The 908012-nt window shown below is 48.2% G+C and overlaps 351 protein-coding genes and 4 non-coding genes across 355 annotated transcripts; 183 read left to right on the top strand and 172 right to left on the bottom strand.

The window, feature by feature from the left end:
- Positions 1 to 6086: 6086 nt before the first annotated feature.
- F9C07_1858180 (amino acid permease-domain-containing protein) lies at positions 6087 to 9461 on the bottom strand. The gene is made up of 3 exons (XM_041294671.2): positions 9057 to 9461; positions 8896 to 9007; positions 6087 to 8819 (listed from the first exon to the last, which is right to left on the bottom strand). The coding sequence occupies exons 1-3, from the start codon at positions 9322 to 9324 to the stop codon at positions 7499 to 7501; spliced, it is 1701 nt and encodes a 566-aa protein (XP_041150288.1). The 5' UTR covers positions 9325 to 9461; the 3' UTR covers positions 6087 to 7498.
- Positions 9462 to 10333: 872 nt separating this feature from the next.
- Positions 10334 to 10922, bottom strand: F9C07_5730 (ubiquinol-cytochrome-c reductase complex subunit-domain-containing protein; the record flags this gene model as incomplete). The annotated part of the gene is made up of 4 exons (XM_071511385.1): positions 10334 to 10356; positions 10499 to 10564; positions 10620 to 10777; positions 10858 to 10922. The coding sequence occupies 4 exons, from the start codon at positions 10920 to 10922 to the stop codon at positions 10334 to 10336; spliced, it is 312 nt and encodes a 103-aa protein (XP_071366990.1).
- A 634-nt stretch (positions 10923 to 11556) lies between these two features.
- F9C07_2280894 (thioredoxin/protein disulfide isomerase) lies at positions 11557 to 14854 on the bottom strand. The gene is made up of 4 exons (XM_041294692.2): positions 14336 to 14854; positions 14201 to 14282; positions 12615 to 14138; positions 11557 to 12554 (listed from the first exon to the last, which is right to left on the bottom strand). The coding sequence occupies exons 1-4, from the start codon at positions 14560 to 14562 to the stop codon at positions 12198 to 12200; spliced, it is 2190 nt and encodes a 729-aa protein (XP_041150286.1). The 5' UTR covers positions 14563 to 14854; the 3' UTR covers positions 11557 to 12197.
- On the top strand, positions 14855 to 16326 carry F9C07_2280893 (putative NADH-ubiquinone oxidoreductase 299 kDa subunit). The gene is made up of 3 exons (XM_041294682.2): positions 14855 to 15618; positions 15672 to 15776; positions 15836 to 16326. Exons 1-3 carry the CDS (start codon positions 15077 to 15079, stop codon positions 15903 to 15905), a joined length of 717 nt encoding a protein of 238 aa, XP_041150285.1. The 5' UTR covers positions 14855 to 15076; the 3' UTR covers positions 15906 to 16326.
- A 603-nt stretch (positions 16327 to 16929) lies between these two features.
- F9C07_5727 (putative COPI vesicle coat beta) lies at positions 16930 to 19500 on the top strand (the record flags this gene model as incomplete). The annotated part of the gene is made up of 3 exons (XM_041294681.2): positions 16930 to 16962; positions 17021 to 18289; positions 18346 to 19500. Coding segments are annotated over 3 exons (2457 nt in total), but the record flags the coding sequence as incomplete, so codon positions are not given.
- Positions 19501 to 20774: 1274 nt separating this feature from the next.
- Positions 20775 to 22497, top strand: F9C07_1862725 (actin cortical patch SUR7/pH-response regulator pali). Its single transcript, XM_041287200.2, has 3 exons — positions 20775 to 21698; positions 21755 to 22126; positions 22179 to 22497. The coding sequence occupies exons 1-3, from the start codon at positions 21579 to 21581 to the stop codon at positions 22470 to 22472; spliced, it is 786 nt and encodes a 261-aa protein (XP_041150283.1). The 5' UTR covers positions 20775 to 21578; the 3' UTR covers positions 22473 to 22497.
- Positions 22498 to 23683: 1186 nt separating this feature from the next.
- On the top strand, positions 23684 to 25459 carry F9C07_2280890 (mannitol-1-phosphate/altronate dehydrogenase). The gene has a single exon (XM_041287199.2). The coding sequence runs from the start codon at positions 23999 to 24001 to the stop codon at positions 25172 to 25174; it is 1176 nt and encodes a 391-aa protein (XP_041150282.1). The 5' UTR covers positions 23684 to 23998; the 3' UTR covers positions 25175 to 25459.
- F9C07_2145300 (SAGA complex subunit) lies at positions 25460 to 29006 on the bottom strand. Its single transcript, XM_041287195.2, has 3 exons — positions 28571 to 29006; positions 27117 to 28511; positions 25460 to 27048 (listed from the first exon to the last, which is right to left on the bottom strand). Exons 1-3 carry the CDS (start codon positions 28661 to 28663, stop codon positions 26980 to 26982), a joined length of 1557 nt encoding a protein of 518 aa, XP_041150280.1. The 5' UTR covers positions 28664 to 29006; the 3' UTR covers positions 25460 to 26979.
- On the bottom strand, positions 25546 to 26512 carry F9C07_5724 (enoyl-CoA hydratase; the record flags this gene model as incomplete). The annotated part of the gene is made up of 2 exons (XM_041294691.1): positions 25546 to 26141; positions 26284 to 26512. The coding sequence occupies 2 exons, from the start codon at positions 26510 to 26512 to the stop codon at positions 25546 to 25548; spliced, it is 825 nt and encodes a 274-aa protein (XP_041150281.1).
- Positions 29007 to 29584: 578 nt separating the features above from the next.
- F9C07_5722 (putative serine/threonine protein kinase) lies at positions 29585 to 32071 on the top strand. Its single transcript, XM_041294679.2, has 5 exons — positions 29585 to 29642; positions 29722 to 29871; positions 29925 to 31100; positions 31156 to 31520; positions 31580 to 32071. Exons 1-5 carry the CDS (start codon positions 29621 to 29623, stop codon positions 31775 to 31777), a joined length of 1911 nt encoding a protein of 636 aa, XP_041150279.1. The 5' UTR covers positions 29585 to 29620; the 3' UTR covers positions 31778 to 32071.
- Positions 32072 to 32310: 239 nt separating this feature from the next.
- F9C07_5721 (uncharacterized protein) lies at positions 32311 to 35479 on the bottom strand (the record flags this gene model as incomplete). The annotated part of the gene is made up of 5 exons (XM_071511384.1): positions 32311 to 32347; positions 33276 to 33338; positions 34426 to 34467; positions 35020 to 35057; positions 35372 to 35479. The coding sequence occupies 5 exons, from the start codon at positions 35477 to 35479 to the stop codon at positions 32311 to 32313; spliced, it is 288 nt and encodes a 95-aa protein (XP_071366989.1).
- A 3770-nt stretch (positions 35480 to 39249) lies between these two features.
- Positions 39250 to 41381, top strand: F9C07_5720 (putative MFS phosphate transporter; the record flags this gene model as incomplete). The annotated part of the gene is made up of 3 exons (XM_041294678.1): positions 39250 to 39566; positions 39631 to 39798; positions 39863 to 41381. The coding sequence occupies 3 exons, from the start codon at positions 39250 to 39252 to the stop codon at positions 41379 to 41381; spliced, it is 2004 nt and encodes a 667-aa protein (XP_041150278.1).
- Positions 41382 to 41644: 263 nt separating this feature from the next.
- On the top strand, positions 41645 to 43137 carry F9C07_1856994 (alpha-tubulin suppressor protein Aats1). The gene has a single exon (XM_041287198.2). The coding sequence runs from the start codon at positions 41908 to 41910 to the stop codon at positions 43015 to 43017; it is 1110 nt and encodes a 369-aa protein (XP_041150277.1). The 5' UTR covers positions 41645 to 41907; the 3' UTR covers positions 43018 to 43137.
- Positions 43138 to 43141: 4 nt separating this feature from the next.
- F9C07_5718 (putative DNA repair protein rad9) lies at positions 43142 to 44813 on the bottom strand (the record flags this gene model as incomplete). The annotated part of the gene is made up of 7 exons (XM_041294690.1): positions 43142 to 43168; positions 43216 to 43329; positions 43381 to 43952; positions 44005 to 44220; positions 44289 to 44418; positions 44475 to 44633; positions 44700 to 44813. 7 exons carry the CDS (start codon positions 44811 to 44813, stop codon positions 43142 to 43144), a joined length of 1332 nt encoding a protein of 443 aa, XP_041150276.1.
- Positions 44814 to 45209: 396 nt separating this feature from the next.
- Positions 45210 to 47009, top strand: F9C07_5717 (uncharacterized protein; the record flags this gene model as incomplete). Its single annotated transcript, XM_071511383.1, has 2 exons — positions 45210 to 45499; positions 46070 to 47009. 2 exons carry the CDS (start codon positions 45210 to 45212, stop codon positions 47007 to 47009), a joined length of 1230 nt encoding a protein of 409 aa, XP_071366988.1.
- An 822-nt stretch (positions 47010 to 47831) lies between these two features.
- On the bottom strand, positions 47832 to 49797 carry F9C07_1856860 (uncharacterized protein). Its single transcript, XM_041287194.2, has 2 exons — positions 49529 to 49797; positions 47832 to 49477 (listed from the first exon to the last, which is right to left on the bottom strand). Exons 1-2 carry the CDS (start codon positions 49616 to 49618, stop codon positions 47870 to 47872), a joined length of 1698 nt encoding a protein of 565 aa, XP_041150274.2. The 5' UTR covers positions 49619 to 49797; the 3' UTR covers positions 47832 to 47869.
- A 179-nt stretch (positions 49798 to 49976) lies between these two features.
- F9C07_2280881 (putative transcriptional regulator) lies at positions 49977 to 51118 on the bottom strand (the record flags this gene model as incomplete). Its single annotated transcript, XM_041294689.2, has 2 exons — positions 50653 to 51118; positions 49977 to 50613 (listed from the first exon to the last, which is right to left on the bottom strand). Exons 1-2 carry the CDS (start codon positions 50751 to 50753, stop codon positions 49977 to 49979), a joined length of 738 nt encoding a protein of 245 aa, XP_041150273.1. The 5' UTR covers positions 50754 to 51118.
- A 454-nt stretch (positions 51119 to 51572) lies between these two features.
- On the top strand, positions 51573 to 52423 carry F9C07_5714 (class I glutamine amidotransferase-like protein; the record flags this gene model as incomplete). The annotated part of the gene is made up of 3 exons (XM_041294677.1): positions 51573 to 51941; positions 52008 to 52082; positions 52139 to 52423. The coding sequence occupies 3 exons, from the start codon at positions 51573 to 51575 to the stop codon at positions 52421 to 52423; spliced, it is 729 nt and encodes a 242-aa protein (XP_041150272.1).
- A 1076-nt stretch (positions 52424 to 53499) lies between these two features.
- F9C07_5713 (uncharacterized protein) lies at positions 53500 to 53922 on the top strand (the record flags this gene model as incomplete). Its single annotated transcript, XM_041294676.1, has 2 exons — positions 53500 to 53749; positions 53801 to 53922. 2 exons carry the CDS (start codon positions 53500 to 53502, stop codon positions 53920 to 53922), a joined length of 372 nt encoding a protein of 123 aa, XP_041150271.1.
- A 414-nt stretch (positions 53923 to 54336) lies between these two features.
- On the bottom strand, positions 54337 to 56049 carry F9C07_5712 (putative esterase; the record flags this gene model as incomplete). Its single annotated transcript, XM_041294688.1, has 7 exons — positions 54337 to 54495; positions 54589 to 55110; positions 55167 to 55247; positions 55324 to 55432; positions 55516 to 55582; positions 55650 to 55874; positions 55959 to 56049. 7 exons carry the CDS (start codon positions 56047 to 56049, stop codon positions 54337 to 54339), a joined length of 1254 nt encoding a protein of 417 aa, XP_041150270.1.
- Positions 56050 to 56836: 787 nt separating this feature from the next.
- On the bottom strand, positions 56837 to 59880 carry F9C07_5711 (ATP-dependent RNA helicase dbp2). The gene is made up of 6 exons (XM_041294680.2): positions 59659 to 59880; positions 59241 to 59446; positions 58211 to 59179; positions 58049 to 58156; positions 57429 to 57557; positions 56837 to 57368 (listed from the first exon to the last, which is right to left on the bottom strand). Exons 1-6 carry the CDS (start codon positions 59703 to 59705, stop codon positions 57157 to 57159), a joined length of 1671 nt encoding a protein of 556 aa, XP_041150269.1. The 5' UTR covers positions 59706 to 59880; the 3' UTR covers positions 56837 to 57156.
- A 348-nt stretch (positions 59881 to 60228) lies between these two features.
- Positions 60229 to 62437, bottom strand: F9C07_1856656 (thiamine biosynthesis protein (Thi-4)). The gene is made up of 9 exons (XM_041294670.2): positions 62278 to 62437; positions 62013 to 62194; positions 61874 to 61956; positions 61276 to 61820; positions 61065 to 61215; positions 60941 to 61006; positions 60750 to 60858; positions 60469 to 60684; positions 60229 to 60400 (listed from the first exon to the last, which is right to left on the bottom strand). Exons 1-9 carry the CDS (start codon positions 62328 to 62330, stop codon positions 60279 to 60281), a joined length of 1527 nt encoding a protein of 508 aa, XP_041150268.1. The 5' UTR covers positions 62331 to 62437; the 3' UTR covers positions 60229 to 60278.
- A 299-nt stretch (positions 62438 to 62736) lies between these two features.
- Positions 62737 to 67338, bottom strand: F9C07_5709 (putative DNA polymerase alpha catalytic subunit; the record flags this gene model as incomplete). The annotated part of the gene is made up of 5 exons (XM_041294669.1): positions 62737 to 63720; positions 63778 to 64518; positions 64573 to 65130; positions 65182 to 66900; positions 66958 to 67338. The coding sequence occupies 5 exons, from the start codon at positions 67336 to 67338 to the stop codon at positions 62737 to 62739; spliced, it is 4383 nt and encodes a 1460-aa protein (XP_041150267.1).
- A 191-nt stretch (positions 67339 to 67529) lies between these two features.
- On the bottom strand, positions 67530 to 69902 carry F9C07_2280874 (heterokaryon incompatibility protein-domain-containing protein). The gene has a single exon (XM_041287193.2). The coding sequence runs from the start codon at positions 69790 to 69792 to the stop codon at positions 67705 to 67707; it is 2088 nt and encodes a 695-aa protein (XP_041150266.2). The 5' UTR covers positions 69793 to 69902; the 3' UTR covers positions 67530 to 67704.
- Positions 69903 to 69945: 43 nt separating this feature from the next.
- On the bottom strand, positions 69946 to 71258 carry F9C07_2280873 (putative arginase). The gene is made up of 2 exons (XM_071510469.1): positions 71155 to 71258; positions 69946 to 71058 (listed from the first exon to the last, which is right to left on the bottom strand). Exon 2 carries the CDS (start codon positions 71014 to 71016, stop codon positions 70129 to 70131), a length of 888 nt encoding a protein of 295 aa, XP_071366987.1. The 5' UTR covers positions 71017 to 71058; positions 71155 to 71258; the 3' UTR covers positions 69946 to 70128.
- Positions 71259 to 71901: 643 nt separating this feature from the next.
- On the top strand, positions 71902 to 72565 carry F9C07_2280872 (uncharacterized protein). The gene is made up of 2 exons (XM_071510468.1): positions 71902 to 72352; positions 72406 to 72565. Exons 1-2 carry the CDS (start codon positions 72072 to 72074, stop codon positions 72422 to 72424), a joined length of 300 nt encoding a protein of 99 aa, XP_071366986.1. The 5' UTR covers positions 71902 to 72071; the 3' UTR covers positions 72425 to 72565.
- Positions 72566 to 72964: 399 nt separating this feature from the next.
- Positions 72965 to 74165, bottom strand: F9C07_2229572 (lysophospholipase A; the record flags this gene model as incomplete). Its single annotated transcript, XM_041294660.2, has 4 exons — positions 72965 to 73595; positions 73658 to 73797; positions 73860 to 73992; positions 74059 to 74165. The coding sequence occupies 4 exons, from the start codon at positions 74163 to 74165 to the stop codon at positions 72965 to 72967; spliced, it is 1011 nt and encodes a 336-aa protein (XP_041150265.2).
- A 3778-nt stretch (positions 74166 to 77943) lies between these two features.
- F9C07_1856388 (uncharacterized protein) lies at positions 77944 to 78779 on the top strand. Its single transcript, XM_071508452.1, has 2 exons — positions 77944 to 78061; positions 78184 to 78779. The coding sequence occupies exons 1-2, from the start codon at positions 78039 to 78041 to the stop codon at positions 78563 to 78565; spliced, it is 405 nt and encodes a 134-aa protein (XP_071366985.1). The 5' UTR covers positions 77944 to 78038; the 3' UTR covers positions 78566 to 78779.
- Positions 78780 to 79313: 534 nt separating this feature from the next.
- Positions 79314 to 80580, bottom strand: F9C07_2103594 (uncharacterized protein; the record flags this gene model as incomplete). Its single annotated transcript, XM_071508957.1, has 5 exons — positions 79314 to 79396; positions 79619 to 79736; positions 79760 to 80118; positions 80164 to 80427; positions 80577 to 80580. 5 exons carry the CDS (start codon positions 80578 to 80580, stop codon positions 79314 to 79316), a joined length of 828 nt encoding a protein of 275 aa, XP_071366984.1.
- A 2275-nt stretch (positions 80581 to 82855) lies between these two features.
- F9C07_1856346 (putative C2H2 transcription factor) lies at positions 82856 to 84783 on the top strand. The gene is made up of 4 exons (XM_071508451.1): positions 82856 to 83315; positions 83403 to 83599; positions 83858 to 84038; positions 84360 to 84783. Exons 1-4 carry the CDS (start codon positions 82961 to 82963, stop codon positions 84713 to 84715), a joined length of 1089 nt encoding a protein of 362 aa, XP_071366983.1. The 5' UTR covers positions 82856 to 82960; the 3' UTR covers positions 84716 to 84783.
- A 2040-nt stretch (positions 84784 to 86823) lies between these two features.
- On the top strand, positions 86824 to 89249 carry F9C07_5702 (pentatricopeptide repeat protein; the record flags this gene model as incomplete). Its single annotated transcript, XM_041294667.1, has 2 exons — positions 86824 to 87519; positions 87597 to 89249. 2 exons carry the CDS (start codon positions 86824 to 86826, stop codon positions 89247 to 89249), a joined length of 2349 nt encoding a protein of 782 aa, XP_041150263.1.
- A 1620-nt stretch (positions 89250 to 90869) lies between these two features.
- F9C07_5701 (uncharacterized protein) lies at positions 90870 to 91998 on the top strand (the record flags this gene model as incomplete). The annotated part of the gene is made up of 4 exons (XM_041294666.1): positions 90870 to 90957; positions 91036 to 91450; positions 91535 to 91687; positions 91749 to 91998. The coding sequence occupies 4 exons, from the start codon at positions 90870 to 90872 to the stop codon at positions 91996 to 91998; spliced, it is 906 nt and encodes a 301-aa protein (XP_041150262.1).
- Positions 91999 to 92661: 663 nt separating this feature from the next.
- Positions 92662 to 94696, top strand: F9C07_5700 (putative nuclear protein export protein Yrb2; the record flags this gene model as incomplete). Its single annotated transcript, XM_041294665.2, has 5 exons — positions 92662 to 92698; positions 92757 to 92789; positions 92871 to 93890; positions 93949 to 94256; positions 94315 to 94696. 5 exons carry the CDS (start codon positions 92662 to 92664, stop codon positions 94378 to 94380), a joined length of 1464 nt encoding a protein of 487 aa, XP_041150261.1. The 3' UTR covers positions 94381 to 94696.
- A 1292-nt stretch (positions 94697 to 95988) lies between these two features.
- Positions 95989 to 100318, top strand: F9C07_1856175 (putative ATP-dependent RNA helicase). The gene has a single exon (XM_041287189.2). The coding sequence runs from the start codon at positions 96444 to 96446 to the stop codon at positions 99933 to 99935; it is 3492 nt and encodes a 1163-aa protein (XP_041150260.1). The 5' UTR covers positions 95989 to 96443; the 3' UTR covers positions 99936 to 100318.
- On the bottom strand, positions 100319 to 103525 carry F9C07_1856174 (Zn(II)2Cys6 transcription factor). The gene is made up of 3 exons (XM_041294659.2): positions 101959 to 103525; positions 101047 to 101843; positions 100319 to 100964 (listed from the first exon to the last, which is right to left on the bottom strand). The coding sequence occupies exons 1-3, from the start codon at positions 103093 to 103095 to the stop codon at positions 100703 to 100705; spliced, it is 2196 nt and encodes a 731-aa protein (XP_041150259.1). The 5' UTR covers positions 103096 to 103525; the 3' UTR covers positions 100319 to 100702.
- Positions 103526 to 105813: 2288 nt separating this feature from the next.
- On the bottom strand, positions 105814 to 106377 carry F9C07_5697 (uncharacterized protein; the record flags this gene model as incomplete). Its single annotated transcript, XM_071511382.1, has 2 exons — positions 105814 to 105933; positions 106312 to 106377. The coding sequence occupies 2 exons, from the start codon at positions 106375 to 106377 to the stop codon at positions 105814 to 105816; spliced, it is 186 nt and encodes a 61-aa protein (XP_071366982.1).
- A 2015-nt stretch (positions 106378 to 108392) lies between these two features.
- On the bottom strand, positions 108393 to 109171 carry F9C07_5696 (5'-phosphoribosylglycinamide formyltransferase; the record flags this gene model as incomplete). The annotated part of the gene is made up of 2 exons (XM_041294658.2): positions 108393 to 108656; positions 108761 to 109171. 2 exons carry the CDS (start codon positions 109169 to 109171, stop codon positions 108393 to 108395), a joined length of 675 nt encoding a protein of 224 aa, XP_041150258.2.
- An 810-nt stretch (positions 109172 to 109981) lies between these two features.
- F9C07_5695 (RING finger protein) lies at positions 109982 to 113315 on the bottom strand. Its single transcript, XM_041294657.2, has 3 exons — positions 110843 to 113315; positions 110510 to 110785; positions 109982 to 110455 (listed from the first exon to the last, which is right to left on the bottom strand). The coding sequence occupies exons 1-3, from the start codon at positions 112970 to 112972 to the stop codon at positions 110354 to 110356; spliced, it is 2508 nt and encodes an 835-aa protein (XP_041150257.1). The 5' UTR covers positions 112973 to 113315; the 3' UTR covers positions 109982 to 110353.
- A 1063-nt stretch (positions 113316 to 114378) lies between these two features.
- On the top strand, positions 114379 to 115689 carry F9C07_5694 (uncharacterized protein; the record flags this gene model as incomplete). The annotated part of the gene is made up of 1 exon (XM_041287188.1): positions 114379 to 115689. The coding sequence occupies one exon, from the start codon at positions 114379 to 114381 to the stop codon at positions 115687 to 115689; it is 1311 nt and encodes a 436-aa protein (XP_041150256.1).
- Positions 115690 to 116168: 479 nt separating this feature from the next.
- F9C07_5693 (extracellular mutant protein 11-domain-containing protein) lies at positions 116169 to 117680 on the top strand (the record flags this gene model as incomplete). Its single annotated transcript, XM_041287187.1, has 1 exon — positions 116169 to 117680. The coding sequence occupies one exon, from the start codon at positions 116169 to 116171 to the stop codon at positions 117678 to 117680; it is 1512 nt and encodes a 503-aa protein (XP_041150255.1).
- Positions 117681 to 118126: 446 nt separating this feature from the next.
- On the bottom strand, positions 118127 to 120375 carry F9C07_5692 (putative VPS9 domain protein; the record flags this gene model as incomplete). Its single annotated transcript, XM_041294656.1, has 2 exons — positions 118127 to 119972; positions 120032 to 120375. The coding sequence occupies 2 exons, from the start codon at positions 120373 to 120375 to the stop codon at positions 118127 to 118129; spliced, it is 2190 nt and encodes a 729-aa protein (XP_041150254.1).
- Positions 120376 to 121054: 679 nt separating this feature from the next.
- Positions 121055 to 122895, top strand: F9C07_5691 (putative autophagy related lipase Atg15; the record flags this gene model as incomplete). Its single annotated transcript, XM_041294664.1, has 2 exons — positions 121055 to 121210; positions 121276 to 122895. 2 exons carry the CDS (start codon positions 121055 to 121057, stop codon positions 122893 to 122895), a joined length of 1776 nt encoding a protein of 591 aa, XP_041150253.1.
- Positions 122896 to 123260: 365 nt separating this feature from the next.
- Positions 123261 to 125671, bottom strand: F9C07_1855746 (catalase). The gene is made up of 2 exons (XM_041294655.2): positions 125182 to 125671; positions 123261 to 125122 (listed from the first exon to the last, which is right to left on the bottom strand). Exons 1-2 carry the CDS (start codon positions 125201 to 125203, stop codon positions 123639 to 123641), a joined length of 1506 nt encoding a protein of 501 aa, XP_041150252.1. The 5' UTR covers positions 125204 to 125671; the 3' UTR covers positions 123261 to 123638.
- Positions 125672 to 127265: 1594 nt separating this feature from the next.
- F9C07_1855743 (uncharacterized protein) lies at positions 127266 to 128257 on the bottom strand. The gene is made up of 3 exons (XM_071508450.1): positions 128224 to 128257; positions 127660 to 128146; positions 127266 to 127576 (listed from the first exon to the last, which is right to left on the bottom strand). The coding sequence occupies exons 2-3, from the start codon at positions 127971 to 127973 to the stop codon at positions 127474 to 127476; spliced, it is 417 nt and encodes a 138-aa protein (XP_071366981.1). The 5' UTR covers positions 127974 to 128146; positions 128224 to 128257; the 3' UTR covers positions 127266 to 127473.
- A 2419-nt stretch (positions 128258 to 130676) lies between these two features.
- On the top strand, positions 130677 to 131058 carry F9C07_5690 (uncharacterized protein; the record flags this gene model as incomplete). Its single annotated transcript, XM_071511381.1, has 2 exons — positions 130677 to 130707; positions 130817 to 131058. The coding sequence occupies 2 exons, from the start codon at positions 130677 to 130679 to the stop codon at positions 131056 to 131058; spliced, it is 273 nt and encodes a 90-aa protein (XP_071366980.1).
- Positions 131059 to 132127: 1069 nt separating this feature from the next.
- Positions 132128 to 134658, top strand: F9C07_2280858 (sugar and other transporter-domain-containing protein). Its single transcript, XM_041294663.2, has 2 exons — positions 132128 to 133110; positions 133186 to 134658. Exons 1-2 carry the CDS (start codon positions 132787 to 132789, stop codon positions 134572 to 134574), a joined length of 1713 nt encoding a protein of 570 aa, XP_041150250.1. The 5' UTR covers positions 132128 to 132786; the 3' UTR covers positions 134575 to 134658.
- On the bottom strand, positions 134659 to 136035 carry F9C07_2280857 (enoyl-CoA hydratase/isomerase family protein). The gene is made up of 4 exons (XM_071510467.1): positions 135725 to 136035; positions 135525 to 135662; positions 134917 to 135462; positions 134659 to 134868 (listed from the first exon to the last, which is right to left on the bottom strand). The coding sequence occupies exons 1-4, from the start codon at positions 135867 to 135869 to the stop codon at positions 134819 to 134821; spliced, it is 879 nt and encodes a 292-aa protein (XP_071366979.1). The 5' UTR covers positions 135870 to 136035; the 3' UTR covers positions 134659 to 134818.
- Positions 136036 to 136132: 97 nt separating this feature from the next.
- F9C07_2280856 (golgi family protein) lies at positions 136133 to 137602 on the top strand. Its single transcript, XM_041294662.2, has 4 exons — positions 136133 to 136445; positions 136529 to 136646; positions 136735 to 137034; positions 137105 to 137602. The coding sequence occupies exons 1-4, from the start codon at positions 136377 to 136379 to the stop codon at positions 137182 to 137184; spliced, it is 567 nt and encodes a 188-aa protein (XP_041150248.1). The 5' UTR covers positions 136133 to 136376; the 3' UTR covers positions 137185 to 137602.
- A 988-nt stretch (positions 137603 to 138590) lies between these two features.
- Positions 138591 to 139698, bottom strand: F9C07_2280855 (putative mitochondrial genome maintenance protein Mgr2). Its single transcript, XM_041294654.2, has 5 exons — positions 139523 to 139698; positions 139441 to 139467; positions 139352 to 139381; positions 139207 to 139297; positions 138591 to 139080 (listed from the first exon to the last, which is right to left on the bottom strand). Exons 1-5 carry the CDS (start codon positions 139575 to 139577, stop codon positions 138957 to 138959), a joined length of 327 nt encoding a protein of 108 aa, XP_041150247.1. The 5' UTR covers positions 139578 to 139698; the 3' UTR covers positions 138591 to 138956.
- An 800-nt stretch (positions 139699 to 140498) lies between these two features.
- Positions 140499 to 142801, top strand: F9C07_5684 (putative cytoplasm to vacuole targeting Vps64; the record flags this gene model as incomplete). The annotated part of the gene is made up of 2 exons (XM_041294661.1): positions 140499 to 141620; positions 141674 to 142801. 2 exons carry the CDS (start codon positions 140499 to 140501, stop codon positions 142799 to 142801), a joined length of 2250 nt encoding a protein of 749 aa, XP_041150246.1.
- Positions 142802 to 144216: 1415 nt separating this feature from the next.
- On the bottom strand, positions 144217 to 144962 carry F9C07_5683 (Rpp20 subunit of nuclear RNase MRP and P-domain-containing protein; the record flags this gene model as incomplete). The annotated part of the gene is made up of 2 exons (XM_041294653.1): positions 144217 to 144782; positions 144887 to 144962. The coding sequence occupies 2 exons, from the start codon at positions 144960 to 144962 to the stop codon at positions 144217 to 144219; spliced, it is 642 nt and encodes a 213-aa protein (XP_041150245.1).
- Positions 144963 to 145733: 771 nt separating this feature from the next.
- F9C07_5682 (uncharacterized protein) lies at positions 145734 to 146264 on the bottom strand (the record flags this gene model as incomplete). Its single annotated transcript, XM_041287191.1, has 1 exon — positions 145734 to 146264. The coding sequence occupies one exon, from the start codon at positions 146262 to 146264 to the stop codon at positions 145734 to 145736; it is 531 nt and encodes a 176-aa protein (XP_041150244.1).
- A 1588-nt stretch (positions 146265 to 147852) lies between these two features.
- On the top strand, positions 147853 to 148128 carry F9C07_5681 (uncharacterized protein; the record flags this gene model as incomplete). Its single annotated transcript, XM_071511380.1, has 1 exon — positions 147853 to 148128. One exon carries the CDS (start codon positions 147853 to 147855, stop codon positions 148126 to 148128), a length of 276 nt encoding a protein of 91 aa, XP_071366978.1.
- Positions 148129 to 148575: 447 nt separating this feature from the next.
- Positions 148576 to 148929, top strand: F9C07_5680 (uncharacterized protein; the record flags this gene model as incomplete). Its single annotated transcript, XM_041287185.2, has 2 exons — positions 148576 to 148622; positions 148686 to 148929. 2 exons carry the CDS (start codon positions 148576 to 148578, stop codon positions 148927 to 148929), a joined length of 291 nt encoding a protein of 96 aa, XP_041150243.2.
- A 395-nt stretch (positions 148930 to 149324) lies between these two features.
- F9C07_2219953 (tRNA synthetases class I, catalytic domain-containing protein) lies at positions 149325 to 151078 on the bottom strand (the record flags this gene model as incomplete). Its single annotated transcript, XM_071509713.1, has 4 exons — positions 150951 to 151078; positions 150649 to 150910; positions 149462 to 150618; positions 149325 to 149429 (listed from the first exon to the last, which is right to left on the bottom strand). Exons 1-4 carry the CDS (start codon positions 151020 to 151022, stop codon positions 149325 to 149327), a joined length of 1596 nt encoding a protein of 531 aa, XP_071366977.1. The 5' UTR covers positions 151023 to 151078.
- On the bottom strand, positions 151079 to 155319 carry F9C07_2280848 (kinase-like domain-containing protein). The gene is made up of 2 exons (XM_041294652.2): positions 154013 to 155319; positions 151079 to 153951 (listed from the first exon to the last, which is right to left on the bottom strand). The coding sequence occupies exons 1-2, from the start codon at positions 154736 to 154738 to the stop codon at positions 152773 to 152775; spliced, it is 1905 nt and encodes a 634-aa protein (XP_041150241.1). The 5' UTR covers positions 154739 to 155319; the 3' UTR covers positions 151079 to 152772.
- Positions 155320 to 155324: 5 nt separating this feature from the next.
- Positions 155325 to 158891, bottom strand: F9C07_2280847 (uncharacterized protein). Its single transcript, XM_071510466.1, has 8 exons — positions 158611 to 158891; positions 157490 to 158553; positions 157193 to 157418; positions 156809 to 157125; positions 156385 to 156699; positions 156190 to 156339; positions 156051 to 156131; positions 155325 to 155984 (listed from the first exon to the last, which is right to left on the bottom strand). The coding sequence occupies exons 2-8, from the start codon at positions 157700 to 157702 to the stop codon at positions 155655 to 155657; spliced, it is 1632 nt and encodes a 543-aa protein (XP_071366976.1). The 5' UTR covers positions 157703 to 158553; positions 158611 to 158891; the 3' UTR covers positions 155325 to 155654.
- Positions 158892 to 161394: 2503 nt separating this feature from the next.
- Positions 161395 to 162125, bottom strand: F9C07_5676 (uncharacterized protein; the record flags this gene model as incomplete). The annotated part of the gene is made up of 4 exons (XM_071511379.1): positions 161395 to 161436; positions 161664 to 161715; positions 161815 to 161908; positions 162059 to 162125. The coding sequence occupies 4 exons, from the start codon at positions 162123 to 162125 to the stop codon at positions 161395 to 161397; spliced, it is 255 nt and encodes an 84-aa protein (XP_071366975.1).
- Positions 162126 to 163373: 1248 nt separating this feature from the next.
- On the bottom strand, positions 163374 to 164936 carry F9C07_5675 (uncharacterized protein; the record flags this gene model as incomplete). The annotated part of the gene is made up of 1 exon (XM_041287184.1): positions 163374 to 164936. One exon carries the CDS (start codon positions 164934 to 164936, stop codon positions 163374 to 163376), a length of 1563 nt encoding a protein of 520 aa, XP_041150238.1.
- Positions 164937 to 166675: 1739 nt separating this feature from the next.
- On the bottom strand, positions 166676 to 170954 carry F9C07_2229545 (ankyrin repeat-containing domain protein; the record flags this gene model as incomplete). Its single annotated transcript, XM_041294635.2, has 5 exons — positions 166676 to 167154; positions 167216 to 168906; positions 168954 to 169770; positions 169831 to 170466; positions 170516 to 170954. The coding sequence occupies 5 exons, from the start codon at positions 170952 to 170954 to the stop codon at positions 166676 to 166678; spliced, it is 4062 nt and encodes a 1353-aa protein (XP_041150237.2).
- Positions 170955 to 175641: 4687 nt separating this feature from the next.
- F9C07_5672 (uncharacterized protein) lies at positions 175642 to 175871 on the top strand (the record flags this gene model as incomplete). Its single annotated transcript, XM_071511378.1, has 2 exons — positions 175642 to 175691; positions 175741 to 175871. 2 exons carry the CDS (start codon positions 175642 to 175644, stop codon positions 175865 to 175867), a joined length of 177 nt encoding a protein of 58 aa, XP_071366974.1. The 3' UTR covers positions 175868 to 175871.
- Positions 175872 to 177906: 2035 nt separating this feature from the next.
- F9C07_5671 (uncharacterized protein) lies at positions 177907 to 179309 on the top strand (the record flags this gene model as incomplete). The annotated part of the gene is made up of 2 exons (XM_041294649.1): positions 177907 to 178506; positions 178560 to 179309. 2 exons carry the CDS (start codon positions 177907 to 177909, stop codon positions 179307 to 179309), a joined length of 1350 nt encoding a protein of 449 aa, XP_041150236.1.
- Positions 179310 to 179714: 405 nt separating this feature from the next.
- On the bottom strand, positions 179715 to 182013 carry F9C07_2280841 (uncharacterized protein). Its single transcript, XM_041287180.2, has 2 exons — positions 181771 to 182013; positions 179715 to 181713 (listed from the first exon to the last, which is right to left on the bottom strand). The coding sequence occupies exon 2, from the start codon at positions 181389 to 181391 to the stop codon at positions 179904 to 179906; it is 1488 nt and encodes a 495-aa protein (XP_041150235.2). The 5' UTR covers positions 181392 to 181713; positions 181771 to 182013; the 3' UTR covers positions 179715 to 179903.
- Positions 182014 to 182262: 249 nt separating this feature from the next.
- F9C07_2280840 (UDP-glucose,glyco protein glucosyltransferase) lies at positions 182263 to 191471 on the top strand. Its single transcript, XM_041294648.2, has 5 exons — positions 182263 to 182668; positions 182742 to 183095; positions 183158 to 183989; positions 184044 to 184304; positions 184360 to 191471. The coding sequence occupies exons 1-5, from the start codon at positions 182523 to 182525 to the stop codon at positions 187228 to 187230; spliced, it is 4464 nt and encodes a 1487-aa protein (XP_041150234.1). The 5' UTR covers positions 182263 to 182522; the 3' UTR covers positions 187231 to 191471.
- Positions 187505 to 190035, bottom strand: F9C07_1854843 (MYB DNA-binding domain protein). Its single transcript, XM_041287179.2, has 2 exons — positions 189816 to 190035; positions 187505 to 189740 (listed from the first exon to the last, which is right to left on the bottom strand). Exons 1-2 carry the CDS (start codon positions 189865 to 189867, stop codon positions 187780 to 187782), a joined length of 2013 nt encoding a protein of 670 aa, XP_041150233.2. The 5' UTR covers positions 189868 to 190035; the 3' UTR covers positions 187505 to 187779.
- On the bottom strand, positions 190273 to 191091 carry F9C07_5667 (putative exosome complex exonuclease Rrp40; the record flags this gene model as incomplete). Its single annotated transcript, XM_041287178.1, has 1 exon — positions 190273 to 191091. One exon carries the CDS (start codon positions 191089 to 191091, stop codon positions 190273 to 190275), a length of 819 nt encoding a protein of 272 aa, XP_041150232.1.
- Positions 191472 to 193981, top strand: F9C07_2280839 (Hsp70 protein-domain-containing protein). Its single transcript, XM_041294647.2, has 5 exons — positions 191472 to 191754; positions 191851 to 191887; positions 191948 to 192074; positions 192140 to 192911; positions 192986 to 193981. The coding sequence occupies exons 1-5, from the start codon at positions 191665 to 191667 to the stop codon at positions 193652 to 193654; spliced, it is 1695 nt and encodes a 564-aa protein (XP_041150231.1). The 5' UTR covers positions 191472 to 191664; the 3' UTR covers positions 193655 to 193981.
- Positions 193982 to 195651, bottom strand: F9C07_2280838 (SUR7/PalI family-domain-containing protein). The gene is made up of 4 exons (XM_041294634.2): positions 195330 to 195651; positions 194973 to 195270; positions 194727 to 194909; positions 193982 to 194661 (listed from the first exon to the last, which is right to left on the bottom strand). The coding sequence occupies exons 1-4, from the start codon at positions 195340 to 195342 to the stop codon at positions 194415 to 194417; spliced, it is 741 nt and encodes a 246-aa protein (XP_041150230.1). The 5' UTR covers positions 195343 to 195651; the 3' UTR covers positions 193982 to 194414.
- Positions 195652 to 197375: 1724 nt separating this feature from the next.
- Positions 197376 to 198523, top strand: F9C07_1853888 (cytochrome P450). Its single transcript, XM_071508449.1, has 4 exons — positions 197376 to 197732; positions 197816 to 197926; positions 197978 to 198144; positions 198230 to 198523. Exons 1-4 carry the CDS (start codon positions 197676 to 197678, stop codon positions 198369 to 198371), a joined length of 477 nt encoding a protein of 158 aa, XP_071366973.1. The 5' UTR covers positions 197376 to 197675; the 3' UTR covers positions 198372 to 198523.
- A 152-nt stretch (positions 198524 to 198675) lies between these two features.
- Positions 198676 to 199116, bottom strand: F9C07_5664 (uncharacterized protein; the record flags this gene model as incomplete). The annotated part of the gene is made up of 1 exon (XM_041287177.1): positions 198676 to 199116. The coding sequence occupies one exon, from the start codon at positions 199114 to 199116 to the stop codon at positions 198676 to 198678; it is 441 nt and encodes a 146-aa protein (XP_041150229.1).
- A 640-nt stretch (positions 199117 to 199756) lies between these two features.
- F9C07_2280836 (RAVE subunit 2/Rogdi) lies at positions 199757 to 201177 on the top strand. Its single transcript, XM_041294646.2, has 4 exons — positions 199757 to 200000; positions 200104 to 200289; positions 200365 to 200670; positions 200729 to 201177. Exons 1-4 carry the CDS (start codon positions 199935 to 199937, stop codon positions 201107 to 201109), a joined length of 939 nt encoding a protein of 312 aa, XP_041150228.1. The 5' UTR covers positions 199757 to 199934; the 3' UTR covers positions 201110 to 201177.
- A 142-nt stretch (positions 201178 to 201319) lies between these two features.
- F9C07_2280835 (ribosome small subunit component) lies at positions 201320 to 204112 on the top strand. The gene has a single exon (XM_041287182.2). It carries the CDS (start codon positions 201395 to 201397, stop codon positions 203975 to 203977), a length of 2583 nt encoding a protein of 860 aa, XP_041150227.2. The 5' UTR covers positions 201320 to 201394; the 3' UTR covers positions 203978 to 204112.
- A 509-nt stretch (positions 204113 to 204621) lies between these two features.
- F9C07_5661 (putative mitotic spindle biogenesis protein Spc19) lies at positions 204622 to 205184 on the bottom strand (the record flags this gene model as incomplete). Its single annotated transcript, XM_041294633.1, has 2 exons — positions 204622 to 204990; positions 205053 to 205184. The coding sequence occupies 2 exons, from the start codon at positions 205182 to 205184 to the stop codon at positions 204622 to 204624; spliced, it is 501 nt and encodes a 166-aa protein (XP_041150226.1).
- A 233-nt stretch (positions 205185 to 205417) lies between these two features.
- F9C07_5660 (putative mitochondrial F1F0 ATP synthase subunit Atp18) lies at positions 205418 to 206274 on the top strand. The gene is made up of 4 exons (XM_071511377.1): positions 205418 to 205511; positions 205587 to 205616; positions 205743 to 205793; positions 205916 to 206274. Exons 1-4 carry the CDS (start codon positions 205475 to 205477, stop codon positions 205969 to 205971), a joined length of 174 nt encoding a protein of 57 aa, XP_071366972.1. The 5' UTR covers positions 205418 to 205474; the 3' UTR covers positions 205972 to 206274.
- Positions 206275 to 207619: 1345 nt separating this feature from the next.
- F9C07_t86 lies at positions 207620 to 207716 on the top strand. Its single transcript has one exon. It is a non-coding gene; the product is annotated as a tRNA-Ser (tRNA).
- Positions 207717 to 208403: 687 nt separating this feature from the next.
- On the top strand, positions 208404 to 208901 carry F9C07_5659 (mitochondrial 37S ribosomal protein uS14m; the record flags this gene model as incomplete). Its single annotated transcript, XM_041294645.1, has 3 exons — positions 208404 to 208510; positions 208605 to 208776; positions 208839 to 208901. 3 exons carry the CDS (start codon positions 208404 to 208406, stop codon positions 208899 to 208901), a joined length of 342 nt encoding a protein of 113 aa, XP_041150225.1.
- A 997-nt stretch (positions 208902 to 209898) lies between these two features.
- On the top strand, positions 209899 to 211269 carry F9C07_5658 (Arb2 domain-containing protein; the record flags this gene model as incomplete). The annotated part of the gene is made up of 4 exons (XM_041294644.1): positions 209899 to 209966; positions 210028 to 210143; positions 210225 to 210821; positions 210896 to 211269. The coding sequence occupies 4 exons, from the start codon at positions 209899 to 209901 to the stop codon at positions 211267 to 211269; spliced, it is 1155 nt and encodes a 384-aa protein (XP_041150224.1).
- A 2579-nt stretch (positions 211270 to 213848) lies between these two features.
- Positions 213849 to 215412, top strand: F9C07_5657 (uncharacterized protein; the record flags this gene model as incomplete). The annotated part of the gene is made up of 2 exons (XM_041294643.1): positions 213849 to 214346; positions 214396 to 215412. 2 exons carry the CDS (start codon positions 213849 to 213851, stop codon positions 215410 to 215412), a joined length of 1515 nt encoding a protein of 504 aa, XP_041150223.1.
- Positions 215413 to 215677: 265 nt separating this feature from the next.
- On the bottom strand, positions 215678 to 217028 carry F9C07_2280830 (endoplasmic reticulum-based factor for assembly of V-ATPase-domain-containing protein). Its single transcript, XM_041294632.2, has 2 exons — positions 216609 to 217028; positions 215678 to 216511 (listed from the first exon to the last, which is right to left on the bottom strand). The coding sequence occupies exons 1-2, from the start codon at positions 216858 to 216860 to the stop codon at positions 215873 to 215875; spliced, it is 891 nt and encodes a 296-aa protein (XP_041150222.1). The 5' UTR covers positions 216861 to 217028; the 3' UTR covers positions 215678 to 215872.
- Positions 217029 to 220283, bottom strand: F9C07_2280829 (glycoside hydrolase family 2 protein). Its single transcript, XM_041294631.2, has 4 exons — positions 220030 to 220283; positions 218359 to 219968; positions 217876 to 218286; positions 217029 to 217756 (listed from the first exon to the last, which is right to left on the bottom strand). The coding sequence occupies exons 2-4, from the start codon at positions 219765 to 219767 to the stop codon at positions 217627 to 217629; spliced, it is 1950 nt and encodes a 649-aa protein (XP_041150221.1). The 5' UTR covers positions 219768 to 219968; positions 220030 to 220283; the 3' UTR covers positions 217029 to 217626.
- A 457-nt stretch (positions 220284 to 220740) lies between these two features.
- Positions 220741 to 221190, top strand: F9C07_2063930 (NADH dehydrogenase iron-sulfur protein 7; the record flags this gene model as incomplete). Its single annotated transcript, XM_041287181.2, has 1 exon — positions 220741 to 221190. A coding segment is annotated over one exon (450 nt), but the record flags the coding sequence as incomplete, so codon positions are not given.
- An 81-nt stretch (positions 221191 to 221271) lies between these two features.
- F9C07_2210367 (fungal-specific transcription factor domain protein) lies at positions 221272 to 223765 on the bottom strand (the record flags this gene model as incomplete). The annotated part of the gene is made up of 7 exons (XM_071509653.1): positions 223521 to 223765; positions 222585 to 223451; positions 222471 to 222537; positions 222230 to 222422; positions 222004 to 222178; positions 221808 to 221957; positions 221272 to 221773 (listed from the first exon to the last, which is right to left on the bottom strand). The coding sequence occupies exons 1-7, from the start codon at positions 223664 to 223666 to the stop codon at positions 221272 to 221274; spliced, it is 2100 nt and encodes a 699-aa protein (XP_071366971.1). The 5' UTR covers positions 223667 to 223765.
- Positions 223766 to 225582: 1817 nt separating this feature from the next.
- On the top strand, positions 225583 to 226549 carry F9C07_2280827 (uncharacterized protein; the record flags this gene model as incomplete). The annotated part of the gene is made up of 2 exons (XM_041294642.2): positions 225583 to 225893; positions 225944 to 226549. 2 exons carry the CDS (start codon positions 225583 to 225585, stop codon positions 226068 to 226070), a joined length of 438 nt encoding a protein of 145 aa, XP_041150218.2. The 3' UTR covers positions 226071 to 226549.
- A 109-nt stretch (positions 226550 to 226658) lies between these two features.
- F9C07_2103548 (molecular chaperone Prefoldin, subunit 3) lies at positions 226659 to 227518 on the top strand (the record flags this gene model as incomplete). Its single annotated transcript, XM_041294641.1, has 3 exons — positions 226659 to 226678; positions 226826 to 227297; positions 227399 to 227518. 3 exons carry the CDS (start codon positions 226659 to 226661, stop codon positions 227516 to 227518), a joined length of 612 nt encoding a protein of 203 aa, XP_041150217.1.
- A 613-nt stretch (positions 227519 to 228131) lies between these two features.
- Positions 228132 to 232387, bottom strand: F9C07_2063324 (UDP-glucuronosyl and UDP-glucosyl transferase; the record flags this gene model as incomplete). The annotated part of the gene is made up of 3 exons (XM_041294629.2): positions 228132 to 228404; positions 228456 to 231041; positions 231092 to 232387. The coding sequence occupies 3 exons, from the start codon at positions 232385 to 232387 to the stop codon at positions 228132 to 228134; spliced, it is 4155 nt and encodes a 1384-aa protein (XP_041150216.2).
- Positions 232388 to 233897: 1510 nt separating this feature from the next.
- On the bottom strand, positions 233898 to 234877 carry F9C07_5649 (DNA-directed RNA polymerase I subunit RPA34.5-domain-containing protein; the record flags this gene model as incomplete). The annotated part of the gene is made up of 2 exons (XM_041294628.2): positions 233898 to 234651; positions 234705 to 234877. 2 exons carry the CDS (start codon positions 234875 to 234877, stop codon positions 233898 to 233900), a joined length of 927 nt encoding a protein of 308 aa, XP_041150215.2.
- A 421-nt stretch (positions 234878 to 235298) lies between these two features.
- On the top strand, positions 235299 to 237960 carry F9C07_2229522 (polynucleotide 5'-hydroxyl-kinase grc3; the record flags this gene model as incomplete). The annotated part of the gene is made up of 4 exons (XM_041294640.1): positions 235299 to 235332; positions 235392 to 235797; positions 235852 to 236290; positions 236344 to 237960. 4 exons carry the CDS (start codon positions 235299 to 235301, stop codon positions 237958 to 237960), a joined length of 2496 nt encoding a protein of 831 aa, XP_041150214.1.
- A 1159-nt stretch (positions 237961 to 239119) lies between these two features.
- On the bottom strand, positions 239120 to 239672 carry F9C07_5647 (uncharacterized protein; the record flags this gene model as incomplete). The annotated part of the gene is made up of 2 exons (XM_071511376.1): positions 239120 to 239156; positions 239509 to 239672. The coding sequence occupies 2 exons, from the start codon at positions 239670 to 239672 to the stop codon at positions 239120 to 239122; spliced, it is 201 nt and encodes a 66-aa protein (XP_071366970.1).
- Positions 239673 to 242311: 2639 nt separating this feature from the next.
- F9C07_2280821 (vesicle coat protein) lies at positions 242312 to 245739 on the top strand. Its single transcript, XM_071510465.1, has 2 exons — positions 242312 to 243544; positions 243862 to 245739. The coding sequence occupies exons 1-2, from the start codon at positions 243533 to 243535 to the stop codon at positions 245203 to 245205; spliced, it is 1356 nt and encodes a 451-aa protein (XP_071366969.1). The 5' UTR covers positions 242312 to 243532; the 3' UTR covers positions 245206 to 245739.
- A 28-nt stretch (positions 245740 to 245767) lies between these two features.
- F9C07_2280820 (structural maintenance of chromosome protein) lies at positions 245768 to 251306 on the bottom strand. Its single transcript, XM_071510464.1, has 3 exons — positions 247001 to 251306; positions 246867 to 246944; positions 245768 to 246815 (listed from the first exon to the last, which is right to left on the bottom strand). The coding sequence occupies exons 1-3, from the start codon at positions 251126 to 251128 to the stop codon at positions 246720 to 246722; spliced, it is 4302 nt and encodes a 1433-aa protein (XP_071366968.1). The 5' UTR covers positions 251129 to 251306; the 3' UTR covers positions 245768 to 246719.
- Positions 251307 to 252708, top strand: F9C07_2280819 (nuclear pore complex assembly-domain-containing protein). The gene is made up of 3 exons (XM_041294638.2): positions 251307 to 251578; positions 251636 to 251865; positions 251928 to 252708. Exons 1-3 carry the CDS (start codon positions 251326 to 251328, stop codon positions 252471 to 252473), a joined length of 1029 nt encoding a protein of 342 aa, XP_041150211.2. The 5' UTR covers positions 251307 to 251325; the 3' UTR covers positions 252474 to 252708.
- Positions 252709 to 253065: 357 nt separating this feature from the next.
- F9C07_5643 (CCCH zinc finger domain protein) lies at positions 253066 to 255194 on the top strand (the record flags this gene model as incomplete). The annotated part of the gene is made up of 4 exons (XM_041294637.1): positions 253066 to 253111; positions 253194 to 253289; positions 253566 to 253599; positions 253652 to 255194. The coding sequence occupies 4 exons, from the start codon at positions 253066 to 253068 to the stop codon at positions 255192 to 255194; spliced, it is 1719 nt and encodes a 572-aa protein (XP_041150210.1).
- A 257-nt stretch (positions 255195 to 255451) lies between these two features.
- On the bottom strand, positions 255452 to 256380 carry F9C07_2280817 (40S ribosomal protein uS10). Its single transcript, XM_041294626.2, has 4 exons — positions 256232 to 256380; positions 256075 to 256158; positions 255739 to 255962; positions 255452 to 255678 (listed from the first exon to the last, which is right to left on the bottom strand). The coding sequence occupies exons 2-4, from the start codon at positions 256114 to 256116 to the stop codon at positions 255594 to 255596; spliced, it is 351 nt and encodes a 116-aa protein (XP_041150209.1). The 5' UTR covers positions 256117 to 256158; positions 256232 to 256380; the 3' UTR covers positions 255452 to 255593.
- A 248-nt stretch (positions 256381 to 256628) lies between these two features.
- F9C07_5641 (putative CUE domain protein) lies at positions 256629 to 258695 on the top strand (the record flags this gene model as incomplete). Its single annotated transcript, XM_041287183.1, has 1 exon — positions 256629 to 258695. The coding sequence occupies one exon, from the start codon at positions 256629 to 256631 to the stop codon at positions 258693 to 258695; it is 2067 nt and encodes a 688-aa protein (XP_041150208.1).
- A 449-nt stretch (positions 258696 to 259144) lies between these two features.
- F9C07_5640 (putative fatty acid desaturase) lies at positions 259145 to 260902 on the bottom strand (the record flags this gene model as incomplete). The annotated part of the gene is made up of 2 exons (XM_071511375.1): positions 259145 to 260600; positions 260682 to 260902. 2 exons carry the CDS (start codon positions 260900 to 260902, stop codon positions 259145 to 259147), a joined length of 1677 nt encoding a protein of 558 aa, XP_071366967.1.
- A 710-nt stretch (positions 260903 to 261612) lies between these two features.
- On the top strand, positions 261613 to 263564 carry F9C07_2063392 (uncharacterized protein; the record flags this gene model as incomplete). Its single annotated transcript, XM_071508680.1, has 5 exons — positions 261613 to 261974; positions 262093 to 262273; positions 262322 to 262611; positions 262669 to 263345; positions 263401 to 263564. The coding sequence occupies 5 exons, from the start codon at positions 261613 to 261615 to the stop codon at positions 263562 to 263564; spliced, it is 1674 nt and encodes a 557-aa protein (XP_071366966.1).
- A 355-nt stretch (positions 263565 to 263919) lies between these two features.
- F9C07_5638 (uncharacterized protein) lies at positions 263920 to 265688 on the bottom strand (the record flags this gene model as incomplete). The annotated part of the gene is made up of 4 exons (XM_041294625.1): positions 263920 to 264759; positions 264827 to 265309; positions 265375 to 265454; positions 265553 to 265688. The coding sequence occupies 4 exons, from the start codon at positions 265686 to 265688 to the stop codon at positions 263920 to 263922; spliced, it is 1539 nt and encodes a 512-aa protein (XP_041150205.1).
- Positions 265689 to 267071: 1383 nt separating this feature from the next.
- On the top strand, positions 267072 to 267668 carry F9C07_2229512 (GrpB domain protein; the record flags this gene model as incomplete). The annotated part of the gene is made up of 1 exon (XM_041287175.1): positions 267072 to 267668. The coding sequence occupies one exon, from the start codon at positions 267072 to 267074 to the stop codon at positions 267666 to 267668; it is 597 nt and encodes a 198-aa protein (XP_041150204.1).
- Positions 267669 to 267847: 179 nt separating this feature from the next.
- Positions 267848 to 268791, bottom strand: F9C07_1852703 (uncharacterized protein). Its single transcript, XM_071508447.1, has 2 exons — positions 268194 to 268791; positions 267848 to 268132 (listed from the first exon to the last, which is right to left on the bottom strand). Exons 1-2 carry the CDS (start codon positions 268686 to 268688, stop codon positions 268028 to 268030), a joined length of 600 nt encoding a protein of 199 aa, XP_071366965.1. The 5' UTR covers positions 268689 to 268791; the 3' UTR covers positions 267848 to 268027.
- Positions 268792 to 268894: 103 nt separating this feature from the next.
- Positions 268895 to 270854, top strand: F9C07_5636 (putative MFS monosaccharide transporter; the record flags this gene model as incomplete). Its single annotated transcript, XM_071511374.1, has 7 exons — positions 268895 to 269291; positions 269347 to 269500; positions 269548 to 269939; positions 269986 to 270068; positions 270116 to 270344; positions 270391 to 270491; positions 270543 to 270854. The coding sequence occupies 7 exons, from the start codon at positions 268895 to 268897 to the stop codon at positions 270852 to 270854; spliced, it is 1668 nt and encodes a 555-aa protein (XP_071366964.1).
- A 503-nt stretch (positions 270855 to 271357) lies between these two features.
- F9C07_5635 (methylated-DNA-protein-cysteine methyltransferase) lies at positions 271358 to 271924 on the top strand (the record flags this gene model as incomplete). The annotated part of the gene is made up of 1 exon (XM_041287174.1): positions 271358 to 271924. The coding sequence occupies one exon, from the start codon at positions 271358 to 271360 to the stop codon at positions 271922 to 271924; it is 567 nt and encodes a 188-aa protein (XP_041150202.1).
- A 1568-nt stretch (positions 271925 to 273492) lies between these two features.
- Positions 273493 to 274200, bottom strand: F9C07_5634 (putative C2H2 finger domain protein; the record flags this gene model as incomplete). The annotated part of the gene is made up of 2 exons (XM_041287166.2): positions 273493 to 273733; positions 273800 to 274200. The coding sequence occupies 2 exons, from the start codon at positions 274198 to 274200 to the stop codon at positions 273493 to 273495; spliced, it is 642 nt and encodes a 213-aa protein (XP_041150201.2).
- Positions 274201 to 277278: 3078 nt separating this feature from the next.
- Positions 277279 to 279346, bottom strand: F9C07_5633 (Not1 N-terminal domain, CCR4-Not complex component-domain-containing protein; the record flags this gene model as incomplete). The annotated part of the gene is made up of 3 exons (XM_041294608.2): positions 277279 to 277339; positions 277485 to 279016; positions 279092 to 279346. The coding sequence occupies 3 exons, from the start codon at positions 279344 to 279346 to the stop codon at positions 277279 to 277281; spliced, it is 1848 nt and encodes a 615-aa protein (XP_041150200.2).
- Positions 279347 to 279505: 159 nt separating this feature from the next.
- On the top strand, positions 279506 to 281289 carry F9C07_1851818 (COG1490 domain protein). The gene is made up of 6 exons (XM_041287173.2): positions 279506 to 279920; positions 280032 to 280114; positions 280167 to 280345; positions 280417 to 280459; positions 280512 to 280738; positions 280816 to 281289. The coding sequence occupies exons 2-6, from the start codon at positions 280108 to 280110 to the stop codon at positions 280930 to 280932; spliced, it is 573 nt and encodes a 190-aa protein (XP_041150199.1). The 5' UTR covers positions 279506 to 279920; positions 280032 to 280107; the 3' UTR covers positions 280933 to 281289.
- Positions 281290 to 281420: 131 nt separating this feature from the next.
- F9C07_2229505 (peptidyl-prolyl cis-trans isomerase D) lies at positions 281421 to 282819 on the top strand (the record flags this gene model as incomplete). Its single annotated transcript, XM_041294617.1, has 5 exons — positions 281421 to 281436; positions 281516 to 281583; positions 281663 to 281672; positions 281730 to 281816; positions 281879 to 282819. The coding sequence occupies 5 exons, from the start codon at positions 281421 to 281423 to the stop codon at positions 282817 to 282819; spliced, it is 1122 nt and encodes a 373-aa protein (XP_041150198.1).
- A 477-nt stretch (positions 282820 to 283296) lies between these two features.
- On the bottom strand, positions 283297 to 285272 carry F9C07_5630 (putative MFS transporter; the record flags this gene model as incomplete). The annotated part of the gene is made up of 7 exons (XM_071511373.1): positions 283297 to 283539; positions 283604 to 283877; positions 283934 to 284400; positions 284454 to 284609; positions 284660 to 285022; positions 285073 to 285155; positions 285215 to 285272. 7 exons carry the CDS (start codon positions 285270 to 285272, stop codon positions 283297 to 283299), a joined length of 1644 nt encoding a protein of 547 aa, XP_071366963.1.
- Positions 285273 to 286270: 998 nt separating this feature from the next.
- On the top strand, positions 286271 to 287660 carry F9C07_5629 (fructosyl amine:oxygen oxidoreductase; the record flags this gene model as incomplete). Its single annotated transcript, XM_041294616.1, has 2 exons — positions 286271 to 286463; positions 286516 to 287660. The coding sequence occupies 2 exons, from the start codon at positions 286271 to 286273 to the stop codon at positions 287658 to 287660; spliced, it is 1338 nt and encodes a 445-aa protein (XP_041150196.1).
- Positions 287661 to 288013: 353 nt separating this feature from the next.
- Positions 288014 to 289489, bottom strand: F9C07_5628 (Acetamidase/Formamidase; the record flags this gene model as incomplete). The annotated part of the gene is made up of 5 exons (XM_041294606.1): positions 288014 to 288592; positions 288640 to 288913; positions 288987 to 289275; positions 289338 to 289356; positions 289415 to 289489. 5 exons carry the CDS (start codon positions 289487 to 289489, stop codon positions 288014 to 288016), a joined length of 1236 nt encoding a protein of 411 aa, XP_041150195.1.
- Positions 289490 to 289933: 444 nt separating this feature from the next.
- Positions 289934 to 291447, bottom strand: F9C07_5627 (transmembrane protein UsgS; the record flags this gene model as incomplete). The annotated part of the gene is made up of 5 exons (XM_041294605.1): positions 289934 to 290302; positions 290366 to 290759; positions 290813 to 290985; positions 291041 to 291147; positions 291390 to 291447. The coding sequence occupies 5 exons, from the start codon at positions 291445 to 291447 to the stop codon at positions 289934 to 289936; spliced, it is 1101 nt and encodes a 366-aa protein (XP_041150194.1).
- A 478-nt stretch (positions 291448 to 291925) lies between these two features.
- Positions 291926 to 293575, top strand: F9C07_5626 (inheritance of peroxisomes protein 1-domain-containing protein; the record flags this gene model as incomplete). The annotated part of the gene is made up of 1 exon (XM_041287172.1): positions 291926 to 293575. The coding sequence occupies one exon, from the start codon at positions 291926 to 291928 to the stop codon at positions 293573 to 293575; it is 1650 nt and encodes a 549-aa protein (XP_041150193.1).
- A 640-nt stretch (positions 293576 to 294215) lies between these two features.
- F9C07_5625 (putative signal recognition particle 14kD protein) lies at positions 294216 to 294677 on the bottom strand (the record flags this gene model as incomplete). Its single annotated transcript, XM_041294604.1, has 2 exons — positions 294216 to 294572; positions 294651 to 294677. The coding sequence occupies 2 exons, from the start codon at positions 294675 to 294677 to the stop codon at positions 294216 to 294218; spliced, it is 384 nt and encodes a 127-aa protein (XP_041150192.1).
- Positions 294678 to 294758: 81 nt separating this feature from the next.
- F9C07_1851661 (uncharacterized protein) lies at positions 294759 to 297775 on the top strand. The gene is made up of 2 exons (XM_041294615.2): positions 294759 to 296396; positions 296446 to 297775. Exons 1-2 carry the CDS (start codon positions 295043 to 295045, stop codon positions 297642 to 297644), a joined length of 2553 nt encoding a protein of 850 aa, XP_041150191.1. The 5' UTR covers positions 294759 to 295042; the 3' UTR covers positions 297645 to 297775.
- A 131-nt stretch (positions 297776 to 297906) lies between these two features.
- Positions 297907 to 299378, bottom strand: F9C07_2229497 (uncharacterized protein; the record flags this gene model as incomplete). The annotated part of the gene is made up of 2 exons (XM_041287165.1): positions 297907 to 299301; positions 299364 to 299378. 2 exons carry the CDS (start codon positions 299376 to 299378, stop codon positions 297907 to 297909), a joined length of 1410 nt encoding a protein of 469 aa, XP_041150190.1.
- An 837-nt stretch (positions 299379 to 300215) lies between these two features.
- Positions 300216 to 301140, bottom strand: F9C07_5622 (uncharacterized protein; the record flags this gene model as incomplete). The annotated part of the gene is made up of 2 exons (XM_071511372.1): positions 300216 to 300283; positions 300834 to 301140. The coding sequence occupies 2 exons, from the start codon at positions 301138 to 301140 to the stop codon at positions 300216 to 300218; spliced, it is 375 nt and encodes a 124-aa protein (XP_071366962.1).
- A 311-nt stretch (positions 301141 to 301451) lies between these two features.
- F9C07_5621 (ubiA prenyltransferase family protein) lies at positions 301452 to 302519 on the top strand (the record flags this gene model as incomplete). Its single annotated transcript, XM_041287171.1, has 1 exon — positions 301452 to 302519. One exon carries the CDS (start codon positions 301452 to 301454, stop codon positions 302517 to 302519), a length of 1068 nt encoding a protein of 355 aa, XP_041150189.1.
- A 42-nt stretch (positions 302520 to 302561) lies between these two features.
- On the bottom strand, positions 302562 to 303037 carry F9C07_1852885 (uncharacterized protein). The gene is made up of 3 exons (XM_071508448.1): positions 302829 to 303037; positions 302697 to 302764; positions 302562 to 302642 (listed from the first exon to the last, which is right to left on the bottom strand). Exons 1-3 carry the CDS (start codon positions 302930 to 302932, stop codon positions 302605 to 302607), a joined length of 210 nt encoding a protein of 69 aa, XP_071366961.1. The 5' UTR covers positions 302933 to 303037; the 3' UTR covers positions 302562 to 302604.
- Positions 303038 to 303142: 105 nt separating this feature from the next.
- F9C07_2229494 (fungal-specific transcription factor domain protein) lies at positions 303143 to 305452 on the bottom strand (the record flags this gene model as incomplete). Its single annotated transcript, XM_041294624.1, has 4 exons — positions 303143 to 303396; positions 303462 to 303946; positions 303998 to 304678; positions 304728 to 305452. The coding sequence occupies 4 exons, from the start codon at positions 305450 to 305452 to the stop codon at positions 303143 to 303145; spliced, it is 2145 nt and encodes a 714-aa protein (XP_041150188.1).
- Positions 305453 to 305931: 479 nt separating this feature from the next.
- On the bottom strand, positions 305932 to 307689 carry F9C07_2280800 (2-polyprenyl-6-methoxyphenol hydroxylase). The gene is made up of 4 exons (XM_041294623.2): positions 307565 to 307689; positions 307301 to 307501; positions 306161 to 307238; positions 305932 to 306091 (listed from the first exon to the last, which is right to left on the bottom strand). The coding sequence occupies exons 1-4, from the start codon at positions 307608 to 307610 to the stop codon at positions 306064 to 306066; spliced, it is 1353 nt and encodes a 450-aa protein (XP_041150187.2). The 5' UTR covers positions 307611 to 307689; the 3' UTR covers positions 305932 to 306063.
- F9C07_2280799 (uncharacterized protein) lies at positions 307690 to 309476 on the bottom strand. Its single transcript, XM_041287164.2, has 2 exons — positions 308172 to 309476; positions 307690 to 308113 (listed from the first exon to the last, which is right to left on the bottom strand). Coding segments are annotated over exons 1-2 (1191 nt in total). The 5' UTR covers positions 309362 to 309476; the 3' UTR covers positions 307690 to 308112.
- A 923-nt stretch (positions 309477 to 310399) lies between these two features.
- F9C07_2200857 (uncharacterized protein) lies at positions 310400 to 311972 on the bottom strand (the record flags this gene model as incomplete). The annotated part of the gene is made up of 2 exons (XM_071509497.1): positions 310400 to 310445; positions 310471 to 311972. The coding sequence occupies 2 exons, from the start codon at positions 311970 to 311972 to the stop codon at positions 310400 to 310402; spliced, it is 1548 nt and encodes a 515-aa protein (XP_071366960.1).
- A 2361-nt stretch (positions 311973 to 314333) lies between these two features.
- F9C07_2280797 (MRC1-like domain-containing protein) lies at positions 314334 to 323020 on the bottom strand. Its single transcript, XM_041287163.2, has 3 exons — positions 321547 to 323020; positions 317129 to 321486; positions 314334 to 317070 (listed from the first exon to the last, which is right to left on the bottom strand). The coding sequence occupies exons 2-3, from the start codon at positions 319900 to 319902 to the stop codon at positions 315999 to 316001; spliced, it is 3846 nt and encodes a 1281-aa protein (XP_041150184.1). The 5' UTR covers positions 319903 to 321486; positions 321547 to 323020; the 3' UTR covers positions 314334 to 315998.
- Positions 314353 to 315997, top strand: F9C07_1851104 (uncharacterized protein). Its single transcript, XM_041287170.2, has one exon. It carries the CDS (start codon positions 314612 to 314614, stop codon positions 315713 to 315715), a length of 1104 nt encoding a protein of 367 aa, XP_041150185.2. The 5' UTR covers positions 314353 to 314611; the 3' UTR covers positions 315716 to 315997.
- On the bottom strand, positions 320563 to 322609 carry F9C07_2229488 (RNA polymerase II transcription elongation factor Rtf1p; the record flags this gene model as incomplete). Its single annotated transcript, XM_041294622.1, has 4 exons — positions 320563 to 321297; positions 321347 to 321486; positions 321547 to 322298; positions 322398 to 322609. 4 exons carry the CDS (start codon positions 322607 to 322609, stop codon positions 320563 to 320565), a joined length of 1839 nt encoding a protein of 612 aa, XP_041150183.1.
- A 36-nt stretch (positions 323021 to 323056) lies between the features above and the next one.
- On the top strand, positions 323057 to 324113 carry F9C07_2280796 (putative ubiquinone biosynthesis protein Coq7). The gene has a single exon (XM_041287169.2). It carries the CDS (start codon positions 323176 to 323178, stop codon positions 323950 to 323952), a length of 777 nt encoding a protein of 258 aa, XP_041150182.1. The 5' UTR covers positions 323057 to 323175; the 3' UTR covers positions 323953 to 324113.
- An 18-nt stretch (positions 324114 to 324131) lies between these two features.
- F9C07_1850985 (protein tyrosine phosphatase) lies at positions 324132 to 325197 on the bottom strand. The gene is made up of 2 exons (XM_071508446.1): positions 324909 to 325197; positions 324132 to 324838 (listed from the first exon to the last, which is right to left on the bottom strand). The coding sequence occupies exons 1-2, from the start codon at positions 324976 to 324978 to the stop codon at positions 324312 to 324314; spliced, it is 597 nt and encodes a 198-aa protein (XP_071366959.1). The 5' UTR covers positions 324979 to 325197; the 3' UTR covers positions 324132 to 324311.
- A 219-nt stretch (positions 325198 to 325416) lies between these two features.
- On the bottom strand, positions 325417 to 326739 carry F9C07_5610 (putative mannose-6-phosphate isomerase; the record flags this gene model as incomplete). The annotated part of the gene is made up of 3 exons (XM_071511371.1): positions 325417 to 325874; positions 325950 to 326423; positions 326508 to 326739. 3 exons carry the CDS (start codon positions 326737 to 326739, stop codon positions 325417 to 325419), a joined length of 1164 nt encoding a protein of 387 aa, XP_071366958.1.
- Positions 326740 to 327605: 866 nt separating this feature from the next.
- F9C07_5609 (putative cholinephosphate cytidylyltransferase) lies at positions 327606 to 329099 on the top strand (the record flags this gene model as incomplete). The annotated part of the gene is made up of 1 exon (XM_041287168.1): positions 327606 to 329099. One exon carries the CDS (start codon positions 327606 to 327608, stop codon positions 329097 to 329099), a length of 1494 nt encoding a protein of 497 aa, XP_041150180.1.
- Positions 329100 to 329527: 428 nt separating this feature from the next.
- F9C07_5608 (magnesium-dependent phosphatase) lies at positions 329528 to 330209 on the bottom strand (the record flags this gene model as incomplete). The annotated part of the gene is made up of 2 exons (XM_041294620.1): positions 329528 to 329984; positions 330055 to 330209. The coding sequence occupies 2 exons, from the start codon at positions 330207 to 330209 to the stop codon at positions 329528 to 329530; spliced, it is 612 nt and encodes a 203-aa protein (XP_041150179.1).
- A 941-nt stretch (positions 330210 to 331150) lies between these two features.
- Positions 331151 to 333199, bottom strand: F9C07_2229482 (putative gamma-gliadin precursor; the record flags this gene model as incomplete). Its single annotated transcript, XM_041294619.1, has 2 exons — positions 331151 to 331335; positions 331396 to 333199. 2 exons carry the CDS (start codon positions 333197 to 333199, stop codon positions 331151 to 331153), a joined length of 1989 nt encoding a protein of 662 aa, XP_041150178.1.
- Positions 333200 to 334069: 870 nt separating this feature from the next.
- Positions 334070 to 334579, top strand: F9C07_5606 (uncharacterized protein; the record flags this gene model as incomplete). Its single annotated transcript, XM_071511370.1, has 2 exons — positions 334070 to 334155; positions 334210 to 334579. The coding sequence occupies 2 exons, from the start codon at positions 334070 to 334072 to the stop codon at positions 334577 to 334579; spliced, it is 456 nt and encodes a 151-aa protein (XP_071366957.1).
- A 1525-nt stretch (positions 334580 to 336104) lies between these two features.
- On the top strand, positions 336105 to 342376 carry F9C07_2280790 (chitin synthase). Its single transcript, XM_071510463.1, has 5 exons — positions 336105 to 338831; positions 339100 to 339278; positions 339338 to 340981; positions 341035 to 341436; positions 341486 to 342376. The coding sequence occupies exons 1-5, from the start codon at positions 338813 to 338815 to the stop codon at positions 342152 to 342154; spliced, it is 2913 nt and encodes a 970-aa protein (XP_071366956.1). The 5' UTR covers positions 336105 to 338812; the 3' UTR covers positions 342155 to 342376.
- A 205-nt stretch (positions 342377 to 342581) lies between these two features.
- F9C07_2280789 (permease of the major facilitator superfamily) lies at positions 342582 to 344719 on the top strand. Its single transcript, XM_071510462.1, has 6 exons — positions 342582 to 342730; positions 342783 to 342981; positions 343085 to 343394; positions 343460 to 344183; positions 344256 to 344397; positions 344477 to 344719. Exons 1-5 carry the CDS (start codon positions 342624 to 342626, stop codon positions 344311 to 344313), a joined length of 1398 nt encoding a protein of 465 aa, XP_071366955.1. The 5' UTR covers positions 342582 to 342623; the 3' UTR covers positions 344314 to 344397; positions 344477 to 344719.
- A 132-nt stretch (positions 344720 to 344851) lies between these two features.
- Positions 344852 to 346938, bottom strand: F9C07_5603 (putative AMP-binding enzyme; the record flags this gene model as incomplete). Its single annotated transcript, XM_041294613.2, has 6 exons — positions 344852 to 344979; positions 345053 to 345338; positions 345409 to 346455; positions 346511 to 346546; positions 346625 to 346772; positions 346835 to 346938. 6 exons carry the CDS (start codon positions 346936 to 346938, stop codon positions 344852 to 344854), a joined length of 1749 nt encoding a protein of 582 aa, XP_041150175.2.
- A 1520-nt stretch (positions 346939 to 348458) lies between these two features.
- Positions 348459 to 350919, top strand: F9C07_1849043 (uncharacterized protein). Its single transcript, XM_041294612.2, has 6 exons — positions 348459 to 349196; positions 349248 to 349592; positions 349646 to 349892; positions 349952 to 350053; positions 350104 to 350168; positions 350223 to 350919. Exons 1-6 carry the CDS (start codon positions 348703 to 348705, stop codon positions 350857 to 350859), a joined length of 1890 nt encoding a protein of 629 aa, XP_041150174.1. The 5' UTR covers positions 348459 to 348702; the 3' UTR covers positions 350860 to 350919.
- Positions 350920 to 351015: 96 nt separating this feature from the next.
- F9C07_5601 (uncharacterized protein) lies at positions 351016 to 351260 on the bottom strand (the record flags this gene model as incomplete). The annotated part of the gene is made up of 2 exons (XM_071511369.1): positions 351016 to 351043; positions 351115 to 351260. 2 exons carry the CDS (start codon positions 351258 to 351260, stop codon positions 351016 to 351018), a joined length of 174 nt encoding a protein of 57 aa, XP_071366954.1.
- A 278-nt stretch (positions 351261 to 351538) lies between these two features.
- F9C07_2229477 (uncharacterized protein) lies at positions 351539 to 353332 on the top strand (the record flags this gene model as incomplete). The annotated part of the gene is made up of 2 exons (XM_071509845.1): positions 351539 to 352363; positions 352418 to 353332. 2 exons carry the CDS (start codon positions 351539 to 351541, stop codon positions 353330 to 353332), a joined length of 1740 nt encoding a protein of 579 aa, XP_071366953.1.
- Positions 353333 to 353740: 408 nt separating this feature from the next.
- On the top strand, positions 353741 to 355030 carry F9C07_5599 (histidine phosphatase superfamily; the record flags this gene model as incomplete). Its single annotated transcript, XM_071511368.1, has 3 exons — positions 353741 to 353842; positions 353926 to 354528; positions 354632 to 355030. 3 exons carry the CDS (start codon positions 353741 to 353743, stop codon positions 355028 to 355030), a joined length of 1104 nt encoding a protein of 367 aa, XP_071366952.1.
- A 427-nt stretch (positions 355031 to 355457) lies between these two features.
- On the bottom strand, positions 355458 to 356584 carry F9C07_2229475 (mitochondrial 54S ribosomal protein uL22m; the record flags this gene model as incomplete). Its single annotated transcript, XM_041294603.1, has 2 exons — positions 355458 to 356461; positions 356536 to 356584. 2 exons carry the CDS (start codon positions 356582 to 356584, stop codon positions 355458 to 355460), a joined length of 1053 nt encoding a protein of 350 aa, XP_041150172.1.
- A 1762-nt stretch (positions 356585 to 358346) lies between these two features.
- Positions 358347 to 362339, top strand: F9C07_5597 (putative pre-mRNA splicing factor; the record flags this gene model as incomplete). Its single annotated transcript, XM_041294610.1, has 3 exons — positions 358347 to 360905; positions 360964 to 361188; positions 361251 to 362339. The coding sequence occupies 3 exons, from the start codon at positions 358347 to 358349 to the stop codon at positions 362337 to 362339; spliced, it is 3873 nt and encodes a 1290-aa protein (XP_041150171.1).
- A 927-nt stretch (positions 362340 to 363266) lies between these two features.
- Positions 363267 to 364964, top strand: F9C07_2144732 (uncharacterized protein). Its single transcript, XM_071509199.1, has 4 exons — positions 363267 to 363975; positions 364041 to 364102; positions 364179 to 364463; positions 364522 to 364964. Exons 1-4 carry the CDS (start codon positions 363876 to 363878, stop codon positions 364693 to 364695), a joined length of 621 nt encoding a protein of 206 aa, XP_071366951.1. The 5' UTR covers positions 363267 to 363875; the 3' UTR covers positions 364696 to 364964.
- A 72-nt stretch (positions 364965 to 365036) lies between these two features.
- Positions 365037 to 365849, bottom strand: F9C07_5595 (uncharacterized protein; the record flags this gene model as incomplete). The annotated part of the gene is made up of 1 exon (XM_041287162.1): positions 365037 to 365849. One exon carries the CDS (start codon positions 365847 to 365849, stop codon positions 365037 to 365039), a length of 813 nt encoding a protein of 270 aa, XP_041150169.1.
- A 660-nt stretch (positions 365850 to 366509) lies between these two features.
- F9C07_5594 (C2 and Extensin domain protein) lies at positions 366510 to 369336 on the bottom strand (the record flags this gene model as incomplete). Its single annotated transcript, XM_041294602.1, has 2 exons — positions 366510 to 369018; positions 369107 to 369336. The coding sequence occupies 2 exons, from the start codon at positions 369334 to 369336 to the stop codon at positions 366510 to 366512; spliced, it is 2739 nt and encodes a 912-aa protein (XP_041150168.1).
- A 1576-nt stretch (positions 369337 to 370912) lies between these two features.
- Positions 370913 to 370984, top strand: F9C07_t87. The gene has a single exon. It is a non-coding gene; the product is annotated as a tRNA-Ala (tRNA).
- Positions 370985 to 371278: 294 nt separating this feature from the next.
- F9C07_1849288 (cytochrome P450 monooxygenase) lies at positions 371279 to 373808 on the bottom strand. The gene is made up of 7 exons (XM_041294591.2): positions 373153 to 373808; positions 372961 to 373090; positions 372708 to 372902; positions 372502 to 372653; positions 372196 to 372446; positions 371871 to 372142; positions 371279 to 371752 (listed from the first exon to the last, which is right to left on the bottom strand). Exons 1-7 carry the CDS (start codon positions 373346 to 373348, stop codon positions 371362 to 371364), a joined length of 1587 nt encoding a protein of 528 aa, XP_041150167.2. The 5' UTR covers positions 373349 to 373808; the 3' UTR covers positions 371279 to 371361.
- Positions 373809 to 374392: 584 nt separating this feature from the next.
- F9C07_2229469 (putative transporter) lies at positions 374393 to 376179 on the bottom strand (the record flags this gene model as incomplete). Its single annotated transcript, XM_041294590.1, has 4 exons — positions 374393 to 374617; positions 374677 to 375182; positions 375259 to 375922; positions 375985 to 376179. 4 exons carry the CDS (start codon positions 376177 to 376179, stop codon positions 374393 to 374395), a joined length of 1590 nt encoding a protein of 529 aa, XP_041150166.1.
- Positions 376180 to 376960: 781 nt separating this feature from the next.
- F9C07_2200843 (cytochrome P450 monooxygenase) lies at positions 376961 to 378903 on the top strand (the record flags this gene model as incomplete). The annotated part of the gene is made up of 6 exons (XM_041294601.2): positions 376961 to 377134; positions 377194 to 377412; positions 377440 to 377770; positions 377826 to 378283; positions 378353 to 378660; positions 378732 to 378903. The coding sequence occupies 6 exons, from the start codon at positions 376961 to 376963 to the stop codon at positions 378901 to 378903; spliced, it is 1662 nt and encodes a 553-aa protein (XP_041150165.2).
- A 1733-nt stretch (positions 378904 to 380636) lies between these two features.
- On the bottom strand, positions 380637 to 382297 carry F9C07_2229467 (uncharacterized protein; the record flags this gene model as incomplete). The annotated part of the gene is made up of 2 exons (XM_071509844.1): positions 380637 to 381665; positions 381737 to 382297. 2 exons carry the CDS (start codon positions 382295 to 382297, stop codon positions 380637 to 380639), a joined length of 1590 nt encoding a protein of 529 aa, XP_071366950.1.
- Positions 382298 to 382917: 620 nt separating this feature from the next.
- F9C07_1849091 (uncharacterized protein) lies at positions 382918 to 385590 on the bottom strand. Its single transcript, XM_071508445.1, has 6 exons — positions 384991 to 385590; positions 384870 to 384929; positions 384099 to 384811; positions 383696 to 384024; positions 383194 to 383642; positions 382918 to 383146 (listed from the first exon to the last, which is right to left on the bottom strand). Exons 1-6 carry the CDS (start codon positions 385322 to 385324, stop codon positions 383019 to 383021), a joined length of 2013 nt encoding a protein of 670 aa, XP_071366949.1. The 5' UTR covers positions 385325 to 385590; the 3' UTR covers positions 382918 to 383018.
- Positions 385591 to 386133: 543 nt separating this feature from the next.
- Positions 386134 to 387769, top strand: F9C07_2280776 (uncharacterized protein). Its single transcript, XM_041294600.2, has 4 exons — positions 386134 to 386305; positions 386418 to 386834; positions 386888 to 387004; positions 387066 to 387769. The coding sequence occupies exons 2-4, from the start codon at positions 386739 to 386741 to the stop codon at positions 387549 to 387551; spliced, it is 699 nt and encodes a 232-aa protein (XP_041150162.2). The 5' UTR covers positions 386134 to 386305; positions 386418 to 386738; the 3' UTR covers positions 387552 to 387769.
- Positions 387770 to 388531: 762 nt separating this feature from the next.
- F9C07_2229464 (uncharacterized protein) lies at positions 388532 to 389813 on the bottom strand (the record flags this gene model as incomplete). The annotated part of the gene is made up of 4 exons (XM_071509843.1): positions 388532 to 388752; positions 388817 to 388937; positions 389032 to 389444; positions 389498 to 389813. The coding sequence occupies 4 exons, from the start codon at positions 389811 to 389813 to the stop codon at positions 388532 to 388534; spliced, it is 1071 nt and encodes a 356-aa protein (XP_071366948.1).
- A 1087-nt stretch (positions 389814 to 390900) lies between these two features.
- Positions 390901 to 392596, bottom strand: F9C07_2280775 (oxidoreductase). Its single transcript, XM_041287151.2, has 4 exons — positions 392189 to 392596; positions 391868 to 392122; positions 391514 to 391799; positions 390901 to 391434 (listed from the first exon to the last, which is right to left on the bottom strand). Exons 1-4 carry the CDS (start codon positions 392228 to 392230, stop codon positions 391169 to 391171), a joined length of 849 nt encoding a protein of 282 aa, XP_041150160.1. The 5' UTR covers positions 392231 to 392596; the 3' UTR covers positions 390901 to 391168.
- Positions 392597 to 393274: 678 nt separating this feature from the next.
- On the top strand, positions 393275 to 394243 carry F9C07_5583 (phytanoyl-CoA dioxygenase family protein; the record flags this gene model as incomplete). The annotated part of the gene is made up of 1 exon (XM_041287161.1): positions 393275 to 394243. The coding sequence occupies one exon, from the start codon at positions 393275 to 393277 to the stop codon at positions 394241 to 394243; it is 969 nt and encodes a 322-aa protein (XP_041150159.1).
- A 190-nt stretch (positions 394244 to 394433) lies between these two features.
- Positions 394434 to 396059, bottom strand: F9C07_5582 (putative small nucleolar ribonucleoprotein complex subunit Utp15; the record flags this gene model as incomplete). Its single annotated transcript, XM_041287150.1, has 1 exon — positions 394434 to 396059. The coding sequence occupies one exon, from the start codon at positions 396057 to 396059 to the stop codon at positions 394434 to 394436; it is 1626 nt and encodes a 541-aa protein (XP_041150158.1).
- A 277-nt stretch (positions 396060 to 396336) lies between these two features.
- Positions 396337 to 396408, top strand: F9C07_t88. Its single transcript has one exon. It is a non-coding gene; the product is annotated as a tRNA-Ala (tRNA).
- Positions 396409 to 397113: 705 nt separating this feature from the next.
- Positions 397114 to 397398, top strand: F9C07_5581 (uncharacterized protein; the record flags this gene model as incomplete). Its single annotated transcript, XM_041287160.1, has 1 exon — positions 397114 to 397398. One exon carries the CDS (start codon positions 397114 to 397116, stop codon positions 397396 to 397398), a length of 285 nt encoding a protein of 94 aa, XP_041150157.1.
- Positions 397399 to 398185: 787 nt separating this feature from the next.
- Positions 398186 to 399502, bottom strand: F9C07_5580 (putative sulfate transporter; the record flags this gene model as incomplete). Its single annotated transcript, XM_041287149.1, has 1 exon — positions 398186 to 399502. The coding sequence occupies one exon, from the start codon at positions 399500 to 399502 to the stop codon at positions 398186 to 398188; it is 1317 nt and encodes a 438-aa protein (XP_041150156.1).
- Positions 399503 to 399997: 495 nt separating this feature from the next.
- Positions 399998 to 400453, top strand: F9C07_5579 (putative L-PSP endoribonuclease family protein; the record flags this gene model as incomplete). The annotated part of the gene is made up of 1 exon (XM_041287159.1): positions 399998 to 400453. One exon carries the CDS (start codon positions 399998 to 400000, stop codon positions 400451 to 400453), a length of 456 nt encoding a protein of 151 aa, XP_041150155.1.
- Positions 400454 to 400723: 270 nt separating this feature from the next.
- F9C07_1848969 (fungal-specific transcription factor domain-containing protein) lies at positions 400724 to 403487 on the bottom strand. Its single transcript, XM_071508444.1, has 4 exons — positions 403252 to 403487; positions 402716 to 403199; positions 401039 to 402661; positions 400724 to 400975 (listed from the first exon to the last, which is right to left on the bottom strand). Exons 1-4 carry the CDS (start codon positions 403335 to 403337, stop codon positions 400925 to 400927), a joined length of 2244 nt encoding a protein of 747 aa, XP_071366947.1. The 5' UTR covers positions 403338 to 403487; the 3' UTR covers positions 400724 to 400924.
- A 321-nt stretch (positions 403488 to 403808) lies between these two features.
- Positions 403809 to 405441, bottom strand: F9C07_2280768 (Alpha/Beta hydrolase protein). The gene is made up of 2 exons (XM_041294587.2): positions 405002 to 405441; positions 403809 to 404932 (listed from the first exon to the last, which is right to left on the bottom strand). Exons 1-2 carry the CDS (start codon positions 405164 to 405166, stop codon positions 404108 to 404110), a joined length of 990 nt encoding a protein of 329 aa, XP_041150153.1. The 5' UTR covers positions 405167 to 405441; the 3' UTR covers positions 403809 to 404107.
- Positions 405442 to 405849: 408 nt separating this feature from the next.
- Positions 405850 to 407592, top strand: F9C07_5576 (DUF521 domain protein; the record flags this gene model as incomplete). Its single annotated transcript, XM_041287158.1, has 1 exon — positions 405850 to 407592. The coding sequence occupies one exon, from the start codon at positions 405850 to 405852 to the stop codon at positions 407590 to 407592; it is 1743 nt and encodes a 580-aa protein (XP_041150152.1).
- Positions 407593 to 407889: 297 nt separating this feature from the next.
- On the bottom strand, positions 407890 to 409492 carry cipB. The gene is made up of 2 exons (XM_041294586.2): positions 409009 to 409492; positions 407890 to 408956 (listed from the first exon to the last, which is right to left on the bottom strand). The coding sequence occupies exons 1-2, from the start codon at positions 409269 to 409271 to the stop codon at positions 408188 to 408190; spliced, it is 1032 nt and encodes a 343-aa protein (XP_041150151.1). The 5' UTR covers positions 409272 to 409492; the 3' UTR covers positions 407890 to 408187.
- Positions 409493 to 409533: 41 nt separating this feature from the next.
- F9C07_2280765 (putative MFS transporter) lies at positions 409534 to 411383 on the bottom strand. Its single transcript, XM_041294585.2, has 2 exons — positions 410954 to 411383; positions 409534 to 410886 (listed from the first exon to the last, which is right to left on the bottom strand). Exons 1-2 carry the CDS (start codon positions 411272 to 411274, stop codon positions 409615 to 409617), a joined length of 1593 nt encoding a protein of 530 aa, XP_041150150.1. The 5' UTR covers positions 411275 to 411383; the 3' UTR covers positions 409534 to 409614.
- A 330-nt stretch (positions 411384 to 411713) lies between these two features.
- On the top strand, positions 411714 to 412661 carry F9C07_1848912 (dienelactone hydrolase). The gene is made up of 4 exons (XM_041287157.2): positions 411714 to 412087; positions 412153 to 412214; positions 412279 to 412494; positions 412551 to 412661. Exons 1-4 carry the CDS (start codon positions 411815 to 411817, stop codon positions 412591 to 412593), a joined length of 594 nt encoding a protein of 197 aa, XP_041150149.2. The 5' UTR covers positions 411714 to 411814; the 3' UTR covers positions 412594 to 412661.
- A 68-nt stretch (positions 412662 to 412729) lies between these two features.
- On the bottom strand, positions 412730 to 413316 carry F9C07_2280763 (uncharacterized protein; the record flags this gene model as incomplete). Its single annotated transcript, XM_071510461.1, has 3 exons — positions 412730 to 412749; positions 412812 to 412852; positions 412940 to 413316. The coding sequence occupies 3 exons, from the start codon at positions 413314 to 413316 to the stop codon at positions 412730 to 412732; spliced, it is 438 nt and encodes a 145-aa protein (XP_071366946.1).
- Positions 413317 to 413651: 335 nt separating this feature from the next.
- On the bottom strand, positions 413652 to 414076 carry F9C07_2144697 (uncharacterized protein). Its single transcript, XM_071509198.1, has one exon. It carries the CDS (start codon positions 414045 to 414047, stop codon positions 413727 to 413729), a length of 321 nt encoding a protein of 106 aa, XP_071366945.1. The 5' UTR covers positions 414048 to 414076; the 3' UTR covers positions 413652 to 413726.
- Positions 414077 to 415095: 1019 nt separating this feature from the next.
- F9C07_2280760 (MFS multidrug transporter) lies at positions 415096 to 419033 on the bottom strand. The gene is made up of 9 exons (XM_041294583.2): positions 417266 to 419033; positions 417114 to 417190; positions 416999 to 417050; positions 416769 to 416943; positions 416686 to 416709; positions 416558 to 416629; positions 415981 to 416484; positions 415767 to 415927; positions 415096 to 415709 (listed from the first exon to the last, which is right to left on the bottom strand). Exons 1-9 carry the CDS (start codon positions 417491 to 417493, stop codon positions 415326 to 415328), a joined length of 1677 nt encoding a protein of 558 aa, XP_041150147.2. The 5' UTR covers positions 417494 to 419033; the 3' UTR covers positions 415096 to 415325.
- F9C07_5569 (uncharacterized protein) lies at positions 417801 to 418067 on the bottom strand (the record flags this gene model as incomplete). Its single annotated transcript, XM_071511367.1, has 1 exon — positions 417801 to 418067. The coding sequence occupies one exon, from the start codon at positions 418065 to 418067 to the stop codon at positions 417801 to 417803; it is 267 nt and encodes an 88-aa protein (XP_071366944.1).
- F9C07_5568 (uncharacterized protein) lies at positions 418188 to 418919 on the top strand (the record flags this gene model as incomplete). Its single annotated transcript, XM_041287156.1, has 1 exon — positions 418188 to 418919. One exon carries the CDS (start codon positions 418188 to 418190, stop codon positions 418917 to 418919), a length of 732 nt encoding a protein of 243 aa, XP_041150146.1.
- Positions 419034 to 419098: 65 nt separating the features above from the next.
- On the top strand, positions 419099 to 423652 carry F9C07_2280759 (uncharacterized protein). The gene is made up of 2 exons (XM_041294599.2): positions 419099 to 420813; positions 420884 to 423652. The coding sequence occupies exons 1-2, from the start codon at positions 419410 to 419412 to the stop codon at positions 422969 to 422971; spliced, it is 3492 nt and encodes a 1163-aa protein (XP_041150145.1). The 5' UTR covers positions 419099 to 419409; the 3' UTR covers positions 422972 to 423652.
- F9C07_2280758 (putative glyceraldehyde 3-phosphate dehydrogenase) lies at positions 423653 to 425052 on the top strand. Its single transcript, XM_041287155.2, has 3 exons — positions 423653 to 423902; positions 423971 to 424652; positions 424701 to 425052. The coding sequence occupies exons 1-3, from the start codon at positions 423777 to 423779 to the stop codon at positions 424895 to 424897; spliced, it is 1005 nt and encodes a 334-aa protein (XP_041150144.1). The 5' UTR covers positions 423653 to 423776; the 3' UTR covers positions 424898 to 425052.
- A 4570-nt stretch (positions 425053 to 429622) lies between these two features.
- On the top strand, positions 429623 to 431727 carry F9C07_2280757 (endoplasmic reticulum-resident kdel protein). Its single transcript, XM_041294598.2, has 3 exons — positions 429623 to 429810; positions 429893 to 430919; positions 430967 to 431727. The coding sequence occupies exons 2-3, from the start codon at positions 429968 to 429970 to the stop codon at positions 431380 to 431382; spliced, it is 1368 nt and encodes a 455-aa protein (XP_041150143.1). The 5' UTR covers positions 429623 to 429810; positions 429893 to 429967; the 3' UTR covers positions 431383 to 431727.
- A 719-nt stretch (positions 431728 to 432446) lies between these two features.
- Positions 432447 to 434141, top strand: F9C07_2262615 (isoprenoid synthase domain-containing protein; the record flags this gene model as incomplete). Its single annotated transcript, XM_041294597.2, has 6 exons — positions 432447 to 432610; positions 432664 to 433010; positions 433078 to 433219; positions 433293 to 433416; positions 433485 to 433717; positions 433782 to 434141. 6 exons carry the CDS (start codon positions 432447 to 432449, stop codon positions 433864 to 433866), a joined length of 1095 nt encoding a protein of 364 aa, XP_041150142.2. The 3' UTR covers positions 433867 to 434141.
- F9C07_2144680 (major facilitator superfamily domain-containing protein) lies at positions 433132 to 436380 on the bottom strand. Its single transcript, XM_071509197.1, has 10 exons — positions 436075 to 436380; positions 435887 to 436023; positions 435738 to 435820; positions 435556 to 435653; positions 435386 to 435506; positions 434941 to 435322; positions 434748 to 434878; positions 434351 to 434684; positions 434195 to 434300; positions 433132 to 434141 (listed from the first exon to the last, which is right to left on the bottom strand). The coding sequence occupies exons 1-10, from the start codon at positions 436187 to 436189 to the stop codon at positions 434071 to 434073; spliced, it is 1578 nt and encodes a 525-aa protein (XP_071366943.1). The 5' UTR covers positions 436190 to 436380; the 3' UTR covers positions 433132 to 434070.
- A 30-nt stretch (positions 436381 to 436410) lies between these two features.
- F9C07_2280756 (RTA1 domain protein) lies at positions 436411 to 438117 on the bottom strand. Its single transcript, XM_041294582.2, has 3 exons — positions 437541 to 438117; positions 437363 to 437455; positions 436411 to 437302 (listed from the first exon to the last, which is right to left on the bottom strand). Exons 1-3 carry the CDS (start codon positions 437737 to 437739, stop codon positions 436722 to 436724), a joined length of 873 nt encoding a protein of 290 aa, XP_041150141.1. The 5' UTR covers positions 437740 to 438117; the 3' UTR covers positions 436411 to 436721.
- A 156-nt stretch (positions 438118 to 438273) lies between these two features.
- Positions 438274 to 440136, top strand: F9C07_2280755 (uncharacterized protein). Its single transcript, XM_041294596.2, has 4 exons — positions 438274 to 438428; positions 438495 to 439316; positions 439369 to 439498; positions 439556 to 440136. Exons 1-4 carry the CDS (start codon positions 438294 to 438296, stop codon positions 439681 to 439683), a joined length of 1215 nt encoding a protein of 404 aa, XP_041150140.1. The 5' UTR covers positions 438274 to 438293; the 3' UTR covers positions 439684 to 440136.
- Positions 440137 to 440733: 597 nt separating this feature from the next.
- Positions 440734 to 441950, top strand: F9C07_1848731 (uncharacterized protein). Its single transcript, XM_041294595.2, has 2 exons — positions 440734 to 441467; positions 441527 to 441950. The coding sequence occupies exons 1-2, from the start codon at positions 440891 to 440893 to the stop codon at positions 441835 to 441837; spliced, it is 888 nt and encodes a 295-aa protein (XP_041150139.2). The 5' UTR covers positions 440734 to 440890; the 3' UTR covers positions 441838 to 441950.
- A 226-nt stretch (positions 441951 to 442176) lies between these two features.
- On the bottom strand, positions 442177 to 443477 carry F9C07_5559 (GNS1/SUR4 family-domain-containing protein; the record flags this gene model as incomplete). The annotated part of the gene is made up of 2 exons (XM_041294581.2): positions 442177 to 442557; positions 442620 to 443477. The coding sequence occupies 2 exons, from the start codon at positions 443475 to 443477 to the stop codon at positions 442177 to 442179; spliced, it is 1239 nt and encodes a 412-aa protein (XP_041150138.2).
- Positions 443478 to 444372: 895 nt separating this feature from the next.
- Positions 444373 to 447029, top strand: F9C07_2280753 (putative camp-regulated D2 esterase). Its single transcript, XM_041287154.2, has one exon. The coding sequence runs from the start codon at positions 444773 to 444775 to the stop codon at positions 446969 to 446971; it is 2199 nt and encodes a 732-aa protein (XP_041150137.1). The 5' UTR covers positions 444373 to 444772; the 3' UTR covers positions 446972 to 447029.
- A 640-nt stretch (positions 447030 to 447669) lies between these two features.
- On the bottom strand, positions 447670 to 448032 carry F9C07_2103467 (FluG family protein; the record flags this gene model as incomplete). The annotated part of the gene is made up of 1 exon (XM_071508956.1): positions 447670 to 448032. One exon carries the CDS (start codon positions 448030 to 448032, stop codon positions 447670 to 447672), a length of 363 nt encoding a protein of 120 aa, XP_071366942.1.
- Positions 448033 to 449655: 1623 nt separating this feature from the next.
- Positions 449656 to 451898, top strand: F9C07_2280752 (uncharacterized protein). The gene is made up of 4 exons (XM_071510460.1): positions 449656 to 450431; positions 450487 to 450846; positions 450894 to 451037; positions 451084 to 451898. The coding sequence occupies exons 1-4, from the start codon at positions 449820 to 449822 to the stop codon at positions 451564 to 451566; spliced, it is 1599 nt and encodes a 532-aa protein (XP_071366941.1). The 5' UTR covers positions 449656 to 449819; the 3' UTR covers positions 451567 to 451898.
- Positions 451899 to 452879: 981 nt separating this feature from the next.
- Positions 452880 to 454729, top strand: F9C07_2280750 (uncharacterized protein). Its single transcript, XM_041294594.2, has 3 exons — positions 452880 to 453418; positions 453475 to 453562; positions 453626 to 454729. The coding sequence occupies exons 1-3, from the start codon at positions 452892 to 452894 to the stop codon at positions 454445 to 454447; spliced, it is 1437 nt and encodes a 478-aa protein (XP_041150135.1). The 5' UTR covers positions 452880 to 452891; the 3' UTR covers positions 454448 to 454729.
- A 982-nt stretch (positions 454730 to 455711) lies between these two features.
- Positions 455712 to 458546, top strand: F9C07_2262609 (putative dynamin GTPase; the record flags this gene model as incomplete). The annotated part of the gene is made up of 3 exons (XM_041294593.2): positions 455712 to 457571; positions 457628 to 457868; positions 457929 to 458546. The coding sequence occupies 3 exons, from the start codon at positions 455712 to 455714 to the stop codon at positions 458285 to 458287; spliced, it is 2460 nt and encodes an 819-aa protein (XP_041150134.1). The 3' UTR covers positions 458288 to 458546.
- Positions 458547 to 459400: 854 nt separating this feature from the next.
- On the bottom strand, positions 459401 to 463988 carry F9C07_2280748 (heterokaryon incompatibility protein-domain-containing protein). Its single transcript, XM_041294580.2, has 4 exons — positions 462865 to 463988; positions 462381 to 462790; positions 461331 to 462303; positions 459401 to 461232 (listed from the first exon to the last, which is right to left on the bottom strand). Exons 1-4 carry the CDS (start codon positions 462922 to 462924, stop codon positions 460033 to 460035), a joined length of 2643 nt encoding a protein of 880 aa, XP_041150133.2. The 5' UTR covers positions 462925 to 463988; the 3' UTR covers positions 459401 to 460032.
- A 112-nt stretch (positions 463989 to 464100) lies between these two features.
- On the top strand, positions 464101 to 467211 carry F9C07_2280746 (uncharacterized protein). The gene is made up of 6 exons (XM_041294592.2): positions 464101 to 464132; positions 464198 to 464292; positions 464353 to 464946; positions 464995 to 465211; positions 465268 to 466167; positions 466215 to 467211. The coding sequence occupies exons 3-6, from the start codon at positions 464763 to 464765 to the stop codon at positions 466438 to 466440; spliced, it is 1527 nt and encodes a 508-aa protein (XP_041150132.1). The 5' UTR covers positions 464101 to 464132; positions 464198 to 464292; positions 464353 to 464762; the 3' UTR covers positions 466441 to 467211.
- A 460-nt stretch (positions 467212 to 467671) lies between these two features.
- F9C07_1848591 (uncharacterized protein) lies at positions 467672 to 468511 on the top strand. Its single transcript, XM_071508443.1, has 3 exons — positions 467672 to 467863; positions 467921 to 468200; positions 468249 to 468511. Exons 2-3 carry the CDS (start codon positions 467995 to 467997, stop codon positions 468493 to 468495), a joined length of 453 nt encoding a protein of 150 aa, XP_071366940.1. The 5' UTR covers positions 467672 to 467863; positions 467921 to 467994; the 3' UTR covers positions 468496 to 468511.
- An 805-nt stretch (positions 468512 to 469316) lies between these two features.
- Positions 469317 to 474189, top strand: F9C07_2280744 (uncharacterized protein). The gene is made up of 7 exons (XM_071510459.1): positions 469317 to 469580; positions 469653 to 469681; positions 469736 to 469784; positions 469834 to 470086; positions 470148 to 470289; positions 470351 to 471355; positions 471404 to 474189. The coding sequence occupies exons 1-7, from the start codon at positions 469455 to 469457 to the stop codon at positions 473781 to 473783; spliced, it is 3984 nt and encodes a 1327-aa protein (XP_071366939.1). The 5' UTR covers positions 469317 to 469454; the 3' UTR covers positions 473784 to 474189.
- On the bottom strand, positions 474190 to 475255 carry F9C07_2280743 (uncharacterized protein). The gene is made up of 3 exons (XM_041294562.2): positions 475081 to 475255; positions 474942 to 475030; positions 474190 to 474879 (listed from the first exon to the last, which is right to left on the bottom strand). The coding sequence occupies exons 1-3, from the start codon at positions 475217 to 475219 to the stop codon at positions 474364 to 474366; spliced, it is 744 nt and encodes a 247-aa protein (XP_041150130.1). The 5' UTR covers positions 475220 to 475255; the 3' UTR covers positions 474190 to 474363.
- Positions 475256 to 476045: 790 nt separating this feature from the next.
- On the top strand, positions 476046 to 479133 carry F9C07_2280741 (uncharacterized protein). Its single transcript, XM_071510458.1, has 2 exons — positions 476046 to 477822; positions 477879 to 479133. The coding sequence occupies exons 1-2, from the start codon at positions 477312 to 477314 to the stop codon at positions 478928 to 478930; spliced, it is 1563 nt and encodes a 520-aa protein (XP_071366938.1). The 5' UTR covers positions 476046 to 477311; the 3' UTR covers positions 478931 to 479133.
- Positions 479134 to 479169: 36 nt separating this feature from the next.
- On the bottom strand, positions 479170 to 480911 carry F9C07_2280740 (uncharacterized protein). The gene is made up of 2 exons (XM_071510457.1): positions 480293 to 480911; positions 479170 to 480227 (listed from the first exon to the last, which is right to left on the bottom strand). Exons 1-2 carry the CDS (start codon positions 480780 to 480782, stop codon positions 479275 to 479277), a joined length of 1443 nt encoding a protein of 480 aa, XP_071366937.1. The 5' UTR covers positions 480783 to 480911; the 3' UTR covers positions 479170 to 479274.
- A 622-nt stretch (positions 480912 to 481533) lies between these two features.
- Positions 481534 to 484470, bottom strand: F9C07_2280739 (putative Golgi membrane protein). The gene is made up of 4 exons (XM_041294579.2): positions 484199 to 484470; positions 483964 to 484131; positions 483049 to 483902; positions 481534 to 482998 (listed from the first exon to the last, which is right to left on the bottom strand). The coding sequence occupies exons 1-4, from the start codon at positions 484332 to 484334 to the stop codon at positions 481892 to 481894; spliced, it is 2265 nt and encodes a 754-aa protein (XP_041150127.1). The 5' UTR covers positions 484335 to 484470; the 3' UTR covers positions 481534 to 481891.
- A 689-nt stretch (positions 484471 to 485159) lies between these two features.
- Positions 485160 to 490889, top strand: F9C07_2280738 (uncharacterized protein). Its single transcript, XM_041294573.2, has 4 exons — positions 485160 to 485381; positions 485447 to 488025; positions 488080 to 489332; positions 489404 to 490889. The coding sequence occupies exons 1-3, from the start codon at positions 485225 to 485227 to the stop codon at positions 488977 to 488979; spliced, it is 3636 nt and encodes a 1211-aa protein (XP_041150126.1). The 5' UTR covers positions 485160 to 485224; the 3' UTR covers positions 488980 to 489332; positions 489404 to 490889.
- F9C07_5542 (putative catechol dioxygenase) lies at positions 489062 to 490202 on the bottom strand (the record flags this gene model as incomplete). Its single annotated transcript, XM_041294578.1, has 3 exons — positions 489062 to 489332; positions 489404 to 489885; positions 489966 to 490202. The coding sequence occupies 3 exons, from the start codon at positions 490200 to 490202 to the stop codon at positions 489062 to 489064; spliced, it is 990 nt and encodes a 329-aa protein (XP_041150125.1).
- F9C07_t89 lies at positions 490866 to 490956 on the top strand. Its single transcript has one exon. It is a non-coding gene; the product is annotated as a tRNA-His (tRNA).
- A 1375-nt stretch (positions 490957 to 492331) lies between these two features.
- F9C07_5541 (putative elongation factor 1-alpha) lies at positions 492332 to 493936 on the top strand (the record flags this gene model as incomplete). Its single annotated transcript, XM_071511366.1, has 3 exons — positions 492332 to 492599; positions 492661 to 493322; positions 493388 to 493936. The coding sequence occupies 3 exons, from the start codon at positions 492332 to 492334 to the stop codon at positions 493934 to 493936; spliced, it is 1479 nt and encodes a 492-aa protein (XP_071366936.1).
- A 549-nt stretch (positions 493937 to 494485) lies between these two features.
- Positions 494486 to 495245, bottom strand: F9C07_5540 (uncharacterized protein; the record flags this gene model as incomplete). The annotated part of the gene is made up of 2 exons (XM_041294577.2): positions 494486 to 494937; positions 495008 to 495245. The coding sequence occupies 2 exons, from the start codon at positions 495243 to 495245 to the stop codon at positions 494486 to 494488; spliced, it is 690 nt and encodes a 229-aa protein (XP_041150123.2).
- A 757-nt stretch (positions 495246 to 496002) lies between these two features.
- F9C07_5539 (putative C6 finger domain protein) lies at positions 496003 to 497985 on the bottom strand (the record flags this gene model as incomplete). The annotated part of the gene is made up of 1 exon (XM_041287141.1): positions 496003 to 497985. The coding sequence occupies one exon, from the start codon at positions 497983 to 497985 to the stop codon at positions 496003 to 496005; it is 1983 nt and encodes a 660-aa protein (XP_041150122.1).
- Positions 497986 to 498979: 994 nt separating this feature from the next.
- On the bottom strand, positions 498980 to 499727 carry F9C07_5538 (uncharacterized protein; the record flags this gene model as incomplete). Its single annotated transcript, XM_071511365.1, has 2 exons — positions 498980 to 499114; positions 499581 to 499727. The coding sequence occupies 2 exons, from the start codon at positions 499725 to 499727 to the stop codon at positions 498980 to 498982; spliced, it is 282 nt and encodes a 93-aa protein (XP_071366935.1).
- A 527-nt stretch (positions 499728 to 500254) lies between these two features.
- F9C07_5537 (putative small nuclear ribonucleoprotein) lies at positions 500255 to 500792 on the top strand (the record flags this gene model as incomplete). Its single annotated transcript, XM_041294572.1, has 3 exons — positions 500255 to 500456; positions 500533 to 500604; positions 500665 to 500792. 3 exons carry the CDS (start codon positions 500255 to 500257, stop codon positions 500790 to 500792), a joined length of 402 nt encoding a protein of 133 aa, XP_041150121.1.
- A 622-nt stretch (positions 500793 to 501414) lies between these two features.
- Positions 501415 to 503251, top strand: F9C07_2280732 (Fasciclin domain family protein). The gene is made up of 2 exons (XM_041294571.2): positions 501415 to 502304; positions 502408 to 503251. The coding sequence occupies exons 1-2, from the start codon at positions 501573 to 501575 to the stop codon at positions 503092 to 503094; spliced, it is 1419 nt and encodes a 472-aa protein (XP_041150120.1). The 5' UTR covers positions 501415 to 501572; the 3' UTR covers positions 503095 to 503251.
- F9C07_2144572 (poly(A) ribonuclease subunit) lies at positions 503252 to 506768 on the bottom strand. Its single transcript, XM_071509196.1, has 9 exons — positions 506292 to 506768; positions 506150 to 506215; positions 506014 to 506068; positions 505751 to 505920; positions 505587 to 505696; positions 505040 to 505237; positions 504836 to 504980; positions 504627 to 504782; positions 503252 to 504571 (listed from the first exon to the last, which is right to left on the bottom strand). Exons 1-9 carry the CDS (start codon positions 506362 to 506364, stop codon positions 503544 to 503546), a joined length of 2001 nt encoding a protein of 666 aa, XP_071366934.1. The 5' UTR covers positions 506365 to 506768; the 3' UTR covers positions 503252 to 503543.
- Positions 506769 to 508735, top strand: F9C07_2280730 (UBX domain protein; the record flags this gene model as incomplete). The annotated part of the gene is made up of 3 exons (XM_071510456.1): positions 506769 to 506783; positions 506865 to 507266; positions 507314 to 508735. The coding sequence occupies exons 2-3, from the start codon at positions 507132 to 507134 to the stop codon at positions 508733 to 508735; spliced, it is 1557 nt and encodes a 518-aa protein (XP_071366933.1). The 5' UTR covers positions 506769 to 506783; positions 506865 to 507131.
- A 3263-nt stretch (positions 508736 to 511998) lies between these two features.
- On the top strand, positions 511999 to 516793 carry F9C07_5533 (putative ABC transporter; the record flags this gene model as incomplete). The annotated part of the gene is made up of 6 exons (XM_041294568.1): positions 511999 to 512606; positions 512661 to 513539; positions 513599 to 513842; positions 513902 to 514831; positions 514891 to 515203; positions 515283 to 516793. The coding sequence occupies 6 exons, from the start codon at positions 511999 to 512001 to the stop codon at positions 516791 to 516793; spliced, it is 4485 nt and encodes a 1494-aa protein (XP_041150117.1).
- A 718-nt stretch (positions 516794 to 517511) lies between these two features.
- Positions 517512 to 519395, bottom strand: F9C07_5532 (putative metalloreductase; the record flags this gene model as incomplete). The annotated part of the gene is made up of 1 exon (XM_041287139.1): positions 517512 to 519395. One exon carries the CDS (start codon positions 519393 to 519395, stop codon positions 517512 to 517514), a length of 1884 nt encoding a protein of 627 aa, XP_041150116.1.
- A 1777-nt stretch (positions 519396 to 521172) lies between these two features.
- On the bottom strand, positions 521173 to 522922 carry F9C07_1847730 (dehydrogenase with different specificitie). Its single transcript, XM_041294576.2, has 3 exons — positions 522439 to 522922; positions 522144 to 522359; positions 521173 to 522055 (listed from the first exon to the last, which is right to left on the bottom strand). The coding sequence occupies exons 1-3, from the start codon at positions 522559 to 522561 to the stop codon at positions 521606 to 521608; spliced, it is 789 nt and encodes a 262-aa protein (XP_041150115.1). The 5' UTR covers positions 522562 to 522922; the 3' UTR covers positions 521173 to 521605.
- A 632-nt stretch (positions 522923 to 523554) lies between these two features.
- Positions 523555 to 527778, top strand: F9C07_2280727 (C6 transcription factor). Its single transcript, XM_041287145.2, has 6 exons — positions 523555 to 524176; positions 524268 to 525568; positions 525626 to 525945; positions 526003 to 526844; positions 526904 to 527337; positions 527395 to 527778. Exons 1-4 carry the CDS (start codon positions 524046 to 524048, stop codon positions 526453 to 526455), a joined length of 2205 nt encoding a protein of 734 aa, XP_041150114.1. The 5' UTR covers positions 523555 to 524045; the 3' UTR covers positions 526456 to 526844; positions 526904 to 527337; positions 527395 to 527778.
- F9C07_5529 (putative 3-ketoacyl-acyl carrier protein reductase) lies at positions 526786 to 527666 on the top strand (the record flags this gene model as incomplete). Its single annotated transcript, XM_041294567.1, has 3 exons — positions 526786 to 526844; positions 526904 to 527337; positions 527395 to 527666. 3 exons carry the CDS (start codon positions 526786 to 526788, stop codon positions 527664 to 527666), a joined length of 765 nt encoding a protein of 254 aa, XP_041150113.1.
- On the bottom strand, positions 527779 to 529366 carry F9C07_2280726 (sorbitol dehydrogenase). The gene is made up of 2 exons (XM_041294575.2): positions 529206 to 529366; positions 527779 to 529154 (listed from the first exon to the last, which is right to left on the bottom strand). The coding sequence occupies exons 1-2, from the start codon at positions 529272 to 529274 to the stop codon at positions 528015 to 528017; spliced, it is 1209 nt and encodes a 402-aa protein (XP_041150112.1). The 5' UTR covers positions 529275 to 529366; the 3' UTR covers positions 527779 to 528014.
- F9C07_2280725 (putative hydroxyisocaproate dehydrogenase) lies at positions 529367 to 531525 on the top strand. The gene is made up of 7 exons (XM_071510455.1): positions 529367 to 530025; positions 530089 to 530187; positions 530240 to 530354; positions 530417 to 530533; positions 530595 to 530677; positions 530728 to 531009; positions 531063 to 531525. The coding sequence occupies exons 1-7, from the start codon at positions 529945 to 529947 to the stop codon at positions 531273 to 531275; spliced, it is 990 nt and encodes a 329-aa protein (XP_071366932.1). The 5' UTR covers positions 529367 to 529944; the 3' UTR covers positions 531276 to 531525.
- A 23-nt stretch (positions 531526 to 531548) lies between these two features.
- F9C07_5526 (60S ribosomal protein L17) lies at positions 531549 to 532726 on the top strand (the record flags this gene model as incomplete). The annotated part of the gene is made up of 4 exons (XM_071511364.1): positions 531549 to 531679; positions 531910 to 532142; positions 532340 to 532527; positions 532580 to 532726. The coding sequence occupies 4 exons, from the start codon at positions 531549 to 531551 to the stop codon at positions 532724 to 532726; spliced, it is 699 nt and encodes a 232-aa protein (XP_071366931.1).
- A 1087-nt stretch (positions 532727 to 533813) lies between these two features.
- F9C07_1846417 (uncharacterized protein) lies at positions 533814 to 535642 on the top strand. Its single transcript, XM_041294566.2, has 5 exons — positions 533814 to 534052; positions 534105 to 534172; positions 534246 to 534278; positions 534368 to 534748; positions 534813 to 535642. The coding sequence occupies exons 1-5, from the start codon at positions 534016 to 534018 to the stop codon at positions 535521 to 535523; spliced, it is 1230 nt and encodes a 409-aa protein (XP_041150110.1). The 5' UTR covers positions 533814 to 534015; the 3' UTR covers positions 535524 to 535642.
- Positions 535643 to 536977: 1335 nt separating this feature from the next.
- Positions 536978 to 537847, top strand: F9C07_5524 (putative chitin binding protein; the record flags this gene model as incomplete). Its single annotated transcript, XM_041287143.1, has 1 exon — positions 536978 to 537847. The coding sequence occupies one exon, from the start codon at positions 536978 to 536980 to the stop codon at positions 537845 to 537847; it is 870 nt and encodes a 289-aa protein (XP_041150109.1).
- Positions 537848 to 538922: 1075 nt separating this feature from the next.
- F9C07_5523 (uncharacterized protein) lies at positions 538923 to 540359 on the top strand (the record flags this gene model as incomplete). Its single annotated transcript, XM_041294565.1, has 2 exons — positions 538923 to 540042; positions 540118 to 540359. The coding sequence occupies 2 exons, from the start codon at positions 538923 to 538925 to the stop codon at positions 540357 to 540359; spliced, it is 1362 nt and encodes a 453-aa protein (XP_041150108.1).
- A 499-nt stretch (positions 540360 to 540858) lies between these two features.
- F9C07_5522 (pectate lyase superfamily protein-domain-containing protein) lies at positions 540859 to 543760 on the bottom strand (the record flags this gene model as incomplete). Its single annotated transcript, XM_041294569.1, has 2 exons — positions 540859 to 543470; positions 543520 to 543760. The coding sequence occupies 2 exons, from the start codon at positions 543758 to 543760 to the stop codon at positions 540859 to 540861; spliced, it is 2853 nt and encodes a 950-aa protein (XP_041150107.1).
- A 2535-nt stretch (positions 543761 to 546295) lies between these two features.
- F9C07_5521 (aromatic amino acid aminotransferase) lies at positions 546296 to 547773 on the bottom strand (the record flags this gene model as incomplete). Its single annotated transcript, XM_041294561.1, has 3 exons — positions 546296 to 546746; positions 546805 to 547190; positions 547297 to 547773. 3 exons carry the CDS (start codon positions 547771 to 547773, stop codon positions 546296 to 546298), a joined length of 1314 nt encoding a protein of 437 aa, XP_041150106.1.
- Positions 547774 to 549652: 1879 nt separating this feature from the next.
- F9C07_2280718 (uncharacterized protein) lies at positions 549653 to 553903 on the top strand. The gene is made up of 2 exons (XM_041294564.2): positions 549653 to 551137; positions 551223 to 553903. The coding sequence occupies exons 1-2, from the start codon at positions 550550 to 550552 to the stop codon at positions 553347 to 553349; spliced, it is 2715 nt and encodes a 904-aa protein (XP_041150105.1). The 5' UTR covers positions 549653 to 550549; the 3' UTR covers positions 553350 to 553903.
- Positions 553904 to 553928: 25 nt separating this feature from the next.
- F9C07_2280716 (ankyrin) lies at positions 553929 to 560927 on the top strand. The gene is made up of 2 exons (XM_071510454.1): positions 553929 to 559077; positions 559161 to 560927. Exon 1 carries the CDS (start codon positions 554815 to 554817, stop codon positions 558193 to 558195), a length of 3381 nt encoding a protein of 1126 aa, XP_071366930.1. The 5' UTR covers positions 553929 to 554814; the 3' UTR covers positions 558196 to 559077; positions 559161 to 560927.
- Positions 559003 to 560682, top strand: F9C07_5518 (putative pyridine nucleotide-disulfide oxidoreductase; the record flags this gene model as incomplete). Its single annotated transcript, XM_041287138.2, has 1 exon — positions 559003 to 560682. One exon carries the CDS (start codon positions 559003 to 559005, stop codon positions 560680 to 560682), a length of 1680 nt encoding a protein of 559 aa, XP_041150104.2.
- On the bottom strand, positions 560849 to 563530 carry F9C07_1846951 (alpha-glucosidase). The gene is made up of 3 exons (XM_041294560.2): positions 563092 to 563530; positions 562531 to 563009; positions 560849 to 562473 (listed from the first exon to the last, which is right to left on the bottom strand). The coding sequence occupies exons 2-3, from the start codon at positions 562842 to 562844 to the stop codon at positions 561015 to 561017; spliced, it is 1773 nt and encodes a 590-aa protein (XP_041150103.1). The 5' UTR covers positions 562845 to 563009; positions 563092 to 563530; the 3' UTR covers positions 560849 to 561014.
- Positions 563531 to 563847: 317 nt separating this feature from the next.
- Positions 563848 to 565159, top strand: F9C07_5516 (uncharacterized protein; the record flags this gene model as incomplete). Its single annotated transcript, XM_041294563.1, has 3 exons — positions 563848 to 564066; positions 564136 to 564644; positions 564700 to 565159. 3 exons carry the CDS (start codon positions 563848 to 563850, stop codon positions 565157 to 565159), a joined length of 1188 nt encoding a protein of 395 aa, XP_041150102.1.
- Positions 565160 to 567619: 2460 nt separating this feature from the next.
- Positions 567620 to 570547, top strand: F9C07_1846436 (carboxylesterase family protein). The gene is made up of 9 exons (XM_071508442.1): positions 567620 to 568269; positions 568325 to 568439; positions 568503 to 568621; positions 568672 to 568739; positions 568788 to 568878; positions 568926 to 569179; positions 569226 to 569512; positions 569561 to 569696; positions 569754 to 570547. The coding sequence occupies exons 1-9, from the start codon at positions 567725 to 567727 to the stop codon at positions 569891 to 569893; spliced, it is 1755 nt and encodes a 584-aa protein (XP_071366929.1). The 5' UTR covers positions 567620 to 567724; the 3' UTR covers positions 569894 to 570547.
- A 1587-nt stretch (positions 570548 to 572134) lies between these two features.
- F9C07_5512 (putative phthalate transporter) lies at positions 572135 to 573690 on the top strand (the record flags this gene model as incomplete). The annotated part of the gene is made up of 7 exons (XM_071511363.1): positions 572135 to 572257; positions 572325 to 572394; positions 572480 to 572527; positions 572563 to 572723; positions 572771 to 572988; positions 573043 to 573504; positions 573567 to 573690. 7 exons carry the CDS (start codon positions 572135 to 572137, stop codon positions 573688 to 573690), a joined length of 1206 nt encoding a protein of 401 aa, XP_071366928.1.
- A 735-nt stretch (positions 573691 to 574425) lies between these two features.
- Positions 574426 to 578276, top strand: F9C07_2280710 (glycine dehydrogenase). The gene is made up of 2 exons (XM_041295151.2): positions 574426 to 577823; positions 577888 to 578276. Exons 1-2 carry the CDS (start codon positions 574685 to 574687, stop codon positions 577941 to 577943), a joined length of 3195 nt encoding a protein of 1064 aa, XP_041150099.1. The 5' UTR covers positions 574426 to 574684; the 3' UTR covers positions 577944 to 578276.
- F9C07_2280709 (atrazine chlorohydrolase/guanine deaminase) lies at positions 578277 to 581564 on the top strand. Its single transcript, XM_041295150.2, has 2 exons — positions 578277 to 579229; positions 579311 to 581564. Exons 1-2 carry the CDS (start codon positions 578950 to 578952, stop codon positions 580597 to 580599), a joined length of 1569 nt encoding a protein of 522 aa, XP_041150098.1. The 5' UTR covers positions 578277 to 578949; the 3' UTR covers positions 580600 to 581564.
- A 42-nt stretch (positions 581565 to 581606) lies between these two features.
- F9C07_2280708 (rhamnogalacturonate lyase A) lies at positions 581607 to 585796 on the bottom strand. Its single transcript, XM_041295138.2, has 12 exons — positions 583719 to 585796; positions 583562 to 583663; positions 583380 to 583501; positions 583255 to 583324; positions 583131 to 583206; positions 583032 to 583083; positions 582769 to 582980; positions 582497 to 582718; positions 582178 to 582424; positions 581965 to 582105; positions 581846 to 581902; positions 581607 to 581771 (listed from the first exon to the last, which is right to left on the bottom strand). Exons 1-12 carry the CDS (start codon positions 584092 to 584094, stop codon positions 581742 to 581744), a joined length of 1707 nt encoding a protein of 568 aa, XP_041150097.2. The 5' UTR covers positions 584095 to 585796; the 3' UTR covers positions 581607 to 581741.
- On the bottom strand, positions 585069 to 585376 carry F9C07_5508 (uncharacterized protein; the record flags this gene model as incomplete). Its single annotated transcript, XM_071511361.1, has 2 exons — positions 585069 to 585178; positions 585328 to 585376. The coding sequence occupies 2 exons, from the start codon at positions 585374 to 585376 to the stop codon at positions 585069 to 585071; spliced, it is 159 nt and encodes a 52-aa protein (XP_071366927.1).
- Positions 585797 to 586962: 1166 nt separating the features above from the next.
- Positions 586963 to 588850, top strand: F9C07_5507 (putative serine peptidase, family S28; the record flags this gene model as incomplete). Its single annotated transcript, XM_041295149.1, has 3 exons — positions 586963 to 587181; positions 587241 to 587455; positions 587506 to 588850. 3 exons carry the CDS (start codon positions 586963 to 586965, stop codon positions 588848 to 588850), a joined length of 1779 nt encoding a protein of 592 aa, XP_041150096.1.
- Positions 588851 to 589193: 343 nt separating this feature from the next.
- On the top strand, positions 589194 to 590902 carry F9C07_5506 (putative cytochrome P450 alkane hydroxylase; the record flags this gene model as incomplete). Its single annotated transcript, XM_041295148.1, has 4 exons — positions 589194 to 589640; positions 589694 to 590351; positions 590404 to 590670; positions 590730 to 590902. The coding sequence occupies 4 exons, from the start codon at positions 589194 to 589196 to the stop codon at positions 590900 to 590902; spliced, it is 1545 nt and encodes a 514-aa protein (XP_041150095.1).
- A 677-nt stretch (positions 590903 to 591579) lies between these two features.
- Positions 591580 to 592788, top strand: F9C07_2103423 (mediator complex subunit 27-domain-containing protein; the record flags this gene model as incomplete). Its single annotated transcript, XM_041295147.1, has 3 exons — positions 591580 to 591864; positions 591920 to 592576; positions 592627 to 592788. 3 exons carry the CDS (start codon positions 591580 to 591582, stop codon positions 592786 to 592788), a joined length of 1104 nt encoding a protein of 367 aa, XP_041150094.1.
- Positions 592789 to 593627: 839 nt separating this feature from the next.
- Positions 593628 to 595300, bottom strand: F9C07_5504 (uncharacterized protein). The gene is made up of 3 exons (XM_041295137.2): positions 594796 to 595300; positions 594135 to 594737; positions 593628 to 594066 (listed from the first exon to the last, which is right to left on the bottom strand). Exons 1-3 carry the CDS (start codon positions 594893 to 594895, stop codon positions 593930 to 593932), a joined length of 840 nt encoding a protein of 279 aa, XP_041150093.1. The 5' UTR covers positions 594896 to 595300; the 3' UTR covers positions 593628 to 593929.
- A 740-nt stretch (positions 595301 to 596040) lies between these two features.
- F9C07_5503 (uncharacterized protein) lies at positions 596041 to 596691 on the bottom strand (the record flags this gene model as incomplete). The annotated part of the gene is made up of 3 exons (XM_041295136.1): positions 596041 to 596153; positions 596223 to 596327; positions 596397 to 596691. 3 exons carry the CDS (start codon positions 596689 to 596691, stop codon positions 596041 to 596043), a joined length of 513 nt encoding a protein of 170 aa, XP_041150092.1.
- A 195-nt stretch (positions 596692 to 596886) lies between these two features.
- F9C07_2144507 (transcription-coupled repair protein CSB/RAD26) lies at positions 596887 to 603203 on the bottom strand. Its single transcript, XM_041295135.2, has 3 exons — positions 601972 to 603203; positions 601850 to 601923; positions 596887 to 601797 (listed from the first exon to the last, which is right to left on the bottom strand). Exons 1-3 carry the CDS (start codon positions 602182 to 602184, stop codon positions 598494 to 598496), a joined length of 3591 nt encoding a protein of 1196 aa, XP_041150091.1. The 5' UTR covers positions 602185 to 603203; the 3' UTR covers positions 596887 to 598493.
- On the top strand, positions 603204 to 608326 carry F9C07_2280701 (protein kinase Yak1). Its single transcript, XM_041295146.2, has 8 exons — positions 603204 to 604787; positions 604849 to 605120; positions 605170 to 605369; positions 605424 to 605583; positions 605635 to 605894; positions 605950 to 606069; positions 606133 to 606491; positions 606545 to 608326. Exons 1-8 carry the CDS (start codon positions 604235 to 604237, stop codon positions 607312 to 607314), a joined length of 2694 nt encoding a protein of 897 aa, XP_041150090.1. The 5' UTR covers positions 603204 to 604234; the 3' UTR covers positions 607315 to 608326.
- Positions 608327 to 612840, top strand: F9C07_2280700 (eukaryotic translation initiation factor 3 subunit 8 N-terminus-domain-containing protein). The gene is made up of 3 exons (XM_041295144.2): positions 608327 to 608809; positions 608884 to 612125; positions 612186 to 612840. Exons 1-2 carry the CDS (start codon positions 608479 to 608481, stop codon positions 611136 to 611138), a joined length of 2586 nt encoding a protein of 861 aa, XP_041150089.1. The 5' UTR covers positions 608327 to 608478; the 3' UTR covers positions 611139 to 612125; positions 612186 to 612840.
- On the bottom strand, positions 611813 to 612661 carry F9C07_5499 (RNA polymerase II transcription factor complex subunit; the record flags this gene model as incomplete). The annotated part of the gene is made up of 2 exons (XM_041295160.1): positions 611813 to 612125; positions 612186 to 612661. The coding sequence occupies 2 exons, from the start codon at positions 612659 to 612661 to the stop codon at positions 611813 to 611815; spliced, it is 789 nt and encodes a 262-aa protein (XP_041150088.1).
- On the top strand, positions 612841 to 614772 carry F9C07_2280698 (60S ribosomal protein uL30). Its single transcript, XM_041295143.2, has 4 exons — positions 612841 to 612989; positions 613598 to 613709; positions 613902 to 614068; positions 614126 to 614772. The coding sequence occupies exons 1-4, from the start codon at positions 612973 to 612975 to the stop codon at positions 614583 to 614585; spliced, it is 756 nt and encodes a 251-aa protein (XP_041150087.1). The 5' UTR covers positions 612841 to 612972; the 3' UTR covers positions 614586 to 614772.
- Positions 614773 to 617923, bottom strand: F9C07_2280697 (ferric reductase). The gene is made up of 8 exons (XM_071510453.1): positions 617546 to 617923; positions 617235 to 617485; positions 617056 to 617182; positions 616946 to 617009; positions 616712 to 616899; positions 616567 to 616665; positions 615545 to 616519; positions 614773 to 615492 (listed from the first exon to the last, which is right to left on the bottom strand). Exons 1-8 carry the CDS (start codon positions 617680 to 617682, stop codon positions 615486 to 615488), a joined length of 1848 nt encoding a protein of 615 aa, XP_071366926.1. The 5' UTR covers positions 617683 to 617923; the 3' UTR covers positions 614773 to 615485.
- A 364-nt stretch (positions 617924 to 618287) lies between these two features.
- Positions 618288 to 620250, bottom strand: F9C07_2280696 (putative cysteine synthase B). The gene is made up of 3 exons (XM_041295158.2): positions 619956 to 620250; positions 619078 to 619907; positions 618288 to 619025 (listed from the first exon to the last, which is right to left on the bottom strand). Exons 1-3 carry the CDS (start codon positions 620146 to 620148, stop codon positions 618489 to 618491), a joined length of 1560 nt encoding a protein of 519 aa, XP_041150085.1. The 5' UTR covers positions 620149 to 620250; the 3' UTR covers positions 618288 to 618488.
- Positions 620251 to 624744, top strand: F9C07_2280695 (permease of the major facilitator superfamily). Its single transcript, XM_041295142.2, has 10 exons — positions 620251 to 620813; positions 620877 to 621300; positions 621355 to 621488; positions 621542 to 622335; positions 622391 to 622580; positions 622638 to 622703; positions 622774 to 622827; positions 622890 to 623284; positions 623346 to 623951; positions 624001 to 624744. Exons 2-8 carry the CDS (start codon positions 621154 to 621156, stop codon positions 623224 to 623226), a joined length of 1722 nt encoding a protein of 573 aa, XP_041150084.1. The 5' UTR covers positions 620251 to 620813; positions 620877 to 621153; the 3' UTR covers positions 623227 to 623284; positions 623346 to 623951; positions 624001 to 624744.
- Positions 623070 to 624508, bottom strand: F9C07_1845487 (uncharacterized protein). Its single transcript, XM_041295157.2, has 2 exons — positions 623997 to 624508; positions 623070 to 623947 (listed from the first exon to the last, which is right to left on the bottom strand). The coding sequence occupies exons 1-2, from the start codon at positions 624102 to 624104 to the stop codon at positions 623375 to 623377; spliced, it is 681 nt and encodes a 226-aa protein (XP_041150083.1). The 5' UTR covers positions 624105 to 624508; the 3' UTR covers positions 623070 to 623374.
- On the bottom strand, positions 624729 to 626158 carry F9C07_2280694 (Alpha/Beta hydrolase protein). The gene has a single exon (XM_041287426.2). It carries the CDS (start codon positions 625906 to 625908, stop codon positions 624904 to 624906), a length of 1005 nt encoding a protein of 334 aa, XP_041150082.1. The 5' UTR covers positions 625909 to 626158; the 3' UTR covers positions 624729 to 624903.
- Positions 626159 to 626878: 720 nt separating this feature from the next.
- Positions 626879 to 628950, bottom strand: F9C07_5493 (putative dimethylaniline monooxygenase; the record flags this gene model as incomplete). The annotated part of the gene is made up of 7 exons (XM_041295156.2): positions 626879 to 627096; positions 627155 to 627259; positions 627319 to 627466; positions 627518 to 627855; positions 627914 to 628242; positions 628301 to 628702; positions 628764 to 628950. 7 exons carry the CDS (start codon positions 628948 to 628950, stop codon positions 626884 to 626886), a joined length of 1722 nt encoding a protein of 573 aa, XP_041150081.1. The 3' UTR covers positions 626879 to 626883.
- A 775-nt stretch (positions 628951 to 629725) lies between these two features.
- Positions 629726 to 631633, bottom strand: F9C07_5492 (putative siderophore iron transporter; the record flags this gene model as incomplete). The annotated part of the gene is made up of 4 exons (XM_041295155.1): positions 629726 to 630657; positions 630730 to 631072; positions 631138 to 631408; positions 631476 to 631633. The coding sequence occupies 4 exons, from the start codon at positions 631631 to 631633 to the stop codon at positions 629726 to 629728; spliced, it is 1704 nt and encodes a 567-aa protein (XP_041150080.1).
- Positions 631634 to 633157: 1524 nt separating this feature from the next.
- On the bottom strand, positions 633158 to 634774 carry F9C07_5491 (putative dimethylaniline monooxygenase; the record flags this gene model as incomplete). The annotated part of the gene is made up of 1 exon (XM_041287425.1): positions 633158 to 634774. One exon carries the CDS (start codon positions 634772 to 634774, stop codon positions 633158 to 633160), a length of 1617 nt encoding a protein of 538 aa, XP_041150079.1.
- Positions 634775 to 635909: 1135 nt separating this feature from the next.
- Positions 635910 to 637015, top strand: F9C07_2144475 (uncharacterized protein). The gene has a single exon (XM_071509195.1). It carries the CDS (start codon positions 636061 to 636063, stop codon positions 636622 to 636624), a length of 564 nt encoding a protein of 187 aa, XP_071366925.1. The 5' UTR covers positions 635910 to 636060; the 3' UTR covers positions 636625 to 637015.
- Positions 637016 to 637873: 858 nt separating this feature from the next.
- Positions 637874 to 638698, top strand: F9C07_2144472 (uncharacterized protein). Its single transcript, XM_071509194.1, has 2 exons — positions 637874 to 638115; positions 638179 to 638698. Exons 1-2 carry the CDS (start codon positions 637975 to 637977, stop codon positions 638413 to 638415), a joined length of 378 nt encoding a protein of 125 aa, XP_071366924.1. The 5' UTR covers positions 637874 to 637974; the 3' UTR covers positions 638416 to 638698.
- A 34-nt stretch (positions 638699 to 638732) lies between these two features.
- On the top strand, positions 638733 to 639617 carry F9C07_1845268 (ankyrin repeat-containing domain protein). The gene has a single exon (XM_041287427.2). The coding sequence runs from the start codon at positions 638966 to 638968 to the stop codon at positions 639596 to 639598; it is 633 nt and encodes a 210-aa protein (XP_041150078.1). The 5' UTR covers positions 638733 to 638965; the 3' UTR covers positions 639599 to 639617.
- Positions 639618 to 641412: 1795 nt separating this feature from the next.
- F9C07_5489 (putative aquaporin) lies at positions 641413 to 642595 on the top strand (the record flags this gene model as incomplete). Its single annotated transcript, XM_041295141.1, has 3 exons — positions 641413 to 641826; positions 641910 to 642210; positions 642285 to 642595. 3 exons carry the CDS (start codon positions 641413 to 641415, stop codon positions 642593 to 642595), a joined length of 1026 nt encoding a protein of 341 aa, XP_041150077.1.
- Positions 642596 to 644135: 1540 nt separating this feature from the next.
- F9C07_2062244 (uncharacterized protein) lies at positions 644136 to 647516 on the top strand (the record flags this gene model as incomplete). Its single annotated transcript, XM_071508663.1, is given in 5 exon segments — positions 644136 to 645135; positions 645208 to 645283; positions 645354 to 646305; positions 646350 to 647207; positions 647220 to 647516. 5 exon segments carry the CDS (start codon positions 644136 to 644138, stop codon positions 647514 to 647516), a joined length of 3183 nt encoding a protein of 1060 aa, XP_071366923.1.
- Positions 647517 to 648010: 494 nt separating this feature from the next.
- On the bottom strand, positions 648011 to 650158 carry F9C07_5487 (putative RING finger protein; the record flags this gene model as incomplete). The annotated part of the gene is made up of 1 exon (XM_041287424.1): positions 648011 to 650158. One exon carries the CDS (start codon positions 650156 to 650158, stop codon positions 648011 to 648013), a length of 2148 nt encoding a protein of 715 aa, XP_041150075.1.
- A 587-nt stretch (positions 650159 to 650745) lies between these two features.
- Positions 650746 to 654072, bottom strand: F9C07_2280687 (putative peroxisomal multifunctional beta-oxidation protein AoFox2). The gene is made up of 5 exons (XM_041295154.2): positions 653611 to 654072; positions 653206 to 653542; positions 653058 to 653147; positions 652619 to 653006; positions 650746 to 652566 (listed from the first exon to the last, which is right to left on the bottom strand). Exons 1-5 carry the CDS (start codon positions 653764 to 653766, stop codon positions 650835 to 650837), a joined length of 2703 nt encoding a protein of 900 aa, XP_041150074.1. The 5' UTR covers positions 653767 to 654072; the 3' UTR covers positions 650746 to 650834.
- A 719-nt stretch (positions 654073 to 654791) lies between these two features.
- Positions 654792 to 656075, top strand: F9C07_5484 (P-loop containing nucleoside triphosphate hydrolase protein; the record flags this gene model as incomplete). The annotated part of the gene is made up of 5 exons (XM_041295139.1): positions 654792 to 654947; positions 655044 to 655546; positions 655621 to 655644; positions 655719 to 655834; positions 655912 to 656075. 5 exons carry the CDS (start codon positions 654792 to 654794, stop codon positions 656073 to 656075), a joined length of 963 nt encoding a protein of 320 aa, XP_041150073.1.
- A 440-nt stretch (positions 656076 to 656515) lies between these two features.
- Positions 656516 to 657512, bottom strand: F9C07_5483 (uncharacterized protein; the record flags this gene model as incomplete). Its single annotated transcript, XM_041295145.1, has 2 exons — positions 656516 to 657284; positions 657343 to 657512. 2 exons carry the CDS (start codon positions 657510 to 657512, stop codon positions 656516 to 656518), a joined length of 939 nt encoding a protein of 312 aa, XP_041150072.1.
- Positions 657513 to 658032: 520 nt separating this feature from the next.
- F9C07_1844641 (Cys/Met metabolism PLP-dependent enzyme-domain-containing protein) lies at positions 658033 to 659880 on the bottom strand. The gene is made up of 3 exons (XM_041295134.2): positions 659397 to 659880; positions 658267 to 659310; positions 658033 to 658207 (listed from the first exon to the last, which is right to left on the bottom strand). Exons 1-3 carry the CDS (start codon positions 659610 to 659612, stop codon positions 658142 to 658144), a joined length of 1326 nt encoding a protein of 441 aa, XP_041150071.1. The 5' UTR covers positions 659613 to 659880; the 3' UTR covers positions 658033 to 658141.
- Positions 659875 to 664302, bottom strand: F9C07_1844436 (fungal-specific transcription factor domain-containing protein). Its single transcript, XM_071508441.1, has 9 exons — positions 663558 to 664302; positions 663327 to 663351; positions 663107 to 663124; positions 662869 to 662990; positions 661994 to 662788; positions 661510 to 661938; positions 661274 to 661456; positions 660250 to 661221; positions 659875 to 660191 (listed from the first exon to the last, which is right to left on the bottom strand). The coding sequence occupies exons 1-9, from the start codon at positions 663686 to 663688 to the stop codon at positions 660137 to 660139; spliced, it is 2730 nt and encodes a 909-aa protein (XP_071366922.1). The 5' UTR covers positions 663689 to 664302; the 3' UTR covers positions 659875 to 660136.
- On the top strand, positions 663862 to 664173 carry F9C07_2103398 (uncharacterized protein; the record flags this gene model as incomplete). Its single annotated transcript, XM_071508955.1, has 1 exon — positions 663862 to 664173. One exon carries the CDS (start codon positions 663862 to 663864, stop codon positions 664171 to 664173), a length of 312 nt encoding a protein of 103 aa, XP_071366921.1.
- A 2305-nt stretch (positions 664303 to 666607) lies between the features above and the next one.
- F9C07_5480 (putative GPI-anchor) lies at positions 666608 to 670020 on the bottom strand (the record flags this gene model as incomplete). Its single annotated transcript, XM_071511360.1, has 5 exons — positions 666608 to 667497; positions 667603 to 667750; positions 667817 to 667955; positions 668028 to 668215; positions 668278 to 670020. The coding sequence occupies 5 exons, from the start codon at positions 670018 to 670020 to the stop codon at positions 666608 to 666610; spliced, it is 3108 nt and encodes a 1035-aa protein (XP_071366920.1).
- Positions 670021 to 670589: 569 nt separating this feature from the next.
- Positions 670590 to 672253, bottom strand: F9C07_5479 (putative chromosome segregation protein; the record flags this gene model as incomplete). The annotated part of the gene is made up of 3 exons (XM_041295119.1): positions 670590 to 670813; positions 670865 to 671299; positions 671353 to 672253. 3 exons carry the CDS (start codon positions 672251 to 672253, stop codon positions 670590 to 670592), a joined length of 1560 nt encoding a protein of 519 aa, XP_041150068.1.
- Positions 672254 to 672630: 377 nt separating this feature from the next.
- F9C07_5478 (putative membrane-spanning ATPase) lies at positions 672631 to 673936 on the top strand (the record flags this gene model as incomplete). Its single annotated transcript, XM_041295132.1, has 2 exons — positions 672631 to 672696; positions 672749 to 673936. 2 exons carry the CDS (start codon positions 672631 to 672633, stop codon positions 673934 to 673936), a joined length of 1254 nt encoding a protein of 417 aa, XP_041150067.1.
- Positions 673937 to 675106: 1170 nt separating this feature from the next.
- On the top strand, positions 675107 to 677005 carry F9C07_5477 (putative LysM domain protein; the record flags this gene model as incomplete). Its single annotated transcript, XM_041287422.1, has 1 exon — positions 675107 to 677005. The coding sequence occupies one exon, from the start codon at positions 675107 to 675109 to the stop codon at positions 677003 to 677005; it is 1899 nt and encodes a 632-aa protein (XP_041150066.1).
- An 802-nt stretch (positions 677006 to 677807) lies between these two features.
- On the top strand, positions 677808 to 678179 carry F9C07_2229370 (uncharacterized protein; the record flags this gene model as incomplete). Its single annotated transcript, XM_071509842.1, has 1 exon — positions 677808 to 678179. One exon carries the CDS (start codon positions 677808 to 677810, stop codon positions 678177 to 678179), a length of 372 nt encoding a protein of 123 aa, XP_071366919.1.
- Positions 678180 to 678437: 258 nt separating this feature from the next.
- On the top strand, positions 678438 to 679466 carry F9C07_2229369 (uncharacterized protein; the record flags this gene model as incomplete). Its single annotated transcript, XM_041287421.1, has 2 exons — positions 678438 to 678600; positions 678682 to 679466. 2 exons carry the CDS (start codon positions 678438 to 678440, stop codon positions 679464 to 679466), a joined length of 948 nt encoding a protein of 315 aa, XP_041150065.1.
- Positions 679467 to 681316: 1850 nt separating this feature from the next.
- Positions 681317 to 683126, top strand: F9C07_5476 (glycoside hydrolase superfamily; the record flags this gene model as incomplete). The annotated part of the gene is made up of 5 exons (XM_041295131.1): positions 681317 to 681489; positions 681546 to 681853; positions 681911 to 682252; positions 682337 to 682664; positions 682736 to 683126. The coding sequence occupies 5 exons, from the start codon at positions 681317 to 681319 to the stop codon at positions 683124 to 683126; spliced, it is 1542 nt and encodes a 513-aa protein (XP_041150064.1).
- A 560-nt stretch (positions 683127 to 683686) lies between these two features.
- Positions 683687 to 684717, top strand: F9C07_5475 (DltD N-terminal domain protein; the record flags this gene model as incomplete). The annotated part of the gene is made up of 3 exons (XM_041295130.1): positions 683687 to 684194; positions 684252 to 684408; positions 684465 to 684717. The coding sequence occupies 3 exons, from the start codon at positions 683687 to 683689 to the stop codon at positions 684715 to 684717; spliced, it is 918 nt and encodes a 305-aa protein (XP_041150063.1).
- A 438-nt stretch (positions 684718 to 685155) lies between these two features.
- On the bottom strand, positions 685156 to 685728 carry F9C07_5474 (uncharacterized protein; the record flags this gene model as incomplete). Its single annotated transcript, XM_071511359.1, has 5 exons — positions 685156 to 685208; positions 685246 to 685322; positions 685382 to 685412; positions 685529 to 685590; positions 685676 to 685728. The coding sequence occupies 5 exons, from the start codon at positions 685726 to 685728 to the stop codon at positions 685156 to 685158; spliced, it is 276 nt and encodes a 91-aa protein (XP_071366918.1).
- Positions 685729 to 687279: 1551 nt separating this feature from the next.
- F9C07_5473 (uncharacterized protein) lies at positions 687280 to 688005 on the top strand (the record flags this gene model as incomplete). The annotated part of the gene is made up of 1 exon (XM_041287420.1): positions 687280 to 688005. The coding sequence occupies one exon, from the start codon at positions 687280 to 687282 to the stop codon at positions 688003 to 688005; it is 726 nt and encodes a 241-aa protein (XP_041150062.1).
- A 998-nt stretch (positions 688006 to 689003) lies between these two features.
- Positions 689004 to 691955, bottom strand: F9C07_2280675 (glutamyl-tRNA amidotransferase, subunit A). Its single transcript, XM_041287411.2, has 2 exons — positions 691775 to 691955; positions 689004 to 691717 (listed from the first exon to the last, which is right to left on the bottom strand). Exon 2 carries the CDS (start codon positions 691020 to 691022, stop codon positions 689103 to 689105), a length of 1920 nt encoding a protein of 639 aa, XP_041150061.2. The 5' UTR covers positions 691023 to 691717; positions 691775 to 691955; the 3' UTR covers positions 689004 to 689102.
- Positions 691956 to 692667: 712 nt separating this feature from the next.
- F9C07_5471 (dienelactone hydrolase) lies at positions 692668 to 694299 on the top strand (the record flags this gene model as incomplete). Its single annotated transcript, XM_041295129.1, has 3 exons — positions 692668 to 692911; positions 692991 to 693428; positions 693485 to 694299. 3 exons carry the CDS (start codon positions 692668 to 692670, stop codon positions 694297 to 694299), a joined length of 1497 nt encoding a protein of 498 aa, XP_041150060.1.
- Positions 694300 to 694540: 241 nt separating this feature from the next.
- On the bottom strand, positions 694541 to 696176 carry F9C07_5470 (putative glutamine synthetase; the record flags this gene model as incomplete). The annotated part of the gene is made up of 5 exons (XM_041295118.1): positions 694541 to 694571; positions 694622 to 695302; positions 695348 to 695400; positions 695450 to 695709; positions 695762 to 696176. The coding sequence occupies 5 exons, from the start codon at positions 696174 to 696176 to the stop codon at positions 694541 to 694543; spliced, it is 1440 nt and encodes a 479-aa protein (XP_041150059.1).
- Positions 696177 to 696619: 443 nt separating this feature from the next.
- F9C07_5469 (putative glutamine synthetase) lies at positions 696620 to 697456 on the top strand (the record flags this gene model as incomplete). The annotated part of the gene is made up of 3 exons (XM_041295128.1): positions 696620 to 696845; positions 696890 to 697116; positions 697163 to 697456. The coding sequence occupies 3 exons, from the start codon at positions 696620 to 696622 to the stop codon at positions 697454 to 697456; spliced, it is 747 nt and encodes a 248-aa protein (XP_041150058.1).
- A 374-nt stretch (positions 697457 to 697830) lies between these two features.
- Positions 697831 to 699412, top strand: F9C07_5468 (putative aldehyde dehydrogenase family protein; the record flags this gene model as incomplete). The annotated part of the gene is made up of 4 exons (XM_041295127.1): positions 697831 to 698232; positions 698291 to 698763; positions 698823 to 699234; positions 699299 to 699412. 4 exons carry the CDS (start codon positions 697831 to 697833, stop codon positions 699410 to 699412), a joined length of 1401 nt encoding a protein of 466 aa, XP_041150057.1.
- A 2438-nt stretch (positions 699413 to 701850) lies between these two features.
- On the bottom strand, positions 701851 to 702947 carry F9C07_2280671 (uncharacterized protein; the record flags this gene model as incomplete). Its single annotated transcript, XM_041287412.2, has 1 exon — positions 701851 to 702947. The coding sequence occupies exon 1, from the start codon at positions 702682 to 702684 to the stop codon at positions 701851 to 701853; it is 834 nt and encodes a 277-aa protein (XP_041150056.1). The 5' UTR covers positions 702685 to 702947.
- A 631-nt stretch (positions 702948 to 703578) lies between these two features.
- On the top strand, positions 703579 to 705221 carry F9C07_1844083 (uncharacterized protein). The gene is made up of 3 exons (XM_041295126.2): positions 703579 to 704128; positions 704198 to 704466; positions 704541 to 705221. The coding sequence occupies exons 1-3, from the start codon at positions 703843 to 703845 to the stop codon at positions 704988 to 704990; spliced, it is 1005 nt and encodes a 334-aa protein (XP_041150055.1). The 5' UTR covers positions 703579 to 703842; the 3' UTR covers positions 704991 to 705221.
- A 343-nt stretch (positions 705222 to 705564) lies between these two features.
- F9C07_5465 (putative MFS multidrug transporter) lies at positions 705565 to 707123 on the top strand (the record flags this gene model as incomplete). The annotated part of the gene is made up of 2 exons (XM_041287419.1): positions 705565 to 705937; positions 705988 to 707123. The coding sequence occupies 2 exons, from the start codon at positions 705565 to 705567 to the stop codon at positions 707121 to 707123; spliced, it is 1509 nt and encodes a 502-aa protein (XP_041150054.1).
- A 190-nt stretch (positions 707124 to 707313) lies between these two features.
- F9C07_5464 (isoflavone reductase family protein) lies at positions 707314 to 708259 on the bottom strand (the record flags this gene model as incomplete). The annotated part of the gene is made up of 2 exons (XM_071511358.1): positions 707314 to 707758; positions 707811 to 708259. The coding sequence occupies 2 exons, from the start codon at positions 708257 to 708259 to the stop codon at positions 707314 to 707316; spliced, it is 894 nt and encodes a 297-aa protein (XP_071366917.1).
- A 430-nt stretch (positions 708260 to 708689) lies between these two features.
- Positions 708690 to 714124, top strand: F9C07_2280667 (P-loop containing nucleoside triphosphate hydrolase protein). Its single transcript, XM_071510452.1, has 12 exons — positions 708690 to 708988; positions 709050 to 709796; positions 709859 to 710138; positions 710212 to 710445; positions 710498 to 711231; positions 711294 to 711456; positions 711513 to 711866; positions 711923 to 712046; positions 712128 to 712315; positions 712373 to 712991; positions 713044 to 713502; positions 713573 to 714124. Exons 1-12 carry the CDS (start codon positions 708761 to 708763, stop codon positions 713793 to 713795), a joined length of 4353 nt encoding a protein of 1450 aa, XP_071366916.1. The 5' UTR covers positions 708690 to 708760; the 3' UTR covers positions 713796 to 714124.
- Positions 714125 to 714470: 346 nt separating this feature from the next.
- On the bottom strand, positions 714471 to 717502 carry F9C07_2144403 (fungal-specific transcription factor domain-containing protein). Its single transcript, XM_041295116.2, has 2 exons — positions 716460 to 717502; positions 714471 to 716410 (listed from the first exon to the last, which is right to left on the bottom strand). Exons 1-2 carry the CDS (start codon positions 717264 to 717266, stop codon positions 715583 to 715585), a joined length of 1635 nt encoding a protein of 544 aa, XP_041150050.1. The 5' UTR covers positions 717267 to 717502; the 3' UTR covers positions 714471 to 715582.
- On the top strand, positions 714561 to 715499 carry F9C07_5461 (oxidoreductase; the record flags this gene model as incomplete). Its single annotated transcript, XM_041295124.1, has 3 exons — positions 714561 to 714610; positions 714666 to 715208; positions 715259 to 715499. The coding sequence occupies 3 exons, from the start codon at positions 714561 to 714563 to the stop codon at positions 715497 to 715499; spliced, it is 834 nt and encodes a 277-aa protein (XP_041150051.1).
- On the bottom strand, positions 717503 to 719414 carry F9C07_2280664 (putative acid phosphatase). The gene is made up of 3 exons (XM_041295115.2): positions 718868 to 719414; positions 717776 to 718804; positions 717503 to 717701 (listed from the first exon to the last, which is right to left on the bottom strand). The coding sequence occupies exons 1-3, from the start codon at positions 719057 to 719059 to the stop codon at positions 717666 to 717668; spliced, it is 1257 nt and encodes a 418-aa protein (XP_041150049.1). The 5' UTR covers positions 719060 to 719414; the 3' UTR covers positions 717503 to 717665.
- Positions 719415 to 720367: 953 nt separating this feature from the next.
- Positions 720368 to 720772, top strand: F9C07_1843868 (uncharacterized protein). Its single transcript, XM_071508440.1, has one exon. It carries the CDS (start codon positions 720530 to 720532, stop codon positions 720734 to 720736), a length of 207 nt encoding a protein of 68 aa, XP_071366915.1. The 5' UTR covers positions 720368 to 720529; the 3' UTR covers positions 720737 to 720772.
- Positions 720773 to 721725: 953 nt separating this feature from the next.
- On the top strand, positions 721726 to 722541 carry F9C07_5458 (putative oxidoreductase; the record flags this gene model as incomplete). The annotated part of the gene is made up of 1 exon (XM_041287418.1): positions 721726 to 722541. One exon carries the CDS (start codon positions 721726 to 721728, stop codon positions 722539 to 722541), a length of 816 nt encoding a protein of 271 aa, XP_041150048.1.
- Positions 722542 to 722632: 91 nt separating this feature from the next.
- On the bottom strand, positions 722633 to 724776 carry F9C07_5457 (fungal-specific transcription factor domain-containing protein; the record flags this gene model as incomplete). The annotated part of the gene is made up of 2 exons (XM_041295114.1): positions 722633 to 724645; positions 724702 to 724776. 2 exons carry the CDS (start codon positions 724774 to 724776, stop codon positions 722633 to 722635), a joined length of 2088 nt encoding a protein of 695 aa, XP_041150047.1.
- Positions 724777 to 724883: 107 nt separating this feature from the next.
- F9C07_2280662 (dehydrogenase with different specificitie) lies at positions 724884 to 726312 on the top strand. Its single transcript, XM_041295123.2, has 4 exons — positions 724884 to 725222; positions 725283 to 725663; positions 725723 to 725861; positions 725939 to 726312. Exons 1-4 carry the CDS (start codon positions 725199 to 725201, stop codon positions 726124 to 726126), a joined length of 732 nt encoding a protein of 243 aa, XP_041150046.1. The 5' UTR covers positions 724884 to 725198; the 3' UTR covers positions 726127 to 726312.
- Positions 726313 to 726490: 178 nt separating this feature from the next.
- On the bottom strand, positions 726491 to 728528 carry F9C07_2280661 (putative flavo protein). Its single transcript, XM_041287423.2, has one exon. The coding sequence runs from the start codon at positions 728240 to 728242 to the stop codon at positions 726554 to 726556; it is 1689 nt and encodes a 562-aa protein (XP_041150045.1). The 5' UTR covers positions 728243 to 728528; the 3' UTR covers positions 726491 to 726553.
- F9C07_2280660 (proline permease PrnB) lies at positions 728529 to 730618 on the top strand. The gene has a single exon (XM_041287417.2). It carries the CDS (start codon positions 728852 to 728854, stop codon positions 730526 to 730528), a length of 1677 nt encoding a protein of 558 aa, XP_041150044.1. The 5' UTR covers positions 728529 to 728851; the 3' UTR covers positions 730529 to 730618.
- Positions 730619 to 730729: 111 nt separating this feature from the next.
- F9C07_2280659 (putative ribosome associated DnaJ chaperone Zuotin) lies at positions 730730 to 732601 on the bottom strand. Its single transcript, XM_041295113.2, has 3 exons — positions 732375 to 732601; positions 732140 to 732280; positions 730730 to 732072 (listed from the first exon to the last, which is right to left on the bottom strand). Exons 1-3 carry the CDS (start codon positions 732525 to 732527, stop codon positions 731029 to 731031), a joined length of 1338 nt encoding a protein of 445 aa, XP_041150043.1. The 5' UTR covers positions 732528 to 732601; the 3' UTR covers positions 730730 to 731028.
- A 416-nt stretch (positions 732602 to 733017) lies between these two features.
- Positions 733018 to 733496, top strand: F9C07_5452 (mitochondrial zinc maintenance protein 1, mitochondrial; the record flags this gene model as incomplete). The annotated part of the gene is made up of 3 exons (XM_041295122.1): positions 733018 to 733090; positions 733147 to 733323; positions 733402 to 733496. 3 exons carry the CDS (start codon positions 733018 to 733020, stop codon positions 733494 to 733496), a joined length of 345 nt encoding a protein of 114 aa, XP_041150042.1.
- Positions 733497 to 733733: 237 nt separating this feature from the next.
- Positions 733734 to 734957, bottom strand: F9C07_2229345 (pre-mRNA-splicing factor slt11; the record flags this gene model as incomplete). The annotated part of the gene is made up of 2 exons (XM_041295112.1): positions 733734 to 734747; positions 734817 to 734957. 2 exons carry the CDS (start codon positions 734955 to 734957, stop codon positions 733734 to 733736), a joined length of 1155 nt encoding a protein of 384 aa, XP_041150041.1.
- Positions 734958 to 735433: 476 nt separating this feature from the next.
- F9C07_2280656 (S-adenosyl-L-methionine-dependent methyltransferase) lies at positions 735434 to 737411 on the top strand. Its single transcript, XM_041295121.2, has 3 exons — positions 735434 to 735953; positions 736010 to 736044; positions 736100 to 737411. Exons 1-3 carry the CDS (start codon positions 735747 to 735749, stop codon positions 736992 to 736994), a joined length of 1137 nt encoding a protein of 378 aa, XP_041150040.1. The 5' UTR covers positions 735434 to 735746; the 3' UTR covers positions 736995 to 737411.
- Positions 737412 to 739030: 1619 nt separating this feature from the next.
- On the bottom strand, positions 739031 to 740615 carry F9C07_5449 (kinase-like domain-containing protein; the record flags this gene model as incomplete). The annotated part of the gene is made up of 2 exons (XM_041295111.1): positions 739031 to 739135; positions 739197 to 740615. 2 exons carry the CDS (start codon positions 740613 to 740615, stop codon positions 739031 to 739033), a joined length of 1524 nt encoding a protein of 507 aa, XP_041150039.1.
- Positions 740616 to 740952: 337 nt separating this feature from the next.
- On the bottom strand, positions 740953 to 741192 carry F9C07_5448 (uncharacterized protein; the record flags this gene model as incomplete). The annotated part of the gene is made up of 1 exon (XM_071511356.1): positions 740953 to 741192. The coding sequence occupies one exon, from the start codon at positions 741190 to 741192 to the stop codon at positions 740953 to 740955; it is 240 nt and encodes a 79-aa protein (XP_071366914.1).
- A 1826-nt stretch (positions 741193 to 743018) lies between these two features.
- On the top strand, positions 743019 to 744332 carry F9C07_5447 (putative aminotransferase; the record flags this gene model as incomplete). The annotated part of the gene is made up of 1 exon (XM_041287416.1): positions 743019 to 744332. The coding sequence occupies one exon, from the start codon at positions 743019 to 743021 to the stop codon at positions 744330 to 744332; it is 1314 nt and encodes a 437-aa protein (XP_041150038.1).
- Positions 744333 to 745383: 1051 nt separating this feature from the next.
- Positions 745384 to 746197, top strand: F9C07_1843740 (uncharacterized protein). The gene is made up of 2 exons (XM_071508439.1): positions 745384 to 745915; positions 745981 to 746197. The coding sequence occupies exons 1-2, from the start codon at positions 745494 to 745496 to the stop codon at positions 746081 to 746083; spliced, it is 525 nt and encodes a 174-aa protein (XP_071366913.1). The 5' UTR covers positions 745384 to 745493; the 3' UTR covers positions 746084 to 746197.
- A 21-nt stretch (positions 746198 to 746218) lies between these two features.
- F9C07_1843734 (uncharacterized protein) lies at positions 746219 to 747967 on the bottom strand. Its single transcript, XM_071508438.1, has 3 exons — positions 747842 to 747967; positions 747056 to 747735; positions 746219 to 746995 (listed from the first exon to the last, which is right to left on the bottom strand). Exons 2-3 carry the CDS (start codon positions 747363 to 747365, stop codon positions 746352 to 746354), a joined length of 954 nt encoding a protein of 317 aa, XP_071366912.1. The 5' UTR covers positions 747366 to 747735; positions 747842 to 747967; the 3' UTR covers positions 746219 to 746351.
- A 3-nt stretch (positions 747968 to 747970) lies between these two features.
- Positions 747971 to 748926, top strand: F9C07_2280651 (uncharacterized protein). Its single transcript, XM_041287415.2, has 2 exons — positions 747971 to 748125; positions 748183 to 748926. The coding sequence occupies exons 1-2, from the start codon at positions 748059 to 748061 to the stop codon at positions 748569 to 748571; spliced, it is 456 nt and encodes a 151-aa protein (XP_041150036.1). The 5' UTR covers positions 747971 to 748058; the 3' UTR covers positions 748572 to 748926.
- A 479-nt stretch (positions 748927 to 749405) lies between these two features.
- Positions 749406 to 750182, top strand: F9C07_5444 (uncharacterized protein; the record flags this gene model as incomplete). The annotated part of the gene is made up of 1 exon (XM_041287414.1): positions 749406 to 750182. One exon carries the CDS (start codon positions 749406 to 749408, stop codon positions 750180 to 750182), a length of 777 nt encoding a protein of 258 aa, XP_041150035.1.
- A 1575-nt stretch (positions 750183 to 751757) lies between these two features.
- F9C07_5443 (oxidoreductase) lies at positions 751758 to 752726 on the top strand (the record flags this gene model as incomplete). Its single annotated transcript, XM_041287413.1, has 1 exon — positions 751758 to 752726. One exon carries the CDS (start codon positions 751758 to 751760, stop codon positions 752724 to 752726), a length of 969 nt encoding a protein of 322 aa, XP_041150034.1.
- Positions 752727 to 766383: 13657 nt separating this feature from the next.
- Positions 766384 to 766696, bottom strand: F9C07_5439 (uncharacterized protein; the record flags this gene model as incomplete). Its single annotated transcript, XM_071511355.1, has 2 exons — positions 766384 to 766462; positions 766611 to 766696. The coding sequence occupies 2 exons, from the start codon at positions 766694 to 766696 to the stop codon at positions 766384 to 766386; spliced, it is 165 nt and encodes a 54-aa protein (XP_071366911.1).
- Positions 766697 to 767029: 333 nt separating this feature from the next.
- F9C07_5438 (uncharacterized protein) lies at positions 767030 to 767507 on the top strand (the record flags this gene model as incomplete). Its single annotated transcript, XM_071511354.1, has 2 exons — positions 767030 to 767112; positions 767279 to 767507. 2 exons carry the CDS (start codon positions 767030 to 767032, stop codon positions 767505 to 767507), a joined length of 312 nt encoding a protein of 103 aa, XP_071366910.1.
- An 828-nt stretch (positions 767508 to 768335) lies between these two features.
- Positions 768336 to 770069, top strand: F9C07_2280645 (uncharacterized protein). The gene is made up of 3 exons (XM_041295109.2): positions 768336 to 768592; positions 768653 to 769732; positions 769784 to 770069. The coding sequence occupies exons 1-3, from the start codon at positions 768466 to 768468 to the stop codon at positions 769930 to 769932; spliced, it is 1356 nt and encodes a 451-aa protein (XP_041150032.1). The 5' UTR covers positions 768336 to 768465; the 3' UTR covers positions 769933 to 770069.
- A 1403-nt stretch (positions 770070 to 771472) lies between these two features.
- On the top strand, positions 771473 to 772775 carry F9C07_2280643 (uncharacterized protein; the record flags this gene model as incomplete). Its single annotated transcript, XM_041287408.2, has 2 exons — positions 771473 to 771837; positions 772061 to 772775. Exons 1-2 carry the CDS (start codon positions 771479 to 771481, stop codon positions 772773 to 772775), a joined length of 1074 nt encoding a protein of 357 aa, XP_041150031.2. The 5' UTR covers positions 771473 to 771478.
- Positions 772776 to 774395: 1620 nt separating this feature from the next.
- F9C07_1843590 (uncharacterized protein) lies at positions 774396 to 775633 on the top strand. The gene has a single exon (XM_071508437.1). The coding sequence runs from the start codon at positions 774613 to 774615 to the stop codon at positions 775261 to 775263; it is 651 nt and encodes a 216-aa protein (XP_071366909.1). The 5' UTR covers positions 774396 to 774612; the 3' UTR covers positions 775264 to 775633.
- A 266-nt stretch (positions 775634 to 775899) lies between these two features.
- F9C07_2280642 (putative pyruvate decarboxylase) lies at positions 775900 to 777615 on the bottom strand (the record flags this gene model as incomplete). Its single annotated transcript, XM_041287398.1, has 1 exon — positions 775900 to 777615. One exon carries the CDS (start codon positions 777613 to 777615, stop codon positions 775900 to 775902), a length of 1716 nt encoding a protein of 571 aa, XP_041150030.1.
- A 711-nt stretch (positions 777616 to 778326) lies between these two features.
- Positions 778327 to 782413, bottom strand: F9C07_2280641 (cell wall associated protein). Its single transcript, XM_041287400.2, has 2 exons — positions 781907 to 782413; positions 778327 to 781822 (listed from the first exon to the last, which is right to left on the bottom strand). The coding sequence occupies exon 2, from the start codon at positions 781790 to 781792 to the stop codon at positions 779819 to 779821; it is 1974 nt and encodes a 657-aa protein (XP_041150029.1). The 5' UTR covers positions 781793 to 781822; positions 781907 to 782413; the 3' UTR covers positions 778327 to 779818.
- Positions 782414 to 783263: 850 nt separating this feature from the next.
- On the top strand, positions 783264 to 784376 carry F9C07_2262466 (uncharacterized protein). The gene has a single exon (XM_071510164.1). It carries the CDS (start codon positions 783642 to 783644, stop codon positions 784134 to 784136), a length of 495 nt encoding a protein of 164 aa, XP_071366908.1. The 5' UTR covers positions 783264 to 783641; the 3' UTR covers positions 784137 to 784376.
- An 89-nt stretch (positions 784377 to 784465) lies between these two features.
- Positions 784466 to 785511, bottom strand: F9C07_5432 (putative enterobactin esterase IroE-like protein; the record flags this gene model as incomplete). The annotated part of the gene is made up of 2 exons (XM_041295097.1): positions 784466 to 785315; positions 785381 to 785511. The coding sequence occupies 2 exons, from the start codon at positions 785509 to 785511 to the stop codon at positions 784466 to 784468; spliced, it is 981 nt and encodes a 326-aa protein (XP_041150028.1).
- A 670-nt stretch (positions 785512 to 786181) lies between these two features.
- Positions 786182 to 788686, top strand: F9C07_2280639 (putative enterobactin transporter MirA). Its single transcript, XM_041295108.2, has 6 exons — positions 786182 to 786499; positions 786553 to 786718; positions 786803 to 786898; positions 786975 to 787684; positions 787786 to 788115; positions 788205 to 788686. The coding sequence occupies exons 1-6, from the start codon at positions 786285 to 786287 to the stop codon at positions 788533 to 788535; spliced, it is 1848 nt and encodes a 615-aa protein (XP_041150027.2). The 5' UTR covers positions 786182 to 786284; the 3' UTR covers positions 788536 to 788686.
- F9C07_2280638 (putative aldo-keto reductase) lies at positions 788687 to 790241 on the bottom strand. The gene is made up of 4 exons (XM_041295096.2): positions 790067 to 790241; positions 789961 to 789999; positions 789358 to 789895; positions 788687 to 789279 (listed from the first exon to the last, which is right to left on the bottom strand). Exons 1-4 carry the CDS (start codon positions 790125 to 790127, stop codon positions 788904 to 788906), a joined length of 1014 nt encoding a protein of 337 aa, XP_041150026.2. The 5' UTR covers positions 790128 to 790241; the 3' UTR covers positions 788687 to 788903.
- A 743-nt stretch (positions 790242 to 790984) lies between these two features.
- F9C07_2229328 (uncharacterized protein) lies at positions 790985 to 791998 on the top strand (the record flags this gene model as incomplete). The annotated part of the gene is made up of 1 exon (XM_041287406.1): positions 790985 to 791998. One exon carries the CDS (start codon positions 790985 to 790987, stop codon positions 791996 to 791998), a length of 1014 nt encoding a protein of 337 aa, XP_041150025.1.
- A 568-nt stretch (positions 791999 to 792566) lies between these two features.
- Positions 792567 to 793470, top strand: F9C07_2063612 (uncharacterized protein; the record flags this gene model as incomplete). The annotated part of the gene is made up of 2 exons (XM_071508687.1): positions 792567 to 792634; positions 792846 to 793470. The coding sequence occupies 2 exons, from the start codon at positions 792567 to 792569 to the stop codon at positions 793468 to 793470; spliced, it is 693 nt and encodes a 230-aa protein (XP_071366907.1).
- A 1468-nt stretch (positions 793471 to 794938) lies between these two features.
- On the top strand, positions 794939 to 796237 carry F9C07_2262429 (uncharacterized protein; the record flags this gene model as incomplete). The annotated part of the gene is made up of 2 exons (XM_071510163.1): positions 794939 to 795004; positions 795350 to 796237. The coding sequence occupies 2 exons, from the start codon at positions 794939 to 794941 to the stop codon at positions 795911 to 795913; spliced, it is 630 nt and encodes a 209-aa protein (XP_071366906.1). The 3' UTR covers positions 795914 to 796237.
- A 339-nt stretch (positions 796238 to 796576) lies between these two features.
- F9C07_5426 (uncharacterized protein) lies at positions 796577 to 797532 on the top strand (the record flags this gene model as incomplete). The annotated part of the gene is made up of 2 exons (XM_071511353.1): positions 796577 to 796639; positions 796699 to 797532. 2 exons carry the CDS (start codon positions 796577 to 796579, stop codon positions 797530 to 797532), a joined length of 897 nt encoding a protein of 298 aa, XP_071366905.1.
- A 1631-nt stretch (positions 797533 to 799163) lies between these two features.
- Positions 799164 to 803148, top strand: F9C07_2200740 (uncharacterized protein; the record flags this gene model as incomplete). The annotated part of the gene is made up of 10 exons (XM_071509496.1): positions 799164 to 799294; positions 799370 to 799854; positions 799941 to 801041; positions 801096 to 801299; positions 801381 to 801614; positions 801675 to 801713; positions 801758 to 801795; positions 801855 to 801940; positions 801987 to 802003; positions 802091 to 803148. The coding sequence occupies 10 exons, from the start codon at positions 799164 to 799166 to the stop codon at positions 803146 to 803148; spliced, it is 3393 nt and encodes a 1130-aa protein (XP_071366904.1).
- Positions 803149 to 803721: 573 nt separating this feature from the next.
- On the bottom strand, positions 803722 to 804093 carry F9C07_5422 (uncharacterized protein; the record flags this gene model as incomplete). Its single annotated transcript, XM_071511352.1, has 2 exons — positions 803722 to 804018; positions 804067 to 804093. 2 exons carry the CDS (start codon positions 804091 to 804093, stop codon positions 803722 to 803724), a joined length of 324 nt encoding a protein of 107 aa, XP_071366903.1.
- Positions 804094 to 804173: 80 nt separating this feature from the next.
- Positions 804174 to 804939, bottom strand: F9C07_1843291 (amidase signature domain-containing protein). The gene is made up of 4 exons (XM_071508435.1): positions 804814 to 804939; positions 804740 to 804761; positions 804411 to 804683; positions 804174 to 804357 (listed from the first exon to the last, which is right to left on the bottom strand). The coding sequence occupies exons 1-4, from the start codon at positions 804834 to 804836 to the stop codon at positions 804247 to 804249; spliced, it is 429 nt and encodes a 142-aa protein (XP_071366902.1). The 5' UTR covers positions 804837 to 804939; the 3' UTR covers positions 804174 to 804246.
- A 389-nt stretch (positions 804940 to 805328) lies between these two features.
- On the top strand, positions 805329 to 805814 carry F9C07_2144287 (uncharacterized protein). Its single transcript, XM_071509193.1, has one exon. The coding sequence runs from the start codon at positions 805406 to 805408 to the stop codon at positions 805682 to 805684; it is 279 nt and encodes a 92-aa protein (XP_071366901.1). The 5' UTR covers positions 805329 to 805405; the 3' UTR covers positions 805685 to 805814.
- Positions 805815 to 806170: 356 nt separating this feature from the next.
- On the top strand, positions 806171 to 807562 carry F9C07_1843344 (uncharacterized protein). The gene is made up of 2 exons (XM_071508436.1): positions 806171 to 806655; positions 806732 to 807562. The coding sequence occupies exons 1-2, from the start codon at positions 806317 to 806319 to the stop codon at positions 807344 to 807346; spliced, it is 954 nt and encodes a 317-aa protein (XP_071366900.1). The 5' UTR covers positions 806171 to 806316; the 3' UTR covers positions 807347 to 807562.
- Positions 807563 to 807986: 424 nt separating this feature from the next.
- F9C07_2262407 (CoA-transferase family III domain-containing protein) lies at positions 807987 to 810287 on the bottom strand (the record flags this gene model as incomplete). The annotated part of the gene is made up of 2 exons (XM_041287396.2): positions 808881 to 810287; positions 807987 to 808814 (listed from the first exon to the last, which is right to left on the bottom strand). The coding sequence occupies exons 1-2, from the start codon at positions 809706 to 809708 to the stop codon at positions 807987 to 807989; spliced, it is 1656 nt and encodes a 551-aa protein (XP_041150018.2). The 5' UTR covers positions 809709 to 810287.
- Positions 809357 to 811157, top strand: F9C07_2262391 (3-hydroxyacyl-CoA dehydrogenase; the record flags this gene model as incomplete). Its single annotated transcript, XM_071510162.1, has 2 exons — positions 809357 to 810404; positions 810450 to 811157. The coding sequence occupies exons 1-2, from the start codon at positions 810126 to 810128 to the stop codon at positions 811155 to 811157; spliced, it is 987 nt and encodes a 328-aa protein (XP_071366899.1). The 5' UTR covers positions 809357 to 810125.
- A 433-nt stretch (positions 811158 to 811590) lies between these two features.
- Positions 811591 to 812585, bottom strand: F9C07_2062524 (putative dienelactone hydrolase; the record flags this gene model as incomplete). The annotated part of the gene is made up of 5 exons (XM_041295095.2): positions 811591 to 811689; positions 811747 to 811883; positions 811935 to 812044; positions 812100 to 812272; positions 812331 to 812585. 5 exons carry the CDS (start codon positions 812583 to 812585, stop codon positions 811591 to 811593), a joined length of 774 nt encoding a protein of 257 aa, XP_041150015.2.
- A 284-nt stretch (positions 812586 to 812869) lies between these two features.
- F9C07_2262379 (vegetative specific protein H5) lies at positions 812870 to 814098 on the top strand (the record flags this gene model as incomplete). Its single annotated transcript, XM_041295102.2, has 3 exons — positions 812870 to 813113; positions 813165 to 813392; positions 813442 to 814098. 3 exons carry the CDS (start codon positions 812870 to 812872, stop codon positions 813921 to 813923), a joined length of 954 nt encoding a protein of 317 aa, XP_041150014.1. The 3' UTR covers positions 813924 to 814098.
- A 1648-nt stretch (positions 814099 to 815746) lies between these two features.
- F9C07_2200731 (uncharacterized protein) lies at positions 815747 to 816903 on the top strand (the record flags this gene model as incomplete). Its single annotated transcript, XM_071509495.1, has 2 exons — positions 815747 to 815807; positions 815870 to 816903. 2 exons carry the CDS (start codon positions 815747 to 815749, stop codon positions 816901 to 816903), a joined length of 1095 nt encoding a protein of 364 aa, XP_071366898.1.
- Positions 816904 to 817145: 242 nt separating this feature from the next.
- F9C07_5412 (uncharacterized protein) lies at positions 817146 to 818770 on the bottom strand (the record flags this gene model as incomplete). Its single annotated transcript, XM_041295094.2, has 3 exons — positions 818258 to 818770; positions 817278 to 818207; positions 817146 to 817213 (listed from the first exon to the last, which is right to left on the bottom strand). The coding sequence occupies exons 1-3, from the start codon at positions 818754 to 818756 to the stop codon at positions 817146 to 817148; spliced, it is 1497 nt and encodes a 498-aa protein (XP_041150012.2). The 5' UTR covers positions 818757 to 818770.
- A 1655-nt stretch (positions 818771 to 820425) lies between these two features.
- Positions 820426 to 821275, top strand: F9C07_2062429 (uncharacterized protein; the record flags this gene model as incomplete). The annotated part of the gene is made up of 3 exons (XM_071508667.1): positions 820426 to 820550; positions 820614 to 820720; positions 820770 to 821275. 3 exons carry the CDS (start codon positions 820426 to 820428, stop codon positions 821273 to 821275), a joined length of 738 nt encoding a protein of 245 aa, XP_071366897.1.
- A 799-nt stretch (positions 821276 to 822074) lies between these two features.
- F9C07_2144256 (uncharacterized protein) lies at positions 822075 to 824157 on the top strand. The gene is made up of 5 exons (XM_071509192.1): positions 822075 to 822406; positions 822456 to 822787; positions 822857 to 823164; positions 823220 to 823382; positions 823443 to 824157. Exons 1-5 carry the CDS (start codon positions 822153 to 822155, stop codon positions 823619 to 823621), a joined length of 1236 nt encoding a protein of 411 aa, XP_071366896.1. The 5' UTR covers positions 822075 to 822152; the 3' UTR covers positions 823622 to 824157.
- Positions 824158 to 824658: 501 nt separating this feature from the next.
- F9C07_2280627 (uncharacterized protein) lies at positions 824659 to 825437 on the top strand. Its single transcript, XM_071510451.1, has 2 exons — positions 824659 to 825000; positions 825062 to 825437. The coding sequence occupies exons 1-2, from the start codon at positions 824898 to 824900 to the stop codon at positions 825241 to 825243; spliced, it is 285 nt and encodes a 94-aa protein (XP_071366895.1). The 5' UTR covers positions 824659 to 824897; the 3' UTR covers positions 825244 to 825437.
- Positions 825438 to 826345: 908 nt separating this feature from the next.
- F9C07_2280625 (putative kinesin light chain) lies at positions 826346 to 830486 on the bottom strand (the record flags this gene model as incomplete). The annotated part of the gene is made up of 4 exons (XM_071510450.1): positions 829731 to 830486; positions 828891 to 829523; positions 826751 to 828827; positions 826346 to 826511 (listed from the first exon to the last, which is right to left on the bottom strand). The coding sequence occupies exons 1-4, from the start codon at positions 830371 to 830373 to the stop codon at positions 826346 to 826348; spliced, it is 3519 nt and encodes a 1172-aa protein (XP_071366894.1). The 5' UTR covers positions 830374 to 830486.
- Positions 830487 to 831750: 1264 nt separating this feature from the next.
- On the top strand, positions 831751 to 834684 carry F9C07_2144229 (fungal-specific transcription factor). The gene is made up of 10 exons (XM_071509191.1): positions 831751 to 831854; positions 831909 to 831932; positions 831994 to 832091; positions 832156 to 832580; positions 832632 to 832915; positions 832970 to 833455; positions 833519 to 833733; positions 833797 to 834010; positions 834064 to 834075; positions 834193 to 834684. Exons 1-10 carry the CDS (start codon positions 831831 to 831833, stop codon positions 834226 to 834228), a joined length of 1818 nt encoding a protein of 605 aa, XP_071366893.1. The 5' UTR covers positions 831751 to 831830; the 3' UTR covers positions 834229 to 834684.
- A 220-nt stretch (positions 834685 to 834904) lies between these two features.
- Positions 834905 to 836835, bottom strand: F9C07_2241402 (uncharacterized protein). Its single transcript, XM_041295093.2, has 2 exons — positions 836663 to 836835; positions 834905 to 836612 (listed from the first exon to the last, which is right to left on the bottom strand). The coding sequence occupies exons 1-2, from the start codon at positions 836715 to 836717 to the stop codon at positions 835246 to 835248; spliced, it is 1422 nt and encodes a 473-aa protein (XP_041150007.1). The 5' UTR covers positions 836718 to 836835; the 3' UTR covers positions 834905 to 835245.
- A 1595-nt stretch (positions 836836 to 838430) lies between these two features.
- F9C07_5406 (uncharacterized protein) lies at positions 838431 to 839477 on the top strand (the record flags this gene model as incomplete). Its single annotated transcript, XM_041287403.1, has 1 exon — positions 838431 to 839477. One exon carries the CDS (start codon positions 838431 to 838433, stop codon positions 839475 to 839477), a length of 1047 nt encoding a protein of 348 aa, XP_041150006.1.
- Positions 839478 to 840104: 627 nt separating this feature from the next.
- F9C07_2200722 (F-box domain protein) lies at positions 840105 to 841355 on the bottom strand (the record flags this gene model as incomplete). Its single annotated transcript, XM_041287399.1, has 1 exon — positions 840105 to 841355. One exon carries the CDS (start codon positions 841353 to 841355, stop codon positions 840105 to 840107), a length of 1251 nt encoding a protein of 416 aa, XP_041150005.1.
- A 900-nt stretch (positions 841356 to 842255) lies between these two features.
- On the top strand, positions 842256 to 842922 carry F9C07_5404 (putative early growth response protein 3, egr-3; the record flags this gene model as incomplete). Its single annotated transcript, XM_071511351.1, has 2 exons — positions 842256 to 842434; positions 842484 to 842922. 2 exons carry the CDS (start codon positions 842256 to 842258, stop codon positions 842920 to 842922), a joined length of 618 nt encoding a protein of 205 aa, XP_071366892.1.
- Positions 842923 to 843623: 701 nt separating this feature from the next.
- F9C07_1842771 (uncharacterized protein) lies at positions 843624 to 844666 on the top strand. Its single transcript, XM_071508434.1, has one exon. The coding sequence runs from the start codon at positions 843821 to 843823 to the stop codon at positions 844598 to 844600; it is 780 nt and encodes a 259-aa protein (XP_071366891.1). The 5' UTR covers positions 843624 to 843820; the 3' UTR covers positions 844601 to 844666.
- Positions 844667 to 846061, bottom strand: F9C07_1842770 (P-loop containing nucleoside triphosphate hydrolase protein). Its single transcript, XM_071508433.1, has 2 exons — positions 845522 to 846061; positions 844667 to 845457 (listed from the first exon to the last, which is right to left on the bottom strand). Exons 1-2 carry the CDS (start codon positions 845607 to 845609, stop codon positions 844733 to 844735), a joined length of 813 nt encoding a protein of 270 aa, XP_071366890.1. The 5' UTR covers positions 845610 to 846061; the 3' UTR covers positions 844667 to 844732.
- Positions 846062 to 846523: 462 nt separating this feature from the next.
- F9C07_2280620 (Chloroperoxidase) lies at positions 846524 to 847408 on the bottom strand (the record flags this gene model as incomplete). The annotated part of the gene is made up of 3 exons (XM_041295092.2): positions 847290 to 847408; positions 846702 to 847244; positions 846524 to 846639 (listed from the first exon to the last, which is right to left on the bottom strand). The coding sequence occupies exons 1-3, from the start codon at positions 847387 to 847389 to the stop codon at positions 846524 to 846526; spliced, it is 759 nt and encodes a 252-aa protein (XP_041150003.2). The 5' UTR covers positions 847390 to 847408.
- Positions 847409 to 848052: 644 nt separating this feature from the next.
- F9C07_1842679 (putative flavin-containing amine oxidase) lies at positions 848053 to 849935 on the bottom strand. Its single transcript, XM_071508432.1, has 3 exons — positions 849840 to 849935; positions 848880 to 849709; positions 848053 to 848819 (listed from the first exon to the last, which is right to left on the bottom strand). The coding sequence occupies exons 2-3, from the start codon at positions 849527 to 849529 to the stop codon at positions 848249 to 848251; spliced, it is 1221 nt and encodes a 406-aa protein (XP_071366889.1). The 5' UTR covers positions 849530 to 849709; positions 849840 to 849935; the 3' UTR covers positions 848053 to 848248.
- Position 849936: 1 nt separating this feature from the next.
- Positions 849937 to 850802, bottom strand: F9C07_1842678 (uncharacterized protein). Its single transcript, XM_071508431.1, has 4 exons — positions 850731 to 850802; positions 850524 to 850632; positions 850338 to 850466; positions 849937 to 850287 (listed from the first exon to the last, which is right to left on the bottom strand). Exons 2-4 carry the CDS (start codon positions 850597 to 850599, stop codon positions 850136 to 850138), a joined length of 357 nt encoding a protein of 118 aa, XP_071366888.1. The 5' UTR covers positions 850600 to 850632; positions 850731 to 850802; the 3' UTR covers positions 849937 to 850135.
- A 951-nt stretch (positions 850803 to 851753) lies between these two features.
- F9C07_5400 (fungal-specific transcription factor domain-containing protein) lies at positions 851754 to 853409 on the top strand (the record flags this gene model as incomplete). Its single annotated transcript, XM_041287401.2, has 1 exon — positions 851754 to 853409. The coding sequence occupies one exon, from the start codon at positions 851754 to 851756 to the stop codon at positions 853407 to 853409; it is 1656 nt and encodes a 551-aa protein (XP_041150001.2).
- Positions 853410 to 853478: 69 nt separating this feature from the next.
- On the bottom strand, positions 853479 to 855133 carry F9C07_1842673 (Rieske 2Fe-2S family protein). The gene is made up of 5 exons (XM_041295091.2): positions 854665 to 855133; positions 854310 to 854608; positions 854066 to 854241; positions 853788 to 854013; positions 853479 to 853731 (listed from the first exon to the last, which is right to left on the bottom strand). The coding sequence occupies exons 1-5, from the start codon at positions 854999 to 855001 to the stop codon at positions 853549 to 853551; spliced, it is 1221 nt and encodes a 406-aa protein (XP_041150000.1). The 5' UTR covers positions 855002 to 855133; the 3' UTR covers positions 853479 to 853548.
- A 133-nt stretch (positions 855134 to 855266) lies between these two features.
- On the top strand, positions 855267 to 857221 carry F9C07_2063377 (amino acid/polyamine transporter I; the record flags this gene model as incomplete). The annotated part of the gene is made up of 6 exons (XM_071508679.1): positions 855267 to 855359; positions 855546 to 855709; positions 855798 to 855889; positions 855951 to 856322; positions 856379 to 856699; positions 856755 to 857221. The coding sequence occupies 6 exons, from the start codon at positions 855267 to 855269 to the stop codon at positions 857219 to 857221; spliced, it is 1509 nt and encodes a 502-aa protein (XP_071366887.1).
- A 108-nt stretch (positions 857222 to 857329) lies between these two features.
- F9C07_2063450 (uncharacterized protein) lies at positions 857330 to 858508 on the bottom strand (the record flags this gene model as incomplete). The annotated part of the gene is made up of 2 exons (XM_071508683.1): positions 857330 to 857979; positions 858196 to 858508. Coding segments are annotated over 2 exons (963 nt in total), but the record flags the coding sequence as incomplete, so codon positions are not given.
- Positions 858509 to 859357: 849 nt separating this feature from the next.
- Positions 859358 to 860292, bottom strand: F9C07_2063431 (putative multicopper oxidase; the record flags this gene model as incomplete). The annotated part of the gene is made up of 2 exons (XM_071508682.1): positions 859358 to 860091; positions 860142 to 860292. Coding segments are annotated over 2 exons (885 nt in total), but the record flags the coding sequence as incomplete, so codon positions are not given.
- Positions 860293 to 860763: 471 nt separating this feature from the next.
- On the bottom strand, positions 860764 to 862638 carry F9C07_2280616 (uncharacterized protein; the record flags this gene model as incomplete). Its single annotated transcript, XM_071510449.1, has 3 exons — positions 862438 to 862638; positions 861252 to 862222; positions 860764 to 861123 (listed from the first exon to the last, which is right to left on the bottom strand). Exons 1-3 carry the CDS (start codon positions 862481 to 862483, stop codon positions 860764 to 860766), a joined length of 1377 nt encoding a protein of 458 aa, XP_071366884.1. The 5' UTR covers positions 862484 to 862638.
- Positions 862639 to 869114: 6476 nt separating this feature from the next.
- F9C07_1842512 (C2H2 finger domain protein) lies at positions 869115 to 871897 on the top strand. Its single transcript, XM_041295081.2, has 5 exons — positions 869115 to 869491; positions 869546 to 869780; positions 869881 to 870203; positions 870249 to 870637; positions 870691 to 871897. Exons 1-5 carry the CDS (start codon positions 869202 to 869204, stop codon positions 871713 to 871715), a joined length of 2262 nt encoding a protein of 753 aa, XP_041149996.1. The 5' UTR covers positions 869115 to 869201; the 3' UTR covers positions 871716 to 871897.
- Positions 871898 to 872619: 722 nt separating this feature from the next.
- On the bottom strand, positions 872620 to 873624 carry F9C07_2062029 (putative cortactin-binding protein; the record flags this gene model as incomplete). Its single annotated transcript, XM_041287389.2, has 1 exon — positions 872620 to 873624. A coding segment is annotated over one exon (1005 nt), but the record flags the coding sequence as incomplete, so codon positions are not given.
- Positions 873625 to 874027: 403 nt separating this feature from the next.
- F9C07_2280612 (putative oxidoreductase) lies at positions 874028 to 875665 on the bottom strand. Its single transcript, XM_071510448.1, has one exon. It carries the CDS (start codon positions 875424 to 875426, stop codon positions 874428 to 874430), a length of 999 nt encoding a protein of 332 aa, XP_071366883.1. The 5' UTR covers positions 875427 to 875665; the 3' UTR covers positions 874028 to 874427.
- Positions 875666 to 876046: 381 nt separating this feature from the next.
- Positions 876047 to 877081, bottom strand: F9C07_5390 (putative short-chain dehydrogenase/reductase family protein; the record flags this gene model as incomplete). Its single annotated transcript, XM_041287388.1, has 1 exon — positions 876047 to 877081. One exon carries the CDS (start codon positions 877079 to 877081, stop codon positions 876047 to 876049), a length of 1035 nt encoding a protein of 344 aa, XP_041149994.1.
- Positions 877082 to 877791: 710 nt separating this feature from the next.
- Positions 877792 to 879733, top strand: F9C07_5389 (putative MFS aflatoxin efflux pump; the record flags this gene model as incomplete). Its single annotated transcript, XM_041295080.1, has 4 exons — positions 877792 to 877977; positions 878053 to 878334; positions 878447 to 878782; positions 878861 to 879733. The coding sequence occupies 4 exons, from the start codon at positions 877792 to 877794 to the stop codon at positions 879731 to 879733; spliced, it is 1677 nt and encodes a 558-aa protein (XP_041149993.1).
- A 260-nt stretch (positions 879734 to 879993) lies between these two features.
- On the top strand, positions 879994 to 881794 carry F9C07_1840655 (uncharacterized protein). Its single transcript, XM_041295079.2, has 2 exons — positions 879994 to 880324; positions 880397 to 881794. The coding sequence occupies exons 1-2, from the start codon at positions 880253 to 880255 to the stop codon at positions 881465 to 881467; spliced, it is 1143 nt and encodes a 380-aa protein (XP_041149992.1). The 5' UTR covers positions 879994 to 880252; the 3' UTR covers positions 881468 to 881794.
- A 481-nt stretch (positions 881795 to 882275) lies between these two features.
- Positions 882276 to 883969, top strand: F9C07_5387 (putative glucose-methanol-choline oxidoreductase; the record flags this gene model as incomplete). Its single annotated transcript, XM_041295078.2, has 4 exons — positions 882276 to 882459; positions 882514 to 882800; positions 882855 to 882981; positions 883176 to 883969. 4 exons carry the CDS (start codon positions 882276 to 882278, stop codon positions 883967 to 883969), a joined length of 1392 nt encoding a protein of 463 aa, XP_041149991.2.
- A 1064-nt stretch (positions 883970 to 885033) lies between these two features.
- Positions 885034 to 888137, bottom strand: F9C07_5386 (uncharacterized protein; the record flags this gene model as incomplete). Its single annotated transcript, XM_041295088.1, has 3 exons — positions 885034 to 887307; positions 887366 to 887664; positions 887720 to 888137. The coding sequence occupies 3 exons, from the start codon at positions 888135 to 888137 to the stop codon at positions 885034 to 885036; spliced, it is 2991 nt and encodes a 996-aa protein (XP_041149990.1).
- Positions 888138 to 888397: 260 nt separating this feature from the next.
- On the top strand, positions 888398 to 889584 carry F9C07_2063902 (uncharacterized protein; the record flags this gene model as incomplete). The annotated part of the gene is made up of 4 exons (XM_041287394.1): positions 888398 to 888988; positions 889040 to 889139; positions 889193 to 889407; positions 889459 to 889584. 4 exons carry the CDS (start codon positions 888398 to 888400, stop codon positions 889582 to 889584), a joined length of 1032 nt encoding a protein of 343 aa, XP_041149989.1.
- Positions 889585 to 889756: 172 nt separating this feature from the next.
- Positions 889757 to 891938, bottom strand: F9C07_5384 (uncharacterized protein; the record flags this gene model as incomplete). The annotated part of the gene is made up of 6 exons (XM_071511350.1): positions 889757 to 890084; positions 890134 to 891229; positions 891282 to 891432; positions 891480 to 891521; positions 891572 to 891757; positions 891912 to 891938. The coding sequence occupies 6 exons, from the start codon at positions 891936 to 891938 to the stop codon at positions 889757 to 889759; spliced, it is 1830 nt and encodes a 609-aa protein (XP_071366882.1).
- A 3756-nt stretch (positions 891939 to 895694) lies between these two features.
- F9C07_1839838 (uncharacterized protein) lies at positions 895695 to 898371 on the bottom strand. The gene is made up of 8 exons (XM_071508429.1): positions 898065 to 898371; positions 897964 to 898011; positions 897709 to 897915; positions 897617 to 897658; positions 897405 to 897564; positions 896245 to 897340; positions 895854 to 896196; positions 895695 to 895797 (listed from the first exon to the last, which is right to left on the bottom strand). The coding sequence occupies exons 1-7, from the start codon at positions 898089 to 898091 to the stop codon at positions 895869 to 895871; spliced, it is 1908 nt and encodes a 635-aa protein (XP_071366881.1). The 5' UTR covers positions 898092 to 898371; the 3' UTR covers positions 895695 to 895797; positions 895854 to 895868.
- Positions 898372 to 899012: 641 nt separating this feature from the next.
- On the bottom strand, positions 899013 to 900749 carry F9C07_2229282 (putative cell surface metalloreductase FreA-like protein; the record flags this gene model as incomplete). Its single annotated transcript, XM_041287387.1, has 3 exons — positions 899013 to 899119; positions 899170 to 900211; positions 900261 to 900749. 3 exons carry the CDS (start codon positions 900747 to 900749, stop codon positions 899013 to 899015), a joined length of 1638 nt encoding a protein of 545 aa, XP_041149986.1.
- A 259-nt stretch (positions 900750 to 901008) lies between these two features.
- On the top strand, positions 901009 to 901377 carry F9C07_2103306 (uncharacterized protein; the record flags this gene model as incomplete). The annotated part of the gene is made up of 2 exons (XM_071508954.1): positions 901009 to 901233; positions 901279 to 901377. The coding sequence occupies 2 exons, from the start codon at positions 901009 to 901011 to the stop codon at positions 901375 to 901377; spliced, it is 324 nt and encodes a 107-aa protein (XP_071366880.1).
- Positions 901378 to 908012: the final 6635 nt, after the last annotated feature.

The raw sequence follows: 908012 nt of genomic DNA, 5'->3' as shown, positions 1-908012 counted from the left end.
GGCTCATCTACTAGACGATAAACTATCTTAAAGTCAAAAGAAATGGTCGAATCATTCGCTCTGGATCAGAAAACGGCAAAGTCGGCTAAGCGGTCACAACCAATTCCGAACATCGACCGGGGGAGGAAGACAGTTTGGCAGGCAGTAGCGCGGCAAGCAGAGGAAAAAGAAAGGATGAAAACACCATTCCGCCCTAGGTAGTTGGCGTCGGTTGGTCAATTTAATTTTCTTTTTTCTTTTTGGATTTTTCTTAAGGTCTTGTCAGAAGATGACGAAGGTGGTTGGAGGGAAGTTCGGGCGTGTACCGAACACAGTTGTCGGGGAGTACCATAATAGTATCCTTGCCGCATACGGCTACGTAAAAGATACTTGGCAGTAACTTGTCGTTACCGGTTTACAGGGTACCTCCAATTACCAACGCAAGCGGACAATCGGTTGGTTGGTCGTTCGAGCTAAGAGATTTATTTAGAACCAATAAAGAACCTAAGAATGAAATGGAAAGAGAGAGAGAAGAATGAAAATAAAATAGAAAAAAGGGAAAGGAAAAGAAAAGAGAGGGAAATCAAAGGAAAGAAAGAAAGGAAAACAGAATGATTGTAATAATTATATTTGTACACGCAATGTGTACTTATATTAATTATTGTAACCTAAAGTTACCTCCCCCCCCCCAAGTCCCGCCCTAAAAGTGTAGTCGATCATCCTTAACAATCGTCATTATCATCCTCTAGGATGTGATGATAAGCATAGGTCGACCAGCGCTAGATGAGGGGCGACGATAAGTGAATAGAGGGGCGGGCACCTAGACTTGCAGGATGATGGAGTCGGGTTGTGAAGAGAGGTTCGTTGGTGACAACGACCTAGTCTGCTTTCAGACATGGCTACGTAAATGGAAGACGAGTGCCTCAGGTGTGAGAGGTACTATTGGCTGGACAAGAAGAAGGGAAGATCGGGTAGTATGTACTTTGTATTGTAGGTACCATACATACATCATGATACGATACCACACGCCCTTCACTGTTCTGACGGACAATCAATTCCGATCGCGCTCTCATTCCTCTTGTATCGTTGGCTGCATTCAAGTGAAACAGTTGGGCCGGTGTCGGGCGCAGCGGGAAGGATTCAGGAATGCATTCCTCATCTGGATGGCATTTTCACAGGTTCAATTAAGCCCTCTCTGAGTGCGATATAGTCCCAAAATAAGGCGGAAGGTGGAATGGACCTTCCTGCACCCCTTCTCCGCAGTTGACAGTCCCGCCCAGCCCATCCAATGCTGGCGCTCAGTCCTCATGGCACATCCACCATCCCACATGAGCAGAACCTTATCAAAGTTATCATTGCTGCTGTGGAGTGATAGAGCCTGTTCCTTGAAGATGAACAATGGTTGTTTCCACCCGGCTCCGCTCGATGTGGGAATGTCATCAACCCTGGAGAAGCAGCATTTTTCTGAGTCAGGGTAGTATATATAGTGCCATCTGACATGCCATTCCTGCAGCACATATCATACAGATTCCTCTTCCCGCATATAATGCCATGATCTATTTGCATCTACATACATACAGTACTATAGGGAGTACACTTCCCAAGGCAACCTGCCTCATATGCACTCCTTCGTCGCCACTATCATACCACCTCCGACATCGTAGACAGTCAGCCCGCAGATGATATGTCTGCGTGTCACAGCGGGAAGCAACGGAGGTACATTTTGGACCTATATTCTTACGATAAGCGTATATTCCTATCGGTTATTGCAGGTATAGATATATCGCTTGCTATTAATATCCACTGCCCATTGGCAATCAATTCATACAGAGGTTCATTCATGTTTCAGTGTGAATTTAGTTGGGTTCATCTAGATCGTTCCCATTGTATTGTACGTACATGGCTTCGAGTCTAAACTATTTATATAACATAGATCTCAGGGCAAGATACAAAAGAGAGTACGAGTAGCGAAACTTAAGACTGTCCATTCACACCACTGACGATCGCAGGTTCTAGGCACTAGCAATGGCGCGAAAGCATTTGATAATACTTACATGTTTACACCACAGATACATCTACAAATCGATATCTACAAGGGATGCAGTTTCTCATTGGGGGTGATGTAAGCAGTAGGCATCAGACCTTCTAGACCTCACGACGGTACTTTTGACTAATACCCGACGGATAGCATGAGAAGATTTTTGGCTTGACAATGAAATGATGCCACGCACCTTGTTTCATATGCAACCTAGTGAGTGAATCAGATCAGTAGGATTATTAGTTTCTCCCCTAGTATCTACGAAGTAAGCCTGAGAACAAGAAAGGAATCGTATTTCCAAGGGGGTATTCCGTGGTTCAGACTGCCGTGTCATTGCCACCTCCCAATCAATCACGTATGATGAATCACATCGACAGATAATTGACACTATTATTAACTCTCTTAATATATCATTCGTCATTAATTAAGTGCGTAGTGTCGTTCGATGAAAAGTGGTGTGTCTAAAATTCCCTCACGATTAACAAATTTTATTATGTACTCATTTATCATTATTTTTTCCTGTTATAAAGGCTTTTTAACATTTTTGCCTTTCCTGCAGACGCCGTCGACCAGATTTGCAATATCAAAACAGATAGACGATGGGTCCTTGAGTTTTAGGCTTCACAAGAGAGTTAAGCGGCTATTCTCCACCAGGAGATTTTCGCTGGGAGCTTCTCCCGCTTCGATTGTGGACCTTGACCACTAGACAAAGATGGGATCGATTGCATGGTGATTGTTCCGACTATCTGATCTGACCACAAAAACTGAGCACGTACTTTGGGGACAGCATATGAAACGGTCGATCAAAACATCCCGTATATTTTTTTTTTGTTCTCTCTAAGCGATGATGAATAATTTCAATTTGTACAAAGTGAAGAATTCCGCCTCCCGGTATTTCGGGAAGAAGCGTTCCGTGAATTTGTCACAAATGTGGCAGAAAATCTAAAATAGAAAAGACGAGAAGGAAGAGTGGTTGAAAGATTGGCGATTAAATTCGCTCGTGGTCACGGCGCACCTCGGGCGAATGTTCAGAGTTATGGTTGGCAGACGGAGCATGCGGTGATACAGGATTTCAATCCCAAGGAAACGAGAAACACTATCGAATGACCATGTATTTCATCCCACGATTGAATTCAGTCGTTGGAGTAATTGGGGTTCAATTCGAAGTGTATCTTGTTACAAGTGATCCGTACCCTCGTCCACTATCTCCGGGTTGGTCCTCCGTACGGGGAGAAACTCAAGAGTCACCTCGCCCAACTTGCCACTTGTGAGATTTCCAAGGAATATCGGACTAGTCCCGTTGAGGGAAGGTCGTGGATTACCCTCTGCACCTCGCCCAATGTGGCGGTCCGATCACGGCAGTCTGCTCCACCTGAGGAGCCGATGGCCCGCTCATGGAAACTTCCACGGAGAACGACTGACCAGGCGGTGTGGAGTGATCGTATGCATGGGTAGGTTTCAGTAGTAGTAGTAGTAGGAATACGGAGAGAACTCCGTACAATTTACTACTGTGTATAGTTGAACTTGACTTCCCCAAGGGCCCTTGAAGATTCCACTATGGTGAATCAGGAAATAATCCTCTGGTTTATCGAAAGCTTGGCTATTGATTCTTCTCTGTTGGGCTGCCTTACTCGTCCTGGTGTCATAGCTTCTTTTCCCCTTATGTCATGGTGCTACTGTAGTATTGCATATTGGGGATAGCTTATACAGAGCCCTAAGATCATAAGGTATTCATTTCACCTTCTGGCCTCAGCCGAGGTTTGAACCGATTCCGAATATCGACTTTTCTACGACCAAACTTTGTTCCTCCTCGACTGACCGAGTCTGGTTTACTGACGATACCGTCTTCATGTGGAATACAGCGGTGATTGTAACACCATCAGACCGTTATTCCCATTGGACTCGTTTTCTCTACCCAGATAGCGAGTACATACTACAACACTGTACATACATGGCTCTATTGACAACACCACCGTCCGTCAATAAACTTAACTAGCCAACCGCTACGTGGCAGGGAATGGCCAGTTTTCTCAGCCCAGTAAAAAAACATCAGTGGCTGGTCCAAACAAAACATAGTTAACGAGATGTACGAGGTACCTAGTACGGTAGTACCTCCCAACTAGGTCACTAATTAACGAAGCTAAACGAGACTAACCATCATACCTACTGAAAATCCGCCCCTCACCCCTAAGGAAAAACTACTGCAAGTTTCGCTTGCAGATCGTCCACTTTACTAGTCCCCCGTGACCATTCTTATTTTTCTTCATTCCGCCGAATCCGGGACACGGGCATTCTCGGGTTCCAGGGCTGGCTGGTTTTCAGGGTTTTTTCCTCCCTCGGCACTTTTACCACTTTTACCCATGAAGGGTGGTTTTTCCGGTGCAGACCGGAGTAAAGCCGAACAAGAAGTGGGAAAGTCTGGATCGGCTCCGTTTCATCTCGCGCGGTGAGCGAGCCAATGACATCCGGTCTGAAGTTATCCGCCGCTTTACGAGAAACGCCACAAGCGGTCTCTCTTTTCCTTCAGGGGTGTACTTACTGTACTCTGTACAAAGTGTGTTGGTACACAGTACGGAATACAAGCGATCTGGACTGCAAGATGACATAAGTGGATGTTTGATAATTGAGAGAATTGAGTTCCTGAGGTCGGTCAACATAACGCCAATCTATACCGAGTAAATTTTCTTTTTGAACACCACGAAGTACACTAGAACTCGCAACGTAGCATCCATTACATTTAGTTTACCTTTTCCTATTTCTTTACACCAGAATCCCGGGACAGCTGGTCAACATTTTAGTCCGCCGGTGGCTTGACCGCATGATTCCTCTAACAGTGCCCGACGATGAAAAAGAATGAATAATGAAATTCCCAAATCTGACAAGATATCCGAACCCTTCGGTTGCCTCGCACGGTAGTTGAAATTTGACACAAACGGATAACCATGGATCCCGTGGAGATACTTTAGAAAATAGAATCTTTTTCTAGAAGGCGTCGACATCTACGTACTGTAGTCATGCGTCCTCAGCCACAATATAGAATAAGCCGATCATTGATCTATTACACTTTTGTGCTGGAGCTCTTGTAATCTTAAGCATAAATTGGTATCCTGGTCTTGGGTTTATTATGAGTTACGTACTCCGTAGTATCTCCATGGGGGATGTATTTTTATATATACAGTGAGTGATTTATATGAGGAGAGTTACATTGATCAACACCGGACACGAATCAATTATAATTGCATTGAGGGAATTCCGTACATGCATACATACATACATACCTCTCTATGCGTATATCCCTTTCCCCTGACTATACATAGCATACTCGACGATACCTAGATAATAACACAGATTTTATACATACTTATGAATAGAACCTCAGTCTCACTCGACACGAAGGAGAAAGAAACCCTAGATACTACGCAGTAAACAAAATACCAAGACCAAAAAAAAACCCGCACCTACAGCATCCTCTCGCCCGAGAAACAGGAACGCAGAACCAGAACCAAACCCGGCAAGCGGGTACTCACTCACTCGTATCCATTTACCGAACCGAAGAGTCCACGGCACACCCGCCAGTTGATTATGATTCTGATTCAGCATCCAGATCCAGATTCACCTTCCCCTTAGAGCTTAACCATAAACTCTCACTCAGGGGTAGTCGGTTTCATCTTCAACCTTCTTTTCCATGGAGCATATTTAAAATAGAAAATCATGTGGTGATATCGGCTCGGTTAGAACTCAGCCAAGCCCGATTGTGCAATGTTGCATATTGTACCTGCAGAATTGCGAGTGGAATCGGCTAGATGAGGAGTTTTTTTTGCTCGGGGAGGGGATGGATGGGTAAGCGGCTTTTCGAATGAGCCGTTGTGGGGACTTTGTGGATCTGGGAGTTGAGGATTGTGTTGAGGTTTGGGTTTGAGAGGGGGAGGGGATATGTTGGGTTGGGTTGTTCCTCTCTCTTTTTCTCTGTGTGTGTAGTGTAGGTGGAGGGTGTATTGTTTCTGTGTTTTAGTATTTGGGAGATTAATGAGTTGTGGGTTTAATATAGGCTTAAATGTGTTTGATAGATGGTTTGGTTTGAGTTGATTTATATATCTAGATTCGTACTATACTCTATAGCTAGTATGAATGTATGTAGACAGCGGACCAGTGGATCCAACAAAGTAAGTTTGTCAGTCATCTTGAGTTCTTCTAGAATGTCCATCCATCTCAAAGTATACAAAGTAGCACATACCCAGAATAGCATAGCTCTGTACTCCGTATCTCCCGTCGATAAGAGAACCCAGTAAAACAATGCATCCACAAATATGATATGCAAGGAATACCCAGCGAAAAATGACGCACGTCGTTCTTATCTGCAGGCGACAGGAAATCCAGATCTGATGGCTATGCAGTGTACCAGGTACCTCGGTGCAAAGTACAGGACCAGGAAGGGCTTGTGCGCAAGGCTAACGACGCGATGCAAGGACGCTTGCAGCTGGACGCGTGCCGCTGATAGGTGGCGACGAAACCTTCTTGCATCGGACTTATCCGCGGTGATGTAGCTGTATGTGTAGTGTACTTATGGACTGGACTGTGTAGGGAAGGACGTATGTGATCTCTCATGTGGATGGTGCTTTTGATGTACCGGTGGGCTTTTCTTGGTTATCGCTGTGAGGGTCTGTTTTTGTGGTGATGTCAGTGCAGTGATAGATTTGGAGCTTGAGGGTTTCAATGTGAGGCTGTTTATACTTATTCTTGAGTGGACTTGGGTAGAAGCTGTGCGTCATCTAGGTTTGCCGGTTGATTGAGTTGATGTTTGTAAGTTTGTCGAGGTGGGACAACTCGACAATTTCCGAATCCAGGTCATTTTGGAATTGCAGTTATTAATAGATGAAGACATGTTTGGTTCAGCTTTGTATATGGGCTCGAGAAGTAGTGTGAATGGGATAGTTTCAAACAATTATCCCATACTGACGAATTGATCGCAGTTATGTATATACGCTTGTCACTTAGTCTAGGACACTCACTCACCAAGAGCATGACTCGCATTGGCAAACGGTCTATTCGGTTCTTTCATCACTCCCCCAAGTACATGACGGGCACTCAGTCCATATCCCGAGTTCAGATTCGTGATAGTGTAGGCAACGGGATACATTCGAGAGATGTAAGGCGGTCGCTGTTCACCTGCAAGGTAGGATTTGATATTCAGGGAATGCCTCGGCTGAAATCTCGATCATTTCCTTAATTAGTACCTTGTGACATGTCGAATCTGGCGCCTCACTTCGTTACACCGTTTGGCTAACGATCTACCATCGTTTCAGCTTCAGGTTTGCCTGCGGACTAATATCATACATTGTGAGATGTCGGTGTGTATGAGGACAGAAGATACCGTCATTTTGATATGCTACATCCATACTATGCAAAGTTGACTGTGATAGGAAAGATCAGAAAGCGAAATTAGATCTATAGTTGTGTAAATGTACCCCCCAGGGCATGGCCTCAGCCCTGACTTCGGTCCAATTCTTCTTCGCCGCCATCGAACCCCACATCAACAACGACGGGCTCCTCCTCCTCCACGGGGTGGATGGCATGCTCCACATTGACCTTTGGACCCTTGAACCACTTGTGGGCATCTACCACCCACCAGATGGTTACCGCTAGCATCGGAGCGCCCCAGACAAGACACGTCCAATTCATCAGGTCTGGTGTCAGGTCATCCCCTGTCACACTGGGAAGGCACAGAATTGGCACCATCAGCAGCACAAAGAGCACACCCGTTGCTCCAATGTAGGGACCAAATGGCCCCAAGTGCCAGGGTCCCCGTCGGAAACGGTTTCCAACGAAGAACACCCGGATGCAAATAGGGATCGCAAAAGCAACGAACTGCGCAATGGCGCCAATAGAGAATAGAGCGCCGATCGCTACATCCCCGGCGAGGATCAAGAGGCACATAAGGATCCCGAGAATGGCATTTATGATGACAGCGTTCACGGGTGTTTTGGTGCGACTGTCTACCTTTTTCCAGATCCTTGATAAAGGAAAGCAGTCGTCGCGGGCATAGGCGTACGTGACTCGCGAGGCGGCTACCATGCATCCCTGGCCCATCGAGAACCCACAGATAATAGTTAAAGCGAGTATTCCCAGGGCGGCTTTTTGAGGCATCACCTGCAGCAAGTATGATGCCCAAGGCTGCCCGAGATCAGAGTCTATTATCGCCTCGATATCAAGGACGGTGTAAGCGACTACAAGCTGCAAGAACCAGCCCATCAAGCCCCCGACGCCCGAGGTCATCACGATGGCCCGCGGAGAGGCGATGTTTGCGTTGGAACATTCCTCGCTCAAATGGAACGGAGAATCGTACCCAGACATGGTCCAGATCACACCGACAAACGTCATGAGCACTGCAACCCCATCCGGAAAGTCGGTTAGATTGGTGATTGTCCCCCATACTTCCTTCGACGGGGTGAACTTGGGTTCATTCTTCGTCCCGGCCGGAATGGCAATGATGACAGCAATGAGCGCAAACATGTTGAACGTTGAGCCCCACGAGTTAAACTGCGCAACCCATTTCGTTGGCATGCTGCTGATTGCCGCGTGAAGGATCATGATAAGTGTGGTAAGGAGAAATGTTTGCCAGGAAGTAGGCACGTAGTCCGGGTTTTGTATCGACGCTGCAGCCAGGATCATCGCAGCCAGCGAAAAATCCACCGACGGTGCTGCTGTAATTTGTCCAATCCAGTTGGACCACCCGGTGATCCACGCCGCGAATGGTCCGTATCCCGGAGGTGCGAGTACTGCAGCAGCATAGTAGAGGCCGCCACTGGTGAAGTTAGTCTCAATAAAAGACAACCAAAACAAGCGCTTGGTGGACGCGAAAGAAAACGAAATGGACATACCTTGTTGGCATCGCCGAACACAGTTCAGCCATTGACATGGCAACACATTGGATGAACACCATGGCGATGATCCAACCCCAGACCATGCCTGCTGTGCCCGCATAGCCCATTCCTGGACGGATGTCAGCCTGTTAAAGTCCGCCCGGCATCAGGATAGCTACCATAGTATATTGTGCTTGCAAATGACGGGAGTAGTCCAAGCACAGCAAAGCTGACGCAGAATGTTGTCCATAACGAGAACTCTCGTTTGAACTCCTGCTTGTATCCCAGGGCTACAATAACCCTCTCATCCGCATCCATTGCATGGTCCGTATACGGCACGTCGCCATTTGGCAACACCGTGGTGACCGGGTCATGGTCCACATCGGCGTATACTGACCCCTTCGAGGTGGTCTTATCTAAAGGCGTCGACTTGCTCACGGAAGACATGGTGACGATGTCCTTCGCAATCGAGGATCGTTTTGGATCTTGATAATATTTCTAGACGGGCAGACAGCTATCTCTGCAGAGAGCGGATAATATAAACAACCAGTCATTCCAGGCTGACCACGGAATTGTCGCCGGGCCACCAAAAGTCTGTGACGCCGCCGTGACACAAATATAGCGTTTCAGTGGCACCCTCAACGGTGAACTGCCGGAGAGGGGGAAGAAAAAGGAATATATACGCGAATATGTCCCGGGCAGGGGTTGCGTATCGAAGTAGTTATATCAAGAGTAACCATGCACTCTGCACGGGGGGAAGCGTATCCACACCCCCTAGGATCGAAACCATGATGGTGAGACGCATTCTCTTTGGCGGATGATATCTCAACCGATAAAAGTAATCTGCGAATGACATGGAAGGTGAAGCTGGGAGGAACTTCCCAGGTGGGGGGTTACTGTTGCTTGGCATCTGGTCACACTCTCCTTTGTATGCAGTAGACCATTCATGTTGTAGCAACATCGGTCTACTCCGCTTGAATCGCACAGCTCTTCAAAGCTTGGCGGCATAGTCCATACTCAGCAGGGCAGTTCCAGGCGGCGCCAGTTCAAAAGAAGGTTGGTCACATAGCTTCGACCTGTCTTGCTCTAGTAAGGGGCCCAAGACACAAAAGCCGGGGTTTCTTATCAGCTCGGGTGGGTGGCGTCTCAACCGACGAATGTTCAACCTCTGATAAGAATGAGATCCAGAAGATAAAGGCATTACGGATGATTTTGATTCGACATGATAACAACCTGTTCATCAGATCAGTCTTTCTTTGTTGAAATATAATCTTACTTTGATAGTACTATTGAAGTAGGCTGGACCTGCCCTTATGGGAAACCCTGACCGTGGATGGATTTTGTCACCAGACAATCAACCATCAACCATCAACCATCATTAAGCATATATATCGTTCCCTATCTTTAGCAGGACGGGTTGGCTGTGGGCTGCCCCGACATGCCGGAAACGCACTGATCACCGAGGCACACTTGCAGTACCTAACAGAGGCATGAGAAACAAAGGAAGTGATAATTAAGGAGGCGTGTCTATGTGCTGTCACAATTCATCGCTGCTATTCTACACAGTACAGAACCGACTCCTTCCTCCACTATATAGCTGATAGGGAGCATATGCGCAAACATAAGAAATCCCTGCGAGTAGGATATGGTTGATGGATCGTACTTCGTAAGGAAAAGTTTAGAAGGGCTACATGATTGTTAGCATGCCACGTCGCGAATCGGCATTCCTAGGTGAAGGAAACGGGTACATACGTTGTCCTCGGGGGCAATGGTGCGGTCGAAGTACTGGTCGAAGAAAGGAAGCTGACGCAGGATATCGTTGCGGACACGGGGAACTTCACCGAAGAAGAAGAGAGCGAAGACACCAGCGCTGGCGCCGAAAGTGGCGGCAATCTGGGCACTGTGATGGCAACGCAGTCAGTACGAGGAATAATGAAGGTGGGGAAATATGAATGAGAGTATAAAACAGGTGGTACTCACTACTTGGTGGCAGCGCCAACGGTCACACCGTGGAAGTTAAGAGGAGTAGTGTACCTGGAGACCATCAAGGATTCGAATTAGCAGGCGTCCCTCATCCCTCCGGTTGTGTATTCAACGATCTCATTGGGCTTCTCTGTTCGCCGGCTATGTAGGTCTCAACCCTGGCGACACGGCGTGGGCTGCCTTTGCTGGCCGCACACCCAGGGTTGAAGATTGATCAAAAGACCGTTTCCAAGATCAAGTCAAGCAAGCCCAGGGCACAGGTACAGCCCATGTGGACATTGTGATACGATACTGTCCATTGGAAGTTCGGGGATCTCACTTGGGAGCGAAAGGAGAGCGGTAGGCACCAGCAGTCTGGGCCGCAGCACGGCGAAGGGTCTGAGAGAACTATAGCGACAAAAATTGTTAGCAATTGGTGAGTTTCATAAAGTTTCTCTGCTGAAAGCCGGTCTATGGTGCGATTGAACATCACACTTATAACCCGAGTCCTCGGAGAGTGAACGGGCTTTTAACCCGATTAAAACGTAAAAATTTCAGAGTGGGATACACATACCATCTTGTCTATAAACTTAGAAGTAGGACCTAAGCAAGAACCGTTCTAAAAAAGCGATGATTGACAGCAGCAACTGAGATTCAAGGCAGTCGTAGAAAACCGGGAGACTCCGCGACGTTCACAATGCTTGCGGCAACCTGATAGCCAATCACCATCCGCCAATTGACCATCACGTGAAACAAATGGGCTGTCGAATCAGAGCCTCGCTTTTACATTCAAGGTCAACGCGGTTAGTAGTTCGAGCAACTTGTATAGTATGAGATTCTGGAATATCAGATTTGGTCACTATTAAGTAAATGTAAAGACTTCCAAGATAATTATAATCCTAAGCTGTTCCAGTCATCTTCTTTCCCTTTTTGTCGCCTATCAAGGCTACCAGGTGGCATCAGGACATTGCTTTTAAAACTGTACCCTAACTAAGGCTTCATCACCTTTCTCCCACTGGCAATATAAAGTGATTGCTTTTTGTAATCTGTATAGGTACTAATAAGGCACTCGCGTGTCTGATACAAATTATGGAGGAGCTTGCCGACAGCACAACACTCGCCCGAACGCCGCTTGAACCAGGAGATCAATGTAAAAATGGAACGAGATATATGAAGGGCATCATCAATACCAAGATATAGAACACAGTTAAAACCTTACAAATCCAATAAAAAACCAGGTGAAATCAACGCGAGCGAATTGAAGGATGGAGGGAGGGAGGGAAAGGTCATGAGGGAAAAGAGGTAAAAATGAATATAATAACTGTACAAATGATTCTTCCGGGATCATCGACCGTCGACTAATCAACCTTTCCAGTTGAGCCGCCGTTCAACAGACCTTCTTTCCCATCAAGGTGAAAGAAACCATTGTTGCCGTTAGTGACACCAAGAATGCCACCGCGGCCGGCACGCCGGCCTCTGGCTCGTGCCAACCACGTCGCGCCAACAACCGAGAAGATCAGGATGAGCACAAAGAGTATGGGGTGGTTGACGATGAAGGACCGAGCGGAAAAAAAGACAGACTCAAAGGTGCCAACAGTGGACTTCGGTGTCAACTTAGGGGAGTTGGCGATCACAAGAGGAATAGTTTCGAGAATAGAAGTACGCGAGGCCAGGATGGGAGACCCGCTCGAAGATGAGTCCCAGTACCGTCGGTTCTGGTCGGATTAGTATGAATATCAAAACAATCGTCTTCTTCCCCAAAGGAGGGCACTCACATCGTGATCGTTGATGATGACTCGTTCCCCATTTGCCACATCAATACCATACGTATTTCTCAACCACCGTTCCCAGAAATCGCCGTCAACCCACGCGAAGCCGACTTGTTTCTTGTCATCTTCACGTATAGTGATGCGCATGTTTTTGGCAGCTCGCAATGCGCGCTGGTCGTTACGGTCATCAGCCTCCTCAATGCGGAGCTGTTTGGCATCTCGAAGTTCTGCCCGTTCCAATTGGAACAACTGAACCTGCTTGTCCATCCATTCAAGAGCCGCGCTCTTCAGCTCCCTCTTTGACTGCAAGAATTCGTCCGAGCGTCCCCGGCTCAAGATTCCGAGAACCACATACCTGCCATCCATGATTTCCCGAGCATTGGAGGCTGTGAGCTCGGGGACTATGGGTAGCCACACAGTGCGCATCCATCCCAAGATCTGTCGGAAGTCTCGCATATCCTTGGGAGCAATCGGAGTATAGTAGTTGGCTCGACCGTCTCGGACAACAAGAAGGCGGGGCCATGTTGAAATCTTGAACCGTTCAGCCAAGGCTGCGCTGTTCGTTTTCACAATTCGTCCATGGCCGATTAAGCTAAGAGTTAGGCGCTCCAGAGCCTCAAAATCCTCCGATGTCGTAGCGTGGTCGTAGAAGTACAAGAAAATGACTTCTTCCTTCTCCTCCAGCTCCTTGAAGGAAGTGGCGTCGACGTCCTGAACACCCAAGCCAACGTCAACTGCCTTTTTGGCATAGTTGACTAGATCGCCTAGACCCCGAAGACCGTTGTATTCGACCCTCTCACCACCGCGGAAGAAATACATAGTGGGAAAGGCCGATACATGGGCATCTTTGCAAAGTCTGGGCTCAGCGTCGCAGTTTACTTCTCCGATGTTGAGAACGTTTTGCATTTCCCTGGCCATTTGCGCCCAGTTAGGGGCAAGTGCCTGGCAATGATGACACCATGGGGCATAAAACTTAATGAACCAGGGATCCTGTGTGGTCGTAACAAGTTTCTGGAAGCTCTCGGCGGTGAGGGGAACAGAGATTCCTTGAGGGTTTGCTGGACCCCCTTTCGGTTTCGTTTTGCTCTTCAACGTGGAGGCTTTCTCGGAAGATGCATCCTCGGCGGAAACCTGCTCATTGTGCTTTTCACCAGCCTTGGCGCCTGCCTCGGGGTCCTTGTCTTTAGCAGCAGGGACCTCTGGTTCAGCCTTCGTATCCACGCCCTTGGCGCCGGGCTTCGGTAAGTTGACCCCCTTCGCAGGACGAGACCCAGGCTTGATCGATTCAAGTTTGTCTTCAACGTACTCGCTCAGCCCCTCCATTGATTTCTTTCCCGTGAACTCCTCTACTTTTTCACCATTGTGATACAGCGAGAATTGCGGGAAGTACTTGACATCCAATTTCTTGCAAAAGTCGCCATAGGCCTGGCAGTTCAGCGATGCGAAATGGAAATTGTAGAAGCCATGGAAGGAGTTGAGAGACTTAGTATCGGATGGTTTCGAAGAGGAAGAGGCCAAAGGATCCGAAGTCTACCGTTTGTTAGCGGGCTTGAATGAGCACACTTCCTAATGGACGAAGCCATAGAACTTACATAGTAATATTCATAGAGCGTCTGCCAGGTAGGAGCGATCTTTTGGCAATGCGGGCAGGCAGGAGAGAATTGCTTAATAAACCTAGTAGATGTTAGAGTCGACATCTAGACACCGAAATGATAGAGAGTTCTGACCAGTAGCCGTCCTTGATGGTTTCCTCGAAGTTATCAGGTGTCAAGTCTTTCATAGGAGGCACTTCAACGCCGTTGAAGGTAGTAGACAGGGTACCCGGGTCGACGGGATCGTCGGCTCTCTTCACAAGTCGACCATCTCTGGATTCAAGGACCTTGTCGGAAGGGGAAGCGAGGGTGGGGATAGAGAATAAAGAGAGAAGCGAACACGCCAGCAAGGATGCCCTCATACTGACTGTAAGTCAAGGTCTAGGACCCTGATGCGTTGTCTTTGAGGAAAGTGAACGTAAGAACAAAGGGCGATTGCCAAAGAAATTACGGGTGGCACATGAAGACCTAGAACGAGTGTCGAAATGCGGCTCGGTGGCCACAGCAAGTTGGAACAACCACCGCAGAGAAACCGGCTCTAAAACCAAAGCAGGCGATTATATTTAAACCTGAAGAGAAATCTGCGGACAAATCCGCAGGTCCTCAAGACGAAGGCTGGTCTCGAATGCGGGTTGAGAATGGGTAAACCCCCTAAGCGCGGAGAGATCGATAAGTTTAGTTCCCTTCAGATGAAAGTGGCCGGAACGTCCTGGTGGAATCTCTGTTTCTCCGCCTCCCGACGGAACCTCAACTTCGCTCCCGAAGTCAATGACAACCTGAGATACTAAATTACATGGTCTGCCATTGGCCCTGATATCCTTCACCTTTTTGGGTCAATTCTTTCCCCTCTTCTTCTCATATACCCCCCCTATTACAATGAGGTCTACATTCCGGTTGCTGGCCAACGTCAAGCCGGCCCGGTACCTGGAGCCTTTCGCTCCCACCGGTATCACCGGCCTTGTCACTCATCCCAGTCCCCGCCCGACTTTGATCTATCTCTACACAACTACCCTGCAGAAGTTGAAGGCCTTCCCCGAGTCTTCCGTCTACCGCCAGTCTACCGAGGCTTTAACCCGCCACCGCCTGCAAATTGTCGAATCTACGAAACCTCCTGGCTATGAGGCTTGGTTGGAGCGCGTGAAGAAGGCTATTGGTACTGAACCTGAGCGGTTCGCCTCTCTCCTTCGCCCAGATGGCACGTACGCGGCAGTCATGCGCAGCGATGGAAGCGACAATCCTCGTGGTGAGGAGTGGGATGGAGAAGCCCTCGAGCCGACCAGTGAAGGCCCTGCCCGTACCCCAGAGGAAGAAGCTCGGTGGCACCAGGCTATCGAAGATTCGGTTAAGGCAGAGAACGAGTCTGATTTCCAAACTCATGCTATGAAGTGGGAGAACGAGCCCGCCTTGGAAGCAGAGCAGTACGTTCACACGTTGCACTTTCTTGGGAAGCAAAGCTAACAATTAACCCAAGGGTTGCCGAAATCGAGAACCAGATTGGAGCCGGCCTTATTGAGGAGGTCATCCAGGTCGCAGAGGGTGAGCTGAAGCTCGTTGACGAGATGTCCAAGTCCAAGGTGTAAGTTCTCAAATTCCGAGGAGTATGATCATGCAAGGAATTCGCTGACGTCCGACAAGTTGGGAGGAGCTAGAGGAACAGCCCGCCCCTGGCCAGTGGTCCTATTTTGAGCGCAAAGACTCTGCATAAAGGCTGACCCCGATGAATAAAAAGACTTGTTCATTTCTATGATCCTTAACCCCACTTGTATTTATTAGCCGATGCGTGTCAAATGGAAAGGAACGCTATCTTGTCGAAATTATATCCATTATTAGAAGGTTGATGTCTTTATGCTCTATACAGCTATCGAGTTCAAGGTTATCTAGGAAGTCTCCTGCGCAATAGACGAAGGTGGTTGATCGTTAAAACATTGGAAAATTGTAGACAATGTCAACGGCCACGCTGCTGTGTGTTTGTGGGCATAGCAATCATTTTAGCGGACGCTCAGAATGTTTAAATTTAAAGGATAGCAACTACTCCGTACATAGGGTAAATGGGAGAAGTAAAGTAGCATGAGTTTGAACTGGAAATCATCCATACATATCTTGCATGGAGCCTAGAATCGTAGGCGGTGAGGGCTCAGGTCGCTAGGCTAATGTAGATAGCTGGCGGGATTCCATCTCCTTGTGGACACATCGCTGCCGAGTCCCTGAACATCTACATTGGTGACCTACAGGCTATTCCGGTCGGGGACTTCCTCATTTTTCTGCGCTTTCAATACATACTTCCAACGGAAGTTATTTGCAACTCCGGGCTGGCCTGTCTGAGCCGCTCGTGGCCTGGTTTCTTCCCCTCCGTCCCCGACGCCGCAAATAGTCGCGACATTCTCCTTCCCCACACAACATGAGACTGGATGTTAAGGTACGCCGTGTGTTGTTTGGAACGATTCTCAATGTGGAATAGGCTAGCGCTTCTTCATTTGGGGATACATTTAAAGGGAAATGATATTGTTGCTGACCATAATTGCAACGCAATAGAGACAGCTCTTTGCTCGCTCGGAGCGAGTAAAGGGCATTGATTTCCATCCGACGGAGCCATGGGTGAGTGCCTCTACGATCTCAGGTGCCGACACATTATACTGACTGGCCTCAGATCCTGACAACCTTATACAGCGGTGCGTTGGGGGATCTGCATTTAAATGGTTATAGGCCGAATGCGCTAATCGGAATCCACAGGTCACGTATACATCTGGTCTTACGAGACTCAGGTAAGTGTTTGATGAGCAACGTCACGCCCAATTGTCTTCTGACCGTCAATCCCCGTAGTCAATCATCAAAACCTTTGAACTTACCGATGTCCCCGTTCGAGCTGGTCGGTTTATTGCCCGCAAAAACTGGATTGTTTGCGGATCAGATGACTTCCAACTCCGCGTATACAACTACAACACTTCCGAGAAGATTGCCTCGTTTGAGGCCCACCCAGACTATATCCGTTCGATTGCTGTTCATCCCACCCAACCTTTCGTTCTTACAGCCTCCGATGACATGACAATCAAGCTCTGGGATTGGGAGAAAGGTTGGAAGTGTGTCCAGGTGTACGAAGGCCACGCTCATTATGTGATGGGACTGTCCATTAACCCTAAGGACACAAACACATTCGCATCGGCTTGTTTGGATCGGACGGTCAAGATCTGGAGTCTTGGTTCCCCACATGCCAATTTCACATTGGAGGCCCACGAGACGAAGGGTGTTAACTATGTCGACTACTATCCGCAAGCCGATAAGCCGTATCTTCTTACCACCTCAGATGACAAGACGGTCAAGATCTGGGATTATACCACAAAAGCGCTCATTGCGACATTGGAAGGGCACACAAGTAATGTTTCCTTCGCCTGCTATCACCCAGAATTACCAGTGATCATTTCGGGATCTGAAGATGGAACAATCAAGATTTGGCACGCAAACACATACCGATTGGAGCAATCATTAAGCTATGGCCTTGAAAGAGCGTGGTGTGTTGCATACCAGCGTGGTAAACAAGGTATCGCAATGGGGTTTGATGATGGTGCAGTGGTCGTGAAAATGGGTCGCGAGGAACCCGCCGTCTCTATGGACGGATCAGGAAAGGTCGTCTGGGCAAGACACAATGAAGTGGTTTCAACAGTCATTAAGGGTGGTGATGCTACTATCAAGGATGGCGCACCAATCTCCTTACCGACAAAAGAGCTGGGCTCATGTGAGGTCTACCCCCAGACACTATCACACTCGCCCAATGGCCGTTTCGTTTCAGTTTGCGGTGATGGAGAATATATCATCTACACTGCTCTTGCTTGGAGAAATAAGGCATTCGGGCAAGCACTTGATTTCGCCTGGGGCTCGAAGGATAACAGCAACGACTATGCTATTCGCGAGTCACCAACTAGTGTCAAGATCTTTAGGAATTTCAAGGAGGTCAGCGGCGGCCTAGATGTCGGCTTCCAAGCCGAAGGACTCACTGATGGTGTGCTTCTTGGTGTCAAAGGACAAGGAGGCATTGGTATGTTCGATTGGGAGACCGGTAATCTAGTCCGTCGCATTGAAGTCGACCCGAAGGCCGTAAGCATCACCGAAAAATATCCATTGTAAGTCTCAGCCGCTAACACTGCTTCTAGGTTTATTGGTCTGAGTCTGGAGAGTTGGTTACTCTTGCCTGTGAGGACTCATTCTACGTGCTCCGATTCTCGAGGGAAAACTATATCAACGGCCTCAATGAGGGGGAAGCCGATGAGGATGGTGTTGAGTCGGCCTTCGAAGTCGTCACTGATGTCAATGAGACTGTCAGGACAGGTCAATGGGTTGGTGACTGCTTTATCTACACCAATTCGACCAACCGCCTGAACTACCTTGTTGGTGATCAGACCTACACAATCTCTCACTTTGACCAGGGAATGTATGTCCTTGGCTACTTGCCTCGCGATGGCAGGGTGTATCTAGCCGACAAGGATGTCAATGTTGTTTCTTTTGGTCTTTCACTTAGCATGGTCGAGTACCAGACCGTGGTTCTTCGTGGAGACATGGATATGGCAGCAGAGCTGCTGAAGGACATCCCGCAGGACCAGATCAACAAGGTTGCGCGGTTCCTCGAAGGCCAGGGCTACAAGGACATGGCCCTTGAAGTTGCCACTGACCCCGAACATCGTTTCGACCTTGCCCTTTCTCTCAACAATCTCGACATTGCCCTCGAAATTGCTCGTGAAGCTAACGTCGAACATAAATGGAAAACTGTTGGTGATGCTGCCCTGGCAGGATGGAATCTGGAATTGGCTCAGGAATGTTTCACCAATGCAAAGGATGTCGGCTCCCTTTTGCTGTTGCACACCGCCAGCGGCAACAAGCAGGGTCTCCGTAACCTCGCAGAACAAGCGTCCGAGGCCGGTCTGCACAATGTTGCTTTCTCTACCTTGTGGTCTCTCGGTGATATCGATGCCTGCACAGATCTTCTTGTGCGGACCAACCGTCTCGCGGAAGCTGTCCTTTTCACACAAACCTACAAGCCATCCCGGGCACCCGAGCTCGTAGTTCAGTGGAAGCAGTCGCTTGAGCAGTCTGGAAAGACAAAGATCGCTCGCCTGATCGGTGTTCCTCCCGGTGCTCCCGACGCTACCGCCGATGACGACCTCTTCCCAGAATGGGATGAGTACCTCCGCCTGGAGAAGGAAGGCGTTGTCCCTGAGCCTCCTTCATCAGAGTCCCTTATCGACGTCAACGATGACGAACAAGCCGAGTCAGCAGCCAACGGGGCTCCAGAGGTAGAAGCCGAAGCATGAATGAAGGGGTGAATGACCGTTGATTGCAGTGAGAAGTTGGGTGTATCTATTACCTTATTGTTCTAGAGTTATTTGTTTCTACCTATTTATTCCTCTTCTACCATTTTGCCCGCTATGACTTGAATATTATTACGTCTCATATCTATCATGGCACTCTGTAGCGATCGCGGCCATTTGTTCCTTTAAACATGAGATTACTGTCAACATTATCCCAACTTGCTCTCTGATCGAACCTTATGCTTCTAGCCATGAGGCATTATGCACAGAAGCAACACCATTACTCATCAATTAGCCCAATTCAAAGGGCATGCTTGATGCTTTCTCCCTTCTATAGCTATACAGAAGAAGCTGAGAACTTTATTTTCAAGGTGAAGCATGGTATCCGATCCATCAACCTATGCCCTTAGCCCCATGAACTTCCTAATCAAGCTGCTGTAGGGAATTCGCTTAAGAATGAGCTCGTGTTTCCTGGTATTGCCCTGATTAATTTCGTGCAATCGCATTATTCGACTGAAGATCCATAGATTTGGCAGGTGACTTGAGAAAACTTTCTCTTACTTCTGGATCATTAGCAATTCATAAGTGAATAATATAGTCGAGTCTGATAACGGGGACAAGAAGAAAGCCAAAGCGAGTGGATGTGTTAGGTGGCTAGACTATTTATGGAAGTAGATGACTGATACCTACATAAGATAGCACTATTAACCACCAAGGAATATTTTCTCGGGTATCACTAGTATAGATACACCAAGATATGAGCAACAGTCTCCCTATAAATATCCGACATTAACCACTACATAACCCCCCAAACACGGCAACTATAAAGCATAGACTATAGAACTTCAAAGTAACAGAAATATACATATGAAATAACCCCCAATTCACATAACTATTACATATTATGGAACCACAGCCGGTGTCTGTACATGTCGGTTCACTCGAAGATGGCCGATGCAATCGGCCCGTAGGGTATATGGTCTGGCGCCACCTCGGCCGCCGGCTTCCCCCTTTTTATAGATGTGGCGAATAAAACACCGGATGTTTTGTGTGTCAGGGGAATGGTGGCAGTGGTGTTATGAGTCATCGTGAAGTGAGTAGTGAGTAGATTTGGTGGGGATTTTCATAGATGGTGGTTTGAAGGTCTTGGGTTTCTGGGGTTTATCCGCGTATATTCTGCTAGTAGTTAGATCTACTGAGGGGGTATAACTCTTCGGTAGCCGGTGCGTATGCAGTTGTATTGTGACTGATAGATGAGAAGAAGGGCGTTTACTGGTTGCAATAGATTGATGTTATGCTTTGCAAAAAAGAGATGGAATTATTACTGATATGTGTCTAAAATTACAATGAATTGTTTTACTGAGACTGAGTATAATGCCAGTTTGGATGTAGCCGCGTAGGTGATACTTAATCCGGACCAAATTACGAGACCTCGATAGTACAATGCTATTGGACTTGTAAGACAATAGTCTAGTTCTTCATAGACAAACCTGAAAAAGGAAGGACTCGAAGTCATTTCGACAAGTCATAGTATGATTAGGCATCTAGGAGCTGAACGAAAACGTCGGATGCGAGAGGGCCAGAACCAAAATACGACAGTAGGAGGATTCCTACCCCTTGGTATATATGGAAACCGGTTTTAAAGACTGGGCGTCCTCGTACCTCACAGTCGAGCATGCCAGACGTTGGCGCACACATTCCCCAGATCGGCTGGAGCCTATCGCAATGCAACCGTACCCACCCAGCGTCTACTATATCCGAGCATTCCTGCTGCAAGTCGTGGAGGTTGTTCCAGCCAATGAGGTCCGTTGAGCTTCTTTTTCCGATATGGTGATAGCTGACAGTGTACTAGTGTCGACTGCACAGGTGCCTCGCGGAAATGTGAGATCGGAGCATGTCTTGCTTCAGCGACCGAAGTATGGACGAATGTCCGCCATCTTGAAGAATGGTGACTACCGGAGGATTGTCTCCAGCTCAGGACTATGTATATGCCACGATGCCACGGCTTTGTGTGATAGAGTTCAAGAGCCGAGATTTACAACGGTGATTACTATCGCAGATATCAGCACAGTACCGGCAAGATGGTCAACTGGAGCAACATACTACCCACATTAACCGCCTTCATCGCTTTTATCCTGGGCATGCTATGCCTCTTTGCAGGAACGAAAACAAACCTTTTATTAGATACAGATGTCTTCACGGTGTGTGAGCCTCCGTCACACTTGCTTGTACGAGCGGGGACTAACGACAGGCGAAGATATATACGACAAGTATAAGCAATGGCACGGGGATGCGGGACTTCTACTCGATATATGTCATGTCTTACTGTGAGGGATTCCTGCATGCAGAAAATCGAAACCTAACCGGATGCTCACACCCGTCACTACTGTTCTCCTTCAATGCGACAGAAGCGTTAACGAAAGATGCTGGCAACACCACCTCGTTATCCAGCCTGGGATGGCCGAGTTCCATCACCGATGATCTACGCACGTTCGGTGCTACCAGCCAGAGTATGGGTGTCTTCTACTGTATTGGGATAGGATTAGCGGGACTGGCAGTTTTGGAACGACTGTGGTTCGTGATCGCGAAAGGGCCGAGACAGACGGTTGTAGAAGTTTCTTCTCTTATGGTAGGCTCCATTGAACGTTCTAGATCCCGTCCGGTACTAAGAAGGCCCACAGCTCAGTTTCACTATGCTCAGCATACCGTCTATCATCGCAACGGTCGTTGCCTTACAATTTGTGAGCCTCATCAATCGTCACGGAGAGGAGTCTGGCGTGACAGCGAGATATGGACATCAATTTTTAGGAATGACGTGGGCAGCCGTCGGGTTGTTGCTGGTCGGAAGCACTGTCAGTTTACTGACGGTATTGGTGGACCGCAACCGATCGGCAGACCAGTATGAACCGGTGGCAGAACCGAAGACGGTGGCCGAGGATTCGGACTCGGTAGCGTCGAACCAGAAGGGGGACTAAGAAAGGAACAGAATGGAGAGGAATAATCATAAGAGAAAAAAAGGGGGAAATTAACCAAAGCAGGAAAAGTAGGGAAAAAAAAGAAGAAGACCGGAGAAAGCCAAGGAAAGGGAACGAATCGGGAGGAGTGTTTCTTGTTTGCAAATACGTTGGATTGGAGCCCAATATTGAATATACTCCGTACTGTAGTCGAAAGAAAGGACAAGAGCCCCACCAAACCTCGACCGTTCCATAGCAGAAATTCCATGACTATCTGTTAATATTTTTTGATCGATGATGTTGTAACAGTGGTTGAAGTGGACCTTATTTTTCGCAATACAATAGCAGCATGGCTTGTGGGAAGGGGTCTTGAGATCATAGTCATAGTGTAAGAAAAAATTGGGTCTCCCGCGGATGGCGACGTCACGAGTGGACCCGGGAAAAGGTCTCGCCAAATGAGGCAACCCGGTTCCCTCCGTTCCAACCGCTATGCCTGCGATTCTATCAATGATAGTGGGTCACTCGATGGATTCAAGGGATGTCAAATGATGACGTTAAGTTGACTACGACTGTTGCTGTCATGCACTGGAAATTTATCGGGAGGAATTGACCAGTCTTATTCGCGGAGGAGGGAGTGAAGAGACTAGGAGTCGTTCAGTTCAGTCTTGCAGGAAATCCACTCGGGGATGAGCAGGGGTTAACCTCATGGACGACTGAACTACTCCGTACAGGACGGAGTACAGAATGTCGAATTCACCCGTTCGGCTAAAGATGAGTCCGTTTTATGGTCACCTAGCGGAGTGCAACCCCGACCGGATAACTGTAAGGAAAAGAGAGAATTAGGATCGGGTGACAATTGGGTCTCTAAGTTCCTGCGTAACGTGATACCGAATCAAATCCATGACCCTATCGCCAGGACGATCACGGAATGGTCCGGATCAGAAATTCTGAGGTTCTGGTTGGATTGATGACCTGAACTAATACCCAATATCATGACGAAAACCAATCCCCTCGTTTCCTGTTTTTGCACGGGAATAGCCACAATTTCCCCCCCCAGAAAACCGAAATGAAGTCTGAGCCCTCCGGAAGACTGCGTTCCTAGCCCCCATGTGTTTAGTTGATACTATTCCCATAGGCACGTTTCCCCCCTTCCCCACTTGAGTTCCACCAGTCGTGAATGAGGAGGTTCCATTCTCGCCCAGAGTTTGGTTTCTTTGCCGTTCCATACAAGGCGTCACTGCATCATTCCTTCCCTTTTCATTCACCCCTCTCTTGTCCACCATCGTGAATTGTTTCTGTAGTACATTTAATAAATACCCCTCGTTACCCCTCTTTCTGTTTCCTAAGAAATCAACATCATCATCAACAACAACAACAATCACTTTCCCACTTCACAGGTTCTCTTTCTGATACCCATCCTTCTGTCTCTCATCTACTACCACTACTTTCATATACTCTCTTCTATCCTACTTCATCACCATCACAACCTTCTTCCCCATTCTTGTTTCAACCCAACATCAATATATTACCGTTGTCAACCATCCATCATGGGTAAAAAGGCTATCCAGTTTGGCGGTGGAAACATTGGCCGTGGCTTTGTGGCTGAGTTTCTCCACGCTGCCGGCTATGAAGTCGTCTTCATTGATGTCATGGATAGCGTCATCAACTCTTTGCAACAGACCCCGTCGTACGACGTCACGGAGGTCAGCGAAGAGGGTGAAAGCACCAAGACCATCACCAACTATCGCGCCATCAACTCCAAGACGCATGAGGCCGACGTCGTTCAGGAGATCGCATCGGCAGATGTGGTTACCTGTGCTGTCGGTCCCAACATCCTTAAGTTCATCGCGCCAGTCATTGCCAAAGGTATTGATGCGCGCACCGAAGAGAGACCCGTGGCTGTGATCGCCTGTGAGAACGCTATCGGCGCTACAGATACCTTGCACGGCTACATCAAGCAGCACACCAACCCTGACCGTCTGGAGACCCTCTCTGAGCGTGCCCGTTTTGCCAACTCGGCTATCGACCGCATCGTCCCCAACCAGCCCCCGAACAGTGGCCTCAATGTTCGCATCGAGAAGTTCTACGAGTGGGCCGTGGAGAAGACTCCATTTGGCGAATGGGGTCACCCCGACATCCCTGCCATCCACTGGGTGGACCACCTCGAACCTTACATCGAACGCAAGCTCTTCACCGTCAATACTGGCCATGCTACCACCGCCTACTATGCTCACAAGCGTGGCAAGAAGATGATCGCCGAGGCCCTCGAAGACCCAGAGATCCGCGAGACTGTGCACAAGGTGCTCGAGGAGACTGCTTCCCTCATTGTATCCAAGCATGAGATCTCGGAGCAGGAGCAGAAGGAATACGTTGACAAGATTGTCAGCCGTATCTCTAACCCCTATCTCGAGGACAACGTTGAGCGTGTGGGACGTGCTCCTCTCCGCAAACTGTCTCGCAAGGAACGGTTCATTGGACCTGCTTCGCAGCTCGCAGAGCGCGGCCAGAAGTTCGATGCTCTCCTGGGCGCCATCGAGATGGCTCTTCGCTTCCAGAACGTCCCAGGCGACGAGGAGAGTTCCGAGCTTGCTCGCATTTTGAAGGAGAACTCGGCCGAGGATGCCACCTCGCAGCTCACCGGATTGGAGAAAGACCACCCACTCTACTCTCATGTGGTTGAGCGTGTGTCCACGGTCCAGCAAGGCTCCAAATCAGTGCTGTGATTCTCGATCGTTTTCCACACCACCACACTCCTTTTTTATCACCAGAAAACGAAGGGTTCCGAGTCCATCACCAATATGGATCGCCCGAGGGATATTGGATCTGATATCAAACTGTTCTGTCCGCTGGCCGGGCATGAACTGCATGGGATACGGCGAACATATGGACGGCGCGAATGGAAGCATTCAATGGGATCTCGGATTAGCATACATGATGATTTGTATTGACTTAGTGCAGCGCATACGAGTCTAATGAGATTAATGATTATGAGAGTATTCTTTTGTCTTGGTGTAGTTGGTATCTGTAAGATCTACAATCCGTGCTCCTGTAAAAGTGTATAGGTGTTCTTCGTCAATGAACATCTGTAGTTAATCTACAACTTACTATCCACCCACTTTGGTTGCCTCTTCTCCACAAACGCCCTCAATCCCTCTTTGATATTCTCGCCCTCGTTTAACCTCTTCTGCCACCCGTCGATCAACCAGCGACTGCCCTCCTCAGCTCCAACACCCTCCCAACCCAACTTGACCCCCTCGCGACTGACGATCACCGCATCGGGACTATTCGCCGCGATCTGACCCGCGATCTCCAATGCCCGCGTCACCACTTCTTCGGGCGTGGGCAACACCTCATTGACAAATCCCCACTTCTCCGCCTCGACTGCCGTCACCCGCCGCCCCGTCAAGACCATCTCCATCGCCCGCTGTCGCCCAATCGTCCGGACCACCCGCGGCAACGCCCCCGCAATCGCGACAACTCCGCGCTGAACTTCGGGAAACCCGAAAAATGCCTTCTCACACGCAATCACCATGTCCGCATTGACAATCATCTCACATCCACCACCCAGACAGATCCCATTCACCGCGCAAATAATAGGCTTCTTTCCGCTCCGTCGGGAAAGACCCCCGAATCCCGACGACGGCTGTTGTCGTTTGGATCCCTCGGCGCTGTTCACTTGGTTGTTCCATTCTGTTCCATTCCATTAGTACATATATCTCTTCAGAACCCATCAAGTATAATAATAGAACGTTATGGATGAATGGATGGATGGATGGATGTATATCAGGAGCTAGTCTGCGATACGTAACGGACGGATCGAGATATGACATACCCTTTAGATCCGCCCCGGCACAAAACGCCCTCCCTTCCCCCGTCAACACCCCAACCCTGATACTCGGCTCCTCGTCCATCCATTCCCAGAGCGCGTGTAGCTCATTGTGACCCGCTGTGTTTATGCAGTTTAGGTCCTTGGGTCGTGAGAGCGTCACTTGTAGGACGTGTGGGGTTGGGAAGGTCACTTTGGCGTGTTGGGGGGTTGGGGGTGGGGTTTTGAAAGTCATTTTCTTTTTTTATCTTTCTTGACTTTTTTCTTTCTTTTGGGATTTGGGGTTCTTTAGTTTGTTGTTTTGGGGAGTTATATTTCTTCTTAATGGGGTTATGGGTTGTCGTGGTTTTTATCCTGTTTAGTTTGATGGGGGAGCGTTGCCGAGGGCCGAAATGCGGAGAAGGTTATTTTTGTGATTATTTATGTGGAGTTTTGGTGTTGCTTGGTTTGATACTAGTTGTTGGGCTAGTATTGACTACTAAACTAGTAGATGGGCAATGGAGTTTAGGGACTGGTTTAGAGTGTATCTACAAGGTGTATGTGTGTTTGTGTATTCAGAATTAGTTCTCGATGACAAAGGTAAAAATAAAGCCCGCTTCAAGCCTTTGTAGGTATGCTCTACACTTATACCCCCCCGGCAACGCCCAACTCCGTTCCATTGACACCCTGGATATAAAACTGTCGACTCATTCATCAATCGGACTATGCCTTGTTGATCCAGCCGCTGTGCACCATAAAATCGTAAATTCGGCCCGTTTTGGTCGCGTCGATCTATGAATTGATGAGTTTTCTACTCCTCTGTTTTCTTTTTTTGTTGTAAAATTGGAGGTAAATCTTACCTTGCAGATTGTTCGCGCGTCCTTCTTTTTCAAGCTTCCTCCCTGTTTCATTGCTTCCTTGAGGAGGGTCTCCTTGATCACTAGATAGGGCTTGGGCTGGACGTGCAGCACGTTGCATACTTCCACCTCTTCTTTGGTTAAGAGATGGAGGTCGGGTGCGCCGTCGTTCTCTAGTTTCCATGGAATGACCCCGTTGAGCGGTTGGACTACGAACTTCGTCTTGGCTGGTTGCGGCGTCGTGAGTCCGTCTCCGTTGCTTGCAAATGCTCGGTCGAAGTCGTTCATCGGTTGGTTAACCGGCTCCGGTGCCTTGTTCGCGCCGGATGCCTTTTGTAACCGCAAAGGGAGCTCGGGAGTGGTCAACTGGCTGGCTGCAGAGGGACCCTCAGGCTGCTGTGTCTGCTTCGGTCGTGTGCTGGCGAACCGATCAAAGGACCCTTGTGGCACGAGTCTCTGGGCGCGTTGCTGTTTCTCTTGCTCGTATTTCTCTCCACCTTTAAGGTCTCCAATCCCCATCTGTCGCCATTCCTGCAGTTGTGTGATGGCTAACCGTAGATTGTGCTCGTACTCTAAGCCTTTGTTAAACTCCTCGAAGTCGTCATGGTTCATCATTCGAGCAAACGGCTTCGCTTTGTTTAGTAGATCTCTTTCCTCCTTGGTGCGTTTCTTCTCCAATGCCGTGTTCTTGCGGTATTCAAGTAGGTTGTGTTCAAACAGTACTTTTTTGCGCTCCGTTCGGGCGGTCAAACGCGAGTTGTAGATGTCGACTACCGTCATCTTCAGCTCCATCTCTGCGTCAGTTTCACCGTTCACCGTTTCACCTGCGCCCGGTTCGAAGGTCATATGTTGCACCGCCTCTTCCGCATCATTCATGAACTCCGTCTCGAACTCGAGACGACCAGGCATGTACCCTTGCACTTCGTGACAAGCCGGGACACTGGCAGTCGGCTTTTGTTTTGGTGTCGTCGGAGGGGCCGCCTTGGCCGCCTCCTTGCGCTCCTCGATGCGACGCTTCTTGCGGGACTGGAACTCTTCCTTGGAGATCGAGTCGGACAGTCGCGTATCGTCCGGATCGGCGCGTTCAGGTAATGGGAAATTCGGGCTGTCTATATATGTGCTGATATAGTGATCTCGTACTTCCTCCTTTGTCCGGTAACCACCGATATGATCTGCGATATCGGCCCATGACCCCAACCCATAAATATCCGCGCCTTCTAACAGCAAAAGTTCCTCATCGGCTCCCCAATCTTCCTGGAAGATCGGAACCGAATTCTGCTCAATCACTTGGAACGGATGTGAGGATGGATCGTGGTTCTTGGACTTCTCTCCGGCGGCAAAACAGGGAACGCAGAGATCGTACTCATGGCAGGTGGGGTGGGCACACGATACACGAACCTGTTACACTGCAGTCAGATATAGCCCGTGTAATTCCATTGACACCGGTGCCTTCATACCGTTGAAGTCACGTCCACCGAACAGATATCGCAATGGTACTTGGTCCCAGCTTCCGTGCCGCGCGAGGCGGTCTTCTTCCGTATTACGCCCATCGATTGTGAATCCCTTTCATCCTCCACTGTATCCTGAGCCGTTTCGACTAGATTCCGTGCCCTCTTGTGGTGATAGAGGGCCGATATGGGGCGATCCGATCAAGTTGTGAGATGGTCCAGATGGGGAAGTCGGAGAACGCGAAGGGGAATCTCCGCAGTCAAGTGGGGATCAGTCAGGTGAGCGGGCGGTCAACTGGCCAGTCAGGAACGGAAGAATCGGGACAGGGAGAGATGTCAATCGAGCGGCTGAGATAAGTTCCTAATCACGATGCGCTGGCTGATCTCTATTGGGAGCTGAAGTTGCAGTTAGCTTCGGTACATAGCGGCATCGCCAGATCCCGGCGGGCAAAGTGGCTTAGCCATCGGGGCTAGTGGGCTTGGAAGCCTGAATCTTCAGGGATCCGCACCGCCCCAGGGGCATTCATGCCTTAGGCGCCTTATGAATGGACCCAGGCAGCCATGTTCCTGACCCAATGATGGCGGGTGATTTTGCCCCCCTCCTTCTCCCGTGCCCCCTTCTGGTTTTCCCCTCGATCTGTGTTTGTTCCCTTACCATCGTTCAGACAATCCATCTTGCTTGTTTTTTTTTCTTTCTTTTTTTAAAAACCTGGGTCGTTGTTGGAATTTGTTCCGGCCCTGGTTATTATTATTGTTGTTGTTCCCCCTACTTAACCTCCCCCTGTACAGTCTCCGATCAACTTTCTTATCTCGCGATCCCAGTTCCCTGATCCCCCCTCAGGTTTCCTTCTCTGTGTGTTTCTGACCGCTGTGGCTGTGGCGGTACCGCATCTCTGTCACTGCACCAACCCTTTGGGGTACTAAGAACGACCTCCTTTTTGTTTCATTCCCTCCCTATTTTTTATTTTTTATTTAGTCCGTGACAAACTTGATCAAGATCCTACTGCATTCCGTTTCCTCTCTCACCTTTGTCCTGGATATCATAAACCTCCTGTCACAATGTCTTGGAAACTCACCAAAAGTATGTCCCTTACTTTCTATATATAGCATCAATTTGGCCTATCCTGCAAGTTGACCTCTATCTAACCCACTTCATATAGAATTAAAGGAAACCCACCTTGCGCCTTTGACGCAAACCTTTACCCGGTCCTCATCTACATCCACCATTAAGGCCGAGTCCGGGGAAGAAACCCCTGTGGTTTCGCAGGCTCCGACTCCGACTATCTCCACGTCAAACATCAATGGAATCAGTATGTAGCTTATGCCTCTCGGTTATCACAGGCACGTCCTAACATGTGAAAAGGTGCCTCGGAATCTCTCGTATCGCCTCCCGTGGCTCCCGTTAAGCCCGGTATTCTGATCGTCACCCTCCACGAAGGCCGAGATTTCGCTCTTTCCCCGCAATACCAACAGATCTTCAATTCGCATTTCCAAAACAACTATGCTATGCGCCCGAGCTCCTCGTCCTCTCACTCCACCCATGGCCAAGCTGCGTCATTCGTCCATAATGGCCGTCCTCAGTCGACTAGCGGAGGTATCAATGCGGCGCCCACAATCCACGGTCGGTATTCGACAAAGTATCTTCCCTACGCTCTGTTAGATTTCGAGAAGAATCAGGTTTTCGTCGACGCAGTTTCAGGGTCGCCCGAGAATCCCCTCTGGGCCGGAGACAACACCGCCTTCAAATTCGATGTCTCCCGTAAGACGGAATTGAACGTCCAGCTCTATCTCCGGAACCCGGCCGCTCGGCCCGGTGCCGGTCGAAGTGAGGATATCTTCCTCGGTGCCGTCAAGGTACACCCGCGCTTCGAAGAAGCCCAACAGTTTGTGGAGGACCCCAAACTCAGCAAGAAGGACAACCAGAAGGCGGCTGCGGCCCACGCAGCCCAGGAGCGCCATTTGGGCCAGTTGGGCGCAGAATGGCTAGACCTTCAATTCGGTACCGGATCGATCAAAATCGGTGTTAAGTTCGTCGAGAACAAGCAGCAAAGCTTGAAGCTGGAGGACTTCGAGTTGTTGAAGGTCGTGGGTAAAGGTAGTTTCGGCAAGGTCATGCAGGTCATGAAGAAAGATACAGGCCGTATCTATGCCCTCAAGACTATCCGTAAGGCTCACATCATTTCACGGTCGGAAGTCACGCACACTCTCGCCGAGAGATCGGTGCTTGCACAGATCAATAATCCTTTCATTGTCCCCTTGAAGTTTTCCTTCCAGTCCCCAGAGAAATTGTACTTCGTTCTTGCTTTCGTAAACGGTGGAGAGCTGTTCCACCACCTCCAACGAGAGCAGCGTTTCGATATCAACCGTGCCCGTTTCTACACGGCTGAGCTGCTTTGCGCATTGGAGTGTCTGCATGGCTTCAAGGTCATTTACCGTGATCTCAAGCCGGAAAACATTCTCCTCGACTATACGGGACACATTGCTCTTTGCGACTTTGGTCTCTGCAAGTTAGACATGAAGGATGAAGATCGGACGAACAGTAAGACCTCCTGTGCATCCGCAACTCCGTTTAACTTCGCTAACGTTCTCGAAAGCCTTCTGTGGAACCCCTGAATATCTTGCACCTGAGTTGCTATTGGGCAACGGATATACCAAGTCTGTTGACTGGTGGACGCTGGGTGTCCTCCTGTATGAGATGTTGACAGGTCTTCCTCCATTCTACGACGAGAACACCAACGACATGTACCGAAAAATTTTGCAGGAGCCCCTGACTTTCCCCAGCACAGATATTGTACCCGCTGCTGCTCGGGACCTTCTGACACGACTGCTTGACCGTGACCCGCAGCGTCGACTGGGCGCCAATGGTGCTGCAGAGATCAAGTCGCATCACTTCTTTGCCAACATTGATTGGCGTAAGCTGCTCCAGCGGAAATACGAACCAAGCTTCCGACCCAACGTGGTATGTGATAGAATCATCATCCAATTCCCTTACATCTTGATCGCAGCTGACTCGTGTAGGTTGACGCGCGTGACACCGCCAACTTCGACCGGGAGTTCACATCCGAGGCACCTCAAGACTCATATGTGGAGGGCCCCGTTTTGTCCCAGACTATGCAGCAGCAGTTTGAAGGCTGGTCTTACAATCGCCCGGTTGCTGGTCTTGGAGATGCTGGCGGCAGTGTTCGGGACCCATCTTTCGGCAGCATTCCCGAATAAGCAACTTCTACTTTGCAGCATCAATGAGTAGTTTCAAACTGAAACCACAGTCTGATATGTGCTGTAGTCTTTCCCTCCTTTTCTAGCACAAGGAGTCAATGGCATCTGTTTAGCAGCCCTGATTTAGATCGTTTCTTAGCGATTTTGTTGTTTTTCACTACCCTATCTTCTTCATATCCTTTTCCTTTCTCCTTTTCTCTCCGGGCTGGGTATGCACTAGGATTGTTCGGGCAATCACTTTTTCTAAGGCATCGATGTCATTTGACATAACTAGTTCATAGACAATGGATCATCTAGGGTTCTGAACAAAGTCTGTAGAGCTTGGTATAGGACTTTATATAGCTTTTATAGAAGTCGGACAGCGCAAACTAACCGAATTCTACTCTGGAGTTCAAGATTGTATACTAGTGCATGAAGTGTCGGGACTGTAGGAATGGAGAACATTGATCATATCTATATTCCTTTCCTCCAAGGCTCTAACTTCCATCCCCTTCTTCTACTTTGAATGAGGTTATTGTCACTGAAAAGAGACACTAATATTCATCATAGATGTGCATGATCATCCTCCACCTATACATCCTTACAAACACAACGGCTCTGAAGTTACATAAATAGTAAAGGTCATCCAGACTTGAGGAAAGTAATCAATGCAGTAAGTACACCTACATAACTAGAGAATTGGCAATACAAATACAATACTATAACGTAGTAGATAGTCATGGATTGAGTAGATGAAGAACAGATAACTTCAGCCGTAGCAGCAGATAGCTCAACAGCTATCGTTTTTGCTGTACCTCTAAAAACATTGTCTGCGTCTTTTAAATATAGAATCAGGCCTGGTACGTATGAGTGGAAGAGAAGTCAGTAGTCCTTCGACCTCTGCGAATGCTGGTTAGGTAGGTAATATAATAGCAGGAGGTATTCAGTCTAGGTCAGATAGTGAGAGTAAGTATATCTTTCAGCTTAGGGTTCTTTTCTGTTCAGCTACTGAGAACACAAAGTGTTTTCAGTACTGGCAGTGCTTGGATGCAACGACATATTTTTCATCATCATCGAAGAGGTAATTCATGAATCAAGGAAAATATAGAAGCTTTAGTCGGCTTACAGTGATGATAATGTTCTAATGTTTGTTCTAGAGAACAAAAAGGGTCACTATCTGTCACGCAACAGCAGCAGCTACTAGATCCTGTTTGATAGGAATGATGGCTGAGTGGTGCATTCTCATAGGAAAATTGAGTCTTCTCTTCTCAAACTGGCTGGTGTCTTTGATGGCTGTTCCCATCCGAGGGAACTAGATATATATAAGTCATCAGATCTTGAATTCAACTGAAGAGATATCGGAAAACTTATAGTCCGCACTATCACGCAATTCACTGACGCCATTAGCTGTTTTCTTCTTCTCATATCTTTATATCCAAGCCCGCAAATAACAACAATTCATAACAGAGCAGATAATACCGGGATGAAAGTCAACATACTATAGATACTAATGACCTACATGATGAAGTTCCCACGACCACCCCCCAGGAAAACATAAGACACATCCACTATCAACAACTTTCTGAAATATCACAAGCACACAAACACCGACCACGAAAGTTACAGTAAACCCCAAAGCCGAGTTTCATGCCAGCATCCGGCTCTTGGCCGATCTGCAAGATGAATCATGATACATGCACGATACAAACTCAAAGCTACATCCCACGACACGTCCGAACTTTAGGCAGCAATTTTCACCGGTCATTACCGATACGGGTCTGAAGCTCCGATGTGCAGTTTAGGCTATCACTGAGGAAAGTGAGCAGCCCACTTGTTTGTGTTGGCGAGCGTGGCGGAGTCATTTTGCCAAGGCATATTCATCAAGGTTGAAGAGATTGGCGGTCGGTGGACCTATTGGGTGTGTTGTTGACTGTGTCGGTGTTGTTTGCAGGCGTCGTCATCTGTAGATTTATTAGATTCAATAGGTGTTGACTGGGGAGATGGAATTATGCTTCCTATCCAAGAATAGAAGCATTGGTTAGGCACCAGTCAGAGAAGTAGAGTTTTTAGGTAGATGTGTTTGTCTACGTGTATGCAGTTATTATGAGGAATTGGTTTCTGGGCCAGTGTGGAGATCTTGCTTTTCTGCAGGTGTAGTCGTAGCTGGGGCGTTTAGTGTATGGGAATGTGTATGCGTCCATTCAATACTCATAGGAGAGCCTCGTGTGATGCCTTGTCTGTACACAGTATGCTCTCGCGCTTATGAAGTTTGATATAGTGGAGTTCACTGTGGAAGCCACTTGTACAACAAAAGCTATGTAGCTGCATCATGCTTCTATGAAAGCATGAGAAACCTACGATCTATATACCTCAACAGTTCATTCGCCAACTCTACAAACTACAGGAGAGGATAAGTGATACTGTAAAGAGAATGATCAGAGTAGAAACCATCAATTGTACATATTGCCGTCTCATCATACCTTAGGCAGCCGTCCTTACTATTATCAGACTCTATGCGCTTGCATAACCGATTTGCCGAGTCTAAATGACGTACGAGTAGAGGCAAGATCTAAAGATCGGTCACACTTCTTATACGTGTCAACTCTATGGGGCACAGTTTTTATGAGGAAGCAGTACGAATGCAGCCTTCTAAAATGAATTACACGTACACTACCCAATCAGGCCCTCTCCTAACTTCGTTTACTGAAGCCCTGTAGGCGTGAATATAGTTTGTGGTCGTCCTTTATTCTACCCTTGATGTACCAAAGAATCTTAAAAGTCATTGGCTACTTATACTGCCATCACAAAGTTTGCAGATATGTATGGAGGAAGTATCTAGATGTCAAAGGAAGAAAATTGAACAACAACAACAGCAGACATAGTATACTGCATAGCATCGGAGCCATAACTACCTGAATATATATTAGGTCCTACTTCCTGCCTCAGGCAATCTGCAATGTATATGCCAGCGTCCTGTTAAGGGCAATTCTTTTACGTCCAACCATACGATACTATTTCCAACAGCCGTGCATAATCAAAAACATAACAGAAACCCAATTATGAATCTCAGCCCAATCTTAACATACTCAGTTTATGGAGATTGATACCGTACACAAAAAACCTGTACATCAAGAGCTATACCTGGTCACTCAACAAACTGATCCCAATACGGCTTCCCGCAAGATACACGTAGAAGAAAACACTTCGGTGGTATGTTCACCACTCAATCATCGATCCCGATCAAAGTCCCTACTTAGGCATACCACACGACTCTCAGTATACCGCAGAACGCTCTCCCAAACTGCGATATATATCGAGGTGAATGCCCATCAGTGGGTCCAAGATCAAGTCAACTGTATTCTAGACACATCTGGGCGTATACAAGTAACATTATATGTTCGATATCTGATGACATCAAACTCATTTCCGCTAATCAGTATACAACAAGAGAAGCCGAATAGGCAAGTAGTATACATGGCGTTGTAGTGTCCGAGGTTCCCAGAATTACAATCCACTAAGAGCACAGGTGAGTTGCATTCTGCATTACCGATGCGATATATACAAGTAAAAAGCTAAAGGAAAATACTCTTGAAGACTAGCTCAGCGACTTCAAACCCGACTCTCGCCAGCCATCAGTTTTTCTTCCCCGGAAACGGCCCCGCAGTTCCAGTGGCGCTGGTGCAGGCAATGTAACTCTAGATGAACATTCCAACTACATCGCATATCCCGTGGAAGGATTGCTACTAGTAGCCCGGGGACGGCTCGATCTGCGAGACAAATTGAAGTACCCATGGTACTATTCCTAACACGAGACCTTATTCCTGTAGTATTCGTGGGTCAAAGCTCTGGGCCTCTGGCTCCAGAATTACGATAGGCAACTCGGACAGACTCCACATAGATGATTTAAAGGATACTGTTTTCTTAATCAGTGATTCAGGGTGCAGTACTCTGTACTTAAGTAGAGGCTTTGGTTGTACCGCTCTTTACGGGATACTAGATCAGGGCTATGCTGCTTCATTTCGATATAATCATAATCAGCCGTAATTCTTGTTCCATAAAAGTTATTAGAATAATAAAACCACCGCCGCAAAATACACAGTACAGGGTAGATTCCTATTAGCAAGGGGTATGACATGCAAAAGGCTGGTACATCCCACGATCGACTCGCGTACTTATACCAAGCTTGGATCATATGGCATGTGACCAGGTACCCGATCTGCAATGGGAATTCTGCGATGGGAAGCAAAGCAAGAGATCAACTTGTTTGTGACAGCTGCATATGTAGGTAAGCGTGGTTTTCTGTGGGTGTATGCATAATGTTGCTTGATATAGATATCCGGCAAGCAAGGGTGCATGCGGGTATTTATAAGAGTGATATGATTGATGTCTGACAATCTGTTGTATCACCTGATGATGTAACCCTACATGCAGAGATGACTTGATTCTAGGACTACTCGCTAGGAATCGGTGTTTGATGTCTAGGATAGCGATTTCTAATGGGAGCTATATTATTGGTGTCTTTCACTGACCGGGTCTTTTACCAGAATGGTTTAGAACAGGCAATAGTAGGTCGGTAAGGGGAGTCGCCACATCGATTCAGATTAGCCGCGTTAGGCACATGGAGTCAACGCCTGTTTTGCATGAACTAGGGGTGATCAGGGCCCTCTGGCTGCGTCTCGGAATCTCGGGTACGACTAGCGTCCTCATCGTTTACATTCCCTTGGCGTGGAAGGATTGCGCCACATGGGGGGTCTGGCCACGTATATTGGGGGTCGTATGGAATATGTAGAAGCTTTTAGCGAAGATGAGCGCCCGGGTTCTGGAATCTGCCTGATGCATTCGGTTACCAGATGACATGCAAGGAGCTTCTAGAATGGAAAGGGTGCCGCACGGTAGCTAGCCATTGGTGGAAGGATAGCACATGGTACGTAGACTGGACCTTGTTGGTGCCTCTTCATTGCTAGCTGCATGAGGGAAAAGTTAAAGGGAAAAGGGGCAAAGAAAGAGAAGGGAAATGAGGGCCGTGAGGTGAACTATCAGGCGATCGGAGTGGCCGAAGCATGAACTGGAGGCTATCGACCGAGTCATGTAGTCATACTCACCTGGCAAGGCTGTCTTCCAATGTGTTTCACTTGTGAGACCTTCTGATCCTCTTCTTAACTGCCGTTGGTTCTTCATCATCCTCAGCTAAGCAACAGACCAGAGGGTTAAGCCTCGCTAAGACTTGTCCAAGAAGCCATGGCGATGGGCTACCTGAGGTGGCGCAACCTAATTAGATTATGGCTGAAGGATTTGATAGCCAGCATTTCTTGTTAGTCACTCTGAAGCCCATGGAATGATTATGATGCAGTAGTTACTTGCGGTCTTTTTTCACCGGGCTCGAGCGAGCTACCATGTAAGCCGGGTATTAGGCCAGGGGGATTCAGATGAGTGGGACGTGAAGGAGCCAATGTTTCAAGGGCTTTGACGCATGTGTTTGATAGTAGGGGACGTTGGGACCATATGGCTATTTGGATCAGCAAGAATGCTTCGAAATAGAACGGAGGCATAGATCCACTATCAAACACGAGAGGTCGATGGACATGAGTGGTCTGGTGGTCATTAGGGGTGAAAGCTGTCTAGTAAGCGCTGAAACGTGCAGTCTTCTGCTTCCTCATGACGACACGAACATGTTGTTCCTTGCTGATTGGTTTGGCTGTAGGATAGAAACTTAATGAAGCCATGGAACTCTTCCTTGAAGCGGCAGGACCAACAGAAATGGGCAATCTCCGTCATATCCGTAGTGAACAAGCTGCAAGGGAAGAACTGACCATGTGGTCAGGGACTATCAGAATGCGGTTCCGTCAACTTTGCCTAAAGCAAAGGGGGAGAGGGTCCACTCCACGATCATTATCATATCTAACGAGGGCTCTCCGCACTTATCAGCGTGCCACGGGGAACGTGGTCGCAGCGGGCATTCTGACTGGTTGTTGGACCCCGGACCGGTGCCAAGATGCCATGCAGGTGGCTTATCCACTGCCCAGGCTAAAAATGAGATAGACTTTATCCACGAGTAGGTACCGGCCCGTCAGCGAGTATGTGTCCCGGGCTCACTCGTGAATTTGTGTTCATGAAAGCCGGAACTTGAGTCCATTCCTTCCCTTGGCATGCAAGATGGAGGAGACTTTTGTTTTTGGGTGGTGTGACCATCGCTAGAATAGGCAGAAGACGGCACGAGCAGATACTGAATTGGGAAACCCCCGTTACGTTGCTCAAGATCGGGATCGTTGTTGTACAAGTGTACGTACATGCAGTCGTAGTCCTCGACCATTATACATGATGCACGACGGCACAGGATCGTGCACGGATAATCTGTGTGTCTCAAACAGTAAAAAGAGGTGCCTAATTATATCAATTTAACCCAATCAATGAAATTAGATCACATTGTCACGTACTGTTCTGTGGAATAAGCTCCCATGACTATGACATATTCAATCTCACCGAGAATCAGAGCACGGATACCTTTGAACATCCAGGGAACTGACGATGGGTCTCATGTGCATCCATAATTATCATCACCAGACTAATTTCCCCTCTTGGGGTTTGAGGTCGTGCCCGGATGCCGGGGAGAGCATTAGACGACCAAGTCACGGCGGGCGTGTGCAATGGGAGGGAAATTGATTGGCGGAAGGGAAAACTGGGGGGTAATCTTCATAAAGAAGGCGGTGGCGGGGGATCTGCTGGATTCTGCCGCCACGTGCATCAATCATTGGACGATGGCGGAAGTTGATCCACGGAGTCTAAATGTACAAGAAGCTCCGCCTTCCGCGCTTGTAACGTAGTTCCGCCATTTTCCACCGTACAGGTTTAGTGGATTTTCACTTTTTTATTTTTTACTGTTTTTTTTTTTTTCTTCCTTCTTCGCCAATTCCGGTTCTAAAAAATCTTTTTCCCAGAACGAAAAGAAAAAAAAAAAAAACGTGCCCTAAAGGGAACCACTCAAGTACCCACTTCCACACACTCCACCCCACGAGCGAACGTCGGTGGTAGGCAATGTCATCCACTAGGAAAGCTCCGGTCTTGCCATTGGCCTCGATGGGCCCTTCCTTCTCGGACCAGGCGAACTCTAGAGCAGATGGTCCGCCGAATTTCCACTGATAAGACGACTGTTGCTCTTGGCCCGGCGTGGATCCTCGCCACTACTCTGGATCTAACCAGGCCTGCATTGACTTATCACAAACCGCCATTCGGCCATGTGCCTGGGCCCCGAAGGCGGGCTGGTGGAGGGTTGCCTCTGCCCAGAGAAATTTCGGGTGCTCTTGTCCGTTTGCATATAAGTTAACCTCGCGCCTGTCCGACTTGGCCTGCATCGTGTGTCAACGCCTCACCACGGTCATCTTCATTTCCTTAGGGGTACCAAGAGTGCTTAACCAGCTCTCGAACCTCTCATCTCGCAGGCCAAGATAAACCGTTGCCATAGTCGCTCCTGCTCAGTTTCACCTCTCGACGACTAGATGGCCGACTTAGGACCTCGTGCCCCCCATGGGCCCGATATGTCGGGGACTCACAATCCCCTCGAGGACATGGATCATCACGAGAAGGGTGCGTTCGATGCGCTGATTCGCCCCGATGACAGCTATACCCCGGAAGGTACCTACTGGGCCGATCTGCCCCTCCTCAAGAAGGTCAAGTTCGTGAGCTCCTATGATGCGAAGGAAGCCAAGCGCGAACTAGGCGGCATCTGGGAAATGATGAAGCAAGATCCCTTGTCGCCCGTTTCCTATTACTTCAAGAACATGGTGCTTCCCGGTGCTGGTCTCGGTCTAGAGGGGTAAGTACTGTCTCCATTGCGAGCGCCTCAGAACTGGTCGGACGCTAACCCATGAGCGCTCTAGTTACGTGCTCTTCTCCATCGGAAACGTTAAGCCTCTCTTCCAGGCCGCCTTCAAGTCGTGTTGGAAGGATCATAAAATCTGCAATGCACAATGGCTCAACGCCATCGATTACCTCGAAATTATCGGTATCATTGTGGGTCAGATCTTAGTTGGTATTGTCGGTGATTGGTATGCACTTCTTCTATTGGATGCTTATGATTGGTCGGCAATGGGTTTTCTAACGGGTTTCTAGGCTTGGTCGTCGTTGGGGTTTGATTCAGGATGCTGCTATCATGTTTATCGGTCTGATCATGCTTACCGCTGCTTGGGGTGTGACCCAGAATGGCTGGGTGATCTGCTACGCTTGGTCACTGTTCTTCTACGGTATTGGTGTTGGTGGCGAATATCCTATGACCGCAACCAGTGGTATGGAGAATGCCGTTGGCTCTGGAAAAGTCTCGACCAAGGAGGACCGTCTTCACCGCGGTAGGAAGGTCACTAGCGCTTTCCTGATGCAAGGTTGGGGTCAGTTCTTCAACCAGGTTATTCTCATCATCTTGCTGCTCTGCTTCCACCATGGCAGCGGTAACCCTCCCTACTCGTCTGTGTCCGCTCAATGGGTGTACCGTGTTTCCTTTGCCATTCCTGCGGTGGGTACTTTGTGGCTGGTCTACTATCGTGCCTACCACATGAAGGCTGCTAGCAAGCAGTTGGCGGCGGCCAAGAAGAAGGCATCCGTCACCGGCTACGATTTCAACTCTCTTGCACTGACCTTCAAGTACTTTGGACCCCGTATCCTGGCGACTGCTGGTGGTTGGTTCGCCAACGATGTCTTTTTCTACGGCAACAAGCTCTTCCAGTCGGAATTCATCTCGGTCATCAGCCCAGCCTCCAAGTCGATCATGCCAACCTGGCTGTGGAACTTGTGCAACGTGGGTGTCTCGCTGGTCGGCTACTATCTCGCCTCGTTCCTCATCGACAACAAGCTCTACGGCCGCAAGTGGATGCAGATGGTCGGTTTTCTGATGTGTTTCGTCCTCTTCGTTGTTCCCGCCTTCCACTACAAGTACTACACCTCGCCAGAGCACATCAAGGAGTTCCAGACCATGTACTTCCTGAGTTCCTTCTTCAACCAGTTTGGCCCTAACTCGGTCACCTTCCTGGTTGCAGCCGAGGTCTTTCCCACTCCTATTCGTGCCACCGCCCACGGTCTTTCTGCCGCCGCCGGTAAGGCTGGTGCCCTTTTGGCGTCAGTTTTGTACAACTACATCGACACGCAGACCAAGTTCTATGTGGTTCCCTGGTTTGGTCTTGCAGGCATGGTCCTGACCTACGTCTTCCTCCCCGACACCACTGGTCTGGATCTCAAGGAACAGGAGCGTCGCTGGCAGTACATCCGTGACGGCCGTGAGCACGAGTACCACGGCCCTGCTGTTCACCCGAAGCACTTGTCCCTCTGGGAACGCCTGATGGGCAAGGGCAAGCTCTACGATGCTGATGCCGATTACAAGCAGAAGGTTGAGGAGTACCGTGCCGAATGGGAGTCTGCCATGGCTGCTCGTATCGCCGAGAAGGAGAAGGGTGAAGAACTCGCCATGGATACTGACGAGAGCCTCTTGGAAGGACACGTTCACTCGTACTTTCATCGGACTAGCCCTATGTTCCGCCCGATGGAGCAGAATGCGAAGTCGGATAACTTCGCTCTGCCTCCCGCGGCCCAGGAAGATGACTCGACCGTGTCTTTCAACGAAAAGTCTGAAAAATCCACCTGATCGCTTTTATACCCATTTGCTGAGTTTCTTTTGACTGTTTTGGGATGTGGCATATTCTTATGCATGGAACTCTCTCGTCTCTTTACCTGTATAGCTTAATTTCCCTTCTTTTGTGACGTTGTTGAATCAGTTGACGAGAGCAATGTGCATTGAGTGCTATGAATACCCGCGTATATAGTATAGACCTGTCTAATGTTGCATACCCCAATCAATAGCGTGTTGGATCATCATCATTTTCTTCCTAATCAAATCTCCGACGTAATCTCTCCGATTCAATAAGTCAAGATATTCTCCGCCCTGGGCATCTTCAGATCATGTGATTGTGATAATGATTCCACACCACAAACAGTAGGCGGTATGCCAAAAGATACAGAAAAACCAACCCCACTATACCATCATAGAATGTACTGACATTGCGTGTCTCCTCTCTCGAAATCAAAATTAATGAAACTACACCGTCTAGACACATAGATTCTATCCAACATAAACTCAACCCGCCACAGCGGCTCCCACAACGCATAAAACCATGCCTCTCTACGCTTTCGGATCCAATGGATCCGGCCAATTAGGCATCGGGCACGACGAAGACGTTTCAATCCCAACTAGATGTTTATTTGAAGCATCAGAACCAGAAGCCCTGATATCAAGCGAAGGCAATTCAACCAATTCCATTCGCCGCATAGCTGCAGGTGGAAACCACACCCTTCTTCTGTTCTCCGATGGAGCCGTGTACGCGGCGGGATGTAACGACGACGGGAGATGTGGTGTTGAGCCCGGGGATTCCTTGGTGAAATTTTGGAGGGTAATTGTGCGGGATGAAGTAAGTGGGCAGTCTTGCGAGACGTTCAGGGACGTTTCGGCGTGTTGGGAGGGGACTTTCCTTGTTGCTGCTGCGGGAGATAGGGTGTTTGTGCTTGGGTCTGGGGCGAAGGGGGAGCTGGGGCTTGGGGAGGGGGTTGTGCGGGCTACTGGGCCTGTGCCAGTTAAGGATTTCCCGCCGTCCGGGACAGAGATTGTTGGTGTTGCGAGTGGGATGGGACATACGGTTGTTGTGTTATCGGATGGAGAAGTGTATGGATGGGGTGCGGCGAGGAAGGGGCAGCTTGGGGAGGCGGCGAAGGGGCGGAAAGTTGTTTGGGAGCCGGTTAGGGTTGAGGGGGTGCCGTTTCGGGCCACGGGGGCTGTTTGTGGGCGCGAGTTTACGGTTGTTACGGGGGATAAAAGTAAGGGGGAGTTTGTGATTTTGGGGTCCGCGGATAATAGGTGGAATGTCTTGTCTGATGCGCCTCCTGCTTTGGAGGTATATCGTGGTATTTGGGCTAGTTGGCATGGTGTTTATGTACAGCGGGATGGGGGTGTTTTGGCTTGGGGACGGAATGATCGTGGTCAGCTTCCGCCGGTGGATTTGCCGGTTGTGAGCGAGTTGGCTGTGGGAAGTGAGCATGCACTTGCTTTGCTTGATGGTGGGACCGTAGTGGCGTTTGGTTGGGGGGAGCATGGGAACTGTGGGCCTGTTGCTGACGAACAGGGGGATGTGAAGGGAAAGTATGCTTTGATTCCTCTCCCTATGGAAGGAGAGTCCCAAGTTGTTGGTGTTGGGGCGGGTTGTGCGACTAGCTGGGTTGTCATGTCGTGACCTGCGGATGGTCTCGCAGGGAGAGGAAGTAGACACGTTTATTTGATTCCGGGTACTGGGCGATAAGCCATGGCTGGTGACTCTCATTCAGTCAATATGTGATGGGAGGAAGAGTTTAATCCCCTCAGTCGAAAAGACCAAGTCCTTGAAGCTACGGAATGTCAGCCCGGTTCTTGTGGCGGAGTGGAATCGTCTTACCTGTGATATGCGTTGCGTCGGGGGGATACCCATATCTTCCTCATGGCTTGTGTCTTGGTGAGGCATGCTGGGCTGAATATCTCGCAAGCGGGGGGCGAGACTCTCGTCGAATGTCTGCTAGCTTTGATCAGTAATGCGTCGAGGCAGATCGGTTCTTTGCCATACCTGATCGCCAGTTGCATCCCAGCCAAGCCTGTCCTCGGCTTCTTCCTCTTCGTCGTTCGGTACATCCCATTGCCTGTCATCATCTGCTGGTACGAACAGGCTGTCGAACTGGATGGATGCGGGAGGCGGCCGCTGGCTTTGAGTGTTCGTATCTGTGCCACGAACAGAAGCTCCAGGAGTTCCGGTGAGCGGACGAATAGACCGGGCGCGGGGTGGAGGCATATGGCTCGTATTGGAAGTAACGTTCGCTCGGCTGACGCTGGCCGGAGCAGGCGTCTGCCTTGCTGATAATTCCGGCGCACGAGATGAATCTGGGATGTCGCTATCGGGGTCTCCTGTTGTCATCAGAGTGAATTCGGTCTTCACGCCCCCGAAATCGTACGCAAGCTGTAAGGGCCGCGTTGGGCGTGTGTACCGAGCTGTGATTGTTGAATGTGCAGACTCAGCATGCGCTATCACCGCCTTGAAGTCTTTCAAGGTGATAGCAATGTGGAGATTGTCCTCTGCTAGGAAATATTCAAAGTCCTTTTTGTCGATGGCCACTGATGTATGTACCGGCTTCTTAAGAATTTCTGTGGGACGTTAATTAGAGCATCACTACAACAGTCAATGAATGAACCAGACCTTTTCCATCAGTGATCTTCGTAGTAAAGCTAGTGAAAACAGCCTTGCCGTTTTCAGAGTAAATGTCCAACTGCTCTGCGGAAGGACTGAAATGATCTGTTATCTCTCTCAGGAATCTGGGCTCTATGCTCCATTGATTTGTCGTTTTTGTCCTGTCAAAGACGGCATGGTTAACCGTAGTTGGTTCATAAGTGAGCTTATAGGACTTGATGACCCCTAAAAGGAATGTCAGTAAGCCCGTAGAAAGATGGCATTTACACCGATGATTTCGCTCGGCCACTTACCAAGTCCACAAAACATCTTAATGGCAAGTCTACATTCAGTTTGATCCGGGTGTTCATGCAACTCAACTTCGCAACGTTCAACTGCGGTATCCTTGTCTCTAGTTCTCCCCTTGAAGACCGAAAGCAATGCCTTACGAATGTTAGTGCCAAGAACATCCCTAGATGCAACGTTGCGGAGGTTCTCACCTTAATGTACAGTTGACAGCAGAATCTATCGGGGCGGCCAGTCCTAGATGCTCTGCTGCCCCGTGGCATATCAAAGGAGTAGGACTCAAAGAAGGTGTCCGACTCGAAGACAAAGGCGGCGTATGCCGTTTTGGTAGAGTTCAGTACACTCAGACGAAGCTGTATCCCTCGGTCAGTTAGTATATACTCCAAAAGTACATAATCCTACAATTTCAGGGCACTGACCAGATCGAACTCAGCCTCGATGGCTACAGTCTCATAGAACTTGGCAAGGCACGTCAGTGCATCGTGCAGCTGGTACAGCGCCTCGGGGGCGAGGGAAAATGATAATGCGACCATATCTCTTCAATGGTAATATTCTGCCTGCATTTGCCAGTCTCTATACCTGTCACTGGTATCACATAAGAACCAGTAAAAGATCAGGAGTTCTAGACTCGGATCAGTTGCATGAAATCCAAACACGAACGCGAGCTTACATAAGCCGCACTGCATTCGCAGGTCATTGGAAAATTGGAGATATAAGTTCTTATAATGAGACGCGCCGAGCTGATCGTCGCTGCTAACTAATCTCTTCATGTCAAGATGACCTTCGCATTAACCGGCGATATTCTCTACATTATCCCAGGCATTCTCGGAGACCAGCGCGACTACAACAGCTCGTATCAATGTGCCGTAACATCCCGATGCTTCACGGAACCCGCCTTGCGGGTTCTGTATAAATAAGGTGCTGTCGCTATGTATGCTGTGCATCATCCACTGATATCCAATACCAGCCTGTATAATAGTTCGCCCCAAAGTCGTGGCGACTTCATAAACCGAAAGACGGCGGCTCCACGGCGTTTCACCTTAGGCAGTCTTCGGAGCGAAGGTGCCGCTGTTAGGCGCAAATGGTGTGGTATGTGGCGCTCCATAACGCTGTCTGCCTTGGGTCGTACTTCCTTGCCTTATTATAATTATATTCGCTATCTGGACCTGGAAGGCCTGCAGAAAGTTCTTGGCGGGGATTCTCGTCATGTTTATCCGAAGTAGGTAAGCTCTATCACTAAAGGGTGTTTTGCCCCTCTGACAATGCATAGCACATTTTTTACCCCAGAGCTTGATGATGAATTACCTCATGACTATGGGATGATAGGAAAGGAGCGTCTTCGTTCTTCTTCCGACTTATATAGTGTGGAATATGCTGTGTCGAAAATCGGCTATGGTTAGTTTAATCCTGTCTTGACAAACTGGCACCATTCAACTCTAGCTTTATAACAGTTCTATGTGCCGCGCCGAGCTAATAGTAGTAAAGCGATTCTCAAAAAGTTAACGTCGATAAGAGGATTATCCTGCAATTGTAGACTACGTCATTGCACACCAGCGCACTAGGAAGTACCTGACTGGATATCTAGTGCAACCCTCCGTGCTAGCTGAGTTTCTTCGACAATAAACCCTTCTGCAAACATTGAGAATCTGGTCCGGTGCTTCTCTTACTGAGCATGTGGGAGAGACGATTCACAACTACTGCCCCGACTTCAAACAACTCACAATACACCAATGGTATGACCCCATACATCACCTCTCGCCTAGTACTGCTTACGAGCATCCACTACCAGGTCTGGTATCAGGAATGCAGAAGTGGACTCGGAAAAGTTTCTAAACGAGTTACGACCTAACACTCTGGACTCTTTCGAAGTGCTCATCCTTTCCAACCTAGGACCCCGCACAGTCAGGGCCCTGAGTTCACATTGGAACTCACTAACCGAACTCAAGCTGCTCAGTCTCGGGATCGAAGCAATCGCCGAGCTGCACTTACTAACCGCACCACCAGCATTGAAAGTCTTGACTTTACAACACTCAACGGTTGGGGTCTATGAGGAAGCGTACTCTCGATCTCTAAACCGAGTCGCAGATTGGATACGCAGCTTTAAAGCCCTACAGCGGCTAGAGCTTATACGCTTCATGAAGGACGACGCACTTCTACTCGCAAAAGTCCTCCCCGAGGAGAGTCTCCGTCTATCGAGCCTCTCAGTAGAAGGCTGCAGGACACACGACGCCATTCTCTTCCACGAAATCCTCCATCACCAATCATCACTACAATACTTGTACCTGGAAGGCCATAAAATCGACCAACCCGAGCACAACGGATCCCTTGTCCGGAGCATCAGCCAACTAAACAGTCTCCGTGAACTGGAGCTCGAGCATATATCGGACGGTTTCACCACCGACCACCTAAAGACACTCACGCCTTGCCTCCCTCATCTCGAGCGACTCCGGATCAGCGGCGAATATTTCCGCGACGACGCATTGGACGCATTCCTCTGTCTGCACAGACTCCAAAGCCTTATCATCGACGGCCCCAACTCATTCACAACCCAGGGCCTCCTCAGCTTCATCACCCAGCTAGGACCTGGGAACAGAGGCTTCGCCCTGTCTATATTTAAGTCGGCGAACGGCACGGATATCACTGAGGAAGCACAGAAGCCGATTCGCGAGCTCCTGGAATCCAAACTCGATGGAGCTTTCCTCTTTGAAACGGACCCAGAAGGGAATTGAGTAGGCCGGATGCTGTTACATTAATACTAGTTTGTATGTAACGGACTAAGGAATGATCATGACAGAGATAGGATAACCATAGTGCTTAGAAATGAAATCTTGATAGCATTATTCATATTTTGTTTTTATCCTTTTTTTTTTCTATTACGTCAACAATTACTACAAGACCCTAGCATTTGTGGAGAATCGTACGATTCCAGAAAATGAGCGAAATGTAGCCACCTAGTCCGAAATGGTCACCGTTGGGACTGAAGAAACTCCACATTTTTATGGGGTTGGAAGCTGTACCCCATAGCACTATTGTATTTTAGCACTTCATGGCACTTGGCGAAGGAGAACGAGCTTGTTTAGTTCTTTCTTGGTCTGTTGGGGTTTGATCGTACAAGCAGGTTTTGGTTCTATGACCCACTGGGGGGGTAAAATAAGGTGGCTGGGAGGAAGAGGATTTTGTGTGTTGGAGATTGATGAAGATGTTCATAGTATGGTGGAGTTCATCATTTATGGAATTTATGACTATATGTTAGTGTTTTACATTATTACCAAGTTTTCTTGACCTATATTCAGTTATATAATGATATTTTCTTAATAATTGAAAGATCACTTATCCATATTTACAAGGGTTGAATTAGCTATTTACCTAGGAAGAGTAGCTATAACTAAATTGACAGTCTATAATGAAGTGCATCAGAACCCCGCAACTAGAACTAGAATTTTGGAAAAAGATGGCCCTCATAATCAGCCTATGCATGTGCTTGCACATACTGATTTGTGAATTACTAAGGTGATGTTCGAGGTTGAATATATTGTTGGTTAAAGTTTGCCTGAGGCTGTGGTATTGACTATCAGCCATGGATAGAAGTCTAATTATCTAGAGTAATACATTCCTCGAAGAGACAATTGCGTATTCGACATCTGCCATGAAACAAGAGACTAGATATAGACTGACTGTTGTAGGCCGTGACCTTTGGGTGTCCACCACCATCGTCCACCGGCTGCGTAACAGCAAACACATCTCGGCCGACCATTCTCTGTTGATTAATGACTTTGACGACACTTAAGGTCTGATAAACTGGGAAAGCTCCTTCTTCTGTTGGCTGCAGATCCTGCAGCGTTTGTAACCAATTTTGGATCTCCAACCCGACAGAAAGACTCTGGCATCGAAGAATCCCCGCCAGTAGTAAGCCTGAGAACCCAATTGTATAACTGTTTCTGGTGAGAGAAGTCCGCATATCTGCGCCTTGCGCAATCTGTACCAATGTCTGCACCCAAAACTCTGCTTTGTAGCATTCATCTTCGTGATCTGGAGTGGTTTGACTATATAGTTCTCGCAAAAGACCCGTACACTGCATTATACGCGCTACTACATAGTAGGCATAGTTCAGAGCTGCATCGTGAGATTGGAAATGAATTGCCGTGCTGCTTGTGTCATTGAGTTCGTAAATTGGCTGCTCGGATGGTGGAAGATGCAACAGCCACTCGTCTAATTTCGTAGCCTCTTGGCACAGGAGACAAACGCATTCAGCGTAGCCCTGGTTGTTTACAAGTGGGATCTCTTCTTCAGACCTCATGTTCTTAAATCGCTGAAGCACAGCCTTAAAGTTCAGTCGATGTGATTCACACATGATACTTAGTACCTTGACACGTCTTTCATGGAGTGTAAGGGGCACTTCTTTCATAGAGATGGGCAAGGGAATCGACGGTAACTGCTGATGTATATCCAAAGAGCTGAAATAGGCACGAGCCCACCACACAACGTACCGAGTTTGCATCCATGAAGTAAGGAGGGGCTTAATGGTGGCGTCTCCGGCTCCTCCACGCCACTCCACAAGAAAATTCATCATCCCTTGCACGTGGCAATAAAAGCCTTGAAAGTTGCCCATTGCCGATTCTAGATGAGCGAATAGGACAAGGACAATGAATACAACTGCGGCATTATGCCGACAGTCGGATGCTGTCATTGCGGTTAGCTTCCTGATTGCCGACGAGTAGTACAAATGACTTCTCGTTTGATGGGTGAGACTGGGACTCAACGGCCCCATCAATCCGGTGGAAGATGTTTTGCGTTCACTATAGAGACGGCTGATGTTGCAAGAAGACAAAGCCAGGATGGCGTCGTTGAGGATAGGATAATCGGCGGTCAACAGAGTAGCAGAGTAGAACATTGGGTGTAAAGCTGGTAAGCAACAATCCTCCCAATACGTGGTGTAGAAGACATCTCTCTCTGTCGTTTGCAATGATCTAACTATATTATAGCCTCCTATCCGGGGGTTGCCTTGTTCAGCTTGGATAACGAGCCTCTCGTCCTCAGCCAGCCGTTGCTTCCTCTCTTTAGACGGGGTGTCATATGTGGATAATCGTCCTTTTGGATTCTGCACTGTTATGACCTGGAACTTGAGCACGGGTTGAACATATTCACAGCTCTTGTCCAGTCTTGCGCAGGTTCCGCACATTGGCTTCTGCTCATCACACTTTACCCAATGTTAGCGCCATATAATCGCAGTTCTATGCAGCAATTCAACCTTTGTTCTTCGGTTGCGACAGCTTTTACAGCCATTGCGCGAACGTATAATGTTTGTCTTTCTTGGTCTAGGAGGCGCAGGTTTGTACATATGGTAGAATGATTGCGGTAGGCTGTTTTCTGATGCTGTCAGGATATGAGTTAGTTGATAAAGAACGAATGCAGTGACAGGTGGCAACCATAATTTATTTGTTCGGTAACCCCAAAACTAATCCTGATTAGGAAGATCTGTAGAATATTCACTTCGGCTTCCAAAAGCGAAAATTATAGAGTCTATAGAAAATTGCCAAATAACGAGATGCTTATTTATACGGACATGTTATGCTGATAGTAGATCTTAACAGAGTAGTCATAGACCACCTAACCATTCTACCTGTGCCCTTTTTCTAAGAAGACCCCTAAACTTATACATCAAAGTCCCTTATTAGGTAACAATATAGTAGAGAAAACTACCCTGCCTTCGCAGCTTTCAACTTCTCAATCTTCTTATCATGCAACTCTCCTCGCTCCTTGACCAACGCAGAGATAGCCTCTCCAGCCTCCCCTCCCAAATCTGCAAACCCCCTGACCACACCATCCCGATCCCCGCGTCTCATCTCCTGACTCATCTTGAACTTGCCTTCAATCCTGCCAATCTCAATATTGATCCCCACGACATTCCCCAGCATCGACTCAATATACCGCCCCGGCGCATCAGCAACCTTCCACGGCTGCGGTCTCTCCCCACCCGTAAACCCCATAATATTTCTCTCACATTGCTCCGACAAATCATGCATCTGTTTCGCCAGGAACGACCCTGCATCCGGAGTCTTGGAATCGTAATAGAGCGACAGTTTCCCATAGATCTGGACAGCGGAGTAGTTCCAGGTCGGTACGACTTTACCGGTGTCAGGCTTGGTCTCGGTGTAGTATTTGGGCGTCACGTAATGATCGTGCTGTCCGTTGAAGATCACTAGGACATCTTGGTCAAGGGAGAGGACCCCCGATGGCTTTCCATCGAGTGTCTCGAGCATGGCTTTCACTTGGGGGTTCTGTTTCGCAATATGGGCGCGAAGTTGGGGGGCGGTTGATTCGTTGTCACCTGTGCTGGGGAGGTCAAGCACAAATGGGACATGGGTGCATTACAGGAAGTTCTGTGAGGAGGAGTTGATGCCTGTGATGAGGATTCCTAGGGGGTTCTCTTTGATGAATTTGAAGAACTTCTGTTTCAGATTCTGCGTGTACATTTGGAAGAAACATGATTAGAACTCGAGGGTATATATTCGAGGAGAAATAAGGAGGAAACGATGCTCGAGATTGAGCTGATTATATATCGTTGACGAAATTTAGTCACTGTTTCTCAGTCTATATTTGCGTTGGCCATAGTCAGCGACTGTAGCATGATAAGAGGCGGCGAATCGAGTCACAGAAGCGGGTCTAACATCTCTCGTCAGAGAGTCAACAAATTCAGATGGGTGGCGCGGCATTGTCATGAGTCTGATGTTTCTTTTGTCGACAGTCGACCTGATATGAGAAGACTATGATTTGGTAGTTTTCATGCTGATGATGGAGATTCCGGCTCCTGATTGCTAAGGTATACTTGGACTATTCTCTCATTGGCCCATCGTTCTTGCTCACCAGATACAGTAATTTGTGGGACTTGATTATTCGTATCATTGGACAACTGGAAATCCACTTCAGTACCTGGTCCCTCAATCTGGATTAGTGCAAGATATCGCGATAGCCATCTATCTTCTCCTTTGGGCAAAAACTACGGTACAGAGTAGGCCTTGAGTGAAGGTTCCAGGGCTAACGGTGCCTGGATAAGATTCTCCGCCCCTGGTGGATCAATCTTACCAGAAAGAGTGTACATTTGCGATGCCCCATCAGCATGGACAATCTGGCTCTATTCCACACTGTGCAGAATCGAATAGAAGGCGACATAATAGAGTAGAGAATGGTCTATACAAGCATGTATACGAGCCGATCTGAGCACTCAAACAAGAAAATCAACTAGATTCATCTCTTCATCTCAATTATACTCAACCCAAGAAACATCCAGCACAATGAGCAACCCAGTACCACTGCGTATCGCTGTTCTCGTCAACACGCCCCCTAATAACGAGTTCTGGAATGATGTGAACGAGGCATATCGTGCTGCTTTTCAAGCCGTTGCACCAGACGCCCAGATTGACATGTACGACCCTGTCTTTCAAGGCAACTTTCCCGATCCCCAACACTACGACCTGATCGTCCTAAGTGGAGGCAAAGCGGACGCCTCCTCTTCTGAGCCCTGGGTTCTAGGCGTGCTAGACTTCCTGCGTAAAACAGCGCGGGAATCACCCAATACCAAGATTCTAGGTATCTGTTGGGGTCACCAGGCTATTTCAAGGGCATTCGGGGGAGCGGTGCGAGCTGTGTCTACAGGTCCGATTGTAAGTACATTAATTGGTTAGTGACACACTAGAGAAAGCCATACGCTCATACTCGATTTATCCTAGGCTGGCGTTGAAGATGTAAAGTTGACAGATGCCGGGAAGAAGTTCTTTGCTTGTGCCCCAGGCATTGAATCTTATGTGCGTGTTCCGTTGATTTCCCATCCGTCGATTTTCCTACTAATCAACCTCCTCAGAGATTGCCGGAGTTTCATGTACGAGAGGTAGCAAAACCTGGATTAGGATTTGTTCACTTGGCTGAAAACCATGAAATGTTTGTGAATCAAGAGAATACGGTCTTGTCGTTCCAAGCACATCCAGAGGTCCAGGCCGCACTCGCCAAGAAGATGTTGTTGGAAGAGGACGATGTTTACAATGGCAATCTTTCCCAGCAAGAGCTCGAGGATCATCTGAAAAAGCTCGATCAGCCAACAGATGGGTTTGAGGTGCTGAGACGGGTGATTGAGTGGGTGAAGGAGTGAAGCATTTTTGCAAGGTCGATTTGGAGATAGAATCACGGTTTTCCGGGAAACATGATATTATCTCCGGTACCGTTGCAAAGAGATATACAAGAACTAGTATCTATATACGAAATGGTCATTTGATAATGGATCGTACATGAAAATAAAGGCAATACAACTGGTGAGAAAGCATCAACAAGTAATGGGTGTTCTTGTTCATAACTAGATAGTGGGAATATCCCCGAGATAGCCCTAACGCCAAAGAATTAATTATTTAAGCCTGACATAATGAGTAGTGATTTGATATAAATAGGATATGAGACCTCATATCAGGTTTTGAGAAGGTCAGGCGCCCGTCTTTCATTAACGACCGAAGTCTAGAACTTGAGGCGGGCCACGTAAAATGTGGAGATGATCAACTGAGCTCCAATTATTCAATACCGCAGCTATAATTATAGAAACTTGTCTCTCCTGGTAAATCCCGTGGACTGCCATGGACGGAAGACAGCGGAGTAAACAATCAACACGAAGTATGCGCTAGGGAAAGACCCTGATGAACCACTAATGTCTCTCTGCATATCAAGCTTGCCAGCAAAGCTTAGCCTATAGTTCTCCAGCTCTGCAAGATCACACGATACATAAGCTACTTTTCATAGATCGAGTCCCTTTGTAAATTATGCACACGGACGAGGCGGAGTAAGTGAAACATGCGTCTGCACCCGCATTTCGTCCATGTATTTATCGTACTATTTATACTGCCGTCAGATTTTAGGGAAGATGCACTGCCTTCTAGGGTACAAGAATAGAACCAACACTCCACGGCATTCACCAGGTAGATCTCCAGACGACGGGTCGCCTGTCCACCCCAAAACCATATAAACCCAGCTTGATCCCCGGGAAAATCAGTTTTCAGTCCTCAGTCTTCAGTCGACGATCAGCACACCGCAACTTTACTCCACAAACTATTTACCAACCACCCCAACCCCAACCACCTCCACAACCACCTCACATCCACCAGTATAAAACACGACCACTTACCCCACAACCACCCCAAAACAACTGCCATAACAACCACCACCACAACACAACCATTCAAAATGCTCTTCACCACCATCCTCGCCTCTACTCTTGCCCTCAGCATGGGCGTCTCCGCAGCACCCAGACCGGCTCCCCCTGCCGACACGCGGTACGTGCAGCTCCGCCTCTGGGGCGAACCCGGCTGCTCGGCTCTCAACCAGGGCGAGCTGGGAGTCTACGGCGGCGCCCTCAACCAGTGCCAGACCTTCAACAACAACACCATCGTCAAGTCCGTGCGCTTCGAAGCCAAGTATTTTGACACCTGTACCGGTAAGTTATCCCAGAGTTGCTCTTTTTCTTTTCGTTCCTAACAGAACCCAGTGGCTCTTTACGATGACGTCACCTGCAGCTCCAGTCCCCACGAAATCCAGCTTGAGACTTGTCTCTCCAGTGATGCGCAGTATCGCAGCTATCTGGTCCAGTGTCCCGGTGTTCCTGTCTAACTAAGGGGTCTGGGCTTGCGTGTGCTTCTTTCTTGTCGCGTTGTGTGAACGTTATGAACTTGACGATGATTTGCTGAGGGCTGAGTCTGGAGAGTGGTTATGATTTATTGGATATGATCTTATGTACAGCGATGTATAGTCTATAGTCTATAATATATAATTATGATTACGATTATGATTTTGGTTCGTTTGTCTTTAACTCTTGTGGTTATAGTATGAGTTATCTATAGGGACTCATTTTGACCGGATGGTCGATTTAGTCTGCCGTATGGCGGACTCAAAATGAATTTAACCCTAGTCAGAATTTTGGAGCTATGCAAATCTCTTCATGTTTTGCACAGTATCCTATGTTTACAGAATGTAGAAAAAAAAATGGGTGTACCCCATCAAGCAAACTGTTATCCAAGAGATGTTCTATAGCTTCACATGAGTCTTCATATGGCCACCGCTCTCCTCCAACGCTGCATAAAGACTCTCTTCTAAATCGATAAGGAGGCTAGTGACAGCAGCATCTCTCAGCGGCATAACTTGCGTAAACAACGTCGCTGCGATGCCCGTTTGCCGATCGATCCACTATAGTCAATAATAAGATTAGCAAATCATTCCCATACTCAACATGAAGGTTGATCACAAAGTCTTAACAATTCATTCTTGACTCAAACTTACCCAATGCAAATTCGGCAATCCACTCCAATTAACCGTACCAGCTCTCCTCCGACCAGCAATATCCCTCAACGTAACAGTCCCAGCAAGAGAATGATCCGCCTGCTGTGTATCACCGGCGTCCTTAATCCCCAACACCCGTCTCATCTGAGCCCCGAGTGCCCTCGGCATTGCTTCACGGGATGCCTCACTAAGCTGCGGCTGCAGTAAAACATCGACACTTTCCCTGGTGAGCAGTGGATATCCACCATCCAAAAGCGCAGATAGTAACTTGACGAAATCCATCGGCGTGCTGAAGAGCCCAATACCCCCCAGATCATCTTGCGCGGGCTGTTTGAGGATAATAGGCCCTGACTTCAGAGACTTGGTGCCCTGGCCGACGCTGACGCGATATCCCATGCCCATTTGTGGAGGGAGTGTGTCGCGGTGTAATTCTGGGTGGAATGTTGTTGATACGGCGCCGAGCTTGGACCATATGTGTGTCTGCATGTAATCCTCGAGCGTGGAGTTTGTTACGCATTCAATCTATGTATGGTTAGTTTCTGAGTGGGTGCGAATGCGGCGAGATTGGGAGGCTTTACCACTCGGCCAGCCCAATCTAAACCAGCCCCATATCCCCAAGAGGTGTCGGGCTCGAAAAGTAGCGGGTGGTGGTAGCCAGCCTGTTGGGATGGATTGCAGGTATATCAGCTAGAGACGTCTATACCACTCCGGGTCACAAAGGTAAGATGGACTCACCATGCTGCCACAAAAGGTGTATGCTGTTCGACCGTGGGATTTGGACCACTTTTGCAAAAGCGGCGACGAGCTGTCGTACACAAAGCCAGCTGTATGACACATGAGATTCCTACATGCAATATGTTAAACTAAGAGTCCCCCATAAAACCCTGCAATAGTCATTTGTTATCTGTTACAGTGGGTAATGCTCACCGGAGAGTTATCTTTCCTTGAACGGGCTTCAGATGTAGTTGGTTCGACTCTGATGATGAGTCCTTATCTACAATTGAGATTATAAGATCAGCGATTGGGTGAATATAATAGATCTATGCTGAGTATACACACACCGTTCCTTATATCTTCTAAAATTTGTATATCTCGGACCTCGGGGACTATTGTCCGAACATCTTCGTCAAGTGATACGATGCCTCGCTCCACAAGCTGCATTACAGCTATTGCAGTCACAAGTTTTGTCATGGAAGCAATCCAGTACAGAGAATCGGTTTGCAAAGCAGGTGCATTTTCATCATCAAGGCTTGCTTTGCCGGCAGCACGATGATAGATAATCTTCCCTGTTGATAGCCGTCAGATTAGGTATGAAAGACGAAGGGTAGCTCTGACAAGACACAGTACATAAATCCCAAAAAAGGCATTACCTGAACTGTCAATGGCGATGAAAACAGCGCCATGCACTGACCCAGTCAAGGGGTCTGTGAACTGGTCCAGAATCTTGTCCACTTTGTTCATTTTTTCCTGGGCACTGTCAGCAAACTACTAGCTAGGTATTTAGATCGAAGCTTGAATATATGGGGCAGCTCAATTTCTTTACATAGTGGTGGTTTCGAGAAAGAGGAGACATATCGTAGTCCAAGATAGCCGAGGTTGCAACTATCGCTTTGAATTGAGAGTAGGACCGAGGATGTGGGGTTAATCGGGCAGACATTGAAGTCTCTCTCTTGTTGCATTCTTTTGATATCGTAACTATCATGAAACCATAATGATTCTCCATAATGACTAAGAAAGTGAATCGAGGCAATTAGGGGGGGATATCAGCAGTAAGAGAGCAACATGCGTGGTGGGCTCATGGAATCTTTCCAACTACCATGTCCCATCGAAAACGCAAGTATCTTATTATTTCAGTATACAGTAGAGTACTCTGACAGTATAACGACCCTTGGTTTCCGTAAAGACTTGTAGCTCATACATAGGGTTGCAGAGTGGAGGGTTTATACATTTCCTCTTCCCTGATATCAGGGGAGCTCAACCATGTCAACATTTCCTCCATTTTAGAACAATCCCGCTGATCTGGGACCTTGAAATGGGGCTATGAATTGAGTGGAATGGATTGGAACTTGAACAAAAGGTATGGTGAATATTATAGGGTTCCTTGACTCAAAGACTTAGTACTTGAATCTAGATGACTTGACTACGATATACGACCATGATGGGATAACACCACAAGTACTCAACAAGCAATAGATGCCTTTACTACAAGGAAAGAATGACAACGCAGGTCAAGCGTGTATTTGACAAGTCATAAGCAGATAAATACATTGCATGAGACTAGACTATCTAACCTCAGCTCTTCTCAAAATGCGCTAGGAGATACACAACTTTTTTTTAAGATACGTAAGGGCAAAGAAACCAGAATTAACCCGTATCCGTATGAGTTCAGAGGAACCTGTAAACGGAAAAGCGAAAGAAAAATAAAAACCGCATAATAGTCTATCGTGACTTCAACGAACGCCGCCCGTAAAGAGTTACAATGGATACCGAATGCGAAGGAAAGCAAGATCTACCGATGCGACAATGGGAATACAAGCTCAATGACTGAACTGGGCATTACGAGCAGTTTTACCAACGGCGGTTGCCTCCAAGGGGAGCGGCATTGGAAGCAGTGTAGTTGCCGCCGCGGCCACGACCACCACCACGGCCACCCCAGCGACCATAGCCGCCACGGCCACCGCCGCCACCACCGCTGTAGCGAACCATCTCGGCGAGACGGGGGTCAATCTGCTGCTTAGCCTCAGTAAGGATAGTGACCAAGTCACGAGCCTGCTTAGAGTCTGTTGCAAAAATACGTTAGCACGGCCACCTTGGGCGGATGTGGTCAGAAGAGGACTTACTGTCAGTGGTAAAGAAAGTGATGGCGGTACCCTTGGCACCGGCACGACCAGTTCGACCGATACGGTGAACATAGTCTTCCGAGTTGTTGGGGTAGTCATAGTTCAGCACATGAGTAATGTCGCGAACATCTTCAAACACAAACTTATGTTAGCAAACAGAGCATTAGTGAAAATAGCAAGGTGGCCTATGAGCCCTTTATCAGTCGTGTGAGACTTGATGCATCACTCTCTCTCGGACTTTTCAAATCAGGATCCGTTGCGGGTTAGGTCCCTGGGCTGGTAAAAATCGCGGTCCTGGAGCAACCTTGGAATGCAGCTTGATCATGCCGGAACAAGAAGAAACCCCGTCTCTCGACCAACGAGGTTCAGAGAAGAGATGGAGAATCAGAACAGAAGAAATAATACGTCTGCTACACTGCACTGTGAGTCCAAGGTTCTCCTGGCATGAGAACCAATTCAGGAGACCCGACAAAGCCTGGACGAGTCATATACGCCAACATATGTTGGAAGAGAGTTAAGCACCGTGCCATGGTCACACAACCTCAATACGGGTGAGGGTGCTTCTAAGGAAGGAGGGGGAAGGGGGAGGGGAAGGGGGGTAAATCGCAATTTCATCATACCGATACCACGGGAAGCCACATCAGTAGCCACCATGATTGGGCTCTTGCCCGTCTTGAACTCGTTCAAGACCCAATCTCTTTCTTGTTGTTGCTTGTCACCGTGAATAGCTATTCTAACAGTTAGCCAAGTGTTCAATTAGAGCAGATAGAAGGCACACATACAAAGTGCTGGCCATCCGTCCTGACGGAGGAAGCGAGTGATTTCGTCGGCGATACGCTTAGTACCAGTGAAAATGAGACACTTGTTGCCGCGGTTCTCCATAATCTTCTCAAGGTGCTTGATCATCTTATCGCGCTTTTCAAAGTCTGACACGACCTCGACGATTTGCGTGATACGGTGGTTAGCGGACAGGTCCATGGAACCGATGTTGACTTGGATGTAATCATTGAGGAAATCCGAAGCAAGCTGACGGACTTCCTTGGGCCACGTGGCGGACCACATGCAAGTCTGACGGTCAGGGCGAATCTGGGAGATAATCTTGCGGATCTGTGGCTCGAAACCCATGTCCAGCATGCGGTCGGCCTCGTCAAGAACAAGGTAAGTGACACGGCGGAGGTTAGTGCGGCCAGCCTCGAGCATATCAATGAGACGACCGGGAGTAGCAATGCAGACCTCGACGCCGCGGCTCAAGTCACGGATCTGGGGACCCTTGGGGACACCACCATACACACAAGTGTTGCGAATGCGAGACGACTTTCCGAACTTAGTGATTTCGGCCTGGATCTGGACTGCCAATTCACGGGTAGGGGCGAGGACGAGAACGATAGGGCCGTCACCAGGAGCAAGAAGGGGCTGAGCGTTGATGTGGACAATAGCAGGAAGACAGTAGGACAGGGTCTTTCCGGAACCGGTCTCGGCAATACCAACGACATCACGACCAGAGAGAGCCATGGGCCATCCCTGAGACTGAATAGCGGTAGGGCGTTCGAAACCCTGAGCCTTAACCTCGCTCAGCACGTATTGGGGGAAGCCAGCCTCGTCGAAGGTCTCGACGGGGCGAGGAATGTTTTTTCCTTGCACAGACATCTCAAACTTCTTACGGAACTCATCAACATCGCGCTGAGACCGGTTGGCGACATCGGGGTGCTCCTTGTAGAAAGACTTCTCAAATTTGGGTAGAGAATCCAGATCTGAGATAAACATTAGCAACAGATATCCTGACGAATACGCGTTTTAAGGATTAACACATACCCCATTCTTGCTTCTTCAAGCCAGCGCCGAGGTTGGACATCCGGTCACCACCACCGGCGCCACCACCTCTACCGCCATAGCCGCCGCCGTAGCCACCACCGCCGTAGCCACCTCCATAGCCACCACCACTACCACCACCAGAGTAGCCGTTGCTGTTGCCGTTGGAGTAGCCATTCGAGTATCCACCACCACCACCGTTTCTAGAGCTAGAAAACGAAAACCGACGTTAGCAAACGCGATTCACTGTATCAAAGGAATTATCCAAGGCAAGGGGCATAAGTTGTCTCTCCATACGTCAGGCCTTGCGACTGGGTTGCAAAGATGGTGTGATGACTACAACGCCCGCGCAAGACTGACAGATAGGAAATGCTCCAAAACCGCCTCACATTAGATAACTTTTCTGGATAGAGTCACTCACCGGTAGGAGTCGCGCTGGTCGCGCTGATAGCCACCGTTGTAAGACATTATGCGGTCCTTTTTTTGGCGGGTATGAGATGAAAAACAGAAAACAAAAGACTTAAAAGAATGGGTTTGAATGAAGGAAGGGGATGTTAGACAGCCTCTTCCACAATAAAGACCGAGGGTAAAGGACGAAAGAATGTCCAAGAGAAAGAAAACAAGGATGAGGAGGAAGGGGGAGAGATAAGGGAGATGGAGGAGGAGAAAAAAAAATAGTCGCGATGGGGCGGGAAGGAGAAGAAAAAGTCGAAGGCGAAAAAGAGGCGAAGGCGACGCTTTCCCGATTGGATTAGTGCAGGGGACTGGACCCAAGGAATGACAATGGCAAAAGATGGGCAAAATGGTAGAGTTATGGCTACACCGTCCATTCACCGCTTGTCGCTGCCTTCACCGCCTCCCGTGACTGGTGGGTATACCCTGTTTGCACTGTTTGGACTTACTAGTAATCATTTTCGCCATCCAGAACTAAACCTAATTTAGGCTCCATTGAAAGGTCAAACTCTTTGTGTTGAATGGGTATTATCGGTCTACCCTGCTCCGTTAACTATACATCATGGATTCTTCTACCTTTTTCTTCTTCTATCGAGCTCCCAACCCCATGTCCCAGAATCTGATCTCTAACTCCGTTGCCCGAATAAAGATCTGAATCAGCTCTTCCATTCGGCTCGGAGAAATCTCGCGCATGTGTCTCTCAAGAAGTTCTACGGCAAAGTCAGCAATTCATGGTCACGATGAGAATGGTGCTTTCAGTGCTATGAGGGCCACTTACCAGATCCCAGTCGAACTGCCTCCGAGTAGTCTTCCGCAACGTAGTTTTCTATCCACTTCCAGTAACGGTTGCCCTGCCGAAGAGTGTCCTTGTCCGTGTACAGTCTCTGGGCAATGGCTCCGTAACCAATTAAACAAGGCGCAAGAGCCATTTGCAATGCGAGCCAATCCTCAGATTGACCAACATCGAGGATGTATCTACTGTATGCAGTACAAGCTGTCATCCCAACGGCAACTTGTTAGCAACCTCACACAGGTAATGGCATGAATTTGTGAACGTACCGATAGTTTCGGGAGTCATTTCCATCTCTTCTTTTGATAGTCCGAAGGAGGTACAATAATCTAAGTGCAACGCTGTTTCGCGCTGGATGTGTAGGACGATCTGCGCCGACTATGGTGGTTCAAGCCAAGTCAACCCTTACGAACGGCTGAATGCCTTGTACAGGAGAAGTCACAGTAATCGGTTCACTTACTGCAGCAATGGATTCCATATTCTTAGCCTTGTAGGCTGCGAGCGCATTGCTTCGAGCGAATTGGACCTGAATATCACATTGTTAGACAAAGTCCATTGGACAAATGAAGGGTGCATTGGTCCACCAGGTAGAGGTAATCCTGCACTAGGTACTCCTTGAATTTCTCCACGGGAAGTGTGCCACTGCCCATGCCCAAAACAAATTCATGTTCGGTAAACTTCTGCCATACCGGGCGAATATCAGGGCGGTCCAGGGCATATTCTAAGAAACGACCACTTTGTGTGTCCATTAGCACCCTCACTTCTCATGCTCCCGGAAATAAGATAGCAACGTACGGCGCAAAAGGTAGTGTATACACCGAGTGGAAATGGTTGATTGGACCACTTCCCTTTCCAATATCAAAGCTGGTCTTAATTCCCGCCTCGACGAACCGAACAGCACTATGCACTGCTCGCTTCAAATCTTTGCCTAAGGCAATATTGGCTGCGATCGAAGACGCAAGAGAACATCCGGTGCCGTGGGTGTTCCTAGATAATAAGAAGTCTGTCTCGAAAAGTGTGATATCTTGTCCATCGTAAAGCACGTCTATAACTGTGGTAGCCTCGTCCTGGTTCCGCGCCGTTTTGTGATCCTTGGTGAGAGGTAAATGCCCGCCTTTAAGAAGAACAGCTTTGGGGCCTAGGGCTTTGACTTGCTTGACTAACTGAAGAACGTCCGGGAGACCCTCTGGCTCCGGTACATCTAGACCGGCGTCTTTCAGTAGCAGCTTCGCTTCGGGGATATTGGGGGTGAGAACGGTTGTCAATGGCAGAAGCTTCGTCCGCAATTTTTCTACAGCCGCTTCAGGTAGTAGTTTAGAGCCACTAGTCGAGACCATCACCTGCGGTAATGTTAGATGCTAAGTGTATTTCAGGCAAGTTGAGTAAGGGCTACCGGATCCAACACCACCGACGGAACTTGGTGGGTCACCAGCGTTTCGGCGATAATATCAATTGTCTCTGCGGACGAAAGCATCCCTTAAATTTGTCAGGCTAGAACCTACAACGAGAGAAAAGAATAAGACAGTGTTTACCAAGCTTCACGGCATCCGCTCCGATATCTTCAAGACCGGCATTGATTTGTTTCTTAACAAACTCAGCCGGGACAACGAAGATATCCTGTACACCCAGAGTGTTCTGGGCTGTCAGTCCAGTGGTCGCAGTTAGAGCATAACATCCATGCGCAGCTAAAACGCGCTGGTCCGCCTCCAGGCCACTGAGTATGCATTAGTCTGGCTGCGCCTCACGGAGTGAAAATCAATCGCTCCAGTGCATGAGACGGGAATGAGTTAAACATACGCGCCACCTGAGCTGTCAGAACCTGCGATAACCAGAACTCGTTTCACCGACATGACGGCGGATTCGAAGATTACCCAGTGAGATCACAAAACATCCACCGATGGAGATGGACAGAGGTGATATGTCTTAGTAATTGGTTCAACAGCCGGCGGAAGTGCGGCAAAGAAGTTATTTGGCGGGGTGTGGGGCATTTGATATCATTTATCCCAAATTACGATAAGATAGAGCGAGACTTCAAGATACGTACTTTTCATATTGGAATTAAACTATGTGCCTATACATTCATGTGAAAATGGCAGACATTTCAGAACTTATCATTGATGTTTATAACCCTCATCCCATCATCCCAAACATAAAACCAATTGCGCTATCCGCAGTGATAGAAACAACAGACCCGAACCATCCAAAACATGCAGACTATATACAGATGCCAGTCGATTAATATCCCTTGCGTGAAGTCTACGGTAGCATGAACCGGAACAGACTGTCCATTTCAACCCATTGCCGCCCGCACTTCTTTAGATACGCGTCCACCACGCCTTTAACCGTCTCAAACCGTGCGCGGTTAAACGAAGCAAGAGCAACGACACTGTCTTTCTTCTCCCCACTGGCTTCCTTCTCTGCGGCGACCCGCGCCTTGTCCACATCCCAGAGTCCAGCAAAGTACAGCAACTGGTTGTAAAGTTGCTTCTCTGAGTATTCGTAGGACATCCGACCAAGACAGCCTTCAGCGTGGCCCCGGGGACCCAGGCATCTATGCCCGTAAACACTCATCTGCCGCGTTCGGTTACCGCACGCGGAGTCATCACAGACAAGCCAGCCCTCGTAGTACTTGGAAGTTTGGGCCCGGATTTGGCTTTCCAGCTGTGCGATGATTGTCAAAACAGTAAACTGTTTTTGGCAAGCAGTATTCGGACAGAAAAGGCCATTGGCGTTGCACATGTGGGATGATGCTGCAAGCCCTTCGAAAACTGATTTCTCTTTACAGGACCGACATGTCAGCGTTAGTCTTGCGGCAGTTTCAAAGCGAACAGAATCCGGAATTTGTGACTCCAGCGGGAAGATGTCCGTGTTCTGCTGGTTTCCACCGCTAGAAGTATTGATTTGATACTTGCGGACGTCCAGACCCAGGCACTCGGCCAGTCGAACCGCATCAGTTCCGGGAATTGGAGCACACAGACGCTCAATAGGAGGGAAAATCTGCTTCAAGAGGTAGAATTCAATATCAGGGTTGAGCCCTGAATCGGGTTTCATCACATCCTGAAGTGTGTACGAGCGCTTTGCTGGCGCAAGGGAGGATGTTTCAGAATCACCACTTGTCACAATGTACGAGATAACATCGTTTGGCCGGACTGACTTGCCGCGGGCAAGCTCCCGGAGGGCAACCTGAACAGGCGGCATCGTCTCCTTGTTAGGATATTCTTCCGGTCGTTTAGAGAGTTTCTGCAGGGAGTATTAGCGCCTCATTCATTCACTTCAACATACAGGGACATGACGTACAGTGTAAATGACATATTTCTGGACGGGAACGGCGAATTCTCGCATCTTCCCGGCCAAGTCACGTAGATAGTCATGGACCCGATTGAGGACGATCTCTTGGTCTTCGCCGGAGAGAACCTCATTCAAGAGCCTCTGAGACACCTCCTTTGACAGGGCGCAGTATTCACGCCTCTTCATGTCCAAACCCTTGACTTCCAACTTGTCCACATATTTGCCATCCATCTCCGTCATGTTTATAGCGGCGTATTTCTTTTTGGCATGCAATAGCAGCCGACGGAAGATATTGTCAATATCGATTTCTAAAAGCCGGTATCTTTCATTCACAGATTTCTTGAATTCCTCTCCGACCTTCAGCGCGTCGCTTAGCGTATCCATATTGGTGTTGATCATGACGGAGTCGGTATCACCGTAAATGACCCTCAACTGCTTCGATTCTGCCAGTTCCTTTGTGCTTCTTAAAATCTCACGACCTTTGAACGTGGTAAGCATGGCCAGGGGACGAGCATAGAAGCGACTCTGAGTGTAACCCAAACATCCATACATAGAGTTAGCAGTCAGCTTGAAGGCCAATTGTTTCGTATCCCACAGTGCAAGCTGTTCAGGTGTTGCGCGTTTGTCTTTCATTAACTTTTTCACCTCTCGTCGACGGCCGACAAGTGTAGCAATAAGCCGTGGGAGGATTCCCTGTTCTTGATCCGAGGTAGGAACTTCTGGTACTTTCTCTTCATTCTCGTTTTCAGCCTATAGATCATGTCAGCATATACTACCACAAGACTTTTCAGCAAAGACCCTTACGGTTGCAGTCCGCTCCACTGTTGTGAAGCAGATGTTGTATTCTTGGATGATACTCGGGTACAAACTGTTAAAGTCCATCACAAGAACGAACCGATCGTAGAGGCCTTTCTCAGGTTCGAAAACGAGACCACCTTTGTACTTGTCTTTCTTTTTCTTGTCCGTGGCGTCATCGTCATCGCCATCCTGTAGTTTTACTTCTGCTTTCTGTAGCTTGGCAGAGTACTTATCAGGACAGATATACTTATTCCGGTGGAACTCATGGAGTAGAATGTACTCGTTACGCTCGGCTCGTGTACCACTAAGGGTACGTGCCCAAGAATTACCAGCAATATTGGTAAGCACTTTAGTCAGAGGCAGCATTTGAAGTCGCAGCACCAATGCGGCAACAAAATAGGTATCAGTGTCGCAATGGTTCACGAAGTTCATTAGGCCATCTTTGGTGGTAGCCCAAGTTTTCAATGCTGCTTCGCCATCCAGTTCCTGCCGTACATTACCTGGTCCAAGATAAAGATTGCACATCTCTGTCAGACTCCACGATTGGCATTTCATCATGAGGGACTGTTTCTTGTCAGTACAAGCACAATACTACCCAAATGTTGAGGAACTCACCTTGCCCATGTCGTTGGCCACATCACACATCAATCTTCCCGCAATGAGATGTCTCTCGGCGAAGAAACCTCCGCCCCTGTTAAAATTTTTGGGCCAATCTCCACGCTTCAGCCGGCCCAATCGATGCCACCCAGGAGTCTTTTTTTCCTTCAATCGGTTGAGCAGGATGCTAAGGTCAACCTCTTGAAGCTGATGTCCCATCAGAACATCAGGATCCATTTTCTCAAACAATGCCAAGAATTTACTGAGTAAGAATTGCTCGCTCCTCTCCAAGATATACGTGCCTCGTTGCCTCTTGGTTTCAGCTTCGAAATGCATGGGGTATGATGAACCCACAGGTCGCATCACCGTGAAAGTCTTGCAAGGAAGCTTCTCTGGGGGTGTTGTGTCCGTAAGAGAAACATTTTCGTACACTCGGGCGCTTGCGATTAATATCTCTTGTTTATTTTCTTTCACGTTCAATTGCGTCCTGAAGGCAAGACTCATCAAAGTGAGAGGAGGTGCCTCTAAGTTCTCAGAGTCTGGAACTGGAGAAATAAGCGCTGGTTTCGAGACTTGGCATTCGAACTTGCACCATGAGGCGTTGTTAACAGCAGAAAAGTCTGCTCCTTCAAACCTGAGCCAACAGGGTCCCATGATGTTCTTCCAAAGAACGAACTGCTCGAACAAGGAGGTGTTGGTACCGAAGACATGAGAGAAGGTCTCTCCCTTGGTCTCCATGGGCAGAGCGGGCTTATCATACGGGTATAGCAACTTCAAGTATTCGGTCTCCTTGGGAACGCCGGGCATCTCAAAAGCATACTTTCTTGTGCATGGCTTGATCTTGTGCATCCCAACCTTGAGTCTCGACATCATACCATCAACTTCGTTATAGACGTCTTCCATATCCACTTCTTCGTCCGTGTCCCGGCCATGCTTATGTCTATACTCTCGTGGAAGGAAATAGAGTTTTCGTAGGATATTGTCGACCTTGACGAATGCGCTCGCGTAGTTTCCAGTCTGCTTATTTCTAACCTTTCCGAATAAGCAGAGGCTGCCATTGACTTCGGTAAAGTCTATCCAAAACATACGCAGGCTTCCATCATCCTCCACAACATCTTGCGCACGTAGTTTTCCGAACGTCCGCGTTTCCGATGCTGGGCTACTGAGGACATTCAGCTTGTTCCTCACATCATTCCACGAAGCATTTGCAACATCTGGCATCGCTTTCACTGGAGAAGAGTTCGCAGGGGTGGTATAGGCCTCTTTTTTGATCTTGGGTGGTGGCCGACTTCCGGCCATGTTGACGCTTGTCGTCTTAGCCTCGTGTTGCCCGGTGACCTCTGCGATTTCCATCAAATCATTGTCTTCTTCGTCGGGGTCCTCCGTTTTTACAGTAATAGCCGTTTTCCTTTCAACGGCCTTGCTGACGGGAGATGACGGCATGGGGTCGCTCATGGGAACGTCGTCATCGTCTGCCACCGGGAGAGGCCCGTCATCGTTATCAAGGTCCAGGTCCGGCTTCTGGCCAATCGGCGACATCGGGTCGCTGTTCTCATCTTTCGTCTGTTTCTTCTGCGGACGTGGTCTATGGGACAAAGGAGGGGAAAGGACCCGAACTTTGCGTCGAGTTTCAGACTTGATCACATTTTGTGTTGGGACATGATTCGAGACAACGTTGGTATCAACTTCACCAAGGAGATCAGCCATGAATGCTTCATCTTCGGCAGTAGCGACCGGCTAAGCGAACATATTAGACATGATATAAACTTCAGAATATTGCGGTGTCGCACTCACTTTCGGCTTCGGGGCAGATGCGCCGCTCCCCTTGTTGAAATACTTGGATATGCCATTATTGATTTTCTCCTTTCTCTGCTTATCTTCCTCACGTTTCCTTTTAGCAGCCTTGCCATTGGCAGGTAAATCGCCGTCGTCGCTCTCGCTGTCATGGTAGTCTACCGTCCAGTCCTCTCGACCGTCGTCGGCATATCCTTCGCCATTATCGTCCACAACGAAATCGTCCTCGTCAAGCCGGTTGCGGATAATCTTCTTGTAGCCTTCGTCGTCGACCTCCTCGTAGATATCGTCCTGTTCTTCAACTTCATACGTCGATATACGTTTCTTTCCTGAAGCGCGCAGAGCACGCAACTCCGCCAACTTTGCTCGGGCAGATGCCATGGCGCCACAATAGAAGATCCCTAAGAATTGGCGTCCATTAAACACCTTTTTCTCGTGGATTCAATTGATTTCCGCAGAGGATACCGCGGTGTGAATTAGAGAAAGGGTCTAGTGGTTCAAAGGCGGGCGTCGCGGAGACAACGCGTGAGCGGAACGCGAGATGTACGCGCTCACCGCCCAATCGCCGTTAAGTGGTTTTTCCATTACCGTTAGTGGTTAGTTCCATCTGCTTTACCTCCGCGAGCTCAGGGACTACACTATAACAGTATTGATTGATGTAGATATGTCTGATCCTATACGCTCTTTTATATTCTGATCTGCCTCAAATCACCAAATTTCAAGAAGACTATCTGTTTCATGATACAACTATACCATCTCAACTGCAACAGGTTCGACATCTACAAACAAAGGACACGGCCTCTTCCCCCCAAAGTTATCATCCCAAACACCAGTGCCGATCCTTTCAAAAGCACCCTCCTTATATGTGGATCTCTTCAGAACAAGAAATCTTGTCTCTGGGCCCATCGCAAATTGATCGTAATTATAACCCACAAGTGTGAACAATTTGAAGCAGTAATATTGATCGTCTCCATTGGCGACCAGGGCCGGCGAGTCTAGAGAGATCGGTAAGGTCTGCGCGCCTGGAGACTGTACATATGCAACTTTTCTCTCGTTCTCATTCACAAGCTTTACGGGGGCAAAAGCACCCTGTAGAACAAGGGAACCCCCGATAACAGCACTGGTCGGATCTTCTGGCACCTCTCTTTTGCAATCAATCACCTTTATCTGACATCTATCGATGACTTCGGGCTCATATTTCCAGATTCGAAAAGCGTCAGTAAAAGAGTAGGTAATTGGTTTCCCCACAGAGGCCCATGACCAGCTTGGGATACGATAACTGGTCTCGTTATCGTCTTCAAGGCCAGTAGATGGAGGCACGTCATGGGCATCGACTGGCTTGACTTCCCATGACAAATCGAAATGGAGCTCGCCCTTCCATAACCCAGCCACATACTCGTCAGACAATCCGTCTTTCTCGGGTAGCCGTTTTTGAACCATTTTGGCCAATGCCGAAATGGCCCGCAGCGCGTCATATCTTTTGCTGAGCGAGCGATGGGAATAGTCGGTTGCAAGGTCCCTCCATCCGAAATATGGCATCATGGACGGCGAGCAATGCCTGAAGCGGAATCCGTTCATTCTATCGAATGGAGGCTCTGCCTCTGGGAGGTGGGTTTTGAGTGTCGTTCCAAGCTTGCCATAATCTTTACTGGTATTACGTGGAATCTGTGGCTCGACCACATGTCCACACTCGCAGACCTGGCGACATAGACATTCCCAGATCATTTCCTTGCCGTCGTAACAGAGCCGACGGTTGGGCAAAAGTGATTCTTGCAGACACCAGCCTCGCTTATCCAGGGAGGATCGCTCAGTATCGGATCGGGGCTTGAATTTACCCGGTCGCATCAACAGCTCTGTAGATGTATCTTCTGGCAAATCTGGTAGGGTAGGGCAAAATAATCTCTGCCAGCTATGGTCGCCGAACTGCTGTTTCCCTAGGAACCTCAATTTACACGAATTTGGCTCCATGACCGCAATTGTTAGATGGGAATTGTGGTACACGTCATGCATGGTCGACGCATCGTGCAACCAGGCAACCTTATCATCCTGAATGATACACAGGGAGTCAACCCAGAGGTTGGGGATCTTGAGAGCACGACAAACGGCGATGGCATCTTGGATGGCCGCCGGCAATTGTGCTAGCTCGAGTCTCTGATAGTGGGAATGAATGTTATCGGTTGTCGTTTTCATTACCCGATCGATATCGATTCCCCAGCAGTAGCTGAGACAGGCATAAATTACCGGTGTCGTGGGCTCAAACAAGAAAGGTTCCCGGGATCCATCCCACGAGCCTACGTTCACCAGGCGCCGAGGCATAAATTCTGTGTCCGGGGGCTGGCAAGCTTGATCATGCTGCACGCAATGTGAGAGCCATTGTCTGGCGCGATTAAAAGCAGCCGAGGAGCCTGAGTCTTTGCTAACCTCCAGAGACTGAGAAAGTGCTTGCCCCACAAAGCGCACGGCACGAAAATCAAAGGATCTGTAGACAGGGCTAGTCGACAGTCGTAGAAGATGGAAGGAGAAACTATGCTGCAATTCTCTGGAGAAGGGATCCCTCAGTTCCTTCGGTGGCCGAATACCCAGAGTCATCGTAGGCACGACCAGATCGAAGTCGTCGTCTGCTCCTTCTCGCTCCACATTCACTAATCCATGCTTGTAGTTTTCTCTCACCCAGCCTGGTTTAATCACTTCTACGGCCTGTAACAGTATACTGCAATCGGCACATATCGACGCATTCTCAACAAAGGCCGATATAGGACGGTAGTAAAGCCCACCGTAGTTTCTATTCTCTCGAAGTGGAGAGAGCGGACACTCTGAAGCTGACGAGGAAGACATCCTTCTTTTAAGGTAAGATGAATGATAAATTTAGTTAATCAAGCTCATTCTACCGTCGCTTAGAAAACCCCGCCCTTGGCAAGACATGTAGAAAGAAGGCTGTCTTTGACGACCAATAGAAAATCAATATACTTATTTTAGTATACTATTTTATATCATTCTATAAACCAAGTATACGAACCGTAGCTCACGACCCGGCAATATCTATTTAATCGGTAGTTAGTTTTATCTTCTATCTGGCTGGCATCGAACTTAATGATGCCAAAGAGTTAAACATATCTCCTCTATCGAACGTTGACAAAGGCACTTCAAATCATTCTAGACACATACTCCATCTCAACCCCTAATCAGAACCCCCGTCTCTAACAAAGCCCCCACGAAAGCTCTGATCGCCCGAATCCCAATCCTAGCAATCGTATCCCCATCCCCAACATCCGGATCAAACGAACACACCGTCAAAGACCTAGGCTCAGACAGCCTCGGCACCAGATCCATACAAGCCACCAAATCCTCCTCCGTCAAACCTCCCGGCGACGGATAATCATTAACCTTCCCATAAGACTCATCCAAGACATCCAGATCCAGATGCACAAGAGCAGACCCATACGACCTCTCCTCCATCTGCGTCCTCAACTCACCCACAAAATCAACCTTCCTCGCCGTCTCCCCCCAAACAGCCTTCATCCCGGCCTCAATAACCCTCTGCCGCTGCACATCAGACTGATCCCGCAACCCACAGTAAAGAAACCGGTCCTCGTAACTAAACGGCTTATAATTCGGCACGGTCCCCATTAACGTCTTCCACGATTCACCCCGTAGCATGGACAAACCCATGGCATCAAAGTACCCATTTTCATTGACATCCGGTGAGTCCAGGTCATCATGAGCATCGAAGTAAATAAACGATAGATCGTGGATCTTCAGGCCGCAAGCCACCGCCGCGCTGGACATGCAATTTCCCGCCAGAATTAACGGGAAGGTGTTGTTGTCCACGGCTTCTGTGACAGCGACTGAAATCCGGCGGAGGATCTCGAAGCTTCGGCCGATCTCGCCTTCGAAGTTGTCCACGCTGGGGATTTCGTGGATGCGAATTTGGAGGCCCTGTTGTTTGAGGGTGGGGATTAAGCCCTGGGATTGGATGCGGTGGGGGCCGTTGCCTACGCGGTGATCCCGCAGGCCGACGTGGTAAGGTGAGATGATTAGGGTTATGGTGTTGGTTGGCATTTTTCTTTTTCTCTTGGGGTGTGGTTTGTTGGTTTGGTTACTCTTTAGTGATGGTCAGATCTGTGGTTTTATGGTTTTATACTTGTGTCCGACGTCTCCAATGACGTTGATGTTCTCCAGGGGGATTCTTAAGCTTACCCCAACTCTATGTGTATCAGTAACAGGAGTTATGATTATTCCTTCCTTATCTTAATTCACCGGGTACTACTGTACACTAAAAGAAAAGAAACCCTATTTGAATACTTGACTGAGAAAACCAGAAATGGAGTGATTGTGCGTTGGGGAAGACTAAGGTGTGGTGGAGAAATTTTCCCCAAAGGCATTTCTCCAAGCTTATTTCCCCAAGACACTCCAGAGCATACAAATCCCTAGAGACAACCAAGACCGGAGCTGTATATCTAGAAAAAAAAAAAAAAAAAAGGGAGAGAGAGAGATGTTTTCAGATATGTACTGGATCCACTGGGATAATTCAAAAATCCACCAAATAGCCGGCATGTACTCGTCAGGTTCTCTTGGAAGCCATATTTACTCAAATATATATGTAACCGGTACTGTGCATTCGACGCTCAGAGAGACCCGTTTGAAAACGTATGAAGATGCCTCAGAAGACCCAGTTAATTGAATCTAGATTCATGGGTGGTTTTTGCTTATTTGAAAGGGAAGAGTCTTAGACTGAAAGACATGGAAGAGATGGTGATGAAAGCGGTTCATTTTATAAAGAAAACACCCAACGTGGAAAAAGCAACTAGGGCTTCGTACACAAGCTTTATACAAAGACGAGTCTCTGTGTAAGCATCTCTTTTATATATATCAACTAACATAGCTACGTGGCTGTAGGAGAGGTGCCACAAAAGAGACAAAGTTCTTTCATCTCATGCTCAATGCATCAACAAATATCTTTGACTAGAATCGCGCTATACTTGTCTAATCGACTTAGGCCAACATCTGGCAGTCGGTATTCTCTTAAATCACAGACTATAAATCAGGGGAGCTTATCCCAACTTTCAAGCCCAATATCCAATATATAGTTTGAATAATATATCTGTCAGCGAAAAATGCCTTCACTGGACTCATGCTCAAAGCCCTCATCTGAAGAGGAGGCATGGCAAAACAGACTCCTCTCCAACATTCATATAAGCGATGAACACCTCAATGCCTTACTTAGATTATCAGCAGGATCGCGAGATGAAAGAGGATATATCAAAATCATAGTCACAATCCGGTGCTTTGTACCCCAAGCATTTGAAGACCGCCATGTCAGTGATGAGCTTGCCCAGGATATTTTCAACCTGGCAATAGAAAACACAGTGAAAGAAAAGCTACGAAGCATTGAGTCGTAAGTCTTTTGCCGCAACGTCAGAATACACCAGAACTAAGTTTTTTTCACAGCATCCATGGTTACGGCTGAAATGTTGATTCTTCGCCAACAGGCGACCGGCATTTGGTTGCCTACTGGTATGGACAGGAGGAACCTGAGCTACCAGAGGCAATACGATATGTCCCTTTTGTTGAACTTCGAAAACTACACTATGACCCTCTTCACTGGTAAGCTCTGTTCTGTCAACATCCTAGAGATACCGGTCACAGCCAAGACAAAACGAAGCGTTAAACGCGGGGATATATAAGCTAATGACCGCTATAGAAGGGTAGCCTGGCTAAAAGCAATGCCTAAATTTCAGGCAAAGAAGGCGTTTTCTTATTCAACAGCAGTGTCAAGGACTGTCTATGTTATATCAACTTTGAATGTTACTGTATAATGAGCTCTCTTAATGTGTCCATTTGCTAATTTTCCTTCGTAAAGTCACATATTCGTCGTCAGGATACATATAGACTCTCTTTGTCTTACCTTTCCTTTACCCCTCTCCTCTTCCCCAACCATCTTCTCCATGGCTTCACTAGGTTTCTATCTTACCCCTATCTCAACCTCATCTCGTCCTTTTCATTTCCTTTATTTCAAGGTGCTTTCCAGAGCTTTGGCGAGTAACTTGTGCACATGGCTAGTCAAGTGCCCAGAGTTAAACCAAAAATATGTGTCCAGGGGCATTGGGCAGCCATAAGCTCGATAGTTCCATTCTATATCTGGTTGATCGTAGCCAGGGCAGAAGCTAGTCGTGTTCGTAATTCCATGCCGCGCTGGCTGGTCCATCATATCGTTTAGGACCGAATTGGCGTCGAAAAGTAGCACGTTGGTATCAGGGTACTGTTTGTCGAAGCTTCCCGCATGTTGTGCTAGTGCTTTGTTAAACCACGCAACCTGGGTCGCATTGGGACTTGGACTGGTCGTCTTCTGGTTGCTTGGTGTTCGGTCTAATGGTGGAAGGTTCATAAACAGGTACGAGCGATATCCTAACGAATGAAGGACTCGGACAGAGGCAAAAAGAATATCCATAAGCTCATTGTAGAACGTAGGAAAATGGACGGCGTATTTGGCGCTGTCATTGATATCGTTGATGCCGATCCAAATGGCAACCAGCGCCCTTGAAGGCTCCACTATGTCTTTGAGAACAGGGTGGCCGTATGCTCTGTATTGCGCGACCTGGTTGACAAGTGAGACGGTGAAGTTATGGTGCAGAGGGGTGCTAGCAGCGTGGAATGTTAGCCGTGTTGAGAACAATGGAAGCAATAGCAAACATTCGCGTACTGTTCCACGGAAATATCTGCCCCCGCGAAAGCAAAATCCCACAGCTGTCTTGTACAGCTTAACGGAGAAGTTAACCCTTCTTCTAAGCCACATCCTGTTAGGTACTCAACCCAATTCGGGCCACCTTCTGCAGTTGCGGTCTGCCAGTGATGGGTATCAGTATTCAGTGGAATTGGATGAGCAAGGAATACTGTTTGCGAACCTGATTTTGCACAATCTTGTTAGTTAGCAGAGTTTGAGCATCGTATTCGAGATTCAGTTGATCCCCGATGAAACTATAGTTCTGATGCCCTGCTGTTCCCTGGATGTATGTATACGAGTCCCCGAAGGCAAGCCTGGGAGCCTGGTAGTCAGTTGGAAGCCTTCCTTTCAAGTGCACAGGACAGGCTCAAAGCACGGACAAGTACTGAATAGAATCCCAGTCAAATCCTTGCGATGGTAATCCCGAAGGAAGGGCTACGGATAAGGAAGCACCGGTGGTAAGCAGGAGATGTGATGTGAAGCGCATTATGGGACGCTGCTTCTAATGATGTTGGTGCAAAGAATGACAGAATAAGCGTTATTCGGTTTATAAATGCATCGAGAATTAAACCATATTGGTTTCATGGACATTGCCGCAGGCTCTTGAAGCCGTATTCGTTTATATATATTTCTCCGCATATACTTGTATACCGGAGAATTCCAGCACGATTTCGCGTCTGACGGAAGTAATTTTTCCGTCTCTAAAAAGTTTTTTGATCAACAGACGTACGATCCAACTGATCCCTTGCAGCATATCCAGGAAGCTGGAAATGTTACTTGGTGATCGATCACGGATCAATTGAGCCGAACAGTTGTTCGAGGTACGAGTTGCCCATTCTATCGGATCTTAGGGGTAAAGAATGGATGGAGTGTGCACGACGCTACTTTTTCCGAGGATTAGCCAAACGATCGAGCTAAAGCTCCACGACGCTTCGGAACAGCCACCCGCGGTTCCGTATAATGCCATCCACAATTCCGTATAAAGGACCAAGAGCACTTGCCGATCTCTTAGCGATAGAGCAAAAGAGCTCTGATCAGCCTTCTGGGGATTGGAGGCTCAACTGTGGGGGGTTAGGACGTAGTGGATGGACTGTACGGAGTAGTTTACTGAACTCCGTAGTGTAGCCGAGATCATCAATATGCTTTCGTAGCGGTTGTTTTTGTGGAGAAGAAGATATCGCGCTTCCGCGCGACGTGCTCCGAGTAAAAAGGTAAACATCGGAGAAGGACACCGGAAAAGGGGTCAAGAAACAATTGATATGAGGTCCGTCAGGAAGTTATTCTGGATTTGGCAGGAGCCATTTGCCGACTCGATGTGAATCATTGGGACCTTCCCCATATCGCGGCCTCTTCTCATCCGACCGTGAAAAACCCTCATGTCTTTACCTGAGTCAGTCTCATACATGTCCATCCATGATCATGATTATGGCGCGATATCTGTTCCTTACCCACTCAGGAAGGTCAATCCTGACTGGATGGGTTAGTCGCAAAGCGTATCTCTCTCGCGGCCGTAAGCTGTCGGCGGAACGAGACAGGCCGTTGGTGCTACTTGGTGGGTCAATCAAGCTGTTGTGTTTACATTGAACTATGGTATAACGACAGATAGATTCATGCACGTTAGATGATTCTTTTCGGAATTATGGGATATCAAAACACTAGTAGCATGACGTGAGGGAGGGAGTAGCCAATGATAGCTGCAATGGCAAAACATTTCAATTGAAACTCCCCTATTAATATCGTTCTTATCATCGTCTGAACGCCTTTGCATGTCTATCTCCGGTCTTGAACTGGGTGGTAATTGTTGGATGGATGTGTGTAAGTCATCGGTAATTACAGTAGCGCAATTACCGTAGCGCAATATCAAGTTACAAGCGCCGAGGCATATGCAGATTTAGGAATACGGTTTCATTCCAAAGATGGCTAGTGCTATCCCGAAGTCAATTGGCAGTGGCCCGAATAGTTAGGGGGCCGGTTCACTCTAACTTCCTTCGGTTAGTCGCCAACTTTAGTAAAATTAGTTCAATGCGCGGAAGTCGGGTTTTCCGCTGGTTAGAATCGCGAGGCGACGGTAATTGGCCCTGCCCTTAAGACTAACGTAATAAGAAATGACACCAACCAACACCGCCGGTAGAAGCCTCACGTACCTAGACACCTTAGGTGTCCAGGAAACTTGATTTAACGCTTAGAGCTACCGTAGAACATGCATGGAACATGTAACATCGCGACAGTCGACGCCAGAATGCTGTGAGCCCTAAAATGATGATTTGCTTCTGCAGTATAGTTCCTGCGGTTCATGCAAACATTGGACGATATTGTCCAAGTCAAGTGCAAGGTCCGGGTCTCATGAAAGCTCCACCGCATTTAATATCTTCTTTGGTTCTCCGTGGGGGCGTCGGTGCTTGGTCCGAGAATTAACCATCATGATATTTCTTGGCGGGTCCTTTCCTTCGAGGTCTGGCACTCCCAAATGATTTTCCTTTTGAGGGTTTTAGTGCTGACAAATTCTTAGCATATCAGAATTACATACATCTTTTAAATATGCGTTTGCGAGCCATATATGACCCAGGACTGTTCTACCTAGGCGTGATTAATATTATGATTAGTGATGGAAATGAGATACAATGATGTGCTTTCTACACGCATAGGTACAGTACTTGGTAGTATTCTAGGTAAAGGTCTCTCAACGCGCTTATCTTGAGAGTTTTATGGAGCAATACTTGGACGGGTGAGACAAACTTTCCGGTATCCCACTTGTGGGCCAATTATTCGGCGATGTCCTAACTCCTATGGACGAATCTTGATCTCCAGTGACCATCTCGGTAAGAGGATGGAACACGGAGGACTCCGCTTTGACTAAATTGATTCCGAGAGAGTTGAACCTCAGAGGGATTAAATGTCATTGTTGTATTTTTATTTTTATTTTATTTAATTTCTATTGTCCCTTCTGTACTTGAGACTCTTGTAGCAATGTACGCATTTCGATTATCTCCTGTGGCTACTGATGGGTGTCGATTGGGTGCAACCATCGTAATAGCCATTTACCGAGGACAACTGCAGTGCGAGTTGGCAGAAGAGTACGGAGTATGGATGTTCTGTACTCTGTACCTACTACCTACACAAGTACTTTTACCGCGGACCAGTGGACAACATCCAACAATGCTACCTTCAGTTTAGTAGCCTACTTAGTTGTCAATCTCGTCCCAGATTTAATCAATTTTGTCGGCACGCTCACTGGTTCCCATACATCGTCGAATTTTTGACTTTTGAGTTAGGAGCGGGAGTCAAAAGCGGCCTTTCTTAAAATAATTACAATAATAACCATAACCATGGTCCCATTCTAAACCATATACTCCACAGAACTAAAGTCGGAGGTGTGAACCGCAAAAGCGGTGTTGGTGGTCTTTCCGTGTACCCTAAATAATATCTGATGGCTGGCACGCGGTCCCCCGTACAGAAACACATTCCTCGGTAAAATGTTGGAACAATTTCGCTGTTAATATACGGCTTAGGCATAATATACGGCAGTTCCATTCAACCTATGATAGAAGACCAACCTTTTTTTATTTTTTCTTTTCTCATACACTGTGCGAGAATGGGGATCATTTGATTCTGTCGTCCAATAAAATTTTTGTTTACCCCCCGCCTTTATTGGATAATGTCAGCTGCCCATTATTAAATTTGATTTTGGAGTGTTGCAGTCGGGAAAAGGGGGCAAAAAAAAGATTGAATGAATAATAAAAAAAGCGCAAAATACGGAGTAATGAGTACATGGTATTATCCAGTTTTTCTTTTATCTCCTTAACCAATTACGTGATAAAAATGTATGCCATGTTTTGAATGACTGCCTAAGTAAGTAGCAGTACAGAGTGGATGGTACCTAGAGAAATCCCCTATAGCAGCCATTTAGTATGTATATCCGATTAAAAATACTAGACATTGAAAATTGGTCTACACAGAGCGAGGTAGACGCTACAGACCAAATACAGCTGCCACCTACAGCTCCCTAGGCCCACGTGGGGAAAGCACCAAAGTAGCCTGGACACGGACGCGATAACACCATAGCCTATCGCTTGTACTAATATAGTGCTCCTAAGGCATTGACAATCTGTCGTAAGCATTGCAGCAAGTGCAGTTACTCCGTACAGTAGTCATATTGCGGACAATTAAAAAGTCTAGAAGGGTAAATAAGAAAATTCGATGGCAGGGGCATCCACTGCAACTGTCAGCCATCAACCAAAAACGTACATACTACATCATACCCGGAATTGCAACTTAGCCCCTTTCATGTGCATATAATGTCCCATGCTAGAGCCAAAAAAGAAAAAACAGAAAAAAAAAAAGGTAATACTATGAGGGGCGGATGAGCTCTGCTGTGTTGTCAAGGTGGGCCACCCTGGTTGTAAATAATACAGGTATATTACAAGCGCGACTATCCCAACACCATTTTCTCATTCTATATGGTACGCCAGATAGCCGATGTCCTGTTGCTGATTCCGTGATCTTAGGGCTTTTCTTTGTCAGCTGTCACTGATTTGCTTTCCACCACTCCAGAGTAAAGATCAGAAATGCCATTGTTCATTGGCTTCCCGAAGGCATGGCAGATGGATATGGATTAGCTACCTTGGGACTAAATTGAAGCCAGCGTACGGAGTAAAAAGGGGGTGTCTTAACCCGGATCGACAGGCGTCCATCAACCTACTCCGAGTATGGTTACCGGCCAGCATCCGAAACACCTTGCGGCTTATTGAGGGACAGTTGGATGGTACTGGTGGTAGTAGTATAATAAATATTACCCCGTACATCTGGGGAATCAAAGGAGCTCCAATCTGTAATTCGATCAAAATAGTAAAATTAAGAACCGAGTTCCTGGTGGGCAACAGTCTTTAGCCGGCCCCAAGGTGTAGTAAATTATAATGTCCGATAACGCTTCGGAAAACAGAGCATACCCTACTCCGTCTGCAAAAACGCCTTGCCATTTTATTTTGAGATATCCCGCGCGTGTATGGAGTCTATGGACATGCCAAAGGGGAGTACTGGCCTGTATTCCATATTGATATCAGTTATTAATCCACCACATCTATTGACTTCCAGGACCCACCGTGGTGCTCATATCGCATGATTGGAATTATTTGCTAAGTACAATGGCTCTACCGTGGGACGCATTGAGCAATAATCACGTCGAAAGTAATGATCATATTGTATTTTCTATTTCCTTTTTCCTTTTATAAAATCAAATCGAATAATAGTAATAACAAGAATAGGGATGATTTAATATCAAGATAATCACAACCTTGGTTTCGACAGGAGTTATCAAGCTTTGGCACCAACCAGGAGACAACCAGGAGACTCTTGACTTCTTGTCCTTCACCGGCAGTGGATGTTGTCTGGGTTCCGCCTGCGCGGGGTACGGCCCAGTTACGACGCCAATCAACTTGCATCCGTCTGGCTTGCCCAGAGGAGAACCTTTCCCAGACTGGAGCCTTGCATTTCTCGCGTTCCTATTTTCTCCTACCTTGCGCATGCCTTCCCTATCGAGGACAACTTCCCGAAACCTTTTTATTTTATTTTTGATGAATTTCGTTTTCTTCGGCGCCGGCTGTTGTCTGAAGATAGGGGAGTCGACTTGTCTGGAAAACTAATCTAGTTGAACGTGACTTCGGATCATCAGCGTTATGCGTTCTTTAGTAGGCAAGGTAGCATCTACTGTTGTTGTACGTCCTACGAACGTTGGAGTAGTACTATCTTCTGTTTCTCATGCATAATGGAGAAACGCGATATCTTGCTAGGGCAATTGACCCCCGACCTCGTTTCTTTACTTTGCTGGTAACCTATCGGAATCCTGTAACATCTCAGGGTTGATAGATATCAAGTATCCAATCTGAGTTTCGGTTCCTGTGTTTATTCCTTTTTCCTATTTCTTGATTTCTACTGTCTGCTTACCCAATTCATATATCTGTAACTTAACATGTAAAGAACATTTCTCTTCCATTTTGATTCTTTCTTCTTCTTGTCTTAATTCCTCTTGAATGGATGTTGTTGGCAAGAGATAGAAGATATACTTTGGAGGTAATTATTACGTACCATGATACTGTATACGTTGCAAAAGTACGTCCTCGTTACGGGCATGGCGTAATAGTTATGACTGTTACCGTTCAACGCCCTCTCACCTGACTTCAACATTGCATACACTGAGGTCATAGTCGACCTATCAATTCTCCATGTGTCGCCTTCATGAAAGAGATGTTGTAATGTACCCAACATTGAAGCCTCATATGCCTTTTGTGACCATAAACCTCCCTCGACGTGAAATACATATTCATTTAGTGTTGCTGGAAATTGAAACCTAATGTCCGATGGTGTGAATTCTCCATTGACCTCGATTGGGCTTGTTACCCTCGTGTTCTCCACCGACGCGTTCCTGACTTGCGCAGTGAAAGGTACTAGCCCGCAGTAGTTGCTTACCGGGTTACACAGCCAATACATACGATATATTACAGCATTGCATTGGCAAGAGGAAAAAGGACAATAAGAGATCAAGAGATCAGATGCAAAAGAAGATGGCGAGATGTTGCGACCTTGGAACACTGGGAAATGCACCTTCCAGGGCAAATAGAGATGACCAGTGATCGTGAAGGTCAAGACTCGACCCCACCAGCAATTGTGGTTTTCATTGGCACATGTACCATCATACTTTTGGTTGGGAGTTTTTTGTTCCCCCTCTTCTCTGGGCAGAGTGGCCTGTAAGTATACTGGTAAGAGTAGCACAACCTGGGGGGTGAGGTAGTAAGAGTGGTGACAGGCTTGCAAGTGACATTACAGTATCTTTCCACCTCCTGATTTCCCACCAGTCATTGTTGTCTTTTTTATTTTTTATTTTTATTATTTTTATTGTGCTTACCCATCCTTTACCCCCATCCACTCCATAACAACAACAACTCTTGTCTAACCGAAGTGCCTTCAGCAGGTAAAGAGAGCTATCGCCGGCATCAACCGCCCTGTCAGTATCCTATTTGAATCTGCCCCGAACGCTATTGGTTATTATACTCGAGATTTAATCTACACGCCATTACCATTCCTAATTTTCCCCCCTAAAGCTTTTTCTGGGATTTTCCTCCGTGGACCCTGCACGCGCTAGGTGGTGGTTTCCCCCGACCTGCGCTACACCCTCTTTCACACTAGTCCGGCGCTATCGCGGCCTCCTAATCCCAGACCGTTCAAGCCGTTCCTCAGGCACGCCATTCCTAGCCCCATCTTTCGTTTGTGTTCACTAAGGCCTTGATACCTCCCCCTACCCACGCTTCCCGAACGTTGGCCAGCGATCTTGGTTTAGTACCCACGGGCGCATACGCTAGGTTCACCAGGTCCTCCCTACGACCAAACTCGACAAGCACCGTCCGTCCCGAATTGCGGGTAGACTATCCAAGCTCTAAAAATCCCACCCCTTACTATATCGAGTGGTTATTTACTACTTCTGATATAAAGCTTTGTTACACCTTCACACCACCACACGGCTAGAAGAGCGGGGGAAGATTTCCCAAGGGAACGGGAATAAAATACACATAACAAAGGATTCGAAGAAAGAAAAAAAAAGGGGGGGAGGTGTGTCCAAGAGGAAAGAAGAAAAAAATTTAATTTCGCCACCCTATCGCGGAGTGTTCCGCCTTCAGGAGAGATAGAAAAGAGGAGGGAGAAGGGAGAAGGAAAAAAAAAAAAGAATTCCCACAGACAAGGAAAGCTTAACCGGGTCACGAAAAAGCACAATACAGGTGAACAACTGAGGGGAAGGGGGCCAAAAAGAAAAAAATAATTCCTAATATTAATTGAAAAAAAAGTTTCTGGGGCCTGATATTTCATTGTGAAAAAGTGGGTCGAGGTACTGGCAACGGACCCGTCACCACAAAGCGCGACAGCAATACTCTTTCCATCAGGGTGAGAGGGAAGGAAAAGAAAGGGTAAGAAAAAAGAGAAACAGAGAGAGAAAGAGATTGAGTGAGAAGAGAGTGAGGAAGAGCAAATAATAATTAATCTTCCGGGTTCCCTTCAGTGACAATACCGAAACCGCCCCCCCTTCTTACGATATTACCATTCGTTACCTCTCTCTGCCTTTTCTTACTTTATTTCTTTTATCTTTTATTTTTCTTTTCTTGTCCTTCAATTACCTTCCACTCATTTCTCCAGAGTGGAAAGGGGAAAAGAAATTAAAAAAAAATCGTTGGCAAGAAAAAAAAAAAAAGAGTACCAAAGAAAAATTACGGGCCCACGCGCCGCTCCACCGTACTCTCGGATCCCACGAGGTGCTCTAACCTGCGATTTTTCCTCCTGCCGAAAAGCCTCTTTTTTGCTTGTCCGTCCGAAAACCTTTTAGGTCGCCTCATCTGCTCAAGTCTCTCTTTTTTTTCCGGGTCGAGTCGAACCATTTTTCCTCCGTCTTGATTTTAGGGTGATTGTACTACTGTGTGGCCGCTCGTGGATCGAGACATCGCTCTTCGCGCTATCACCCGTTTAAGCAGTGGATTCTGGGACCTAAATTATTCTATTTTATTATATTACCCATTTCTACTAGTTGGTGCTAGGCTATCGACGCTACTCTTTGGCTCTTGGCCTGGCTCCTTTCTAAACCCTCTACCCCCAAGCTTGCCCGAGCGCAGAACAGGACCGTCTCTTTCTTTCCCGCTGGTTCCTCGTGCTGTCGTGTCGACCGCCACCCTGCAAGGCATTCTCCGTCACCCTAAGAGGCGACTAAGGCGATTAAGCATCGCGATCCAACATCTCCGTCTGGAAGAGTCACTACACCCTCATCCTTTATCCTTTTGACTTGCAATACCCAATCCAGGTGTTTTTCTGAATTGTGGTGTTCTCAGTGTGACTATTTTCACTTTTAGTCTCACGCGTCCAACCTCTTTTTTTTTTTTTTTTTTTATTTTTTTTTTTTACCCTTAATTGTTCCTTTCCCCTCTTTTCCACCCAACAAACCACCATTTGCGAAGAGCAGGTCAAGTGATCATTGCTCACACGGCGGAATCTCAATTCACAAAATAGTACGTGACAACAAGGAAGGATCTCTAGAAGCATTCACGCTACCGGGAATCTTGTTCAGAGATCTGAAACCAAACTTTCTTCCCCTGCTTTATACCTGGCCCATATCGGCGCATCTTACCCCAACTTTATCACGTTCACAAAGCTCATTGTGTTATTCGACGCGTCTACAGACAGACACGCGAGTTTTTAGCTGGGAGGATTCTGTCAGGGATATTTATCCGGTAACGGCGCAAAGTATATTATATGGACAACAGACCGGCTTCGGAGTACGCGCAGTCAGGTTCGCACTTTCCATATCCACCGTCTGTCGCGCCCCATTCTGAACTTCCAGCTGCAGACCAGGCATCTGCTGCTGCTACTGCTCAATACACGCCTCAGCCTGAGGTGCGCCCCAATCCTCAATACACACCGCAACCCGAGGTTCGCCCCGCCGCCAATATTTCCTCTTCCAACACGCCGCAGTCGGACTACGGTCTGAATCAGCCGCCACCAGCCGCGCGCTCTCCAGCTTATCCTGATTACCTCGCCCGCCCGCCCCAGTACCATCACGCGCCGAACACACAGGCCGGTGGTGCGGCAGGTATGGCTCAAGCAACAAGTCCGTCTATGCATACCCTCCATGATGGGCTGCAAAATGACCATCGCAATCACACGAACGTAAAGTCTGACGCAGACGTTCCTATAGATCCCTCAATCGCGGCCTCTAGCCCTACCTATCCTCCTCCCTACTCGCCTTATCAGCCACAGGGTCATGAAATGGCCCAGTATCAAGGTCACCCTCCTCCGCCGCCTCCACAGATGTATGCGCGTCCAGATTGGTCGCATGGGTATGGTCAACATCAGCACGGTCTGCCTGGACCCTATACCACTCCTGCCACAACGGTTGGTCCCGCCTCCCCTGCTGCGACCGCAGGGCCGCGCCCTGGCCAGGTATGTTTTTGATGAGTTTGGCGTCTGTTTCCAAAGGCTGCGCATTCGCGTTGATTACTGTCTTGGACGCCTCCAGAAGTGGGGGCCGCTGTCAGCCTGCCTTTTTTGGGGTTAAGGATGGCTAGCGGCGCGCTTTTTTCATCTTTAACTTTCTCCTTTATTTTCGGGGTTATACTGTCAGTGGTCATAGGCTCATTTGGAAAATTTTAGGTCTACTCATTCGTTCCGATTCCCGGTGCGCAACAGCACAAGCGACCCCGTCGTCGGTATGAGGAAATCGAGCGTATGTACAAGTGTGGATGGAATGGCTGTGAAAAGGCATATGGTACACTGAACCACTTGAACGCGCACGTTACCATGCAGTCTCATGGAGCCAAGCGCACTCCTGAAGGTATGTTCCTTTTTCTTTTGGGGGGGGGGGGTAATTTTTCTTGGGGACATTGCTGTGATTTCTTGTCCTCGATTTCCTTGTGTTTGAGAGGGGTCGCGGGTATCTCATTTAGGCTAGTGCGGGTGCCACGCGCTAGTCGAGTTACACCGCTTTAGCGCGGCGGGATCGCAGTAGCGTGAGGAGCCGGTGCGGAGGTTAACCTAAACCAAAGCCGTCCTCCCTGCCAGTGACGTCGCTTACAGCTGTCCCCATGTCCTTATCTTCTTACGGGGACTTTACCACAACAATTGGTGGTGGGATAAGGCTAACTAGGCTTTCTAGAATTCAAGGAAATTCGCAAAGAGTGGAAGGCTCGCAAGAAGGAGGAAGAGGCTCAGCGCAAGGCCGCCGAGGAGCGTGAACGTGCTGCTGCTGCTCAGGCTGCGCAAGCCAACCAAGTTGATGCTCCTGGCCCTGGCGATCCGGCGCAGGCCGGTCAGCCTCCCGCCTACCCGGGCAGTGTCCGTCCTCAGCTGCCCCCGATCGGGTATCAGCCCGCTGACGGCCAGGTGCCTGGTCAGTACGGAGCTCCTGGCGGTGGCATGGTTTATCAGGGCAACGGACAGATGGCCTATCCTCCAAACTACCCTCACTCGCCTTACGGCCAGAGCGGTCAAGTATATCAGCAACGTAAGTAGTCAGTCCTTTGTGTTTGCATTATTGGTTAGGACCGGGCCACGAGGAATCCAAAGAAGAAAAAAAAGATGTTTCGACATGACCAAACACATCATGAGAAAGAGATAAAGGAAAGTTTGGGAGGAGAGGTCCTCTGGTCTATCGTTGTACGGGTTGTAGCTGATCGAGGATGGCTTTGCAGAAAACCAATCGACCAGCTACCCGCAATAGATATCCAACTTCCCTCTCTTCTCTCAGCTTGAATATTCTAATACCAAATTCTCCTAATCGTGTATCGCCACTCCCCGGATCTAATTCTTTAAAGTCTTGCGCACATGATACCATTTCCTGGCCTTGATTGCTCCAGTCAAAAAGAGTGGCCATGCGACTTACGCTTCTGCCCCAGTTATGTTTTTTTGAATTAGATCGATTGACAAAAAGGAGAGAATCTCCTTTATCGGGGAATCCCATCTTTGTTTTTCCCTCTCGAATACCGGCTATAGGATTGTGATTTGAGATGTCTGGCGGGGCAATCTGCATTAGCTGATGTTCTTTCCCTTTTCTTCCCGTTGTTCTTCATGCGCTTTATTCCCTGTGGATTATGCATATCATGTTTCTATTAAATTCACCTTTCTTATGTATGTGAATTATTTGTTATGGCCCTTGCTTTTGTCTTCGACTGTCCTTCTTGCTTCGGCCAAATTTATGTTACCCTGGGTTTTGGTCCCCGAAACTGTGCATTATTTTCTATGGTCCATGACCTTTGTTCATCTATTCGCCAGGTCATGGACTGGTGGTTACAGTCTTCCACACAACTCGGAACTTTCTCCTCTTTCGCATTTCTTATGAACTTCTGAATACCTACGATACATGTCAATAATTGTGGACATATTTGCACGGAAAGTGCGCCTTCAGATTCACCATTTGCAGCTCTTTCAAAGACCGTAATTATTCTTAGCTAAGACCAATATTTTGTTAATTAATGTGGGAATGATACGTCGAGTAGTTTCATGGCTACCATCCTGAAGGGAAAGCGTATTGCAGTAGGTAGAAGGGTAGTGAGTGAATACAGATACACTAATATAGGTATAGAACTCTCTACACCTTAGGAAGAACTAGTGGAGCTGTGTAAGCAAGATCTGCAATATGACTATGTGTTATACGTAGTTTTGTAGTCCAACCTAACTCCTGGTATAAACTTGGCACATCCGGCTATGCGAGCTGGTGTAGGGCTGATCGTTGAATTTTACAGGTAATATGCATCAGAAACGGTGGGCTAAGATTTAGTGGTACGACCATTCCAGCCAGGATTACTAGTACGTAGTACAAAGCATGTATAATGTAAGGTTAAGCTGTTAAGGTATGAGACTAGGCTAGTAGATCTGTAAGTTCGGAACCTTCTCTGCCCACGAGGCACACATGGTTTGGTTTTAGGTTATCTATGGTTTGGCGGGGTTCCCTAGGCCCCGAGAGGCTTGCCATCGCAAACAAGATGCTGACTAGCGGCTATTTCCCTAGCTATCTATTGAAGCTAAGACGAAGTAGGGCATCCTGTCACTGCTCAATGACATGTCCAGCGGTTCACGTCGCCACTAGCGGCGAAGGAGTGTTTAGTGCGTTGTGCCTGAGGCAGACACATACTTAGAATTTAAGGCCTAAGGCCAGCAGCAGCGGAACCGGAAATACTTTCCCAACTAAGCATCCCAGGTGTCTAACCTCATTTTGACTAGCGTTGACCAGGCCGATACGATACGGCGATAATTTGAGCTATCGGAGAGCTGCGCATTCATGAGACAGGCTCGCCTTCTTTACTATTCCATCTTTTTTCTCTGCTGCTCGCCTCGGAGACTGTTTGGGGTTGCGCCTTTGGAATTACTTTTATCTCTCTCTCTCTCTCTTTTTATTATCATTCTTTTCGCTGTCTTGTATATCGCTCAAGCCACCCGCCTCCCCTTCACGATTCCGCCCGTTATCCTACCGAAAAGTTTTCCTTGCCAATAATAAACCTGCGCAGGTCGGCTTAGACCTACCAGACAATCATATTGCTGCGGTAGAAGTGATACAAGAAGAAAGGTTGGAGTTTAATCTTATAATCGGATAACGAGTCGATTCGTCGGTCTTCGCTCTTTAAATGCTTCGCTGCACCAATGCTAGTGCTCTGCGGACGGGCGTTAAGAGCTGTCCGTTGACGAGATTATCTCTCGGCTCGAGATGGTCTCGAGGTGTTTCGGGAGGCGCTAGGGCGATTTCTCTCTCGTATCCTGCTCCGAGAGGCATTGCGCCGGGACAAATTAGTGCTTGGAGGTTACCTGTTGGCGCAAGACGATACTCTACAAATTCTGAAGTTACACATTCTAGGGGTTCGGAACCTCTTTCTGGGACAGAAGGGATTGAAGATCCAGAATCCGTTGATGTGAGTGAAGAGCTTGATGATTCGGAACCTCTCGTTGCGAGTGAAGGGCTTGAAGATACGCTTCTGGAGCCCGAACCGTCGCTGAAAAGCAGACAAGGAATCACACGCGATGACCTTCTGCTCTCGATTGCGAAGGCGGGCACTTCGCCGAAAACTCGGGAGGAGTTGGACGGGACCATGCCGGTCAAAGTTTCCGGGAAAGTTGTCGAAATGGAGTTGAAATGGTTGAAGGATCCTCGGGCGCTGTCCGACCGAGTCGGAAGACTTCTGAAGGCCGATGATGTGCTGTTGGCTGTGGCCTTGGTCCGCACGGCGCAGAGAGAGCATATGGAGTGTACGGTGGCTTGGAATCATCTCATGGAGTATTGTATGGAGAAAAATAACCCGAAGGCCGCGCTTAAGTTCTACAATGAGGTGAGATATTACTACTGTCCATGTGAAATTCGTGTGTTTGCTGGCAGTAGGGCTGACAATGAGTTTCCAATCTGCAGATGAAGAAGCGAGGACGAATGCCTAATTCGGTCACGTATACAATTATGCTGGATGGCCTGTCCAGAGTAAGCAGGGACACCGGCGTCCACCCTGTCAAGACCGCGCTCTCTATTTACAAGTCTATCTTTGCACCCAATTCAACCGTAACGCCAAATCTCATCCACACCAATGCGATGCTCAATGTCTGTGCACGCCAACGTGATATGGACAGCTTATGGCGGGTCGCTGGCGAGCTTCCTGAAGACGGGCCAGGTTCTCCAAACTGCACGACATACAGTATCATCCTGAGAGCTATCTCGGATGCAGCCCAGGCGGACGTAGTACGGATGAGACACTCTCAGGTGGAGAAAATTCTTGCGAGAAAGGCCCAGGGTGTCAAAGAAGGCAAGCGGATATGGTCCGATATTATTTATCGATGGAAGAAGGGGCAGCTCGAAATAGACAACCTCCTTGTGAGCGCGATGGCTAATCTGCTCATGGAAGCATCTACTGACCGGGGTTGCTACGACGTATTCGCGTTGATTCACCAAGTCACTGGAATTCCAATTCTCGCTAAAGAGCCGTCGGATCCCTCTTCGAAAATACAAAAGAAGAGTAGAGGAATCGACTTAGAGGAAGATGTTCCGTTCGTCGATGATAGCGAAAAGTTGTATCGACCAGTAGAGGCTGAGCCAGAGGAAGTCGAACAAGATGGGGAAGAAGAAACATTTGAAAACGTTTTTGACCCTATCGTTAGCCCGGGAACATCCTCGCCTTCTTATATTTCTGTGGGAAATAGGGAACTTTCACTGATTCTGGAGGCTTGCTTAAGTATGACTCAAGAATTTGGAATTGGTGCTGGAAAAGCTTACTGGCAACACCTTACCCTGGAAGACACTGACTACAAGATCGAGCCAGATGGGGGTACATACCATCAATACCTCCGACTTTTACGGCTTGGCCATTCCAGCCGTCTTGCCCTTGACGTGATACGCAACCAGATGGTGCCCGCCCAAATGACGGAAGGGCGGTCTTTCCGGATCGCATTTGCGTGCTGTCTCCGTGATCGCAAAAATATCAACGTTTTCAAGAATGCCAATGGGCTCCTTCATCTCATGGAGACATCACTTGTGCTTCCTTTCCCTCAGGCATTAGGAGCTTACCTCGACCTGGTCCGCATCTTGGGTGATAGGCCCCAGCTTCTTATGTCATTGAGCGGTATTGATGGGAATGGAAAACGGCCGGCCGGTGGTCTGAGTGCTCTGGGTCAGCAGCTGCGCCTTAATTTACAGACAACCGCTCTTGAAGCTCTGCGTCCTTGCATTGCCAAACTCGATAAAGCTATGGAGCAAGGCCTAGTATCTCCAGTCCCGGTCGAAGGCCGCGGTATTCGCTCTAATAGCTCTAATGAGCATGCCGTCTCCGGAAAGGAAGCTCTTAAGGTATTAGCTACGGTGAGGGGTTTAATAGACGATATCTTGATGCCAGCGAACTCCAAGCTACTCTCCAAAGAAACCCGCGCCCAACTCAAGAAAGAATCACGAGATTTAAGGAGGTACTCAAACGCTAAGATTACCAACAAGTACAAGGATTCTTTAGTTTCTCCGACTTCTGAACAGGTTCTGGCATACAAAGATCAGCAAGTTGCTGAGGGTTCCTTGGATGTTGACTAAGCTCCACAAAGAGTAGCGGGAGCTTGCGCAATCTGCGCAACGAATAATTTTATGACTTGTTTGATGGTTGATACTGCCTCATACTTGCATGCATATACAGGCGTTGGTATATAGTCTTCAGTGTACACTATCATGGTTGGCAATGAGGTGGTTTCCATGTACAAATATCGGCAATGCTCATGTAATAATAGATATCTCTATACCTACAAGACATCTCAGTTCTGTTAATTGATTTATAACCACGTTAACCCGATGTATTCATACTTTGACTAGGTTGAAAGCTTTCTGCAAAAACGAAAAGCTACAGAAGCGACTATCTCTCTCTGCAAGGAAACAAACTAAACTGAAATGAAATGAAATGAATTAATATTTCAACGAACTGCACATTGTTAAACAACGCATATCAGAAATGCTCGGAGTAGGCATCATATACTAAGTAGACTTCGGAACTGTCAATGATGACATTATACACGGATTTCGAGTGCCTTGTGCTACCAGTCTCCCTCACACTGTTTCCGCAAAACGAGGTCTATAGTCGTGAGTGATCTACACCATGACTTTAATCCTGAAAATAACCAATGTAGATTTATCATGGGTTTTTGAAAGCCCACTCGCTAAAGAAATGTCAGGAGGGAGTCATTGAAGAAAGATATTTGTATATAGACCTTGCTTGAAGACTCGCAAATCTTTTCTATACAATCAATACCTTCACAAACGGTGGACCACAATGAGGTACGCTTCGAGCGGTTCAGGGATGGAGTCAGAATGGACAATGGTCGCTAGTGTTGAGGGACTTGGCAAATATCTATTCAGCAAGGCCGCCAGTAGATTCTGGGTAATTGGGGAGGCTGGTGATATGTTGGAAGTGCTCTGCACAGGAGTTTGAAAAGAACCAGTAGTATGGTTGTTATCAGGCGGGTCAACTTCCATCTCGGAAGGATACATGTTCGGTACTAGGTAGTTGAGGCTATCTTGTGGCATCTTGATCCTTTTATGGCTTTGGAGTCAGCCTTGTCAGTTGGCCGATGGTTGGCTACTCTGCCTTTTTATGTTCTACCCAAATGCATCCCTGCCAAAAAGGCCACATTTTTGTAAAATATGGTGTTGTGGCCCTCCATAAAGTAGAAGTCATTATGGAGCCGCCGTGTGCTACGTTAAGTAACAGCTATTTTTGTCACGAAGTTAGTCACCCACCACGTCAGAACACATCACCATTATGTCAAATTCGAGATACAGTTCTTACACCGAACTTATAACTAGAAGTAGATCAGGTTGGAGGTTGATGTTGGGATAACATTCTGGTATCATAACCCAGTTAGGGTAGTTAATGAACGTGATAAGATCCGCACGTTTCCGCCTTCCCCTTTCAGCCCGTGCCGCGTACGTAAGACGTGCATTATGCCACTGTAGCCTCTCCCAGGAACGAGACAGCTCATATCGTGACCTCTGCCTCCCCATCTCATTATCCCTCGGCGAATATTTTGTGCTTAGCGAACCAACGCTTGGCATACTCGATAATCCAGTAGCTCTGGTAGCATCTGGATCAACAAGCAATGCTCCTGTGGTGCTAAGTTCTTTCCGCGATCGAACTCCGTCTCATTACAACAAACGATATCTACCATGGCCAGCGTATCACATACTCACCCGCACGGGGATCTACGCGATGACGAATCAATTCTTGATGATGATGTTATTGAAGCCGATGACGGTGCGCTTGACCTCTCGCTGGCCCCTCAGATGGGATTCGTGCCCCTTGTTGACTGCCACTGACCCTTCCGCTCTTTAGCTCTCGACGCTGATGACCCGTTACACGATACCGATACCACTCCTTTGAGAGGCAATATTCAAGCCGAGGCATCGAGCTCTCGAGGCGGAAATCTTTCCGGCAATTATCTGACCTCTTCAATCCCCGGCGAGGACCGCCGCGCCGCTCAGAACACCATCGATGAAACGGTCTGGGAAACGGTGTCGCGCGACCTACTGGCAGTCTGGGAGAAGATGCGCCAGGTTCTGTGGCCCAAATACCTGATGGGTGGGATGCTGCAGCGGGGTGGAGGAGGCATTGGCGGTGCGGCCGAACGAGGAGAGGCCACTGGGTTTGGTAGCGGTGGTGGTCTGAGGAATCTCGTGGGCCGCTGGCCGGACGCCGATACTGTCTTGCAAGGCGGAATGAGTGAAGGTCTACGTGACTGGGATCTCTGGTAAGTCATTGATGGCAGCATGCTGCTTTCTTAACCTAATGCGGCTTGGCCCTACGGAAATACTAATAAGAACCGCCTTGATAGGGGACCGCTCATTTTCTGCTTGCTTTTGAGCTTTTTCCTGGCAATGCGCGCAAAGGGAGACCAGTCAGATCTGGTCTTCTCCGGTGTGTTCTGTATCGTGTGGATTGGAGAAGCGGTTGTGACTCTACAGATCAAGCTGCTGGGTGGGAATATGTATGTGCATCCATGTCTTCTAGGGTGGTCCCCAGAATGGTTACTAATGCCGTGTTCTTAGATCCTTCTTCCAGTCCGTCTGCATCATCGGCTATACGCTCTTCCCTCTCGTCATTGCTGCCCTTCTCAGTGCGCTTGGCCTGCCGACTATTGCGCGGATACCGGTATATCTTGTCTTGATTGCATGGTCTTTGGCGGCGGGTATCAGCATTCTTGGCGGATCCGGAGTGCTCAAGAATCGGGTCGGTATCGCAGTATACCCATTGTTTGTGTTCTACATTGCGATCGGTTGTCTCTGCTTCATCAGTTAAGAATAAGTGGTATGAGACGCTGGCGATGTAATAGCTCGGGACTCAAGCAGCCCTCGTGATAAAGGGCAAGCAAGTCAATGGTAACGGGCGTGCGAAATCTACTTATCACTTTATTTATTTTCCTTTTTATTCCACCGTTGTGCCTTGAAGCTGTGCTTTGTCTGTTTCCTTAAGTGTATTAGATTATTGCATGCTAAGATATCCAATTGAGAATGTTTCTTATCCTCGACCTATTGGTGTTCTTGTGGTTGTTCTATCAGATTAAAAGCGTGCCGAGAGATAAACTGACTAGTAAGGCTACTGCGGGGCGGTGACCGGACGACTGCCGACGACAACAAAGCAGTTTGTCGTCACCCGTTCGTTGGTGCGAATCGGCCGCTTCTCGACCTGCACACCTCCCACTAGTTGGATCTCTGCCTCATTCGATCGCTTTTCGACAGAGACCGTTAGAACCCGGCACCTTGGACTCCTTCTTCTACCAGATATTCTCTAGCGACCACCACAGTACCTACCACCTGATCAGATCGACGTCCCCACGTCGATCATATAGCTGAGGAGCGACCTTTTAGCTCGGGTAGTCATCCCACATTCGTTAAATCGTGCAAACCTCTCTTCGTCGACCTCCGCTGCAAGTTCTATAGAGAGAACCGAAGAGTATACGACATGGCCACTGACTCAGGAGATGATGTTGGGGTGAAGGGTACATTACACCGTTCTGCAGAAGTGTCGCCTGGAAAACTGACGTGGTGATCGCACAGATGATGCCCGCGTGGACCCAATGGACACTAGAGGTACGTAAAAAATTTGAAGTCCGTCCCTTCTGCGGCTGTCGAGTCTCGGGGAGCTGGTGTGTTTTGTCTAACAGCCCACAGCCACTGCGGATGATTCTCAAGCGTCCGATAACGACAACGCTGAGCGCCCTGTCCGTCACAAGCTAAAGGAGACATCCATCACCTCGGCCCCGAACGCTTCGACAACCGGCGCTTCCACTGAACAACAACAAGACGGTGAAAATAGCCGTTCGAGCAGCAGAGGTAGGAAGCGATCGTTCGACGAGGACCAACCCGAGAATCTAGACGAGGAAAACGGTCATAGGCGGAAGAGGTCACGCGACTCCAAGGCTGAGGAGGATGAGAACATTACTTCGTTAAACGCGCCCGAGGCAGAGGGTGAGCAGACACAGACCACGGACATCGCCAGAAAAATCCTGAGCCCAAAGAAGAAGAGAAGCCGAGACCAACTGGATAAGGATGAGCCAAAGGCCGAAAGCACCGTCGAGGACAACAAGACCTCTGCAGAAAATGGCGCCTCCACGACAACTGCAGGGGAGCCTGAGAAGAAGCGACACAGGGACGCTTCCCAGGAAAGAGGATCGGCCCCTCTTAAGAGCGCATTTGCAAACACATCTGCTGTTTCGCCTTTCGGCTCGCTTGGTGCCTCGAAGCCCAAGGAAGAAACCTCGAAGCCGGTTGCCACATCCTCATCTGCATTCGCTGCTTCGAGCCTGGCCGCTTTTGCTAGCTCAGAGCAGTCACCTTTTGGCGCCATAGGAGGCTCCAACACATCCGTCTTTAAGTCGGCAACTACTACTGAAGCTACTAAACCAGCCGCTACCGGATTCGCGGGCGCTGCTAGCACCTCCGGTTTTGCATCTTTGGGTTCCGGATTCTCTGGGTTCAGCGGTGGATTTGGGGCTGCCGGTTTGAAGGGCGGTCTCACTAGCTTCGCTGCACCAGGGGGCGCCGGTATTCTCGGCAGTTCTAGCAAGAGTAAACCGTTTGGGGCAGAAGAGGACGAAGAAGAAGAAGAAAAGGAGAAGGAGAAGGAAGCCGATACTGCTCCTGGAGAATTCGAGGAGGATAAGACAGATGAAAGGTTTTTTGAACGACCGAGTACGTCGTCCCATCCCAATTTCTCTAAAAGATCCCGCTAACCACATTCACGAAACAGTCCAGACAGGAGAAGAAGGAGAGAAAACGTACTTCTCAAGCAAGGCAAAACTCTTCCAATTCTCAAATGGAGAGTGGAAGGAGCGTGGAATTGGCACATTCAAGGTCAATGTTAAGGCTACCGATGGCAAAGAGGACAAGAAGGCTGCTCGCTTGATCATGCGCGCCGACGGTGTTCTACGTGTAATGCTAAACACACCCCTTTTCAAGGGCATGAAGGTTGGTGATGCGTCAGGCAACGAACCCAAGTCCAAGCAGATCCACCTCGCAAGTCTGGAAGAAGGCCGATCGGTTCCTACCTTACTGAGGGTAAGTTATATCTGCACGTGCTAGATCTCTACATGGACAAGATGTTAACAAAATGTAGATGCCAAGCGAGGATCTTGCTAAGGAGCTCTATCACATTGTCAGTGATCTACTAGAGCACCAGTAAGCCCATTATATAGGGATCAGTCCTCAGGGGACAACTACCCGGATACCAATGTTTTGGAACGTGGCTGTCGCACATAAGAGCCCTTCGGTTCAAAAGGTGAGCGTCTACATCCTTACAGTAGTAGGTTAAGATGGGTTGGCATTTTGCATTTGTTACGAGGAGTCTGTATTGACAGGAGTGTTGGATGGAGCCATGGGCGTGGCTCTACATTGGCTGGCACTGGGGTCTCATTCGACATACACTTTTTTCCTTTCTTAACTTTGAATATACACCCACTGCATTCGTTTTGTACAGTTATCTTATTTCTTTAATACATCCATCAATCATTTCAACCCAAGGTTCTGATCGCCACGGGGTAAATTAGCTCGAGGAGACATACGTGGAAACGACAGAGGGCGAGGGCAGGTTAAAGTATCAATACCTGTATGCTTCTTTTACCTTCTTTTCTTGTATTCCCTTTTATTATAGTGGTTAGTTATATTCAACCCAACGTATGCATAATCATGTTCCACATCAATGAATAAGTAATGCTATCTTCCTTCATATAGGCGATATGGTCTTCTGCATGGTCATGCTATGGGCCATACTTGAAAGCCCTCGGGGCCGCCGGTCACCTAGAATAAACATCCACCTCTGTCACCAAGCAACCATTCCACAGGCCCTTGCATATGAGACACGAGAAAGCTTGGCATACCCTAACCCAACTTTAAGATAACTATATTCTAAGGACCGACAAAGGAGGATCGGAAGAGATTAACCATAAAGGCCTCGGCCATTCGGACAATATTGAGTCATGGACTATTAAGGTGTATCTGCACCGAAAGACCAGAATCCCTTATATTTCAAGTCTGTGGAAGGGCATAGTAGTGTACAGGTCATGGCAACAAGGGGGGAGTGTCATTTCCTTTTGGCTTTTCTTTCATTTCTCATTTCGTTGGCTTCTATCAGCCTTTTAATATCCGGGTTAAGGCAATTTGTTCACCATCTTAAGGTTCCGATAGGCTGTTAGTTGCTCCTCGACAGAGGATTCACAATCTGAAACCCCGCTATCTAAGAAACTGAGCCGATTGCTAGAATGGTACTCTATAGTGAAATCTTCCCACTGGAGAGTACTGAGCATATCAAAAAACGCAAGATCGGAGCCGGGCCACATCACGATGGAACCGTTGAATCTCGCTTGAACCAGCTAATGCACAGTTTAGCTCGACATGTTCGTGGGAGATATGCATGCCAGTGCTCTGTAAATTGGGCAACGGCTGAATCTTTTCGGAGTGATGGGTTAGATCTCATATGTACCACTGTAGAAGTGAGTCCAGTTAGGATTCGGACGTCAAAGAAATCGATAGATATCACTAGGAATATCAATAGGCACAATTTCCATGTCCAGGTCTACAAGGGCCTTCCGGGCGTGGTGCAGGAAGTTCTCTGCATGCCCGGCCTCAATCATGATGACTCAGAACGGTTTTTTCCTGACCTCCGGGCCATGGCACTCCAGTAACATGGCGAGTTACGCGGTATCCACTGGCTGAGGGCTGATTCCATTCGGGGAAGTTCACCAGCCGGTCTTTTAATAGGTAGCTTAGAATCACCCTTCTTGAGGATGGAATTCTCACTTTGAGTGTAGATTTCGGGTATGAGGTGCTTCCGCATATTGGGAATCTTGAACTTAGTGAAGAACTGCAAGCCCTTTCTCTAAATGTTTATAACCACGAAGTATGTAGTAGTACATTCAACTTCAGAGGCAGACCGCTTTCGTATTTTGAGTGGGTCTGGGCCATGCATGCAGAAAGATGACCTACATGCATAAATAGAGTCTACAGATCCGATGATTCTTATCTATTTCTACCGTAGTATGGGCCTTGGCTAACAAGCGTATTTCTTAAAGAGAGTACTCGAATTTATAGATCCAAACACCCACTATCCCCAATCCAGTGACATTAGATCCTTATCTCCACGTGACACCGCGTCTCGTCACCTCCAGACCGTGGATCCCGTGCTTTCTCCGACCCAAATCTCCATACCTCCATCCAGGAACATTGAAAACTTCACAATGTAGCACCAAAATGACCGGTGCCAAACCTCAGACAAACCGTTCCAACTCGGTATCAAAGAGGAAGAAACCATCTGTCGAAGATAGCCCCCTAGACCAAGATGGCGCATCAACAACCATAACCCCAGAACAACCAACCAAAGCCAAGCGACGCAAAAAAGCCCAGGGTCTAACTCCTCCAGACTCATCAACAACATCCACAGCCGACAATGTCTCTGACACACCCAAAGGAAACCCGGCATCCAAGAAGACCGCAAAAAAGGGTCCCAAACCTAAAGTAACGGCGCCACCAAAACGCACTCCATCTGCACCATGGCCGGACCCATTCAAGAAACTGTCACATACGCACCGCGCCCTGAATATAGTATACACGTTCTGCTGTACACGGAAGCACTTCGCCACGACGTTTGAGAATATCAAGAAGGCGGTTCAGGCGCAGATGGGCGAGGAATTGACGGTTGAGGAGATTGCGCGGGTGAGGGTTCTTGTACCGCGGGCAGTACGGTTTGAGTATGTTGATGAGGCGAAGTTGGAAGTGATGACAGTCGGGGATAAGGAGATGGCGGAGACTTATGGTCGACATGGGAGGTATGAGCTTGATAACGGTGGCGATGGTAATTTGGAGCCACCTTCACAGACTAAGGCTCTGTTATTCGAGTTCATAGATGGTGATTTGAAAAGGGAAAATCAACGATCCAAGCCCGGGGAGGACACAAAACCCATGCGCAAGTTGAAGGATGAAGATCTGAAAATGCCAGTCTACAGTCAGAAGCAGATGCTCGCCTTAATCGAGAAGCGGAATAAAAAGTTCTCAGACGCGGTTGATGCTTTCTTAGTACAGTGTGAAGATGATGGTTCTGATCCAGTTGAGAAACTCGAACGGGACAAGGATGCTTGGGTTCCTGTGCTTCCCGATGATGGAGATGCAGTTCCTGTAAGGAAAGCTCCGCCACAGCAGATTCCCAAGGAACGCAAATCCATGTCAGAGATTATTGCGGATATCCGTGAGATGGATTGGTATACAGCACAGATCGTGCCAGAGGGCCATAGGGTGATCGATGCTCAGCCTGCTATTCACGGAGAGTTGGCGTTTAAACTTTCCCAGAATCTCGTCAATGCCTTGTATAACACACGGGGTATTACGCAGTTCTATTCTCACCAGGCGGAAGCAATCAATCATCTGTACGAGGGGCACAACGTCATTGTTTCTACCTCTACCAGTTCTGGTAAATCGTTGATATACCAGGTTCCGATGTTACATGAGCTGGAAAATGATCATGATAGCCGGGGGTTGTATATATTTCCCACGAAGGCATTGGCCCAGGACCAGAGACGCAGTATGAAAGATCTACTGCAGTACATGGAGGGTTTGCAACATACCATGGTCGAAACATTCGATGGCGACACACCAATGGAGAACCGTAATATAATTCGTGACGAGGCGCGAATCATTTTTACGAACCCAGATATGCTACATATCACAGTCTTACCGCAGGAGAGCGCCTGGCGTACATTCCTTAAAAACCTGAAATTTGTCGTGGTCGACGAACTACACGTCTATAACGGTCTATTCGGATCCCATGTTGCGTTCGTCATGCGGCGACTACGCAGGATATGTGCAGCTGTAGGGAACCGCCATGTCCGGTTTATCTCATGCTCAGCTACCGTGGCAAACCCGGAAGACCACATGAAGGCAATCTTCGGCGTCGAAGACGTCAAACTAATAGACTTTGACGGCTCCCCCTCTGGCCGAAAAGAGTTCATATGCTGGAACACACCCTTCAAAGACCCCGGCGACCCTACTTCAGGACGTGGAGACAGCGTCGCTGAAACCGCACGACTGTTCTGCCAGCTAATTCTGAGGGGCGCAAGAGTGATAGCATTCTGTAGGATACGAAAGCTGTGCGAAGTCCTATTACAGGCCGTGCGTGCCGAGTTCCAAAACCTCGAAAGACCAGAGATCGGTAACTTGGTCATGGGCTATCGAGGCGGATATAGTCCCCAAGATCGACGGAAAATCGAAAAGGAGATGTTCGAGGGCAAGCTAATGGGGATCGTGGCAACCAATGCCCTCGAGCTGGGCGTCGATATCGGCTCTCTGGATGCTGTCATCACGCTCGGCTTCCCGTATTCCATCTCCAACCTACGCCAACAGAGCGGCCGGGCCGGACGCAGGAACAAGGATTCTCTCTCCGTGCTCGTCGGAGACAGATACCCCACAGACCAATACTACATGAAAAACCCAGAAGAACTCTTCACCAAACCCAACTGCGAGCTGCAGGTAGATCTAGCCAACGAACTCATCCTCGAAGGCCACATCCAATGCGCCGCATTCGAGATGCCCATCCGCCCCAACGAAGACAGCATCTACTTCGGCCAACAACTCCCCGAATTCGCCGCCACACGCCTCACAAAAGACGCCCTAGGCTTCTACCACTGCCACGAACGATTCCGCCCACAACCATCCCGCTGCGTCTCCATCCGCGACACCGAAGACCAGCACTTCGCCGTCATCGACACAACCAACGCCCGAAACATCGTCCTCGAAGAAGTCGAAGCCTCGCGCGCATTCTTCACCATCTACGAAGGCGGCATCTTCCTCCACCAGGGCCAAACCTACCTCGTCAAGGAACTCAACCCAGACAGCCGGTTTGCGCGCGTCGTCCGCGTCCACGTCGACTGGAACACCATGCAACGCGATTACACAGACATCGACCCCATCGAAACCGACACCATCCGACAGATCAGCCCGACGACGACCTCGCGCGCCTTCTACGGCGCCGTGCGCATCCACGCCGTCGTCTACGGCTTCTTCAAGATCGATAAACGGGGCCGCGTCCTCGACGCCGTGGCGGTTGATAACCCGCCCATTGACATCCTTACAAAAGGCATGTGGCTCGATGTGCCTAAACGGGCTCTCGAAATTCTCGAATCAAGACACCTCAACATCGCTGCTGCCATACATGCTGCCGAACACGCCGTCCTCTCTCTACTCCCTACATTCGTCATCTCCTCTCCGGGCGACGTGCGAACAGAATGCAAAGTCGCGAAGAAGGAGCTAGGCAAGAATCTACGAGTCGCCGTCGAGGCCCGAAGTAGGGAGAAAGAGAATATTCAGAATATCCTGCGACCTCCGGCTCGCCAACGACCCGCACGGTTAACTTTCTACGACGCGAAGGGCGGGTCTTGCGGGTCTGGGATCGCAGGGAAAGCGTTCGAGTTCGTCGATGTACTTCTTCGACGTGCGGTGGCGAGGATCGAGGCTTGTCAGTGTATTACGCCGAAGGGGTGTATTGAGTGTGTTTGCGATGAACGGTGCAAGGAGATGAATGAGGTGATGAGTAAAGCTGGGGCGGGGGTGGTGTTAAGGTGTTTACTTGGTTGGGAGGTCGATGTTGATTCTTTGCCGTGGGGTGAAGATGTGAATGGGGAGGACGGGTTGGGGGAATTGGCGGGTGGATTGGAGACGGTTGTACCAGCTCAGGAGGTGAGGGTTCGGTCTTGACACTGCATTCATGCTTGTTGTCGATAAGGGAATTAATTGTCTGACGCTGGGTGACCTTGTTGTTACTTCGTCTGCCGAACCTATGTAAAACTTGTACTACAGCTGGACATTGTACGACGATATCAAAACTCAAAGGAACTCATGGTAAATTAATATCATTGTCTACTGAATGTAGACAGGTTCATGCAATCATGCTTCAATTGGGTATATATGTCTCATGTGTATCTGTATGCAGATGCGAGTAAATGGTATGAAATCCATCAATAAGCGATTGTCCCCGTATTGCTTGCTGTCGATAGCGCGGCGTCTCAAATTATAATATTACTTTAATGACCTTTCTTTGGTTTGTTCCCATCATCTTCAAGATCGTACATAAAAAGATAATACTAGAATGTATGTCATGAACGAATATAAAGCGTCGCTCAATGGGTATATGGATTAATAAAAGCAAAACAAGTGAAGAGATTAAGGAAAAGACATCTCATCCCATCATCAGATCAAGGGGGGGTTTTGCTAGGATGGGGTTCATCCTCCCAAGTATGGGAACCTCCACACCGTGGAAGCTAAGCGAGAATATCCAGAAACGGTGGATTATAATGGGATATGGCGAAGTACCAGTCGTGGTCGCGTTTTGAAGGGTGTGCTCTACAGAGCCATCTGAGGGTCTTCGAGATGAAGGAGCCACAATTCACAGTGGACTCAAGGGTGAGCTCATAGCATTCGAATGTGTTATTGTAGTTGTACAAGCTTCGGGTCCGTGGCCCTGCTTATCGGTCTTCTTGTCCCAAAGGAGACGAACCACTCGAGCTCGAGGAGTCATCCATGCTGATGTTCCAGAACAGTGACCTCATATTGCGAACACTCTCGCGGAAGTTATCACGCGGGTTATTTGAACGCTCCTCTGTCATAGACCGCACCTCTCGGATGATATCCGGATACCCTTCGTCGTTAGGGAGCCACCAGTGGTCGGTCTCTGGCGATTGCCATACGGTGGCCAATAGCTGCCGGAACTTCGGGGCCATCACATACCTACAGCACAATGCATGGTCAGATATCTGGTTTCAGTGGTACATGTTGTGTCCAAGGGGCAAGAAAGATCAGAAAAACTTACCCGTTACGCTCCAACAGCGCAAGCCTTTTTCGGCCCCACATGGCATGTTTACTGTCTTTAGGGGCAAACAAACACGCCATCCCAATACTGTTCTTATAAGTAAACATATATCCATTTTCCTTCTCCGGCCACCTCTCGATGGCCTCGATCAGTCGACACTGCTCCAGAGCCAAGTGTTGCAACTCTGATGGCGACGATTGTCTCACAGAGAGCAGGGATTGATACTTAAACATGGTTTTGGTGGAATAGTAATCAATCCACGCCACATTCACATCCCACAGTGGGCCCCGATACATGCCGCCAGGGATATAAGGGTCAACAATGTCATCCTCCGTCAAAGGTTGTCTGTCTGGGTACTGCCAGACAGCGTACTCCGAATTGTGGAACTTCTCCAGGATTTCCCGCATTCTTTCGAGGGTCTGACCCAGTTGGTCGTTTTGAATGATAAATTCGTCAATAGGAATCATCCCACGCGACAGTTTGGCATACAACGACGCCATTTCTAGCCCGAAGCGACGATTAATCGACGCGGCTAAGTTCAGCTGCTTGTCTGCGTTCCCTGGGTATTTGGTGGCCTGTTGAGCATCGTAGTCTTCTTTCGCGATGTACCACTCCCGGCCCAGGACCATTTCATTTCCGGCCAATATTCCCGCCACCACGTCAAATCGAGCGTACCAAGGAAATATCTGACCATGGAGCTCGTTTGTGATAATGGATTTGGGGCTCAAGAGCTCGCGCATCAGTGCATGGGCAGCTTGGTGGTGGTCGATCAGGTTCACCCAGTCACCGACGAATTCCTGGTGGATTCCAAATTAGCTTCTGTCCGTTTGAGAAGAGGGTACTTTAGCGGCAGGTGATGGGCGGAAAAGGGAGAAAGGATGATAATGGCGGTACTATTGCGGTGAAACCTACTTCGAAGGTTGTGAGAACCAAAACGGTGATCAGTGTCGCCTCCGAGTGCTCTTCGCTCGACGCTAACGATTTCCGCAACAATTTCAAAGCCATGTTGTAATACTTGAGAAATGTATAAAGCTTCCCCTTGCCGGTTTGAATGCAATGATGGTAGGCAGCAAATCCAACGACGGCATAGAGAAGGGGGTCATATTGCAGAGCTAATTCGATGATACTCTGATGGATGAACCGGTCGCTATCACCCCTCATGAAGTAATGGCGTGGCGTCATATACCCTTGATGGAAACTGAGATAGAAGCGCACATCTTCCGGTAGATGGGCGGTGTTGGGAACTGTGATGGATTCATAAGGGTTCAGGCCGACACTGACCGACCGCACACTTGACGAATCGAGCCTCAACGACGCCTCGGTCGATGGCGAGCTGCTCGCCTCCCTATAAGATCCTGAAGTTTCAGAGGCAGCTAGAACTGCGAGTGACTGTTGCTTCGCTTTGCGTCTGGCTAAAGATTGCGCGCTACGTTTGTTGCGAAGCTCGAGCTTCGTTCTGGCCCCACTCGGAACCGCGGAGGGCGATAAACGTGAACTAGAGGCCACACTGCTTTCTTCTTCCTCGTCCTCATCTGCTATGGGTTCCAGGATGTGTACGTCGTCCGCTTCCACATGGCTAGATGAATCACTGCCGCGCGACTGGGGCCGAGGTGCCTTGGACTTACTTCCGGACCGGGATCCGGCCGAGGCCATAGAGCCGCTTGTGCCCGGGGTGGGATAGACACAGTCGCGATTTCCCTTCCGGCATCTGTCACAGACGGGACGAGTCTCATCGCATTTGATCCGACGGGCTCGGCATGTGAAACAACCACTTCTGGTGCGCTTGTGCTTTTTATGATCTGGGATGGGCTGCAGCAGCGACTGTGATTTCGGAACAGACGCAAACGAGGCAGGCGGGGCAGTTACTGACAACCCCGACTGCGAGGGGGGTTGGGTAGGAGGGTTATGCCACAAGGCGACACTCTCCGGATATTGACCGGGACCTAGAATGGAGTAGGCGGAGAGCGCCGATGGCTCGTTCAGGTGCTGTGACGGATGCAAGAGGAAATTGTTTAAGGGTGTCTGAGATGGCGGGAGTGAGTTTGCCATAGTGACCGAGGCCAGGTGAGTTGCATCCACGCTATCAATCGAGTTGATGTTGACGAGATCGGCATGAAGAGAAATGACCTGATCAGCTCAGAGCATGTCGGCACCGCAGGATGGGGACTCTGGCCACTCTCATCATCCAGACGCGGAGGATTTTCGTTGAGAGGGCGGAAGGATAGTATTAATGATTAATAAAAAAATATATATAAAAAAAAAATTGTTGATTATATATCTAATGCCGAAGCGAAAAAAAGGGGAAGGAAGTTGAAACAAGCGTCTTCGAGAAGGATGGACAAACGGAAGGAAAGGAAGTGGAACGATGGATGAAGTGGAATCGTGACTCCGCTGGAGACATCAAGAACAACCAAAATGGTTCCGGTCAACAGGAGGAATGGAGATGAAATAGCATTAGTGAGACTGATGGGGGGAGAGTCAAGAAAGTCAAATCCAAGGATCACTAGTGTGTGTCTAGAAGGGGAGGATCGAAGAAGAATGGAAATCAAAATAAAATAAAAAACAATATTCAAAAAAGAATATTTACCATAATTTTCTTTTTTTTTTTAAAGAGAAAGGATGACAATGACTTCACCAACCGCCTCGATTGCCCTAATTGGAAACCCAAACCATCTTGAGTTCCAAAGATTCAGGATGACACTATACACACTAATCCTATACTATAATCTAACACTAAATTCCCAAGACTCCTCTCCGGCTCTCCCACTGATCTTCTACTAGTCCTTTCTATCGAATGATTGCCAATTTTAGAGGGTCTCTGACGATGGAGAATCAGCAGATCACTCATGGCCGACGATACGCCATGCATCATGGCTGAATCAAGAAGACTGTCCTGCATAGCTCAGCTCTCTATCTATCCACCCCATGTGAAGTCCAGTTCAATTCGAATTTGACGCGGCCGTTTTTCTTTTCTTTTTTGTTTTCTATAAATTCTATTTTAATATATTCCACCCTTTGCTTCGCCCTACTCCGGCAAGTAGAACCTCCTTGCTTCTTTGATACACCAATGTAGTCAACTTGTCTGTCATTGCAGGAACCATCTGATTCCCCCTCCGACAGTCTGGGGCACCGGAAAGACTTTAGATGTGAGCAGATAAAACGGGGACCCATACTATGGGGCAGAGACCCAACGCTATCTCACTAGTGGCTCAGGGTTGGTATGTGCGGCTTTGGCCTTGGGGAGCATAAGATGATTCATAAGTTAAAAAGTCAAAAAAAAAAATAATAATAATAAATAAAACATAAAGAAAAAGGGGGTCCCAGGACTAAATTTAAAATATAAAAAAAAAATGCCAATACCAGACTAAGGGTTACGGAACAGAAAAACGAAAAAGTAAAAAGAAGGGAAAAAGAGAATAAATGGTGGTCTTTGCTTTTCTTCCTCTTATGCAGAAAAGCCAAGAAGAACTGGCGCTCAATTCACCGTCAGCCACCTTATGTCCCGGGCTTTCGTTACATTATTTTGGCTCTTCTCTCTCTCTCACTTTTTTATTTTATTTTATTTTATTTCTTTTTTTTTCTGTTTTGGGTTTATTTTTTTTTTTTTTCTCTCTTTCTTCCCTCTTCTCCACTCATGATGTATCCGTAGATAAGTCATGATGATGTCTCGTCGGGACTTTCGGGCGAAATAAAGACCGACTTTAATTCCTTAGCTCTTCGAGTTAATTGGTGAGAAATATATTAATCTGATTCTATCGATTTCGCTCCTTTTCCTGCCTCCAGACTTTTGTAAACCAGTCATGTTGATGCCCATGAACCAGCCACAATTCGAGCTTGACTGGGAGAACAATGCACTGCAAGAGAATCCGTCGTGGCTCAAGAGGAAAAAAGCTTTCGAAGGAGCCGCGGAATTAAATCCCGGAAGTTGAGCCTTCATTGGCCAGATAAATCCAGAAAATGTCCCATGGAGCCCCATGGAGATGGTGGTCATGCAACCGAGCTCATGTTAGGTCGATCTATACTGCTTCCGAGCTTTTTGGATCAGTCAGCCTATCGGTCAGCGGAAGAATTTCAACCACGAACGCCGTGTGGAAAAAGGCTATGTAACATAATACATAGTAGTAAAAGGGACCACAAAGGACCCAGTGGTCCCCGATCTTGCGTGCCAAGGCTTGTCCAGCTTTCATCCGGAGTACGTACTTGTAACCCTAAGAATGCCGAACAAGTGCCGTTAAAGCCTTTCAGCTCCAGAACATGATTCAAGCTTGCTGCGGCGCTTGATGGCGGTGCAAATCTTAAGGTTGATGGGTTCATCCACAGCAAATAGCAGCGAATAATTCTTATCTTTCTTTTTTTTTTCTTTTTCTTTTTTTTTTCCCCCTCGGAAGTCGGGCACATTGAACGCCTCCCGTTCGTTCTGCACCACGCGGAGCACTCCGCCCAACTTTCTTTCTCGGGGAATGTTGTGGATAATAGTATCTAAAACAAATCCATCCCGTACTGCCGTTCGCCGCGTCGGCAAATATGAAACTGACCCTTTGTTGGAACCAGTACCATCTGGGCAGGATTTGCCGACGTGTTGTGCCAGTAGTGGAGACGGATAAGAGTATTAGTCCTACCGACTTAGGGTATAGAGTGGTTCAGTGGAGTAGCCTTTTTGCGCACCGCGTTCCATCAACCAGGCTCATAGGAGTCAATCGTAAGAACAGGGTATCTGACAGCCGTTGTGGTCCTGGTTAGACATGCCACACGATCTGTACTGCCAGTTCAAGTGAGACATCTGGTGAACTGTTTGTGCATCCTTCCTGTGTCTGTGGTTGGTTGCGAGTCAGCAGCTGCATTGGATCGCCATGGTGATCGCCGTCCGCTGCAGGTCACTTCATGAGACTATCAGGACTCATATTCATGAAGTAGTCGGCCTTCTAGGCAACCACATGAGGTCCAGTTCGTTTGACTAATCATGATTAATAGTTTTGTCCGTGGAAGTTTCAACAGACGGGATGGAAGGGGAATTTGACCCGCCGAGGAAGCAAATCGGCATAACCGGTTAGACATCCGTTCCTGATCGACATCGAGGGTTTTGACAGCTTTTCTCTCTTTCGCTCATGCTCGGCCCAACCCACTGGTCAAACTTTCGTGCCGGGGACCAGTCCCATTGGCAGCCAAATGGCAATTGTTCATTCATTCCCCTTTAGCCTCGTATTCGTTCATTCGTTCTATCCGCTATTATGTACAGAGAATGGAAATTTTCTGCACGATTCGTACTACCTTATCCACTTTCTTTGCGGTAACCAGCTTGTTTTCTTTCAGTTTGTCGTCCTTGTTTCTCATTTTGTGCCTCAGATAGCCTGGTAAAGGTTCTTGGCCAGAGACTCGTGACGAGCGATTGGACCCAAGTGGGACGATATCTTCACAAACCCGCAATTTAACAAAATAAAATGAAAAAGAAAAAAAAAGAAAAAGGTCCCAAATTATCGGAGTACCAACGAATTGAGTAGCGTGGCTATCGACCGAAATCCAGTGAAAATAGTAGCTAAGGATTGAAAACGGGGACCGTATGGCCCATGGCAAAAGGAGGTAATTGCTCCTGTGGGTAGGCTGCCCATCACTTGAAAGCAGAAAAGATTGGGCCCCTTAGAGAAATGAGCAACATGTCCGGGCAACTACCACTCACATTTCTTCGGAGCCAAACTAAGCGCTTGACTATCTGCTCTCTGGCCTATGGTGGCTCCCCAGATGGGGAAAGGGATCCATCACCCACATGGAAGGAATGAATTGTTCGGAGACCATTCCAGGTCCGTGAGCGATGGACCTAAAGACCTACTGAGAAGGCTGGCTGGGACAATCGTACCTCTATGCACTTTGCACATCCTATCTATGCGACGGTCAAAAGATACCGTACCTCTGTTCCGCTTTGATCTTGGGGGCCCACGGTCTCGGATGGCGGCCCTCTCCAAACTCTAAGGGACTACCTTACTGTCTAGCCTGCTTTCATGGCACGCCTGACGAGGTTGATCCTGGGTTGCCTCGATCCAAGTATGACGTACAGGTACCTACGTGGCCAATGATCCGAAACAGCATGCCCACCGAGTCCAACTCAGGGAAGAGGACCCAAGCCAGCATAGTCGAAGCACAGTTCTACCCCGTAATACTGGGAAGTTTGCTGAAGGGGGAACTTAATCAACTGAGCTCACTAGCTTTGGGGGGGGGGGGGGGGGGGGGGGGGAAAAGCAGGGGAGAGGGGATGAGAACTGGATCAGCTCCCAGACCGTCGTCCGCGTGACGATCCAATGGCCCCCATATCACAAATCCGGTGGCTTGCGCCTGGTTCATTCCGATGGTGTTCTGAAACCCAAGCTAATTTAGATGGGGATCGATTCCTGTCTCTCACTCAATCTCTGTCCTATCTGAGAGACTCGGAAATGGCGACTAACCCGCTAGGAGAATACCAGTCAACCCGTCGACCACTTAGTGTTGGCCTACTATCCAGGGTAGATCCTCATAGGATGTCCTCTGCCTTAGCTTTGATGCAGGCCAACCGTTGGAGCCATATCATAGGCCTTAACACCCGCCGAGTCCAACCCTTAATTGCCTCGGGTTGAGTGGCGGAGTCACTCTAATCCACTATGATGATTAACTCCGAGGCAGGCGGGATACTAAAGTATTAGGTTAATTCTGTGGACGAGTCAAATTGTCAGCGTAGTTCAATAGTCCGTCCGACTAGCCTCGCATGGAAAAGGTAGTTAGTCGATACGTTGAATCCATGGGACTCATGGACAACTATGGTATGACCAGGACCAGTTAAGGGCATACTCATACTCATAGGGCCTGATGAGCATAGCCATCCTTTTAGAGTATAACGTGATCTGCAGTCATTCCACGACGATGGAGTCCCAGAAGGCCATCATCCACAAGGCCAGTCACACAGCGTCGAACAGATCTTAGCTTAGGAACGATCTGGAACTAACGAACATAGAACAGTAAATTGAATTTGGAATTCGAGAGGCCGGCCGAGTCTGATTGATCATCGAAAAACAAAAGTCTACGAGTCATGTCCATTGGATGACTTCACTCGAACCTCCTTTTGGGTTAAGTGTTAAAAGTTTAATGATCACAGGGCGCTCATCTGGAAATATTTTCCATTAGCACATCCAGAAAACACGTACGTATGCACTGTACAAACTATGCAGTGACCATACCGCCACATCCTTGCTATCAGTCAATGCTTAATTGAAACCATAAATTATTGTCCCGAAGAGAATAGCCATGACGAATGATCTTAGACCAGACCGCCTCTTTTTTTTCTTTTTTCGGTTTTTTTTTTTACCCTCTGATGGCAGCCTCGTTCAAGCTTCCGTCGAGCCATGTTTCTTTTCCTTTCTTATCTCATCGATTGTAAGCTTTACGCCTTCGATCACAACCTCCCATTCAACAGCGTGGACCTTTTTCTCAAAATGTTCAAGGTTTTCATCCTCTCCCTTGACGAATGGAATCTCTCGTACAACTATAGGGGTACCCATATCAACCTCAGAGATCACGTTGTGGATCATTACCCCTGTCTTGTCAATCTTTCCTTCTAACCAGGCGCTATGGGCCCGCTCAATTGCATGCTGCAAGGGTTTGCAAGTTAACCATATCATTCCTCGAGGGAAGTACCCACAACTTAATAGACGTAGTCGGGAAGAATGCAACAAGGGGAGGATAGAGAACATACCGCTCCATTAAATGCCCCCGGCAACGCAGGGTGAAGGTTAATAATCTTAACCTTAGCCCTTTCCAATGGCTCCAAGAACCTCGGGGACAGCACATGCATAAATCCCAGACAAGCTACCATTTCCGGACTGTCAGCAAGGACCAACCTCGCCAGCTCCGCATCATATTCCTCCCGAGCCGCCTGGATACCCTCTGGTGTCGCAGGGTGCTGCTTCTTATATCTCACAAGGTTGTGGTAGTGTATAGGAATATCCGCACGTCGGGCACGCTCGAGTCCGAATGCGTCTTTGCGGTTCGATAAAACTCGGACAATGTTCACCGAAAGTTCCCCCGCGGCTGTCTGGTCGATTACGGTCTGGAGGTTTGAGCCATTGCCTGATATCAATACAGTGAGTCGAATCGGTGCATCCATCCTGGATATAAGGTACAGGGGTGGCTGGAGGGACGGAGAATAGGAAGTGTTGTCTGGACTACCGATAACGATTGGCAACAATTTTTGCTGGTCTATTTCTGCCCAAGTCAATTGGTTTCGTTAAATAAGATAATGTGAATAAACTAATCAAATGAATGGGGAAAGCTTGTAGGCGATGGGAAAAAGTCACCACGGAGCAAAGATAAGCTTAACCTTTCCTCTCAACGACAGTGAGGATCGATAGATTGATAAATAGATATAGTTGGTGGGGTTGAGGAAAGATGTGGGCTGAGTCAGCAGCTTGTTGAAGAGGGGCAACCAGCCCATTTTTCGGTTTCCAGTCGACGCATGCGGGGCATCTGGATTACTGTAGGTACTGTATAGTAAGTCCGTAGTATAGCCCGTACTGGCTTTGAAAGGGGGAGAAACAGAAAAAGAAAAGGAAACATGTCTAGTCTATAAGGACATAGACAGCATATACCTGCTCTACTAATTCCCAGAAAAAAAAAAAAAAGAAAAAGAAAAAGAAAAAAGAAAAAATGTGTATCAATGTATAGTTGCAGAGTTGTAAAGGAACTCCTATAGTACTCTTTCAAAGCCATTGTTTTAGTCTCATATCATTACCTATCTCGAGATATGTCGTTAGGTCTATACAACTCTAATATAATCTGGTCAGCTTCAATCCCACTGTCTGTACTGCACCCTACTTCAGTACTATTACAATAATATCATATTCACTATTATGGACCATCCAACTATCTATTGCTCACCTCACGACACAGTACGTTCAGGCTACTGAATTAGTGTCTTAATAGTAGGGATTGTTCAATTTTTCATATCTATGCCACATCGAAAGGTACAAGAGACATAGATGACAAACCCAGTCTTCTGGCAAACTTATGAGACAATTCCGCGCCAGTCTATCCGTTGTCTCATCATCCTGCCTCTATCAGTCCCAATATCAATAGCCCAAAATTAAAAAAACAGAGGAAAAAAGGTACGGTCCAGGAAAGAAGTATGCAGAAAAGAGAAAAAGAAAATGCGGCAATGGATATCCTCGGTGAAAACAAAAAAAAAAAAATGTTCGTTAAGCTATGGAGTATGCGCTTCATGCAAATCTTTGGTGGTAACCAATGCAAATGGGTGACAGAGGGACAGATGGTCTCTAACGGGGGCAGGCAATCAAGCAGATGACGTGTTCTCTGGAGTGCGATCTGCATTCGATGTCTCGGCTACGCCCTGACCTCTGCATAGAGGGCAAGAGTTGCGACCAGTTGTCAACCACTATAGAATATGTTAGATCCACAGAAAAGGCTCAGTGTAGATTTCTTAACGAACCTGATCTATACAATCTCGGTGGAATACATGCGCGCATTTGGTCAATTGCCGGAGCTCTTCCGCAGCCTCGTAATCGCCGAGACAGATCAAGCATCGATCCCCGTTGGGAATTTGAATGGCGCCAGCACCATCCAAAGCTTCCGCAACAAGAGAGCCACTATATTCCACAACACGGTATACTCCACCAGCCGAAGTGAGGTCCTCTTGGGTGGCAACTGGAGGCTTCACTGGACCGAGGAGAGACGAGAGTAGAATCATGTCTTCATATGTTGGGTTCTAGTATTTGAGTTAGCTTGGATTATGTGGGCAAAGGGGAAATCATGTCATCCTTACATCGGTGAAGAGACTTGGTGTCGCAAACGCAGGGTGATTTTCCGAAAGGTTTGTTCCCACGACATAGATCAACCAGCTTCTACCGGCAGGAGAGGGAGCATTATCCGGTTCGACAACACCATTACGCCTAATCGCACCAGCGCCTAGGTCACGATGGCGGACATACTCAGAATCACTACGACGTCGCTGGCGAGATATGTTGAATGGAATGTTACCATCAGCAGATTCAGCTGGAGGCTGCATAATCCGGTGCTCGTCCAGTTGCGGCAAGGTGCTTGGGGACATCACTGATGCAGAAGAAAGTCTTCGGCTTGGAGTTGAGGCCCCTGACGACACGGCTGAAAGCCCGGGTTCAGCAGGCGTCGATGGTGGAGGGTGAGGGCCAGGAGGGCTTTCAGAGATGATGGAAGGTAGAGATGAGAGAGGTCCACGGCTCCCAGTATCAGATAGCCTTCTTGACGGACTTTGATGTCCCACGGGCAGGGGAATATCCTCATTATTAGTCGTACTACTAGGACCTCCGGTTTGGTGCCGACTAGGTATGAATCTTGGTCGCCCTTCAGCACGTGATGTGAGATTAGGACCGTTGTCTGGATTCCGTGATAGACTACCCGGTGACAAGAACGGTAGACGGAGCAACGTATCCAAGCCAGGTCCGGGGCCTGCATTCTGCTGGTCATTGCCGAGATTATTACCTGACGGGACAGACCTTACTCCCACAACAACGAGGGTAACAGTACGCCCTTCAGGTCCTTCCACGGGGTTCTCAACATTCATCCCATCTGAGCCACTCTCTGGGGCATTCGTGGCTGTCGCGGATCGATTCGAAGTTGTGGAAGGCCTTGCGCCATCTGAATTTGCGAATCGGAACACCCGTAAGAAGTTGACCGGAGTTGCCGCCCCATTGTCTCCAGAAGTAGTTTGACTATCGGCTGCCGTTTGCGCAGAAGTAGCGTGTTGTAAACTCTGTATAAAATTTTCTAGCGAATTGTCGAGGCCTTCATTGCCAAGGGCTTGAATATTAGGCATTACAGGACCAGTTGTGCCAGAAAGTTGGGCAGCAATGGCAGCTGCCGCCAGTTGAAGGACACGGGAGAGCGGTGTCTGCTCCTCTCGCCGCAAAACTCTAGATGGGCGTGCTCGCAACAAATTTGGGAAGTGGCGCAAGCCACTTGGGCTTTGTCCAGACTGCAAAGACATGGGAGAGGTAGGGCGGGTGTTTCCTATGGCAGGTTCCACGGAATCAAGTTCATGAGGTTCATCAAAGTCCATCCGACTACTCATTGGCCCTGGTTGGGGGAGGAATGTACCTGGAGTGTCACCAGGGATTGGTCCCATCGAATGGCGTAAATCCCCAATGTTCTGATCAGACATGTTTGTAGACGGTTGGCCAAACATCTGCGTGATCGGACCCGAAAGTGAATTTCTAACACGATGCAAACGAGCACTTCTTCGCCAAGAACTTCTAGTTGTCTCTGGCGTATGATCTGAGGTAGGGTCGAAAAAAGTAGGAGAGTGGGGAGTATCCGAAAGTAGTCCTGGATCACTGCGTGGAATGAAATAGGGGCCGCGGGCTGAGCGTCGTCGAGAAATGCCTCTTGAGCTAAGCGAGCTAAACGGACTAAAACGACTGCTGCTATGAGCGACTTCTGATCTTGGTATTGACCTCGATACGATCCCGTGTCGATGAGCGTGGCCCTCAGCAGGTGTTTCTTCTTCGCTGTTAAGAAGGCCACGAATGACCGAGTTTGGTAAAATTCTGGACCCCAGCCTTGACATTGTGGATTGCCTTCTTGCTGCCATGCGGGCAAAGATCGCAGACCGATACTCCCGCTGAGTCGGTTCATATTGTGGCCCATTTTCTTCTTGAATGCTTCCCATGTGTCCTATACCGCTCGTTTGCCCCTCGGCCGGTCGCCATGTCTCCCACCCTGAGCTGGCTTGATCGGGTAGCGTATCGCCATTATCCGCCCCTCGTTGGGGCCTAAACACCCCGTTTTGCTCCAAATTGTGATCGTTGTTCATGTCCCTATTCCTATCCCTATCCCTATCGCGATGACCACGGTTTATAAATGACAGACGGTTCGAAGAACTGTTGTGGCGTTGATGTGTTGAGGAGGATTGTCCCATAGTAACAAAATGAATGGTCAGGACGTGGCGCTGGGATTTATAAACCGCCTAGTATTGCCATCGGCATTTGATGACTAAAGAGACACAGTTCAACATTAGTAAGACAAACAATACTGCATTCACTGCTGAGGGGCAAAATGCTCGAGAGATAGTGAGATAGTGGGATAGGAGCAGAGATAGATGGAAGGTCAAATGATTGTTAAGGCAAACATATTCGCGGAATCCTCGGGAGCACCTGAGCACCGTGAACTTCCGGTGCTGGGAGTTACAACTACACCATATTGGTTCAACAGGCCACATACCACATACCATCGGACGGCTTAAGCAGAAGACATGGGAGTATAGTCTGGAACCGTGAAAGGACCGTCGATGCAAAAGTCGGTTATGGAAATTAGGCCGTTAGGGAGAGAATTGAAGAATAGAAACGGTAGGTACGTTGTAGTGCCAGGTGGTCGGCAACCTGGAGGACTACTACTAGAACGTAATATTATATGCTGTATCGCGAATCCAAAACGAGGGAGACGGCAGGAACGAGGGAGGGGGAAGGATGATGGTGGTGGTAGAAGTGATGCTGCTGCTGCTGATGATGATGATGACAATTGATAACGGCCGCACCTAAATTGGGAGTGTTGGTCTTCAGGTTAAGGCGCTTTGGTTAAGGCGGGTCGAGGCTAGCCCGTGACTTTCTTGGCTGAGGGATTGGCATACTAATACTCGGAGTAGGGTACTAGGGTGACAGTTGCGTTACAGTACAAAACATACTTGCCGAGAACGTACATACCAGATTGTTTCTTGACCGAAAGCGCTTCATCCGCACAGGACAGAAACAGGCTATCTCTTGGACCTTTTCGCTATTGAACTCATAATATTAAGTACAGTCAAGGCAAGATGAAATTTAAATCAGTTATTACCAATCAATGTATGAATACTCCAGCAAAATACTCCAGCAAGTACATACGGTTCTCCAATAACACCTCCAAAGTACTCCGTACTCCGTACGTACTAGTAAGACTAATAAGGTATCAACTACTACGGAGTAGTTATCACGCTCCCGTCATTGAACTAATCAACCATCTAGAGGGCAGGCTATGTCTAGTGCAGGTGAAGTAGGCGGTGAATACTGATCGCCAATCACCTTGTACTACTACTAGTAGTACCACTAGTACCTCTACACGTACAAGTGGAACCTGAGGTTGAGTGTGTTTTTGATGCCTTTGTGCCTCAGGATAGCATATACCAAACTCTACTACGGAACCGCGTTCCTGCTTTGCGTTACAGCTAGAGGGCTAGAGCTACGATTACGGTCATTCAAGAATATGGATAATTAATTTCCGACATATGACCAATGTATCCATGGATAGCGGCTCGAACATTCAGACCATAGATTACTCATCTCTTAACCGCTGATGGCATCTGTTCCCTCAGCCTCTGCCTTCTCATTGCCAATTCCATCATGGCAACAACCTCAGAGTGCGCGCGTTGCCCGGTATGAGTCGAGGAAGCGTAAGAAAGTCCATGATGGCTGGGACACTGAGGACGATGTTTTTGAAGGCGAAACAACTGACGCCGGATCTGAAGTCGCACCTTCTGGGACCTCATTGATTCTGTCACCAGAAGAAGCACACCAATATCGCATAGCCGGTCTATCTTTCGATAGAGAACTACCAGGGGGTCATTTCCCACATGGTCCTGCCAAGGATGAACGCGCTAGCAACCGGGGAAAGGATAATGTTATGAAAGGATTATCATCATTGACACCACCGATCTACCCACCACAGTCTGCAGCCTACCAAGGCAACCTTCGTCTGCAACATATTGCTGTTCTCTCTTCTATTTTGCATCGCTGTCTTCTTAATAGAGACTATGTTCGTGCTGGAAGGGCTTGGGGCTTAATCCTTCGTGAGGAGTTTCGAGGAAACCCAATTGATGTGCGCGTTGAAGGGAGATGGGGTATTGGGGCTGAAATATTGCTCCGCCGAGATCGCCAGCTTTCTGATATCACCTCAGGGTCTGCGAGGTCTGTCAGAAATGGCCAAAAAACAGAAGCTTCTAAGCTTTGTTTCACAAGAGAAGGGTTCGAAGCTGCCAAGCAATACTATGAGAGACTCATAATCCAGTATCCATTTCGGAAAACTGCTCCAGACTTCACGAGTTCATTGCATTTTTACCCAGCCATGTTCGGACTTTGGGTTTATGTTACGCAAGAGGAGAGCAATGCTGCTCGTCAAGATATATGGAATCGCCAGGAAGTTGCACCAAAGGAAGACCCGGACGATGCAGCATCTGATCCAGAGAGTTCCGATGGCTCAAGCCAAGAAACGCAGAGCCTGGTCGCAGACATCAGGGCAATTGAGCTACACGAAGCCCAGAAGATTGCAGCAAGGATGGATGAAGTTCTTGTCTCTCCCCCATATTCGGATTCTCCCGAGCTATTAGAACTTAGAGGCATGGTTTCCCTTTGGATCGGCGACCTTTTCATGTCCTCCTTGGCCCATCGTGTGGAGGATAATGACGGGTTTGATGACAACGACTTGACCGCGGGAGAAGACTTTCAAAACTCGATTCAAGCCAGACGAGAGCAGAGACTTGCGGATGAGAAGAGACAATCTGAGGTTGAAAAAGCTCATGATCTCTTTGAAAAAGCGAAGCAGCGTGGAAAAGGGATGACCTCGACACTTGAGGACCTACACATTGACGACAATGCTTTGTTCGACTAATACGGGCGATTTTTGCACGTTTACATAGAATAACTCTCCAACGGGAAATGTTTAAGATGAAATTTATATCTCTAAGTGATCACAGTAGAGACGTGGGATACAGTATGAGTTACTACGCAATCCGATATTTGTCTCTTCTTCATGCATTGACAATATGTACAACTACAAGTTTAGATTCTTGTCTAGCTCCATTTAAAATACCTGCAAAGAGCTTGATTGCAATTGGAGATATACCATGCACTGCACGTGATTTCGTGGATGCCTCGCGCGTGCCTTACCGGCAAAATTAAGGTAACGCGTCCACCACTGAGCAAGGCAAATATTTACCCATGGCAAACATGATTGACCCCACTACAACCACTGGTAGATTATCTGTGTCCTGAGTGGAGAACCCCTAGTATAATGAAATTGCCTCTGATTCCTTGTCCCTAATTGCATGTTTAAATCGGCTATTCATTCCACTTCTCATCTCAGCGACAATGGGTGTCGGAGATTATGTACATTCAAAAGAAGCTGGTCAACCCAGACCACCCAAACTTGATATACCCAATCAATCACGGCAGCAGATAGCCGAACAGGTGAGGGTCGAAGTTCCGACACCAAAATTGAATGCGCCTACACAACTGCCAGTCAATAGACCAACACAGTTTGAGCACTACGGCGGCCTACCTGCTCCCGGGGGGTCACATGCACCAAATGACAATGGCGCGAAGAAGGACATGTTTGACACAGACGTGGAAGGTGTTGATGACTCGACCATTGCAGCGACGAGTGTTGTTGGTGTTGAGGATCTTCCATACCGGTTCTCTCCTGGCCCGAATGCTCGACAGCAAGGTGCTGCTGCGAACTCTCTACATCAGTTCCAGCAAACACGCCGCCCTTTTGACTCTCAGTGGTATGACAATTTCGGAGACAAAGCCATGAAAACAGCTGGATTCGACTCGGATGAAATCGACAATGAAAGTCAGCTAACATCAGTGGTGGGTGATGACGAGGCCTCCGATGGAACCAACGAATCGGTGGTTCCTATCAGGAAACGCCTCAATGATGAGCCTCTGAGCAAACGTCTGCAGAACTTCTGGAATGCTGGCCGAAAGACGTACCAACAGCCAGCAAATCAGGCTCATATGGAATCGTCGAAGATTCCGACTTTCACCCGGTCAATACAGGATGCCAAACGGACTAGTCACGTCCTACCTGCCACTGCACCTAGGAAGGTTACACTCCCTCCTAATACGAGTACAACCCCGAGGACAAGATTTAGCCCACCAAAGCCTACTCTTCTGGAACAATTAGATTTGACCCCTACACGTCGTACCCCTGGTCCTCGGCCGCAGCAATCTCAGAGGATCACGAGCATTGAAACTTCAGACTCCGTGGAAAATGTAGGTCTCGGGTTCTTTTCAAACAGCTACGGCAGACGTGGTAGCATGCAGTCAATAACCGCTTTTGACGTGACGAATATCGATGCTCTTAATGACGATGATGACCCCATCAACGATCCCTTCTCCAGACGTCTTTCAGTCCAGCGTATTAGTCCGGATCAGCACAATCCGAAAAAGCGTCATATCGAACCAGACTATCCGCCAGATATACTCTATCAGAAATCATTCGCTGAGCTCCAGGCGGAACCTTTTGACCACATTCCAGCAGCCGCCCCATCACCGAACGCAACCCAGGAAACACAACCTGATCCAGAAGACAGAATTCCGTACCTCATGAATCTTTCCGACGCCGACCGCCGCACCTATTTCTCCAATCTATCTATGGACGAATGGGAGGACTGTGGTGATCAATTAATAGATCAATTCACTCAGATGCTCACCAAAATGAAGGACCTACGTCATGCTCGACGAAAAACGGCCGCTGTGTTCGAAGCCGAGATCAAGAGAAGACACGAGAGTGTTGAGGAACAGTCTTCTGATCTTTCTAGAAAGCTAGAAGGAATGAGGTCGGGTGGTGCTGAGGTACTACGTGGTCGTACTCCGTGAAACGTAATTTTACTTTCGGTTTTATTTTCGCTGCAACGTATTCCGATCCTGGAGATTAGTTGAGTACGACTGCAGCCCTTCATATTCACTGTGTATACACATGTTCATATCACTTTCCCAACGTTACCAGGGTAGTATAAGCATAATGAGGGGTTTTAAGTTGGTTTTAATAGATACGAAGGGTGCCATAGTTTAGCAAGGGTACTCATAGTGATACTACTGTACGAAATAAGCATTCAGATCACACAGGATATATTCAAGCGGCATTCAATGCCAGCTGCCTACATCCTTGAGGAAATATTCATCATGATAGGTAAAAAGACAGAACGCCATCAGCAATCTATGATCCGGAATTCGCAACGCTATGATGATGGCAAAAAAGGGGGAAGATTAAACTATTACAAGAAAGAAGGGACGAAAACATGGTTAGATCAGAAATTCGGTCCTCATTTTGGATTGGTGCCTTGCTTTAACAAGACTGCGGCAATCCTTTTATAATCTTCAAGTAGGGTGGTTACGTCTCCAATCGTGAGATCGCTGGCGTGTGCTGTCTGAAGGAAACGCTGAATCGGGGGATCGATCTTAGACGGAGTAGTTGTCATGCTTGAGGACATTTCTCTCGAGATAGGAGGGCTCTTTGTAGAAGGAGAGGGAGTGGAAAGGACCCCCGTGCCGTCTGGAGTAGCACGACCAAAGCTCCTGATCATGCCAGGAATATGATTAAGAGGGTTGAGTGTATTCCCAAAGTTCCGCATCGATTCCAGAGGTGTAGGGGCCAGAGAAGACGAGCTCGCAGGGGAGCTCTGGGGTATACCGGATGCCGATTCATCTCTCAAGGTGATCGAAGCAGCGTTAGTCTTCTTGGAGCTTCCTTGCGTTCTGACGCTGTCTGCACTTCGGTCGCGCGGCGTCCTCTGCCCACCAACCAGTCCTAAGAAGGTATCTTCTGCCTTCGAGCCGATACGTCTGAGGTGAGGCCGGTCGTTGGGAGCCTCCCTCGTTGACTTGAGTTCTTGGTCGGGGGAGTTATTATCTGTAGAAGATGGGGACGCAACCAGGCGTCTGGCTTCTGCCAGTGTTTTTGGTACTATCGGATTACCTCCATCCTTGCCAGCATGTTGGCTAGACTGCAATTCTTTGAGACGGCCGAAAAGAAAAGTGAAACTGCTGTCCAATGTTGCACCTATATTTTTCAGGCTCTGGTCTGCGGTATTACGCACAGCATCGTTGGCTGCACCGAAGACCTTTGATGGGGGTTGGAATAGGTTATTTAAACGTTGCTGCGTTGTTGCGGACTGTTGAGGCCTGGGAAACGTATTAGACCCGGATTCCTTGCCGGCGGACTTCGAGAATTCCGCACAAGTCGTCACCGTTGTAAAAGATGAAGCTGGCTCATCTTTTGTAGGTGGCCGAGGATCGCCCTTTTCTATGGCTGATGTAGGCTCATTGCTAGAAACTTTCGTCTGGCCTTCCGGCACTTGGTCAGCGCGGAGCTCAGAAAGTTCAACGTTTTCCAAGAAGCTTATTGCAGCTTCAAGATTAGTCAAACAATAAGCAGTTTCGCCATCAATTTTATTTGACGAACGGAATCTCTGTATGAACTGTAAGTTACTTATGACGTTAATGCCCTCCGGAGGGGACGTGATAAGTGAGTAGATCAGGGTAGGTAAAATCTCATCAGCGGAGGATGAAGAGGGTAGTAGCTTGGTTAAGGCATCGACTATCGCTTTGTGGGCGGCGGCAAGATGCCGAAGCTTCCCTAATGGGTATTTTGCTTCGTTCATCTTGTTAAGATAGTCTCTGGCAACAGACAACCCCTCATCAGCTTCCTTCTGCTTTTCTTCATCGATCGAAGCCGTGTCGACATCAACCCCAAGGTCATTCAGATTTATTCCGACTAGGAGTAATGTGGCTGTTTTAGAACGTAACTTCTCGTCTCTAACTTCATCTAGCGTACTTTTATGCCGCCATATTTTGTCGTAGATACTCTCACAAGCTCTTCGCTCCACTGCTTCTTCCAAAGCGACGCGCTTAGAAGCAAGCATTTTCCGGGCAATCCGCTTTTCTGTGACTTCTGATGCTGTTAGCATCTGCCGGCTGGTTTCGACGCGTTTATTCTTTGATTTCGGCTGAGGATGTGGCGAAGGATCACGGTTTATTCGGGAAGCGAGGGCAGATATGTGTGTGGCTATATGTGATTCTGCTCGGACATAAAAATCTTGGTAAAGAAGGGAAATTTTCTCAATCGTTGGTGGTGAGCTGTGCACTTTGGCACTTAAAGAGTTGACAAATCTAACAAATAACATTGTCAGCAATTGAACAGCGTCTAAAAAACCGAGCGTTCACCCTACCGGTCAGTTAGGCTGATCAACTCTATTGGCAACTCCTCTGATTGTTCCTCCGTACCCCGCGATAGCATTGAAGCCTCCTCGCCTTGTCCATCATCATCGATGCCTAGCTCTGAGGTACCTGTTTTTTCAAAAAGGTCAGGGCCCGTTTCCTGGTCCTCTTCGGCTGGCGACAACGGTAAGGGATGTGCATCAGACTCGACATGCTCCGGTGTTGCCACTGACTGAAAGGTCTTAGACCTCGAGCGAATGAAAGGGCTCGTCTCCGAAGTATCCATCCTGGGAAACGAGCGAGCCGTATGCAATCGAGGCTTTCCAGAGCCATTTTCAATAGGGTCGAAAGACATGATTGTGTTAGATAAGTATACTGGGCCCGAGATCGGTCGAAATATGTTGTGATATACTGCGATATGGCCCTAAACTAGTCTAGTCGGTCGGTTCTTGCAGATTGCGCGCAATTATCTGGCGCTACTGTTAATCGATAGATAACACATAAACCAACACCAGTATGAAGGAGACAAACACCGAAAGAGAAACAAGGCAAACACTTGTGGAAATAATTTTACTCGTACAGACCAAGCATACTGTTAGTGAGACCCGGAGAAACCCCAAGGCGTTTTGGGGAGAAAGTGATAGTGAAGAGAGCAAATGCGGAGTACAGATAGAGGAGTATTCACTGCGACAAGCCATGATTGACAACCATCACGCGTTCCCGAGCCAATCACGTGGGATCTTTCCCTGCTAAGCAGTAGACAACCTAACCAGGCCCGGTTAGATACTCGAATCACTTGGACGTAAATTTTGCGCAGAGTCACTGTATTAGGACTAGCGTGGAAAACACAGCTACCTTTTAGGAAGTGGAGCCCTGTCTCTCCGCACTGCGTCACGCCGCCGCCTCACCGCCCAGGCAATTGGTCATTCGCTGATAAGGTCGACTGTTCCAAAGTCATCCCCAACATCTGTGATCATCTCTGTATTACTATGGAATTTCTCCGAGTGTGAAGTATAAGGTACCTCTCAACAAATATGATTATTTCAAATGCTCTTCTGGGTGTGGCCCTCCTTCCCAGTACGGCTTTCGGCTTAGGGTCCGTATACTTCGGATCCCGAGGGTCATCTCCCTTGATCCCTCCACAGGTCCCCTTAGCTGAACCACCTGCTCTTTCAGGCACCCATGAGTTTGTAGGTGCTTTGCTACTCAGCTTACATACTTATGTTGAGTTTGCAGTAGACTGACGCTAACACAGACACTTCGCCACATCTTCCGTCGCGGAGCATATGAACAACCAGATCTCCACCAGAGGCTCGACATCAAACCGTATACCCGTCTTCGGACCGTTTCAGAAGATGGCCTCGAGGAGGGGCCCGCCATCTTGGACTTTCCATTAGTGGCTTTATCGCGCCCTATTAGCATCGAACGGCTTGCAGATCGACGGCCTTCGAAGATCGAGGCACATTTGATGGCAGCTAGGTCGTCTGGGTCAGCGGCCGTACTCTCCCCGTCGGATTGGGTCATGGATACGCTAGCTGGGCCTGATGTTACGCATAAAGAAAGTGTTCTCACATTTGCCCAGATGACGGCGAATGATTATATCGAGGAGCCAGGCAGTGAGGATTGGCAGGATGTTCATGGTCACTTCAATTACTCATCAAGTTTCGGCTGGAGAGGCGATGGACTGAGAGGTCATATCTATGCTGACAAGGCAAACAGCACTATTATTATATCTCTCAAGGGAACTTCGCCTGCTCTTTTCGATGGTGCAGGTACGACTACCAATGACAAAGAGAATGATAACCTGTTCTTTAGCTGCTGTTGCGGGCAAGGTGGCTCGTACCTCTGGCGACAAGTATGTGATTGCCAGACATCTGCGTACAAGGCCAATTTGACCTGCATAACTGAGGCTATGAATGATGAAAACCGGTACTACCGTGCGGCATTGGATCTCTACTCAAACGTCACCGAGCTTTATCCAGAGGCGAATGTTTGGCTGACAGGCCATTCCCTGGGCGGTGCAATGTCCAGTTTGCTTGGTTTGACATATGGGCTTCCTGTTGTCACATTTGAAGCTGTCCCCGAGGCACTTCCTGCGGCACGCTTAGGTCTCCCCAGCCCTCCGGGATATGATCCCAGACATCCTCAGTCCAGACGGTACACCGGGGCCTACCACTTCGGGCATACCGCCGATCCCGTTTATATGGGAACCTGTAATGGTGTTAGTTCTGTATGCACATGGGGAGGCTACGCCATGGAGTCAGCATGTCATACGGGTCAAATGTGTGTCTACGATACCGTTGAGGACAAAGGCTGGCGCGTCGGAATTGGGACGCATCGTATAAAGGCTGTGATCTCCGATGTTATCAAGGTATATGACAAGGTCCCGGACTGTGCCGCGGAAGAAGAGTGCTATGATTGCGTGTTATGGAAATACTTCCGCAGTAATGGCTCTGAAATCACCACCACCAGCTCGACAACGTCCACCACGAGCTCTACCCCAATAAGTACCTCAACCTGTAAGACTCCCGGATGGTGGGGCTGTCTTGATGAGAGCACAACTACGACAGCTACAACGACATCCACGTCGACGTCCACATCAACCTGTAAGACACCCGGTTGGTTCGGTTGCAACGACCCGACCACTACAGCAGACGCAACCACCGTACCGTCGCCCACAACCACCGCACCTACCATGACCTCGTCAACGTGCAAGACACCCGGCTGGTTTGGCTGTAACGACCCTACCACTACTTCGAAAGTTCCCCAAACAGCACCCCCAACTCTGACTCACACATGCCTCACGCCTGGATATGTCTGGGGCTGTTGGGACTCCGTAACCACCAGTAGTCACCCCATCACCACGCCACCCTGATCGGAGCACAACGACGCGTACATATAGCGCTTACTTATCTGTGCTGAACATATACACCGAAAGTTAAGACTTTGCATCCAAAGCGCGAGCTGAACTGACATATAGAAACTCTTAACATTCCGCCTCATAAACGACACGACTATCTACGATCTTTGCTCTCTTGCCTCTTCAACATAGCGAGTTTCAGGTGTTTCTGGCTGACAGATCGGGGACTGTTATTATTGACCTTTTTTTTTTTTGTTTTTTGGACACGCTTGGTTTCCGGGTTGCATTGGTTCTGTTTTTGGACTACATTATATATACGGGATCACGTATTGCTATTGGTTGTACTGTAGGAAGTTTTATATATATACTGCTTTGCCTTTTGACATTCATCATTATCACTATTATCACTACAGTTCTTTATCTGTTCTTTATCTATTTGACAGCTAAGAGCCTAAGTACTGTGACATGCATCCAATCAGTACGAGTATAGAGCTAGGTATGCAGACAACTGACATGAGCGGTTCGATTAGAGGCAACATGATAGGTAGGATTGTGATCCCACAAGAGAATTAATCAGAGCCAAAAAGAGGCGAGATTTACTTCCATCCCAATAACCTAGGCGAGACAAACCATAAGTGAGAAGAAAAAGCAAAGATAGAAAAAATAGTTTATCATTTGGTTCGTTAATTCATGCTAATAATATTTTAAATCAAACTGAGTTGCTAGATGAATAGTACAAAAGCGGGATGATTCTTGGATTACAAACGAGCAGACTTGGCGTGAGTGGCGTTCTTCTCGGTAGCCTTCTCGAGGCGGGCACCGAGGTCCTTGTTGACACGGGTGAACATCTCGTAGGTGGCCTTGCGGACGCGCTCGTGAGCGTTACACAGGTGGACGGAGATGTTGTGGACGAGGGCGTCCTGCTGGCCGGGCTGGCGGCCCAGGACCTGCCAGAGACCGTTGGCCTGGACGTAGTCTTCCGATGTGACGGGGAGCTGCTCGGTAACGACGGAGCCAGACCACTTCTCGTGCTCCTGGCTAGCCTTGACGGGCTTGTACTCGTAGGGACGGAAGGTGGATGGGTAGTTGGGGTTGGCGCCGTAGTTGCCGTGCACGTTCATGTAGCCGTCACGCTGCCAGGGGGCGAAGGCCCGCATGGGACAGTTGACGGGGATCTGTTCGTAGTTGCCGCCAAGACGGTGGCGGTGGGTGTCGGGGTAGGAGAAGAGACGGGACTGCAGCACGGGATCGGCGGAGGCCTCGACACCAGGGACCATGTGCGAAGGAGAGAAAGCCGCCTGCTCGACCTCGGCGAAGTAGTTCTGGGGGTTCTTGTTGAGGGTGAACTTGCCGAAACGACGCAGGGGCACCTCGGCCTGGGGCCAGACCTTGGTCAGATCGAAGACGTTCCAGCGGAACTTCTCAGCCTGCTCAGGGCTCAGGGTCTGAACGTAGACGGTCCAGGAGGGGTTTTCGCCGCGCTCGATGGCGTTGAACAGGTCCTGGGTGTGCCAGTCGGGGTTCTCAGAGGCCAAACGACCGGCCTCCTCGTTGTTCATGGTCTTGTTGCCCTGATCGGTCTTCAGGTGGATCTGGACGTAGTTGAAGGTGCCGTCCGGCTTGATCCACTTGTAGGTGTGGCCAGAGTAGCCGTTCATGTGACGGTAAGAGTAGGGGGTACCGCGATCGCTGAAGAGATGCATGACCTGGTGAACGGACTCGTGGTGAGTGGAGAGGTAGTCCCAGAACATGGTGGCATCCTTCAAGTTGGTCTGGGGGTTACGCTTCTGGGTGTGGATGAAGATGGGGAACTTGGCAGGGTCACGAAGAAAGAAAACGGGAGTGTTGTTGAACACCCAGTCCCAGTTACCCTCATCAGTGTAGAACTTGATGGCGAAACCACGGGGATCACGAGCGCTGTCGGGAGAACCCTTCTCACCACCGACGGTCGAGAAACGGGTGAAACACTTGGTCTTCTTGCCAACGGTCTTGAGCATGTCGATGACAGTGATGTCGCTGATGTCATCAGTGACCTCGAACTCGCCATAGGCGCCAGCACCCTTGGCATGAACGACACGCTCTGGAATTCTCTCTCGGTCAAAGTGTGCCAGAAGGTCAATCAGGTGGAAGTCCTGAAGCAGCAGAGGGCCGTTACGGCCAACGCGCTGCGCGGCCTGAGGGTCGAAGACCGGACAGCCATTGGAGGTGGTGTAAACCGGCTTCTCGTTGTAGCGGTAGGTTCCTATGAAGAAGGACTAGATTAGTTTCAGCTACGAAGGAGGCGAAGGAGGCTAGACATACTAGGTTCGTCGTCTTTACCCATGATGGAATATGTGGAGAGAGTATGTAATGAGAGAAAGAGATAGTCTGGAAGAAGAAAACCAAACAAGTCGGGAGATGGAGAATGCGGGGATTTATATACCCGGAGTTCAAATCGTTAATGGAGCCGACAGGAAGGGAGGGGAAAGCAAGTAGTGTATAAAAGTGGTCGAGTTGGACAAAGACATGGTAATTTAAAAAAAAAAAAAAAAAGAATTAAAAAAAGACGAAACGGTAGGTACTACCGGTTCCTCAAATCCATTCCAGCTTCAACCAATGGTTAAGCAGATTTACTCAGATGATGACGTCCCATCCACTGGCCAAGACCCATAACTTGCCCCTAGTTCCAGACATTACTAACGCCTTCAATACAGGATGTACAGTATACTCCGTAGTATGTATGAGATGGATTATGATCTCCGCATTGCACCTATGCGAGGAAAGCATTTACTAAACGGGTCTAACCGGGCAGGGCAAAATGAGGAGAAGCTCCCAGCAAACCTTGTATACATTAGAAAATAAAAGGAGTTTCCCGAAGCGCTAACGGAGTAGCTTTTCTTTTACCCCGCACAACTCAATATCCATCGCACCAGGGTCCTGGCCAATGATACCTCTTGTCATTGTCAGATGGAGACCGAACGTTTGACCCTCCCATATTTCTGGGGTAGATAAAAGCAGCATTGAAGAATCCTTAAGAATGGTAATTCTTATCTCTGTAAAGCCATTTCAGATCTATAAACCGAAAGTCGTACGGAGTGGTACAGGTATCTTGCGAAAAAGACACAGTTGTATCTCCCGGAAACACCTACTCTGTACGGCGGTCAACGCTAAGGGAACCGGGAGTGGGACCCGATTTCCTCCAGGTCAACTCCTTAACTACTAACATTCCGAGGTCACACTAGTTAGTAGTAGCATGCAATTAACTCTGCCAGCACTGCACATCAGGCTTCCTTCTAGAGATCTTAGTCAGTGGACCAGGCTAGAATGGTCCTGTCGACATCGAATGCTGAAAAATGCACCCTGTCTGGACCTTCCCGACCGGCAGGATTACCGATACAGATTAATTTACCTGCGGGGCGCGAGTTTTGCCCTTTTTGGGCAATAGAATACGCCCCACGACCTCAAGTTCCTTATTGGCTCATATCCAACGTTATATCCCCCAGTGAACATAATACAAATCAGTTATCTAATACAGTTATTCAACAAGTAGATAGACATAAATATGCCCACAGCCCGCAGACCTACGAACCGAAATTTTTTGACTTGTACTCGGTAGGTGTATTGAACATAGGCATAGGCCGGGCGAATTCAAGCTCTACAAAACACACTAACGGACAACGGAGCGCTCCGCCTTGCGGAAACTATTCCGTCCCGATACTACGAAACTAATGAAGATCACGGATACAGGAGCTTCAACGTTCCATGATCGATCTTTCGATAGTTCTCCAGCTTCATTTATAAGCCCTACACACCTGGTATGCGACACATGCTGCTCTAGGGACCGTAATATGAAAGACTATGTACAGCACAAAAATCAGCAAATAGTTATGCTCCCATGGCCTCCACAACCAACCGAGCACAATTTACTCCGTACAGTGGAACCTGATGTTAGGTCTTTTCCGGCCCTGAGCAGTTCCCCGGCGGGAGCCTCCATCCGCCGGGAAGCTCCGCCCTCCGAAGCGGAGAACATTGAAGTCCGATTAATGCTGGATAATTGCTTGATCTCAAGATCACTAATCTCAAAAGACAACTATAATGTCCTGTCTTGTTGGTACTTGTTTTTTGTAATAAAATACGCTCTGGCCTATGGCGAGATCGAAGTTTGTTACCTGGCGAAGACTGAAATAGATTTAAGGTAATCCGGCGATAGTACTCCGTAGCCAAGACACTTTTAGATCGTCGAAAGACCCACTAGACAACAACTTCAACATTTAAATAAAGGTTGACCATATATTGATGATGGTGATGATGGTCTATTGTAACTCAAGTCTAGCCCCCTCTTTGCTAAAGCAAAGGCAAAACGAACTCGAGGAAAAAATGCCCAAAGCCAAATAGCAGCCATCGAAGCAAGGGGGTATGTGGCTTATAGGTGCTTAGAACCACTTAGGTTATCGCTCCGAACCTTTGTTCCAGAGCTTGGACAGACAAAATAGAGGCACCCAGATCGGAGAAAGGAGTTGCAATTATTGTGGAGTCGCGAATGTGTTCACGTCATGCAAAACACAATGCCGTGCGCTTCGAAACGATAAAGGATCTTTTATCCATAAAGTACCATCATACTCGAGTTCTTCCCCAAGGGTATAACTCATCAGTATAGAAACGTATCTTTCTCAGCATATTCTCTGCGACGAGTTGGTTGTTCGTTTTCAATAGCTGCCTATTTCACAGTCAGCAAATCCAGTTGGACTGTGAACTACCTCGATTCTTATACATCATCTGTGAAGGAGAGTTATCTCTTACATTCCTTTGCCGGACCGGCGAATATGAAACAGCTCGTGCGGTAACGTGCAGAAAGCGACAGGACCCTGGCTTTGTTCAAGATCGAGAACAATATGGAAGTATTTCTGAGGCACATCGTCACTCTGAAACGGCTCTATGTGGATGAAATGTCGTCCCAAGCGTATCTCACTCATAGATCGCCCAGATACCACAAGGTATTTTTCAATGGCATCTTCAAAATCACCTTGCAGGCAATCAGTGAACTGGTCCACGCGGAGTTGTAAGATAACCCGTTTCGGCTGTTTAGGTAGATTCTGTAAGACAGGGGTTGCCATTGAGTAGTAGGTGGTCTTATACTAGTAGCTCTAGCTCTGACGCTTGCCCCTCTGAAAGTGTAAGATAGCGCTGCTGGAGGTACCAAGCTAGACTGTGCGGTTACCGATGGGATGGGTAAAGTGTGGCTTGAGGTAATCTGTAGTTGGCGACAGTGCTACTTGGTACCAGGCGTCTTGAAACACACAGCCAAGGCGGTTAGCCCCTCTTCTCGAACAGTGGTTACACCCCTGCCAATCACGGGATACATACGGATGGGGACGAATGTGCAGAGATGCTGCATCCCGTGCCGTCCAATAGATGTCCGATGAACCAGGATTGCGCATCGGAGCGTTAGGTTCCCAACGGCCGCCAAGGTATATGGGACCTAGCTCTCTTTTTTGTTCGCTGCAGCTGTCTGGGTTGATGTCAGGGCGTATCAAACTATTATCATCTAGATATAGGAGGCCGTGCAAATATTGACATTGCGGCAGTTGGAGGGAGATGTACCTTTGCTACTCAACAAGCCCCATATGTGAGCCTTCAGAGCTGAACGGCGTTTGTGCAGCGCAAGCTGGACAAACTCCAGATACGTCCTGGTCCTGCACATCAATCATTCGTTCGAGGGAGCGCATAGTTCCATCCGGGCCAACACAGAAACGTTGATTCGAACGAGATTTAGCGTCGCTACACTTGCCATAGTCATATCGGTACATGTGAGGACAGTCTTGATAAGTACGGCAGATCTGCCAACACATGACTATTAGAACTGTATCAGTTATCACTATCCAGTTCAGTTCCGGGAGATTGACGATTGTTCATCCGGTCGGGAACTCTCAATTTATACAGAATCTTGATACTTCAGGATTAGAAAAAACATGTTTGTATCTCTGTGTTATTTTTCGCCTAGAATCTTATATGGAATACCGACCACCATGGGCTGGTACTTAGATGCGGGGTGGGACACTCAATCTATGCCACATCTCCAAGCTGCCTTAAGAGGGTAACCTAACGAAGCTACTAACATCAGGCATCGCCCGATAAGCTGTGTCACCTCGAAACTGGCAAAATCTCGGCAATCACAACTTGATGGACAACAAATACAGAACGTTAGCACGCACTAATTCATGACACCTTATGCATCTCACCTGATATGTACCAAGTAAGGACAATCTTGTCTTGGACAAGAAGCCCAGAATGCGCCAATGTAGCTCAGGGCAGTGGAGCATGGTTGCCCGATTGGTGGTCGTTCTTCCATATGGCGATAGAGCACTTCGTGAAGAAATGACGAGTGGGGCATCTCCTCCAATCTCAACGGTCAATCCCACCATTCTGCATGCACCGGCGGCTTTCTCAGCCATAATATGGCTCGGTATTTGCCTACGGCAGCCGTCATACTGAGATCCCCGCAATTCAAACACTTTTCGTTGGACAACCCTCAGAGCAACTTTTGGAGGAATTGAGTCCACTGAATTATGTGAGTTAGGACCTCTCTAACGCCACCGCACAGTCAAGCGAGGTTATCCTTCGCATATATATAAATCGTTGAGTATGGTGTCCAATGGAATCGAATGAGTTATATACAAATCAAAGGCTTCAGGCCCATCGTTATGAAACACCTGTCTTAGTGACGAATCCGGGACGATCGAAGTCATGATATCGAAGCGCGATTCCTCGTGGACGATAATTGGAAACATGCTCCCTCGGAATGATTCCTATCGGGCGAATATTTTAACACGCCTGCCTATTGCAGTTCGCATAGAATGTCTTAAGGAGTATTCAGCAACAGCCACCCGGAGAGCGAAACCTTCGATATCCCAGTATCATGCTCTTCCATCGCGGCTCAGTAATGAACTGTTTATGAGAGGCGTTAGTGGTGCAGAACAAAAGATAGTACTAGATGATAAGAAATAAGAAAAAAGGCAACAATAAAACAAAAGAAAACTAAAGCGAAAGGGGGAAACAACAACCGAACAAAGGGAGTATAACCAAATTCAATTATTTGCATTTCTTCCAATAGTCGAACAAGTATCTTAATGGAGCCAAGATCCAAGTGTACACAGTACACAGCCTTGTAACAGAACAGACCTCTTCGTCTCAAGTCACCTCAACTAACAAGGGCATTGTGTAATGACGTCTCCGTGCTTCGTAAAGTGGCCAAAGGAACGTTAATAGTTGATTAACACGTTCGGTTCAGATAACTACATTACCGTCATGCAGTTGCAAAACCCCACTGTGTGATCAGTATAGCGCAATATCGCCCATACTAAACATCCTTGTGACTTTTTACATACCATTAAATCAGCCTATTTCTACCTGCCATGCAGGTAGAAATTCCGCATGCACGATGACGGAAGAGGTACTACCTCGCGTATCGAAGCCATCATCGGCAGAAATAAGATGTACGATCTTGATTCTCATACTTGCATCATATCCATTAGTTTCCAACGACGATATCAGCCGATCGCTTATTCTCCGAGCGATCTATTAGACATAATTGGCCGGGTGCGACGCCGTTGAGGTCAGCCGATGATATCATAGTGGGCCAGTGCCCTCGGCGTTGCACCCTGCAGGCATACATATAAGAACTACATAGATGTTAGATTTAACTACAGTATTGCAAAATTGGTGAAATCAAGATTGTTAAGTCTGGTACAACATCTATAATTAACTTCGTGACAAAACTACCTCCGTTGAACTACACCACCAGCTTCTCGTCAAACACAATGTCTTCCTCCTCTTCCGATAAGCAGAATCGTAAGTAAATTAACCGTTCCCTCCCATAGAAGATAATCCCCGAACCTGTGATTACCCCTATCTATCTTGACCGCATCTCTTGGTCTATACGACCTACTTACATGACTAGTGATGCTGACAGACGTTGTAGCCGGCCTACTTGGTGGGGTCGGCGATACCCTGGGCAAGACCGTCGATGGAGTAACTGGTACCCTGGGCACCGCTGTAGGTGGTTTAGGAAAAACCGTTGGTGGAGCGACTGAGGGTCTGGGAAAGACTGTCAGCGGCACCAGTGAAGGACTCGGAAACACCACCCAGAACGTTGGACAGTCGGCGGGGGGTATATTCAGCAACACTGAGCAGAAGAAGTGAGAGTTACTCATGTATATTCTGGTCATTCGACGGCTTTCTGAAGGGGGCAGTTTACAGACTTTGAACGCTTTTGTTCTTCTTCATCATGTTATTACTATTTTGCTTTAATAGGACTCTACTGCCCATGTATTATTAGTTTGGAGATCGAGGTGAAAGTATTGCTTGATGTTTAGCTTTGTGATCTGGTTCTGTCGCTGGAGGTATCTCTGTCAGCCCTAAGTGGTCATGCTAAAGCTTTCGGGGGCTAGGTGCTAACCTCGATAATTGGTTGTTCCACGGGTTGCAATATATGTTTCTATTCTTGTCGAACTTCATCCTGGGGTCGAGCCATGTATATTTGATTATACTAGACATATAAGCCCTCGAAAACGAGGCTTACAGAGGGTACCTGTAGTGAGTGCCACTCAAGAGGCAAGGACAGGGCTGAATATTGTATTTCAGCGCAATGAAGTGGATTTACTATTTACATTATCCTGATATAGTAAGCCATCATGCGCCGGTAGGCAAACACAAAAATGGAAAGAAAGAAAGAAAGAAAGAAAGGAAAAGCCCTTCTATCGTATATACCGATTGCCATGATAGTCAATACAGGCCGGATGTACTCAGCGCAAAGTCTTGGTTTATCGGAGAAGTCAACTGGCCATGAGCTGACATGTAATGCTAAGTATAGCTTATTTTGATGAATGAGACTACACCCTGACAGTCAAATATTTTGAGCGTTGTAGGGTTATTTACGAATTATCCTTGCTTCAATTTGTAGCGCGTATGCCGCTCCTCTTGTCACCCTCAACATCTATCTGTAGACACATGCAAAGATGAAAATCTCTACCTTATGAGCGTCGCTTAATTATCTATATTTTCCTGAAATGTACAACAGCCCACGGAGTATTGAGCTCTGTTTCTTTCCTTGCTTTTCAATTCGTTCTTTCTTTCCGTGTCACGATCTCACATGACAGATGGTAGGAACCAGGATCATTTGGGAAGGAAGGTCTAGACCAGAAGTGGTGATCACGGGAACCTACTAGGCACACAGAAAACTTCTGGCACGAAGAGTCATTAAGGTGTGATAACCTTGTCCAGGTCGAACCATTGCAGAAAAATCTGCATAACTCGATTCCATCTTTGTGCTCTGGATTCATTTTCTAGCGTCATCTACTCCGTACACAAACATTTTTTCCAATCTGTTCTTTGTGATTCCTTCCTCGGGACAGTCTTCCACTGACAGGGAGCTACAAAACCTTGCGATTGACTCCATACGCCCAGTTCCAACCAGCAATCCAATGGGCGAGACAGACTAATGGCTTGGCCGCCTATGATCTGCTACAGAGCACGAGTCAAATCTCCGTTTCCCCGCAATTTAAATCCCCAGTCTCGTGTTAGTCCGGTTTAGGGCTTCCCGAGTTCTTAAAAATTTCCTATTCCCTTCAAGTACAATTTTATTTTCTCGTTGGCGTCAAAAGGCCAGAGAATTACCATCCAACCAAAACGCACTCCCCTGGCGTTCTGCGATGTTCCTGGGTAGAAGCGGAAGTGGGGACTCAAGAGGCCCCGCCGAGCCAGAGGCCATAAATTTCTAGCGACGTCGTCCCACTGGCTGTACCAGACGAGGAACCGCTGGTGCAATCTTTGTCCACGAGTGTCTATCCCTTTTCTCTTTAAGATCCCTTTGCTACCATTTTTACCCCCCTTTATTCTTTCCCCTTCAATTGGGGACAGCAATTGCCCAGCATGGCTTCCTTCAAGCCTCAGGATGCCATTGACCCGGCAGACGAACACTTGCCAGAGTCTCGCGACGGTCGCCAGGACTCCACGGCATCCGCGGCTAAGATCGTTCATAATGCGAAAGCCGCGACGGATAAGGAGCAGCAGATGACCCTGTTGCAAGGCATCAAACTTTACCCGAAAGCCGTCGCATGGAGTGTTTTCATCTCTACTTGTATAGTCATGGAAGGTTACGACATCAGTCTGGTCAACAATTTCTACGCTTTTGATCAATTCAACAAGAAATACGGCGAGCTAACGGCTGATGGGACATATGAAGTACCGGCTCGGGTATGTGTTTCTTATCTTTTCTCTTTCTTGTCAACCGGCAAAAACGTATGAACGTGTACTGACAGAATTTTCTAGTGGCAAGCAGGTCTGAGCAACGGTGCGTATGTTGGAGAAATTATTGGGCTTTTCATCAATGGATGGGCTTCGGAACGGTTCGGATACCGGCCTACTATGATCGCATGCCTCATCTTGATCACAGCGTGGACTGCCATCTTTTTCACCGCACCCAATGTTCAAGCATTACTCGCTGCCGAGATCCTCGCCGGTATCCCCTGGGGTGTCTTCCAAACACTCTCGGTCACATATGCATCAGAGGTTTGTCCGGTCGCTTTGCGGGGATACCTAACAACCTATGTCAACTTTTGCTGGGGTCTAGGTCAGCTGATTGGTATCGGTGTGATCATGGGAATGATTGACCGGACTGATGAGTGGGCATATCGGATCCCGTACGGCCTACAATGGATGTGGCCGGGACCCCTGCTCGTTGGGATCTTCCTGGCACCTGAGTCGCCGTGGTGGCTTGTAAGGAAAGGCAAAACGCAGGAAGCCAAACGAGCTCTTCAACGGTTAACTAGCGCGAAGCGAGACACCGACTTTGATCCAGACGAAACCATTTCCATGATGGTTCATACCACGGCACTCGAAGCCAAAATTACGCGAGGTGCTAGCTATTTCGACTGCTTCAGGGGCACCGATCTACGGCGAACGGAGATCGTTTGCATGGTATGGGCTATCCAGAACCTAAGCGGTAACTCCTTCTCCAACTATTCCACATACTTCTTGAAGCAGGCAGGCTTAGCCACCAATAAATCCTATGCTTTTGCCATGGGGCAATACGGTATCAATATGGTGGGCGTTTTCGGGGCATGGTTTCTAATGACCCTGGGAATCGGTCGCAGAACCCTCTACCTGTACGGACTTTGCGGTCTCTGTGTCATGCTACTTGTCATGGGCTTCCTCGGCCTGGTTCCAGATTCACACCGGGACCAATCAGCTCTCGCGACAGGCGCTATGATGCTTGTCTGGGCTTTGTTCTACCAATGCACTGTTGGAACAGTCGCATACTCCCTGGTCGCTGAACTTTCTACCCGCCGACTGCAAATCAAAACGGTGGTCCTTGGCCGCAATCTATATAACATTGTCGCTATTGTGTGCGGTGTCCTGACCCCATATATGCTCAACCCAGAGGCCTGGAACTGGAGTAATTTCGCGGGTTTCTTCTGGGGTGGAATCTGCTTCCTGTGTGTCATTTACACCTACTTCCGCGTCCCCGAGCCCATGGGCCGTTCCTTTGCTGAACTGGACCTTCTCTTTGAACGAGGTGTTAGCGCACGCAAGTTCGCTAGCACTCAAGTGGATGTCTTCGATGAAACCATTGAAGACCACGTGGTGAAAAACTATCAAACACAGAAGTCGGCCACAACTGACGTGGCCCAGTTGGAGAAGCAAGCCGGGTCGTCATGATAATATTATACTATTCTGGAACATAATATGATAACTAATGCTGTACATACTCTAATCATGAATACGATTTACGTTACGATGCTATGTCCGATTTTGGTTGCCAAACTGTGTTGTTGGCTACAATATTGAAGCGATGGGTTATCGCAGTTCTTGCATTAACGTCCTAGGATTCGTTTTTCGGTCAAATTATCCTGAATAGTGAAGCCAACTGGGGGCTCTGGAATATCGATCGCTACAATCAACTTTACTCATTCGACCACTCAGGCTTCTTCTTCTCGGCAAAAGCCGTCATGCCTAATGCTGTCAGCAACGTATTAAGTAAAAGAACAAGGGGCAACTCACCAATCTTCTGGTCCTTACTACCAAAAAGTGCATGGAACAACCGTCTCTCATACTCGACGCCCTCTCTCAACGAGAGTTCCTGACTCTTGTTCACCACCTCCTTGCCAGCAACGACGGCAACACGACTATATCCTGCAATCGTCTCGGCAGTCTTGAGGGCCTCCTCGAGCAACTCATCCTTGCCTCCTTCGACGACCTTCGCAGCAACGCCCCATTCTCCTGCTTCCTTGCCGCTGAAATTCTTTCCAGTCAGGATCAGCTCCATAGCCTTGCTCTTTCCTACCGCACGAGTCAGGCGCTGCGACCCGCCAGCGCCGGGAATAACACCTAGTTTGATTTCCGGTTGGCCGAAGGTGGCATTCGAGGTACAGTAGATGATGTCGCACATGAGGGCGAGCTCGCAACCACCACCAAGGGCATAGCCAGACACTGCGGCAATAACGGGTTTACGGATATTGTTGGCAAGGTGGGACCAAGGGGCGATGAAGTTGTTGCTGTAGGCAGCGGAGAAGGTCAAGGGCGCCATTTCCTTGATATCGGCACCAGCTTTGATTGCCAATCAGCCTTATCTTGCAAAAACCAAATCTAGGACCAGATAGTTACTATACCAGCGAAAGCCTTCTCACTCCCTGTGATTATGATGGCGCCAATATCCTTGTCCTCATCGTATTTGGAAAGGGCATCGTTGATCTCTTTGAAGAGGGGGCTTGAAAGGGCATTAAGGGCTTTAGGGCGGTTCAATGTGACTATCGTCCTAGTGAGTAACTATTATTTGCTATATTAAGTGTAACAAGAGGTCTATACATACTCAGCCCGACACCAGGCTTGGGGCTGGAGGTCAGGATGTGCTCATATCCTGATGCCGAGGAATACGGCCTAACACGGGAAAGATACGAAGACAAGGGGACGGCAGTCCGGGAAGACACCAATCGTGAGCACTGTCGGGCGAACATTGTGGCTGCTATAAAATCAATTGATGTCAAATGGCTTCAAATCAGCTAAGACGCAAAGGACGGGCGTAAAAAGACGATGGGATTATTGTTATGTCGACAAGTCCCTATGCTATTTGTAAACGGAGCTATGACGCTCCCCGCAGCCGAAGCGAACCGTTCCTCCGAGGCAATGCGCGCACGTGAACTGCTGGTACCGGCCTTAGGTAAGTTCTGAGTAAGCGAGGGCCAAATCCAGGCTAGCGTAATTGTACAGCCTCCGAGTGGCTGGAATCCCGAAAACGGTTTAGTTGACAGGCGCTGTGGACAAGTTTCCTACGCCTGAAACAGCGCATTTCTCCAGTGTGTAGATTAGTCGCGCCTCCTCTCAGCGTCCGGACCACAGTCGATTGGGTTTGTTCTGGGAAGTCATATCGTGCATGAGAAGTACGAATATCAGGAGCTTCTGAGATATTTTACGTTGTCCTTTTTCCCTTTTCCTCCCCCACTTTTTCCTTGTTTACGCACGCCATGGATGTCCCTGAGCCCGAGCAGACTCCGTTCACCGCGGTGACTGCACAGACGTCGAAGCTCGCCAGAGTACGTACAATTCCTGGACTTAGATGTCTTAAACCGGCGCAAGACATCGTGAAAGCCCAAGGAACGTCACTAACAGTTCCAAGAAATATCAAACCCTTCTCGATGCCTCGACGCCGTTCACTGCCTACCGCTGGATCGGCACCGTCGTCCTTCTCATTATCTTCTTCCTGAGGATCATCCTCGCTCAGGGCTGGTACATCGGTACGGACAATGTCCACTATAACCTCTTTTACTGAAAGAGAAACGACTAAGCCTAGAAAACATGCGCTAACAATATATCACCAAATAGTCGCCTACACTCTCGGCATCTACCTTCTGAACCTCTTCCTTCTTTTCCTCCAGCCCAAGTTCGACCCTTCTCTCACTCAAGACGAAGGTCTCGAGGACGGCGACGCAGCTGCATCCCTCCCTACTAAGCAGGACGACGAGTTCCGTCCGTTCATTCGCCGTCTCCCGGAGTTCAAGTTCTGGGAGAGCGCCACCCGCGCCATTGCCATTGGGTTTGTCTGCAGCTGGTTCAGTGTCTTTGATATCCCTGTGTTCTGGCCTGTGCTCGTTGTGTACTGGATTATCCTTTTTGTCTTGACCAGTGAGTCTCCCCTTTCCCTGAAATTTCGCATGGGTTTGTTTAGCAGTACTGATCGAGTAATTGTGTGCAGTGCGCCGACAGATCCAGCACATGATCAAGTACCGCTACGTACCTTTCTCCTTCGGCAAGGCCAAGTACGGTCGGTCGTAAATTGGGATTGCATAGTCCGTTTTCCCGATGATGATTCTCGTGTTCAACTGAGCGGGGTACTACAGACCTGGCTTCTGCAAGTCTTTCCAGCTCGTCTCACTTTTTAATTCGTCTATTCTTGACATGATTAACGTGATCTTGACCAAGCCTAAAAGCGGATTGGAAAAGAAAGGAAGAGGATCCTGATATTAATTATTGACGAATGACTGTTCTTGTGACCGCCTTCATGAACTGATGTTTTCATGTACAGAGTTATAGTCCGCTTTTTTCTTCTCCTTCCTTTCCATGTTTTTACAACACTTATTATACACTTGTGATTCTAGATTGTGTCTGTAGTATAGTTTTCCGCCAATAGACCGAGATGCTGCAGAGCTAAGCTTATTCCTATTACCAATATACAACAGCCCAGATACGCCACAACCACCATAAGCAGTCATGCCTTGCAACGAATCTACCTTGATCCAGTATACAGTAACATGATCTCGTACTTCCTTCGGATACCCATAGACTGCCAAAAACCAGGTCCCTCAGGACGAATCTCAAGGAGCACCGAAGAAAACTCCCGTTGATCCATGCAGGCTCATTTCCCTTAGTGGTCAAGAACACATCCTCAAGCGTGTTCCAGTGCAGGATGTTGTTGCCAATCGTATAATTCAACCCCGAGCAACTTGCAGCCAAACACGATGTAATATGATTATAATCTCGGATATTTAGTACCCTTAATTTGATTTTTGTCTCAGTTCGCTCGGGATAATGATATGTGAGATGTTACATGTCACGTAGGCAACCGCCGATGTAACTATGACACGCATTCATGCTCTATTTTGTTGCTGTGGCTAGTGTACATTGCATATTAATATCCGTATTACGTGCTGAGGATACTTGCATTGCGTTAGGGCTAGGAAATATACTTTCGTGTTGTTCGGCAACGAGGAATATAGTCTGTCTGATTACAAGGCCCAATAGAATGTTTACATTATAAGTGTCTCTGTTCACGAGTACTATGTGGATAGCCGCTGGAAACTTGGAAGTATGGAGTAAGTCTTGCGTTGGTAGGGGCGCGGTAGTATGTGATCTGAAACAGCATGGGTCTAAAGTCAACTGCTGTAGAGGGCGTACCATGAATGTGAGATGTTTAGGTGCTATGAATTGGCTTGAGGAGTTCACCCATGTTTTATCTCTCAACTTCAATATCGTGGAACATGGATCGGGAGGTTTCTGCGTCGTGACAAGGGCATCAGGGCGTGGAAGTAGAAGTACTGAGCACATCTACTATATTTGACAAACCCTATAAATTTAGTTCCGTATTGCCAACATCAAAGTTAAACTGTCATCATGCCATGCTACTGAAACGGCGTATATCGAGCTGCTTGGTCATCTTGAAGGTTACTTATCTACGCTTCTTCCCAATGATTGGGCTTGTAGTCACCCACTCTACTGCTCCTATAGTGAGATTCGAGTCAACCGGCTACCTCATTATTCAAGTCGTTAGCTCATGACCATCCTTCATTAACCGGTTAGCTTTGTTGTAACACCAAGAGACATCCTGTCACCGGGCCAAAAATGTCTTCAGTCCGTCCCAATGCCCAGACTGTATGTACATTATGCAGAGATCATCCCTGCTTCCTTTCATCCCCTCTCCTGCATTAACTGTCGACCGCCTGTGCCCCGTCGGCCATACAGATTGTTCGTCAGGATAAATACTATTGTACAGATAACCCGTGGGAAGTTTCACATTCCCACCATTCCGCTACAAGTCGGTGACTGCGCAGCTACTGACGCATGGGCCGCAGAGGGCTTTGACGAGGAAGCATCATCGGGGGTCCCCGAGCGCGGAGCCAGGCATCGTTGTGAGGTCCTTCGGTACGGATGACGCTGCCAATGGACATGAAGAGACTGATAGGTGGCGAAAAATATTGGTTAGCAAGGTATAATTTACCGTATAGCCAAAATCTGAAGAGATGCGCATGTTGTGTTTTACAAATAATAGACAACCATAGTTATTCGAAGATGTAAACGTACCCAAAAGTCGCGCCAGAGCCAAGCATGTATTTACCCAAGGTCCGCATAACACCGTTGGGTCCGGCACCGTACTGGAAGATGGTGACAGTTCCTGATGAATCATTAGCAAGCCTGCTGGGGCTCACTGTATAGGAAAGCAACCAACCGATGATGAAGCCCATGATACCGCCGACGGCTGGAGACACTGTTAACAAACTCCTCCAATATGACGAGAGTATATAGATTATGGCTTACTTGATCCCATCATAGCACCCATCTTCACTGTAAAGAAGGTCAGTTAAACAAAGTTAATCTGTTGCTCGAAGGAAGAACCTACTCTTGTCGAAGGTAGAGGGGCCGTGGGCCTGAGGAGGACCTGCAACGACGGGCATATTGAGAGTGAGGGAAACTGAGTTAGGGATATTCTAAGGATATAAAGATGAATCGACGAGGAACTTGCAGGCAAACTGCAGTTCTTTTCTTCTTTCAAAAAGGCTTATAGAGAGGTAAAGCTCCGACAGTTGGACCACCAAAACCGGGGTTATTCCGCCGGCGACACGTGACACCGCCTTCCTCTTGGGGAAATCATGACCGTGTCGAGCGCAAGACCCGCTTAGATAATCTGCACGTGTGGCTTTTCACGTGAGAGAAGCCTGAGGCGTTAGGGATCCGTGAGCTGACCCTCTCAACCGTTGCCCATGCGACTTGGTCCTCGATCTGTCAAAATCCTCTGCATCGAGTTAATACGCTTTCGGCGGCTTACAAGCCTGTGCAAGGCGGTATTCCCGTCTCGTGCTGCTTTCTTTCTTCCCTTTGGACGGCGTTTTTACCGGTCGCTGTGCGGACTAGGCCAAGACTCCACGCCTCCTTGGTCTGAAGCACCCATTGCTTTGCATCCGAACTCCACATTATTTTGATCGTCAGCATTTGTACTACGGAGGTAAGCCTCTCCTGTCTTCTGTACCCCTGTGGTCTGGACCCTTTTTATTTTTTTTTGTGTCGCTCCCCCCTCGCGAGAGACTGGATTACCGTTTAATTTGACGACTGCGGCTTAATACTAACGTAACCCTCGATAACAGTTGGTTGGAATACGGAAAACGGGTTTTTGGCGCACACACATCCCTTACCTGCGATCCGGTTTTAGAGACTGTCGCGAAAGAGAATTATCGGTGAATTTCAGACGATTGGTTTTCGAGTTGTATATTTAGACGGTTGATTGTTCACTGTTTTCTTTTTATCCACCCAGCGCCTATGAGATAAGGTAGCCTTGGAACAACAGTCTCACCTACGGACTATCGCCGGCATCCTTCTCCATGACTGCTGTGGCATCACCACCTAGTGTGCAATCGGGCCCTCGCTTGGGATGGTACGAATCTGGTAACGGAGGACAAGGAGCTCTGTCTTCAATGAACGGGGACGAAGTTTCACGCATGTTTATGCCACGGAAGACCATTCAAAGATCGAATTCCTCCTCTTCTCTAGGATCTACTACGTCCACGTCAACCGTGACATCAACTCCGCAGAATACTAATGCCGGTCAAAGCCACATCCCTGAATCAGCCACTTGGTCGTCTAAAAAGAAACCTTCGCGCAGTTTGTGGCCTAACTCTAAGTCAGAACCAGTGTCTGGCGTGAGCAACGCACGCTCTCAAGCAATGCCCGCATTTTCTTCCGGTCCCACTGCCTCATCGGCTATGTCCGCCATTCATCACCAGCCCTCTTCCATTGTTCCATCCCAACATATGCTCCAACCCCAACAAAATGGCGTCCGCGCAGGGAGCGCGCCTTCTGGAGAACCGCCCGCGGTTTTGACCCTGGTACCGCTCAACGGTACATTTGAAAAGAAGCAGATCAATGTGCCCTACTTCCCGGAAGTGGTTCGAATTGGCCGGCAAACGAATGCAAAAACAGTGCCTACGCCAGCGAATGGATTCTTTGATTCCAAGGTGCTCAGTCGACAACATGCCGAAGTTTGGGCCGAAAAAGGCGGGAGAATCTTTATTCGTGATGTGAAATCATCGAATGGCACGTTTGTTAACGGAACGCGGTTGTCTCCAGAAAACCGCGAGTCAGAGCCGCATGAGCTCCGTGAAAATGACCAGCTGGAACTGGGAATCGATATAATTAGCGAGGATCAGACAACGGTTGTGCATCACAAGGTCTGTTGCAAAGTGGAATATGCTGGTGTTTATGGCACTATGCCGAATATTCTCGATCTCACACTTGGAGATCTGGACCCTGCCTCAGGAGGAGGCCTTCTACCTTCCCCCCTTAGCCAGCCTTTATCACATATGCGAGGGCGATCCGGGAGCTCGTTGAGCAACAGGAGTGTACAGAGCACTGCCAGCAGCCAGTTCAATGCGTTACAGCAACAGCGGCAAATGAATTACTGGAACTCTCCTATATCTATCGAACAAGTTGTCAAAAGACTTACAGTATGTTCCATGATGCCCGGTTTTCATTTCTATTGCCCCCTAACCCTCTATAGAGCGAAATGAAACAAGCCAAACAGCAGTCACAAGATTTACGCCAAACGGACGAATTCTTGACCAATCTTACGAAGTCAGGCCACCCTGAGAAAGAACGAGTTAAGAGCTCTCCTGCGGATAGCACTTCGTCCCGTCAAGTCAATGGCAGGCCAAAGATGCCTCGACTTGATTCTTTCTCTCGCTTTTCTGACCCTCCCGCCCCACCTCCACAGCAACCTCTGCCTGAAAAGCCTGATGCCTTGCCACGCAATGGCACAGACGCTACTTCTCCTCTTAAGCGATCCGATACAGAGAAACCGAAGATTGGAGCCACAAGCTCACCTGTCTCTCGTGAATCAAGTCAAATACTATCGCTGATTGAAGCTCTGTCGTCAGCTAAAAGAGAGCTCGACAGCCAGGGTGCTCGCGTGAAAGAGCTAGAGAGCCTTTTACTTGAAGAACGGACCGCACGGCAATCGGCAGAAGAAAAGGCCAGAAGTCTCGAGTTGAGGGCTAAGGATAATGACTTCATCGCAAACCATACTACTTCTGATTCTCATACCATCAATAATCAAGAGACATCTGCAGAACAGTTAAGCCCTGAGGAGACGCTAGTAAATGGGGTGTCGCCTGAACCTAGCTTGAACGATTCTATCCCAGAGGAGAAGTCGGCAGCCACAAACAATAATGATTTGCAGCAGCGCCTAGAGGCAATGATGGAAGAGATGGAAGAAATGAGGAAGCAAATCACGGTGTTTAGGGACCGCGCTGAGAAGGCTGAGAGTGAGACGGTTGAGACCAGAAAGTCGTTAGCAGAGATGATAGAGACTCTAAGACGAGAGCGTGAAGAGCGTTCTGAGGCAAACGAGTCGACGGTTCAGACACAGGATGCTACCGATCACTCTAGCCCTTCTAGCGCTGATGAGGCGAAGAATCACCCAGTCGCAGACAGTGAGACGGAACCAGAGTGCACTGGAACATCGCCCTTATCTAAGGAGGCCGAAATTTCCGATACGACGTTTGCGACGCAGCCGCGCAAGCATGATATCTTGCAGCACTCTAGCCCATACGCGTCGATGCTTGGGGTCGTTCTTCTAGGTGTAGGGCTAATGGCCTATCTGAATGGATGGCAGAAAATGGACAAATGATTGATTGTCCTTGTATTTGTTTTAAAGCAAAGGCCCCAAGCTTGCTCCACAAAAGAACTTCCTGGGCTCGACTTTTGGATCCTTTCACACTCTTTGGACCGTTCGTTTCATTTTCATTTCCTTTCCCACTTCACTTCGATCTCGCATCTGATATCATTGGGTTTTTATGTATTTTGCAGATGCTCGAAAGAGTATTTGCTCAGCTTGGTGTAATCTCTATACTTTTTCTCCTCCCATTTCCGCTTTTATCGGCAATCATCAGATGGCATAACTTGCATGACCCTCCCTTGTCATCCGCTGTTCGTTCTCATATATCTTTCCTGTACTGCATGTTGTTCCAGTTACGATCTTCTGGCAACAGCAGGTTTCCTCACTTTTTCTTCTTTCTTCTCATTTGATTTTCACTCTACGTTAATGTTTCCTTCTTCACGGGCAGAAGCAAGTCATGTAAGGCTCACCCGCCTTTGTGTATTAGTCTATCATAGCAGCATCACTTCCCTTGGCAGTTTCAGTGTTAAACAAAGCGACGAATGATTATCGATATGTTTTCCCATCATCCCCTCCCTGCAGCCTTCGAGATATCATCTCCAATTTCCTATTCTCGTCCGCCTGAATTCAGCCGTACTTTCATTCGAACAGCGGTTCGAGGAAACAGTTTCTTTTGGATTGAAAAGATCAAGAGAAGGCAACTTTAGAAGCGTTGATATGCAAGACATCACCCCCTGTGACTCTCTGTCCAGGCTGTATATATCTGATGTAGCTGTGTGTACTAAACTACTCTGAGATGCTTTATCTCAGGGTATAGCGTCTAGCTTCCAGTTTTAGCGTGAACATGCGAAAAGTCATGGTACTTAGTTTTCAGATTGGTGTGGAGTTACTCTAAACCATTCTCGTTTTGCGACAAAATCTCCGCTCTTGAAAACGCTAGATTTCCTAGTTTCTTAAATTCGATCAGTCGGCAAGAGGCCTCTCAACACATGATTTTTCATGTGCATTGAATATGTCCCAAACCTAATAATATGGGCACGGGCCCGTAGACGCGAATGTCTTCACGCTTGGTGGATCTTCCTTCATTTCCCCTTGAGTTGAAGATGACTCCTTTCGTGAGCGGTTCAGGCGGACTGTTTCCCGTAGTGACGCCTGGCAATGTATGTAACTGCGGTCGTCCACCTCAAACAAAACTCAAGCATCAAGCGGGAAATCAGCAATAGTTGCACCACGACGGATGGTATGGTAGCCCGGCTCTTGTGTTTGGCGTTAAAACGAGGCATGTTCTCCACATACAGTTCGAACCATAATATCGCATAAGCAGTTGGGTAAACGACCAGCGCTGCCCCCAGCAGCTGCTCTCCCTCATCTTGATACTCAGGCGACCATCAAGTCCAAGATTTCTTCCCAATGCACACGCATACCCTTCATTTAAAGGCAATCGACACCTCCACCTTATTCACCCACCGCGTCCTCGTCTCAGGCAATTCCTCCTCCTCAGCAACCGCCAAAGCACTAGCCGCCCGCCTCTGCTTCTTCGCCGCAGACTCCGAACCCTGCGAAGCACCACCCTTAACCTTCTCCTTCAACTTCCTCTTCCTCTCCTCATCCTCCACAACATCATCAACAACAAGTACACTCCCCGTCTCAACCCGCACCACATACTCACTCTCTCTCTCCTCAAACCACTTCCCCACCCGCAGCGCCTTCTCAATCGCCCGCCCCGTCGCCTTAACAAACACCTCCTCTTTCTTCAACGACTCATTCCCCCGCGCAATCTCCGCTAGTCTCTCCCGGTCCCGCTTCTTGCTGCTCGATAGATTCACGGACGCGGTCGCACGTTTCTCGGCTTGCTGGAGGAACTTCTGCACGCGTTTCACGGCGCTCATGAAGGGCGTGTTGCTTGATATGTAGACGACTTTGGGGACGCTGGACCCGGCGTATGGGGATGCTATTGGGGCGTGGGGGATGGGGCGTTTTTGGATTCCGGCATCTTTAGTTTGAGGTGTTAGCTTTGGGTCTTGGTTCGATTTGAGATGATACTTTTTTATTCTTTATTTTATTGTTTTCTTTTTGGGTGAAATGGGGGTAACGGACGTTTGGGGAGCTTGAGCATGTCTTTATTCTTTTTTTCGAAGGTGAGGGCGTTTCTTAGCGGTTCTTTGGGCGGCATTTTGAGGGTGTTTTCTTGTTTTGTTTGTTGGGTATTTCGGAGTATAATATTCTGAAGGGGAGGTAGAGATGGATAGTCAAAGTTAAAGGTATATTATATGCTCAGAGGTCGTGTCGTAGAATTGTTGGTGATTGCGAATTGTTCGTTGGAGTTTAGATAGATAGATTGGTTTGCGATAAAACTAGTCCGGGTTAGGATGTGTTTGTTTAGTTTGCATGGCTTTTCCTACTTGGAGAAGTATGAGTGAGGTCATTGGTTAGGGCTATCTTTCTATTCGGAATTATCTGGTGGAAATTATAATTTTGAATGTTGCGTGGAGTAGGAAATGGAATTGAATGATAATGGGAGGATTTAAAGTAGGATTATGAAGAGTTCGACTCATTACTGCTATCTCATTTTCCCTCATGGCTTTGTAGCAATGCCTATCTTTTACTTCATTCTTCTACATATACTGATGGGCGATGCTCTGGCTTGAGAGGTGGAGAAAGCTTTCATTATTTTGGAAGATGATTTGTATTCATGAAATATAACCTATTGCACGTTCATTGTGACAAAACTATCATGACAATGCACATGTGAACCCGATTCATTAATCATAACCGTCGTAACAAGTTGCGCGTCTCAGTAACATCAAAAATCTGTATGGTAAAAGATCTAATTGTTCCATCCTGATGGAAGAAGTAAGATGAAGGATTGTCCCTGCAATCGAAGAAAGAATTAACGGAAGTAGTCGATGATGATGTATGATAAAATGATCTTGACATGAGACCATCAACCCGCGGCATCCTGCCATAGAGGCCGCTCCTCAGGTAAAGATTTCCGGCTGAAGAATAATTTGACTCTGCACTGCAGACTACCGGCCATATTGCTCTTCCGGGGCGAGGTACGTGATGGTACCCGGATCAGATCGTTTTCAGGCTTGATAGATGATGCACTAATATGTCGGCGTTGGGTCATGGCTTTGATGGCCTGGGAAATTTGTGATCGGATAGGAGGGGTAGTAGTAGTAGTAGTGGGTTCATGTTTTGTTGCGTTGTCCGGAGTAGTATGATATTTGTTATTGTTTACGCCATATGATGCATGGATAGGCTGGCTTGCGGCTTCTTGAGCGGCTTGCACGCACTTGCGGTAGACGCCGTGGTGGCCCAGACAGCGACGGAGATCGGGAGTAGGAGAAAAGGATTCTTTCTGTAGCTTTCCATGTGAAATTGCAGCCAAAGACGACCGCCCAGGTACGCTGGCGCGCGAAACCTGTCGGAAGAAAGTAACAGATTGTTTTAGTTCTGCTGCTGCTATTGCCATGAGGATTGTGATTCTAGCTGACTTTTCATGCGCATTGATTGTGGTTTTGTAAGCGCAGGGGGGCTTTCAGGTCCTTTTAAATGCATGGGCATGAATGTCTATGATTCCGAGTTAATTGACCTGTACGCTGTTACCCAGATAGGTAATACCTAGAAGCTTGATCGGACATGTCCGGTCATCTTAGTCTCCAGGGAAAGGAATGGATCAGTGAGCTTTAGACCCACGGTTGAGATTCTGGTTCGTCGCCTGTAATTCGCGGGATCATCAACCGCCATCTATTTGAAACCAAAGATGGTCAACCACGGGTTGCGGTGCTCATGGCAGCAATGATGTTCGCTGATATGCCATTCTTGTTGGCTGGGTTTATTCGGTGCAGCTCATGTACTGTTGCATTTGCCTATCAGCGTCAATTGTGGTGACAGGCTAATCTCTGATATCATTGAAGCGATCGAGGTCCTCAGATATCATACGTCATGTTGGGAAGAAGCGCCAAACCTCCAAAGGATCGTCAGTGTCGTACTTCTATGTATATTAACAATTTTTTGCACGTCATCTATGAGTCCGAGAGGCATTGAGCCACGCGCTCGGTCCCTGGATGGACCATAGTAACGACCAGGTTCCTTAAACCTACACTGAGCACCATATGCTCCATATGTTTACCCTCCTTCCCTACATGATCCCCGATAATTCATACGCAGTGGCGAACCGTACGAGCACTGTTCACGGATGGCGCATGAACGGTACGACTACTTGACTGTTCGATCACCGATCATTGGGCATGCTGGAGCCTTTCTATGACGCCACTGAAAGACTATCATCGGTTCCGGTGGAGATCAAGTATGTCAAAGTTCGCGGGGTCTTACCATCTTTGAAAGATATGTGGCCTGTGCTTATCGGCTGCTCTCAGACTCACTCGTTGATAGAGAGCAGGGCGTGGAGCTGATCATCATGCTATGCTCTCATGGTTGTCACAGATGGCGTAATCAATCAATATGATCGGACTTCGATCGCTATGTGTACGCGACAACGATAGTCAGATCGATCGTCCCTCTTTTAATGACGATGGAAAAGGGCGAGTCCTCAGCGATGGCAGAACATGGCTTAGTGAATGGCCCTGAAAAATGGACATAATCCCTCATTCTTTTTGAGATGGGATCCACTAAAACTGGAACTCTGTTCAGAGCCCGTGGTGAAGCTTTGGGAAGTTTTGAGGGGGGGGGGGGGGGGGTGGGGAAATTTGATTTGAATGGTGAATTTATGTTGAACTACAGCACTGCTTTTAGCCAATTGGCTTGCACCGCTGTATTAAGGAGGACCTATTTTCCTCGTAAGCCCCTTTGTACCTATACTACTGCATTTCTCTAGACGCAAGACCTGAAGAGGCTTTAGGGAACATTTAACTAAAATACTATAGTGCCCATAAGCGCTTTGGTGCCATGTCTCTGAGGTTCTACCTACAACAGCCGGTTCATCATCTTAATCAAAACTGACTACTGATATCTCCTCGACTCCGAGCCATAGATATTTGTCTGGAACATTTGCTTGACTTCGCACAACCTCACAACTTACCACTATACATCTACCCACCATGTCTGGCACCGATCCTATTGATCCTAACGCTCGAAGGGAAGTGAGCAAGGCGATCGCTAGCTCGGGGAGTGCCGCCGTCGGACGGATGATTGACGCCGCCAACTCTTCTGTTGAGAAGCGTAGGAGGAACAAAGAGGCGCGAGCGAAACGCGAGGTTGAAAAGAAGGCCGCCAAGGAGGGCCAACCCCCTTACCTAGTCCGCCTGGCGCATCTCTCGGCCAACTCACTCGTACACAAAAGCCGTATACCTCAAGTGCTCGTCCTTATTGATTAGGCCTTTTCTGACGTTATGGACACCGATGTGCTTGTCGATCTCGTCCACGAAGTGCAGGGCCAGCTTTGGGTTGAGAAGGTGAACGAGACCTATAGAATGGATTGTCTCTGCCAGTGGGTATTGACTTTCCATCTCGATAAGCTTCCCTGTCAATTTGACAGCACCTTTTACCATGGTGCCTTTAATGCCGGTATGAAGATGATCTTCAGTGATAGTACAGTCTAGATGGTTCGTTTCCCTCGGGTAGGGATGGTCTGTGACGACTACACCGATAAGAAGATTTGTGATAAAGATAAGCTGTTTAGCTCGGCACTGTAGTAACTTTTCTAAAATAAGCCTATTAATTGTACGTGGGACTGCAAAGGCGATGAGCTGTCTAAAATTACTATCTAGTACTTTAAGTACCTAGATATCTTTATCTATATCTTAGAGGAGGAAGAGGTAAAAATGCTAGGGTATAAGAGGAGAGAGTTCTCTAGTCTTACTAAGTGGTTGTAAGCTTCCGGGGCTATGTGGCTGTATATGCTTCTTTTATCTGGCTTTAATGACTATCGCAGCTTTTCTTTTATGCAGCTGCGTCGGCATTTTGGGGCTGAGTGGGCGATGCGTGAGAAGGAATTTGACCACACAGAAAAGCTTGAAGCATTCGCGGCGCGGAAAGTAGACGAGCTGGATAAGTATGATAAAGCCTCGGAGAAGATGGAGGAGAAAAAGGCGCTCGTGGACAGCGAGAATATAACAAAACAGGAATTCATTGCCAACGCTCTAATAGAGGCAGGTAGTATCTCCCATTTCTCATAGATGAACAATGGAGTAATGAATGACGAGGGTTTATTCCATAAGCTGGTTGCCTGGAGGGGAAATAGCAACCATCGAACATACATGACTTCTGCGGGAATCTGGGGACTTTCCCTTTCCGCTTGAGGCCCGACCTGCCGCAGCTTTTGGCTTACTGTGTGGCCCTGAACTATGCACCAAGGTGCGTGTTTGGAGAGATGGAATAGTGATAGAGATCGGGCTTCCGGCTCAAGGGGTAAGATGGGAACCAGTGCATTCATGGCCCTAGGCCCTAGGGCTCTTGCTGGGAGAGAGGCATTCCTTTTGACATGATCTGGAGTCATTCTTTTAGGTTTTGTTCTGGATATACATCAATTATGATGGACCTGGCCAATTTATCGGGCTAGTCACATCAACAGTCAAGTGTTGCTTTCAGGCCCCCTTTCCTGCGGGATGTTAAACATAACCGCCGGCTGACCGTCACAGTATGCTTGGTCAACCCTGAAATAGCCGGTACGGTCAAACTGGATGGTGTCATCCTTAAGAGCTGTGTAACATTGCAGTCCGCCCAGGCTTCTGTACAGAACTCGCTCGGGTTTGTCAAGAAGGATGCAAAGTCTTCATCCTTCTCTATTTTGTCCTTCGAAATCAAGTGGTCGAAAGTGTACAGCTTGATTGGCACCATATTGCTCGAATCTTTAGCTAACCACGTAATCTTCTTTTCGGTCAACTTGACATCGGATTCCAAATCAAGCTTCAGATTCAGGGTTAACACCTTTCCAGTGGCCGGGTCGGTAGTAATCCTCGAAACAATGGCATTACCCCAGTTCATCAAAGTGACTCGCTCGTTCTCTTTGAAATGCTGAGCGTCGTCCTGGCTGATAATAATTTCCTTGCTGAAGATGACCTTCTTCGTTCCCAGAGATGGATTTTTATACTTCGGCTTCTCCGCGGAAGTTGTTGCCTCAACCCCGTCGATTAAGGCGGTAACAGCATTGAGTGATGGGATTGCTGTGTAGCGTGCAGCTACAGGATCAATATACTTTTTGTTGATAGCCCAGAATCTAGTCCAATCCATGTTGACAATATTTTGACTAGGGCCTTGCTTCAGGATGAATTCTCGAAGGGCGGGTATAGTACAGCCTCTTCGACGAATTCCCCGTACGGTAGGCATGCGGGGATCGTCCCATCCCCAAACCACGCCCTTGTCCACAATGACTGTAAGCTTACGCTTCGATAGAACCGTCCGAACGAAGTTAAGTCTAGAAAAATCCCAGATTTCGACTTTTCGAAGGCCCAGCGCCTCTTGCATCCAGTGATACTGCGGGTTGCGATCACGGTACTCATTCGTTTGCAATGCATGAGTTACTTGCTCAATGGAGTCGAGGAAGGGAGCACAGAAGTCATAGGTAGGGTAGATTTTCCACGTGCTCCCGGTACGGTGATGAGGCTCGTGATTGCAGCGATATATAACAGGGTCTCGCAAGGCTTTGTTTGTATCATCCACCGATTTCTTTGCTCGAATACACCATTGTAGCTCTTCCTCAGAGCCAGACTTCATCTCCTCAATGTGGGCTAGGCTCTCCCTAGGGCTCATGTCGCGACATGCACAGGCTATTCCTTTCATCCTTTGATCCTGCATGATTTCTTTGATAGTATTATCGGCATACGCCTTTCCGGACTTGATCAACCCAATACATGCCTCATACATCTCTTGGAATTAATCGCTAGAATATGTGATACGGTCTGGTATAACACCAAGCAGCGAGAGATCGCGTAGGATAGATTCCCTGAACTCTTCACTCTCTTTCGATGGGTTCGTGTCATCGAATCGGCAGATCAGAGTACCCCTTTTATCTCCATATTCATAGGCAAAATATGAGTTTAATAAGGCCGCTTTAGCGTGCCCAATGTGGAGGTATCCTGAGGGCTCTGGGGAAAACCGACAAACAATTCCATTCTCGGTGTTTTTGAGCCCGATATTGTAATTGGCGCCCGTCCACCCCTTCAAAGGTGATGTCTACCTCCCCTCCTTGATGGGTAACATACGCCGCAGCTAGAATGGCAGGGAGGGTAAGGGCAGCATTTGCGTTTGAAGCGACTTTGAGAACCGCCATTATGGTGTCCGTTATCTACAGGAAGAATATGACCGGGCGGCTTGTCATACAGAAGGTGTGTGAGAGTCTTAGATTGAAATGGTTGTTGAGAGGTGAGCCAATGGCGCACGTGAGTGAACCCCGCTGATACGGCGCTATAGTGTCTAAACCTTAGGGACTACAAGTGCCTAGACTTAGGGGGCCTTAGTATCTAGTTTTAAGGGCCAGAACGTAGATTTTAGGGGCCACGGTATATAGATTTCCGAGTGATATTCTAGGTATATTCTTCCGTCAATAAGTTGACTCTTCAATAAACTGGATTCAGCACTCACCAAGTAATACCGTTGTTATTGTCAATCTAGAACTAAAATTCCTGATAGTTCAGACTACCATTCGACAACTTACCCCTTCCTTACAATACTAAATTCAATCGCATTCGACGCAGAAATGACAAACTCAAGCCCTCCTCCATTATCAACCGGATCAGTAACCCTGCGGCATCTTAACAGTCGTGCCGACATGTTCGTCCACACCCCTCCATAATCCCACCAATCGACCACACCACCCTTAAACTGATAATGCCATGTATCCCTAATCTGCCAGTTATATATATCTTCTAGAATTGTCCATGATGGACTCCATCTTTCTCCAGGCTTCAGAGTCACTAAATCTTCTCCCTCCGCTATATTTACCGTGATCTCAGAATCATCCAGAAAGACCCCCAGACATCTACATGGATAGACGATAGAAGCAAAACAGCTCCCAGATTACATGGACACGGAATATTATCGGCCGGTCTGTGGGGGCCCCATGGTAGCGAATACGCAGCGATGCAGAGTGTTTTCCCTCGGGGAGAATGGTATCAAAGCCGGAGAGCTCTGCGCTCAGAAGCCAAGGATACTGAAGAGGACACTAGCCAGAACTGTATAGTAGCATAGTAGCTGCGTTAGCCTTTCATGACACCGGTATAGTATATGCTAGATCTAACTCCAAGGCAGCATTAATGCGGCGCGGGTGGCCAATGCATATGATATGACAGCTCCAACACAAGCTACTCGTTAGTAAACCATGTACATATTTCAGATTAGGAAAGTTCGGGAACACTTAGTAATATTAGTCCTGGACTAGGGGTGCCATATCGAATGGTTAATTCCTCCATACATCAAGAAAGTAACCGTGCACGCCGCTATGTCGTAGGACGAGAAGTAGTACCTGACGCTGGGAACAGCATAGCCCTATCCCCCGAATACCTACAATCGGCCCATCAGCTTCCCGCTACTTTCACCGCCGCTAGCCCCAGAAGCCAGGGCTTGGTTAATGAATGTCACAGTGCCAGCTCAACCCGTCCGATTATGATCCTGTTGTAGCTCTTCGAGCTGCATCTGTCTATCTACCTTTATACATGTTGACCCGTAGCTTGCCTGTCCAATCTCGCACTCTGACATAAACTTTGTTGCAGAAATTTACTACTCAAAATAGAATCACCAGTGACATATCTGATATCATTCGTCGACTTCCTCATCATATGGGATCTATAATTCCCACTTCCTAATGATATATTCGCCAACACCAATGAAGTCCCAAAAAATCTAATCAGCCAAGATATACGCCCATGTCAAGATAATACACACATATAAATCTTCTACATCTTACCCAAGCATAATCAAGATGGACCCAAAGAGAAGGAGGGAATGAAGAAAGGATGCTAATGCCAAATAAAGGGGGAATGATGAGTACCAATCTTGAATAGAGCAGGTTGACTACGGCAGGATCAGCTGCTGGTGACTTGTGGCCATGTCCCCCTGCTCCTTGGTAGCCCGAACTCACTCATGGACCACGAATCATCACTATCTAGCACCAGTCTGGATTGCATCCCGGAATCTAACTTGTTCAAATGGAGGACTCGCGCATTGTGGACAGCGTCGCCTAGACTGTGTCCGTTGGGGGTGAAGTAGGTCGAGCTGGAGCCATGAGATATGTTTCGGGCAGAAGGTGACGCTTCGGGGGAGGGTTCATGGGGGTCATCCAACTCCTGTTGTAGCGACATCTCGTAATTTCCCAGAAGGTATTGTGGGTCAGATTGAGCCTTCTTGTACATCACATTCAATTTGCGGTAGATTGTTTGAGCACTGCTTCGCTCGTGCGCTTGAACGCGGATCATTTGAGACATGATCAAATCCAGCAAGTCAAGAAACACAGGGGAGCACCGCGGTTTTTTCTTCAGATTCAACACCCATTCATTTACAGATGGGCGGACTGTTGTGTGATCTATGCTGTAGAAGCAATCCGTAGTGAATTCGCCGCGGGGGTCATCGTATCCCCTAAGGCGGGAGAACTCTTCGATAGCCTGATCCCCACATATGGCATAGGTACCAAACTCCAAAAATAGACACCCGAGGCCCCAGATGTCGAAGGCACGGTTTATGCGCTCCCCGGGACGGCGAGGGGGTGAGTATGTTAGAGGGAAGACTGCATCTACGTCGTTTGACCTAGACTCAAATCCGTGAAGTTTCGCTAGCCCTAAATCCGCAATCAAGAGTATGCCGTTTGCATCTGTACACCCAGGACGCTTCTTGAACCATAGAATATTCGTGGCTCTCAGATCACCATGTCGTCCATAAAGCTTCTTACCAGATGTCTTACCCGCCCGGTTTAGCTTATGTATCACAGATAATCCACTCGCGATTCCGACCATCTGCTTGAGCAACCACAGGATATTCTGGCTGTCCCATTCGGGTAGCCGAGTCCGCTTCCAGTATTCTCGAAGGTTCTCGTCCGCGTAAGGGAACACCAAGTGATTGTCTTCCTGGAAGCTGAAGGTGCATAGAAGATTGATCAGGTGTGGATGGGGACCAGCTGAGCCTAGGGCCTTGAGGAATCTTCTTTCCCTCTCAAACAAATGTGGTTCTCGCCAGAGGATTTTCTTAACTGCAACTCTATACCCTTGGCTCTGCTTTGGGTTAGCAACCAGGATGCGTTATCGCCCAGATATTTGCTTCGCTATCGCTTACCTCGCTGTCAGGAGGTTCCCAGAACTCGTGGTGGTCGGCGTGGATGCGTTCACAGGAGACTCTTCCGTATCCACCTTCAGCAGACTTTTCAGACTCTTTCCCAACAAAAGGAAAGATCTGCTGCTTTGGAAAATCATAATGAGCACCTTGATGAAAAACCGGCACGAGCACACGCCACTGGTTTGCTTCCAGTGTTTTAAGGTCTTCATAGTCCCAACCTTCCGGCACCAGGACCTCCTGGCCTTGACTGGTTCGCAAGACGTTCCCGTCCAGTTTGAATGGGAGATCGCCATCGTGTATCCCACGATCCAGGAAGGTATTTATATAATCCACCTTTTTTGACATGACCAGAATTGTGAATAGCTTTTGAGCGGTTTGGACGATCTTCTTTGCCAACTTGGCTCTTCGGAATCTACTACCGATTTTTTTCTCCGCTAGTATGTCCCGCACAGCTTCCTCGTTGATCTCGGCATCGATAATACTTCGCGGAATAAACGCAAGTTTGATGGTACATTCTCGTATCCGATCCAACGTAGAAGCCAAACTTGGAAACGGGTCTTGACTGGAGTGAGAGCCTTCGCGGGACATGGGTGGACTCGTGGCCGGGGTGTATTGTTTGGGAGAGTCGGATTGGGGACGAGGGCCATTCTTGATACGTCGCGAATTCCATGAAAGAAGCAGGAACAAACACGCCAAAAGGAAAATTAGATAGTAAAGAGAATACATGGTGGATGCTGTACAAAGGTGGACTGCTTATCGGAGTGTAACGTCAGTGAGAACTGGTTGGACGGTGACGGGCGCGGAAAGCGAATAGGAATACAATGTGGGTGATTAAAGGGGAGAAATATAACATAGGAAGAGGAAGAAAAGTATAAATGTATAACAAGAAGGACTAAAAAGAACTGAAACCCGCTTCAACGCCTCCGTTCGGTTGGGAGAGGACAAAACGTCCGGTAGAATTGGAGTAGGGCGCAGGTGGTGGTGATTTGAGGAAGTTGAAGCAGAGGAGATGGTTAAAGGGACTCAACAAACACTGAAAAAGGTAGGGCGGAAGTGCTACCGCCTGCTTGCCTATTTATTTCTTATGAAAATATTACTTAAAAACTAGTATTGCTACTAGTGGTGGTGGTCAAGGTCAAGAGGAGGGAGGGGACACCCATCTTATTCTAACGCCCTCGATCGACGTGAGCAGTTGCCTCCGTCGAGTCTGGGGACAGACCCAAAATTGCTGTCCTCGAGACGTTTGACTTGTCATTGGCCGACTTGACAATAGTGTTCTACTAGTAGTAGGATTCAATTGTCAAAAAAAAAAAAAAAAAGAATGACATTATCGGGCAACGAGGCAGTGAAGCTCAAGCCTTACCCATTGGCCACAGTTGACCCTCGTTCCTGCGCCTGCGCGTCACTTCACCCTTGGTTGGTTGCTCTTTTCTTTACCTTCTTCTGCCCTTCCTCAATGTTTTTCTACCTACTCACATCTGACGTAGAACTTCTAGAACATTGGAAGAGGAATGTCCGGCACGCTGTAAATCCTATCTAAAGTACATCGATAAAGACTATGAATACTCGTTATCCTCCATTCAACACCCTCCAAGGCAAAACCCAATTACATAATAACGGGCAACGGGGTAAAAATGCTAGGTTAATCGGCCTTGGTGGTGGTGGTGGCATAGGTGGACAGGCGCATCAGGCTGAAGGGCATCGTGCCCTGATTCACCTCCGACTCTGTTCGGCCTCGCAACCTGCCCCGTTCCAAGTCTGCCTCTTCACCCTCCCTGTGTGACAGTGGTGGATGACGAATCCGAGTTACTTTCAGAAACCAAGACGAGTCGCTATATCGCACCGAAAGTATCCACAGAAAGATCGTAGCTACTGTTAAGGGAACTGAAATGACTGCCAAAATCCAAACCCAGGGTGAAATGTATATGCCTCCCTGTTCATTAATTTTAACGAACTCAGTGGAGAAGAAATTCTATCGTAAAGAGTCAGCAATCCCATCTCCTTTTTCCCCATTTCAAGGTCAGCCAATGGAACGCACCGCTACAATGGTGGTGGGGAGGTAAACCAGACCAACAAGACTTAGCATCTTCACAGCCGCAGCGTCTTCTGCACTCCGTTTCTAACGGACGTCATCATCAGCAGTATGTCCATCACAGCCACGTTGGAAAATAACGCACTGCAAGCTCGGCAAGGTGGTGGCTTTCTTCCTGAGAAGTCTGGGCCAGTTCTTTCAAAGCTTTTGTCTCCACATGTGATGCTCGTGCCAATTGTTTCAAGGCTCGAGTCTCCTCAAAGCTCAGTAGATCGGTTAACTGCCCGTCCACGACCTGTTAGCAGTAGTGCTGAGGGACAGGGTGGTGGAGGCTGCCTACCAGTTGCTCTGTCGACTGAACCCGCTCTTGTAACACCTTTGCCCGTTCCAGGTAAACGCGAGCTTCTGTCTCATATTCAACAAACTCTCCGATCATGGAATTACAGAAACAATCATCTCTGGCAGCGCAGCTCATTTTACAGTGTCTTTGGCAGCTCTTCCCAATGCGACCGATAGTGTTCACAGCAGTCTGAAGGACGACAATTAAATCCGTTATATAGTCTCCCAGTTGCTTAAGACGTTGTCTATCTTCCACCTTGAAGTATGTCATATGCTTATCTCGGTCTTCGACATCCCAGACAATCAGTCGGTCGGCCTAAAGAACACATAGTTTAGCCCATGTAAACCGAGACAGAAGGCACATGCATGTAAGTGCATACACACTGGTAAGAGTGGGAAGACTAAAAGAAAGCGAGTGAACAAACCTTTTGCTTGCATTCGGACTCTAACCAAGCCATGTAATCCATCCAGCTTCCCAGGCTATCAGAGATGAGTCTCTCGTGAACAGAGAAGTGCGGCGTCATGACCTCCCCCTCGAATTCGCTTCCTGAAAGGCATAGAGAGACCTCATTCTCAACTGTACGGGAGGGCGCAATCAAAATAAACACCGAAGAGCTTGGCGAGCCATCATGCGGATATGTCAATTTTTGGTAAACTCCTGTCTGGCGAATTGACCAGGGACACTCCCCTTTCGACGTCGAGCGTTGGTTGCGTTCGACTCGTCGGATCACATATGCAATCTCTATGCCACCAGTCAACCTATAGAGTATTCTCTGCATTGGAGACGGAAGGGGCTTTCGGGATCTAACCATCAACCTTGCCGTCTACGCTCTGCGAGCTTTTAGCACGAAAAGGAGGAAATGCATATTCGTTCTCCACGAATCTGATGCCAAATGTGAGGACCGACTTCCAGAAATAGGGGAAGACGCTTTGTGCTTCTAGGAGATAGTGGAAAAGTTCGCTCGATATGTTTAATGTCGTCCACGACCGCAACTGCGCGACCGTATAAACTTGTACACAAGCAGTGGTCTCTTCCTATAGCAAAGTAAATCGGTACGTTGATTATGAAATAATGAAGGGAATAGTATCCCAGGTGGTCGAATTACCTGTTGAAGTCGCTTCAGCTCGGAGACGTGATTAATCGGAATGGGTTGCTTGGTTTGCAATATCCGTCTGCCGCATGAGTCCTTTGACGAAGAAAGAAGATAGACTACTAGCTGAGCAACGTCGTTCCTGGATTTAAAAAGACTGTTCGTTCTAGCCTTGATTTTCTCCTCTAGGAGTTGATCAACACGGGAAGAAGCGCAAATAGGGTCCATTGTCCGGCGCACGGAGGGATTGAATTGTTAATCGACATCTGGATTGCCACGAGTCTGGAGACGCATGTGTTTATATACAATGCCAGAGCACAGCTTGAGGCTTCAATCTCAGTGCTCACGATATGTTTTGCATGCGGCTCTAATCCAAGAGGCTGATCATTTTCGCCGCAGCTCTATTGAGGCTTAACATTTAAGCCGGAACCATCGAGGCATTGGATGAAAATGTTTCTACCCGGTTAACATTGAAACTACCGGGCAAAACGGTCTTATGAGGGCAAAAGACAGCTGAGTGCGGAGCGAGTGTAGTGTGACGGGGCCAATTCCAAAACATGTCAGCGATCAGCAGGCTTTCCTCGTGTATGTCAGTCAGCGGGAGACTCTCCAGGGCTCGCGGAATGCCTCTTTAAAACATGGAGAGTCAACCCTAGTCGGGAGCGCCTATACTAGCCAATGAGGATACTTCGTTACTTTATCAGGGCCTATGAGTGAGGGTTATGCTGGGGACTGATGCAGGTGCCATCACAAGGTAATGTTCTGTATGCACTTAAGGAGTAATAGCTATGTCAATCAATATTACGCCGAACTAATCGTGTATGTACAACCCCCTCACCCTACCCCACCATCTTCCCCATTGCGTAGCGCTTTTCGTTGGTCCCCGTTTGATGTTTATTGTACAACGTATTGATATGAAAATCTTCTAATACCATACTCGACACTCATTGATTTGCTCCTGTGTAAAAGTTTAGTAATTCCTATCACGCAGTCACCCACAAAGCTCAAACCTGAGTCAGTCCCGGAGAGCGTGCTCGTTCTTGGTCCAACACGTATATCTTATATTGATCCAGGCGTAACTGTGCGGCATTTCTTAGCCATGGACAGATACCCTGACAGTGAGTAAAGAAACACACCTCGACCCGAAAATTAGCTTGCCCATATTCATTTCTTAACAATTTAACGAGCTTCTTCGGATTCATATATTTGCCCTCAATAACCTGATTGGGGGTTATACTGGGGGAGCGTCCTCGGCTCATCGCACGACAAGGCTGTGGAATTTGCTTTGGCGCACTCGACAAAAAAAGACAGAATTAGGAGACCGGATTTATACACGAACAATAATGGAAAGTTTTCATATTCACATTTGCACAATCGTCATGGTTTGGAGGAGCTCAAACAAAATATATATTATTCTCATCCTTATATACTGTGACCACTCCTTCCTATGAATAGAAGTATAAATGAGCTGTCTTCAGCTGCGTCCTTCTGCGTACTTCTGAGCACGAGGCCCTGGTCAGGCTTCACTACAACTTTCGATATCGTCCTATCAGGTCAGCATTAGTATTACCTCTCACAAAATGCTAGGGATTCGTTTCAAGCCCCGTGCATGGGTGGCGGGTATGGCGCAATGACAGACCTGCGATAGTGCTTGTGGTAAGGTCAGGTAACAAATGCCTCGTCGAATCTTTGGTCCAAGTTAGCACAGCCCCATCTTATCCAACCTTATGATGCATTAGTTGCCGTAAGCCGCGCTGATGCTGAGGTGTTTCTCGTGTTTCTCCGCGCCTTCTCCGCGCTCAGCAAGCAGGCTGCAAGGCTGAATGTGAAAGCCAAATTATAATAATTGATTGGGTAAGGCAAACACGTAGACCATACGTAAAGACCAAAGAGGGAAAACAAACAACGAAACCGAGGCCAAGAAAAATGAGGAGGGTTTCAATCCGATCAAGATGGGAATACCCGCTCAATGATTGCTTGGAGAAGGGCCGTCCAAAGGGATTAGAAAATCAAATGTGGCGATTAGAGACATTAGCAGAAAATCTGAACTTACGCTGACTTGATACCCTCCCTGCGGGTATCGCCTCCTTAGCAGTGCCTCCAGGCGATCTTGCACGACATAACGCATGACAATCGTCTGAGATTCCATGATTAAGAGACAATGATGCCTTGCTACTAAATCTATTTGGGTGAGTACTCATTCAACCAGAGCCAAACAAAACGCTCAGTAAGGACATTTATCCTTGGCAACTCACAGTATAGGATGAGCAGAGTCTGCATTAAAAGACAGTTCAGCAAGGCTTAATGCACTGCAGTCAGCTTGTTCTACTTGGCCATCACGGAATCCCTTTTGCCTCATATAGCCCATTAGTTGCAAGAGCCTCATCATAGCTTGATGCGAAACTGTAGATCTTGGGTAGTATTGTGTATTCATTTTGCGCGGATGCCCAATATACTATGTTCGTTTGCACAGGTGCTACATGTCATTTCCTCTGATAGGAAGGATGGAGAAAAGAAAACATGAGAATATATTACGCATGGGTATCAATCCGGTCCATCCCGTGTTGTCCTATCCTATTGTGACCGGCCGTCCTCATCGAAGTGGATTGGCATTGGCTGAGGGTCTGACTGGTGTGTTTGTACCACCGGTAGTCAGATGCTTCCATGTAGTTAGCCTGTTGACGTGGTCATAGCAGAGCCTGGGGCTCAAACATGGCGGTATAACTCGTTGGTGAAGCCGAAATGGATTTTAATGCAGTGTAGAATGGAAGGGGAGATCGGGACCTCGTATCTGCAGAATGACAGCGACATCTGTATCGCGAGTATATTTCGGGATAGTATACCTCAGTGTGGTAATGATGGGCTCTATCTGTAAAGACTCCCTGCACGTCGGCCTTTATGTGAAGTAAGGGCCATTTGCGAAGTATCATTCGCGCATATTTGTTCCCTACTACCACCGATTCCCCGTGATATATCACATGCACAGCTGGTATTGCGAGATGACCCTATTGGTCCTATTCATAATATCTAGAAGCAAGTTGTTACCGTCCCTAGTAGTAGAGGCCCAGCATGAGAAGACTTCATAGTATGGGCTCTAGGGGTTTTAGGTGTATATGGCACTGAGTCTGCGAGGTGCCTGCATCGCTAGACGTTTCAATAGTTATGCTCTAACAGTTTGATAGAATTTTGATTGTTTGTTTGACCGGGAGAACTTGATTCATACATTCAATCACCATATCAAGCAGTTCATGCAGTACATGGGCCCCTGGATGTATGAATGCGTTCAAACTGAGCTAACATTGAGATAATGCTGTCAAGAATACCTGTTATACCTATACTACGATGTTTAAGCCGACATTTTGAATAATGGGCTATTCATTATTCACCTGTTATCTATATCCACTATCTATACCTAGCTAAATGAGAACTCCTTAACTAATATCCTTACGTTCTTGTTCGTTCTATTTAGTTGCCACCATCCAGTCAATATGTTGCCTGGTAGCTACCACCTTTTACTTCGACATCGGACTCATGACGATAGCTTCCAATGTGCTCTTCCACTTTACCCATGACTCACTTAGTCTAATTCTGCTGTCTAGCTTTCTCTATTCTACGGTGGATATCGAAGTCAGAGCGAAAAATAGGATGAAGCAGTGGTCATCGTCTAGCTCGCATTGTCCAAGATGAGAAGCATCCATTTTCTGTAAAATGTCATCCAAAAAAGCCCCCAATATCGCTTCCATGGTCTTCGATTACTTATCGAATTGTTATACACTACTTCTCCAAGCATGGAACTAGCTCCTAATATAATGATGAGCATACAGATACACGAAGGGGTTGAAATCAAGTGTCCACACTCCAGGCTCATGTTAATGGTCTGCGTAGTCAGTTCATGACGGCGATCATATGAGAGGAAAGTCTCAGATCTCCGCCTTTACTGTATGGAAGAGGTGATTGTCATTCTGTATAAGAAAAGCCCCAGATTTCCTTTGACTAAGGATGCATGACTTCTACTGTCCCCTCATTCTTGCGATTGTGCTTTGAAGAAACCGTCTTCAACTTGCATCGACATTATTCCTTCTAAATAACCATTTTCCCCCGAAATCAACTCTACTGTCACCAGCAGCTATTACCGTAGATTTGGGATAGTTAGTGATCACCCTCTCATGATGCTCAATACTTCTCTTACTTTGATATTGGCTTTCTTATGCCATGCCTTATGCTTGCGACTAATCCCGAAACTAATTAACATATAATTCTTACTAAGGAACTCTACTCATAACTGTATTAGAATATGCACAATACTACTGCTGACTGGCTCTATGCTAGACGAGATGTACATTTCACTCTGCAGGATTCTCTCAATATGCTCGGACCTTGTTGACAGAGTAACAAATATAGTACTTGCTGTCGAACGAACAATGGGATCCCCATCTACAATATAAGATCAAAGATTAAACTCTTGATATATAAAGAGATTGAACCTCCAATCCAGACTTCGAAAGTACAGACAATCAGCATCTCCTCTTTCCTACATCTTCTCTCCACACACATATTATCTAACGACCGCCAATAAAAACCCACAAAACCCGGAAAGACACACCCAAAGCACCGCAGAGTCGTGACTATCTGCGACCAATACACACACCATCACATATATACATCCATCTCTACGCCCTAGTCACGACGCCGATCCGAATCCCTGAACAATATATATGTCCGAACAATAACATCATACACGCACTAAGCCATTTCAGGAAAGAGATACGCCGAGTCAGCTGTGGATCAATCTACGGCGAGTGATACAATTTACAACGCAATATCAACTGGGGCCCGAAGGTTTCCCGCATAGAGAACATCCACCGATGTAGTTGACTAAAAGGGTAGTATTATATGCCTAACTCTACCTGCTTTGCCGGTTCCCGGAGTTAGTTGCTGAGACGGAAGGCTTCGGGTTCGGCATTTAATTTCTATCTTCGGCTTACGCTCTCCGTCTCTTGATGACGGGAGAGTTGATGAAGGGATGTTTTTGTGATGTTTTCCCCTTTAGATAATTTATGAAAGATATGTTCACGTTGAGCCATATTTCACTAAACCGTGGTCGATTAAGTGTTGCCTGCGAGTAACTATTAAGTTAGGGTCTTGAAGTTATTGAATAGGTGAAGTTTTAAGTTCAAGGTTGACGCCCCACGGCCTAGAAGGGGGTTAGGGTCTTTACTGTACCCCCACCTGGCACAATGGTTCATGAGACAAGAGTATAGTTAGGTGAAAAAGGGTTTGAGCACAAGGCTTATCCAGAAAACTACTACTCACTACGCCCACTCGACGTATCTTCTGAACCGCTGGGAGTTCGAATTTTCATCGTGTTTTTCTTAAGTGGCCCGATTAGCCGTACAGCTCTTATATATATATCCAAATATAGTAATATTAGCTGTCAGCCTGGAGCTTTGTGGTCCGATTGGCTACATAGCTCTCATTTACCCAGATACAGTCATATTAGCTGTTGGACGGGCAATCGGACCGCTTAAGTCTTAGAACGCACCTGGCACTGAACTTCTTTTACTCAAGGGGAGCTAGATGAAATGAAAGGAGTGATAATTATGTGGTATTGAAACTGAAACCCAACGCTAACCAAAATCCAATGTTCAATCACAATGTGCCTATTCTCGAGTAAACGAGGCCAACGAACGCCGGTTATGATATATAATACAAGAAATCACGGTGGGATGCTTATTACGCATGTACAACCCGCGATCAACGGAAGTGTCACTATATACTTATATGTTTTTGTAACCCCAATCAACAAAATGACGGCTGTAAACCAAAACACCAATCCCATATGAAGTTCAGATAATTATTAATGAGATATACCACGCAAACATGTCGATGATGAGGTACGTCATCGGTCATCTCTGGGGTTTTCTTTATGCGAGGCGGACTTTGCTTCGGAGCGAACAAGCTTGCGAATGCTGATATTGGCCATATGGACCATGGCAAGCATATGTCGCAGTCCAGGGACACCTGATGGAAACACCAAGTATAACTCTGAGTCCAAGAACGGGTCGGGGCGGAACTTGTCATGATATGCCTTTTTCCCTCCTATCGGTAATCGTTGGAAGGTGTGACGGTATAACGACCGCGTAATCTTCTCAATGGCAGATGGTAAGCCCGTCACATCGCCCAGGATCGTAAGAGGTTCGTATCCGAGACTGAGGTAAGATATATTCATTTGATTGAGAAGCGCCATGGCTGCGTAAGCCAGCAAGTCACTAATCCCTTTGGGTGCTCCGGGGGCCGCGATGCAGGGGTCAAGATGATATCCTTCGTTGGCACCAACCCGACGAAGCGCCGCAAATCCGTTAGCGACACCATTGGGGCCACGGGTATATATATAGATCATCAGATTAGGAAAGTCGAACGGGTTGTAAACGGTAATAAAAGCCTGGGCTGCGGCGGCGGCCTGGTTGCGTTGATGCCGCCATGATTCGTAAATGCCCATTAGCTCGCTCTGTAGGGACGGGTCTGCCCCGTATGCTGGGGCGTAAGCACCTAAGGTGATCCCACCTTTGTCTGGATTGAGGAGTTGTTTGTTTTGGACGATGATTCGCTTGCCACTTCGCTCCATAAGCACATCGTTCGTCATTGGATTAAGCACACGCTCGGCACCAAATTGTAATGTGGCCCAATGTTGCCGTCGCGCATGCTTGACTAGACTGTCGCTGGCCCCCATAAAAGCAATTCCCCAGTGAAACTGCTTTCGATATGCCTTGAACTCGTCTAGTATATCGGAAAACAGATACGGCTCACATAAGGGGTCTCCTGCGACTATTGCTACCTGATTTTGCACCTTATAACACAAAGCCCCGGTTCGGGCTTTGTTAAGGAAGAAATTGTAACTTCGGTCGAGTATTACCATATGTGAGACTTTCCCATAGCGCCCGGCTAATCTCTCCAAAACTTCGGCATTGTCCATATGATCTCGACCGGGTAGCTTGATCTGCGGTAAGGATGTCGACTTGGACAGCGGTACGAACCCGGCGCGTCCTAGAGGTAAGGATGATTCGGAGCTTGAACGACCGTATGTGTTCGAGGAATAACGAGAGGATAGCGCATCTGAGTCTGATGTGGGTTCCACAAGAGTTTGGCTGCTGCTGCTACTCCCACAACAGCTGCTGCCACAACGGCGGGATCTTGCGTCATGCGTAGGATGTGCCGCTGGTGGAAGTAAGAAACCCTGATCCCGTTGATGATCCGCAGCGAGTGCACAACAAGTGCATGTATTATGTAGCTTCGAGTGGCTGAAGAGTTGACTCGCAAGGGACTCGCCCACAGTACGAAATAGGAGGTCTTTCTTCGCCGGGTTTGGCTTCTTCTTAGAAGCCTTCGGTTGCTTAGTCTTTGCGCCGCCAGACGTCTGTGGGACAGTCGGAGGAATGATCTCAACGCTCGATTGAGCAGACATGGTGGGCAATTGGTATAACGAAATGCGAAAAGTTTTGCTTCATTGTCTAGGAGACAGGCAGGTTCCTGCGGTCAATTCAGATTCAAGAGCCCTTTAATGGACCCCTAAAGGACCCCATCAGGGCACTGAGTGGATAGACGCTTCACCTCCACTCACACCAAACAATAAGAGTCGGATTTGGCAATAGAATGACATCGGGTATTCCGATGGATACTTAGGCAGTAGCATTCGTTGGACCAGGATTGGTCTATTCGCACAAGGGGTCCGGCGCGTAGTCTGCAACTATAGTGCTTCCTTTTTAAGTTCAGTAGCTGGGGGTTGTGACATTTGCTTATGCGGACCCCGCGGGTGCCGCCCTGGACGGACTGCGGATCCATAGGGATTCCATCATCAGATCGTATTTGTGAAACCCTTTACTTGTCTGCCTAATTGAGCCCTGCTTAGCCCTACCCTAGGTTTATTTTGGGCACACAACATGCCATCTAAACAGGATTTTACTCTTCAACCCCATTTCTTTGTTTCTCTAGGCGTCTAGCGTGTTGACCTTGTTGGTGACTGTAATCTCAGCGCAATGGGAACGTCACTGGAGAGAATGGCTGTGTTCGTCTGAACGAAAACCATCCATAGTTCACCGAGACTCATTCCGAGGTTCCGAGTAGTGAAGCGCTAAACGGTATCGAATACGGGTGTCGGGTTCGTACCTACCCTAAAATAATTGGCTTCGTGATCCTTTATTTGGGTAGAAGAACGCGCAGCGGTGACGACACGACAGGCAGCCGTAAAAAATAAGCTTGAACCAAGCCTTTCGTAGTTCCGTGCAGGACTTTGGCCAATGGTAAACCGCCTTGGCACGGGTAGGGCTGGATTCCGAAGTGGAGAAGAACATCTAGAAGAACGACACTGCCACACCCTGATGACCCCGGAAGATCAAACATGGTAAAACAATTCATAATACGAGACAGATAGGGTGGCTATGCCACGGTGCTAGGCCAAGCATACCGAAAGTAGCAATACGAGTCTAAGCCAATGTCTCGTATTTTAAGAACGATTGCAGTCATGCATCCAAGACCGCTAGAGATGGACCCTTGGTCTCTATATGAAACGATATGTCTAGAACGTCAACTTTCTTGTGGTGTGTACGTACATATGCTTTGAATTATTTGGATTCTAATGAAGGATCTCGTGGAGCACTAAAGCCAAAATACCATACATACGAGTCAGACAAGCGAGATAAGATAACAAGTTGCAAAGATACGAATCGAGCTTAAGGGAGATAGAGACAATTCTGGGGAGGCTCTCTAGGCCACAGCCAAAGGGTAGGGCATACAGCTGGGGCACTCTATAAAGAAGATGTTAACGGCGCTAGTTCTTCAGCAGCGGTTGTAGAACCCACCCAAATTGATTTCATTGGAATTTGGACATTGGAAGTGCAGCCGGATCTGCAGCAGTCGGTCTAGCCAGCGAGGTTCCACTCATCGATCATCCACACTTTTTGTGATTCTTACCTAAACATTCATTAATATAATCCAGTCTGGTATACCAATAATCGAATACTACAAATATAAACTGGGGAGAACTTTGCTAAGTATAACATCACTGCTCTACCACTTTGAGTAGCGGTGTTGATTGAAGTACTTGATTACTGGCGATGGGACAAAGTGCCCCATGGTACGTCATGTTCTGGTGTGGCACAGAAAGCTATGGTAGGCATCGTAAAAGATCACAACCATAGTCTTATATCAGACAGTCCGGACTTTCTTCGGAGATAGTAGCCTCTTGACCCCGTGTTGGTCAGACAAATCTCGAAGAGTAACACCATCCCAACTTCGTAAACTTGGATTGGGATCGGCGCCATATCCTACAAGAAGTTCGACAGCGTCCAGATCTTTGAACCACACTGCGAGCATTAGGGCCGTCCCGCCCGCCCAGTTTTGCGCGTTGATATCGACCATCTTGTTTTCTAGGAGGGTCTGAACGAACTGCAAGTCTTGCGCTTGAATTGCTGCCATCAGAGCTGTTTGACCGCTGACCCTGTCTTGGGTGTTAGGGTCTACACCTGCTATGCCAAGGAAGCTGCGAATCGTTGCTATTTGCTTCATGGAGATTGCTGCTTGGAGCCCGGGGATCGGGTCTGCCTTTCCGGTGCTCAAGAGTATTTGGACGATATCTTGGTAATTATTCTCTACCGCGTATGAAAGTGGGTGTTTGAATGGGCCGTCTGTATATGGAAATGATTAGTTAGTTTTCTTAGGAATACAGAAAGTAAATAGGCCACTCACCGTAGACGAGATCCGGGTTAGCCATTCCGATTTCTAGAAGAATCCGGGTTATATCCACATCTCTCTTAACAACTGCTAGAAACAGAGCAGTATCCCCGTTCTCTGCCATCGCATCGGTACATGCGGAGCCAACACACAGTAAGGCTTCCACGACTTCCTTGTGCTTGTTCTCAACTGCTAGCATTAGGGCGCTCTTCTTGGCGGAATCGGTCAGATTGGGATCTGCCTTCCCAGTGCGCAGCAGTAGTAAAACCACATCAACAAAGCCCTTCTCTACTGCCATCCAGAATATCCTTCTAGTCTCTGGACTTCCGTAATATGTAAATAGGCTGCTAGAGCGACGTCTAAGACCTACTGTTGGTACTAAACCCGCTGATGATGGCAACGTCAACGTCTCTATTGCGTTGGTATAGCCATATTCCAATAACAGGTAGATAATGTCTTTATCTCCGTTCTCGAGAGCGGTCATGAATGTGTCCCTGCTAGTTGAGTCGGATGGGTTGGTCTCAACCCTGCCACTTTCCAGTAGCAGCCTCACTACGTCCGTGAATCCCATCTCCACTGCCAATTTAAGCGCCGTTTGACCATCAGGACTTGTAAAGTTGGCGTGGATTTTCTTATCAGCTAGTAGAAGTTTGATGATCTCTGTGTGATTGCCTCTGGAGGCATACATGAGTGGTGACCATCCATCGAACGCAGGGAGATTGAGGTCAGTTTCGCCCGTTGAAAGCAGCTTTTCAACCACGCTCGAATATCCTAATTGCGATGCGATTGAGAGAGGCGACCGACCGTCATCATCGCTTAGATTGGGATCTACATTGCTATCGTCGAGAATGATGTTGATGATATCCCAGTGTCCATGCCTTACAGCCAGGACCAAAGGTGTCTGGCCGTAGGGATCCCGACTATTGATTTCTGAAACTGGTATTTCCTTCAGTAAATCTCGAAGTTGTGTCACGAGACCGAATCTGGCCACCAGGTGAAGGCCTGTGGCTCCAGACTCCTGGGAGCCGTCCATAAGCAGAGAGAGGGATATATAAGTGTGCTCATTCGCGGGGAACATTTGATCTGCGGAGCTAGTTAAAGAAGGGTTCTGAAGAAACCTTTTGGCAGTTTGGCGCACCTCCCAGTCCGCTTGGACTGGACCGGTGTGTTCCGCCCAGAAATGAACAGCATAATCTAGAAACGAGGTATGCTCTTCTTTGGACGAAAATTGCCCGAATGAAAGATACCTGAGGCAAGTCAAAGATATCTCCTTAAGAGACTTGGCAATCCAAGGGTGTTCATGATGGTTTTCTTCGAAATACTGATAAGCGGTCAAGTGAACAAATTCGATCTTTTCAGTGCTAGGGTTTGCAACTATAAGACCTGAGCAGTATGATATAACGATCTGAATGTCTGGCGGAGCGTAGTTCATGTCGAGGCAATTGTTGCCTCGTTGGGTCTGGGCTGCCAAAGCCTCTGAGAGTTCATCAACGCTCAAGGGCCTCCGAGCATAAAACACCCAAGATATGACACGATAGGCCCATTCGGAGTGGTCGGACTTCTCTATCATGAAGGAGGTCTTTTTGTACGCTTCATGAATAGGATCTCTGGTTCGACCATGCTCAATATTCTCTAGTTCTTCTTGTATCTCCCCTTTAGTACACTTGTTCTTGAGAATGTTGACAAAAAGTCGAACGAGGATAAACCTAGACCCTTTAGTTCTCAACGAAATATGTAGGTGTGAAAATCTTACATTCCCCTTGCAGACCCTATGACCACCTGCTTGAAGCGATCGATTTGTGGTAATTCATCAGGTATCTTATAAAACGCCGAGAAGTCAAAATTGCGGGTAATGTATGTTTCCATGTCCTTGTTGACCGCACGGATATCCAAGAAAGAGCACTTCTTCATATCCCTGAATTCTCGTTCGATGATATTTGTATAGCGTGAAGTCAACATAAAGCGAGCTCCCATATACTGCAGGTTTTTAACAGCCTCGAGAAATCCAGCCAGATACTCTGGCAAGCATTCGTCTAAGGCATCAACGACGATATACAAGTTATCATAATCCTGTATAACACCTGATAGTATCTTAAAGGTTTCATGTAGAGAAGGAAACTGGTTAGCACAATAGAACTCGGTAACTTCACTTGGGATAGACGGTAGAGTATCAATCAGCTGCCGCAGTAGGGTTCGAAGCATGTGGATGGGTGTCTGTTCCGCTTGCAGATTATAGCTGAAGTATAGAAAGGTAACAGCTGAATTTTGCTTCTCTTGAGCTTTCCGAAGCTTGCTTATAACAATTGAGGCTAGTGTCGTTTTCCCAGCTCCAGGCAATCCCGGGCAGAAAAGTGTTTCAACGTCTTTGCTTCCCTCTGACCATGCCTTGAATTTTTCATTCTCAATGAAAGATCTACCAGCATCATGGTCCAAATTCCGTTGGGCATCGGCCTGTTGCGATTCGTAATAGCCGGGGGCAAGCCAATTCAAAACCCTGCGACGTTCTTCCCGCTCCTGGGTTTGTAAGAGCGGTTTGATATTATCATTCAATTTCGTAAATTCTTTCTCCACTGTATCACGACAGAATGTTAGTTTGTTGTTACAAGGTCTGATTTCTAGGCATGACTAACTCTTCTTGGTCATGAACGACACCCTGTGGGCCCTTTCAAGCTGAACAACGGGGATGAACTGAAGAAGCTCTTTGGTAAATGCAGCGCTCACAGCCGCAGCATAGGGTTGCCAGCGTTTATTCTTATGAGAATCCGAATAATCACAAATGCCGCGGACCACAAGACATGGAAAATTATTGCTCAATCCAGCGGCCTCCATCTCGAAACATAACACACCGTGCTTCTTGCGAAGCTTTTCGCGGGTCACAGCATCTCGCATGACCTGATTCCCGGAAGCAATTAGCCCGCAATGAACCACAGGGTCTGTGGAGCGCCTGGGTTTGCGAGAGACCAGACGGTCTTCGGATTCAGCACAGTGGATATCCTTGCAAGAACGATCAATGTCAGGATGTCGAAAGCTTTCCACGAATAGTTGATCATTCTCGACTCCTTGGTATTTCCATTCCTGGTATTTTCTTGGGTATTTCTTTCCCATGTCAGCTACCTGCCGTGGTAGCGACGAGCCTTCGAGTTCATTTCGCGATATAAGCTTTGTAAGTGCCGTCAAGAGAACATTGGGAGGGCGATTCAAATAGCCAATGTCCACAAACTCGCCTTCGGAGAGGGTCTTCCCGTAATCATACTGGATAACTCCACCTACAGCGCTTAGCATCGGGTCTCAATGCTTGGGTCGGTGTTGACCTACCATGGCCGGGCCCCGGTTTGCTCACGACAATATCCCCAAGTTTAATATCATCTTCGGGGTTCTCGCTTGCGGGCCCAGGGGCACCCCCTCCGATTCCCACCATGAAACCGATTTTAATGTTAGGAAAGCTCCGAAGCATATCCTTGGCAACTGCTGTGGCAGGGCTTTCCCCAATGGTGCCCAAGGGGAGACATCCGATAACGATATTATGCCGACCAATCCGACCAAGTGTGTACGCATTCATGTCTCCAGGGTCTTGATCGAGTGGCGGATGCTCCTCATCTAGAAGTGCAGTTGCAGCAGCCGCCTCAAGTGGTAAGGCGCAGATCCATCCCACCAGGTAGTCATTCTGTGTGAGTGACTCACTGAGGTATTTTTCAGTGAATGGCTGTGATTTGACATGGAAGGTAGATCGATACCTGGTTGTGTCTGTAGGCATGGCTGTGACCATTCGTTATGAAAACCTTGGTAGTTGCTAGGGTTTGGAGACACTGAGTTCATGGAGCAGATGAAATGTGATAACACAAGGCTGAGAGAGTTCGTATCCAGCACAGCCTCATGTGACAAGACAAGGCTACCAGTAATAAATAGCCACAGTTGCCCGTTTTATTGCGCTCCTAATAAATTGATCCATAGCAGTCAAAAGCGGTACAAAGGAAAATTTCTATATTTTTACCATGACTTTAGCGTGGTGTGTTTTATCAAGGCTATCTTATATTCACTCTTTAGTCCCTTACTAAGTAAATTTGCGAGAACTCATACAACACAAGTGAATGCTGCTTTCTTTCGCACTGTCTAGGATCAATTGTATAACACCAATCAAAGTTATTCTCTTTGAACCCTTTTCCATGCGCCACAGCAGCTCCAGTCATTGTTTCTTCAACTGGTGGTAGTTCCCAAGAGCATGTTTCCAAGCGTTGAATATACTCCTTATCTGTAATTATGAGTCGTTTGTTTTAGGGCGTTCCTTTCGTCCCACTTGCGAGAGTATTAGCACTAACAAGATTTCTTCCTCTCAACATGTCAAGTATCCAGAGATTATATTTCGTGTAGAGAGTATAATTACTCGGTTCTTATACAGCTTGCTGGACCGCCTGATGCAGCCTGGTCTGTGGTCAATACTGGCCGATAAATGAAAGTGTGGAAATAAATACTGATATGGGGCAGAAAGCAATGATTTTAGTCCCATCAGCAGTTCCTATCATTCCTTCAAAGTCGTCGAGACCCCGAAAGCCAGTCACCAAAAAAGAAACCGTGGAACTCAAGCACGATCTGAGTCTCCCTAGTCAATTAGCCACTTTCTGCGTGGAAACCTCCTCTTCATTAAATTTGGTCATATGAAAAATGTGCTCCGGTCGACACTGGTATTTCGACCAAGTTGCGTTCCGGGGCGTCAAGCTCCGTGGGTGGGATGATGAATTCCACATTAAAAACACGGCCTCTCTGCCAGAATTTTCTGCAAATGTGATCCCCTAGTTCAGCGAAGGGCTCCATTCCCCACCTCGAAGGTCGAGATTCGAGGGAATGCGAAACTTAGTCGCCAGCTGTGCTAGTCAGAGTCACCTTAGATACAATCCTACCTGAATTCGTGGAGCTGTCCATAGCATAGGGTGAAGCTAGCAATGAGCTAGGGATAACAGTCCAAGACTCTTTTTGAACAGAGATATTATGAGATTGGTGCCCCATGACACATTTCTGGGGGTAATACACCCAAGTTCAAACTTCAGCCACCGCGGGAGATGATATAAATTGTTCGAAAGACCCCTATCGTAGATAGTTTTAGTGCTGTTCAATATCCGCTGATTTTTTACTTGCATCCAAGAGCTTTGAAAGCATATTTAGTTTGAGGTTCAAAGGATCGATCAATCTGTACTCTTTCGCGCACACAGCATTAAGTGGCGAATGAAATCTATACTTAGATTCTCTTTACATGATTGAGTAGTCGGCCATCTGTAATTTGGGCCATGGTCTTGCATTGTTTGTTTGTTCACTTGGGTAAAGGGGAAAATGAAGATGCCTCTTACTCGCAAAGTAACATGGTTTATCATTCCTAGAGTAGGCTAGTTCATCGCTGATAGGTGTGCCATGTTTGCTTCAGACTCGATAAAACTCTGTAAATAAAAGAGCTAGAAGACCATAAGTCTTTCACTGGCAGGAGCGAACAATCACTAGTCTTGTACGAATCAGTAGTGAAGAATAGCTCAAGCCACTAGGTTATTAACGGCTCATACCTCTACTATTCCAGCACTTATTAGCATAACAAATTTCGAAGATATCAGGTGGCGGCTGGCCTAGCCTTCACCCATGAGATATATTGCGTTCAAAACAACAAAAAAAGCTGCTAGTTTGTTCCGCCGTACAAGGACCTAAAGCGCCTAACCTTTGATTCGAGATCTCACCTTCCCTTCCATACTTTGTCTAACAAGAACAACGTATACCTGATTTGGTAAGTTGGATCGATTCCTTTGAAAAGTAGCTTGGGACAGGGTATGTCTCGAAAAGAATATCCACCAAACCGGTGGCCAAAGTTTGCGCGCTAGTAGAGACTTTGGCGCAGTGGACCAAGCAAATCATCGTTCTAGAACGGGTATTATCGCCGCGTACTATAGTTGATGGTACCTTTGGCCGCGATCTAGATGTGGAAGTACACAGTAAGAAATAGTAGGTTTAAGGTTGGCCTGTCATACAAGGATCAACCCTGGGGAACACAGGTGAAGCGGTCAACGAGGGATCTCACCAATTTTCCGTGTTGTTCTTTGGACGATTGGAATCTTTCGCAATTCCTCGTTTATTGGAAAGGTTTAGCTCCTTGGGCATAAAAAAAGGCGGGCCTGATGATCGTCGAGCCGTCCAATGTCGAGCCGGCGATCTAAATAAACAAGTTTCCAACGGCTGTCAAGCTATAATACTAACCCACTAATGTACCAGGCTTGAACACGCCAAGTACCGAGGTAAGTGTTCTGCCTTGACCTGCGCGAACCCTGGTACCCTTATAGTACCGGATGTATTGAGCCTCTGGCCTTATTTTGTTCTTCCCATAGGACTGGACGAGCCACAAAAAGAATTGTGATAACTACCAGAGCGTCAGCTGCATCTTGACCCGCACTTCAGCTCCTTGGGAAGACATTCACATGGGCGTGGACTACATGGAGCAAATCCTCCTTTGCTCCTGCGGAAACGAGTACGATGAGGCGAAGGAACTGAAATAATGCTTGGGCCGGTGAACTCGGCAAAGTTTATTCCCACCGCAGTGGTCATAACTAGTATTACTTTGACTATGCCCAGTCTACTCGGTCGCTACGGGTGCTAGCTCGGTGACCGAATTACCCGTAAACGAAGTCGTAAGCCGATACGTTGGCAGAGCCGTGAAAGGGGATATCGGGCGGGTTTGAATAACTGTTCGGAAGCGCTCACCAAGTCCGAGTTGATCCACACAGCCACATCCTATAGAACGGCAGAGCCTAGGGTTGTGTTGAGTTAAAGAGAAAGGGATAGTTAGAGGACATCGGAAAGGTTTGGGATATCCCTTGCCGGTGTGCCGCACATCTGCTTGAGAGGGTTCTCCTGGAAAAAGAGCGTGATGAAAATATCATTACCCCCACTGTTGTTTCGCTGTAAGCTTTGTGGTCGATCATAATGTATGTTTTATCCAATGCCACTGACATCATTTCCCGGGCCATCGATTGCCTTTTCTTGACTTTTTCTCGTTCACGTTTGCTTTTACTCTTTGCCTGAACTCGGCTGGGCAGCTTCCTGCGGCTCACGATGATCAAAAGAACTAGACCGGCAAGACGGGTCTGCGCCTGGCGATCATCCTCGGTTTCCCCCTATCGAGCCTGGTTAATTACGATAGAATACCCAGCGAGAAAGAAAGGGCGACTTTAGCGTATTGATCTTTGCCTTGATTGGTATAGCGCTTTGTGTCTCCCACGACTCTTTCGGTAAGGTTCACGAGGATTTTCAACTGCTTTAGAATCCACTTGGGCATCATGGACGATTGGCACGTTAGCTTAACGCTCCCCATCCTGAAGGGTAACAAATTCATCTAGCCCACATAGGTCATGGTACAAGTCAACTATGACCGTACGACGGTCTTCAACTGATCGCTCCTCGGTGTGCTCCCGATGCAGTAGCGCAGTCTAGATTTTGTCTGCCTGTGCTTGGCCTGACACAAGCACATTGACTAGGTGGGGGTTGGAGCAGGGACCGATATGATCTTGAGAACGACTCGCGAACCGAGTCTCTATTGTCTGCAGCAGCGCTGCTTAAAAGTGAGCGACCCCTTGTCCAGCGCGCATAACATACAAGTTGCTTGCTTTTTGCTGTACCCATTGATTGATTGTCAATGTGATGAGATGAGATGATAGCTGTCAGGAACGTCCGATTGATTGGGTGCGGTCGGGGTGTACAGGTTCAGGCTTCCAGGATGTCTTGGATCATAATTGCGGATTTATGAGACTATCAGGGTACTACTCCTTTAGTTATTCTATAGTTGCTTTTGAATGGATGCTACCGTTCTTCTGGACGGTGACACTGAGCCAAACACGTGAGCGTGGTGGGTACCATCTCACCTAATCGGGATGCATGTTTGACCTACGCGAGGGAAGTTGCTACGACCATTGGACGCGGCTAGGTCACGTGTGAGACTAGTTGGCTGTTTTACCCTGTCATGTCACGGATATTCTCTTCGGCAGGGTAAGCAATCCATGGGACGGAGTACTGTATGTATGTATGTACCAAGGATTTCGCTCCCGCCCGTTCACCGTGCATTGAAATCATGTTGAGTACTGCGTACGTCTCAGAGAACTCCTGAGCATGGACGATGTCGGCGACCCCCCCCCGGTCGGGCTGCGAATGAAATGATTGCAAGAGGATCCCCCATTTTCCAATCAAGCTAACAGCCCCCAATTAGAAGGTGGCCCGGACTAAAAAAAACGTGGGAAGAGCAAAGACCCTGGGTCCGGGTTTTAGATTGTTTCACATAGAATAGCGTCACTGAAGTCGAACATTGAAGGTAACCTTACTACGAAGCATTTGATACACGTCGAGTTTTGGTCATCTGTACTGCTCCCCATTAGTCACCATGGCCTGAGTAGTTAGCAGAGGATACTGTGTGTGCCCTCTCGATGTCGTATCTCATGGGGAGCGAGCATACCGAATCGACTTTGTCAAGAATGTTTCATATTTCGCATGGAGAAGATCGTTAGTGGCCCGCGGGATGTCAGTCAGATTGCGCGTCCCGACCGACCCACCGAGGTTGTCAGGCAAGACAGACAGAGAGAAAGAGAAAAGAAGACAGGTAAACGAGGAGGAGGAAAGAGTAAGGAAAAGGCAAGTATCTCAATTCATTGAATGATCTCATCCGCCCCTTACACGCCGATTGGCATCATCCACACCAAGCACGATGATTGAATCATCAAATAGTCCGGTCGAATGCCCGACAAAAGAAGCAAAAAAAAAAACCTCCTGTATGATCGATCATTTTAGTCGGTCCTCGGGAACAAATGACGGCAGAGATTTCATTGTTTGGGTTGACTGTACATACATATCCATCCACCCCCATCCTCAGCCACACCAACGCGCATGAACTCAAATTCCTGCACTATGGACTCCTAGTTTCTCTCCCGCCCCAATTATCGGGCGTTGGTCTCCCTCCCTTCAGTTCTTGCCATACTTAATTTTAGTTTTTTCACTAAAAACGGGTCCGCATTCCGAACGGTCAATACCCAGCCGACTGGGGCCGGAAGCTGTTACGCGGAGTCCTCGAAACTTTTCGAAACGGAGTCTGACGGACATCCCAGCTTCCGACAGATCAACTGCGTTAGTGGTGCTCAGTATGCGTGTCTGTGTCTGTGTCTATGTCTGTGGCGATTTTAGGAAAGGGTGGGATGGCTGAATTTTTCTTTTTTTTTTTTTCTTCTCTTCTTGTTTGCCTCCGATTACTCTAAGTACACGTGTGATTTATTTTTATCTTCTTTCAAGTTCAGGGCAATTGAGCATAGGGCAATAAGAGTATTGTTGTTATGTTTTAGTCGAAGTGGACTCGAGGTGACATAAAATAAGAAACAAAAAGGAAAACAAAACGTAGTTCTCGAGTCGGTGATTGGTACTATTTTACCAAAGACACGGGCAGTATCCGTGGAACTGGAACTGGCAGTCGATCGATCCTCCGGAGTGCAAGTGGATGGACACTGGACGCTATGCATTGATTAGGTAAAGGGTCAATGGAAACTTGTACTTTTGGATCGCTGTTAGACGCAACCGTTTAAGAGTCCAGAACCGAGAATTGACTGACTGTACCTGATCCAGTCTCCACTCTCTTGGTTCTCCTCTTTTCCTTCACATCAAATAATATTTTATCATCTTATTAAATTTGTGATTGCTTCCCCTCTCCCGGTGTCTTTGGTTTTTTATTACCCTTTCCTTGCCCACTTTCTCTCCTCTCTCTTTCTCTCAGTTTCTTTCCTTCCTCTGGACGAAACGCTCCTTCGTTTGGACCTTCAATCATTCGCTCTCACCTCTCTCTATCCTACACACATTCATTTCTGTTTTTAATTCTGTCTTAGCTCCCATCTTCTTGTGTCTCTTCCTGTCTTCGTGTCCACCAGCCAACCAACCATCAACCCAAACCAAACAAAAAAAAAAATACCGTGCAGTGCCTCGGTTCCGATTGATAGTTCATATTCCATTGCGTTGGTTTTGCTTGGCCGGCAACCCTATCCGGGGACTTTAAACTATTGGCTTACCGTGTAACCTAAGCCATACTTATCCTTCCGTTCTCTCCATTTAGGTTATTGATAACCTATCCAATCTTTGTTTTTACTTTTTTTTTTTTTTAACTCTTCAATCTCCTTCCTCCTTTTCAATCTGTGGCCCTTGCGAAAGCAAAATCGTCCAAACAGGACAAAGAGAATTTGAGAGGCAGCTCCGTCTACTTCAACTCAGCACAGGCGACAGAACGGGTTCCACTGGTGGACTCCCGCAGGAACGTTGCCCCTCACGCGCACCACCACAATCAAGACCCAAGGGATAAAGCGCTCGCTCCCCTAGTTAAGGAGTGTCGGTACCGTCTTAACTCTGTCAACTCTGCATATTCGTGCGATAAGAACATACGTTACACACGAGTAATGTCAGTCGTCCTTCTCGCGGACAGCTCCAGTCAACTTTGAGATAGTCTGTGTACGGTACTTGACTGCATCCCGTCACGTCGTACAAGCACCTTCCTATCCCTAAGCTTATCCCCTTCCATTCGATTCTCGCCAGTTTGGATGCTTGGCTTCCCTTTTTATACTTAGCTACCCTCATAGTTCCTCATCGCAACCTACATTTCTTTCACCTTCATACCATTGTGACTCGTCTCACTTGCTTTTTTCCTCCATCTATTACACATCATGGCGCATTCACAAGAACACCTGGATGCCCCTGATGGATCCGCCTTGACCTGGATCTTTGACCATTGTCTTCGTTACCCTGGCTCTTACGAGCTTCCATTGCGCACTATGTATGCATTAAACTGCAACCCAACGAGACAGCCGCCACCCGCCAACCGTGCTCCCGAGACAGCTTTTTGCGAGCGCCCGTCCCACTCTCCGAAGTCCTCTGTATCGTCCCAGGACGCTCCCTTGGATCGTGCCGCCGATTTTAGGGCATTGCTCACCCACCAAATCTCCCGATTGCCATCACAGCCATGCTCTCTGCCTCCCAGCTTTGTGACCTCCTTTCTGCGTCGCTGCTTCACTCCGGAGCTGGGTGACGTTGACTTTCCTCAGGCGTTGACCGGTCTTGATTATCTCAGAGATCTGGAGATTCGTCGAAGGAAGGAGGTGAAAGCGGCACTGGACCGTTTACAGGTCAAGCCGGACGATCTTAAGGAGAAGGCGGAGCTTGGAAAGAAATGGCCCAATGTCTTGACCTGGATCGAGTCCAACTGCGCCAAAAACCGCACGGCCGAGGCACTCTATACCCAGGTCTACATTGGCCTACGCCGCTGGGTATGTCCCCATGTTTATCTCTTCCTCAATAGGTAACTAATGATTTCCCTCAGACCCTGATCAATGAGATGCTGCTTGAACCACACAACAAGGCCAACTGTATTGCCATGCTTAACACTCTATTCCCACCCGTTACGGATGCAACCGTCAACCCTACGCCACAGTTGACTGCTAAGATTCTCAAGTCTCAACGAGATGGATTCTTCCGGTACATTGCAGCCTTCGATAAGCCCAATGGAAAAGATATCCTCCAGAAGGTCATCACGCAGGGCGCACCTGAGGGAGAGGAGACGGGATGGCCGCTGGTGCGAGACGCCTTGGATCGGTACCTTCGGCTTACCAACGAAATCATCGATGACTGTGCCATGGTCAATGATCAGAGTAGTCTCGAGGTGACTGTAGAGGCGGAGTCTCAGCCCCGTCGGAAGGTGGATTCAGGCATTAGCTTTGGCTCGGCAGATAAGTTCCACGCCCCGTCTGTTCACAGCAGAAGTGGCTCCGAAGACATGCTGGACAAACCCTTGCCACCCGCCCCGAAGGAAGCTCATCAGAAGACGGGTGGCTCCGCATTAGAGCGGCTAACACGAGAGCTGCGGAAACTCAGCGACGCTGGAAAGGTCAAGAGCCTCAAGAAAATGAAGTCCTCGAGTGCCCTCGCTATGCGACCGGAGAATATTCCCAGCCACACTCCTGATAACTCATCTTTCTTTGAGATTGATGACCAGAAACGAAAACGTCTGATTTGGGAGGCTACGAGCCGCAAAAGGTCTCATAGCAAACAGCCCAGCAACGACTCACATTGACTGTGATTCAATTTGATTCGATTGATTGTACACTTATGACATCATTTTTTAAACTTCACCAAAAAAGCAGGAAAGACAAAAGCTGATGTTCTACTATTGGGATTGTAATGGAGTTGGCCGTTTGATTTGTCTTTTTGTGATATATCTTGTTACTTTCGGGTTGGCGGCGCAATTGCTAGCTCCAGGCGTCTTTGTCAGTCTTTCAGCATACAAGAGGAATTGGCGTGTTATCTTTTCATTGGGAGTTTTGAGCGTGGTGGAAGAATTTCTCCCGGGTTGAACAGGAGAACCTCAACAACAGCAGCGAAAGATAAAATGGCTAGAGAAAAGCCTTGATGAATGTTACTAGATGATAATGATTTTACGAATTGATATCTGTTGTTAGTTCGTCTTAGAACTGGTGTAACTCATATTTGCATTTCCGTAGATAATAGATCTGCGAACCCATGTATAGGAGCGAGCACGGGTAGTCTCCATGTCTTCAACATGATCACAGCAAGGTCTAAAAGTGCATACGACTGAAGCTTCCCCGTCTGTAGGGGAAACACCATCGTTTTCATGAGGGCGTCCCGAATACAATAATCAAGAAGGGGTTTATAGAAGAGGGATAGATGTAGCAAACTTCAGGATTGAGAACCCGCTTTTCTTCGCATCATTCAAAACCTCAAGTGCCATATCCGGAATTTTCGGAGAATCCATACGTACAAAAAGGCTCATGTTATTTAAATGAGGCAATTTTGTGGTCCGAGCATCTGAAAGACCCTCAATTAAATGAGAGATGCATTTCAGATGATCCTCATCGAAGGTCTCGAGATACAAGTTGAACCTTTTAAGAGACGCTGGCAACATATCGATCAGTCTGGGCCAGGCTGGATTTCCAACCGACTCAGTTTCATCCCATTCTAAATCTCTCATCGACGGATCATACGCGGGGCCGCACAGCATATCGACGCCTAAATCAAGGACTTCCAACTTTTGAAAACGAGTCATATCCACCAGTGTTGCCCCTCTATTACACCACTCTGTGAGAGTTGTGACCGACAATTCCTTGAGTGTCTTTGCACAGATATTTTGCACCGTATCCAAAAATGCACCAACGTTCCAGTTATAACCGCAGCCATGCCACTTGGTTTCATGAGAAAACTCAAAGATCTCCAGGTTTGGGATTCGCGATAGTAGCTGTGATAGCTCCTCTGGGCCAGCGACAGAGGATTCTATACACAATTTCCGCAAGTTTGTGCTGTAGCATTTCACCACTGGATCGAAGGCGTATCCAGTGTACCCATCATCCTTGAAGATGCAGCTACCCAAGTAGACTTCGGACACAGAATTAATCGCTAGTAATGGTACAAATGGTGTCAATCGGGACCTCTCTTCATAGCCCATGTCACGGGTAGGCTGCAGGACGGAGAGCTTGGACAACGGAGCATTGGGAAATTCCTCCTGGTGATTGGCCCGGTGTGTGATCAGACTGAGTACCGACCACAGACGTTCGTTAGAAGGATCCGCTTCGTCCCAGCGTGGATGTAAAGCTACCTCTCGCACTTGTGGTAGCAAGGTTAGGAGAAAGACGTCTGCATCTATTGTGGACTCTTTGATTCCTCCAATCCAATCATTGGTATCCCCCCCGCCGGCCTCAATAAAGGGCGACGCAAGCACCAAGTCCCTTAGAGTTCTAGGTACCCCGACTTCCAGGGACTCTATCACCTCGTCATCGTCATCGACATCTCCATGCCCTCGAAGATCAATGGATTGTATGTATTGCGCCACAGGGGGATCCAGCGCAATTTGTTCCAATAGCCCCCGTGTAGTCACAATCTTGATGCCCGTTTCTTTGGTAATCTCATCCCAATAGTCGCCTAAGCTGGGTTCCTCCTCTCCTTCTGAATTTTCTTCGACTTTTGTTGAAAATTTAAAGTGTCGAAACCGTTTCCGTCGAGTGGTGTATTGCGCCCGGAACGGAGCGCTGGCGGCAAACATGGCTTTACAAGAGAGAGTAGCGGCTTCAAAACCCACTGGGATCGTTTCTTGTACGATCTGCATCAAGAGCTCCAAGGGGAGATCAAGCAACGATGGCATCATGGGCAGGGGTTGAATGAGGCTAAAAAAGGTTTCAATTGTATAAGGAACACAATATGTTTTGACGATAATTGGGTTGTATGGTTAATATACTGGTAAAACTCAATTATATTTGGTGTAAAGTCCACTTTTGCTCGCTTACCCGTTTCTCCAGGCTGCTCACATCTGGAGAGAGTTGCCTAGTATGTTGTAACCTCGGTCACTGCTTCCCACATAAATATCGCTGTCTGCCGCACGATTTCGCAACTTCACATCAACGTCAAGAATGAAGCTTTTCAACCTCATACAACTCAAAGTATATGAAGATCTTTTGAATATAGTATTTCTAATATTATGAGGATTTAGGACTGGTTTTCGCAAACTCTGTACGACATGAGATTACCGCAATTAATAAATTCATGGCTAAAGGCAATTCAGTGACCGAGGTTGTATCAGCTGAAACTCTATATAGCCAGGATATGTGTCACTCTCGGCTTGCATTCAGACACTTTATGACATGCTGTTCGAAGTATATCCCGCTTGGCGGGCATTAGGGGCTGTACCTAGGTAGATTACCCCGCCTAAGCCCTATGCTCCAGGATCAATCACGGAGCAAAAATCGGCCCTGAGCTAGTCCTGTTCCGGAAAGGGAAAGGTACATTGGAACTTGGAGCTTGGAACAAGTTTCCGTAGAAGAATAGTTGGCTAGTAGTTAGTATTAATCCACAGGTCGCTGGGCATGAGGAGCAAGAGCTGTCACACTGGTGACCCATGGATGTGAGCAGCCAATAAGGGGCCGGGAAAGAAGACACGGAAGTTCTGCGCAAGAGGCCGCTGCGCCTCCCGTAGAAGCTCTCCATCAAGGCGCCGAAGTGGCCAGAACGCATGAGGTGACCATTCATTGTTTCACTCCTTTCTAGACGGGTAGTCGGGGATCAGTCTGTATCATCCGGCATCTCCTCCATGTCATATCGAAATATCGTTGCATGAGATCTCATCCTCTGTTGCATCCCTCAAATATTGCCTGCCTCCTTCGCCCGTTATGCTTACTTTGCTTTGACTTGAGACTATAATTAGACCTGCTCAATTTGTGGCCAGATAAACCGCTATCAATCGATTTCTGTATACACGGATGTGCTGAAGGCAGCAGCAGACATGATATCCGGCATTGGTCCTGTCGCTTCATGGCGACTTTCTGTAATTGTCGCTGCTGTGCTGACCTGCCTCGTACACGCAAGCCCATCAGTCAATGTTGCTTTACAGGCTTCATTTGACTCGGCACCGTATCTCATAGAGCTTCTGTAAGCAATTTTCCCATGGGCCTTCCTTTTCTCAGATTACTTTAAGTCAATTGCAGTGACTTATCCATTATAGAGAAACTGCCGCAGAAGAAAACGCAACTGCCTATTTCCCACTGCTGGACCGTATCGCCGATGGAGCCTTCGATGATGCTGTGACCGACAAAGAAGTATATAATCGTTTTTTACAGGTCATACATGAGGATGGCCACCTGAGAACTCCTGAAAGCCTTTCATCGTTTAAACTCTCCTTGGCAATTCGCTCGGCAAGCCCCCGAATCGCAGCCCACTATCAATATTATAATGCTTCCGTACAACATTCTTTGATGGCAGCGCAGGACGCAGCTTGTCCGGTATGGGTACACTCAGATGGCAAACAGTACTGCTCCTCGACCATGGAGCGTGCTCAGCAGGATGTTTCTGGAGACTTGTGGGTGGCACTCTTCTGAGGATGGGAAACCGGGCGATACACTAACCTGTTATCTTTTCCAGGCACCCGCGAGAACTCCCGTTTGATAGAGTCCTGGGTGATATGTCGTTGCCTCCGGCCGTCTTGTACGCGGATGTGGCATCGCCAATGTTCAAGGACTTCCACCAGACGCTGAGTGCTTTGGTAAAAGAAGGACAGATTTCATACCGAGTACGATATCGGCCACCTCAGCACTGGAGCGCTCGACCACTTTTTGTTTCCGGCTATGGTGTTGAACTTGCATTAAAGCGAACCGACTATATTGTGATTGACGACCGAGATGCTGGACAGAAAGAACCCAGCAATGGGGAGGCCAACAAGGCAGGCGATATAGAAGGGGACGCCCCAGATGATCTTCGGCCACTCTCCTCGTCTGAAGTATCACGGCTTGGTGTGAACACTGTTAGCTACGTGATGGATAGTGCCAATCCTCTGGATACACTTGTGAAGCTCTCGCAGGATTTCCCAAAATACTCCGCCAAAATAGCAGCTCACAATGCCACTACCAAGCTCTTGCAAGACATCCGCTCTAGTCGATTAGGAATGCTCCCATCTGGAGTTAACGTTATGTGGATTAACGGGGTCCAAATGGATCCTCGGAAAATTGATGCATACTCTCTCCTGGACCATTTGCGCCGTGAAAGAAAATTAATAGAGAAATTCAGAGATCTAGGGATCTCTGCGCAGGAGGCTGTAGATCTTCTGTCCCACAAGCTTCTTGGGGAGTCTTTAGAACAGGATGCACCTCAACGTTACAATTACCGAGATGAAACCGAGGGTGGTAAGGTCCTCATATGGCTGAACGACCTTGAGAAGGATGCCAAATATGACTCTTGGCCAAGCGAGTTAGGGGCAGTAAGCGACTCTATCTGATGTGCTACTTTAGGTATCCATGCTGATCGTTGCTAGTTCTTGCGGCCCACATTCCCAGGTCAACTTCCGCCAGTCCGCCGCGATGCGCACAACATCGTTGTCCCAGTAGACTTGACTGATACTGAAGACATGAACTTTGTAGTCAAGACAATCCAGGTGTTTGTAAAGAGAAAGATACCTGTGAGATTCGGCTTGGTTCCTATTGCATCTTCTCCTGGATCTACAGCTCAACTTAAAGTCGCACATTACCTCCAAGAGACCTTCGGTCTGGCGAGCTTGATTCAATATCTCGAGGAGGTAAACTCCAATAACCCCAAAGGCTGCACATTTGCCAGACGCTAACTCTCCCCAGTCTTTGTCTTCGAACAAGATCGCATCTCCAGATAAAACTTCCTTCCAAGCTGCAACCAAGGAGCGGAAAGTCCGCGCTGATAGAAGTGCCTTGTCGCTTGAAGAGGTTCTGAAACATGAAGAGCTCGATGAGATAGTGTCTCGAACAGTTAACTATCAGAATCGTCTCAGGATCACAGGTGGATCATCGTTGATATTCATCAACGGCGTCCCAATAGTCCGGGATGATAATTGGGTGCAAGAGATGAGCAACAGGGTAGGCAAAGACCTGCAGTCACTCCAGCAAGGGATCATGGATAATGCTTTTGAGGAAGACGCATGGCTACCAAAGTTCTTCCTTTCCCAGGCCTTCGATCGTCGCAACCCCTGGGTGATCCCGGAGGATCCAAAGGATATCCGGGTTGTTGATCTGGCTAAGGTGTCGGCGTCGCAGAAAGGAGGTTTGGGTGTGCTCCCGCGCATTGCCTCTAACAAAGACAACGCTCTCGACAGCATTCAAATGATTGTTGTTGGTGATTTTGATTCCGAAAGCGGTACCAAACTGCTCACTGCAGCGTTGGAAAGCCGGCAAAAGCATGATGAAGTTGAGATCCTCTTCCTTCACAACCCGGCCCATGTACCTACCGCAAGTGGATCCATAGCTGTCTATCAATTGCTGAAGGAAAGCCAAAACGTGGATGTCACACAGGTCCTGGCGGATATTGGGTCTTCTGGTGTCTCTCTGCCAGCCCATAAAGAAGCAGAGATTGCCCGATTTTGGGCATTACAACAGCCATTGGCTGGCGAGCTTGGCTTTGCTCCCGGAGCGAGCGGTGTTGTTATCAATGGCAGAGCAGTTGGGCCTATACCGAATGATTATACAGTGGTGCCAGATGATTTTGACCAGCTCTTGAGATATGAGCTCACGAAGCGCATAGGTCCTGTTTCGGAGGCCGCCAAGGAGCTCGAGATTGACTCAAAGCTTTCTGGACCTTTGGCTTTTGCTAAACTAACCTCTCTAGCGACTCTCTCTACTATCTCTGATGTCCCGGAGGGTATTTTCGAATCGACTCCGGACGTCCGAATGAACCTCTTTGATAAGTGGAACGATTCGCACTCGGTCGTGACCGTCTCTAACTCTGAAGATGCGGCGATCACAATTGTCGCTTCTATTGACCCGACGTCTGAAGTGGCCCAAAGATGGCTACCGATCTTGAAGGTACTTTCAGAATTGGCAAGCGTCAGGCTTAGACTTTTCTTGAACGCCCGGGAGGAAATACAGGAGCTTCCAATTAAGCGTTTCTACCGCTATGTCTTGGACCCGGAACCCTCTTTTGCCGGTGACGGAGCTGTATTGAGACCTGGTGCCTCTTTCTCGGGTGTGCCAGTTGAGGCACTGCTTACCTTGGGCATGGATGTCCCATCGTCTTGGCTTGTAGCTCCCCAGGACTCCGTTCATGATCTTGATAACATCAAGTTGAGTACCTTGAAGGCAGGATCTGATGTTGATGCTATCTATGCATTGGAGCATATTTTGATAGAAGGCCATTCGCGGGACTTGACTACAAAGACTCCACCAAGGGGAGTTCAGTTAGCTCTTGGTACCCAGGAGAACCCATATTTTTCTGACACCATCATCATGGCCAACTTGGGTTACTTCCAATTCAAGGCACAGCCAGGACTGTGGCAGATTAATCTAAAACCGGGCCGCAGCGAACGTATATTTAAGCTCGACAGCGTTGGTGGCATGGGTTATGCTCCGCAACTCGGAGATGAGAATAATGAAGTAGCGCTCCTTTCCTTCCAAGGCAAAACCCTTTTCCCTCGCTTGTCGCGCAAGAAGGGTCATGAGTCCGAAGATGTTCTAGACACAAATCCTAAGCCCGGATCTGCCATGGACTACGTCTCTAAGGGGCTCAACTTTGCCTCCGGCATCCTGTCGAGCGTTGGAGCCGGCTCTAAGCTTAGCACCACCGAAAAGCAAGCCGACATTAACATCTTTTCAGTGGCAAGCGGCCATCTATACGAACGAATGTTAAATATCATGATGGTATCAGTGATGCGGAACACCAAACATTCCGTCAAATTCTGGTTCATTGAACAATTCCTCTCTCCCTCCTTCAAGTCTTTCCTCCCCCACCTAGCCAAAGAATACGGCTTCTCCTATGAAATGGTCACCTTCAAATGGCCACATTGGCTCCGTGCCCAGCGCGAAAAACAGCGCGAAATCTGGGGCTACAAAATCCTCTTCCTAGACGTTCTCTTCCCCCTTTCCCTGGACAAGGTCATCTTCGTCGACGCAGACCAAGTCGTTCGCACAGACATGTACGACCTCGTCAACCTAGATCTCGAAGGCGCTCCTTACGGCTTCACACCCATGTGCGATTCGCGCCATGAAATGGAAGGCTTCCGTTTCTGGAAACAGGGTTACTGGAAGAACTTCCTCCGCGGCCAGCCTTATCACATTTCGGCCCTTTACGTGGTCGACTTAAGCAGATTCCGTGCTCTGGCTGCCGGCGACCGTCTCCGTGGTCAATACCAGATGCTCTCTGCTGATCCCAACAGTTTGAGTAATCTTGACCAGGACCTGCCGAATCACATGCAACATCAAATCCCGATCAAGAGTCTGCCGCAGGAGTGGCTGTGGTGTGAGACATGGTGCTCCGATGAGTCTTTGGGTCAGGCGAGAACGATTGATCTATGTAATAACCCGCAGACTAAGGAGCCTAAGCTTGATAGGGCTAGACGGCAGGTTCCCGAGTGGACTGAGTATGATGAGGAGATTGCTGCGTTGGTGGAGAAGGTTGCTCTTGAGCAGCAACAAAGTGAGGAGGCACAACCTGACGATGAGGGAGATGAAGATGATGGGGTATGGACGAAGGATGAGCTGTAGGTTTACATTATATTATGTGTTTTATCTCGTATTTCAATAGATATATGATTTGCGCTGAATTATATGGTATATCGACTTGGGTGTTCGAGGTGTGAATGAGTGCTCGAACAGAGGTTGAGCGCCGAACCTGTGCGTGGATAGGTAAAATTTAGTAGATAGGAGACATAGCCTAGGTCGACGATAGATCAATTCTTTCAAAGCTAAGGTATCAAGGCTTGGATCGAAAGCCTCGGAAACTTGCTCGGCTCAAACGGACATCTACACATTTACGAATCGCAGATGCATTTTCGAGTCCGAAGTCATTCTTTGTTCTGAACTATACATGTGGATGATGGGGTATATGAATAAAAGAAAACACAACTTTTTAGAAAAATAAATAGCAAGAACTTCATCGCCCAACAACACAATTATGATCCATTTCACCAACGCTTAGACAAAACTTGTGCAAACATTTGTTTGTTCATCATTCGTCAGCAAATCCCTTATACATATACCTCACACTGTGATTTCCCGTTCTTCTGTCCTTTTGTCGATAGACTCCGACAATGGCTAGTCGCTAGTAACCTCCATTTTTATATCGCGGGAAACAGATGAACGAGCCGAAGTAGAGGTTGAGGAGAGTTCTGCTACACGGCGTCGTTTCATGGCGCCTGCTTCCTTCGTGCTCTTTTTCTTAGACTTGCTGGGCTTGGGCACTGCTGGGGTTGACTCGGATTCTGATTCGGCCGAGTCGGAATCGTCGCTTTCACTTTCATCCGCCGATGAAGACTCTTCTGACGAGGATTTCTTGGGTTGTTGCTTGATGTTGTTTGAAGTCTTCTTCGGCGACTTTCCTTTCTCGTTGCCACTGGAGCTGGTTACATCGCTTTCACTCTCATCGGATTCCCCGTCACTTTCACTACTTCCGTCATCGGATGAATCGCTTGAGTCGTCTTCAGATGAACTCTTTTCGACCTTGTCCTTATTCTTTGGGGCCACTGGTGATGTCTTCGACATGCCGTTCGTCGATGTTTGTGGATGGGCGGGAACATCGGAACCTGTGCTCGAGTCGCTACCTTCAGAATCTGATGCGGAGGATGATGACGTTGATTGTTTTCTCTTTTGAGGGGTAGTCTTTGTGCTCTTCTTGGGCTCTGTAGCTTGTAACTGGTCTTTGATCTTGGGGCGTTCGCTCCGCTTTGCGTTAGACTTCACATCTTCAGTCGTATCACCAGAGCGTGAGTCGTCCGTTGATTCTGATTCGGAGTCGGGAGATGAGGATTTATCGTTAGAGGTGGATTCCTTTATAGATGCTTTGCCCGATTCCCCCGTCTTTCCATCCTGGTGCGCGGCTTCATCGTCTGAATCATCTGAATGAACGTATTCAGCGCTTTTGTGGAGGGTCTGTGGAGTTTGTGAGGACGAAGGAGTGCCCGTCCGCGACTTGCGTCTGTTCTTCTTGGACTCTTTGACGGGGTCAAAAACAGCATCCGGGTTCCCTTTGTCGCGCAGTTGCTGAACCTTTTTCCTGGCCTTGCGCCATTTATCTGCACATTGCTGTCTGGAACGACAATTTTTTAGTTTATTGCTAATATGTCCCCAGGATATGAGCGTCTCGTCCATCTCATAGATATCTCGGCCTACGTCATGGCCCTTTTCCTTCAAGTTTTTCCATACAGCCTGCAAGGCATTCTGTAGCGAGCGAATTTCCTCCTCCGACCATGCGCCTCGGTTCATCGTAGTCCTATGCTCCAAGCGGTTCTTCCATCTTTGGACAACGTCGTCGTCACTCCGGCCTAACTCTTTAGCTATCTGGGCAAATTTGAAGCCATACCGTGCAACGAGCTGAATGAGTTCTTCGTCTTGTTCGTGAGTCCAATGATGAGGCTTCACGTCAGAGTTCTGGAAGTGTCGCCTCATGAAGCGGTACACTGATCTCCTATCCCGGTCAGGAAGAATCTTGTAAATAGTCTTCCAGAACTCAGGTTTCATGGTAATAGACGAATCACAAGGGAATTCAATGCCCTTCTCTCGTTCGGAGTGTTGAACCATCGCATCAAACGCATGCGACGAAAGACCATGGGAGTTACAGAACTCAATCTTGAAGTTTTCCAGCGCCTGAACTTCGTCTTGCGAGAAAAAGCCTGTAAGCCCTTTCCCCACTTGCTTTCTCTTTCCTTTCTTAACAGTCCCCTGCTGTATAGTTGCGTCATTCGAAGTCTCGATCGAAGGGCTACCATTGACTTGAGCTTTCACCGGGGAATTATCAGTTACGGTGGTAGATGCTTTCTCTGTATTGCGACCATCCTCAGTGTTATCCGTAGGCGAGTCAGTGAGCTTCTTGCGCTTCGAAGGTCTAGGTTCCTCTTCGACTGGGGGTGATAATGTCGCGACAGCCGGCTTGCCATGTTTGCTGGCTTTTCGTTTTCGTTTCGGCGTAACTGCATCGTCGGACTGCCCCTTCGATGTTTCCATTTTCTTGGCTTTCAAAGTTTTCGGGCGACTTGGCGTGAGATCTGACCCGTCTCCTTCTACGATCGAGGTCCAATGTCAGGTATCATTCAAGGGTCTGAGCTTTTCGCGCCGGCATCCTCTGGTAAACTTACGCGTGTGGTCGCGGATGCCATCTTCGGCCTTTTTAGAAGACCCGTTACCCATGGGGTGGGAGGAAGGGGGGGAAATGGATCGCCTGGATCTGGTGAAAGGAGGTTGTAGGCAGAGGTAAGAATGTAGTTAAAATTGACAGGAACAATGTTTAAAAAAAGTCAGAGTCAATTAGAAAAAAAATTAAAAAAGAGGGAAAAAAAAAAAGTTCCGGCCGAGGGACACACTAAAGTTGAGAGCAAGACGGGGCGAACTGTTGCGGTCTTTTCCGCGCCCAAGCTTTAGAAATTTAGCGGTCAAGCCTTCTCTCTTTATTTTCCTTGTTTAATATAAACATTCCTTTGGGTATGCTTTGGGATTGCGCTCAGCGTCGTAAACTACTAGTAGTACATGAGGAATAACACCATCAACAAGAGATGTTGTATAATAAAAAGATAATATGGAACATACAAAGACACGTCACGATTCTATCTTCATTTCTCGTAATATCCTGGTCACCAGTTTCCTCTGATCTGTCGAGCTCAGTTCATGCTCATCGATGGTACTCAGGCATCGCCCGATTGCGACCGTCGCCTTAACAGCATAATCGCCTCCATTGGCACAATCCACCCAAACCTTGCCATTCCTCCCCACAGCGATCTCAAATCCACCGGCCTTCTCCAACTTCTTGCCCAGTTCATCCAAGACCACCAACCCTGCCACACCATCCTGTTGCTCCGCCGACGAGGAGCTCGCCTTTATCAACCGAGCCGCCAACCCTGTCGACACATCAAAAACCATACCCCCAGTCAACGGACCCAATCCTCCATCAGCCCGTCCCGTCGCCGGATTGACACACGTAAGCTCAACCTCCGCGCCAGCGCCCAGACCAGTCGACAACACACGAGCATAAACCAGATCACCCTGTTTCAACATCGGCCGTGTCTTCTTCGTCGCACCTTCAAATGAAAGCTGTCCCAGCAGCGCCTGGGGCGCTTGCGGTGTAATCATGCAATGGAAGTAATCCGGACTGGAGTGGTGGATTTGCGCTATCACGAGATCGCCGGGTGTCGGGAGGTAGCGACGGTTTGGGGTAGAGAGGATAGAGACGGCATTTCTTTTGTTATCTGTTGAGAGGAGCCCGGGTTGCGTGGCAGTTATGACATGGCTGGGGGGATTCGACGATGGTTGCGACAGGAGACGAAGACCTGCTCCGAGTCTCAAGGGAGCGGAATTGTTGGATGGTAGATATTCAGAGGGAACTTCGTCGCCTGGGAGTAGAATTAATGGCGACGCCATTTTGAGGGAGTAAATCAACCAGCCGGGTTGTTGTGGTGGTTTGTCTTTGCTTTTGAAGAGATCTGATGGTGGAGACTTGAAGGATCGCCCTTGGCTGTGAAAAGCGCAAATCGTTGCTTATCGGCTATCTTCACGTGAGAGATTGTTTCTGCGCCATTATATCAGTGGACTAGGCAATGGTAGTACTGGTGGTTACGTATAGATAACTCAGTAATATAACTTTAAGATCTATATTAACCATGCTTGAGAGCTACTCTGTGTAATGTTTTCAATGCGAGGAAGGGCCGGCTCCTATGACCTGTACAAGTTATTGTACATGCAATTTTGGCTTAGTCTAGATCGCACCGCCACCGCGCTATCGATAAGCACTAGCCACAGCTGCCCGCCTTCTTGTCAAACAGACCAAAAATTTTTTTTCTTCGTCTGGCAGAAAACGAAGGAAGAGAATCAGCCATTCCGAGGCGGAGCCCGAATTGTGTTCCGATTTCTATCTCCATTTTCTCCATTCCTCTCTACCTTGAATCCTTCCCTTTTTCCTCTTTCTTCCCTAGAACCCCCTACACACAATTCACAATGAGCGACGGAACAAACGGTGCCCCGGAGCGTTTCGCTATCGGTATCTCTTTTGGCAACACCTCCAGTTCCATTGCCCGCATCAACCCTGTATGTGAGCCTGATTCAAGACCTCGGATTTACTTTCACGGCTTCGAATCACTGTTAAGGCAGAAGAAAGTAGTACTAATGGTTATCAATATATAGGAGGGCAAGCCGGAGGTTATCGCCAACGAAGAAGGAGGTTAGTCCACTACTGCTTGGTGGCGGGTAATCTTAAGAGCACAAACTAACGGATACACAGATCGTCAAATCCCTTCCGTCCTTTCATACATTGATGGTGAGGAGTACCACGGTACTCAAGCCAAGGCCCAGTTGGTCCGCAACTCCCAGAACACTGTCGCATACTTCAGAGATTACCTTGGCAAGGAGTATGTCTTCCTAGTATAAAAATGTTGCTTCATGTGAGACAAACGCTGACATGAATACCCCACAGCTTCAAGTCGATAGACGCCACACCATGCCATAACTCGGCGCATCCTCAGCCTCACGAGTCTACCGTTGCTTTCTCCATTGTGGACTCTACCAACGAGACCCCCAGCACTGTCACCGTCTCCGAGATTGCCACCCGCCATCTCCGTCGTTTGAAGCAGTCCGCCTCTGACTACCTGGGCAAGGAAGTCAATGCCGCCGTCATCACTGTCCCCACTGACTTCTCCGATGCTCAGCGCGAGGCTTTGACCGCCTCCGCTAAGGCTGCTGGCCTTGAGGTCCTCCAGCTCATCCATGAGCCTGTTGCCGCTGCCCTGGCTTACGATGCCAGGCCCGAGGCTACTGTTACTGACAAGCTTGTTGTCGTCGCCGACCTCGGTGGTACCCGATCCGACGCTGCTGTTCTCGCTTGCCGTGGTGGCATGTACAGTATCCTCGCAACTGCTCATGACTACGAGTTGGGTGGAGCTTCGTTGGACAAGATCATCATCGACCATTTCGCCAAGGAGTTCATTAAGAAGCACAAGACCGATCCTCGCGAGAACGCTCGTGGTCTCGCCAAGTTGAAGCTTGAGGGTGAGGCTGCTCGCAAGACCTTGAGCTTGGGTACCAACGCCAGCTTGAGCATTGAGAGTCTCGCAGATGGCATTGATTTCGGCTCCACTGTCAACCGTACTCGCTACGAACTTCTCTCCGGCAAGACCTTCGCCCAGTTCACCGGCTTGATCGAGCAGGTTATCCAGAAGGCTGGTTTGGATGTCTTGGACATTGACGAGGTTAGTCCCTTGTGATTTTTTTTTTTTTTCAGGATCCACGGTAGTATAAGAGATAAGTTCTGACTAAGGTTTAGGTTATCTTCGCTGGTGGTGCCTCTCACACTCCCAAGATCGCCCAGCTGGCCCGCAACATCTTCTCCGAGAAGACTAAGATCCTTGCCCCTTCGACCTTCACTGGCGCCATCAACCCCTCTGAGCTGGCCCCCAGGGGTGCCGCCATCCAGGCCTCTCTTATCCAGGAGTTCGAGCAGGAGGACATTGAGCAATCTATCCACCCCATGGTCACTGCCACTCCTCACCTGAAGAACGCCATTGGTGTCGAGTTCACCACCGGTGAGACCGTCGAGTTCCAGCCTCTCCTGAACACTGAGACCGCCCTCCCCGCTCGTCGTGTCGCTCAGTACAACGCCCCCAAGGCTGGTGGCGACGTTTTCATTCGCGTTTGCGAGGGTGTCCGCGAGATCAAGGTCACCAAGCCTGAGCCTAAGCCCAAGGAGGAGAAGCCCAAGACTGAAGAAGATGAGGACGACTCCGACTTCGACTCTGACGAGGATGAGGAGGAAGAGATCCGTGAGATCGTCTGGAAGACTGAGAAGCCCATTGCCGAGCTTGCCGTCAAGGGCGTCAAGGCCGGCAGCAAGGTCGAGCTGATGGTCCACGTCAACGCCGACCTGGGTCTGCAGATCACCGCTCGCGAAGTCGGCGGCCAGAACGCCGTTCGCGGTGCTGTGCAGGCTGCTTAAGCTTTTCACCGGTAGTACATAACCTATTTCCTTCCTATCTTCAGACGCACCTCACGGTTAATGCTTTGCTCCTTCCCACTGGACTTATTAGAACATCAAAATTTTATTAGACATCATGCACTTCCTGTCTATCTCCACCGCGTCATATCCCGTCTCAACGTGATCGGTTTATGAGAAGAGATTCTGGATATGAGAGACCTTCTGTCTTAGACGCGTCCTGTCTTGCAATGACTGTTCGATGATGAATGTATCAATGATGGTTTCTTAAAAGTATATAGAGAGGCCTAGACTCTAGAAATATGATTCCTTACTGATTAAAACAATACAGTTCAAATAGATATGTAAGCTTGGCCATTTTCGATAAAACATCAATTATATTACAATTAATACCTTGTACGTGTAGTAACAACAAAAGAGTATCAGATATCGTAAAGCACCACATACACCATCCAACCATCCATAAAAAAGCAAGGAAAAACAAATAAAGATCATGGGACTCCGTGAAATAGGCCACCATATTATAAAAACCGAGCGAAAGAAAAGCACATGTTTTATGGTAAACAGGGTGGGCTCTGGACAACTTGTCCATCACTCGTCCCCAAACTTATAATGAACGAAGCTGGAGGCTGCGTCGAAATGCACCCCTTATTAATAATAATCTTGATTTCTCACCCACCATCCACGATTCCAGATATATGGTTCACTGAATCTATCCCTCGTAGAGAGACCGAGAGAATCGGGGGTTATATGGCTAGCTGACTCATGGGTTGGCCTCCTTGTTGCTCCGGACGCTATTGGACCGTTGGGAAGAGAAGAAACCACGACGACGGTGCTCGCGACCGCTGTACCCAGTTTCTTTACCGCCGACGGAGCCTCCGAGGCAGTACATTATGCAAGCGAGGAGGAGACAGGCTACAGCAGTCCACATGAAGCCGAATGACTTGGCGCCCAGGCGGGCGGTTTGGCCGTTGGCGTTGAACTTGTTGCGACCCTGGACAAAGACGGCGCTAACATAGGTATTAGTACGGTTTTTTCTAATAGGGAGATTGATGTAGTCAATGACCGAACTTACGTCATCAGGGATGTCGTGATGATTTGGAAAACCAAGGAAATCCATGCCATCAGGGATGAGAGGTAGCTGCCGATACGGGTGCACATGGCCAGGAATCCAGTGAAGAGAGATACAACGCCGAAGAAAAGCGCGATAATAAGGAATGGGAATGTGAACCGGGAGGTCAGGAAGTAGTGGTTTGTGCTGGGGAGGGTTAGTTAGGGATTCAATTCGTCGCGATTCGGTCTGATCGAGTGTTTTGCTTACCCGATGAAGGCTGCAGGGATATTGGTTGTTGTGTCGAAGTTGCGGTGGCTCGGGGGATCAAAGGGGAAGTCAGGGTATGAGGTTCCACAATCGCTCTTCCCATTGTCGCCGACAGCGCAGATGTTCCAGAATGTCCATCGGGATACAGATGGTGCACCTGGGATGTTGCCTGTGTCGACTTGGAGGAAGTAGATTTCGTTCAAAGGGACCGAGTTCCGTGCTCCTCCGAGCAGGGTCAGGAACATTAGTAGCAGAGCTCCGGCCGTGAAGAATAGGCCTAGGAAGCCCAGCATTACTCCTATGCGGGTTCATGTCAGTGGTTTTGCGCCTAGAGCGACCGTAGGGGGAGAAACATACTGCTGAAAGCCATGATTGAAGCAGCTGACCTTCTACCCGGCTCAGGATTTTATAGAGTATGTATAACCACGCAAGTGTTGATCAATATGGTTCAATCCCAAATGTTCAACTGGCCAGTTTGGGTATACAATGGGAAGAGTTGAAGGCGAAAAGGAAGGAAGAGGAGTCGAAGACGATGAAAGTGGGAGAACACAGCTAGGGCTTTAGGTATTAAAGCGAAATTCCGGCAGTCCCGGCGACCCATGTTCACGGGGAAGAGTAGTGATATAATAATGAGAGTGCATCATAGTAGTTGGTTGACTGGCGAAAGTTGCACTCATGCGACTCGATCTCAACGTCATCGTTGCAGCGTGCCCCGCTAACTATCCTCGGCTAGCCCCAATTTTTACTCCACGCCCACCCCGTTCAGGCAACTTAAACTTAACGTCCATGACGTTGTCGAACTACATTTCGTGAACTGACGTTGCACCTGGACTGACAACCTTTCCTGTGTTTACCATTAGGCTGCAATTTTTTTCGAGTTGATCGCTGGTTGACGTGGGTCTCAAAAAGTCAATGCTGCAATCTCTTCTCCCTTCTGCCTATCGAACCGGTCAAGTGGCTACGCCTCCTTAGGGCGAGGTGAAATATTGGTCACTGTCTTTATACGGTGCCTCTTTGGCCCACTAGGTACATCACAGTACCCAAGTTTTGAGGATAACGAACCCGATTGCATTCTCATGAACCCAATCAGCTACTTGGGTATATTCGCCACTAGCTGCAGTGCAGTTAAGCATCTCGGGACACGTATACACCCCTCCATGAATACCCCGGTACCGTCTAACTTCCATACAAATGGGAGCGGCATGTACGCGCAAATCTAAACATGCGTAAAGTGTGACGGTTCCTGCAGAAGCTTCAAAGTACTTCCAGATATTCCTGGTTTATTTGCATGATATCATATATTGACGCCAACGGCCATGAGGTTTTCACGTTTGACTTGAAGCAGAGACCTAGAATATTCCTCAGAGATCGATCCCTGTCTTTTACTGTCCCTAGCGCTTATATTAACTTCAATCCAGACCTTTTGTGGCTGAACACTTGTACCCGGTCCGCTGTTGGGTAAACTTGGCAATGCCCAACATGTTCGTTCATGAAATTCCCGAGAAAGGCTTTCCTTCTCTTTCCAACTGATGAGAAAACAGAAGTCCTCAAGCAAGGGTAACTAGGAAATTCCGCCTACACATTCCTCCAATTTCACAGCAGCGTGGCTTCTGCTTGCTATAATCATTCAAGTGTCTGCCGATTTACTTATGGATGGTGTACTACTGTGTAGCTTTCAAGAGAAAATCCGCTAATATCGCCTGCAGCATTGGAAGCGAGCTATACCAACGCCTCGGCAAAACATTTGAAGATACGCTGGACATATGTCAGACAAGTATCTCTACATCCCAGCTGACATTTCAAACATAAGTAGAGCTTGGGTTACTTCTTATCTTGTTCATGTATACAATGAATGTACGCAGAATTGTGTTCATCGAGCCCATTCCTTCTCGCAGGGAGCTTTATCCTACAGCTTGCCGAGCTATTTATTTCCTAGCGCTTTCAGAATAGCCGACAACATTTTGAAGCCATTATCAATAAAGGGGACCATGGGCCCACGACATATTTTAATATCATGGAAGTGTTCACTTTGCCAAGCATGGTTCTTCAAATGCCACAAATGCCATTTCCTGTCTTCTATGTATCGTAAAATTTATCTGTGAGACGTTTGAGGATTTCTGCGAGAGACGGACAAATCAAAAGGATCGATTGTACGTATCACGCCAAACGAGCTTCACATACGAGATTCGTCCTTTTACAATGAGATATAGGCTGGTGATTCTCATAAGAGAGACAAATCTTCGTCTTTTGTTCGCTTCTTCGGTGTACCGGATTCAATAGTTTCAAAGGTTGATCACAACCATCATCAGCTTCGCCGTAAGATATTGAGCAAGTACTACTTTAAATGATCAGTTTCAAATATGCAGCCGCTTATTCAGGGGAGAATGACGACTCAATGCAGCATTTTGGAAAGGCCCAAGAGGAACAAAGTGTCATCAATCTCTCTATAGCCTTTTCAGCATTAAGTGGGGACATCATCTCAAATTATGCATACAGTAAAGGTCACTGTTCTTTGAAAGATATAGGACACTGAACGAGATTAAAATGCGACACAGCCGTTTGCATCGTTCTGTCACTTTTTCAGATTCATTCCTTTCAACATGCCAAGGAGTAGGTGCATTCCTTCAAACGTGATGCAGAAGATCTTTCTACCAGCACCCAGGGTGATCAAAGTACAGGAGATGCTAGGACTACAGGCATGTGATGCCACAGTCAAATCATGTTCCTAATCTACCCGAGCTCGAGACTCTGCCACTACTAGTATGACTATAGGATTCTGCCTCCCTTTCTTCTTTTTTTATTATATTGCTTCGACAAATAGTTTACTTGCTGATTCCACGAAGCGGGCAGTAATACAAGAAGGCCTTCGGCTCTCCTTTGGCGTACCCACTCATTTTCCACGAGTCGCCCCTTTCGAAGCATTGAACTACAAAGGACACATTATACCTCCTGGTGTAGGTGTAGTACAGTGCCCCATATAGTGACCATAACTAATACTTTGCCAGACACCAGTGAGTCAGTCAGTATACTTTGTCCATATGGATACTCAGCATTTTCCGGATCCGCACACATTCAACCCAGAAAGACGGCTGGGTATGGCCGAAGAAAGAAAATCCCTTGAGTCGGTGCTTGTACCATTTTCCAGAGGAAACCGCCAATGCCTAGGTATAAAGTACGTGTACTCACCCCATCTTTTCTTCCATAGTCCTGATTTGCGCAAATTTATGGAGATACTAACCATGCTACCTATATATTAGTCTTGCCTGCGCGAAACTCTTTCTTACACTCGCCACCTTGGTGCGCCGATTTGATCTGAGCCTGGTCGATACTACACTCGATTATGTCGAGCCATATAGGGATCACTTCATCATAGTCCCAAAAATGGTCATAGAGGCATAACAGCTATAATCCTGCAGGAGTACACATGGAACATGTCATGGAAGCTTAAACTGTTTGTGTTTGAGCACTGAATTGTCTTTTTCCCCCTTTAACTTTCACTAATTTACCAATTTTCTAGACTGAGTTATTTCAGGTCAAACTTGTACGGCATGCCTAAGATCAATGTAGTAGCGCATTAGTATGAATTAGAAGTGGGATGAGTTACTTTCCAGCTTTTACTCCTTTTTTTTTCTGGACAGAATACGAGCTGTGGGATGTAGTAGACCGGTGAATGAGGATATATTTCCCGTATAGCGCTCATCTATTATCTCCCATTCAGAGCTTCCCAGTTCACACCAACCTCGTGCTGGATAGCCTTTGTCTGCTTGCCCGTCCTTGATGTCCATGTCTGTGTCGTTCCATCCGGAACCAATTCTTCGACCTCCAATGAAACCAATGCATCCAGCACCCAATCCTGACAGTCCTTTCCCCCATTGCTTGGTGGCCTCTCATTAAACAATATTGAAATTGCCTTAGCACGCTGCAAATCATCCAGCATTGTTATCTTGGCCAGTCCCCATGCGTTTTGATCATCTATGACATGCCCGGAACGATTTTCAAATGCAAACAGGTTGGTATTTTCATCGATGACTCTAACATGTAGGAGGTCTCCGACTCGACTTGGTGGTTTATGGATAACCAACCCCCAATGAGCACGCTCGGAGGTCCCCGGGCCGGATATTGACACGGAAAGTTGATAGGCCATGTCGATAGGAGGTTAAATACAACTTGACTCACTACAATATTCTTGTACAGTGCGGCAATATCTCTACCTCTACATTAGTCATGTCAATATTAGTAGTCGCACCTGTCAGTGGAGAGCCCATCACCAACCTTTTGTACGGTTCGTGTTCATACAGGCTTTGTATGAGATGAAGATGGCTGCGGAAGAACGGTCTGGATAGCTTCGAAACAAAGGATAGTCCATCAACACTCAGCGCCTAAAGCCTTGCTCACTATTAGAATATCTAAATAGCGTATGAACAATTGGTATGTTATTTATAAGCCTTCGCTGGACGGCGTTCGCGGTGGAATGAAACTTGAAAAGCAAAACGCTGGAAAAGATATATATGTATATATATATTTGTGTGTGTGTGAGGCGCTACACCGAATAGATGGGTATGGGTAGGCTATAGCTGATGGCTTTGATTAAGGGCAAAGAAAGTGAAAATTTTGGCCTTGGTTCCCCTACCATACATTTCTCTGGCATACGAAAGATCTGTCACAATACCAGATAGAACTATGGGATAAGTAGACTTGAGTGCATCCTAGTACAAGAACATGGTAAGATCCCGACGCATTATTTACATTACGTAAATATGCAGGTGATAGATTAGATCCACGCTAGTACGTTTCCATCCGCAAACGTCACAAGAGCTGAAGCAATAGCGCAACAGCAACCATCTGCCTGAACAGTCTTCCCTGTTAGATTTCTACCTTTTTCTTAATCCTGGGATAGTAACAAAATTTCGATACCTTGACTAAACAGCACAACTCCCGAACTAGTGGACTCGCTTCGCCAGAATGGCTACTTGGGTTTACCCGCCACTACCTCCGCAGCAGCTGGAACGGGAAGCTGATAGTGCATTGGTATACTTCTCCCCAGATGCCTACGAGTTTCATTTGGCTTTTCAAGGGTTAAAGCATCGCGTGTATAGTATACCTCTGTTGTTGACTTTTAGCTCCGACACAGGCTAGGGAATTAGAATGGTTACTGCGTTCTCTGCAAGACTCACTCGCCTCCCTAAGGGAAGGCCTGCATGAATGCGCTGCGCTTCTTGCCCCTAAAGAGCCAGGCTCAACATTGGTTATCTCCTCTGTACGATCAGAGATCGTGAAAGGCTTCGTAACAAGGGTCGGAACGAAAATCGTGAAAGGCGTATGTTGTTCGCGCTTGCATTCTCCTATTTCTCGGACGAACCGATTAGACTGATCAGGTATCGTCGTGCGCTAGGATATTCAACTACGCCTTGGTTCCCTTGCTCCTGCGCGTGGCTCCCCAACGACTCGCTTATGCTTGTCGAACTCGCCCGGTGCTCCAGAGCTTGTGCTACATCAGTTGGTTTCGGTGAGGAACTTGGTCAACCAGAGTCTCGATGTGGTGGATGTCAGCACTTGGACTGGCGACCCGCTCAATGCAAGTTTCATATATGGACAGCTGCGCTTATTATATGAAACTCTGTCTGAGGCTCGCCAGATGTTGAAGGGCGAGAGTGATCAAGTCAGGGGCAAGTGGTGGGAGACAAGTGCGCTTGAGGATGTATGTTCGGCGCCTCGTTCTTTTGTCCCCTTTATTGGTGACTAACATAACTGCGAAGATGTTTGATCCACCGTTGCCGCTAAACCTTTCGTTCCATCTATCCATCGCCGACTCTGCTCTCGTCTTGTATCTAAGGACGCTCGAGTCTAGCACACCCACACATACTCCAACAGCTTTTGCCACCGACATTTCTTTGACTGGGTTCAATTTGCGCGACCGTTTGTTTGGAACTCGACACCGTGGGCATGATGAAGTTGGAGATGTTTTCACATGGAAGGGAGACGAGGTCAAAGTAAGGGAAAAGATTCGCGTGGAGAGTCAGGACCCGAGCCTGATGGCAGTCATGGCGAAGTTGACTGCTTTGCAACACGAAGTGATGAAATGGATTTCTGCATTGAAAGTGCTTATGGGCAACGAAGATACCGATAGCGAGGAATAGACTTGGAAAGGCTCTAAATTGTACATACTGTTTTATATCATTCAAATACATTTACATATCATTATATACTTCTGCATAATCTCATGTCCTTTAAGATAATGCACATACTATGAGAATTACATAATTGGACTACCTCCTTCCACCCGCCAATAGGAAAAGTGGAATTTCTGATGGCCGCATTTCTTGGCAAAGATTTTCCTAACAGAGCTCTCACGAGTGGCGTTTTTCCTCCATCCCCAGACTCAGGTCGCTGATTATCGCTTCCAAGGTGGTAAGAAGGGTTTGATGATGCTATCAAGATCCCCAGCATCAAGGGCGAGCCGGTCTTGCTCCCACGGCCTTCTGCGCACCATTGCATCGAAGTCGTCGCAAATCAGTTCGCAACAGCTCCGCGGCGGAGCTACCAGTTTCATAGCGCAGCGGTACAGATGTACAAACGCGCGATACGAGTTTCCCCTTAATTCACCGGTCGGATTTCCTCGAAAGACTGCTACTGGATACATAATCGGCGGTCTGAAAAATGGACGGCGATATGCGTCTACGGTGCCCCCGGCAGATGGCAATGTCAATGCGGATCGGAAGGACGCCATCTACGATGTGATTGATAAAATTGAACAAAATGAGATGGAAATGGCTGAGCTTATGGATGAGCTGAGCCTGTTGGACGATTACTGGGAAGCTCTCAACCTTGATGGTCCAGAGCTTGATCATGCATTCAGCGAGACGATCGGCCATCGGGACCAGGAGACTTTAGAAGCGCGCGTTCAGGAGGCGAGACAGGTGTTCGGGGACACTCTGCCCGATGGATTGCTGAATGACACTGAGTTGCGGTTATACACTCAGTTGTATGGCGAGCCGATCATTCGCCAGGAGGAGTTAGAGCTTGAAGCAACGGAAGATGAGAAGGATGCAGATGTTCTATACCGTGAAGATGGTCAGGGAGGATGGGAAGCTGTCGATTTCGAGCAGGCTGAGTCAGAGGATGAACCACCTGTGGTCTATGATATGGAGGCTGGCCCGGTCGAGGATGAATCTATCGCCATGCAACGGACAAGGGAAGTGGCGGAACAGCTCGGTGGAGAAATCATGCTGGAGCAGTTTGAAGAAGAAGCAAACCCCGACGACACACCTCGACTGCATCCTTTGACTGTGGAAGGGAAGTTCTCTACCGATCCCAGTACTGTTTTCTTGCCCAAGGATACAGTAACTGGACCTATTTCCATCATCTTGTCCGACTACTCCAATAAGCATATTGCGGATGTTGCCCATCGTACCTTTGGCGGTACGCGCCTTCCTTATTCTACTACCACTCCTCCACCGCGCGCACAGATGCCCCAGCTCCCTATTCCGCTAGACGCTTCCCAGCGACACATGACAGAAATGGAGGCGAATGCATACATTGCGGCTCTGTTCCCTGGAATGTATACATCTATACTGAGCACCTTGGTCGAGGTCCGAAAGCGCTTGGGCACGGAGTGGCTACGTGGGCTCATCTCGAAAGAAGATGGGCCGCATATCCTTGATGCCAGTGCTGGTGGTGCCGGTGTCCTTGCTTGGCGAGATGTCATTCGTGCAGAATGGGAGTCTATGGTCCCAGACCATCCCAGGGCAAGTCCTTATCCTTTAGGTAGATCGACTGTCGTCACTGGTTCGGATGCCCTTCGAATGCGTGCTAGTTTATTGTTGGAGAACACTTCGTTTCTACCACGCTTGCCTGACTATGTTCACATCCGCGAAAAACCTACTCTAGATGATGAGAGAGCTCCTCCAAAGCGAAAGCAGTACGATATTATCGTGGCTCCCCATAGTTTGCTCGGCATAGAGGAGGAGTTCTTACGCAAAGAGCACGTGGAGAACCTGTGGAATCTTCTCAACCCTGATGGCGGTGTTCTAATCCTTCTCGAGAAGGGACACCAGAAAGGATTCGAAGCAATTGCCGGGGCCCGTGAGATGATCCTTAAGCGTTTCGTATCAAGCCCTGGCTCTACAACATATACCAACTTCACCGAGTCACCAATTGAGGATTCACATATTGAGAAGGAACCCGGAATGATTGTTGCGCCCTGCACTAACCATGAGAAATGCCCCATGTTCAACACTCCAGGCCATTCCAAGGGACGCAAAGATTATTGTCATTTCCAGCAGAGATATATCAGACCGTCATTCCTCCAACGTATCTTGGGAGCCAAGGATCGGAACCACGAAGATGTGAAGTTCAGTTATATCGCTGTACAACGTGGCGTCGACTTGCGTGAGACGCAGGGTATTGTACAAGGCTCGGAAGCTACCGAAGCGGCCTTTGCTGGCTACGAAGATTTACACGACCCAGCTGTAGAAGAGATGGAAGCACCAGACGAAGCTACTAGTTCCCAGACCGAGGCAAGCGAACAAGCGAAGCCCGAGAACTTCCACACGTTGTCTCTTCCTCGTATTGTGTATCCTCCAATGAAACGCCGCGGACATGTCATCTTCGATTTTTGTACGCCTGCTGGAAAGATTGAGCGCTGGACGGTGCCCCGCTCCTATAGCCGCCGGGCATACAAAGATGCTCGCAAGTCAAATTGGGGAGATCTGTGGGCTCTTGGTGCGAAGACCCGCATCCCAAGAAGCTTGAGACTCGGTGATAAGCACGGCGAAGGCAAGAAAGAACGTTTGGCTAGGCGGGCAGCCCTTAGGGCCGATTTAGCCGAGGAAGGTGAACTTGAGCAGCAGTCCGAGGGTTCTGACTGGCCTGAGGTGCTTATACAGCAGAGAAAGAAGGGCCAAACGATCCCAAGCTGGAAGAAGCATGCGGACAAGAAGAAGGTGAGGCAGGCTTCGAAGAAGCATGCCGCTGCGAAAGTAGCGCAGGATGACTTCTTAGTTTGAAAGCTTCGTTTGCATAGTTCATCGGCTGGCGGGAAACACAAGGCATAGGGCTACGGCGTATAAATGGTTCATATCTCGGTACAGGCACCTGGGCTTCAAAGTTTTGAAGGATGTATAATAAATGTATTATAAATAACGGATATATGTAATTAGACCACAACTGTATGGCTTATTGAGCTCTTCACTCAATTTCAATGTGACCAATATTCCTCTCATATACAGCATTCGCAGCTCCTTATATAATCCATGGACTGTGTCGAAGACAATTGCAATTGGCTGTTTCACGGGAAGACGCAAATGGTCTGAAGGTGCCTGCTAAATCCTAGCATGAGGGATCAAGCAATTGGTGGCGGATGACGGTAGATCGAAAGACTTTACTTTCGCATCACCAATCTTCGGCTTTATGCATTAGTAGCGCATATGTCGAACACTATGCACCGTGGGCACTAAGGCGAATAGTAGACGTATGTTAAAGGTAAGTCTCAACGCTGCTCGGCGATGACAGCGACCTACTTCCATTGAAGCCGAGTCGTCGAGCTCGGGTAGTTTCACCGATTATAATGGCAGGTGTCTTGAATAACAGGGATGGCGTAGTTGCAACCATTTTGCGCTGTTGCTATAGTTTTCACCCCGTGAGTGCAGACTTATTGGGCGGCCATACTCTTTCTCAACTGACGTTCGCGCTGTTTACTCTGCAACTCCAATCTCTCGACAGCATACTTCAGCCGTTCCTTCTTCTGTACCAATCGCCTGAACTCCGCCGCTTTAGCAGCATTAGCCTTTTGTCGATCCCCATAGGCATTCTGGCTACGGCTTGAGGTTTGGCGGCTCTCGCTGGAGTACATTCTGCCTTCCTGCAGCTCAGCTTTTGCTCGGAGAGCTTGTTCGCGACGAGAGAGCTTTTCAACGTGGTTTGACGCTAATGATAGCAAGTGTCCGATGCTGGGAGTAATTTCATCAAGTAATGATTGCTGTGCTTCGCGGAGCGTAGGCTCGGGAAGAAGTTCAAAGTGCTGTTATTGGATTTTTATCAATACATTTACCGGGTTCCGGAAGGTACGTTGCCGGCACTTACTCGGGTTGTTTGCAGGACCTTGCACAGTCGAGGAAAGTCACTAACACCAGATTCAAGAGTGGAGATAGATGAGTCGAGAAGTTGTAGAGAGGATTGGAGAGACGTGACTGAAGCATTTAGTGATGCCGCCATGGTGATACGAGGGCGAAATAATGCGGAAGCGTTTTTAAATGAATATACTTAGAAAGTATGAAGTTGGAGTTTCATGACAACTGCTGCATTTGTTTACAGGCGGAGGGGCTAACGGAGCGATAAAAGCGGCGATGAGACCGTGCGGCTATGGTAAAAGCGGCCGGAAGTCGGACCTCCGGGCAAAACTCGTTGTTCCCGCTCCTCCTCGTTGCACCGTATTCCGCCTACATCAACTCACCTCTCACCTTTATCCTCCTAGGACATTCCCGTGCAATATATAACTTGTCACCATGTCTCTCCTCGGAAAGAAGTTCCCCACCCCCATTGGTAAGACACCGCGCCGGTCGGAGATTCTTGTTGGATTAAACCAGGTCGAAAGCTGACTGACCTACCTCGTTATAGCCAAGCCTCTGGGCCCCTTCTTCGCTGCCGGTATGCATCGCCATTATTGAAATCCCTCTACGAATACGTCTATTCTATTTGATCTCGACTATGGGATACGTGTTTGGACAAGTGCACAGGGTACTGGATCTCGGATACTGACGGGAGTCTTTCTAGGCGCTGTCATCCTCTACGGCATCAACTCCCTCGGCAACGCCCTCGCCAACAGTGAGTCGCCCCGTTCTTCGAATTCAGGGGACTTTATGCTTCTATAGGAGCTAGATTTTCCCTTCGATGCGAGCAACTCCCGCAATTTCTCAATTATAGCTAACATTGGTTCCCTTCTGCAGCCGGAGAGTTCAAGAACGACCCCCGCAACCCCAACCTCAAGAACAGCAAGCACTAAATTAATCTCTGTTAATCTGAGAATGTCAATTTGACGGGTGAAAGAAGAATACGGAGGGTGGCTGATTATCCGGATTGCTGCTTCGCCCAAATTTCGGTTTGCGGACAGTTATTCTGTACAGGCATATAGACCGTCATGAGATTTTGACGAATTGACAAGTTGTACCACTACTGCTACGGTCGTCTTTCCAGTACATGCTTCATCTGTTTCCTTTGCCTTGAACGATATTCATTCGCGTAATTCGGCTGCGAAGTCATCGCAGTAGCTGACAGTTATCACACGCCCATACTAGCTTTATATAAACTGTCTTTCGCTGCTAAATGCTTCTCAGTACTGCTGGCTTGGTAGCTTCATAAAGTCGCTTGGAGCATGGTGGCTACATTTCATGATCTAGAGCTCAAGTCTGGTGATGCATGATCCAGTCGCAGTGTGGATAATCTGTTCCATTCCTACAGAGCTTCTTTTCTTTAGGATCACTCGATCCACCGGCTTATATCAAATTAAGTTGCATCACAGTGACCTACTCAAGGAAGGCTGATCATGCAGTTGCATGAGAATCATGAGTGGTGATAGCACGGTGGTGTGCATTTTGCCGTAATATTTAGGAAGCCCCGGTAAATTTGATGTAAGCCATATAGACTACTATCACCACATCAACTCATGTAAATGATAATCACTTGCACTAGAGTCATGCAGAGCTAGAGCTAGAGCTCCTTATCAAACAGGCCGGACGGATGGGGATTGATAGCCGTTACATGGGTAGTTGAGATATATCGCCTCGGCCTTTCATCTCATCGTTACTATAGTAAGAAGGGTTTACTTAGTCTATTCACCAGCTAACTTTATGCCGGCTTGATAAAATCAATAAGTATAAAGCTATTCAACTCTGTGGAAATCATTCATATAGAGAAAGAAAAGGCATGCAGGCCCCCCGGTTAGCTTGAATAACTGCCTCAGCACGGTGAGGTATCTCCATTATCAGAAGCAGAAGCTGCCATTTAGGAATCCTATGCTACGCCTCTAAAACTACAGATCTTAAGCGAGCACCTGAGCTAATAAGATCTATAGAACCGTGCCTTTCCTAATTATGATCGCTCATCCAATTCCACACAGTTTCAATAAGTAAGAGGTCAGGTGAAAAGGTAGAACAGTATAATATATAGATTCCCTGCGCTTCTAGAGCTTTAATAGTAGATCCATATGACTCCCCATAGCAGTTCAAGAGACATCAATACAAACATTCCACAATCTAGTACAGGGTATGCGGTAGACTTAGAACTATTGGACATCTCACCGGAGGGACCAAGTCTGCCAATAAAAGTGGCCTTGCCCTAGGTGTCTCGGCGAGGAGCAACAAGATGTTGTCAGCGACAGGCTGGCTGTCCATGAATGGGATTAGTGACGGATATGAAAGTCCGAGTCGCCTTGACCACTCGGCCACACTGACACCCATTATTTGTAAAAGCGAGTTTCTAGACGTTTTGCGTAGATAACTGTCTTCACAGTACTCCGTAAAGTTGGCCGCACAGGTTGTCGGCCTCTAAACGATTCATGGCAAATTCCGGATTTTGATCCCATTAGTGAGTCAGTAACCTGAATAGTTTTGTAGTGTGATATACAATTGATGCACTATAATTTCCAATCGTAAGTCAGTGTGGCCGAGTGGTTAAGGCGATTGACTCGAATTCTCATATATTCGTCATCAATTCCATTCGTGGGCACAGGTTCGAATCCTGTCGCTGACGTCCTATCTTCATTTTTTGCCTCTTCCTACAGTAAGAAGTGTAAATCGCGGGCCCGGGAAGGATCCTGATTCCTGGTCGTTGCTTTACTTTTTGGCCATGTTCGAGGGTGTCTTTTCCAATGAGTAATCGATAGTTTGACTTGAATCCAGCAATCATATGTATTTTCTTCACAATTAATCCACAGCGAATATGAATTTGCCCCTACGATTGTATGTGTGTGTAGGTATACGCATGTAGCGGGCGCTTTAGATATCACCATCTCAGTAAGAAGGCTCCGTGCGGCTGATGGGTTAATTTCATATTCGAATCATAATCACTTTATACTGTAATATCTCGCGAGATAAAGGCCCAGAAGATGAGAGATTACTCTCGGGTAGCCGATTCGATTTCCTTATAAACCTCGAAAACGTGAGAATCTTATCAAGGGTACGGGAGTATGTACTACCTTCTCATGGAAGGCTTAACTTTCCCGAGAAGTTAACAACGGAGTACTCTCATTAAGCGAAGGCGGTGAGTAACTAACCAATCGGCGGCCTTTTACTACCCAGTATGGTAGATTGAAGACTAATCTGAATGAGGAAAGCGTATCTTCCCGTGACCCCAGAACTCCGATCACAACCGCCATCAAAAGATATCGAGTGCCGACATCCAGACAATCGCAGTTCACCAGCTACAGGAAAATACACCATGTCGCTTTTCAGATCCAAGCGCTTGGACCTCAGCGGGTTTATCAACGCCCGTGTCATTCGTGACCACACCAAACGGAAGGTCTTCGAGCAGCACGAGCCTGAACGGTATGCTAAGTCGGCTTTTTTTGGACCTTTGTCGCATTCCCTTTTGACAAGGATTTGTGGGACCTATATCTAATCAATTGGTTTTATCTTATAGCCAAGCTCTCCGTTACATCATCCGCAACACCTCCCTTCCACAGCGTACCCGTGCCCAGGCTCAGTTGCAGCTTTCCCAGATGCACGCCTACACCCGGCCCACTCAGATCAAGAACCGCTGTGTGGCGGGTGGTATTGCTCGAAGTGTGATTCGCGACTTCAGAATTGCTAGAGTAAGCAACTTCCTCCAAACTCGTTTAATGGAGTGGCAGGCATTGACTGACATCGTGTTTAGTACCAATTCCGTCAACAGGCACTGGCTGGTGAACTACCCGGTGTGAAGAAAGCCAGTTGGTAGTGTGTCCATATACTGCGGATTGTTTTTATTATGTTCATGGCTACTGGGTCAGCCGATTTGCACGAGGGCGTTTAATTCCATACTTTTTTTTTTCTTCGAGAAAGATGTACAATATATCAACTGCCGGGTTTCAATAGACGATATGTGTTGGATTTTCTCCGCTGATTATGACGGCTTTTTCGTTCATATCAAGCGTTCGCTACCGTCTGCTAGGTTTTCCGTACATTGGAACTGGTCGAATCTATCCGTTCTCCAGTAGATCAGCCATCTTGTTTTATCATTCATAAACAAGTGCGATATAAGGCTGGGCACGGACAAACCCAACACCGTCAGGTAACCTACTTTTATTCTAGTATTATAATCATTAGCGAATACACTCGTTCCCCCCCTTTTTTTCTCCCTTCATGTCATAGTCCCGTGGACAAAGATTCATCTTACAGGTGAATATTTGTCTCTTGAGTGTATACCTTCACATTAGCAGTACAAATGCTTTGACTCGACCGCCTTAGCTAAGATCTCGTTTCGATCTGTTCTTGAATGACATCCTTTACTCAATATATCATCACAAATCCACTGCCATGTATTTGAAGTCTAAGGCTTGACTAGCCGTCTTCGTTCTGTCCATCGGTCACCATAATTTTGACTGCGGTGTTCATATTGCAGCTCAAAGATGCTCTTGATAGAGATATCTTAAACCTAAAGAGTATAAGCGACGGTCTAACAAGCCTACAAAGAAGCTATATATCATGAGTGTGTAGTACAAGCCCTGTGATCAGGCGTTCATGCCTAACAATGGATATCCGTTTGCATGAATTTATTCAATCTGTAGTCTGATTCACTGTGTTTCATGCGTTTGCAATACAACAACGACTAATCAACTCTAGCACTTTTACTCTCAGTGAAACAGCCTCTCCTCTCATTCTTCCCCTTTCATCATAGCACTGATCCTGCGCCCTCTTATCTTTTCTTACAATAAAAAGAACAAGAAGCCAGCAAGATGTTTGTCTACCGTCGTGAAGACCTCCCACCCGAGCACGAGTTTCCTGCGGACCTTGAGAAATTAGGGTATGGACTCGAGGCTTCCTTCACAGTCATGACCAAATACTAAACGGAGGATAACAACTAGATACTTCATCAATGAGAAAGACCAGATCAGAAAGATCGCGGATCCTACGCAGGAGTTTCAGTACAAGATCAACAAAAATGCCCGCGTCAATGACATGCAGAGAGAGGCGATGAGTGGTGCGTCCGAATGAGATGACATGCCTATTTCTCCCAAAATATTTTGCAATCTGAGGTGTCTAACATTGGTAAACATTATAGAATGCATCCGCAAAACCGTGGCTTCTCGCCTACGGGAGCTCAACCTTACAATCCTGCGTCTTCCTCTCATTTCTAAAGTGAATGAGGCTCATGTTCCGATCCTGGTGTCATCTAACCTATCCACGGCATCTCATATCATTGTTGTCTTCGGAGAGCCAGTACAGGATCTGGGAATCTGGGCGTATCGAAGCATAGGTGTGGATGGCATCAACGCAGGCTCTGCTGTCTCGTTTGTCAAAGCCGTCCTTCAGTCCGAAACTAATAAAGAGGGAACCAACACTGAGTCCGCCCCCAAGCGCGGCGACACTGCTCTGGTGCTTGCGAACACAGGCCAATTAATTTGGCATTGCGGTGCTCGTCGCCCGATGACCCTGCCGACCTGGCTCGCTTATCCTCGCCCCTCGGCCGTCGATCCTCCCCTGATGATGACCCATAGAAACAAGATCCCTGACAACGGCTGCTGGGAAGATCACATCTCTTGTGTCTTTAATGAAATCCTAGCTGACCGCGGACGCTTGGTGCGCCATGATGCTAAAATCAGCATCGTCGGAATCGCTGAAGGGGGCCAGGGCGCAATTCGCCACTTATCTCTAAACTGTAAGTGCTATTGTATCGTGATCAGAGTGAAACTCCGTCTGAACTACGGCTAACATATGAATCAATTCAAAAAGGGGAGGGTTGGCGTGGATATATATCTGCTGTTGTTCTTACCAACCCTCTCCACTCCACCGACGTTGAACTGGCTGTCAATGATGAGATGTCGGGCTCGTTCCTTGCCTTCATTTCTTCCCGCTGTCGTGCCTATGTTATCTCTGACGCACCAAAGGGTTGTTTGGTCCCGGGCTCCCGTCGGTATGGCTGTAACTGTTACTCATCTGGGGAGATGCAGCATGTGGAGTGTATCATGCCGCGCGCTTGGAAGGATATGCTTGAGTGGCTGAATCGAGCACATGCGGATCCGACCATGTATGAGGCTCAGTTGAAGCTGAAGGAGATGAATGATAGTGATTTGGAGACTCTGAACACGGATGGAAGCAATGAATAAGACTCGTCTGGTCTCTGGCCGTTTTAGGAGCTGGCTTGCCTTTCTGGTTCTAGGCATTTATGCAAGGTTAATGGCTGGTGGGTGATGGGATGGCTAATATGATGAGACTCGAGCTTCAGAAGACGATTAGTAGTCAAGCACTAGGTAGTTATTAAGTAGTTGTTACCCCGGAAAGCAGAGAATGACGTTCAGTTCAAAGGATGCAAAGGATATGCGGTGTCAACATGGGGCTTCTACCTGGTAGCTAACTCTATGCATTGTTGCATTGACAAGGGTCTGATTTAACGTCGATGATTCGTTCCCCAAAGGCCATCTATTAATCCCCTCCCATCACACAAAATACTAATGATTATCATGTTCCCTCGAATCTAGACTCTAACCATTCAACTAACACCCCACCTCACATATACAATCACCGTTAACAACATCAACATCAACAACCATGAGTTGATTTTACCACGATCCTATTTTTTATTCCGGAGGGTAGAGAGGGGGATGCGATGGGGGTTCTGGCGAGGATGATGAATGGCAAATCTTGATTGTGGGCTGCAGTATGATATTGTGTCATGGTCTAGGGAGACAGGAAATTGAGATAGTGTACATGACAGGGTAAACAGGGCTATGTAGGGCTTCTTGCACGTCAGAGGTTACCTGGCGTAACCCAGAGAGGAAAGTCACGGGTGATCGTGACCGGGTGGTTGTATTTCTCTCCCTTGTTTAGCAGATGGAAGAGAGACGTTCAACATATCGCTTCTTGCTGATGATGCTCGTTTTTATGCTCCCCCTCCAATTATCATTGTGTTGTCTACCACATAGAGAGTTGACAAGATGACGCCAGAACAAAGCCTATATAGAAGTCTAAAAAAATGGCTACTACAAGCGAAGCGAAACCGAAACTGATTGGAGAATGTCATGAACGAAGGGTTTATCGGCGATAGGAATTCATTTCTGGACCAGTTAGGTATCGACATCTCTGGGGCTGAATCGGGCATTGATGTCAGATCGAAGGACTAGATTTTAGGTCCTTGGTTCTGTTTTTGCTTCTTTTTCTTGGTGGCACTATAGTCAATCCCTGTCTGGGAGTATACGATCAGAACTTCGATTCGTCCGAAAAGTGGATACTCGAAAGTCAATTGACAGGTCTATTTGCACAACTACACGCCGTCGCGGATCATCTTCGCATCATGCACATCATTCGGATGCTGGTGCTGGGAGGTTCTACACAGTGTATTACTATTTACCTGGAAGCGGCGTTGACACTTGGGTGGCTTGGGTCCGACCACAGGTACGGACTTTCCTCGGTTGGGTGCCCTGAAGCAAAAGAAGGCTTAGCCGGGTGGCGTTCTGTGGCTCGGAAGTATTACAATTCGAATTTACAGGTAAGTCCCCAGTAATTTATGAGTTTTCCCCTGATTTGTGGTCCAGGATCTACCTGGGATCTACCTTAACACAGTCGTGATGAGGAAGTTGGAACGAATACTGGAATACGAACAATAAGAGAGAGACGGTGTGTCCAACGGGGGCCTCCGACCCAACAAAGGGAATGTTTAGCCGAATGGTCGAGTGCTTGGAAACACTCACGCGCATGCGGAGTGCCTGCATTACGATTTTTCGCACTGCGTTGTACATCTCCGAGGACACTGTCCAACTACATGAAACCATCGAGTAAAGGAAATTCCTGAAGGGGAAATGGGGACCAATTTTGATCGAGTAAAGACAGGTACTAAAAGCAATTGCAGGGAGCGAGCCGATGGCGGATGCCGGAGGCGCCCGATGCAAAACCACGGTTGAGGGGGAGCAGTCAGACTGGCGAGGACCCAGGCCAGACAGGATTTTACGAGGTCACCAAGAACACTTCCGAATACCCGAATCAGTAATAGTGAGGGTATCGAGGGTCACATGGATTCTTCTAACTTCCCTTTGTTCACAAATCTCCCTACGATGAGGGAGAACAAGTCGGCTGATAGGTTTATCATGGCTGGGGTGAGAGACCTTTTTGAATACACCGACAGTCAGAAAGCCTTATCGGTATTTCAATCGAGTAAGACGAATCTCTGATACTGTTCCGGTGGCACCGGTGGATCCGCTTGTTTGTAAAGTGGATCCCCTTTTTATACTTTTTTTTCTTCTTCCCTTTCCGATTACTCGATTAGTATTGTTATCGGTCGAGGACAAGACGTGGCCAAAGTTCGGGGACTGAGAAAAAAAGGGCACTAAGAGTTCCCACAGACGAGGGGGATGATGGGAAATAGTTATATAAAACCCTTATCGATACCCCGGATTGCGCTATCGTGCCTGCCCTCCCATATCGCATTTCTTCATTCGTGAGAGTTTTAGTCCTTATCAGTCTGTCTTCAGGACTTCCCAATAAGGATCCCTTGCCTCCCAAACCTGTCTGAAACTGCCTTCTTATCAGTTCATTGAACTCGTCCTTATCTTTTCGTCCACTCACTGTCATCACCCTCTTTGGGCCCCTCCTTGACCTCTTCCTCTCTCCCATTTCCTCCTCTTTCTTTCTTCCTTCTTCTCTCTATCCCCTTATCTCTCTTCTGTCTTCCTATCGATAACCCTCCTTGACCATGGAAACGCAACAAATCCCCTCTATCGCGGTGGTGACGTCGTCTCGAGCCGTCATCTCGGGTCGTCTAACGTCAGCCACAATCGTTATCTCTCGCACCTCTGGAAAGATCACTGCGGTCTTTGACTCCGTCATTCCTGCCTCTGACTTCCCTGAAGGGACTCCCTATACCGACTATTCGCCTTATGTCTTGCTTCCCGGCTTGGTTGATGCCCATGTTCACCTGAACGAGCCCGGCCGCACCGAATGGGAGGGCTTCTATACAGGCACCCAGGCTGCTGCCTTTGGTGGTGTCACCACCGTCATTGACATGCCTCTGAACGCTATCCCGCCCACCACCACCGTGGCAGGTTTCAGGGAGAAGCTGAATGCTGCCCAAGGCAAGTGTTGGGTCGATGTCGGCTTCTATGGCGGCATCATCCCCGGCAACGCTGGCGAACTGAAGGCCCTCGTTAACCAAGGTGTCCGCGGCTTCAAGGGGTTTCTCATTGACAGTGGGGTGAGTATATCAGTGCCCCCTCAGTAAGTTTCCGTGCTTACCGTTTTAGGTTGACGAATTCCCCGCCGTCTCCTCGGAAGACATCCGTAAGGCCATGGCGGAACTTGCCGATGAGCCCACCACCCTCATGTTCCATGCGGAAATGGTGCCCCCCAACACATCCTCCCAGGCAGACCAACCCCAGATCCCCGAAGGCCCCGCGGAAGCATACTCCACTTTCCTGGCATCTCGTCCCTCCGCATATGAGACCTGTGCTGTAGAAGAGATCCTGTCATTGGCCCACCTGGCTCCCAAGCTTGCTTTGCATATTGTCCACCTATCGGCCATGGAGGCTATTCCACTCCTGAAGAAAGCCCGTGCAGACGGAATTTCTATCACTGCAGAGACTTGTTTCCATTATCTATCCCTGGCCGCCGAGGAGATCCGGGACGGTGATACCCGCCACAAGTGCTGCCCACCGATTCGCTCACAGCTTAACCAGGATGCCCTCTGGGCCGAATTGGAACGCCACGCCGAGGATGGTGTCATCAAGACCGTCGTGTCGGACCACTCCCCGTGCACCCCGGATCTGAAGCTCCTTCCTTCCCATATCCCGGGTAGCTGCACCTCCAAGGGCGATGCCGCCATCGAAAAGAACCAAGGCAGCTTCTCCTCCGCCTGGGGCGGTATCTCTTCTGTCGGTCTGGGTCTTCCAATCCTGTGGACGGAGCTCAGCCGCCGGAAGGGTCTCACCTCTGCTCCGGAGGATACCAACACCAAGCGGGCCCTCCAAGACATTGTACGCCTGTGCTGTGCCAACACCGCGGCACAGGTTGGACTTGAGCGCCAGAAAGGTGATCTCGTCCCCGGGTTTGACGCCGACATCTGTGTCTTCGACGACTCTGCCGAATGGGTCGTGGAGCCTAGCACCATGCTCTTCCGGAACAAGTGCTCGCCGTACCAGGGTCGCACCCTGCGCGGCATGGTCCGTGAGACGTGGCTGCGCGGCGAGAAGGTCTTCAGCCGAGACGGCGGCTTCAGCAGGAAGACTCCAACCGGCACATTGCTGTTAGAGAAACGTGTTTGATTCTTTTCATTTGTGCTCCCGTACTTCGATCGAGCTGTTGACCAATGCACAGCTACCCACACATTTCAGACGACAACCACAAACACAAAACATACCTGATGACCATAGATATCCACGCTACTGATGATCACTAATGACCTGACAGCAGCACAGCATATATCAGCGCCATAGATTGAGCGATGATGTAGCATTTCTGTTAAGCATTGTTTTCCTTGTTTTATTATAGAGGGCATATGAATACCAATATTAATGATTTGTCAAAAATCTTTCCGTCCAAGATGGTGAACGTAGGTGAAAGCAATTAAATGGAGTAGATCGTTTCACAAAGGTGTATTCTCATTTTGAAGTCGAAAAAAACGTATCATACAAATCAGTCCTTTCAGACCGAGGGGTATCAAGAACATGCAACATGCATCCTGTTCAAGTGTCAACAGAAGACCGGCGGACCGGCGACTTACAATCAATTTCCATCCCCTTCCTTTCCCTTTTCCTCCCACCGCTCCCTCACCCTCCTCCTTAACCCACCATTCGGCCCTCTCCCCCAAATCTCCTCCTTCTCCCCATCCACCCGCTGCACACTCTCACTCTCACCCTCATCCCCCCTACCCAAAACCTCCCTCCCAACAACTACCTTCCTCTCCTTAACCCCCCTCTCCTTCTTCCTCGCCCGCTCCACCTTCCCCAGGTAAATCGCATAAATCGCCACCTCAGCAACACCCACCGCAACCGCAGCCCCAAACGACACAAGCACCTTCACAGCCTCAGACACGCCCCCACCCCTCCTCGACCCCCGATCCAGGTCCCAAACCGACGAAACAGCCTCCGTCAACACCTCCGGCGTCGAAAAACTCGTCAACGCCCAATAAACACTGAACCCGGTAATCACAACCGAAAGAAAAATATTCAGCACAAGCCCGGGGGTAAGAGTGTCTGCGTCCGAATGTGCATCGTCGTCATGGAGTGCCGAAACGGTCGGTGTCGAGGAACTGAAGATCGGTGATGGGCCGTTTGGGGTGTTGGATGAGGTCGTCATTTGGTTGTAGGTGTCTGTTTCGTAGGCGGCTAGGAGACGGGCTTTTAGGGCGAGGTACTCTGGGCTCTGTGTTGTTGTTAGTTAGATATGTTATATCTATATTAGTGGTTGTGGTTGTGGCTTGTGGTATGGTATGTATGGTTTGGAGAAGGTGAAGACGTACGGGTTTGGGTTTTGGTGGCGGAGGCGGGACGTAGACTTTTGTTCCGTGGAGGAGGGAGTTGAGGGTTCGGGCGTCATTGGGGTTGGAGGTGGCATTTTCGGAGCGGAAGTAGCGGGATAGACGGATTAGTTGATCGTGAGTGATGGGACTGTCTAGGGATGGGTTGGAGGGTAGATTGAGGTCTTTGCGATCGGAGGTTGGGATCGCTTCTAGGGCGGAGAGGATCCGGGTTGTTGTTATTAGTTGGACCATTTTTGCTGTGCAATGGTGCGGTTTGTTTTAGGACATTTTAGGGGTGAGCGGTTTGGTTTGAGATTTGTTGGAGGGTTGAGCTGTAGGTGTTGATGGATGTACAGTATTTAAAGATGATGGTGTTGGTATCGAATCACGATATCGACCCCACATGGGATGAATGGGGTTACTGGATTTGGCTTAGTGTTGTCTGGTTGGGGTTTTAGTTTGTCGCGTCAGGAATCAGGATACCTTATGGATGTCCTCCTCCGTTTTCTTAAAGAAGAAACGAATCATGTCTTCTTTCTTCTTTCGAGAGACTTTGTACTTCATAGACTAGTTGTCTTTAGATTGCTTTTTATATGATTGATAATATGTCTATCGCAGCCTCTCACAAACAGGGCATATCATCATATAGGTCTGATAGCCCTAATTCCTAGAGTTGTGTTGAATTATTGGTTAGTAGCCCTGATGTGAAGTGGTGATGACATCGTATGGATGCGTTCGAATTATTCTGAGATAATATCCTCTGGGAGAGTTTAGCAAGATATTATCCTACCAACAGGCATGGTTTTGAATCTTGCATTGCACTTGCTCCTCTTCCTGATTTGTATAGGCCTTTCTTTACTTTTTTGCTGCTTACTAGGGTTTTCATGAGGCCTTGCGTCGAGCTATGTGATGGACTTGATATCGTTCAAATATTCGGCATTCACTCATAATGCTGCTAATGAGTCTAGAAGAAGGTCAGACCAAAGATCGTCTCTCCCCGTCGCTTATTATCTAGGATTTACTTCGGTGCTACGTGCTCGTAGTAGTATATGTGAGCGGCATCCATGATTGCCTTTACTCTGGCAGCCGGCACTTTCTCTTTGCGATCGTACGAGTACAAACCATTAACCTCTTGCTCGATATCGCATCTGCATCTAAATTAGCTATCATGCTTGTCATACCCATATCCTCTGCTGGGACAACGGAGAAACACAGGTACAATCAGGTGATCTGTGGAGAAAGGCACTAAAAAAAGGTAGAAACGTACAACTGCGTATATACCAAGCCACACGTATGTCCTCCCTTGACGACGGCCATCACCAGGTTTTCAAGACGGCTCAGCAGGTCTTCCGGATCGCTTGCGGTAGTATAACCCCAGTCCCTTTCACCAGCAGCGGTGCCCTTCGCAGGAATGATATTCACTCCTCCGAACTCAGAGCAAATCACCGGAGCGCCGGGCGTATGTTGAGTGCCGGGGTCCAGGGGTTGAGAGCTAGCGGAAGGAATGGGACCCACGAACATGTCGCGGTTTGATTTCTGGCCCAGAATGCCGTTGTTGAAGTCCGAACAGGTTGCGGCCAGCGCAGGATGATCCGAATAGTCGTGGTAGGTTGTCAAGTCTGTCGAGACGTGCTCCCAGCCGCAGTTGTCATTGATGGGTCGAGAAGGGTCCAGGGTCCTTTTATATTGGTCAGTTCATGACAAGAGGATACATTGTTAGGAAGAGAGCCGAAAAAAAAAAAAAACGCACTTGGTCAAGTAATATACCGCTCGGATATGGTTCCGCTGCTCGATGTTATCCTTCAGGGAAGGATATCCCCAGCTCTCGTTGAAAGGGGTCCAAGCCACGATAGATGGATGGTTGATGTCCCTCTTGACAGCTTCTATCCACTCGCTGTTGAACCGAGAGATGTAGTCATCGCTGAACTCGTAGGCATTTGCTATCTCGCCCCAGACCAGAAATCCCAATCTGTCAGCCCAGTAAAAGAAGACGGGGTCTTCCACCTTTTGGTGCTTTCGGCACCCATTGATGCCCATTTCCTTCGCCATCTCGATGTCAGCCTTCAGTGCCTCTTGCGAAGGAGGTGTCAGGCCGGTCTCCGGCCAATACCCTTGATCTAATACCAGGGTTTGGAAACGAGGCTTCCCATTGAGCCGGAAGGTCCCGTCGCCATTCTTCCAGGTAACACTGCGCATACCGGTGGTAGTCTGAACCACATCAACCAGAATTCCCGAGGCATCATACAGACGCAAAGCCAAGTCATATAGGTTAGGATGCTCGGGTGCCCAGAGGGCTATCCCGTTGTACCAGCACCCGTCGACATTAAAGGGCACATTCTCCCTCAATGACTCAGGGTCTAGACCACGCATGTCTACATCGAGACTCACGTAATCTTTGTCTTGCGGCAGATCCTGTCTGCTGCGACTCACAGCGATACCCCCTAGACTCGCCTCGATCTCTACCTGGCATTTCGTCGCTGCCGGGCGATCTAACACCACAACCTGCGCATGAAGCTGCCCTTGGTTGATATCATCCGACCGGAGAACTAGGCCGTCACTGCTACTGCCTAAGCGCATCCTGGGTACACTTTCCAACCAAACAGACAACCAGATTCCACTCGTCGGTGTGTAAAAGATACTTTCAGGGACAGGGCCCCAATACTGTTTCCCGCGTGGCTGGCAAAGATCAGACGGCGAGTCTCTAACCCGAACCGTCAAACGTCTATCCGCTGTATCACTTTCTTGGGTCCCAAATGCATCAGTCACATCGACCTCAAAGGGCACATGACCACCCCGATGCCCTCCAACCATCTGGCCATCAACCCAGACAGTACAGTCATAGTCTACTGCACCGAAGCGAAGCACTAATCGATTCCTCTTGGCCAGTTCATCCGCCGTACGAATATCTGTCAACGTGCGCTCGTACCACAGCACTTCGTGAGCCTCGTGAAGGCCAATTCCAGATGCGGGAGTTTGAAATGCATATGGAACTTGGATCTGACGTTTGGCGTGGGTGATGGTGTTGGCGGGGATTCCCTTCTGGTGCCACCGCTGTGATAGACCGTTGTCTGCATCGTCGAAGATGAAGTCCCAGGGACCGTCGAGCGACGTCCAATTGAGTGCTGGGCGCTGGAAGTCTGGACGAGGATATGCTGCCATTCTGTTGGTGCTCTTCTAATGCTATGCAGGTCGTGGATGGGGAGTTGTGAGAGTGAAGGTGCAATTGCTGTCCCCGCGATCGACGGCTGTCTCCCCGCACCTGACGTGGGATGAATTATTGGCCATGTCTTTCTATGGGGCTGCATGAAGTGAATGATTGATGTAGGGCGACATTGTAAAGCAAGGATGCAACACGATTGTCTTAAGCACACTGATAAGTATGTTAAATGTATAGTAAAATTGTTGGTTTTGCTGTCCCTACCTTAGCCCATGCCTAAGTACATACATCGTAAGTACTGTTGAGTAACATCAGCGATATGCATTCTTGAAAATTTTCCCAGAGCTTGAAGCTAATAGAGAAATCACGATCAATGAAGCAGTTTTTGTCGAAAGATAGGCTCTTCAAACTCATAGACCGATGCAATGCAATTGGCCCATCAAGTGGAAGCCCTAGTATACGGGAAGCATATCGCCGATATGAGCTAAAGCACGTACTGTATACTGTATATCGCCGACATGCTGTTCAATGTCAAGTATGTCGGCGATATAAACATCTTCTTATAAAATATTGTTATAACCTCTTCAATGAAAAAAAATTATGTTCATTTACGTTCTTTCTTTTTTTCTCTATTTTTTTCCTGGGACATCATTCTTACTTCGCTGACAACAGAGGTTGACCATGTGGACCACAACAACCACAACGATGAGGACTCAAATTCTGAGACTACAAACATGGAAACATGCTTTTGCATACATCCCTTTAACCCAAGGAACATTAACACCCCTATCATTCAAGCTCAAACAAACCCGACAATCCTCAACCTGGAATCCACACACCGTCCCTAAGCTCCCAAGCCAAGAACAAGGCATTACCACGAACAAAAAAGAAGATAACGGTAAACTCGAATATTTCCTGTACGATCCCCATCTATCTAGACCATCCCAGCATAGCTAGCTAAACCACATACACAGAACAACAACCGACCAACTCATCAACTGGGCCCGCCAAGGTTCCCTCTGGCCTCTCACCTTCGCCCTCGCCTGCTGTGGCATCGAAATGATGCATGTCTCCATGCCACGATACGACCAAGACCGTCTGGGAATCATCTTCCGGGCCTCGCCCCGCCAAGCCGACGTCATGATTGTTGCGGGAACGGTGACTAACAAGATGGCACCGGCGTTGAGGCAATTATACGATCAGATGCCGGATCCGAAGTGGGTGATTAGTATGGGGAGCTGTGCTAATGGGGGTGGATACTATTATTATAGTTATAGTGTGGTTAGGGGTGTTGATCGGGTGGTTCCGGTGGATATTTATGTGCCCGGGTGTCCGCCGACGCCGGAGGCTTTGATGTATGCAATTTTTCAGCTGCAGAAGAAGATTAGGAGGACGAAGGTGACGAGGATGTGGTATCGGAGGTGAGATGGGTTTGGTTTGTATGAAGTTTGTTATAGTCGTGTGTTGTAGTGTTCTTTCAACCGGTTGAGAGGCTATTTCCACGTTTTATAGAAGCGAAGGATCGAGGCTGTGGTTTCCAAGATCCGGAGATGTCCCATCAATTAAGTCGCTGTTGAGAAAGCTGGAGAACACAAATGATGCTGTCATCCCAGACAGGCTAAAGTCACAAAGTGCTGCATTGCCGGTCAATGAATCGTTGGAGATATCATTAGGACCAATCTCATGCGAACCATTCTCAAATCGGTGGTTGTAGAGAAAGTCAGCCGTAGGTGATTGCAGCCCATGTAGACGCTGATCCGAGTGGTGTGAAGCTTCTCGACTTTCTTCATCGGGGATCTCGCAACCCATACTACGCAATAGCCGTACAAAAAGGCGATAGTACCACAGGAGTGGAGGTGAGTGGTCTTGTAGCTTGTTTATGATCATCATACAGAGTCGAGCTCTATGCTTCGAAACATCGACTACATGGGATGGGCATCCGCGCATATTCGCAATTTGGACAGAGATAGCCGCGAAAACAGCCGGCGCACTTGGTTTGTGAATATCCCTCAACAATGTGAACGTGCAGGGGAAGAACATACCTGCGCATTAATGCAAAAGGAAGAAGTTGTGATGATACAAGGTCTTCCAATATTCGCACGATTTGCACGGCTGCTTCAAACACAAATGACCCGACTTTCATCCTGTCCGGATCATTAAAGCCGTTCCGGCGTATTAAAATCTGCACGGTGCTAAAGGTTTGTTAGAGGTATTTTCTTCGAGGCGGATGCTTCTTACAAGTAACTTAGATTGACCAGGGTGGCCCAAAGGCCATCTTCCACAGAAACTGTGGATTCTCGATGCTTCAATTCTCTTGGAAGGGACGCTTTCCACGACGTAAGATCGTCCAGGCTTTTGAGAGCTAACGACTCATTGAACTTTGCCCCAGCTATATTTAGCCAGCAGTTACTTGCTTTGCAGTGTCAGCAAGAATTTAGTCGAGAACATAACTGGGTAGCCATACTTCGCGAATACAGTTCTGCTAAGTAGATAAAGTAAAGCCGGCTTTGACGTGTCGGTTCTCGAAACAGATCAGGGTTGATCAAGTCATCATCTGATATTTCGAAGTCATCTTCGCCTAACATCTCCACACTGCAGTACGCGTCGTTGATGTGCGGAGTTCGTCCCAGCATGATTGTTACAGAGATATCATGTACCTAGATAACTAAGTCAGCGATGCCATAGCTTGACCCAGGGTTTCATACGTAAATAGTCCACCAAATCCTCCTCCATAGCTTTCTGTTTCTCTCACTTAACCCCACATAAGTTTTCCTTGGGAAGTGTCAGCCAGCTCACAGCATCAGCCATAAATGACCAACCTTTGATGCAATCCCAGGGACTGTGCTCGATTACATGCGATGCCAGTCCAATGCCACATATCCTTCTGTTCCATCGGGCTTCCCCACCAGAATGACAACAAATAAACCGCTTGAAGAGTCGCTATAGCGTCAGATTCGTAGTTGGTGTCGTACAAAGTTTTCGCTCGCTGATAACATGTAAATGTTGCCAAATATCTATTTGCAAAGCCAGCACGCTTATAGAGTTCTTCACTGCAATGATTGAGGGCCAGGAAGAACACAGCTTGCAAAACCAGTGGTGACACCCTCCCAGCCTCGTAGTTATGCTGAAAGTCCGCTCGGTCAAATATAGGGCACTGAGGGTAGCACATCTCAAAGAAAATCCTGATTAAGTCGTCACTGACATTTTTTTCGAAACTTTTAAGTGCACCAATGTCTCTCAGCTGCAGACGCTGGTTTCGAGAATGCTCTTCTATCTGTGTTTTTGTTGATTGCCCTAGCTGACTGAAGTATAAGTGCTCAAGCGCATCCTCCCAAGTGCGACCATTACGGGAAGCGCCTAAAGGGTCTCCCATTTCATGCAACATATAATCAAGGTTGAAGGAGTCACCGTAGTATACCACTTTACTGTCTGAGCTTGTCGATGAATTTCGATAGCCTTGTCTTGGTGTTGAGGCGTTTGACTGAAAATTGGATGGCCCACACGGCCGTGCTTCAGCAGTAGTATTCCTACTGCCAAAGCTGGGGTTACTGGTGTTAATGATGATGGAATCTGACCTTGATTCGCCTGATACGGCACTATTAGGGTTGCGTTCATTTTGCTGATTTCTTGACGACCGACGAGGTGCCGGCCGAGTATCAGTGTTTTTATCATGATTTCGTTTGTACCTGGGTCATTTCAGCCTACTGTCCATTCCTATTTTATTTGCACAGGTGAAGTGGGACAGGCAAACATACTTTCCACGTCTCGAAGCAATGGGCTGGCATTCTTGCCCTGCTAGTTGGCAATATGAGCATGGTCTTTCCTCAGTCCGATCACACTTGACTCGTCGCAAGTTACACGATTTACAGGCGACTTTGCATTTAGTCTTGACAGTGGGCATCGTGGATTGGTGGATTTTGGATAGTGCAGACGATGTGGATTGTTCCCATCAAGTCAGATGAATTCGGGCAGCCTCGGAGCAGACCTTGTGACCGCCCGAATATTTCCGAAACGGCATATACTATCGCTGTAGACAGGAAGGCAGTGAATAGACTTTCCTCATCATGGAAGGGTATAAACATGGGACTGGCATATATCATCATGAGTCATCACTGGAATATGAATCTGAATGGGTCGTAGTGCTAATGTCTGGCAATAATTCATGTAGTTGACCTATCATCATACTTATAATTATCTATCAGGTGCCCTACTACACAATTATCATATACCCTTTAAACTACCGTGTTAATGCTAGCCACTTGGTCAGTTGGAGCTTAGTCCAATAAGTTGAACCCCTTCTGACATTCTAACACATCAGCTCTCTAAGATGATCTCTCAATTTAAATCACTGTCCAAAACTAGGGTGTTGTTTCATATGTCGCAGATAGTTGTCATACCGCATTCTCGGCTTTCCCTTGCGCTCACGTTGTGGCTTGGAAGCGGAGCACCAGCGATACTTGCAGTAATAATCCTTGGAACTTCCTCCCCCGTGGACAGTGTTGTAATGCCGTCTGAGATCTTTCTTGAATTGAAACCCCTCTGTTCGGGGACAGCCTGCTACGTCACACTTGTGAGGGCGATCGTGAACGGAAGTCTTGTGTTTACTGTTCAAAATTAGAATACAGCTCAGAAATCCGCCTGCAGCTTATGAATGCCACTTACTTGAGTAGATGTCTTTTGTCAAAGACACGATCACACCGGTCACACGGGAACGACTGTGAGGTAGAATCACTCGATTGATTGGCAGAGGATGTATCTTGTCCTGAAATTGAGAGATCCGAGGGTAACTCAGGTACTATATGTTGTGTCTCGGGCGAACGTGGTTCAAAAATGAATTGCGGCGACTCGAAACTGTTATGTGTATCTGCAGACTCTCCTTCCCAATGCTGAGTTTGATCAAGATCCTGTGGTGGAGTGTCTTGGCTCAAGTGATGGAGAGAATCATCTGACTCGGGCAGTGCCTCCGGACCCGTCCGGTCAGCAGTATCGAGCCAGCGAGGGTCGACAGTTCCGTAAGGTGCTGTGTGATAAGAGTTTAATACCTGTGGTGGCCGACCTACGCTATCTGATCTGGGACTCGGTATAAGAGTAGAAACTCCGGGTACAGAAGGTTAAGGGTTATATGTTCTCTTCACAGATGATTCCTCCAACAAGGGGCAACCTGAGCCTGGATTGCAGGATAGATCAAGCTACGTGGAACAAGAGGAAATGATTCCACGTAGATGCGCAAGGTGGGAAGGGGAGAAAGAGCACAACAGAACTATTTTGCGAGAAGTTAGAATCAAAAACATGTTGAGTAAAGAGCGGACGAGTGGCAGTACCACTGCCCTGGAGAGGAAAAAGAAAGAAAGAAGCTCAGGAGATTAAGGGCAAAGCAGCAATATTTAACCAGGCTTGGTGGATGCCTCAGGTTGGTGTGGCTATGGTAGGCCTCAAAACGGGGATGTTTCATTAGTTGGGGCTTATGCATCTACTAGTATTGCACATACTATACCAACCTTAGTGGGGATCAACAGTAGGCCTCAGATTGTATAACATTCATTGGGTCAACTATCATGCGAAAAGATGCAAAAAGACATCAGGAATGCATCGAACAACTGTAGGACTCCGGGTGGCCTCAAAAACGATAGGGTCTGGTTGATTTAGTATAGCGGAAAGCATTTCCGTCCTCATCCTCTCTGACAGAAGTACTTCTCATACAATGTGCTATAAGTTATAGTATCCTACCAGATAAAGAATACACTGCTTCATATCCTCTCTATATATTCCCGTGGCGTTTCTCAGGCATACTATCTAAACTTGCCAGTGCCCTACAAAATGGCTTTAACCCCTACCTCCATCTCCTGCTGCTCGCACAATACTCCTTACCGGCCGCAAGGTTTGGATCAGGAGAGCAAATTCAACGAATTTCTGGTATGGGCTCGCTTGACCGTGACGAGCGAAGTCTCCTCCGATTGCGATACTCCATCACCCGTACCAGAATACGCAGTACAGTTGGTAAAGCAAGTGAACTACGGCCCATTGAAGAGCAGAAGATACTTCATTCCACGCCGAGACCTCTCTAGTGTAGAGCTCATCGAAGTGAGTGAGCAGTGGCTCATTGAGAAGAACTTCGAGAAGTTGAACTCGTAGGTTTATATTGTGCTAACTGTGAAAGGCAATTGCTGATAGGCTGTAGTTACAAGAACTTCAGGTGCACCCTGCACAACAAGTTCTTCGAGCTTAACCTGTACCGGAAGGATCCTATCAATACTCACCACTGGAGGGCTAATGTGGCAAGGCCGTCAAATGAGATTGATCTGTAGGTTACAGCTATGTCTAGTTGCCATACTACTGGGATACCTTGACTGTCTCTTGTGAAATGGAGGCTTTGCGAAAGGACAGTGAGCAATATTGCTGATAAAAATTTTGCATCTTAATATAGCTTCCAATCTAGATTTTAATTTAAATAGTATTTGAGTAGCTACTGCTTGCGATAAATTCTATTGCATGGGTACCAGGCCAACATCTGAGTATACTCCGTACCTACGTAGTATATCATTCCGAAGTGATCTCCCAGTAGATTCCGCTACAGACCACCCAAGGATACTAACAGTAGAAACTCGAATAGCAAAAATGTCAATTAAAACTGTATTCCTGTTAATAAAGCAAAATCCAGAGTTGTATGGTTTACTAAAGCTCAGCCCTAAAAGCAACCAGGAAGCTTACCGCGAATACAGTTCAGTACTGCCACCTTTCCCGAATAGGCAAGATGCTCCCCCACATGAACCTTTCAGCGTTTACGGCTTCATCAAAGATAACGCTACTATCATTCGACGTTTTATTCCTCGTTTCCCTCTTTCTTTCCTCCCCCTCTTCTCCCATACAGACTGGTCCCAGTCTGGCATGCCACAATGGCAGACAAGAAAACCCCGTACGTCACGACGCCCAAAAATCCACGAGAAACCAAAACTCCCCGGCGAAATCATAACCCCTCCACCATCCCACTCCAAAACCCCAAGCCCAAAACCACCACCGCAAATCAACTACATAAATAATTAATTAACCGCTAAAAACTTAGAACAATAAACCCCGAGACCAACCCGCGCGGTATCCCCGTCGCTCCCTTCGTCGACAATGTAACCGACTACGTCTCGACGCGCGCAGACGTCGAGCCCACACTCCGCTCCTTCCAAGAGATGATCTCCAAATACCAATTTATGGAAGTAAACACACAACGACGGGCGGCTGGCCTCCGTGAAAAGATTCCGGATATCAAGAAGACGCTGGAAATGGTCAAGTTTCTTAAGATGCGCCGCGATAATAACGCCGACCCGCTGGAGACGAACTTCGAATTGAACGATACGCTCTATGCGCGTGCGACGGTCGACCCTGCGGACACGGAGGAGGTGTATCTTTGGCTCGGGGCGAATGTTATGTTGGCTTATCCGATTGGGGAGGCGGAGACTATGTTGACGGAGAAGTTGTCTACGGCGGAGTTGAGTCTGGCGAATTGTGATGAGGATTTGGAGTTTTTGAGGGAGCAGATTACGGTATGCATCTCCTCTTTCCCGTTCATTTCCCACTCTCTATATATCCGCTGTTCCGGTGCCTTAGAGTTATATATGTGTGGCTCGGTGCTAACTGGTCGCAGACGATGGAGGTTGCTACCGCTCGTGTGTATAACTGGGACGTCGTGCAGCGTCGAAAAGACAAGGCGGACGGGAAGGGCGACGAAGATGATGATACGGCAAAGGGTCCTTCGGGTGCTTAAAGCTCATTTTCATGATTCTGTCTTTTTAATGACTTTGTCTGGCTTACCTAGAAAAGATTTTTCATTTACTCGGGTTGCGTATATCCTAGTGAGGGTTGGGATGAAACAAAAGTGCTGCCTTGATCGGTGTAGATATAAGCAATCCTTGCTCTCTATTAGTCCTATGGGTTCGATTATGAACTGGATAAAATAATGCACAAACTAAGCTTCCTGCGCCGAGCCATTATACCAGTCTATCTCAGAATGGACAAAAAGGAATTAATATAGGTCGATGCCGCCATCATAGCCAGGGAAGGGCTAATTGAGGGAGCTTCATGCGTATATCACCGCCCAAACAATCATCAGTCATCACGTAAAATGTTAACGCAAAGGGGGAAAGGAAATGAATGAGGTGAGACCCTCGTAAACCATCTAAATCCATGCGATCTGTTCGAAAAAGAAAACACTAAGAATATAATGGAAAGATATAATAAGAGTTCAAGCAGAAGTCAAGCGGGCACCCAAAGTAACATCCATAGCGAAGAGATAAGTAGAATCATGAATCATGAGCTGTTAAGAAAAGGTTCCTCACAGGTAGTGATGGTAACATCGCAAGGTAAGTCGATAAGTCCGCCTAAGATGCGCTTGTCACTGGTTCGGGTAGCATATCAGCATCAGATACTGCTCGGTCGCGCAGCCGTCTCGAAACATCGATTTCTGTGTCGTCACCGACGAACGTCCACTCCTCACTGTCATCCACGTCATCCTCTTCCTGCTCGGCCGTGGTCTTAGCCGATGGTGTTGGGGAGAATGGAGTGGACGAGACAATCGAGCGCTGTCGAGCCAGTGTTTTGGCGTACTCAAGGTCACGATATATTGCCTGAATAGCCGTATCCACCCCGTTTTCCTGGTTTAATGTTAGCTAACGCACCATGACGAAGGATATTCGGAGACTTACGCTCCGTATCTGTGCACCTAGCTCTCGGGCTTTCACGATCATTCTCTCGCTGTGAGTAGCCTCCCACAGAGCCCGCGAAAACACGCTTACGTTCAACTTCTTCATACAGATACCCACGCCCAAATCTTCGACGCGTGTGCCAAAGAAGAACTGGTCACCAAAGAACGGCTTAACGATGGTAGGAACACCTGCCCGAAGGCTCGCTCCGGTAGTTCCAGCACCACCATGGTGTGCCGCTGCGTCGATCTGGGAAAAAAGCCAATCATGTGGCGCTGCTTGAATTTGGAAGATCTCCGGCGGTAAGGGAATCTCGACCTTGGCACTGGCAGGATCTCCAAGTCGATCTGACCATCCCTTCGACAGGATACAACGGACGTCGGCCTTTAGGACGGATTCCACCACAGTTCGTGTCAGAGCCGAGGGGTCAGACACGACGATAGACCCGAACCCAATATAGACAATCTTTTTGCCATCACTGCGGGCACGGTGGATGAAGTCTAGCAGGTCTGTTGGAGGAGTCCAATTGCCCCCCTCACTTAAGAACCAATATCCTGTTATACGTATCCAGTCCGGATAGTCCAATGGAGGGGCCACCACAGAAGGAGAATAGTTATAAAGGAAGGGAACCTTGTTCGGCTGCATCTTATCGAGAGTGGTCGCCTTTAGTCCGAGCTGCTTCTTTCTCCAACGATTCACCTGTCCCGCAATGGCTTTCCAGAAGACAGTGTCGAACATAACATATGTGATGTAGTTGTAGGCACCGCCCATCTTATTCTCCGGGACAGCGAAGGCATGCGGGTATGCTCTTGTTCTAGACCACGGCATCGTAAAGGCACGGAAATAGGGTATTCTGAGTGCCTCAGCGATATGAATGCCAGCCATTGCACTGGGAGATTCAATAAGAAGATCACTGTCCTGACAACTAGCCCATGCCGAGGATAGAAGGTCGTCAATCCATCCTCGAAACTTAGTAGACGCCTCTTTCAAGAATGAATATGTAAACATTCCATTCTCAACGCATATTCTCATGAGCTCTGCAGGATCACCATCAACTGGGGCAAAGTCAATACCATGCTGCCTCACCCATGGTTCGAACTCTGCATGGGTTGCAATTTTAGGCTTATGGCCTTCTGCTAACAATCCTTTACACAGGGCAATATAGGGCTGCACGTCACCCCGCGAGCCGATGGTAAGGCATGTGATGCGCAATGACTCGGAGGGCTTGAAGTTGATAATCGAAGCACGAGGGTCATCAAAAATAGGATGAAGCTCCGATGACTCATTCACAGATGCATGAGAGTCGTGCTCGCCAGCTCCATCTAACCTGGCTTCCTGTAGCATGCGATGCTCTGCCTGAGCCGATTCGATCTCGTCTTTTTCCTGTTCTGCTAGCAGGCCAGACTCTACCAAGAACCTCATAGACTCGAGGCTTTGGTGTACTGTGACAGCACAATCATCTCGAGCGTCTGCCGTATTGAATTCGAAGAACAACTCTTCATGTCCACGAATGATGATGACTAGCCCCTGGTAGCCGAAGCGAAAGCCCTTCTCTTTCTCGACATTTTCAATGTCTTTGAGTGGTAATATCAGCTTGGTGCGTGTTCCCGGAATGAGACTACGAAAGCAAAGCTTTTTCTGACTAATATATATTTTCCCATAAAGCGGGAGAACACGATGCAGATATGCGTAATATGTGGCTTGCAGCCTTTCGGTTGACGGCAGGGCGAAATGGGCACGAAAACGATCTCCATGTTTAACACCATCTTCCTTGTCTTCAGGATCAACATCCTGATCATCTGGTAGCACGCCTTCGGTTTCTCCATAATGTCTGCGGCCACCGGCCCACATCCCGGAGACTTTCTCAATGTAACCCATTGATTCGCTTGCCAAAAGATTACTCATTTGCCTCGACCGGCTTCTCAGATACTCCGCGAATCCGGCGGCGCGCTGAAGGGGATAAGCACCAGCTTTGACCAGTTCATTCAAGGTTGGCGCAGATGAGTTCACCTTAGATGGGTGCTGTGTGCCCTGGTCGGAATCACTGCTAGCATACTGCATTTCCTGCCCATTTCTGTTCGCATCGGCAGCATTGGGATGCGTTGACCGTGCCGTTCCGTCTGAAAGCCGACGGCCTGTTCTGTCTCCACTGGGATGCCGTTGTCGCAAGGTGTGGATTGTAGGGGATTGAAAAACATCACTTCGATTTAAGATCTGGCTGGCAGATTCCGTCGTATCAATCATCGACTGCAGAACTGCTGAAGCGTCTGTTGCTTGCTCGAAAGAGTTAACAAAGGAGTCCGACAAATCCCGCTGTCGGGGAGACATTCCGATTCCATCGGGGCCAGAGTTAGTTTGGCCGGTGCTTGCACTCCGTTTCCGTTGCGTTTTGAAAATTCCATTCCCTCGAGATTGACTCAAATCACTATTCAACGACCATCTGTTCCGGGGCCCACGGGCGCGAGTTGCGGGGCTTGTTTGCTCGGATGGAGGTGGTAAAAGCTGGGACGTTTTCATCGGGCCCTCACTGATCAACCCTTTCACAAAATTATATGCGTCCCGGCCAGATTCGAAGAATGAAAAGTAATACTAGACCCCCAGTTTAGTGACAATGTGGTATTCGCTCAAGAAAGACGTACCTCATCAATGGCATATGATTCATCGCTCTCAACCACCCGGATTTTGAATGTCTCAGCAAGGTCGGTAATAGGGCTCTCCTCAATATCTATTATGCTCTCAATGGGGAAGGAAATCTTGACACTGTCACCCTCATTGTGAGCTCGGAAGATAACCTTTTGCAAGGCTTTGACCCATTCTTTCGCGCTAGCAGAGCTATCCGCTCTGAAATAATATGTTCGCTGATCTGTAGTGACTTGGAAATCTCGTACTTCCTTATCTTTGTCCTTTTGCTCGGTCAAAGAAGCAGAAATTCCATATCGGAGATCAACATGGCCACTAGGAAAATAAAGACTGGACGGATCCGTATAATACGATAGAACGTCCCCTTTCAGTGAAAACCAGTACCGGTTGTACTTTGGATTCTTCCGGCCTCGTTTATGAAGATATCCCGACCTTATAGTAACCGCAGACTTTCTGGGCAGGTATGCGTAGAAGCATATATGCCCCTCCGTGACGTACATGTACCCTTGAAGAAGAATGTTTTGTAATAGGGAGCAAGCATATTCCATAAGTACTTTTTCTGGCATTTCAAACCCAAACATCTCCTTCAGTCGGAGAGAAAGCGGAGATGCACAAGACTGTTCAGATGTGCCATCAGTCTCCCCCTTGGTAGATGATGAAGGTTGATCTGCTGATTGCTTTTTGTCCAAAAGAGCCTCCGCTTCAAGCATACGACTGAGGATGGGAGCCGCGCGAGGAGTGGCACTGCGTGCGCGCCTAGGAGAAGCAAGCGGAGACATTTCATCACTCGTCGGAGGCTCAGTTTGTACAGTTGTTTCTGTACCTTTACTACTCTTAGGACTTGGCTTCAAAGATCGCAGTAGTTTGTTGTCAGATATTGACCTTCGATGGCGACGCCCTCTTCCTTCCAAGGTACTTTGAGGCTTGAGAGTAGGCGATAGGGGGAATTTCTTCTTATTCGACAATGAAGCTTTTCCAGGTTGCTTCTGGGTTTGTCCCTCCGCCTCTCCCTCGCTATCACTCGATTCATCAAACCGTGCATGGAAATCAGATTTGGAGCCGACGGCAGCAATCATTGAAAATATGGACTGGTGCATATACGGCAGCTGACCGTCTCGGGAGCCGGCTCCACGAGGTGGTGCGGTATAGTCAACTTGGGCATCATGATCGTCTTTCAAGCGATCCGGAAAGGCACTGGAAAATATGCGGCTAGAGGAGATTGATTGTCTGCTTGCACTCAGCCTACGGTCGACTCGCCGTTTTGCGTCTTCGAGGAGAGGTTTCATGTTGGGCATCTAGATCGGAGACAAGAAAATAAAAGAGCGTAAACGACGGCAAAGAAGCAAGGATTAGGATGTTAAACAGGACTGCGAGCACGCGGGAAGTGATGGTCACAAGTATGATGCACTCCCTTCCGTCAAGGGAGTGAGTTGTCCGCGCGAGTGACAAAGGCGGAAGGAGCTATGCCGACAGATGACCTTAGGTTAGCCATGTCATCAGTTCGCTGTCTATATTTTTCAGGACAGGGCAAACAAACGGAAAGAAAGGGGCTACAGGAAATGAGGCAGAGAACATGGGAAAAGAAAAGAAAGAAAAAGCAAGGGAAGTACCCAAAACGTCTTTTGTCCGTGAGCCGATAAGCGCCGTTTAAAATGGTATCAACGGCCCGTGTAGAACGGAGAAGGGAGCCATCAAAGCAGGACACGAGGGAAGTTGTGAGTCATCACGAAGAGAGAGACATGGTAATCGAACTGGGGACCAGCGACTAAAGAATGAGAGGAGCAGAAGCGGTCGACTAGCGTACGAGATGCAGGTAAATTCTAGGCACGAAGGGAAGGAAGCATGGGAGTCCGGAGTTTGGAGTCTGGCGTCACTCGTTCATATCAGCTGTTCCTCAAGTACCGGAGAGCCAATCAAACTCGGTGCATGTGATTGGGGTCCCCGGATGGACCAATAACAGTCAGTCCATGGGTGGATTATGTCATCCTCTAACTTAGGATCCGATCTGTCGGTAAATTACTTTAGAGTAAATGGAGATGCGGTCAAGAAAGACTGCCAACAACAATACTATAAAGTACCCGTGAGGTACCTTAATAATTCATAGTTTACGATATACTCATCCGCCTTGACTTTTAGAGGTAATAATCAACCCTGTGAATTCAGGGGTTCATCCAACCCTGGGTAGTATTATTACATTCAATGGATCAGTGACAGTCGGGCGACTAAATTAGTTCACGAGGCCCCATAATTGAGGTTTAGTGGCTATGCTTAATTGGAGAAATAGGCTCGGGTTGATCGACACTCCTTGGTGGGCCTCTTGACTTAAATTATCAACCCTCAAGGTAGCCTGGATCAGCCTACTCCATCTGTAGTCACTTTATTGAACTCTACGGATTATGATGCTCCTTCTACAGATATGGTTATCCATGGAAATAATTGAGAGTCATAATACTACTTATAATCGCTAAACATGATACCTAAGTTCTCGTCTCCTTTCTACTCCGCAGGTTCTTACTCTTCCACCCCTTACATGTGGTGGTCTCTCGAGTCCCTAAAGATACATGTGTTCTAGGACAAATTTACCAAATAATACTCGAACAACAGAGATTCTACATTTTGACCTTATGTACAAATGCTGCAGGGCTAACAGGGTAAAGAATAGACGGAAAAGAAAACTAGAGGTAATAAAGGAAACCGTAAAGCCCGAGGCCATTGCAGGTATCATCACGCCTTCATGCAAAGCAAATACCATTCAACTTTTGGTGAAAAATGAAACAAGCACAATCCGGATTCATAGGATTACTCTCAGGCAGACTTTTCGGATTTCTTGCGCTTCTTCTCTTCCTTGCTCTTACTCGACTTCTTCGACTTCTCGGCCTTCTCCACTCCATCCTCTTTCCTGGATTTCTTCCGCGGCTCAGCACTGGGCTGGCTACCTTCCCCATCTGTCTGGTGGTGCTTTCGTTTCTTCTCTTCCTTCTCTTTGCGCGATTCCTTGGGCATCTTGAATGTCGGCTGCTCCCCCTCCGACTCCTCGGAGCTGCTTCCAATGGTCTCCGGTGGTCCTTGCTCGCTTCCAACGGGTCGGAAACGCATCTTGAGATGCTTAGGCTGCTTCCTTGGAGGCTTGATCTGTTCCTTGGCTGCTTCCAACACCGTGTCATTTTCCTCGGATCTTTCAGGGAGGTTGATCAACTCTTGGACATGATAGCTCCGGATATCGTTGGTCGACGTAGTGTAATATGTTTGAGATTTCGAGTCGTACAAAAGAAGTGCCTTCCCGCCCATATCGCCCTGGTTTATACTCTCCGCTGGAATTCCGTACTCCACACCTTCGTGCTTCATGACTGGCTCGCCCTTCATGATCTTGCTCAGCGAGATCTCCTTCACCTTGGACAGAGGCAGAAACTCAGGAGCGGTGATGTGATACACTTGTTTGCTGCGGAGATTGGAAAGAAGGGAGGTAGTGCTAGATGAGGGGGGCGACTGTTTCTTCGCGGCTTTGAAACCAGAGGGTGCCCGGTAGGGCTGAGGTGCTTGGGAAGAGAACTTAGAGGACCTATGTATAGTGAATTAGATTTGAAACCACTGTAGTGCAGAATTAATGCTCACTTCTTCTTGCCCTGCGTCTCGGAGGCAACGCTGTCATTATCGCTATCGCTCTCGTTGGAGCTGTTCTCCGACTCCGAACTCGAGGAAACCTCCGCTTTCTCCGCTACTTCAGGAGAATTAGAGCGACTGCTCTCACTGTCTGAGGCGACTGCTTCTTTCGACTTGGGGGCCATTGTGTCTTTCGCAGGATGTCTGAACAGTATGTTCGTTAATGCGAAAGATTGCGGAGCAAAAAGAAAAAAAAAAATTGGAGCTTGCGATGCGGAACGCCAAGCCTTACAGAGCAAAAGTCGATTTCCGCAAGACGACTGGGAATTTTGGGAACCAAAACTGGATATTTCACTGGTGGGATTAGCGATTGTATTGAAATAACGGCCGCAGAGTAGAATTTCCTCAAGAATTGAGAGAGTACCGACGTAGTTCTTGTCGGAGCGATAACCTTTTTTTTTCTGCTCCGCGAAGCACGGACCACCATCAAAGTCCGCGGTCCGATATGATCTTCTAAAAAAGTGCCGCCAACATCGTTTTCCCAGTCTTTACGGCGCTGACGAATGACTTAGAAATCTAGTCATTCTCATCGGGATTTTATAAAAGATGAAGAGAAAGGCGGAAAAGCAACAGGCGGCCGGTGCGCAACGCCATACTTTCCAGGTTTCATTGAAGGAGTCTACTGACATGACTTTCTAGCACCGGCCCCAATGAGCGCAGTTGCGGCGCGTAAGGCTCGTCAGCAGCAAATGCAGGCTGCGATAGCTGTAGCGAAGCCTTCGCAAGCCGAATCAGTGCAGGAGCCACCGTCGAAGAAAGCACGGCGTTCGCCAGAACAAGCGGCGCCAACCCCGCCTGCCAGCGGAGAACCCCAAGGACGGACAACGCGATCCTCGAAACGGAAAGCTGAGAGCTTGAAAGTTGATAAACTGATTGAGAAAAAGGAGAAAACACTTTCGGCTGAATATACCGAACAATTGCCTGTTCGTAGCTCTCCGCAGGAACAAGAGGACCAGTCTTCTTCAGACGAAGAATCCGAGGAGCAAAATCCAATTGTGGGAGAGAATGATGCCGGAATCGCTCCTCTTAGAGGTGATGTTGATGGGTAAGTGTAGAGGTACTAGCTGATGCATGGAACATAGACACTAATGATCTATAGTTACGAATCTCCCGCTGATACTTCCGCGCCTATCCAGGAGTTTCCTCTATCCAAAACTCGTTTGAACAAGAGCAATATAATTTACAGCGATGAACATACACTGTGTGTCCGGATAAAGGAGAAGATGAGTCTGGTGTTACTCGGTCATTACGACCTGTGGGTGAAGCGCGGTGTCGTTAGTGTCATGGGTGCGAAGTTACACCCCTCACCACGGCTCTACCGAGTTTACGCTCCGTCTACACACTCATTACCAGTGATCAAGTGTGTATCTGGGGTTGACGGGGCGGCAGAAATTGAAGTCAAGTCATGCCATAGCGGTATATATCGCCTCAGGGATTTGTCTCCTCTATATCGACGGATATGGAATGGCAAAAATACTTCAGCGGACAAACTAACGCTCAGAACTGCCCCGTCTTCCGCTAAGAGGACGTTCTCTGTCGTAAGTTAAGCTCGTTACCCTGATATCAGGTCACTGAATCTGACATCTTGTAGCTGTACACGTCTGCAGACGATTCCTTCAAACGGCATCTCCGGCCATTGCATCTTGAGAAGCAATGGAGCTCAGCTATCAAATCGCTATCTCAGCGAGGAGGTCGATTAAAGGCACTGATCTGTGGCCCCAAAGCTTCTGGAAAATCCACCTTCAGTCGATATCTTCTAAACCATTTGCTCAGCCCGGCACCCCAGACTGAAACGAATTACTGTAACACTGATGGCGTGGCCTTCCTTGATCTTGATCCCGGCCAGCCAGAATTTTCTCCCATGGGACAAGTGTATCTGGCGCATCTCCGGTCACCCGTCTTCGGCCCCCCATTCTCCCACCCATCGTTAGATAGTTCCCAGGAGGGAACCATCATCAGAGCCCACCACATCGGTGCGACGTCACCTAAAGAGGACCCCGACCACTACGTGCTCGCTGCCATGGACCTCATGGATCGCTACCGTGCCTTGCTGGCAAGCTACCCCCAATGCCCGCTGATCATCAACTATCCAGGATGGATCTTCGGACTCGGCTTAGAAGTTGCGACATGGCTCGTTAGATCCCTTGGCTTGTCCGACGTCGTATACATGAGCGAGAAAGGCCCCACAGAGGTCGTGATGCCTCTCGGTCAGGCAGCTCAAGAAGCCATGGCCCCTCTGACCATTCTCCCATCCCAGCCAACTGATTTCGTAAGTCGGTCCAGCGCACAGCTACGCTCCATGCAAATGCAGTCCTACTTCCACATGACTCGCCCCACCGAAATCAGCAACCCGCTGTGGCTAGAGAAGCCAATCTCCCGCACAAGACCATTCCACGTTCACTACGCCGGACCGAAACAGGGTATCAAGGGCGTAATGGTCATGGGCTCTCAGATCGACCCTGATCTGCTCCAGGAGGTTCTGGACGGGTCTATTGTCGCCGTCGTCGCCGTGGAGTCACCCCAAGCGATTCTAGGCCAAAATGATGGCCCCGGTCTAACAATCAATCACCCTGCCCAACCCATAGATGCAGATGTCACCATGGACGATTCCACCGATACACCGATGGAGGGAGTTCCTTTGCAGGACCCTATTAACCCATTCATTGATGCAAACATCGTTCGGACACCTACCGAGAACTTACCCTACCTCTTCGTGGGATCAGGCAGCAGTAACCCTCTCGATCCGAAAGCATCTCGCTGCTTAGGTTTAGCTCTTGTACGCTCCATAGACGTCTCCTCGCAACGACTGGAACTAGTCACCCCCATTGCGGGATCCGCGATCCGCGACGCCCTCGAACAAGGCCACGGCATCGTCCTCGTCCGAGGCCAGCTCGACAACCCCAACTGGGCCATCAGCGAAGATTACTACGCCGCGCGCGCCGAAGAGAGACGCTATCGGGAGTCCCTCGAGAAGCTCAAGAAGAACGAAGCCACCACCGACAAAGAGGACAGCATTATCGAACCAGAGCAGCAAGCCCGGGTGTCTGCCATCCTTCGGGACCGGATACGACGGGCCAGCAACGTACCCTGGATGACGGTAATTGAAGACAACAGCGGCCATCAACGAGAGGCCGCGCAGCGGGAGAAATCCCTGTGGAAGCTGCGCAAGAAGGCATACCCCGGCAGCGATAGCGAAGGAGACTGGTAGTTCATGCAGCCGCGTTGATAATCTCCTCCCTAGTCAGCGTCTACGATGCGAGGAGTATGTATATGTGTGGTTAATTTCATGTAGACTCAAACAACACTCATCACTGTATACCCAAAATCATGTATGTATGTATCTACTTGACAACGAGGAACGATCATCGCCGGCCAGCCAGCCACAGTGGAAAACTAAAACCCAACTAAACAAATCCACACCACGAAACAAAAAAATAAAAGAAAAAGAAAAAGAAAAAAAAAGGCCAACCATCCCCATGACCTCGCGACTAGGATTGTCCTCTTAAACAAAACCCATGACATCGGATGCTGCAGCCAAGACCGCGAAAATCACCCATATATACGAGCAAAAGGTTACACCATCACCATGCATACAGATAACCCAATACCCACCAAGCAACACCAACACCAACACCAGTACCAAAAATAAAAACAATAAAAATAAAACCACCCTCAGCTCAGACTACTTCTACAAGAAAAAAAAAAAAAAAAAAAAAACAATTATAAACAAACACAAACACGAAAACATATACGTATCCAACACTAATCCTGTAACCCGATCCACCGGGGGCGCAAAGAGATGAACTACTGCAGGGGAGACAGCGCAGAAAATCGCTCAAATGTGGATTCCCACAATTTATGGAGCAAAGAGGTTAAGTTACCTAATGGCGAAGCAGCACGAGACAAATAAACAACAAATAATCCATGTCAGTCCAGTCTAGAACGCTGCATTTTGCTTGTTGCTTATTTTTCGTGGTCTTGACTCTTAAATCTCCAGCGCATGCATGTCTCACTTGAGCTGCCTATTCTAGTTAAAATGTACTCATGGATGAGCCGGAATCGGTCCGAGTATGGGGATCGTTTCGGGTCGAGGGAATTTTGGAATGCTGGGGTTTGTTGTTGTTGTTACATATCTACGGAGTATGTACATAGTAGTACTGAGTTGAGGATCAATATAATTACGTACTATGAGTATGTATACTATACTGGGTACATACTTCCAGGTGACATTCGACCGAGGCTCGCGGTAGCAAATTAAGATCCTTCAATGTCCGTAATATATCCGTACTTGGGAATATACTCCGTTTTGACTAACCGGCTGAGTCGCTGGACCAGAAGCACAGGCCAGAAGGAATTCAGGCACCAGTTCAAAGTTCACGGTGGATGTCAACGGTTGATCCACCACTAAGAGGGCCAAGTCCTTCATCCATGAGAGAGGGAGCTGAAAGAGAGTACTAGCGCTAATATAGCCGAAGCTTCCGCCGCACCGTGGATGTTGCCTTATTGGAGTTTCAATTGACTGCACCGTCCACGTTCTAGTAGCCTCTATGTACGAAACAACATATACGGCATACACACGACTACCCACCGTCCTCTGGAGAATGCATAACAGAACATGTACGTCGACAGAATGACACGCAGCGAGTCGAGGTCATTGGTCCCTCGTGCATTCAGCTAAGACGGGAAGTTCTCAATGGAGCCAACGCAAGCAGCAAATCATGAGGATAGATTGCCACGTGGGGACCGTACTTCTTACCCAAAAGGTACAGTAACCTGAAGTTGTCTGGGCGCCGCAGTGGATACAGTTGGCAAGGAAGGCAAGATCATGGAACCCGAACCCAGGGTGGTTGTTTTGGTGAGAAGAAGTGGAGTGTGGTCGTGTGCTTGCTTACCATTGAAATCATTTGGTGGTTCTGTCATTGTGGTACAGTAATTGTATGTAAGTAAGTAAGTTAACTAAGTAACTATTCGTGTATGTATAGTAGTAGTACGTAAGCAAGTAGTCGGGTAAACCTACTTCATCCGTATGGAACTTCGATTTTACATCACCTCTGCAGGAACCTCTGCAATCGAATGGGATGGAATACTGTATCCCCATGTCTATAGTAGTATATACAGCCTGTTCGGATATATACCGAGAAACCCTGTCTACATTAGCAAGTACATACAGGTTTTTAAGACTGATTACGGACGTGGGTGTTTCAGATAAGGATTATGCGAGATTAGAGGGCGCGCGGGCGGATAATGATTAAGTATGGCTGGGGATCATTTTAATCGGACGGGTATTTAGTTAGAGAGGATGATATCGTACCTAAAATCAGCTTCACTTCGGGTTGACAATCGCATCGTATTGCAGATACGGAGCTTTATCGGTATCGAGTTGTGCATCGTCTCTATCTCACTCAAGATCTATCACATCTTTCAGCCTGATAAGAGAGCTCCGACATTTCAAGGTTCACATGTCTCAAGCCCTAATGCGGCGACCAAGTTGATCCATGGCATTAACAGTGAGTTCCTATAGGCATGTAGAACGTACGACCTGACCACCCGACCAGTAGCTCGTTATGTAGGATGTAAGGGAGCGATGAACTTAAGAGGACGCACTGTCCACCCTGCACCGTGACATTGGGCGACAAGGAATCTGGCCGGTCGCATTCAACACCAGCCGCATTGATCTGTCACCAAGAGCTCAGGATTAGTTCGGTGTTATTTCGCGCGGAATCCCCTAGTCAGAGTCGCTACCAGACGACAAGTCCCCGTTCCAGACACACATGCTCTCTCCCTGTCGCCAGCGATGATCCCGAGCTCGCATGGGTAATTATCGGTAGTTGGAATCTGGGGGCGAATTGGAATGGACGAGCCTCCCCCGTCCGTCAACCCCGTGACATCCCGCTAATTAGCATCGACGGGGAGCTGCACTCCGCATGCAGCAACAAAATGGAGGTTAGTAGTGATATCTAGTGTACTATGTAGTAATGTACAAGACCACGTAGCGGTAAGACGACGACACCCGCATGGCTCCCAAGGTTGGGCTGAACCTGTTTTACTTCTGATCCAAGGCGAGGTGGAACCACGAACCAGGAGTTCTGTTGATGCTAAAATATTCTTTTTTTACTCTGGGTTATAGTTTCCTGTACCAGAAGCAGTAATGAGAAGCATATGATTGTCGGGTTGAGTGCCGCTTTCCCGAGTCCACTGAAATGTAAAAGGTTAACTTTGCTTCCTTCTAGACCTCTGCTCCTTGTAGCAAATCGGAGGGCCAGGAATTGTACTGACAGGCTCTCGACCGTCTGACAGTGTGGTGTACACCCGAATCACGGAGTATATCCTCGTCTGTACTTTTCGTTACGCATTGAGAAAAGACTATTGAACTGATAGTGGTCTGAACGGTAATCAATCCAGCCCCCGAGGTGAACCGGTTGTTTGTAGTTGAAACCCCCTTATGTTAGTAGTTTGTGTGTATTTTCCCATGAGGGTAATACTCCGGACTCCGAGAGGATTTAACCGTAGCATTTACTTACTCCCTCCCGCCGAGGTTTCTAGATGGAACAGCTAGCGGACTTAAAGAAACAGGACAAACTCCATTTTAAGGGCTGAGGCAGCAAACACGAATCCCCTCTGCACATGTGACAGAGTCTAGCCTGCTTCGGATTCTATCTCGTGGAGCCTTACTCGATCAGGGCTGGCTTGAAGAAGACGAAAACGGTTCCAACCGTAAGTTACGGAAGGGTTACCACAACCCTAGACCTCCGGGAATGATTATTTACCATGTCTGTGATTGCTCCGAGATCCATAGAGAAGACTAGTTACCTTGAAGCTTATCACGATTCTCAACTCCAGACTCCAGACTCCAGATTCCAGAGAAATAGTCGACGAGGATCATGCCGATACAATCAAGGAACAACCCTGGGACGTAGCGGGACAACCGGCATTGGGGCGGCAAATAAGTATTCCTGACTTTGGGATGGATACTACCGATTTTCTTCAGTTCGTCTTTGATTTATCTTATTCGATATTATTTTTCAATTTTTTAATCAATTTTTTATTTTTATTTTATTTTATTCCTTGAATGGTCACCGGCCAAAGAAACTCATAGACAATTTCCCCTAATAAATCTTTTTTTCATTTCAAGACTGGCTTTTTTATATAGATAAAAATATATTTCCAAACAAAGAAGAAAAAGCCTGTTTTTTCGAAGTGCCTTGCTGGAAGCAGTCAATAATCGTCATGAACGTACTTTTTCATTTCTCGGAAAGTTGGTTGAAAGAAAACAAAAAAAAAAAAAAGGGAAAAAGGCAAAGAGCGCGGAAAAAGGATAAGGATGGATCTGCGATTGACTTCTTCCATTTCCCGTTCTACAAACCTTCGATTGCGTAAAGAAATCGGAGAGCATCGATTTTAGCGGCCAGACGCCGTCCCGCCAAATTGGGTACGGAGAGATTCCTTCCACTCTAGCAAGCGTGTACAAGCCTTGGGCGTTTTCCCGAGACGCTCTTTGTAACTTCCTTACCACCGGTATGAATGAATGATTATTCTACAGTCCCCACTTTTCCTCTCTTTCCCCTTTAAACCGATGATCTCTCCTGAAACGTCTCAGCCTGATTAAGCGAACAACTATAATGACAATCTACTATATTATCACTATGGAAGAATATCGAGTTAAGTTCAGTGTAACTAAGTATGGACAGGAGGAAGACCGTTTTCTGTCGAGGCTCCATCCGACTAGTTGGCCAAGAACTGAACGATCTCAGCTAGTTTCATTCACCACAAGCGAACCAGAAACAGAGGAATTGGGTTTAGTTTTATTTATTTACTCCGTTTGACGAGGAATTGTGCTAGCGCTGAGAATCTGAATCAAACAATGAGAGATTACGTCGTACGAGGGAGAGGCCCTTTCGTAATGTTATATTCAATTGTGAGCAAGAATTTCTAAATACCACGGTGCTGTATATGATTCCAATACTAATAATGGAAGTATTTCCAGGCGTGTAGGTACCGATGTAAGTCAGTCTGTATGTACATACAGTTAATGTAGGTGTGTATGTATGTACATATGTAGCGCAATGAATTCAATGCATGAATGAATGAATGCCCCTCCAACCTTACTCCGTACTTCCATACATCCCCAAGAGGTAAAGTAAGTAATATGTTACCATTCGGTATGTATGGACGGGAAGAAATGATTCAAGAGTAAAAGGAATTGAAAATGGCCTGGTGGGGAGAAGGACTCGAGGCTTTTGTTTGGGTCAAAGGTCATTGGGCCTCTTACTGTTCTCGGCCTAAACCGTTACAATACCGAATGATACCGTACGCAGCCGATGGGATCCACATTGGAAGTCTTTCCACCCCCCCTTCCTTTTGATCCATTAATCTTGCATAGTAACAATCCTGCCAGTGGGAAAAGTAGACTCGTCGGTTCTTCCATCTTTAATATTCGCCTCTTCTCCCTTCGTTTCTTTCCTTCCTTCACGACCGGTTTTCTGGTCTGCAAGCTGGTCTTTGCAGCCCCTTCCCAACCGACGACGAGGGAGTCGAGTCGTCTGCAGTTCACAATCTCTCGCTCTCTATTTTGACTTGCTTTGGTCTGGAAACCCGGTCCAGCCAGACTAGAGCCTACATACATTCCGCACTCACTATCTCAGTCTGACTTCAGTGTTCGACCCTGCGTCATTGCCACAACCACGATCTTCGCCACTTGGCTCTTCATTCTCGGAAAGCATGTATCGAAATTATAGTCTAATATGGTTGTTGGATACCGCTAGACGTTGATACTCGTGGATATGGACTTCATTGTAAGTGTGAAACTATATTTTCCGGCTTGGACGCACGACGCTATCACCACTACTATTCCTATCCGTCCCCTTGGCTCTATCGCATCGACGTAACGACGTGTACTATCACTGTTACTCTCGTTCCCATGGATGCTTTCTATCTTCCTCATGAACTGGCCCTCTTCCCAATTCACGTGTTGAGCGCATCATGGTCGCATGGGGCCTCGCCAGAATGATGATCTCATCATTGTTCGCCTCCCTCGCGCCGTGGAGGTTTCAAACACATGCTCGTATTTCTCGGGGTGTTACTTGTCCGAAACTAACTGTTCGTCCACTAGCTCTCCTTGACGCATTTCTGCGAGGTGCATGGTCCCACCTCGATCATCTGCTCGCAGGTCTTGCCGTTCTCCTGCTCGCAATGCTACCCAGACAGATCCGATTTCTCTCCCGACGACACCCCTGCAACTTCTCATGACACAGTATCTTCTCATCTACAGAGCCCCACTTACGGCAAGGACACCAATTCATCCAAACTTCATGGAAAACTTCCAGGCAAAGCCGACTTCGAAAAAATCGAGGATCACCCCTACTTTATCAAGCCACAGGCCAATTCCGCTGAGGCCCAGCAGAGATTGAACCCACTTGGAGGCGCAGACGGCGATACCTGCGCAAGCTGTAGTTTGACATTGCCAGATAATGTAAGCAAGCAGCTCCCTCCAGGCGCCCCTGGTACGCCTAAGAGCGATGGTAAAGGGAAAAACGGGAGCCCCGTTTTGCGCTCGAGAGAGGTCGTCTACTCTTGCGGCTCAAATCACTCCGAAACCGAAGACGGTGCACACGACCCGCATGTACACGCCTCCTATCCTGAGTCTTTACATTCCTCGTCGGTTGCATCTGACGCCTCTTGCCACACACATATTCTCACCTATCTCTCGCTACGAGGCCCTCCAAACCCAGCGGATTATGCTCTTCTCCGACGTTCTTCCATTCGAACCCTGAGTTGTGAACTCCTCCCGCAAGGTGCCTCCTCCGGTCCCTTGTGCTTTGGCGACTCCTCTGCAGGGTATACGATCGCGTTTGTCTTTCGCCTTCCGGACCCCATGGCACGCGGTAAACGGCGCAGCTACGCATTGGTTGCACTGGCTGGCAAAGACACTGGAAGGGCGTTCCGCGCTTGTCCGGTGATCTGGCGTGCTTTCGGTCGAATCTCAGCGGGAATTGTCAAATCGGCTGAGAAATATCAGGAGGAAGAAAAGCGTCGCGAAGAACAGAATAAAGGACCTGATCGGACGAACAGTAGACAGTACACCCCAGTCTCTTCCTTCCTCACCGGCCGTGCCCTTGATCCAGATGGTCAGCTTCGTCGCCCTGGTCAGGTGAAGGCAAGGAATCTCAGCGAGATCGTGGGCAACCAGTACATCTTTGCAGAAATTCACGCAAACTTTGTTGCTCTCTTGCAACAGTTAGGCTCGATGTTCGGAGCCGACCCCATTTCCGAAGAAAGATTCGTTTGTAGTACGATACGTGACGGCGAGGATTCGCGACGGCCTTCGATCGTGGGTGGCGGTAAACCGAAAGCGTCGCAGAAATACGAAGATAGCGACCTCGGAATGTCTACGCTTGATATATCTTCGGGTCCCAAGCCTATCCCTATCGCACCACGCCGGTCTGTTGTCGCATAAACCGTATTGGTGGTCGCTATCAAACTACGTTACATAACAGATCACGGTATCACGTGCATCTTCCCAATATCCTATCATAAACGCGTGGATATTGCTTCATGAATGACGGTCAATGACCATGCCCTTTTTTTTTGTTATTTTTCTTTTGTTCTTTTCCTAGCCTTTGTGACATTGACGGACGGATTCGACATAGACTACGGCGCCTTTTAAGATGGAAGCGGAGTTTCGGTTTATTTTGGGCAACATACCTCTATGCCAGTTTCTTTACTTCTTTCCAAGCGTGGGTGGACAAGCGGTCTAGTTTTGCTCGATTCCCTTTCAACTTCGAACACGCACTTTACACTCTTAAATTATATTTTTCTAATAATTTTAAGGGGAGAGGACGAGGCTGGCAAGCACTTGGTTCATGATGTGAATGTCGTTACGAAAGCGATGAACGAAACGCTCGCGCGACATTTGACATGCTTGTATGTATTCTATCTCAACAGTGCCCTTTCTCTGGGTCTGAATCAATCATTGTGATCTTAATCGAAAAATGTGTATACCTGTAGACCTTGCTCTCCTAAAGATGAGATATTGAATTGATAAATGCGAGGGTTTGCAAGAGTACTATCACAACATAAGGTTGATCTAGAACAGCATCATTGCCTTGGTACTGGATAGAGCATCCCTCAGTAATTTACTCTTGAGGTAGCTATTCTAGCTTTCAGTATACTACTACGAAAGCCAGGGAGTATGCGTAAATCTACAAGAGCATTCCACAAATAACCCCATGCACAGCGATATGAGAGGCCCCAAGCCCCACGTGAGTTCGATGATATATTTAATATGTACTCGTTCGCTCACGATGCAGTAAATCGCATCGCACTAAGACATAATATATATCCGTTCTAAATCCACTACACGATGGCACAAATATATCAGCGGTAGAAATCAACTGGGTCTTCAGAGAAGCATAACTGCCTTTAGTGTCTAGTCGACCACCGTTGGCTAGCGCGTAGATGTCGTCCCTAGACATCATTGTGTTCTATATCTCGCTAATGGACTTGATTTTCTCCATTTCTATATGTGACTTCTTTGCATGCTCTCCTCCCTGTCTTGTATGGCTATGAGCGTGCCATTATCAACAATGAAGTGGGTGCATTAAGAGACGCATGATTGAGATGCCGCATTTAACAAGGCTTGACCGGTAGATAACTGTGAAGTGATTATGTTAATCGATCTGAAGATTATAGACTATGGCAAACGAGATGTAAGTTGCAGAGATTTCCGTCTGTTAGAAGAAAATTATATACTGAAGAACACAAGGAAAAACATGTTCAACCGAATAGAAGTGACCTATCCCAAAATCCCCGTCGGTATCCGTGGACACAATAAAAGAGAATCGATAACACTTGCAGGAACCCATCACACCGAACAAACATGAACCACATCATATTCCCATCCATTTCCGGCTCATAAACATCGTTGAGGAAGCAACGCAAAACAACAAGCACACTTAATTTCAGCATTCATTACTGTCTCTTGATATAATCCTTGTTCTCGATGGTCACACTCTTAGTCTTATGGTTGACCTTGTAGACACCGACCAGGCGCGATGCGAGTTCGAACTACTATCGTTAGCGATATCCAAGAATAGTCCACTAGGTTGAGAAGCTTACCATGTTGTTTCTCAAGGAGATAACGATGAATTGCGCGTTCTTCGTCCTCTCTTTGATGTACGAAGCTACGATGGAAACCTGGAACGCTTGAGTTAGCTGGCTTGTTGTGTCGAGAGACAATGGGGTACACCTACGTTTCTGAAGTCCAAGGCGGCATCAATTTCGTCCATGACGTACAGCGGCGTAGGCTTGTAATGGTGCAAGGCGAAAACCAGGGCTAAACTAGACAGTGTCTTCTCACCACCGGACAAGTTGCCAATGTTCTTCCAGCTCTTCTTCGGAGGCATGACGGAGAACAAGATACCTTCAGAGAAAGGATCTAAAGAATCCACTAATTCGAGCTCCGCATTGCCACCCATTGTAATCATCTGGTACATCTCCTTCAAGCGGAGCGAGATGATGCTAAAGCCTTCCATGAATCCGTTCAAGCGAGCGGATCGAAGGCCGTCAAGACGAGCTTTAGCACTGTCGCGAGATGCCAGGGCAGTATTGAGATCCGCTGAACGCGCCTCGTGTTCGGCAGACCGGCGACGATATTCTTCGATGACAGAGAGGTCAACAGGGGAGTTCTGCGTCTTCTCTTCCAAAGCTGCAATAGTAGCTTTCAAAGACTCCTTGTTCATCTCCAATAACTCATCCTTGGTATATGTCTGCAGCTCTGCGGGCGCTTCCTCATTTCCAAGATCGCTCACATTCTGCAGTGTTAACTTGGACAGCTTCTCGTGCCAGTAGCGCCCGCGCTTTTCGTTCTCCGCTAGAGCCTTTTGGTTCTCTTCAAGCTTATTGCGCATTTCGATTTCCGTGGCCCGAGATTCGTTTAATTCGGCCACCTTCTCATCTAACTCGGCCTTCACGGTCTTGAGATCTCCCTTCTTCGACTCGAGGGCCTCTTGTGCTTCCTCTACCTTTTGCTTCCAACCGGATGCGTCGTTAGCTTGGTTGGAGACATCCTCATTCAGCTTGTCAAGGTCTTCGGTAATATGGTTGAGCTCCTCTTCAGCGTCCCCAAGTGTTTTTTGATGTTTGGCTATAAGCTTCTCGTTCTTGGACTTGCCGACTTCCGCATTTGAGATCTCTTCGGCAAGCATGCCGATCTGTTCTTTCAGACCGTCGACTCTAGCCTTCTGACCTCGCAGTCTTACACCACCAACCTCCATGATCTTGTTCTGGAGAGTTTGAATCTCTTCTTCAATTCCTCCCTTCTGTGAACGGAGATCTTCGATTTCCTCTTCGAGAGAAGCGATCTGCTTCTCCAGAGCTGCAGCCTGGGCTGCGTCCGTCTTGGATGGCTTGTGAGCAGCGCTCAACTCCTTCACGCGCCGCTGGGCATCTGCGAGACTGCGGTTGGTACTTTCAATCTCGATCAAGATCTTCTGAATCTTTGTTTCGACACGTGGGATTTCCTCCGTCTTCTCTCTCATCGCCGCCTCTATATGTCTTTGCTTCTCCTGGAAAGCCTGGAACTTCCTCTCCATCTCTTCGAGGTCACCTTCAAGTCTTGCAACCTGCTCTTTGCTGGTGTCCGCGACCTGCTTCGACGACATTGCACCCCGAGCAACACGGGTACCACCACCACTCATGGTACCCGAGGTATCTATGAGCTGGCCATCAAGTGTCACTACTCTCCACCGTCTGGCACCGTAGGCAATGCGATTAGCTTGCTCTAGGTCCTTGGCGACAAGAGTATTTTGCATCACGCTATAGAATGCTGGTGCAAACTTCGGATCCTTGGGCTTCACGAGATCAAACAGGCGTGGGACACTCTCCGGGGTGAATACCGATGACATGTCCCGTCGTGGAAGACGATCCAAAAGTATGAAGTTGGCTCGGCCAAGATTGTTCTTCCGCAAGTAGTCGATGCATTGTTGACCAACCTCGACTGTATCCACCACCATATTTTCCAATGCTGGACAAGCGGTGGATATAGCCACGTCATATTTCTCATCGATTGTCCCGAGGTTTCCAAGTCGTCCGTGGAACCCTTCGATACGACCAGATTCCTTGAGACGCATGAGGCCAGACAGTACACTGCCACGATTTTGTGTGCTTGCAAGGCTAGCTCTTGCTTCGTCGGCTTTTTGCCGGGCGCTGGAGACATGAGCGCGAACATCTGGCTCCCTGTGGGCGTACTTTTTGAGGTCATGCTTTAGCTTTGCGACCTCTTCCTCAAGAATGGCCTTCTGCTCTTTCCGCTCCTCAAGATCGGTTTCCTTGGCGGCTAACGTTTCCTCAATAGATGAAACCTTGCCCTGTGCTTCCTCTAGGAGTACAGCACCGGCATTGCTTCTCTCCCGAAGAATGTCAAGCTCACTTTGTGCCACTGCAACAGCGGAGACCTTTTTGTTGATCTTCTCATCCCATGGCTCAAGTGACTTCTGTTTGGCCGTGATCTTATCCGAAAGGCCCTGGGTTTTGCCCTTCAAGCTTTCACGAATTGCCGACAATTCATCCTCTTCCACTTTTAGCTCTTTCTCTAGATCCGTTGTCTCTTTGGTCTTCTTGGTAATATCACTGGTATGTTTCTCGACCAAGCTTTCGCATTCGGAAGCAGCCAAACGGGCAGTTTGAATTGTTTTTTCCAGCTTCTTTTGCTTGCCAACCAAGAACTTCTTCTTTTCCTCAAATTTGACGGACTCCTTGTCGTACTTCGCCATCTCTTTTGCCAAAGCCTGTACTTCCTTCTCCATGTTTTCGTATTCACGCATGCCGCGCTTGTAAGCCTTCTCAAGCTCCTTAATCCCCGATTCATTGCCCTCATGTTTCTCAAGTTCCATGTTCAAGAGCTCTTGCATTTGGAGGATAGCCTCTTCCGTGACGCGGATGTTATCGGCACATTCGTCAATGTAAATTTGATAAAGCGCCGACTGCTTCTGGGTGAGCTCATTTTCGTCATTGAGGTAGGAAAGAGCTTTATCTTTCTTGTCCTCTAGGGCATTCCTTTCTTTCTCTACATGCTGCACACGGTTATTCTTCTCAACACAGACGTCGTTCAGCGTCTCTAGTTCGGTGGCCGCTTCGTCAATGGGGGCCTTGTATTTCGAAGTTCCGATAATATCTTCAAGATACTCGAGAAGCCCGTCCTCATGCTCATTGGCGGCCTTTGCCTTCATCTGGGCAATGGATTCGACTTCACCCTGGAGAATCAGGAAACGCTTATGGTCTAGGTCGATTCCTCGGTCACGGAGCAAGGTCGTTACGGCGGTGAAGTTTGTTTCCTTGCCATTCATGTAATATTTGCTGGTGTTGTTCTTAAATGCCTTTCGAGAGACAATCAGTTGGGAATCTGGGACTATTTCGTGTGCTCCATCTGGCAGATCGAGGACCTCTTGGAAATGAACCTCAACTTCGCAGAAGGGCAAATCTGGGAAATCAGCAGAGTTGTGAATCAGAGCAGAAATTTTGCCTTGTCGCATCTTGCTGGCTCGGAAGCCAAACACGAATAGCAACGCATCAATCACATTGGACTTTCCGGAGCCGTTCGGTCCCACAACCGAGGAAAAAGAAGCGTGAAAGGGCCCTACGATCTGTTTCCCTGCGTAACTCTTGAAGTTGTTAAGAATCAAAGTCTTGATAACCATGCGACTCTTCGGTCCTGATGGTTCCTCAGGTATCGTCGGATGAGCTAAGTTGCGCGCCTTCATCATGATATCCATCGGCTTCTCGAGAACGGTCGAATGGGGATTAATGATCGAAATTTGCGACTTTGTATCCTCGGGCGAAGGGGACTTGTTCACTGCAGCCTCGGTGATATCGCCAAGCGGTGGCACGCTGCCTCTCTGAGACCGGGCTTGGGATTGAGGCGATATGGAGGGCTCGACTGAAGACCGTTCCGGTTTGGGCGTCATGGAGTCACGACTCCTGCGAGATGTCGTACTTCTTCTTTTCGTTGCCGCCACATTTTGTGAAGGCGATTCAGGCTCTTCTACAGATGCAACTGAATTCCCTTCGTCATTTGATTCACCAACTTGCGACGATGCCTGCTCCTGCTCTGCCGTTGTCGACCTGCGGGACCTTCGTGCGGGGCGTGCGGTGCTAGGCGTAGGTGCAGGCGCATCAGCTGTCGTACGCCTGCTAGACCGTCTCCTTGTGGAGGGTTTCTTGGGAACTGGGGTGGAATCGTCTTCATCCTCCTCTTCAACGTCATGCTGGGACGGCGTGGGGGTCACATTTCCGGGATCTTCCTCTTCAGATGTCTCCGACATGACATAGCTCCTTCGAGGAGCAGAGCGCCGGGATGGCCTGCCTCTTGCGATTGATGACATTATGATATGGTGGTATGGTCCGCAAAGGAGGGCCTCATGAAGGCGAGTGTGAACGGGGCCAGTGTCGCGATGTTATCGGCTGTTTGAAAAAGCGCTGGTGGGTGGAAGTGGGTTGTTTACATTGTCGCCCAAAGAGGAAAAGCCTTGTTTTTCTGCCACAACAGTCTGGCAGCCACCGCCCGTATTATGTCATCCGTATGTACTGTAACCATGGTACAGGTCAACATGATAAGAGTAATCTTTGGCATTTATATCAAAAAGGTCTCACAGCTAACAAGAGTGTGGCGCGGCCCAAAATGGCGCCTTGGGAAGATTTCGACAGTGTTTTCTCCTTCAACAAGAATTTTACATATGATGGCAAGGTCATTGAACAGATACTGTCCAACCGCCGGGCTTTGGATAACCAGTTGTTCGCCGACAGACTCCTAGGACTGCTCGGCGTGAAAGCAGGTAATAATGATCAAACATTGATAATGTACAATGTTTCTGACAAGCATAACTATATAGTGACGAAAGTATACCCTCCAAAGTCCAATGCAGACCTCCGAACCCTTTTCGGACACATCGTATCATCTCCACTGGATATCCATCACAAGCAGGCCTTGATCTACTATCTCTTAAAGGACTGCCGGGCAGCCAATGACTACGCTTCACAATTTTCGCGGCGATTCCATCTACCCGAAAAGTACCGTTTCTTCATTGAAGGGCTCTGGAACCTAGACAGGCTAGATTTTAAGGTACGACGAGGATACCGGACATGCGATCCACGATAGCTTGCTAACGCCGTCGGTGAATCTAGCGCGCTATTGAATATTTGACTGAACCCTCCATCATTCCAACATTTCCCGATGAAATCCTTTATGTTCTCACCCTACCACAGCTTCCAAAGCACGATGACAGCCTCGTAATGGCGTATTACCTCACTGTGAGCCCACCACTGGCATCCACAAAGGTTCAGAAAGCATTCTTCAGAATTCTTTGTCGCTCCAGCATTACGGAAGCCTTCTACTTTACCCGGAACTATGACGACTCGCTTCGCCAGAATTACCTTGCGCAGCTCATTGAATTCGTGCACTCGACGGAAGCTGGCGAGACCCGGAGCAAGCGCGCTATGGAATTGATTGGTCTCCCCTTCGATGACCAGGAAGAGGGGTGGTTTGAGGACTGTCTTCTCCGTGGGAATGCAAAGGGTCTGCATGGTGCTAAGGACACCGTCATGATGCGCCGTCTTGCGACAGGGAAGTTAGAAAACTTGTCGGCCGATCTTGAGTCCTTGGGCGGAAAGAAGGTCGATGGGCTGAACTGGGACATTCTCAGACAAGGCATTCAGCCATCGCAGACATAGTAGCACCACTGCAATGGCCAAGTTTCGTGAAATGAGCTCGCAGCTTGTTGGAAATGCGACACGATTTTAATTCTTATGGATCCGGCTTGGAGATTGGAGAATTTGGAGTTTGAATTTGGAGCCTTCGTAATTCACTTGTAATATTAGTACTCAACACAGCACCGTACCAAGATTTCGAAGATTGATTTTACATTGAAGGGTCGTCTTTAAAGACAGATAAACGGTGAATGTTCTTTCGCAAGGTCATAGCATGATGTTGTAATTTACCAATACCGGTGCCGTACACCGTCCAGGGTATGCGTGGGACAGGAAGCACTCCGACTGGGTGAAATGTATTGTCATCGGCATAAACTTCAGATCGATGGACAACACTTCATTCGCTGACGGCTCATCAACAAGAAACTTCCACTCTCATAAATCACTCGGGGGGTTGATCGCAAATACATGCCGTCTTCATTCGCTTCTGTCAGATGATGAACTTGGCCTACTGATACATAGCCGAGCATCATTCTCGATCTGAAGATCCCTGTTGCAAAAGTCTAGCAGGGAACTTTGATCTCTAGTTAAGTCCGATATCAGAAAAGAAAGCAAGATGGTGGTCTGCAGCTTCTTCCAGCAAGGCCGGTGCAAATTTGGAGGTAGAGTTAACCCCTTTGAATCTCAATTTTTTCGTTCATACTTCCTAACTGTTGGTGGATGTTTTACTGATCACTGGATTAGAACGCTGCAAATTCGAGCACCCCGGCCAATCAAGTTTAGGCTCAGGGAACCGCTTTGGAGTCCTGTCTGGAGGAGGTGGTGGTGGAGGCTTCGGAGGTATGCCTTCCTTTTGATTCACTTTCGTTTTCACCTTTGTTCTGCATCCCCTGAAACCTCAGAATGCTTTGTGTTCCAAACTTAGTGCATAGGCATTTGTCACAAGTTCCTCAAGGGATATTGCAAGCTACGTGATCTTTGCCTTAGGAATATTATTCGAAATACCCATTGCACTGAGTACCTTACTGGAATTGGCATTGACCTGCACTCTTTTAAATTTTGTTTTTTTTTTTTTTACGGTCTACCATGTATACTCTGTATCTGACTCTGGTACAGGTCGTTCTGCGCAACAGAACCAGCAGCCAGCAAAGTAAGTGATGCACTTCTGGCAAGAAAAGAATCCCCCACTGACTTAAGCAAAGCTATGGTGTCACAGCGGATGATATCAAGACCGACCTAACCGCTGGTAAGGGTCGTCCAGAATGGGTTTTTTCTTGTTATGGCCCTGGTAAAAACGCCCCAAAGCAATTATTTGGAGGTGCTCAGCGAGAGCAATCTTTCGAAGAGCTGCGGCTGCGTCACTATGAAGCTGCTGCAACAGGAAATGTAGAGCAGGCAGTCCAAGAGGCTCAGGCTTTGTACGCCGAGGCACTGAAACAGATGGATGTCATATTGAACGACCTTGGCGGTGCCGTGAAATACATCGTTGATGGTATCAACGAGCATCCGAATAGGATTGATATCATAGAAGGTAAGACAGGTCCTGCTGCCAATCAAGGGCCCTCTCCATTTGGCCAACCCTCGGCATTCGGGCAACCAGCTGCTAGCGGTCAGACATCAGGATTTGGTCAACCGTCGGCATTGGGGCAGAGTTCTGGATTCGGACAACCAAGTGCTTTGGGCTCAGGATCAGGATCAGCCTTTGGCAAGCCCTCTGGGTTCGGTCAACCATCGACGTTAGGTCAGCCATCGGGATTTGGTCAACCATCTACCTTGGGCCAGAGTTCTGGTTTTGGACAACCAAGTACGTTGGGTTCAGGATCAGCCTTTGGTAAGCCTTCAGGGCTAGGAGGTGGGCAGCCTGCGTTTGGTAAACCGGCGTTTGGGCAGCCCAGTCTAGGCCAGCAGAACCCAGGTCAGCCTGCTTTCGGTCAACCATCAGCGTTTGGGCAACCTTCATCAGTAGGAGGCTCATCATTCGGCGCATCGACTAACGCGTCACCCTTTGGCGCAATATCAAACCAAAACCAGGGCGCAGGTGTCGGTTTTGGCCAAGCCGCATCAGCTGTGTCTCCGTTTGCACAAGCTGCTAGCCAACAACCTGCAGCACCCTCTGGATTTGGACAACCATCTACAACCCCAGCAACAACTGGCGGCTTCGGTCAGCCGACGCAAACACCATCCCCGTTTGGCCAGCCCCAACCCCAGCCCCAGTCAAATCCATTTGGACAACCATCCACCGCACCAAATCCTTTCGGGGCTCCCAGTCAACCACAGCAGCAACAAGCACAGGCCGCTCCTTCACCCTTTGGCCAACCAGCGGCCGGTTTCGCCCAGCCTGCCCAACAACAACCGCCAGCTCCTACCGCAACGGCGGGCACTGGCCCTCCTGCCATCATCAAGGTTGAGGATCCAAATCAGCTCAGCCCCATTCCACCCTTATCCGGCCAGACGGTCCGAGATCCTATGACCAAGAGACTGTCCACATGGAAAGGGCAGCCAGTCAAGTATATTGACAACAATCCGTGTTATCTGCATCCTCAAGACCGCCAAACATATGTTCGCATCTTCTTCCCGGATGGGCCTCCCGACCAGGCAAGTCTGAGAGATGCCACAGGGAAATCGGAAGAGTATACCCCCGAGGTCACGGAACAGTATGAGTTCTTTGTGAAAAACGGATACTTCAAGGACGGCGTCATCCCAAGCGTACCACCCAAGACGGAATGGGTGAGCTTCGACTTCTAAGGCCTGGAGAACACTGAGGATACCATGGTTTTTTCTTTTTCGATATGCGCTTCACGAACTCTGTAGTATATATAGGTACTTCTTCTCTTTTAATATGACGATCACATGGAATACAAAGCACCTTCAGCGAGCCAACCAGTGAGCTGGATTACCAAGCAACACCAGACTATAAAATCTACGATCGTACACGTCCTACGGTTCTACCTGTTCCATACGTTCCATACGTTCTACGGCCAGCTTACAACAGGACCAAAGAGTACTTTCCCACAAACTTTTCCATTTTTATGCCAGATTCTAGCGGGTATCGACGAAAGCCCAGCACGCGCCAAACTCGCCCACCCCAGTCAAGAGCGGATATCACTCCCTCCCTGAACTGAACTAGAACATTTTAGAGTAAATTTAAGCGGCAATGGTGACCTCGACCTCAACACCAGCCTCGATGTTGATGATGATCTGCTTGACAGTCTCAGTGGGGGCGAGGAGGCTACATCATATCGTTAGTAACCGCTTCCTTAATCACAACAGGAGATAGAGTGCAACATACTCGATGAGACGCTTGTGGATGCGCATCTCGTACTTGTCCCAGGTCTTAGAACCCTCACCGTTGGGGGTCTTACGGGTGGAGATCTGAAGGGTCTTGGTGGGAAGACGGACGGGACCCTTGACGTGGAGGGACTTGGAGCGGGCACGCTCGATCAGCTCAGAGCAAACCTTCTCGAGGGAGGCGACCTTGCGAGAGGTAAGGGTGATACGGATCTTGTGGACCTTCTGTTGGGGTTGTTAGTATGGCTGGCGCATTGTTTCGTAGCATCTCTTCCACCCATCATCCGTCATCTTGTTGAGATGAACTTGAGATTGGAGAGCTGTTGGGTCAACGTACAGGGCCCTCGCCGAAATCCTTCTCGGGCTTCTGGAAAGACATCTTGACGGCTGGTTTGTGGTGGGGAGACCGGGATTGAGATGGCTAGAGGTCGACGGGTTAGTTGCAAGAAGGGGAAGAAGGAAAAAGAGATAAATGTGGGAGTGGGGGGACCTACCGCAAAGTAAGGCTAGTTGCCAATCAAGACCTGAACTTCGAGGTTCGGTAAGGTGATGATGGCCGTTAGAATAGCTCTGGGCGATACGCGATTATAATTATCGTGAATTCTTTCGCTTTTTTTTTCGATAGTGCGCTTAGCGCCGCTTGTGCGGGTGCGGTGTCTTGGCGCTCGCCTATCTGGTGCTAACCGGATCGGGCCCCCGGGGTGGATGAGTCAGCAGATCACCAATGACATGCCATCTGATAAATGCGATAAAGAATATGGGGCTGATTGTCAAGCTTAATGATGACGATATATTTCTGACTTCTTTTTTTTTTTTCACTTTCGTTTTGAGCTTTTCCTCTCTAGCATACTTCTTGTTTCTGCGTCCTTACTCTTGTAGAACCGCTGTGTCATGGCAAATTGGCCTCCTCTTGCACCAGTCCCACCCCCCGCGGTGCAGAGTGCCATACCACCCCAGGAATGGGAGCTCTATATCGATGCGTGGATCCTGCTTCTGACCTTGCGCATAGAAGCATCCGATGCAGAATTCACAGAACACGCATCTACAGATGAGTCTGTTGTCACCTTCTTGACTTCATTCTATGACCAGCTGGCAAGCACTGGTACGCCGGGTTTGCATACAGGGCCGAAAACTAGAATACTACGGAAGCTATGTTTCTTGCTCACACGGCGACTCTTGTTGGACGCGCCCACCTCACCACCCGATCTACTAGGATGGAAGTACCTGGGCAGCATGTGCAGCTGCTATCCCTCCAGCTCTGCGCTGAAGAAATTACTTTCTGAAGCATGGGACAAGCATGAAGAGACGATATCATCGAGCCTCGAGAAGGCAAAGACAGCCATGACGAAACAGCTGGCTATGTTGAGTTCCGCACAAGCTCCAAGGATTATCCCTGATATTCGCCTATTAACCATCCTGGGCTCTGTCATCCCCGCATGCGGCCAGGCATTGATGGCCGGCTCCGACTTCCTGGACACATGCTGCGAAGCATACCAAGCACACAAGAGGGACGACTTCCGCAAAGTACTCGTCGCTGTCATCTACGTTGGCCTTACATCTCTACTCAAAGGCCCAAAACCAAACCTCTCCCTACTCTTGGACCAGCTCTTCAGCCTAAAAGCCAGCGCAGGGATCAACGCACCAACAACAAAGAAGGAACCCACCCTCCTCTCAGACCTCATCTGCAGCTCCGATCTCCTCGTCCGTCTGGACCGGTACCTAATTTCGCACCCACAGAAACGCGGCCAAGATCTCCTCTCGAGTCTGCGCGCATACCAAATCGAATCAAATGTATTCCACCACCGCTACCAGAAACAAAAGAAAAAACTCGACAAAGGCAAAGCCCGCGCCACGACAGATCTCCCCCAAGCAGAAGACATGCACATCCACCGAATGTCCCTCGTCACGCAGATCCAAGACCTCTTCCCCGACCTAGGATCGGGGTACATCGTCCGTCTACTCGATGTCTACGACGATAACCCGGAGACCGTCATCGCACATCTCCTGGACGACTCTATTCCCCCTGAGCTCCGGGACCTTGATAAATCAGAACAACTCCCCACTGCCAATTCCACTGCCCCCAAGCACGACCCCTTCCCTCCGCGTCCAACACCACCTCAAATTTCCTCTCCACCAGTGCAACCCCGCAAAAACGTCTTCGACAAAGACGTCGATCTGGCCGACCTCGCCGAAACAGACAAATTGCGCTTCGGCCGCGCAAACCCAGACCAAACCGCCGACGACATCCTCGCAGATCGCAGCAAACACGCCGTCAATAAAGCGGCCATCATGTCTGCGCTGGCGACCTTTGACTCAGACGACGACGAACGCGATGATACCTATGATGTAGCAGACGTAGGCGGCACCGTTGACGCCGCCACCACTGACACAGATGCCGATGCGAAACAGAAAGCCGACGAACTTGACCTAACGCTATTCCGGACGTACAAGGCATCACCGGCGCTGTTTGCTCGGGACTCAGCGACCCGTCGATCGCAGCCGCGGGCTTCGCTGAAGCGCGAGACGGGCATGACGGACGAAGCGATTGAGGGATGGGCTGTTATGCTGGCGCGGGATTCGAAGCGGTTGGCGAAGTTGGAGGATCGGTTATCGCTTTCGGTGGTTGGGCCTGGTGGGACTGGTCTTATGCAACCGGAGATTAAGCCGACGGCGTATCGGAGGCCTGGGCCTAGGGGTGATGGGGAGTCGGGGAGTGAGACTGATGAGCCGGCTGGTTCTGGGTCTCGAGGTAGAGGGGATCCCGGTAGGGGGCGTGGTAGGGGTGGTCGACGAGGTGGTGGTGCTGGACGTGGGCGTGGTGGTAATGCGGGTTCCGGCGACGGGAATACCACCGCGCAGCGGCAGAGGAAGGAGGAGAATAAGGCCAGTAGGGCGAATCATAATCGTCGACAGCAGAGGGCGAAGAAGGTGGCGCGGGCTGGGGGTATGATGGGGTGATGCCAGCTGTTGGATGGTGACTTTTCATGATGTTGTGATGACCATAGAGACTCATAGTTTGTGTATATACTGCATTATTTAATAGACCCGAATGACGGGCATTATTAAATAGAGAAAATGGGCTTGCATGTGAAGAAAGGTATATGTAAGGACAAAGGGTTTGTAAGTCATATAGTATGATCGTAAGTCTACTTTCTAAGTGGATACTCATACATATAAATAATAATCGACGTCAAACTGGGGGACATTTTCACATCATAAATAGGGCATTACAAGTCTGTCGACATCAAATCTTCCAAATGTGGCCGATAGCGTTACCCCAAAGCAGCCCGCAGGCATGATTATATACAACTGTGCAGGATATACACGGGGCCAGAGTTTGCGGTTAATCGCGGAGACGACGGTCAATCAGAGGGGGCAGTACACATTTAGAAGATCACGGTGGCCATCTAGTGGTGGTCTGAGAAGACGCCCTGCTGGGCGCACGACTTCCGGCATTTGTCAAGGATACGGACCTGCTTCGCGACATCACCAAGTTTTCCGATAACCTCTTTGTTGCCATCGTAGAAGGTGAAGACGGCATACGGGATGCCAGTGTCGCGGCAGAATTCCATAACCAACTTTTGGGTACGACGCAGGTTGTGGCGTGGAATGCGAGGGTACAGGTGGTGAATGGCCTGGAACTGTAGACCTCCGTGGAAGAAGTCGAGCCAGGTTGGGCAGTCGACATCCATGGTTGTGCGAAGCATCTTCTGGGGAAAGGACTCGTTGACACCCAAGTCGGCCGTCGACATGGCAAAATGGGAGAGCGTGATCTGCACGTGTAACGGGGCGGTAACCATGTGCGAGATTAAAATGAAAATCAGACGGCTACTCCAGTCGGGGATGCTACGGTACACCACTGCGTACCCAAACCAATACCAGAAGAAGACTTGGCCAGCCATCTCGAACCACCGGTGCCACCAAGCAGGGCCTTTCTTCGGCGCTTGACCGCACAGCAGATATTCCCAGCTCAGGCGATACAGGTTAAAGCGGCCAAACAAGAGAATCGGATAGTAAAGATAGTTTTGATAGCGCAGCATGAAGTTCGCAAAAGCATCAAATGTCATAATACGTTCATAGTAAGTGCTGCGGAGACTGGTAAGGAAACGGTGCGAAATGGCAAAGAAGGGCATGTGTTCGATATCGGGGTCATGTTCAGGTGCATTCGTCACAATATGGTGGACATTGTGGTTGCGCTTCCACCAGCCCAGGCTTAACCCTCCAAGATAGTCGGCGATGATGATACCAATTACACTGTCCACGTGGAAGTGATGGGTAATGCCCATATGACCTGAATCATGAGCTGTAAAGACGAGCTGGTGCCAGAAGCATCCCAAAAAGAATCCCGACGTTGCATACCAGCCCGATCGGAGGAATATGTAAGACAGGGCCGCAAAAAGCGTATAGCGGCAGCATTCGATGAAGTAAGAGAAATAGTTGCAGTTGTATAGGCCTTCATCGCGAATCCTCTGATCTAATGCACGGTACTTCTTCTTGATACTCTCCTGGCTCTCCGTATCCAAAGACGGGTATTTGGTAACATCAAGGACGATCTCTTCCTGGGTTCGAGCGTCGAGAAAGAACGGCTTTGGCTCACACTCTGAGGTAGCTGAGGAAACGGACGTATCCGAGGAAACAGACTTTCGCCGGCGGAGGCCGGACTTAGCGTCGACTGAGTCGAAGATCGGAGACGGCGGTGTAGACAAGTCCTGACCAGAAGTGTCTTCATCTGATGTGCAAGTTGCCTCGGTATATGGGCGGAACTTCCCGCCTTGAATCGGTGGGAGGAAGTTTAACCACGGACCCTGGATGCGTCCGATCTGGAAGGCCAACATCCGCTGGCGCGCTTCCTTCGAATGTAAACTGTATGAGAGACTGTCAGTGACCCAGGAAGGCTTTCCAGCATATCGCAACCGGCATTCTCCGGATGTCCGAAGCACGTACGCATTGATCTCATCCGTCGCATCTTTTCCCACCATATGCTTAATCGACTTGTCACCACCCGGGTGGAATTTGATCCATGCATCGACCCTCAATACCCGGTCGTCATAGACTATAACATGCTTGCCTTCAGCGATCTGACCTTCGATCCAACGCCGTGACAGGATCGTATCCTTCCTCGACGGGGGAGTTGGTGTTGCGGCAGCTTTAAGAGTATCGGCCATGGTATGTAGAGAACGATCGTATCCAGCTCAGTCGCGGTAGAGTAAAGCGGTTCGGGTCAACATCGTACGGCCTGCGTCGGTGAGGAAGAAAGAAAGACAAGAAGAAAAAGAAGGGGAAAGGGTAGCAAGGGATCGGAAGGAGTGGAAAGTAGTGGTGGAAGGTTGCAGCAGCAGAGAGGGTCTAGTTAGAAGGAGCGGGTGGAAGCGGTGGACTTATCGAGAAATTGGAAACGCGGCGTCGATCGTCACCCCATCCTTTTTTAAATCAGTCCACTTACATTCCTCCATTTCCGCATCCTCCTCTCTTATTCGGTGCTGCTACTTCTACTACCTCTTTTAGAATAGATCTTATGATCATCTTTCCTTGTCGATGATGGTGGTGACTCCCTTCCTACCGAATATATTGTATTTCTAACAGATGTAGGACTCGCTTTCTCCGCTGATTCAAAAATGGCTGGAGTGGGACCAAGTACGTAGACGTTGATATTTATATATCCGACACCGAAAGCTTCAGGTCCATTCTAACGTCGCAGGACCCCACCACCCGCGCCGAGATCCAACAGCTTCGGGATTCCGGAGCTGTCGCAGATCTTGAGCAACGGCTTCAGAAACGTGTGTGACATGTCATAAATATGTTTATTGTACCGAGCGGTTCAGGTTAACTGTAAACAATAGGAATTCAATTTGGGACTGCAGGCCTTCGCGGCCGGATGGCGGCAGGGTTCTCCTGCATGAACTCGTTGACCGTCATCCAGGCGTCGCAAGGCCTGGCCAAGTACTTGAAGGATAAGCATCCGGACAGTGCTTCGGGCGGAGTGGTTATTGGTCATGATGCTCGTCATAACTCGGCCAAGTTTGCAGCTTTGGCTGCGAATGCCTTCATCTCACAGCAGATCCCGGTTTGGTTCTATTCTGAACCCTCTGTGACTCCATCTGTGCCGTTTGGAGTAACTCATTTGAAAGCTGCTGCTGGTATTATGATCACTGCAAGCCATGTAGGTTTTCCAGGCTCCAAAAAGCAGAAAATGAAAATAAAAACTAACTCTCCAGTAGAACCCGGCACAAGACAATGGTAAGCATTGACCACGCAAGTCTGATACATTGACCTACTAATATCCTTTGGTATAGGCTACAAAGTGTTCGTTCACCTTGCTCACCTGTTCCATTAGTTATCACTAACATGTTCCCAGCTACTTCAAGAACGGCGCCCAGATCAACACCCCCATTGATGTAGAGATAGCCCAGTCGATTGAAGAAAACCTGGCACCATGGTCTGGCGCCTGGAAAGATCTCCAGGCATGCGAATATTTACACGCCGATGCATACAAGACCATCTTGCCTCACTATACAAAGACAGTTTGGGATTACGCAGTAAGTGAACATCCACTTTGCTTCCCACTGCGCTAATCACTCATATAGAACTCAACTGTGTCTGACTGGAAACAACCAAGACCTTTTGTCTATACGCCCCTGCACGGAGTTGGAGGCCTTGTTTTCCCCGACCTCTGCCAGTCTGTGGGCATAACCGAATTCACGCCTGTGCCGGAACAAGTAGAGCCCAACCCGGATTTCCCGACAGTATCGTTCCCCAACCCCGAAGAAGCTGGAGCCTTGGATCTAGCCATGCAGACCGCCGATAGGGAAGGCAAAACCTTGATTATTGCCCATGATCCAGACGCGGATCGCTTTGCTGCCGCCGAGAAAGTTGAGTACGTGTTGCACTCCGATATCATTGAATACCACCGATGATCTGACCAAACATCCAGCGGATCATGGTTTTCATTCACAGGCAACCATATCGGAGTCTTACTTGCATCGCACCTGTTTGACTCCTTGGAGAACAGAAAGGACGGCAAACGCATCGCGGTTCTAAACTCCACAGTATCGACAGGCATGCTCGAGAAAATGGCAACAGCTAAGGGGATCCAATTCGAAGAGGCACTCACCGGCTTCAAATGGATGGGAAACATCGCCCGACGCCTTGAAGGTGAGGGCTACAATGTCCCTTACGCATTCGAAGAAGCACTAGGCTATATGTTCCCAGCCGTCTGCCACGACAAAGACGGCATCACAGCAGCGATGGTCTTCCTAGCAGCACAAGCCAAATGGCAATCGCAAGGACTCACCCCTTACATGAAACTACAGCAGCTCTTCAATGAATATGGCCACTATGAAACCCTTAATAATTACTTCCGGTCCCCGAATCCGGAGACAACAACGGCCTTGTTCAGAGCTATCCGGAATGGACCCTATAGAGCCGAGAAGACACTGGGACCATTCAAGATTCTGCGTTGGCGAGACATGACCGAGGGCTATGATTCCGGAACGACCAACAACAAACCTACGCTGCCTGTTGATAAGTCGAGCCAGATGTTGACTCTCTGGTTGGACCAGGATGTGCGGTTCACGTTCCGGGCTTCGGGGACGGAGCCTAAAGTTAAGTGTAAGTAGCATACATAGCCCGGGCCCTTTGGATTCTGTGACTGACTGTTTGAAAGTGTATGTTGAAAGCTGTGGAGCGTCTCGCGAACAGGCCGTGGATGCTGTTTGCAATGCCTTCCTTGCTGTTCTGAAGGAATGGGTGGTTCCCTTTGCGCCGTCTATGACGTATAGCAGACAGATGCCTACATCGTCGGGCTACGTGTTTCAGATCTCTGAATAGAGCGAAAACCCTTGAGTCTGCTTAAAAATTAGGTGTAGTTGGAAACTAGTACTCCATAGCAATGTCCTGATGAAAGGACAGGCCCACTGCCGTGCTGGCGAAAATTCAGCTAGAAACTATCTATTCTTAATGTTGCCCGGTCCGGGCCATCACATGAAATACGATCAAGTAACCACATACTGGTCTCGCCTGGCGACAGAGACGTCCGTCGAGTTACTCTTTGTGATAAGAATAATGTCCTTTATTCATAAGTCTCAGTACACAACCAACATAGGAAATATAATCAGTCAAATGCTACAGGTTGCTAGCGTAGCTAGTCTAAAAAAGATACAGATGGCGAATTGGTAACATGAACTTAGAAGTGGATGGCCTTGGAGTAGGTAGCCATGGCAGCCTCCTTGAAAGCTTCGGAGAGAGTGGGGTGAGCGTGACACGTCCGGGCGATGTCCTCGCAAGAAGCACCGTACTCAACGGCCAGAGTAGCCTCACCAACCATCTCACCAGCGTTGGGGCCAATGATGTGAACACCGAGCACACGGTCAGTCTCAGCGTCAGCGATGAACTTGACCTGACCCTCAGTGTCGAGGTTGGTCTTGGCACGGGAGTTGGCGCTGAAGGGGAAAGTACCGACGCGGTATTTGATGCCAGCGGCCTTGACTTCGGCCTCGTTCTGGCCAACCCAGGCAACTTCGGGGTGAGTGTACATGACACTGGGGATGACGCCGTAGTTGACGTGACCGTAACCCTTGGTGATGTACTCAACAGCAGCAACAGCCTCCTCCTCAGCCTTGTGGGCAAGCATGGGGCCAAAAGTGCAGTCACCAACGACACGGATGTGAGGAACCTTAGTGCGGTACTCCTGGTCGATGACCAGACGGCCCCGCTCGTCCTTCTCAATACCAACGTTCTCCAAGCCAAGACCCTCGGTGTAAGGTCTGCGACCGATGGCAACCAGGACAACGTCAGCGTCCAGGGTCTCCTCCTTGCCGCCCTTGGCAGACTCGACGCTAATAGAAACAGAAGCGCCACTGTCATCACCCTTGGTGACCTTGGTGCCAGTCTTGAACTTGATACCCTGCTTCGACAGGATCTTCTGAGCCTGCTTGGCAATCTCTGCATCCATACCAGGTCCACCGATCTGGTTCAAGAACTCAACAACGGTAACTTCAGCACCGAGACGAGACCAAACGGAAGCCTGTGACCAACGTTAGTATGGAGATTGATGTCTCAAACCTCTGACGTCGCAAAAATCGCAATCATACCATCTCCAAACCGATGATACCACCACCAATGACAACCATCTTCTTGGGAACTTCCTGTAGCGAAAGAGCACCGGTGCTAGTGATGATGCGCTTCTCGTCGATGTTCAAGCCGGGGAAAGGGGTGGCCTCGCTACCGGTGGCGATAAGGATGTTCTTTCCGCGAAGGGTCTGTTCACCACCCTCGAGCAGGTTCACCTTGACAGTGTTAGGATCAACAAGAGCACCAGTACCCTTGACGTAGTCGACACCGTTCTTCTTGAGCAAGAACTCAATACCCTTCGTCAGACCCTCGACGGAAGTGTCCTTGGCCTTCATCATCTGCTCGAGGTTCAGCTTGACATCACCGACCTCAATACCGCGCTTTTTCGTGTCGTGGAGGATCTGGTGGTAAAGGTGGGAGTTGTTCAAGAGAGATTTCGAGGGGATACAGCCGACGTTCAAGCAGGTGCCTCCAAGACGGCCACGCTTCTCGATACAGACAGTCTGTCGGCGATCTCCGTGGTTAGCAAAAAATCTCCGATTGAGGCACACCGAGAGTTTGAGCGCACCTTCAAGCCCTCTTGACCGGCCTTGATAGCAGCAACGTATCCAGCGACACCACCACCGATGATAACAAGGTCATGTTCACCTATCCCAACGCCCATCAGTAACCTATCTCAGCGGTTTTCGGAAGCGCAGGGCCTGTCCCTGGCCGTTCTATCGCAGGGGAAAAGCTCGGCCACATACCAGATTCGGAGGCGTAGCCACGTTTCGAGAAGAAGGAGAGGGTAGGAGCAGCGACGAAGTTAGAAGGGACAGACTGAGGGCGAGCAGTGCGGAGGGCAGCCCGCGGTGCAGCCCGCGGCAAGAGAGTCCGGAACATGGCGAAAAGGATGGGGAATTAAAGAAGAAAAAAACACCAAAGATAGAGAGTATAATGGACAGCCAATCCTCCAATTAAAGTAGGTGGAGAGGAAAGGGGAGGCAGCAATTGCAGGTGGTAGAAGGAAGAAGGGTATAGTATAGGGAAAAAGGATGTTGGGACAAGAAGCTTTCTTGAGGTTTTGCCAGCAGAAGCTGGCGGGCCGGTATTGATACGGTATTCCGCCGCGTATGTAATTATCCAGGCCAGTGATCTTCGGGTCAATTCGGCTAACCTTTGCCATATTGCCGACCCAGTGGTATGGCACATACGCCGTATATGTGGATGTCTATAGTTCAAACGGGCATGAGGTCATTGGGCTCTTGGATTTTCCCCTGGTGACCCTCGCCAGGCATTCCAGACCTTCTATCTAGGTCCGATACGGTGGTGTACGGAGAATTCAAGACAATATGCTACGCTTTGTCAGCGGGCCGGTGAACCATAAATACCTCATAAACCGCCCAAAAGGGAAAGCGACACTTGACTTACGATGACTAACAGCCCCATGCAGATTCAGTGAAGATCCCTCGCGCCTGGCAATGTTGGCCTTTCTTTGGGTATGAATTATCAACTTAGAAAAAGGCAAAAATGGACGTATAGGATGTCGCGTGTTCTCCGCGGGTAACGTGGAATCAGTAATACACCTCCAAGGTTATCGTCGGCATCTTCCAGTGAGGCCCAAGTCACCTGCGTAGTAAATAACGTAATCGAAGTATGTCTCTCTCGCTGTTCCCCGACAACAAGACCTTTTGATGCTTCTAACCCCAAGATGCCATTTGTGATACTAACTATGCAGGGGCGTTTTGATAGTTTTTCTGATCGCCACGTTGGTTGGGGTTGTTGGGTATGAATGACTTTTTCAATAGTACAATGTCCACTTATGAATACATGGACACAAGGGTGTTGTTTTGAGTGAAAGCTTCACAGCTGGAAGGTCAAGTTTTTGTGCAGCCAAATTCGAACATCTACTAACTTAAGTAGATATGAGAGTCTCGATCGCTCAATGCGACTGGGATGGCGGGAAACAAGCCAAAAGGTGTGCCAGAAGCATATAAGTTCATGATATCGAATCGCTGATGACCAGTATACGGAGACGGCATGGTCCGATATGGAAGTTCCTTGTCCTATAAGAATCCAGGGAAATGACTATACCTTATTGTTACTAGCCGCACCCCAGTTATTGGGTGCCTAATACGAGTCGTTGGGGTAGTTATTGATCTTGGTCTGAGTCATCCAGCTTATGCGATCCTGCGCAAAACTGTCCTCAAGATCACTGGAGGCATGATCTAGCTGCAACACCATCGGTAGAAGTTATATTACCATAAGACCTTGCTCGCTACCAGGATGCCATCCAAAAGTGAGATTACAGAGTTTCAGATGCCGGGCGCTGTCGAAATCATCTCAACCCGGCCGCAAAAGTTGATTGAGATCGTGGAGCCGGATCCAACATGGCCGGAGTCGTTTGCGATTATTGCACGCCGGATTGCCGATGCCCTTGGTAATCGACTTCTCTCAATCGAGCACGTTGGGTCAACCAGTGTACCAGGGTTACCAGCCAAAGCGGTCATCGATGTTGACGTACTCGTAGCTGACCCCACGGCGGAAGACTCCTACGTGCCAGCCCTTGAGGCTGCGGGTTTTCAGTTCTTGCTTCGCGAGCCTGGCTGGTATGAGCATCGCCTCTTCGGTTTCAACGAACCATACGCGAATATCCATGTATTTGGTCCGAACAGCGCGGAACACGTTCGTCATCGACTGTTCCGTGACTGGTTGCGCAACCATGAGGACGATCGCCAAAGGTATGTCGATACCAAACGGCAGGCCGCTGCCGCTAGTCGATTGGCGGGGGAGACCGTGAACGAGTATTCCGACCGCAAGCAATCTGTGATCCATGAAATCCTCCAGAAAGCTTTCAAGGAGCACGGGTACCTGAATGAGTAAAACTCCGACAAGTAAGGGGATAGATCATTAGATGGGTTGTTATTTCACTGTGGAAAGCAACGAACGATGAGGTTGATTGGAGCGCAACCCGTCGCTTCGGTCTCGTTTGGCTGGTACACATGTTCATATACATCGAAGACTAGGGAACTATATTTTCAATTGAATCGCGTTTGGGTAATCTCGAATAAGTGAGAGAGAGAAGTGAGATGAGGATGTACTTGACATGTCGGAGGTAGATCAACGTCCGACCGGCTCATGGCCTCAATGTATGTAGCTTTACACATAAGGTATTGTAGAAAGACAAGAATTGGAAAAAAAGGATAAATTCACCAGGGAATCAGGTGTTCCGGGTCACCTGCTCATTGTCGGGGAAGTCCCGAACAACTTTTCCATTTTCTCCTTGAATTTCCCCACCCAAAAGATCCCCAGAATCCCCGCAATGGAGGAATGGCACTGGCCAACGCCTGTATTCGTCAATCTTCACGCCCATACTGGATCCTTCCACCGTCCCGGGTTGGTGCTCACGTTATGACACCGTCCCTGGACCGGGTTTTTTTTCGAAAGGCGATCTTCACCAAGTGACGCAATAACCTGGTCGAGCGCGTCCTCGGCTAGCGCTCTCAGGCTAAATCTTTCTCTGATGCAAAAGTCGGTTTCCTGTGAAGATGAATTGTGGTCAAATTTTCCCGGGTTCTCTTCCCGGTTAAGGAAGCCGGTCCAAATAATCAATGGCATCGTCTTTCCCGCCGTCCGGATTACCGAGTTTGATTCGTATCTTCCCGGTCTGGAGCCAAATCCGGCCTTTGCTATCTCCAGATTTTTTTCTCTTGCGGGGCCGTTTGGCGAGTAACATCGTCTATCTCGGTGGAGAAAATCAACTACCTTGCATGTGCTATGTCTCCAACCCAGTCTTCTAGGTTTCTCCCACACGGAATGTAACCTAATTCGATTCAAAATGGCCTCGATTGTCATCCCATGGCCTGGCCGATCAATATGCAGGACAAAATAGCCGTCGGCCATCGGCCGATTGCAGTTTTTCGGCAAGCCCTTATATAGACCTCGTATCACCCCACAGATGTCTGTGGAAAGCCTCTACCGGTACCATTTGTCTCGCTATTCTTTTCGTCAAGGTATTTGAGCGAGACGTGGAGGGTCCCGAAGTACACCCTTTGTTGGGATATTGAGTTGTCATTCGCAATTAATTCTCGAAAGATTGTGTTCTCGCCATGTGTGATCAGATACCCAAGTGGAATGTCGTCCACAGATTGGAGAAGCGCAAGCTTCTCATTGGCATCAACAGTGTTGCGGCGTTGTCGATTCTTTTCTTCGGCTACGACCAGGGCATGATGGCAGGAGTCAACAACTCCAAAGACTACATCGACCTCATGGGGTTCGGCTACACCGAGATGAAGGATGGCTACCTCACCCCAGTTGTGACAGACAGTCTGCTTCAAGGTGGGATCGTGTCAGTCTATTATCTGGGGACATTGTTCGGCGCACTCCTTGGTGGCTGGATTGGAGACCGTATTGGCCGGATCAAGACCATTGCAGCAGGCGCTCTCTGGGCTATTCTTGGTGCTGCATTGCAGTGTTCCGCACAAAACCACAACTGGATGATTTGCTGTGAGTCCATTACGGGTGAACACCTCTCAGGCCCCATAGGCTAACAACTACTCAGCGCGCTTCATCAATGGAATTGGCACTGGTATTCTGAACGCAATTGTCCCGGTCTGGGCGACAGAGACTGCCGAGCACACATCCCGAGGACAATTCATTGCAATCGAGTTTACTCTGAATATCTTCGGTGTCGTCCTGGCTTATTGGCTGGAATTGTAGGTCTTAATCATCCAAGTATCTAGACTTGTCTAATAGGTTCTAGTGGATTGTCGTTCATCGATGGCGGAAGGTCTCCATTCCGCTGGCGATTCCCGATCGCCTTCCAGATTATCTTTTTAGTCCTCCTGTTCGTCGTCGTTTGGTTTTTCCCAGAGTCTCCGCGATGGTTGGTCAAAGTCGGTCGCGAGCAAGAAGCGCGCTACATTCTTGGTCGGCTCCGTGGAAGCAGTGATGAAGATGCAGTTCGCGCCGAAGCCGAGTTCCGGGACATCCAAAACGTGGCAGAGATGGAGAAAAGCATGAACCATAGCACGTCTTACTTGGCGATGCTTTTCGGCTACAAAACAGGCAAGCTACATCTCGGGCGACGTGTGCAACTGGTGATCTGGCTGCAGATCATGCAGGAATGGGTCGGCATTGCCGGTGTCACTGTTTGTATGTCTACTTGAAATCCCCACAAGCGCACCACTGACGAGGTTAGATGCGCCAACTATCTTTAGCATTGCTGGATTCGACTCGATGAAGAGCCAATGGATCAGCGGGTTGAATAATGTCTTCTATATGGTAGGACAGCCAGAACACCGCTACAATGACATGACTGACAGGAATAGTTTGCGACCCTTGTCTGTGTCTTTACGCTCGATCGGATTGGTCGTAGGTGGACTTTGTACTGGGGATCCATTGCGCAGGGTATCGCCATGTTCCTGGCCGGAGGCTTCTCCCGACTTGCCATCGATGCCCGAGCGGATGGAAATATCTCTCGCGCGAACTCATTTGGTGCTGCCGCAGCGTCGATGGTCTTTATTTTTACATCTGTCTTTGGAGCTACCTGGTTGACCGGTACGTAGGATGCTTCCATTACTTTTGCTGGCTCTACTAACGTTAGTAGTACCCTGGATTTATCCTGCTGAGATCTATCCGTTGGCGGTCCGCGCAAAAGGAAACGCCTGGGGTGTTGTGGGATGGAGTATTGGGAACGGCTGGCTGGTAAGAAGTGTCCTGTAGGCTGTCTGAGAAGTTCGCTGACTGATTGGCTAGACTCTGTTGTGTCCGGTGATGTTCGAGGCGATCGGCGAAAAGACGCTGTATGTTTTCGCGGCCAGCAACGTCATCACTATTCCGATGGTATGGGCTCTGTATCCCGAGAGTAACCAGCGGACGCTGGAGGACATGGACCTGCTGTTTGCTGCCGAGACGCCGTGGGTGTGGGATGCCGAGCGCACTTTCGCCCGTCTCAAGGCGGAAAACCCGGGGTACATTGAAACCGCCAACCGCAAGAACAGCGCGGTGGATCCGGAGATGGGAAAGCCGACCGATGCGCATGAGGAGCATGCTTCGAGTGCGTCGTGATGGGATTTTGACGGGAGGAACGACTAAACGAGTGGACGGTTGAACACGCTATAATATACATGTAGATCAAGGATACCCACTTTTGCGATACAGCCGACGCCATATTGCAAGGACTGATCGTCAATACATTTTTCTCTTCTCTAAAATGACAAGCTGCAAGTCTTACTCGTATCTTTAATGGATTAGAATGTACTAAGACCTAGTGGTTTGTATGTCGTAGATTCGGTGGTGCCGTGGGTAGATTTATCTCAGCGCAAACCGTGATTGGTCAGTTCCACAACAACATCAACATCATCAACGGACATCCATCATTAGAATCATATAAAACTACAGAACTTTCTACCCACCACCCTACTTTCTCTAAGATATATAAATGAATTAAACCAACATCACGACCTAGGTACGCAACTCCAGTAAAACATACAAGCAAAAACTATCTAACCAACCCAGCCCTCCAACCTCTACAACAACAAAACCATAAAACCACCAAAAGAACAACAATAATGACCACCAGACCCCAAGCACCACCGCCACATACAACCACAACCACTCTCACCCCATCCACAACCCCATCTCAACCTCCATCCCCATCTCCATCCACACCTACACTCACTCACAAAAGCAACCCCAACCCCAACCCAAATACCCTCAAACAAATCCACCGCATAAAATCCCACCCAACCCTAACCCCCCACCAACGGCGCGTATACCTCACCCTCCTCACCATCCCCGCCGGCCGCTGGACAACCTACGCCGCCCTGGCAAAGCACCTCAGCTCCAGCGCGCGCGCAATCGGCACCGCCATGCGGACGAACCCCTTCGCTCCGGATGTGCCCTGTCACCGGGTCCTCAGTGCCGACGGCGGGTTGGGCGGGTACATGGGCGCTGGGCCAGCGAGTGGACATGCTAATCTGGAGCGGAAGAGATTGATGCTTGAGGAGGAGGGGGTGGGGTTTGAGTGGGTTGTTTCGGCTAAAGATAGGTCTAGGATGTGTGGTAGTAGGGCTGGTGGTGGGGAGGGACGGTGGAGGGCGAGAGGGGAGTGTTTTGTTGGGTTTTCTTCGTTGTGATTCTGTTCTTTGGATTCGTATAGGTGGGGATTGGGGTGGTTGGGAGGTGTTAATCTTAGTATGTATCTAAGTGTACTCCATATCTTGAACTAAGGCTGAGAATGAGAATGAGAATAAGAACCAGTTTGTTACTTTTTTTAACCCCAAAGCAAAGAGAAAACATTCTATTTCCATCCGCATCTCTTTCATGCAGGGCCAATTCATCAGTCCCTGCCAAGTATATCACCTCGTCTCAGAGTAAAACAAACCCTAAGACCAAGACTATCAAACAAAAGCCTTAATGATCCAACGACGGAGTACTCCATACCTAACTTCCACTACCTATGTACCTACCTAACTAACCCAAGCCAGAAAAAAACATGAAACACAAAACCCCAGCCATTCCGCATAAACTTTTCCCAGGATGTTATTTACGGCACTTCCCAGCAAGCAGGGAAAACCGAAGCAGATCACTCGATTTTCTTTGTTCTCCCTCAACCATATCTTCGGATCCACCCAGTGAAAGCAATCCTGTACCTGGCTAAAAGGAGTCAAAAATAAGGTTGGAGATCATCCCTGGTGACGGCGGAACTATTTTTGTAGCTGATTACTATCTTTTTATCAATTGTGTTTTTCTTGTTTGGTTGATTCTAGGGGCCGGGGGGTCAAGTTCCTTGGTTGTTGATATTATGGTGGCGGGTTTGTTGTTTGGGTTGTGTTCGTTTGTGGGGTTGTAAGTATAAAGGAAATCTTATTTCTGAGGAGGGGTTTTTATGATTGATTGATGACTGATGGTTATCGGGGGGCCCGAGGGGAGGGAACAAAGAGATCTCTCTCTCTTTTCCTCTCTTTCTTGGGACTTGGACTTGGACTTGGACTGGGGCTTGCTTGCTTTAGTGTCGGCTTAGTCTGGTTAAGGCTGCAGTGTGTTGGGTACTACAACGTATTTATCCTAAATTGCCGAGGATGTACAACGTTATTACAGAAGTAGGTTTATTGGATTATAATGTAAAGCATTAACTCCGACGCCGTCTTGTCTTGTGTATCTTGAAGCTCGAGCTTGATGGAAAGGTAAAAAGCAAAGGGGGGAATGAGAATTAACAGGGGGACTGAGAAAGGGAAAAAAAAGTAAAAAATAAAAAATAAAATTAATGGACATGTTGTCTGCGGTTCTGAGCCCCTCAGAGACGGCCATGTCCGTGTTCAATAGAAGAGAAAAGAAGAAAAGCAAAGCCCAGACGATACAATGCACCGTCTATCGCGTAACGCCGGTCTGGTATCCGTACATAACTCGTCATCAATACATGAACCTGAATCCAAAAAAAAAAAAAAAACACAGTAAAAAAGGATGCGGGTCGTCATGGTCGACGATGCAGACGAAGAAAAGATAGTGGATACAACACATGCAGAGTATGAACCAGGGGGATAAGGTATAGACAAAGAAATCATGCCAGGGGAGGAAGAGGCGCCAAGCATGTCACGCAGTCACATATGGTTGATCACTGCCTTCCCTGAAGCCAATGAACAACCATCGTCAAGGGCCCAAGCCCTTACGAGAGAGGCAAGCCAAGACATCACCGTGTCGCATCTTAAGCCGCCTTTGCCACCCGCTTAGTAGCCGCACGGCGCTTCGGCACATTGAGATGGTGGTACGACCGCAGATGCTCAATCAAGTGGTCTCGGCGCGGGAAGCCATTGCTGTCCTTGCGGATGCATCCCTGCACCGGGCAGTCCTGGAAGACAGGGTTGTGGACGCTGGACTCGTGCCGCTTCAGGTCCGCCGGTCGAGTGAACGCCCGGCCGCACTCACAGACGTAGGGCTTCACCGGTCTAGACAGTCAGTTAGCATCGTTGCGAAATGAGATGGCTGAACCTATTCCATGGGTTGATACTTACTTGGCTGTCTCGCACGGAGTGTAGTTGGTCTCCAGTGGGGGGTAGGGGATCTCCTCCACAGGTGAGACCTGCGCAGGGGGAGTGGGCCATGTGCCCTGAACCGGGGAGGAAAAGTACTGTGGGGCGAAATGTGGATTGAGATCCGGTGGGCAGTAGATGGGCGGAGGCGTGGTAAATTCATAGGAGCCAGAGTCGTAGGAAGACGCCTCAAAAGAGCCCGAATCGTAGGAGCCGAAGGAGGAATAGGAATAGTTGGAAGATGGGTAGGAGGAAGAATAGGAGGATGCGTTGGACTGGGCATGGTAGAGCTCGAAATCGTTGCTCGCCATGCTGTACATATCATAATATCCCATGGGAGACTGCATGGACTCCTCACTGCTGGTCGAGTAGGAGTGCTCCATGGGAGGGCATGCCGCCGCATGAGGGTTCTGAAGTTCGACGGTTAGTTGAGTTACTTGATGCTGTTGATGTGTACTGTGCAAGTACGCAAGAGAGCAAAATATTGTCACATTTATTATCATACAGACAATCAGAGAAAATGAAGAGAAGAAGAAAAGTAGGAAAGAAACACCATCAATTGCATACCATTGGAGAAGAGTAACGCAACATTATGTATACTGGGAAAAAGAAAGGAAGGAATCCAGTAGGTTGGTCAAGTCAATCGCAGTGGAAGTCAAAACTTATTGAAGGCCAGTGGGTAAGTATCCCCAGGTTTGAGGGGGAGTCGAGTTCTTTATATAAGGCGAGTATCTCGAGGTTTGTAGGTTGCACATGGAGTAGAGCAAAGCAAACCGCGCTTTCTCCACAACGATGTCTGACTAGGGGGACCCGTCTGGCGTGTTAATAACACGAAGGAGATCCATGGCGACATCATCAGGTGAGCAACAGCTCTACGATCCACGACTAAGAATGCCAGCTGGGGGGACCCATGCAGGAAGTCGACATGAATATTGGCCGGGGAATGCAGTAGCGAACGTCTGCGACGCACTGCCACGAACCGCGGATGCGTCTTATTGGCGCAGCGGAAGTGAAGCGTCCTTGCGTTGCTGACGCTAAGAACGCCGCTAGAAAGGATCGAAGGTTCTGCCAGGCTTCTAGGGGATGAGTGGAATTGACCGGTGATGCCCTGGCAGGGGATGATTGGTAGATCCAGCCCCAGGGGCACTGCAAACACGGGCCGATAAGGAATAACTGACAACAGGTAACACCACAGATGATGATGCTTCCTGCTTGAACTTTACATCATCGTCCAGGCGCACTAAATCCAACCCCACAAGGTCCAAGTACAGGTGGACCCTTCGAAACCAATAAGGCAGACATGGCACCCGACTAGAGTCTTGCCCTAAACGGACATCCTAGTCTCCCTCCGGTCTTCTTGGACCGGGTCTCATTCGTCAGGAATGACTTGGACCGTGGGTTTTTATTTTCCCTTCACTGATCGGAACGCACTGATGAATCCCTCGAAGAGCGGTTGTTGTTACTGTATCCACTGCAGGCGGAGGAGGGGGATTGTGCTCCGAGGAGATTGTTGATATTATCTCCGTCGAAGGAAAGAGAAGCGGTGGAGAAGATGGCGATGATGGTCAACTATGGTTTGGGGACAGTCATCTGCCTGACTTTACCCGATTCGGCTCCTGACTTTTGTTTGACTGGATTATTCTTTTTTTTATTTATTTTATTCTATTTCTCTTATCGTTCATTTTAATTTTGTATTTTTTTTTCATTTTTTATATTTTTTATATTTTTTTCTATAGTAGTATTGCTTTGTTGTATTATTATAACCGGTTGAAGTTTATGAAGATCGTGAATATTATAATTAGTATAATTAGCATAATGAAGAGAACTATGATTGTTCCTGATGCTAACCAGGGACCGTCCCGTACGTACTGACATGGGGGGAGCAGGCATGAAAAGGCATGAACACCCAACTTGACTTGATTTTCCAGGTCGGCACGTTTTCCGACTCATTTTCTTTGATTCTCTCGGGACGAAAATCAGCGATTCGACAGCCTTGTGGCTGTGGAGCCGTCGGCCTTGGCGCCAAGTCCCTTCATTCGGTGAACACAAAAGTCTGGGGAGGAAAATCAATGAATAAAATCCGTCCAAAATCAAGGTTTACTTTTCTCCTAATAAAAGAACCACATAATGAATAAGGAAATTAATTCAATTGGGAACTTGGATTTCTCGGATTGAATCCATGGAGGGGCGGATTCTCACTGAGTACGTATCTTGGGTAAGTTGGGACACTGGTAAACTAGTGGCTACCCTTTAGCCGCACAGCCCACTTGCAACTACGACATAGTATGTACATGTTCTGGATGATGCTGATGCTGATATCTTTGGTACTACCACTCACAATCGATTGATTGATGATCGATGATTCTATTCCTTCCACCAGCCACCCCGTAAGAAGTAATTCTACTAGTCCATGCAGGGGGAACTTTGAGTCGTTTCCGTGAGGGATTTTTGAAGATGTGAGGTACTTTTTAGTCTGACCGTCATTTAATTATTTTTTGAGGCTTTTAATTTGCGTTTAACAAATGACTCGACGGTGAGTGAGGCGGACGGGCGAGAGACACACGCAGATACAGCGCAAGAGCGAGAACGAGACGGAGAAATCAATTGTTGTCCTTTGTTTTCTGGTTGTCTGTGTGTCGGGCACAGAAAGCGTAAAAGGTCCAAGTCCGGTGATCGCCCTAACCGACCTTAGTCATAGCATCTGAACCTCTCTTGTCTGTACTAACTAACGACTACCACTCCTACCCACTACTGAGTCCTGACTGCTCGCGATAGCTGACCGTAGGTTCATCTCGCTCGTCCAATTATACGAGCAAAATAATTATAGCAGCAACCGTTCACTAGCAGAACGTTTACTTCTCTACTACTGTTTCATGTTTCTTCTTCTTTGTCCGACAGTGATAAACCATCCCACTGGTGAACTCCGCAGGTGGATGCAGACTCGGCTTCATCTGTCCAACCTTGGATGATCGTGAGCCACACGGCGGCTCGGATTGCTGCTTCGGGCTACGCTTCTCCTGATCGCTACGGATTCCAGAACGCCAGACCCGGGCCAGACGAGTCTGAACACGGAAACGCATGCAGTAATAATCATCATCGGTCAAAGATATCTGGACGATGGTTGCATTCCTCAATGGGGCCAACCCAACAGTGTGTGCATAAGACATGGCTGTATATTCCATCAGCCGCCACGCAAGATCAGCGCAGAACTCCCCTGTCCCGCAGTCCCAGTCGTTTACTCGTTCCTGAAGAAATCTCGCAAACACAAAGAAGTGAAAAAAAAGGGAGAAGAAAAAAAAAAGTCAAAAGAAATGACAGACTCCCATCCGTCGGCAACCCGAACGATCTGAAACTCAATGCCTGTCTCCAGTGTAGAGGACCCATAACCACACCGCAAATAATTGGACCTAATGCCTACCATACATACACGAACTCAAAGAAACAAGGAGACTAAAGCCGCATTATAGTTCGTCTTCCAGGTACTTGTAGACAAACTTGAAATCGGCCTTACGACGGTTCATCCTGGGTGCTGGGTTAGCGGTTTGTCCGAGACACATCGGAGATTGAACTCCGACATGTAAAACAACTTCAATGAAAACAGGGCAAAAAGGGGAAAGATGGCTTCGAAAAAAAAAAAAGGAGAAATGAAAGAGAAGACTCCACTCACCATGTACTCTCGTAATCAAAGAACCGATACGTCCCTTGTTCGAATTCCTCCGTGATGGTCTTGGGTTCCTCGTGCCGTTGGAACCAGGTCTGGTACTGCTTGTGGAATCGCCAACTTTGGTTCTTGAGCGCTTTGGCCGCCAAGAATTGCTGATACGTGCCTTGTCGGTAATAAAACAGGTAGAACAGTGTATCCGTATCGATCCGCCCCGTGTCGTATAATCGGGGGTCGTCGAAGATGGCAAGAGGCTCTTGAGGGTAATAAAGAGGGGTGTTGTACGGGTTCTGAGGTTTATAGTGACGTGGCTTTTCTGCATCCGCCGGCTCGGGGCAGGTGTTAAGAGATGCCGTAAGGAGCCGTTGCACTGAAGGAGGGGGGTTTGTGGAACTTTGTGCTGCCGCTCGGCTCTTGGTCACCTCAAAGGAATGGATCAGATCTTGCAGCCCCGGAGGCAGATGGTATATCGATTCCTCCTCGCGCGACTCTTCCTTGCTCGCCTCACCGTTCACCGTTGGCTGTGGTTCCTTGGTAGCTGAGGCCTCCGCCTTCTTGGTCGCAGGCGTCGACTGTACCGTATTCGACGCACTCGCGGCGGTGACATTGGGGCTGAGCGCGGGTGTCTTGGACCGCTCCTCCGAAGCAATACTTGTCGTTGCGGTCGGTTTAGATACAGGTTGCACCGAGGCAATGCTAGGGGAAGCAGTCGATGAAGGTCTCGAGGCCAAACTGGCAGCTGGGAAAGCAGGACTTGCGCCCGGCGGTGGAGGGAGGGGAGCAATGCCAACACCGTTCTTATCGCTGGCTGCCGCCGCGGCCGCCGCGGAGGCATATTTGAGGGTCTCCCCAGGTAGACGGGTGGGCGGTGGTGCGGGCTTCATCCCAGATGTGCCACTGGTGGACGTTGACGGATGTAGCGTCGCAAGCACTGGGAGCGGCGATTTCATCTGCGCTGAGGGTCTTCGAGGCGCCGTGGATTCACTCTTAATGGGTTTCGGTCTCAAGTCCAGGTCTTCCTCCTGGACGGACTGTGTATCCTGCGATGATACCCGGTCGTTGTCACCCGTCATGCCGAACTGTGCCTCAGTCTCACCATCTAGGTTTAGGTCATCATAAAGCGTCTCATCCTCTCCAGAGTAGTCCACATTATGCCCGTCTTCAACATAGTACTTTATGCTTTCTTTCAAGTCCAAGACTTGGTTTACCTCCACGTTGCCGTTCTGCAGCGATCGTAGCAAGAGTTCCAGCTTATTGACATGCCACTTATGTCGTTCCGTTATCCGCTGAAGATCCGCTAACCGGTTGGCCCTGGCGACGTCCTTCTTGCCCTTCTTCATCTGCATATGCAGCGTCTCTTCCTCAGCCTCCATGGCCTCAATCTTTTGTTGTAACTCGTCGACCATGCTCGATAAGAAGTCACTTGTCTCCACCTTTTCCTTTTCTCTCGGATCGAGTCTGGATGCGGCCGAAAGGCCCTCTTTCGAGTATGCTTTCGTCTTCATTTCCTTTTCTACCGCTTTGAACTGCTCCATGCACTGCACCTGTGTTAGCTACTCGCAAGTCCGATAAGCCGTTGGAGGGCAGGATTTGTCGGGGAATCGTTAGCCCACAGTTTCGATGGCTCGGCGCTGCTCCAGCAGCGGTCCCTTGTCTTTGACCTCATTGCCTGATGCCCATGACTTGATTTGGTCGCGATACCTTTGGAGCTTCTTGATCTCCCGTTTCAAGTTCTCCTCAAGCTTATCCCGTTGGGTCGGATTTGACGTGGATCGGATCTTCTCGTAGATGCCCTCGAACGACTGAATACCTTCGGCGACCTTCTTGAAGGTCTTGTCGATCTCTTGCTGCGTCTTTCGCGATGTCATGGCTGCTGTTCACATGAACAGATGGCCACGGAAGGAGGCTGAAAATTGCACTTGAGGTGTGGGTTCAGGGTGGGTGGGAAGCGGAGAAAGGTAGGGCGGATGGGGGAATTCGTTATGAACTCGACGTCTAGGAATTCCGGGGGGCTGTAAATAAGGATCAAGGTTGCCGGGCAACTCTATCCTAAATTGAAGGACGTGTGCGCGGTGGGTGAGTGAATTGATTGATTGTCAAGAGAAGTCCTGGGGGTGAAGGGTAGACAATCTCCTGATATGTGGTATGGATCCAGCGCCTGTCGAAGAGCTCAGTTGGCGCCAAGACTTGACGGGCGGCGTAACTCAGTATTGAAATCAGTTTGTAGATACCTTAAGTGTGTGCCTTAGGTTACGGAGTATTCATCGCGGGAACCACTTAACTTTCCTCCGATCATCTGCCTTTCTTACTCCTCTTTCTTGGCCGATAATTCTGCCTCAAGTTTCTATAAGAGTATATGACTACTTTGCTTCGCCTCGCATTTGCGATTCAGTGGTCTTCTAGTCGCCGACCTTGAACCCACCTGTGTTGTGAATGCTCACGGTAAGTGAAAGCTCCGTTTTCAGCACGCGGCTACAGATCTATAAATGCCATGAATGAATAATGGTTCCCTCGAGCGCGGTGTTCGCTAGCTGATTATACCCGGGAATACAGTTTTGTCGCATTCATTATAAACCACTTTATTCAACTTACGACTTATTTATACGCCTATCGGTCGGTTCATCTCATTATGAAGGGTTCGTCGCCATCTCATCTCCTTCCAAGATACCTCCACTAACCGAACGTCAGCGGTTATACAGCGAGTCAAATCCGCGTCGGTTACAGTTGATGGCCAGCTAGTCTCCAAAATCGGTAGGGGTCTGCTCGTTCTGGCAGGTGTTGGCAAGGGAGACACAGAGAAGGATGCAGACACGTTAATACAGCGGATACTGAAAGCCAAGTTGTTCCCAGGCGATGAAGATAAGCAGGTAAGCTATTAGCCGACTCGACTGTGCGTAACGAGATGGATTGGTTCTGACGGATGTTATTCGGTGCGAAGTGGAAGCGAAATGTCCAGGATATTGAAGGAGAGATTCTCTGCGGTATGTGATTATACTTCGACTGTATCCAGATTGTGTTTGCTGACCGTCGCAGTGTCGCAATTTACACTCTATGGCCAATTGAAAAAGGGCAAGCAACCGGACTTCCACGACGCCGCTGACGTGGAGACTGCACGCAAACTGTACGACTACTTCTTCCGACGACTGGGAGAGGCCTACAAGCCCGAACGGGTGAAGAACGGTATCTTCCAGGCAATGATGGAGGTCGAATTGAAGAACGATGGGCCGGTGGGTGTAGATTACCGCAGTGAAGATGCAGCGGTATAGCCATTGCTCGTTCTTTTGCTGCTCCTTAACCCTTTTATGAATGAATCGCTAACGGATGGGGAAATCAATAGGTTACGATCGAAATCAACACACAGTTGCCGAAGAAGGAGAAATCGGAGAAGGAAGAGCCGTCGCAACCGGTGCAGAAGAATATCGAAATTAAATTACCTCCCGAGTTGTTGGAATAATGGTTCTATTTCTATATTATACATATGATACCTCTCCTTCTTGTTGCATTCTATTTTCTTTCAATTTCTTTATTTATTTTTATACCCTGGGTTGGTACATAGATTGATAGACTATGGAATGGGAATTAATGAATGTCATTAATGATTCTAAGATCCATTGAAAAAAGGAACCGCCAATGATCGACTGACCTCAGCTTGAATGATTCGTCGGAAGTAGTCTAGATCGTATGAATGGGAGAACTAAGTATTATAATGCTAAGAATTGCATGGTGCGGAGACCCGTGATCAATGGAAGCTTCCTGAAGCATCACTCGTTCCCATTCTTACCTTCAGCTCCAGTCCACTTCTCTACCTCACTCTCCCCTTCCCCCTCGTCTCCTACTGAGTACTGACTCCTCTACCTGAATCATCTCAATCTATTTACCGATCCACTTTTCCAACCTAGTTCTCTATTCCGTCCAACTTTTGTGCCTCCTATACTACTCACCATGGCTGACTCTCAGCGTGCGTTTTGCTCTTTTTCTCCGCTGTGGGGTTCCGCCCTCACATCGCAAACCTAGTACTGATCGCATTCGAAATCCAGGTCGTCCCCGTGTCTTCTTTGACATTCAAATTGGCAACGAAAAAACTGGCCGTATTGCCCTGGAATTGGTACGTTAGTTATAGATACCCAATCCCCCGTTGCTCATGGTTGTACAGCAGCCTTTGCTAACTACCCCGCCTTTCACAGTTCAACGATGGTCAGTCCCATTGTCAACGGAGATTTTTCTCGCTACACAAACACTGACCCTGTACAGTCGTACCAAAGACTGCAGAGAACTTCCGTGCTCTCTGTACCGGAGAGAAGGGCATGGGAAAGCAGGGCAAGCCATTGCATTTTAAGGGTACGGCGCGTAACCCCGCTTCTGCATCCCACGGCGCATACGTCCTAACACCCACCGCATAGGTTCGATCTTCCACCGTGTGATCAAGCAATTCATGATCCAGGGTGGTGACTTCACTGCATTCAACGGCACTGGCGGCGAATCGATTTACGGCGAGAAATTCCCCGACGAGAATTTTGAGCTCAAGCATGACAAACCTTTCCTCCTCTCTATGGCCAACTCTGGCCCCGGCACCAACGGAAGTCAGTTCTTCATCACTACCGTCCCCACCCCTCACCTGGATGGCAAGCACGTTGTTTTTGGAGAAGTAATCAACGGAAAGAGTGTCGTCCGCAAGGTCGAGAACATGAACACCCAGGCAGACAAGCCCGTCAAGGACGTCACTATTGTCGAGTGTGGTGAGCTCACGGGCCAGGACTACGATGATGCTGATAAGCAAACCCCTGATGCTACCGGCGACCCCTACGAGGATTTCCCCGATGATCACCAAGGCGAGGAGCTTAATGCCCAAGTCTGCTTCAAGATTGCGTCGGAACTGAAGAACTTTGGAAACGCTGCTTTCAAGAGCGGCAACCTTGCGCTTGGTCTGGAGAAGTACCAGAAAGGCCTGCGCTACTTGCACGAGTTCCCCGAGCCTGATGAGAATGACCCCAAAGAGCTTGATGGTCAGATCAAGGCCCTTCGGTTTGCCCTGCACTCCAACTCTTCCCTTCTGGCCAACAAACTGGCACAGTACGGAAACGGTCGGTCCTGGGCTACCTACGCCTTGGACACCGCCAACGCCGCCAATGCGAAGGATGCCGACAAGGCCAAGGCCTACTACCGCCGTGCCGTGGCCTCCAGCGGTCTGAAGGAAGAGGACGAGGCCCTGAAGGACCTCCAGGAAGCCGAGAAGCTGGCCCCCGGCGACGCCGGCATCACCAACGAAATTGCCAAGGTCAAGAAGGCCATCAAGGACCGTCAGGCCAAGGAACGCGCCACTGCGCAGAAGTTCTTCTCATAAGCGCGATAATGCCATGAATGATTCATGAATGTTTCTACTACCAACCACTTTATTTTCCTTCTGCATAAAAGCGACGTCTCAATTGCGTCATCTAGATAGTGGTACCGCTCCTGTTCTCGTCTATCGTCATCTTCAGTCTTTTCCGGCTTTCGCGGCCTCGTTCCTAAAGACCATGTCTTTGGTATTCGATAGCATGGTGAAACCGGCGCACTGATTTGCTATCTCCTAAGGTTTGATCGGCGGATTTCGTATCCAACAGTGAATATAAACTAGGAAAATTCCGAGATCTAACAACGGAGCAATAAAATAATGATCAATGGAAAGTACGAATATTTGGTATCTTGCAGGCGCTGGTGAACGTTCAAAAGCCTTCACGTACCCCTAAAAAATTACAATAAATCAAGCTGAACCAGAAACAGCAAGGAGCAGATAGCAAAGATGACATGAAACAGCTCAAATACTCTGGCACGATATTTATCAATATTGACGACCCGTCTCCGCCAGAAACTTTTCATAACGCCCCTTCCCCCGTCGGCGCCAGCTCTTCCCCCAGATAAGCATAGGCACGCCCATCGCCATGGAGAGAACCACACAAATACCATAAAATGTAAAGGCCCAGCCATAGTTCGTGGCGTTAATGAAATGTTGTACGGTGAACGAGATGGCAAAGTTGATAACAGAAGAGCATATGGCAAGTACGATCACCAATTCACCAGAAATCTAGACACATGGTTAGTTGGCGAAGACCGGACAGGTTCAGTAAAGTACTGCGCTAGCAACATACCTTGTCGAAACATTCCATAGCGTAAGCTGTTGCGATACTGGTTGCTGAGACTTGTTGAGCTATCATACAACACAAACCAACGGCGATAGTCATCCAATGTGCTCCTGCTGTTGCGCCCCAGCCGTAGATGAAGTACCCGAGGGCGGCGAATATTAGCGGAAATATGTAAGCCCAGAGTCGCATCTCTGGCTCTTTGTAGCCCTTGTTGCGACGGGCTAGGAAGAGGACGAGCCAATCCGATAGGGATCCGATACCCATTCTGTTTTCGTGTGAGCTTTGTTTATAATAAGATAGGGTGGGAAGGAAGAAGATAAGGTGGTTATTACTCACCCGAAGAAACTGCCGATGAGAGCAGCGAGGAATAATAGGCCGGTTGAACCGTTGCTCCAGTTGTATGGAGCTTCGGTCATGATTTCGGAGATGGTGTTAAAGGAGACGATTCCTGCTGTGCAACCAAACGCGAATTGAACACCAGCTAGGACGATATTCGGGAACGCGAAGAGGTAGAATGGTCGTCGGAAGTACTGGAACCATGTCGTCTGGTCGTCCTTGAAGTAGTGTACTAGAGCGATTTTCTGGGTATATGTCCGTGGCGGCATGTCTACCTCGCCCGCGCCATTGCTTGGGGTAACTGACATCTGGCTCTCCTCTTTCCGATGCTTCTCAGATTGCATTTCAGGAGAAGCGTCATAGCCTTGTTCACCTTTCAGGGCTTCTGATGGTGTTCTTTCTGAGAAGCGGTACCGTGGGAACATGGTGTCGTCGAAGGTAAAGATGAACAATAAGATTAAGACTCCCTAGATGCCATGAGTTATCAATCTGGTAACACGTAGAGAGAATGCGTACTCACACAGGCAATTGCAACAATGGGCATACTCCATCTCCATCCAATACCATCGGATATGTATCCACCGAGTATAAGTCCGAGAATAGACCCCAACTGCTGGAAGAAAATGTAAATTGCGATCATTCGACCTCGTTCGTGAGCAAAGAACGTATCGAAAATCTTCTCCCACTTAGCAGCGCACAAAATACAGACCAAGAAGTGAGACTAACCGTAAGCTGGATCAGGGCTTGGTACGCAGCTGTGCCCATTCCACTAATAGTCGTCATAACATAATATTGACCGGTCCCAACGTAGAATGCACCCCAGATACCACTCGCGCCGACAAATATCAAACTTAAGATGTAAACTATCTTTCGTCCGAATTTCATGGCCGTCGGAATCCAGATGATGTTGAAGAAGCCAAGCATGAGGTAATTGAGGGCGGAGCCGCCGTTCATGTTTTCGAGGCTCACACCGGTCTCGTCGGATATCGTTGTCCATGATGCACCCCAGTTGTTCTCGCCGAAGGAGTTCACGCATGCATAGGCGGAGATGAGACATAGGGTCCAGTACTTTTTGTACTTGGGCCAGTTCTACACCCGATGTTAGTGACCGGTGAGTTAGTTAGAGGGCATATATTTACCAGAGGATCAGCTGCAGAGCATGACGGCTGGGGAATCAGAAGAATGTCATTCGCGTGAGCGGCATCTGCCAAGTTCCCGGATGCTACATAAATGGTTAATGTAAATCAATACAGAACCAATTCGAAGCAGATGCACACGTACTATCAACCAAGTAAACGGTTCCGGGGACATCAGTCAGGATGTCGTCAGAAGGAGCCATGTTGAGTTTTCAGTTCGTTCAACAGCTATGAGCAGATGTCTATCCTGGGGACACACAGCTTCTTAAATACAACCGTGGCGGCGAACTCGCAAACCTCCTCTGAGGGGAAGAATGCCCAACATCCCGTTCATCGTATCCTAGAACTCCCATTATTGGACGAGCCAGCCGAACTATCTAATGAAGCTTTACCGGCCACTTACGATAGGCTTGGGCGATGTAGCAGATTACCCGGCTCGATATACGCCATGTTCCTCTCCACACGATATGTCCCGAGGTCTACAATTCCATATCCGGGCAAATGCATGGAGATGATTAGAATGATAAGTATACGACCCACCCAACAGGAGAGGGGGAGCACGATAAGTGATCGACATGAGGGAAGCTCCAAACGACTGGTCATGATGCAACGGGAATTTGATACTGGAAGGGACCTGGTGCGGAGAGAGCCCTGTGGTCCACAATTGGGTGGATTAATATCTAGATTTGCCACGAACGATAAAACGCGGGGACAGTCATGCGGGTATTGACCCGTTTGAGTCAAGGGTTATCTCTGCTCCATCGTGAGGATGGATATGGAAGATGTATAAGGTTGATAGAAAATGCGGAGAAGATACGATAGCTTAAAGGAAGGAAGGTCCAACCGGTTCTTCTCAATCTAACCCTAATCAGGTGATAGGCTGGTCACGAGTGTCCAATCAGATTGTGTATTGGAATAACCACTTCATTCATCCATGCATCATGCTTCTTGTTTTCCCTTCCATATATTCCATGTCGGAGGTGATAAGGCCACCTTGCCGGTTTTTGCTCCAGGAAGTGGTCCAGGCTTTACCTGTTGCAGTTTTCGGGATAGCCAGCTAGCGTCTCTGCTTATTGATGGCATGACCTATTCACATATATATAAAAACGCGGAAGTAGTTCCACTGTGGTTCTGTAAACGCCTTTCTTAATAACTACCCTCCTGGTCATACTCTTACACTTAAAGACATCAATAACACAAAATGACATCCTCCAAGTTGACTCCCACATCATCTATCTTAATTGTCGGTGCAGGGACCTGGGGTTGTTCTACTGCTTTACATCTTGCCCGTCGAGGATACAAAAATGTCACGGTCCTAGATCCGCACCCGGTCCCTTCTCCCATTGCAGCTGGCAATGACATTAACAAGATTATGGAGCACAGGGAGGTAAAAGGTACGTCGATTTCATGACACAGATCAAACCGACTGTTCGCTCACCCCAATAGCCTCTGAAACCGATCCTTGGAGTATCGCCTTCTCAACATGCACGCGAGCTGCACTGAAAGGTTGGAAAAACGACCCAATATTCCAGCCATACTTCCATGAAACGGGGGCAATAGTTTCTGGCCACACCGCCTCTTTGATTAAACATATACAAGAACACGAAATCGACTCGTCAGACGCCGAGTTCATAAAATTGAACACCGCAGAGGATTTCCGCAAAACTATGCCCCCGGGAATCCTCACCGGCAACTTCCCCGGCTGGAAGGGCTGGCTGAACAAGACCGGCGCCGGATGGATCCACGCCAAGAAGGCCATGTTCTCGGCATACACCGAAGCAAAGCGCCTAGGAGTCACTTTCATCACCGGCTCCCCTGAAGGAGACGTTGTATCTCTAATTTACGAGAATGGAGACGTAGTCGGAGCCAGAACGGCCGACGGCACCGTCCACCGAGCAGACCATACCATTCTTTCCGCAGGGGCTGGCAGTGATCGTCTCCTGGACTTTAAGAAACAGCTCCGTCCTACCGCCTGGACGCTCTGCCACATCAGAATGACGCCCGACGAGGCCAAGAAGTACCGGAATCTTCCTGTGCTGTTCAACGTCGCTAAGGGGTTCTTCATGGAACCTGATGAGGATAATCATGAGCTTAAGATCTGCGACGAGCATCCTGGATATTGCAACTTCGTCCCGGACCCGAAGCACGGCGGTGAGGTGCGCAGTATCCCATTTGCAAAGCATCAGATTCCTCTTGAAGCCGAGGCCCGTGCAAGGGACTTCCTCCGTGATACGATGCCTCATCTTGCTGATCGACCACTGTCTTTTGCTCGTATATGCTGGGATGCTGATACAGTGGATCGGGCCTTCTTGATCGATAGGCATCCTGAGTATCGCTCTTTACTGCTTGCTGTCGGTGGATCTGGTAATGGAGCCATGCAAATGCCTACCATTGGTGGGTTCATAGCGGATGCTCTGGAGGGAAACCTGCAAAAGGAACTGAAGCATGCACTACGGTGGAGGCCTGAGATTGCCGCCCAACGAGACTGGAAGGATACGCAAAATAGATTCGGAGGTCCGAATAAAGTAATGGATTTCCAGAAGGTTGGAGAGAATGAGTGGACCAAGATTGGCGATAAGAGTCGGCTTTAAGCGCAATGTATACGAAGCTATTCGATAGCTTGTTCTCGTGTCCATAATATGAAGATTTCAAAAGAAGTATAGTACTCGTGCAACCACTGGTGAGCTTATTTGCTTCCGCTGGTCAGATGATCAAAACAAAATTAGACGCAGAGGTGCCGTTACTACGTGTATGATAGGTTTCAATCATACTTGAAACTTCATTGAGCGACAGAGGAATCAAGAGAAATGAAAGCTGTAGCTAACAAGGATAGACTGCCCATTCCTAATAGATTAATTAAGATTAAGGGGAGGCAAAAGTGAATCTGAACAATTTATTGAGTTGATCTTTGTACTTGACACAACATAATCGATCCATAACTGAATTAGTTTCTCGCAAATGCACAGCTGCCCATATCCAACTTAACAACCTCCGCCTCAGGTCTAATATCAAAATCAAAGATATCCATCGGCACCCCCATTGTGGTGCACGCATTCGGAATATCCACTATGCCAGCAATGTGACCCTGAACTGGAGCGCAGCTGAGTAGTAAATAAATCTGATAGTCACTGTAGCCATACCGACGAAGGTACTCGATCACGCGGAGACACGTCTGTCGATAAGCAACGGTAGCATCGAGGCAGTGCTGTTTCCCGTTCTCATCGACGGAGAAACCCTCGAAGGTGAGGTATCGACCAGGGCCAAACTGTGGCTCAACTGGTCCTGGGTGGAAGATTGGCGACTTCATGCCTAACTTGGCCATGCCGCCCTTCATCACGGTGAACTTGAGAGTAATGATCCCGGCCATTTCGATGGCACCACAGAAGGAGATTTCTCCGTCACCTTGAGAGAAGTGCAGGTCTCCTACGGAGAATTTCGCTCCAGGGACGTGGACCGGTAGATACACTTTCGAGCCTCGAGAGAGGTTCTTGATGTCACAGTTTCCTCCATGTTCGGGACGACCCTGCTTTTGTTAATTTTCAAATGATGACTTTGTTGGACTGGACATACAGGAATAGTCCGAGCTCCTTCTTTGGCAATCCTTTCTTTGAGACTCGCTTCCGCGCTCCCAGCATGTGCACTCTTGGGCTCAGGTGGCTTCGCAACCTCGCGACTGGTTGTATTGGCTGCGATCAACTCGCCTTCACGGCGATTCCACTCTGCCAGAACCTCTGTGGAGGGTGCACATCCTAGGATACCGGGATGGATGAGGCCTGCGAAACGCACATGAGGGATATGACGAGAGGAACAGAAAATGCCCTCGAAGTCCCAGATCGCCTTTGCTCTGTAAGAATCCAGGTCAGTCTCTTCAAGGGTCTGCATAAAAAGGAGATCTCAAGTAGGTGGTTGTCTCGTACGATTCAGGGTAAATCTCGTCCAAAAAGCCTCCACCATTCTGCTTATGGAACACACCAGAGAATCCCCAAGGCTGGTCTTGGAAAGGCTGAACATCTTGGATTTCGACCAGAAGGACATCTCCAGGCTCGGCAGTCTCAATGTCGAATGGGCCAGATAGATAGTGAATCTGCGTCAGGTCCACATTCTTGACGTCGTCGGCCGAGTCATTATTTTTGATTTGTCCTCCGGTCCAGTCCAGACATTCGATTTTAACGACTTCATTGTTGGCGATCTTACCGCAGGAGGGAACTGCTCAGAAGATATAAGCTTAGAAAAGGTGCTACATGTAATGATCAGGAGGATTAGTATACCATCCGGGTGCCATCGGTTCTAGAGCATTCATTAGTCCTAACATGGGGTTAAGTAGGTGAGCTCATCGAGGACATACATGTAACCCAGGCTGCTCCCAGGCTGGCTTGTCGAGATCGACTTTGAGAGCTGTGCGAATGCCCTTGTGTCCCATATTTATACTAATATCTGGTTGGGATTGATGTTTGGTTATGTACGTATCCACGGTGAGAAGCTAAGATGGAGGTTCTCAAGGAGGGAATGGCGCATATAAGAAGGTTCGGATTGCAACTCCAAGTGAGGAGGAGAGGGTAACTCTTTCCCCCTCATGGCTGCATGATTATCTCTTGACTGATTCATTGTTTTACCAACCCCGCAGTTGGAGATTACGAAAACGATCGACTTATCGCGCTTATCAGCGGGCCTGGTCGGGAGGAATCAATTCAATGCTTTTGATATTCTATCTCATTGGAGAGGCCGGAATCTGTTCCGCACCGTTTCCAAGTTAAGGATCAGTGGTGACGTGGATTAAACCATCCAGCCATATCTTCTACTCCATCATATCTCCTCGGCTTCCACAACTAAGAACACATCTACAGATCCCAATGAACACGGTAACCTAGGTGAACTTCCGCCGAAGCGCATCAGGCTCATCCGCCTTGTCACCGTCTTTCTTATTCTGCGCAGCGAGGTTGATCTTGTCAATGTTCTCCAGTGATAACTGCAGGAAATCGTGCTTATTCTTCCAGGTCACCTGGCTTTCAGCAAAGCCTTCACTCTCCGCTGGCACTGGTGGAGGATCCGTGATCTTGGTAACAAGATAGGCCGTGGATGCTTGGGCGATACCGTACATGAGGACTCCGATGAACGGTGTCTTCAGCACAATAGTGAAGGCAAACGCAAAACCAAATAGGACACCTTCCCGGTCCGCAAACCAGCGGCGCTTCTGTTCGTGAGTGTATTTGATACGGCAGAAGTATGGATCGAGCTGTTGGAATTGTTAGATGTCACGCATGGCCTTATAGGATTTACAGTAGTCATGAGCACTCACGAGTTCACGCATCAAACTGCGGGAAGAGTAATAGGTGTGGAGGAAGGTGACCAGGTAGCGCTTAGGGAGCACGAGGCCGGTTCCGAAGATAGCAGCTGCAGGGGCTGGGCCCACCATCTGCTGAAAGGAAAAGAACGAAGCTGCAGGCATCACGAATCGCCCGACGATAGGAAGAAGCGACAGCAAAAAGACGCCAAGCATCATCCCGACCTTGCGCCCATACCGACGGACGAAGACGAGAGCCGATTCACCTTTTGGCTTAGACACCCCAACACTCCCTTTCGTGGAGTACATCGAAAGGCTTGGGTAGTACATGGCCCGTAGGGTCTTGGGATCATCTGCCTTATGTTTGTCAACATAGGTGGAGTCGACCCATTTTATAGATTCCATGAAGCTACCTGAGTCAGTCCATGAAGTCCAAGCGGGACGGAATAACGAGGGACTTACATTTCATCGAGAGTTGGGGTGATGTATCGCATGAGCGTCATCACCAAGAAGGGAACTTGAAGGACCGATTTGCTCAGAAAATCAAGGCTCTCAAGAAGGGTATCGTCCCAAGTCGCGCTCTCCAAGTCGGCCATCCAAGATAAGATCCATAGAAGAAACTTGACCCCGATGATCTAGGAGGCATCGTCAGTTCTGTAGATCATTTCCTATTGTGGAATGGGAACATACGGGGATCTGAATGAGTAATTCAATGGCGATTCCTACAGCTATCGCAAAACCCGCTTGCCGGAAGTGCTCATGTTTGAAAAGTTCTGGGTTCCGCAGTGCTCGAACAGCTGTTGGTCATTTGGTCAGCCACATATCCACTAGCAAAGATGCCAAGAGGATCTCCATCCATGGCCTAATCGAATGCTGAGAGCCCATGGAATCACTGTTTTGATAACCATGGTCGATGGAGCTCATGGCCCATTTGTCTGGAGATTTTAAATCCAGGATGATAATCAAGGATAACCCCTTAAGGACCAAAAGGGCTATCCGGAAGCTCCGGACTTAAGGGTGGTGTATTAAGGAGACTCACTTCCAACAATCGTGAGCTGAGCACCGCGAATAACGGCATTTGGCTCAAAATTGGGCATTTTGAGCGTTCTGCGTAATTCGAAAACTTCACAGTGAAGGAGAAGAGATATATACGAGAGTCAACGTGTATCTTTCGATTTGTGGATCGCCTGGACCTGCAGAAAGAGCGCAGGCAGCCGCATAAGAACCTCTATGGCAGCGGCAGGGGATTGGCCAAGCAGCCGCCATCTAAACGCAGGCGCTTGCAGGACCCACTGGGACATGTGAGCTTATGCCTGAGGCTACGATCCCTTCCTGATTCCCCCGCGGTTTTGTTGAGGCAAATCAGATGAACTTTATCACCCCGTATCACACGCTGACTAGAGATGGTCGTTCATTCTTTACATTCTCTCCCTCCATCGACACTCATTCTCAACTAACTGCGGTCTTTCTTTTCTTGCTTCTCATATTACATCTGTATTATCTCGCAATCGGTTTAATCTATTCAATGTAACCTGTGTTGTTATCCGCCCTTTCTTTCACGAGTTCTCATGAACCATGACCGATACCTCGGATGCGCCGCTTCCTCAGATCCGTCGGTCTGCTACTCTCCCTTCGAAATTGCATCCACGTTCCAAACGCAGTGTAGAGTCACTGAGGCCTTCGGAGAATGATCTTTTCTACCATCCTGCCGCCAAAGTAGTCCATTTCGCCCCAAGAGCACTTGCGCCCATCCCGTCCAGCACCGCGCCAGCAGACTTTGATTATCCGGTTGATACGGTCGAAACCCTTCCATGGAGGTCCCCTACGGAACGAACAGTTGCATTTGCGCCCCTTCGGCTTGAGAAGGTTCACGGCCTGACCGTGTTCCTGAAGTGCGGCAGTGTCGTCCATGCAATCCTCAAGAACTCCCAATGTTGGTGTGTCGACGGCGTATCAACATTTGTTCTGCGCATTCGCCCTCTCACATATTATCGTATCGAACTTCCTAATGAAACTGAAGAGGATAGGAAGTCCGTGGCAGCAATGAAAGAGGCCTTGCCTCAGGTCCTCCGCTATGAAGTCACCCCCTGTCCGTTCAAAAGGGGGTTTACAGTCGAGATACCAGAGGAGGCCAGGGTTCCGCGGCGCAAAAGAGCATGGCGTCCGAAAGGGCGAAGGGAGAGCGCTCCTATCATTTCTGCCTACATGCTTGATAAGAGTCCAGCCCGCGAAATCGCTCTGACTGATTCTCTGAGTGCTGGCGAAGACACCGATGGCAATCTAACGGACGATAGCTGCTTCACAACGAAAGGTAGCAATAGCACAGTCCTGGAAACTATTCCCGACGACAACGAGCCTTCACTGCCCAACAAAATGCCCGAAATCACAGATTTGCCCCGACGCTCTGTGTCCGAAACTCAACAGAGCTTCCAGACCTTGCTGGCAAGGTTTGAAGACACGCCTGAACCACCCGTGGAACCCAAAATGCCATTATCTTCCAGTGTTGACTCATTTCACACCGTCGCATCGTTATCGTCGTCGCCAGCGGAATCAGATTCTGGCTCAACTTTCCCTTCGGCCACATCAACTGACGGCACCGATCTCGGTCTGCGTGAAAGCAGTAACAACCAGGGTCACTTGGAGAATCTAAAATTCGAGGAGGTTGACTTTTCTGCAGGACGCACTGTACCAGAAGTTAAGTGCGAAGATTGCTGTTCACCTAGGCCCCCGGCTTCCCCTAGGGCTTCTTTCTCGGAGGAAGAGTTTCGACGAGTGCCTGGTGCGCTGCCGGATGATCAGATGTCCATTGCCAGCTATGCTGGTACATCTAAGACCACAGACTCCAATCCCAACCTCAGCAGCATGAGCATAGAATTTCGTCGTCGGTCTAAGGCGTCCCGGGAGCGAGAACTTTCGCCGATGCCACCTCAGTCGGCTTTAGCCCTTACCAGCCCCTCGGACAAAGAAAACGCGGCCTCTCCGATTCAGAAGACATGCACGGTGGTCCTTATCCCTCCGATTCAGTTATTTATCGTCCTCATTCATATAGCAGCTCGGATCGTATTAGGCCCAGCTTTGACATCGGCCATGGGGGAGTTAAATCATAAGTATGAGTATCAAGTGGCGGATCCTCAGGAGGCTGTGGACGACTTTGATCTTCCACTTGCACCCGACTGTCCGAGGAAACAGTCGGTATCCGAAGCCAACTCTTGGGATTTGGATTAAATGTTCTGCCAAGGCAGCCTGTGTAACTTGGCTGCCGGCGTCTCTGACGCATATCTCCTCTTTGCCTTTCTTTTTGCCCCCTTTTCTGTCTGATTCAATCTCTCGTCTGTAGTCCACTCACAGTATTTTCCCCACGCACTCTGTACTCAGTATGACGTCCCTGTTTCTATGATGATGATTTGTGCACTGTTTTACCATATTTGTCGGTTTGGCTTACTGTACGGTTTGTTGGCGGATGGGTTCCTGCTTTGGCTATTTATTGTTTAATGTCCCGTTTGTAATTTAGCATATCTCAGTCATAGTCATAGCTAATATACCCTGCTATTATTCATTTGAACAAGGGGAAAAGATTGAATCGTTCATTCCTCGATTCGGTCCAGGTCCTCGACTCACCAACCGGTCTAGGTATATGTATATCTAACATATCAACAGGAAACAAACAAGGAAAGGAGAATAGAAACTTAGAAAAGTAAAATGACCAGACAACGCCATCAATGCAAAGAACAAACAGGACCAATCTCAGAAACATCGCCCATCAATGAATCACGATCCGTACTTCTATGCCGCATCGTATATAGAGCAAGCCTTTTCCCTCCACGAATCATCAAATCATGCCCCATCAAAGTACCGGCCCGTACGCCTAAGCCTTTGCAGCCTTCGCCTTAGCCTTGCCCTTCTTACGATCCCTCTTCTTCAATCCCGTCATCCCCGCCTTGCAGACCTCCGCATAGCGGGTATAGAAGGCCTCGAGGTCCTCCGGCGCCACTATCGTCGACAGCTTCACTTTCGAGACGGTCTTCTTCTCGACCTTGTTGTTCTTCGGATTGGGTGCATTGGTGTTGCCATCTGTTGCACGGATAAGGATAGACGGCCGCGACGAGGAGGAGGCGTTCTCTGAAGATGCGGTGGTGTCAATGAGAGGCTTCTGGGTGAGGAAGACGGAGCCTCGGGCTTTTTGAGAGGTCTTGGATAGGAGGTCAGAGAGGGAGGAGAAGAACTGTTGATCGTCAGTACAATCTCAAACTCTAATCGAAAATTCCCATGTAACTAGGACAGCGAAGAAAGATATACATACCTCCTCGTGGCCGAGATGTGGTGCCATTGTAGATTTGCGACGAACGATATGAAATTCGCTTGTGTGCGATGTATCCGGGATAGGATGTCTTATTCCGTGACGTGGATACCTTCAACAACAAACAATATACTGAGCGGAGGTTATTCCAAGCTAATTGAAAGATCGACAACTCTCAAAGACCCCTCTGTTCTGCAGTTTCGAACTGGACACTAAACAGCATCTTGACATCGGGCGGTCGAGACAACCCTCCGCAGTTGAGGGCGACTCACCGCCTTGACTTAATCGCTCTCCGCCTCCACTCCGCCCACCTTTCTTCCCGGCATAAAAAAAAGTTTCGTTGCGCAAGAGCTTTGAGCAACACAACTCTGCGGAGGCAGGATAATTGGCCCACAATGCCACGTCCGATGCATAATACGACCTCGCTACCGAGGAATCTGCGCGACGAGTTGGGCATCAAGGATACCTATGGCGATAAGAAGAGAAGGCAAAACGGTCCTGCGACTCGGAAAGATCGTCGGCGGGAGGAACGAGACCAGAAAAAGACGAAACGAGCGCCAGTTTCCAAACACGGCGGGAGACAGCGGTCGAACCGTCGTGACGATGATTATGACGATGAAGATGGTTTTGAGGGGTTCGATGATGGTTCTGGAGCCGAGTCGGACGCAGCTGGCGAGGAGGATGTGTTTGCTAAGTTAAAGGCTGCAAAGCAGGCGAAACAGCAGCCGAAACCGATACTCAAGAAGGCGAAGGCTGGAAAGTCGGCTCCCGAAGGTGATAGCGAGGAGGAAGAGACAATACGCCCGCGTCAAATATCCAAAGCGGTTCAAGAAAAGCTCGACGAAGACGAAGCCGAGATTGCTGCGCTGGAGAAAAAGCTCGGACTGAAGAAAGGGAAGAAACTTCCAAAGTCCTTCGAAGAGGATGGTCTCGGCGACTTGCTAGGCGATTTGGACGAGGGGTCGGCAGATGAAGGTCGGAAGCGTAAAAGGGAAGCTGACGAATGGCTAAGGAATAAGAGGATGAAAGCGCAAGGCTTAGCGCCTGAGAGTGACTCTGAAGAAGATGGGAGTGACTTGGGAAGTGAGGAAGAGATGGATGACCTTGACGAAGATGAAGACATGTTCGACGATCTGGATGAAGAAGATGACGAAGAAAGCGAAGAGGAGAAGCCCGTCCCGAAGAAACGAGAAAACCCATATGTCGCCCCTGTCGCAGAAACAAACGAGAATCGTCCACAGAAATATATCCCTCCGTCGTTGCGGGCTGCATCCGGGTCCGAGTCAGAGTCTCTCGTTCGACTAAGGAGACAGGCTCAAGGACATCTGAATAAATTGTCCGAGGCCAATCTAGTCTCTATTCTGGGCGAGTATGAAAAGCTCTACCGGGAGTACCCACGAAAAGAAGTAACTACGACACTGATAAATCTACTTTTCGGCCTCATTTGCGAACGGTCCGCCCTTCAGGATACGTTCCTAATTCTCCACGCAGGATTCATCGCTGCTGTATACAAAATTGTTGGAACGGACTTTGGCGCCGAACTCGTCCAAAAGATAGTTGAAACATTCGATGCCCGCGGCGATGAGCGTGGCAGCTTCGAAGGGAAAGAGTCCCTCAACCTCGTCTCTCTTCTCGCGCAACTTTACAACTTCCATGTCATCTCCAGTACCTTAATCTTCGATTATATTCGCATCTTTTTGCAAGACATCACTGAGGAGAATACCGAATTACTCCTCAAGATCATCAGGAGTAAGTGTCACGTCATACGTGCCTGGACGCAACAAACTAACAGTAATAGATTCCGGACCGCAACTCAGACAAGACGACCCGTCATCTCTGAAAGACATCGTTCTTCTTATCCAGCCGGCAGTAGCCAAGGCTGGCGAAGCATCTCTCTCCGTGCGCACGAAGTTCATGATTGACACAATCACCGACCTTAAAAACAACAAGCTAAAGGCCGGAGTCGGCTCCAGTGTAACCACGGAGCACATTACGAAAATGCGCAAAATCCTAGGATCTCTGAACAACTCCCGAGTTATCCGTGCCACCGAACCCATAAGCATCTCGCGAGACGACATTCACAACTCCTCGAAAAAAGGAAAATGGTGGCTCGTCGGCGCAAGCTGGAGGGAGGACCCGCTAGTCTCCGCTCGCCAGGAACTCTCCAACCTCCCAGCGGACCAGCAGAACCCTGCTGCCGCAGAAGAGGAAGATAGCGACGGAGAACCAGACTTCGTCAACCTCGCAAAAGCCCACCGAATGAACACAGATGTCCGACGCTCCATCTTCGTCGCCATCATGTCCGCAACAGACTACCAAGACGCGCACGTCCGACTTCTCAAACTCCGCCTGAAGAAAGCACAAGAATACGAAATCCCGCGCGTACTAACCCATTGCTCCATGGAAGAAGAGGCCTACAACCCATACTACACCTTAATCGCGCGTCGCCTCTGCGGCGAATCAGGCCGCCGCCTCAAAGTCTCCTTCATGTTCACACTCTGGAACATCTTCAAGCGCATGGGCGAAACAGGCGACATGGACGAAGAAGATGACGCCGACTTTGATGAGGACGAACAGAACCAACTCCCCATGAAAGCCATCGTCAACCTCGCAAAGATGTACGGCAGCCTCATCGCAGACAACACCCTCAACCTGGGCATCCTAAAGACCCTCAACTTCGCATACCTCCAGCCCAAATCCAAGACCTTCGTCGAGCTCCTCCTTATCAGCGTCATCCAGCAATCCCAAAAGCAGAAACGTGGCAAAAAGCACGCCAAGAAATCCGACGACGAGAAGGATGAGAAGGCTCTGATGGAAATCTTCATTCGTACCCGTGAGACGCCTCAGATTGTCAAGGGCCTGATCTTCTTCCTACGTAAGGTCGTGGCCAAGTCGGACGTTGTTTCTGGGAAGGAACAGAAGTTGGTCAAGTGGGGTTGTAATGTTGCGGTTGATGCTTTGAAGGTTGTCTCGAAGGAAACGGCTGGGTTTGACTGATTTGTCTATGACTGTTGAGGTTGCTTTTGGCGTATGGTTGTCTTTGATATGGGATGTGTGGCTTGTTGGATAAAAGCATTGCATTAGACTTTGTGCTCTGATTCTTTGTATAATATGTCATCGAACGAAATGTATAGACCTCTCCCACGGTGGAGGAAACATTCACAGATAACGATGTGAAGTCCAGGGTATCATGCGTAGTATACATATACAGTCGTAAAAAGCCATCAGGACATAATCCCGATCATCATCATCCATCAATCTACTGAACTGATATCAGATCCCACTCCATACAGACGAGCCACTTCGTCGTGGTCCCAGATTGCCCGTGCCCATCCCTTTCGGGATCGCTGTGTGTACCATATCCAGCCAGCCTATCCTCCAAATCTAACTCCCAGACCAATCCCCGATGAACACCCACCACATTCCCCCCAACAAGCTCAGGAACACGACTAGCATCTGGATGCTGCGACGACACTCCAGCCGACTGAGAGCGCGGGGTCCCTAAAAGAAGAATATTTTTCATCCCACTGCCCTCACGATGACCAGAAGCGTCCTCTTCATCATCTAGTGACGTCACAGGTTGGCCTCGTACAAAAGCAAGCGGTCCGGAACTAGCGAGGGTAGACTGACGAATATCCGCAATACGAACGACTAGAAGGTATCTCTGCAGATCCAGGCCGGCTCCAGTGCGGTTTCGGTAGTTCATCTGCATCTGTTCTCGCTTGGTGCTCAATTCTAAGATCCAGCTGCGCACTTCGGCTGCCATGCCGCCGGGTAGATAACTAGGGGCCGAGGAGCGGGCACGGCCACGACGACGGAGCGTGTGAGATGAAGGAGAGAATGGGGTAGGGATGGCGGAGGGGTCTTCAGGGGCCTGGGATGGGGACGGTGAGCGCGGCAGAACGAATGTCGGTTTCCGTTTCGGGGGCGGAGAAGTCGGCGCCGGTGTTGCGAATGGGGTCGGTCGAGCGCTTGACTGGGGCTGTGTGCTTGGGAATGCCTGGGAGGCTGATAGCATGAAGCGAGGGTTGTTGCGGACGGTGGGCTTGATGGTTGCTGGTGTTGAAGGTTGGGGAGTAGTGGTCGTTTGCTGAGGGTTTATCTCGGGATATGTCTGGTTCGGAGTTTGAATTTGTAGTCGAGTACGGTCCTTAGTAGGCGATAGTACTTCCGGGGAAGACGTCTGAATTATATCATCATCGTGTTTCCTTCTCTGGGTGAAGGGTGTTTGTGGGTCAAGCGATGCACGCCTTCGCTTTGTCCGTGTTGTCGTCGGTCCAAAGAGAGCTTCGAATTCGGCCTCCAGTTCGCCTGCGTCGCCTGGTGAACTACTATCCGGATCTGGACTCCCGGTGATGTCATTGTGTGAGGGTCTGGATTCATTGTATTCTAGTTCGTCATCAGAGTCTTCAATTATCTCTTTCTGGCGCTGGGTTGGTCGAAGGTCTTGATCTCTTTTGGCAGCCTGTGTATTCGCGATAGGGGTGGATTGAGATCCATCGTCATCTATGAGATCATCTTTGCCATGTATTCGTGCATTTGAGCTATGAGTCTGCTGGGAGAGAACGAAACGGGGTGTTGACGCGAATTGGGAACCAGCACTGGGCCGAGAGGAGGAATTGGGACGACGAGAAGAGGGAACGCGAAAAGGTGTCTGCGATTGGGTAGTTAGATGGTTGTTATTGTTAGGAAGTAAGTTTTCTATAGACCACTTACGCTAGAAGGGGGCATTGAAGCAAATAGAGGGCAGGGAAGGGTTCAGTTGCGACATTTCTTAAGTGAACCCGCGGGGTTGAGATGGAAATTGATGATGAATGGATGGATGAATGACGGCGATGATGATTTGATCTTATCTTCAGGTGATCTCTTATCTCCTTAATCCCCGTCAAACAGTAATTGATGCCCAAGGCCTCAAGAAAATATCCCCACCCATGAGCCTGTGCTATATGACAAGTCACGCATACTTACCACAAAAGACTTGGATGAGTCTGGTGAGCTGAGCGAAGTTTATTATGTTCTCTGTCATGACATCACAGACACAATTACCCCTACATATGCCTATGCATGCAGTATATGCTGTACAAGCTGTACAAGCTGCCTGCTACAGGATTCTTATTTCTGAATGATGTAGCACTAAGCCCCAGGTGATAGAGTTCTTCAAGGAGCAGCACCTGCAAGCCTAACAAAGCACGGGGACCCGAGATATCCGGATTTTCAGAGGTTGACGTGTCTGGTCATCGATGGATAGCTAGCCGATTTCGATCGCTAGTCACCAGCGTCCTTTCACAAGTATCAGGAAACAGCCAAGCACCATTCGATTAGCACGGACATCGATAAAGGCGCGTGAAGCCACCAGTCAACTTTCCTCGGTTCAAATCCCGCTGTCAAGCCTGACACCAAAAGTGCATTGCATAATGCACTCTCCGCAGGATCCTGTCCTGTGCGGCCCATGAACAAGAGAATTATGAACACTAAGCATAGGTTCGATCCTTCGAAGAAGAAGGCAAACGACGGGCAGCAAAAGTATTTGTCAAAATCTTACCCAATGAATTGAAACTATTTGCCAGACTAGTCACCGTACAGCGAAGCGTTGGAGGGGTCTTCAACTCTAAAGACGCTCGGCGTTTGCCCGTTACCTAGACCTGCGCATACCAACCGTTGATATAATGGTTTGGCGGGAACACTTGCAGTTCTAAGAACATGGATTATAAATTATAGTGGATTAGGGTTACATCATAAGATGCGTGAAAGGACCGTTTGCTATGCATTCATGGCAGAAATCAAGGATTGATCCTATACTGATGTTATCAATACATGAAGTATGCAACTGCTGATCCCTTCCCATTTTCTACGGTGAGAATACCCGACGGAGTGTCTGATCCTCATGATCAGCATTATCTTTGACCCGAAAGATTGGCTGACAACGCATTAGATACTCAAATCGCTCGTTCTCTGGACAGACCGATTGGCCGGCCAAATCCTTCAGCCGAGACTCGAGTGGACCGTGCTCAGCCTGGAAACTGCCTGAAACAGAAAGAATCATGCCATATCAATTGCATACTGCGAGGCAGGAAGGAATGGTTAACAATGATCATTATGACGACGGGGTTTGCAAGTGGAAAAAGTACGAGGCATTAATACCACATCATGCAAAATAGAGACAAAGAAAGGTACGCAGGGAATAACAGGGAGTCAACCCTGGATTAACCCCATTTTCACGCCATTTTAGTACGGATGCAGCGGAGATCCACTTCGAGTCCCAGAGGACGGGATTGACACCTCGAACTAGCAAACGGACCGTTGCTGTAGCCAGCCCAGAACCGAGGACGACGATGGGCCCGCCTTTACCAGGCCTGAGCGCTAGCCTGGTACTGAAGGCACAAGGGAGCCACTGAATGTACCTGAATGGACGACTTGCAGACGCTAGAAGGCACCGCTGGGACGCCAGCGGTCCAAATCCCGGTAAGGGTTGATCCGTCCTAGCGAGCTTCATCACGATAATCGACGAGGGCCTCTTTTCGTCAAACGGCCCCGGAATGGGTCTACCATTTGAGCATTTGACAGGTGGGGTTCGCTAAAGTAGCCTGCTTAACCGTTTGACGTGGTCAGTTGTCGGCCAGTCCTGGAAACGCTACTGATGTACCCTAAGGTTTGGCTCCCGGGGGTTCTCCGTGATGTCGGGTCGTGGTTTATATCAGGTGTGGTGCAGTGTGTCCCATGAAGTGTTGGAATATTGTGGGAGAGGAGCATCGGTTGTTCAATTGATTGATCGATTGTATCCTAACAAATATTCTGAATATCAAAATGCCTACCACTACTACCCAATGCATGACCCTCTCCAGATCGACAATCCAACCCCTCAAAAGCGACCATGTAATCCCAAAGGGTGTCCATGAGTCCATTCGCCAAGTTCTGCATCATGAATTTCTCATCACAGAGCGACTACTCCGTGCCAACATCCGTGAAGGCCTAGTCCTCCCCATCATCGGCCTCATCGCCCGTTTCCTGCCTGCACCGGACCTCATCCTCACGACCCCCTGGACCCAACTCGCCCTAGTACTCCTCAAGACCTTTATCTGCTTCATCTGCCACCTATACGTATTCGAAATCGTGAATCAAGTCCTCTCCGTCGATGAAGACATCGCCAACAAGCCGCACCGACCGATCCCAGCAGGCTTCCTCTGCATTCCCGGCGCCTATAGACGCTGGCTCCTCAGCTGGGCCATTTGCCCCGTCATCGCCAGCCACCTCGCGGGCCCGGAAGCAGCCGGCCTCTTCGGAGCATACCAAGCCTGGGTGTATTTCTGCTATGTCTGGCCGAAGATCAATCACTGGATCTTCCGGAACGCTTTTGCGTCCATCGGCGCCTACAACATGTTCCGACTCGTGGACACCATCGTTCACAGCGAGATCCCGTCGTTCCCGGTCATGCCGAAGCATATCCTCCTACTCTTCTCCTTGTGGGTGGTGACCACGGTACACATGCAGGAGTTCCATGATGCCGAGGGTGACAAACGGATGAAGAGACGGACGCTTCCAGTCGTGGTTGGACCCAAGGGGGAACGGCTCCTCCGGGCAGGCACCGCAATGCTAGTCATCGGGTCGGGCGCCGTGCTCCTCATTGCCACGGCTTCTTATATACAGGGCTCTTCCCTCCCGAGTCAACGATGGACGGTAGCGGGACTCGTCATAACAGGCTTCCTGCATAATATCTTCGCATGCATAGTTGGATTCCGGTGTGTCTGGCACGGTGGCGTTGCCTTCGATCGCAAAACCTATAAACGGTTTTATATGTTGGCGGCGTATACCATGATCTGTTATTTGTCTTTTTGGCAAATGACGGAAAAGATCTCGATCTCGATCTTAGCTTAGGTAGGAACTGGTTGGGTTGAGTATGTCGACGGCGATAGTTCCACGAGGCCCCCTTCCACGCAAGGTGAAAAACCTCACCATTCCATCAGTTCCGGCAGCATGAGCCGAAACAAAGATCAGCCGCTAGTAATACTCGTTAGCCAGAGCTAGCAATATATATACGTAGACATGACTTACGATTGAAATGGGTGTTTGTTGTTCTGTTTTTGTTCTTTTGGACGTGACACGGTCTCGCTTTTGCTTTCCTGTCATCCTGTCAGCATTGTATTTGAAAGATAAACAAGAAAGAAACCAGTATGGTTAACTTACTCGATTAACGTCATTTCCGAGGCTGAGTCCTGCAGAGCATCCAGTGGCTGCTTGGGTTCTGGAGCCTTGTTGCGCTTGAGAAGGTCGATTAAGAAACCAGGCATTTTAATCACGACTCTGTCCAGGTGGATTATATGTACAGTTTGATTGTGTGTTTGTGACTACGGTTATTATCTGCTATCTACAAAACCCCTCGTCCAGGAGCCCATTCTTATACTTATAGAACTGGTCCCAACATCGATGCCGATGGCCGACACGGTTGCCGACCTCATACTCATGGTACACCTGGGGCAGGAACAATTGGCCGAAGATAATCAGTTCCCCGATGATTGAATTACCTCTTGCACATGCTGAGGTAGAACGAATGTCTGCCCAAGTCCCACCCAGTGCATGGCGTCCAGTCGCGTCAAGCCAAGCTTCATCATGGGGAAGCTTTGGCTTTGGCAGCGGAGCACACGCAGCCAGGAGTCAACAAGCTGTTTACCCTTTGCTGCTCGCTCGGCATTGGGCGCTTGGACTAAGAGAAGAAGGGCAAAGTTGGAGACGGTTGCGAAGCCGATGCGAGACCCTGGACAGACCGTTGATTAGTATCCATCTGTAGGGATGATTGGGTACAGGTGTGACGTGACTTACATGAATACCAGAATCCTGTAAAGTCACTCGACGTCAACCGCCGAGTGAAGCTGATTACTATCGAAGCGCAGCGCTCCGCCGAGTTGAGGGTCGTCTCGCCCGTGCTGTGGTCGGACAGCTCCACTGCAGGGAAGGACTCGATCTCGGGCATGTTCAGGAAGTCTAGAACAGGGGAATCGTCTATGGCTGTATCCAGTGCTGAGGGGTTCGTGGGGATCTCGTCCAGATCGAAAATTAACGGCGGACTGGATGACCGAGCCATTGGCCGAAGGAGCGCCCGGTAGACGAACAGGACCAGGATCAGGTAGGCGAAGTGGATCGATGTGGGATATGGCGCGAGTCCGCTGACTGATTTACTCCAGTTGGGAAGTCGGAAGCTTTCCGGTAGTGAGGAGTACCAGTCATTTAGCTTCTCCAGCAGTGGCCGGCCGGTGTCGTGTGAGACACGGAACCTTTCTGAGAGGTATTGTGATTTGCGGAGGGTGCTGGTTATCTGTTAGTATGCGCTAAAATAGGCGCTGTCCTCGTATACTTACTAAAATGATTCATAGATCTGTTCTGCAATGCCAGACAGGTCCACCAGGTAGCGAAAAGGCACCGGATCTTGTGGTTGGTGGACCCCGGATGACGATGAAGAAGCACCCCTGGTGTGGTAGAGGAAGTCTGCTCCATCCAGCTCACTGACGTCCCATTCACTCCGATGAATATACGGCGGACGACCCATCAGCAAGCTGCGCCATTTGTCTTCGGCATAGATGGCCCACCACAGCCGGCGACGCAGACGCTTCTCCCAGGCGGGTATCCCCCACATACGACATTCAATGTGCAGCCCCAGTGATTCGGCTAGGCCCACAATGGTGCCGACAAATGACCAGACAAATGGGGTGTCAGCGATGCTGGCCCGGGCCTCGTCCAGTGGCCGATGCAGGTACAACAAGGCCGTCTGCAGAACAGCCAGGTGTGGTGTGTGGATCTCCTCGGAAATTAGCTCATAGGCCATCCGCCAGAGCCTGTCCGCCGGGGGGGCGTTATATGTTTGCAGCACGCACAGATAATCGTCATGGGCGGCAAAAGGCAGAGCAGATGCATAGACCGCTGCAAGCAAATGCACCGGCGTGCGCTCTAAGGCCCATGGCTCGGGTATTGAACACGAAGGAGTCAGCCCCATCTGAGAGCGTGATATAAGCGGCAATGCCGGCCAGACATATTTGATGAACCTGTCCAAGTTAGCACATGACCATCATACTCAGGGCGCGCGGAACCTACAGAGACACCAGTCTTTGGCCATAATCGTGTGGAACCAAGCGATTGAGCTCTTCCCGGGTAGCGTCACCGCTGAATCGACAGGAGGTCTCCTGCTTGGCCGACGTAGCCAAATCATCTGCAGCAAGCATGAAATGAACCGGGATTTTGTCCGCCGTCGGAACACCGCCTGCATTACGAAAGTGGACCTTGTAGAAGCACTTCACACCGGCATCATCAAAGGAGCAATGCCGAAGGAGCCAAGGGTCGGACTCGGCAGACGCCCCAAACAAATGGGCCGAAAAGCCTTCGAGCTGGTCAAGGCTTTGCACAAACTGCGTGGGAGATCGGCCAACTGTAACCAGGTGGCCCGATACAGCAGGGGAGACGGCCCCATTCGTAGGCACATCCTCCAGCGGAGCAAAGGCTGGTTGGTGGACTGCAGGGTTGACAGAAGCACCGCGGGAGGGAAGATGAGACGCAGGATGGTTGGACGGCTCCTCCCATGACGGGGGCAAAAAGGATGATTCCGGATCAATAGATGATGCTACAGAACCGGAATGATCACCCATATGACCCGACGACTCACGTCGAGGCCTCTTGGGGGGTGGATGCTCGAAAGTACAGGGCAGATCGGCCGAACGACAGCGTACACACGGTAGTCCGCCGTCCGTCTGGCACCCGAGCTTCCTTTCACGGCATTGATCGCAAGGGCGGTGCCTTTTAGAGCGATAGGGACGGGCAGACATGATTTTTGCGCCTATGAGACTTGTCCATCGTAAATTTTAATTGAACGTGGCCGTCGAAGAGGATATGCTGTAGTCCAATGGCACTGATGGCCGACGTTTGCCGACGTGGTGGGGATTCTTTGCTGATTCAGCCTCGGCCATCGGCCATCGCCCAATTTTTTCTTCTTCTTTTCCTTGTTTTTTTTTTTTTTAGGCATATGACCTACTAGGTAGGGCTGTCATACTTGAAATTATTTTATTAAGTAATTAAAACGAATTGAGCCGAGGCCGTTTGTGACCCACATAAGCTACGTCTTGATCATATGTCGTCCGTTAGCCCTAATTCAACGTATACCTTGAACGCTGTCCGTGACAATGCGTGTAGCAATGGCCTTTTTAATTAGACACTTCTAGGTATTACTTATATTAAAATCTAGGTGTGCTTATAGTGCGGTCCATAATGTACGTCTCTCAATGCGTTTGCTACATATCTTGCATGACTCGAATGAATATATATTTGTTGGTCATCCGAGTTGCGATAACAAAATCACCTATCCAGCTAAATCTACACATTATTATAAGAGCAGTTTATTTCATAACAATACATTCATCTCGCTATGCTATATCTATACTCATGCTAATTTAGCGTCCCGTGAAGACCTTCTATCAGATCAGCCTCTAAATACATAATACATCAATCACATAACCAAGAAAAAGAGCCAAGCTTACGCGAAATACTCATTGAACTTGTCCCGCGTCTCCTGCTGGCAATCAAAGCCATAGATGATCTTCTGCACATCCGCATCGGCCCACTTATCCGGCACGGGGCCATTGCCCTTCTTCAACGCAGCAAACTGCTTGTCACGTTCCTCCTTAGCAGCGCCATCACCCAGATGAAGAGCGCGACCAGATGCAGCCGCCAGCTCGACAAGCGCATACGCCCTGTCCTTACGGACCTTCTCGTACACCTTCAGCGCCTTGGCAATTGAGGCGGGGGTCGTATCCGGTAGCAGGGACAAAGCGATAGCGATCACCGCACCGTCTTCAATCGCCTGCGCAGCTCCTTGCGCGAGATGAGGCAACGTCGGGTGGCAAGCATCGCCGACCAGAGCGGTGGACTCGTGCGTCCATGTATCCAGGGGCTCGTGAACGCGCAGCTTCCATTCGCAGACCTCGCCTTCGGGCACGTAGCTCAGCATGCGCTGCACCATGGGGCAGAAATCGCCGAACACCTCCAGCATGGTCTTCTTCGATCCGCGCGTCGTGTACGTGGCGTTGGTGGCGGCCGCGAAGTTTGTGTCGGGCTGGACGGTGGACAGGTTGTAGATCGTGTTGTTGGACACGGGGTATGCGATGATGTGACGCTTCTCGCCGATCCAGCGCGTGACCTTGGTCCCGTTGATCAGCTCCAGGAGCTCGGGGTCGTCCTTGATTTGGTCCTTGTGGATCATGATTCGGTAGGCGGCTTGGTTCGTATCCTTTACTCCGGTCTGGATGCCGAGCTTGTCCATCATGGCGACGCGCGTGTTACTCTTGATGCCGTCGGCGCCTAGTAGCACGTCCGCCTCGACGCGGTACGGCGCTTGGCTGGAGTCGCGGGGAGTAGCTGTGAAGGAGGGCCGAGGGCCGAACGAGTCGACGTTCCCGGCGGACGTGGCGAAATGGAACTTAATGTTCGGGTAGCGGAGACAGCCTTGGTAGAGTCCGTTGGACAGTGATGAACGGTGGCCAACCATGTGCGGGTATCCATATGTGTCTTTGATATACTGCAGCTCAACATGTGCCAGTTCAGCGTCGGTTGCACCCACTGGAACCAAATGTCAGTATGTCATGCGATCACTATTAAGACCGAGGGGAGTTCAACAATACCTCTTACGCTAGTCTCTTCGATGTTCACGGCCTCCGCTTCAATTCCCTTCCATACTCCCAGACGGTCCAGCACTCGAGCCATGTTCGGCGCCAGTTGGATACCCGCTCCAACGAAGCCCAAGTCAGAAGCCGACTCATAGACATCAATGTTCTTGAAGCCTTCTTGGGCGAGGGCCAGGGCACATGTAAGCCCTCCCATACCTAAAACATCCTCAATGTCAGTGGTCTATTACTCTTGCTCCGGGGAAAAAGATGTTAACACACCAGCGCCCAGAATGGCAATTTGAAGATCCTGCGGTGACTTAGCCATTGCGAAATTAGTTGTGTGAATTGATTGACTTGTTCGTCTCTGGTCTGAACGAGATGTCGTTAAGATGTAGATTTATTTAAATGCTGGGCACGGTCCTCGGCCATAAGGCGGGAAAAGATTTATCCCGGAACTCCCACGGTTCCCCACAATCCCACAATGGAGACGATCGAGAAGAACGAGAGGCGACTTCGAATGAGAAAAATGTATTTCCTTGGCCATGGTTGATCTGGGGAAACAAAACTCTCGTCGTCTCTCCACGTCGGCATTTTTCCCCCGTGGGGCGAATCAATTTACTTCCATCGTCTTCGGAGTGCCGACACTTGGCAGAGGCATGTCGGGTTTAAGTGATTATTCCGATGGTATTAAAAGTATTATCTAATATTGTACACTGATTTATACATACTTATAGTGATATACACACAGCAGACCGCTGATCATCTCCCCTTTCGGTCAAGCCCCTTGCTTTCGTGGCGGAAGTGTTTCGGACGTCCGACGACAGTATTCTGGTCGATGCAAGTTAGTACACACATCAGAGCGAGTGGAAGCAGCCGAAATACATACTACAAAGCCTCGCCAAGAGTCTTCACCACCTGGCCAACGGGAATACCAACACCGGGCAATCCGAGTCCGACAAGGAGGCCTGCAATAGAAGGAGAAAGCTGAACCAGGAGAGCACCTCCGTCTTCACCGATGATGGTCAGGATGCACTCCACGGGGTCACCCAAGTCATAGACGAGATCGCCAACGGTCGCAGCGGACTGGATGACAGTGCCGACAGGCTCGGCAAGCTGGCCGAGACCCAAACCAATGAGCAGCTCAGCAACGGACTTGCTCAATGCAATGAGGAGAATCTTGGAGTCCTCTCCAACGACTTTAAGAGCGCAGTTCACAACTGGAGCAAGGTCTTCGAGGAGTCCATCGTCACGCTTGAGGTGCTTGCCGACAGTGCCGACAATGCTGCCGACGGGTTGAGCGATACTAGGCAGTCCGAGTCCAGTGAGGAGTCCAGCAATGGACGGCTCAAGTTCAATCAACAGGAATCCACCGTCCTGTCCAATGACGGTCAAGAGGCATTCGACGGAGTCACCCAAGTCCGCGATGAGTTCGCCAATGGTGGCAGCGCTCTTGATGATGTGACCGACGGGTTGGCCCAAGCCAGGGAGGCCGAGTCCGGTCAGAAGCCCAGCAACACCGGGGCTGAGCTTGAGCAAGAGCTCCTCGGTGTGTTCACCAACAATGGTCAGGATGTCGTTGGCTTGCGGGCCCAGATCCTGTATGAGGTGTCCAGTTCCGTGGCAGCCGTCGTCGTCACAGCCACCCTTGGAAGGTCCCTCAGGGTCTTCTGGGTCTTCTGGGTCTTCAGGATCCTCCGGGTCTTCAGGATCTTCAGGATCTTCGGGATCCTCTGGGTCTTCAGGGTGGTTGGGGTGTCCAGGAACACCAGGAACACCAGGAACACCAGGAATACCAGGAACACCAGGAATACCAGGAAGGCCAGGAACGGTTGGGACTCCGCCAGGACCGTTTGGCTCTCCACCAGGAACAGGAACTGGAACCGGCATCGGAACGGGAGCAGGGCCCTCCGAACCAGGCCCAGATGGTACCTCAGGCGAGCTGCCATCATGATCCGATTCACAGTCGCAGGGCTTGGATGAATCTCCAAGGAGGCCTCGGGCGTGGGGAGCGCTGCCCAAGGGGCTGGCGGCACTGCATGCCGCCAAAGCGATAGTCGCTAAGATGGTGGCTTTCATGGTGGAAGGAATGAAGAAGGTACAATCAGAAAGAGTGACTGTTAGATAACTGTCAAGAGAAGAAGGAAAGAAGAGCAGGACAGCCCGAAGAAGGAATGAATGGTTGCTGTTGAGTGACAGGGAAGCGCTGCGAGGTCATATTTATACACACTTCTCTTCTTCTGATCGGCTTGCTTCATTTCGCGTTTGCATGGTCAGATGCAATGGAACCTTCTGCCAAGCAGTGACTATTCACAACTATCCAGTCCCATCGGAAGTGGTGGAGTAGTGACGAGCCCATGAGGCTGGTGACTATCCGTTGCTTCAAAGGATAAGATTCAAGCCCACCGGCACAAAGATAATAGGATGTTTACACGGGTAAACACTCTCTCATATTGTATGTACCTATCTAAGTTCTATTGAGATGCGTTTTCTATATCTCACTCAGAGGTATTGACATATCGACCCTATGGTAACGACAGAACTGTATCTCTGGTGAGCCATCTCGTGAAATTTTCTGTTGGACATCTCGCCTTGTTGAGTTCCTAAATTGGGCTCCATCTTCAGGGGTTCTGCGTGCATATTGTCTGAGACATGCATTCGTAACTTCAATGTGGCTGACGATGGTCAGGGATTAGGGCTTGTTCGACGCTCTAGAACCCTGTTATACAGCCTCATACTATATCCCCCACAGTGGCGAAAGGTGTATCTTATTAAAGAAATCCACTTTCTCGTCAGGTAGAAGATCCATAATAAGCTTAAAGTAGTATTGAGCCATTCCTCCGATTTGATGTGATCGCCGAGGTTTGGTGTGCTTTCGGGTATGGGCCTGCATGAACTATTGAACTTGGCGCAGTTGATCAACCCAGATCGGATGTGATAGATCACCAGGAGGAGCCCAATTTGCCCCCAATTGGCTGGGAAGTTATAGCCTGACAGGAGTTTATTCTATAGTCAAAGAATAAAAATAAAGTAAGAAAAATACAAGGTAAGAAAAAGCAAGCATGTACCGCAACGGTGCATCAGGTCGCGAGCAGGATTTTTCATGGTCGGCGCTTTTTATCGAATTATCTCCTGCAGGTAGTGTAGTATTCTTTGTAGCCAACTTGAGTGTCGGAATCCATCTGGACCTTCCGGGTCTACCACCCCAGTAGCGTCGCCCCTGGCCATTCGGTCTCGACGCATCTCGACACTGCGGGTGCTCGTAGTCCTCTACGGTTCCCATCGGCCAAATCGGAATCACGCAAACTTCGTTGTCGGCACATCCCTTACATTCCTTCCATGTGGTCCAGGACAAGTAATCAATCAAACTCTGAAGTTGAGCGACCGCTGTGTCGTAGTCTGTTTGATTCCAGGCCTCGATCATCGTCGAACAGATACTGCGAGTAACGGATCGGACGGCACCGCTGGCTAGTCCACCTGAGGGAGCCCCTGCAGGTACAAACTGCATACTGCATCTGTCGGCCTCCAGAGCTGCATTGCGATCGCTATAGTCGACGAAAGGACCGAGGCTGTTTTCAATTTCCTCGTGAAGCGCCTGTAGCGTTGAGAGCTGTCCAGAGGCCAGGTACCTCAGCTCATGCGCGTATCGCTGCACCACCATATCTGCAACTCCTTGCCAGTTAAATGAGGCCTCGCTGGGATCTTGGTTCAAAATGAGATGGTCCAGATCGTTCCGAATCGGACCCAGCTCGTCGGCAAAGAGATGATTCAGTCGCGGCAGTAAGTTGCTGTTACTACCCGACGAACGAAACAAATCCAAGCCGTAGACGTACGCTGTGACAAATTTGTCATAGTTGAGGATAACCCTGTTGCTCCCAATTCCATTGTACCGTGCTGCGATGGCTTTGTACCAGAGCATGCCCCCATCAGGGCCGCCCTTCTTGCCCTTACCACCACGCGGGCCAGGACCCATTCTATCAGACTTCACTTGACTGACCCGAATCTCATTGAGGTCCCTAGCGAAATTACAAAGAATTATCTCAAACCCGGCCTCCATACGGATGACACCATCCAGACGGCCTTGGTAATTGTCCCGAGCCATGCGGCAAATCAGTTCCGCCCGTTCGCCTTCCAGCATCCCAGGCCTGCCCTCGAGTGCATCGCGAAGCAAGATCCGATCCTGAGAGTCGAGTGTTCCGTTTTCTGTTTTGGCAGCCGACATTCCATCAAGGTACAATAGTCGCAAGTCCTTTGCGGCCGTGTATGTATGGAGAAATCCTGGCTTACCCTGATCCTTATCCTGGTCTTTTCCTGATTCCTTGGGCCCCAGCTTGAGCGGCAGTTGGGACCGCTTGTGTGGACCTTTGCCTGGAGGAGGGCCATGATGGGGTCTTGCGAAGACCATAGCATGTTCAGGCTCGAAGGCTAACCATTCTGTTCCGTTCACTGGGTCTGGGGAGGAATTTCCGTGGTACAGTTGCGTTCCTTTGGGCACGGTGGCCAGAAAGAAGGACATGCCATTATGATGCAGCGACGACCCCCATTGGCGCATCGAGGAGTGAATCGCATTGAAGATGTGGTTAGCATTGGGTGGAAAGTTGAGCTCCGAGGCGGTGACGCTAGGGACATGGAGTACGAAAAGCAATAGAAAGGCTCGCAGAAGAACCACGGGAAGAGTAAGTCCTGCCATGGCTCGTGTGTTACTCTTTCTCCCTTCTTGAGCCTCTTGGGAAATTTTGATGACTTAACTGAGGCCGCTCTATTATAGTCAGCGGACTCGGAGCTATCATGGCGCCAAGTGGGGGGGATGACAACGACGGCCGCGTCACCCGTGAAACCAGGCAGAATCTGAGTTAAATTCGTCCCTTCGGCTTATTGGTTGGTGTCGAGATCGGGCTGTCCGGAATTGAAAGAGATATTGGAAACTAGGTTGCCTAGAAAGACCGGATCTGAGTTTGAACTTTGCAGGTCAGGGTCGGTCGTCAGGTCAAGTGCCGACAGTCGATCTTATCACACGTGTGGGTCTCATCTTTATCAGATCGAAGGGTATGCAGGCAAGTGAGCCCTAACAGAGTCGTTTCCAACTACCCTCATCATCGATACTTTGGATAAATACAATGTGTACCATGCAGAGCATATGATGACGATACCAGAAGCCATTTAATCCCACACTAATTCTAAGTGACCAAATCGTCAGAGATTAATCTTACTGTCTTTGTATACCAGCGCGCTAATTGTAAGAGAGTTGCATTGTATGGATGAATTCGGTGTCTGCCACGCGCAACAAAGAAATCATGACGCGTCAGAGCGCAATGTCTGTGGTACATTAGGCAACGATGGTCTTCTATCCCCATCACTCAAGGTCCATAAGCCCGTTTATAAGTAATGATTATAGCGCTTATATACTGTAGATGAGACGTCTCGCAGTGATCGTTGGATATAGGAATATGGATTAACCAGAGTCAACGTAGGAATATATAGAATCTAGCTTCAAAAGTGCTTTGTCCGGGGAACTTGAGGTACCGATTATGGTACAAAAACAAAGCTTTCGAAAAAGCCTCACACGGTGCTCAAGCTTCCTCTATAGAACCGCAAGGATATCTATAGCCAGACACTCTGTATCGAAAGATCACAGGATCCTTCGGACAAAGCCTGCCTATCGTATGGTCTACTTCTCGCTATCCCAAAGCCGGCAGATATATGATATGGCCTTGAATCTCCTATTCGGTAGCTTGCTTATGTATAAGGGACAGGGTATCCTGTAAAGTCCCCAGGCTGGATTACCATTCAATCTGCGACAGTAAATGCAGGATAACCAATGGTTTGCACGTATGGCATGCTTCTGCTTATCCTAAGCATATTATCATAGTAACTGGGTGACGTACTTTGGACTGAGCCGGTGAAAGTAATCAATCATAGCACGTAATATGCCTAAAGCGATAGGTTCCCGAGAAGGATTAATGGCTGTGTACCATCCTGCATGTGCTTTTGCTCTCTTTGATTCGATCCTCTGAGTAAGTTGGGACCGGCATACGACCAGGGTTAGTGATGGACCATTGGCTGTATCGATCAATCCTTGCTTGGCCAGCTATTATCTTCACCACCCCGGGCTTCTAAGATGGTCTCTGACAGGAACATCAGTGGGGACTGAATAATAAGGTTGAAGGTATACTCTCTGTTGAAACCTGTGCCATGGCATGTAGCGAAATAGAGGGATGCAAGGGAATTTTCTGGAAAAAGCAAGATGCCACCTGATGGTGGAGTGATCATGACCATGTTGCGGATCTCGATGCAGAAACCACGGATCCATGCGCATGCAACAACGTCCCAGGATATGTGTATATGACTGTTCGAAGAGAGTCGCCTGAATCATGTGCCGAGGCAAAGGAGAAATGTCTCCAGCAGTTGAACAGCCGTGACGGTGATGTTAGTCGACTGGAAACAGAGCTTGAGACGATAAAGAGTATGCTATATGATCCATTCTCCTAATATGAACAGTTGAGACTAATATAAGCCCATAGGAAAAGTGAGAGCGATGACTAGATATGCAAACAAGGGTATGTTAGCTCCTAGACAGTTGGATAGATTGATGGATATACTTACACACCCTTAGCTCCCAGCGTGTATGGTGAACCCACTCCGCTCACCACGTGCCCAAAGTTTTGAACAGTGCGCTACACTTTGTACCTTGGCTGATGAATGCAAATGGGCACATTGGTTTCCACATCAGAATAATTGTCATATGTACAAAAGTGACTTTGGACCACCGCTGGTGTTCGCGAATGTGGACATGGTGGTCTATAGATAAGGTTATGAGACATACTAGTTGGGGGTCTCAGAGCTGGAGAATACTTCGCTATGATTGTCATTGATGGGTGTGTACAGTTTGGCTAGGAAGAGCTGAATGGTTGAACAACGGTTGTCCTTGTTTGCACATTGAAAAGGTCTAATGCTGTCGGTCTTTTAATCAGATTTGTCATATATATCCTCTAGGTAATACACACTAAGGAACTTTGTGGTTTATTCTCTATATTAGTATCTAACTTTTCAACTATCTGCGATTGTTAAACGTGATATGTATGCTTGGCAGTTGTTGACTGTCAAGATGTATGACATGCATGACTACGGCAACACCCAATTACATCTTACTACTCTGAATAGATACACATTGGATTCTATAAATAACACTAAGAGGGTAATTCCCTATTAATATAGTCGTAGACGATTCGCTTATTTTTAGTTAATTCCAAAGAATCTCCTCAACCAGATAATCTAATCTAATCTACTTACTGGGTATCAGACCCGAACCCTATCCTCCCGAATCTCGGTATGTCCGCAGTAAATCTCCCCGCCCTACCCCAGTCAATCCTGAAGAAACTCTTCAATAAACCTAGCACCTACTACCTAAACCCCCTAATCCAACCCTCCTCTCCCCAAAAACCAAAAAAAGAAAAAACAGCCATGACCCAAACCCACAAACGCACCCTCCTCCTCACCCTCGACGCCTTCGAAACCCTCTTCCACCCACGCCCCTCCGTGCCGGAACAATACGCGTCCGCCGCGCACCACTTCGGGCTCCCCAAAACAGCAATTACGGCCGAGCGCGTCCTCTCCGCCTTCAAACCCGTGTTCAAAGCGCAGTCGCAAGCGCGCCCGAACTACGGTCGCGACGACGTCATTCGCGGCTGCTACGGCGGACCCCGGCAATGGTGGGGGGAGATTATCCGGGGGACTTTTTCGCGGGTTTTGGCTGAACACTATCATTATAATAACATTACTACTGATAGTGATAATAACAACAGCAACAGTCGGAGTCAAGTAGATCTTCCCGACGGACTGGTCGGGTATTTACTTGATCGGTTTGCCAGTAAAGAGGGCTATGCGCTGTATGATGATGTGGGGCCGTTTTTCTCTCATATTCGGGCCGTGAAGGAGAACGGGGGCAGATTGGGTCCGTTTGAGCGGGTGGTGGTCGGCGTGGTTTCGAACTCGGATGATCGGGTTCCGGCGGTGTTGAAGTCGTTAGGGCTGCGGGTTGGGGACTGTAGGGCTGATGAGGGGGTGGATAGCATGCGATTGTTGGGGTTTGAAGAGAGGTCTTCTTCTGAAATGACCGAAGGTTCCGGTGTGAATGACGGTGTCAGCGATATCGATCTGGTTATTACGAGTTACGAGGCTGGAGTGGAGAAGCCGAGTCCTCGAATCTTTGAGGTGGCGAGGAGGCAGGCGAAGGCTTTGACTCGGGTTGAAGATCTTGGTGGCTGGACTTGTGTTCATGTCGGGGATGACGTTGACAAGGATTATAGGGCTGCTGTTGGGGCTGGTTGGGATGGGTATTTCCTGGCTCGTGGCGACGAGGCGAGGAGTGCTGATGCCGATAATGTCATTCGGTCGCTTGTGGATTTGATCCCTATGCTCGAGGCTTATCGTTGACTCGAGTATGTGTGATACTCTGGTATGGTTGTATGGTAGAGCTCTCTCCACTCTATTGTTGCTGTTTGTAAGCTCAAGGCGCGGTATATAATGCATAATCAACATAAAGGACAAGATATATCAATTGGTGTGCAAATCAACACCATTCAAGCCCAGCCTCCATCGGAAATCTCTAGCTAAAATTATCATTCATGGCCATGACTGTGAAACATCCCTGCTCCGGAACACCAAACATCAAAAACAAATACCATATGTACAAAGAGTGCTCGCAGAATGCCTTGAATTAGTCCCATTGCCCGGTTCTGCCAAGAGCGCCGAGTCGGTTGCTAGAATGCTTGTTCACCAACGCAGTGATATTGGTGCCGGTGTTACGGGTCCTGGCCCGGAGCTCCCTCTCACGTTCCTTTTCTCGCGCGGCCGTGTAGTAGTTCACGGCACCCTTCTTGGCAACCGAGGCACCAGATGCAGGTTTGGTTACTCGTCGCGATGTGTCCGACTTGGAGGAGCTGCTGGTCGAAGAAGAGCTGGTCGTAGTCTTTCGAAGTAAGGGTGGGCGGAATCCTATGGGATCGGGCCCAGAGCCGGTTTGGAAAGCGAATCGAGTGTTAGAGGAACCAGATGTGGCCGAGTTAGATGATGCTTGTCGTAGCAGAGCAAGTCGGTCAACGACAGGGCCCTTGGTCCGGCGTGGATGCCGGGGGACGGCAAATTCTTCCGTAGACTGGCTGTTGGAGGGCTGCTCATCCGCAGCCTCACCGTCGATAGCCTTGTCCTGTTCCTCATCGTCATCGACGGTTGCATCTTCGTGGAACGAGTCATATTCGGGCGTTTCGGTCAGGAAGGAAAGGGTTTCGCGGATCTCAGCAAGGGTAGCTGGCTTCTTGGACATGACACTTGCCGGCTTACGACGCATATGAGGCGGAGGCCGATTGTTAATGTCTTCAGCTGAAGGCTCAAGGGGCCTCTTTCTCTTGTTGCTATCACCCGTTGTGGTAGTATCTGGTTGTGAGTCCGGAATCACGTCTTGCGATGACGATTCCCCTTGAGACTCAGGATGTTCCTCGGGTTCTAAGAAATCGAGGCCATCGTCGTCCATATCGCGATCTTCAACAGCCTTGAAGAATGCGGCTTTCTTAGGGTTCTCGGCAATCTCACCAATCTTCTCGTCAGCCATCAGTGCCTTTCGCATCCGTGCAAATTCTCTCTGTTTCTCTCGCCGACGTGCGAGAAGCTCATCGTCAGAATCATCCAGGTCGAACTCATCATCGCCTCCCCTGCGTCGTCGAAGAGCACCCGTTGTAATGTCTTTCAGAAGCTTGGCTACTTGTTTTTCATCTGCATTTCTCTGATGGAGTCTGTGGAAAAGGTCAGTATATGCTCTCATCATTGTTATTCCAGAATTGCATCACATACGCATTGAGAGCGGCTAATTGTTTCTCGTCGGCAGTTTCTCCGCTGTTATCGTCAATCATTTGTCGATCGTAGGCATCCTCCACGTCGTCGTCCTCGTCGCTCGCGCCACCAAGCCCAGCATATTCGTCGTCTGATTCCTCCGCAGCTTCTTCCACCACGTCCTTCGCTTTACTCTTCTTTTTATCAAACGGGACACTGGACTTTTTCTTGTTCGCCTTCATAATGTCGAATGCACTAGCATCAATCTCAAAATCGCCTTCACTTTGCTCTTCAATGGCAGAGAGTTCTGTTGTCCGTCCGCGACGCAGATGCTTCGACTTCCGCTCAACAGTAGGGGAGTTGTTCTGGGATTGGTTCCGGTTGATGAGAACAGTCTCTACGGTGGACGCAGGGGTACTCATGAATCGTTTCGAAGGATCAAAAGGTGATAGTACAAAGCCAGCATCCTGTGTTGGGTCCGGAATCTGAGAAAACTGAGACATCCCTCGTGGAGCAGGGGATTCAGAAACTCGTATCTCAGACTGTGCATATCCCGCCAGCACATCGGGAGTTTCATGTCGTTGTTCCTGGCTATCCTTGATGATCATCTGCGAGTCTGATTCTTGTCGACCATCGACTGGATCAGGCAACGAATGAGGGATGGTAGATCCTGCTTGGCTGTGATTATCGCCCAGAGTTCCCGCGAATGCCTGGGTTAAGCTCATAGTCATGTCATCAGAAGGCAAACCGGGAATGTGTGGTCGCTCCACAGATTGTACTTTAATTCGGTTAGTCATCTTTGCAGGCGTCTTCGGTATGGGAGGTTCGTCCTCGTCGTCGCTAATGACTCGAGTAGGCCGTTTCCGTCTCTGGGTTGGCAGGCTTGTCTCTTCGGATGACATGACTTCGAGTTCGTCATCATCGGATTCTTCGTCTTCTCCAGCTTCGGCGTCCAATAGGTCTCCTTCCTTTTCGCCCTCTTCATTGCCTTCCTCTTCCTCTTCCTCGTCGTCATCGTCGCCGTCCTCGTCAGCTTCATCCGCTTCCTCCTCAGACCCGGAGAATTCGTAGTCATCATCCTCATCATCGCCTTCACCATTAGCTGCTGCCTTCTCTTTCTTTGCGATTTCATTGGCTTCCTTCCGTGCTTTTTCGACAAGGTTCTCTAATTCATCTTCCAGAGCAGCTCGCTCATCAGCCGTTTCAATGATGACACCCTTTGCCCTCAGCTCTTCAATTCTCTCCATCCTCTCTTTGCTTGCCTGCTGCCTCGCTTGATGCAAGAGATGTGCGGATAATTCGGCATAATTCATGCCTGACTTCTTCGGAGGAGATGTGAGTTGTGCCAAAGCCTTCAGTTTCAGCATAGTGGCCGATTCCTGGTGTCTTCTCATAGAAACGTTCTCGAACGCCGCGTATCGTCGGCATTTGGCGGGAGATGTAACAATTTCCAAGTCATCACTGTCGGAGTCATCTCTTTGGTTCCGCGCTACTTGCTCTCGAGAAAGGCGAACTCGAACAGGTGGCATTGTTAGAACCTTCTTTTGCTTCTTCTCCTCAGCTACATGAGGTTTCTTATCCGTCGTTTGTTCTTCCATGCGGCCAACAATGGGTTGCTCTGAGTGCTGCGGCGCTTTGGCAATCATTTCCTCCAATGTCGGGAATTCGGTTGAAGCCTCCTTGGACGCATCATTGGTATCATTGCCGGTTGAAGGCTTCTCAGATGGACCTAAAATCGGCGAAGTATGCGGCGTGTCCTTGTTCTTCTGAGCTTCAGCATCCGACGAATTCTGCGAATCAGCAGTAGTTGACGAGTTATCCGGCGCAGATCCGGAGGCATTTTGCTGATCAGGCTGCATAAAGTTAAACCGAGCAAAGAAGCTTTCCTTGCTAATCTTCTTCTTGGTCTGGGCCTGATGAACCAGTTGCATACTTCTGCTGATTCGTTGGGTTTCCCGGTTCATCTCTTCGAGGGCCTTCTTACTGGCCTTACGCGCTGGTCGAGCAGGCTGTGATAATTTCCGTCCCGATTCATCATCCCCTTCACTATCCTCACCCGAAAGTATCTCGGAGCTAAACTGCTCTCTTTGCTTCGCCTTCGCAGCCTTCTTCTCATTTTCAATCCTCTCCTTCTCCTCCCGCTCCTTGCGTTTCTGAGCAACAAGGGCAAGGAATCTGGAATTCGCCTTCGGCCGAACCTCATCCTGCTCCGAATCTTCCGCTCCATCCTGTTCCTGATCATTACCACGAGTCGGGGAAGAAACAAACAGCGGCGAAAATGCGCGCGCACGAGAAGGCGACTCCTCCGCATCACTCTCTTCACGCTCTTCAACCACCCGATTATTAGTTTTCCTCCGTGGACCAGCCACAGGAAGATCATCATCGTCGTCATCATCCTCAGACATCGCCCCATCAGCTTTTGAATCCCGTTTTTCCTGCTGTGCGTTCCTTAAGCTCTTCGATACTCGATCAAATGCCGATTCGTTATTTTCATCGTTCTGAGCCTGTAGTCGAGCAGCCATGCGGCCCTTGGGCATAATAATATCGTCGTCCTCGTCTGAGGCCTCTTCGTCTAAGTCCATGCTTGGTGGTTGATCTGAAACTGTGCTGTTCTTAAGAGTGTCGGTGAGTTTGGAGATAGATCGTTGAGGCTGTGGCTTTCCGCTATCTGAATCTGAGTCGCTGTCGAATTGGGCGAGCATTGCTTTGATTTTTTGCCCTGGAGTGAGCATCTTTGGTGAGTTGGCTGCTGGTGACGCGGAACGCGCCGTCCGCGGTGTGGAGGGAGTCGACATTGTTGTGTCGTATGTGAGAATTGGTGTTAATAGGTGGCAAGTGGAAATTGTATCATTACTATAGTGTTTAATTGTAGGTTTTAAGGGTGTTCTTTTTGGTCATAGGAGGTGGGAAAATGTAGAGTGGGCTATGGAGTAAATGTCAAGTCAATCTAGGGCGGAGAATCTACTACTGACCGACGCGCCGCGTGTTGAGCGCGTATCCTCCGATTGCCGTCACATTCTCTTATCGCACGTGATATGTGGAGAGCCCTACTTTTCAGTGGAGTTTTTAATGTAACACTGGGAAGGGTTCTGGATATTGAGTCTTTGTATTGAAGGTTATTTGGGACATTTCGCTATATGACAGTGATAGAAAGTGGTAATGTACTTGGAGTTCAGTTTTAAGGTAGGTAATAGTAGTTATAGTTCAATAATACATGTTCATGCAAGATATTGGTAGTAGAGCCATGTAACGCCAAGTGAACTCCATCCGTTTTCAAATACAAGAACCGACGCTGTGCCAGATGCTTCGCGGTTGGAAAAAGGGAAGTTGTAGCTGGTCCAATCTCCAAGAGTCTATACGTCATCAAGGAATCGTTGGCTATCCAATAAACAGAGCTGTACGTGGGATAAAACACAGTTCGTGAACTTCGGCATGTAGCAATGCGTTGCCGAGGATCAGATCTCAATATCTAGGTCCAAATCTAGAGCCGCAATATTCTCATCGTCCATATTGCGATGACGGATTGTTGCGACGCCACCCTTGGTGGTTTTCTTCTGGGAGCCAGAGGGAGTGTTGCTTCCGTTGGGGGTATTTGCTTTTGATGGCGTGTCGGACCCAGTTGCAGGGGTCCCATCTCGAGTAGTGGTTTCTGATAGTGTTGTACCATTGCCGTTGGCATCGTAATGTGTCCTCGCGTGTGTCCTGACGCGCATGAACGGGTTTGGCTGAGCTTCTCCGCGGGCAACTGCTGCAGCGGCTTTTCGGCTGGCCTTTCTCTCTTCCAGTTGAGCGCGGCGCACATTTTCAGTGTTGAGTCTCTGATTGCGGAGGTTCAGCTCTAGCAGACGTTCATGCTCGGAAGGCTTGTCTGCACGAGGTTTAGAAGAGGTCGCGTTGAAAGCAAGTTTTGGTGTGCTCATGCTGGCCAATTCGGACTCTAATCTCTCAACTTCAGCATCGTCACCAGCTGCCTTCGCAAGCTTCAGCTTCTTTTCTGTCTCCATGCGCTTGAAAACAGTCGACTTGGTGTCCAGTGATCCTTGCTTCCTCAATTTTTCAGTCAACTCTTCCGGAGTGAACTTATGGTTCAACAGTCGGTTAATATCCACCACCTTCTCGGCTACTGTGGACTTCGTAGCCATCTTGCAGTCTTCAACTGCCATAGTTTGACGATAACGATTGAATTCCGCCTGCGACAGTGTTAGAAAGTGGGTTTGCAGGAAGAAATATGAAACAAACCTCGGTAATGGCAGAGTCTGAACAAGCAACGAAAGGGAACTCCCGCTCTGCTTTCCCATGCGCAAGCACAGCATATTGCTTGGTCACGAATGATCGGCCATTAGGCCCCTCCATAGAATACGGTCGGCCCTCAGTGAATTCTAACGCTTATTAGAAACAGTTTTCATAAATAGAGTCGACGAAAAATTGGCAAGACATACTCTTGATCAGACAAAGCCGATACTCATTCTGGCCAGTTTCCCTATTCGGTCCGATGTTGACTCGTGCATAACAGCCAGAGATGGCATCGTCAAATCCAGGATAGAAACAGACCTGCGCGAAATTGGTCCGGCCTACACGAGCTCGCTGGATATCCCTAAGCTCAGCTGGCGGATCATCCTTAGGTAGCGATGGTGAGCGATCTCCATCGTCCCACTCAGCATCGCTTTCTCCTTCCGCGTCTTCGTCAGAAACCCTATCCCTCGGACGAACAGTCTGATCCTTGGATGCCGGTTCACGACGACGAAGTTCATCACGTCTGCCCTTCTGCTCACGCTGTCGTTTATAGGCCTCGATAGCATCGGAGGTCTCGCCGACCTTGCGACCACCAAGTGTTGTCTTCTGGCGCGAGCTCTTCCGTTGGCCATCCTCCAGGTTTGCCATGCTGGCTTTCCGCTTGTTCTTTTTCGCTTGGCGGGCTTCTTCGCGCTCACGGGAAGCCAAAAGGCGCCTTAGGGCTAGATCTTGATTGTGGCGGTCAACCTGTTGCGCTCGTTCGGAGAGAATTTGCTCTCGTTGAATTTCTGGCATCGCCATGATTTCTTCTTTGTCCTTGGAGGAATAATATAGCTTGTCGTAAGGAAAGATGGGCCCGTCGTCTTCAGCACCGGCGTCTGACCCCTCCGAATCAGAGCCTGACTCCGATTCAACCATGCTGGCCGAGTCAAGAGAGTTGTGAGATTCAGCCGCGGACCTGGTCAAAGGTGCCGTGTCAGTGACCTTATTGCACCACGATATAACCACAAGTTGGGCTTTCTGTCAGGGGAAAAGAAAAGAAATATTTCGAACGTACACCTCTCCGTCTTCCTCATCGTCTTTCCGTGACTTTCGACCCCGACGGACGGGCTTAGCAGTTCCTTTGCGACCCATGGTTGACGATTCTTCAGGGGATTGTGGGGGGGATGCAGAAGGAGAAGCATCCTTCTGCCTGGGGGGCGAAGACGCCTCCTCATCTGAGGCGTCACCCGCAAGCGCGAGCAGTTCGGCATCAAGATCATCCGCCATGGTGAATAACACAAAAGGTGCCTGAAATATGAGGTGGCTGAGTCAGTCGGAAAGAAGCGCCTATCAGCGACGGAAAGTGCCGGGCTCAGGCAGAGGAGATTGGTGAGAGGATAATGAACGGACGACCCCTGGGCGGTAGTCGCAATGCAACAGTGTCTCACTGGCCGGACTGTATTCAAGAATCGGATTAAATGGTCGTATATAGGATTATAGATGACTCGTACGAGAAGAAGCCGCTCAAGAACGGACTATAGAGAGACAATGATATACGAACACCGGCAAAGGGAGCAGGTCGGGTGGCGGGTTGAAGAAGTTGACTTTGACTGAACTTGGAAGTGAAAAGAAGCGACTAACTTGAGTCGCGGTCGGCATGACGTCCGTCGTGCCAAGCCCTTTTCGGGCCTTTAAGCGCGCGTCTGCGGATTTCAATTGAGCGGGTTGGACCACCTCGGAATGAATGTCTTTACTCCGTCTCTGGTGAATTTCTTTCTACCTTCTTTTCTGTTCCTCTTCCTATCGCTTCCCTAATACTCACTCACTATTCACCAATCCCATATTCGACCGAGATGAAGACCGTCGCAGCACTCCGGAGGTGTCCTCTTACCCACTCCTACCGGCCATCACCGTTGGTGTTCGATTTCCTCGCACCGTCAACTTTGCGACAGAGCTCTCGCGGATACAAATCCACAGCAAAGACACCCTTTTGGGGCAAATCGCATGATGCATCTCCATCGCCCGACACAACCCCTATTTCACCAAAACCCAAATATGTCCTCAGTCAAAAACAACGCGAGTTCTTGGATAGTGCTCTTCGGGTCAACCAGGCAGGAGAGCTTGCAGCTACTTTAATCTACAAGGCGCAAACGCCGCAGGTCGTGCGCTCCCATCCCCACCTGCGTCCTTTGATGAAGCACATGTATGATCAAGAGGCTGGGCACTTTTCGACGTTCAATCAAATGGTTGCGAAACATCAAGTTCGGCCAACGGCAATGTATCCGATATGGGAGGTGGCGGCAACATTTCTCGGCTGGTCGACTGGAGCAATGGGGCGCGAGGCTGCCATGGCCTGCACAGAAGCTGTGGAGACGGAGATTGGCTCTCACTATAATGAACAAGTGCGGGAGATCCTGTCGTGGCAGGCTGAAGCGGAGCGTAGGGGGGAAGAACTGGACGATGAATTGAAGGATATGCTGGCAACGTTCCGAAGGATACGCGACGAAGAATTAGAGCATTTGGATCATGCTGTCGAGAATGATGCCAAAGAAGCTCGGCCCTACGACCCGCTAGTCAGCGTCATCCGATTAGGGTGTAGAGCGGCGATCAATATCAGTGAGAAGGTATGATCCAGCGAGCGAGCCTGATATAATCTCAAGAGCAGCAAGGGGTACCATTCGGGATGGTGGACCGCTCATAAACTGCAGGTCTTTTGTACAATACCACACTCATAGTAGATGTATTATATTCTTCATTAACGTTCCATGAACATTGACGATCCTTGGAAACGTATCTTTTTATCATCCTTCTACATTCTTTATGTATAGCATGTACTATATGGACGTCTAAACACGCCTGTAAAGCATTGACTCACGCTTCAATCGCTCAAGGTCTAAACAAGCGCTGGGTATCTAAGCCACTTCTTCTCAACGTCGCTCCGATGCAAGAGAAAACCTCAAAACGCATGTCCCCCTCCGCATATAATCGTTCAGTTATCATCCTCACCACCCTGGTTCTTCTCCAGGTAATCTAAAAAGCCCTTCGAAAACCTCACCACCTGCTGATAAACCTCCTCGAACCCATTAACACCCCCATAATAAGGGTCCTGCACCACCTCACCACCCCCAACACGTTCATGCAACTTTCCACCGGCTCCAAAGTCCCCAAACAACCGCACCTCCGCAACCTTAGCACCCGCTTCTCCACTCGCCGCGCGGGTGCCCTTCTTAGATTTGCTCAGGGAAGCGATGACAGATTCGCGCACATCCAGGAGGTCGCGCAAGTTGTACTTATCCATAGCCATGAGATAGTCGAATGTCAGGAAGTCCTCCTTAGTAACCTTTCTGGCGGCGTGGTTGTAGTTCTTGATACCGTGCTGGCGGAGAGTAGACATGGTGCGAGAATCCGGGGGTTCGTGGGTATGGTAAGCACCAGTGCCGGCGGAATCGATCTCGTTAATTAGAGGATGGGAAGCAGCCATGTTCCGAAAGACTCCTTCGGCCATGGGAGACCGGCCTGTGGTGATTAGGAGGTTAGACTTGATTCCTTTCGTTCCCGTGCGGGGAGGGAAAAGGGAGAACTGTACAGATGTTCCCGAGGCAGACGAACAGGACATTGACTTGATGTCCGGATGGTGCTGCTTTTGTAGCTGTCATCTTGGTTTGTTTTCACGGGCAGAATGATTTGTTCCGGTCTATGTAGTGGTGGAGGTGTTTGAAGGATAAACTACTGTACTCCGGAATCGCTATCAATTAATTAAATATGGCCGCGGGGTTTGCCGCAGATTCTTTATCGATAGCGAGTGGTCCGTGCGTAGGAGATATTTATACATATACAGAGTACAGAGTAAACTAATGCCCTTATACTACGACGGAGTGGAAAATGAGTAAATATCATTCGGTCTTCGAAGAATGGAATATCACGCACAGTTCGAAAAACAAAACACGATGAGGTATCACCACACATGACGGACATAACCCTATCTCAGTCAGGACATCAATAGTCCCCGATGGAACATTGGACAAGCTCCTTTGGCCACTCATATTATCTCATCTCATCCGTGGAGCATCTTTGTGAATATCCAAATCACTGTTTTATAATTGGGGGTTGCACTCCTCAATTTCACAGAAAGATTGAAACAGGATCAATGGTTCCTCACTGCTACTCTGGATGAAGATCTCCGCCCCGGCGCCTACGAAAAAGACGTAACCACACTCAATCAGTTCAGCATGGTCTGCTACGCCGATCTTCCCGCTTCCCTGGGTGCATATCAGCACTGTAGGGCCACGAAACGCTTGGAAGTTCGCCCTTGCAGACCTAGGTGCCAGGGAAGTTTTGATGATATTAAACTCTTCGGCGGGTGATTCGTATAATACCGATGTGGATTGCTGAGAACTCATTGCCACCCGCAAATAGGGAGTCGGTGTTCTTACAATGAAGGGTGGCAGGTATTCATATTTGAGCATCGATATGAGCGTATCAACGTCCTTGGTTTTCCGTGAGAATCCTGCCCGTACCACATTCGCCGATGAGGCCATGCATTCGATACCATCTGAAAGCAGCCCGTTAGATATGGCAGATCAAAAATTATAGATCTGTATCAGTAGTAGAAGAAGAAGCAACATACCGCCACTTAGGTAAGCGTGAAGCTCATTAGATCTCACAAATAAAGCTTCCCCGGGGCTTAGGCAGACGTGGTTCATGAATAGAACGGCGAAAAGCCCAACATCATAGGGATAATGCTCACTCAACTGAAGGATAAGATCAGTGAGATTTCCATGCTCAACCGCAAAAGATTCGTTGCTTGGTCTGCTAGTCGCGAAGCGGATCAAGTCTTCTGCGCACGAACGGACTCGTGATGGATGCGCGGTCAGTAGTTCTGACCAGGCCCTCTTGAGCGCTATTTCAGCGCTTTTTTGATCACATCTATCTCCTGCGCTTCCGCAGGTAGATCGTACTTCCATAGCAGTGCCATCGCTGATGAGATTTCGTAGTGGTGGTACACTAGAAAGAAAACGATCAATTTCTTTCAGGGGCCGAAATCCACACAACGCTTCGAATGGGGTTAACGCGACAATCATTTCGGGCTTATGGTTCGAATCTACAATTGAAGTTATATATATTTCTATCCCCTATACTTTTTACTAGGGTATAGGCAAAACCACTCTACCCCTGGTCAGCTTACCAGGATATGTAAGCGGATCCCTTGCGTGTAAGTCATGAGCAAGATCTCGGTCCGGGTGAGCTTGTATACAAAGCGGCTCTCTGATGGAAAGGACTTTGAATAGAAACGGTAGTGTCGTACGGAATTTCTGGCTCACATGGGTTGAGAGAAGATGTGGGTTATCCCTAAGGACATCTTGTAAAGACTGGCCGGTGGAATGGTCATAAGAAGGAAGAGAAGGATGCGCTCCCATCCAAAACTCAGCATAGGGTTTATTCTCATCCAAGGCCTTGTCCTCTACGGCGGACGTGGTGACAGCAAACTGGGCCACTATGGATTGTTTTCCAAGCTTTCCTTTGCCAATCTTCAGTCTCCATTCTCAAATTGTCTCCCCTCCACATATAGAGACGTCCTTACCCCAATCATTGTTAGAAACTCCTTAAGACGCTCAGTCAGTACGATTTTATCCATCGGAGCATTATACTAAACCCACCACACTTCAATCGCCTTAAATGGCTCCCCCGTGGTTGCGTCGGTATGGTGATGGTCATTGGTCTCCAGTAACTAACCCAGATTCACAAACAAATGATTCTTGACGAGAAAGCAGGTCGTACGAGAGTGGTTCAAGGACTACTCCAAGGAAAGGAAATGAATATTTGCTGCGGATTAGTTCACCCCTAAATTTGTGCATTGCCCTCACATGCCCATTTACTACTTCTTGCAAATCTCTCTCGCAAGGGCTAGCACCGTATCTGCAAGAACCCCACTCCCGGATCCTACTGCGGTTTACTGGCCAATCGACAAAAGCTTCTTAAATGAGGGATCGCGGGTCCATGGTTAGGGTATACTGGTGCCACGTATGTACGATCGATCGGCGTTCTTTACCCCCACTACGTCGGGAGCTGAGGTTCAGTTCAGCTATGGAGGAGACACGCCACACTACGCCATAGGGTAAAATTGCAGAGATTGTTGGTCCGGTAAGACGCATGAGTAGTCACTAATGCAGCTCTTAACCAAATAAAGTTATGAGAGATATATTACTAGAGGAGTGCCAGGCCGTATTCCATTACTGATGCATCGAGAGACCAACATTTTTCGAAAAGGATATTGGCCGATAATATGCTGTCGGAAGACTCAGCTACGCTTCCTTACGCCGAAAGGCCCCTTCTCGTCGTCGGGGATCTGATTCTGGACCAATTCATCCGTGGGACAGTCAAAAGGATTTCTCCAGAAGCACCAGTACCAGTTGTGGAGCAACAGGAGGCGGCGTTCTATCCCGGCGGTGCTGCCAATGTAGCCTGCAACCTTGCTGCACTTGGTGCGGCAGTAGTCTTGGTTGGAGCGATTGGAGATGATGAAGAAGGCAGACAACTGATGCGCTCCCTGTCGCAATCCAAAATTGACACCAGTTTGATTCAGGTCATCCCTGGCAGGCCAACGAGTCTCAAGACTCGAATCATTGCAGAACAGCAACAAATTGTCCGCGTTGACCGTGAGGTAACCACACCGTTGGGGGAGCAAGACGTGTCACGCGTACTGGAGGCTATCCAAGGGTGCCTCGCAGGTTCCGCCGGTCTAGTGTTCTCGGACTACAATAAGGGTTTCCTTAGTCCGTCAATTGTAACGGCGATTATTCGCCAGGCACAATCGCTGGAGAAGACGGTCATTGCGGATACGAAACTTCAGGTACTCGACCACTATCGCGGTGTCACCGCTTTGACGCCCAATATCAACGAGCTCCAGCTTTCCACTGGTCGATTATTGTGCTCTCCGTCCGATATCGATGTGGCTGCGAGAGAGCTCATGGACAAGATTCAGGCACCCGTGCTTCTTGTCACGTGTGGACAGAACGGTATAAGGTTGTATGATTCGGACTCTCAGCAAAGGACACACTTTCCGGGTCATGCAGAAACAGTAGCTGATGTCAGTGGTGCGGGAGATACTGTGATTGCAGTATTCACCTGGGCTCTCACCATCCGCAGATTCTCAGTCCATCAGGCCGCAAAGCTGGCCAACGACGCAGGCACTCTTGCCGTTGGTAAGAAGGGAATCAGCACAATTAACGTGGACGAACTGCTCTCCCTTGTGGAAGTCCATTCGATCAATGGGCTCGACCGAGAACTTGGCCCAAGCAAGAATCGAACCCTCGAGCAACTCCTATCCGACATTCACGCTGTGCGCCAGTCCCAGCCGTCAGCGAAAATTGTTTTCACCAATGGTTGCTTTGACATGCTTCACGCAGGACACGTCAGTTACTTGCAGAGAGCCAAGGCTCTCGGGGATCTTTTGCTCGTGGGGCTCAATTCAGACTCTTCTGTACGGCAGATCAAGGGGAACCGTCGACCTATCGTCCCAGAGGCCCAACGGGTTCAGACTCTGGCCGGACTAAAATGTGTGGACTTTGTGGTTCTGTTCGACCAAGAAACTCCCCTTCATCTGATTCAGGCCATCAAGCCGGACTTTCTTGTCAAGGGAAGTGACTATGAATTGCATCAAGTGGTCGGACGCGACTTTGTAGAGGCTAATGGGGGACGGGTGGAACTTCTCCCATCGAACCAGGGCATTTCTACCTCTAAAATAATCCAGGAAATCATGAATCGTTACAGCGAGTAGCCCTTTATCATTGACATGCTCATTTCCAATTCGGTTCCCGAGGCTCACCAGCATCATGATTCGTAGGTCAAGAATAGTAAGGCTAAATACTACCTGTCTATGGCACAAGATAAGGATTACTTTAAGGGGAAAGGTGAAATGACCGAGAAAGAATTTCTTATACTGCCAAAGCTTTTCCAGGTGAGATCAAGAGACAGCGACGAAAGAGACATCAGGCACACATGCCAAAGTAAGCCAGCACAGAGTGCAGAAGCGAGGTAAGCCGGTGGCGCCCCTAGTGTGTGTTTAATCTCATCCTAAGTGGTCTCGGATCCACACCTGAGGTTGCCACCATAATTCTGTGTAGTATCCAAGCGTGATGAGATCTACTGCGGTAGGTGATGTATTTATGTTAGTGACCGGTGGTCACCGCTATATACAAGCATTTCCTATACGGACGACCTATTATCAGTCGTCTTCTGTGCAATCCCCTTCCGCTTCCGCCAAGCCCTAACTCCGCGATCCACCTCGTCTCTGGTTATTCCACCGCTAATCAGACAAAATGTGACCCCGAGCTCAGTTTCCACGTCGAGGTTACGCGCCTCGTCATCAAAGAACAATATATCCTCATAGGCAATGCCGCTGGCATGATGGATGCGCGTAAAGTGTTGCGTTTTAGTCCCAGAGACAATTTGCATGTAGTCAAAGTAGTTCCGCGCGCCCACAGAGGGAGTATTAAGGGCAGTGCTATCCGAGGACGCGAGATTGATGTGCAAGGCTTCGAGCATCGCAAGCGCCAAATCGGGAGCATGGCTCCGCGAAGCGAGTGCCAAGGGGATTGACCGATCCTTGCAGGAGGAGAGGATTGAGGACACAGCGGGATAGAAGGCGAAGGACTTACCCCGTCTATTTGGTTGAGAGAGCTTAGGCAAACGAAACTAATGGAACTGAACTCCACGATTCTGTTCTGACATACCGGTCCACGACGCATGAATTGTTGTCGCGAGCCTCGACTGGCTCGCAAACATCCGCGTCGACCTTGAATGGCCATAATGTGTGGTCCAGGTCAAAAGCGATGAGGCGTGGCAGAGGTAGACCGTCTGTGAAGGTCACCGGCTCAGCGCGGGTCATGGTTAATTATTCTCTTACTCCTAGGAATTGGCAGATTGGCGGGGGAAAAGTGTGTAGAAGTCATCCAGAGGTTCTCGGGCTATTGTTCGCTAGCGGTTAAGCGTGAAATATGGATCGTTAGATCTGAGATCTGAGATCCGTTGCGCACGCTACAGGGGCTCTAGCCCTAAAACCGTGGGCTTGTAGCGTGGGGATCATCCATACGTTTATGTGGCACTATAGAAGGGAATTGTGCACTTAGTGATATATGCTTATAATGCTATTTTCTTTTATTATTTCGATAAGAGAAAGTATAGAGTTTAATAAATCTAGAAATAAACTTGCAGTCGTTGGTATGACCTCTATTATAGTCTTTTATTACACGATAAGTGTATCTCAGCGGGACGAGGGTGGATGCTTCCTCAACAGTAATGTCAGCGACTATCATTAATGATTATCCAGTTTTTATCCTAGATATTGATTCAAATCCGGACAACAGGTAATTGATGAGTGGGGTTTTAACCCATGGAGAAAGGAACATGAACTGGTTAGCGATGGATGGATCACCTCCAGAACAGAGCTATCCAGAATAGTCAGCTGGAATGAATCCAATTACACCACGATGCATCTGAGAAAATGCTCACTGGTTTACCAACCTTGAATACAGTCTCAGCAGCAGCTCCCACCGAGATCTTTATAAATCGGAAGTCTACTACTAGCTTTACTTAAACCTTAGCAGCTCTTGTGCCTAGGACATATTATATGAATAGCATGAATTACTTCTTGCATTTGCCTTTAAGCATTACAATGGACTACCTGGTTAGGTACAAATCTTGGAAAGTCTGCAAAATCGAATAAAAATATTTGAGTACTTCAAACTTGTTGATCAAAACACATGGAAATACAAATGTCTCACTCGTCCCTCCTCAACAATTTTGAGAGAGAGTCAATCACCATAGCAATTAAATATGCGACTCATGTAGAGAGTTCATGATGTTCTCTTTTTCTTGCTCGTTGAGCCCATGATACTCAATGCTTGTAGAACCAATGGGAGTTGGCACGGGGCCGCTAGAAGACAGTTCAGGCTGACCAGAGAGGATCTCTGCGAGTTTTATGCAGGATGGAGGAACATCATCCAATCGAATAGCTAGAACCCCAGTCTGTTAGTAAGTAGGTCAGGATACTCAAGTTGAGAATAAGAACTTACAGTCAGAGCTGATTGCATAGTAGGTGACCAGATAGGAAGGACCATCAATGTCCTTATTACAAGAATCATAAACCTCTTGGATTTCTCGAGGAACTCCCTGGTCAATCTGTGGAAACCCTCGCTTCTGATTAGTACTGGCAGAATAACCAGCGTTGGCAGTATTTCCGGGATAGCCGGCATTGCCAGTAGTACCAACGGTGCCAGTAGAACCCGTAGTGCCTGCTGTATTAGGAATTCCATATCCAGTGTTTCCAACATTGCCAGTAGTGCCTACAGTGCCTGCATTAGCAGTATTTCCAGCACTGCCGTAGCTAGGACTACCAGCATTACTAGGGTTGCCGTAGCTAGGACTGCCGGCATTACTAGGGTTGCCGTAGCTGGGACTGCCAGTATTACCAGTGTTTCCATAGCCAGTGCTTCCAGTATCACCGGCGCCGCCATAACCAGTGTTTCCAGGGTTGGCAGGAGGAGCAGGGTCGGCAGGAGGAGCAGGGTTGGCCGGAGGAGCAGGGCTGGCAGGAGGAGCAGGGCTAGTGGCACCACCACTATTATTGTTATTTTGCTTGTTGGCCAGGTCGAGAGATTGTTGCCTATTCAATTCTCCTTCGTGAGCATTTTGCTCCCTATTCAGTTCATTCTCGTTTTTAAGTGTCGCGGCACTGATACTGGCAGGAATCGCTCCAATCCCAGCTCCCAGAACAGCCGAGCCATAGATATCTTGTCTGGTAGGGGTATTATCTACGTGGACGTTTGCTGGCTCTGTCGATGCTTGTTGCGGCGCGAATGTCTGTTGTGTTGGTGATTGAGGCTGTTGTCCCTGCCCTGGCTGTTGTCCCTGCCCTGGCTGTTGTTGCTGTGTAGATTGCTGCTGCTGTGCCGTCTCTGCTGCCTGTTGTCCTTGCCCTGGCTGTTGTTGCTGGGATGATTTCTGTGCCGTCTCTGGTGCTGTCTGTTGTCCCTGCCCTGGCTGTTGTTTCTGTGTTGGTTGCTGCTGCTGGAATCCTTGCTGTTGTGTGGTATCTTGTGCTTTCGGCTGTCCTTGCCCTGGCTGTTGTTGCTGTGCTGATTGCTGCTGCGGGGGTACTTGCTGTGCTATCTCTTGTGCTGCCAGCTGCCCTTGCACTGCGGTTTGTCCTTGCACTGGAGCTTGTCCCTGCACTGGGGGTTGTCCCTGCGCTGGGGACTGTCCCTGCCCTAGCTGCTGTCCTTGCGTCGGGTCTCCTGGTTGCTGTCTAGGCTGTTGTCCCTGTCCTGACTGCTGTTTTGGCGCTTCTTCCTTCTTGTCCTCTGCCTTGCCGTCCTTTGGCGCTTCCTCCTTCTTTTCTTCCTTCTTTGGCTCTTCCTTCTTCGGTTCTTCCTTCTTCGGTTCTTCCTTCTTCGGTTCTTCCTTCTTCGGTTCTTCCTTCTTCGGTTCTTCCTTCTTCGGTTCTTCCTTCTTCGGTTCTTCCTTCTTCGGTTCTTCCTTCTTCGGTTCTTCCTTCTTCGGTTCTTCCTTCTTCGATTCTTCCTTCTTCTCTTCCTTTGGAGGCTCTTCTTTCTTAGGCTCTTCTTTCTTAGGCTCTTCCTTCTTAGGCTCTTCCTTCCTATGACTACCCCCAACACTCCCCCCCGAGCCTTTCGATCTACCAACAAGCTTGCCTATAAGAGACGCTATTTTCCCCAAACCAAACAGACGAGGTTCCAGTTTAGCTTCAGAACCAGAAGCGGACAGTGAAACTCTGGATTCAAGTGGCAGCGCTCCGCATGATTGGAAAAGGCAAAGAAGTGCCAGAGCAAGCACCCCGAGGATTTGTCGGGAGACCATTGCTTGGATGGTTTTAACGAACGTAAGTTGATAAAGTGGATAAATGAACGAGCTTACTATGAGAAAAGAGTGACAAACAGTTGGTTGGTTGGAAATGAAATAAACAATGTAGGAACGGGGACATGGTATATCTATTTATGCCCACAGCTCCCGTCTTAGGCTTGGAGATTGGCAGTGATGTTACTCATTCTAGGTTTCGGGTCAAAATGACACCACATATGATAAACATAATGTTGAATCACGCACAAGCTGCGCCCCGTGTCTTGCCCGGTGAGAGTGTAACCCTATCAGAAAGCCTCAACATCGACGGAAGGGGACTAATGTCCTCCACTTCCACGTTCTTTGTCTGCCAGACTGAATGACAGAAGCGGGAGTGTCGGACTGTGTTCGAACGGGGCGTATGCAGGGACAGACCGTCAGAACTTTGATGGTTGCATCACCCGTTCGTCTTTTGTGGTACTCAATGTCTCTATCAACGATACCATCTCTGGCGGTCACAGTTTATCGTGATCTTTTTTCAGCATAGGTTTAAGCATTCATGACAGTGGCCCACTGTGGAATACTTAATAGGTGGGCTGCAGCCAATTAATACTACATAAACATGATAGCTAGGTAGAAGGCAAACCATCATTCTACATTTAGATTACAAAGGAGGCTACAGTTGAGCCACAAACGCCATGGCAGGACATATGAACATCAACCTCGGCCGCTTCGATGATGGTTCCCAATTTTGTCTATATAAACCCCCCTGGATCTGCATTTGATCTTATCAGCATCTCGGGCTATCATCAATGCTAACCCACGTTGACAGTTGATCACCGACAAGCAATTTCTCTTACTTTCTCTCCAGGTACTCCACTCATAGTCAGAATGAAGTCATCTGTCTCAGCTCTTGCACTGCTGTTCCTTGGGGCACCTCAATTCAGCCTTGCTCATCCGACTGGAACTGAGAACCTGTAAGCATATCAGTAGCGAGAGCAAGTCTACGCACAGAACTAATGACATACTAGCAATGGTACAGAGGGCGACTCTGAACTGGAAAAGCCCGGGTACGATGTACTTGCAAGCTTTCCCCAACCAGCAGGTGACCTGTGCGATGGCCAATTGAAAGATGTTAATGTGGAGTTCATCCCTACTGGACCGGGGGCCTTTCGAATTGATAACGTCCCACCTGCGTGCATGACGCTTGCAACCCTGTTTCTTGATGGTCCTGACTCGCCCGATCCCATTCCCCTTGGTAAGGACAACCTGACACTGCTTTATTTAGCCTCTGTTGCTAACATTAGATCTGCAGGCTCCGCATCTATAGGGTTCAGTGGGATAGATGATGATGAGCTACAACGTCTTCAGGCTATTCTGGATGCCAATACCAACCATTAGAGACAGGGATAGTGGGAAGTGTTGATGTGGAGTATGCCGGGCACATGTTATGATGGCCTTGTTGCAACTGATACCCCTAGGGAGAGTGCTTTTGTTGGAGTTAACGTATCTGTCTCATGTGCGCAGATCCCTCAGCTTTGTTCTTTAGTGTATCTTAAGATTATGACTTGTGTTTCTTTCAACTACTGAATATTCTATTTTGGTAACCCTTTCCTTTCGTTTGGCTACTTGATCAGTCTAATTCATCAAGACGTCCGAAGACAGCGCCCGGGCCATTCTGTGCCTTGCTCGATATGGAATCCATCCTAGTAAGATTTCAATTGCGCTACTTAGACTTAAGTCACGATCCACTCCCTGAGAGATACCAGTCCTCGGCCTCACATTGGCCGTTAAGATTAGAAATACACAATCATGGCAGAAATCCATATATTAAGGTTTTTGACCGTCGTCTCACCTTGACTCTATGAACAAACAGATATCCAAGACAAAGAACAGATGCCGTTCATCATACAGACCAACCGATTCTTGCAATCAGAAAGCACAACCCAAGACACGGACGCATTGATATATCACATCCTCACACAAAGATCCCGAACGTGCGGGGAAGAAAGGAATTCAAGACTCTGGTAAGTTTGATTAGGTCCGGAGTAGGAATTTATGAAAGTAATCTTAGATAGTCACACATGGTCAACCCGTGCCCTAACATGGGCCCTGAGGCCAGACTGCCGGGCACCAAACCTTAATCCAAGGTCGTTCCTGACTAGTCAACCTAGTGACTCGCGATGCCCTAATAAAGACCTGAAGTTGTTCTCATCGGGCACTGAAACTCAAATGAGGACAAAGACAGTCTATTTCGTGATCGGCAGGCACCGTACACGGAGCCATGTTGGCATTGGGACGTTCAAAAACAGGGAATGTGAGACTAGGGCTGACGCCCACAGCGGCTGTCAAGGGGTTGTTTGACTAAAGGATCCAACAGTAATGTCACGATACGCGGGAAAGACCAGGGGAAAAATTGCCGAGAGTAGCTATTAAAAGTCAACTACTCATGGCATGTCGCGCAATACTACTTTAGAGCCCCATGAGATTGACTGTCGGGGTATTCTGTCGCGAGTAAACAGGGGCGATTATTGCCCCTGTACGCATTAACTGTGATTCGTGTAGCATTATAACAGCTCATTCAACACTATATGGATAAACTCACACCACGACCTTTCGTGCATGAGCACAGGAAAGGACCCCGTTTGGTTCTGAGAAAGGACTTACATTTCACCAATTAACCCGGGCAAATCGGAGACCTGAGTCTGGGAAGTAATTTCCCAATTTGTCTTACCGACGACTACGCCTTCAAAGGGGGTTGTTGGAGTATCTCTCTTTGTGTTTGCCATATGTGGAGAGTCTGGCGATGATACTACCTCAAATCGTGCCATCCATGGCCGATATCACTGCCACGTTCCTCGAATAAAGAGCGTGGGGGTCAATTTACTCAAACAGCGGGACCAGTTTTATTAAAAACATGCCCTGAGAACACGGGGACCCACAAATCTAGTCCTTTGAATCAGTACTTCATATGACTTGGCTGGGCGAAATACAAAGAGTCTTGGTTGGCAATGCTTGAACAAGAACGTGCTTATCATTGCATCATAACTAAACAAATCATCGTCAGTTGTTGGTTCCTTGGCTCTTTGTCCTTTGCCCTTCCAATGACGAAGATAGTCCGGTTGTAATGGTTGAGCTGCTAGTCTAGCTTCATAGAAGATACTGCTGGATTCTAGCTAATGATATTCCAATCTCTGTTCCTTGGATCCTGATAACAAAGGATGCACTGTTGCTATTTTAGGTGCCGCATATGCTTAGCATGATTGTAAGTGCGTTGCTCAAATGATATATCGTTTCTCAGGTTACTCATACTCATACTCCACTTGTAGACCCTCGTGTGACCGCAAATGGCGATCTACTTCATTTCCTGTCTTAGCTCTGGCGCTCTAACCGGTCAGGTCATGGCCTAATTCATGGCAATATTGAGACCATCAGGCCACATTACTAATCATGGCCATATAGCTATAGGCTATGCACTCAAAGCCGGTGCACTACGATATATCAGGAGTTCGGTGAGTGTGCCGAGTTCCTTTCAGTATGATTCTTTCGAGTTGCCCATTGTCAAGCCTCAGACAAGGTGCACATATCCTGTCCATCGTCTTCTAAGATATTGTCCTTAGCCAGGCTGTTACTTTGAAGGCCCATTGCTTAGCTGACACATACCCTTAATCATGGTATATATCTAAACAAACTGTGTAGATGAGCTTCGTCTGATTCCAAGAGTTTTACTCATTATCAAACCAGGTTTGGATATACCCACGAAAGCCGTATCTAATTACAGTCCCTCGGCACATGGCTCTTGCAGAGTAATTATTTCTGTCCTGTGCTACTACCAGGTATATGCTCGACTTCTCAGGTATTAGTTGTTCTGAGTTGTATTTTCTCTGTGATGTAAACACCACGCTGACCAGTATGCTTATGACTAGCCTGTGTGCCACGAGTACTGCCTCTAAATCCGATCCTCTACCAGGTTGAAATTAGAAAATGAGAGCACCTTTGCAGGAGGCACAGAACAGATAAAAGTCCCAACGTCTGGGTATGTGTTGATCAGTATTTACCAGGATGTTACAGATCATGGATGGTCCAATACGCCCTGTCGAAGTGTATATGACCTCGCTATCCAGCGACGTGGAATTATAGTGCTTACAGGCTCAGTCGAGTTTGGCCCCTATCGACTCACCGAATAAGCCAGGGACAAAATATCGAACAGGAACAAGATAAACAAGATATACAATGTTACCGCCTACTACACTGGGCTTATTCTGCCTGCCGAGACATGGTATACTGCGACTCGATGTTATTCGCCCTTGGTCTAGGCGGTGGAAGAGGTGCACCAGGATCAGTCACAAATGGCGAGCTTATGTCAGATGATATCTCACGTAATCTTATGAGTTATTGGGCCTCCAAAATAGTAGCAATGAAACCTTGGTAGATAGAAATACTTCGTAATACGTATCCTCAGGTCCTTGACCAAGAGACAATCCGACTCAAAGCTTGAAGTTGCTTGGGGGAAGTATAAACTACCGGGAGATACTTCCCGGCGGCCCATTGCTGATACTATGACGTTGGTCGGATTAGTATACATACACTAGCGCATGTCTATAGTTAGATAAAATCCACGAACGAAATGGAATATTCCTCCATTGTGAGTCGTGACAGCCCTTGACAGGGCTGAAGAACGTCTTTCTGTTAGGCTACCAAGAAAAAGTTCCTATAAAAAGAACTGACAAACAAAAAGAACATTTCCAATGACGCTCCCAAGGAACCGCCACGGCAATGTGGCTGTGGACGAGATGTTGTTGGCCCAGTGATGGGGAGTGGAGACATGACCCAAAGGACCAGTGCAACTCTCCTCAGGTATCCACGGCTGGCCAGGGCTTGGTTCCATAGGAGAGTAATCCTCCGTATTTTTTGATTCGAGAAAGGTCCTGTTGAGAATTAATTCTCCGGGTTTGTCGAGAAGGAGATATTCCCCCGCTGTCAGGACAGACATCATCGATATAAATAACCAACATAGAGAAGAGTCCGAAAAGGGACCCCGTACTGTAAGTACCGTAACATGAATCCTCCCGCCCAATGGGCTGGGGGCCCACATGACTTCACGATCGTCGCCTGAAAAAGGAAATCTCATTCGTACCTCAACTCACTTCTTTCCTTTAGTCAGATCCTCCCCCATTAACTAACTAATTAGTTCGCTATCTTTGTCCACGAATCTCTCCCGCTGATCCCTCGGTTCCTTGGTCAACAAACGTAAACCCCGCCAAGACAAGTTTGTGCCTCGCGCTTTGCTTTGCTTGGGGAAGAAAAGTGGCGCGGCAGCTTCCCAGGCACTCGTCAAAAGAAATACGCTGCCTCTCATCAATCTTCTTCTTTAAACTCGTCATTTCGTCGTGCTTCACGTTTCACCGATCAATCTTCCATTGTTGACAACGAATCAACGGTACCCACCTTTTATCTTGTCAACCGCCTATCACTTCCTCTGAAACTTTCGCCGAGAATTCGACCTGGGAACCATTAAAAGTGAATTGAGAGCATTCCACCTGCGCTCCTGGCGCAATCTCTCTCCGCAACTTCCCTGTTCGAGGAATCCGCGCCGATTGGAACGATTGTTAACCCGAAACACGATCGTCCAACATGTCGTACAATCGCCTGGGTCAGTATATTTCCCATTGCGCATGGTTTCCCTTGTTAATGTTGTTCCGATTGCGTCGCTGTGGGCTGTCGCACCGATATCCATCTCCTTTCTGAAACTTTAGAATATTGAAGGAGATTGTCTAGAGGCTCGGCGCGCAAGCTGACAGCATCTTTTTTCGTCCTTCTTTGTTGTTGTTTGTGTTTTTCTTTTGTTTCCGCTTGCGCTCGCGATCGCTGGAATCCTCCAGCCTTCTTACATCCTCTAGTATACTGACGCCCTACTCCAGGAGAGTCTTATGGGGAGGACGACCATAGTCACTCTCCCATGATGAACCCCCACCAAACGAACAATCGGTCTCCGTCACCGGGTCGGCCATTGAATGCCTACCAGCTCTCAGATGTTTCTTACGGGCCACAGGAGCGCCTTCATATGCCTTCGAGTGATTTACTGGCCGAGCAACCAACGGTAAGCATCCCCGTCTGACATATACCACGGTGTGGTAACTGACGAACTTGGGACAACAGTATTCAGTGGAGAGATTGCCTAACTCTTACGGTCATAACGAAGCCTACGAACAGCACCACCAGCAGTCTTACCCCGGATACGAGTATGCAGTGGATCCCGAGGCACATCATGACGCCTATTATACTCAACCTTACCAACCTACAGTCACGCCACATGATGATTATGACTTAGGACAATACCCCGAACACCAGCACCAGCACTCTTATAGCGATGATCGCATTCCCATGCTACAACAGGATAATCCATTCGGACCCGATCCCTACAGCGATGAATACCAAGTGGAAGAGCCGGCGGACGGCCACACCCCTAGCCCGGCACCCATCCGACGGTGGAAAACGGTCAAAGAAGTGCAATTATTCAATGGTAATCTTGTTCTAGATTGCCCGATCGCACCCAAACTTCTTAACCAGGTTCCTCATGCTGAGCCTCCGGGCCGTGACGAGTTCACACATATGCGTTATTCCGCCGCAACATGCGACCCCAACGACTTCTTTGAGGAGCGCTTCACATTGCGCCAGAAACTGTTCGCCAAGCCCCGTCATACCGAACTCTTCATCGTGGTAACGATGTATAACGAGGATGACTTTCTTTTCGCGCGAACGTTGATTGGTGTATTCAAGAACATTGAACATATGTGCTCGAGGACGCATAGCAAGACCTGGGGCAAAGACGCATGGAAGAAGATCGTGGTCTGTGTAATCAGCGATGGTCGTGCGAAAATCAACCCGCGAACCCGTGCAGTGTTGGCCGCTTTGGGAGTATACCAGGACGGAATTGCTAAGCAACAAGTCAACGGCAAGGACGTGACAGCGCACATCTACGAATACACCACTCAGATAGCTCTCGAGCTGAAGGGAACCCAGGTCCATATCAAGGGACGCTCGGCAGTGCCCGTTCAGATGATTTTCTGTCTGAAGGAAAAGAATCAGAAGAAGATCAACTCCCACCGCTGGTTCTTCCAGGCATTTGGTCGAGTACTGGACCCCAACATTTGTGTCCTGCTGGATGCTGGAACGAAGCCCGGCAAGGACTCCATCTATCGTCTCTGGAAGGCATTCGATGTGGAGCCGATGTGTGGAGGGGCTTGTGGTGAAATCAAAGTCATGCTCTCGCACGGAAAGAAACTGCTCAACCCCCTGGTTGCTGGTCAGAACTTCGAGTATAAGCTGAGCAATATCCTCGACAAACCTATGGAGTCGGCCTTTGGGTTCATTAGTGTGCTTCCTGGTGCATTTTCTGCGTACCGGTTTGTCGCATTACAGAATGATAAGAACGGCCAAGGTCCGTTGGAGCGGTATTTCCTCGGTGAAAAGATGCATGGCGCCAATGCCGGTATTTTCACGGCCAATATGTACCTGGCTGAGGATCGCATTCTGTGTTTCGAAATCGTCACCAAACGTAACTGTCGCTGGCTACTGCAATATGTGAAGTCTTCTACTGGCGAGACCGATGTTCCGGATCAGATGGCGGAGTTCATTCTTCAGCGCCGTCGGTGGCTGAACGGCAGTTTCTTCGCTGCGGTATATGCAATCGCCCATTTCTATCAGATCTGGAGAAGCGACCATTCTGCTATTCGGAAATTCGCGTTGCTCATCGAGTTTTTCTATCAAACCATCAACATGCTGTTCGCTTGGTTTGGCATTGTAAGCACCACCCTACCTTCCACCTGCCACTGTCACACTAACTTGTATTTCAGGGTAATTTCTTCTTGGTTTTCCACATTCTCACGACATATCTCGGTCAGAAAGACCTCCTCGGCACCACCGGTAAAGTGCTTGGTGTGGTTTTCGAGTGGCTTTACCTCGCAACATTGGTAACGTGCTTCGTCCTGGCCTTGGGCAATCGCCCGGGCGGATCCAATAAGTTCTACATGACCATGGTCTATTTCTGGATTGGTATTATGATTTACTTAGCATTTGCTTGCATTTTCGTCACGGTGAAATCTATCCAGACGGAGGTGCAGCAGGATGGCTTTACCTTCACGGATCTGTTCACCAACTCGACGTTCTTCACGATCATTGTGTCCTTGGGCTCAACGTATGTCATGTGGTTTGTCGCATCGATTATCTTCCTTGATCCCTGGCATATGTTCACCAGCGTAAGTCCTCCTATCCGGCTCTTCAGCTGGTCTTACTAACCCGGGACAGTTCATCCAATATATCTTGCTCACTCCGACGTATATCAACGTGTTGAATATTTATGCGTTTTGCAATACTCACGATATCACATGGGGTACCAAGGGTGACGACAAGGCGGAAAAGCTGCCCTCCGCGAACCTGAAGCCTGGCGGCAAGGTGGACGTCGACATTCCGCAGGATGATGGCGATCTGAACGCCCAATACGACACGGAGTTGGCCAAATTTGCCGAAAAGCCACCCAAGGAAGTACAGGTCATCTCGGAAGAAGAACGACAGGCCGATTACTACAAGGGATTCCGAAGTGCGGTCGTGCTGGCATGGGTGTTTTGCAACTTCGCTCTGGGAGCCGTCGTGCTCAGCGCAGCCGGCTTGGACCGTTTCGATCAGAGTGAGAAGACCAGTGAAGATTCGAACAAGCGATCCACAATCTACATGGCAGTCGTCCTCTGGAGTGTTGCGGGATTGTCTATCTTCAAGTTTATCGGAGCGCTGTGGTACTTGGTTGTGCGAATGGTATGTTCCTCCCTGATCGATGCTTGTGATGATTCTTTACTGATGAATTTTTTTGTTTCCAGTTCCGTGGTGTTTAATTATGGTCAATGTTTCTCTATGCGAATGATGTTTTTGGGTACCACTGCAGGCCCATGTGGTACTATAAATGACGATGATGTCTCATGACGCCGATTCATGGCCAAGATACCCTCGTGGCTATATGATATTGATGAATTTTGTCTACAGCCGAGCTTTGCATGTCACGAAAGAGGACATAATGTATGATGTAGATAAGTACGAGGACTTATTATTTAGAATCATCCAAAATGTAAACTATAGATTGGAAGATCACGACCCGCTTTTGCCGAGAGGCTGGACTGATTGGAAGATCTCTAAATAACCATGAAGCTAGTGCCTCAATGACCGATAAGAATATTCATGACGCCATCCAGGCAGAGGGTTGTGAGATTTTCTTCAAATCCCGACACCTTGTTGAACCACGGCCCTCAAGGTACGTAGTATATCTTGCATCATGCCCGGAAGGTCCTCACGCCAGCATCCCACTTCTTACAGTGGACCCTAACCTTGAAGATCCCTTAAAATTCACAATCAGTAGGAAGCTTCTTCATCTCATGTACCTCCTACTGTAATTAATATGCTTATATCGCAAACTAAACCCGAGCAGAACTATTCGGAGCGGGAATCCAACAGCGACACAGAGACATTATGGAGTGCCGTGTCGGAGCGAAAGACGCGGAGAAAGTCAGTCCCAATTGACTTTTTGGTTATACGGGCAATGATTAATTGTGTACAGAATTGATCTCTCAGTCCTGCCCCTCTTGCTATTCGGCATGACGGTATTTCAGTTGGACCGCATGAATATCGCCAGTGCCTTGACCGGCGGCTTTGGCAAGGATATACACATCGACCAGAGTACAGTCAATCTAGGAAACCAGTTGATGTTCTTGGGTATCATTGTGCTGGAGATTCCTTCTAATCTTATCCTCCAGAAAGTAAGTCACCAATTGCTACTAATAACGTCCATCACTTGGTGTCTTCGATCAACACAATGTACATATGCTACCATAACCACAATTAACACATACCAAAATACAGATCGGGCCCGATAAATGGATCCCCGCGCAGGTCCTCGCATTTGGAACCATCGCAACCTTTCAGGTCTTCCTGCACAATCGAACAGGCTTCCTAGTCGTACGGAGTCTGCTCGGACTCGCGGAAGCAGGATACATCCCGGCCTCATTATACACTTTATCGATATGGTACGAGAAAACCGAACTCGCGAAACGAGTCGGCATCTTTTTCTTCGGGATGTTCGGTGGAAACGCTATCTCGCCTCTTTTAGGGGCGGGGATTTTGAAATTGGATGGGAAACATGGTCTGAAAGGTTGGCAGTGGATATTTCTTAGTATGTCCATTTCAATAATCACACCATATAACCCTAGTCTACTCTAACAACCAACAAACACGCAGTTGAGGGTATCTTCACCACAACAACAGCAATTATAATCCTGCTACTCCTTCCCCAAAGCCCCTCAAACCCTAGACCTTATCTTCTAAAGCGGGGTGTGATATCCTTCTCCCCGGAAGATAGAGACATTCTACTCACTCGAACTTCTCGAAGAGAAGGAGAAAGTGAAAGCGAAATAGAAAGCGAAACCCCCTCCAAAACCCACCACTCCTCCCCAGCATACAAATCCAACATCAAAAAAGCCCTCCTCAACTACCGCCGCTGGCCCCATTTCCTCCTGGCCCCCTGCGTCTTCTCAACCTGGAGTCCACTAACCACCTACACCCCGACAATCATGATGTACGTACACCCCCTCAAACCCCCAACAAACACACAATCTAGGAGCCCCCTAATAGAGAGAGAGAGAGAAAGGACCCTAGGCTTCACCCGCCTCCAATCCAACGCCCTCACCGCAATCGGCGCCACCCTAGCCCTACCCCTCGTCTTCTTCTTCTCGTATATCAGCGACCGCACCACCAAACGCGGCCTAACAGTCATCGCCGCCGTAACGTGCTATCTAATCGTGTTAATCGTGTGTCGGTGTCTTCTGCCCAGGGTAGAGGGGAAATGGGGAAAATTCGGTATCTGGACTGTGATCAATGCCTTTGCGGTTTGCTATCATCCCGTGCATAATACGTGGTTGCAGCTTAATTGTCGGTGTAGTGGGGAGAGGAGTATTGCTATTGCGTGAGTTATTCCTCTTTTCCTTTATCCTTTCTTTGGGCTTGTGGGGCTAATTGGTTACATTACTATCACTAGGATGTGTAAGTGTCTGATGTGTTGTTGGAGGAGATACTGGTGGTCGGATAGCGGCTGATGAGTATATGGACTTAGGGGTCATGGCTTCGAATGCGGGTTTGATGGGTGGATCGCAGATTTTCCAGGGGAGGGATTCGCCTTTGTGAGTTCTTGTTTTCTTTTATTTTACTTTTTTTTTTCAATATTTGTGGATGTGGACTGATGCTTGGTTTGGTTTGTAGGTATCTGACTGGGCTTGTCGTTATGATTGCCTTGGTGGCTGGGGCGTTGGTGTTGGCGATTGGGCAGGAGGTTATTTATCTCAGATTGAATTCTAGGGCTAGGAGGATGGGGAAGAGTGAGGTTTATGTGTCATGATTTGCATATACTATAGAGTTTAGATCTAGAGCTGGGTTGCGAAAAATGGAGTTCATGGCGTTTGATATCTTTTAGGGCTACACTTGGACATACGTTTTGGAGGCATATAGATTTTTTATCTTTCACTTCTCTCCTTCTTTATAGCTTGAATTGGTAGGTAGGTTATCGCTTGAGCTTGCTACTTCCAAGATTCGATTGTCTGTCTGTCCCATTACTACTCACCAGACTAAGTGCTGAGATTAGCTCAACGAGTTCCTTTCCTTGAGGGTTCTGATAGCATCCTCCTTCAGTTTAAACTTCTGTATCTTTCCGCTGGCAGTTTTGGGGAAGATGGTCGTGTGTTCCAAATTGAAAACGTACTTCGGGACTGTATCGTAAGGACATCAGTTCTATGTGCTCTTGCTCATAAATAATAGCAATCTGTTGAAAGGAAGTCTTACCAAGGTGATTGCTCAACCGCCCCCGTACCCATTCCCGGATATTCTCCTCAGTCAAAGGCGCAGCCTCATCCTGATGTTCTTTGGGAATAATAAAAGCAGCCACGACCTCTCCGTACTTCTCATCAGGCACGCCGACAACCGACACATCCATGACGCCAGGGTGCGTCAATATACAGTTCTCGATCTCAAGTGGGTGGATATTCTCTCCGCCGCGGATAATGAGGTCTTTAATTCGACCAGTAATCGTCACATACCCGTCAGGGGAAATGGTCGCTTCGTCGCCGGACTAGTATGTCATTGTTAGCTAGCTGAGATCTATGTGATGGGTTCGGTCGATTAGAGGAAAAAGAACATACATGCATCCAGACCTTCCCCTTCTCGTCCGCGATCATCGATTCCGCGGTGCGTTGCGGGTCGCCCCAGTATTCTTTCATCAAGAGGTATCCGCTCACCGCTAGTTCACCGGGCACACCGACGGGGAGAATCTGGCTCCGATCGGCTGGGTTCACGATTTTCGCTTCTACATGCGGCATGAGTCGGCCGACGGTATTGATTCGCTTGTCGATCGGATCGTCGGTGGTCGTCATGGCGGAGACGGGGCTGGTTTCCGTCATGCCATAGCAGATGGTCAATTCCGTTAGGTTTAAGACCTTGTGCAGTCTCTGCATCAGGGCAGCTGGCACACTGCTTCCGGCTGCGATGCCTGTTCGCAGATGGCCGAATCCTTCATTGGGCACTTCGCCGTCGTCGATCAGGGTGAGTTCTTCGATGAACATTGTCGGGACGCCGTAAAGCGCGGTGCATCTCTCCTCTTGGACGGCCGTGAGCGCTGCCCGGGCGTTGAATGATTCGGTGGGGAATACGACGGCCGAGCCGTGCGTTGCCGTAGCCATATATCCTAGCACGGAGCCGAAGCAATGGAACAGCGGTGGAGGACAGCAGACGATATCCTCCGGGGTGAGGCGCATGCGGTCGCCGATCTGGGAGCCGTTGTTGAGAACCGATCGATGGGTCAGGCAGGCTGCTTTGGGCATGGCGGTGGTGCCGGATGTGAATTGGATGTTTACGACGTCATGAGGTGATAGATCTCGATATGGCAATGCGGCCTCATCTGCCTTTGCGGCGGATGTCACCGAGGAAAACTTCGTCAAAGATCTGTACTCGGAGATGTCAACCCGGCCGGAGGAGTTGTCGACTATGATGATATGCTTCAGGGATGGGACAAGCGCGGATTCCAGTTTTGATTTGTGAAGGTCTTGGACCAGGTGCTGTAAGATTGGGATGTTGCTCCGGGGCTCTTTTCGCGGCAGATTAGATTCGGTGCTGACGATCATATGGGTAGCCTCTAGGTGAGTTAATGCCGAGACCACTTGGGTTGCGTTGAATGATGGGTTTATTGGGACCTGGGAAGCGAGATTAAAATTCCATTCTGCGGTATGCGCGACGACAGAAACTCACGAGAATGGCTCCGAGTTTAAACAACGCATAAGTCGCCTGCAGCACAATGGACGTGAGTTATCTTGGTAATGATAATGAGCGTCATTGGCGCCGGAGATTAGACTTATAGCATACAATGGAGAATTCCATGGAATTTCCCAGCATCACTCCCACACGGTCGCCTGTGCGCACGCCTACAGACTCCAAGCCCCGTGCGAGGGCGTTGCTTTTCGCATCGAGACCGGCATAAGTTACTCGGTCATTTTGATGTTTGCAGATGACACTGATCACGCGTTAGTTTCTATGTCAGAGCAAGATGAGTTTGAAATGGATGAGGAAACAGACGCTGTTCGGTCACCATATGCGCTAACGATTTGAGCGAAATGATCCCCAATGGTTGATTCCAGCAATGGAGGCTTAGGGTAAAAAAGAGTAAATGTTAGCCTCATGCGATCTAGACGCTCAACACGTAGCACAAGGGTACCTCTAGTGGTCCACGAGCATAGCTCTGGGTCAGCAAACCTCGCCGCCACGGGGGCAGTGCTTGCAAGGCCTTGGACAAGTGCCTGGCACTCCGAGGCGTCCCACGGGAAACAGCACTCGGGCGACAGGCAAATGGGACACACTTTTTGAGAGCAATCATCGCAGCCACATCACTTGTGGTACCAAAAGGCGTCGTTGGCGTCGTTCGTTTCTGAATGGGTCGCGGCTACACCAGTCACCCCTTGCGTACCGGTTGCAGTAAATGATCACCAAATAGTTTCAATTAGGGCCAATTGTTTAATGACTGTACCATCGCGGTGGTTGATTGCTGGGAAGGAAGATTGTACAGGTCGACAGGTTCACTGGGAGCTCTTATAAGTTGCAGAGAGAAAGAAAGGACGAAGGAAAGGTGGTGGCGGACCTTCAGGTCTTCCCCTCACATTAAGTCAATCATGCATGCTCCCTTTTATGCGGGGTTCGGCCCCATCATCGTGACCGCGGATTGCCGAGTTCCTCTGGTTTTGACTAATAGCGTACCTGACTTGCCGACCTAGCTTCTTCAAATGCTGCAGTGGATCTACACTAGATAATTAGACCGTTCTTGATTCAGGTGGTCTGGCCAGTTGAGACTCAACCTGGAAGGTTCCTGGTGGAGTGGCCACATTCCTATTCTCCACGTTTCATCGTCATTGTGCAGTGCTAGGCAACACGTACACATTTTTGCTTAATCTTCCGTCGTCTCAGAGACTTACTTCACGATTATCCCTAATATAGTATCATTATCCAGTAATGTGCCCGATTGTCGCGGTCACTTCGCAATGGTGTTGTGGCAAAAAGGAGGTTAGGGTTAAATTCGACCGAGGTTAAGATATATATTGGTAGAAGGCCTCGCCTGGTCGTCGCACTAGTAAGAGCTCCATCGAATTGAGTCTAGAAATAGTTTAATTTCTCACCTTCATACAAATTATGTAATTATCGCAGTGAGCCCTGGAAAGTAAGAAACAGACCGAATTTTTATGTACTCCGGAGTATGTATTTATTTTGTTGGCCAACGGCGGCGGAACACTAACCCAAGACACAATAATCAATTCATCATTATACAACACCCATGGGTACTTCGGAACAAGAACCATGTTGAAGGTGGCTCCTTCATGAAGAGTTATGCTATGGTACCTGCTGTGTACAGTCTTACGTCTCGTGGGTCAGTCATGATCATTCTCAGGCAGCTTCTTGCTATTTGAAACCTCATGCAAGTTACCATGCAGTGTACAGCCCCGTCATTCCCCTGACAGTCTGACAGTTATCAGTAAGTGGTCTCGACAACCAATGATATAAGCGAGAAATGTGATGTTAGCCTGTCGCGTCTGAGGGGCCGTTTGTTAGCTGCTGTACTAACGCCGGCTTCAGCCTTGCGGCACAGTGACTCTGCATGTCTAGTAACTGGTGCTAGACCCAACAGAGCATAATAGCGGCAGCTCCCTTGTGCTTAGGTTGAACGGACACAGGGCTGTGCAGTTAGTAACCTATAATCATCACTCCCTCGTTATTACATTTTCCTCTAGCTTAGGGCACTAGAGGCGGAAGCGACGGTCCGCTCACATATAGTGTTCCTTGAGGCACCTTGTGCATTAAAGGGGTATATGTAATATGCATGGTACCCTGCAAGATGGAGGGTATTCTGTTTCGTTTGTATTTTTATCGCCAGAAGAGCGTGTATACATGTCGCCGCCATGGACGAGTTTTTCTTTCGATCAGGTACGATGAACACTTTTAGAACCTTTGGCCTGTTGGCTCTCTTGGCTATCTTTAGCGTTGCTCAAGGGGCCAACTTGGCACTCGATCAGCATTCCCAAACCTTGGAATTCCCAAAGGCCCGGCGACTTTCTGCAGCCAGTCTGCCCCCCAGCCTCAGAGTGAGAGAGATCGAAATGGTCGCTCTAAAGAGAGAAGCAAGTTTCGACTTTATACACGAGGTCCCAGGAGATGACACGGAATATGTCTTCACCACTACCCTCAATGTGGCATCTCAACACCCGATTCTTGCCCTTGAGGCTTTAGAAACCGACATAGATGATATGTCGTGCTCGGATTCAAAGATTCAACTGTCCATCGACTCGCCTACTCGGGCCAGAGCCCTAAAGCAGGAACTCGAGGCTGTATCAGATTTTGTTGTCGTCACTTCCCATGAAGGCTGTGACTTGGAAGGCGAGAGGTCCATCCATCAGTAAGTCCCTGAGCTTGAAGCGAGGCTGAGTCCATCTCATACGGTATATAGTGTGACGAAGACGAGTGTCGACCTTGCTCGTCAAGTGTTCACCCTGGAGAAGGTCAAATGCGACTGGCACGATGCAAGCCATTCTACCAGCGTGTCTTTCTCCCACAGGCACCGATCAAGGATCCAGAGGCGTACATATACCTTGCATCAGAAACGACAGCAGGAGGCAACAAGTGCGCCGACAACCACGAGGGTAGTAGGGGAAGGCTCTACGCCTTCCATATCCTTTCCAGCGGTTCCCACTGCGACAACGGGACTGCCTTCGAGTGTGACTAAATCGCTCGACAAGCACTATGTCAATCAGAAGATATTTCCGCCAGATACTCCTGCCGCTGACATGTTCATGTAGGTCTTATAAGCGCAAATGTATGTAATATTCACGGTGCTAACGATCTTAGTCCGCAAGGAGTAACAGTGACCTGCAAAAACTGCACGCTCCAGGGCGATATTGAGATAACTCGAGGCTCGTTCAACATTTCTGGGAATACGATTAAAGACACAATTGCCTTTTTTGACGACGGTGCTCTTGAAATCACATCGAATGGCCTTTTCGCACAGGTTGAACTTGGTCTTAGCCTTTCGCTGAGCCAATCTCTGGCTTCCCTTAACATGTCTCTCCCTACAATTCCTCTCACTCCATTTGAGGTAGGCATCCGGGCACAAGGTGTTATCATGCTTTACTATGACGGTATTGACAACCCTAGATACCAGGAGTTGTAGCCTTCGGGCCAATAATCCAGCCGGATCTCTCACTTAGCTTGAATATGGTGGAGGAGATAGGGTTCTCTTACGGCTTCAATCTTTCGGTACTGTTTCCTAGCTGAGAGATTCGCCCCGATTATACTAATATATGTAGGTACCTGATAACTCGAATATTAAGATCAACATGAGTGAGCCCGGGAATTCCTCCATTTCGGGTTTGTACGTTATCCTCAGCAATGCATGAACGCTGAACGGCGAGCTAACAGGGTGTAGTGATAAAACAAAGGTCCACGCGCTGGAGTTTGAATCTACGTCTGCACCGGCGTCCTTGATTTTCAGTGTTACCTTCACGCCGCAGATCCTGCTTGGAATCAGTACGGCCAAGGGCTTCGTATCCGGCGGTGTTGGAGCATTCGTCAATCTGCCAAAAGTATCTGTGAATGCGACTCAACTGAGTCATGTCAGTGAAAAGTGTGAGCCCGTGGCTGATAAAGGGAATGAAGGTAGCAGCTTGATATCTGTCCTGGATGATGTCTTCGACAGCCTGACACATATCGCCCCTTCGGTGGACATCGACATGGGTGTCCTCGCTAACATGGAGGTCGACGTTGCTGATTTTAGTGAAAGGGTCGGAGTACAAGCTGTCTTGGCATCAACCTCCTATCCTCTACCCACCGCTTGTCTGAAGTATGATGCGAAGAGCCACACATATGGTACTCCTTCACGGACGCCAAGCGCTACCGCAACTTCGGGGTCAACTAAAGGAGCCGCTGACAGTTCGTCCGATTCGGATAAACAGTCTGGTGCCGCAAGGTTGTTAGAAAGTCTTGGAATTCTCCCGCTGAGTATTTTGACGGCTTCAGTGATTGCTGTTGGTTGTTGTGGTTATGGAGTGCTGGACATGGAATAAAGCATGTGTGCGCCATATAGATACTTGTGTTATGAATACAAAGAGAAAGAATGCAAATCATGCAAACCCAAGTTTTTTAAGGTTTAAAAGAAAGAAGCAGCAACAAGGTCTGTGACTACTCAGTACCGTGACCTGGCGGGGTCGATCGCTCCGTATTCAAGGCAGGCTGTGGGGGGAGAATGCACTGCCATTGGTGTCCTCAGTGGGCATTGTTCGTATTGCCCGTTGAAGAAAAAGAAGCGCACAGCCACAAACCCAGTGACGAAGGACATGTGATGTCGCATTGCAACACGGAAGAGGCCGTCGGGCACCCAATCGGGTCTAGCGCTGAGTCGGGATCCCGAAGAGGAAAGGTGGTGTCTGGAGAACGAGGGAAGTTCTTCCTTCAAGGATTCAGGCATCTCTTTCTACATCTATCTCCTTTCCCCTCAAGAGTGAACGCTTTGTGTTCCTTAGTCATTACACAAATTACTCCTCAGTGCGACGTTGGATAGGCTGTTTTCTCGCTTTCTAAGCGCAGCGACCTCCTCGTCTTCGGGTGAATCCTTTGAAATTCAGCCGCCTGAAAAGCCCTCATTACAATACCCTATCAGGAAAGGCTTCATCGGGCTCGACCCTGACTGTATAATACACCATCTATCAATTCTTCCCCCATTGAACCACGAGTCACTCTTTGATAATGTCTGCGGATCAATTGCTTTACTCAATGGGTCACTCATCCCAGGGTGATGAATTCTTTGACTTTGACAACTTCTTTGATATCCCCTCGGATTATGTCGACAGTAACCCGACCTCGGTGAACTCAATTTCCCCCAAGGACTTTGACCTGACTTACAACGACCTGGACGGTTCAAATTGGGACTCGGGACTCGACATGTGCACTCAATTTCCATTCACCGACTTTGTCAACCACGAACCATCATTCCAGGAATACTTCGGAGACTCCGCGAATGCCGAGCCCGTTGTAGACCCCAATGATATCCTTCAACTTCCGTCAACTTCACCAAGTGAAGTCTTCGTTGGATCCGAGTTTGACAATGCCTGGCTGCCAGGTGCGCACGGTTACGACGACCATTACTATTCGACCATTCGGCATATGGTAGAGTCGCAAGCGGCGGTTGACCCGAGCTGCTCATCCAAAAAAGAAAAGCGCCGAGAAGCAGCCATAGCCCTACATCTACAGCGCTTGCAAGATGCCCCACTTCCCGAGACAGATATGTCTTCGGATTCAAATACCAGTTTTCCATCGCCTCAGTGGAGTGTTTCCCATGACCCTGCATGCGCCAGCCCTGCGACTACTTCACTGTCCGATTCAACCAAGTCGCCAACACCTCCCTCCGCCGATGCGACACCCGGCGGGATTGAGCTCGTCTTGGACCTCAACATGAACACGCCAGCGAATCTACCGAGGAAGCAGAAACCTCGGTCACGGGCTCAAAAGGAAAACTACATCAAAGTTCGAAAACATGGTGCCTGTGAAAAACATCGAAAACAGCATAAGAGGGTAAGTAAACCGACCATGCCTTTGGGTGTGCAGAGTGTACTGACAAGGATGTAGTGCAATTGCCTTGAGATCAAGGGCGTTCGTCTAAATGTCAACAACCCCGCACTTTCTCCTACTACAGCTGTGCTTGATGCAACTAGGCAGACTAGTCTGCCACTCCATAGCCCGTCCCACGTACGGCCACGTCATGTTTCACTTACTAAACAGACGCAGCCTGGTGTGCTTCCACCGACTGTAGAAACTCCAAAGACTGTGGTTTGGAAGCACAGGGAGAGAGACGTTCGTCGGTCTCCACAGGACAATTACTCGGTCACTGCGCCTTCACCATTGGATGTGTACCATGGAAGGCACTCGCCGGGTTCTCTGTCAAAGCCTATGAATGCTGCAAACACGGGACAACTCAGGGCGCAGGTGCCGCAGCCTTACAGGTCGACAACGCCCTTGCGTGGTGTCGACCAGACTCCTTCAGTTCCTGGTCGCCTGATGTCGCCAACGCAGACATTGCTTGTAACGACCTCAAAGCAGCAATCTGTCCTGGAACGGGGAATCTGCCACAGTGCCGCCAATCGCGTGTCAAGCGGTTCGCCGCAAACTATTACTTGGCGTGTCCGCCAAGTTCCAAATGGCAACAACGAAGGTTCACTTCGCATACAGTCCACCAGTGTGGAGATGAACTCTCTGCCACTCCAATCTGTGTCTACCAACCGCTCGTCGAGTGGTGGAAGCCAACAATTGCGCATTTCACAGACGATGTCTACCGTCACAAGCCAACCAGTGTCGGTTGGAAACTACTGTACCGCGCTCAGCAGCTATGCTACCACAGTGATTTTCAAGAGTGGTCTCGCATTTGCCGGTTTTTGGCAAAGTATTGGATCGGCTGTTTCATCGGCCGGAGGCATGTTTGGCAGACTTGCTGTCTTTGCTTCCAAAGAACATCGGTTTGCTAGGAAGGGAATGGGGTTAATTTAACCTCGAGCCTGCTTGAGCTTCTGCTGGTGCTGAAGCTTCTGTCCTTTTGATTTTTTTTGGCTGTGGGAAAAGATACCTGTTTGGTTTGTTGCTAGGTTTTTTTAGCGGTGTTTTGGGCATATTTTCATGAATATTCCATCGGTCTTTGACGATTGGCTAGAGTTAGACAAATACATAATTTTACCAAGTTACTCAAATTCCAGCCTCTGTCCTCTGTAGTCAAGGGAATACTTGCCGGTCGTTCCCCACCTATCCTCATTAAGTTTAGGGCTAGGAGGGTATCCACACCAGTATCAACTACGTTGTATGTCCATACCTTTAACAACGGATCCCAATCCACAAGATACACGCGGAAACCAAAACTAACATAACCCACCCACTATCACTGAGCACAACACTGCCATCGCCATGACATCCAAATCACCTTCAGACTTCCACTTCAACTTCACAACAGTGACGGGTTATTTCCTCCAAGATGACCCTAAGACCGACCCCGACAACTTCGACTATGTAAGTCCCATCTACCCTGCAACTCACCCCCGATAAACACAGAAACAAGAAAGAAGGACAAGACACTCACAGCAAAAACACAGGTATCATCCAATTTCGGACTCATACCTCGGAGCTACGACTCCGACCCTGAGTTCGACCCAGAGGGCCGCAAAACCCAATGGGAACGGTTCGAGTACCACATTGACAAGCTAAACCGGGATAGTGGTCCCGAGACGCAGTTCAAGCTGCTCTTCCTGGGTAGACATGGAGAGGGCGTCCATAATGTTGCTGAGAGGAGGTATGGGACTGAGCTTTGGGATGTATGTTTCCTTTCTTTTCCTTTCAGTTTCTTACGCTCTTTCTCTTTGTTTGGCTCTGCAGGATTCCATGACCATGATCCAATTCTAGCCTGGTTTACCGTACATTCCATATCTTTGATACTAATGAAAAGGGGGGAAAAGTGCTACTGGTCTCTCCAAAACGGCGACGAAACAGGCACCTGGGTCGACGCCCGTCTCACTCCGCTGGGAATCTCCCAAGCCGAAACAGCCAACCAGGCCTGGAGAACACAGATCCAAAACAACATCCCCTCCCCACAGTCCTACTACGTGAGTCCCCTGAACCGGTGTCTAGCGACCGCTAGCATCACCTTCAAGGACCTAGGGTTACCGCATACGGAACCTTTTCGGCCTGTGATTAAAGAGGTGAGTTTGCCCAACTAATACTGCAACACTACAACATGACTCCCGCTATTCTCAATTACTCAATTCCACGATAAGACTCGATTGACTAACGAGGATAAACTAGCTCCTCCGCGAAACACTCGGCCTGCACACCTGCGACAGCCGATCTAGTAAAACGGCCATCGCGGAGGAATACCCACTGTACCGATTCGAAGAGGGCTTTGCGGAAGAAGATCCGCTGTATGACCCTGAGCTCCGGGAGTCGGACTCTGCGCGGGATGTCCGGCTCCGGGAGCTCTTGTCTGATGTGTTTGCGCATGATGCCAGTACGGTTGTTTCGTTGACGGCGCATTCGGGGGCTATTACGAGTATTTTGGAGGTGGTGGGGCATCGGCGGTTTGCGTTGATGACGGGCGCGGTTATTCCGGTGCTGGTTAGGGGGGTGAGGGTTGAGGGGCCGAGTCCCCCTGTGCAGGTTGAGCCGCCGACGAGGGCGCCTGTCTGTCCTGCGGGTTGGGTTTAGGTAGTTTGGTTTTTGTTTGGGGGGTGTGGTATGGTTGGGATAGACAGATCTAGTAAGTGAATGGGATGTGGGTGATAAGAGAGCATGTAGATATATGTTGTATATTTCAATATTGTACATGTGTTGAGCTCTGTCCACTACAGGCTCCTTGAGAAGTTTGGTCGGCGTCTTCCATCACGAAATAATCTGAACAGGTTGGGCCAAGGTGCATCCTGCCTCGACACACGTCGAACAACCCAAAGGGACGAGGAGATGGTGAAACCGCGTTTAGATCAAAAGAAATGCCGCAAAGAGAAAGAATAAGGAACATGCGCTGATTGACCTGCCAGGTGGAGTGCTAACGGTCTAAAATAATACAAGAGACAAACGCCGAAGAAACCCATCATTTGCCAAGACGAGGCCGCAGATAAACGTCGGGAGAAAAAGCTTACCAGCTGTAGTACTGGTTCTGAGCGGAGATTTTCCGGTCAGGCAGCTGGGTCCAAAGCTGAGTCTTGCGCTTGCGCTGCGACACAGCCTCGCGGTCCTTCCACTCCCTGATTCGTGTCTTCTCTTCCTTCAGGACAACCGAAAGAGATGTGTACGGGGGGCGGAGGAGGTTGATTTGGCCTCTGGCACGGTGGTCGTAATCTACACCATATGGACCGCGGTTGACCCACGCCTGTTCGATGTAAATGGAGGTCGGGTCGGTGATAGTCTTACGCTCTCCCGACTTCAGAGTGATCGTGATGGGCTTGCGGATTGTCGCCTCAGCGGCACCAAGACCCATACCGGAGCGGACGACGGCAACGTTCTTCGCATGCTTGAGGTGCTCGAGAACATCCTTGGCAGCCTTCTTCTTGCTGAAGCGCATTTGCAGCATGGCTTCGTCGATGTTCTTTCCCGCGATCTGACGAGCGAGGGGACCAAGCTTCTTGACGGAAGTCTTGAACCAGTGTGACTTGGAGACCGATTCGCGCTCCGTGCGCATGATCTGTTCGGGCTTTGAAAGACGTCCTCGGCGGCGAACCTCCCGGACGACCATCTTACGCTCCCAACGAATACGGGCCTCGGGACGGGGGTCTAGCACCATCTGCATATTGGCACGGTTCCGGTGCTCCACACCAGTCTGAACCTCTTCTTCCTCGGTGGGCTCAGCCTCCTGTTTACGGGCAGCCGGTGTGCGACCAGATGCAATCAGCTTGGGAGTTGCCTCGTCCTCTGCGAAAATCGAGTCCGCACTCAGGCTACCCTCTCGCTTCTGGGGGGCCGTCCTCCGTTGGACCGTGGGCTTTGCGTCGGACTTTCCGCCGAAGAAGAAGTTCTTGATGGACGAAAAAGCAGAGGACTTCGATTGGGGTTCTTTGTTTCCATTGTCACCATTTTCTTGGGCACGGCGAGGCACAGTATAGGTCAAGGTGCGGCGAGGGATGTAGGTGATGCCGGTCCGGGCTGGAAGTTCGGATAGGTGAGAACTCGCCATTGATGGGCTAGGGTGATCGGAGAAAAGCCATTTGATAACTTACCTGATCGAGCTAGATGCCCGTAAGGGTTGAGAGCACCGAGAGTGGCCATGGTGACGGACAACCAGCAAGGCAGATAAGGCTGGTTGGGACGTGACTTCGGAGACCCGATGGAAAAAAGTGTCGAGATGCAAAATGCTTGGCTGCGGCTTAGGTTCTCACGGCCCGCCGTAGCGGCTCAGGTGCCTGGGGGAAGTGTCAAGCCACAGTTTTCGGGTGAGCCACACATGGGCTCCGACGTAATGCCGTCTTCCGGCTCTCATGTGGCTTTTTTGGAGGTCCATGCACCGCGTGAGGCTTCCTGCCAATCAGGCCTCCTACTCTCCTGTATCATTACCTCATACTTGGACAAGGGTGTCGTTCTCGGGAGCTGTGAGCTAAACCCTTTCCAGAGCAGCCCTATTCCCATAGTAACAAAAAAATAACAATACTGGACCTTTTTTTACCTCTCTGTATGTACATACAGTAGTGTCTTCCCAGTCATCTGCAGGCATGCATATCCTAGGAGCTCGTGATATGTTTCCCTTCTTCTGATTTAGTATTTATTTTTTCGAGCTAACTTTTGCTGATGGACCTACTAATGTTCGCGTAGAATAGATTTCTACTAGTCTCGCGTTCTAGTCCCGTTACACCGTCATCAGTCCGATCGACAAGAGTCTTACTAGGAACCAAGTTACAGATCACTGCAGACAATAAACCCCATCGTCCGATTGGAGGCACTGCAGTTTTCTTTTCGTCATAATATCAGGTCCGATGGGATTTGCTATTCCCATCTGCTCCGGTCGTATTGGTCGCATTTCTTGTCTAGTTGTGGTGGTCAAATACTAGTAGTTCGTATGTACTGGTAGTAAGTCATTTAATTTAGTTGGTAGAAAATAAATTCCCTGTAGTGGAGGGGAGGAGAAGAGGTTTACCGTACGGAGCAGTTTGCAGACCTCCTGCTGTGCTGTGCTGTTTGTTCTTCTCTCAGCTATTTTTTTCTACATGCCGAGCTCTCTTTCCTTTCCCTCCTTCGAGTACTCGAGCAGTCTCTTACTCTCTACCCATCTCTACCGTGTGTCGATCCACTGTCCTCATCCTCTTCTTTTTCAATTTTTCCTTCCCCTTTTAAGCCCTTCAGGGTCTTACGGCGTGTTGCTCTCACGCATTTTTTATTGTCTATTATTTTATTTTATTTTTTATTTTTTACACCTGTAGGTTAATTGCGGCATTTCCCCATTCATTCTTTCCGCCTTTTCGATTCTTTGCATCTTTGCCGCTCACCAGCTGTTTCTTAGCTGTCTCCCTTCCTATGGTCGGGTGAATCACTCCATCCTTCCAATAGCTTGTTTCCATCCCCCTCCTCTCTGTCTCATTCTCTCTCCCAGCCGTCTCATTCTTCAACCCGAAGCGCCTCACTCTACCAATTCGTCAGCGCCCGGACCACCCGAGCTTCTGCTGCCAAAAGAAAGAGCACAAAGGCTTGAAAGAAGAAAAGAAATTTTAATCTGAGAACACTGATCGAAGAAAAGGGAAAGAAAAGAAAAAAAACTTTTTTTTTTCTATCATTTTCGTTTTACTCTTCGCTCCTTGTTTTGCGCAACCTATCGTGGTTAAGTTTACCACCCCCCTTCGCAAGAAAGAAATTGTGATTATCCGGTTCCAGAGTCTAGACAGGCTGTGGCCGGGGCAGGAATGGACTCGTTGATGAGGCGACTTAAAGCTGTTCTTTGATTTGGTAACTTCTCTTTTTGTCAGTTCCTGGGTTCCACTTGCCCCAGGGCCTCAGAAGCAACTGATTCTTTTTACCCATCTTCAAATCCATATCAGATTCGATGATGGACATCAATTCACTCCTCTCGCCGCAGGAGTCTAATTCCCAATCGGGGCGGTCTTCGCCCTCGGCGGCCCCAACCTCTGTCAGTAACACATCCATCCCGTCCACAGGGCCACCTCCAAAACCTCTGCGCAAGAATCGCGCCGGTCAAACCAGACAGGGCATGACCTCATCCCCGCTCGCGCAGCACGTTTTCGCGCCGCCGCATGTCTCAGAACCCTCGCCGCCAGCGATAAGCCCGACGGTTGGTCCCAACGTGGGTAGTGGAAGCGGGACTCCTCCGGCGGCGGACTTACCTCCTCCTAGACAGCCCTCGACCCCTGGAATGGACACACTCGCCGATTTGGCTTCAATGCAGCATCACCAACCCCAACGCTCGAATGCCCCGCTCCTCAGAAGCACCGAATCCTACGAGAGTCAACTTTCTCCTTCGACTATGTACCCCCACGTCAGTTCGGTCGCCCACAATACACCTACGCCACGGTCGTCATTCGATATAGCCATGTCGGATGGCCCCAGGGAGGCCGCCCGCAGAAACTATATGGATACCTCGTTAGTTCCGAATGCACAGCGGATGGCAACCGAGCTTTTTGCTCAGATACAAGAAAACCCTCAGTCGTACGACGCGCATGTAAACTTCGTTCGACTACTCCATGCAGGATTCGTCAACCATGTATACCCACCGAACAACCCCGACATTCATGGCGACCCTCGGAAATATGACCTGCTCAAGGATATGCGGACCGCTCGCGAAGAGATGGACAAGCTCTTTGCCATGGGTGAAGACCTCTGGGCAGAGTGGATACAAGATGAGAGCATGCTCGCACAAACCGTGGATGAGCGCATCGTAGTTATGGAGCTTTGCCAGCGGTCGGTGGAGGAAGAGTACGGCAGTACGAAGCTTTGGAGCATCTACGGGGAATGGGTTCTTTATCTCTATAATTCTGCGCACGCTGAGGGTGCTCAACATCAGTGGACGGAAGAGGATCGTATGATCGGTCGCGAGGTCTTCTCTTGGCACATGGTCTTGGATGTCTGGCAGAGGGGTGCCGAAGCGACTCGGTGGCGGACTCCCGATAGCCATTTGGTCTGGGATCGACTGCTCGACCTGCAGGTGCAGGACATCACTCGGAACCCCAGCCAGGAGAAAATTGGGCATGTGCGGAATTTATTCGATATCAGACTGCAAACCCCTCATGCCACCTGGGATCAGACTTTCCAGGCGTTCTCGGGTTTTGTCTCCACCTATTATAACGCAAATTACGAAACTATTATGGCAGACACTGCAGGCCGATATGCAACTTCTTGCAAAGAACAGTACTCCGCTCGCGAAGAGTTTGAAATCCGACTCCGGAATGCCACCGAGGCGGGCGATGTCACCCAGGAGTGGACCATCTTCACGGAGTACATTGAGTGGGAAATCAGCAACAATCGTCGCAACCACCATTCCAACTTTGAGTTAGTCAACGCTGTCTACCAGCGTGCAGTGCTTCGGTTCCCAACCGACGCCAACATGTGGGAGGATTTTGTCATGTTCCTCATCGATGAATCCATGCATGGCAATGCGAACACCACGACGATCTCTACCCTGGAACGGGCAACTCGGCACTGCCCATGCTCCGGTACCCTTTGGTCTCAGTATTTACTCAGCTCAGAACGGGAGGGTCAGTCCTTCTCCAAAATCGCCGACATCAAACACAAGGCCACCAGCACTGGTCTACTCGATGTGGCCGGCATGGAGGAGGTCCTCAAGGTACATACAGCATGGTGCAGCTACCTCCGGAGGAGAGCTTTCATGCCGGACTCCACCGATGAAGATCTCGATGTTGCCGAAGTTGGCATCCGCTCTGCCATCGAAAGCGTTCAAGAGCTGGGTGAAAAGAAGTACGGTCGGTCCTACCAAGGCGATCCCTTGTTTCGCCTAGAGCGCATCTACATTCGCTATCTCAGTGAAAGTGGCAGCTGGGATAGTGCACGGGAAACCTTCAAGGGTCTTATGGGTCGACGAGGCAACAGCTATGAGTTCTGGCTCACGTACTATGAATGGGAATTGATCTCATGGAGCAAATTCGTGCAAGGCGAAGCCACCGTTGATGCCGCGCGCCGGACCCCTAACCCCAGTTTTGCCACCGCTGTATTGAAACAAGCTATCAAGCGGACGGACCTGGATTGGCCCGAGAAAATCATGCAAACCTACATCGCACATTGTGAGGATTATGAGGACTCTGATGAATTGCAGCTGGCCATTTTGGAAACGAGGAAGGCAATGCGGGCGGTCAGAGCTCGGCGAGAACGTGACGCGAGAGAACTGGCCGCACAGCATGCGCAACAAGCCGCATCATCCGAACAAGCGACGCACCCTGAAAAGAGGAAACGGGAGGAGGAGGAAGCTAATGTAAATGGATTGCCCGCTAAAAAGGCTCGCGGAGAAGAGGAAACGTCGGCTGCGGAAGCAGAGCCAGCGGTCCTTCAGCGAGACCGGGAAAATGCGACAGTCGTGGTGAAAAACTTACCCCACCAGATCAGCGAACATAAAGTTCGACAATTCTTCCGTCATGTACGTTATTCTGGTTGACCCCCCTTGGTAAACGTACAACTAATTGGTAGCATGGCAGTGCGGTACGATAAACAGCGTCAAGATGTTTCCGGGTGACGGGAACTCGGAGGTTGCGGTCATCGAGTTTAACTCAAGGGACGAAGCCCTTGTTGCGCAAACACGCGACCAGAAATCACTGGATGGTTTTACCATCGAAGTGCAGATTGGGACATGTTCAACATTGTTTGTCACCAACTTTCCCCCGGAGGCAGACGAAAACTACATTCGTGGCCTGTTCCGTGAGGTGAGTTGTTTCTGTCCCTCTTTTCTACCTCTTTGCCACATGGCGTTACTGACATTTGGCAGTATGGCGAAATCATCGATGTTCGCTTCCCATCGCTTAAATATAATACGCACCGACGCTTCTGTTACGTGCAATTCAAGACTGCAGAGGCAGCGCATAGCGCCACGAAGTTGGATGGGACTACGGTTGGTAAAGGTCTGACGCTAACGGCTAAGATCTCGGACCCTTCCCGGAAACAGGACCGTCATGGTCCTATATACGAAGGACGGGAGATCCACGTGTCGAATGTAGACTTCAAGGCCAGTGAGCGTGATGTCCAAGAGCTCTTCTCGAAGTACGGAACCGTGGAGTTGGTCCGCCTGCCTAGGAAGGTTGACGGTGGCAGCAAGGGCTTCGGTTATGTTGTCTTTTCGAATAAAGAGGAAGCCACTGCCGCCCTTGCTATGGACGGGCAAGAGTATCGATCGCGAACCCTCCACGTGAAGATTTCCGCTCCCCAGAGCACGAAGCGAAGCGCGACCACCATCGTGTCTCAAGTTGGGAAATCCCAGTCCCCTGCAGCCGTAGTCAACGGCAGTAAAGAATCAGCCGATGCGGACACTCCCAGCAGGGAACGCGCTGCGCGTAGCTTGGGACTGATGAATATTCCCGACACGGTGAATGACGCGCGTATCCGGGCCCTTGTGGAGCCGTACGGCAAATTGATCAAGATTGTCTTACGGCCCGATCACCAGGGTGCCATTGTGGAGTTTGCCGATGTGAATCATGCGGGCCGGGCTTCTTTGGAGCTCGAGGGCCAGGAGATTGCGCCCGGGCGCAAATTGCATGTGGGCACCGTACCAGAGATGCTAAAACAGTCCGCTGAGAATAAAGATGGTCGGATACAACCATCCAGCAAGCCGAAGGAGAAGCAAGGGGGATTCCTCCAGCCCACGGGGCCGATCAAGCGACCACAACAACCGGGTTCGCGGGGTGGCCGACGAGGGGGTCTCGGTGTGAAACGCGCCGGCCCTCATGGAGGACACAACGGAGAGAAAACGATGACGACGACAATGATGACGACCGACAGCGCACCCTCCGCCGAAGGGGGGAAGACGAAAAAGAGCAATGATGACTTCCGTGCGATGATCCAGCGGGGTCGCGAGGAGTGAGGTATGGCGCAACGGATTGCATGGCAGGTTTGGCGTTCCTCCCCAGTCGCTTGCCCTTAATTTTCTTGATTTTCTTTTCCTATTTCCCTATGTTTCTGATGAAATGAATTGATTTGAACACTGTCACACTTGTCCCTGGTGGGTGCCGTTTCACTTGCATGTTGTATAAGTACCATGACCAAGTTTCTACCATTATTTTGCAGCTGGATTTGCAGGTTGCTGTTGACTGTAGATTACTTTGATGTATCTTTGTCCTCTTTGTTCCTGCGGGCTTTGTTCCCTTTCGCTTTCTCTATCTACCATTACTTATGATGTCACTACATAGTTAGTAGTAGTTGTTGCTAGATAACCCGGGAAGGCGTACGCCGTCTCCCATCGGAATGAACCCGCGAATCTCGTTCATAGCTGCCTTCTATTGTACCGAGGACGGAGTTTCGCGATGTGACCCTCTCCATGTAACGTGACATCAACACGCATGTGTTTTTACCCTTTGAATTCATGCGAAAAGAAAGGGATCCAAGGTAGTAGTACATATCACCGATCCAACCAGTGTTTCGCGACAGAATGACCTGCTTTAGTACGACATTCTCCGAGCCATTGCTGGCTAGAGCTTGGGTGATATGACAGACTTAGTCGATGGGGACTAAGGAATTAGAGTTGATCTCTTACCGCCCAAAGCGGGGGGGTGTCGCTTGGACCGAGCCTGAGGCATTTTTCGTATGCAATCCTCCGTACCAGGCAACCATCCCGTTATCAGTCTTGGAAGAACTCAAATGGTCACGTATAAAGAATCGTTCGAATATTTCGTCGGTTTTATATATGACTGTATGGTGGATTTGAGGGACTTGGGTTCCTTCAAGTCGGGTAAACAGTACAGTACATAGACATACATACATTCAATCATACCATCAAGTGGTATGGTATGAATGAATGTATGTACTGTACAACCCGTGAGGATCGTCCGAGTCACCTGTTCCTTCATGCATTTCCTTGTTTTTTCTTTTTTTTTTTTTTTTTATCCCACGAAGAACGAAAAAATCCCACGCTTCCTTTTTGATTCCTCTTCTTCTCTTCTCGTGATTGTCCAGCTTCAGATCATTCATTCATTGCTGTGGAATATTGGAGGTCTCGAGAATCCAAGTCCAAACTCTACAGTGCAAGAATTGTCCCATTGAATTGATTGCGAAGCTCCACCAAGAAAAGCTGGAGCTCCGCAACCGTTGTGTATCACCTGGCCTGGGGGAAAGGAAACCTCAGGCATGAACCCAACTTAATCGCTCTCGCTCGCCCATTGAAAGCAAGAACTTCTCCTCCCTTCTTCACCTTCTTCTCCTTTAATGACACATTAAATCTATCCCACTAACAGTATCAACCTTTATTCTCCGGGCTGGAAGCTCTCGACCTGTCCTTAGTGGATTCAAAACTCGCCATATTCCACCCTCGAGACCTGTCATTAATTCTTCCCGATCGGTCGGTCGCCGCGATTGCTCAACGGTTACTCCCTCTGTCGTCATTCCTATATATACCACCCCCACGATGGATTTTCATCTAGTACCGCGCGGCGAAGATCGAAACTACACAGGCTTTCTAACGAAGACCATCGTCTACACATCATCCTTGGTTGTTTTTCTAGCTTGTAAGTGTTCCGGTCGCAATCGCACTTGGCCAACGAGTATGACGACAGACTGACAGGGAACGCAGCATTCGGCTTAACCGTATCCTCCATTGTGGTTCCAAAATGGATCAGCTATCGCAACGATCAGGTGCGGATTCTCTCGTAGTTTCATTCATTGTCTTCCAGCCTCGATCAGCATGCGTCCTAACCCTTCATCGATCTAGATCTGGTATTCATACGGCCTCCATCGGCGCTGTTCCTCAGTCACCGATGCCTGCGTTAGTTTCCCCCAGCAGGACGATTGCAGTGGCCGAGGCCGCTATTTCTGTTCCATGTGGCGCTCCGTGGGCTTCCTTATGTCCTTTGCCGTCGTTCTGGAGGGCATGAGTATCGTCGCATACTTGATCATATTGTCTGGTGGGAAGCGACTGCGGGAATCTGGGTGGAAGGTTCTCAGTTTGTTGATCGTGTTATCGGCTGTTGTCCAGGCGGCGAGCATGTCCATCGTGGTAGGTTTTGATTGATCTGGCTTGCGAATGAGATGCGTGCTAAGTATTGCTACTTCAGGCCTATTTATACGACCATGACACGCGGTTTTTCCCCGGCTGGAGACTGGACGAGTCCTGGATTTATTGCACCATCAGCTGGTGCATTAGCTTGCTCTGCGCGGCTGCCCTTATTGTTGCCGGTCGCGTGCTACCGTCTGAAGGTGGCTATGAGTTGATCCCCGACCATTCTTAATTCCATTTTTATGGAGACGATTTGTCAACGGTGGTACGATTCGATATACGTTTACGGCGGTGCACTTGTGATTCGCGATTCCGCGTTTTTATGCAGCATTCTTTTTTCCCTGCTTCTGCACTCTTTTTAGCTTGGTGGCTTTCGTTCTTTTTTGAATGTACATACAGACTAGATGTCTACGAGTAATGTTTATGACACGTGAGTTGCTGTTCATTGAGCAATACCGACTGACTTCAACATCACACTGTCCAGAACTGACTAAACAACAGGAATGCAACTAAACAAGTTGTTCCAATCCATTCAACTCCGACATGATAAAAAAAAATAAAGTTAAATCAATCTCACTGGTGAACCCTCTTCACAGCCCCCTTCCCATTAACCCTCGAAACCTTCTCTCCAATCCCACCCTTCTTCCCTCGACCTACATCTCTCCTCACACTCCTCCGCCTCTTCTTCGCCGGAGCCAGAACCCAAGACTGAAACGTCGGTAAAAGCTCAATATCCGGAAACACGACTCGACGGGCCGGCACGCCCCGTCCACGAAGAGAATCCATATCCTCACGTACCCGACGAACAAGGTCCCGCAAATCTGCAAAAGACTTATCCGAACCAACCTCCCTCAAAAGCCAACCCGGCACAGGCGAAGCCACAATATTTGGTTTCCTACGTCTGCCATGCTCACTACCATCATCAGTAGTAAACCCAACACAGGCAGACGACGAGCCGGACCCAGACGAGAGCGTAATAAGATCACACTCGGTAGTAGAAGTAGAAGTAGAAGTAGAGGTGCCCTCTCCCCCATCCTCCCCTTTCAACCTCTCCACCTCCCTCTTCCTCAACACAACATCCCACCCCTTAACACCACCCCATCTCTCCATGCGTCCCAGGACAACCATCAACAGCTCACACTGCGTGACCGGCCACTCAACCCTATACCGCGCCCGCTGGTAATGCTGTCGACAGTAATGCACCCACACATGGTCCGGGAACCGCTTCGTGGCGTACTTATTTCGGCCGAAGATATGGGATATGACCTTTCGGCGTGGATTGTTGGCTTTATCGTCTGTTGCTGGACAGGGGAACGTGAATTCGCAGGGTGGGAGGGGTTCTTCTTGGGGTTGGTTTTCTTTTCGGGGTTTTGGTTTTGGGGGCATTTTTGTTTTCTGTCTTCCTTTCTCTGGGAGAAGGGGTTCTTTGCTTTTGTGTTTTGGCTTTGGATTGGGGGCTTGGGTTGGTTTGGATGGATGGGATGGATAGCTTTGTTTAGGGGGATATGGGATGATGGGGAGGGTCTCTTTATTTTACTCTTATATATGGGGTTTTATGTGGCAAATGTCGTGTGTGGTGTCTTGATTGGAGAAAGGGATTAATTCCTGGTGCCTGGTTGGGAGGGATAGTGATTCTTGTAGGTGGATGGGAGACAAAGGGGTTCTTCTTTCTTCACTGTCGGGTTGTTGGTCTTGGTGAGGTTTTGTAGATGCCTGGATATGATAGGTGGTAAGTGGTCAGAGCGAATCAGAGAAGAATTGACTAAGGATTCAGTCTTGGAGTAATGCTAGGCAATGCAAATCGTCTTTTATAATCGTGTTCATGTCCCAAGCCAAATCACGTTAAGCTATGCCAAATATCAATCTGCGTATGTATAGATATCGCTGCGTATAAACCTGAACGCCGCCCGAAAAGATAAACCTAGAAACCACGTTCGTACAGTTTTTTCATTCTCCATGCAATCTTAGAGGCCAAGAACAAAAAAAGAAAAGAAAAGAAAAGAAAAGAAGACAGACAGAAGAAATTCATCAAGTCATAGACCGACATCATGCGGCATATCCCGCAGGCACTTTGGGGACGTATCTCCTGAGTGCCCGTTGGTTGCTGCACCCCACGGACCCGATATCGATGGTGTTCAGCTCTCGACTTAGCGCGTCCATTCCTGGGTGACTGCCCGCCACGGGAAAGCCCTGGGGAGTCCCGTTACCATTCATCACCGGGTAGTTCTGGTTCATGGGTTGGGCAATCGGCACCTTGGCTGGAATGGGTGGGCCCGTGTTGACCGGGGCGTACAAGCTTGACGGGGAGTGTCCCCGTGGAGATGGGGAAACAGAGGTTCGATGAGAGGGGGCTGCGTTTGGGGAACTCATGGTCCGTCCGTGTCTGTAAGGCGAGAGTGCGCGACCACGATTCTCCCCGGGCGAGGTTCGCATAGCAGGATCCGGCACGTATGACTGACGTCTATGTTGTCCGTCCACCAAGGGCCGAGACCGTGATGCGTACTCCCGAACCGGCGGTGGCGCGGGGCTCCTCTTTCGTGGAACATTCTTGAAGCGGACTACCACACCTGGTTTCTTAGTCTTCCGTTCTGGCTCTGGGGCCCACGTATCGGTTGGTAGGTGGTCGGAGGGATCGATCTCTCGACCATCGTCACCGATGATTGGGCCCGGGTCCCGCGCTGCTTCCCTCTCAGACCGTCGGGCGGCGTCCATCGCCTCGGCTGGTGTGTCATATGCCGGAGCTGGGTCCCGGAGGACCGCTGCGCGAGCTGCGTTTGGATTAAAGGCATCAAACGAATCCGGCGAGAAGGGGATTTGCGAAGTTTCCCGCTCGCCGAGGGGTGGTGGCCGGGGACTGACAGATTTCCGGCGAGGGACGAGACGAGTCTCGGATGAATGCGCTGATCCTCGACTGATCAGTGAACGGCGGTCGTCCATGATTGGCGGGGAAGGTTCTACGGGGTAAGGCACGATCACAGAAGTCGGCTCGGGCGGCATGATGATGTCTTCGATCAGCTCACTGCGTCTTCGGCTCTGGCGCCGTTCGTGTTCGGCACGGTCCGCTTCGGCCTCTGCAATGGCGGGATCAAACCCGGCGACTAGACTGGGGGGCATGGACAGTCCGTTCGTATGGGGGGGAAGGTCCTGCATCCGGCCTCCGTCGGACTGCATGTGCGACGGCTGCGACAGGTTGATTTCGTTGGAGGTCCGGGGAGATGCAAACTCTGGCGAGTAAGCTTGGTACGAAGGGGTTGGTGACGGTACTAACTGCTGACTGGTCTGCACCAGGCCTGATCGATGAACCGGGGGCGGAGGCGGAGGGCCTTCCTCTTCTTCGTCTTCCACCCGGGGCTGCATCGTTGCATACTCTGCCGGTAGGCTTTCACGACTACTGGGAGGACGGATTGGACTAGTTTCTTTGACCAGGGAGTTGCTATGCGGGCGATAACGGAGTTCCGTTTCCACTGGGTGGGATCCATATTCTACCTGAGATTCACGGATCCCCGCCGGAGAGCGTTGTCTATACCGTGAGACTTGCTGTGCATGCGCTATCTCGTTGGGCACATATTGCTCTTGGGAAGCGAATGCATGATGATTGCTGTGGTGGCTGCTCGGACGTGGTGGCGTTGCCCCTGACATGGGCGCATACATCTCCGGTCCCGAACGACTTGTTGGCCGGTCATGCCTAGAAGAGCGAAAGTCCGTGGGCGGCGCATTGCCGTACCCAGACCGTGGCCGTGCATGAGAGCGTGTATCGTACGAGTCTGGCCTTTCACGGTGCGAATGGTAGGGTACTTCCTGCAGATGACGCCGAGGGGGAGCCGGAGCCTGATGGGATGGATTACTCCATTCCCGTTGGAAATCATCGGGAGATTCATAGGTTCTCGCGGAGTGCGAAGCTACCCCCGGTGGTGGGCCATACGCCGACGCATCCAAGGGGACCTCTGGAGGCCCCGGATGTCGCGACGAGTGGCGTGGATATTCCACTGGGGACGGCGTCGAGTGAGGATAATCGTGGGTTGGCAGGGGTGGGGTGGAATGGGTGTGCTCGGGAGTGGGTCGAGGAGGGGATTGGGTGGGTGCTGGAGGAGCTGAGGCAGTCTTCTCTGGAAGCGCAGGACGTGCTGAACCTGACCCCGGAGGACCACTGGGCAGTGGGCGTCGCTTGACCTCTTTCAGCTGTCGGGGTCCTGATAGAGACGAAGAGGAGCTGATTGGCCCTGGACTCGACCTTAAGTTTAGACTCGAGCTGGAGGCGCTCGGTTTACCCTGGACGTTGACCTTCTCTGCCGCATGCAACCGTCGTTCAATCACTGCCTCATCTTCTGGTCTAGTGTCGTAATAAGTCATCTCGATACGGACTTCACCGGCATACTTTCCACGAAACTGCAATGGATGCCAGTGATCGCTCTGGCTACCACCGGGGATGATCAAGTCTTTCAGATCAATCCAGGTCTCTCCGATCAGGTCAGTTTTCTTGTCGTCGTTGAATATGGTTACCTTGAGTCTGAAATAGTCTGGCGACTCGTGTACGGTAAATCGAAGTTCTTGGTCCCTAGAGAATGTCAACATGCGCTAGTTAAAATCATGTGGTTCGACAGAGAAGAGACTTAGATCAAACAAAGGGAATTCCTAGCGCGTACCATCTCGGCGTTTGGCCCCCTCGCAAGTCAGTCTCAGTTTTCTTAGCTTCCTTCCCTAGACGAGCCGCACAATAGGGATTCTGTTTCCCCATTGTCTTTCTGTTGGGCAGGTTCTTTGCCCGGTCGATGACGAGAACCAGAGTTCCAATCGCAGGCCCATCGACGGACATGTCAGCGTAAATGCCGGCGGCATGGTTGATCATGGACAACCGGGGCGGTTTAGAAGCCATATTATAATGACCGTCAGTTGACAAGTCGCCCGAGAGGAACGAAGGGGATTAATCAAAGGAATGCGATATCACTGGGAGGCACCGCATTCGTCGCAACGAAAACGATTTGTGAGCTTGGGGGCAAGTGTAGTAATACAAGAATACAGGGGATCTATGCAACGGCCACAATAACAAACAGGAAAAAAACCAATGGTGCCAGTTCCGGGGACTCTTTTTACGACAGGGGGCTTAACACCTGCAGGGGGGAGGAATTGATAAACCAAAGAGAGGAGGAAGAGGAAGAGATGAGATGAGATGAGATGAAGAAAGGGAGGGGAAACCAAACAAGACTTTTCGATAAGACGATCTGAGCGATAGTAAGAGTATGGAAACGAAACTTTACCACATCTTACGTTATTACGCCCGATGAGCAGCCTGATTGGATGCGGGGCGGGTCCCTGGGTCAGGCGCTGGGATTTGGGGTGGCTGGGGGTGGCTGGGGATGATTCCTGATTAGTGGAGCCCTGCTGTTCCTGCATGCAAAACTGCACCCACTGTCCCCCGTTCAGCCTAGTGTCCTGTATTTATCGGTCGCAGTTTCCGATACACTTGATTTTCCCCCGTTTCAAGACCTTTGACGCAACAGCCTCACACTTGTTATTTTCCTTCGTTATATCCAGCCACTCTCAATTTCACCCACTGGTCGACATACTTTTCAATCAGATATCCACTTTGCAACACTAATTCCTGGTCATCGTCATCGTCAGGCGCACACTTAGCGCCCGAGGCATCTCCAGACCATTCAGCATTCCTGCCGAGTCTTTCAGTGCCCACAGCAGGTCTCCACCTTGAAATGTGGGCTGCATACCTTAATACACGGTCTCCGTTTTCTGGATTCATAACAGGACCAGAGATGCATTCTCTCCTCCACCTCGTGAGCTGTCACTGTAGGTCTCACAGAAAGACAACTCCGTCTCGAATCCGGTCACACAAACCGTTCAGCCAGCTATCTCGATTGCGGTGAATAATATGTACGGAAATCCCGGTCCGCTTATAGTTGAAATTCGGTTGCCTATCTCAGCTGCATACGTTTTAATTTCCACAGCCACGACACCAGGCAGTTATGTTTTGGAAGATGATCTCACTCCACTCGATACTATAATTAAACTTCAACGGGAGAATCCCGGCAAGTTTAGTCGGTCTGACAGAAGGTAAACTTGCCTTGTCGTCCACCGACATTACATGGCAGAGTTGATGGGGTCGGGAAAGTGTATGCGACAACCTGCATCATGTCAGACAAAAATATATATTTCCGGAGTTTGCTGCATGATGCTCGGCCCCCATCACCAAGTTGATCTTCATTGTCCGTTAACGGGCGGTCGGGAATATCACACCACATAGCTCGCTAGACGGTCTGGAACTTATGTCTCAACGGGATTATCTCCTTTTCCACGTGGGTTGCCGCATTAGCTGAACTCTGGATTTTGACCGCATTCTTGGAATCTGGTCAGGAATGCGTAAGTCCGCGGCTTCACATTTGACCTGATTGTTGAATTTGCCTCATATGTTATGTTAACCATCCTCCTTTCATCCAATTGGGGATGTGGTTTAGTGGTATAATACTCCCTTAGCATGGGAGTGGTCCGGGGTTCGATTCCCCGCGTCTCCATCTTTTTGCTTCATTGCTTTTGCGGACCTCTCCAGGACACGTGTTCTCAGTGTTGCTCCGCTTTTCCCTTTTCCTGAGTTGGTTTGCGCCAAAGTATGTGCTCTTATAGCCAGATCCAGGCCCTTAGTTGTTCCTCGACCTTGGAAACACTTATTCCATAGCTTGTCCAGACTACCAAGGCACCGGCTCGAGGCCCCTTGGTACCATGGCATACATTACCTACTTTAGCGGAGACCCCGTGCAAAATATATTGTTCTCAGATGAAACTCAACAAACCGGACGCCGTCACGGATCTCGCCATACCTCCAAGATGAACAGAGGAGTGACGGGAAAAAAAGGCTTTATTCTTCAAAGAGCCCAAGTACTGACGCCAGACATCACACCAGCCTAAGCTCTTCGGAATGGCTCTTCTCCCACGGATGTTCCGTCTCCACAGCCCGAATAAGCTCTTCATACCGCGGGCTACGCGGTGTGATAGTAACGTTGTAAGGCACCGGGTGACTGATCGCACCCGATTGATACTCGGCCCGTAGATCAACCTCCTTGCCATCTCGAATCGGCTTGGTGATGGTGAAGGCTGCCACCGATTGAGCGATGGAGATATACAGGTTCGCATCAGCGAGCGTGCGGCCTGGACAGACACGGCGGCCGAACCCGAAGACCAAGTAGTACGGATTGGCCTCTGGCTCATGCCCTTCGTAGCTTAGGAAGCGCTCTGGCTTGAAGGTGTGAGGGTCTGGGTAAGTACTGGGGTCGTGCGTAAAAGCCCTGAATGAGATTAGCGGGGATGGCTGATTATGTGAAACACGAATTGTCTCCTAAGGACTGAACAACCCAACTGAGACGATGTTCATAGCGTTGGTGACACAACCAGGACGATACGCACCAGACATTCGGGACCATCAGAGTCCCTTTGGGAAATGTATATCCCTCATATGTGTCATCCATAACGGAGGCGTGCGCTGTACCCATCGGGAGCACCGGATGCCATCGAAGGATCTCTTTGACCATGGCATTAATATACGGAAGATTTTCGCGATCCTGAAAACTAGGCAGACGATCTGGCCCTACAACACAATCAATTTCCGCTTGTGCCTTCCGTTGCACATCGGGGTACTGTGCCATGACTAGGAAGAAACTAGACATGGTGGATACAGTCTGGCATGAATCAGCGTCAGTTGATGCGCAGTATGGCAAGGGTATATATATACCGTATCAGATCCCCCACCATAGAAGGATGCAGCAGCCCACTTTATCACTGTTTCTTCATAAGACCCCGGGCCTGGCTGCTCCTCATTCTTTCGGATCAAACCGGCAAGAAAAGATGGCTCAAAGTCTCGTTGGGCCAGTCTGCGTTTAACAAATGCATAGGGGACGTCGCTGAAAGCTGCAGCACTCTTTCGAAATTGCTTTGCCATTCGTGCAAACTGAGCCCCCGGAAACCATGTAGGCACGTGTTTCACTGATATTCAAGTCAACTGGAGCACCGAAAAGAGAGATTGCCTCTCACAGCTTACAGATCGGAATAAAATCCACCACCCAGGTCCCGGGAAGAATCGCCAACCCGAAAGTAGCCATAGCCTCATCAGCGAGGTCAACAAGGGGGTCATGCCCGTGTGGCTCAATGGTATAGCCATATGCGATTTTTAAAACGATAGCACCGGCCTCTCTAGCTACTCTGTCAGCGGAGACTCACCATTCCGGACGATATCGTAAAGCATACTTGCGTATATGTTGAAGTAAATTATCCGGATCCTCCAGCACACGAAGAAGAAATCGACGAACCTCAAGATCCTGCACTGCGTTGAATCGAGACGCAGCTGTTTTGGACCCAATCTGATGACCAATGGCCTTCCGCATATCCTTAAACGAGGGATCTGAATATGCCAAGGTGCCTAGAATCTTATTCCAACCGGCCCTGGACTGGTGTCAGCAGCCATACCGAATACAAAGATGTCAGTAAGGATGAAGTCAACATTTTAGCAAAGTTCCAACTGGGTCTGGAGGACCAGATGGAAGAGCGCTTCTCGAGTATGTCTCGTGCGAAGCGGGCATCATTGAGGATGACGATGTTGTCGCCGAATATACTCAATGAGCTGATTGGGCCTGTTCAGTGTTATAATCATCCTGGTGGAGAGGATATCCTGTTCTATATGTGAGGTGTTTACCATAGAGGTCTTTGTGTTTAAGCCAGTATTCCCAATCGCACACATCGTGTGATGGCAGGTCGGTTAGATTGCCGATTATTGGCTTTCGGGGAGGCCCTGGTGGTAAGTGTCCCAGAGAGTGCTTTTTGCTGAGATGAGATCCAACGAGATATAAACCAACAAGGCTAATAGTGAGAAATAGAAGTATAGACTCCATGGCGGGCACAGACACTGTCCGGCAAGTTTCTGCTTTTCAGAGCTTCGCCTGGAGAAGAATGAAGAAGAAAAATGTATCCGGTCGCAGACGAAGAGCGAAGCAAAGAGTCTGACTCGGCTACTGAAGTTATGCGTTTCGAGATTTACAAATCAGAAAATAGGTTCATGACCGTGCTATTTATTAGCACGAAGTTGTCATGGAACGCACTGATAATGTTATGGGCGAATCATCTTCTGGTCTTGGAGTTGATCCAATAGAAGAGAGTCATTAATCATGAGGAGAAGTTTAAGATGCATGAGTTCATCCTGATCTTCAGCTTATCCAGCTATTATTGGTTCAGAGATCATCACTTAGTCTGCAGGATACGGGATGAAGTGATACATCACATCACTCACGTCACGAGGGTTGAAGCTTTTGCGAGTCTGAATTGACCACCCACAGACTACAGTAGGCATCTTCGTTGATAAGATCCACTTGATTAATTCTGGACAGTTTGATTGACAAATGATTGGTTGAACCCCCACGGGGATTGCGTTAGACATGCTCTTTCTGACATCCTGCAGCTTCTGTCGTGGCGGTTGGGTAATGTATATATGCCTAGATAGAACTGCTGTCTGTCGAAAGAACTTGCTACCGTAGCGGTGGTCAAAAGATCGTCTATATATACATGACGTCCAGGAGTGTTAGGCATACAAGAGAATGCATGCGATCCTCACCCTCATGAAGAATTGGCAATATCCGCTGACCTAACCCTAATTCGACCTACTATAATTTACATACTGATGTCCATTGCCTTACCGGGGCCTATAAATCAGCCCTAGGTAGGATACTAATCCCGGGAAACAATTTCTAGCTGGCAGTACACATTTTTATCCGTTTGATTGTCTTTCCCTAGAATGCTAATAGCAGCGATCTCTACGTTATATGTCCGCTTTGGCACGCAAGCTACAATCACAATGACTTGGAGCCAGTGGATGGTCAATCTCAGTCTTCATTGATGACGGTGCAGATGTCAGACTGAATAGACTGTAGCATAATCGCCAACTACATCTCCCAGTTCTGCTTACGGCCCTCCGCATGAACAGCAGCAATCCTCGCAGCCTCCCCAATAAGACACTGATAGGACTTGAACTTGCGAGCCGCAACCCTGGCAGCAAAGATCTCATCCAACTCCTCCAACGTGCGCCCCTTCATCTCAGGGATAAAGAAGTAAAAGAAAACCACACACGCCAAGTTCGACCCAGCCCAAATATACCCATAGCGAGCACCCTACCCCTAACCGTCAGTCTTAACACCCAGAAACCAAACCCCAGGAGGAGTCCACATACCCAATTCAAATGCTCCGGATTAATAAAATACGGCGTACAAAAATTCACCAACCAAGCCAGCAAATACCCCAACGACGTAGCCGTGCCGACCGTCCACGCCCTTAACCTCGAACTCACCAACTCCGTCGCAACAGGGTAACTCGCCGCCCCAACACAGCCGTTATAGAAGAACATGAACAACGCCGTGAAGGCCACCAACGCCTGACCCGTGGGAAGGGAATTCGGACTCACTGTTGCGGCAATGGCGCTTGCTAGTTGGCATAGGCCGCAGGCGATGACGCCGAGCATGAGGATTGCGCGACGACCGAGCCAGTTCCGGATTGCGTACATGCCGATGTTGACGCCTAGGAAGCCGAAGCAGGTGTTCATGATCGAGAACTCGAAGGCTTTGGTTATGCCGGAGACGGTGAAGAAGTAGGTTTGGTAGCCGATTAGGAACCATACGCCGGAGGCGGATTGGCAGCCGATCATGCCGTAGCAGAGGATTGTGCGGCGGAGGTCGATTCCTGGTATAATTTATATGGTGAGGAATGATTCCTTATCAAGTTTGTTTAGGGTGGGAGGTAAGAAGGGGGGACGCACCTCGGAACATGTCTAATGCTGTGACGTTGCCTTGTTCGCGCTTTTCTTCTTCGACGCCTTTGACCATCTCGGCCCATTCGAGTTCTAGGAGAGATGGGGTTATCTCGTCGCTGCTATCGTCGCCGCTGGATGAAGCGCGGATGGTGGCGTAGCTGGTACCGCGGAGTTGCTCAAGCGCTTGTCTTGCAGCTTGTGCTTTTCCTCGATGGAGAAGCCACCGCGGACTCTCGGGGACGAAGAACAATGCCACGAAGAGGAACTTAGGGACGATGTATAGACAAGCCAAGGGAATTCGATACGAAAGACGATCCATCCTTTCCTTAGTCTTGTTGTCTACCGCAGCACCGAGTATACTACCGATATTCACCCAGTACGCGAACAGAGCAACCATTACGCCACGCAGGTGGGCTAGTGATGCCTCCGCAGTGTAAATGTTGGAGAATGTCACCAGGAATCCATTCGCGAATCCTAGTAACAATCGCCCAAGGTATAGAACTCCTGCTGAGGGGGCGCCTATTTGAATTGCGCATGCTATGGCGTTCACGATACAAGCAAGCCACAAGGCATGCCGACGGCCTAGATAGGCTGAGAAGAACCCTGCTACCAGTGAAGAAACGAAGGAACCCAGGGTTAGGAGAGATGTTATCAGTTGTTGAACCGTGCTCTATGTGGATGGGCGGGTCGTTAGTTCGTGCATGTCTTTTCCGAAAGAGGAGATAATCTCACGTCAATTGCATACCCCCCCTCAGATCCTGGGTCTGGGTACCCGAATACTTTGAGGAACCCTGGCATAGCCTGGAGAGATCCAATAGCGGCCAGGTCAAATCCATATTGCAGGTTGGCCATTGAGACCAGAGAGCAGAGGAAAAGACATTTTTGGTTCTGCCATAATGTTGTCGTCGATATACTCACCTCAGCCATGATGGTTTAGAGAGCAGGCATTTACGGAAGATAATTGCAACATCGGCTGCAACCATAGAGCTAAAGTGCAGCGCCACTTCTTTTTCAAGGTGTATCCCCACATATTGATTTGTAGCTCCGGCTATAAAAGAGCAGTGCCTATGCCGAGGGCTTGAAATCGCCCACCTGTTTCTGACCCGTTAGCAGCGCTCTTTTGGAGTGTACATGACTCAGTTGGATTAGTCCGTCAAGATTATGCAATGTCTTTCTTCTCGGAGATCGGCTGTCCTTACCCCACAAACCCCGCAAATGGGCTCTAAACATCTGGGGCTGCCGCAGCGGGTCCCGCTTAGGGTTATCAAAGATAGAAGAATATAACACATCTGTTAGCTTGAATATACGCATATTGTGATGTGGTTGATCTGGATGCTATTTTGTATATTGCTGCAGGTCTCTCAACGCAACAATGGTGCAATACAACGGCGACAGGTGGTCACAACCACTGCCCAATATCTCAGACTAAGCAACTCGTTTCCCCGGAAATTCTTCAATCAGTGCAGGATGTGGGGTAAGCTCAGCAGACGCAGGGTTACCGCCACATGTGCCGCCACTTGTGCCCCAGTTTCCGTATTGATTTCCGTATGAGCTCAGAAGACGATACCCCGCAGGGTCTATCATCATGAACCCAGTATACATCCTTATCCGAAGAGGGGTGAAGTAAGGGGGCGTAAATATATGTACATGACTAGTTGACTCAGTTGCTATAGCATGCTCTCTGCTTCCATATCGCCATCTAGGAACTATGATAGTCGAGAGGGTTGAGCAACTCTTTGCTCTCATTCAGGGTCAGCGCATCCTCAGCCATCCTGGATGGAGCCACGTGAATCTCGCCACATTAATACCTCCGGTAGTGGTAATCCTGGGACTGGCCTTGATTGTAGACTATGGATATATGATATACCTCCATTTCCAAATGGCAAGCCCACAGCAATATCAAACGAATAACCTAATAGCTACGCTAACACTTAGCTACAGCCACCAGGTCCATTCCCCCTTCCCATGATCGGAAACACACATCTCCTACCAGACCAAAAACCATGGATATACTTCGAGCAACTAGCAAAAGAGTACAACACGCCCATGATCACATTCTGGACAGGCCGACGACCAACAATCTGGATCTGCGACGCCTGGGCTGCTGACGAACTCCTCAACAAGCGAGCCGCAATCTATGCATCCCGTCCACGAATGGTCGTCTTTAGCGAGCTCGGTGCCGGCTAGTCTAACATGGTCAACATGTACTACGGAGATAGATGGCGGCTGCACAGGAAACTAACCCATATGGGCGTTGGACTGCAGCAAGTGCGCAACTACCGCGGGTTCCAGAACGACGAGAGCAAGGTCGTTGCTTTGGATCTCTTGCGCGAACTCAGGGAGTACGTGAACCATTTCGAGAGGTACGCGACGAGCGTGGTCTCGATAATTGGGTTTGGGAGACGTGTGTGTGCATATACCGACCCGATTATCACGGAGGTGATTGCGGTGATGCAGCGGGCGGCTGAGTTGAATGTACCGGGGAAGTCGTTTCCCATGTTGATGGAGTCGTTTCCTTGTTAGTCCTCTATCAATGTATTCTTATCCCTGTGTCGTCAGTTAACACGGTCTAGTCCTCGCCAAATTCCCCAACTGGATGGCACCCTGGAAGCACGGATTAGGCAATGGACAAGGACGCGGCAGGCCCTTTTTCTACGCGTTAGCAGAAGAAGCCGCCAGTGGTCCAGAGGCAAAACAGTGCTACGCAAGGAAACTCTTCGAAGAAGTGCCGAAACACAACCTTACCAAAATGGAGATCTCCTCGCTCGCGGGTAACCTTTTTGGAGCAGGCAGCGATACATCCAGCTCCACACTTGTCACTTTTGTTCTCGCTTGTTGTGCATTTCCGGAGACACTGCCCAAGGCATGGGAAGAGCTCGATCGGGTGGTGGGGCCACATCGGAGTCCGACGTTCGAGGATGAGTCTGATTTGCCATATGTAAGGGCGTTTGTGAAGGAGGTGCTGCGGTGGAGATCGGTCGCTATTATTGGGGGACAGCCGCATGCACCCATTAAGGATGATCGTTATAAGGTACGATGCACTTCCTTGAATTCCGTACTTGTTTATATCTAGATGTGCTGATCCGATGGACCTAATTAGGGCTGGTTAATCCCCAGAAATACCTGGGTGCAGGGGAATGTCTGGGCAATTCACCATCACGAACGAGAATTCCCCGAGCCTGACCGTTTCAATCCGGAGCGATATTTTGAAGAAAGTCCTGTTCATCGCCCGTTCCCGGTGGATAAGGGCTACATGACATTTGGATGGGGGCGACGAGTGTGCAGCGGCCAGGGTTTAGCTGAGCAGGGGACTTTCATCACTATCGCCCGGTTACTATGGGGGTTTGATATACGAAAGGCGCTGGACCGGCACGGAAACGAAGTTCCGGTGGATATTTTTGATTTCACGTAAGTGCTTTCATGATGCTTCCTTATTCTTGACTACTAGTATGTAGCGGCTAATCGTCTGTGTTTCATAGGAATGGCCTCAATATGCGGCCCAATTCATTTGAGTGTCGGATTACTCCTTGCAACCAGGAGATTCGTTCTACCATTGAACGAGAGGGTTTGCAGGCACTGCAGGATCTATCTCAGTATGATGGTGAAACGAAATACCGCATGAGCACGTATTACAATCCAGAGAAACTATGACGGGGTTGTTGACAAGTATTTCAAAGAGATAAGGCTGGTTCCAAGCCAAACAAGATAATGCAGCAAAGTGCATGATAGTGTTTACGTTGCAAACTCCCTAGCATGGAGTTAGATTAGAGAATCTTCGCGCCAGAATATCTTGAGGGAAACACTAGCAGGCTGTATAGTGAGTAGAGTGTTCAAGATACCTGCTACTGACATGGCTTAGGTAGTAGAACTCGTGCAACGAGTGGTGTTCCGATTTGACATAAAATCTAAATTATCATCAATTAGCGACGCGGGCAAAGCCAATCGATAGTCAGATGTTGTCGATAAAGTATTTAGTATCGCGGCTCAATCTATTTCTAGTCCCTAATGCCCACCAGCTCAGAGAGTAAGCAACCGGAGGAATTTCCTTCGGAGAGAGACGAAGTCCTGCCTTTTCCACCCCACGCTGAACCACCCACGCTAATTGCTGACCCCGTCACAACTGATACGCGGTATGTTGCCATCTACCCACCGTTAGTGCTGGAAGGGCATCTAGAAAGAAATATCTTACAACGAAAGAGAGGCTGTATGTACGCTCACCTTCCCCTCTCTCCTTCAATTTCTACACCAATTAAATAGTCGAAATGCCTTTTCCGCAGCATTTCTTCAACCGATGGCCATTTGGAAAGGAGATCCGGATCATCATATTGCGCCCCCAACTTCCAATATGAACTTCGTGATATGTCCCAGCTGAGCTTCCAAGAACCCCGCTTGAATATCCGGCGGTTCAAACCAACGGCAGCCCAGTCATAGAAGCGGGGCCCTCTTTTGTCCACAAACAGATCGTGGTGACCTCCGATTTCCTTCCGAGCTTTTTGATGGGGTCATTCGTAGGCGTAGGGGATCTAGCTCGCATTATGTGGTGATATAACGAGACGGATAAACCAAGCACAATTCAGGATAGATTGGAGATTAGGAATTCAAGAAAGAATTCGGGGTCTCGGCTTTTTTTATACTACCTCAGTGGTGGGGAGGACACTGCACCTGTATGATGGCCCTAGTCGGATACCCACAGATTAGTTCGGTTATGCTGAGGGGAAGATGATGCCCGACCTGAATGGACTTCGCGCATCACTTCTACAAATAGCTTGTGATTGCAGGAATAGCCACCTATAAGCTTCCCTAGACCAGCTTGAAAGAGTTAAATCTGCAGCAGGAATACGTAGAATCTCGCCATTACCCCACCTCGAGAGCGTGGATTATATACACGGAAAAGATACTATACAGAAATACATCAAAGACATATCATAGACGAGCGATCCTAGAGACTACATCTATTCTGCGGGTGAGAAGCGATACGTCTACTATGAAGGGGCTCATGAGGTAAACTGCACTAAAAGCCAGCCTTGGGTAAATGAATTGTTCTTGAACCCATTGATGCTCCATGACGGTGCAAAGGCCGTGGATATAATCATCCCCTTTAAATTGCCCGTAATCCTTCAAAAACTTCTCATTCTGAGTCACGGTGATTTTGTCTTCTCCAACCTCGACTTCAACGGACGGGAGGACATGCTCAGGTTTTGGGAACACAAGGAGTTTGAGAGAACAAACGCTTAAGCTCTGCCCGTGGGTCCAGAATGGCAATCGATCTCTCATACCCGGAAGATCCATCTGACCTTCGCGGGCTAGGCATCGCCACTGATTTGGATACTCATTCTTAAGGTCAACTGCAAAGGCCGATCCTTTCGGCTCGGTAATCCACTATTTTACTGCGCCTGCAGCCGTCCTAGCAAATCGTCCTCCACCATCAACAGCGGTATAGCTGACGTGAAGTCTGTGATGGTATGATAGTCAAATTGTGGGAATGGTGAAGGGAACTCAAGCGGCCATTTGGAGATAGCCCCAGCACCCTCGAAAGGTCCGTAACGTGGTTGTCCATTGAAATCAAGTGTAAAGGTTCCGGTATCATGCAGCCCGTTGCTAACGGCTACAGAATCTATGGGGATACTGCCACTATGGAATTTGCTTTCTGATCTCTCTTGGTTGTAAAATGCGGATTGGCTGCCAGCTGGCGCAATTCGGTATCTATGACTCAGTAGTCTTAAGGTGCAGTTGAGCGATGTGTAGGCACCTAGGATACAGGGAATAGATACCGCCACGGACACGTTCCGCCGACAATAGTGGCCTGGAAAGTCCATATCGAATAAAACCTCAGGTAAGTCGAAATCAGATGTGTCTTGTTCGCGTAAATGAAGGAGGGCACGTGGATCGAGCTGCCGAATAGAAATGTGTAGCATCTCCATTCGCTTGAGGTCCAGATACAAGGCTTCCCCAGCTAATTGCCCATCAGGGGATTGCTTCCAGTAGTCTGTCAGCCCCTTGGCCGGTTGGCTGTCTGGGTTTATAGTGTTAGGAAATCGGAGCGAATGCTCAAAATGTAGAGCACGCTGGGCAACATTGGCCATCTCAACGGCAAGCTGGTATGTCTGACGAGATAGCATGGCCACCGCGCTATCATCCCTATTATATAGTTGCTCTCTAGTATACTTTGTCCGGAGCCAATCCTCTTCCGCGGCAGCATTCTCAATTTCTTGCTGTGATGACTCGATTGCCGCATTGCACATATCACATCTAGCCTGTAAGTGCGATCTCTCTTTGCCGAGCCGCACCAGCTCCCAGCCAAGGTTGTTCGTGGCCTGTCGGCGTTCTTGAAGAGCACGGCTCAACGCACCCTTCCGTCCAGCCTGCGCGGCCTCCTCCTGCATGCCTTGCGCTGCGATCTTTAGACCATCCATCTGAAAGTAGCTGACTCTGGAAAAGCTACCCCCGCTGTAGTAGTATCGACTCCTGCACCCATCGGCTGTACCTTTGCCCCAAAGTTAGGTATGGCGGCCATCACGGCACCAACTGCGCTGATCACACCCGCTGCTAGGTAGAGGTTGGATGCTGTATCTGCCTTATCTAACTCCTCCTTCTCGAAGGAAGACATCGGGATATCCCCTTTTATAGTGTGAATCTCTTGTGGCACGCCCTTCCATGATTCGCCAATAGTAGGGATTTGAGTTTTATCTTTATCGGCAGTGAGTTGGAGATAATATTCCATCGCCTTTTCCTGCAGTATGCGCGCTGCGCTAATGACATCAATGGCTTTGAGTGCCTCCTGTTTTTCGTGCTCCTTGACCTTTTTGATCAGTGCCAGGACGGTGCTCTGATGGCGTGAGCCGAGTAATGTCAGCCCTTCAGCGTCTTTTTTCTCTTTGATAGTAAGAAATCGCTGTTCAAGACTTCGGAGCTCGCTCACAAGCTCAAAGGCATGACGGATCAGATAATCAAATCTATAGTTTGGCATCGGGCTCTCGAGGCCTGATAGCAAGCCGGCAATTCCGCCGGGCGCTACCTTGGCCTGAGCCAAGGCTTCAGGGTCCATAGGTGGAGCAAAAGTGGGAAACCATTGCCTCTGACCGTTAATGTCAAGCCAATTCCTGATTTTGGGCAGCCGATTCTATACAAGAGTCTGCAGTGAATCGCGTAAGGTATCTTTGGTCTTCTAGAACCCCAAACTTTCTAGCGACACTGACCTATTCTTTTTTCTTCGATCCCAGTATATGCCTGTCCACCCTCAGTGTCATTTGTTTCCGAAGGCTCACTGTCTTCGATTGAGGTTGAAAATGTGCAGAACGCTTCCGATGCTTCGATCTACATCTCCAAGGCCAGGGGACTGCTTTCAAGAGTACTTTGGCGTCCCCTAACCCCTCTAGAATCTCAATATACCTTAAGGCAATCCGTTTTGCATACACTACTGGATTGATGCGGGCTGATGCGTGGATGTTTGCGCTCGGAAGTACAGTGGTATCAGATCGCTTTAGTGTTGTGCCGTCCTGGAACGGTGGCAAAGTCCAGAGGTCCCCTCCCAGCTTTCCTTTCACCGTACGGCTGTAGTCATACATAAGCCTGGCCACCTTCAGAGCAAGTTCTAACTGGTGAGTTGTAAGAAGGCGAAGATGACAGATGTGATGATATTATTCTGTCTATCTAAAGTCAATGAGTGAAGGAAACTTTGCCCAGAGGCAGTGCAAACCGGGTGTACCGATATACTAGAAACTACCTAGACGCAATCACAGGATGAGTCAATAGGTGGTCAGCCTATTCTAAACATTTGAGCTTGACTGCTCCAGCAACACGAAAGACTGGACGACGCTTAGATCTGAGCCATCAATGACATCAACATGTCGGTAGTTGTCGGTGAATACGACATGGTAAAGTTTCTTTTTATATTCTAGAGAAGATGTCAGTTAAGCAAAATATATGCAAGGCAGGTATTACCTGGACGAGACTTCTTTGGTGCCGTATTTGTAAAGTCTAGAACAATGTATTGCTCCATTTCCCCGGATTTCAGCATGCTGTAGTATTGGCCATGTTGTTCAAACCTTCTCATATGTTCCACGAGCCGATCACGTTCTCGGAGTAGCTCTAAGCCCCATTTCTTCTCAGCAATAAGGAAGTCAATGGTGCCACCTTTTGGCCCTGCTTTGACTACAAACTCGGGTGAAAGGACAAAGTGGCCGTCCAATATAGGGAAAAGGCAACGGTAAAATTCCTTCTGGTATTGGTCCTCAAGAGGCAATACATTGCCTTCGACTGCCCTGGAACGTGGGGGCATGGCCAGCTGACTTGGTTGGAACTTAGTGATAGCATGAATCGCTAGTTGGAGAGGTGTAGTATAGATGATGTTGTTGTCGGGGACACGCATGGTGAAAAGGGTATGGCAGAACCTAAATATTCTGTTATTTAGTGATGCACAACATTATATAGAACACGCGCTTACCACCTGTGGATCTGACTTGCAAAAACATAACGGATATCATTATATGACTTCTCGGCATGCAGCCACCCATTTTGCCAGATCCATTTGAGAGCTTGTTTCAGTTCTTCGTTCTCGGTTCTGAACTGAGATTTGTACAACCCGTCACAGGTGATAGCTACCTTAAAGACCGCAGCCGCACTAGGATGTTGCAATATCTCCTCTGGAGGTAAGCCGCGACCAAACGGAGAAACTTTCAGCGAATTGAAAAAAACCAGGGGTTTACGGAAAAGTATTCTCCTTGCTGTTGTCCAATCAACAGTGGAGCCAGTCCGTACGTGCTCATAAAATTCCTATTATGGAAACATGAATGTTAGTAGATAGGTCAGTGGTATGCCTCGACTATTAACTCCAGGGTAAGGCTCACCGGTGTGTCCTGTAGCATACGCGTGAGGCTCGTTAGCAACCCTACATGTCCATTACTGCACGCAAAGAGGCCTTGTTTCAGTTCGCGTGTCAGAATCACAGCCATATTTGAGCTTAGGGCGGCTGATGCGTAACGCTCTACCACGTCTTCTGCCTCATCCTCGTTAAGCAGTAGACCAACAGGCCTCCAACGTGGTGGGGCCAGAGTCTGAGGTCCAATGCTTTCTTCTGGTTGTAAGGAAATCTGCTGCTCTGGGGCAAAGTTGATCGGAGTTCGCGCATGCTCTTCCCCGCCAAATCCCACAAAGCCCCTGTGCGGAGAGCCATACGACATAAATAGAATTATGAATGGGCCAGTAACAGGCTCGAGACGTTTGAAGAGGTCTGTCCAAAGATTTTCATCCCACAATGATTGCTGTGCTTCATCTAGAAGCAGATAAGCCGGGTAGGTGAGCCACTTGCGGCCGTGTACGCCGGTCTCCTGCTCCAAATACGTGGCCCAGCCTATCCTAGTATCGCTCGTCCCCCATCCTGGAAGTGAGTAAATAGGCTTCTTCTTCCCATACCTTATGAGTAGCTCATTGGCTACAAGAGTCATCAAAGTAGTCTTTCCTGAGGCTGGGGTGCCGTTCACCCGAATTATATGGTAATGGTTAACTCGAGCGATCACTTCATCCACCAGTGTTTCTCGTGCGATCGCAAAAGGTTGTAGTTCTGTACGAGTCAACACTTAGAATGCTGTCACATATTTGTTTCAGAGTGAACTGTTTACCAAGAGGACAGACAACTCTAGATTCAGGGACAGTTGGCACAGTGATGTTCTGCGAGGGTGCTGGTTTGATAATATAGATTAGCTGCCTGTCATCAATTCATGAAAGGCGTAAAGGACTAACAAGCGCTCTGGTGCAGAAGCATTGAATGCCTGCAACGGCACACTGCGTTATTCACATTCAGATCAGACGTGAGGCTCGATCCTGATTCGCATGAGCACCTAAGATAACCATCTCTCCACGTACAAGGGCCCATAGTGACAAGGATGCGTAGTTGTGGTTGGATGGGAGAGGGTAGCGTGTTGTGTTGCTGCAGAGTTGGAGAGGGAGGTGTCAGAACTCTTGGTGAGCAAGAAGATGAAGAGGAAGGAGCCGCTGGGAAATAAGTCTCAGATGACCGGCTACGGGAAGGTGAGCTCGCAGTCATGCTGAAGCCGTAAGAATGACAACTAGCCATCTCGTTTCGTTCTGAGAGTGAGAAGCTTAGCCACAGGTGTTACTAGAACAAGAGAGGGTAGCAGTTAGCAATACTCCCAGTGCGTTACTCGGGAGACCTGGTAGTAGTCGAGCTAAATAACGTCCTTGGAGTCTTGTGATTGAAGATATCAACCGATATCGAGATATGGAGGTTTGGATATGAGGGGGTGCATGATATGTAAACGAGTCACTCATTGTCACATGCACATGATTAGGTGAATGTTACGTACTTACGGTGAAGTCGAGGTTCTGGACAAGAGCGATTTTTTTTTACCGAAACTATAGCGTTTTATATTACCCCCACGCACTTATTTAGTAACGCTCGACCTTATCAAATCTAGTATAGTATTCTATAATGTATCAAAGATTATTGATTAATTATATATCCGATAGCCAAGTTAGAGCTTTTATTATAGTCTAGTAATAATAAGAATGTATAGAGAGGATCTCAGTGCCTACAGTTTAGGGTTGTATTAGTGATGGTGGGAGATACTACCATCACTACCACTACCACTGGTAGTGGTAAATACACTACCCACAGATAAAAGTCTTTTCCAGCAGTAAAATACTGCAGAATGAGAATTATACTAGTAGCAAATACATTCAGAATCGGATTATCATCGTTAAGATAATATAGTAGAACCTTCTAAATAGACTCACCCGGCTGAAATACAGTGCGTTGATGTTGGTAAACTTGGTAATATCTTACATAAATTGTCCGGGACCGCGATTTAGCCCACCGTAATGTATCCGTCGGCAGGGATCACACTATGAAAGCTATACCTACCACTTTAACCGGGTTATAGGCCAAAGCCTATAGTGTCAAGCATTTCAGGTCAATAGCGATTCAGTAACAATTGGGCTAAGATAAAATCGAACTACTTGAGAATACTGTTTCTTCGGGCTGTGCTAAGGACCGTGTCGGAGTTGAACTAATCACTGATAATAATGAATACTTCTGGTATGTGTTGCCACTGACAGAAATAGTAAAGAGCACCTCTTTTGCGCTCCTCACCCGGTATTAAGGAGCCACATTGTTATTATTGGTGATCACTGTCCTAATGCCCGCATAGAATGAATGGATCGACAAGCATCTTGCCTTTTCGTTGGGTAGAGGATATCATTTAATATTGTTCCCATCCGGTCCAAGTTCTTCTACCTACCAATAGTTAAGTCTTGCTTTTCTCCCAAGAAGCTCAAAAGGAAAGCGATCCTTCGTGTCCGGAATGGAAATCATTCGACCTGTCGATCTAAATCATGGGGATGCAGGGGTGCCGAGCAGCTCCGAGATTGATTCTCCTTTAGTATAGACACCAGTCACTAATTTTACCTTAATAGCACACTAGTCATAAACTAAATTGCAGATCCGGGTCCCACAGTCTGTGCTCCTAGGAATGCCGATTGGAATTTCACCTCTCAGCCAGCCCCGTATCTTTGATGGGTTATCCAGCCCTGGCTGCCGTATAAAGGGGCCATGGGTTCTTGTTGATGTAACCATTATTTTCTCCACTACAAATATTAATTCTCACCCCGCTTCCTCTAGAACTCTTTCCTCCTGACTCAACTAAACATGAAGCTGTCATTTCTCTCTCTCCTTTCGGCCGCGGCCGGTGTAGCTGTTGCAGCTCCGACTGAGTCAACCAAAGACCATTCTGTTCCGGTAAGACATCTTTAGGAATCAACCGTGACGTCCTATCTTGTTACTAACCGAACTACCATAGTTCAACAATCGCGCGCTCGGTCCCCTCAAGCCCAACCCTTTCCAGGGCCTGAAATACAAGGGTGACTGGCAAGTTGGCCGGTACTCCGTGCAAGCCTCGAACATCAAGACCACCAGTGGAAACAAGCTCTTATTTTACCCAATGACCAACATCACCGACGTCGAGGTCAGGGGTTCTGTCAGTGTGGACGGGGGCAAGGATAAATTCAACGGGAAATCCGTGAAACTCGGCTGCAGCGTCAAGAATGGGAACAAGAAGCAGACGGTGCCGTGTGATATTCAGATCACCGGATCTAACCTAGTTAACCAGAAGTTCGTTTCGGTTAAGTATACCGACACCAAGGCGTTGCAGACGGTTGACCTTGACGATCTGTATCTTGTGGATGCGTTGTTCTTCCGGATCAAGTCTGCTGGAAAGGACAAGGAGCTGACGGAGGATATTACGCTTCTTGTGGATGATTTCAAGTATGCTATTGAGTCGCGCTGAGCTGGTTATCTATATACCTATGGTGACTATATCGGGCTACTCTAGTGGTAATTATTAATGTGATGGTTTTGCTGTACAACAGTTCTTGTTTATCGCTCAGGTGAATTATCATCGTAGTCTCCATTCCTGAGGTATGTCTGAGCGATAGGAGATTGTGTATTCTGGCTTGGAGTCAGTCTTGTTATAAAGTCCTAAAAGCTAGCTAAACAGACTGTAAAAACCCATTCACTCAAAGTTTTGCTTCGCTCGCTATCACCGATCCATGAGTATATTGTTTTCTAAAGCTCGAACTATTGCTCCATATCATCAACTTGATAGATGTCTGGGAGCGGTTCGCGGCTACGTCCTCTGGTTCTACTACATGGACATCGCTATTGGCATTCCACACTCTCCCACAGATACGCACGACATATGTAGGGTGACGCAGGGATAACTACTAGGGATGATAGTTTCTACAGTAGCACAAACATCCAGGCCCAAAAAAAAGAGTCGCGCTGGCTTCATACATTCGCCTCTTTTCGTTGGTTGTCGCAAAGCTGTAGAATGTTCCGCTATTTTGTGATCTCCTTACCTTCTTCATGTAATCGTATATAATTGCCACTGGGCTGCCAGCCCGTAGAACAGCACATGCGCTTAAGTTTTTCCAATGCTTCTGGAGAAGGTTTACCCTTCATATTCGACTTAGTAAACTTAAGCAAGCACTGTATTTGGAATAAAAGGCAAAGTAAAAGACAATATATATAGTAATGTTCATAGATACCAGTAAAAAGATCATGGATATCTATTCTGCGCCACTAAGCTGTTTCGGGCTTTATAAAATTTTTATTCTTCTCTATATAATGATTGACTGATTACAGAGCCTATCTCATACCGTCGCTGGGCTGCGTATAGACTCCGCCTTACAGATTTCTAATCTTTCGAAAATCACTCGAATCAATTCCTCTCCCCCGCGAGCCTCTTGCCAACTATCGGACACGCTTTCATGGGGAAAAGCCAGTGCATTTGCGCTTGCCGACGAGGACGAGTAACCACTCTCCAGTTACTTCCCGGGATTCACTGGAGGCTTCGCTTTGCTCGGCGTTGAAATCATGGAGGTGAAGCCTCTCTAGGATGTTTGTGTTCTTCTGCTCTTCATGGATTTTATCCACGGACGTTGTCAATTGGGATACCTCCAAGTCCCCCTTATCCAGGGCACGTGAGACTGTGACATTGTCAGGCTGTTTAAAAACCGAAGCTAAATCTAGTGAACATATCTGAAGGCTCACCATCATTAAGACTCCCCACCACATTCGCTGTCCCTTCAACAGTCTCAGGGTGAATCACGCGCAGAAGATCCTTCGCATAGGCCGCCGCAGTGATAGCCGCATAGGGCTCCCACTCCTTGTTCTGATGCCCATCAGAATAATCGCATATCCCGCGTTATAATAAGGCACGGAAAGTCATTCATCAGGCCTGCAGTCTCTGTCTCGAAGCAACATACATCCCATTCGTCACGCAGTTGGTCCTGGCGTTGGGCTGAGCGCATCACTGCGCTTCCAGACGCGATGAGACCGTAGTGGACAACTGGAATATCAGATTCACGGTCAAGTCTTTTCACCAGGTATGCACGGTCCCATTTTGAGCAGTCTCCTTCGCCGGTGTGCTTGTAGCTTGAAATGAATAGCTGGTCGCGGTCCCAGCCCGGGAATCGGGATGCTCTTAGGGCTGGGAGGCGAGCAAGCCTTGAGCAGACTTGACTGATGTAGTTTCCCATCTGTCCTAGCTCGGAGTCATGGTCTGATAGGAGTTTTTGCGTTGCAGTTAAAAGCAGAGAAGGCGGTCGATTCAGATGGGAAGTGATATGGAACACTCCATTATCTTTGAATTTGTCCGCGTCGTAGTGTAGAACGCCTCCTGAGCCCGGGTTAGTATTGACACACTCAATAGCGAAGGCACTTCATCAATACTTCTTACCATGACTCCCCTTCGGATTACTAACAACAACATCTCCCAGTCGAATGCCATTCCACGTATTCTCAGCATCGGCGGTTCTCGGCGCTCCACCACCGACTCCAACCAGCAACCCAAACCGGATATTGGGAATGTCCTCACCATGTTCGTTGCGACATGAGAGGCGTTGTGAGGGCCGTAGAGGCCTGACCCAGGGTAACCGATCACCACATTGTGCCCGTTCTTACGGCCGAGGAGGTAACTATTATCATCCGTTGGCTTTGGTGGGAGGCTCTCGTGCTCCTCGTCTAATAGGGCTCGTGCGGCGTTCATCTCGGAGGAGACGATGCATATCCAGCCCACCGTGTATACATTATAGTTAGGGTTTTGGTGGCCATGGCTTCGTCCTACTGAATGGCGGGACCTAGATAGCGAATATAACAAGTGGGCGGCAAGCCCTCTGTGTGTGTGTGTGTGTGTGTGTGTGTGTGTGTGTGTGTGTGTGTGTCCATCAATGGGTGATGATGGTGTTTTCCATACATGAGAAACTTGGCAAAGCTATTCCCACTGTACTTATTTCAGCCGCAAGATCCCACACAATGAAGAAATTCCAAGAAGGCTAAGGTGCCATGTCTATCGCAATCGGTTCTGTCAGGTTCGATGTGACGATAACATGCCAACGGGTCGCGGGGTTCTCTAAAGTGTGGCTATGTGCAGATACCAAGTCATTTGGTGTGTGATGATACACGATGATGCTGCCAAATGATTCGCGGGCGTTGCGCGCGAGTAGATGATAAAATTCAACAGATTGACATCCTAGACTACTAGAGACAGTAGTGCATTCTCTATTGGGCGACCCCGGACCAAGCGTAGGAGTGCAAGAAACAATCTATGACATACTAAGTAGTTAATCTGTGGTTATAGCATTCAGTCCGTCACAGTATTACAGTTCTACCTCTATCTCTCAGTGGATCTCTCGATCCGTAGGCTCGGGGTATGGTGCAAGAGACGTCTAATAGCAGTTACATATCATTGAATAAAGAAACCACATAATGGCCGGGGGGAGCAGGTGTAGCTTTACATACATCCCTCGATAGTACTAGGTAAGCTGTTGGGCGTATGGAGTTCAAGGCACGACCTTAGTGCCATATGGTGTTTTGGTCGAGTGAGATTGTCATAGACTACACACAAATCTAGATGAATCTAGACGATGGCTACATGTTTGGGTTCTAGACCAATGACCAATGATCAACTCTCAGCAAAATTGTACGGTGGCCTTGATGCGAGAGCCGTATTAGTCGTCGTTTTTGCCTCCATTGATGCATCCGGCTTCACAGTCTGGGACATGTTGGTTGAGGGTCTTATAAATGCCTCATCTCCGGTGTCTCCCCAACGTTAAGGATCGCTGAGCAAGCTGCGTGGGCTCCCTCAATCCCTGATTGGCCAGTTATGTCATTGCAAGTACAAAGAAAAGTTTCGCCAAATATGAACAGACTATTACTATATTCTCTGTATGAATACCAAACAGCCTTTGCATAGGTACATTCTTACAAAACAGCCATAAAGCTTTCCAAAACGCAGGCTTTGGCTCATATTATGGACGAGCGTAGTATCTTCTGCCTAAGTACATCAGAGGAGAAACAAAATGATCATGAGAAGGTTAGCTGAATAACCTCTCCGAGAAAGCTTCACAGACTGGTCCGGGGAATGGTGAGCGTTATTCCGCTGTCGATGATAAGCGTGGCTCCATTCGTGTAACTTGCTGCTGGACTGCACAGGAACACAATCGGATCCGCAACTTCTTCGGGGGCTGCAGCTCTTTTCAATGGGGTGATTGCTTTGATAGCAGCGCCCAGTTCAGGGACTCGCTTCAAGCTAGCTTCGAACATTGGGGTTTCGGTGTAAAAGGGGGCAACGACATTAACTCGGATATGGTTCTTGATGTTGTCAATAGCTAATAGGGTGAGAACCAGCAAGTCAGCGCCCACAATCTTGGAATGGGAGGGAGAAAGGTTCCCTGGTGATCCGCTTACCTGCTGTTTTGGCTATGCCTGCTACAGCGTGCTTGGACGCTGTATATGACAACATCCCGGGCGCAACCATGGTTCCATTCACAGAACTAACCACAACAATAGAGCCACGGCCGAGGCTACGCGAAGTACCGTGACGGGCACTCTGGTGCATGCGAGGTTCCTGTTTAGCCATCACCGCCGAGACAGCTCGCAAGACTAACATTGTGCCTCGAGCATTGACTGCCATTATCTGATCATAGACGTCGATCTTGAGATGCTCAGTTGTCGCCCCGGAAATGCTACCTATCTATAATTTTTATCGATGTCAGTCCTCATGAATGAACATTGTCGCTCCCGTTGTTTATTCCGACTTACCCCCGCTGCATGTACACAGTAGTCAATTCTGCCAAACTCTTTCACTGCTACATCAACCATGTTGTTCACGGCAGCCTCGTCAGAGACGTCCGCCTGGACTGCTGTCGTGCGAAAATAGGAGTTAGTAGCCCATGGTTTTGTGCTCTCCTGAGCGACTAATTCAGCGCCACTGAGGTTCAAATCGGCAAGGATGACGCCTTCTACACCGGCTTGGGCGAGGGCAAAGACCGTCTCCTTGCCGATTCCTGAGGCAGCCTGCCACATATCTTGTTAGGAGACGGGGATCATGGTTAACGCTAGGGAAGACAAGAATAAACGTACGCCTGTGACAAGAGCAATGCCGCCGTCCAGTGTAATAGCCATCACAAGGGCTGTAAGTGCGCAGAAAATCCTTGAAAGGGTAAAGAAAAGGTAGGATAGTGCTGTGAAAGATCAAGACAATTTTGCTGGGAGAGGGGAAATCGGGAAGGGGGCAGAAAGGGCATATGATATTTCAACCAACATATAAAAGAGTACTACGCTGAGCAGGGTTCATCAAATCCCAACTTAAGTATGCCGTCTTATTGGCTAGATCGCTAGAACAATCCTAGTAACTAGTCTTTGTTTACGTAGGCAGTGAACAAAGAAAAGGACTCGGGACTAGTACTAGTCTTTAGTAGATGCTATTGTAGAAGGGCCTTTCTTAGTGCTTACTATAATAACCCTAATGTATACCCGGCTTGGCGCTTTTCCACCTGTCCAGTGCTTAGTCTGTCTATTGTTTTTGAACCATATGGCCTACTAATATATTGTTAAATGACCCATTGCAGTAGTATAGTGCAGCGCTTTATTGTAGAATTCTAAGTCTGGTCGGAAAAGTCCGTCATTCAACGATTTTGGCATACCCAGACTGGGTAATTAATCGATTAGACGACGATCTATTCCTTCTTCCACATGAGAAACGAGGCCAGAGCCTGTCCTTCTGCACACCCAGCCAAGATCTTCATCTGCAGGTGGTAGCTCTCGGAGAACACAGTGCGGACCATCATTTGCGGCCGCGTAAACGACGACTAAACTTTCCATCCAAGAAAAGACCAAAAGGCGTATTGATTTTCTCGCTGGTGGTTATCGCCAGTGGCAAGCAAACTTGTCCCTCATATAATCCATGCTTCAAGCTCAGAGCAGACAGAATATCGAACTCTATCATTCAGTAAAACAGTAATCTTGTCAGTGTATAGTCTAATCAGCATCATGAGTACCTGAAGCTCGGCCAGCTCCGAGGCCGCGATAAGCCGATAAGATCCGCCAACAAAATACAAACGTTCCCCGCATTTCTCGCCATTTATCCATTTATCCCACCACCAAAAACCAACCCACACTCCCAAACACCAACAACCTCCACCACAAACAAGAGAAGAAGGACGAACAATGGAAGGCCTAACCCCCACCCAACTCACCACCTTTCACGAAAAAGGCTACCTAGTCCTTCCCAACCACCTAACCCCCACGGAAATCACCTCCCTCCTCACCGAAACCCACCACCTCCTCGACACCTTCCCACTGGACACACACCCCCTAACGCAATTCACAACCGGCGACGACCTGGACACCAACAGCAAACCCCACGTCGGCGACACCTACTTCCTCACCTCAGGCGACAAAATCCGATACTTCTTCGAACCCGACGCCATCTCCGCGACCCCCGACCCAACCACCGGAAAACCCACGCTCCTGAAACCCAAGCAGCAAGCCGTGAACAAGATCGGGCACTCGCTGCACAGTCTCTCGGAGCCGTTCCGGGCCGTGTCGCTGTGCGAACGCAATGCGGCGATCGCGAGGTCCTTGGGGTTTAAGGATCCCCGGGTGCTGCAGAGTATGGTGATATGTAAGCAGCCGGGGATTGGGGGGGCGGTGCCGCCGCATCGGGATTCGGAGTTTTTGTATACGGATCCGCCGAGTGCGGTGGGGTGGTGGTTTGCGTTGCAGGATGCTGGACCCGGGAATGCGACTTTGGGGATGTATCCGGGTTCCCATCGGGGGAAGGCTGGGGGGAGGATTAAGAGGAGGTTTGTGAGGAGGGTTAATGGGGAAGGGGAGGTGGTTGGGACGGAGTTTGTGGAGAATGATGGGCCCGGTTTGCCGAGGGGGAAGGAGGAGGAAGAGGAAGAGGGTCAGGGGCCTAAGGAGGAGGATGTGGAGGTTCTAGAGGTCAAGGCTGGGTCGTTGGTTTTGATTCATGGCAATGTTTTGCATAAGAGTGAGAAGAACACCAGTGAGCGGAGTCGGTTTGCGTATACGTTTCATGTTATTGAGGGCGCGGAGGGGTGGAAGTATGATGAGAGGAATTGGTTGCAGCCGCCGGAGAATGGGGAGGACTTTTCAAAGTTGTATCAATGATTGATTCTGTGTATATATGGAGGCTTGTGTGATGGACGTCAATATTCATCAATTGCGCTAGTTACATCTATATGGCCATACAGTTGGGCGATCCCAAACCCCGAACTCCAACCAGGTATCCAGTAATGCAACAAATCTAGTCAAACATTTGCTTTTATTTTATTTCGATTCCAGTGCAGCCGTGGCTCCATTAGGCCGCCTTCAACATGTCGAGCATGCCCTTGGTCTGGCATGCTTGGTGAGCCATTTCCACTTCGTCTCGCACGCGTCGGTGCAGTCGGTCAACCATCTTATCAATCGTTGCGGATTGGCCCAAGTTTCCTGAATAAATATCGAGGACGTTCATGGCCACCTCGACGCTGAGTTTCACCAAGCGAGGCTCGCCGATGCTCTTGTTCACCCATTGCAGCACCGGCTGCAGGGTAACTTCGTCGCGGTTTTGTAAGGATGCGCGGAGAGCCGAACGGTGCCGAAGTGCGGTCAGAAGAGTAAGTTGCGCGGTCTTGTCGCCCGAAGCCAGCACTTGGTCCAGGGCGGCGGAATAGCGGGCCTTGCGAAGGTCGTGCTCCCAAGGCTGTTCCTTCTTCCGTTTGCGATCCTGGCCTTCAATGATTATGTCCACGCCCTCACCAATGAAATCACGACCACGGAAACGCTTTTCCCAACCGGAGCCCCGGAGCTTCTTTTGCTTGGCCACTTTACGGTCATGTTCCTCCAACTTGCCCTCCAGCAAGGCCTGCATTTCCTTCCTCCGCTCTTTCTCCTTGATCTTCTGCTGGCCGGAGAGACGGGTTTTGATCGACAGCAGACCGGACTGCATACCAACTGCGATGTGCTTATCCTCCTGCGCTGGTCCAGACGTAATGGCGCGGAGCGAAAGGATGGGCGAGGGGTACTTGGATCCAGAGACCATATTCCAGCCAGTCGTCTCAAACACCTTCATGTGACCGTCCAAAGCACCACTCAGCAGTCTCTCGCCATTGGAAGCCAACGCTAGCGCCGTAACAGTCTTCTGGTGGCTCTGAATCATGTGCAGAGGCTTTCCGGCCACAATATCCAGCACAGCAATCTTGTTATCGGCCGCCGCAAGTACCGTAGTACCCGTCGGCATCGGCAGGACGCTCTCAATCGGGGCAGCCATCTTGAAGGTCATCGCGGACCGACTCTCCACGCGCGGATCCCACAGGCGCACAGTACGATCATAACTACCTGACACCAGGAGTCCGGAAGACGCCAGCGACCCCGGCATGAATGCACCGCTGCGCACATAATCGGTATGGCCCACGAACGTCTTTACGCTGTTTTCGCTCGGGAGGTCCCAAAGTCGCACGGTGCGGTCGTCGCTCGCCGTGAAAAGAGATGTCGGGTCGCTGGGTGAGAACTTGCTGACCCAGACCGGCTGCTTGTGCTCCCTCCATGACTTCAAGATCGCGCGCGAGTTGACATCGAACACCTGGAGCGCACCGGTGTCGTCACCAGCAACAAACACACGGCCGTCGGGACGAACATCGGTACCGCGTACGGTATCATCGAAGCGAGTGACGGTGCGGAGGAGTTTCCGGGTGCGAATAGAGTAAATTTGGACTCGGGCACCGGTGGTCACGGTGAAGACATCGGGAGGCTGGGTGAGAGATGGGAAGGCGGAGGCGGAGGACGGAGCGGAAGGCTGTGTGATGAGATTGACAGGGCCATTGGCGGGCGAGGGGATCAGCAGAGGGTTCTTGAATGTCTTCCAATATTGCTGCTCTGGTGTCAAGCGAGTCGAGGGCAGCGCCGGGAGCTTGACCTGTTGGAGAGGGAGGACGGGGGCAGCCATGGCTGCGTAGGGGTATGTTGTAATTAATTATCGGGTATTACCGCAATGGTAGTTGACTGTAAGATCGGACAGACGTGATACGACAAAAGGCAGCTCATCCACCAGCTGCGTTGGCGGTGCAGGGCGTTTATGGGAATTTTGTGATGGTCTGGAAGATTTTCTGATAAAATCGCATCGGGAAAAGTTCTATCGGTCCCGATGGGATAAGCAATGCGCTAGTGCGTTTTTGTTACATAGGGGCTATAAAACATTAATGGCTCATTCCTTCCATCCAATTGGGGATGTGGTTTAGTGGTATAATACTCCCTTAGCATGGGAGTGGTCCGGGGTTCGATTCCCCGCGTCTCCATCTTTTTACATTTTCTCTTTTTGGCCTTACTTTCCGTCTATCATGCAATCATCTTTTCTTTTTCCTCTTCTTACCTTCTCATAGTCCAGTATTGTATCCAAGGACTTCTGATATATATTTCCCAAAGTTAAAAACCAGCTCCTATACATAGCAACAAATCCCACAACGGGCGCAGAGCTAGTCATCCTTACACTTACCACAGCTCAATCCATATATATATATATAACCAATACCCACCAAAGACCTCAGAAGGAAACACAAACAAAGTCCCACAATAACAGACCCTAACCACGGAAATCCCTTACACAGTATACTCGAAGAAATCCATTCACCCTTCTAGAACAATCGCGTCAGCCACACAAGGCGCCCAGCCCACAAAAAGAACACAAGACCACAACGTCACCACACAAACAGTAGTTCTTTGTTTGAAACGTCACATACAGTATCCCAAGCCCTAAATGACAATACGTTCTAAACACCTGGAAAATATATCACCATCGCCCAGATCATTCATAGGTGGAGATCCCGTACTAACTGATGCTGTTATGATATCATCCATCGCCACACGACCTTCCACAGGTCCATATAAGTTCATACTTCTACCCAAGGGTTCATTCAAGACTAGAAAAACAAAACCACATACACAAAATAAAAAATCACGTTCTTCTACAATTCGAACCAAAAGCTATATCTCCAAAACTCAAAATGTCGCAGTCCTACTCCAGCTCTTCTTCCTACTTCTACAGCTCTTCGAGCAGCACCGACGACGGCACCGCCGCTACCGGTCAGCGTTATGCTACGGTCTCCCAGACCGAGCCGGATGGAACCACGACTGTTCGTACCATTCGTCAGGATCTCGGCGAGCCGGCTGTCGTTGATGAGAAACGGTACGACCAGACCGGTCGGCTATTGACTGCGGGGAACTCTTCGGCTGGGGGAGTGCGACGAATTACGGAATTGGATGATGAGGGGGGTGAATCTTATGATTAGGGTTGGGTTAGTTTGAACTTATATGATAGGGGGTTTAATTGAGGTTTTGGGGTGGAAATTGTCGGGGTTAAATATGGTGACTAGTTAATCTAGTTAATGATGTGCAATGTCTTGTGTTTAGGAATGAATCTTTAATATCTTTGCTAAATATGCTTAAATCACTGTCTGATTATATTTCTAGGAAGGGGAAATATAAATTCCAACTGTATTATATTGTTCTTTTATATTGATATTGTAACTCACTAGCAAGCTAAACAAAACTTCTAAAGCCAAAGACATTTAATTTGCAATCAATGGTGACCAGTATGACCCGGAATTCTCGCTTCGTCAGTGCTGCGCGGGCAGAGGCATACTGGTGAAGAAATTCCCAGTGACTCTTCCTCATGCATTATATAAGGTAAGAACGTGTCAACGCTTTCATGCTCTGTACAACAGATGTGTCCGCGTTCGGGGTGTTTCGTTGGCCGAAATTTCGAGATAGAGCGGCGGAAATCAATAGCCGATGCTTCTCGTTCCAGAGAATACTGTCACGCCAAAGACCTTCGTGGTTGGCTCCCAAGAAATTACTTCAAGTTGTTCGATCTGCGTATCTTCTGGCAAAGCCAAGGCGCCATCTCCATAATTGCTGCCCTTTCATCTCCGTCCCCGAGAGGAAGCAAAAGCAAATAACAAAACATGCCGGCTATATATCATTGGCTAGAAACGACGTCAAAACAAAAACCATCCAGTAGTAAGCTTCGTATGCAGTCATAACCAGCGTCATTGCGTGAAATTGTCAAGCGGGTGATTATTGCAATCTGACCCGACCCTCGTTCCACCGAGTTCGTACTTTTTCCCAGAGACCAGGCAGCTCATAGCCGAGGTGGCACAGAATACCAGCCAGGAATCCAATCGCATCATTCTTAAACCCAACCAACAGCCCCACGGTAACCATCATGACCGTCCATCGTCTCTTGCGGTCTGCATCACTGAGCATCGGCGCAATATCCTGTCTGGCATCACCCAAAATTCCAAAACTGGCCTTCATGATATCCCGGGCACCCGTGGTATTGAGACTCTCTCCAACGCTGACCAGCTCCAGTCCCGCAGCTATCACCATTACTCCCAATAGCGCTGAAGGGAACCGTTTCAACAGGCCCACCAAGCTTTCACCGAAAAAGATACCAATCACCAGCTTCAGTAAGCCCAGGAAAATCACGCTGGAGCCAGATCGTGCTCCGAATCGGTACTGGGCTGCCAGTCCGCCAGAACCGTGACAGACAGGCATGGCGCCGAACCAACACCCCACCAGGTTCATTGCGGCAACGCTGAGTCCGACAGACGTGATCGAAGGCGTACGTACATTCGGGATCAGATCGCCCGCAAGATGTACGACGGCGACGATGGAGTTCAGCGTCGTGAGCGGAATCTGTCCGATACCCGCATCAAGAGCACCCACGGACCACTGATCGGGAGTGGGGACGACGGTGTAAGGATGCCAGAACGTGAGAGACGGCAAATCAGCTACTAGTGCACTGCGGATAATGGCAAAGATGATGCCAAGGATGAATACTGCCAGCGCATAGGGTACCTTGCGATAAACATTGGTGATGATGAGGAAGACGAACGCCGCGATGGCCCAAATCCGGTTATCCGCCCATGACGGCCCGACCCATCCCAGAGAAGACAGGATATTCCCACAAGAAGCAATAACAAGCGATAAGCCTGCCCCAACCTGGATACCCTTGATAACAGGGATAGGAATTACGTCTGCGAACCAGTGCAGTAGGCCAGTGATGCTGAATATGAAAATGATCGCGCCCACGAAGATTCCGGCAGCGGCAATGGTGCCATTGTTGAAGGATCTGGCGATTGCTACCGCAGCAATTGCTTTCATGGGCTGTACAGGAAGTGGAATCCCGAAGAATAGACCCGTCAAGATATTGAAGAGCCCTGAGAAGATGAGGGTGCTGGACAGCGAGACAGTACCGTTGATGGCCAGTGCTATGGCGATGGGGAGAAAGGTTCCGAGATCGCCGAGCGAACCCGAAATCTCCGACACATAATTGTGGCGGAATGTCTGGAGATTGTGATTTGAGATCTGACGAAAGGTCTGGGCAGTCATCTTGTCGACGGTTGTTGCTGGGAAGCCAGCTAAGAAAGGGATGGTTGAAGAAGACGGTCAGAGATGAGATGCAGATTAAATGCAGGTTAAATGCAGGTATAGTCCTTAGGAGGCTAGTACGTCATGGGACAACACCCCGCATCGTTCCGCACCATGTGAGCTCAATGCCCTAATCTTATACGACTGAGCTGTTAGCTTGAAGCTAAACCAAGATTATCCTGGATGACCAAGAAAAATTTTCAATTATTCAATCGGAAGTTTAACGCGATTAGCCGCTTGGCTTGTCCCAACTGAACCGTCCCATGGGTTTCGAATTCACGGAACACACCCGTTTGACCCGGAACCGGGTCCTTATCCGACGGATATCAAATGAAGCTATAAAGGGACACCTACAGCACCATTCCTAGAAAACCTACCCGCCTTTTTTAAATTGATTTATCGCCTAAAAACTCCAGATACAGCCCTAGTGGTAATTTTAATTCGATCATTCTCAACATGTCCAACGGTTCGGCCTTCTTCCTCCCACCTGAAAAAGCCCAAGGCCTCGCCAACTACCCTCATGCACGCATTCTCCCCACAAACCCCACTTCTCGTACCATCCACGTCTCTGGTACATCATCGCGCCGCGGAGATGGGACTTGGGACGGCGTAACGGAACATGCGGATGGAACATGGACGCTGGATATTCGCCAACAGACCGCGGCAGTTCTTCGCAATATTGACACTATTATTCGCGGCGCAACAGACGGCAAAGGGAGCATTAAGAATGTGGTCGATGCAACGGTATTCTTGACTGACCTGACCGGTTGCTATCAAGGGATGAATGAAGAATGGAACAAAGTGTGGCCGAATCGCGAGGATGCGCCGGCGAGGACGACAATTGGTGTCAAGGAATTACCGAATCCGAGGTTACTGGTGGAGATCAAGTGTACGGCAATCTGTGAATGGTGAGCGAATTTCGATGTAGACTTCAGTCTATATTACCTTGGTACCTCCTCAAAATGCTGGGTGGTTCGGCTAAGGCTTAGCAACGTCTGTTACCTGGTTACTCGATGGCTCTGGGATTCTGGCTGTGCAGATAGAGAATCTTCTAGATTCCATGTATATATCTCCAAGACCGATGATCGAAAACATTAGTTATGTCATGTCATGGCTTGTAGATACTAGTAGAGACATGATCTTTTCGGCCCATCTTCCAAACGTATACAGAACGTTGATATCTGCCCGGAGTTTGAAATAGCTTCTAGAAGAATATAGGATGTTAAGAATAGTATGGTGCCGTAAATAAACGTCTATTTGCGCCACTCTTCTTAACCCACTTGTCTCCTTTCTAACTCTATGATAATCGGCGATCCAGATCAATAGATAGGCCTCACATCAGCAGAATCCAACATGAATAAACAACATTGTTACAATTCCAGCTCAGATGTAGGCAAGGGAAGGAAACCATGAGCCTAGATCCATTTCCATATCCTGAATCCTATCAGTAAACTTCAGTGCACCTTGCTTTCCAACCAGGACAAGCAGACAACTCACAAAGTCATCGGTGAGAGACCAGTTAAACTGGTTATCAAATTTTGTCAAGGTTGATTCCTCATTAATCGCTGTACTCAGTTCTATTCCTGGCTTTGAAGGGCTCAGTGTTTCAACTCTGTCTCCTAAGATCTTTGAGCACGTTTGAAGAACTGCCAATATAGTTCTACTCAACGCTTCATCAATGGGCTGACCGCACTCCATAGCCTCTATCTGTGCCAGAAAGCATGCAGACACCAGATAGCCCTTTATGTTAGTTTCGCCAGATTCAAGTCGTGCCAATGCACAGGAGACAAATTTCTCCACAGCACGCCTGGAGTCTCCGTGTGACAAAGGATGTGACGTATAGGGAGCTGATACTGCAGTATTAATCTGCTCTTTAATCCGTTCAATGAGGTCATCTCCAACGACGGCAGCTGCTTGGGTAGGGACGTCCCGAAATGATGGCGAGCCTGTGAGCAGCAATGCGGTATAGTCAAGATCTTCTGATGTCGAGGTGCTGAATGGTGCTAAGATACGCATGGACACTAGGAGGGCTTCTTTATGTGAGTAATATAATTTCGGGTCAGCTTTTGCCTTTATAGCAAAGGGGTCATGAAGAGCAAGCAGGAAGCGCTGCGTCATCAAGTTGTAGAGGTTTGACTGGAAGAGAGTAGGACATTTTCCACTATTTTTAAAAGCGTCAAATAAGGCTGAGCTTTCGCGGTATATATTGATAAGGCTTTTGCTAAGCTGCAAAGCTTCATCATACGAGGTGCCTCGGCGGAAATCGTTCAGAAACTGTGCAATTTGTAGACGCACAGATAGTGATCGCCGTAAGGCTAGCTGCAGAGATGTTTCGGTAAAGTCCTCGAGGGGCTTTGCCTTAGGAATAGCATCTTCCATCTGAGCATCGTCAATGTTAAGGGGAGCCTCACAATCGTAGTCATCACAACGAATTAGAGGAAGGCCTCCAGCATCCATACTAGACTGGACAACAATCTCAAGAATTGTATTCCATATTCTCCGTCTAAGCTGTGCATCGAAGAAAGAGATGCCATCGATATGACGAGGGTCAATATGGAAGCCCATATGCATAGCTGTTCGAAGGAGAGCGCCAGCTGAGATCCAGACAAGGTCACTGCTAATGTCATTTGTCTGGCGGGCCAAAAGAAGGAGACATTGTGTTTGGAGGCTAGCGATATTGAGACGGGATTTTTCAAACGGGGAGCTGAGCCACGTTTGCGCCGTATATATCCACTGTGAGGATGTAGAACGCGGAACATAGTCTTTGCCTGGGTCCCCCGACTGGCAAAAAGAGTTCCCAATCGCTAGCATTAGCAAAGTCATGATGATGAACGCCGGGCTGGCTGCCTGAGGATTTCTCCAGTACTGATCGTATTCACGTAGAAATGATGGCACATGCACGATGCGGTAGACAGATTCGAATGTACGAAGGTAGGCTTGGATAAGCCTGTCCGATGTCTGTTTCGATGGCATGTAATCCCTTAGCTCGGGGCAGATACTCTGCTGAGTTATCTCCTGTGATTTAATTGTTCTTGCAAGCTGCTTGCACCTTTCGTACAGATTTTGTATCTCAGGATTCTCAGACGCCTTTCGATGGAACATGTAAATCATTCCTTGAACCTTTTGGCCTTTAGTCTATGTCATCGCAGTTTACAAGTAGAAAGAAAGTGGTACCCTGTGCTCACATATAGATCGATGGCTGTTCCCGAAGAACCTCGTCTTCAGGAACCTTCCATTTATTGAACCGTGCTCAGGCATTCTTATGGGTGGCTGACTTGGAGCGCTATCCGGTGGTCGCAAATTGAGGGTGTCTTCAAGCTTCTTTTCTAACTGACGTACTCGATCTTCCAATGAGTGAACAGGCGACCCCGCCTGTGACTCTACCGGCACGTGGGAAGTTTTAGAATATTGACCAACTGTGGAACTCGCCAATGATGAACGAGGAGACTGGAGTGCATCTACATTTGGAAGCTCAGAAAACTGTGCATCTTGAAGGGAGATTGAGGAATCCAATGGTAGATTGCCATTCGAAGATGACGTGGGGGCCAAATCGATGACCTGATCGTGTGTGACATTCGTTTTCCGATCAGTGTCAATGTAGTGGCAAGATCGAGGGTCAGATCGCATGCAGTTAGCACACGGGTGGTTTCTATCGCAGCTAGAGCCGAGTGAGAGCATGTCAAGCGACTCAGGGAACAACTCCAACTAACCGGACTTTTCGACGACGACATTGCTCGCAAGCGAGAGCTGGGCGTCGCCGTTTTCGCTGAGAATGCGGAACTGTAGTAGTAGTCATTGAGCCGATACGGAACACAGGTTGATGGGAGATGGAGAAGTGCCGTAGTCGCTCCTTGAGGTCTTTCTATTGAAACGTGGATGTACACACGATGTAAGACAGATGAAAAAGTGCGCCTTAAATCGTTGGTGGAGTCCTGTGACCTTCGACCTTACCCTGGTCAGCACTAGTGTTGGATCCATATCTCTGGAACCCTAATTAGTACTCTTTTGTATACTCTAAAACATGTACAATTCCCTTCGGTTTGGATAATTGTTCAAAATATATGACAGCATAAGGTGTACCTTAAGATACACTTTTTCAGTTTCTGGATAGCGGTGGTATCCCCAAAATAGACCTTAAATACGTAGAAGTAACTCGGTCAGAGCGAGTTAAACAGTAGGTTCATATCAAATGTAAGCCTTCAGCTACACCCAAGGTCACATTTTCAACAGGACAGCATAGCCTGCCATCATCTTCGTAGGAAGAGCCAAAGAGATCACCAAGACTGGTCATGAAAATGATGATAATATAGATCAGTGCTGCTACACATAGTGCTCAGTCTACGGAGCATAGATATTGAATTCAAAAGCTCGACAGAAAATCCCCACGGAACAGATCATCGTATCTATATCGCCTGGTTGCAAGATCAGATAATACCGCGACCACCATCAGACAAGCTCATTGCTCACTTCAGATATTACTGGGCCTTAGATACATCAAATACAAAGCCAAGGTTGCTGCTTATCTACTTATTGTATGGTATGCACACACACGACATGGCCCTTACTCTACATTAGCCAAGCCTCAACTGCCGCTTCCAGGTGTCCTTGCATCCATCCCTCTTCTAAACGAGTCGGAATGTCCAATCCGTGGGTACCTTCTCGTAGAGTCAGTATAATTTTATCAGCGCCCGGTTTCCCTTTCATGACCTCGCGTCCCTTTTCAACAAATCTCTGATTGCCTTCGGCGGGCACGATGTGATCTTGCAATCCTTGGATGATAGCAATCCCACCTTGAGGAATTTTAGCATCTGGCTGGTCTAGTCTCTCTAAGGGGTACCGCAGATCTCGGTGGTGTGAGCTCCCTATTCCTCGCTCATATAACTGGGTAAGGCGCCCGTAGTGAATCGCTGCAAGCCCCAAGTCCAACCGGTCGGGTAAAAAAGCGGAAGATCTGATAGCTCCAGGTTTGACTTGGGCAAGAGTTTCGTCAATCAGCGACTCAGGGATGGGCGGATTGGTCAGTGGCACCGGATTTGGGGCACTGTAGTGCGCCGAAGCCATATCGAGACATGGATAACTTGCTGTTGCCGCTCGGATTTCATCCGGATGAGCCAGGGCTAGGCATACGCTAAGTAGACCACCCGCAGATTCGCCTGCCGTGATGATACGGTCAAGGTTTAGCTTCGTGGGGTTTACACATGACGACAGCAGCTCTTCAACTTCCGAGGAATGGAGCCAAGTCCAGAAATCTTCGACATCTTCGAAGATGTCGAGACTCGTGGCTTCGGGAAGAAGACGGTAGTTGGCGCTTGCGATCACTGCATTATGTTTCTTGGCCAAATCAAGAAGCCATTGAGGGAACCATTCCATTGACAGTGAGTCTCCAGTTACCTTGTTCCGTTAGCTATATCCAATGTTTAATTCTGCCAGTCACAGAGTCTGGTTGGGCTTTTGGCTTACAAGACAGCCCCCGTGAAACCGGACAATGAGAGGTCGTTTCCCGGTACACTCTGTATGGGGTATGATGAAATCTGCACGGATTTCGTGATCACCCACTTTCTTGTAGTGAGACTGGACAAGGTCAAACTCGACCAGCTTTTCGTGAGATGCTATAGAGGTAGCCATGGTAATGATTTAGAGCAAAGCTTGCAGGGTACGAAGAGGAAATGTCAAAGCTAGATGGAAATGGACTTTGTTCTTGAGGTAGAAACTTCTTTAGGATTTTGGGAAGCTGTGATACAGCAAAGGTTTATATGCTTGTTCAGCTCCATAGTATATTCATCCACAATCACTGATGGGTGCGAGGCCTAGTATTGAGGTGTACTATTCGTAGGACCAATCAGAGCATGAGATCGGCCGTTTGCAATGTTTGCTAGGTTTGCAACTTGTCCGGACAAACTCATCAAACAGCTTCGGTATCCCGAAAGGGTAATATCTGCAATCCTGTTTGGACCCCATGAACAGGAATGAGGTCAATCAAACATCAGATTAACTTCCAAAGACCTTGGAGTCATCGCAAATGAGTCATGATGCTCGAAGGCTTCTGACATATACGCAGATATGAGGAAAAAGGCGTCTCATCAAGCATAATTACAAATTACCGAGGGAATGCCAAGGTCGGGCGGGGTTAAGTAAGCTAACCACTATATGCTGCTCATTGTCTTATCTCGAAGGCAACAAGTAATCTGCTGCCTGCACACAGAAAATATCAGTTGTTGAAGGTCTAAGAGTCAAGTGCTATGACCCGTCTTGCCCACTAGATCCATTGCCTTTGTCACACATCATATTGCCGTCTTGCTCGCAGCACAATGGAATTTCGTGGTCAATGTCTCATCAAGGGCGCTGCATCTGCAGAGTTACAATTCTGCCCGGTTGAGATCAGCTTTTGGGGCGGAGTGAACCCTGAGACGGGACAGGTGGTAGACCGTCATCATCCCCTCTGTGGCCAGTCTATTGCCGGCCGTGTTCTTGCTATTCCCTGTGGTAGAGGTTCATGCTCAGGAAGTACAGTCATGCTTGAGCTTCTGCTGAATGGATGTGCTCCAGCTGCGCTGATTTTCGAGAAGCCCGAGCAGATTCTGACTCTTGGGGTTCTAGTAGGAAAAGTGCTACTTGATTGTCCTATACCAGTTGTGGTCTTGTCCTCTTCGGACTTCTCGAAGATATGCAATAGACACTTCGCTGCCATTGATGGAGAAACCGTGCTAGTCAGTGATGCTCTGTTACCGACCCCGGAACTGCCTGCCGACCCCGTTGAAGGCGACTTCGACCTTTCAGATCTTGATCGGAGCATCCTGGCCGGCGAAAAGGGCCAAGCAGCCAAGGTTGCTTTGGAAATTATCAGAAGCTTTGCAATCATTCAAGGGGCGCGCTCACTATTGGATGTTTCGCAGGCTCACATTGACGCCTGTATATATACAGGTCCTGCAAGTCTTCTGTTTGCGCAAAAGTTCCAATCCATGGGTGCTAAATTCACCCTTCCAACCACCCTCAATTCTATTTCGATCGATCAACGCCGCTGGAAGGAACTCAACGTCGACCCTAAGTTGGCTTCACAGGCGGGCACACTAGCCAATATCTACCTCTCCATGGGTGCACAGCCCAGTTTCACCTGCGCCCCATACGCACTTGACGCTGCTCCCAAGGCCGGGCAAAATATTGGATGGTCAGAGTCGAACGCCGTTGTTTTCGCTAACAGCGTCCTTGGTGCTCAAACCCAGAAATATCCCGATTTTATCGATGTTTGCATTGCGCTAACCGGAAGGGCTCCTTCAGCCGGATGTCACTTACCTGAGGGTCGACGACCAACAATGTGTATCCGGGTGAGCGATTTGGGATCAATCAATGACTCTTACTATTCGCTACTGGGATACGTGATTGGAAAACTGGCCCAGCATAACATACCATTGGTTTGCGGGCTAGAATATCTGCAGCCACAGCTGGTGGATCTCAAAGCATTTAGTGCCGCTTTTGGCACCACTGCCTCTGCCGCAATGTTCCACGTCAAAGGTGTTACGCCCGAGGCTTCTAAGTTTGCCGAACTAGAGCAAGAGCTACCAGTTATAGATCTCCGGCATGAAGAACTAGTTGATACATGGCATATGCTCAATTCCGCACAAGATCTTTCAGTTGATCTTGTATCATTGGGAAATCCCCATTTTTCTCTTGAAGAGTTTGACGCTCTCTCTAAATTATGCGCAGGCCGCAAGAAAGCCGACGATGTTAAAGTCATCATAACTACCGGCCGAGATATATACGAAAAGTCGAAAAAGGCTGGTTATATCGATATTATCGAGGAATTCGGGGCAACAATTATCACAGATACCTGCTGGTGCATGCTCGGGGAACCTGTTATTCCCGTCACGTCTCGAAATATCATGACAAACTCGGCCAAATACGCCCATTACGCTCCAGGGATGGTGAAGAGGGGCGTGCATTTCGGGAGCCTTGCTGAGTGCGTGGAGGCGGGCTGTACGGGTACTTTTGTTGGAGTTCCTCCGGGACAGGCCAGTGATGCTGGTGGACAGCAGACTTGTCAATATAGAAACTAGAAGTACGTTGATCTGCTTTTGGGCGCGAGGGTAGTGACTCCACGGACTCTGGTGAAGCTGAACTTTGGGACCAGCTCCAGTTTGAGATGTGGTGACTTTCATCCACTATAGATTAATCACTGGACTTGCACTTTATCGAAACATTATGACTTTTATGACTCTCGATTGTGGTTGATTGGTCGGAGCGCAGTATGCGATAGGCATTATAATAGTTTCTTTCGACGGGGTACCGTATTACAGGAACGACCTATTAGTTTGGCAACATGCTTTGTTGCATATTCCATTAATCAAAGGGGAAGAAATACTCAAGCATTCGTGTGATGGAAAGAATTCATTTCGACCGGATGGTCGATTTAGTCCGCCATACGGCAGACTATACCTACAAGCCAGTCAAAATGAACTTTTCTCAACAAGTCCATTATATACACACATAGCACAGTAATAACCACCGAAAATACATTTCACGCAATATCAAATTCACTGTCTTTATATAATACTAACGTATATCACTGCTCACTGCCCAAGTTAACCACGCGAAGCCAACAACTCTCCCTACCCTACCCGAAGAGGTATACTACCCCAAGCCATCAAGAAACTAAACCAACCTAACAACAGCCTTAGTCGCACTCAATCCCGCCATATTCCTCTCTATACCCATCTGTACACATTCCAACCCCGTCCCAACAACCAAAGGCTCAGGCAAAGGCTTGAACCGACCACACTCCAACGCCTTCGGAAGATACTCCACCCACACAGCAGGACCCACCTCATTATCCTCCACCGTAAGACAGAAAATCCCCTTCGCAGTGACCGAAGCCGGCAATCCCTCAGGTGTCAGAACATCATTCGTATACACTAAAACCTTACGCGCGGCGTTGCTCCTTTCAAGGATCTCCGCACAGGCCCGCTGAGTCTTATCCTCCGATATACAATCATATGCTCCGACGACATGCTTGTTCTCCAGCGCGGCGACAATGTCATCGACTACTGTGGGACTTCGGTAGTCATAGACCTTCGATACGCCAAGACTCTTGAGAAGAGCGTGATTATGTTGACTGGCTGTCGTGATGACCTCGACACCTGCGGCGTGCGCGAGCTGTACGGCGCTGAGACCGACGCTGGAACTACCGCCCCAGATTAGAATCGCCTGGCCCGTGGGCTGTGGGGATAGAGATGGATGCGGGAGGTTGAGATGATCTTTTTGGAAAAGGCCGGCAGCGGCGGTGCTGACTGAGACAGGGAGAACAACTGCTTTGTCGTAAGAGATCGATGGGGGCAGAGGTGCTGTTAGGGTTGCGGATAGGACGGTGAAGTTTTGGAAGCCGGAGTATCGATTGTCGCCGGCTGTGAAGTTCTTGCAGTGTCTGCGATGCTTGTTAATTTGATTAAGAGAGGATTGGATCTGGGATAACGCACCCGACAACACGCTGTCCTATGGTGAAATTGGTCACTCCGTCGCCGATTGCGATGACTTCGCCTGCCACATCCTCACCTAGGATGAAGGGGTACTTTATGGGGAAGATCTCAAATTTTTGAAGCTTCCAATCGACTGGATTGATTGCGACGGCGTGATTTCTCACGACGATGGTTCCCGGGTCTGGTGTGGGATAAGGTGCCTGTTGGATTTCGAGGGGAGTCTTGTGGGCTTCAAGGAGGTAGGCTGCACGATTTGAAGACATGATTAGGAGATAGAATATTAACAAAGTAAGAAGTTGTCAATTTTGAGATCAAAGACGGCTCTGAAAGTATGATGTTTTCATTTCCGACTGACCATGGGGAGGGATTTTATAGCAAATGTATTCTTTTTGATATGGTTACTTCCTGGTATTTCCGTCAACCAGTCTAGAATATACGAAGGCCGCTTTATCTCCGGGGATTATTAAATCTCACCCTCATCGGAGACCGGGTTACGTCCGACGCATCCATCCGCCTTAGCGCCGGCTTAAAAATTGATACGTGCGAGTCTTACAAATGCAGCATCTTTAGAAAGCAATGTATTCCTTTGTCATATCTTTGATGTTGCTATGCTGGGCTACCATCTCCCTCACTCCGTTTAACACGCAATTCATCTCTCCATTTATGTCCCCAGAGATAAACCGCCCACAGACACGCACTGAAGACAATCCAAACACCTACAATAAACGTAGTCGTCCAGCCAATGCCAATACGATCGATCAGGGGTGTCGCGAAAGCTGTGGCACCAGCCGCAAGCAAGCAGCGAAACAAGTTATTAGCAGCCACGGCGGTGGCCGCACTTTGGCGATGAATATCAACGATCAGCGTGCTAAGGGTCGAAAAAGCACCCGTGGTGAGATGGCCGGAGAAGAACAACAACACCAACGGAACCGCCAGGTGAGTCTGGAATCTCATAACCCACCCGTATGCAAGAAAGAACAGGCAACCGGCATACACGAAAGGTATTGTAATAGTCAGACGAGTTCTTTCAATATTGAAGTCTCGGATGTCTTGTTGGCGATTCTTGACAATAGGTAGGTTTTGACGCTTGGCTTCCCGTTTGAAATTCCAATCCAGCAAAGGTCCTGCGGACCAACGGGATGTCAGGCTTCCGATTCCCATAGGTAAGTAGCATAATCCCACCTGGATGGAGTTAAATCCGTACTCGCTCTCCAGCTGCGAGGTCAGAGTGCTCAGAATAATCATGTAACCGGCGTATAGCAGTGCCCCGTAGATGAGAATCAACCCACCCTCTTTTTCCAGAGCGATACGAACAGAAGTCAGTGGATTCGGGCGCGTTTTGCTCCTTTCCAGAGTGTCATAGTCGACCCTCTTTTCGGCCTTATGACTCTGAGGTCTTACTGAATCCCTCAGTATCGCCCACAAAGGCCGATTCCATTTAGCAGGGGGAATTGAACCGTTTCCAACCACTGCACGGCACGTTTCTGGACATGCCACGAGAATGAGGGTAAAGTTGAAGCCACCTAAGATGACAAGAAACCAAAAAACCCATCTCCAACCAAGAAAGTGATCCAGGAGACCTCCAAGAACAGGACCCAGAGCCGGTCCCAGTGTCGTCCCCATCGTGGCATATGCGATGTATTTGCCTCGCTCAGCTCGTGTCGATATATCTGCAACCACAGCACTTCCGATCGCTATCGTTCCGCTGCTACCAGCCGCCTGGACACAACGCAGGACCATTAAAGCTGCGTAATCGGACTGTAATGCAAGGCCAATATTTGCCCCGATGTAGGTGGTGAAACAGAGCATGTAGGCGAGCCGTCGTCCATAGACATCAGAAAAGGATCCGGTGAAAGAGGGAGATATTCCTTGTAATATCTGGATACATATTAGACTTGTTCTGAATAAAGGAAGTTCTTGAACTAGTATAGCAAAGACCACTTACCAGATAGGTCATGATAGTCAAGTTGATCAAGGAGATAGAAACATGCATGTCTTTCGCAAGGGTGGGGAGTGCTGGATAATAGATACTGGCAGATATTGGGGATATTATGCCGGAAAATGATGCTATTAGCATCACGGAGATCTTTCGGCGCTCGGAAAGGGAACAGTAGGGAGCGTCATCGTTCTTGTCACATTCATTTCCGACCGGGTAAAGTTCGTTGTTGTCTATCTTTGTCTCGTCAGTCTGATCTTTAGAGCGAATTATGGAGTTCACCGGGCTAATATCTTCCGTTTCATTCGTTGATTGGTTGCCGTGCGCCATTGATACTACTGTAGAGTCGATTTGCAGTTGGTAGTGTCAAATTGAGAGATAGCTGTATATCACACTGATACTGACTTTCTTTCGTCAACTTCATGGGTAAGGAACAAACGTTCTCTGTGGCAGTCCGATCCCCCGTTTCCGGGCCGGTCCCGGGCATGCCAACCAAAGCTTAGCCTACTTTATTCAAAAAGGACGTTTTAATCCCGACGGCGTTAAGTGATAATCTCCGAAGACTAGCGTGTCCACATAGTATAAGACCGACTAACTCGCAACCTGACATTGTGTTCATACAAACAACAATCCAGAAGACCATCGTACCTACGAAGGATCCCACCATGTCTTGTGACGCATGCCGAACGCTACCACCGGTGATCTCCCAAGGATACACCACCAAAGGCACCTATAAAGAAGTCGCCGGCCTGAACACCTGCAAGTCACACACAGATACACAAGAAGAAGAACAAGCTCTGACCTTCTCCAGATGTTACTGGTCCGCCGAATGCTTCCACTGGGCTTGTGGTCCTTTACGACATTTTCGGCATGGCCATCCAGACCCTGCAGGGGGCAGACCTTCTAGCTACAAGATTGAACTCATTGGTTCTGGTGCCCGATTTCTTCGAAGGGAATTATGCCCAGCCCGAATGGTTCCCGGCGGACACAGAAGAGAAGAAAAACGCTCTTACGAGCTTCGTCTCCAATGAAGCCTCGATTCCGAGGAATGTGGACACTCTGCTGGAGATAACTAAGCAGTACAACACATTATTTCCGTCTGTGTCCAAATGGGCTGCATTGGGACTGTGCTGGGGTGGGAAGGTGAGCTGATTCTTTTTATTATGGGTCGAAATAATCTTCGCAACTAAGGAACATGTACTTCTTAGGTTGCTGTTCTAGCTTCTGGACCCGGTACACCCTTTGTAGCTACTGCGCAAGTTCATCCTGGGTATGTATGGCCTCAAACTGATATACACAAAAGAAGAATACTGAATCTATTCACTTACTTGTAGTCGGACTGACAAAACGGACGCTGAGAAACTTACAATTCCTCATATCGTCCTTGCATCCAAAGATGAGCCAGCGGAGGAAATCCAAGGCTATGCCGATGTCATCAGCACGAATGGTATCGGTGGCCACGTCGAGACATACAGCACCATGTGGCATGGCTGGATGGGAGCCCGTGCTAATCTGGACAGTGAAGAAAGCAATGCTGAATACCGACGAGGGTAAGAGGAACTTCATGTTCTCTCTCGAAAAGTGATTACTGACGCCCATGGAACAGGTACACCCAGGTTGCAGACTTCTTTGAGAAGTATCTCGGGTAAACTCATATTTTGTCCCTTGAGGGTCTCATACGATCCGTAACAAGATGAATGGAAGACACGTAGATTCTTTGCCGCCCTCTGTTATCTAATTCGTTTTCGTCCTTTACCTTTTCTCTTTCTCCTAGATACAATGGCCCTAAGGATAGAAATGAGAGCCTAATTTGCGATTTACTGCTAGATACAGTATCATATAAGCATTAGGAGATTGGGCATCATACCGACATCTACAAAAGTGTATCCCATAGTCCTCTGAATTGAACTGCACACCGAATTCCGGATCCTATATCGGAGTAAGTCTGGTACAATGTGGCTGTCATAGCCTGGACCTGTTAGAAAGTCGACCAACCCTCGAGCCTCAACTAAATCCTGGGTGAGGAGCTCAATGGTTCGAGCAATACTGTCCCGTATCTCGCTCAGGTCCGGGTTGAGACCCGAGACTACCGAATGGAGATAGGTCAGGGTGGAACTGGCATGAATGCGGGTAATGGAGCTAACTGCATCTGAAGAACCGGACGTTTTGGCCGATAGCTCTCTGATGCCGTTTTCCAGACAGTCCTCGAGTCTCTTGGCCCGGTTGGCTAGTTCACGGAAGCTCAAGCGTCGGTTACCTTCCTCCTCTCTTTTCCACCGGTCCAGTAAGCCTACTTTTAGAATAGCTGACATCACCCAGTTCTCGCAGCCCAGGAACTGGCCACGATGGACCATGTCGCATGTGGCATCCATTAGGTATCGGTCGTCGGATAGTGCGGGTGTCGGGCCGGTGGAAATAAACGACAGGATGCCAGTTACAGCTAGTGCATTCGTTAGAAACCGTAAGGAGCTGGCATCTTAGTAAGAGAGGGGCCCTTCTGTGTGGAGGGCATGGAAATCAAAAAGGGTTAAACCTGTCCAAAGGGTGGAGGTCTGTTTGACTGGTTTAACCATACTGTTCCAGCCCCCTACGAGAATAGGGATCAGTGACGTTGCAGCTTGCAGATGGACTTTCCAATCTCAATATACAGGACAGGAGGACTAACATAGACGAGTTAACGCACAAGTCACCGGATCCCATCAGAGAAGGGCTAGTTACCTCATAACTGATTAGATGTAGAGCGCTTGCCAGGGAAGGAACACAGGATCTCATGGTTTCTAGGTCACATTCTGGACTCAATTGCTGTAAAAGCTGTTGTGTCTCTCGCAGCGTCAGTGTATAATATCGGAGTCTCTCCTCTTGGAAGAAAGAGACCGACCCTGGCTGGTCCATATCGGAGCATTTCTCCTTGTGCAGTAGACCGAGGCATAGCGTAGCGTAATAGACCGATCTCGTTGAAGAGAGCAAGGGTAACAGCCATTCTCCTTCCCCCAAAGTGGCTGTGATAGATCGGGAATTGATGAGGGAACACGTCGTCCACATAATGCATCAAAAGGCTGATTTTCCTTTCTTGCTTTTTCCTAGGTACGCGCATTGAGGTCATCTTGGCGGGATGTATTTCCAATATTTCCTTTCCTTTGTTTACTTCTAGCAATCCAGACACAGTACAGTAGTTCTCCGGGGATATGGTTGGACGCCGTACAGGGTTTAAAGGGCGGGTAAGTCACCCGTCTGGCCGAACAGGGTTTACAACCTCAGGAAGAATGCCTCAAACCCTTGTCCATTGAGTCCTTGATTTCTTCATCCCCGTTCAACCGAGACCATTGCTTATCTACGCCCGATCCCGAGCATTGCACGAAATCAGTCTAGTGGGTCACCATTTGGTAAGTATTGAAGATCTCAAGTCACGAATATATTAAGGAGGTTGTGATTAGAGTGTAAGGTACGGACCCCAGTCTCCGTGTAGGTAGCCCGGAGGAGTAACGAACGACCACAGGATTAGTCAAGATTTAGATTCTTCACATCCAGTTAGCGAATGGCGGATGGGGCTGCTTACTAGAGACTGCAGAGTATATATCTTCTACCTAGTTACGGACGACTAAATCAAGGCCGTGGACAATAGCCACTTCTGACCTACATTAAGCCACGCACTTATTTAGACCCTACTTTCGTAGAGCCTACAGTCAAGCAAGGCGAGCGTGGCAAGGACAAGAGGTCTCTACAGCAGAACTAAGAGAGCTCCGGAATAGGTACTATCGAGCTATCCGACAAGCAAAGCGTACCTGTTCGGAAACCTTCCTGGAAGGGTCAACAGACCACCCAGGCCCTAGAGACACTGCCAGGTGCTGGAAAGCTCTGAACTACATAAAGCCCAGGACAGCCACAACAACGCCAAAGTTACATGGACCTCAAGGGCAGCTAGCCAGCTCCATTGAGGAAAAGGAGACTCTAATTCGGGAAATAGTCTTCTAGGAGATAGCTAGTATAGCTCCATAGCGAGCACATTTATAGTGCACGGCGGAAAAGGCCCGAAGAGATGATAAATAGAGACTAGAAGCATTGGAGAAAGCAGTTAAAACAGAAGAAGAATAACCGGGAGGGTAGTCTGAGCTGAGATTCAACCCTAAACCACACCCATCTTGTTCTGAAAACACAAAGAGAGCACTTTGCTCAAAAGCCCTGCGCATACAGGCGGTTTGGGGCAAGGAAAAGGATCAGAAAGATTATAGAAAGGGGGTATCGCCCCAGAGTCTCATAGGGACAAGAGACTGTAGGATAGCTGCTGGTCTCGAGTCCATGGACCATGGTCTGCCATAGCTTTAGCGCTCGGTATGGACGATAAACTTGATTAAATAATAAAAATAATACAAAATTTGTGAATCTATCTACACCTCTCCTCATCTCCTGTAGCCTGGCGCTTTCGTATATCCTTCCAGCCCATTCCCCATGCCACACAAAAACAGCCGACACCTATACCAGCAGACAAATAAAAGACATGGTCTATCCCCCGACTATACGCCATCAACACTCCTGCCAGTTTATCCTCTGAAACTGCGCTCCGGATCGCTCCAGCCCCAGCAGCAACCACGGCTTCGGAATCCACGGACGGAGCGTATACCGCCAGGCCGGACTTCAAGCTGTTGATGAAGATGACTTGGCCTAGGGTGAGGAAGATTGCCTGGCCCAGAGTTTGGCTGAAAAAGAGCAGAGAAAGGGCGATGGAGGTTTCTGCTTTTTGGAGGATGTTTTGGACTGCAAGGAGGGGCTACACTCATATGTTAGTATGGATATGCATATGTATGTTGGAAAATGGTCAACTTACCGCCTGAGTACCAAGGCCGCGTCCAGCTCCGATCAGGATCTGGTATCCAATCCATGTTCTTGTTGGTGTCGATGATGAGAGAAGAGATAGCAACCCGTTTCCAAGTGATAATAGCCCCCCGCTACCGATACTAAATGGAAGATAGTAGCCCACCTTCCTCACTGTATGGCCGTTAGAATCAATGCTATTTGTGGAGGAGGGAGAAATCCCTTACCTAAGAACCCAGAGAAAATGACAAGAATCAACTGACTGATGATGCTTGGGAGGGTAGAAACACCACTCATCATCGCGGACACTCCCTTCACCACTTGAAAGTAGAGAGGAAGATAATATGTTGCGCAGGCATTCATACCGCCAAGGAAGAACATGAAGAGGCAGGAGAAAAGGACTATTTTCCGAGAGACCATTTGTAGAGGGAACATGGCCACGCTACCAGTGCGGTACTCCCACCCCAGAAACAGAATGAACATGGCGCCTGAACCGCAAAACAGACCAATGATTGTCGAGCTATTCCAAGGATATTGGTTTCCGCCATAATCGAGTGCCAGGAGGAGCTGAATGATGGCTGGTGCGAAAATGGAGAATCCGATCAGATCTAATTTCTCTCGGATGATGTGAAGGGTTGGGAGAGGGTCATTTGTAACTTTCGGTTCTGGGATAGTGACGAAAAGCAAGACAAGAGTAATGGCGCCGCCGATTGGTAGATTGATGTAGAAGCCTGCAAAATGGATAATCGGCAAGAGGTTCCAGGCAAAGAGACAAACACACACACAGAGAGAGAGAGTACTCACACCATCGCCATGATACATATTCCGTCAGCGCCCCTCCAATCAATGGTCCGAGGACAAGGCCGAGCTGAGCAACTAGAAATCACGGGTTAGAGGGAATATCCCAAAGTGTATCAAATTGGCCTACTCACTCGCCAGCAAGATGGCCGTCATAGCTATCAAAAAGCAGGATTAGTCATATTTCAAACAGGAGGTAAGATGCTATGATGCATACGTGCTTGTTTCGTCGGGGGAAAGCATCGCGTAATAATTGTCAAGGCACCATTTTGGATACCTGAAGCTCCGATGCCTGCCAATGCCCGTGCAACAATGAGCATTTTCGAGCTAGATGCTAAAGCGCAAATCAAGGAGCTGACCATAAAAATGCCCAGCAGCGTAATGAAGATTTTCTGGTGACTGTTAGCTATTTTCGCAAGCACGAGAATGAGATATGTGCCAGCGTACCTTGGTGTTGAAGTATGCGTATAATTTCCCTGTAAGTGGCTGAAAAGATGCACTGGATAGAACATTAGTGGAGTTTTCTTTTTATTTTCGAAATATATGGTAATAGCTGACATACCTAGTGAGCTGATATGCACTACCATACCATGCCACATCAGAAAGAGAATGAAACTGGCTTGTAATTCGGGGAATTGCCTATTATGATATGCCATCAGTCAAGAAGGAAGATATACCTAACTAGCAGTCCCTAGTATCTCCGAGCAAGCCTACCGGGGCAACGATAGAAGTATCAATAAGCACAAGAAGGGCGGCAGAGGTCAAAGCCGAGAGCAACAAGGCAAGCCTAAAGCCAGTGATATAGTCTTGTCGTTCCATTGCTGCCTCTTGCTCTTCAGCCTTATCCATCCTGCCATCTTCTCCCCCTGATGCTACAGGCATCTTCTCTTGTTGGCTGGGCGTCGGGAACGAACAAGTATCATCGTATGACTGCTTTTCCATTTCCTTTGGAGTTGTTAAGAGTTCAAGATATTTGGCGTCAAAACTAAGAGAATCAAGGGAGGCAGTCTGAGGGTGCGCGCTCCGAGGGGGTCAGGGTGGGGCGGAGAAGCCAGCTCCTAGGGCTCCTAGGGGTCAGAAAAGATTCTGCTACTTCACATAATAGTTTCATTTCTGACCCCCTTGGAACTGGGACCCCACACGTGTCCCCTATTGTATTCATTCTTGCAAGTTGTGGCGGAATGATAGTGGGGTAAGAAGTGGAAAATGGAGAACCAAAAAAAGACAGGTATGTAGATAGCAAAAGAAACTAGTGCCATCCGAGCGGTGTATCCCGCGTTACTTGCTCCGTACAGCCAGAGGAAGGTTCAATAGTCTGAATAGCTTTTTTTTCGACGTGGTCGATCTCAGCTGCTTCCGTTCCACCAGATCGGAAATCGGTGATCAGTCCAGGGAAATTAACATGCAGATCTTCGCAAAGATCGCCATGAATGGAGATTTTGCTCTCCACCGAACGCACTTCTTCTACTAGCACTGAATGCGAGGTTCGGCTGAGCCTAACTCGATGCTGCAGCATTTTCACTCATCCAATAACCATATAAGCCATAGATACTCGCTGGAGGAAAATCAATTTTCGTGCTCTGTCCCGAAGATTCATCATTGATTCCGGCCATAATCGATTCCAATCATTCGCATCATGCCCCCGCTATCGCAATACCATTTCGAAATCCTACCCCACGACGAGGCGAGTGTCCAACAATGGGGTCCCAAATACATCGAATTCCGCCTGAACGCCCTCAAAACAGCCCCTGACAGCTTCGGGTCATCCTACGAAAAAGAAGCAAGCATGTCCGAAGCAGAATGGACGTCAATGCTCTGCGAGCCTGCTTTTAGAGTCATCATCGCTGTTCCCCGAGCAGATGACGGTGCCCTCCAGACTCCGGTATGGGAGAATGAGTGGGCATTGATTTCAAGTCTCTACGGACCGCGCTGTCACCACGAACCGTACCACGAGAATGAAAACGATTGTAATGAATCGTCTTGGTTTCTCGGAACCTCGTTTGTTTCTCCTCCCCACCGGCAACGGGGCATGGTTATAGAGGCCTTTCTCACAGCCGAGCGAGCAGCTGTCAGCGAGGACAGACAGACGTTCCAAAAGCGACACAAAGCTCAGCTTCAGCGCCCGTCTGGGCATCGATCAAATCAATTCCGGACACGCATGTTGGGCTCGTCGACTACCACGCATCCCACCGTCTTGAATTACTACCGAACATCTGGACTTGAAGTCTCGCATACCATTAGGAGGCGAGACATAGCGCGACTGTGGAGGTGGAAAATCTTCGTCACTCCTGATAAGATGGACGAGCTAGCAACTATATTAGTGAAGATTATTCCATGGGACGGTGAACCCAATTTGGCACGGCTGTAACCAACGTGACATGGTGTTAAACTCTAATATAGTTACTGAAATATAAGTTTTCTTTTACAGGATATTATCTAAAAAGCAACTTGGAGTTGGATATCTTTCTCTCATAGAATTCAGGCTTTTTGGGGTTGAAAGAAAACGAAATTCAAAGCATCTTTGGGTTAGTAGTGAGCCCACGTGACCGGCTGTCATGAATCTAGAACCCTGTACAACTAAAACACTCTGCAAGCAACATTCCACTGAGGCTATCTTGTTTCTAGATCGTGCCCTTTCCAGCCCTCATGTGAACCTAAATTATCATACTAGTAATCAATTATTGAACTCTTCATTCCCCACAGTGCTGATCATGGACGATCACTTGGCTCAGCTCAGCCACACAAGCCCCTTAAGTCCACTGGGGCCTAGACACGATCGACGCCCATATGAGATGATTCTTCGCACTGCCTGTTCTTTCTTCTAGTATTGCACTACCTATCTTACATGCTCATCAAGAATGGCTAACAACCCCTCTTCGTTGGCCGAAGCCTGCCATGAAAACCAAAAGGCACCAACCACCCATTTAATTACACTTCTCGATCAAGTCGCCGACCAATTCCCAGATCATGATGCCATCATATCCCTCCATCAGACCAGCCTGCGCTGGACCTTTGCTCAACTGCAGGAGAAAAGCATCCAACTGGCCGCCCGTTTAGCGTCCAGAGGTGTTGGTCATGGAAGTCGGATCGTGACCCTTATGTATAACCAAGCCGAGTGGGCACTGCTTTTCTGGGCATCTGCCCGCCTTGGCTGTCAATTCGTGCCACTGGATGCCCGGGTGCTCGATCGCGACGCAGGGGATATTTTGTTTCTCCTCGACGAGCTGGTACCAGCAGCAATATTTGTATCAAACGAGGCCATGGCGAATCGTATTAACCGTATCACAATCGACCATGACGATCGCCCTTTGGTGCAGTGCGTTGTCAGCGACAATGAAGAGACTGCTATATCGGCCGGGTGGATGACGCTGTCCAACATCATGTCGGAACCTTTATTAAATAACCCTCCTTTGCATCAGCCCGGGAGCCCAGATGATACAATACTTATCCTGTTCACGAGTGGCACCACTGCACTTCCCAAAGGCTGTCCGCACACGACCGTCTCCATCGGTGCTCAAGGGCTGGGGTTTATGTACGCGTTGGAACTGGGACCTGGCTCTAATCTTTGCCAGCATTTACCCAATTTTCATGTCTTCAATATTGCGTTTACTCTTGCGTTCTGGCTGGCTGGTGCGACTGTCATCTTCCCAAACGTTTCTTTCGACCCCCAAAGTACCCTGCAGCTGATCAGATCCTATCAACGGGTCACCGCGCCCTGTGTCCCGGCCATGATACATGCTTTATGGAACTGTGCGTCGCCTCAGCACGGCTCCCGCCCTTCGTTTGAAGTTCTTCTAGGCGGTGCTCCAGTGACATTGGACGTAGTGAAGCGATGTAGGGATTTGGGGGCGACAAGGGTTATGACGGGATATGGCATGACGGAGGGTATACCTTTTGCCAATACCTCTCTCGAGAAAACGTCCATGGACCTGACTACAAGGGATGTGTCTGTTGGGAAGGTATTCTACGGTGGGCGAGTCCGGATCTGTGCTCAGGGAAGCCGCAACCCCATTCACAAAGAGGAGATAGGTGAGGTGCACCTCGGTGGTCTTCCAGTGTTCGGGGGCTATCTTGGGGGGAACAATAACTCATGTTATCGTGAGGATGGGGTGAACTGGGTCGTCACGGGAGATCAGGGGTATATGGATAGTGAGGGCTATCTTTATATACTCGGCAGGTATAAAGATATCATTATTCGCGGTGGCGAGAACATATCCCCACTGAAAATAGAACAGTGTTTGGGCGAGGTAGACGGGATAAGGGTGAGTCAGCCAGACCTAGTTTTATTATCGAACACGGTCTTGTCGCAACTGGTACTGACTGTGTGATTAGGATGTGTATGTTGTCGGAACCCCAGATGCTGTTGCTGGTGAAGTGCCTGTGGCTGTGATGCGAAAAGATCCGTCAGGTCAAATGCCAATGAAAAAAAATCTTCAAGCAATGGTTTCGAATGAGCTTGGTCAATCATTTGCTCCAGCACGCATTCTTGATCTCCAAGAGGACCTTGGAAAGGATCACTATCCAACTACAACATCTGGCAAAATCCAGAAAACAGTGCTTCGAGAATGGGTGACTGAGCATCTCAATCAGATCACCGTCGGCAATCCAATCTCTTTCGACGGCCTTACAACCGAATTAACGACATTATGGTCTGGCTTAGCCGGTCTGGCACCCATAGATATCGATCAAGACGTTTCTATACGCACCTTCGCCGACAGTATGATGCAAATCCAGTTTTGCCACCTGATAAGCCAAAAGCTGCAACTGGTGATCACGCAGATTGATTTGATCAAGTTCAACACGATTCGAAAACAGGCAAAGCTGCTCAACGAAAGAAAGCATGTCAAGAACTCTCATTGTCGTAGTACAGCCCATACTCTTCCAGCGCAGCTCGACATGGAGCGGGCAAAAAAAGCGGCATTTTCCAAGTTGTATGGGCTTGGATTCAGATGGGATGACGTGGAAGAGGTCGTTCCGATTGCAGACTGTGTGAAACAGACATACTATGGATGCAGGCCAAACTCGTGGAACACCCGGATGTCATGGATTGCGAGCTCATCAATCAGCGTCGCAGACGTCGAGGCAGCTTTGCACACATGGCTTCAACGTCATCCACTGCTGCGGTCCACGCCTCTTACATACGATGAGGAACTAGATCTATATTTGGTCATGCATCCCAGTGAGAATTGGATGAAACTACAAGTTATGGATGGCGGGACGGTTAAAGACATAAACAGTGTCGAAACATATAAGCTTAATGACCCCGACTTTGACCACATCGATGGGAAGGGGCCATTGTTCAGGGCTACTATTCTAAGTGTGGAGAATCCATCAGTGGTCGGGTTGGTCATGCACCTGCACCATCTTATTTTCGATGCCCACATCCTGCTTCGATGGTTCGAAGACCTCAAAGATCTTCTGAACCACAAGGACCAGCTTCTCGATTTTCACCCATACCGTGATTATATCGCAGATTACCAAGGGAACCGAACTGGGAAAGCAGCCCGGAGAGCGGTGGACTTTCATGTTAATAGAATTCGAGGAGTATCGTCTGCTACCGATGCGTTATGGCCACGGCAGATTGCACCACACTGGCTCAAAGGTGATAACCAGGGCTGGGTCCACAGTGACAACACCCCAGGCCATCCCAGTGAGCGGCCCCTTCTGGATGGAGATAAAAGCATTGGAACCAAAGGTATCACCCGTGCTGTACATGTGCCCAAGATCTCAGAATTACAACACAAGTTCGCAATAACACCCCCGATAATTGCGAAATGTGCCTGCGCATTGATCAATGTACGCATGACCGGAGCTAAAGAGGCAATCTTTGGCCTCGTTGAATCGGGCAGAACCTGGCCAGCTGCGGATGACAGTCACCCCAACAATAAAGGTATCGATATTTTAGAAGTCGACGGGCCTACAATCAACCAATGTCTCAGCCGCACAACGATTACACCCGACGAAAGGGCAATCCAGCTTCTATCCAGGATGAGCAAGGAACAAGATGATATTGTCTCTAATATATATGCTCCTCTGGACGAAATATGCCGGAAGCTGGATGATTCCGACTCCAAATCCTTCCTCGACATCCTCTTCCGCCAAAGCCTCAACTGGAGGATGGGGGGATATAAAGAACACGCGTCCGATCCAATCAAGGTAATCGAAAACATTTCTCGATCTGATTTTGGTCTTTTCTGGCTACCGGGTATGATGGAGGGTGATCTGTTCCGGCTGAATGTGAAATACGACGATGCTCAGCTTAGAGCAGCGGATGTATACAATGTTATGACGGAGTTCCTGTGCGCTGTGGCCTGGCTTTGTGATCCTGGTAATTTGGATAAGCCTGTGTCGCAGTGCGAGTTCCAAGGTCGTGATATCATGGACCTTGATCGCGAAGGTCCGGCTCGCTATCGGATGTGATCATATCTGATTAGTTCAGTGGGAATGTGTTAGTTTACTAGTTAATGTGGAACTCTTCAAATTTCACTCGACAAGGACACTTGATGTAAAATAAAGGACACCACCTCTGGACGGGCTTCCAAAAAATAATTTAAGATTTTCATTTGGTTGGGGTTTGACAATCTGAGTATTAGTGAATGCAGTGAATTGCCGTGATCGAACGCGAACAGCATTCCGCCATTCACGCTGTCCTTCGTCGTTCGAGGAAGCACTTGCCCAGTGCGTGGCCTAAAGGCTAAAGCACTGGTGATATCATGCTAATTAGGGCTAAGCTTCTTAGGCCCTCTTGGGTCCCCACTTTTCAGGCCTTCCACGGGCTGATCCCGCGGGAATTCGACGTCTTACTTAGTAGGCCAACTATTATTATCCCCATAAGGTTAGTTACGCCACTAGTCATCCCTAGGTGCATATCTCTACCTAATGAACCAAGTGACGGACTATACTCTCACTGGGCTCAGATAATGTATTCTTGGGCCGGTGTCTAGATCCGGCTAGTGGTGGCTACCTACTACTGGGAAGAAAACAGGCTCTACCTAGTATCTATGGAGTACACCGGAGGCATCCTTGCACATAGTGAACTCTGCTACAATAGGTCATTGTCCGATGGTGGTATGCTCTAAGGTCGTATGACTATCTAGGAGGGGTTAAAAATACTGCCCTCGCTACTCTGTCTCCCTTCGTCCGTGGCCTCGTATCCTCCTCTGTCAATTCAACCCAAATCAAGGCCTTCCATTCCTGTTGCAAGCCAAAACTACCGAAGAACACAATGACCGCTAAAGTTGGTATCAACGGCTTCGGCAGGATCGGTCGGATCGTATTCCGCAACTCCTTCTCCCATGAAAATACCGAAGTGGTGATGGTGAACGATCCATTTATCGAGGTTCAATACGCGGTATATTTCCCTTGGATGGGTCTGATGTCGAAATGAACATGATTACTGACCATCAGTCGGGTACTTAGGCATACATGCTCAAGTACGATTCTACCCACGGCAACTTTGAATATAATGTCCACATTGACGGTGACTCCCTGGTTGTGAACGGCAAGAAGGTCAAGTTCTACGCGGAAAAGGATCCTGCCAACATTCCATGGAAGGAGGCTGGAGCGGAATACATCATTGAGTCAACTGGCGTTTTCACTACGGTGGAAAAGGCAAGTGCTCATCTTAAAGGTGGCGCCAAGAAAGTCATTATCTCGGCGCCGTCTGCCGACGCACCCATGTATGTCATGGGGGTAAATGAGAAGACCTATGCAGGGGCCGACGTGGTGTCGAATGCCTCCTGCACTACCAACTGCCTCGCCCCTTTGACTAAAGTTCTGCATGAGAAGTTTGGTGTAGTTGAAGGCCTGATGACCGCCGTTCATGCTTATACTGCTACGCAAAAGTTAGTTGATGCACCTTCGAAGAAGGACTGGCGCGGCGGTCGTGCTGCTGCTCAGAACCTGATCCCGAGCAGTACCGGGGCGGCCAAGGCCGTTGGTAAGGTGATCCCTGAGCTCCAGGGTAAAGTGACCGGAATGTCGATCCGGGTGCCAACCTCCAATGTGTCCGTGGTTGACTTGACCTGTCGCCTCGAGAAAGGAGCCTCCTATGAGGAGATCATTACTGCGATCAAGGAAGCTGCACAGGGAGAACTAAAGGGTAAGCTGACTATATTTCTGTTTCGATAGCATAACTAAAGATGAGTAGGTATTCTCGATTACACCGAGGATGATGTTGTCTCAAGTGACATAAAGGGGAACCCTCATTCGTCAATTGTCGATATCAAGGCTGGTATCTCTCTGAACCCGAACTTCCTCAAGATTGTGAGCTGGTATGACAACGAGTGGGGATACAGTCGACGGGTGCTAGACCTGGCAGCCTACATTGCCAGTGTTGGGAAGTAGAGTCGTGATTGATGATAAGGATGTTGTCGTAGTACGCAAGATAGTGAATGATATGAAGAGCTTAATTGTAAAACTGAACATCTAAAATAGTGTATTATGCGGCCATAATCCTATTATGTTTTCTCAAAAACAATAGAATTCGGGGAAAGGAAAATGACGATATCATTCACTATCAAGCCTGGATAAACTACATCATGTATCACATATTGTTTGACTATGTACGGCAAAAAGACGCATGTAAATCACCGGTCATCTAGGTCATATCAACCATCAGTAGTCCAGTATATAAGCCCTTCGGCGAATGATATAGACTTTAAGCCCTCTTAGAAAAACAAGAGCGCTATTGATGTCAACTTAGCGCGTCTTCGACCTGAAATCTAAGCACAAGGTCCACCTATCAGAACTCTTCTCCAGCACTGCACCGTCTTCGAGTCTCATATCAAAATGTCGAAATAGAGTTGGAACCAACTAAGGAATGTCTGGTTAGAGATTCTAACACAGTTTAAATTCATCTACGACTCGGGAGTCTCTACCTTGCCTATTTCAGGCTAGCTAATATCTAGATTAGACATTACTCGAGAATTTAATTAAGGCATGGACGAACACATACTTTTTCCAACGCAAGTTGTGGAGCCTCGACCGAAAGCGAAGAAATACTGCTCTCTCAACAGGTAACGCTCGTCAGTACTGATATACTGCGAATGGCATGGCTTACGTCCTTACCATGGTAGAATTACAAGAACAGCTCCAGTGCGCCATTGTTTACCCACGAGCTGGAAAAGCAGACCGGGCAAGCTTTACTAAATGAGTTCGTCTTGAGTTATCCGATATAACGGTTAAACTACAGTTTAAAGAAATCATGGACGGTGTTATCGCTTCTGTGTAGGAAAACGAACTTGATGCGTTGTAGTACTAGGCTTTCTTTGGTTCTAGGCTTGGAGGGGAGCTGGTTAAGATAGTCCTTGAGAAGTGAAGTCTCCACTTAGTGAACTACCTCAAGCACGGTGTTTGTCCTACAATACCATAGCCAGCATCCCTGTGGGTGAGTTGCTTATGGTAACAACATGTATAGATACAAGGACCAGGAAAATCTCGATCAACATCGACAGAATCTGGAGTTAGCAGAGCTTCGGCGATTCGACACGGAAGAGAGCCTGTTGGACCATCCCCCTGAGACTATTCCTCTCTCTATGCTAGGGCAAGTACATGGGCCGTGAAGGGGCCTAAAGGCTGACAACTCCAACCTATGTTTGGAACGCGCAAATGGCTCGACTTGGAGAGATTTTGATAAACAGTTGGAGGGGAGGGGGCTGCTTTGATAGGATTACATAGAGAATTGAATCCTGATAAGGTCATCCCTTGTTATGCTGCGTATTGGGGAGGCCTGACCAAAAATTGAGTCAACATCAAGATTGGGTCCAGATTACGGAGTAAGCCCTAGTGTCATTGCGCAACGGAGCGAAGCGAAGCAAGCATTATACATAACCGATATAACCCATCTAGGCAATCTTGATAGGTGCGGGCCCTTTGGGCAGTACAATGCATTCAAATAATCTAGGAATCTAGACACTACCTAGTCTAGGTAGTACTACTGTGCTAGTACAATGCATTCAGACTATTTAGGTCATTTAGATAGTGCAAACAATCTATGTATTAGTGGATTTTTCAGTGGCCCCAAAAGGCGGACCTAAGTAAGGCCCAAAGTAAGCAGCCCTAAGTTGAGTCTTTGACAAGCCTAATATCGCGGAAGATATGACGTAGGTGTACTGTTATTCTTTTCAAAATTCCATTATCCAGCCAATGCTCGCCATTTCAGGCCACCGTTGATGGGTCAGCGTTTCAGTCCCTGACAGTGGATAATAGGTGCGCCGATGAAGGTGGCCAAATCTGTCCATGGCTGATCCACGTTTCAATAGAAAGAGCTCAAGGACTTGACTGCGGCCCTTCTCCATTTCCTATTAACCTATGTTCTGTATTGGCTCAATAACTACTACTATAGTTCTGTATTCTTAGTAAAAGATAGTAACGCCCAGCTCTTACTTATAAGTATATTATTATCAAAAAGTTTAGTTAATTAAAGCTGTACTCTGACTCGCTTAATATACTCTTACTTGGCTCTAGCTGCAATAGAAACTACCCGTGTATTAACTACATATAATCTGACCCTCGGTCTTGCTATTACGTTGACACTGATCAGAAAACGAATGGCAACTTGGCCTAAATTTGCAAAAGCCGGGATATAACTTCTGCTCCTCTACAAGATAAAAGTAACGCAAATAGTGAAATTAGGCACCAACCACTATTTAGTTCATACGTATATCAAGAGAACACGAAACAAAAAAGGTAAACATACAACAGGAGAAATTCCCTGGTGGCCACCCACCCAACGACTAACCTCCCGGCTTGTGGCTTAAACGTGGCCAAAAGTCGGGTGGCTGTTTCCCTCTGCTGGAGATCTACCTAAACTGGCCGACCTATAACAAAATATCCAATGATTGGGCTTCCTGTACTCGACGTCCTTCCCAAACAAAACCCTGAGTTTCCATTGGATGGAGCAGTTGTACATCCTTAATTGTGGTCGTCACATCCAGAGACGTAGTCAATCTTGATCTGACAAGAGTCGCCGCCATTATCATGGTTCATAACAGAACCGCATATCTGACAGCCATGGGCCCTAATGTTGTTGAATGCTGCTTTCATCTGCTCAGTGGTTCTAGAGCACCCTCGAGGCCCCGCAACAAAGACACCACATCCAAGACCGGATGGTGCACCTCAGCAATTGCCTGTACAACCACCGCTAGAACTAGTTAGGTTGGTATATCTGGAAATGGAAAAATGGCTTCTTACTTGGTGTCAAAGACTAGACCTGGAAGCATAGTATCAATGGCCTTTTGGCAGTATCCGGTCATGCCTGGCCAATGGCCACATTGGGACGAGCCTTTGCAGTTGAACGAAGGACCGGCCATTAGACTTTAACTAAAAGGAGTAGGGGTGCCTGTCTCCACGCTGTCTTCAGGATCCGCGGGAATAAAGGCCGATGCCAGTGTGGCAAGGAGTGGGAGAGAGACAGTAAAAAACTTCATCGTGATGTATAGAAATGAGCTTTTGAAGTCAGGTGAAATGCTTTGGATGTAATGAGAATAAAGGTGACTTGGGGGTGTTTCGAGGCTTTATATAAGTGTCACTTACTAGCTTTGCTTCCTCTGTCACTGAACTACGTGACTTAGAACCAAAAGCCGAAAGACGAAAATTGAGAACCACCTTCACGAAATACTACCATCATTCCTCCAGGATCAGATTATGGTGGATCAGACCATGTGCAATGCTCTAATGTTATTACACATGCAGGGGTTTGCACCAGTCTTTACTGGGGTTCGCCATCTACTTTGATTAACCCCCCCCCCAAACAACGATTAGTCTACAGACCGTAAGATACGCATAGGTATGTCTCTAATAAACCACCGCCAAGGAGTGGAATACTTCACTATGAAACCCTCGGAAAGGTCGAGAGGTTGCATTGCGGAGATAGCAATTTTGTCCCCATAGAACCCTGTACCCAGTTAGCCATATACAACTGATGAGGCAATAATACATGACACAGGAGCACCTTTCCAGTCGAAGTAGGCTTAATCCTAGTATGAGCTAACGGCTGTCTCAGGCACCTTCTTCCTCCCCTTAGTCGCTTGTCGCTCTCGGGACTAAATGATACTGTCCCTTTTTCAGGTCATGGGCGCTGTCAGTTGAGGTACATGGGTCAAGTCAACTTCAACGCACCGGCAACTAGGGAGCGACTTTTGAATTATGAGGATGAGAGAATACTCTACGAGTACCCTTAGAATCTATAAAGGACTACGCCATAGCATACATTGGCCATGGAGAGACAATACTATTAGTACTTTTACGAAGGGCACTAATGGAGCCGGCCTTTCGCTACCTCGACCCCAGCTAGGCTGGCGTAACCCAGGGTGATCTGCGCGAATTATGGCATCGTCCGGCGTGGTGAGTTGAGTCTCAACATCTTCACCTGCTCCTCCGGCTTTGAGCTTTTCCCTTTCGATTTGAACATCATGTGGTTCATTAGTACATCACTCCGGAATACGTTCGGTGGCATAGATATCTTTGAGCATCCGTTTCAACGCTGGTTCTCGTCTTACACCCGTATACTTGGTCTGGCACATAGATATGCAACACTTACATTTGCTTGACTTTCCACTGTTTCCCGTTTCTACCGTAGTTTACAAAGCTACCGGAAGGCAAACTTGAGCACTCCCAGCATTTGCCAGAAGTAGTATAATGACCGGCCGCTCCGTACATCCGGTAATTACTAAAAATGAATCCAGGGCTGACATACCTAAGACGTCAGTCGAATAAGAAAACCAACAGAGACATGGTGGAGAGGGCGTGAGGCGTGTGGTAAATACCTCGGTCATTTTCTTACTGCTCTTTGCATCCAGACGAGTTGGAAAACAAGGCAATGATAGATTATACTGAAACCAAAGCGAACTAATATGCTTGGAGGTACCTTTTACACACGCATGACATGTGTTATATATTCTGTGACAAGGAGTTCAGCTGAGAACGCAGTTTAGACAGGAAGAGTCCCAAACGGCGCAGTCACTGTGCATATTCTGGTAAGACATTTGGCTCAGAAAGATAGGCTAATACCAAGACCCTGTTGTGTAAAAGTCGATCTTTTCCCATGAAGGATCCTATAGTGGGTCCGGTCAGGGTCCAAAGGGTCCACAATATAGAAAAGCCAAACCCTAGAGGTACGCGCCGTTCCGCGGAACTTCCTAGGTTGTGGTTGTGGATATCCCAATGGATTGAGATCTTGACAAGGATGTTGAACCAGTCATGAGCGCTTCACATAATGATGTTATATTATACCACTTGGAGTTGGCCAACTTTTGCAGGCGAGTAATCCTTCGTTGCCACTAGCAGAGATTTTCTCTTCCCCCCCCCTACTAGCCACTGACAGTTTATCGTTTGCTGGAGTCAACCTCTATTGCCCCCTGAAATTTCTGCATATACCCGACCCTTTCACTATTACACAACGAAAGAAACGCTGAGATGGGGCCGCGGATGAAACTTAATACCTTGCACATAGTCATTTTGGCGTTGGCTGCGGTTCTTGGAATCTCTATCTGGTCACTATGGTTAGGAGTTAACTCTGATAGAGACAACATCCATCCACTACTCAATCATCTAATCCCCGCGGGTCACTGTGCTTGCCAGACTTCTACTATCTTTAAGTGTGATAACTGTCTTCAATGCCCAGCCCAGCTGCCATCCCATGACACTGTTACGTCCTCTACACCTCCTACGCGGACTTTCTTGGATCCGCTTGAGTATTCCTACAATGAGACTCACTGCACCACTCTCTTCCCAGGTCTTTTTGAAGATCCCATCCGCGCCCAGTCATTTTGGATAGCCAGGCATGGAATCAAGAGGGTTGATATCGACAATATCAAAATGGTAGATGGTATGGCCAGGGTGGCTATCTACCAAGGACGGCTTTATGTTCTGAGAGCTCTAGCCAAGGGGGAGGATCACCGCCGTAAGATTCTAGGGATCTTAGCTTCAATTCATCGCGCCCTAGTCTCGGCTCCACAGCTCGCCGCCATCCTGGACACAGAGATTATCTTTTCTGTTGAAGACAAATTGGAGGACGTTGCTGGGCCAGATCATCCCCTTTGGGTATTGGCACGGAAAGCTACAGAGGAGTCTGTTTGGCTTATGCCGGACTTTGGCTTCTGGTCTTGGGGCCACATTGATAATCGGATTGGGCCATATGACGAGGTAGTCAAACATGTGGAAGAGCAGGAGCTCCCCTGGGACAAGAAAGAGGACAAGCTGGTCTGGCGTGGAAAGCTTAGTTTCGCCCCGAAGCTACGACGTACACTACTCGAGGTTGCACGAAATTACGCCTGGGGGGATGTGAAGGAGGTCGAGTGGAAGAACAAGGCTAACTACCTTAGTATGGACAAACATTGCGATTACCGGTTCATCGCTCACGTGGAAGGTATGCATCGCCCTTATCGTCGAGAAAGTCAAGCTAATGTCTTCTAGGCCGTTCCTACTCTGCATCTCTCAAATATCGCCAGGCCTGTCGATCGGTAGTAGTGATTCATAAACTACAATATATTCAACATCACCACTATCTTCTCGTCTCGTCCGGTCCACAGCAGAACTTCGTTCAAGTGGAGAGGGACTGGGCAGATTTACCGCACAAGATACAACAGCTTCTCGAAAACCCTACCAGAGCTCGCATGATCGCAGACAACAGTGTGAACGTATTTCGTGAGCGCTATCTGACTCCAGCTGCTGATGCATGCTACTGGAGGGCGTTGCTGCAAGCGTGGACCACTGCATCGCCTGAGATCACCGAAACTATGATTGACCCAACCAATGTTTCTAACAAAGGGATTCGGTATGAATCTTTCTTACTGCTAGATCCTAACTGCATGATGGGCTTTGGAGCTTGAGATTAAAACGATATTCTATAACTTTCTCCACGTCAATCGGATCGGTTCACAAGCTGAGCTGGTGAAAGCGGATCGCTCCTGTCCTCCGCCTCTCCAATACACTATATAAACCCTCTCTCCAGCTAGAAAACCAGGACATACGACCATAGGGTGTGGGGAACACGACCTCACTATCTTCTCACCCGTAGAATTGCGAAACTAGCAGTATTTTCGAGTACTTGGTATAAATGGGCTGCTGTTTCCCTCAAAATAATACTTTCCTTTTTCTTCATTTTCGTACCTTGGATTTGACTATAGCTATTCCTGGCTCTGTTTCTCTTCATAAATGTATTATCTACTCATGCCTATATAACCCCAGAAGATTAAAAGTAAAAAAGTTCAGAAACACTACGAACTTGCCGAGTTTCGGGGATTTGCCGCAGGTTATTGACGTGAGGAAGAAGACTAAGCAAGATGAGGTTGTGTGTCTCAAGCAAATGGCTCCTGCCACTGCAGCCACACATTCTAGAACAATTAGGAACCGGTCTCTGTAAGGAATAAGTAATGCAGATTTGACTGTGTGTGGCACTACTGATAAAAATGAAGTTGGCGATATCTCCAACACTTACAATATACCTCAAGCCTCAAGAGTGACGTTTACGAGGCTTGTCACCATGGATTCTTATGAGGTTAATATGCTAAGACGTATTAACGGCATTGATGACATCCTGCCACCAAAGTACAAGCACCGAGAATGATAACAATCTTAGTTATCTATTGCGACATCTGCTTATTTAGACTATTATAATTAGCTGGTAATGTGAGTATATTAGGGTTGGTGAACTTTGTCGATTTTGTCCGCCGTACCAGGGATACGCTCCCAGAATCTATTACAGCTTCGATGAAAACTACTATTGCCGGATCTGTAACCCCGAGCATACTCAGTCAGATTCCCTCGATATCGTTCCGTCTCGGATCGCTATATAATTAACCAAATACCGCAATGAGAACATAACCAAGAACCTCGGTTCGACTTGTCGACTGTCATCCTGCCTCTACCCACTCTTCCATCGTATTCGGTTACCATGTCTCAATCTGTCGTTGTCAATCCCCGGCCAGCTTTGAAGGCCAAGCTTACCAAAGAACCCTTCTCAATCCCGAATCTTAAGCCGTACTATAAAGCCTGGCCCGCCGCGGTGAATCCTAATTACCCCGGGCTAAAGGTAGCCTTAGAAGCCCGAATCAAGAAGTGGGGTTTCTACTATTACGCAATTAGGGCTTTGACCATGCTGACTTTTGTAGTCTCTATCCCCCTAAGAAGGCGGCAAAGCTGATCCAAGATGACTACGCCCTGTTGTCCTCCATGTGGTGGCCGCGTGCCACGGCAGACCGTCTTCAGACCTGCACATTTTGGTTCCTTTGGCTCTTCACATGGGACGATGAGATCGACCAGTCTACCTCCGACCTTTTTATCCATATCCACAAAGCCAACGATTTCCGGAAGGAGTCATTAGAATACGTCAAATTCTGTCTTGGGGTAGGAGATGACGAAACCGCCAAGTGGGACTTCCAGAACAATCCCCCGAACCGCCCACTCATTCGGAGTCTGGACGTGATCGGGGCACATCTACAGAAGGTCTATAACCATGGTACGTACCAGTGTCTTGTTATGCAGTTATTTTGCGACCTGGGCTGATCCATATTATATCATGATAGATCAAATAATGACCTTCGTCAACGAAATTGATTATTATATGGGCTGCCAGCAGCGGGAGCAAAAGCGCAAGTTGACTGGACGACTTCCTTTCGTCGCCGAATACCTAGAAACTCGAATGGGAACCAGTGCTGTTACCTCGATGTTGGGGCTCTCAATGAGTATGGTGGCGCTCTGATACTAGGATTGAAACGCCGCTAACCTTTTCACAACGCAGATTTGCCGATGGAAATGATATCCCACGAGGTATAATGATCGATCCGAAGATGATTTCGCTTTGGTACGAGGTGATACTGAACATGTCGCTATCTAATGACCTCCTGTCACTGCGCAAAGAGATCGTACGTCCACATCAAATAAAGAATACCTGAGCACTATTATCTTCTTCTAACGCATGTTCTTCATACAGAAGCACGGTGACATTGACAGCATGGTCCCTGTCCTGGTTAGTGCTTGTGGATTAACCGTCCGGCAAGCAGTCAAGGAGACTGAAGCAGAGATCAATCGGAATATCGAGCGCTTTGATCAAATTGCCGATGCACTATTGGAGGAGATCAAACTCACTCATCCGGAAAAGGTTGATGAGGTCGCTAGTTACATAGTTGGATGTCGCTACAATCAAATGGCCAACTTCTTGTGGAGGTATGTTGTCAGTCTAAAAATATAGCATATTAATTTGGGAACAATACTGATCTATTTTTTGTAGCTTGACTACCACCAGATATGGCCTGGGTGATGTGGTTCGGGATGCTGGGGGCAGGATCCCAATAGTTATTGAAAATGTCAATTAAATGTCAATTTCTCTATTCACAGGTGGCCCTAGTAAACAGTTAACATGCATGGTCAGTTGATCGGGAAAACTATGGGGAAGTAGGTCTTATTTCATCATTGTTGCTCTCCAAAGATTTTAAATTCAGGTGTAGTTTTAGTGGATGTAGCGTATCGCAGGAAAGGAAACAAAATAAGACATAGATTCTCCCCATGGGCTACGTCCCTTAGTCCAAATAAGCCTCTCTTACCAGTACAACAATGGGCAGCGCCGCAATAGTACTGAATATCGAAAACACTGCGCTACAATGTTAAGATCCCTGATCTCTAAGATGCAATGATGACACTTACGTGCAGCAAATTGAAACCCATACAAGTAGCATTCACGGACAACATCCTGCATTGGAACTGGCAATGTACGAGAGAATTTGTCATCGTTGAGGATATTCCGGACCAGCTAGGAACTCTTTAGACTTCTGACATAGCTTAAGATTGAAGTAAACGTACCTCTGAGGTATTAGGCAGACCCCGTAGCTTCCAGTTTAATCTCGCCTGGAAATTTCCCTGGATCAAAGCGAAACCTATGGCAGGGCCTAGAATTCTACCCAGCTGTTGGAATAAGTAGTACGTGCCTGTGCATTGTATTAAGTTATTTCCTGTTAGCTCCGCAGTCATGCCAATGAACTGAGTAGCAAGAAACATCCCCGCTGCTAAACCTGAAGGGAACAGGAACACTATCTCCCAAATGTGTATACCCTCCCGCCACCGCAGGAAGACGACAAGATAGGTTAGCACGAGTAGAATGATGGTGATGAGCCCTAGGCGTTTATAATGGCGTGTCCTTAACCGAGATGAGAGCTATAAGCGGGGTCGAATAACGATGATGCGTTGTGAGGAGACTCACCGTCTGACTACGTGATTTGCTAGAATCCCTCCGAAAGGTAGGCCAACAAGTAACATGCCACCTGCTAGGAGAGTTGTGATATCACCTCCAATGTTAGCTCGAGTGAAGTAAGGAACTACACTGGTGAGGAGCTACTCGTAGATGTTATAATCAGCAATAAATAAATACGTTACTAGGAAAGACATTTACTCACCCCGGTCCGGCCGGACAGTATTAAGAATTGTGAAAGACAGTATCCTCCAAATGCCTTTTTCATGGAGTTAAGAGGGAGTAGGGGATAGTGCGCCCAGCAAGTCTCTATCCAAACAAAGATTGATATGGAGAAAATAGACCCAGCCCCTGTTATGTATAACATACGGGCTTGCTGGATCTGGCCTGGTTGAAGAGTCTGGATGAAGAGGATTAGTTGCACTAATGTGATTGTGAGTGTGAATATACCAGCCCAATCAATGCTCTGGACTTCGGAAGGAAGACTGTCGTCCATGCTTTGCGAGGACTTTTGCGAATCAGGTGGAATCTGGTGTACGACAATAAAAGCGCAGAGAAGAATCAGCGGCACGTTACTATAGAAGCACCTATATTATTTGGCAACAGTTAGAACGAACAATAGCCTTGGAAGGTACTTTGAGGTACTTCACCATCTCCATCCGATTGTTTTTGTGAACAGGAATCCGACTGCAGCTCCTACGCTGCGCCCAATGGTATTGGCCACATCGGCGTAACTTCGAAGCCAAGTAGCCTTATCGGATGGGATGAGCCCTTTCCAATATTAGTATAGTAGGGACTTCCAATTTCGTGTAATTCTCACCGGTCACAGTGGCGGATGATGAGGAAATTATTCCCGCACTAGTAAGTCCAACTAATACTCTTGCTGCTACTAGCTGAGGCATTGAAGTGCTAGCTCCGCTGCAACATATAATAAAAGCAAATAAAAAGAAATTAGCTAGGGAATATCCTTAGCATGAAATTGGTATCAGCGACTGGACAAACCATAATATATTTCCAGCGGCGAAGAGGAAATATGTCCATAACAGCGTCGTCTTCCTTCCAAAAAGTTCATCAAGTGCACCGAACTGGCCCACGGGGTTTGCATCAACACTGCACGAAAGCAAAGAACGAGTCGTTCGGAAGCTACTTACTGTAGGGGAAGAAATACAAGAACCTAGACTATACGACACAAGCAGCCATGCCCCTTTTGAGAGATCGTGGAAATCCGAGCCAATAGAGTTGTAAACGGCAACAACCAACGTGTCCCCGGAGCTTGCCAGGAGAACACCTATGCTTTTTGTCACTTGGAGAGTCTTTAGGGGAAATGGGGAAAATTTACCGATGTATATGCCAGCAATACCTAACAGCTGTAATCGGCTTAGTCTAGCGGTCTCAGCTTTATCGTCGAGGCAGAATGGGCTGTCCCCTGATCGAAGTGTCACTTCACTAGACATTTCAGCTCGTCTCAGTAGATTTTTGATGGCAGGTTGGGGTGGCTTTTCGCATTCATCCACGCTATTTTCATTAACAGATGAGAGAGGGATGCCTTGCACGGGTTCAGACCACTGTCTAATATGATTGAGATAGGATTCCAGGCGATATTGAGAATGTCTGGAATTCTCAGATTGCTGCAGCTGGTGAAAACAATCAATTTGAACGCGACATATTACATATAGCCCACTATCATTCTGCAAAGCGGCGCGCAGTTAAGATCCTCACACGCCTTCTAACACTATCTACTCATGTCCGAGAGCAAAAGCTGCAGCCACTATGCAATAGACTCTATTGAGAGTTTTTTTTTTGGTGGTTCATTTTTTTTTCCTGTTTGTGGATATCCACAGTACAAGGCAGCCCCTTGCTTCCCAGATGCACATCCAGCGAGGTATGCAGCAGGTATGATTCAGTTTTGATCGACACCCCACCCGAAAATTAACTACACATCTCATCCCAAAGTATGTATCTTTGGATATATCATATGCACTTTGTTTATTTGACATTGATCGGCGCCAGATCCCGATAGCGTCTTCCCATCGGTGGATTAGCTGCTGCAGATACCATCAAACTAGGATGGAAGATAACAAAGATTCCGACTGCTATAGCCATCATTACTGCATCCAATATGATGAAATATTTCTCATGTGTGATGAGATAACCCGTCCATCCTTGAGACAGCTCAGCGAGCCGGTATATACTTCGAGTACAGATACATAGAACACTGAGAACCATAGCAGCAAACAGAAATGAGACGCTTTTGGGAATCGTACCTCGCGGGCGATGGATGGTTCTCAAGACACAATCCACCATGCAGGTGGCAAAGGCGAGTGTTGAGGCCATCTGAAATGCAATACCGGCAATCATGATATGGGTCCCATTGCTCATATCACGGTGAGCACTGAGTGCAGCGGAAGCAAGAGCCCCCCCAACCGCTTGGACTACGAGGGAAATGAGATCGCAGACGGTGAAGAACCAGAAGTAGCAATCTGACCGGAAGTAGGAAGATTTCCGTCCGAAGATTCGGATGATATACCCCAAGAGTAAGTAAATTCCGGCTGAGAAAAAGGTTGGGGCTGGATATTAGTTAGCTAAGCTGCTGGCTGAACTCCGTAGCATATCACAATTGTCCTGACCTATGACCAGTGTAGCGAGCTGCATAAGAAATGCAGACTTGGTATATGGGCATTTAGCCGACCATGTTCTAGCATCCCACCCCAGGACCTCAACTATATGGCAATATGAAGATTAGCCCACACTACCCTCTATATTGAAATGAGTTTCAAGAGATAGGGTAAGGATGTGTTCACGCACCTAAGCAGCCAATGGCGAAGACCATACACCACCATGTTTTTCTGCGAATACAATGAACAACATGTAAAATCATCAATATGGTGAAGAGGATCGAGAAGAACACTCCAGCTGCCAAAGAAGGCTGATATCCATATAAATTCCGCACACCGTCGATGACTGGATGACAGGCCAGGTGCTGGCCATGCCAGGAGTTTGACATCCTTATTGAGGGTAAAGAATTTGTTTGTTGGAGCCCCAGCTTTGATCCTAAAGAAAGGATTCACAACATGAGCGTTTTATGCTTGGAATTGAGGCAAGGTCGCATATATAGAAGTCCCTCGGCATTTTGGAATGACTCTCAAATATGCTTCATGACGAAGACGGCAATCCTCTTAGAAACGGACTTGTCAAATCATTCTTACGAAGATCAGCGGTCGAAAATGCCAAATGAAGGCTCAGCATAACAGAGTGGAACCATCCGTACATCACATTCAATTTTAATCAGTGGATCCACAACAAAACATGAATATTATGTTCAGGCCCTTAAAGTGGACTGTTGGCCCATGTACGAAATGTATTAGTAATTATTACAGGTGAGCTCTGATATATCAGAAAAGCGCCAAAAGCGCCTAGAAAAAGGTCTTCTGGACATTCTGAGCTATTGTATGACCTAGAGGTCCCTGGCCATGTGCGAGTGCTAATACTCCAAGTTTATCTTAGTGATTGCACACTCATCTTCCCCGGATCAAATATTCATAAAGTGTTGTGGTCACTATGGCAAGTACTCTTCAATCGGTAGTTTCGGTATTCGCTAACGCAAACTATTTCAAGTCCGCTTTGATCGGGGTTTCTATTGCTTTCCAGGTACTGGCTTTTGCATTCCTGATACCTTCAGCTTTTACTCTGAGGGTAAGTTACTCGGCGATATGAGATCCTGTAATGCATTTTCAGACCGGCATAGCTAACGTTTGGAAGATCATTCAATCGACATGGGCCACAGCTGTGGAAGTTCTAGCCGGTTTAATATCGCTGATTGGGCTCTGGATCCATGGCGGTAGTGGATATCACACGTATATAATCCCCCAAGTCGGATTGACTATTCTTCTGCTCGTGCGACAATCATTGGGATTATATATTCATCAAAAGCAGAAAGTCCACTCGGGGTACGTTCTGGAATACTTGGACCGTTCTTACACTATTGCAACCATGGCACTTTTTGCCCTTGGTTGGTACCACGTAACAGCTGGATCCCTAGAATCCGTTGGTATTCGCGAGAACTACTACAACACCCTCTCACATGCAGTGCTCCTGGTGCTCGTAATGAGCGAAGGATTCCTACTCCTCTCTTTCGCTGCTGGGCTATGGCCCAATCAGAGAAGTCTGACACCCGACTACTATGATTCTGTACTGCTTCTTGCATGCGGCCTGGTAATGATTGTGGTCCTGATAGTCGGGTATCATGCAGACGAGGACTGGCATTTCTTTCTTGGACGATTAGAACATTCGTCGTACACATTAATGGTGCTTTGTGGGGCAGCAGCTAGCCTCATGATCAGCAAAAGAAAGGGACATCATACTAAAAGAAATCTCATCCCAGCACTTATCATCGTGGTTCTCGGGATATTGTTCACATCTCATCACCAAGAGGCTATGCTGGGCAAAAAGATCCACGAAGTCTTCGGGTATACAATGGTGGTTGCGGCGACCTTCAGGATTGTGGAAATCTTGGTTATACCTGATTGGACGGTCAAGGCTTCAACAGACGTCCATAGCAACCTGCCTTATGTGACTCCAATGGTACTGTATCATCTGCATTTGGGGATTTGAATATGCCTCTGACAGCTTCTAGGTGGCCGTGATTCTTAGCTTCGTAGCATTTGGATCGTCGAGGGATTTGTGTCAAGCTATTGAAGGAACTGGGTTCATGGCTCCCGCATACGTGGCCATTCTATACACCTGTGGTCTTTTCTACTTCTGCTGTAGGACCACCAATCCGCTCATTACTGTTGTTGTACACGCAATGCTAACAGCGATAGTTCTTACTGCCCTCATGCATCGCATCAAGGATCATTGGTATCCTGACGGAAGTGATGGGAAGCACGAATATTCATCTTTGCCAGAAGTGCAGTCGGACAGATTTGGATGCAACCAGAACTGGGACTGAAATTGTTAACTGTGGGTTCCTCACAAGTGGGAGTCGCTTCCAATAGCAAGACTCAAAGAGACTTTCCCAGCCAAAGTCTGGTTTTTCACATGTGGCCCCTTTATCAGGGAAAAGAGAAAGAGAGAGAAGGGGCTTGAGGTCGGAGAATGAAGGTGTAAATTCTTGACACATCCTTCGGAGAGGCATACATTATATTGAAAGAATAATATTCGGTATCACCTTGTAATCTAGGCCTAAAACTAAAGAGTAACGATCATTACACCGCCAGGCATTCCAATTATACAGATTACAGCCAAATAAAACTTTCCTAGTTACGTTACCTTTACCTATTATAGTTATAGAACTAATACTTATATAGATTAGTATCACAGATTATAACAAAAGAATCTCCGAGCGGAAAAGCAGCCCCGGGATGAAGACTGAAAAACTTCAAAATCTAAAGTTGTCTTGCCCGTCACTCCGGGGGGGGGGGGGGGGGGGGGGGGAGGAATATCGGGGGAATCCCCTACACTCGAGGGCGCCTATTCTCATAGATATTAAAAAAGAAAAGAAAAAAGAAAAAGAAAAAGAAAAAAAAGTAAAAAAAAGAAATGTGTGTAAATAATTAAACAAAAGTTTAGTCCTAAATATATGATGGATGCCGAACTCGTCCGAAAATAGCGGTTGACAGATTAGGTATTGAACGCCCCAAATATGAAACCCTATCATAGCTGGCATGGATCGTATGGCGACATCTCCGATCAGGCTTGCCTAACTATTCAATAAGGACAATTGGTTAAAAAAAAAAAAAAAAGAAAAAGAAAAGAAAAAGGAGGAATCATTAACTCTGTATGAGAACAAACGCGATATCCCTGAAGGCGATTGAGGAGCGAATGAAATAAGTGTGGGAGAACTCAATCGGAATTTACATAGTTGATTGAACATAACACCCTGCACCTAGCTAGCAAATATCCACGGCATGATTGTAAATCTTGAAGGCCCTAGCCATGTTGCATAGTCGTTTATGGTATTTGTTGGGAATCAACACAATTTTTTATCGGAATATCGATACCTCACATTGCTTTAATATGCTAGCTCAGGCTTAGGTTACGCTTTGCTCAGCCATTCCTTCGTTTACAACCTCTTCTTGTGCCCATCTACTCAGACTTTTTTTTTTCTCCGCCTTGTTATTTCACCATTCGAAGAAAAAGGACGTCATACGTAACTGATGGAAAGATTGTATAACTCGGCTTGCAAGGCCTTTTTGCATGATGGGGTGGATCAGCCGCTGCATCAAGAATGTCTGGCTGGGACTCGACTAAACACTTTTGATGGTATCTTTCTTTCGGTGATTCTGCTGTTCGGTGCGGCTTTGAATCGCGTCATGCTGGATTCTCGTGCATTTCACTCTTTTTACGGTCCGATGTACGGGAAGCTTACTCCTCAGGAACAACAACGATTCTGCTTCCACCATGTGAATGTAGTGCTGAAAGGTATCCTGTTGGTCTGCGTCTCATCTTCCATAGTGCAGGTCACGATAGGTGGCAAAGAATGGACGGACCCGTATTACCACCACTCGTCCGTGACTCTCTGGGAGACATCGACCTTTGCCGGTTATATCGTGGTTGCGGTTAGTCTCCTGGACCTCATTTACGACACGAGCCTACGCCTGGTATACATGGTTCATCATGTGGGAGTCCTCTTGGCAGTCCAGGGCCTCGTATTTCTCATTGTGAACGCACCAGTAGAGAGGGCACAGGAAATGCGGTACCTGGGAATCATGTCCGAGATTGGCATATTCTGGGGTAAGTGATGGTTCCCTCCCCCCACCTATGTATATGGGCATGCGTTGACATGGTGATAGTCCTGTTCTCGGGGATGCCAGGTTTCACATCGCATCTGACGCTCATACTCAGACGATGCTTTACCCATGGAGATGTTAGAATGCGTAACCTCTACTATTATGCCTTCTATGTGAATGTCTCCGTCACGGTCGTCGAAGTCGTGTCCATCTTTTACCTCACTTACGCAAGTCGGAACAGGTTGCCTGTCGCCGCGACGATCGGTATCGGTGCTCTGCAGGTTGTGTTCACATACACCAAAGCAAATAAATGCCAGCGTATCTACGCGGTGTATGAGGAACAGTTAGCGACGCTCAACAAGATCCGACTATGATTGCTACGCAGGTGGCTTCAGAGGCTCAGTGGCGTCACCAAGTTGATCTGGGGTTCTGCTGGGAGAGTATTAGCCATGGATAATTGGGAGAGTAAAGATATCAATCAAATGCTGTATATATAGCTAATTCTAATAACAATTCTGATTGATTGAATTGACAATGGTGTTTCACATAGTACAGGATGGAAAAGAGGTTTCTAGTAAGTCTCCCATTTAGTTATTCTGTCTTTTTACTTTGTAGTACACTGGGAACAAAGTGGACTCTCCACACCCTATGATTACCTCATGGAAAAAAAAAAGAATTTGGTACCGTCGCAACTCGTTCACGGCCTACCCTCACTAATGTTTTACCAACTTTCGCTTCGATCCTGACAGGTATGATCTGATGAAAAACCGAACAAAAAGGAAAGTCAACGGGATAAGATAGACTGTGGTCAAGAGCAATGCAAGCACTTGTCCGCTGTTGTCCAAACAGGGGATCAGTTGGGAGTTATCCTCATGAAAGAATATGTTCGTTCGACTCTCATTCCCACGGTTTTCTTCACGTTTGTTATTTATCGAGGCCAAGGGGGGCCAGATGGACGCATCATACGAAATAAAGATGTATGACCATGCCAGGATCGATCCCAAGATGAACTGAGCGATTTGCATCCCAGTGAGGATGCGCTTGAGGAAACCAGGTATTGAAACCTTGAGTGTTGTGAGGGTGTAGTAAAGGTACTGGTTATGGACGGGTCTTAGCGAATGCTTGAGGAAGAAATCGGTGGCTGCTTGTCACTTACCATGATAGTATGAATCACCGAGTTCAGCATAAGGCCAATGAGACCGGGTGGAGACACATATCTCACACCTGCCCATGTGCATAACATGACACCTGCATGATGATAAGTCTGCAGAAAGGAACTCTTCTTTCCTTTCACAAGGAGGAGCATGGTATCGACGATCTCATAGAATTTTGACATGTAGAACATCCACATGTAATAATCAATACCACGATCCCATAAGGAATCAAACTCCAGTACTCCGGGATGGACAACTTCCGATCTATGATCATTGAGGTCGAGGTGCGAACGGGATTCTGATACCCTGCGCTGGAGAAAATAGCTCAGTTCGTCTTTCCTGTCGAATTTGCAAAGTACGTGGATAGCAGATGCAAGAGGTGGGTTGTTTCGTTGATCCATTAGGGTTGATTTAATGGTTTGATAAGTGCCCAGAGTAAGCCATGCAGAGAAGAGCACCAGGCCCACGTTATGGATGAGCACAAACTGATGAAATAGCGGACTACGGCTTAGGGGCCATGGACGGTTCCGTCGCTTTCGATTGATGTAATTGAGAGTACAGACGGTTAATGCGTAGAGGGTGGCGATAAGCAGAGGTAGTTTGACGTCGAGCGTGTGATAGAACAGAGCCGGGCTTATGTTGATCGGCCTATCCCACGATAGCTGGGACCGCGATGCGGGACTGCTAGGTAGGGGATGAGAGTCGGGAGGAAGTTCGAAAAGGTGAGCATCAGGTAGTCCAAAGTACATTGGCAGCATTGGGCCCGCCATAATGTAACAGCAAGAGGTAGGCCAGTAGTGAAGCAAAGATAGGAAGAAAGAAATGAAAATCAGCCTGTCAGTACAACTGTACTTTAGCATCTCGAGGGGTAGGCTTCCACTAGATATACCGCCAACTTCATCCCACAATATTCCCCGATCTGCGGAATGTTTCAAGACAAGATGTTCGACACATTATTTTACCGAGGCTACTGTAATACCCCGAGAAGTGAGATAAATCATCGTGGCTGCTTTCGTCTAATTAAGCGGGGCATTACAGTACAGAATGTCAATCTTTCCTACCTGAGATTATGTGTGATAAACTTTGGGCGTAGCTGAAGAATGCCAACCTACATGGACTGAGTAAACCGTGCAAATTCTTCCCAAAAGCAATAAAAAGCCTGTATGATAAATTGTGCATTGCAACCCGGCATCAATAACTCTGAGGTTCGTCTAAGGTGGATCACTGTATCTGTCAAATGACGGGTGCATCTGATATCACAACAGATGTAGGATACACCTTCCATGGCGTAACTATTGAATCTTAGACGCATGTGATAAAGTAAAGTCTATTACGAGCTACAATATGACCTATCCTAGCGGCAAAACTATAGAAAAGGGCCAACTGTTGGGAATGTTTACCTTGGCCTTTGATGGAAGTCCCTTGCAGTAGACCTCAGTAGTAGTACAAGCCACTGGGTGTTCAGCTGAACCCCAGTATCAAGTCAAATTGGTGATGTGGAAACTACTAGATACAATGGACTTGTCATGTAAAACACGTAGAATAAAATGTATGCTTACTGAGGCCCGACCGCCTAACAGATGTGACACCTGCGATAACTCACATTAGATGAAGAGGATCAGCAGTCTAGCTAGTGAGAGGCTGCAGTGTTCCATTAAAAATCCTTGATTAGCTACCTCTCAGGTATGGTGCGTAGTCCCGCACCCTTTCCCTGAGAATTTTGTCTCTGATCCTATGTGATTAAAGGAAGTTGATCAATGCCAGTATCGATTTACACAAATGACTATCCTAGCATAACTTAACTATTCCTAAATTTTACGAGAACATTTTTCATGTAAAAATTTAAACATTAGTTCATTGGATAGGCCCTTCGGAGAAGTTCGGACGCGTGTAGCGTATACTAACCCTATTGTTGTGCTCTAGGGGGCCTATAAGGGCCTTTGTGGGGCATGTGTTCAATGTTAATAAAGCTTGAATAGCCCTAAAGGACCCTAGAAAATGTTTGAGCAAAAAGGGTTGCCAGGCTTGTCGGGCCTAGGGATGCCAAGCGATCATCCTAACCCCTAAAACTCGCCATTTACATCGCAGACCATTGAGTCCCTTCCAAGATTCTACATTTACTCTACCGAAATACTACCTTCGGAGGGCCTTGAATATGTACTTCCAATCTCTTGCAGTCGCTGCGTTGTTTTGCTTACTTGCTATTGTGCGTAGCGAAGCTCCCAAGGCTCCTCCTAGAATTGACTCACTAGGCACACTACTGGCCTTGAAATACAATTACCTAGACCCCTGGAACAGTGGAACAGCAGCGGTGCTGTCCTATGAGCCTCTGAGCAACGCTGAGGCACACGCTAGATGCGGTGCCATTGGAGAAAGTCTCTACCCTTTCCAGGATACATCTGAGCTCAATCGCACCGAATTGGGCTACGAACTCGACTATCTCGTCCATATCCAGGACCTGCAGCCGTACTCTACACTGTGGGTAGGTTCATCTGGTACCTCTGGGCATGCCTGCACAGCATATTCTCAGAAAGACAAGGCTGCTATTCCGCTACCTTGCCATAGAAAACTTCCGACACTTTGCACCTCCAGTGCTCCCCCTACTAAGGACAAACACAGGGAACCTGTGAAGTCTTCTCGGCTATCTGTATCGTTTGATGACTATGATATAACCGGCTATCGTGATGCTCGATCCTTTAGGTTCTTGGGAATACCTTTTGCGAATCCCCCAGTCAATGAGTTACGGTTCGCACCTCCACAACCATATACTGGACAGAAGGAGATCGACGCAACGAGTCTACCAGCCTCCTGTATTCAATCACAGTCAGGCTTTGGAACTCTTGAAAACAGTCGAATCTCCGAGGATTGCCTTTACCTGAATATTTATACCCCCGTGCTACCAGCCCAGCGTGGTAAGAATGTTACACACAGACCTGTTGCGGTTTACTTCTACGGGGGTGGATTCACTAAAGGTAGTACGGCTATGATTGACTACGACGGTGGTAACTTTGCTAGTCGTAATGATATTGTGGTTGTCACTGTCAATTACCGGGTTGGAGCCCTGGGCTGGCTTGCAACAAACAAACTGACTACTGGGAGCTACGGTACTCGGGACCAAATATTGGCTTTAAAATGGGTTCAACAGCATATAACAACATTTGGTGGAGATCCTTCACAGGTTACTATATTTGGCCAGTCTGCTGGGGGCCAAAGCGTAATTGCAATGCTGTCTTCAAGTGCCGCCAGTGGCCTTTTCTCCGGTGCAGTTGTGCAGTCAGCTGCCCTGGATATACCCTGGTATTCACGTCAGGTGTACACAGAGATCATTACCCCAAAGGTTGCAAAGGCTGTCGGATGTGATGATTCTGATGAGCTTGTCATGTTGTCCTGTCTGCGTTCTGTCCCTGCGGCTAAATATCTCGACAATTCTACCGAATTTATGCATGCATCGGATGAAATTGCGAAGGCTGTAGGAGATGACTATCTGCATACCAAGAAATTCCAGGTTTCTAGCTCACCACTTATGCCTATTGTCGATGACCATGGTTCAGGCATTATTGACGATCAATTCCATACCTTGCTTGCGACTAATCGTCTTCCTAACGCTGTCCCTATTATGTTTACTACAGTGGCCGATGAAGCTGCCCTATACGTGGATCGCTATGTTCCCCATATTCCTTTACTTGGCAACACGAAAGTTGCACTTGGCCTATTCTTCAACGCTGTCTATCCTGCTGGTCTGGCCGAGTCTCTTATAAACTCAGACGCCTTCCCTATCAACTCCAGCGACCTAGACAGTCTCCGAAACACCGGTGCCAACGCTCTCACCCACTCGAAATGGTTCTGCCCTCAGGCCTATCTCCTCCAGCACGGTGCCCGTACAGTACTTCCCGTTATCTATACCGTCCAGATTCAACACGGCCACGTTCAAACCACTATCGATACCCCAAAAGTCTGCTCTCCCAATACCAACTATAACGCCACATGCCATACATCTGACGTCCTGCCTGTCTGGGGTACCTTGAACTCGAAGACTCAGAATGTTAACCCATACTACGACTCTCGAGATATCCGTCACTCCCAGATACTGAATGATATCTTCAGCTCGTTCTTCCGTACCCGTAACCCGAACCCCGTCCCCGAACTTCTCAAAATCCGCGGCCCGGCTTACTCTTCCAGTTTCGATGTTTTTGGCACTTCTGGATATCATATACCTGAATATCGGACTGACGCTGACAGCCTCTGCTCACTCGATATAGCGCCAGATCATATTCGAAATCCGGCCAAATCGGTTGGGTGCGACGTATTTACGAAATACGGATATCCATTCCAGCATGCCGAGGATAGCAGTTAGGACCACCTGGCTGGCAAAGCAATAAACAACACAACGATGAGAAAAAAAAATAAGAAACACATACAACAGGAGGGATTCGCTGGTGGTCACCCACCCAACTACTAACCTCCCGGCGTGTGGCTTAAGTACGGCTGAGCGGACGGGAAGCCCTGTTCTCCACACCCTATGGTCGTATGTAGCAGATTTTTGTATGCAAAGGTTTATATAGAGTAGTACTATACAGGAGATTGGTAATGAGATTCAGAAAGGGATACTCGCCACCCGTGCAGATGGCAAAGGCCTAGGAGAGAGTCCGAGACCGGGAAGAGCAAAGGAGAACCAGTGCGGAAGGACAGGGCGGAGGTGGTGGAGTTGTTGTCTGTGTTGTGGGGCGAGCACAAAGTTCAATATCAGAAATGGTTATTCATCTCCTCTCCGTAACAAATGCCCATGGGCCCCATTGCCGGCCGTACCAGGAACAGATCGTAAATGGAATGTTGTATGAATATCATGTTCACGTGCAACTCTCATGATAGTCTGGCGAGTGATGGCCAGGCGATCAACGGCTTCCAATGGCCTTTCTGCGAGCAAAAAGAAGTTCATTGCCCCAGAGCCGCGTCCGCATGAAGTTGCTCAATCTCGATCACGATATCCTTCGGCGTGGCTTCAACGTCTTAAGGAATTTCCAGAAGTGTCTCATCACTCGCCGTCATAGTTGGTCAAGAAATGATCGTGTTATTAGGTTCATATTGCACTTCTGGGTTGGTGGTCACAGGTTGCATTTGAATCAACCCCACTCCAAACCCGACTAATATAGAGAACCTGGTTTCCTGCTGGATCCGGTCTGTTAGGCTTTGCAGCTTTGACCGAGCGCATTGCTCCACGGGTAATCCATCCTGGTACACCCACCAATGCATAGCAACAGCTCTGGCTTGGTCGGGATCTGATCGGCGACGGATGGATAGGATGTCTGGCTTGAGATAGACCGAACCGCTCAAAGAACGTCCTTCAGGGAGACCCCTGTTGGGGACGATGTTGATCTGATCTTTGGGGGCAGAGAATGGTTTATTGTGTTTAACCATTTCAATCTACTGGAAACCGGAGTCATTCGGATCAAGTTGTCTCCTGCATATGTCATGAATTGCAGCCAAACGTATTTTATATCCCCACTATGAAGAAGGAAGTTGACAAGTGGCTCAAGGAAAGATACAAGTGCATGATGAGCCGGTATTAGGTGACGATGATAGTGAGGTGAGGAAAGGCATGGGAAACACTATTTGGGTAATTCACGGGGTGCAGATGGGAATTTGGGACTAGTCTATTATTTCTTACCCTTCATATCTTGGGCCCTCGTGCTGTGGTAGTAGTACGTGTCAATATCTACTTTCTTTTTCAAGTCAGTGCAAGAACACAGATCAGAAAGCTCAGCTATATCTCGAGGCTTTATTTCAGGGCAGTAACTCACCATCATTTACAGCGATAGAAGCCCTGTCGAGAACTATAAGAAATTACCAAGCGCCTTAAGCCCCTCCTGATAAGAATCTGATTCACATGTAAGCCGTTCCATCATATCAAGCTACGAAAAAGTGTCCAGTCCCGAGAAAAGCCTCTCGAGGACTATCAGCAATCGATTTTTGTCACGTGGTTGGATGAAATTAGAAATACAAATTTACTTGCAAAGCAACATGCTATAGCTCAGTATATTATCAGTATGCTAGGTAGCCGGGGATCTGTTCTTATCACTGACAATATTCTCCGTTTCAATTCTGAACAGTAGCGACAGAGATATCAATTGCTGTAATGGCTGGGATGGTCAACCTCTCACGCCAAAATGTTGTTAATCCAACGACTAATTACCCGGAATATTCTATATTTTCCCTCTAATTCACTATCATTTTATCTCCTAGGACGTGTGTGTTCCATGCCGATAGCTTTCAGGAACCTTAGCTGGCAACTCTATACTTGTTTGGGGCATAAAACACCCACAAGGCGGAAACCACCTTTTTGGGAAGTGGCACAGTGGAATTGCCGCAAAGCCAAGACATGGTTAGATGCACTCTAACATTACCCGAGGAAGGGATAGAGCTTCCATTCTTGCTAGCTACTGCTACTCTAGGCTTAGAAGGTGACGATCCCAACTACAGTATTTCGACAAGAACAGTAAGGGGGTGGAATCGGTACAATCCTCGCTGTTCCATTCATGCAAAAACTAGATCTCAAATCTTTTGATGCCTACTGACTGCGCAGGGCTGCTCTTTATCAAAGGTACTATGAATACCTCGGTGGATTTAGTACTTTGCAGGCTATAGGGTGCATACCAAACCCCATAACTAGGGGGATCCGCATTTATGCTTTACAACGGTGAGGCGTCTGGAAAGTACGGGACATAAGCCCGCAATTCCTCCCCATCCATTACGGCATTCATCATACTGGGAAAGACACAGTGTAAGAGCCCAATACAGTACCCTGTACCGTAAACCTACAGAATGGAATAGATTACCTCATTCAAAGGAATCTCTCGGAGAGACATCTCGTTTAAATCCTGCATGATGCAACAATGCCCCTCCAACGCTATATGCGAGTAAGCCATGGATGGTATGCCGATCTAGTCCATACTTCTTCTACCGACACATTATTACATTCTAGTCGCCAGTTACAATATGAGGTAGGAAGGGGTTCGGATAACTATGCAGGGCATCATACGTGGTGGATACTGATGGCCCTAATGTATCATGAGCTACCAACTAATGTATTTACATAAAGCATCAACCCGGCCAATGGCCCAGAAATCTACTTTTGAAAACCTCATCATTTCCCCCATATCCGAGTATACATCATATATCTTACGGAGGATCAACCGCCTACAGACATGGGTTCAATTGAGGATTTTACTAGCTCAACATCTGGGACCACCAAAACCATTTCTCCTTTATCAGATGGAGCTCTGAATGATCCAATATTCTCCGACGACGTCATACGATATCATCTAAGCCTTCTTAAATCCGGTCATGGAGGCGAAGTGGTCTCAGATGAATCGGCGTATGCACCTATCATCTCAAGCAGTGTTTTAGCTTGTCATGCAAACCTGGGAAATGGTCAAGATAAGCCAAAGATCCCGCAGTTTGGGTTATTGGCCGGTTCAAGGCCCCTTTTGCAAGATCTTCGTCCAAAGCGTGCCTCTCCTATCGCGAGCTTGGATAAGGATCCTCGACTACTCTTCAATGTTTCACACCCTTCCAGCGTCTTTATATGTGGCTCCCAGGGTTCCGGAAAGAGCCATACATTGTCATGCCTTTTGGAAAACTGCCTGATACCCTCAAAGGCCGGCAGGTTGCCGAACCCGCTAACAGGACTAGTCTTCCATTATGATACGTTTATCAGTGACACAGTGGGATCCCCCTGTGAGGCATCCTTCTTGTCATCACACCCAGATGTGCATGTCCGAGTACTTTGCTCCCCCACAAATATTCACACTATACGGGTAAGCTTTGTACAACGTGATATAATAGATAATGATCATAACATAGAGGATATAGGGCTACTATTCGAGGTTCAATATACCAGTTGATCCATTACAACTGGACCAGAATCATTTGAACACGAAACGGATGATGGATTTGATGGCTATCGGACAGAAAGACGGGCAGATACCACTATATATACATACGGTGAAACGAGTCCTTCGTGAACTACGGATAATACAACAGGAGTCAGGGACACTATTCAATTATCAAGAGTTCAAGGATAGAATCCTGCGTTGTGGGCTGACTCGGGATCAGCTGGTACCTTTGAAGCAGAGACTCGATACTCTAGAGAGTTTTATGCCTCAAGAGCAAGTACAAATGTCCAGGTCAAAGGAAAGAAAGGTGACAAAGAGCTCAATATGGGATCCAGTGGTAAGTCGGGAATTCATTTCGCCCTCGGTATCTGCTAAAGCATATAGCCTGGTCGCTTAACTATTGTTGATATGTCATGTCCATGTATATCCCCAGAAACGGCCTGCTCGCTTTTCAATATTTGCCTGGGGATCTTCCTCGAACAAGACCCAACCATTGGTCGGGTGGTTGCACTTGACGAAGCACATAAGGTATGCAACTCTGCCAGGCTTAGGGATGTTTCTAATAAGCGTAAAGTATATGAACTCCTCTGCAGAGGCCCAGATTTTCACAGAAACACTACTATCAGCAGTTCGTCTTCAACGACACCTTGGAACACGAGTTATCATCTCTACCCAAGAGCCGACAATCTCGACCGATTTGTTGAATCTATGCTCTGTTACAATTGTTCATCGATTTACCTCCCCCGAATGGCTCCGAACGTTGCAAAAGCATCTTGCCGCAGCTGCATGCAACCTTTTCTCTTCAAAGAGTGGCTTTGGCAATAATGGCAGCGAGGTGGAAGAACCGGGGGATGAGAAGGAGTCTCCCTCGGCGTTTGACATTATTGTCCGTCTTCGCGTTGGCGAAGCATTGTTATTTGCGCCGAGCGCTATTGTCAAGGTTGGAACACTGGAGGATGGCCGGGTGGAGTTTCACCGACTTGGTTCCGACTTCTTGCCTATAAAAGTCCGGGAACGATTGACCTCTGATGGTGGAAAGAGTGTCCTTTCGGTTTGATCACCAGACTTTCTGTGTCTTGATTTGTGTGGCTCCATGTAGCTTTCAACTTTACAGTGAAGGAAAATTGACCATTTCAGGTACATGCTGGTGGCGTTCGAAGCAAGGTTGCTACGCATCCGAAAGATTTCTATCCACCCAAGTAGAAGGGTGCTCCGAGGGGATTATTTTGATCATGTCAAGCCTTGCTCACTTATCCGTGTTGCACTTTTTCACTCAGTGCAGTGATATGAATGCCAAACTTGAACGCGATTCGCTAGTAGTCCCATACCAAGCTATAGTCAGACTCAATTTGTAAGTGGCCTACATCAATAATTGAAAAGAAAGCTTCCACAAATCTGCTCTATTTAAGCATAATTCCTTTCGCACTATATCCAAGGTCTATCACTGCAAGGCGTGGATTCGTTGCCTTACATTGGAGGAATAGCTTGCATCAGCATCAGTACACGACGCGTGTCATCTTTAACCCAATCCAAGAGTATACATCTCCCAACTCCAATGGCAACCTGACTATATCTACATATTGGATCATGAGTCTAACCTGCAGGTGCTATTTTCCATCGAGGAGAAGAAACTTGTGGTACAAGCTAGGGAGGTAAGATGTTGCTGCAAAGCGACCACAATTGCAGGCCTCCGATATGTAGCCTATGGAAAAACTCCAAAACCCAAGTTTCTCGACTCATAACATTCCTATTCCTTGCAAGGCTGCCTCCAGATAGAATGAGGATGTCATATGTCTGCTCCTGTAACCCCTCGCCTGAGATCGTAGGCAGCCAACAATACAGCACGGGCTGGGTGTCATATTTGATGAGCAAGGAGAAGGGATAGTATACAAATGGGTGGTGCAATAGAAAATTGAGGCAAATAGTATCCAACACTAGGTGGAGGTCATAGAACGAAGGCATCCCTATAATACCTGGATATAAGGTAGACTCGATATGATGACAGAAAAAGTATTCCGAAACACTGTGCCAGCAAAAGTGTGCCTATCTAGCTGCTTCAACAATGGGCCGTCTCTCCCCGTCTTTGCTGATATGCTAGGTGATCACAAAGCGACTCCATGTTATATTTGCAACGCAAGGGGATGGAAAGTTCTGACCGCCAATGTCCTTGCATATGGGCCTCACGCGATCCTGGAGAACTTTCGACGCAAAGCTTTGCCTTGCATAAATGAATGTCGTCGTAGCAGGTCGGAACAAATGGATTTACCAGAGATGTAATTTGCATACTCTCAAGGTAGGCCATGGCTTAAAAAGGGGTGCAATCCCTCATGATCGTGATCGGAAGCAAACGTGATATCCAATAGTCATTTATCTATATTCAAAATGACGCCCAAAGATAAGTCAAAGGACAAATCCTTTTGGTCCTCCATCAAGGCTCTGCAGGCAGCAGCGGAAGACGTGATATATCATTCCAAATCTTTTAAAACCCACGAAGAACTACAACATAAAAACACAGAGCTTGAGAACCAACTCAAGGCCGCACATTCGACAGTAGAGGATCACAAACGGCAATTGGAGGAAGAGCGTCAGAAGCAACAAACATTATTGACTGAAAAGGCACATCTGAGTGACTTCCTGGAAGAGCGGGTCAAAGGCTGGGTGGAGAAAGAGAAGGAGCTTCTGGCCCAGTTACAGAAAACGAGGGAGGATGCAGAAACGAGTCGCGACGCCCAGTTACACGATCTATCAAGAAAGGTCCGGAATCAAGACGAGCAGCTTCGCCGGGTCCGTACCGAACTAGGAGAAAAGGATACGACAATCGTCGGTCTACAAGGGCGCCTTGCACAGAGTCAACAAGAAGTTGAAGAATTGAAACGGGCGACTCAACTGGAGGACTTTGGTCCTGATCTGTAAGTGCCCGCTTCATATATCCTGCCGAGATTATTTATAGGCTCATATAGGCTAGGATACAGAACATCAAAGAGCTCGAGGTGGCCTTGCGCGACATGGTTCAGAAATATTTCTACAAGGATTTTCCGACTGATATCAGCCAGGTATATTCTCCATCACTTACGTTGTGCTTTGATACCGATCTCTAACAAAATTCAATAAATAAGGTAATCCCTACCATTCAGCAAGTCCAGTGGAAAGCACGTACACCACCGAATCCTTTTTCGATGTTTCCTACGCCTGCTATTGGACAATCTAAAAAGCTCCGTGCTTCCTGCGTGCAATCCCTAATTTCTAGCCGTCTCTCCCGCGATATATTCCAGTCATTGTGTCTTGAAGCACCAGCTAGCCGGATGCCAATGAGCTGTGTCCTTGACCAGTGCAATCAAATTACATCTCAGGAGAAAGCATTACTACGTGCACTTCTAGTAAAGGTGTTTGAATCAGATGAACAGAGGCAGGTGGACGAAAACATTGAGAGCGTTGTCTTCGAGGTTGTCGACATAGTTGAGCCCTTACTAGAGCGGGGCCGTACTGGGTTCGAGGACGAACTCCGTCATTTTCTCCAAAATGCAGCCGATTTGTGGGGCAAAGTGCAACGGAGCTCTAAATGGGTGACAACAATTTCTGATGGACACCTCTGTGCTGAAGCCGGAAGGTCTAATACAGGCAAGGGTGCGGACCTTCGTGGACACCCTGTTTTGGTCCTGTTTCCCCATTTTATCACTCCCGGGGAGGCATCGCCGCTCCACAAGGGATCTATGCTACAGGCAGACAGCGAGTCTATAAGACAAACCCCAAGCAAATGGCTCGACGTCGAACGTACCATGCCCAACGAAGAAAGCGCAGTTATCCTCCGAGAAGTACCCAGGTACAACCATAACCTCTCCAGATCCCCGAGAAACGAGAAATCATTCACGCAGCATCTGAATACGCGCAAGAGACATGAATCTCAAACCAGACAGAGTCGGGTATCCAGGGGAGGTTAATGCAAGATCCGTCCGACATTGCCTTTGGAAGAGGGGCAGTATATTCGTTTTCGGTCAACTTTGCTGGATATCTCCTTTGAAACACGATGTTCACGACTCATATTTATTCTTGGAATCCAGTCATAAATCTATTCTTCTACTCCGTAAATCTCTAATAAAGCCCCATCAGATCAGGTCCTCACGGAAGACTAGGATCCCCCAGGGTGGTACAGTGTTCACTCCAGGCCAGTCAGATTAGTCGAAATCTTACCACATAGACTGAGCGGGGCATATAATAAGGGCCATTTGCCCTTCCACATACGTTACTATCACCTTCTCATATGAATTTTGGAACGGTTTAGTTTTCAATACAACTATATAACTATAGTAGAGAATCGTATGGATGTTACCGTCTCCAATTCTGACAACTTCTAACCCAGAAATAGTAATAACAACTGTAATCACTAATATAATAGATATTTAGGTAGTAACAAGCTTCTCTTCGAGATCTATATTCGCGTCACTGTCGGGCTTTAGACTGCCATTAGATGAGTAGTACATTAATTATAAATCATATAGTCTTCAGCCAGTAGGCTGTCATCATCATGCATGAGAACTTACAGTCGCCTGTGATCAAGATAGGCTGTGTGTTATGGGCAAGCGAGCCTAGCGCCACCATTCCAATATGAGCAGGTACTGTTGTATTTTGCTCACGAAGTCCATCCAAGCAATGATTGTGATCACGAGCCTTCTTTGATTGGTTCTTAAGTCATTGCAGTCTGAGACACTATTCCATTTCAGGAAGTATAACCTTGAAGGTGTGGTAACTGCCTCATTGGGACCAATGCATCCGAGCTGAAGGGTAGAACCACACATTCTTTGCCTCGTAGAGCCACGCATAAAGCTTTTTTGGAGCCCCTTACGGATTGCAATGATCCTTGATTCAAAACCAGAAAGAATGGAGTTGCCAGATGAAGTGTTCTCGTAGGTTACATGGCACGCCTGGCGGCCACAGTCCAATGAACCCTATTGCTTTCTACTTACTACCGAAGTAGGCTGGGATGAATGGGGTATAACAGAGATAGTTCTATTTCTCACACTACATTCTTATTCTTGCCTAGAACCTATCCTGTGGAATTCGCCCTTGCAGGAGAAACCAAGTCGGATGCTAGAATTCCCCCTGTTGAATTATCTATAAATCAGGTCTTGCTCGCCGCTGTTCCCCAGAGGCAACCAATATCATCTCTAGAAATCATAAGTGGTAACCTCGCACTGGCTAGTCAAAATGGTCCTTAAAAAATTCTTTACAAACTCCCTTGAAGAGCTTTGCACGAAGGAGCAACTAGAATTGCTCGACTCCATTGACACGCTGCGCTTGCAGGGCATCAGCCATTATATTTCGCTTCCCCAAATCATCGTTTGTGGAGATCAATCTTCTGGGAAGAGCTCGGTCCTGGAAGCGATCTCGGGCGTATCATTCCCTGTACGAAGTAACCTCTGTACACGATTTCCTACAGAGCTCGTCCTGCGCAAGAGCCCACAGATCGGGGTGAGCGTGTCCATTGTGCCACATCATTCACGAACGGAGGCAGAACAGCAGTCTTTAAGCCAATTCCACGAGCAGCTCGAAGGCTTCGACGGCTTGCCACGTCTTATCGACAATGCAAAAGCGATCATGGGTATCTCTACGCACGGAAAGGCGTTTTCCAATGATCTACTTCGGGTAGAGGTGTCAGGCCCTGACCGGCCGCATTTGACCATTGTCGATCTACCCGGTCTTATCCATTCGGAAACCAAGCAGCAGTCGGCTGCGGATGTTAAACTCGTGCAGGATGTTGTACAATCCTATATGCGGGAGCCGCGTTCAATTATTCTAGCTGTGGTCTCTGCAAAGAACGATTTTGCCAATCAAATTGTTCTTACACTAGCCCGGGAGGCAGATAGGACCGGATCTCGGACGCTGGGTGTCATCACCAAACCCGATACGCTGACCCCAGGATCGGAGACTGAGGCGATGTTTGTCTCACTGGCGAAAAATCAACAGGTCTCCTTCCGGCACGGTTGGCATGTACTGAAAAACCAGGATTCAGAGAAGAGCAATGGTACGTTAACAGAACGGGATGCGGAGGAAGAACACTTTTTTGCCAAGGGTGTCTGGCGAGATCTTCCGTTATCTGATGTGGCTATAAAGCCGTTTCGGGAGCGCCTCAGCAAGGTACTGCTTGGGCAGATTGCGACTGAACTTCCCAGCCTGATAGAAGAAATTCAAGTCCAAGTTGGCGACTGTCAACGAAGGCTAGAGAGGCTTGGAAGCCCTCGAACAACGATAGCGGAGCAGAAGTACTATCTTTTGCATATCAGCCAGAGTTTCCAGAACCTTGTGAGAACTGCTACCGATGGCACCTACAATGACCCATTCTTCAATAGTGGCCAGTCAACGAGTGGCTATAGCAGACGGATACGTGCCATAATACAAAATCTGAATCAAGAATTCACTGAAAGGATCACTTCGGGCGGTCATTATCGTCAAATAACAGATGGAGATGAGAGCGAGGCGGTATCGAGACAACAGGTTTTAGTGACGCGAGAAGAATATATCCAGCATATCCAAAATGTCCTCAAACACACACGAGGCAAAGAGCTCCCCGGCACGTTCAATCCATTGATAATAGGGGAGCTATTCAGGGAGCAATCCAGTCAATGGGAGGCTATCGCGCGAGGTCACGTAACGACAGCCTGGAATATTGCGAAAGACTTCGTTCGAGCTGTTGTACTGCATATAGGTGATATTACTACGGCAAAGGGGCTGCTCCGGGAGATTGTAGACCCGAGGTTTGACCAGCTGCTCAGAGATCTACAACAACGAACCAGTGAACTTCTGCAGCCCCATCAGCAGGGCCATCCAATTACATACAATCACTATTTTACCGAGAATCTTCAAAAGGCCCGGCGCGAAGCCTGGGGAGATGGTCTCTCAACGATCATTTGCAACTTCTTCGGTGTCTCATCCTTGGAAGCGACCTCTCTGGATGGCCCATCATACAATCTCCGTCATCTTCATGATTCAATCCTTCAGTCCACAGAGTCTAGCATGAGTCGCTTTGCTGCCACAGAGGCGCTTGAGTGTATGCTTGCGTACTACAAGGTATGACAGTCCTATCTGTTAGGAGTTGGCTTCCTCGTCTTATTAAGTTCTATCAGGTCGCTCTAAAACGGTTTATCGACGGTGTGGCGATCGAGGTCATCGAGACCAATCTCATCAAGCCACTCGCGGATATATTTGCGCCGTTACTTGTCTTCGATATGGCAGATGACCTGGCGACACGTATTGCGGGAGAGTCAATAGAGAACAAATCTCTCCGAGATCAACTCTCCCGCAAACTGTATATCCTGCGGAAGGGATCTGAGACTTGTAGAATGTTTATCGGTATACGAGGGCTCGGTAAGAGTCTCGCCCACCCTGAGAGGCAATACCGTCAACTAATGAAGTGATCTAACATAGACATCGTTGAAGACGATCGACCAGAGGAGCTGGACAACCTGGAAAAGGTTGATACCCCACAAGCCAGCATTGATGATCTCTACGAAAACGAAGACCCTACATTTATTGACATGTCAGTGAACAATACCTATTTAAGTCCCACCATCCCCGATATTCTTTCTCCAGTTTCACAGCAGGCTCCCCCTCTTGTGGATGAGCCAACACCTGCAGAGATAGTCACTGAATCAGGCTATGACTATATAGGGGATCAGCCAATAGGAGCCCCCTCAATCGAGCAGAGGGATTTGAAGAGATCGAAAAAGTCGAAAAAGGGGAAGACCAAAAAGAAATCGAGTCGGTCTGACGACTGGGAGCTTTGAAAACTTCATTTTCACCAGTAAAACAACTTTTTACATGACCTGCATTCCTCTTGATTTGATCTCTCATCAATCTAAGTCGCATTATTTCATTTCCGAACGAGGCAGTGGTGAATAGGGAAAAGGGCGCGGCTTGGTTATTGACGCAATGGGCACCTTACAAAAGCAAGTCATGGAAATAAGAGGGACACCTACTGTCATTAGATAGTGCAGCTACCGGTATCTCCTTGATTGTTGTAGTCCTCGTACAGACTGTTTGCTGCGGGTCTTTATCATTATAGCTGATAATTTCAAACTGGAGATTATGAAGACATTTGGCCACAAAAAAAGCTAGAATTCGTTGTTTGGAGATTTGCACAATACTGCTGTTTTATACACACCGATACATGGCTTGGGCAGGTAATTTGTATCACTGTGGTGGGAATACTACCCTATCAGAATTTTGAGTCTATACACCGAGAACCTAGAGAACTATCAGGCAGAGGGTCCAGCTCTATGTGTTCTCTTGTCCAGCTTCGACAGCGTGAACTGCCACGAATGCAATGTAGTATGAGACACTACAATACGGAGATGTCTATGGCTTGATGTTAAATTACTTTACATTCGGCTACCTTTGACTGAATAGTGCAAGTAGACATGAATTGCAACAGGGGAGGTTAATGCAAGATCCGACCGACATTGCATTTTGGAAGAGGGGCAATAGACTCGCTTTTGGCCAAACTTCGCTCGCAGTGAGGCGCATCGAGACCTACGATCAATCTACAAGACCCTACGCATCTTGTACCTTGTAACCTGTACTGGTTCATAGAGATTCGCTATAGATCTAGAAGATGGGATTTAGGTTGCCTGACTCAGCTCGCCATTTCTCTTAAACTCTCTCAAGAGAACAAATATAAATCCTTAGCCCTCCCAAGTCTACACACTTAAGTTCTCTCAGGATTAAAGAGACCGGCAGGCTAACACCGAACCCGACCCGATAACCGCTCTAATAGAGATTCATCATTCCTACATCTAAGCGCCTCTTATATAGAGCTTTCTATATCACTAATCCCCACTTTTAAATTCATTTTTTGTTGTTAATAGACGCACAGATACATTACAGGTAGTGGTACTCCCGCATATCGCCTAGCGAGGGGTTAGAGTATGAATCATCATCATGGACTGTAAAACAGGTTGATATAATGCTTGCCACACAGAAAGGCAGTTATTAGCGTGTCATCGGTCTCCATGTTTTCCTTCCACGCGACGGCCTTCGGTACTCGGGACCGGAAGAAAAGACTTAAGTGAGTACGGAGACCAGCGAAACCAGTTCCACCACCTACGTACTCTTCCTCTTTCTAAATGATGCTTCCAAGACACAAACCCCAAGATTAAGTTGCACGCTAAATGACCCCCTAAAACATGCTACACAAGCTGGGTGATATCAGGTTGGCATTAAAGGGGCCATTCGATCCACTACTTATGGCATACAGTTCAGTGAAACGGCGATCAACGATCCTACATGACTCTATGGCGTAGTATTTTAGCATGAATATGGGGAAGAATCTGAGGTGGACAAGTTGCAATACATATGTAGACCTCAAATAGTCCACCAAGCTTACTTTTAGCTATGGGAACTGGATGAGAGTAGCTGCATTACGAAGAGACCCTTTTCTATGTAACCTAGCTATGAGGAACACAAAGGGCGTAATCCCTGACGATTGGAGAGCCATGATATGAGCATTAACCTTATTAGCAGAATTAAAAGATTATACTATGGCAATCCTTCCAAAGATTTCAGAACCGCCTCTTTCCAGAACCTCTCCTAGCATGACACCAGGAATGTACGACTCCCCAATTAAAATCCATCCATCTTTTGTGCCAGATTGAAGGTGGCTAATTCTCAGGTTTAGGTCTGATATTTGCCTCTCAAGGGTGGGCCGCTTGAGTTGCCGTGACAAGCTATATTTCCTTTCAACGGAGCATTCTCTCAACAAATCCTCCCTCATCTCCATTGTTTGCAGTTGGTGCCTCAATTCCTCATCAACGTGTCTAAACACGTAAGGAACACTGGCATCTCTGACCAGCATCACCCGATCCCCTTTTCTCAACCAACTAGGCCCCATTCCAATAAGCCCGTCTTGCGTTATAAACAAGCTCCGCCTTTTAAGATCGAGAGAAAAGGCAGTAACGTATTGCTGTGCCTCGGGAGAGATCAATAGCTTCCTTTTCCAAACAAAGCTTTTCTCATCAACAGCAGACTGTAAGGTCTCCAGGAGGTCCCATAGATTGGACGTGACCTCGTTGGATGGCGTTGCTGCTGTTGCTGCCGCCACACCTTCATCTGCTGTCCTAGACCATGGAAGATCATCAAACTTTTCGTTCAGCTGCCAGTAAGCGGATATAAGGCTATCCAGTTTCTTCTGCCGTTCTATACTAGCTTCCTCTGGCCACTTCGCTCCTGAGGACTCAACCCCATGCGCCAAAACATAGTCCTCGCGGGTCATCCTTAAATACGTCACCCAGTGGCGCACCTCGCTCTCGATAAACTCACAAAGCCAGAAACGCGCATGCTGCTCATTTACAGATGATAAGGATATTCCTTCATGGTTTTGGCCCTTAGTGACGTTTAGTTTTGTGCTTTGGGGAAAAGAGAAGAACAGCGAAGAAGCAAGGGATATTGCGACCGCGTCGAAACTCGTCCCACCACTTGGGAGGTGAGCGCGGGGCATCCCGCCAACAGTTTCAAGGAACCTAATTAGGATGTCGATGTACTCATCTGTCATAAGAGTATTATCTAAAAGTATATTCTCGACGGTGTCAAGGGGTGCAGCCTCAAGGAATAACGTCCTGCCGTCGCGAGAGATCTTAGGTGATGGGCCCGGCTGTCCTAATATACCAGCTGCAAAGGTTGTACCAGCATGATCCGATGCTTCTGCTGTAGATGCCAAGTTGCTATGTTCAAGAGACTATAGAGATCCAGATTAGTATGCGCCGTTATCTGTGTTGACAGGGGGGTAGGGTAAAGTAAAAGTGGACGAGTTGAGCAAATGTCCGATGAACTTACACCCCTGGAACCCAAAGCTGGGACCCAAGATGGGAGAATAGGATGAGCGCGAGGCCAGAACCAATTGCGTACGTCAGCGTCAAAGTCATCCCACGGCCTACGAGCCGCAATAGAAAGCAGATCGAGGGTGTGCTGCCCTTTCTGGGAAAGCAGGCACGCTGCAACATTGATAAGTACCTCGACTTCGCTGGCCGCATAGTCAGCCCTGAGGAAATCCCATAGACCCCCAGGTATAAGTGATGATGATGTTGGGCCTTTAAATGTGGCAGTGGGATGTTCCGCAGTGAATCGATTGTCTTTCTGAGAGTGTATACCCGCCCTAGGAGGGAGTATAGGCGCCTGAGTTTCAACGCATGGATAATCTCCCAGCTGAAGGCGCTGATAGTCTATCTTCAATGACTCAGGGCAAATCAGAGATAGGCCGCCAAACACAAAATCTCTGGGATCTTTAGCATAGCGCCTTCGACATGCCCGAAGCCATTCGCGGAGGGTCAACCTGCGGCCCTGACCAATGGCTTGGCGAGCTAACAAGAAGTTGGGGATGTCATTAGTGTGGGCAAGGGCTTCTCTCAATTCAGCCTTCATTGGCAGCTCGGGTGTCATTGCGGCACCAGGGTCATGAGATACCCATATACAAGCGGTCAGTAAGGCACCCAAGCTAACTTCATTGTTACCATAGAGGAAGTTGACTTTTCTTGCTAAAAGGTATTCTTGGAGTACCCAGATCCGCTTGAACCATTGCCGACAGGAAAGATCTACCGCAGTCGTGGCCGCCGCTTGCAACTCCCCACCAGGCCCCTTGAACTTGGGCAGCGGCGGTAGTTCATTTTGCGTCTTCTTCGCGAGTGTTTCTAAGCTGGGAAGACCTCGAGCTAACTTTGACGAGCAGTCACCGAGCCAGACAAGAACAAGCTCGGCAGATTGGTATATTCTATCCATCTTCTGAATCTGAAGAGTCTTTTCCTCCGCATCACTGATAAACTATTTAGTCTCATGCTCCATTTGCCTTTCTCTGGCCAATTTAGACAACAAATATGAGATGTCAGGTACCTTTGGTTTATGCATAATGCGTCAATCCAATACCAACTCTTTGATTGTATCTGTCTGAGTGATAGCAAGGCGTCATATAAATTCAAAGATACATTAATTCTGCGGCCATTGCACAGGATGGTCTTGGGGTTGCGCTCCTCTGTTTCAACCTCTGGAATGTGCATATCAAATAAATTCCCTTGATAGATCGATCTCATGGTTTCAAACGCCATGAGGGCGCCACCACGCAAGGGTGAGTGCTGTTTCCTCCAGGTATAAGAGAGAGCCGTGTATTCTGGGTTTTCGTCAAGGCTAACGACTCGTATGGAGCAGGAAATCCCATCACTTGGCCTTCCAGACTGGATACTGAGTAGACGGATGTCCGAAGGTCCTTGTAGGGGGAGGTATTGAAAGCTAACTCCGTGGTACCGCTTTTCAAGGATAACCGAGCTGGTATTAGAACTTCACATTGATCCTCTCGAAAGTTGATAGCTAGTTCACATACTGTATGTAATTCTGTCAAGTTTCTTTGGAAGCGACCGGCGATATTGGAGACTCGATCCATTTCCACAGTGCAGTCGACTTTGTATGAGGTCTACAATCAATGAAATGAACAGGAATGATATTGTATGTATATGTGTATAGGTATGCACAACGATATGACCTCTCAGCCTTCATGAATACCCCGCCTCCCGCATCCTCTTTCAGCCTCGCACAGCCTCCTGCACCCGTAGCGGTCCTCGCGGCTGAGAATAGGTCAGTGCTTCTCAAATTCATGTTCGACAATGAATTAAAGAGCAAGAAATAAAGAAAGATCGAGAAAATGATATCGATCAATGCGGCTTTCAACACCACCAGTTCCACAGCCCTTTTGGTGATTGATTATTACTTAGGTGTGTGCAAATTTACCTTCAGTTCTTGGCACATTTTTTTCAACTTTTCGCGCAACATCTACCAAAATAGCTATTTTTAAATGCTTATAACTCAACCAATCCTTATTATATCACTTTGATATTGATCTATATAGAAGAGAATAGCATAAGGAGTCTATATTATACAGGAAAAGTAAAAATTGACAAATCTAAAAATTAACGATATCAACACGCTATGTATACTTATTCGATCCATGTTTTTAATCCCTGTTCTGTATACTTTGAATGTAAATTTCCGTCTACTTTTGCTAGTAATACAGAATTGGTTGATTTATAAGCGGTTGAGAGTAGATACTTTTGAAGATGGTGCGGGAAAAGTTCCAAAAAATGTGCCGAGATTCGAGACCTCGCCCAAGCCCACTCAAACCCATGGGTGGGTTTGGCACGTTTTTCATGGGAGTCAGGATTTAGTGGTGGACATTCGGCTACCTTTGACTGAATATCGCAACTAGAAATAAACTGCAACCTCGACGAACCAAAGACTGATCAATTACACTCTCGCTCGTGACTGGTGACATGTAAGAAATGGACAGAAATTGAGCTGAGCTGAGATGACTTGAATGGGAGGCGATCGATGTGATCGAATTCATTTTCTAGTAGCTTTGTCCCATAATTATATAACAAGGAAAATAAGAATAAGGATAAAAATAAAAATAAAAACAAGAACGAGATTTTCCCGTGGTCGGGGGCAGGTAAGCCCAACCAAGCTGACGAAGCCGTGCGTGCTGTATCCATGTCATAGTCGGCCTCCCGCATAAATGGAACTGTCGTATATGGGCCTCCCGCATAATGGGCCTCCCGCATAATGGGCCTCCCGCATAAATGGGCCTCCCGCATAAATGAGCCTCCCGCATAATGGGCCTTCCGCATAATGGGCCTCCCGCATCATGGGCCTCCCGCATAAATGGGCCTCCCGCATAAATGGGCCTCCGACATGAGTTATTTGCAACCGCATATTTACAAAGCTCTGCTTAGTGGCCCCTAAATTTAACGTAATGCATGTATGATCGCCCGGCAAAGAACTTATACGGTTATACCATTTTCTTAGATCTCGTGTCTAGTGTACTGTATGGCAATTAACACCCAGCCACGCGATATACCGAGAATAAAAAAAGATTCATATATCCAACAACAACAGTCAAAGCAGGAGATGATGAGTTGGCTATCTGGTCCCGTGAGGCTAGCCGGTAAGTCGCGTAAGTATCATGACATCAATGGGAGCAAAGATAACCATTGTAACCAATGTCGAAACGAGGCATTCGGATGGATGTCGATATTGGTTCAAAATCACGGTGAGACTTGGCGAATTGCATGATGGATGTATAACGGAAAGGGAACGCTGCTCGGTATACCCGAGGGGTGCAGTGGATGTATATTTACCTCGACCAGTTTCCACGAAGATATCCAAGCATATCTGTGATCAAAACGCTTAGTCTTGTTAGGTTAGCATTTATTCAATTGATCTCGCAAGATGGACATCAATACCAGCATTGATCAAGTCGCACACATTCTGGGTTACCAGAATGAGCCACAGATCCACCTTTATGACGCTCTTATAGCGCCTAGGGCCGACAGGGAATGGTTGGGGGATTTAGGGATTGATTTGATTCGTCTATGTCTTTCGTTCCATGCTTACCAGACGCGCATTCCACCAGGTGAGGACATCGAGCTCGTGGATGTTCGACTAATCTGACATTGAGAAGGCGATATTGCCGCAGGAAAGGAAAAACTGTGTACTTACGCTCATCTTGTTTCAGTCGCCCAACGCACGGCTATTGACAGGATGATTCCATACAACTCGCCGCCCGGCGAAGAACGTCACATTACAGTCGGAAGGACCATGGCAGCGATCATTGCAGCCGCACATCTCGACTGTGGGGGAAGCCATCGTCGTACGTGGCAGATATTGGAGAATATAGGGTAAGGCGTTATTATGGATGCTGATTAAACCAGGGACTGACCAAAGACTATGATAGGTTCTTTACTCAAGAGGATAACGGGGTGGATCCAACACGGCTACAGGCTAGCATAAATATGGATACGCATCTGCCCATATTACTCTCTGGGGAACCTGACAGACGTGCCGAGACGACAGATTTACTACCAGACACGGCACAGGTGAGCAAACCCCAACGATCGATGGATATCTCGTTCGAGAAGAGTGGGGAGAATCAACCAAAGCCAATGCGAGGTCGACACCAGATGCATAATCCAATTGTATCCTTCCTGGAGGAAGAAACCATGAAATGTCAAGCGAGATCTATACGAACCCCGCGAGAATGGTACTTTAGCGCAGAAATTGAGATAGCCATCCAGGAGGCCGGCCTGAAACAGTACGATGATCTTTTGAAACGGCTAATATTAGCTTCTGGCAGCTCACTGTCGGTTCTGGTTTTAAAAGAGGCGATGCAAACCTGGCGATCGAGGACCGACCAGCTTCATCTGCAGATCTCTACGCATTCCTCGAAGGCAGACACATATACTAATATCTGCCTCATCGACCAGACAATCACGGGCTTGAATTTATTTCGAAGATACCACATCTCATACTTATTCAAAGCCTGTGGTGGGTGTGAGATTCCATCATTATCAGGGTTTGTTACAACCCCAGCTTATAACGCATCGGCCATCAAACGAGCTGGTAATCCCCTTAAAATTGCAGAGTCAAAGCTGACGACAGCGATGATGAAGCAAGTGCTCCCTGGTCTCGAACCGGGATCTCCAGAATATAAAAAGGGATACAATCATGTTCGCAACCTTCGACTACTCGCACGGAGATTTCACATCCTACAGGAGCGGTTCGGCAATGGCATACTCGCATTAATCCCTTATCCGCAACATTTCCACCATCCAGGACTGGAATTGACTGACAATATGTATGTGCTATATGGGATAGCCGAAGGTCTAACTAACGAGCTACTAGGCTCTCCAAGGTACCCGAGTCCGTCTTTCGCGACATCGTTTCCATCCTCGACCATTCTCAGGGACGCTATCTGCGGGCATTGGGCGAGGCAGCTGGGAAGGTTATAAAGATGATGCTTTACGAACCTCAAGAGTTCTGCCCCCCGCTCCAGCTCGAGATGATAGACAATAGCTACATATTGCAACAACCGAAAGACCTCCAGACCATCCTTCCTCTTCTGAATTGAGGGTCGGCCATTGACTGGAATCACCTTGAAAATAGCGGCCACCTTCTTGCTCATTACACTTTGCAATGTGTTGGATGCCACAATCGCGACCGTTTACGGTTGAGCGATAGGGGCATCAAATTATTCCCTGGTCAAGTATCGGCTAATTACGACTTTTTGACGCTAACGACCCTACATTCCATGGACTGTAATATGCCTGGTTCAATGTCATGCATCTCAAAGGGGCAGTATAACATTGTCCGAATCATTGTCAAGCCCCAATGAACATCACCCTTACAAGCCTCCTTATGGCCACCGTCACACCGACCCAGCCGTCATCATGAGATTCTGACCTTGGTCATCCTGGCTTATGGCACTTCATGCCATCTAACGGTACCCGGCATTTAGGCGAATTTATGGGCTTTGAGCATCTGTTTGGAACGGTCATTGGCTAGCAATATTGAATATACCCTTGAAACGTACCCCGAGTCTTCAAGAGATCTCACCTGTAGAATGACGTAGGAAATCACCCCTGGTAACGTAAGACCCAAGGAGATAAAGCCGAGGCACAGCACCAGTTGGAGTGGTAACATTTACGTATCTAAAATCATAATGCCAGAGACAAACTAGGGCTCGGACTTTTCGATAGAAAAGTCTACCATGGTTACGAGTAGGTCTCACAGCAAAGTAGGTATTCTTCCGCGTCATGTTGACAAAACTTAATCATTTTCACCAAACAGCCTCGCGGGGAGGTTATCTTTCCGATTTGTGACAATAGCTGCCGGGATAAGTAGAAACGGGGCCCCAAACACAAGGGTCGGAGACTTTTTGATTACCTCTCTAACAAATTTACGCTTATCTTCTTGTTCATAGGTAACGTGCAGCAGAGGTGAAATTCGGTCACTCTTGGTAATTATGCGTTGGCTATGTCCTATAGGTGGTGGGCTATTTGCTCGGTTGACGGATATGTGATGTGTCTGCTGCATGCACCTTTTAGTGGGATGTTACTCTGTCGTATTATGGTATCGTGTGCTGGGTCAATTGAAAGTTGGGAGGTAGGTGGTGGTGACGTGGCGAGGGGTTATCGTCCACTATGATTTTAATGTTAGCCCTAATAGCCCCGGAACCATTGTCGCCCAACACTGACACAGAATTGGCGCCAGCGATCTGGTGAGTATTTCTACTCCCTGTTCCCTACCGTACACCAAGGCACAGAGGTAGCAGTCAGTTTCGCTTCCGGGCGTTTCAACCATGAAGTAATCTTGTCCTGTTTGTTCCCCTCCGCACATGATTTTAGCCATGGAGTCACTTCTCCCTGGCTATAACGAGGACCCGACTTGGTACTCGGGCTTGACTATACCCACCACCGAAATATCAGACGACCCCGTGGCAGCTGGAGGCCCCTTTGCGTTTCCACATCTTGAGGTGCAATCAACTATGATCAGTACAACGCTGGAGCCATTCCCATACCTTTATCCTGACCCGAATCTGATCCAAATAGAGAACTCCCATCAAGGCATTACGTCCCCGGAAGACGCACATCAGTCTCCTTAGAGTACTGGGTGGTTGTCTGACATGGAGGACTATTTGGAAATCGCTGGGTCAACGAGAGCTGGTGAGGTAGAGGCGTCTTTCCTTTCGCTGCCAAATTGTGATCTGGGCTCGGAAGAAACTAGAAGCCTTCCCTACGATCGTTCCAGTGCCACATCAGAAAGGGTCTATCGTTGCGACCGTCCGAAAAGCCAATCTAGTCGTGGCTTCAAGCAGAAGGCGCACTTCATGTAAGATCCTTCTGCCATCTGCATCAGTGCCTTTTCTAACGATATCAGAAAGCATATGAGGACCCACAAAGCTGTTCTATGTCCCCGCCCTGGATGTACCGTCCAAGCTGCAAAAGCAAAAGATATTCGTCGGCACGTAATGGTAGCGCACAAACTGTGGGCCAAGAATCAATGGAATATGGAGGAATCGTTCTCCTGTGGGATATGTTCCAAACCCTTCACGCGGAAGGACAACTTACGGAGACATTACAAAAGGATGCATGAAGACACGACCGGTACCGGCACGGGAAAGTAGAGAGCCTAGCTAATTCAATACAGCCTCATTGCTATTTCATACATATAATCCCTTTCCCTTGATATTTGGCTTGCAAAGGCCTCCCAGAATTGAGGTACACATTTAGGCTCTGTAAGTCAGTAGTTCCAAGAGCTGAACGAGGTACATTGAAAGCAAGTACATTATTCTAGGATTTAGAAAGTTCTGTTTAGCTTTATCCAGATACTTTAAATCTCGGGGCTATCTTAATAACTCTCGGCCTTCTCAGCTCGTCTGGCGTTGATCAGACTTACAATAGAAGAGGTTGCATAATTGGCCTGTTGCTTTGGTGATGTCCCGTACAAACCACGCTTGAACGGAATGGCCATCAGTAAGTCGGTTACAAAAAGTCGAATAACGGCAGCTGCAGGTCAGTGTCCTCGAGACTATGGGAGTAGGCTCTGTTTGATCCTATGATATCATGAAGAAAGAGGCCTATTGCCAGGGCTTAGGGTCCGTATTGTCGTCATTGAAGAACAGCGGGTGAAAGTCCACCCACTCTAGACCTTGTGGTTAAAGGTCGAAATGCTCTTCTATCTCCCCCTCTCCTTCCTTCTTCTTTCCGTTCTTCCGCCCGTACAATATAGCAAAAGCACTTATCATTGGATGACAAAAGAAAGGGGAGGGTTAGGTCCGACAGTGATTTGTTGGTTTTCGCTGAACCGATGCAAGGCTGAGCATTGCAGGAGGGCGCCATGCTAGATACGTGTTCAAAACGAGGCGGCCACTATCAGTCAGCTCTAGTAAATTAGATGTTGGGCAGAAAATGCATCGTCGTCTCCAATCTGCAATGTTGTACATTTTGTATAATGTAGCTCTCGACATATATAGCTCCCTAGGATATTCTTCCTATCATATACAAATATATAGCACAGTGCTCCGGTGAGCGTCGTTTAAATCGTATCTCGAGAGCACCGAAACAGTCTGTCACACATTCCCACATGGCATCCACCATGCATAACACCCAAGGCTCTGTCCCAGGCGACGCAGTTGATACGCACTTTCAAATCAGGGACTATCAAGTGGAAATGGTGAATAAGAGTTTAGAAGGAAATTTGATTGTAGTGGTAAGTGGAGCCATTTCCCCTCTATTCTCTACGTCCAAAGCTGGATGCAATGTTAAATAACACCCCTTTAAGATGCCCACGGGAACGGGGAAAACACAGATGTAAGGGACGTATCCATTTTCGGTTGGGGCTGAAGTACTCAAGACTTAAACAAGTGCCATACACCGGATCCTCGCAGAGATAGACCGAGGGGACCCAGACAAGGCAAGATGTCCTTACCTACTATATGGACAGTATGATTAACCTCCCGCAGCTTATCTGGTTTTTGTGTCCAACGGTCGCTTTGTGCAACCAGCATGTTCGTACCATCACTGCCCATGTTCCTCCTATGTGGTGTAGATCATTTACCAGTAACGATAACGTCGATCATTGGGGTACTGTGGAAACGTGGAACATTGCCCTGGCCAGCGTGAAGGTTGCAATCTCGACCTACCAGGTTCTTTATGATGCCCTGGTCCATAGGTTTGTAACTATGGACCGGTTGTCCTTGATTATCTTCGATGAAGGCAAGTTCTGAGGAAAGATGGATGACACTCCCTATGTGATGTTAGCTGACAGACTAACCAGCTCACCACTGCACTGATGACCATGCCGCCAGTAAGATAATGCGAGAATACTATCACACTGAACCACAGAGCCATGACAAACAAACACCATACATCCTGGGCCTCACAGCGTCTCCAATTTTGTCTAATATTTCCACCTTAGAGTATGTATACATCTGGCATTGGGAACAGATTCGAGATTAGGACCTGACAGGTAAACGAAAGGAAAATTGAGAGAAGACTACACAGCCCGTGCAAGACGCCACGCCAGTTTTATGCGCAGCTGTTACGCTTTACAAACCAACCATTAATTGTGCCCCTAGTGCCGTTGCGTGGCTCAATGACGAGTCCAAGTCCGTCATTGATACTCGAAAGAATACGTGGACTTTTACAATCATCCTATGAACGAGGTTCATATTCGAAAAATGCAAAAAAACATCTTACTCGCTTTAGCAACCAAGCGGAAACAATAGGGAGGGAGCTAGGACCTTGGGCCGCCACGAAGTACATTCAGACTTCAATTACTCAATTCAAAGAACACATGCGAATGAATGCTGAGAAAACACACACTCCGAGCCCTGAACGAGAATATGCTATGGAGATGCTTTGCAAGCTAGGTAATATAGAAGATTATGACGAGCTAGTTCACTCTGATAATATCTCACCCATGAGTCAACGCTTACTTGATACTCTTATCGAGGAACATAGGAAAGGATTCCGGGCTCTGATATTTGTCTCATTGCGAGCAACTGTACTTGCATTGAAATGGCTGATAGAAAATCACCCAGAAACACGCCGACGATTTCGTTGTGGGACATTTGTGGGTATGTCCCGGATTCACCAAAGCAAAACCAGGCTCGGAGATGTTCATGATATCCGAAGCCAAATGGAAACACTTCAAAAGTTCCGGGACGGGGTCCTAGACCTTATTATTACTACCGACGCACTGGAGGAAGGAATGGATATACCGGCATGCAACACAGTCCTGAACTTCAACTGTACCTTAAATTTAAAATCATTCATTCAGCGTCGGGGGCGCGCACGGAGAGAACAGTCCAAATTCTTCATTTTCCTTCAGGATGAAGAGGATCTAAAAAATGTGAGCCTACTCCAGTTTCGGGAGAGTGAGCTGGTTAGAAAACTTCAAGATGAGGGAAGGACAGTGCTCCCAGACAGCTTGAACCATGATGAACGGCTCAGAGACTCATTAGCTTTCAGTTCTTCCACAGGGTGTGTACATGTCCCTCAAAACTGTGAACTCCTAAACTGACCAAACAGAGCTCAAATGACTATGGGAAATGCCATTAGCCACCTGTATAGGTTCTGCGCGGAATTACCGGCTCAGCCATTTGTGAGCAATAGTCCTGCATTTAGCTACGAGACGGACGAGTGCGGCCAGGTACAGGCAATCGTCAGGCTGCCCAGCAATCTTGACCCATCCCTCCAGACGTTCAAGAGTCTCAGGAAATGGGCGAAGAAAAAGTGGGCAAAGGAAGATGCAGCCCTACAAGCATACAAGGCCTTGTTTCACGCCAGGCTTATCAATGATCACTTTCTACCCTTGCGACTGTCAGACATCATTGAAAAGGATCTCTCACCAAAATCGCACTATATCATATCTGAGCAGCTAGATCCTTGGCATGATGTGTCTTTGCTCTGGTCTCGCGGAGGGGAGCTCTTTAGCCATGAGCTTCGCATTGCTAGACCACAGCGAGAAGACATTGAACTTTTCATGATTCTCCCAGTCCCATTGAGAATCGAAACTCGTATTCCATTGTTCCTAGGTTCCGGGACGGAGTATAAGGCAGTTGTGAGCTCGGCCAGGCCAGTTTCCACGGACATTTCGATATGTCAACAGGTGACGCATTTAATTCTACAGTCCATACATCAATGCCACGGCACCCAATTAAACACGGACTATGTTAACATCATTGTCCCAGAAAGGGATCCCGCTGCGATGTCTAAATTCTTAGAGGCTCATTCCGGAAGGACAAGCCTGGCTGCCTGCTTGCAGCAGCGCCCAACTGTGCCCGGTTCGCTCGGCCTCTTGCGCCATGTCACAAAGACCTCTCGCCCACTGCGTATCGAAGTCATAGATGGGCACGAGTGCCAGGACCCTCATAGAGACGGGGTAAACCTACGTATCAGAGGCAAGATACATCCATTGACCCGACGTCGCAACTTTCTCTACGATCCAAAGATAGTGACGGTCACACCGACAGAGAACCAGCACTCCACAAGTTTGGTCCGACAGGGATTGAGCGAGTTGGCAGCTGATGATTATTTGGTCGATCGGCTTCCATCTATCTATGCCGAAGCTGCCCTGTTAGCTCCGAGCATAATTCACCGAATTGGTGTATATCTGATCGCAGAAAAATTGAGGAAACAGATCTTTTCAAACCCCCAAGCAGCTCGTTTCGAACGAATGGACTTGCTATGCATTGCTCTCAGCCCAACCGATGATATGCATCGCCCCGAGTTTCGCTCTATGGCGTTTATCGGGGACGCGATAGTAAAGTTTCTCATAACGAGACAGCTATTTCTGCATCACACTCTGTGGCACGAGGGCCTTTTAACTAGCGTGAAGGATTCCATCGTGTCAGATACGGGGCTTGCAGCCGCGTTGTGTCATTCTGGGTTTGGATCCTATCTTATAACTACACGGTTCAACGGGAAACGGTGGCGGCCGTTTTTCGTATCAACAACACTGTCAAAAAGTGGTCCCACCAGGCGGAGATATGTTGGCGCTGCTACTGTTGCTGATATGGTCAAGGCCTTGGCCGGCGCTGCCTTCCTAGACAACGGACTGGATCAGGCTTTCATATGTGCAGCAGCAATGATCCCCAAGATCAAGTCCTGGACTACAATATCTCTCTACGATGGCACTTATTCTAAGTCTCGGCCATCCAAGTCACTGGGTGCCTCAACCATAATAGATCTGGAAGCCCTGCTTGGATACACATTTTCTGATAAAAGTCTGGCGATAGAATCAATGACACACCCATCCTGTGTCGGACTCTATGGGACAGCATCTTATCGGCGTCTATCCTTTCTTGGGGCCGGCATCATCGAATTGGTAGTTGTCAGGTACTTACATAGGCAGAAGAGCTTTACCAGCTCCAAAAGGCTGCAATCTCTGAAATCCGCTGTGACCAACAATATGTTCCTTGCATTCCTGTGTCTCACGTTCCATTGGGAGAAGCAACACGATATTATTGAGGTCGATAGTATGGGCATCCCAAGCGTCATTCAGACCCGTGGCCGAGTAGCGCTTTATCATTTTCTACGCTCACAGAGCGACTCTCTCTCAGACAAGGTATCCAGTCTGGTGGAAGATCTCACCAGTCAGCTCCACGTCATCAAGAGGGATCTATGGGAAAACGGAATATATCCCTGGGCACGACTAAGTGTCTTTCGGGGTCTCAAAGTATTCTCTGACATTGTCCAGAGTGTTTTCGGTGCGATATACATCGACTCTTTGGCTAGCTTACAGCAGTCGGAAGCTCTGGCCGAAAGACTGGGAATCCTGCCACTTCTTGAGCATTTTATATCTCACGATGTGGTGACAGATCATCCCAAACAGCCGGCTCCTACACAAGCACAGAATCTCTGGCAGGATCCACCAGGCGAGGGTACAGCGCATGTCAATCAAATATAGTGTAGTTGTGGACAGCCTAGCGACAGTTGCTCTGGAAGACCAAGCAAACGCAGTGTACTTGCCCAACTGGCGGCTGTAATCGTTCACCTACTGCGCAATGCTTACTCCAAATCGAAACACTCCCTACCACAGCAAGCAGCCACATCTTTAATCAATTACTAGACTTTGGGTACAATGAATGAAATTACACATGGGTTCTTCTTAATCTCCTACCTTGTACTACAGTTTCAAAGTCTGGTGATTGGTATTTCTCAAGATCAAGTGTAATCAGATCCATTGACTTATGCCATTGTATCGGCTTGATGATGGAACATGATATATCAACATATCTTGCCATGCTAATGTGGAATTCCAACCACCTAAAACCTCCTACGAGACTAGCCAGGCTACAGCTATTTGTGATCTGGACTTGTGGATTTTCAAAAGAGTGTATTTCTACCAAGCTCTCGTATATTTGACGCCAGTAACTAGTATGCCCAGTGCTTTTAATGAAATAATTGAGCCTTAGATTAGCTATGCCAACTCACTACCGCTCCAATTGTCTCAAACAATCGAGCTATAGATACATATCTTTTGCAACTCACAAGGATAGCCGTAGGTTGAGCCTTTCACAAACACGTCTAGCCGCGAGATGGCGCGCTGTTTTCTTGTTTCTTCCTTCACCAGAGGCTTCCACACCACAATACTGAATCGTGATCCGAAACCTAGTTGGAAAGTTGCTAATGCATGCTTCCGTTACCTTTGGCTCTTCTCCCGTTCCCTGTGCATCCTCCCACAAACGACATGTATACTTCCAATTGTCGGCCTCTGAACCTGGGGGACTAAGGTTAAGCCCATTCGCTACCCGTTGAGTGGTGGCAGTGACCGTGAGGTCTACCCCATCAGTTGATAGATCCAACAACGGGAGTTGCCCCAACAATGTGGGAAAGGATTCTTTCGAGTCACCTAGTCTGGTACGTCCTATGATTTTATAGAGGACGTCCTCATAGGTCTCATCACAAACCAAATTTGTTCGGGGAACATCCAAGCCAGCTTTTACCAAGGTGGCAATAGCTTCTTCAAAGTCATACCCAGTGATCAGGGCGTCTAACTGGGACTAGAGGATCGTTAGCCATCCGTGACCTAAAAGGTCACTATGTAGCGGTAGGCAAAACTCACCAGGGAGCCAATTTCTCTACCTTCAGGTGAGGCCACGACTAACTGCACGGCCATATGAGTTGTAAACAGCCGCTTGCCAATCTCGAAATCTAGGTGTTCATCAATCACCATGCCTTCCCATAAAATAGACAAAACTTACCGGCGATAGTGTAGCAGTCATCGATCTGGTGAGCCGCAGGAGACATTTTCAGGACTAGTGGGTTGGCCAGACTTGGAAGCTGCGATAATACCTTGTTGCGACGACAGTTTCCAGTATTGGGGAAGGCTTTATAAGCCATGATTTCTCGCGATTACTGAAGAGCGTTCTCGTTACGTAGATCATGCTTGCCCAATAGTTCATTACCTAACCAAGGGACAATGCTTCACTGTTGGCCATCTGGATAATCCTTCGGCACCGAGAGTACAGAGATGGCGCCAAGCGCATGCGTGTGTTGGCCATTTACTCGTACAGCTCGCTACCCTAGGATCCGGCCCAAGGAGGGCAGCCACTGGTGAACCACAAGCACAACCCTGACTCGCATCCGCTTCCTAACGCTCGGACCGCTGACTGCTAGCCAGCTGGCTCAGGGTTGCATAATATGATTGACATCGTACTTGACCACGGCACCCATTGCATGGATCCGGTGGTATCAGACATTACTACGCGCATAAAATCGCGCACGGCTGAGAGCATGTCTTGATGGTGAAATAAACTTCCACTATCACTCTTCCGCCGTGGACCGACGCCCGAATCGCGTTCAAGGCTTCACTCCTCTCCTCGCCTTGCCTCTACTTGTCCTAGTTTAGAGGTGCGGGGGCGTCAACCATCTATTCCCCATAGCTCTACTGTGCATTAACGTTAGGGCTAAATAGGCACTGCACTCCTCCATTACGGTTGCCTAGTAGCAAGGCCGGACAATCCTAGTATCCTGAGGACCCAAAGATTGCCATAATACATGGGTTGCCCGAGTGAGCTCGGCTCATTTAGTGGTAGATTATGCAGATCGAGGTACGAATGACATACAGGGCCAAGCATCAATTTACGTTATGATGGTTAGCGTTTGTCGCGATCATGAAATGTGGAGCGTACGGAAATATTAATTTTAGATATACGGTGGGGGGGTGGAAATCAGCGCGTAGTGTTAATCCCGCGGGCTTGGGTCAAGTCTACCCTCAAGTGATCGGCAATTTGATCTCCACTCGGGAAGGTTGTTATTATATCCGAATCCATACAGCATAAGATATCTCACAGCCCCTCGGGCTCCTACGGGCATTGAATTCGCTAACGGACAACGGCCAGGTCTAGTGGCTAAAAAACAAGACCAGGTATGGCCCGACAGCCACGTTCTTAGTTTTTCCAAGCACCACAGAACAGATACACGAGTAGATACCTGTATCTCAGGTATGATTGACATAGGTCGATTGATGCCCAAAATACCACATAGGCTGGACGAGTTTCCTAGCACCAATGTGGAAAGCGGCGATAACACGACGCTTAAGCCAGTTATCGGACAGTGGACTTAGCAGGAGGCTTGGGTTCGTATCGCACTGTAGGTTTGAAGGCCACCTGGGATAAGTTATCTCATTTGTCAGTAACAGCATATATTACCATGAGTTGCCTACACAGAGTGACGTGGAGGATTATCGGTGCGATAGTATCTCGGCCAGTAAACTCAGTTGGTCAGTGCAGATGGCTTGTCACATTGGGTGAACATTTACTACAAAGTCGGGAAAGGGCATACGTCACATAGCGCTAACAAAGGATGACGCCTCACTATGAGTCTCCTAATGTGCAGCTAGGATAGGTGCATACATATCGAGGTCCATGTATCTGCAGCTTGCATTTCTAGAGTACAACGACGACCTCCTGGACATACAACCTGTAGCCAAACATGGCCAATCACGCTAGTTCCGGACAAGGCTCGCGCAGACATCCTGGATCAAATGATGTACTAACGGGGTTTGTATCCCCCGTCGAAGCTCAAAGGAAATACGGGCTGGAAAGTTGGTGTCCTGCCTAAAGGATCTGGTCATCAAACTGATTCTTTTGTATGGAAAGGCAAGGCGTGCTACTAGTCGTACAGACAACACAAAACTCTAGTTTAACAAAACTCGCTTCTAGTAACGGACCTGCTGGTTTGTGGGCTGCCCCTCCCCCAGCCGGGGAGTTGGCAGCACGCGGCAGGCTAATTGGGAAGCTGATTTCATCCGATTCTCGCATATTATATTGGATGTTACTCGCCCAAGCGCGTCCTAGATAAATGTTTGAATCATCGTTGACGAAGAGCTAGTCAGCAGCACTTCAGCAAAAGCTTATAAAGTCACGAATAAGAAGGATCTGACAAGTCCCGAATACATTCACCTTGAGACTTCGGAAAGCCGTGACCAAACATGGCGCAACGTCCGGCCTCTTCGCCCTATGTCTGTCATAGACCACGAGAACTCCGGCGGCTCTATGAACCTCTATCCTTACTATGTGCATTACAGGAGCAGATGGTAGAGCAGAAGGATATCGAGGTAGTTGATGTTGGCGAGGTGGGAGGAATCTTACATCACCGCCGCGATTTCCTCAATGCGCTCGTTCAACTTGCAGCGTTTGAGCAAGGGTGCGACTTGGCTATCACAGCAGGATACGACCACGATAGTGTAGTTATCGCCGTCGCAGGCAGCCCGGACGTCAGTGACCGGGTTATTCAATTTCTAAAAAGACTACTAGACATGGTCACAGGTGCTCTCCATGCAGGCTTATGTGCTGAAACGTGGAATAGAGACCTTTTGAAAATTTCAAATTACGTGACGGGATTGCACAATGAGAATAGCTTCGCAGTGTATCAAATGATATTTCATCAAATTGCGCCCATTTGCATAAATTCAATGGCTGCTAGGTCCAGCGACCCGAAAGGCATGACAATGGCTTCCCTATGGTTTGGAATCTGTAACTAATATGAAGCCATGCAGACAATTCGAGTCTTCGTTTCGACTTCGCGGATTGGTTTCGGAGAACGTTTTTCAGCAGTAATGGTATGGCACTGCCCAAAAATGATATGCCGGGTCTGGTCCGCAGTTGCTTTTCTGCATACCAGGATGGGAAGTTTGAGATATTCAAACGTTTCGTTTGCCAAAGCCAGCGGGATGCGGGATTGTTCGAAAAGTTCCATCGACAGCTGCTAAACCTGACTATGCCTATGGCAATGTGTGAGCTGCTTCTCAAATCAGCAAATTCCATACGCCAGGATCTTCACAGGGAAATTAAGGTCTACAACGTACCTCCTGGAGAGCGCATGAAGATCCCTCTCGTCAGAAAGAAGCTAAATCTTGATGATATAGCCCATCGGATGTTTTCCGATAGTCAACGCTCCAAGCAGCTCAGTCAAGTATTAGAGCGATTCGTGCCTGCGCCCAGCAAGCTTATCGAACGGCTTAAATACTACCAAGAAAATGTTCTTACCCAAATTCATCCGGAGCTTCGCCTTGTGGACTATTTTGATAAGAGTAATCGGGTACAATATTTCGACAAGTACGACAGATATATTGCCACTAGCAAACCGTCTTGCTACCTCTGCAGTCAATATATGTCACATCGCCTCAACTACCACTTGCGAAAATGCGATCCAAACGATATTGACCTCCACTGGCGCTTGCCTGACATCCAAGCTGCCGAAAGCAGCGCACATTTTAAAGAACAGACGGATATACTGCGCAAAATTACGGAGCGCGTTCGCAGAGATGTTGAGAGTTTTGTACTGGATCGTTGCTCCGAGAGTAATGAGTCATTGATGGACGATGATATATCACAGTCGTTTAGCCTTTCCTCTGAGACTACCACGAAATCGGAGGACCTATCTTATGGCGAAGCTGATGAATGTCCTACTCCTTATAGATTTCCATTAGGTACCGAAGGTGACAAGCCTTCTGGTTGTGACCAATATGCTGGAGGTGAAGATGAAGATGAAGATGAAGAGGACGAAGTGGTTTTCAGGGGAAGGCAGGGAACATTTTTCATTACCTGAATCTGGTTTTCCTTTTTGTTCTGCTCTTAATGTTTGACGGTCCATCATGACACATGCAGAGAGATGATTGGAATAAGTCTAGCATATAGTTGAAATGGCATTTGATCTCTTGCAGAGAGACAGACCCTTCTCGGGCATTCTAGGCGTAAGGTCACAAGATACAATCTCTATGAGAGCCCGTTTAAAGAAGTTTAACACCACCGCCACCCTCCTCCTCCTCCTCCTCCTCCTCCTCCTCCTCCTCCTCCTCCTCCTCCTCCTCCTCATGATCATCATGATTATCCTCGTCATCATGGTCCGGTTTCCCAATTGCTCTCACTCCTCCTACTACACTTATCACTCTCCTAGACGATATGCCAGCTTACATCAATTAGATAGAGCCATTCGTGAAGAGCAAGGGGTCCCGCCTTACCGTGCCCTGCTTCCATAGTTCTACCAACAGTCGACTGTGGGTTGACATATCCCTCTTTCTTCATTGCATAAGTATGAGGAACTGATGTGACCCCGGCAGTCGAATCGTCAAATTCCGATCTCGGCCCCCGCTTGTTCGCAATATCTTCTCGTAGTTCGCGTTGGAGGACTTCTGCTGTTGTAGCCAAGAACTCTTCACGGTTCTCCTTCCCTCGCGGTTTTGGGAGACTCCAAGAATAATAAAGCTTTTGATGGGAAGGTGGCCGAAACCATTGTCTGGGATGGTGGGCAATATACTTGTAACATAGGTAACAAGCAGGCTTACTACAGCCAATGTATGGATTTCTTTCCTCGAGTAGCGGGCTGTTATTGGTATCAAAGTGGTTGATCAGTTGAATCTCTGCGTGCACTCGAAGAGGATTCTTGACCCATGTCTGCAATTTTTCCGATATCACCTCATGATCATGGAAAAGATCAACGTGGCCGTAAAATGTCTGCTTCTCACTTTCACTCCGGAATATATGAGTTGTAATGCTATCAAAGGAAAATCTCCATTCAGTTCTGTCAAGGTGTCGGGCAGGGACACGAACTGGTTTCACCACGGCACCATGCTTGAAGTCCTCCGTGAGCGACATTCTCGCATCGATCAAGTTTAAGCACATAGTAATATGTTTCCCGATCTTGTAAAGCAGGTTACATAACTGCTCAGACACTTTGGAAGACATAATGCCCTGCTTGGTAGCTTCGTTCAGCATATGGAACACTCCACCGTTTCTTTTGCGTTCCTCGTAGCACTTCCTCGCCAGGTCCGCCATATCCTCCGGCTTACCAGGTTTGGGGCATGTTTCTTGAACCCAGTGGTTCAACTCTCGGAGAACGCTGTGACCTATTCCTCTAATCATTAGCCATGTGTGTCTCTTATACGCTAGGAGCAATGATTCAATGACCGACCTGAGGATTGGAGAGGTTCGTAGTAACTGGCCCATTCAGAACCAAATTTCTCGTGGTATTTCTTGACTCCTTTCCAGTTGAACTGGAGGACGAAATCAACCAAATCATCACATTCCAACTCAGGATCATATGCGATTTGATCAAGCCGACTGAGCACGCTGTTTAGGAAATTCTCGACTTTGGGCTTCACCTCCTGGTTAGCTGCTATCCATACAACTAGCCTACCCTCTTCGATTCCAAGCGCAACAGCAGTCACACGGGCTGGCGTTTTGTCATACGCAGATATGTATGCCAACGCGTCGGCAACGTTCCGCCTATATTCCGCAACACTGAATTTTTTCTGTTCAACTGAAATTCCTCTGTTGATGCGATCTCCTCTCTTGATGCGATCTCCTCTCCTGAGGCCTAGGGAGCTTAATAAGTAAACTATGCGGTAAAATTCACGAATACGCTTCTCCTCGTGATTCAAGATTATCGAAGAGATCGCCATCGGGGCCTTTTCTTGAAGTGAAATAATCAGTGATGTGTACAGTAGAATCTTGATTTTTCCTCAACCACGATGAGCAAATGATTCCTGGGAATGATATGCAGTTGCACAGTTAGTACCCTCGGATGCACATATACTGGGCCGAGTGGAAGGTGACGACCAGCAAACACGTGCCGACATGAACATCCTATTCATGCATGGCTACCTGATGAAACGTTTTATCCCTCTGGATGTAACTAATGCAGTGTGGCCTGCAATGAAGCTGCCTTGGGTGTTGACTTTCCACGTGTACTGGGAAACGTTACGGCCCAAAGATATCGATGATCTAGCCCACATTCTATGGCTACGGTCGCCTTCCCATAGTATACCCTTTAAGTATCTATTATCGTATGGGAATTATTACAAGCGTCTTTATTACTACGATATGCCTTGCTCACTATTTTTGTACGCTAATGCTCTCCGTTGCTCCGTAAAAGGCAGAAAAGAATTACTTCTCCTGACCAGGATATAGATTTTCATGCCTTGTGTCTCTTGTAGACTATTTACCCAAGTATGTTCTATTATGCCTTCATAATTCTCTCGGCGTGAAAAGTAACTTACTGATAGGATCATTGTCAGTGGTTCAGGGGATTACATTAGGCTTCTATAATATATTTTTACTGGCCTAGCGCCTTGCTCTTCTCTATTATAATGAGACTTTTACTTATTTTATAAAAAGGTTTTAAGATCTTAGTATATCAAATATAGATAATAATTTAAAACATTACTCTAGGTACTGAAACTATTAGTAGTTAAAATAGCTATACCTAGGGATACTAATATATAGTCGTCAATTATCTATCACTCTACTCCGTACAAAAGACTGGTAATGAACTTATCAAGAGGGATACTATCTTAGGTAGTTTCGAACTCTCTCTCGGCACTGAAAATGTGCAGCTATTAAGATAGAAAGGGTATTTAGATAGTAGTCTAACTTCTTGCCTGCAGAGCTAATCGGAAATATAGTGATGAATAGTACATTCTTAATATCGTTACCCATAGACGCCAACTCCCGCAAATCAACGAAAGGTGAGATCGCATCCAGGAAAAATTGGGAAAGTCCAGCCCCCTATCTATCTGCCATTATGGAATCCCTCTTGTTGCCAGTCGTCCCCGTTTAATTGCTGGCCGCTACTATGGATGTTGCCAGCTCCACCAGCCACAGCAGCAGCACCTAAGCTTGCGCTGTGCTTCTCAATTTCCATCGTGCTCATCATGTATAACATAGCGAACAGAAGAATATGGATGGCGAAGCAATACCCGGCGAATAGGTTCCGGCTAGTCCGATTAGCCAGGATTATTCGGGTAAGAGAGAAGACAACCCGCTCAGGGAGGCTCATGCGTTTATATGCCCGTACAGATTCCCGGCCCTTGAAAGCAGCAAACGGCGAAATCTGGGCCTCGTAGGCAGATTGGTAGCGATCAAGTGAGAGTCCCGATGGTGTGTCCGCAGACAGATGGACAGAGGATGCGCTCGGCTTGTTCCCGTAGGCACTTGCAGAGGAGGAGCCCCCCTGGCCACGGTTGTATGTTGATACATACCGAGTCTTTTCATACAGACTGAGATTATCCTTCTGAAGAGAAGAAACTTCCTGCCGAAGCGACTTTACTGAGTTGTACATTTTTGAGAGCTCCTCCTCCAACTCCGCATTCTTCTTCTTAAACCGGTCTCGCTGTGCCTGGATCATCGGCAATAAGCCTGAGCCACCCCCAACAGGTTCTCCTGCTCGAATGGCATCCATGGTGTTGGAAGACCCAGAAGAGTGGTCAAAGCCCGAGATGATTGATGATGTCGGCGACGTACCTCCCCGGCGAGAGGAGTAGGGGTGCCTTGATGTGTACGTGCCTGCAACGGACATCGCAGATGATGGGAAGGCATTCGCTGCCTCTTCCTGCACCCGAAGGAGATCATTCTCAAGAGTAGTAGAGAGTTTCTGGGACTTTTCAAGCTCCTCCTTAGTCGTCGACAGGTCTTCACGCAGAGTCTCGAGTTGGCCCTGGAGGTCCCGGTGTGATACCCGTAAAATGGTGAGTTCGTCCGTGAGCTTCTTGTTTCTAGACATCAGAAGCTGCTCTAAACTGTTCTTTGCACCAGCCTTGGAGGCGCCATTGGCGGCGATCGCGGCATCATCCGTGGAGTCTCGGGCATCATCATCGTCACCGGCAGAAAATTCGATAGACTATAGGCGGCTGTTAGCATTCGTTGAAGGAAAAGGGTATAGCCACCTACTTTTATCATCTCCAGCTCGCGGCGGATATCTTCATAATCCGCGACCTTGTCCAACCTCGTTCGTAACTCATCTCTCTCAGCGGCAACTTTGGCGCCATGCCTCTCGGATTGCGATATCTTGGCCTCCCAAGAATGCCGTTCAGACTCTCTGTCAAAACGTGCTGCATCCAACTTGCGTAATAGGGAAGAGTTCTCCGATTGAAGGCGAAGGTATGCGGGGTCTTCTTCAACGGATGTTGTCTGCTCTGGCTGCGAATGCGAGACAACTTGAGCCAGCTCAAGTCTCAATTGCTCATTCCTTGCCTCTACTTCTGCCAGCCTAATACTAGTCTTTTCGAGATCGGCTGACACCAGCTCCAGTTCCGCAGCGGTAGCCCCTCCTTGTTGGTGGCCATCACCACTACTCTCTTCTTGGCCCAGCCGTTGTGAGACCTCATAGCTCGCTTTGAGTTCCTTGATCAAGCGTTCTTGGTTCTCTACCTTCTCTTCCAAGCTCTTCTCCTTGGCGGTCCAATTGTTCGATTTCTCCGACAAAACGGCTGACCAAGAAGACTCAATCTCTTTGATCTTTGATTCCTGGTTATCCTCCAACTTCTTTCTTGCGGTCCGTTCTTCTTCGAGTCGCTTTTCAGCATCATCTAATTGAGAGGTAAGGCGGTCCACGTTGCTCTGTAGTTGGTTCCGTTCGGAGGTTAATTTCGGTACGGTTTCTTCGGAATGAACGAGGGAGTCGACGGATGCCTCAAGGAGCGGATAAGGGTCAGGGGCCTCTGACAAGGAAGAGTATAGCTGTAGGAAAGCGTTGGAAGAGGCTTTCCCCTGGTTCGTCAAGACGTCGATAAAGCTTTGGTACGCTGGTCATGAACCCGTTAGCCCGCCAGTGCCGAAACGAGATCCGTAGGGAAAGGTACAAACCTTTCAACAGGCCCTTGAATTCCGCCAGCTTGGTCGCGTCATCCAGCTTTCGGAAATCCTTCGTCTTCTGGGCGAGATCCTTCCTTTGAACGAGGGCATCGCGCTGCTGAGCGACAATGTCGGAGGCAGTCGAATCTAACTTCGCGATCGTATTGGACAGGTCAATACCTGTTTAAAGCCGACTAGTTAGTTTCCAAACTGGGTACGTCAGAATATGCCATTTTAAGTAAGGTACCTCTCCAAGCTGCAATAGCGCGTTGAAACTTGTTAGCCCCCTCGGGCAACTTTCCAGTGGTGTCCTTTTCGGCATCGTGGCCATCTTGATTGTTTGAATCAGGCACAATGCCCTCCGTAAGCGCGAAAGAATCCATATTTGAGGATTTTATAGATTATTACAAATACATTGAATCTTGAACGACGGCCCCACAGGAAAAAAGAACATCAACACCGCTTCTGAGAAGAAGAGACTCTGAGTAACAATACAGTATGCGATGCGGAGACATGAGACGCTCCGGGCGGCCCGATGATGATCCGAACGCGTAAGCTACTGCTTTTCTTAGATTGACATGACATGTGCCGCGGGACACGTAGTAGACCCTGGAACATGTCATCTAAATCTCTTTGTTGATTAATGGCGCACAGAGTATCTTTCCATGTTATAACTGTTTCATGTGTGCTATGTTGGTCAATTGACACCCTGTAAACATTGTTCATTTCAATTCACAATCCTCAATAGAGACTGTAGGATATACATTGTTCCCAGGTATACCCGTGTATGAGATATACCTGAGATATTACTGCATCCTTGAAACTTATATCTGCTACAGTACCTTTAAGTGCTTCCAGGTCCATGGAATCAAAGTTAATTGCACTATTAGCGCTAGTACTATAAAGATATTTAGAGTGTGGTGTAGACACCGAGCACGGTGCATATAAGAGCCCATAACCGAGACAATACAGTTGATAAGAAGAGGCCGTCAATTGCGTAGTTAAGTAGCCTAGACTATATCCGTTGTTGAGTATAGAATTGAAACAAAAGTACACGTACTTTGTTATGGTGGAGAGGAAGTTTGATACTTTGATACGACGTAGTAGACGTAGGGAAAGACTCCACTGGGTGTGCCTGAGTCAGCAAAATCTAACCCCGGCTGGGGCCCACTCTTAAGCCACTTTAGGACATCACCTCCAAAGCTTCCGACGTTTCCCCTCAGAGGCCGTGCCAGGAACCATCTCATATCGTGACACCAGAGCGGGCCTCATTATGGTGTCAGAAGACGATGGCACCACTCCCCGCAAGAAGCGGAAGATCACTCCACCGAAAGCCGTACCTTATATGCTACGACCTCTTTTCGATGAAGTACCTCTGACGGCTGACGACCCCAATGACGACGTCCATATCACTTGCGTTGAATATTGGAGTATGTCTGCTCCAAGACGACATCGTTTGGACAATTCCATCGCATGCGCTAACTGCCATTGACAGATGACAACCTCTATATCGGAACCTCCGCTGCTGAAATCTTACATTTTGTCTGCCTTCCGCCTGATCCATCGGATAACACCAACGAGCCATCCTTCATTTTAGCCTCGAGATTGCCCATTCCGTTTTCCAAGAACGCTTCAGTGACGAACAGGCAGCAAGGTATCCAGCAAATTGTTCTCCTTCCATCCGTGAACAAAGCCTGCATTCTCTGCAATGGAACTGCTACATTCTACTTGCTACCGGAGCTCAGCCCAGCATTCCGCGAGAACACGAAGGTTAACAACTGTTGTTGGATCGGTGGTCTTGACCAGAATGCATCTATGGATGAGCCGGAGAGGCCGGTTGTAATGGTTGCAACGCAGAACAAAATGATGCTCGTGCGGATTGGCGACGATGCTCGACTGGTGCGGAACATTGAGTTTCCCGGATGTTTGACAGCATCACGACGAGGCATAATTACCTGTGCTGCGGATGCTCGCTCGTATTCCCTGCTAGATGTGGAACATCAACAAAAGATACCTTTGTTTCCAATGTCTTTCTTCGATGAAGCCTTAGCGTCTGGTCAAGTAGAAGACATGCCGCCCGCCTCGTTGTCACCTAGCTCTTCTGCCGAGAGCCATGCACATGGCAGAAGCCCCAGTTTGAATACACTTTCCGGGATGCTTCAGCCGAATGCACGATCAGCTTCACAGGATCGTTCAAGCTCTGTAACACCTGAACTCTCCTCCACTTCCGGGACACCCACCCGTTCACGCTCGAAGGAACGAGGTGATAGTACTTCGCCAAGGACATCATCGGAGCACCCATCGCGCGATTCGCAGCCTAGTCCTCGTGAAGATCCAAAGCCGCTTCCACCATTGCCAAAGCAATCGTCGACACAATTAAAACCACATATTCTTTCTCCGACATCATCTGAGTTTTTGCTGGTTAGAGGCACCGATGCGACCGAACCAGGAGTTGGAATGTTTGTCAACGTGGACGGTGATGTAGTCCGCGGAACAATCACATTTCACAAGTACCCGGAGTCGGTTGTCATTGACAAGGGCGACGAAAATAACCTTATTGGAGCACCCAACGACACCCGTGAGGATCTCATCCTTGCAGTCATAGAGGCCGACCAAGACGGAAAGCTACGCAAGTTTTTGGAGGTACAACTTTGGGATGTCGACCCCGGAAATGCAGACAATCACAAAAGCTGGGTAGAGATACCTTCCGTGCAATCTCACGTTGGACTTCTCCATACACTCTCCCCCAGCCAGCTCGAAGTAGGCGAGATGAGGGAATTGCTGCAAATGGTCCGTTTGAGAACCCCGTCGCTATCACCACATATACCTGCAACCGACCCGAGAACACAGGCATCGATAGAGCAGCTACAGAAAGAAAAAGAACTGTTCGAATCTCAGGAGGCAATCGACGCCGAAGGAACGAAAGACACGCCCGATTGGGAAGCGGAGCGAAATGCCGACGAAGCTAAGTTCGCGCGTGGATTGGGCAAAACCCAAAGCAGCCTTGTTTTGTGGAGTGGTAATCAGATTTGGCGGGTCGTGAAAAACCCTTTGACTATGCAATTGAACGATGCGCTTCAAGGTGCCCAAGAATCGCAGGGGAGCGACCACAGTGTCTTAAGGCGTGATGTGATTATGGACATTATCAAAATGGTACAAGAAGCAGAGCCTAAGTCGGAGGCTGAGTTCCTGGGCTTGAACTACGTGAAGCAAAAATCCAGTTTACTCCTATTCGGCGATCTGGTCTTCATGGACCCGACTGTCAGGGATGGAGCGACGATCGATGCCACAGAGAAAGCACTCATTGCCGGTGAGCTGGACCCTAGAGTGGCCTTGTTACTGGTCCCCCTTCTGCGCCAAGAAGTTCTGCAAGGACCGCAGGGCATCTGGGTTCATGGGGGTCTGGCAGAGGTTTCAGAGGTGTACCTTAAGCGCCTGGATAGTGTAAAAGCTTCCAAAGAACCCGACGTCTTTGATAGCGGGGTCTTGAATATGATCAAGCGTTTCTTACTTGCCTGGCAGCAAAAACGAGGATATGGCAGCATTACGGACGACGCTTACATATTCGATAGCGTCGATGCGGCTCTCCTGCATCTGCTGCTGGAACAAGATTCAAATGTACCTACGGAACACCGCCTTTCTTCACGAACACGTACGGAATTGAATAGGCTGGTGGATAATTGGAAGGGTAACTTTGACCGGGCAGTCGCGCTTCTGGAAAACTACAAGCGACTATTTCTCCTGAGTCGCTTGTACCAGAGCCAAAAGATGTCCCGTAATGTCCTCAAGACGTGGCGGCGGATCATTGAAGGGGAGGAAGATTCTGGGAATGAGACCACCGCCTCTGGCGTTGAGACACAGATGCGCAGGTATTTGGTCAAGATCAAAGATGCACAGCTTGTTGAGGAATATGGTGCTTGGTTGGCACAGCGAAACCCTAGTCTTGGTATACAAGTCTTTGCGGACAACACTAGTAGAGTCAAATTAGACCCTGCAAATGTTGTCCGCCTGCTCAAGGAACGAGCACCCAACGCAGTTCAAGATTACTTGGAGCACCTGGTTTTCTCAAAGAATGTTGGCTCTACCCCATCTCCTTTTTAAATTTCTATCTGCTAACTCTTGACCTAGTATACACAATACGCAGATGACCTCCTTTCATATTATCTTGATACTGTGCTCTCTGTTCTTGAGACCTCCCCTGCTGCTCGGTCGTCGCTTGCGGAATCATATTCGACTTACCGTGCATTACAACCACCGAAACCAACGTATATGAACTTTATTCACGAAAACACACCCTCTGAATCTTGGTGGCAATCTCGACTTCGGCTTCTCCAGTTGCTTGGCGGAGGCGGTAGTAGTCAATTCTCGTCGGTCCCGTCTCCCAAATTAACGTATTCCATTCCAGCTGTTCTTGCACGGATTGAGCCATTTCAAAACGAACTCGTATCGGAGTCTATTATACTCGATGGGCTCCAGGGTCGTCATCGAGAAGCCCTGCACCTTCTTACACATGGCCTTGGCGACTACGACTCTGCAGTTCGATACTGCCTATTCGGCGGTCCTCGGAGTACCAGCTCGACAAACACTTCCACAGAATTTGCTGACCGGTCGCACCAGAGCGAGCTGTTCGGGTATTTGCTCGATGAGTTTCTACATATCCAGGACCCTTCGGAATGCATCGAACGAACTAGTGACCTCTTGGCACGATTTGCATCCTGGTTCGATGTGGGCGAGGTCCTCCGGCTTATTCCAGATAACTGGAGTGTTGATATTCTGAGCGGGTTTCTTGCGCATGTCTTCCGAGTGCTCATCTCAGAGACCCGTGAAACCCGGATAGAACGAGCGCTCAGTGCAAGCTTGAACTTACGGGTAGGCGCGGAGTATATCGAGGGAGTGGAGAAGGTCGGCGGCTGGCTGGAGGACGGCGAGGGACTGCGGTGCTTAAAAGAGGCCAATGCCCCCGCAGTTCTGCCCGCCGATGATGGGGATGATTTCGGAGATATGGTTGAACCTCGTGGCGGTGATTGATACCATGTTCTATTGATAGTGTACATAACGACATAAATGACGACCATACTAATTCATCTCACATCACATCCAAGTTCATTACCTAATCCAGATCCGGCACAGGCAAACCGTTCACTATCTTCACCTTGCGGCCCAGTTTGTCCAACGCCACCTTAGAGTTCCGCTCGCGCAAAGCGCTGGTCTCGGCATCCGAAACCAAGACAAAGTCATATGTCAGAAGAGCATGGTCCTCCGAAACACCATACTTCTTCGCATACTCCGGGCCTGCCTTCCCGAGATCAACCACCAGAGAATCCTTGACTCCGAAGACCGCATCCGAGGTCTCATACGGATCATTCCGAAGATAAAGCGCCCTACCAACCATTAGCCACCCACACCCCAAAACCAACAACAGATAGAGCATAGAAGAGAGAGAGAAACATACGTAATCAAATGATCATACCCCTCCTTCTCAAACATAAAATGCATATGACTCGGCCTAAACGGATGGCGATGCAACTTCTTCAACAACTTCCCGACCGGCCCATCATGCGGAATCGGGTACGGCACCGGCGTAATCGCCTTAAACCAAAACACGCCAGAGTCATCACTGCGCATGATACAGCGGCCATCGGGGCCGTTCCGATCCGCATACTGCACGTCATAGTGGCCCGTGGAGTCCGTCTCCCAGATATCGATCTTCACGTCGGAGATGGGGTTGCCGTTGGTATCTTTGAGCGTGCAGACGACGAGGAGCGGCTCGCCTTTGGGGTCGTGGGACATGCTGTCACCGTGGGGCATCACTTCGGCTTCGTGCGTGTGGAAGGGGCCGAGGACTGTACCTTCGGTCGAGCCGGGGGGTTTGGGGTGGTCGATTGAGTCGACGAGGATTGAGAGTCCGAGGATGTCGGAGAGAAGGATGAATTCCTTTTTTCATGTCAGTATCATGACCTTTTTTTTTCCGTGTTTTATTTGGGTGGTATGGAAGTAGAATACAGTTTACTTACCTGTCGCACATCCGAACAAATCTTCCCCACCTCCGTAAGGAACATTAACCCTGCCATCCATTCCTGAGAACTGAGTCTCGTTTCGCGGGCGAAATCATGTAAATGCGAAACCAGTCGTTCGAGAACATATTTCATGCGCTCATCCTCACACAGCGAGTTAATGCGGATGACATTTTCCGTAATGTTGTCGACCGTCAGGTCCTTCATGGGTGGGATTTTAACCTGTGAGGGATCCATTTTGTGTTTCAATTCCTCACTATTGAAGAGTACGTATCACTAAGAATGGGTGGAAGAAGACAAAAGTAAAGGGGAAAAGTCAATTGCGAGTTGTGGTTCCTATATACTGCAAGAAAGAGTGGATCATCACCCCCCGCATTGGGCAGATCGGATGATGCATAAGAGTTGAATAAGCATGGTTGCAGCGGAATTGGTTCCTTCATGGGGAATGTGTAAGTTCTCCCCGATGGATCTGCCGATGGGAATTGCCATTGGGATTATGGCGGATTAGCAATCCGGGGGTTGTTGGTGGGTGGGATGGGAATTTCGTCCGGATATCACCCCGCTGATCGACGGCGGTGCATTAAGCCGTATATCCGGGGTGCATCGACAGTATCATATCCTCTACCTACGCTCTGCGACAGAGTAAAGGAATTGGGCTTAACACTATGAGATAGATGCAAAGGAGGGGTCTGTGAAATCTAGAAAACAGAACGACATCTCCTCCCCCCCCCACTTAACCTAGGATGAAGAGTAATACTAACGACTTGGATTGTGGAGAATAGGATCCATTCCCACAGTCAACGGCTAATACCATTGCCGATGTTCTGTATTTGACGGCCCTTTGTATAACAGCAACTAGCTTTATAGATTCATATCAAGAACAATTTCTCAACAAATCAAGGTGCTGTAGTGTAGTGGTGATCATAATTCGTTGTGGTGGTTCCCACCCAGCAAATCCGAATTGACCTGGGTTCGATTCCCAGCAGCGCCAACAAGGCGTATGACTTGATTTGTAACTTCTTTTTTGCTTTTTTGAGTTTGTCTCCTGAGTGCCTACCCTCTGTCTGTCCTTTGTTGAACCTACAATAATAGTTAGTATCTTATCTTTTTCTCACATACAGTTGATGGTATTTTTATAACTCTAAAATGCTGGCCCCCGCAATGGGTAAAACCGAGAGGGTCATCTTCAAAATAAACATTTCCAATACATTTGTTGTATTGAACATCTCTTTCCAAGGATATATATATATATCTATGTGGTTCTCTTGTACAACTGGACCTCCTTCGCCAAATAGGGTCTACAATCACCACTAGAATACATCAAAACATGTTGAAGGTTGATTATCAGATATGACTATATAACAAATCCAGAGCTGACATGGACAGCAGCTTGTTGTCTGCTGCCCTAGATAGTTTAGTTTGCCGTGGTGCTGAACTGGGAGCGACTTTTGATATGTCAATCCTGTGGACGTTTAGCATCTTTATAAGCTGTTTGCCTTCGCCACTATGCCTTTATTATTTTGTTTCTGCCCTTTGACGCCCTTTGTGGCTTCTGAGAGCTTTTGTATAAACTTGACTATAAAAAGGTCTTCAGTTTCCTACTGATCGTACCTAGATTGATAATCCAGTCAGAAATCGATTTCTTATATCTCTCGCTTACTCTGATTTCTACACCCCAGGGCATAAGTCAATACCTTGTCCACATATATGGACTGATTGGCGGTCATGACTATGTTTCATATGGGCAGTATGCTCAGACTGTTATCTTTACTAGCCGCTATAATAGTTCGTTAGCCTCAGGCGATCATCACGGGATATCGCTAATATGATACAAGAGTGTCGTAGCAGCCACTGCTTCGATTCTGGCCCTTCTCAAGGCGATATTTCGACTCAACGACGCCTACAAACGTCAAAAAGAACAATCTACGTTTCTCCGTTGATACCAGGACAAGCTCAGAGATATCAAAAGCGTCACTCAAATTATCGAAGAGGAAGAGGCCCTACAGACAGCAGCCATCAAAGCTCAGCTCCGCACAATCGAAACGTTATCGCAGAGTAACATTGGATTCAACAATTACCGAACAACACGACGAAACCTTATAAATTTGGAGCAGATTGAGAGAAGATCCACTCCGTGTCGTATCTATCACACTCTACTCGGAGTACGTACTAGTACGATAGAGACCCACTTCCTTTTCAGCCGATCATGCAGTCATGCACGACCTCACTAGAGGGGCCTTGACCTCGATCGGCATCAATGTCGAGACCAACACCACTAGGGCATTTGCCCTCAAAATTTCCCCCACTGCTACAATCTTCTATCTTTTGACCCTGAAGTCTCAATTCACTCATACACCTCCCTCTTTATGTATTCCTGGCTGTCATTCTTGCTCTTGCACCTGTACAGGCTCTGTTATAGTACATACCTTATAACAAGCATCCTTAAGAATCTGTTCGTATCTTTCAGAGAACTACAAGAACCCATTTTCAACCGCCACGATGTCGTAAGTCAGCCTCTCAACTTTTACTTCACCTCGTCTGTTGCTAGGCCATTCCCCGCCTGCAATAGGGAAAAGCCTCACATCACCGCCGTCTTTCTCGGCCACCTCGATCACGGCAAGTCCACTACCGCTGGTATATCAGACTGCCCGTGCCGCTCCATCTGCCGGATAGCATACTCACTTTCCTGATGCAGATCAACTGATCTACCAGTACGGCAGGGTCAGCGGAAATCCCATCGCGGAGTACGGAAGTATGCTTTCTCTGTCTTCAGATCTCTTGTGTGCGGGTGTTAGGCCACATGATAACCATTCCCCACAGGAAGCTGGTCCCTCGTACAAGTACGGATGGGCCATTGAGAAGTTGAGGGCTGAACGTAAGCGTGGGATTAAGAATACGATCACCGGTGCCTCGCAGGCCGACTGCGCGATCCTCGTCACTTCTGCTACCAATGGTGAGTTTGAGGCCGGTGTGGATCAAGGTGGCCAAAGTCGTCAACACCTTGTACTTGCATATACTCTAGGGGTCCGCCAGCTTATTGTTGCCGTGAATAAGATGGATACACCTAGGTATACCGATGACTGCCTCAATGAGATTGTCAAGGAGACCTCCGATTTCATAAAAAAGATCGGCTATAATCCTAAGGCAGTGGCCTTCGTCCCTATCTCTGGCCTCTACGGTGATAATCTAGTGGAGGAGTCTCAGAATATGCCCTGGTTCAAGGGCTGGACAAGTGAGACCAAGTACGGCGTTCTGAAGGGTAAAACCTTGTTTGATGCCATCGACGCCTTGGTAACCCCGTCGCACCGCAACGCTACTAATAAGCCCTTACGTCTACCCATCCGGGATGTCAAAGAGGTACCCGACATCGGTACTTTGCTGGTCGGCCGTATCGAGACTGGAACTATTACGCCTGCATGGAGCTAACCATCGCCCCGACCAATATCACTGCTGAAGTGGTATCTATCGAGCGTAATGACGAGGAGCTCCATGCAGGTCATGCAGGTGAACACGTCAGCGTTCATATCATAGAGGTTGAGGAGGAGATCCGCCCCGGCTATGTCGCTGGTGATCCTAACAATGACCCCCCGGCGAGTGTTGCCTCCTTCAATGCCCAAGTTATCATTCTGAGCCACTCTGGCGAGATCAGTCCTGGCTATACCGCGGCTGTAGACTGCCTTACTGCCCATATTCCCTGTACGCTCTCGATGATCCTGCACAAGAAGGACCGCCGTACTGGCAGGCCGACCGAACAGTCACCCGATTCTATCAAGGTGGGTGACTGCGCCATTGTCGAGATGGTTCCCACCAAGCCCATGTGCGTTGAGCCCTACAGCAAAAACCCCTGTCTTGGACGCTTCATTATTCGTAAATGGAGCTGCACTGTCGGTGTTGGGACCGTCCAAAGCGTCGAGTTTGGTACCGTCGAGGATGAGAGTGACGAGTATGACCACGAGAATTACTCAGATTAGGCTGCCGGCTGTGACGAGATGAGAGCCCATTAGTATTTACGAAATGGCGGATTCGGATAAGGGACCAACCACCCACTTAGTCAGTGCGTGATTTTTCTATTACTATTTGTTCTATTCTACATTCTACATATCTTGTACATCCAAAATTTCCTGTCATCCCGAGTCTACGAATATTCCAGCACAAAAACAAATAAAATCCAGAGCAGAGGCCTCCAGGTACCCATGGTAAACGGCAGATGCCCATCAACACATCTATCAAGTCCACCAGACCTCAAATCGAATATTCTATTTACATTTCGTAGTTACCTTCTTCACCAACCAAGAAATCTACCCTTTCAATCTACAAAACCAAACAAAATTTTAAACCACACCCAAGTCCCAGGTGGGGGTCCAAATCTCCAATATCAATATAACCATAACAACCATATAGTTCGCCCAATCCACCAAAACCCCCATATATCCCCAAAATCAAGACCCCCCACCCCACTTCAAAACAGCAATCACACACCACTGCCTCCAATGATCCTCCTAACTCCCTCTAACAGGCACTCATTCCCTCCTCACCTCAACCCCCGACTCAATATAAGACATCAAATCCCTCTCAAAGACCACCTCAATCTCAAACCCCAATGCCAAAACCGTCTCAAAAAAGCCCACCACAACCGCACGACCCAAATGCGGCTCAGACACCACCCAGACTCTCCCACCAGGAGCAAGGAACCACGCCATCGAACGCGCGAGACTCTCATGCTGCGACTTCTGCCAGAAGCAATCTGCCGCGATGATGCGGGTAAAGGCGCCCTTGTTTTCCTGGGCGAAGGGGGCGGTGAACACGCCCCATTCGTGCGGGTAGATAGAGACCTGCGCGGTGGATGGGTCTGGGAGATTGGAGGACATGTTGAAGGCGATTGGGCCTGTGAGGGCGGGTGAGGCTGGATGGTCTGTTGCTACGACTTTGGCCGCGTTGGCCAGTGCGCAGATGAGTGAAGGGAGAGCGGCGCCTGGATGGGGTGTTAGTTGGACGTGATGGATGGATGGATGGAAGGTCTATGAAGAAAAGAGACCACTCACCGGCGCCTAGCTCCAGTACACTCTCGCCTTCTACATGCCATAGTTCATGCGAATTTGATTTCTCGGGCTGTGGCCCCGTGCGGCTATAATATGTGTCTTCGACGCCTTCGGCCACTACTATGGCTGCGTTCCATATGTAATGGGCAAATAGCTCGCGGCCTTCGTTGACCTGATTTGCTTGATCTGTAGCATTCTCGTTTGAATGTTTATCATCTAGGCTCGGGTACGTGGGCACCATGATCTTCAGGTCGCCCCAGCGGGTGCCATAGAGAAGTTCCTGGCCAGGGCCTCTGGGAGGAGCTGCGACCGGAAAGCCCCGAATACATCCTCCGGTGACTCGTTGATCTCAGTGTTGAGATCCTCGTGTAGATCTGGTGCTGGGACGCTCGGGGCGGGGAGGTTCCGTAGGCGCGAACGGAGCATTGTCTTATATTGTTTGGGGGATGGGGGTCGAGAAAGAGAATTTCTGTATAGTATACTTGAAGAGAGTCTTTTCTTGTTTTGGCCTAGCCGTCTCCCTGGTGGACAATGGGTGTTATTGTAACCGAGTCTGTTGATTAAATAGTAGGTGGGGGTAGTATTTGTATCCCGCAGTTGGAGCAGTGGGAGCCAGATCTGGCGCCCCGCTCACTGTGGCCTTAAAGATAAGGGTTCATAACAGACTGATGTAGAAAGATCTTAACCTTAAGAGAAATAGGATTTGGGTGACCGAATGAAGGCTTGGAAGATGTATAGCCCTTGCAAAACCTGCCAGAGCTCTGATATATTATATAGTAAATGCTGTGTTGTCCAAAGAAGCATGCCAATCTGTTCATATATGCAATATGCCCAACACGAGAGGAACTAAACCACTAGGATATCCGCTAAAACGCTCAAGTAGTACAAAGCATGGACACAATAGATAACACCCTTATAAACCCCACAGCCCATGCTACATGACATGAATTTCCCACAAAAATGCAAGGCTAAAACAGGAAGAAAAGAGAAAGAAGAAACTAAGCTTTCACCAGTTTCCGGTCTCGGTCTCGTTCTTGCTCGCGTTCACGCTCAGTCATCGGTTGTCCGCCCTCTTTCGCCGCGGCTGCGGCCCGCGCGTGGTGGTCAACCGTGTCGAGGATCGCCTGCATCAGCCGTTGGTTGGCATCTGGGTCATCATCCTCGGCGGCTGGGTTGGTATTGCGGTTGATACCGATATGCCGGTCATGACTTAAGGAGCCGCCTCGGATCTCACTCATCGCCCGGCGGGGCGACGGCTCCTTGCCGAGTGGAGCCCCAGGTATGGGGCCCGCTGTCGGAGCGGACTCCCTGCGCACGTTGTACTCAATCTCTCGGTGACGATCGATTTCGGGCACCACTGCAGCTGAAGGGGGCGTGGGCACAGAAGATATAGATGGCGCCATCGGTGCCGGTGCTGTGGTCGTCGGCAAGGACTCTTTCGGGGTCAAACTCTCCGGTCGCTCCCGTGCCATTGGATCAGGGCGTGGCTCACGGGGCTCACGGGACTCCTGTAGCTCCTCCGCTTTGACATCCTTCCAAGAACACTTGGCATGCTTTTTCGTGCAGCCCATGCATGCTGTAAGGTTCTTCAAGCAATCCATGTGGAGGCGACGACACCGATCACATGGGGGCAGTATGCGTTCGCCGCGTTGCAGCTCCTCCATGCGGGCAACCATCTCCATCTTGAACGGGCCGCCGTCGTCCTTCTCATGGTGGTGGGACTTGGGCGGAGGAAGTAGCGATGATGGCGTGTTGGGGATGGCAACTGTGGCCGCGGTGGGGGTGTACATATTGTACTCTGTCGCATCCGACGCCCGTGGCCGTGGCCGGGATGACTGGCGGTTTTGAGACCCAGTTCCTTCTTCATAGCTGCGAGATTGTCGGTCTTGGGTAGTGAAGAACTTCTTCATCAGCTCCGCGCGCGTTGTCGGAGATGCGCCTTTGATGGAGGTCCCATTGATAATGGTGACATTATCTGTGTTGGAGTGCGAGAACATGAATTGTTGAGACAGCGCATTATCTTCAGTTGTAGGTTCCCCACCGGGCCGGCCGGTGTTAACCGCAACGAAGCCGGTGGAGGGAGACCCGGTGTTCGAGTGACTGCTGCCGTTCAGCGGATGCTGACTTCCATTGGCGTCGCGCCAAACCGGGCTGATGGAGCGATGCTGTTGCTGTTGCTGCTGCGACTGCGACTGCGGCTGCGACTGCGACTGCGAATGAAGAGATAGATCATTCTCTCGGCGGGTGACAATCGCTGTTCTTCGGTTTTTGAGACGATGATTAAGTTGTCTCGCTCGCGCGGACACTAGACGAGGCGAGCGGTTAGCACCGGCAGATATACACATCGCTTTGCCTGGAAACTCACCTTGGTCTGCGACCTGAATAATTTGTTGGAGGTTTTTCTCCAAAATCTCTAACGCGCCTAACTCCTTCTCCTCATCCTCGATAATTGGCTGCGGGGGGATCATTTTCTGCGGCATTCCCGACGCAATCAGCACGAAGTCTTCTTCGCTGATCTCCACCCGACACTGCTTGGTGTAGAATTGACAGACTCGCACACCATTGCGGGTCTTCTCCAGATTGAACTGCTCAGGCTTGTTCTTGGCGAACTCCACTACGTCCAGCCAGGTGATGTTGGGAGAGTCTTTGCCGTGCGATTTGAGCACGCGGGGAGGGCCATCGAAAAGGCGCTCAAAGCGCTTGATCAGAATGGGTCCCAAAGGGCATGCACCCAAATTTCCAGCGATACTCTCGTGGCGATGGAGAACTCCGTCATATTCACCGATCAGGTGTATGATCGCGGGCATCGTATCATCGATGGAGACCAGTGGGAGATTATCCGGATACTGACGCGCCAAGTAGTTGATCTGCAGGTGGTTCGAATGTGTTTTGGGGACTTTAGAAGCGATGGGAGGGAAATCGCCGGACGGCGATCGAGGTCGCTTGCTAGACGGCTCTGCCGTCGCTGTCCTGGACTCCATGGCGTGCGGAAGAGAAAGTGAGCCGGGGAGGCGCACGAGTCACGAAGCGGATTGACTAAATACAATAAGAAAAAAAAGAAAAGAAAAGAAAAAGACAGCGCCAATGACTCGTGGAAGATGGCGTCAGAAGCGCAAAGGGAAAATTATTAAGCGATTCCAGGGCGATTGAGTAACGAGAACGTGGACGAAAGAAGTGCAGCCGATGGCGGAGGGACTCAGGCTCCAGCGGTGCGGGTTGCAAGTTCAGCCACTCGTGCCCGTTCAAGTTAGGTAATGACAATAAGAGTTACCCCAACGAATCTGGGGTTCGGGGAAGAAAGTCGAGAAAAATAATACACAAAGAGAAAGGAAGAGAAAAGGTGTAATGAACAGGCCAGGATACGCGCACCGAGATGCGGAAGAAGAGGAGGGGAGAGGGAGGAAAGGGAGAGAGAAGATGTTGGGGAGGGGAAAGGGAGAGAGCGGATGCTGGGGAGAGGAAAGGAAGCTCACGGGAGGCGTATATATGGCGCAAGAGATTGAAGGAGAAAAAAAAAGGCGGACGGAACGGAATAGCCGTTTGGTAGGTTAAGTTTCTCCTGGGAAATATCGCGTTCGTTCAATCAATATTGGTTATCTTTAGGTGTGACTGGGAATTGAATTGTCATTCAACCCAATCACTTCCGTTCCTGACTTGGAATGGAAGATAGTAGTCAGGACAACTCTCATCCAGTGAAAGTACTGGGGAAAGGACATGAGCGAAACAAAACACCCAATGATACTACCAACGGAGCAGTGGCTGACGGTGAGCGGAACGCAAAAGCTCTCTTCCTTCAATCTTTTCCTCCCCTCCCGTAAGGTTCGATGATGCCGAGTGGGACACGATGAATGGCTGGACTGAATGGACCCGAACCCACAGCCGGGGATTGGGCGATCCTTGAAAGTCTCATCTAACCCGATCCCTCTTAGTCGCAGTTCCCGTCAAGACAAGGTAGATGAGAGTACCTTTAGCGCCTTAGGCAGCCCAGCACGTAGCGGGCGGAGTCCCGCCGGTCTCTTCCGCCGTCCATTCGGTGTGGCCCGGGAGCTCGGAACTGAACTCGTCACCTTCCATACCCGTTTCTACTTGGTACTCAATCTTACCGGCAGCCTAGGAGAGCATCTTGAGCCATTTTCTTTTATTCTTTGACTGATGAATTGAGATCTTATTATTGAGAGATTGCTTTTTGACTCCCGAGCACAATGTTATTATTATTATCATTATGATCCGCATCGGATTGGAATTTTAGGACCAGGGTAGAAAAGATATACCGCTATTTTCCCGAAGTTTGATGGGGCTTATGTTATAATCCCTTCTGATTGCATCAGTCCATATCAGATAGGAGGAAAGATACCAGCCGAGGGACCAAATTCTGAAACCCCTTGCATGACCGGCCTATCGGTAGTACAATGACAACCTAAGATTCCAGGGTCATCCGTGATGAGGCCCATATGGAAATTCTTCGATTGATAAATAGTAACAAAAACCTGTTTTCCCCCCTTCTTTTCTTCGAGGTGTCACTCGGAGGCGCCCCAACACCAAACGGAGGATAATGGTCGAGTGTGGATGTACATACTTGGTCGATACCGGTACAAATGGAAGGTCCCATTCTCCGACACCAACCCAACTTGCCGCTCCGCTCGTAAGGGTGCTGCCTAAGCTCGACCTCCATTGGGTAAAGGCCGACGCTGGCCGTCCACTCCACTGTCCTCTTAGGACCCATGTGGACTGGATTCCATACACACTAGTACGGGACGGGAGTAAGGTATGGTCACCGTCCGTGTGACGCGCAGTAATTGTGTGTTATCAGAGTTTTTTTCCTTTTTGCTTTTTCTTTTTTTTTCTGGGCGGTGCTTAGAAGTCCGTTCCCGTGACTTCACGGTTCCCTCTCACGGCTACCTTGCCTGCCGCTGTCCTACTGTTGCTGCTATTATTGTTGAACCACAGAGGCACAGCACATCTGTTCTCTTGCCGCTGACTTACTGAATTGGCCCCTCCTCGAAAATCCCTCATACACCCGTCCCCCTTCCACCCCATCCTTTCCTGCAATTTGACGGACCAACCAAGTCCAAAGTGGGATCCGGTCTCTCTCACGCACCCACCCATTGCAATTCTAGACAATTCCCCTCATCGGTTCCCCTCTCTTGTCTTACTATCTTTTCCCCTCTCTATATTATAACCGAGGAAATAAATCAACAAATAAAAACCACAAAAAAATAAAAAAACAAAAAAACTTTGTCCCAGCCAAGCATGTCCGAACGAGGATCTTTCCGTGGAGGTCGTGGCCGCGGCGGAGGCCATGACAGGTCTGGCGGCCGTGGCGGTCATGCCAAAAGTGGCGGTGCCAGTGGCGGTGCACAGCAGCAGGAGAAGCCCAAAAAGGAAAACATCCTCGACCTCAGCAAGTATATGGATAAGGAAGTTCGGGTGAAGTTCAATGGTGGCAGAGAAGGTAGGTCCACTCCTGTCATATCAGTTTTATATTTTTCTTTTTTTTTTTACTTTTTTGGATCCACTGACCAGTACAGTCGTCGGCACGCTGAAGGGATTTGACCAACTGATGAACCTGGTTCTCGATGATGTCAAGGAATCTATGCGCGGTATGTGGCTCTAGTACTTGTCCACTACCTCTCTACTTAACTCTAACGGCCTGTAAATAGATGACGAGGGCAACGAGAATACTCGTTCTCTTGGTTTGATCGTTGCTCGTGGTACTATCATTGTACTCATCTCTCCTGCCGATGGCAGTGAAGAGATTGCCAACCCCTTCGTGCAAGCGGAGGAGTAAGCGAACTCTCATACGACGGACAGCACTGGCCATTCTTGACTACCAGTCTTGCATCTGGTCTTTGAGGATTTCAAGACGAGTTCCCTACTCTCATGCGATACCAATCACAGCAATTGCGGAATTTACTCTATTGACATTTGCATGTTTGGACTGGTGTCAGTCTACTTATTTAACCATCCCCTCTATTTCCCAACTTGCTAGCTCCCCACATGGCGAGTCTTTATCTATTTCCGCAAAGGCCGATGCTGGTGTATCCACTTGAACTATGAGGTCGAGTAGTATCTCCGCCTTTGGTTGTTCATAATATGAAGCGTGTGAAAGCGAATGGTCGGAAGCGCAGTTAAACGCAAAATTAAAATAATGAATCACGAGTCATGAAAACCATGGCATTATTCATCCGCGTAGCTTTTGTTCTACCAAACGTTGGATCACTAAGATATCCTCCACATGGCGTGACCGTGCTAAGCCCGTGACATCATGTTATATGACAGTAAGCTAGCGTCATGAATCTCAGAGCTAAATCACATTTTCGGTCACGAATACGATTACGAATGCTCTAGACCGTCGCAGATTGGACAGCTCAAGGTGGACTTATTCAAGGATCCTGATCAATCGGCTCGGCTGGAAAGTCTAACGCTGGTGCTTATTATATCTAATCGGCAGCCTATATCCCAGCATAAATACAGCTCAACACCCGTGTACTAGCTACGTTGATCCCGCACCCATCCTCCCTTATCGTGTTTATCCCGATACCCTAAGTGATACTAAAATCGAATCACCATGAAGGTCCATCTCTGGACGGTGGCAGCAACCGCCACTCTCTCCTCGGCCTTATTCATTCCCACCTCCCAACAAGCCCTAAAAGACCTCGACCTCAACAACATAGACGTAAACGATAAGGCCGCCCTCGACGATTACCTCCTTCAACTCTCACTATTGGACGCCGCATCCGAAATACAAAACAGTCGCCTAGACGACATCCTCCCCCCGATCTTTGACACAGTAGACGCAGAAGACTACGACTACGACTACTTCGACGATGACGACTATGACGACGCAGAATACTTCCCCTTGGACATCACCGAGCTGCCTCCCTTCTCCCAACTACATCCCCCACACCACCCGCCCTCCGACAAGACCATCTACGAGCTCATCACTGAAAGCAAATACACCACCATCCTGGCGAAGCTTATCAAAGAAGACGAGGAACTAGTCCATCTCCTCAACTCGACAGAAGCAAACCACACTTTCTTCGCGCCCACAGACGACGCATTCGAGAAGATCCCGCACCATGACGACCACAAACCGCCCAAGGAGCTCATCCGCGCCTTCATCAAGTACCACCTCGTCCCGGGACTCTGGGACGCCCGCACCGTCTTCCATAGCCACACTCTGCCGACTGAATTGGAGAGTCGAGCATTGGGAGACAAGCTCCCGCAGAGACTATCCGTCCGAGCAGGCTGGAGAGGTCTAACGCTGAACTTCTATAGTCGGGTCGTAGCACCTGATATTGTAAGTCCCTCCACCCTATCAACAACCCCCCTCCTCATCTCCATTCCCAACGGAAACAAACCACCAAACACCCTAGAAAAGAAACCAAACTAACAAATTCCAGCCCGGCACAAACGGCCTAATCCACGGTATATCCAGCGTCCTCATCCCACCCCCAACAACCAAAACGCTACTCGACCTAGTCCCCACAAAATTCAGCACCTTCGACCTCGCCATCCTCAAAACCAACCTCACCATACCCGAAAACACAGGCAAAGACACCGGGAAAGGCCACACGATCTTTGCCCCCTCCAACACAGCCTTCAGCAAACTCGGCCTCAAAATCAACGCGTTCCTGTTCTCGCCCTATGGCCAGAAATACCTCCTCGCTCTTCTCAAGTATCATATTGTTCCGGATCGGACGCTGTACTCGGATGTGATTTACACGGAGGAGGGCGAGATCCGGCCGTTTGGGGTCAAGGGGTTCACGCATTTGGATCTGCCGACGTTGTTGGGGGGTAGGAGGTTGAGTGTTGATGTGGCGCGGTTTGGGCCGTATGCTTCGTTGAAGGTTAATGGGTTTCAGCGGGTGGCGGTTGCGGATGCGTTGGGGCGGGATGGAAATGTGCACATTGTCGATCAGGTCTTGGTTCCGCCGAAGAAGGTGGTGGAGGGGGCGACGGAGTGGGATGAGTGGAACGAGGAGTTGACGGTGGAGGATCTGAAGGAGCGGCTTGCCGCGTGGGTGGAGGATGATCAGGATGATTATGACGAGGGGATGGAGTTGTGGGCTCATGCCTTTGACTTGTAGTTGGAATGAAGTCGTATCGTTTATACTAACTACTTTTAGGATATCAAAAGTTGGCTCTACGAGATATGTCCGTTCATGCTAGGTCTACCGAGCCATTCGAATAATGTGATATGTCTGTAATCAATTGCATCTGTATCTTCGTTCATATATCAATGGCATCGTATTTTCAAAGCAAGCAAACATTCGTTGCCGCGTTGCAATAAAATCAACTCGGGGATGTATGATCCCAGCTTTCCGCACAGATAAAGCAGTTGTAAGTCGGCCGTGAGACTCAGTCTTCTGAGAGCAGATTTCTAAGAATATATCCTCCTAAATAAGAATCATGTGCAAAGACATCGCCAGATCATTTCATACGAGATATCTCCTTAACCTAGGTCCCTCCGCATATATAAGTGGTCTTTCCTTCGAGGGAAAGGATCCGTCGTGGGATTGGCCCTCTATGGGGCTGTTTAATGAAGCCTTCTGGTGGGCTTCAGAAGCGCCTGAAATGACGACTCCAGTGCTTTCTTGATGTCTTTGTAGCTAACGACAAAGCAACTTTGTTCATCGCGACTCACCAAAGTGATTTTCTCATCCGTGCCCGCATCCAACTTATTCAGACATGAAAGCACATGACCCAGGTCAACGACCGGGTCACCCTGAGCATCAACTTGGTGGAACACGTAGTCGCGGAACATCTTAAGGAAGTATCGCTCCCCATTCTCCGACCACTGCCGATCATGCTCATACTCCGGCCGCTCGTTGACGAAATTCAACTTGGTCACTAGACGAACCAAACGGCCATTCTCAAGTTCCCGGCTCAAGTCTGACGTCAGTTCATCGTCCAGATGGAGGGCTGAGTCGAATGTTGACATTAACTGCGAAGAAATGCCAGTTATGAAGATGTCAATATTTCGGTCTTGGTCCTTCTGCAGTCCATTGAGCAACCAGAACACCGAATTCTTGAGTTGTGGACTGTAAGCACGGGTAAAATGTTCCATAGCTTTGGTGGGGTTATGCATGACACTGGGCGTATTGGCGCCCAAAGTCACAATGAGTTGTCCGAAATTAACCAAGTCCTGACGTTGGAGTTCGGCGATAGACCGCTGGGTATCATACTGGACCACATCCATGATAGCACAGGCGTTCAGGCGAATGCGATTTTTGCCGGTGACGAGAACTTTACTGGGATCAAGAATCCTTGCGGCAAGCCCGTTGCTGTGGATAGCCTTGAGGCCGTTTGCGATCTGGGTCATATAGCCCCACAGGACCTGCTCAGGGATGTGCGTATTATGCCGGCCTTGAAACCTATTCCCAGCACCCAGGTGTTGTTCGGCAAGTGTTTTAGAGAGAGGGTGGTAGTCAGTGACAAAGATCAGCGAGCTGTCTTGGAAGCTCCTGCTGGTAAAGGCATCGTGGACTGTTACCACGCTTCCGTTACAAACTCGTTTCCACGCCTGAACCGATCGGATCGCTTTCTCATTTGTCAAGCGAAAACCTTGGGGCGAGTCAGCTGGGAACTTTTCAAATTGAAAATTAAAAGAGAAGTTTACCTTCTAGTCTTCGAAGAGCATAGAAATTGCCATCTTTGCTGGATTGCGCTTTATATACCCAACTGGGAAAGCCAAAGATGGTTGCGTTCTTCTGGTGATTTAGGTCCAAGGGGACAAGGGAATGGAAGTAATCGACTTGAGCGGGTAGTTGGGTGTCTGGCTTCCAGTCAGCTCCGTTGGATATGGCTCATGAAATGGAATCGACATACTCGGTAAGGTTTGTAGTGTAGCTGCAGCTTTCTTCTGCAGTTCTTCGCGGAAGTCATTGGGAAGGAAAAGATCATGAACATTCCGTTGGTAGCCCAGCGTGTTTTGACTATGAGGGCCAATAGGAGCGTACAAATGGTACTGGACCTGTATTAAGGATGATAATGTAAGACAAGCCCATAGTTTCAAGTGGCGTAGAGACCTACAGGTTGTTGGAAGCCGGACTGTCCGGCGAAAAAGGCGCCGCCCAGTGCTGCAGCTGCCGCCGCAGTATCATGTGCAAAAGGGTTGGCCTGGACTGGTCCGACCGCACTAGCCGCGGAAAGGGGGTTCGAGGCTGTCACAAAAGGATCAAACGGGCTCGTCGAAGGAACGCCACCGTTACTATTCCCTTGGAGAGAGGCCTGGGGACGTACGTTAGTTGAGTCATAACGAGAAGGGTGCGTAGAGGATGTGATGTAATGGGATTCTGGTGGAGGTTGACAAACGGGGGAGGCGAAGAGGGCCGCAGGCATGTAGCCGCAGTCCGTCCAAACGCTCTGCATCTTGATAGCAATAGGGTTGCCTCATCAAACAAATGCACGATGCCAACAACCGAGAGTTTCGGTAATTTTGGGGGCGACAGGAATTCTTGGGCAGGCAGAGCGGCATGGTGTGGGGTTAGAAAGGCAGAAGAGTGAATTGCATGGGCTGGGGAAGTTTATTTATTTTTCGGTTTTTGTTTGCATTTTCACTCGGAAGGTGCAGCCTTACCATGTGGGCAGTATCGAAGCCCTGAGGCACAAATTCCTGCACTTCAGCCACAGACCAGTCCGGCGTCATTGTTTCAGCACGACCCGACGGGGTGCTAGTATTGGATCCTGCTTTAAGTCAGTGGGCAATGGTGCACCAGTAAGTGAAGGGTCATCATGACATACGTGAAGTTATATTCCTTGGTTGGAACGGAGCTGCATTGGCAGCTTTGGGGGATATTGTTGCGGCTTTCTTCGCTGTAACTGATGCCGTAGTTGGCGAAGAGCCATTGGAGGATAGTAGAGAGGGTGTAAAGCTCGGGGAGTCGACGTTCAGCCGTCTTCTACTGTTGTTGCTACTGGTACAATCCACGTAAGTCATTGTCACTACAAGTTGAAGCTGAACGTTCCATGAAGAAAAGTCCAGTTCGCTGCCTGGGTATGCCAACCTGTCGGATTGATATGTTGTATTCACTTTATGCGGGTCATGATTGAAGGCGCATCCTTTCGGGAATAAATGCCAAGGTCAGATGAAGTTCGTAATGATGATACATGCGGCAATGGGCTAAGGGACTATCGCGGCACCTTTATCTTCATATCGACAACGACCGTATATGGTCACATTTCGACATAGGGTATCTTTCGCATTCTCTACCAAGACAACAGCACATGATGTCAGGTCAACTATATTCCCCACATTGTGAATCCAAATGTATGTCAGACTAACCTCGTGCCTTCATCTTAGGTGATCCCGTCGCCCGGCGGGAGTCATCCAGGGTAGGCTTCCCTGCGGAAGCCATTGTATCTCAATCCACGATTCGGTGGGGGATTAACGTAAAACGATATCCATTGACTCAGAACAAAGAAAAACCGGACGACCGAGTATATCTAGAGGAAACCACATTCCTCTACTGAATGAATTCTGCCTAATCCAACCAGTGGGTGACACTTGCGTCACGCCCTTGAACAAAGGGTTTTGCTAGGGCAATTCGCAAGAAGCCAAAGACGGATACGTATGTATTTCCAAATTGCGCCGCCCTCAACGCGAGAGAATATACAATCTAACAAAAAGAACCGATGAATCACCACCCGAAGACTAGGAACATACCGCCGTCTTCATGCCACGGATGGGTTGAAGAGGGTTTCGCGAGGCGACATGGGGATAAAAGGGCCCGCGGGGAGAGGGGAAGGCGAGAGAGGGAATGGAATGAGATGGTCTGTGAGTGTCCAACTCCGGAATGGCCTGTGCACGGACCACGTGCTGTCACCAAGCGCGCGTCTACCGCTAAACTCGAGGCAGCGATGACGGAGCTCTAGTTAGAGGACAGCTAAGTTTATCGACGTTGACCACTCGTCACTACCTTGGTAATTCTTACATCTTTGGGCTCACTGGCGCTTTGTGATCTGAAGAGTCTTTCAATCTCTACTCAAAATATCCTCGTGCTTATTCACTGCGTTACGTTTAACGACGGTCCACGCCATTAGCTACCTCTCCGTTGATCCCGACGAGCCTCTCGCGACAGCGATTCCTTTTCCCAATTTGTATGGATCGAGCCATTGATTGACAATGTCCTCCTCGGAGCTTGATATTTCCCAGCTCTCCGACAGCGAAAGGTCTGCTCTAGACACCTATATAGCTGTAACAGGTCAGGAGCCGTCGGAAGCTATTCCTTTGTTGCGCCGTTCCCAATGGAATGTACAGGTATGGCAGATCTCATAGTCGATTGAGTGATAGGCTGCGGCTAACAGATCAAATCGAAGATCGCTATCTCCAAGTTTTTCGATGGGGAAGGCCCAGACCCTGTCGAAGAAGCCCGTGCAGCTCTCAATACCCCTCCTCCTCGACCTAATCGTCAAACCCAAAATCTCATGACAGATGACCTCACCGCAAACTTCTCCTCGGCTGTGCGTGCCGCCGATCCTGCTCCCCGAGTTGAGACTCAACCAGAAGGACAACCGGTTTATCGTCCGCCTTTACTACTAGCTCTTCTATTTACCCCAATCAACCTTCTATACCGATTACTTTACAGTTCCTTCCGCCTCTTTGGAGCACTATTCCCTTTCCTTCCCCGTTTCTTCAATACAACAGCAAGCTCAGCTCTTCATGGTACACGACTGAACACGAATGGACGCCGGCCACTGGGACCCAAAGACACAGCTGCCAGGTTCATTCGAGAGTTTGAGGAGGAATATGGTACCAACACGCTGCCTTTCTTGGAAAATGGATACAATATGGCCCTAGAAAAAGCGCACCGGGACCTCAAATTTCTTCTCGTGGTTCTCCTGGCTCCTGAACATGATGACACGAACGGTTGGGTCCGGGATACCCTCTTGTCCCGGGAGGTCATAGACTTTGTCAATGACCCGCAGAACAACATCATTGTTTGGGGAGGCAATGTGCAGGATTCGGAGGCATATCAGGTTGCCAACTCTCTTCGATGCACCAAGTTCCCCTTCGCAGCTGCCATTGTTCACACTCCCAATGTATCATCGACGGCCATGTCCGTCGTCTCTAGAATATCCGGAACTACTTCACCATCAGAATTTATTGAGAAACTCCGAACCGCCATCTCACAGCACAAGGAGCCTCTAGAGAGGATCGGGGCCGCTCGGGCCGAGCAGCAGGCCTCCCGCAGTCTACGGGAACAGCAAGACTCCGCCTACGAGCGTTCATTAGCCATTGACCGAGAGCGAGCGAGACAAAGACGGGAAGCCGAGGCTGCTAGACAACGGGAGGAACAAGAGGCTGCTGAGCGCCAGGCCGCGGAGGAGAAGCGGCTCCACGATCTTGAGCAGTGGAAGCGTTGGCGGGTACAGGCTATCCCCGACGAACCGAGCGCGGATGTCAAAGATGCCGTTCGTGTTAGCATTCGACTGCCTTCGGGCGAGCGTGTGATTCGGAAGTTCGCGCCAGAAGCTGACCTTGAAGAGCTGTATGCATACGTTGAGTGCTATGATATCCTACAAGAGTCGCACGAGAAACCCACGGATGTTGAGAAACCAGATGGGTTTGAGCACCAGTACGGGTTTCGACTCGTTTCCCCTATGCCCCGGGCTGTATATGAAGTTAGTGCCGGAGGGACTATCCGGGAGAAGATCGGTCGAGGAGGCAATCTCCTTGTCGAACCGATCGACGACGAAAGTGATGAGGAGGAAGAGGAAGAGTCCTAGGTTTCACTGTGGGCTGTACTAGTAATATATACATACTAACCGAGGGCTTTTTATGGAGTCAAACTAGATTTGTCTAACTAGTTTCTTTCAAATTTGATACGATAATGACCACGAATAATACCGGGTACGTCGAATTGACGGTGCTCCCTACATTTGTAGATCATGAATAACTTGAGGATTCTTTGGGTTGATAAGTGACGCTGAAAGCTTGGCCTGTTTGTTTCACTAGGTATATACCAAGTATATATTTTCCTGTGGATAGGAGCCTCGGGAGCATGCGTATCACATTGCGCCAAAGTGGTCACTTAAGGATTTGGCCGTGCTTCGCACCTGCATGCAACGGCAGTCCTAGAGTGACACTACGATAACCTAGCATTGACCCCTAAGTGGTGGCTCTCAGTCTATTACCGCCAAAATTCACCACTATCATCCTTGTGTTGAACTCTGTGGCTTTGACACATTCCATAGACAGAACTTCCTTACGTCGCATCGGGACTATACTGTGAAAGGAGGCAGTGAGGTGGATCGTACTATTAGCATGTTGCACTACAAGCGTGTCGGCGTTATTGATACAGGCATACCAGCTGTTCGAGTGATTCCTAAGTTAGTAAATAAAATAATCTCACTCTGACACAGAGAAAAGTAAGGTTGATATGCCTGCTGTAGGACCTTAATCTATAGCCCTGGAAGACTACATGGACCTTTTGCCGAAATGGTGGGCTGTTGATGGCGTGATTTTCATATCGCTATCGTGCAGGGTCTACAAAATATATTTAATAACTACTACGGAGTATACGGCATTCATATGGAAATCACATTATATACCATACTACTATTAAGAAGACTTTAGAAACCAACCAACTGAGTTGCCGATACCAACTATAGGTACGCCCCATCAATCCTTTCAATAGAGACAAGGTCTTTTTGCCCGCAGAGATAACGTGATGTGCAACAGCCTTGGCTGTCAGCAATTTTCTTAGATGAACTGCTCCGGCAACCATACAAGGTGTAGAGCGGCGATCTACCAAAACAAAGGACTAGCAAACAGGACTATTGTTGTGTTGAAATGAACCCATCAGAATGTCTAGAGCTGCGTAACCGGCAAGACATCGCCACAGAAAACTCTGTCTTGCGGTGAGTCGAGTGGCCGTAGTAATACCCTTGATAACTTGGCGCGCTGGACTGAATAGGGTAAAATCGGAGTACTACTTGGTAGACGGGACGGGCCTTAGTTCAACCCGAGGATTCCCCTCAACCCTACCGAGTACACCAGTCTCCAGCAGGTCACAAGGGGCAAGCAAGCCTTATCAAAATTCTTGAATTCTCGGTATATGTCTACGTAATATAGCAGCTCAATAGCCGTGGTTTACATCCAACTAGTTTTATTCCTACTGTGCCTGGGAGATCCCGAGGCCTCCACTTGTATCAAGTATATACCCTGTATATCAACGCTTAACCTGTGCCACTACTGCCGTTATATGTATCAAGATGATATGTTTACACTATTGTGATGTATACCAGTTGGTAGTGTAACCAGCAAGGCCCGAATATGACAGATCCCGAAATACAGAGCTTCTGGACTCTGGATAAGCGCAATCGTGGTCTAAGCCTGATCTCTATTATGTAACATCGGTTAGGCACCAAGTTGATACGTAGACCATAGTGCACATTGGATGCCTTGACTCCGCTCTATCTCCAGATTATAAGCTTACACAGCTGTGATTGAGGGAACAATCCGGCATTGTGGTCAGCCAAGGCGTTCTTAGTATCCAGATCTAGGTAGGTGCGTCATGGCCATGTTCCGATCCAACTTTAAAAAAGGTTCGGATGATCTGATCTGTCTGAACGTTATCCGTTCAACCGCGGTCATGAGGGTCAGAGACATACATATGTGGGGGATATATCCTCCGTTGACAGGAAAACATCGGGGTTCGGTGGAGAGAGTGCATACATACAGATGTATCAGTGGATAGATAAGATGTAAACATCATCTTTAGGTTATCGGGGCTTACCTCAGCCGTCCGAAAGGGGCAACTGCTGAAACGCAGCTAGAATAAGATAATTATACATTTGCGGCGCTGAAGGATCTCGGATCTGGCACACCCGATACTGTACCGTAAAAGGAGGCGAAGAGGCGAAGAACCCGGATTTCGGATTTCGTAGTTTCCGCCCCACTCACTACCGGGACTAAACTCATTAAGGTCAATGCACCAGGTTTCAGGCTCAGAAAATCTCTATGACCACGTTTTGCGAATGCAACGGAGAATTTTCTGGCCATCATTTGCCTTTCTTGGCTATGTTGTACTTATAGTATACGGGAATACGAATCTTACGAGGCGTTCCACATTCAAGGTCTTCTCGACTAACGGTCATATTAAGCTCATTGCGCAACCCTATTAAGTAACACAACCGTGTTCTTTTTGTGTTGCTTCCGAGGCACAATTCAATTGTGATCAATGTTGGTGTAACACAATGTAACTTTGATATTGTGCTTCTACCCGATGTGTTGTCCGACATATACGGGATCGCCAATAAACTGCGTAGGATAAGTTATAACCTTTAAGGTGCTCCCGGGAGTCGATGATGACTATTGATGACTGCCTACGGAGTAAACATGAGTCATTAGGCAATCTGTTCTCAGACACATGGATCGAGTCAGCCTTAAGCGGAAAAGCTCGTAGGTAGCTTTCCCAGGGACAAGACCCGTAAACGTCAAGAGGAGCCTGGAGCTGTGCTTTACTTGCCAGAATGAGAACGGGATTCGCTTACCCTGTGACCCGGGTGTACTGTACGCAACGGGAGAGAATTATTCGGGTCTGCCGTATTGTCGATGGGTCCGGACGCCTGAATTTCCAGGACCCGATTCGCTTGTTCGTTTAACTCTTCATTCTCATTCGTTGGAGTTAAAATTGACGAGTGGCCCAGACTTTGATCTTCCTAGATTTTTTATTATATTCCCTTTTAGCCTGGCATGGAAATAAGAAACTAATACGGAGTTTGCCGTAGCTAGTATGGAGGCGTTAGAATCTAAATACCGGGGGGTGTCATTGGGACCTTTATTATTAGATGGCCCCCTCTTCGTTCTCCCCCCTGATTATCTACGTTCTTTTCTTTTACAGATCTGAACACATGGACGAACACTTGTAATAATATCTACTATATACTAATATATACCCCTTATACCCCCGCACGGTCTTTTGCTTTCCCTTTCTAGTACCTCTTAATACTACCTCGAGACTGGACATCTCTACCTTCCAACCACCATGTCTCTTCTGGGGACAATAAACCCTAATCTCAACCCCGCCCGAGCAGTCGGCGCTCAAGGTGATGCCGAGGGCGCAGCTCCTGTGAGCGGAGGGGAGCCAATGCCTATCTTCGAGGGAAACGACAGCGCAAGAACGTCTGATACCGCCTTGGACAAACTAGGCAAAGATGAATCCAAATACGATGAGCAGATCGCAGAAGCAGAGGTCACCCGCCTGGCACAGCAACTGACCCGCCAATCGACGAGGTTCTCCGTCAGCCAGAATGCGGAGAACCCATTCCTGGAAACCAAGGAGGATTCCACTCTAAACCCTCTCGGCCCTAACTTCAAGGCAAAGAACTGGATGAAGAACTTGTTAGCCCTTACATCTCGTGATCCGGAAAGACACCCCAGACGTGAAGCCGGTGTCTCGTTCCGCAACCTTAGTGTTCACGGTTATGGAAGCCCGACGGATTACCAGAAGGATGTGTTCAATATGGTCCTTCAAGTCGGTGCCCTGTTCCGTGCGGTCACTGGCACCGGTAAGCAGAAGATTCAGATTCTGCGCGACTTTGACGGCCTCGTGAAGAGCGGTGAGATGCTTGTCGTGCTGGGACGACCTGGAAGGTAAGGATTCGCTTCATTGCTGGCGGGAATGCAACATGCTAATTAATGCAAAAGTGGATGCTCCACCTTTTTGAAAACACTCGCTGGTGAGATGAACGGTATCTATATGGACGATAAATCCGACTTGAACTACCAGGGTATTCCCGCCAAACAAATGCGGAGACAATTCCGTGGTGAAGCTATCTATAACGCCGAAACCGATGTTCACTTTCCTCAGCTGTCGGTTGGTGACACCCTAAAGTTTGCTGCACTTACTCGTTGTCCACGGAATCGATTCCCCGGTGTCTCTCGAGAGCAATACGCCACCCATATGCGCGATGTTGTGATGGCCATGCTTGGTCTCACGCATACCATTAACACAAGAGTTGGTAATGACTTTGTCCGCGGTGTCAGTGGTGGTGAACGGAAGCGTGTCAGTATTGCAGAGGCAACTCTCAGCGGCAGTCCTCTCCAGTGTTGGGATAACAGTACCCGTGGTCTGGATAGTGCAAACGCCTTGGAGTTCTGCAAGACCCTGAATCTGATGACAAAATATGCTGGTGCCACAGTCGCTGTGGCCATCTACCAGGCTTCTCAGAGTGCTTACGATGTTTTTGACAAGGTGACTGTATTGTATGAAGGCAGACAGATCTACTTTGGTCGCACAGATGAAGCAAAGGAGTTCTTCACCACCATGGGATTCGAGTGTCCAGAGCGTCAAACGACTGCCGATTTCCTTACCTCCCTTACTAGTCCATCTGAGCGTATTGTGAAGAAGGGCTACGAGGGCAAGGTTCCACGAACACCCGATGAATTCGCTGCTGCCTGGAAGAACAGCGAGGCATACGCGAAATTGATAAGGGAAATCGAAGAATACAACCGGGAATTCCCCTTGGGTGGTGAATCCGTTCAGAAATTCGTCGAGTCCCGCAGAGCAATGCAGGCGAAGAACCAGTAAGTTCATTGGCAAGATGCTAGAAACCCCATTGGGTGCTAATATTATATTCCTGCAGGCGCGTGGGGTCTCCGTATACAGTCTCCATCTACGAACAGGTCAGACTCTGCATGATCCGCGGATTTCAACGTCTGAAGGGTGATTCCAGTTTGACCATGAGTCAATTGATTGGAAATTTCATTATGGCCTTGATCATTGGAAGTGTCTTCTACAATTTGCAGCATGATACGTCAAGTTTCTATTCTCGTGGCGCCTTACTTTTCTTTGCCGTGTTGCTTAACGCATTTTCCAGTGCGCTCGAGGTATGTGCAGTTCTTCTCCCCGTTACTTCAAAGACAACACTAATTAGTTCACTGCATAGATTTTGACTCTATACGCTCAACGTCCCATTGTCGAAAAACAGGCCCGTTACGCAATGTATCATCCGTTCGCTGAAGCCATCGCGTCTATGCTTTGTGACATGCCCTACAAGATCACGAATGCAATAATATTTAATATTACCCTTTATTTCATGACGAATCTTCGCCGTGAGCCAGGTCCATTCTTCGTGTTCCTTCTGTTTACTTTTGTGACTACTATGACCATGTCCATGCTTTTCCGTACGATAGCCGCTTCGTCCAGAACCCTCTCTCAAGCTTTGGTGCCTGCCGCCATCCTTATTCTGGGTTTGGTTATCTATACCGGTTTCACCATCCCCACTCGGAACATGCTTGGCTGGTCGCGATGGATGAACTACCTTGATCCGATTGCCTATGGATTCGAAAGTTTGATGGTCAATGAATTTCACAACACCAAATGGAAATGCTCCTCCGCAGAGCTTATTCCAAATTATGAAGGTGCTTCTCTGGCGAATAAGATTTGCTCTACAGTCGGTGCTGTTGCTGGTTCTGAATATGTTTATGGCGACGACTACCTTGAGCAGAGTTTCCAATACTACGAGAGCCACAAGTGGAGGAATCTGGGTATCATGTTTGCCTTCATGGTGTTTTTCTTGGCCACCTATTTGACTGCCACTGAGTACATTTCGGAGGCTAAGTCCAAGGGTGAAGTTCTACTCTTCCGCCGTGGTCACTATTCTCGTGGTGCGGCTGATGTCGAGACCCACAACGAAGTATCTGCCACCGAGAAGACGAACGAATCCAGTGACGGCGCAGGCGCTGCGATTCAGAGGCAAGAGGCCATTTTCCACTGGCAGGATGTGTGCTACGACATTAAGATCAAGGGCGAGCCTCGGCGCATTCTCGATCATGTCGATGGCTGGGTCAAGCCTGGTACTTGTACCGCTCTCATGGTAAGCTGATGATCACGACCTCGTTATGTTCTTCTTCTGTTGCTTACACTGTCCTATAGGGTGTGTCTGGTGCTGGTAAAACAACACTCCTGGATGTACTTGCTACTCGTGTGACAATGGGTGTGGTAACTGGTGAGATGCTGGTCGATGGCCGCCTACGCGACCAATCCTTCCAGCGAAAGACGGGTTATGTTCAGCAACAAGATCTTCACCTTCACACTACCACTGTGCGTGAGGCCTTGAGATTCAGTGCTATCCTTCGCCAGCCTGCACATGTTAGCCGTCAGGAGAAGCTCGATTATGTCGAAGAGGTGATTAAGCTACTTGGGATGGAAGCGTACGCAGATGCGGTCGTTGGTGTTCCTGGTGAAGGTAATTTTCTGTCACTCATGCCTAATTTCTTTTGCTTTCTATGCAGTCCTAAACTCCGTTCATGTCTAACTCAGTACAGGTCTGAATGTTGAACAGCGGAAACGTCTAACCATTGGTGTTGAATTGGCTGCCAAGCCCCAGCTGCTTCTGTTCCTCGACGAGCCCACGTCCGGTCTGGACAGTCAAACTTCCTGGTCTATTCTTGATCTTATCGATACCCTGACTAAGCATGGTCAAGCCATTCTTTGCACTATCCATCAGCCTTCCGCCATGCTTTTCCAGCGCTTTGACCGTCTGCTCTTCCTGGCCAAAGGTGGTAAGACCGTGTACTTCGGTGAAATTGGAGAGAGATCATCAACTCTCGCGAGCTATTTCGAACGAAACGGTGCCCCGAAACTTCCCGTTGAGGCGAACCCCGCTGAATGGATGCTCGAAGTCATTGGTGCCGCTCCCGGATCCCACAGTGATATTGACTGGCCTGCCGTGTGGCGTGAGAGCCCTGAGCGCGAAGCTGTCCGCAACCACCTTGCAGAGCTGAAATCCACACTTTCGCAGAAGTCAGTTGACTCTTCTCACAGAGATGAGAGCAGCTTCAAGGAATTCGCCGCACCCTTCAGTGTTCAGCTGTACGAGTGTCTGGTCCGCGTGTTCTCCCAATATTGGCGGACACCAGTCTACATCTACTCTAAGGCAGTTCTCTGTATTCTCACGTCTCTCTACATCGGTTTCTCCTTCTTCCATGCAGAAAACAGCAGACAGGGTCTCCAAAACCAGATGTTCAGTATCTTTATGTTGATGACTATCTTCGGTAACCTCGTCCAACAAATTATGCCCAACTTCGTCACCCAACGTGCCCTCTACGAGGCTCGTGAAAGACCTTCCAAGGCATACTCCTGGAAAGCATTCATGACAGCCAATATCCTGGTCGAGCTCCCCTGGAATGCACTTATGAGTGTCATCATCTTCGTCTGCTGGTACTACCCCATCGGTCTCTACCGCAATGCTGAACCCACCGACAGTGTCCATGAGCGTGGAGCCCTTATGTGGCTTCTTATCCTCTCCTTCCTTCTATTCACCTCCACCTTCGCGCATATGATGATCGCTGGTATTGAGCTCGCCGAGACAGGTGGTAACCTTGCAAACTTGCTCTTCTCTCTGTGTCTGATTTTCTGTGGTGTCCTCGCCACCCCCGAAACCCTCCCCGGCTTCTGGATCTTCATGTACCGCGTTTCCCCATTTACATACCTAGTATCAGGAATGCTCGCAACAGGTGTCGGTCGCACCACCGCCGTCTGCGAAAAGGTCGAATTCCTGCACCTCACCCCGCCAGCCAACACCACTTGCTACGACTACATGAGCGATTACATCGGATCCTTTGGCGGCTACTTGGAAAACGACAATGCCACCGACTCCTGCTCCTTCTGCCAAATTTCGAGCACGGACACCTTCTTGTCTGCGGTTAGCAGTTACTACGAAGACCGGTGGCGCAACTTCGGTATCATGTGGGCCTTCATCGTCTTCAACATCGCCGCCGCGGTGTTCATTTACTGGCTTGCTCGTGTGCCCAAGGGCTCGAGGTCTAAGAACTAAAATCTGGATCCAGATTGTCGTTCCTCTTTTTACTTTCTTGTTTTAATCTTTCTTCTTTTTGTTCTGGAAATATCTTTCTCATATAAAATAATTAGTGTGTTGCTGATATCTTGATGTACAGAGTCAACGTTTTTGTTGTGTTTCTCTGGTTATGAACCATGAGTTCTGATTTGACGTATATACCATATCACGTTTGATGCTCTCCTCTATCTTCCTGTTACTTTCTTTTGCTTCTTTGTACATGGCTTTGTACGATATATCCGATTTCCTTGCCTTGGGCTTGGATTGTTCGTTGTTCTTTGTTTTCATCGGATATATGGGTGGTTTACTCCCCTCTTTGTTAGACCTGCATATACATGTCTAGAAGGCAACTATAGCTACAATACATCTTGAACCTAATGCAATATAGCACAAATCTATATGTTCTCTTCTTTTAAGTGTTTATGTGTAAGATTCTGTACAAATTCTCTTCGTCTTTTTGACTTGGATTGGTATTTGGATCTTTAATGTGGTGAGAGTCAACTCTTGAATAAATGTTCGAAGCATCCATTGTCCTATCGGAAGTACAGACCACGACCGAAACGCCTAGATTTTCTGGTACAAGACAGACAGACAGGAGGGTAGAGATTACGAGGATGGAAAAACTAATCTACAGACAAAATTTTAAACAAGAAGACAAATGTTGATATGGAGCAGTTGTAAGGTAGAAGACACAATGTTACCATGTGAATGCCTCCTCGACGAAATCCACGACCGCGCCCTTGCCGATGTTATCTCGGGCAGCAGCACGAACCTCGTCTGCGAATGCGCCCGGTCCACAAACGGAAACGATGGTGGCTCCGACGCGGTTGGGAATGACCTCATCCAGAACGACATGAGGGCGACACCGACCCGGGAACATTTGGACAGTGGCGCTGGGTGAAACTATCTCACGGCTGCTCTTTGGTTTCGAAACGAAGAGCTTAATTGTCAAGATGTCACGGCGGCCGGGGAGGCGGAGGATTTCATCCATCCACTCTTGTACCCAGGCGAGATGCTCTGTGCTACGCACGGACCAGATGAGGTAGACTTTTTGCGTGGCTACACGGCCTTCGGTTGCGCGGATGATCAGGTCGCGGACGTACAGCATATGGTGGGTGATGCCTGCACCAGCAGAGAAGAGTACGGCGGTACCATAGCTGCCCATGTTGGAGACGTGCGATCTGTACGGTCCTTCGATGTATCCTGAGAGGTGTAGTATTTGATTGGGCGCAATTAGGGCTTTGTTGTATAGCTTTCTCGTCATACCTTGACGCGCACTCACGATAAGAGAGACGGATGTTGGTTCTTGACTTTCTCTCATGTAGTCGTTCAAATCAACCACGGGTTGTTTCTCAAGCAGTGATGGACTCATGCTTCCGGTAGATGTTTGGCTTTTGGCGAACTTTTCCGGTTCTGCTGCATTTGTTACAGAGCTGCAGGGGTCAACCCAAGCAACCGAGAACGGATGGGACATCCATAGGGAGACGCTTGGGATGTAAGTATACACGTGACTCCCGGGGTTGATGTGAACGTGCTTGGGCAAGTGAAACGTCACCTTGCAGGCCTCACCAGGGAGAGCCTGGACAACAAGTTTGGTGGCCCCTTTCCTGGGCGAGATGTTAAGGTACAACAGCCTGGAAAATCTAGCTGCCCGATCGAAAATCCAGATGGCAGCAATTGCGATGGCCCATGGTTTCTGAGGTAGGCCATCGAGATCCAGGTGAAACCACACACCAACATAAGCCAACAAGGCAGCAAGCTGGTGGAGATGCAGGAAGGTTTCATAAAAAGCATGCCGAACCGGTGAAGGTGAGTGAAGCAAGAGGAAGACCATTGCAACAGTTCCAACCAAGCCCCAAGTGAAGAAAGGCGTATCGCATAGGCGCTTTAGCATGTCTGAGACGCTTACCTCATCGACTGCATTGACTGCCCACGCTACTGTATGCACCACACTTTCAATCACAACAATGCGGCCTAGCCATCGGTGAAGACAATTGTATGTGTCGAAACTTATGTGCAGGATTGCGATCAGTGGGTTGTTACGACCTGCAAGAAGGAAAAGCGGGACCATATTCAAAACAGCCAACGTTCCCGATCGTCCACGAAGCTCAGCAACAAGGGCCTTTTTCTCATTCACGCGATAGTCGAGTATAGTGCAATAAGCGACTTGACTTGCAAGATACAATAGGATCAGGATCGTTTGGAACCTGGACGGCAAGGTACCCACGTTTATGGCGGAAGAAAGTTGTATTTCTCGATTGTGCCTTTTTCTACCGAGGGGCGAATATAGCAGATGTTTCTTGATGTTTGTCCATGTGTCGGATTCTTCGACACTCCAGTATGTCTGCTGCCTTTTGCTCGAGTTCAACGAGGTGATATGGCGAAGGTAAGCATGGCTTATTTGGGCGATCCGACCGCAGAAGACAATAAACGCCAGGGCGAGGACGGAGACGTAGATAATTCGCGTGATAATGACATCTCGAGGAACATTGACACCACCTAGCCCTCGTGAGAACTCGTAGACGTACGTGGCATTAGTCCCATAGCCTCGCGGGATGATGTGCCGACGAAGATCATCCATCGAAAGTTGGGGCTCCCTATGGCCCAGAGTAAAGACTGGTCGTTGAAGTTGGGATACTATAATAAGTTTAGATAAAACGAGCGTGAATCAAGGGCGTGATAAAGGATTGTCGATGGTGAGACCCCTCGTATGGGATATGACGTGATAAAGAATGCTGGATGGCGGGGGAACGAGTGGAATGCAGTAGCCCTTCAGTGACGTTGGAAGCAATGGAGTATCGCCAAATTGGTGTAATAAGAAACAATGCCACTCGAATGAATGCAACAATATCCTTATATTGATGATAAACCGCGGGTGTTACCAGGCTATCGCTTTCAGTGTTTGTTCCAACAATCGAATTGTCCGCAATTGAAAGAAATGTCTCTTTCAAGAGTGATTGTATCTCAATTGGACAAAAGATATTTTGGATTCTCCAGTGAATTCAAATCTTATGCACGGTCAGTTGATACCAGCAGCTATCCAGCCTTCGAGATTTACTTACTCGCATCCTCCTACATGCATAGTCTAAACCAAGGAATCCAGCAAGGGGCTAATAGACGCTCAGCGTCAGACGACAAATAAAGAGCGGGTTTTATAAGTAAAAATCTCAAAAGAGCGAGAGAAACAAATGGGTGTCTATTGACTAAGACAAAGCTCTTCAGCTACGATACGAACGGACCAAGTGTCGGCAGTGAATCGTTGGTGGAGACGATAAAGGGGGAAGAGCCCCTGACCAACTTGCCAGCAATTTTAATATGTAGAAGAGTGTTAGTGCCAGCAGACGACAAGAGAATGTGTTGAAATGGAAGTGCGATCAGAGCCAGCTGAAATCGTCCAAAAATCGAGCGATAGTGAAGAGAATGACGAAAAAGAAGAAATGTAGACTTTTGAAGCCGGTAAAGAAAAGTTGCCTGACATCAGGATCCGCGAACTAGGAATATCTTCACCTTAAAAGGCAATCACGGAGACCACTGCGGATCTGAGCTTGCATGGTGCTGGTTGGTAAATCAGGACCAATAACTGACCCTCTGAATTTTTTTAGCAATCGAAAGTGGCGTGGTCTAATGAAGGGTTCTTTTCCCAGCGCTAAGGAAGGCGTCAAGCGGTCTTATTTCGGCAGGGAGTCCACGAGAAGGAGATCGTTGTTTCGACTTGGCGAATTGGTCCATTCACCATCGAGGAATGGGGTCCTCTATTTTGGCCACGGACCCTTGCTGATAGGATCCGACCGATAGCATAAACTGTGGGCTATAGCCGCCGAGTAGGTGAAAGGCATCCAGCCACTACTTCCATGGCTTGCAGCTAATATAATCCAAGAGTCTCGCCACTTCTCGTGAGGTGTTCGAACCTAGTTGATCACGAAGGCGCATTGCGTGCGTTTCAGCTTCGCGAAGTCAATGGGAACCTGCGCCTCGTATTGGCCAGAACTTGCTCGGTAGGTAGTATCGATGACCCACCGGCAAAGTTAGGTAGAAAATAGCGAAGGTGGACAGGATACACATCGTGAAAAAGCAGTTCGCTCCTGTCAACCAAGACTGGCAAGATAGTTTTGGGTGCTTCAAAATGAAACAATGGTTGCATTCGCGATCCAGTCTTTGTTGATGGGCGGAGTGGGCAACAGTCACATGGTGGTCACGGGTCCCAAGACTTTTTAATCTATTCCCTATATTGGGCAATGTTAATTTGCCCTGCTATTGCCCAGGTTTTATTCTTGACAACGGTGGGCTTTTCCACTTCGGCGACTTGGGCTGAATTTTTCCTATTCAGCCCCGATTAATAAACAGTTTTCTCACCTAATAGGAACACCGTTGAAATTGAAGGCCCATCCCAGGCTTAATATCTCGATTTCCATTGCCTAAAGACTTTGCCGGTATAAGGCTAATAAGGCTAATCCACTCCGAAAGGCACTGGAGATTCAATAGTTTCCCTAAGCGCTCGGACCTGAACTTATCGGAAGATATTAATCGGAGTCTAGCTCATGCCAGTAATATATCCAGAACATGGCTAAAAACGTGGCATGACTAACGAAGGCAAAGGCAACACAACTTGTTGACAAGGTATATCAATCGAAACTATTAAGTGGGTGTAGGAACGGTGGAGCGGTATCTTTTTCTTGATTCGAACGTTGAAATCATGGCCTATCAATCATTAAGAAAAATTTCGGAGCTTGGGCTCCGAAAATATGTACATGTGAACCCTACTCTATACGGAGCTTTCTCAGCTATGCCTGTTTACCGTCCCATCCAACCTCCGTCCACGCAGATAACTTCTCCAGAGACATAGCTGCTTGCCTGGCTAGCCAAGAACACGATCACCCCCTTAAAGTCGTCGGGGCTGCCCCATCTCCCAGCCGGAATCCTGGCCATTATACCTGCGTTACGATTCGAATCATTGATCAGAGCCGTGTTCATATCCGTTGCAATGTATCCGGGCGCGATAGCGTTCACGTTAATGCCCTTGGAGACCCACTCATTCGAGAGTGCCTTGGTCAATTGGGAAATACCTCCCTTGGAAGCTGCGTAGGCAGGGACAGTGATGCCACCCTGGAACGACAGGAGAGAAGCAACATTGATAATAGATCCGCGACGACCAGTCGGAAACTCGGATGCATCTCGCGCCAACAGGTAGGCGCCGAATTCACGGCATAGTGTAAAAACCGATGTCAGATTCACTTGGATCACCTACGTAACCAACAACCGCCATTAGCTTTCTCATCCGGCGGAAAGGAACCAAAACCATCTGCTCCGTGGAGAAAAGGGGTAGGCTCACCTCATCCCAGTCCTCATCTGGGAATTGCTCGCTCGGGTGCCTTCTTTGGATTCCAGCGCAGTTTAACAGAATCTCCGGTTTCAGGCCTTGGCTAGTTAACGCCGGAATGACCCCTTTAATTGCATCCCGACTGGATAACTCCGCTACGTGGATCCAGGCTTTCCGGCCAATGCGGCTGATGATCTCATCACGGGTGGAAGTGTTGGATTCGTCTCTCTAGTATCGCTCGTAGGTCAGCATCCTATTGAGTAATGTGGCGTGCCATACGGCGTAAAATAGCTACGGGGGCACGTACCTGAATCAGCACGATATCAGCGCCAGCCTCTGCAAGCGCGAAAGCCATAGCCTGTCCAATTCCTCTCGTTCCTCCTGTAACAATAGCGGTCTTTCCGCTTAGCGAAAAGAGTGAAGCCGACATTATGATTGATGTGGTATCAAGTAGAGTCAGAGATGTAAGATTGGTCCGCTTTTCGTCCTTAGCTCTCGCTCCTCTTCAAGTGCTATGAACCAAGATAGTCCTCGGGATATAATAAAAGAGTTTCTTTTGCTCTTGGTATTGCTTTGCGATGATTTCTTCCATTCATAATAAATGTCCCCCCACGTGCGGGGCAGTAGATACATTACCTGAAACGGATATTCCTATTGCCGGCACGGTGATCAAACGCCGACTCCCCGCAGTCGGTAATTGAACCATCCTCGCCAAGCATCCAGAAAGCACGTGCCATGTATGATTACTGTTACGGGACCATTAAGTGCTTTGTATGTATGTACACTCGATCTTAGTTGCGGTCTACTATAACACACTATAGATAGACTTCAGTGGTGGCGATAATTATCTGTTAACTATTTAAACATCAATTGAGTGAAAGTCTCTAGGACAGGCAGCTGACTTACCAAAGTTGTCGTTGGGGATATCAACTCCGGCGTATTCTACGGCCAGAGACAAGGTAACACGTAGGTCCATTGAGCGACAAGGACTCAATAGAACTCTGATGGAGAGAAGACTAGCTCATGGAGACTCTAGAAGAACCGGTTAACATTCATTCTTTTCTTGGATCCTCCAAGAGAGACCAGGTCACATAGATTTACTTGCTAATCTCACATCAGCTACAGCCTATATAATACGTTGCCAGATAGGCAAGGTGGAAGCAACTTCAAGACTGCTTGACGGAGGATATGAGTAAAAAGACGATAAATTAAGCATCTCATGATCGCCTTCAGCTAAATAATTTCAAACCTTCTCAGGTTAGTCTATGAAGGAAGTTCATCAGGCGTTGTTGTTCCTTACATACTTAATACTATACAAACCATAATACAGATGTATGCATGTATGTATGGAACCAAGTATTGAAACACCCGCAACGGTACGTAGCTTTAGCCGTGGGCCAACTAGTAACTCCAAGCTGTTAGCCATACATGCAACACATCCCGATCAATCTTGGCTGTTGACTTGACAATTTGCCATTTGGAATACAGGGCCGGGGGGATATGCTTTATTCCATACATGCTGCATAATACGGATTTTCGATACAGAAAAACCTTCTGTGTGGGGAAAGCACGAGCGCCTCCAAGATTACCCCAAAGATAATACAATTTACCGGTCGATCTCCAGAACAGCGGAGCTATTTTCCAATCACTATCCTACAGTTTATTTCAACCTGAGCCTGTCTCAATTGGCTTCTTGCTTGGCTTACTGGGAGTAGAACTCAGGTTCTATAGATGAGTCTGGACGCGTTGTCAAAACCTGCCTCCAACACGGCGTCCATGAAAATGTCACTTCTGACGTGTTACATCTAATTTTGTGTCGGACATTTTTCTTTCCGCCATCCTCCTCATCCCACAATTTGTCTATTTATTTTTTTTAAATTTTCATTTCTATTTTTGTTCGTCCCAAGGGCAGAAATGGAACAAGAAGAGCAATCCTCTCAGCCGGAAAGCACACCGGCGACGCGGCCGAAATCTCGCTCGGACCATTTGAAGCGCGTATCGAGAGCCTGTTTGCATTGCAGGCAGCGAAAGTCGAAATGCGATTTGTAAGTACACCCCTTGAGAAGTCACGGTAATTCTTGCCACTAGCTTTATTTAGTCGGCATTCCCTTCTCATGAGCTAATCGACGGCTACAGAGATAGTAACGGCAATCCTGGAGTACCGCCATGCCAGCGGTGTCTCCGAGATGGTCGCGAATGTATTTTGGGGAGTTCAAACCGTGGAGGGCGCCGTATCCGCAAGAACAAAATGAAGAACTTCACCCCGGATACAACTCTTTCAGGCCGACGGGAATCTATTGTCGAATCGATCAGCCCAACAGCTTCAGACAATCGCCAGTCCACAAATACCTCATACCCTGGTCCGGTTGTTTTTGTGCCTCCTAATCCCACAACAGCGACATCCATATCGGTAGATGATGAAGATACGGCATCTATTGGGTCGGTCCCGCGAAATCCATCTGATGCTTGGCAGTGTCTCACAGGCATTGCCAAAAGAGGTGATGACGGTCCTACCCCTGAGACGAACACTGATTCTCTGCGCACAACCCACAGCGCCTTCTCCTTTGGTGCTCTCCAAAATGGCACTGTAGCCGACTTTCAACCGAACAGTGGGATTAAGGCTTACAGACTAGTGCAATCGCGCTCTTTAGACCCGGGCACAGTATGGCAGTTGGTGGCTCGATACGCCGAAAATTTTCATCCATATCTCCCTTTGGTACCGCGGAAATATTTTAACCGCAGTGCGCTAGATTCCTTCGCTACAAATGAGAAACATCTGCTCACTGCTGTACTTACAATCGCATCGAAGGATTTAGTCGAACGACCGGATATCCATGAATACTGCTCAAAATATATGCACGAATTGATTTCGGGAATAGCTGCTGGTGCCGATTGTGATGTAGAGGCCGTGGAGGCCCTTCTTCTACTTGCCGAATGGGAACCACAGGGTCTTCGTCCGCGTATCGAGCGCGTTGGTCGTGGTGAGGAGGATCGAGCCGCATGGATGCATGTTGGTCTGGCATTGCGGTCAGGTTATTTCCTAGGCTTGGATCGAACCTCCTTCCGAGGTGATCCCTCGGGAGATACGGAGACGGAAGCCCGAAGAAGGCTAGCATGGACCAGCTGCTACATTTCGGATCGGTTAATATCTGTCCGTATCGGACGGGCTTTTTGGTCTCGTGGACCTGGCCCAATGACAGGCCTTGTCAGTCAAGATTTCCCTTCTTTACAACCTATCAAAGATGGAGATGAGGATTACGCGAGAATCTTCCAAGCAACCTTGGATCTAACACAACTTTACGGGAATGTTCATGACGTGCTTTACTCTGGTATGCGGACAAGCAACCAAATGATGCTTATGGGGGACTATGTAAAATACGTGGATGATTTTCGTCTCGCGATTTTGCGGTGGAAGTCACTCTGGGGTTCATTGTCCTGTAAGTTGAGAGTTTTCCCTGACCCGATGCGAACCAACCATCACTGACAAGTTGCAGGTTCTACGCCCATACAAGCTACCTTACAACTCTCATACGAATATTTAAGGCTGTATACTAATGCTTTCGCGTTCCAGGCTGCAATTTCCCAATCAATGGTGTCGAAGTTAAAGAACGATCAGTCACAAAGGGAACATCTGAGATCAACATTCAATGATGTGGCATCGATGCAGGATGCCAGGTTTATCTATGAATCCGTAGATGCCGCTAAGGCTTACTTGACAATTCTTGTTGACCTTGTGCATCCAGAGAAGCATCTTCACTTTATGCCTCTCAGGTTTTATCTGTACGGAATTTATGCGGCTGTTTTTCTATATAAGGTACAGTTGCTCTGCTTCCCTTTGAAACACTTGTGCCAGGGCTAATTCGAGTTTAAGGCTCGATCGTTTGGAGTTATGCCAAATGGCGAGGAAACAAAAGTGCGCGATCTTGTCACACGAACAACTGACGTATTGAAACGAGCAAGTGCTGGACCGGATGATATCGGCTCACGTTATTCTCGGCTGCTGGAACTCCTGTGGAGGCCCAAGGCTGCGACAATTGCCTCCCCGGCTGGAACACATCAGAGCAGTGATTTCCAGGTGCAGAGTAGCACTATACCCCATCGCTTGCCTGAGCAAAGTAATTATATGCAATTCAGCCCTGCGAACGATTTCTCGTGGTTGGATCTTGAAGCAGTTGGGGACTACGTCTCGGGAGACCAATTACCCGGAGCGAACACATTGGCGTTCGATTCGTTCCAGAACCCCGATCCGTATCAGACAGGGCAGGACCGTTCCCAAGCCTGGCAGCCAAATTGGCCTGGAGATATGACCAACCTCCTGTTCTAGTTGTCTAAGTCATGGTTATTCAGGATTGGAACCGAAAGGTATTTTTCCTTTATTGAGAAAAAGCGAGCCATCCACATAGAAGATCGAAATGGAACCAAAACTGAACGTACTGTCATTGTTCCAATGTTGTTTGTCCCCCACGTTACTGGTGCGGGGCTGATGAGAATGTGGGGTTTTGACCAGAAGCCGATCGCGATGTGTCCGTCCCTCACTCGGACTATTCTCCGACCCGCTGGAATATTATGCGCCGGACGAAGGAGCTCCGCATAACCTCTTCCTGTCGTACTTGTACCGAAGCCAGGAAACACATACTTGGACGTCGTCAACACAATGGAGCAACAAAATGACATCAGTGGCCGATTGGCCCTGATTACTGGAGCTTCTGGAGGGTAGGTACTCTAGAGCAACTTGCTAAGGGTCATTACCGGTCTAACTCAGTATTGCTCAGTATTGGGGCAGCTTGTGCTCGCCAGCTAGCTGCGAAAGGTGTCCATCTTGCCTTGACGTATTCCACGAATGTGTCTTCGACATCTTCTCTCGCCGAAGAGCTCAAATCCAAACACTCAGACAGCTACAGTCTCCGGGTTTCAATCCATAAGGTGGACGTGTCTTCCGCGGACGAAATACAGCGTATGTTCGAGGAGATTGACCAACAACATAACAAGCGACCGGACATCTTGGTCTCCAATGCTGGATACGGCAAGCGAGTCCCACAGGTTTGGGACATTTCCCTCGAAGAATTCGATTACACCATCAATGTGAACCTACGTGCTTCGTTCATTTTGGTGAAGGGCGTGGTGGAGCACATGAAGAGTCAGCGATGGGGTCGGATAGTGTTCATGTCCTCTATTGCCGGCCAAGGAGGTGGGATCAATGGATGTCGTATGTGATCATTCTTACTCAGAATAATATTGACCACGTTCACTAACTTGCGCACAGACTACGCTGCTTCCAAAGGGGGGCTGACGGGAATGATGAAGAATCTTTCCACGAGGCTAGCTGAATACAATATTAGTGTCAATGATGTTGCGCCTGCCATGATCGGTGAAACCGGTATGATCCCCAGCGCTGCGGCCATTCCTGAGGTTGCCGCTGGTATTCCTTTGGGCCGACTGGGTCTTCCGGATGAAGTGGCCAACGTGGTGACTATGCTTGTGACGACCGGTTACATGACTGGTCAAAGTCTGCTGCTTGGAGGAGGATTGAAATAGTGTATATATATAGTTCTATCATACACCCATTTACGAAATGACTACGATGATCCATAGGTTAATCGAAAGCTATATTTTGCAGAATTCATAGCCTTTACGTGTCAAGTTGTGTACCTCTATTGTACGTTAAAGATTAAATTATTTTTCCTAACATCACCAGGATGCCGATACATATGCCCTCCTCCACACTCTCGCTCTAGTTCTGTCATGATGGATTTCATCTACTGTACACCGTTTTCTTCATGGTATCTCATAAGTTTTCTATCCCCACAAAACCACACCGACCTTCAAGTCAAACCTCGGGTATTACTCAGAAAATAATGAAAGGGAAAAAAAGACCAAAAGATTCTAGCTCTCAATGACGACCTTCACAACAGGTCGTCCAGTCTCATCGACACCTTTTCCGGCCAATGCAAACGCCCTCTCTCCCTGTTCTAACGGCAACCGATGGGTAACAACGAGCTCCTCAACACGGTTGAACTTGCCGCTTGCGACCAATGCAATGGCAGCGGGGTACGCGTGTCCATCATACCGGAAAACACCGATAACATCGACTTCCCGAAGAGCCGCCGCACCCACAGGAAGAGTCTGAATGGGGTTGCCCATACCGATCTGCACCAGAACTGAACCTGGAGCAGCGGCGTAGATACCCGCCTGCACACAGGCCGGTACACCCGTGCATTCATAGATACGAGAGAAACCGGAGGTCAGGCCGATAGTATCCTTCAAGGTAGCAGCTACACGCTGGGCATTTTGCAAGGCATAGGCAGTTTGCTCAGCGTGAGGGGCATCCTTTGCTGGAGGTGGGTGTGCAGGGTCAGCCTTGGGGATGAGGGCAGTCTTGAGACCAAGGTTAAGCGACTCAGCGATGGCCAAGCGTGCCGGGTCGATATCTGCCACGACAATGTTTGAGAAGTTCTCAGCTGTTGCAAGCGCACCAGCCAAAAGCAGACCGATGGCGCCAGCACCAAAGATCAAAGCAGCAGACTGGTCGCCCAGTGACTCGGCCAATTGCACTTCCTCCTTGGATGGGGGATGCGAGCGCCGGACGGCATGTAGACAGACGGCCAGGGGCTCGACGAGAGCACCTCCGGCGAAGGACACTGAGTCGGGGAGCTTGTGGCACATTTCGGCTGGGTGGTTGGTGAGTTCCATAAGGGTGCCGTCGAGATGGGGAAAGATTTTGGCGCTGCTCCGGAATTTCATTTCGGGGCAGATGTTGTAGCGGCCTTGTTTGCACAGGACGCACTTGCGGCAGGGCAGGCCGACTTCAAGCGCGACCCGGTCGCCAACTTGCAGGGTGGTGACTTCCGGTCCGACGGCGGTTACGACGCCAGAGGACTCATGGCCCAGGCAGAAGGGCTCGCGAACGACAAAGTCGCCATTGCGGCCGTGGTTGTAGTAGTGAAGGTCTGATCCGCAGAGACCAGTAGCGCGGATGGCGACTTGGACTTCGGAGCCGGTGGGGGCAGTGACGGGCTTCGTTCCCTGGCGAGAGTGTTAGATATAGTTTCATTTGAAGTTTTGGAGTTATCATACCATTCGGAGATCCTTTGCGCCGTGTAGGACGAGTGCCTGGCAGGCAACTGTATCAGTGACGGTAGCCATTTTTGTGTTTTCGGTGTGTTGTAATTGAAAATGAAGTTGAGCGAAGGCCCGCCATTATGACAATGCTATTATATGCACAGCATGACTTGCTTGTCGGCCATTGACTCCGCTCCAACGTGGGGTTGAACGGATTTCCTCCGCGTCGGTTATTGAACCGGGCTATCAATAGCCGACGGGCAATCATGGGATACGTTACGATCTCGACGTGTAATACAGGATGTATATTTTGGAGATATCCGACAGATTCCACGTAGTGCTTGAGATTCAGCCAGAACCAGATGTAGATACTTTCTCATAATCCTCAAGTAGCATTCAAAGTTATTCATAGAGCTACTCTATCAAGCATTTAGTGAGGAAACCTACTATGAACGTGCACCTACATGTACCCCAATACATCTTTGCATACCGATATCCATGATAACGGTAATACATACAGTAAAAGGGCCACCCCACGCCAACCGGAATTGGGGGGCAACAATCAATCAATCAATCACTCAGTGAAACATAATCATTGACTGGAATATTCTTAAAGGACCAGTAATAGGAATTTCTCCTCCTCTTGTCTACTTCCCCCTTCTTCCATATTTTCTCCTTCTTCCTCTCCGTATACCCTTTGCTACTCCTACAGTCCAAGAAACCAAAACCCCACGTTTGCTCCAACTCTGACATCATGCCTTCCGCACTGTTGATTGGCGAAATCACTCATGCCCGCAAGGAGTGGGAGGAGCTGTCGTCCATTCTGACGCTCACGGTAGGAGTTATTCCAGTGGCAAGTACGATTGAATTCAGATAACTTAGACGGGTCATTATATAGGAATTCCCCAGCGGTACTAGAGAGGACTTTATCCGCAATTGCAAGGAGGGTCAATATGATGATGTTCTGGTTATTTATCGCTCCAATACTTCTACGAAGGTATGGTGAAGGTTTAAGCTCAGAGTGCAAGTGCATGCTAAGTCGCGCATAGTTTACGGGTCCCTTTGATGCAGAGTTACTTGCTGTTCTCCCCAAGTCGTTGAAGTATATTTGTCATAATGGTGCCGGGTATGACAATATTGATGTCAAGGGGTGCACAGATAAAGGTACGTTATACCCTTGTCTTCTGCGGATGAGCGAAGGTTTGACGAGTTAATAATCGATGCAGGAATCGCCGTTTCCAGTACACCTGTCGCTGTTAACCATGCTACAGCTGATGTGGGCATCTTTTTGATGATCGGTGCCTTGCGGCAGGCCTACGTGCCGTTGTCTGCTCTCCGGGCGGGTGAGTATCTACAACAGGTAAAAGGAATTGGAACAAGAGGTAGCTGATAGTCGAACCACAGGTCAGTGGCAAGGCCAAACTACATTGGGCCGTGATCCCCAAGGAAAGGTGCTAGGAATTCTCGGGATGGGAGGAATCGGCAGGGTAAGGACCAAAGCTTTCCTTGCGCCAGATCATGAACTGACTTGTCCCAGGAAATGGCCAACCGCGCAAAGGCCTTCGGAATGAAGATCCAGTACCACAACCGGTCCCGACTGTCGCCTGAGCTCGAGGGAGACGCTACATACGTGTCGTTTGATGAATTGCTGGCTAGCTCGGATGTCCTTAGTCTGAACCTCGCTCTTAATGCCTCTACCCGTCATATAATTGGCGAGAAGGAATTCCAGAAGATGAAGGACGGTATTGTCATTGTTAATACCGCTCGTGGTGCGCTGATTGACGAAAAGGCACTGGTCGCTGCTTTGGATTCCGGAAAGGTGAGTTGGGCGTTTGTTGTTTCCACGTGTTAAAGATATCTAATGTTGGGTAGGTCTTGTCCGCTGGTTTGGACGTCTATGAGAATGAGCCTGTTGTAGAGCAGGGTTTGGTGAATAACCCCAAGGTGATGCTGTTGCCACACATTGGAACCATGACATATGAGACACAGAAGGATATGGAGTTGTTGGTGTTGAACAACTTGCGCTCAGCGGTAGAGAAGGGAAAGATGATCACGTTGGTCCCTGAGCAGAAGAATGTGTTCTAGATGTAGGTTGGAGATTAGATTAGATATAATTGATAGAATAAATTGTTAAAGAGTTATGTCATAATCAGTTTGAGCTTTCTGGATCCAGTACAATCTCCCTGGGTTAGATATGAGTGCCCTGTAGCTTCGTTGATGTCTTAATCAGTCTCCAGAAGGCCGAGACTTGGCCCGCGGCCCTGTCCGTAGCAAGTGGTACTGCCGGGCGGTGTGACCCTTCCTTACCAGCAACGGCCCTAGTCCGCTTTGAGCTCGCTAAAGGGTTAACCCTAGGAAATGCCAAGAGCGAAAAAGCGCACCACAACGAGACTTGCGATCTCGAAGTTCCAGCGGCCGACCGAAAGAAAAGCGACAAAACTTCTCACCCGACATCGAGGACCACCCCGCTCGGCAACCACATCAAGATGGTGAGTGCTTTATTTGAAGTTTTTGGATTCGATTGATCGGGAGGGAAAGAAAGGAATGGAGAAAAATCACCAGTGAAAGAGACATCTTTGCACCGAACATGTTCGATCCTGTCAATCCCAAGATTAGGCTCTGTGGCCTATCCCGATATTTCGACCCTGCCATCACCACACCCACTCCAGCCACCATCAATTGCGTTTCGAGATAGAGGAATATGGCTTTGCTGATGCAGGATTTTTTTCGTCTTTCAGGTCCGTTACGCTGCTCAGGACATTCCGGCCGCTAAGAGCGCCCGCGCCCGGGGCTCTTACCTGCGCGTCAGCTTCAAGAACACCCGTGAGACCGCTCAGGCCATCAACGGCATGAAGCTCCAGCGTGCTCTTACTTTCCTTGACAACGTCACCAACAAGCTCGAGGCTGTCCCCATGCGGAGGTTCGCTGGCAGCACCGGCCGTTGCGCTCAGGGTGAGTGGCTGATATTTCTTTACATGTGGTGGATTATGATTCGGGACGGTTTATGGGATGTTTGGATTTGTGCAAGATGCGGAGGAAAAGAGGAAGGATTCTGGTTATGATGTGACTTGGGTGGCGTGTGCTGGGAAATGGACCATAGCGTTTGGCGAGGGACGTAGGGCACGGCATTCGCTAACAAAATTCTACAGGCAAGCAGTTCGGTGTTAGCAAGGCTCGCTGGCCCGAGAAGTCCGCCAAGTTCCTCATCGACCTCCTGAAGAACGCTGAGGCCAACGCCGACACCAAGGGTCTTGACACTGGCAACCTCGTTGTCAAGCACATCCAGGTCAACCAGGCCCCCAAGGGCCGCAGACGCACCTACCGTGCTCACGGTCGTGTATGTTTCCCCCATATTTCCGGTTGATATCTTTTGCTGACTCGAGGCTTAGATCAACCCCTACATGACCAACCCTTGCCACATCGAGCTTATCCTTACTGAGGGTGAGGAGGTTGTCCAGAAGGGTCCCGTTGCCAAGGAGGCTCACCTCTCCTCCCGTCAGCGTGGCCTCCAGGTCCGCCGTGCCATCCAGGCATAAGCGGTTCATGGGTGTCGGGGATGAGGTAGTCGGAAAATGAATGGGAAAGCCGGAGTTTTCTGTTGTACGGAACAAATACCTTTTTACGGAAGGAATACAAAAGAAATTTCTACAAACTGAACAACTCTTCGAAATATATGGGTGGAAGCATCAGTTCTTCCCTCTTGTCATGAATATCTCCTTAAGCGTTGATCATGTCCCGAATATCTCACAATCACTATGTGATTTCTCGGAGAAAGGGAACATTTGTTTCAATAGTCCCCTGGCTTTGCAGACCACCCATGGTGCCTTGCAACAATTGGATGCTTGGCTAGGTACAGGCTGGATCGGACATTCTATTCTCATACTTCAGGATACTGTTGAGCTTTGTTTCACGAATGGGATACGGAAATCTATATTAATGAGGTTCGGGAGAAATGCCGATGATCTTGCTTGTACTAGAACAGTCATACATGCGTCCATGTTTACCGTCGGGTGCTGAATACGTAGGTTAGACCGTAATGGAGACTTCCGGAGTCTAGTTGATTTATGGAAGAGTGTTTACAATATAGAGACATCATACTAGTCGTCAGAAGGTAAAGCCAAGAAGCCTCTTTCTCTTTATGCAATACTATACTCCACTCGGAGATTTCCAATTGGTGGTGGTGATCAGCTTGCTGTACGGAAAGTATATATATCTTGAGTGATGCCTGATTGAAGCCAAGAGTGGCGATGCAATGTCTTGTCAGCCACAGACCCTCAAGATAACGATTATTCGGTATGGCTCCGAGATCATCGGCATCGGCGAACGGATTCCATCTATCAAGGGTGCAGTGACGAGGAAGGTGACTGGTGTAAGATCTTTAAAGTCGATGTGCATACGTATGAGCCCGTTGGGGGAATGACGCAGCAGCGGGATCGTCCTCCAGTCCCAGGCATCAACAAATGGAGAACCTCCGCACAACCTCAACCGAGTAACCTATGCCATGACCGTGGCATATGGATCGTCCCAAGTGGACAGACTAGTGCTTGCGTGTCACACAACAGCTTGCCACACTTTTCTCTAGGTGACAACCTGAGTGATGACTGGGTTTCTGCCTTTCAGTGGTCTAAGAACCAACACTAAGCCTACACAAGACTAGTAGACCTCCTTGTTTTATCTATCGATGCTACCCCATCAAACCCTCGTGGTTAACTTTCTGTTTTTCTTACTTTCCCTACCGTGCCGGTGTATGGGGGCTTTACTTCTGCTTTCCTCTTCTTCTATTGTATCGTAAACGCCAGCGCCTCGGGTAGTTTGACTTATAATCATGAAGCGCATTCTGACCTCCTTCAGCAAGCGGTCCGGTATGTATCGCGACTCATCCCGCAACGTCCAATGGGTTACTCATTAGAACAGGCCCAACACCGGAAGGTCCGTCGTCATACGCTGAGGATTCTCCCGAGGGTATTGTCCTGAGAGAAGTGGTTCGTTTTCGAATCCCAAGCCCCTTGTCGTGTTTCCCCTGGGAAGTTAGACTAATTTGTGTTGATGTTCTAGACTGCATTTTGCGAAGCAGCTCCCAGCAGTGCCGTACGTTCCTTTACCCCTCCGCGCATCGACTTCGCTTCTGACCCGACCGTATTGACTCGAACAATAACTGACAAGAAATATATATACAGCAAGGGAATGAGTTTGTCCATCTGCCCGCTATTGTCGAAAGTGCGGAATCCAGCCCCAATGCGGCCAGGGAAGCAGCGCATCGCATTCGCAAGTTGTTGTCCGACCCAGCGTCAACGCCGGCAAATGTACAGTACAATGCGATCATGCTGATTCGCATACTCGTCGATAACCCTGGCCATACTTTTACACGGAACATTGATGCCAAATTTGTCGCAACTGTGAAAGACCTCCTGCGTCAGACGAGAGACTCGAATGTGCAAGGCTTCCTTCGGCAGACTCTGGATGCCTTGGAGATGCAGCGTGGATGGGACGAGGATCTTGCTCCACTCCTGCAGATGTGGACAAGGGAGAAGACCAAGCTCAAGAGGACTAATAGTGGAGTATGTACCCATGTGTTGCTTGTTGTATACCTTGGTGCCACAGTGCTAACGGTCCCTTCGTTAGAGTACTTGGAGGTCCCAGGTTTCATCCCAGACTTCACCGCAACCACAACAACCTCGTCCGGATTATTTTGGCCCGCGTCAGGCCGGAACCTTGCCATCCCCGGATGAGCTCGCGGCTCGTATCACTGAAGCCAAGACATCGGCAAAACTGCTCGTACAGTTCGTTCAGTCGACGCCTCCCGCAGAAATGGCGGAGAACGAGCTCATCAAGGAGTTCTCTGACCGATGTCGGTCGGCATCACACACCATCCAGCAGTATATACACTCGACGAACCCTCCACCGGACGAGGATACTCTCCTGACCTTGATTGAAGCGAATGATGAGCTTTCTATGTCGCTATCTAGGCACCAACGTGCTCTTCTTAACGCGCGTCGAGCCTTAGGACAATCGGATAGCCAGTCACCCTCGCCGTCCGAGACCACGCCACTAGGTGCTTCCAGTGCTATCCCCCCACCGGTGCCGCCGCGGGATACGCAAAACCCCTATATACCTCCAGCAATGCCCCCGGCGGCGTCAAGCCCCAGCGGGATTTCAACGCCGACGAACAACGGCATGGGCCGATCGGAGTATCGGTCGGAGGACTTTCAGGTGCAGAACCCATTCGCAGATAACTTCAACACTACTACTACCGACCCACCAGAAGGACGGACGGAGGGGACAGCGAACGACTCGTGGTACGATCCGTATCAGCGACCTATACAGCGCGCGTGATGTGTGGTGGATAGTTGAGCGTCTTCCCCCTTTAAGTTGCTTTTCTCGTTTGCCAGTCCCCTTTATGCCTCTGAACCGCACGATTAAATGCCTTTCCTAATGCTTGGATGTAGTTATATCTGTTTTTTTTTTTTTTGGTTGATGTGATACCTCTTTCGCGGAGCAATATTACTTGTATAAGTTTTTGGTTTGGTTGCATCTGAGAAGATAACTGACGCCTGGTCTGCGTCACATAATATGCACCAGCTTAGACGAGACAATGTACCTATTTCCCCTGTGGCAAAAACGTCGTTCAGGCTTTGTTCAAAATTCATACTCAAACAGAAAGATGCCAGGCTTGTTGCCAGCGATTGTCAGAGAGGTAAGCGCGGATAATAAGGCTCACGGCAGCTACATATTGGCATGCTAACGCTCACGAACAGAGCACCCACACCCTGTTCATCACCAACAAAATCCTTATCCGCCGAGGACTTCCCGAGGCTTGTTTTGACTGTACTAGTTCTTAGAGCCGTGTATCGCACAGATCACTTAATGAACACCCAATGCTTGCCCAAAAAGAAAGCGGCAACTCAGCTCCGACTAAAAGAGTGGGCTCATTTGCCCCTACTCATAAGTACGAGGCTTCTGCCTTATTTCAGATACGAACTCCGAAGACCGTTGGCCTTTCTTTATGATTATGGAGACTCAAGGACTGACTTAGGAAGTGGGGCGCAGGAGGCGAATCTATATGAGGATGCTAATGCTGGACTATTGCGATAAGTTTTCCTCCAAGGATCCGGATCTGGTCAATCAGGAGCTATCCCAAGAGCACCATGGGATTCTAATCGTCGGAGAAAAGTCGTGGCTACATGTGATGGAGCCGCCGGGTTAATGAAGCTGAAACCCTAACCAAGGCGCCAAGCATCAGGAGCTGGTCTAAGCATATCCACCGGCCACCGTCATGTTTTAGATCAATTAAGGTGAAACTACTGGGCGCTTTGTCTCTTGTCGCTTTTAATGAGCCCACCGAAATCTAGTTCCACTAACTATTGATTTCTTGCTAAGCCCTTGCGACAATGGCCTGGTCCAACGCCCTTCTCCGGTGGAGAGTCTCGGGGTAATTGATTCTAAAGGCTTCGGCCCTTCGGGAGATAACCGCCTCCTTGAGAAGTGCCTAGAGATGTTTCACGGTGGGCTCCCGATGGAGCTCTCCTGCCGGCCATGATAGATGAGCCGACCGTATATATAGATGGGTGAGAACGCTCGTCTCGTCCTTTCTCTCGTTCTCTAAACGCGCAGGCTTATTCTGTTCTTCTTTCTTTGCACACTCTCTTATACTACCCGGTCCGTGACCGTCGCATTCTTTCTCTTTCTACATTCATTTGACTAAGGTATACTGGTATACCGATCCATTCTCTGAAAAACTTCTTTCTTCGATCTCACTCAAAACTCAACCAATTACACACACCTTCAAAATGAAGCAGACTGGTACCATCCTTGCCCTTGCCGGCCTTGTCTCCATGGCTCATGGCCACGGTTTCGTTACCTCGCCCAAGGCCCGTATGCCTGGCACCGCTTTCCAGGAGGCTTGTGGTCAGCAGATGTACAACAACCAGCAGGCCGACAACTATGGCAACGTCCAGGGTGAACTGCAGATTGCCAGCAGCCAGAACGACTACGATGCCGCCAAATGTAACGCCTGGCTCTGCAAGGGTTACAAGTTCGACGACAACAAGGACAATGTCTTCCAGTACACCCCTGGCCAGAATGTCGACTTCACGGTCGACATCCGTGCTCCTCACACCGGTGTTGCTAACGTCTCCGTCGTCGATACTGCCTCCAACACCGTCATCGGCGAGGCCCTCAAGTCCTGGGACGTCTACGCTTCGACCGAGAGCGGTGTCAAGGAGACCGACAAGAAGTTCAGCGTCACTCTCCCCAGCGACCTCGGTAGCAAGTGCTCCGAGGCTGGTGCCTGTGTTCTCCAGTGGTACTGGTTCGCCGAGTCCATCGACCAGACCTACGAGTCCTGCATTGACTTCACCATGAGCGGCTCTGGCTCTGGCTCCTCCTCCGGTGCCTCCTCCGGTGCCTCCTCCTCCGCCGCCTCTACCGCTGCTGCTACTGCCTCCTCCACTGCCACTGGCGTCGCTGTCACTGCTACCCCAACCACCGGCAACAACGTCGCTGCCCCCAGCGGCTTCGCCACCAGCGCTAAGCCGTCGGCCACCTCTGCCCCCAGCTCTGCTGCTTCGACCGTGACCATCCCCACCGACGGCACCGCGGAGGAGAAGCTCAACTGGATCGCCAGCCTTCTGCAGACCCTCGTCAAGTACACTGCTTAAAAAAGGTGATGTGATTTACCAATCTGTTGGGTGTGAAAAGATCTATATATATTTCCTAGCACGTGAATAGAATTTGCCTGCATTATACATTTGAACACTGGAACCCAGTCTTATGCGCAAAAGCCTTGCTTGGAATTGTATATATTACATTCCGGATTCCCTCTAAAACCGAACATGTTCTGTGTCTATATTTCTTCTTTCTCTTTTATCTTCTTCATTATCTTTTACATGAAATTAGAATAGAGGTTTCGTGACCTTCAGTGAGCAATGTACCATATTGAGCGGAACCAGCTAAAATCAAGAGATTTGATCTGACAAAAGTGTTGAGTTGATCATAAAACTATACCCTTACTTCGGTGAAATTAGCATGGATGGACAACTACACAGTGGTTCAGGGATCTCCATGAAACAAACAATGAAACGTAAATCTCCTACGGTCCCACCAGGATCTCAGCAAGTGTCGATGTCTCACCGATTTACCATTGCGAGTATATTCGTTATTGGGCCAAGATTCCGACTGAGCTACCCCTGCAATTTTGAACCAGCGCCAGTAGGAATCAACGGATTTGTCGACCCGGATCGACGAAATTCAAAGAGATTGCTCCGCGCAGAAGCTTGTTTCTAGAGCATCGGCTTACATTAGAGGTTTTATTCCGGTGGGAACTCTTTTGGTCTGTGGTTACGACTGGATATTTTGGGAAGGTTTTTCGGCAGCTTCCAACCAGGAGTTGTTCCAAGGTTGATCACAATATGGTAATTATGCGGGTAGAATCCAACCCATTTTATATCTATGTCTTACTTACATTCTGTATATTTTGTATCGTATCGAGTATACTTACATGTTGGGGGGGATTTGTCTTTTTTTTAAGGTGTCTTGGGTTACATTCAACTCCACGAACAAAGATTTACGTTTTTACTTAAGAATCTTAAATGAACGATTTGGTTTGTTATCAAAGAGATAAGAACGCCGGCCCGCAGCTCAGCCACAATCACTTTTTCTTGTCTGGAACCCCCCCCCTTGCATTTCTTACTTACTTTCTTTCTCTTCATCTGCAACTCATCAATCATTCCTACAATGGACGAATCTCACCTCCGCCAGAGCATGTCGCATCATCCGTCCCCGTTCAACTCTCCTCAGCCTCCACACTCGCATATCCCATCCACTCTCTCCTATAATGAAGCAACCACCACCGCTCTAGAACCGCAGGCGTCCCAACACCGCACCGGCAACACCAGCGATGAAGAGGGCCAACCACCACCACGATACACGCGCGAAAATGACCCCTTCCAGCTCGCATCGAAGATCAAGACCGATGAAGAAATCCGACAAATCCACCCGCAAGCCAACACGGCCCGTAAACGCGACAGCTGCGGCCCGGGGGGACTCCTCCGCGCAACCAAGAACCCAAAGAAGGCATTGGACACCGCCATCTCGTCCAGACAGCTACAAGGCTTCTACCACTCGCAAAACGAGAACATCGAGCGCATGCTGAAACCCGTGGAAGAGCACGTCCGCGACGCTCGCGAAATCAGCGTCAACAACCAACTCAAATACAAAATCGCTGTGTACGGCAGCTTCGCCGCGAACGTCATCCTCTCCGTCCTACAACTCTACGGTGCCATTGCATCGGGCTCTCTCTCCCTCTTCACAACAATGGCCGACGCCGTCTTCGACCCCATGTCCAACCTCACCCTGCTCCTCTGCAATAAGGCCGTCAACCGTGTCGACCCCCGCAAGTTTCCCGCCGGCAAAGCCCGCATCGAAACGGCGGGTAACATCTGCTTCTGCTTCCTCATGACGGCCGTCTCGTTCATCATTATCGCCTTCTCCATCCGTGAACTGGTCGAGGGCTCCCAGTCGGAAACCAGCGATTTCCATCTGCCCTCCGTCGTCGCTGTTATCGTTGCCTTCTGCACCAAGTTCGCCCTCTTTGTCTACTGCTTCGCCCTGCGCCACCAGGTCTCCCAGATCCGCATCCTCTGGGAAGATCACCGCAATGACCTCTTCATTAACGGGTTCGGTATCCTGACCTCGGTCGGTGGAAGTAAGCTGCGCTGGTGGATTGATCCCATGGGCGCTATCATTCTCTCCGTCTTGGTCAGCTGTCTCTGGCTCTATACTGCCTATCACGAGTTTCAGCTTTTGATTGGTGTCACCGCCGATACTAAAATGCAGCAGCTGATTACTTATATCTGTAAGTCTTATCCACTCCCCAATTGTGCCCCGTAACGGTCGGAAGCGCAAGTTCTAATGCTGATCTTTCACACAGCAATGACTCACTCCCCCTTCATCACCGCCATTGATACGGTCCGCGCCTACACCTCCGGACCTCGTCTGCTTGTCGAAGTCGATGTTGTCATGGACCCCAATGATTCCCTCCGCGCGACTCACGACGTTGCCGAGGAACTGCAGATGAAGCTAGAGTCCCTGCCTGACGTGGAGAGGGCATATGTGCATGTCGATTATGAGACGACGCATAAGCCGGAGCATTTTCTGAAGAAGGAATTGTAGCTTCGCTTTCTCTGCTGCTTATTGTTGTCTTGCTATTTGCAAGAGAAGTTATTCTCGTTTAGTTTATATGCTATGTAAAGCGGGAGTTATGTATGACATGCATGTGTGCATATGTGCATGAGATCTATCAGTGGAGACAGTTATTTACCATACGAGCAGAGTCTCTTACTCTAATATGATGTAATTAATGTGATATCCTACCAGGACATTTTTCGGGTTAACATAGAACCAAAAGTCTAATTAACGATTGAACAACGAAGTGGTATCCACAAAAAGAACAAAAAGCAGTGCCTCCCGTGCTAAACGACCCTTCTATCGCAGTCGTGACTTGTACAACGCCCAGGCGTCCATTCAAACAGGCAAACCAAGTCCATTACATTGAATCATACATCACTTGATTCCAATATTTACTCCACAACGACGCGATAGAAGCAAAGGCCGAGTGATTAAGCAAGGGACACATCAGAAATGAAAGTCTAACATCATACAAAAAGAGAAATCATGACTGTTGGAACAGAGCAATAGTCGAGCAGAAGTTGCTCCTGTTCTCATCCTGGGGGACAAGACCGGCGCCGCTGTTCGACGTGATCATGTTCGTGCTAGCCTTAGTGCTCAATCCGTAGATGTGTACGTCGGAGCAGTCGACCTCGACCATGTTTTCCTGGCAGGACTCCGTGGCCAGACAGGTCTGGCCGTAGTTCTCGAAGAAACTGTACAGGCCTGCGCCGTACACGTACATGTCGGAGGTGTTCTGGACGCGCAGACCCCATGCCTTGCGGCAGCCGTCGGTCTTACAGTAGGAGAAGTCGGGGTCGTTCCAGTTCGTCTGCGGGGTGAAGGGGGTCAGGGCGTTGGGGTTAGCCTGGTAGTAGGGGGTTTCTGTCTGGATGAGGCCCATGAAGACGTTCTTGGCGTTAGTGACCTGGTAGTTGTAGAGCTGGTTGTGCTCGGAGGCGGTACCGTAGAGCCAGACGGGGCCTTGGGATTCGATGTAGACGCCACGACCGTTGTAGACGTTGATCTGGTTGTGGTCGGGGAGGTCGAGTTCGTGGTCGGCGACCCAGAACCAGGAGTTCTCGATGTAAGCGCTCGCCTTCTCCGTGATGTGCATGAGCATGAATGCGGCAATGCACTCCTTGTTGGGCGTGGTGGTTTGCTTCGGCGTCTTGGCACACTTGTCGCTCTGCAGCTCGGTGCCTGCTGATCCACCGATGCGGAAGTGGGTGTCCCACATACCGGCGGCGCCCTGGGAGGACTCCGCGAGGTTCCACTGCATTAGGATTGCGCCAGGGGCGGGGCCCTTGGTCTGCAGCGCGATGTCGGTGATTTCGACGGAGCCGGTCTCACCTACTTCTCCGACCTGAAGCATGGGGATAGGGTTCTTCTCATCGCCGAACTTCTGGCCGTAGGCCATCAGGACGGGCCATACTTCACCCGTGATCTTGACGTTCTTGGGCACCTTGATGGTATCGGTGATGATGTAGGCTCCGTGGTCGAAGTAAACTATCTGGTCCTCCTTGGCGCTGTTCAGAATCTTCTGGATGGCTGCTGTATCGTCGGTCGATCCGTCTCCCTTTGCGCCCGCAGACTTGACGCTGACGAACGAAGAGGCATCGTAGCTGGTATACAGAGGCTTAGAGCGCTCGTAAACCTTTCCACCATTGAGCAGGGAGCTGGGCTTAGCATGAGTTGGGAGAGCAGTTTGGAGACGAGTCTTGGTGACCGTTTTGACGGAGCATTGATTTGTTGCATGAGCGACCGAAGACGAAGCTGGACCAGTAACCACCGAGGAAGACCCCTGAACAGTTGGGGATGGCTGGGAGGGAATGAGGGGCGCGGCCACGGTGGACTCAACTGGAGTCTCTGGCTGTGACTGTGCAGGGGCTGAGGGCTGAGGCGTCGGCTGTACTTCAGTAGATGGTTCAGCCTCCTCTGGAGTTGACGGAGTGGCAGTGGGCTCGGGGACCTCGCTGCTCAGTACCCCAGCGGGCTGGGTGGCAGATGACTGGGAGCCGGACAACAAACCGCTCAAGAGTGGGATGTTAGGCAACGGAAGAGTCGGCAAAAGCCCTGCAGTACGACTCTCTCCCAAAGACGAAGGAAGCGCTGTTGGTGCGGACGGAGAGTCTGTATAATCGGCAGTGCAGACCTCCACTGTCTCTGTCACAGTTTGGGTAATCACCTTCACGGAAGCCTCACGCTTCTGCTTCGCGCTGCCAGGGAGGTAACCATTGCCCTGGACCCAGTTCGTCACGACTGAGCCGCCTGCCAGAATAGTATTACCAGTAATACCCGCAACTGCAACCTTAGAACCGCTGAAGTCGACGTTGTCAAGAATCAGGACACCTCCGCCAATGGGAATGCTGTTCTCGGTGAATGCAGAAACAACACCAGTGGGTGTGTTCGTAAGTTGACTGTCCAGAATCAGGACAGAACCGACAGTCTGATTCTGCGGGGCATTGGACATATTCAGACCGACCTGGCAGTTGTTGATGGAAAGTGACTTGAAGGTCCAGGCCCAGTTCCAGTTCATGAAAATGGCTGTGTTGCAGTCATTGAAGGTCAAGTTCCGTGTAGTGAATTGCTGGTTTCCTAAGAACATGCCGTAATTTCCACCATTGAAAGTCAAGTCGGACATGAAACCACCAGATCCGTTGTCCATGAAGATACCCTGTTGCTTGTTTGCATCGCCTCCGCCCTTGATCATCTCGAATCTGATATTCTGCAAACTGGTCGCCTGGCCCACCTGCCAATGGATACCAGCACCAGATCCCTGAGGCATAGCAGTCAAATCGATTACAAGGTTACGAATGGCACGGAAGAAGTTGTTCTGGTTGGTGTACCAGTTGCTGCCGTCATCTTCATAAGGGTCGGCATCAATGACAGCCATACCAGCAAAGCCCGCCGCCGCCTTGATCACAGGAAGGTTGACGGCGTCGCCAACGATTTGGGTATAGTAATACTGAACGATTGGTTTGGAGACGACATAAGTACCAGGAGGGAAGTATACGAGGGCAGGAGTGACGGTTGATGAATCACACCCCTTGCCACATCGGTTGCCTGAGGAAATCGCCTGGTTAATGGCAGCAGTATCATCCGTCGACCCATCACCTGAGTGCAGTTAGCATATGTCATCTTCACGCAACGTGGTAGCCCATACCCTTAGCACCAAAGTCTTTCACATTACGATATACCTGATAATCTGTGCCATTTCCAAAAGCAACAGCACCCTGCCGTTTGATAGTTCCAACCCAGTATTCTGACGCCGCCCTGGCAGCTAAATTCGTTGTGATATCCGTCTCTTGACCCAAAGGCACGGCACCGACCATGCCAGCGGGCAACCCCAGAAGTAGCAAAACATGGGCGAGGAACAACATGATCGTTGTGTGTAGAGAGGCCATCTTTGAGATGACCAAGAGATCGCTGAACCAGCAGAGATCTCACTGAATGTGGGAAACAGGTGCAATATCTAGTCAATCTCGAGTATCCGGTACTCAAGCTATCCTGATCGGCTGATCACCAACCAGTATTTTTATACCAAGGAAGGCTCTGAACCTTTGTCACACGACACTATCAGAAGATGTCTATGGTCAAATGAGTGGGGATCCCTTGGAAGACGTCGAAGAACAAAAAGAATGTGGTCGTGTTCTCCCCAATAGCAATCAGCTTGTTTGCGGAAGTATATCAATGAATGGTGGACAAAGGAATCATCAAAAGAACAATAAGGATGGACGAGACACCGGATAGAGACACTACCGGAGGTCAAAGGAATGAGTGAATGAATGAATAGCTTTGTCAGTGATGGAGGAGGTCGAATACTTATTGTGCCTGGCCAGGCCTCGATTGACAGTGAATGGATACGGTAAATACGGCAATCGATCACCACTGAATCAGGTATTGTTGTGAAATAGCCTTTTCGGGTTTGATGATCGGTAATCTTCAGCCAATCGCCAGTCCACTCTGCCTGCTGATCCACCCCTGGTGACCAATGACCACGACTGATCACCACGCACCAACCGAGGCTTGAAACACTTCGGTCAGGGGATGAAACGAATGATGGTGGACTACTTGCCGTTAGCCATGCATGATTCGACTACAAATTCCCTAAGGCACGCGGAACATAGATTAAAAGGAGCGCATGGGAATCATACCAAGTGGGAACCAGCCAGAATCCTTGAGGGAACGACGGTGTAGAATGGAAGATGTGACAAGGATCGCTGCTGAATGGAAAGCTAGGTATACAGAGAAGTATACAGAGCGCTTCAAGGAATGACTCCGTCAATAAGTGCACGGAATACACAAAATACACACGCTGGCCTGAAGACAAGCCAAAAGGAGTGAGGGGCAGAAAGACAAAATGCAAGAGGGAAAGAGAGAGCGCCTTGGACACCCAATCTGGAGATCTAACAGGCTATATATCACCATAGTGCTGAGCCAAGGCCTTGATCAACATTTCTTTTGGCCAGATTCTTGTCCAACGTGTCTAAACTATGTGCGCGAGCTTTTTTTCTCCCTTCTGTGGCCAATACCTTGTTTTCCTTTTTTACGGTGGACATGAGCCCTTCCAAGAGATTGACAAGAGCTCTTTGAGAATGATAAAAAAAACGGATGTCCCCTATTCGCCATCTAAACAATAGACCGCGTGGTAGTGTTTCTCTCTGGAATCCTCTATGGAGCTGTTTGGGAGAGATTCGCAACGACTGGTATGGATCAGACGCCGTACAGCTCCACTGACTACTCGATCGGTTAGAGAAATTGTGCAGATTGCCGCGCTAGTTCGCAGTACATTAACCCTAAAGCCATTGCTGACTGTCGTTGGATCATAGTAACCAGCATGGATGCGCATACATTCCTCGGGCCATCGATGTCAACAAAGCGCCACACCAGGGCACACACATAATTGGACTTGTCGTACGAGAGATTGTACATCCCTTTATCTTGAGATACCACCAGCATCTACACGGCGGAGATAGTACTGCTTGTTTTGATCGAGATTTTGGGCCCTGCCCTTTAATCTGCGCAAAACAGGCACCAATATGCCGACAGGAGCAATAGCCTTGACGCGTGTGGGAAGAATACATGACCCACTCGGCTATCCAGGGGGTGTTGTGATGCGGCGGTACAGTCAGTAGCTCTACTATTTATATGCTAGCTTGCAAGAGCCAAGCTTTAATGGGCTCCCGCGATGCCGCGACCAACGATTTCCACCACACGCACTACCCGCGGCGCTTCACCAATAAGTTCCACAGGAAGCGACGCTGCCGCAAGATTGGATTTATTGAACTCTATTACTGAGTAAAATCAACGCGTAATTTCCCGCCAAAAGCTACCTGGAGCGCCCCTGCCCAGTGTTTCGTCCAAGACATTAAATATGGAAAGGGTCCAAAACGTATGATGAGACTTCCAAGAAAATTGTTCGCGTCGAGAATGCGTGGTAGGAACCCTGAATGCGGGACGAAGAATGTGTGTCGCTCCCCTTGACTACATACTCTCGCTCAAACTGTTTGACTCGGTAATCCGGTTTACGGCGTCTTTGCTTCAACTCTACTTGCCTCTACAAACGTATGCCTATAATATACAGCTCATATCGTAAATACAGCTGCACCTGCACTGGTCACCCGCGCCTCTGCATCCGCCGACTCGCTTGATTTGCTGCACCCCGCAGTGTCACCATGGAGCCATTGACCGCATCACACAACCCAAGAGTCATTTGACGCCTGGCGCCTGGCGATACCCCAAGTAATCTACCCTCACTTGCTAATTGGCAGAACCCCCTTCTTGGCACCAATGACCGCTACGCAACCACATCAAAAACCCAAGAAATGTCTGCCCAAGGGCCGGAGCGGATCGATCCGCCGCCCACCCTTGGTTGTTGCGACCCTGGAATTTCTTGAAATCTGTCCCTCGCAATACGTTGTGATTTTATGACGAAGAGTTTATTTCAATGCGGAGCGTATAGCGCATGCAAGTCGGCGCACCCCTTCCGCTAACTTCTCCTCATGTTCCCAGGCGAAACAAAGACGTATGCTTCGGTTAAAACTGTTCCTTCTAGTGTCGGGGTCGCCTTGAACACGGAATCTATTACCAGCAATAACATTCACCTTATACTCTCGAAGCGCTACGGTCGCAAGATCATCCGCCTGTAGTGGTGGGGGTAGTTGGATCCAGACAAAATACCCTCCCACAGCCTCTAACGAGGTGGATGGAAGCGTTACACCAAGGGGAAGAAGGTGCTCACGGACAGCAGATATCAGGCGATAGTAGCGCTCTGCATATCTTGGTCGCAAGACCTGGTCGACATAGGTTTGGATGAACCCCGTGGGGAACAGTTGAGCAATGATGGCGGCCGAAAACTGTGATGGCGCGCCTCCTGACCGTGAGGAGCCTCTGTTGTTCATCGACCGTTAGTGGTGTCATTCACTTCAAAGAGAAGTTGAACACATACGTTTGTGATAGACCATAGGCAAATTTTTCGGTGCCCTCTGCCCATCCAGTTCTTGCGCCAGGTCCGATTAGCTTGCTAAAGCTTCCGTTACTTACCACGTTGCCCCACTCATCCTTAGGGCCACCATCAAGGTAGCGATCCACGTCCACTACACGGGGGATCTGAGCCTTGTCGGGCTGTGCTAGTGGTTGTTCTGGATCAGGTGACCATTGTAGAAAATCATAGACGTCATCTGTCACGACCAGAGCATCAAACTCTCGTGCAAGGCGGACCAAGCCCTCCCGATCCGCCAAAGACATTGTCAGGGTCGTGGGGTTGGAAAATGTGGGCGTGGCGTAGATAAGATGTTTATAAACTTTAGCCCATGGTCTCGGTAGTTTGTATATCTTTTGAGGTATTAGCCTTACTGCTCTGAAGATATAGTTCATCCGAGTGAGAAATCGGGTATGATTGTAGACATACGCCCTGAATCCCTCGAGAAGACTGTCATACCGGTTCAAGACGCTGCTCAGCTTGAGCCTTCTCCTCAGCCTTAACCAGTTCTTGACGGAGAAATGTAAGATCAAGACCTGACTCATCATGAGGTACAGCTCTCAAGCGGCCAGCAAACCCGGCATCGTCCATTATCCGACATGCTAAGAAATAGGTGGGGGCCGCCATCCAGACATTCCTAGTATACGATGGATCCGTGAAGACTTGAAAGATACAAGCCAGGTTTTGACTGGCACCGCCCGTTATACAGATGCGCTCGGAAGAGATAGGATGGCGGGGTTGGTAGAAAGCCGTCAACCATTGGGCAAGGTGTTCTCGCAACGGTTGGTAACCCTCATCGGGACCATACATTAAAGCCGGAACTCGGATGGTTGGTGAAGCCATGACTGTGGCGGAGGCCTCAGCTAAGGCGTCTGTGGGCAGCAAGGCGGGGTTCGGCCAGCCACGAAACAGGTTGACCTCTTCTGGAGATTCCATCGTGTATGGGTATCTGATGGCAGTGAATGTGGGTAATAAGGTAGCAATAGTAATCTCTCTGTGGCCTATCAATGACAATCGTGCATGACCCGGTGGTGATCGTTTATTTGCACCGTTGGTACAGTGAGATTCCTCAGTTTTGCATACAATTATATATCACGGGCAACCACGTCAGCAACATTGCCTTATTCCGTTTGTTGGAGTTGAAGATTGCGGCTCATGCACTTCGCTCTTGGTTTCCTTGTATTTTTCGGCTTACTCCGACGATGCAACAGCGAAGGTCGACTCGGATACCGGAATGTCCATTATTGATAGACGTGAGGATGGGCAAAATTGCGACGTGACAGTATACGAACGCCAAGACACAGGTACCGGATGATAGTAGAAGGCGGTGATGTAAATCCTCAGTTCCTCTCCAAATAATAATTGGTCACAAAAAAGACCGGGTCTGTTGTACTGGTATTTACCAGGAGTATAATTTGACTTGCGGCGTACGAAGGTATATTGCAAAAAGACTCGTCATTTACCTTGAGATTTTAGTTGTAGCATATGTGTCCTGGAAAGTAAAAGTTCTAAAAGTGACACGTCAAGCCTTGTTTCTCCAATCGACTACTGATGTACAGAATGATGCTCAATTAATATGGGCCATGGAGGGATGAAGTACCTACGTAGTAGTCATACGTATGTATACGGAGTAGTACGCGGTACCATAGGCCCGCTGCTATTCTTAGCGTGTGCCTCCTCCAGTTCTTTTCCCACAACGGTCTTCTATCCGGGTATTACCAGGTAACCTACATACCCCCAAGAATCGACGGAGTCAAGACTCAAGAGGAGGTTTCCAGTTAGAGCATTAGGCTTCCGGATAAGTTCATTGGATTGACAATTAATCACTTAGATCTAAGCGAAAGTGGAAAGGGAGTCGGCGCTTGTGGGTTAGAATTCTGTCCGAAATGCAGCCTGAGAACAATACTACTACGTAGTAGGATCTGGATTTTGGAGGGGCGAAAAAAAGCAAAAAAAAAAAAAGTTATGCTCACAACGGAGTGCCCCTGGATAGAGAAGTATATCCACCTGTCAGCGTCAGCAGTTCTGACCGTACAGGATCCTATATTAACCTGATAATATATATGATTATAGTGCTGGTGTAAGTGCTAGAAGACCGTGCAGAAGGAAATGCGTATAAGGAGACAAATAATAAATGCATTATAAATTTCGAAGCCATTTCCTTCTCGAAACAACAATGCCCGAGCTAGGAACCACTTGGAAATATTAATTTATTTACTTTGTCACTATTGAATGATCCATAGGCGACAGACCCGGGGTTCTGGATCTCGATGGAAGACTCCGAAGAGCTCCGGAGGACCGGGAGAGCGTGTTGACAGGGGTTATGTTACCAACTAGACCGCTTAGAGGAGTACTATTAGTGTTCCAAGTTCCAACAATCAGTTCGGCTACGACTCTTGAGGCTGTATATGATTTGATGCCTGGTATTATTGGCATGGTAGTGGAAAAACAAGGAATAAGAGAATTCCCTAACCCAGTTCAAGAATAAAAACAAGATGACCGATGGAAAGGGAAAAAAAAGGCTTTGACCAACGGTAGGTTAATATCCTCAAAGAATGCACAGTAATAATAATTCTGCCTTGGGAGACATTATCTAAACTGATCAAACCAACAGGTGATGATGCCATCCTTGAGCCTCCTGAACCAGGAAAAAAGCACAGCCTCTCCCGACTTCCCCCCCAGCCCACTTCCTTCAACCGGTTTGGTATCTGTGGATGGCGGACAAGAGTGATACAGGTCTTTTACTCCGTAGTACTCCGTTCTCCGTAAGAAAAAAGCTCTAGAAAGGTAGTAGAAGTGAAAAAGCAAAAAGGAAAAAAAAAAAAAAAAACAGAAAAATATAGGACCCGCTTATTAAAATTTACCACAGTGTTGAACAAACAGTTCAAATACTCTGATAATAATAATAGAAACTGTAATGTGAATTCCCATGATCATACAGAGTATACACAGAGAGTATGTATATAACAAGAAGAATCAAAGGGGAAAGGGGACTGAGAATGTTCTGGGGTAAGTAAGGGAAATTCCAGACAAGTTAAGAAAAAAGAATGATTTTGCCTTTCACTCTCTTTTCTTTTGTACATGTTTTTGAATATTTACACCTTAATACCTCACTTTCCATGGTTCTCATTCGATCTGAAGTGTTTTTTCTTACCCTTCTAACCATCGATTATTTTTTCCTTTTTTCTGCCCATACCGTGGCTCCACCCATGGTTAAAAATACACCTAAAATCCGTATCCCAAACCCATTTCATAACAAAATCACATAATAATAAATAAACCACCATTATTTCTCCAGAGGAACTTTTTGGATCGTTTTGCTCTGTCAAGTCTCAGGGTAACCCCCCAAATCCCCTTCTCTCAGAGTCACTCTGTACCCCTTCCCAACCCTTGTCATCATAACTTTTCTCTCATCATTCTTCGGATCCCTCCTGCCGATCCATTCCCTTCGCTATCCAACCAACGAGGGAGTATTCACCATCTGACTGACTCCCCACTGGGAATTCTTTGCCTTAACACGACCCAGAGTATTTTTCGCATGGTTGGTCTTCAGCAGCATTCCTTTCGACCTCACTGTTTCGTGACTGTGTCGCGCCCCTTTTCCTTGATTGCGTGCGCCCGCCACTAGGTTTCGAGTTAAGCTGTCGAATCATTCTTTGGTCTCACCGTCGCGCTTTCTCTCCTCTGTTCACACCCAACAGCAGCCGTCAAGATGCTGTCAGCTCCGGTGAAGTCGGCCAAGCGGATATCGTCGCTTTTTTCGTTGGGGTCCAGCAAAGAGGCATCGATTCCGTCGTCGCCTGGGTCTCCCGGAGCCCCGAAGGCTTCTCCCGATCAACAGACTCAAGATGGACGTTATCGAAGCAGCTCGCGATCGGCTCGTTTAGCATCTAATCCAATTAGTGTCGACTACTCGGAATCCCGAACGCCTATATCGCCAATCCCGAATGATAATTTTGACTTGGATGCCCCTCTTCCGCCGCCCCCCTCACTTCTCGCCGTGAACCAGGATTTAGCCGGAAGCGCGCCCGGCTCGCCAGACTCAAGACCCCAAAGCAGAGGCCGCATAGTGAGTGGAAGCAGGCCTTCTAGCTCCGCGGGCCTGTTTGTGCCCGGAACTGGTCCTGATTCACGGCCCGGAACTCCTTCGAAGAGAAGGAGCTGGATTCCCGGACGGGCCCGGGCAAGCTCAGTAGACACTAGAACGGCGCCTACGAGTCCTTCATTACCTAGCGCTTGGATTGCTGGGTTAGATCAAAAAATCCTATATGACCTGGAGCCACTATCCAGAGGGGAACAGGTACGTAACGAGCTATGGAATTTTCTACCCTCTTATGTCAACAAAGTTGGAGGGTTTGAGTCTCACTAACCCTGGAATCCATTAGATTCCTGAATTGTGGAACGAAAATGGCGACACATACGTCTATCTTTTCCCCCAGAATACAGGCAGACCCGCTTCCTTCAGAGTCGATTCAACCGTCTTTGCTGAGTCGCCATCCCTGAATTTCCTTGCCCGGGGGACCGACCCCCGGACCCCAGGATCCATCGAACAGCAAACTCGCAATCTATCACTGGCATCCCCTGTCATGGGTCCTGCATCACCACCCCTGACTCCTCAAGACCGATTGCCGGACAATGACAATGACAGCACCAGTAGTAGGAGGATGGCCTTCGTGGAGGATGACGGACAGGACGAGATCCAGGAACTTCATCTTTACCTACCCATCCCCCTGAATAGCGATGTTTCCAACCCTAATAGCCGCATCTCGCAAGAGGACACGGAAACTCTGCTATTATTCCGTAATCTCTTTGCGTTCCTATTAGGACAGTCGCTAATTGCAACGCCTCGCTCCCCTTCGCTTTTCGCTATTTTCATGGATGTCGCTACACTACTCTCTCGATTCGAATTCACTAACTTCGACGGATCCAACTTCGGCGAAACCGCAACAACGAGCTTTGGCAATTATTGCGACGAATTACACCTGGCAGATGTTCGCAAAAGCCGAGAGAAGACGATAGAAGCGATTGTTCTGGGAGAGCGTCTGCGTTTCTTCCCGCTGTATCTTGAAGGTTTCGTTCATGGTGTAGGTAAATTGGATGAACTGAAGCAGCTGAGAAGTCCCAAGTTCGGTCTCATCAGCGCTGCGACCCAAAAGCGACTGGAAAGAGGCTTCATCGATCTGGATACGCGTCTCCGAGTCCTATACGGCAAGCTCAATGACTTCGATTTCCCTTCTGCATTTGCCGGCGCTGCCAATTCAACCACGTCTGCCGAAAGCAAGGTGATCCGCTTTAAAGCGTGGAAGGCTGCGTTTATGGATATGCGGCGTCATACCATCCAGTATTACCGACAAAGATATGGCTCCTGGCCTCCTAAGGCACGGTCCAAGAAAAACCAGTTTGAAGAGAACGGCCTCAATCGCCGAGTCTTGATGGAGCTATATAGTGACTTCGCCAACCTCTACGACATGCTGGTCGACCGGTCTTCCCTCACTACCCGAACTGTAGATATGGGTGCCGATGAGGTAGCAGAAGCTGATGACCTCAATACAATGACAAACAGGGCACTCCGGCAGGTCTTGAGCGAGTATGATAGAAGCACACCGCCCGTCCAGCCTCCCATCCCTTTCGATATCCCGCAGTTCCCCTCTCTGCAACCGCTACAGCGCAAGCCTATGGATGCTAAGAAGGAAGCCAAAAAGAACGCAAAAAAGCTCAAGGATGCCGATATCAATGCTGTCTTGATGGGCTCCTACACCCGTGAGAGTCTCAAGCCGACGCCATTCATTGAGTCATTTATGCAGTTTGAGCGTCGATGTGGCCATGGTAAGACTATCAACGACCTTATAGATCTTCGATGTGGCCAATGGATTTTCCTGTACTGTGTCATCCAGTCCCTTCCCCTCCTCGTGGTCGACGTGCAGGATGTCAAGTACACGGATGGAGTCGAGTACTTCTGCTGTATCGCCCCTCGGGGTGGTGCCCCTTGGATTCAGAATGATGGCAAAGTGGCACGGAGCTGGTTTGGCGTGGCAGGAGGGGCTGGTGTCGTCAGTCTGCCGTCTGATGTAGTCATCAATGGCGTGGAGGGCATCTATCGGCGTAGTCACTGCTGGCAGGTTGCCGAGCAATGGGCGGAGAAGGATGCCATTTTGGCGCCCCCGACGGTTGAGGATCCTTATGATAACGAGTCGTCACTGTCTTCGCCCTACCAGGCCCAGCAATCGTCCGCAGGTTCGTCAGCGGAACATCAACAGCAACAACCCACCCCCCTCCTGGCACCAGGAGGTAATGGCCTCACGCCTCCACCAGTCATCCCCCGGACAAACTCCCCAGCCCTGAGAAGCCGGGCGGAACATCGTCACTCAATCTACCCTGGTCTAGAAGCACTTCCGCTACCAGCTGGTGTTGCCCCGATTGACCCACCTGCCAGGCCCATCAGCAGGTTCAATCCCAACATGAGTTTTGATGACATTTTGAAGCAGGTTCCAAACCAGAAAGGGAAGAAATAAGGACTATGAACTGGCGTGTACAGTGTCTGGTTGAAGCCCTTTCCATAACTGGGATACGGGCTCATCTCTTTCCCTCCTTCTGTTTTCTCTCCCTCCCCTTTTCTCCTTTTTTCTCTTACCTCAAAACCTCTCTCTCTCTCTCCCTCTCTTTTCCTTCTGACATCAAGGCCACGGATCTTTTCTCCTATCTTGCATTTTTAACTGCACGCCTTTTCAGCTCTCATGTCTTTTCCTCGTCGCCATTGGCTCTTCTTAATACTTCATCCTCTTCCTCCTCTTGTTCGTATTTAACGTCGGTTATTAACCATTATGGGCGCACATAAATCTATTTGGACCAAAAGGCTGGAATGGCGTAATTACAAATCTATTTGAATCCCAGACCTGGAATTGAAAGAGAAGATGGGTGCTTCACTTTGACTATAGCGTGCATTAAGCAGAATGGCAAGATCGCCATGGTTTTGAAGATCTATGTCTTAGCACTGCGTTCTTTCATACCTCCTGTCGTCCTTCATCAAGCATATAACCTTTCCTTTGACTCATTCCTTTTCTGTTTTCGTTTTTTTTTTTTTTTTTTTTTTTTTCTTTTCGTTTTTTTCTTTGGGCGAATTCCCTTGGGATTCTTCTGTCGACCTGATGACGGTCTGATTTGATGTTTTTTACTATGAACCCGATAGAGATAATGGTCCGTGTTGGACTGGTAATATAATAAAATCCACCTGTTTGGGGGATTTTGCAACTCAGCAGCGACTTTTTGTCCTTCCCCTTCTTCGTCTTATCCCCTGTTTCTGGGGGCTCTGGTACTCCCTGAAACTTAACCGTTAACCTCTATATCCTATTATACCTTCAAATAGAGGACCAAGGTGTTCGCTGATCCCCTTTTTCTGAAGTTATTTACATAAGATTACCCCTAGCCATTCTATGTCAATCCGTACGATACAGAGAAATACTGCTAATTTGCCGATCGAAAGTTGTCTCCTCACCAAACAGGTTATTCTGTCAGCGACCCGCGCTAAACCAGCCACTTTGTTTAGTGCGGAAGGGCGGCTCTTGAGGACGAGAGCACAGCAATTGCTGTAAAGGAAAATGACGCGCATCTTCTCCCCATCACCAATTTGTCAAGGACACCTACATATAATACAGGTATCTAGGCGGCGTGAGGAGGTGGGGAAAAGGAGGTAGAGAAAAAAAAAAGGAATCGCTCAGATCATGGCAGAATAGTGGCCGTTATCGCGGATCGGCCTCAAAACCTGCAGCTAAATGAACTACCTCACGTCCGGGCCAATGCTTAAATGATCGACTTCGTATTGGTTTCCCGTGTGGTAATTACGCTAATCACACACTTTACCGCAATTTTTGTTGTCAGAATCGCGATTTCCTCCGCCTCAGCTTCGATGCGCGTTCAGTCTTGTCAAAAACTGCACCGACCGATAGAATGCGGTAGCGGCATCCACTTAAAGCCCTGACCATGTCCAGGTCACGATCTAGTATTGCTAGTGACAGCGGTGACCGCCTGGAGCCACGTTTATTACGAGCGGCTGAGAATGACAGCGTCGAGGCTCTGAGGCGCATTATTGAATTGGCCCACGAAAATGGCCAGTACAGCGACAACTTTCTGCGAGTTGGGCTTATGCGAAGCTGCGAGCGCGGTTGCATTGCCGCAACGCAGTATTTGCTGGACTTATTATGTATGAATCTGAAGGATGGGAATAGTCAACCCTCTCCACTCGCTGCGAATAATCGTCCATCGCCGTTATTGCGCGCCGTTGAGCGGAATCACGTCCGAATAGTGCAGCTGCTATTGGATTATGGTGCACCTCTAGAGACGACGGATAAGGATGGTCGGACGGCGTTGATGACAGCTGCCTGGAAGAACCACTGGCATGTGCTGCAACTCCTGATCGCACGAGGCGCCAACGTCAACGCGAAAGATCACAGAAAGAGGAATGTGCTGCATAACCTGGCAGCAGATAAGCACTGCAACTGGGGTGAAGATGTGATTGCACTTTTGTTAAAGACAGTTTGCGAGATCGATGGTGAAGCCGGCCAGGATGATTTGGGCCGGACTCCACTGCACTGGGCCTGTGCGACAGGGAAGTTGCGCTTCGCAGAGTTACTTTTGACAAGACCACATGGGCCAATTGCAAACGTGAATGCGATCGAGTTCAGAAATAAAAGCGCACTCCATATCGCAATCGCTCACGATTGGGATAATATTGTGCATCTTCTACTCCGACATGGTGCGGATATTGACTCCAGAAGTGATGGCGGCTGGACTCCGCTGCATAATGCGTGCGATAAGGGCGCTAAGGAGATTGTGCGCATCTTATTGCACGCTGGGGCCAAGATCAATAGTCAATTATTGAATGGTGTCACACCACTACATCTGGCAGCCCAGGCAGGACACACCGAGGTCGTCAAATGTCTCCTGGAGTATCCGGATTTGAAGCGGAGGATCCGTGATAACTTTGGATGTACGCCATTCTTGCGAGCAGCACAGTTCAAGCGCAAGGATATTGTGTTGCTGTTGGCACCATTCAATAACGTAGATGCACTTTCGCCGGATGCGCGGGGCGCTTGCGAAGGTTTCGAGGCGACAGTTGTCGACTTTGGAAACTTTCGCAACGAGAACAGAGTGAGAAAAACCTCGGTTTTCAACTTACTCTATGGGCGAGACCCCGAAAATCCACACAAACAAGCTTTTACTACTGTTCCTATGGATAGTAAAGTTACCGACTTCAGGTGGATCCATCTTCCCGCAAACAACATGGCTTGGGTCGAGGGTCTGCTCACTAAGAATTTCATCGAGGAGGGCGCGCACGACATCGAAAGCTTCAAGGGCCTCGAGAGGTCATTCCACTACCAGCATCGAGGCCAAAGAACGCATTCCCACTTTATGCGACCGATGTGTCAACGCACGCAACGAAAGCAACGGTTTCATGAAGAAAATGAAGAAAGTCCAGAGGAGAAGGTTGAGAACAAGCTCCCTCAGATTGTCATCAATGGACGTCTCCAAGAGCCGCCAAAAAGTCCAGCAAACGGCGGTAGCAACAAAGCAAAAAAGCAGAAGACACAGGGAGGAAAGTCCGAACGGGCCGACTCTGACGATACCTCGAATAGCTCCCACGGGAAAAAAGCGAAGAACCACACTAAACGTGGTAAATCCAAGGGTGAATCGATGCAAAAGTCGAAGAATGACGAACAACATCGACATCCGCTCTCCCTTTGCAAAGACAACGGGCATTCTACCACCAGTAATGTGTGCGTGTTCATGCCATATCTTCACTTTGAAACTGCTGAAAGAAGACTGAAGATGCAAGAAGCAATACAACGAGCTGAGACGCTTAATTTTCAACCTGGATTCACTCGCTCCCCTACACGAGATGAGATGCTTATCCGCGCGCACCTGGCATCTTCCACGGCTTCGCTTCATGTCCGACGGACCCTGGATCAGTTTTTCTACCCTAACATCGATACTCAGACCCGAGATCAGGATCAGGTGGTGTATCGCTATCAGACCATGGGGCAAGGACGAGAGCGATACGGAACGGAACCGAAAATCTTCATGGTGGACCAACTGTGGATGTGGATTATGGGCACGGATTTGATCGTCACTTGCTTCGCACAACGATGGGAACAACCCAAAAACGACCCGCTAAACGTCCTGGACGGTATCATCGAGGACATAAACTCTAAGACTCGAGAACCAGTCCGTTCTGTGTATGATTTGGCCAGCATCATAACTAATCGCTGCTCGGGTGTCTTTGACCGCCACCGTATGGGTGACGATGAGTACCAATTCTTGGACATGTTCGAGTCGTCAATTGGCATCGCAACGGACCGCGAGACAGTGCTTTTTAATAAGTTTAACCGCGCATCAGCCCAGGCCTCGGACTGGCTCAAGAACCATCGCAAGTTGAGTCGTTTCGCTCGGAACTCGAAGACAAAAAAGGATGTCACCAACCGTGACGGTGACAAACAGTTTGAAGAAGACGAAGATGAAGTACCTCTCTTCGTGGATAATCTCCTCGATATCGGACAGGAGATCGACCTTCTCGCTGAGGCTAAGGATATCCGTGACGAACTCAATATGATTCGCACCGTTCTGGAACACCAGCAGAATGTTCTACTTGACCTCCAAGACATCATCTTTGGAATTTATCAAGTACAGCATCGATCGCAGTACGACATCAAGAGGCGATTCAAGGAACAGCAGCGCAATATCGACATGCACCTTAAGGACATCGAGCGGATGGATAAGCAAGCGGAGCGTATATATTCATCCATCACGGATTTGCTAGATCTAAAGCAAAAGCACGCAAACGCTTTTGAGGCCCGATTCGCCCGCGACCAAGCTGCTGGCACAACCCGCCAGGGCAAGATTATGATGGTATTTACTATCGTAACAACTGTCTTTCTTCCCCTGTCATTCATCGCAACCTTTTTTACAATGAATCTTGAAGAGTTCCCTCATAATGCAGACGGATCGGAGCAACTCCCCCTCTCATACGTCGCAGAATACACATTCGGCATTGGGGTTGCCATTTCTATCCCACTTATTCTCCTTGCCCTGACCGTGGACGATATCGGCGATGGATGCCAGGAAGCCTTCCGGCGGGCCCGCCGGTGGATGTTTCATAGGAAGAAGAAACCCCGTGGGCGGTCCATGATCGAAGAGCCAAGGCCGAGGACAGCATTAGGATTGGACAATGTCCTCAGTGGGACAAAGTCCCGGAGAAGTGTTGATACAGAATTGGCTGGAAGCTTACTACCTATTTCTACTAGAGGAACGGTTCGTTCTTTGGGTAAAAGAAGTATATCCTTGAGGCGGGACGAGGCATATCGATGAGTTTATAAAAGAAAGAGATACGTTTTAGTATAGATATGATGTATATTATGAGATTAGTGCATACTAACTTCCTGTATTGATGTTACCGTCACATGGCAGTTACTTCCTTCCCTCAAATTCTGTCTCTGTCTCCCATCTATTTCATCTCACATGCCCTTCCACTCACACTTCGGAATTCTGCAGTCTTATCGCCCAAATTCCCATGTGGATCCGGATGACTGACTTCAGGAACTCGGGATCTCGACGATCCGCACCCGTCGGGTTCCGCGGGCATCTCGATGCCCTCTCCGATCTGGTCCAGAGTAAAGAACTCTGCGGGAGGAATTCTTCACGAATGTTTGGTTCCACCAGAGAAGCTTGTTCCTTTCTAGGAGGCTGTGTGAAATGCCTAGATCTCCCGAAAACTATCAGACTTATGCTAGCACGTGCGCTATTGCGGAGCTCTTCGGAGGGATTCGGGCGCAGAAGCTCTCCGTGAGTCAGTGCCCCCTTCCCTTCTTCGTCGGTGGATCAATTAACTACCTTCGGTGAGATGGAAGCAGGATAGAAGCCTCGAAGCCTCGAGGAATCTTGAGGTTATCGTCGTTGAAGTGGACATTGATGTGCTTCCGATTCCTTCCACCGCCCTAACTTTTTGTTTCCATGCACCGAGGAGATGAGGTCATCATGTGTTCAGAACCAAAGACTCATTGTGGTTTTGCTTTCGATCGTCGAACCTTAAACAACTACATAAAAAGCTCTTCGATCAATATGTCAGTGTCTGCAACTCCACCCGGAGAGGCTGGTTCCTAAATCAATATACTGGAGATGAGGTCGGTGTTTGTGAATAGTCCCGTCCGTCTCGGACGGATATCAAGGCCTTTGCTATCAAGTACATACCCCGTGAGTCAGTCGAGCTTTGTACAGTGTAAAAGATGTCTGGCTACGCAGGCTGATCGTTCGGCTGCAATTCCTGAATCCGACAGGGGGAAGGAAAGAGTGGTCATACTTGGATCCGGTTGGGGAGGGTATACCCTCTCCCGAAAACTGTCGTCAAAGTCGTTTTCGCCAGTCATCATATCCCCTCGTTCATACTTTGTCTTCACACCTCTCCTGACTGACGCTGCTGGCGGGTCGTTGGATTTCTCAAACATCGTGGAGCCAGTTCGGGATCCTCACGCTAAAGTCGATTTCATCCAGGCCGCTGCACGGGCTGTCAACCTGGAAAAGAAGACTGTTCTCTGTGAGTCAACCGTGGTCACGAGTGGCGTTACAGAGACGCCGCGGACCCACGAGAATGAAAGAGAGTCCGAAGAAGGCCCGGATACGACCTCAATGAGGCCCATGCAAGAGGCGCGCAAATGGGAGAAGGGGGATTTTTTCGAGGTTCCCTATGACAAATTAGTCATCGCCGTTGGTGCAGTCAGCAAAACTTTCAACACCCCTGGAGTGAGGCATAATGCCATGTTCTTCAAGGATATTGGTGACGCGCGACGCGTGAGACGTCGGGTACGAGAATGCTTTGAATTGGCGGTGCTACCGACCACGACTCCGGAGATGCGGAAATGGCTGCTACATTTCGCTATTGTTGGTGCTGGACCGACAGGAACTGAGCTAGCGGCATCGCTTCGTGACTTCATTTACAAGGATATGACGATACTATATCCAGCCCTGAAAGATCTCCCCCGTATTACCCTTTACGATGTAGCACCGAAGGTGCTATCTATGTTCGACGAGTCCCTATCAAAGTACGCCATGGAGACCATGAAGAAAGAGGGTATCGACATCAAGACCTCGCACCACGTAGAAGGACTACGCTGGGGCGAGCCAGGGGCCGAACCTCCTTACGAAATGGACCCTAAACGCTGCCTTACAATCACTACCAAAGAAGAAGGCGAAGTAGGCATCGGGATGTGCGTCTGGGTAACCGGAAACGCAATGAACAAGTTCGTGAATAAAGCTCTCCAAGATGTGGAAACATTCCCCACCGCATCAACCCTGCTGAAAGACGGCACCCACCCGCCCCCAGAACTCACAAAAGACACAACATGGCACATCAAAAAGGCACCAAAAGTGGGTGCCCTCCTCGTCGACGGACAACTCCGCGTCCAGCTCGAGAACGCCGACGGCAAAATCGCCGTTCTTCAGGACGTCTTCGCTCTCGGTGACAACGCCATGCCGGAAACCGGTGCGCCGCCCGCGACAGCGCAGGCGACGACCCAGGAAGCGAAGTGGCTTGCTACCAGGCTGAACAAGGGCGATCTTCAAACATCCCAACCGTTCTCTTTCCATAATATGGGCACCCTGGCGTATATTGGAGATGCCAATGCGTTGATGCAGTTCCCTACCGAGGATGATAAACCGCCTAAGTATTTGACGGGACGGATGGCGTGGTTTGTGTGGAATTCGGCATATTTGACCATGAGTATGAGTTGGAGGAATAAGTTGCGGATTGCGTTTCGGTGGCTATTGAATAATATCTTTGGGAGGGACGTGTCGAGGTATTAGCCTTATAAGTCCTTGATTAGGGATCTGAATGGATAGATTTCTCTTCTTTCGATGTTGTTGGAGATACATACATGGTCATATGGAGGGTTGAATCCTTGGTGCCTGCATACTGCGCTGCCGTGACTTCGGAGTTTGTGTGTGAATCACAGGGCTTACATTTCGAATCTCTGGACAGAGACAGAAAAAGACAAGAAGGAGCAAATAACCAGTAAATATTATGTATTAAGACATACATAATCTATAAGAAGTCTAACTAAATATTACATGATGTGTATGCTGTAACAAAGCAAATATAACGGTGTTGCCATCCGGCACCTAGTGTCTTGATCTATTTACATAATCACAGGGAGGTTGCGAGTCAAATAGCCACGCCACTCAGGAAGAGAGCGCTGGTACTTAGTTCCAGTCGACTTCTGCATATCCTCAATAGCACTGGCATACTTGATCAAGGTGGGCTCCGAGAAAGCAGTGTTCATGATCGCCAGTCCGAAAGGCATGCCAGACTCCTTGCCAACGCCAGCCGGAACGGTAATCACGGGGTACCCGGCCTGAGCGGCGACCTGGATGCTCTGCGCAACATCTGGAGGCACGAGGAGGCCGTCCAGGGTTCTGTTCTTGTACTTCAGGGCCGCGTCGATTCCTTCCTCGCGTGTGGTACGCTGGCAGAACTCGAGCGCCTGGTAGTAGGTCTCGTCCATGATACCCTTGCTTTCGAGGGAAGCGATCAGACCGTCCTGGCCGGAGCCGAAGGCGGGGTGGATGCTTGGGTATCCGCCTTCGGAGCCGTAGTTGTCTTGATAGTACTGGACGAGGTCTTCGACAGACTTGACCTTGGTGTTCTCAACCTCAGACAGATAGTCCTTGAGGTTGTTATAGAAGTCGACCTTGATGTAGCTGTATTCGGATTCGTTGGCGTATCCGCGAGTAGAGCCGTAGTCCCAGTTGAAGCCGTCGGGGGAGACGATGGTCTTGTAATGGGGCAATTCAGTGCCGTTGATCACGGTGGCACCGGCCTGCTTGATCAGGTCGACCAGCTCAAGGAGCTGAGAGATTTGATCCTCATCACCAAGGGCCCAGAAGGATTTCCAGGGAATACCGAATGTGGCGCCTTTGAGGGCGGTCTTGTTGGTGAGGAACTGCGCATAGCCGCCCTCGGGGGTCTTTCCCTTTTGGGCGAGCGTGTAGTTATCGCGAGCATCAATGCCGTAGATGGCGTCAAGAGCATAGACTGCGTCACGCACTGTCTTGCCAAAGGTACCAACGGTGTCCTGGTGTAGAGATTCGGGAATAACGCCAGCACGGGAGGTCAAACCGACAGTAGGCTTGATACCGACGACCGAGTTTCTCTGAGCGGGGTTGATGACACTGCCGTCGGTCTCCGTTCCCAAGGCGAAGGGAATCAGATTGGCACCAACGCCAACGCCAGACCCGGAGCTGCTGCCACCAGGGTTGACAGTGAGGTTGTACGCGCTGCGGCATTGGCCTCCACGGGCCGAGAAACCCTCAGAGTAGTTGTTGGAACGCATGTCGGCCCACTCACTCAGGGCAGCCTTGCCCAGGAGAAGAGCACCGGCTTTACGAAGGCCGTGGACAACATAGGAATCACGGGGCACGACAGAGCCCAGAAGTGCCCAGCTGCCCGCAGTGGTTTCCAAACGATCCTTGCTAGCAATGTTATCCTTGACGATGAACGGGATACCGTGGAGCGGGCCGCGGCTCTTTCCCTGCGCGCGTTCCTCATCAAGGGCTTTCGCTATCTTGAAAGCATCCGGGTTGACTTGCAAAATCGCACTGGTGGTGACGTCAGTAGGAAGGCATATTAAATACACGCAGATGAGGAAAACCTACTTCAAATAAGGCTGGGTCTGGTGAATGCGCTCCAGGTAGCATTGCAGGAGTTCAACGCTAGTGAGATTTCCAGCACCGAGTTGCTCCTGAATGGCGTCGATGCTGGCTTCCTCTAGCTTGAAGCCATTGCACAAACGCATGGGGAAGAGCGAGGCTCCTGTGGCTCCCAAGGTAGGGAAATCATATTCATAGGGATTTGTCACAACCTGAGATGCAACTAAACTATCGTCATTGGCTGCCTCGGTGCTGGCGGAAACAGAGTTTGCCAATACAAGGCCGGTGGCCAAAAGTCGACCGAACACTTTCGAGACCATGATGGTTGCACCGAGATGGAAAAATGGTGTTTGGTAGAAACAACCACCTTAAACAGGGGAAGATCGACCTTTTTGATCAGGAGTCGATCCCACGCGAGGGGCTAAGCAATGCAGGGGACGGAGCGTTTTTAGGTCTGTTCCGGAACTCCACGTTCATATACTCATCTGAGAAGGTCGTCGTGGAAATTGACAAATTAGCTCCACCTTTGCAATCAATAGTTTGATAGTGGCAGCAATGAGAGCGAACCAGAGCAGAGAAACGAGCGGCACTAACAACCGAACCAGGGTGGGAACATCCCCACTCTTGGATCGGGGTGGTGGTTATTGTTGTCGTTGGACTCGGAACGTTTTACAATGTCGTTTTGAGATCGAGGATCTCGATCTGATCAAATCGGGCTAGTCGGTCATGTGTGGCAGTACCGTGATACCCCTGTAACTTGATCGTATTTTGGGTTCATCCTGCAGGTTAGCCAAAGCAACCATCGTCGAACTTGAATGAAATTAACTTCAGGGGAAGAAAAGAGACAAATGTCGTTGGTCTCCTTATCTCCACTGCAAAATTTTCCAATGCAACGTCAGCGTTCTTTATGAATCCATGAAATGAAAGAACTAAAGTCTATTAGCAATCAGAGTACCCGCTGAACAAGGCAGCACCTCCACCATCAGCCCATACGATGCGCCTCTACCGACTGTCAAGCCCACGGCTTCGGTACTCTGCGGATCTCACTCGATATCACTGGTATCCACCGCAACAAGACTTTGCAGGGCATCGCTAAGAGCTGATTTGACGAATGGCCCGTTTCTGGGCAATGCGAGCCATTGTCAGAACCTGGTTAGAGTTCTATGACGGAGTCAATTTTTTTCTTATTAGTGTTTGCGTCCTTTTTTCACCATGAAACAACTCTGTCCGCCTTTGTTGGGTAGACACAACATGCCTGCCTTTAAGATGGCACGCACGTCCCGCTGAGTGAGGCCCAATCCTGCCTTCTGTGGATCGTTCTCCATGGGCATTCCCGATGACATTCTCCTCGCGGATGCCGCGGGGAGGATCCCTTCTGGGATGTCGCTCGAGTACCTCGCCGAGTCGCGCGATCGCCCGGCCATTGTGGGCATCATATTTCTGGTGTGCTTCACCGGGGTGATCATGATAGTGCGTCTCTACGCACGGATATGGCTTGTCAAGAAACTCGGTCTCGACGATGTTCTGGCTATTCTCACTATGGTATGATTTCCCTGAACTGATCCTTAGATATGACGATGGAACTGGAACTGACTTTTAGTCCTGAAATAGATGATATATATCTCCTTTGTTGTTCTGTCTCTCGTTTTGATTGATTTGGGAAGTGGTCGCCATATGGATTACATCCAGTATGTTCTGGCGATGCCCACGGTGCGTCAGACTGAGGTTCTGGATTTCGTTGCGCACGTTCTCTACACCACTGCTCTGTTCTTTTGTCGACTATCGGGTTTGGCGTTTTACCACCGCCTGGCTGCACGCTCCAGCAAACTACACCTCGCGATCAAGATTGCAGCCGGCTTCCTATTCGCCGCGTATCTTCCTCAGCTGTTTCTATTAATATTCCACTGTCGACCTGTAACCGGACTATGGCCTTACCCCTGGCAGGAAGAGCCAATCAGCTACAATTGTCTCACTTGGGGTCTGGTCTATTCAGTCAACTCCGGTGTTTCATTGACTTGCGACGTGCTCATGTTTATTATCCCGACCATCCTTATCAAGGAACTCCATGTCTCCATGAAGAGGAAGGCCCAACTCTCTCTCGTTATGTTTCCAGGTGTCCTGTAAGGTTTATTGATTCCCACTATATCACCACCACATCTAACAAGAGTGCAACAGTGTCATTGTCATTTCCGCTGTCCGCGTTTACTTTGTCGCAGTGGGCCAATGGGCTGATGACGGTAGTTGGGCCTACGATCCCATGATGGTCATTGAGAATGCTGAGATTGCAGGCACCTTGATTGCGCTGTCTGTGCCGGCCCTGAAGCCTGTCTTTGGGAACATATTCACTCATCTGACCGAGTACACGCTCTCGACGCGCAACCGGTCTAATATGAAAAGCCAATCGAAGCCTACATCCGGGATAAAGTCTAGGGCTAGAGACAGTAAGCGCCTGCTATCTTGGTCCAAGCACGGTTATGACGACTACGAGATGATGAGCTCGGAGACTAATATACCCCCAAGTGGCCCGGTGCAGTCGACGGAACCGGGTAGCCCGGGGAATAAGAGCATCGGAGTGACCACTGAAGTCTCGATATTCCATGGACAGCAGGAGGCGGACCAGAGACATATTGTGTAGAGAAAGTAATAGATACTGTACGACACTACGAGCTATTCTAGGACATAGATTACACAGAATGAACATTCTTCTGTTTCTTTTCGTCACACTTTTGATTTTGTTTCTCTTCCGTAATACCTCGGTAGTAAGATAGTCCTACGTATGAGTGATTTGTGACAAATGAAGCAGCAGCGAAAGAGAAAGGGAGAAATCCCAATTATTGAACAAAGTTTTTCCAAATCAATAGTGTATCGGACATCCAAAACATCGTCGGTTGGGTTACATCAAGGTTTCGTTAGAGTATTCCAGAAAAACGAGCGCGTACCCCTATTAATAGGCAAAAGCCAAAACATGCCCTAACAAGAAGCCCGAGTCCCTGATACCATGTGGATCTCTTTTGCAGAATCTCTCTCGAATCGAACGGCGTTTGATTATATCCCAGAGTTTAACACGTGAAAACTAATAACACAGTTTCAAGTCACGTAAAAGTTTGCCCTGTGGAACTGCGATGTCTCAAACGTGTACCCACAGCTCTGCAATCAGTGGGAACTGAACTCACGCTATAATAGTACTAGCATAAACGTAAAGCAACCATTATGTCTAGTCAACAATTGATAAAACATATATGCCTCAGACTGATATACGCGAGTCGGTGCATATCCTAGGCTCATGAGACGTGCCTGTTCTTCCTCCTCTTGCGGTCTTGACTCTCTGGTTATTGTCTCCTCTCTGGTTTTTGCCTCCTCTCTGATTTTTGCCTCTCTGATTATCCACTCCTGTCTCTTTTTCTCTTTTCTGATTTGTTCCTAATAGAAACAGGTCAGCTAACTCAGATCCACAGCATCTTCAGCAAAGCATTGCTCATACATTCATCAAACGCCGCCTAGCGCGACGACGTCTTCGTTTTCTGGCGTTCTTGGTCTGAATAAGGGGTTGTGGCTCAGGGGGCGTAGGGCGGTACATTTGGTAAAGCTGTCCAATTTATCAGGAGAATTAGTAGTTGTAAAGAACCCAGATACCAAGTACACCGAGGGATACAATTACCATCTTCGGTCTCCTCCTCCTCTTCTTCTTTTTCGCGACGCCATCATTATCGCCGTTCCTTGGCTCATGCTGGTGCTGCCGTTGCTACCAAAATATCAGTGTACTGGATATAGTCATAAGGAACACAAAACCATACAGCGTACATATAGCCTTCAAGGAAGGCTACAGATGGGCACAAGTTCTCGTCTAGATGTACTGGACCTCCGCACTTGAGACATATCGGACTACCCTCATTCGAGTTCGTTACAGTAGTATTGTGAAAGATATTCTTTAAAGAACCGACGCGGGAGTACGTGGTAGACGCCGTTGGTAGGGACGTGTCGAGGGTGAGTTTTCGATATCTTTGGTATAGGGTTTCACACTCCATTTGTCTTGATTTGTGGCTTGGAGGCTTCGTAGTTGTATGTGAAGTAGATGGGAATCTGCTTTTCGACTCCTCCCTTCAAGTTTCTCTTTGAGAGATACCTGGAAAAATTGGTAGATCGTTGTTTCTGAGTAGTGACTTATAGTGGTGAGGCCGATCCGGGAGTAGAGTAGATCAAGGTGGAGAGGAGGAGTGTTGAAGGGAAGTTGCATACTCTGAGCATGGTTCCTGCTTGTGAAATCATACTCGGGGTTGCTTGCTGCCTGGTCCACATATGATGTGAGGTGCCCCTTCCTCAATTCAATCTTACTATGTCTGTGCACTGGTCATAGATTTGGAGCGCTGAAGGTGGGAGAAAGCGTAACTGTAGACATAGCTGATGTTTCCGTATGTGAAGTATGCCTCACTGCTGAGAACTTTGACAGGGCTGGCAAGGAGACTGGGCTAATGATATATGACGGGAAAATGAATATATAGTTAAGAGGTCAACTAGATTTTGCGACATATTAGGGATGCGGTATGATTGTAGTTGTCTTGTAGTGACTATTGAAAGGCAAAGGTGAGGTGAAAGATATCCTGTGGCAGACATCTATGTATAGCGAGTGCTCCGGTAGTGAGCTAGAAAGCTTAAGAGGAATAAGGAATTCGGTATATAATTAGAATCCAATATGTGATCCTACTATAGGAGTTCTGAAAGCTGAGGGTTAGCGTTACACTAACAGTCAGCGGAGCAGACTAAAATATGAGGGGATTGATCGCCCGTGGGGTAGTGAGATGGTCGCAGTTCTAATTGGTGGAATGTTCGATGCAGATTGAAAGTAAGCTACTGAGACTTTACAGAAAGTGCAATTTCTTATTAGTGGAATTGTATATGCATTTCAATCAGAGAATCCACTTTCCATGGCACCCCATTGAGAGTATTGTCATGTCCAATGAACTAGTCAATCCAACCGTTTTTCTTGGCTGATTTAGGAGATTTAGTCAAGCATAGACTGTTGAATAATCGTTCAATATTGACCAGCTCTGAAATTCAGGCCCCACAAACAGTCGATATGATGGACCACTCGGAGAAATTCACTTCAATATAGCTGTGGCAATGGCGGTTGTGGTATATCATATATACCTTGGGGACCCCTTGCTTTATTTAAAGCCAATTATCTTACCTTATCCATGGAATCATGGCTTGCCATTACCAGAAGCTGTTATGGGTAGCTCTCACCCTTGGGGTGTCTGTTTCTGCTCTTCCAGGTTCATCAAAGGCTACTCGAGCCGATGGAAGCCCATCGCCACCCGTGGCTACCATAAAGTCGAATAATGCGCAGACAGAAACCGTATTCGTCGGTCGTTCTCTGCCCGAATTCGACCAGGAGTTATTCCTCGGCATCAAATACGCAGATAAGCCCGTCCGGTTTACCCCGTCATCCCTGAAGACAAGCTATACTGCCGATGACAGCGACTCTGGGGCATACACGGCCTCTATGGATGACTTGAACATATCTCAAGAAGCAGTACTTTACAATGCTACAGAATACGGCTATGAATGCCCCGGATACGGGTCCGACGAGACCAAACTGGTCGATATGGGCTTAATACAACTCAATGAAGATTGCCATAATCTGAACATTATCAGACCTAAGCTACAGCCTAATGAGACCCAGCTGCTCCCGGTCATGTTATGGATTTTCGGAGGTGGATGGCAACAGGGCGCAACGGCGGATCCAAGGTAAGGTACTACATGTTGAAAACCTGTTGAGGTGCTTATTAGGTTCGTCTGGCAGATACAATATGAGTTACATTGTTCGCCAGGGTGCGTTGAACGATAAACCTGTTTTGGGAGTTTCAATCAATTACCGTCTGGCAGCTTTTGGTCTTCTGGATTCTGAGGAGGTTCGGGTAAGTTTTTTTAACAGTCATTGGTCCTCTACTTGGTTGTGCGACCGGGTTTGACGTTCTTAGGCCTCTGGGAATAACAACCTGGCGCTTCGAGATCAGCGGAATGCTATGCGGTGGGTGAAACAGAACATCGAGGCGTTTGGTGGAGATCCGGATAAGGTCACGATCTGGGGGGAATCTGCGTAAGAAACGAGTGGATATCAATATAGGTTACTGGTACTGATAATAGTAGGGGTGCCTATAGCGTCGGGGCGCACTTGATCGCTAATGACGGGGATAATGAAGGTCTTTTCCGAGCAGGTGGGCTTCACCCCATTTTGATTGATGGGCCAGTTTCTAATTCAACAGCTATCATGGAATCTGGAAATGCCAATGGGCCTCCCTGGAATGGGACAGAGTGGTACCAGCCAATGTACGATCGCATCTCGAACAAAACAGGGTATGATTATCTTTGATGTTTCTCGGCACTCGGCTAATGAGATAAAGCTGTTCTTCTTCATCGGACACACTTCAATGCCTACGAGATGCACCTTACGAAACAATATACGATGCCGCATATGAAGGACTGGAATGGTTCGCAGCGATCGATGGTACATATATCAAGGAGTATCCCCAGATAAGCATTACGCAAGGAAAAATGGCCAAAGTCCCTATCCTCCTGGGAACAAACACAGACGAGGGAACTAGTTTCGGCACGACAGGGACGGATACAGATGAAGAGTGTATCGAGCAGCTTATATGTGAGTGTAAACAACCTCCGGCTTAGATACTTATTGACAACAATAGCCTCAAAACGTTGGGTTCTTAATCGTGAGCAAGCCACCAAACTGCTTACATTCTATCCAAATGACCCTGCCCTGGGATGCCCATATGGATGGGGGAATACGACATGGCCAAATCTGGGACTCATGTATAAGCGATATGAGTCGATGGCAGGCGACCTTACCATGGTCGGACCGAGGCGCCTCCTCGCGCAAAATATGGTTAAGTATAGAAATGAGATTTACTCTTATAGATGGGACGTACCCGCTTTGAATACATCCAGCACTATTGGGGTGGGTCACTTTGCAGAGGTGAGTGCTTAACAACTAAATTTCAGAATAGCACTGACAGGAATTTAGATTCCCTTTGTGTTCGCCAATCCGGTCCAGAATATTACAGCACTGGGAGACGATCCCGCCCGCCTTGAGCTTGGTAACCTGGCTGCTCGAATGTGGACTTCATTTGTTGTCGATTTAGACCCCAATGGACATAACGGTATGTGCCTTATTATCATTGAGAAATTGGATATAGGTAGAAACCTAACATACGCAGTTGCAAATATTCCCCAATGGCCACAGTATTCCCAGGAAACATCGAACTTCGTGTTCCGCCTACCCAAGGATGGAAGCTATATCGAGACCGACACTTACCGAGCGGATGGCATTGACTATATCAACAGTATCCCCAGGTAGATAGGTGACCAGAGCTACTAATGCCCGATCTTCAAGCATTGCTCTGATAATGAACTTGAATATGATGAATTATGCCTGTCGACTGTGTTGAACAGGCTAACTAATGGAGTGAAACAATCCCAATTCAAAGGACAGCTGACCTGGAACCTTACTTATTAGAGAACCAATAGTTACATGTATTGATCTATATAGCAAGGTTTAGCCGAGGCACTTTATTGTAGAACCCTGTCACCCACTGAGGCAGTAAGCTTAGAATCCCTGCATGCCGCATTAAGTGAGGGGTTCTACCTGGGATCAGAAACGCTAGTCTTTATCAAACCTTACGATGTGCCTGACATCCACTGCCCCGCTTTGAGTACTTTCTCGCCACAGCTACATCATACCACTATTGTCACGATGTACTCCATATGTGGCAAGAAAAGCCTATCTAGCAGATTCTCGTATCGGTAGTAAGGATTGCGGTTGTCTGGCGCTGTAGCTTGTTGGTAGCAGGACGCCACCCGGGGTTCATCAGCTATACTTTGCAATTTGCAGCTACAGATGGTAAAGCTTTCACAGAGTTGCATAGATACCCAGAGCAAGTTGATGGATTCAATATCGAGTTCTCTTCCCCGATCAAAGTCTCAGTCAGACACGCGAATTCCACAGTAGAGATTTGTATACGAAGAATCCGGGTTAGGAATTTAGTTTAGATTCTTAGGGCCTTTACTGGCCTCCACTAACGAAACCCTAAGGAGCCAAATACGGTGAAGACAAGAATGAACGTACAATTTTCCCCACAAAGAATGTTTTCATTTGACAGCTCGCTGTTCACCTGAGACAGACTAGCTTCCTCCCAATCAATTCGCGCCATCCTAAGACGGGCTGGAAGGCCTATGGCGATGGCTAAGAACAACAAGGAGGGCGCTCGAGTACTATCTTCTCTAGTGTTTATTCACTCTATGTTAACTGCATGATCTAAGCTCGACGAGTTATGATCTGTGCGAGAGTTTCCGCGAGACGCAAGCTAGAAGTCTAAATTGCTCCAAAATTTTGTTCTTTGGACCAGCGCGCGGAGTTAATCCGCGCATACGGGACCCTCACTTTGGATTTTTAATTTTGAGATAGTCCAGTCTCGAACCTATCTGGGCGTTGGCCTGGGATTGGCCCGCCTCAAGCCACAATCCTTAACCACGCGGGATTATACGGGCTTTTGGGTGAATGACCCGGTGGAAAGAAGTACCAGAGTGCTGGTAGCGGAAGAACCATGCGATCCAGAGAACAAAGAGCAAGACTCAGAAAACAAGATGGTTTAGGATGTCTCCGAGATGTCGACTGCTGGCGCGGCGACTCCGGAAGTTCCAGCAAAGTGTCTGATCCCAGAGCGAATGAGGGCAGCTGGATGTCATACGCCAAGCTGCCAAGGGAGTCCTGATGTCAATCGCTCTACACCCCCGCATCTTTTTCACTCCACTTTCTCAAACACAAAAAGCTGGGGAAAATGTGGGGAGGTCACCATCTTCCAATTGAGATAGCGATCAGTCTCCCAAGGCCGAGGTAATATGGTGATTTCGAGTCGGTTATCTGGTTCTCTGTTGCCTTCAGCCTGGTGGCACGAAAGATGGCGTCTATAGCGCATTCTTCAATGGGTCTTCACAGTCCTATGTTGTGCGACGAACGAGTTACACACTGAAGAGGCAATTGTGGTCAAAAGTTTAACTGAATAGCGTATATGAGACAAACACACCAGACCGCCTCTATATAATCCTATATCTGTGCGGTTGTCCCTGGTGCCCCTCTTCCTCTCGACACCCCCACAACTTCTCCCTCCTTTGCCCCCAGAACGCACTTTAGGAGCGAGCAATTATTCAACCATGTCATATTCAAGCAGCGAAAAGGATCCCGGTGCAGACACCAGGATTGAAGACGTCAATCAACCTGCCCTGAACGATGTTGACTACGATGAAGAATACACATACGCAGAGCAGCGTAAGATTATCCACCGGGTGGATAGACGTCTTGTCACCATTACGGGTTTAGCATATTGTGTGTCCCTCATGGACAGGACAAATCTGAGCATGGCTGCTGTCGCGGGGTAAGTTTCCCTGGTGCAGTAGGCATCGCCTCAAATGGATGATTCATCGGTTGATTGATCGCCCATAGCATGACCAAGGACCTGGGTTTGACAATTGGAACCCGATATGTATGTCTCAAGATCCTCATCGTACATTTAGAATCTGTGGCTGACATCAATAGTCCGTCATGGTCCTCATCTTCTTCGTTCCTTATGTGATCTTCCAGCCACCCATGACAGTTATAACACGGAAGATAGGTCCTACCTACTTCTTGGGAACCATTGTTATTCTTTGGGGGGCAATTCTAGTTGTGAGTCGCTCAGCGCGCTGGTTTGTGACAGTATGCCGTCGAACAATCTATTGATATTGTTTTAAAGGGCATGGGATTTGCAAAGAATTGGAAGCATATGGTCGCGACGCGTGCACTGCTGGGTATACTTGAAGCAGGTACTTTCCCCAAATCCGGCGCTGTCTCCTGGTTATCATCACTATGGAACCCGAAGTAACATAAGACTAATCTGATTCGATATAGGCTACTTCCCCGGTTGTGTATATCTTTTGTCAAGCTGGTACACTCGGTGTAAGTGTAAACCTACGATACGATTTACTCCTAAGCACTGACAGGGTTAGTTGACGTGCAAAAGCGGTTCTCGGTCTTCTACTTAATCGGTTGCGTAGCATCAGCATTGTCTGGTATTCTTGCTTTTGGGCTGATGCAGATGGGCGGGCTTCAGGATCTGGAAGGCTGGAGATGGATATTTATCATGGAAGGCGTGGTATGTACGCTTTTTCCCTGGGCGACCCCAGTTGCTAATTCCAGCAGATCACAGGGGTGATTGGCATCCTGACCATCACCTTTCTGGTTGACTTCCCTGATAAGGCGCACAAGTCTTGGAGGTTTCTTAATGAGAAAGAATGCGCGTTCATCGTCCGCCGTATCAACCGGGATCGTTCTGATGGAGACGTGGAGCCCTTCTCTCTCAAGCGCTTCCTGTCACCTGCCCTCGACCTGAAGATCTGGGGGTTTGCAATGATATTCTTGTAAGGCGTGCCGAATGCATTGTGTTCTCTTAGCGATCCTCTAACATGAAACAGCTGCACTACGACCGTCACGTATGCCATCGCATATTTCCTCCCGATCATCCTTGAACGGGGTATGGGGTTTAGTACCGCTGCCGCACAATGTTTAATTGCGCCACCCTATGTGTTCGCCGGAATCGTAATGTACGCAACCGCCTGGATTGGTGATAAATATCGCCTACGAGGAGCAATCGTCGTCTTCAACGCTTTACTCTGTATTATTGGACTTCCCATTATGGGCTTTGCGAAAGGCAATGCTGCGCGGTACGTGGGCGTATTCTTCGCTGTGGCCGGTGCCAACTCCAACATCCCAGCTTGTATGGCATATCAAGCGAACAATGTCCGTGGCCAATGGACCCGTGCATTTTCTAGTGCTACGTTGGTGGGATTTGGTGGCATCGGAGGAATTGTGAGTAGCTTGGTCTTTAGGTCTCAGGATGCACCTGGATACCGACCGGGCATGTGGACGACTATTGCGTAAGTGCTGGTCCTTTATCAAGTCAAGCTTTCATTGCATCGAGTTACTAAGCGGCGTGTAGATGCAATCTCCTCATGTTAGTCATTGTGGCGGCGATGAGCTTGTGGTTCCGCCGGTCGAACAGAGAAGCGGACCGTGGGGAGCGTGTCATCGAGGGGTCTCCAGAGTTTCGGTATACGATATAAATCTATCGCACTACACTGGTTTCTCTTTTCTCTTCCGGTAACCATCCTTTGTTATTTCTGTACATATCTCAACGAGTAGGATATTTAGCCGATAATAAATATACAGAGGCACTGAGCGATGTTGTGTTCCATTACCGACAATATGCTTTGTTCTATGTTGAGTTTTTCAAGAGATAAAATCTGTCGCACAAAGTAAATGGCTGTAAAACCCCGCATAACACGAATTGCGATGGCGGTTCCAGACCGTCCATGTGGTGTTACTGTCACTCGTTAGTCATAGCATGTATAAATAGCCTGACTGTGCTTCCCGAGCTTGATCACATCGGATCGGAAAGAACCTGTGGAGGGTCTAAGTACTGCATAACTTTTTGGGAGACTCGACTGCCTATGTTAGCAACTGAAGCGGTATCGATATTGTATTGACTGGTTCAGGTCGATCAAACGTAATTCAATTAATTCTTCAGTCTTGAAAAATAGTATAATATCGCTATTTGAGGTAGAAAAATTCCAGAAATCTCCGACCCCGCGTCTGGACCAAGATCATAAGCTAAGACTTTCCCGCGGGAAAATAATCTCTTATCGCTCGCGGAGAAGCCAAGCGCGGTTTACGGGCGCGTGTGCGGGGCGACTTTGCAAGGGACCGCAGAGTAACCCCAGGTTATCATTGGCTCGGGCGGCAGCGTTATCGGGTTATCGACAGTTTCCCGTGATTGTCCGTATCGCCCGCGGTTTTCTTGCCGGCCGAAGGAATCCATAGATTGTATGACTTTGGCGATAAGTTTTTCCCTAAGAGTCTTCTTTCATTCTTTTCTTTTTTAAATCTTGTCTTCCTGTTCGTTTCAATTGTATTCCTCCCCCCTACCCTATCCAACTTCCTGACTATCTCATGTGTTGAGCTATCGCCGGGGATTTACTAGATCAGAACATACTTCTATCCCTTGGCTTAGCCAAACCATTGAACACCGCAGTCCGTTGGCCTCTTCACATTATCACCATGGCTGCATCCTGGTGCGCCCTTCGTGGCACTCGCCAGCTTGCTCTTCGGACTCGCTTGCGCTCTGCTCCTTCCCCCATTGCACTCCGCAGAGCTACTCCATCCTCTCCCTTCCGCGCCACCCATCGCGCCCTGCACACAGCTACACAGCAGCCGTCGCGGCGACCGGTCTACACAAGCTCAGTAGCTGACCATGGCGACCCTCACCCCCGCGACCTCTTTCAACCCCTCGACACCTTCCCCAGACGTCATATCGGTCCTTCGCCAGATGCCGCGAAGGAAATGCTGGCCACTCTTGACCCCCCAGTGGCGTCTCTCGACGAATTCGTAAAGCAGGTGCTTCCCGCAGACATTCTGTCCAAGAAGGACTTGAAGGTTACTGATCCTCACGCTAAAACGAATCTGTACCGGGATAATGTGGGCGGTGGTCTTGGAGAGACCGATATGCTGAAGCTCTTGGATGTCTACCGGAAGCAAATTGATGTTTCTGGCAAAACCTACATCGGAACTGGTTATTACGGTACAATTGTGCCTCCTGTGATCCTCCGCAATGTGCTGGAGAACCCCGCATGGTACACAAGCTACACGCCCTACCAGCCCGAGATCAGCCAGGGTCGTCTGGAATCACTCCTGAACTTCCAAACATTGACTGCCGACTTGACGGGCTTGCCATTCGCCAATGCCTCCGTTCTGGACGAAGCTACCGCTGCTGCCGAGGCGATGACCATGTCTTTCGCTACTATGCCTGCTTCAAAACAGAAGAAGCCCGGTAAGGCTTACGTTGTTTCGCATCTTTGCCACCCTCAGACAATCGCCGTGATGCGGTCGCGCGCCGAGGGTTTCGGCATCAACCTGGTTATCGGTGACATTCTGGCGGATGATTTCAAGTTGGTGAAAGAACAAGGCGACAATCTTATTGGTGTGCTTGCTCAATATCCGGACACTGAGGGTGGCATCTATGACTTCCAGGCCTTGAGCGACAATATTCATGGCGCTGGCGGTACCTTCAGCGTCGCCACCGACTTGATGGCTTTGACCGTTTTGAAGGCACCCGGAGAGTTTGGAGCTGATATTGCGTTCGGTAATGCCCAGAGATTCGGTGTTCCTATGGGATACGGTGGTCCACACGCAGCATTCTTCGCTTGTGTAGACAAGTACAAGCGTAAGGTTCCTGGCCGTGTTGTGGGTGTCTCCAAAGATCGTCTCGGCAATCGTGCTTTGAGATTGGCTCTGCAGACCCGAGAGCAGCATATCCGCCGTGAGAAAGCCACTAGCAACATCTGCACTGCACAGGCCCTTCTCGCCAACATGAGCGCCATGTATGCTGTTTACCACGGCCCGACTGGCCTGAAATCTATTGCTCAACGCATCATGTCCATGACTTCGACCTTGCAGGCGAAGCTTGCTGCTTTGGGCTATAACGTTCCGATCAAGACTAACGTCGCCGATGGCGGTGCGATTTTCGACACCGTTACTGTAGAGTTGCCCACCAGCCAAGAGGCGGACGCCATTGTTGCAGCTGCCCGGGAACAGTCTATCTTCCTCCGCCGCGTGAACTCTACCAAGGTTGGTATCTCTCTTGATGAGACTAGCGGCCGGGACGAAGTCAAGTCCATTTTGCAGGTGTTTGCTACCCATGCTTCCAAGGGAGAAGTGTCCATCGATGGGGAGCTTGGTATCTCCCCTCTTCCGGCCAGCCTTGAGCGGACTTCCGAATATCTGACTCACCCGGTATTCAACACCCACCACTCGGAGACGGAAATGCTCCGGTATATCCGCCATCTGGAGTCCAAGGACCTGTCTCTGGCTCACTCTATGATCCCTCTGGGCTCTTGCACTATGAAGCTCAACGCAACCACCGAGATGATCCCTATCTCTTGGCCTGAGTTCTCTCAGATGCACCCCTTCTTGCCCGCAGATGTCGCGAAGGGTTACACCCAGATGATCGATGATCTGGAACAGCAACTTGCCGACATCACCGGTATGGCTGAAGTCACTGTCCAGCCTAACTCTGGCGCCCAGGGTGAGTTTGCGGGTCTGCGTGTCATCAAGAAGTATCTGGAGGCTCAAGGCGAGTCCAAGCGCAACATCTGTCTGATTCCCGTGTCTGCTCATGGCACAAACCCCGCCAGTGCCGCCATGGCTGGCATGAAGGTTGTTACCATTAAGTGTGACACCAAGACCAGCAATTTGGATCTTGAAGATCTCAAGGCTAAGTGTGAGAAGCACAAGGATGAGCTGGCCGCTGTTATGATCACCTATCCTAGCACTTTTGGTGTGTACGAGCCTGGTGTCAAGGAGGCCTGCGAGATCGTGCACCAGCATGGTGGACAGGTCTACATGGATGGCGCCAACATGAACGCCCAGATTGGTCTCTGCTCTCCTGGCGAGATCGGTGCGGATGTCTGCCATCTTAACCTGCACAAGACCTTCTGTATCCCTCACGGTGGCGGTGGTCCTGGTGTTGGTCCTATCGGTGTTGCAGAGCACCTGCGCCCCTTCCTGCCGTCTCACCCGGCCAGCGAATATCTTCAGTCTAAGCGTACGGAATCCTCCTCGCCCCCGATCAGCGCTGCTCCTTGGGGTAGCGCCAGCATCCTGCCCATCACCTTCAACTACATCAACATGATGGGTGCCAAGGGTCTTACCCATGCGACAAAGATCACCCTGCTCAACGCCAACTACATTCTCTCCCGTCTGAAGGAACACTACCCTATCCTGTACACCAATGAGAACGGCCGCTGCGCCCACGAGTTCATCCTCGATGTCCGCAAGTTTAAGGAGACCTGCGGCGTTGAGGCCATCGATATTGCCAAGCGTCTCCAGGATTATGGCTTCCATGCCCCGACCATGTCCTGGCCCGTGTCCAACACCCTCATGATCGAACCCACCGAGTCGGAGAGCAAGGCGGAGCTGGATCGATTTTGCGATGCTCTGATCTCCATTCGGCAGGAGATTGCCGAGGTGGAGAGCGGCGCGCAGCCACGTGAGGGCAACGTGCTGAAGATGGCTCCTCACACTCAGCGCGATCTTTTGTCCAACGAGTGGAACCGCCCGTACACCCGGGAGACGGCCGCTTACCCCTTGCCGTACCTTGTGGAGAAGAAGTTCTGGCCTTCAGTGACTCGGGTGGATGATGGTAAGTTTTCCTTTAATTTACTACCTTATTTGATCAGAAGCAAAGCTAACCTGAACTTTCACAGCTTACGGTGACCAAAACCTGTTCTGCACTTGCGGTCCTGTGGAGGAGACTGACTAGAGATATGATACCCATGTTTGATTGTTTATTATTATGGCCTGCGAGATACATTTTTTCAACAGATGTTTAGTTGCTTGAGTTTTGGGTTGGCATAATGATGGTGACACGACGCCAAGATTCAACATTCATGATAGACATTCGGCGGGCGTTCTGGTTACTATTTGCATCTGAGTTGTACAAAAGACTCTATTTAGCAAAGTGAATGATACTTGCCGCTATAGTTGCGGTTGCTGTTCAGCTGTTCATCGCATAGTTTGATCACGTTGATCTTAATCAGGGCTGGAGCTGAACTTTCAGATTCCAGGGCGGTAGTCAGCGCTTGCTTGATTCGGAAGTCACCCCTAGGTGGCACGTGAACACTCCGTCTCAGCTCTTAAGTAAAAGATTGCTTTTTCTCAGCCCTCCAAGTGGTCAGAATCCCACCGGATCTCCTGTTGTGCGTGTGGCTATCTTATCTCCTCCGCACTAAACCGCTCTTGGCATCGGAACCGGCCGTGACCCGAGGTCACGTCCAATCTGAGATGTGATTGTGGTTCCTTGTGGAGTTGGAAGGAGCTCAATCTTACAGGATGACAACATACCCCTTGTTGTATGAAGTCTCGACCTTATAAGAAGCCTCTCTCTCCCTCGAGCGTTGAAACGTACACAATATCATCTCATGGGGGTACAGTGCATTAGTGTTCTGTCAGGTAGTAAAGATAAGGTTCCAACGGTCATCCTTCCGTCAATGCGCTGGTTGGTGCAGTAGTTCTCCCTTGCATACACATCAGCATTCAAGGTGAATCCATGACATTCTTTCATACTTGACGAATTCAAGATAACTTATGAAGTGGCAGTTTGGGCATGATTAGTTAGCCTACACGTATACCGTGTCTTGCTACCTCTATCCCTTGTTTTCTACCGGACACATATTGATCCTTTCGAGCTGAACTGGTGCTACCTGGCCCCATTGCAACGTAGCCTCAATTTATATCGCTGAGAATCGAGAGATTCAGGGAACATCAACATGGCCCCCGCATATATTGTCTTCGTCGGTGTATTCGTGCATCTTCCCCGGTCAACGTCGAAGGCCCTCGCTATCCAACAGGGGGCTTTATGGGTTTCCGTCGCCGATGGCCGAATCAAGGGTGCCGACTGGACTGTCATCACTGAAAGTGATCTGCGCGACTTTTTGAAAGAAAAAAGCTGGGTCTTAGAGGATGCTCCTCGATATAAATCCGGGACGAGAGTAAAGATCGTCCGGGCGAGAGAAGAACATAATGAATTCTTCTTTCCTGGGTTCATTGGTAAGTGGTGATTCGATTTTCTGCCCCATATGAGTAGGCGTGTAGCCATAGATTTGTATATGCAGACACTGACAAGCTTAGACACTCACATTCACGCACCTCAGTATCCCAACAATGGACTCTTTGGTTCCACTACCCTCCTTGACTGGCTAAAGCAGTATACCTTCCCAATGGAGGCTTCATTCGGGAGCTCGCTTTCCAACATCCCGTCCCCCAGGGCGTTCAGGGTCTACAATCAGGTCGTCTCGCGCACTCTGGCTAACGGCACAACCTTCGCCTCATACTTCGCCACCATTCATGTCTCAGCTACGAATTTGCTGGCGACGCTCTGCCACAAACGCGGCCAGCGTGCCCTCATCGGCCGCGTTTGCATGGACAATCCGAACTTCTCTGAGCCCTACTATATTGACCCCTCAACCGAAGAATCCGTCGAGCTAAACAAGGAAGTCATCTCGTACATCCACTCCATCGATCCGCAAGGAACCATGATAAAGCCGATCATTACCCCTCGCTTTGCATTAACATGCACCCCGAAGGCAATGCGTGGTCTAGCCGACCTAGCCTCTTCTTACGAACCCCCACTGCACATCCAAACGCACATATCTGAGAATACACAAGAGATCCTCGACGTCCACTGCCAATTCCCAAGTGCCAAGAGCTACGCCGACGTGTACGACACATACGGCCTTCTAACACCACGAACGATCCTCGCCCACGGCGTCCATCTATCACCCGACGAGCAAGATCTTATCCACGACCGAGGCGCCAAGGTCTCTCACTGTCCCGCGTCAAACTCTGCCCTAGGGTCTGGCATCTGTCCCGTTCGCAAGCTCCTCGACAAGGGAATCACTGTCGGTCTCGGCACGGATGTTAGCGGCGGGTATAGCCCCAGTATCTTGGAAGCCGTCCGACAAGCGTGTCTCGTATCCCGGTTACTTCGGCATGTGGAACCGGCCAGCGAAGGAGATGAAGGAAAGAAACTCGTCCTGAGCGTGGAAGAGGCTCTGTACCTGGCTACACGTGGGGGCGCAGCTGCGGTCAATATGGAGAACGATATCGGTGGATTCGACGACGGCATGCTGTTCGATGCGCAGCTGATCCATCTGGGGCGGTTCTTACCTGCGAGCCGGTATGACAATGGCGAAAGCCAAGTTGATGTCTTTGGATGGGAGACGTGGGAAGAGAAGATCCACAAGTGGGTGTGGAGTGGTAATGATCGTAATGTTAAGGGTGTCTGGGTTGGAGGAAAGCTGGTGCATGGGGAGGATGCTGTGGAGGGTGAAATTCGGTCTGGTTGGTGGACTTGGGTTTTGAGCGCTGGTGTTGTGGGCGTTGGTGCTGTTGTTGCTCTTAGGAGGTTGAGGCTGTAAGATATAGACTTGTTCTCTTTATCTTTATAGATGGCCTTGACCATCTCGGATTCCGCTTGATGATCATACAGAATAATTAACCTTTATAATATAAACAAGCTATAAATCTATAAGAAAGGTGTGAATCCCTGTGGATAATGATGATACTGACAACCCACTTCGAGGCTATTCACAGCTATATATCTACCGACTACCTTTTGTAGCGACCTGCTGTGTCAACGCCTTACTACTAGTACTTCACACCTGGCCAGAGGCAATATGGCTTTACAAACATCGCAACATCAATACGATCATCCATATACTCCAGATAACGTACGCCCAAAATCACAAGGCAGAATGCACTACCTGAATACGACGGTGTACAAAATAGCCGTCTAAAAGAAACAAAAGATGTCACAATAAAACTAAACTACGATCTCCACGCTAACCTAGTACCTAGTCCCTCCTCCGGAACCTCACTTGAACCAAAGTTCAGCCTTGTAGCGCCCATTCTTGGAGAAAAGCTCCCGCCTCTACCATCTAGCGAACCTTCAGATTACCTTCCTAAGGTCCCGTGCCGAGATATTCTCGTTTCGGTCTTCCTTGAGACCGTAGTCTTTGGATGATGATCTTGGGGTTGGTGCTTGGGGTCCTGATTGAGGGATTGGGGATAGATTTTAGAGTTTTGAGTATTTTTGGGGGATGTGATGAGGATAGGTAATCTCAGGGGATAATAGACTAGGGAATTGTATATATTGTAGCGGTTCTATGTCCATGTAGTTATGGTATGATTGTGTTAGGTATAGGTAGTTGTTGTAGGAGATGTGCCTTACCTTTGATGGGAGGAGGAACACGGGAATAGGTGAGGATTGTGTTGAGATACTATATGAGCTTTTGTAGCCTTTAGGATATTCGCGAGTTCTCGAGTCATTCTAGTTTCTTTCTGTTTCGGAGGGTAGGCTTAGGAGGTGGGACGTAGGGTGTTAGTATAACCGGATAGGTATCCTTTTAACAATCCTTATTAAGATGCCCAGCTCAAAGCCAAAAATAATCCAATTGATGAAGGTAGACCCGTTAAACATTCACTATTAACAAAATGCTGGTCATTTCGTAACCAGCACCAATCAATATGTACAATTCCACTCGATACACTATTCACATTCTTACTGGAACAACTCAACGCAGTCAAAGATCTAAAACAAGTAATTCATTAGCCAATCAATCCACAGCTAAGACAGTAACTCAAAGAAAATAAGTAAGCACTTACGAAGTTAGGAGCAAGGAACTCATCGCCGGAGCTTCCAGAGATGACGCTGATTGTGATCTGATGATTGTGTTAATTATGAACTTTTGAGTAAGGGAAGAAGGGTATTGAGGGATGCGCACAGTGTTCTCTCCTTCGACGATTGTTCCAGATGGAATGTTCACGTCGTAGACTTCGCCGAGGCCGCGGTAGGCTCCGCGGGTGACGCCGCGGGAGTTGAGGTTTGTGGGTGCAGAGGGAGCGGAGCCTTCGTAGTCGTTGATCTGGTTTTTGTTAGTTTATTTTGGTTCCCGGTCTATGGGAATGTGAGTCGGTTTTGCAGTGGGGTTCCTTACAGTAGCCTGAGGACGACCGCCAGCGAACGAGAGGGTCGTTCCGATGCGCAGAGTAGCGGCGCCGGTCTGGGCGGAAGTGGCTGTGAATTTGATTGTGACGGGGTCGTTAACGCCCTTGAAGGCAGCCATTGGGAAGTCGGTGAGCTCGGAGCTTCCTACGGTGTAGGTAAGGGGACCCCAAGATGACATGCGCGAGTCCGAGGGGTGCATCCGCAGTTGGTTCTCTGCGTTGCGGAAGCCGGTTGGTCTGGAGGTGATAAGTCAGTTATGCCCATGTGGGTGGCTTGCTAGCTAGCAGGGGTTGGAATAGGACACGTACGTTCCGTCCCAGTCGCCGATCTTGAAGATGGTATCGCCGGTTTCCACGAATCCAGAGATGTCCTTGCTTGTTGATGATCCGGCTGTAACCGATACAGAGGTCTCGGCTACCTTGTATTCGCCCTGGTAGTAGACCATGGTGTAATCGCCTGGCTTCATGGCCGGGGAAGTGAAGCTACCGTCTGAAGATGTGTATGTCCAGTACTGAGCATCGGCATTGTACCTGTATTTTGGTGGTCAGATTTAGATGCTATTATTGCACGGGTATCGTACCAGTGAACGACCCATTTGAAGCTGGAGTCGGCGCCAGATGCAGTTCCGGATACAGTTCCGCGGCCGTCTGCAGCGACGTAGCCCTTGATGTCCAGGTTCGCGAAGAAGGATGTGTCAATATCGGTGCTGGGTGTTCCACTGCGGCTGAAGTACATAGAGTATGGCCCATGGAGACCCTGGCGTCTGTCTTCTGTTTGGACGTGGCCCGAGTTCTGCCTTCGTTAACGAGATAATTGAAAAGCATAATGTCGTGTCAAACGTACCATGTACCAGTAGAGGGAGTTGTAACTACCGCCGTTGTTGGAGTTGATATCACTATTAAAATTAGTATGTAAGCATGTTACGCACAGTAGTGTGCTGACCGGAAGAAAGGACCACCAGAGGAAGTCTCGTATTGGTTGAGGATCATGCAAACACGGTGGGCGTCTCCAGCAACACCTAGAAGCAGGTTAGCCATACGCTACAGTCAGAAAGTACGTGCCTTACAATGTCTCTGGTCATCGATGAAACGCTGGCTGGAGTAGAACTTGCTACGGGTCTCCCCATCTACGAGGAACTATATATAGCCTTCATCAGCTACCTTCGTGCCCTAGCTTCATTTTTGTACTTACCACATCCGAGCCTTCGATTGCCTCGCCGCCCGAAGTGGTGGACACATCGCCGAACGGTTCCTCGTTCGGTAGGAGCTCCGAGTTAAGGCGGGCAATGAACCGCAGCTCACCAACGGAGGGCTCTGAATTGATTAAGACGAATGTCAGGAATTTCTTTCTTTGCGCTGTGACGTGAAACTAACCCTCTGTGGTGTACGTCGCCATGTGAATGACCGAGTCGCCATTGTGGACAACGAAATACTGTGTCAAGGTATCGGTGTCGCAGGTAACCTTGATGTAGTCCCCTTTACAGACATGATATCAGTATATAGAGGATAGCTTGTTCTATCGTTAGCTCACCATCTTCTACCGCAGAAACATCTGCGCTTCCAAGGCCAGAACCGATGTGGCTGCCCGTGCCGGAGTACTGAAGTTCCGAGCCATAGTAATTGATAGAGGTAATATCGCAGCTCGAACGGGAAACCGTAAATTTGAGAGAATTTGCCGACCCAGCGTCAATAACATAGGAGTCGTCAGAGGTGGTGATTCCAAAGGCCGCATTGGCGACTCTGACCCAAAGAAAAGACGTTGAGAAAAGAATGGTTCTGGACAACATTTTGTCTGTCAATTTTCGGCAAAATTGTATCCCCTTCCTGTATATTCGCCATATTGTCGGCCATTGTCTCTTTATATTCGCTCCCACATGAGTTTTACTAGTCTCGAGTGCCCAGACCATGAGAGGGGCATAAGGACAAGCTACGAAGAACAGAGCCCCTGGTTAATCTTTCTAAAAGATGGATCAGTTTAGTTCCACCAATCTCAAGGGCCATGGTTGATGAAGAAACAAGGCGTAGCGCGCATGACTCGACGAACGTACAGGGGACACCGGAGCACTAGCCGTCGCTAAGATGATCGCTAACGAAGTTTCCCTTTTTGAAATCGGCAGTTGCGAATACCTGTCGGAGATTTATGGGGTCAACCCATAGCCAAGAACCCCTGCATCACCGAGGCGAGTATGTCATCCACTGGACTCCCGCATACGTGTTTCGTCTTTATTCTGAACATGGCAGCAAGGAAAACGCTTTGGTGTTGTCCGGTCGCTGTGCGAAACTGACTTCGGATGTCTTTAAAGCGAGCACCCGAAGTAATATAACGATCGTGTGTGAGTTCATTTAGCATGGTTAAATCCTGCCGGACAAAAGGCCAGATTCCTGTTCTTCAGTGGTGGGACTTTGTGGTGAATCGATGCGGAGTCCCGATTTCACACACGGCGGATTTGGGACACTGGTGCATAAATCAGTCCCATGTTAGTGCAGTGGGGCCGTATGCTATCTCCATCAATCAGGTATTTAATCGTGTGTGATCCGTCCATTCTTGTGCGAAATGTGCCGAAAAGCTTTATATTGAACTTCGCCTTGGCATGACCCTAAAATAAATGCTTCTCCGAAAGTGGAAGCCATAGTGTATCATGAGGATTCTTCAGCTCTATTACGTGGACCCCTCTCTGCAGTGTGAGACAAGCAATGGTAGACGGTCTGTCGCCAAGACATATGGACTGGTTTCCAGACAAGACATTATGTCCTGCTTTTGGACATATTATGCAATGTGTCGCTTGCCCCTTTTCCTTGATGCACAGCTGCCGCCGATGTCTCTACGCCAATGTGTAGGTTGAGAAGGTCTTGAACCTGAGATACATTCGGCCATTGATGTTCAATAATAAGAAGACAAGGTCTTATCCTGAAATGGCCCATCACTGTCAATCAAATGCATTTCGCTAAAAGTCGGCTGGTGGTTGCACACGGTCGCTAAAGAGAGCCGTACTGTGGCTTATTCGTAGTTCACGGTTGGCGTTCAAGTCTCAAGGGTATCCATGTTGTGGCAGTTGCTATGCTAGCAAACATCAATTGTCACCTGAACATGGTCACGGGTCGCCTTAATCATAGTTGCGCTTATGGATGCTTCCTCGTACCATCCCAGCCCCATCCCACTTCAGCCTCAGCGGTACCAAGCAACTTCATGGCACTTGCCGCGTTACCATCCTCAGGTCTCGAGAAGACAGTAGGAGCTGATTATGCTCCTCAGGAATGGTTTCGATCTGTGAGCTGGGCCAAAAACCTGTGGTTGTACAAGGTTAACTCTGGGTTGTTTGCGTATCAAACATGAGCTTTTGAAGGTAGGGTCTCTGCCATTGACACTGTCTTTCCACATTGAGTGTATCATTTTCAAATCAGGCATTACTTCTAGTCTTCGATGCTGGTCTAGAAGCGTGTATCTAAGATGCAACAGACGGGCACTGACTAGTTCGCTAGAAATGATGTAGTCATCGTCAGTAGATTGCTATGCATCCACCATATACTGCGCATGCGTGCTTACTGTTTATCCACTTCTGTGTAACACATATCCACAAGTTGCTATGGTTTAAGCCTGCGGGCTCCCCCCCCCCTCAAAAAAAAAAAAAAAAAAAAAAAAAAGCCTAAGACTATAGCAACAAGGAGGGACCATATGGAGAATACGGTCTTCAATAGAGATCATTGTGCGTACTAGGTGTGTGGGTAGTGTCAGTATGCAGACCCTATTTGTTACACGTGGCGGCTCACTGTCTTTGAGAATTGAAACATTCTCAACGCATAATCTACGGCGTTGTACAGCCCCCAAGCCATGGGCGGTGTGCAAGCTAGGCTTGCTAGTTCGAAACACCAGAAAATGACATCTGGATGACCTGAGGCAGTGCTTTTATTCCTAATCAGCACATTGCAGCCGCAGCCCTTGGTACGTAACATTCAGTGAGCAACGCCATCCAAATTATCTTCTCCGAAAACATATATATGAGGGTCTTTAGAATAAGCTGCTGGATCAAGCATATTGCCCCCCTAGCTGAACCCCTAGACAGTATGTTTCACCCAAACTACTATCCCAAGACCACAGGTATGAAGCTTCCTAGATTAAGCCATCAGGCATTTGTTCACGGAATCACAGTCATTTGGTGGCTACCTCACAGCCATCTGACTGGTTGCTAAACTTAAAAGTGAGCCAGATTTGCTTTTATTGATTCACTTCAGCTATATAAAGACAGTCACCGTTTTCAGTCAAGTTTCGATCTAATTTGGTGGTTGGGGCATTCATGACATTCCCTAATAGTTAACGATCGACAGGGCTCTTGGCGCCATGTGCACAGGTGGGCCGACAAACGCCGAACTTAGAGGCGTCGTGTGTCTCCACCGCCCGGGCCGATGTCCGAAGCCATCCAATCTGGATTCTTCCAAGCACTCTCATTTCCGCATTGGGTAACATGTTGTCCAACGTACTCAGACATACTCATTCACTTCATACGAGCTTACTGCATACAATGTCATCCTGACAGGCCTATGCTGAGAGGTCATGAGGAACCTACGTTGAGTTGGCTGACCAGGCCAAGACTTGGGATGATCTCATTGACGCAGCCGTCCAGCAAGAGTATCGATCATTGCGCATACATATAATAGATACTGGTACCCTCCCTTCTTTCTACCTGGTAAGCTATCTGGAATCTTACTCTTTGAGATACCCTTCGTTCATTTCTTTGTGCACGTGCGGGCATGAAAAGTCTCTGTCTCTTCTGACCAATATGCGTTTCGACCTCTTTCTAATATTATCCAGTCTTGCTATATTGGCTGGCCCCGCTGTGGGCTTGGGGTTGTTTAGAGGATCTAGGTATATGCGAGAGCTGCAGCTGGCTGCTGAGTTGAACTTGGACCCCAGGTCACTTTCCAAGAAAAATACTGTACACTCAGTGCTCGCAAAGGCCAATACTCAAATTGAGAAGGTTACTACAGAATACATCACGGTATGTTTATGCTTGCCTTTTTTCATATGTTTTGGCTTCATAGCTAAATACACTTCTAGATACCTATCGATCATAATGATACTTCTGTTGGCACATACCAAAACCGGTTCTGGGTGAATGATGACTACTACGAGGCTGGGCGTCCGATCATCATGTACGATGCCGGAGAAACAAATGCAGAGAGTATTGCCAAGAATCACTTGACATCGAGTTTGTCATTTTTCAGAAAAATCCTTGAGGACACTCACGCAATGGGAATTATATGGGAACATAGGTTTGTTCTTTGAATAACCATGAGTCGCCCAGGCAGCTAACGGCATGTAGATATTACGGAAACTCTACTCCATTTCCGATTAGTAGAGATACACCGCCTGAGCACTTTAAATACCTTACGACCAAACAAGCCCTTGAGGATATCCCGTATTTTGCGCGAAACTTCAGCCGCCCAAAGTTCGCCGAGCATGATCTTACCCCCAGCTCCACACCCTGGGTCCTCGTCGGAGGTTCGTATGCTGGAATTCGGGCGGCTTTTGCCCGTAACAAGTACCCAGACGTTATCTTCGCTGCTTATTCTTCCTCTGCTCCGGTCCAGGCACAACTGAATATGAGCATCTACTATGACCAAGTCTACCGTGGTTTGGTCGGACATGGCTTTGAAAACTGTGCCAAGGATATCCATGCAGCTCTAGGTTATATAGACCAGCAACTGTCAAATAACCACACCGCTGCTGCTATCAAAAAGCTATTTTTTGGCCCCGGAGCTGACCAGAACAGCAACGAAGGCTTTACAGCAGCTTTGGCGACTATCTATAGCTATTTCCAGAACTATGGTCTTGACGGTCCTGAAGGAACTCTGCGTGAACTCTGCGAGCATCTGGAAGTGGATCCTACAACAAAGGAAGCAGCAGGTCCTGATGGCTTCGCTCCAGTCCGTGGAAGCAAGCATGTGGCTGAACGTTGGGCTGCATGGCCAGCGTTCACGCCATTGGTCAATAATTTTATGGAGACCAATTGCAGAGGACTTAGTGATCCTGCTAAGCCGTCTTGTAAGCTGGATATGACATATTACGACCCTGATTCCATTAGCTGGAGTTGGCAGTATTGCACTGAGTGGGGATTCTATCAAAGCAGCAATTTTGGCCCTCATTCACTGCTCTCCCGCTACCAGACCCTGGAGTATCAGCAGGAAGTATGCAATAACCAGTTCGCCCTGGCGGTCGCAAACGGCGTGCTGCCATCATACCCACAGACGGAAGCCCTCAACAAAGAGTACGGGGGCTGGAATATCCGACCGTCTAATACTTTCTTCACTGGTGGAGAGTTTGATCCATGGAGGACGTTGTCTATGCTGACCACTGAAGATATCGCGCCTGAAGTTGCGCCCGATGGAATCACGTTCTCTACCAAGATCCCGAATTGTGGCGAGACGAGCGAGGACAAAGTGTTCGGATACCTTCTCAAAGATTCTGAGCATTGCTATGATTTCCAAGGCTTATCCACAGAAGGAAAGGCGGCTCGTGACCTGTTCAAGGAAGCATTGACAAAATGGTTGCCGTGCTTCGAGCCTTCAAGCTCCAAGGCTTCCATGGTGAACGTCACACAGGCGGAAATAACAAAGGGGGCGGTGATGTGGGGGAAAAGAGAAGGGTACCAGATGTGGAGTGGATGAAGTCAACTCACCTCTAAGTCGCCCGCCTCCGAGGGCCGATCCTACAATGTAAAGCTAACCTCTTTAGGAGATGCTTGCGATGGCCCAGCAAATCATGTGCCTGGATTATGCCTCTCTCAGTATTGCCTCGTGCTCGGTCTTCGGTCGCGATGAACTTTCCTGTACATATTATTCAATCTTTCAAGTCGTCCATACACATGTGCTTTCAGTCAATCAATGTATAAGTACCGTCCTCTCACCCGCCCGGGTACTGTTCCCAAGCTCTCCCCTTTTGTGTTATATTCACATTACTTAGCGGTACATATATTGCCCTACTTCAGAGAACTGTAACTCTGTCGGCATCATGCTGGCCCAAATTGCTCCGCTGTTTGGTGCCCTGTGCATTACATTCCTAGTTCTACAGTACCTCCAGCGACTTTATCAGCAGCGCAAGCGAGCCCAATCTCTTGGATGTCAGCCTGCCGCTCAAGGGCCATCAGGCATCTTTGGAATCCGATCGTTTGTACGGTTGCTCAACGAAGTCAGGCACAAACGATGGGTTGAATATATTGCCGGGCAGTATGGGCGTTACGGAAACACCTATACCCAGAAGGCTCTGGGTAAATGGATGGTGTCTACCATTGAACCGGAGAATATCAAAGCTCTGTTGGCAACCCAATTCAACGATTTCGGCCTGGGAACCAGACATCGTGAATTCTATCCCTTGCTTGGAGACGGGATCTTTACTCTCGATGGCCCCGGCTGGTCTCATGCACGTGGACTGTTACGGCCTCAATTCACGCGAGATCAGGTACGGAAGCCAATCCCTTGATTACTGGAGGATATAACTGTTGACTTCTTTAGGTGGCTGACCTAGAGCTCATGGACGGTCATATCTCCCGCATGATTGATCTCATTCCCCAGGATGGTTCGAGTTTCGACATTCAACGTCTCTTTTTCCTTCTAACAATCGACTCTGCCACGCACTTCCTGTTTGGAGAATCGGTAGGTGCTTTGGAATCTTCCAACAGCGCAAGCCTCTTAGGGAGATCATCTGTCGGAAGTGCACAGGGATTCGCAGAGGCATTTGGTACCGCCCAAGATTATCTGACAACCCGCTCGCGTGCTATGCACTTTTACTGGATGGTCAATCCGAAGGAGTTCCGTGAAGCCAATCAGCGCGTTCACGAGGTCGTTGATCACTATGTTCAACTTGCTATCCAATCCAAGAATAATCCGGATAAAAAGTCCGATAGATATATTTTTGCGGAGGCCTTGGCTGCAGACAACGATGATCCAAAGGTGCTGAGAGATAATATGCTCAACATTCTCGTGGCTGGCCGTGATACCACTGCCAGTCTACTCAGCTCTGCATTTTTCTACTTGTCACGCAACCAGGATGTTTGGAAGAAGCTGCGGCAAACTATCATCGACGAGTTCGGGGATAGCCAAAACCCGAAGGGCGAGATTACACAAGCAAAGCTAAAGGATATTCCATACTTACGATATGTGTTGAACGAGGGTACGTACTTTGCCTCATTGCCAGTTATAGCTTACAAGACTAACAAGAATAGTCCTCCGGCTGTTGCCCCCTGTGCCTCTCAACTTCCGTGTCGCTGCCAAGGACACTTCTCTACCAGTTGGAGGCGGCCCTGATGGAAGATCCCCAGTCTTTATTCCAAAGGGACAAGTTGTCGCATATAGTGTCTACGCTATGCACCGCCGTACAGACTTATACGGACCCGACTCTCATTCGTTCCGACCAGAGCGCTGGGAGGAAAATGGCAGACGCGGTTGGGACTATCTTCCATTCAACGGAGGCCCTCGGATCTGCCTTGGTCGTAAGTTATATATTCAGTTTCCCTCATGTAAAGAGAAGCGCTAACTATAGGACCTATAGAGCAATATGCACTTACAGAAGCAAGCTATACTCTTGTCAAGTTGGTCCAGCGCTTTGATACCCTCGAGTGCGCCGACCCAGAATTGAAACAGCCCGCGATCCTATCTACCCTCACCATGTCGCATGATCGGGGTGTAAAGGTTAGACTATCTTCATCGGTGCCAAAATGCTGATTTAACCAGTAATTATGCAATCTTTGAATGTCTTAATGATTATGACCATACATCACGGCAGACCTTGGATACAAGTCGCTCTAGGCTGTATGTTATTTGAGCTGAAAGTCTCCGGAATTTATCTGAACTGGACTACTCTTCCAGTTGCGATCTCCAGTAATGAATAATGTCTTTCAAGAGTAGACCTCAGTAAACAAATTCAATTGGGTATCAAAGCTCGATTCGTATACAAAGTTCAGGTCATAAATAGGCTTTGTGCCTGAGGCAATAAAAGATCCACACTGTAAAGGAAACCCCCAGCCACATGTGGCTGATACATCTTGTGGCGCACTTCCGTCCGGTCACTGGATGAATATCGCCCATTGATTCAGCCGTTTGAAGCTTTTAAATCACATCCTTCAATCTCACCAATAGTGAATAAGAAAGAAATAGCATTCACATTCCGCACATTATTGTTAATTTACCGAGGATTTGACCAGTCAATTAAGCTTCGGATCTAATTGGGTGTTGAATTGCACATTTGAATACCGCTATCACTATATTCACTTCGACTGGGTTAAGTTAACCCCATCGTTCTGGTCGGATTTTGTTTTCCTCAAGAGCTCTTGTACGCAAGGACGCGTGTCGCGTGGATTGAAATTAGATTTCAAGCCCATCGCCCTCCGTGTTCCGAAACAATGGCCAGCACATCACAAGCTGCCCCGAAATTCCCCACGGTACCAGTTGTGGTACCCAAGGTGGAGTTCCCATCTAAACCAGGCCAGCCGAAGGTCTCAGAAACAAAGCCAAACAATAGTAATACGAACCAGACCAATGTCATCAAGTCAGAGGGTGACAACATAAATGTCAACACCACATCATCTCCGGCAATAAAACAAGACTCCGATGCAAGCAAGCAGGTCTCCGAGTCGGAAATGCAACTCGTATCATCTCTCGCAAAGCTCCAGGAATTGGAGGCTATGGTTTGTCTTGACATCCGCTCATCCTTCGGTATACATGGCTAATCTGTGATGCTAGATTCATCAACTGCGGACATTGCTCCCGGACCGTTTATTGGAGCCTTTGGTGCCTATTGTAAACCCAAAGGCTGCCGCGGGGAGGGCAGTGCCGAGGTCGCCGCAGATGTTGTATGAGCAGCTTTCGCAGGCTGCGAAGGCTGGTGTCGCCGAGGTGACGGAGTTCCAGAACATGTGGCGCAGCCCTGAAATGAACGCTGTGTGGGAACGTGTCGATGCGCAGATCAAGGAGAATGGAGGGCAATTGTTGCAACCGACTGGTGTTTGGGATCGGAATTATGGTACCCTCCTTGAAGAACTTGTCAAGGAGGAGAATGCCAGGATGGAACAGCAGCGGAAATCCGAGGAGGAGCTCGAGCGTTCGAGGATCCAGTCGACTGAAGGGGGTTGGAGGGCGATTGTCGACAGCTTCATCCAGAAGAATGTGCCAGGGGTGCGAGTCTTGCCGAGTAAATCTGAGACTTCAGTCACTGTTGTCCTACCCAAGGCCGGTATGACATTCAAGGTACATACGATCGGTGGGTCTGAGGTGAACGGTGTGCCTGAATGGCAGGTCTCGAGCCGAACGATGCCTGGTCAAGTTAAGACAAAACTCGAGAGCGCAGTATCCGATTGCTTGAATTCTCGTTCACGACAATGGGATCTTACCTATCTTCTTGTAAGTGATTTACTCCCCTAAACCCAAGTAAACTAACTAACATGGACCAGGACATGATATCCTCCTACTCCGATGTTAAACAAACACCTTGCGTAAAGTGCGGCAGGATGACAGACAACGCAGCACAACTACCGGCCGTTCGCCAACAGAAGCAGTCGTCTGATACCCAGCAACCACCAATCTGGGAAGCTTACCACCCAAGCTGTATCTAGTCAACCCACCATCATCCTACCAATAGCACTATTATTCCTACAACATCTTTAGCTGTACAATACATTCGTCCCATTATCGGACTCGTTACAACTCATTCCTTCTCAAATACCATGCTTTCTCACGCAGTCTGAGAACCAGACGATCACAAGTCTACACTAGAAACCATACCCCAGGCCTGAGGATATTAGACTACTACCCCCTTGAATGAAACCTCACCAACGGACCCAGCTCCCTCAAACTATGGATCCCAAACACCTCCCCAACAATATCCAGTTCATTGAACACCCCTCATTCCCTGTCCAAGCATATAACTCCCACCCGCTCAAGTCTCCATCCAAAAAGCTACCTACAAGCCAAAGCCAACGAATACCAAAGTCCTCCCCCGGAACAAGGATTATACCAGATCCAGAAAGCATCGAGCTTTAATATGCCGAATCGATTTGAATATGTATAATCTTATTGGCGGGGTTACGTTGTAAGATTTGATCCGTTTCGCAGTCAATACGAAGTAGCATGAGTATAGTAGCTGTGTCTGGTGACTATATATGAAGATATGTTTATTAGATGGGGGTGATGGTTTTGAGCATCGGGTGCTGAACTGGCGTGTTTACGTCGCATAGGGTGGGTTTCTTTAGTGTGTACTATTTCCGTAGAATGCTGTTTTGCTCTTTTTTCTTTTGTATGGTTCTTTCTTTTCTTCTTTCTTTTTGTGGAGTCGGGTAAATGTACTACAGTACTAGTAACTAGCATATAAAATGCATAGATGTGGTTGGTGTAGATTAGTATACTGTTTGTTGCTGTCTGGGCAACGTGATTGTTTTGATGTCTTTGCTTGCTCCGAATTCTTCACGATATTTAGACTTCATATACATCAGTCACTATTAGCTATTTATCTATCGACAATATCATATAAGAAAAATGACTAACATCATATAGAATAATTATAACAATCCCGCTGTTGCTCTAATCGACAAGGAGGGGAAGAAAAAAAAAGATCCAAAATCACAAATCCCAAACAATTACACAATTTAATCACATAAACGCCAGTCCAGCCTGCTAATGATCGCTATGAGAGATCGCTCAGCTAATGCAACGCAGTAACGGTAACGTATAACTTCATCAAGGGTCGGTTTTGAAGAATTACGTAGAGAAGGCACCGGTGCCGCTTGCGAACCAGGTGAAGGATGCGACGGTGATAGCGGCCATGCCGACGGCGAACTTGATCGCATTGCGTTCGGTGCTGGTGAGGGCACTGTTACAAGTAGCACAGATGTAATCTAGGGGGCATTGGTGTTAGCTTATTTTGAAACGAAACTTGATATCGACGGGAGAAGGGAGAACCTACGGTCAAGAGGGGTGTAAGACTGAGGAGTGTACATTCCGAAGTTGTAGCCGATTTGCGAGCCCAAGTGTCCAGCAGAAGCAGTGTCTCCAAGCGTAGAGTTCACATCATAGACATACAAGGTGTACGTCGCCGTCAACAGCGGAACCGTCGCATTAGATTGGTATTTCTTGGTATCCCAGACAACCTTCCCAGTTTCCGAGACGCTCATGTTGCTGGCGATGGTATACGTTTCACTGTTCTTGCTGCAGGATGCGACAACGTTGACGGCCGACGGTGTCACTTGAAGCGAGGTGTATTTCCATTGGAAGGTCACATATTCGCCGATCTTGTAGTAGGTGGTGGCTCCGGCGGACGTCAGCATCGAAATACCACCCACGGGGTCCCGAGGATCGATCGAGGTAGAGGAGGCATCGGTGCCCGTCTTCGTCGACTTGCCCGTCGCTGTTCCAGTCTTTGTGCCAGTCGCTGTCCCTGTCTCTTTGCCTGTCTTTTTCCCGGTTTCTGTGGCATCACTCTGGGATTCGGTCTTCGTGGCGCTCTGCTCAGTGGTAGCAGCGGCACCTGTTGTTGCTTTATCGGCAGCAGTCTCTGCAGATGTTGTTTCTATAGAGGTGAGTTGGTTGTCGATCAAAGGATGATAGTAGTCTCGGATGATACTCACCCGCTCTAGCCACGACTTCACCATGCGGGTGTGGCCAAGCCGAGACCAGGCCCAGCAAGACCAGGAGACATAATACAGGAAGAAGAGCGAAGGACCGCATATTGAGTTAACCCGAAAGATTCACTGCCTGGCTTGGACCAGAATATGGGGGGTCGATGAACCCCTTAAGATCTCAAATTCAAGTCAACGGTCGGATCTGTGGCCTCCCTAGTTCCGAGCGATTGTGTCCAAGTAACGAACGCTGACTGATGGTGGATGGATGAACCTAGCGAGGTGTATCGTGTTCAATGCAATGCTGACGAATGGTTCTGCGCGGAAAGAAATGGCAACGGGGGGTTGTAAAAGTCCTATTCAAGACTGGTGGGCCGGTGAAACATGCAGATCGGCTGATATGATATGAGCGGACCCTTGACCAAGTAAACAAAGCGAGTGACTGAGATCGCAACAACCCAACGTGTTGAAAAACGAGGGAAATGAAAACGAAAGAATAAACAGCAATCACAAGTGACTCTAGACAAGAATATTTGAAGGTCTGATGAAAAGGACGAGGAGAAAAGAACAGCGGGAACGAAGAAACAACTGGATTGATTGGTGCTGTTCTAACCCTTTTGGGTGCATGTGAGACATTCTGGGCTATTTTTGGGCCGGTGGCCGGCCTGAGGCACTCGCGCGACCGTGTGATTTCTTCACTCATTTAATAGTTCAAACTATCGGAGTAAAGTCATTCTTGTTGCCGATAAACTTATCATGGCATTTCTTTGACGTACTGGAATTATCGTCACATTAACCCCCATGCTTTTTTATCAACGAAGTATATCTCTAGAAAAACGCTACCATCTAAATGTTTTCTCTTCCATCAAGGGTTTCCCCGGTCGCTTAACCAGCCACTAGATCACTATTGACCACTATTGGACGTGCCACATGTTTATTGAATTTTCTTCTTTTTCTCTGGCTATTGCTATTTATCTGTAACATCAGGGTCATTAAGTACTGAAGATCGTCAACCACGGTGTAATAATATACACTCAAAATCCAGATCCCATCCCAACCGACTCATTATAATTATTAGCATTAAATCAGCATATACATGTATCTAGGTATTGATACAATCATCTCAGGTACCGGGACGTCTTTCCCGGATCCCCTATGAAATCACGACTCACGAAGCCTCGGTGACTCCGAGACCCAAGGCAGGGCAGTTTACCATGGAAGGCCAGTGGCAAAACCTTGTGCAGGTTCTCCGCTTTAGGAAACTGGCTCGACGGCGAGTTGAACCTTGCTGCAGGAGGAGGGAATGGTAGGCTCGCGGTACTTGTACAGATAGAAGAGCTGGGGCGCATTGTGGTACCAGTCGCAGACTATTGCGGGGATGTTAGTGGCGAGTTCCTGACATCGGATTGAGGGCTCCACTAAAGATGAAAACTTACCCAACCAGCCACCGAATCCCTGCTGTTCCGACCACTCCAGGCTGTCATCGTTGATGGAGAAACTACCGCTACCATACCCAGTGTTGATCTCGACCGGCTCCCACGCTGTGGATATGTTAATCCTATGTTCCTTTGTCCCGAGGTCAGGGCAAGAGGAGGGGGGGGGAAGCTTACCACCGTAGTTGTTCTGTGGTCGCATTACCAATCCCCAAGGGAAAGGTGTGTCGAGACTGAACTGGACATTCGTGCCGTTCAGGAAGGCCGGGCTCGCGGTGCCAACGTCCGAAGTGAGAACAGCATCGTTGAATCCAGCACCGGTGTGGTAGCCGTAGACGTAGAGGTCGTTGTGTGCTGAGTTGTCAGCGCCAGTGGTCTTGAGATGGAAGTTCTTAGGTGTGTCGCGGGTACGGAGAATGGGGTTGGCCGCAACGGCGGAGACCAGCAGAGCGAGCGAAGAGAAGAACTTCATTGTGGAAAGAAGACGTTCCGTTCGAATCAATTAGGCACGATAGTAATAAGTCTTCTTGACAGATAATCTAACAGACAAGAAAGAGAAGAAAAGACAGGTGAGGATTGAAGATTGATGAAGAATGTGGAATGTACGATCGCGGGGTGGCAAAGGGAGGCGGATTGAAGTCCTATTTATGTCCGAATTGAATAGCCACCACACTTTCTCCCTTGACTGTGGAGAGAGTATCGGTTCCGGTTCCCCGAGTAGTGGAATGATCAGTTACTGGTTTGTTATCGTTCACGGAAACAGAAAAAATAGAAAGAGAAAAAATGTGTAGTGCTACAGTTGGGGCGACTCACTGACTTGGCAGGAGAGGGACAGCTCCACTGAACGCGGTTGTATCCTTTCCACTTGGCCTGCGTAAGAAATCATGGAATTGGGTCTTTGCAGCGGAGATCCTTAGCCCAGTGGACCAGTGATGTTGAACGATCGTCGGTTGCTGGGGGATAAAGACGCGGAGAATCGCTAAGATTCTGAGACATACGCCAGCACAGTGCACACACAGTCTACTATGTGTGATCGGTTTATTTCCGTGAAATTATTTCCCTCAAAGTGCACATGTACACAGTATGTACAGTACATACAGTACATCATGTATGGTTCCCTATTCTCCGTGCGGCAATGCATTGTGTAGTCGATGTGGATAAATTCTGATACAGACTTGCTCCATAACGTACATCATGTTTCTTTTCTTAGGTGGTCTTGAAAATTCTTCTGAGGCTCCTGATTGAATAGATCTCAAACGTCTTAAATTAAATCGAACTGATCTTCGCTTCTATTTTTGTTAATCCCTCCACGATATTGATTGACTGCAGTGACACACCTGAGATCGACATTAAAGGATCACTGCATGAGTTCTTTTCTCACGCACCTCGGTGTTTCGGACATTTTCTTTGGCAGATAAGGATAATCATATCAATTCCGTGGGTTCAACCTCCCCCAATACTGTCATACCCCGCGATCAATTACGTCGATAATTGTCCTTTCGGCTCTTTTCTCCACACTCTGGATCCTTGGATGAGCCACCATTGACCATACAGGGCCGATTCTGCAAGGATTGAACAAGACCATCCTGACTATTGCGATTCCATATCCGCTAATATGCAAGGCTCAACCGTGCTAAGCAATTAACTCACTGCCAATCAATGTTAGAAATATGGGAATTGGGAAGGGGAAAAAAGAAAAAAGAAAGGAAAAAAAGGGGGGGAAGATGGGGCGATGGTTTCGAAGAAGAGCATCCTTCATTTTTCTGTATAAATGCGTCCGATTGAGTATTTACATCATGATCATCAGGTTCCACTAAGTAAGCTTGGGATAAAATCCCGGCTTGCATCACTGGTAGTCATAGTTGTTTTTTTACTTGTACACTGGGTATATGCTGATATTCCACTAGCTCATATGGAGAGGGAGGGGGCCATATCCATTTGGAGGCTTATTTGTCTTTCTATTAAGTATTTATATATATCATATACAATAGGCAAAGAATGGGGATGGGCCATGCCCATTCAAGTAGTATATAAGTCTAAATTCCTTCCCTTCTAAAGCCACGGTACTCCATATCCCAAGCCCAAGCCAGTGTGAAAATCACCATGCATGGTAGCATGCCAATCGGTTTTAAACAGTACCCACTGCGCCAATGTTTAATATCACCACCGAGGTAAAGAAATGAAGTTTTTGTCCCATCTCATCAAGTAACCCACAAAGCTAGAAGGAAGAGAAACGTCAGGTGCAAGGGAACGAAAAAAGCAGACAATGACCCATTATCTCTTCTTAGCGTACTCAGCCTTCAAAGACCATTTACCTCGACCGTTCCGTCCACCCTTCTCCAGCACAGCAATGGTTTTAAGGATTTCCTTAAACTCAGCTGATCGTTGCGGAGTAGTGCAGAAACGGTTGAAATGGTCAATCAGCATCTGTGTATGAACGGACCCGCCGTGGGATACTATAAAGTCTCGAATCATCGTAATGAACTCCGTTCCACTAGGTGCCTTGCCTGGCGCGGGACTGTTACTGCCGCTTCGGGAAGGAGTGCGTGCAGAAAGATTGGCCAGGATGCTTGCTGATGACGGACCGGCTGCGGCTCGTCTCGCAGAACTACTACCTCCACCGAAGGCCGGGCGCGCTGCGGGCTCCTCCGGCCTCCCGGCAAGTCCGAACTGACCTGTCCATGTTGGCGTTCCAATGGGCACAGACCGTGCTGCCTCTCCCGCTCGGCGCAGCTCCTCGGCGGCTTCGGCGGCGACCTTCTTCGCTTCCGCTTCGATAATCTTGGGATCCGCCCGCACAACACGCTTGCCATTCACGATCTGATCATGTTCCACAGCGGAATGAACGCCAGAGCGGGCAAAAATGCCCTCCATGATACGCGACTCCTTATTAGCACCGGGAGGTCCCTGGTCTCTGTCGCTCGGCGGCTCCGAGTCGCCCTGGAAGTTCTCAATTGATGCTATACCTTCAACACGGCTAACATCTTTCTTCTCATCCTGTTGGTTCCGCGGGTGACTCTGTACGCGGGTACCCGTGCATGTCTGCTGAGTGGTCGTGCTACCTCCCTCTTTGTAGGTGATATCGGCTTCTTTGAAAATCTTGCTTGTTTCCGTTGGACCTTGACCATCTTCTCCAAGAGAAAATAAGTCGTGCAGATCGCTTAGTTGAAAAGTCTGGCGCTGTTTAGGATCCTTCAATATCTTGTTGGTGAGGAATTGCTTGAAAATTTGTCGATGATAAATCTTTTCCTCGATTGTCCCGGCGGTCATTAATCTATACACTGTAACGTCCCGCTTTTGTCCAAGCCGCCATGCTCGCTCACGGGCTTGCACATCGGTTGACGGATTCCAGTCGGGATCATAAATGATCACCCGATCAGCCCCTGTTAGATTTACTCCCAGTCCACCTACCTTGGTGGTAAGGAGAAACACGTGAAGGTCCGGATTATTGTTAAACTCGTCAACCATCGATTGCCGATGGGCAATAGGTGTGGTGCCATCCATCCGCCGGTAATTGAACCCCGATAGAGATTCTACAAATTTTTGAAGGATGTCCAACATGATACGATGTTGTGCAAATAGAAGGGTCTTATGGCCCGTATCCTTCCACAGCTCGAGGAGTGACTTGACGACTTGCATTTTGCCCGATTTATCAGGGTTACCATAACCTGCTTTGTGCGACGTAAGCTTGTGGCTCTGTAAGTCTGGGTGATTGCAAATTTTCCGCAAAATATCCACTCCATATAACACTTGCCTACGGCCTCTGAGAATAGACTGCATCTCTTCAGAGCCAAGGAATGACTTATACGCTTGTCTCTGCAACTTTGTGAGCTTACAGAACAACACTTGCTCGCTCTTCTTAGGAAGGTCCGCGGCAACATCGACCTTGAATCGCTGCAGGAGATACGGGCTAATGGCATCTTTTAAAGTCTCTGCACATTTCGCTGCTGTTTGCACTTGCAAGTTCGAAGCATTAGCATATCCGCCTTGACGGATGGGGAACTCGAACTGATTTCGAAAGTTCACTAAGGTCCCCAGACGCATTGGGAAAACAAAGTCGAACAATGACCAAAGCTCTGTCAGGTTATTCTGCATCGGTGTGCCTGATAGAATGATCCGATGTGGTGTCCGGAGTTCCTTGCAATGGATAGTGATCGAAGTGTTGGGATTACGGATCTTATGGCCCTCGTCAAGCACAGCACACCCCCATTCCACTGGAATTAGAAGAGGGGTGTAGGTCTGCAGGCCGGAGTACGTGGTCACTAGCACATGACCCTCCTCTACCACACGTTTGACGACTTTTCTCCCGGCTTTCAGCCCACCCAGACTGCGGCGACTATCCCACGTCTGAGACAAAAGCGCATCTTCCCTACTACTCTCATTTCGAATATTTACCATCCCACTGCCGGAGGTATGCAAAATTGAGACACGAAAAGGCGGCCACCAGCGGTGGAATTCATTAACCCACTGCTTCATGACAGTTGCGGGGCACACAATAATGACCGGCTTTGTTAGCTTTTTGCTGTAGTGAAGCCCAGCCAGGAAAGAAATGACTTGAATTGTTTTTCCAAGTCCCATTTCATCTCCAATAATTCCTCCTACTTGCTGCTGCTGCAATTCCCATAGCCATTGCACCCCTGTCTTCTGATAGTCAAACAAAAGGGGATAAATGTCACCAGGAATACGATATCCGTTGTCATAGTCCACGTCGGGTACAGTGGGATGAGGCATGAACCACTCCTCCTGTTCTTCATGTTCATGAGCGTCTGTACTACCCTGCAGAGCACGCTTCCGCGCAGCACTCCTTCGTGTGACCCAGCTTTGAAGCCTGGATTGATAGACCTTCTCGTTTCCATCGTCCAGCCCGCTGAAATCCTCTACATCGTCCGGGGTCTTCTTAGCCTTGCTTCGGCTTGCGGATCGTGGCGGCGTTCCCTCGGGTACAAAGTCCTCCTCGTCTTCTGATGGCGACTTTTCCTCTTCCGACGCTACATAACTTGCTGAGCCATCGTCCGAAGCTACATCTTCCACGGGCGTTACTGTCTCATCCATTTCTTCGGAATCCATGGTTGTCTCTCTGTCCTTGGGCCTTTGGGTCAATTTTCTCCGCTTTTTTGGATGGCCATCCCCTTCCATAGACGCTTCGCTCGCTTCATCAAAGCCAAAGCTAGGGCGCACAAGGTTTCGGTGAGATACCGCAGATCGGTTTCGGACTTGTTCCAATGCTTCTCTTTCATCACGCTCGTCCTCGGCGTCGATGAGAGCGTCATGCAGACTAGCAAGGGGTCCCTCATTCGGGCCGGTACTCATTTTAGAGAATGGTGTGATCTTCCCTGTGCGGATGAGATAATCTCTGCGAGATTCATTAGGCATTCGACCTGTCCCCATAGCCGGTCCACCAGACTCCTGTCCTTCATGTCTTTCATTAATGCGTTGCTGTATCTCTTTAAGGTCATTCGCCAACGCGGCATTACGGGTTTCTAATTTTTGAATCTCATTATGTAGGCGGACCCGAGCAGATGTACCGATGGGCTGAGACATTCGCTGGTGTGCTTTTAGGATCTGCGCTTCAAGCTTTCTATAAGAATGTTAGAATATGTTAAAAAGACCATTACCGCCGATGTTTATACTCTTTTTCAAGTGTTGTACGTTCTAATCTTCTATTGTCACGTTCGTCTGCTTGCTCCATGAGCAACCTGTCGGCCTGTATACATTAGCAAACAAGACCTCAAAGTCACACGGTGATAGATACCTGACGAGATATATCTCTCTCGAGGTCATCCTGGTCGCGAACGTCGGCTTGAAGCTCCCGTAGACGGCTCGTTTCATCTGTGCCCGTTGCAGGAACTTGATCTGAGTGAACTGGAATCGCTGACGAGACTGCCCCCAAGAGCATCGCTCGTTCGTCCTTGGGGTGCTCGTTCTGAGATAAGGAGTCCGGCTCGGCCTCCATGTTGTTGTCCATACTCGGTAAAGACAAGGAAAAAGAAAAAGAACGGAATGTGAAGTTGCCGTTATACCAAGTTTCTCAGATTACCAAATGAGGAGAGACCATGTACGAAGTAAAGTCTCGCTAGAGGGGTATATCTTAAGAGTAAGGAATTATCCACCATAACTGTCCCAAGAACTGGTGGCGCAGTACATGATTCGATGGGCAGTTTTAGCGATACTGCTCGGAGACCTCGGGAAAGAGGAACCTTTCTTAAGACTGAGATTAGGTTGTGTTATACAGTTCCCTACGCATCAGCCATATGCGTCAGTGGGATTGGGATTAGTATAAGTATAAAGTGAGTGAACCAGCAAGGTCTTCACAAGTATTATCCATGTCTTGATAATCATAATTACGGCAGAATGGTTTCACCGATTGTGAGTCACTGACCGCCTTCGGGGCTGGACTGTCCCAAACTGACTAACCAGACGTTCGTCATGCTCTTAGCCTCCCACGTCACTAGTGGCATCAGCGTTGGGGCCACTGGGGCCGCCAGATAGTCTGGATTGGGTATTAATCTACTTTTTGTTGACTGATTGATGCCTATCAATTGTGATTTTAGGGCTCATCTCTGTTGGATGTCAAGCGTGCCACTAATTATCGGAGCATTCCTTCTTTGGCCTAATTTAGTTCCGCCTAAGTTGCATGCCACGGGGCATACCTATTATTTAACTTACGAAACTGTCTTTTTCATGCTGCAAACGGCAACTGACTTTGTGTATAGTACGTACGAGCTGGACGGGTAAATCAGGTTCTCTATGTATCACATCGAGACCTGGTAATCATGGGTACACAGTACGATGTAATCATTATGAACCCTGCCCTGCCATAGTTCCTGGGACTTGAGTACTTATGGGGATATTGTGTGCTCTTTCAACGCTAAGAAGCTGGTTGGGCGAGGTAGAGTAAATAAATATTGCGGATACTTGGTAATAGGTAATATTAAGGACTATTGGAATGCAGTAAATCATAATGACAGCCACTAGTAACCCTATAGGAAGAAGTTTAAACTAAATTCCATACAAATAAAAAGGCCTTGAATTCAAACGGAATAAATACAAAAGATAGAAAAAAGACAAGTAATTTCCTTTCCTTTTAGAAAGATTGTGAAATCCGAAGACCATTCCAAAAGAGCAAATCTAGGTATTCAAAGTACTCCGTACGAGTCGTGAGATCAGCAGCCCGTTCATACGCCCTGGTCAACCCAATACGAATGTCGAGGAAGTTAAAGGAAGCAAGCCCCCCTTACACTACCAGAACTAACTAGCAGTAGTCTAGCTTTGTTATTAACGAGAGAGATAAACTATCATCCAAAATACGCATGTAGTTTATGGGCTGCTGCCCTTTGCCCTTGCCCCGAATGCCATGTTAAGCCCAACGGCAGCCTGAGGCCTTCAAACGCAACACTCCCCTCGAATCTCAGGCATCTCCACCACCTCCACCAACCTCACCCCCTTCCCTCTCTTCTTCTCCCCCCCTCCGCAATTAGTCGTTGTCAGCTCTTTCGGCTGGAAGTTGCTTCCACCACTTTTCCACACAGTCTTCTTTTTCGGCTGTGTGCTTCTGCTTGGATTCCCCTTTACCCCCGGGGCTTCCAGCAGTCGGTACTCCCTTCGTTTCCCCAGCCCCTTAGCGTGTCAGCCAGCCCCATCGGCTTCGGTTTGTTGCGCACGTCGTCACTGTGAATTGCCCACACCTCATCCGTCGTCTACTGGCCGCCTCGCCCTTGGAACTCCAAACCCTCCTCCCCATAGCGACAAGTCGCCTGGATGATGAAGTGCCACACAAATCGCACCTAGCTTCAATTCCTTTTTCTTTCCTTATATTATCTTTGAATTGCTATAGGGCTCGATCGTGCTCCGCTTCGTCTCCGCCTGATCGCGATACGTGCGTTTGCCATCCCCGCTACCGTATATCACCCGGTCGCGGTGCATGTGCGCTTTCCACGACGAAAAGGCCATCGTCCAATTTCCTGACCTAGGAAGTCTCCGATTTATGAGAGACATTGTGTTAAGAGGACGGACAGATGGATTCGCAGTGGCAGCCATACCAGGATCCCTTAATGGGTCGTCCTGCGCAGTTGAATAATGGGTTGACGTCTAATCCACCGCAGCTCGGTCCCAAATACGGCGGTCAACCACAGCAGTCCCAACCGCCTGTGGGATACACCTACGAAGCCTTTCAAACCCCCGGCATCGCAGCAAAACCCGCGTCGACCGGTATGAACTCAAAATCCGTATCGATGGCGTCGTCTCCAGCTGCGACGCCACGTAGCCGCGATTATGTCACCGATGCAGACACGACAATGGAAGATGCGGATCCGTATAACCGGGCAAAATATTCAGCGAGGCCATCCCACCATAGCCGGCCTTCCTCCCAGTACTTTCCCACTGAGGAATCATCGGCCGCCCGTAGGTATTCTCCGATGAACGTGCTGTCACCATCGATGCCCTACAATACGAGTCCCGGAAAGCCTCACAACGCGTATGCCTTTCCTCCTGGGCCAAATCAAACTCGCCGTTCACCAACAAGGGTGCCGAATTACTCCTCGCCGCCTCAGCCGTTTCAGTCGCCTCCATGTAAGCTCACGTCTTCTTACGGACTTATGAAGTTAGGTGACTGACGTAATCCTTGGAACAGCTGGTTCACGCGCCCCGCGGCTTCCCCCTTTGCAGCCCACAGACATGAGCCCAGAGCAATTCTACCCCCCGTCGGCAGGATCTCAACTCAGTGCACCTTTTGGGCAAGATGGAAGATCTCCTCGCTCTGCGTCGATATCCGGCGGCAGCCAACAACCAGGTCGAGGCCCAGTACCAAAGTTCCAGAAGATCAAATCGGTTCAGGAGCTGAAGCCGCGCGTTAATGCGCAACCCCCATTTAGACGTGCTAACCCTGAGGGTGGCTTCATTAGTGTATGTACCAAGGGCTGGTCAAATGGTTGTATCTCTAACATCTTTATAGCCGCTCCAAGCCCTGACCACGCACCTCCCTGCTACATATCGGATATGCAACCCTGGCTTTAACTACGAATCCTCGAGAAACCCAAGGCGAGTTTTGACGAAGCCGAGCAAGGGAGTCAAGAATGATGGTTACGACAATGAGGACAGTGACTATATTCTGTACGTCAACGACATTTTGGGGAGCGAGGAAGCAGGCCACAAGTGAGTTTAAACATTCATCCGCTCGCCCTATACCGTCTGTATTGACAACCCAAGGAATCGCTACCTCATCCTCGATGTACTAGGACAGGGAACTTTTGGCCAAGTTGTGAAGTGCCAGAATCTAAAAACACAGGAAGTCGTGGCTGTCAAAGTAATCAAGAACAAGACCGCATACTTTAACCAAAGCATGATGGAGGTGTCTGTCTTGGATCTGGTAAGCTGCCCGTTACTCAGCACACGAGTCACATGCTTAATTCTATCGCAGCTCAACAGCAGATATGATAAGAATGATGACCACCATCTATTACGACTTAAGGACACGTTCATTCACCGACAGCATCTCTGTTTGGTATTTGAGATACTAAGTGTTAATCTTTACGAGTTAATCAAACAGAACCAATTCCGAGGGTTGAGTACGACACTAGTGCGTGTATTTGCTCAACAGCTCTTGAACGCGTTGAGCCTGTTGAACAAGGCGCACTTGATTCACTGCGACTTGAAGCCAGAGAATATATTATTAAAAAAGTTCGTCCTTGCTTCGCTGATGAACAGAACTTGGCAGCTAACTTGAGCTTCTCAGTCTTGAGAGTCCCATAATTAAGGTCATCGATTTTGGGTCTGCTTGTGATGAACGACAGACAGTGTACACATATATACAGTCAAGGTTTTACCGCTCTCCGGAGGTTCTCCTTGGATTACCGTACGTCGATATACAATGTTCTCTCCCACCCCATGATGTTCACCTGAGACTGACGTGAGTTAGTTATTCGTCGGCGATCGACATGTGGTCACTAGGATGTATCGTCGTTGAACTCTTCCTTGGTTTGCCTCTCTTTCCAGGATCTTCAGAATACAATCAGGTTTGCCGGATTGTGGAAATGCTAGGTCTGCCGCCAACGTGGATGTTAGAGATGGGGAAGCAGTCTGGTGAATTCTTCGAAAAGACCCAGGATGAGTTTGGAAGAAAGACATATCGCCTGAAAGGCCTGGAGCAATATTCGCGGGAGCATGGCACGAAGGAGCAGCCGAGCAAAAAATACTTTCAGGCGTCGACATTAGAAGAAATTATTCGAAGCTACCCGATGCCGAGAAAAAACATGAAACAAGCAGAAATTGAGCGAGGTTTGTCTCCAACAAAGACAATACACTATCTCTTTGCTAACACATTGCACCAGAGCTAAACAACCGAGTGGCTTTTATTGATTTTGTTCGTGGCTTGTTATCAATCAATCCGCTGGAGCGCTGGTCTCCACAACAAGCCAAGCTGCATCCTTTCATTACGCAGCAGAAGTTTACAGGGCCTTTTGTACCTCCCATGAACCTAAAATACTCTTCTCTTAATAAGACTGTTGCTCCTGGTATTCAGCAGCAGCAGCAGGCCGAGGCCGCAAGCAAACAAAGAGCGGCGCAAGCAGCACATGCTCAGTCAGCTGCACAGACTGCCTACTCGATGCAACTGAACCAGTTCCACACACCCACCCATGCCCAGCCCCCACCTCCCATGTACAACGGGGTGTTCACTGGCCACCAACAAGGCGCCCCTCCGCCGTACCCTACCCAGCAGCCACCTGGCTACGGTCATCAAATGAATCTAATACCAGGTCAGATGCCTCAATCACAGTATGCACCGTCCCAGAGTCTCTATGCCCAGGCAACTACAAGAGCGGGTCGGCAACGTGCCTCCACGATGGACCCTCAGGGTGGCGGGATCCCACCAACTATTCAGCGAGTTGCTAGTCATCTCGACCCGAACGCACCCATTCGATTACAACCCAGCCCGGCATATTACCCTCCCCCTCCTGACGGATACGTTGACGCCGGTGCTGCGAATCAAAGACGACGAGGGAGTCGCGCAGGTGGCACACGTAACCGGGACTTCATTAGGACACTTGAAGACGGCGTATTAGGGGGAGATGGTTTCATGGGCCAGAACCAGTGGCACTAAACACAAATGTGCTGAAACCAGCTTGAGTGGCACCCGTGGGTGCATTAACATCTTGTATTAGCGAGTGCACTTTTGACCGGGCAAGCATAAGCTCTAGATGCGTGTGCTCTCAAGGCATGACCGCAGAGCTGCTCCAAATTCTCGTTCTGCTTTGCTTGACATTTGGACCTTTGCCCGCTTCCCTTTCAGCCCCTCTGCTACTAGCCCTTGCCATCCAACATGCCCCGACCATGAATAAAAAGTCTTCCAATGCGCACCCTGTTCCATCAAGTTGTGCACTTGGTCTGGCATGGTCTGCGGACCTACACACGGCATAGCTTCGAGCTTTGGCTAGGAGGGGATATAATGTAAAATCAGTCCCCCGCTATGGTGCCGAATGCGCAACATTTCACGGGCGCTATCCACCGACGACACCTCCGACGCTGCAGGGGGGTTCTTATTCACAATCGCCTTTCTAGTGCTCGGGTGCTCGCCGTCGGTTTGCTGTCTTCCCAATCGAGTTCTTCCAGATTAGTGTATGTGGCTGTTGTCGGCATGGCCAGGAGTACTTGGAAAGACCGAGATTTATGCTCTTTGTTACCGCATTATCATGTTAAACGTTACATTTTGTTTTTCTTCTTTTTCTGTCCGGAAATGATAAACCATTTCCCATTATAAATCTGTTCCCTTTTTTTTTACCTTTTATTCGAACACGTTTAAGAGAAGCATCATTAAGCTTGGATATTTGGATTTCATCAATATCGAACCACCGTCGGCTTTTACGCAAAAGAAAGTCTCCGCTCCTCTCTCCTAGTCACTTAACGGGATGCAGGTTGAGGGAGAGGGCATCTGATTATGTAGATCTATTAACTAAGCCCATTTATTTGATATGAACAATCCTCTCCGCATTGTCAAGACGTTTAGTAGCGGAGGCGCGATCCGTAGTACGATGGATGATTACCCGATACGGTTAGGCGCCACCTCGCTTAATTTTCGTTGTGGCTCGCGCGGTCTGACTCTGCGGCTCCAACCCTCACAACTTGATTTTCTGAGAGCGAACCGACGGGCTTTAAGGGAATCGTCCTTCGAATTATTCCACGACCGTGCGTCTCACCACTAAAGGAGACGGCCATTTTTTGAACCCCGCGACGCTTTCCGGTCCGAATTACCTGAAAATCCGCCAATATGTCGCGTTTCTTCTACGGTAGCGGTAGCGACAGCGATTCCAGCTCGGATGAGGAAGAGCTTCTCACCGATCGCGAGGAGGAGGAGAAGTCCGAGGAGGAATCCAGCGAAGAGGAGGAGGAGACTTCGGAGGAGGAATCCTCCGATGACGAGGGTGAAACCGGTGCCAATCGTTTCTTGAGGGATGCATCGGAGAGCGAGGAGAGCGAGGATGAGGAGAAAGTAACGGTTGTGAAGAGTGCCAAGGATAAGAGGCTGGAGGAACTTGAGGGCATCATCAAGTTGATTGAAAATGCCGAGAAGATTAACGACTGGGCTGTTATCTCGTCAGGTGCGTTGGATATAGGCCGAAGAACATGGCCGTGTGATACCCTTGGTACATGCATACTGACTCAAAGGATCCAGAGTTCGATAAGCTTAACCGCCAGGTCGTGAAGGTTACGCAATCGGGCCCAGTTCCCAGGATTTATGTCAAAGCCGTTGCCGATCTCGAGGATTTCGTGAACGAGACTATTACGAAGCAGAAGTCAGCGAAGAAGATGAACGCAAGCAACTCCAGGGGTTTCAATGCGGTCAAGCAACGTATTAAGAAGAACAACAAGGAGTACGCCACTCATATCGAGAAGTATCGCAGTGATAAGGATGGCTACATGGAGGGCAAGGAAGAGGAGGCTAAGCCCGCCATCGTTGCCCCGCGCCTGACCAAGGTTGAGCGTGTAGTTGAAGCACCTGCAGCAGCAACCTCTACTGATGATGGTTTCGCTACTGTTGGCCGTGGTGGCAAGACCCTGCAGTACACCCCAGAGAGCATTCTTAAGCACCTCCGCGTCATTGTCGAATCCAGAGGAAAGAAAAATACAGACCGCCTCGAGCAGATCAAAACCATGGAGAAGCTCCTGGAGGTTGCTCAGACTCCTTACCAGCGCATTCGTGTCTACCTCACTCTTCTCTCTACCCGTTTCGACATCAGCTCTACGTCTTCCGCCAACTACATGAGTGTCGACCAATGGAAGCTTGCTGAGAAGGAGCTTGCCGCTCTACTGTCTGTCCTCGAGACCAACCGCGACCATGTTGTCACTGAGGGAGCTGAAGAGTGGGAAGATGATGAGAAGCAACCCCAGGTCAAGCCAGGCGAGACCTTGCACATCCCAGGCAGCATCGTGTCTCATGTTGAGAGGCTCGACGACGAGCTGACTCGGTCCTTGCAACACATCGATCCCCACACTGCTGAATACATCGATCGTCTGAGCGATGAGAAGCAGCTGTATACCAACCTTGTTCGCGTTCAAGCTTACATTGAAGGCCTTGTCGAAGCTGAGAAGAGTGATATGCGCCAGGACAGCCTCAACCGGGTTGTCATGCGCAGGCTGGAGCACATTTACTTCAAGCCTTCTCAGGTTGTGACAATCCTGGAAGAGGGTACTTGGAAGGCACTTCCCTCCGAGTTGGACTCCAAGGTTACGCCTCGTGGAAATGCTGGTGACGTGACAGGACTGGTCCAGACCCTGTGCAACTATCTCTTCACTTACAGTGACGGTATCATCAGGGCCCGTGCCATGCTGTGCCAGATCTATTTCCTTGCCTTGCACGACCAGTATTACCGTTCTCGTGACTTGATGCTCATGTCTCATCTTACTGAGAATATCTCCAACTTCGACGTCAACACCCAGATTCTCTTCAACCGGACCCTGGTTCAAATCGGTCTGTGCGCATTCCGTGCCGGACTTATCTACGAAGCTCAAAATACGCTGTCCGAAGTTTGTGGCAGTGGCCGTCAGAAGGAACTTCTCGCTCAAGGTATCATCCTCCAGCGTTACTCTACTGTTTCTCCTGAGCAGGAGCGTCTTGAGCGTCAGCGTCAGCTGCCCTTCCACATGCACATCAACCTTGAACTTCTTGAGTGCATTTACCTTACCTCAAGCATGTTCTTGGAAGTCCCTCTCATGGCTCAAACCTCTTCTTCACCCGAGCTGAAGCGCCGTATCATCTCAAAGACCTTCCGTCGTATGTTGGATTACAATGAGCGTCAGGTATTCACTGGCCCTGCAGAGAACACTCGTGATGGTGTCATCATGAGCGCTAAGTTCCTTGCTGCGGGTGACTGGAAGAAGGCTGCAGAGATGCTTAACTCCATCAAGATCTGGGATCTGATGCCCCAGCCCGACAAGATCAAGGAGATGCTGTCTCAGCAGATCCAAGAAGAGGGCCTGAGAACTTACCTTTTCACATATGCTCCCTTCTACGACAGTCTCTCTATTTCCACCTTGTCAAACATGTTCGAGCTGTCCGAGAAGAAGATTGCCGCCATCATCAGCCGTATGATCTCTCATGAGGAGCTCGCCGCTGCTCTTGACCAGGTCAACGATGCCATTGTTTTCCGCAAGGGTGTCGAGCTGTCGCGTCTCCAGTCCCAGGTTGTTACTCTCGCCGACAAGTCGATGAACCTTCTGGAGGCCAACGAGAAGACTCTCGAGCAGCGCACTCAAGGCATGGCCAACGCTTTCCAGCGCGATCAGGGCGCCGGCGCCCGTGGAGGCCGTGGCCCTGGACGTGGAGGCCAAGCCCGTGGTGGACCCAGACTGCCTGGCGGCCAACAAGGTCGTCGGCCCGGTGGACAGCAATTCAGCGGTGGTGCATTGGGCGGAGCGATCAAGGCATAAAATTGTTTGTAATGGCATCCCTTTGTTTTTCATGGTTCTAATGCTCCTGGAATTTAACTACGTATGATCCCGTGTGCTCTTATTATTGACGAACACTTTGTCAATTTCCGATTCTCCCTTTCTTGATACATATGGCATTTCCTCTTTACAAATAAACCCTTTTTTTGGAATCGGACGAGCGAAGTCGAGAGATAGGTGCTCCCAGCAATGCAAAAGCAAGGAAACGGACGTAAACATAGGCATATTCGGACCAAGAAACTTATTCTAGGTATGCTTTATGTAGCAGTACGAATGTGATGATCATATATTTCTAGTTTTTCGTTTGTATTTTTAGGCGTTAGCAGCCCCTTGTAGTACGAGCCATTGGGTTCTGTAGGGGTTTACTCGCAGCCCCCAAATATATATATTATCCAGGGCGTCTAGAACGGGGTGGCGCCAATACCCAATACCTCGCCAAACCACCAGGCAATTCGACTGTTCCTTAGTATTTATGCTTCTGCAGTCTCTGACACGCCACTACGTAGCTGTATATACTTTAACGTCTATACAAGTAAGGGTTCGAATTGATCGAGCGAAACTATGGTTGTCATCCACTCGATCGACATAAACCCCACGAAATAGCTCTTGCTAACATCTTTACTGACTGAGAAAGTAGCTTTTCAGTAGAAATAGCCTCATCCACTATCGTCGAGTAGATTCTGTGGTGACCAATACTCATTCTCTTCACCTTGGGCATCAAGCCACACTAGACCGTCCGCCAGAAGGTCATCAATAACAGTCTGCGCCCGAGCCTTTTCCCAATTTAAGTTTACTCGCAACATGGATATACTCACGTAGCCAAGGACCTGAATAACCTCGAGCACGGTCGCCTGGTCTGTATTAAGCTCTTTAGGGACCGATCGGATGTATTGTTTGCTACCAACGCGGACAATCGAAAAGCCCGAGCCCAAGGGTTCCAAAGCCTTGACGGCACGTAGAACATCGTCACTAATTCGCAAACATAGCAATTAGTATACCTTCTGTACTGCATGGTTCGAGGCTCCATACTCAGTTACTTCCAACCCGCTCCCTATAGCCTTGCCTTTACCTACTCGCTTACGGCACTCCTCGACGCCTATCAAGCCTCCATTCTCACTTCTCGTGTCTCGGCAAAGCTCTACTATACGGACGGCAAGTTCGAAGTAAAAGTCGTTCATATCCCCGCCCATAATCTGCGTCCAAAAACTTGCCCCTTCACCCATTCCCTTCCGACCATTCTTGCCTCTGACATTACTCGCTGCAAGTGGGTCAACACCGATTGCATTGCACATGCGAGCAAACTCTGCACGAAACGTTGGATTTGACTTTATCGTCGAGCTATGCTCTAATGCGAATGTGTGCAGTAATGACTGGAACACGGATAATTGTGCTTGCAGGGAGGAGAGATGCGTGGAACGTAGATTAGCGCCATGGTTGGCGTACGATTGGCTAGCCTGGGAGCGGTTTGCGAAAGCACCTAGTCCTACACCTCGACGCGACGCCATGGCAACGTATTGTCTAGGATAGGCAGAGAGAAGGGACGTGGGGTAGGTATGGAGAACATCAAGATGGGCGTCTTGTAATCGGTTATCGCAGCGCCTTATCGGAGACTGTCAGCTGACATGTATGTGCCCTAAGCAGATCACCCAGAACGGAAAGGTCGTCGTGCTAACAGAGGCTAGCCGCATGTGGGCTAGTTCCGAGACCCACCCACAAACTCGTTTTTCTTCAACTCGAAGCAATTTTCTTTTTGAACTTCTTCCAGTACGACAGCATTCGCCAACCGCCCAACTCGCGAACTCAACGGACCGTCGCAATGGCCTCTACTGCTACGTATGATACCCTTTAGCGGATACCCTTTCGGCTGCTTCGTTTTATGAGCTTGTAAGGGTTGAAGTTATAGTCGTCCTTCTCGCTGGAGATGCTGCGATCAGAAACGGTCGCTGGGCACCAGCTCGATTTTTCCCGTGATCTCTGTCGTCCCCCATGAACTTGCGCCTCAGTGATATGAGCACGAGATGATGGATGGATCGCACAATGGTCTGGGGTATTGAGGTTGAAGGTCATAGTTACTTTCTCCTTGAAAGAAATTGTTGCGAGCTGCGTTCCCATACTCTGACTAGACCTGGAATGGCTTAACAGAGATGGGACGAACGGCGTCAACACTATCTTCCTGAGCGTAATGCTTGGGGCTTTGTCGGATGAGAATTAAACGATTGTGGCTGCCATCGCGGAGTTGCGAACTCGTGCTGAAAATGCATCGCTAGTAGCAACGTCCCATTACCGATTGGCAAGCCCTTCATGTCTCACTGATTAAATACATGTCGTCGAGTGCTTCTTTATTTCTTGCCTTCAGTTGAGAATGCCGCTATAGCTGCAGTTCTTACACTCGGCGAATATATGCATATTTTTGCATGGACAGACTAAACTGACCTTAACAGCACCGTCCCCACTCAGGACCATGTCCTCGTCCCCGAGACTCTCCTGAAGAAGCGCAAGAGCCAGGAGCAGGCTCGCGCTGTCGCCCGTGAGGAGGCTGAGAAGAAGAAGGCCGTGAGTATTTATTTATTTATTTTTTCTTTCCTTTTTTTCCACATATACGGGTGATGATAGCAACCACTACGCGACTAGACCATCGGTCGATGCTGTCGCTTCTGTTAACCATCTTTCGGGGCTGACGTTAACACTACCACTGTTTTTGTCATGAATGACTGGGTAGAATTCTCGCTAATAGAGATTGTACAGGCCAGCAAGGAGAAGCGTGCCGCCATCTTCAAGCGCGCCGAGTCCTACGTCAAGGAGTACCGCGATGCTGAGCGTGAGAAGATCCGCCTTGCCCGCGTTGCTCGCAAGGAGGGTAACTTCTACGTTCCTGAGGAGCCCAAGCTTGTCTTCGTTATCCGTATCAAGGGGTGAGTTCTTGTGGCATATCCATTGTTAAAGTTTCAAGCGTCTAACTATACCAACAGTATCAACAAGATCTCTCCCCAGCCCCGCAAGATCCTGCAGCTCCTCCGTCTGCTCCAGATCAACAACGGCACCTTCGTTCGCCTTACCAAGGCTACCCAGGAGATGCTGACCATCATCAACCCCTACATCGCCTACGGTTACCCCAACCTCAAGAGCATCCGTGAGCTCATCTACAAGCGCGGTTACGGAAAGGTCAACAAGCAGCGCGTTGCCATCTCCGACAACCAGATCATCGAGGAGAACCTCGGCAAGTACGGCATCGTCTGTGTTGAGGATCTGATCCACGAGATCTACACCGTTGGCCCCAACTTCAAGCAGGCCAACAACTTCCTCTGGCCCTTCAAGCTCTCCAACCCCACTGGTGGCTTCCACAAGCGCAAGTTCAAGCACTTCATTGAGGGTGGTGACTATGGTAACCGTGAGGAGAACATCAACGCCCTCATCCGCCAGATGAACTAGATTGCCTACTCTGAGCGATTGGTGTTCGTACTGGGACGTGGACTGACGGTTTGATGGTCTGAATTTAGCACAAAAATGAAAAGCTTGATGCACTCTATAGCTTGATACCCTAAACGTTTTGATTTCTTTGGTAATCTTCCTGTCCAGTAAACCTCGTACATTCCTTCCACCCTCTCTCACATCCATTGTAGAAATTTACTATATCCTACCAACCATAGCAACCTAATACAGCAATGATGTTTCCCAATAGTTTCTTAACCTCATGAAAAGAAGTGCAGACTTCCACAATCTAACTCATGATTATCAGGATTCAAAGTTGGATCCTTAATGGAACCAACACGAAACAATACATTGGATTGTACTGAATTCACTCTGTATACCCTCTTATCTTTCCAAATCGAATGTTGCACGACTTTTTGCTCTCTATGCATTTTATATAAGTCCTAAAGTAAGACCAATTGCAATATCAATCACCTGGAGTCCTTCAACTATGTTCAACACACGATAAACTCTTTGTGAACTATAATCGGGACTGCACCTACGGTTTGTACGTGATACTATATATTTTCCGGATGTGTTTAACTGTTGTTGCATCTCGGTAGTTAGTATATATATTGTAAATAAAGCTTATTCTTGCTGGACACATGTCTATAAAATGAGTACTACGAGGAGAAACTTAATGATTTCTCAAGTGATTTTGTACACCGTGAAACTTCACAGAATCTCGGCTATTCATCTATGTTGCTTATAAAGAGCATTAAGAGCTATTAGCCATCGAAGCTGGTGACCCTTAATATTCCACACCAACAAATCCAATCAAAGTACACAGATTGATCAACAATCAGAAAGTAAACAATGTGAAATTTTATAGACGTATTATTCTGATAATTTTGTCGAGCATCACCACCTAGACATTAATTAGCAAAAAATGGTCCGAGACATAGAAAATGAACACTCACGAAAATGATTCTGTATGTAAATAGACCTCAGCGCCTCCTCTCAGCGCCCGCTTTTGCGCCTCAGCAGCCGCATTCCGAACGTCATGTAACATGGACGCAGGACCGCACGCAAAGATAGCCATTCTGTGGCTACCAGTTGACGTAGCTGTATTGATAAGACAAGGAAGATCAGGTCGAGGACCATGTACAACTGTGCTCATGTGCTTGTTTGTTGCTGCAACATCATGCCCTTTCTCCGATAAGGCAGGCTCAATCTCATCGGTGATCTCGTTAGATGGTTCTTTGTCTCCAGGTGCAGACACTGGCTTTTCAGCCTGCTCTAACGAGGTATCATGAATGGAAACGGATATTCTTTTGTCTGGTACGTCGTACATGGAGACCCTATCTCCAATTTCCTCCCTGTACCACTCGGCTACTTTGCTATTCCGTGTGGCGAAAACGACTTGGATATTGCGTTGTTGGAGGTCTGGCATATTACCATATACTCTTAGAGCTTCTTCGACGATAGCGAGAGAAAACCCACCGCCGGAACCACCAGCGATGACAAGAACAGTATCAAATTCAGCGGGAGAAGCAGTATCGGATATCCCACCATAAGGACCTTCTAAAAGCACGGTCTGGGAGAATACGGGGCTCTTAGCGGCTATCTTTGCCAGACGTGCCGTGATGCCGTGGCGGGGCTTGACATAGAAGACAATCTCAGATGCTTTGCCGACCTTGTCTGGGTCATGCGATAAGGAGCAGATGGTAAACGGGTGCGCTGTTAGGCAGTGCAAGCCTAGCTGCGGGCTGAAGAATCGAATGAAGACGTGCTGACCTGGTCGCCAGGACATGATTGTCGGGATTCTGATTCGTACAAACCCGCAAGGGAGGAGGTCGATTGTTGCTGAGTGACGGCCATTGATGAGATGGGTGCGGGTCCATGCCGCAAATAGACTGAAAAGATATATTGCGCCTCCGGCAACGAAATAGTCCCTGTTGTCGTTAGTATACTGTATGTCTCGATGAATAGAAGGACATACCAGGAAGTAAGGCGGAAGTCACAGTGAAAGAAGAAAAAGAGAAGGAAGAGTAGTGCAACTAGGAAGTGGGTTGCCTTGAAAAATTCATAATATCGATTTCTATACCTAGTTAGCAGTGATTTGGGCTTGATATGAGTGATCGTACCGAATAGATGGCAAGGACATAAATGTGAGATAAGCCTGCGTAATCAAGGCCGCAACTCCTGTCCAGTAGACTACGCTGGTGTTCCATTTCTCGACCATCTGACCTTTCCAGATATTGAAGACTATGAATGGGAAGGTATGTATCAAAGCCAGGACAAACATGGCATAGCTGGTCCAATGATGATAGACCTATCCAGTTAGTCATATTATAAAGCTCTAGTCGTTGTCAACATACCTGAAGCTTTTCATGAGGCACTCCAGTCAATGCTGATATAAGGTTGGCTTTGGTGCCCAGAGCCCTGCACTGGTTAGCATCGGATATTGAACATGGGCTAAGGTACCCACAGAACAAAAGGCAGTAATGCCAATGCCATCCACCCAGTTCGAGTTGCGATAGGCGGACTATTTCCATAAGAGACTGTCCCATCTTTCGTGTTAGGCCAGTAGTAAGGTTTAGGACCGAGCGTCATGGCTGTTTGTACATCAGCAATTTGGAAAACATGCAGCGAACTGGATGTACTAACCAAAGAAGAAGATTGTGCCTATGATACCCAGGAGCATAACGCCCAACGAAGGAGAACAGTACCGAATTGCAGGTAGTTGGTAACCTTTGTATGCGAGGTATCGCCCAACGGCCGTCGTCTTTCGCCATATGCCGCTTCGTCTTGCTTGTACTGGTGCATACTTCGAGAGAAAATGGACTATTGTAAAGAATCCGATGGTCGCACAAAGGAAATATACTGTATTTAACGAATAAACGTGGTCTGCTTCGTACCTGCGTTGAGCTCAGTCATTAACAGGGCATTCATAATGTTAGCATAGAAAGGGAAAGTACCAATATCTCCAGTGTCCTGACCGATAGGCACATTGTTCCGGTGTCATCTTGCATGTATCGGCCCTAGATGAGTGAAACATGACCGGCATGTCCAGCCATGGCAGACCGCCGCTGGACTCTTCATCCATGGACATCATCGTGAATGTTGCACGTCACAAAGCTCATAACAGAGACGAGATTTGTATAGATGATTATATGCAGATGCCTGTACCACCAGGAGAGGAAATTCTCAACAGGGTCTCTCGTATTTCGAAAACGTTCCAAGCAAGGAAAAGATGGGCAGCAAAGTAAAGAGAAAGGTTCGGATAAGAATCTTCAAGGTGCGCTGTATCGGATATGTGTCAGGTAGTAAACTCACTTTAGCACCAGCATGATTGCACCATCAACCCTAGACTGAGATTGTGTCACTGATGCATGCATTGATCAGACACGAGGCCTCGATTACAATACTCATCGCAGGTGCCGCAGCCGTGTTAGGGTTGCAACATTCCCTAGCTGCTGATTGGACGGAAGAGGCTGGGTATGCTCGCAATTGAGCAGATTTCTGGATTTAGCGTCGCCGTGCGCGTATGTAGTGTGTCCCTGCAAATATTCAAATGTCGATCATGTCAATTAAATCTCATGCACAGATAGGCGTTCAATACTACGGGTGAGCACATTTGCGTTGGATTCAATGATCTAATCTTTTCGTTGGCAATTTTTGGAGACTTCTAAGTTCTCATCGTGTTAGTCCGATTTCAGATCTCATACTGAACTACTCCAGAGTAAAAGATATCGTTGTCAAGTAGTCAATTTATACCATCATCACAATCATCATGTATTTGAAAGCTACATAATATGCTGGAGAAAAAAGAGAAATGAAATATAGAAAGTGAAATAAAAAAAGATACATCTTCTGTCCGCCCATATCAATCAATGCCCAGTTCAGCTTAGCGCCATACGGTTAATTAGTCGATACGGACAGTTCTGTCGTGGTTGTTGTTGGATATGTGTTTTTCTCCACCGACTCAACTCCACTGCTACCCCATAACCCGTGGTCTTTCAGAGCTTGGTATCCTCCCCGAAGGCTGTCAGCCTCGATGCCCTTGGCTCGCAGCACGCTAGTGGCCACTCGCGCTGTGTCTCCATTGTAGCAAATCACTAACACATGGTGGGAATCCAACTTGGTGATCACGCTCGGATCCTTGAACATTGCTTCTAACTCTGACCACTGTGCCTCTAGTACACCGGGGTCCGAGAACGGCTTCACAGTGTGTGAGTCGAGACTCCGCAAGGGAATATTGACCGAGCCAGGAAGATGCCATGAGGCGAAGTCCGCCGTTGTTCTCAGGTCTAGAACACAGCACAGGGGCCTCAGCTTGATGTCACTTAGGAGACATTCCGACAAAACGTTGGGGGTATTGTAAAAATGAGTGAAAAGGACTACTGGACTTCGCTCCCAGCTTTCATCGTAGCGATATAGATCAACTTTGGTAAGTCTCTGGCGGTGCGTTAGTAAATGAGGCAATGAGAGTCAATGGGACAGAACTTACTTCATTCTGGATAGGGTGGAATTTGTCAGCTCCCAACTTCTGGAAATACTCTCCAATGTATTGATAAGGTAGGTCACAGCATAGGAAGACACAATGAATGTAACCATCAGGTCCTGCAATTTCGGACAAGGTACCAGCTGCCTTGCGCTTTTCCAACATCTGAAAGAGACCTTGCAGGTTGAAGCCAGATGAAGGGCCACAGACAATACCTTCGCGGCACAGGTCTAGTGACAATGAAAACGAGTCAGACGAATTTACTTCCTCAATAACATCTACGGCTGCTTTCCAGGGGAACTCCACGGGTTTCATCAAGGCGAACGACCTTGGGCCCGGAACACGATCGCCAGGGGCTGTGCACACCCCCAGACGGAGTACCGATGGCTTCGCTTCCTTGAAGTATGTACCCAATCCAGTCATTGTTCCAGATGTCCCCATTCCCGCACAGAGAACATTTATTTCAGGGAGTTGTTTGTAGATCTGGGGTCCCGTCCAGCGAATGTGTGATTGCCAGTTATGGTCGTTCTCGTATTGGTTCGGGTTGAGGACACTGTCTGAATCCATTGCCATCCTCCGGGCACTTTGGATACCACCTCGCTCGTCATAGGGTTCGGGTTGGGAGGGACCACCAAAAAGAGTGATATTAAGCCCAAAGAACTGCATTAGCTGGAGCTTGGCCTCGCTTGTCTTATTGCTCAAGAATGCACGCGTGTCTTGAATGCCATGCATGACTCTGGCGATCATAGACATTGAGATCACCGTGGATCCGGAACTGTACTCGATGATAGTATTTGTTTTACCGGGCGTCACACTCTTCTCGAGCATGTTCATTGCTACATTATTAGCTGATCATTCGTATTTCATATATGGTGTGTATGTACCTGGCATTGCCTTGACGTTGTTTGCTGGGTGCATCGTCATCATCTTGGCATAGACTCGTACACCATCCTGATGATAAGGATTCAGATGTTCTGGAAGTTCAACTAGAGGTAGAGGAGGCTGGCAGTCTGGATCAAAGTACTTCTTGAGCGAATCTCGCCCGAAGTATACATTGCGTTCATTGAGATTGGTCATCTTTCTGACTTGAGTGGATGGTACCAAGAATGAGAGACACGTCTACAAGTAGACCTATAATACAAAAGGAACCGCAAGGAGGGACAACCCCTAAGTTATACCCCTGCAGAGTGCATTAACCCCTCCTTTGATGAAATTTCCTACATCTGACTTTGACAAACTAGACTGCTGCAGTGTCAAAGGCTATGACCCACCCGCATGGCGTTATTGCACTCATTCTAAGAACATAATTCTCCTTTTAGGGAAGTGGCTGACCTAGAAACGCGGTTCCCGACAATGAAGATCGTATCCGCTTGTCTTGAAACGTGGATAATGGTTGGATAATACATAAGCCGATACAGGATAGCAGTACATACATCGTGTAGGAAATAGTATGCGATTCGTACATGTGGCGGAGAATTCCTTCCCCCAGGGTGCGAGGACAAGACAAGATCTACATGGCCATAAACTCAATGCCTTCCTAAATCTTTTCATTACCACCCATTTGGATGCCCATCCCTGCCAATCCATAAGCTCGAGGCTTGTGAAGACCGATCCACGGGCAAAAGTAACTCGCAAGGTCCCTGACCGGGGATCGATAAACATACAAAAAGCACGCAGGTCCTCACAATCTGCAAGTTCTCTAACAGGTTCTGGACTTGTTGTTTTCTTGGCAACAGGCCTGTGTGAGTACCTTGATGAGTCCATTTGAGCAAGTTGCGGAACAATCACGCTGATCATTTCCTTAGCCCTAACCAACTAACGGGAAGGTTTCCCCTTTGCGCTTCTCAGTTCCGTCAAGGGAGCTGGAATTGATGATTCGTCATTTTTACAATCATGGACTACTTCATTTTTCTGCAAATTAATATTCACAATCTCCATCTGAGGATCCGCTCGCTTAGAAATGCCCAGAATGTGGCTCCGATATAGGATTGTCGTAGTCTTCGTCGTTTAAAGGCATCCGCCGGTTCTCATCACTATACCTCACTACTGCCGCCCGATAGCTTTGAAACACTTCTGAGCACTATGTCAGAAGCAGTACTCAATTCGGAAAAGTCTCCAAGCTCGTCAGACTCCTCGGGGACAGCTGTTGTAGGGACCGACGGGGAGTCGAAGATACCTCATGTCTTCAATGAACAGACGAATTATGTCCCGAAAAGCACAATCATTACGGTATGTGTACTAATAGTTACACTAACAGCTATCTTTAGCTGACAATACTATTAGATATTCTTAGCATGCTCGACAGTCGATCTCATAGCATTGATGGACCAGACCACTCTGGCCTCCAGTTTGTCAATCATTGGAAATGCCTTGCACGCCAGTGATAAAGCTTCTTGGATATCTGGAGGATATTTTGTGTGAGTAGTAAGGACTGTTATGGATAACCTTGCGATATACTAATGACAAGTAGCACCTCGACCTGTTTCCAGCTCATATACGGCCGCCTTTCAGACATATGGTCTCGCAAGCTTGTCCTTTTTGTCGGACTCGGCATCTTCTTCATCGGGTCACTGGCAGCATCGCTTTCGCAGACGGCCACCCAGCTTATAGTCTTTCGTGCTTTTACCGGTGTAGGTGGTGGTGGGTTGATGACTGTGGCTCAGATGATCGTCAGCGACGTCGTCCCGCTACGTGAAAGGGGCAAATACCAGGGCATCTTGGGCGCAGTAGTAGCAATCGCCAATGGAATTGGGCCCGTCATTGGCGGTGCCTTGTCCTCCATCAACGAGGATTCATGGAGATGGATCTTTCGCCTGAATCTCCCACTCACGGCGATAACAACCCTGTGCGTGCTGTTCTTCATGCCTCTGCGGAAGGTAACAGGGGACTGGAAGATGAAGCTCAAGGCAATTGACTTTATCGGTGCATTCCTCGCCTTAGGCAGTACTGCAGTTCTTCTGTTAGGTCTGACATGGGGTGGAGGTGAATACCCTTGGGCTTCGGCCCATGTCATTGCCACGATTGTGGTGGGTTTTGCTGTGGCCGTTGGGTTCGTGATCTGGCAGTGGAAAGGGGCTACATATCCGCTCGTGCCGATGCATATATTCAAATCTCGGATTGTGAATGGTGCGTGCCTGACTATGTTTATAAACGGGTGGAACTTTCTTGTCCAGGTTTATTATATCCCAACCTTTTATCAGCTGGTCTTTGGGTATTCCACGGTGAAAGCTGGTGCGATGCTTTTACCTGTAACATTGATGCAGAGTATGTCTATTTCATACCCCCTTATCTAGGCATCTTTCACTAATCAAGATATTAGCTGTCAGTAGTACCGTCTCAGGCCTTGTTGTTCACTGGGTGGGCCGTTATAGGGAGTGTATTCTCTTCGGCTGGATGATCTGGGCCGTTGGACTTGGTTTATTCTCCACTCTAAATGAATCATCCGGTCTGGGAAAACAAATTGGTTATGGACTCTTGACTGGTGTTGGTGTGGGGAATACACTGCAGCCGTAAGTTCCGCATAAGAATTATATGCATCAGAGTAGCCTGATACTGAGCTGTCCCAGCGCCCTGATCGCCGTCCAAGCAGGAGTAGAACGGAAGGATATGGCGGTTGTCACCTCATTTCGAAAGTACGTTTACCACAATCCCACATCTCGGTTAACTCAATCACCGAAGGACAAAACAGACTAACAAACCCAGTTTCGTAAGGAACCTTGGTGGCACGCTCGGCCTCGCCATCGCCGGAACCATCATGTACGTACCGGCACGACTAAAATAACGGATTGAACTCAAACTAACCGTTGCGTTACAAATAGAAACAATCTAATCACAAGCTCTATCTCCTCACTGGGCCTCACACAGTCTGAAACCCGCTCTTTTCTATCGAGCCCTCAGAATTACCTCTCCAAGCTACCACAGGCAGAAGCAGAACGTGCCCGATCTCTGTTGATTCCGGCTTACCAGAAGGGGTTCCGGATTATATTTCTTATTGGTGCAGCATTGGCTGCTGTTGCTTTCGTTTTGGCCTTTTGGCTGATGCCCCAGGTGACCTTGAATCGGGCGGATGATGAGAAGTTGAAGGAGGAGGGAAGGAAGAGGGTTAAGGGGGAGGGAAAATGTGACGAGGAGGTAAATGAAGAAGAGAGAAGATGATAGATTGAGTAACTGGCTTAGAGGCCTTTTCCCTAGTGGCTTGGGTTGGCCCAGACAGGTTCGTGAAGTCCAAGTCGGGATTTCTCAATTTAATCGTCCACTGAGTAAATGGTGTTCAGTACAGAAGCACAACTTATATCCGGCCCCATCATCGCTTAGCTGCCAGCTGCTGCCCCAGTGCCACTGCCTGAGCATTTATCTGGGAATAGAAACTCAGCTCTATATCGGTAGTCACTGAAACAACATACGAGCAGAGGGAAGAGGCAATGGCGGTATCATTCCATTGCAGCGCTCGAGCAATGCACAACTGCGTATTGAGACTCGCGTGTAACTCCTCATCAACTGCTCGCATGTAACATTCTAGATACTCCAGATCAATCTTATCTGGGAAGACGATCAGTTTCACCCCCACATTTCCCGTCCCCGGACCTAGCTCTAAGGAAAGGGGCTCCTGGTCGCCCACAGACACCGAAAAGGGCTGATCGAGGATGGAAGCGTAGATAAAAATCCAGCATATCGTATCAGGGACGACCTTTAGATTAATGGGTGTGTCCGCGGTGAGAACCCTTGTAATAATTTGTATTGACCCATAGGCTTCTGGGAAGATGGTAATCTCTGGCTTTGTGAATGCGAAAATATCTGTATATGCGTACCATAGCTGGGATGGTGGTTTTATGATCTTTGATTCATCTAGATAGATATTTCGCTCGTTGATACTGTTCTGGGGGTTGTTAATTGCATGGCTTGAAGTAGGAATGGATCATACGTACCTGGATGGTCTTTTGTTCCTGCTTCGATGGGATGGATGTGACTACCTCGCTATGTACATACTTGAGCCACTCGGCCGGAGTCTTGGGGTCGGGAGGGATGCTGCTCATTTTGAGGAATGGTGGGGTGAAGTTTTAAGAGAACATCGCTAAAGGGGAGTATTTCCTTGAATAGATTGATTGCCAAAAAGTGGAAACGGAAAAACACGCAAGCAATGTTGGTCTAGAAGAATTAGTGCGCCATAGTAAGGAGTACGCAACACGGAATGAGGTATCTAATGATCCTCTGGGGCTGAAGATGCAATGGTGTTGTGAAGAATAATACCCCGCTGCTCCACAATTTAGCGGCCGCGATCCTAAACAGAGACTAATTTAATCAAGTCTAGCTGAAGGTTGTGCTTTTCCCTCAAAGGCTTAATTTTTGCTACTGACTACAGGTTTTTATGTGGATCTTAATTTATCTACCTGTTTCTGGTCGCGAAGATGGATATACCAACTGTAATCTTAAAAAGAAGCATATTACTACCATCTATTCTTGTGATATGGTTTTCGAGATACCATTATTTTATATTCTGTCTGGTATTTGAGGTTCCAAGTCCTATTGAGGATACGTCCTCTTGCATCATAGATCAACTGTAGGAGGGAGGCAAAGTAAATTGCAGTATCGTATCTAGCTCGTCTATCAGCTCCGCTTATTCATATTTCCCCTATAAAGTAAAGCCTACATCGTATGGACTGGTACTAAGGGAACCATTGAAGGTGAATGGTCGAAATCCCTGTTGAGAGGTCTTAAACTGGCTAGTATTGGCGTATGGCTATAGAATTGAATTCTTAGTAGTATTATTCTTCGAACAAAGGTATCAAATTGTATGGTGCTTGGTATTAATGTAGGTCCAATCCCTGCATCACTTCAGCTCTGCCACATTTGCTCTATCTCCTCCGCAGCCTTTCCCAAGCATTTATCCCTCAGTTCCTTCATCTCCGGTGTTCTTGCCATATGGTCCCAATAATGGGAAACCCCTTCCACAACTTCACAGTCAACTTTCTTCCCCAACAATCCCAGGCGACGAACTGCTTCTTTCTCCTCGCTCAAGAGATAGTCAAGACCCGCAAGTTTGAACGATATGATAGGTGGCAAAGCCTCTTTCAGCGAATCCTCAGGCGCAAGCCCGGGAGAGAGGTACATGAAGCCCTTGTCTGGCTTTTCTTTCAGTTTCCAGAAGAAAGCCTCGTCGAAAACAGATCCGATGAACTTTTTAGAGGATGCCGGCTTCTTTTTCAGTGCCAAGAATGCCGGGTTGGATTGAGCACGCTCAGCACGGCTCTTAGTCATATCCATGACTGGATAAAAAGCCATTATTCCTTTGACGGTTCCCAGATTTGAAGGATCAATTTGGAGGCGTTTATCTTTCATCCGCTTCCAGAGCATGAGAAGGGAAGTGAAGGCGAGGTGGCCACCAACACTTGAACCAGCGAGAACGGTTCGATGCTTGTCAATATTTAAAGAGGCTGCATTGCGCCAGATGTAAAGCAATGCGTCTAAGGAATCTTCGATCGCGACTGGATATGGACTCTCGGGTGCTCGACGGTAATTGACACTTGCAACAACGGCACCGCGAGAGGTCAACTCGGCAATGAAACGTTCGTCGTCGCGAGCATGTCCGACGCAATAACCACCGCCGTGAAAGTTGAGAACGACTGGAAAACCGTTTCCCTTGGGATAGTTGCGGTCATATCCTGGTGGAAAATAGAAGAACACATCGAATGAACCCTTAGACTCGGAAAGTATTGACGGGATGTTTACTGTCAAATCTGGGCCAGGTGGTCGCAATGGGCCGCCTCTTCGGTCAAGCCAGGCGAATAGGCGAGTTAGAAGGCGTATAACATATACTTTCAAATAGAAAATGGGACTCATCTTGCTCAGGTACTTAAATGAATCACGGTTAAAATAATTTTCAGAAAGGCTCGGTGCCTGACCGATGTCCGGATGTACTCTATAAAGGCCCTTCGGTTACTGCCGAAGCATCATTGCTGTATACCTAGTCCACTGTTCAGAGGGATATTCCAATAATGTAATTCCAGCAGCGAATCATTTTGTGTGCTAAATAAACTTCTGCGATTATTGAGTGGAACTAACCCACCGGGTGGGGCGGAGTTGCGGTTGCACCGAAGGCCGTTTGATATAGAAATAAATGGTTGGAGGTATATCTTGCTCTTCGTCATTCTGTCCATATGCCGAACATATGCCTCGGAAAAATAAATCAGTCCAGCCGAGGCTGATTAGTATTGTAGTAGGCCTGGTAAAATTCCTCCGTTCTAAAGTCAAAACCAATGGAAAGACTGCGCTAGTCATATCACGTATTTTGCTGGCATATTAGCTCAAGAGGCCTTTCTTCAAGGAATCTACCATGGGAACAGGATAACGCTTCCAGACCTATGATTACCGGTATCCTCGCAAGGGTATTCAGCACGCCTTGCAAAGCGGTGTTTGCGACCTGGCTTCCCACGGCTGATGAAGTATAACTTCCATTGAAGGTGGCACCTCCGTTTGGGTCATAGCTCTCTGGAATAAGAACGTTCGGAGGAGGCAACGATAACAGAAATTAAATATCTACTGGTAGACATTATCTTATTCAGTATATCCAACATAGTTATGGTATCTCTAAGGTCTCTGACCCAGTAACATGCACCCTTCTATTGCTGCTTCGTAGCTCAGTATTATCCTATTTCAGAGTATGTTGGCTGAATACAAGTGTTCGACATGAAATTCTAAGTAAATGTTCTAAAACAGCCAAAGTAACAAATAATAAATAAATCCCAGGATCAATCAGCTTAATCCTTTGCTTCCTCTTTCTATTGAGGACGCTCAGAGACATGGTGAATTCGACTTCTAAAATAAGCCCTTAGCTCCACGGATCAAACTCTCCTTAAAACCAGAAATTGTAGCATGTCGTATGGAGGACAGCATATTCTTGCCAAAGTCGAGTATCGTAGGACCAATGGCCAAAGTATTTCCAGTGCGGGATGCGAGGAAACTCAAACTAAGAATGATGGGTAATATCGTCCAGTACTTGCCAATCCGAAACTTTTTGGGGTTCCGTGTCTGGGATTTAAATTAGCCTCTTCCTATCAACGGATAAATAGTGCCATGATTATCGTACCCGAACATTCCAATGTGAGTTAATTGGGAATAGGCTCCGGTACCAGAAATAGGCCTGGGACCAAGGATAAGCCATGGCGTTCCAGTTTTTATCATTCTGATACCACTATATCTCTGATTAGTGCTTCATGTCTTCAAAGGATTTAAAACTTGCAATAAATTTACCGATTGGCAGCCAGCATTCCACACTCGGTTTCGTAATGCCTCTTGAACTCTTTGAGAATATTCGTCCTCCGCTACCTGTGTGAGCTCAACGGAGTCCGCCCCCTTTTCAAAGACCGGTTTCAGTACACGAAGCGCGTAATTGACAGAGCTTTAGGAAGTTAGCTTGGTGATAACACTGGATTCTTTCTTCATAACTTACTTTTCTGCAGCCATCAACGCCGAGGTATGACCAGTCCCGGCGTTGGGCCCAAATAACAAGAAGAAGTTCGGAAATCCACTCATTGCAGAGCAGTTGTAAGCCTCAGGTCCATCGTATCTCTTCCAGTGGTCATCCAGGCTCCCATTACGCCCCACAATTTCCATGAAGGGCGTAAATTGATTCGTTTTGAACCCGGTTGCTAAAACAATGACATCGGCAGCAACAATTCCATCAGAAGTTCTCACACCCTCAGGAACAATCTCGAGGATCTTGGCTGTTGTGAGAGAAAGGTTTTCACTGTGGAGCGATTTGAGATATCCGTCATCGAAAATCCGTCGCTAGTGACATGAGTATCTATCCGTTTTGGTTCCCATATTTCATGCAATCTACACGCACCTTGCATCCTATCTCAAAGTCTGGAATCAGAATATCATGATATTTTGCCGGCGCTGTTTCTTTCATGTACTTCTCAACCTCTATTCTGCGCTTCTGTCTCAGCCGTGCAGCCCTATCTGTCATTGGAAACATCCGGAAGCCGTTCTCCGCAAGAAGGAAAATATGCAGTCGATGAAGTTTTAATGCAAGAGGGATGTACTCAAAAATCCATTTCAGGATCTTCGGGTAGGTGAAGTTAGTTGCTGGGAAGATCCAGTGTTGGGACCGAATTATCTGTGTCAAATGTTCGGTCCGTTTGACAATGGCAGGTACAATCTGCGCTGCGGTACCTAGAGAGAGCCTAATGTTAGCTGGCAACCATAACAGAAACAGATCCGTCCCACTCACATCCGTTCCCGACGACTACAACTCTTTTGCCCTCTAAACTGACACTATGATCCCATCGGGCGGAATGAATAATGTTGCCTTGGAAAGATGAAGCTCCAGGTATTTCACAGGGCCGAGGTTCAGCAAAGTGACCGGTAGCAGAAAACAGTACCTGACACTCATGTGTTGATTCTTCTCCAGTTTCGACATTGAGGAGAAACAGAACCCATCGAGACGCATCATCCCGCCATACACAGCGTTTGACCTCCGTGCGGAACGTCATCCTCTGTTTCAAGTCATATGTTGCTACAACACCGTCCTGGTAAGATTTGATTTCTTGTTGCGAAGGCATCAATTTGGACCACTGTGCGTTGGGAGCAAATGAAAAGCTGTAGAGAGCACTGGGAACATCGCATGCGCAGCCTGAAAAGAGTGTGAGTTCCGGATGAAGCATGGTACGTTGAACCATATCACCCGTACTTACCTGGATAGGTGTTGATATGCCACGTTCCACCGTAGTCTGTCTGCCGCTCAAAAAAGCGAATATCTTCTAAACCGTACCATCTTTTCAGTGATGCACCTAAAGCAATCGCACTTGCGCCTGCCCCAATGCAAGCCACTTGGCTGTAAGAAGGGAGTGCAGGAGTTGGAATTGAGCTTGAGTCTGACATTTTTGCGTAAAAACCAAGTTCGATGAATTTAGACGGTCAGAGCTAAGCTTCACACTTTATAAATGCAAATATCGAATATTGGGTTCTTCTAGAAGGACACTGCCTCGGCCATTGGTTATGGAGTCCATCTTGGTATCATGGAATACGTCGAATGGTCCACTTGTATTGTGATTATGAAATGGGCCAAACAGCGCCGAGATATTTCATGTTTGTCTGCTCCGGACAGATTGATGAGCCGAAGCTTGTCAAACTATGGGCTCGCAAACCTAACCAAATCTGGTTAGCCTGATTTCGGGATCGTCGATCGCACCGTCGAACTTCAATTCTCACCCTGATTATGCTAACATACATGAGGCATAGATTTTCAAATAATATCCAATGGGCTACATATCGGCAGGGGCATTGCTTTGTATGCGCACAAAAATAGTGGGGAACTTTTAAAGTATTCCTGTATCTCGCTTAGGCCCAGGACCTCAGTCTTTTTTCTTTCTCTTCGTGCTTCTCCATTTCTTCCGCGTTTGGAACCTTTTTATGTCACAACTGACAATGATCACGAGCGTACAGGGTGGCTGGGACAGGAAGTGCAGAGTTGCAACCACGACGAACATACGAAAATCTGGGCCTCACGCACGAAGTCAAGCCCCACAGAGTAGATATACTACTCATTCTTCCGTTGTTGTGTTAGAGGAGCTTTCTCTCACAGACCGCCGAACGTAAACGTGCCACCATGGATTCGGGGAATACCGCCGCGCGGGTCAATCCCTGGCATCCAAGCCTAAAATAGAACCTGTGTTACATTCTTGTTGCCCTTCACCTTGATGTTTCTCATCATCAGAACCCAGCCAATGGACAGACCCATCACAGCGGTTCCAGCAATCATCATATTCCGTTGGCTGAACGCATACGCGTTTTGAATGGCGGTGCGAGTAGGCGAGCCCACGGGATAGCTAAGCTGAACATCCAGTGACTCGTAAATATCCGCCCATTGATCCTTTGTTTCCGCCGGCAACAGCTCGCGCAACTTCTTCGGGAGCGTGTTGGTCCAAATGGCGCCAGATACGCTATTGCCCACAGCACCGCCCACATTGCCAAACACACTGAGCAGCGCCAACATGGAGGCATAGTCTTCATGTTTGGCAGCTGCCAGGACGGCAATCTGTTCAATCAGGATCATGGTACCACCACCGACAGCCAGAAAGATCTGGCACATGCACATGTACCCGACACTGTGACCCGGGGCGCGGAAATAGATCATCAGACCACTGGCCAGAAGGTAAAGTGGAACGGCAAGCATGAGCAGCCACTTGAACCTACCAGTGACTCGGATGAGGTATCCACAGCCAATAAGCCAGACGGGGTCCATCAAGTCGAAGATCGCACTGATGTAACCAGCCTGGGTGAGGCTTGTGTTGAAGACCACTTGTAGGAAAGAGGTAAAGTAGCTGGCCCAGCAGTAGTAGGAGACTTGGTATGTGATATCCAACAGACAAGCACCGATCACAGTTCGATTCGAGAGTAACGCGAAACGAATAAATGGTTTCGGTGCTCCCCAGCGCTCATAGGCAACGAATGCGGCAAGGACACAAAACCCGACTACCATCATAGCAATTATCTTAGCCGATTTCCACTCTCCTTTGGTATTCCCGGCGATGTTGAAAGAGGTGAGGAAGAGGATCAACCCGCCGATCATGAAGAAAATACCGACGACTGTAAAATAGTTGAAGCATGTTAGTCTGGGTTATCCAATACAGGCGAGACAAAGGTAAAAAAGTGCCTTACTGTCAAACTCGATGATATAATACCACACACTCTGCCACCATCTCCGAGTGCTACGCGGCTTATACTGCAACCGACCCTCTTTGTCTGCCTTTCGCTTGGCCAACTCCCATGTGATGATCAAGGGAGAAGCAACAATTGGAAGAATGATGCAGATAGTTCCGTAAGCCCATCGCCAGTTGGTCTCATGGAATTGGTTGGACAGGGGTGATCCGGCAAAAGCAGTAATAATATAAGGCGACGAGGTGAAGGCATATGCGATACCACGGTTGCGAAGTGACGAAGTATCCGAAGTGATCACATCCACGCAGAAAATTGTGCCGGTAAAGCCGACCGTATAGAATGCCTTCATATGATGAGTATCTCGACATGCGGAGATCCAGAGTGGAAAATTCGGGCTGGAGGATTTACCTGCGCGGCACAATAAGTTGTGATGTTGTTACAACCAGCCATCATAATAAGACCCATGATGGCAATCAAGACCATGATGGAGATCCCCAGAGTACGGTCCCACAGATTCAGAACTTTTGCAATTGGCATCACACATGCAGCACCCATCACACTTGTCACAACGCTGATGACTGTGAGCAGCGAGTGTTCCGAGAAATCACTTGTGATATATGCCGAGAGGTTGGAGGTTAGATTGTTGTTCAGGCCATTGACAAAGTACAGCATCCACATGCTGTAATTACTCAGCAGGAGATATGAAAAAAAAAAAAAAAAAAAATGAAGACACGAAAGATACTCACGAGGCATATGTTACGATGAGGGATTTCTTGGACCAGGAGGCAGTCACTGCCTCAGCGACTCGAACACCGTCCTGTTGGTCCTGGTTCTCGGTGGTCACCGCAGGGAGTATCGGATCCTCATTGACCCCAATAGAGGGGGAATCCTTGTGGGTGGTCATCTGGATAGAAGCGATCAAAGATACTCACACAAACTACAAATATCATGATCGATCAAGAGGTTAACATTGGAACATGGGGCGCTTATAACTCCAACACATGGCCACCTGATAGTCTCCGTTCCGTGGTCTCCCCACTCTGGACTTTGGAATTTTTCCCGCGTTATTGCATTTTGAAAGAAACCAGTAAGTGATGAAATTCGCCTTCTGGTCGATACTCCTTCTGGCGTAGAGCGGTGGGTCTTAGGTCTAGATCGACTAATGATTTAAGGTCAGGACATTTAAATGAATCCACCAGAGACATTTAACACTAGGGATTATTACAACAAAGCCGCAAAACAAGTCCCAACAAGCTTTCCGTACAAGCTTTGCAGATGGATCTGGTGCAACAGATTGTGTATGCGCAGGGCCCGTGTGTCTCTCGTGCCCAGAAACCCTTTGCAGAGTTCCTCCTGCACTTGAGAATCGATTGACTCAAGTTACTACTCCGCTTCCACATATCTCTGCATTGAAATGGTCTTCTCTCCATCTGACGATACCTGATCGATATAGTCTGGTAATCTAGGAGCGTTACGGTCAATTCAGGGATCGGCCTCTTAGCCATTCTCGGCAGTCTTCCCGACAACGAAAAGGGTTGCCTTGAACCTGGAATAGATAAGTAGAAGTGGGCCGAGATAAGATTGAAATCCTCAAGGTGAAACATTGAGAAACCGGTTGCGAGACATGTTGGAGTCGGCCTCAGAGGGACCTGATTTTTGAAAGTACTCACTCCACCGAGATGGTTCAAAGCTGGTCCCTCCACGGGCCATGAATGAGGACATTTTTCATCAATATTTCCAGACAGCTTGTGGAACGACCTCAAGAGCTATTGTGGAAAAGGGTTCATTGTGCGGAGCGACGCATGTCTTAGGTTCCATGGATATTAGTCGGTACTATAGTTTCCCCACTGGGGCCAGAACTGGCAAGTTCCGCCAGTTTCAAGAACCCCGAGTCAAACAGCCTGTACGGAGTAGTTACAAGAGGAAGTCCAAATGATTAAAATAAGGCTTCGCGCAGTTCCTTTTACCCAATACTGATTTGAATGTCATAATTTGCCAGCGAGTTTACTAACATATACAGCCTAATATAGCCGCTTTAAGCCGACATGTTCTTCTGCGCAGGAAACATGGTGAATTTGAGATAAGTGGCTGCCTAATTCCACTCCGTTAGACTCGAAAGTTCTGCCATTGATTGATTGATTGATAAAGAGGCCCTGGTGGGGTGAGAAAACAGCGATTGATAAGATCAATCTCTCCACTTAGTGGGCAGGTTAACCGAGCTTGGCGCTGAAACGGGTCACTCCATTTGCAATTCAATCACCTAACATGTTACATGACAAGTGGGTACGTATTACTTTCGCATAACTTTACATCCTGACAAGCCCAGGCAATCTGTGCCGTGAAAACAGCGTCGTAAGAGATTGTGAAGCTTTGGTCGGCCCATGGGCAGCAGCTCATTCCAAGCGGCATACATTAGGACTTCACAGATCTAAAAAGGATGAAAAGAAGGGTATTCGCTCTCCTCGCACTCCTTCAGCTTCTGTAGAAACATATTCAATCCGCCCAGGAAGAGATACACAGACCGTGGCTTACCATCCACATTCACGCCGTTAAAGTACGATGCGGCTGTTCTAAACAGGGCGGCGTCGCTAATAGCATTGCACAATCCACCCCACGCAGCTTCCCCTTCCTCTGTGGATTCAATTACTATCTTAGCCGGGGTCGGCAAAGTGCTCTGCTCCTTGCGATGCTTTTCCGCACGCGATATGGCCCCAGTAATGAACTCAACATGGGCTTCAATGGCCGGGGGTCCATTGGTCAGGGGAGTCTGAGGCCCAAATATCATAAAAAGATTTGGAAACCCTGCTGTTGCAACGGCCATATTTGTGGTTGGTCCGTCTTTCCAATATTCGTTCAATGTTTTCCCTTCGCGCCCGACCACATCGATTCTTCTGTAAGCCCCATCAAATGCGTTGAAACCCGTGGCGCAAATAACGACATCCAGTTTATGTACGGTTCCATCGGCCAGCTTGATCCCGTCGCGAGTAAACTCGAGCATGGGACTCTCCGCGATGTCGACGACATCGACGTTCTCCCGATTGAATTGCTCGTAGTAGCCATCGGCACAAACTGGTCTGCGGGCGTAGAGTTCGCTCGGGGTTAATTTGCGGCGCTTCTCTGGATCCTGCACAATCTGGTCGATTTTCTTCTTCAGAAAATCGCATGCCGTTCGGTTGGATGCTTCGTTGAGAATTAGATCATTAAATGTCCCTAGGAGGAATCGGAAGGCTCCTCCGTCGTCCCAGGCGGCTTGGTAGATCCGTTCGCGCTCTTCGTCCACGACACTCATCGCACTCGTCTTGGCCTCCTCAACGCCCATCCCTCCGATCTCTTGTTTCACTTTCTGCCATATCTCGTCATAAGCCTTGTTAATCGTATTGCGCTCCTCCTGCGAGACGGCACGTTTGCCCGCGGGAACGATGTACTGGGGATGTCGTTGGAAACAGACCAAAGACTCGACATCCTGGGCAATTGCAGTGATTACTTGCACACCGGACGATCCATTCCCAATCAATCCGACCCTCTTGCCTTTCAGGTCATACTGGTCTGGCCACCGAGCAGTATGATATAGACTGCCCTGGAACTGATCACGCCCAGGGATGTTCGGCCAATTTGGCTCTGTGATGATACCGAGAGACGTTATGAGATAGCGAGCCGTGAAAGAACCCTGGCTAGATTCTACAGTCCATGTGCAGCTGTCGTCGTTCCATATCGCGGAGACCACCTCTGTATGAAACTGCATATGCCTGCGCAAGTCGTGGCGCTCCACAACATGTTCCAGATAAGCGAGAACCTCCTTTCTCTCCAGGTAGTTATGGGACCAGGAGTATGATTGGAGGTCTTCCTTATCCCAGGAATAACGATAGAGGTGAGAGGGGGTATCGCTTGTCGCGCCTGGATAGCGGTTCCAGTACCATGTTCCTCCAGGTCCTTCGGCCCTTTCGACCAGCTTGACGGTCAACCCGAGCTTGAGGAGGGAGTATAGCTGATAGATTCCACCAAACCCAGCACCAACGACCAGTGCATCGTACGAAGGCAGGGACATGATGATGAGTGGGGAACTGACAACCAAGGTGACTGAGGAATTTAATGCAACGCTCTGCGTGTTCGCTCTAAGGTGCTGCTTAGCAATTCTATACGAAGCAGTGAGAATATCTTGAAATTGTTAGTTATACACCCAGGACTTTGGAAGCTTTTTATCATACATTAGGTTTGGCCCCCATGCATGACAGACGCAGTACCCAATAGTAGAGAGACATCAAGCTTAGCCCGGAGTCCCGATGAATTGCTCTTTAGTCATGGCCCCGCAATGGGCCAGCTAGCTTGTAGCTGTTCGAATATGTCTATGGGCCCTCAGAAAGAGAACGTCACGGCGAGTCCACCTTGTTGCTAGACATCATTGCTGCTTCGGGGCTAATCGGATACGTTTGTCAAGTAGAAGAACAGTGGTGCAGGAGGGCGGCTATGAAGGGAAAGGCGCTCAACAGCGATGTCAGATTTCTATTTAATCAACCGTTGAATAAGTTCCCTTTAGTCCTAGTATGTACGATAAGATGTTTTGTCGTGGGAGTTAGAGTGACGCTAGACTTAATTAGGAAATTCGTTGGTATCTCCAGGCTGGCATCGAACACATGGGCCAGAAACTCAGAGCTTAGTAGGGCCAAAGGCCGATCTTAGTACCTGACAGGATCATGAGCGCACCCGGATGGCTTGTAGTCAACCTTTGCACATTTATTAGATTAAAAATTCGTCAAGATAAGGTTGTCCAGCCAGATTTAATGCGTACCTATAATCCAGAGAATCAAGTTGCCAGCAGTATTTATAAACTAAATATCTGCCCCACTTAGAAATCAAACCACTGGATAGCGTACGTAGAAAAAACAGCTTCAGCTTATACATTGCTCAGTGTGGTCGTGGGGTCCAACAATGTGCTCCTAGCAATCCAATCTCAGCCCCAGAGACAAGCGACATAGTTATTTTCAGAATAGACCTAGTACATCTGATATCAGCTGTTCTATTATCGCAGGTAGATCTAGAGTGAAAAGGCAGAAAAAAAAAATACAAGAAGAGATTAGGCAATACATGTACTCACTTGGAGCGCAATTTGAAAAACTATAGGTTTAGAATAGTTGGAATACAAAATCAACACCCGGATCTCATACATTGAATTGCTTTCCGACACTGATGTCATGTCTGAGAACGTCTCTACCCCGCCTCATCCTCCCTCTGCCCTTACCTCGGCCATCAAACTCGAGAAGATCTGTCCCTTATACCGATATTACTATTATCAGAGTATCTTTCTAAAGATACACTGTTTCACACGATAAAGACATGATTTCTAAAATATTACTCCTCCCAAACGAACTTATCACATCCATACTCAACCACCTACCTTATCCCTCAATCATTGCATTGCAGTGGACATGCAGACAGCTTTACACCATCACAAAGGCCCACCAACATTCACAAAACAACCTTGAAAATGGAAAATCATACACCATGAAAGATCTTCTCGAGATAGAGAAATGGCCTTTCTTCTCACAAGGGCAATGCAACGGCCCCTTGCAGCCGATAGCAGGACTCGACTTTTTCGCTTGTTACATGTGTCTCAAGATACGATCTGCAGAGTATTTCTCCAACGCTATGATGAAGGGCCGCAGGGGAAAGATATCTCTGTATTCATGTACAGAGAACAACAATCGCTTTTGTATCCCTTGCGGTGTGAGATCTGGGAGTTACATTCGTGGAACCATGCTGCAATTTGGGGGTGCGATGGGTACATATGGGTTTGTTTGTTATGGTTGCAAATGTTTCATAGCTACTAGCAGTGAACTGGAGATGAGGGAGAGGAGGTGTTTTATATGCTTGAGGAAAAGATATAAGCAAAGTCATTGAGGCTTGGTGCCGACCTTGACCTTTAACTTCCAAGAGATGATATAAAAGATTATGGACTGCTCTGACGCAAATGTACTATCTAATAAGTTAAACCCTTCAACTGGCAGAGCGCAACCTATATGGTGGTATATCTCCACTACAGTACCGATACGCATAACATGGTGAAACCTTTTATACCTAAATTAACCCATAAGAAGGCGAGCCGTACAGCATATAATTTAGCGAGGCAATGATATGACATTACGACGGAATACTCACCCAGTTTACTAACAGCAGCTTACTGATAACTATATACCAGCCAAATAAATCTATTCCCTAGATTCCACTATATCATTCAATACTTATAATAGTCTCAGTATTCAAAATATCGACTAGTCCAATCCTGAAGAAATCTACTGCTTTTATAATTTTCCAAAAAAGGAAACTGGTTGAAATCCTTGAGTTGCTTCAGTCTATCACTATGACTGTGGCATCGCTGGTTTAGTGTCCAATGGTAGCTTGCACAGTAGTGAAATAGATCGTATTACTGTTCTGCACACAGCTTGACTGTGTGTGGTTAATTTAAAAACTCTCTTGTCTAGGCGGGAGCATTAATGCATGGCTCAGTCAACAGTCGGGACGGTGATGGATTTTCCCATTTGGGATTAATGAGAACAGCTATGGATGGTATTGCGCAGATAGTTCATAAATAGTTACTTTCTATTGAGTTATAATAGGAAAGATGCGACAATAGTAAGTAGAATCAAATGCGACGCAAGAAAGCCCCAAAGTTATGTGTAGTGTAAGCGAACTTGACTCGCTTTGCCCATAGTTTGATCACCCCAAATACTCGCCACTAGTAGTAGTATAATATTACCAGAAGGGTGCTACGAAAACATCACAATAGTACGGTACTGAGGAGCTGTCCTCAGTGCATTTTCGATAATCTTCCCTGACGTCTCCTCTGTACCACTCATTTAGAAGAAAGTGGAGAGGTGGGGCTCAGTATACGCAGTATGATCACGGACCTTGTTTGCTCAGTACCTCAGACCCTTCACAACTTCCTATTGAATGAGCCCCACTACAGAATCAAAATAATCTAGTGTAATTGGCTCGATGCAATGCATCCGCTGGCATAATCTATACGAACAACCATTCACTGTCTATTTCCCAAGGCATTCTTTCATTCCGTTGACCATCGGTCGCCACGCAAGGTTCAGTTGAAATGGAATAACACACGCTTTTGCCCTCAACTAAGAATTTATCTCACAGAAAGCAAACCATGAGAGAAATCCTTGACATGGTTCCAAACAGTCATGATACAACTCGGCAGGCTACTGTATCCACTGCCCCTACTACATAAGATGGGGAATGTCCCTCCCCAACAATCGACACATTGCCGTCTGCCAGAAAATGACCTTAACCACCGAAGCGATCATTGCACTCATAGCGCTCTTTGTCGCTTGTGTCTCTGGGATCCGGTTTCTAATCAGTCATTGTGGGGCCCATAGACTGTATGCATGGTCACCACTTAGCCAATTATACTGTACAAGAGTCTAAAGTCTTGACTCTTACATTCTCATATGCTGGGAAATATTAGCGTTCTCCATAATGTTGTTCCAACATGAAGCAGGGATAATCATCGGGATCGAAGGGAATCCAATCTCCTGTAGATGCAACAGTTCCTTGGCCCACAATTTACCTGGTGGGGCGAAACCTCATAGAAAGTGCGGGGACTGTGTAAATCGTGTAAGTTATCACCAGTTTTACCAACACCAATGCACTATATTCCAGCCGATAAAATCTGTTTAGAAGGCTCCACTAAATAATTACATTATTGGCCAGTTCAGTTCCGAATATATTTACCGCTTTAAAACTTGTATCTTTAGGTAGTGTAGCCCGGGGTCCCTAAACTTAGGGATTACTGCCACTAACTTTAGGCACTGGGATCTCTAAGCTTAGATACACCAACCCAACTACTATTAGTCTATTACTACTACTACTGAAATCTTAGATATTCCCTCCATTTATGCTATTACCACTTGTACTATAGTGGAGTCCACAAATTAGCTAGAAGCTCTATTTTAACTAATAATCTCAATATATTATCGAGTACTCAGTACTCTGTAGAGCGATGTAAAATGCTATGGTTTCGGTAAGAAATCGCTCTTGTCCGGAACCTCGATTTAGTGCGCTGTAGCCTAGCCGTAGCCTAGCCTGTACTCTCGTTTTCTGGCGGGGGGAGAGACTAATGCCGATAAGAATGATTGTTATCGACGAGGGAAATAAAATTCTATTCGGGTGTGAAAGAGCCACCGAAATGATAGTTCGTTTGGTTTGAACTGGAACAACCAGCGCAATAATGGTATCAATATATGAATTGCCACACGAAATACTCCTTTCGATTATCAATGAATTCGAGACGGAACGGGACATCAGCGTTTTCACCCAGCTCAACCGCTTCTTTTACAGATGTTTCACTCCCAACCTTTACCAGCACAATGTCGGTCAATCGAAGAGCTCGGCTCTTGTCTATGCTGCACGTTATGGACGTCTCTCGACAGCCACAAAAGCCATCGAACTTGGAGGGGCAGATCCAGATCTGATCGCCAGTAACCAGACGGTTCTCTCGCATGCCGCAAAGGCAGGACATGCAGAAATATGCGAGTTCCTGTTGAGTCGCTACAATGTCAAGGTTGATAGCCGAAATATCCATAATAACTTTACCCCCCTTCTCATCGCCGCCTCCTTCGGGCACGCTCCTGTTGTCCGGGTTCTACTGGCTCATGGGGCAAATCCGAATGAGACGGAGGGGGAAAGGGACAGGAGCGGGCGTTCGGCACTCTCTCTAGCGTGTGTCAGAGGTTTTTCTGCGGTGGTTGATGTTCTGCTAGCTGATGCTCCGGGATTGAAGGTGGACGGTTACTCCACAAATACGGACCATATCCCTCTTCTGGTGGCAATTAGATTCCGCCACGAGTCAATCGCGCTTTAACTCCTGGATCGGGGTGCCGATCCTTGTATATCGCTTCGTCAAAGAATACCGCCCAACACTTCCGCTGTGGCGAAGTTCTCCGCACAGACATTGGGATCTGTCATTAAGGGCTCCCAACTAAGAGTCCTTGAGCGACTATTGATGTGGGAAGGTCCGCAGCCCAATCTTCTCGATCCGAATGCAGTTTGGTGTGATAATACCCCACTTTTAAATGCCGTGTGGAATAACTGCGACGAAGCTGTGAAAATTTTCCTAGATGATCCGAGGGTTGATGTGAACTTCATTATATCGAAGGAGCAAATGACAGCATTGATGCAGGCAGAGTTACAAGAATATCGGTCAATTGCTGACCTTCTTCTTGCACACGGAGCTGATCCGGATCTCCCTCACTGTACCGGTATGACCCCCCGGATGATACGAGAGATACCAAGGGAACAGTGGCGGGTGAAGAGAAATGAGTACTCTGAAAGATTAAACGAGGTCATGGAAGCCAGATGCCAGGCGGAGAAAAGCAACTTAAGAGATCTTTTAGAAGCCACTAGAGCCAGGATGAGGGCACGGAGAGCGGCGAGGGCTGCAGAACACCAAAATCCAAGTTCACAGGTAGAGTGATCATTGCATAAATCACTAAGAGGTGTTTGGTTTGACGCTGGTTGCACCTTCCTTTATGCACGTAAATGAGCTGCTCATATATTGTAGAAGCTCTAAAGTGAGTGTGGCCTAGCATGTATAATGTGACTATGACTAAATCACGTGTAGCATTTGATCTCCTCCATCGTTGTTCCGGAGTCGTGACATTGCCGTTCAGCTGTCTCTACAAGTGGGGTCCTTCTCTCGGATCATCTGATGAAGTAGCTTGGAAATGGCCAAGTCACTCACAAAGGTTAAGCGGCGATTACTATACAGTTGGGGCCCCACCCCTGGCGTGGGTCCAGATTAAACTTTTGATGTGCTTGGTTAATTAGTCTTTCCTAAAGCATATAGAATAGTATAACCCTTTCCGATACTTATACTGAAGGACCGACCTCCGGTCTTTATTAGTCAAAGTGCTGATATCATATGCATCATACGATACTCCAATGTCTTGTACGAGTGATAAGTCTGGAGGCAGATTCTAGCATTGCGAATACCACCTGCGATTGCCACCTGTGTCATCCATCCCATAGTCTCGTAAGACAGGCGCCATTCCTCGATTGTGCACTAGGAGTATAGTATTTTAATTTAATATAATTTGAATAATGATATAATAATATAAAAGAAAATAAACAATTTAATAGACTTTTTTAATATATATCTATATCTTTAGCCAAGATTTAAAATTTAATAGAGCTATACTAGCTCTATAAGATGTTCTTTTAAGATTACAAGATAGACTAAATAGCTAAAAGTCTAATAGAGTAATATGCAAGTGACCGAAAGCTTGCCCTAATCTGCATGGCATAATTCGCCGAATCTCCCGTTCATCAGCTCTTGGACAAGTCACAATGGGCTTCCATGTTCATCTTTTTCTACAATTATCCATTGATTGGTTATCCGGCGTTTTCAAGTTGTTCACCTTACCACGCGCTCATCTTATGACACAATATGTTCTCTCCGCTTTGACACCGATATTAGAAGTAATGCGGGAGATAGCACTCATGATATCATCTATGCCCACCAGTCATGCCATCTGACAAGAGATTTCAACTATAAATAATGGCCAACGATCGGCCTTTTTAGTGCTTAAATAGTGTGTTTCTGATTTGCCATTCAGAACTTGTTTCTCAAGCTGAAGCCTCCTTTCCCTACAGATTTGTTATCTCAACCCCAAAAATATGCCGAGCTGGATCCATCAGAGACGGGGCGATATGGTCAATGATCCAGCCTCCAGAAATGTGTCGACCACGTCGTCCACCCCGATTATGCAGGCCTTAGCAGCTCGCATACGGAGTCAACCTGGAGGGAACACAGCCCCCATCGTCCGTTCAGAGAAGGGGCAGTTGCCCATGTTACACGTACCCCATACATTCCAAAATACCTTTGTTGCCGTTGTGGGAGAGTTTGTTGGAACTTTCATGTTCCTCTTCTTCGCATTTGCTGGTGGCCAGGTCTCCAACACCCCTAAGCCAGCTGAGGGGGCGGCACCAAACACTTCGAACCTACTCTATCTGTCCCTTTCCTTCGGATTTTCTCTGCTTGTGAATGTCTGGACATTTTACCGTGTGACGGGTGGCTTATTTAATCCAGTGGTATGTTCCTAAGCTAGCGGTCATATACAGACAAGACTCCTGGTCAGTAAAATGACATGGATAGCTATACTAATAAACCCCAGGTCACTCTAGCTCTCTGCCTCTGCGGAGGCATGCATCCTGTTCGTGGTGTGTTAGTTTTTGCTTCTCAAATTATAGCGGGAATTGCATCAGCAGGCGTGGTTAGTTGCTTGTTCCCAGGACCTCTAAGTGTTGGGACCAGGCTGGGAGGTGGCACCTCAATCTCCCAGGGCCTGTTCATTGAGATGTTCCTGACAGCACACCTGGTATTTGTCGTGATTATGTTGGCTGTAGTGAAGCAAAAGTCAACGTTCCTCGCGCCTGTTGGGATCGGCCTGGTTTTATTTGTGAACCAACTAGTCGGTCTGTACACCCGAATCGTCTATATTAAAACACACACACACACACACACACGTGTATGCTGACTGTGAGACTAGGAACCTACTATACCGGCTGTGCCCTCAACCCTGCGCGTGCCCTTGGCCCTGACGTGATCAACCGCAGCTTCCCAGGATATCACTGGATCTACTGGGTAGGACCATTACTGGGGTCTCTCCTTGCTTCTGGATTCTATGGTTTTCTCAGTATATTTCACTATGAGACCGTTAATCCGGGCCAAGATTTCAATCAGTGGGAGGCCGCTGCGGGCCCCGGCCCGTGGCACGAAGAAATAAACAAGCACAGCGGTGCGCCAAACCATTCACACTTATCAGGTGATCAGCCAACCCTCCATCAAGACAATGTGTGAAACACTGGTAGCGAAAGTGGACCGGCTGATAAGGAATATGGTAACGAGCAAATGTGAAGTGGTGTTAGCTCGAGCTACCATCACTACGGAATCTAGGAAATAGACTAGCCGGGCATAAATCGACTCATATTAAATGGTCAGGACGTGTTTGCTTTAATGGGTTAAAAGCAACTTCAGCGCACTTGCAGAGATAGATATGGCGTCAATTCTAAAAAAGATCTCGATGTCTTTGCTTATGTCAGAAGCTCCAGCCGACACCTTGTTAGATTATACTTCGGAGTAAGCCTGAGCGTGATGCTCCAGATCTAATACTTCTTTATATACTTTGCTCTATGGGTTTTCCATCTGCTTTTTCTTTCCTATTCTGCTGTTACTCTTTGACAGTTTAAAATATAGAGTTGATCTGGGGAGCCGAAGACGTGCTCCAAATTCGCATATAGCAATACAGCAACAGAGATGGGAATTAGCAGTTGACGTTGTGTAATCAACGTATATTTATAAGGTGTCTACACTGTGATGTTCTGGGTGATCCGCTCGCGTACCAGCTATGTTACTTTTGTATGTACCGTAGTTGACATAACTAAAAATGCCCTGTGAAATCATATTGAATACCTTAGATCACTCTGCATGGGTGTTACTGTACTTGCGGTTTAGACTGGAATGTTCGTTGTCAGCTTTCCTTGAATGCTTCGCAGCGGGGAGATTGAGTTGGTTCGGTTAAGGAATCAGGCTTCCAGTTCTAACTTCTAATCCAGCAATTATGCAAACAGCATATGTACAACAGTATATGTTTATAAAGGACTTGTTGATCATCACTTTCCGATTCATTCTCGCCTTTGGAGTTAGAAGTCGGTTTAGGGCTGGATCGTTCCTATACCAAATGATGGCAGGTTGGCGAGGGGGGAAAAGAACAAGTAGTTCAGGAAGGACACTGAACAGAGTTTCAATTTCCAAGATCTTCGCCTCTCAGTTTCTAGTGGGGTATATTGGTGCTTTGGTCTACTGTGTACTAAGTGCTTACTTAACTCTACACACTAGTACATAGGACTATGTACAGTACTACTGCGTATAGTGGACCAGCTCTCAAGAACCGTGAATCAGTATTTGGCATTTGTCGAAGGGCTACTATTTATTCCGTCCATGATGGACATTCCCAAATGTTTTCCCCCACTGGGATCTACGATCTTTGGTCGTCTGACCTTATTTGACATAAGCGCTTACATGGAGCGCATTGGCAATCCTTTTTCAGGCCGCCCAACGCGAAGGCAATGAGGAGTAACAACGTCAGTAATTGTTGGATTTTATGGAAATCTAGGGATAATAGTATTATCTGCACAAATACCGCATTAGCCGCGGCACAACGGAAGGGGAGGTTTGTCGTCACAAAGTCTCTCCCTGCACAGCTCTATCATTGTATAAAAAAGGGCTTGACATTCCTATCTATTATCTCAAGTCATTCCCGCCCAGGCTGCAAAGTCTTCCACAGTATAAACGCTATTACGGCTTTTCAGCTCCACATCACACAGGAGAATAATTCAGCATGACAGGTGATACCTATGGCACTACCATCGCCCATGCCTTTAGTAGCACCAAGGACACAGCAGCCAAGATGCTCTCCGGTGGAGAGTGCGGCAAGCGTCTCATACCCCATGTAATTGACGAGACGGCTCGTAAAACTCCCGATGTTGAGTGCATGTCGACTCCACGGAGCAACAATCGCCACGACGGATGGAAGCCTGTGAGCTGGGCTCAGGTCGCCAATGCCGTCAATTATGCGGCACAGATGCTTATCATGCAGGCCGAGCACCCGGCACCTGGCACGTTCCCCACAGTGGCCTACATCGGCTTGGAGGACCCGCGTTACCCCATCTTCGTGGTCGGCGCTATAAAGGCCGGCTATAAGGCCCTACTCTTTTCGCCTCGCAACTCGATCGAGGCGCAAATGAACCTGTTCGCGAGGACAGATTGCAACATACTATATCATGAATTGCAGTACGCCTCAATGGTACAGCCGTGGGTGGACGCCAGGCCGGGCATGGAGGGTGTGGCTGTAGCTCCATTTGATGAGTGGGTTGCTGAAGGAGTGACGCCAGTTCTGTACACCAAGACATTTGCTGAGGCAGAATGGGACTCGTATGTGGTGCTACACACAAGTGGCAGTACCGACCTTCCGAAACCTGTGGTGGTGCGGCATGGTATGGTCGCTATGAATGATCTTCATCGTTATATACCGGCGCGCAATGGCAACTTGGCTTGGCTTTCGACATGGACCAGCTTTCCCAATCCGCGCCACCTGCTCATCATGCCCTTGTTCCATACTGGAGGTCTCATGATCATGACTGTGTGCGCCTTCTACTATAATGCGCCGATCGCGTTCCGGGAGCCCTCTCGGCCTATCACAGGTGATAATGTGGTCGAGTGGTTGCAAAACAGTAACTCTGGGTGGACGTTCATTCCGCCGGCCATCCTAGACCATATGTCCCGCTCACAGCAGGCAATAATCGAGCTTAAAGAATTGCATGCCGTGGGTTGTGGAGGAGGTCGGTTACCGTCGCAATTTCTGTGCCACGATTGACTCGGTGAGACTTAGCTAACTCGCACCATCTCATCAGGCGCTATCGCCCACGACTCGATTAACATTTTGCTAAGCCACGGCATTAAGACGATAAATGCCATTGCATGTACTGAGTAAGAAACCTTCAAACCGACTGCACTGAATGCGAAACCTGCCAAGCGCCTGACTTATTAACACTAGCAGGTATTTTTACTTTCCTTATTACTCTCAACCGGATCCCGCCATGTGGCCATGGTTCATCATCCACAAGGAGTTGATGGGCATTGAATGGCGGTTGATTGATGACGATACGTACGAGCAGGTCATAGTGCGCAAGGATAAGCACCCGGGGCTACAGGGTTGCTTCTATACCTTTCCCGAGCTAGACGAGTTCAGCACCAAAGATCTGTACCGGCCTCACCCCACACTGGCAGACCACTGGACATGCGTGGGACGGGCTGATGACATAATTGTCTTCTCGACAGGAGAGAAGCTCAACCCTGTAACCATTGAGGGGGCCGTCATGGGTCACCCAGCAGTGTTCAGCGCGCAGGTCGTTGGCAGTAAGCAATTCCATGCCGCACTCATGATCGAGCCGATCCAGTATCCCAAGAGTGAGGAAGAAAAACAGCATTTTCTTGATGATGTTTGGCCAACTATTGAGAAGGTCAATGCCGAAACGGTTGCACACGGGGTTATCTCACGCGATGATGTCTTTTTGGCCGATCCACAGAGGCCATTTCCTCGTGCAGGTAAAGGCACTATCCAGCGCTCTATGGTGGAAAAGTTATACGCGGCAGACATTGAAGGGTTCTTTGACAACAGCAGAGATAAGTTGGTCATAGCTGTGGATCTTGACGTTACCTCTGAGACGGAATTTATGCATTTGGTTCGCGACTTGGTCCAGAGCGTGTTCAAAATCCGTCAATTGGACACCGAGGAGGATTTCTTTGCAGCTGGCTTGGACTCACTGCAAGCAATCCAACTCTCCCGTGCGTTGCTTGTCAGTCTAGAGAAAGCGGGCATTAAGGTCAGCAAGGAGGCGGCGGAATCAAGGGTTATTTATGCCCATCCGACGGTCACGCAGCTAGCGGCATACGCCTTCTCCCTGGTCAGTGCAAATCATAGACAGGGCAGTCCCACCAATGGCTCAGGGGTGATGCTAGATAGACGGCCATATGCAGTGCACTCGTTGACAAGTACATTCACGACCTTCCTGCTGCAGTACCCAATAAGCCAGCTCCGGCTGACAAAGGACAAGTCGTTGATATCACAGGCACAACGGGTGCACTAGGATCGTACCTGCTGGACTTCACCTTAAAATGCTCCAATGTTAGCAAAGTGATCTGTTTCAACCGTGCCGTCAACGGTCTAGAGCGACAGACTGTGGTAAGTACATCCCAGGGATTATCGACTGATTTCTCCCGAGCCGAGTTCCTGCATGTCAACCTTGCAGAGCCAGGCTTAGGCCTTGCCCCCGAGGTATATAGTCGACTCGCCGATGAGGTGGACCGCGTAATCCACAACGCCTGGCCTGTCAACTTCAACATGTCCGTGGCGTCTTTTGAGCCACACGTCCGCGGCGTGCGTCACCTAGTCGATTTCAGCGCACAAGCGGCACGCAAAACTGTACCCATAACGTTCATTTCCACCATTGGAACAATTGAAAAGTGGACGACCCCAGAAGTGCTTGTACCCAAGAAGGCACTACCAGACTGGTCCCTCGCCGCAATAGGGTACGGCCAGTCCAAGCTCGTAAGCAGCACGATTCTCGACCACTCTACCAAGGTATCAGGCGTGCCTAGCGTTATAGTACGGATTGGACAAGTTGTAGGCCCGCGCGGGAAGAAGGGCAAATGGAATTCGCAAGAGTGGCTTCCAAGCTTGGTTCGCAGTTCCGTCTACCTAGGCCTCCTGCCTGACTCCCTTAGCACATTTAGTGATATGGGCTGGGCACCAGTTGAGGACATTGCAAATGTGGTACTGGAGGTTTCGGGTGTGACTTCTCTCTGGACCGTTGAAGAGATTACAGGGTATATCCATGCGTTCAATCCCAAGGTTACCGAGTAGTCTAGCCTTATACCCATCTTGCGTGAGTTCTATGGCGAAAGGATCCGAAAAGTGGTCTCATTGGAGGAGTGGATTGATGCACTTGACAAAAGCCAGGTTCATCCTGTGAGTATGGACAATAACCCGGCTGTGAAGCTGCTTGACACCTATAGATCGGCAGCAGAGGGCGCGAAGATGGGATTCAAGGCAGTACCATTGGCTATCACACGGACTGAGTCGAATAGCTTCACGATGCGGCAGATGGAGGAAGTCTCGCCCCAGTTGATGAGAAACTGGTGTGAGCAGTGGCAATTTTGAGGCGTCTTCTATATGATGAACGGTACTTCGAACCTGCGGGTGGTTGATGCCGGTGTTTCCTCTTCTGTCGCATGCGAACCCGATGACGACTGTGTATTCTGTGGCGGAGAGGGCGGCGGAGTTGATCAGGGGGTGCTTGTTAGCTTTCGATTGTATTGTTTGGTATATGAGTCGACTGTCTTGGTCACCGCTTTGGCGTCAGATCTTCTAGGGTAGGCTTGTATAAGGCGTAGTAGTGCGGGTTTCACTTGACCAAGAAAAGAACACCTTATCTATATCAAGCAGGGATGTATCTATTGCATCTCAGATGAAGGTAGTATATTAATCCAATAGAGAAGAGAACGTCAAGTAACCAAAGGAATGTCATATCTCGTCACATCATCAAATCCATGCAAAAGGTCTGTTGTGCCCTTGCCAAACGCCGATATTAAAACACGATCTAAGTAGAAACCAAAAAAAAAAAAAACCGAAATGTGGAAAGAGGAAAGAAATGCTCAAATCTCGTCAATAACAACCACCCGTTCTACCACCCAATCCACAAAGGCCTGTCCTTCCATCTTCCACCGACCCTCCCGCCACACTTCATCCAGCCAGTAGTTCAGGCCCTTCCCTTGACCCGACAATGATATATCGCCGGCTGACTTGTTCGGTCGTGAGAAGGACCTGTTGACCTGCAAAGACCGGACTCCGAGGCTTGCCATGCCTTGCCGCATGCGCCATTCGCGTTCGGCTTTCTCACCCGCTCGACGTGCGACAGCCTCTTCGTCTTCATCTTGATACAGTTCGCATTTGTTGCACTCGGTACAGTGAGCTCCCGGGTTGATGCGGAAATGTTCGCAGAAATGCTTGTAGCCCTCTGGTTCTTCGAATTCCTCGTCGTCTAGGTTTTCGTCGTCGTTCTCTGCTGCGTTTGCTGGGTTGATGTTTTCTTGTTGACGTTGTCTGGGGCGGAATCGTTGCGTGGCTTTGGATGGAGGGCTGAGGCCCTTGCGGCAGAGGTAACACATGGAGTATCCACAGACGCAGGTTAATTTGTTGCAGCCAGAAGATTTGACGAAGGATAGGCCGCAGCGGGGACAGGTGCGTTTCACTGCAGCTGTGCGGGCGGCCTCAACTGTAGCTCGTAGGTCGAGTAAGAGTGGCTCAAAGCAGACGTGTGGGTCACGCCATGGTTTTTGGCATGTTATGCAACTAACCCGTTGGCATAATGGGTTTGCGCAGGTGAACCTCTTCGGCCGCACCTTAAGACACAGGTTTAGGAACGAGTTGTGCAGGAAGTTCTGAACGGCGGATGGGTCTAGAATGTAGAGAATGATCACGGGAATGACGAGCAAGGGTATCATGTCTAGGAGCATGACGGTAAGTATAATTGTAGAGATGATCCCATCCCGACGAAAGCGCCAGGTGATCCCCTTCGCCGAGGGATGATAAACCGAGTCAACCTCCGCGTACGAGCAAAAGGGACAGCGAATGAGCTTCAGCTGCGACTTGAGAAGAGCCTCTGAGGCCAGCCGACCCTCAAACTTAACATAGGTCTCAGATCCGCCCTTGTCAAGGAGGATAGCTCGTTTAACAACCTCCGGATGCAAGCTCCCATTACAGCCATCACGGGCGAACGGGGTCAAACACTTCAGGGTCGACCGCTCCACGTCGACAGACTTCCCCCAGCCCTGACCAAACAGCGCTTCCTGGATCGTCCGCCGGATACAACCATAGCAGATGATATGCATGCTTTCCGAACAAGTCGAGATCTGCTCGAACGTCACATCAGATAAACAACACTCGCATTCGTAAAGCGCAGCAGCGGCCTTCGCCTCTTCCTCATTCAACTCCTCCGCCAACCTGCGATCCCGATCCTCACACTCCACTTTCTTCGCGCTCAGCAACGGCGCCAGCAAAGCATCATGCAACTCCCGATCCAACTCCACACACCCCGTCTCCTTCAACGTCGGAACCACCTCCCCATTCGCATGCCGCTGCCATACAACCAACGGACTCTCCTCCTTATCCTTCTTACTCTTAAAAGAAGGAAAAAGACTGTTAAACGTCGCCCGCCACGTCCTCTTCGAAAGATCCCTCAACGTCGGCCTCGCCCGCACATAACAAAAGTTCACTTCCGCCAGAACCGCATCAACCGTACTCTTGCTCAATCCGCTGAATTCCTTTAATAGCACCGTCCTCACAGCAAGCTTGTATTCAGTCGTCCGAAACCGTTCATTCCGCGGAATCACCAGGCTCCCAGTTACCGGCGCCGCCTCGGCGTCATCCCCGGGGACATTCCACCGGCCGGCCACCCATTCCTTTTTATGACGCAAGAGCTGCTCAACGCAGACATGCAGCCGGCTCTGCCCGTCAAACCGTACGAGTAGTTCCCGGAAGACTTCGATCTTCACGTCTGGGAAGATCCGAGCGAGGATTTCTAGGGCGTTGTTTAGTTCTTCTTGTTCGCGGTTTTGGTCTGCGATTGTAGGAGCAGATGGGGGGATTAGGAGCGAGCGCGAGGTGATTCCGAAGGGGTTGTTGCGGAGGGCTTCGCTGATGGTGGTGGATTGGTTGCTGTCGTTGGGGCGGAGGGGAGGGGCGGTTGATGTTGACGTTGTTGGGGATTTGGAGAAGCTTGGGACAGGTAGCGAGAGGACCATCGTTGCGTCGATGGGGGAGTCTGCTACATGGTCGGGCCTGAGGCGGAAAGAAGTTAAAGTAAGGGGGTCTCCTGGGGAGCGTGGATGTGCGCTAGAAATTGAGAGTTGATTGACTGCCTAGAGATAAGTGGAGTTGGAGTCATGGAGAGGAGAGGTTGAATGAAGTCGGTGGACATCAGTCAATGGTATTGTGTTACGTTACATGACCGTACGGCGGGCCAATGTCAGTGGGATCTAGACCTCTTATCCGTCACTGCTGAACACTTTAGTCGAATTACTATTAATAAATTATATCGCAGATCGACGAAGTATATCAAAAGTCAAAGAGAGCGGCATAAGAAGTCAACCGATTCTGCGAAAGTCCTCGTCAGTTCAAGGCCTCTCTGTAAATTAAGCAAAGTGACATTTGAAAACAGTACCGAGCTTCCATCTTAGCCTTAAACAGATCTGTCTAATGGCTAAAACCCTACTATAATAAGCTTCTACAACACCCGGGCATGTATAAACAGGTTGACCACTCCGTCAGTCAGATACACCGAGCTGGAAAAGTAAACATATTTAAGTTCAATTTACAGGAGATTGTTAAGTTGGAAAGAAACAGAAATCGTTATATCTATGTACACAATTTAATCCCATAAATTCGCCATCACGCAAAAGTTCTCGTTTCAATTATAATTTACAGTTTAGCCTTGGCTCCCTCCAACAGCTCAACACCAGCGCCGCTGATGGCGGGCTTGCCAGTCTCCACAACAGTGGTCTGGAACAGGACGGTGTTGCCCTCCTTCCACATCTCGGTCCTCAGAGTCTGACCGGGCAGGACAACACCGGCGAAGCGAACCTTGATGTTCTTATAGGCACCGAACTTGCTGTACACGTGCTTGCCGGAGACACCCAGAGAGCACAGACCGTGCAGGATAGGAGTCTTGAAGCCACCGACCTTGCTGAACTCAGGGTCAATGTGAAGAGGGTTGCGGTCACCGTTGAGACGGTAGAGGGCAGCCTGGTCCTCGGAGGTCTTCTCCTCGACAACAGCATCTGGCTTGCGCTGAGGAGCCTTGTAGGCCGCGGTGGCTCCCTTGGGGCGGGCAGCGGTGGGCTTGGGGGATCCGCCGAAGCCGCCACTGCCACGGATGAAAACGGTGGACTCGTTATAGAAGAGGTCCTCTCCAGTCTTAGCGTCCTTGGTGGTGAAACCGGCGACCACGAGAGCAGCGGCGCCCTTGTCGACAACATCAATGAGCTTGGGGAAGGTCAGGGTCTTGGCCTCGGTGGGGATGGGGAATTTGCGGATCTCCATGTACTGTTCACCGTGCAGCAGCATCATGGGGGAGAAGTTCTTCACAATGTCGTCCATGTTGTAAGGCACGGTGGTGTTGAACCAAGGGACCACACCGAAGGTGGGAAGAGCCTGGAAGTGCTCATTGTTCTCGTATACGAAAGGCAGGTCAGTGCGCTTGGCACCCAAGCTGAGGTTGTAGAGAATGACATCCCGGTCGGCGTAGTCAAAGGCAGTTCCGTCGGTGGTCGCCTGCTTGGCCTTCTCGATGTTGGCCAAGATGTCGTTGCCACCCTCGGCGGCATCACTGCGGTTGCCCATGTTGGCCATGACCTTCTCAGAACCGGCCTGGCTATCCTCGGGGTGGTCCGCACGGCCGTCGTCGAAGTTGGTGATCTTCTTCCAGTTCTTCACAACCTCCTCAGGGGTCAACTTGACGTCCACGGGGAAGCCGTGGCCGCCCGAACGCTGCCAGCGAGTGCTAGTGAACCAACCGCTGCCACACTCGTACAGACCCTTGGTGCCGGTTCCGGGGACAATGTCCGAGGAAAGAAGAACGACGAGAGGAGCAACATAGTCGGGCTTGAAGGCCTGGACCATCTCCTCAGGCATGATAGTACGGGTCATGTTAGTACCGGCGTTGGGAGCGATGGTGTTGACCTTGATGTTGTACTTGGCGCCCTCAATAGCGAGGGTACGAGAGAAACCGAGGATACCAAGCTTCGCCGCGGCGTAGTTGGCCTGGCCGAAGTTACCGTAGATACCGCTGGTGCTAGCGGTGTTGACGATACGACCATATTTCTGCTTGAGCATGTAAGGCCAGGCAGCCTTGGTAACCTTGTAGGTACCACGGAGGTGGACATTGAGAACGGGGTTCCACAGGTCGTCGTTCATGTTGGTGAAGGCCTTGTCACGCAGGATACCGGCGTTGTTAACCAGGATATCGATACGTCCGAAAGCGTCAATGGCAGTCTTGACAACGGCGTCGCCATCTTCGCAGGAAGCCTTGTTACCGACGGCCTGACCACCCAGCTTCTTAATTTCCTGCACAACAGGCTCCGGGTCGACCAGATCGTTCACCACCACAGAGGCGCCATACTTGGCGAAAAGCAAACAGTACGCGCGTCCGAGACTATAAGAGCGTTAGAAACAGTCACCTTCAAGCCGTATTCTGAAACACATACCCGTTACCACCACCAGTGACAAGAGCAACCTTGCCCTTGAAGTCAGGCTCTTGGCCTGACGGGGCGCTGGGGGTCTTCAAGCCCTGCTCCAAGAGGGTCATGAAGTCAGCAGGACCAGTCGGGTACTCGGGCTGAGAGAAGTCGTTGACATCATTCCACTTCCTAGCGATAGCACCAGGGGTCAAGGAGTCGTCGGTCTTGAGCAGAGCACCCTTGGCACGCTCCCAGCGCAACTTAGCAGCATGGCCACCGCCGACTTCGTAGATTCCACCAGTCTCGGTTGTGTTGGAGGGGTGCACCAAAACGGCCACCAAGGGGACAACCCATTCGGGCTTAAGGATGTCCAGAACATCCTGAGGCATAATGGTGGCAGTCATGCGGCTAGCAGCTGTTCCAGGTTAGCATTCGTCATAATAAACCATTGATATTCTTTACATACCGATAGGGGCAATAACGTTGGCAATGATGTTGTACTTGGCACCCTCCTTAGCGAGGGTCTCGGTGAAACCGACCTGACCGAGCTTGGCCGCTGATTGTCCTGTCAGCTTGATGATCTTTTTAAAGAGTCTCTGTTCATAGATACTCACCAGAGTAGTTGGCTTGGCCAAAGTTACCGAACAGACCCGCAGCCGAGGCAGTGTTGATGACACGGCCGTACTTCTGTTTCCGGAAATGAGGCCATGCGGCTCTTGCGCACTTGTATGCACCATAGGTGTGAACTTTGGTAATAAGGTCCCAGTCCTGGTCCTTCATGTTCTTAAAGCTGACATCCCGGAGAATACCGGCGTTGTTAATGAGGATATCGATGCGGCCAAAGTTCTTGATGGCGGTATCAATAATAGCTTCACCGTTCTCAACGCTGTCGTAGTTGGCGACTGCCTTGCCTCCGGCAGCACGGATCTCCTCGACGACCACATCGGCAGCCTATGGTAGAAATCCCATGTTAGTAATTGTATTTGAGAACTTGCATGTGACCATAGTTCGGTTCGTACCTTTGATGACTTGCCCTCACCGGAGTGGGAACCACCCAAGTCGTTCACGACGACGTTTGCGCCCCTCGAGGCAAAGAAGGTAGCATAGGCCTTACCGAGACCACCGCCAGCTCCCGTCACAACGACGGTTTGGTTGTCGAAGCGCAGCTCAGACATCTTGAAACGGGTATAATTAGAACTAAAAGGAAAGAAAAAAAAGCAAACACAGAGAATGTAATTGACGTGGTGCCTCCGCACAGGATGTTTCAATAGTTTTGAGGAGGGGGAGAGAGGAGGGGAGGAGAGGAGGATAGACAGAGTATTCAAAGTTCAACGATGATTGAAAGAGGTCAGTAGTTAGTTTAAGTATGAGGGGAAAGTCTGGGGGAGAGCAGAGTTGAAGAAGCCTCTGGATCTGGGGGAATAAGTGGACGGTCGCGGTGCTCGGCAAGGACACTATGGGTTTGGAACCTCGGCATCTTTCTGGTTGCTTTGAAGCTCGGAGGTTTCCACACAACCAAGCGGATCTAGGCAGATGATCCCTCCTTCACATGCCGATATATCTTTCCTGGATGGGGACCCCCGTCTTTTTGTCGACTGACTGCGTGTTTATTATGCATATATTGTATGTTGTCATAAAGAGATCTCCAATCAATAGATGCATTGCTTCACTGCCGTGCACCATCTGTCAAGCTCTACAGCATGGAAAACTTCCCTTGTCTGGCTGCCGACGCTAAAACTATGCATTGGCATTATTATGTAATCCACATGACCGTCACATTTAATGCACAGACTAACCCCAATCAGGCAACACATTACCCTGCTGACTCAGACATGTGATTCGACGTCATCATCACGTGTCTGTCATTAGATCGACGGTCAAATGTTCAGTAATCGGAAAGGCAAGAGATTTAAATACGACCCTCAGTCCCCTTCAGTTATGATCAAAATTACCTGTCGCTGGTAAAAAGACCACAGACAATAGCCAGACCCATGCTTGATCCATCAGGCACAACATTTGCCCTTCACCGCCCGGACATTCGAATCTCCAGAATCTCCGCTTCGGCACACCTCCGACATGCCCTTTCTTTAGTGTAGTTCCCCATATAAAACACAACCCTCAACCACCGTAGTCATAGCAAAAGAGAGACCAAAAAAAAAAAAAAGAAACAACCCAGTAAATACTCAAATAAACCCCCAAAATGCCCGAAATAATCGACGACAAATCCCAACACTGCATCCCATTCCTCCTGGAGCGCTTAAAAGCCCACCAAGAGCGATTCGGCAACGACCCGGCCAGAACCCCACCATTCTTTCTGGGGTTGAACGGCGTCCAGGGAGCCGGAAAGACGGTGCTGGTATGAAATTGCCCGCGAGAAATATAGTCCCATTCTGGCTGTTAAACTACGTCTAAATGGATATGTCTGACGGGTTATCTTACAAAACATAAAAAGGTGTCCACTCTACAATCGACTCTGCGTTCCCCGCCATACTCCCTCCCCGTTATCACTCTGTCGCTCGACGATCTATACCTCACCCACGAGGAACAGGTCAATCTCGCCAAGTCGCACCCGGCAAATCCACTACTGCAGCATCGCGGACAACCGGGGACCCATGATCTGCCATTAGCCAAGGAGGTCTTTGAATCTCTCCGCGCGGGCCGAGCCACGGCTATTCCGCAGTATGATAAATCGGCGTATGCGGGGCAAGGGGATCGCGTACCCGAGTCGCAATGGGAGATTGTTAACGGTGAGGGGCAGGAGAAGATAAAGGTCGTTATCTTCGAGGGCTGGTGTGTTGGTTTCCGCGCTTTGGATGATCAGCTCCTGCGCGAGAAGTGGGATGCTGCTGTTTTGCGGAAAGAGAAGGGCGACTATGATGGACGGCTGGGATATGTGCCGTTTGAGGCCGCCAAGGCTGTTAATGATGCGCTGAAGGACTATGATCTGATCACGGAGTGAGTTTGGGTCCCTGCCTTGTTGGGTGCGACTGAAGTGGGAGGTATAAGGGCTAACGAGTAATCCACTACAGTCAGCTGGATGCTTTGATCCATATGTAAGCTTTTTCCCAGTTTGCTGGTCTTACCGTTTGTTTCAGCATCCATGTATGGGTTCTAATGTGAGCTGCAGTGATGCCCAAGACCTACACTTCGTCTATGACTGGCGACAGGAACAAGAACGGACGCTTCTCGCTGCCAAAGGAACTGGCATGACTCCGGAACAAGTTACTCACTTTGTCAATGGCTGTACGCTACCCCGTTACTCTTTTTCTCTTCTATGCGCAGGACGATGTATAAAAAGAACGGTATGCTAACTAAAACAGACTACCCCTCATATGAACTCTTCACCGAGGGCCTCCGAGCAGGTACCTTCAAACCTGTTCCACATACAACAACCGCATCTAGACCTTCTACGGGCTGGGAGGACAGACAGCTTCATTTGATCGTCGACAGAAACCGAAAAGTCCAAGAAGTCCGCCAAATATAGCTGGGACTTCTCGAGCTCAAGTCGCGTATAATGGTTTGTCAATATCCATCAATTTCAAACGATTTATCAAACCTAATCCACAGGGGATACCATCACTCCAAGAGTCGCTATTCAAAAGATACTTGCAATACCAATTCAGTCCAATATATTAACCAAATATATCCTACCGTCTGTCTGTGCAGATTCCCAACCACATATACAATGAATATCGATAGACATGACCAGAAACTAGATCAACCAACTGACTAGCCACAACGAGCAATATTAGATGTCATCACACGTAGATCTAAATCTATACCAACGCCAATTGGAGAACCAAACGCCGATGCAACCTGAATGACAGTTGAGTGGAGAGTGGATAACAAAGGGATTAAGAAGGGCGATAAAGAGATAAACGCGCAAATAAAAAAAAGGCAGAGAAGAGGCAGCAGGGAGAGCGATCACTTCTCCGTCCGTTCTAGGTACTCCATCATAGCAGATCTTAGCCGCACATTAGCCACACCTCCTACACCGTATGCGGGCACGATCTTCCCCATCCGAGCAAAACAGCTGGGGACATAATCGCGACGAATACGCGATACCCGCTCGCGCCATCCCAGCCCTCCCGGCGGTTGCCGGTTATACAGATCCAGACCCAGCAAGTGCATCGGTGTGCTGGCGAATTGCATGAGGGCCGGACAGGAGAATTGAGCTATCGCTGCCTTCATCCCGGGTGTGGATGCAATATAATCAGGGATTGACGGCGCTATTAACGTGGGGACGTTGAAGGAAGCGAAGATGGTAATGCTATCACGGAGACAGAAGAGGGCATATGAGACCTTGGGGACTGTGGCTGCGCCGGATGGGTGACAGGAGGCCGGGGGAGACGTGCGCGCAGGTGTCGATGAGGAAGATGGTGTAGGCTTGGACTGTGCGCCAAATATCCGCGCGAACCTGGCATCCTTGTATACGCAGATTCCCATATTCACCGTTGTCGTGGCGAGGAACTTGGCCGTGCCGGCAAATACGGAGGAAAACGGTTGATTGCGCATAGTCGACGAGATTGTGTCAATCGCATTGGCGGTTAAATATGTCGATGTATAGAGTGTATATATAAGGAGAAACGGTGTACTGAGGAAGAAGCCCGCTGGATGACGAATCATGGACCCGAAACATGATGTGATCGTCTGTCGAATGGGAATGCCTTTAGACGCTTTCTCGATGATCGCGCTATCAAGCGGTTAATGTCAGACTTTGCAGCAAAGGGCCGGCGAGATTGCACACTTACCGATCGATAACAGTAATGACGGGGCATGTCAAAGCTCCTGCTGTGGCAGCGCTGGCGATATCTACACCCAGTCGCGAACCTAATCGGCGGGTATTCCAGGTAGATGTTGGCCGCTCATTGACAGCCTGCATGGAGAGAGCTCCATCGGGAGAGATCGCATTTCCCGGCATAATCTTCAATGATGCAGAGCGAGAGGAGACTCGAAAAATATCAAAGATGAGTCAACGATAAAACCTCAACGAAGGAATGCGACGCCGATAAGAGGCGTCATGCAAACACCAGCAGGGCAACTGTCGCGTAAGGAAAGGAAAGGTCAAAAGAAGAAATCAGGGTAACCAAATTAGAAAGACATGCTGCCGAAGCAGAAACTAATGGAGATCACATCTCAATTTCCGAACGTAGGGGGAAAAGCAATAAGCTGACTCGCTGACTCTCATCGCGGACGAGAATGGACCGGCCGATAAAGGCCTACCGGCGACTCGGAAACGCTCCGGTGCCGGCCGAGCGATCCCCCGGCAAATGTTCCCCAGGACTCGGATATACGTTTTATAGCTGCCACGCGATTTTTCTGACCAAAACATTTTACCGCAGTATTATTGCCATGGAAACTAAGTTCGGGAAATCACATAGATACCGATTCTTTTATAAAGCATCTTTATGGACTTTGTACAAGAAAAAATATAAAATAATAGCAGAGGCTCCGAACGCCGCATCAATGTATCACCCGAGACATGCCCACGCACTTATTTTTCCGCCATGATAACCCAAAAAACACGCAGGTACATTATGTATACGTAAATCAGTTGGTGGTCGTGTTCGCTTGGAAATCATCCAAGCTTAGGTTGACGGCACCAGCTTGTACCAGCTAAAGAAAAAGATTAGACCAAAAAGTCACCAACCGGGAATCTAGAGGGACAAACTTACCGCCCTTGTCAGATCGTCAATCAGATCATCTGCATCCTCAATGCCAACGCACAGGCGGATCAAATCTTCCGGCATGGCGCGCTCCTGGCGCGTCTTCGCATCGATACTAGCATGGCTCATCCGGCAAGGCATGCTGATCAAGCTGTTCACGCAGCCGAAGCTAACGCTGATAGCCCATAGCTTGGCACTCTCAACAATACGCTCACTCACACCGACGTCGCCCGTCTCGAATGACAGTACAGCTCCAGCTCCACGGGCCATCGAGTGGTGGAGGTCATATTGAGGGTGCGACCGCAGCCCAGGGTACCGGACCTTAAACCCGTGGGACTCAAGGAATTCTGCAATACGCTGTGCGTTCGCTTGTTGCTGATCCATCCGTACCTTGAGGGTCTTCACTCCACGCATCAACAGCCAAGAATCGAACGGAGACAATCCACAGCCAGAGGCGTTGATTGGGAAGTACAATCGCTCGCCGAGAGCCAGGTCGTTGACAGCGATCACACCAGCCATGAGATCGTGGTGACCGGACAAGTACTTCGTTCCACTCTCATAGACAATGTCTGCTCCCAGTTCGAGAGGATTAAGCAACATCGGAGACATCATGGTGTTATCAACAGCCACAAGACAGGTAGAATTCACTTCATGTGCGGCGGTAGCGATCTGGGGGATGTCGACGATCTTAATGAGGGGGTTGGTAGGGGTTTCGAGCAGGACCATGGCTGTCTTCTCGTTCAGCACTTCCCGCACCTTCTCGGGCTGGGTGGTGTCAACATGATGGACGATGATACCACCATTGGTTGACAGGTATTTAAGCAGACGGTGTGTTCCGCCGTAGAGGTCATCGCCGGTCACGACTTCATCACCAGGACGAAGCAACCGAGTGATGACATCCAATGCAGCCATGCCGGAGGAAACAACCAGTGCACGCTGAGCGGACATGACCTTGGCTAGGTGGCGTTCAAGGTGCGTTCTAGTCGGATTGCCGGAGCGAGTATAATCATACTCTCCGCCTCCACCACCGGATGTCTGTTTAAAAGTGGCACTCTGCAGCAATGTTTGTTAGCACTATTGATCCATCCATGGCTTTTTTTTCAATAGCAAGGTATCTTTCAAGGCCGCGAGGACGGTACCTGGTAGATAGGAACGCTGCTAGCGTTGTACTGGTCGCCGCTGTCGGTATAGACGAGTTCTGTGGCAATTGCATAGCGCCTTCCGGTATGAGGACTAGAAGGAGCAGGTGAGGGAGGAAGATTGTGACCCTCGAGATCTACGCTCGGAAACGCCTTTTTTGCTGGATTGGTTGATGATGAAGCCGCGGGCGCGGCACCGGATCCTGAAGCCGACATCGCTGCGGGGATGAGCGGAGAGAGGGGGCAAGGACGGAGAGAAAGTTAGAGCACTGAGGAAGGGAGCGAAACTAATACCCCCAAGATAATAAGGTATAGAGAGAGGAAAGAAATCACGGAAAGATTGGCAAATCAATGGAAGGGTGAAAGGGAGAAGAAGAGAGATAATATTTATTGTTCCCCGGAAGAGTCATTCGAGAAGCGCCCCGTCCTTCATTCTATCTTACCCGACATGGTAAGGATGGCCTCCCCACCACTGCTCGTTCATTGGCTGGTCCACGTAAGTGTCGATTTCGTCATTCGCCGCCTGAGGCAGAAACGGAGACTAATTTCTTTTATATATCCTTTGCTTTATACTTCTAGGTATGTACAGGAGCTCACCCCGAGCTCATCCAAATCCCCTTCACATGCAACTATTCAGAGTAAAAAAAAGATAAACCAAATGCAGTAGCCACTTGAACGCAGAAAAGAGATATTATACACTTGTCATGATGAAGGGTCGTCATCGCATATACATTCCATATTCATGCTGAAGTTGACAGGTCGCCAAAGCTACCATTGATGCCAAAGAATTGGAACCTAGAAAACAGAGAATCATCAGTAAAAAGAGAATCCAGCTAGATACCACTTAACATACCAGTCTTCCACGTTCAAAGTCGTCGGTGCGGTTGGCCCACTTCGGGAGCTATTACTCCAGGTGTCATCCTGGCTAGCAGCCTCCACCCCGGTATGCAGGGCTGCCTCTAAACCTGCCATGGGCCAAGGCTGCTGATTCTCCATTCCGAACACCTGTGGTGGCTGCTGACCTTGCATGCCCAATCCCGGGGGGATGTTCGAAATCATCTCCGGGCTTCCCTGTGTTCCGGGAAGACCTCGGGAGGACATCTGATGCGGCATCATATGTCGCTGGTCCATGCCTTGTGTCTGTAACTGAGAGGACATCTGTAATTGTGGATCGACGGCAGTCTGCTGCGGGGAAGTCAGCTCAGGGAAGATGGCAGTGCCATCAGGGAACAACTGGTCGGGCTGGAAGTTCTCCCACAGCGAAGGCGAAAGGTTGGGTGAAGTACGCGTGACAAGGAAGAGGTCGGGTGGCGTTGCAGGAAGGGAAAATTGAGCATTAAATGGAGTTGTCGGCCGCGTATTGCCTCGAGAGTTGCCTGCTGGAGGACCGGTAGGAGAGCCTTGAGGAACGTTCAATCCAGGTTGTCCCATTTCCCTTGAGGGAGTCACTGCAGGCGTCTGAGGCCGCGAGCGTTCATAGGAGACTGGTGGTGTGGGACCCCCATTTGGCAAACCAAGATCCATATCGTCGAACTTCCGCTTTGGCGGATCCGGTTTTCTTGGGGGCTGATGTTGCGCCGTGTCGTGCCTTATCCTTTGGTGCCTTTTCCCTGCAGCTTTCTGGAGACGCTCCTCCAGAACTTTGTTCCCCAGAATGGATTCGAACAGAGTACGGACCATCTTGGCCACAAGCCAGACTTTGGAGACATCTTTCAGAGCTTGCATACATATATTGATTCTCTCCTGGCAGGTTGCCACAACTGTTGGCACAGACGATCGCATTTGGTAAACGTGCATGATCAGAGCCGAGAACAAGCTGTAGACACTGCGACACTGTGAGTACTTCGTGCTTGAGGAGGGCACACTACCGAACTTACATGAACGCTGGTGTATATCGAATCTCCTGATGCGTTTGCAAGTTTTCCACGATGGAAGTGATCATTCCAGCGGCTTGGAACGCGATCGTGCGTGAGGGGTAAGCCATCTCTTCTACACGGTAACTATTTGGGGCAGATGAAGCTGGTGGCATGTGCGCCCTATGCAAAAGACAAAGTGTCGTGCTTTTATCCACGTTAGCCCGGTGTATAGGGTACCGAGGAGCTGTAAGACTTACTAATAGTTCGCATGAAGGAGGGCGGCCCAGAAATGATGATTCTGTCGTTGCCAACACACCTCTTTGGGGCAATTTTGGAGCCAATCTGCTAGGGCCATATCCGAGTGTGTCAGGTCCATAGCATTCATGCGTCTCGACTTCGAAGCCACAGAGTACTGCTGCGCAAGTACCAATCCCATGATCTCACAAAGCTTCACATATTGCAGGAAGAACTGTACATGCACGGGGTCCGGCGGGTACTCGGCTGCTATATCAATCTCGTCTTCGATGAAATCGTCCTCGGTTAACATTCCAACGTCCGAGTCGTCTGTATTGATACCGATTGGGCGCCCCAGGGCCACTGCTACGGATCGGTCTCTTGTAAAGAGGGTCCACCAGATTCGCTTCCAAAGTCTTTTATCCGGCTTGCTCAGTTGAGACGATTCCACGCTACGAAGGTTAGACGATTGTCTATGATATTAAAGGTCTAGGGACAATAACATACCTTCGGTGCATACCTGACCCCTGTGCTACAACCATGGCCACTCTCGTCCAGTAGAAGACGTTTTTGGTAACGTCCTCCGGGCCCTCCCAGTACCAGCCCAGGAGTACCAACGCCTGAACAATTGTGACACGGTCATCTTCATAATTAGCGTCGTAGAGTGCTTTTGCCCGCTTGTAAAATGTCATCGCTGCCGGGGTTGTCGAACCATTGGCATCCATCAACTGGGGGTTTGTACAGACTCTGGACCCAGCGAGAAGTATAGCCTGAAGGAGCAGTAGGGACGGTGGGTTCTTTGGGTCGCGGTAGTGCCGCATGAACCGGCTGCGATTAACGATGGGTACAACGGGGGCAACCCATTTGAAGTAGGCATCGACGAGTTCGTCACAAAGGGGCTTTGGCGGCAGAAGGAAGGCACCACGCTGATGAAGTATATCCAATTCCAAATTATCCAGATCCGCCAATCTAGCACGAGATCCTCGAATATTGGGCGGGAGGGGATAGTGTACGACGTCCGTCGTTCCATGGCGGTCCTGCACCAGGAGCGAAAGATTCGAGGACTCGCCGAGGTAAGCGACGCGGCCAGCTTCTTTGATCGGGGCACGCGCAAACTTTGGTTTCATAAACTGGGCATATGCTCCATTTTGGGTGGCTTGCTGAGCGGCCTGCGACTCTGTGAGTGATGTAACAGGCATACCGTCGACGGCCATTCGATTACTTGAATAACCGAAGGCATCCTTGCCGTCCGTCGTCGACTGGTCGTCTTTGGGTGTTTCTTTCTGGGGGTTCTCTTCGCTACTATTCATTTCGATGGTGAGTCAGTAGATGTCGGGGTAACGTCGGTAGCGAATCGATATACGAGGTATTTGAAAACATACCCAGAGCTCTCCTTAGCTTTCGTTTGGTTCTTTTTGCGTTTCGGTGTGGGGATCTTGCACTCGATCGAAAAGGCCACACAGTTGGTGCATGGCACACCTAGACTGGCAGCATCGCAGCGTACCTGTGGGTAAATGACGCGATTAGCGATCTCCTTTGCTGCAGAGACCTAGCAGGGCGGGCGGGTGACACCGGAAGGATTGGGCAGAAGAAAATGAGTCTTGACCAGGGGGGACTTACTTTTCGAGCATGGCATGTCTTCACAAGATAAGAAGTAAAATATGTTAGCCAACAATATGTTCACATAGAACCATGATCGTGGTTGCGTTATACTACCATCACCACCAGGATTGCCTGATGGATAGATAGTATGATAGGGGCCATCCAGCAAAGCTGCGATGTGCCGAGGTGCCGAGGCTTTCACAGGTCGCGTCGACCTCATAAGAACAAAGAGACATACCTCACAAGCACGCGACGCACGTTGTCTATGGAAACAGCGATTAGATAAATCTGATTAGCATCCATCTGTACTCCTTTTAAATCCCGACCGTTCCCATCCACCCAGGGACCTTCCCAACTCTGATTTTGGTGGTCTGCGACCATCCCTCGTGCGCTGCAGCCCCGCGACCAGCGCAGAAACCCACACTTTGGTCAAACCACCCCAGGGCAAAGGAAATATCATCACACACACCTTCTGAAACTCATCTGACCGTTTGAGCCCGCTCGCACTGTAATACCTGAAGTTCCCGTTGAGCCCGTGGCACTCGGGGCCGGGCTTGGTCTGGAAGTAGAATCTGTGTGGTTTTCTCCTGTTGTGCTCATGGCCAAAAAGTATCCATGCAGAGAAAACGCGACCGAAAGAACGTTCGGAGCGACGAGGGCGATAATATAGGGATTGGGGATATAGCCAAGGTTATAGAAAATAAAAAAATAATGTAATAAATCCAGAAATGGAAAAGTGAGAAGGAAAGAAGAAAATTACAAGGAACCGAAAGATGGGCCTTGACCACTCTTGTTGTCCCCTTCTCAGCGCTTTTTTCCTTCTTGCTCAGTTGTTACTGGGGGTAGGTGAAAGTACCAGGGAAAATCACGGGTCGAAGGTCGCCGCCACCAGAAGAATGGATGCGATGCGATCGAGCGAAAAAGGTAAGGGAGGGAGAATGGAGGATCCGGAGACCGAGAAGCAGTTAAGGAGGGTGGGAACAGTGTGGACAGAGAATTTCCCGGAAGGTAAAAGGGTTGGCAGGAACCTGAAATTCTATAGACCGGATTGCGATGATGATGAATTGGACTGGCAAATTGATTGATTCGGCAGGGTAGCGAGAAGAGCAAACAGCCAAAACGAGCAAGGTAAAAAGGTTCCAAAAATGAAGGATGGAGAACAAAGGGCGCGCGCGAGAGAGAGTATACTCCGTTCTGGACGGTGGCAGAAGGACACGAGCGGGGAGTGGCAATAATACCAGCAACAATCAGAACAGTGGACTTGGAGGCGGATCATCCATCCCGGAAATAGATGATGTGGAGAAGGGTGATTAGTATTGCTTCGTTTCCAGTTGCTAGACGGGTGAGCTACTGCTGCACTAAAGTCTTGCTGGTTGGCAAATCTCTTCGGTAGCGCCGGAGAACTAACCTAAGGATCCAGAAAGTGACCAGGGTCCATATCTAGAATTCTGGATACGTAGTAGAAAATACTACCACGGTGGAGTGACACCCGGTTTTTCTTAACTGTCTTTTGTGGTTCCTCAAAAACCTTACTCTATGAAGCAGGTACATAAGGACACCTACCAGAGTAAAGGGTATGACACTGAAGAGCTAAGGCATGTAATGTAAGCTACGGAGTAAGGTTGTCAGTACCCAAAACAAACGATGCCCCCAAGCTCGGTATTGTAAGTAATACAGCGCCCTCGATGTAACCCAACCCTAACAAGATCCTAGTCCATAGGGTACTCTACTCATTGAACGTCAGACCAGTGAATGAATCTCTACTGCACGTGCCTCTCTTTCTTCTACTGCGGTATGTTAAAGTTCTTTCTCTGTGCCTCCCAGTGAAGGAACCAACTTTAAAAGCCATATGGACAGGTGTGACCAAATGCAAGGGGAAAAGCTGACCGGAGCGTTTAAGCTTCTTTGATGTATTTTCAACTCCACCCCGGTTTATGTTTTAGGTAATATGAATCCACATGGACTCCTGCACTACTTATCATCAGTTTATGCACAGGACTAAGTCAATGACTAAGGCATCAGATCTTGCACTTTGTCACATAAATTACATCAAAAAACAGGAACCGACAACAATGAACAATCCCCTGGAACTACAATTCAATATACTCCGCACGGTAGGCAACTTGGAAGATTAATAATTAGGCATCATAAACAGGAGGATCACACTAATATTTAGGCAACGACTCCACGAAAAGCCTCCAGGTAAAACAGCGGACTTAAGATCCGCACGACATCCAGATCAGGTGGACTCTAAAACGGCAATTGGAATTGGTCTAGTTTTTGGGGCACATGGAGACCCAAAGGTTCAGTCCAATCCCAAGCGCACGGTAAGTTCGGCGGTCTGTCTACTAAAGGTCCATCACTGCTCTCACCACTTACCCCTGATGGTTTAGTCTCAGAAATCAACAATGGGAAGGTCCGTTAAAACGCTTGACTCGTGCTAATCTAACGGGTTGCCCGTGATCGGGATTCTCTGATCCCCGCTGTCCGAATACTCATGTCTAAATATATAGAGTAATGCTTCGAGAGATAATATATATTTTTGTTCACTGGAGTCCCGAAGCTCCCCACATTCCCGTATATCTAGTTATGTATATGCACTTGCGTACATATGTACACCGTACAAATATCTAGATTGAGAGAGATATATATACCGATACGAGATACATGACCAGAATATCCCCTGCACGGATACGAAGGCACTCTGTTCCTGCGTCCCCCCCCCCCCCGGACCGGGGATCAAGGTATGAACTGCAAGGATGGACAGGATGTGTAACTAGGGCTATGGGCCGGGGCCGGCTCCTACGATTAACGATACGAAATACGCAATTCAATCTAAGCACGAACGTCTGATCATGCGATATACTCTGTCAGTATTCCATCCGCATATCGAATCAGATAATCTTAGACAAGATCCTTTTCCCCAGAACGCGCACCTCACATCCCCCGAGATCCAACCTGTTATTGCCACCCACCTATCACCAGACCCCGTTTCCCACACCCTCGCAGTCCTTTCCCGGACGGGGTAGGATCCTCGCCCCTCCGCACAGACGTTGACCGCACTCCATACCGAAATTCCTCAAACGGCGTTATTAGAACCCGAGCAAAGCCTCATTCGCCGTGCCTGACAGGTAGCACGATTGGCACGCTGGAATCCAGGCGGTTGGCTCCCCGCAATCTCGCTTCGGGATCTATCCAAACCTTAAGGCTGATGGGCAAGGGAGGTTTCGGAGAGTTTGGCACGAGTTGGGACTCTGCACTGATGACGGACAGGTACGAGCGCTTGGGGGTTGGTCCAGGCGCTGACACCTCCAGATGGGAATTGCGTCACGTTTTGGCTTGTGATGCCTCGGCTCATGACGATCTACATTCCTTTTCATTACCATGCTTGCTTATCAGACCGCTCGCGATGGCGTTCAATGCAGATGGCTCGCAACCAAGTCTGATCATTGAATAATGTATTAAGGTAATAATAAAATGTAAGAAATCTATCTAGATGAGAATTGTACAAAATATCTTTTATGAACGGGCATCCGGATCAGCCTTGGCGGTGATCCCCACGCTCGTGCTATCCTCCCCGGATATATCAGAATCCGGAGAATGTCCACACGCCACGGACCCATTGACAGCTTTCGCAACTGCGGATCCAACGGTGGTGGCTGGGTGGCCAAAGTCCACTCCACTGATGAATAATTCACTTAAAAACTCCAGGACTGCCACGAACGTGCACAGGAAACTGGCAATGCAGAAGTGACTAATGGTCGTGCCAATCTCCAGCCAGGATCCTTCGTCGCGGACCATGTAGAAGAAGTTCAAGGTCATCACGTCTGAGATGGACATCACTACCATGAACAGAGCGCTGGGGGCAACCTCTAGCCGGTGGTTGAGGATGCCCAGGTTGGCGCTGATAATCGCAAATGGGATCAGAAGCTTCAAGATCAACAACGCGCCCTGTGCAAAGGGGTTAAAAATCGGGATAAGCCGGTAAACGCTGTCCAGCGAGAAGGAGGATACAGATGCGATATTTCCGGTACTGAAAAATCCCGACTGAAGGAGGAAAAAGAAGAACAGCGCCACACGTGCATCGGAGACGCTAAGTGTCCGGTATCGGTAGGGTTGGCCTTCGACTACCACCGTATTTCCCGTACTGGGTTTCTTCGCGGGTAGAGAGCCGTTTGCCACACTATGATCCTGCTCTCTAGTCGGCGCCGTAGTATGAATGTATATGGCCTGCTCCAGCCGGACCCATGCTAGGAGAGTCATGCAGAAGACAAAGTAGAATAAGCCTTCGTATGAGATGGTAAGGATAATGAAGATCGGAGAAAAGGTAAGGAAGATAACCATCAATCGGTGGAGGTAGTGACTGTTGGGGTACAGACGGTGAAGAAATGGCAACAGGAGCGAAGAAACTACATTCATTTGAGATTAGTTCTAACATGTCCTTCGTTATCCGATGAGGGATTGCGCGACTAAATGGAAAAGATTGAGAGAGGAAAAGACGAGACAGCACTCACCCAAGATAGCCCACCCAAGAACCTGGTTTCCAAGAGGGAGACCCTGCTTGGCCTGAAGAGATGCCACACTTGACCTGGTTACAATCAAGGCAAGGAGAATCATACCGACCTGGATAGAATTAGTCACAAAATGAAAAACATGAAAGGTCTGAGAACTTGTGGTTCGCAAAAGAGGGGAATCTAGTGTGATTGGCATCGATGAGGGCTTCCATACCTGCGCACCCATAATAGTTCGCGAGCCGCAGCTAGAGACAGCAGAGTTTGGATCAGAAGAGCGCTTTTGTCCCAAGATAGAGCGTTCAAAGATAAGATACAGTAGACCCGTCAAGAACATCAACAGGGAACCACAAGAACTGCACGAAAAAGGTCAGGTAAGTATCTGCTTGAACAGAGGTGCACTATAGCACTGGGGGGTCATCTCGTACATCATCATCATGTCCTCAACTTTGTTGGCAGGCAGGAGAGTAAAAATGCTCATCAGGAAACAACCGAGTGCCCATGATGCAGAAAGCAACTTATGCTGGCCAAGGAACTTTGTACCGTAGGTTATCGGCCAAAAACCCCCCAAGATAAAGCAAACTGTGAAGATTTCCCGGTGAAAATAGGATTGCACCTGTTGGTACTGTCAGCCGTGTACTAATAATAAACTAAAGAGTGAGGGGTAGCTCAACGTACCAATGCCTCCAATACACCCACATACAGCAACAGCTGTATGGCGAATGCAAAGTACCCGCTTACAGAATGGACATGACCCAAGAGTATCTCACGACCAGCAAGCAAGGCTTTCCGCCGCGCGAAGACTTCCTCCCAGAAAAAGATGGGAAACAGTGCATAGAGGTAATACCTCCATGAAGAGCCCTGATACAGTAAGACTGAAAAGAGAGCAACGAGGATAGATGAGAAGAACATGATACTAAAGGTTGTGCGATTCGACTCGGATTTTCCGTGTAAGACATGCAGATCGATCACCGTCGTCAAAGCGTATGCAATCCAACCCAAATACCCCAGAGAGACGATAGTTCTCAAGAAGAGCCAATCATACGTTTGAAGGTACCGCAAGCCCTCCAACGCCGTAAGCAAGAGCTCAGAGCTCAGCTGAATTGAGGCGTCATAAGACTTGTTCGAGATTAGGGTCTTGATCCTTTCAAGACGCGCCTCCACGGACGTCTCGCCGTTATCCGCAAGAGGCTCGAACGGTGTGTACCGTAACAATGCGTCCCGCTTTTGCTCTTCCTTAACACGATACATTTCCAAAACTCCCTGTGCATTCGCAAGCGCAGCCAATGCCTTATCTTTAGGACTGGTATCTAAATAGCCGAGGGGCAATTGTCCAACGGAATTAGTGGGAAAGTCAAGTCCAACCAAATAGGCCATGAGGGCAGCGACGTCTGCCTGTGCGACATCATTGCGCTGAACGCTATCAAGACCCCAGTTTGCTGAGACTCCATCTTCATGTCCTGTTATGGTTCCCTCGTGTGTGTACCTGGGACTGGCCACGCCAGAGCCCCAAACAACTAGCGGTGTTCTAGTATTATCAGGATGACCGTCCCCATGGCTTCCCCAATCGCTCATGCCATGATCCGCGGTGAATACAAATGACGTCTTGCCATCACCATAGAAATCCTCCACAAGTTGCGTGATTTCCTGCACACCCTTATCCACCAGCTTGATGTTGCGCAGATATTCTTTCGAATAGGGACGGTAGGCATGACCTGTGGTATCTAGACCAAGAAGATGTAAGAAAAAGACCAGTTTATCTTCTCGCAACTTCGCGTCTAACTCCGGGTCTTTCTTTGCGGATGCGAAGAGCTCCTTAACCTTATCAAAAACCCAGATATCCAGCTTAGTCGCATCAGCCGAGAAGTCTTCCGCGTCTTCTCCGTATGTGTCTGCGTCAATCCTTCCGGGAACGGCGCCCTCTTTGAACATTGGGAGAATATCCGGGCTTCCCCAGCTCCACGTATGTCGGCTTCTATTGAAAACGCTATCGAAGTCCACTGGATTAAGTTTCCAGCCCGTCGTCACTGCCGAAACATCTTCATACAACCCCGCGATCAGCGCAACATGGCCGGGTCTCGATTCGGTGGGAACTCGCGTGTGGGAGATGCCGAAGGTTCCGTGAGAGAGAGCGCGGGATCGAATAAAAGGTGCAAGGTAGATCGGTTCATCGTTCTCAAGATCTGAAGGTGCATCTGGGTCAGGTAATGCTTGAAACGCCTTATCGGCGCGCAAGCCGTCCGCCACAAATAGAACCAGACGCTTGGCCGGTGCCTCAGCGCTGGCCTCTCGTTCCACGCCGAACGATCTCATGCCACTAACAATCGGACTGACAAAGTATATGTCAAAGATCGAATAGGCGTACATTAGGTGGAAGACCACCGCGAGGGTAAGAAACCCAACGCGGCCGACACGCGCCATGGTTTCTTTTGCCAGCCCCGTATCAATTGACAGATAAGAGTCTCTGTAGAAGGATATTGGCTAATCATGCAATTGAATAAAAACAAAGCTGGGAAGAAGGACAAGTGAAGCAATGGGGAGCTCACAAGCCGACAGCAGCCTCAAAGTGATCTTCCGATGAAAGATGGCACTTTTCCGCGCGTCCCTGACACCTTGAGGAACTTGGGGATGCCCGCAGCCAATCGGTGGTCCTCAATACGGCACGGCAGCGGACTACGGTAGACGGCACCCACGGGTTCCGCAATTGCCCCTGATATATACTACTACTCATCAAAGGGGCGTACCAAACTTCTACACGTCCACCAAGGTTTCCATTATCTCATGCCCGTGTATGTTTGTAAATGCATACGTAAAGTCGACCATCCAAATTAACACTAAACTCCTTATCCAGATACCTTCTCCAGGGATGATACGCCGTTACACTGCCCTTACTCCTACCATGCAAAACGGAGCAAGGATTGAATCCATAACCAAAGTAGAACCAATTCCGCAGGAAATGTGTATAGGAGCGAAGGAACGATAAAAAATTTTTAGTTACCAGTGCTCGTCCGCCGTTTTGTGAGAGCATCAATGACTCGGGTGTAAAATTTCGACGCTTGCTGACGGACGAAAGTGATATCCACCGTTAAATATTCAGGAAGGATATCGATCAAATCGCGATCTCGGTTGTCATCCAGAAGTGGAACATACTGAAACTCTGCGTTCTCAAAATTGGCTGATGAAACGTGCGGTACGGCCAATTTGAAGTGTAGCGCTGTCTCTGTATTAGAGTATTTCTGGTGCAGTTGGAGGTATAGAAACTTACTCCCGTTGATACCTGTTTGGATACAATCATACAGATTGTCGGAGTCTCCCTTTTTGACATCACGAATAATCAAACCGGTGAGATCAGTGTAAAGGTCCTCCTTGAGCTGTGCAAATTGAGCTGCTTGCGCGGCTTCAGCACTTGCTGCGGCATTAGCACGGTTGCTACCACCCTTGATGGCGCTTCCAGGGACCTTGGCGGCAGCACTTTCGAGACTCGCTGCTGTATTCCGAGCAGCTGCAAGCTTGGTCTGTAAAGCTTTAACCTCAGTTTGAGCGGAAGACAGCTGACTGGTGGCTTCTTCAGCTTGAGATTTCAATTGAGCGATTTCTGCATCTCGCTCCTTTAACTGTTTCTGTAGTGTCCGGCTTTGCTGACCAAGCGCCTTTTGTGCCTCCAGTTCTGCCTTCAGACCAGCAACCAAGTTGTTCGAAGCTAGATAAGTGAGTATATCACTTCTTACGCCGGAGAAGCAGGGATTCACGAACCATTCGTCATTGCTTCGCATTGTTTCCGTAATTTTTCCATATTGGCATTTGCTTCTACCACACCTATCTCTTTAAGGGTTCGGTAGCGACTCTCCAAAGTATCGTACTTTTTAGTGAGTTCTCCGATCTTGCGCCTTAATTCCGGCTCCGCGTTAGGCTTTAGTGGCGAACCCTGTAGAGGACGTTGAGTAGATTGTCTACGCTTAGCTGGCGACATGGAGATAGAGCGAGGTTCCATGGGTTCCTCCTGGACAAAGGTCTCCTCGACAACATCTGGCGCAGCCTTTTCACCTTCTGATACCTCCTCTTCCAGTTCTGACTGTGGATCTGCTTTCTGCTGTTGTTTTGTGGATTGTTCAGCTTCTTCGTTGGCCTTTACCGGTGACTTATAATGTCGCGTATTTCTCGGGGTATATTGAAATTCGCCGTCAGTCTTGACTTGCTTCTCAACAGTTGCTTTGCGTCGTCCGCGGGTGGTCGTAGGCTTGGCAGGTTTCGCAGACCTGGTTGACCTAGCAGCAGGTTGCGATGCGACGAGCTCATCGTTAGATGCAGGCGCGCTTTCCGGGACCTGAGGACCAGACTCTTCCTCCCCTTCCTCGGGTTCCTTCTGCTCTTCTATCTCTTGGTTAACAGATTGCAGTGAGCTTCTGGAACCCCTTGGTCTCCCTCTTCTTGTTCCCCTCTTAGGTGCAGCCTCCGGCGCCTGGGATGGTGCAGTTGCGGTGTCATTTTTTGATTGGATTAGTGGTTTGAGCTCTGCGGACTTCGAGCGAGGCCGCCCTCTCGGCTTCTTCGTAGGGCGCTCATCGTCGCGTGGTTCCTGGGCCTGCGTCGCGTCCTCGTTGTCGGACTCCGCTAAATTAGAAAGCTTGGCTGCGGCCTTTCTCTTGGGTGGCATTGCAAGAAGGTATATTTATATATTCTTATACAAAATAGTAGAAAGAAAAAGCACTGCGCAACACTCAGACTGTACACACGACAACAAACTCGGACGAATGATCACTGGCGCGTCGGTGGGACCTTCTCCGCCTACGACACCGCAAACCAACCAACAGGCAGTGAAGCATGTGACGGTGTCGGCAAAGCCACGGCCCCGATCAGCGCCACAGCTGCTTTGCCGACCCGAGTAACATTCAGCTGGGTTTTGTTGCATAATTTATCTTTCATCTCGCTGTTGGCCTCGGGTAATTCGTTGCAACTGCATTCCTGAAGCAGAACCGTGCTCTATTCCTCATAGTATAATCATTCGTTGGTATTGAGCGCAGTTGTATCGTCATGGCTTCAGCGCGCGGTCCGAGATGGCAGCAATTCTTACAGGAATTGGTGATGGTTGCCGGCACTGTCAGTCAAACTTGATCCCCTGGTGTCGCATGGACTAACAAAATATGCTCAGTCGGCATCTGCCTACTTCCTCATTCGATACCTCCTATCTCGTCTTGATTTCGACCCGGAAAGCCAAAAGAAAGAAGAGCAACGACGTAAGTCGGCTGCTATTCTACGGAGACTCGATGGAGGAGAAGAGTCTGATGAAGATTCACCACGTAGAGAAGGCAAGCGGGGACGGAGACAAAAGCGTGGAGACCTTGCCCTGACCCAATATGAACAAGCGATCGCAATGGATGTTGTTGCCCCAGACGACATTCCCGTATCATTCGAGGATATTGGCGGCTTGGATGAGATCATTGAGGAGCTGAAAGAGTCTGTTATCTACCCACTAACCATGCCTCATCTCTATTCATCTACGTCTTCACTCCTTACAGCCCCGTCGGGTGTTCTGCTGTATGGTCCTCCTGGGTGCGGAAAGACTATGCTTGCCAAAGCGCTTGCTCATGAGAGTGGAGCATGTTTCATTAACCTACACATATCAACTCTGACGGAGAAGTGGTACGGTGATTCGAATAAGTTGGTCAATGCAGTCTTCTCCCTAGCCAGGAAGCTGCAGCCTTCCATTGTCTTCATTGACGAGATAGACGCTGTCCTTGGCACTAGGCGGAGTGGGGAACACGAGGCAAGTGGTATGGTTAAGGCAGAATTCATGACCCATTGGGATGGCCTTACCTCCGCGAACTCGTCGGGTGAACCCCAGCGGGTTGTTGTGATGGGTGCAACAAACCGCATACAGGATATTGACGAAGCCATTCTCAGGCGGATGCCTAAGAAGTTCCCGGTCGTCCTTCCTCCAGCACCACAACGACTTCGAATCCTCAGTCTCGTACTTAAAGATACCAAGGTAGACCGGGAGAACTTTGACCTTGACTACCTTGTTAAAGCCATGGCAGGCATGTCAGGCAGTGATATCAAGGAAGCTTGTCGCGATGCAGCTATGGCACCAGTTCGAGAGCTCATTCGTGAGAAAAAGGCTGCTGGTCTTCAAATGAACACGGTCGACCCTGAAGAGGTCCGTGGTCTTCGAACAGAAGACTTCTTCTCACGTGCTGGAGGTGTTAGAATTATTCCCCCGCCGGCACAGCTACAGGCACCCATAAAGGCTAGCTCGGAGAAAGATTGGAGTACGGAATCTGAGGCGACGTCTGAAGTTGAAACACGGCCATCTGCTGAAATGGCGGAGCCGCCTGAGTGAACTGTCTGAATTCGTGAACTTGCCGTGTCAGTCACCTTGTCTATGTTACTTGTATACAGCACGAAGGGAATGGCGTTCTGTTTGTTTTTGAGCATCTTGCCAGATATTTAATGGCGTCGTCGGATATGGCTATCATATGTGGCAATTTCCACCCCATCCTGGTTATGAAGTCCGATACTGTCCATAGAGTATTTTTGACGGCTTCTCTGTTTTTCGGTATTAGCTTTAGAGGGATCTCCCAATGGATGAGAGGAACGAAGTTTCACAGTATCCCTGACTGGATAGAGTATATCTGGTGCATAGACGACAAGCACTGTAATGCAATTGGGCCATGATATTAGTTGTTGGCGTAAGCCATTGCACCACAAATGGGGGGAACTCGCCGATCTGCGGTCGGGCAATACAGTACGGTACCGTACATCAGCCAGTGGTGGCCAACTGGAGGCAGGAAACCTAGGTATGATAAGAAACATGACAAGTTCGACTGGGAAAGGATCACCTTCTTGCCGATCGAATATTCCGAGCACAATTTTGTCTTTTTCTTCCCTCTCCTCCTGTTCCTACTTTCTCTGCCTATTTTCCCTTCTTGTCTTTTTCTTCGTTTTGGGGGTCACTTCCTTTCTCTCAATTTTCCTCCTTGGCAAAGTCCTGAATGACCTATCTAATCTCAGCGGGCGCCTTACAGTCCCCATTTTCTTAACCTTTTACATAAGACTTGGACCCGCCCCGCCGTGAGTGGACGACGTCTGGACTTGCTACTAAACTCGGGGGCAGTCGTCATCACAAAGGAGGCTAAACCAACTAATTTACCCTTCCTGCCGCATCCCGCGCCCCAAACTACTAATCCAAACCCCCCCATACTCCCTGCTCAGCTTTCGATGGTCTCCCTAATTCGATGTCCCTGATTCTCTGGACTGTGCGTCATACTGGACTTCAACCCACAGTGTGAAGATCATCATTTATTGGACGGATTGTTGAATCTCACTCACCCTAGCACGTTCGAACGCCGCTGAAGGACACGGATGCGATAGGGACGGAAGACTGGATGACGAACGTGGTGCTATAGGGTCTTCCCATGGCGCTTTGCGTTTGGCGATCATTCACCCAGAGTTTCCTTCCCTTAGGAGAGCTGACGACTTCCCTCGGATATAATCGTGGTCGTCGTCAGGGATGAGTTCCAGTACCAGCTTTGCCGACACCCTTAGCCCTGGGACAAATGGTACGAATGCTTCCCGCAGGTCCACCTCAACCGTGCGATCACGCCCTCGCCGTTTAGTATCGTTCACCGACGATGACGAAAGTGATAATGGAAGGCAACTGGAGCCCTCCGGGCTGTCCACCACCCTGTCCTCGGATCTCCCGGTACCTCGGTCTCGCGGTGCCACCCCGTCCCCCTACACATCCCGCGGAGCTTCGCCGATGCCCATGAGGCATCCTTCCCGCGTCGTATCTTCGCCTGGCCGTGGTGCGAGTAGCTCATTAGGTGGGTTCAGCTATACTGGCAAGAATCAAGTCAAATTCGCGGAGTCGTCGCGAGCCGCCGTTGAATTTCTGGATGCGTCTTGGTCATCGTTACAGAGTCTGGCCTCATCGGTTTTGGGAAGTGACACTGCACGACCCGCCACCAATGGAGCGGCGCGGACACACGCGAGGAAGCCTTCGCGCCCCGATTCTTACCTGGGAACCTCGTCGCGGACCTTGACACCCTCGTCGTGGGGACCGGCAGTTCCGTCTACCTCCGCAATTGGCGCTGGAACTAAGGAAGAACGGCAAGCATTTGTGCAGGCGAAAAAAAGGGAAGCGCTACTACTAGCGGATACAGAGACGAATGGAAATCTTAGTACGAAACACAAACGACGCGATTCCAGTGATCGAATGAGCCATTTGAAGGGAGGTTCGAACCAGGATGAGGAGGCTCTGGCGTACGTACATCATGTCCAGCCGACGGACAGTATAACGGGAGTAACGATACGCTACGGTTGTCAGCCTGCAATCTTCAGGAAGGCGAATGGATTTTGGCCCAGTGATAGTATACAAGGTCGGAAGACAGTTCTTCTACCAGTTGATTCCTGCTCGGTCAAAGGACGACCCATTCGGCATGACCTTAACCTGGTGGATGCTGGGAGTTCTAGACGTGATTCACTGGAAGATCCAAGTGGGAGCTCAATAGCTCCGAGTACGGTTTCAGGGCCCCGTGATCAACCTGAAGCAATCCCTGATGCTCCTTCAGATGTAGAAGCTGATCAAATATGGAAACACGAGTCCTGGGTCCAGATCGACGGCTTCTCTGCGCCTGTAGAGATTGGCCGCGTCCCGCGCAGGGCGTTAGGCTTCTTTCCGCGCTCAAGACGGAAGTCTGTTTCCTATACTGATTCTGATATTCCTTCATTCTCTGGACGCGAGAGAACCCCGACATTATCCTCGACTTCATCAAGCATTGAACCTCAGTCTTCGCGCGATACACCTATATCCGGAAATAGACCTCACGCCGACTCGTCAGGGTCACGAGCATCAGCCAAATCCAAGCCTGCCGTGCGCCATCAACGCCAACGCAGCAATATACAATTAGCCGGGCCGGGAGTTGGCACCCTTGATCGTGACACAATGGCTCCTGGGCCGGCTCTCGACGGTTTGAGTAAATTCTTTGCCCAGCATCTACCGAACCTTGCTCCCACTCCCACTCCACCGAAATTCCAAGACTCCACTGAGTATACCTCAAATGCTGTGTCCAACACTCCCACCGGCTTGGATAATATAGGCGGTGCAGTCGAGGGCTGGGTCAGAAAGATGACGAGCCGCGCAAAGGCTGGGTTTAACGAACTGCAGCAGAGCACACAAGGCCACCAAATGAACGGTACAGCCCATCGACCTGCGACGCGAGGGGTGGGAGACCTGATCGAGCTTAATGATGGGCTAGAATCTCGCGACAGCTCAAAGATACTGAGGCCCGAGATCAACCGATCCGCAACAAGTCTTCACGATGGAGGCTCAGTGAGAGGCCGTTTCCATAGTCCTTCGGCAGGGACGAGCAGGACTCGTGCTACTGGGGACAGGTTCAAGGACGATTGATGTCGAGTATAATATTGCTACGGGCGTTACTCTGAAGGCCAAATAGCCTAATTTTTTTCGTCTTTCTTCTCTTTTCCGACTTTTCTTTTTATCTCATTTGACCATCCGTTCGGGCAGCGGGCAACGATACGGACCAGATAAAGTTTTGTGGGTCTTTTGTGACATAAGATACCTTACCTTCGATGTACGCTTATCTTATAGCATAGCGCGGCGCAACAGGCTCATACTGTTGGCTAGTTGATGATACGTTGTAATTGCTCCTTGGATTATACAATTGGCTATGAGGATCGGTGATTTTGCTGTGGCCACTCATTTTTGTGTTTAGCAACTTAGATTCCCTTTGTGTCAATGTATGGACTACAGATGCCGAGTACTGGTGTACTTTTGGGGAGCCCATTCAAGGTATTAGGGATAAATCAATATAACTATCTATACAATGGGGTTCGACCATATGCCTCCCATGGTGCTAAGACACTCTTATGTGGGCTCTTGGTCTAGAATAGTACCTCTATGACCTTCGCTATAATCTCACAGAGTCGCTATTCTGCCGCATTTGACCGCTTGTCGTAGGTTGCCATCTCATATCTGTGCTCCTTTATGCATCTCTACTTAAGGATAGCCCTGTCCTGGTTGGGCTTGATCGGTCTTTGAGGGAAACAAGCCTAGTGAAATCTGAGACCTCTAGCTCTATCGCCGCTGATGTCTGATAGATATCTGGTCGTGCTGATTTAATATCTTGGATGCTCGAGTAACCGTGTTTGCTGTGTTGTCTCAACGCACCAACATATATAGAAGCACTACCATGCCTCATCAACAGGCTACGCTTCCACTCCTTCGGGGTACCCCCACATTGGAGTCAGCTATCGAGCAAGAAGAGGACATGCTCCTTGAGCGGCGAATAGAGTTTTTTGTGTCATTGTACAGCAATCGTGGAGATATCGAGGATATTGTGTCATATCACCTTGGCCTAGGTCGGTCAGAGACCTGTCGGCTCGGAGACATAAACGAATGGCTACACGGCAGCTTCAAGGTTTGCATTCCGATTTATATCCATAGACAGAGCCAGCAACCAGAGAAGCGAGCTCTCATTAGGTTCCCCTTACCGTACAAGCTAGGGGAATCCAAATACCCCGGCAATGTGGATGAAAAACTCCGTTGCGAAGCTGCAACTTAGATTTGGATAAAAGAGCATTGCCCAGAGACTCCGACCCCTCAGATATGGGGCTTTGGGGCTTGTTGGTGGCCAAAGTGTATGAGATTTCAACTGATCTCAACCATTATCTTTTCTAAGACTATTTCTAACACTATGCAGTTTACGAAACCTGAGAATACTCCTTTGACAACTAGGATCCCCTGGTATTTCAAACGATACATATCGTGGCTCTTGGAGTCTACTCCGTCGTGTAACTATGTTTGCCATCGTCATCTAACTATGCTGGAAAGCGGCTACCTGCTCATGGATTACGTTGGTAACTCGGAAGTGCAAATGCTATCAGAGACCTGGGAGGAGGACCATCATCACCGAGACAAGAGGATCAACCTCTTCAGGGGTCTATCCCGCATTATGCTTTCCTTGAGCCAGAAACCACTGCCCCGTATAGGATCTTGGACACTAGACCAGAATGGCGCCTTGCGACTCTCGAACCGCCCTCTTACTCTTTGACTTCATCAATTAGAGAACGGGGGCATTCCCACCAACATCGGCCGAACACTGACATATCCAGCAAAGGACGCATACTACCATGATCTTCTGGCTTGCCACGATAGCCGAATCCGACATCAGCCAAACTCCCTCAGTGATGAGGATGACGGACGAGCACAGATGGCAAGATTAACTATCATGCGGGCACTTCTACCACATTTTACTAATCGGGAACTTCGCCAAGGACCTTTCTTATACAGACTAACAGATCTACACCCAAGCAGCATTTTTGTTGACAGGCTTTGGCATGTAAAATGTTTGGTTGAGCTCGAATGGGCATGTTCTCTACCCGCGGAAACCCTCCGTCCCCCATTGTGGTTGACTGGTCGCTCTATGAATGATCTGACCGGGGAGAACCTCGAGGCCTTTAAGCAAGTATATGAAGAGTTTCTGGATGTTTTCGAAGAGGAGGAGAGGTTATTGCCCTCCATAGACAATACACATTCATACCGGACAGACCTTATGAGAAGGGCTTGGCAGACTGGGGGCTTTTGGTACTTCCATTCCTTGGACAGCCCCAGAGGTCTGTTTAATCTTTTCCACCAACATATTCATCCAATCTTTGTGTCAGCCCATCGCGTCAGCTCTGAATTTTCGCGCATTGTATCGGACTACTGGGCTGTCGACACAGAGACTATAATATCTACTAAGCTTCAGGATAAAGAGGAGTATGAGAAGGTGCTGCGTCAGCGGTTTGAGGATGCCGTAGACCGCACCTTGAAGAAGAGACTACACACATTGACTAAAAGCTTTGAATAGTTTGATTTCGACACGGTACCTAGACACAAACTTCGTGGTATGTACTTAGCAGTATCCTGGAACACAACCCACCTCATATTACGTAAGAAAGCTGCGAGAAAGGCGACTGCCAACACTGCACCACGACAGATATGGAAAAGTGATGGGTATTATAGGAGGAGCAAGGTTAGTGGGCAAGGCACGCAACGAAGTTATCGGCTCATCTAGTTCAATGTGTCTGTCTTCATGGGTTAACCACCAAAACAAAGAGCTGGACAGGCAAACGCAACTATAGCTCAATCCGGGATACGGTCGAGAACGCAGCGCAGATAGAGACACGCTACCAACCATGCAAGGCGAAAGCCCTGGCGGACTAGATACAGCGTGAGAGAATGGGAAGTCGCAACAGGAAAGGGAGACTGTCCAGGCATTTGGCGAACATGAATCCATGGAGGCGCCATGCACGTCCAAGTACCAATCTTCCATCCAGCTTCGAAAGGCAAGGTAGAGAGGCAGTGAGGGCTATATAGACTATCTTTTTTAGAGGACCAAGTAATCTATATAAACAATTTTCGAGTAGATATATCAAGTGTTATGAGAGAAACTGCTGTAGTCTTATATTGAGTACTGGTGTTGCGTTTATTAGTATTTTGATGGAGCCGTCTGCCTATTGCTGCGGTAGTAAAGATGTCCAACTAGCCACCGCTGCAAAGGTCTTGGATTTCAATAGTCATGTAAATCCAGTGCGAAATCGTGTTGATCCCCCTAGAGTGGTTAGCTTCCAGATCAACTATTGAAACTAAATTGGCAAGGGTGGCTCCTGTTATAATCTTAGATACAGCTGGCAAAATTCGTACAAGGAAACGATATACATAACCTATCTCAGTAGAAGGCAGCCATCTAGAAAACTAGACTGGTTCGCCAACTCTCTACCGCGAAGAGCCCAGAAGACTAAAACTGTGGATAGAAAGTATTTTCAATCGCTGTCAATCACTCGCAGCATCATACCCACAAACTCCATGCCCGTGCTGGATTTGTGCTCACAAACAAGGAAGTCATTCTCGCGCCATTCCTGCAAGAAGCCATGCCAGATCTCTGACGACCTGTAATGTTTGTGAGGTCTTAAGTATACTACTAACGAGATAGCATGTCTAAGTAGGTCAGGGCTGAATGATTGACCCACTAGGGCAACGGAATGACCCGCTGGATACGGCCACGGAGATACTCACCAGCTCCGACTCACTAGCAAACCGGCAGATGGTGGACGGAGAAACAGAACTCATGAATACTGATAGTTATGACCATGGTCACTTTACGGGACTGTCTCAGAACTACCCCTGACCAAGTCACAACTGGTGGGCAGAGATAGACGACCCTAGTTAATGGGTTCGCTCAATATAGCCAGGTTTAGTGCCTTGTAGATATCCAGCAGGGCCACGTACATATAGATCGGCACCATAAGAGTGCTGGTCAGTTATCCTGTGGGATCGATAGATCCGTGGATCATTTCCAGCATGATTATCATAGTAATATACTGGCAATATCTGCCTGGCACCTAATCCAGGCTCCCTCAACTGGGGTTCCATTAACGGTTCTCCTACCCTGTGGGTTTCTTGAGTCTCCTGTCACATAGACGATGCCAGCTAGTAGTCAGATCCACTAGTCTTAACGATGTGCCTAGATTGCTATAAGCCCGGCGGGGGGCACTACCCCACACTCTTGGCCGGACAATTTCCCGTATTAACCATAGATTTCCCCGTCAATCATGTCCCCGGTTCCATGTAGCACAGCGCAAGCATGTCGATGTATAAAACATGTATGTTGAAGATGTAAGTATGGAAGTAAGGTTGTAACTCATGCTAACTGTCACCATGGTGCTTACTCACTTCATTTTTCTAGCTGCTACTACGGTGAAGCTCGTAGCTACACTACCGCTGGACAGTATCAAGCCGCCTTCCTCTCGCTCAGATGTGCATTTTAACGTCCAGCAAGCGGCTGCAGACGCAGTGCCTCTGGATAAACAGCTGATGGGTCTGTCCATTGAGTAGGCTTCTATTTCCCTCTTCCATTAAATATGGTGCTAACAAACAATCGCTTCAGGTTTGGTAACGCAGTCGACTATTTCGGCGACGTGAACAATCCCAATGCCTTTTCGAAACAACTTCTGCAGAACATCGTGGATCGGTCCCAAAGTCCAGCTATCCTACGTATAGGTGGCAATACTCAAGATCGAGCTAACTTTTGCGAGAACTGTAACCAGACAATGAGTAGCATCGTGCTGAACGACCCAAACGACCCAAAGGGCACCGAAGCAGTCAATGTCACGTTCAACAAGAACCTATTCAATGTCCTGGCAAACAATGTGCCAGCTGGAACTCCGATTATTTTTGGGCTCAATTTCCGTAACAGTATGTATCTGCTCTCCCTGCTCCTGTGATTTGCTAACAATTCTCATTACCCTACAGACAGCTACAGCCTAGCTCAAGCCGAGATCGATGGTGCCTTCAAATACATCGATCAATCTCTGGTCATGGCATACGAACTAGGCAATGAAGTGAACCTTTATGGAGACTTTCGACCACCAGACTACGACGTGAATGATTATGCCCGTCAAATGCGTGAATGGATACCACGTCTCCGAGCTCGCTCGTCCGCCGCTTCGAGCTTCCAGTTTCCATCGTTTGCAGGCCCGGAGTTATTCAAGCCGGATATGAGTATCTCGGAACTAGTGAGGTTGGGCGTACCGCAGTCCATTCCAGGAATTGAATACTTCTCTGTCCATGGCTACCCCTGGAATATATGCACGGGTGTGTTTCCCCATGCTCATGTTCTGTCATTGCTTTCCCTTTGCTTTATTATTCCGATTCTCACTTTTTACCGAATATAAACAGACGAAGATGCAGCCAAAGTCGACCTGAGAAACCTCCTCGACCACCAACAGACCCTAGACCTCCTTGACCAATACAGCAGTCAAATATCCGCCGCAAAACCACTCGGAAAAATGATGCACATGGGCGAAACAGGCTCCGTTGCATGCCATGGAAAGGACGGGGTATCGAATACGCTTGGAGCAGCACTCTGGCAACTGGACTACGCCCTTTCCGGGGCCACAGCTGGGATTGACCGATTCTTCTTCCATAACGGTAAAGGCGACTTTTACTATTCTACGTGGGAGCCATTGCCGACGGAGACATCGCCTGTTCCGCATATTAACCCTACGTGAGTTTTCTGGCCTGTTCACTTCGAAGAGGTTGTCGTTTACCCATGACTGACACACAGAGGTAAAATAGATACTATAGCATGCTCTTCATTGCGGATCTCGTAGCAGATCTTAATGGTCCCAGGATTACACCGATCACGTCGCTTGATTCTAGCTCCGCCGTGCATTTTGCTATTTACGACAATGATCAGATCCAGAAGCTCGTTCTCCTGAATACCGAGTATTTTAACGAGACAACCACCCGATCGAGTAGGGAGTTCAACATTGCCTCTAGTCTTGGGCTAAATTTAAAGGTCAGACGCTTAACGGGCCAAAGTTCTGATGCAAGAACTGGCGTGACTTGGGCTGGTCAGAGTGTCGATGCGAGTGGTGGGATCACAGGCGACTTGAACATTGAGAGTGTCTCGACTGGCATCGTAACCCTGCTCGCTTCAGAGGCTGTCATAGTAGAGCGAGCGTGATCCTGGTACCTACAATATAACAAGAACCAAAACAAAATGGACAATTAAAAATACATACAACATGATGTTCTTGGTGTAGGTAGCCTTTACATAGGGTTATCAACGTCACGAGTCCCTAACCACTTTGACATCAAGCACCTTCGATAGACCATCACTATTCCCGCACCACCCACTGCACTATAACAAGCACCAATAAAACCTGGAAACCGGTCGAGCAGTTCTTGACCGACAGTTTCGTACCCAACACATGCGTCGCAATTCACCACGCTAGTCGTAGGATAAATTAGACTTTCAATCTCGCTCGCCTGATTCTTGGCGCGAAGAGACCTCGACCTCTAACGTCAAGTGTAGCTGAGATCTGACATAAAATGACGTGAGGGTCTATTCCCCTCCCTAGGACTCCTTAAACGACCAAGGGAGGCCTTAAATGATCATGGATGCCTTTAAATGACCTATGGGGACGCCTGGAGTTCAAACACTTTGTAAATTCCCTCCTTCGTCTCAGTCCTCCCTTTTGCAAGATATACTCAAATCCTAAACACGCGGAACCACTCCACAATATGCCTCGTGATAATATCGAATTTCAAACAGCCGATCACGTCACCTTGCGAGGCTGGTTCTTCCGTCCTCCAACAAAGGCACCGGAAACAAGACTGCCCTGCCTTGTCATGTCCCATGGATTCTCCGCCCTGAAAGAAATGGAACTGGACACATTCGCGGAATATTTCACTCAAAACCTACCCATCAGTTGTCTAGTATACGATAACCGAGGATTCGGTGACAGTGACACCAAGGAAGGCCAGCCTCGCCATGAGATTCTTCCCAGTCAACAGACAAGCGATATATCCGACGCCATCACCTACGCGCAATCGCGAGCCGACGTGGATCCCGACCGCATTGGCATCTGGGGAAGTTCGTACAGCGGGGGGCATGTGCTGTGGGTTGGAGCAGTTGACCGACGAGTGAAGGTGGTGCTCTCTCAAGTTCCGTTTGTAGATGGGTGGCAAAATATGGGCCGACTCATACGGCCTGATATTATGGAGGCCCTTAACAAATCCTATCAGGAAGGTATGAGAGTCACTTAGGGGGCGCCAATGCTCATCATTTCTCTGATCTTTATATTAGACAGATTGGCCCGGGCCGCAGGGAAACCCCCTGCGACGATGAAAGTGGTAGACGAAGACCCCCTGAAACCATCTGCACTCCCTACTCCAGATAGCTATCAGTTCTTTCATGGGTGGGAGGTGAAGTCGAACTGGAAAAATGAGGTCACGCTGAAAAGGTACTTCCTCACTCTTCCGCTAAACTGACTCTAACGCTGATCTCTCTGATTACTAGTCTCGAGGCTCTTCGCGGGTATGTTCCTTCAACACATATCGCCCATATCTCACCAACTCCGCTGTTGATGACTGTGGCGGACAATGATGTGATCACTCCAGCTGATATTGCTCTGGAGGCGTATTCTCGGGCTCGAGAGCCGAAGAAATTGCACATCTTTCCTGGTGGTCATTTTGATGGCTATGCTGGTAAAGGCTTTGAACGTATCGTATCGGTCCAGGTGGACTTTCTGAAAGAACATTTCGTTGGATAGATTCTTGTCTTGTCATTATGAATCTCTTGAATGATATTAATGGGGAATATAGTGTAACGTTTCTCTTTTGAATACATCCTGAGGCCCTGCTACCAAAACAACTCAGAGGGGCTGGATAGCAGAGAAAACAGAGAATACCACTATTCCCGAGCAGGTATTATGAAAACATACAAGATACATATAGTAATTAGCATCTAAGTTGAGATTGGCAGACGTTTGTTTACAAAGAAATGGTTCTGAGCCACCCATAGGGGCATAACACCATGATATAATAGCTATTCTTATAGGTTTTCTACGCTGCGTACCATTCAAAATTTGTAGCACGAAAGGTAGACGCCCCAAAGGAAAGAAAGTAGGGAGTGGTACAACACAGCATCATAGATACTGTGTTGCTGGAACGTGAAGATTCAATGAGTGGGGTGTATACAAGTGTGCCGGCTAGATTTGATCAATGTAGTATTCATGAGGGAGACGGATTAGATAGGACTTATCTATTGAGTGATAGTAATTCTTGGCCATGGAGTTTACAAAGCATCATTTCTTTCCCAGCCCAGTAAACAGTGGGGCTCAATAAGTCGTTGAGCGGACCTTTCCCATTCAACAGACTTTGTCAGCAATGGTAAAGGTTATTAATTCTCGGAGTTAGCTTGATACGACATCATACGGTTTATTTCGATAATACTTGATGGCGGTCCCTTTCAACTGTCGCATATCAAACCCTGGCTACCCAAATTGCTCAGAGCCTAAAGAAGTGTAAGCATTTGCACTTCTAAAACTTCCAACACGTGAGGCTTGATCTAAGTTAGCTTACCAACTATCAACATGGGGACAAGGGTGCCCAGAATATCCGTCAAAGACAAATAGCCATTCCCACTAGTCAACCTGGCTATTGTGTTGACACATTCGTAGTCTGGCTAAACAGACGGGTCGAGATGGAAGAAAAACCGCACATATTAACACTTGGTGATACTCCGTAGTGTAAGAAAGGGGCAGGAACATCAAATAATTCATTGATGGTGCTAAAGGAGCGTCTGCTCGATATGGATAAGTGAGTTAAGTATCAGGTGGATCAAGGCTTCGACGCTGTAGAAAATAGGTAACAGCTTCATTCCTTCCAAGTTAGGGCCGGGAGGCCGAATGCCCGCAACGAGTCAACCACCAGTGGGGAAACAATTTGTCCTCAGCTACACCTCGGGTAGACAGAATCTGTGACACTAATACTAGTTTCTCAGGCTAAGAGACACTCTCAATTGTGATCTCCTAGATAGTTTATGTAATTCAGCATTTCGACTGGGTTACTCGGGAATAAGAAGCAACTCTTGAATGACGACAGAAATGACACGGTTGTATGTGGTATTTAAAAGAACCTTACTACAGTAGTCACTTAACAAATTGTTGTCTTTCTTTATGAGGTTCGATTGCGTTGTGGGTCTGACCCATATCAACCTCGGCGTTTAGCTTTCAACGAACTGGTGTTCTCCAAGCCGGCGTAACCCTAAGCACGCGGGCCGCTGCACCCTAATCCAGGTAGCTTTAAAGGTCTCCGAGAGTACACAGTACGTCAACGACTCGTAGCTTTTTACGGTTCAAGTAAGTGTAGTACCGATGAATATTGTTTATCTAGGTCTATCTCTGGAACAGTCTAACGTGTGTGGTTCGAAATATTCGTTGCAGCTCTAAGCCATGCGTCTCCCTCCAGCCTCTTCCGTTTCCGGATGTGCCCGCTTCTATGGATCTCTGCCAAGTCATCCTGCTCACTGAGAAAGGAAAAGGAGACAACTCACCCTCGCAACTAAAATGTGAATAGTTGTTCGACCTGTAAGTTGAGAGGTTGACATGATAAGCTACGATCAATTGCTTGTTCAAAGTCAGGAAGGGGTTTTGGCTTCATGAAATTGATAAGTAGGGGGTATACATCATGTTGAGAGCTCGGTTGATGTGGTATAAGATCGGTGGGTTACTCCGAGGTCATGACGCCGAGGCCTTTATTCTTGTTGCTGCAACATAATAGCCCCTACTAACCAATGCATAGGCCTAGTTGAGTTGACAGGGAGTTGAACCATGGTCTTGGAGCTGATGACGAATACTGAAGAGGTGAAACGTCTGGGTAATTAACCTTTAGCTCGTTCAAGTGTCAAACTCTATGATATGCTCACCCTGCTCCATGTTTCCAGTTAAGTCTCCTAGATGATTGGAAGCTTAACTATCACAACAACTCATGACGCGCTCTCGCTATGTGCATATCATGAGATCATTGATATAAGAGATGTATAGATGTCAAAATAAATGACAGTCCTCAGGCCGCACGGATAGGTATGTATCGTAGGTAGAACGCCGCATGCAGTTTATGAGGTCATTATTTGTTCTATCTTTGCATCACCAGTTCTTTTAGCACAGCATTGAGTATTCTACGTCATGCACATAGCCTACAAGCGCTTCGCTATATAATACAATTACCAAAGTACTACGCTCAATTCAAAAGCAACAAAAAATCCGAGTTTTGTGGGAACAAGCAAAGATACCTACTCGATCAACATACTCCTAGAACCTAATTCTGCCAATATGCCATTCCTCTCGCCTCGCCACATCTTGAAGGTGTCACTTGCTACTCTTACAGTCGTCCAATGTGGATACGCCAATCCTTATCCGGGAGTACTGCCCGAAGATGGCGTTGCAGTAGTTGAAGATATACCGGAAAACCAAGCCTCCATTCCATACATGGGAGAAGAGCAGGTGCTCTCGCCATATGACCCGTCCGATGACCTCGCACTCGACACCAGTGCTGATTCCAACCACACACTGCAATACGGTGAATGCTACAAGGTCCAGGCTGATGGGAATTGGTTGGGGTCTGACTCCAATCCTTGGAACTACTACCTCTTTGGAGGTTATTCGAACTCCAGAACGTTCCAAGTGTGTCGACTTATGAGCTCTTGTCAGCGCCAGAATACACAGGACCAGGAGGTGCGCCACCGAGGGCACTTATACCTGTGGGACTTCCGTGGAAATCACTATTCACGAAACGGAGAATTCGTCGCCAACAACAATCGCGGCTACTTCTACCCGGCGGGCCTTTCAGCCAGAAACTATGCGTATTTTGAGGCTCACATGGAAGACTGTGACGACATTACGCACTCCAAGGATACCTGCTATATTAACTTAGTCCTGGTCGGGCAGGCATCTAATAATAATGGGATAGAAATCAGGTCCAACAACTATCTTGCCAACGCATACAATGGTAAGAGTGTGACAGTCCAGTTCCGTCGGGTCAAGTGTCCACTTGATTAGAGTCTGTCCTGTGCATTTTTATATTGTATATCACACTCGCCTGGATGTGACATGGTTGTTCAGGTGCAATTGATGGTTTTGACGGAGATGTGAACGTTGCCAGGAGCAAGAGTTCTCCTGCTTTACCCCCCTTGGGCATTGGAGGCGTCCCTTCTATGTACCTCTTTTTGTCCCCTTGTCGTTCAAAAGTCTATCGGAGTATCGGTACTATTATATGTCGGCTTTTATGTTAACTAATCGGAGTGTGCTATTTTGAGGCTGGAATCTTCCTTGCTACTTTCCGTTGCCCCCACCCTTTGTCAAGTGTCGATGTAATATGGTCTGGTTGCGCTGTTAAGACAGGATGAGAAGATAGCTGGGTATCCCGGAGGCGGTTTCTGCCAGGGGAGCTTTCTTAACACGTAGACGTGGTGTATATACCATCTATGTAGGTAGAGGATTGGCTGTAACTTGTAAGCCTGCCACGAAAAGCTGAGAGCCAGCTCACCCACCTACGAGCTTCTCACCACCAGAGATATAATATAATTATTATGACAGAGCCTATACTATGGTCAAGATAGAACCCCAAAACTATGCACCATTGGCAGCATCGCACACCACAAGCTTGATATCGTAGTGCATCTCAAGACCAGCCTGAAATTGCCCTTACGGGGCACAAAGTCCACAACAAGAGAAGGCACTTGGCCGCGAATACGGAGTAGTTGTCCAGGTATTTATCCTCCCTTCCGGTTGAAGATCTGCGTCGTGAGAGACGGTGGCCTTCGTGCGTGGCCTACATACTTGCTGATTGAATTGAGAATGAAAAGTGCAGGAAGTGTACAATGATGTGTATGTAGTTGGTCGGAAACAGGCCTCTAGCGTCAAGTATAAGTTGCATCTATTGAAGATCTGGCGTAGTAGCGGTGCAAATATTCTATTTGTTTGCAAATTATTTGCGAGGCTCTGAATGCAGAGTCTTTTGCTATTGCACAGCTTACTAGTCAAATCTCTAATACGGCTCTTGAAAACTCTCTTCTAAGCTGAGGGATGTGTTATTCATACATAGCCAGATATATCAATCTATATATACCAAGATCTATACATAGAATTACATATAATTAAGAATATAATCTCGAGCCCGCAGAAACAGGCTTCAAAATCCCTGCCTTGCCTAGATCATCCACCAACTCAGCAAGTGCCCGATCGCAGCCTCTAGCCATCTGCAAGCCGATCGAAACAGGGAGATACTCCTCGTGCAACGTGATGGTACTGTTATAAGGCGACTCGCCCAATGGGACAACAACTTCAGGCGCGCCCGCGAAAACGGCGATAGCGTCGTCTGTGAATCCGAACGGGGGACCAGGAGGGTTGAAGTACCGGTTACGGTAGTCTGCTGCTCCGGTGGCCCAGGCGTGTACGAAGATACCTTCCGAGCAAGAATCATCATCAGAACGTCCGTATCCGGACGTCGACCACCAGTCTCGGAAGACAGTCATGTTATGCAGGGCGGCGTCGTAGGATGCGTTTCCACCGTTTGCTTGGCCCCATTCCCAGCGGGCCAAGGGACCGGGATTGATGAATGGGCGACGGCCGTCGTGGGCTTGGGCGTAGTCTGCGAAGAAGCCTTTGGCGAGATTATTCCATTGGCCGACGCCGACTAGGTAGGCGTAGGTTGTGTTCAGGAGGTTGATCAAAGAGGGTGAGTTGTGTGTTTCGGACCAACGTTCTGTGACGTTGACGATTGTGCGATTTGTATCCAGGAAATCTTCGAGTCTCTGCATGAATGTTTCCAGATGTTCGTTTGCTTCGGGTGCGGTGGACTCGTCCCAGTTGCTGTGAGAGAGGTAGAGCTGTTTGGGGTGGGATGGATAGCTGCGGTTGAAGTTGGGGTACCAGGCTTGGACGGTCTTTGACCATAAAGACGCGCTTCGTGCGAACATACCGGCTGTATCGAGTGGAGGCGAGAGTGGCAAGGCATGCTCTAAAGTGATAGCCCCAGTTGATGGCCGATTACCATAGATACCCTGCACACCGGCAGGTCCGCGCATGGAACCACCCGTGTCACTGCCAATAGCCAGATCTAACCATTCATACGCGGCGATGGCAGCACCCGAACCAGACGAGGAGCCACTGGGATATTGATATCCGTCCCCTCGGGGGTTGAATGGACAGTGCAGATCGACCCAGTCCGCAGTAGGACGATCACCATTGGCGAATTGAACAGTGCCCACCTTTCCGACCATTACGGCACCCAGGTCAAAGAGCCGTTGCACAGAGGGAGTGGTAACATTCTGCTCATCGTAGAGGTAGTAGTACGCACGGCTTCCACCACTGGTTCTAAGACCCTTAACGTGGAATATATCCTTCACGGCCAGCCGGAGACCAGCTAAAGGCTTTTCAGCAGTAGGGGTGTAGTAGAGACGGGATGGGACAGCGACATTTTTCGTCATGACGCCCTCTGTAACTCCAGTCATAGGAATGAAACCACCACTCTCATCGCTAATAGCGGCCGAGATGAACGCCAAAGAGTCATCAGAGTAGAGACGATAGGCTCTGAAAATGTGTCCTGTGCGGGCGGAAGCAAAATAAGGTCCATTCGGAAGGGGCGTAGACAAGGAAGCATCAGATTCGGTTAGGAACATCTTATTGTCAAACTGGTGCAAAGCTTCGCTGCCAGACAGTTCGTCGATTTGCGACGCCTCAACAGAAGAAGTCAAATAGACGGTCTGAAGAAACGCAGGTTGGAACACGTCATCCTGCTGGGTAAAATTGGCAACTGTTTCACTCAGAAAGCTACTATGAACGGTGCTAGAAGTCTGGATGACTGTAAAAGGGAAGATATCGACATCGTTGCTTGCTTTATCGAAAACATTATGTGAGAAATTCGAAATCGGGATCCCACTGAGATAGTAGGGTATGCCGTTGAGGGTGAGTGTTTGGCCGTTGGGCACGGTCTTTGCCCCCACGGCCGCTGAGAAGAGGACAAGGAGAACAGAGGAGAGCATTTTGGGTTTTTTTGAGCTTTTGTCTTCTCTCATTGACTAGTAGAGTTATCCTTATTTATACATACTGATGGCAGCTTGAGCATGGGCAATGAATCATGGTAAATGCCGAAAAAATAAGGAGACAAGAAAACCGGCTTCAATTGGCAAGAGTCAATTTAATCTTTATTGGCAATGAAATGCATTTGTTGAATGGGGCTTTTGTGGCCAAGAGGATTTATTGACTTGGCGTTCATTGTCTGTGTGTTCTGGTATAGAGTGGAGATCTTTGTATGTGAGATCTGATATCGCACATGCACTGTACATCGCTCGCGAATCAGGTTCACTGATTTTCGCAAAAAGAACAACGACCGTCGCTGCTTTGATACAGCCCCCATGTTCACGAGCTGTGTCGAAAAAACGTGTCTAATATTATGTGGGTACTCGGCACGACAGGGTTTGCCGAGAAGGGATCTTCGGCACTATATTCAACTATTAGAGTGGTCAGATCAGAATTGTGGGGTACTAGAAAACTCGGTGAGATATTGTAGTTGCCTGTATGGAGTAGAAGACAAAGTTGATAATCCTGATGATCTTTCCGCTGATGTTATGAACTGCTATGGAGTTCAGAGTTTGTCTAATGATGTACGAGAATAGGATGCAAACGAATCGGAAACACAATGGGTACAGCGTGATATGTTCCGTGAAACTGATTCCATGGGCCAGTCGCATTAATCATTCAGTGTCGAAGACTAGAAGTATATCCATGAGCGATGTGTATCAGAAAGTGTAAACCAGAGAATACATACAGAGTGCAGCCACCGTACAGTACGCCATGGCCACACCATTCAACCTCCAGGCTGTGTACTTTGCCACGGCTAATGGGAAGATATACTGTGCAAGGACTAGTATACCCTCAGCCAAGGATTTGAAAGGAAGCTCAGCGTTAATATACCAACAGTATCACATTGGTGAGTTGGCTTTAGTAAGTCGTCTTGGACGAGGTAATAAATACCTCGCTTGGCGGTCTGTTGTAACAGGGCCGTGGCTTGACTGTGGCTTGACTACGGTTGAGCGGGCAGGAAACCCTATTTTCCACACCCTATGGTCGTTTGTACCGGTTGCTTAGCTGTTGAGAATTACTATATCGGATAAGCTAAAAAAGCGTCTCCTTTACACTATCTACAACTCGCTAGAGCGAGACACGAAATTTATTTTTATTTTATTTTATCTTACTTTAATTTTTTTCAAGGTACAAGCGTTGGACGTACTTTGCTAAAAAGAATCCTAGAGTGTTTATATAGCAGCAACAAGTATATATCAATGAGGGTTCGGGATTACTAGAATCACATTAGGTCCATGGACCGTTGTGCAGTAAGTCCGAGAGGGAGACCCACCATGTTTCTTTTTGAAAGGAATTTAACAATGAATGAGCCCACGGACCTTGATATAAAATGTACATAAATTACTATGAAAGGGAAGCACCCAATCATCTGATCCACCCGCGATGACGTATGCGGTGTGACACCCCATGACGTATGCCCTCTCCCACTGATTGATATCAAGTATATGTATATCAACCACAACCCATCCTTTCCCATGCGTGGTACTCGTTCCTGAGCTACCGAACTTTTACTGAGTACACCTGCAGTAAAGCATTCCCCACAGGGGACCGAAAACAAAAATAAGGAACAAAAGGCAAATGGCCACCATTTCCATCAACGCACCGGGAGCAACAGGCTTCCTATACAACAACGCCTCCGGTAAAGCGCGACTGTGCATTTCGGCTGAGACGCCGGATTTCGACACGGAGACGTTGCGGAACTGGCGCGATGAGGGCTTCGATGTGATCTATGTCCCATATGATGGTGACCAAAGAGAGTATGTTGCCCGACTAAAGAGTGTAAAGGAAGGACTGGGGGTCGGAGAGAATTATGCCGTGCTTGGTGAGTTCTCCCCCTTTGCTAATGCTAAAGTGAATCTTGGATATGATGTGGACAGGACTGACGTTGTTACCATGTTTAGCCTTCGGAGACGCTGCCTCATTCTGTTTGGACTATTACCTGAAACCCACCAACTGTAGTCGACTTTGCGCTTTGGTCACCTATTATCCCACCAACATTCCCGACACCCGGTCGCGGTACCCACCTTCCGTCCGGATCTTGACGCATTTGGCGGGGACCACTGTCGACGTGACAACTATTCCGACTTTGGTGGGACTGCAGGGGAAGAAGAAGCGGAGAACTCGACAGATCAATCCGGGTATGGGAACCGGCGAGCGGTTGAACATCGGCCATACGGCGTATACGTATGAGTATGTGCAGCCCGGATTCGCAGAGCATGATCTAGACGAGTATGATCGACTGGCGTGCGACCTGGCGTTTAGTCGAACGTTGCAGGTTCTGCGGAGAGGATTCAACAAGGATATTGACCTGGAAGAAAGATGGGAGGAACATCTTGAAGGTTTGCCTTCCAGTAGACAAGTGCTTCCCAGAACATTCGCTAATTGGTCCACACAGCCAAGTTCTTCTCCATGAATCTGTCCAACACAATGGAAGCATATGTGAGCCATATCAACCCCGCCGTGACATACGTCCCCACGGTAAGCGGGGGCATCGGCAACCACGCTCTGCGGCGGTTCTACGAGCAGAACTTCCTGCGTCAGCTACCGCCTTCGATGCGGTTGCGGTTAATTTCACGGACAATCGGGGTTGACCGGGTGGCTGATGAACTGCACGCGACATTCCAGCACACACAGGAGGTTCCTTGGATGTTGCCCGGTGTGCCGCCTACTAATAAGCAGGTGGAAGTTATCCTCGTTAGCATTGTCAGCCTGCGGGCGGGTAGACTGTACTCTGAGCATGTATATTGGGATCAGGCTAGTGTTCTGGTCCAGGTCGGATTGCTGGATCCAAAGCTTGTCCCTCAGGGGGTACATGGAGTTGATCGGTTGCCTGTAGTTGGACGGGAGGCTGCTAGACGGATTTTGGATGAGAATCCCGAGGTTGAAAAGAAAGAGTACCACAACCGATTGATTCGCAGAGCGAAAGCTAAGAAGAAAGGAAAGGACGGTGTGACGCCTGGAGTAGACGAATCTGGGACGGAATACTTCAAAAGCGAAGCTGAGAAGCCGCTAGAGAACGGCAAGGGCAAGGGAAAGACGGTTCAAAAACAGCCACCAGAGCATGGACCGGAGGGTAACGAGAGCCACAGGAACGACAATACAGAGGATAACCAGGACAACAAGGAGGAGGAAGATGGACAAGATAGGGCTCAAACACCTACTCCGTCCAAGGGCTCTGCATCAGTGGAAGATGCAAATGACGAAGAATGAGCAATGCCATGATATACCCAGTCAATACATGTTACTTTTGTACCTAATTAGCATAATAGTGTATCTTTCTCATCATGTGATTTATACATATGTTTTACCACCCCAACATACTCTACGTGTTCCTTAAAGAGGGAAAGAAGAACATAAAAACATGTAATTGTAGGTATATACTTTGCTATGTACAGTACAGTTTTACCGATTCATTGATCTAGTAATGCTTATTATGCCCCCCAATATCCATCTACACTGTCTCAATGTACCGCTTAAACTCCCTATTGACTGTTAGTCATTATTCACGTTGCTCACCAGGCTATCCACTTACCAGTCAGTCACAGCCTCTCTCCACACCCGCAACTCATGCTCACGAGTTGCGGTGAAGAAGTCCACAAACTCCCCATCCAGTATCTCGCGTGCAACACTATCAGCAGCGTTGAAGCGCTTCAAAGCTTCTTCAAGAGTGTTTGGCAATAATTCCGGACGAGTGTTATCCTTCTTCATGGCCGACACAGGCGGTACCTTGATCTCCAGCTTCTTTTGTACACCGCGCCAGCCCGCGGCGAGGATAACAGCGAGTGCATAGTGGGGGTGCAAGTCCGCTCCAGGAATACGGACCTCAAATCTCGTCGCGCCAGGCTTACATACTGGTGGTGTAATGAGACGGATCGAGGCCATTCGGTCCTCTAGACCCCAGCTCACATTCACGGGCGCCCAGAAGTTCTCCACTAGCCGTTTGTAGGAGTTGATGGTCGGTGCGAATAGAGGCATGATGTCGGGTAGAGCTTCCAGAAGACCAGCGAGGAATTGGCGGCCCAGATCCGACAGCCCAACTGCATCAGGCCAGGGGGCGTTGTCGTCGGGAGTCTCCCGAGCAAACAGGTTCTTGCCGTCGAGATCGCAAAGCGAAACGTGGATGTGACCGGAGCTGCCTGGTTGACCTTGGATCGGCTTGGCCATGAAACAGGGAGTGATGCCGTGCTCAACACCTATTGATTTCGCCAGTAGCCTTCGACTGTTAGCTTATGTCGGGTAGTAGGGAAGGATTGCCTACTTGAATAAGGATACTCTGTCTGCCATTTCGCGAACGTCGCATACTTTGAGGGCCTGGGAAATAAGCGACACATTCGTTTGATTGCCTGTCAAGGTCACTCACTGCTTCATATACGCCTGGTCCTCCCTCCGTATGCCACCCCTCGATTCCACAGTTTATTTGTGCGCAGGTATTGAAGATGTCGTAAAAATATTTCTTGAACGCCACTGGTCGCGTTGCGCTGTAGGAGAAACTGCCTGCAGTTATAGGGCGCAGAGATCCAGGGGTGTTCTTTTCGAGGAAGGCTGCGATATTCTGGGTTTGGGAGCCGTTGCTGTATCCGTCTTCTGAGGGGGTTTGGAAGTTCATGAACTCCAATTCCACTAATCCCGTTAGAGATAAACTAGGGAATACCAGTATGGATGAGACGCTTACCACCGGCCATTCCCTGACAGTTCTCTGCCGCAAGCTTATCGCATATCGATTTGAGCATATTCCGGCCATCTGCAGAAACAGTTTGACCGTTCTGAATAAACCGCACCAAGAAGAAGGGGATGTCATCCTCCCAGGGTATCCTCCTAAATGTGCTCAAATCTGGAACTGCGATAAAGTCCACATACCCAGAGTCCTTGGGCGCAATGTTGGCATCGGTTGTATAGAGGACATCCTGCATGTCCCAGCCAAAAACTGCAGAGCTGAACCCGAATCCCTTTTCCGCAATGCCTAGGAATTTCTCCTTGGACATGACTTTGCCGCGGAGGATGCCATCGCAGTCAATGCCAGCGACCTTGACTTTGATATCGTCGGCCAGGAGACTCGACAGGTTCTCTAATGTGACGTTTGTGGCCATTGTTTCTAATTGTTAATTTGCTTCACAGATTGGTTTTGAAAAAGAAACTGGCCAAGGCAGAGCTTTAAAGAATTCCGGAGAGGACTGCGGAGCCACCGAGCCTTGATGCGACGGCTTAGCTCTCATGGCGTAATCTGCCGCATTGACGCCGCTCGAATATCCACTGGTTTCTTCATTGTGCCGCCTCATAAAGAGCGATCGATGCGACATTAACCGCGCCGCAGTTGGAAAAGATTTAGTGTAAGTAAACATTCCGCGGACCGCGCTGCGGGGAAAAAGACCGCGCTTATCGATAAAGCTCACGCCCCACTTACCTTAAATGGCAGGTTGCTCATGGGAAGACGCCACGTGATTACTGTTGCAATTGTTCTAAGTATAATTGAATGCGCTACTGATATCTAGAGAATCAGAATACACTGGCTCCATTCATCACTTGAGCTATCATGACGCGCATCATCCGAGTTGCTATCCTGGAGACCGACACGCCCATTGACCCCATCCTCGCTCGCTATGGGACCTACGGCGCGATTTTCAATCGTTGGTTGAATACAGGACTCCAAGGGCTTACAGTTACTGATACCGAGATTCAAACAACTATTTGGGATGTGGTGAACAAATCTGAATATCCTAAACCGGGGGACTTCGACGCACTCTTGATGACAGGGAGCAGTACGTCTTCTCCGTCACACATCGGATTTTTCTAACAAGTCCAGGACACGATGCGCATGCAGACGTACCATGGATCATTGAGTTGGTGAAGTACGTCCATGACATACACGAGCAGCACAAGAAGCCCATTGTCGGTATATGTTTTGGACACCAGATTGTTGCGCGTGCTCTCGGAGCACGTGTGGGCCGGAACGACGAGGGATGGGAGATCTCGGTCGAGCCATTCCAGTTGACTGATACTGGGAAGCAGCTGTTCTCGAAGGATTCATTGGTAAGTCATTTAAAAGGTGGTTATAGGTCCTAGCTCACCGATATAGGATATACATCAGATGCACCGGGATATTGTTTACGACGTTCCTCGAGGATGCGTGAATCTTGGATCTAGTCCTCGATGCAAGGTGCAAGGACTCTATATGCCACAGCGTGTTCTGGCCTTACAAGGTCATCCGGAGTATGATGAGTTTGTGATGACGGAGCTGATCAACCTTCGACATGCGGTGGGAGTTTTCGATGCCGAGCTCGCTAAAGATGGATTATCAAGAGCCGGGAAACAGCATGATGGTGCGCTCATTGCGAAGATCGCTTGTAAACATATTCTTGGTGAAATATAAATACTGGGCTGTTAGTAATGGAGTTATGAGTATCTAGAAATGCGTCGTAGACTATAGTGTTTCACTAAAATTGTGAACATGATAGGGGTACACTTTGTAAAGTCATGAATATGCTTATAGTGGGCAAGAATTCTGAACGAGACTGCTAGAATTCTGGGGAATCCAAGTGAACTGTTCAAACCCAGTCTAGAGAATTAGTTGGATCCACCATGGAGAATTACCGCGCCCACCCACTTTGGGCAGTCTGTTATCTGTTATCGGAGCGCGCTACTATCGATAACGCTCTACCTATATCTGAGCTGCGCAGCCTACAAACCAACCTTTCAACACCGTAACCTTCTCACCTATCTTGAACCCCGTATACAACATCCAAGATGGTCAATCAAATTCGCACACTCTCCCCTTCCACAAACAAAGTCATTTTCGAGCACCCGGGGACTTCCCTCGACGAAGCTCGAGCTATTGCACAAGCCTCGGAGAATGCCTTCCAGTCCTACAAACAGCTCTCCCTGGCTGATCGGAAGGCCATCATGGTCAAGGCATTGAACATAGTCGATGCAAACAAAGAGACTCTTGCTAATGAGCTCACGGCTCAAATGGGCCGCCCAATCGCCTATTGCACAAAGGAGATTGACACCATGCGCAAACGGGCAGACTACCTCCTCAGTATTGCAGATGACAGCCTGAAGAATCTCCCCGGACAGGCAGAGAGTGGCTTCAGACGGTTCCTCAAGAAGGAACCACTTGGTGTCACTTTGATTTCGACTGCGTGGAATGTAAGGCGACATGTTCTGAATTGCATTCAGTATTTAGCCACGAGCTAATAGTCCATAGTATCCGTACTTGATCACAGTGAACACTCTTCTTCCTGCCCTTCTCGCCGGAAACACTGTTCTTCTCCGTCCATCTCCCCAGACTCCCCTCCTCGGCGAACGGCTCGTATCGTATTTCCATGAAGCTGGGCTACCCACCAACGTCCTCCAACTCCTCCACGTCGGCTCGCTCGATGTTCTTGACGAAATCGTCAAGCTTCCTCAGATCAAGCTTGTTTCTTTTACTGGTTCCACGGCCGGTGGACTCCGTCTGCGCGAAGCAACCGCCCGCCGTGTCGTTCCTGTGAATCTCGAACTAGGAGGCAATGACCCAGCCTACGTCAGACCAGATGCAGATATAGCCTACGTCGCCGCACAGATTGTCGACGGGGCTGTCTTTAACTCGGGACAGAGCTGTTGCTCAATTGAACGTGTTTACGTTCACGCTGATATCTACGACAACTTCATTACCGAAGTACAGAAGGAATTGAGCACGTTAGTAGAACTGCTTCTAGTTTATCTAAAATTACATCAAGAAGAACTAATAAAAGTAGTTACAAACTCGGCGACCCAACCGACAAGGCCACTACAACTGGTCCGGTTATCTCCAAGCAGGCTTTGAAGAACATCCAGTCCCACATCGATGATGCACTATCTAAAGGTGCTATTGACGCCACACCTGAAAACACCACATTTACCTCCCTTCCGGCTGAAGGCAACTATATCGCTCCGAAGCTTCTTACTAATGTCACGCATGACATGGTCACCATGCGTGAAGAGACCTTCGGTCCTGTTATCCCTGTTATGAAAGTTTCTTCTGATGAGGAGGCCGTGGCACTCATGAATGATAGCGACTACGGTCTTACGGCTAGTGTCTGGACGAAGGATATCAAGGCTGGAGAGGCTTTGATTGAGAAAATTGATGCGGGTACTGTGTACATCAATCGGTGCGATTACCCGAGTCCGGTATGGTTCCTTTATTTGTCCGTGGTTGTTCGTGGGAGCTTTCATACTGATCGAATTGATATAGGACCTGGCTTGGATTGGATGGAAGAACTCGGGTCTTGGATGTACGTTGGGACCGCACGCGTTTGACGGGTTCTATAAGTTGAAGAGCTTCCATATCAAGGAGGAGCAGACTTAGTGCTAGATACTCCGGAATAATAAAATGTATCAAATAATTTATTCTGAGGATTATAATCAATAGTCTTCCCACCAATCACAAGAAAACACCATTAGGCAGTCAAAAAGTCCATATCAATACAAGGGCCAATCATACAAAGCCCACCAACTAAACCAAAGTCACATATCCAACCTCACATACACTGATATCAACCCCCCAAACTCCTCAAAATCCTCGAAATAAACCCCGTCCGTTCAGGCAACCTTCTCGAGCAAAACTCCCTCCACTCCCAAAATCGATTTGCATCCACACCCCCATCTGTCTCCTTCCACTCCTCCCTCGGCGGATAAGGCGACTTGTCAAAGACCAAACGAGTCCTAAACCTCGGCGAATCACTATACCTCCCCCCAACATCAGACGCGCAAAGGAACTGCCCATTCTCGAGTTTAACCGTATACTCCTTCGGCAGGAATGCCGCATCCGTCAGGAGTTGCTCATTAATGACGAGACGGTTCACCGCATCCCCCAGCGCGGTAATGCGGCGTTTGGTAAGCGTTATCTCAATGTTGAATTGGGTGAGTTGAGAGGGGCGTATTGGGGCATTGGTGGGTAAGTCGATGGGTTGGGAGAGACATTCTGGGTTTTTGGGCTTCCAGTTGAATTCTGCAGCAATCCAGACGACGAGTTAGAGGTGGCAGATTAGCTGTGGGTTTGTTAGTGTTGATATTGGTTTGGGCTGGGGGGGTTGGGGGGGGGTGTAAAGTGAGGTAGTACTGTGCCTGTGCCGTCTGTGTTGAATTTGATTTGGTTTTCGTATGGGTCCCAGGACCAGGTTTCATCTGTTAGGATGGAGAGGAGTGTGTCGGTCATGGTGGGATTTTGTTCTCGTAAAGATATGAGGTTGTGATGATTGATATTTAGATGTGGAGGAGTTTCGGTAGTTTATATAGGGTAGGTAACCTGAGGGTTTGTGATCCAAATGACCACTCTGTCCTCATAGCAGCTGCCTAGCTTCTAGCTGACGTCATGTAAAGATTTCAAAGTAGTGCTAGTATGCGATCTGACATAAAGAGAACTAAGAAGCGTCAGCAGAAGAAAAGTGGCTAGACTTCGTCCTTGAGACTATACTCCATGGGCTTATTCTGGGGCCGCCGAACGGAGCCAGCACTACTAGTACAGTACTTTGGTAAAATACGAGTAAATCGAATACTAAAGCTCCCATTAACCCTAGACCTTCTGGTACACACTGTCAGGAGCGAAACGAAAACGAATGGAACAGGATGGAGCAGTGCAGCAGAATTTTGTTATCTTAATAGTAGTTCTCTTCATCTCACTAGAATCAATCAAGGGGCACCAATTCGATTCAGTCCATCCTTTCATTAAGGTATTAATATGCGTGTTTAGGGACCGATACGGGCCATTCTCCACAACACTCGAGCCCTAACACACAGTCAAGAGAGCTCCAAACTCACAAGCAACCCCTTGAATAATGCTTGCTCTATGGAATACAGTATCTCCTTGTCCTAGTGATGAAGCAATGAGTTCCCTGTGTACACCTATAGTTTCGTATCACTCCTACAGTTTGGTACTCGTGGTCCCTACGCGTTCCTAATTGGCAGGTTTAGGTTTTCATCCCTACCAAATCAGACCTGCGAGTGTATAGGGATATATGTGCATCATTAGGACCCAGCGCGCAACCGAATTTCGCTAACAAGAACCGCTCGTGCGTCAAATAGATCAGATTTAGCAGACACTAACGAGTAGACAGAATTTGACCTACGGCAATTTGAAGATCTCTCTCTCACTGCTACACGGTTCGCTTAATGACTGCATAATGTATGTATCCCTAAAGGTAGCGGTGAAGAGAAGCTGCTTAAGTAGGTGTCATAAACATTGGCATTTGCATCATTGGCCTACAGAACTGCATTCAGAGAAAACAACCGAAAGTTTATTGAATAGCTCTGGGTGAATTTGTGAGCGGAATAAGGAGTAAAGGAGGCATCTCGCTGCACCATACTAATAGGGCTGAAAGCTTTAGAGCCACGAATATCATTTCCGTGAGAACGACTTGTGGTGGTGAGTTTGGATTCGTGCTAGCAACCCTTGCTCTGGTATTGCGCTTCTTTGGTTTGCATAAGGGAGGAAATAGATTCGGGATACAGGAAAAGACTGTGGGTTGGAGACCAAAGACAAAACAAGTGAAGGGGTAGAAATGAGAGACAGGACAGCCAGTAGTCTGCGAATTAAAAGCAAATCATACGAGAGAGGGAATATCTCAGAATCAACCTGATCCCGGGGTGACCACCCGTATATCTTGATTGGGGGGGGGTGAGATAGAACAGAGAGAAAGGAAGGCCTGAGGAGGAATGTAACAACACCAGAAAGCACAGCATCTGTCTGGTCGAGCTGTTCCTGGAACCTTAGGAAACATCATGGTTGTAGTAGCCACCATGAGTAGATTACTTGTCAAGATCCTCGGGGGTCTCAGCGTTACGTTTATAGCCGGTATAGTAGAATCGTTTATCAAGATCCTCGGGGGTCTCAGCGTTACGTTTATAGCCGGTATAGTAGAATCGTTTATCAAGATCCTCGGGGGTCTCAGCGTTGCGTTTATAGCCGGTATAGTAGAATCGTTTGTCAAGATCCTCAGGGGTCTCAGCGTTACGTTTATAGCCGGTATAGTAAAATCGTTTGTCAAGATCATCAGGGGTCTCAGCATTGCGTTTATAGCCGGTATAGTAAAATCGTTTGTCAAGATCATCAGGGGTCTCAGCATTGCGTTTATAGCCGGTATAGTAGAATCGTTTGTCAAGATCCTCAGGGGTCTCAGCGTTGCGTTTATAGCCGGTATAGTAGAATCGTTTGTCAAGATCCTCGGGGGTCTCAGCGTTACGTTTATAGCCGGTATAGTAGAATCGTTTATCAAGATCCTCGGGGGTCTCAGCGTTACGTTTATAGCCGGTATAGTAGAATCGTTTATCAAGATCCTCGGGGGTCTCAGCGTTGCGTTTATAGCCGGTATAGTAGAATCGTTTGTCAAGATCCTCAGGGGTCTCAGCGTTACGTTTATAGCCGGTATAGTAGAATCGTTTGTCAAGATCCTCGGGGTTCTCAGGGGTTGCAGGGGTCGCATCAAGGTTCTCCGGGTTAACTACCTTGTGCTCCATTGCGGTGGCCATTATCGCATCTATGGGCTTAGATCCGTCGTCGGAGATCACATCATTTTGAAGTGGAAGAGCAGAGACAAAGCTCGATGCCGACAACAGTACAGCGATGTAGCGCGAGAGATGCATCTTAACCGAAGATTGATGAAAATGATAAGACTTCGCTAATAGCGAGTGGTTATAGGTTTCTAGAGCAATAGACAAAGGAGGATTCGGATTCAAGGAAGAACACTAAGAAAGGGTTTCCTTTCTGATCGATGGCCCTAGAGATGGATGTAGGTATAACAGGCCTCTTTATATATTGAGGCCGCCATAAGGATAGGCAAGTTCATCACCTATACACGCTCAGCGGCAAGGGTTAGGGTCATGTGAGAAAGTAATTTACAGAGAAAGATTCACATGTAACACGTATATGCAGCTATAGCGTCAATATAGGCTTGGATAAGGACATGCGTCTGGACTATGTAAACTATACATACCAGTGCATTCAGCCAGCCACAAATGACGCTTTCTTGACCGACAATATTCACTTGCTGACCGGTTTTACGGTATCTGCCGTTTGAGACAATTACGGTACAAATGTGACCCGAGCGCTCCTGCTTTTACGCTGAGAGCAAGTGTAATGGGCAACATTATTTGTTCTTGTCGGCGTTACTGAAGGCGTCTACCACAAACGTGCCACTACAAGTGTGAATACTAATGACTGCAGTGACTGAACACTGATGGAAAGAATGAAAATGAAAACCGAATCGTGTAACCAGCACAGCGCATGAATTTGGAAATAAAAGTCTATCACATCTCTGTGAACGTATGGCGCTATATTACGGTGTGAGACATGCAGCTTTATGCGATTAAGTTGCCTAGTGCGTTGAGGCGTGTCTTACAAAACCTACCAAAGTGTAACTACCAGTCAGCCAATTCACTCCGGATATGCTGCATGATCTGACTCAATCGAGCCATACGTCAGAGATGAGCAGCTGTTGCGCTAAAGCCCTGAAAGTTGGACAATGGGATGCAAGTGCAAAGGAATCCGATGAGATCGCGGCTGCAAGGGACTTCTTACAAGTCATGAGACCCAGAAACCCTTCTCCGGGCCCTTAGAAGCACTCCAGTTCGCATCTCGCTTTCTGTTTCATTGACTGTTCTTCTTCGATTGGCTGCGTGCGAGTCTTTTAAAGCTTTAGACTACGAGGAGACCTACCCTGCTCACCAAAAGATTCTTTTTATTTCGTTCTTTCTGTCTTTCCACCATACCAAGTACGGAAGCCCTTTAGACAACTTTGCAATATGGAGCCCTTCTCTAAATTTTTCAAGTCGTTTCGCAGATATCACCGATTTCATCCACTTGATTCTTCATCAGCCAGTGATGATGAGCTCGCAGGCAAATACGAAGAACACTTGCTGATGGATGAACGGCTCAAGAGAGAGACAGTAATATTTAAGTCTCGTATTTGGATCCTGTTGACTATAACGAATCTCATTATTCTTGGAATCACTGTGTCTATGATTGTTACCTCTCACTGTCAGCTTTACGCGGGCAAGAATGCGGACTTACGACCAATCTCATGGTGGTGTGAGTTTCTTGTGCCGTTATTCTCGATTGGCGGATACTCCTATGAATGGCTAACATAAAGGTTCATAGCACCAATTCTCGACGCTATTGAAATCCCCACCTACGAGACTACACTCAACGGAACGTTTTTTGCTAAACCAGAGGTGTCGATTGCACGCGAAGAGCCCGGCCCGGAGAACGACGCTGATTGGGAACAATATGAGACCATCCGCACGCACATTGTCTCTCGCGAGGACATCTTGAGGTTGGGAAAGGACCCAGATACTGTGATGCGCTTTGACAATGACTATTGGGGGTTTGGAGACGATGCTTATATGGTTCAGCTGGACGTGATGCATGTGAGTGCTCTGAATAGATATCAGCCGAGATCAAAGTGTTATTGTTCTGCTAACAACCAATGTCGGATTTTCAGCAAATCCACTGCCTGAACATGCTGCGCAAAGCTGCTTTCCACGATTATCCCGGATATGTGCCGACTGGTGCTCATACCGATGCTAACAACACCCACGCGAGCCGGTGGACACACTTGGGCCACTGTGTTGACATCCTGCTGCAAAACATCCAGTGCAATGCCAACACCGAGGTAATCACCTTGGCCTGGGTGGAAGGTCGCACGCAGCCGTGGCCTGACTTTAGTGTTAATCGCAAATGTAGAGATTTCGAAGCCATATACAAGTGGCAACTAGAGAATTCTGTGGATGCTGGAAAGTTTGACCGTATGCCAATCCCCCACGATGCCTATGTGTGGCCTGCACCTTGGGAGAACCGGGAGTCGGAACTTGGGGAGAAATTGGGTAAACATCAAAAGCAAGAGGGGGTTCTGGGGCAGGCTGGACACCAACATACGAAAAGGCACGAATAGCTCCCATATTGCAGATGCGTAATACGTCCGACTTGGTTGAGTGACATTGAACTTAAATGGAGCTGTATTGAAGCTTGATTCCAGTATTGCCTTTCATTGCTGTCTATCTGTATTGTACTATGACCTAGTAGGCGATTAATCAACCGTGAAGAATGCAAGGTTAGATAATATTATGTCGTGGCCTGTCGTGAATTTTCTTTCCTGCCCTCGGAAGAGCAAGCAAGAAGCGGTATACAGTAAAGTTGAGGAGCGGTGAGAGATTATGGTCCGTCCTGTCCTTGCAAGCTGCAGACCGGTCCACCCCTTACATGGGCCACGAAGTCGCAGCCATTTAACTACTATTGAAATAGATCAAGCATAGTGAACCTTGTACATATGTACTTCCTCGATCTGCATCAACTGCAGTAAATGGTAACAAGGTATTGCCAGGTAATGGTAATACTGCCGGCTCGGTTTCTGAATCAGTGCCCAAGAGCTCTTTTTATTAGTTCAGCCCGCACACAACTTGCAAAGTCTCAATTAATCCCATCTTGAAACTAGACTTGGCTGATCTGTACTCATTGAAATATCCATAATGGCTTCCCCTGAACTGGCCTCTCATCACAGTGATCCCTCGGATGGCGAAGGTGCTCCATTCCTACCAGGAGTAGATGATGAAAGTCCAGAATCACTGAATTCAGATATACCTTTCCAGAAGCATTCCAACCACGGATTGATTATCAAGCTATTCGTGATATACCTAGCCATTGGCATGGGCGGCCCAATGATTCAAAGTCCACTGACGAGAATCGTAGAGTCTATCGCTTGTCGAAATTACTGGAATGCTCATGACCCAAGTCAGCTACCGGGTCCAGAACAGATCTCGGAGGGAATGTGCAAGATTCCCGAAGTGCAAAGAGAGGTAACCACTATCATTGGGTATAGGGAGTTTTTTAATGCTTTCCTGAGTATGTCCTGATCCCAGACCTCCTACTTCGGGTAGTTAATACATTGACAGCTTCGACCTTCGCCCTTCCGTATGGCTTGCTGGCCGATCGTTATGGACGCAAGCTGGCTATCCGCCTGGCTAGTGTCGGGTTCGTGTTCAACTCGGTTTTGTCGTTCGCTCCAATATGGCTTCCAAATATCTTTCCACTGCGTACGATGTGGTTTGGTGCCGTAGGCTGGGTGTTAGGTGGTGGTCCGGTTCTTTTATTCGCCCTTTTCTGGTCCATGATAGCCGATGCGACGGCTGATTCCGAACGAGACACAGTAATCCTTCGCTTTGGGATCGCCACTGTCTCGGCAGGCTTTCTTGCTAACGTTACCAGCTCATTTGTCATGAAATTTGATTCTCGAGTCCCACTCATGACTGGCTGTGGACTGCTTTTCGCCGGGCTACTCGTCGCGAACCTTCTGCCAGAGACATTGAGGAAGAAGTCTCCGGAGACAACCATCTCAGCGGACACCTCCGTCTCTCTGACTTCGCTCTTTTTTAGAATCAAGAAGACGATTTGGTCATATCGATTCATCTGCTACAATTACCCAGTGGCAGTAATTCTGCCGGCATTCTTCGTAACCCAACTGGCCGGTGGCTCTGCATTCTTAGTTCAATACATCTCCATACGTTTCCATAGGACTATTGCAGATGCTACTCTCCTCGTGGCGCTTCAACATGCGTTCACAATTCCGGTTTTGTTTTTCATTCTGCCCCAGATATCCGAAAGACTTCGCGCATATATATCAAGATTGCAATCAGACCTCCTGCTAGCACGAATCAGTGTCATGCTCCTCGCCCTTGGACTGTTCGGGATTGGTCTTTCATCCTCCATCAACACTTTGATACCGAGTCTGCTTCTACACGCAGGTGGGGCAGGCTTTGTCCTTATAGCTAGAGGGCTAATTACAGGTCTGGCTAGAAGAGAGGAGACTGCACGTCTCTATACCCTCATCGAGGCAACGCAATCTATAGGCGAAGTGACGGCAAGTCTGTATATTACCAATAGTTTGAACTGGGGACTGGGGAGAGGAGGACTTTGGATTGGGTTGCCCTGGCTGATAGTTAGTTTCTTATTGGCCTTGATAGCACTGGTACTGGGGATTCTGAGACTGCCTCCGCGATCGGAAAACGCCTCCAGTGGTAGCACGCATTGAACGTTCAGCATCCGTGGACAGGATTCAATTTGGGCCCTTGCACATCAAGAGAAGGATGGAATATTGCACACTCGCAGGACTCTCTCTCACATTATTCCCATCTCCCTCCTTTCCTGAGGGCCACGTGTAATATTGAGCTACATAAGCGTGGTTTCCTCTCCATCGGAAAAAGCCATGTCATTGTACGGACTCAACCTTTCAGAATACTAGCTATAACCTCATCCACGTTCCTGACGGGCAGGGAAAGTATCTCGTTCGCACTTGTTTCATAATCTAGATAATCTCCGCCATAGCCACGAACACAAGTGATGTACCTCATCAACATTGGAATGCCAATGAGGCGCCCTTTGGATAGGTGCTCGATTGCAACACGTTTCTGCTCCTCCGCATCCACATAGTCCACGCCCCATTCTGTACCGGTCATCTTCCGCAAGGCCAGAAGTACATCATTTTGGGAAGCTGTCACTGTATCAATGAATAGGTATCTGTTTGAGGTCTTCTCAGGAATTAACAGGGAGTTCTTGACCGCTAGACCGACGGTGGCACGAGTAGTGGCTGACCAGCGATCCGATCCTTCATTGAGGATGGTGGCGTGTTGCTGGCTGAGGTTGAAGCCCAGGAAATTCTCGATTGCCCTATCTACTGTCAGTTCTTTCTAGCCATTCGGTGATTGAAAGCAGAACAAACACTTCAAGGAACGGCCCTGTCACGAATGCTGTCCATTCAAGCCCGTCGTTCTGCTTCGCTCGCAGGTACTCCACAACCTCCCTCTTTTGTTGGTACATTTGGGGTAACATCTTCGAGGCGTTGCCATTGCGAGTGTCATGGCCAAATTCCGAAGGAATGAAACGTCCAACACCTGCCTTTAGTGCTGCATCGATAAGCGTTTTCTGTCGCTGAATGGCTCCCGTGGTCACAGTTGAGATGACAACGTCCTGGCCTTTGAATGCTTCAACTACTTCCAGCTCGGGATAATAGTCGTCCACGCGGTGCACAGTAATATGGGAAGGGAATTTGGATTTGGATGAAGCTCGGGCTAGAATAGTAACCGTAAAGCGATGGTCATCGTCAAGGGCAGAGACGATGTGATGGCCGAGGTTTCCACCGGCGCCAACAACAATCACTTTGATAGTCATGGTTTTGCGGAACGGCAAGCATCCACAACCGTAGAGAGTATTTATACAGACAAGGGGATACTAGGGGTGAGATGGATGGGCAAATATCGTTGTCACGAGCTAGACAGACGTACTAGCAAGGGGGCTTTGGATCTCCGTGTGTAACGAATGTCCACATCCACGAGGGTTACCCCAAAAGAGGACCGCCATTTTCGGGTGACTTTGAGGGGCATGCATGCACTGTCGATCATTGATGCTGGCCATATCAAGACAGAAATGGGCGCTTGGCGTCGTTTGTCGGTCAGTGACCGACACATCACAGTGGAAAGTAGCCAACAAAAGATGCCCCGAGACCCTTGCATAACCCTAGCGTCTAGACCATGCAACATACTGCCCTTCTGACTGACTATCTGGGTATTCTTCACCGGAGCTACGTTATTTCACCTTCCGTTTCGGATTTACTCTCCCTATCGTCTAATTCGGCTGTCGTTTCGGGTTCTCAGTTCATCTTCCTATCCCTCAATGGACACAACTAACGTCGGTATTGTATGCCCACCTTATAGCGACAATGCTTTCGGTCCTCGAATAACCACGGCTTGTCGCAGTTTTGATTTTACTCTGTTATTCGAAGATGCCTTCTTCAGTCTGCTACCTGCCGCCCTCTTCTTATTGATTCTGCCAGGCAGGGTGCTGTATCTTGCTAGAACATCTGTCAAAGTGCGATCGCATCGACTAGCCATCTACAAAATCGTAAGATATCACCTAAGAAGACTTATCAGGTGATACTGACTCTTTGATATGCCAATGGCAGATCTCACTAAGCATTTTACTTATTCTTCATATCGTCTATACAATCCTCCAACGAGAAACTGCCGTTCTACGAACCACACTGTCGACAGCGGCAGAAGTAGTACAGTCGTTGGCGATTGCGGGATGTATCGTCCTTTCTATCCTAGAAGATCGAAGTCTTATCTCCCCTTCGTCTTTGCTCAGTCTTTACTTATCTGTCCTGACAATTCTTGGCATCCCGCGGTTACGCTCACTATCGCTGATACAGACAGAAAATGTTTGCCAAGGCATGTGGACAGCAATATTTATAATCACCGTCCTCGCTGTGATACAACAGTCACTGTGCAAAATCGGGTTCCTGCATACTTGCTACGGTGATATTGGAAGAGAACAGCGTGTGGGATTTTGGAGCAGGAGCTTCTATACCTGGGTGATACCATTGCTTCGACAAGGGTATCGGGATATCCTTGAGGTCGAACAGATTCCGAAGGCTGATACAAGGTTAGACTCGCAATATTCACTACGAAAATTGCAACATGCCTGGGAGAATACAAAACCTAAACACCGACTTGTCAAGGCCGTCTTGCGCGCGTACCTGGACACCCTCCTGTTGGGAGTCCCCTCTCGCTTGGTGTTGAGTGCATTCACCTTCTGCCAGCCTTTTCTTATCAACACCACCATTCATTTGTTTCAGGAGAACGGGGAGGATGTTCGCCTTTATAGCAGGATGCTCATTCTAGCGTTTGCGTTAAATTATGCTGGCATGGCGGTATGACGATGTCAATCCCCCATATGGTGATTTCACATCAGCTGTTAATTCGACGATACAAGATATCAAGAGCCGTGTATGCACGCCAGACGAACCGCCTCGCCGCCATGGCCCGAGCCGGTCTTATTTCCATCATCTACCAACATACGACCGCCTTAACAAGAAGCGAAGTTCAAGACATCGCAGCCGTCACACTGATGGGGACTGACGTTGAGCGAATATGGATTAGCTTGAAAATCTTGCATGATTGTTGGGCATCGCTACTCGAAGTTGCGGTCGCAATCTACTTGCTAGAGCGCCAGGTCCGAGCAGCGTGTGTAGTACCTGCCATTGTTTCCCTGGGTTAGTACCATTCGCTGTATTCAAAGTAACCTTGCTTTTGTCAAAGGGCTCGCTGATGCAGAGGATGTACCAGTTTGCCTCTGTGGTACATTTCCTATCTCGACCCGCATGGCAACGGCGCAGAGAGCATGGGTCGAGAAAGTTCAAGTCAGGCTTACCGTCACCTCAACGATGCTTGCGAGCATAAAGACTGTTAAAATGCTTGGTTTGACAGATGTTCTCTATTCGATGATATCTAGCCTGCGGCAGATGGAGCTAAATACTTCACAGCGATTTCGAAAACTACTTTTATGGACAGTTTCTCTCTGTAAGGGTGTAAATTCATGCCCTTTGGTGATTTAGCTGATCAGACTCAACAGCTAATATCCCCCTCGACTTTGCCCCGTTTGCAACATTTGGGGTTTATGCGATAATATCTGTGATCAATAATGATAAATCTCTTCTAACTGCCCAGGCCTTTACCTCGCTCTCCCTGATATCTCTAATGACCTCTCCGTTGTTGACGTTTGTGCAAGCCGTCCCACAGCTGCTACAATCCCAAGCTTGCTATGACCGAATCGAAGCCTACCTTTCAAGGAATCCTATTACGCAAAATGACCAAGCCTTAGTGCCCAATGTGTTCGAGAAAACTGCATCAAATAACTCTATCTCCTTATCACCTTGCTCTAGGCATGGAATAGACAAAAACACCCTCATCTCTTTCCGTGGGGCTGACATATCTTGGTCCTCGAAGTCCGAGCCTGTGTTCAAAAATTTCAGTTTAGATATTGGGCAGGGGATTACTATGATCATCGGCCCTGTTGGCTCGGGGAAGTCCACGTTGATTGAAACTATTATTAGAGAGACAATTGTCCAGAAAGGACACATTAACACCAACTTCTCAGATGTCGCGTACTGTGGTCAAACACCATGGATTATGAACAAGAGTATTCGATACAACATCACATGTGAAGACCTGGTGGACGAGGAATGGTACAACCAATGCCTTTCTATATGTTCTCTCAAGAAAGACTTGATGCTCTTCCTGGCGGGTGACATGTACGTCCCTGGAAGCGATGGCAATGGCCTTAGTGGAGGGCAAAAGCAGCGAATAGTAAATTGATCCCCGTGCACTCAGACCTACACAAATAGTAACCATAATCGCCCTGGACATAGGCTCTTGCCCGGGCACTCTACTCCAAGCTTCCTGTCGCGGTCTTGGATGACGTTTTCAGCGGTTTGGATCTCGATAATATACGGATGATTTCTGAGAACCTTTTTGGGAAGAATGGCTTCTTCCGTGGAGCAGGAAGGTCGGTCATTCTGGCAACCCATACTAGTATGTCCGCTTAATGCATCACTGTTGAGGAATTCTATGGGTAACAACGCTTGCAGATTCTTTACTCTCATTTGCTGATGAAATTATCGTCCTCGACAAGGGCGCAGTCAGCAGTAGAGGATCGTATACTGAGATCTTTTCAGCCGTCCCAAGAGTCGCCCTGCAGTCTCTAGAACAAATCGACGAAGAGGACGTCCATACCACTGACGAGAAAATAAACGCTAACTCCCCGATATCATTGGCAGTTGATAATAAAGCAAAACCCAGGGTTGACCAGCAAGAGCTCGACCTTTCTAGACGCGATGGCACATGGGGTGTCTATAGATTCTATGTCCAAAATGCTGGTCTGTGGACCACCTGCTGTTTTGTGATCAGTGCCTTCTTGGCAGCGTTAGTAATGACATTTTGCAGTCAGTGGGTCCTGCTTTGCATCTTTCCTCTAACTACTGACCGAAACAATATGCAGCTATCTGGATTCAATGGTGGGCTGACTCCAATGCAAAACATCCTAACGCTGAACTGGGGCGTTACCTTGGGGTATATGCCGTTTTAAGCGTCTTGAATATCACTCTCTATATATGGTCCACCTAGTGAGTCTTTGTCGAAATAGGGAACTATGCCCGGAAAAGACGACTTCCAAGCTAATCAAACATATGTCACTTGCGGCACAGCCTGCTCTTCATCAAGGTGATAAATCATACTGGCGTGGGCCTGCACACAATCCTTCTGAAAACAACACTCAATGCACCCCTTGCCTTCTTTTATCAAACAGACAGTGGCACTACAACAAACAGATTCAACCAAGACATGGATATTATTGATATGAGACTACCATCTGCAGCGGTTGGTTTCATCGGGGGTAAGTAGTGAAATGGTCCTATTTTACTTTTATCGATGAGAGTAACATTTATTGCAGGGTTGGCTCTATGCGTGGTAAAGCTCGTAGTACTGTGCGTGATGGGCAAGTATCTCGCTATCTCCCTACCTTTCTTGATAGGAGCGATCATATTAATCCAAAGGGTCTATCTGCGGACCTGTCGCCAATTACGATTACTTGATATCGAGGCCAAATCACCACTTTACTCTCAATTCCTAGAGACATTGAAAGGGCTATCCGTCATCCGTACGTTCGGGTGGGAAAGCAGGCTTCACCACCTTTTCGAGGAAAACATGAATTATTCCCAAAGACCATTTTATATGCTTCTCAGCGTGCAACAATGGCTTACCATAGTTCTAGATTTAGTTCTAGCTGGGATGGCAGTTATTCTTGTTGCCATAACAACCTCACTTAGAGATAAGTTCACCCCCGGAGAAGTAGGTGTGGCACTTAATCTTGTCTTGACTTTCAATCAATCTCTGGTCCAGACAATTAATTCCTGGACCCAACTGGAGATCTCTATTGGCGCTGTTTCTCGCGTGCAGCAGTTTGCCAAAACACCATCCGAGCGTCGCACCTCGGCAGCAAACGCAGCAGCCAGTCATGGATGGCCTCGTGAGGGTACGGTGGTGTTTGATCGTGTGACTGCAGGCTATGGGTAGGTTTATTGATTCTACGTGAGGACCGAGTTGAGTAACTGTCATAAACAGCCCTAGCAATCCCCCAGTGCTCAGAAATGTGAGTTTGAATATCAAGGCAGGACAAAAGATAGCAATTTGTGGTGCTTCAGGCAGCGGCAAGACATCGCTATTTATGGCCATTCTTCAGATGATAGACATCCAATGTGGCTCGATTTTGGTCGATGGAACATGCCTCAGTGACTTGGACCCAGAGGTGGTTCGGAGCCGTGTCAACGTGATACCCCAGGAACCCTTCTTTCTGCCCGAAACAGTTCGATATAATCTAGATCCGCATGCCAAAGTAACGGATGATAGACTTGAACTTGCGATTCAGAAGGTCGGACTTTGGGACCGAGTGAGTGGCAATGGTGGTCTAAACATGCAGTTGAACCCAAGCACCTGGTCTTCAGGTGAAAGGCAATTACTGGCTCTGGCTAGAGCTCTGGTCCGGGATAGCCCGCTTCTGCTTTTGGATGAAGCGGCAAGTAGGTATGTAGTTGTCTGTGATTTATCCGCGAGGGTGCCATCTGCTATAATCTTGAACTAACGGTCTATATAGTGTTGATGACACCACTGCAACCTTCACACAGCAGATCATCGAGGAGGAATTCCGGGACCATACCATTCTTGCTATTTTACACAGGTTTGCCTGCATCGAGCGCTACGATTATATAGTTGTTCTGGAGAGGGGAGAGGTCGTCGAGTTCGACTCACCTACTGTGTTGCTTGGGAGGGATTCAAAATTTAGGACGCTTTACACTGCAATGGAGAAGGAGGACTAAGCCTGGATTGTTCAGCTCATAACTGTTTGTCTTGTCTCTGTTGATCTACCTAGGGCATTAAACTCTGAGACTAGGTTACTAAACATGATAAATACCAAACACGGTGAGATTCCGAGAATGTTATCAAATCTACATCGCAAGGGGGATAGCATACTAAGCTATATAAGCCATACAAGTGTAGCTAGTTATCCATACGGAAATGTTATATGGACAAGATGGTATACCTGAGGAACGAGGTAACTAGGAGCCTCGTAACTGCATCTAGATACATATAGGACCTGCTAAGTAACCAAGTCCTGCTACTCCCCTGCCAAAAGAGCTATTATACCGCTGTCGGGTACAGTCACTACTCCGTCGCATAGGATGCGACGTACGGAGTACCGCAGAACGATTGCTGGGTGGAGTCTAACCGGATCGAGTAATGTGCTTGAGCGCGCTCCGGGACCGCGCGAGGGGTAACAACAACTGCTGCAGCCCCACGCTTATCTTCGTCTTATCGCAACCGAGGCAATGAGGGGTTGTTCTGCTGTGGATCATTTTCTCTGGTAGGGAATGAAAGGGTCGGTAAGCGCGGTGTGGAGCTGGATTGGTGTTCACCTCACCGCATTGCTGGCTACGTATCGTTCTATCCGGTCGATGCGGGGTCAACTTATAAAAGGGGGTTTCTATCTTTTTGTTTTGTTGTCTACTTGGTAACTGTGTGTATTGTTCTCTGTTTCTGTGAATTTCAATATAGACTGAACGACAAATTATACAACAGACACAATGGTCGGAAGATTAGCTGGTAAAAATGCCATCGTTACCGGTGCTGCTGGGTATGTACCATTTTCTGAGAAATGGACAAGATAATTGCTAACAAAGGCCATGTAGAGGCATCGGTCTCGAGACTACAATCCTCATGCTCCGCGAAGGTGCCTCCGTCCTCATGACCGATATCAGCGAGCCGGGTCTCCAAAAGGCCCTTGCGAAAGCCAACGAGGTGGTTCCTCAGCACGACGGCAAGGTCGAGTACCGCGTGGTCGACGTATCCAAGGAATCCGAAGTCGAGGCGGCAGTGGCCCATCTAGACGCCTGGGGCGGCCTGGACGTCATGTTCAACAATGCCGGAATCATGCACCCCAAGGATGGAGACTCAGAGGAGACACCCGAGGCGATCTGGGATATGACGATGAACATCAATGTCAAGGGCGTGTGGTACGGAAGCAAGCATGCAGTGAAGAGCCTCCGGAAGCACGGCAAGAAGAAGGGTAGCATCATTAACACGGCAAGCATGGTTGCGCTTGTGGGCGCTGCCACCCCTCAATTGGCGTATACTGCTAGCAAGGGTGCCGTGTTGGCCATGACTAGAGAGTTGGCTATTGTGCACGCCCGGGAGGGCTTCCGGTTTAACTCCTTGTGTCCTGCTCCTCTCAAGTATGTTCTTCCTTGTTTGTTGTGTGAGACTCCGAGCTGACAGTATTTAGCACACCACTTTTGCAAGACTGGCTGGGTGATGATAAGGAGAAGCGTTTCCGTCGCGAGGTTCACTTCCCCTCGGGCCGTTTCGGTGAAGCGATTGAGCAGGCCCACGCAGTCATCTTCCTGGCGAGCGACGAGAGTAGCTTCGTCAACGCCGCTGACTTTGTCGTCGACGGTGGTCTTACTAAGGCCTATGTGACTCCTGAGGGCCCTGCCACTGAGGCGCCCAAGAACCTGGGCCAATAGGTATAAGCGGAGGTAGACCGTCTTTTCTGTCGGGACTTCATGATTGATGATGTACTTTATGAATATAGCCTTTTAATCAACGCTTATGCAAATGAGATCCAGATTTGATGTTGTTGCATTGCCCGGCATATATTCCATGGGCCTGCCTCATCTAGAGGCATCTGCCACATGCTTTCCAATAGTAGAAGTGTCCGTTGCATGTTTCCGAGACCGAAAGTGTTTACCATTGTAATCAGCCGCTGTCGTAGTTGCTCCTGCTGCTCTATGTCATATAGACAGGATCCGACCACAGCGATAGGCCAACAGAGACCAGAATTAATGCGAGCGGTCGCTGATAGCTGGTTCAAATAGGACATGGCCTCCGTGATCGCAGTGTTGATCAAACCCTGATGCATTCCCTGCTCTGTTCGGGAGAACGACCCTAAAGAGGTATATAGATAGAGCAACATGGCCTGCTGAAAGACCCGACCGGCTAAAAAGACCTCCGGAGTGACGAATGAAAATGGATTCCATCGCATGATCTGAGCCTGCAAGGATCCAAACATAGCGATATCATCGGCTGTTGGCATGGCTGGTTGGCCATCGAGCATCATCCACTGGCGGCCCAGATCGAAGATGCACGGTATCATGAGCAGTAACTCTAACCAGCAGCCACAGAGGTTTCCCACATACTCCGACTCGAGTAGTTGACGAGCCTTTTGTTCCAAGTCGAAGTTGAGGAGTAATTGATGGCTGACCCGCGCGTCAATGGAGATCATGCTCACGGCGGCGGTGTACGTGTAGTACTCAATGACAAAGTCTTTCAGATCCTTCGGCACGGCCGTGTCGCTCAGTGAGAGGAGACGGGTTAGCAATGAATTTGCCGCTGATAGATGGTCGAAGATGGTCCCGTTCATGTCCCCCTTGGCTGTCTGTCCAGGTGTTAGCTGTCTAGTTTTCTTTACGTAATGGGGACAATACCTCGGTGAAACACATCACAAGAGCCCCAACCGTGAGCATTAACGGGTTGGACTCTTTCCCATCGATGAACTCGGTGACACCTTTTCGAAAAAGTTGCAAAGCCTTGGTGTAGTGGCTCTGGGCTACCTCGTCGGAGTCGTTGCGACACCGGAATGCCCGGTGCGCCGCACTCTGCGTGAGAACCAATTGCAGGAGCAGGTCACTGGTAAACGCTAACGGAACGATCTGAACCAGGAAGGGATTGACGGGAGTCGAGCCGTTGGCCATCACATCGGCTGTTGTCGCAAGGTAATGGCTCAGTAGTTGAAAGGATTCAGGGCTGTACCCTGGGAGCATGGATAGGCTGCGGGGCATGAAACTCCCAATGGTCATTGATGTGGGCGAGTCCGGCCCCGAGATAGAACTTCGCGGGGTAGCATGGGAATAGCCCATTGGAACTAGAAGGGCTTGTTCATCCGTCGGTGGTGAGAATGCCTCCGTAGCCTCAAAGCCGTTCGACAGCGCGGATGGGGATCCCGCCGATCCGGATGGTGAAGTCGGTGAACCCGACGAGCCACGCTGCGTTCGTGTTGTGCATGGACTTCCAGGTTGGTCTGGCACAGCTTGTTGATTGATCGTATGAGAGCCATTTTGCCTTGTCGAGCTGGCGGGGATATTGACGGGCCATTCACAACTGAGCTTGTTCCGCACGCATCCCCCACACGATGGTCGGACTTCGTCGCACTTTTTCTTTCGACGTCGGCAGGTGTAACAGCCCGTCCTGACGCGGACAATTGGCTCTGTCCGGAGCCGTTTATTGGGTGGCATAATGGTGAGATGCGAAGTGCGGGTTAGCGGGGACTAGGACTCGGATAGGAGTCATCGGAGAGAAGAACAACGGTTGGTGTTGAACTGGACTCTGCACCTTATGTGGCCAAGATAAGACCGCGTGGAGCGGGTGGAGTCAATATGATTGGCCCTGACTCGCCGGAGCAAGCGCCCGGCCACTGAAGTTGTGGGGTTCCGATAAGATAAGGTCATCTCGCATTATCAACTATTCTACTTCTCGTTGGCATTATCTACTGATCGTGTCCGGTGGGAGGACTGCTCGTTTATTCAAGTAGTAGTGATGGCAGCGCTAACATTTTGTATTAATCATATGTAGGGACTCAGATAATTACATGCCATATGCATCAGATGAATGCAATTTTATGTGGCAGGAGGTATCTACTCAGTAATACCAGACTCGGTCTTTCCGTTCTTCTATTGATAAGAATAATGTTAGCACAGAGCTCAAGTAAATGAAAGCCGAGAATGTCAGCGGCGGAGTAACATACCAAGGTCCTGCTATACTTGACACCGACGTTGTTCCCACTGACAGAGTCATACGGGATAGGGCTGGTGTAGTTAAAGGTGGCGGTAAGGTTCTTCCACGTTTGCTGGACGACGGGCAGAATGCCATGGCCAGCAGAGCAGCTCCCCTTGGTCAATGGAACAGGCCACTCCGGAGAGAAAGTGTTGTATTCTCCAGCAGACAGCGGACCTGCGTGGGTCTCGTTCTGGAATAAATTGCCGGTTTCAACCTCCCAGTTGACGTAGCCGGTCTTCTCGGCCAGCCAGCTGAGCAGGTTAGCTCCACAATCCCAGCGACCCAGCGAGGGAAGGCCCCAGTTGGCCGAAAGAGAGGCAATGATGGAGTAGTGGGTGTAGAACGTGTCGTCCTGTTTGCCCCGAAGGTTCTCTGGAACAGCACCTCCAACGAAGAAGCTGTAGATCTTGTTTCCAATCTCATAGGTATCATTCTCGTCGAAGGTCAAGAGAATGAGGGTGTCCTTGGTGAAGTACTCATCCTCCAGAAGCTCGGAGAGGAAACGCCAGGTCCAAGAGCCAGCAAAGGTAATGTTGGTGTCATGGGCGTCGTTGGTCATGTTCGGGGTGATAAAGCTGTATTGAGGTAAACGCTCGTGCTTCAAATCATCATAGAAAGTGGTGAAATTCTTAATCTGGCGCAGACGGGTAGCATCCTTGGTAACAGAGTCGTAGAAGACCATGGGATTATGTTTCCGGACGTAGTCATTGGCGCCCGTTTCTTGGTTAGAGTAGTTTTTGCCCTGGTAACCGGGATAAGGCAAGTGCTCCTGGTACTCGCCCCAGGCGATGTTTTTCACGTCGAACATATCGGCAATGGTGGACACATTGGCAGGAACTTGGTTGAATTTATCATTATCCATACCGAAGGTATCACCTCCAGCAGAAGCGCAGTAGTTGGGCTCCGAAGGATGTGTGATTGCCCAGTAGTTTGTGAGAAGGAGACCCTTCTCGGCCAGCTTGGAAAGATGAGGATCATTTGCAGCAGACTCATAGTCCTGGAATTACAGTCAGACCGGCCTTGGGGGACGTGCTGGGGCTATCCGAAGGGACGAACATACCGTGTTTTCCAACCAGATATTCACAAAACGGTTGAAGGCAAGGCCCTTGACATTAGAGACGGGAGAATGAGGCAGAACGGTAGCCTGGGCCGCCTGGATCTCCTCTAATGAGGGGTTCTGCTCGGAGGATGTCTGAGCGGCGGCGAGAGATAGACCCCCAAGTAGGGCCACGAGGGATTGTCTGGTAAGCATGATACCTGCTGCTTCGCTAGATGGAGGAACAATACAATTATTATGTATGCGAGTTCCTTTCACTGTAGCTGAAGAAGGGGAGGAAAGAAGACAGGAAGTCGGATCCGTTCCCTATTTATATGCATGAAGGATGCCCTTACATATGAGCCATCGCAACATTGCAAAAGTGGGGATAGGAGGGCATTGGCTCGGTCCAAGGCCGTGCTTGCATGACCCATACGACTTCATGGAGAGTAGTGTCGGGATTTCCCGTTCTACGAAGCAAATGACAATCTCAATGTAACTTCGAAGAGGGCACTTCTGCACGTTGTAAATGGATGACCGCTTACTGGCTGCGGGGGATCATCCGCCCGGGTCCCAAACAGGAAGGCGATCAGGTGCTCCATCCTCCGTCGGTGATTGGATAGTCCGAACCAGCTACGGGCGGGTCCGTCCTGCTCATGGTCCCGGGCACGTGCCCCCGTTGGCATCAATCATTGACAGTCTGGCTGGCCTTTTGTTCCCTAGGTAGCGTGCCCAATTTCCTGGACTCTTTTAACGTAAAAGATTTATATGAAAAGCGCCGATCCTAATCTAGAATTTGAATGCTGCCGAGAACGCATGTAACTTTATTTACGACTGGTCCCGGAGATGTATACGACTGCTCAGTAGGATTATATATCTCAAGCTTGCTTGGCATTGGTTAAGCTCTCCTACGGTTCCTTGTGAAGTGCTTATCTACTCCTATACCAAGACAGTCTTACTCTTCGATAATTCGTATCCTCTAAGCAATCCGGCAACATACGATGAGCTCTCAAGTTTTATAATCAACGCTACACGCGTCAAAAAAAAAAAAAAAAAAAAAAAAAAAGGGGGGGGCTGCCATCTGGAATAGTTCTAGTTAGCTTCACGGCTCAAAGTATAAGATTCAGCAGAGCTTGGGTATAGAACGGGTCTAGTGTCTGTCGATTTCTTTTTTTAATTTATCTTTTTAATTTTCTGTCTGCCCTCATCATATTTAGCCCAGAATTCCCCGAACAGTAGTTATCAATGCGTCGCCGTAAACCTTCAATAGCAATGTGCTCAAGACAAACTCTGTCGAGAGATAGAAGCGTTGAAGCCTTAGCATGAGCCCCATAGCGGACGTGCTTGGTTTCAGGGCCGATATACTACTCAAGCCGACCCATGCGTCCAGATATACTTCCAGTCGATTGCAAAAATAGCCCTGTTACTAAAATATGAGGTGCCTATGTCTTTGATTACTTGGTTTTCATGGACCAACAACGAGGGTCGCCGCTTTAGTGGCATGGGTCGCTGTTCTGCACCCGCCAAGCCTCCTTGTTGTGTACGCCATTATGATTCCTGACCTGCATCTCTACATCACCCGAGCTTTTGATAAATCTACCTTTAAATTAAGTTATCACAGAAGTTATACTCTTGGATTAGCGGACTGGGTCTTTCACGAAGACTTGCGTCAAAACGCCACGTAAAATGAACGCACTCAGACGTTCACTCCGCAGAAAGCCTTTTCCAATCCCCCATCCTGGGCCTCTTCTACCCCCAAACGAGCCTGTGGATGAGGAAAGATGCGCAGGATATAATTCCAAGGACTTCTACCCCGCGAAGCCTGGCGAGGTACTCGCCGAGCGCTATCAAATCCTCGTCAGGGTTGGCTGGGGTACCACCTCTACCGTATAGTTTGCTCGTGATATGCGGGGGTATCGTCACTTTTAATCTCTATATGAATGCGAAAACTACTAAAGCCACCTTTAGAAATGAAGACGAACCAGAAGGCGTTGTAGCACTGAAGATAGCCAATACCAACTGGCATAGAGCTGACAACGAACGTGCAATCGAGTAGTATATTGCTGAGAAAGATCCATCACATCGTGGACTTGCAGTTCTCCGAACCTCTTCGGAATGTTTCGAGATTTCCAGTCCAGAAGGACGACATGTGTGTCTCGCATATAAACCCATGAGGGAGAGAAATCTCGCATATACACTGCCCTCCCTGGAAGAGAAGGAGAAAGAAAACTTCTTGTCCTTCGTGAAGCTGATGCTTGCCTGGCACCCGGAGGAGAGGAGGACGGCACGAGAATTAGCCGAGCATCCATTTCTTCGACTAAAGTGAGCATGCGCTGGCGCAGAGCATATCGATATCGACATTTTAGGATATCATTGCCTACCCGATCTCCACTACAAGCGTGTACTATAACTAGGACTACTATCTTTTCTCTCCGCTCACGAATTGGTGATTTTTCTACCGCACGCATCACGCTCCATCTCCCCGTAGTTTGCATTGCATCCTGACGTAGTATCGATGAGAAGAGAGTGCTACATGATCGTTGTCGAGTTGACTTAACCCCGCAGTACTTGGCATCCAGATAGGCAAGTCAACGCAGGGGAGGCCTTCCGAAACTTGGGATCTCGTATCAGCCGAGACGATCAATTAAGCTTGGCACATACTCATGTGGAAAGTATATGCTGATAGCGATATCTTAGAAAATCCTGATTTAGATATCTAATCATGAGGAAGATAATTCCATTAACCCCGCAGGTGAGGGGTATTTGACCTTCATTTATATGCCCTGCCACTTGCTTGTACTACAACAATGTCTATAGAAATCTCTAATTCCTTACAGAACGACTAAACAGCAATATCATTCCTCTACACCAAGAACTTTAGAATGGACGTCCCCGGCATAGCCCTAATAACAGGCGCAGCATCCGGCATCGGCCGCGCTTGCGCCCACACATTTGCGCGCGACGGCGCAAGCGGCATCGCCCTCCTCGACCTGGACAAAACAGCCCTAGAGACTGTGCAAGCCGAAATCAACTCCCAATCAAGCCAAGACAAAACAGCCCGCTGCCGCGTAGAAATCTACCCGGTCAACGTAACCGACGAAAACCGGGTAGACGAAGTCATCAACAGCGCAGCGCAAACCTTCGGCCGACTAGACTACGTGGTCAACGCGGCCGGAATAGCAATGAAGCACCAAGGCGGAGCGGCATTCGCCGAAACCTCCGACTGGCAACGCATCCTTGACATCAATCTCACGGGGACGTTCTTCGTCCTGCGGGCTGCGGCTCGGATTATGTTGAGCCAGGAGCCGATCCGGTCGAGTATTGATGGACGGCCGTTGCAGCGGGGGTCGATTGTGAATTTCTCGAGTATTCAGGGAGTCGCAGGGATTCCGTTGTCGACTGCTTATACCGCGACGAAGCATGCGGTTATTGGGTTGACGAGGACGGCGTCGGAGGACTATGCCAAGGACGGGTTGAGGATTAATGCGATTTGTCCTGGGTATACAGAGACGCCCATGACGACAAAGTCACCGTTGGTTTTGCAGGCCATGCAGGAGAGGGTGGCGACTGCTGTGCCAATGCAGCGGATGGGAGAGCCGCGAGAGATTGCGGATGGAGTGGTTTATCTTTCTGGGGGGAGGAGTTCGTTTGTTACGGGGACGGCGCTTTTCGTGGATGGGGGGTACACGCAGCGTTAGGTCTATGGGCTATGGTTGGAGTTATGGGTGAATCTTGCGATTTCCAAATGCTATATGCTTTCTTTTGACTACTATTGTGACTTCCTACCTGCTATCCTACCGTAAAAGAAGCATCTATTCTCATCAAATTAAGCCATGTGGCACTGATCCCATTCCCACAACGTTTCTCTCTCCAGATCTTCTCAATCCGAGTCATTGTCTCCCGAAACGAAGATAACCCACTTCGCTGCGCCGAATCCTGGAACCATTTCGAAAACGACATCTGCAGCTCCCGATCCTCAGCCTCACAAGCAGCAATAAAAGCAGCCCAAATAACCCCGGCAGAGGCATGCAACATAGGAGGATCCGCACAACGCCACAGACAATCCCTGACAGCAATGACCTTCTGCTGCAGTATCGAAGCTTCCATATCATACACCCTTCGGTAGAAGTAGATAGACAACGCCTGGTGCATCGCATCAAGCATATCACTCAAATGCTCATCAAGCTGGGCTTGACCCGGCCGTTCGAGGTTATTAATCCGCCTCTCAATTGCCTTCGCCCGACTCGAAAAGTCTTTCAAAGTAAGTGGATTCGGCAGATCATGACTCTCTGCGATATCCTTCTCCCTCCCGAGCCGAATCACCAATGATAACAACTGAACCCATGATTCCGGGACGCCAAAGATCTCAGGGTACAGAGTCGCCGAGAAGATCCCCGGTCGTTCAAGATGTAAATCATTTTCCCCGTCTTCCTGACTCTTCACTTCCATCATCTCCTGATCGAGATTCTCCCATCCGCGTAGCCGGAAGGAAAGGTCATCTCTACTATATTGAGCCAGACCGCTCGATTCAATAGATCGCCGGAAATAATGTCGTTGGCGTGAGTTCATACCTCCCGTAAAGGTACTCTCGTAGAAGAACCGCTCGAAGGCATAGCAATGGTGGAGCAGACGGACCTTGCGTGATTTCTTCCGTTTCAGACCCCGCAACCTAATAAGTCTTTCCGTTTCCAGGAAGAAGTATTCTGTTTGCTCCCTGTCGACAGAGAACATTGATACATAGACCATGGTGAGGAGGGCGATCATTGTGGATTTATACTTGGACACTTTTGGAATATCGTATGCCGTTCTCAACATTAGTTTGGCGTGATTCAGCGCTTGTTGCTTGTAGGCGGTTCCCTGGGCCAGCCACATCTGGGACTGGGAGAGGCCGCTGAGGCTGAATGCGCTGATTGCCAGTGTGCCGTAGAAGGCTGCTAGGCTGGCGTTGTCGAGGTCTTCGTTTAGAGTGAGGGCTGCCAGACAGGTCTTGGCGTGGGGGATGAAGAGGATGTGCCAGGGGGTTTTTGCGTGGCGGATTGGGGTCATGAGGCTTATCACGGTTGTTGTGTAGTGTTTTAGTAAGAGCATTACTTCTTGGGGGACTGTTTTGCTGGTCGTCGTTAGGGAGAAACAGGGGTTTGGGGGAGGTATTGGGGCTAGGTCGGTATTGTGTAGGTACTGGGGCTGTTGTTCTGCTGTCATGGATGTCATGGGGAAGTCTTGGAAGTTGGATAGAGGTGCATCGTTGAGCACGGCTTCAATGCGACAGAGGTCCATTGCCATGTCTCCTGTATCCGTATCTGGGGATGTCGGGTTAGACGCCTGGCCGAATATTGACTCGAGGATTCTCTGAGTACGCGGCGTCAATGGGGGCTCTGAGGAAGCTGTGAAATCGTCGTCGAATCTAACCACGTCCTCTGGTGGGCTACAGCTCAATGGATCCAGTGTTTCTTCTGGAACGATATCCGGTGAAGGAGCGGAAGGTAATTGACTCAATCTGAACGCCCCGAAAGGCCCACAATCCACCTGTAGATCCCGACAAGGAGCCGCCTTCTCACACAGATCGTCAATGCGAGTCAGTAACTGCAGGGCAGACTCCGGTGGGACGCTTGAAACAAGCCATTGGCTCATACGCTCTTGTTCCTCCTCTGTAAGCAAGGGCCGACGGAAGCGTCGTTCGTCCGTCGAACTCTCAAAGTCAAAAAAGATGCCCTTCTCGTAGCCTGCACAGACGAACCCGAAGTACCGACACATGGCACATGTTGGGCGGCCTTCGTCGCATTTCACATGTCGGCTTCGACACTGCGTAACGTAATTAGCAAGAGAACAAGGGCAGACCTGGGAAAGGTAATTGTTACCGTAGTGCACCCCCCGAATGACCGGGTGCGGGTGGGGTGGGATTGTATGCTTTGCTCGTCCGTTAATGTGGCCATTCTGAGGGCGGAAGGTGTTCAATCGAGGTTAACTTCCTAATCTTCAGTGAATGACTTGTTATATCGTGTCGTGTCTTGCATGCGGGGGACGATAAGCCATGTGGGGACGCTTGACGATTAGGAAGGTTATTGCGCGTTAGGGCCAAGGTCTAGATCCACATGACTTCCTTAGACCTTCCGAGATAGAACACCAACCAGGACATCCGAGATAAGCCAACATCATGCCAGGAACATAGGGAAATTTACACCTGGGTTAGTTTTCCTGTTGACATTGTAACCCCGCCATGGGAAATCATCAAGGAGGGGTATCTGTGATAAATTACCATGGACAAGGTCGTAAAAGACCCGAATGGTAGTTTAGCCCTAGACACACATCCTTTTGCTACACCCAATTCTGGTGGTATTATTCGAGATATATTAATATGGCATCCTTTGAAGGCAAAGTGGTAAGTAAAAGTACTCACCGAACGTAGTCCTACGCACAGCTGACGCCGACGTTCCGCTAGATCGCTATAACCGGCGCAGCCTCCGGCATGGGACTTGCAACAGCAAAGTTGCTCGCATCCCGTGGAGCAATTATCTCGCTCGCCGATATAAACGAAGCGGCAGTCAAGGAGGCAACAGCGTCATTGACCGGAAGCGATAAGCACATGTACACCGTGGTCGATGTGCGTAGCAGCCAGTCAGTTGACTCATGGATCAAATCAACAGTGGAAAGGTTGGGCAAACTCGACGGCGCGGTCAATATGGCTGGGGTCATCACACCTGCCAAACCAATTACCGAAGAAACCGACGATACTTGGGACTTCAATTTTGCTGTGAATACACGAGGTGTCTTCTTCTGCCTGAGGGCCCAGTTGAAGGCCATGACAGCTGGTGGTAGCATTGTGAGTCTCTTTGTAGGGTTTATGAAATATAAAGACCCACACTAATGTTCAAGCTATAGGTTTCTGCGGCTAGTGCATTTGGCCAGATGGGCTCGCCTGGGGTTGCGCCGTACTGCGCCAGTAAAGCAGCTGTGATCGGATTGACGAGAACAGCGGCGAAAGAAAACCAGCATATAAGGGTCAACTGCGTTGCACCAGGTGAGAACTACATCTATTCTGTTGTTGTTGTTGTTGCTGCTGCTGGCTGGTAATGATTAATGCTAACTCGCTTCAAGGTTCCGTTAACACCCCCATGTCTCAGGGGGAGAACCCCGAGGATGTGAAGCGCGGCCTGCAAGCAACGGTGCAAAAGCGAAGGGCTGAGGCTAGTGAGATAGCTACTGTGATTGTGCATTTGTTGAGCGACGAGGCATCTTTCGTGACGGGTACCGTTTATAATGTTGATGGCGGTTGGCTTTGCTGATGTAGTCTACCTATGGTGTCAGAATGAATATATCTGATTATAGATGGGCAGCCTAAGTCTTCCTCTATGTATTCGTACCACAGTTGATTTAAGGGGCAACACTATCATTGACTGGCTATAGGGAATCTGGTGATAGACAGACAGAGAGAGAGAGAGAGAGAGAGAGAGAGAGAGAGAGAGAGAGAGTGTGTGTGTGTGTGTGTGTGTGTGTGTGTGTGTGTGTGTGTGTGTTAAATAAAGTCCGAATAACTAGGACATTTCACCTATCCTACAGTTTGAATACTGATCAATCCAAAACTCGTTGAAGAGGGAATTCAGGATTGGGGTCACTTAAGCATTACTGGGAGTAGTTTGAAAGAGAAAAGTCGAAAGACAACATGGTCTCATTGGACAAAGATCTGCAACATTCTACAGGAACCTAGAGTATTTAAAGAGAATAACCTCGTGCAAATTTGAACCCCTCCCAGCCAGCTGCTCGAGTCTGCTGGCATCGCTTGCGATACTCAATTGCGCTGCCTCCATATCTTGCCACGCTCCTCACGGTCTTTCCAGGGACGTTCGTGTTCACTCCTGTCATCCAACTATCAATCTCATTCGACAGCGCGCCCTTACTACACTCGACCACATGCTCGGTCCACCTGTCCGCAGCTTCTTCAGTTGCCTCCACTACGGTGTAGCCCTCGTTGTGGCAGAACTGCAATAGCTGATTCACAACCTGCACGGCGTGTTCAATACTCCGTGGAATATTTCCGAATGGCTGATGTGGACCAAGCACCATGAACATGTTCGGGAAAGAAGGAGCCATGAGCCCAAGATAAGTATAAGGCCGATGGTCAAGCCAGACGGCACGCTTCCCTGCTTCAGTGCCACTGCTGGCGATGAGTGGTCGATCATTCCTTCCATGCCACTCAACAGCATTAAAGGCACCAGTGATTGCATCAAAGCCGGTTGCGTAAATCAGAATATCCAGCTCATGTTCCTTGCCGTCCGAAGTAAGGATCCCATTCGGAGTGACCCTCTCAATGGGCGTCTTTTGCAAATCGACTAGATGGACGTTTGATTGATTGAATGCTTCAAAGTATCCGCTCTCCAATGGCACCCTTCGCGTACCGAAGCCATGGTTCTTGGGAATCAGACTATCGGCCACAACGGGATCATGCACTCTTGCTCGAATCTTGCTCGCCATAAACTCAGAGTATAGCCTATTTGCTTCACGATCGGTGTACGTGTCGCAGAATGCTCCTAGCCATTTGGCGAAACCGGGTTCTCCATAGAGCTTCTCCCAAAGGGCGACACGCTCTTCGTGCGATACTTCGGAAGACTTGCGAGGGTCGGGTTTATGCAGGAAGCCGGTCGGGGTGGAGGCACACCGCTGGAAGATATCGTCGTATTCAGCTTTCATTTTCTCCATGTGCTCTGGCGTAATCTTGGTGTTGCGGAGCGGGGCAGACCAACTCGCAGTCCGCTGGAAGACGGTGAGTGATCTGATACTGGGCTCTTTGGATGTTTCCGTGATGGTCTGTATCCCGGTTGCTCCTGTGCCGATCACGCCGATCCGTTTGTTGGCGAAGTCGCGCTTCATGTCGAAATCCTTCGGCCAGCGTGATGTATGGAAAGATTGACCCTGGAAGTCTTTGAGACCGGGGATCGCAGGTAGTGTTGGATTGGATAGAACACCCAAGCAACTAATGAAGAAGCGTGCGCGGTAGTGGAAACCGGCCTCATCCACGAAAAGCCAGGTACGTTCTGCATCCTGCCAATGCGCCGACTTGATTCGAGTGTTGAACTGAATATCCTTGTACAAGTCGTGTTTCTCGCAAACCCGCTCAATATATTCGAGGGTATCCGGCTGCGCGGAGAAGGTGTCTTTCCAGTTCCATTCCTGTAAGAGTTCCTTATCCCATGAGAACTGGTAGGAAATTGTTTCAGAGTCGAACCGGGCACCTGGGTAGCGATTCCAAAACCAGGTACCTCCTACTCCGTCTCCAGCTTCGAGGACTTTGACGCTCAAGGAGGGAAGATTCTTTCGAACCTCGTGTAAACTGTAGATGCCGGAAAGTCCCGCACCAATTATCAACACATCGTAGTTTTGCTCTCGTGCTCCCATGGAACCCATTTTTGCTGAGTATGTTTAACTGATGTCCTTGTGGCAGATGGGAAATTGCCAGATGGCCAGTTCATGCGGGGCCTATATGTCGTCTTTTATACTGTGGACTCTACCTACTATACTCCTGGCCCACAGTGAGCAACGGGATCATGTGGCAGACAACTTCGAGTAGGTGTTTCCCTCCACAAGATGTTATCTCCTTCACTTTCCATCTGACCTTGGTTGGAAAAAGTGGAGAAAAGATCCGATACCAGCTCTAAGAATGCATACTCGCCAAAAGAGGAAGGGCAACGCAGTCACGGGATGCGGAGACTTTCTCAACGCAGTTTGACTTTTGATTGGCCAGCCAGCCATCAAGGATATAACAGTCTTGGGAAGGTCTTAGAAGTCATGCCCTATCAAGCAAAGATAATGCCAGCAATAAGAACGTTGCTTCGTGTTAAGCCACGTCTCGTATCAGTACAAGGACGAGAGATACTAGTATCATGCCCAGTCCAGTAGATTGAATTTAAATCATGGGGTGGCCCGGCTCTGAGTCGAACCGTCCTTTCTCGACTCGTTGACACCTAGTTCTCCTCTTTTGTCTCTTTCACTAGAAGTATTGTATTCATCCTCATCATGGCTGAGACCACTGGTCCACCACACTCTGATGAGAATATTATTGGGAAGAAAGAGGCCCTTGATCTCGGAAAGGTCGAAAGTTGCTCGGCTGGCCAGTATATTGAGCGGGCTGGAGTAAAAAGAAACATCAAGTCTCGGCATGCTCAAATGATGGCCATTGGCGGTGCCATTGGCACGGGCTTCTTCGTTGGTGCTGGCCAGGCGCTTGCAATCGGAGGACCAGGCTTCCTTCTCCTTGCCTATGGACTTATGTCCCTCCTTGTCTACGGTGTTTTCACTGCAGTGATTGAAATGAGCACGTACCTTCCCATCCCCGGGTCGTCAATTGCATACTACTGTAGCCGCTACGTCTCGCCATCCCTCGGCTTTGCCTTAGGCTGGCTCTATTTCTACTCGTTTGGTATCATCGTCGCCTACGAGATCACGGCTGCCAGCCTTGTCATCAACTACTGGCCAAACAACGTTCATATCGCCTTATGGGTCACCGTCCTTCTGGTCGTCATCGTAGGTCTCAACCTCTGTCCAGTAGGTGTCTACGCAGAAGCCGAATTCTGGTTTGCAGGCATCAAAGTAATCATGATAATCGGGATGATCATCTTATCCCTCATCATCATGCTCGGTGGAGCACCCACTCACGACCGACTCGGATTCCGATATTGGAATGACCCCGGCGCAACAAACGCCTACATAGTCCCTGGGAACGGCGGCCGCTTCACCTCCTTCCTCTACGTCTGGGTCTGGTCCGGCTTTTCCTTCTTCTTCGGCCCCGAGCTGATGGTATTCACGGGTGGAGAAATGCGAAGCCCACGCAAGAACCTCCCCAAAGCATCCCGCCGCTACTTCGGTCGACTTGTCGTCTTCTACATCCTGGGCACCCTCTCCATGGGCGTGACCTGTCCTTCAAACGCCAAAGGCCTGACATCCAACACCGGCGACGCCAACGCCTCCCCATGGGTCATTGCTATCCGCAACGCAGGCATAACCGCCCTCCCATCCATCATCAACGCTTGCATCCTCACTAGCGCCTGGTCCGCCGGTAACGCCTACCTATACATGTCCAGCCGAGCGCTCTACTCCCTCGCCGTCGCAGGCAGCGCACCCAAGATCTTCGCCCGGTGCACCAACTACGGTCTACCCATCTACGCCGTCCTAGGAAGTAGCTGCTTCACCCTCCTAGCCTACCTCAACGCCGGTTCTCAGGCAGGCGAAGTCTTCAACTGGTTCGTCTGTCTCACCAACACATCAGGATACACATCCTGGCTTACATGCTGTCTCATCTTCCTCCGGTTCCGGAAGGCCTGCAACGCCCAGGGTATCGTCATGCCCTATCGTTCGAATATCCAGCCGCTCGCGGCTTGGATTTGTCTGTTTGTTTTTGCGGCGCTGTTGTTGTGTAATGGGTTTACGGTTTTCTTTCCAGGGCGGTTTTCGGCGAGTGGGTTTTTGACGGCGTATCTTGGGATTCCGCTTTTCTTGGCTATTTATTTTGGGCATAGGTTGACGGTTGGAAGGAAGGATCCATGGGTTTATAGGCCTGAGGATGTGGATTTGAGATCTGGTGTTGAGGAGGTTGATGCTGAGGCGGAGACGTGGGCTAGGTTGGAGGCTATGAAGAGGGAAAGGAACGTGAGGCCGAATGTTGTCTGGAGCAAGATATCTTTGATTTGGTCGTGAGTTGTGAGGAGTTGGTTCCTTGATGTGATGTTTATGTTAGAACTTAGTGTACTACTTTTATTTTTTATACGAGCTATTAGGTTAATGAATAGTATGCAAGTCTGTGATGAGTATAATGTGGTTAGGTAGGGGTTAGATTAAGATGGTTAGTCTTGTTGGTATAGAATATATAGGATGCTCTTGAGGAGGTTCAGGGGTGGTTATCGAAAGGACAAAGAAAGTTACCATGTCTATTACTTGTGTGAAGTGTCCTACTGGTCAGATGTAGGCCACCTGATAGGTCTATAACATTGTATAATCGCTAGCTGGAATCAAAGTATAAGATGCATCAAAATCGTTGCCTCCATTAGTCTTTTGAGAACCAAATCTATCTATCTATAGATCGTAATCATGCGTTTTATAGCTATACCCCATATCGCTTGACAAGCATCTCTAGCAAAGAACCGTGTACTAGAGACGCATTATGTTCATAACAAAGTCGTACCTTCTAGATGAGTACTCTAGAAGTTCTTGGTCTCGCCCTCCTTGAGCTTACCGGCACCAACCAGCCTCTTGGACTCCTCAGCGTAAACGTTCTTGACGGCAGCAGCATCCTTGCCGGCAGCAGTAAGACGCTCAGCCAGACCGGCAAGCTCCTCGGCATCAATCTTGCTCATGATAAGCTCAACGTCGGTCAGGACGGAGTCGACCTGAGAAGCAGAAGCCTCGCCATCAGCGAAGTAGTTGACCTCCTTGACGGAGCCCTTAACAACACGCTTGTTCTTCTTGGTAGCGTTCTTAGCGGCCTCCTTGGCCTTCTTGTTCTTCTCACGTTCAGCCTTGGCGGCCTCCTCAGCATCCTTCTTGCGCTGCTCCTCTTCCAGACGAGCCTTCTCCTTCTCCTCAGCCAGACGCTTAGCCTCGGCTTCCTTCTCGAGACGCTTCTTGTCCTTGTCGGCACGAGCAGCCTTACGGAACTTCTTAATACGCTCATCCTGAGCAGCACAGTCGTCTACGAGCTTACGGAGACGAGCAGTGTCCTCAACCTTACGCTTGCGGCGAGCGTTGGCGTTCTTCTTCTCGGTTTGACGCTTCTGGTCACGGCTTTCGCCATCATCGGGCACATCCTCGTCGAGGTATTCAAATGTACGCCAGCTGTCGAAGTTATACCAGAAGTTGTAAAAGTTGTCGACCTCCTCGAAGGTGCTGTTGTCATCACCCAGCTTGGGAACGGGCTGGATCTTGGAGAAACGACCCTCGGACTCGAAGACACGGTTCCACAGCTTGTAGAAGTTACCTTTGGCAGCCTCCTTCTTGGTGGGAGGCTCAACGTCAGCAGCTTCATCGACGGAGTCAAACTGACGACGCTTGACGGGGTCCGAGAGAATTTCGTGGGCCTTCTGGATACACTTGAAGAAACTGTCGTTCTCGTCACGGTCACCCAGGGCGGCCTTCTTGTCGGGGTGGTGGCGGAGAACCTTCTTGCGGTGGGCACGCTTGATCTGCTCGGGGGTGGCGCGCCAACGGTACTTGGTAATACCAAGGACGGCGTAGTGATCTTGGTTCTGTGAAAGAGATGTTAGCATCTTTTAAGCTTTGAAATTACATACGTAACGAGGCCGTTGCACATACCTTCCAGTCCTTAGCGTCCCGAGACAGCATCATGGGGTCTTCGTCCTCGGAGATTTCGTCATCTTCCTCCTCTTCAGTCTTCTTGACATTCTGCTGGGCCTGAATTCTCTCATCCTCAGAGAAAGTGCGGTGGTGACGCTTCTAGAGGGTTGTTAGCACCGATGCGATATATCAAGACCTGATCGTGAGATCCGCCAGGAACCCCACCACCGCATTTGATGGAATGAGTACATACTCTACGAGCGTGGGCCAAGAAGTGAGGGCCAACAGGCTCCAAGTTCCTCTGGGTAGCAGCAGAGAGAGTGCCAACGGCCTTGAAGTCCTTCTCGGCGGACCAGCCCTCAGAAAGGGCGGGCAAAGAGACGTTGACAACTTGAACAGTAGTCATTTTGTCTAAATCGAAGCAATTGTCTTTGAATGTGCTTCGGGGAAAGTAGGAGGGAAGGATACCCAATGTTGTGTGCTAGCGATAAGAATGGGGGGCTGATGGCAGAAAATTGAGAGTCCGGTTTTTATTTTTTTCTGCCCCGACTTCCCGCGTTCGGGACTGCCAATCAGGCGGCGGGTGTTTCGGAGGTCATCGAAGGCAATGGATTGACAAGGCCAGGAACGAATATTTATCTCCTCTTCACAACTTTTTATTCCAGATTTGTGATATTATTTGTCGACTTTGGCTTTCAACTATAAAAGAACCTCGCCTTTATCACCTCGGTTGACTATCTGTGTTGCCGCATCGACCCAATTTCTTCGTCGCCAAATTCTCGAATCGAGACTACAATCGCCGCAAAGCCCGGGATTTGGCACGGAGAGAACTATATAAGACGATTAAATTCTTTCTTCGAACAGCCTCCGACTCATAATCCTTTATAAACAACAAAATGACTGCTCCAGCCCTGTCAGCACGCGGCGCCTACCGTCAGATTCTCCGCGCTACCCGCATTGCCTTCCATGGTCAGTACTCTACTTCATGTGATAACACTTTTCAGGGCTGATTATCCCTCTCATAGAGGACACTCGTGTACTCCTCGCCGCTCGTCAAGAGGCACGCCGTCAATTCGACGAACATAAGCGCGTAGGCATCGATACACCCATGCAGATCAACCATGCCATCGAAGTGGCAAGCATCTTGAAGCACAACATTGTGCAAGGAGTCAAACTTGAGGGCGATGAAGCCGCAAAGTGGGGTACGTTGGTTTTCACTAATCGCGCAGTGGTTTGCATGTGTCGAATATAGATGGAGGCTAACCCTCGGGGCTCTCTAGAACTTCGCATTCACGATGATATCGAGCGTGGTGACAATGATTCGATTAAGCATGCGGGCAAGGACATCAAGATTCACAAGGCTTGTTCGGCATAAGTGTCACTGAGTGGAAACTTCCTACGAAGGATGGACATGATAACACCAGCATTTTTGCATTGTATTATAGTATACCCAACTTTTCTCTCCTTCGGCGTCTTTTGGGGTATTTCGATTGAAGATATAAATGTAACAAGAGAAATAGACACACATAACAACGCCTGCTTTGAACATACAAGTAATGCCTCCTGATTCCTAAGAACAATATGAAGAGAAGTAATGGACATGTCAACGTGCTTAATCACCAGACAAGCTGGTATATTGAACCTCACCACTACCAGGGGGCGGAGCGACAGCGTAACTCCGGGGTTTTTCCTGTTTACCGAGATCCGCGCCAGCAGCGGTAATCGCTTTGTTACCTGAGCCTGAGGCTCTCGCCGTCGTCGCGGACGAGCGGCCTTCACGCGCGTACTTCATACGCTCTTCGCGGTCCATGTTATCCAACGGCTTAGGCTTTCCCCAACGAATCCGCAACGGACAACCTTGGATGACAGCCTTACCCTGGCAGTGCTTGGCAGCTGCCTCGGCACCTTCGCGAGTAGCAAAGTTAATAAACGCCGAATGGGCGCGATGAGAACAGACCAACGACCGCAGCTGACCAAACTGCGAGAAAAAGGTACGCAGAGTATGCTCGGGAAGGTCATCCTCAACACCAGTGACAAAGAGGGACGTAACATTGGGATCCGCGGGCGGGAGAATATCTTCTTGGGAGGGCGGCAGTTGAGCCGTGCCGGGGAACGGGCGGCCTCCACGACCACCGCGCATATTTCCGCGTCCTCTTCCAGGCAAAGGCGTACCCCTACGGCTCTCAGTCGTGCGGATAGGTCCTGGGCCATTGCCGTAACGGCTATGTACCACCGGCGCGTCTGTCGACGGTTTCTCACTCTCCTCATCCTGGGGAGCCTCGATTTGACGGGGCTTTCTATAATAGGGTTCGCTGTTTGCTAATCTCCTGAGAAGCTCACGCGCTTTTTCATCTGTTTTCTCATACGCTTCGACCGCACCGCGCCCTTCTTCGATTTCCTTCTCGTGCTCCTGCGCATAGTATTCACGGTTGATTGTGCTTTCGGGACCCGGGGCAACCATCTTCAGCGCAGCATCACGGACGACAATTGGCAGGCCGAATGACAAATCGAGCATGCAGCACTGGCAACAATTCTTAAGACGTGCGCAGGTTAAGCAGATCGCGGTTCTCTTGGTGCGTGCCGTGCGGTCCGCCTTCCAGCGGAATATGGTGAACGGGCGAGTGCACTTTTCATTGAGTTAGCAGGACAAGATTGAGAATATGGTAGACCTAATCTACACACGGAACCGACTTACGATTTTGCATTCTGCGCCGTAGTCCTCTTTCAGCATCTGGACGTACGGGTTATCGGGCAGGCAGGTTTCGCATACCGAAGGAAAATCGGTTGTCTCCCATCCTGACCGGTTCAAGTCTTGTTTGATCTGCGGGGGAGGCATATTGATGTGTTGTTATCCTAGCTCAGATGGCGCGGGCCAGAGCAAGGAAGATGTGATGAGTTGGTGGCGTTCAATGACCGGCAAAAGAATGATGATTATCGATAGCAGCGTTTGTTCATACTGTGGCTGGGCGGTGTGGCTTAGTGGCTAATGTGCTGACATAACGGTAGAACCCCACGTGATACGTCCGCGGAAGCCGAGAAGTTGAAAGATTTGGAGGTAAATGCACATGTGGGGGGCTCTTCATCGATAAGAATCTATTATTGAAGATTAAGTGTCTAGACGAACATTGTTAAGGGTCCACCAGGAGCTCGTAACATCAAATCAATGTGGACTTTAATCTCCATCTCCATCGAATACGCGGAATACGATGGTTTCTCCCATGTGACTGCCTGAAGGGGTTTAACGCTATGACGGAATAACGTCCTTCCGGCGCCAGGGCCAGAACCCCGGATGGCCCCTTTCGGTCTAGCCTGCTGCTGCTTGGTTGGCTGGCCAGCTGATTGGCAGGGGAAGTGTCAAATCGTCGCAATTCCGCCTCCTTTCTTTCCGTCGATCTTGTTGCTGTTTGAATTTATTTTGCTGCTCTATTTTTGACCTCTTCTTCTCTCATTCCTGTCTCTCTTTTTCTGTTGCCTATCCGGCTACTTGGCTTCTTCCTTCCTTTTTTTTACTTCGTGGGTATAAATCACTCAGAAGTTTCCCGCTCCATCATTGCTGTCCTGCTGAATTCTTGTCTTCCACCACTTCACCCCTTTTTGAAGGCTTCAACACCAATTGCTTATAACCATGGCTCCCGCTACTTTGGAACAAGAGAATCATACTCGTGACGCTGAATTCAACCGCGTCCTTCATGGAAAGTCGTCCCAGGCCCAGGGAGGCTTCGCCGCCATGCTTGGAGGAAAGGACGCCGCTGCGCAGAAGGCTGCTGTTGATGAATACTTCAAGCACTGGGACAACAAGGATGCCGCCGAGGAGACTGAGGAGATTCGCGCGGTATGGAATACTCGAAATGTACACCTTGTCTACATGTGGTCTAACTATATAAACAGGCCCGCCGTGCGGAATATGCTACCTTGACCAGACAGTATGTAATCCCAACCCAGCTTCATACCACTGGTTTTTGTTCTAACACCCTTCAGTTACTACAACCTGGCGACCGATTTGTATGAATACGGATGGGGTACATCTTTCCATTTCTGCCGCTTTGCCCAGGGCGAGCCCTTTTACCAAGCCATTGCCCGTCATGAACACTATCTGGCTCATACCATGGGCATCAAGAGTGGTATGAAGGTCCTCGATGTCGGCTGCGGTGTTGGCGGTCCCGCGCGCGAGATTTGCAAATTCACCGATGCCAACATTGTCGGATTCAACAACAATGATTACCAGATTCAACGTGCCACCCGCTATGCTGAGCGCGAGGGATTGAGCGACAAACTGAGCTTCGTCAAGGGTGACTTTATGCAAATGAGCTTCCCCGATAACTCATTCGACGCTGTCTATGCCATCGAGGCTACATGCCATGCTCCTGAGCTCGAGGGTGTGTATAAGGAGATCTTCCGTGTGCTGAAGCCCGGTGGTGTGTTCGGTGTTTACGAGTGGCTTATGACCGACGAATATGATAACGATAACGCCGAGCACCGCAAGATCCGTCTGGGTATCGAGCAGGGAGATGGTATCTCCAACATGGTCAAGGTGTCTGAGGGCCTTCAGGCCTTCAAGAACGCCGGCTTCGAGGTCCTTCACAATGAAGATTTGGCTGACCGTCCCGACGCTATCCCTTGGTATTACCCTCTTGCTGGGTCATTCAAGCACATGACCTCGCCTTGGGATTTCTTCACAATCGCCCGCATGACATGGTGGGGACGTGGCATCGCTCATCGCTTCGTCGGTGCTTTGGAAACTATTGGACTCGCTCCCAAGGGCACCCAGAAGACCGCCGACAGCTTGGCGTTGGCAGGAGACTGCCTCGTGGCGGGTGGTGAGAAGAAGCTTTTCACCCCCATGTACCTGATGGTTGGACGCAAGCCCGAGTAAATGCTTCTTAGGATTTGCATTATGTGAAACGTCTGTACAAATACCTCTTTCGTACCAGCATCCCACCTACAGAGGAGGCGGAGTATTCCCTTTAATCTGGTGTCATGTATTCCATTGTTGACTTACTCTTCTTCCCCTTGTCATTATTATTACACACCGCCGTGGGACGCTGTGTTTGTTGTTTTCATCTCATGTGTTGTCCAAGTTGGCGGACATTCTACGAGTCACTGCTGGGAATGCGCCATGGTGATGATCTTTTTCAGTTCGTATTTCCTTGTTCTCAAGCAAAATGTGTTTCAATAGCCGCTGGTTTGCCGCAACAAAATTCCTATCATGTATTGATCTAAGATTCTCATACACGGGCAAGTTCCCTATAAAATCTACCGGTTTATATTAAAGCCATGTTCATTGCCCACCTCCAGAAACGTAAGATACTCTGAAAGCGAAAGCGGTATTGCCCGACCCTTACCAGTCACTACACCTCTTGTACCTATTTTGCTCGTGGCTGAAGGGCGCTTGGACCATGTGTTTGTAGACTTCTCTTGTACTTAATCCAGCTAGAGGTGGAGATACATGCTCAGCATCATTAAACCCCAAAGATAGGGAAATCCACTTTTGTGTAAATAAGAAACTAATCTCTAAGTCAAGAGGCAACGCTCAAAGCTTTAATTAAGCTTGCTTGCACAGTGTGGTCCCGGTCCCATTCAGGTACCCCAATATCTGGCTGTTCCACATATATATATAGTTTCATACGATGTCTAGCAATTGGTTCCTTATAATATAACGTGGATATTTAACTATGATAATCTGCCTAGTGTCCTGTATTCTCTGTAACTGAGACTTTTTAATTGTGATTTATCGCAAAGACCTCACAGCATCTGACAGATCATGAGGCTCGAATAGGTACGGGCAGTACAAGCTCAAAGATATTCGGAGCAAAGTAACCAAGAGAATGATTGTAATCACTATATTACCATAAGGGAACCTACAAGTGTACTGTAGCGCTTATATACCCGTCCAGTCCTACGGTCTTGAGGTAAAGAGAGGTGTGCATTGGACTTGTATTGACAGATTCATCTTGATGTCTTGTCGGTAACCCGACGCAATCACCGATCGCCGACCCTTCGGGCTTTGAAGTGGAGACAAACTTTAAACTTTACTTTTTACTTTTAATGTTATGGTCGATATCAGAATTTGTTTCCAGGATACAGGTTCGTTTTCCGGGAGTTAAAGACCCGTTCGAGTCAAGACCGACCCTTGCGTCTTCATGACCAGTACTACGCAATAACATATAACCTGTACAACTATAGCTATCTAGTATGCGATATTCGGTATTGGCCGGTAATCTAGGCTTGAAGCGAAAAGGCTCTAATTCGCGGAAAATGAAGGTCTGATTCTGTCTACTAGGTGAGCAGTGCCGCCCTGAGGTCGCGCTATTCAGGGAACGCAGTTCAGTCGGACCTGACTAGTAAGCGATGCAAGCATAGCTAGTGCACTATGCAGCGCCCCGGCAGCCAGCAAGCGGGCGCTCGATAGAACTCGGGAGCATTACCCAGGGTACGGGCACGTACTATGGGGTAGAGCTCGACTCGCAGCTGAGCATGGAGGCATACAAGGCTGAGGTGTCCAACAAGGCGGACACGAGCCTCAACGCCTTCAAAGACACCGTGGGGTCCACGTGGGGAGCTAAGTCAGCGGCGCTACGGGGCATCTACCTCGCGGTGGTGCACCCTCAGATGCTGTACGGGGCTATATTCTGTTTTGATCCGGGCCTGATCACGGTTGGCGTTTGATAGGTGGCCAAGATGCTGTAGCATGTCTAGAAGCGCGCGGCCCCGGCTTGGATTCACGTAGCACGGTCTGTTTGGAAGCAGACAAGGGAATCCAGAATCATCCTCGGACTTCACAGCTAGGGAGATTGAAGACTTTGAATGCCGCTTGAAGTTTCGTACTGACAAGTTTACGTCTTAGCAATCAGTGGTCTTATGCAAGGTGGCATAAAGTTAGCTTCTGTGTAAGCAGGAAGTGTGATCTCCCTAGAGGGGCGACCGATGCCACCTCAGGCAGATCGTGATACCCAACCCAACGGCCAATCCGACAAGAGCTCCTTCCAAGAAGCCTCTGTTTGCAACATCCAGATACTGAGCCAATAAGAATCAGTAATTAATAAAATAGGATAGGGTGCATAAGGCATCATCATACCTTTGGACCTGGGTCACGCTCAGCTATCGGCTGGAGAGGTGGCTCTGGCTCATAGCTCACATTATTATCCACCCCAAGTTCGTTGTAGTATTCCTGAAGCTGTTGGATTTTTAAATGAACGAAATCCTCTCGTCGTTTGTGCATTTCTGGTGATGTTGTAATAGCACGGACTCTCTGTGCTATGCTTGATCTCGGTCCCCAGCAATATTCGTCGAGTAAATCCCAGTATAGAAGATCAACGGAAGCAACCATATGCGATGCAAGTGTGAACCATGCAGATTTGTCTTCAATGGATTGTCGCATCCGAACTGACAGGCGGCAATCATGTCCAGTCAAACCCCGAATTTGCTCGCGTTCCTCCAGCACCTCTAAGAATAGAGTTGCCTTCGGGAGAAAAGATTCAAAGAAAGCGTCAGGACCATATTGATTAAGAAGTGAATGGGGCCGCCGCAAGAGTAACCACCAAGGAATGCTTGCCGCAAATTGAGAAGGAGCTGCATAGCTAAACTCCCAGTCAAGAACACCCACAATCCGAAGCGAGTCATCTACAAGAACATTTCCAGGGCACAGATCATCGCAAAACAGCTTAAAGGGGCCGCAGTCTTCATTGGGGATGAAATTCAGGGCGGTGGCTTTCATCAACTGACGGCAGGCATATTTCTCTCTACAGTCCTTGGAGTCATACACACTATTGCGCTGTTGCTCTAGGTGCATTGACTGCAAGGCTAAAAGCGAAGTGATGTAATCGACGGAGGTATGGTAAATCCTTCGCGGTGTACAGTCATTCAATCCACTGGTCCGTATCAACTCGTTCAGCTCCCTAGTCAAGGGTCGTCCATCAACAACTGGCTTCCCAGTCATGCTGTCCTCACTAATGCTGCCGATCTTGTCAAAGTCGAGTCCCCAGAGCTGAAGCAGAATTTCCGCCATTTCTCCATACAGCGTCTTGAGTGTCTCGGGGTTGATGGTGGGATCCAGAGTGTCATGCTTGTCAGGGAGATCGTTTTGTCTTAAAACATCTGACATCTTCTTGCCGTCAATCCAGGTCATTATAATATAGGGGCCCAAGCCGGTTGGGTTCTCATCTCCCATTCTATAAGCGATGACGCGCGGCACAGGAATCTTGGTTTCTCTGGCGATGTATTTCATCAAGACCGCCTCTCTACGGACCTTCTCGTCCAGGAACATGGATTTTCCAGGAAGTGGAAATCGGATTAACCAGTCCTCTCCCTCATCATCCCAATTAAGACGGAAGCTAAAGTTGAACGACCCACAATGCATGGAACATAGCTTGCAGTCATCTCGTTGCCGATAGCGATTCGCGAGCTCGCAGATTCCAGCACTTGAGTTGGAAGCCAACTTGATCCATTCCTGTCTCAGATTGTCGACAGTGTCGAGGTTGATATCGTCGAAATCCATTTTGCTCGTCCAAAGTTGGCTACGACGCGAGTCTACAAGTTCTCAAATAGGGAGGAATCGCTCCTTGCCCCGGAGCTTAATATATCCGGGCCGGGGCTTGCTGCAGTCAGCTGATCCCTCAGATCCCCCTGATATCATTATTCTTACGTTCGTTTAAGAGGATATAGAGGTCTTGAATTTAGTATGGATGAAAAAGTTGTTTATCAATCGACAATACTGAATGTCACGTTCAGTTTGCCGTCGAAACTATCCTCCGATCGACCACAACCCGTCGCTTGTCTCAAAAAATCTTATATGTCTAGTAGCCTCAACGAGATTGAGTCCACAGTAATCCCCATCACAATCCCCCGTTTGCTCTTGATCGAGCCTCCGCATCTGCTCTCTTTCGCTCACGTTCTTGCTGCGATGAGCGTCCGGCCGTTGATAGCAGCATCATGGTGGCTTGGTCCGTCAACGCTTCATTCAAGGCAGCGCGATCCTCAGATTTAATAGTTTTCGGTTTGCTGTCGGTTCCTTCGAGATTTTGGAGTGCCGCCTCCTGATTTGCCTGGGTATTGTTCTGTAGATTGGAGCTCATCTCGGCGGAGGATCGAAGGATCAGCCTGATAGTCTTCTTTGGTGTCCTGCAAAGGTGTTAATATACTGACCTTTCACTAGGCAATGTAATTTGATTCAAGGGGAGAGGTGCGGTATATCGCAATCAAAACGTTGGGACTTGGATATAGCCTTTGTGGGTGGTTAAGGAAGGAAGTCAACAACGTGAGGCGTAGTCAGACTATCATACAGGTACCCCGCTTTGAGCTTGAATGCAGCATTTGCCCGGGTTGGCTCATATGGGCTTAGACCAGGCTGTGCCGTCCTGCAATTCAGATTGGTTGACGTGTTGCAATTGAAGCACCTCTTATATAGCAATGCAATGCACTGCGGTAACACAAGCTTAGGTGCATGTTGGAGTCAAATCAACAATTAGGTCTCGAGCAGAATGTACAGTTTGCCTGTTCCGAACCAGCAGGACATAAATCGTTAAGTACCGAGGTTTTTCAAGGAAAGAGCTTGACTGTAATATGCGGAGTCTCCTGCGAGTGCATTCTTCTTATTTTCACGTCAGCCTCACTCATGTCTAGTTCTGGTGGAAAATAAATGGACGTTTCTTGGATCATCAAGATCATATAAACTTCGGTATCAGCCTTTCCTTCGTAGCTCCAGTACAGGAGGGCTTTAAAAGTATAGTATAAAATCATGTTTGGTAGGGCAAGGATTGAAGCGTACAGAAGCTTTCGCTCAAAGTACTAGATATCAGACACGTTGGCTTAGAGGGCTTCCTGATCATGATGTATAGATTATTCCAGGATATCCTATACCCAAAGGATGATAGTAGCCATGCAAGCTTAGTTTACCCCAACAATATGTATCATTCCAGCTCCCGATTCAAGCCGAGATCCTTGTCGCGGAGTTTCTACAGGTGTCGTGGAGGGTATTCTAGATGCTTGGCCTCTGGATATGGAAGCTAGTACTTCAGCTGTTGCCGATAATTCATGGGAGTTGCCGAACTTTAGACTATTTGACGGCTTGTCGTCCTGGAACTCTTACTTTGCTTTCAGTGAGACATTGTCGCCTCTTGAATGATGTTGATATTGGCCTGGGAGGTGCATTTAGCTCAAAGTCACATTGCCACAGTAACACCTTTCAACCTGCCGCCAAGGGTCACTAATTTTGCGAACTGTACTATTATATATCCGCCAGGTGGGAAAGGTTGGGACTATCAAAATGTGTACTCTATCACTAATAGCAGAGCACGCTGTAAACAGTGCTGTTCTCAACTTGTTGCCTTCCCTTTGGGGGTGGCCATGGGGGAGTCCCTGGGGAACGGCGACGTGAGCTAGCCAGTGCGATTAAGGGTTGCACCTGTTAGGAATGAATAGGGCTATGGTCTTGCCTGCCCTAGTCTCATAAGGAATGGGGTTAAGTGGGTCTCGACATAGTCATGAATTGAAAATCCTTAATTTTTAATACGCTTTTTGTATATAAATACGCACATATATGACCTATGTTAGGACTTAGGCCTTTTTTAGCGGTATTATACAGTTGAAAATAGCCTATAGAGCAAGTCGAGTCTGTACGTATACGACTTTGAGGGTTCTCGAATTCATTGGACGATAAAATCTCGGTGACTCGGTCATTCCTCGGAGATCCACCCGAATGTAACCGTCCGTAACCGTCATAACGCCGAAGTCGGTTGTGGAAGTATACCCAATTCTTTTGTCAATTTGACTCAGCCTAGAAAGAACTTTGATATTCAGCAATATAAACCTTGCAGAGTACCTGTCGTATTCGGTATTCGTTTACCACTATACCCTTTCTTTCTCCCCTTGCTCGCTTTCTCTAAGTGTTCCACCACCCACAATGTCGCTGCCAGAAACAACACATTCAACCATCTCCCAAAGGGCACAGAGCGCTCTAGTAGCAGGTTCAAAGAACCTGATGTGGGACGTGATGAATGACCTATGGTGCGAAAAGACAAACCCCAATGGATACGTGAATGTGGGCGTTGCTGAGAATGTCCTGATGCACGATCACCTGCTGAGTTTTATAAACCGGCAACTCGACCTGCCTGCCAAGCTACTCACGTATAATGATGGACCTACTGGGTCAGGGAGAGTTAAACGTGCTGTGTCTGCTTTTGTTAACAGACACTTCCGTCCCTTCCATCCGGTGGAGCCTAGTCATCTGTTTATTACCAACGGTGTTTCGTCGGCAATCGAGCATGTGTCTTGGGCTATAACGGAACCTGGTGAGGCAATTCTTCTGGGAAGACCGTACTATGGGACATTCATACCGGATATATCATTGCGACCTGGAGCAACCGTTATCCCCGTGAGCTTTGATGACTGTGATCCGTTCAGTTTGGAGGCAGTCCAGAAGTATGAACAAGCACTGTTGAGTTTCCAGGAGACGACAGGACGGAAAGTAAAGGGGCTGGCACTCTGCCATCCTCACAATCCACTAGGGCGATGCTACCCCAGAGACGTGCTATTGAAGTTGATGGAACTCTGCCAAAAATACCAGATGCACTTCATCAGTGACGAGATTTATGCATTGTCCGTCTGGAAGAATACCGTTGACGAGAGTCCGAAGCCTGTCGACTTTGAATCTGCCCTTTCGCTTGATCTGACGGGTATCATTGATCCCCAGCTTGTTCATGTACTATGGGGCGTGAGCAAGGACTTTGGCGCCAATGGTCTCCGACTAGGCGTTATCATCTCACAAACCAATCGTGACATCCTGGCTGCATTAAGGAATGTTGGTCTATATTCTTACGTATCGGGGGTCTCAGAGTATCTGGTATCTCTCTTGCTTGAAGACGTCAATTTTACGGATGAATATATTCGGTTGAACCGCGAGAAGCTCTCGGAGAACTATTCGTTCGTTGTGCAGCAGCTCAAGAGTAACGGTATTGAATATTCGACTGGAGCCAACGCCGCATTCTTCATTTGGATGAATCTGGGCAAGAAGTATCGCGAACTACACCCTGAGGTCAAGGACGTTGAGGAAGTCAGTGAAACGGTCATGGATCTCTTATTACAGAAGAAAGTCTTCTTAGCTAGCGGCTCGTTGTTCGGTTCGGAGCGTGGTGGATGGTATAGAATAGTCTTCTCACAACCTCAAGAGTATCTGAGCGAGGCTGTACGGAGAATTATGGCTGCACTCGAGGCTTAGGATGATTCTCCCTCGAAAATGGCAACTATAGCAACCTTGAGGCCATATGAATTCTACAGAAAAGCGCCGAAGTTGCCTATCTAGAAGCCAGACAAAAGAGGCTAGATCAAATCCACCAACTTCCTTGGCGTGTATACGACTTCATACTGCGAAGAAGACAAATATAACAGAGAATAGGTTAGAGGCCTCTTAGGCCATAGGACCCCACGGAAACACTATGAAACGGCCATGACTCAAGATGAGTGGTTATCTCTTCATATATGTGTTCAGACTTGGAGTATGTCTTCTAAAATCTGCAATATGATGAAAGTTCACTAGGGTTTGGGACCTCAGGACAATGGATTACCCTTGCAGATGTGGCTTCGTCAGATCATATGTCCACAAACTAGAAGATGATGGATATAATTTAATACATAGCTCGAGCCAGGAAGACTGCTTTGGCTGCTCTGGCCTGGTTTTGATATAGCGAGTTATGGTGAGATGGGAAATGCCTCAGATATTGAACGATGCGCAGGAAGTATCAATGCGAGGCAAAATTCAAACGGTGGGGATTCTTGGGAATCTGGCGCAGAGAAGTGGAAATACGTGAAACAACAGCCAGAGAAGAAAGATAATCAGTGCACGGAAGTCTAGATTGATGGTGTCCTCTGTCCCCCAAGGTTAGTAAGAATGGAAATCGGTTTACATGAGTGTGAAAAAGAAATAGAGAAGTACTACTGAGGTGAGATCGGCTGAGATAGCCCTAGAAGCAAGACACTTCCAACTTCCCCATATGTTCCCAGCCCAGTATTGCGATTACCGCGCTATTCCAATTTTGGGTCTTCTATTCCTTTTGGGTCAGAAGACCCAAAATTGGAATAGTGCGTTCTACTTAATCGCCCTAGTGGCTGAGATGAGCGAAGCCCGTTACGTAGTACAGTGATTGGCCCGTTACATATCATGTATGAGGATTTATGGTAAACCTTAAAGCCATATTCTTGTTGCCCTAGCCGTGTGTTCTATACAAAACTTCAATCCCAGCCATGTTCGTGTATAAAGCCCCGTTCCCCATTTAATCGCTTCCTCATATTCATCATGCTTCAATTGCCCGTCTCATCCTCACAAAACCCAAGTTCTCCTTAGTTATTCTCGTCCTTGTTTTGTCTATTTAGTGCTGTCCTTATGTCGTCCGATCCGTACAGCAGGAGCTGGGCAGGTCCGTGGGTAAATGGGAGTGAGGACGAGAGCCACACATCCCATACTGTGTTCCCGTACCCCGAGAATTCGTCTCCACCGGACAGACCTCCCTTAATGAAGTCAAATGCATTGCCAGTCCTGTCTTCGCCTGAAACATGGTATGCTGTGCGCTCTACCAGCCCTAGAAATGGCGCGGACACTTGGCTAGCTAATGACACACCGTTGGACTTTGCAACAGCCGCAACATCTGGCCCACAAGTGATTGACAATGACAATATTTTACCTCTTAAATCTCCTCCAACAAACCCCAATGCTGTCTCATCCATTAAGCAACCTTCTATGACAGTGACAGTACCCAAGACCCGCACTCGGAGACCGGATGCCCGCCTCAGAGGATCGAAAGCAAGGTAGCTTTCCCTTTTCTACCTTTGCCCTGTCTAATCATGAGATACCTAACTGTTCATTACTGTAGAGCACGTCACGCTGGCAGTGTTGAATGCGAGTGGAAAGGCTGCACCTATACTGGTCTATTCGCCCGCAAGGATACCTACTCTACATCTGTTGAGGTGCAATAGTGTCGAGAATTGAGCTGAGAATTAGACATAGATAAGCACAATATTTGTGCATTCAGGGGAAGATACACAGCAGAATTTGCATAGAAATCGCCGTGACATCTCCGATAACTACTCCATCTACATCTTAGCAATGAACTTTGAGCTATCATATTAGCATTTCTCCTTTTGTGTCCTCGTCTACTTGCTATTATTTCACTCAACAGGCATATCACTTCAATGGCATGGTGTTATTAATAGTGGTATTTTTTTCGAACACTACAATGTTATATTAACTTCCAGGAACAGCTGTAGGAACGAATGGTGCTATTGAAGGATCGGGCTGCACCGGGTAACCATCGGGTGGCTCTTTCATCTTCTGAAAGACTTCTGTCGCAAGCGAGTTCTCGTTCACATACGCCAGCAGTGCCTCAAAGTCACGACATACATGTTTGTTCATAAAGTCTGGGAAAGGTTGGTCCCAACCTCCAACCCAATTGAACAAAATCACGTCAGTAGAGCCTTGGCATTTGAGATATTGAGCCAGAATATCAATACAGTGAGTAATATGAGCCGTGTGCTGGGCATCGGGATTGTTTCCGAACTCTGGGTAATAGTAGTGCTCGTAAGAAATCTCTTTGCGCAGCATGTCAAGACAGTGGAGGAGATGGAAAACTTCTGTTTGTGCAAGGTATGCATCAGGCCCATAACCAAACTCATCGGGGACTCGGACTGCTAGTGCCGGGTCTTTGCCTAACTTGCGGACCTCTTCCGCCGAGATCAGGATTGGGAATACTCCAGAGCTTATCCTGGACCACTCTGCATCGGCTTCATCGCCTTGAGGGATGCGCATAATTGAGGGCGGCTCGGAGTCATACAATGAGCCGTTCGTCGTTAGCACGACGCGCGGGATGTCAAATCTTTCTAGTATAGGAGCTGAAGTGCAGACTTAGTCTATGGTTTCGATTGTGACACTTATTTGTGGTATCAGCTCACCATAGTATGAGGTTGCTTTCCATTTGTCCTGATCGCTGAGATGGCTGAGGCAGGCCCGGCTGGAGAGTGGTGATAAGAGGAATACGATCGAGGCACTGAAGATCAGGATGTTCAAACATATAATCCAAAGACTCAAACAGTGAGGTCTCTTGCTTTCAGTACCAGAGCAGGACCAATAATTCCCTGACTCCGCTGGCAGGGAGTCAGTTAGAAGACCCCTCTCGGAATCTCTTTCGCTGTCACCCTTACAAAAGCCGCCCTCCCCATCGATGGATGTTCTTGCCGTCTCTTTGAGTTGGCAGTGCGACATGATATGTTTCGGCTTGATTGAAAGATGGGAAGGATAGTCAAGAGACCAACTTCACCTATATTTCAAGGGCTCAACCGCAGACCGAGAATCAACTGCCGGTTGCTTGTTTGTTCACCGCAACAGAAAGGGACCCAGTAAGCCTTCGAGATTCCGATTTGGATATGATGATGGTCGATTAGAGCAAGAAAAGAGGGGTAGTTATCTTTGTGAGAAGTGGCTGGCTGCTGGTTGACTACGTATTTGGCCTCGCATCGGACTTCACCGTATGCCAACTATGATGAAATCCAGCTCCTGATGGCCTTACCCCTTACGATTTCAGCACCCTGCAAAAGTCAAAGAGGGGTACTAGCAGGGTACCCGACCACACCGCCTAAAACTCTCAGTGTGATGTTTGTTATATGACGTTTTGTGCAGCGACAGAAAAAAGCAAGCAAGGGAAGCGGCGAGTAAGGGGTGGTTTTGGCTTGCCAACGTACCGTGCCATGGAGTGAATATACTCCACCCCGCTCCGGCTGAAGCCTTGCATGGCAGATATTTGTGATTAGAATCTAAGGTATAAGATTAGGCCTTCGTGTGTCCAACATGGCGTTAGACATCGAAACATCTGTCAAACACAAGTCCGTGCAAAAACGCCACAACTACCCGGTCCGACTTATCTCCCGCTGTTGAGCCCTAACTTCTCCGCCTCCAAAAATGCAGTTCAAGATTTTTACTGTGCTGCTTGCTATCGGCCTTCCACTGGCCCTGGCATCCCCAATTCGTAAGGACTCCTTCTCGTACTTCTCGATCAATGTGTACTCATAAATGCTTTACCCAGCTGCGGAGGAGGTTGAGGCCATTCCATATTACCCCAAGAGGAGTGGGGATGCCGAAGCTATTCCTTACTACCCCAAGCGCAGCGAGGAGGCAGAGGCCATTCCCTACTACCCGAAGCGTAGTGAGGACGCGGAGGCTATTCCTTACTACCCCAAGCGCAGCGAGGAGGCAGAGGCCATTCCCTACTACCCGAAGCGTAGTGAGAATGCTGAAGCTGTTCCTTACTACCCCAAGCGCAGCGAGGAGGCAGAGGCCATTCCCTACTACCCGAAGCGTAGTGAGAATGCTGAAGCTATTCCTTACTACCCAAAGCGGAGCGAAGACGCCGAGGCTATTCCTTACTACCCAAAGCGGAGCGAAGACGCCGAGGCTATTCCCTTCTATCCTTGAATGGGCCAATGACGAAGCTCAGAGTGCCAATTTACGAAAGCATGAATGACTTTAGAATGTGACGATGATCTTGCAACAAACTTTATACGATCCTTTTCTTTGTTACTCGACTTTTTTTTCTTTTGGTTTCAGAAATGCTCTTAATATGCAAGTTCAAGTGTTCTGATCTGGCTGGTCGATTGCCCCGTCATGTCGAAGGTTGTCCAAGAGCCTCTTTGCCTTTAGTTAGCTACGCATGAAAAATGCCACTGCAAATGCAACATTGCGGGATTATCCTGTTCTCTTTAGTCACGTATAGATAGTGCTTCGCATTCGTTTTGTACAGAAACTGTGGCAAGCCATACTCTCGTAGGCTGTTTTCTCGATATTACACACAAGATGTTGATCGACATACACCTTGCTATATACGATCATACCAACGAGCAAAGGTATAGTTCCATATTGCACGAAACGCACCATTAACTCCCTTGGTATAGTTCCAGTTGAGATTTCCAACCATCTGTCTGACGCAACTGTTGGTAGCTATGACTGTGACAAGTAGGTCCTTTTGTAAAACAGGTTTGCACCACTTCAGCTGAGTTCAAGGTCATGCAAGGAGCACCAATTGACCACTTGCAGAGAGAGTCGGTCAGGGACCCCTGACATTACTGTCATCAAGTATAGGCATGAAATGCTAGGCGTAACTAGTACATTTCAGAAGTCAAATGACCGGTGAGTGGAAGAGAGGATCCTTTAGCCACTCCGCCCTTTACTACCACCATAGCAGCATACCAATACCACAGTCTTTAACTACTGTATAGTGTGAGCCACACATCCCTCTATTAAAATTCAACGATGTTGGGAAGGGATAGCAAAGTATTGAAAACACAAAGCGAAAGCCATCCGATGGTGGAATACAAGCCACTCAGCGACAGACCGAGTATCGATATTGGTTTCCCTCTGGCCCAAGACTCCGAAGCAGATATATCAACAGAGAATGGCGTCAACGACACCTACCTCACCCCCGATTGCTCAAGAAGACGACGTCGTTGTGAGGGTTTCGCCCGTACTCCTATCAAACAAACATTCCTCCTACTCCTCGCCGGCATCGGTCTCATGAACATAGGATACCAAACCTACTGGTTCCTCCGATCTCTGAAACCAATATCATGCAACTGCGGCGAGACCGTCTCAGAGGCTATTGCCAACGGATGTCGGTACGATTCATTCGCTGCAGCCTGGCTACCTCCAGCGTGCCGAAATGATGAGCTCATCGATCGGTTTGAACGTGCGGGTCCGAACCCCGATGGTAGCTGGCAATACTATGGGGATAAGAATAAGACACGAGTGCTCTCTCTTGAGGAGGTATCCATGTTGCCTGAGACAGGGGGTCACTTTTTCACCACGCACCAGTGGCATCTTGTTCACTGTGCTTATTATTGGAAGAAGATGTTTCTGGCGAAAGAACATGGGACAATTATTGAACATCGATATGATAATATGGCTCATTTGGAGCATTGTGAAATGATGTTCTTGAAAAGGGATCCGTTGGACACTATCGTCACGGAGGCCGGTGTGGCGCTTCATTCGGATGTGATTGTGACTGCGAAGAAGCATAAGCATGACCATTGAGAGAAGTTAAGACAAGCTTGAACCGAAAAACAGGAATCTACGTTAGTATGAGTCCTCGAGAGCCTCGCAGTGTTTTCAGTTGGTGGCTGCCGAGATCTGTTTTTATTTAATGCTATTCGCACCTTTCGGTGCTTTCCGGGGAAGTCATAATTGTAGAAATCCAAATTATCTCCTTATGCAGCCAGGTGGCTCATATGCATATTTGTCGATTATTTTCATGGATAAAATAGCCACAGAGCCTCGCCCAATGATACTCATTTGTTTAGGTCTCTCCATCGGCTAGGTTTTGGAGTCCCTCTGGGATGTAAATTGCTCAGCATTCTCAGCGGCAAACTTGCCATTTAGTGACTTGTCAGTGGTCTGGTCTATATAATGGCTATGAAGTGAGTGAATACGTGATATGCATGCGAAGCAAATGGTCATGGGCGTTAATTAGCAAGATCGAACAACAGATCTCTTGTCTTCTAGTCTGTATGCAATACCCAAAGTAGCAAAGAGAAAAGGCTGCACTAATGAGCTCATAACACCACGACTTGAACCGGATCTGCGGAATTGCTCGGGGACACACTTATCCTCACCAAAGACTCTCACTCCTGTGTTTCTATTTAGAGACTGCAAGCCTGATTTGTCTAGTGGGAGCTAAAATATTACTTGGTCATTGTGCAGGCTTCTGTATGCATGCAGTACAACACAATAGGAACAGAAGACCATTTCCAGACAGATCACAAGAGCTCGGGTGAGAAGTTGGCTTGCTCGGCGGCAAAGGTTTATAAAACGAAACTCAAGATAGAGATTACCAAAAATGTCAACTGTCCAGGGCAAAAGACTGGTCAACAAGGGAAGATACGTGCCCAGAGGAAACCCCAGACAAGCAGTAGACACTACTAGTATCAAGACAGGAAACTGATTTTTGACCTCGTACTACTTTAATAGACCGTGAAACTTTAGTCAAAGATGCTACACCGAAGGGCACCAGGATCCTATGTATAAGGCCGGTTTACTAAATTACTATGCATTCTGTTTAAAATGTGACCACTATTTGAAAGTCAGCAGATAGGTATATAGATCATTCGGTGGCCGAGTCAGGTATACAGTACAGTCACCCGGCCGAATTGCCATTCGATGTGTGGCACTGACAAATTTACTCTCTGCTCAATTAATAGTATATATTCATTGTTTGATAACCCTTAGATTATTCCTATGAGCAGAGGCCGCGAGAATTATACAATATTCAGCACTATGTGTTATAGATATGATATACAGTGATATTTCTATAATCTATATTATTGCAAGTAATACATTGTAGAGGAATATATAGAGTGCTTGGAAATTGTCGTTCTGATAAACATTGAAGATGATAAGACGGGATGTCGACCCACTGTTGCGTAGTGACTGGTATAGTCTACCGTGATTGAATAAATAGCGGGACATTTCATTCACAATTGATTTCAAATGCGGGGCAGTGGCTATATATATACCAATGGTATAACCTCTTGTTTACAACTGTTTTCCCATTCCTTCTCGGCCTGCATACCCTGACTACCCTGCCTACTATCCTCTCCTATTCAGCTACCCATGGCTACCGCTCAGATTACCGTCAGCCATCCGCTGGCTACCCCCAATGGTTCTCAGCCAAGTTCAACAGAAGCTCCCACTATTTCTCTCCTGGGACCAAACGCCACCGCGGCCAGCGTCCGGCTAGACGTCAGCGCACCATTCTCCGCCATCCGTACCCTCTTCGATCACCTATACTCTCATCCAGATGATGCCACCAATCTCAATGCGATCTACCCCCGTCGCGGCATCCTAAAGACAGCAGCAACTATCAAAACCTCCTCAGACCAGAAATTCACAATCGACCTCTCTCCAAAGCGTGTCGCTCTGATCCCAGCCTCTCTGCAGCAGTCTCTAGCTGGACACGGTCTCAAGGACGTCCTTGATTTCTTCAACACCCTCACCACCGAATATGTCCCATCAATACTCTCGACTCTCAGTATCCTTGCTGGCGCAGATTTTACACCCGCGCACAGTACCTACAACATGAACTTCCGTCTCTGCGATTATAACCCCGTGACCGCTGCCTCTGGATCCTTGAATGGATGCGGCGCCCACACTGACTACGGCACCTTCACTATCATCTTCCAAGACGGTACCCCTGGCCTGGAGCTCGAAGATGCCAGTGCGCCTGGCTCGTGGGTCCCTGTTCCGGGTGATGCCACTGTCGTCCTGACTGGCTGGTGTGCGGTTATTTTGAGTGGTGGCCGTATCGCTGCAGCTAGACACCGGGTTAGACGTACACCGGGCGTTCGTCGATTGAGTGCGGTTTTGTTCATTGCACCTGATCTGGACGTGACGCTGAGGCCTCTCGGTGGGATTCAGCCGATACGGCCTTTCTCTGAGACTGTCATGCGTGGGGATATCGACACTGGAGTGTTTAAGGAGGTGATGGGAAAGAGATGGAGGTATAGGGAGGGGAATGAGGAGATGGAAGGTCACGAAATTGGAACTCAGGATGATGAGATTGCGAAGCTTATTTGGGCCTGAGGCAGGGTATGAAGGCGACTGGCCTGTCTTTCTGATTGGAAGCGGCAGTATTAGGTGATTGTGATGCGCAATAATGGATAACTCTCGCTTTTTGTTGGGTAATGATCATACGGTGTAATCCTCGTACGCACTATAAAGCGATTAGATGTTTAATTCAAGTAGTTAGTAAAACAGAAGCAACTGCCAAGCAAGAGTCCCAACAAGGGGTGCTACGTATGGTCTGTCACATTTAGCTGGACTGGATGCGGATGTCGTGTCCAGTGCAGCATAAGATTGCCGCAGGAATGAGACTGTAGCCTGTGGTATGTGGTGAATTGGCGTGAGGAGTCCTGTTGAGCTTACCGTGCAAAGCCATGGCATTTGGATCAACTCCCTGCTGTCCTCAAGCATTTATCCGTCGTGCGGCTAGCGCGCAGTCATTCATGAGCCACGTATAAAAATAACTGTGGCTGAGGGCCAGCCCCCCCTGATCTAATACTGTACAGAGAAATAGATTTTGGGTATTCACTTCGAAAGCCTATACCTAACTTAGTAACATTTATGGGGCTGGAGGCCTTTCTGTACCGTTCGCCTCATTTTCTTCCACCGTAGTATCCCATCCTTATGTACCTCACGGTTCGGTCAATGGCATTCGGCAGCGACTACATTCCATGATCATCAACCTTGACGCAAGCTTCCTTGTCGAGCGTGGACTCGGTCCCACATTCTTGTTCAGTCAACATATACCAAAGAATGAGCTACGAGTCTCCTCTCCTCGTGGAAGAATAGCCGCTAGTGGTTGAAGGACTAGACCAACTACGTAGACCAGGAATGCCTTGAAGATCTAGTGGCAGGAAATATATTACACAGATTCAATAATGCTGTACGGTGATCTGCAGTTCCATGAGATTTCCTATCTGGGCTCGATTCGATAGAGTGCATCGCCCTGGGTACTTGGAAGTATGTGTACCAATAGGTGAAAGGAATGCGTCAAAGCACATAAACCAATACCATGAGGAACATCAATACTGTAACGCCGTTTCAGCAATGAAAACTGCCGATAACCAGAGAGTTGCTCGGGCGTGTACCGAGCCGTGCTTATAACGGACAAGTGGGCTCCTGTGAGTTTCAAGTGGACCCTTCTTTTCCCACTAGAAGCCTCCAAAATGATGACTCTTTCCATTTGTGGCTTCGGCCGAGTGTGTGCAGTGTCACCGCCGGTTAATATGGACCATTGCATCCGCTCGGACGTTGGCAGTTAGTTGAAAGTTCATCATTAGCCCTAAGATCATTCCTTTAGTGCATGCCGCCATTGGCGGCAACATATTCCTACCAATGAAATCACAGTCCCGCGTGACCCTTCCGAGGCCATGAATAGTGTCATATGTACCTCCATACTAGTGCGACCGCAGATGTCCAACCACAACCTCCTACCAGTCCGCGCTCCCAATTACACAGTGCCTTGTCAGCAAGGCAGAGTCAATTCGGCCGGAGGGGCTGAGTCTATCGGCAATCGACCTGCATGACTCGATTCCTGGTTCGACAACAGTCGCGTGGAAAATCCTTCAACTGTACGTCTATTTTGGTGGAGCCGGAAAAACATTCCCCGTGACGACCCATCGAATGAAAAATCATTCAGGCATTAAGAAGCTTCTGGTCTTATCTTCTCATGACCTGTTCAGTGGAATTCAGGGATATGCTGTACAGAATGGCTCTCTTGGAAGGTGGTAGATAGCATGTACATAGTGATCAGAGATGGTTGCTAGTAGGGAATATAATAAAACAGTTTTAAAAGTTCGAGTAGCTATTATGATTATTAACAACCATTGGTAGTTTAAGACCGTTATTTAACAACTGCAAATAATTTTTAATGATGTCTCATAACCGGCTATGAACTATTTTTTATGTAGTGAAAGCGGTCGGGCCATATCTATGTACACCTCTAATGATGAAGATTTCCATCTCGCTCTTGAACTTGCGCTGTGGCCTTACTGATGGAATTCCCTCCAGTGTATTATTTCCTTGTATAAAGGGGGTTTGGAGTATGCAATGTGACTTTCCAGAGTTTCCATCGACTGTCTCAAAGCAAAGCGGATTTCCCGGATAAAGGCCGTCATCCGCAGAATGGTTAAAGGTCTCGGGTAGACTTGATCGAGTAGTGATCGTCGGGGTCCAGCACGGCATATAACCGGGAAAGCTCTGTTGAGAGCATGAGTTGCAAACGAATCATATCGTCGATATCGTTTAACGTGGGTAGGGCATTGCTATGCGGTTTGCCACATATAGCTGTCATTGATTTCCGAGTCAGCGTCACGATATTCTGACTCAGCCTCGTTATCTATAGAACTCAGTAACAGGGCTAGAACAAGAGCGGTTGTGTCGTAAACGTACTTTGTCGAGTGAAGGACCGATCTCGGCCGTCTGCCGCGTTGAGGTAACGAGCTTCTTTTCAAAACGGTGGTAAGCTTAACTTCTCCATATGGAACCTGAAGAGAGATGGCCAAGCAAACCATTGTTTTCTGTATCCGATCAATGTCTTCTCCACTTGGGTTTGAATGAGTCTTGGTATCCTTCGCTTCCCCGTGGAAGAGTTTTCTGGAGCATTGGCAACGAGGTGAGATGCGAGATGGGGTTTGGCTTTTTTAACCTCTATTTATTAATAGCTGACATGGGTTCATGCCCTCCATTCCAGGTGCATCTTCCCTGCGGCAGATCAATTTAATCTTTGAGGCGCAAGGAGTGAGAGAAACGAATAAATGGCGCTCGGTTTGCCTAAAATGCTAAACGTACAACTAGGAGACTGATATGTATGATGCAGAACTTCCGTCTATTTGATCTCCTAGGGCAATCACTATTGAGCAAAACAGGCTGCCAGGCAAACTCCGGAACTGGGATCTGCCGAGGGTGGTGAAATGCAGAATTGCCTTTTCAATAGCCGAATCTTATGGGAAACGCTCGACGTACCGGCAACCACGGAAGAGTTACGGTAGTCGAACTGTATGAAAAGTATTTCTCTAATTACAATGCAATATGCTATGCTATCCTAGAGTATGGGAATAGATCACGATAGGTGATTCTGTTGGGAATCAACATCCTGAGAGCCTTATACATTATACTCGCATCACTTTACTCTTTCTGGCCATTGAAGTGGGGCGATCTGTCAGATTACTTTGCCTTTCCAGCTTTATATGATTGGATACTATATTACATCACCGCTACCAAAAAGGGCGGAGGGTATAGGCAATTCAACTACAGAATGACCCACTTCGAAAAATTCGTGGCTAGAAAGAGTAGTCGCTAACCTAGTTGAGCGTACGGAGTAGAAGATGTTTCGATAATAAATGTTGATCAAGCAAGTAAGATCGATCCACCTAGGATAACGAATTCCCTATAGGGTGCCAAGTATATATAAACTCCCATAACACGAACTTAATCTGTGGTTCCATTATTTTGTTCAGATCTATCACCTGTAGAGGCGTTCGGAGGCGCCGCTAGCCCAAGAAAATAATGTCCAGGAGGAAAAAACGTGTCGCGACATTTTACCCGGAAAACTATTGTAAGTACAATGTATCAAGGGTGGGACTGCTGTGGGGCGTACTAAAATAAGGACATGCTTATAACGGAGGAACCCTCAAAACTTGATTGGAATCCCCCAGCCTATACGATTATTGAACTTAGTACTAAACTCAGGATTCCCTAAGAATAAGATCAACTCATAGCCCAAGAATCGCGACACAGTGACTAGAGAGTATTTTACTGGACTAAGTTCGATCATCAATCAGGGTTTTAAACTCTACATGACCGAAGTAAGGACAAAGCTCTATAAAACGTACTCGGAGAAGGCAGGGTTCTTCTAGATCACGCGGATATGAGTTCCTTATGAGCTATGATTGGCCAAGTGCTCAGTTCCCCAATCTTTACTAGAAGCTAGTCTAGGCTAGTACTAGATTACACTCATCCGTGCATAAAAAACAAAAAAAAATTAGAGAAAGTAAAAAAAGAAAAAGAAAAAAGAAAAAAAGGAAAAGCAAGAGAACGAAAAAATACGCAAGTTATCCACACTAGAAATGTCCGAACGGCGGACCTAGCCGCCGTTATCCACGCGAAAATAAAGTTCTTATTTCATCTAGGTATCTTGAGCTATCGTAGAACACGTAGAAGGTCGTTGCGAAATATTCAAATTCTGACAAGAAGACGAAAGGAAGGGAAAAGGAAAATGGAAAAAGAAGCAAAAGGATTAGAAGAAGAAAGAAGCAGAGAGCAAAGATAGAAAACGAACAGTAGTGGCCCACACTACTTGATGGATTAGGATTGAGTAAATGGCTTTAAGGTTTGTATGAGGATTGCGTCAATAGAACACTGAGCGATCGATGTACAGGTAAGTCAATCAAAAAAAAGCCCTCGCATCAGACACACGTTGGGATTCAGTTGATTCAGTTTGTTTCTGGAGAAGTAACTTTTCATGATGTTTAAGGACCTGCAGTAGGTCCATATTCGCATTTACCTGCTGCTCTTCATATAGACGGAGCTTATAGAGCCCTTCTAAGGCATCGGACACTGAAACTAGTGAAAGAGGTTGAAGAGCAGTGCTCGCACTCTCTTGTAATTCGCTAGCGTTCTCAAAATGGCACAATATGGAGTCGTCGAGATGTAGCGTGCTATCATCAACTTTCTCCTCCACGGGGTCTATGAAATGGCTAGTGTCCATGGGCTCGGAGACGTAGCCTGAAAGATACAAGTGATGCAGCAGGTTCTCAATGTCCATGATCGTTTGTCGATTGTCGATGCGTTCAATGCTTTCTATAGACATGGTCGCTCTAAAGGCGTGCGTAAAGATATCGTCGGCCAATTCAATTTCCCATATAGAGATTGCCCAGCGAATGGCGTGTAGAATTGTCATTGTCGATATTGGGTCCCAGCCACGGTCATGTTCATGCACCAAATAAGATGCCCACTTGCATTTCCAGTATGCTTTCCATGTAAAGAGGATCCCCTGACAAAGGGGCTGGTATTTTCCTTCCGGCGTTGCGGGGATCCATATAATAAATGTGTTCTGAAGTTGCGAGCCTACCTCCTCAAAGGCGAATTTATGGGCCGAGAGACCGTCCATCAAAAGAACAACTTTCCGACCAGCCATTCTTTGATCGAACCATAGTAGCCACTCCGTGAAGATGGTAGAAGTCATCCAGGCTCTCGTATTAAACCGCCAGTGACACCCAAGGTTCTCGATATTGATGCCCGCAGCGCTGAATGCCTGAGGTCGTTTCGCGGTCCCAACAAACCAGAGAGGAAGACGTTCCGAAGCATCCGAATTGCAACAGAAGCAGGTCGTTAGGCGGTCATTTCCGTTTGTACCTGTAGGAGTATGGCCTGCAATAGCTAAGCCACTTTCCGGGATGCGCTTCCAGAGAAGGGCCGTCTCGTCGCAAGCAAAAATATCCCGGGGTGCGTATTGGTTGAGAAGCTGGCGAATGCCGATCATCTCGACTGTCCCATCGTCAGAATGGCTTGCGCTTTTGCCTTGTAAGTTGCTTTTATTGATATCCCAACGAGATTGGAACCCCCGCATCCACCCGTTACTGAACTGAGGCATCGCCTGGCCCGGATAGAGCCTCTCCCAGAACGTTCTAGCTTTTTGCAGGATGAGATGCTGGGAGAGAGATTCTTGGTCCTGTACTCGCCGTATCCACTCGTACAGGGCCCGTTCAAGCTCTGGCCAGCTTTCGGCGCGTCGTCGTTTGGCTCTCAATTGGTGGCTTGACGCTCCGTCAAGTGAGTCATACCGGGAGGAGAGAATTCGTGAGACAGAAGACTCCGCTATTGGCTGTTGATATTCTGCCTCAAACCACTGACAGAGCTGAAGCTGGGTCAAGTATGGCTTCAATGCGTGTTGAGACCGAAGAGCCAACTTCTGGCTGTTGGAAATAGGTCGACGCTGCATGGACTCGTATGATGATGCAAAGTCAAGACGTTCCAGCGGTCTAGTATAAGCATCTCGATAAAGGAAGTATGGAAGATATTCATGCTTGCCTCTAGAAGATCATTAAAATTTTTAAGGACACGGAGCCAACTTTACCATCAGACCAATATGCTTATAACAGATATGTTGCTTATAACGGAACCTGCTTACAAAGAGCTCCTTACAGGATACCTTCCTTCCGTTCGTTCGGAGAGCCCGAGCCTACATTGTGGGGCTGGCCCACCCAAGTTTTTTGTTTCTGTTTCTGTTCTTCTTTCTTTTTCTTATGTTTTGTAGGCTGGTATCCCAGTCCGGGGGTCATTTGGTTGCCATACAATGCCTATACCTGAAAGGTAAGTCTAGAATGATATGGTTGGCGTCTTGCATAGCCCTTGTGCCAAGGTGGTTATCTATTCAAGCCACGCCCAAATTGGCTCGACATTCCATTTCGAGGTCCCTTAGGACGCCTAATCTAGATAGAGATACGATGAAACATCCAGCCAATATCCCTTAATAATGTTTGTGTGATCGATATGGTTAGCACAAGTGGCCATGAATCAGAGATTAGAGGTGAGGGCAGGCTGAAGCTGAAATTATCCAGCTAAGGCGTAAATACAGGAAAGATCATCGGATCTTCATTGTTTATGGTTGGTGGATGATGCCACGCTTTCACATTGCGGATCCACAACCGGGCGCGTGGATTCAGGGAGATACGTATCCCAAAGAATATTTGGGGCAAGGAAAGCTAACTATTGGGGTATGCCACGCCCGGTGGTACCCACTTTAACCCAAAGGAAGAGCCTAGTTGGGTGTCCTTTCTCTCTCTTGCAGATCCTCATAGAGTGGACACGGCAATCGGGAATGACAAGTCACAGGAATTAAGTTGGAGCACAACTGCCGTTGACCCTTCAGCACTTTGCTTAGCCCAATGAACAATCCATCAGTTGCCGTTAATATTAGCTGTAGAGAGTACACTTAGTAGAAGCTCATAAAGGTGGGAAATAAGATCGGCCAGAATGCCTCGATACGTTAGTCTGAGCATTTCTTTTGTTCCGCTTAAATGTGATATTGACCGTACCTACAGCTTGCTATCGTTAGGTACAGCACTCTCGAGTCATTTGGTCAGTGCGACAAAGACATTGAGACGATGTGCCACCCCCCTTTGCCTGAAGCTATGACCACAGGGTTAACCATGTCTAACGTATATCACTAGAATCAAAGCGAAGCTGGCTGGACAGGAAATAACAGATTTTAATCTCTTCCCTCCAACCTCAGCCCTGCCTCCTGTACATTACGCATCGTATGGCCCCGCCTTATAAGTTTGCAAAACTCAACATTGCTACTCAATATTAACAGTGGTCAGGTTTGTTGTTCCATATGATCTTCCAGAAGATGCATTGGATGGTATGAAGCTTGCAGACGGTCTTCTCATTCTCATTCGTCGTGAATAGGAATAACGTGGAGCGCCTGAACTATTGTGGATTTGGCACAAACCATTCTTCATACTAGCATTATTTCTTTGCGATATTGGATACTCGTGGGAGCATCTCTTTCAGCTACCCACTATCTCCATGCTGGGACTATTACACGGTTACTCGGAATAAATAACACCACTCCATACCTCAGGTATGCTACTCGCAAGTGAAAATTACATACAATAAATACACCAGGTTATAAGACAAGAACGAGGACACATGAGTAGCACCGAGAGTACATATCTTCGGGAAGGTCTCTCTCAACTGTTAACTCGCCACAGCACGCCAGTATGAGTTGCCCTACCAACATCAAGCGATTTAACCACGCTGCAGTGCTTGTTGCCTGTAGATGCCCTGACCGGCGTTTTTCGATCTTATGTGGCTGAGCAGTCTAGACACAATCGCTGAGATGGCGATCAGTTGAATGACTAGCCAATCCTCATTCCGAGACGCACGTAATAATTTAACAGAATTTCAACCCATGCGGGATGGTGAATTGCCACCCTTAGCCATAAGCTCTTTTAAGCTGCTAAAATATGTTATAATATAACAGCGCGGGTTCTGATGTCTTAATTAGGGCTGCAGCCAAGGAGTATACGGCCGCCACCGCCACCGCCACCTTGAATTCCACCCAGTGAATGATTGGACCAGGTTTGCCGTCTCAACAATCGCAATTTAAAAGAGGATATACTATTGCAAGTCGCTCTGTGCTCTTTGGTCTTCAGGAATCATTCACTGGGAGTAACAGCATGGCAAGTGTTATAAATGAATGAACATTGAGGAGGGTGACAGCTCACAGTTCTACATTCTTGGCGTTGACGGTGATCAAGAGGACAATGGCGGTAGGGAGTCATATCATCCTGCGGGAAATATCACACGCTAACCTATGTGATACAATGTATAATGGAGTTAGAATTGTCTGATGCAGGAACAGTCCAACAGTAGCGCTTGTAATCTACTAAGATTGCCGACGATTGCCGACGGAGATCCTGTTGAGATTTGTTTTGTTTCTGTATATGTTGGATGAAACCCATCTTGCATTGACCTGTGAACGTCTTTCCGGTGTGTGGGGGTATTCAACATTGGCAATCCTTACTGCTTAGTGTAGAATTTGCACCGCTATTCTCCCAGTAATATACAGCTTCGATGTTCCCCTGGTGGTAGCTTATTGTATCTCTAGAAGATAGACGATAGCGCGCTAGCTCCAGCTGTCTGAAACTGCATATAGTGACTTCGTTTCCTCCGAGGATATTCAGGAAAGAACAGGAAAGCCGAATCTGTGAGTTGGGGACGTTAGCTAGAATAATCGAGCTATGTCCTGGCAAGAGATTGACTTACCGCAATACAGCTCACCTATTCACCTGATTGAGAATGCGGGAGACATTCCTTGAGGGCGCTGTCGATACAGTGCTGGTCTATCGCTCCGTTAAAATCTGCTGGCATTCATATCAATCAATCAATCAGTCAATCAAGATTCTATTAACTGTTAGAGCCTACTACTGAACGTTTAGCTATGCAGGTGCGCCGGGGAGCCTAGAATCTAATTGTAAACGCCATAAAACCCACAGAGAGAATATAGTCTAAACCGAAAACTTTTAAACACAACTAAAACTGCCTGCCACCCCCCTAGCAGTTCTCTATCCTCTATTCTATCCTTTGTCCTTGGTTCCTTCTAGTACTCCTGCTATAACTATATACCTATCTACTTCCATATGTATCTGGCTGTAGTGGTGACTAGCTTACTTAATTACTCGAAATTGGCTGGGCAATCCTGTCTAGTATATAAATTCGGCGACGTAGCGGATGGCCCGCGGGTGGAATATAATCCTGTTGTAATCTATCCGTCTTTAGACCTCATCCAGTTTGTCAAGTAATATACTTCGCAGCCCGGTATATATTGGAAATTGAATCAGAATATACCTTGATATCTGGGGTTCCAGTGCACGGTGGCACTGGTCCGAGTCTGCCGCGTTGATTTTGTAGAGAAAGTGCCGTGGTCCGTTTCTCTGAGTCCAGATCTGCTGGCATTCATGTGTTGTAAGATACGAATCTTCACACATGAAGATTGGGATATTTCCAGGGCTTGACGATAACGATATTTTGGTGTTGGAAATGGAGTACCAACTACCCCTAGAAACTGGCCATCTGGGAGAGTAAAGGTTTGCGATCCCTCATATGGGCTGTTCATACCGCTCGATCAATATATGACTTGCTAATGTCTGTCAAGTTTCACTCCGCCCATGGACTGAGAGTTGCAGCTCCTACAAGCACATCTTGCGCTGCGATACTTGCATCTCTATTTTGATTTGCCCTCGTAAGGGGCACAGCAACTAAGAATATACAAGCAATGTCACTATACTGCTTTTAAACTGAAAGGAGATTGGCTCAGGGAGCTACGATGCACTGAACCACGAGTGGGCAGCGCAGAGGACCCATCCAAGGGGAAGTCAAATTGAAGTAAAGACTCCAATGGGTCATATCATTGGAATTCCTGTGAGCATCCCGGTTCTACTTAAAAATATTGGTCTTGGAGCAAGATCTATCTTTCCTATCGAAGCTAGAAACGATTTAATAAAAAGAAAGTACCTTTATTTATATACAGCCCTATTCTAAAGCGAGCATATAAACTTCTCCAACTGCAACAGGATTAGCTAAGATAGTAGTGTAAAAGTAGGGTTTATTTATCAGCGCCTATATTTTACCAATAGCCTCCAGTAAAAAGACCATAAGTATGTCCTAAGCGATGCTTCCCTCTAAAGCTCGAGGCTAAACAGGTCGGGGTTAAGCAGACTATCAGGCATGACATTACTACCTACATGTGTCTTTATGAAATAGTTATATAGCTAAGACCTTAAATACAGAATAATTAACTATTTCTATCGCCATGAGAATTTAGTATTTTGTATATGGCAATGCTTGCTAATGCAGCTAGTAGTCAGGTAGGTCAATTCCTAGCTGACCCACCTCACTTGTCAAGAGTGTCATACGGAGATTATATCCGAGAGTATAGTGCCAATCCGGGCTTGAACGATACGACATGGGTTAAACGGTACATAGGTATGTACTAGTAAGTACTGAAACGTGGAAAATCGACCTCTAGCTGCGTCTGCACTGGATAACATTCTCTACATATGCTGCGTCACAAATGTGTCAATTTGGGTGCAGAGGCCGGAGGGCACGTCTCCACACTCAATTCAACCTTCTAAATGTAAACTCTGTTTAGGTGGAGCCGCGGCAGAAGAACCTTCCTGGCGTGGTCCATTTCTCGGCATCAAAGAAACAAATCCATGTCATATGATGCTTCTAAGCGAAGGGGAAAAAGAAAGAAATAAAGAAAAGAACAAAGACACAAAAGCATCAGTTGTCCCCATCTCCATCACCCCAAGGGGTCAAAAATACTGTAAGCTAGGAGCCTCTCGACAGATATAGGATGGAGTAGAGAGTTGAGATATCAACCCAATGACACAGACACTCATGACCTGTTCTGCACATCACCTATTCCGCATACTTTACTGGCATTCGAGATAACTCCATTTGAAGGTTATAGGATGTACACATTTGATACTGAACAGTTGCATGTCACTTTTAAACTTGCGTAATAGCATTGGTTTCGAAATTCGCTCAGTGCCTTGCTTGCTCCCTTGATAAGAAGTTGAATGGATAAGGGCTAACCCCAGCAAGGTGGTTAAAGCTCCTGGAAAGACATGGTCAATGATTGCCCTCGTGGTATAGAACATCATTTAACCGGGAAAGCTCTTCTGAGAGCATGTCCTGCAGACGAATCATTTCGTCAATATTATCTAGCGGAGGTAGTCCACTGCCATCCTGGTTGTCGTGTGTGGATGCCAGTGATTGCCAACTCAGCGTTACAAGCGCCTGGCTCAGCCTCATTATCCAAATAATTCAGTAACAGGACTGTACATTGACCGCTGTAGACGTACGCTGTTCAGCAAAGGAGAAACATCGACAGTTTTCTGCGTTGAGTTATTGTGCTTCTATTTAGAACGGTGATAAGGTTAGCTCCTCACCCTAAACTTGAAATGGGCTGGTCAAACAAACCATTGTTTTCTTCCTGCGATGAATGCGCTCTTGACTTAGGCCTAAATATATCTTCAATGTCCCTCGCTTTTGAGTGGAAAAGTTCGTGGAGGGTTGGCAACGAGGTGGAACGTAGGTGGTGCTTGCCTTTGATCTTTATTTATTGACAGTAGACCGTCGTGCCCCTGTCCGGGTACAGATATGTAATTGGCAGATCGAAGGGGGAATACGCAAGGGCTTGAAGAAAAAGAAAGAATGGCAACAAGTTAGCCAATTGCCAAATGCAGTAACGGCACGAAAGGCATGTGATATTTTAGTTTAGATGATTGATTCTGGGCTGAGGATCCAGGGTCTACGCTTAATTGTGGGGGGAGAGTCTTCAAGCTCTGGGTACTAGGTTAGAGGGTGTGCTTTTCCACTGGGTAAAAAGACCATGATAGTTGATTCCGATCTGAATCAACATCCCGAGAGCGGTATAGTCAAAGGTTATCCCACTTTAGTAACCTAAGCACCGCAGCAATAGGTTCAAAAAATAAGTACCTTCCGACTAGTCTATTTGCCAGGTGGTATAATTTAGGTGACTTCTATACATACACGTGAAGGGCCTTGTGTTGAACAAATCATCACAAGGTAGGGAAAACGTGCCTCGCAGATGCCGCTTCTAGCCGGAGCTGTTGGTGGGGACTGCAAGTAAGTCCTAAGTTTGCTCTCCAGAAATGGATACATGAAGGTGTGAAAATGCCTTGTCCTAAGCCGTGTTGAGGACGTGAAAGTAGAGCCCATGGATCACTAGTATAGTGTACGGCACGTGGGGCTAGTCATGTATCAAGGGCTGGACGGCTATGGGGCGTAATGATACAAGGCTATGGGTCTTAAGAACATTGGAGGATGAGCAGGCTAGAGCTTGCCTACAGCATCAGGCAAATCAGAACCGGAACGGGACAAGCATGGGGTGAATTGGCAAATCATCGAAAGCTAAGTTATACATGTGTGAAGGGTGTTTCTAATCCATATTATTGGTCCAGATCACTGTGATAAGCCTGATATAGAGAGTAGCCACTAATTAAAGCTGATTAAGTTTGTCAAGAATATCCTGACAGGGCTCCACAAAGTCACGGTAGCTCGTTCCTATTTTGGACTCATTCGGATATAAATTTCCGACCAACCAGTGTTGAATTACCGGGTAAGTTTCCCGGATATTTAGAAGAAGCTAGTACTATAGTAGCCCCTCTTATTGATGAGTTAAGAAAACACACGAAAGAGGATACTGCAGCCTTAGGTCAAGGGGGTTTACCACCCAATATTCCATTCCGGGATCCTTTTTCCTGTTCCAATCTATATAGATAGAGATGCGATGCAACCCCGGACGATCTCTACCAGTAATCTTAACGTTCTAAATATGGTTAGTGCCATCGGGCATGAATCGAGGACAGAAGTTCAGTGCGCAGGGACCGAGTGATAGAGTTACATTTGACCGGCGCTCTTCGAGTTTATGCAGCTAAGAAAGTCTAGAGGCTACTAAGCTACATCGCGGGCCGCACCCTGACAAATTGCAAAAGTCCGGCGCTATACGCGGGATGGTGGATCACGAACCCCATCCATGCACCGTTCCAGGCTAATACATCCCGTTACAATATTACAAAAACTGTCAAGAATCTAGATGTCCCATTTACAGCTGCAGCCAGTAAGTAATGGCTGTCTTGGCCCCCGCCATTCCACCAATAGGCCCACCCTATAACAGCGGCAGCACCGAAATAGAATGTACTATTGCAAATTGACTTCAGCCCTGCGACCTTAAATAAAGACTTGATTAGGGTAACAGCAGCGCAAGTGCTAAGCATAAATGTGGAGGGTGACCGAAGGAGGACCCATCCAAGAGAGAATCAAAAGTACGGCAAAGGCTCAGATGTTACATATCCCTGGCATTTCCTAGAGCATCCCAGGGCTAACTAAAAAGGCTGTTTCGCGGAGATTATTGGAATCACACATTTTTTAGTCCAAAAGGAATATGCGAACACGCCGCCTAAGAGGAGATCAGTCAGAGCAGTGTAGTAAAATCCCAGTTTATTCATCAGGTCTCATACTCGACCAGTACACGCTAGTACAAAAACTAGTGATATACTCTAAGCGATGGTCCCCTGTAGAGCTTTAAGGTTAATAGGTCAAAGTTAAGCGGACTAGCTAGATAGGTATATTACATAGGAAGCTAGTCGTTCATAAAGAAAGTCCCTTTAAACGAACTCATAGAGTGCTGCTGGTCTGAGGCTAAATTTGAATAACCCCCACTGTGACAAGACAACTTAACAAGGGTACATATGCACCTCATTCCATACTAGAGTAAGGGATCTGCTAGTCTGGCGTTAGTCCGTAATAGCCACCCGTGCCTCAACCTCACCGGTAATCTGTAGCGTTGCATCGCTCAACCTTACCTACCCCTCCAAGCTGTACACCGTCGCCTTCCACGTCAGATTATAGACTGTCCACTCATCCTTATCGCCCCCCACGCCCGTCGGCAGCATGGTCAGCGCCACCGCCTCCACTTTTGCCCCTGATATATACAGTCCTTTCTAGGTGGCCCGTTTAATCATCACGCACCAGAGGAATATCATGCCATTCCAAGCCCCACGCTCTTTCCCCCTCCTGGCCATCGTTACACCCGCAGCTGCTAACGACCCTCTCCTAGCGAGGTCGAGCCCATCGGCACGGCAGAGGGAACAATTACAACTGCCGCAATCAGAGCAGTGTCACCCTTACTACCCTTGGAAATAAACACCCTGCCGCTGCACAGACCACAGTCATGAGTGCTTCAGCTACTAGATCTATTGCAGCTTCTGATGATGGGGATAATAATTATGACCACTGCTGGATCCCCGGTGGGGCTCATTATCACGGTGGGCAGTACCGCCTTTGAGTTTGCCTACACGACCCCAGGCTTGTAAGTATCCATACCCCTAGATGATTGTCGCACGAAAGGCATGGAAAGGATGGGTGAAAGAGACTAAGGAACCTAGCACCGTCTCTGCCGGCTACAGTTCTGCACAAGCTCCTCCATCCCCAATATGACCGTCACCATCACTGCCACCGAGTCTGCCTCTTGCCAGTGCTACCGCCTCCGCCACAAGCTCCGGTGCTTCCAAGACCACCGCTTCTGCTACCGGTAGTGCTACGTTAGGATCTTCTGCTTCCTCTTCTGCCACTGCCACCGCTGACACTAGCGACAACGCGGCTATGCCATTGGCTACTGGCGCTGCTCAGTGGGTGGCTGGTGGTGCGGCTATGAGTCGCACTGGCCATAGCTTAAACAAGTGCTTAAGCTGCAAAGGTAGCTGACAAGGATTAGATTGCTTGCTATGTGGAGGTTGCTTGACTGCTAGGACCAATGAGACACATACGGGTAATCCGTGTTTGTAAAATATGACATTAAGGATGCTTCTCAATAACTGTGAATTTTATGCCCAATGATTGGCAAGTATTCCTGATGTAGTACTTCCTACATATCAAATGGTATAGCTCCCGTGTCTCATATTACTGTTTTGATGAAATTCGATAGAGACTAGGTACCGCAGGATTAGAGCGAAGAGTTTCGGCTTGAACTTTCAGGGATACGGACGAGAACGGTCCTCGGCCTTGGTCATCGGGATTTCGTTAATGGTTTACGTATTGTGATAATCAGGTATCTACACTTCGTAGTAGGTCCTATGATAGAACAATGTTTACCTCACCCAGCACGAGTCCAACTGTAGGTGAAACTGCATGCTTATGAATTGAGTCAATTAAGCAAGTTGAACATCGGCGAAAGACCTGCTGAATGGCATGATCTTCATCAGGGCATTGGCAATGGCAAGTGCTCTAATTTATGCATATTTCCTTTGTTGACCTGCATGTTAACTCGGAGTTTATCTCGCTATACGCAAAGTCCGTGGGATATTAGAAATCCGACGGGATGTTCCGATAAGACGTTGCTTCAGCAGGCCTTCCGATTTGCTACCAGATAAGATCGGCACGTGCCAGACAATCCACGTGACTGGTGTCGGCCTTAGGACCATGGCGAATGTCCGACCCAATCACCGTCTCCGATTTCAGGTCTAGATATGCCCGATTTAGAAAATATCCCGAGTGTTTGTCTCGAAATCCGAGTTTTTTTACATCAGACGATTGACGTGATTGGCAATGAGTTGGCAGATAAATATTGAGGCATCTCGCCATATGTGCCATTGCCAACGCCCTTAGTAGTTTTTGTTACTCCTTCTCCCCTGAACAGGCTTGGACGACAACGACTTCGATAAGGATGAGCGAGAAGACGGAGATCGGCGAAGGCAGCGACAAGGTCGAAGTGCCACCCACTGCTGTCTCCTTTTTCGACCCCGCGCTAAGATCGGTTCGACGTCAAGTGTTTATCCAATGGGGCCGTACAGGTGAGTATCCCCTATTCTCTATCCATAGTGTGAAACGTGCTAAACAGTACCCTCGTATAGTTCTCACACTTTGCGTCTTCATCCTCTGTATCCTGTCCCTATACTGGGCCGTTCAGTTTCGCGTCGAGCAGAATCTCCATTCGTTAACGGTCTGGGTTGTCGACTTCGATGGCATGGTCGATCCATATCGCGATACCAAACCAATTGTGGGACCTGCAGTGACCGACGTGGCAGAGAATCTAATCCGAACCCCTGAAACCGGCCGATTGGGATATACCATAAAATCTCCGGATGAGTTTAACTATGATCCATGGGCCGTGAGACAGGGTGTGTATGATGAGCATGCCTATGCTGCCATCATTGTCAATGCGAATGCAACTACCCTTCTTCACGATGCGGTCAAAAACGGAAATTCCTCGTACGATCCCACCGGCGCTGCGCAATTCGTTGTCATCACTGCTCGTGACGAAACGACTTATTCCAGTTATATCACACCGGGGTTGACAGCCTTTGCGAGCACAGTCCTGGCCGAATTCGGACCACGCTGGGTACAAACCGTTGCCCAAGAATCGCTAAATATTTCGAATGTCCCGCAAGCGATAAACCCGGCTATTGGTTTCAACACTGTGGATCTTAGGCCATTTGGTCCGGCTGCTGCAACACCCTCTGTCACCATCGGCTTGATTTACCTCATCATCATCGCTTTCTTTAATTCCCCATTCCTTATGCCGATTCATGCGCAATTCCTCAAGGACAATCACCCCCCGTTGAAGATACCGCAGTGGCTGCTGTGGCGTGTGTGTTCCAACATCACAGCCTATTTCTTCCTGTCCCTGTTCTACTCTTTCGTGTCGTTAGCGTTCCAAATTCCATTCAGCAACTCTCCGGCACCAGATACTGTTTCCGCTAGCAACCCAAATGCCTATGGACATGGATCCTTTGTGGTGTTCTGGATGTTGAACTGGGTAGGCATGAGTGCTCTCGGCTTTCCTCTCGAGAATATGGCAATGGTGTTAGGATTCCCTTGGAGCTCGCTGTTCCTTATCTTCTGGGTCATTAGTAACGTTGCAACCGGGTTCTATGCGCTGGACCTCGCCCCAGGATTCTTCCGATGGGGCTACGCATGGCCGTTGCATCGCAGTAAGTCTGCCTCTTCTCTTCAGCGTTACTCCTAATACTAATATAAAACAGTTGTCGAGGCGTTGCGTACCATCCTCTTCGGGACACATTCTCGCATCGGTCTTGATTTCGGTGTCCTTTTTGCGTGGATCGGTGTATCGATTTTGTTTTTCCCCTTTGCCTCCTTCATCATGCGATGGAAGATGAAGCGGGGACTGTAAGTGTGATATTTCGGTATTTATCTTTGATTCTCCGTTGATGTTTCTGTTGTTATATGTATAGAATATCCCCTATGAATTTGGGAAAAGTATAGATTAGACCAGTATAGATTAATGCTACCATGTGTCCGTTGTTGCAAGGAGCTCAAATGGCAAACTGAATTGAGTTTGCGGCCTGCATGGATTCAGTCGGTTGCTGCTTCATCATTCTCGAGGAGGTGGGCGGCCTGAGGAATTCATACTTGTAGTGGCAACGTAATAAAAGAAGGTTCAGATATACTTTCTGCGCCCCGTAGTAGTTACTAGTACTAGTACTACCCTAGTAGTGACAGGGCCAGCCCTATTTGAAGCTTAAATCAAGGACACGCAGATCATTGAATTAGAGTTTGAAGGGTAGCATGCCGTGAAATTCCTTATTTCGTTATCCCTCTAGCATCTTCATTCATGATTTTGAATTAATACTCTCTATCATCATCATTCTTCTCTTTCACAGTAACCTTGCTCGTCTTGTTTTCCTCCGTCTAGTATATGCGAAGGGTCGGAGCTAAGGTCCGTAAATTACCTTCCGGAGGGGTATCGAGAAAAGCTTATAAGATGGACAATTTAGAGCCGCCACTGGCATTTCTAGACCACGAAGGAAAAGCTCCTGGATGGCATATGATGTAAGACTTCGAGAATGCGACATCTCTATATGGCATTTCAGAATCTGGAGCCACGCTTTGTTAAGTGGCTATTCATCCAAGTGTAACCACATGCCCCGACAAAAAAAAAGGAGAAAAGGAATATGCTGTCTTTATCCAAACGAGAATGTGTATATTTTCCCGTCAGTTTACCTTTCTTCCTAATGCAGTATTCGTGCTTTTAAGCCGACCCAATGATACTGCACAGAGGAGTCTAATCTCAACTCCAATCCAGGGCTCTCCCCTCGTGAGTATGGTCCACATGGTTTAAAGTTCCCAACCACGTGAATGATTGAGAGCCTTTCAATAACTTTTGCTTAATTCATTAAGTTTGTCAAGCCATCTGTAAAGCATCATTCACGTGACCATCGTGAATCTGCAGATAGCTTCCACGGAGGGAGGTACCGTTTGATCTCCCATACCGCTGTACTACAGAAACGGATTGCTGCTATCACAGCTGAATTTAGTCGTATGGTCAGTGGCACGAGAATGCAAGGCCGACTTTATCCCAAGCCCGCGTTGAGGAACTTTAATGGTATTGATCGGGAGCTAAAGACGCCTCGGGAGAGCAACCTAGGGTTACTGCTTCCCTTTTGGGTAACTCATGGTGCGTCCTCTATTCGTTCCCTAGCCATTCATTAGGCCATGTGCATGATCTATTGGCGAAGAGTATAGCCAGATTAGTTTTGTTTCTAGTGAAGCTATTACCTATTGCTGGTATTAGCTATATCTGTTCGTTCTTTACTGAGTCATTTATTCCACAAGTTTGCTGTCGTACTTCCCTCCCTCTTGCACTTTACCTCTCATAAAGTTATAAACCGATTTGAGGAGCCTAGTCGTAGCACGTGAGTGCATGCGAGATGACTACTATGACTTCTGGCGGCAACTCCGCCTTTCCCAGCTATAATACTATTTTTGCCCACATCGAAGATCTAAATGAACGCCGTCCCCTTGCACTTGCCCAGATTGACAATGCACCTTTCGGTTGGCGTCACGCGCGGGCGGTCGTTGTGGCGGGTGTCGGATTCTTCACTGGCTCCTACGACATCTTTGCCATTAACCTCTGTTCAGCGATGCTAGGTGTTGTTTACTGGCAAGATGCCGCTTCCCGCCCTGGCAAAATTCCCTACAATTCCGACACAGCCATCAAAGTATCTACCTCAGGCGGCACGGTCATCGGTCAGCCTTTCTTCGGATGGCTCGCGGATATTGTTGGACGCAAGCGGATGTATGGAAATGAATTGATTATTATCATTCTGGCGACTTTGGCCCAGGCTCTTGCCTCCAATTCTCCGGCTGTGTCTATCACCGGTATCCTTGTCTTCTAGCGCGTGCTCATGGGGATTGATATTGGTGGTGACTACCCACTATCTTCTATTATCACATCCGAGTAAGCCGTTGTCTTCTGTGGCTACATTGTGACTAACCTCTCTCCATTTAATCTCCGACAGCATAGCCCAACAATGCCAAACCGCATCCCGCGCCATCCTTCTCCACCCCCTAACCCTAACACTGTTGTCTCTCATCCTCGCCCTCCTCTCACAACATTTCTATAAAATTACCTCCGACTGGATACTCCTCCTAACAATAACCACAGGCTGCATAGCAACCGTCCTATCATTCACGCGCTACATAACAAGCGGCTACCTCGACGAAGCAGAACGAGTCGGAACTTGGAGATGGTTATACTCTAACTATCATCACAATTCAAACCCACCCCAGAATCAAATCCCGGCTTCCAATGAAGCTAGAACAATAGATATGGATAAGGATGGGGATCTAATCCTCATAACCAAATTCGGGGATAGGATCATAGGAACCTTGGTTCTTAGGGTTGTTGATACCGTTTCTGAACTAGATGAACATGTTTTCGCCCCTCAGGAGATATTGAGAATAGGTGTTCTTGGGAATGGGATCAAGATTGGTGTTATTCGGGCTTGGACTGTGCAGTTACAGTATCGTGGTGTTGGTGTTGGGAGGAGTCTGTTGGAGGCTGCTGTTGAGGTTTCTAGAAAGAGAGGGTGGAGGGGGCCGGTATTTTCGGTGGGACATGCGAATTCGAAGAGGTTTGGTTTGAGGGTTGGTTCTATGGAAATAGAGAGGTATGAGTGGGCTTGGGAGCTTTTGGAAGATGTTAGAGGGGAGTTTGGGATAGTGGGCGGGTGAGCCGTTGCTCTCTAGATTATTGTTGTGGCTATCCAATCAGAGTCTCTAGTACTTAAATGACCATGATGTACGTTACATTCAGTCAAATCAATTCACCCACGACACCTCGGACTAGAGATACTAGGGATGATCTAGGATAACGTCTACCTCCCATTATCACCTATCGTTTCACCACCTCCACTGTAGCGCTAGTTGCGCTACTGATAGACGTATACAAAGCATAGAAGGTAATAAAGTATTACACATTGAAGACACGATATCACAAAGTAACATAATCCAGCAAGCTCGGCTTGCTCAAAAGTTGGTAAAATTGGACAGAGCGGTGCCCGTAAGTGTGTTATAGACCATATCTTCCTATAGGAAAAGTCTTCGTTGGCCGTCGATCGGGCCTCGATAGGCTACAAGTCCGACAGGAAACGTGTGATAGTTCTGGAAGTCTCAGCAGAGTTAAATCAGGGGGAAACCCTCTTCAAGGCTTCTGTGCATGGAAGGCGTGGGTGAGTAGGGACAGGCAACCGACTAGGCAACTAATCCTGCGGTAGAAGGACAGAGTACCTCAATGAAGTTATCTGACATATCTCACAACTTCTAAGAGGAAGAAGACAAAAGAAAAGACTGGGGAACCATACAAGACTTTGTTCGGTGCGATAATAAATACAAAAGAAAATAAAATGTGTATAGGCTGAACGAACCATCTCGTATTCAAGCATGTAACGTTCAGCCAAAAGTTAGTTCTTCACTTGATCATCTGTTGTAAAAGCCAAATTCGAATGTATGCCCGAAGCAAAGTGCTGATCTTATCGAGATAAACTAGTGCAAGCCCACCATAGTGGCCGAAGGGGATTCAAGCGGGTATTCATTACGCGTATGCAACACAAGTCGTTTGAAAGTGAATATAAGTATAATTACTCCAGTACACCAGTTGAGAACAAACTAATATTTGTATGAGAATATTGAAAAACTAGTAACCACATCGACAGGCACCACATTGGTCTGGCCTTTGTAAGACTAGTCTCTGGTAATTCTTATTGCTGCATCTCATCCTAGACACCCATATCATTCAAGGTAAGGCTATCCTCGCGGAATATAACCATGTTATGTAGTATTATACTAAGCAAAAGAGCCAAGAGCCATGGCCTTTGTGACAGGGCTTATGCTGGTGGGTTACTTCTCGTATTCGGGGCGGGAAGGATCGCGCCATGTGGCCTCAAGTCGATCAGTTCATTCTAGCGATCACCGCCTGATTTCTCCTTTATTAACTGGGCAATCGAGGCTAACCTCTGGGCTATCACTTGTAGGGATAGGCTAGACCAAGTACTCCCATGGCTATAAGGAAGATCGAAGCATACTATGTCCATGATCCAAAGCAGTGCGGAGTCTACATTATTCCGAAACCTAGTCATTCCGAGAATCGACTTTAGGATATATCAGATCCTTCACCTACACCAGACCAAGTAGAAAAAAATCCCAAGTGACCGTGCTTCATGAAGTCTTGCTAGATATGGATGTGACGGCCTTTTATCCACTCACGCTATCTTTAGGTCTGTCCCAAAATTTGTCTGGTTTTCTTCTGCTGGTCATTCCGAAACATTGCTGATGGAGCTCTGATTATCTTACATTGCTTTCTGCTTACCCTTCATTGTCCGCATCACGGCTTCGGGTCTCTCCGGATCTTCTTATTATAAGAATAGAGTCTCCGTTACCTATTGCTATCACGGGCGAAGAATAAAATCGCGAAATTATCTTCATCGTTTTGGTTCTTCTCTAATATCATATTCTACGACCTACCCAACGAGTTGTCAAATTGGCTGGCTTGTCCTTGATTCGCATTTATGCTATGCCTCCCATGAGGCCAACCCAGTCGCTTGACGAGCCAAAGCAGTCAATTTGCTCAAGTCAACGAATTCCTTCATTTGATAAACCTCTCCATACGTTGCCCCTAAATCCAGTACGGGGAAGCCCTTCTATAGATCCCAGTCAAACTACATGGTTCGACGCCAGGAGCACCCCACCTAGCCTCTCTGAGCGTTGCCCTTCCCGGGAATCAACTGAAGACTATCCAGTCATCAACAAGTCCGACTCAGATGATCTACCCATGGGAGTGAATCATTCTCCTCCCGATACCCTGTTTGAAAAAGATGAGTCTACATCACGCCCAAGGATCATCACCACTTCTTTCTTGCATAGAAACCGGGATGAGTACCCGTTAACCAGAACTGCATTCCCTACACGGCCTAACCACTACTTTTGGGAGAAGAAGTGGGACTATTTCCCAGAATTAGCGCCTATATCAGCCTTACCGGCTAACTCGAACCAGCCATTCAATGCCCGCAAAAAGAAAAATGGCCGACCAGCTCCCACCTTCCATAAGAGTTATCGGCACAATAACAGTGATTACCCTTTCCTGTCTCGCTCTCGAAACGCGATAACATCTGGTGTGCACCGCCTTTTCTCCAAGCGTTTTAATGGAAATGGCCTTACTCGGTGAAGCTCTCCGTATTTGATAGTCTACAGAGATACCGCATGTCTCAACGTTGAACATTTGAGCACATTAGTGAATACCACCATGCCTCACGTTATGGAAATTGGCCATAGAAAATAAGGCATACCTGTGTTGAAATATGGCATCGCCCCTGTCCTATATCTACATGCAGTTGCTGTGAGATATTCCATCTTCATCCGCAAATAATCAAGTGTTCAACACCTACCACAGAATGGGGATACATAGGTCATTTATATGGCCTCCTTCTAATTGATACTATACGCTCCTCTGTTCTATCTTTGTTGGGGATTGAATAATAGCTCCGCTCAAACTTCGTGCTAGATGGTGTCTCGTGGCTCGTCTGGTACTAATGTATATATCTTTCCAATAAGCGTGAAGCGATACGAGTTTAACATAGTAAATGCCTTCAACTTGGTAAATAATCATCCTAGAGATCGATATATCATAATCTCTCATGATCTTTTGCTCCTCCCCGTGAATCTCACCTCCATGCTCCTCTTACATAACGTTCATGCCATGATATTAACATTGGAAGTCTTTATAGACCGCCAATTCTAACTTACACTCCGGGTGCTAATTACAAGAGACCAAAACAAAAAAATAAAAATAAAATAAAATAAATCACTCCTTCCTAGCAGCATACATCTTAAGAAAGAGCCTCAACGTTTCCGTACAGTCCGAGACACCCATCATCAGTTCCACCATTCGCAGCCCTGGGCCGCGCTGAAAGCTCTCTCTCGACAAAACGCCATCAAGCTCCCCCCACGTGCTCACCCTCGCAGTGAACACAGGATATGAATCGTCGGACGGGGCCCCGAAATAAGAAGGTGAATCGAGATATCGCCACATTGCAATATCATTATAGTCCGCGTCCATCCCATGAATCAAACGCTCAATCGTGTACCCATCGTTATTGATCACGAAGATAATGGCACTCAGTTTCTTCCGGATAATAGTACTCAGTTCTTGTGCTGTCACTTGGAAACTGCCATCGCCTATAAAAAGGATTGTTCGTCCTTGCGAGACCATATTTCGTTGTGCTAGGGCTACTCCTTGTGCGGCACCGAGCATGTAGCCGATCGACAGCCAGACACCAGAATTTATCATGCTCACATTTTGAGGGAAGACGAAGTCACGACCACCGTTGCTTGCGGTGCCGGTTTCTGTTAAGATTATATCTCCGGGGCGGAAGAAATATGACATGCGCTTGAAGAATATGTCTTGTGTGAGAGCTCCTGCGCTGGTTGCTCGAGAGATGTGCTTTAGTGTGGATCGTGGGTCTGGTAAGTTTGGGTATGGCCAGAAGGAGAGCATAGCATCCTGAAGGTGGTCGAGTACCCTTTTTAACACGCCTTTTGGGAAGACGTTGTAGACTTCGCCATCGATAGTGATGGATGTCTGGTCAAAGACGATGGACACCCTGGAGTTGGGAATCGTGGTGAAACAAGAGGTATTGACATTGCTGTGGACAGGTCCGATATTGATAATCAGATCGGAGGATTCGACATAAGGCAGATATGTCCCTTCTCCCACTGATGCATAGATGCCGTGGAAGTTCGGTAAAGTCTCATCCGGTATCCCCTTTCCGAAGGGTGTCGTGGCGGTTGGGAACCCTGTTATTCTGACCAGCTTATCTGCCTCGCTCACTAGCCCGTAGCGGGATGTGCCGGCGTCGATCAAAATAAATGGTTGCTTTGCGTTACTGATTCTCTCCACAATGATATTACAGATTTCCTGCTCAGTCTCCGGGTCGTTGGAAGGCGGGGTGAGATCAAGAGGTCGAGAAAGAGCTGCGGCGGGGACAGGTTCGGTAACCATGTCCGCTGGAACTTGTAAATATACCGGTCGAGATTGAATAATGCATTCCCGTATCAATCGATCAATCTGAGCGGGAGCTGTTGAAGCATCCCAGAGATTCTCTTGTGCAGCGGTGATTTTAGAGTACATCTCTGCGAACATGGTGAAATCGCTTGGCTTTCCACTGCATACAGAATGGTGAAGCTTGGCTCCTCGTGTCTGCATTGCACGTTTCGGCGTGCCGACAATGTGAATCACCGGAGCCATTTCAGCATATGAGCCCGCAATAGCGTTGATGGCTGATAGCTCTCCCACGCCGAATGTTGTGACAAGGGCACCGATGCCTTTGACTCGCGCATACCCATCTGCGGCGTAGCCGGCATTAAGCTCGTTGCAGTTTCCAACCCACTCCAGCCCAGCTGGAACAATATAGTCCATCATCAAGAGGTTGTAGTCTCCGGGGACTCCATGGACGGCCTGCAAGCCCACCTCGCGGAGACGCCGGAAGAGATACTCCGTCAGATGAATTGTCTCAGACATGATCGTTCCAATGGTAGAAGTAGCACTGGTACAGCCTCAAGGTTACAGAACTGCGTGGAAGTTTGACCGTTGCTTCAATTTATAATTCACCAACTACGCCTAGCATTCATAGCAAGAGATCAGAAGGTATTTCTAAAACTACCCGGAGCTGTATTCCGTGTTCTTTTGATCTACAAGACCGCCAAGGCCCCTAAATATGAAGGATTTCAGCCCTAATGCACGGTGCCAGGGTTAGTTGTGAAAGAGGAGCCGGTTTTTATTCTAGATCTAAACTACTGGCACAATTCGAGTGACTGCCCAGACCTTGCAGGAGTATGAAATAGCCTTAATTATAAGCATGTATACTCTATTTTGTTGTATATTCTTATCCTTGCTTAGTATTAAGGTTTTATCAATGGTCTTGTCCAGCCAATCCAACGGAGAAATTGCAGTGCAGGAATATCTTCACTATCCGTTCCAAGGTGTGGAAAGGAACCCCCGACCATCAATATTGCACACCAAGGCATTCAACTAATACCTGTAGCATCGCCTAACAGAACACTAAAAGCCCTACGAAACACGTCAAGAAAGAATGCCCTACGAAATCCGCACAGAGAGCATATCAATATAGACGCCAGAACTATAAGAATTATTATTTCCTTTCCCACCACACAATGTAGTAACGGTCAAGAGCCTTACAGTCGAAACACTTTCGAATCCCCCTCCCACTTTCTTCGGAACATTTTCGGATTTTTTCACTATATTACTTGCTCCAATGTCTTGAACTATACTCCATATAAGGTTAACAAGCACCCACGCTAAGAGAAACTAAAAGAGTGGGGCCGACAACGGAGGTCTCGGAAGCAACGTTCACGTTTCGGCTTCAGGCATGCCTTTGCTAGCACACACTCGTCCATGGTACTGGTCTTGGCTCTCATGATTTCCTGGTACATCTTGAAATCCGTTATCACAAAGATTCCTCCCCAGGAGGAACTAGTGTACATGTACGTACGTCATCTCGAGCCAACCCCAGACCAGTCCCTTCCTCTCTTGGCTGGTGTTGTATCATTTTAGTCTCCCCAGCGACAGATGAAAGTGGTCACCGTCAGTGCAAACTCCGTCTATGGGGCGCAGTGACCAGTCTGCAGGAATATAGGTCCGGCTATCGCGCTAGTATCCGCGCTCCACTTCTGTGACCTTGCTTTCCGCGTGGCATGGCATGATAACGGTAGGTGCTTGCTTTACCTTTGGCCTGTTGTTATTGATTGGGCTATGGATGTAACGCTACCTGTGAGTTGTGGACCTTTCGTGGTTGATGGGATTGACTTTATGTTCTTGGCTTTCATTGTGGTGGCTTGTGTGGTCGTTGTTACTCTGTTGCCTAGGATTATTATGTCTAGGGTTATTATGTTTTGTGCATGTCTTTTTTTCTAATGACCGGTTATCCTGGGTATACAGGGGTTTGTAAAAGAAGATAAAGTGTATAAATAGAAGAAGGGCAGATTGAAAAAGGCATCAAAGCGAGGGCCGGCAGAGCGGGAGGGTGGAAATGGCATACAAAGGTATTTACTGTGGGCCTCCACGGATATTAATATGAGCTTCAGGTAGTTAACAGTCGATTTTAACCGTTTGTCGAAGAACAGATATCACTGACCAGTCGGACACATTCCGATGGCTTGAACCCCACAAGAGCTTTCAATCGTGCTAGTAGGTGACCCGCTAGATTATGTTGGTTCACTTGCGATATTTACATGGGCAGAAGCTAAGGAAAGTCACCCTTGACTATATTCTTTCAAATGGAGGGATCCAACTCCAAATACTGGCCTGAACCTTCAGTAGGGACAGTCTTCAGCCTCTTGAGCCTCAGCTACATCTGTCGCAGCGGTCTCACATCCGGTTGCTGGGTAGTGCCAATGCAATATCGACCGCATGCAGCCCACCACAAGAATTTAGACAATAATGTGGCGCACCACAGGACTTATCTTTAACTATTCAGAAGAATATTTTCGGAGCCTGTTTCCTCGTGCGGGTCTTGTTCCATTCGGGCATCACTCGCTTCTTGACATTTTTGGCTTAAGTCTGGCATGTTACTCATCCAATAAGTCTAGACTGCCCAGTCCCTCGCTATCACAATCCTCAAGATCAAGTACAAAATTATCCTTGCTTAGTGACATTGTTCAAGAGCTTCCTCAATCCGACGGCTTCGCTCTAGCATTCGATACATTTAATGCCCTCCGTAGACGGGCGTCTTGGTGTAGTCACGCTTCGGCTTAGGCTGTTTCTTCATTTCATTGATTGTGCGGTTCTCCGGCTTGAGGCCCCATTTTGTAAAATATTCGGTCAGATCCTGCCTAGTCAGTTGGGCCGCCTTGGTCATGAAATGATGTTTTTTATCGGCATCCTTGTCAACAACTAACGTGTGGCGGGCGTCCCGATGCAGCTCATGGTAGAAACCATCCCCAAAAACAACACGGAGTTGCTCGAACATCACAAGACTGAGATAGAAGCCAGCGCTGTCGAAGTCCTTTTCCTTGCTGGGCTTAGCGAGATACTGCTTTGCATTGTCCCACTCTGCGACATTTCTGTGGCCTGGAGGTTTATATTCGCGCAGATTTGCCAGACTGTAAATATTGACTGTGACTTCCGTCATTGCCCGCCAGCTCCAGGTACGGGTAATCTGGCGCTGGTGGCCCAGTTCGTGAAAGACCATCCATGAATTACGCAGCCTTGGGACCCAATATATCTGGTCAGATAGTCTGTTGGGGATGGCAGCGCGATAATTAGTTGCAGTGGCGACGCCACTATTCACTGATTCTACCACCATGGGCCGGAGTAGACTCGGTCTGTCTCTTGGATCGCGCGCATTGTACTTCAGAGCACTGAATCTATCCTGGATAGCTATTATATGCGCGTAAGTGTCTAACAGTTCCTGCTGGCGCTGGCCGTTGTCCGCATATTTCTTGGCGTGCTTCGCGAGACCCGTGATGATTACTCGCTTGCCGTCGTGTTCGGCAAAAGGAACCTTTGTTACATCCAGCATACTCTTCCACTGAGCATCAGTAGTCGAGCCCTCACGGAATAATGGAAATGGCTCAGCTGTGTCACCAAGCCTCAAGAACACTGGAGGTGGGGGCTGGTCGGAAGCCCTGTGAGTATACCGAATGTAGATAATGCCGCCGAAGTTATGGACGATCTTGTTTCTGCCATTTTCCAACGGAGGAAGCTCCACTAGCTGAGCCGGAACATGCTCTTTACCGTGATCGGGGTGAACCAAAGCCGGAGGCCCCAGCACAAGCCGAGGTTTAGGTCCATCTCTTACGCTGGATTCCACAAAGACGGTGAGCGGCTCGTTTGGATTGAGGTAGAAGCCCGTGGACTGGAGGTCCGACCAGTGGAATTGCTGTCTCAATCGAAGAGCCTCATCGGGTGGAGACACGAGTGGAGATACCTTAAATGTGCGAGGTTGGGGGAACTTCGAAGGGTCGGTTTGCTTGTACACCAAGGGTTCGCGTTTGTCCCAATGAACCTTCACCTCCTTGTCGTCTTTGAGATGGCCATTTACATACGACGTCATTTTCATTGGGAATTCGATAGCCGAGCCCTCGTATTCCCCGAGTTGAACTTTGATCTGTGCAATCCTTACCGAGCCCGGATGCACATCTATGTACTCGCATCGAATCCTCGTCGCGCCAGGCTTTGTTCCAGGGCACGAACCCCAGAACTTGGCGATCGATAGATTCCATGGTCTCAAGTCTGGCGTTTCTATAATGAGTTTGTCCACCTTTTGGGGTGCCTTGTTGCGCACCTCAGTAAATACCATTTGCGATTGGCCATTATAAATGACTTGCTCTTTGGTTTTACAATCGAAAGAGATAGAGTCACTTGCAACCTCGTCAAGAGGGACGTTCTCCTCCAGCGGTGACTGAAGCAGAACCTGCCCAGAATTGTACTGGTCATTGTCCTTGGCATTCCAGATCTCTTCGTCTTTGCCGAACCAGAAATCGTCCACTTCTCTGTCCTCAACCACAGCCTCCCCATTGAGGTCAGGTATCTGAGCGTCGATGGCTACATGTGCATCGTTATGTAGGGCCAACCAGTCCAGATGGTCCAGCCCGCAGCCAGACTCATGAGGAGCCCCAAGACACACCTGTCGTCCACCAATTAAGGCGATGAGCCATATAGGATGAGTTAGCCTCATGATTCAACTGAGAATAGAAATTCAAGCGCTCTGTTACTGGAGTACGTTAGCCGCTGAGCGCAGCAAATTGGTGACTCAAGCTTTGTGGACGAAGAACAGGGTGGCTGAACGTGCTCTTTGAGGGTTGATAGGAACTTGCAGATGGTTATGACATGCACGTCTTTCAGGCACAATATCTATTAGGCCACTCTGGACAACTCGGCAGTATGTCTGGTCGGGATTCGTATGGTAGGTTATTGATTTATATAGGCCTGAGCATAGATTGCCGAACAATCTAGTGAGTTTTCAATGCAACGTATCGACCAGCCTATGACGACTACACGCCCATTGACTATGTCATAAGTCGGTTCCTCGCTATATGCTCTTCCATAGCTGGCTAGTTGCACGTCATCTACTTCCCACTCGGTCATGTACTCAAAACGTCCCAATTGTGTTGGAATTATGATGGACTGGAGCGACACACTATAATATGACATGAGTGTGAGCATGTTTGCAGCCTTACAGATTTAGAGCGTTATTCAATATGGAAGGTTTGACATTTTACAGCCAGTAGATTGTCTGAGATGTGTCGCTGTATTATACCATAGACTTATAGACGACATCACTTGCCCTGATCCCACACACCTGAGCAATTCCACACTTCTACAAATATGGCTATCTTGATAGAACTATTGTACAAGTACCAATCTCTCACAGAGAACCTCGTACCTCAGGCTTTATAAAGCCTGCATATATTTAGTGCTACTCTAATGTGTCCCTTAGCCCGCGGCTACAAAAGTCTTTGATATCTGTCGTTGGCCTCTTGGGAGGCAGGAAGACTGGCACAAGATGAATGCATACTTAGACCTTTGTAAATTGCAATTGAAACGATACTGATGATGAAGACCACACAGTCCCGACTTTGCTGTTTTCAGGAGCAGTTTTGAGAAGCTGCTGCACAGGACTGGATTTCCGGGGTACAGCGTATCTCCATAATTTCCAACCCTCTTTGATCTTCTCACGACATTGCAACCTATCCTCTAGCCTGTACTAACCATAGTGTCTGGCCCTCTAGTTTCCTACATACTGGATGATTCTGTGAGCTAATTCACAGGGTGGGTATCGGTCCCGTGGATCAGCTCGAGAGCCTAGGCTTCTACAGTGTGAACTACGGTTCAACAAGCTTCATCTTACATTGAAATACCTTATATTACAACTCAGTGAAAATCCTAAGAGCTCGGAATGGTTTGTGATAGGAGAATATTGGCATGTCGCATTGGGATCTAAATAAATTAAACCCGCAAGCGTCAGACTCTTAGCGTAACAGCTACTTTGGTACGGGTCCGCTGTCTCTTAATTGCAAAGATACTACCGATCGGTATGGTCATGACGTAGCCGACATATAGGTTCCTGTGACTTTAGTATATTGCGGTAGTCCGGGAGTCTTAATCGACTTCGGAGTATCAATGTAACCTTACTCTGAACCGAACGCCGACAAACCTGGTTCTTCCCATCTGACATATGTCATGTAGTCTCTACTGCTTGACAGAATGGGTAGAGGATCCACGATTTAATAAGGTGATGCATTAAACCATAGATTACTCCGGAGTCACCTCCAAGCACATTGCAAGATTTATCAGTGCTCCTACTTATACCTTTCCTTCACCCTCGCCGATCTTTGCTCTGAAATATCGAGGACTGTCATACATTATCTTCTTATGAACGATTCATCTGTCCAAAATGAGATTTAATACTATCATTGCGCTTTCGGCACTCTTCACCATGGCCCCATGCTTGGGGGTTCAATTGCGCCGACTCCCAACCCACACCGGATGATATCCAAGCAATTAGCGCGGGTCAAGAGTTGTTGATGGCAGACAACACACCTTCAGCAGCTGAGCTCATGGCTGATACCTTGGGCGGCGACGGCGAAAATTGTCAAGACAATCTGGGTAAATGCAACAACAGCCTCAACAAAGTCACGAACCAGCTGCACACGTGCAAAAAGTCCATTTCAGATATCAATTTCCTGAAGAAGAAATACGAGGAGGTAGCGTGGAAGGCTCTGAGATCTATGCCTTACTTCAACCTGGATCAAAGGTATTACACCGTCGACGGCGCTACCTACGTTGTCTATGTTGGAGTTTCTTTAAGTACCTATGGCCGCCCTGTCCACGCCCCTGATTTACAGACCTATGTTAGGGTGTTAGGATCTGTAATAAGAAATCCGGTTGTCGGGCTGCGCATTTTCGGCCGTACTCAAAACAGTGTGACACATGGACTCTTGTTGCACCAAGGCCTGGCTTCGATATGGATAGAATTGCCGCCGTTCGTGCTTGGTAATATGGTTCACATTTTAGTCTAACATTGGGTGGACAGAAGCCCTTTGGCTTGGTGAAAGTGACTGCTATTATTGTGAATGTAGTCAAAGAAACCTGTAATCGCGATTGAATTACTTGTATGCTGGTTTGCCTTGTGGGTGGGTCTACGGTATAAACGATGGGTTTGTGGAGTGCTAATCGAAGTGTATCAATCCTATGCTTTTCTTCGGCTTGATGTAGCACGGTCACAGTGAAAGCTCTACCCAAGAGCTCACAAAGCACACCCAAGTAGTTCTATGGTTTTTTCATAGTCTGCGCCGTTTTGTGCAAGCGGACCATTAAGCTTCACATTCGAGGACTGGACATTTCACTATCAACCCTGACGTAAGCTGTCATGAGGGAACTGGAGAGGTTCAGTTAAAGAGTGGAAGTGTGTCAGCTCATCGTCCCCATCAGAAAAGAACCGTCCATCATCCAAAACAGCTCCGACTGCCCAACTAATACCACCACCAACCACACTCCCATGATCCTCTTCCTGATATTCCTTTACCCGTACCTTTCTTAATCGCCCACTTTGTCGCAAACAATCTGCTAGCGTATCTGCGTTGTCTTTCATCTTTCTTTCGTGTGACAAAGCTTTGACCCTCCGGCATTTATCCTCGCTCCAGCTTGGGTGGCACCGACGATCTTGTTCCAAGCTCCCATATATAATTATTAAGGTAGGCAATGTGATATACGCCTCAGACCCAACAACATCCAGATGCTGCCTCAAGAACCGCTCTGCTTCTCCCAGGATAAACTCTTTGTTCCACCATATTGACGGACTGAGGGCAATAAAGGTATCAAAAGGTGTTAGGTGCTGGAAAAGTGCATGTAATGTGCAAAGCCCGCCCAGAGAATGACCGATTAGGATCTCTTTATTGACGCATAGGCCAGGGAAAACGTCTGCAAGCAAAGTAGCCCTTACGGTGCTGACAAGAAAATCAAGAAACTGATTTGCACCACCGTGAGGCAAAGCCTGTTGCTGACCGTCGATTCCGCATGGTGCTTCGTACTTATCACATGGGGGTGTGTAGTCATAATGCCTTCGCGGACTGTAGGGCCTGTCTTCGATTGGATACCCGATTCCTACCACCACCGCATTATCGCTTGTGGGAAGCATTGCGCTACGGCGGGCGGCTTCGGTTGTTGTAAAGAAGAGTGCATTACCATCAAGCACATAGCTATAATAGAAGTTAGGAGCGAATGCACCATTCTGATATTGCTTCCCAGTTTCCGATTAACATACATGATGGAGCCACTATGACCGTGGGCCTTAGGATCGTCCCAGGCTAGAGGCCATGCCACTTGAATCAGGTAGGCATCACCATCGGAGCTCTTCAGCTCCAGCTGTATTGTATTGGGAGCATATGCAAACATATCTAATGGCTAACAAAATTGAATTGGTTCTTCAGATATCAGTAGAAGATCACCCTGTAGTTTGCGTCTCCTTGAAGAGATCCCAGATGCTACCTAGAAATCAACGGTTCTGCTAAGGCACAGGGAAGCCGGATAGGGGTTGGCACCCAGAAATATCGCGAGGGCCTACCACGTGCAAAATGACACATGGAATCTCTAGTTCAATGAATAAGATACTACCATGTTCTTGGCCGATCTCCTTGGTTGCTGCCTTTGGTATACTATTAGGTAAAAAGTGCTTGGCTCTCGTATCCGCGCTGTTCTATCCAACAGCAACCGTGGTTCAATACCCACTATAAGGCGAATGGCTTGGCAAGGCGTAAGAAGTCAATCTAATCAGATCATCAGATACAAGTATCCGATTATAAGCCGTCATACCCGGATTTATGCCGAGTTTTCCAGTCTACAAACAGTATCCGACATTCGGAAACGATAGGAGTTACGTTATCGTATAGGTAGAGAATGGTAGATAGGTCGGTGTTTCTGACAGTGGTGCCATTCTGGTCAGAAGGATCTGTCATTATGCAGTACCGAGTACACTTAAGGTCAATGTAATCGGAACACTTCACTAGACATATTATAACGTAAATAGTTCTGTGTTCTATTCTTCTTCTTGCTTTTAACCAGTACCCTTCTCTCTCTATTTCCTGGTCTCAGTTTCCGTATCACACAATCACTCCAATACTCAATAACTTTCTTCGGTTCCTATATTTCCCCTTTCTGGACGTACGCCGATGGAGCAGGAAGCAATATCTCAATCGCAGCCCCACAGGCCAACGGATACAAGTTCAAGTAACAAAGAGACAGATGATCGAATTACTGAGGTTCTACCCCAGAAGCACGATGTTGAGACAGGTTCGACCGCCGATAGTGCTCAAGCAGGAGTACAGCGAGCAGCAATACTACAAAAGACGTGGTCTAAAAAGGGGATGATAATTACATTTATGGGGTACTGATGGATCTAACAACTTGAAAAACACTGCCTGCTAAAGCCATCCTTAGTCTCTTTCTATACACACTCGCGACACACTTCGGAGATTATTCTAGCCAGGTTTACATTCCATACACCACAAGTTCCTTTAAGAACCACTCCTCGATGAGTGCAGCAAGAGTTGCTAGTAACATCGCAAGTATCACTGCATATCCTATTATTGCTAAACTTGGAGATGTACGACCGACGTTTCCCCTGTTTATCAGTCCATCAAGGGCTATCGAAATGACTATGGACTCTAGTACTAACATTAAAGACCAGGTATTCGGGAGAGGGGAGATGTTCACCTTTTCGATCCTGATCACCACATTGTGCTATGTCATTTATGCTGCATGCACGAATATATCGCAATATGCTGTATGTGAGACAAAGTTTCCATAGGACCCTCAAGTGCACATCGCAAACCATAGCTAAATTAACTGGTTATCTCTAGATTGCTGCAGTCTTTCACTCTGTTGGTTCCACCGGCTTCGGTCTCACACAGCAGGTCTTTATTGCCGATGTTACAAACCTGGTCAACCGTGGTCTATGGTCCACGTTACCGGACTCAATCTCTACCATACCAACACTATACCTTGGCACGACAATTGGGCAATCGGTGTTGGACCACTCCACATGGCGCTGGGGCTGGGGCATGTGGGCTATCGTACTGCCTATCTGTGGTCTTCCACTACTGGGTTCCGTATTCTTCCACCAACACAAAGCAATGAAAAACGGGCTTGGGAAAAAGCGCCTTGCTGCTCAGCTCGGATTGAACGCCTCTCAGCCATGGTGGAAACAGGCATACGAACTATTATGGGTTCAGCTCGATCTTCCGGGTGCTCTTCTTCTTCTAGCAGGTTTGGCTCTAACTTTGATACCTATTTCCTTAACGGGGGCGAATCGAAGTGATCGCTGGCAGAGTGCTACATTCATTGCAATACTCGTCGTGGGTATCGTACTCCTTGTTCTCTTTGCTCTGTGGGATATTTTCGTGGCCAAGAAGCCATTTATCCCGTACAGGATGGTCAGGAGTAAGACTGTTGCTGCTGCGTGTTTGTTAGGAGCCTTGGACTTTCTCCATTACTCCATGTTCACCGTTTTCTACAGCAGTTACCTTCAAGTGGTGGGTGGCTATTCCCCCGGACATGCAACTAGAATTGAGTAAGTTACACATCCAAGGACCCTCTCTCTCCCTAAATCCTTTTCTACCTTCAACACGATAGTCATTCATATTTCCCCGATGTCTAATCCCTGTCCTACAGTAACGCCCTCCGCGTATCCTTCCAAGCCTCAGGCATCTTCGCCGGTCTTTTCATGAAATACACCAAACGGTCGCAAATCTGGGTGCTAATTGGCGCTCCTCTCTGCGTCCTTGGCATGGGCATCCTTCTCTATCTAATCGACATGGGAGACGGTAAAATGGGCAACGAGGCATCTTTCGTGACAGCAAAAGCACTAATTGGTATCGGACGCGGATTCTACCAAACCGCATCGCAGGTCTCAGCGCAAGCTGTAGTAACTAAGCAAGAGATATCCGTCGTGACGGCTGTCTTCTTCGCCTCCATGGGAGTAGGCGGGGCGATTGGGACCAGGTACGTGTACTAATCATTGGGGAATCAATGTCCTTCCTCTATTTGGGTTTCATATGTTATGGTCGCCTGATTTGCTGATCCACGGTTAGTATATCTGGAGCAATATGGAGAAACAACCTTCCCACGAAGCTACGACAATACCTTCCCGAGGAACTAAAGCCGCAAACAATGGCTATCTTCCAGTCTATTGTCACGGCGAAGAAGTATGCTAAGGGGACGCCAGCCAGGGAGGCTATTGATCGCAGTTATCGGGAGACACAACGCCTTCTGGCTATTGGGGGGCTGTGTGCTGTTTCGCCGATGCTTATTGTTATGTTCTTCTTGAAGAATGTACATCTTGATAAGCGAGATAATGTGGTTGGGGATGCGGAGGAAAGGTTAGATAAAGTAGAGGGTGAAGCAGGGAAGCAGGTATCTTGAGGGAAAGGTTCTTGTTGTTGGGTTGTTACTTATTTTGATTTTCCAGTGGTGGGTGTGGGATTGTGTTACGAATATTATTTGTTATATCTATCGTAGTGAAATATGCGCTGATAGGTATAAACCACAGCACACAGAATAGGACTTGTTTTCATGATGGGATCTGCTTATGGAATGCTGCAAAGCGGCACCTAGGCCATCTATGATGCGTGAAGAAAATAATAATAATTGCCAATATCTACGATCCATTGACGGATAAAGCATAATCTCATGATGAATATTGACAGCCATCTTATTGAGGTCTCAGGCGATCTTCTGAAGGAAAAGTTGCCAAAGTCTTAGAACGTGGTCCAGGATGCTCCAACATATCATCAAACCAAGCATTCTCCCTTGTCATCCACCCACCCAATCTCCTGTACTGTCCATCCCATAATGGTCTTTCCCTTCCCTGGTACCTCCATCCAGACCTGGGGCACTGAATCGATAAGCCGTGTTCTCCCAATTTCTTCGTGCAAAGAGTTTATCTCCTGGATTTCCAAGTCGGTTAGTCTCGCCAGGCGTCTATTCTCGGACAGCCTAGCCAATGAGCTTGAATGAGGAATGACGACTATTCCACGTTGAACAAGCCATGATAGAATGATAGTCCCGACAGAGAGTTCGTAGCGTGAAGAAAGAGAGGTGAGGACGGAACTCTCATAAATCGAGGAAGTGTCCGAGTAATGACTTGTGGGTCCGCCTGCTAAGGGGCTGTTCAATTTGTCAATTTGCGCGCAATTTATTTCTTTAAGCGAAATGGTGCTAATGAATCAGTCAAGCACAACTCACCCCCAAGCGACCGGACGTATGCCTCTTTCCAGACAATATGGAACCAATTTCGTATTGGGGTTCCCAGGATGAATCTCGATTTCGTTGACCACAGGCTTGATTTCCGTTTCTTTAAGCAACATATCCAATGTCCTCTGTGTAAGGTTGCCGACCCCAATGCCTCTGCAGTCAGGCCCCACGAGCTTCTCCATCTCCTTGTAGACCTCTATATAGGTTGGACTCTCCTCCGGTGCCAATGGGCGTGACACATCTTTTGTAAATCCCTGCGGCCAATGCATGATATAAATATCAATGTAGGTATCGAGCAAGCGCCGCGATCTCTCAAAAGCTGCGCGCACATCATGGTGATCATCACTAGATAGCTTTGTCAAAACAGTGATCTCAGACCGAGGTACTCCTGACTCCTTGATGGCTTCTCCAACAAGGTCCTCGGTGGCGTAGATTTTAGATGTGTCGATTAGGCGATAGCCAGCTTTAATGGCTTGCACTATGAGACTTCGGACATAGTCCCTCTCTTCTTCTGGTAAAACTAAGCCTTCTGTGGCATATTGTTAGCCGTCCTGCTTGAGAAGTGTAGCCCTTAGAAAAGTGATGGTCACGGACTTTTCATAGCACCAAAACCGAGCGCGGGTATTTTCATTCCTTAATTATTATTTCTGTTAGCCTTGTGTTCCTGAACCTGTGCATGGAAAGTATCACTTGAATGTACCATTGTTCAGCTCGAAGATGGTTGAGCCCTGAGGACTGTCACTGTATTCATCGGCCATCATATAGTTTGAGAGCTTCTTTCAATATAACACAGGAAGACAAGCTTGCTAGAAGAATCACTAGCAGGGTAATAGGGGATTCTTAAAAGTAAGAGTGAAAAGTGAAAGGTTGTCTTACGGAAGGTTAGGCGTCCTAAGTAACCTATGAAGCCATGGTGGAGAAGCCGCCCATGAGGGGTAAGCCAGGCAGCCATACAGCAGAGAGCGTCGACTTTTGTATAATCAGCTTTTCGCAAACACTTTGTACCCCATTTTGAACACTCTGATTTATATGGTTTTTCTATCCCGGAGGCCGAGGTGTTCTATACAACAAGATTATATATATATTTCGTAGTATAATAATCAAACCCACAGTGCTGGACTTTAAAGTGATTTTAAGCTGATTAAATCCAATGGATATGGGGTATATATTAAGGGTATACAGAGCAATCAGATCTTACCTCTGCCCATTACCCCATATATATATATATCTGTACCCATCAGTGAAGCGCTGTCTTACAATCACTAGGTACCTGACAGTCACACTCGAGTATACGCAGGAGTTGTAACAACAATGCTGCCACTGCATCTCCATGCCCTTTTGGACCTAATTTGACAGCATGGACAGAGATAGATTTGGAGGTTATGAGACATCTTAAATATGATGTTGTACTATTCCGTACTGAAAATGCCGCAGCAGCGCATAGATTTACAAAACGATTGAAAAATTCAAGTAATGTTACGCAATCTGTCATGACCAAAACGGGGACAGCCGGACCGGAAAAACTTTGAAAAATGTTCCCGATCGCTTCACTACTCATTTTTCTCCGCTATACAATTGAGTTCAGATAGAGGCATTCGCTCTCTGTCGTGAAGCACCAATGGTGCCAAGATCCAGTCCGTTGACTGTGATCATCACGACCTCACCCACTCCGTCAATCCCCTCTACGGACCTGATCTCCTCCGTACTGCAGTCCTTCCACCGCCACTGCACGGACTTAATCAGTGCCCGGGTCATTGTGGTCTTTGACACCTTTGACCGCATCGGACTTCGCTCCCGTCTGAAAAAGGGACAAGCTACTCCCGAAGTCGCCGCCAACTATGGCATCTACAAAGAAAATGCTAAGGAGCTGATTCTACGCGAATATGCGTCTCCCGATGCCAGCCCAAACCACGTGACGCAAGAATGGCAGGACCAGGCCGAATTCGGTCTCAACGACCTCAGCAACGTGGTCGATCTGTCCATCACCCAGACGGACGACAAGCAAGTGACCTTCATCGAGCCTGCAGCGCGTCTGGGGTTCGGGCTGGCCGTGCGCTCGGCCCTGCGGGTCTGTGAGACCCCGTACGTCTGGGTCCAGCAACATGACTGGGCGCTCGTCGCCGATATTCCGTTAACACCGTTACTGGAGGTCATGGAGCGTTCGGACGCAGATCCAGCCGTGCCGGTTAAATACGTATCGTTTCCCTCGGTGCGCATGCTCTCCTATGCTACGCAGCCTTGTGTGGTGGAATTCCCGGCCTTGCGGGCTTTGACTGGCGATCTCACGCGGGATTTTGTTCCCCCATCGCATCCGGAGGTGACTGTGCCGTTGACGCCGCTGTATTTCTGGTTTGATAAACCTCATATTGCGTCGACGGAACATTATCTCTCGCGGGTGTTCCCGAATCGGCTGACGATGCGGCGGGGGGAGTTTATTGAGGATAAGGTTGGTCAGCAGGCGAGACAGCAGATGAAGGAGGGCCAGTGGCATAAATGGGCCTGTTGGCTGTACTACCCGGAGGAGGGGAAGCAGCTCTGTCTGCGGCATTTACAGGGTCGGACTTGGAACGGGGCGGAGGGGGAATTATTGACCAAGTATGGATTTTCGGAAGTCGATACGGACTCGACTTGAGTCTAGAAATCCCATATGACATTTTGGTTTCCGTTTTGGTTTCCTCAGAAGTAATTTAATCATGCATGAATGGAAGAGAATGTGGGTACAGAGTACGAGGGGAAAATAAGTCACTGCATAATGGGCGTTGTACCCTGCATGGAACGGTAGCGGCAAGTGACTCGTTATATTATTGACTTTTGGACTAGCTTCTGCCTGGTGAATTAGGCAGTGAACACCTTGGCCTGGCTGATCACTGCACCGTTATGAAGATCAATGTGAGAGGTAAACTCGGTTATTCAGGTCGGTAATAATATTATGTAAATATTTACGTATGTGGCGGAGTTCAAACCGGATGAATCACGGGGTAGACTAAAAATCTGAAATCTGGGACAAAATTAGGGGGACCCATTAAAATTGCCAAGGGGTCATGCCAATAAATGACCTGTCTGGGGCGGAATGTCGGATGCCTTCCAGCCGTGGAAACCTTTTCCCCTTCAAAAATTTTCAGTCATAGGGCTGCTAAATGCCGACGTAGTACGTATGCAAGGAGGCGCAGACAAGAAACCGGTAGTACGCTGGATGTAGCATGAGTTGTTCTGGTCAGCCACCCAACGACATAGCACCAAGTCACCTGCTGTGTACTTTTAGTCCTTCGTATGTAACCGGGATCAATATAAATAAAACCCAATCACAATGGAACAAGCGAGACAGGGATTGCCGATCACCAATCGGGCTCCCGACGCCAAGCCAGAACGAGCGAGTGGAGCAAGGCGCGAGAACCAATTAGCGTTGAGCCGGTCAATCCTGGTTGTCAGCCCACAGCGTTCTTTGTATTGTCATATAAAGCTCTTTTTGACTTTCCCAGCCGTCTCACCTTGTTTCTTTCACCTCCTATCTTTCTCCTGTCAAGCTATCTTGTCATCTGTCTTTCGTTTGCATCTCGAGTCTACACTTTCAGCTCCAATACACTCGTTCAAATCAAGACTCACTTGAACAACAACACAAGTACATTCATAATGTCTACTACCACCACCTCCGTCGCCGCCAGCGCCACTGCCTCCTGCAACAGCGTGACCTACTGGCAGCTCCCCGTCGACGATGCCGCCTGCGCCCTCCCCAAGACCGGCAACTACTCCGATGTCATGGACAAATGCTGCTCCCCGGCCAAGGTGACCGATTTCGACAACGGCTGCGGCCTCTACTGTCTCGCCCAGGGCCAGAGCGTCGGCGACCTCAAGGACTGCCTGCGCAAGAACGGCGCCCAGGACGGTCGCGAGTTCTACTGCAAGGGCAATGATACCGCCACCGCCACGGCCTCCGCTCCGTCTTCCACCAAGACCGGCGACAAGACCGGTACTGCCACTGGCAGCGGTGCCTCCTCCACCTCCTCCGACAGCGCCGCCTATGCTATCCAGCCTGCTGTTTCCAAGGGCGGACTCGGTCTCTTGGCCATGGTCTTCTGCTCCGCTTTGATGGGGGTTGTTGCCTAAATACTTTTCACTTGGGGTTGGCTACCTGGGAAGAATGGGTGGATCTGTCTATATGCTTTGTTTTCTTTGGTGATCCGTCTTGCGATGCATCCGGCAGGACATATTATTTAATACCCTTACGATATGAGCCTGCTGTATTATACTTTTTCTCGTGGTTTGGACGTCGGTCGGTACTGAGCTTGGTTATTCTAATTTTAATGACTGAAAAGTTCGATCTTTTATCTGAAACGTTCTGAAACTTGTTGCATTCCGTAGATTTGGGAACTTGAACCCGAGGAACCGTTATATTTTCCAGATAAGGCATGATTGACGGTTCGTCGAGTCATGGTCCGCTTTTACACTTGCCGAGTGCCGGATCCTCGGTACCGCTATTTTGTCATTGGAATGTAAGAACTCTGTCTCTATAGGTAGGAAATAGAAAAGGAAACTACCGAAAGCTTAAGTTGCCGAACAAAGGGATATGCATCTGTACCCATGGTTCTTTATTGAATGAGAACATATTATCTATGATGGGTTGTTGGTATACACAAACTGAGCTTAGTGGCATAATTACTATATACAACCCGAAGCCTCGTCGATATTCGAGGATCGGCCAAGTTTCATTACATTACTAAAGAGGAGCTGCGCTGCCATTATCTATAACTTACATATAGGGGGGAAAGTTTTGGTCATGGTAATCGACTAGCGTGTTGTCAGAATGTCGAAGCAACCACCTTCGATTGCTTAAAGTTGAGTCGTAGGAGGCCGATATCTTCTATAGCAAAGAGTGGTTCTACATATCGCCTTGGGAAACCATCGTCGGCTGGTGGATCTTATATATCTAGCACTCTATTAATAAAGTAAATATATTACCCAACCTAGAAATTATTGAACAATAGTAATTCAATAGAATTCCCGAGCTTACCCAGCATATATATGCTTGGCTTACGTCTACATATTCCAGTTAGAAACAGGTTAGAAAATATGTATAGTTCTAAGTCTACTAGAACAGAAGATATTGCAGTTCCGCTCTCTCAGGGATTGAAAAATCTTAATTCTTAGATCCTCAGCCCAGATAATCAACTATAGTGACCTGCTCTAATATCACTAGTGTGTTTTCTGGTTAGTTTATTGTTTCTAGTAGTACTTATGCAATAATTCTGTCCAGGAGCCTTGTTACATTATGAACATATCTAGCCGTACGGGCCGAGCCTCAGGTCTTAGGATTTTTAGCCCAGACGCCAAGGGCAACCATAATATCACACTCCCCCACACACGTAGTAATCATATTTGAGACCTTTGCAGTCGCTGCCAATAGCCGAGTTCCATGTCTCAAAGCTCGATAGCGAAATATGATACTGGTCCACGATCATATAGCAATATTCGTCCTTCTTCTATAAAGTATCATACGCCCCTCCGAGTGTTGTTCCTTGTTCTATTCCTCTATCTAAACCTAACCATCAGCCTACCTTCGATTTCCCACGACATAATGGATTTCGACTCCGATTTCCTCCCACCATGGGGCTATCTACCCATCGAGCAATACTTGATTTACGTTGTGCCAAGAACATACCCTTCTTACCCCACCCGCTGACTTGAATCGTTCTTCTTTAAGAGGCACTGGGATGTCGCAGCAGTCGAGTCACTTGACCAGCAGCGCCTTCAACTCATTTACCAATTTCTTGAGTTAGATGAATTCCCCCACGAGTGGTTTCCTGTTGATCGGTTTGCATCACTTTCACGCATTCCTACAGTAGAGGAAATCAATACAATCCTTCGCCCTTGGCGATCGGAAAATCTACGTCGGAGAGCGTGTCGAATATTACACTCAGACAAGAGTGCACCAATTTTTCTACGAACCCATTATAATCCTCTTGATGACTCGGATGCAAGGATAAAGGAATGGGTAAACGCGTCGGAGGAGTTTGCCGACCGAGCATGGTGGGCATTATTAGATGATCAGAACTCATTCAATTTTGGCTCTGACTGGCGGCGTGTATATGAAATTCTGCCCGAAGTGGCCGGGCCAGTAGAAGGCAACGATTGCCAACGATATGCCTCGCCCGAGCTTGTGAACTTGGCTCGAGAACAGTTCAAATCCTATCTTACAAAGGAGAAAAAGGCTAGGCCTGATCAGTGGAGGAACCGGGATCAGTTTATTGAGGTCGTGGCAGCAGATCTTCTTCGCAAAGTGGCGGCCATGTACATGCTCATTGCAGACAAGGAAGCATTTGATACCGGCTTACTACGCCTGGTCTACCTGGATGGTAAACGTAATGTTATTCGTGAGATGCGTGTTGAAACTGATGAGCAGACAATTACCGATGTTATTATGGATTGGTATAATTGGAATTTGCCCGACGAGCTGTGGGAGGAGGGTACTATAGGAGATAGATACCGTGTTAGTGGTGATCTGGGGAAGGAGTTGTATCGCCTGACTGAGGCTGATTTGGCAGATCCATGAATCCCTCTTCTTGTGGCTGTATGCAGTGGTTCTCTTTAGTCAAGGCATAGCATTCTTGTACTACTCTGAGTATGGCAACGGGCCGGTAGGATGTGGGAGTACTGAATTGTTGTTCATCTCTTTTATCTTTTACTTGTCTACATCTTATGCAAGGTCAAAAAGTTTCGTGCGAATGAAGATGAGGCCTATCGGCGAACTGTTATTTTCGGTTTACTGGTTCACATGCGTCGCCAAGGTCCTTTAACTAGAAACCTGGCACATAGCTTGGGTTAATACAAGATTAAACACTGCACTAAGGACGTCCACTAAAGCAGCAGCATTTATATAAAGTTATACCTGTATACCTAAAGTGACCTTCTGTACTCCCCCCTTCGCCGAAAGTTTGAATGTAGGAGTTTGAATGTAGGAATGCCCTGAATTCATTCCAGCCAATTGGCACGGACAGTGTGTTAGTACGTACCCTGTGTGGCTTTTCTTACCTCCAGTGGCGGTTGCTCAAAGTAAATAGAAATGACATGTCCCACCTACTCTTGGGTAGACCAATAACGTGCTGTCTCTTCCCATGATTCGCCTGTTAGGCTGAATTCTAAGACTTGATGAAACCCCACCGAAAGCGCTAACCATGAAACTCTCTAGCATCTTTTCCCGTCCACACTGGCCATTATGAGCAACGAACGAGGATATTTACCACGATGGGGCGAGTTGCCTGTCGAGCAATATCTAATTGTACCTACCCCTCTAAGAATATCCATTCCTTTTTGACAGACCACTGATATCACTACCAGAGACACTGGGACAATGCAGTGACGGAACCATCCGACCAACAGCGCGTTCGACTGGTCCGCCAATATCTCGACCTGGATGAAATTCCCCAGGAATGGTTTCCTACTCAGGAGGGTGATCCATTACCGCGCACGCCCACGGGAGAAGAGATTGACACCATTCTTCGTCCCTGGCGACCCGCTGATCTGCGTCGGAGAGCGTGGCATATATATACAAGAATTACAGACGAACCGATCTTCCTCCGAACACACTATGACCCGGAAGATGACAAGAGAATGGAGAGTTGGACTTCCGCATCAGAAGAATTCGAAGATCAGGCCTGGTGGGCGTGTTTGAATAACGCCGAACTATATAACTTCGGATCAGATTGGCAACGAGTCTATGAGATTTTGCCGGAGATAGCTGGACCGTCGGCTGGGGGGCTTGTATCCCTAGAAACACTATCGTTCATACGGTCGGGGTTTAAAACATGGCTCAGCGAGGCAAAACAGATTGAACCTGAGCTCTGGAGAAAGGACCCTCATCGATTTATTGAGCTCAAGGCATCTAGACTCCTGGGCGCAGTAACAACAAGATATATGCTTCTTGCAGATCAAGAGGCATTCGAAACAGATGGACGATTACGGTTGATATACCTGGATAATAAGAGAAATATTGTCCGGGAGACACGGGTTGACGCTGATGGACAGACTATCACGGATATTATCATGGCCTGGTTTGAACTTACTGACCCTCTTGAGCTTGAGGATGGCATCACTGGTGATAGATACCGGGTTACCGGTGATCTGGGAAGAGAGTTATATGAACTGACTGATTCCGATTTCGCAGACCCTTAGATCCATGGTCTGATAGTTGTACTATTGTGAATCTCTATAGCCCGAAACATTGCTTCAATCTATTTCTCTGGATTTTGTGCCGAGAGAATAGGTGTGGAGACCGAGTGAAATCCGAGATGGCCTGAAAAGAGTGTATAGTGCATCCTACAAGATAATACAAGGATTTACACTTCCAAATTATCTCGTACCCTGCGTCAAACTTTGAACTAATTCTATATTAGCGAGTCGCCTCGTTCTTCGGCGCACGGGGATCTGGGCTGTGCATAAATTTGATGAGTGGTATTTACTCGGCGAGGCGATAAATGTAAGTCGGGGTGGGTAGATCTTTAAATAGTGATTCACTTTGGATAAATCAGTACATACAACCATAGGGTGTAGAAAGTAGGGCTGAGTAGACGGGAAGCCCTACTTAAGCTTCTATTATGAACGCGGCAAACAATACCTGAGACCTTGCGTGCTTACTGCTTTATGGGTGATGGATAGAAAACTACCGTGCGAGTGCAGGCGAGCTGGATGATGCTTCTTCAACCAGGGCGAGGACGTGAGTGAGTTAAGATTGAAAGGGCTTTGTCATAAATAAATGCTTTAGGGCTCTTTTATTCCCTACTCTTACTAGTTATTTCTTATTCAAGTCACCTTCGATCTGAAAAAAGCCAAACGGTGTCAGAAAGTATCCAAGGTCGTGTGCGGACAAGAGACCTATGAAGAAGACTGGGCCGAGAAATTTTGAAATCTAGTGTCGGGATGCCTCCAACCCCTCACTACCTTTGAATTTCTTACATCAACTGTTTTTATACTATTATATAAATTGGTTATCAGCAATATCTTGAACTCCTGGTCCAGACTTCGAGATCGACACACTCATACGCCGATTACTAAGCGGAGTTGGACAGGGCCTTTTTCTTCACATAGAAGTAATAGAAAAGGGGACCTTTGACATTCATCGGCCAGGTTACAGACCCCAAACATATTCAACCGTACAGACATATAGACTTACAGGAGCATAATATTGACACTAATCTTTTTCTACAAACTCTCTCCAGAGAGATGTTAATACTCTGTCATGGTATCAGTTCGTCTGTGCCTGATAGAGCTAAGTTGATAAGCGTAAGGATTTGTAACTCTTGCCGAGCAAGATTCTGCTATCACTATCTAGAGTCTAACAAGGGTCCCGTTATTCAAAATGAAATTAGCAGACAATAGATATGAAGGGAAAGAGGAAGATAAGGTTGTTGATGGTTCTAATAGGTAGCCACAGGCAATTCCCGGGCCAGGCTCCGCCGCCTATATCCCAAGTAGGAACTACGAATTGAACCATAGATAATGCGAGATTGCAGATGGAGCTGCTCACCTGGTTGTACGGGTCATTCCCGTCACTATATGTACTTGGGTCTGAAAAATGTCGGAATAGGCTCTCTCATGGCCTAGGCCGACAATCTCGGTACATACTCTCTGGGGCTATTGGCCCCACGTTCTCAAACCTTCCCCACGATTTCACAGCGTGCGGGGGTCGTCTCCCGAACCTGGCTGTCCGAGGCATCGCAGGTTCCTGTTTCTCCCCGACTGCCCCCTGCCGCCGTCCGATTGCCCTACACACTCACATACCATACACATTGCGCTCCGTGGCTACAATGCCGGAGCAGGCGTCAAAGAGACCGCCATCAGAGCATGGCCGCGCGTCGGCCCTAGATCCTGCCCCCCCGGCAAGCAAGCGGCGACGCATCGGTCTGGCATGCAATGCCTGCCGTGTGCGCAAGTCCAGGTATGCCATGCCGATGAGTGCGAACAACGACTGATTCTCAAGCCCGTGCACTCACTGACTGGATGTTCGTGGCAGATGCGATGGCCACCGGCCTTCGTGCTCGTCCTGCACGTCGCTCGGGCTCGAGTGTTTATACGAACCCAGTGAATCTGCGACCAATGTCATTGTACGCAAAGGTTACGTGTCTGACCTGGAACAGCGCGTGACGTCGCTCGAACACAAGTTGCAGCGGCTCAATGATGCGTTCAGGGGCCATCTCTCGCCGTGCCCTAACAATCGCCCATGCCACTCCACGAGCAGCACCCCTGCGCTGGTAGCTGCGACGTGTGCGAAAGAGACTCATGCTACCGGGCTGGAAGAGCCCCAGGACGAAGATGCGTCTACCAATGGCATGGCCATGACCTTCGTCGAAGAGCAGAGTTCGGCTTTCTTTGGCGAGTCCTCCAACATTAACTTCACACAGTTGCTTCTTCGAGGCATAGCTGCTGTGCATCAACCCTCACCAGCCGTAGCATCCGCTGTAGACAAGGACTATGCTCTTCGGGAAAGCATCACCGCTAGTGTCTCTCAGGGCCAGCCTTACCATCCAGTTGCGGCACCATCAACCCACCTGGACTCATCCCTACTACTTTGCCGTCGGTGGAAGAAATGGACTCTTTGCTTGACATCTACTTTGACACAGCTGGCGCCGTCTTTCCATTTATCCATGAAGATACCATGAGGAAAACATATACAGAGTGCAGGCTCAACGGCTTTACCAGAGCTCGCCGAACCTGGTTAGGGACCCTAAACATGATGTTCGCCATGGCCAGCAGCTTCGACAGAGACCATGTTCCATCCGCTAAGAAGCGCTTCGAGAGATCCAACATCTTTTACAAGAGGGCGCAGGAACTGTGTAGCGATCTGTCGAGACGTGTCATCAGCCTGGAGATGGTCCATTATCTGCTCCTCGTCGTCATCCACTGCCAGGGGACTCAGCGTTCAGTGCAGGCCTGGAACAATCACGGGCTGGTCATCCGGTCCGCTATAGCGTTAGGACTCCATAGTAACTCTAACGGTCAGGCTGTCGACCCCGTCAACGAAGAATATCACCGTAGAACCTGGGCAGTCATATACTGCCTCGACAAGGTCCTGAGCGTGGCCTTTGGCAGGCCAGCAAGCATCCCAGATGAACTGATGACCGGACGCGAGCCAGCGCCTGGATTGTCTACCACTGCTTCAAGTGGCCCCCACGGTAACGTTGACTTACCTGGCGGATTCCTCGTTGTTTCCTTCCGGCTGTATCAGGTGATGGCCAAATCACTGATTAATCAGTACGGGGCGAACCTTGAGAAGACCAACTCAAACCAGGACGACATCGCTTCGCTCAAAGCCTCCGGAGAACTCCGGAAAATGCTTCAAGACTGGGCGACGAGCTTGCCATCATATTTAAGTCCCTGCGAGCCGGAATCTGGCATACTTTCACAGAATACTCCGGCCAATCGGTTTCGGGTCATTCTCAGGCTTAGATATATCAACCTTGCCATTCTCATACACAAACCGTTACTTAGAGCTACAATACGTCACCTGTTCCGGGTGGACAATGCGGCCAGTGGAAGCCCATCGTATTTGATCCAGCTGGCTATGGCAGAGGCCCACGAATGCGTTCGGGCTGCACAGCTCACGATTGCAATTGTTCATTGCATTATCAGCGCGGATGCAACGAGTAAGAATAATCTTGGGGCGTGGTCTTTCACGCTTTACTACGGTGAGCCTCCTGAAGCAAGCCTTCGCTGGGATGCTAACCGGATACACCCACCAGTCTTCACTGCCTCACTGGTCATCTGTGGCCGGTTACTGTGGGCACAGCATGGAGAGACTGTAGCGGACGAAGCAGCGGTCAAAGACTCCAAGACTCTACTTAGTAAGGCAGAAGCGATATTCCAGGACCTAGACTACGAAAACAGTCTGGTTCTGAGTTGCCTTGAATACATCCGCAGACTTGCCAGAATGTGCGGTGTCAAAGGTTAGTCGCTGTTTCCCAGGTTCTCCTGTTGATTTCGAATTACAAACAGCTTATATATGTATTTTCTGTTGGACGTAACAGGAGCTGCACCAAATCCATCTGAGAGCCGCACCGGTACTGGCTCGGCCTTGGATCCGGTAGTGTTTAGTAGCGAATCCACTTTTGATCCTGCCAGTGTGTTCCACAACAGAGACGACATGGAGGCATTCCAGCTTTTCTCATCTGAAATGGTCGACCCCTGTATCTTTGAGGGCTTCCAACAGTCACCGGTCGAGGGGGCTGCGTTGGGGAATGGCTTTTGGGATGGCTCTCCTCGTGGAGGCCTTTGAGTTATGTCTACAAAATGGTACAATCCGAACATCGGAGGTTTGTTAGCCATAGAATCCACGCTGGCTGCTGGCGGGGCAGCGTTAGGTAACGGAGATGTGATTCGTCCGTGTTTACTTTCCTCTAGATAGAAATCAATCGAAACTCCCTGCAGTTCTCCCTTAAAATTGTGAGTAAGAGAGAGAGGTCCAGCATGTGCTTTCACTATGATATATGAGGTGAAATCAGCCCCAGCAAATTGTTCATTGGCAAAGCCGGAAAGATAGCGAAAGTAGCAAGTTTCCTGTCCGGGCTTATCTCCCCGCCGCCCCCACGTTCGACGTATAAAAATCACCCCGCACACTGTCGATCTTCGGTCAGGCTACGGAAGATCTTCCGTTCGGACGAGTCTAAATAAATAGCCCTCCCGAATACGTGTTCTCCAGGGGTTTTTTGTAATCCAAGTGTGCTCATTTACTGACCAGACTACCCCGTCATGTCGTCCAACTCTGCGCCCAACGAGCTGACCCAGCTTCCCTTAGACGAGGACGCCCGACCCCGCTACAGTGACGCCGAGTTGCGCGACTACTTCGAGTGTATCAAGCTCCCACAAAAGTACCTAGACTCGATCGTGCTGAAAGACAAGACACAGACTGGAACCAAAGAGTATGGGCTTCCCTTGCTACAGGCCCTGACACGGTACCACACTTGCCACGTCCCTTTCGACAATCTCGTCTTGCACTATTCCCCACACAAGACCGTCACGCTGGACCAGGCGGAGCTCTACACGAAGATAGTCCGCCGGCGGCTCGGCGGGCGATGTATGGAAAACAACACCTTTTTCGGGACGGTCCTTCGCTCGCTCGGCTATGAAGTGCGCAACTGCGGAGGCCGCGTCGCGCGGGCAATGAGTCCCTACCCTGATGTTCGACATAATCAGAGCGCGACTTATGACGGGTGGAATCATATGCTTAATCTTGTGCGCCTCGACGACGAGTGGTACGTCGTCGATGTGGGGATGGGCTCCATGGGCCCTAACCTTCCATATCCGCTGCGCGATGGATTCGAGACGACTAGCATCCCTCCACGCTGGATTCGTTTGCAGTTACGGTCCATACCCGAGTCGTACGCGACCAGATCCGCCAATAGTACGGGACCGCCCAAGATGTGGTGCTACGATGTCTGCTACAAGCCCGGTGATGACGGCAAGAAAACGTGGCTGCCGGTCTATTGCTTCACGGAGACAGAGTTTCTGCCCCAGGATTACGAAGTCATGTCGTGGTTCACGTCGACAAACCCGAGGTCCTTCTTCACCAGATACATCACCTGCACGAAGATGCTCATGGACGAGGACAAGGAGATGATAGTGGGCAATGTCACCTTGTTCAAGGACACCGTGAGGAAGTCCATTGGCGCCAACCGCGAGGTAATCAAGGAGTGTAAGACGGAAGATGAGCGTTTGCAGGCGCTGGCTGAAATCTTCAACGTGTATCTGACAGAGGAGGAGAAAAGAGGGATTTCAGAGGATCAGATGTTAGCGTAAAGGCTAGGATGAGAGGAACCAAGTGAGATTATCATGATGCCAGCCATCTTATCCTGTCGCGATCCACACAATTTGGCGGTTGGTCTTGGCATGTCTCTTGTATGCGTGCATGCGTGCAGCGTGTTATAACGACGATAGTTTATTACCGCCCCGGTGGCAGAACCAAGAAAGGAACTCTCATTAGCCTATAATTATCTTCTATTTGTTCCTATTTATTTTATTTTCTTTTTTTTTTCGTATGTCTCGTCAGTCGTGTTGTAGCGGCTCCTTTAGGCGTGGGGTTGCCCTTCCTCTGGTTGAGCAGGCTTGTACCCACATGGACAAGAGCTGAGTTACCAGTAGACAAATGTACCCCGTTAGCTCCTTCCACTGGGATCACCGTGACTGGTTCATTCAACTCCTTGCCGGTGGCTACGGCGCGTCGGGACCATTCCGAACGTCGGTTTCTTCCTTGGACAAGCCATACTATGCAACCCGTTACTTCAGCATGCGCAAGATATGACTCGAGCTGTAAGCTCGCTGTCGCTCTTGATACGTCTTCGCCTCCATCAGACACAGGAACTCAGACGCTGATTATGCTCGCACAAATGGCAACTTCAACCACCGGTCGAAATACCAAAGTCGCAAAGCAAAGTCGATGTCTCCACCATCGACACAACAAGTTTCATGAGTGGATTTCCGGCTGCGTCCTTTGTGGAGCCCCTTATACCGGGGTTTGACACCATGAATGTCGGGTCTTACGCGTGCCTTATCTGGCATCCCGGCTATAATACCAAGTATGGCACCATCGTGTTTGATCTGGGTGTGCGTAAAGACTGAGAGGAACACTTTTATGAACCGGTTCGAGGCGACCGGTGGCATCACGATGCTCTGGAGACAATTAACAGTGTTCAGAAGCCGATGCAGGTTGACGCGTACGATAATTCCTTCCGCGTCATGGCTCATGATATGAGCTTGAACGATGTCGTGGATTATACCCCAAACCAGCCAACGCGTGGATGGCGATCACCAGTTTCGTCACCACTGTGAGAGAACTAAGGGACTTTGCCATCGGCCCGATAGCTGAAGGGACGTGCTGCTGGCCGTCTAGGGAGACTTCTACACCAGAGCCAGCAGAGCGGCCTCTCCACCGGAGGAGCCCCAAGGAGTGAGTTTCGAATTGGTTGGATGTGTGGTCAAACCCCATAGCGGGTTGTCAGTCTCACACCACTAGTCCAGTCAGTGAATCCAATAGAGTCCCAAATCTGCAAGGCTTGTTTTACCATGATGCTCTGGGGTAGATTTGTCTTTGCGATTATTATTGCTCCCAGCTGTTTCAGTGTATGTACCAAAAGTGCATCGGACTTTGCCGGAGTAAAAGCATTGCAGACATAACCTAATGTCGAGTCTAGACCTTTGATATTGAATTGATCCTTAACTGACATAGGCACACCGTGTAATGGGCCTATCAGTCGACCATGCGTCCGCTGGAAATTGTCAAGATGTCTAGCTTGATCGATGGCATCATCAAAGCAGATCTCTGTCAAGCAATTCGTCTGGACTCTACCTGTTAGCCACTCCCTATCCAACAATAATTGGTGCGTTCAATTACCTTTTTCTGTGCCTCACAAGCTCTGTCTCGCTGATTAGCGTGGAGGGCACTCCTGTCCATTCCTCTGGACTTACCTCCCAATGTAGGTGCGAATCATGTCCTCTGCCGAAGCAGGTTCGTCAGCGTTTTGACGTCCGCTATGTCAGCCCCAAGGATATCGACGCTCCCATTCCTATTTGCTGCTTCATGCTTTCGTATTTGGGCATCTCGAATCGCTCGTTTGGCTGTGACGACTTCTGTCCAAGACCCGTTTGACTTTGCTCCGGTTTCGTTCGAACCCATGATGACGTTCCCAGACAGTTGTCACGAATGGATTTCCCAGTGAGCCACGAGACCTTGCCGATGTCTCGCAACGGGTAGAATACTATAACAAACGCGGGGTTTAGATTGTTGCACTTGTGACGCAAAAAGTCTATGTGCCTTGAGATGCACACTGTTGAGCTCGGGCAAGTGCACAACACCCATCGCTGGGCATACTTGGAATATTCCGCCAGCATGATACTCGGGCGCATGATCTCCCGAGGCTGGCCACTCGCCGTGTGGCTGTGACCCAGGTGCTAGACCAGGCTGTAGGTTATTCCGCACTCGGATAAGGGCGGGAGATGCCGCGGAGCAGGCGGCTGATCCGAGGGACGGTCCGGGGTTCGGGGAAAGTCCCGTGCCTTCATGAGCTTTGCCCCGTTCGCGCCCATAGCGCCACTTTTGATCCTTGTTGTGTTGCCTTGCTCCACAGTTCTCCGTGCTAGTACGGTATCTGTTGTTCAGGGTGCTACCATTGGCCGATGCCAATGCCGGTCTTGCCCCGCGACGACGAATAGGTGCAGGTTGACAGACGTCAGGCCGTGGTTAAGAGCGTACGTAGATGGCGATGTTCGCGTAAGGGCTAAATGTCCTTGCGACTGTAAGCTTCCTGCTCACGAGACGGCAGGCGAACCCCATCAGTAATCATTCATCATGACCAAGACCAACCAAGATGATTTTCACGTCGCCATTCGGTAAGCCTGCCAAAGCCAGGCCATCTGGTTGGAGCGCTCCGCTAACCGCCTTCTACAGGTGCTGGCATCGGTGGTCTCGCGCTGGCGATGGCTCTGCACAAAAAGGGCATCTCCTTCACCCTGTACGAGGAAGCAAAGGAATACTCGGTAGTGGGGTAGGTTTCCACCTGCACATCCTGTTGAGAATGTAATCACTACGACTTGCATGCTGACAGTGATGAAGCGCCGGCATCGGATTTGCCCCTAATGGCATGCGCACTATGGATCTCATTGAGCCTGGGTTCCGCCCCCTCTATGAAAAGGTCTGCGTCGGAAACAAGGGTGAGAACGCGCAGAGCATATTCTTTGAGGGTATGCTTCTAGAAGAGGGTTTCGGTACGTCCCTATCTTGCTTGGGCGAGAGGTTTTTTATGCTTATGCTGATTCCTCATCTACAGGTCGTGGTCAGCCATGGCATGGCAGGTCCGGATGGGGCCACCCCGACTACGTTCGCAAATCTGTCAGTATGCCCGTGGCCTATGGGAAACCCGCAAGTAAGTTGCTGATCAAACCCAGGCACACCGCAAAACGCTGCTTGACATTATGACAAGCTTCATCCCGATCGAAAACGTCCAGTTCAATAAGCGCCTGACTCATATCGAGCAGGGGCCGGCCGGTGTCACCCTCACGTTTTCCGACGGCACGACCGCCGAGGCTGCTATCCTTGCCGGCGCTGATGGCATTAAGAGCACGGTGAGAAAGCATGTGCTGAAGGATGCATACCCGAGCCAAGTCGCGCCTGTGTATGCAGGTGCTTACTGCTATCGAGCCGTCATCCCTATGTCCGAGGCGCACGAGATCCTCGGCGATCTCACAGATGTCGCCAAGTTTTATTTCGGACACAAGCGTAGCGCCGTTACCTATCGCATAACTGGTGGTGATGTGAGTGTTCGATGCTTATGCAAGGCCCGCATTTATTGCCTGAGTGTGACGTGCTAACTAGTCTATTGTTCGACAGGAATTCAACTTTCTCCTCTGCGTTGCTGATTCTGAGAATGCATGGAACCTGAAGGACGCCGTTACAGAGTGGGTCACACATGAAGCCATGATGGCCGATTTCGAGGACCCGGCCATCGACGATAGCTTTCGACAACTTCTCCGAAAGGCGAAGCCGGTGAAATGGGGGTTCTTCCACCATCTCCACACGGCGACCTACTTTCGCGATCGCGTGGTCTTGGTCGGCGATAGCGCTCACGCGTCTCTGCCTTTCCAGGCCGCAGGCGCGGCGCAGGGCTTGGAAGATGCCTTGGTGCTGTCGAACGTGCTCGCAGAGCTTGCCAAGCTCCGGGAGGGCGGCGTAAGCCAGGCGTTGGCAATCCACGCCGGCCTGACTGCGTACGACTCTGTCCGGCGTCCACGTGCCCAGAAGCAGCTCGAGCAGGCTGCCGAGGTGGGCCGCATGATTTTCGTCCAGCACGAAGAAGCGGGTGCCGACATGGAAAAGATTCTTCCCCGGCTACAGCAGGGTCGGTTCAACTGGCTCTGGTTCCATGATATGAACGACGACGTGCAGGAGGTGCTTCGCAGGATGCAGAAACAGATCCGTACTAGGTCTCATGAGGCGATGATATAATGAATTGGTTTTTTGGCACTCAGCGAGGGATACTGTACCTATACAACACCGTAGGCCTCTGTTTACTGGAGGATCAGCCACAGATATTATTGGCTTGAATACACCAGATTCAATTATACCTTAGGATTGGCTTTTGTATCTATCAAGACTTATATACCCCTTAGATAGGAATTGGCTCATAATGGCGGAAAATTGATGTCGGAAAGTACATTTCCCAGGGCACCAGCAGTTCCAGGGCTATTATGGACTGCCAGAACTGCGCAAGTATGAGTCTACCTTGTTGATACTGGACCTATTCTGGTGATGGCCGACCCGCCTTATTGATACGGAAGTAATGCGTATGCCTTCAGTTGTCATTCAGCAAGTCGATTTCACTCGAGTTGGGTGAGGGTTATGCCGATATTATCCTGGGCCATTGCCGTTATGTGCCGCTGTTGATCGACTTATCAAAGAAGGACTTTGCCGCTAAATGCAGACACAGGACCATAAAAGTCATGGCAACAAAACAGACTGTGAGTATTCGACACATCTACAAGGCGTGATATTTACATTTTTTCCAACCTCACGCGCCAAGCGAAAGATGCAGATTACTACACGGGGGTACATCTAATACAAATATCCTCGTGTGGGATATCTGTCTTTAGATTTCTGAAAAGTCTCGGAACTGATGGTGACAGAAAGACACAGGTGGGCTATCCCACCTAGGGGAGCACTCCTGTTTAGCATATTTCACAACTGGCGCCAGGACTCGCAGGTCGGTGCCAAATTCTGATTCCGAGAAATGCACATAGTACTTTTCGTCTTGGATTAGATCGCTGTTTTTGTCCCATGCGTCCAAGATGGAATAGTACAGGGGCGCCACATGTGCGTCGCTGGACCATACCGGAAATCGATACTTGTCATTGATCATCTGAACGACCTGTCGTTGATACAACCGCACATCTGGGTCTAATGTAGCCATGTTATATGCCGTAAGAGAGGCATGACCATGGTACGAGCCACCGAACTTGGCACGGTCTCGAATGGCGCACATGACGGTGAGAGCCATCAAGATGCCCGCTGACATGTCCGATATAGGCAAGCTGGGCAGCACACCTTGACCTGGCGGGCAACCGAACGACTGGCCCATGACGTATGAAGAACCGGCTGCTGCGTCCGCGACTTGCTGCCAACCCGGTCGCTCTGCATAGTATCCGTCTGGCCCATAGCAGTTCTCGTCCACGTAGATGATGCCTTTTCCCCGCTTGTTTGCTATCTCAAGTGCAGCTTGCAACCCGAAACCACGGCGCTCGAGGGAGCGCAGCCGGTAGCCCTGTAGGATGACATCGGCTTGCTCAAATAGACGGGTCAGCCTTTTATGGTCGGCGGGGTCCTCTAAGTCTAAGTCGATGGTTATCTTGCCAGCCATTAGTGAGGAAGGTTGCGCCGGAGTATAGTCCTTGAGTTTCGACGAGTTGACCCGGATGACCTCAGCACCCATTGAGGCAAGGGCAGCGCCGGCGGCCGTCCCAGCTATAATGCGGACCAGTTAGACCACCTTGATCCCAGCCAGGGGTCGCTTGTCATCGACTTTCAGGAAAGGTGGAGGCTCAAGACTGGGACACTGTGTCTGCTGCCGATAGTTGATGAGCGGGTGTCGGGCAAGAGACCGGCCCATCTCAGTCTGACGCCACCCTTCGGGCGAAAACACTATGGAGCCCGAGAGACCCTTCTCAACCATGAGCTGCTCAATTTCGCGTGCACGGTATTTGCGCAAGCGGTCCTGGATAAGCGCATACGCGGTGTCGTTGGTGCGGATCTCGGCATCGAGATCCTTGCCTATGCCAAGGAGGGCCAGAGTCTTCCACGAATCGAGCGAGCCGTGAAGCTGGAACCAGACGCCTTTATCGGCTGTCTCATATATGGCCGTCGCACGGTACACGAGCGGTGAATTAGAAGCGCGGTCCTTATCCCATTGAGGCACGGTCGGCAGGTTGATAACACTTGGGCCTGTGTGTCCATCGATGTTGACCAGCGCTGCAGTAGCTGGGTATAACCCTGCGTGGTTGATGTCGACGTGGGTAACGGTACCGGTGCTGATGCCACGCAGGTGAAGGATCTCTAGACCAACAATTCCGACCATAGCATGCAGAACTGCGGTAACAGCTTGAGACTTGATGGGTCCTGGGATACACGGCAGATCGTCGCCATGGAACACTACTCCATCGAGGAGAGTGTTATCTTTCGTAAATCCAGGCGTTCTCGCGGCGAAGATGCGTAATAGCCTACGGTATTCCGCTGGAAGTGGTAGGAAGTCCGTATCAACAACCGTCCCCGGGCCGTAGCTGTCTTGGGGGTCGTGGTTTAAAGAGTTGCAGGCCATGAGGTGTATTCTGCAAATACCAAAGCCGAAGCTGTAGAGGCTAGAGGTAAATCGGTCGACTGAATTACGACTGGACGACCACACGATTCCTGTCTAATGTACTACGTGTCAACTGTCTGTGTAATACGCTCAGGGCGCCGGAAAAAGCGGTCCAGATCCGACGCCGGCTGAATGTGCAATGCGCGATGTTCGTCGTCGATCCGGGTCGTATATCCGGATTTACCCCGCGACTTTACGGCAGTTCATCACTCGCCAGCCACAGATGGGTGCATTCAATAAGATAGGTCCTGGAGGCATCCGGACGGACCACACGAGATTCGTCTTAGGAATACTTTATTTCATATGCTCTGGCATATCCCACGCTTGTCATGCCAAGCACTGATACCATTTCGCGGTTATATCTGAACGATTAACAAGATGCCTGAAGAGATACGTACCGTTGCAATTGTCGGTTGCGGCGTGATTGGTATGAGTTGGGCCACTCTTTGCCTCTCCCGGGGCTTGAAGGTCATTGTCTCCGATCCTGCAAAGGGAGCCAAGGAGGCTCTCGAACGCTACCTAGATCAGGCGAGGCCGTTCCTCGAGGCACAGGGGAATTTCGAGGAGCTCGCCACCAATTATGAGTTTGTTAGCGACATCGTGCCGAGATTGGCTGAAGCAGACTTTGTTCAAGAGGTACCCCTTTCTTGTACGGACGTACACCATGGAGAATTACAGCGCTGACTTTGACCTCACCTGTAGAACGGACCAGAGCGCCAAGACTTTAAGAGAGAACTTATGAAGACATTGGACGAGTGGGCTAGGCCAGGTGTGGTGATTGCATCATCTTCCTCCGGTCTGCCGTCCTCAGCATTCATCCAACAGTGCGAGCAAGACCAGAGCCGCATACTCATAGGACACCCATTTAACCCGCCCCATTTGATCCCACTGGTTGAGGTTGTGCCTCATGCCGGAACTAGCGAGGAGTATATCTCCATCGCGATGAGGTTCTACCAATCACTCGGGAGAAGACCCATTCGGGTACGTCACGAGGTCCCGGGGTTCGTATCAAATCGACTCCAGGCAGCAATCAACAACGAAGCATACAGTCTGATTAGCCGCGGTGTTGTCTCGGCTGAAGACCTCGATTTTGCTGTTACACAAGGACCGGGCCTTCGCTGGGCCCTCACAGGTCCAATCGCTACTAATGCGCTTGGCGGAGGAGGCGGACCGGATGGGTTTGTACGGCGAATTGAACGACTGGGGCCATCGATTCGAGCTTGGGAGGACGATATGTTGAAGCATAGATTTGATTGGAGTGACGAAAGATTATCTTCGCTGCAGGACAGTGTCGAGGAGTGGCTGGGGGCTACTGACTGGACAAACCTGGTGGAGGACAGAGACTCGATCCTAGTGCAACTGCTTGCAGCGAAGAGCAACACAACTTCTATGCGTACACATTCACCATAACAGATTCCAGAATATCAGCCTAGTTGCCACTCATACCGACCCTTGCTATTTTGCTGGCCTCTTCTCTGCGTGCCTTTATCTACAGTATAAAGACATTGTTTAAGCGTCGTTGGAACCCTGTAGAGTTCTATTGACCATTGCTGTGATACATATAGGAGTATCGAAAGCCTAGCTCTGACATTGCTCAATGCATCTCCCTTGAGTATTAAGGTCTAGAGATTATCACCCTTGCTTTACAACACCAGCAAATATGAAGACATGGATGCCAAAGCTCATTGTGGATCAATATGCAGTTGCTGGCCTATATACCACAGGCGAGCCCAAAGCCAGTACTTCGATAGTGTTATTCCTAGACGCTGGCCTACCGCTCTGCTAGCCCCTTGCATCTACGGGTATTTTAGCTCAGTCCCCAGCCCCTTCCAATGCTGCGTAGTTACATTTTGGCAAGCCAAAAGTCGAACCAGTCAAGAATGCCCTTGAAACTCTGCTCTTTTGCCCACCTCTCATAAGGATCAGTGAGACGGGCCCGTGACTTCACACAAAGCGATTAGCACCTTTCTTCACGGGGAAATAGGAGGAATCAACTTACCGCGAACCCGTGGCCCACCTTGGCGAAGATTTGCATGTTAAACTGTTGTCCATTCTCTGTCAGGATTTCGACCGTGCTGTTTCGCTCCGTTGGCTCAAAGAGCTTATCCGTAGCAGGCACCGAAAAAAGGATGGGTTCTGTAATTGATTAGCAACGATGAAGATGCATTGGTTTCGTCGCCTACGGACCCTTCACTTTGAAGATATCGCTTTCCTTCAAGAACGAAGGGTGAGCGATAGCTCCAGCTTTACATATTCCCTCCGCAGACAACTGCTGGCAAACGAATCGGGCGCCCCAACTGATGGCGAGCACGTTAGTCTTTTGCTCCCAGCTGAGCAGCGTGTAGCACCCACCAATATCCCACACAAGCGAATTTGACGTCGTCGGTTGTGCCGTATTGCGCTTTGACGCCATTTCCCCATTTCGCAGCAACCTCTTCCGAGGCCCTGAGATGTCGTGTTTTCCAAGCTTCAAAATCGAACTTCGGGTCATTTAATGGTGTCGCGGAGTACTTTGTTACAGGATCCTGTGGTATTTGAATTAATACTCAGGCCTGTACGCCTCAATGGCTCGAATGCTCATACCCCGAGGAAATAGTCAACGCCGAGCGTCAGATAGCCGCACTCCGCGAAGGCGTCCATCATCAGGAAGCTGTTGATATGGAGACCGAACGCGTCTGGGAAGAAGAGGATCACATTGCCGTTGGATCTCTCTGGGTGAGTCCGGGCGATGTAGGTGTCGATGCCCTCAATCTGCGTAATTGCCCCGGTCGGCTCTCCGCTGTGAATGGCGCCTTTCAGGCAGCAGAGGTCGGCGGGCTTTGCTAGTACGTTGTCCATAGTAGGGGTTGTTGTCATTCAGTGAACGATGTAGTGGTCTGATGTACATATCATTGCACTGAAGTCTGGAATATAGGACTGGCTTGCTCACCGAACACAAGTCGGAAGTGTGTCGGAAGTGCTCCGTGGTAATCCACACTTGTAAGGCAAGTCCGCGGAGTACCGGGGATTGACCCGGTTGCAACGGACTCGCATTGATCCATCATGGTAACTCCTGTCTTATCAAGGCCACCAGGTTCTCAACACCACAAACTATCGCCGATGATCCACCAAAGCCATCCATGATGCATTACCTCGACCCGCAGAGTACCTCGTTCGCCGACGCAATTGCTAACGAGCCTGCTCCTCACCAGTTGGGGGCAGTGAAGGCCCGCGAGGCTATGGAAATACTGCAGAAGCACGAAGCGGCGCCGGATATCTTGACTGAAACATTTCAGGTTCCTGGAGAATGCGGCCCAACCAGTGTGGTGATAGTAAGGTCCAAGTCCCTCGCCACGAAGCAGCTTCCGATGGTCTTCTACACTCACGGTGGCGGCTGGATACTTGGCAGATAAAGTACCGCACAATCGGCGCGTAAAGATGCACTACTGATCAGCGTAAGCCCTGCATCCTTTGCGCCGTTGTTAGAAGACTTAGCCCGGGGAACGGGAGCTGCGATAGTGTTCCCTCAATACACACCCGCGCCTGAGAAACAGTTTCCCTTTCAGTTTGAGCAGACTTACGAAGTTCTCGACTATCTGGTCCGCCACGGAAGCGAGCGTAACCTGATAGTCCAGTCGATCGCTCTCGCCGGAGACAGTGCCGGAGGTACATCGTCCCATTTTGCGTTGTTCTGATAGCTTCTGACCAGCATTAGGACACATGGCCATCGCCTTGATGAAGATGGCTTTGGAGCGAAGTCTACCGGCTGAAATCGCCCACATAGTTCTCTTCTACCCAATCACCGATACGCACAAGAAGTTGGAATCATACGAGACATTCAAGGACGGACCCTTTCTGATGGCGGATACGCTGAACTGGATGATCGATGCCTTTATACCCGAGGAGAAAGACAGACAGACAGCGCTGGCCTCCCCCTTGTCCTTCCTCTCGGACGACGTCTTGTCCAGATTCCCGCCGACCACTGTCTTTCTCTCGGCTGTTGACCCTCTTCTTGACGATGGGTTGGCGTTTGGTCGGAGACTCCAGAAAGCAGGTGTTGACGCAGCTGTGATCAGGGCAGAAGGAGAGATGCACGCGTTCGTACTTTTGAAAGCAATCCGTGACTCGCCTACTGCCCGAGCAATTATGGACCTGACCACCTTAAGGTTACGTACAGCTCTTGCGTCGCCGCCATGATTAGCTCGAGCGCTCATACGAAGCCCTAGATATCTATAGATATAAAGTATAGATATCTAAATATAATGAGAAGTGGGATTAGGCAGATGCTTACATCCATGTTGTGGGTGTTATGAGTGAATATCTATCTATCGAAACATGCTATGGTGTATTCATTATTAGGCTGCGGCAAATCCGCTCTATTGGATATCAATAGAGTGTATTTCGGGGCGGGTTCGGGGCGGGGTTTTCGGGGCCCCCGGGACAGTCCCGAGGGGAAGAAGTCTAGTTATAGTAAGAGTTCAATGACCAACTGTCTTTGAAACAAGTACTTAGGCAGTTCCTATTTTTTTCGTTACTTAGAGGCGGGCCATACAATAACACAAAAATTTCGAAAATAAGGAGGAATGGTATTATAATTGGTGTGTAGCATGCGTACACTGTATATAGGAGGTTGTATGCAAGCTTCGATACTTGATACAGGACCGGATCATCGAGGATAGATATGGCACCATCCTGATGAATATTCTGACTGCGTACAGATGCTCCTTTACATTATTGGTGTGCCTGTAGTGGACGCCAATCCCTTCAGTATTTGTTCCTTCTAGAAGCACCTCTTCGTTCGAAATCACAGAGTCGACGTCCCAGATGCTCAAACAATTTTCTATACATTATAAAGACAGACTTTACAATCGTATCCTTTGTCTCGTAAAATCAAAGAGTGGCGCTATGAGCGAAAGAAGGTAGCACTTCCTTCTGCAGCTGAGTGAAGAAAAAGACCGGTAATCTGCTCGACAACAGTGAGATCGCTGGGCTTGGGCTGAGATGGACTGGGAAAGAACCCTAATTCTCAGCCAATACCGGATGTACGACCCATGCCCTTCGATCTACGGAGATAAAGATAGAGGTACTCCTAGCAAGTTGGAAAGGACGCACAGGCCATTTAGACCCAGGCCATCAATCGTTCCGGTTTTTGATAAACAGAGCCTTCTTTCAAGTCCGGATGACAAATGCTCTTTGACGTGTTCGTCCAAGATTAGGCAGCAATACAGCTCTACCGCCCAGATACGCTTCTCATCCATCCATGTACGCTCGGGCCTACAAATTAAATTTAAATTCCTCAAATTGTGGTGTACGTCAAATTTAAGTTATTGGATGAAATGGAAGAACAATTGAGGGAAAGAGGATGGGGTCGCGGAGTGTCCAAGAGAGCCCTGTTGATTAATGAGCCTTTCAGCTCAGCTCAGATGCAAGGTGGTCTTTATACCTCTGAATCCCCAAAGCTAAGGTATGATGGAATGAGAGCCTTATTCAGCTATCCGCGTGCACTTGCTGTCCTCTAGATTCTAAGCTTCATCTTGAAATTATCTCGAACTCTTCTAAATCTCACTACCATGCAGAAAGGAACGAAATCCAGAAGCCAATATGATACCCACAAGCCAAAAGAGCTACGTCGTCTGTATGAACCTCTTGCGGTTCTGCACGAATTGACTATGAAGGGCACAACGAAGCCGTCCATTTTCTCAACCAGGGCTCAAGGGATCAATATCATGCAACGCCGCCGAAACTTTGTCGATGCGATCGCTTATCTCGGCGCATATACAAAGGGGTGTGAGATCGCTGTTGCTGTAGAACGCCAGCCAGATGGACTTATCGTTCGAATCGCGGGCACTGGCGATGTTGATGGAATTATTCTTCCATTTGTCAACGAACTCCTACGCATGCTATTGGATACCTTGAATCTAGGAAATGATGAAATTGTGGGCAACAATAAGGAGAAGATCCTTACCTGCCTCTCAAACTTCGCACTCGATTTTGCTCAAGAAAAAGTGCTGGCCCATTACATGAAACTATTGCACCATATCGCTCCGGTATGCTTGGCGGATATGACAGCAGGGTTAAATGGTATGCGGGAAAAGAAAGGTCTATTGCCTAGAATCATATTGAGAGTACTGACGGGAGTATAGAAGCGTGCAGAGACTCTGTCGATTTCAAGGCTTGGTTCCAGAAGAATTTCTATAAAAACGGCGCACCTTTGCCTCAGGAACACATGAAGTCTCTAGCAAAAGAATGCTTTGAACTGCAGCAGTCTGGGCTGATAAATCACCTAAGAAAATTTACCTACCAAGGACATGAACATGTTACCTATTTTGAGAAGTTCTATAAGCAACTTAGGAAACTGAGTCTGACTATCGACATGACTTCTCAGCTTCTTGACTCTGCTATCTCTCTGCGCCAAGATTTAGCCAATAGTCTTGCAGCAGAAAGCATACCGTCCTCCCCAAGCCTGCCGATTCCCCTTCTTCCACGAAAGCTGACTATGGAGGGCATCGCAAATCGGATGTTTTCTGACCCATCGGCACGCGATAATTTCCTCCAGAAGCTCCAGCGGACGGCGCGACCAGGGCTAATCCAGACCTTAGTAAATTACTCACAGGAAGTTCTCACTGAAGTCCACCCCGAGCTTCTCGTGATAAACTACTTTGACACGCTATCAGATAGCGGTTTCATTGACGAACGTGACAAATATATCGGATGTACAAAACCAAGTTGTCATCTATGTCATCTTTTTATTTTGTACCACCCGGCAGGATATTCTATGATATCTTCAAGCTCCAAGATTCCTCTAAATTGGCGTCTACCAGATATCTCAGTTAAAGAAGGTAATGCCATGGCACGTGCCAGACATCAGAAGTCGGTCCTCCAGCAGTTGATCAGAACTATCCGAAGTCAGCTGGAGGAGAAAGTGGAGAATGAGTGGATTTTACAGACTCATCGCACAGAATCAGAAGCTGAGTGGACACTACCTACCGACGACAGTACTCCCAATCACAGCCCACAACCATCGAGTCCAGCATCGACGCCTAGCTATCCAATGACTTCCACCGAACTACGTGTTCCAGAGCTTGATACTAGTTCAGATGGGACACCCAGTGCAGACAGAGATCCTGATCAAGATGAAGAGGACGTAATTGTATTCAAGGGCAGATGCCGGTTCTAGTTGAAGTCGTGTCCATTGGTTTCCACGCTATCAAGCCTTGCGGGTCTTGGAAGTGTTAGCCGGCTGGGTGTTAAATGGCACACTTTCAATAATTACTTTGTAACGAAGTTGACATTAAATACTCTCCCGGGTACTTCAAATTTAGGCCATAGCGAACCACTTGTGGAAATATGGAAAAGGAAAAGGAAATCAAATTTGAGAATGAAAAGACCCGAAAGCCACATTCGTAGGACTGCTCAGCATCAACAATTAAGAACAACACCTCCGTCTTCATCTTCAAGGCCAGCATCGAACTTGGCACTTATCTTTGCTAAAAAAAAATATCCGAGTTAATTCTTTTTATTCTCCAAAAGAAACCGAACAGCAGGTCTAACCTTCACTTAGTAATTGGGTCAAAGCACGGATATGGTGCTCATAGATCTTCGATGTTGGTCTTACTCTACCGGTATTGAAAACTGAACTTGCTCCTGCTGTCGAGTCTGCATGGTTTTTCCTTGGGGCTAGCTGCCTCTGCACCTCTTTTCGAAGATCGGACTGAAGAGTCTCTGTAACGTGGTTTAGGAACCGCTTGTGCCGAGCGAATTTTTCAATGCAATTCCGATCGTTTACTCGTACGATGGGCAGAGACCAAGCATAGTATAGCTTTTGGTGGGTTGGAGGTAGTGTATACTTATCCGGGTGTTGGCATATATACTCATAGCAAAGGTAGCATGCCGGTTTGCTGCAGGCAATATACTTGTCGTCGTTATCAAGAAAGTTCGCGTCAAACTTGTCGAAGAAATCGATCAATAAGATCTCTGCGTGGACTCGGGCACGACGTTTCTTGCACCGCTGCAGAGACTGAGATATGTACTCCTTATTAAAAAATTGGTTGAGATGATGGTAAAACTGATGCCTTTCGTCTTCTTCCTGAAAAACGCGAGCCACAATCTTTCCCATACTCTGCTCGTGTAGCTTTGGAAGAGGGTTAGGTTTTGGAATGGACGCAGCAATCGGCTCCACTACAAAGCCTTCGCAGAAGTCACGACGTAGAGCTTCAATGGCGTGTATCATTCTTTCGAAAAGCCTAACGTGCTTGCCTAATTTGCTGAGCAACTTATATAGCTGCTCGTAATCAGGTCCTTTTTCATTGCCTTGGCTCGAACGATGTTCGAGGATTCCAAATGTCCCGTCCGTATGTGCAAAAAAACAACTGATAGCAAGGCGAGGCATGTCACATTCCTTTAACACGTCGCCGCTCTTGTAGAATTCCCTCTTAAACCAGTCGTAAAACATACTTGGATCAGTGGTTATCTTGTCTAAACCTATCATATGTCAAACAAAAACAGATAAAGCCCGATTTAGAAGGTCATACCTTCAGATTTCGAAAATTCGCCAATTGCTTTCCATGCCGTAATGGTGGCTTTGTAGTATTTGAAGATTTTCTTCCTGGTGAAATTCAATATGTTACTCAAGAGCCTGGTAACCGTCCTATTTTCTTCTGAAGGTAACTGTCCTTGCTTCATTTTTGCGAGCCTCTGTACCATGTTGAGCACATCGTTATCCAGAAATTCCAACACCTCTCGAGAAACATTTGCGTTACTTGCAACCCAAATGACAACTTTTGTGTCTTTCCTCCCTACAGCCACAGCAGTGACATTATCCGGGTCGCAGCTGCGTGCGCAAAAATACGCGATTGCGTCCGCGAAATCTCGCCGGCATTTTGCAACTCCGATTCCGTCTCTTTCAGCAGAAGACCGAGGCTTGATTCTGTCACCCCTCACAGGATTCAGAGAATAGGTAAAGCAAACCATTTCGTAGAACGCTGTGACATCACCAGGGTCATGTTCTATCACAGTGTTCTGGGTAACCATCGGGTCTGTTGTTCGTTTTGTCAGGTGGTGCGAATTGGCTCGAAAGTCAACCTTTCGTTGAGAAGGACAGACATTAGTCTATTTAAGAGGGCGAACCTCGTGCCTAGCCTTGCTACAGCGCCAACTTTCTCCATGGAGAAGCTACTACATTTACGGATTCTAACACACCAAGCATGGTTGGCAAAAACGTCTCTCTTCGCCGATGGCATTACCTCCTCTTTACTTTCGTGGCAGGTTGGAATTCGCTATCTGTACCATTCATCTTCTTTTCCCCCTATAAATGATTAACCATTAAGCGTCAACTGTAAAATAATCGAAAGGAGCCATAAATATCTCACACTGGTGTAATATCATAGTAGCCCATTTCTGCGCGCACATGGGTAGCTCGGAAATCTTCATTTGTTTATTTCCTTGCTATCGACCACTGTATTGATGCCTAAATGCATCGATCCGTAATCTAAATATGACATAAAAGGGTGGAGTGTGAGCATATTTAGCGGAGGACGGTCGCACAATTCCCAGCCTTGTCCATGAGTTCTTGCATGCTCTCCAATCAAAACTGCGTCTCTTGATGGCGCTTGAATGAGGCAATTACCAGGGCCATGCGTTACGTGTACATGCATCATCCCAATTGGCATTAACGGAGCTGGTACGGCGATGCTACTGTACGTGGTCCAATCAACGTAATCAAAAATGTGCCCCATGTTTGGTACTTTATCTCGCTGCACGCGAGTCATGTTTCGTTATCTTAGCAGCATGACTTTGTGTTAGCCCTTGGGACAAGGATATTGCTCCTGCACATGGTAGCCCCGCTTCACCACATCAGTGGACAGCGTACGCAGGCGGCGATCGCAAACTTGGACAAAGGTGGTATTCCTTTAGACTCGGTGTACCAGATTCTCTTAATCGCGTATTGATCGCCTCATACCTACTGTAGGCAAGACTCTTGGACACAATATACAACTTACATTATAGGCTCCTCATCCATTGTGCGATATTCGACTGCCCCATTTGCGGAGTCAACTGCCACCACGGAGATAATAATCTCTAAACAAGCAGCCCAACCATGATAAACAACTTGTCGCGGGCTCTCTACCCCGCCAAATAGCCCGTTGTACAGGACGCAAGAAGCCGGCAAAGAGTCAAAAGAGCCGAAGGTTTTCCCAGAGCCCCAAAGTCTCAGAAGCCTGTTGAATTTTGATCCCTTGATATGCGGATCTCGAAGGAAAGAAACATGAATGCCATGCAAGTTGCCGACAAAAACTGAAAATCGAATAGATGCTTTGACCAGGTTGGAGTCATTAGAGCCCCTTACACAATCTTCGCACAGCCTTGAGACAGAGCTGCGTCATCTAGCAAAAATAGTGCATTGTCGTCACCACAACCATGACCCGTATCTAGATGAACGAGTTGAGAAGTGGAAGGCAGTATTTCCGCTGAGAGACAACAAAATCAACTCAGATATCTCAGTCGGAGTAGCCGTTAAGGAACGTTTGAGCAAATTATCTGATTGTTAGGCAGCGTAGAACCGGACAGCAAGCCCTAATTCAAAAGAATAGGCGGCAGGAAGGTTCAGAATCGTTCTAAAACAATCGATGAGATCGTTAAATAGGAGATATACAGGAACATTTGCAAGCTTAAATATTTTTTCGAAGTCCTTGCAGAAAACATGTACTGCCATCTTCACAAGAATCAAGGTCCCAAGAAGGTGGAGGTCTGGAAGTTGGAGACCGACGATAAAGGCGACAAAAACCAAGGCTCGGCCAAGTCTGATCTAGTTTCTACAACATTGCCGTATCAAAGCGCCGTTGATTCGAATTTGTGCGAACTTAGCACGCCAATGCCGTGTAGTTTAAGATATCCATATTATGCCGATTTTTGCCCAGAGTTATACGACACAACTCCCTTCAATATTCTAGTCAGGGCCAACTACCTTGAAGATCAAGAACTGTCATTCTTTTGGTGTCCAGAAACAATCACAAGCCCCCTTAAGAAAGGAAGACCGGGGCGAAGGCTTCCTATACGCATATGAGGTGGACGGGAACAAGGGGTTCGTTAAGATTAGATACACCCCTCGCTCAATCAATGAGAGCCATGACGAATGGTCATTTCATTGCAACAGACTTACTAAGCCCATCTACCCTCCTGTCTTTAACGTAAACACTGCTGTCCCAAATGCGGCTAGTGTGGAGAAGCTATGGTATGCAAAGCTGACACGCCGGAATACACGGATCTACTGTAGTGGGTGCCTTGAACTGCACATCGAATGGTTTGAGGTGCCACCTTCCGAGGTAATTGCTGTCATTGAAAAATGGTCAAAATGGATGCGACCCCATCCATGTCAGCCAAACCCGGTTGATCCCTCAAACATATCGGCCCTTCGACCGGAGGAAGAACAGAAATCAAAGGACATTGGCCGTTTCATGAAGGGCATAGCACAGTTACCACCTGATGGACAGAGACTGGAGAATCTAGGGATCGGGAAACAAAAGGTTTTTTCTATTGCTCATGAGCAGTAGTTACACATGCTAGATGTTAGACCTGGTTTGCCGATCTGTTCGAGTTTTTTTACAGGAATTTGTGACTTATAAATGTTTTTAGAAAGCAGGAGGTCCGTAGAAGCAAGGAGGTGGAATGAATGCTCATATGCGTCGGGGTGACAGAGTAACGGTTCAATGACAGTCATTTTTGGTGCCCCAGTAGCCCTCTCAATTAAAACTCTTTATATCAGATTTTAGTTTTTGAATTTTTAAAAGGGAGGAAAAGAGGGCAGTTTTAAATCAAGCTTAAGGTAGGATTAAAATCGGTTCTACGGTAAACCGAACCACCCTTAGTGATTGGCTATTATCTGGAAAGACTCAAGGCTGAGCTCGAGTGTCACGGATGAGCTATCAATCGCACCTCCAACGCTTCGAGCACCTTGCCAATGGAACAATAAACCTGACATTTCTCGACCGACGCGCTTTCTGTGACCTCATATTTCTGCAGGGAAAGATTCGATTAAATTATACTTGGATCTACACCTAAAAGAGCCTCATATGCACCAAGTCTCGTAAAATGTTGTCTTCAGCCTCGGATTAAGACTGAACCCGCAAGGTGTAGGAAAGTAAAACAGTGCTTTCTCTATGGACTATCCGAGTGCTGATAAGCCAGCCTTGATTGAACAAACAACTGGCTCTGTAGCAGGGACAGACTCAATATCTATCTATCGAAACTTGGCGTATGATGTATAGATTAGAGAGTAAGGGCTGTCAGCTCTTGGTCTAGGTCCGTCTCGGTCCCGCATTTCGCATGAAACCACGTGATTGCCATCGCTTTCCTAAACTCAGCAGCCGTCGTCCAAGCGGGGTACTGTCTTCCCTCTATTGAACCCCAATCCTGTGCAAGCTTAGTCCAATGGTCATGCAATGTCCGGTGTATCCAGTGAGACAGTCCATCTTGGCGCCACCGCCTTCTCCGGCTAGGAAATCTTCTCAGCCAGGCATTCTTCTCGATCCAAACGACAAACTAGAGGAGGAACAGCTACCAGGGTACTCGCCGGAGGATTTCTACCCTGTGAAGATCGGTGACGTATTTCAATCAAGATACCAGGTAGCTGGAAAACTTGCCTTTGGAGGCCATTCCACAGTGTGGTTGTGCAGAGATCTAGAGTAAGTGCTAATATCGGTGACATGGAGGTGGAAGGCTAAAAGGTAGTAGGCAACATGCCTATGTTACATTGAAAGTCTACGAGCGTGACCCTAGCCATGCAAGAAGAGAAAAGGACGTGTACAAACATCTTAGAAACGTCGAGTCAAGCCATACAGGGTCTATGCTCGTGCGCCGCGCTATGGATGACTTTCAAATCAGTTCGGCGGGATACGCCCACTCCTATCAGTGCTTCGTGCATCCTCCTTTAGCTATGAGTCTATGCGAGCTACGCACTCGGACAATAGACGGAGTGCTGCCGGAAGATCTGCTCAAGTCAACTTTGATCCACTTACTGCTTGCTCTCGACTTTCTTCACACAGAAGCCAAGATTGTTCATACTAGTATGATATTCCTAATCGTGATTGTGAAACCGCGCACATTCCTTGAGTTCCGTATTGACCCAATATCAGATATACAAGAAGATAATATCCTGCTTAGTGTGGAGGATGAGTCAGTTCTCGTCGATTTTGAGGAAGCAGAGAGATCCAGCCCCGGCCCTCGCAAAGTTGTTGGCGATCGGGTGATCTATTCCTCCCGAGACCTAGGGATACCAAAGGTGCATGGCTGTCCTATCTTGTCAGATTTCGGTGAGGCTCGCTTTAGCTCGAATCTAGGTAAGCAGTGGGAAGATGTCCAACCTTTCGTCTACCGGGCTCCGGAGGTTATATTGCGGATGCCATGGAATGAAAAGATTGATATTTGGAATATAGGTATCCTTGTATGTATATCTACAATACTATTTTCGTTCCGCCAAATGCTGACTGTTTATATAGGCCTGGGATCTTTTTGAGAAGAAACGTCTATTCTACGTCCGCGATTCATATAGGAACGTCTCAGACAGCCACCACCTCGCTGGGATGATAGCAATCATGGGCGTGCCACCAAAGGAAATGCTTCGAAATAGCGAGTATGCGACGCAATTCTTCGATAGTGACGGTAAGGTTATATCCTTCTTTCTTGTACATTTTGTAGGCCTGGCTGATGTATAAAACCCAGGCAATTGGATAGGTACCGCCGAAATTCCCTCTATATCTATGGAGAAGCTGGAAGATAATTTGCGAGATACAGAACAAAGTTTATTTCTCTGCTTCATGCGGAAGATGATTCAGTGGCAGCCAGAAGATCGAGCATCTGCGAAAGAGTTACTGGCGGATCCTTGGCTGAAGTCAACTTAGTTCAGTGTGGGCTTCAAATGATGGATTTTTTTTGTAGTATCTTTTCGGTGTATTCGGTCATATCCCTCGAGGTCTAAACCCCTAGAAAAAGAGAAAAAAAGAAAGGAAGAGCTAAGTGGCCCCACTGAATGGTGTGTGTTGGCTTTCCTCTTCACTCATTATAGCTGAACGTTCTACACGTGGTGAAGAAGCATATTTAAATGCCCAATGTACCCCAATCTGGAGGACTGTATCTGATATAGGATGCAAAAGGACAAGAATTCATCATATTGACCCAACAGAATCTCACTTGTCATTATTTCACAGTATTTCGAGGCAAAAACGATTGCCTATATGAAGCCACAGTAGACCCCCTTGAGCCTCGCATCAAAAGCGCATAGGGTGAACTTGGCTTCCAAAAACGAATCTCATGAGCTATAATTTCTTCCGCTTCTTTCTCTCTGTTTTCGTTCTTTCTTTATCTCTTTCTTTCTTTCTTTTTTTTTTTGGCCGTGTAGCAAATTGCGTCTGCAGCTGTTTCCGACAACTGCATGCAGAAAGGTCCGGTCCTATCTGCGCACTGACCCATCTTGATGGACATGGATTCGATCAATGGTTTTTTTATCCTCATCCTTGAGACTGACTGAGAGGACGTCCTCCGGGTCGCTCGGATCGTCATGGGAAGCGTGCGGCGTATAGCCTCTGCAACACCAAATATGTCTAGCTGGATGTAGTTTCACAGCGTGGATAACACTCTCGCCACTCCTGCTTTATATGGCTGCGTTTACCATTGTTGAGTTCGTCTTACTATCGTGACCCGCTAGAGTCACAGCCAAAAAGGGAAGGGAATAAGCTTTCCGTCGTGCGGGACGAGCAAGTTGTGGCAGGGTTTCTAGCTTTCTCCACCTACTATACACCTAGAGCCGAGGGCGGGGGCCAGGGATTAGCTAGCCCACCGATCCTGCAGATCTTAAAGTGACCTCCCGGTTGATAAAAATAGGAGACATAATTTCGATCACGGTATTGAAACCCCTGGACCTGTCGGGGGCCAGCATCAGGAGAGCACATGAGTGGTTTCTACAGAAGCGGAGAAAGAGCCCGCAAGAAAATAAAAAAATAAAAATGAATCAAGCTTATCTTTGGAGAGGCAAGCGTCTGTAGACTGTGCCTGTCATCGGTACCTCCGGATCCTCTATAAGGAGGACATTCCTACGTGTGGACTGTTAACTTGGTAATTTCTCTCTCTAATCGAACCCAACCAAAGATCTTCCCACAACACATCCAATAAACCTCCAATATGAAGGTCATCTTATCATCTTGCGCTCTTTGCGCCTCTCTATCCGCCCCAGCCAATTGTCAAGCCGGCCTTGATTACTGCGCGTTTAATCTAATGGGGAAAGGTAATGTTTCGTACCTTCCATCTCAGTTGTTAATCTCAGCTTACAATTCTGTCGGACGCAGGCAACTATCATAACGAGATCTACAATACTCTCAGACATGCCGACTGGCCCATCGACCCTACAAAGGTCAATTTCGACTACTACCTCTATCGCTGCCATGATGATGGGACAATCTCGAAGACTGAGAATTGTCCCTGGGGATGCGTCGATGGTGGCGACAACAGAGATGACTTTTGCGAGTAAGAATATGTGGGCAGTGGACTCCTTCTAAGATCAGATGCTGAAGGAACTGATTTGTTTTGCGGACATGTAAATATGTTAAGATGTTTTCTGTTCAATTTTTTGAATTCCTTGCACGTTATTTTTCACTAGCACGACAATATCTTGCCAGATGAGGAAGTATATATCTTCAACAATCCCCAATAGCCAGAAGAAATACCTAGATACCATAGAGGACCATATGTAAAGGGCCTCGTGTCCCAAGTTTGACAGGTAGGACTTCCGTACATAGTTGTACCCACTGCAGTTAGGCTTGTGGTTAAGTCTCATCTCCCTGTCCAAGGGAAATTTCAATGACCATTGTCCTCTTACAGCTCTCCCTCGAGGTTTCTAGTCTGGGGCGGATATACTCCACCATTTACATATTACGACCAATAATACTAACTCTTCTCTCAGTCATTTGCCAGAGAGGAGTGGATAAAGGCCGTCATTAGTCACCACCTTAGACTAAACCCAGCTCAGTCATGCCATTGTATCACCCAGCTTGACGTTTGCCTTCCTGGTAGCTTTAATATCTGTATTTCCATAACTATCGATAATAGGCGGGTCAACTTCATGCCAGCTCACAAGTGATTCATCGTTTCCCACTACCGTATGCCGACTTCGGTATCATAACAAACACAAGATTTTTGTTGGCTCTGCCGGCTGCTAACATTGCCGATGTCTGGAGATCTTGATCAAGTAGCCAATGCTCGATCAGGATGAAGGTAATAGTGGATATTAGACCTTTTCATTCATTATGTTTTTTATGTGTAGGATTTAAGAAGCACTAGTCACAGGCGAGACCTGCATAGCTAGACGTTCAATAGTTATTCTAACAGGGCAATAAAACTTATATTGAGAGATTGATTGATAGTGCGCCTCCCACGACCGCTATATTATTGAACGTACAGGCAGTCCTGTAGGGGGATCGTACTGGGAATGGGCGCCATGTACTATCACGGTCAGACTTTTATTACCCGAGTCTTTACCGAGTAACTAGGCCACCTTTTCGTCGTCTAGACCCGATCTTTTCAATAGGATATTCAATTAGCGTTAGTGTAATGCTAGTATTAGTTTAGATATCTCATTTCTGCAATTTATATCCACCAATCAGAAGCGAATCAGAATACCTACGGTGGACTAAATCGAGGTTACGGACATCACATCGACTTTTGAGCAATTTACCCGAATTCTCACTATTTTTACATTCGGCCATGGCTGCCACGCGACCCACGCACTCTGAAAATATACTGTACATCTAATAAAGCCGTAAAAAATACTAGTACATATTATTTATTATTAGAATTATAAGGTACTACTTTAATCTTAGATTTTATTAATCATTCTTTTTAAATTAGCAGTAGTAGACCAGTAGTCATGTTAGTACCTTGGTAGAAGTAGTAGGGGTAGTAGTAGTAGTAGGGATAGTAGGGGTAGTAGATTGGAGGCGGATAGTCTCTCCGCTCTATTAGATTGCTTTTGCTCATACACTCTGGCAAGGCCTTCGGAAACGGCAGCCATTAGTGGATGCTCCGAGCCCAAAACCTCCTTGTTTCCCTCTCGAATTTTAATAAACTCCTTTTCCGCCTTATCAAGCTGGCCACTCACAAGCCAAACCGATGCAAGGTTATAAAAGACATGTAATAACACTCGATGGTTATCTGGACCAGGGGTGTGTGCTATGACAGTAGACATGTGCAAGAGAAGTCCTTCGGCATCATGAAGTCGTTTCGTCAACCCATATACGATGGAAAGGTTTAATGCGGCATCTGATCCTATAATGGCTTCTACGCTCAGAGCCTGAAGATTGCTTGGATACCCCAGTGCTCGCAGAAGCATATTTTCTGCGTCATCCAGCCGGTGCATCGTGAGGTATAAAGCACCGAGACGGGCAGCAATGTCAAGGGTCAATGGATCACTCAATCCCAACACCGTTTCTCGCAGAGTTAATGCTCGTGTATACATCTGTTCTGCAGCGAGACTCTTTCCATGTTGCGCATAAAGAGACGCAAGATCTAGGATCGCGCGGACTGTCCTCTCGTTGTGTTGTCCGAATGTTGTCTTAAGTTCATTAAGTGCTCTGGTAAATGAATCCTCGGCGTCTCGAAAGCGGTTTTGCATGGATTGTAAGTGACCTAATTCTTGAAGAACCCTAATGGTAGAATAGTGGGTTGCACCGTATAGCTTTTCCCTCGCGGTAAAGACACGTTTATAGAGGCTTTCGGCATCATCGAGCTTGCCCCGGTCTTTATACAATAGAGCAAGATTTCCGACTGACGTAAGAGTTGAAAAATGAGCCGGGCCTAGGATATTCTCTCTTACTAAAATTATTCGTTTCAACATCCGCTCTGCCTGGTCCGTTTTCCCTGTACGTTTGAGCAAGCCACAAATATTTTCGCTTACATTAAGGAAATCCTTCACCAACCCCTTGTGTACGAATGACTTCTCGTTGTCGCTTATTACAAGGACCCAGCTGAGAGGTTCAAAATTACCATGTTTGCGGCTGGTATGCAATCCACTTTCCACCATCGTTAAAAGGTCGAGAGCCACTGGTATGTGCTTGTCCCCTGCGACATGTTTCCCGAAGAATGCTTGAAGGTACATCTGCTCTGCTGCCTGGTAGTCTCCCTGGTTGGTATACACATGGCCTAAATTCATTCTTATACTAGCAAGAGATGAATCATTCACACCAGGGATCTTTTCCAATCCAGCTAACGCCCTTCCAAGAAGTTCTTTTGCCTCAGAGTCCTTCACTTGCTGCAAGCAGATATAGCCAAGATCATCCATTATTAAGAGATTGACTTCGTTATCGGGGTCATGGGCCGCCTGACTTTGAAGGAATGACCTCAGAAGCCTTTCCGCAGACTCATACTGTGCTTGGTACTGGAGCAACGAGGTGATGACCCTAACAGCACCTAGTCGCTCTGGCGTAATCATCTGAATGATGTCAGATTTGAGGAAGCGGCTCTGGCCAAGATGCTTTGCATGTGGGACATAACGAGAGTAATGAGGATATGCAAGTGATTCTCCATCGCTCTTTTCGATAAACTCCGAGACACAGTCAAAGGCATACCAGTAGCCTTGAGGACCAACAGCCTTTCCCAGGCTGGCCGATACCCAGTCATGAACGCACTTATGCATGCTCCATTCCTTCAAAGCTGGGTGAAATTCGAGGAATGAATATTCGGCCAGAACTGTCATAGCCCCATTAAAGCTAACGTCATTGCTGATCACTTCGTACAGAGGACACCCATGCTTGAGACCAGCACAAAAAAGCTCATACCATAGACTTTGATTGTCAAAATAAGCCAGTATTCTGAGCATAGCTGCCGCTTCCGTATCGTCTTTCATCAGTCGATTATATGATATCTCCCAGGTTGTGTAGAGAGTACGTTCCTGGTATTCTTGAAGCTTGACAGGGCGATGAGGATCAATGTTCCACCGGTTCTCATATTCTTGAAGGTAGCGCTGGAAGGTAAAAGGGCTTTTCCGAAGGTACGCGCCCGCAGTGGCCAGCGCGAGAGGTAAGCCAGCCAGCCGCTCGGCAAGCTGCACTGCAAAAATATCTGCCATTTATATTGAGCAAGTGGATATCAATTAGATGAAGCTTAAAAACATGAAATTCTCACCTGATAAGAGGTCGTCACGTTCTGACCTAGTTTCCAGGATCGTCAGGCTGTTATCGACACTTTGAAAAGGTTTGATATCAAACAGTGCAGTTCTCCCGGTCACTTGATCGGCCTGTCGCGTGGTAATTATAATAGCGCCATGAGCAGCAGGTGGATAGTAGGAATCAAGTTTAAAGTCACTGGGATTGTCGTAATTGTCGAATATCAAGAGCCATTTTGAGTTTTCGGGGTCAGAAAGCCATTCTCTTGTTCTTCTCACAGCTTCGTTGCCCTCCAATGATTGCGAAACTTTACTTCCAAAAATGAGTCCCGCAGCTGTCGCAAAACTGTTCTTCAAAGATATCTCTGTCGCAGCGTTGAACCAAAGGACTGTTTCATAGGACGCATGCGGGGTTTGAGCATAGGTGAGGGCAATTTGCGTCTTTCCAACACCGCCTATCCCCCCAATAGCGAGACGCTGCTGCTGCTGCTGCTTTCTTTGTCCGCCCTGGCTGCTTGGATGGAGATCCTTTCGGATGGTTCTGAGCTCAGCATCGCGACCAACGAAGAGTCCTGGAGACATGGACGGTGCCTGATCAAGGCATATGCCCAATGGTTTGCGAAAGCTAAAGTCATCGTTCTGTATGGTGTTGGCTGGAGCAATGATTAGTTTCTAAGATCTATAACATGGTATTCACCCCATACTCCAGGAGGCAAAATAGGAAGTAGGGCTCTGAATGACTATACGATAATATTCATAATAGGAAAGTATAGAATAGTGATGCATACAACAGATCTCGGTATCAACAAAATCGTTCCCAAGACAGAATTCAAAGCCCATTTATCAAGATTACTCCTTACCGAAATTGAAGGTTTGAGTCTCAACGCGAGCGTGAGTGTTGATCTGTTGACCATTTCCAGTATTTAGCTGCCCATTGCCACTGTTGACATTGTTGTTTTGGGCCCCACTGCTGTGGAAGCTTAGGGAAAATCCGTCTTCCAGCAGAGTTGTGTCGCAGTGATCTTTCATTTCGTTTAAAATGGTCTCGAGTTCCGTATTTTGACTCGGTGTCACAGACCCAATGGACTCACAGTTGACTAAAAGCTGCACGTCTTGAGTGATTGCGATCATAAGCAAATCGACTTTGTTTCGCTGCCCAAGTCTATGCACGATCTTCGAGTACCGTTGTCGCCATGAAACGCTATCCGTGGGCCCGGATAGAACCTTTGTGAATATCTCCGACAATCTTCGGGCCTTTTCCTCGCAGCTGTTAAGCGTTTCCTCCAATGCCTCACAAACATCGGAAGACAAGGAATCTTTGAGTGGCTCCAAGGTCGATTTGAAAGTTTGAAGAATGTGAAGAAGCACCGGCAGTCGCCGCGCGGCGACTTCAAAGGTCTCGGATAATCTGATATCCTTCCGTGCGCGTTGATACAACGTTGTGGTGGCATCGAGAACGGTGATAACCGCCGATAACACGCCAAGCAGCTCCACGCCGGACATTGTGGTCAGGGTAGATGCTTAAGACTCAATCACGTCGAGCACTTTGGTCGGCGAGGAGGGTTCAAAATTGTGACAGTAACAAGATTAAACCGCATAAATTCGGGGGTTTGAAGACTTTATACTACTCTGCCCCCCCTTGGGGCCGCACTCTTTCTTGCCCTGGTTTAGTATTTTCGAATGACAGGGATCATTGACCGCTCAATAAAATCATCTTTGCTATGATTGGAGGAGGCCGCGCAAATCTCAATTTCCATTCGCCGAAGGCTGAGATAGCGGTGACGAGGCTGAGACACTAGATTCGAGAGGCGGAAGTCATGGAATAGAGGTCTGAGCCCCGAGATGAGGCTGAGCATAAGATGACGAAAAAGCGTGATTACAGCCTTCTAATTGTGACCAGTCTCTCCTTGCAGCGTACTGATCTTCACTTCTCCCAGATTTCAAACTGACCAGTCAATTACCGGTGCTATGAGTAACCCAACAGCCCTCACCCAGTTTATTACTCACTCGCTTCTTTCTTACCCCAGTGGCCATGCCTCTTTTCCACTAGCCAGTGGCTTTTTAGGTCATTTACGGTGGGAAATCAATGAAAATAGAGTTTGGGATTCAACCAGCTTGGACTTTATGGCAGTGCTTACCCTTGTAGCTATTGGTGTCAAAGGCCATAGGGTGGGTATGGACTTAGCATCCTAGCCAATTATCACTGAGATATTTCACACTGTTCTGGATAATGTGGCTACATGCGACTTACAAGAACATGGCACCCAGCGGAGTTGGCTGGGAGTTCTGTTCGTTAGTTTCGCCCTCGCGATCACCGGCAAAGCCATCATTGCGAGACAAGGTCTTCCACGCAGCTTGATCGTTATAGAGGACTATAGTACAATACAGAAACATTTCTCCGACAAGAGCTACCTTACATTATTTGGCCTAGGCAGTCGAAGCAGCAGCCCTCGAAGGAGGCAGAGATTAGAACAGGTTTCCGCATTTATATGCGCCATATATCGATGATATCTACTTAGATGGGACGTTCTAGTCGATTAGGTCTAGCTCTAGATCTAATAAATTTTCAAATCACCATTTTAGATGAGATCAAAGACATAGAACAACTTGCAGATTTATATAAAAATGATAATCAGCTTAAAGATAGAATGTGGTGAAAACCGCGAGAGAGTATAAATCCAGCCCGATGGACGTTATACTATTCAATATAACAGTACAGTTCCGTACCGTAGATGTGAAATATATGCCTTCTACTTTTCCGAATAAAGCATATGCAGGTCGCTGAAGAAAGAAAGGTGGACCCTAAAGAGCCGCTACGAGCGCCAAGACGCCCACGACAACGTTCTTTGGTGAGCACAGTCTATACTTTTCCCCCTCTTCATCCTCCTTCCCCCGCCGGCGTTCCTCTCGGACTCTTCTTCCACACCCACGTACATCGAGAGATAGAGTCTCGAGATAAAATGAGTGCTATACAGAATATCTCGGTGAGTTGCCTGTGGATGTAAATTGACCAACCCCTCACTTCAAACCATAAATAGTGCGGTCGCTGCCAATCGAAGAAGGTAAGCCGATCTAGCCTTGGCAATTCCAGCTGGACAGATTAACTGAACAACAACCTGTCAGGTTCGCTGCAATCGCGTCTCTCCACAGTGTGGGAATTGTGAAGCCGCGGGAGCTGAGTGTGTGTACTTGCCTCGAAAGCCACGGTCCAAGAAACAAGTGTATTTCATTATCTTTATCAACAAGGCCACTCAACTCCACCAGGCAACTGACAAGTTGTCGCAGAAACGCACCACCCGATAAACGTCTGCTTTTGGAGATTATCGACCGTCTTAAACGTCTTGAAGAACAAGTCGGTCTGGAAAACACTCCAGAAACTGAAGATAATGGTGACGATACCATGTCAATTTCTTCCGTCGGTTCAGAGGCCCCTCGCGCCATATCCCTAGACAAAGATCCGGCTCAAGTAGTTCCATCCGTGATTCGAGATATAGTCAGCCGAATCAAAGATGAAGGCGCTCGATCTATGCTTCTCTCCAGCGTCTTTTGTCACCTGCGACAAGTAGACTCATGCTATTTCGAAAACGTTAGATGTATTACAGCAATGACATCTGCTATATTGGAGATTGAACAAACACAGAGTACGCAGAGCACCGAGCCGCTTGAGGACCCAGTTATCCCAAAAGACCTGGCGAAGAAAATCATCGAAAGCAAGTGACTGCACCCTCTTATAGCTGTTGATGATCTAATATCCTTTCCAGACCACTATGGCTCTTACCAATTTCCAGGCTTCGAAATTCCCCTCGAGAAATCTTTCTTATGTTCAATCCCCGACCTAATTGAAATCCCTCATGTCCAACTAGATTGTACATCTCAAATCATTTACTACTCTGTTCTCCTTCGGGGAATTCTTCTGGAGCCCGAACCCCATCCCAGAAGGGGCAGCATTATGCGAAATCTATATCTAAAGTGCGTTGCATTAAGTGACGAATGGATGAAGAATATCCAAGATAACCCCGTCGACTTCTTAGCCGCATCCCTCATGGCAAGCGCATCACATATATTAGATCTCCAACCCACAAAGCTAACAAACCAGTAGACGTCAACAGCCCTCGAAGGCTATAACACAGATCTAGCGTGGAAGGCGTTCAGTCACACATGCAGGATATCAAAGAGCCTAGGCTATTTTTCCGTCGACGAAACACCAAGTGAAGGGGACAACCAACCCTCCACACCAGCTGGCACACCACTGCATGAAGCTGAAGTTGAGCGAAATCGCAAACGCTTCGTATTCTGGCACATCCTTCGAACAGACAGTCTTTTCCGAAAGTCATTCGGGAAGCCAACTCTCATCCCCGCAGGATCGTGGAAAGTCCATTTTCCCGATCCAACAATCAATGGCGTGGATGATGAATCCTCGCGCTTTATACAAATTCATTTCCTAATTTCGATGCGGCTTGGTCTTATTGTTAGGAAGTATCTCGATTGGATTGATAGTGGTCCGGATCCGGATCCGGTTTCACATGATGCTACTATTCATACTTATATCGATGAGGTGCAGTCTATATTATCGGATTGGGATACTGTGCGTTATACCCTACTCTAGCGGCGTCACAAAAATGGAATACTGTGCTAATAGGAACAAAAGGCGAGCCTTCTTCGAACGTTGTCAAATTATGTCGATTCCTGGCTTTGCATCGACGTGCTGGTCGGTAGCTATGAGATACTTATTGTGCTGCATCTGTCGAAGAAATGTGACCATGGTCATCTCTTACCATATGAAGCTGTTAATCTGGCAAGGAAGTCACTAAAGATCTTTCAATCGCTCCTGGGGTCCACGTCGCAAGCGTTCTGGGGAATCAGGTATAGAACGCCTCACATACCCATTCATGTCCTTGTTGTGCATATTATTAACCGCACATATAGTCCGATCACGATGTATCAATTCCTCCCCTTTTTTATCCTTTGCTTAGACATCATATGTAATCCAGACCATGAAAACCTCGATGAAGATCTGGGGACTGTGACTTGGGTATGCGACTATGTCAAAATGGCCGCCGAGGGACGGGTCGAGCTGAAGCCGGTCATGATTATCATAAAGGAGATGGTCACTGCTTGTCAAAAGGCAGAAATGGACCGTCTAGCACGGTCAGTTACTACTGGTGAATAGGCACATCGTCGATGTCTGCACACCTTCCGGAATTTCTATTTGGATCACAAATAGGACATTATTAGTCATTGGGAGATACAACATATAACAATTGTAAGAAAGCACATTACACCCTTGATTAAGCTAGCCCGCATTACTGGATTCTGACTGACCTTTCTTGGTCCTCAATCCTGTGGTGGCAGCTGTAGTGTAAAGTGTACGGTACTTTCACGGGCACAACAAAGCCCGGACCTTGCTAACCAGATGGATTCTCCGAGCTGCCTGGTGACAGTATATGTGCTGACTGTGTGCCCGTGAGAGACTGACCGAGTTTCAGGAGAGGCGACGACGTCGAGCTTGGCAAGCCAGCGACCGAGTGGCCGAGCTTCGCGATGGGAGACGTTGGAGTCATCCAAAAGATTGGACGTTATTTACAAGGGTAGATAAAACAATGCGACCGGTGTTGTCTCCCTTGTCAACTTGAGAAACGCAAACTACCAGATATCTTCATCCGATTGGCAGGTCGCGGCCACGTGATGCTTTAATGCCATAAGCAAACTATTTTTATTGGACGCGTTAGCATGGGGAGATTATTGGTCGCAATGTTAATAGAAAATCCAAAAGTCTAGAAGTTGACCCACACATACAGTCACATGATTATAGATTGCTTTAAGTTGAATGGCCTGAACTGAGTATATCACATAGTGGGTTTACTTTTTGGGTGAGTTGGAGGGAGGCCTATGGATCATTGCCACTTGAAGGGATATATATCGGTAGTGAGACACAAGAATTAGCTAGTAAAAGGATACCACAGAACTGCGGAGACAGCGGGGGATAATATCGCAAAGGAAAAAATAAATAAAAAAAAAAAAAAAAAAAAAAAAAAAAAAGAAAGAAAATGGGAGAAAAGAATCCTTGTTTATTATATGCTTTGAGCATCTTGCCATTTGTATAGCGTGACAAAGAAGTAAGCCGTGAGCTGACCTGGGGGTTATACTTCTTTCAAATTGCTGAAGCTTCTGCTTATAAGCATTGTGGAAGATCAGCTGCCCTGGTGTCTTAGGGGAAACAGAAGATAAGTATAATAGAAGACTATATGATCACTTAAAGTAATGGTAAATACTAGGTTACTAGGAATGTCTTTCTCCACGAAAAGTAACGGTGCACTGAAGCTAATGGTCTGCGCAACCGTGAACACCACCACTGAAGACGATGTACCAATCTGCTCACCATCCGAGACCTTCCGTCGGCGTCGGAGTGGGCGCACCCACTGAGCCTTGTGGTACTGCTTCTTCTACCCCATGTACTACCTCGTTTTCAACCCCAGTAGGTGTTGGGCTCGGAAAGCTAACAGTCCCATCCACTATCGGTACCAAAGTTACAGCTGGGATATACCAACTGCGATCACAGTTCTCCCACTTGGCGTCAATCTGCGTCACTTCACTCGGCATATCGATGAAAGGCAAATAATCATCCCGGATTAATGTACAAGCAGAATCATACACACCACACTGTGACCCTCCCCAATATTGGGGCCAGGGGATTAGAGGCTGCGTGTAGTTCCCTACTGTCTGGGGAAGGAACTCCGCAAAGTTAAATGGATATGCTGTTCCGCGGATGGGATACCGCGCATTTCTGTGTCCTCGTCGTGACGTGATGGTTGTGGGATTCACAGAGATCATCTTGTTTTCATGGTATTCGCCACACTGCCCGGCGTGACGACTGTTGCCCCAGGCGTAGATTGATGTGAAGAGGATATAGGCACTGGGAGATACCAGAGTCTGGTCCCCTAATATTGCTGTATTAGGACCGTTACCGGTCGGGGTAGCTGGGATTGTGGTTCCGTTTTGAGCACAGAGGTCGCTGCCAGCAGTTGTAGCGGGCCAGTAGAACAGTGTTGCTGTGTCGGGAAGGAAGTGACAGCTTCCACATTGCTCTGGTCGTTCGCTTGTTGTCATTGGGCAGCGGCCTGGGATGAGGGGACTATTTGTGTCGCCTGGAATGGAGACGGAGATGCTTGGCTTGTAGGCCCGTGAACGGCTTTTGTATGTCTCCCAGATGCCCTTGCAGCCTTCGCGATCAAGTTGGCAAGTTGGGGAGGCTGATGGTACGTTGTAAAGCGTCGTTGTGATGGTTGTTGGGATGTAGAACGTGCTGCATGCTCCTGTGCCGGGGTAATAGTCTGTCACGGTTTCGCGGGGGCCTAGGGCCCGTGCATGCCCGTCGCAAAGAGTGGTAACAGGCCCTGTATGAGTATCATAGTAACTTTCCGGGTGGCTGCTTGTCGTGCAGGCGCCTGTGCTGGTCGGGATTAGTTCTGTTAATGTTGATGTGGCAGTAGGGCCGAGAGATTCCAGGCCGCCTGAGCGGCCATCATATTGTATCCATTGCGCTGCGCAGTCGACGCCAGGGCTGTCGGTCGGTCCGTAGAGATAGTCGGTGGAGGTTGGCCAGAATAAGGTCGTACCAGAGATGACGAGCCATTGACTGCTGGTGTAGCATGTTGGCTCGACTGAGGGACTTAGGGAGGTGAGTGTATCTGAGGTTGGAGCTTGGGAGACGCTGGATATGGTAGAAGTGCCACGATTGATTACTATAACTTTGTTAGCTGCACCTAAGGTAGACGAAGATAATAGCGCATACAAGGATTACCCCATGCTGTCGGTAGGCAAGACAGCAACAGGATCGCCGGGAGCATATTGACCGCACGAAAATTGATTTCTCACTAAACGGCACACTGACTTCACACAATTCAGGCAAGGGAACTGGAGACTTTGAAGTAAATTTATACCACGCCCACATTCTAGCTCTCAAGCGGCTGGGTCTATCGGAATCCAATTACATTTCTATGAACAAAGCAAACCCCGAGAGCTCAGCTGAGTCTGACATACACCAGCTGATCCAGTTGTTGTTTCTATTGGTCCGGATTCACCTGCAGGTGCAGAGCATGCAGTTGTGATTAATGCAACAGGGGTTTGGTAGGCTGACAGGATCGAGTTGAATGCATGAAACCCTAGGGCGGGGAATCGGACGACGGCCATGACTCGTCGTATTCTTTAGGGTATGACTTGCCGATAGGTAGGAAAGAGCCAAGAGCAAAAAAGAATTCCGCCAAGCATTGCAGAAGAAGTGCACGCTTATAAATCCTCTTACTGTTATTGCATACAAATCCAAAATATTAGCCTATATGCTTCTGGTGAAGTAAATTATATTCACAAATTTACCATGAGCTTAGCCACAATCTCTTCAAAGACACCGAATTCTCCAAGCAAACAACTTTCATCGTATGCTTTAAGCTGTTATGAGCTTCGCTCAAATGCCAAGCACAAGTATTGATTTCCTAGTGCACTCACACCTATCCTCGTGAAAAAAGTTGATATCGTGACCCGTTTCCTGTCTGCCCCTAGTCTGCCCGGCGAGCCATTTTCTATATAGGTTGATTTTTAAGAACTCGATAGCTTTCCGCAGGGGTACTATATGTGATACTATGAACCGGCTACAGTTATCTCGAAGTCAATACAAACGCTACCAGTCTAAGCCGCGGTGGCCAAATGGATCGGCAGGTACAGAAAAAGGCTCTTATGGTGACAATTACTATAACTCACTTTGTTTCCTCGCGTAATGCGTTTCGCGTCGATGTTCGAGCGCATTGAGCTGCATACAATGGTCAATCGAGGACTTATGTTGAGCTGTCCAGTGGTGCAATCAAGGTACAGGCCCCAGAACGCGAGCAGGAAGCATTCAACTGGATGGTAGTGGGAGCAGACTGTGATACCAAGAGCAAGATTGACTGTGTGAGGGCAGCTCTATATAGAGCCATATATTACTCGATTCAAGAAAAGCGTGCGCATTTCTATTGCCATCCATTTGTTTCATTGCTGGAAAGAAATGCCCTATAATACTCCGGCCTTCTTTGGGGCACCATAATTTAGTGTCCACCTGGGCTCCCCGACCTGTTGAAAACTTCTTGACTAATAGTTCCCACCAACTTGTTGAAGAAGGCGATATTGTAACCTGCTAATGGCGACCCGAGACATGAGAGACAATGTAACACTATTCTTGCTCGCAAATAGGATGAAAGTTTCCATGCATATGGATTTCAAGTATTATTTCCACAAGATCTGGTCACGACGATATTTGGGAGCAACCTGTGGTCCGTCGAGGATTCTTAGCGCCGTGGCATCTCGAATGAAGGCCCTCGGAATTTAAACTTGCCGCACATTATGCCTTCATAGGAAAGAGTTGCGAGTTGGGATCTGCGCCAATGCTGGAAGCCGGCCACTAACAGCTTACACGTGAATGAAGAGAATATATATGGCCCTCGGCTTTCTTTAACTAGATAAAGTATATTCTCCTCAAAATGTAAACCGTTCTATCCATGAAACCTTCCACCAATATACGTGAACCCAGCATGGAACAACATCAAAACCCGAAAGACTCGATGAAGTCAACCTGGCGTCGATGGGACCGAAGCCAATGGACACTATCACACAAACTCCTTGAACAAGCGAACGTTTACCACGTTGACCTGGATCGAGAGGTCCCGGTTCACTCAAAAGAGGAAAAGTTACCCTACGTCTCAGACTTGTCTCTCCACCGCTGGATTATCTTCCATGCGTCTATACCACTCATCCTCCATCAACTTTATGTGTATCTGACCGGCCACAATTTCGGTCCCATCATTGCGTTTGCCTTCTACTACTATACCAACAGGATTTTCACCAGTCGTGAACTTCGAAAGCTTCGCGAGATGGGCCATACCTATGGGTTTTTAGATGGCGACAAACACGAGCGAGATGGCGTCCCCGACGTGGGAGTTTCCAAAGTCCTGATATCGGTCATGCTGGCAAGCCTAGTTCGCCCAATGATGATGGTGTATCTTACCTACACTGCAAATAAGGCCCCGGCATCACTAAGCTGGCGATGGCTCCCCCTCGAAGTCAGTCTATATGGCATCGTTCTTGACTTTTGGTTTTACTGGTACCATCGCATCATGCATGATGTAAACGGACTCTGGAAGTTTCACCGGACGCATCACCTCACCAAGCACCCAAATCCGCTCTTGACTATCTATGCGGACTCAGAACAAGAGTTCTTTGACATTGCAGGGATCCCCCTGATAACCTATCTTACAATGAAGTTTATGGGATTCCCAATGGGATTCTATGAGTGGCATATATGTCAGCTCTATGTACTATTCGCAGAGCTAGCCGGACACAGCGGTCTTCGTCTGCATGCATCACCGCCCAATCCCTTGACCTGGCTCATGCGCATCTTCGACGCAGAATTGGTTATTGAAGATCATGATCTTCATCATCGAAAGGGGTGGAGGAAGAGTCATAATTATGGAAAGCAAACACGGGTTTGGGATCGTGTATTTGGTACCTGCTGCGACCGGATTGAGGGAGTAGATACCAATGTGGACTACAACAACACGGTTCAAATGAGCATCTTCTAGAATTATGGTTTGCTTGAGCTATATTCTTTTGTGAACCAGCGTGAGCCCAAGGGCCTTCTTCTGGAGCTTTTTGTACTCTAATTTTCGCCAATACGATTAGTGTTCAGCTTAAAGGCTTGTATGGCTTTGATTGGCGGTTAACGTATGGCTCAACTTTGTATAGGTTAGTTTAGAATTATGAAAATGGGGCTCAGAGTTTACGGGGTGATATTGCTCTTATAGTCGAGCATGAAGTATTACTCGACCCCATGGTCCCCTGAAAAGAACCAAAATGCAGTTACTTTGCCAGAGCCCATGCCAGTCGTATTGACAATTTGACCAGATCTTAGTCTACACACTGAGACAAAGATAGAAGTATATTTGTACATACATAATTGACATTTGAATAGGAGGGCCAAGCCGCATTGAAAGAACAGACTAGCATGGTACCATGAACGTGCTGCAAAGATGGTAATGCCTAGAACTATTATTCAAGGCCTAAGCTGGTTGTTTACAATATAATGAAGGTTTCTGCTTTGCATCTCTTTGGTCTTTCTCTACTACCTAGCCCGCAACATTATAAGCATGGATTTGACTGAGTCAGTATCGATCTGACGAAAATGGATCGGCCTTCACGATACTATGATCTTAATTTCGAAACCGCACGTGCGACGCAAGGATATTCTTCTTAGGCGGCAGATAACAGTATATCGGCAACCTTTTATTTCCCTGCAGCACCCAAACATTGTCAAACCAGTGGTCCATGCTCCTCGTATACGCCCTCCCCTCCAGCAGACTGCTGTTCCGCCTTGAGAGTTCCTCCAGCGAAACGCAACTATCACGCTCAAAACGCGTTCGGGTACTCTCCTGTGGTGGGAGCACGATCTCCTTCATCTCATGCCTCTCGGTGAGGATATGTCTCCTCCAGCGATCATCGTGGGGATCCAATCCAGCACCCAAATCCAGCCACTTGGTAACCACGACCGCCACTCCTTCATCACCACACGTGCGGACCTCGACTTGGTACGTGGTGTCGCAGGGGGAACAATGAAACGTTTCTGGGGCCTCACTCTGCGTCTCCGTCTCCGTCTCCGTCTGCCTCCCCATCTCCCTCGCGCTCTCCCTAGCCTCAAACCCACGCCACATACATGTTTCAAGCCCCCTCCTAATAACCGCATACACATGCGGCGCATGCAAACTACTATGTCCACAGACCCTAATAAATGGCAACCGATGGACATTGAAATCCGGAATGAGCGCCCAATTCTGCAACCGGAGACACAGACTTGCCTTTCCACCGGCCGCAGCACACACGCATACATCCACAGATAGGAGACTGGTCAGCCTGCGCGACGGGAACATCAGTACCTCCACATGCGCCAGCTCGTCCGTCGAGATCCCGTGCTCGGGCCCGCAATAGTGCCGTTTCATAGCGAGCTGGACGTGCATGTAGTTGAAATGATACAGGGACTCGGTCTGGTGGACTGACATACACCACTGCAGAGAGCGCATCGCCTGGTCGGTGCTGTGTTGGGGGAAGCGGGCATCGGTCCGCCAGGCGGGGCCCGGGGGACTGATGTCTTCTCGCCGGTGAAAATGGGCGCAAATTCGGCAGTAGATGAGTGAGGGGCGAGCGCGTGCGAGGTTACTGTGGAAACTGTGCCAGGCCTCTGTACGGATAGGAAAAGGGCGTTTCTCCCCGAATAGGCTCTGAAGATGGTGGTTGCAGAGTGAAAGGCATGCTTTAGTAGCTGGGTCTAAAGAGTTGGCTATCATGTAGAGGATCTCCAGTGGGAGGTCCTCCAGGTAGCTGACTAGTCTTTTTGACCTGTTATCACTCGAAACTGTCTGGCCCCAGGGAGATGGTATCCAGCTGATTAAGCTTACGAGGGGTTGCATTGTGGGGGATGAAATACGAGCTCCAGGAAAGCTTAGGTGGTTGTGGATTTCCTTTGTCGGATATTTAAACATATATCTGACGCGATCCCGTGATCCGCGATACGAACCTTCAGCCTCCAGCCAAGCTAACATCATCAGCATTCATTAGAACTGGATATATGTTGGCAGGCCCACCAGAGTAAAGGAAATTTTAACATTTATATAAAATGGGGACCGCAACATGTTTATTGGGGATACTCGAAAATGGGCTGGTCACCAAGGGCAAGTTGGAAGAGCTGCTAGGCTACGATTAGGGCATGATAGCCAAGGAAGGAACTGGACGAAGCCCCCCGAGCTTGTCTTCTAGCTTTCTTTTCTTGCGGAAACATTGTGGTTCAGAATAATGCTAATCTAAGCAAGGAATAGATGTAATGTCTTCAGCATAGAGTTTGATAAGTCTGGCTCCCAGGGCGTCTTTAGCAATGCGAAGCCTTTCAAGGGCCCGTAATGAGAAGATATCAACCTTTTTGCTGGCTCAGGGTGCGCGTGACTGTCCGAGTCGTGACATATTGTAATCTATGTAACGTATGAGAAATACAGTAGCGTGATGATTAGTCATGATAAGCACCGCATGACGGGTGTGGCGCCCTATTCTGCTCTGTTTCCTGCCTCGATCCCCCGATGCACTTTTAACAATTTCACCCCAGAAACTACCCTCATACCCCATACGCCAAGAACTGCTAACAAGCTTAGTATACCTTAGCTCGTACGGCATTGTTTAAAGTCTACCTCGTGAAACTACGGAGATGGAGGGTTCCCTATCGCGTTAGCAGCGAAGAGATCTCAGCCGACCTCAACTTCGCTTCTCCTTCGTAGTACCTAGGTTCAATACCTTACACATTTATTGTCGTCGGCTAAACCATGGCCTCCTCATTGAGCCGCGGACGACGTCGTTCGCGCAAGACCTCACAAGAGGAGCGGATCTGCTCGGTTTGCTCCCAGTCGTTCAAGAAGGCCGAACACCTGGCTCGCCATTTTAGGTCCCACACCAAGGAAAGACCCTTCATGTGTCAGGTATGCGGCAAGCTATATGCCAGACAGTATGTCTCCTGTCCCCGCTATCATCCACTGTAGTCCTGATTCAAACAGGGATACTCTCTTGCGCCATGCTCGCTCACAACACCTGGGTACCCAACCCCATCAACACCCAGTCCATGGAAACAGCGCCCCGACAAGCCCCCCGATAAGCGATCCGGTCTCGCATCTAGCAACCCTAGAGAGACCCGCTACGGATCAAGTCTGTGCCAGCATAGACTCGATAATCCCGGCTCCTGAACAGGTTCTACATGAGCTGCAATTTTCATCGCTCGACCACGATTCAAACACGGCTACTACGCCTTCACTTGTACACTATCCTCAACATGTGGATGTGCGCGCTCCTACTACGCGCAATATTCTCGAAAATGACAACAACTCAGTACCCGCCTTTCTCGCAACTGAAATGGGCGGTTCCAGGTCCTGGCCCCACCATATGGAACGGCCAGTGGGAGGAGGATTTCCCTTCGTTACTCCCTTGGGAAAGCTTTGATCTTGACGCTGTCAATCAGACCTTGCTGGAATCTATGGATCACGGGCTCCACAATACCGCGCCAGACCCTATAGAGAATTCTCTCCCTCTAGATCCGAATCTCAATTTGGCCAATGGGCTCACGCTGGTACAAAGAAAATGGCACACCTTTCCCGAGCCCACGGTTCCCTCAGGCGACACAACTCCTGCGCACTCAAGGACCAACCATACTGTCAGCACCCATAGTGATGATCGTTATCGTCAGAAGCTGGTTGAAAGCCTCCGGCAGAAAGTGCAGCCAGGTATTCTGCCATCTACTAAGTTCCTGATAAGAATACATGGATATCCGGACAAAATCTGGCTGATAGGTTGCAGGACCTTTGTCTCCAAGCATACTTTACCCATTTTCATATCATCTTCCCGATCATCCATGCACCCACATTTCAGCCGTCGAAGCAAAACGCGGTCCTCCTACTGTCAATGTGCACAATTGGCAGTCTGTTTCTTGGCTCACCAAGGGCATTGACACATGGAATAAGTATGTTCAAAAGTCTTAACAAAGCTATACTTACGTCGGTATGTTTCAATCTCGGGGGCTACGACAAAGGCTTTCCGAAACTTAACATAGTTACTGATGAAAGATCTAGTGAGATACGTACATCCAAGAAACCGGGACTACTTCTATTCAAGCTCTTCAAGCATCTCTAATAAGGCAAACATTTGGCTTTTTATTAGGGGTACACAGCCTATCTCTTTTCATTCCTTCTGCTTGCATCCCCGCTAATCAATAATCAGCGACCAAAGGATCTTGTCGGCACAGAGGTCTTCCATGGGTATATAGAAGCCGTAAGCCTCGTCTCTGCCGAGTGCCAGGACTGTTAGGAATGATAGAACTAAGTGGTCTCAGTGGGCGCGTAAAATGAAGCTATTTCTTTTTGAAAGAACGCCCATAGGGGACATCGAGACCTTGGAGGATGATAGTGAAGCACTGAATGTTGCATGGAAGAGCTGTGTTCGCTTAGAGGAGAGAAAACGGTATGGCTTCGGAACCTCGCCCACCGAATGCTTCGCGGCCACTGACAATCAACATTTGCACAGCATCATACTGGCAGTTCACATCCATGACTCTGAGCTGGCTAAGCTTCACTACCACGAGCCAATCCTTAGACATTCCCCTGAGAAACTGCCCCAGATCCCTGCTCCAGAGCTATTTGCCGCCTCCAACCCAAAGTCCTGGAAAGCTCTGTTTACCAAGCATCAGCAATCCACTCAAGGCATATCCCTGTTCCCTGAGCACCGCTCGTATTTGTCTCATAAAATCCCAGAAAACGATTTTCCATCCTACACAACCCTTGAGTCTATCGGTGCATCAGCATACAAGAACCGGGAAATCGGATCCTCTTGGCATGCAATCAGACAGAAGTGCGACGGACTATTACTAGACTGGTACCATAATTATGCAAGAGCCTCAAGCATAAACGACAAGCCTGACGATTTCTGTCTGATTATCCTTTGGCACTCCATCTTCATGCACCTCTACACCCGGTTTGATGAGCTCGAGTGTTCTTGCGGAAGGGATGGTGAAGATGCTGCCCAGAAAGCGCGATCATATGCCACCTCCTGGGCAACGTCCGGGGACGCAACACGCACTCCTCTGAAGTCAAATGGGACAGACTTTGGGCATGTCTATTTGTTTTGACCGCGCTGACGGGAGAATTGTCTAATTGGGGGCAATTGTGACTAGATGGCCCGGAAGTATTGTTTCCAGCATCAAAATGTAACTGGGGGCCTCGTAGGGTTAATCATACAGTATTCTTCTAAAGTTGGACGGCTAAAAGCTCGAAAGAGAGTACCTCTTCGCAGCAAAGAAAGCGCCAATGCCCACCGCCAAGCTAACAACAGCGAACTGCAGGATGGTGCGAATTCCATTATCCATCTCACGATCCATGTGTGCCTGGAATGCTTCCGTAGGGTATGCCTTAGGCCATGGCTCATCGGGGACTGGCAAATCCAGGAACTGACAGATCTTATCCCAGCTATCCTTGCCAGTCTCGAATTCCAAAAGCCGGTCCTCGGGAATTGCCCGTCGAATTCGTTCGTTATGGTCAAGGTATGCCTGTTTCAAGACGGCATCATCGTAATTGTTGTTACAGAAGATCTTCCAAACCATCTCGGATTTGCGAAAGAGAGGTCCAAGAACCACCGAATCCATGTAGTGCCAGAAGCGGAAAAAGGGCGTTTGCATAAATTTGAAGACCGTCGCATTAGCTGATTTCAGCCAGGAATCTGCATCACGGGTTGTAAGGATCACTTTTGCGTCTGGGTAAGCCTCCAACAAATCCTTCCAAAAGAGACATGCGGGGACGTCAAGACAAGCGTCATATGAGCCCATCAAGCGATCGAATTCCTCGCGTCCGTATCGTGGGTTTTGGTTTGTGTTGAAGAAGTTGCATTCCATCGCTTCGATCCAGAGATTAAAGTCTCGAGGGGGGTTCTTGAAACATTCCGAGCCATGGTAGGGGTTAAAGCCCAATTTGCGGAGAGCGAGGACCATGGCTGATAATAGACTGATATTAGCTTTGCTGGACCACGAGAGAATCCGTGTTTCTCCTCAACTCACAGTTTGTTCCAGTTCGGGCCATTCCCATACACAGAATCTTCATGGGTTTTACCCTCGTGTTGGGTTCATTGTCGATCAGTCGCGCCATGATACGAAACTGAAGCCGCTTGAATACAATAAAAATCTGAGGTTTGATCTCACCCAAAAGCTAAGAGAATTGATCAAAGTGTCAAATTATCGCTGTTGATTCGGCGAGAAACCCCAAGCATTATATAGGCAGGGTTAGCTCAAGTCAGCTCGGCTATTAATGACGTGGCGTGGTCCAGCTGAGCTCGAGTTGCAGCTCCTACTTGGACTACGTGACCTGTCTAACTGGGTATTGCAGAGGTGATCTACTGGACTTACCAATTCTGGGTTAGCCTTGCGATCGATCATAAACTAGTATGTAGATCAAGCGAGTTAAACTTCAACTTTCCCAGCCACGCCTCAGCCCCGCCTCGGTCAATGGGAATCTTGTTTTGCCGTGGTTCCTTCCCCAACTGAATTCACAGGTCCTCATTTTTTTATCAAACGATTGACCGCCACCCCAGGTGCTATACATGGCGGCATTTGGATCCCAGGTATTTTGTCTTTTTCCGCGAGTTCGGTGAGCATTGTTGGTTCCTTTATTGTTGTTAGGGTTCTGCGCGACGGTATTGGCAAGCAGAGTCCTTAACTTGCCACTGACATCATCCGGACATTCAGTCAATGAAGTTGTATAAGGTCGTAGAGATAATTAGCAACCCTCGGTACATTGGTCATTAGAGGGGAAAGCCCGAAGGAAGTGACTGAACCTTTGCCTTGACAGAAGTCCCGCGACCAGCCTACACAAGCTGGAATGTTTCTTTCGGGAGTCTTTAGCTTCAACCGCTTCTCCCGGGTGATCGCTCACGTGCTCTACGAGATGCTTCATTTGTAGCGCCGTTTATATGATCTGGATGTCTTGATTGTTACAAATATATAAATCGTACCGACCTCTACTTTCATTAAAGACAAACACACCCGAGAGCTTAAATGTCCTCTTCAAGATTTCAACCCGACTGCATCTCGTACCGCCTTATTCATGGCCTGAATATGCTGGCCAGTCTTCGTCACATTTCCTCTCGTATATCCTTCTTTATATGGAATCCGATCCTCGCCTGCTACACGTCAGTGACCAGTTCTATACGAGAGGTTTCAAGATCAAGAGAGGCTGAGGTACCCATCAAGGCTTTAACCCATGGCTTTGGCACAGCGTTGTGATCATTATCCCACAGGGTCAGAAGATAGAGCGCGGTAGTCCCGTATTGGAACTGTTTCCAAAGCTCAGAAGCATTGAATTGCGGGTTGGCACTCATCGCAAGACCATAGCGGTTTTGAGTAGCCTTGGCTGCCGTATCTACCGTGACGAAGCGGTCCACATCTCGATAATGATCCAACCCGAGATCCTTCGCAACAGGATCCCAAACGGTGGCATCGAAGTGCAGGTCGTCTCCGAAATAAATATCGTTGCGAGTCAGCGAGCCGTCCGCTTCGATTGTATCGTGTCGAGCGAGGTCGCGAAGATGGAAAGTTTCATTAGGTCGATTAGTGGTGGAGATGTTAAACTCGAAAACCATATTAACGGCGTCTATATAAAAGCCCGATTCGAAGTTGTATGCTGCTTGTGCAGCTTTGTTGATCATTTCGTAATCCAGGTTCTTGCCGTCGCGCGGGAGATAGCCGTGGTTTGCTAGAGCATTGAGGCCAGGGCATGGCGAACGACCTGCGGAAGTTAGTTATAGATCGTCAGTGTGGAAGAATTACATACTATCAAAAGGTCCTGGGGCACGAAATTCATGACCTCCAGGGTCTGGGAATGCAAGACCAGAGGTTGCAAAAGCTAGTAGAGTAAGTGTAGAGGTCTTCATGATCTCTAGTTAACGGCAAAAAAAAAAAAAAAAAAAAAAAAAAAAAAAAAAAAAAAAAAAAAAAGAACAACGAAAGAAAGAGAGAGAGAGAAAGCTCAGAGACTATGCCAAATGTATGTAGTGAACTATCTAGACAATAAATGCTCGTTTGATGAGGACTTCGGATTTAGGGAAGGATTCAATCTTTATATACATAACTAAACTAAACTTAACTTATGGATTGGTATATGATTTAGATTTGGGGCTGTGAGATACGCTGAGTTTCTCAAAGGGCGTATTAGAAATTGTCAAATGGTCACGTAGGTTCAATTCCTTGATTATATTGATTATGCTGCTTGAATCTATCAACATGACTGTAGGAAAAACAACAGCGCTAGGCCTGATTAGGCAGCGTCAACAGAAATTAAAGATGATTAAGGTTATAAAGAGTTTAGTAAAGACTCCGGAGCAGGTTCAAAGGAATTTCCTTGATCTGTTTTACTCCGCCTCAAAGTACTGTACGAATACGCTCCTCGCGAATACGCTCCCGCAATACGCTTCGGCTTCTTCATGGCCCTCCTGTGGGCCTCAAACAGTGCAAACATAGGGCTTGGACGGAAAAACGTGATTTATTTTGCTATTAAAGGAATCTTATCAATACCAAGACAACAATCTATGATCTCCTACACTAAATGTTAACACTGAGCGGTTTCTGCATATTGTATTGATTATTCTGGAGTAGCGACGGGCGTATTACTAATACGCTCGAGGCCCCACACTAATCCCAAGGTGGGTACGAAGTAGTTGTGGCTGTACTTGCAGAAGGGCAGTACCGGTCAAATCAACATGAATTTGGTTATAGTCTCACTATCAAGTTGAATCAAAGCCTCGATCGCAACGTTTCAGTCTCTGACTTGAGAGATGCCACGACACATTGAGATGCTTGGTGACCCTGTTCGATGGCCCCATCAACGAACCCCCTCCACCCGTCAGCCCAATCGGCACTGGCAAAAATGACCCTCCCATGGGGCTTCTGGAGTTCTTGGAGATAGGCTGTCGCACATCCAGGCCCCCAACAAGCCCAAGCTCCTTTCGCGTACGGATCATTCACCCAGTCGTGAGTCACGTAAGCTTCAACGTCACCGGTTGGATAAATATCCTTTCGGAAGCGATCGATAATATGACGGTGGTTGTTCTTATCATCCAATCTTCCATTGTATCCAAATCCAATGCACCAAGTGCCGGATGGTTCTGATTCCCGAGTGCCGTTGTGGTCGGAGAAGGCAAAAACATAGGCCGAGTCGCTCGAATTTGCGGTTGCAAACCAGCCCGGCTCCGCTGCCTTGAGCTTGAAGTGGATCTTTGCGCCCTTATTGATATGTCCTTTCGTCATCGCAGACTGTCGACTGGAAGATATTGGGGGGTAGAATTTCACATCCGCTAAACAGTTCCTGCTGAGGATTAGCTTTGAGAACTTCGAATTGAGAGAGGCTCAGGAAGAGTGGTCGTACAAAGGAATAGTAGAAACTACATATTTTGCATTGATCTCTTGCCCAAGCCTTGTGGTAATCCTGGCTCCTAACTTGGTCTGCGCGACTTCCTTCACAGTGGCCCCCAAAAGCATATGCCCCGTGTAGTCACCCAGGACTGCTCGCGCAAACGAAGTCATGCCCCCATTCCCAATTTTGTAGACTCCAGCGAGTTCGAACACCCCCTTCATGTTGTGTCCACCTAAGGCGTACCACCGAAGTGCTTCGGTAAATGCGATATCCTTTCCAGGAGCACTACCGAAGGTGCTCGTGTTTGATTCGAACAAATCTTTCTCCCAACTTGAAAACCCACGAAGATTGTCCAGTCGGTCTTGCACTGACAAATGATCATATTTCATCCACAAAGCTGGTCGCTTGAAGGGATCGTGAGGGTATGGCATGAGCTCACGACTGCTGCTTCCGTCGATCGTGAAGAAAGATTGGGCAATGCGCTCCAAAATATCACCAGTCTCCTCGATCGATATCTCACATGGGGTTGCCTTTCCCTGTTTGAACATCTGCTTGGTAGGTGCAGCAGTGCCTGCGGAAGTCTTTAAATTGATATGTAGTCCGTACCGGCGAAGTTCGCTATAAAGGTGAGGTTGAGCCCAATGCACCCAAGTTCCTCCCATCTCTAGCTCTTCCCCTAGAGCTCTTGCCGTCCATGTACGACCACCGATCCGATCTCTTGCCTCTAATAGTAACACCTTCAGATCATGTCTCTGACTCAATTCTCGTGCGGCGATAAGACCAGTGAACCCAGCCCCTATAACCACCACGTCATAGCTGTCATGGATAACTGGTGAGCTTTCCTGCACAGCGTCAGTTTCGAGGCCACTCGTACTTCCATGTGGAGTCCATAAAAAGCCTTCGTTTGAAGGTGGTGCCATTTTGAGAAAAATTTAAATTGAAATGAACTAGGAAAGAACGTGGGGGATGTACCAATTATCGGTCATTCTTGGGCCAGATTACCCATTTATATTTCACGGGTTCCCAGTTGACCTAAATCTAGCTTGTTTTGATTTCCATTCAGATGCTACAGGACTAGTACAACTTTCTAGGTACGTAGTGATAGGTATAATAGGAAATTTAGTGCGTATGGTATCGGGCTATGGGTACGGACCAATCGCGTTTAAGCCTCGTATTAATTCATCAAATCGGGAAGTTGACCAAACAAATGACCTTGGACAGACACCTCCTGGCAGCTCAAGATATTCGAGGATTTGTAGCTCGGGCTATCAAAGTCTGCTCATTGGCCTCCCCCCGCATTTCCATGCAACCCCATAAGTGTCCGAGGAAAAATTGATGGTGCTGCCTCGCGGGATCATGAACGTATCGCCACCTCGAACTGTTTCCGTTTGGCCGGTTTCATCTTTCAATGTGATTTCTCCTGGACACCTGTGAATAATCTTGCCAAGTCTCTTTGCCAGACATACCTACCCTCTATCACTACTCCAATTTCATCATAGTCATACCTCGGAGGGGTTGCTTCCGGTCCTTTCTCGATCCTAAACCAGGATCCGCTAATGGGACCGATCGCCTTCTCATCTTCAGTCCCCAGATAGTCCGCTTTGACCACTGTAATCAGGTCATTGAACTTCAATAGTTCCATGTGGGCTAGCTTACCAAAGAAAACATGGGGTATCCCGCCAAAGTTGGGTATCTTGAAGACATCTGTCTTGCGTCTAACACGAAATGCCATGGTCTAGTCAAACTTGAAACTTGCTTTGCACTTCTAATGCATTATAGAATCCAGTTTCCGTTAGTCTCTACTTATACTACAACAAGTACTGAACGAATGGCTATCAAGCATATGGAAGAAGTGCTCCATACTAGGAGGTGCCCCACACTGAGTCGGAGGGCCAATCGCATTTGTGCGTGCTTTTTCTCCCAATTAGGCAAAGTGCGGATGTGCCTCGTTGCCTGCAGAACTAGGCAATATGAATAGTTACTATGTCTTAATGGGAGGTTCTATCAAAGCAAATCATCCTTGCTTACCTGGGACTCGATGGGTCTGCAGTTGCGGTAATCGTAAATACTTGAGCAGTATAAATACCACCATTGCTCTACTGACATTACTACTCGCTCCGCCACGAAATTTGCACAACCCCAGATGCATATGCTCACCTGATGTTGGAATAATCAGTAATTTGCGATAGTGCAGAATAGCTTAATGGTGAAGGGATTTGTGGAAGAGAATAATCTCCGCGACAATAATGGCGTGATGTTTTGATCTCGATATTCGATGGAAGCTGAGACCCAGTAAGAATAGTACTTCTAGTATTCCTAGTAAATGAACTCTAGTTCGACATGAATTACATGATTGGTGCGGCGGCGCTTATCACGGCGGATTCCGCGCGCTTGCTTATCTTCCCCGCACATGAGCGATAAGCCTAAGCATATATTGGGAAGTAGTCCACGACACGCCACCGGAACCTAAGAGTGACACCACAGCAGTACGGCATGGAAATACCCACGCAAACTAGTAAGAAAAGCCCCTTGCCGCCGAAAAGACGCTCCAAGTCACGGTGTAAGTTGTTCCTCTGGAAGATCTGGGTTCAAAGCTAAGGGCATCCAGCGGGATGCCAGCGTTGCAAGCAGCGGGTAGGTCCTGCCCTCACGAACAGCCGATAGAGGATATGTTTTAACAAGCGGTAGCGCATCAAATGCGACGAGGGGCTACCCTTCTGTGGCCAGTGTTTGAAAAGGGGGTTCAGCTGCCCGGGGTACCAACAGCCGATGAAATGGCGTTACTTGAATGTAGCTGGACACTCTACGCAGAAACCTGACGTTCAGGAAGACCGTAGTCATTCTTCCGAGGATGGCACTGATGGATTCACTCAATCTGAAAGCGTGATGGCTATTCAATATTCTCGCGAATTGGCGTCCTGTGTCGATCCTACCTCGCCTGAGACATCGATGAACACGAATGAAGAACAAATACGCAACCGCCATGATATTACCCCGCAGTCATGTGAGTTTGATGGCATGATCAACGATGGTTGCAGCAGCGCCAGCTGCCTTTTACCTGACGGTTTCCTGAATGGCCTGGTTACAGAAGACATCAGGAATGGGGGCGAGGACATCATGGATTCATTGCTAGAGAACAGCATATTGCAATCAGAGTTCCTGTGCCCTTTGTTCAAGCCGATCGATGACAAGGCTATTGTTCTTTCAACCCACTACTTTTCCCACGTCTGCACAATAAATTCCTGCTTTGATTCCCACTTGAACCCCTTCCGCTCGGTCATTGCAAACTTGATGAACTCCTCCCAGCTGATCTTCCATCTGGTCATGATGACAGCAGCCACTCACCTCGGTCACCAGCAGAACGAGATGCTTTCAGTGGCACGGCAACACCGACATGATGCTATCTCATATCTAATAGAGAACAGAAATGTAACTGACAAAGGGAGATTCGAAGCTATGCTAGGCAGTATTTTATTAGGCATAACATCCGCTTGGAGAGATTCAAGCGCGCTGGGGATAACACATATTCACACCGCTCGTGCGCTCTTTCAGGAGTCAATAGCGCGACCTGAGGCGTCGAACGATCCTCAGTCCACATCCTTCTTGGTCGGGATCATGGCTTACTGGGAAGCTATGGTAGCAATTGTCACCACGCAGAGTCCACGTTCTCTTGAATACCTCATTCCATTTTGCAAGCAAGAAAATCATGATACGCTTGTTTATCCGAATCCGTGGACTGGGGCCTCGACTACTATATTTATTTATGCTGCCGAAGTCAGCACTCTTTGTCGCCAAAACCGCCTTACAAAACATCTCTCTAACTCGTTAGCGTCTACCGAAGTCTGCGAGAATATCTTTCATGAGCAGCTCACGAAGGCCGGTGAGCTGGAGGCAAAGGTCTTGCAATATTCTCCGCCCGTATCTGGTTGCATCAAAGACCCAGATGACCGATTCACATCCGTGTCGCACCTTCAATGTCTGGCACAAATCTACAGATTCTCGGTCCTGGTTCAGTTATATCTCACATTTCCGGATCTCTTGCAAAAGTCAAACACAACAATGTCAACCCTCGATACGGATCTATCAAATGAAACGAGCCAGCGATCACCCAATGAGATCATAGTAGGGTTAGCTGTCAACATCCTGAATCTTATATCATCGGTTCCAGAATCATCCGGTATCAAAGTACTCTTAACTGTGCCACTTATAATTGCCGGGAGTGCCCTACAGAAAGTCGAAAACCATAATCAAGATATCGGTAATCTACATCTTACGAACCCTTTCAGCATCGAGAAAGCAATTCTTTCCGTGCACTCCTCAGATTTCATGATCCTTCACTGGCGGTCCCTTGTGCGCCAGAAATTGAAAGTGTTACACGAGTTTGTTCGCCTTGATCCAGTCCCCAGAGCTTTGCAGATCCTCGAAGCAGTTTGGCTCAGAGCGGACTTGTGTGTTTCAAACAGAACTAATACTTCTACCCAAGTATTTATCCATTGGTTGGATGTCATGAATGAGGAGCGACTGGAGTCAATCTTTGGCTAGTCTACGACGTTCTACCTGTGTAATGCTATGTTACGCATAAAACATCTCACCTCGGCTGCCTTTTCAATCTGGGAGGTCTCAACTATTCTCTCTAATTTCCATTTCTCGTGAAAAGATTGGAATAAAGCCCACTAGAAGCCTACCAAGCCAGCTCGGCCTTACCACAGCCCTCGAGCCTGGCGCAGAAGCCAATCTCATCATCCAAAGACGTTGACTTTATAGCCTTTCTCATGCTAGGGCATATCTCTTCACCCTTGGCCTCTTCCTCCGCTCGATGGGAAACCAAACTTTGTTTGACAAGTTTTTGAAAATAAAGAACGCCCTAAGCAGGCAAGTTTAGCCTATTGCTGGAACTCGACCTTCATCTTGGAGATTTACCTTTTCGTTGAACGGCTGTAACTCACCGTTAACGTAAACGCCTGCATTCAGATTTTTCTGTGCCCCGTTACACAGATTCTTGTCTTCGTTTTCAACTTGTTTGAAGAAGTCATCTAGCTCCTTGAAGGCTTTGTCTGACGCATCTCTATGTCGAAAGACCTCGTACTGCATGGATGTAGTCGTCGCAGATGTCGGCACTACCCGCATGATGTAAAAATAGTGCGATCTAGAGCAATCCTTTAGTACAACACCTCATGTAGAGAAGGGGACACCCTTACGTCATGGTAACAGAGGCGTTCGGAAAAAAGAAAGTTGGGGCAACTTTTATGTCCGAGTCGTAGCCTGGTTTGTCTTTCACATAATGTTGGATTTGCCCTCCATGGGTTTGGACATCATAGGTAGTCAGATCAGATATGGCAGCAATACCAGGATGCGCAACGCCGCAATGATAGCACTATCCCGACGACGGAACGGCTTGATCAGTCATCGAGAACAGACCATAATGTGGTTTGAGTCCCGTACCTCGTTATAATTGTCTACCAAGGTCTTCCAATTATAGTTACCTACCATATCCCAGGCATGATCAAATTTATACTCGGTCATGTTGAAATCCTGCAGTCGACCCTGAGTGTCAGCTCCCAGGAAATCTTCATTCCAGGGCGTAGTAGGAGTTTCTTTAGCGTCGAGGTTGACCCATACAAGACCCCTCTGATCAACATGCACATGTATAGAAAACAAGCCATTGTCCTCTTTGTCAAACCCAGACACATCATCGAAGCGAGGGGCTTTGGCCAATTTTCCATTCAGCCCGTACGACCAACCTACCAGTGGATGATTAGACCAACTGGGAACTTCGGGGAAACGGGAGAGCTCCTACCATGGTATTTGCAAGCCAGGATGTTTGCCGATCCAGAATCAGAAATCACTACTGGGAAGGCACGGTGTCGGCAGACATTATGAAATCCTCGTAGGTTACCCTGGCGATCGAGACAAAGAAAAATGGGAAACCCGGCCTCCTCGTATCGAATGAAGTCCCCTGGCTTGGTAAGACGCGATCGATGGGTGACTAGCAACCACCTTTTGGAAAATATTGCTCGTCGTTCGAGTTCGTACAATGGGCTTGAATGATACCATGATGCTGGAAGAGCCCGAGCCTCGGGGCCCTTCTCTTGTGATTGGTCAGATTTGTTGAAGGAGGATAGAATTTGGAACATGATGACTGCCTTTTGGGAGATATACTAAAGCCCTATGATCTATCGTAGCACTTAAGTAGGTGTACTAAATAGTAGAGAATTGGCATGATCCCGATTGGCTCGTGTTCTATCAACGTTTTGGGTCTAGGGCTGTGTGCTTATCTCGGCGAATCGCCACCAGCGCGGAATTAGTTCAGTGCTTGTATTTGTTCGTGAACCATAGAATGCCTTGTATTTTTAAGGATTGTCTCGCCTTCAGAAAGCTGCCCTCCCAATCTCATCAATCATGGAGTCCGAAATGTCACCAAAGGCGAAGGCAGAATACAACCTTGGCGACGCCGAAGCAGACCAGGGGATCGGTCAAATCGACCATGTCAAAGTGAGTCTATCAACATCTTATTCAATCTATGAACAATCGCTAGAACTAGAAAAATGCAGCATAAATTTGGGAAGTTGTCGATGCTTTCTCTAAGTGTTTCCCTGATGGCGACTTGGGAGGCGCTGTGCAGGTAACGCTAAGGCTGGAAATTTAGCCAAGCACCAAGCAGGCTCACACCTATTATAGCACTATGGTATCTGGTCTTGTCAGCGGAGGCCCGCCTGCGCTAATCTATGGCTTTATAAGTCGGACAATGATCCCTTGTTGGACTATAACTGGACTAATAATTCATCAGTTTCCTTCATCGGCTCACTCGCGACTGCAGCTTCTCTTGCGGAATTGGCATCTATGTGAGAAATCCCCGAAACCTTCCTTTTTGGTATATATATGTGGGAAAGGAAATCTTGTCCCGGAATAATCTCTTATAGTCTCAAATAGGTTCCCCACTGCAGGAGGCCAGTACCACTTCATCAGCAAGATGGCTCCGTTGCGCATCGTGAAAGGCCTGAGTTGGGTTGTCGGCTGGATCAGTGAGATGCAACCCTCGGTCTTTCTTATCTTCTTATGCCATAGAGCTAATGTTTTAGCTAGCCACTTTCGGGTGGATCGCCGTTGCAGCAAGTGCCCCCTTTCTATCCGGTACAATGATCCAGGGCTTGTTAGTCTTGAACTACGACAGTTATGCGTTCCAGAGGTGGCATGGCACATTGATATACTGGGCAATATTGGTAATCTCGGCGATTGTGAACATTCAGGGAAGTCGTGTGCTTCCCGTAGTAGAAAATCTCTCGCTGGGTTTCCATGTGGTAGCATTCATAATTGTTTTCGTCGTGATATGTGTGGTATCGCCCACAAAACACGTACCAGAATTTGTATTCGTGGACACTATCAACAATTCCGGCTGGGGAAATAATGGTATCGCTTGGTGTGTGGGTATGCTGTCTAGCTGCTATGTCCTTGTTGGTATGTGCTCACCCAGCCGGCCATGACATTCTGAGCTAATTGTCTCCCAACCCTAGGATACGATGCAGCTATTCACTTGTGCGAAGAGATGAAAGATCCCAGGACAGATATACCACTCGCCATGGTCGGCGCTGTACTAATCAATGGAACGATGGGGTTTGGCTTTCTGGTAGCCATCCTATTCTGCATGGGGGATCTAAAATCTGCCCTTGACACAACAACCGGCTATCCCATAATTGAGATATTCTATAATATCACCGGAAACTCTCGTTCTGCAACCGCATTGTGCAGCACTATAGTCATTATGGCTGGGCTAGCATCAATCCCGTTACTTACTTCAGCTAGTCGCATGGTTTGGGTTCTTGCAAGAGACAAGGGTAAGCACGATACATGGCCGAGAAGAGATTCATTTCTAACAGTGTATGCCACCAGCATTACCTGCTACTACTTGGTTATCGAAAATGGATGAGCGACGACAAATTCCCACCATTGCCGTTGCAGTTACGTCTTTTCTTTTAGGGCTGTTGGGCCTCATCAATATCGGTTCCACCTCGGCTTTCAACGCCATAGTATCGTTGGCAGTGTTTGGACTTGAGATATCATATCTCATACCATTATGCTTCCTACTTTATCAGCGAACGGTATTCCCTGAAACTATTACTCCCGGTCCATGGTCAATGGGTCGTTATGGGATAGGGGTCAATGTCCTGTCAATTTGCTTTCTTGTGTTTTCTTGCATATTTTTGCTGTTTCCACCATATCAGCCTCTTACAGCGGAAAATATGAACTACGCTTGCTTGGTTTTTGGTTCCGTGTGTATTTTCAGTGGCGTTTATTGGCTATTCAAAGGTCGGTCGGTGTACGAGGGCCCTATCCTCCCGGATTTTGAAAATTTGTAGATATAGTCCTTTGCAAGGACATACTTCTATCAATGGCATTGTAACTTTGTGAATGAATATATATGCCTAGACGACAGACTTCCACAAGGATCGTCCTATCGGTAATGGTCAAGCCCAAACGATTTGCCAGAAGTCAACAACGAAATCACCCCCATCCCCTAAAAGCTCTTGAAACGATTCAGTTTCACCAATCTGACCAATAGAAGAGATAATAAACATCATAACCAGTGTCCTCAGCTCATTTCTTCCGGTAGCGAGGCGAGGCGTGTGAGCGTATGTAAATCGAACAAGCTCAATAATGTCTGTAACATTTGCCGCAGACAACTTGAAGTCATTCAAAGTTTGCTTCAGTTTCTCAAGTACCAGCTGAGTGAGTGACTCGATACCATATTTATCGGCCAGGACATATAGACGTGCATGTCCTAGGAAGACAGGGGTGAAATCCTCGTTCAGTTGAGTGTTTCCCCTTGGGGCGAATGTCTTTTTTGACGCCATTTCGTGAGCAGCCAGGCTGAAATTGACGGTTGAAAACTTCCCGCGAAGGTGTCGGCTCCAGATGCCTTTCTCTCGATACGGCAATTCATGACCACCAAGTGCAGGTTCCTTAGCAGGTGGACCTGCGTTTTGCCCACCACCTTGCTGTTGATCCCCAACCATACAACGACCTTGATAGCCACCATTGTTGACACCATCGCTCACACCATCGTTACCGTCTTGATTACCACCTTGGTAATCATCAGACTGTGGTAGGTGATCATCTGCTGGTATTGAGTAATCGTCTGCTTGTCCTGGGTTAGTATCTGGCAGTTGTTCAAGTGGCTCATCATCATCTGGCGGTTGTTCAACTAGCGATTGCCCATCACCTTGCCCACCATCTTGCTTGTCACCTGGTTGACTAGGACCCTCTAGTGAAGCGTCTTGATAATGCGGGTAGCTGCCATTTTGTCCATTAGGGATTCCATGCAAGCCATTACTCTTGTCATTCCTTTGACTGCCTAGGCTATCCCAGGAGTCTTCAACCTTTTCTATGGCGTTGTAGACAATGTTTGAAGGTCTGTATGAACACAATGGTGGCGTGTAGTCTCGAAGGTATGCGTATTCAGTTAGTCGAATAAAGGTGTCTTCGTCAGCATCAGGCCATTCGACACGTCGGACTTTCGCTTCAATCAATTCGCCATTCATGAGTGTGTGCAAAGCCGGTGAAAGGTTGGCCAGGGGACCAGAATGCACAATAAAATCCTTTTTATTAGGACTAACGCTGAAAGTGAACAGTGGGGATGAGATAAATCTACAATATCCAGTTAGAATCGATTATTATTATCTCATACGTGATAGACCCACTGTCCGAATGTCCCTTCCATTTTGAATGGTGATAGGGGTCACTTATTTGGTTGCTGAGTGAGCTTAGACTTGTTGCTTCAAGAGAATTCTCGGGAATTCGAGTTAATGAAGGATCGTGGATGGGATTCGTGGTTCTTCGTCGGGCATGTATTGAGCGGCGGAATCTACCACTTAGGGTAAACGATACCTGTTCAATGCAAGTATCACTTTTGTAGCAAGGAGCTTTTTATGCCGTTAGCAGAGGAATCATCTTGTAGAATGCTCGTCGATAGTCAATTATAACCATTGACCGATGCGGGGTCATTTTGCAGTTGTGACGTGGCATTGCAGCCGACATCACTACCCAATTCTTCTCCTTCCCTCAAAAGTAAATAACATATCTATAAATAGTAAAACTACGCAATTAATAAGGATTATGGAATGGAGCAGGTGGAAGGTGGTCTACTAGATGCCTTTACATCGCCGTCTCTATTGCATCCGTGGAATGTAAAGAGCCCTGAGAAACAGCCTACTGCTACGTAATAGAGGCAATCTATCTGCTTTTCATACTCCCTCAGAGAAACATCTTTATCGTTAGTACTCGTAAACTAATGATGTTACCATTGGACCATATACTGAGCCTACTTATCCTCACATGTTAACCAGAATAATCCAGATGATATCCCTCCCCATGATCGCCAACATTGAACAATAAACCATGCAGTCAAGTAACGACTCATATATTTCTCAAACGCCCGAATCCTCTTGGACGATGTTGTGCAATTCGTCATAGGTAATCCAGGATTCGCAGGTGTCCTACAGAAGTTCATAATCAATAGTATCCACGACCTCGTCAGTTCGTTCCAAAAACTGCAACGCAAACCCTTCAGTAGTATGCCAGCCAATATGACAATGCATCAACCACGCCCCGGGATTATCCGTCTGAAAAGCGATTACCAGATGCCCGTTGCTCGGCAACATTGCCGTATCCCGGCGAGGCGGGTTCTCAGTGCGAGAGGACCCATTCCAGGCACCCGTCCCTTGCGAAATAATAAAGAAATCATGTCCGTGCAGGTGGATTGGGTGGCTGATAGTTTCGCGAGTTTCGATGTCCAGATAAAACCACTGGTCCGCTTTCGGAAACGAGATTACGGCACTGAAGTTGGGAAATGTCGACTCGCCATCATATATCTGCATCAGTGTGGAATCCTCCCATAGGATCTCCATTGTCGTGCTGTTGAGGTACCACCGGAAGAGCCCCTTTGCGTTTTTATGGCTATCGGCGTCGACCATCTCTTGCAGGTCGGGGGGAGGGACTGATTTGGGTACGTGCGGTACCAGACTTGGGGCTTGTGTATCATCACATGTTTCATCCGCATAGATGAATGGAAGGGTCTCCGGGACACTCGGCGCGTCTTCGTAATGCAAGATGCCACGAATGTTACTGGGGTCAGCATTTTCTGAACACGCTTGCAGTGGTATCGCGCGTATCCAGAAGGAATCTGCAAGAGATGCCTGGTCGGCTGTGATGATTATGTCGTATCGCTGGCCTATCACGATGGTTAGTATAGTGCTTGAATGAGGAATTCAGGGTACAAACCCATGCCGATGGTTACAGAATATGTGCTAGACGGTTCGATGGGCACCAGATCCATAGCGATTGTGGTCAGTTTGTGATTGTCGATCATGAATATAGAGTTCGTATCAAGAGCTGCGTTAACGAGCCTCAATCTATACGACTTCCCCTTCGTCACTTAGAGTTTCAGCCGAGACTCACGAGTGTGCATGTCATCTGAGGTGAAGGATTGCCAAAGAGTCCTGACCTACTAAACAGGTTCGCTTGCCAATGGAACAGAACATTTCCGTAGTATTTCAAACTAGATATATTTTATACGATTCTTTCATTCTTATAGTATTTGGAGAGCAGGGTGTGTTTACTGTACCTTACAAAGCGTTGTAATAGAGCCAGTGAGAGATAGGCCTCTCAGGCTTTCCCACCTTCAACAATAGGTTTCTTGCCGAACTGAACAGGACCGACGCAAGAGCCAAACGTTAACAAAGCTCTGCATGTACTGACTCCCTTTTTCTGTGGCTGTTGGCCTGATCATCTATGTGCCGTAGAAGGCTCAAAGGGCCCATTTCATCTTAGATGAGAAATGCATCCATCCACCTTACAGTGTATTCTAGCCAAGACGTCTCCGGCACAAGATGTATAAGCTCTATTACCAGCTCCAGGAAGAGTAGCTAAGAGGCTTCCGATAAGATATACGGATATTCTTCTCCCCCCTAATTCCACGCTCTTTGCTGATCTCGTATTGACCATCATTTACCAAGTCCTTCATAGTTATCTCTGTTGTCCTCTCAAGACTCTCAATCTCGTTTAGTCTGTCAGTTGTAGCCTTTAGCTTTTTCTTAATACCGTCTTCGGAACACACGGCCCGAAAGGCGCTCTGCATCGGCACTGAACTGGCCGTACCAATATCATTATCGTCAATAGATATGATATTCATCTGATTAAGCTTCTCAGGAAGGTCTGCTCGGGTCATCATCTCCTGAGCTTTGTGCAATGGAATACCAGGAAGCTCCAAGTTAGGACTTTTGCTGATCCTTCTCTTGCTTAACCAGTGCCTGTGCTATAGTCATCGCCGCAATCTAGGGGAAGAATATTAGTGAGAGCTAAAAGAATTAAGAGATTGTGTTCGGTGTATACGCAATATTCCTGTTGTTCCTTCGCGCCCTCGTGCATATTTTTACCCAAAATCCAGCACTTCTTGAGAAACCACCGTCTCTCTCGCTCACATATTGATTCGCACGTCTTCAATATATCTCTCGATTTCGCAATTTCGTCCACGAAGCTCAAGCGTCCCCCCACCATACTATATATCCGTTCCAGAGTTTCCACAGGAACCTCCTCCCAGAACGCGTGTAACCAATATTCCTTCAACGACTGGACTGCCAAATCCACCGTAATATCTCGCACATTTAGCACATTCATCCTTGCAGCATGCAGTCTCAGAAGGTCACTCGTCCGATACTCATCGTTCGTAAAAACGACCGTGAGAAGTTCCCCAGCAGCCCAAGACTCAGCCCGCTGCTGAAGCAACGTCAGCAACCGGCGCCCATTCTCAGTATCATCCTGAATATGGTGGATATCGTTGATAACCAAGACCAACGGCCTACCATGCGTCTCCCGATGCCGAATAGCTACCTTCTCTAGGCTATTCATCGCCCGCTCAATATCCAACAAGGCCGTTCCGTCCCGCGGTTCCCGGTTACTAAGCCATCCCCCGAGATAGTCCTCGCTGTACGCAAAGTCCAACGCCCTGCCTAGTCGAAGCCGGAAAACGTCAATATCATCATGAGCATCGAGCAAGACAACGCCCTGTCCATGTATATCTCGCATGGCATGGACCAACATGCTCGTCTTTCCTGTGCCCTTTTCGCCGAAGATAAGCCAGTAATGTCCCGCTTCGTTGCCACGGACAATCTCGTCGATGAGCGGTTGCTCTGGGCGCTGTATGTAGAATTTCTCTGTGTTGCGTGGCGTGTCGGAATCATGGTTACTGTTTGAGACCTTGTTGTAGAACGCGTTCTGGATCTTCGAGAGTACAGAATTCTGGTAGTAAACATGGTAGGTATAGCTGCCCAGGATGAGTATTAGACCCGTCACTAGTGTGGTTGCTGTGTGTTAGAAGACTTTCTGCGAGAAGTGTCCTTTATTTTTGGGGTTGTTGCTGTGATTATTTTCCAGGTCGCATACAATGTGTGTAGGACCTGGAAGGACCCAGGTTCTGTGTTCAGGTGTTGATCTTCTCCGCGTTAAGCGTAGTAAGGAACCTGGGAAGCATGTTAAAAATAAGTCTACAAGATAGTTCGGAAGTAAGATGGTGCTATACGGCTATTAAGAGGACGTGGCATTGTAATGCCTATTTGTCGTTGCATTTAGTAACTGGTACTCTAGTTGGTGTTATGTATGATATTGCCTTGGTCATAAACACGAGATATTGACGGTAGAGACCTAACCGAACGGGTACGGAGGATTATAGCGGCCACTCCGTGTCATAGAAATGATAACAATTATATAAGGTGACTGTATAGTATACTCTGTCCCAGGTATATAGATATTCCAGTGGTCGAACAGCGTCTTTAATATTTATATTTATTATCTTTTTAATAATATATAGTGGCTCTGTTAAAAAAATTAATTATTATATATAAAAAATCTTAGAGATTCTTAGCTATAAATTAATACTATAATTATTAATAAAAAATTAAGAATTAATCTTCTATTTCTAATATCTATTATCTAGTATTTTATCTATATATTTTTATCTAGTTAATAGATTTTCTACTTTAATTAATAGATATTTCTCTAATAATTCTAATTCTTTTTTTTAATTATCTAAGAATATCGTTAATATTATTATTTTAATTATTTAATAAAAATATTTTTTTATTTCTAAAAATTTTTAATAAAAATATATTTTTTTTTATAGAAATAGTTCTAGAAACTATTTTTAAATTAAATATCTAAAAAAATAAAATTTTTTAAAGTCTAAGAAATATTATTTAATAATTAAAAAATTAACTATAAAATAAAAAATCTTTATAAAATTATTAATAATTTAGTTTTATTTTATTAATAAATAGCTATACTACTAAACTTTTTAAAAATATTTTTAAATTTATTTTTAATTTTAGACTATAATAAAAATAAAAATAGATTTTTAATCTAAAATATTTTTTTAAAAAAGTAAAAAGATATCTAAAAAAAAATAATTAAAAAATTATTATAATATTTTTTTATATATTTTTAATTTATTAATAGTAATAGTATTAATATTTTATAGAAAAAAAAAAATTAATAAAAAAATATTAAAAAATTATAATAATATTTTATAAAATAGATTCTTTTATTAATTAAAAATTTAGTTATTTTATAATCTAATACTATAAATTAGTTTTAAAAAATTTATTAATAAAAAAATTAAAATTTAAAAAAATTTTATATTTATTTTAATTTTTTAAAGTAATATTTTTTAAAATAATTAAAAAAAAAAAGTATTTATTTTTTTTATAAAATTTTTTTTAAAATTATTAAAATATATATAAGAATATTATATAAAGCTTTTAGATTAATAAAATAAAATAATAATTTTTATTATATATTATTAGAATTTTTTATATAAAAAATAAAAATAGAAATATAATATTTTTTTAAAAAAAAATAAAAATAAAAATAATAAATTAAATAAAGATAAAAAATTATAAAATATAAAGAAAAATTTAAAAAAAAATTTTAAAAAATCTAATAAAAATTCTATTAATAATAAAAAGAATTTTTTATAATACTATATATATAATAGTAATTTTTATTTTATTAATTATTATTTAAAAAAAAAAAAAACTATAGTTTAATTAGTTAAAATAGAAAAAATAGATTTAAAATTAAAAAATAATTTAAAATTAAAATAATCTCTATTAAATTAATTTCTAATCTTTATATAAAAACTATTATATATTTTTATATTTTTATTTAATATAAAAATAATATTAAAATATTTACTAATCTAAATAGCTATATTAAAATTAATATTATTAATTATTAATTTATTAAAAATTTTTATTTTAAAAAAATTTAATTTATAGCTTTAATAATTAAAGTAATTAATTATATTATTACTTTAATTTATAGTATATAGAAAATATTTTTTATTATTATTAATTTTTAAAAGATTATTTAAAGCTTTACTAGACTATATATAGTAATTAATAAAGATTTTTATTTTAAAAAAAGTCTAATTCTTTTATTAATAATAATTATAAATAATCTAAGAATCTACTTATTACTATAAAATTATAAATAATAATTTAAATTTTTATTAATTAAATTAATATTAATTTATAAATTTATAAAATTATATTAAAATCTTATCTATATTTTTATTATAGTAAAACTATTTAAAAAAATCTAATTATTAGATAATTTAAGAAATTCTATTTTATAATATATTAATAAAATTCTATTAGAATTAAAAAGATATAAAAATATTTTCTTAAAATAAAAATCTAAAATTATACTATTTTAAAAAATAATAAATTATATAATTAAATTTATTAATAGTAAAATACTATTATATAATTCTATTTATTCTCTTTTTTAATAAAAATTTTAAATATTAAAATAATATATTAATAAAAATCTAGAATATAATTAGATTAAATTTTTAAAAAGTTTTATAAAAATTTTATTTTATTTATTTTTAAAAAAAATAGTAATCTAAAATTATATATTAATTATTAAAATTTTAATAAAATAATAATAAAGAATTGCTATTTATTATTTTTAATATTAAAAATTTTAGATTATTTAATAAATATAAAATTCTTTATTAAAATTAATATTTAAAATATATATTATTAAATCTATCTATAAAAAAAAGATAAATAAAAAATAATATTTTATATAAAATATAGTTATTTTAAATATTTAATAATATCTTTTAATTTTATAAATATACTAGCTATTTTTTAAAGATATCTATATATAGTATTATATAATATTCTAGATATTTATTATATAATATATCTAAATAATATTTTAATTTTTTTACTAGATTAAAAGAGTTATATAAAATATATTAAATAGATATTAAATTAACTATAAAAAACTAATTTATATAGAAAATTATTAAAATATATTTTTTATTAAAAATAGATTAAATTTCTAAAATATATTATATTATAAAATAATATCTCTATAGATTTTTAATAAATAAATAATATTATATTATAGAAAGAATCTAAAAGTTACTATAATATATAAAGTTTTTTAAAATTTTATAATTTTTATTAATAATTTATTTAAAATTATTTTTAAATTATTTTGTTCCTTATCTTTTTAATAAAAAAATTAAAAAATAGATAAAAATCTAGATTAATTAAATTTATTTTTATAAAAAAATTAATATTCTAATATTTTATTATTATTTTTTAATTAATATTTTTTTTATACTATTTTAATTCTTAATAATCTATTTAAATTAAAATCAATATTTTAAATAAAAAAATAATAGAAATTATATTTTAATTAAATAAAAATAGAGTTTATTATTTTATAATAATCTAATTATAAAAATTTAATAGAGTAAAGTTAAATTATAATACTTTTAATTAAAAATTATATACTATTATCTATTTATTTAAATATTAATAATAATATTTTAAAAATTTAATATATATTATTAAAATTTTTATTAACTATTTAAATTTATAGATTTTTATAAAATAAATTAAACTAAATAAATATTAAGTATAATAATTTATATTTTTAATTTTCTTTAATTTTATAATTAAATATTAAATTAAAAAATTAAATTTAGTTAATAGATTTTTTTAAAAATTAAAGAAAATTTTAGAATATACTCTAAATATAGAATTAATATTATTATTTATATAATAATTTATTAATATAGAATTTTTATAGATTAAGAATTTATTATAAAAAAAAATTTAATTTAAATCTAGTAAAATATTTTTATAAAAGAGTTTTAAACTTAATATCTATATAATAATAAATTTTAAAAATTATAGAGTTAATATAGAAATAATTAACTAGACTATTTAGAAAAAATTAAATTAAAATTAATTTATTTCTAGATTTTAAATATAATATATTTATATCTCTAAGAAAATATATATTATTAAAATTTAAGAAAATTTAAAAAATCTTATAAAATAAATATAGTCTAAAAATCTAGAGATTTAATAATAAAAAATCGCTATAGAGTAAAGACTTATAAAAAATAAGAATTAAAATATTATTTTTAATAAATTAATTAAATTTAAAAATTAACTATATATCTCTATAAAAAAGAATTTATAATAAATTTTAATTAATTTATATTATAATAATTCTTTTATAGACTATTTTAAAAAAAATTATATAAAAATTCTATTTAAATATAAATTTTATTAAATAAATTTTTAATAAGATATTATAAACTATATAGTAAAATATTTAATATATTAAAAAATAATAATTTTAAAATATTATTTTTATAAAATTTTAGAATTACTACTAATTCTATTTAGATTTTTTATAGAATTATTAATAGACTTTATAATAGAATTACTAGAAATAATATTTAAAAATAAAATTATTAATTTAATATAAATAGTAATTAATTAATTTTTTAAATAATTACTATTTTTTTTTATTTTAATAATAATTAATATAATAAAACTCGCTAAATTATTTTATAATTATATAGAATTATAATTTAGACTATTAAATAATATTATATTTAATAAAAAATTAATTTTTATTAATAAATTTTAATTAAATCTTTACTATCTTAACTATATAAAACTTAGATTATTAATAATATTTTATTTATAAATTAATAATTAAATAGAATATATAAACTAAATATTAGAATATTATTTTAAATATTTTATTAATAAAAAATAAATAAATTAGCTAAATCTATTTTTAATAGTAGAATTTATATATAATAATATTTAAAATATAATTATTAAATTATTACTATTTTAAATTTTATTTAATTATTTACTAAATTTTTAATTATATACTAAAAATAATATTTTTTTAAAAAAGATTTTAATAATATAATATTATATTAAAAAATTAATAAAAATTTATAAAAATTTAGTAAAATACTAGTAAAATATAATAGAATTTTAAAAAAAATATTTTAATAAATATTATTAAATAAAATTATTTAAGTAAAATAATTTTATATAATTATTAATCTAAAATATTAAATTAAAAGTTTTAGTTTAAAAATTAATATTAAAATATATTAAACTATTTTAAATATTAAATATTATAAAAAAATAAATATATTAATTTAATTTATTTAATAAATATAATTAAATTTATAATATATTCTATATTTTATTACTAGAATTATAGATATTATATTATTAAAATAATACTAATCTATTATTAATATCTAATCTTAATAATAATAATAAATAGAAAATAAAAGAAGTTAAAAAAAAATAAATCTTTAAAAAAAAAATCTAATATTTAATAAAATAGATAAAATAGCTATTAAAATATAATTAATAAATCTTTAAAAAAAATATAATAAATATAAAAAAAAAATCTATAATTTTAAATAAAAAAATTAATAATATGTTTAAAAATTAATATAATATTAATATAGTTATAGTAAATATTTAATAAATAAATAATAATTATAAAAAAACGCGTTGATTTTATATATATTAAAAAATTTTATTATTAATTAAAATATAAAAAATCTATTAATCTATTCTAGAATTACTATTAAAATAAAAAAATAAAGATATTAAAATATTAACTAATTACTATATTAAATTACTATAAAAATAATAAAGAAAATATTAAATATAGTATTCTAATATTTCTATTAATCTTTCTCTATATTTTTTTAATTAAAATATTTATAAACTACTTATTTTATATAATAAATAAAATTCTAAATAGTTATTTATTAAAATATATAATTAGCGTTAAATTTTTTAAATTAAAATTAATAATTTTTTATATACTATTTATAAATTTTTATATTATTTTAAAAAAATAATAGATTTAATTATTATTTAAAAATATTAATATAACAATTTATACTTTTATAATAATTAATAATAATTTATTATAAAATTATTAAAAAAAAAGTTTTAAATTAGCTTATTAATATATATTCTAAGCTTTTTAATTTTTTTAGTAATTAAATAAAATTTCTTTAAATAAATTAATTCTATTCTATTAAAAATATAATATAATATAATATAAATTTAAATAATTAATTTCTATATTTTTAAACTAAATATAATTTATTTTTTATTTTTATTCTAGAAAATAGTCTCTATTTATTTTAATATATAATATAAATTATATATATTATCTAGTATATTTTAAAAAATCTTTATAAATTAATAATAAATAGTATATTAAATAAAGAAATATATCTAATTATAATTAGTATTTTAATTATTATATTATTTATATAATATTAATACTATATTATTAAATTTATAATTAATTATAAATAATTTACTCTTTTTATATTTTTTATTCTTAATAATAGTTCTTAAATAATATAGATACTATAAAATAAAAAAAATAATTAAAATACTAATAATTTTTTTATAGTAAAATATAATAATATTAATAAAAAAATATAAAAAAATAACTACTTTAAACTAGAAGACGGCAGATGGGCTGCCCAAAACGGCCGCAGTCGACGCCGTTTTTGGCCGTCCATCTGCCACGCCTTCCGCCACTCCCCCGTGGACTTATGTCCACGCACCGCCAAGCACGGATCGTCGACCCACCCAAACCTCATTTGTCCGCAGTGCAGTATACCTCCAGGCACTCTGCTTTTGAGGCCGGCCAATACTGACTTCCCATACACGTCGCTGCGGTCTCCGAAATGCGCCAAAAATGGCGCCCTCTCGACAGTGCCATTATAAGCGGTGGCCCCTCGCTTGGGCAGCCTTTTGTCCCCCTGTTGTGCTATCTACACCCGAGTCTTCGATTTCTTTACTGGTCTTCCCGATCCACTGCCGAGTAATCAGTGCCACAAAGACCTGAAGCAGGAGGGCTATCTCGAAACGCATATTGTCATCGACTACATTGTATAGTATAATGGCTCGCCAACAACGAAAGACAGTCGACCCGTTATCCCACGACAGCGACTCTTCCGAAAGAGAGAGCACCGAAGATGGTCACTATGATACGGATTTGACAGAGCCTGAAGACGAGGGCTCGCAGGACAAAGATGCCAGTGATGCCGCACTTCTCTTTGCGGATAACGAGCATCCACCAGAGTACTATATCCAGCAGCTTGCGAACTTCGACGAGACCGACTACACCAAGGAGGACTATGGAAAGGGTACCACCGCCCTACTCAATCGGGTGGAAGAGAAGTGGTCGCAGTATGGCTTACCCTTTCAACCACTGATACATGTTTGCCTGACTCTGGCCGATAGATTCTGTGCCTTTCTACGAAAAGACCCTCAAGAGGAATTTACACGCCTGTCGATTTCGATCATGTATATCTTCCTGGATTGGGTCCTCAATCTTCGGCGTGGAAAAGATGGAAGGCGGCTCCCAGGTACAAAGTGTAAGAGTTCACTTGACACCTTTTGGAAGGTGTTTCGCCTGGTGTACGAAAGAGAAACTTCGAACAAGATCACAAAGCAAATGAACCGCCAGATGCGTCGTGTACGTTCAAACATGCCCTTCCCTGATGCACAAAGCTATGATCCAAACGATTCTTCGTTATTTCGTACAGGACGTGGAGCTGATGCACCATGGTGTCTAGGTAATTCGACGGCTGGCCAAGAAACACAAACTGTCCTCAAAAGGGCGCGACAAACCGCCGATGGATGTCGAGGACTTGACCAAGGTTGTAGAGACCACGGTCAGTACGACGAAGAAGAAGTTTGGCCATGGTCGTCACCGTATTGAACTCGCACTCTTCCTGCAGCTTGCTGGCCTGACAACCAACCGTCCTCAGGCCATTCTGAATCTTCGGTATCGCCACATTCAAGTCAGCTTGCTACGTGACCCGCAAGGCGGCCCTCATCGCATTATTATCGAGTTTACTTTTGAGTTTACCAAGGAATGGCTCGGTGCGAAGGATGCGTAAGTTCTCAGTGGCCGTTCTATTTTCGTGGCTAACCTGTCCAGTAACACATACATTCTACCCGAGATTATTTTCGATCCTTCTCTCGTTCTCAGTCCTCACGTTTTCCTCCTAGGCTTGATTTTTGCGGACCGTGCTTTTGACCGGGTCGAAGGCGAGGAAGTACTTGTTTCTGCTAGCCAGATTCCACGGCTTCGAATCCGCGATGGATGCAACGAGCTCCCTTTGCACCTGGACCCAGCACTGGACGATGTCCCCATATTTAGAATGTCGGAGCGGACCTTGCAGGGAATTTCTATATCCCCTGATAAGCCGCTTCCTTATACGACGATTGAACCTTGGGTTAAGAAGATAGGGGTGATTACCGGTTTTCCCCAAGTCACACGTCCGTACAGTTTGCGATACGGGGCCGGGACAGCGTTAGATAGCAGCGGTACGTTACTCCAGGAAATTGGCCGTCGATTTACACCAACTAACGCGCCATAGGATCTGTTAGTGACTCACTGCGCAATCTGATCATGCATCATGCCGACACCCGCACCTTTTTGCGATACTATCTCAGCAGAAGGATCAATAAAAACATCCCTGCTATAATTCGCGGTCTTAACCCTGAAGACGACATCATGCGTGCCGCATGCCGGATGAGCCGGTCCATCGATCCGAATCGCCCTCAAGAATTAACTACCGCACAATCGTCCTCCGTCAACCAAGATCCGGAAATCGCTGACCTGATTCGCCGGCGTGACGAGCTTAGTCGCCAAATGGGGCGCCCATTGTCGAATCACCATGGGACAGAGCAATACGCACTGTACAAGAAGCTGAACCAAGAGATCGCAGGTGCTAGGCAGCGAGCACGGAGCGCATTGCTCGCTCAGATTCAAGCAAAGTACGACCGCGAGCAACCGATGCTGGAAATCAGACGTCAGCTGTCTGGATTCAACCTGGCCGAGGAAGAAAAACCTCTCAAATGTTCAGGAGCGGTACCACTGCCTCAGAAGCGACTGATTGAGAGCCTCCTCACCCTACCTCGCCCGACACTCGAAGAGGAAGTGGCTAGACGGACGGAAGCAATCGATGCTGTGGCTGCTTATGCTCTTTTCGAAGAAGGTGATACCTGCCGTCTTCCACGCGATAAGCGTTCTGCTACAGAGCCCTCCGCCACCGGACAAGATGACGATGTCAAAGGAGAGATGCAGTTGACCCGGCCTTCTTCCCCAACGAATGACAGACTGCTATCTGCGATTCAATCGGTAATGAAGAACAAGCCCTCCGAGAAGGGAATTGAGAGGCCTCTCTTCTGTTTCATCTGTCTTGGTCAGCAGGATTTGGATATTGGAAAGCGAACGTACAAATTCTCCAGCCATGGAGACGTGACCAAGCACATCAAGCGAAAGCACCTTCGTCATATCTCCACGCAATCCAAGATAAGGTGTAATGTCTGCGACGAGATCTTCACGTGCAAAATGCACCTTCAGCGGCACGCATTTGACATGCATTCGACTGTGACATAGCCTCTGCAATGACCGCCGGAATCATAGGAAGTGGTGGTGAGATTTGCCACAACGCTCGGATGTTCTTTCCAGAGGGCACACAGAGCAGCCAGCATTAATGAAGGCTCGTGGTGAAGGGATCCTCCGGTGATAAATAACAATGGACATGTACCAGAGCAGGATGTTTCGTTTCTTCCATAGATATATTCCGTTCCTCCCATAAGACATTCAAGAGTTTCATTTCGGAGACCCGATTCTTTATCATCATCAATGTAGTCTGGCTCTAACACTCTTATCAGGCTCTATCTATGCTGAAGGAATTTCCTATTTGATCATCCTTCCTGTCAGCTGGCAGCTGCTTGCTAGCCTGCATCAATGCAGCTTTCATCCCGTATCACAGGAGTGTGCGGGATCGACTCGTGGACGGGGGCCTATGCAGCCAATCAAAGTTAGTTTTCGCAGTATGTGGGCCCCGTACCGCAGTGCGCCGCAGTACACCGCAGCCATTGATGATCCGGACAGAAAAGGTAAAAATCTCCAATCTCCATTGCTTTTGGCCATCGTAGTATCACAAGTCATCCTTTCTTTGGCCCAGGCAAGGGAGCACGCACAAAAAAGAAGGCAAGGAGCAGAATGCGAATCTTCGACGCGCCTCGTTCATGGCCACAAGGGTTATGGTACATTCTACCAGGTACAGCCGCTGTCTTGGCCAGTTTGGAACTTGGGTAACCCGAAGGCTAGACAACAATAAACAATCTCGTATCCGGTTTTCGGCGTACTTCTCTTCAAAACCATATCGACGAGGCATACGATATTATCAAGACACCTTAAGTTGAATGGGCCCTCGAGTCCCAAGTTTATCGGTTTTGCCTGTGCGGAACTCTCCTCCTTATATGATAAACTTGTCATATCCACAGCAGACATGTTAGACAGGGGACGCACTAACTGGACCTTCACTAACACAGTCGCGATTGCCCAGATTAGCTCTGTGGAGCAACTTGACAACCCCCTCGTGTCCATTCTCTGCAGCCCAAGAGAGAGGAGTTCGGCCATTGCTGTCCTTGGACTCGACATCCATCCTTCCAGTGTCGAGAAGCCACTTAACGACCCGCTCGTGTCCATTCTCTGCAGCCCAAGAGAGAGGAGTTCGGCCATACTCAGAGTCCTTAGACTCTACATCCACCCTCCCAGTATCGAGAAGTAACTTGACAATCATCTCGTATCCATTTTCTGCAGCCCAAGAGAGAGGGGTTCGACCATTGCTGTCCTTGGAATCCACATCTATGTCTTCAGTCTGAAGAAGTATCTCCACAATAGCCGTAAGCCCTAGATAGGACGCTATAAGTGTGTCATTAGAATCGGGAAATTTGAGTCGGCTGCGTTTGTAAATTGCAGCCCACTTCTGACACACTTCTGACCCTTGCCGACAGAGCTTGCGTCCACGCTTCGCGATTGGATCTCCTCTTGAGACAGCCGCTCTCCGAAAGTGCACCGCCCAGAAGTCTGCCGCATAGTCCATGAACCCAGGGAGGGCAACAAATCGGCTCAAGTACAGCGTGCATATCTCCGCCAGGAGATAGTGCGACTTTTCTGGAGACAGGCTGTGTTTCCACCTACCAGCTCCAGTATCCCCCCTAGCCTGTCTCTTGACGAGGAACTCCCTTGCGGTCTGGTGAAAAAGATAGACCTTCCGATCGATGACAACCAGGAACAGACCACACAGTTCTCTGATCCTGGTCTTCGCTCTCGCCGTGGTCTTCTCGGCATCTTCATTGGGCGGGAGCTCCTTTCTGATGTCGTCGATCGATTGATCCGCTGTCTTAACTGCCAAACACAATGATATTTCTTCCAATGTCAAACCAGGGGTTATGAGGCTACTGCCCATTCCCTTAACTAGTCGCCGTTTCACAGGATGGCAATGGCTTTTATCGAACGGTGATTCAAGGTGATCGGCCTGTTATCCAATGAACGTACCGTTACAGAAATTCTATTTTAAGGCGCGACACAATGCAAGCCCCCTCTTACTCACTCTGACGGTAGTGTCCTCAGTCTGCTCTTGGGGGGAGAAGTTTAGAGACGTCCCAACTACCTGCTGAAGGTGTCGCAAAATGCGGATGGACGGACTACACCTCGGGAGCGGTGAAATAGTAGATCTACTGGAATTCTAGCCAAGTACAAATGAGGCAGTGCGACCCATGAGCCCTATGATTGGCACAATAGGTATAGATCAACATGAGGTATGTGGTTGCTGCGCACCGCAGTTGCACCGCAGCGCACCGCAGCCGCCGATTTCTTCGCCAGCGAGTCCAACTGATGACTGTGGGGGGGGGGGGGGGGATTATGAGCGCCTTGGTCTTGATTGGAAGGTCCTGTTACCAGTCCGATCATTTCCTTGACGTCCTTATTGATCGAATCTGATCTGCATATGGAAGACACGGAGAGGGCTCTCGCACTTTCTAGCTTCCTCGGTACATTCGAAGGACTTGAAGAGTTGTATGAACTTCTCGAACCCATTATTGATCTGAGGCTCTGCACTGGGCCAGAGAAGATCCTTGCGGAGGCTTGTCTATCAGCAAATATCTAACGATAGTGATCCTCTTGGTGATCCTGTCATGGCATTTACGCCATCTGAGGTAGACAAACTGTCGACTAATGTTTCTCAAAATCCGCTACCTGGGTTAAAAGTTGAAATTATCGGTATCCCAGGTTAGGCCGCCTGAATATATTGAACTCCTATACGTGAACTATTATCTTCCCACATGTTCTCCCAGACTTGATCCGCTCAATCGCCCTAGGCATGTCGTCAAACTCAAACACAGAGTCAATAACAGTCCTGACTTTCCCAGCTGCCATCCATTCAGATATCTGCTGGAAAGCTGTGCGGTTGCTTTTCGCAAAATATGCTTTAAATTTGGCTTTCCCACCGCCAAGCATGTGAGGACAGAGCGAATTTTTGCTGACAACCCTAAGAATCGCACTCGAAAGCCCCCCAGGCACCATAACAAACGTTGCCCCATCGGCCAGGAAGTCGTCCGAAGCCTTGTACAAGTTCATCTCCTCCCGATACGCGTAGTCAACTACCAGGTCGATGACCTTGCCTTTCTCCTTCAGGACAGACACAAGATCCTCCTTTTGATAGTCGATCACTTCATCTGCACCAAGCTCCTTGCAAATACCGATTTTGGCGGTTGAGCACGACACGATGACTCTGCACCCATGAGCTTTCGCAAATTGGATGGCAAAGGTTCCCACACCCCCTGCACCTCCATTGATGAAGACTAGGTCACCAGAGTTTGAATTGAGCACCAGGCTCTCGTAGGCTGTAATTGCTGCTGTGCCGGCCCCTGCAGCATGGTCCCAGTCAATGCCAGGAGGTATAGGCATACAACCTTCAATTTCGGCTCTCGTGTACTCCGCCATACAGCCTGCTTGGCCCTTTTGCGTATCAACCCTGCCGAAAACACGATCGCCTGGGTTCACAGAAGTAACATTGCTTCCCGTCGCCACCACTTCACCGCTAAAATCCATGCCAGGAATTGGATGGAGCCTAACAAGTGACCTTACCAGCCACCCCAGCTCGGCGAAGGTAGGATCCGCTGGGTTGACCGCGATGCTTTTGACTCTGACAAGAACTTGAGTGGGGTTAGGAGACAAAGGATAGGGTTCGTCTTCGACAAGCTTCATGCCCTTCTCAAGAGGCAAATTGGTCGAAAGTTGTTTCCAGGCTCGCATAGCGCTGATTGTCGAGGTCACTCTCTAGGCACTCTGTAAAGAACAAAAAAGAAGCACTTCCGAGGATATTACTATTTAGATCCCTCACAGACAGATCATCCCCTCTTTATATGTACAACACGGGTTGGGGTTCGGCTGTGGGCTGCCTTCGGAGTTGGATGTTCAATACCCGGCGCCAGGTCAGTGGAGAAGGCCGCGCATCCTTGTTCCACTTCAGCAAATTGGAAACTCTGCCAGGGGCCTTAGGTACCGGCGTAGAATTTTAAAGTAAGTTAGAGTTTACTAGGCCGAACGTAAGGTCCGATAACTCCGGCCTACAAAGTGCGACGTCACCAGGGCAAAATAAGTTTAGATTAGAAGATACCTTATCATTAGCCCGAACGAAGGAGTCACAATTCTTCCTTTTCACACCAACTGCTTCTGGAGGGGAGTATCGGACTCCTATCTCAGTCCATCAGGGGAGCATGAAGACATTACTCGATAAGCTAGACTGGTCCTGCTGGTGGGAGGTAGAGTATACCGGCGTGAGAACCCTGCCTTTTGTGTCAGGCAATCACTATTGCCTACTCCTCTGGCCAACAGCATTTTTGAATAAATTCTCCACTCCATTATTACCCATACTAGCTAAACAACTGCCTGATACCCTTTGACGCAAATCCCAGCTCTTCCATTGTCTCATTCCACAGATGCTCGCTCAAATCCTGACCCTCCTTAGTATACAGCAACCCCGCGTAGGGCTTGATAGTCCAGTCACTGATGAAGCTACCATGACTTCTCCGGCCCTCGGCTAAGAGGGCATGAACATAGACGCTTGCACCAGACTGGACCTTCCGTCCGAGCGCCTTGACAAATACAGGGACCACATGCTTCTCGACGAAACTGGGGTTGGGCCTCCCGTTTCTTCCTAGGCCTGTTCCGGCAACTAAACCTGGGTTGCAGACGTTTATAACGACATCGTCTGGGTCCACTTGCCGAGCCAGTTGGCGAACAAATACCATCAGCAGCAGCTTCGAATCCATGTACTGTCTCATCCTCTCGTATCCCGCCGGGTCATCCATACGGGGAAAAACAGGCCCTGCGGCTTGGAACTTGCTGAGGTACATGGTGTCCGACCCGACAACGGTAAGAACAGGCGGTTTTGTCACTGCTCCGGCACGAGACTGGTCCTTCAGAACGGACGCAAGCAGCATACACAGGAGCACAGTGGAGATGTAATCGACCTGGAACACCAATTCGTGACCGGTCGTATGATGACGTTTAAATGTGCTGCTCTGCATCGCAGCATTGAGAATAACGTAGTCGATGCGGTCTAGGTCGCGGCACCGCCTGGCAAAGGCGTCGATGTCTCCATATTCTGCCATGTCCAGTACCCAAACTTGTATATCAGCACCATGAAACTCTGCGCGCAGCTTTTCAGCTGCGGCGTCGCCGGATGCCTGAGAGCGCACGCCCATAATCAGACGTGATAAGCCGAGCTGCAAAAGTTGCCTCGCTGCTTCGAAGCCAATTCCGCCATTGGAGCCTGTAATGACTGCCGTTCGTCCTCTGAGTGACGGCTTGGTGGGGAGAGGCTTGGGGTGGACAAAAAGCTGTTTATAGAGGATCCCAAGAATGCTGCTTTCCCAAGGGAGGTCCGTTTTGAGGTTGGCGGACATGAGACCTCTGTTATGAGCTCTGAGGGTGATATTTGACGTGAGCCACTTTGATTGTGCTGAATGTTCGGTTGAAAGCTGGTGAATCCTTACGCCAGAGAAGGAAGCCTATTTATTGTGGTGGACGACGCATTCAAAGATTAGTGACATTTAACACCCCCCACCCCACCCGCCTCGTCGGGGTGGAGAGTTGCCCACTCTAATTGGGCTGCACAAACAAGCTCATCCGCACTATCGTATTCGAGAGATCCGCAGTTCGGAGTTTAGAGTGGGGCAGCATTCGTATCTATACGGGAGGAGTTCGCGGAGCCGCCACCCGTATTCATACGGTGACTCGAACCTAGATTTGAGACTGGCCCTCAGATTCGGTGGGGTGTCAAACAATAGAGCCATGTTACATCTTGCTGAGTGCCATTAACTGATATTTGACAAGGAATAAACTAAGGTAGAACTTATATAAAGAGAAAAAGAAAAGCGGCCCGGCAATGACAGACATCTCAGCAGGTGTCCATATAAACACAGCATGGTATTTGGCAAGCGTATGTTGTGAGATTCCTTTTTATCCCCCTACAACCGCTATACTCTTCAGCCCATCCAGTCCTTTTTACCGCTGGAGATCTTCGAGCTATTAGAAGTGGCTTAGCATACGTCGTTTCCAGTCACAGTTTACTCTGCACATTTGCGAAGACCCTTGTACAAACGAACCGCCTGTTATGGCAGAAGCTCAAGAGTCTCGGACGACCATTCCTAGGGCTAGCACAGAAGACCCAGTCCACGATACGATTACAGAGTCTGGGGATCGAACCAGAATCACAGCGTCAAGCGATGTGTATCCCACAGGAATTCAGCTGGCACTGCTTCTATTAGCAGTATTTGTGACCATGTTTCTGGTGGCATTGGTAGGTCCCTGCGGCCCTCAGTGCATGCTCCGCCATTCATCCATACATCCACAGCCCGTTCACTGACCGAGCTAGGACCGTCTTGTCATCTCTACAGCCATTCCCCAGATCACGGACGAATTTGGTTCGGTAACAGATATAGGCTGGTACGGCAGCGCCTACTTGCTTACGAATTGCGCCTTTCAGCTGCTTTTTGGTAAGATCTATACATTTTTCAGCGTTAAATATACCTTTTTATCCGCTATCCTACTCTTTGAAATTGGTTCCGCGATTTGTGGCGCGGCACCAAGCTCTGTCGCGTTCATCCTCGGACGGGCAATCGCTGGCCTCGGGTCAGCGGGGATCATGTCAGGCACGGTAAGTAACAGGGCAGCATGAAATTCCATGCTCAATATGATTACTTTGGTGATTGAGCTCTGGAGGCCCCACCTGCGTGTGCTTTAGATTTGTCACTGACTGTGTGTGATAGCTTGTTATTATTGTCTATGCTATCCCACTACGCAAGCGGCCAATGTACCAGGGTATATTCGGTGCAGTATTCGGTCTCTCCTCAATTATTGGCCCTTTACTGGGAGGCGTTTTTACGACTGAGGTTACGTGGCGTTGGTGCTTCTACATCAATTTGCCGTTCGGGGCGTTCGCCGTGGTCTTCATTTTCTTTCTCCTCCACGTGCCGGATCGAGCTTCAACCAAATTGCCGCTCAAGACCAAAATGTCACGCCTTGACTTACTTGGAACGGGGGCACTCATTCCTGGTGTCGTCTGCTTGCTACTTGCTCTGCAGTGGGGAGGCTCAACTTACGCGGTATGGCTGATATTACACGTCTACTACTGAAAGAGCTTCCCAACAAAGCAGCTTTAACTGACTTTGCCTTGCTGGTAGTGGAGTACATGGCGCATCATCATCCTTTTGATCATTGCCGGATTTCTTCTCGTCGCCTTCATTGTAGTGCAAATCCTTAAGCCTGAGACGGCAACAGTTCCCTCGCGGATCTTTGCTCAGCGCAGTATCTATGCCGGGCTCTATTCCACGTTTTGCATCGGTGCGCAGATGATGATCTTCATATATTTCCTACCCATCTGGTTCCAAGCCATCCACGGCCTCTCGGCGATGGATTCCGGGATTCGACTGCTACCCTTGGTACTTGGGATGGTGGTGTCGTCAGTTGTGGCTGGAGTCCTAACGTCTCGCATTGGATACTACACGCCGTTCTTGATTATCGGGGTGAGCCTCATGGCCGTCGGCGCTGGGCTTATAAGCACTCTCCGAGTTGAAACACCAGGATCCAGATGGATTGGCTACCAGGTGCTCTTTGGCGTGGGACTAGGGCAATCGTTCCAGGCACCAAACTTGGCAGCGCAGACCGTGCTGCCAGCGGAGGACGTCCCAATCGGTACCTCTCTTATGCTCTTCAGCCAGTTATTGGGTGGTACTGTCTTTATTAGCGTGGGCCAGAACGTTCTCGGTAACCAGTTGTTAATGCGGCTACAAGGCGTTCCGGGCTTTGATGCAACATTTCTTCAGAGCGAGGGCGCCACTACGATCACACAGCTGCCGGGTAATATCAGGCCAGTGGTGATTTCAGCGTACAATGAGGCACTCCGGCAGGTTTTTCTGGTGGGGTTGATCCTGGCATGCCTCACTATCCTCGGTGCCCTCGCGATGGAATGGCGCAGTGTGAAGAGAACTACACCAGAGAGTGAGAACAATGTGACTGGGGGTCAGAATGATAAAGGGACAAAAGAAGAGGCTTAACAGGTTTCAAGGTGGCCAACTGCTTGCTGCCACGCTTGTTGCTATCTCAAGTACTTACTACACTTATTAGTCAAGCTGTTCGGACGATGCTAGAATATGTCCAGCTCACCAGACTATGTAATATATCAATCCAAATACTGAACAAGATCGTATCCAGTGGCTGGCCCTTATTGAATGAACACACACAGTCATACTTATCATATTGTCGCATGGAGTGTTGCTATCGGCATGGCGGAAATCTTTAACCAAATGTACGGAGCATATCCACTCCGCTTTCTACCGGGACCAAGCACGGACAGCCGGTCTTGGCTGGTCGTAGTCATTGGCCACAACGCCTCTAAGTGGGCCAAACCTTGTCGTATTAATACGATGTCTAGACCTTTGCAAGAATGTGGCAAATCAGGGATCATCACTTAGGCACCGTATTTATACGATGAACAGCTCTGATCGCCGTGCTCTGTCAACTCAGCCACGCTTACCCTACGGCTTCGTCTACCCCTCTCTGAAACATCCAAGATAATGAATAGAAAACGCAGAGCTCATCTAAAGTCCCGCGAAGGTTGCGAGCAGTGCAAAGAGCGACATGTCAAGGTATGGTACTGCCGACCTCGGAGGCACAAATCTCCGCGAGCGAACGTCCAAGCTAAAAGAATCTGGCCCCAGTGCAATGAGGTTCATCCACAATGTTTGAACTGCCAGCGGCATAATATCCAGTGTGGTTTTTCCACGCCGGGCGTCACAACGGCAACGCTCAGTCAGGATACACTGGACGATCTCCAATTACTTGACTACTGGTACCGGCGTCCCATTCCTGCAAACGCATCTGGGCCAGCCAAACAGTCAGACCACGACATCGTTCGTCTCGGCTTCTCCCACCACTACCTGCTTAATAGCATTCTTGCTCTTGCGGCTCTTCAGCTTTTCGACGAAGACCCGTCCCAGACGAGGTGGTACACCAGGGCGGTCGCGCACCGGCAAGCCGCAATTACACGGGCTCGACCGCATGTCCAGCAATTGGACGAGTCGCATTGTCGAGCCCTACTGAGCTTCTGCTTCTATACTTCAATGTATGCCTTGGCGGAGCCTCTCCGCCGTCCAGCTCTTTCGAGCCGCATCCAACCAAATTTCGACCCTGTCAAAGAACTTGTGCAAGCTATTCGCCTGGGCAGGAGCTCGACCTCGCTCGTCCAGCAACACCTTGCATCTGTCACCATTTCGGATCCATTTCTTGTGGGGAAATTTTACCCATGCAAGCTTGAGCCCATCCAGGGTCTCGAATCAGCCTTTCCGCAGTTGGTATCGTTGCGAGCTTTTATACAGCGTCAGTGCATGGATCAGGCAAGAGTGGTGTGTCTCCATGCTGCAGAGTCACTCTTTGTCAGCATTGCCCATTTTGTGTGCGATCCAGGTAATCCGGCACAAATCCGGGCGATATGGGGGTGGGCAAGCCACGTTGACAGCGCCTTCTTGGATATGTGCTCTGCCCACCATAAAGCGGCCATCGTAATATTTGCCCATTTTGCCGTCCTGATGCATTTGGGTGGAGACAATTGGTATTTGCAGAGCTGGCCCGCGGTGCTCCTCCGACAAATTCGCGGCCTCCTTAAGGACGATATGGAGTACACTATACGGTGGCCCGAGGACGTAGTATTTGGGAAGACACTTGTTCTCTCCCCTGGGGTCCAGGGCTCTATTGCTACACTTGGCTGCCATAAAACGCAGCATCTGGTTTAGTTGCACTCACCGTTTCCCTACTCATCCAAACAGAAGTTTTGCTGCGTGTCGGTCTTGGTTTGGCTCCGTGGTAGAATGATGCAAGATGTAGAAGCGCCAATTAATGGGTTCGGTATACTGTACATGCACGGTAGTTGCTCATATGAGGGGCAAGAGCACGTAAAAGAATCGTGAGCACGACGTTGAATGTTTCGTCAGAGCGGCCTTGTGATGCGGCGCCCTTCAATCAGAAATTCCCCCGAACGTAAATCCTTATAAATTCGTAACTCTAACCCACTTGCCATTAGGGTGGAGTCGCAGTTTATCGTATGAATACGGTGCCGTTCTACGTTAGTATCCGTGCATCATGTGAGTTTCCCTTTAGTGTATGCGATCTTTGGGACAATCCCTGCCCTAGACGAAGGCCTTCCGGAACTATCAACCAACAATGGAAATTGCCAAGCACATCCGGTGATAGTATACACGTCCTAGTCGCGTTAGACTTTGTCCGAATCAATCCCTCAACCGGTGCACTGCCCCGATTCCATGACAGGTAATACGCACTCAGAGTAAGTACCGTGTCAAACACCAACAACACAACAAAAAGATACCAAGCTGAACGAGACGTAGGCCTCCGCCAAGGACACAATAACCGTAAGTCAACAGACGTGTGTGAAGGCGACAGGAATTTAGCGGATACTCAGGGGCAACTACATTGTATGCCTAGGCCCGGTGACTCCGTTGCTCATACAAGATCAAATACTATAAAGTCGGCCACTCATGCTCCGCTGGGCTTCTGTCTATTATTCTTTTGTTATCCAGAGGCACTATGGCTACTAATATTGTGGTCTACATTCTTGGCTTTATTGCCTTGACAAATGCTTTGCACACTTCTCAACTTGCGACTAGAGTTTCCCACGAAGTAGCGTCGGCTACCAAGTATGACTTTATCATTGTTGGAGGAGGCGTTTCGGGCCTCACTGTGGCCGATCGTCTCACTGAACACCCGGCTGGTAACCACAGTGACCATCATCCTGTCTAGGTCAACATGCTGAGTGAGAATATAGTCAAAGTATTGGTCATTGAGGCCGGCCCATTGGATGATGGGCGAGAGGGTGTCACAATTCCCGGAGCTTATGACCCTGCTGCCTATATCTGGCAACCTCTGACAAGCCAGCCGCAGACAGCACTGAACAACCGTACATTCCTGGCCACTTGTGCTCGTGTTGTTGGTGGCGGCTCGGTAGTTAACGCAATGGTTTATCTGCGAGGCGCTAAACCTGAGTATGCGGCATGGGAGGAACTAGGCGCCAAAGGCTGGGCGTGGGACGACTTGTTGCCCTATTTCAAGAAAGTGAGTATTCACTTCGTAGAACCTTTTCCCTGATCACTTCTCATGCTTCTATAGTCTGAGAGCTTTACACTGCCGTCGGAGCAGTTCGCCGCTGAAGCCAACATCTCATGGGTAGAGTCGGCTCACGGAACTGAAGGCCCCGTCCAAGCGTCTTACCCAAACTACTACTTCCCTGGCAGTGGTAAGTATAATCCTGTATCCTAATGCTATATTTCTCACCACTTGGTCTAGAAAAATCCTTAGGGACTTGGAGATAAAAGTTGTTTCTGACCTTCCTGGCGTCGGAGCTAACTTCCAAGATCATCCGAGTTTGACTATTCCATATACTTGTGAGCAACCATACAGATTATCCATGCGCGTGCTAATAAGGCACAGTTAAGAATAACGCAATGCCAAACACGGATATGCTCGACACCAACGCAACATATGATGCGGAACAGCGGGATTTATATAACACTGCAAGAGAAGGAGCCTATACCATAGTGCGGGGTCTAGGCACGATGCTTGCCAATCCACCTCTCAGAAACACAACCTCTAACTGGAAAGATATCGTGTCCTCAGCCCGAGTCGCTCATGTGTCCACATCTTTACCATCCAACCTTCACCCCACCGTCAGAGCAGGCTATATAGCTCAACGGGAACATATCCTCTCCCAGCTGGAAGGCCCTGACGTACCCGTCGGGCTAATACACTGGACCACCGGGAGAGTTGCCACAATAACTTTGCTCAAACCCCTCAGTCGTGGCTCGGTCAACATCAAATCAACTGACCCTCGGGCTCCGCCCTTAGTTGACTTTGGCACCGCTACTGACCCCCTCGACCTTGACCTGTTCCTTGCCACTTTCGGTAAAAACAGAGAGATTATGTCCACCCCCTATATGCAAAGCCTTGGACCGCATGAAGCTGCGCCGTTCGGCGATAACATCACATCGATAGAGCAGCTGAAGGTAATTTTTGCTGCAACGATGGGGGTCACTGGTGGACATGAATGTTGTACAGCTGCCATGATGCCTAGAAACATGGGAGGAGTTGTGGATCCTCGGATGAAAGTATATGGTGTGGAAGGTCTGAGGGTCGTTGACACAAGCTTCTGGCCGATGCTTTTGACGGCTCCACCGCTGGCAACGACCTACGCTGTTGGTGAAAAGGTAGGCATCCGCTATTGGTAGTGGCCTCGGCACACAAGTACTGACTCTGATAACTCTAGATGCCGACATCATAAGGATGGAGTGGGGGCTACTGTTGTGATCCTGCATTCGAGCTACGATCATACTTCTTCGTGCTTCACGTCAATAACTCGAGTGGCAGGTACCCGATGGTGGATGGGTGCAGTCCAGGTGTCTCGTATGGTGAAGCCGGCTAGCGCCATGGTATTTCTTGGGCCCACACGTTCGTCACCAAACCGATTGGATGTAGCTGAAAACCCAGTCTCTATAGCAGGTGGCCATTTGTGACAATAAGACAGGCATAACCACATGGACTGTCCGCCGCCTCAGGACATATTTTTCTCTTTTACCTCGTTACCTATCGAGGCGGCCAGGTTATCGCACAGTGGAATAGACTACTCTCCACGCGTGATTGCTGTTATATACTAGAGCTAGGCCCAAACGATGATCGAATCATAAAATTGCCCGAAAGACAACATTGAAAAAACTCGACCAGCGATTTGATTCCCCATTCCTATAAATTCACACGGTGGGTCTGAAAGGCCAATGAGATCAGTTATTCTTGAACTGCTGCGGCCAATGTATGGATAACCGCAGTGGACCGCAGCCGCCGAGGTCTTCGCCAGCGAGTCCAACCGACGACCTATGCGGAGGAATGTGAGCGCTGAGGCCTTGATTGGAAGATCCTATTACTAGAGCTGTCTCAGGAGATGGTTCACAAGGCCCTTTTCCTCTCAGCTGGTGGTCTATTCCAAGTCGAGAGTCACATGGTGCATTTCCTCACAAGAGGATCCTCACAAGAAGGGTTCTCTCTCAGGAAGGTCTTCTTAATCTGGCATTTCCAAGTCGAATACACTCACGTGGCCATTCACACAGGATCCTGCTCATACGAGGCGATACACATGACGACACACATAGAATACTCTTCATATTCCATATCACGACACAGAAAATGCATCCTGTTCCGCCTCTCGCTTTGAGACGCCCGACCCATTCCTCTAAACGCCATATTCAGGAATGCGCCTTAAGTCTAGTCACATATCTGCAAGTTAAACATGAAAGGCGGCTCATAGCTCCTCTGGCGAAACAGAACGGAATCGGAGGCGTTTCACTGGGGATGCTGGTTCTGGCTCAAGTACACGTGAAACCAACGACAGAATCTTTTTATCGTTCACGAACCGGCCCTCGGCTGCAAGCTTTTCCTCCTCGTGCTTTGAGATGATAAATATCGCATTGTTGCCATCAATAGTAGCCGCGCGATAGCACTGTGCCGGACTGAGGCTCTGCATATTCTTGTCGTATAACGAATAATCTTTCCAAGTATACTTTCTCGCAACACGTTCTACTGGCGACGGGTCCGACGGATCTACTTGTAGATTATCCGATAACCTCCAGTCATCTCGCTCATAGCTCCAAAATGTAATGCCGACGTATGGCGGGGTTTCCCCCACCTGCATGATAATATTAGCAGGCGGACTGTGGCTTCGGATGTTGCTGTCACCCTGCCCGGGACTTGACGCTGGCGCCTGCCCCTGAGCCGCATCGGTTGACTCAATCCCAGTTCCCATTATCGGAGTCTGCCCTTGTCGAGGAACTGGCTCCGAAACAGGTGCTTCCTCACGTGAAAGATGAAGTTCTTCCTCGAGACGCTCTCGCTCGAGTCGCTTCTCTAGTTCTTCCTGCTCTTCCTGGGCCCTCTGTAGTTGGTCAAGGTATGCTTCTAAGGTCGGCTGCGTCATGACACTGGAGCCTTGCCCAGCGTCTGCAGCCGGTGTAGATTGGGTTGAGTCTCGCGTGTGCGGTATTGCCTCAAGGGATATCCTCGTATGTTGACTAGAGGTATCTATGTCATCCAAGACGGGCTGGTGCGGCATGTTTGACTCTGGCTGTCCAGGAGCGGGTGGCGTGTGCTCTCCATCTTCAGACACTGAGACCGCGGTGCCGTGCTCCAGTGATTCAAGAGGGACTAGCGTTGAGCTAGGTGGTACAGGTTCCACCTGAGGGGCCACTGCTGGACTTCCTGGACGTTCCCACGTCAAAGGCTCTGGGTCAGACATGCTCTCGTCTGGATCTTCAGTGCCAATCCGGTCTAGCTCCATCGGCTCTTGGTCCACTGATGCGTGCTGTGGTTGAAGTCTCCGTGCTTGGATACTCCCCATTCGTCGTTGCTGAGCCTCCCTTTCCCCGTCGGCCCCAATCCTCAGCGAGCTATCTAGTAGTTCATCTCGTCCATGGGGACGAGATACTAGGGGTGCTCCTGGTTCATGATTATTCGACGGCCTCATTTCACCAACGAACAATGGTGACCCAGGAGGATCGTCTGCAGGAGAATGTCCTGTGTGGTCATCAACAGACCCGAGCCGGGCTGGTTTCCCGAAGAAAGCAAAATATACACAACGTCGGACAAAGAACGTTGTTATTGTGTCGGCAACCTCGACATCCGCATGTAGACGGTCGAAGAAGAGCAAAGGACTGTCCTGTTTATGCGTACGCATTCGTGGCATTCCGCAGCGAGCCCGAGCACTCACCGAGCTGTCCGCAAGAAGCTCGCAAACCTGCCCGGCCTCCTCAGGAACCGCGGCTGCGAAGCATTCGACCACACGTTGAACCAGAGCGTCGAACTGCTGCGGGTCATACCGGAAGCGACCCGGTTTCCTAGCCTGAAGTAAGGCGGCCCGTGCGATTTGATGGTCAGGAGAGCCACCTGTCAACGCCCTGATCTCTGGTGAATCAAACCCAAGCCGGCGGGCGAGTTCGGCCATATCATAAATCACCCTGTCATCAGCCTTGCCCCGTTCTGGCTTGGCGAGTAAATCGTCGTCGTTCTTTGGGTCCGGTGGCATCAACGGGTAGTGTCTCATCGCATACAGCCACACCTGCAGGTACCCTTTATCGAGGCGTTCCGCATCAGACGCCCGCTCCGACCGGAAAGTCGACTCGGAGGTTTGAATGACACCCTCGCCCCCTTCCGACGGAATGAAGATCGAGCTCATTGATTTCCATACAGAGTTAGTTGAGGGTCCAATCAGCCGCTTCACGCACCGCGAGCAGCTTTCCAGATATTTAAAGTCTTCAAAAAAAGTATATAGAGATGGAATTAGCCCGTCGAACTCTTGCATGTGATTCCATATAAGCCGTCGCTCTTCATCGTCAAATCCAGCGAATACTTGACCACCGAGTACCAGCCCGCGGGCCTTCTGCGCATCGGATCGGCATTTACCCGGTGCCAGCAGCTGCAGGGCATCAACTGTGTCCGCATCGATCTTCTTCAGAGCTGAAGGACCGGAGGCAACCAAAGAGGACCAGAAGTCACCGATATGGTCAAGATACGTGAGGATCTCCTGTAAAGCTGCAATCAGCATGGCCACTAGAATCAGCGAAGGAATTTCCACAGCTTACTTCCACGCAACCGGTAGCAATCAGACGGTGGAGCATGCTGATTCTCATCCCATGAAGCCAAAGCCCCGGAATCGCCAATAGTCGATCAAAGGCGCGTCGGAGACGACGGTTCCGTCTATTATCCAGTTGGTCCAGACGATCTTGGTTGCTCGGTGATAATCGGACGAACCAACGCTGTCGGAAGGTCTCATTGTCCTCCAATTCGTATTGCCGAATCTTACGATATATTTCTCCATCCGTCGGTTTCTTCTGATTGGCATACTCCTCTACCAGGGAGGTCTTCAGGCCCTCACCGAGGTCTGTTCTGATTATCAGCTGGAAGCAAGGGGAGTATGTGAAAAGAGGCCGCCGTACCATCCGAGTAGAGATCCACCGTCCACCAACGGTCCGCTGGTGGCAGCATCTCGGCGCCCGCCTGCACTCGGTGACGCCCGTGCAGGGCCCGTAAGTGCCCAGGAATGAATCCCAAAAGGGGAAAGTGTCGTGGATCATTAGTCAGCAACGACCCCTGCGGAACATTCGCCCTTTGGAGGGCGAGACTGAGATCATGGTGAGACACAATGGCCGGGACGTGATTGTCAATATCCAGGCGACGACAGCGGTTCTTACGGAAGATCTCCCGGAGCCGGTTCAAATTCTTAGGATCCAGATCTCTGGGTAGAGGAGGATCAAATTGAATGTGATTGATAGGAACTTTCGCGGTTCCGAGGTATTTCAGGCGCCGCTCCGTTGCCAGTCGGACTTCCTCTTCGGTGAATAGAGACCTCTGCATTATGAAGGCAGGCTGCGGTCACGAAGTCTCGTAGCGGACTGGAAACAGAACAATGGCGGTGATTTATATCATCAACTGTATAAGTCTCGGAACCGCAACAAAAAGGTCCCATTCCCTCTGCGGTTAGCGCCGCAGAAGCTCCTCAGTACTTCCGCAGTGATATGGTCCTCATTAGGATAAAATCATGGGGTCTGGGACATGTATGAGCCATTCCATACGGCATTGCACTCCGAACTTCGGCTCGCCGTCTTTTTGCAGTCATGAAGCCTAATTCTGACAAGCGAAGCACTAGGATCGAATTGGATGGGATTTTTGTCTCAAACCCGCCCATCAATGAATCCTTGCCTCCTGTGTCATCACCTCCAAGAGGCGATGAAAAGGGCAAAGAGGCTCCTCAGTCCACGGGACGCCTGACGAAAAGAGGCGCATCCCCATCTTCCCCAGAGCCCGGCCGTAAGATCCTTCGTGGTCCACCGCGAGCCCTAACTCTCTCGAAAATCGATGAAGCTGGAGAGGCTGCAGGGTCGGATCCGGTTGTACGAAATGAAGCGCCGTGGAAGACCTTTAAGAAATCCTATGACTGTGACCTTGCAGGAAAGGTTACTGTGTGCACTCGGCAATCGGGCAGACGGGGACCTTGGACCATTCGCCAGTACCCCGGAGAAGATGCAGAGAGAATGTTGAGCCTTCTCCGTTCTATTCGCCACCTTAGGGTAGCCTCGGTTTTGGAATGTTTCCGGACTCCCGACAGCCTATATACGATTAGCAGGTTCTATCCACTCACCCTGGACCATATCGTTGCCTGCAAAGCCTTCCCAAACGACCAACAGCTGGCTGCTATTATGTCTCAGGTATCGTCTTCTCCTTCTAGTCCTATGGCGTACTGGAGCTAACATCCGTAGTTCGTTGATGGTCTTTCATATCTTGTCTCGAACAACCTCCATAATCCGTCGCTAGATTCGTCCGATATCTTGATGGATCTCGAGGGAAATATTCAGATCGGTAAGTCCGCGGCTTGGATTGCTGCGAACCCGAGTCCTGATTCTGTCTCCTAGCACGGCTCGATTCCTTCTCCAAACGGCCGCCGGGTAGAATCCAAGAAAAGGATTTGTTTCCCGTCGCGCGAGTCTTGATGCAGTTGATGCAAAAGTATGCCAAAGACGACGGGGCAATCGGGCTTGACAAGATCGACCGCTGGCCCGCTGATTCGGCTGCTCTCGAGTTCCTCTCTGCGACGACATCAGCTGGGTCCTTTGAGGGACTCAAAAAGGTTTGGGCCCCGCCATCGATTCTCGAAAATCACTGACATTGCCCCCAGCAGCGTCTGCTAAGCAAAGTCCCTTGGTCGCCTGGGGACCTGATTGGTCTTGCGTGGTTTGCCCTGATATCCACTCGCACTTTCTATTCGTACGTACCGGAGTCGGATAAGAAGAGGAATAGTCTGTGAAATGTCTATCATTGCTACTGCCAACAGAACGTGAATGCCACCAAACATGAAGAGGGAGCAAATAAAGACCAGTCCAGCTGGTCCGTAGCACTAACAAAGCAAGGATAAGAGAACTACAGTATCATGAAGTGCAGGATCACAAGAAAATGGCGTAGACCGCGAGTTTCGCAGCCTAACCCGAAGAACGTAGTGTGTCAAGAAACGTAGCCTTGCTCTCGTTCGCGAGAACGTCAGTTTCCGTCGCCCTCCAGGTGTTCCAAGTTTCTTGAAGTGCCAGGTGGCGCTGATCTGCTTCGAGAGCAGCGTTTATTGTATCTTGTCTCAGAAGACCAGTGGCCTTATCCTCCAATTCTTGGCGGATATTGACTGGGACATTTCCGCACAGAAGGGACATTGCTACGGGTCCTAATGACTCGAAAAGACGGACAGTGCCTGGGCGTGTCCGAAAGGCACAGGTAATAAAAGCATCAATGTGTCCGTTCTTGAAGCTATCACTGCTCCTGCAAGTTTAGGTTAGTTAGGGTTCGATAACGGAATGGACAAACGTACAATCTCCGTATTAGCTGGTCATCGGCGACCAGGAGGATACCAAATCCCAAACAGGCCGCAAATCTCCACCACCACTTCCCCCGACGGACATGTATGGTGGAGAATTTGTCCCGACAAGATTCTCTTGGTTGTGTGATATTAGGCTCATCATGGCAGGCGTCGAGGACGCGGTTGACTACTGTGCCATGGCCGTCCATAGAGAGCATCTCGAAGTTCAGGTAGAGAAATATTTGGGCAAAACGCCTCGCCAGAGAACCAAGCTTTGCAATGCCGTCCTTGTCGGATTGAAGCACCCGAAAGTAATTCACAGCTCCCTCTATTCCCTCCCATACTTCGGGAAGTCCAAGAATTTGTCGGATGGACATAGAGGCGTTCTTTTCTGGGAGCTCCGATATGCACACTAAAGAGCCATGTGGAAGGATATAGTCCCAGGCCCTGATAATGTGCGAGATCTTCTTACTGCTTAGAGTGACCCAGTTATCATCACTCGGTGAAGCCTTCTTCCTCTTCTTATCCTGGAATTGACAGCACTGCAACTGCCTGGAAATATAATGCTCTCGCCAGACATGGACAGCGTGAGCGTGTGTTGAATTGCCGCTGGAAGGCCGTCGAGGATTGATCGGTTGGACGGCGAAAGGGGAGTCGACGGAACTAGGAGGTGTCATATAGTATGGCGAGGTACCGCTTTCTGACTCCAAAGTAGCGGCAGATTCTGGCGTTGACGCATAATCCATGGAAGAACTCGTCAGGTGGGGTGTGTTCCCAGGGTCAAGAGAGGCAAGCTGTTGATTTGCTGGAGAATTCTCCGACCCAAGGGACAGAAAAGGCAAAACAGTAGTATCGGCCTGATCTTCCATGAAGACAGGATCCGAGGAAACCGCCATCTGAGCTGGCCACTCTCCGGCCGTATTTGTCGCTACTATAGACGAAACACACGGCTGGGAGTCGTAGAAATCGCATAATTCATTCAGAATGCAGTCGAATTCGTTGTCGGCATTCATTCCTGGGTTCAAAGGCCCCGATGGCATGAGGCCATCCATCGCGGAGATAGCATCTGAGTGTGACATCGCATCTGGGAGGCTCGCACTATCGATCACTATGGGAAAGACATCGTTAGACCGGAGCGAAAGGGAGAGGTGAGAACCTACCAGACGGCAAGGAAGCGTGATCCACGGGCACTTGACTCGGCGTTACCGAATCCACCATGCCCACTTGGTAAATCCCATCAAGCACGTAGTCTACCTGATTCCTTTCAAGTTTCCGGAGCTCATCTAGATCTTCGCCCAAATCTCGAAGAAACTAGCAGATGTAAGCGTCCATATCTCAAGCCGTGCCAAGCGACTTACCTCGCGCGAGCTCTCCTTATCTAATATGTTCGAACCGAGTGTCTGGGTCATCCTATGTTAGTAGCCAAAGAGAAGACGGATAGGGGTTTTACCTCGAAGCCGAACGCCACGTAGTACGTGTTCTGGCACCGGAAATTCGATGATAGCACCTCCTGATCCACATTCACCATATGCCATCGAATAAATCCACCTCTTTGAGCCAGTCTCAACAGGTCAATGATGTATTCCACGCCGAGCAATCCGAGCCGCCTCAGTCTCCGGCCCAGTCGGTTGGTCAACTAGGGAGTGTAAGCCGCCAGCTCTGTGGAGGGAGGTTTACTTGACGCACGTCTGAACATCCATCCTCATCGAGGTAAAGTGTGTCGGTCGGATGGGCCTTTGAAGACAATGGGTCAGACGGTAATCGATGTTCGATGAAAGGGGCGCACGTACGCTGAGGCCGAGGGTGATGACGAGCATCCTAGCGGGCCAGCCGCAGGGAAATTGGGAGAACAAATCGAGAGAAGAGCACTTGGTAGCGAGAGACGATGGTTGGAGTTATCAGCGGAGAGAAAGCTCGGTCGATGGGCAGGAAAGGACAGAAAATGGCCCGGAAAAAAAGGCCTGGGGTAGAAAAGGAGCATCGTGGAAAGAGGGAGAATAACTGGCTTTTATAGGGAGCGAGTCGAAAGGGGCCTCAGAAAAAAGATGACCGGGCAAAAGTGTCCAAAGTTGCTGGGTACAGAGTTCCTGGGAGCAGAATGAAGGTGTTCAAAAACCGTGGCCCTCAGTATTCGGGGGATCAACACCGCCCCACCTGTCGACACTGAACGAACGCCGTTGTCCTTATCAATTTGTGCGAAGGAATGCACGAATACATCAAGGCGTGTTGCAGGAGAGGGTTTATATAAGAACGGAGAGCGAGCAGCGAAAGGCAGACACTGCCTCCTGGCTCGAAAACTAGGGCGCTAGATTCTGAGCGTTTCCGCTTCATCGCTTTGGGCCATTTCCTTTTGCCCTATTCTTAGCGTCGTCTCCATTTTTATCTCTGCACTTAAGAGGTGCGGAAAACGTGGCGATACTTAGAGCGTTCGTTTCACATTGGTTATGAGAAAATCATCAATGGCATATGTCATGCTCTTGCGTACTCCAGCATCTACTGTATTTGGAGTGAGATGAAGACTTGGGGGTAAATGCTGGTCGGTGCAGGACTTCTAAATTTAGAATGGCGGGCTTCTCGTTACCAGTTCGAGGCCCGTCAGCGTAGGAAACCAGGAAGCCATTGATTTTGATTTCCCGTATTGATATGCTACATTCCTGGTCTCTATCGGTGGCATACTTGAGCAGACCCGTCCACGAAGGCAGACTAGACTTCGAGATGCTAGCCTCTTCTCAGATATTTACGATCATCTGGGGTTGGGTGTGGGGAGCCCCGGGAGGTGCCGCTGGTGAGGGTGGGAGAGGGTAAACGAAGAGGAACGCAGCCGTTCATTCAGCAAGCGTCCCATCAGGTGTCTACTATAGGGGTTATGCTCTACTTCTTCCCATATAAAGAAAGATACGCGTCAATCGGAGAGTCAATGCCAACGGGGTGCGCGAAAGACGGCGCCAATAGAAAGCTGGCCGTCGGGGGGTTAGTGAGGGGCTCTACTACAACTTGGGGAGTCTGAACACTATATACATTGAGGCCGTACGCGCAGACATCTTGCATTGCCACGGTCTGTATAAGCGATGCGCTCAATCCATGCGAGCATGATTTGCAGCAGGGTCATTCGGAGAATATACGGAGATTGTTCGCTTCTTTGCCTTCGCTATGCATCCCTTTTAGGCCTAGTGCTGTTGGTGCTGCCATCGAAAACGGAACATATTGGCCAGACTGTTCTGGCCCTACCAGGCTCCACCAGTTCATACGTCATCGGTGTTGAAAGCACAATACCCCCTCTCGTCTTTGTCTTTTTTGGCTTCGTAGAGAGCAGGGTCAAGTACCCCTCTGGTATTTGGCAACCTTCAATGTCCCCTCGCGTCGAGATCCAGGTGCATCAGGGAGTCAATCTTGGCATCCTCGTGGTCCTGGTGATAATTAACGTGGGAGAGAGAAGGAAGGCTTGGGCGGCATCCTGCACTGGGGATAGGAACAGTGTTGAATCAGGGATGATTTGCTTGCACACCATCGGCGGAAAATGGGCCCAGAGAATAGAAATGTGTCCGAGGGTCTACCCGCTTTTCAGGGCGGAATTGACGTTCATCGTCAAGGTTCGGCCCTGATTTAGAACTCGAGTCCTGCACTTCAAGACAACCCCACAGGGACCACCCGAAGTATACCATCCGTGCCTGCTCGTGCCTGCTGGTTCTTAGCTTACCAAGGAGCCATGGATATTTTTTTTCATCAGGAAATAGAAGTGTCATTGCTTTAACCTTTTGTACTTAACGTCTCTTCGTCTTTGCCCTCTCTTTATCCCCGCCGGTTTACTGTACAGTTTCCGATTTAAAATAGATCATTTCAAGAAAGAAGGCAGTACCACTGTAACCGGAATGCATATTTGTTACCAGCTCCAAGAAGTCCACCAAGATGTACGGATCTGGTAGCATCAAAAAATGCTTTACTGGTTTGGTTCCGGGACCGTTCCGGGGTTAAAAAGTGCATTGATGGGTCCGATTCCCTCCTCTCTCTTGGGCTAAGGTTAGAAATGCATCAGGATGTTAAGAACCTGAGACCCAGCCTGGCCATCCTGGAAAGCGCCACAGCCAGAAAATGCCCCCGGATACCAGGTCACGCCCCCAGAAAACGCACTCGGGAGGCAGATGACAGGGATATCTTAAGACAAGGGGATAAGGAAGACAAGCAGACGACATAGGATAAATGCTCCGATTAGGACGAGAGAAACCAGGGTTGCAATAAGCCCCAGATATAACCAGGTGGGCAGATAGACGACAATATGTAATCCGCCACGACGGTGACTTATATCGTTAAATAGTGGCTTTTCCGGACGGAGGGGGTTTTCATAAGATGGAATATCCTTCATTATCTCTCTTGGGTAGTTTATCAAGGGTGTCAGGTGTCAATTCTTTTTTTTGCGTTCGGTGGTATATCTGACTTTCAAGGGCATTTGTATTGTGTATGCTGAGAGTGGGGTTGACCTTACGATGTTGTTGCTAGAATCAAATTGGTTGACCACAATTGGGGACGAGGCATCCCTTTAAACCATCGACAGAAGGCACTTGAGGGCAAAGTTGAGACATATCTGAGACGTAGGAAGAACCAGAGAATATTCTCTGCGTAATCAGATTCTAATGAGGAGATCCTGCGGTCGTAGATGGGCAAGCGCTGCGGCGGGAAGCAATGCAAATGGCACCACAGACCCACATCGGCGGTCATTGTTCCCCATCAAGATTCGAATCCGGCATGCCCAATCGGGCAGATACAATCTTCCTGACCTTGTAACTCAGGCCAGGGCTTTGCGGACGTGGTAGCAGTATTAGATATCTATGTATGAGACACATTCTACAACATCTGTCAGACGAGGGCTGCGGAGGACTGCGGACGAAGAATGATCCTGACCAATCATTACTACTGCAGAATGCTCCACATCCGCAGAACCTCCTGCGAGCCAATTGAGGATGGCATCATTGAATGTGATCAGCTGCCTCAACACGGATTTCTGAGGCGCTGGTGCCGCATCGTCTGGAGGAAAGCCAACGACCTATTCTCTACACAATGACTCACACACGTAGGCGCTGTGACGGGCGCGATGCCCGGAGCTGTGACCTAGAAGATGAGCGAGAGGACGCGGGAAAGCCACTGTTGCCCCATCGTAGCACTCACGACGCCTGTTTCAATATCCTAGGATACTGGCGCTGACCCCGCATGGTCGTGGTACATTAGAGACAAGGCATGAGTATGGCGACTGAAGGCTTAAATAGTATCTAGGCCTATAGTCAGGAGGCTTAACGAACCAATAAGTCTGTGAAGGTACCACCCGTCTTATGCTCGCGAAGGTGATCCGAGGCAAAGATACCCTGCCGTAGGAGGAAGAAAGGAAGGAACCTTGCAGATGAAACCGGAATTTGCGATGATAGGGGGATGCTGAAAATCACAATAACATTCGTACTTAAACCCATTCCCTTGGCGCCATGAGCGTAAACTATGAAGACACCCCCAAGTCCATATCAACATGGCAATCACGTTCCATACGAATCTACCATCCGACGGCTGAAGCGTTTTACAACCACGCTCGCCATTCCCATAAGCTATTCTTCGCCAATCTCCTTCTAGGGCGTAAGTCTTCGCAATCGGCCGTCACACTGATCTCAGCGTACTAGGAAAAGGGCAATGACGAACCTTGACAACGCTTCAGGTTGGCTTCTAGATATAGGTACCGCGACGGCTGAACGTACCTAGGCCCAGGGCAGTTATGCTCCTCCATCCAGAAAGGCAAGGAACTGCGCAAGTTTCTCGTTCGCCAGGAGTTTGCTTTTCTCGACCACCCAGGGAGTGCTCGTCCACTGGGCCGCCAACGCTTGCTGGTCATTATTGTGAGCTATCCACAATGCCTTCTGACTGAGAAGCCCACTGTCATCGCTAAAAATAAGTTCACTAAAGCTGGGCGGCACTTCTCCATTCAAGATGGATATCGCCACAGGCTCCAATGACCGGAAGAGTTCGACAGTGCCTGGATAACAGTGCAGGATAAAAGCGATGAAAGCGTCCATCTGATCGTTAGTAAACGTGTCGATGTTCCTAGCACTTGGTTAGGCTTAAGTTAGTATGAAAATTCGTCAGACATACATGATGTTCATCAAGTCCTCGGCAGCGATCAACAGGATGCCGAAACCTAATGATGCTGCAAGCCTCCACCACCATTTGCCCCGCCGTATATGAAAAGAATGGAACCTATTTTTGCGGGACTGTTCTGTTCTCGCCGCATTCGGATCATCAACGTAGGCATCAAGTATACGGTTGAGCACGTCAGTGTCACTCCTTTTTCGGAGCTTTTCATAGTTGATGTAGAGCAATATCTGCATGATGCGTCTTGCTAGAGGTTTAAGAGTAAAAGAATTCCTCTTGTCCCTATCCGCATCAAGCAACCGGAGACAATTGACTGCTCCATTTATCCCTTCCCATTCTTCTGGGACCCCGAGACTGTCCAGGCTCGACTGTGCAGGGCCTGCCCGAAGAAGTGGAGTTAGCATTTCTGAAGGATCCTGCGTGGTAATTGCGGCTCCTGCTCTAAGGATTTGGTGGATCTGGCGCTCCTTGAGGGGCAAATCCCTGTCGTGGAATCTACACGATTGCAGCATCCTCACCACTACCTCTCTCTGGTGTGGGTCCATGGGCGAGCGTGGTGTGCCGGTGGCTCGGCGGTGCGGTGAGCTCACCCCAGAAGAACCAGGAAGGATGAGTGGCCGGGCCGCTTGAAGAGCATTGGAAGGGCAAGGAGAAAGTACTGGGCTGAACATAGAGCCTGCTTCAGTTCCAGGGGAAGCCGCACATATGGGAGATGCTACAGAGGCAAGAGAAGGGGTACCGATCGACTGTGGTGTGTTCATAGATGGGTAGCCCAATGGACTGACACTGGCACTTTGGAAGATGAGTGGTCGCCCTGCAGAAGGAGAGTTGACGGAGCAAGGGGGGGTGAGATAAGATATTGCGTCGCCATTCGGCCAAGGAAGTGCATTCGCAGGCCCGGGGCTGAAGCATTCAGCATTATTGAACGTGGGCGTTGCAGGCTGACCGTTAGTCAGGGGTTGAAGCTCGCTCGACAAGAGGTCAAACGTCTCAGCAGGATGTGAGAGTGAGACCGTCGAATGCAAACGTTCCCCATTAGGCGGAAGAGACTTTACTTGAGGTGGCGCCGGCCGCGGAGGGTCCATGCCATAATGCTCTGATATGAAAATAGATCATGAGACTGAAGTGAGAGCGGATGTGGGGTCAGGAGGGATAGTTACCAGACGAGACTGACGAAGTGCTGGGCGGTGGTAGGACAGGCGGTCCCACCGTAGAACATTTCAAGATGCCGATAATGCGAAGACAGTCAAGGACATGTGTGACTTGGTCCACGCTGAGCTTCCTGAGCTCATTAAACCCATCCCCAAGAGCTTGTAGCAGCTAAACAACAGTAAGAATCGATGATGTGCATAAGACCAGTATATCTGCTCACCTCACAAAGTTGCCGCTCGTCCAGCGAGCCGAGTCCAGGTCCCTGAGATACACGAGATGAGCGGCTGGAGAGACACAGGGAAATGAACTCACATCAACCGTCGTGAGAGTGACAATGTATGTGTTCTCGCAAATGCGGTAAGTCGATGATACTGGCTCATCTGCTGCGTTCAATAGCACATGCCATAGCATATGCCATCGAATATAACCTCCTATTTGAGCCCGGTTCAGGATGCTGATAATATTCTCCAGGTTGAGCGACACCAGGCGCTTTAGGTTTGCGCCCAGCCGATTGACCAACTAGACTCTCTTGAGTATGGATACCGTAGTCGAGAATGAGGCACTCACGTCGGAACACGCATCTTCATCTAGGTAAATCTCACCGGGCCGCGGAACCTTGGATAGAAGGACGGTCAGCGTTTGAAAGACGGCTAGGAGGTCGAACTTACATAGAGACCGACCGAGAGAAGCAGCATTTTAGCGGCCAGCCGCAGGAAACGATAGAGCAAATGAAAGAGGGAACTTTATAGGTAACGACAGACAGATATGGATGTATTAACCGACGGAAGTCGATTTCGACGGTCGCAAAGACAAAAAGGAGTGGGAACTGGAAGCCCAGATCGGTTGGAGTAAATTGGGGGGAGAAGAAACATTGTTGAAAGACGGCGGATGGCTAGCTTTTATAGGATAGGAGCTATGGAAATGGAAAGAAACTCAGAGTGCCTAGTTCCTTGAGAGAGTGTCAAGGAAGAGGGCAGAATCGATGGTTTAACGTCAAGAAGTTCGGCGACCGTGATCCAGACTCTAAGAATACCGGGACCTACCCCCCGCCGGCTCGCGCCAAGGCCGTCAGTTTGTTGATCAGAGGGAGATCATTAAAAAAAAACCATTAGAAAAAATCAGTTCTCATTTATTTGTTTCAATATAATATTCTCTTACTTTTAATTGGTTCTATTTATTTCTTTTTATTTTCCACGTATTTTTATTTCTTTTTGTTTTCCACATATTTTTGTTTTCCTCCCTTCCTACCCCACGATCATCCAAGCTTTGGCGGTTTCTCAACGACCTTTTTGTTGGTGTTTGAATACCTTTTGAGAAAACTTCCAACTTTATCCACTCGTTCGAGGCGAGTGATCTTATTTCCCCGGATTCTCTTTCCTTGGCAGCCTCCACCGGTCCAAATTAAAACAATGTAACAGATCAATAGCCCCAGCATATTCCTTCTGCAATATTAACTCCAGGAACGACCGGTCGGATAATCGAAATTCACCTTATACCTATTCCCTGAGAACCGTCGGTTTCGAGTCATCCGGGACTCGGGAACGAGCCGGTAGAGGATAGTTTCGTTGGATCCCCCACCATATATGCCCGAAAGGTGGTAATCTCCACACCTCGATTCACGCAAGGCTAGGTTGGTAATCCAACTCAACGAGCTTTACACCTTCGCGAAGATATCCTCGCATTGTTTCTCGAAGTTGGTCCCGAACCTCAGCCGCTGTGGAGACTGTCCGAGCTTAGCCTATGATATGAAAAGAGACGAAAGGAATGCCTTACCCATCACTAGCAGCCTGCCTTGGTCGTCCTGGATGTTGTGCTGGATGTTAGATAGTCTTTCAATTTCTTCACCGGATGCCTCAAGCGCAATAATATGTTGATAATCGGGCACGCCTTGGTAGAGGCACGCTCGTTCGTGCTCACCAAAGGGTACTTTCTTCTGCTCGAGGCCGCTCCTGACAAACATGGAGATGTGGAGAATCGAAGGAGACTTCTTGGAAATCGTCGGTAAACAGACATAGCCCGCATCCAAGATGTCATCATCCAGGAGGTTGTTTAGTAGATGTCGTGCCGCAGCGATCTCATCAATCGACTCCACCTGCCAGACCAGATGCACTCGGCGGACCAGTGAGGTATATGTGTTATATCCGTAGATCAGTCTTTTCAGATGAGAAATAGCTGCCGCGATACCGAAACCACCGGCCACTACCAGGACGCTTTCATAGTGGCTGGCATCTATGGTCGTGCCGTGAGGACCGGTGAAGAGGGCTAGGAACGAAACGGACCCATCCATCGCCCCGTTGGCGTAGCGAAGAAGGTCTGCAGAAAAGCCACGGCGTGGCTGAACGAGGAGTTCCATTGTTTCTTGGCCTCCTTTGGACCAGGAGGTGACGGTGAAAGGATGCGTCTGTGCCCATGACCACAGGCTGACGGACGGAACCCAGAGGTTGATGTACTGTCCGGCCTCGACCTTTATAGGTCGAGGCAGTAGGACTCGAATATGGGTAGCTGTCGCAACACGGTCTCCATTTTCGGCTTTCCTCGAAGTGAATGTAACTAGAGCCCTGGGAGAGCCGCGTCCTGCGCAGAGGCCATTCCGATATAAAAATATCACCAATTGTAAAAGGAAGGAGAGACCGAAGGCCCCGAGGGCGACCAACAGATAAGGTCGCGAACGGCGGCTTCCAGCCGGTAGATGCCGCCAAGTACCGTATACAAAGAGCCCGGCGAGGGCTTGATGCGTTCGGAGGAAGATCTCGTAGGAAAACCGTCGGAGCCATTGTATGGAAAGGATCGCAAGGAGACCCAGTGATATACCTGCCTTCAGAATGTCAGAGGGAAATCAAAACACTCCCAGCGATGGAACATACGATCGTAGTCCAAAGATTCTTCGATTCATTGAGCGGAAAGCCAAACCCTGGTTCCTGAACTGCCGCAACTACATGAAATGCCAGCAAGGCAAAGCCCATCCAACCGCATGTCCGATGAATTTTTCGACAGGTGCGTAGAGTGATGCCAAGGAGGTCAGCAAGATGGCTCAAGTGGTTGGCGCATAAAGGGAAAACCAAGTTGATGAGGGCTAGTTCTGCTGCGCGGTGGCCAGCACTAGACAAGGACTTCACACGAAAGAAGACAGGAAAGACATTAACTGCAATAAAAGATAAGTGAACTAAAGCAGTAGCCCGTGTCCAGGGGCCCCAGTATCGATGTCGGTTGACGACCAGAGGGAGCGTTAGATGTCGGGAAACCAAGACGGTGATCAGGTTCGTCCAGCTGGTGATGGTGGACAAGATACGGATAAGGAGAAGACCAGCCAAAATACTGCCAACCACAATGGCATAAATGTCTGGCCCTTGCATTCTTCCTTGAGATAGTGAATGACGACTCAATCTGGATGGAGTTCTCTGGGAAAAGACAGGCCTATTTATATGTGAATGCTCACAACACGCGGTCTCTCTGCGGTGTGACTCCAAGTATAGAATATATTCTGCGGAATGTCAAACATGAAGGTCTCGCCGTTCCGCAACGGCCCTCAGAACGATGGCTTAAGGTATATATTAGAGACCGATACACCATGATTGAGATTCTTCTGCCCCTCGTCTATCTGGAAAACACGCGATGTCTAATAAAGCTTTGTTCACAAAGAAACGTCACTCAGACAGTGCTCGAGCAAAGACACAGCAACGTCACAGGCGCAAGAAGGGCCTCTTCAAGAAGGCTGCCGAATTTTGCCTCGAATGCGAATCTGACGTCTTCTTGGCCATTCGGATTCACAAGACTGGACAAATATATATTTTAGATTCATCATCACAAAAAGAATGGCTAGATACATTATCGAATCTGGTAAGATCCGTTAGCTTTTCCACACCACACGACTTACATCGCTAGACGACATACTATCCTCGGCCCGTCAAGGAGAGATTGCACGACATCGTATCTCAAGCAAAGGAGAGTCCGGCAGTGAGCCCATCGCCGGAACGAGGATGAAGACAAAATATGGGCCTTGCTTATCCTATAAACTGCTCAATCTTGAACTATAGAGGATGCTCCTCAGAATGAAGTCGTGATTTTATGTGTGAATGGTGAATCTCTGGAAGGGCGTATCCCGAAATTTCTTCGAACAGTACTATAACGCGAATCATTGCGGGCTGACTGCGGACCCCACACTCCACAGCGCTGCTCATCTGCCAGTCATTATCCGAGCACGCCAAGAGGTCTTCAGTCTCTCATAGTGAGACGATGCGACAAATGCCCAAGCGTTCCGAGACTAGATTCCGTCTGGGCATTATTTAAAGCAGTAACTCGGCACGCACAACAAATCGGAGAGCTGATATTATTAGTCTTGCGGAAACCATTTCTCTCTCAACCAATCATTATCTCGCGCAGCCGTTGACATCCGCAATAGAGCATGCGAGCCAATCAAGGGACGTCAGTGCCTCCCGTTGTCTGTTCCAATGAAGGCGCTAGTACGCAGCAGCAGGAGGAAACCATCAACCTCGCACTGTTATCTACGTAATGACCCGTGCGCTTGAATTAGTATGAAACGGCATTGCAGTGGACCAGCCGCAGAAATCGTGGACATGGAAGATGAGTAGAATGGAGCTCCGCAGAGGGAAACGCTGTCCGGAGTTGGCGATAGAAGTTCGGTCTGCCACAAGAAGGTAGTTGGCCAGATCTGGCTTGCATTCGGAAAATCAGGTCGTGGTGACAGGAAGGGATAGTTGACCCTTGCTTTCAGGATAACCCCACCATTGGCACCTGCTAACTCTAAAATGTACGCTGTTGTCTGTCATCTGTTCTAGCGAACGAAGGATCCAAGCAAAAATAGACCAAAAAAGTATTCAAAGGTGCTCGGGAGGATGCTTAGTGATGGCCCTTTTCCATCTTTGATCTTTTTCACATATGAACAGGGGAGTGATGCAGGACCGTGGTGCAATTTTGGAGAACATGAGGTAATATCGCACTCAACCTTCTGGCTCCGCAAGTCAGGAGGTTGGACCTATATTTAGCGCATCTGGTAAGGTACTCTGGACGTAGATTTAAATAGATGACCAAGCTGGAACCCACAGCCTGTGGAAAACCAAGAAGTGCTTAATCTACACAATGTATCTGCTCTTTGTCTCGTCCCTTTTGGCAACATACTTGATCAGATCTATCCGGGAAAGGATGGTTAGGATCCAGAGGCCGTCATCCCTCTTGGCCACACAGTGCACTCCCCTGCGAGAACGCCTGGCCAAACGAAGAGGACGTAGGCGTTCCTTTACCAAGCATCAAGTGGGAAAGCTGTTGCAGGAGTTAAATGCGCTTCCTGCGGGCAGAAGCTTTACCTGGAGGGAGCTCGGTTGGAGGGTCGGCGCCACAAAGGTACACGAAGGAACGATCCGACACAGGATGAAGAAACTCGGTTATCGGAGGGACAGGAGAGGAGTATTCTACCACCGACGAAAGGGACCGAACGAATGTTATATTGAGCGCATTGTCAACTCACGTTTCGCCAACATTATCACCCCCAAGCCTCGGACTGAGCATGACTCAGTCCTGAGGTTGGCTTCGTCTGATGGTTTGCTGTGAGTGTCGTCATTTGGATGAAGACGTCTGAACAATATGTGGGTGGCGCTTGGTGGGAGTAAGCGGGGGATTGGTAGCTTTAAACATTGCGATTCCAAGTATACTGTAGAATAGGCCGTCAGGCCTCCGGAACCCAGAAGTTGCATTATCGTGCACCATTGTATAGAGCTGGTACATTAAGGCTATACAGCACTCGTACTCTTCCATTAAGCAAACTTCTACTGCCTCATTGGCTTCTATACTAGTATAGAGTCCTGAGTGAACTTATCGCGGCCCTACCGGGTAGAAACCGAAAGTTCCCCGCGTTATTGTCTACCATGCAAAGTATTCCCTGCGATGCAAGCCCGGGTAGTATTATAAGATCGACGCCAGGGTGCAGATAAACTCCCTCCGGGAAGCAAGTTCAGCCCTATCCTAGTGCTCCAGGGGAGTGAAATTTGATGAGAACAAAAGTGGGTGACAGAAGCGGGTGGCTCCTTTGACCCCGAAATCAACGATGATCATTACCGTGTATATCGTCAGTACTATCTTCCTATTTTAGTCGTTCAATTACGTCCGCATAATTATATTTAGACGATAGAGGTGTTAGCCCAAACCAAGCCATCATTGATGTCTTAACAACGTAGATCCCGGCCATCTGTACGTGCGATCACCCGTACAAGGCGATGTATGACAATCTAGATTGTTTGTAGAAGGGGCAGAAGAAATCCCACTCGACGGTGGTGGGATAGAGTGAACGTGGGCTTATTTGCCGTTGAATGTTCTGTTCGCAGTGCTTTCCATCTAGGGTTAATGTAGTTGGCGCGCTGTTCATACCGACCATCTTGTCCCGACTGTTCTTACTCTGCTCGGCTCCACATGACTACGTCATTGTTTATTGTTAGTTCTCCTCTCAACCCGCCCTCTCCTTCACTTCCTTCGCTTCAGTACCCCTGATCCTTAGGAAACAGACACCGTGGCCAAGACGTCCTGAAAATAGTTTGGTCGATAATACTCTATTGGCTTTGGGATGTACTCAACATTCCAGGTGCATTGGTTCACTGAAAGGGGTCAACCCCGCCTGTACAGGCCCCGTGATATATTGGCCAATCACACGTCACCTCGGCACGTCCACCAATAAGGCTGTCCGCGGACCTAACGCATCCGCTGGAGCTTGCGAGGCAACAAGAAAGGCCACTGGTTCCAATACCTATGGTGACGTACCGCTGCGGCGCTAGCACCGCATCACCTAGACAGTCCGTCGTGCTCGCCCTCTTGTCTGGGGGATGTTTACGCATATGTCTGGTAACAATGTGCGTTTCAGAGGTGGGTGGGGTGCGAGGGAACTCCTCCCTTCTCTGATGGCACTGGACTGTGGGAGAGGGAGGAAGAAAGATGGGGAGGATGGAGGGTGTCACATTGGAAGCGCCATTTCGTTGAAAATGCTCAATTCCCACAGGCTCGCCCGGATGTGGACCAAAATTTCATGGGTAGACTGGCTTCTTATATCCTGGACTCAGGAGACAGAGCCGCTTGCTTTCCCTTCTTTTACCCCTCCCTTCTCTTCTTTTCTTCTCCGTAGACAGCCAGTCAAGAACAGATCATGGTCGCTACAAATCCTCTTTTTTTTGTCTCTTCCTTCTAGCACGACAGACACATCAAATTCATCGTCCACCGTCGGATCTGGATGGAGTATCCGGTCTCCCTAGTATTTACACTGTATCTAGAATTACTTTTGTCTGGTCGCCCTTGTCCGTCGATTTGCAATCCTCGGACTGAAGTACTGTCAAGACAGTCGAGAAGGGGAGATAAAATTAGATATTTTGTTCCCAAACCTTAGATTAAAAATAGATCGAGCACGGCTCCTGACTCCAGGAGCACCAAGCCAACACAAGACCGCCGATTCATTCCCCGCGGAAGAAGAACTCCAGGGCGAGCCAAAAATCCCAATGTGAGGCGGTGGCTTCTAACGACTCCCCGCCACACAGGGAGGACCTAAGGCGCTGAAGTGGGTACCCAAGTAAGCTATAAGCCAATAGTTACTACTGAAACCTAGCCTAGACTTGCGCTGAAGGCGCTAGTCGCTTCAGCTGGCTTCACGAACATCAGCGGGTTTAGAAGTAATGAGCCAAAGGACACCAAGGTCTTACCAATCCTCCTTTGAAAATACCAAATAGGGCGTATGATGTTGAGCACGGCCCCATACCAATATTCGGGAATATTGAACCTCCTCGAGCTGCGGACGGAATAATGAAAACCATCCTTATGACTACCGAATGAATCCGTATATCCTTCGCGGAAGCGGATTGTCACAAATCACCACTTTCTTATTCATTAAGTCTCCTGGATTGGTATCCTTCGGATCAGGCGCATTCTCCGCCGTGGCAGGCGGTTGGCCCTCTGTTCAACCACATGGAGAAGGAATGGCTGTCCTTCGATGATGCCGTCGGATTCCAGATCGCTCTCCACCACCAACGGAGGAGAATGATTGCAAGGAGGACGCGGCGTGTTTCAGTAAGCAAACAAGCTTAGCAAAGAAACTAAGCCACAGAGAACGTGCCTTAAGCGGGCGTGCGGCGCGGTAGAGCGTGTGGCAGTGGCCGACAGCACGCGGGGTTAGGCGCCCTCGCTATCAGCCTTGCCCTTGAACTCATAAATAGGAGCCGCGAACAGGGACTGACAGGACAGAACAAATTTTTCTACTGCTAGTCTGATGGGGGAGCGGCGATGTTCTTCCAAGAATTTCAATCCTCGGGGCGGATACGGAAGGAAATCCAGGTTCATCTTGTGTCTGCGTATGCTACCTACGCCAGGCAATCCAGCCATCTACTCCTAGTTAATGATCCTTTGCCCTGGATTGTTACGCCTGACCTCGGTTAAGGATCTCCGATAGCCAATGAAAAGTTATGGGTTAGGTATCCAGTTTATAGAGTACCCCATAGGCTAGTTGTCGACCTCCCACTGCAAGCGAAGTGGCGACGCGGTTGGGACAACTGCTATTGTTTGTCTAGGCGCGATTCACCCATGGCTCTCTCCTGCGTCTCTATCGTGACTTGGATTCCAGATATCAATGTATTGTCCGCCTTACCTCTACAATATATGAAGATCGAGCAAGTTGTGGTCTGGTAGTGGGTCGGTTTTATGAATTCCACCTGTCATCAGGAACAACGCCAGAAAGTCTATTCGCTACCCATAAAGCCTTCGCCGTATATAAACAAGTCCTGAATATATACTACAGCTCGCATCGGTATTATTTGCTTGCGCCGGTCTTGATCACCATCTCAAGTGAGGATTGAGTTCTTGCGCTAACGTGAGCCAAGTAGTGCCTCCCACAATGGTCCCATGGCAAACCTCTGCGTGATTTAGGAGCTCAGACTTCTGTTGCAATGGCTTTCCGTCACAGACTGTAAACGTCACCCCTTTGGATAGCGAGGAAGGGTTGACATGTTTCCGTAGGAAGTGTCTCGTGAGTAAGCCAGGCATCGAATACTTCAACAGGCGGTCCTTCAAAGGAAGATTAGGGTTTCTTAAGCAGAGAAAGCAAATTTGAGGCCGTTGCTTTGGAAAGTCGATGCACACGGATTCCATCGCTTGCCGTAGGGCAATCTCGGTCATCCTCAGCAGAGGATTACCGCTTGGCAACAGGGCCCCATTCGTCATCGTCCGGCGACAGCCAGCATGATTGGTTCGTTCGACGGGTAGGGTGACCCCTCTTCCAAGCCGCAGAAAGCAGTGACAGCATTGATCGCTTGGATCATTATTGCTCGGATTCTCTTTGATGTTAAATTGTTCACCCTAATCCTTGCCATGGTTTCGTATTTGTTCTCTTGCCTAAGACGGAGGAAGGACTCCTCTGTTATGATTTGACATAATGGCGAAATGAATGGCTGCGGTCCGCTGCGGTCCTTGACCCACACTCCGCAGCGCTTCAATCATACGATTCTGTCAGCAACGGGACCGCCCTTTGCTGAGACGCTTCGAGAAACTGGCGCTTACTCTAAAGAGTCAGTCGAATGATTGGGTACGGGGTTTTTCGGAGGCCTGGGAGAATACCTTGATTGTAGCTCTAAGTAGTATGCCACGGGCGTTAACCCAAATCCTTGTCCGTGTATAGATAACCTCGAGTCCTTCTACGACAACTGAGAGGCCCTCAGAACCCCGACATGGGTAGGCCCACTTCCGCAGCAGCCAGCGGGTCTCATCGGCCAACGGAAGACGGCTATCGGTGAGGCCGATCTTCAAAACGGCTCATCGTTTAGCTTGACCATCAGATAATGCGATCCTGATAATCAAAAGAAAAAACCGTATGCCGAAAGCTCCGGCTAAAAGAGAGCCCTGCGCACCGAGCCCCACCCCCAAAGCTTACTAACCACCCTTTTCACTTTCGATGTCCCGAAGCCACTAGATGACTTCGCAACATCGATGAGTACGTCAATCCGACGACTGTGTCGAATTGTCTAATTCTGAGGTTGAGCGCTAATTAAAGTGACGCCACTGCTTCCAATGGTTTGTTCTGCTACATCATTCTGAGCCGTTAGTGCCGCATCACCCGAGGAAACCCACCATTCTCGCCCAATTCTCTGTATGTGTCTTAGTAGCGACCCAGTCAGAGAAGCGGAAATGGCAGGTGAGAGGATAAAGAGCCGCAGTGAGAGGTGATTCTCGGAGCTATCAATAGAATTCGTTATGTTGCGAGACTCGGTTGGCCGGACGAACTTCCCAATAACTGTCTCTTACACTATGAGTCTGGTGCTGCAGAGACTTACTGTGGAGGCCACGACGAGGTGCCGCAGCGCGGGCCACGTAATGAATTCGAATGGATACCTATAGGTTGACAAGGGTAACCCTTCCACTGTCTGCGGTGATGGGAGGGCCGAGTGTGTTGCAGATCGGGAAGCGCTGCAGCGCCACGGCGCAGCGCGGCCGCTTCGTCGTCTATAAAAGCCGGCTCCCTCTACCCATCAAGGGCAGCCCGCAGTCAACATTCTGAGGACTGGATTTCTGGCATTCGCCCTGTCTCTCTTTGGTCTTCACTTATCCAGCCCTACAACCTTGGAAAGCGTCTCCAGTATACC

The sequence above is a fragment of the Aspergillus flavus genome, chromosome 7 (assembly GCF_009017415.1).
Source record: "Aspergillus flavus chromosome 7, complete sequence".
In the NCBI taxonomy this organism is placed as follows: domain Eukaryota; kingdom Fungi; phylum Ascomycota; class Eurotiomycetes; order Eurotiales; family Aspergillaceae; genus Aspergillus; species Aspergillus flavus.
Note: the sequence above shows the minus strand (reverse complement) of the source record. Positions and strands in the feature narration are given on the sequence as shown.

Coding starts and splice junctions, on each gene's coding strand:
- F9C07_2241402 (XM_041295093.2), bottom strand. CDS start 836,717: ATGCTCCCGGCGATCCTGTTGCTGTCTTGCCTACCGACAGCATGGGGT. Junction 836,613..836,662: donor GACAGCATGGGGTAATCCTT/GTATGCGCTATT, acceptor ACAAAGTTATAG/TAATCAATCGTGGCACTTCT.
- F9C07_1854843 (XM_041287179.2), bottom strand. CDS start 189,867: ATGGGTAACGGGTCTTCTAAAAAGGCCGAAGATGGCATCCGCGACCAC. Junction 189,741..189,815: donor TGGCATCCGCGACCACACGC/GTAAGTTTACCA, acceptor CCTCGATCGTAG/AAGGAGACGGGTCAGATCTC.
- F9C07_1856860 (XM_041287194.2), bottom strand. CDS start 49,618: ATGTACAAACCTGCGCCTCCTAGACCAAGAAAGACAAACATTATACGT. Junction 49,478..49,528: donor GTCGCAACCGAAGAACAAAG/GTTGAATTGCTG, acceptor CATTGGGTAAAG/TGTGATGAGCAGAAGCCAAT.
- F9C07_1839838 (XM_071508429.1), bottom strand. CDS start 898,091: ATGCTGCTTCTCTCGGTCGGTCTCTAT. Junction 897,341..897,404: donor CACTTCGTCAGTCTCGTCTG/GTAACTATCCCT, acceptor TTTTCATATCAG/AGCATTATGGCATGGACCCT. Junction 896,197..896,244: donor GAGGACTTGATGAACATCAT/GTATGTCTGACG, acceptor ACCAAGTGCTAG/GAACATCGACACGTTTACTA.
- F9C07_2280765 (XM_041294585.2), bottom strand. CDS start 411,274: ATGGCGCACGGCAACCAATCAACGAATGAAACGGAAGATATTAGCCCG. Junction 410,887..410,953: donor TGACTATCATGACCTATCTG/GTAAGTGGTCTT, acceptor ATATGTATCCAG/ATATTACAAGGAATATCTCC.
- F9C07_1842679 (XM_071508432.1), bottom strand. CDS start 849,529: ATGGGAGGAACTTGGGTGCATTGGGCTCAACCTCACCTTTATAGCGAA. Junction 848,820..848,879: donor GTAGTTTCTACTATTCCTTT/GTACGACCACTC, acceptor AATCCTCAGCAG/GAACTGTTTAGCGGATGTGA.
- F9C07_1856656 (XM_041294670.2), bottom strand. CDS start 62,330: ATGTCGGTGAAACGAGTTCTGGTTATCGCAGGTTCTGACAGCTCAGGT. Junction 60,685..60,749: donor AATGACTCCCGAAACTATCG/GTACGTTCACAA, acceptor TTGGGATGACAG/CTTGTACTGCATACAGTAGA. Junction 60,401..60,468: donor GGCAGTTCGACTGGGATCTG/GTAAGTGGCCCT, acceptor ACTTTGCCGTAG/AACTTCTTGAGAGACACATG.
- F9C07_1843740 (XM_071508439.1), top strand. CDS start 745,494: ATGTCGTCCGATCCGTACAGCAGGAGCTGGGCAGGTCCGTGGGTAAAT. Junction 745,916..745,980: donor CTCAGAGGATCGAAAGCAAG/GTAGCTTTCCCT, acceptor TCATTACTGTAG/AGCACGTCACGCTGGCAGTG.
- F9C07_5660 (XM_071511377.1), top strand. CDS start 205,475: ATGTCTCTCCTCGGAAAGAAGTTCCCCACCCCCATTG. Junction 205,512..205,586: donor GAAGTTCCCCACCCCCATTG/GTAAGACACCGC, acceptor ACCTCGTTATAG/CCAAGCCTCTGGGCCCCTTC. Junction 205,794..205,915: donor CGGCAACGCCCTCGCCAACA/GTGAGTCGCCCC, acceptor TCCCTTCTGCAG/CCGGAGAGTTCAAGAACGAC.
- F9C07_2280775 (XM_041287151.2), bottom strand. CDS start 392,230: ATGGCTATTACACTGGACGGCGGCATTGCTCTTGTCACAGGC. Junction 391,800..391,867: donor ACTGTGTACATGCAGCGGGG/GTAAGTCGGAAT, acceptor TAAAAATTATAG/ATAGGTAGCATTTCCGGGGC. Junction 391,435..391,513: donor AGGCATAGCCAAAACAGCAG/GTAAGCGGATCA, acceptor TCACCCTATTAG/CTATTGACAACATCAAGAAC.
- F9C07_1846951 (XM_041294560.2), bottom strand. CDS start 562,844: ATGGTCTCGAAAGTGTTCGGTCGACTTTTGGCCACCGGCCTTGTATTG. Junction 562,474..562,530: donor CAGACCCAGCCTTATTTGAA/GTAGGTTTTCCT, acceptor CGTCACCACCAG/TGCGATTTTGCAAGTCAACC.
- F9C07_2280748 (XM_041294580.2), bottom strand. CDS start 462,924: ATGGATCGAGTCTCCAATATCGCCGGTCGCTTCCAAAGAAACTTGACA. Junction 462,791..462,864: donor ACTTGACAGAATTACATACA/GTATGTGAACTA, acceptor ATCCTTGAAAAG/CGGTACCACGGAGTTAGCTT. Junction 461,233..461,330: donor CAGCTTTGGGTTCCAGGGGT/GTAAGTTCATCG, acceptor GGATCTCTATAG/TCTCTTGAACATAGCAACTT.
- F9C07_2280659 (XM_041295113.2), bottom strand. CDS start 732,527: ATGACTACTGTTCAAGTTGTCAACGTCTCTTTGCCCGCCCTTTCTGAG. Junction 732,281..732,374: donor TCTTGGCCCACGCTCGTAGA/GTATGTACTCAT, acceptor ACAACCCTCTAG/AAGCGTCACCACCGCACTTT. Junction 732,073..732,139: donor GGGACGCTAAGGACTGGAAG/GTATGTGCAACG, acceptor TCTCTTTCACAG/AACCAAGATCACTACGCCGT.
- F9C07_5711 (XM_041294680.2), bottom strand. CDS start 59,705: ATGTCTTACAACGGTGGCTATCAGCGCGACCAGCGCGACTCCTACCG. Junction 58,157..58,210: donor GGACGGATGGCCAGCACTTT/GTATGTGTGCCT, acceptor CTGTTAGAATAG/CTATTCACGGTGACAAGCAA. Junction 57,558..58,048: donor TGTGGCTTCCCGTGGTATCG/GTATGATGAAAT, acceptor TTGTGTTTGAAG/ATGTTCGCGACATTACTCAT.
- F9C07_2280660 (XM_041287417.2), top strand. CDS start 728,852: ATGGCTGAGACCACTGGTCCACCACACTCTGATGAGAATATTATTGGG.
- F9C07_1856388 (XM_071508452.1), top strand. CDS start 78,039: ATGAGCTCTGCTGTGTTGTCAAG. Junction 78,062..78,183: donor AGCTCTGCTGTGTTGTCAAG/GTGGGCCACCCT, acceptor CCGTGATCTTAG/GGCTTTTCTTTGTCAGCTGT.
- F9C07_2280857 (XM_071510467.1), bottom strand. CDS start 135,869: ATGTTCGCCCGACAGTGCTCACGATTGGTGTCTTCCCGGACTGCCGTC. Junction 135,463..135,524: donor GAGTGAGAAGGCTTTCGCTG/GTATAGTAACTA, acceptor TGGCAATCAAAG/CTGGTGCCGATATCAAGGAA. Junction 134,869..134,916: donor TAGTAAGGACCAGAAGATTG/GTGAGTTGCCCC, acceptor TGACAGCATTAG/GCATGACGGCTTTTGCCGAG.
- F9C07_2280612 (XM_071510448.1), bottom strand. CDS start 875,426: ATGCGAGCCTGGAAACAACTTTCGACCAATTTGCCTCTTGAGAAGGGC.
- F9C07_2280840 (XM_041294648.2), top strand. CDS start 182,523: ATGATATCCGGCATTGGTCCTGTCGCTTCATGGCGACTTTCTGTAATT. Junction 182,669..182,741: donor CCGTATCTCATAGAGCTTCT/GTAAGCAATTTT, acceptor TATCCATTATAG/AGAAACTGCCGCAGAAGAAA. Junction 183,096..183,157: donor CAGGATGTTTCTGGAGACTT/GTGGGTGGCACT, acceptor TATCTTTTCCAG/GCACCCGCGAGAACTCCCGT.
- F9C07_1851661 (XM_041294615.2), top strand. CDS start 295,043: ATGCCACGTCCGATGCATAATACGACCTCGCTACCGAGGAATCTGCGC. Junction 296,397..296,445: donor ACTCCTCAAGATCATCAGGA/GTAAGTGTCACG, acceptor TAACAGTAATAG/ATTCCGGACCGCAACTCAGA.
- F9C07_2280776 (XM_041294600.2), top strand. CDS start 386,739: ATGCCGATTGGAATTTCACCTCTCAGCCAGCCCCGTATCTTTGATGGG. Junction 386,835..386,887: donor GGCCATGGGTTCTTGTTGAT/GTAACCATTATT, acceptor CGCTTCCTCTAG/AACTCTTTCCTCCTGACTCA. Junction 387,005..387,065: donor CCAAAGACCATTCTGTTCCG/GTAAGACATCTT, acceptor GAACTACCATAG/TTCAACAATCGCGCGCTCGG.
- F9C07_1862725 (XM_041287200.2), top strand. CDS start 21,579: ATGGTCAACTGGAGCAACATACTACCCACATTAACCGCCTTCATCGCT. Junction 21,699..21,754: donor TAGATACAGATGTCTTCACG/GTGTGTGAGCCT, acceptor CGACAGGCGAAG/ATATATACGACAAGTATAAG. Junction 22,127..22,178: donor TAGAAGTTTCTTCTCTTATG/GTAGGCTCCATT, acceptor GAAGGCCCACAG/CTCAGTTTCACTATGCTCAG.
- F9C07_1858180 (XM_041294671.2), bottom strand. CDS start 9,324: ATGTCTTCCGTGAGCAAGTCGACGCCTTTAGATAAGACCACCTCGAAG. Junction 9,008..9,056: donor TGCAAGCACAATATACTATG/GTAGCTATCCTG, acceptor ACATCCGTCCAG/GAATGGGCTATGCGGGCACA. Junction 8,820..8,895: donor TGTTCGGCGATGCCAACAAG/GTATGTCCATTT, acceptor TAACTTCACCAG/TGGCGGCCTCTACTATGCTG.
- F9C07_2280696 (XM_041295158.2), bottom strand. CDS start 620,148: ATGACCAATCTCAATGAACGCAATGTATACTTCGGGCGAGATTCGCTC. Junction 619,908..619,955: donor CAACGTCAAGGCAATGCCAG/GTACATACACAC, acceptor CTAATAATGTAG/CAATGAACATGCTCGAGAAG. Junction 619,026..619,077: donor TCCACCCTATCCAGAATGAA/GTAAGTTCTGTC, acceptor ACGCACCGCCAG/AGACTTACCAAAGTTGATCT.
- F9C07_2280627 (XM_071510451.1), top strand. CDS start 824,898: ATGAAGGTCATCTTATCATCTTGCGCTCTTTGCGCCTCTCTATCCGCC. Junction 825,001..825,061: donor GTTTAATCTAATGGGGAAAG/GTAATGTTTCGT, acceptor TGTCGGACGCAG/GCAACTATCATAACGAGATC.
- F9C07_1847730 (XM_041294576.2), bottom strand. CDS start 522,561: ATGTCGGCTTCACTCTTTTCGCTAAGCGGAAAGACCGCTATTGTTACA. Junction 522,360..522,438: donor CTGATATCGTGCTGATTCAG/GTACGTGCCCCC, acceptor GAGCGATACTAG/AGAGACGAATCCAACACTTC. Junction 522,056..522,143: donor CAGATGAGGACTGGGATGAG/GTGAGCCTACCC, acceptor TTGGTTACGTAG/GTGATCCAAGTGAATCTGAC.
- F9C07_1851818 (XM_041287173.2), top strand. Junction 280,346..280,416: donor CAGGCGATGAAGATAAGCAG/GTAAGCTATTAG, acceptor TTCGGTGCGAAG/TGGAAGCGAAATGTCCAGGA. Junction 280,739..280,815: donor ACCGCAGTGAAGATGCAGCG/GTATAGCCATTG, acceptor GGAAATCAATAG/GTTACGATCGAAATCAACAC.
- F9C07_1852885 (XM_071508448.1), bottom strand. CDS start 302,932: ATGCCTGGTTTCTTAATCGACCTTCTCAAGCGCAACAAGGCTCCAGAA. Junction 302,765..302,828: donor TCGGAAATGACGTTAATCGA/GTAAGTTAACCA, acceptor ACAGGATGACAG/GAAAGCAAAAGCGAGACCGT. Junction 302,643..302,696: donor AACAAACACCCATTTCAATC/GTAAGTCATGTC, acceptor GAGTATTACTAG/CGGCTGATCTTTGTTTCGGC.
- F9C07_2280746 (XM_041294592.2), top strand. CDS start 464,763: ATGGACATCAATACCAGCATTGATCAAGTCGCACACATTCTGGGTTAC. Junction 465,212..465,267: donor CAGATATTGGAGAATATAGG/GTAAGGCGTTAT, acceptor AGACTATGATAG/GTTCTTTACTCAAGAGGATA. Junction 466,168..466,214: donor CTGGAATTGACTGACAATAT/GTATGTGCTATA, acceptor ACGAGCTACTAG/GCTCTCCAAGGTACCCGAGT.
- F9C07_1845268 (XM_041287427.2), top strand. CDS start 638,966: ATGGTATCAATATATGAATTGCCACACGAAATACTCCTTTCGATTATC.
- F9C07_2280817 (XM_041294626.2), bottom strand. CDS start 256,116: ATGTCTTTCCAGAAGCCCGAGAAGGATTTCGGCGAGGGCCCT. Junction 255,963..256,074: donor AGGATTTCGGCGAGGGCCCT/GTACGTTGACCC, acceptor CAACCCCAACAG/AAGGTCCACAAGATCCGTAT. Junction 255,679..255,738: donor ATCCACAAGCGTCTCATCGA/GTATGTTGCACT, acceptor GATATGATGTAG/CCTCCTCGCCCCCACTGAGA.
- F9C07_2280697 (XM_071510453.1), bottom strand. CDS start 617,682: ATGATGTCCATGGATGAAGAGTCCAGCGGCGGTCTGCCATGGCTGGAC. Junction 617,183..617,234: donor AGGCACAATCTTCTTCTTTG/GTTAGTACATCC, acceptor ATGTACAAACAG/CCATGACGCTCGGTCCTAAA. Junction 616,666..616,711: donor ATGTCCTTGCCATCTATTCG/GTACGATCACTC, acceptor AACTAGGTATAG/AAATCGATATTATGAATTTT.
- F9C07_2280768 (XM_041294587.2), bottom strand. CDS start 405,166: ATGGCTACCTCTATAGCATCTCACGAAAAGCTGGTCGAGTTTGACCTT. Junction 404,933..405,001: donor GGTTTCACGGGGGCTGTCTT/GTAAGCCAAAAG, acceptor TAACGGAACAAG/GTAACTGGAGACTCACTGTC.
- F9C07_2280872 (XM_071510468.1), top strand. CDS start 72,072: ATGCCTTCACTGGACTCATGCTCAAAGCCCTCATCTGAAGAGGAGGCA.
- F9C07_2280750 (XM_041294594.2), top strand. CDS start 452,892: ATGACGCCCAAAGATAAGTCAAAGGACAAATCCTTTTGGTCCTCCATC. Junction 453,419..453,474: donor GAGGACTTTGGTCCTGATCT/GTAAGTGCCCGC, acceptor CATATAGGCTAG/GATACAGAACATCAAAGAGC. Junction 453,563..453,625: donor TTCCGACTGATATCAGCCAG/GTATATTCTCCA, acceptor TCAATAAATAAG/GTAATCCCTACCATTCAGCA.
- F9C07_2144572 (XM_071509196.1), bottom strand. CDS start 506,364: ATGGCTTCCGCAGGGAAGCCTACCCTGGATGACTCCCGCCGGGCGACG. Junction 504,981..505,039: donor AGTCCGGCTTCCAACAACCT/GTAGGTCTCTAC, acceptor TCCTTAATACAG/GTCCAGTACCATTTGTACGC. Junction 504,572..504,626: donor TGCTCTTCGAAGACTAGAAG/GTAAACTTCTCT, acceptor ACTCGCCCCAAG/GTTTTCGCTTGACAAATGAG.
- F9C07_1856346 (XM_071508451.1), top strand. CDS start 82,961: ATGGACAACAGACCGGCTTCGGAGTACGCGCAGTCAGGTTCGCACTTT. Junction 83,316..83,402: donor AGGTATGGCTCAAGCAACAA/GTCCGTCTATGC, acceptor ACGTTCCTATAG/ATCCCTCAATCGCGGCCTCT. Junction 83,600..83,857: donor ATACCACTCCTGCCACAACG/GTTGGTCCCGCC, acceptor GGAAAATTTTAG/GTCTACTCATTCGTTCCGAT.
- F9C07_2280858 (XM_041294663.2), top strand. CDS start 132,787: ATGGCTTCCTTCAAGCCTCAGGATGCCATTGACCCGGCAGACGAACAC. Junction 133,111..133,185: donor CATATGAAGTACCGGCTCGG/GTATGTGTTTCT, acceptor AGAATTTTCTAG/TGGCAAGCAGGTCTGAGCAA.
- F9C07_2280727 (XM_041287145.2), top strand. CDS start 524,046: ATGGAACAAGAAGAGCAATCCTCTCAGCCGGAAAGCACACCGGCGACG. Junction 524,177..524,267: donor CGAAAGTCGAAATGCGATTT/GTAAGTACACCC, acceptor CGACGGCTACAG/AGATAGTAACGGCAATCCTG. Junction 525,946..526,002: donor CGGCTGTTTTTCTATATAAG/GTACAGTTGCTC, acceptor TTCGAGTTTAAG/GCTCGATCGTTTGGAGTTAT.
- F9C07_2280687 (XM_041295154.2), bottom strand. CDS start 653,766: ATGTCTGAGCTGCGCTTCGACAACCAAACCGTCGTTGTGACGGGAGCT. Junction 653,148..653,205: donor TGGCCAAGCCAACTACTCTG/GTGAGTATCTAT, acceptor CAGGACAATCAG/CGGCCAAGCTCGGTCAGGTC. Junction 652,567..652,618: donor GTCACTGGTGGTGGTAACGG/GTATGTGTTTCA, acceptor ACGCTCTTATAG/TCTCGGACGCGCGTACTGTT.
- F9C07_1843291 (XM_071508435.1), bottom strand. CDS start 804,836: ATGATTCGCACCTACATTGGGAG. Junction 804,762..804,813: donor ATTCGCACCTACATTGGGAG/GTAAGTCCAGAG, acceptor TCAGCGAGACAG/AGCTTGTGAGGCACAGAAAA. Junction 804,684..804,739: donor CTTGTGAGGCACAGAAAAAG/GTAATTGAACGC, acceptor GGTAGAGTCCAG/ACGAATTGCTTGACAGAGAT.
- F9C07_2280820 (XM_071510464.1), bottom strand. CDS start 251,128: ATGTCATCAATCGCAAGAGGCAGGCCATCCCGGCGCTCTGCTCCTCGA. Junction 246,945..247,000: donor CCGCCTTGGACTTCAGAAAC/GTAGGTGTACCC, acceptor CAAGCGTTCCAG/GTTTCCATCGTAGCTTCGTA. Junction 246,816..246,866: donor TCTCCTTGAGAAACAACATG/GTAAGCTTCTCA, acceptor TAACGATAGTAG/TTCGAACTCGCATCGCGCCT.
- F9C07_2280645 (XM_041295109.2), top strand. CDS start 768,466: ATGAGCGAGAAGACGGAGATCGGCGAAGGCAGCGACAAGGTCGAAGTG. Junction 768,593..768,652: donor TATCCAATGGGGCCGTACAG/GTGAGTATCCCC, acceptor ACCCTCGTATAG/TTCTCACACTTTGCGTCTTC. Junction 769,733..769,783: donor CGCATGGCCGTTGCATCGCA/GTAAGTCTGCCT, acceptor AATATAAAACAG/TTGTCGAGGCGTTGCGTACC.
- F9C07_2280741 (XM_071510458.1), top strand. CDS start 477,312: ATGGCGCAACGTCCGGCCTCTTCGCCCTATGTCTGTCATAGACCACGA. Junction 477,823..477,878: donor TAGGTCCAGCGACCCGAAAG/GCATGACAATGG, acceptor GAAGCCATGCAG/ACAATTCGAGTCTTCGTTTC.
- F9C07_1851104 (XM_041287170.2), top strand. CDS start 314,612: ATGTCCGCAGTAAATCTCCCCGCCCTACCCCAGTCAATCCTGAAGAAA.
- F9C07_2144475 (XM_071509195.1), top strand. CDS start 636,061: ATGATTTCTAAAATATTACTCCTCCCAAACGAACTTATCACATCCATA.
- F9C07_2280755 (XM_041294596.2), top strand. CDS start 438,294: ATGGCAAGTACTCTTCAATCGGTAGTTTCGGTATTCGCTAACGCAAAC. Junction 438,429..438,494: donor CTTCAGCTTTTACTCTGAGG/GTAAGTTACTCG, acceptor AACGTTTGGAAG/ATCATTCAATCGACATGGGC. Junction 439,499..439,555: donor TGGTCTTTTCTACTTCTGCT/GTAGGACCACCA, acceptor TAACAGCGATAG/TTCTTACTGCCCTCATGCAT.
- F9C07_2280732 (XM_041294571.2), top strand. CDS start 501,573: ATGAAGGTCCATCTCTGGACGGTGGCAGCAACCGCCACTCTCTCCTCG. Junction 502,305..502,407: donor GGGTCGTAGCACCTGATATT/GTAAGTCCCTCC, acceptor AACAAATTCCAG/CCCGGCACAAACGGCCTAAT.
- F9C07_2280819 (XM_041294638.2), top strand. CDS start 251,326: ATGTACTGTAACCATGGTACAGGTCAACATGATAAGAGTAATCTTTGG. Junction 251,579..251,635: donor ACTGCTCGGCGTGAAAGCAG/GTAATAATGATC, acceptor ATAACTATATAG/TGACGAAAGTATACCCTCCA. Junction 251,866..251,927: donor TAGACAGGCTAGATTTTAAG/GTACGACGAGGA, acceptor CGGTGAATCTAG/CGCGCTATTGAATATTTGAC.
- F9C07_2280725 (XM_071510455.1), top strand. CDS start 529,945: ATGCCTTCCGCACTGTTGATTGGCGAAATCACTCATGCCCGCAAGGAG. Junction 530,355..530,416: donor CAAGGGGTGCACAGATAAAG/GTACGTTATACC, acceptor TAATCGATGCAG/GAATCGCCGTTTCCAGTACA. Junction 530,678..530,727: donor GGATGGGAGGAATCGGCAGG/GTAAGGACCAAA, acceptor GACTTGTCCCAG/GAAATGGCCAACCGCGCAAA.
- F9C07_1844641 (XM_041295134.2), bottom strand. CDS start 659,612: ATGTCGGCTTCAGGATCCGGTGCCGCGCCCGCGGCTTCATCATCAACC. Junction 659,311..659,396: donor GCAGCGTTCCTATCTACCAG/GTACCGTCCTCG, acceptor ACATTGCTGCAG/AGTGCCACTTTTAAACAGAC. Junction 658,208..658,266: donor TTGACGATCTGACAAGGGCG/GTAAGTTTGTCC, acceptor CTTTTTCTTTAG/CTGGTACAAGCTGGTGCCGT.
- F9C07_2144287 (XM_071509193.1), top strand. CDS start 805,406: ATGAGCTTTGCCCCGTTCGCGCCCATAGCGCCACTTTTGATCCTTGTT.
- F9C07_2144680 (XM_071509197.1), bottom strand. CDS start 436,189: ATGTCTAGTGAAGTGACACTTCGATCAGGGGACAGCCCATTCTGCCTC. Junction 434,879..434,940: donor TACTGTCCGGCCGGACCGGG/GTGAGTAAATGT, acceptor ATCTACGAGTAG/CTCCTCACCAGTGTAGTTCC. Junction 434,301..434,350: donor GTCTGCCTAATACCTCAGAG/GTACGTTTACTT, acceptor AAGAGTTCCTAG/CTGGTCCGGAATATCCTCAA.
- F9C07_1844083 (XM_041295126.2), top strand. CDS start 703,843: ATGGAGCCCTTCTCTAAATTTTTCAAGTCGTTTCGCAGATATCACCGA. Junction 704,129..704,197: donor ACGACCAATCTCATGGTGGT/GTGAGTTTCTTG, acceptor AAAGGTTCATAG/CACCAATTCTCGACGCTATT. Junction 704,467..704,540: donor TTCAGCTGGACGTGATGCAT/GTGAGTGCTCTG, acceptor TCGGATTTTCAG/CAAATCCACTGCCTGAACAT.
- F9C07_2280651 (XM_041287415.2), top strand. CDS start 748,059: ATGCAGTTCAAGATTTTTACTGTGCTGCTTGCTATCGGCCTTCCACTG. Junction 748,126..748,182: donor GGCCCTGGCATCCCCAATTC/GTAAGGACTCCT, acceptor TGCTTTACCCAG/CTGCGGAGGAGGTTGAGGCC.
- F9C07_2280709 (XM_041295150.2), top strand. CDS start 578,950: ATGGCCCCCGCATATATTGTCTTCGTCGGTGTATTCGTGCATCTTCCC. Junction 579,230..579,310: donor CTTCTTTCCTGGGTTCATTG/GTAAGTGGTGAT, acceptor TGACAAGCTTAG/ACACTCACATTCACGCACCT.
- F9C07_1842771 (XM_071508434.1), top strand. CDS start 843,821: ATGAAGCTATTTCTTTTTGAAAGAACGCCCATAGGGGACATCGAGACC.
- F9C07_1848912 (XM_041287157.2), top strand. CDS start 411,815: ATGGCCATCCAGACCCTGCAGGGGGCAGACCTTCTAGCTACAAGATTG. Junction 412,088..412,152: donor GACTGTGCTGGGGTGGGAAG/GTGAGCTGATTC, acceptor TGTACTTCTTAG/GTTGCTGTTCTAGCTTCTGG. Junction 412,215..412,278: donor ACTGCGCAAGTTCATCCTGG/GTATGTATGGCC, acceptor ACTTACTTGTAG/TCGGACTGACAAAACGGACG.
- F9C07_2280760 (XM_041294583.2), bottom strand. CDS start 417,493: ATGGAAAAGCAGTCATACGATGATACTTGTTCGTTCCCGACGCCCAGC. Junction 417,051..417,113: donor AGTGCATATCAGCTCACTAG/GTATGTCAGCTA, acceptor TGTTCTATCCAG/TGCATCTTTTCAGCCACTTA. Junction 415,928..415,980: donor CATTTTCTCTGGGTTCTTAG/GTAAGGGATTTC, acceptor ACGGCCATACAG/TGAGGAAGGTGGGCTACTAT.
- F9C07_2280835 (XM_041287182.2), top strand. CDS start 201,395: ATGATGCTATCAAGATCCCCAGCATCAAGGGCGAGCCGGTCTTGCTCC.
- F9C07_2280708 (XM_041295138.2), bottom strand. CDS start 584,094: ATGGTCTGGGCACTCGAGACTAGTAAAACTCATGTGGGAGCGAATATA. Junction 583,084..583,130: donor TCTGGTGGTCCTTTCTTCCG/GTCAGCACACTA, acceptor TAATTTTAATAG/TGATATCAACTCCAACAACG. Junction 582,719..582,768: donor TTCAAATGGGTCGTTCACTG/GTACGATACCCG, acceptor ACCAAAATACAG/GTACAATGCCGATGCTCAGT.
- F9C07_2280847 (XM_071510466.1), bottom strand. CDS start 157,702: ATGGACCCTATTTGCGCTTCTTCCCGTGTTGATCAACTCCTAGAGGAG. Junction 157,419..157,489: donor AGCTGAAGCGACTTCAACAG/GTAATTCGACCA, acceptor ACTTTGCTATAG/GAAGAGACCACTGCTTGTGT. Junction 156,132..156,189: donor ACCACCTTGCCGAGCTTGCA/GTGCGTTATTTT, acceptor GACGTCCGTTAG/AAACGGAGTGCAGAAGACGC.
- F9C07_2280759 (XM_041294599.2), top strand. CDS start 419,410: ATGGCTAACAACCCCTCTTCGTTGGCCGAAGCCTGCCATGAAAACCAA. Junction 420,814..420,883: donor GCGAGGTAGACGGGATAAGG/GTGAGTCAGCCA, acceptor CTGTGTGATTAG/GATGTGTATGTTGTCGGAAC.
- F9C07_5722 (XM_041294679.2), top strand. CDS start 29,621: ATGTCTTGGAAACTCACCAAAA. Junction 29,872..29,924: donor GTCAAACATCAATGGAATCA/GTATGTAGCTTA, acceptor ACATGTGAAAAG/GTGCCTCGGAATCTCTCGTA. Junction 31,101..31,155: donor GGATGAAGATCGGACGAACA/GTAAGACCTCCT, acceptor CGTTCTCGAAAG/CCTTCTGTGGAACCCCTGAA.
- F9C07_1842673 (XM_041295091.2), bottom strand. CDS start 855,001: ATGTTCCAAATTCTATCCTCCTTCAACAAATCTGACCAATCACAAGAG. Junction 854,609..854,664: donor CCTGGCTTGCAAATACCATG/GTAGGAGCTCTC, acceptor ATCCACTGGTAG/GTTGGTCGTACGGGCTGAAT. Junction 853,732..853,787: donor TACAGCCGTTCAACGAAAAG/GTAAATCTCCAA, acceptor TTGCCTGCTTAG/GGCGTTCTTTATTTTCAAAA.
- F9C07_1850985 (XM_071508446.1), bottom strand. CDS start 324,978: ATGACAGCTACAAAAGCAGCACCATCCGGACATCAAGTCAATGTCCTG. Junction 324,839..324,908: donor CGTCTGCCTCGGGAACATCT/GTACAGTTCTCC, acceptor TAATCACCACAG/GCCGGTCTCCCATGGCCGAA.
- F9C07_2262466 (XM_071510164.1), top strand. CDS start 783,642: ATGGCAGACAACACACCTTCAGCAGCTGAGCTCATGGCTGATACCTTG.
- F9C07_2280701 (XM_041295146.2), top strand. CDS start 604,235: ATGGATTCGCAGTGGCAGCCATACCAGGATCCCTTAATGGGTCGTCCT. Junction 605,584..605,634: donor AGGTGTCTGTCTTGGATCTG/GTAAGCTGCCCG, acceptor ATTCTATCGCAG/CTCAACAGCAGATATGATAA. Junction 606,492..606,544: donor ACAAGCAGAAATTGAGCGAG/GTTTGTCTCCAA, acceptor ACATTGCACCAG/AGCTAAACAACCGAGTGGCT.
- F9C07_1840655 (XM_041295079.2), top strand. CDS start 880,253: ATGAATAGAAAACGCAGAGCTCATCTAAAGTCCCGCGAAGGTTGCGAG. Junction 880,325..880,396: donor GCAAAGAGCGACATGTCAAG/GTATGGTACTGC, acceptor ATCTGGCCCCAG/TGCAATGAGGTTCATCCACA.
- F9C07_2280662 (XM_041295123.2), top strand. CDS start 725,199: ATGGCATCCTTTGAAGGCAAAGTG. Junction 725,664..725,722: donor TGACAGCTGGTGGTAGCATT/GTGAGTCTCTTT, acceptor TTCAAGCTATAG/GTTTCTGCGGCTAGTGCATT. Junction 725,862..725,938: donor GGTCAACTGCGTTGCACCAG/GTGAGAACTACA, acceptor ACTCGCTTCAAG/GTTCCGTTAACACCCCCATG.
- F9C07_2280718 (XM_041294564.2), top strand. CDS start 550,550: ATGCTGTCAGCTCCGGTGAAGTCGGCCAAGCGGATATCGTCGCTTTTT. Junction 551,138..551,222: donor CACTATCCAGAGGGGAACAG/GTACGTAACGAG, acceptor GGAATCCATTAG/ATTCCTGAATTGTGGAACGA.
- F9C07_2280890 (XM_041287199.2), top strand. CDS start 23,999: ATGGGTAAAAAGGCTATCCAGTTTGGCGGTGGAAACATTGGCCGTGGC.
- F9C07_2280675 (XM_041287411.2), bottom strand. CDS start 691,022: ATGAGAGAAGACAAAAGCTCAAAAAAACCCAAAATGCTCTCCTCTGTT.
- F9C07_2280656 (XM_041295121.2), top strand. CDS start 735,747: ATGGCTCCCGCTACTTTGGAACAAGAGAATCATACTCGTGACGCTGAA. Junction 735,954..736,009: donor AGACTGAGGAGATTCGCGCG/GTATGGAATACT, acceptor CTATATAAACAG/GCCCGCCGTGCGGAATATGC. Junction 736,045..736,099: donor TATGCTACCTTGACCAGACA/GTATGTAATCCC, acceptor AACACCCTTCAG/TTACTACAACCTGGCGACCG.
- F9C07_2280641 (XM_041287400.2), bottom strand. CDS start 781,792: ATGAGGCTAACTCATCCTATATGGCTCATCGCCTTAATTGGTGGACGA.
- F9C07_2280841 (XM_041287180.2), bottom strand. CDS start 181,391: ATGATGCCATCGTTGCTTGATCTCCCCTTGGAGCTCTTGATGCAGATC.
- F9C07_1848591 (XM_071508443.1), top strand. CDS start 467,995: ATGGAGGACTATTTGGAAATCGCTGGGTCAACGAGAGCTGGTGAGGTA. Junction 468,201..468,248: donor AAGCAGAAGGCGCACTTCAT/GTAAGATCCTTC, acceptor TAACGATATCAG/AAAGCATATGAGGACCCACA.
- F9C07_2144256 (XM_071509192.1), top strand. CDS start 822,153: ATGGTCATGCAATGTCCGGTGTATCCAGTGAGACAGTCCATCTTGGCG. Junction 822,407..822,455: donor TGGTTGTGCAGAGATCTAGA/GTAAGTGCTAAT, acceptor AAAAGGTAGTAG/GCAACATGCCTATGTTACAT. Junction 823,383..823,442: donor GCAATTCTTCGATAGTGACG/GTAAGGTTATAT, acceptor TATAAAACCCAG/GCAATTGGATAGGTACCGCC.
- F9C07_2280744 (XM_071510459.1), top strand. CDS start 469,455: ATGGCATCCACCATGCATAACACCCAAGGCTCTGTCCCAGGCGACGCA. Junction 469,581..469,652: donor AAGGAAATTTGATTGTAGTG/GTAAGTGGAGCC, acceptor CACCCCTTTAAG/ATGCCCACGGGAACGGGGAA. Junction 470,290..470,350: donor TCTAATATTTCCACCTTAGA/GTATGTATACAT, acceptor GGTAAACGAAAG/GAAAATTGAGAGAAGACTAC.
- F9C07_2280893 (XM_041294682.2), top strand. CDS start 15,077: ATGAGGTCTACATTCCGGTTGCTGGCCAACGTCAAGCCGGCCCGGTAC. Junction 15,619..15,671: donor CCCGCCTTGGAAGCAGAGCA/GTACGTTCACAC, acceptor AATTAACCCAAG/GGTTGCCGAAATCGAGAACC. Junction 15,777..15,835: donor GAGATGTCCAAGTCCAAGGT/GTAAGTTCTCAA, acceptor ACGTCCGACAAG/TTGGGAGGAGCTAGAGGAAC.
- F9C07_2280839 (XM_041294647.2), top strand. CDS start 191,665: ATGAGCGACGGAACAAACGGTGCCCCGGAGCGTTTCGCTATCGGTATC. Junction 191,888..191,947: donor TATCGCCAACGAAGAAGGAG/GTTAGTCCACTA, acceptor ACGGATACACAG/ATCGTCAAATCCCTTCCGTC. Junction 192,912..192,985: donor ATGTCTTGGACATTGACGAG/GTTAGTCCCTTG, acceptor ACTAAGGTTTAG/GTTATCTTCGCTGGTGGTGC.
- F9C07_2144507 (XM_041295135.2), bottom strand. CDS start 602,184: ATGGACAACAACATGGAGGCCGAGCCGGACTCCTTATCTCAGAACGAG. Junction 601,924..601,971: donor AGAGAGATATATCTCGTCAG/GTATCTATCACC, acceptor TAATGTATACAG/GCCGACAGGTTGCTCATGGA. Junction 601,798..601,849: donor CGTACAACACTTGAAAAAGA/GTATAAACATCG, acceptor ACATTCTTATAG/AAAGCTTGAAGCGCAGATCC.
- F9C07_2144732 (XM_071509199.1), top strand. CDS start 363,876: ATGGATTTTCATCTAGTACCGCGCGGCGAAGATCGAAACTACACAGGC. Junction 363,976..364,040: donor CTTGGTTGTTTTTCTAGCTT/GTAAGTGTTCCG, acceptor CAGGGAACGCAG/CATTCGGCTTAACCGTATCC. Junction 364,103..364,178: donor TCAGCTATCGCAACGATCAG/GTGCGGATTCTC, acceptor TCATCGATCTAG/ATCTGGTATTCATACGGCCT.
- F9C07_2280829 (XM_041294631.2), bottom strand. CDS start 219,767: ATGGCAGCATATCCTCGTCCAGACTTCCAGCGCCCAGCACTCAATTGG. Junction 218,287..218,358: donor GCGGTATATTACTTGACCAA/GTGCGTTTTTTT, acceptor CCAATATAAAAG/GACCCTGGACCCTTCTCGAC. Junction 217,757..217,875: donor GGCTTGGTATATACGCAGTT/GTACGTTTCTAC, acceptor ATTTAGATGCAG/ATGCGATATCGAGCAAGAGG.
- F9C07_2280856 (XM_041294662.2), top strand. CDS start 136,377: ATGGATGTCCCTGAGCCCGAGCAGACTCCGTTCACCGCGGTGACTGCA. Junction 136,647..136,734: donor CGCTCAGGGCTGGTACATCG/GTACGGACAATG, acceptor ATCACCAAATAG/TCGCCTACACTCTCGGCATC. Junction 137,035..137,104: donor TATCCTTTTTGTCTTGACCA/GTGAGTCTCCCC, acceptor AATTGTGTGCAG/TGCGCCGACAGATCCAGCAC.
- F9C07_2280700 (XM_041295144.2), top strand. CDS start 608,479: ATGTCGCGTTTCTTCTACGGTAGCGGTAGCGACAGCGATTCCAGCTCG. Junction 608,810..608,883: donor CTGGGCTGTTATCTCGTCAG/GTGCGTTGGATA, acceptor CAAAGGATCCAG/AGTTCGATAAGCTTAACCGC.
- F9C07_2280661 (XM_041287423.2), bottom strand. CDS start 728,242: ATGGGTTCCATGGGAGCACGAGAGCAAAACTACGATGTGTTGATAATT.
- F9C07_2280698 (XM_041295143.2), top strand. Junction 613,710..613,901: donor AGGCTGAGAAGAAGAAGGCC/GTGAGTATTTAT, acceptor GAGATTGTACAG/GCCAGCAAGGAGAAGCGTGC. Junction 614,069..614,125: donor TTCGTTATCCGTATCAAGGG/GTGAGTTCTTGT, acceptor CTATACCAACAG/TATCAACAAGATCTCTCCCC.
- F9C07_2280753 (XM_041287154.2), top strand. CDS start 444,773: ATGTACTTCCAATCTCTTGCAGTCGCTGCGTTGTTTTGCTTACTTGCT.
- F9C07_1848969 (XM_071508444.1), bottom strand. CDS start 403,337: ATGACTACTACTACAGTTCCGCATTCTCAGCGAAAACGGCGACGCCCA. Junction 403,200..403,251: donor TGTCGTCGTCGAAAAGTCCG/GTTAGTTGGAGT, acceptor ACTCGGCTCTAG/CTGCGATAGAAACCACCCGT. Junction 402,662..402,715: donor GATCTATATGTGAGCACAGG/GTACCACTTTCT, acceptor AAAGGCCAAAAG/GTTCAAGGAATGATTTACAT.
- F9C07_2280743 (XM_041294562.2), bottom strand. CDS start 475,219: ATGGCTTATAAAGCCTTCCCCAATACTGGAAACTGTCGTCGCAACAAG. Junction 475,031..475,080: donor TGACTGCTACACTATCGCCG/GTAAGTTTTGTC, acceptor ATGAACACCTAG/ATTTCGAGATTGGCAAGCGG. Junction 474,880..474,941: donor GTAGAGAAATTGGCTCCCTG/GTGAGTTTTGCC, acceptor ACGATCCTCTAG/TCCCAGTTAGACGCCCTGAT.
- F9C07_1843868 (XM_071508440.1), top strand. CDS start 720,530: ATGAACGCACTCAGACGTTCACTCCGCAGAAAGCCTTTTCCAATCCCC.
- F9C07_2145300 (XM_041287195.2), bottom strand. CDS start 28,663: ATGGGCGTAATACGGAAGAAGACCGCCTCGCGCGGCACGGAAGCTGGG. Junction 28,512..28,570: donor CGGTGGACGTGACTTCAACG/GTATGAAGGCAC, acceptor GCAGTGTAACAG/GTTCGTGTATCGTGTGCCCA. Junction 27,049..27,116: donor ACGCGCGAACAATCTGCAAG/GTAAGATTTACC, acceptor ATCAATTCATAG/ATCGACGCGACCAAAACGGG.
- F9C07_2280756 (XM_041294582.2), bottom strand. CDS start 437,739: ATGTCAAACTCCTGGCATGGCCAGCACCTGGCCTGTCATCCAGTCATC. Junction 437,456..437,540: donor CTTCGCCATTGGCTGCTTAG/GTGCGTGAACAC, acceptor ATTGCCATATAG/TTGAGGTCCTGGGGTGGGAT. Junction 437,303..437,362: donor GCTCGCTACACTGGTCATAG/GTCAGGACAATT, acceptor ACTAATATCCAG/CCCCAACCTTTTTCTCAGCC.
- F9C07_2280789 (XM_071510462.1), top strand. CDS start 342,624: ATGCTTATATCGCAAACTAAACCCGAGCAGAACTATTCGGAGCGGGAA. Junction 342,731..342,782: donor GAGCGAAAGACGCGGAGAAA/GTCAGTCCCAAT, acceptor AATTGTGTACAG/AATTGATCTCTCAGTCCTGC. Junction 342,982..343,084: donor CTAATCTTATCCTCCAGAAA/GTAAGTCACCAA, acceptor ACCAAAATACAG/ATCGGGCCCGATAAATGGAT.
- F9C07_2280799 (XM_041287164.2), bottom strand. CDS start 309,361: ATGAAAGCCACCATCTTAGCGACTATCGCTTTGGCGGCATGCAGTGCC.
- F9C07_2280758 (XM_041287155.2), top strand. CDS start 423,777: ATGACCGCTAAAGTTGGTATCAACGGCTTCGGCAGGATCGGTCGGATC. Junction 423,903..423,970: donor TTATCGAGGTTCAATACGCG/GTATATTTCCCT, acceptor TCGGGTACTTAG/GCATACATGCTCAAGTACGA. Junction 424,653..424,700: donor TGCACAGGGAGAACTAAAGG/GTAAGCTGACTA, acceptor AAAGATGAGTAG/GTATTCTCGATTACACCGAG.
- F9C07_2280716 (XM_071510454.1), top strand. CDS start 554,815: ATGTCCAGGTCACGATCTAGTATTGCTAGTGACAGCGGTGACCGCCTG.
- F9C07_1856174 (XM_041294659.2), bottom strand. CDS start 103,095: ATGGCAAACTCACTCCCGCCATCTCAGACACCCTTAAACAATTTCCTC. Junction 101,844..101,958: donor TGGTTCTCACAACCTTCGAA/GTAGGTTTCACC, acceptor GGAATCCACCAG/GAATTCGTCGGTGACTGGGT. Junction 100,965..101,046: donor GCGCTGTTGGAGCGTAACGG/GTAAGTTTTTCT, acceptor ATTGTGCTGTAG/GTATGTGATGGCCCCGAAGT.
- F9C07_2280874 (XM_041287193.2), bottom strand. CDS start 69,792: ATGTCTTCCTCGTCAGCTTCAGAGTGTCCGCTCTCTCCACTTCGAGAG.
- F9C07_1843344 (XM_071508436.1), top strand. CDS start 806,317: ATGACAAGCTTCATCCCGATCGAAAACGTCCAGTTCAATAAGCGCCTG. Junction 806,656..806,731: donor ATCGCATAACTGGTGGTGAT/GTGAGTGTTCGA, acceptor ATTGTTCGACAG/GAATTCAACTTTCTCCTCTG.
- F9C07_2280797 (XM_041287163.2), bottom strand. CDS start 319,902: ATGTCGACTCCCTCCACACCGCGGACGGCGCGTTCCGCGTCACCAGCA. Junction 317,071..317,128: donor CAATTAGCCGCTCTCAATGC/GTATGTGATGCA, acceptor CCTTTTCCACAG/ACTCCATCAGAGAAATGCAG.
- F9C07_1855746 (XM_041294655.2), bottom strand. CDS start 125,203: ATGGGTAAAGACGACGAACCTA. Junction 125,123..125,181: donor GGGTAAAGACGACGAACCTA/GTATGTCTAGCC, acceptor CCTTCTTCATAG/GAACCTACCGCTACAACGAG.
- F9C07_2280726 (XM_041294575.2), bottom strand. CDS start 529,274: ATGGCTACCGTCACTGATACAGTTGCCTGCCAGGCACTCGTCCTACAC. Junction 529,155..529,205: donor GCGCAAAGGATCTCCGAATG/GTATGATAACTC, acceptor CACTCTCGCCAG/GGAACGAAGCCCGTCACTGC.
- F9C07_2280740 (XM_071510457.1), bottom strand. CDS start 480,782: ATGGCGATCTCTTCGATAATCTTGAATCACGAGGAGAAGCGTATTCGT. Junction 480,228..480,292: donor CGAACCTCTCCAATCCTCAG/GTCGGTCATTGA, acceptor TTAGAGGAATAG/GTCACAGCGTTCTCCGAGAG.
- F9C07_1842678 (XM_071508431.1), bottom strand. CDS start 850,599: ATGGCATTTCGTGTTAGACGCAAGACAGATGTCTTCAAGATACCCAAC. Junction 850,467..850,523: donor GATACCCCATGTTTTCTTTG/GTAAGCTAGCCC, acceptor CAGTGGTCAAAG/CGGACTATCTGGGGACTGAA. Junction 850,288..850,337: donor AATTGGAGTAGTGATAGAGG/GTAGGTATGTCT, acceptor ACAGGTGTCCAG/GAGAAATCACATTGAAAGAT.
- F9C07_2280796 (XM_041287169.2), top strand. CDS start 323,176: ATGAAGACCGTCGCAGCACTCCGGAGGTGTCCTCTTACCCACTCCTAC.
- F9C07_1846436 (XM_071508442.1), top strand. CDS start 567,725: ATGGCTTGCCATTACCAGAAGCTGTTATGGGTAGCTCTCACCCTTGGG. Junction 568,440..568,502: donor TGGATTCTGAGGAGGTTCGG/GTAAGTTTTTTT, acceptor TGACGTTCTTAG/GCCTCTGGGAATAACAACCT. Junction 569,180..569,225: donor GTGTATCGAGCAGCTTATAT/GTGAGTGTAAAC, acceptor TGACAACAATAG/CCTCAAAACGTTGGGTTCTT.
- F9C07_2280638 (XM_041295096.2), bottom strand. CDS start 790,127: ATGATGGCCGATGAATACAGTGACAGTCCTCAGGGCTCAACCATCTTC. Junction 790,000..790,066: donor CATCTTCGAGCTGAACAATG/GTACATTCAAGT, acceptor ATAATAATTAAG/GAATGAAAATACCCGCGCTC. Junction 789,280..789,357: donor ATACGTCCGGTCGCTTGGGG/GTGAGTTGTGCT, acceptor CAAATTGAACAG/CCCCTTAGCAGGCGGACCCA.
- F9C07_2144403 (XM_041295116.2), bottom strand. CDS start 717,266: ATGCCACCCAATAAACGGCTCCGGACAGAGCCAATTGTCCGCGTCAGG. Junction 716,411..716,459: donor TTGTGATGTGTTTCACCGAG/GTATTGTCCCCA, acceptor ACACCTGGACAG/ACAGCCAAGGGGGACATGAA.
- F9C07_1856175 (XM_041287189.2), top strand. CDS start 96,444: ATGACCGGTGCCAAACCTCAGACAAACCGTTCCAACTCGGTATCAAAG.
- F9C07_1849091 (XM_071508445.1), bottom strand. CDS start 385,324: ATGGCTAGTTGTCATTCTTACGGCTTCAGCATGACTGCGAGCTCACCT. Junction 384,930..384,990: donor GCTTCTGCACCAGAGCGCTT/GTTAGTCCTTTA, acceptor TTATCAAACCAG/CACCCTCGCAGAACATCACT. Junction 384,812..384,869: donor TAGAGTTGTCTGTCCTCTTG/GTAAACAGTTCA, acceptor TGACTCGTACAG/AACTACAACCTTTTGCGATC.
- F9C07_1853888 (XM_071508449.1), top strand. CDS start 197,676: ATGCCACAGTCAAATCATGTTCCTAATCTACCCGAGCTCGAGACTCTG. Junction 197,733..197,815: donor TCGAGACTCTGCCACTACTA/GTATGACTATAG, acceptor GATTCCACGAAG/CGGGCAGTAATACAAGAAGG. Junction 198,145..198,229: donor CGCCAATGCCTAGGTATAAA/GTACGTGTACTC, acceptor CCTATATATTAG/TCTTGCCTGCGCGAAACTCT.
- F9C07_2280894 (XM_041294692.2), bottom strand. CDS start 14,562: ATGAGGGCATCCTTGCTGGCGTGTTCGCTTCTCTCTTTATTCTCTATC. Junction 14,139..14,200: donor CGCTCTATGAATATTACTAT/GTAAGTTCTATG, acceptor AACAAACGGTAG/ACTTCGGATCCTTTGGCCTC. Junction 12,555..12,614: donor TCATCATCAACGATCACGAT/GTGAGTGCCCTC, acceptor TAATCCGACCAG/AACCGACGGTACTGGGACTC.
- F9C07_1849043 (XM_041294612.2), top strand. CDS start 348,703: ATGGACGAGTTTTTCTTTCGATCAGGTACGATGAACACTTTTAGAACC. Junction 350,054..350,103: donor CTTACGGCTTCAATCTTTCG/GTACTGTTTCCT, acceptor TAATATATGTAG/GTACCTGATAACTCGAATAT. Junction 350,169..350,222: donor AATTCCTCCATTTCGGGTTT/GTACGTTATCCT, acceptor AACAGGGTGTAG/TGATAAAACAAAGGTCCACG.
- F9C07_2144472 (XM_071509194.1), top strand. CDS start 637,975: ATGTCCCTCCCCAACAATCGACACATTGCCGTCTGCCAGAAAATGACC. Junction 638,116..638,178: donor GTCATTGTGGGGCCCATAGA/CTGTATGCATGG, acceptor CTTGACTCTTAC/ATTCTCATATGCTGGGAAAT.
- F9C07_1843590 (XM_071508437.1), top strand. CDS start 774,613: ATGCCTCCCATGAGGCCAACCCAGTCGCTTGACGAGCCAAAGCAGTCA.
- F9C07_2280855 (XM_041294654.2), bottom strand. CDS start 139,577: ATGCCCGTCGTTGCAGGTCCTCCTCAGGCCCACGGCCCCTCTACCTTC. Junction 139,382..139,440: donor GGGTGCTATGATGGGATCAA/GTAAGCCATAAT, acceptor CAGTGTCTCCAG/CCGTCGGCGGTATCATGGGC. Junction 139,298..139,351: donor TATCATGGGCTTCATCATCG/GTTGGTTGCTTT, acceptor ATGATTCATCAG/GAACTGTCACCATCTTCCAG.
- F9C07_2280664 (XM_041295115.2), bottom strand. CDS start 719,059: ATGCTTACCAGACAATCCCTCGTGGCCCTACTTGGGGGTCTATCTCTC. Junction 718,805..718,867: donor ATATCTGGTTGGAAAACACG/GTATGTTCGTCC, acceptor CTGTAATTCCAG/GACTATGAGTCTGCTGCAAA. Junction 717,702..717,775: donor TCAAGTATAGCAGGACCTTG/GTATGTTACTCC, acceptor TCTTATCAATAG/AAGAACGGAAAGACCGAGTC.
- F9C07_5504 (XM_041295137.2), bottom strand. CDS start 594,895: ATGCGGTCCTTCGCTCTTCTTCCTGTATTATGTCTCCTGGTCTTGCTG. Junction 594,738..594,795: donor TGAAGTCGTGGCTAGAGCGG/GTGAGTATCATC, acceptor TCACCTCTATAG/AAACAACATCTGCAGAGACT. Junction 594,067..594,134: donor GTCTTACACCCCTCTTGACC/GTAGGTTCTCCC, acceptor AATGCCCCCTAG/ATTACATCTGTGCTACTTGT.
- F9C07_2280790 (XM_071510463.1), top strand. Junction 339,279..339,337: donor TACTGGCCGAGCAACCAACG/GTAAGCATCCCC, acceptor TTGGGACAACAG/TATTCAGTGGAGAGATTGCC. Junction 340,982..341,034: donor TGTTCGCTTGGTTTGGCATT/GTAAGCACCACC, acceptor CTTGTATTTCAG/GGTAATTTCTTCTTGGTTTT.
- F9C07_1849288 (XM_041294591.2), bottom strand. CDS start 373,348: ATGGAGTCTATACTTCTATTTCTCACTATTAGCCTTGTTGGTTTATAT. Junction 372,447..372,501: donor GGTGGATTTTATTCCGATCT/GTAAGCTGTGAG, acceptor CTTGAATATCAG/TGAAACACGTGCCTACATGG. Junction 372,143..372,195: donor ATGGTGGGGGATCTGATACG/GTATATATATAC, acceptor GATTCATGCCAG/ACTGTATCCACCATGTCTAG.
- F9C07_2280695 (XM_041295142.2), top strand. CDS start 621,154: ATGTCAGAAGCAGTACTCAATTCGGAAAAGTCTCCAAGCTCGTCAGAC. Junction 622,581..622,637: donor GTGGGGAATACACTGCAGCC/GTAAGTTCCGCA, acceptor GAGCTGTCCCAG/CGCCCTGATCGCCGTCCAAG. Junction 622,828..622,889: donor GCCATCGCCGGAACCATCAT/GTACGTACCGGC, acceptor CGTTACAAATAG/AAACAATCTAATCACAAGCT.
- F9C07_2280836 (XM_041294646.2), top strand. CDS start 199,935: ATGGCTACTTGGGTTTACCCGCCACTACCTCCGCAGCAGCTGGAACGG. Junction 200,001..200,103: donor GGGAAGCTGATAGTGCATTG/GTATACTTCTCC, acceptor GCTCCGACACAG/GCTAGGGAATTAGAATGGTT. Junction 200,290..200,364: donor GAACGAAAATCGTGAAAGGC/GTATGTTGTTCG, acceptor GTCGTGCGCTAG/GATATTCAACTACGCCTTGG.
- F9C07_5695 (XM_041294657.2), bottom strand. CDS start 112,972: ATGGGACAATCCTCCTCAACACATCAACGCCACAACAGTTCTTCGAAC. Junction 110,786..110,842: donor CACCAAGTCTCTTCACCGAT/GTAAGGATGACA, acceptor CTCAAATACTAG/AACCCAACATATGAAGACAT. Junction 110,456..110,509: donor ACCGAGATTGTATAGATCAG/GTTCGTTAAGAA, acceptor CATATTCTATAG/TGGTTGACAACTGGTCGCAA.
- F9C07_2280739 (XM_041294579.2), bottom strand. CDS start 484,334: ATGGATTCTTTCGCGCTTACGGAGGGCATTGTGCCTGATTCAAACAAT. Junction 484,132..484,198: donor CGCTATTGCAGCTTGGAGAG/GTACCTTACTTA, acceptor GGCTTTAAACAG/GTATTGACCTGTCCAATACG. Junction 483,903..483,963: donor ATTCAAGGGCCTGTTGAAAG/GTTTGTACCTTT, acceptor GTTCATGACCAG/CGTACCAAAGCTTTATCGAC.
- F9C07_1848731 (XM_041294595.2), top strand. CDS start 440,891: ATGGAAAGATTGTATAACTCGGCTTGCAAGGCCTTTTTGCATGATGGG. Junction 441,468..441,526: donor CGAGATTGGCATATTCTGGG/GTAAGTGATGGT, acceptor ACATGGTGATAG/TCCTGTTCTCGGGGATGCCA.
- F9C07_1846417 (XM_041294566.2), top strand. CDS start 534,016: ATGAAGCGCATTCTGACCTCCTTCAGCAAGCGGTCCG. Junction 534,053..534,104: donor CTCCTTCAGCAAGCGGTCCG/GTATGTATCGCG, acceptor TCATTAGAACAG/GCCCAACACCGGAAGGTCCG. Junction 534,749..534,812: donor TCAAGAGGACTAATAGTGGA/GTATGTACCCAT, acceptor TCCCTTCGTTAG/AGTACTTGGAGGTCCCAGGT.
- F9C07_2280873 (XM_071510469.1), bottom strand. CDS start 71,016: ATGCCAACCAACACCATAACCCTAATCATCTCACCTTACCACGTCGGC.
- F9C07_1842770 (XM_071508433.1), bottom strand. CDS start 845,609: ATGGCGCGACTGATCGACAATGAACCCAACACGAGGGTAAAACCCATG. Junction 845,458..845,521: donor GGCCCGAACTGGAACAAACT/GTGAGTTGAGGA, acceptor GTCTATTATCAG/CCATGGTCCTCGCTCTCCGC.
- F9C07_1842512 (XM_041295081.2), top strand. CDS start 869,202: ATGGCTCGCCAACAACGAAAGACAGTCGACCCGTTATCCCACGACAGC. Junction 869,781..869,880: donor TGAACCGCCAGATGCGTCGT/GTACGTTCAAAC, acceptor CATGGTGTCTAG/GTAATTCGACGGCTGGCCAA. Junction 870,204..870,248: donor TGGCTCGGTGCGAAGGATGC/GTAAGTTCTCAG, acceptor TAACCTGTCCAG/TAACACATACATTCTACCCG.
- F9C07_2280639 (XM_041295108.2), top strand. CDS start 786,285: ATGGAGCAGGAAGCAATATCTCAATCGCAGCCCCACAGGCCAACGGAT. Junction 786,500..786,552: donor ATGATAATTACATTTATGGG/GTACTGATGGAT, acceptor AGCCATCCTTAG/TCTCTTTCTATACACACTCG. Junction 786,899..786,974: donor CGAATATATCGCAATATGCT/GTATGTGAGACA, acceptor GGTTATCTCTAG/ATTGCTGCAGTCTTTCACTC.
- F9C07_2144229 (XM_071509191.1), top strand. CDS start 831,831: ATGAGTGCTATACAGAATATCTCG. Junction 832,581..832,631: donor GGCGAAGAAAATCATCGAAA/GCAAGTGACTGC, acceptor TATCCTTTCCAG/ACCACTATGGCTCTTACCAA. Junction 832,916..832,969: donor TCTTAGCCGCATCCCTCATG/GCAAGCGCATCA, acceptor ACAAACCAGTAG/ACGTCAACAGCCCTCGAAGG.
- cipB (XM_041294586.2), bottom strand. CDS start 409,271: ATGTCTTCAAATCGTGCAGCCTACCTCCTTGAAGCCCACAAGACTCCC. Junction 408,957..409,008: donor ATAGGACAGCGTGTTGTCGG/GTGCGTTATCCC, acceptor CAAGCATCGCAG/ACACTGCAAGAACTTCACAG.
- F9C07_2280752 (XM_071510460.1), top strand. CDS start 449,820: ATGGGTTCAATTGAGGATTTTACTAGCTCAACATCTGGGACCACCAAA. Junction 450,432..450,486: donor CAAATATTCACACTATACGG/GTAAGCTTTGTA, acceptor TAGAGGATATAG/GGCTACTATTCGAGGTTCAA. Junction 451,038..451,083: donor CACTTGACGAAGCACATAAG/GTATGCAACTCT, acceptor ATAAGCGTAAAG/TATATGAACTCCTCTGCAGA.
- F9C07_2280848 (XM_041294652.2), bottom strand. CDS start 154,738: ATGTATTCTCTTTACTATCTAATTTTCCTTTTGGCGTGTTTGTTCCTG. Junction 153,952..154,012: donor GGGAACCTCCTGACAGCGAG/GTAAGCGATAGC, acceptor AACCCAAAGCAG/AGCCAAGGGTATAGAGTTGC.
- F9C07_1845487 (XM_041295157.2), bottom strand. CDS start 624,104: ATGAGCAGCATCCCTCCCGACCCCAAGACTCCGGCCGAGTGGCTCAAG. Junction 623,948..623,996: donor AGGAACAAAAGACCATCCAG/GTACGTATGATC, acceptor AACAACCCCCAG/AACAGTATCAACGAGCGAAA.
- F9C07_2144697 (XM_071509198.1), bottom strand. CDS start 414,047: ATGACCTCAATGCGCGTACCTAGGAAAAAGCAAGAAAGGAAAATCAGC.
- F9C07_2280710 (XM_041295151.2), top strand. CDS start 574,685: ATGGCTGCATCCTGGTGCGCCCTTCGTGGCACTCGCCAGCTTGCTCTT. Junction 577,824..577,887: donor AGTGACTCGGGTGGATGATG/GTAAGTTTTCCT, acceptor GAACTTTCACAG/CTTACGGTGACCAAAACCTG.
- F9C07_1844436 (XM_071508441.1), bottom strand. CDS start 663,688: ATGAGCACAACAGGAGAAAACCACACAGATTCTACTTCCAGACCAAGC. Junction 661,939..661,993: donor GGGTCAGGTATGCACCGAAG/GTATGTTATTGT, acceptor TAACCTTCGTAG/CGTGGAATCGTCTCAACTGA. Junction 660,192..660,249: donor ACTTTGAACGTGGAAGACTG/GTATGTTAAGTG, acceptor TCTGTTTTCTAG/GTTCCAATTCTTTGGCATCA.
- F9C07_2280694 (XM_041287426.2), bottom strand. CDS start 625,908: ATGAGTCCCATTTTCTATTTGAAAGTATATGTTATACGCCTTCTAACT.
- F9C07_1852703 (XM_071508447.1), bottom strand. CDS start 268,688: ATGGCCGACGGCTATTTTGTCCTGCATATTGATCGGCCAGGCCATGGG. Junction 268,133..268,193: donor TCCAGGGACGGTGTCATAAC/GTGAGCACCAAC, acceptor TGACGAATACAG/GCGTTGGCCAGTGCCATTCC.
- F9C07_2280757 (XM_041294598.2), top strand. CDS start 429,968: ATGGGGCCGCGGATGAAACTTAATACCTTGCACATAGTCATTTTGGCG. Junction 430,920..430,966: donor GTTCATCGCTCACGTGGAAG/GTATGCATCGCC, acceptor AATGTCTTCTAG/GCCGTTCCTACTCTGCATCT.
- F9C07_1855743 (XM_071508450.1), bottom strand. CDS start 127,973: ATGGCAACCCCTGTCTTACAGAATCTACCTAAACAGCCGAAACGGGTT. Junction 127,577..127,659: donor CGCCGGTCCGGCAAAGGAAT/GTAAGAGATAAC, acceptor ACTGTGAAATAG/GCAGCTATTGAAAACGAACA.
- F9C07_2280830 (XM_041294632.2), bottom strand. CDS start 216,860: ATGGTCCAACTAATAACAACAACCCGGATCCTCTCCGCCCTAGAAGCG. Junction 216,512..216,608: donor CGCCACCAAAACCCAAACCC/GTACGTCTTCAC, acceptor ACAACAACACAG/AGCCCAGAGTACCTCGCCCT.
- F9C07_2280838 (XM_041294634.2), bottom strand. Junction 194,910..194,972: donor ATCCCTGCAGCCTTCATCGG/GTAAGCAAAACA, acceptor AACCCTCCCCAG/CACAAACCACTACTTCCTGA. Junction 194,662..194,726: donor ATCACGACATCCCTGATGAC/GTAAGTTCGGTC, acceptor TACCTATGTTAG/CGCCGTCTTTGTCCAGGGTC.
- F9C07_1843734 (XM_071508438.1), bottom strand. CDS start 747,365: ATGTCGCACTGCCAACTCAAAGAGACGGCAAGAACATCCATCGATGGG. Junction 746,996..747,055: donor GAAAGCAACCTCATACTATG/GTGAGCTGATAC, acceptor TCTGCACTTCAG/CTCCTATACTAGAAAGATTT.
- F9C07_2280667 (XM_071510452.1), top strand. CDS start 708,761: ATGGACACAACTAACGTCGGTATTGTATGCCCACCTTATAGCGACAAT. Junction 710,446..710,497: donor TTTATGGACAGTTTCTCTCT/GTAAGGGTGTAA, acceptor CAGACTCAACAG/CTAATATCCCCCTCGACTTT. Junction 711,457..711,512: donor CATTCTGGCAACCCATACTA/GTATGTCCGCTT, acceptor CAACGCTTGCAG/ATTCTTTACTCTCATTTGCT.
- F9C07_2280738 (XM_041294573.2), top strand. CDS start 485,225: ATGGTGTCAGAAGACGATGGCACCACTCCCCGCAAGAAGCGGAAGATC. Junction 485,382..485,446: donor CACTTGCGTTGAATATTGGA/GTATGTCTGCTC, acceptor TGCCATTGACAG/ATGACAACCTCTATATCGGA. Junction 488,026..488,079: donor ACCTGGTTTTCTCAAAGAAT/GTTGGCTCTACC, acceptor CTCTTGACCTAG/TATACACAATACGCAGATGA.
- F9C07_1856994 (XM_041287198.2), top strand. CDS start 41,908: ATGCCTCTCTACGCTTTCGGATCCAATGGATCCGGCCAATTAGGCATC.
- F9C07_2280800 (XM_041294623.2), bottom strand. CDS start 307,610: ATGGCTAAGTCACCGCAGGATCTTCAAATTGCCATTCTGGGCGCTG. Junction 307,502..307,564: donor AATTGCCATTCTGGGCGCTG/GTGTGTTAACAT, acceptor AGGATGTTTTAG/GTATGGGAGGGCTTACATGT. Junction 307,239..307,300: donor CGAAGAGACTAGCGTAAGAG/GTATTGTTGAAC, acceptor ATTTGGTTCCAG/TGGGTGCAACCGACGCTGAA.